General features: G+C 45.4%; 1 protein-coding gene and 1 non-coding gene across 15 annotated transcripts; both read right to left on the bottom strand.

Moving 5' to 3' along the window:
* Nucleotides 1–157,277: 157,277 nt before the first annotated feature.
* On the bottom strand, nucleotides 157,278–886,744 carry nlgn1 (neuroligin 1). Of its 14 annotated transcripts, XM_038815189.1 has the most exons (9): nucleotides 886,209–886,744; nucleotides 799,519–799,637; nucleotides 728,125–728,899; nucleotides 727,615–727,674; nucleotides 677,548–677,607; nucleotides 675,003–675,152; nucleotides 178,231–178,443; nucleotides 174,443–175,232; nucleotides 157,278–161,786 (listed from the first exon to the last, which is right to left on the bottom strand). In XM_038815189.1, exons 3-9 carry the CDS (start codon nucleotides 728,618–728,620, stop codon nucleotides 160,961–160,963), a joined length of 2,595 nt encoding a protein of 864 aa, XP_038671117.1. In that variant the 5' UTR covers nucleotides 728,621–728,899; nucleotides 799,519–799,637; nucleotides 886,209–886,744; the 3' UTR covers nucleotides 157,278–160,960. The 14 variants fall into 14 exon arrangements, with proteins under 14 accessions (XP_038671117.1, XP_038671116.1, XP_038671118.1 ...); XM_038815188.1 differs by lacking the exon at nucleotides 799,519–799,637; XM_038815190.1 differs by lacking the exons at nucleotides 799,519–799,637; nucleotides 886,209–886,744 and adding an exon at nucleotides 824,657–824,676.
* An 11,072-nt stretch (nucleotides 886,745–897,816) lies between these two features.
* On the bottom strand, nucleotides 897,817–897,898 carry trnal-aag. The gene has a single exon. It is a non-coding gene; the product is annotated as a tRNA-Leu (tRNA).
* Between the last annotated feature and the right edge of the window lie 32,170 nt (nucleotides 897,899–930,068).

Below are 930,068 nucleotides of genomic sequence, written 5' to 3'. Positions count from 1 at the left end.
CCCCGGAGACAGCGGCGACCGCCTGGGCCTGGCATACCGCCTCAAAATGCCCCTTTTTTTCCACAGCCCTTGCACGTTGTGGAGCGGGCCGTGCAGCGTTGCCGGGAGTGCTTGGCTTGCCCGCAAAAATAACATCGGGACTCCCAGGGGTTACCTGGCAGCGGCATGGCACACGCTTGTGGGGGGGGTTGGGGGATGCGTCGGAATCGGCTGCAGGTTGGGTCCACGGTGCCCATGGGGCTGCCAAGCGGTCGGGGACATACGCTTGGGCATTGCGGGAGGCTACGTCTAAGGAGCTTGCGAGGGCCCGTGCCTCCTTGAGACTTAGCGCCTCTTTTTCCAGCAGGCGCTGGTGGATCTGAGATGACAGCAATAGAGGATACCTGCAATGAAGGCATCCCGGATTAAAAGTTCTGTGCGGTCGTTGGCTGAAACTTGCGGACAGTCACAGTTCCTACCTAGTACCAGCAGTGCGCTGTAGAATTAATCTCGCAATTCCCCCGGAATTTGTCGTCTGGTAGCGAGAAGATGTCGGGTGTAAACCTGATTTACTGGGCGGATGTAGTGTCCTTTCAACAGGGTCATCGCGGCCTTGAAACCGTCCGCGTCTTCGATGAGCATGTAGATTTCTGGGCTCACCCTTGAGTGGAGAACTTACAGTTTCTGGTCCTCCATGGGTGTAGTTGTGGCCGTCCTGATGTATCCGTTGAAACGCAGCAGCCAGTGTTTAAAGATCGCCGCTGAGTTTGCCACGTGGGGAAGAAGTTGCAGACACTCCGGCTTGATGCGGAGCTCCATTCTTCAAATCTAGTTCAATAAATTGATGCACGATCAATAACTCTCGAAGCGAGATTGTAGGACAATTGAAGGCTTTATTGAACTAGATGTTTCCCCAGCAGCGCAGGTACAGAATGCAGCAGCTAGGGAAACACAGACTCGTATACTCCGCCTTACTGGGCGGAACCAGCAGGCAGGCTTCACCAATGATCTTACAGCATCAGGTACCTCCAACCGAGGTACCGTAATACCCCTAATACCGACGACCACACCGGCCTGCTCCCCTGTAGGCAAATTCGGATTCTCGCCGTAGTGTGGCGTGAAACCAATTATCATCACTAAAGCCCCATTTCCATACAATTAACAAGAGCCACCTGTCATCCAATGGCCTCCTGTCATTAACCGGCCTCCCAGCAAGTGCTCACAATGGCGCCAATCAGTAGTCCTTTTTAAAAATGTGAACCTGATGGAAGAGCTTCCATGGGGAGCCAAGGAGGGGAGTAGCCACCTTTGCTCACAGGCAAAGTATCCGGGGGTGCTGGTGGGGGTGGGCAACCCACCACAGGGATAAGCCGCCATTGAGGCACCGGGGGGGCAACTAGGGGGACAATCGCTCACGGCACCACGTGCCAACCCTTGGATCCCAACCCGTGGATCCCAACCCCATTCTGGGGGCAACCCCTGATCCTGCCCATTTGCCCCACCAATCAATCATAACCCCCATTGACTGCTGGGGCCTCTGGCTGCGCGGCTGGAAGTTATCGCACGTAGGGAATTAGCAATCGTGGTTAAGTGAGCACTTGACACAGACCAAGATGGTTCCGTGGGTAGGCGGGCCATGTAGTACGTGGAAGTCATTGCCTAGCATTCCAATCAAACCTTGATGCCTGGACACTGTGTGGGAGTCAACGCCACACATACAGCAGCCAACGTCCAAACATCCAGAGGATGGGACATGACCACAGCCAAAGGTTGGGTGGGTGCCACGGGGAGGAGGGTGGGTGCCACGGGGAGGAGGGTGGGTGCCACAGGGAGGAGGGTAGTGCCACGGGGAGGAGGGTGGGTGCCACGGGGAGGAGGGTGGGTGCCACGGGGAGGAGGATGGGTGCCACGGGGAGGAGGGGGGTTGCCATGGGGAGGGGGGTGGGTGCCATGGGGAGGAGGGTTGCCATGGGGAGGAGGGTTGCCATGGGGAGGGGGGTTGCCATGGGGAGGAGGGTTGCCATGGGGAGGAGGGTTGCCATGGGGAGGGGGGTGGGTGCCACGGGAGGAGGGTGGGTGCCACGGGGAGGGGGGTGGGTGCCACGGGGAGGAGGGTGGGTGCCACGGGGAGGAGGAGGGTTGCCACGGGGAGGAGGGGGGTTGCATTGAGTGAGAGGGAATAGGTCTGGTGGTCAGCTCGCATTGCGGAAGAAAGTGTCAGAGGCATCATAATGGTTGTGCAAAAAGTTGTTTAATGTGCTGTACATTACCCCATTTCCGAGAGTGCTTCCCACCAATCCCCCTGGCCCCACCCCCTCCCCACTTCCTACCTAACCCCTCCCCCCGCACCCCTGTTCCTTCAGTGATGCTCAACGTGCATGGCCCTCCTAGCTCTCCCACTATATCTTGATGTTTCTCTATGATGCACCTAGAATCTGAGGTGGAGGAAGCCTGCTGCTTACCTCGTCCCGTGGCCTTCTTTGCCCTTGGCGGGCATCCTCTGGGGGCTCTGGGGCCGGAGGCTTACTTGTCGACGGCACATGCACAGCCGTACTGCCCTATCCTGTCTGCTGACCCCGAGAGGCGGCCTCATCAGAGGGGTGGGACTCGGGAGTGCTGGTGGCCACCGTTGCAGCCCCCTCCAGGTCGCTGCCCATAGGGCCCTGGGGTTCACCTTGGGAAGGAGGGGCAGCTGGTTTGGGCCCCAGCTGCCCCTGCATCATCTGGCTCTGCCAGCCCTGGTAGTTCTCCATGGTCCGCAGTATCATGTCGACGCCTTCAATGATGCTCCTCAGTGACTGGTACACATCCCCCAGTGACCAGGCCATGCTCTGCCGTGCTTCAGCCATGCCCACCTTCGACTGGGACAAGCTCCGCAGTGCCTCGGCCATTCCCAGCTGAGAACGGCACATGTCCCGCAGAAGCCCATGCAGGTAGGCCTGGTACTGGGTGACAACCCCCAGTGAGACAGAAATACTGCTGAGACCCTCAGCCATGGCCGTCACCGACTGCGTGACGCCTTGGACACCTTCACTCATGGTGCAGTGTCTCTGAAGAGGCCAGTTTCTGGGGTGAAATTTGCAGGTGTTAGGTCTCAAGGTTTGCTGCTCAAAGTGGAACACTATCATTTGCTGTAGCTCCAATCTGTCTGCTGATAACAGTGGGGAGGATAGATGGAGAGCAAACAGGAGCCATTAAAATGGCAGGAGGGAGGTGATCGACGGCTTCACCCTCGATATCAGACCACCAATATCACTAATTGCAAACATACATGCCTTTTTAATGATGGGATTGTTTAATTAAACCCTTAATGTGATTATTTGATTATTCCCATATACTATGCATGATGTAACCTTAATCAATAATCCTGATTGGACATAGATAACTAGTAACAAATGATTGGTATGTGCCAATTTCTTGTATTTGAATCTTGAAGTCTATCTGTGCTATCATTAAATCTGGGCTTCTCTATTGTCCCACTTGGAATGCCAGAGGCCCTTGCTATATTTGGAATAAACTGGATCCATTACGCCACGAATCTTCGTCTGGTTTCTCATGAGTGGATGAGTGAATTACACTAAAGTCGAATAGCTGTACTTTTCTCCACAACAAATTCCACTTCCGCTTAAGTACATTCATGTCTAATTTTAACAATCTAAAGGGCCACTTGACCTCTTTGAAAGGGGCACCTGAAACTTACCAAAAGGGTTCCCTACCTCTCAAAATAACTCCTAAAATGTTAGATCTTTTGATCAAATGTCAAAAGCTCACAAGTCATGTTTGGGTTGTCCCACTGAGGAAAATTGCTTTTGCTGGAAGGCAGCTGCACTTTTACACATGCAGCTGACTCAGTGGCTATTGAAGTTAAAACTCAACACTATTCTTAGAATTCCCCCTATACCAAAAAAGGGTCGATATTCTAAATGGTGAACAGGGATTCTCACTCCCTGACTCCGATGCAGGCCTTGGTGGGTACTATTCAGGTCAAACTATATTTTCAAGTTATCCCCCGGTATAACCCATACCTTCACCGAAGAATTTTACCTACTTACCCCTTAGTAGCATCGATGTCCTGGGTCCTGCGTTGTTAAGTAAGTAAAGTAGGCTAATAACCACTGTTTCAGGTTAAAACTTTAAAGTTATTTTATTATTATTATTTTTTCTTTTAAAGCTGTAAACACTTTCTTAACAGAAAGGAAAAAAGATCTTGCTTCTGGATCCTTCCTGTTGGTTGAAGGGACCTTCAGGCCCACCTTGACAATGAATCTTCTTTAAAATCTGGTCTTCTTGAGATGTATTCGCTGGTGAACTTGGTTTCTGTGTCCTATCCTTCCCATGTACCGAGCTGGCTCTGCTGGCTGTCCCCTTTTTCGGGTTTATATTCTCTTTTGAAGAATTATTAAGTTTTAACGACTTTATTGTAAACGAGCTTGTTTCCTTTGATAGTAAAAAAGTATCTTTGATGTAAACATTTTAATACAACTAAACCTCTCAGATCTGATTTTAAAAATGCTTTTGTTTCAATAGGTGTTACTTTTATTTCTGTGATTTCGAATCGTTTAATTTTCCAATTGTCCCCAGCTCATAACTTTGCCTTTGATTTTGACTTTAAATTATGTTTCTTGTAGACAGGTTGTCTCCAATTTTCTTTTAATTGACTTGATGTTCGTAGAATTTTACACTTAGAATTGACACCAAATTCGACTGAGCATCAACCATCCTTTCCAGCTGTTTACTAAGAGAGTTTATTTTAATTAAGGTTTGAAACTTTGCTTTTAGCTGTATGCTAAAATTTAACTTGGTTATGACTTGAAAGACCTGCCTGTTTTAAACATTCGTCACTTAATTCAATTGAAATTCTCATCAATGCTTTTCCAGATGCTTCCTGAGATAGTTACTTTCAATGAAGGTGTGAGCCATTGTTTTAGCTAACCACAAGGATCCTATGTGTTTGCTAAGCCTGCTTGTGAGAAAAAATCTTCATTTTATAATCCTGCTCTTTGCAGCTGCTATTAACCTTTTGTGGGATCTTTCCCTGTATCCTCTCAGACCAGATATTGCCAGACTTCCATGTTTCAAATGACACATTTTTTTGTATTTTCAAGAACACTATGGATATGAAAACTACAACTTGCCCTGCTCCCTCCTGGTGAAATGATGGCTGCCAGGTTCAGAGGTGGGACACCTGGGAGCAAATCTCAGCTGCCATTTTGGCTAAGCCATGGAGCCCTTCCATCTCTTCAAATATTTGGGCCTCAATATCAAAGGGTTAGACAGCTTTCAAAGATTTCAAAGCTCAAGTTTCTGCCCCTGCTACACTATTTAAATAGTTCTTATTAAAATAGTACTATAGAATAGAACTATAGAATTCCTGCAGTGAAGGAGGCTTCACAGCTCCAGGGTCCCAGGTTCGATTCTGGCTTGGGTCACTGTCTGTGCGGAGTTTGCACATCCTCCCCGTGTGTGCGTGGGTTTCCTCCGGGTGCTCCGGTTTCCTCCCACAGTCCAAAGATGTGCAGGTTAGGTGGATTGGCCATGATAAATTGCCCTTAGTGTCCAAAATTGCCCTTCATGTTGGGTGGGGTTACTGGGTTATGGGGATAGGGTGGAGGTGTTGACCTTGGGTAGGGTACTCTTTCCAAGAGCTGGTGCAGACTCGATGGGCCGAATGGCCTCCTTCTGCACTGTAAATTCTATGATAAATCTGCATCAACCCTCTGAAAGAGCACCCTAACCGAGGCCCACTCCCTCGCTCTATCCCCATAACCCCACCTAACCTGTCCCTTTGGACACGAAGGGAGAAATTTAGCTTGGCCAATCCACCTAATCTGCACATCTTTGGTTTGTGGAAGGAAACGCTTGCAGACGCAGGGATAACATACAAACCCCACACAGACAGTCACCCAAAGCCAGAACTGAACCCAGGTGAGGCAACTGTTAACCACCGTGCCGCCCACAAATGATATCCTATGTGACTACTGCCGTAAAAGGGTATTTGACATAGCAAGGATTAATGTGGCACTGTGAAACAGTACCGCTGACCGTGTGATTTAAAAAGACACATGACCTGAAACGAGAGTCAGTTGTGGACTGGATAGAACCCTGTGTAGAAGTAAGCATGGAGTTTGCTCATAACTTGGGCTATATCCTGTATACATGTTATATATGCCAATAAACAGTTAACGTTCAATTATCTAAAACTCAGATTCTATTTATGAGACCTACTGAATATATAATACCCAACAACTGTGATAAATCTAAACTGTCCTACCTATAGCGCAGCATGGTGGCGCAGTGGTTAGCATGGCAGTTTCATGGCGTCAAGGTTCCCGGCTCTGAGTCATAGTCCGTGTGGAGTTTGCACATTCTCCCCGTGTTTGTGTGGGTTTTGCCTCCACAACCTAAAAGATGTGCAGACTAGGTGGATTGGCCACAGTAGATTGCCCCTTAATTGGAAAAAAAATGAATTGGATACTCTAAATTTAAAAAAAAATAAACTGTCCTCCCTCACTCTTCACAGCCTGTCTACAGCCGTTGACACTATTGATCACACCTTCCTCTCCACCATCATCCATCTGGGTGGGACTGTATTTGGCTCGTTCCATTCTTATATATCTAATTGTAAACAGAGAATCACTTATAATGGCTTTTATTTCTGTCTTTGCATATTCTCCCCAAAAGATCTATCCTTGGTGTTAGGAAAACAAAAGGTAGTTTTAAGATATTTATATTGGAAATAAGGTATTGTTTAAGTGAGTTTAATTCATAACCTATAGTTATATTCATGCTGGACAAAGGTGTTTCTATGTGATGGGAATTGGTTTAGATCCACTGTGTTCCTATTGTGCTTAGAGCGAGTTATGGCATGAAGAGTAAATAAGCCAGCAGGAGTATGTGAGTATTGCTTAATAATTGGAGGCTCTTTTAAGGTCAGAAGGCTTCTTGTTCTTAGTTTAGCTAAATTTGAAGGCTGTTGACGAAGGACATGAGGAAATGGACATCTCTAAACTGTGCCAGAAGAAAAACTGGACAGAGTGGGAGCTTAAAGAAGCAGGCTTCCAAACAAACCATTTACAATCTAGGAATACAGGGAATTGGGACAGAATGAATGTCTGAAGACAAATGAAGTTAAGAGAACAGAGACTAAGGTATTGTTCAGAAGAATTCAAGGAAGAGTAAACAGAGACTTCTGATTTAAAGAGACAATTGCAATATCCAAATTTACATTGGAAAGCAGACTTCTGAGGTAAATCAAAAAAATGATGCTATTTTAATAGAGTCTAATAATAATCACTTCGTGTCACAAGTAGACTTCAATGAAGTTACTGTGAAAAGCCCCTAGTCGCCACAATCTGCCATCAGTTCGGAGAGGCTGGGAACGGGAATTGAACCCGCACCGCTGTCATTGTTCTGCATTACAAGCCAGCTGCTTAGCCCACTGTGCTAAACCAGTCTAAGAACAAGAGTTAAAGCAATTATGAACAGGTTGTACAGCAGCCACGACAAATGAATCCTAAAGGGGCGGTGTAAAACCTGGCTTCTGAGTTCACTGTTAAAATCCAGCCCATGGTCTTTTGAGCGAAGGTTCCACCTGGGATATTCCCGTCTAATTATAACACTAATTGTGATTATAACACTTGGTCACCTTCTTTCTCATTCTGAAGAAGTCATATTCAACAAGTAGCCTTAACTCTGTTTCCTTTTCCACAGATGCTGCCAGGCCTACTAAGTATTTCTAGAACGTGGTGTTTTAAATTTGACGCTAAATACTGAAATAGGGGAATGCCACGGAGACATTTTAATAAAAGGATGAGAATTTTGAATTCAAGAAGTTACTTGACCAAGAGCCAATGTTGGACAGCAACCACATGGGTATGGAATTTGCTGCAAGTTTGTGATGACCTGAAGTTTATAAGGAGCATAAAATGTGGAAGACCAGACGGGAATATATTGGAAGAGTTGAATCTAGAGGTAAGCAAAGACATGGATGAGAGTTTCAGCAGCAGATGAGCTGAGATAATGGCAAATTTAATGATGTTATAGAGGTGGTGGTACATATACTAAGTTTGTTATGTTTTGGAACTGTCTGTTATATTAAATGTAAAGTGGAATAGTGAAAGCACATCATAAGGCCTGCTAAAATCCTTCTTGACAAGAAGCCTAGGTTGCCTGGTATCTATGCAAAAGTGAGTTCCAGACTGATATACTGGTCAGGCCACATTGACATTCAATTAGAGTGACATGTTCCACAATGGTGCATCAACAGCACGCACCTGGTGAACTGCATTCTGCTTGTCACTTCAAAGTTAGTTGTCTTCCTTGAATCATGCACTGCTTGTAGGAATCAGCGCCAGGCTTCACAGGCAGCACAACATCGCTTTCAAGTATTCGAGTCCTTCCATTTGGCTTCCCTTTGTTGCCATTTCTTATGTTTTTGTTATAACCTGGCTGATTACTACTGGCTGGGGACTAATGGCAATCCCACTGTCCTTAGCGAGTATGAACTTCCCCAGTGCATAAATAGAGCTGGCCAGTCTGGAACAAGCACTGAGCAGTGAGGGAGTACTGCTACTGTTGTATATATGTAATTGTAAATAAAGTTATTTCTTTTTGATTCTACAAACCCGTGCTGGATTCTTCGTGTCCCTCGCAAAAGTTTTATTTTATTATTTTTGGTTCATGGACTCATAATTAGAATGCGCCTTTAAGAATTGGAATTAAGTTGAGGCAGCCTGCTAGTCAGGACAGTGTGTTTCGGGATCTGTTGTCTGGAGAGGCAAAATCAGATCAACGGTGCTGAGAGAATCTTAAGAACCAGCTTTAGAGGAAGTTTTTTCAATTGGCTGGCTGGTAACCTGTGAGTTGGCCAGGGACAGTTTTCTTGTTGACAACAGTCAGTGATTGGGTCATGTGTGGTGCTTCTGAGAAAGCTGGTCAAAAGTGATTAGATGTTGAATGGAACAGGAGCTCTCTCCCTCTCTCTGCTTGAAGTGTATGCTGGTTTATTATTCTAAACCCAGTTGAGTGCTTGGCACATTTTTACCATACAGTTGAAATTATCTTGAATCTACAAAGAAGGTAAACAGCCTTGCCAGAGACGATCTTCTGAAGTCTAGAAGGAAGGAGTATCAAAATGAAAGCTTGAACTCCTGAACGACTTTAACTGGAAGTCATTTTCACTGTATGTGGTCTGTCTGTGTGTGTGTAAAATGGGAGAGTTGGAAAGGGAGGGGTGTATAGAAATGAGGGGGGGGGTGGTTGGAAATGGGGTATTAGGTAGTCAGTTACAATTTTGCCAGTTTAATTATATTACTTTTAAATAACAAAAGGTTGGAGTTATAGAGGTGGGACGGTCTGCCGAGCAAGTGCAATTGGTGAAGGTGAATATTTCACCACGGTTTTTATTTTTATTCCAGTGCCTGCCAATATTTCTACCAAAGCATTTTTTGTGGGGGTGAAAGGTTTGATCTTGTTGTTTATGTGGGTGGGTAAAGTGGTGGCGATTCGGAAAAGGGTCCTACAGAGGGACCGGCAGTCTGGGGGTTTGGAGCTGCCAAACCTGATATATTACTACTGGGCAGCGAATATGAAGAAGGTGTTGGGTGGGTGCAGGGATAAGGAGGCATTCTGGGTGAAGATGGAGGCGAGCTCGTGTAGGTGAACAGGGCTGCAGGTGTTAGCGATGGCTCCACTGCCGTTTTCACCAGGGAAGTTTTCAGCAAATCCGATGGTGGTGGCAACATTCAAAATATGGAGACAATTACGGCAGCATTTTAAGGCGAGGGGAAGATCAAAGATGACTCCAATTAGGAACAATCATATGTCTGAACCAGCTAGATTGGATGTCGAGTTTAGAGGTTGGGAGGAAAGAGGGTGGCAGTAATTGGTGTTTCTATCCTGGAGGGGCGGTTTGCAAGTCTGGAGGTATTAGTGGGAAAGTACAGGTGAGTACAGTCAGAGGGGTTCAGATACTTGCAAGTTCGGAATTTTGCTAGGAAGAGTTTTCTGACCTTCACGGTGTTGCCACCATTGTCATTGGTGGAGAGGGTACTGTCATTGGCGAGGGTGGAAGGGGTAAGTATTTCTGGAATTTATGCGACGCTTCTGGCGGAGAACACAGCAACGCTAGAGGGAATTAAGGCCAAGTGGAAGGAAGAACTAGGGAGGGAAGTGGAGGAGGGGCTATGGTAATTTTAAATCTCTGTGCCCAAACCTGGAATGTAAGTTAATGGTAGGCCTCTCAAAATGTTATTTTTGGTAGGACGTGAGAGGTCAATGATTAGAAATCAACATTTATCTTCCCACGGACTTAATACTTGATTGAATTTCATCTGCATACAGGAGGTGAGATATTACAGATTTTATTAGTCCAAGTTAGGTTCTATTGGAAACAGTTGAAACATCCAAAACTCATCTCACTTGCTGTGGTGAATGCATAACCTATAAATCCACACTGTATATTACTGTGTCCCTGTGGGCTCCATCTGTGAGCCGTTGTGCGGCTCTGCCCACAGGGGGAGATGAGGAGCATGTACAGGGCTCCGCCCTTGACTCTGCCCCCAGCAGGAAGTATAAAGTGCTGTGGTATTACGAGTCCACCCTCAGTTCAGTTTAGTCGCAGGCAGGCTCAGTTGTAAGCCGATTAAAGCCACAGTTTACTTCACTCGTGTCTTTGAATGAATTGATGGTCGCATCACTTGCACTCAATCACTTTGCAAGCAGACAGGATTTCTATTGCCATTCATCTGGACTGTTTACAAACTACCAAAGGTAAATGGAACAGTACCATAGTACAATAGACCTCGGAATAGTTCCAGAGATGTCGAGGAAAGGATTGCAAAGATGATTCTCGACAGGAGCGAGAGTAACAGGGTAGTTGTTATGGGGGACTTTAACTTTCCAAATATTGACTGGAAATACTATAGTTCGAGTACTATAGATGGGTCAGTTTTTGTACAGTGTATGCAGGAGGGTTTTCTGACACAGTATGTAGACAGGCTAACAAGGGGCGAGGCCATATTGGATTTGGTACTGGGTAATGAACCCGGCCATGTGTTAGATTTAGATGTAGGTGAGCACTTTGGTGATAGTGATCACAACTCGGTTATGTTTACTTTAGCAATGGGCAGGGATAGGTATATACCGCAAGGCAAGAATTATAGCTGGGGGAAAGGCAATTATGATGCTATTCGGCAAGATTTAGGATGTATAGGATGGGGAAGGAAACTGCAGGGGATGGGTACAATCAAAATGTGGAGCTTTTTCAAGGAACAGCTACTGCATGTCCTTGATAAGTATGTACCTGTCAGGCAGGGAGGAAGTTGTCGAGCAAGGGAACCGTGGTTTACTAAGGAAGTTGAAGCACTTGTCAAGAGGAAGAAGAAGGCTTATGTTAGGATGAGACATGAAGGCTCAGTTAGGGTACTTGAGAGTTACAAGTTAGCCAGGAAGGACCTAAAGGGAGAGTTAAGAAGAGCAAGGAGAGGACACGAAAAGTCATTGGCGGATAGGATCAAGGAAAACCCTAAGGCTTTCTATAGGTATATCAAGAACAAAAGAATGACTCGAGTAAGATTAGGGCCAATCAAGGATAGTAGTGGAAAGTTGTGTGTGGAATCAGAGGAGATAGGGGAAGCGTTAAATGGATATTTTTCGTCAGTGTTTACACTGGAGAAAGACAATGTTGTCGAGGAGAATACTCGGGTTCAGTCGACCAGGCTAGATGGAATTGTGGTTCAAAAGGAGGAGGTGTTAGCAATTTTGGAAAATGTCAAAATAGATAAGTCCCCTGGGCCAGATGGGATGTATCCTAGGATTCTCTGGGAAGCCAGGGAGGAGATTGCCGAGCCTTTGTCCTTGATCTTTATGTCATCTTTGTCGACAGGAATAGTGCCGGAAGACTGGAGGATAGCAAATGTTGTCCCCTTGTTCAACCGTCGTAATTATACACCTGTGAGCCTTACTTCGGTTGTGGGTAAAATGTTGGAAAAGGTTATAAGAGATAGGGTTTATAATCATCTTGAAAAGAACAAGTTGATTAGCGATAGTCAACACGGTTTTGTGAAGGGTAGGTCATGCATCACAAACCTTATTGAGTTTTTTGAGAAGGTGACCAAACAGGTGGATGAGGGTAAAGCGGTTGATGTGGTGTATATGGATTTCAGTAAGGCGTTTGATAAGGTTCCCCATGGTAGGCTATTGCAGAAAATAAGGAAGTATGGGATTGAAGGTGATTTAGCAGTTTGGATCAGTAATTGGCTAGCTGAAAGAAGACAGAGGGTGGTGGTTGATGGCAAATGTTCATCCTGGAGTTCAGTTACTAGTGGTGTACCGCAAGGATCTGTTTTGGGGCCACTGCTGTTTGTCATTTTTATAAATGACCTGGAAGAGGGTGTAGAAGGATGGGTTAGTAAATTTGCAGATTACACGAAGGTCGGTGGAGTTGTGGATAGTGCTGAAGGATGTTATAGGATACAGAGGGACATAGATAAGCTGCAGTGCTGGGCTGAGAGGTGGCAGATGGAGTTTAATGCAGAAAAGTGTGAGGTGGTTCACTTTGGAAGGAGTAACAGGAATGCAGAGTACTGGGCTAATGGCAAGATTCTTGGTAGTGTAGATGAACAGAGAGATCTCGGCATCCAGGTACATAAATCCCTGAAAGTTGCCACCCAGGTTAATAGGGCTGTTAAGAAGGCATATGGTGTGCTAGCCTTTATCAGCAGGGGGATTGAGTTTCGGAGCCACAAGGTCATGCTGCAGCTGTATATAACTCTGGTGCGGCCGCACCTGGAGTACTGCGTGCAGTTCTGGTCACCACATTATAGGAAGGATGTGGAAGCTTTGGAAAAGGTTCAGAGGAGATTTACTAGGATGTTGCCTGGCATGGAGGGAAGGTCTTACGAGGAAAGGCTCAGGGACTTGAAGTTGTTTTCGTTAGAGAGGAGAAGGCTGAGAGGTGACTTAATAGAGACATATAAGATAGTCAGAGGGTTAGATAGGGTGGACAGTGAGAGTCTTTTTCCTCGGATGGTGATGACCAACACGAGGGGACATAGCTTTAAATTGAGGGGTGGTAGATATAGGACAGATGTCAGAGGCAGTCTCTTTACTCAGAGAGTAATAGGGGTGTGGAACGCCCTGCCTGCAACAGTAGTAGACTCGCCAACTTTAAGGGCATTTAAGTGGTCACTGGATAGACATATGGATGAAAATGGAATAGTGTAGGTCAGATAGGCTTCAGATGGTTTCACAGGTCGGCGCAACATCGAGGGCCGAAGGGCCCGTACTGCGCTGTAATGTTCTATGTTCAATGTTCTAGTACGAGCCACACCCTATTTTAACAACTGATTATTTCCAATAGATTGTTGAAACATTTTAGAACGTTATCTAACTTTGGATTTTATGACCTTCCCGTTCCAGTTTCAGTCACAACTCCCCATTCAAGCCACACAAATGCCAGGCAATCACCGTCTCCAACAACTAATCATTTCCCTTTGACACTTAACAATCTGCCAGCATATCTGCCATGATACCATGTGTGCATAATGAATGAGTTGGGAAGTGGATTATATGGTGCAAAAAACACTATTGCGGCCAGCCAGTTTTTTGATTTGATTTGATTTATTATTGTCACATGTATTAGTATACAGTGAAAAGTATTGTTTCTTGCATGTTATACAGACAACGCATATCATACATAGGGAAGGACGGAGAGACTACAGAATGTAATGTTACAGTGATAACTAGGGTGTAGAGAAAAGATCAACTTAATACAAAGTAGTTCCATTCAAAAGTCTGATGGCAGCAGGGAAGAAGCTGTTCTTGAGTCGGTTGGTTCGTGTCCTCAAACTTTTGTCTCATTTTCCTGACGGAAGAAGGTGGAAGAGAGTATGACCAGGGTGCGTGGGGTCCTTAATTATGCTGGCTGCCTTTCCGAGGCAGCGGGAATGGATGGGAGGCTGGTTTGCGTGATGGACTGGGCTACATTCACAATCATTTGTAGTTTCCTACAATCTTGGGCAGAGCAGGAACCATACCAAGCTGTGATACAACCAGAAAGCATGCTTTCAATGGTGCATCTGTAAAAGTTGGTGAGAGTCGTAGCTGACATGTCAAATTTCCTTAGTCTTCTGAGAAAGTAGAGTCGTTGGTGGGCTTTCTTAACTATAGTGTCAGCATGGGGGGACCAAGACAGGCTGTTGGTAATCTGGACACCTAAAACCTTGAAGCTCTCGACCCTTTACACTTTGTTCCCATTGATGTAGGCAGGGGCATGTTCTCCTCTACGCTTCCTGAAGTCGATGACAATCTCCTTCGTTTTGTTGATATTTAGGGAGAGATTATTGTCATCGCAGCAGTTCACCAGATTCTCTATCTCATTTCTGTATTCTGTCTCATCATTGTTTGAAATCTGACCCACAACGGTGGTGTCATCAGCAAATTTGAAAATCAAATTGGAGAGGAATTTAGCCACACAGTCATAGGTGTATAAGGAGTATAGTAGGGGGCTGAGGACACAGCCTTGTGGGCACCGGTGTTGAGGATGATTGTGGAGGAGGTGTTGTTGCGTATCCTTACTGAATGTGGTCTGTGGGTTAGGAAGTTCAGGATCCAGCCGCAGAGGGAGGAGCCGAGGCACAGGCTCATAGGAATAATAGTGTTGAAGGCTGAGCTGTAGTCAATAAATAGGAGTCTGACATGGGTGTCGTTGTTATCTAGGTGTTCCAGTGTTGAGTGCAGGGCCATGGAGATGGCGTCTGCTGTGGACCTGTTGCAGTGGTAGACGAACTGTAGTGGATCAAGACAATTTGGGAGGCTGGAGTTGATTCCTGCCATGACTAACTTATCACGTGTCGCGTCTTTATGTCCGACGTCACTTCGTCCAACGACACTTCGTCCACGTCTTTTGGTCCAACGTCTTTTTGTCCAATTATCCAATTACAAATTAACTCCGTATAAAACCATTTAATTGATAAAATGCAAGTAGAATACAGCAAGTGAATTTAATTGCTAAAATGCAAGTAAAATGCAAGTTGAAAAATGTTAAACTGTTGACAAAAAACAATTACAGATTACACAGTTGTCACCATAGCAACTGTGATAGTTTATAGATGTACAGAGACTGTTCTTCTTGAAAATACATAATGGTTAACGTGTCTTCATTGAACGCCAGTTCTCAGAGGTTACAATATGCCACAGTAAGCTTCTGGGGTAAAGGCTACAGCAAAAGTGCAGGGATATTCCAGTCGGCTGCATATTGCATTGTCACATCATTTTCCATGAGACAAGTTGCTGATCTGAGCTATACTGCCAGGAGGAGGCACCAACAAGGTGTCACATCGGCACCCTACCTTCCCATAGAAATAGAGGAAGGAAAAAAATCATCAGGCACAGATCATATTGTGTCACTCTCAGAGTTACTGAGCACAGAGTAGCTTTCAGCAGGTCAGGGATTAGAAACGAAAATCCTTAACATGCCGCTGCGCTATCATAGACAGACCTTGGCTCAGAGAGGTGTACAGCACCAGTTTTTAAAATGGAATATGCATGATTGGGAAATGCCTCGTTTGTCGAGTGCAAATATAGGGGAAAACATGGAACGCAAAACCCCCTGACTTTCCACCTGCCGCATCTCCCTTTCTAATTCATTAGTTTTCAGGAGTTCAAAAAGTCAACAAGCAAGTTACAAAAAGTCAAGTTACAAAAAGTCTTTGACAAAAAAAATCATCCGACAAAAAAACGTAACAAGTCACAAAAAGTCTTTGACGAAAAAAATCATTGGACAAAAAGACGTCGGACCAAAAGACGTGCGGACAAAAAGACGTTGGACCAAAAGGCGTGGACGAAGTGTCGTTGGACGAAATGACGTCGGACGAAAAGACATAGCACCAACTTATCAAAGCACTTCATAATGATGGATGTCAGAGCCACTGAATGATAGTCATTAAGGGACGCTGCTTGGCTTTCCTTTGGTACGGGGATGATGGTCACCTTCTTGAAGCAGATAGGGACCTCAGATTGTTGTAAAGAGAGGTTGAAGATGTATACGGATATCCCCGCCAGCTGATTCGCGCACGACCTGAGTTGTTCTTGTCTGGTCCACACTTAGTGCAATGTGGGGAAAATCCCACCATTATCTTAAGTTTTTAAAAAATCCACTGTGCTTTAAACATATAAACACATGCTTAGGCTGTCAGTGAAAGTTAAACAAAAATCTTAGCTGGGGTGGTTTGATCAACAAGTTAGTTGGTGTATGTTGTCATGCAGTTCTGAAAGAGATTTTTATTGACATTTTTCCAAGGACTGTTATTATGGATGCTTGGCTGAATTTCAAAAGCTTTAATTTTTTTAAAATTTAGAATGCCCAATTTATTCTTTCCAATTAAGGGGCAATTTAGCGTGGCCAATCCACCTAGCCTGCACATCTTTGGGTTGTGGGGGCGAAACCCACGCAAACATGGGGAGAATGTGCAAACTCCACACAGACAGTGACCCAGGGCCGGGATCGAACCCGGGACCTCGGTGCCGTGAGGCAGCAGGGCTAACCCACCGCGCCACCGTGCTGCCCTCAAAAGCTTTAATGATCTCAGCAGATGGTTTTGAGGTCACAGTTTGATTAACGTCTGAAGAAGTTATTAAATGATTAGCTGTGTTTGATGTGAGATCAGGTTAGATGTTAATTTGATTTTGATATGATCATAAGGTCATACGAAATAGGAGTAGTTATAACAGATTAACCAACTGAGGATATTTAAAAGCTTTGAATGAATATCTTGTATAAACATTTTTCACTATCAACAGTATATGAATGTGAGATTTGTGTTAGATTGTTAGTCTTTTTAAACACTACATAGCTTCTAAGATCTGTCCATGGTGGATACATTATGAGTCGCCGAATATGTAGCATGGGAGTACTATGGGGCATGAAGGGAACATGAGTTGGGAGAAAGGCGACATGAGTGTATGTGGGTACAAGAGGGAGTGGTTGGAGGATGAGGGGATGTTAGGGATCATGGCTAGAGAGCAGAAGAGCATCTCAAGCTACTGACATAAAATCCAAGAGAACTAAAGTGGGCCTTCTAACCAGCAGTCACATACCCCATGGCTACCTAGGATCTGGTTTTGAGATCAATGGATGCAACTCAATCCTTCCTCACTGCAGTAAGAATAGGTCGAACATGGCCCTTTAAACTAACTGCCAAGACAGGAAATTTCCTGACTAGCTGCCCATCTTGGTCGCAAAATCTGACCCTCTCCAGGTCTCAGACAGGGGTGTTCGGAATGTCAGGTTTTATAAATAGTTTTATTTCAAGCTGTCTATTTAATTCCAAGATAGGTGAAAGTTGCTGGTCTGGAGGATAGCTAATCAGCATTTCTACCTGGACACAAGGCTCAGTTGATTTAAATTGCCATTGTGGTGGACTTTAGGATAGAAAAATTAATAAAATGCTATCCCTGAACCTTATAGATCAGTCTGCAATAATCTGAGAGAGAGAGAGAGGGGGGGGGGGGGGGGGGGGGGGGGGGGGTGGGGGGAGAGAAAGCTTGAGATGGCAGAGAAATAAATACTATTGTTCACAATGCAAAATGCAGGTGAAAGCTTGCGCTCAGATTGAAAAGACCAAAGTTCCTGAGGATTTTAAAAAGGCTGGAAGATGTGCCTAGCTGTGGCTCGAGGAAGAAATCCCAAGGTAACCTTCATGTAATAGTCAGTTTGGGGATTAGAGATGATTTGGCTGGAAAGGGGAAAAGCAAGTCATTGGAAGCTTTGGACTGGTTCCTGCAGAATGAAGTGTCCACTTTAGGGAGAGCGTAAAAGTACAATCATGGCATGGGATTTTCAGATGTTTTAAAAGTAAAATGGGGTATCTTTTCCGGACTTCACATGTAAGTCACCTACTAAATAAAGTAAAATATGCAAGTCACTGGAAATTCATAGATCTTTGTAAAAGTTAGCAGTCTCTGATGTGTTGGGTGCTCTGGATCCGTGGAACACAGACAGGCCACCAACACTTAAAATAGTTCAACACTATTTTATTAAACTATAAACTGTTGAACATACTCTTACTGTGGGTTAACACGATGTCAAATTAAACTAAAGACCTGTGCCTATCCTAACCAGTCTAATCACTCAGCACATGGTGAGGATCTGTGCTGTAAGCTGTAAGCTCTGCCCTTCTGGAAGGCTGCATCCTGAATGAGCGGGAAAACTGATGCCCTCTGTCTTTATAGTGAGTGTGCTCTAACTGGTCCTACTGTATGTCCATCAGTGTGTGTGTCTGCACTATGATATACTGGTGTATATTATGACATCCCCCTTTAAAAAAAAAAATGTATGTTTGTGGCAATAAATAATGTGTGGTGCTAATGTTCCTAACTACGTGTGGGGTGCGAAGACATATTTACAGGACTATGTAAATGGAAACTAAGCTATTTACAAGGGAAGGTGCCTGGTGCAGAGAAACAGTATGCAACAAGATGAACGAGAACAACATTATATACAAACCAGGAAAACGATCAAACAAAGCAACGAAACAATTCAGAGAGTCCATAAATTTGTAAAGTTCACAAGTTTAGTCTCTGAGGTGGGCGACAAATTCTGGTTGACCGCCTCAAGGGTGGGTCGACAGCCGCCAGTTCAGGAGCGGCCTGGACCGCATCACAGTCGGCAGGAGGCAGAGTGACAGGAAGCTCTGCATAGTTCGTGGCAGGGGAGTGAGGCAACACCGGAGGATTGCGTGGCGAGCGTGGAACGAGGCGAAGGGCGCGTTGATTGCGGCGCAGAATAGAGCCATCTGGTAGCCGAACCAGGATCGAGCGGGGGGCCACCTGCCTAAGGACAACAGCAGTTGCAGAGCAGCCACAATCCGGGAGATGGACGTGAACATTGTCATCTGGAGCGAGAGCGGGGAGATCAGCAGCATGGGAATGGGAGTCATGAGCCGCCTTGTGCTGAGCACGAGACAGCTGCATCCGGTGAAGAACCGGAACGTGGTCGAGATCTGGTACATGGATGAACGGCACCGTCGTCCTCAGGGTGCGATTCATGAGTGGTTGGGCTGGCGACAGGCCAGTGGACAGTGGGGCGGAGCAATAGGCCAGCAAGGCAAGGTGGAAATCAGACCCAGCATCGGCAGCCATGCATAGGAGCCTCTTGACGATGTGTACTCCCTTCTCCGCTTTGCCGTTGGATTGGGGGTACAGGGGAGTGGACGTCATATGGGCAAAATTGTACCGCCGGGCAAAGCTGGACCATTCCTGGCTGGTGAAGCAGGGGCTATTGTCTGACATCATCGTGAGCGGGATGCCGTGCCGAGCAAACGTTTCTTTGAATGCACGAATGACTGCAAACGAAGTGAGGTCATGCAACCATATCACCTCCGGATAATTTGAAAAATAGTCCACAATCAGGACATAGTCTCTACCCAGCGCGTGGAACAGGTCGATGCCCACCTTGGTCCAAAGTGACATGACCAACCCAGGGGCTGCAGTGTCTCTCGTGATTGGGCCGGCTGAAAGTGCTGACAGGTGGGGCAGTTGAGCACTGTGTTGGCGATGTCTTAATTAATGCCGGGCCAGTATACAGCCTCTTGGCCCCGTTGGCAACACTTCTCCACACCCAGGTGCCCTCGTGTAATTGTTCCAGGACAAGCTGGCGCATGCTATGCGGGATGACAATGCGGTCCACTTTCAGAAGAACTCCATCTACTACCACCAGATCGCCTCTGATGTTATAGAATTGAGGCCATTGGCCCTTGAGCCACCCGTCCGTCAGGTGGCGCATGACACGCTGTAGCAGGGGGCAGCCGCTGATTTGCGGCGAATTTGGACAAGGCGTTCATCTGAGGCAGGTAAATTGGAGGCCGCGAACGCCACCTAGGCGTCAACCTGGCAGACAAACCCCGCTGGGTCATATGGAGTGTTGACTGACCTGGAGAGAGCGTCTGCAACGATGAGTCCTTGCCTGGAGTGTACACCAGCTGGAAGTCGTATCGCCGGAGCTTGAGAAGAATGCGCTGAAGGCGAGGCGTCATGTCGTTCAAGTCCTTCTGTATTATATTGACCAGCGGGCGATGGTCGGTCTCGACGGTGAATTGAGTAAGCCCATAGACATAATCGTGAAATTTCACAACACTGGTCAGAAGGCTCAGGCATTCCTTTTCTATCTGCGCGTAGCGCTGCTCTGTGGGGGTCATTGCCCGCGACGCATACGCAACAGGGGCCCATGCCGAGGACTCATCACTTTGCAGGAGCACAGCTCCAATGCCGGATTGACTGGCATCTGTCGAAATTTTTGTCTCCTTTGCTGGATCAAAGAAAGCCAGGACCGGGGCTGTGGTTAGTTTAGCTTTGAGTTCCCTCCATTCACGCTCGTGGGCAGGGAGCCACTGGAAGTCTGTAGTCTTCCTGACCAGGTTCCTGAGAGCCGTGGTATGAGAGGCGAGGTTAGGGATGAACTTCCCTAAAAGATTTACCATCCCCAAAAACCAGAGGACCGCCTTCTTGTCTTCTGGCGTTCTCATAGCTGTGATGGCAGCTACCTTTTACGCATCCGGCTGCACACTGTGGTGGTATGAATAGGAGCACAGCCATTGGTGCAGAGCACTGGTTTCCCATTGGCTCTGGCTGGTCATGTGCCTCTCGTCTGATTGGCTGGGACCAATCATGTGACTGCTCACCAATTGGTCAAGAGGGAAGTAGACCCCGCCTCTGAGGCGGGGTATAAGTACCTAGAGTTCCCGGCGGTCAGCCTTTCACTGTAGTCGACCACCGGGCTAACAACTAGCTGATTAAAGCCTAAGTTTGGATCTTCATCGTGTCTCGCGTCCAATTGATAGTACATCAATTTAATCAGCTAGAATTTTGAAATGGAGCTACGCATCAAGCCTGATTGCCTCTGCATCAGCCCGCATGCTTCAAATGGGCCTGCAACCTTTAAACATTGGCTGCGTGTTAAAACAGCTACCTGACGACTGCGGCCAGCAAGCCCACCCAGGAGCAGAAACTCCACATCCTCCACTCGTGCGTGGGCATGGCGGTATACTCTTTTTTTAAAAAATAATTTTTATTGAAATTTTTCGATACAAACACTTACCCCTACTACATTTTAAATTATAACACAACAAATCCCCCCTGGAAAATCCTCCCCACGCCCTCCCCCGCGCGCACCCCCCCCCCCCCCCCCCCCCCGCGCTACCAGTCTAGCAACCAAACCGTTTTTCCCTTTCTGCCGATGGCCTCGGGCAGTCATTGCCCGCGACCCCCCGCTGACGTGCTCCCTACGTTGCTATCCCCCCCCCCCCCCTCCCTTCCCCCCTCCCCCCTTTCTCCCCGGGTTGCTGCTGTTTCGGCCTCCAGTTCCTATCTCTGATCCAGAAAGTCAAGGAAGGGCTGCCACCGCCGGAAGAACCCCTGTACCGACCCTCTCAGGGCGAATTTGATTCTTTCCAATTGGATGAAGCTTGCCATGTCGTTTAACCAGGTGTTAACACTTGGTGGCCTTGTGTCCCTCCACTGAATCAAGATCCTTCTCCGAGCTACCAAGGACGCAAAGGCCAATATTCCGGCCTCCCCTGCCTCCTGTACTCCTGGCTCCACCCCAACCCCAAAAATCGCTAGCCCCCACCCTGGTTTGACCCTGGTTCCCACCACTCTCGATACCGTCCCCGCCACCCCCTCCCAGAACTCTTCCAGTGCCGGGCACATCCAGAACATATGTACATGGTTCGCAGGGCTTCCCGAACACCTAACACACCTGTCCTCACCCCCGAAGAACCGACTCATCCTAGTCCCCGTCATATGGGCTCTGTGCAGCACCTTAAATTGGATGAGGCCCAACCTTGCGCACGACGACGACGAATTGACCCTCTCTAAGGCATCCGCCCATGTCCCATCTTCTATCTGCTCTCCCAGCTCCGCTTCCCACTTGTCTTTCAGCTCCTCTATCGATACCTCCTCCACCTCCTGCATTATTTTGTAGATGTCCGAGACCTTCCCTTCTCCGACCCAGACCCCTGACAGCACCCTATCACTCACCCCTCTATCGGGAAGCAAGGGAAATCCTTCCACCTGTCGTCTGGCAAATGCCTTCACCTGCAGGTATCTAAACGTGTTCCCCGGGGGGAGCTCAAATTTCTCCTCCAGCTCTCCCAGGCTCGCAAACCTCCCCTCTATGAACATGTCCCTCAGTTGCCTGATGCCCGCCCTGTGCCAACTCTGGAATCCCCCGCCAGTGTTCCCCGGGACAAATCTGTGGTTCCCTCTCAGTGGCGCCGCCATCAGACCCCCCACTTCCCCCCTGTGTCGCCTCCACTGCCCCCAGATTTTCAGGGTGGCCGCCACTACCGGACTCGTGGTATACCTTGTGGGGGGGAGCGGCCATGGTGCCGTTACTAGCGCCCCCAGGCTTGTATTGCCGCAGGACGCCCTCTCCATACGTTTCCAAGCTGCCCCCTCCCCCTCCATCACCCACTTGCGCACCATCGATGCGTTCGCCGCCCAGTAGTATCCGGAAAGATTGGGTAGCGCTAATCCTCCCCTGTCCCTACTCCGTTCCAAGAAAATCCTTCTCACTCTAGGGGTGCCATGTGCCCACACATAGCCCATAATGCTGCTAGTTACCTTCTTGAAGAAGGCCCTGGGGAGAAAGATGGGCAAGCACTGAAACAGAAACAAGAACCTCGGGAGGACCGTCATTTTGACTGACTGCACCCTCCCTGCTAGCGACAGCGGTACCATGTCCCACCTCTTGAACTCCTCCTCCATCTGCTCCACCAGCCTTGAAAAGTTCAGCTTGTGGAGGGTCCCCCAGTTCCTTGCCACCTGCACCCCCAAGTACCTGAAGCTCTTTACTGCTCTCTTAAAGGGGAGCCGCCCAATTCCCTCCCCCTGATCTCCCGGGTGTATCACAAAGACCTCACTTTTACCCACGTTTAATTTATATCCCGAAAAGTCCCCAAACTCCGCTAGTATTTCCATTACCTCCGGCATTCCCCCTTCCGGGTCCGCCACATATAACAACAAATCATCCGCATAGAGTGATACCCGATGTTCCTCCCCTCCCCTTGTCAGTCCTCTCCACCCCCCTGAACCCCTCAGTGCCATCGCCAACGGTTCGATCGCTAATGCAAATAGTAAGGGGGATAGGGGGCATCCCTGCCTGGTACCTCGATGGAGCCCAAAATACTCTGACCTCCTCCCGTTTGTAACCACACTCGCCATCGGGGCCGAATACAGCAGCTTCACCCACTTGATAAATCCCTCCCCAAACCCAAACCGTTCCAGCGTCTCCCACAGGTATTCCCACTCCACCCTATCGAATGCCTTCTCCGCATCCAGTGCTACCACTATCTCAGCCTCCCCCTCCACTGCTGGCATCATAATCACATTCAACAGTCTCCGGACATTTGTGTTAAGTTGTCGTCCCTTTACGAACCCCGTCTGGTCCTCATGGATTACCCCTGGTACACAATCCTCTATTCTGGTTGCCAGGACCTTTGCCAACAGTTTGGCATCTACATTCAAGAGGGAGATAGGCCTGTAGGACCCGCACTGTACCGGGTCTTTGTCCCGCTTCAGGATCAAGGAGATCAGGGCCTGTGACATTGTCGGGGGCAGAACCCCCCCCCCTCTCGCGCCTCATTGAAGGCTCGCACCAGCACTGGACCCACTAAGTCCACATACTTCTTATAAAATTCCACCGGGAACCCATCCGGCCCCGGCGCCTTCCCCGCCTGCATCTGGCCTATCCCTTTAACTAGCTCCTGCAGCTCTATCGGCGCCCCCAGCCCCTCCACCCGTTCCTCCTGGACCTTTGGGAACCTCAATCTATCGAGGAAGTTCTCCATTCCCCCCCTCCTCCTGGGCGGCTCAGACCGGTACAATTCCCTGTAGAAATCCCTGAAGACCCCGTTCACCTCTTGCCCCTTCTGCACTACGTTCCCTCCCTTCTCTCTCACTCCCCCAATCTCTCTGGCTGCATCTCGCTTGCGCAGCTGGTGTGCTAGCATCCTGCTCGCCTTTTCCCCGTACTCATAGACCGCGCCCTGTGCCCTTCTCCATTGCGTCTCCGCCTTCCTAGTGGTCAGTAGGTCAAACTGGGCCTGTAAACTGCGCCGCTCCCTCAACAGCCCCTCCTCTGGTGTCTCCGCATATCCCCTGTCCACTTCTATAAGTTCCCCCACCTCATGGCGGTATACTCAATGATTGAGGACGAAAACGAATATGACGCGGCCATGGATCTCCTGAGAGGACACTTTCTCCATCTGGTCAACGAAGTTTATGCATGGCATCTCCTGACTACTAGACAACAGTTCCCTGGTGAGTCCCTCGACGAGTTTTACCAGGCCCTCACGGCTCTGGGAAGAAATTGCGCCTGTCCCCAAGTTTCTGTGACAGAGCACATGGAACCTTTAATCAGAGAAGCTTACATTGCCGGCATGCAATCCTCCTCTATCTGCCAATGATTGCTGGAGAAGAACGCCCTCAGCCTAGCTGAGGCACGGACCCTCGCAACCTCCCTGGACGTCGTCGACCTGAACGCCCGCGCATACACACCCGGCCGCGTGGCAACCCCTTGGACTTCATGGCACGTGCCACCTCCGTCCTCCGCTGACCCCGACACCCCCCAGGCCTGCGATGCGGGACGCTCCGACAAGTTAACGGGGCCCCGCTGCTATTTTTGCGGCCTCTCCAAACACCCCCGCCCCCGCTGCCCGGCCCGCTCCGCTCTGTGTAAGAGCTGCGGGAAGAAGGGCCATTATCTTGTGGTCTGCCAGACCAAGTCGGTCGCTGCTGTTCCGCGCAGCGACCGCGGATCGTCTCCCAGGGCCCAGCGCCGTGCACCGACCTCTCCGGCCCGCCTCCCGGACCCCGCAACAGGCCCACGGTCCTCCCAACCCCCGCTCCCGGCTGCCCTGACTGGCCCGCAGACGCTGCTGACCTTGCCCCCAGCCACCACGAGGTTCCCACGGGTGCCGCCATCTTGGGCCCCGGACGTCACGTGTGGGTCCTGGGCGCCGCCATCTTGGGGCCCCAGCTCAACGTGCAGGTCCTGGGCGCCACCATCTTGGGGCCCCGACTCCACATGCGGGTCCTGGGCGCCGCCATCTTGTGCCAACATGGAAGGCCCTGCCAGCGATTACTCTGCCACCTAGGATGATCTGGAACTCTCGCCACGACTTGCTTCCATCACGCTCGACCAGTCGCGACCACGCACGCTCGCCAAGACAACGACAACGATCCAGCTCAACGGGCATGAGACGAAATGCCTACTGGACTTCGGGAGCACGGAAAGTTTCGTCCACCCCGACTCGGTAAGACGCTGCGCGCTCCCCATCCACCCAGTCAAACATAAGATCGAGTTAGCCTTGGGTTCGCACTCCGTCCAGATCACCGGATGCTGCATAACGGACCTTACGGTCCAGGGGAGGGTTTTTAAAACTACAAACTCCTCATTCTCCCCCGTCTATGCACTCTGGCCCTCTTGGGCCTGGATTTCCAGTGCTACCTGCAGATCTTGACCTTCCAATTTGGCGGCCCTATTCCCCCCCTTACTGTCTGCAGCCTCTCACCCCTCAAAGTGGACACCCCTTCCTTGTTTGCTAATCTCACCCCAGATTGTATACCTATCGCCACTAGGAGCAGATGATACAGTGCCCAGGACCGGACCGTCATCGGGTCCGAGGTCCAGAGGCTCATTAAGGAAGGAGTCATCAAGGCCAGCAACAGTCCCTGGCGAGCCCAAGTGCTGGAAGTTCGGACTGGGGAGAAAAACCGGATGGTCATTGATTACAGTCAGACCATCAATGGGTTTACGCAGCTGGACGCGTATCCTCTCCCGCGTATTTCCGACCTGGTTAACAGGATCACGAAATACAAAGTTTTTTTCCACGGTGGACCTTAAGTCTGCCTACCACCAGCTACCCATCCGCGCGAGTGACCGCAGGTACACCGCGTTTGAGGCAGATGGGCGCCTCTACCACTTCCTCAGAGTTCCATTCGGTGTCACAAATGTGGTCTCGGTCTTCCAACGGGAGATGGACTGAATGGTCGACAAGTACGGTTTACGGGCTACCTTCCCGTATCTCGATAACGTCACCATCTGCGGCCACGACCAGCGGGACCATGACATCAACCTTCAAAACTTCCTCCGAACCGCGAAACTCCTTAATTTACCTTACAATAAGGATAAGTGCGTGTTTAGCACTGACCGTCTAGCCATCCTTGGCTACGTAGTGCGTAACGGAGTGATAGGCCCCGATCCCGAACGCATGCGCCCCCTAATGGAATTCTCTCTCCCCAACACCCTCAAATCCCTCAAACGCTGCCTGGGCTTCTCCTCCTATTACGCCCAGTGGGTCCCCCAACTACGCCGACAAAGCCCGCCCCCTCATCCAGTCCACCTCCTTTCCCCTGTCGATGGAGGCCCGCCAGGCCTTTAGCCACATTAAAACGGATATCGCAACGGCCACGATGCATGCTATCGACGAGTCCCTCCCATTCCAGGTCGAGAGCGACGCGTCTGACGTAGCTCTGGTGGCCACCCTGAACCAAGCGGGCAGACCCGTGGCCTTCTTCTCCCGGACCCTCCACGCTTCCGAAATCCGCCACTCCTCGGTGGAAAAGGAGGCACAGGCCATAGTTGACGCTGTGCGATACTGGAGCCACTATCTGGCTGGCAGGAAGTTTACCCTCCTCACGGACCAACGGTTAGTAGCCTTCATGTTCGATACTGCACAGAGGGTCAAGATCAAGAACGACAAGATCTTGTGGTGGCGGATCGAGTTGTCCACGTACAACTACGATATCTTGTATCGTCCTGGGAAGCTCAACAAGCCTCCCAATGCCCTATCCCGCGGTACCTGCACCAGCGCGCAGATTGACCGCCTCCGCTCCCTCCACACGGACCTCTGCCATCCAGGGGTCACCCGTTTTTACCACTTTATCAAGACCCGCAACCTGCCCTACTCTGTTGAGGAAGTCAGGGCCGTCACCAGGGACTGCCACATCTGCGCAGAGTGCAAACCGCATTTCAACCACCCCGAGCAAGCGCATCTGATCAAGGCGTCCTGCCCCTTCGAACGTCTCAGTATAGACTTCAAGGGTCCCCTCCCCTCCAACAACCACAACATATATTTCTTGAGTGTTATTGACGAGTACTCCCGCTTCTCTTTCGCCATCCCCTGCCCCGACATAGAACATAGAACATAGAACAGTACAGCACAGAACAGGCCCTTCGGCCCTCAATGTTGTGCCGAGCCACGATCACCCTACTCAAACCCACGTATCCACCCTATGCCCATAACCCAACAACCCCCCCCCCTTAACCTTACTTTTATTAGGACATTTCGGGCAATTTAGCATGGCCAATCCACCTAACCCGCACATCTTTGGACTGTGGGAGGAAACCGGAGCACCCGGAGGAAACCCGCGCACACACGGGGAGGACGTGCAGACTCCACACAGACAGTGACCCAGCCGGGAATCGAACCTGGAACCCTGGAGCTGTGAAGCATTTATGCTAACCACCATGCTACCCTGCTGCCCAGAATGCTGCATGACCAGAACAACCGTCATAAAGGCCCTCCTGTCCATTTTCTCCCTGTTCGGTTACCTCGCGTACATCCACAACGACCGGGGGTCCTCCTTTATGAGTGACGAACTGCGTCAATTACTGCTCAGCAGGGGCATAGCCTCTAGCAGGATGACCAGTTATAACCCCGAGGGTAACAGTCAGGTCGAGCGGGAGAATGGCACCATCTGGAAGACCATCCTGCTGGCCCTACGGTCCAGAGATCTCCCTATCCCCCGTTGGCAAGAGGTCATCCCAACGCCCTCCATTCAATCCGGTCTCTCCTCTGTACCACCACTAATCAAACACCTCATGAACAGCTTCTTGTTTTCCCCAGGAAGTCGCCCTCAGGATCCCCTCTCCCGACCTGGCTGGCCACCCCTGGGCCCATCTTGCTCCGGAAGCATGTGCGGGTGCACAAGTCCGACCCATTGGTTGAGCGAGTCCAGTTACTCCACGTCAACCCGCAGTATGCGTACATGGAGTATCCCGACGGTCGGCAGGATACGGTCTCGTTTCAGGACCTGGCACCCGCTGGCGTGCGGCCTTCTCCCCCTACATCAACACCTCCCCCCCCCCAATCACGACTACCCCCTGCGCCCCCATGACCCAGCGCACAGACCCCCTCTTCCCCGATCACAGCGTCTCCACCACCTGCCCGGGGTACGGAGACACATCTACGACCGACGCTCCCGGAGGCAAGGACGTCCATCAGCCCGACGTCACCGGCTCCACTGCGACGGTCCTCCAGAACACCACAGGCACCCGACAGGCTGATCGTGTCCATCTGATGCAACCATGGGACTTTATTGGACTCGATTGTAATTTTTTTTGCTCCCAACTGTATTCGGTTTTGTTCAGTTTGCCACGAGCCAGTGGGCAGCCCCCATCTTTTTGATTGTCTCTACTCAGACCACCAGTCCTCGGCCCCCCACTCCTCTCTCTCTCTCTTCCCCTTACAACACCCCCCCCGCCTTCTTTCTCCACAAGGGGTGAATGTGGTGGTATGAATAGGAGCACTGCCATTGGTGCAGAGCACTGGTTTCCCATTGGCTCTGGCTGGTCATGTGCCTCTCTTCTGATTGGCTGGGACTTTTCATGCGACTGCTCACCAATTGGTCGAGAGGCAAGTAGACCCCACCTCCGAGGTGGGGTATAAGTACCCAGAGTTCCCGGCGGTCGGCCTTTCACTGTAGTCGACCACCGGGCTAACATCTAGCTGATTAAAGCCTAAGTTTGGACCTTCATTGTGTCTCGCGTCCAATTGATGGTACATCACACACCCAAGTAGGAGATGTGGTCCCCTAGGAACTTGATATCTGTCTGACCGAAAGAGCACTTGGCTCTGTTGAGGCGGAGGCCATGCTCATGTATGCGTCTAAAGACGCGCTGGAGGCGATTAACGTGCTCCTGCGGGGTAGTGGACCAGATGCTTATGTCATCGACATAGACACGAACACCTTCAATCCCTTCCACCATTTGTTCCATGATCCTATGAAACACTTCTGATGCAGAGATGATCCCAAATGGCATTCTATTGTAGCAATATCTTCCAAAGGGGGTATTGAACTTGCAGAGTTTCCTGTTAGATTCATCAAGCTAGATTTGCCAGAATCCTTTTGAGGCATCGAGTTTGGTAAAGAGCTTGGCGTGAGCCATTTCACATGTGAGCTCCTCGTGCTTGGGAATTGGATAGTGCTCCCTCATGATATTGTGATTGAGATCCTTGGGTATGATGCAAATTCTCAATTCGCCGGAAGGCTTTTTTTACACATACCATGGAACTGACCCAGTCGGTTGGTTCCGTGACCCTGGAAATCACTCCTTGGTCCTGGAGGTCTTGCAGCTGCTGCTTGAGGCGGTCCTTAAGGGGCGCTGGAACCCTGCGAGGTGCGTGCACCACAGGCGTGGCATTTGGCTTTAATAAAATCTTGTCGGTGTATGGGAGCGTGCTCATGCCCTCGAAGACATTGTGGTACTGGTTGATAATGGTGTCGAGTTGCGCCCTGAAGTAGGTGAGAAAGGCAGATGCGTCAGCAGGAGAAAGAGAGTGAACCCTCTGAACTAGGTTCAACAGCTTGCATGCCTGCACGCCAAGCAAGGAGGCTTTCAAGGAGCCTACGATTTAAAACGGCAAGATGGCTTTGCTTGACCGGTGTGTCACTTCAAGTTGGCATGAGCCGCTGGCAGCAATGACATTGCCATTGTAATCTAATAGTTGGCAGGCTGATGGCAGGATGGTTGGTTTGACACAAAGGCTTTGGAGGTCAGATGAGATTGGCAGCTGCACCGGTGTTCAGGGGGAATCGTATTTGGGACCGGTTGACTAAGTGTGGCACACCACTCATCATCCGGATCAATGCTGTGTATCGGCAGACGCTTGATTCTGTGCTTCGGGGACACCCTGTTTTTTGTTATGATGCCGAATTGAAAAGGCACCTTCGGGTCCTCGGTATCAAAATCAGGTGACAGGTCTGAATCAGGCTCGGTGACTGTGGGTTGAATGGCCCGGACATTCCTACGAGGCTGGCTGGAGCAACGAAAGCAGGCAGGTTGAGTTGATCTGCATAAGGCAGTATAGTGGCCAAGTTTGCCACATTGCAGGCATCGTTGGGATTTGGCAGGACACTGCCACTTTAAATGGGCGGAGCCAAGATTGCCGCACGCTGTTGTGTCAGTGCGTTCGTTGCGCCACCGCGCATGCGCGGTGTGATCATGCATGGTGCGCGCCTGCGCAGTACGTTCGTTGACGTCGCCGTCCCCTCATTCGGTGCGCCCAACGTGGGAGTCCACGAAAAGCACGCAAAATGCCTGCCCTCATCCAGGCTGAGGCCTTGGAGTTGTTTGATTGCTTGACCCGGTTCTGCCTCGTGGGAAGCTTGCCGTGCCGTTTCAGCCGCCTGGATGTGGGAATACCGACTAGTGGTTTGTTCATGGAGCACGCAGGTCTCGATGGCAATCGCTAAGGTGAGCTGCTTTACCTTGAGGAGCTGCTGGCGAAGGCGGTCCGACTGAACACCAAAAACGATCTGGTCGCGTATCATGGAGATGGATCTGTAATTACAGGACTGCGCAAGGATGTGGAGGTGGGTGAGAAAGGAATGGAAAGGTTCATCCTTACCCTGCAAACGCTGTTGGAAGACATAGCGCTCGAAACTTTCATTCACCTCGATGTCGCAGTGACTGTCAAACTTGAGGAGGACCGTCTTGAATTTAGATTTATCTTCACCATTGGCAAAGGTGAGAATTGAAGATGTGGATGGCATGATCCCCGGCTGTGGAGAGGAAGAGAGCGATCTTCCTGGCGTCTGAAGCAGCTTCCAGGTCTGTGGCTTCAAGGTAGAGCTGGAAGCGTTGTTTGAAGATTAGGGGCCTCACGGTAGCATGGTGGTTAGCTTCACAGCTCCAGGGTCCCAGGTTCAATTCCCGGCTGGGTCACTGTCTGTGTGGAGTCTGCACGTCCTTCCCGTGTGTGCGTGGGTTTCCTCCGGGTGCTCCGGTTTCCTCCCACAGTCCAAAGATGTGCGGGTTAGGTGGATTGGCCATGCTAAATTGCCCGTGGTGTAAGTTTAATGGGGGGATTGTTGGGTTACGGGTATACGGGTTACGTGGGTTTAAGTAGGGTGATCATTGCTCGGCACAAAATCGAGGGCCGAAGGGCCTGTTCTGTGCTGTACTGTTCTATGTTCTATGTTCTATCTTCCAGTTGGATCCTAGGTTGTCCATGTTGCAAGATGGCTGTATGCTGGTGGAAGGCAGATCACTTGCAGGTAGGTCTAAGAATTCTAACATCTCTCAACTACTGGTACCATGATGTGTTGGGTGCTCTGGATCCGTGGAACACATACAGGCCACCAACACTTAAAATAGTACAACACTATTTTATTAAACTATGAACTGTTGAACATATTCTTACTGTGGGTTAACACAATGTTAGATTAAACTAAAGACCTGTGCCTATCCTAACCAGTCTAATCACTCAGCACATGGTGAGGATCTCTGCTGTAAGCTCTGCCCTTCTGGAAGGCTGCATCCAGAATGAGCGGGAAAGCTGATGCTCTCTGTCTTTATGGTGAGTGTGCTCTAACTGGTGATTGGCTGTGGTGTTATGCATGTTGATTGATCCTACTGTATGTCCATCAGTGTGTGTGTCTGCACCATGATATACTGGTGTATATTATGACAGTCTCTACAAGGATAATAACAGTGGAAATCAGCCGGCAGGGACCTCATTTCAATATCAGGTGTGATACCAAGGTTATGAACAAACTGCCTGAATTTCAGACTGTTGCAGAGAGAGGGGTGGAGTTGGTAACTAGGGAACAATATTTTGGAGTGAAGGCCAAAAACAATCCAGTACTGGATGTCAGATAAGTAATCTGATCAGTTTGCAACAGTGGAGAAGTCAGGGGCAAATGTAATGAGGTAATGCTGGGTGTTATCAGTGTACATGTTAAAAGTAAGGCTGTGCCTTCCGTGTTAACAAAGGTCAGCATATCGTTAAGAAATAATAGGTGGGAAGGATAGATCTCTGGGGACAGTAAAGTTAATAGTGCAGAAGCAGGAGGAGAAGCCAAAACAAGTATTATTCTGGCCACAGTTAGATGAGAATGGAACCACTTTAAAGCAATGGTTCATTTCCTTTGGTAAACCACAGAATGAAACTAGCTGGCTACAGGCTGTAGCTTACTGAGTTAAGTGCACGTAACTAATATAATAATATAATCCCTGGTCACAAACATTCCATCGCAAAGAATGTATGGAAGCATTGGTTCTACAACACCCAAGTATTAATCGCAGATACAAATGTGAATCAAAGAATCATTATCAAGTGTTGTGCTCATTTGTTAATTTGTGCAAGGTGACTCAAGCGTACTAGTTGAGAAGCTTGTGAGAAACAAACAAACAGTTTTTAATATAATTGGCATTCTTTGTCATATGCATAAGATTTATTATTTTTTTTAATTTAGAGTATCCAATTCATTTTTTCCAATTAAGGGTCAATTCAGCATGGCCAATCCACATACCCTGCACATCTTTGGGTTGTGGGGGCAAAACCTACGCAAACACGGGGAGAATGTGCAAACTCCATACGGACAGTAACCCAGAGCCGGGATCGAACCTGGGACCTCGGTGCCGTGAGGCAACAATGTTAACCACTGCGCCACTATTTTTGACATCGAAATGGAAATACATCATGACAGTAATAACTTATAATCCATCGAGACAACAAAGATATAACAGTGATACAACACAATTTCCAGCATACTACCTAAATTAGCGTATCAGAAACCTTCTTTTGTTTCAACAGGAATCAACCAGAGACTTTCCACATATTCCTCCATTCATACCAATTTAGGCAAAATGCCTGGCTCCCCATCCAGTTAACAAAGCAGAAATGAATACCTAGGACTTTGAGAATTAAATATCTAAGGATGTTTTGAGATACATTTTCTGGCATGCTATCCTTGAGATTTCTGTTGTTTTTGTGACATCTTAAACATATCATTGCCATTCATCTTGCCACTGTGACGGGATCAACCTGAACCTTATTTCCAGGCACTTTCTTTTATCCCTGAAACTTGCCATTAATAAATAAATATATAAATCAATATTTCAATGATCCTTGATTTATTTAATATAGTTATCTCAATCATTTATCCTTCATGATTGAACTGTTAGAAATTAATTTGTTTAACCTTACTTCCAAAGTAACAAATTACTTTCCTCATAAATAATTTTAAATTGCTTGGCTTCATTGCATTATCAGAGATTCACTATGATTGTGTTCGCCTGACATTGTCTCATCCACTCCCATACTCACTTCATTTACTCATTTTAATGCCTCTCATTCACCCTCTCCTTAAATCAATTCACCATCTGTTCTCACAAAATTGCATTGCACACACCAACCCTTCTCAGTAATAACTTAGCCCTGAACAATCTAATTGTATGCTCTCTGCTCCCCTTTCTAACTTACTCTGCGCCCTAACTTAATTTTTTCAATCTCCAGTGCAACCAGTCAATACCGAACAATTAATCACGTTCACCTCAGGCACCAATTAAATAATTTAGTGAGGATAATAAATTAAGCTCTGCTCAAGTTTTGGTACAGCAAACTAAACTGAATGATAAATTAATCTCCCATCACATCCCAATTTTATAATTTAGTGCTGCTTAAGAAATAGATTTTCTGCGCAGTCTCATTGGTTCAAGTTGTTCCACTCCTACACTCAAACTTCCTTGTCCCATTAATCACTTTATCATGTTTGTTGATTTAGTCTCATTGCTTTCAACTTCTTTAATTACTTTGCTTCGAATGTCAAGTTTTAGCTGCTCTGCAATCTTGGTATCCCAAACCTTTTTACTGAATTGAACTCCTGTCTTCGAATATCCTTTCATTTACCATTCCACCCCTCCCAACACTACAAACCTCACTTTAAAATCTATTCTTATGATATTGTACAAAAATAACCCATTTCACGTAATAAGGTTATTACTTCCAAAGATTGTGTCTCAACATAAACAATATGGATTGCCCCCAATCCATTTAATATTTATGAAATTTCTCCGAGCCTTTATAGATCATTTGGATGAGCTGCAACACATTGTAGCCAATAATAGTCAATTCTGCATAGTTACTTTCCACAGTGATGGTTCCAGCATCTCAGCAGCAGATAAGCAAATGGAGCAGATTTTCCCCCTTTGTCCTTGGCATTAAATAACCATCTGAGCAGAAGGCTGAGAAGAAAACTAGATAGGAGAATCAGACAGCACACTTCAAACATTAAATTCTGTTCTGACTATACATTTATCCAATTAAGTGTGGCTGAGAACCAAATGGCAAAATAAGACAGCGTGGAGGCACAATAGAGAGTTTGTGTGCCAGTGACAGTAGCAATTAAAGGTCAGAAATGCTCTAAATGTTTGCTGAAGTGGACCTACCTACTGCTGAATACAATTGGTGAAAGTAGCATTACCCTGTTTGGAATTTGACACACTGTTATAACCCCATGGGGTCGACCCGATTAACCTCCCTGTGAGCCTCATGGAGTATGAGCTGGCAAGCTGAGGAGCGAAGGCCCGTCAGCAGGATTGTTAACTCCGGACATTAATAACCGGCCCAGGTAGGAGCCGAGCTGCAGAGTAGTCCCGGCTGGGATTGAGACTGTTACTCGTATATACTTTTGGCAACAAGCCATTCGTTTGGCTCTCCTTTCCGGACTCTAAATACACCTTCCTCAGCGGATGGCAGTGTACCATGTATGGCAGAAAGTGGGAAGCAGGTGGAATTTTGTGTGCTGTATATGTAAGACCTGAGAGCAGGTGAAGGTAGCGGCTGAATTTCCCATGCTCTATTTTGCCGGCAGCCCGGGGATTTACTGATGGCGTGGGGCTGCCCCACAATAGGAAGCCCCATTGACCAACCGGCGAAACGGAGACTCTGACGGCGTGCTGAACCAGAAATCTTTCAGGGTGGGACATAGAAATCCGGCCAGCATATTTTAATAGTCAGTCTGCTCAACAGAGAGCAGGCAGGTTTCTCCGACCCCCCCCCACCCCCCCCCCCCCCCACGGCCGGGTCGGTAAATCAGCGTGGGGGGGGGGGGGGGCGGCGGCGTGAATCCTGCCCCTGCCAGCTGCCGAATTCTCCGGCGCTGGGGATTTGGCGGGGGAGGGAATCGTGCCGTGCCGGTCAGCGGCTGCTGGAAGCGGCCCCCCTGGTGATTCTCTGGCCCGCGATGGGCCGAGTGGCCGCCCGTTTTCGGCCAGTCCCGCCGGCATATATTACACCAGGTACTTACCGGCAGGACCTGGCTGCAAGGGCGGCCTCCGGCGTCCCTGGGGAGGGGGGGGGGGGTATCTGGCCCCAGGAGGTGCCCCCACGGTGGCCTGGCCCATGATCGGGGCCCACCAATCCGCGGGCGGGCCTGTGCCGTGGGGGCACTCTATTCTTCCGCCTCGGCCGCTGTGGTCCTCCGCGATGGCCGACGCGGGGATGAACCCCCCTGCGCTGGTGCTCCCACGTATGCGGCAACTTGCGCCAGCCGGCGGAGGCCCTTCGGCGCTGGTTGGCATGACGCCAAGCCCCTTCTCCGCTGGCCGACGCGGCACAAACCACTCCGGCGCCGGTCTAGCCCCTGAAAGTGCGGAGGATTCCGCAACTTTGGGGCGGCCCGATGCCGGAGTGGTTCACGCCACTCCTCGGCACCGGGACCGCCCGCCCTGCCGGGTAGGGGAGAATCCCGCCCAGCATGTACGAAGTAGATAGCCAACAATTGCAAGCCACAAAATATTGCTCATCAATTTGTTCCATATTTTTGCTTGCACTCATAAGAAAAAGGAAAACTGAATCTGTCCAGCAAAATTGTGCTGGAGGCTTTAATGAGGGTGATGAATTAATGGCTGCATGCACTCGAGCACACATTTTGTATTAAGAAGATTTGCAATCCAGGACTAAATGAGCATGGGACCCACACTCCCAATTCTGTAATTCCCCTGTGGTGAGCTTTACTTTTAATGAACAGAAAATTGAGGTCAGCACATTCCCAATTTTTGTATGTTTTCCTGGTTTGAAAAGCTCTGCAGTGGGAAGGTGAACGGCACAAATTTAGCCCTAATTCATTCTGTAAGCTTTGTGCTTGTGTCCTCTGGATCTATAATTATGGGGGCTTGCAATGTAGGTGCAGTGATGTGGGGAGTTTTGAAAACCATGTAATACATGTGCATTCATTCCACAAGCTAACCATATGTTATTAAGCAAGTTCAGCTTATTAAAATTTTAGTGCAGAGCTCCTGCAAATATCAGGTGATACATCAACTGTGTAAAAGGGTCAAGGGCTGGGATATTCTGATTTCCACTTGCCTCTTTGTAACATTAACCACAAGGGATATTTGCTAAGGTCATCTGGGAGATTTTAATTTAAAATTTTCCCTCTGAAAAACCAGCCTGTTAAAAAAGACTCAAATAACCTATTTACACGAATAGCGTCTATTCCCGATATTTTTTAAACCATAGCCCTGGCATGTAAGTCGACTTTTCTGCAATGAAAGAAAGCACAAATCTCTGAGCCTATTCTGTTCGCCAAGAGACAGGGAAACTCTTTGGCTGCCCTCCTCTGGAATCTCTCCAGGCCCTCAACGCCCCATGATTGTGAGGGGACAAAACCAGACACAGTACCCAAAATGTATACAAATCAAAATCTTGCAAAATTTGTGGATTTAACTTGTACTCCCCCAGCAAACCATCATTACAACTGATTGGGTGGAATCTTACCTTATTGTTTTCCAAGTGCTCCGGTGAGAAAACTGGTGACAATCCTGCCGTCGGTGAGAAACATCACCAAATACTCAGCCTCTTTAACAATTCCCACGTGATTCACGCCATGCTTATGGCGGCTTGCCTCTGACCCGCTCACCCAGGAATATTTAATTTCTGTAAAACTTGGGGCACTCCTTTTAAACGTTGCCCCAGCACTTCCCTTCACTTGTCCCAAGTCCAGCCGAGGGATGGCTGCCAGGAAGACAGCACCAAGAGTTTTAAAGGGACCCCTTACCTAACTCCTGGATGGTGTGGAGCAGAGGTATGGCATCCTCTACCCCCGTTCCAACAGACACCCATCAAACAAGGTCAACATTCCCACCTGGGAGGCTGTGGCTACAATAGTCTGTGTCAGCTCACTGCATAAGAAAGAAGATGAATGACTTTCTCGCAACCAGGGTACATCTGCCTGCTGATGTATACCGCGGCACCCCTTCAAACACCCTTTACACTTCCTCGGTGATCTCTCATCCACCCATGCAAGGATTCCCATGGCACCCCCCCCCCCCCCCCATCCCCTCCTGCCCCATTCCCCATAACACTCCCAATAGATTATTTGCTCCTCACATTCCTGCTCCCACTCACGTCCCACGCACATCAGACTTCATCACTATCTGACCTGGCAGGACTCTGCCAACACTCTCCCATCTGTCTCATTGAAGGACGAACTCGAGCACAACCAATGTGAGCTGGGCACAGCCTGCTGGAGTCATGCCTGAGCTGAGATGCCTAACAGTCTTTGAGGAGAGAGACCTTGAGCTGACAGGCAAGGATCAGGGCCGCTCCTGTGCAGAGGTCGAAATGGGGGCAGAAGACAAACATGAGAACCGGCAAGATATGCAGCCACAGTACAAGCCTCCCATGAGTTAACTTTCCCTCATCATTTATCTCCTGCGATGCGCTAATGTCATCTCGCTTCCCTTGCAGGTCAATCAGTCAACAAGCCCGCATCATCCTCACGTCACCTGGACACCACAGACCTGAGCAGCTCTGAGGGAGAGATCTCGGAATTAAGCATCAAGGAGGTGTCATAGCCCTCACCCGCATCCTCCACCAACGCAGATACTCAATGTGCTGGGATTAACTAGTAGGCAGGCTTCTGGGTCACTGACAAGTACCACAGCCGGCAAAGGAAGGAATGTCTCAGAAAACTGACACTCGGAGGGATGCCAGAGCCAAGGACTCAACAGAGCACCTGGCCGATGATGTGCCCCTGTATCCGGCCATCCCAGAGCTGCTGGAAGTGCAAAGGAAGAATTGTGAGTATCAAGAAGGGCTGACAGAAGCCCTCTCGGACTGCAAGGTTGACTAAAGGAGTCCATCACCTTCTGTTCAAGGAAATGATGCTGTCACTCCTGCGGCATGAGGCCAAGTCTACGAAGGTGGCATCCACATAGGAGGTCTTGGTGCAGGACGTGCACTCCATAGTGGGAAGTCCACCTCATGGCTGAGGACATGAGTTCCATAGTGCAGGGCTTCAACTGTATGGTGCAGGCACGACTGTCAGCAATCAAACAAAGGGTAGAGGATCGCAAGAGTCAGACAAATAGGGCACAATCTACCCGGATGGGTACAAAGTCCCATAGCACATGCGATTAGCTAGAGGTCTCCCAATGCTTAGAGCGACAAGAAACATCGCACCCACTCAGGGCATCCCTGCATCCAATCCCCATCATGCACAAAATGCTAGCTTGCCATCCTGGCAGTGCCCATGTCAGCACTACCTGGGCAAGATGGCAGTGTCAAGCTGGCACCCAGGCTGGCAGTTGGAGGGTGCCAGGACTACAGTGCCAGGGTGCTAGGCTGGCACCAGTGTTGCCAGGGCACCACCCTTCCCAGAGGGCAAACACCTGGGGTCTCCAATCTTGCAGGAGATCCCCCACAAGTGCTGTTCTGTCCAGTTCCCGTTTGTGGAAACAAGCACTGAATGGCACTCACCTGAGGTCTCCACGCCGAGGGGGTTAGATCCCACTCCTTGGGTAGATCACGAGGATGCATATTAGAGTGAGACTAGCTGTTCAATGATTCTCTGTCAAGGGTGCAGGCCTTGATCTCCCTAGTTCCGAAAAAGGGCTAGGATCCCATGGAGTGTCTTACAGGCCTATTTCACTAGTGTATACTGATACTAAGGTGTTAGCCAAGGTTCTGGCGAAGTGTCTGGAGGGGTGCTTGCCAGAGGTGATCTTTACGGAACAAACAGGATTTGTCAAGGGCAAACAGTTGTCAACCAACATCAGGCGACTTTTAAATGTGGTCCTGTTGCCCCCTATGGGGTATGTGCCTGAGGTTATCATTCCCATGGATGCGGAGAAGGTTTTTGATCACATGGAGTGGAGGTACTTCTTCGAGCTCTTGGGACGTATTAGGTTTGGACCAACATTTATCTCCTGGGTGAGGCTGTTATATAGTGCCTCTGCGGCTAATGTCCAGACCAATGCAGTGAGCTCAGGCTATTGCCAGTTATTCTTTTAAAAAATAAATTTGGAGTCGCCAATTATTTTTCTTTTCCAATTAAGAGGCAATTTAACATGGCCAATCCACCTAACCAGCACATCTTTGGGTTGTGGGGGTGAATCCCACGCAGACATGGGGAGAATGTGCAAACTACACATGGACAGTGATCCAGGGCCGGGATTCGAACCCAGGGCCTCAGTGCCGCAATCCCAGTGCTAACCACTGAACCACATGCCGTCAGGGTATTTCCAGTTATGTAGGGGCATGATGCAGGGGTTCCCGCTGTCCCAGTGCTCCTTCTGCCCCTGCTTGAACTGTTTCTCTTGCCTCATTGCTGCTCCTCTCGTCTCTGCTTGTCCTGCCCCTCTTGCCCCTGTTTGAGTTGCTCTTCAGTCATACCCCTACTTTAGCCAGCCCCCTCCGGTCCACACCTCGCTCACCCTCGGGCCCCCCCAAGATGTCCGCCGCCATCCCTACTTAACAAACTGTGCCTCATCAACAGCACCCACATCAGCATCCCACCCACCCCCTCACCCCCCCCCCCCCACAACCAAACACATAGAGAACTCAACCACTCCTCCCCCACTCCCACCTCCAGTTAACCCCCCCACTTGACTCCCGTTAACTAACCAACCAGCTAGCATGGTAGCCCACAGTCGAGGCCTCTGCCTAACCCCCTTCCCCACAACCCTTCTCCCGCAACTCCCCAAACCAGTAAAACCCAAAAGGAAAACACACTCACCCACTCTGTACCCATTCTCATTGAATACAACAATGAGTATGGGTACAGTCATGTGAATCCACACACCCCACTCTAGCATCGCCAAAACTCAGTGTCCTCACACACCTCCCAGTCCATGGTCTCTCCTAAATTCACTCGCCTCCTCCAGCGTGTCAAATTAAAACTCTTGATTATGGTGTGTGACCCACAGACGAGCAGGATACAACACCCCAAACTTTACCCCTTCCTTGCAGAGGCCACCCTTGATCTGATTATAACCATCCCGCCACTTGGCCAACTCCGCATCCAGGTCCTGGTAGATCCTCAGTGCGTTTCCTTCCCAGATGCACTTTTTTGTTTGCTTCGTCCACTTCAATATCTTCTCGTTGTGAAGAAAACAATGTAGCCACTTTCAGCAGCTCCCCCACCTTTGGCCTCCTTCTCAGTGCCCTGTGTTGTCCATCCATCTCGGAGGGATGGTCCAAAACGTCCTCCCCCACCAACTTCTCCAACATACTCACTGCATACTTTGTGGCCTGCGTTCCCTCAACCCCTCCTGCAGACCCACAATCTGGAGATTCTGCCTCTTGGAATGGTTCTCAAGGTCCTCCACCTTCTCCTGCAACCTCTTATGGCTATCCGCCATGAGCACCGTCTCCGCCTCCAACAAGTCTAGCCGGTCCTCATGCTTCCCCCATAAGTTCCTCCACCTTCTGGAGTGCCAGACCCTGCATCTCCATCCTCTGCTCTGCTGCCTGAAGCAGAAGGTCTTCTGAGACCTCCTGCCTCTGCTGCAGGAAGTTTGCATTCAAAAAGTCCACGGCGGGGGGGGGGGGGGGGGGGGGGGGCTGGCTGGGGGGAATGCGCCAACACCCTCTGCCATCTATTCCTGTTACACGCCTTGAATAAACTTTTACTCAAGCTTTTGCCTCTTACTTGTTACATTCCTTGTCTGGTAAGCCATAAATAGGCCCCACGGGTGGAGTACTACAATTCCTCAGTGCTCATGCACTTCACTCCAGCAAACACCCCTAAATCGGGTGGGAAAGGACCAAAAAATTCCACCTTGAGTGGGACCTTCGAAATGTGCGATCATCACTCCATGGCTGCAAATGGAATCGCATTTTTTTGGTAGAGGCTTATTGGGGCTGACTGAGTATTTCAGAAGCCCTCGAGTGATCTTCGAAAAGGAAAGGCGGAAGAATGAACATTCCGTCCTTGGGAGGTTGAAGATAAAAGTTGCATTTACTGCATTAAATTGCAATGTAAATTGGATCAGACACAGGTCCCTGACCGTTCATGGAATCTCGCTTGGGCCCATCTGTTTCTCTCCAATGGTTTCATACTGACTACCCAATTTGAACAAGACAAGTTGAAAAATACCTTTTAAAATTTAATTGGAACTGTCTGTGGTCTATCAACCTTACTGGGGAATTGCAAAGCTGGATTATAATTAATTTTTATACTTTGGCATGCTAGGCGTATTGAAAAATAACTTAATTCATCCCTACATATACAGCCAATGAAAGCAAAAAGTTAATAAAATCTTGCATCTTACTTCCTACTCACAAGCTCTGTAGTGTTGAAGTTTTTTAATCACTGTACAGATTCAAGAGTGAAAACAGAAATGAGGAAATTGTACTGAATGTGAAAGAATTTGTTGAAAGATATTGCACACACTATTTAAGATTTGGCAATGGTATGTTTGTGAAACATATAGATTGGCCAAGCATCATTTAAAAGGAGTGATACACCATTATCTTCTTTGGAAAATGTCTGTCGCTGGGAACCCTGATATATCCATCAGAAAGTGACAAAATAATGCTGGCACTTTTACCAGCACAGATGGTCCTGCTCTTCAATCTCAGCTCCTTTGACAAGTTGAACATAATTTTCATCCATCCAACTCTAAATTGACAACTTATATGTACAGATTTTGATTCCAATTTAGACAGGAATCACACAGTAAAGCAAGGGTTCTGAACTAGGGGTCCCCAAGAAGATTCAAATTATGACCGATATGGCCAAAAGCAGTTTTTGCCCTTTTGTGCCTTCACAGGACATGGCAGTACCTATTCTCAATTCAGCACAGCTCCACTGTGCACATGTGGTATTGTGGGGTCACTGAAAAGTGGATGGCCATCGGAAGCTGTCACCAGAATGGTGTTTGAGAAAAAGCAAGTCATTAAAGGTTAATTGGTGGAGTCAAAGCCCACATCTAGGGGCAGCATGGAAGCACAGAGGGTAGCACAGTTACTCACAGCTCCAGGGCCCCACGTTTGATTCACGGCTTGGGTCACTGTCTGTGCGGAGTCTGCATATTCTCCCCGTGTCTGCGTGGGTTTCCCCCGGATGCTCCGGTTTCCTTCCATGTCCAAAGATGTGCAGATTTGCTGGATTGACCATGCTAAATTGCCCTTAGTGTCCAAAAAGGTTACTTTGGGTTACTGGGTTCTGGGCATAAGTTGAAAGTGTGGGCTTAAATAGGGTGCTCTTTCCAGGGGCCGGTGCAGACTCGATGGGCCAAATGGCCTCCTTCTGCACTGTAAATTCTATAATAAATTCTATGATCTAGGGACAGACAGAAATGGATACGCATAGCCTTAGCAATTCACCTTGGGAGCATAAGGCCTTAACGTCTCAGTCAGTCCCAGTGTCTCTCTTGAGAGGTGGGGGATAATATTGATAGCTACCAGGATGACTTACATCCCAACTCTCTCCCATATTGATTCATGGGGGGTGAGCAAGGTTGTAAAATATGCTCATCGCTAGTTGTTGCATGTTTAGTGCACACTGAAAGCGTAGAAATAACATGTTCTCAGGATAAATAAGCAAGAAAAATCACAAAGAACAGGAAAAATAAATGCAAATACACATAATAAATACCAAATATGGATTGATTTTCTTTTTTGATTTGACCATCAGCTACAAAACAAGAAAACCCACTTCCTTCATCAGGTGCAACCGTAGTGGCTGAAGAACATTGAGGAAGTGGACGTGTGAATAAATAAATAAGCTCGCCATTAACCCTGAAAACTTAAAAGACAACTACTTTAACATGGTTTATTTGTATTGAAAGTGGAGATATATATCAAGCATGGGGTATAATTTTTGTATGAGCACTGCCAGTGAATATTTGAAACACTCCAAAATGCAGAGAAATTTAGTCAACAAGCATGGAATCTGTAAGGACAATCAATTTTGTTTTTTCCAATTGTGTAAATAAGCTTTATACATTAAAATTTGCTGTGCCACAGGGGTCCTTTAACAGAGGAAGATGAACTGAGAAGCAAACATTTTGAACACCCTGCAATATAAAACTGATTGGGAGAATAGGAAATCTAATGGGCGAGCCATCACCGAAAGCTAGTCTGCTGCTCCTTAAATATGAAACACACTTCTCAAAAGCAGTCAGTGGGCAGAAGTTACTGAAGAAACCTTGGCAGTTTCTGCAGAGTAGGTGGAAGGAGGTGCTCATCCCATTGTTATGATCCCTGTAAATCTAATGGATGGCTGGAAGGATTACAGAACAAGATTTTGAGTTTTAAGACTTTCACTGCAATAAACAAACTAAAAACAACAGTGTCTAAACACTATTCAGTGGACAATTTATGCTCAAACTACAGACAAAACCCTGCATTTAACTTTTCAAATATCCCCAAAATCCCCTTCATGGTAATGCTTTACTCTGCCCTTTAAGTGGACACCTCATTGTCCAGGAAGCAGTCCAAAGCTATTCTTAATTTCTGAAGGCTGCTTCCTTTTTCGTCTTCCAGCAGGATCATTTCTAATCACTCACCTGATTTTCATTGTGAGGTTTACCCTGGAGATTCCTCTATCTAGTCAAAGCAAAAGCTAAGCATTTCTGGTAAGGCCAGCATTTGTTTTCCATCCTGAATCAACCTTGGACTTGCCAGGCCACTGCAAAGGACAGTTGAGAGTCAACCACGTTGAATTAGGCCTGGAGTCATATGTAGGCCAGACCAGGTAAGGATGACAGAATTCCTTCCCTAAAAGAACATTATGAACAGAATGGATGTTTATAGCAACCAATGATGGTTTTATGGTCATTATTACTAAGACAACCTTTATATTCCAGATTTAGTAATTGAATTCAAATTTCACCAGCTGTTATGTTGGGATTTGAACATGCCCCCAGAGAATTAGCCTTGGCTTGCTGAATTACTAGCCCAGTGACGTTACCACAATACCATCTTCCCAATCCTCACAATTAAATCCGCATGATTTGAATTTAAAGTTTTAGTTTAAATCGTCATACACTGGGGCGGAATTCTCCGACCCCCCGCAGAGTTGGGGAATCGCCCGGGGCAGGGGTAAATCCCGCCCCCGCCGTGGCCGGAATTCTCCGCCACCTGGGAATCGGCAGGAGCGGGATTCACGCCCCGTGGGTTGGCGGGCCCCCCGCGGCGATTCTCTGGCCCGCGATGGGCCAAAGTCCCGCCGCTGACAGGCCTCTCCCGCCAGCCGGAATTAGAGCACCTCTGGTGCCGGCAGAATTGGCGGCGCGAGCGGGCCCCTGGGGTCCTGGGGAGGGCACGGGCCGATCTGACCCCGGGGGGGTGCCCCCACGGTGGCCTGGTCCGCGATCAGGGCCCACCGATCGGCGGGCGGGCCAGTGCCGTGGGAGCACTCTTTTTCTTCCACTGCCACCACGGCCTCCACCATGGCGGAGGCGGAAGTGACCCCGCTACCGCGCATGTGCCGGTGGTGACGTCAGTAGCCGCTGATGCACTGGCGCATGCGCAGACCGGCGAAGACCTTTCAGCCAGCCCCGACAGCGGGCAGCGTAGCACCAAAGGCCGTTGGCGTCGGTTTTGGCGCCAGTCGGCGTTGCGGAAACAACTCCAGCGCAGACCTAGCCCCTAAAAGTGCGGAGAATTCCGCATCTTTGGGGAGGCCCGACGCCGGAGTGGTTGACGCCACTCTGCTACGCCGGGACCCCCCGCCTCGCCAGATTAGGGGAGAATCCCGGCCCAGATTTCTTAAATCCTAGTGTGAGCTCACATAGAAGTTCAGCATGGTAAACAATAGAGGCTGACTGCCTCTATCTCTCTGCTCACACTGTCTCCCAGATTCTTAAAGACTGACCAGTCTGTGAGGTTCAGGGTTATGCTAAGAAAATTATGTAAACAATACCACAATGGCTTGATGTGTACTTTTCCCTTTTCAAAGTCCACCTCCCTGGCAATGTGAACCGCATAGCATTGTGTCCAAATAGAAATGAGAATTAACTATCCTCTCATCACCCAATTCCTTCTGTTTTGCAATTAAATAGGCAGCTTAACATATATCCATCAGACTAAGGCCAGAATTTATGCTCCCAGGTTTGGAGTGCCAAATGAGGACAATTTCTGGCTCTGCAAATACAGACTGGGAAAAGTACCCCGAATGTTCAGATTGTCATTCGAGGAGCAGGGTGGAATGATAATTGGGACTGCCAGCCCAAGAAGGAATTCAACGGCAGTTGCAGGGGCTGCAGATGCGGAGGCGGGCTTGAAAACAGCTAAACATATGAACGAGAAGCATAAGTGGGCCATTCAGTCGCTCCAGCCAACTCCTCAATTCAATAACATCATGGCTGGTCTATTTGCGCACAGTTCCACATTCCCATCTACCCCCGATAACCGTTCATTCCCCTGCCCAGCAAGAATCTATCTACCTCTGCCTTAAAAATATTCAGTGATCCTGCTTTCACCGCAGGGTTCCAAAACCGCACAACCTTCTGAAAGAAAACTTTCTTGCTCATCACAGTCCTATGCAGGCAACCCTAATTTTAAAACAATGACCCCTTGTTCTGGACTCACCCACAAGAGGGGGCATCATATCTATGTCTACCTTGTCAATACCAATCAGAAGTGTTTATACTTCAATCAGGTCACCCCTCACTCTACTGGAAACAAGACCAGACTTTCCAACTCATTCTCATAAGACAAGCCACTCATTTCAGTCATCAGTCTAGTAAATCTCCTCTGAACAACCTCTAAGGTTCTCCATGTACCCAGTACTGTGAAAAGTGAAACAATAATCGGTCCCCAATCATCTATCCCTCAACCCCAGACATGTCCTATGCCCCACACCCACCCCATGTCAACTTGTGCCCCTCTACCCAATCCCCAAGGCCCCAATATAATCCATGCCAACCTATGTCCCTCTACCGACACTCTGGTGGCTTCTAAAACCCTCTATGACATGTTACATACCTCAACCCTCCTCCATAGCCCCCTCATGCCTCTCTGTCAGTATATGTCCCTCCACCCACACTGTATGGCTTCTCATACTTTCCATACCAATCTATGCTCCTCTACCCACCCTGCATGGCCCTTTATAGCCTCTTTGCCAACTTACTTTCAACTCATGCCAAGTCATGTCCCCTACCCACCACTCTTTGTCCTTATATATTCCATGCCAATTCACTAAGTATCTACCATGGTCAGACTTCAGGAACCATGCTGAGATTCTTTACATTTTAAAGTGCCCCTTCATGAATTGACTATTTCAAAAAATGCACGAATTGATTTTAAAAAACCTGTTCACTATATTTAATTTCCTTGATCCCTTATAAAAATAAGCATTTTTATTCAGAATACCAGTTAAAAGACTTGAGAAGAATGTGGAGCTGACAATAAAACTGTGAAATGACAGGCAGATAATGATAGGTTGTAAAATTAGTCATGCCTTTGGGCAGCGGCAGCCACGCTCGCAGGTTATGCTGGTGGTGGGGGAGAAGGCCAAAAGGGGTCGCCGGGGGGAGAGGAGAAAGGGGAAGTGTGGGAGGAAGAAGGGGAAAAGCGGGATGGGGGGGTTCTGCAAAGCGGCAGGGGTGAGAGATGACATGGTCAAGGGCGAAAAAAGGGGCCATCTGGGATGGGCTAGGTACAGAGTGGAATTAAAGGGGCAGGTGTTAAGTGAGGAAGATGACGGATGGTAGACGGGGTTGGAGGCGCAAGCCTCTGGTAAGGTTGATAACATGGAACATCTGGGACTGAATGGGTTAAAAGGTTGCGGGTGTTTGCACACCTCTGGAGCTTGAAAGCAGGCGTTGTCTACACCTCCATGTGAAGGACCAGGTTAGGTTAAGGAAGGGGTGGGTTGGGTAGGTTTTTCACTCGGGGTTTGATTTGAAATCGAGGTGTGTGGCGATTTTAATGAGCAACAAAATGGGATTCGTGAGTGCGAAGGAGGTGAGGGATCCAGGTGGGAGATATGTGATTGTGAGTGAGGTACTGGAAGGGGCACCGGTAGTGTTGGTAAATGTGTATGCCCCAAATTGGGATGATATGGGTTTTATGAGGGTGTTGCTGGCAGCAATCCCGGATTTGGCCATGTACCAGTTGATCATGGGGGGAGATTTTCAACTGTATCCTGGAGCTGAGGGTGGATAGATCGAGCCCCAGGCCGATGGGTAGGGTACGAGTGGCAAGGGAGCTGGGTGGGGTTTATGGAGAAGATGGGTATGGTGAATCCATGGCGCTTTCAGGAACCAGGGGGAAGGGAGTATTCCTTTTCACACGTCTACAAGGTGTATTCGAGGATTGATTATTTTGTAGTGAGTCGGGAGATTTTGGTTGGGGTGGAGGGGCAGAGTATGCAGAGATAGTTATCTCGGACCATGCACCCCACTGGTTAGATATTCAGTTCAGTATGGGACGAGAGCAGAGGCCGGGGTGGAGGTTTGACTCGGGGTTGTTGGCGGATGGAGGTTTTTGTGATAAGGTGCGGTTGGCGATTAGAGATTATGTGGAGTTCAATCAGAATGGGGAGGTGTCGGCGGGCATTGTTTTGGGAAGCACTGAAGGCAGTGGTCCGGGGAGAAATTATCTCATTTACGGTTTGTGTGAATAAGGAAAGGAGGGCAGAATATGACCGTCTAGTGATGGAGATAGTGGAGGTGGACAGGGAATATTTGAGGGTGCTCACCGTGGAGGGATTGGCGAGGAGGAAAATGTTGCTGGGGCAATTTGACAGGCTGACAACGGGGAGGGTGGTAGGGCAACTGCGTGGGGCAAGAGGGGTGCAATATGAGTATGGGGAGAAGACGAACGTCATGCTGATGCACCAGCTGCAGAGACAGGCTGCGTCCAGGGAAATATTGAAGATCCGGATTTGGGCTGGGGATGTGGTGTCAGAGCCAAGGAAGATAAATGAGGTATTTAGAGAGTATTACCAAGGACTTTATGAGGCAGACCCAGAAGGAGAAGAGGGAGACATGGGGTAGTTTCTGGACGAGCTGTAATTTCCCCAAGTGAAGGAAGCAAAGAGACAGGCATTGGAGGAGCCCCTGTGGCTGAGGGAGGTGCTGGATAGTATCAGGGGTATGAAGTCGGGGAAGGCCCCTGGGCCGGATGGGTACCCGGCAGAATTTTATAAGGAATTTGCGGCGGACCTGGCACCACATCTGTTGGGTGCGTTTGATGAAGCACTGGAGAAGGGGGAGTTGCCGGAGACGATGAAGCAGGCAGTAATCACACTAACCCCAAAGAAGGGAAGGATCCGGTGGAATGTGGGTCATATAGTCCCATATCGCTATTGAACACTGATGTGAAAGTATTGGCGAAGTTGTTGGCGGGGAGGATGGAGGACTGTGTTCCGGGGGTGGTTGCAGAAGATCAAATGCACACAGCTAGTCACAAATGCAATTTGCCAGAGCAAGCCACTTTATCCATTCCTTTATGCACAATTGATGGCAGCACAAAAAGGCAATGCAATTCTACAAATCTTCCCTGTGGCTCAAGAAGGTTTCATCCACTCCCTCTGCTTAATTCTAACATTAATATCAACAGGAATAGATGCAAATCCTTAATACACTTGCTTTGTGACCATCAACACCAAAATGTGCAAGTGAATGTTTGCTTCTCTGGCAGCACTACATATTCTTAATTTTATTTAATCCAGTATTTTACCAGTGAAAGGAAAGTGTTCTGCTGATTCCTGGGAGATCTTAGAGATCCTCGGTATTCCTGTCTAATAACACATGTGGTACCCTAAGATACTCGTTGAATGGTAGTGCAATGAGGTACATGTGCCCACCAGTTATAGAACATACCACTGACAAGCGTCAAATGCCTAGACCATGCAGATAGTCTCGCCATGGTCTCCAATTTACATTATAAAATAATTTATGTGGAGGAAGGTATTTAAAGAAAACTATTAGCCAGAGGCACAAAAGCGGCATGAAGATGCACAGTATCTGTTGCTGGCTATAAGACACAATCGTACTGCTCTCAAAGGAAGAGCTTCTCTTGACCTTCACATCAGGTTACAGAATTATCAGTTCTGTCTACAATTCCCTTCACACATGTTCAATCATCTAAAGGCCTTTCTTTGTGCACAAAAACACAACTCCCATTCAAATACCTGATTAAAATCACTTCCAATTCTTGTCAAGAGCCGGAGAGACACTGTGTTAAAAGGGGCGGAAGCATTCCAAAGATTGTAGGAGTTACAGTATTGCAGGTTTCAAAAGATACTGACCATGCAGATAAATCAATGGGAGCCAGTTTGGAGAAGGAGGTAACCCAGGGCTATTAACCCAGCTTCCTGGAGCTTATTGACAGTTTACCACATGGCAACAGTTGGCAGTGAGTGAGAGAGGGTTTGGGTCCAGGCCTCTCACTTCAATTTGTAAGCAGTGGGTAAGCCAGAAGTGACCTGCCGCAACCCACGAGGCAGGAACTTCACTGGGCAAGCTTTGGTATAAGTCATGTCAAACACACTCCTGGCGTGATGGACCTTGAAGAGGTTCAAGGGGATCAGCCTATTGCTCATGTGCCCCTCTAGCACTGCCAGGCTGCAGAGGGAGGGGGCAGGTTGCAGTGGGTAGTATTTGGGTGGACTTAGGCTGTGAGTACCCCCTGTCTGGATTGCCCTCCCAGCCCTGGGCTACCTGAAGATCACTCTGGGCATGGTGATCTCAGGCAGCCCTTTGTTCAAGATTGTAGTCTGACCTGTTTTAACCATGAAGTTACTCACTCTGAACTGCTCTGGCTGACAGCTGATGAGCAGAGCAGACAGTTCAGTGAAGAATCAAGCCAAGAACATTTCCCCTTACCTCACATCTGTTCGCTCAAATCTATGCTTTTGAACTGCTGTTTTTTGAAATGTCAGTCTTCCAAGAAAGCCCACAAAAGCTTGAAATCCCCTGAGATCCTTTGAAATGCGAAGCATTCATTCACTTTCACAGTGCAGTACCTTTAACTTGTCTTTGGCAGTTTGATGTTTAAACACACCTGCCAGGAGATTTGTTTATTTATCTTTCCCTTTGCACTTGAATGCATCTAAAGTACTGATGCACCATCAATGGACGTGAGACACGATGAAGGTCCAAACTCAGGCTTTAATCAGCTAGATGTTAGCCCGGTGGTCGACTACAGTGAAAGGCCGACCGCCGGGAACTCTGGGTACTTATACCCCGCCTCGGAAGCGGGGTCTACTTGCCTCTCGACAAATTGGTGAGTAGTCACATCACTAGTCCCAGCCAATCAGCCGAGATGCACATGACCAGCCAGAGCCAATGGGAAACCAGTGCTCTGCACCAATGGCAGTGCTCCTATTCATACCACCACAAGTACCCTCCATTGATCTTAACTGCAATGTTTATAAACATTTGTGTTATGATTGACAGCTGCTGCTCACTTCAAAGCTGCAAAGTCATTTCACTTCCCCTTTTCTACCCATAAAGAAGCACTTAGCAATGATTGCTTGATTCTTCACTGAACGGTCTGATCTGCTACTCAGCTATCAGGAGAGCAATTCAGAGTGAGTAGGCCACTTTAGAATTTAAACAGGTCAGACCAAGATGAAGATCTTTAACAGAGAACTGCCTGAAATCACCATGATGTGGAGATGCCGGTGTTTGACTGGGGTGAGCACAGTAAGACGTCTTACAACACCAGGTTAAAGTCTAACAGGTTTGTTTCAAACACTGGCTTTCGGAGCACTGCTCCGAAGGAAGCAGTGCTCTGAAAGCTAGTGTTTGAAACAAACCTGTTGGACTTTAACCTGGTGTTGTAAGACGTCTTACTGAAATCACCATGTCAAGAGTGACCTTCAGGTTTTCCAGGGATGGAAAGGACAGTCTCGACACGGGGCACCCATCCGGGGGGACAGTCTTGGGGTGAAACCCTTGCCACAACCCAAGCCCACCAACCCCCCACCCCAAGACCCTTGGGGAACCCTCCCTCTGCAGCGGTGGAGGGGCACATGTGCAATGAGCCTACTTGGCCCCACTCAGAGTCCGTCGCACCAGGCTAGGGAGTAACCGCCGGGTTGTAAGTGTCATGGTGCCAGAGGGCAGTACACCAGTGGCAATTCCAGGGGGTGGAAACTGAAGGGCGAGGGGGTGGACTGAAAGCAGGGCACTGAAAAGGGGGACTAAAGGGCAGGCCTGCAGGGGTCGATAGCTGAAGGTGGGGTGGCAGAAAGTGGGGCTGAGGGGGGCCTGAGGAAGTCAGGTGGGGGTGTTGGCTCACCTCATGCATGTGTGTTATCGGGATGAGCCATTGTTCCTGTGATGGAGGGAGGATGTCCCTCCTTGCTATTAGGTTGGGGGTGCTCCCCTTGTCAGTGATGGAGGTCTACATTTGCGTAGTGGTGGCGGTGGGGGGGGGGGGGGGGGCGGTTTGTCCATGGATGCAGGGATCGGGGCACCTGTCGAAAATGGCAGCCTGACCCCAGGGAAACCTTTGGGTTCAGCGCCATGCATATCTTTGCATAATCAAGCCATGGGTATCCTCGGCGACACTCCTAACACTAGTGGGACACCAATCCCCATTCTCCGCCAGCGGGATCACTTGGAATATGGAACAGAGAATTCTGGCCAACATACTTTAACACAACCACTCAGTATAGCATAAAAGACATGGATATATTTTAAAAGCTGCTGGATCAATTGTGAATGAGGTATATCAGTCAGAAAAGTAAGATATAACTTTATGGCCTGAAGGTTCTGCATTATCGAAGACAGCATATGACTGTGGGCTTACTTGTTTAAAACAATTCTCAGTAGAACGGGAGGAATCATAATTCATAGCAAAGGCAAGAATTAGTAGCTATTGTTAAACTTTTCAGAATTGGTTGCTGTCTATGAACAGAAATAATCTGGCAATAACATGATCATGATATATAAGAACATAAGAACATAAGAACTAGGAGCAGGAGTAGGCCATCTGGCCCCTCGAGCCTGCTCCGCCATTCAATTAGATTATGGCTGATCTTTTGTGGACTCAGCTCCACTTTCCGGCCCGAACACCATAACCCTTAATCCCTATATTCTTCAAAAAACTATCTATCTTTACCTTAAAAACATGTAATGAAGGAGCCTCAACTGCTTCACTGGGCAAGGAATTCCATAGATTCACAACCCTTTGGGTGAAGAAGTTCCTCCTAAACTCAGTCCTAAATCTACTTCCCCTTATTTTGAGGCTATGCCCCCTAGTTCTGCTGTCACCCGCCAGTGGAAACAACCTGCCCGCATCTATCCTATCTATTCCCTTCATAATTTTAAATGTTTCTATAAGATCCCCCCTCATCCTTCTAAATTCCAACGAGTACAGTCCCAGTCTACTCAACCTCTCCTCATAATCCAACCCCTTCAGCTCTAGGATTAACCTAGTGAATCTCCTCTGCACACCCTCCAGTGCCAGTACGTCCTTTCTCAAGTAAGGAGACCAAAACTGAACACAATACTCCAGGTGTGGCCGCACTAACACCTTATACAATTGCAACATAACCTCCCTAGTCTTAAACTCCATCCCTCTAGCAATGAAGGACAAAATTCCATTTGCCTTCTTAATCACCTGTTGCACTTGTAAACCAACCTTCTGTGACTCATGCACTAGCACACCCAAGTCTCTCTGAACAGCGGCATGCTTTAATATTTTATCGTTTAAATAATAATCCCGTTTGCTGTTATTCCTACCAAAATGGATAATCTCACATTTGTCAACATTGTATTCCATCTGCCAGACCCGAGCCCATTCACTTAACCTATCCAAATCCCTCTGCAGACTTCCAGTATCCTCTGCACTTTTCGCTTTACCACTCATCTTAGTGTCATCTGCAAACTTGGACACATTGCCCTTGGTCCCCAACTCCAAATCATCAATGTAAATTGTGAACAATTGTGGGCCCAACACGGATCCCTGAGGGACACCACTAGCTACTGATTGCCAACCAGAGAAACACCCATTTATCCCAACTCTTTGCTTTCTATTAATTACCCAATCCTCTATCCATGCTACTACTTTACCCTTAATGCCATGCATCTTTATCTTATGCAGCAACCTTTTGTGTGGCACCTTGTCAAAAGCTTTCTGGAAATCCAGATATACCACATCCATCGGCTCCCCGTTATCTACTGCACTGGTAATGTCCTCAAAAAATTGCACTAAATTAGTTAGGCATGATCTGCCTTTTACGAACCCATGCTGCGTCTGCCCAATGGGACAATTTCTATCCAGATGCCTCGCAATTTCTTCCTTGATGATAGATTCCAGCATCTTCCCTATTACCGAAGTTAAACTCACTGGCCTATAATTTCCTGCTTTCTGCCTACCTCCTTTTTTAAACAGTGGCGTCACGTTTGCTAATTTCCAATCCACCGGGACCACCCCAGAGTCTAGTGAATTTCGGTAAATTATCACTAGTGCATCTGCAATTTCCCTAGCCATCTCTTTTAGCACTCTGGGATGCATTCCATCAGGGCCAGGAGACTTGTCTACCTTTAGCCCCATTAGCTTGCCCATCACTCCCTCCTTAGTGATAACAATCCTCTCAAGATCCTCACCTGTCATAGCCTCATTTCTATCAGTCGCTGGCATGTTATTTGTGTCTTCCACTGTGAAGACCGACCCAAAAAACCTGTTCAGTTCCTCAGCCATTTCCTCATTTCCCATTATTAAAACTCCCTTCTCATCCTCTAAAGGACCAATATTTACCTTAGCCACTCTTTTTTGTCTTATATATTTGTAAAAACTTTTACTGTCTGTTTTTATATTCTGAGCAAGTTTACTCTCATACTCTATCTTACTCTTCTTTATAGCTTTTTTAGTAGCTTTCTGTTGCCCCCTAAAGATTTCCCAGTCCGCTAATCTCCCAGCAATCTTTGCCACTTTATATGCTTTTTCCTTCAATTTGATACTCTCCCTTATTTCCTTAGATATCCACGGTCGATTTTCCCTCTTTCTTCCGTCCTTCCTTTTTGTTGGTATAAACCTTTGCTGAGCACTGTGAAAAATCGCTTGGAAGGTTCTCCACTGTTCCTCAACTGTTCCACCATAAAGTCTTAGCTCCCAGTCTACCTTAGCTAGTTCTTCTCTCATCCCCTTGTAATCTCCTTTGTTTAAACACAAAACACTAGTATTTGATTTTACTTTCTCACTCTCCATCTGTATTTTAAATTCCACCATATTGTGATCGCTCCTTCCGAGAGGATCCCTAACTATGAGATCATGAATCAATCCTGTCTCATTACACAGGACAAGATCTAGGACCGCTTGTTCCCTCGTAGGTTCCATTACATACTGTTCTAGGAAACTATCGCGGATACATTCTATAAACTCCTCTTCACGATTGCCTTGACCGACCTGGTTAAACCAATCGACATGTAGATTAAAATCCCCCATGATAACTGCTGTACCATTTCTACATGCATCAGTTATTTCTTTGTTTATTGCCTGCCCCACCATCTCGTTACTATTTGGTGGCCGATAGACTACTGCGCTGTAATGTTCTATGTTCTATGTTCTATGTTCCTATCAGTGACTTTTTCGCCTTACTATTCCTGATTTCCACCCAAATGGATTCAACCTTATCCTCCATAGCACCGATGCCATCCCTTACTATTGCCCGGATGTCATCCTTAAATAACAGAGCAACACCACCTCCCTTACCATCCACTCTGTCCTTCCGAATTGTTTGATACCCTCGGATATTTAACTCCCAGTCGTGACCATCCTTTAACGATGTTTCAGTAATGGCCACTAAATCATAGTCATTTACGATGATTTGTGCCACCAACTCATTTACTTTATTCCGAATACTACGAGCATTCAGGTAAAGTACACTTATGTTGGTTTTTTTACCTCTGTTTTGAATCTTAACATCTCCAGTTTTATTCCTTTTGTTATTACTGGGCCTATTCACTGTGCTCCCCTCAGTCACTGTACCTTGTACTGTCGCCCTTATGGATTTCTGACTATGTCTTCTCTGCCTTGCACTTTTCCCCTTACTTCCTTTTGTTTCTGTCCCTGTTTTACTACCTTCCAACTTCCAGCATTGGTTCCCATCCCCCTGCCACATTAGTTTAAACCCTCCCCAACAGCTCTAGAAAACACCCCCCCTAGGACATCGGTTCCAGTCCTGCCCAAGTGCAGACCGTCCGGTTTGTACTGGTCCCACCTCCCCCAGAACCGGTCCCAATGCCCCAGGAATTTGAATCCCTCCCTCTTGCACCATCTCTCGAGCCACGCATTTATCCTATCTATCCTGACATTCCTACTCTGACTAGCTCGTGGCACTGGTAGCAATCCTGAGATTACTACCTTTGAGGTCCTACTTTTTAGTTTAACTCCTAACTCCCTGAATTCCGCTTGTAGGACCTCATCCCGTTTTTTACCTATATCGTTGGTGCCTATGTGAGCCACGACAGCTGGCTGTTCACCCTCCCCCCCCAGAATGTCCTGCAGCCGCTCCGAGACATCCTTGACCCTTGCACCAGAGAGGCAACATACCATCCTGGAGTCTCGATTGCGTCCACAGAACCGCCTGTCTATTCCCCTTACGATCGAGTCCCCTATCACTATAGCCCTGCCATTTTTCTTCCTGCCCTGCTGTGCAGCAGAGCCATCCACGGTGCCATGAACCTGGCTGCTGTTGCCTTCCCCTGGTGAGCCATCTTCCTCAACAGTATCCAAAGCGGTATATCTGTTTTGCAGGGAGATGACCGCAGGGGACACCTGCACTGCCTTCCTACTCTTGCTCTTTCTTTTGGTCACCCATTTTCTATCTCCCTCAGTAACCTTCACCTGCGGTGTGACCAACTCGCTAAACGTGCTATCCACGACCTCCTCAGCATCGCGGATGCTCCAAAGTGAGTCCATCCGCAGCTCCAGAGCCGTCAAGCGGTCTAACAAGAGCTGCAACTGAACACACGTTTTGCACGTGAAGGAGCCAGGGACAGTGGGCGTGTCCCTGAGCTCCCACATCGCACATGAGGAGCATGACACGGGTCTGGGATCTCCTGCCATGTCTTAAACCCTTGGTAAACTTAAACAACTACAATTTCAAAATAAAATAAATAAATTAGACAATGAAAAGAAAAAGAGAGACTACTTACCAGTCACTTACCAGGGTTAAAAAGCACCTCCTCACACTCTGCACCAAATTACCTCACTGCACCAAATTACCAAGTTTCAATCTCCCACTCTGTATGAGTCTCACTCCAGATGTGTCTCCTGGAAAAGTGCTCGCTTACTGTGTGCGCTCTCTGTCTGTCTTTTATACAGACCTCAGCTAACCGATGACTCAAAAAAAAACCTTAACTTCAAAGAGAATAATACAATGTGCCCCTAAACAGGCCTCAACAGGCCTCAGGTGATTGACAGATAACTGCCTCTCAGCAATTAGGGTGGGGGCAGCTTCAACCAATCAGACACTAAGCTCCACACTGCACTTTTAACTGAAAAACAGCAGAATTAGATTTTCCACTTACCTTTGCTGATTTACCTCACTGCACCAAATTACCAAGTTTCAATCACCCACTCTGTATGAGTCTCACTCCGGATGTGTCTCCTGGAAAAGTGCTCGCTTTTGTAAGCAGCATAATGATTACCTTTTCAATTCAACAAGTTCTAAGTTTAATTTTAAGTACTATGTATAGGTATCATTTATCATGCATACCCTGCTTCTACAAGTCACATCTGATTTATTCAGAAAGGAATCAAAACATGTTGAAAGACATTTCATTCTTAGTGCATCAGATATAAGTTCCCGAGGATGTAGGGGGAGGGGGGAGGATTCAGTAACGGTAATGCAGTTGACTGTTAGGCGGAGGTGGTTGGACTCTCTCTCTTGTTGAAGTTGGTTATTAAATGGCACTTGTGTGGCACAACTGTTCCTTGTCACTTACCAGCTAAGGAATTCATGATCAATATCTGAGCACTGTGGCTTCTTCAGTAATCATTTCAATTTCTGACCATATAATGACAGAAGGTAGTTGATGAAACAGCTGCAGATGGGTGAGCCTAATACACTGCCCTAATGAACTCCTACAGTGATGCCCTGGGGCTGGGTTGATTGATCTTTAATCACTATAAACATTTTTCTTTGTGCCAAGTATGGCTCCAACCAGCAGTTTTGCCCCTAATTATCATTGACTTCAATTTTGCTCGGGTACTTTGATGCCCCACTCAGTTAAATGTAACCTTAATTTACCTCCCCTCTGGATTTTAGCTCTTCCGTCAATGTTTGGCCCAAAGTGATAATAAGTTCTGGAGCCTAGTTTCCGGGCAGAGTCCAGCTGAGCATTAGTTTTTTTTAATAAATTTAGATTAGCCAATTATTTTTTCCAATTAAGGGGCAATTTAGCGTGGCCAATCCACCTACTCTGCACATTTTTGGGTTGTGGGGGCGAAACCCACGCAGATACGGGGAGAACATGCAAACTCCACACGGACAGTGACCCAGAGCCGGGATCGAACCTGGGACCTCAGCGCCGTGAGGCGGTTGTGCTAACCACTAGGCCACCGTGCTGCCCTGAGCTGAGCATTAGTGAGTAGTCCTGTTGATGACACCTTCCATCAATTTGCTGATGATTGATGGTAGACAGGATTTGCCCCATATTTTGTGGATAGGACATCCTAGGACAATGTTCCACATTGTTGCGTAGATGCCGGTGTTGTAGCTCCACTGGAATGGTTTGGCTAGAGGCATGACTATTTCTTCAGCACAAGTCTTCAATAATACACCGAGAATTTTGTCGGGGCTTTTGCTGTATCCAATGTAGTAACCTGTTTCTCGATATCATGTGAAGTGAATCAAAGTCCCAACTCACCTGTAAGGGAGCCCTCGATCTGCACTCCACCTCACACAAGCAGGACACCCCTGGGCCCAATCCCCGGCACAGGCACAGTGCCAGCCTGGCACCTTGGCACTGCCTATCTGGCAGTGCTCCTGCCGGTACTAACTGGGCAGTGCAAGGCAGTGTCAGGGTGGCAGTGCCAAGCCGCTCAGGTGGCACCTGCGGGCCTCCAATCCCTTGGGTCTCCCGCCCAAGTGCCATTCTGTCTGGTCCCCGGTTATGGGGGCCAGTACTAAATGGACTCACCTAAGGTCTCTAAGGTTAAGGGGTTAGATCCCAATGCCTCGGGTAGAACAGGCGAGTTGCATATTAGAGTGAGACGAGCCACTCACCCTAATATGCAGATTTGCCAAATAGCGATCCCGCCCACAATGGGCAGGATTCAGATTGTACGTCTCGCAAGATTCTGTTAGATCGCTTGAGGCGTGGTGAGCCGGGTCGATCCCGGAAGAGGCGTTTCCTGACATCTACCGGCCGCGTCATTCCCCCATTCCCCCAAACGGGGGCACGTCACGGCTGGTAGATCACACCCAAAGTAAAATAAAAAGGGGAAGTGATAGACAGCTGCTGAAAGGGGTTTTGATATGCAAATTAGCATAACAGTGAGAAAAGCAATGTGACTAAGGGAAAACATTGGGGTACAGAAGAGGTAACTTCAAAGTGGAGAGATAAAGAAATTGGCACTTGTATGCTAAAAAGCCAGGTCCATAAGTGGTGGTGGGAAGGCAAAGGGATAGAATGGGTTAGGATGGAGGAGGAATCTTGTAAGGGGTCTAGTTTGAGGGCTATGGTGACGACAGCATTGCCAATGGCTCCGAGTAGGTAGTCAGGGAGCCTGGTGGTGCAGTCCACAGTTGAGGAGGCATTTTAGGGTCTGCTTTATCCATACCTTTTATTATCTTGTACAACTCAATTAGATCTTCCCTCATTCTTCTAATCTCTAGAGAGTATAGGCCTCAACTGTTCAATATCTCCTCATATGACAAACCCTCATCTCTGGAATCAATCTAGTGAACCTCCTTCGAACTGCCTCCAGTGACTTTACATCTTTCCTCAAATAAGGGACCAAAACTGTGCACAATACTCCAGGTGCGGTCTTACCATGCCTTGTAGTGTTGCAACACTTCCTTGAGCTGTAAATGCTTACATCCATTCGCTTTCTTAATTATCTGCTGTACCTGCATGCTAGTCCTCTGTGACTCATGAATGAGGACTCCCAGATTCCTCTGCAACAGAGCACCCTGAAGTCTCTGCCCATTTAGATAATATTATTATTTAGATAATAACTATTTGCACTTCACAGTCTCCATTAGGACAACCAACACAGTCACTGCATGGGTCGCTTTTTTGCTCAATCTTACATGCCCCAACTGAATGGCTCTCCGCTCACTACCGGGAACTTCCAATTACCGTTTTCCCATGGGCCTTGTGGGCCCATTGGAAACACCCTTTCCACTTGAAGTCTGAAAGTTCCCCCTCTACAACCATCTGAGAAGGCGTTCTGCGCACCTTCACATGAGGCTGTGCTTCTGCCTGCCATGGCTCTGGGTCGGGTGGCATAGAACGATTTTCAGACCGCCTTTTTCTAGACAATCTCTGGAGGACTATTGCCAGGATCTTGGCCCCAGATATGGCAGCATCCTTCTGTGCTGATGCCTCAATGTCCATCTCTGAGCCAGAGTCGTCTTTGGCCTGATGGCCTGAATGCATGCCCTGGCTAAGGAGGGGTTTCTGGCTAGGTATAGGTATTGGTTTCCCTGGTCGGGCGCCCTTTTGAGTGGGATCTTGCTTCTTCAGGTGGTCCACGTATTTACATATAGAATTAAGATCCAAGAGAAGACCCTATGAGATGGGCCCTGTTTTCTCTGTTATGACTCTAGGGAGCCAGAGTGCACCATGTTCGAAATTGTGGGTAGAAGTCGTAGCTCCAGTTAGAAATTCCACCCTGGCATCCTGTGGTCATAAGACAGTCACCGCAAGTCCTGCTGCAGCTCTGCTTTCGTGCCCAGGTTTGGGAAGGTCACACTTCAATGCATTCTGAGACGGCCAATCAGTAGCTCCATTGGTGCCACCCCTGTTGTAACATTCGGCATAGTCCTGTAAGTAAAAAAGAATCTTGCCAGTCGCATGACCAAGGAGCCCGCAGTCTGCTCCCGCATGCCTCTCTTAAATGTCTGAAGTGCTTGTTCAGCCAGGCTGTTAGATGACGGGTGATACAAGGTGGTTTGGATGTGTCTGATTCCACTCATCCTTGCAAAAGTAGAAAACTCTTCACTTGTGAATGGTGTCCCATTTCGGTGACCGGGACTTCAGGGATCCTGTGAGTGCAGAATGGGCACCTCAATTTCTCGATGGTGGCCCTCTATGTGGTAGAGGACATCTTATATAAACGTCGAGTCTTTTGGAATGAGCATCCATATGGATAAGAAACACGGACCCCATAAAGGTCTGGCAAAGTCCACAGGTACTACACAGGAAGAGACATTTGCTGGTGTGAAGAGGAGGTTGTCATCCTCCCAACTACTCACCTATTATGATCTAATCTGGCTGCTTGATATCACTTGCGTTGTCTCCCCCTAAGGTATCGGGATGGTACTGTCCCATAAATGGGACAATGGCACAGAGCGCCCCATTGCAAATCATCCAGAACTCTGGCAGTTGCGGAGTGCCGTTATGCTCAGATAGAAAAGGAAGGCTTGGTGGTGCTGTTTGCTGTAAAAGAGTTTCATCAGTATGTTTACGGGCGACATGTCTTTATCATTACTGACCACAAGTCTCTGCTGGGCCTCTTTAAAGAGGAAAAGGGGAATCCCCCCACAGCAAATTCCCACCACCCTCTGATAAAGAGGTTATTTCTCACATCCCCTCTAAACCTCCTGCAACTTACCTTCAATCTATAGCCCTTTGTCATTGATCCCTCCACCAAGGGAAAAATGTTTCTTCTTGCTTACTTATACTTTGCTTGTACTTTTATACATCTTAATCATGTCCTCCCTCAGTCTCCTCTGTTCCAAGGAAAACAACAAGATGCTATTCAATCTCTCCTCATAACTAAAACTCTCCAGCCCAGGCCACATCCTGGTAAATCTCCTCTGCACCCTTTCCAGTGCTACCATATCCCTCAGCAACATTTTATACAATTCCACCATAACCTCCCTGCTCTTAAACTCTATGCCTTGGCTAATAAAAACAAGCATACCATATGCCTTCTCAACCACTGTATCCTGCTCTGCTACCTTAAGGGACCTGTGTACATGAACACAAGGTCCCTTTGATCCTCGGTGCTTCCCAGGGTCCTGCCATTTATCATGTATTCCCTTGCCTTGTTTATCCTTCCCAAGCGCATCACCTCACACTTATCCAGATTGAATTCCGTTTGCCACTGATCAGCCCATCTGACCAGCCTGCCTATATCCTCCTGTCATCAAAGGCTATCCTCCTCACTAATTACCACCCCACCAATTTTTGTATCATCCGTGAACTTACTGACCAACTCTTCTACATTCATATCTGAATCATTTATATAAACCACAACAGCAAGGGCCCCAACACTAATCCCTGTGGGACCCCAGTGGACGCAGACTTCCAGTCAGAAAAACGCTCCTCGAAGATCACCCTCTTGCTTTCTGCATTTGCCCACGTTCCTGGGATCCCATGGTCTGTTACCTCCCCTATCAGTTTTCCATGTGGGAAGTAATCAAAGGCCTTACTGCCGTCCAAGTAGACGAGGTGGCACGGTGGCACAGTGGTTAGCACTGCTGCCTCACGGCGCCGAGGACCCGGATTTGATCCTGGCATCAGGTCACCGTCTGTTTGGAGTTTGCACATTCTCCCCGTGCCTGCGTGATATCACCCCCACACTCATGTGCACGTTAGGTGGATTGGCTATGCTAAATTGCCCCCTAATTGGAAAAACAATTGGGCACTCTAAATTTATATTTTAAAAAAAGAAGTCCAAGTAGACGACCTCAAAAGTATGACCCTCATTTGCACACCTGGTCACCTCTTCGGAAAATTCAATCAAGTTGGTCAGATATGGCCTCCCGTTAACAAAACCACGCTGGCTGTTCTTGAATAATCCCTGCCTCTCCAAATGCACATAAATTCTGTCGCTCGGAATTGCTTCCAAAAGTTCCCCCACCACTTAGGTTAGACCGACCGGCCTGTAGTTTACTGGTTTATCCACATTGTGCTGTCTTCCTCGGGTGCGGTCATGTGCAAGGCCTCGGCTCGCGGTTACCTTATTACCTGCCCATGGTGGTATCCTCTCTGCTGATTCTGGTAGCTCTGATTATCACGTGTTCTACGCCCATATGCGTGGCAATGCTATTGGAATTTCCCCGTGTCCTCAGGGGTGGATTCCTGCTGGTCTGTGGTGGCTTATGAATATTAAGCCCGGTTGTGATTTTGTACCTTTGGTTGTTGCTTTGGAAGTGACCTGGCCTTTCGAGCACTGTCCTGGGATGTTGCAGAGGTCTGGTATGGAGGTCAGTTAACACTATGGACTACATAGACCACGGAATCTTGAAGTTCCCGGACTCCTTTCCTTGCGTTTTCGTGGGTTAGCGCTAACACAATGACCTGCTTTCCATCCAATGTGGACTCCACCAACAGCTTCCTTTGCATGGCCATGATGTTAATTCCACACACAAGCTTATACCTCAACATTTCAGGTGGTGATGGGCCAAACTCTGCCAGCCACCAGAGGATGGCCAAGAAATCAGTCACTGACTCTCCCAGAGTTTGCTCAGCCGTGTTGAACCAGTATCATAGCATAATTACTGATGTTTCACCCGCCAGCCAGTTTTGCATATAAGTCCTCTATGCCAGGCATAGGGTAACAGTCCAGTCAGGATGCCCCGTTCACTGTTAGTTTGTAGTCCTCCGAGAGCTGCCGGATAGGTAAGACAGATTATAATACTGAAGGTCGGGGCCCTGCAAGCAGTTAGGAGGATTACCTTTTGCTGGTCTTTTCCCAAAATGCCATTGGCCTGGAAAAACCTGACCTGAACTCGAACCTCATCTGCCCTGCATATTGAGCCCAATATTCCAGGCTGCGTCAAATTCTTCCAGGTTATCAAAAAGCAGCATTTTTGAAACCTAGGGAGGAATTCTCCGACCCCTTGCCAATCCCGCCCCTGCCGTGTCCCGAATTCTCTACCCCCCGAGATTCGGCGGGGGTGGGAATTGTGCCGCGCCGGTCGGCGGTCCCCCCGCGGCGATTCTCCGGCCCGCGATGGGCCGAAGTCCCACCGCATACAGGACTTTCCCGCCGACGTGGTTCAAACCAACTCTGGTGGGATTGGTGGTGCGGGCGGGTTTCGGGGTCCTGGGGAGGGGGCGCGGGGCAATCTGACCCCGGGGGGTGCCCCCACGGTGGCCTGGTCCGCGATTGGGGCCCACCGATCGGCGAGCGTGCCTGTGCCATGGGGGCACTCTTTTTCTTCTGCCCTGCCATGGCCTTCACCATGGCGGGGGCGGAAGAGATCCCCTCCCCTGCGCATGCGCCGGTATGACGTCAGCAGCCGCTGACGCACCAGAGTATGCGCGGACTTCCGCCGGCCGGAGAATTCCGCACCTTTGGGGAGACCCGACGCCGGAGTGGTACATGGCACTCTGTCCCACCGAGACCCCCCGCCTCACCGGGTAGGGGAGAATCCCGGCCAATGTTCCTCGTGCTGCTGCACAACAATCTTCCAGTGGCCGGAGTGTCCTGAAGTAGAGTTGGGATTTTCCATTTTCCCCGTCGCCAGTTTAATGACCAGGAAGTCAGCAGTAGGAATAACAAAGGATTTATTTAACTTGATATAAGGTTATGTTAATTGCCGTAATAATTCACAATTTTTAATTAATAATCTTCATTGTCACAAGTAGGCTTACATTAACATGGCAATGACGTTACTGTGAAAAGCCCCTAGTCACCACATTCCGGCACCTGTTTGTGTACACAGAGGGAGAATTCAGAATGTCCAATTCACCTAACAGCATGGGCGTGATTCTCCGCACCTTCACAGCCGACTTTTGCGACGGCCCGACACGGCCCAGTTCCCGACGTATTCACGCGCGATAATGGAGGCTGACGTGGAGACGCTGCTCAAATTAATCGAGCAGAGGAGGGGCATTATCTGCCCGCGTAGAGGGCATCACCACCCTGCCAGCGCGGTGCGCCAGGCCTGGCGTGAGGTGGCTGCTGCCGTCAGTGCTGTGGGGCAGACCCCTCGCTCTGCAGAGCAATGTCGGAAAAAGATGCACGACCTCACCAGGGCTGCCAGGGTAAGTGCCAAGAGGGTGCCCCCGGGTCACAACCATCCTTCCCCCCCTTGACTTAATCACCCACCTCCCCCCCGGCATGGGGGGTGGAGGGGGATTGTGGCAGAGTGAGTTGAAAATGAAAAAAATGAAAATCGCTTATTGTCACAAGTAGGCTTCAATGAAGTTACTGTGAAAAGCCCCTAGTCGCCACATTCCGCCGCCTGTCCGGGGAGGCTGGTACGGGAAGTTGAGGGTGGTTCACAAAGTAGTCACAGACCCAGCGCTCTGGCCCCCGTGGAGAGATGCAATGGTCTTATTACAACTTGACCCCAAACTGTGCCAGTATCTGAACGGACTGCTGATACCTGCCGTATTGTAATGATCTACTTGTGCCCTCTCCCCCAACAGGACAACACCCGTGAGCGGAACAAGACTGGAGGGGGTTCGCCCATCCTGCACCCCCTCACCACGTTTGAGCAGAGGGCATTGGACGTTGTTGGGGGACCTGCCACCCGGGAGATCGCACAATGCGAGGTTGGCGGAGCTCGAACAAGTGAGACAACCCTGCATGACAAACACCCCCCCTCCCCCATCCTCTGTCCCTTCACACACCCTGCCCACTGGAACACCTCCCCCATCCTCTGTCCCTTCACACACCCTGCCCACTGGAACACCTCCCCCATCCTCTGTCCCTTCACACACCCTGCCCACTGGAACACCTCCCCCATCCTCTGTCCCTTCACACACCCTGCCCACTGGAACACCTCCCCATCCTCTGTCCCTTCACACACCCTGCCCACTGGAACACCTCCCCCATCCTCTGTCCCTTCACACCCTGCCCACTGGGACCGTCTAGCGCCCGGCCGAGCGTCTCTAAATAACCCGTTTCATTCTCTTCCCTAGGACGTGATGTCGAACGACCAGGGCCGTCTGCCTCCAGGCGGACACAGGCATCTGCACCCACCTCACTCAGGGCCGCACGACAGAGGGTGCCCGATCAGCAGGGAGTCCCATCCTCCCCAACCGAATCTGTGGAGCAGGACGCCCAGAGGGCGGTGAGAGAGCAAGAGAGAGAAATGGCCTGCGAACACCCTGTGGCCTCTCAGGTGACATAGAGGAGGCGTCCACCCAAGACGACCTCGAGCTTGCGGCACAGCTATCTCCCGCACCATCCACCATCCCAGAGACACTCACCCCGGTTGGGCTATTTAGTGATGAGGCTCCTGGGTCACAGTCTGGGTCGCACATCACAGCTGAGCAGGTACAGCAGGTGGAGGTCGGAGCAGCCGAGGGCCCGGACTGGTGGAGGGCAGGCCAGGCCCAGCATCCAGCTGGCTCCCAGACGTTTTCCGAGTTCCTGGAGTTTCTCAACCCACCCGCACAGCCGATGCATCAAGAAACCCAGGGACACAATGACGGGATGAGGGCTGTCTTCCAGACTCTGCAGACGCTGTTAGAGGAGTCGAACCGCGTCCATGAGTAGGGAGTGGTGCCGCTCATGGCAGCAACCCAGGCCGACACCGCACGGGTGGCATCCGCGGTGGAGGCAATGGGTCAGGTTATGCAAGGCGTTGGGCTTAATGTGCACGTGCCATCCTCGGCCCTGGACAGGGTTGCCCTCTCACAGGCAGCAATGCGCCAGAGCCAACACGACATTGCCGGCGCGCTGCGGGCCTTGGCCGAGTCTCAGCAGGTCATGGCCCAGTCGCCATGGCGCAGTCACAGCAGTCGATGGCACAGTCCCAGCAGTCAGTCGCGGAGAGCATCAACCGCCTGACACATGTGCTGGATGGCGTCGTGCACTCACAGGTTGAGATCGCACAGTCCCTGGCGGGAATGTCTAACTCCCTGGACTCTGGTCTCTGCAAACCTTCGGATCCTGGTGGATACCGTTGCAGGCCTCCAGGACTGGCAGCGCCAGGTGTCGGTGGCGCGACGGGGCACCTCCCCGCTCGAACCTCTGTCCCAAAGTGAGGCCCGGGGACCACCGGGCTCCCCGAAGGAGGAGGAGGTTTCGGGGCCCGTCCCATTAACTCCATCACGGGACGTCCCGGAATTCTCGGCCTCCCCCCGTCCCATCCCTGGTGCATCGGGTGGGCAGCAGGCAGAGCAGGGTGGCACAACGTCACCTGAGACGCCCACAGAGCAGCCTGGCCCATCAAGGCCGGGTCGCCCCAGGAAACGCATAGCCAAGGAGAAACGAGTCGAGGGGGGCGATTCGCAGCAATCCTCCTCCACTCCTGCTGTATCATCTGGGGAATCACTTAGACGTAGTGGTAGGGCCCGTAAGGCAACAAAGAGAGACACTGAGTAAGTTGGCACGGGTGAAGGGCACCTGTAAATTATTGTTAACATTAAACGCACTGTTCCACCTTACTTGTAATACCGTGTGATTGTTCCACAGCCACAGGAATCGTGATGGTGACCGAGTGTCGCTGGGGTTGACGAGCGGTGAAACTTCGGTGCCGGGTGTGCAGTCCCTGCCCCTCCCACCACCCCCTCCCACAGCTAGCCCATGCGGGCACGTGATGGAGTGTCCGTGACGAATTTAGCGGCCACCAAGGTGGATGGTTCAGCTATTGCCATGTGTCAGACTCTCTCTAACGATTCTGAGCTCACAGCTCATCGCAGAGCGGGCTGTCATCATTCCACATGGCACTGATCACACCCGCTGACACAGCCATCAATGTTGTGCCATACCGTCTGGACCCAGTGATAAGGGTGATGTCTAAGTGGAGCAGTGTACACTGAGAGGGGGGGGTTGTGGTGGTGGCAGTTGTGTGTTGACCCTCTGCATGACTAGGGATGCAGGTTGTGGTTTGGTGTTCAGCGGGGACGTCGCATGCGACGCGTGAACCGTGCTGCCACCAAGGCGTCGCGTGCCCGCCGTCCTCGCCGGGTCCGTCGTGCCGCCTCCTGGACATCACCAGCACCTGGGTCGTGCCTGCGTGCTGCGCCAGCCACTCCGCCAGCCTCCTCCTCCTCCTCCTCCTCCCTCTCCTCCTCCTCCTCTGTGCTGGCACCACTGCCACTGGCTTCTCCCTCCACCTCCTGCAGCAGGTCATCTCCCCTCTGCATCGCGATGTTGTGCAGCGCACAGCAGACCACAACAATGCGAGCGACCCTGTCGGGCTGGTACTGCAGGGCCCCTCCGGAGCAGTCCAGGCACCTGAATCTCATCTTCAGGAGGCCAAGGCAGCGCTCCACCACACCCCTGGTTGCTGCATGGCCCTCGTTGTATCGTGTTTCCGCATTGGTCTGAGGCCTCCGTATAGGCGTCATCAGCCAAGACCTCAGCGGATAACCCCTGTCGCCTAGCAACCAGCCCCTCAGCCGGGGGGGGACGTCCTTCAAACATCGCAGGGATGTACGACTGCGTCAGTATGTAGGAGTCATACACACTCCCTGGGAACCTTGCACAGACGTTCATGAACGTCATGTGGGGGTCGCATACCACCTGAATATTCATGGAGTATGTCCCCCTCCTGTTTGTGAACACGTCCCTGTCCCCTGCAGGCGGGCGCATGGAGACATGAACACAATCGATTGCTCCCTGCACCATCGGTATCCCGGCCACTCTGGCAAATCCACGAGCTTGTGAGTCTTGAGTTGCTCGGTCCTCGGGAAAGGTGATTTAGCGGTCTGCGATGGCATAGAGGGCGTTGTTCACATCCCGGATGCACTTGTGGACCGATGACTGGGAGATCCCGGAGAGGACGCCGCTCGGAGACTGGAAGGAGCCGGTCGCATAGAAGTTAAGAGCGACCGTCATCTTGATGGCAACCGGGATCGCGTATCCTCCCCCCGTTCCACGTGGGGCGAGGTGCGCCACGAGGTGACAGATATGTATCACCGTCCGCCTACTCAGCCGGAGTCTCCTCCTGCAGGTGATGTCAGTCGTTGTTATGAAAGAGATCCGGACACGGTACACCCTCGGCCTTGGTCGTCGCCTCTGGTGCCGTGGCTGCACCCTCACTCTCTTCTCCTCCCCCTCCTCCTCCTCCTCCCCCCCCCCCCCCATGCTGCTCGACGACTGGCAACTCCTCGGCCCTTCCCTCTGCTGCAGCAGCTGGCCCTGAATCCACTGCGGGTTGTGGCTGTGGATGCTGCTGCATCGCCAAATGCAGTGCAGCGGCCCCAACCACTGCGCAGAACATAGCCGTTCTGTTCACAGACATTGTGCTAACCTACAGAAGGGTGGTGGGGGGCAGAGAAACGGGACATGTTAGACGGAGGTTAGTCGACACCTCGGCAGCCACCTGCCACGGGATACCTGTGTGTCCCGGTGGCCTAGTCGCGCTGCTGACACGCGGGCAGCCTAACCCCTGGTCACTTTCTGCATCCAATGATGGGCAGTTAACTACGTCCTCTTCACCGGTGCATCAGTGGCCTGTGGCCGTAAGCCACAGGGCAACCAGCGGCCGTGTCCTCGTGACCGGCACGCCATGGCATGGTGGCAGACATTTTGTAACCGGGGTTGGACGAGTCACTCGCTCACTCTCTCCCTACCCCCCCACTCCCACTCCCCCCTCTCCGTCTCCCCCAGTCCCCCCTCAGTCTCCCACACTCCCCCTCAGTCTCCCCCACTCCCCCCTCCGTCTCCCCCACTCCCCCCTCAGTCTCCCACACTCTCCCCTCAGTCTCCCCCACTCCCCCCTCCGTCTCCCCCACTCCCCCCTCAGTCTCCCCCACTCCCCCCTCCGTCTCCCGCACTCCCCCCTCAGTCTCCCCCACTCCCCCCTCAGTCTCCCCCACTCCCCCCTCAGTCTCCCCCACTCCCCCCTCAGTCTCCCCCACTCCCCCCTCAGTCTCCCACACCCCCCTCAGTCTCCCCCACTCCCCCCTCCGTCTCCCCCACTCCCCCCTCAGTCTCCCACACTCCCCTCAGTCTCCCACACTCCCCCTCAGTCTCCCCCACTCCCCCCTCCGTCTCCCCCACTCCCCCCCCTCAGTCTCCCCCACTCCCCCCTCAGTCTCCCCCACTCTCCCCCTCAGTCTCCCACACTCCCCCCTCAGTCTCCCCCACTCCCCCCTCAGTCTCCCACACTCCCCCCTCCGTCTCCCACACCCCCTCCATCTCCCCCACTGCCCCCCTCAGTCTCCCACACTCCCCCCTCCGTCTCTCCCATTCCCCCCCTCAGTCCCCCACACTCCCTCCTCAGTCTCTCCCACTCCCCCCCTCAGTCTCCCACACTCCCCCCCCTCAGTCTCCCACACTTCCCCCTCCGTCTCCCACACTCTCCCCCGCTCTGGACCCCCTCCCGTTCTCGGGGATGCCTTCTCTGTTGTGGCCAGACTCCAGCAATGCGCTGAGCGGTGCGCTGAGCGGTGCGCTCACCTACCCGAAGCTCTCGTCAGCCGGACGGATGGTTGACGAACTTGAAAAGCAGGTGTGTTGGCCGGCGTGAAAACATGGCGTGAGGACGTCGGGACTTCGGCCCATCCGGGCCGGAGAATAGCGGGGGGCCAATAAGTCGGGCTTCTGGTCGTGTCGGGGGGTCTTTCGAGGCCTTTGCCGGGAATGCCGACGTGTTGTTTGTGTGGGGTTCGGAGAATAGCGGGAGGGCGTCGGACCGGCGTCGCCGTGAAAATATGCGCGGCCCGCTATTCTCCAAACCGGCGTGAGTGCGGAGAATCGCGCCCCATGTCTTTTGGGACTTGGGGAAGCCAGTATTCCACGAGCCCTACAGGGTGATCAATTAAGGTTTTCCCATGAGCTTCGTGGGGGTTAGTACAGGGACACAATAGAGGCAGCTACCATGACAGCCACCCCATTGCAGAAAACAATCTCCCCTGAAAATAAATTATGGTTAAAAGAGGAGTCGGTTAAAATCAAAAACTCGAACTGGGTAGATTACAACTTCATTGGAACTGAAGATGGTTTTCCCAAACATGGACAAATAACATATGCATGCTAATTATCTGCTGGGCTTAGCTCATAGAGTTATATAATATTGAATGTTGTTGGTGAACAAAGGGTGTCCCCGAGTTCAGGGAATGTCGGCAGTGGGAACATGTAACACTGTGTGTGTCTAGCCTCTGTGTAGTTAAGTGCACTGTTGTAGTGCAATATAGCCCTTCTTGTTGTTTGTTTTTCTTTTAAGTTAATAAATATTCTTTATTCATTGATCACAAAGTAACTGGCATATGCCCCCCTAGTTGGCATATCTTTTGTCACAGTATACCAAATTGGTTACATACATCATTAAGAACCGGTGTTCCAAGTTACGCTTCTAGGTTTTGGGGTTCTCTCATGATTAACATCAGCGGACTTCTTAACACTATTAGAATGGGCAGATATGTGGCAGATGGAATTTAATGCAAGGAAATGTGAAGTGAAATGCTTTTCTAGGAAGAATGAAGACAGGCGATATAAGACACATGTGACAACTCTAAAGGTAACGCAATATGGAATGGCCCGACGTATACATGCACAAATTTTTGAAGATGACAGGGCAGGGTGAGAAAGCTGTTAATAAGGGATTTGGAAATAGCTGCATTCATCATAAAAGCAATGAAGTTATGGTGAACGTTAATAAAGAACTGTTTTACTCTCACTTGGAGCATTGTATCCAATTCTGGGCCCCAGACTTCAAAAAGGAAATGAAGGAATTGGAGAGGGTGCATAAAAGATTTACAAAAATATTTCTGGGTATGAAATACTTCAGTCATGAAGATTGGAGAAGATGGGAGTGCCCTTGTTGGCGAAAAGAAGGTTGAGTGGTGGTATTCAAAACAATGTCTGGCTGCAGACTGTGGGGCAGGTTTCCAAATTTGGCAAATATGTTCATGAGAAGGGCACTACAGGGTTTAGTGCCATAGTGGCCAACACAACTTCATTGCTGAGTACCTTTCACATTTTGGGAAATTTCAACATTTTACAATTCTCTTCTATGATTTTGCTGTGGAAATGAGCATGGCAGAACTTGTGTTAAAATGCTACTTGTATGATAGATGTTGTTTTCAAAGGGTCCATTTTGTAGAACAACCACTTGCAATCAGAATTTGCATTAAACATTCATCCAGATTGTCTGAGTTTCTAAAGCAAATCCTGGTCAAAACTTGCAAATTAGGGACTAGATATTATCCTTTTGAACTGATTTGACTGGGAGCTCCACTAGTCAACCTCTGCACAGGGAAAACTTTGGTTATCAAGTGCCAGCCCATATGGAGGGGGAACAATTGCAGCTCAGAATAATTATTTACAGTCAATTGGTACATTTGGCAGAAAAATGCAGAGCAAGGTCTAGTTCAGGCTACTATGAGAAGGGAACTGAGTAGGTTGAGGCAGAAAGTTTTGTTCTGATGCTTTGATAAAGCTGTCCTAAAGACAGCGTGAATTAGTTCTTAAAAGAGAACAATGTAGGATGATTTCTTACCAAAGTTGGAATTCAGCCATTAGTGTCACTCTTAAAGCCGGAATTTTCCATTGTAAGTATTCACTTGTTATCTGTAAAAAAGGTAGTTTGATCATTTGCATTTGACCTTGGCTCACTAAAATGCGATCAGTCTGCATTTCAGAAACTTGGGGGAAGCACCTGACAACATATGCAGATTGTTACAGAATCTTAATTGGAAAAAAATAATTGGGTACTCAAAATTTATTTTAAAAAAGTGAATGCATTTGTCGCTCCCGGCTAGCATGGGCATATAAATTGTGCAGTAACGGTTGTTAGCATCTCATTCTCGTGCCAGACTCGTTAGTCTCCAGCCATCCATCCAGTAGTGCCCCAGGAGCCACTTCAATAAAGTTCCCAACTGAGGTGAGTAGGTCTGGAGTGGTGGCGGGTTTAGGTGACAGCAGTGGCGAGAAGTCGGTGTCATTCTCGGACGTGTGATCCGGAGGGTTGAGGGGTTGCAGTAGGGGGGTATGGGACCTCAGATGGTTCCGCCCTGTTGCTCAGTGGTTCACAGAGTTGCGGCTGGGGTGGGAGACACCAGCTGGTCATGCCCCGTCGGAGTGACCCTGCAAGACAAAAGACAAGACGCATGGTTAGATCACGGGTAGGCATTGTGTGGGGGGAGAGGGGTGAATCATTTGCCATCGGGATGTTGCAACACATTGGGGGCTCATGCGGTCGTGCAATGTGGAGCTCAGCCTTGGCGACTGCCCACTCTCCTACTCCGCTGACGATGTTAAATGTCCTCTGCTCTGTGACGGAAAGGGGCCGCAGGTCCAGCGGACCCCCTCTGGCCTATTCCCACTCCCTGCAGTTAAGGGCTGCCTTCTCCTGCAGGGCCAGATAATGCACAGTGTGAGACACCCAGATACAGGCAATGCAGGGGATCCGCGGCAGCCATGGTGGGTAGTATGGGTGTTGGCATATGGTGCAGGGTGGGTGTGATGGGGCTGTTGGCAGATGGGGTGCTGTCACCCTCTAGGGAGGGGTGGGGGGGCTGAGCAGTGTAGGGCATGGTATGTGGGACAGGGGTATTGCCAGGGGCATGGAGCTGGTGCTCAGCATGCCTGGCCAGGGGGCTGCCCATCATGGGCCAGCACTGCCTGCCGGTCTGCTTGCTGGGGAGGCGTGTGGGGGTAGGGGAAACTGTGGTGTGTGGGACAGGGGTGGTGCCAAGTGCACGGTGGTGGTGGTGGCTCACCCTGGCCTCCCTGAGAAGGTCATGCAGTTTCTACTGGCACTGCTGCCCGGTTTTGGCAGTGGGGCCCACGGCACTCACGTCCTCTGCCACCTCCGCTCAGGCCTGGTTAACGTCAGCGGGTGGCAGCCTCCGTCCCACCCTGGGGAACACTGCGTCCTGCCTCTCCATCATGGCATCCAGTAATGTCTCCAGCTCTACATCTATGAATCTCTGGACCATTCTCTCGGGTGACATCTTCTTTGCTAGAATCAGAGTGTATGGGGAGTGGAGTGTTTAAATGCAGCCCCAGCTTGCCAGGCTCTCCAGTGCCAATCCTGACCACACCGAATCACATGCCGGCATCTGTTGGAATTGTACTAGTTCCACATGGCGCGGGTGCTGGCCCATTAACATGTCCTTAATTGCTCCGGCAGTCGCACCCCCATCACCATCGTAGGAGTCCCATGATTCAGTGCCAGTGTCAGCACTTAGTCTATCAAACAGAAGATCCAGTCCTAAATCTGTTCTGAGAAGAAACCAGTGACACCTGATCTTAGGGACTATCTCAGAAAAACTTGAAATTGTTAACAATCTGTTTTCTATTAGACCAGAAGCCAGGGGAGGCAGACCTGGCGAGGCAGTGGCAAAGTGATATTGTGACTGGACTAGTAATCCCAAAACCCAGGGTAATGCCCTGGGGACCTGGGTTCAAATCCCACTATGGCAGACGGTAAAAATCTGCCATAGATTTTTTCAATAAAAATCAATAATTAAAAGTGTGATGATGACCAATAACCATTGCCGCTTGTGATAAAGACCCATCTGGTTCAGTAATGTCCTTTCAGGAAGGAAATCTGCCATCCTGGTCTGGCCTACTTGTCACTCCAGAGCCACAGCAATGTTGTTAACCCATAAATGCCCTCTGAGCCACTCAGTTCAAGGGGCAATTAAGGATGGGCAATAAATGAGAGACGCCCATGTCCCATGAATGAATTTTTAAAAACACTAAGGCAGTAACCATTATTAGGCCTGGATGGGAATAACTCTCAGGTGACACGACTTGCAAAGTACTTACAAAACACTCCCTGTCACCCCACAAAAAATATTACAAGTCTGTGCCTAACGTTAGAGGCAGCCAACAACCATCTGGATGAAAAAACATGGGCAGCACTACTGCAATTTCTTGATATCCCCAATAGGCTTAAGAGCCCTTCTATCCTTCCAGAATGTTGATCTCTGAAAATTGCACCCTGCATTTAAGAGCTTGTTTGCTAAGGCTTGACTGGTGGCGGAGAACCATGTTAAGGGTGAGTGCAGTCTGTGTCAAGAATGGCTGATAAGCAATGTACCTTTAAGAAATATAGCAGCTCATATTACTGAAGTGATGTCAGAGGGTGGGGGGGAGCTGAGCTCACTTCTGCTTTTAGTTTCAGTTTGAGAGAGAGCATCTGAAAAGTGCCTGGCTGGTTTGCTGTGAGCTGTTTGAAAGGAGTAAGCCAGTTTTGAGAAAAACAGCTTGGCTTGGGTGTGTCTGTGTTTTGCAGTGAGCTGGATCTGCTGTGATCTCTGCCATGAAAGACTATCTCTGAATCATTTGGGCGATTTAAACTCATAATAGTAATGTCTTTAACCTGATATGTTTCTGTTGTTAAAGGTGAAGTCTTTTGGAGGTTTGAAGGAACATTTTGAGGGATTATTTAGTGTTGTATTATTTTCGGGGTTATCTTTGAAGTAAGGGGTGTTAAGTGATCAAATGTTTATTTAAAAGGTTAAGTTGAATTCATGGAATAAACATTGTTTTGTGTTTAAAAACCCACGTGTCCATAATTGTAATACCACACCTGGAGACCAGGCCGTGTGCTTCAAAAGCAACAGTCCATTAAAGGGAGAATTTGGTTTAACTCCATGATACATTTTGGGGTTCTGAAAATGCCTCTCCCATAACAGCTGGTATATAATTTACTGCCTAATTTACAGTAGATCACATTTTGTGGCCAGGAAGAAATGCTGAGGTTTGGAAGACACTTGCCTATTTTAGCTCCAAAAGATATTTAAACAAAAATCCAGTGATGAATTGGTTAGGATTGTGACCGCTTCCTTAGTGCAAGAATTCCTCCACCATGTAAAATGTGTGGGTGGACTGAATTGTAAAGAGAAGAGGTGAATATCATTTAAATTCTTATGTTGCTTATTGTATGACTTTATCTGCTATTTTCTCCTTGCAATTGTGCTGTTACTTATTGTGCTGACTTTGTTTTTGCATTTTATGCATTTATTTTCAACGTTTAGTTTATCTTTCTTGCTAATTTACTCTATGTTACCTGCAATTGAAGTCAATGAGTAGAATGTATTTTTACCAAAAAGTACGTGGCATATTTTGAAACATAAAATTAGATTTTAAAAAAAATACTGTATAAGTGCCTAAATCTAGTGCTGAAAGACCGCAACGAGAGTTGCCATGGAAACAGAATATTACCTGGTTTGGAGAGTACATTTTAAGCATTGGAGTAATGTGATGTCTTCTGAGGTCAAATAGAAGTTGTCCAATTTAGTGAGAAATGTCATAAAAAATCACGAAGAAAAAAGACAATCAGAAAAAGCAAGCATATGGCGGCATGGTGGCGCAGTGGTTAGCATTGCTGCTTCACGGCGCTGAGGACCCAGGTTCGATTCTGGCTCGAGGTCACTATCAGTATGGTGTTTACATATTCTCCCTGTGTCTGTGTGGATCTCACCCCCACAACCCAAAAAAGATGTGATGGGTAAATGGATTGACCACGCTAAATTGCCCCTTAATTGGAAAAAAAATGATTGGATACTCTAAATTCATTTTTTTTAAAGTCAACTAATGAATCACACCCAGTGAGGACGAGATCCAGATTGTGACGACTCTAGAGATTCCGTTGAATCTCGCAAGCCGTTTCGAGTGTTGCAAATCTCACGAGAGCCCGGCCTTGTCTCAACACCATATCGGGCAGAACAAGGCTGTTCAACTGTACCCCACATAAATACTGTTGGCGCGATTCTCCGAGCCCCGTGGCGGGCCGGAGAACCGCCGCATCCGCGCCACGATGCCACGACACCCCGACGCCGGCGCGCGATTCTCCGAGGTGCGGAGAATCACCGCCATTTGCGCCGGCGCTTTTGACGTGGCACCGGCCGCGGGACGCTGGAATCAGCGGGGCCGCCGATTCACCGGCCCGGATGGGGCGAGCGGCCGCGCGGATACGACAGAGTTCCGCCGGCACCGTACACCCCTGGTTGCCGCCGGCGGGAACTCTGCGCGAAGGGTCGAGAGGGCGGCCTGTGGGGCGGGGAAAAGCGCTCCTTCACCGGGGGGGGGGGCCTCTGCTGGGGGCTGGCCAGTGATCAGGGCCCACCGATCGGCGCGCTGGCCTCTCCACCCGGAGCCTACTTTGTTGCGCGGCCAGCCCCTGAACTCCGAAGTCATGTTGAGTTGGGGCCGGCACGCTGAAGAAGTCCCTCACGAATGCGCAGATTGGCGCGGCTGAACTGCGCATGCGCGGGTTGACGCGGCACCCATTTGGTGCCGGGAAGGGAGGCTGGAGCAGTGTGAACCACTCCAGCGCCATGTAATCGGTCGTCCCCATTCCCGTTTTGCGCCGTTGTGTAACGTGACGGCATTCCCGACGACGCGAACACTTCGTCTCCATTTTGGAGAATCGCCCCTATGGGTACCAAAGCAGGGCAGTGTCCAGAAATGTTTCAGAAAAAAATTTAGAGTACCTAATTCTTTTTTTCCCCAATTAAGGGGCAATTTAACCTGGCCAACCAACCCAGCCTGCACATCTTTGGGTTTTGGGGGTGAGACCCAAGCAAACACAGGGACAATGTGCCAACTCTTCATGGAGAGTGACCCAGAGCCAGGATCAAACCCAGGTCCTCAGCGTTATGAAGCTGTCCAGAAATTATATGGTGCGTTACTTACCTCCTGACTCCCTGAAGCCTGTCTACCATCTACAAGACACAAGTCGAGAATATGATGAAATACTCTCCACTTGCTGGGAAGAGTTTACCTCTAACAACACTCAAGAAATCTGATGCACTGCAGGACAAATCAGCCTGTCGGATCAGTACCCCATCCATTAACTTAAATATTCACTCCCTTCACCACTGGTGCAGGGAGGCAATAGCATCTACAGTATGCACTGTAGTAACTTGCCAAGACACTTTCAACTGGATCTTTTAAACCTGTGATCTCTACAAAAGGCAACAGATGCATGGGAACACCACCACCTGCAAGTTCCTCTCCTTGTTGTACACAGGGGCAGCAGGGTAGCATGGTGGTTAGCATAAATGCTTCACAGCTCCAGGGTCCCAGGTTCGATTCCCGGCTGGGTAACTGTCTGTGTGGAGTCTGCACGTCCTCCCCGTGTGTGCGTGGGTTTCCTCCGGGTGCTCCGGTTTCCTCCCACAGTCCAAAGATGTGCGGGTTAGGTGGATTGGCCATGCTAAATTGCCTGTAGTGTCCTAATAAAAAAGTAAGGTTAAGGGGGGGGGGGGGGTTGTTGGGCTACGGGTATAGGGTGGATACGTGGGTTTGAGTAGGGTGATCATGGCTCGGCACAACGTTGAGGGCCGAAGGGCCTGTTCTGTGCTGTACTGTTCTATGTTCTATGTTCTAATTCTGACATGGAACTATATCGCTCCTCTGCACTGGGTCAAAACCTTGAAATACCTCCTCGAACAACATCGTGGGTGTACCTACTTGACATGGACAACAGCAATTCAAAGAGCTGTCTCATCACCACATTCTCAAGGGGAATTAGGAAAAGGCAATAAATGCTGGGGAAATCTGGTGGGACTGGCTTGCGACCCTGCCTCTGAGCTGGTAGCTCTGAGCTCAAATCCCATCCAGGGTTTGATGGCAAAGGTGGCAAAAGGCTGGCTAGAAATTCTAGCTGTGGGAACAGGCATGAGGACATGTGTATGTGCTCTGTTTGCTTCATATGCCTGGAGGCAAGGACGAGATGATGGATGGATGGATGGAATAAATGCCAGCCTTACCGTTAATACACACAGCCCGAGAATGAATGAGGAAAAAAGCTATTGTACTTCTAGTTTTACAATGTATATGTTCTTAGTATAAGTCCCAACGCTTTCTCTACAGCCTTGCAAAATTGATCATAAAATGTCAGCATTTCACGTCCTACAACCGCAGGGTCCTCCCCTGCTATGCAGCCTTAAATAGATGACCTCTGATGGTACACATACGTCTGCATCATACTGCATTAATCCACATTGAAGGGCACCTGTTAGACCCAGGTGCCTTCCCCGAGTGGATCAGCCTGCAGTTTCTTTATTTTGTCTACCTCCTGCAAACATTTTTAGCATGGAATCCTGCAGGTAAGTGCATGATTGGGCACCGTACAGAGATGCTACCATCAAGAGCTACTGTCTGCTGAAGGAAATGTGACCCATTTTCAATTCAGCTTAAACTTTAACTAATATTGGCACAGCAAGCATCCTTTTAATGATTTTCTATGTGTCACATTAAAGAAGACTTGTTGTAAATCAAGACTTGCCATAATTACCAGACTATTATCATCCACCAACTTTGTGACCTCTTCAGAAGAATTGAATTTTTTGTGCACCCCCCCCCCCCCCCCCCCCCCCCCCCCACCACCACCACCGACAGCACATTTTGCAGTGTTTATCAACAGGGTTTCCCATTGCTCTCTGGGGAATTCACAGTGGGGGCCGCTGTTGGCAGGACAGGAAGATCCCACCATCAGGAACATCCAGAAAATCCCACCCTTTGTTTGTGAGACAGGACCTCCACTTCTAAAAATCATGTTGGGATCCCATAATAACCTTTCCAGGATGATTATAGTGAGCCTCTCTAATAAGTCCATTGTGAAGTTGACATCAAAATAACTGGCTGTTCTGACTTGCTTCCTTCCAGGGACAGAACTAAAAGGGGGAAAGTGTAAGGCAGAGAAGCCATAGTCAAAAATCAAAAAGGGCGACTGTACAAGGTACAGTGACTGAGGGGAGCTCAGTGAATAGGCCCAGTAATACTAAAAGGAATAAAACGGGAAGTAAAAACGTAAATGGTAAGTGATGTGCCAGGTTGTTACATGAAGATATGGGTTCAACGACAAGGGAAATTAGGAGAAACATTAAGAGGAAATATAACTTAGGCGAGGTTACTGATTGAGGTGTTAAGATTAAAAACAGAGGTATAAAAGCAAACATAAGTGTACATTACCTGAATGCTCGTAGTATTCGGAATAAGGAAAATGAATTGATAGCGCAAATCATCGTGAATTACTATGATTTAGTGGCCATTACTGAAACATGGTTAAAGGATGGTCACGACTGGGAGTTAAATATCTGAGGGTATCAAACTATTCGGAAGGACAGAGTGGATGGTAAGGGAGGTGGTGTAGCTCTGTTATTTAAGGATGACATCTGGGCAATAGTAAGGGATGACATCGGTGCTATGGAGGATAAGGTTGAATCCATTTGGATGGAAATCAGGAACAGAATGGCAAAAAAGTCACTGATAGGAGTAGTCTATAGGCCACCAAATAGTAACATTATGGTGGGGCAGGAAAGAAAAAAAAAAAAATAACTGATGCATGTAGAAATGGTACAGCAGTTATAATGGGGGATTGTAATCTACATGTCGATTGGTTTAACCGGTCGGGCAATGCAGCCTTGAGGAGGAGTTTATAGAATGTATCTGCGATAGTTTCCGAGAACAGTATGTAATGGAACCTATGAGGAAACAAGTGGTCCAAGACCTGGTCCTGTGTAATGAGACAGGATTGATGAATAATCTCATAGTTAGGGATCCTCTCTGAAGGAGCGATCACAATATGATGGAATTTAAAATACAGATGGAGGGTGAAAAGGTAAAATCAAACACTAGTATTTTGTGCTTAAATAAAGGAGATTATAATGGGATGAGAGAAGAGCTAGCTAAGGTAGACTGGGAGCAAAGACTTTATGGTGTAACAGTTGAGGAACAGTGGAGAACCTTCCAAGCAATATTTCACAGTGCTCAGCAAAGGTTTATCCCAACAAAATGGAAGGACGGTAGAAAGAGGGAAAATCGACCGTGGATATCTAAGGAAATGAGGGAGAGCATCAAATTGAAAGAAAAAGCATACAAAGTGGCAAAGATTAGTGGGAGACTAGAGGACTAGAAAATCTTTGGGGGGAAACAGAAAGCTACTAAAAAAGCTATAAAGAAAAGTAAAATAGATTATGAGAGTAAATTTGCTCAGAATATAAAAATAGATAGTCAAAGTTTCTACAAATATATAAAACAAAAAAGAGTGGCTTAGGTAAATATTGGCCCTTTAGAGGATGAGAAGGGAGATTTAATAATGGGAGATAAGGAAATGGCTGGGGAACTGAACATGGTTTTTGGGTCGGTCTTCACAGTGGAAGACACAAATAACATGCCAGTGACTGATAGAAATGAGTCTATGATAGGTGAGGACCTTGAGATAATTGTTAACACTAAGGAGGTAGTGATGGGCAAGCTAATGGGGCTAAAGGTAGACAAGTCTCCTGGCCCTGATGGAATGCATCCCAGAGTGCTAAAAGAGATGGTTCGGGAAATTGCAAATGCACTAGTGATAATTCACCAAAATTCACTAGACTCTGGGGTGGTCCTGGCGGATTGGAAATTGGCAAACGTGACACCACTGTTTAACAAAGGAGGTAGGCAGAAAGTGGGTAATTATAGGCCAGTGAGCTTAACTTCGGTAGTAGGAGAGATGCTAGAATCTATCATCAAGGAAGAAATAACGAGGCATCTGGATGGAAATTGTCCCAGTGGGCAGATGCAGCATGGGTTCATAAAGGGCAGGTCGTGCCTAACTAATTTAGTGGAATTTTTTGAGGACATTACCAGTACGGTAGATAATGGGGAGCCAATGGATGTGGTATATCTGGATTTCCAGAAAGCCTTTGACAAGGTGCCACACAAAAGGTTGCTGCATAAGATAAAGATGCATGGCATTAAGGGTAAAGTAGTAGCACGGACAGAGTATTAGTTAATTAATAGAAAGCAAAGAGTGGGGATTAATGGGTGTTTCTCTGCTGGGCAATCAGTAGCTAGTGGTGTCCCTCAGGGATCAGTGTTGGGCCCACAATTGTTCACAATTTACATAGATGATTTGGAGTTGGGGACCAAGGGCAATATGCCCAAGTTTGCAGATGACACTAAGATGAGTGGTAAAGCTAAAAGTGCAGAGGATACCGGAAGTCCGCAGAGGGATTTGGATCAGTTAAGTGAATGGGCTAGGGTCTGGCAGATGGAATACAATGTTGACAAATGTGAGGTTATCCATTTTGGTAGGAATAACAGCAAAAGGGATTATTATTGAAATGATAAAATATTAAAACATGCTGCTGTGCAGAGAGACCGGGTGTGCTAGTGCATGAGTCGCAAAAAGTTAGTTTACAGGTGATTAAGAAGGCAAATGGAATTTTGTCCTTCATTGCTAGAGGGATTAAGTTTAAGACTAGGGAGGCTATGCTGCAATTGTATAAGGTGTTAGTGAGGCCACACCTGGAGTATTGTGTTCAGTTTTGGTCTCCTTACCTGAGAAAGGACATACTGGCGCTGGAGGGTGTGCAGAGGAGATTCACTCGGTTAATCCCAGAGCTGAAGGGGTTGGATTACAAGGACAGGTTGAGTAGACTGGGACTGTACTCATTGGAATTTAGAAGGATGAGGGGGGATCTTAAAGAAACATATAAAATTATAAAGGGAATAGATAGGATAGATGCAGGCAGGTTGTTTCCACTGGCGGGTGAAAGCAGAACTAGGGGGCATAGCCTCAAAATAAGGGGAAGTAGATTTAGGACTGAGTTTATGGGGAACTTCTTCACCCAAAGGGTTGCGAATCTATGGAATTCCTTGCCCAGTGAAGCAGTTGAGGCTCCTTCATTAAATGTTTTTAAGATAGAGATAGATAGTTTTTTGAAGAATAACGGGATTAAGGGTTATGGTGTTCGGGCCGGAAAGTGAAGCTGAGTCCACAAAAGATCGGCCATGATCTCATTGAATGGCGGAGCAGACTCGAAGGGCCAAATGGCCTACTCCTGCTCCTAGTTCTTATGTTCTTATGTTCTTAAGTTCTTTATTAATTATTGTAATATGAAGTGTTTTTTGCCAAATATGTAAATATATCGTCTGCATCATCAATGATGTAAGGTCTCATGACAGCAGAGCATGGTGAGAGATAGTTTTTGTAGAAATGAATGAAAATGAAAATCGCTAATTGTCACAAGTAGGCTTCAATGAAGTTACTGTGAAAAGCCCCTAGTCGCCACATTCCGGCGCCTGTTCGGGGAGGCTGTTACGGGAATCGAACCGTGCTGCTTTCAAAGCCAGCGATTTAGCCCAGTGTGCTAAACAGCCCTGAGCTGTGTACTGAGTCTGTATTGTTCATACTTAGTACAATGTTCAATAAAAGGTACAATTTACAATAGCCTTGCCTCCTTATCTGTAAATACTGACGACGATCAACCCTTTTAAGACCCACAACACTGATAACAGAAATATAGGCACTACATGGGCTTCCCTGTAGTCTCTCAGAACAATCCTAGATCTCAATGCACTGCTAAATATGTGAGCTTTGCCTTGTGTAGCATAGAATCCATGTCCTCTAAGGTGATATGGCATCAGTGCCTGCAACTCAATCTCCTTTAAAAGTCCTAACTCTAGCCAGGATTGATTCTGCATCAAAATCAATGGGTTCAATTTTAGTACTAATTCAACCTATCATCTCCAACAACCCAACATCATCCTCAGTCATTAGAATAAATGCAAAGTAAAAATTCAGCACAGTAGCCAAGGTCAGGATGTTTTGGATGTCAGAGCTTCTGTTCCCGCCATCGGAGGAATCAGCGACATCTCCATCTATCCCAGTTACCCTGTCGCTATTTCACACTCCAATGAGCAATAATTGCCTGGAGGTTGGACTGTCACCCCGCAGTCAGATGGACATTCTGCCTCAGAGAGCTGCTGCTGGCCTGCCCTCGAGTTCCTGCAATGCCAGAAGCTGCAGTAGACAGCACTGGGACTACAAGCAATTCCCAGAGCATACATTCAGGGAGTTTAGGACCAAGTCAATTTTGGAGGTCTCGGGGCAGGAGGGGAGGTAGAATCTGGAGGTTGGAGAGAAGGGGGTAGCGGTGTTGGTGGAAGCCATTGGCGGAGGATGGGGAGGGGGTGGCGATGAAACATTGCAGGATCAGACGTTTGGGAATACCCAATGATAAAAAGCGGCTGATGATGGAGGCACGGCCCTTCCCACCCGAGGTCTGAACAGGGTACGTTATTGAGCTTCCCCCGGCTCCTGGTCTCATTCTGACAGATTGAAAAGTTAGGCTGAGCAGGAAATGGCCCTTAAGTGGACACTTATTGGCCACTTAATGGCCTTAATTGAGGTAAGGATGACCTTACCCATCAAAGAGGTCACTGTGGGCAGGAACGCAGTGGGAAGGCCAACCCAGAGATTTTACAGTCTCCCCTCCCATTTACAAACCCGTCAGCTGGGGAACATAAAATTCTGGCCCATATCTTGGAACCTACATAAATATGTTTTGAAGGATCATTCAAAAGCCTTCTGTGGTCCTTGATTACTCTGACTCCTAACACAACTAAAATAAAGATGTTTCTGTGACTCTCACCAACATTAACAGATGCACCATAGAAAGCATCCTATCTGGCTGCATCACAGCCTGGTATGGCAACTGCTCGACCCAAGATGACAAGAAACTCCAGAGAGTCGTAAACACAGCCCAGTCCATCACACGAACCTGCCTCCCATCCATTGACTCCATCTACACCTACTGCTGCCTGGGGAAAGCGGGCAGCATAATCAAAGACCCCTCCCACCCAGCTTACTCACTCTTCCAACCTCTTCCATCGGACAGGAGATACAAAAGTTTGAGAACACACACGAACAGACTCAAAAACAGCTTCTTCCCCGCTGTTACCGGATTCCTAAACAACCCTCTTGTGGACTGACCTCATTAATACTACACCCGTGTATGCTTCACCCAATGCCGGTGTTATGTGGTTACATTGTATACCTTGTGGTGTCCTATTATGTACTTTTTTTTATTTCCCTTTTCTTTTCATGTACTTAATGATCTGTTGAGCTGCTCGCAGAAAAATACTTTTCACTGTACCTCGGTACACGTGACAATAAACAAATCCAATCCAATGACTGCTGTACCTCGGCAAAATTATTTTCTATATTGCACTTTTGGCAACTATGAAAGAAGATTTTGAAGCCCTCAACTGACCCTCAACCCTATCCTGTATCTCTTCTGTGTAATTTACCATGTATCTAGTAACATACTTGTGGTTTAGTTTAATTTGTCTTTGTGCATACCCACTGATAATTTTTTTAATGCATCAAGTGAAAGATAGAATATGGCATTGTACTACCTATCCCAACCACCGTAAACGTGATTATGTTAGGAAGACACAATTCTGCAGGACAAGGAGCTTTGACATTGGAGCAGCAAAACGTCATTGCTTCAGTTGTGATAGATAACAACACTGCCAAGTGCTTTCAAACTAAACATGGTACAGGCCTTGACATAGCATTGAAATTGTTTGTATTAAAATCAATGACAGTAACCACGGATGAATTCCAAGGTTTTGGAACTCAGTAATACATATCAGTGTCTTTATCTGAATGCATTGATCAGTTACTGTTTTAATTCTGAGTATCCAATATTCTGGTGTAATATTACTTAGGTTTTATCTTAAAAGAAAAGTGCTTCAAAAATATATATTTTTTAAAAATAATTTTATTGAAAAATGTTGTATTTATATAACAACAACGGACCGCAATAAAATACCAACAATAACAATACTGATAACAGTCATAAACATTCGCCCATCCTCAATGAACAACAAAACATATTAACAACAGCTTAAATTAACACAATATTAAGTTAAATAACCATAGAAAAAAATAAAAATAAAATAGAAACAATAAAGAACACCCCCCCCCCCCTCCCCCGGGTTGCTGCTGCTATTGACCAAGATACCTATCTTTGAGCCAGAAAGTCCAGAAAAAGCTGCCACCATTTATAGAACCCTTGTACTGATCCTCTCAGGGCAAATTTGACCCTCTCCAATTTTATAAATCCCACCATGTCACTGATCCAGGTCTCCACACTTGGGGGCCTCGCATCTTTGCACTGCATCAAGATCCTCCGCCGGGCTACTAGGGACGCAAAGGCCAAAACACCGGCCTCTTTCGCCTCCTGCACTCCCAGCTCCGCCGCAACTCCAAAAATCGCGAGTAGTGCTTCAAAAATATATTTACCAGCTATGTCTGAATAAACATTTTTTTCCAATTCAGCTATATCCTTTGAAAATATCAATAACTGAAAATTATTATTGCATTAATTTTAAAACAGAATATTTCCAAACAGTCCTTCACCTCCATAAAGTCAACGTGATTTTGTTGAAATAAATCCTACAATTAAATATTTTTCTCCATGAACTATTTTTCTTTTAGCACATGGCTGATCTGAAATGCAATTATACATGGAATATGCAGCTCTTTTTGAGAACTTTTCTCAATCTCTACACTGTACAAAAATATTTTGAACTGAATCGTGAGACACATTTTTGCTGCAATTAAGTTTATTACGGACAGCAATTGTTAAAAGGCAAGAATCTTGCTCATTTTTGTTTCTTTAGAAGTTCATCCTATAAGGTATAATAAAATGCGAACTTAATGCTTAATGAACGTGCAGATAATGATCCTCACTCTCACCTTTGCAACTGTTAATCCAATCATTAGATATCTAAATGGCCCACTTGAAAGGTTTATGTGCAGAAAATTTGATAATGGGAGGAAACCGTGAAGTACCCATTGCACTGGTTTTTTTGTGTATCCTTTACGACCTTCATTAAAGTTTTAATGTCTCAAAAGGCAAGGTTTCAAATGGATATTTTTCCCTCAGAACCATTGAAGGGAGTTAGCAGCCACTCTTGCATAATCTGAGCATCTACAACTTGCTACGGTTCACTGCATGATCTTTGTGTTTTGTGAGTACAAATACTCTGCCTCATTCCATAGTTTCATTTCTGTGTTGCCTTACAGCTGAAAATGAATAGAAAATCACCTTTCGAATCTTTAAATGCTAAATTTCGGTAATAATTCATCGTCAAACTTGAGAGAAATAGTGTCCAGACTTTTTCTTCAGTATTTGGGGCAAAGAGGTTGGTCGCTGGGTAATCATTATCACAAATTCAGGACGAAGCTGCCCAGAATTTTCTGTTCATTAAAATGAATAGATGCAAAACAAACTGTGATGAACATTTCCATCAACTTATGGTTGAATTTAATCAAAAGACAAGTCCGAACATCAGGGTTGAATAGGGATCACGTGGTCACACATGCAGGTGGCAAAAAATCTTGAGGGGTTTTGTCATCAGCAGCCAATTAATGTCTGGCAGGCTGAAAACCAGCTCAGAATAGGTGGTGGGTGGGAGGAAACTCCAGCAGGTCAAAGGTGTTACATTACAATATTGTTATGTATATATTACTCTTTTTGCCGAGTTGTTGAAACATAGACATAGTCTTCCGGTGGTGATAAAATAATTTAATGTAAAATAATCTTGAGTTCTTTTTACTTAGTCCTAAACTAGTGGACAAACAAATAACTGTAGATTATACTATTAAATAATATAATGCTAAATTCTGACATCTATTAACTTCTTCTCTCTAGCTATTTCTCTTCTGTACTCTCTGCACTCCAGACACACTCTCTACTTGGAAAGAGCAGGAAAATCTTTTTATAGGTCCTGATAGTGTGACGATCTAGTTGCCTGATCTAGTGATCAGTTGCCTGCACTAGCTTAACATAGTCTGATCATGTATTACTACATACAGAGATCACTACAAACGGCAGATCCCACATTTAAAGGGCCGTCAATAAAAAAGGTAGTGGAAGGAGTGCTGAAACAAGGAAGGCTTTGGGTAGCACGGTAGCGTAGTGGTTAACACAGTTGCTTCACAGCTCCAGGGTCCCAGGTTCTATTCCTGGCTTGGGTCACTATCTGTGCGGAGTCTGCACGTTCTCCCCGTGTTTGCGTGGGTTTCCTCCCACAGTCCAAAGATGTGCAGGTTAGGTGGATTGGCTGAACTAAATTGCCCTTAGTGTCCAAAAAAGGTTAGATGGGGTTACAGGCATAGGGTGGAGGTGTGGGGATAGGGTGGAGGTATGGGCTGAGGTAGGGTGCTCTTTCCAAGGACCGGTGCAGACTTGAGAGGCCGAATGGCCTCCTCCTGCACTGTAAATTCTATGAAATCTGTGAAATAGCTGGAGTTAGAGGAAGAATTGCACCAAGATTTAGTGATGCCTTCCTGGAGATACTCCTCCAGGTGGTGAGGGAGCGGAAAAAGGTGCTCTGCTCAGTAGACAGGAGAAAGAAGCCGGAACGCTTATCAAGAAGGCATGGCTGATAGTGGCAGAGGAAGTTAGCAGCTGAGGGGTGGCCACATGACCATGGGTTTCAAATTCATCACAAATGTTTCAATGACCTGATATGGTCTGGCAAGGTGAGTGGCGTGCGTAAGAGCAAGCTCGCTTTGCTTCATGTCGCAAATAAACCCACGAGATGGGGAACATGTGACCAATCCTGGAATTAGGCATGACCATTGTGCAGCAACATAGAGTAGTCTCACACAGGAGGCCTATGGAATTTATTGTTGATTGCTGCATTAACAAGACTTGATGGCTGCTTGAACAATGCAACCCAGAAGTGAAATACTGGAAATGGAAGCTTGCACAGGCTAACAAATGCTGCTGGAATGCAAGAGACAAGTGACATTTGTCATTGCAAGAGAAGCTCATTCACAATGCCAGGGAGAGAGGCAAGAATTGGAAATTGTAAACTGTTCATAGCTGTGACCCTGACGAAGGAAGAGGCAAAGGAGATACATTAGTTTGCGGCAGAGCAGCTTGTCGCTGAGAATGAGGGGAATGTGGAGCCCATAGTCAGTGAGTAATTACATTGATGAAGGCATCAATCCTTCTCCCAAGTACTAAACTGTGCTGTCCCTGTGGGCTTTAATGAACGCAGGAAGCCACAGATCAAGGGCCTTTGATTGAAACCACAACATGCGAACATAACTTTTGTCTCTACCACAGGTTCAATAGTGGAAGAGGAACCATTAACAATTTTGGGACCAAAAGAGACCTCAAGAGGAGGAACCACCACCTGAGAAGGCAGCACCATATTTGTACACCCGCCACCAGTGCAAATACTTTAATGTACATGGGAAATACTGCATTATTAGACAGGGTGGCAGCAGCCGGTCAGCGCAGCACAGATTATATATTGTGAATAAGTGTGATACTATCCGATTTGGTAGAAAAAACAGAAAGACAGAGTATTTCTTAAAAAGTAAGAGGTTGGGAAGGTTAATGTGTCCTTGTTCATGCGTCACCAAAAGGTGGCATGCAGGTGCAGCAAGCCTCTTCTTGGGAAGTCCCTCAGGGTCTGTTATGCTTCTTGAAAGAATGCTCGAAGTCGTCTTTAGGTTAAGGATGATTTATTGTGTCCCACAATAAATTACAGATTACACTTGAGAAAAGGCTGCTCTTCAATGTTCTGCAACTAGGCCCCAAACAGACTAGCACCCTTCAGTTTCTTGCACCTCTTGCCACTCCAACCCCTCCGGTTTCAAGTGTCGGAGGCGGGCCTTCGGCGTTCCTTTTATGGGTGTCCCCGCGCTGCCCCCTGGTGACTCAGGCGAGGATCACCACATCCCCCTTCTTCACTTTTTTTTTTTTTTTTCGTAGTTGCAGAGCTGTAGTAAAACACAAAGGTAAAGAGTTAGGTTTATATATATATATACACAGAACAGGGCAGGGCGATGCATTTGTCAGTCCATGTTCACAGGTTCAGACGGTCAGGTGCACGTCTGATCCGTGTAGACCTCCTGAGTGGGCTTGGAGATCCAGGGTCGTTTGTGTCCGTGCGGACATCTGCTGCTGGGGTGTCAGGAAGATGTATGACCGTGTCCTGTGGATCCAGTGTGTCCTGCAGATCGAGTGTCGGAAGGACCCGTGGACGAGGTGTGACCTTCAGAAGGTCTCGCCGATTTCGTCGAACCATTGTTCCATCATCCGACTGCACGACGTAGGACCGTGGCGATGTTAGGCGGAGGACCACCGCCATTTTGGACCAACCCCCAGCTGGGTTTCGCAGCCTCACTGTGTCGCCGATGGCCAACGGTGGCAGTACCTTGGCCTGCTTGTCATAGTGCTGCTTTTGCGCTTGGCGCTGTTGACGCATTTGATCCAGGACAGGCGAGTGATCAGGATTGGTGAAGTGTAGCGCTGGTAAAGTTGTCCGCACATCCCTGTTGAAAAGCATCTGAGCTGGTGATAGTCCCGAGCTCAAAGGTGACGAACGGTACGATAGGAGGGCCAAGTGTACGTCAGATTTTGAGTCCGCAGCCTTGCTGATGAGTTGCTTGACTATGTGGACACCTTTCTCCACCCTGCCATTCGATTGCGGAAAGTGGGGACTCGACGTTATGTGCTGGAAATTGTAAATCTTGGCGAAGTCCGTCCACTCCCAGCTGGCAAAACAAGGACCATTGTCGGACATGACCGTCCGTGGGATGCCATGCCTGGAGAAAGTTTCTTTGCAGGCCTTGATGACGGCTGCTGCTGTGAGATCCGGGAGTTGCAGGACTTCCGGGAAGTTGGAGAAGTAGTCAATGATCAGGACATAGTTGCGGCCCATGGAGTGGAACAAATCAATGCCCACTTTGTCCCATGGTGACGTGGCCATCTCATGCTGCTGCAGTGGCTCCTTGCATTGTGCCGGTCGATGTCTTTGGCACGTGTCACAGGAGAGCACCATGTTGGTGATGTCCTCGTTAATCCCTGGCCAGTAAACAGATTGGCGCGCTCTCCTTTTGCATTTTTCGGCACCAAGGTGCCCTTCGTGAATCCTGTGGAGGATGTCCGCCCGGAGAGCCATTGGAATGACGATCCTGTCGTTCCGCAGTATAATGCCATCGACCACGGATAGTTCAGTCTTGACATTCTGGAACTGTGGGCACCGCCCCTTTGGCCAGCCATGCTGCAGGTTGTGTAGGACTTGAAGGAGGGTGGCGTCCTCCTGTGTCGCCTGACGAATTTGCTGCAGCTTCTCGTCCGTTGCCGGGAGCGTCTCCTTGCACCACTGTGCATGAGCTTCCACATCATTAATGGACGCCAGTGGCGGGTTGTCAGCGTCCATGGCTCGTGATAACGTGTCAGCTATCACAAGGTCCTTGCCAGGGGTGTAGACCAGCGTGAAGTCGTACCTGCGCAACTTCATCATCATGCGCTGTAGGCGCGGCGTCATATCATTGAGGTCCTTGTCAATGATATTGACCAGCGGCCTATGATCCGTTTCCACGATGAAAGTGGGGAGACCGTACACATAGTGGTGGAATTTGGTCACTCCTGTTATTAGCCCTAGGCACTCCTTTTCTATCTGTGCATACCTGCACTCTGTGGCGGTCATCGCCCGTGAAGCGTAAGCCACTGGAACCCAGTCCAACTGGTCATCCTGTTGCAGTAGCACAGCACCAATCCCATGTTGACTGGCGTCAGTGGAGATCTTGGTAGGTCTCACCGGGTCAAAAAATGCAAGCGTTGGAGCTACCATCAGCTGGTATCTTAGATCATCCCATTCAGCCTGGTGAGCCTGGGTCCAGGCAAACTCCGTGTCCTTCCTTGTCACGTTCCTCTACGCCTTTGTCCGTGCTGCCAGGTTGGGTATGAATTTACCAAGGAAGTTGACGAATCCCAGGAACCTTAGAACCGCTTTCTTGTCCTGTGGTCGCTGCATGCTCTGAATTGCAGCGATCTTCTCAGCGTCCGGCTTCACCCCGTGCTCTGAGATTGTGTCGCCCAGGAATGTCAGAGAGGACTGTGCGAAAGTGCACTTGGCCCGGTTGAGCTTGAGTCCAAAGTGGTGTATCCTCTGGAAGACTTGCTTCACCCTCGCAATATGGTCTTTCTCCGTCGCCGACCATATGATGATGTCATCCACATAGACACGTACGCCTTCGATGCCTTCTACCATCTGCTCCATGATTCTGTGGAATATTTCGGATGCAGATATAATGCCGAAGGGCATCCGATTATAGCAGTACCTTCCAAACGGCGTGTTGAAGGTGCATAGCTGGCGGCTGGACTCATCGAGCTGCATTTGCCAGAAACCCTGTGAGGCATCAAGCTTGGTGAAGATGCGAGCTTTTGCCATTTCGCTCGTGATTTCCTCGCGCTTGGGGATCGGGTAGTGTTCCCTGCGAATGTTCTTATTCAGGTCTTTGGGATCTAGACAGATCCGAAGTTCACCAGACGGCTTCTTGACGCACACCAGCGAGCTGACCCAGTCAGTCGGCTGTGTGACTCTTGAGATGACGCCTTGAGTCTGGAGACGCTGAAGTTCGGCTTTTAGCTTGTCCCGCAATGGAGCCGGGACCCTCCGTGGGGCATGAACAACCGGTATGGCTGTCTCTTTGAGCAAGATTCTGTACGTGTAGGGCAGTGTACCCATGCCCGAGAAAACGTCGGGGTAGTCGGTGAGTAGCAGCTGTATGTCCTCGTAAATGCGTGATGATGCAGCCGTGTGCATGAAAATCCGCTGAATGAGCTGCAAATCCTTGCAGGCTTGAGCGCCGAGCAGCGAGGACCTGTTGTCTTCCACAATCTCAAAGCGTAGGCCTGTTACGACAGTTTTGTTGGCAACTTGTAGGTGGCAGGATCCCTTGGAGATGATCGGGTTGCCGTTGTAGTCAGTGAGCTTGCATGCTGCAGGTAACACCTCGTGCGTCCCTGGGACCGATGCGAGATCTTTGCTCGTTAGCAAGTTTGCTGAGGCTCCCGTGTCCAGTTTGAACGTGATGGGGAAGTCCTGTACGTGCACCGTGGCAGTCCATTCACTTGCAGAGTTGATGGCATGCACGTGTCGAGGTTGTGTCGTCAGCTCCTGTGGTCCCGCTGTGGCATTAATAATGCCAATGCTGTACGTGTGCTCCCAGGAGTTGAATTCTTCATGGTCGGAAAAATTGTCGTCGGGAGCCTGAGTGTTCGTGACATCAACTGTGCGGACTTTCAGGTTGCCATGCCGTTGAGTGGACGAGTGAAATTTAGCTGTGGATTGACATTGGGAGGCGAAGTGATTCATTTTTGAACACTTTCTGCACCTTTTTCCTTGGGCAGGACATTGCCCTTTTAAGTGGGAGGAGCCGCAGTAATGACACGTCATGACGTCATGCGTATGCCGCGTTCGCGCATGCGCATTGCGGTTTTCAGACCAGGGCCGGTATTGTGCGTAGTGCGCATGCGCGGACCGATCACTTCCGGGTTCGCGTCTTTCAAGACGCTGCGCATGCGCAGACGGGCCAGAGAACGGAAGAGACGGCCTGGAAAACGGAAGAGACGAGCTGTGAGGGGAATTCACCATCTTTATATCGTCCTCGTGGTGGGTGTTTTGTAAGGAATGTTTTTCAAATAGCTCCTGTACCTGCTGCATTTTCTGCTCCTGTAACAAGCATTTTTCTATGGTAGTTTTTAGTGTTAAATCGTTTTGCAGTAATAGTGAGTCTCTTAGTTTTTTGTCAGCAAGACCATAGATTAGCTGATCTCTGATGAGTGAGTTTGTTAAATCACCAAAGTTGCAGCCTTGTGCCAGCAAGCGTAACTCTGTGACCAAGTGGGTGATAGTCTCCCCTTGTTTTTGGAGTCTGTGACGGAGGGTGAATCTTTCAATGATTTCATTGGATTGAGACTTATAGTGTTCATCCAATTTTGCCATTATCACTTGAAACTTAGTTTTGTCTTCAGTATCCGCATATGTGAAAGAGTTATATGTGTCTACCAGTTGCTGGCCACACGATGTGATTAAAAGTGCAATTTTCTTTCCATCGGTGGCTGTATGTAAGTCCTGAGCTAACAAGTACATTTCAAATTGTTGTTTGAACATTTTCCAATTATAATTTAAATTACCTGTAGCTCTCATTGGCGCTGGAAGTACCGTGTGTTCCATTGTTGCAGAAAGTCGTCTGAAGTTGAGAGGCTGCAAAGTCTGGTGGCCTGCCTGTTGCTGGTGCTTCTTCTTTGTCTGCTGTCTTTTCCTTTCTTTGTCTTGCTGGTAGCGCTGGTTCCCTCTGTTCAGAGAATCCACTCCTGTACCATGTTATGCTTCTTGAAAGAATGCTCGAAGTCGTCTTTAGGTTAAGGATGATTTATTGTGTCCCACAATAAATTACAGATTACACTTGAGAAAAGGCTGCTCTTCAATGTTCTGCAACTAGGCCCCAAACAGACTAGCACCCTTCAGTTTCTTGCACCTCTTGCCACTCCAACCCCTCCGGTTTCAAGTGTCGGAGGCGGGCCTTCGGCGTTCCTTTTATGGGTGTCCCCGCGCTGCCCCCTGGTGACTCAGGCGAGGATCACCACAGGGTCGAGGATGACTTGCTTCCACTCTCGGGAGGTGGGTTCTGCGGTGAATAGTCTAATCCTGGAGCCGCAGACTCTGCCACAGGTTTGGCAGGTGGTGTTTGATGAGGTGGCTGGATGGAGTGCTGTGGATTCTACACTCTCTTTCTGCAGTTTACATTTGGCCTCCGCGCTCCACCCTGTGACGCCTGAGGTGATTGGTGCCTTCGCAGATTCTTCTTCTCCAGTTTGTGCGTTCTAAGGCAAGCGATTCTCACATATCGCTGGAGCTATTGCATTTGTTTAGGGGGGCTTTCAGAGTGTCCTTGTAGCATTTCCTCAGCCCTCGCTTGCCATCGCGGAGCTCAAAGTAGAGCATTTGTTTTGGGAGTTTTGAGTCGAGTATGCAGACAATGTTGCTCGTCCATCGCAGCTGGTCGAGCGTGACCAGTACCTTGATACTGGGGATGTTGGCCTGACAGGGAACACTCACGTTGGTATACCTATCCTGCCAGTAGATTTGAAGGATTTTGCGGAGTCAGCATTGGTGATGTCTCTCCAGGAATTTGAGGTGCCTGCTGTACATTGTCCATGTTTCTGATGCATACAGAAGAGTGGGGACCATGGCTGCTCTGTCGCACATAACTGGGAAGGCAACTGGTATATTGGCCTTTATTGCAAGAGGATTTGAGTATAGGAGTAAAGATATCTTGCTGCAATTGTATAGAGCCTTCATGTGACTGCACCTGGAGTAAAGTATACACCTTTGGTCTCCTTATCAAGAGAAGTATATACTTGCAATAGAGGAAGTGCAATGTATGTTCACCAGATTAATTCCTGGGATGATGGGACCACTTTATGAGGAGAGATTGAGGAACCTGGGCCTATATTCTTTCGAATTTCGAGGACTCCAAGGTGATCTCATTGAAAGTTACAAATTCCAGCCCCACTTGACGCCGAGTCGCGATACAGCTGTAAATAGGGTTTATTTAAAATCGCTGAGGTCCTTGGTTGAGTCCAATAAACTAAAATCAGCAAGTTTGTAATTTTAAAGTACAGTAAGCTTTTATTACATACAGTTTTATCATTAAACAGACAGGAAATGTAACTCACTATCTACCACACGTTGCCCAAACCCATCTTTCTAATGTGCCCCACTCACTCTACACACGCACACGGACAAACAACACTGAGAAGAAAGGGTGGTGGAAAGGGGAATAAAATATTAATTAAAAATAAATAAGGATCTTGGATTCACTGGGATGACTTCCTAGTCAATGTCTTTCTGAGTTCAGGCTTTCGTTCTGAAATTCTTCCTTCAAAGCTTGAGATGGTTTTCTCTGGCAAGGTTGTCTACTTTCTCTGCAGACTCAGCATCATTTTAGGTTCACAGCAAAGGATGTGCCAGGCATTCACTGCTTTCAGAACAATAGAGACGTTCTTTCACTTCAGCAAGCAGGAAAGAGAGAGCACATTCCTTTCACTTCCAAGGTCTAAACGCATCTGCCAAGTCTCTCAGAAAGCATCACAAATGAACCAATCACTGCCCATTATCAGGCAGTACACTATCCCTGGCCAACCCATTGGTTGCCAGTTAACCAATCGAACCAACTCCCTCCAAAACTGGTTCCGAAGGTCCACCCAGTGACCGGGGGGTCTGGCTTATCCTTTCTGTAATGAACTCCAATTGGCTTTATTGGTTGGCCAATTGGAGTATGAGCTCCCTCAATGATAGCTCATTGAGGGGGCCCATATAATCACCTCTGTAGGCTTTGTGAGCCAGTCTTAAGTTGACTGGACTGCTAGCAGCACTGTTTGTAGCTGCTCCTGTAATATCGTTATTGTAAATAAATATTGGTGTGGTGACGGAACTCCTGCCTCCCGTGGATTACTACACTTGCCATAATACAAAACCTGTCCTGGAAAGCAGATTGTTTCACTTTGAGTCTTTTGCTTAAAGGCACTCCCCAATTATGGGTTCACAGATAAAAATAATAAAGGGCTGGATTCTCCGCTGCCCACCACTGGTAGTGGAATTCTGATGTGGTGGAGAATCCAGCATTGTCCAAACAACAACTGTTTCTGATGCTCCATCCCCGGCTGATGGCAGCATTGAGCTAGTGGGGCGAAGCAAGTAGGTCAAATTGACCTAGTTGTATCCTATTACAGGGGTGGCCACTGAATTCTCCAAACCTGCATGAATCTCCAGTCCTCTAGACCGGGATTCATGTGGGTGAGAATTGGCGCTGGCATTTCCCAGTGTCGCCCTGGTGCAATGGGCCTCACGGTGGACCAATGTCCATTGAAGCACCCCCCATGCACCCTCGCACAAAATGAATCCTGCCCAGCTGCACCAACCTCCTCCACCAGACAGACCCCACTAGAGACCACCATTACAGAGGCCCCCAGCAGAAACCTTACATAAGAGCGACTTCCACTAGAGACTCCCCATAAGAGAAACCCCACTATTACTGAGAGCCGCGTCTGGAAACACCTATTACAGATACCCCTGCCTGGAAGCTCCCCATTATAGAGACTCCTGCCTGGAAGATAGAGAGCAGTCCAGGGAAAGACATTTTTAAAAAATCACTGCTTTAAAACCTGTGCATCTGCAGGGTCAGGCAGAGAAAGCTGCATCTGTAAATTCCTAGAAAAGGAAAAATCACATCAGTTGGATTTAAACCCCTCAGTTCTTTGATCTACACTGTTTTCATTCACGTCAATGTGAAACTGATTTTACTAGGCTATGATTGACAGTTTGTATACACCCAGCTGACTGGGTCATTTAATCTAATTTCGCTTCAAGCTTGAGTGGATCTCAAGTACCCTGCTGTGACCTTAACCAAAATGTTTATAAACATCTAGCTATGATTGACAGTTCTTGGACCACACCAAAGGCAGTTAAGTGCTTTCTGCAGAGAAAAAGATGGTGAGAGCACTTAACTGACTTAACTCTATTATATGGGAGCCTCCAGGCAGGGGTCTCTGTAATGTGGGGTTTCCAGGCAGGGGTCTCTTTTGGGTGGGTGGGTGTCTGGTGGGAGTTCCTCTTATGGGGAGTCTCTGGTGGGAAGTCCCTCTCATGGGAGCTGTCTGTTGGGGTCTCTGTAATGGGGGGTCTCTGGTGGAGGATCATGGTCAGTCGCCCTCATACTGTGGGGTGGATGACCTGTGGTGTGGGGTGGAATTGCATAATGGGGGGGAGGGGGCTCCGTCCCTGGAACTCGCTATCAGGCTCAATATGTTGGCCCGATAGCCGGATTCATGACAGAATCTATGCATAAATTTGCATGGCAAGGGTTGGTGAGCCTCTGGATTCCCACTCCCAGTGCGAGCGCAAATGAGAGGTGATTTATTTCTGGCAGGAGAACATAGTTTCCCAAATGTAGAATTCCGACCAAAATAAAAGAAATGGGAACAAAGGATATGAAAAGGAAGGACTCTTACATCTTTTATGGCGTGACAGGGTAAATGCAAAAAGAATGTTTCCCCTGGCTGATGAACAGATGATCAAAGGATAAAGTCTCAGGTTGAGGACAGGTCCAACGGGGCTAAGCTTTATTCAGATCATGAGCCTCAGGAGTCCGCATCAAAGCAGAAGTTGTTGGTCTAGCTGTGAAATGTGTGGACAGATGTCAAAATTTCTAGAGTCTGTTCACCCGCAAACATTAGCAATGGAGGAGTCTGTCCATGCCATAAGTGGTGCCATGTCTCTGGCTTCTTCTATTGAAAGATTGATGATCCTCACAGAGAGTAACCTAAGACAAATCACCCAATGGGTGCAGGACATACCCACCGACTGTCACTTTATAGAGTTATCCACAAGCTGTGTTGAGTAGATAGACAAGGTAGTTATGACATGTCTGGACCCATTATCAGGTGTTCCATCTCTCCAGGCAAACAGGGAAGGAAATGTTGGCTGGAAAAGGTGAGGGGAATATTCCTAATGCTCTAGTGTCTCTTTTCAGGCTCTTCCTGTTCCTTCAAGAAACTGTTGCTCCTCTGGCTATTGCAGCCTTGCTCCCTGTGGCTGTCACTCCCACTCTTCCCCAGTGGAGAGGTCAAACTATGTGCTTTTGATAATTTCTGTCCTCAAAGTTGAAAGACTCTCAATGAACTAGCGCTGCCTACGTTAGATTAGGTGAACCTGGAAGAGCACCTTTCCATTCATATGGCCTCCTTTTGTGCAATCCCTCCAACTATTCACTCCCTTGTTTGAATGAATCTCAACCTGCAAGTCTGACAACACATTTGTTCTCAATGGTTATCATCGTCAGCCACCACTCACCCGCTGCTGAAATTTCACCTCCTTCTAGTAGACGAGCCACTGATGCTCTGTAGAACCTGTGCCTCCCAGAGAAAGTGTTCAATTTATATAGAATTTACAGTGCAGAAGGAGGCCATTCGGCCCATCGAGTCTGCATCAGCTCTTGGAAAGAGCACCCTACCCATGATCAACACCTCCACCCTATCCCCATAACCCAGTAACCCCACCCAACACTAAGGGCAATTTTGGACACTAAGGGCAAAATTTATCATGGCCAATCCACCTAACCTGCACATCTTTGGACTGTGGGAGGAAACCGGAGCACCCGGAGGAAACCCACGCACACACGGGGAGGATGTGCAGACTCCGCACAGACAGTGACCCAAGCCGGAATCGAACCTGGGACCCTGGAGCTGTGAAGCATTTGTGCTATCCACAATGCTACCGTGCTGCATTTACTTCAGAATTTACTTCAGAATTGCTGACAATTGATTGCTCAACAGCCTAAATTGCCTCCCTGCATTGTTGAGCACAATCCCGCATTGTGTATTGATCTCAGCTGATGTTACTACTGGATAAGTCAGATCCCAAGATGGAATTTGGCTCGATAGTTCCTATTTTATTTTTAATTTAGACAAGTATGGAACAGCATCACATGAGTCAGTTGTTTTCCTTTTAACAAATTAATAAAACATTCATCAAATTAAAAAAAACAACTATGTTACACGACTCCTTCACCCACAACTGTACCATTCCAGATAATACAAATTACAACACTTATGTTATACTTTAATGTTCTGTAAGAGTTCTTCCTATTTTTTTCCTTTGTTCCCCTTTCTTTTATTTTATTATTTTTGGTCTGAGTATCCATAATTGGGATGTGCCTTAAAGAAGAGGACTCAAGTTGGTGCAGCCTGCTAGTCAGGACAGTATGTTCCAGGGTTTGTATTTTGGACGGGGGAAAACAGACTTGTCAGTACCAAGGGAATCTTAAGAACCAGCTTTGAAGGAAGCCTGTTTGATTGGCTGGCAACCTGTGGGTTTGCCTGGGGCAGGGTTCAGCGTGATCACTGTCGGCGATTGGTTCCTGCATGATGCTTCTGGGAGAGCAGAGCAGAACTAATGAGACCTTGAAAGGAGAAGAACCAGTCTCTCTCCCTCTCTGTCTTGCTGCTGAAGTAAAGAACTGCTTTACTGTTCTGAAACCAGTGAGTGCCTTGCATGTCTTTACTATAAACTTGAAATGATCTTGAATCTACAGAGAAAGTAGACAGCCTTGCCAGAGAAAACCACCTCAAGCTTAGAAGGAAGAGGTAATGAAATGAAAGCTTGAACTCTAAAAATATATTAACGGGAAGCCATCCTAGTGTGTGAAAGATCCCTTATTCTTTCATTTTATCATTATTTTCTTCCTTCTCCACCACCCTTTCCCTCTCAGTTGTCTGTGTGTGTGTGTGTGTGTGTTGGTGTGTATATATAGAGTGGGGTGAATTGGAAAGAGGGGCCTTCATATGCTGGTGACTGCAGTAAGTTGGGTTCAGACGAGGCCCTCAGGTATTTTAAAATAACATCTTAATTTCACTTGTGTTGCGACTCCAGGTCAAGTGGGGCTAGAATTGTCTGCGCACCTCGCCCAGGGGGTTGTGACAGGTCACGGAAGTATACAGTCCAAGTACACCACTAGGCAAACTTTGGTTGAACACACCACATTCCAAGATCAAACGATAGATTCCACCCAAAGCAGAAGTTATGGACTTCTCAGCAACCCCTCCCAGATGCTCATTACACTATAAGCCAACCGGTCTCACAAAAACTCTGGGTGGGATTCTCCGTTGACTGACGCCAAAGTTGGGAAAGCCCACTGTGAACTTAGGACCTTGTGTTGTATAGGTGTCTCCCAGACCACACGCCTAGGTGCCTTCTGGCCCCAGCTGACCCATCAGCTCGATGGGCATACTCCAGCACAACCAGTGCCATCTTGTTGGCTAGGATGAATGTGTGTGGGGATTCTGATGTATCTGTGCGGCTGCAGCTTGTCAGCCTCCCGAGTGTCAATCATGGACCCGGCGAACCTACACTAATTTTCATTGGAATTGATTGTGTTCCACATGCGCCAATGCTAGCCCCTCCACAGTCACTGAATCGGTCCAGGTTTGGCACCAGTTTTGCTGTCAAGTAGTCCCTGAATCCTATCAACACTTAGTCTCAGGAACGGAGAATCCAGCCCTCTATATTTTTGTGAGGGTTTCCAATCTCCACTCCCAAAGAACTTGCCATGGAATTTTTTCCCAATCGATGGTTTCTCTTGGGTGTCTTCAACAAGGATCTAGGATTTCAATTTCTCCTTCCAATGTTCTCTTCTGCTGGATTGCCATGTGCATTCAAACTTCACCTTCCATGCACTCTCTGATATTCAGCCATGCCAAGTAGAATATCACTGCTCTAAAAGCCTGCAATAAGAAGTTGCTATCCTTTAGCTGTCTCCTCAGATCTGCAGGCTTTTCAGAAGTCCACTTTGAGCCAAGTATGTTCCGTGCAGTTCTGTCTCTTTAATTCAGAGTCTTTATTCTCTGTTCATTATATTAACTTTACTGAACAGGATTTGTTCCAGATGCTTGTCCTTATTCATTGACTTGACTGTCTTCTTGGGACTTTTTCCTTTCCCACACCTTGGTTTTGGGACTTTCCTCTTTGGTGTGGGATTTATTCACTGTCTCTTTCCCATGTCCAGCTTCTTCTGGCACTGTCTTCCAAATGGCATTCCCTTCTGGGTCACCTGACTATCTTTTCACACTGTTTCACTTTCTGGTCATGTCTCTTCTTTTGGGCAAGTGCAGAGCTACCTTCCAAACCTGAAGAATACAAAAAACAGCTGCTCGGGCAGAATGTTACACCCAATTTTGGCTGTGCGCCCAACCCAGAAGTGCGCAAAATTGTGCGAGAAGTCATCAGGCGCACATGTTGACATCATCGCACACATGCACGATATTTGGGAGCGAGTCAGATGTGAGCCTGTTGACAATTAATGAGACAATTTAAATGATTTAAACACCAATTAACCTGGATTTTATGTGTCCAGTATGATTTTTAGGTCAATGCACAAGCAACATGGGCAGGCGGCCAATCCGATTTTGCCAATTTGTTATCCATGGGTGGAATAACATGTGGCAGGGGCAAAGGCTGGCTCAGCTGCTGGGAATTATTGAGAATTTGGTACGGGCTTATACGAGAGTTTTAGAAACATTTTCACTGCTTTCTTTTGAGGTCGTTCACTTCTGGCCCCACCTGTTGTGCATGCATATCGCACTTAGAATTCTCGGCCACATACAAATACGGCTGTTTACCAGCCGAATATTGAAAAAATGCACCAACTGCGCATTTGTGATCATTCCCCAGCCAGCACTGGCAAAGAAACCCAAAGATCGTAAAAACAACAAACTGTGCATGTGCAGCCTTTTCAGGACCAGCGCAAGCTCAGACACCGCTGAGGCCCACTGGGAAGTGTACTTCCCACACTCAGAGGCTCGCTCTCTAACTCAAAAGGTAAGCTATCTCTTTCTCTTCTGGGTCCCATAACAGCCCTGACTGCGTGCACAAGTCCTGTGTGATGGCTGGGCACTTCTCAATTGTCGTAATCTCCTCAGATGCGAATGGTCACTGGCTAAGGGGGCAGAGGAGTTGCTGCCATGATCCAGATCCTGAGAGAAGCCCACCCAATGCGTGGAGCTGCATGTCATCCCCCAACATGACCTGCTCACCATTTATGGACAGGCAGAGTCTCATCCATCTCTCACATTGGCAGTGGCCTTCTCAACTACCAGTGTGTGCGTTCACAGGTCTGAATGCAATTCCAGAAAACGTTGATTGAGTACCTGGAGCTTCCCCTCCATGAGAATCAATACTCTCTCTTTGGAGGAGTTGTGCATTTTTGAGCTGGAGGTCAATGCAGTGTTCATACTCTGCATGGGCTCCTCCAATACAGAGAACATGGCACACAGATACTCAGAGATTTCTGCCATGCCTTACGTGCATCCACTGGACATCCCGCATGTGTCGCCTCATCAATGACTCCAGAGGCTCATCAGCTGCTTGGGGCTCAATCAATCTAGTCTCCAGCAATTCTCCAATTGTCATGGCCCTGGGATGCTGTGCCTCCAGCAGCAACTCAAGCGATTGTGACGTGCCTGCCCCAGTTGCTCTGCCACCTGTTTCAGAGTGCTCAATCCCACTAAAGATTCTGTAGTGTTTCAAGGTGGAGCGAGAGAGGATGTGACACAGGTGTACCTGGCTGGACAGCATCCTCCATTGTCAAGGAATCGTCTTTCAGTTCATTTTATGGTCCAGAGGATGTTCCATCTGAGGGAGGTAAAATGTATTTCAGCCTCCATTAGCATTTATGAATCAGTATACGTGCTGATATGTTAGCTTCTGAAATTGGAAATCTTGGTCAGCAATGACTTCTGAATGGATGAGCATCAGCAATTAGTGCAGTTCACATGTCAGTCTTCCAGCCGCTGCCCTCCATGCCTCAAGTCTCCCCTAATCTCTTCTGTGTCCTCTGGACTCTTATTCTCCTTTGAAACCCCTGCCTCTAACTGATCACGAGGTAGGCATGGTGGTTAGCACTGCTGCCTCACAGCGCATGGCACCTGTGTTCAATTCTGGCCTTGGATCACGGTCTGTGTGGAGTTTGTAACCCCATGTCTGCGTGGGTTTCCTCCGGGTGCTCAAGTTTCCTCAAACAGTCCAAACATGTGCAGGCCTTGTTGATTGGCCATGCTAAATTGCCCCTTAGTGTCCAGGGCCGTGCAGGTTAGGTTACGGGGTTATGGGGATGGGTGAGATGGATATGGGTAAAGTGCTCATTCGAAGGGTGGTACAGACTCGATGGTCAGAATTGCTTCCTTCTGCACTGTAGCAAATCTATTCTATGATTCAATTTATCTTGCTCCACGTTCACATGCCATCTCTGGAATCAGCTCCTCTGCTAGATTGGCACTGCTAGATTTGGGACTCCAGCACCAGTTCGTCATTATGATTCCACTTCTTCTGTGAGGACAACAGCTCTTTTATGAGGTTTTCCTCTCTCTGTATTTCTGAACATTCCATCTCAAAGCGCTGGTTTATGTGTCCAGCACATTGCAGGATTCCCCCTTCCATACGTGCCTACCATCCTGTCTACACACATGCAGTCCTTAACAGGCACAGGAAGATGTGCCGACTTGAGCTCAGGGCATCACATTCGAGAGCCCTACCAAGTGCACAATAATGATCTTTATTGTCACACGTAGGCTTACATTAGCACTGCAATGAAGTTACTGTGAAAAATCTCTGATCGCCACATTCCGGCGCCTGTTCGGGTACACAGAGGGAGAATTCAGAATGTCCAAATTACCTAACAGTACATCTTTGGGGACTTGTGGGAGGAAACCGGAGCACCCGGAGGAAACGCACTCAGACACAGGGAGAACGTGCAGACTTGCACAGACAGTGACCCAAACCGGGAACCGAACCTGGGACCCTGGCGCTGTGAAGCAACAGTACTAACCACTGTGTTACTAACCACTGTGCCACACACACAAACATTCAAGATTAGATGGGGTCTCAGTACTCATGCTTGTAGAGTGGGGAAGGTCATTGCCTCTCTTCCGACACTACATCCAGTTCCTTCACACTACCCCATGGCCGCTGACTAGAGATGGCACCTCCAACCGAGCCTTCCTTATTAGGCATGGAGGCCTCCTCTTACTGCCTTGTGACAGCACTATCACTCGTTGATCACTGACAGCCATCCAAAACACAGGGGCTGATTAGCTTCGGCCATTTCAATTTGGCATGGCCTCCAGCTCCTGATGTCATTGCTATCCCCGGGCACACTTTTCTTCTCATTTTCTGACCTCAGTTATCACTGCCTCTTTAAAGTTGCCAAAAGCTCTCTCCCACAGTTCCTCTGTGCAGCTGCTTTTAAACCTCCCGCCCACAGCTCCACACATTCAGGTGCCTGCCTTCTTCCTGGACACCTGGCCATACCTCTTGCAACATGGGTTCTGTGCTGGCTGGCTATAAATTTGCCAGCTGGCATGTAATTGCTCTCTGGTGGTGATTGTATACGGTAACGGGTTTTGATACCGCTTCCAGTCCAAGCGATCGCATTCACCTGACCAGCTGAAAATTCAGGCCCTAATTCCAAAGGGCACCTGATCACCCCCCAAAAGTTCCACAGAACCATGCCAAGAAGGTTACCTCTTCTCTCCAAAGGACTTCACAAAGTTTAGACCTGCTCCTTACAGGTCTAATCTTCTAACATCCCGTTTCCCACTCTTGACTAATGAAAAACAGACAGGGCTGGAGACAGCTGATGTTTTATGGGCAGCTGCCTCCTAATAATAATAATGATCTTTATTACTGTCACAAATAGGCTTACACTAACACTGCAATTAAGTTACTGTGAAAATCCCCTAGTTGCCACATTCCGGCGCCCGTTCGGGGATACTGTGGAAGAATTCAGAATGTTCAATTAACCTATCAGCGCATCTTTTGGGATTTGTGGGAGGAAACCGGAGCGCCCGGAAGAAACCCACACAGACACAGGGAGAACGTGCAGACCCATATAATCAGTGACCTAAGCCGGGAATCGAACCCAGGTCCCCGCTGCTCTGAAGCAACAGTGTTAACCACTGTGCTGCAGTGCCGCTTGAAAGGTCTATGTGTAAATCCCAACCTGTCTCAATTTCCACTCCTGAAAAATCAATAAATGTCATGTATGGGGCGAGACTTGTATTTTGCTTCTTCTGCCACTTTCACGCTGGAGAGGCTCTCCCAAGATTGCGAAAATTCAGGCCTGAATCACTACCATATAACAAAGGGATTAAATACTTAGTTTCTTCATAAAGGCAAGTGACAAAAAGTATAATCATTGCAACATTTTAATTGCTTTGGACTCACACTTGGTGAAGGAATTACAAAGTATTCCAAGCAAGACTATCTATGAATACATTGGAGCTATGCCCCAGTGCTTTTCCAATTGGGATCCATCATTCTTATTTTTCAGGTCAGTGGGAAGTTTGCATGCTTGCAGCTGAACCTTTTCAGAGGGGAGGTTACAAGGTTCCCATGTGAATTGTTAGATTAATTCAAAAGCCTCCCTACATTTTGGTTTGGAGCTTTCAAGGACAACACTTAATGAAACACAAGTTTCACCTAAAACCAGGCTTTATTTCAAAATTACATTCTATCGTAATAACATTCATATGGTAGAACAAGCAACACATTATTTACTATGCAGGAGATTATACAGGAATTATTTACCTCAATACAACAGACATACAATAAGGCAGTACAAGCAAAACATTCTTCATCTAATAAACTGTAGTCACAAACTGAATAGATTGATAGTTATCAAATCTCAGAGGCACTGGATGATCCTCTTCTGTAACTGTAGCTGACAGCATTATTGTCCCAGGGGCACACATTCAGCTAGTCTGCCAACTGTCCCTCTGTTTAAGGCCTGAAACTACAGCGTATATGACCTTCAGCACATTTGTCAGCCAAATCATTATAATCAGAAGAAAGGTAAGGATAAACAATCCTACATAGGTAAAAATTAATGAGCTGACATAAGCCTTCCATTTCATTAAAGAATTAAACATTCTCACCTATTTCCTTATCAGCTGGTACATTCTTTTCCCAGATGGTTGGCTTTGTAAATCTGTTTTGAAGCCGACAGTCTATATATAGTGCATCCTCCATTCTAGAAACAAATCTGGACTACAAAACGTCTGAGCTAACAAATAACTGAAAGTTTTTTCGGTCAATTAGACATGAAGAAAATGCTTATGCTGTGAAGGGAATGTCTGTTTATTTTTTTTATTTTTTTTATTTTTAAATAATTTTTATTGAGAAATTTTGATTTTATACAACAATAACGCACCTTAGTAAAATACCGAAAATAACAATAATATTAACAATCATATACATTCGCCCCATCCCCATGAACAACCCAGCATTTTAACAACAACGCAAATTAACACACTATAAAGTTACAGAATAAACACTACAATAAGTTACAGAATAAACACTACAATAGGAATGTCTGTTTATTATTATACCAACCCACATTATCACCAAATGAAGATTAAGATGTCACTTGACCCTTATGTACCTGTGAAACTCCTTTCACGTTGGGAAGATTGATAAATTGACAAGGAGACATGCATACTCAGAGTACAGAAATTCCCTAGATCTTTGTATATTTATTTTACATAGGTGATATTTTTGCAAAATATGGATACATCAGGAAAAAGCGAGTATACTACATGGATTATCAAGCAAAATACTCTTCTACTGAGGGGTCTAAAACATATTCAAAGAACATCTAAACTTTTATTGTTGTTTAAAGTAGCTATCAATCCACAGTTACTCAGTAGAGAATTCTAAATATAATGAAACATGTTAAATATGTTCGAAACATCTGTTATATAAGTATGCTGTGCCTTAAGCTCAGACACAGGGAAAGATGAAAATAAGAGTTAAAAAAATGTACTTTACCATGTTAATTTTCTAATTTTAGTTCATAGTAAGCTACAAAAAAATCTTATTTTCCTATATCTCAATTCACATCTACGAATCAGTAAAGATTATTACAGTACTACCCAGTGGCTTCACATTTTATAACCCCTCTTTAACTCCAATCAAGTAATGAGAAGACTCCTGCCCTTTGAATTGCGCAGCAGTAATGTTTGTGGATATTGGTCACAATGATTTTCCAATATTCATTCGGCAACAAATCTAATTTCTTCCTCTACGAATAGGCCACAGGGAAATCAAGTGCAATTGTGAAAATTAACCACCAGTCATCAGTGCGGGGAAAATGCCCTGTTTTTCAGATGGGGTTACAGAAACATTATTAGATCAAATGCAGCATAGTTAATTCTCCCAGGTGGTCTTCTAAGTGAGCCATAATGTTTGAGAGAAGGTAGGAGCACACTTCAATACAAACAGCAAAGTACACTGGACCTGGTTAGAGTGTTACAGGAAGTTTATGCCTTCATCAAATGTGCAAAGTGATCTCATTGTATTTTAATGGTCTCTATCACATTTGCTGCCATGAGTAGGCTCCTTTCATTCATACAGTCGCATAGCTCTTTGTTAATTTCTCATTTCATACCTGTCCATATTTTGCAGCAATTCCTCTTCTCACTCACCGTACCTTTCTTAACATCCTCACTTGCCACTCACCCTGTTAGTTCATTCTATGTACTGTACATGCATGATGCATGATCCTGTCATCACACTCCCTGTGGGAAGCATACTGATAGATGGATTTTCTTCCATGTCCTTTAGGCAAATCAATTAGGCAATCCCTCCTCTGGTTTTTACAATATCATGTGCTCATAACAAGTGGGAAAGAAGCTACAAGAGAAAAGAATCTTCCCAACCTCCATTCTCTTCCTGAATTTCCAACATATCAGACCCAGAGCAGAAAAACTGTTGAGCAAACATGGACTATGAAATTGGAGGCATCTTGTTAGTTCAGTTTTATTTCAAAATTGACCTGTTTTCCCCATCCTATTCATTCACTTATGGCAATAAAGCACAATTCCATGTCATTTATTTGTTATGATCACCACGGAGGCAAATAACGTTTGAAAAGAAATTCAATCTTTGAGTTAATAGTTGAAAGGATGACACACAAGACTTTATGTTTTAAAACTTTTACTGTAACAAACTGCTAAAAGCACCATTGACTAAGCACTCTATGTAGACAACTTTTACTTTAAATAAAAACTGAACATTCCTTTTTTTCTTTTCATACAATTCAAAACACAGTTAACAATGTCCTTCAAGTGTCTACCGTGCTAAATGGGATAGACTTAGAACAGATCTAGCAACTCAAGACTGGGCATCCACGAGACGCGACAGGTCATCAGCAGCAGCAGAATGTATTCAACCAGAATCTGAAACCTCATGGCCCGGCATATCCCCCACTCTACCATTACCACCAAGCCAGGAGATCAACCCTCTTTCAATGAAGAGTGCAGGAGAGCATGCCAGGAGCAACATCAGGCATACTGAAAAATTAGGTGTCAACCTGGTGAAGCTACAACACAGGACTACTTGTGTGCCAAACAGCATAAGCAGCAAGCAAGAGACAGAGCGCAGTGATTCCACAACAACCCCACCAGATCTAAGCTCTGCAGTCCTGCCACATCCAGCCGTGAATGGTGGTGGACAATTAAACAACTCACTGGAGGAGGAGGCTCCACACATATCTTCAATGTGGGCGAAGAACAGCACATATGCAAAAGATAAGGCTGAGGCATTCGCAACAATATTCAGCCAGAAGTGCCGAGTGGATGATCAATCTCAATCTCCTCCGGAGGTACCCAGGATCACAGATGCCAGTCTTCAGTCAAGACGATTCACTCTACGTGTTATGAAGACCTGGCTGAAGGCATTAGATACTGCAAAGGCTATGCATTCTGACAATATTCCAGCCATAAGACTTGTGTTCCAGAACTTGCCGCGCCCCTAGCCAAGCCGTTACAGTACAGCTATAACACTGGGATTTACCTGGCAATATGGAAAATTGCCCATTGACATTCTATGGCATTACCAACGCTGAATCCCCCATAATCAACATCCTGGCGATAACCATTAAGCAGAAACTGAACTGGACTAGCCACATTAATACTGTGGCGACCAGGGCAGGTCAGAGGCCAGGAGTCCAACGGCGCATAACTCACCTCATGACCCCCAAAGCCTATCCATCTACAAGGCACAAGTCAGGAGTGTAATGGAATACTCTCCACTTACCTGGATGAGTGCAGCTCTAACAACATTCTAGAAGCTTGACACCATCCAGGACAAAGCATTCAAGCTCTCCACCACCGACGAACAGTGGCAGCCTTGTGTACCATCTACAAGATGCATTACAGTAACTCACCAAGGTTCCTTCGACAACACCTTCCAAACCCATGACCGCAGCCATCTAGAAGGTCAAGAGCAACAGATACCTGGGAACCTCACCATCTGGAGGTTCACCTCCAAGTCATTCACCACCCTGACTTGGAAATATATTACCATTCATTCACTGTTGCTGGGGCAAAACGTTGGAACTTCCTCCCTAACAGCACAGTGGGTGTACCTACACCTCAATGACTGCAGTGGTTGAAGAAGGCAACTCGCCACCACCTTCTGAAGGGCAACTCGGAATGGCAATAAATGCAGGCCAACCAGCTTTGCCCATGTCCCGTAAATTAAATTTAAAATGTCGACATTCAATGCATCTGGAATCAGTCCAAGGTTATTTTTAGCTCTTGAGGGTTTACTTCTTTTCTTTTCCTTTCTCAGCCTGGTAACTTGTAATCTCAGAACTATCACAGTAATGTTTCTCCCTGGAGACTTCGCATCTAATGCAAGGTAGACAAATCTTCCAGCCTTGTTTTTGACTTCTCATGACCTCTGTCCTTCCAATCTGAGCATGGATTTTCACCCACGTTCCTGGCTCTAGCTACCTTCTTCCTCTCTCTCCTGGATCCTGGCAGACGGTATTTGTGAGACTTCAGGAATATTGTAGAAACATTTTCCATCTCAAAGTCCATCTGATCGCAATAAGGGTCTTGTATTCAGGTAGAAATTCTGACTCGCAAAGCTTGAGACCCCAACTCTCTTTTACCTTTTAAATGGACAGTTTAAAGCACAACTATTTACAACCCATCATTCTCCATACACCCCTGTGACTTTGGAGACTCTCAATCAATCCAGTCTTTAAGTGTAAACACCTTACATTTTTTTTCCCAGTGAAACAATTTGGACACCCTTTAATCTCTGACAATCGAATCTCAAAATTATAAGGCACTGTACCCCATAAAGTTATCAAATAGACGTCATTAGCATATTGTTCTTCTTAATTTTCCACAGGTATGTCAGGAATGCAGAGAAATCTTGTCGTTTGCAACATGCTGTATACCACAAACACTACAAAACAAAGACATAGATACAGACACCCTGGGAGAAGCCGATAGCAAATAGGAGGAAAGTATGTGGGATGCTACCCAAACCAGAAGTGAACAGGAAGAGGTTGCAGTACTCCATGAGCACCACAAACCATCTATTTGGTCTGGCATCAAGTTGGGAGGTTGGGAGGAATCCATAGAAGGATGGAGAGTAGATAAAAGTAGGTAAGTGCTTGGGTGCACATATGTAACTTGTAAAGTTTGAAACAGATATGATCAAATGTAAATAATATTCCTGCCTATGTGACCGGCACTGTATAAATTTCACCTGATTTCTTACTTGGGCAGAGGCAGCTCCGGAGATCCTTCTCTGAAGCTGTGTTCTCTCAACAGTCGTTTTGTCCTTGTGACTCCTCCTATTATTTTGTGGGAAAGATTAAAAACCACAACATGGACTAGTGTAAAAGATCTTTTCTGAGAACCCAAGATCATTGTAGTTATTGGAGAACTTGCATAGCACCTTTCATTGCATTATGGCTATTGTGGAGTCATTCACAATCTGCATGCTGTTGTGCTGATTGCGATTTACCGTATACCGGTGCAATTTTACCACTAAAGGAGCATCTGCACCAAAGTCTTTCCTTTCCTGATCCCATGTCCAGTCTTTCTAACCCTTATTGATTCTTCAGTCTTCTGGAATTTGGGTTTCATTGTTTTTCTTCTTTCGAGACAGATTCACTACAGATCTCCTAACATACAGATCAGTGCCACATTTAAATGGTTTCCAGTAGGATAGGTACAGATAAATCCTTGGATATTATGACTGTCATAAGGAATAATGAACACAAATGTTAACCTCAAAGTTTTAACTGTTTTAAAGTGATAATCTTCAGTTGATACAATTCTTGTTTTGTAGTACAACATATATCATATTGTATTTTTCAGGCAGACAAATATGATTAATAATTCACGTTACCAATGAAGGTTAATGAGGCACTAACAAATATATATATTTTTTAATATTTATGGTTGAAGAAAATGGCTTTCAGGTATCATATGTGAAATGTGCAAACCTTTCATTTTGTTTTCTATCCATTTTTTCAGTGTGAGTAATGTTTCCTAGCCGAGAGTACAGTGTTGGTTCATAAGCATCTTCAAATGCAGCTCTCAAGCTAATTATTATAAGAGTGCTCTGGGATGATTTTATACATCGATTTGTGAGAAATACAGGCACCAGTTGGAAGGGTACAGTGCAGAATCACTAGATATATAGAATTTGCAGTGCAGAAGGAGGCCATTCGGCCCATCAAGTCTGCACCGGCTCTTGGAAAGAGCACCCTACCCAAGCCCACACCTCCATCCTATCCCCATAACCGCAGAACCCAGTAACCCCACCCAACACGAAGGGCAATTTTGGACACGTAGGGCAATTTAGCATGGCCAATCCACCTAACCTGCACATCTTTGGACTGTTGGAGGAAACCGGAGCACCCGGAGGAAACCCACGCACACATGACGAGAACATGCAGACTCCTCACAGACAGTGACCCAAGCCGGGAATCGAACCTGGGACCCTGGAGCTGTGAAGCAATTATGCTAACCACTATGCTACCGTGCTGCCCAAACTAGAATTATGCCAGGGTTTAAAGAGTTAATTTATGGGAACAGATTGCATGACTTTATGTTGTGGTCGTTGAGTTCAGGAAGTTGAGGGTTGATCATAGAAGTGCATAAAATGATAAAGGAATTCAATAGGGTAAATGCAGAGGAACTATTCCCTCTGGTGGGGGAATTCAGGACAGGGGACATAATTTTTTTAAAAAGAGCTAGGCCATTAAAAAAATGGGCTGTGGTCTTTGCTGAATAGGCCAGTATTTATTACCTATTCCTAATTGCCCTTGAGAAGATGGTGGTTGTGCACTGCCTTCTTGAACGGCTGCAGTCCATGTGGTGTAGGTACACCCACTGTGCTGTTAGGGACCCAGCGACGGCGAAGGAACAACAATATATTTCCAAGTTGGGATGATGCGTGGCTTGGAGGGAAACCTCCAGCTGGTGGAGCTCCCATGTGTCTGCTGCCCTTGTCCTTCAGGAGAAAAATTGGAAGCACTTTTCACATGAAAGGTAGTGGGAAGCTACAACTTGCTCACCCATAAAGCTGTGGTTGCTGAGTTAATTCAAAAATTTAGGACAAAAAAATTATGTTTTTTATTGGTAAGGTCATCGAAGATTAGTGATTAAAATCCATTAAATGATAGAATCATAGAATTTACAGTGCAGAAGGAGGTCATTTGGCCCAACAGGTCTGCACCGGCCCTTGGAAAGAACACCCCACTTAAGCCTATGCCTCCACCCTGTACCATAACTCAGTAACCCCACCTAACCTTTTGGACATTAAGGGGCAATTTAGCATGACCACCCCACCTAACCTGCACATCTTTGGATTTTGGGAGGAAACCGGGGCACCCGGACGAAACCCACGCTGACACGTGGAGAAAGTACAAACTCCACACAGGCAGTCACCCGAGGCTGGAATAGAACTTGGGACCCTGGAGCTGTGAGGCAGCAGTGCTAACCACACTGCCGCCATGTTGCCTGTGTTACAGAACAGATCAGGCCAAAATTTATATTAGGAAAGCGGATGAGAAACCCCAACAATTTTTCAATTTGTAAACTGTGAGGAAATGACATTTCGCTCCAGGAATTCCACTGACAAGAAGCGATAGAATCCATAGAATTTCTGCAGTGAAGAAGGAGGCCATTCAGCCCATCAAGTCTGTACCAACCCTCTGAAAAACCATCATAACTAGCCTCCCTCCCCCATCCTAACCCCGTTACCCTACCTAAACTGCATATCTTTGCACAGGAAAGGGCAAGATGTCGACCACACATATTTGGACTGTGGGAGGAACCCAGAGCACCCCGAGGAAATCCACGCAGACACTGGATGGAAGTGCAAACTCCAGACAGTCAGTTACCCAAGGCCGGACTTGAACCCACGGCCCTGGTGCTGTGAGGTAGCAGTGCTAACCACTGTGCTGCCCATAATCTTTTATATTAAATCAAACATTATTGTTAATGCATGTGTAACTACATCTCAGAAAATAACTTTTCAATTAACAGTTAAACAAATCTTAAAGTAAAAAGAAACACTTTAGCTGCTAACTTATTCTCTCTATCTCCAGTTAATCAAAGCCCATTGCAGGTCAAAGGCTACTGGTAAATAAAGTTTGCAAACACAGGGATACTATGTAGGGATATTCTGTAGAGATTTCCTTTCAGTCAAGCAGAGAGAGAACTTTCAGGAACAGCCTGTAAATCCGTCTGTCTCGATCAGACTCCTGCTCACCCTGACAGCATTTAGAACTTCATAACTCTTAGCAGATTGTCAAACCTATAATAAACTGCAAACCTACAGACAGCCCTGGCTCTTCCCATTGATTACACCACTGTTATCCCACTCAGATCCCATGACATGCTTACCTAAGACTAAACACAATGAGCTGGATTCTCCGCCGGTGGGATACTCTGTTTCGCCGGCAGCCCGGGGGTTACCCGACGTTGTGGGGCTGCCCCACAATGGGTAACCCCATTGACCAACCGGCATAATGGAGCATCCCGCCAGCAGGGTGAAACAGAAATGTGGCGCGGCTGGGCAGAGAATCCAGCCCCATGTCTCAAATTTATTCTCCAGGGAATCTCCAGCAATCAGAATAAAATTTCATTAGGCTTCTCTTTGTAAACAAGTACATGGTTGAATTGAATAATTATCTCACTTTTACAACATCTTGATTGCACCTTTTGCAGACACACCATCTACCTGTAATTAAAGCAGGATTTTGTAAAAAAAAATTACTTCAACAGATATATATACCATCAGCGTCTGCTACAATGAACATGGAAATCACATGAGAAGATGTAAGGGTTACTGAGATGTGAAGTGCAAGAATTAAAAGGCTAAACAGAAACTTGGGAGTGAAAATGAAAACTGTGGCAAGAAAGAAACAACTTTGAAATATAAAATACATGCTTTTTGAAACAATGATTAAATATTAGCAACTTTTGAGAGATATTAATGACATTGTTAACTCAGAGCTGTAGTGGGCATCTTTTAAATCAAATATTTAATGATATAATTACTGAAAGTTTCTTGTACCGTGACCTTCCTGTGCCATTTACATGTGCTGTACATGACAAGATAATAACTGGAAATCAGTAATCTGTAGACTAAAATATTGGAGTCTGAAGTAACTACAAAAATTAACCACAAATATTGTAGGCATCAATTCCCCAAATAACAGTGTTTTCGAAAAAAGTATTAAATCCTCCAATCTCAAGCACCTGGCAGCACAAATTAAATTGGCTGAACATCTGGTTTCCATTTGGTTCATAAATGAAAATGAAATGTGCTTAATCATATGGTTAATGTAAAATAAAAGCAATAAGGAGGAGTTTTCATAGCATTGAATTTATGAAGAATACACCTTAAATGTTGATGAAACTTAAACAATGGGGATATGCAGTGGCTCGAGACAGATATGCTGGAGGCATCCAGTGTAAACCAAAGGGTCTGTAGAAGGCAAAAGGCAAGTATAATACAGGCATCGAGCAACAATATACTGGTGTTAACTTCCCAGCTCCGTGTTCACTGCCTGAGCCCTAGCTCCCCGGGCCCCGCACTGACGTACTATTGGCCAAGGTTCACGCATTTAGAACATAGAACATAGAACATAGAACAGTACAGCACAGAACAGGCCCTTCGGCCCTCAATGTTGCGCCGAGCCATGATCACCCTACTCAAACCCACGTATCCACCCTATACCCGTAACCCAACAACCCCCCCCTTAACCTTACTTTTATTAGGACACTACGGGCAATTTAGCATGGCCAATCCACCTAACCCGCACATCTTTGGACTGTGGGAGGAAACCGGAGCACCCGGAGGAAACCCACGCACACAGGGGGAGGACGTGCAGACTCCACACAGACAGTGACCCAGCCGGGAATCGAACCTGGGACCCTGGAGCTGTGAAGCATTTATGCTAACCACCATGCTACCCTGCTGCCAAATTCTGCGCGATTGGCCCCGGACCATTCACAATGTCCGCCGAACTGCCCCCTTAAAGGAGCCACGCTACCACATCCGTCCCCCCTTAGGTCCCTTACAACATAATCCATGTTAAAATTTGAAACATTCTATACGGCGTGAAAAATCTCAGGAGGGAGAGACAGTCGGTGCATCAAAAAGTCCATTGGTCCAGGGTCTTCCTAGTTAGACCAGATCTCCTCAACAATACTGCTGGCTGAGCAGTCTGGGAGGTAGTTGAATTGCCTTGAGCAGGCAAAATTTCAACAGGTGTTGTCCCCGCAGTAGGATCACTTGTTAATCATTGCCTAATGCTTAATGACTCATTTAAATATGTTGATCTGGATCACGTCCAGTGAGGGTGCAGCCCAGATCGCGACGTCTCGCAAGATTCAATGGTCTCATCTCAACACCAACTCAGGCACGACAAGGCCGATAAATCACACTTGTTTACTCCTGGGACACCAGTGGAGGTGATAAGCCCTTTGGAATTGGTTTATCCTCTGTCAAGATGCCCAAGAGTTGCTTGAGGTCAGTGATTATAACAAACCAGCATCCTTAGATGTATTGGTGAAATATTTTCACACCGTATGTTACTATGAGCCCCTCCTTTTCAATCTGAATATAATGTCACTCCACTCCCATGAATGTCCTCGAAGCAAAACCCTCCAAACCCTCCTCCTTCTTGTGGGCCAACACTGCTCCAATCCCGTAAGATGGCGCATCAAATGCGAGGATAAATCAGTTTTTCAGAGTCAAAATGGACTGAAAGGTTTGAGGACTGTACCAAATTGAAGGCTTTTTCCTGTGGCTCCCTCCACTGTCACCATTGGTCTTTCTTCAGGAGTTTATGCAGTGGAGCCAATATTGTGACCAGATTCGGAATTAATTGACCACAATAATTTATCATGCTGAGGAAAGGCTTTAGTTCGGTAACGTTCTTTAGAGCTGGAACATCATAAATGGCCTTAACCTCCTCCTCAACTGGCTCCGTCTACTCTGGAACCTAAATACATCACTTCTGCAGCCTGCGATGTACATTTTCCATGTTTAAGGTGGGCACCCACATATCAGAAGCATTATCAGGACCTGCTCCAGACTAGACATATGGGGGTAGATGTTCCGCTGCCCGTCACCAGAACCAGGGTTCCTGATCCATCAGAGAATCGAATTCTGGGCTCTGATCCCATTCCGATATTCCAGTCTCCCAATAGTGGCGGCAGCGATCTACATGCCCTGCAATGGTAGGAGGGCATTGATGGGAAGATGCAAATGCGTCATTAAACCCACAACAGAGACCCCCATTAGACCCCCAACAGAGTCTCCCCCCCTCCCCCCTTCCCCCCAGCCCCCCCCCCCCCCCCCCTCCCCACTCAGATCCCCAACAGAAGCCCTAGCCTGAAGAGAAGTGCAGGCAATGAGTTGAAAAATCACCACATTGTCACTGACCCTTTCCTAACATCTGGTGCCTCAGACAGAAGTGTTCAAAGCAGCAGATGTTAGAAGTGTCAGAGACTTCCTCAAAAACCCAGTTCACTTCAAAGGGCTTAAAACCCCTTGACAGTCCTTGAAATTCAGATCTCTCATTCAATTGCACACAGCAAATCCTGCATTAGGCAATGATTAACAGCTTTATTACTCCAGGGACAGCTGCTTGGTGGATTTTACATTGCATTTTTCCCTTCTCTTGTATGCATCCCATTAACCTGCTTTGATGTTAACCACAATGTTTCTAAACACTCTTGCTATGATTGACAGCACTGCACCACATCAACAGCAGCTAAGTGCTTCCTGCTGTGATAAACAGGAAGTCAAACACTTAGCTGCTTCTGGGGGTCTCATGGGAAGTCTGATGTTGGGGGTCTCTGTTGGGGTAACTGTTGAGGCCCTGATGGGTGCCTCTGATGAGGGGTCCAATGGGGAGACGATGAGCGGAGCATCGGGTTACCCTCATGCATGCATTTTGTGTGTGGGGGGGGGTGACCTGTTATTCCCATGGTGGTGGTGGTGGGGGGGGGGGGGGGGGGAGGAGGATGCACACTCAGGGGTAAATCTTCCGGTCCTACCCACCGGGGAATTGTCGCAGATGGGACAGAAAATTTGGCAGTCTATTTCAAGGTTCATTGACTTCGGGCAGGAATTTCCAGTCTCTGGGCTCGGGTGACTGGAAGATTCCACCGCCAGGAACAGCCATCAGCAGCCTAAAATTACGACTCTACCTCTTCGTGCCTTGCTGAAATTTTGACTTATGGGGACAATGCTGTGGAGTAACTTACAAACCATTTCCACCTTGCCATTAAAAGAGGTTATGCATCAATGTTCTAATCTGTGCTTTTACATTAGCCCCAATTCTTTTCATGTTATTTTTCCCCTGTGCTCATTCATAGAATTTATAGTTCAGAAGGAGGCCATTTGGCCCATCGAAAGCCCATACCTCCACCCTATCCTCACACCTCCACCTTATCCCCGTAACCCCACCTAGCCTTTTCTGGACACTAAGGACAATTTAGCACAGCCAATCAACCTCACCTGCACATCGTTGTACTGTGGGAGGAGACCGGAGCACCCGGACTAAACCCACACAAACATGGGCAGAACGTGCAGACTCCGCACAGACAGTGTCCCAAGCCGGGAATCGAACCTGGGACCCTGGAGCTGTGAAGCAACTGTGCTAATCACTATGGCTGCCAAATGCCTTCAATAATACTGAGAATATTTACCCTGATGTTGCCATTTATCTTTATGTGTCCAAATACCTCTCCCTAAATTGCAAGTTTTCAATTTTCCCACTGTATCTTCCAGCACAAGACCAAAGCTGAACATGGAGCTGTGAATAATTGTGTTAATGAATTAGTCATGGACAATTTAGTGTGTTATACACTGAGCTTGTGGGCAGTTTTTTTCTAGTCCATCGCCATTCTGGTTTGAATTTCACTCAGATAGGAAAACCCAAGCTAATGAAATGTTGGAAATACTATTAGCCAAATGCACAAGTTCACACTATTGGTGGCGACTGAATGATTCTGATGTCATTTGATGGGTTTTGCTTGGCTTACCTTCATAAAAAAGTAATCTCGCTTTGTCTCTTCCACTCTTTTACATGTCAACTTCTTTCATTCCTTCTCTAATCTTCCGGACAGCTGATGTTCAGCCTTTCATTATTACTGCTGATTGACAGCTTGCTACCAGCAGAAATGCAAGCCTGAATTAGAAATCAGAAGGGTGGAAGAGACAGCAGCCAGGATGGAGCTAGATCCAGTCAGGACATAAATCAGAGAGACGGAATGGAATTAAACCACTTGTAAAAAGGATGGGAGAATCAAGATAGGATGGGACACAGCTGAGAATGAGATCAAAGGACCAGAATATAGACAGACAGTCAGGGGAGAAATGAAAGAGAGAGAATTTTATGACACATCCAAGAGACCAATCAGAGAGCAAGGACAGACCAAGGTAGGAAATAAAATATTTATCAATTCCATATTTTATTTTTCTCTTTGAAAGATCTTCAATTGGCACTTTAAAATGCTATAAGTGACTGTGTACTACAATCCTATATTCTGTTCAAAACAGTGAGAATGCACGCATTTACAGAAATTTGGTAACATGTAAATATTCCAGTGTGAGAACAAATTAGGTGACGATAAGCATATGACACCAATGTATTTGTAATTCAGGCTGTAGCACTCAAATGTTTTCACAAGGCTTTTGTCTTTTCTCATTCAGATGCTTCCCTTTTTCTATACCGCACCTGAAATCTTGCTTTTGTTGTTTGCTGCGTTATACATTTTCTCCTCTCACTCCCAAACTTGAAATATGTGAAGATCAGCAAAATGAAGCAGACAACTGGCTGATCAGTAGTCCCAAGATTCAGGATCATTTGCATTCTGCTGTAAGTCCAAGGTTCACCTCTCGAGCAACCAGATTGCCCTGTGTGCTCTGTCCTTTCATCTTTTTACTTGACTTATGGTAATCATAACCAAGAAAAATTTCTAATTATAGGATTTCTTCAATGTTTCTGTGAATTCAGCTATAATGGTTGTGGTGTTCTCTGTTTGCTTTGTAAGGATGGTTTGGATGTGTAGTATTCAACAAAGAACATCAAGCTATGTTAATTAACAAAGCTGATGTATTAACACTACTTTAAACTGGATTCAAGCATATTCCGAAGTACAAAGGTTGATAAAATAAACTGTGCTATAACTATATGGGCAGCACGGTGACAAAGCGGTTAGCACGGTTGCTTCACAACTCCAGGGTCCCAGGTTCGATTCCCGGCTGGGACACTGTCTGTGCGGAGTCTGCATGTTCTCCCCATGTCTGTGTGGGTTTCCTCCGGGTATTCCGGTTTCGTCCCACAGTCCAAAGATTTGCGGGTTAGGTGGATTGGCCATGCTAAATTGCTCCTAGTGTCCAAAAAATATTAAGTAGGGGTTACTGGGTTACGGGGATAGGGTAGATATGTGGACTTCAGCAGGGTGCTCTTTGTAAGGACTGGTACAGACTTGATAGGCCGAATGGCCTCCTTCTGCACTGTAAATTCTATTATTCTATATCTACAGAATTCTCAAATACACAATTACTCTCACGCCTAAACACCTTCTCCCAGAATCAAGGGTTGTCACGTGATCTTACCTGACTGCTCTGAAGTACCATCTGGTTGTTAGATGTATTTACATGAAATTGTTAACCCTTCATCTCCCATACAATATCCATATTGTTACATCCCCCTTGCTTTGAAGATGTTTGGAGACTTGTACAAACATATATACATGGTCTATACATGGTTAAATGGTTACTGTCATTGTGCAGAAGTTAATAATATTTTACTTTTTTTACAGTTCACAAATTGACCCTGTCTGGTTTCTTTCCGATACGGGTGAGCCTTCTCAATCGTGGTTGCTCATCAGATGTCGTTGTCTGGTGTCACAATATCTCGCTGTTGTGGTGTAGCAGTTGGCTTGAGTAGCTCTGTGTCGAGCTCTATGCATGGAAATATAGGTTGAGCTGTCTTCACTTTGAGAAGCACTGTATGATTCCTTCGTAGGACTGAACCTTTGTCTGTCAGAACAACATATGAGTGTGGAGCTGCTTGGTGAATCGCATGTGCCATAAAAGACCAACCTCCAGTAGGAATCTGTACCTGCACTTTATCTCCTGCTTCTAGCGTTGCTGGATCTTGCGCTGTCCTATTGTAATAATGCTGCTGAGTTTGCTTATTTTGCTTAATTTTTGGCACAGAATCGTCATTATCAGGATCTGCTGTTGGTAAATATGGTAATGTAGTATGTAGCTGCGGATTCATCAGCAGTTGAGCTGGTGAAAATCCCATAGTTAATGGTGTAGCTCTGTAGCTGAGTAGAGCTAAGAATGGATCGCTTCTTGAATCCAACGCTTTCTTGAACAATTGCTTTGCTATGTGTACACCTTTTTCAGCTTTCCCATTAATTGTTGCTGAAAATCGTACCTTTGTGAGAATTCTGTCCAATCACAGCTGTCAAAACATGGACCGCTGTCTGTCATGACAGTAAATGGGATTCCATGTCTTGTCATGTATACCGAGGTACAGTGAAAAGTATTTTTCTGTGAGCAGCTCAACAGATCATTAAGTACATGAAAAGTAAATATAAGAAAATACATAATAGGACATTCTGGTTCTCCTGGCACAGGGAGCTCTGCTTTACCAGATTCGCAATGTCTGCATCAAGTCCTGGCCACCAGATGTAGCTCCTCATGATACCCCGGGGCATTCATCGTGTAATTGCGTCAGGATTGGGCTCCGACCTGGGCGGAGAACATCTGCTCTGGCTTCCCACAGGATGATGCCATTTTCTACACTCAGCTCTTCTTGCATAGTGAGGAAGGGCTTCATATCACCATAGGATGTCCTCAAATTCCGCCACTGAGGATCATATGGTGGAATTTTACAAGTGCGGGGTCCTTCTGGGTCCTCATTTGAATTGATTTCCCAGCTACTGGCAAGGTATCCAAGAGGTTAAAGGTCATGATGATTTCTTCCACTGCCGGCAGAGGGGGCCAAGCTTGTGGGCAGTGGGAAATGACTTGAGGCATCTGCATAGAAAATGTGTGTTCCTTGGCGCTACTCGAGAGAGTATTCATAGGCCTTTAACAATAACACCCAGCTTTAGATCCAAGCCGAGGTGATGAGGGCATTTACTTTATCCTCTGTGTAAAGGCCCAGCAGGGGATTAATATCTGTTACGATTGTGACAAATTGCCGTGGACATATGGGTGAAATTCCGTCACTCTAAAAAATAACAGCCCATCCTTCCTTTTTTGGGTCTATATGCTATAGGTCTCTCTGTTCCACCATCTCAGTGATAGGAAAGAACTGCCTCTACTCCATTTGGGGAAGCATCACATGTTAATACCAGTTCTCCCTTGGGGTCGTAATGAGCTAGGGTATTTGTTGATAGTAGCTGCTACTTCACCTTTGCGAAGGCTTCATCTTGTGGCGTCCGCCAGGACCACTTCTGATGTTTTTTTCACATATGTGCAGAGGTGACAATAAAGTGGGCAAGTTTAGCATACATTTTCCATACTAGTTTATGAGGGATCAGAAAAATTTTAATTCTGTCATATTTTGCAGGGTCAGTGCTTCTTTGATGGCCTATTCTATCATTTTGATCGGTACCCCATGCCATGCGTAGAAGTTCTATGTGCCAAACTGGCAGGGGTAAACTTTCACCAAACTAGATATGTGCCAAGCCTAGCTCCAGCTAGCATTAGATGGGTCATTCAGGAAGTACGTGACAATCAACACCCATATAAGGGTTTGTATGAATGTACACTCCTGCCCTTTGGAATCTCGTTGGCATGTGCCGTTTTTCAACATGTGATGGAGAACATTCTCCAAAGGCTACCTAAGGTAGCAGTATACTTAGACAACGTACTAATCACAGGAGCGATGGAAAAAGAGCAACTAAAGGAAGAGGATTTGAGATGATTTCCTGAAGCAGGTGTCCATCTCAAACGGGACAATTGGGTCCCGGGCAGGCAAAGTGGCCTACTTAGGGTACCAAGATGATAAAATGGCCCTGGTATCTCACCGGCCTAGGGGCAAGATGGTCAGTTCCCTGATGATGGAGACGGCAGCTCCCTAATCCACCTCCATTTCGAACGAATGGCAGTGGACCAAAAGTGTTATCTTTATCAGGGCCAACTTAGGGGTAATGATGCATTTTAGTTACATTGTTTCTTCCTCTATGGACTGAAAGACTTACAAGGCCCAAGCTAGAGATGGCTTTGACTTCCGGCCTGGGTGGCACATGTACACTGATTCTGGCAGTCTTGTCTGAATCGTGTCCTTTGGCCACTCTTATAGCAGCCGTGCGGCTGACACTTGTAGTCCTCCGGGGAGTCCTTCCTGGTGCTTCTAGGCTTATCCGGTCATCTTTTGAGATGCCAGAATTTCTGCCTGAATGTTGAGTTGCTGGTGGGTGAGGCAGGTGGGAGCCTTCACTGGGAATGCTGGTTTTTCTGTATAAGGGTTGTATCCCTCCCCATCTGCCTGAGAATACAACAGTCCATCATCCCTTGGAGTTCTTGGGACCCTTTATCAATATTCTTCAAGGATATTGCTAATTCCATAGCTTACTGAGTTCTAGGGTGGGTTCTGCCCTATGTTTTTTGGTATCGTGACATTATTGATCCCACACATTAGATGGTCGTTTCGCATCTTGGCCACTGTTTAAATTCATTTTCAGGATGTGGGCGTCGTTGCTTAGGTCAGCATCTATTGCCCAACCCTAATTGCTCGTCAGAACGTGGTGCTGAGTTGCCTTCTTGAACCACTGCAGTCCTTCAGATGTAGGTACACCCATTGTGCTGTTAGGGAGGGAGTTTCAGGATGTTGCTCCAGAGACACTATAAGACCATAAGACCATAAGACATAGGAGTGGAAGTAAGGCCATTCGGCCCATCGAGTCCACTCCACCATTCAATCATGGTTGATTTCAACTCCATTTACCCGCTCTCTCCCCATAGCCCTTAATTCCTCGAGAAATCAAGAATTTATCAATTTCTGTCTTAAAGACACTCAATGTCCCGGCCTCCACCGCCCTCTGTGGCAATGAATGCCACAGACCTACCACTCTCTGGCTGAAGAAATTTCTCCTCATCTCTGTTCTAAAGTGACTCCCTTTTATTCTAAGGCTGTGCCCCCGCGTCCTAGTCTCCCCTGCTAATGGAAACAACTTCCCTACGTCCATCCTATCCAAGCCATTCATTATCTTGTACGTTTCTATTAGATCTCCCCTCAACCTCCTAAACTCCAATGAATATAATCCCACGATCCTCAGACGTTCATCGTATGTTAGGCCTACCATTCCTGGGATCATCCGTGTGAATCTCCGCTGGACCCGCTCCAGTGCCAGTATGTCCTTCCTGAGGTATGGGGCCCAAAATTGCTCACAGTATTCTAAATGGGGCCTAACTAGTGCTTTATAAAGCCTCAGAAGTACATCCCTGCTTTTATATTCCAAGCCTCTTGAGATGAATGACAACATTACATTTGCTTTCTTAGTTACGGACTCAACCTGCAAGTTTACCTTTAGAGAATCCTGGACTAGGACTCCCAAGTCCCTTTGCACTTTAGCATTATGAATTTTGTCACCGTTTAGAAAATAGTCCATGCCTCTATTCTTTTTTCCAAAGTGCAAGACCTCGCACTTGCCCACGTTGAATTTCATCAGCCACTTCTTGGACCATTCTCCTAAACTGTCTAAATCTTTCTGCAGCGTCCCCACCTCCTCAATACTACCTGCCCCTCCACCTATCTTTGTATCATCGGCAAACTTGGCCAGAATGCCCCCAGTCCCGTCATCTAGATCGTTAATATATAAAGAGAACAGCTGTGGCCCCAACACTGAACCCTGCGGGACACCACTTGTCACCGGTTGCCATTCCGAAAAAGAACCTTTTATCCCAACTCTCTGCCTTCTGTCTGACAGCCAATCGTCAATCCATGTTAGTACCTTGCCTCGAATACCATGGGCCCTTATTTTACTCAGCAGTCTCCCGTGAGGCACCTTGTCAAAGGCCTTTTGGAAGTCAAGATAGATAACATCCATTGGCTCTCCTTGGTCTAACCTATTTGTTATCTCTTCAAAGAACTCTAACAGGTTTGTCAGGCACGACCTCCCCTTACTAAATCCATGTTTGACTTGTCCTAATCCGACCCTGCACTTCCAAGAATTTAGAAATCTCATCCTTAACGATGGATTCTAGAATTTTGCCAACAACCGAGGTTAGGCTAATTGGCCTATAATTTTCCATCTTTTTTCTTGTTCCCTTCTTGAACAGGGGGTTACAACAGCGATTTTCCAATCCTCTGGGACTTTCCCTGATTCCAGTGACTTTTGAAAGATCATAACTAACGCCTCCACTATTTCTTCAGCTATCTCCTTTAGAACTCTAGGATGTAGCCCATCTGAGCCCGGAGATTTATCAATTTTCAGACCTTTTAGTTTCTCTAGCACCTTCTCCTTTGTGATGGCAACCATATTCAACTCTGCCCCCTGACTTTCCTGAATTGTTGGGATATTACTCATGTCTTCTACTGTGAAGACTGACGCAAAGTACTTATTAAGTTCCTCAGCTATTTCTTTGTCTCCCATCACTAGATTACCAGCGTCATTTTGGAGTGGCCCAATGTCTACTTTTGCCTCCCGTTTGTTTTTAATGTATTTAAAGAAACTTTTACTATCATTCCTAATGTTACTGGCTAGCCTACCTTCATATTTGATCCTCTCCTTCCTTATTTGTCTCTTTGTTATCCTCTGTTTGTTTTTGTAGCCTTCCCAATCTTCTGACTTCCCACTACTCTTTGCCACATTATAGGCTCTCTCTTTTGCCTAGATGCATTCCCTGACTTCCTTTGTCAGCCATGGCTGCCTAATCCTCCCTCTGATAACCTTTCTTTTCTTTGGGATGAACCTTTGCACTGTGTCCTCAATTACTCCCAGAAACTCCTGCCATTGCTGTTCTAGCTTTTCAAGTCAGGGTAGTGAATGACTTGGCGGGGAACCTCCAGGCAGTGGGTTCCCAGGTATCTGATGCTCTTGTTCTTCTCGATGGTAATGGTCGTTTGTTTGGAAGGTGTTGTTTAAGGAACTTTGGTGAGTTGCTGTAGTGCACCTTGTAGATGGTACACACAGCTGCCACTCTTTGTGGTGGAGGGTTTGAATGTTTGTGGAAGAGGGGGGAAATCAAGCGGGCTACTTTGTCCTGGATGGTGTCAAACTTGAGCATTATTGGAGCTGCACTCAGCCAGGCAAGTGGAGAGTATTTCATTACACTCCTGACTTGTGCCTTGTAAATGGCGGACAGGCTTTTGGGCGTCAGCAGGTGAGTTACTTGCCAGAGGATTCTGAGTATTTGACCTGCCGTGGTAGCCACAGTATTTATATGGCTAGTCCATTTCAGTTTCTGATCAATGGTAACCTTGAGGATGTTGATTCTGGGGGATTCAGCGATGGTAATGCCATTGAATATCAAGGGCCGGTGGTTAGATTGTCTCTTGTAGGAGATGGCCATTGCCTGGCACTTGTGTGGTGTCTTTGTATCTTGCTACTTGTCAGCCCAAGCCTGGATACTGTCCAGGTCTTGCTGCATTTGAAGATGGACTCCTTCATTATCTGAGGAGATTCGAATGGTGTTGAACCTTGTGCAGTCATCAGCAAACATTCCCATTTCTGACCTTATGATGGAAAGGACGTTGTTGATGAAGCAGCTGAAGATGGTTGAGCCTGGGACACTACCCTGAGGAACTCCTGCAATGATGTCCTGGAGTTGAGATGATTGACCTCCAACCACCACAGCCATCTTCCTTTGTGCCAGGTATGACTCCAACCAGTGGAGAGTTTCCCCACTGATTCCCATTGACTCCAGTTTAGCAGGTTATTGCTGAGTAAGTGCCGCTTGATCGCACTGTTGATTACTTGTCATGTGAGAGTATCTTTAAGAAATGAGTGTTTATGAAATGTACCTTTAAGAAATGGATGTTTATCAGTGATGTCAGAGTGTGGGTGGAGCTGGGCTGTCTGTCAGCTTTTTACTTTCATTTTAGGCTGTTTGCTGCAAGATGTGTTTTAGTTTCATTTTCAGTGTTGGAGCTGAAGCCAGACAGCAGGTATACTGTTGATCTCTCTGCCATGAAAGTACTATCTCTTGATCATTTAGTGAATTCAGAATTATAAATGAAAGCTGTCCTTACAAAACTGCAGGTCTCCCCAGTGCGGAGCATGGTCCGATATGGCAATTACCGAGTATTCTGCCCTCACCATTCCAGCCAGCACGTCCCTACTCACATCAAAGTAGTCAATTCAGGAATACACCTTGTGGACATGGGAGTAGTACGAGAACTCCCTCGCCGTCGGCCGGCTAAATCTCCATGGATCTGCTCCCCCATTTGCTCCATGAACTCGGTTCCTTTGCCATCGCTCGCAACCTGCCTGTTCTTGAACATGACCGGTCCAGGCTCGGGTCCAAGACTGTATTAAAGTCCCCGCCCATGATCAGCTTCCACGAGTCTAAGTCGGGTATCTTCCCTCGCATCCTCCTAATAAAATCCACATCGCCCCAATTAGGGGCATACACACTGACCAGGACTACTCTCACCCCTTCGAGCTTACCCCTCACCATAACGAACCTGCCACCCCCATCCACGACTGTGCCCTCCGCCTCAAATTGTACCCTTTTATTAATCAGGATCGCAGCCGCATCAGTTTTTGGATAAGGAGTAGATCCTGAGGTGGGCCAGGCAGACAACGCAATATACTTGGGACAGCAGTGAACTTTGTGTGTACCAGGACTGGGTGCTGAGCTGGCCAGAAAGAGAGCGGGGTTCAATAAGGTGAAGGCTGCCCTCTTTAAGAAGGGGGTGAAGTTTGGAATGCTGTACCTGACTTGTCTCTGAGTGACTTCCAATGGCCAGGAACTTTATTTTGAGACGCCAGAGGAAGCGATGGAGTTTGTGGGAGACAATGAACTAGCAGGAGAATGAGATCATTGAACTTTGGAGAAGGTGTTCGTTTTTGTTCCGTCTGTTTTTATTTTCTCTGGGGGCCATTGTCCTGTGTTCTGTGGGGGTGGGTAGTTTCTCTTTTCTTTGTTTTTGGGTTCTGAATATTGGTGTTGTTGTTTGCATTTGGATAGTGTCTGAGCGGTGGCGGAGGGGAATCAGTGGGGGGTAGGATGCTAAATGCCATGGGTGGGTGCTGGCAGGCTAGCTGGGTGGGCTAGTTCATGGAAGTGCAGTGGGGGGTGAGCAGATGTTTAGAGTGGCGATGGGGGTTGGAATTTTGTGGGGGGGGGCTTTTGAAATGTAGTATGGGGAGGGTCGATGATGCTGGACATCCGAGGGTGGGCCTGAGCGGGTGTGGGATGAGAAGTGGAGGCTGGCCCAGGAGGGGATATATGGAGCTGAACGACACATAGGAGGTCTCAGCCACCACACTGTGGGAGGCATTGAAGGCAGTATTAAGGGGAGAGTTTATTTCGATGTGGGCACACAAGGATAAGATGGAGCGGGTGGAGATGGGCGGTTAGTGGAGAAGATCTTGCAGGTGGATAGGAGGTATTTGAAGGCCCCGGAGGAGGGGCTGTTGAGGGAATGACGGAAACTGCAGATGGAGTTTGAGTTATTATCTACGGGTAAGGTGGTAGGGCAGTTGAGGAGGGCGAAGGGGGCGGTCTATCGGTCTATGAATATGGGGAAGAGGTGAGTCGGAGTTTGGCACATCAACTGAGGAAGCAGGAGGCTGCTAGGGAGAATGGAAAAGTGAAGGATGGGGGGAACACGGTCTTGGTTCCAATGGGGTTGACTGAGGTGTTTGGGCCTTTTTATAGGAGGCTATATGAGTCAGGTGGAGGAATGAGGCGATTTTTGGAGGGGCTTGGGTCCCCATTGGGCTGGTGGAGGTGGTTAGGGTCTTGAGGCAATGCAGGTAGGGAAGGCCCGGGCCGGATCGGTTTCAAAAAGTTTTTGGAGTTCTGGACTCTGCTGGTTAGGATGTTTAATTAGATGGGGGAGCAGTCCCTGACATTATCACAAGCCTCAATCTCCTTAATTTTAAAGAGAGACTAGGATCCAGAACCGTGTGGCCCTACATGCCAATTTCATTGTTATATGTGGACACCAAGCTGCTCACCAGATTTTGGCCTCAAGGATCAAGAACCATGTGCCGGGGGTGATAGGGGAAGACCAGGCAGGGTTTGTTAATGGGAGACATCTGTTGGCGTCATTAGGAGGTTATTAAATGTCATAATGATGCCCCCGGAGGGACGGAGTGTGCAGGTGGTGGTCGCAATGAATGCGGAGAAGGCCTTTGTACGGGTGGAGTGAGATTATTTGTGGTAGGTGCTGGGGTGGTTTGGGTTCGGACAAGGGTTTGTTGACTGGGTCAGGTTGCTGTACCAGGCACCAGTAGTATGTGGACAAACCAGGTGAGTTCAGAATATTTCAGGCTGCATCAGGGAACGAGTCAGGGATGTCCAGTCTCCCCATTGCTCTCTGCCTTGGCTAAACAGCCGTTGGCAATGGCGTTGAGAGCATCAAGGGAATGACAGGGGATAGGACGGTGGGTGGATCACAGGATCTCGCTATATGCGGATGACTTGCTGCTATATATTTTGGACCCGTTGGAAGGTATTGGGGGAGATTATGAGAATTTTGGAGAAATTCAGCCAGTTCGGGGTATAAATTGAATATGGGGAAGAGTGAAACCAAAAGAGAAAATGCTGGGAAATATAGATTTACATAGAATTTACAGTGCAGAAGGAGGCCATTCAGCCCATCGAGTCTGCACCGGCTCCCGGAAAGAGCACCCTACCCAAGGTTAACACCTCCACCCTATCCACATAACCCAGCAACCCCATCCAACACTTAAGGCAATTTTGGACATTAAGGGGAATTTATCATGGCCAATCCACCTAACCCGCACATCTTTGGACTGTGGGAGGAAACCGGAGCACCCGGAGGAAACCCACGCACACACGGGGAGGATGTGCAGACTCTGCACAGACAGTGACTCAAGTCGGAATCGAACCTGGGACCCTGGAGCTGTGAAGCGATTGTGCTAACCACAATGCTACCGTGCTGCCCTTTTTTCTTGAATAATATATCCTAGATTGCAGACAATTTACATAGAATTTACAGTGCAGAAGGAGGCCATTCGGCCCATCGAGTCTGCACCGGCTCCCGGAAAGAGCACCCTACCCAAGGTTAACACCTCCACCCTATCCCCATAACCCAGCAACCCCATCCAACACTAAGGGCAATTTTGGACACTAAGGGGAATTCATCATGGCCAATCCACCTAACCCGCACATCTTTGGACTGTGGGAGGAAACCGGAGCACCCGGAGGAAACCCACGCACACACGGGGAGGATGTGCAGACTCCGCACAGACAGTGACCCAAGCCGGGAATCGAACCTGGGACCCTGGAGCTGTGAAGCGATTGTGCTAACCACAATGCTACCGTGCTGCCCCCACAATGCTACCGTGCTGCCTCAGCAGGTTGTCATAATATACATCCATGTATATGATGGAGTGCAGACAGGCAGTGATTGACACACAGGACGACCAGTGAGCACACAGAACACAGCAGCCAATCACCAGACAGGACACAACCACTATAAAGCCAGAGGACACCAGTTTTCTCGTTCTCTCGGCATCCAACCTCTGAGACAGTCAGAGCTCGTGAGCAGCAGCCAGTGCAAACACCATGTGGTAGTCAGTTAGTCTGGTCAGGCGAGACTCAGGTCCCCAGTCAAGTCAGCATAGTGTCAACCCACGGTTAAGCATGTAATATAGTTTGATGTCAAATAAAATTGTGTTGCATCTCATCAAGTGTTGGAAGCCTGTCTCTCTACACTGCATCACATGCAGTCCACATAGACCCAGCCTACCCAACACATCACAGGTCTGGCAGCATCTGTAGGGAGAGAAAAGAGCTAACATTTTGAGTTTGAATTGATTTGTGATTATATTTGTTGTGTGAAAATGTAAATGCCTCAAAATAATTTTTTTAAAAGGTCTGACGCAAGGGACAGAATCTTTTGTTTTCAGCAGAGTCTCGCATGCTGCCTGAAAAAGCGGCGATATATCCATGCTGTCCCGAAGGAGGAAGGCCGACCGTACTTTCGCCCATCAGACCTGAGAGGACATCCCCCCAACTGAAGAGCCCCATATATGACGTCCCGCCTGCCTAAAGCTGCGGCCTCTTGCAGTCAGCAGCACCACAGAGGATTCTACGGCTTCTACTGGAACAACACCTCCTGGAGTTCAAGGATTACAGAGTGACCCAGGTAAAAGGCTGTCTTGTGGTCAGTGTTTCGTGGGGTGGGTGTTGTGGGAGGGGGTGGCAGCATCATGGATGTCACAGCAAGGGCAGTGGCACGGCTGTCAGGGACCACACCCTCCCCTATGTCCAAGCCCTGAATCATAAATGTAGATTGAGGAACCCTGCTCTCAGGCCGTCATGCAGCCCATTCCATTCAACCAGCTGTGCAGGCCACATGTCAGCACCAGGCCCATCTGGAGCTGTGGAATTTGCAACGGAGACAGGAAGAGGCCCTTAAGATAACGGGGTGGAAGGGAAAAAGGCAGACCAAGGGCCTTCCCACCTAGAACTTAAAAATATGGAGGTGAGAAAATGTTGGGTATCAGTCCCGAGGCCAACCCACCTAATTTCCAGGTCCTTCCACCACCGACCTTGCCTCCTGTCAGGGTAGAAGATTCCACTCATAATGTGAGCAATCTGCAGCCTGCTTTCAGCAAGGGATATGTATCTCTGTCTGAAGTGTGGAGTTAGCAATCTTATTGCACAACTTGGCACCTACGCAAGTTGAAGCTCTGCAATAATAAAATGCATTTATGTAGCATTTTAAATGTTCACATAATTTAAAAAAAGAGGGAAAAGATGAGATTGAACAGGCCAGAGTAAAAATTGGAGAAACTAAAAGGTCAGGCAATAAGTACACAGACATTTTAAAATTCAGCAGGTGAAACAATGCTAGATATCCTGAAGAATTCCATTAAAAGAGTATACTCAAATATAATACAGTTTGATAAACTTGAATCACAAATGCAATCCGCTCCCTGGTGTGCTGAACCTAATATTGATGTGGTTGAGAAATCTAACTTGCAAAATTGTTTTTGGGGTAATTGGGGTAATTGTTCAGTGATGTGATTACTCTGTGCAGTCTGTAATTTTATTCGGCTTTTTCCACACAAGGTTAGCCAAAAATGATTTCTCTGAAAAATATAACATGGAAATATATCAGATAAAGTGAATAAAACTATACGTTTCACAAAAAATACAAATGCATTCATTTTGAATCCAAAGAACGACATTATTTCTTCCCTATTGGTCAATTTAATTGCCCCATTCAGATTATGCCTTTTTCTCAGAACTTACTCCTTGAGGTAACTTTCAGTTCCACTCGCAGAGGGGGAGGCTGGCAGGAAGTGAGAATGCAAGAGATTGAACAGCATGTTTGCCAGTGGTTTTTGAACCAGCATTTGCACGAGACCTCTGGGTTTCCAACTAATTAAAACGGCTGGGTGCAGCTGCATCAGCTTCTTTCAGCTCCACTGTTTAAAGGGACGCAGAGAGGACCAGAGTCGCAAAATTGTATGAACAGAGCCAACACCTGCAGAGGGGGAAGTGCAATATGGCAAAGCAGTACCATGCTTCTCTAATGCAACTCCACAGATAATATTGCTGGCTGTGAGGCTTGTAGAGAGATTCTATTTCCCATAGTCGGAATAAGAAAGCAGCCTCAAACAAGGTCAGCCGCCTGAAGAGTATGGTGCCTTGCAAGACGTTCAGTGACATGATCAATGCAGTAAAGGTGACAGGCATGGCACATTCAAGTATAGACCCTTTAACTCTGCCTTCCCCAGCCTTCTTCTGCACGTCACTCCTGAGGCCAACACAATTAGCACAATTTCCATTCTCTCGAGGCATGGCCTCACATTCCCATCTGACCATTGCAACGGAAAGGGTTTCCTTTACTCCACAACCGGCTGGAATTAGGTGTCACAGGTAACTGTGGGTGTCTCTCTCCTGCAGGTGTTGAAACCACAACCCAGAAGTGTCGCACTGGGACAGCTTCGCAAGAGAGAGGGAACAAGTCTCACTGTTTATACCTAACCGGTGGGATTGTCCTTATGCCACGCCAGTTACTGTGACTGCCACCTATGCCTGTGTGAGTCTCTCTCCTGGGATGGTGAAATGTTACGCGGAAGCGCCCCACTAGTGCAACTTCACAAGAGAGAGAGAGAAAGAGGGACCACTGTTTATTCCGAACCAGTAGCCTCTCTTGAGTGAGTGTGTTCAAAGTACTTGGATGCCTTTTGGGTACCGACTACGGAATTATATTCTGGCAATTATTGTGACTCAACCAGAGCAGACAGTGAAAGGAAGGTGAGACTACAACAATGGTAGATTTAAAATTAAATAATTTATTCAAGAGAATTAGGTCCACCAGAACTCAAACTATCACGCACAAACACCGGTTATAAAAATGCTATGTATAAAGCGAAAGACTAAACAGCATAACAAAAATTCTTACTTTTAGACAAATTTACTTTAACGTCGCAAACATAAACACAGATATATATCCACTCACTCACCCCAAATCTCAGCGGTAATTGGGTGTTTCTGTGGGCTGAGAGAGTATACTTACCGTCCCCAGGAAGAAAAGTCCAACTGATACAGATGTTTCTGGCTCTTCCTCAAAACTGGCTGGTCAGTGATCCTGGTGTTCCTTCGGTTTTCGTGGTCTGCTCCCAGCAAGTGAAGAGTGCGCCAAGCAGGACAGAGTTAAAACAGTCACTGAGTCCCTTATTTTTAAGGGCAAAAAGCTTGGATGGAGTGGACTGACCGCTCCCACAGGTAAGTTCCAGGACAAAAGCCTCTTGATTGCTGGCAGGATGGCAGAGATGTGATTAGTATCCCACCAAGCGTTCATAATGTCTCCGGAAGCTGCTGATCTCTTGCAAATGGTTGCTGGAGACAACAACTTTAATCATTTTCCCATTAAGGTATTGTGATTTTGTCTGGTCAGGGCAACAAATGATTTCAATAATCCCTCTTGGAGTGAGTTTGGGCCGTTTAATCTTTCCGCAAAATTTTCCTGTTGGTACTGTCATGACTCATGGCCTGGCTTGTTTTTGTATATTCTGTTGTCTGTCTGCTGATATGGTCTGTACAGCAGTTTGCCTTTTAAAATGGAATATGTCCTTTTCCAACTTTGTCCAGTTCATTTTTGTTCCGCTGATGAAGTTGCTGCCCCTGACACCAGGCAGCACTGAAATCGCCCTCACATTATGGCAATCTCACTGTGACCTTCCACACATGTTATCCATCCATCTTCTCAAAACATTCTACTTCATACACTTACAGGCCTTTTCTTTCTTGCAGGGAAACAGAACACAGGATATCTGGGAAAAGCAATGTACTGACGGTGGCTCTCTACCCTTTGTTACCATGACGACTGCAAAGGAGGAGGTACTGGAGATAAATGTGACGATTGCAGATGGAGAGATACTGGACTTCCAGTCACTTGGTGACAGAATTAATAATCATCTGCACAACGGTGTCATTAATCTCCATCAAGGACCATCAAGTGTCCCTCAGGGGTGATGCAGGAAGAGGACACAGACTTCTCAGAGAATGTCACTCATCCTGAGGAAATAGCATAATTTGACTCATATGACTGTGTCCTCCACCAGCTCAGATACACTGACCTCAGTGGACCTGCCAGATAGTTAGGTCACTCATTTGGTGAATCACACATCACAAATAAACGGGAGCAAGCAGTGGCGATTGCTATACATTGGAGAATTCCGTGCTGCCACCTATTCCATTGGCTGAGGCTGCCCTTGCACAGATTCAGAAAGGCAGCTTTTGGCAAGGCCTCTGGCCTCCCCAATCCAAAGCATATTAACTAGTAGCAGCTGAGTAGTGAGAACAAGGAATAATGTACAGCCTGCTGAAGTAATTTTAGTAACAACAGGGAGGATAAGTAGGAAAAGGAATATCAAGGACTTGTAGTTGAACAAAGGTATTTATTTCAGGTATTCAATATGGTGTTACATTTCACATTATTAATTCATATTTATACACCAGGAACTTCATTTCATTATTCCATTTCTCAACATTGTCCATTTTTGCCTACTGTCTGCCGAGTGGCCTCTGTCATTTAAAACCATTATTCCATTAAATTAGGACATTGTTGGCTAGGCCATCATTGATTGCCCATCCCTAATTGCCCTTGAGAAGGTGGTGGTGAGCTGCCTTCTTGAACTGCTGCCCCCACAGTGAACTGTACACCCACAGTACTGTTAGGAAGGAAGTTCCAGCATTTTGCCCCAGTGACAGAGAAGGAACGGGGATTTATTTCCAAGTGAGGATGGGGAGCGACTTGGAGGGGAAATTGCAGGTGGTGGTGTTCCCATGCATCTTCTGGCCCTGTTCTCCTAGGTGATAGGGGTTACAAGTTTGGGGGATGCTGTTGAAGGAGACTTTGTGAATTGCTGCAGTATATCATGTGGCTGGTTCACACTAGTGCCACAGGGATTGAATGTTGATGATGGTGGAGGCCGTGCTAATCAAGTGGCTGCATGGTGTTGAGCTTATTGAGCGTTTTTGGAGCTGAACTAATCCAGAAAAGTGGAGAGTATTCCATCACATTCCTGATTTGTGCCTTGGAGATTGTGGCCAGGCTTTGGGGGGAGTATGGTAGTCAATGAGGAGTCAGGAAAGGAGAGTCAAGGAGATTCAGGAAAAGTATATACAAGCAACAGTCCAAGTCTGAGCCAAACTATTCTGGCACTCCAGCCCTTACCAAGTCAGGGATCGTTGTTTTGGTGATGACAATTCGGAGGGGTACCGCTGGCAGCTTATTCTTGACAACGTTGATGTCGTAAACCTCAGATACCTGGGTCTCCATTTCAGGATCTGAGTCCATCATCTGTTGCAATTGGTGTCAGGGCCCCCAGGGGGTGACACCCCCAGGTCTCCATGTGCTGGGCTGACATGGCTGGAAGATCGTTCCTCTGGTGGGGTGTGTCCTAATGCTGGCTCCCTGCTCCTGAGATGATCAAGGTGCTTTCGCACTGTCCGTTTGCGAGCCTTTACTTGGTACGAGACTGGTGCGGTCTGTTGTAGGTCTGTTCCCTGGAATCCAACGGACTCTTTCCCGAAGTATTGGATGTGCACCGTGTCCCTCGGTCGGAAACTCCTGGTCAATGTCCGCCTACCACTACCTTGCCTCTGCAGATCCTGACTGCATTGCACTCTCCCGCCAATTTTGAGGAATGTGAGGCTGAGGCTGGTCCTGAGCCTTGGACCAATTAATAGTTCAGCTGGTGCATTGCCAGTTGTGGCATGTGGCATGGTCCAATAACTACATACAAATTGTGCTTATCTTATTTCCACGCATCCCGTGGCCTGTTTCTTCATCCCTCTCTTCAAAGTCTACTCCGCTTGCTCGGCCATTTTGTTCGAGGAAGGCTAGTATGGGCCCGTCCGAGCGTGCCTCACGCGTTTACCGTCATCAAGTGAACAAACATGGTGAACAGATACCATTGTCTGTAACTAGCACCTCCAGAATGCCGTGGTTGCTGAAGGAGAGTTGTAACCTCCCATGGAGACCGTCGACATGGAGGATGATATCCAAGAGGTGTCCAGCAGATAATAAGGAAAGTAGATGGAATTTATAGCTTAAGGAATATAGTATAAAGGTGAGGAAGTGTTGTTGCAACTGTACAAGGCATTGGTGAGATTGTACCTAGAGTATTGAGCACAGTTTGGTCCCTTATTTGAGGAAAGATGCAGTGGCATTGGAGGCAGTTCGGAGGAGGTTCACTAGACTTATTCCAGATGTGAGGAGTTTGTCCTGTATTTATAGACTTTACAGTGCAGAAGGAGGCCATTTGTCCCATTGAGTCTGCACCAGTGCTTGTAAAGAACACCCCACTTAAGCTCACCCAATCCCCGAAACCCAGTAACCCTACCTAACCTTCTTTTTGGAGTCTAAGGACAATTTACCATGGCCAATCCACCTAACCTGCACATCTTTGTACTGTGGGAGGAAACCGGAGCACCCAGAGGAAACCCACGCAGAGACGGGGAGAACGTGCAGACTCTGCACAGACAGTGAACCAAACCGGGAATCGAACCTGGGACCTTGGAGCAGTGAAGCAACTGTGCTAACCACTGTGTTGCCATGCTGCCCTATGAGGAGAGATTGAGCAGTGGAGGCCTATACTCTCTAGAGTTTAGAAGAATGAGGGGAGATCTAATTGAAGTATACAAGATGCTAAAAGGTATGGATAAAGTAGATGTGGAGTTGATTCTTCCTCTTGTGGGGCATTCTAAAACAAGAGATCATATTCTTAGAAGAGGTAGCATAAGACTATAAGACATCGGAACAGAATTAGGCCAATCGGCCCATCGAGTCTGCTCCGCCATTCAATCATGGCTGATATTTTCTCATTCCCATTCTCCTGCCTTCTTCCCATAACCCCTGATCCCCTTATTAATCAAGAACCTATATATCTCTGTCTTAAAGACACTCAGTGATTTGTCCTCCACATCCTTCTGCGGCAAAGAGTTGTACAGATTCTCCACCCTCTGGCTGAATAAATTTGTCCTCATCTCTGTTTTAGAGGATCGTCCCTTTAGTCTGAGATGGTGTCCTCTAGTTCTAGTTTCTCCAACAAATTGAAACATCTTCTCCACGTCAACTCTATCCAGGCCTCGCAGTATCTTGTAAGTTTCAATAAGATCCCCCCCTCATCCTTCTAAACTCCGAGTACAGACCCAGAAGCCTCAACCGTTCCTCATACGACAAATTCTTAATTCCAGGGATCATTCTTGTGAACCTCGTCCGGAGCCTTTCCAAGGCCAGCACATCCTTCCTTAGGTATGGGGTCCAAAACTGCTCACAATACTCCAAATGGTGTCTGACCAGAGCCTTATACAGCCTCAGAAGTACCTTCCTGGTCTTGTATTCTAGTCCTCGCGACATGAATGCTATCATTGCATTTGCCTTCTTAACTGCTGACTGAACTTGCACGTTAACCTTAAGAGAATCGTGAACAAGGACTCCCAAGTCTTTGTGCTTCTGATTTCCTAAGTGTTTCCCCATTTAGAAACTAGTCTATGCCTAAATTCCTCCTTCCAAAATGCATAACCTAACACTTTTCCACATTGTATTTCATTTGCCATTTCACCTTCACCTTAAGTTCCTTGATCAGGTCTGCCTCATCACACATCACCAAATCCAGAATTGCCTGTTCCCTCGTCGGCTCTGTCACACTTAGCAAATTTACAACAGATTTGAGAAAAAACTACTTCTCCCAAGGGGTTGTGAATCTGTGGAATTCGCTAAACGAGAGTGTGGTGGATGCAGGGACAGAAAGTAAATTTAAGGAGGAGTTGGACAGATTTTTAATTGGTAATGGATTGAAGGGTTATGGAGAATGGACAGGACTGTGGAGTTGAGGCCAGGATGGGATCAGCCATGATCACATTGAGGGTGTTAGGCTCGGGAGGCTAAATTGCCTACTCCTGCTACTCGGTCATCTGTTCTAGGGAGGAGATGCTCTGGCTGATTTTGCAATCCAGCATTTGGTCTGTAACATTATAGGTAGCAGATGAGGAACATACCAGCCATGATAGGATGGCAGAGCAGACTCGATGGGCCGAATGGCCTCATTCTGTTCCTGTATTTTATGAACTTATGAACTCTCAGTGCTTCTTCAGCAATACATGTAGTGATGCAAGGGTGGTCACCAGGTTAGGAATAAATTACCCATAGTAGTTTACAAGACCTAAGAATGACCACAACTCTGTCGGGTTTCAGGAATGGGGGCTTGTATTATTACTCACAACTTCATCCTTGGCACCCCCTGGAGTTCCTGGACTCCCTTCTCTGTGCTCTCCCATGAGAGGGAGATCTCAACGTGATGGTACTGCCATTGAATGTCAAGGGGCAATGATTGGATCCACTCTTGTTGGAGATGGCCATTGGCTGGCACTTGTGTGGCATGAATGTTACTGTCCACTTTCCAGCCGAAGTGTGAATATTGTTCAGGCCTTGATATTGATGGACATGGACTATATCTGTATCTGAGGAACCACGAATGATGTGAACATTGTGCAATCATCAGCAAACATCTCCATTTCTGGGGGTGGCAGTGGCACAGTGGTATTGCCGCTGGACGAGTAACCCAGAGACCTCAGGGCAAGATCTGGGGACCTGGGTTCAAATCCCACCTTGGCAGACAGTGACATTTGAATTCAATAAAAGTCAGGAATTAAAAGTCTAATGGTGACCATGAAACAATTGTCTTAAAAATATATGTGATTCACAAATGTCCTTTAGGGAAGGAAATCTGCCATCCTTACCTGATCTGGCTAACATGTGACTCCAGACCCACACCAATGTGGTTGACTCTCAAATGCCCTCTGAAATTGAGGGCAATTAGGGACAGACAATAATTGCTGGCCCAGTCAGCGACGCTCACGTCCCGTAATATTAATTCTTTTGAAAAAGTTATTACAGAGGGAAGTTACTGGATGCAGAAGTTGAAGATGGTTCAACCAAGGACACTACACTGAGGAGCTCATACTGTGATGTTACAGGACTGAGATTATTGTTCTCAAACAACTACAACCATCTTCCTTTGTGCAAGGTATGACTCCAACCAGCAGAGATTTTCTCCTGATTGACATTGACTCCAGTTTTTCAACTGATGCCACCTTTGGTCAAATGCTGCCTTGATATCAAGTGCAGTCACTCTCACCTCACCTCTGGAGTTCAACTCTTTTGTGCATGTTTGTACAAAGATTGTAATGAAGAGCCAAGTGACCCTGAATGACCAAAATCTGAGCATCAGTGAGCAGGTTATTGCTGAGTAAGACAATGCTTTCCTTTACTTTGCTGATGATCGAGAGTAAACTGATGGACTGCTAGTTGGCTGAATCAGATTTGTCCCAGGACATACCAAAGCAATTTTCCACATTGCTGGGTAGATGCCAGTGTTATAACCTGTATTGGAATAGCTTGGATTGGAGGGCAGCAGGTTCTGGAGCACAAGTCTTCAGTACACTTGCCAGAATATTATCGGGGCTCATTGCCTTTGCCGTATCTAGTGCCTTCAGCCATTTCTTGGTATCACGTGGAGTGAACAAATCGGCTGAAGACTGACATTTGTAATGCTGGGGACCTCAGGAAGAGGCTGAAATGAAACATCCACTCGGCATTTCTGGCTGAAGGTGGCTGTAAATACTTCAGCTTTGCCTTTTGCACTGATATACTGGACTCCCCATCATTGAGGATGGGGATATTTGTTGAGTCTCCTCCGCCTGTCGGTTGTTTAATTATCCACCACCATTCATGACTGGATGTGGCAGGACTGCAGAGCTAATGCCTAATCAGTTGGTTCTGGGATCATTGCATGCTATATATCAATGATGTTTGGAATGTAGATAATCAATCCTGTGCTGTAGTTTCACCAGGTTGATACGTCATTTTTAGGTTTGCCTGGTGCTGCTCCAGTAAGTGGATCCAAAGTGTTAAAATTGATCAATGGGTCTTGGTGAGAGGTTTGATTGTCAACTTTGGGAATATTTTCTGTTGGGGGCTGGGTGGGGTGGCTACACAGTCAGTTTAAAATTAGTGTGTAAGATGGTTACATTTCCTCAAGTGAAACATGCCTGAATCAATTTCTCCTAGCATCCCCAATAGTGGCTGCTGGTATCCTCACTGCATCAGCCCTTCCTCTCCCATCTTCCTTCTGTAGGTGTAGGGCACTTATGGCCTTCCTCCACCTGTCCTCGCTGTTGCACAATGTTGTGCAAGACCCACCAGACTACTATCATTCTGGAAACTGTGTTCAGTGCATAATGAAATGCTGGCCCCCAGATCTGCCTATGTACCTGAATTGCATCTTTAGAATCGTGACTACTTGCGCCCATGTTCGTTGCGAGAGCAAATGGCGATGCGAGTGTAAAATCCCGAGAGGGTCCGGAAACGAGATTTTCAACTGGAATTTTGCACACGTGTGGTGATTATTCGGTGATTCCTGATCATCTGCATATTGATGGAGTGTAATTTATTTACTAGGACATCAGTTTTCTTCAGTACCTGTCTCAGTAAGAGGCTTTATTTAACTGATCTGAAATGGCAGCTTACAGTGCTTGCCTCATGGCAGAGTCACATGACGAAGGCAAGCCAGATTGGACTAATACTGAGTCAGCCAACCCCAGGACCACCACATGTGAGGCACCTACCATGCCCAGCACACCACAGTGTGCATGATCATCATTGAGCAGGTGGTGTGGTATTATCATAAATGTAAGAACTGCAAGGGTTAATGAAATGTCTAGAATTGCCACTGGAGGGAGCTACAGCGACAAATATATAAAGCCTTGTGGTGGTGGTGCGGGGGGGGGGGGAGTGTGCAGGAGTTAGCTAGAAGTAAAGATAGTGTGAGTAAGAGCAGATCATAGTTTATAACAGTATAGATTAGTTGTAGATGAGTGTAGTTTATATGCTAATAATCAATAATAATAGCCACAAGTAAGCTTACATTAACCCTGCAATAAAGTTACTGAGAAAAGCCCGAGTCACCACTGGCGCCTGTTGGGGTACACAGGGTGAATTCAGAATGTCCAAATTACCTAACAGCACGTCTTTCAGGACTTCTGAGAGAAAACAGGAGCACCCAGAGGAAACCCATGCAGACACGGGGAGAATGTATAGACTCCGCACAGACAGTCACCCAAGCTGGGAATCGAACCTGGGACCCTGGAGCTGTGAAGCAACACTGCTATTCACTAAGATACAGTTCTGCCCTTGCGTATTTTTTATGTGAATCCAAATTAGTAGTGTTAATAAATTTATAGCTTTGTTCAATTGCAAGCTATTTTGTGGTCTTTGTGAACACTGCGTCAACCATCCTGAATTTAGCAACATAAAGAACACCACAGGTGATACTTGCCCCCGCCTGGATCATGACCAGAATGCGAGTACCATGCAGAGCCCTGAAGTAAGGCCCATAAAACCCCAGATCTGCCTTTAATCTTTCACCCGACAATGTGGTCCATAGCGCTCCAAAGCTGCCTTCAACCTCTCACCCGACCATTAGGCCTCGTCCCAGAGCTATGACTGACTGACATTTATCTCCCCTGCTGTAGTCATGAGTCTCTGTGTACTCTCTCCCTCTTGTGTGAACTATTCCCCCCTCCCCTCAGCCTAATGTCTGCATGCACCCCCCCCCCCCCCCTCCCACCACTGCTCTCCGGATCCAGCTTGCCAACTCCAAGGCATCCCTCTGCCTGTCATCTCACCCCTTCTTTTTCCTTCACCATGTTTCTGCCTAACGCCCATCCAAAGTCACCCCCAATATTGGTCTCTGCTGGCAGACTACAGCCCAGTCGGACCCTCACAGAACCCAGTGTGAATAGCCCAGTCTGAACCCCACAGCATCCAGTGTGAACAGCCCAGACTGAACCCCACAGCATCCAGTGCGAACAGCCCAGTCTGAGCCCCACAGCATCCAGTGTGAACAGCCCAGTCTGAGCCCTACAGCTTCCAGTGTGAACAGCCCAGTCTGAGCCCTACAGAATCCAGTATGGACAGCCCAGTCTGAGCCCTACAGCTTCCAGTGTGAACAGCCCAGTCTGAGCCCTACAGCATCCAGTGTGAACAGCCAGTCTGAGCCCCACAGCATCCAGTGTGAACAGCCCAGTCTGAGCCCTACAGCATCCAGTGGGAACAGCCAGGTCTGAGCCCCACAGCATCCAGTGTGAACAGCCCAGTCTGAGCCCCACAGCATCCAGTGTGAACAGCCCAGTCTGAGCCCAATAGCATCCAGTGCGAACAGCCCAGTCTGAACCACACAGCATCCAGTGTGAACAGCTCAGTCTGAGCTCCACAGCATCCAGTGTGAACAGCCCAGTCTGAGCCCTACAGCATCCAGTGTGAACAGCCCAGTCTGAGCCCCAGAGCATCCAGTGTGAACAGCCCAGTCTGAGCCCTACAGCATCCAGTGTGAACAGCCAGGTCTGAGCCCTACAACATCCAGTGTGAACAGCCCAGTCTGAGCCCTACAGCATCCAGTGTGAACAGCTCAGTCTGATCCCTGCAGCATCCAGTGTGAACAGCCCAGTCTGAGCCCCACAGCATCCAGTGTGAACAGCCCAGTCTGAACCCTACAGCATCCAGTGTGAACAGCCCAGTCTGAACCCCACAGCATCCAGTGTGAACAGCCCAGTCTGAGCCCCACAGCATCCAGTGTAAACAGCTCAGTCTGAACCCTACAGCATCCAGTGTGAACAGCTCAGTCTGAGCCCCACAGCATCCAGTGTAAACAGCCCAGTCTGAGTTCCACAGCATCCAGTGTGAACAGCCCAGTCTGAGCCCCACAGCATCCAGTGTGAACAGCCCAGTCTGAACCCTACAGCATCCAGTGTGAACAGCTCAGTCTGAGCCCCACAGCATCCAGTGTAAACAGCCCAGTCTGAGTTCCACAGCATCCAGTGTGAAAAGCCCAGTCTGAGCCCCACAGCATCCAGTGTGAACAGCCCAGTCTGAGCCCCACAGCATCCAGTGTGAACAGCCCAGTCTGAACCCTACAGTATCCAGTGTGAACAGCCCAGTCTGAACCCCACAGCATCCAGTGTAAACAGCTCAGTCTGAGCCCTACAGCATCCAGTGTGAACAGCCAGGTCTGAGCCCTACAGCATCCAGTGTGAACAGTTCAGTCTGAGCCCTACAGCATCCAGTGCGAACAGCTCAGTCTGAGCCCTACAGCATCCAGTGTGAACAGCCCAGTCTGAGCCCCACAGCATCCAGTGTGAACAGCTCAGTCTGAGCCCTACAGCATCCAGTGCGAACAGCTCAGTCTGAGCCCTACAGCATCCAGTGTGAACAGCCCAGTCTGAGCCCCACAGCATCCAGTGTGAACAGCTCAGTCTGAGCCCTACAGCATCCAGTGCGAACAGCTCAGTCTGAACCCCACAGCATCCAGTGTAAACAGCCCAGTCTGAGCCCGACAGCATCCAGTGTGAACAGCCCAGTCTGAGCCCCACAGCATCCAGTGTGAACAGCCCAGTCTGAGCCCCACAGCATCCAGTGTGAACAGCTCAGTCTGAGCCCTACAGCATCCAGTGTGAACAGCCCAGTCTGAGCCCCACAGCATCCAGTGTGAACAGCCCAGCCTGAGCCCTACAGCATCCAGTGCGAACAGTTCAGTCTGAGCCCTGCAGCATCCATTGTGAACAGCTCAGTCTGAGCCCCACCAACCTCATAGTTTTGGCAGCAGTGATGAGTCAGAATAGCAGTATTGTAGGTGAGCTTTCAATATTGTCAATAACTTGAAGTTATCAGTGAATTGAAAACAGATAGGCACACTTCACTGACATTTGATCGTTTATCAGACTGTCTAATTTCTGGTCAGTGAGATATGTGATTAGGAGGGAAAACATTATTCCCGGGAGATGCGTTTTTAAACAATGTTCATGATATCTTAATGCATTTAAATAGAGTTTATCAACATGGATTATTGGGAATGCTGACCCGCCATGAAAGTGCGGAGCAGAAAATTCCAAATTGATTTCCTGCCGGCAGAAATCAGACTTTTGGCCTCTGAATTTTCCACCATGGGTCGCCATATTCCCCACCATTGGTGGAACCAGAAAATTCCATCCCAAGCCTCTATGGAGACTTTTTGGCTAAAGAGGAATGAAGAGGATGGAAGATTTTGCACTAATTAGCTCCAAAAACACTCGAAAAACGATACCATCCAGGACAAAGTTGCCCGCTTGATTCGCACCCCATCCACCACCTTCAACATCAACTCCCTCCATCCCTGACGCACACTGACAGCATCAAAAGATGCATTGCAGGAACTCACCAAGGCTCCTTTGACAACACCTTACTAATCGACGATACCTAATATCTGGAAGGACAAGAGTAGCAAATGCATGAGAACGTCACCACCTGCAAGTTCCCCTCCTTGGGTCCTGACATGGTCCTGTCTTGGAAATATATCAGCGTTCCTACACAGTCGCTGGGTCAAAATCATGGAACTCCCTCCCTAACAGCACGCTAGATCGGGCTAATCCAGTGCGGTAATCTAAGAAATCAAAAAAATCATATCAGATATACCAAGGTAGGGAACCTTATGTTGACCTGTCATTGCTCAACTGTAAGCTACGTGACCTATGTCTTTCCTTACCCCTAACCTACCAGTTCTTTGAATGATTTCTACAGTCAAGCAACGGAGAATTCATTCCACATTCCTTGTGCTTTTCCCCACACTCTGAAATACTGCCGCACTTGACAACTATTTCTACCAACTGCAATAGCATGATTCATGTTCCTGTCACCTCAAATAATATGGACAGCAGGCTGATCAATGTCAAAGGATGAAAATTGTTTTGCCTATGGCAAAATTCCTTCTACTATTATTTCAAGTCAGGATCAGCTACAACAAGATGTAGAAAACTCACACTGGCGAATGCACACTGCGTCCGCTCATTCTTTTCAATGAGGTAAGCCAATTAATCCAGGGAATAGACAATATGGAGTAAATAGGAGATGGAGAACCATAGAATTGCTACAGTGCAAAAGGAGGGCATTGACCCATCTAGTCTGCACCGGCCCTCTGAGACATTACCCTACGTAGGCCCGCTCCCCTGCCCTAATCCCGTAAACCCACCTAACCTGCATACCTTTGGAAACTAAGGGGTAATTTTAGCTTGGCCAATCTACCTAACCTGCACATTTCTGGAGTGGGAGAAAACAGGAGCACCTAAAGGAAGCCCACACAGTCACAGGGGGGGGGGGGGGGGGGGGGAGTGCAAACTCCACACAGTCACCCAAGGCCAGAATTGAACCCGGGACCCTGGTGCTGTGAGGCAGCAGTGGGTTCCACTGTGTCGCTCCCAGAAACCCGAGGCCTGATTCAATGTGAGTATTTGTTCCCAACTTTTCTGCATTAGATGCTCTCCGCTCACTTCCTCACTTTGTGGAACCAGAACAAAAAGTGAAAGTGTTAGTTTGGCTTTACTGGCTGGTAGCCTCACCTTTTAAGTCTCAAAATTGAGGGTTCAAATTCCAGTCATAGATTATCATAGAATTTACAGTACAGGAGGAGGCCATTTGGCCCATTGAGTCTGCACCGGCTCTTGGAAAGAGCACCCTACCCAAGGTCAACACCTCCACCCTATCCCCATAACCCAGTAACCCCACCCAGCACGAAGGGCAATTTTGGTCACTAAGGGCAATTTATCATGGCCAAACCACCTAACCTGCATATCTTTGGACTGTGGGAGGAAACCGGAGTACCCGGAGATAACCCACGCACACAACAGGGTGGATGTGCAGACTCCGCACAGACAGTGACCCAAGCCGGAATCGAACCTGGGACCCTGGAGCTGTGAAGCAATTGCGCTATCCACAATGCTGCCGTGCTGTCCAGCACTTAATCACATAATCAAGACTGGCTTGAGTGCAGTACTGGTAGGGAGTGGTTTGTTGGAGGTACCAACATTTAAATAAGGTCATAAACCAAGACAGATGCCCATTTGTGTCGATGTAAAACATATCTACACATATCTTATCTCAAGGTAGCACTTCCTGCCAATCTGAGGACCAATTACCATTCAGTTAACGCTGTATAAATCATACAAAGATATAGCACTGAACAAAACCATTCAATCCATTCTGCCTGTGCCTGCTCTTTGATAGAGCAAACCAAATTGTACCAGTCTCCTGCTCTTTTTCCATCTTCCTAGTTCTCATCTTCTGTGATTGTACAAGACAATTTCAGGCCAAAACTGATCTTGTGGGTCTTTGATATTAGATGGGCATGAATACACCAGAGCTTACATTTGCTGCCATCATAGCAGATATGTCAGTCAAGGTTTCTCTTGAGAGATGTGGTATTCGGTGATACTATTGTTTCAACATCCTTTGTCTGTCAACCCGGGCCAAGGGGTTTCTCAACACTTATGCCAGCTTTTAGTTCCTTTGTGGCCTTCTGCTGCTTCCTCAGCCTGAGGCTGCAGGTAGCCAGGAGTTTGTTGCTGGACCCATCCATTTACCTGCAGCAGACCAGCATTCTCATCCACAACACTGGTCAACTTAACAACAATAGAGTCGGCAACATACACAGTATCCCAACAGTGCCTGTAGGCACAAAACCTGCAGCTGTGTGGCAAACATCAGTACCAATGTAAAATACCGCTGGAGTACATCTCGCAGTCTGAACCATCGTGGAACAGTCTTTCAAAATCAATGCTGCACTCACAAACCCAAATGACATTCCAAAGGGGTGGCAGCCAACTCCAGTACGGACTCCCCAGTAAATTATTCTGCCACAGTAAGTCGGCATCGCAAAAGGACCGCAAATGAAAATGGCAAAAACGTTGCACAGCCATTACCAGTGGTCGCCCCATGACGTTGTTTCCGATAGTGCCTAATACATCAGACCCAGGTTCTCTCCCAGCACACGTGCTCCATAAGCCGGCATCAATCCTTCGCCCGGCGCTTACCTGCTGTTTCAAAACAGGTTCTGAAAAAGGGTCTTGCAGCAACTAGAAGTCCGTACCGCAGTCCACATCCTTAAAACAAAATCCTTAAGCGGGGAAGTAGGCCGACCGCACCAATCCCATCCTCGTCGCCAATGAAGTAAAAGCAAAGGGGAGTCCAAAGAGTTCAAAGAAAGGCGTTCATTCAGAATTATTTACACAGGACCCAGCTACAGTCTTCAAGGTCCTCACTCCCTTCTGTCAGCTGCTACCTATTATACTAATGCTGATTAACACGTTGTCCAATTAGCACTGGGGAACAATAATACCCAGCTGGATAAGTCCCATGCAGATTATAATAGCCACATTGTGAGTATTAAGTAACTACTAAATTGAAAGAAGTACAAGTAAATCACAGCTTCACTTGGAGCCAGAATTGGAGACATCTTTGGAGATAGGAGGAGGAAAATGTACAGGCGTATCGTCTGCTGGGTTTGCATGCAAAGGTACCGCAAGAAGACAAATTGGTTGGGGGGGGGGGGTGATTGAAGAGTGGACCAAGATGCCCCAGAATGCTCTGTCCCTTCAGAATGCTCTGTCCCTTCAGAATGCTCTATCCCTTCAGAATGCTCTGTCCCTTCAGAATGCTGAGAGAGGAGAGAAGGGGAAGATGTGTTTGGTGGTGGGATCATGTTGGAGGTGGCAGAAATGGCAGAGTTTGATCTGTTGAAAGTGAAGGTGGGTGAGATTTAATATAGGTGCACATAACAACCTGTGAAACATAGTCCAGCAAACAGCAATGAAATAAATGACCAGATAAGTGAGGTGTATAATCAGAGCTGGAAGATTTTTCTATTCGTTCAAGGAATATGAGAAACACTGGCAAGGTCAGCATTTGTTGCTCATCCCTAATTGCCCTTGAGAAGGTAGTGGTGAGCTACCTTCTTGAGCTACTTACTGCAGGTCATACAGTGTAGGTACATCCACAGTGCTGTTAGGAAGGGACTTCAGGTGTTTTGACCCAAGACATTAGCCCAATCAACATCTGAACCCTTGCGTCCGATGCTGACCAGACAGAAAACTATCCACTTATCTGCATACATCTGTCCAAACATTTGATGGAAGATCTTGCAGAACTCCCTCAGTGCAAAAGTCCAGAGAGAGAGGGAGAGAGCAGTGAAGGGACTGTGCAGGGAAGTCATGCTTTATACGACACTCGCTGCTGTATTCCACTGTTTAACTGTCCCCAAACTTCTCAGTCTGTCAGTGAATGAGTGTGTTAGTGAATGAGTGTATTAGTGAATGAGTGTATTAGTGAATGAGTGAGTGCTTAGATATGAAAGTGAGTAGGTGGGGGAGATAGATGGGTAGGGTGACAACTAAATATGGTGGTAGGTGGGTAGAGTGGTAGCTGAGTTTGTGGGTAGGGAATTGTGATATAGGGCAGGGGGTTGTCAGGGGGTCAAGGGAGGAGTCGGAGAGAGGATCAGTGTGAGTGATTTGGGAGCCTGCTGTACAGTTGCCTATGAGTTTTACGAGGCAGCACGGTAGCACAGTGGTTATCACCGTTGCTTCACAGCTCCAGGGTCCCAGGTTCGATTCTTGACTTGGGTCACTGTCTGTGCGGAGTCTGCACTTTCTCCCCGTGTTTGCGTGGGTTTCCTCGGGGTGCTCCGGTTTCCTCCCACAGTCCAAAGAAATGCAGGTTACGTCGATTGGCTATGCTAAATTGCCCATAGTGTCCAAAGAAAACTTAGGTGGATAAGGTGGAGGTGTGGGCTTGGGCAGTATGCTCCTTCCAAGGACCGGTGCAGACTCGATGGGCCGAATGTTCTCCTTCTGCACTGTAAATTCTACGATTTATCTGTCTCATATGTAAATATTAGGGTAAGTAAGCAGGAAACATCTGAGATCTCCGACTCTAACCAGAATTGGAGACATCTTTGGAGGGTCCTGGAGAGCATGGGAATTGCCCTTGGATGTTCAACCTTCCTGGACATTCCCATTAAATAAATGCATTAGGACCTGAAGTTAAAACTCACCACTATTCTTAGAATTCCCCCTATACCAAAAAAAAGGTCGATATTCTAAATGGTGAACAGGGATTCTCACTCCCTGACTCCAATGCAGGCTTCTGTGGGTGCTATTCAGGTCAAACTATCTTTTCAAGTTATCCCCCGGTATAACCCATACCTTCACCGAAGAATTTTACCTACTTACCCCTTAATAGCATTGATGTCCTGGGTCCTGCGTTATTAAGGAAGTGAAGTAAGCTAATAACCACTTTTTCAGGTTAAGTTATTTTTATTATTATATTTCTTCTTTTAAAAGCTGCAAACACTTTCTTTACAGAAAGGAAAAAAGATCTTGCTTCTGGCTGCTGCTGGTTGGTTGTACAGACCTTCAGTCCCACCTTGACAATCGATCTTCTTAAAATCTAGTCTTCTTGAGTTGTATTCTCTGGTGAACTCGGTTGCTGTGTCCTGTCTTTCCCATGCAGCTGTGAGAGCTGGCTCTGGCTTTTGTTTAAATTCTAGTCTTCCTTAGATGTATAACTGTTTAAACTCGGCTGCTTGCCTTGTCTTTCCCATGACCGAGCCCTCTCTCTCTCTCGCTCTCTCTGAGTTCTCCTCCCCTTCTCTCCTGTTGCTGTTTTCCTTTGTCCTGTCCTCTGCTCCCTGGGTTTATATTCTCTTTCTGAGAGTTATTAACTTTTAACGACTTTATTGTAAATGGGCTTGTTTCACTTTGATAGTTTAAAAGTATCTTTGATGTAAACATCTTACTACAACTAATTATTCATTTTGGGCATATCGTCTCCTCTCAGATCTGATTAAAAAATGCTTTGGTTTCAATAGTTAACTTTTATTTCTGTGATTTCGAATCGTTTAATTTTCCAATTGTCCCCAGCTCATAACTTTGCCTTTGATTTTGACTTAAATGATGTTTCTCGTAGACAGGTCGTCTCCAATTTTCTTTTAATTGACTTGATGTTCGTAGAATTTTACACTTTAAAATTGACACCAAATTCGACTGAGCATCTTCCATCCTTTCCAGCTGTTTACTAAGAGAGTTTATTTCAATTAAGGTGTGAAACTTTGCTTTTAGCTGTATGCTAAAATTTAACTTGGTTATGACTTGAAAGACTTGCCTGTTTTAAACATTCGTCACTTAATGCAATTGAAACTCTCATCCATGCTTTTTCAGATGCTTCCTGAGATAGTTACATTCCATGAAGGTGTGAGCCATTGTTTTAGCTTACCACATGAAACCTGTGTGTTTGCTAAAACCTGCTTGTGAGCAAGAATCTGCATTTTTACAACCCTGCTCTTTGAAGCTGCTCTTAAACTTTTGTGGGATCTTTCCCTGTATCCTCTCAAACCAGATATTGCCAGACTTCCATGTTTCAAATGACACATTTTTCTGTATTTTCAAGAACAGACCTCTGCAGAATCCTGATGTGCATCTTGGTTATACGCCTAGACTCCAATGATCTAGATATTGGAAGATCGTGGTCAATGAAAAAACAGATACAGTTCCAAGTCAGAATGGTGTGTGGTCGGAGGGGAACTTACAGGTTGTAGTGTTCCCATCCATCTGCTACCCTTGTCCTTCTAGGTGGTACGGGTCATGGGTTTGGAAGATGCTGTGGAAAAAGCCTTGACAAGTTGCCATAGTGCATCTTGTAGATTGTAGAACCCACTACCCATGTCCTTGCTGACTTATGTTAGCTCAAGATCGCAACATCTTTGTGTTACATTTAAATCTCTCCATCTCTGTACAACACCTGGGGCGCTGGGCTTACTGCCTCTGTGCTCAGGAGAGGGTGGGGAAACTAGAGGGGGGTATTCACCCTTGGCTGGGGTGGTCTGCTATGGGGGGGGGGAAGGAGGTGCTCCACTGGGGGAGGGGAAGGAGGTGGTGTGCGGGGGGGGGGCTTTGCCATGCCAACCCCTGGATCGTGTGTACCCATTCTGGTCCCTACCCTTCTGCCCCAATGGCCACCCATAACCCACACTGCCCCTGGAAGTCTCTGGCCATGCGGCTGAAGACTATTGCCAATTGGGAATTGGCAATCATAGTTACGTGAGCACTTCACACATCCCAATGGAATTCCCGTGGATGGGCATGACATTTAGCATATGGAACTTATTGCCTAGCATCCCAATCAGTCAGTGGCGACTGGACACCGAGCATGAACACTGCGGGAGGCAACATCACAGACGGAGCAGCCAATATCCGAACACCCAGGGGATAAGACCCAGCCCTGGGGACATGTCCACGGCCCCTGGAGGATAGATGAGTGCAACGGAGAGGGGACCAGCTGCTGTTCAGGTAACGTTATGTGTGGGGAGAGGGGGACAGGGTGTTGGGTCCGGTGAGTGGGAGCCCCCACTCTGGCCAGGTATGCAAGGGAAGGGCGTACAGTTTGTGAGGGAGAGGGGAATAAAGGGGGGAATGGAGGCCCTGAGGTGGAAGATATCTGTTTGTCAGTCCAACACCGTCTCCCAGTTTCTTATTAATATTGAATGGTATGGACAATATTTTGGACCCCGCGGAACAGTGATGCTGCTGGCAGAGCGGGCGGCTAGGCGCCAGGTACTGTAGCAGCAGCAACAATGTCGACAGAAGCTCGAGGTGGCGGCCCATATGCAGGACATTGTCCTACACTCTGAGAATTTGGCCGCCGATCAGGCTAGGGTGAGACTCAAAGGGGGAGGCCCGCGACAGCCCAGGGTGTACAAGTGTTAATGGTTTTATGAGCAAATGACAGACAGCGCGTGTTGTAGGATACTCCACCTCAACAAGCAGAGGGTGCAGCACTTGTGCCATGTCCTCATAGACTTGTCACCATGTGGATGAGGACACTTGATCTCCGTGGCCGTTACGGTCACCGCAGCCCTGAACCTCTACGCCTCGGGATCATTCCAGGGCTTGAGAGGGGACCTGTGCAACTTCACTCAGGCTACAGTCCATGGGTGCATCCGAAAGGTCACGGATGCCCTGTTTGCCCAGGCAGAAAATTATATAAACTTTGACACAGACCAAGCCCAATATGTTGCCAGGCAGTAGGATTCTCTGCCATCGCCAGGATGCTCCAGATCGAGAGGCTGATGGACAGCACTTATGTCGCCTTGTGCTCATCGGCCATCTAGGATTGCCCTACGTAAACAGAAAGGGGTTCCACTCCCTGAATATCCAGCTCATGTGCGACCACCACCTCTGGATCATGCACGTATGTGAACGACTGCGACATCCTGGGGCAGTCAAACATCCTTGGCCTCTTCGAGGACTACCCCAGGCTGGCTGGCTGGCTCTTGGGGGATAAGGGATATCTGCTTAGGACGAGGCTAATGACGACCGTATGGAGGCTAGAGACCGATGCGGAGACCTGATAGTGAGTGGTGCATCAGACGGCTCAAATATGCAGTTCCGATCCCACAACCACTCCGGTGGTGCTCTGCACGGAGAATTGCCCACTTCGTGGTGGTCTGCTGTGTCATCCACAACCTGGCATAGCAGCGGGGTGACGTGCTGGAGGTCAAAGACGAGGAACATGTGGTCACCTCTGAGGATGATGAGGACGAGGAGGAGGAGCTGGACCAGTATGTGATGGAGGACGATCCCGGGGAGGAACTGGAAGACCAGCTGGAGGCTACCGGACAGGCAGTAGCGGTGAGGATCTGGCAAACCCGGAGGGATCGGGAGGTCCCCATACTCGCCTGATTCACTTACAACGTAGCCTGGTCTGCCAACGGTACCCTAACCCCCATTTCCCACACTCCCAGTGTCTGTGTTACATCACTGCAACTGTATCAGCACTGTCAGTGGGTCACTGTCAAGAGCAGGGTGTAGGGGGTGATGATAACCAGCTGAGAGCTGAGCGATGGTGCTTCTCAATCTCTGACCCCTGTCTGTCTGCTGAGTACTCGCTCACACCCATCACCTGCATGGGGTGTGCCGGGAGGGGCTGGGAGGAGGGGGCGGGAGGTTAGGCAGGACCCCCATGCCGGGGGCGATGGGGCAAGGGTTTGGAAGTCAACCCACATTGCGGAAAGATGTGACAGAAACGCCGTACTGGTTGTGGTGAAGGATTTTTAATTTATCCTACAAGTGTACACCACTGCCCCATTCTCCCAATGCCACTCCACTCTCCCCACCAACCCCCACTCCCTCACCCTCCATCCCCTCCTTCCCAAAGCACTATCTCCCCCTTACCCCCTACGTACACCTCTTGTCCTCCCCCAGTGGCCTCTCAGTGATCCTCAATGTGCTTGGCTTTCCTTGCTCTGCCGCTGCCTCTCAGTGGTCCCCCAGGATGCACATCTCCAGGTTCAGGCAGCCAGCTGCTTACCATGTCCCGTGCCCTTTGATGCCCCGGCAGGCTTCTTTTGTGGGCTCTGGGGGCCCGAGGGCCCTGGCGCACTTGGTGGCAAATGCAGAGCTGTCCGGGGTGCTCACTGCGTGACGCGGCATCATCAAAGGGGTGGATTGCGGGGTAGCTGGTGGCCACCATTGCCACTCCCTGGGATGGGTCCGGGTTGGGGCCTAGCGCCCCCTCCCCCCGGTCGATGTCCATAGAGCCCTGGGATTCACCTCATGACAGCAGGGCAGCTGCATTGAGCCCCAGCTGCCCCTGCGTCATCTGGGTCTCCCAGCCCTTGTGGCTCGCCAATGCCTGTACCATGTTGTCGACACCCTCGACAAAGCTCCTCAGTGAGTGACACGGTAGCACAGTGGTTAGCACTATTGTGTCACATATCCAGGGTCCAGGTTCGAATCCCAGCTTGGGTCACTGTTTGTGCGGAGTTTGCACGTTCTCACCGTGTCTGCGTGGGTTTCCTCCAGGTGCTCTGGTTTCCTCCCACAGTCCAAAGATGTGCAGATAAGGTAGATTGGCCATTCTAAATTTCCCTCAGTGTCCAAAAAGGTTGGGTGGGGTTGCTGAGTTATGGGGACGGGTTGGATGTGTGGGCTTGGGTACAGTGCTCTTTCCAAGGGCCGGTGCAGACTTGATGGGCCGAATGGCCTCCTTCAGTACTGTAAATTATATCTTTCTGCACTGTAAATTTCATTATTCTATGATTGGGACATGCTCTGCAATGTCTCAGCAACGCCCTCCTGTGACAGGGAAAAGCTCCGCAGTGCCTCAGCCATTCCCATCTGAGACTGGGACATGTCCCGCAGAACTTCAGGTCTGCCTGGTAGTGGGTCAGGACCCCTGCGAGTCGGCAGTATACCAAAGGTCTCAACCATGGCCGTAACCAACTATATTATGCTTTGGGCACCTCCACTCATGCTGCTGAACGTTGTGAACCAGGCTCCCCACTGCGGTTGGCAGCCTCATAGTGTTGGCCTCAATGCTACACATTGCCGGCGCCATCGCCTGCGCTTGTAGCCTCTGGGACTCCTCCAAACGGTTATGGACCTGCTGTAGTGTAAACCTATTCCAGAGGCTCAGCATTTGACTGGGACTCAGCTGGGTCCTTCAATCCAACAGACCTCCTACTGCTGTCTCGCCTGCGCGTTCCTACCTCCACCTGATGTACATCAGCAACTGTGAGGTGTTCACCAGAATATGCCCCAGAAGCCTGACCACTAACTTTGCCTACTGAGGTGCTCTACTGTGTTGGTGGAGGGTGAGAATAACAGCTGTGATACATGTACGGTGGCATCGTCCTCTCCTCCGAGGTGTTCTCCTGGGAAATTGGGCGGGGGGAGTTGGGTTAACAACCCCGGACGGACCTACACCATTGGCTGGAGGTCCTGCGGTACAATGGACATGTGGTCAGTGGGAGGGATGGGTCATTCAGTATGGCAATAACAACTCACGTGTGACAGTCCATCTGGGGGAGGCTTGGTCGATCCCCACCGCTGCAGTGCGGCTGACCTCTGCTTTCGTGACCACTCTGTCTTCGGCCATCCCCATGTCCTCCTGGGCCCGTTCCTCAAAGATGGTAAGGATTCTGATGTCCAGCACCCCGCCGGCAGTCTGGCCCTCTCCCAACGGTGTGGGACAACTTCTGCTGCTGAGACACAGAAGTCATCATTAGCCGCACGTGTGGTTCAGGGCGGGGAAGGTTCTGGGGGTGTGGTTGGGGAGGGTGCTTGAAGTGGGGGGGGAAAGAACATTTCGGAGAGGGGTTTGGGGAGGGACAGTGTGGGTGGCATGTGTGGGCCAGGGCACGGTACGGTGTTTGGCGGGGGTGGTGCCAGGTGCCGTTTCGTGGGGAAGTGGTCTGGTGCCAACTCACCCAGGCAACCCGATGTAGGTCAGTCTTTGGGCGCCAGTCCTCCAACTGACGTTTCCCAAGCTGACAGCCACTGACACTTCCTCCCAGTCAGCAATGGCTGCCCTGTAGCTTACCCTCCAGGATCCCCGGGGGAACAGGACATCCCTCCTGGCCTCGACCGCTTGTCGGAGCCTCCCCAGGTCTGCATCCCGAATTGTGGAGCAGGTCATCACAGCGCCATATAACAGACTTCCTACTGAATGGTGCTGAATGGGGTTGGTTGCGCAAGAGAAGTTTATATGCTGCTCCACCCTGTTAGTGGGAGGCTGTCAAGTGTGATCCCGGCGAATTGGCTGGTGAGCCTTCATTTGGGGTGTGAAGCCTGTGGGGCCTCTTTAAGTGGAACAATTAATGGTGTATTGCAGTGATTGTCTCGCTGGGCCGAGAGCGGGAAGCTTGAGGCTGTTTCTGCTCGCTATCCGTGCTTAGAAACATTTTGGAAGAATCAAACCCGCCATCTCTGTAATCTACTGCAATACTATTGGCCTTCCTCAGAATTTTCGATTCTTCTGACTAGCAGCTGTTTTCAACTACTCAGACTCCGTGATCTGGGATTCTATGCCTCAGCCACTCTGTTTTTCTACTTACCTCTCTTTCCTTTAGATCCATTTTAAATCCACTTCTGATTTTGGCCACCCCTCCTCATCTTTTCTTTGTTGTCTCAGAATCCATGTTTTCTTTACACGTCAGAAGCACCTTGGAATGTTTGTATATGTTAAACATTTCATGAATAAAGAATTATCGTTGCGTTGCATCAAGGGAATTCACCCCTACTGTAATGAGGAATTAAGACGGAATGTCCTTCCATCAGCACAAGTAAGCATCCTGTTTTAATAAGGTAACCAGAATGTAAAAGTTTGCCATGAAGGCTTATCGTTAACGGGTGTGATCTACTGGCCACGTTGTGCCTGAAATGCAGCGCAGCGCGGCTGGTAGATGCTGGGAGATTCCTCTTCCAGGATCGGCCCGACTCGCCACGCCTCGCGAGATCTAATGTGATCTTGTGAAACATCGCAATGTGAATCCCCCCATTGTGGGCAGGATGACATTTTTGCAAATCTGCATACTGGAGTGAGACAGTTAGATCTAACCCCCCCTCGCCTTGGAGATCTCAGGTGAGACAGGAGCACTGCCAGTGCCAAGGTGACACACTGTCATTTTTGCCACGCTGTGGATTGGGCCTGGGGGTGCTCTGTGCGGTGGGGCCTGGGGCCCACCTTATAGGCTGGTTGGGACTTTGGGGGTCGCATCGGGGGAGGGGGGTGGAGAGATCGGGATGCCGTTTTCGGAACTCCTCAGTGCAAAAAATGGGACGAAGTGTGGCCTCGTCGGGGCGTATTTTTTTTTTAAATTTAGAGTATCCATTCGTATTTTCCAATTAAGGGGCAATTTATCGAGGCCAATCCATCTACCCTGCACATCTTTGGGTTGTGGGGGCGAAATCCACGCAAACATGAGGAGAATGTGCAAACTCCACACGGACAGTGACCCAGAGCCGGGATCGAACCTGGGACCACGTCGCCGTGAGGCAGCAATGCTAACCACTGCGCCACCGTGCTGCCCTGGGGCGTATCGACCTGAATGGGCATTCAATAACATGCCGTTTCTCGGCACTGCAAGCAACAGGAAACACTCGGCTAAACGCGATCGCTACGAGACTCTGCTCCCATCCGGATAGATCGCACCCAATAACTAACAAGAATTCTTTATGGTCCGGAACTGGATCAAAGAGGGGAGCTTAAAATTATTATTTTTAGAAATTTTATTTGTACAATAATAAAACTATATACAGATATAAACACTGTAAACTGACAGTATAATACGGTACAGAGTTTTAAACTGCACTGATCATCAGGTTTGGCAGCATCAGCAAAGACATCAACATGTAGGACCACTGGCTACACAATAACTTTTTTTTGTAAAAACGTTTTAGATTTTAATGTGCTCTTAAAGAGTCATGTTGATTCTGGGATTGAGATTTTTTGCATTTCCTATCTGTTGTTTGGATCCAGTGTCACTAAAGATTCCAGATCAGAAATACAATGGGCCGAACTTCAATCAACTTCAACGTAAAGGAAAATCAGTCGAGGTTTAGAACGGATGACGAATCTGACAATTCTTATGCCCCCATCAAGGTTGAAAGTTAGATATTGAATAGAATTTCTGTTACATTGTTCCAAGGGTGCATTTTAACCCCACTCCGAAGAACGTTCCTGTGTGTGTTTTTTCCCATTTCTCCAACATCGATCCTCTATAGATTCTCTGAGTAATACTGGCAGTCAGTCCAAAGGTGAATGCCCAAAAGCAAATAAAGTTGAAACTGCCTAAACTAATTCCACATTTCATAGGTTTCATAGAATTTACAGTTAACATGTGGGAGAGAGAGAGAGAGAGAATTTCATCATGCCAGTTTGGGAAGAATTCAAATCCAGCTGTGATGTAGGTGAGCAGGGTTCACTGCCCACACTGTACAATTCCTGTAAAATAACAACTCTGAAGATAACAACCATCTGTTAAATCTTGGGCTGCTATAATGGAATACTGGTCAATCATTCAGACTAGGAGGTGTGTAGTTTCGATCCATGGTCTAAGCTGGGCTGGTAGTTGGAATGTTGCAAAATTAACTATGGTTCTTTTGCTGGATAGCTTTCCAGTGACTCCTGGAAAATGTGTGTGCGTATATGTGGGATTGACAACCTGGAGTAGACTCAATTGCAACGTATCCCAATGTTACACACCCGCTGAAACGTGCTGTGTCTGGTCCTACATATGAAAGGCTCCCACTTTGGCAAAATACCTAAAGGTTGTGAGAATCTGTTGAACAATACTTCAACATAAGTCACTATCCTTGTGAGAGGCAGAAAGAAGGTTGGACAAATATATTATGTTCCAGGTAGAACATTAAGACATTTTAATGTAAAAGCGTTCCTGGTAAAGATTTTAGCGTGGTAAAGCAGGGACTCCAGTCACAAAGTGGCAAGTGACGAATGAAGAATGAGGAACAACCTGGACAAGTTAAAAAATATGACCATATTTATTAATGATATTAAAAAAAAATCTTGAAAGTCATGGTTGTTTAAACACAGTTCATATAGTCACTTGAGGCTATCAAGCCTTTACAAATAAAATGAAATGATTCCCAAATGGCAGGTAAATGTTTAATAACTACAAATGACAAAATCATTGGATGTGTTATGCCAAATACGTAAAGGCTGCGCATTATACTGTGAACTCTGGCTGTGAAAAGATCCTGAACAAATGATTTTTGTGCACGTTAATAATCAAATATTTTTGGCAAGTGTTCCACAAGAAGAACCACTCAGTCAAATTATCTAATGCCACTTAATGGCAATATTCAAACACAACTTATCACTGAAAAATGAAAAAGCCAAATTGCCTCAAACAAACAGCACAGGAGAAACAATTTACAAGCGACAATAAAGTGTCAGGGTACTTTTAACGGTCTTATTATTTTAATTTTCCTAGTTGTGTCATAATATCTATGTGAAATACACACAACAAACCTCAGTACCGTCTTCTTACAACAATTAAAGCTGCAATATGCCATAGGTTCAGTCTGAATTTACGATAGCACATTGTAATTTAAACGCATAAAACATTTTCCAGATCAACATAAATGATGAAATCATAATATTGCTGGGAAAAGTTTCAAAAGGTGTCAGCATTCATTCAGACTAAACCTTCTTGCAAGAGCTTTTGTCATTGCATGATTTCATAAATAGCACGTTCAAACTGAAAGTAAAGGGGATTTCAGCTGGTGCTATACTGCATGCCCTCAACTATGAACATCTTTAAACGTTCTACATACATTTTACGGATAACATCACTGATGGCTGTCAGAGCAGAGGGCTCATCTTCTAATATTTACAAAATATTTAGTTTTTTCACACAGTTTGTTTCTTCTCAAGGTACCTCAGAGAAAGCCTTTTTTGAACAAAATATTTTTAAAATGTTATTTGCAATAGGGTAATTAGAGTTTCCATGATGCCAGCTCTCAAGTAGCTTTTGTATTCCAGCTTTTTGATGTGAAACACAATGAAAGTGTATGCTAAAAAATTACATCAGTTCCAAGGTAATCAATTTACAGAAGCACACTATATTTTGTTATTTATATATATTATATATATAATATATATATCAACTAAACAATACTACAGAGGACAGAAATTACTGCCTCCTAATTTTAAATAAATTTCAGATTACCAAAGCATGTTGTTAGCAAAAGGAAACTTCTGCAAAAAAATGTCCAAGGTCACCTTTTTTTTTGACAATGGATGATAACAATTAAACAATTGCTTTTCATATCACAACCTTTTATATGAGTTAATTAACTGTGTTAAGAACCAGAGAAACCATAAAACTCAAAAACTTTCTTTTAATTTTTAACATTGAATCTAATTAGCGAGTGTTATCCCTTCCCTTTACAAATTGTCTCACAAATTCCAAGGGTGTTTGGTAGAGTTTCTGCCAATTGCTTATTTTTTCAGACTAATCATGAAAAACTTTTGTCAGAAAAGCAATTCTAAATCAGTTTTGATTCTTACAGTTATGAGAAAATATTTTCAATGAAAATATGTATGCAGCACTAAATTATTTAATTTAATTGGTGTATCTGACATTTATATGATTCATGGTGAACCACATAGAGCCCATTACATTCTGATTGTAAGTGTGGAGCAGACGTTCAGAAGAAGTCCTTAAATGACTGAAAGACAAAGATGCTAGCAATTAATATTTGAAAAGGGGCAAAAGATAAATTTTGCTGAAACATGCTTTTAGTTAAACAAAAGATTTTTAAGGCATGCACAACAAATCAAACAAATGTTGTAAGCTATTCATACCACAAAAAATAAAAATAATTTGGCAAAAGTACTTCTGGCAACATTAACAAACTCTTAAAAAGTGGCAGTGGTGTTACATCCAATCAATGCTACATGGTAACATTATATTGAGCAAGTTGTAACCTTTCAATTCATATAAGTAATTGAAACACAAATGATTAACAATAATAATTTTCTGCCATTTTTCCATTATTGCCATTATTGCAATGTCAATATTGGTACAAGATGACTGACCTCCCCTTCATAGTTCTGAATTATCAGAAAGACAAATGTCCCTCTGACTGCATATGCAGCCTTATAAAATCCTATCAAATTGTCCATTAATAAAACTTATTCTGAATCAACCTTTATTGAAACTTCCATTTATATTGGCATAGGGTCTGGTTCTACATTAGCCTCTGCACAAACTTATAGGGCAAGCATATTCCCATCAACCACTTCAAGAATATCTATAGATAAATTACAGAAATTAAGACTTCCCTTACTGCATGGTCTGTTTGATAAATTGGCACCAAATAAAGCTAGAAAAGGAAGGGATTTGATGAAGAAAAATTACAACACTGAAAGTTCCCTTTTCTAGAATTTATGAACGCGAGTGTCCACTTCACAATTATTCTAGCACACATTTATACAAAACTACTTTCTTTGATCTTTTTCATTGAAACTACTAAGAACTTATTGTATTGGATTTGCAACAAACTCTTCCTCAGTTTGTGCCATTCGATGAAGGAAGTATTTTTTTAATAAGAATTTGAGTGGGTTTGCAAAGTATATTCTTATCACAGCTTATTGAGCAGCACAGTCGCCAAGCAGATAAATAATCATGCGTATCGTGCTAAAAATGTCCTGTTCCCATGTTTGCCAAAATTGTGTTATAGCACTTTGCAAAAAGCTGTTCATGGCAGTAACTGGTTTATTCTTCTGTCTTACTGATAGAGAGCAGTCATATCCTTGTGCATGAATACTCTACCCAGAACTTAATATCATGTACTTCATGTACATTTCATATGTAAATTTGTACAATGGCACTGTTCCAAAAATAAAATAAACAGAATTTGTGTCATCTTATGAATCTGCTCCTTGTGCATTTGTGTAGTCTTCAAAGTTTGTTTGTTAATCCTTCTTCATTTATGTCACACATGCCTAATGGTACAACATTGCTTTTGGCACCAAAGTAGAACATAGAGTTCCAAATCTTCAGAGAAAAATACTTTTCCGTTTCCAACAGAATTGTGAAAGATTGCCATCTATGGAATTTCTTTTTAAATTGATCTGATGGATCCAAACTTATATGTCTCTCAGGAATATTCCACCCACCAGTATTGGATATGCTTACCAACAGATTGATTTCTCTTGTTATTTAGTAATGGTCATGCACCATGAACACCAATTTAAATATGATCTTCACTAGCAATCTCACACCTCTTTGATTTCTTGTTTTCTTAAAATCTTTGCCTGGCTATACCCTGGTTGTTGAATGTGAATGAGGGTGAGGATGTGGAAGGGTGTTGTTTTGTCCTCCAGTAAATGTGTTGAATGTATGGAGAGGCTGCATTCCAGGTATGGTATTTGGAATCATTGTAATGGTGTTGGGGGTCATTAAAGGTATGTCATCTGGAGATCGCCTCATTGCTAACGTATAATCCGGAGGAGAGGCTGTCCGCAGAACAACCTCATGTGGATGGAAAGAATCACAATCATGATCAAGATCAGTGTGCTTCATCTGTAGGGACATAATCTCTTCTTCTTGTGCATGGGTCAGGTCATTGGCGGTATTGCGTTGAGGGCTGCATCTTCGATGCACATCATGCCTTCTCTTATCCTTCTTATAATACAATGCTGCAAAGGCAAGAATGTTCAAAAACAGTAAGGAGGCTCCAACAGCAATAGTAACACTTAGCTCTGTTGAGTAGTCTCTTTGATCAACCAAGAAAGGACCTGCTGAATGCTTCTGGTCATCCTGCTTGACAGTAGGAAAGACTGATGTCACAGGACGTTTGGTGGTAACAGACCACTTCTTTGATGGTCTATGCGTAATTTCAGAAGGGACCTTTGTTGTTGTAGAAGTATACTGAGAAATGTCATTCAGACTGTGTAAGTGAGGAACCAACTCCAACCATAAGTTGACTTTATTAGCTCTATAATGCTCTTTAACACGTGGTTTCAGTCCAATGTGAAGATAGAGCTGATCTTTCTGAGAATATCTTGACCAGGCAACCTCTTCGAAACGGTTCGGCTTGGTGTGGATAAATTTAGTATCCTGAGGAACAGGCTGATTTGGGTCACTGTGGGGGATAAATTTGGAATTTATGGATTATGAAGAAATCACACCATTAAAAAAAATTAATTATTATTTTCGCTCGGCATTCCATTGCATGTTTAATAACTAAACATTTCTGTATGGACTTGGCAATAAACGCTGCTTAGGTTTTAAAGCAATTATTCTTGTGCCATATATAGTAAAACTAAAATGAATTTTAATGTGCAATACAAACCCTCATTATCTTCAGGTGAATGACACAAATCTTGTCTTTTTTGGAAATTATGTGGCTTACTTTTATTCAATCCACATATGTGAACTTGGTTCAATACTTAAAAGTAGAATTCCACTTTTTATATGTCTTTAGAAGGGATCAGATTGCGGACAGTCTAAGATAGGGTTGGAGTTTGTGTATATAAACCTACAGAACATGGTAAATAATCTTGATTAGTGGCAGGTACAACTGGCCTCATGAGAATCCGATTTGGTGAAAAATAGAGGTCTGACTGTAATAGGGAAGGATTGAGAATTTTCCTTGCCACAAGGAATTCATGAAAAATACAGAAGGATTAAAAAGAAGGATGGGGGGGGGGGGGGGGGGGGGGGGGGCAGTGTCAGGTGTTGATCAAAGATAACATTATAGCACTGGAGAAGGATGATAAGGGGCCAAGGACAGATCTATTTGGTTGGAATTAAGAAACAATAGAGGAGATATGACACTATGGCTTAGATCGCACCTCCCCCACCACCACCACTATCCCATCACCTGTTTTCTGTCAGCCCAGGCGGCTTGCTATAGGCCAGCAGTTGGATCCTTTGGTCCTACTGGATTCAATGGCCACTTGCATTGCTTGTTGGCTGTACCGCCGGGGAATCTGCTATAGGGGACTGCCTTCGGCGGGACTGCAAGATTCCACGAGGGGAAGGGCCAGAACATTCCGCCCTGTGCATAGACATGCCTATGCATATTGTAGGCCACCAAATAATGAAAAGGAGGTAGAGGAGAAAATTTGCACACAACATATAAAAAGGTGCAAGAAATGCGGAGTAGTGATAATGGGAACTGCAATTATACTAATTAAGGGCAAAATTTTACATTCCCTTCAAGGCGGGTTCTGAGGCCGTGGGTAGCATAAATTGCATGGATGGGACTCCCCCAGGACCCCACCCCCATTGACCCAGAAATGCAGGCAGGGCCTTGGGCCCAAAACATGTCCTTCCAATTGTTAAGGCTCTTAAGTGTCATTTAAAGGCCTTTTCCCACACAGCCTCAATTTCTAGGCTGATGAGTGGTAAACAGAAATGAACTTTTCTCCATCTCAGGCAGGAAGGGGATGTGGTGCCTCAATCTGAAGGCCTCTTCAGACTTGGGGCCCTACTCCCCTCCGGGTCCTTGGAGCTTTGACGCTCCCCCCTCCCCCAGCCTACCCCGTGACACCAGGATGGCCTCCTTCCTGACCACCCAGGGCATACCCTACCCTCCTGCTCCCAAGACCCCTAAGACCTGCCTTTGAAAGGGTCCCGGACAGTTCCAGGCAGAACGCTACAGTACCTATTCTGGCCACTGAAGCGTTGTGCCTGGACAGGTTGGAGAATCTGTCGGCTAATCAAATTGGCAGACAGCTCTCACAGGCTGGACTTCCTCCCAAGGGCAGGCAGAAGTCCAGCCCACTGCAAAGCAATGCTCACGTGAGTGTCAAATGACAGTGGGCCTTCATGAGTTGGTTGCAGTGCATTACCCAATTTTTTTTTCAATTAAGGGGTAATTTAGCGTGGCCAATCCACCTACACTACACATCTTTGGTTGTGGAGGTGAGACCCACGCAGATATGGGGAGAATGTGTAAACTCCATACGGACAATGACCCAGGTCCTCGGCGCTGTGAGGCAGCAGTGCTAACCACTGCACCACCGTGCCACCCCAGGATAGAGAGAGTTCTAAACATTGGTTGCAATAGTAATAGTTCAAAGAGCAAAGAAGGGGAGGAATTCCTGCAATATGTGTTTCCAGCCCAATGAAGAGGAAGCAGTATTGGATGTTGTTCTGGGGAGCAAAGTTTTTCTGGAGAATGAAGTGAAGCATGTTACAGTGAGAGTATTTTGGGACTAATGATCAGAAAATCATTGGGTTTAGAATATTATGATAAAAGACCAGGCACAAACAAGCATAAAATGCATAGAGGACTAACTTTAATGTATTAAAAACAAGGATCCAGAGTAGGTGTGAATCAAAAATTGGTAGGCAAAACAATAATTGAACAAATGGGGGTGGGGGGGAGGCTTCAAAGAGCAGATGGTTTGGGTACAGATTACAGGGGAAAGGAAGGGTATCCACAGATAGAGCTCCCCAGATGACTAAAGTTTAAAATGAGACAGATAAAGGAGACTTATGAAATTACAAGGTTCAAGAGGGAACAAAACTGAATGTGGAAAATACAAAGATCTAGAAACAGGAATAGAAAGAGAATATAGAAACAAATATATGTCTTTTGTAATCAATAAATAGGAAATGAGTAGTCAAAGGAAGCTGATTAGGGACCAGAAATGAGATCATCCAGTGGAGTCAGTAAATGTGGCAGTAAGGGAAGAAGCAGTAATGATTGGGGCAGCAGGGTAGCATGGTGGTTAGCATAAATGCTTCACAGCTCCAGGGTCCCAGGTTCGATTCCTGGCTGGGTCACTGTCTGTGTGGAGTCTGCACGTCCTCCCCCTGTGTGCGTGGGTTTCCTCCAAAGATGTGCGGGTTAGGTGGATTGGCCATGCTAAATTGCCCGTAGTGTCCTAATAAAAGTAAGGTTAAGGGGGGGTTGTTGGGTTACGGGTATAGGGTGGATACGTGGGTTTGAGTAGGGTGATCATGGCTCGGCACAACATTGAGGGCCGAAGGGCCTGTTCTGTGCTGTACTGTTCTATGTTCTATGATATTTGACAAAATAAAAATACAGAATGCATTTAAAAAGGTTAAAACGTCCTCAAACTAAAAAGCCGCCTGGTCCTGATGTGATGCATCCTATGTGACTCAGGACAGGGGCAGCACGCTGGCACAATGGTAAACACTTGTGACTCAGAGCGCAAGGGACCTGGGTTCAATTCTGGCCTTGGACGACTGTCTGTGTGGAATTTGCACTTTCTCCCCATGTCTCTAAAGGTTTTCTTTCAGGTATTCCAGATGGTCCAAATATATGCAGGTTAGGTGGATTTTCGATGCTAAAAAATTGCCTCTTAGGAGGAGGCATTGTATTGTTAGATAAGGAGGAAGTTGCTGCGGTAAGGAGAGATTATATCTTGAAAGGGGCATCAAATGAAACTTTGTGGGTAGAGATCAGGAATAAAAAAAGGGCAGCTATGTTGCTAGGTATTTATTATAGACTCCCAGATAGTCAGCAGGAAATTGAGGAGCAAATATGTGCTCAATTCACGGAGAGGGGTAAAAATAATAAGAGGCTAATTATATTACGTGGTTTCAACTATCCAAAAATTAATTGCGATATCCAACATGGAAGCTTAGATTGAGTACAGTTCTTAAAATGTATACAGGAGAACCCTTTAGTTCAATATGTGGAGGAGCCAACAAGGGATGGTGCAGTGCTGGAACTAATTCTGGGGAATGAAGCTGGGCAGGTGGTTGATGTGTTGGTGGGGAGCATTTTAGTGATAGCGACCACAACATGGTGCAATTTAAATTTGTCACAAAGAAATAGACAAGTTGCAAAAAAAAAAAAAAAAAGTTTTGGATTAGGTGAGAGTAGATTTTAACAAAATAAAGTAGGATCTGACCAAGGTAGACTGAAAGAGTAACTTGTGGGGAAACCTACAGTGGTATGTGTTCAAAGATGACATGGGGAGGGTACAGGCCCAATATGTTCCCTCAAGGGTAATATGAAGGTGTAACAAATCCAGAGAACCATGGATGACCAGAGACATTTGAGATACAATGAGAAGGAAAAGAGAAGCGCTTAAGAACTATAAGGGGAGCAAGTCTGCAGAGGTAGTAGTGGAGTACAGAAAGTGCAGGATGGAATTTAAGAAGTCAATTAGGAGAGCAAAGAGGGAATAGGAAAAATTTCTGGCTGGAAAAAGTAGGAAAAATCCCAAGATATTCTATAAGTATATCAATGAGAAGAGGATAACCAGGGAAACGAGAGGGCCCATTAAGGAACAAAAGGGGAATTTGTGTGTGGAGCCAGAGAACAGTGCTAGGGTGTCGAACGAATATTTCACATCTATCTTCACCCAAGAGAACGAGGAGGTCGTTTTGAATCTCGGGGAAAGAGATGGTGAGATTCTTGAGCAAATTGTCATCGGAAGTGACAAGGTATTGGAGGTATTGGCGGGCTTAAAAATGGGCAAATCTCCAGGTCCGGATGAATTGTGTCCAGGCTGCTGTATGAGATGAGGGAGGAGATTGCCGAGGCTCTGACCCAAATTGTTAATTCCTCTCTGGCGAATGGGGAGTGCCAGAGGACTGGAGAATAGTTAATGTGGTCCCACTATTTAAGAAAGGTTGTAGAGACAAGCCAAGTATCTACAGACCAGTGAGTCTCACACATCAGTGGTTGGGGAACTACTGGAGAAGATTCTGAAGGAGAGAATCTATCTCCACTTGGAAAGGAAAAGTTTGATCAGAGATAGTCAGCATAGCTTTGTCAGAGGGATGTCATGCCTAAGTCATCTTTCATTCTCACTCCACAGTATAAATATTTCCCACTTTCTCTGTCTGTTAGCTTTGACAAAGAGTCATCGGACTCGAAACGTTAGCTCTTTTCTCTCCCTACAGATGCTGCCAGACTTGCTGAGATTTTCCAGCATTTTCCCTTTCGTTTCATGCCTAACATATTTGACTGAATTTTTTGAGCATGTAACCAAGTGTATAGATGAGGGTAGTATAGTTGATGTAGTTTACATAGATTTCAGCAAAGCCTTTGACAAGGTCCCACATGGGAGACTTATTAAGATGGCAAGTGCATGTGGGATACAGGGAGATTTGATAAGGTGGATTCATAATTGGCATCGCAGTCGAAGACAAAAGGGCGATGCTAGACAGCTGCCTTAGTATCTGGAAGCCAGTGACCAATGGCATACCAAAAGGATCTGTGCAGGGTCCCCTATTGTTTGTCATTTATATAAATTACATATATGACTGTGTGGTGGGTAGGATCAGTAAGTTTGCGGACGACACAAAGATAGGCTGAGTGATTAACAGTGAGGTTGAGTGCCCGGGGCTACAGGAAGATATAAACGGGAAGGTCAAATGGGTGGATAAGTGGTCGATGGAATTCAATCCTGAAAAGTGTGAGGTGATACACATTGGAAGGAGCAATTTAACAAGGAAGTATATTATGAAAGGTGTGCCATTGGGAAGCTCCAAAGAACAAAGATACCTTGGTGTGTTTGTCCATGAATCTCTAAAGGCAGAAGGGTAGGTTAATAGGATGATGAAAAAGACACGTGGGACACTCACTTTTATCAATCGGGGCATAGATTACAAAAGTAGAGAAGTCATGATGGAGCTGTACAGAACTTTGTGAGGCCACAGCTGGAGTACTGCGTGCAATTCTGGCTGCCACATTAGAGGAAGGATGAAATTGCACTGGAGTGGGTACAGAGGAGATTCACTCAACGTTGCCTAGGTGGAACATTTAAGCTATAAAGAGAGGATGGATAGACTTGGGTTGTTTCCTCTGGAGCAGAGAAGACTGAGGGGGTGACCTGATTGAAGTGTCCAAGATTATGAGGCGCATGAACAGGATGGATACATCGAACAGCTGTTCTCCTTATTTGAAGGGTCAATTGTGAGGGACAGAAGTTCAAAGTGAGGGATGGTAGGTTCAGGGGGGATTTGAGGAAAACCATTTTTCCACAGAGTGGTGGCAGTCTGGAATGCACGGCCTGAGAGGATCGGAGAGGCGGAATGCTTCATATCCTTTAAAAAGTACCTGATAGCGCACACATCACAAGGGGGAGGATGAGCTCACTTTTTGATGGGGTGGAGGATGTTTGTAAATGCTGTGGGGGGGGAGGGGGGAGTCAAACCACGTTCATTAGCGGAATTCTCCGACCCCCCACAGGGTCGGAGAATCGCCCGGGGCCGGCGTAAGTCCCGCACCCGCCATGGCCGGAATTCTCCACCACCCGGGAATCGGCGGGAGTGGGAATCACGCCCCGCCAATCGGCGTGCCTCCCGCGATGGGCCGGATCCCGCCGCTGTCAGGCCTCTCCCACTGATGTGGCTTAACCCAACTCTGCAGGCGGGATTGGCGGCACGAGCGGACCCCCAGGGAACTGGGGGGGGGGGCGCGGGGCAATCTGACCCCGGGGGGTGCCCCCGCGGTGGCCTGGCCCGCGATCGAGGCCCACTGATCGGTGGGCGGGCCAGTGCCGTGGGGGCACTCTTTCTTCCGCCGCCGCCACGGCCTCCACCATGGCGGAGGCGGAAGAGACCCCCTCCACCATGTATGCGCTGGTGGTGACGTCAGCAGCTGTTGACGCTCCGGTGTATGCGCGGACTCACGCCGACCGGTGAAGGCCTTTCGGCCAGCCCCGACGCCGATCGGCATAGCGCCAAAGGCTGTTGGCGCCAGTCGGCGGAGCGGGAGCCACTCCGGCATGGGCCTAGCCCCTAAAGGTGCGGAGAATTCCGCCCTTTAGGGAGGCCCGACGCCGGAGTGGTTGGCGCCACTCCTCTACGCCGGGACCCCCCGCCCCGCCGGGTAGGGGAGAATTTTGCCCCATATGTTTTGGTCCTGCCCAAAACTGGAGGGGTATTGGAGGGAGGTCTTTCGGGTAATCTCAAGGGTGGTGCATGTGAGACTCGAATCAGGTCCCATGAAACCATGTGTCAGTTCAGCCGGAGTTGGAAGCAGATGCGGAGGCAGATGTCTTAGCCTTCACCTTGCTGATTGCCCGAAAGCGGATTCTGTTGGGGTGGAGGCGGCTTCTCAGCCCTGTGCCTCGGCGTGGTGGGGGGGATCTGCTGGAGTTCCGAACACTCGAGAAAGTGAAGTTGAGGGGGAGGATGGACGTGTTCTCCAACTCATGGGCCTTGTTCATCATACGTTTTCATGAATTGGATGACATTGGATGACATGACAATTAGGAGGCGGCATTGGAACGTATAAATGAATAATGATTCTTATTCATTGGTGTCTTGTATTGAAAATGTTGGGAGCTGTTTGAGGGTGGGTGGGATGAAGGAATTGTGGGCTAGGGGATTGTCGTTGTATTTGTTGTTATTGTTAATTATTTGTTGTTAATGTTATGATGAAAATGTGAAAAAGGAGAATAAAAATATTTTTAAAAAGTAACTGGATGAGTACTTGGTACATTATAAGATTCAAGGCTATGGGCCAAGTGCTGGCAAGTGGGGTTATGTGGGCAGATCAGGGCCTTTTATGTGTCGGTGCAGACTCGATTGGCCGAAGGGCCTCTTCTGCACTGTAGCATTTTGTGTTTCTGTGATTGTGTCTCTGGCACAGGTCTCTGGCACAGTCTTGTCCCTGTTGCTCAGAAGTGAAGGGAGAAGAGGAACAGAGCAGTTGTCATTGGGGACTCCATAGTTAGAGGAACAGACAGGAGGTTCTGTGGGAACGAAAGAGACTCACGGTTGGTGTGTTGCCTCCCAGGTGCCAAGGTTCGTGATGTCTCTGATCGTGTTTTTGGGATCCTTAAGGGGGAGCAGCCTCAAGTCGTGGTCCACATAGGTACCAACGACATAGGTAGGAAGAGAGATGGGGATTTGAGACAGAAATTCAGGGAGCTAGGGTGGAAGCTGAGAGCTAGAACAAACAGAGTTGTTATCTCTGGGTTGTTACCCGTGCCACGTGCTAGCGAAGTGAGAAATAAGGAGAGAGAGGAGTTGAACATGTGGCTACAGGGATGGTGCAGGAGGGAGGGTTTTGGTTTCCTGGATAATTGGGGCTCATTCTGGGGTAGGTGGGACCTCTACAAACAGGATGGTCTTCACCTGAACCAGAGGGGTACCAATATCCTGGGGGGAAGATTTGCTAGTGCTCTTCGGGGGGGTTTAAACTAATTCAGCAGGGGGATGGGAACCTAAATTGTAGTCCCAGTGTACAGGATGTTGAGAGTAGTGAGGTCAGGGATAGGGTTAAAAGTTCGAAAGAGGGAACCGGCAAGCAAGACGCTGGTTTGAAGTGTGTCTACTTCAACGCCAGGAGCATCCGGAATAAGGTAGATGAGCTTGCAGCATGGGTTGGTACCTGGGATCTCGATGTTGTGGCGATTTCGGAGACATGGGTAGAGCAGGGACAGGAATGGCTGTTGCAGGTTCCAGGATTTAGATGTTTCTGTAAGAACAGAGAAGATGGTAAAAGAGGGGGGGGTGTAGCATTGTTAATCAAGGAAAGTATTATGGCGGCAGAAAGGACATTTGAGGACTCATCTACTGAGGTAGTATGGGCCGAGGTTAGGAACAGGAGAGGAGAGGTCACCCTGTTGGGAGTTGTCTATAGACCTCCGAATTGTTCCAGAGATGTAGAGGAAAGGATAGCAAAGATGATTCTCGACAGGAGCGAGAGTAACAGGGTAGTTGTTATGGGGGACTTTAACTTTCCAAATATTGACTGGAAATACAATAGTTCGAGTACTATAGATGGGTCAGTTTTTGTACAGTGTGTGCAGGAGGGTTTTCTGACACAGTATGTAGACAGGCCAACAAGGGGCGAGGCCACATTGGATTTGGTACTGGGTGATGAACCCGGCCAGGTGTTAGATTTAGATGTAGGTGAGCACTTTGGTGATAGTGATCACAACTCGGTTATGTTTACTTTAGCGATGGGCAGGGATAGATATATACCGCAAGGCAAGAATTGTAGCTGGGGGAAAGGCAATTATGATGATTCGGCAAGATTTAGGATGTATAGGATGGGGAAGGAAACTGCAGGGGATGGGTACAATCGAAATGTGGAGCTTTTTCAAGGAACAGCTACTGCATGTCCTTGATAAGTATGTACCTGTCAGGCAGGGAGGAAGTTGTCGAGCAAGGGAACCGTGGTTTACTAAGCAAGTTGAAGCACTTGTCAAGAGGAAGAAGAAGGCTTATGTTAGGATGAGACATGAAGGCTCAGTTAGGGTACTTGAGAGTTACAAGTTAACCAGGAAGGACCTAAAGGGAGAGTTAAGAAGAGCGAGGAGAGGACACGAAAAGTCATTGGCGGATAGGATCAAGGCAAACCCTAAGGCTTTCTATAGGTATATCAGGAACAAAAGAATGACTAGAGTAAGATTAGGGCCAATCAAGGATAGTAGTGGAAAGTTGTGTGTGGAATCAGAGGAGATAGGGGAAGCGTTAAATGGATATTTTTCGTCAGTGTTTACACTGGAGAAAGACAATGTTGTCGAGGAGAATACTCAGGTACAGTCGACCAGGCTAGATGGGGTTGAGGTTCACAAGGAGGAGGTGTTAGCAATTTTGGAAAGTGTAAAAATAGATAAGTCCCCTGGGCCAGATGGGATTTATCCTAGGATTCTCTGGGAAGCCAGGGAGGAGATTGCAGAGACTTTGTCCTTGATCTTTATGTCGTCTTTGTCGAAAGGAATAGTGCCGGAAGACTGGAGGATAGCAAATGTTGTCCCCTTGTTCAAGAAGGGGAGTAGAGACAACCCTCGTAATTATAGACCTGTGAGCCTTACTTCGGTTGTGGGTAAAATGTTGGAAAAGGTTATAAGAGATAGGGTTTATAATCATCTTGAAAAGAACAAGTTGATTAGCGATACTCGACACGGTTTTGTGAAGGGTAGGTCATGCCTCACAAACCTTATTGAGTTTTTTGAGAAGGTGACCAAACAGGTGGATGAGGGTAAAGCGGTTGATGTGGTGTATATGGATTTTAGTAAGGCGTTTGATAAGGTTCCCCATGGTAGGCTATTGCAGAAAATACACAAGTATGGGATTGAAAGTGATTTAGCGGTTTGGATCAGTAATTGGCTAGCTGAAAGAAGACAGAGGGTGGTGGTTGATGGCAAATGTTCATCCTGGAGTTCAGTTACTAGTGGTATACCGCAAGGATCTGTTTTAGGGCCACTGCTGTTTGTCATTTTTATAAATGACCTGGAAGAGGGTGTAGAAGGATGGGTTAGTAAATTTACAGATGACACGAAGGTCGGTGGAGTTGTGGATAGTGCTGAAGGATGTTATAGGATACAGAGGGACATAGATAAGCTGCAGTGCTGGGCTGAGAGGTGGCAGATGGAGTTTAATGCAGAAAAGTGTGAGGTGGTTCACTTTGGAAGGAGTAACAGGAATGCAGAGTACTGGGCTAATGGCAAGATTCTTGGTAGTGTAGATGAACAGAGAGATCTCGGCATCCAGGTACATAAATCCCTGAAAGTTGCCACCCAGGTAAATAGGGCTGTTAAGAAGGCACATGGTGTGCTAGCCTTTATCAGTAGGGGGATTGAGTTTCAGAGCCACGAGGTCATGCTGCAGCTGTACAAAACTCTGGTGCGGCCGCACCTGGAGTACTGCGTGCAGTTCTGGTCACCACATTATAGGAAGGATGTGGAAGCTTTGGAAAGGGTTCAGAGGAGATTTACTAGGATGTTGCCTGGTATGGAGGGAAGGTCTTACGAGGAAAGGCTCAGGGACTTGAGGTTGTTTTCATTAGAGAGGAGAAGGCTGAGAGGTGACTTAATAGAGCCATATAAGATAGTCAGAAGGTTAGATAGGGTGGACAGTGAGAGTCTTTTTCCTCGGATGGTGATGACCAACACGAGGGGACATAGCTTTAAATTGAGGGGTGGTAGATATAGGACAGATGTCAGAGGCAGTTTCTTTACTCAGAGAGTAGTAGGGGTGTGGAATGCCCTGCCTGCAACAGTAGTAGACTCGCCAAATTTAAGGGCATTTAAGTGGTCACTGGAAAGACATATGGATGAAAATGGAATAGTGTAGGTCAGATAGGCTTCAGATGGTTTCACGGGTCAGCGCAACATCGAGGGCCGAAGGGCCCGTACTGCGCTGTAATGTTCTATGTTCTATGTGCAGGCTAGGTGGGGTTCTGGCGATAGGGCTAGGGAGTAGGCCAGGGAGGGTGCACTCTCAGACGCTCGGTGCAGAACTCGATGGGCCAAACGGCCTCCTGATGCACTGTAAGGATTCTCTGATCAGCATGGAAATTGGTGCGGCTTTTCCAACAATCTTAGGTATGCTGTGATGCCAGAGGACTGGCAGCTCATGTGAGAGGGTTGCAAATGTTACATCCCGATTCAAAAACTGAAAATACGTATATCCTGCAATTGCAGGTCAAAGCCTAATGTGAGTGCTGGGGAACATTTTGAGACAATAAAATGTCATAAACAACAAGGTGGATACCTTCAGGTGGACATAGATAGTCTCATAAAGTAGGTAATGTGGCAGGTGAAATTTAATAAATAGAAATGTTAAGCCATACATTCCAGGAGGAAGGATGAATAGAAGCAATATGAACTAAATTATTGAATTTTAAAATGAATACATTAGGTCCTCGGCGTGTATGCACACAAATCTTTAAAAGTAGCATGACCATTAGTTAAAATTAATTAATTAATAGAGCTGTACAAAAGCTAGGAAATTAGAATAAACCTTCAGAAATCACTGGTTAGATTTTAACTCGAATACTGTGTTCAGTTTTGCTACCACATTTTAGGAAGGATATAAAGGCCTTGGAAAGACTGGTGGTGTTGGGACTATTCTGCTTGGGGCAGATATGGTAAAAGGAGATTTCATAAAAGTGTTCTAAAATCATGAATACTTTTGACAGAGTAAATACGTTTAAAAATATTTCCACTGGCAGAAGGATAAGTAACGAGAGGACACAGATTTAAGGTGATTGGCAAAAGATCCAGAGGGAACATGTGGAAACACTTTTTGTTTACACAGCAAATTGTTGTGATTTGGAATTCAATACCTGAAACCATGGTAGGAGCAGGTTCAATAATAACATCTGAAAGAAAATTAAATGTATACTTGACGGGGAAAAGTACAGGGCTATGAGGAAAGAGCAGAGGAGTCAGGCTATTTTGATAGTCCGATCAAAGAACTGGCTCAAGGACACTGGGCTAAATTGCCTCCTTCTGGATTGTATTTTTCTATGATTTAGAATAAATAATAATCACAAGAAATAATAAACTGGGTCTGATAAAAATTCCCCTTTCAACTTCGTTGTATTTTGATAGATTCACATAAAATATTTGCTTTAATTATTATTTAATTTAACTAATTAATGTTCTTCTTATGCTACAATCTGCCAAATACAATTTCAATTTGCTGTACATCTTGATCAAATCTAATAAAGTTATTGTTTATCATGTTATATTGCAAAATTCTTCTGGAATTGCTGAGAGTGTATTCAACATCTGTGATGGGAACTTCAATTTGCGAGAAAATAAGTTTTTTTTGAAATATTTATGTTCTTGCTTGAACTTACTATTAGCGGGTTATTTTAGTTAAGTAGATCATTTCAGCCGCAGCCAGCAAATGAGATCAGAAATATTTAGCTTAATCCAAATGAAATCAAACCATGACTGCATTGGTCTCCAGCTTTAAAAAAATGGCAATGAGGCAAGGGATTGCAAGCTGACAATAGACCAGATTAGGAATACTTCAAGTATAGTAGCAACATTTGTGAGTGAGCAATTTTGTTTGTAGACTTGAATTATCATTTCCGCCCCTACCTTTACTTACCCTGTTTTCGCAAAGTTAGTCCAGTACGTCATCACAACGGCGCTCAGCATGACATCATTTTTGGAGAAATTACATGGGAATAGTTCAGTAGCACCTATCATTGGGACCCCAAACACATAAGGGATTTCATCTCCATGAGAAGCATCAGCCCAAGCTGGCATCATGTCACTCTGGCAGTGATGATAAAAGGCATAGAAGAAAGTAGGCGAACCAAAGCCTGAGTGAAGGTCAGCTGTAGCTACTGCTGGCGCCACCCATTGATGGTCAGTAAACAAAGCCAACAACGTTTTCCTCCTTGTTTCTGGATTATGTCGATCTGCCCAATCTGTGTACATGAATTTGATGGTCTCCCTTAGGACATCCTTGCCTTCAGGATAACCGTATAGGTTATCCACAAAATTAGACACAGCAAAGTCGAAATCGCTGGCTGAAACTCCATCCTCATTGTCCACTATGCTTTCGACAAATTTATATCCCTCACCTTGATTCACTCCCAGCATGATGTCATAGTTAAGGAATTCACCCTGTTCCATGAGAATTTGAGGGTCATCAGGTATAACATCTCCATCAATGACTGGTCCAAAGGCAATATGGTATCTTGCAGGCTGTATGTCTTGTTCAACAAGTTCTTTGTACTGTTTAGTACGTAAGCATTCTATCAAGTCAATGGTATCTATCATGTTGCAGCCAACCTTAGTGGCCAACTGCCTTGCGAACTTTGCTGGCTGATAGCTGACTGCCCAGCTGGACAAAGCGGTGCCACTTTGTGCTATTGCTCTCTGAAAAAGTCCTGTGGACAGATATCATAAAGGGTACTAAGACAGTGATCAAAGCTTATATGTAATTGTTAGAAATTTATGAGAACTAGTGGTGGCACTTGGTCATCAAAGTGGTTCAAAATTAATGTTATGCATAAATAATTCTCAGTAAAACTCTTAAAAAGGGGTTCCGAACTCTTCAGCATCTAAATTAACTGGAAATAGTCCGAGAAAGTAGCTAAAACTTAGGCCCATCGAGAAAACTAACTTTCCTTTAGATTATCTATATATAGTTTGCAATTCCCTCCTCTTTATTTTTCGTCTACTTTTTGGATCATTTAATGCACTAATTTATATTTGATGAACTCTTATCAGCTCTGTAGCTGACATTAGAACTGGCAAATGTACCAACATTTCAATGGTAATGTTACACATACCTTGATTCAACACTATTCAAATATATACTCTAATTTAACGTACAAGAATCAAATTCAAAATCATTACGTATGATTTGTTCAACTTCTTGTTTCACCAGAAAATGCAGCTCCCATTTATAACTAGTAATTTATTTAAAGATATGTCAAATTTCTGTTATAACAGTTCTGATCAAGTGCCGGCACTAAAGACATTAACATGCCTTTTCTCTTTACAGGAGCTGATGTATTTTCAGCAATTTCAGTTTCTATTTTGGGTTTAGGTAGGATTCTAATGTATCAGTTTATTAAGAACTGATAAGGCCAATCACTTAATACTATAAATATCAAGTCCATAACCTAATGTATTGTGCAAATAGTTATGGGGATGTTCTGTTGGGGATCTAGTGTATGTAACTATGCTGTTTTGTTTGCTACAAATATTAGAAGTTATGAACAGTGATAAAATATTGAAAAGTGAAACAAACTCAATATATTTGGTCATTAAACAGCTCCAACAACTAATAAAGAACCCAGAGGGGAAAAAAAATTGGTAAATCATATGACTAACATTTAGGATAAATTTAGTATGAAATATAAAATATTTCATTATACTTTGGAGCAATCAATGGTAAAAAGAAATAATATTTCATTTTAGTCTGCAGTTGATTACAAATATATCTTAAAACTCAGGGCTGAGGCAAATCGTCTTAAAGTTGGTTTGTTGGTTTATATTCTATAAGAGAACATCTTCTCCCTTAAAGTTTACAGTTTGGTTAAAATAAGTCCCCATAGGATGACAACTGGATAAACCAATTCTACAGGAAAACCTAAACATCAACTCGATGGATTTCTATGAAACTCACTGAAATTCTATTTAAGACAAAACGTATTTCAAGTGTAAAAACATATTTGTGGATTGAGTTAAAATATGAGGAAAATCCCTCGTACTTTAAAGAATATTACATTTCTTTCCACAAAGATTACGTTAGAAAATACAGAAAACCAAGAGAATCATTTTGAGTCCTGTGAGCCACCACCAAGTTTAACCACAAGAGAACATTTCAGAATTTCTTGCATTTTTTATGCTTGACTTTCAACCACAAAATAATTTAATTACATTTGCTAGTTTGTTTGCAAAATATTTGAGTCAAGAGCAAATACAGGATATAAAAAAGTTTCATTTCAGAAAAATATTAAATACTAAACAGCGACCTAAACTTTAGGAAAAATAAATGACAGTAAGGCAACTTCAACTCTTTAAATCAAATTATTGCACCATATGAGAATGGTTCTATGCGCCAGCATGACAGATGATAATTGAAAGAAGATGAAGTATTCAAAACTTAATCTACACACATTGATCAGTATATCAATGAACACTCTTTGAAATGTTCCAAGTTGGAGTTCAATTCATTAATCAACTTCACATAAATCATCAACACTTTAAAAAGTGATCATGCCAAATCTGGTCATTTTTGCAACACTGTGCAGGCATAAAATATATTTAAGATCTTTGAAACAGACAGCAAAGATCCTGAGACAAAATAATCTATGTGCTTAATATTTCAATGTTTCCCTTCGGTATGATTAGTGAAATCCCATGTTATTTGTAAGCCTCGATATAACAGGCTTACATCTCTCTTCTTTTCAGAGAGTCCCTTCCATAAATAAGGAATTGGGAGGAAAATATCGATGCAATTTTGCCAGTCATTGGTGAAACACACAAATTTTCATTTGCAGTACTCTTTCAGGAGATGTTCTCCCGATTCAGTTAGTTTTATAAAAGAAAAAAATATATAAAGAAATCACACAAAAATGACAGTGGACAAACAGAACATAACTGATAGGCAGGCAATGGTCATGCAAAAGGGTGAATGATAATGGCTGGTGCAAGATGCAGAAAATAAATGTGATGGACTAATGGACGACAAAGTTTGCCTTCTACCTAAAATCTAATCTACTCTTCTAGTGATAGGTATGTGGGGTAAACAGATACTCACGCACATAAACATCTGCTTGTGACCTCGATGCTTTGACAATTTTGGATCATGCATGCAAAACATTCAAACGTTTTTCAGATGACAGCAAGCGGCTCATGCATTCTCAAACAAAAGATTTCTGAACCAGGCACAAATTTTTCTCCTTCATTTTATTTGAAATTCTACAAATCCAGTAACATCACTGGTGCCAGAATGAAAGTGCAGTGGCATGACAAAAGGACTTTAATATGTCTGCCCGTCATTAGTAAAATAATTTGGCAGCATATATTTCAAGAAGTGGCTTCATTTTGGCAGATAACCACTTTTGTAAGAAGGGGAAAGAACGAAAAGCATCAGCGACATTGATGTGCTGGCGTGCTGTTCAGAAGTCCACTAGAATTTGTGTTTTGCTGTTGTTTATAAAGATCAACAGGATAGAGAAAGTGTGTCACCAAAATGTGAGCATGCACATAAGAGTTGACTCAGTAAAAAAAGCATCTAGTACAGCCAAAGAGGTTGCTCTTTTCTGAGTTTCAGTCAACAATTATATAGAAATATATACATAGCATCACATGATACTAATGGCGGTGACATGCAGACACCAAAATTGTCAAAATTTTCAACCTGCTTAATACCTTTGGTTGAATTGCTCCAACGGTTACCTTCAGAATAATGGGATAAAGTCAACAGATTGACGCAAGAGGCACCGGCGCCTGATCCAAAAACAGTTATTCGTAATGGATCGCCACTGAAGAAAGCTATATTTTCACTAATCCAACGTAATGCTTGTATTTGATCAAGAAGCCCATAATTTCCTTTAGCAGCTTGGTCACCTGTGCTTAAAAATCCTGTGGCAATAAAAAAATAAGGAAAGAAATTTAGTCTAATTAAACATCAGATTAAAAGAAGTAAACATACTGAATATTTCTCAGCTATATTTTAACTATTTGTGTCATAACAGCTACATGATGAGACCTGTTTTCATGGTGTCGTGTGAAGTTTGGATTTTCAGTAAATCAGTAAATTACAACAATATTTCCAAATAAAGGGGAAGAAATATATTCATATGCCGATCCCGCTGATTCCCCAGAGACCAGACAGTGCCATGAATTGATACCTATGTGGCCCATGTGGCATTCCTCATTGTTATCACTGAAGAGCAGATCATGGCCCATAGCACTGCCTGCTCCAGATAATTGACATGAGTTCCACTACATGAACAAATTTCTCCCCCATAGCTTTCAACCTGAGCGACTTTAAAATGGTTCTAATTATTTGTTTTCATACCATAGATAATCTTTCTCATTGATGTGACAGACTTTACCCTCTGTTGGACTCCCATGAATCCCCAGGTTGCTCAGTTCATACCAGGATTATGGGCAAGGACCTACAGTGATGCTTATATTCATTTGATCTAATTGATCGTGTGGTACTTTTATTATCACTGCTTTTGCACCGAATTATCATTAGCTATATTTCCAATTCCATTATTTACCAGATTATAAAATGTGGGGCGTTTTCAGCAGAACAAAATCTGTAGCTTCAAGGCCGAGTGGAACATCCAGCCTACATTGGCGAATTGGCCAGCAGATCCTTCAGTTTCGGCAGCTCCAGGAGGTCGCCACTGGCAACAGTTGGGACAGTCGTTGAAGACAGCACCCCAAGGCCTTGTATTCCTGGAGCAGTTCGGGGTCTTGGATAGGGAGGGCTTGGGAAGTTTAGGAAGAAGGGCATTGTATGAGATGGCAGTGTTCTTCAAAGTGCAGGTCATGACCCACGGGTAGGTCATGGGCAGGTGTCAGAAGGGTCGTGGAGGCAGGGTCAAAATTGCTTCTCGTTGTGTCCATCGGCCGCTAATTTCCCAATGGCTGCAAGCATTCAAAAGCCTGCAGGGCAATTCCTGCCTAAAATGTCAGTTCAGTCCTCTCCTTAAACAACGGATTACAAGAAGGACATATTTGACAATTAAGCATCCTGGCTTATTTCACCAGATTCAGGTTTATCAATATTTCTCCTTTAATTATTTTAAATAATTAATAATCAGTGGATTGTATTGGTTTCAGGGACATAGGAGCTGATGGATGAACATTATAAGGAAGGTCACGGGTGAATGCAACTTGTGGGAAGTGATTGTGTGTGCACACTGTAGGTCAGAACAGAACTGCGCTTTATATCTCAAAATCCTCCCCTAATTTGTGCTCAGCATTTCTGCCTGGAAATGCAATAAAGCTGGGCACTGATGAATGAAGGGTGTTTAAGGTGGTACATAGTTAACCTACCAAATTGTTAAAGCGTGGGTGGCAACTTATCTATTGAAGGGAAGGATTGGTAAGATCATAAACATCGTAGCTAATCGGTTTATCAATTGACAAAGGGAGGGAGTCACCTACTCTCATTAAATGATCAAGGTGAAATTGCACATTGGCTTGGAGGTAAATTTATATGGCACTATCCGAAATTCAGTTCTAATTGCTGAATATAATTGAACATTGGGCATGTTTAGAAAGACCTGCAAATCAGATTCAGACTGTTTTGTGACTGTGCACATATTTGTTTTTCACCCTTCCACAGTGTTACGTTCTGGTGCTCGTCTGGACGGAACTGATGCACCAGAGAACGTTCGTGACTCGCTGAATGTTGATTGTTAAACAATAACGTGGGTCAGATAACAATTTGAAAACTACTAAAATCTACTAACTACTATATTACTATTAAAAATTATCTAAGAGCTACTACAAATGCGACTATCCACTACGGCGACTATCTCCAGACTGCCGAGGTAATAATGTCCCGTGGTTTATTGCCACCTGCTGGCTGGAGGCTGTATCTGTTAATATTTACATGACTGCTTATGCATATCATCACACACAGCATTGACCACAAAATCTGTCAGTCCCTTCTTTCCAATTTCATTAAATTCTTGCCCACTTGTGCTGATTTCACATGCCTGTGAACACGGATGTATTCGTTCAAACAACTCATCCAGTCAACATAGATCCCAGCAGTTTCCACACTTGGAATGTGGAAGACGCCATGTCCCTGACAAAGGGGAAACGGGATATCTGAAAAAGGAGACGCCTTTCACTTTCTCCCGCCCTGAATTTTAGCTTTGAGCTGCATTTCCGTGAGCATTAATTAAAATGACAAAATATTATCTCAGAATATGTGTTTCATAACACAAAAGTAGAACCCTATAAATACTCAGCCAGCTAGGCAGCATGTTCATTGGTAAAAGAGGAAATGGCTGTAAGTTTCAGGTTGATGCCCTTCCATCAAGGCCATCAGGATAGACTGGGTTAGCAAATGAGGCATGGGTCCCAAAGGTTGGCCAGCATGGGCCCCAAAGGCAGGCCAGTTGGCAAAAGTGGGTCCTGGGAAAACAAGTTTGAAAAACACTGGGAGAGGGGATGAGTTTAGGAACGGAGCAGGTAAGAAGGAAGGGATGTTTCAGTTTAAGGGAAGGCTGCTCTGCATTTAGCAAAAGGCAGCCCCTGAAGAATGATCTCCCCATTCCTACCTGTCATTTAAACATTTCAGTTTAAAAATAGGGTATCCTGCACCCGCCCTGCTATCCATACCATGGGGTTGAGCTTCCCCCACCGTGGGAAACACACACCTACTCCGGACATGTAAAATTTAACTCCATTGGAGAGATTTTGAGCCCTTTCTCTATCCATAAGCAACTTGGCGAAAGCTCAAAATCTGGAGAGAACCGAAAAAGGTGATACCCTCTGGCGTGATTGGTTTTCAGGTTGTTGAGGGGATCCCTCTGGGGGCACAGAGGTAATCATAGCCTCCCGGTGTGGGCGGGGGTGGGGGGGGTCGAGGAATACGCCCGGCCAATGTCCCGGCACTGCTCCCTGTCACAGGCAGCAGGACAGGTATTTCTCGGCACAATGGCAAAATCCGCTTGCAATGGGACTTTGTTACCATTAGTTGAATCAAACTCTATAATGCTTTTTGATCAATATCTTGAGATTGAACTTGGTCAACAACCATAGGGTGGAATGGGCTCATAGTATATCATCAGCCATCTTATACCGCACCAAAATGTCTTTTGCACAAGTTTTGATAGGTAGAGAAATTCAGGCATTGTGCAGAACACCAGCGCCGGACCTAGGGTTGCTGGCGCCCCGGGCAAGCTGAACTTCGGCGCCCTTGGGGGGGGGGGGGAGGGGGGGGGGGCGGGGGGGCGGGGCCCGGGGGGGGGCGGGGGGGCGGGGCCCGGGGGGGGCCGGGGGCGGGGGCGGGAAACCTCCTCCTGCCTGCTCCAACCCACATTGTTGAATTCTCCACAATGGAAGTGAATACAACACTCGGCACCAAGTTTACAGATTGGAGCCTCATATTCAACTGGGTCAGAAACCCGCAGCTTTTCAATGCTGAGCTGGTACAATTAACATTTAGTAATATTCCCGCCGAAATCCAGTCCTTTCCAGAGCCAGTCAGCCTGTCTGCTCCCACTTCAATCCCAGTTTCTGCTCCATCCCCACACACCTCCCCTCCCAGACGGTTGGTCAATTTCCTAACACCTTACTCCAGCTGAACGAGACAAACTCATGTGTTGGGCTTTGAGTTGTGAGGCGGGCTTTCTCCGCCCGGGTCCCTGTCTCACACACTCTTACCCCTGAATCTGTGAAAAGGAAACGAGCAGAAACTGAGAGAGCAGCCGGACATATCCCCAGTTGCAATGGGGCCCGGACATTCCTGTATTTTATTACAGAGTGAGGGAGATGCTGGGTACAGCGCATGTCAGTGAGAAACCGGCAACCTTCCATTTCATATCAATCATTTCTATCTGAAATCTGCTCCCAGCGCCGGCACAGGGGCGGGGCCGAGGGGGGGCGAGGAGGGGCGGGGGCGGGCGGGGGGACCCGAGGGGGGGCGGACCCGCGGGGGGGGGGGGGGGCGGGGGGGGGGACTCGAGGGGGGGCGGACCCGCGGGGGGGGGGGCCGAGGGGGGGGGGGAGGGGGGAGCGGACCGAGGGGGGGGAGCGGACCGAAGGGGCGGAGGCGGACCGCGGGGGAGGGCGGCCACCGCGCATGCGCTGGTTGGCACCGGCCCAACTGCGCATGCGCGGGACCCGAGTCTCTGGCGCCCCCTAGCACATGGCGCCCCGGGCGACTGCCCGAGTTGCCGGTGCCTTGAGCCGGCCCTGCAGAACACTCTTATCAATTAGTTACGTTACTCGTGTACGCATCTGAAGAACACCAGATTCGTCCCTTACAATCCTGGTGCTCCTCTGTTTATACAAAAAATCTGCTGGTTCTCTCAAAGAAGAGGTATCATGACTTCTTATTAAGAATGCATCATTGCAAGACCATATGGCTTTTAAACTCCAGTTGGGGCACATTTGGCAGGGCCTATCCCATCAGAGACATGACCCCACAGTTTTAGCTGAATTTTCACTCTCTGGGGTATTTGAATGAGGAAGTGGAAGTAGATATAATGGGCACAATTCTCTGGCCACGTTGCGCTTGAATGAGAACACAATGCGGCCAGAGAATCCCGGGAGAGGCCTCTTGCGGATTCACCCGAAGTCCTGTGAGGCGTCGGATTCGGAACTTCTAGAGAACTAGACTAGACTAGAACAGTACAGCACAGAACAGGCCCTTCGGCCCTCGATGTTGTGCCGAGCAATGATCACCCTACTCAAACCCACGTATCCACCCTATACCCGTAACCCAACAACCCCCCCTAACCTTACTTTTTAGGACACTACGGGCAATTTAGCATGGCCAATCCACCTAACCCGCACATCTTTGGACTGTGGGAGGAAACCGGAGCACCCGGAGGAAACCCACGCACACACGGGGAGGACATGCAGACTCCGCACAGACAGTGACCCAGCCGGGAATCGAACCTGGGACCCTGGAGCTGTGAAGCATTTATGCTAACCACCATGCTACCGTGCTGCCCTAAAGAACCTCGTGGAGTGGTGCAGCGACAACAATCTCTCCCTCAATGCCAGCAAAACTAAAGAGCTGGTCATTGACTTAAGGAAGCAAAGTACTGTACACACCCCTGTCAGCATCAACGGGGCCGAGGTGGAGATGGTTAGCAGTTTCAAATTCCTAGGGTACACATCTCCAAAAATCTGTCCTGGTCCACCCACGTCGATGCTACATCAAGAAAGCACAACAATGCCTATACCTCCTCAGGAAACTAAGGAAATTCGGCATGTCCACATTAACTCTTACCAACTTTTATAGATGCATCATAGAAAGCATCCTATCTGGCTGCATCACAGTCTGGTATGGCAACTGCTCGGCCGAGGACAGCAAGAAACTTAAGAGAGTCGTGAACACAGCCCAGTCCATCGCTCGAACCTGCCTCCCATCCATTGACTCCATCTACACCTCACGCTGCCTGGGGAAAGCGGGCAGCATAATCAAAGACCCCTCCCACCCGGCTTACTCACACTTCCAACTTCTTCCTTCGGCAGGAGATACAGAAGTCTGAGAACACACATGAACAGACTCAAAAACAGCTTCTTCCTCGCTGTTACCAGACTCCTAAACGACTCTCTTGTGGACTGACCTGATTAACAGTACACCCCTATATGCTTCATCCGATGCCATTGCTTATGTAGTTACATTGTGTACCTTGTGTTGCCCTATTATGCATTTTCTTTTATTCCCTTTTCTTCCCATAATGGTCTGTTGAGTTGCACGCAGAAAAGTACTTTTGTTCATTGTCACAGTACACGTGACAATAAACAAATCTAATCCACCCAAAAGGGGCGGGACCAAACCTACTGAAGACTTACTCACCTGGGACACACCAGCCTCCCCTGCGCCGATCAGTGCTGGTCCATGCAAATGTGGACGAGGAGGAATGGCATCTGGGGAATGGCACCCGGCCATTGGAGAGTCAGGTGGTCAGGGTCAGTGCAGGGTGGCCCCCTGGCTCTACCTCTAGATTGTGGGCACCTTGGCACTGCCCAGCTGACACCCGGGCACTGCCACTGGCACGGCCAAGGTGCCTTGGTGGCACTGTCAAGCTGGCTGGAGCAATGCCTGGGTGCCAGTGCAAAGGTGCCCAGGTGCCAGGGTGGCATTGCCAAGGTGCAGGGCCCAAGGGGTGCCATGCCCAAGAAAGACGGGTGGAGGGTAGTTTGAAGTGGGGGAGATGTGCAGGGCAGATAAAAAGGGGCCCTGGGAAGTTTGGGGGGTGACGGGCGGGGGGTCCTGGAAGGGGCCGAGGAGCCTAAAGAGGGAGGGCCCCCAGGGACCCCATAGGGTGGTGTCCTCACTTGGGAGGTGTGGGGTAGTGTCCATGTGTGTTTGTGTGTGGGGGGGGGGGGGGGGGGGGTGATGGGTAGGAGATGTGAGGGACCCACAAGCTGTCTTTTCAAAATGGCAGTCCAATTTCTGACTTCTGCTCCCAGCGCGAAAAACAATTTTAAGGTCACGATTTTCTGTAAAGTTTTCTCAGTATGGTAGCAAACGGAAATTGCTGTGAACTTTCTGGCCCTCGGCCCAGTGAGGATGACAACGCAATTCACCGGTAATTGGTCCACTGAATGAGGTGAGATCCCAATTTTACCTACAGGAGCAGGCCGGTTGCATTGCAAACTGTTTGGCGCCTGGCGCGGTTCTCGTTTTTGACCTCTCTGCTATTCACCGGCCTTGTTTCACTTGAGCGAGAGTGCCCTGTGAATCACACCCTAAGCGTGGCTAAACCGGTGAGAAACTCCCCGTGATCCACAAAAGTGCCTAAGTGTCATTGAATAGCGGTGGGGAAATCGCCGGCAGAGCTGGTGGGAAACTCCCTGAAAAATCTGCCACAAATGAACTTGGACATTTTTTAGGAGAATTGTGGCCATGGGCTGGATTCTCTGGTTTCATCTATAGCAGGACCCATTGCAAACAAGAAAGGAAAATTTAGCATTCCAGCCAAAACTCCACGCACTCTCAGCAGCACCAGAAGATTTTGGTCCATAGCTTCTTATCATAGAATTTACAGTGCAGAAGGAGGCCATTCGGCCCATCGAGTCTGCACCGGCTCTTGGAAAGAGCACCCTACCCAAGGTCAACACCTCCACCCTATCTTCATAACCCAGTAACCCCACCCAACACTAAGGGCAATTTTGGACACGATGGGCAATTTATCATGGCCAAACCACCTAACCTGCACATCTTTGGACTGTGGGAGGAAACAGGAGTACCCGGAGGTAACCCACGCACACATGGGGAGGATGTGCAGACTCCGCACAGACAGTGACCCAAGCCGGAATCGAACCTGGGACCCTAGAGCTGTGAAGCAATTGTGCTACCCACAATGCTACCGTGCTGCCAAAGTCGAGTGGAGAATGCCGGTGAAGTTGGAACAGAACTAAGGCTACTTGCAGTGGCAGGTCTTCGGGTGCAGCAGCAGAACAACAAAGGCAGCCACTAAGCTGGCTCAGGTTATGAAAGGTGCTATAGAAATGCATTTCTTTCTTTTTTCCAGTTGAAGAAAATACTTTTTCTGCTCAAGGTTTTTTCTCCTGGTGATAAGACCTTGTGTGTGGCCATGATCTAAGCCCACTTGAGCAGGTCCCATTCAGCCAAAGCTCTGAGGGTCTTTCCATTGACCACTTAAATGCTGGGCACTGCGGCCTAACAGATGCTTCCTGAGTCCAGTGCTCAAACTGGGAAAATAGTAGTTAATGCCATGGTTCTCTAATTTTTTTGTGTTTTATCATAATGGAAGTATGGGAGAATGCATTTTAGACACAGAGTGAGAATGATGTTGCTTCTGGTTCTGTACATCAGAAATATGGAATGGGGCTAGGAAGAATTTATAGTTTCCAATTTTTGTCAGTGATATTATTAGGAGAGGAAACTTCCCTCTATCCACAACAGATTGAAAATATGAATTTGATACAGCCAAAATATATTTTTGGCTCCGCATGCTGAATCCAGATGATTAAATCAAGTAAAAATATTTTAAAATGTCTTTAAAAAGTGTCATTTTTTCCTGGTCCTAATAAATCCAGTATAATGTAAAAACATACAGAGAATAGTAATATTAAGCACAAAATATTTAACTGCCAAAGGCAATATCCAGTACCAGCCTTCCCGAACAGGCGCCGGAATGGCGACTAGGGGCTTTTCACAGCAACTTCATTTGAAGCCTACTCGTGACAATAAGCGATTTTCATTTCATTTCATTTTTTCATTTTCAATATCTGTTTTCTAAGAATATACACATTATCGAAGAGCAATTTACCTACTACTGCTGAACGCAATCTTAAAAGAAAGAATCATTCTCCAAGGAGACTGATAATCCCTTAAAAATATAGGGTACAAACACCAAACTATTACCAGGAACAAAGTGGTTAAAAAATAGTGGGCTGGATTCTCAGTTTCAGCGGCTAAGTGCCGGCTCGAACGGAGAATACGCGGGGCATATCCGCGAAAATAATCGCCGCCAACCCCTCACCGATTCCGGTACTGGTGAGGGGCTAGCAGTGGTGCCGGGTGAAACTCACGGCTCCCACGCCGAAAACGGCCGGAGAATGGCCAGGTCCCTGACCGCGCATGCGCACAGCTGACGACCCGCAGCGGTCGTGCCGTACAATATAGCGCTAGCTGTGCGCGGACCCGACCTGCCATCCGTGACCCCACAGGCCAACCCCTGGCCACCCCCCCACCAGTCCCCCCAGCCCTCACGGAAACCCCCAGTCCAACAGCAGGGATCCTGGCTGAGTGTGGCGGTGCTGGACACAGTCGGTCTCCCGACCATGAGGACGTCCCACGCTGTCTGGATCACTGGCCCATTGGGGACGAAGCATCACGTGGCGCGCGACACGATGGCACCATTTCCAAGGGGCGGATGCATGGCTGACCGACGTCAAACCGGCGCCGGCCCCGCTTTGTGCTTTGGAGTCGATACTCCGCCCGATTACGATATCGGTGTAGGGCAACAGAGAATTCCGCCCAGTGTGTTTTTTTGGAATCAATATATTGTTCAAATCAATGATCAGCAATTGTGGTTTCCTGAATATATTGTGCAGAGAAATAATAATCACTTCAAAATTGAAGGAAAACTGACAATATTCCCTCTGCAAGGAGGCGAAACAATATGTTTTCCTAAATATTTGTATATATGCGATACATTTAAGTCAGTTCAAGGTGGCAAATTGAATGGCATTCCAAAAGTCAAGTATCTAAAATTAAAATCAATACAAACAGTAGTCCTGGGACCTTCTTGCAGAATTCATACCGTCAGAACTGTTGGCTATATTTGTGAAAAATAACTGAATATAATACATGTAATGGGAAGTGCCACATTGGGACTGAACTGAAATGGAATATATAAATCTATTTGATGTAATTCATACCACAAAATATCCAAAACCTCATTTAAGGCAGTTGCACCATAACATTTGTAACAGAATTAATTTCTCTTCTCATCTGCAGGTTATTCAATACATCATTCCTTCACCCAAGCTTGTGTTTGTGGCAAAAAAAAAGCAGTGATGGTACTTGAACACAACTTTAGTCAAAAGACCTGCAAGTACAATTTTGAAATGAATCACTTTAATGATTCTAGTGCATGTCACAGCCAGGAATAAAATTGGACCATTCTGAGAAATCTACATTTTATCTCAAACTGATCTCTGCATAAATGGCCTACAGGCATGGATTCCGATGGTGAGACAGATAGTACCACAGACCTAGAACAGTCAAGTTAGATACTCCTCATGATAGATGATAGCAATACATCTAAATCTTTAGATTTCTGCAAATGAATTTTGTGTCCATTCTCTTTTGTAATGGTCAGAGAATCAAAAGAAAAAATAATCTCTGAAAATGTCACTTCCTTGGTCCATATATATCATAACGAGAATTAACTTTATTTATTCTAAAGTATTTCCATCACTCAATATAAAAAAAACTTACTGTCAAAAATCTATTTGATTGAAACATTTTCATCACTTGCATTCGTCAATGTGCTGCCTGACAATTGATCCACCATTTTCCAATTATAAGTTATATTAATTTAATCTAAAATTAGTGTCTGTACTATGAACTTATGAAAAAGCTAAAAAGCAGTATAAATGGAATCAGACAGAATAGTTGAGAGTCAATGGGATGAATTTCTCCCATGGGTGTCAGGAACCCAACATCAGGGGATCATTTCTTGGTCTCGACCTTGCACATTTTGAACGTGTTCCCACCACGGCCTCATTTTTTGAGAGTCAGCCAATTATCAAGCTGCCTCTATGTTTGCCATCCAATTAGCGGAGGAGGGCAAGTTCTTGAGGCTGGAATGCAAGCCCTCATGCCTGCAACAACACAGGCCACTGTCAGATCAGTAAGGTTGCTGCTTATGGCCAGGCTGATGGAATGGCAGAGAGGCACTGCATTTGCTATTAACATCTGCGGAGTGGCTGGACAGTAACATGTAACTGGTCATCAGAGCCAGCTGTCGCCACTATTTAAGAGCTTAATGGCAAGTGTGTGATGTGAGCTGACAGCAACTCTGCCATTTACTGCTGATGAGCTCATTAGCAGCCTTAGGAGGTCTGAGGTTCCTACCTCCTGCTGGGAAGCAGGCACAGTGGTAAGGGGGACGGAGGAGGGGGTGAAGTGCACAAGGACATACGCTGCTCATGAAATCTATACTCTTGAAAAACATGGCTTAATTGCTCTTTTTAAATGTCTGAAGTGGCTACGTGCTGCTCCAATACAGGTAGTTACTACCACTCGAAGCCCGTCTCCAGGAAAAGTTCTTGGGAGGTGGGAAGATGTCATGGAGCCAACGCATCGCACTGCGCAACAAATTTCCCTCCTACCCCAGTCCCAAACCCATTTTCACAGGGCTGGGAAAATTCAATCAAATTAGTTAATCTAAACATTCATTTCAGGAATTTACCATCTGCCAGAAAATAAGGGCAGTAATTAAACGGATGGTCTGAAACATACCAATATCCTCTGTAAAACACTTTTTTGTAAGCTAAAAACATTTTAAAAATGTATTAGAAACCTATATAGACTGTAAACGCAAAATATCTTATTTCTGAAGAAAGTCAAGTACAATTATATATTCCTCAAATTAACTAACGATAGAAGTGTTCATCTACATTTTCTGTAATTCCATATTGGTGTAGTTCAATTAAGGAATAAATGGCCCGTGAAGTAATTTATATTCATAGATTAGGTGTCAACTGTGAAGAATTACTATTTAAATTATAATGGGCTTCTGGAGCAAAGGCTGATTCTTTAATGGTGGCCTTCTTTCCTTGCCTGATTTTCATGTATAACAAACACTGCTCAAGGATTTTAATCCAACTTGCTATGCTTTATACAGCAACAAATTGCATTTAATAGTGCCTTTAATGGAGCAAGGTGCACAGGTGCATAAGCGAGGGCAGCACGGTGGCGCAGTGGTTAGCACTGCTGTCTCACAGTGCTAAGGATCCGGGTTTGGTCCCGGATCCAGGTTACTGTCTGTGGTGTTTACATATTCAATGGGCAACATGGTAGCACAGTGGTTAACACTGTTACTTCACAGTACCAGGGTCCCAGGTTCGATTCCCGCTTGGGTCACTGTCTGTGCGGAGTCTGCACGTTCTTCCTGTGTCTGCGTGGGTTTCCTCCAGGCGCTCCGGTTTCCTCCCACAAGTTTGGAAAGATGTGTTGTTAGGTAATTTGGACATTCTGAATTCTCCTTCTGTGTACCCAAACAGGTGCCGGAGCGTGGCGACTAGGGGATTTTCTCAGTAACTTCTTTGCAGTGTTAATATAAGCCAACTTGTGACAAAAATAAAGATTTTTTTAAACAAAAACCAAAAAGCTCAGTTGATAGGTAGGTTTTAAGGAACATTTTAAAGGAGGAGAATGAAGTGGAGAGATTTAGGAAAGGAATTCAAGAGCTTGAGCCCAGGCATTGAAAATACAGCATCAAGGGTTGGGGAAAGGAAATGGGAACGCACAAGAGGCCGAAGGTTGGAGAAACACAGAACTGAATTTTGCCACTTAGCAGCAAATCTTGTTACTGGGGCCAAAAGCAGGAGATGACCCCACTTCGGCAGGCAGTGAATCTAGTGTGGCATATTACTGTCACAGCCAATTAAAAGGCTGCTGCCCCCAAGAGCTATTGGCTCATTCAGAGGGCCAGTAGATTAGCAGCATCACCAATGTCAGTAGTCAATGCTGAGATTGCAGCTTCACAGAGAGGGCATCACACAAGCCAGGCACACTCGAAGAGAGGCTAGTAAGGTTGGGGAAGCTAGGATCTGACAGTCAGGCCCTGGCGTTGCCGCACATGCAGCCATTGTCTCTGGGAGGGCCCTCCATGAAGCCATGGTATACTCATCAAAAAGGACGCCCCACTGAAATCCGTTGGGAAGCCATTTGCTTTCATTCAGCAGTCTCCCAATTCGGCAGTGAGCCCTCCTGACATGGACAAAATGCCCTTGGGGGCAGGAAGTCACCCTTCATTGGCAGAGCCATTATGTTTCCTGCCTGTGACAATTTGCCACGGCAGCAGGAAGAAATCTGGCACCGTTATCGTACAATTCACCTTGCCAATTTTGCCAGTTCTCCTGGTTCCCAGACCACCTTCAATGGAGTTTTTACAGGGTAGTAAAGCTAAACAAAGTTACAGAGATAAGGAGGTGAATGCAAAATGAGGTAATCCCCTCAGCTCTCTTAAATGACTTGTTTATAAAGAGTGAAACATTTTTGCAAATTGGGATAACGGTGGACTTTGGTCATAATTTTACAGATTCAATTATCAAATATTCCCTCAGCTGCAAACATACCATTGCTTTAATTGACAAAATTTTACTTTGGAACAAAGATAGTTGGCCACTTCATGTTAATTTATGTTCAGCTCTGATGTAATGAAGGATATTGATATTTCTATTGATTTTCAGCATTTGTAAAATGTACAGATTTTATTCTTCTACCAGAGTTTAAAATTAAGTGTTTCATTTTTGATTCTCTGTTGGACAATTGACAGGCGAGGGGCGGAAAAACTCCGGAAAAACTTCTAAGTGTGGCAGCGAAGGTGAATTGCTGCGAGCTTCCCGGTGCTCGGGCAAGCAAGGCAGGCAACGCAATTCAATGTTAATAAGTCAACTTAATGAGGCCTCAGGGGCTTCTCGCCACAAATGAAGGCTCGCCAGCTGATTCGCCAGGACCAACCTCGCCATCCCCCCACTAACATAATCGAGCAGCACTTGAGATGCACTTGCTTAGCCAACACCAACCAGCTCGCAATAATGGCGCCGAAGAGCCTGGCCCCAAGATTCGTAGATGCTGACCTGGGGAGGTTGGTAGACACCGTGGAGGCCAGGAGGGATGTCCTGTTCGCCTGAGTCAGCCACAAGGTAGCCAGTGCTGTCTGGGTTGATGTTATAACCTGCCTGCTTACCATTGACTGTGGACTAATGACAATCCCCCAATCCTGTGGGAGTATGAGCTTCCCCAATGAGGGGGGCAGAGAAATCATTAGCAGACTCCCTGCATAAATAGAGCTGGCCAGTTTGGAACCAGCAGAGAGAGACGGGAGTTTGCTGCAAGGGAAGTTGCTGCTGTTGTATATATATATATGTTATTGTAAATAAATGTTATTTCTTTGTATCCTGAAGACTCAGGCTGGATTCTTCGTGGCCCTCTTAAAAGTTGAGGTGGCATCAGCTCAGGGAGTGTGACCAGGACTACTGGCCTCCAGTGCAGAAGAAGGCCAATGACCTACACGGGCAGCACGTGTGAGTAGACACCAATGCCCTACCGCTCCCCCGCCCCCAAGGGAGCATCCACCCCCAATTCCCCATGCCATCCCAACCCTTCCTCCACCCCCTCCCCCTTCAATCCCCCCCCCCCCACCCCCCCACCACCACTGTGAACCATGTGCGTGGCTAACGATGCCCATCTGTGTCTCGTCAGGAAAAGCTCTCCCATAATCGTCGGGAGAGGGCCCAGACTTTTGGCGGGGTGCCAGACTTAAGAATCCTCACCTCCTTTGAGGAGTAGGCCCTGGAGATGACAGGGGTGGCCGAGGACAGATCGCAGAGATTGGCAAACGCCGCAGAGGTGAGGGACTACTGGGCTCCACACAGAGGACCTGTCAAACATGAGTTGTTATTGTGTTACAGACTGTCCATTCTCCCGCAGGTATTCCAGCCGACTGCGCTGGCCCACCCCGGGCAACACCATCGCCTGACTCCAAGGAGAACACCTTGGAGGAGAACTCCGAGGATGCAACTGTTATAGTCGCGGCACAGCTATTATTCCCAACCTCCACAGCGCAGATGCACACACCTCGGTAGGACATGTTAGTGGACAGGCTTCTCAGGCATAATCTGGGGATCACCAAACTACTGATGATGCACATCAGGTGGAGACAGGAACCCCCAGGCGAGACAGCAGTTGGAGGTCTGCTGGATCACAGGACACAGCTGGGTCTCAACCTGATGCTGAGCCTGTGACACAGAGGAATGTGGAGCTTATTGAGATGATAGGGAGCAGCCAGGACATTCAGAGAGAGATGTCAGTATCACTCCAGCAGATCCATAATGATTGGAGGAGTCCCAGAGGCTATGGGCACAGGAGATGGTGCTAGCAAAGCGTGGCATCAAGGCCAACACTGCTAGGGTCACAAACTCAGTGGAAAGCCTGGTGAACAACGTCAGCACCTTGATGAAGATGTACAAGGCGTCGCGTAGTTGATGATGGCCATGGCTGAGGGTCTCGGCAGAATATCCAACTCACTGGAGAATGTCGCCTAGGATGAGGCTGACCTTGATGAGGTTCCATGGGACATAATAATAATAATAATAATAATAATAATCGCTTATTGTCACAAGTAGGCTTCAGTGAAGTTACTGTGAAAAGCCCCGAGTCACCACATTCCGGCGCCTGATTGGAGAGGCCGGTACAGGAAATGAACCCGTGCTGCTGCCTTGTTCTGCATTACAAGCCAGCTGTTTAGCCCACTGTGCTAAACCAGCCCCTGTTCTCAGATGGGAATGGCTGAAGTGCTGCGGAGCTTGTTCCAGTCATTGATGGGCATTGCCGAGGCGCTGCCTGAGGAGCGTCGCTGAGGGCGTTGGCACAATGGTACAGACCATGAGGAACCATTAGGGCTGGCAGAGCCAGATGATGCAGGGACATTCGGGACTTGAACAAGCTGCCCCTTCATCCTAAGGTGAACCCCATGGCCCGAAACACCAACCGGGAGGAGGGGGTGCTGAGTGCCAACCCGGACCCATCCCATTGAATGGCGACGCTGGCCACCAACTCCCCCTAGTACCACCCCTCTGGCTGCGTATCAAAGTTAGCACATGGGACAGGGCGACACAGCTGTGCATGTGGCAAGTGAGTCGTGGCCCTCTGGCCTCAGAGCCTCCAGAGGATGCCTGCCAGGGGCATCAAAGGCCATGGGCTGAGGTAAGCAGCTGTCTGCCTACACCTCAGGTGTGCAACCTGGGGAAACACCTTGACATAGTGGTAGAGCAAGGAGGGCCAAGCATATTTAGATCACTGAGGAGGGGGTGAGTATGTAGGGGGTGGGAGGGGGGGTGGTGTTTGGAGAGGTGGTTGGTGGTGGCACCATTGGTAGTGGGGATTGTTAAACACCTTTTTGCACAACCATTATGATGCCTCTGTCACTTTGTTCCACAATGCGAACTGACCTCCGAACCATTTGCCCATCTCTCCCATCTCGGGGGTTGCGATGTCTCTGGGGGGAGACATCGCAACCTCCCCACCTCCCCGTGGCACTCACCCACCATCTGGCCCTGGACATGACCCTGGAGCTGTGTCCCATCCCCTGGGAGTTCGAATGTTGGCTGCTGGTGTGTGGTGTTGCCTCCCGCAGTGTATTGGCACAGGCTCCAGGCATCAAGGTGTGATTGGGATGCTAGGCAATGATTCCCACATGCTACATGGTCCACCCACCCACAGCGATTCATTTGGGATGTGTGAAGTGCTCACTTAACCATGATTGCCAATTCCCGATTAGCAATAGCCTTCGGCCGCAAGGCTAGAAGCCTCAGCAGTCGGTGGGGATTATGGGTGGTTGTTGGGGTAGACGGGAACGGACACGGGTGGCCCCTGGTACAAGTACACATGATCCAGGAATTGATATGGTGGTGCCGCGAGTGGTTGTCCGCAGATTGCCTCCCCCCCCCCAATGATCCCCCATCTTCCTATGACGGCCCACCCCAGCAGAGGGTCCCTCACCCCCCCACTGAGCACTAGGGTGAAAATCCCAGCCCCCCGGCTCTTTGCCTGTCAGCAAAGATGACTACTCACCACTGTGGTTCCCCACAGAAGCCTTTCTCCCAGGTTAACGTTTTTCAAAAGGAGTACTAATCGGCGCCAACGTGACCACTTGCTGGGGAGGCCAGTGGATGACAGAAGGCCGTTGGATATGGGGAGGCTTTTGTTAGTTCATGGAAATTGGGCTTAAGTTGTTATAATTGATTTCTCGCTTTTACACCTTTTGCCTCTTATCTTGAATCTATGTCTCCTGGTTCTAGAATTCTCCACCAAGAGAACTAGTTTCATCCTGTCCACTCTATCTCTTTCCCTCATAATTTTGTTCACCTCAATTAAGTCACCCCTCAGCCTTCTTTATTCCAATGAAAATAGCCCCAACCTATCTAATCTCTCCTCATAGCTACACTTTTTTGGCCTGGCAATATTCTTGTAAACCTCCTCTGCACTCTCTCCAGAGCAATTACTTCCTTCCTGTAATATTGTTCATTATTCTGCCATTTTTTCTGTCTCGACAATTATTGTGTTCCTTACAATTGTTCCCATCCTGTTTGCCTTTTGTTCCGAGACATCTTTGTTCTTAATCACTCCCGTCCTTTCCCCTGTCCCAGACCTTCAATGTAGTTCTTCCTCCTCCTCCCCCCCCCCCCATCTTTCAATGTCGTAAATGACCCATCATATTTCTATCTTCCTCCAGTTCTGATACAGTCGTATTCAACTCACGATGTTTCTCTTTCCACAGATAGTGCCGCCAGACCTTCCGGGTATTTCCAGCACCTTCTGTTTTTGTTTTAGTTTTCCCAGGTCTATAGAAGCGTGAGAAGTGATCCTAAAGTCACTGTTTTATTATTTTGTTCCTGTTCCACCAGAAGGAGCAGAAGTTGGAGCTGAACAAATTTCCCAAGGCCCCAACAGGTCTGTTTCATTGGGTTCTCTGATTGGCATTCACAGCTCACCAATTTTATGCAGAGAAGACCCAATGCCCAATCCCAGATCAAGCTTCAAGCATATCACCCATTTCATATCAGTTTCTGGCATTACACTAATTTCTCCCCAACAGTCTCGGTGCAAACAGCAACTCCTGGTCGTCAGCACAAATCGGAAAACAGCACCAAATTTCCATTCTCGTTGTTTGTCGCTGGGAACTTAGGATGCAATCAATAAGTATATGTTTCATCTTATATTAACACTGGTTTTATATAGTTCCCTATAAAAGTGATAAAAATAAGAAGTAACAGTATTTCACCAAATTTTGACTATTCTAAAAGCTGTGCATTTCAAGAAAGATGCTAGTGGATAGATCACTGTCTTTGGAGTTTTACAATTACACTGGCCAGAATAGACTCCATGGTGAAGAAAATTAGGATAATGGTTCTTATTGAAATGCCATTTGTTGCAAAAGTGTGGGGGATGAGCTACATTAAAGTTTATTTGCAAACAGATCTATTTTCATGCCATTAGTTTTAGAAGTGTCATTCTAATACAGCAGCACTGACACACTGCAGTGACAGATAGGCCCACATAGAATTGAGACACACTAAGCGACGCCTTTGAAATTAATTGGATCCCATTTCCATTCAAAATAAACTGCTGAATCCAAAGGTTCAAACTACCAGCATACATAAAATTAAACCTGAACAGTCTTGGTCACTGCTTTTCTCATATCAGAATGAATTTACTCTGCATTAATTCAAATGCTGTTGTCCAGTCCTTAGTGATATTTCACAACGACCAGTGAAGATGAAAACAAAATTGCGTGTATGAAAATCTAATCAAAGGGGTTAAACAGTAACAGCTTGAAAACTTGGAAACCTGAAATAAAAACACAAAATTCTCAAGACGTAAAGCCGATGTGTTAGTGCCTGAAAAGGAAAAGTTATGTTATTGTTAATCTTTCCAAAGAAAGTATAAATTCAAAACGTTGATTCATCCTTTCCCTTTTTAGAAACTGCGAATTTCCAGCATTGATCCAATTTAAAGACTACCTCATTGAAATGTGAAGATGTTTTTCTTTATTTGTGGAAAAGGAAAAAGGGTACTGTATTTTTGTAACATTGACTGTGGTGGTATGATTAGCATAGCTGCCTGCCATTGGTGCAGAACACCGGCTTACCATTGGCCCTGGTCGGTCATGTGCCTCTCGACCGGTTGGTTGAGACCAGTCATGTGACGGCTCCCCGATTGGTCGAGAGGCTGAGTTAACCCCGCCTCCAGGGCGGGGTATAAATACCCAGTACTCCCGGCGGTCGTCCTTCTACTGTAATCGACCGCAGGGCTTAACATCTAGTATATTAAAGCCATACTTTTGTTCAGCAACTCGTCTCGCGTTCAATTGATGGTACATCACTGACATCACTAATGTCCACTTAGGAATGAAATCTGCTGTTCTCACCTAGTCTGGTCTGCATGTGGCTCTGGACCCACAACAATGTAACTGATTCTTAACTACCCTCTGGAATGGCCCAGCAAAACACTCAGTTGTATCAAACGACTACTAAAAAGACATAAGGACAAGGCTGAATAATTTTGGTCCATTGATCAAGGCATTAGAACATAGAACATAGAACAGTACAGCACAGAACAGGCCCTTCGGCCCTCGATGTTGTGCCGCGCAATGATCACCCTGCTCAAACCCACGTATCCACCCTATACCCGTAACCCAACAACCCCCCCCCCCCTTAACCTTACTTTTTAGGACACTACGGGCAATTTAGCATGGCCAATCCACCTAACCTGCACATCTTTGGACTGTGGGAGGAAACCGGAGCACCCGGAGGAAACCCACGCACACACGGGGAGGACGTGCAGACTCCACACAGACAGTGACCCAGCCGGGAACTGAACCTGGGACCCTGGAGCTGTGAAGCATTTATGCTAACCACCATGCTACCGTGCTGCCATTGGATGTGACAAAGGCACAGCCAGAAAAAAGAGTCCTGCTTGATAGTGGGGTCTTTCTCAATGCTGCAGGGCAAAATGGGACTCTGTTTTTTGGGCGTTAAATTGCACCTGATATGTTACTTTCTACCCCATCATCTAAATAGTTTATAATTACAGTGAATAGTTGAGGCCCCAACACAGATCCTTGTGGAAAACCTCTGATCATACTAAAATACCTGTCCATTATACCTACTCTGTCTCCTGCCTCTCACACAATTTGCCCATTTTCTTCAATTCCACGAGCTTCGACTTTTCTTTTTAGAAAATATTTTATTAAAGCATTTATAATTCTAACAATTTTGAACGTCAGGTTTCAGCAAGAATAAGACAATATACCCCCCCTCCCCCTCCCCCCCCCCCTCCCCCCCCACCCCCGGCCCAGTAACAAACCCCAGCCAACATAGCTTATACAAACAAGACCTCCTTCCCTAGCTCCCTTTCCACTGGCTTTCCTGAACTAACTTGAACCCCCATGCACCCCTCCCCCCAACGCCGCTCTAGCAACACATTCCTAACCCGCGGGGTTTACCAAGCCAAACAAATCCCAAGATCACTGCATTTACTTTATTAAAGAACACCTTAAAGAACGTGAAGGACAAGTCTTGCCTCACAAATTTGATTGAATTCTTTGAGGAGATAACTAAGTGTGCAGATGAAGGTAGAGCAGTTGATGTCGTATACATGGATTTTAGTAAAGCATTTGATAAGGTTCCCCATGGTCAGCTTATGAAGAAAGTAAGGAGGTGTAGGATAGAGGGAAATTTGGCCAATTGGATAAGTAACTGGCTATCACATAAAAGACAGAGGGTGGTGGTGGATTGAAAATTGTCAGACTGGAGACCAGTTACCAGCGGTGTACCACAGGGATCAGTGCTGGGTCCTCTGCTATTTGTGATTTTTATCAATGACTTAGAGGAGGGGGCTGGAGGGTGGGTCAATAAATTTGCTGATTACACCAAGATTGATGGAGTAGTGGATGAGGTGGAGGGCAGTTGTAGACTGCAAAGAGACATTGATAGGATGCAGAGCTGGGCTGAGAAATAGCAGGTGGAGTTTAACCCTGATAAGTGTGAGGTGATTAATTTTGGTAGAAAAAATTTGAATGCGGATTACAGGGTCAACGGCAGGGTTCTGAGGAATGTAGAGGAACAGAGAGATCTTGGGGTTCATGTCCACAGATCCGTGAAGGTTGCCACTCAAGTGGATAGAGCTGTGAAAAAGGCCTATAGTGTGTTAGCGTTTATTAACAGGGGGCTTGAGTTTAAGAGCCGCGGGGGTTATGTTGCAACTGTACATGACCCTGGTGAGACCACATTTGGAGTATTGTGTGCAGTTCTGGTCACCTCACTATAGGAAGGATGTGGAAGCATTGGAAAGGGTGCAAAGGAGATTTACCAGGATGCTGCCTGGTTTGCAGAATAGGTCTTATGAGGAAAGGATGAGGGAGCTAGGGCTTTTCTCTTTGGAGCGGAGGAGGATGAGAGGCGACTTAATAGAGGATTATAACATGATGAGGGGGATAGATAGAGTGGACGATCAGAGACTATTTCCTCGGGTGGATGTAGCTGTTGCAAGAGGGCATAACTATCAGGTTCAGGGTGAGAGATATAGTCCAGGGTGGGAGATATAGGAGGGATGTCCTATGTAGGTTCTTTACTCAGAGAGTGGTTAGGGTGTGGAATGGACTGCCTGCTGTGACAGTGGTGTCGGACATTTTAGGAACTTTCAAGTGGTTATTGGATAGGCACATGGAGCACAGCAGAATGACAGGGAGTGGGATAGCTTGATCTTCGTTTAGGACAATGCTCGGCACAACATCCAGGGCCGAAGGGCCTGTTCTGTGCTGTACTGTTCTATGGCTATGGCTCTATGGCCTTGGGGATAAACGTTGGAAGGCTCTGAAAGACGAACAAAAGCCTCCCAAGACCGTAGTTTTCACTGTCTGTACACGTACTGCCAATGACACCGGGAGTGCATGCCATCTCCAAAAGCGGCCCCTCATCTGTTCTACCAGCCGATCCCAATTCAGCTTGTGCAGCTGCTCCCATTCCCGTACCACCTGGATACACAAATACCGAAAGGTCCCCTCTACCACCTTGAATGGTAATCTCCCAATCTCTCTTCCTGCCCCCTCGCCTGGGACGGCATTCTCCCCTACTCGGCGGGGCGGGGTGTCCCGGCGTAGGGGAGTGGCGCCAACCACTCCGGCGTCGGGCCTCCTCAAAGGTGCGGAATTCTCCGAACCTTTGGGGGCTAGGCCCACGCCGGAGCGGTTGGCACTACGTCGACTGACGCGAAAACCGGCACCAGCGGCCTTTCAGGCCTGGCGCCGGGGCTGGCTGAAAGGCCTTTGCCGGTTCGCGCATGCGCCGCTGACGTCACCACCGGCACATGCGCGCTGGGGGATTCTCTTCTTCCTCCGCCATGGCAGAGGCCGTGGCGGCGGCGGAAGAGAAAGAGTGCCCCCACGGCACTGGCCCGACCACCGATTGGTGGGCCCCGATCGCGGGCCTGACCTCCCGGGGTCTAATCGCCCAGCGCCCCCCCCAGGACCCCGGGGGCCCGCTCGCGCCACTGCTCCCGCCGCCACCAGAGGTGGTTCAAACCTCGGCGGCGGGAGAGGCCTCCCAGCGGCGGGACTTTGGCCCATCGCGGGCCGGAGAATCGCCGCAGGGGGCTCACTGCTCGACGTGGCGCGATTCCCGCCCCCGCCAATTCCCGGGTGGCGGAGAATTTCTGCCACGGCGGGGACGGGATTTTCGGCGGCCCCGGGCGATTCTCCGACCCTGCTGGGGGTCGGAGAATTTCGCCCCTGAATAGCAAAGACCTCACTCTTGCCCATATTCAATTTATACCCCGAAAACCACACAAATTCCTCTAGTATATGAGCTGCAATCTTAACTAACAGTCTTGTCTGAGGAGAAGTGCCTTTTGGAAGTGCATATAAAGAACATCGATAGACACTCCCATGTCCACTATCTTAGTGACTTCTTAGAAAATATAATCTGGTTCATCAGACCTAACCTACCTTTTACAAATCCATGCTGGCTCTCTCTGATGTGCTGAAAAATTTCAAGGTGCTCAGTAACCTATCATGTCTGTGTTGAGATAACCAGCATGAGAGAAATACTTACTTGACTTTGTCCTCACCAATCCACCTGTTACAGACGCATCTATTCGAGATAGTACTTAGTAAACTTAACCACTACACAATCCTTCTGAAGACAAGTGTCTTGTGTTAACACTGGGGACAATCTCTAATATGTTACGTGGCACTGTGCTAAATTGGATAAATCAGAAATGATATTGGAGCTCCAAACTGAGCATCCGTGAGATGCTGTGGGCAATTAGCAGCAGCAACATTTTATTTCTCTACAATCTGTAACCTCATGGCCAGGCAAATCCCTCATCCTACAATTGCTATCAAGCTAGGGAACCAACCCTTGATCAATGCTTGCTATGAACAGCTTCAGACATACTTAAAATTGTGCTACCATCTGGTGAAGCAACAACCATAGGACTACATACATATTAAACAGTGGGAGCAGAATGCTGTCGGCAAAGCTAAGCAAATCAACAGCCAATGGATTATATCAAAGTTTTGTAGTTCTGCCACATTCAGTCCTGAATGGTGAACAATTGAACAACTAACAGGAGGAGTTTCCATGAATAGACCGATCCTCAACAATTTTAGAGTATAGCATCAGTGCAGATAACAAGGTTGAGGTGTTTGCAAATATCTAGGTCTATCTATGTACGTCTCCTTCTGAGGCCCCAAACAAGTTACCTGTCTTCAGCCAGTTTGATTCACTCCACAGGATATCAAGGAACAGCTGAGTGCACTAGTTATAGCAGAGCTATGGCCTGTGACAACAATAATGCAGAAGGCTTATGCTCCAGAACTAGCCATGCCTTTAACCAAGCTGTTTCAGTATAGCGACTATAGTGGAAAATTGCCCACCTCTTCACAAAAAGCTGGAGAAATTCAGTCCAGCCGATTACTGACTGATCAGTTTCTTCTCAAACTTCAGCAATAACAGCTCACCAGTGCTTAGTTTAGTCTCTGCTCGGACCACTCAGCATCAGACCTCATTACAGATTTGGTCTAAACATGCACAAAGGAGCCAAATTCTGGAGGTGGGTAGGAGTGAATGGTGTCTAAGGCAGCATTTGTCCAAGGACGGAATCAAGGAGCTGTAATGAAATTGAGGAAAAGCTCTGGTTTGAGTCAAACAGAATACAAAAGAACATATGAACTAGAAGCAAGAGTAGGCCACTCGGCCCCAGGAGCTTGTTTCACCATTCAATAAGATCGCGACTGATCTTTAACCTCAGCTTCACATTCCTGTCAACCCCCAATAACCTTTCACCACTCGCTTATGAAGAATCTACTGACCTCTACCTGAAAGACATTCAAGGACTCTGCCCAACCACCTTTTGAGGAAGAGAATTCCAAAGTATCAAAACCCTCTGCGAGAAAATAAAAATCCTCATCTCTGTCCTAAATTCCAATATTCTCAATTCCAGAATATTGTTGCAGGAGTTCCTTTGGGCAATGCCCTTGGTTTAACAATTTTCAGCTGATTCATCAATGACCTCTATCATATGATCGGAAGTCGGTATTTTTACTAACTTTTTCAATTGTGACTGCTCAGAATCTGAAGCAGTCTATATGCAGTAAGATCCAGACAGCATTCAGGCTTAGGCTGACAAATGACAAGTAACATTTGTGCCACACCAAGTGCCAGGCAATGGCTGTTTCTAATAATACAGAATCTAACTATCTCCCTTGACCTCCAATATGATATGTTTGGTGAATCCTCACCATTAAGATCCTGGAGGTCACAATTGACAAGAAACGTAACTTGATTAGCTAAACAAATAAAGTATATATACATAAAAAACCTAAATATTATATTGTGATTACATTCACTCTGACTCCCCAAAGCCTGTCCACCAACTAGATGGCACAGATTACGAGTGTGATGGAATATACCCTACTTGTCTGGATAAGTGTGACACCATACAGAAGGAAAGCAGCGTTCTTGGCTGGCATCTGATCCAATACCTGAAACAATCATTCCCTCTACCACTGATGCACAGAGGCAGAATTGTGTTACCATCTGCGAAATTCACTGCCGCAACTCACCAAGACTCTTTTGACACCACCATCTGAACCCACGTCTTTTGTCACCTAGAAGGACTAGGGCAGCAGATGCATGGGGACACCACCACCTGCAAGTTACTCTCCAACTCACAAACCACCCTGGCTTGGAAATGATCTCTTTATCATTATTGGGTCAAAATCATGGAATTCCCTAACAGCACTATGGCTGTACCCACTGTAACCATTCATACCAGCAGCTCGCCAACATGTTATGTCAACCAATTAGGGATGCACAATAAATGGCAATGAATCCCATAAACGGGACAACAAAAAGCTGACTTATCTGCTTGTAATATTTATTGACAAGCAGGTCTATTTTATGGTTAACCAAATATATGGGGCTGGATTCTCCGTCGATGTGATCCTCCAATTCGCCGGCAGCGCACTCATGCTCGTGGATTTCCCGACGGCTTGGGGGTGCCCATAATGGAAAACCCCATTGGCTGACTGCCAGGATGAAGGATCTTGCTGCCGATGGGCATGCCGCACATGAAAACAGGTGCGGTGGGACAGAGAATCCCGTCCCTGGAATATCTCAAAGGGTGCCATTGATTAGTTTGCCCTAATCTTCAATTCCAAGAAATATCTGCCTGAGTCATGATCACGGTTCTTCAAACTTGAGGAGAAACAATAGCAATGGAGCATTAATCGGTATGATATTCTATGAAAACTGGAAAGAAGGTATGTTCTTATTTTTTCTGGTCGAAGTACAAATATTGCAGGTGTTTGGACTACATGTGCGTGTTTAAGCACTGGGAAGGTCAAGGCCATCATCTTGAGCTCATGACCCAAACTTTTGTTCTGACGAACAATTCAAGCTCCTCCCTGGCCACTGTTCCAGGCTGAACCAGGGTGCCTACATTTTAGTATTCCGTTTCACTTTGATCCAAGCTTTCTACCCCATGTCCTCTCAGACATGAAAGCAGAATGTTACTGCTTTACTTTTTAGCACCACAGAAGGGCCATTGTTGGGTTATGAACCTGAACACCCAATTGGTGGACCTTGTAATTGCTCACTATCAGAGCAACCAATTAAGAGTTTGCCTCTGGGTTCACTGACTAATTAGAGAGGGTGGGTGGGGCGATGTGGTCATTTTGTCAGAGGGACGTTTCTGTTGAAAGAAACCATTCATGTTTCAGAAAAACTCATCAGCTCTTGGATTTTTCAGGTTGCAGCACCCACAGAAATAGAGTGTAGCCTTGGGAAGGCTGACCAGGGAGCAGGAGTTGTAATGCAGCAAACTCCCAAGTACAACATCCTTGCTTTGACTTCAGTCATGAAGCCCGAAGAGGGTGGGATATTTTCAGGTTTTACGCTGACACAATTTTCTGTTCCACACCACAAACCCATCTCCGTTGACCTATGTAAACTCAACCCAACGACTGCCTACTTCTACTTATAGAGGTTTAGGACAGGGAAGGTCATTTGACCCATTATGTCTGTGCTAGCCCTGTATCTTCCTCTGTTTTATGTAATAATCTATTTTTCCCTGAACAGATGCAATTGGTTCTGCCTTAAGTACTACCTAAGACAAAATATTCTTTCTATAAAAAGAATTCTCCTATTATTAATTTTTTTTTAGTGCCTATTTTAGATTTAATGACCTCTTGTTATTGACCCATCAGCAGAGGAAATCATATTTCCCCACTGTTGAAATTTTCTATCATTTAAAAAAAAAATTCATTGAATCCTCAGTCCTCTCTTCTCCAGCAAAACAGACCCAGCGGAAGGGGAGGTGGGAAGGGCTAAGGGGGGGGGGGGGGGAAGAGTGAGGAGACAGGGAACAATAGAGGGGAACCAGAGAGGTCGGGGGGAGGCAGGGGAATGATAGCCGGAAGGAGGGCATGGGAAAAGATAACAAACTTGGTATCTACAGGAACAGAGAGCAAGAAAAATCCGGGTGAAAGACGGGACAAACGGCTGAAGTGGAGGTGAACGCGAGATGACAATGGCAGCGAAATCCGTCCGGGAGAAGCAAGCTGACAACACCAACACCAGATCCATTTGCGTATTGTCCTCTGTAATTGTTTATCCGGCACCCAAATGTATATGTACCTCCCCAGTTTCCCCCCCACCCCCCACAAACAGATGCCTACTTCTGTGTTAAAAATAATATTGCCAAATATACACAGTTGCTGCTGTTGAGCTAATGCATAATACTCTCCCAGTTTTTTTGGGGGGTTCGTTTGTGTGTGCTCTTCTATATATTATTCTGTGTACATGACAGTAAATATACTAGGTTCAAAAACCCAACAAAAACCATTTATAAAAAAAACAGACCCAGCATCTCAAACATCTCCTTGGAACAAAAGATGTTTCTTCTGAAGCATCATTGGATGCCTTTTCTTGCTATAAAGCACTTTCTCTAATGGGTAATCCAGAAGTGCACACAGCTCATTCTAACTGTGGACCCACCGACATTTTGCATAAATTATCATGACTTGTTTCTCTTCTATTCTAAACTCCAGTTTAGAAAATCCAAAATTCTATTGACTTTTCATTTGAGGCTGAATTTTATGGGGTCCCAACTCTCATGGCAAAAAAGCTGTTGGGAAGCCCAGACAGGGGAAGAATGGGTGCCCTATTGTCATTTTACTGTCAATCAGCCGTTAATAGGCTGGAGGTGGGACCTCTGTCCCTTGGGACAGAAAGTCCTATCTCAGAGAGCTGCTGGCCACTCAGATAACTTGCAGCTCTATGGTCCCAGTAGCGTCATGTGGGAGCAATGGCCATTGTTAGGACGACAGTTAGTCCCCAATGGAGATCAGTGCCGGAGCAGGACACCAAGCTATAAGTCAGACAGACAGCCTGTGAGAAGGAAGGATAGCTGGGTTTGAGAGACAATGGGTGAGTATAAAAGGGGGAGTCTGATCTTGGGGGAGGTGCCTCCCATTGGCATAGCGGACCTGTAAAAGGAAGTCGTCCCCCTTTGCTCGACACCAGCCCATGTAGCTAAAGCTACTGGACTTCCCATATGGTTATGCAAGGATATTAAAAGGTATAAAACCAAGGCAGGTAGATGGATACAAGGTACAAAATATTGAATGGCAGAACGGGCTCAAGGAGATGGCTTCTCATCTTCTGATATTCCTGTTAATGAAGAACGGTGAAAGAGCAGAGAGATTTAGAGTGGGCTTCCATCCTATGTGGGTAAAGTAGCATCAGGAGTGGGATGAGGCTCTTAAATAGCTCAAGGGTGGATGTGCTGCCCGCGCCTCCACCAACCCCGTTAAAATTTCATACAGGTTGGGGTCCAGTGAGTAGGCAGAGAGAAAGCCATGTGCTGCCGAAAATCAAACTTGCGAGTGGGGAAATGTAAAATCCACCTGTGGGTTTAGCTATTTTACCTGATATTGTCTAATTTTGCCCCTTCTTCAGCCTATGTTACGCTCCCTCCAAGGCCAAGATATAGGCAGGTGTGATACACATGACTAAACATCAGATTTAAGTAAGTTCCAAACAGAATTTGATATAACTGAAACAAAATGTCCACCCTTTTCTCCCTTGAGAGGAAGACAACATTTCATTAACGTTTTAAAATTCATTTTCATAACAATCCAGTAACTTTCAACGATTCGAGTACTTAGGCCTCTAAATCTCCTCACTCTTTCACCATTCCTCTTTCAAAAGAATGTCAGAACACGAATAGGACATTCATCCCCATGATCTTGTTTTGCTATTCAATTAGATATGTACCTTAACTCGATGTACCAGTCTTGGCTCCATTCTCTTCAGTATACTTGCAGGATAAAAAATTACCAATTTTGTTTTTGAAATTTGCAAACAGCCGAGAGGAAGATCGACCGGCAGCATTGCACCCGAAAAGCAGAACGGCACAGCCAGTAGATGCTAGGAGATCCCTCTTCCGGGATCTACCCAACTCGTTACGCCTCATGAGATCTAATGCGATCTCGCGAGACGTGGAAGGTGAATCCCGTCCATTGTGGGCGGGATCTCCATTTTCCAAATCTGCATATTAGAGTGCAGTGAGTCTCACTCTAAAATGCATTCTCGAGATCTAACCAAGGCATGGGATCTAACCCCTCGCCTTGGAGACCTCGGGCAAGCGCTGTTCAGTGCTGGTCTCCACAAACGGGAGCCAGACAGAATGGCACTTGTAGGGGTCTCCCAAAGAATTGAAGGCCCCCAGTTGCTTGGCCTTTTTTCATGCAACGGGGATTGGGTGTAGGGGTGTCCCGTGTGGGGGCGGGGAGGGGGGGGGGGGGGCGCGAGAACCCCCATATAGGTAAGTTGGGCTTTGGGGGATTCGAGGTTAGTGTCGGGGGGAATCAAGAGATTGTGACGCCATTTTTACAGGACTAATTGCGGCATCAGCGTGAATTCCCTGCTGAGGCTCCTGATCTACCTCAATGGCTGTTCGATAGCGTGGTGTTTCTCGGCGCTCCGAGCTCCGGAAAACACCTGGCTAATTGTGCACTATGGTGCTCTGTTCCCATTCGGGTGAATTGCTCCCCTAGTCGTAACAGCTTTTTGTGAGAGGGAGTTTCAGATTTCCAAGGCCTTTTGTGTGAATACATCACTCTTGAGTGCCTTGCTCTAATTCTTAGGTTACTCCCCCTTGTTCTGGACTGCCCTACCAGAGGAGACATTGGGCGTGAGCTAGGGGCCATTTCATAGAATTTGCAGTGCAGAAGGAAGCCATTCGGCCCATCAGGTTTGCACCGGCTCTTGGAAAGAGCACCCTATCCAAGCTCAACGCCTCCACCTTATCCCCATAACCCAGTAACCCCACCCAACACTAAGGGCAATTTTGGACACTAAGGGCAATTTATCATGGCCAATCCACCTAACCTGCACATCTTTGGACTGTGGGGGAAACCGGAACACCCGGAGGAAACCCACGCACACACGGGGAGGATGTGCAAACTCCACACTGACAGTGACCCAAGCTGGAATCGAACCTGGGACCCTGGAGCTGTGAAGCAATTGTGCTATCCACAAGGCTACCGTGCTGCCCATTTCACACCCCATGTGGCCGGTAGATCCCGGATGAAGCCTCCTGCGGGCTTCCCAACAGCCACGATGCATACAATGCGCTGGGATCAGGAACCCACCCACAATGGGCGTTAGTATGCCTAACCCGGTATCTACTGGCTTCTTGAGATCTACCGGCCTCCTTGGGAGACTTCAGCCCGGCAGCATTCAGTATTGGTCCAGATGGACGTGGACCAGTCAAACTGCACCCTGGGGGTCTCCCAGGTCATCAGAGGTTACTGGGTGACCAGGGATACTGTGGGTTGGCTCTTTGGCCCTTTCCTGGAAAGCGAGCACCCTGGCGCTGCCAGACTGGCACTTTGGTACTGCTATGCTGGCACTGCCAAGGTGCCCATGTGGCACTGCCAGATCTGTAGGAGCACTGCCAAAAGGGTGCCCAGGTGACACTGCCAAAGGTCAGGGCCTGAGGGGGTCCATGCCCATGAAAGGAGGGTAGAGGGAGCGTATGAAGGGTGGGGGTGTAGGGTAGGTATGAACGGGTCTTTGGGAGGCTGAGTGGGGATTCTGGAAGGAGGGGGCCTGTATGGGGTATTGGTGGCCTGAGGAGGGGACACTCCTCCAGGAACCCCATAGCAGGGTGTCCTCACTTGGGGGGATGTTGCGGGTGACATTGTCTATGGGTTGGGGACAAGCTCACCGAGATCGGGGCGCCCTATCAAGATGGCGGCCCAATCTCAGAGTTCAGCTCCCTAATAACAAAACATATTCTATGGGTGGGATTTATCAACCAACCCGCCGCCTGTTTTTTGGCGGGGATGTGGCCCTCCAGTGGTATTTACCAGTCCCGCTGTTGTCAACAGGATTTCCCGTTGACAGCACCCCTCGTCACTGGGAAACACATGCGTCGGCGTGAGACCAGAACATCCTGCCAGTGTGAACAGCTGGCAAATCCCGCCTGAAGTGTTGGCTAAACCGGTGAGAAACTCCCCAGTGACTAAGTTTCGTTAGATCGTGGTGTTAAACCTGATGGCAGATCTGGCAGGAAACTCCTAGCAAAACCCGCAAAACACTTTGAAACATTTCCGTTAAATTGCGTCCATTTTCTGTATCTCCCCTATCAAATCCTTTCATCGTATTTAACACCTCAATTGGAACCACTTAATCTTCTATATTCAAGGGAACAAAATCCTCATCTAACTTCATAATTCAACCCTTTTAACCCTGGTCCAGGCCTCTAAGGCCAAGATGTCCTTCCTGAGATGTGGTGCCCAGAACTGAACAAAATGCTTCAAATGGCATCAAAATGCTTCAAATGACATCAAAATGCTTCAAATGACAGAATGTTATACTTCAACCTTTTGTACTCCAGTAACTTGAGGTAATGGCCAGAATTCCATTACCTTTTAAATTAATTTTCACAGTGGTCAAGTGGCTTTTATTAATTTTTGAACTTTGGTACTTTCTGTACTTAATCACCTGTTCTTCACTATTACTAGCTTCTCACAATTTAGAAAATACTCATTTATTTTTCTTTGATGGATGTCATCATATTTCACCATAATGAACTCGATCTACCACACTTAACTCCCACTCATTTAATCTGTCAATAACCCTTTGTAACTTTCTGTTCTCATTGGCATACTTACTGAGCTCCCTCGCATCGTATCAACTGAACACAGGGATATATGGTTCTCTATTCTTTCATCCAAGTCATTTGTAAATATATTTGAAAGCTGAGGCCCCAGTACGTATCTCTGGGGACACCACTATTCAGCCCCCCTTATTTTTTTATGCTGCGTGGGGGGACAGGAAACTCCAGAATCATCAAACAAAATAAGATGTGCTTATTAGGTGAATTGGACATTCTGAATTCTCCCTCAGTGTATCCGAACAGACGCCGGAGTGTGGTGTCTGGGGAATTTTCACAGTAACTTCATTGCAGTATTAACATAAGCCTACTTGTAACAATAATAAAGATTATTAGTATTATTCTGCATCACTATCCATCCCACTGAGCTAAACCAGCCCCTATTTCAATCAAGTTGCCTTTTACTCTTCTAAACTAAACACTCTTTCTTTTCTTCTTATGGATACACAAACTCCAGCATTGAAGCAGGAACTTGCAATTGTCAAGCTCGCCACATACAAAATAGTTTCTATATTTACGTTATTCCAATAAAATTTCCACTTCTGCATTTCTGTTTTCATGTACCCAAGGACCTCTTCTTGGCCATCCACTACAATCTTTTGAGAAAGGGTGAGAACAGCTACAGAACTCTGAAGAAGAAGCACAAATACTTAATCTGACAACTGCAACCACCAGCTCCAATACCAGCACTGCACATTCCTGAGAGGGCAGCCTTGGGGAGGGGGGGTGGGGGGGGGGATCTGTGTGTGGTGTATCATTGGCACAAGTGGTTAGGGGGAATGGACAATTTGCATGTCAGCTCCCTGGAGGATGAGGTCACCGATGAATTCTGTGGCAAGCACCTGGATAGAAACTTTGATGGGCAGCAGGAGAATGCGATGAGTGTGCACGTTGATTTGACTGCTGCACCGGATGGCCTGCTGGACAATTTGTTTTCTCCATTGAGGAAAATTGAAGAGTCTGGCTCCAACATTGACACAGAGCTTCACAGAGTGCTTCACAGAGTTCAACTATTCCAGTATGAAAGTGGTGGGCAGCTCCGCGACAAGACTTGCAGACTGACTCATGGTGTAGCATCTGATGGCTGCTCTCTCAGCTTTCATTGCATCACAGACAGAAGCCATCCAACGCCTCTGTGCTCTGCTGTAATCTCAGAGAGACAACATGACATCCTTGCTTGCTGCCCTGCTGGTTCAGACTGCTGCCATTGTGACTGCGATTACCAATACTCAAAAAGGTATGAAATGAAAAAATGAAATGAAAATCGCTTATTGTCTCGAGTAGACTTCAATGAAGTTACTGTGAAAAGCCCCTAGTCGCCACATTCCGGCGCCTGTTCGGGGAGGCTGTTACGGGAATCGAACTGTGCTGCTGGCCTGCTTGGTCTGCTTTCAAAGCCAGCGATTTAGCCCAGTGCTAAACAGTGTATACAGACTCTTAAAACAGTTCAGCGTCTGCCCTCCAACAGATGACTAGGATTTCTGAGGCATTGCCCTGGGGAATGGTCATGACTTTGTCGAGAATAAACCGCTTATGTCTTAGGATGACAAGACTGTTGCTCCCAGCACTGCCATTCTGCAAGTTCTTTTTTGCTGTTGTGTCATGACCAGCCATCCCAGGCTGCTGCTGCTCATGCCAAGGTGCTACATTCTGAGATGGGGCCCTCGAACCCCAGAGCTGCTTGAGGTCAGCCTGTGAGGTCATCTGCCACCTCCCTCAGTGAAAATCAGCAGCCTTCCACCAGCCATGTTGCAGCCATTGGGTAGCATTGCATAAGAAGACAGAAACTGGCAAAGGCAATCAAAGGGCATATATTAAGGGAAGGCAGAAGGGTGAATACTTAGCTCTATAAGTACTATTGGATATGTTGTTGGATAACATTGATGTGGAATGGTGTTTGTGGCTTTTATTTCTGGATTCCCACCTCTACAACATCACTCAACTTCACCTCTGTCTCAGTTCATCTGCTGTGAAAACCTCAGTCATGCCTTTGTTACCTTGAGATTTGACTATTCCTGGCTCAACTGCCACATTCTACTCTCAATAAACTTGAGATTATGTAAAACTCTGCTGACGTTGCCTTAACTCTCACTAAGTCCCATTCATCTATTACCCTGTGCTTACTGACCTCCAGGAAGGGAAAAAAACAGTAAAAGCTGGGTAATAAGAATACTGGTCCAAACTGCTTTCCTTCCTATTGAGCTATAATGGCTCCCAGTCAAACAACATCTTGATGTTAAAATTCTCATCCTTGTTTGTAAATCCCTCAATAGCCTTGCCCCTTCCTACCTCTGTTATATATCCTGTAGATTCACAATCTTCCAAGATATTGGTGCTCCTCTAATTCAGGCCTCCAACGCACCCCTGATTTTAATTGCTCAACCGTTAGTGGCTGCATTTTCAGGTGTCTTGGCCCGAAGATCTGGAATACCCTTCTGACACCTCTCTACCTAACTTTACTCGTCTAAGATATTCCTTCAAATTTAACCAACCTTTTGCTTATCTGACCTCATATCTCCTTTTGTGTCTCAGTGTTATATTTGCTTTACAGTACCCCTGTGAAACACATTGGGGTGATTTATTATGTTAAAGGTGCAATATAAATATAACTTGTGTTTGACTTTGAGCAAGGAGTCCTCTGATAGTACATAGCAGATGCTGGCTCCAGAGGCACTACTGAGCTGAATTTTGGAGCGAATCTCAATTGCAGTGTTCCATGGCAAGTATTCATTCGCCAGGGTAACAGGTTACAACAGCTGAAACTTCATAACTCTTAGTTCCCTTTACATGATTCCTTTACATAATAAATCCCCGACCATATATTGAATGAGATAATAAAGTGTGCACCTAAGCATTTTTATGAACTTAACGTTTTTTCCAAGTATTGAAACAGTCATGAGGGTGTATAATCGTGAGGGCTAAGTCAATGACACTACTGACTGATCAGGGCAAGGTTTAACTATGGTAGGTTTATCAGATGGAGAAGGACTACTGATTGCATTTTAATCTCTTTCCTTCTCACCATGAAAAATGTTTAGCACAATAACGTTTCGAAACAGAGATACTTAATAAATGCCTATAATGCCAATCCGTCAAATAACCGTTTGTAATTTCAAATAGCAGGCATGAATGTAAAATGACAAACATTACAAGTTATTTTTCTTTCATTCAAGTATTGCTCCCCAATGCAAATCCACTTATGAAAAGTCTCTACATTAAATTTAAACCATTGACCCAATCTAAGCAAGCTTTAATAATAATTAATAAAATTCCAGAATATGATCAGGCTCAGTCTAGTCAATGAAGGCAAGGCTCCTGGGGAACGGTGAAGAGGGTAGACATTAATGACTGAAATATAAGCCTAACATCCTTACTCCAATTATTATTTTATATGGATGGATTTTGTCATGCAGAAATCCACAGTTAATTAGTAAGAAACAGTAGTCAGCATGATTTTTATGTTGAGGTTGCATGTAAACTAAGTAGATGTAGGTGGAATAAACTGCATATTTAGGACCATTAATTGGTGCAAGCTGCAGCTAATTTCGTTGCAAGCCTAAAATTAATCCAAAACAGTATTTGGCATATCGAATTCAATACAATTTTCATGATAAATAATCCAAAAGAACAACCAGTTGCATAAAACTGTCGTCAACTATAAATATATTCAACTATATTCAATTGATTTAAAACAAATCAAAAACAAGAGGAGTGATTTGAGCCCTCCCCATCAATATCCTGCTCCCTGCTTCCAGCACGACAATTTAACTTGTTTTACTGAGCGGGCTCTTAGAATACTTGTCAGAATCGGTTGCAGTTCTTCTATGTTTGTACACTGGGCCCCAGTGTCATTATTGGGGCCTGACTGTTCTCTGAAAAATTGGTCTGAACAGTGAAGCAGTTGTGTCTTTCCCACCAGCTTATTCTAGCAAGAAGGAGCCCAAAATGATCAGTCTTTTTCGTAGTATAAGTGCCTGGCACATATGGGGTTAATGTAGGATTGAGTACAGTGCCTCACACATAATGATGTAGGAAGGTACATGCCCCAAACACAGGGGTCAGTGTAGTGTTGAATAAAGATGGGTAAAAATCTAAGTAATGAGACAGCTCCTCAGCTGTACCATTTACAGTACATGAAATGAAAATGAAAATCACTTATTGTCACAAGTAGGCTTCAAATGAAGTTACTGTGAAAAGCCCCTAGTCGCCATGGAAAACAAAGAAAATACAAATTCTGACCTGAAAGAAGCTCCTAACAGAAGCTGAAGGCGCAGAGAAATGTGCCAGAAAATACTCCAGAGAAAAGGGCCTGGAAACTGAAAGCAGAGATTTTTACTGCCGCAGCAGACTCTATTGAATCTCCCTTCAAAGTTCAGCATCAGCGGCATGGGGCGCATCGTGGCACATTCATTAGCACTTGCTGTCTCGCAGCGCCAGAGATCTGGTTTGATTCCAACCTCAGGTGACTGTCTGTGTGGTGTTATGGACCAGGGTTTAGAAAACTCCAAAGTATATGCAGTTTACCCTGACCTACAACTTTTAATAGATTTTGGATGTGAGCAGCACAATGGCCTACTTTCCAGCTGTTATGCAGCAGAGATCTTAAGTATTTTTGAACAAAACAATGTTTATTCTATGAATTCAGTTACCATTTTATAAGCACAGTGAACATTTTATCAAATACCAACACAACTACCCCCACAGATACAGTACTCTATATGTAACCCTTAATAACTTTCCAAACAACATCCATTAGCCAAACCCCCTTCTTAACACTGTAGTAGGTATATATTCTTTACACAAGACAGTTATCATTTTTAAATTATCAAGTGATCTGGACACCTTTTAATATACAGAGAGAGACAAAATGAACGTTCCTTGTCCGAATTCAGCTTTCAACTGCCTAAAACGAAAATGAAACACAAAGACACAAAGAGCTTCCAGCTGAAAGCAAAAGTAAAAAAAGAGACACAACCCAGCTCCACCCACACAATGACATTTCTGTAGCAATTTGATAAACACCCATTTCTTAAAGGTATACTCCCATGACGGTGAAGTCTGCACATTCTTTCTGTGTCTGAGAGGGTTTCCTCCGGGTGCTCTTGTTTCCTCCCACAGACCAAAAGATGTGCAGATTCGGTGGATTGGCTGTGCTAAATTGTCCCTAGGTGGGGTTGCGGAGATTGGGCCTCAGTAGGGTGCTCTTTCAGAGGGTCGGGGCATACTCACTCGATGGACCGAATGGCCTCCCTCTGCACTGTAGGGATTCTATGGGCACGATCATCCGGTCACGCTGCGCTGGGTAAGCAGCCTGCTGTGGCACAGCGTGATCGATGAAAGCCAGGAGACTCTGCTCCCAGGATCTACCCAGCTCGCAACACCCATGAGATTCAGTGCAATTTTGCAAGAAGTTGCAATGGGAATTCTGATCACAGCGGGATCACCTTTTAGCAAATCTGCATATTAGAGCAAGGCAGTAAGCCTTACCTGAGGCATTGCAATTCAATCCCTTTGGCTCGGAGACCTTGGGCGAGCGCCCACAAACGGGGACCAGATGGAACGGCACTCATGGGAATCTCCAAGGTGATCAGAGGCATCCAGCTGCATGCCCTTTGGGAAGGGTGGTGCCCTGGCATTGCTGGTGCCACCTGAATATCCTGGCAGTACCAGTCTGGGTGCCAGATGGGCACTGCCAAGGTGCCTATGTAGCACTGCCAGCTAACAGGGACACTGCCAGGTACCTAGCTGGCATGTTTTTGCACATGCGTGATTGGTCCGGGGTTGCCCGGTGTGCGTATTGGAAGGGTGCGGGGGAGAGGGGGTCGCTGGGTGGGCTGAGGGGGCTGGGGCGGGGGGCGACTCTGCTTGGTTGGGTGACTTAATGTCATTCCCGTCCTTGGAGAAAATCAAATTCAACATCAGGGGATCAGTGGAAGGGTCTTACGTAAGGTGGCGACCATTTATTTTATTCTTTAGGGATTTAGTGACCGTCAGCTGCTGGAGAATTTTGTTTAGTTTAGTTTTGATATATAAGTTTTTTTATGTGTTTTTATATACTTTTGGATTTGCTTGTGCTTGTTTCCATTCTTAGATGGGTAAAGACCTAAGCAATGAGATACTTGGCTGTACCCTTTACCATATGTGTAAATTGTTTTACTTGTTAATAACCCTAATAAGGACTTACAGAAGACTCTGCAAACTTCTTTAAGAGACACCATTCTGTAAACAACACCCTTCCAGCAGTTTAAAATTATTTTTGCTATCCTTGTGCAGCAAATAAGTGCAGGATTGTTCCTCTGAGCACAACATCAAGTTTAGGCCTGCCTTGAATTTCCCCCTGCCACCTCTCTGATTGAAAACTGCCAAAAGATCTTCCTCCGATTTGAGTGCCAAAAACCATTTATTTCTATGGATGCTGGCACAGGGCTACTGTTTGCTGTCAGTGTTACACTCAACTGACTCATGTGGTAAGCATATAGTTGAGTCCCAGGAATTGTCTGGGTCCCCTGCTACCGAGATCAGGACAGATTGTCCTCAGCCAAAATTAAAATCGGGGTTTATAATTTCTGTCTTCTGAGGTACATTGGGTGGGATTCTCTCATCGCGGGGCAGAGTTACCACGTGTTTTATGACGGAGTGAACGGGCCGCTCCCAGGACTAATTCTGGCACCTATAGAGGGCCAGCTTAGCGCTGGAGCAGTTAGCGCTGGGATCCGCGCATGTGCAGTGGCGCCAGTGCTAACGTGTGCATGCGCAGTGGCTTTCATCAACGCGCCGGCCCCGACGCAACATGGGTACAGGGGCCGGCGCGTAGGAAATGAGTCGCCCAGCCACAGAGGCCGGCCCCGGCCCGAGAATCGGCGGGCCGGCCGCGTAGAGAGGCCCACTCTGTGGAGAATTGAGTGCCAGCGTTGGAGTGGCATGGCCCGGTCGCAGGGATTCTCCGACCCGGCCCAGGGCTGATGGATACCGCCCATTGTATCCATCTAGCAGTTTTATGCACAGCACACTTTAAAATTGCTAGAAACATTCACATCAACGGATTTACTAGAATACCGTCTAACAGTTACACTGACAAACATCTGACATCTGCATCTACTTTTCAATTCTTTACATGTGAAATTTGTCACAAATAGCAATAATGAGGCGTTATTACCATAATTTTCCTCTGGTTGATTTTTTGCAATTAAACATTTTTTAAAAAACGTGTCTGTGCTACTGCAATGCCGATTAAGTGATTGAACAAGCTTCCTCCTGGTTTAATTGGTTTTCCCTTAGCTCTGTTTGACCCAGAGGGATCCTTGACTGATAATTCTCCTTCCTTATACACATTCATTCCACATGGGTGACTCTATATAATGGAATTATCTGTTTAAAAAAAGGATTGTAATGCTTAACCATTGTAGTGCTCCAGGAGCAAGATTATACAACACCTTTGGGACCGGAGTAGCTTTTTAAACAAGTAATTAATACAGTAGAACTTATTTGTAAATACCGCCTCCAGCAATAGGAATTATACATTTCCTAAAGCAAGGATGGAAAGAAAACTTAATAGAAACAATTAGACATTTCAATATAATGCAAGCACTTTCTGGACCTTGGCTATCTCACCTAACACTCATCAGTTCTATTCCCAGTGCAGTGTCTTCCTTTCAGATTTTACATAATGCATGGTCTTTTGAAATTATCTTTTTCTCTAAATCTTGGTGCACCCAAGATGTAGTGTATATTCATTTTATGAATAAATGCCCACCCCTTAACTGGATGCAGAGGGGTAGAAATTCACTCAGATGGTGGCTCAAAATGGGCGACTTGCAGTGAAAAACACGGAATATCAGGTGCTGTGGATAACAGGTAGCTGATCTCAGGCTACCTTTTTTTTCAACATTTCCTGAGACCATTTTATACCTAAGAATCTCTCATACAAATAACCCTGTATTATTTTGTAGGATTTTAGAACCAATATTATTGCATTGAGCATAAATCCTGTAGAGTTTTTCCTGTCTGAGTGATGTGGATAGATAGGTCTAATTTCTCATTCTTCCTTAACTATATGCTGGTGTGATGCTATTCAAGTTAAATTGGTGACTGGAGGATATTTAATTCCCTTCTGCTCTTTTAGTTTAGCTTGGATTAAATGACTACAGTTAAATTGGGGGAGGTGATAGCATTGTGGTAATTAATAATTGAATCTGGAATTTTAAAAAAAGGTAGTCCTAGTAATGGTAACAATGAAGCCATTGTCGATTGTCATAAAAGCCCATTTGGTTCGCTATTGCACTTTAGGGAAGGAAATCTGCTGTCCTTACCTGGTCTGGCCCGACTCCAGACCTTCAGCCACATGATTGATTCTCAACTACCCTCTGAAATGGCCGAGCAAACCGCTCAGTTTTATCAAACCATTACAAAGTGAAAACGGAATGAAACCAGATAGACCACCCAGCATCAACATAAGCACAAGAAATGATAATGGCAGATACAGTCTTGTAAACCCTGCAAAGTCCTCCTTGCTGGCATCTGGAAGGTTATGGGAAAATTCTGTCACACAGACCAGTTAAGCAACAGCCTGACATAGTTATAGTCACGGAATTATACCTCACAGACAACATCCAAGACATCATCATCACCATCCCTGGGTATGTTCTGTCTCACCAGTCGCACAGATTCACCAGAGGTGGTGCCACAATGCTATACAGTCAGGGGGGAGTTGCCCTTGGAGTCCTCCACATTGACTTTGGACCCCATGAAGGCTCTTGGCATGAGGCAAGGAACTCTCATGCTGATTACCACCTATCAACACCGCCACCACCCCCTCCTCCCTCAACTGACGATTCAATAGTCCACCATGTTGACCACCACTTGAAAGGAGAACCTAGCAAGAGCATGGGTGGGGGACATCAATGTCCACCATCAAAAGTGGTTCAGTTACACCTCTGCTGATTGACCTGGCCGAGTCCCGGAGGACAGAGCTGCTAGACTGGGTCTGCAGCAGGTGATAAGGGAACCAACAAGTGGGAAAAATCTACTTGACCTCATCCTCACCAATCTACCTGTTACTGGTGCATTTGCCAATAATGGTATTAGTAGGAATGACCACTGCACAGTCCTTGAGGTCATGAAGTCCCACCCTCATATTGAAGATGTCTTCCATTGTTTTATGTGACACTATCACCATGCTAAACGGGATGGATTTCAAATAGATCTAGCAACTCAAGGTTAGTAATCCATGAGGTGCTGAAATTGTACTCAACCACGATCTGTAATGTAATGACCTGCATATGTCCCACTTTACCATTACCATCAAACCAGGGAATGAACACTCTTTAATGAAGAGTGCAAGGAGGCACGTCAAGTGCAGCATCGGGCATACTTAAAAATTAGGTGCCAACCTGGTGAAGTGCAACACAGGAATAATTACTTGTTGAAGAGCAGATGCAGTATGCGATAGACAGAATGAAGCAATCCCAAACCAAAGGACCAGTGCTGCCACAGCCAGTCTTGAATGGTTGTGGACAATTAAAAACTATATATGGTGGAAGAGGCTCCACAAATATCCCATGCACAATGATAGATGAGCCCAGCACAACAGTGCAAAAGGCAAGGCTGAAGCACTTGCAACCATTTACAATCAGAAGTGACAAATGGGCAACCCATCTCAGCCTCTTCGTATGGTCTCCAGCATCACAGATGCCACCCTTCAATCAACTCGATTCACTCCACTCGAGCAGGAAATGGCTGAAGGCACTGGATACTGCAAAGGCCATGGGCCCTGACAATGTTCCAGCAATAGTACTGAAGACATGTTCCAGAACTAGCCACACTCCTAGCCAAGCTGTTCCAGTACATATACAACACTGGCAGCCACCCAGCAACATGGAAAATTGCCCAGGTATGTCCTGCATACAAAATCCAACCCGGCCAATTACCACCCAATGAATCTACTCTCAATCATCAGGAAAGTGATGGAAGGGGTTGTCGACAGAGCTATCGAGTGACACTTGTTCAGCAATAGCCTGTTCACTGACGCTCAGGCCAGGATCATCAATTTCTGACCTCATTACAGCCTTGTTGCAAACATGGACAGTAACTGAACACAAGAGGTGAGGTGAGAATTACTACTCTTGACATCAAGGCAGTATATGACCAAATGTGGCAATAAAGAGTCTTCGCAAAATTGGAGTCAATGGGAATCAAGGTCAAAAGTCCCCATTGGTTGGAGTCATACCAAGCATAGAGGAAGATGGTTGTGATTGTTAGGTGTCAATTATCTCATTCACAGCACATTGCTGCAGGAGTTCCTCAAGGACATATCCTAGGTGCAACCATCTTCAGCTGCTTCATCAATGACCTTCCCTCCATCATAAAGTCAGAAGTGGGGATGTTTGCTGGTGACTGCGCAATGTTCAGCACTATTCATGACTCCTTAAATACTGAAGCAGTTCGTGCCCACATGATACCAAACTTGGATAGCAGGCTTGGGCTGACAAGTGGTAAGCAACATTTGCATCACATATGTGCCAGACAATGACCAACTTCAACAAGAGAGAATCTAGCCATCTCCGTTTGCCATTCAATTACATTACCATCACTGAATCCCCCACTATCATCATCCTGGGGGTAACCATTGACTGGAAACTGACTGGACAAGCCATATAAATACTTTGGCTGTAAGAGCAGGTCAGAAACTGGGAATTCCGCCTGAGTAATTCATCTCCTGGCTCCTCAGAGCCTGCCCATCACTTACAAGGCAATACTGAATGCCTGAATGACTGCAGTTCCAACAACACTTAAGAATCTCGACAGCATCCAAGACAAAGCAGCTCGTTTGATTAGCACCCAGCTACCACCTTAATCATGTGCTCCCTTCAACACCAATGCATGGTGGCAGCAGTGTGTACCATCTATAAGATGCATTGCAGCAACTCACCAAGACTCATTCAACAGCATTTTGCAAACCTGTAACCTCAACAAATTAGAAAGACAAGGGTAGTGAATGCATGGGAAAACTACTACCTTCAAATGTTTCTCCAATCCACTCACCATCCTCACTTGGAACTATATTTCCACTGTTGCTGGGTCAAAATCCTGGAACCCCCTCCCCAACAGCACAGTAGCTGTATCTATACCACATAGACTGCAGCTGTTCAATAAGGCCACTCATCACTAACTTCTCAAGGGCAATTAGGGATGGAAATTAGGCGTGGAAATAAATGCTGGCGTCGCCAGTAATGCCCACATCCACTGAAAGAATTGAAAAAATTTGTAACCACTGCAGTTAAGATAAATATCAGATCAGACTTTGAAACTTCTCAACTGTCATATATTTCATAAAATGTTAGGAGTGCCAGACTTCATTATCAGTTCAAAAATAAATCACAATTACTGAAAATCTCTTCAGGTCAATTTCAATCATTTCATATTTGGACCAAAGCAACGTTCATATGAATAAATATATTCCTCTTCTGTACTGGGTGGCCGGATAGCACAGTGGTTAGCACTGTTGCTTCATAGCGGCAGGAACCTGGATTCGATTCCCGACTTGGGTAACTGTGCAGAGTCTGCACATCCTTCCCGTATCTGCGGATATTCCTCCGGGTGCTCCGGTTTCCTCCCGCAAGTCCCAAAAGACGTGCTTGTTAGGTGAGTTGGACATTGTGAATTCTCCCTTTGTGTATCTTAATAGGCGGCGGAGTGTGGCGACTATGGGATTTTAACAGTAACTTCATTGCAGTGTTAATGTAAGCCTATTTGTGGCACTTATTATTATTCAAATTAATTTCTTGGATTCAAACTATTTGAAAAATATCATGCCAGGAATATAAAGAGAAAATGCTGGAAAATCTCAGCAGGTCTGGCAGCATCTGTGGGGAGAGAAAAGAGCCAACATTGCCAAAGCTTTGGCAAAGGGTCATCTGGACTCGAAACGTTAGCTCTTTTCTCTCCTTACAGATGCTGCCACCATGGTTGAGAATTCCCTGCCTTTTCTCTTTAGGTATCAGATTTCAGCATCCGCAGTAATGTGCTTTTACGCCAGGAATATATGTGGCCTATATTTCCCCAAACTAGAAATATATAAACTTTACCAAATAATGTTTGCACTTGTGCCAGCATTATTTCTGCTTTAGAATAAACAATCTTCTGAGGCAAACAATTAAAAATTGACAAAACTAATCCAGATGCATGAGCAAGCACCAAATTGAAGTGGATTTGGTCTGCATATCAATTTATTAATGGAAAATGCTGCAACAAAAGTCAAGGACAGTTTATGAGTTAAGATATGAATTGTTAACTTGTTTCATATTGCACTATAATCGCATATCAGAATTATATCACTGATATAATAATCAAGGTAACGCCAACAGATTTACAATATTTAGATACTTCATTGTGAATTGGCAGGTAAAAAATGGCAGAAATCCAACCTAATTCTTTGCAGAAGGAGGACAGAAATGTGCAAAAGCTGCATTTGACAGTAACTGATTAATGTTGCAGTTCCCATTTTGTGCTCATATGAATCTAAGCTGTTCAAAATCCTAGCCAGGTTCTATCATTGGCATCAATTTCCTTGCAGCATATTAGCAAAACTATGCTCCAGTCACAGGGGTGTGCCGATGAATTCAGATAAATAACCCCTGAAATACAACTTGATATTCACCGTTGCGAAGATAGCAAATCACAATCAAGATGTGCTATGTAAGGTCAACAGTAAACAAGTTAAGGCTCAGGCAAAGTCTTTCCTCTTGGACAAGATTATATCAATGGTACTCAAATGACTAGGGATTAAGGATTGCTCTACCGGTGGTTGAAACAACCATCAGTTTCCATTCCTGGTATCTTCAGACAAAAACATCCAAAGATTAATCGAATCTTAATCGTATTTAACGGCACTTAGTTCTGTAAATGAATCCACACGAGCTTCTTGATATTGTTGGTTTTCTCGCTGTCTGATTCGCCAGACTGGCGCCTCAGCATCTCTCCGCTAACAAGGGGGAGCTGCTTTCAAGCGCTCCCTCACCACTCACTCCCAGTCAATACACATGCATGGCAGTACGCAAATCCACTCCTTGCTTTGGGGATGCTGACCTGGCCAGGATTCTCAATGCTGTGAATGAGAAACGGGACATCCTGTTCCCCCGAGGGGGTTGGAGGACCAGCAGCAGGGTCAGCAATGCCACCTGGGAGACACTGTCAGCAACTGTCGCTTCGGGCAGTATGATCAGGGGGACGGCCGTCTAATATTGGAAGAAGACCAACAACCTCCACCAAGCTGCAAGGGTGAGTTACCACCTCTCCCCTGGCATAGATTCTCCCTGCCACCCCTCAAATTCTCCCCCCCCCCCCCCCCCCCCCCCCCCCCACTCCTGCACAAACCACTGGCTAACATCTCACACCCTCCCCACACTGATCGTCATGCTTGTTCCTCAGAATCCCCTGGCACCCACCAACACAATGCCTTTTATGTCCAGGTGTGGTGAACACATATGTTACCTGTTATAGACCCCCCTGACCCAACAAGCGGGTGGCTCACAATGCCCTCTCTTTGTCCCCGCTGGAGAAGATAGCACATTATAAGCAGGGAAGAGCCAAGACAGGAGACAGTGTACCAAAGATTCGAGTCCTCACCCCCTATGAACAACGGGCCCTGGAAATCATGAGGTTGTCCGAGGAGAGAGCAGTCACTGACAGCAAGGTTGGCCTGCGACACAGAGGTGAGGATCCGTTGCCCCTTCACCCAGATGACCTGTCTCAAGTGAGTTGCTCACATCAAACAAAACGATCCTTCCCTCTCACTGATCACATATCCATTGCCTCGCAGGATCTCCACCTGATGGGACAGGGCTAGCTACCCTTGCGACCCAGGAGAGCACCTTGGAGGTGATCTCCAAGGAAACCATCATTGAGGCATCACAGCTATCATCCCACCTTCCACCAGCGCAGAGACACATACCCCAGTGGGTGACATTAGTGGACAGGCATCTGGGGCACTATCTGGTTAATGCCACACAGTTGCTGACTCACATTAGTTGGAGGCAAGAACATCCAAGGGTGTCAGCAGCAAGAGGTCTGCTGGATCACAGGACTCAGCTGAGTCCCAGTCAGATGCCAACCCTCTGGACCAGGTTATCCCAGAACTGACGCAGGTGATCGGACACAGCCGTGACATTGAGGTGGGGATGTCAGTAACATTCCAGGGAATGTATAGCTGATTGGAATGGTCCCAAAGGCTACCGAAGCAGATGATGATGCAGACAATGCATGGCACTGAGGCCAATAATACAAGTTGGCGACTGCAATAGAAAGCCTGGAGCATGATGTCCATGTGTTGACTGGTGTCAAAGGCATAGCTCAGTCTATGACGACCATGGCTGAGAGCCTCGAGCCAGGTGACTCAGAGTCCTCTCGAGCTCACTCCAGCTGCCTCTCCATCCCATGGAGTCCCGCAGGGTCTAAGGGCACCATCAGGGAGGAGGAAGCACTGGAGGCCAGTCCAGGGCCTGCCAACCACAAGATAATGGCAGTTCACAATTCTTCCGAAGCCTCCCTCCTGACAGGGCAGCAGGCAGAACAGGATGCCACAGTGGCGCCTGTGGCACCGATAAATTGGCCAGAGCACTCCGATTCCAGGCCTTCCAGAGAACGTTCGCCAAGGGTGTCAAAGACCACAGAGTGTGGAAAGCAGCAAGCTGCCTTCACCTCTGGAGAGAGCCATTGGACACATCAAGACATAGCAGTAGACCACAAAAGATCAAGACGATTGAAGAGCACTGTGTGGGTACGGGGGGCGTCACTATCTGTAGCGGGGCGGAATGGAAATGTCAATAGTTCCATTACTAAAACATGTCACACCTGATACACCTGATGTGAAGCCTCTGCTATTTTAATCTTCACAGTGGGTCTGCCTGTACCCCTACCGCCTATTGCCCTCCATTCCCGTGCCCCCGGGCACAATGGTCCATGATCAAACACCCCCGATGCATACCCTGTTCCGGGGATGGGTGTGAATGTGCTGTCAGCAGAAACACAGGAGTCAGACTTGGTAAAAACTGAGGAGCACCAAAGTTAACCACACAGCGCGTGATCATCACTCTCCTGCTTTGGATATCGACCTGCAAACAGTGCCGACAAAGGCCCATCACCCTGGGGTGATGTTACACAGACTCTTGGAGGGTGGAATAAGTTGGTTGGTGCGTGTGTGTGTGTGTGTTTGGGGAGGGTAACGGTTGGAAATGGAGGAGGGGGTGAGGGAAATGCGGGGATTGAGGGAGGGGAAGGAGGGACATGGGGCGGAGGGAAGAAGGGAAATTAGGGGAAGAGGAATGAAGTAATTGTGGAGGTGGGACTGAGGGAATAGAGGTGAGGGTGGAAGTGGAGGGAGAGGGGACTGGGGGGAAGGAAGGAAGTGGGGGAAGGAGGGATTGTGCGGCATGGTGTGGAGTGAGATGACGGACAAAGTCTTGTCCTATGCGAATCTTGTGAGGATGAGGGCCTTCTTAATCCTCTGGATATGCCGGACCCTTGCTGGCGCTGTCTTCCATTCTCCGAGTCCTCCCTGGTCTAGTCCTCCATTCCCTCCTGGTCTGCCTCCTCCTTCTCCTCAGGCGAGGCCCCATGACCATACTCCTCCTCCTCCAACATGCCACTCGCTGCTGTGCCAGGCTGTGAAGGGCACAGCAGACCACCACAAAGTGGGAAACCCTCTGGGGGTGTTCAGCAGGGCACCACCGAGTGGTCCAGATATTGGAACCATTTTGAACAGTCTGATACACCACTCAATGACAGCACAGGTGGCAACTTGGGCCTCATTATATCAGGTCTCTGCCTCTGTCTTCGTCCTCCACAATGGCATCATCAGTCATCTCAGTAGGTACCCCTTGTCTCCCAAGTGCCAATCGGTCATCCTGGGTGGTGCTTGAAGGCACCGGGAATCTCCGAGTCTCCCAGGATGTAGCTGTCATGTATGTTCCCTGGGAAGCGGGCATACATCTGCATGATCGTTAGGCGGTGGTCGCACAAAATCTGAACATTCAGGAATGGAACTCCTTCCTGTTAATGAAGGGCACTCCCTGATGTCTGGATATGCACAAGGTAACATGCATGCCATCAGTTACCTGCTGGACATGGGGAATCCCAGCGATGACAGAAAATTCTGTCGCTCGGGCATCTTGGTGGGCGTGATCCAGGTCGAAGGTGATGTTACATAGAACAGTACAGCGCAGAACAGGCCCTTCGGCCCTTGATGTTGTGCCGAGCAATGATCACCCTACTCAAACCCACGTATCCACCCTATACCCGTAACCCAACAACCCCCCCATTAACCTTACTTTTTAGGACACTACGGGCAATTTAGCATGGCCAATCCACCTAACCCGCACATCTTTGGACTGTGGGAGGAAACTGGAGCACCCGGAGGAAACCCACGCACACACTGGGAGGACGTGCAGACTCCGCACAGACAGTGACCCAGCCGGGAATCGAACCTGGGACCCTGGAGCTGTGAAGCATTTATGCTAACCACCATGCTACCGTGCTGCCCATGTTGTTGGATGCCTGGGAACATAGGACATCCGTGACCTCACAGATGCTCTTGTAGACTGTAGCTTGTGAGATGCCACACAAGTTACTGCTTGAGCCCTGGAATGATCTGTTTGCATAAAAGATCAGTGCTTCAGTGACCTTCAAGGCCACCGGGAGTGGGTGTCCACCTCCTAAACGGGATGAAATGTCTGCGAGGATGTGGCACAGGTGCAGCAGTGTCTCTTTGTGAAGGCAGAGTCTCCTGTGGCACATGATGTCCATCATCTGATTAAAAGACAAATGACTTGTACAACTTGGGCCATTGCTGGCATCTCCCTCTGGGTTCATCTTGGGTTTGATGGGCGGCTGGATCTCCACGGTGTGCGGTGGCCTAGACTTGGGGTGTCACCTCCAGCCTGCGACGACACTGATGCGCTCTCTGGCGTCTGGCTGTCTGGGTTGTCATCAGTAACGTCAGGGCAGCATCTGTGGCATCGACAACAATAGCCATCTTGGTATCTGTAAGAATTGGAGGAGCGAGACCATCAATCCATTAGAAATCCATCCCAGGATCCTCCAATGCCCCAAGCCTTCTACACCCTTACGAGTCCCACTTTCTCTGAGTGCCATCCATTGAGCCAGTTGTGCTGGAAAACCTTGCTCTGCACACACACTCCTGGCCATATCACGATCCCCTAGAACCCAGACCTCTGCCGGGAGAATGAGGGTGACCGTGCTCACGCTGATCTACACACTTACCCTTTGGCCTTGAAAAGATCTCCAGTGTTGAAGCCCTGCTCTTTAGTGTTTGATTGTTGGCTGCTGCTTCTATAGTGCTGATGCTCCTAGAGTTGAGCCACAGTGTTCAGGCATCACAGTTAGATTGAAATGCAATGTACTAATCATCCTCTGAGACATATCACATGTACCCATGAGAAGCTATTTGAGAGTTGAGAATATTTTGTTTCATAGTAACGAGGATTTGAAAATCAACTACGTAACATTAAACATATCACACTAACCATTAAACAAGGAAAAGTCCATATTGGTATCAATACAAAACTATACCAGCTAATTTTCACAAACAAACACATGGGGCGGGATTCTCCGACCCCCCGCCAGGTTGGAGAATTGCCGTGGGGTGGTGTGAATCCCGCCCCCGCCGGCCACCGAATTCTCTGGCATTGGAGATGCGGTGAGGGCGTGAATCGCGCTGTGCCGGTTGGCGGGCGCTCTCAGCGACCCCCCCCCGGCGATTCTCCGACCCGCGATGGGCCGAAGTCCCGCTCGTAATATGCAGGTCCCGCCGGCGTAAATTAGATTAGGTCCCTTACCGGCGGGCCATGGCGGCGCGGGCGGGCTCCAGGGTCCTGGGGGACCTGCAGGGCGATCTGGCCCCGGGGAGTGCCCCCACGGTGGCCTGGCCCGCGAAGGGGGCCCACCGATCCGCAGGCGGGCCTGTGCCGTGGGGGCAATCTTTTCCTACGCGGTGGCCCTGTCAGCCACCACGATGGCCGACGCGTGGGTGAACCCCCCCCCTACACATGCACGGGGATGACGTCAGCAGTCGCTGACGCTCACCCGCATACGCGGACCCGGCCAGCGTGGCGCAAACCACTCCGGCGCTGGCCTAGCCCCTGAAGGTGCGGAGGATTCCGCACCTTTGGGGCGGCCCGACGCCGGAGTGGTTCACGCCACTCCGTGCCGCCAGGACGCCCCACCCCGCTGGGTAGAGGAGAATCCTGCCCACGGTATCACTCCTCGCAGGTTCCTCAACAGAAACGGAGGATAAACCTGAGAATGTGTTATCATGTTCCGACCTCATGCGTAGAAATGATCCGTCCATCAATGTGTTACTTGTTTCACATATCAGAGCAATTCTCCATCCAGGACCCGCAGCTGTGCAGGCCCTCACACACGGCCCAATAGTACCAGAACTAAATGCTGGCATGGAGATATTTCACTGCTGCTCAAGGTGCAGTTGAAAAACCTTGAATTCCAGTGTGTTTAACCCACGGTGACATTCCAGTTACATTCAGTGATAAGCACACCAGCAACAATTTGCGAAAACATTTCTTTAACGGCGTTAGCAGGTGGCCCATCTGAAACAGTGTCGCACATCAGGTCCCGTAGTGTCTTGTTTCAAACCAGATTGCCTTCTGGACTCATACGTCCCCTTAAGCTCGGTGTTCCAGGAGCCCAGATACCTTGGAAAAAATTGTCCTACTTTCCAGCAACAGAAAAAGAAAGAAACAGCAAAAGCAGCCTCTAGGCATCTGCAGCCACAAGCAGGAGCAAGCAGCAAACACAATCTACAGCTGTAAGTGCTCTCACAATTAACAAGGCTAACTTCTCATTTGCAATAGCATTCAGCTGTGTGCTCACAGTCAAAGGAAGTTAAAGAGAGCCTCAACATGGAAGCCAGAACAGGGCTCTGTCCTGGGAATGTTTGTTTGGGCAGATTGGCTGCAGCTGCCCCTGTTAAGGGTCTCTGAAATAATTAAAGATGGCCCAAAGCCTTTCAGCTGCAAAGCTCCTCAGCCCCTCTGGCCCAGGGGCGACCCTTCACCTAGAATGCTTCAGCACCCCCCCCCCCCCCCCCCCCCCCCCCCCAATCGACCAAACCCATATTTGGGCATGATCTGGAACATTGGGAACAGGCCGGTTATATTGCAAACTGATTCTCCCCTGGTGTGAATCTCAATTTTGGCCTTTCCAGCTATTTATCCAGTGCACCCAAATCCATGCTGGGCACAACATAGTGGTCAAATCATGCCACACATTTTTAAAAAATATATACTTTTATTAAAGTTTTGTCGTTTTATACCAAAAAATAGAAAAAGTACAAAATAGCCAAACAACAATAAATTAAAAGAAAAGACTGATCTAGTAAACCAAGCCCCTCATGTCCCCTTTTCTCCCTAACAGATTACAGTGACCAATTGCAACCCACATTTTTGCTAAAATGCACTAAATATACAGGACCTGTTTGTGTGTTTCAGCATGAATTGCTCAATTGCTCACGGCCATTTATTTTCCTGAATTGTAATCCTCACAATTAATTTCTGCAGTTGAAAGCAAACTGTTCCAGGACACAATAATGGGCGGAATTATCCATTTGAGAGACTATTGGTGCAATTCAACTAATTGGGAACAAAGTTTCATAGTGAGTACGTTCAGCCACATACTTCCCAGCACTCGCAACTGTATAGGGATCTCAGCAGGGAAAGCGCGGCCTCGGCCGCACATAATCCCGTTTTGCAAATTGAGGAGCTCCGCTTGCCGGAGCACCCCAGTGTAGCGAAAGGCCCCCAAAGCGACTCCCACCACCCCCAGCCCAAACGCACTATGGGAGTGTCCCCAGCACTCCCCCAACACCCATGCAGGGCACCCTGGCCTGATGTCGCGTGCACACTAAATATGCTAAATTGGGACTTTTGTAGTGCCCATGCCAGCTGTTAGTGCCACCTGGGCACCTTGGCAATGCCAGGCTGGTACCCAGGTGGCACAGCCAGAGTGCCTGGGCAACACCCTGCCTAATGGACATGCAACTCGGGGCCTCCGATCCCTTGGGAGACTCCCACGAGTGACGTTCCGTCTGCTCCCGTTTGTGGAGACCAGTACTAAACTGTGCTCACCCAAGGTCTCCAAGGCAAAGGAGATAAATCCCAAAGCCTCAATTACCTTGGGAATCTGCACATTTAAGTGAGACTAGCTGTCTCACTTTAATATGCAGATTTGCCAAAAAGGTATTCTGCCCATAATAGGCAGGATTTACATCGCAGCATCTCAAGAGATCTTGCTAGATTTTGCAGGGCATGGCGAGCTGTGTAGATGCCGGGAGTGAGGTTACCCGGCTTATTTGTGCCATGCTGTGCCAAAGCAAGCTGCTACGAGCGCTGTGGGCCTCACCAGGTGGGTACACAATGCCACAAAAAAGTTGAACAACCTCCTCAGGTAAACTGGGGTGAGTCACCACTTCTGTGCCCCTGGCGTCACTCCCAAGCCTCACTCCCCACATTTTCTTCCACCTCTCCCAGAGACCAATCAAAACCCATCTGCTGGTATCCCCCTTATATCCCACTCTGCATTAAACCCCAACATCTGTATTGTCCTCTTTGGCCAGGTGCCTTGTACAAACAGGTCATCAGTTACAGATCCGGCGTGTAACTCACGTCCAAACATTTCACAATGTCCATTACGTGTCCCCAGGGGAATATGGCCCATGACGGCGGGAGCATGAGAATACCAGAGGGGGATGGCCGGACATATGGATCCTGACCGCAGCCAAGCCGAGGGTGTTGGGAGTTAGCCGGGGAGGTGAGAGAGAGGGCTACCTCCCAGGCAGAGGTCGGCATGGGACAACAAAGTGAGTCCATAATGCATAGTGATGTCCCTACTCTCCCTCACACCACTCCTCCTGAGATCTCACCATGTGTCCTGTCCTTAGTCTTGCAAGATTACCTTCAGACGAGGCCGGCCTGCCTGGGGTACCCTGCCCCCAGCCATGTACCCAACATACCCTGGAGGACCAGAATGGGGACAACACTGACGTTTTGGTAGTACATTCACACCCTGGATCATTCCAGAGACTACCACCTCAGTGGGTCATATTAGTGCACTTTCTGGTGTGCGCGTCACACATGCTGCGGCACATGAGGTGGAGATAAAACTCACGAGAGTACAGGCAGTCAGAGGAATTAGCTGTAGTCCAGGCAGGTATTGCACTTCTAGAAAGATTAATCCCACCACTGGTGCAGAAGCAGACGCAGAGCGAGGGTCTACTGGAGGGGGTGTCAGCAACTTTCCAACGCCTGGTGTTGCAGGTATTCAACTGCCTTCAGGTGCAGGAGATCGGACCAGCAATGCATAGTACCAAGGCCAACTCTGAGAAATGGTGGAAGCATTGGGTGAGAGGGTCACAGCCACGGGTTAAGATGTGCAAGGCTTGTTGGCCGCTGGCTGAGGCTTGGATAGGGGAGCCCAGTCACAGGCAGCCATGCGGCCTGTCATGGGCCATATTCCCCTGTGGACACGTGTACCAGGTACCAGGTCCACACGGACATTGCTGCGGAGCTCCAGGGCTTGGCCCAGTCACAAACAGTCTTGGCTGAGGGCGTCAACAGCATTGGTCAGGTGGTGGCTGACCTGGGCCAGTCAGAGGGACATATCGCACTCACGGGGGAACATATTCCAGCCTGTGTGCTACATAATGGAGGACATCAAGACTCTGGTTGTCACAAACATAGAGCCTCCGGAACTCACTGCGGCATCACTTCCATCCCACGGAGTAGCCCGAGAGCCATTGAGCAACCTGAGGGAGGAGGAAATGGTGGGGTCTGTGCCGGTGCATCCCTTGGATGGGGAGGTGCTGGAACACTCCAGCGCTTCTGAATCCCCGCACCTGGCCCCAGTGCATCGGATAGGCAGCAAGCAGAACAGGGATGCACCTCGTCACGTAACACACCCGAATGTCGGCCGTGTCCATCCAGGTCCCGGCCCTCCAGAGGACAGCCACCAAAGGCACCTCAGGTCACAGGGCGAGAAACACAGCATGCCACCCCTCACACCTGATGTGCTGTCTGGGGAAACACTTAGAAGGAACTGTAGGCCAAGTAAGTTTAAGAAGTTATACACTAGTTAAGTTGACATGGATGCAGCACATCGGTTAGAGTTAGCGATCATGGCAGAATGATGTACACAGACACAATAAAACACATTTGCATTAAAATTTTGAGCCGCCTCAATCCTCTGTCCGAAGGATTTGAGGGTGTAGGGGGGATTGGTCATGTGGGTGTGGGGGAATGGCACAGTCCCCAGGATAATCTGACATCTGGGGTCACCCTCATGGAATGGGGCCAGGAGTATGAGGGCGGAAAGTAGGACAGCTTACCCAGTGAGTTACCTGTTATTGCTCACCATCCAGAACCACACCCCCACCCCACCAGAGGACATATGGGTCCATGAGATGGAATGGCCAGCAGACATGTAGGGATGCCCTGGATGGACATTGGAAAGTGATCCTGAAGGCAGAAGTTAGACTTTGACAAATGATAAGGAGCACCACAGCTAATCTCACAGCAAGTCGTCATCATCCTCCGTCTCGTGGACAAGACCTGCTGAGATTAGCAACCCAGGGCCCACACCCTGTTTCGGTACTGGTAGGACCCTCAGAGAGGGTGGTATAGCTGGGGTTGTGGGTTGGAGTGAAGGGAGGATGTGAGTGGCTATGGGGGAATCTGGAGGGGTGGGACAAGGTGACTGAGCTGCCAGTGGACAAGCCCCTAGTCGGCAAACCTGGAGGATGAGGTTGTTCCATGTACAGTGGCCCTGGCGGACACGTAGGCTGCCCCCTGTGCTTGCTCAGGTCCATGTCCTGGTCCTCCTGGCCATCATCCTCATCGGATGAGGCCTGCCATTCTTCTTCCTCTCCTTCCAACATGTCTCCCCACTGCTGCGCGATATTGCACAGGATGCGGCACAGTGGCACAGTGGTTAGCGCTGCTGCCTCACAGCGCCAGGAACCCAGGTTCAAACTGGCCTCGGGTGACTGTGAGAAGATTGCACTCTCTCCCTGCGTCTGCGTGGGTTTCCTCCAGGTGCTCTGGTTTCCTGCCACAGTCCAGCGATGTGCAGGTCAGGTGGAATGGCCACGTGAAGGCCCCCTTAGTGTCTAAAAAACATTAGGTGGGGTTACTGGGATAAGGTGGGGGTATGGGTCTCGGTAGGGTGCTCTTTTAGATGGTGGGCACAGACTTGATGGGCTGAATGGCCTCCTTATGCACTATGCACTAGGCCACCATGATGTGCGAGACCCTCCTGGGGCTATATTGGAGAGACAATGGCATCCTGGTGGGCTTGGTCCCGACTGAAGTCTATGTAGTCCGCTGCCTGGGCATATAGGGCATCCCTGATGGCATGGATGCAGTTCTGTGCCGATGCCTGAGATATCCCAGAGAAGTTGCTGCTCGGTGCCTAGAAAGACCAGAGGCAAAATAGTACAGGGCGACCGTCACTTTGATGGCCACCGGGAGCAGGTATCCTCCTCCATACCCCCATGGTTTCAGGTCTGCCATCAGCTGGCACAGGTGTTGTGCGGTCTCACTGCTTAGCCAAAGTCTTCGGTGACACACACAGTCCAGCAGGTTCTCGAAGGACAGGCACCTCCTTTGCACCTCCCCCTCAGTATGCTGGACAGCCGGCTCTCTAGCTTCACCGGTTGGCCCTGCTTTTGGGGCAGGCTCCTGTTGTGCAACGTCTTCCCAAGCAGAGCCAGTGCCTGCACCTTCTGTGCATCCGCAAAGACAGCTGCAGCTAAGTAGATAGCAAGCATTCTTTGCTGCACTCCGAAATTAATCCTCTGCAGGGGGTAAAAGAGAAGGAATAATAATAATAATAATAATAATCGCTTATTGTCACGAGTAGGCTTCAATGAAGTTACCGTGAAAAGCCCCTAGTCGCCACATTCCGGCATCTGTTTGGGAGGCCGGTATGGGAATTGAACCCGCGCTGCTGGCCTTGTTCTGCATTACAAGCCAGTTGTTTATCCCACTGTGCTATACCAATCCCTTGTTAGCAAGATGAGTATTCCCATGCCCAACCAGATCCAACAGGCTAAATGGCAAGCCTGAGTTGCACTTCAGTTCCACCCTCCACGTGCTCCCTTCCCAAACCCGCGCCTACACTTCAGCTGTCCCCCCCGATATGTTGCCTGCCACACTGCACCCCTGACCCCATCAGTGTGTGTCACCGGGGAGCCTCTATCATCACCCTCGACAGGGGTACTGATGGCTGCCGCAACCCATGTCAGTGATAGGCTCTGCAGCCCCTGACCTGTCTCCGTGGGGTCTACTGTGGGTGTTCTCATTGCGTGGGCCATGCGTTATCCGGCCAGCACTACGGCACCTGGTTGCGCAGTGGAGAGAGTCATGGTGTGCCACCAACCGCCTCTATACTTAGAGGATTGTGTGTAGGCAAGACTTACAGATGGGGTTGAGTGAGGGGGGTGGGCGTCTGCTGGGGACTTAGCTTAGTGTGATGTGGGTTTTGGTTGTGACACACGTGTTGTGACAACCTATCCAAGGACAGGATGGATGCCAGCAGGGTCGTAACGATGAGGCAGGGCTTGGAGACAGTGAGTGGCCCTGCGGAGTGGACTCACTGATAGTGTGACCGGTGAGGCCTCTGCCCTGAGATGGGCTGTGCACCATGGAGGCTGCCACAGGCCACTGTGCATGTATCCTTTGTTTGTGGTGAGCTCTGCTATTGCCCTGCTTCCCTGTAGTGGGGCTGCGCTTCTGATGTGTGCACTGAGGAGTGGCAGCACCTAGTGTACCACTGATTGAGCTTGGCTGCGTACATCCCATTGATGGGTCAGCTGGGTTCTGAGGGTTTCCAGAGGAGCTGCCTTGGCGGGCTCCCAAATGACCAGAGACTCTGTGAACATTTACAGGACAGTGAGCAGTCAGCAGAGTGAGAAGGCAGGAGCCTGTACTTTGTGCTGAATGGTTGATTTTAAAACAAATTCTGCAGCAATGGTGGTCAGTGCCCATCCACCCCGATCCCGAGGGGAACATCCCAAATCCACTGATACGTCAGCAAGTCACTCCCCGCTCTCCACCCAGCCCTGGCAGCCACGAACCAGCAAGCGTAATGGTTTTTAACAATTATAAGTACATTTCTTACCTTCTGTCCCCCTCAACATCCATGGTGCCCAGTCCCCGTTTGTTATACCTGTAGTATGCCGTGCCTGCATAACTTCCGCCTGAAAGGGGTGGAGCCTTGCGGAGGCATGGAGCATACTGGGTCACGCTGGTAATGATATGTTCATGCGTGCAAATTTTGCATGCTGCCTCTGGCCGTGTCGCCACTAACAGCGGGGCCCTGGAGCATGGCTTTTGGTTTGGCGCTGGGTGCAAACCTCGATTTACGTCGTGGCGATACTCCGCCCAATCGCGATTTGCATTTCTGGCATTGCGGGGTGGAGAATCCAGGCTAATATGTATTTTTTCATGGCATATATTAAAATGTCTCAGCTTTGGTATCTATTTACTGTATGATTATGTCATTCTTGTTTAACTCAACTTCCATTTCTCTGCAGCAAACATTGTTTAGTCCCAAAATACGCTGTTTTGGAATTCATATGGAACACTGATATCCTCTTCAGGGTAGAAATACAAAAGTAGTTGTGGACTGAATTACAACAATATAATTGGAAATACACATCTTAGACAGGATTCTCCATTCCTGAAACTAAGTATTGATGCCAACGCAGAATTTGTGGGACTTTCATGACAGAAAAACTGCCGCCACATCTGGACCGATTCTGCTACTATTAAGGGGCTAACACCTGTGCCTCGTGGAACACAATCGATGAGAAACAGTCCGGGATTCATCGGGTCCGTTATTAACACTGGGGAATCTGACAAGCTGCAGCCGGACATACATATTACATTCCCCTCACAGTCATCCAAGCAAACAAGATGGTACTAGTTGTGCTGGAGCGTACCCACATAGCTGATGGGTCGGTGGGGACAGAGGGCACCCAGGAGGATGCCTTGCCGGAACAACTATAAGACCTGTGGCACTAAGTTCAAAGTGGGTGTGCGCAGCTGCCTGGGTGTCTTGCTGGCTGCAGTAATGGTGTTCCGTGCCTGTCCACCCCGACTCCACAGCGCATCTCCTGGCCACACCCCACTACTTCCCCTGGACCTGGCAGAAGCCCCCAAGCCAGCGACACAAATGTCAGCACACTATTCTGATGTTGGACACTTTCCGTACCCCCTCTCTCTCGCTCCAGTTAGACGATTTAAATTTTTTTTTAGAGTACCCAATTATTTTTTTTTCCAATTACAGGGCAATTTAGCGTGGCCAATCTATCTACCCTGCACATCTTTGGGTTGTGGGGGTGAAACCCACGCAGACATACGGACAGTGACCCAGAGCCGGGATTCAAACCGGGTCCACAGCGCCGTAGGTGGCAGTGCTAATCACTGTGCCACATGCCGCCCTCCAGGGGAAAGGAGGCTAACAAGGTTGGTAGCAAGAGCAGGGTGTGTCTCTCAGGACATATTCCCACATGCCTTGATTGGGTACTGAATGCCTTTGAGCAAGGAATCCCCTGGGAGCTCAGATGTAAACCCACATGGGCATTAATTGATAACTCTTGGGCCATAACTGGTGGTGGAGTGGGAATGTTATCTGTGGACCTTTCTACTATGGACCTAATTTGGCAGGAGGCTGTAAGGTAGCGTGCCCCCACCCCTGCCAACCTCCCAGCTGATTAAATGGCTTCCATCCCCAAACTGTCCATGGGGGAGAACATAAATGCTCCCTATTGTTTCTAAAACATTTGGATATTATATGAAAAACTAAAACTACTTTGCTCAAACTGTATCTTTCCTGTAGATGTTAAAATACAGTGATCACCACAGATGGTCCAAGAATGAAACCCTGGAAATCATGTAACACTACTTCAGAAGCTCACTGACTTGGCATCTAAAAATCCAACACCAGCTAGACAGAAAATAAAAATTTGCACGCTTACTGAGAAACAGAAATTGCTGCCAAATAATTGTGAGGTAATGTTATTCACCATTATTTATGTGTAAATGGTACAGCAACTTCAGATGCGGGGTAGATGTGCAGTTAAACATGAATATCCAAAGGTTGCTCTCTGAGATGCATCATTCTGCCATTAGCTCGACAAAACAGCATCACACTGTAACCTCATCATTGGCATGTATTGAATATCAATGGAGGGGTTGCGCTATTTATAGTAGATGTGATATAAACCTATCAATGATATAAATCTATCACAGATGTTTAGGACTGGTAATCAATAGCTGAAGTACCCTTGTAACAATATGACAATTGGTACTTACTGCCAATTAACTCCTCTGGCACAGATTATTAACTCTTCCAAATATGGAGTCTTATTACTTCGAGGTTGGCCTTTTCCGGGGAGTTTTTTTTAATATATTAAATTGTAAATTAAAAGTGTTACATACTTTTTTAAATTTGTCTTTTAATCTTGTCTTTCTTTCCCTCTTAGTTCTCTTCCTGAATTTGAATTTGAGTTTCCCCCCCTTTAATTCAGCCACCATCTCAGTCCTACCAGTGTTTATTTCTCAATCCTTAAATCTTATTATTTAAGGTGATAGACAGCTGCTTGCTCTGTTCACCTCAGGTTCCAGGTGCCATTTCCCTTTCTGCTCTAATATTAACTCGAACTTTCAGTAAGGTAGGTGTGGGCAAACACCTTTTTGAGCTAAAATCTACAATGGTAAGCCTAACTAACTGCAGAGTGTGTTAGACACCCTGCTACAGCAGAATCAGATCCCTAATGTTTCTGCATTAATAAATTCTTATTCCATGTCTCAAAGTCAATTCCTTGAGTAAGTTGATTTTTGTTACATTGATAGTGCGGTTTTCAGTGTTGATACGTTATAAAGTAGCATTTCTGCTGCACAAATATGTTTACCCTCCATTGGCTTTATATGATAAGCATGGATATTATTTTAGTGAAATTACATGATTTAACAGTATTTCACATCATAATCATAATCCATGATCACCCTACTCAAACTCACGTATCCACCTTATACCCATAACCCAACAACCCCCCCCCTTAACCTTACTTTTTAGGACACTACGGGCAATTTAGCACGACCAATCCACCTAACCCGCACATCTTTGGACTGTGGGAGGAAACCGGAGCACCCGGAGGAAACCCACGCACACACGGGGAGGACGTGCAGACTCCGCACAGACAGTGACCCAGCCGGGAATCGAACCTGGGACCCTGGAGCTGTGAAGCATTTATGCTAACCACCATTCTACCGTGCTGCCCCAAAGGAGGAGATAGACAGATTTTTAATTGATAAAGGGTTGAAGGGTTATGGAGAATAGGCAGGACGGTGGAATTAAGGCCAGGATGACATCAGCCAATAGCAGAGCAGACTCAATGAGCCAAATGGCCTAATTCTCCTCCTATATTTTATGAACGTATGGAAAACAGACCAAGTGAACCATTACAAGCATGCTGAGCATGAAAATATTAAAAGACAGCTGCTATCATAACTTAACAGTATGCCTAATTTTAACACTCCTAAAAAATACCAGGTAAGACTTTTGCCTTTTGCCTGTTAAGGTTCCGCGTTCAGATCCAAGTTTCGATGGCACTTTAACCTGCCAAGTTCACAATGTAGATTTAAATAATCATCTGTCTGTCTCAGCTCATTGAAAGTGACAACGCTTCAAACCAGAGAAAACATCAGCATTGTAGTTACTTAGTCTTCTGTTTGATCATATCACCACAGGCTGTTGGAGCGCTGAACAGAACAATTAAAATGGAGTTGAATAAGTGAGTAGGGAGGACTAGATTTTATAAATTAGCATTCCCGGCACAGAATTTCACACGATGTGAATACATATTGGGTATTTGGGTGCTGAGGTCAGCATGTTCCTTATGATTTCCCATCCATTAATTTTAATTTTAGCAGATGGAAAATTGAGCAGGGCACACTGACCTCCATGTTCAAATCCCAATATTTACTGCTGTCACTCAAAACTGTGAACTCAGAGAGCAAATTCATAAAAACTAGCAGGAATTGAAGCAGCTGGGAATTAAAGAAGCTTTAGGGAGGAAAATATGAGAGACATCATAAATCTGGCTTGTAATCCACTGTCACATGTATAGAAATCTTTTTTCTGTCTATATTTCTGATATCACACAATTATTTCTGATCGGAAAGTGAGTAACAGTAGAGAAATGGCCAATATCCTTCCGTTGATTCATGTTTCCCAGAAATTAAACTGAAAGTCCTGAAAATCAATTGACTCCCATCTCTTTAGGGCTATTAAATATACCTTAGATTAGAGACTTAGATCAACATACAATAACATTTGCATTGTGGACCATTCAAACTGCAAAAGGTTTTGAAAGAATCAGATGGTTTTGAAAAAGAAACTGCACTAACCCTGAAATGAAAATAGGAACTTCTTCAAAGGCAGACAGCATATCAGGCGATGCAAAACAAAAACATTGTTTTGATGTTTTTTTGCATTATGATGTGTTGATTTTCTCTTGATGATCAATGCCTTAACACCAAACCCCTTGTATTGAACACTGACATGATAATATTTTTGGTGGATCAGAGAGGATTAATATCTGGTGCTTAAGTTCTGTAAGAGTTTATTTCATAATGGTTACTTATTTCATTTCCAGAATGCCTGCGACATAAGACTCTCTTTGCATGTCATTTATCATTGTCAATTTGTAAAAACTGAATAATAATGAAGTTATTAGGTAATAACACTGCAAAAAATACATTAAAAATTGAACACACTGCAATATGGTGATCAGCGAGTTCTGTCTCACATTCGATTCATTCCTCATTTGCAAAATCCCAGTGGCGCTTAACTCACCAGTTTGCAAATTGGTCTATCCCACAACCTAATAAATTAGGAAGGCTGTAATAGAACTACTGTTATATTAAGCATAAGAGAGCTGACCAAAATGACCCCAGAGAACATGCCTGCAATCTCCCGAGTTATGGCTTTCTTATTCCCTCATTTGTTACATTTTGGAAGATCAATTTTTTTTATTGTCACCTTTTTGTTCTGTACGAACATTCACTGCATTCTAATGAATTCTTCGTTTTGAGATGTTAGCTTTTACCAATATTTTGCCTTCGGGCTGTAGAAAACATTAGATACATGTGAAGTCAGAATTTGAAATTCAGGATCCACCAGGTATATCAACAGCATCAGACTGAATTCATGATCTATATCATATAAAACAGTTTTTTTCTTAAACGTTTGTTTCAAAATATCCATAAACTACATTAAGTGAAATTTGGATTTTATCAATGACTATAATAAGCCCAATTCAATATAAAATCCTTTTTAAAGTTAATTATAGTAATGAGGCTGTGATCTAATTGTATATTTTGCAGAAAAATGTCCTCACTGAACAAAGAAGTCTGAAAGACTCTGCCAACATATGAGATGGGGAAAGCGGAAAGTAGATTTTCCTAAATTACTGTGCTTTTGTAACACTAGAAAATCTTACCATGTTATAGCTAAGTCTCGATGATGAACAACATCGAGACATGGTAGTTGGCGTCGCCTTTGGCTGAAACATTTGATCCAGATTAAAGTGAAAGAATTGTTATTTTGTAAGAACTAGGAGCAGGAGTAGGCCATCTGCCCCTTCGAGCATGCTCTGCCATTCAATAAGATTATGGCTGATCATTTTGTGGACTCAGCTCCACTTTACGCCTGCTTACCATAACCCTTAATTCCTTTACTGTTCAAAAATCGATCTATCATTGCCTGAAAAACAGTCTGAACTGCTTCACTGGGCAGGGAATTCCACAGATTTACAAATCTTTGCGTGAAGAAGTTCCTCCTCAACTCAGTCCTAAATCTTCTCTCCCTTAGTTTGAGGCTATGCCCCCTAGTTCCACCAGTGGAAACAGCCTCCCTGCTTCTTTCTTATTTCGTCTCTTCATAATTTTACATGTTTCTATAAAATCCTCCCTCATTCGTCTAAATTCCAATGAATATAGTCCCAGTATACTCAGTCTCTCCTCAAAAGCAAATTCTCTCAACTTCGGAATCAACCTAGTGAGTCTCCTCTGCACCCCCTCCAGTGCGAGTACATCCTTTTCAAGTAAGATGACCAAACCTGTACACAGCACCCTATAAAGGAAGAGGTCAGGATTTTCTGTTCCCACCCCAAAATTCCCATTTGAAGCTGATGGACTGTTTGCTGGTTTGCCAAATTTCCTGTCGCAGCCGCAAATGTTCTCTGGGGTCGGGAAATCCTGGCCAGGACCTCTAGCCTCCCATTGATGTCAGAATGATGGATATGCTGATGAGAAATTGAATCTTGGTGCAGCCATTTTGTGGGCATGAAATGGTAAGTGATCATATATTCTAAATCAAATCCAGGTAGACATAGGGTGGGAGCACAGAAATGTTGCCCGGATGGAAAAAGAAGATTGTGCAGCCCAGTGAGGCAAAAAATTGTTAGAAGCCTAAGAATAGAAGCAGGTGCAGATGTAGACCATACTGCTCCTTGAGCCTGTACTGCCATTCAATATGATCCTGACTGATCTTTGGACTCAAAAGGATTCCTGGCTGCTCCAAATATCCCTTGATTCTCTATAAGACAAAAAATCTGTTCATGTCAGCCTTAAATACATTCAGTAAAGTGTTACAGTTTAATTCAGTAGGTTGGACAGCTATTTTGTGAGGCAGAGCAAGGCCAACAGAGAGAGCTTAATTCCCGAACCGGCTGAGAGTATTCATGAAGGCCAGCCTTCTCAACCTTGCCCTTGTCTGAGGTGTGGTGATCCTCAGGCTAAATCACCATCAGTCAGCTCTCCCCTTCAAAAGGGGAAAGCAAGTTATTGTTATTTGGGGCTATGGTGACTTTAATTCTTATTTAATTCTAGATTTGACTATTTTAATGCATTCCCAGATACGCCACACTCCAAAGTAACTGGCAGATGTAATTAAAGCAGATTCTAAACACCCACCCAGACTTTTGTTATATTGTGAGCAAACCAGTCTCCACATCTCACTTTAGCTGTCATTGTTCTTCTATTCTTGAGGTAACACATGTTTCAGCACTTTATAACAAGGCCAATCTGGAACTGTATGTTGACAAAGCTTTTCATCTTGCACTCATCAATGCAAGAATGCAAAATTTCAAGCAATCACAATTGATACCAGAGATGTGCTTATTGGTTGGCAAGCCAAATCTGATTGGCCGATGTGTTGTCACAGAGATAAAAACAGGCAACTATATGCTCCCCATGCTTCTGGGCAACTTAAAATAAAAGCTCAATACTTTAACATATTCCGTTTGTTTGCAGATAACAGGTTCCTACATATAAATACATGTCATACCAACAAGCATAAATTAGCTCCATTACAAGCATGACAGATTGTCTGAAATTGGTTGTTAGTGTAGCTATTATCACACTCAGAATTGGTCAGCAAGTGCTGCCCAATCGTAGAATCACATCTAACAGTAGATGTTTTATCTTGTGTTGGTCAATTATGCCTATTATAACCATCCAGAAGAACATGTTGTTTGATTCAATCAGCCAATTGTTGGGACGTACAGTCTCTATACCTGGCATCACACATGCAATGAAATTAATAAACAACTTTGCTCAATTGTGTGCTGGGCAGAAAATCTTTTTGGACTAACAGCAGTATCCAATTAATGGAAAATACCACTGTCCATTAGTCACTTTCTTTTAGATCCTCCATTTCATATCCAGTAATATTTTTCTGTCACATAACACGCCACTGCACTTCTTCCGACTATAGCCAGAGAAAATCTTTTGCTTAATTTCCACTCCCATACTTTCAACTTCTGCCACCATTGGCCCCAGATGCTTGCAATTACTCACTTTCTCAAAGTCTTCACTCAATCTTTACACCTTCACTCTGATCCTTTTCCCTAACCTCAAACTGACAGTCCATATATTAGGTCTTTGGTCCACTGATCTTCATATCCCTGTTATCCAGAGCCTTTCTCAGGACATGGACTGCATATTCACCTATGTAGGTTCATACTTCCGCTGGTATCTCATCTGGTCCTACTGCTTTGCTGTTTTATGTTCCTTTCAGTGCTGTTTTGATTTCTTTCAATTCATGTTAGTGGTCATTCCTTGATTTTTAGCTATCTCATCTGTCTTTGTTCTTGGGTTTTCTTCAATCATATAAAAGCCAGTTAAAGTATTGATTTCTCTCTTTGATTTCATCCTCTTTCACCCAGTTTACTCCACCTGTATCCTTGGTCGGACATACATATCCAACATCTTTTGTTAATCTATCACTAGCAGCTGCTATTCTGAAGATTTTTTTGAAGCCTATTTCGTAGCAAGACTTTCACCAATTTCTTCCATGGCCAGATATCTGGCTCTCACAATTACCTTAGTTGCATTCCTTTTGTACTATTGTTTTCTAGGCTGTGACTGTTCTTTGAACCCTGACTGTTTTCATTTCTCCAATATATTTTCTTCAAATGCACTTTCTGTGTTTTTATTCCATCACCAAGTTTCTTTTCAAGCCTTTCTCCTCCCTGATGATCTTTCACATACGTCTTGCTAGTTTTCCCCATCAATTCTGCCGACGGGCTCAACCAGTTTTCCACTGTGTCTGTCGTATCCTTTCTACTTCTCTTTTTAAAAATAAATTTAGAGTACCCAATTCATTTTTTCCAATTAAGGGGCAATTTAGCATGGCTAATCCACCTACCCTCCATAACTTTTGGGTTGTGGGGGAGAAACCCACGCAAACACGGGGAGAATGTACAAACTCTACACGGACAGTGACCCAGAACTGGGATTGAACCTGGGACCTCGACTCAGTGAGACAGCAGTGCTTACCACTGCCCCACCGTGCTGCCCTTTTACTACTTCTCTTAACTGTCTCTCCATCTGCTCTCTGAATTCCCTCTTCACTTGAAAATCTTTGAGCTTCCGACATCTGATGTTCTGTCCACCTCTTGTCTACTGTTGTTTTGTTTTCTTTGCAATTCTACCATCAACACTCTATTTTGAGGGGTTAGTGCCTTGCCTTGGAAGACTTTGCAGTTGTTTGCTTCCTTTGCATGTACTTTTCCAACCATGATATGCAGCAGATGTGTCTCTCTATCACTGCTGATCACACTTTGGAAAATCTGACCACAAGGCTGTGCTCCTGCTTCCGGCTTATAAGCCAAAACTGAAGCGGGAGAATCCGTCAAAGAAAGTTGTGCATTGTTGGTCTGAGGAATCAGATGATCTCCTGCGGGACTGCTTAGAGTCAGTGGACTGGTCAGTATTTAAAAACTCTGCGACCAGCCTGAATGAGAACGCCATGACAGTAACTGACTTCATTTGTAACTGTGTAGAAGACTGTGTGCCAAAGAAGCAAATCCGCATGTTTTCCAACCGGAAACCCTGGATGAACAGGGATATCCACTGCTTGCTGAAGTCTAGTTCAGAGGCATTCAAGTCAGGTGACCCTGACCTATACAAGAAAGCCAGATATGATCTAAGGAGATCCATCAAAGATGCCAAAAGACAGTACTGCACCAAGCTGGAGTCCCAGGCTAGCCAGAAGGACCCCTGCCGACAATGGCACGGTCTGCAAGACATAACGGGCTACAAGATGAAGGCATGTAAAATCGTCGGCACCAATGCACCCCTCCCTGATGAGCTCAACGCTCCACCCTGGAAGCCTCGGATGAAATTGGATCTGAGGTCACCATTGCAGACGTCAGAGCAGCCTTCACGAAGGTCAACCCTCGGAAAGCCACTGGCCCGGATGGGCACTCAGGTCTTGTGCGGATCAGCTGGTGGGGGTATTTGCACACATCTTCAACCTCTCTTTCCAACAATCTGAGGTCCCTATCTGCTTCAAGAAGTCGACCATCATCCCTGTACCAAGAAATGTCAAGCAGCGTGCCTTAATGACTATCGTCCAGTGGCTCTGGCATCCATCATCATGAAGTGCTTCGAAAGGTTAGTCATGGCACGAATCAACTCCAGCCTCCCGGATTGCCTTGATCCATTACATTTCGCCTACCGCTGCAACAGGTCCAGAGCCAGACACCATCTCCATGGCCCTGCACGCAACACTGGAATACGTAGATAACAAAGACACCCATGTCATAGTCCTATTTATCAACTACAGCTCAGCCTTCAACACCATTATTCCCACGAAACTCATCTCCAAACTCCGTGGTGTTGGCCTTGGCTCCTCCCTCTGCGACTGGATCCTGAACTTTCTAACCCACAGTCCACAATCAGTAAGGATAGGCAACAACACCTCCTCCACGATCATGCTCAACACCGGTGTCCCACAAGGCTCCTATATTCCTTGTACACCTATGACTGTGTGGCCAAATTCCCTCCAACTCGATTTTCAAATTTGCTGATGACACGACTGTACTGGGTCGGATTTCAAACAATGACGAGACAGAGTACAGGAATGAGATAGAGAATCTGGTGAACTGGTGCAACAACAATAATCTCTCCCTCAATGTCGACAAAATGAAGGAGATCATCATCGACTTCAGGAAGTGTAGTGGAGAACATGCCCTTGTCTATATCAATGGGAATGAAGTAGAAAGGGTCGAAAGCTTCAAGTTTTTAGGTGGCTACATCACCAACAGCCTGTCCTGGTCCCCCATGCTGACACTATAATTAAGAAAGCCCACGAACGACTCTACTTTCTCAGAAGACTAAGGAAATTTGGCATGTCACCTACGACTCTCACAAACTTCTATAGATGCACCATGAAAGCATTCTTTCTGGTTGTATCACAGCTTGTTATGGAGCCTGCTCTGCCCAAGACCGCAGGAAACTACAAAAGGTCGTGAATGTAGCCCAGTCCATCACGCAAATCAGCCTCCCATCCATTGACTCTGTCTACAATTCCCGCTGCCTCAGAAAGGGAGCCAGCATAATTAAGGACCCCACGCACCCCAGGCATACTCTCTTCCACCTTCTTCCGTCAGGAAAAAGATACCAAAGTTTGAGGTCACGTACCAACCGATTCAAGAACAGCTTCTTCGCTACAGACTTTTGAATGGACTACCTCGTATTAAGTTGATCTTTGCTCTACACCTTGCTATAACTGCAACATTATATTCTGTAGTCTCCCCTTCCTTCCATATGTACGGTATGCATTGTTTGTTCAGCATGCAGGAAACGATACTTTTCACTGTATACTAATACATGTGACAATAATAAATCAAATCAAATCAAATTAAAGATTCACAGAATACGACAATGCAGAAGAGGCCCTTTGGCCAATCGAGTCTGCATGGATGCATGAAAAGTCCTGACCTGCCACCACATCCCACTTGCCAGCACTTGGCCCATAGCCTTGAATGTTATAGCTTGCCAAGTACTCATCCAGGTACTTTTTATAATGTAGGTTTCAAGGTGGCTTCTGTGTTTTTGGTACCGGGTATTTATTATTACCATTTGGTACGATATGGCAACTCAAGGATTTTGACTCTTTCTTCATTTGCTTCTCCAAAACTGTGTCTGTCATGGTTACCCTTGTATCCTGCTCTTTCTCTCTCCACATGTCCATTTAGGTCACTTGCTTCAACTGATCTGTCACTGTTTGGTATTGTTTGAATTGTATTGTTCATTTGTTCCCAGGATTCTTCTTTCTCCTTTTGTCCACACTCACTCTGTGGTACGTAACAACTCACTATGTTCCACATTTCACTCTCAATTTCGAACTGATTCTGCCACTAATTCTGTCCAATGCCAGAATCTTCTCCTTCATTTCCACACTTAGTACTATTCCAACAGCATTTCCTCTTCCATTCTGTCCATGGTAGTAAAGCTTACATCCACTACCAATTTCCCTTGCCTTGCTGCCCTTCCATTTTGTTTCCTGGAGAGCTATGCGCCGGGATTCTCCAATCCAACTACTGACGCTGGCGCCACCACTCCGGCGTCAATGGTCCTCGATCATCAGGTATGCTCCCCTTCCGAGGGGGCTAGGTCGGCACTGAAGTGATCTCTACAGTTCCAGCCAGCGCGGCACAGCCGTCACGAGTTCACATATGAGCGCTCGGGCCGGTGTGATTCCGTGCATGCGCACCACGGCTGCCGTGATTCCCGTCTCCATGCCGGCCCCCGGGCAATATGGCGGAGCCCTAAAGGGGCCTGGTATGGAGAAACATAGGCCCCCACAGAACCAGTCCGCCCGCCGATCGGGAGGCCCCGATCGCGGGCCAGGACGGGTGCAGGTGCCCGCTGGGGTCCGATCTCCCCCGCCCCCTACCAGGACGGCCCCCGTACACAGAACGTCAGGTCATGTCGTGTGGGACCATACGTGACCCACGCCGGCGGGACTCGGCCGAACCCGGCGGCCACTCGGCCTGTCAGGGCCCGGAGAATCGCCGGGGGGTCCGCTTTCAACGGCCTCCGACTGGCACGGCGGTGATCCCGCGGGGAACCGGGAATCAGCGCCGGAGAATCAGCGAGCTGGCATTGGGGAGGCGGGACACGATTCTTGCGACCCCCGGAGATTCTTCAACCAGGTGCGAGGTTGGAGAATCCCGGCCATGATGTGTACTCCTTTTCTCACTATCAAATCAGTTACTTCACTGCTTCTGCCCGTCAGGTTACCAACATTTACTTGCTTTTTTGAGTCTGGTCATCTTTTCACATCTTCTTCGGACTTTCTTCTTTAGCCAAACTTGTTCCTTGGATGGTAATTCTTGCGTATTCTTCACATGGCTCAGGCCAGGATCCTGTGCTTTGCTTCCGGAGTACGTTCTGGTACGCATGCCATATCCAATTACATCAGCCATCATTTGGATTTCACAAGTGGCTTTTCAGGCAGATGCCTCTAACCCTCCCCATTTGTTTATTTTGTTCATCTGACCTAATATCTCCTTATGTGACTCGGTGCTCCGTTTTGGATTGTAATGCTTCTGTGAAGCATCTTGGGGTATTTTATTACATTAAAGACACTATATAAATTGTTGTAATTTTTAGCCACAGGAACCAGCAGAATCACAGCAGATGGATACTACACCAGATGACCAGGTGCCTGGACCAGTTGTTGAGATCTCTACAATATATGCCCTAAATAAAACCTCTGTTGTGCTCTGTGATATGGCCGTTGTAATGATTTACATAGAACATCTGGTTGTTTAACTAGAAAGATGTTTATTAACAAACATGTGGAAAGATAACTAACAGATTACTAAGGCTACTACATGAATTCTCCTGGAACTACTCTAATGTGACTATCCTCTCGTTTGTCTTACTACAAACTGGCGGGTATCTCAAGTCACGTGATGGATGTCTGACGCCACCAAGTGGTTGGAGGTTGCATTGCTAACTATACACAGAACTGTGCAGTGGCATATCACCACAACCTCCTGCATCATTATAGTGTGTTGTCTAACTTTGCCTTTCAGTCAGGGCTGTAATGCAGAAGTCTTAATTGGGCAGGGAATATTGGTATCTAATAGCAGAAAGGGAGCCATTTCAATATTTTACAACAAGAAATGTGAGGGATAAATGGTGACTCCGCAATCCTGTTCATTCGCCTGACCTCAAAACTTAGAAAGAGCTCTACAGTCTTTGTTATATCCTTCACTGCTCCATTGATTTTGCTTTAGGAAGCATTTAAGTTAATCTCTATATTAATGACATTGTGACAATGCAGACGCATATCCTGTTATTGAACTGCAGATCAAAGAACCAAAGTGATCAAAGTACAGGGCTTTTCTTCATGTTGGGCCCTTGAGTTGTTAGTGAACATTGATTTCTATGTGTGTGAGCTTGTGAAGGCCTGCTTGCAGACTGCTGCTTCAGGGGCAATCTGGGTCAGATGGCTTGCTAGCATCATAGAACATAGAACAGTACAGCACAGAACAGGCCCTTCGGCCCTCGATGTTGTGCCGAGCCATGATCACCCTACTCAAACCCACGTATCCACCCTATACCCGTAACCCAACAACCCCCCAACCTTACTTTTTAGGACACTACGGGCAATTTAGCATGGCCAATCCACCTAACCTGCACATCTTTGGACTGTGGGAGGAAACCTGAGCACCCGGAGGAAACCCACGCACACACGGGGAGGACGTGCAGACTCCGCACAGACAGTGACCCAGCCGGGAATCGAACCTGGGACCCTGGAGCTGTGAAGCATTTATGCTAACCACCATGCTACCGTGCTGCCCTAAACGTGGCTACTGGTTGAGAGGGTGTTAAGAAAGCATGAGCGGTCAATGCCTGTTGCTGCCAACACAAAATGGCCCTCATTTGCAGTTGGGGCTCATCATTTTTACTATTCTGAAAGAAAGCAAACTGCAGAAAACAAATGACACTTTGAAGTGCCTACCAATTCACTCCACAAATCAGCCCAAGACCAGTAACAGCCTTGCCAACATGGAGAAAAAGGAAAGATTTGAACTCAGTCTCTGCATAGGAGCCATGTGAGCTTCTACAAAACTAAGCTAAGAAGTCTAAGAATTGTGGCAGCAGTGATTCCTGTTGAGGTGACCAGAGTTGACAGCAAGGTGTTGGTGTCATGTGAGATGAAATTACAGATGCTATCAACCATAGTACTGAATTTGGCAGACCTTCCAAGACCTTATTTAACTGTTTGTGTGATCCAACCATCTTTCTTTTTATGCTTGAGCCATAATCCCTCACCTGTCCTCCTCAAGAGACCTGGAGAAAGACCTCACCCTATAGTGAGTGGTCTCCTTGACTGTCTCTGCCACCTGTACCTGCTGCTAATCTTTCATTGATTGTTTCAGCACTTTCAGATCATTCTGGCTCACTAACTATCCCACAAGGAGTGCCACTGGGCTAAGTCACTGGCTTTTAAAGCAGACCAAGCTGGCCAGCATCACGGTTCGATTCCCGTACCAGCCTCCCCGGACAGGCGCCGGAATGTGGCGACTAGGGGCTTTTCACAGTAACTTCATGGAAGCCTACTCGTGCCAATAAACGATTTTCATTTCATTTCATTGCCTTTGCTGTAGTGTCTAGGAGGGATGGACTGAGTGCAAAGCTTTTGCAGGAGGTTTGTCCTCTGAATGTTACTCAGAAGGACCCAGAACAGTTGGACACTTGCAGATGAGAGTCTTGAGAATAGAGCTTAAAGCTGTGAAATGTGCTGCATATTTACTGAGGTTGGGGAATAGTTAGAATTATTTGCAGATAACCTGTTAACATCTATTCTAGTGGCCTGGGCATCGTGACAATGGGGACTTATATACTGTCATTGAACTGCAGATCAAAGTACCAAAGTGATCAAATCTAGTGTCCAAATCTGCTTGGGTGAGTGTCATAATGTTGCCGACTCTTCACGGCGTTTTCTTCCATTCCTGCAGATTTTGCGTTGCCTTGTCTTGCAGAAAAGGTTAGTTAGTGAGTGACTGTTGAAAAGGTAAGTGGAGGTGTGCAAGTCTTGTTCATATTGTGCAAGTGTGAAGAGATGGAGAATATGAGGATGGAAATAAAGCAAGATTGATCAAGTGTGAAATTATGATTGCATGTTAAATTATGTGACAGAGTGGCGCAGTGGGTTAGCACTGCGGCCTCACGGCGCCGAGGTCCCAGGTTCGATCCCGGCTCTGGGTCACTGTCCGTGTGGAGTTTGCACATTCTCCCCCTGTCTGTGTGCGTTTCGCCCCCACAACCCAAAGATGTGCAGGGTAGGTGGATTGGCCACGTTAAATTGCCTCTTAATTGGAAAAAATGAATTGGGTACTCTAAATTTATTTTATTTTTTTTAAATTATGTGACAGAGAAATAAATAGTTGAAAGTGGTATGGGGTAGTGTATAAAGATGATTAAATTATGCTTTTGACAGAGGTGAAGAAATTAAAAGCTATACTTACACTCGGTGCTTGTGAATTTCTTTCTGAGTTAAACTCAAGTCTTGGGATCATGCAAGAATGACAATCTTACTGGCGTCATTATCCTCACTCTACTGTTACCTTCCATCTCAGGATTTGAATGCAAATTGTCTAGGGTAATCATGTGGGAGTGACAGCATCAGTCAGGTGGTGATCCACGGTCCCTACATTGTGCACTGGCTCTTTAAGCTATATCTATTCAGACCAATTTCATTGTGGCCTGATACATACATTTGTGGCTTCACTTTGCCCTCACCTCCTCCACTATAACTTCCACTGAGGCATCTGAAAAGTGTGGACAGTCCTTTGATTAATCAATCTTGCCAAAAATTCTTCTCGAGTTGTGCAGGCAAAAACGTAAGTGGGAGGTGTTGCCTCACTTTAAGAGGTATTTTAAGTAGGATACCCGCATGGATGGGCTACTTATTTTGTGACATGCTTGCAAGGGCATTCTGTCAACTCTATTAAAACAAAGGCAGGCCATTAAAATAGCAGGGACCTTATGCTAAAAATAAGAAGGGGTGGAGGGAAGGGGTGGGGAGGGCTTGCTACCTCCCTCCACCTCGCCTACATGCCTGATTTGTGGCCCAACGAATATGTGCAACTGAATGCTGTGAATTTGAATCCTGATGCAGCACGGTAGCACAAGTGGATAGCACTGTGGCTTCACAGCGCCAGGGTCCCAGGTTCGATTCCCCGCTGGGTCACTGTCTGTGCGGAATCTGCACGTTCTCCCTGTGGCTGCGTGGGTTTCCGCCGGGTGCTCCGCTTTCCTCCCACAGTCCAAAGACGTGCAGATTAGGTGGATTGGCCATGAAAAATTGTCCTTAGTGACCAAAAAGGTTAGGACGGGTTATTGGGTTATGGGGATAGGGTGGAAGTGAGAGCTTAAATGGGCCGGTACAAATTCGATGGACTGAATGGCCTCCTTTTGCACTGTATGTTCTAAGTTTAAGTCTAAGAGAACCAGGCTCTTTATACTTGTCACATACTTTCCATTCAATAAATTGGTGTAATTCACAATGGCTTACATGGTAAAATGCGGTAAGATTGGTAGGTGGTCCTTCGGCCGACTGGCAAGGAGTCAGCCACATACACATAGATAAACAAAAAAAAATGGGCTTGTGATTTTTCTCTTGGCACTGTTTGTGTGCATCAGTTTACTTACAGCCATCAAACGATTTAAAATTTAGCTTTGTGATTCCCAAGCACACTTACAATTTCTCAATATTTGTAAAATATAATCAATGCGAAGGAGAATGGAATGACAATCTTGCTCTCGTTCTACTGTTACCTGATATCTCAGTATGAGAATGTTTTGGGTAATCATATGGGAGTGACAGCATTAGTCAGGTGATGATCAATGATCCCTATATTATCAAACAATTTAACAACTAAAAATGTAATAATTTCTATGGCCTTCTGGTGAACTCGAACGTGACTGGGACATCTGCTTCCAATATATGTTTCCTTAACTTTTCCCAGTCAAGTTATTTTTAATGAGAGTTACTTGTAACTGGGCAGTGGTTGAAGAAATATCCAGTAATGTATATGGATTAAGAATCATCACCATTGTAAATATTAAATATTAAAGGTTAAATAAGTTATTTTAAAATAATGCTGCTCCTATGCAGTGGCTACGTAAAACCTTCCACAAGACGCTACTGCCACCTGTCCAAAAGGACATTTTGCAAATGATGAACTTGTATGAAATTCCTGCAGGTTACAGTTGAAACCACAGAAATAAATACAAAGCAGATACACAATGGGGATGACAGGAGTGGGAAACTATGGGCACGATTTAACTAAATGGGAACAAAGTCCCATAGCAAGATCGGTTAGCCGCGTGTTTCCCGGTGCTCGCAGCACTGAGAAACATTTTTTTTTTCCCCAATTAAGGGGCAATTTAGCGTGGCCAATTCACCTAACCTGCGCATCTTTGGGTTGTGGGGGCGAAACCCACGCAGACACAGGGAGAATGTACAAACTCCACATGGACAGTGACCCAGGGCCGGGATTCGAACCCGGGTCCTCAGCGCGAAACACAACATTATAAAATGTCATTGGGTTAGATAAGGGGCCACGGCGGGAAATGCACGGCTGAGACCGCACATAGCTCCATTTTCTGAATAGCTCTGCTTGCTGGAACTTCTTGATGTAGCGAAGGATTGAGACGTCATTTTTCAATCAGTGACAATGATCTTTGGTTTAAAATTATTTGACGAAAGATTACTTTGGATAATATTTTGACTCATATTTTTAAAATATGAATTTCTAACATGGTGCCCCACCTACTTCGAATACTTGTGGAAAGAATACCAATGGTTTCCCCAATAAGTTTATGTGCATCAATATAAATATTTTTTAAATGATGGTGCGTCCCTTTCTGAGCCCCCAATAGAAATTGTATTTTTCAATTCTTAGTCCCCGTGCACAGAATTCACCTAAAGATTACATATTGAAAGGGCAGCACGGTGGCACAATGGTTAGCATTGCTGCCTACGGCGCTGACCCGGGTTCGAATCCTGGCCCTGGGTCACTGTCTGTGTGGAGTTTGCACATTCTCCTCGTGTCTGCGTGGGTTTCGCCCCCACAACCCAAAGATGTGCAGGTTAGGTGGATTGGCCATGCTAAATTGCCCATGCTAAATTGCCCCTTAATTGGAAAAAATAATTGGGTACTCTAAATTTATAAAAAGAAAAAAAAATATTACATATCGAAAATGTTGAAGCTCCGTATACTAAGTTTAAATCAAATGATCAAGATATTAATTGCAACAACTGATACCTCTAATATGTGTTTTTGTGGACAAGACTCACAACTGTGATCATGAAGTTGAATACCTGCTGCAAAAATATGCTCACAACAGTTGAATTTCTGCATTCGGAGACACATCAGAAAATGTTGTCTTATATTTATTGAACCTTTTGATTAACTTTGGGAATTATTTGGCATCTTTCTGCATTTAAAAGAACCTTAACTGTCTCAATCTTTCATTTATTCCCCCGAAATGACATGCTGCGACATCAATAAGCATGAATTTAAGATACCAAGAAGAATGATTGTAGATGTTCGACCCATTGGTACTTGGCTTTGAGCAGCCTAACCAGCAGTCATAAAAGAACCACAAAGTATATTTTTCAAAAAAGATGTTGGTGGGTTATTGATTTTAATGCTCTTACTTGCCCCACAAAAATGAACCCTAACCTCAATATCCAACCCTGTCATTTCCCCACTAGAGTTCTCTCCCCCCCCCCCCCCCCCCCCCCCACCCCACACACACACACTCCGGGTACCGTGTGAAGCCACCAGATCTTCCGCCTCTGATCAACAAGCTGCTGTAGAAGCCCCAACAACTCACCATGGAATACTAATGAGGCATAGACATGAAAATGGGTCAGGCTAAAGGTTCATCTGCCTGCCTCTGGCCCAATGGATAAGCAACCACAGGGAATTCTACCACTGTGATTTAGTAACAAAACCATTAGCAATGATTTCATGTTAATATTTGTAACATTGAATCAAACTTTTGTACATGTCTGCTATCCTGTAACATGAACTCTTATAACATTATTAGCGTGAAGCAGTTTGATCAGAGGCATTTTCAGCCAAAGCGCTCCTTATGTCACATAATTAGGCAGTACTGTCACTGTCTAAAACAGACCTCCAGTGTGACAGTGACATCATTATCCAACCAGCATCCAAATGCTCAGGTCTGTATTTCCTATTCATTTCATTGAAATCTAAGATGGAGCAGTTTCGATTCATTTGTGATGTTGTTGCTCCACTGATTCTGTGGAGACTGCAGAGAGGAGGAACTAGTCCCTGAATGGAATGTTAAATCCATTTGCTTTTTCATGACAAGAACTAGTAAAGAGATTTTGTGAATTTCAAAATGCTATGGCTTTTCAACAATCCCAACACTTTAAAGACATAGGTGGAAGCTTTAGTCTGGCAGTTATCACCTGCTGCTGGCAAGGTAATTTGAAATCACAGGGTATGGTGATGCATTACCAAGAAGAGCTATAACACCATGTTGAATGATAGGGACTGCGCATGATTCTGCTATAGCTGCAGTGCTATCCGCAGTAATAGGAAAACAGCAATCAAAATGATCTATTGCTCCAAACCTTAAACAGATTTCTGTCTTAAATAAATCACTGAAGTTATTAAGTTAAGAACATTTTCTCGGCAAGAGTGCAAAAATTGATGCACCAGACTACAAATAGAAAAACCAGGAAAAATTAGATGGCAGTATAAAATGGAACTAGATTATTGCTGGAAATTAATTTGCAGTAGTTTCCTTTAGAATCTTTAATTGATCAGAACAATCTTTATGAGTGAATCCATTCATACTTTCCCAAGGTACTTTTAATACACGAGGAATCACAATTAACCATTACTATCTGTCAAATACGTTTTGACACAAACAATTGCTCAATGAGTAAGTATGTTTTCTAAAAACATAGGAACAAAAACAAATTTTTAACCCAATAAGCTTGTCTCTTTTCATAGAATAGCTACATCTGACTCCTTCACCATATCTTTCAATCTCTCCTCTACAGAAATGCATTGAATAGGTTTTTTAAAAATCAATACATACTGTGTCTTTAAATAGTCTTCCTTGCTAACTTATTTCAAAACTCTTTTACCCTTTGATAAAGCTAGACCTGACTTGACTTCTTCGTGCTAACTCTTAACTTGCATCTCAAGGTATTTGCGGTGAAATATGTATGCCCTTGGCCACAGTAACCAATTTATCTGGACTAAAATTGTCAATTCCCTTCAGTCTTTAAAATGTCAACGAGACCACCTCAAAGTATCTCTGCTTTTCCGAAGAGAAATGGTTCCAACTTTTTAACCTCCTCATAGCTTAAGTTCCATGCCCATTCAATTGACATAGCAAGTGCAGTGAGTAGAGCTGCAAGGATTACTAGGTATACTGTGTAAAAGATGAATTTATGAGACCACTTCTCTCGGACTAAAGTCATGGGATTGACTTTTAAATGGGTAAACTTTTTGAAGAATTCGCACGCATGCTGGACTTGGATCTAGAATAGGCCGTCACATTTAAATAAAGTAAAAATCAATAACACAAAATAATACATATTATTTCTCTATTCATTTTATAACATTACAAATTATGTGCATTTGATCCAACCCAATATAAATAATGTCACAACAAATTAGCTACAATATTTCACATTGAAATTCTTTATGTTCACTCTGATCACCATCTAAATCACATGGTGGTTTCACATCATCATATGGATCTCCCTCGCCTTCATCATCATCATTGGTAGTACCTGTAACTTCGGCATCACCATCTCACAAGCAAGCTTCTTCGGTACTGTTGCATGTATTTGAAATTCCACATATTACAAAAGATGTTTTGATAAAATGGGATCAAGTTTATTCCACTCATCTATGATGCATTGAAAAAATGTTCCGTGTGATGGTGCATGCATAGTCCACCCTTCGTGAATGCATCTTCACCTTCCAATTTTCAATTGTTCTACATCTTTCAGAAATTTAGGAAGTTTATTAAACACACATCCAAGGATTGGAAAATAGTTGTAGGATTGCCAGGAATAACTGCCTCGGTGGTATTGATTGATCTCACAGGCTACATCATCAACAAAGCTGGCGTTCAAACATGTCCCAAACAAGCAAACATTTTCTTTGCTGATCTCAACTTTCCACATTTCTTTGATCCATGCCTTGTAACCACCTTCATCCATCAGCATTTCTCATAAACATGGACAACAATAGCTTTCAAAGATTTCTCTTTGCAGAACATCAGGCTGTGTTCAGGAGAGCAGGCTTGAGTGTATGGCTCTCCCTGGGGACTGGCATGGAGCTGTGGGTCCACATTAGACTCCTGACCTCAGGGGGGGGGGGGGGGGGGGCAGGTGTTCTGTGGGCCATCTTGGTGGCTGCAGTGAATGTGTGCTGAGTGGGGTGCTAAAAAACAGATCCGGTTGCCAGGTTCTTTAGCGCCATCTCTGGTGACAGTGGTTAGAACACCCACTGGTCTTTGAATTGCTCTTAATTCATGCAGAATGCTGGCCTATTTGCATGTGCCGGTTCTCTTACTGAATAGTGCCCTCAAAGGGAACACAATTCAGTCCCAGTGTCAAGAGTCTCCCGCATGAAGAATCCAGGCCCATGCCTTTTCTTAAATTTTGTGCAACACCTGGGCACTGGCTTTACTCCAGATGAAGCCATGTGCTTGGCCTTCCTCTGCTGGAGTATTTATTCTTCAGCATCTTTCCTAGTTTATTGGATATATTTTCCCAGTGAGGGGAGAAGGTGACATATTGGTAATGCCACTTAGTGAATCATTCAAAGGCCTACGCTAATGCCCTGGGGACATAGGTTCAAACCCTACCATGGCAGCTATCAGAAGTAAAATTCAATTCCATGCCCCACCCTACCCCCGTAACCCCACCTAACCTTTGTCTCTATGGGGAAATTTAGCATGGCTAATCCACCTAACCTGCACATGTTTGGCCTGAAAAACTTGAAATTGAAATCTAGCCTCAGCAATGGCTCACTAATGTCCTAAAAGGAAATCTGTTGTCCTTACCTTGTATGGGATACATGTGACTCCAGACCCACAGCAATGTGGTTGACTCTTAAATGCTCACAAGGATAAATAGAGGTGGCTAACAAATTCTGGCCTTGTCAGCAATGCCTATATCCCATGAAAGAGGTTTTTAAAAAAATTCAGAAATATTAAACTCAATTGTTAACCTTCTCAGTGAATGCTACCACATGGTTGCACATAGGTTAGCACTGTTGCTTCACAGTGCCAGGAACCCGGGTTCAATTCCTGGCTTTGATCACTCTCTCTGTGAAGTCTGCAGGTTCTCCCCATGCCTGCATGGATTTCCTAATTGGACATTCTGAATTCTCCCTCAGTGTACACGAACAGGCGCCGGAGTATGGTGACTATGGAATTTTCACAGTAACTTCATTGCAGTGTTAATGCATGCCTACTTGTGACACTAATAAAGATTATTATAAATGTCATTTTAAAATGAGCTGCATACCATTAATCTTTCTCCAAGGTATCATGTTACACCATGTGATCTTGTCAATTAGTTGGGAGAGTGTGACTATAATTTGTGGAGGTTAATACGTCTTCTGGTCAGCATATATGCTGAGCGCATGGACGAAGCCCGTGAAGATTTGCATGACCCAACTCTTGTATGATTTTTCAGCCATCTCTTCCAATTCCATTTAAAGCATTGTAAGGTCAACACAGCTGTTCCTCTCACGGCGCTGAGGTCCCAGGTTCGATTCCGGCTCTGGGTCACACCGTGTGGAGTTTGCACATTCTCCCCATGGTTGCGTGGTTTTCGCCCCCACAACCCAAAAGATGTGCAGGTTAGGTGAATTGGCCACACTAAATTGCCCCTTAATTGGAAAAATGAATTGAGTACTCTAAATTTATAAAAAAACAGCACAGCTGCTCCTAAACTATTGGGTGCAAGAAGACGGTAGGTTGACATGAACCATTTTCAATGCAGAAGATGGTGTATTCAGGTATGTTTTTAACGGTCCAAGTCTTTCCGTGTGGGTGAGTTAATGATGGGTGAGTGAGTTAGAGAATGGGTGTGTGAGTGAACAGATAGGTGGATAGGCAAAGTGGGTGAGTGAGGTGCAAAGGTGGGTGAACTGGCCAGCTGAATGTGCAGGTAAGGTGGGGAGGTGGTGAAGTAGGTGAGGTGGGTGATTCAGCAGTCCAGTCAGGGGCTATTTGGGTGGTTCGGCAATTGTCAGTTGGTTGGGGAGATAGTCAGATGGTCGGAGGGGGGGGCAGTTGGGTCTGGTCAAAGAGATTTTCGGGTGGTCAGGAGGTGGTCGGGTCAGCAGAGGTACACAGGTGTTAATGGATATAATCCGTCAGGTTGGGGTCGGTAGTTCAGTCCAGTGTAAGAATGAAGGCAAGTCTTTTGTATCTGGCCAAAGTCTCCAAACCGAGCTCAGGGTTAGCGACTTTTGCGGAGAGCACTACAACTCACCCTATTGCAATTTTAAAATTCACAAGCATTTTTGTTAAATGTCTGTGTGCCAGGACCTCCATTGGGTTTTCACGCGCATTCCCCGACTTACCTGATCATCTCTGATGAACCAAAGATTTAAAGATAGCACCATTGTTTATAAGTTGTTTCCCGTACCAGCCTCCCCGGACAGGCGCCGGAATGTGGTGACTAGGGGCTTTTCACAGTAACTTCATTGAAGCCTACTCGTGACAATAAGCGATTTTCATTTCATTTTAATTTCAAGTGAATGCTGGAAATGGTGTTACTTCATGAAATCAGATTTGATCAGTTTCTAAGCGTATTTTCTTCATAAAGCAAATAGTGTTTTTTCAAGGGAATTATGTGCTTTGAGCATCAATCATTGTACACACTTAAAACTACTGTATCTAAATCATTTATTTTTCATACATACTAAAAACAGAAAATGCAAGAAATGCAGCATCTGAGAAAAGTTTTTTTTTCAGGTTGATGACCTTTCATCAAAACTAGAAAAATTTAGAAATATAATAAATTTTAGGCAAGTGAAAGGGAGAGGGGTCAGAGAAAAAATAAAAGTGAACGTGGTAGGGTGGAAGAGATAAAATTACAAAAGTGTTAGTGGTGCACACCTAAAGGGAGTGGTAATGGAACAAATAAAGAAACAAAATATGTGTCTCTCTTCTTCGTAGGCAGTGTTATGGTCAAGGGACAGCTGGTGTCATGGTTTCCCTTTTTTCCCCACTTCTTGACAAACCGCGTGATGTGCTTTAAACAAGTGTTTAGCAGTTTAACTGCAACTCTCAAGGGCAGAAACAAGATAGATTTGCTCTTACTTATTTTTTAAATGAGAAAGAATAAATGTTTATTTTCAACACCTGAAAATGTAACAGTACTGATTACTCATTCACAGATAATACACAAATCAGAATAGGTGATTGCTGTAGACGTAGCAAGCGCTAAGGCTTTTAGAAAATTAGGCTTGTGTTTCGAAATGGAAATGTTGCACGCCTAATGATTTCCTTTTGGTTCACTGAAGAAAATTGTTGTTGGAGGTTTCTGGCAATGAATTCACTGCTTACTCCTGACAACAGTATGTTTCTGGCTATGCTCCAGTTGAAGGTGTTGTCAAGCTCCTGTGGCAAAGACCTGGCTTGGTTCTGTAAATAGGCAGGTAAAATGATACCAAAGAGAAAATGCTGGAAAATATCAGTAGGTCTGGCTGAGGGAGTAAGAAGAGCCAATGTTTTGAGTCCAGATGACCCTTTGTCAAAGCTAAAGACAGAAGAGAAAGTGGGAAATATTTATACTGTGGAGTGAGAATGAAAGATGTGTCATAGCCACAGAAACACAGGGAAACTGGGTGCTAATAGCCAGAGAAACCAAGAGGAAAGAGTGCCAAAGGCAGTCCCCAGAGAGAACAAAAGGTGTGAAAGGCCAAACTGCAGAGAAACGAACATGAGAGGGTAAACTGTGACAGTTGTAGATGTGGGGGGAGGGGAGGGGGGATGCAATGGGGAGAAAGGGTAAGGAAAGGGGATAAGATATATAAATATCTAAATATATATAAAGAAAGACAAGAGAGAAAAAAATGGTAAAAGACATTTAAAATGAAATGGGATGAAAACAAATGGGTCGAGGTGGGGTAGAGCTAATCATCTGAAGTTGTTGAATTCGATGTCGGGACCGGAAGGCTGTAGCATGCCTAATCGGAAGATGAGATGTTCTTCTAGTTAGTGTTGAGCTTCATTGGAGCATTGCAGCAGGTGTTCATCGGAACATTGCAGCAGGTATTAAAATGGCAAGGAACGGGAAGGTCAGGGTCCTGAATGCGCATAGACCGAAAGTGCTCAGCAACACGATCACACAATCTGCGTTCCGTCTCTCCAATATAGTGGATACCATGTTGGGAGCAGTGAATGCAATAGACCAAATTGGAAGAGGTACAAGTGAAACGCCGATTAACCTGGAATGGGTGTTTTGTGCCTGGGATGTTAAGCATGGAAGAGGTAAAGGGGCAGGTGTTACATCTTCTGCGATTGCGTGGGAAGGTCCCATGGGTGATGGGAGAGATGTTGGGTGTGGTGGAGCAGTGGACTAGATTATCTCGGAGGGAAGATCTCTGCAGAATACTGATAGCCTCATTTCTCTGCGTGTTAGAGGATTCTAGGCAAGGTTCTCCCTTTGCTGGGTGAGATCTCTTCCCTCTGTGATCTCTTTTTGTCTCCCAGACTGACTGACTGACTCCTTCTGGCTGCTTTCAAGATGTGTGTCAATAAATGTTTCTTATCACAAGTTCATTTCAGTATCAGTGATCCTAATGTTCATTCAAATGATCCCTGATAACGTTAGCATTGACATAGGGGTTTGAATCTCGGCCATTTGCATCTTCTTCTGATAGATTGGTTTTTCTTCACACCCATTCTGTAGAATTTTATACTGCAGCCACTAAGTCTGTTTGGTTACCATCTTTCAGTTTCTCGAGACATTTAGATAAAGTAGATATTAATTCCTCAGGAGAAATCTGTTACATTTTCAATGAGTGCGATTTAATGTGCAAAAAAAGTCTCATTCTGTGCACGTATCACGGGGTGTTTTGCGTTGCTCACAGTGCCAAGAATGACTCTCATCGCACGGGACTCTGCCGATTTCTTTGGGCCTCGATCAGCTCAGCTCGCCAGTGCAGGAAGATGTGTAAATTGGGGCACCATTTGTAAACCCCCCCCCCCTCCACTCTCCTGCACCATGGCTTCCATGCCCACTCCCCAAACTTACCTCAGGCCGACCAACCAGGGGCCGCCAATGGCCTGCGAGACACCCCCCTAGGAGCTGATAAGCCTGGTCCATGTTTGTGTGGACCAGTGTTAAACGGCATCCTGGCAAGATACCGCAGGCGAGGTCGTTAGTTCCCAGCCCTTCGGAGAATCCAGCGTAGACATAGTAATATGAGTCTAATGGCTTACTTAAATATGTTAATCTGGATCTTGCCCAGTGAGGGCGAATTCTAGATCATGAGATCTCGTGAGGCATTCCAAGCATAGTAAATCCCATGAGAAGCCGCTCCCAAGATTTAACTGCCTCGTCGCATCACCGAGTCCAGCGCGATGATGCTATTAGATCATGCCCAATGACTTCTCAAAAGGATATCAAAAAGATTGTTTACATTCTAATGTCATGACCAGAGAAGCAGACTATTTTCAACCTTTGGCAGTCTCATGTATAGTTTGATGGGTTCAGAGATGGCTAATAGGTACAGCATATGATTTGCAGATTTTGCCACACATTGGGTACCTAGTGCTTGAAGGATTGAGCAAAAGAGGTGTTTCGAGCTTTGTGCACTTTCTCTGATGTCTGCACTTCACCTTGGCTCCTGAGAAATCTCAACGAATTCAATGCCTTCCTGAATTAACCATCTACATTTTGGTCGAGGGCTCCCATTAGTTGGTGGGGATCTTTGATCTCTTCAGAGATGATTTGAGGACATCCCAAAAACATTCCTGAAGTTCCCTTAGGGGTCTCCTGCCACAAGCAAGTTCTGGGTAGAAAGTTGCTTGTGCCAGGCATACATCAGTGACGTAAAGTGGCCATTGTCTTAGATGACCATAGGCTGCTTTCCCCTTTGAGCTCAGTGTTTTAACCTGAGGATCACCACATCTCAGGCGGGGGGGGGGGGGCAAGCTAAGAATAACCTTTATGAATAATCTATTCATGAGTGATTAATGCCACAATGCTGGATATGTTAGCTTGGAAGAAGGTGCTGCTGTTGGTTCACCTTTCTTGTCCCTGGATTTGCAGGATGTTGCGAAGATACTTCTACAGTGTTTTGAGATACCTACCGTAGGTTATCCAAATCTCTGATCCATATCGGAGTGTGAGGATCATTGTTGCCCGGCAAGCCTTAGTCTTAAGATCGAGCTTCTTTTCCTCAAATACACTATTCCTAAAATATGTGCCTGGAGGAGCTCTGAATAGCAGAAAGGTGGGCAAATGGCAGAAATGGTGCAGGTTTTCAGAGAGTTCTGCCTTTATTTTAGGTTCCCAGCATCTGCAATATTTTGTTTTTGTATTTCTCATACATTTCCAGAACAATTAAACACATAATTGTTCAAAAAGATAATTAAGTATAATTTGTAGGTTCCTCGGCAACAAACAATTTGCAATGTATTTTTAGAACATTGTGCAATTTCTTTCCTGGTTATCTACAACACTCACATTTTTCCCATGGGTATTGAACAGTTACCAAGGACACGATAATCCCATTTTGTGATGACATTCATATTTGAGAACGACAATGTGAGACCTCCCTTTCTCCTACACTGCAAATCTAACTGACACTCAAGAAAGTCCAAGCATGAACAGAATTTGAATTCATATTTCCTGGCCCATAGATGCCTCACAGTGTCTGGAACCCAGGTTCAATTCTGGTCTTGGGTGCCTGCCTGTACGGAGTTTGCATGTTCTCTCTATTTGCTCTGAGTGCTCTGGTTTCCTTGTACAATCCAAAGATTTGCAGTTATGTGGATTGGTCATGCTAAATTGCTCCTTAGTGTCCAAAGATGTGCCGGTTAACCGGGATTTGGGGGTAGGGCGGGGGAGTGGGCCCTGAGTGGGCTGCTCTTTCAGAGGGTCGGTGCAGTCTTGAAAGGTTGAATGGCCTTCTGCACTTCAGGGGTTCTATAGAGGCCAATAGTCCATAACAAACTGAAGCTATGCTCGCCTGCATGATTCATTAAACAATGTTCAACAATCTATTTATTTTATTAGGTCAAATATTAGATTTGTGAAATCAAAATGTTTGATTGTATTTAATACAGTTTTTGTGGCTAACTGAAGGAAAACAATATGGTTCAGTAAGTATATTCAATACAAATTACTATTTCCTGAATGAACATTATTTGAGAAAATGTTTTTTTAATTTCCCTTACCTGGAGGAAAAAATTCAAAATCCCCTCAGGCTATAATGGAATTAGAGGTTTGGAATAACACTTTTAGCATGGAAAACATCCCAGTGTGCTTCAGCCTTCAGGTGGTCACATCATTCCAATCATCTACCTCCCATTATAATTAATTGAGACTCTAGTATGTCTTTTTAAAATGTCAATCTTAGTGAAAGTGTCACGTGAGGGAATTAATATTCGGAAATTGGGTCCAAAAGTAAGACACCAATGCAAGCAAATTAGGCATTAAACAGACTGAGAGAAAACAAAGCCTACTAGCACAGAGTCAGATGGAGAGGCCCACACCTGACAAAGTTACATTGTCTCAGTCACACTTAAACTTTGTTACATTATCCCCATGAGTGGGAATACACAGGATTCCCCAGATCCATTGTTCTTCAAGACACTCCTGTCTCACCAGCTATTAGCCCATTACAAAGTCTTATGGCCTCTTTATCCGTGGCATCTTTATCCGTCAATGGGAGGTTAGTGCATATCAATAGCATGACTCTATTCTTTTGCATAAACGGAAGTGGGAAATCAAACAACCACGATAACACAGATGGATTCAAGCCTGGAAAACCCAGTACGGAACCTTCGTTTGAGAGCTCAGAGACTGAGAGGTAATAATTTTGTTTGAACAGGTACATGGGACAACACTCTCAAAATTGACTGAGAAGATCATCAAAGTTGCCACCGAGGCAGGCTTTGGAAAAAAGGTTCAGAATGAATGTCCCTACCAGTAAAAAAAATTGTTTCATAAATGTAATAATGCTTTTGCCTGCCTGTTAAAGTGGCATGAGAGCTGCATGTTCTGTTCCAGTGTTTTTAATAGGAACGTAGTGAAGTGTGCTCAGGTTAAGAAACTGTATATATTCTGTTATTGTTAGCGCTGAAGTTTAAAAGTTTAAATATTGTTTTTTTTTTAAATAAAGGTTCTTTATAAAATAACCAAGCCTTTTTCTTATATTATTGCTCCTGGAATGAATCGATCTTTCTGCACCATCTTAAAACTTGAAAAAGTTAAGGTCCTGGTCAAGTCTCTTCACCACTGTTGAGAACTGACCAAGCAGCCTTAACACCAGGGATGAGAAACATATGGGGCGGAATTCTCCGACCCCCCGCAGGGTCGGGGAATCGCCCGGGGCCGGCGTAAATCCCGCCCCCGCCGTGGCCGGAATTCTCCACCACCCGGGAATCGGCGGGAGCGGGAATCGCGCCCCGCCAATCGGCGTGCCCCCCGCGGCGATTCTCCGGCCCGCGATGGGCCGAAGTCCCGCCACTATTAGGGGCCTTTCCCGCCGACGTGGTTTAAACCAAATAGATGATTTAGAGTTGGGGACCAAGTGCAATGTGTCCAAGTTTGCAGACGACACTAAGATGAGTGGTAAAGCAAAAAGTGCAGAGGATATTGGAAGTCTGCAGAGGGAATTGGATAGGTTAAGTGAATGGGCTAGGGTCTGGCAGATGGAATACAATGTTGACAAATGTGAGGTTATCCATTTTGGTAGGAATAACAGCAAACAGGATTATTATTTAAATGATAAAATATTAAAACATGCTGCTGTGCAGAGAGACCTGGGTGTGCTCGTGCATGAGCCGCAAAAAGTTGGTTTACAGGTGCAACAGGTGACTAAGAAGGCAAATGGAATTTTGTCCTTCATTGCTAGAGGGATGGAGTTTAAGACAAGGGAGGTTATGCTACAATTGTATAAGGTGTTAGTGAGGCCACACCTGGAGTATTGTGTTCAGTTTTGGTTTCCTTCCTTGAGAAAGGATGTACTGGCACTGGAGGGTGTGCAGAGGAGATTCACTAGGTTAATCCCAGAGCTGAAGGTGTTGGATTACGAGAAGAGGTTGAGTAGACTGGGACTGTACTCGTTGGAATTTAGAAGGATGAGGGGGGGATCGTATAGAAACATATAAAATTATGAAGGGAATAGATAGGATAGATGCGGGCAGGTTGTTTCCACTGGCGGGTGGAAGCAGAACTAGGGGGCATAGCCTCAAAATAAGGGGAAGTAGATTTAGGACTGAGTTTAGGAGGAACTTCTTCACCCAAAAGGTTGTGAATCTATGGAATTCCCTGCCCAGTGAAGTAGTAGAGGCTCCATCATGAAATGTTTTTAAGATAAAGATAGATAGTTTTTTTGAAGAACAAAGGGATTACGGGTTATGGTGTTTGGGCCGGAAAGTGGAGCTGAGTCCACAAAAGATCAGCCATGATCGCATTGAATGGCGGAGCAGACTCGAGGTGCAAGATGACCTACTCCTGCTCCTAGTTCTTATGCTCTTATAAACATTTATTTTCATCTCATCTCTGGTTCTTTGGTCAAATCCTTTAATGAAGGCAAAGTTCTATGAATATTGGAAATCTGAACTAAAAAAGAAAATACTGGAAAAATTCAGCACATCTGGCAACATTTAGAACAAAGAACAATACAGCACAGTGTTATGGGTCAGGGTTTAGAGAATCCCAAAGTGTATCATGGAGTTCACCTGACCCACAACCTTTAATAGATTGTGATTGTGGTTATTGGAGCACACGGGCCTACTTTACAGGTGTGGTGCAAAAGTACTTTTAAATTAAAACAATGTTTATTTATGAAACCAGTTAACAATTTATAAGCCCACAGTAAACATCTTAGCAACTATCAACACTAATCATCCCCACAGATACAATATTCTATAAGTAACCCATAATCATTCCTTGCAACATCCATAAGATAAAATACCCCTTTTTAACACAGAGATCAGGTTTAAATTCTCTACTGAGAGCAGTTATCACATTGAAATCGCCCAAATGATCTGAAGACAGTCTTTAGATTGCAGAGAGATCCTTATACAGCTGCTTGCTTTTCCTGCAGCTAGCCAGCTCTCAAAGGAAAACTAAAAACCCGCAGACACACACAAGCTTTTGTTCACAGTGAAAGTGAAAGACAGCCAGCCCAGATCCACCCACTGACATCACTGCAGCTATTCAATGAATACCCATTCCTAAAGGTACATCCACTACAGCTATTTAATAAAACGCCCATTTCTTAAAGGTTCTCTCACATGACAACAGGAACAGGCCCTTTGGCCCTCCAGGCCTGCGCTGATCACATGTCCTATCTAGAACAACCGCCTGTACCCTTCTATATCCTTTTGTTCATGTGCTTGTTCTATAACTCTTCTGTTCATGCACCTATCCAGATAAGTCACAAATCCATCTGACTCAATCACCTCACTTGGTAGTGCATTTCAGGCCACCACCACCCTCTGTGTAAAAAACGTACCCCGCACATCTCCGCTGAACCTTTCCCCCCTCACTTTGACTTGTGCTTCCTTGTGATTGTTATTTCTCCCTGGAAAAAGCCTCCAACTGTTCATATAATAATTTTATAAACTTCTATCAGGTCGCTCCTCAGCCTCCATCTCTCTACGGGGAACAATCCCAGTTTATTCAATCTCTCATCATAGCTAATACCCTCCATATCAGGCAACATCCTGGTAAACATTTTCTGTACTCTCTTCAAAGCCACCACGTCCTCCTAGTAGTTCAGTGACCAGAATTGGACACAGTATTCCAAATGTGGCCTAACCAACGTTCTATATAACTGTAACATAATTTTCGCGCTTTTATACTCGATACCCCGTCCTATGAAGGTAAGCATGCCATATGCTTTCTGAACCACCATTTCCACCTGTGCTGCCACTTTTAAGGATCTGTGGACCTGCACTCCCAGATCTCTCTGTGTCTATGCTCCTGATGGTTCTGCCATTTACTTTACAGCTCCAACCTGAATTGGATGTACCAAAATGCATCACCTCGCTTTTGTTCCGGTTAAATTCCATCTGCCATTTCTCTGTCCAATTTTGCAGCCTTTCTATATCCTGTTGTATTCTCTGACAATCTTCATTACTATCCACAACTTCTGCAATCTTAGTGTCATCCGCAAACTTGCCAGACTCATTACGTTTTCTTCCAAGTCATTTATATATATTACAAAGAGCAGAGGTCCCAGTACTGATCCCTGCGGAACACCACTAGTTACAGACCTCCATTCGAAAAAACACTATTCCACTGCTCCCCTCTGTCTTCTATGGCCAAGCCAGTTCTGAATTAATCTGGTTAGTTCACCCCTGACCCCGTGTGATTTAATCTTTTGCACCAGCCTGCCATGAAGACCTTATCAAATGCTTTACTAAAGTCCATGTAGACAACATCCACAGCCCTTCCCTCATCAATCATTTTTGTCACCTCCTCAAAAAATGTAATTAAATTAGTGAGACATGACCTCCCTCGTACAAAACTATGCTGTCTGTTGCTAATAAGACCATTCACTTCCAAATATGCGTAGACCCTATCTCTGAGTATCTTTTCCAACAATTTCACTATCACTGACGTCAAGCTCACTGGCCTATAATTACCCAAATTGTCCTTGTAACCTTTCTTAAATAACGGTACAGTATTGACTATCCTGCAATTCTCTGGGATTTTACCAAGTGGTTGACCTCTGGGCAAGATGGCACCCTGGCACTGCTGATGCCCTGTGCACTTTGGCACTGCCAGCCTGCCACACTGGCACCATCACCTAGGTGCCAGCCTGGCATTGCCAAAGTGCCCAGGTTACATTGGTAAGAGCAATGCCAGAGCTCCAGGCTGGAGGTGCCAAGGTGATATTTTGCCCTCGCCGAGTTAAGGCCTGGGGTTTTCTGCACTGGTGAGGAGATGTATAGGGGGCTTACGGACCCCCCAACATGTATGTTGTGGCTTTGGGGGCCCAGAGTTCACTTTGGGGGATCGAGAGATCAGGGCAGCATTTTTAAACGGAGCGGAGCTCCACAGTTCAGGAAACGAAGGTAAGTGCAGACACAACGAGACCTTCCACCGAGGCCAGAAAAAATAACAGAGTCTCATTTGATAGCGTGGTCGTTCCCAGCACTTGACCCCCCCCCCCCCCCCCCCCCCCAGTAAACCAGCCCACAACATGACTCTGCTTTTCCACCCCGTTAAATTGCGGCCATTGTTCCACCCTTAATGACAGTGTACTATAAAATACTTGAATTGTTGTTACAGAGATTTAGGGAAAACAGTGATTTGAATACTGTATAATGATGACATAAGACCTCGTGATCACTATCAGAAGTATTGTAAAATTGTTTCCAGAATTATTCAGAGTTCTTTATTTAATGATTAACATCTAACCATTTTACTCAAATATAACCATTGTTCACAACACTCAGGTCCAAATCTCCAACTAAAGGTGACTAGAAACATCATGCGCCCCGGAATCAAAAAGGATTTAAGTGTCCACTCATCCATTTCCCTGCTTTTGAATAGAAGATATGGAAGCATACAATTGTAAACTAGGGAAGATACTTAACAACCATTTTAATAGTCCGCTCTCAGCTAATTGTAATTCATCACATCACCAACATTCCAAACAGTGTTCAGTGCACATAAAGGAGATGTATATCCTTTATGCTGTATTTTCATTCCCCAGGCGGAGGGAACTTTTTAAAAATGAATGAAATACAGGGTGTTGCGAGAAATCATTGCTTGCAACTCTTCATTTAGTGGTAAAGTCAATTGTTGCAATTCAGAATGAAAATTATTAATCCATTGCTTCGGCTCAATTGATTTTAAATGTTTTAAAGCAGCGAGGAGAAAAGAAAATCAGCCTTTGCCTCAAATGAGGACCACTTGAAAACTTCTAAAATCTGGGCCAATTGAAATTTAAACAGCTGAGACAGTCTTTTGAGACCAGCTGCCAAACGAATCTTAACACAGGAAGGCAAATAATTTCTATGCTTGCATATGCAAACTCCAGCTCCTAACTACCAAACACAAAATTAAGGGGCGGTTGAATTAGCCATAAAACTGCATTTGTTTCAAAAGAAAAACTGTTACAGAGGCTAATTTTCACATGTCTGCATTCAGGTACCATTTCTTTCTAAATAGTAATATTTCTATTTAGAAATATTTTCCCATCAACACCTTTCGAAAAATAGAATTGCATATCTAATTTTTTTTTTAAAGATTAACCATTTTAAGTAAAGTTTATATGTAATTGGTCATTGGTTGAAATTGTCTCAGGTCAGGCAAATATCCCGAACATCTAGACAATATTCCCTGAAGAAAAAAGTGGGCTTTTCGTTTGTTTATCCAATAGCGTGTCAGTATCATGTCACACAAAAATTAAAATATGATGCCAGTGTAAAGACAATGCCCTGACATTTTATTCATCCACATTTGTTCACTCTATTTTCTTCTTTGCAGACCTGCATTTCACAATATGCACTCCTCCAGCATGAAGGACAGGGTGCCATTGTTCAGCTTAATTCTTTCAGTGCTGGTTGACTGCTAGTTCTATAGGGCATTTTGTCAATTTAGAACAGTTTACATTGATGGAACGGAATTGAGTTGTTGCTTTCAGCTACAATATTTGTGACTTGTGGGTCAGACTATAATTTGAACGTTTTCACAAAAGTACATGGTGAAAGGATACTAGGATAAAATGCTTTTTAAAAAAATCTTTTGACAGATGAAAAAAACTAAAAACTGCCCACTGATAAGACATACAAATCTAACCTTTCATCTTTTAGCAGGGGCGGCAAGCCAGGGAGAAAAGAATAGCACTTTATTCTCAGCTGAAATGCTGTCTGGCCTTGTGGAGATTTGTTAAAGGGACACTGTGACTTTGCTGGAAAGTCATGTCAGATAATTACTCAGTTTAAAAATGCATTCAACCTATTGCAGTAACCACCATGTATGCTGTGATTCAATAGAACTGTTCATTTTAATTGTAATTATTCTATTAAAACTGGATAATGGGGAAAGCAGCTTGAAGTAATAATGTACATTATTATATTATTCTAATGTTGTTCGAGTGAACTGGTTAGTATGATAATAGGTTGATAATAGGGCAGCACCATGGTCCCAGGTTCGATTCCGGCTTGAGTCACTGTCTGTGCGGAGTCTGCACATCTTCCCCATGTGTGCGTGGGTTCCCTCCGGGTGCTCCGGTTTCCTCCCACACTCCAAAGATGTGCAGGTTAGGTGGATTGACCATGATAAATTGCCCTTCGTGTTCAAAATTGCCCTTAGTGTTGGGTGGGGTTACTGGGTTATGGGGATAGGGTGGAGGTGTTGACCTTGGGTAGGATGCTCTTTCCAAGAGCCGGTGCAGACTCGATGGGCCGAGTGGCCTCCTTCTGCACTGTAAATTCTATGATGATTTTACTGGGGGAAGGGAGCGTGGAGGGAGAAGACGGCTCAACCCTCTACCCAAAAGTAAGGTCAGCTGGAAGCCAACTCCTACCATGCCAGCCTACCCCGCAACCAAAACACACTGCAGACAAGCTAAATTAGTGGAGAGTGGAACTTCTGCCATTCACTGGAAAGGACGTCCCTCATGCTTTAGACATGTCCACTGGGATTTTGAGGTCAGGGAGTAGACCTGCTCTCCAATCAAGGATGGATGGAGGGCCAATGGAAGGTTCTACAGCACTCAGGCAATGCCATGTTTGCCTGGACATGATGTGGGAACTATTTAGTGAAAATAATTGCCCACAATTGGCTGACCGCCAGGAGGTGGTGAACAGATGGCCCCAACACACCCTCATGGAAAATGATACATAGCGTCGAGATCGTGGCAGGAACTGGCATGGAGGTTGATGTGCCTGCCTACTTCCAAACTGAATCCCACACAAATATAAAAATTCAGCCTTGCATGTGCAAATCCTTTTTAAAACATGCTCACTTTGGGGGATCACGTAATGTCAGTGTGGGAGCGGCTGGATTTTTAAAAGCTCCAGCTCTGTCCATCTTTCAATCTTTGTTTCTAACCTTGTGCACATCTCTTTTATGTCTTCTTTTTGGTTTGCATGGCATTTATTATATGCCAATATTTGTTGCTCACTGTTTCAACATTTTTAAGTGAAGGCAACATGATTTAATCCTCGTTAATTTGCTGGAGGAGGTAGGGTTGGGCCTGGCCCTTGGTGGCGCGAGCTGAGAGGTTTCCAGCCCTGACGATATGGTGCTAGTGACAGATGATGGCTGCTAGTGATGAAGGTGATCCGCCTGATAGTCTTGGCTACATAACGTCCAGGACATTAAAGCCCAATTTTAAGAGTTGCAAGGCGTCTTTATGGAGGTGGTGGCAGCGTTTGACAAGGTTCTTGCAGCACAGAGAGCTGTCTCTGGTGTAGACGCCCACCTCCGCATGGTTGATTTCCTGTTGCATGGCCTGCCGTGTATCATAAGGGTGTTGGGTGCGGACAAAGGGGAATTGATGAGGAGTCCGATTGTGCCTCGTATCTCTGGTGAGGTGGTGGAGAAGTTCCCAGCCGGTTTTGAGAACAGGCTGCCATGTATCGGAAATCCTTGATCTGGAGGTCGGGCAGTTCAAATTTGATGAAGCACATTTAATCTTGTCTCTGAGGTCTGGGGTCGGTTGGTCTTCCAACCTCTGGGTCTGAGTGGTCTTGTTCTTCTTGTTGGTCGAGAGGGGGTGTAAGTTTGCATGGATGGGACTCCATCCAAGATCACCCCCCATTACAACCTGGTCATAATTATAGACCAAGGTGAACAAGGTCTCACAAGGGAAGCTCTCCCTTGCCACAAATAAAGTACTACACAAAAGGCGACTTAATAACGTACATCCACGGTGTTTGGGGGTAGTATATTCACATAATGTAATTCCCGGCTGGGTCACTGTCTGTGCAGAGTCTGCACGTCCTCCCCGTGTGTGCGTGGGTTTCCTCCGGGTGCTCCGGTTTCCTCCCACAGTCCAAAGATGTGCGGGTTAGGTGGATTGGCCATGCTAAATTGCCCGTAGTGTCCTAAAAAAGTAATGTTAAGGGGGGGTTGTTGGGTTACGGGTATAGGGTGGATACGTGGGTTTGGGTAGGGTAATCATTGCTCGGCACAACATCGAGGGCCGAAGGGCCTGTTCTGTGCTGTACTGTTCTATGTTCTGTAACTGGTAGAAGACAGAGAGTTGGGATAAGAGGAACGTTTTCAAGCCGGCAATTTGTAACTAGTGGAGTGAGTGGTGGGGTCAGTGCTGGGGCCACAATGCAGATGACACAAAAATAGGTGGGAAGGTAAGTGGTGAGGATGACCAAAGAGCATACAGAGGGATATTGACAGGTTAAGTAAGTGGGCAAAACTTGGTAGATGGAATACAATACAGAAAAATGTGAATGTGAAATTATGCACTTTGGTAGGAAGAATAAAGAAGCTGAATATTATTTAAATGGAAACAGACTGCAGAAATCTGCAATACAAAGAGATTTGGGGGTCCACGTGCATAAATCATAAAAAGGTAGCATGCAAGTTCAGCAGGTAATTGGGAAGGCAAATGGAATGTTGGCCTTTGTTTCAAAGGGAATGGAGTACAAAAATAGGCAAGTCCTGCTAAAACTATACAGGATACTAGTTAGACCACACCTGGAATACTGTCAACAGTTTTGGTCTCCTTATCGAAAGAAAGATGGAAGCAACCCAGAGTAGATTCATTACGGTGATCCTGGGTATTGAGGGACATACTTGTGATGAGGTTGAATACATTGAGACTGTACTCATTGGAGTTTAGACAAATGGATGGTGACCTTATTGAAACATATAGGATTCTCAAGAGGCTTGACAAGGTAGATACTGAGAGTATGTTTCCTCTTGCAGGAGTGTCTCGGATCAGTGGGCATAATCTCAGAGTAAGGGGCCGCAAATTTAAGACCAAGATGTGGAGGAATTTTTTCTCTCAGAAGGTAGTGAACCTGTGGAATTCTTTACTGCAGAAACCCTCGAGGTTGGGCCGTTAAGTATGTTCAATTCTGAAAGAGACCCTACCAATTAGCTTTCTTCCAATTTCCGGCACTCAGATCCAGGCAGCTCCCTGCAATGCCTCTTCCGGCCACAGCCATGCTGTTCCTGGAATTACCTGAAAGCTGCCAGCCAATTAGGTTGGACTGAAGCTCTCGAATGTGGGACTTCCTCCTAGTGACAGGTGGAAGGCCCGCTTACTGACAATCAATGCTCGTTCGAGCCACCTCCATCTTGAAAATTGTGGTCCACGTTACATCTAGTGTACTCAGTCCCAAGCTACTGAAGAGAACGGATTGGAGGTTTTGAATTGTAACTTAAATTTCTATTTTTACTTACTAATCCCAACATGTAATGGCCAAAACAAATTGTCAACATGACTGAAATGGTAGACTCAAGACCCATACACAACTGGGTCTCGAGTCTTATCTAAATAATCTAGGCAAACTGCAGGTGCCTCTTTTTTCTCCTAGATCAGTGTTTTTCAAACGTTTTTTCCCTAAGACCCATTTTTATCACCCGCCCATCCTTCGGGACCCACACTGGTCGACCTTCACGATTTATTGCGGCCAACCTTCATGACCCACAAAAGCCGACCTTCGTGACCCAACATTTTACCTTGCCTTTAATGTGACAGGTGAGCCTGCTTGGTCCTCACAATCTCACTTGCTTTGTTTTTTAATGTTACATTTCTGATGATGATTTAAGATCTCACAGCATATATGTTGAAAAAAATAAAGTAGATTGTCCTCGAACTTGCCAAGCTCATTCTTCAAATTTCTTTGATGTCTTGCCAAGCTTATTTTTCAAATTTCTTTGAAGTTTTAAACTTTCATTTGCCAGTGCTTCCCTGTATATAACACACATGAGCTTTATATCCTCATTTGCAATGGCACAATTAATAACCCACACCTCAAGTAATCACCTTTATGCTGTTTTGTTTCTTTTTTCAGTTTCTTCTTCATGGGTTGTTCACCAGAGTCCCTGGAGTTCTCACCAACATTGTTAGCAACGGCAAAATGGAGGAATCACTTATGCCCAGAACACATTACATCAGTATACGGGACCGTGTTCCCGATCGCAGGAAGAAGTGCTTAATGACGCAACCAGCTTTTAAAAATACCGCCGCTTCAAGCAGGAAGACTTTGGCGATTAAAACAAAATCTGCTCCTGGGTCAGTATGCTGATGTCAGGAGGAGTTCTGCTCCGCTGGACTCCGGGCCTGCGCATTGCTGAAGGGACACACATGCGTGGAACAAGCCGGTATTCTGAAAGCCAGTGACGGCCAGCACTTTTAAAAGCCGGTTGCTCCATTGGGCACTTCTTCCTGCGATCGGGAACGCCGTGCTGATTGGCTTGCCACCCTCCCCCGACTCACCCATGGGTCGCAACCCTGGTTTTGAAAATCACTGCTCTAGATATAAAACATGTTTCAAAATGAATTAATTTAGGACTGACAGTCTGGCTGGCAAAGGCACTCCTGTTTCTTATGGTTTGTTATAAAAAACGTAAAAGTGTTTAAACTCACTTCTTTGGTGGCAGGCAATTTCGTGACTGCACCAAGATCAGATGAAGCAAAGTGAATCAGGCCCACTGGTTATTCTGCTTCTCAGGTCACCTATTTTCTGAGATGTCCTAAAACAAATGTTAGGCCACCCATACACATATGCAAAAGGCCTAACTGCTGCTTCATCCAACTGCCAGAGACGCCAAACAAATTGTTTGACCCAATTTTGGCTTAGACGTCTTTCAGGCATCCTTGGGAATCAGGATGTTGGACCACAAATTAGTGTTCTTACTTCTATTTTTTTTTCCTTTTTTTAATAAATTTAGAGTACCCAATTCATTTTTTCCAGTTAAGGGGCAATTTAGCAAGGCCAATCCACCTGCACATCTTTTGAGTTGTGGGGGCGAAACTCACGCAAACACGGGGAGAATGTGCAAACTCCACACGGGAGCGGACATGGGACCTCGGCGCCGTGAGGCAGCAGGACTAACCGACAAAGCCACCGTGTTGCCCGTGTTCTTGCTTCTAAAAATAAATCTAGATTTATATGTTTAATTGGTTTTGAAACACGTTGCCGGGATTTTTCAACCCCGAACATGGCGTATTTTCCCACGGTGGAGGTGGCTCGTTATTGCCCACCGGCAAGATCTTCCAGTCCCACCAAAGTCACTGTCCATTTGTGTTGCTCGTGGCCACGCTGCTAGGGAACTGATGCAGGAAGTGTGTCACCTTCGGCAAGACCAGGAGATCGAGAAAGGTTGGAAAATCCTGCTCGTTATCTTATTTTTGATAATTAATCTCATTTTTAAAATTCCTCCGAGGTTCACAGTTCTGTTATATGGCCTAAAATCAAATATTGAAATGTTTCTTTGCAAACATTTTTGCTCTTTTCAATATTTTCAAAGTAAAACATCATGCCAAGGGGAATGCAGTCAGTGCACTGCCTGATGTGTTACTGAGCTGTTCAGAGCTGAAAAGCTCTATGGGAGACAGCAGCTTTATGTTATTGGACCAGCAGCTCAGAGGCCTGGCCGCATGCTCTGAGGACATGAGTTGAAATCCCACTATGACAGCTGGAAGAACTTAAATTCAATTAATAAACCTGAAATAAAATGTGAGTCGCCATTACGAGAACGGACTGGATTATCGTAAAAGTAAATTACTGGGTAATAAGAAATTAAAAACAGAAAATGCGAGGTGACAGAATGGTTAGCACTGTTGCCTCACAGTTCGACCCAGATTCGATTCTGACCCCTGGGTGACTGTCTGTGTAGAGTCTGCACTTTCTCCCTGCATCTCTCCACAACATTCAAGGCTATGGGCCAAGTGCAGCAAGTGGGATTGGATGTGATGGTCGGTTTCATAAGTCAGTGCAGATTCAGTGGGCCGAAGGGCCTCTTCTGCACTGTAGTATTCTGTGACTGTCTGCGTGGGTTTCCTCCGAGTGCTCCGGTTTCCTCCCACAGTCCAACGATGTGCAGATTAGGTGAATTGGCCATGCTAATTTACCCCTTTGTGTACAAAAGATGTGCCGCTTAGATAAATTGGCCATGCTAAAAATTGCCCCTCAGTGTCCAAAGGTTAGGTGGGGTTACGGGAATGGGGCGGGGGTGTAGATCTGGGGAGAGTGATCCTTCAGAGGGTCAGTGCAAACTTGATGGGCTGAATAGCTTCTTGTGCACTGTAAGGCACCTATGAAATGCTCAGCAGGGTAGGCCGTGTCTGTCGATAGAAACAGTGGTGAATGTTTAGCTGTCTACCAGTGCATTTGAAGGCGGTGGGATTTGAAGATCCTGCTGCTGAGAATGGCTGTAAAATCCCCCTCATCAATTCACATATTGAAGAAAGATTAACAAGGATTTTGAGTGTAAACACAGAAGAAAGAAAACTATTCCCAGAAAATTTACACACTAAAGCAAATTATAACGACAGCAGGTGGCCAGCATTCAATGATTACCGTGGAGTGACTGTGGAACATCTAAAAATAAAAACACCTAAATGAAGGAAATTAGCTATGTTTAAACTGCAGTGTACCTTCCGAACATCACTTTGGAAGCATATTCACAGTGAGATACAACAAGCAGTGCAGAACTGTTTCTAGAGACTAAAAGGCACGAGAGGCATCTTGATGTTGACGGATTACATTGCACTTGAATTCATAAACCCACAGAGAAGTTAAAACTGAAGGAGAATCATTTATGCTCACTCAAATGATTTAATTTGAAAACCTAAAGGACTATTCACTTGAGCTTCTTACATCACCCACTCTTTTGCACCAAATTCCCAATTTCTCCACCTCAGAATAATGCAAGTTCATGGGAACAACGGAGGATGGTAAAAGAGGTGGGGGGGGGGGGGGGGGGGGGTTTGCATTATTAATTAGAGATAGTATAACAGCTGCAGAAAGGCAGTTCGAGGAGGATCTGCCTACTGAGGTAGTATGGGCTGGTCAGAAATAGAAAAGGAGCAGTCACCTTGTTGGGAGTTTTCTATAGGCCCCCCAGTAGCAGCAGAGGTGTGGAGGAACAGATTGGGAAATAGATTTTGGAAAGGGTGCAGAAGTCACAGGGTAGTAGTCATAGGTGACTTCAACTTCTCAAATATGGAGTGGAAACTCTTTAGATCAAATAGTTTGGATGGAGTGGTGTTTGTGCAGTGTGTCCAGCAAGCTTTTCTAACACAGTATGTAGATTGTCCGATGAGAGGGGAGGCCATATTGGATTTGGTACCTGGTAATCAACCAGGGCAAGTGATAGATTTGTTAGTGGGGGAGCATGTTGGAGATAGTGACCACAATTCTATGACTTTCACTTTCGTAATGGAGAGGGATAGGTACGTGCAACAGGGCAAGGTTTACAATTGGGGGAAGAGTAAATATGATGCTGTCAGACAAGAACTGAAGTGCATAAGTTGGGAACATAGGCTGTCAGGGAAGGACACAATTGAAATGTGGAACTTGCTCAAGGAACAGATACTACGTGTCCTTGATATGTATGCCCCTGTCAGGCAGGGAAGAGATGGTCAAGTGTGGGAACCATGGTTGACAAGAGAGGTTGAATGGCTTGTTCAGAGGAAGAAGGATACTTATGTAAGGCTTGTGGCAAACCACTGTTGCACCTATATTAGGTGATGTATGGTAGGACCTGTACTACAGGTACGTCAGTAGTCCCTGCCTGCTGGCTCCGCCCAGTAGGCAGAGTATAAATGTGTGTGTCCTCCATGCTGCAGCCATTGGTAAGGCCACATTTGGAGTACTGTGTGCAGTTCTGGTCACCTCATTTTAGGAAGGATGTGGAAGCTTCGGAAAAGGTGCAAAGGAGATTTACCAGGATGTTGCCTGATGATTTTCCCCGGGTGGAACAAGCCATTACAAAGGGACATAAATTTAAGGTGGATGGTGGAAGATATAGGAGGGATGTCAGAGGTAGGTTCTTTACCCAGAGAGTAGTGGGGGCATGGAATACGCTGCCTGTGGAAGTAGTTGAGTCGGAAACATTAGGGACCTTCAAGCGGCTATTGGATAGGTACATGGATTACGGTAGAATGGTGGAGTGTAGATTAATTTGTTCTTAATCTAGGACAAAAGTTCGGCACATCGTGGGCTGTATTTTTCTATGTTCTATGTTCTATGTTCCAGTTTTGAGGCTCTGGCGTCTAGATTTGTTGCCTTGTTGGGAGGCCAGTAAGGAATGGAGGGTTTGGATAGCCTACAAATTGAAAGGTAATTGTTTTTTAGGCTTTTGGTGGATATTTTATCTTTTTTTCCTGATAGCACATAGGCTTTGATTCGTCTTTCCACCAACTGTCATTAATTATGTGGGGCATGATTCTCCAGAAAAAATTTGAAGTGTGGTAGCAAACGCGAACTGCCATGGGCTTCCCAGCGTTCAGCACAGGGAGGCCGGCAACGCTATTCAACATAATTTGGTCCACTTAACGAGGCCCCATGGGCTTCTCACCTCAAATATAGGCTCGCCAGCTGATTCGCTGGGACTACGCTCGCCAGCCCCCTCTAACAAGGTCAAGTAGAATTTAAGCTGCACTTGCACAGTCAACCCCAGCCAGCTCGCAACAATGGCGCCAAGGAGACCGGCCCCAAGATTAGAGGATGCTTGACCGGGGGAGGCTCCTAGATGCAGTGGAGGCCAGGAGTGATGGCCTGTTCCCCCGAGGGTGAGCCATAGGGCAGTCAGTGCTGCCTGGAACGAGGTGGCGGCAGCTGTGAGCTCAGGGAGTGTAATCAGGAGGACTGGCCTCCAGTGCCAAAAAGAAAAGGTCAACAACCTACACCGCGAAGGACGAGTGAGTGGACACCAACGTCCAACCCTCAAGGGAGTTATCCACGTCAAACTCCCCATGTGACGCCCAATCCTCCCTCCACCCCAATCTCCCATCACTGTGAACCACGCATGTGGCTAACGATGCCCTCTCTTTGTCTCCTCAGGAAAAGCTCTCGCATAATCGTCGGGAGAGGACTCAGACTGGTGGAGAGGTGCTGGACTTAAGAATCCTCACCTCCTTTGAGGAGCTTGCCCAGGGGGTGACTGGGGTGGACGAGGACAGATCGGTCACCCACGTGGACGCCACGATGAACCATCAGGTTCCATCTGGGGGCCTGTCAAACGTGAGTTGTTATTGCCTTACTGACTGACCCATCCTTCCCGCTGACCACATGTCCAATCTCCTACAGGTCTTCCAGTGATTGCCATGCCTATCTCGGGCGGCACACTCTCCTATCTCACAGGAGACCACTTCGGAGGAGATATCTGAGGATACAACTGTTATAGTCACAGTACAGCTGTCATCCCCTCCCTCCACCATTGCAGATATGCACACCTCATGGGACATGCTAGTGGACAGGCTTCTTGGGCACAATCCGGTGAGCACCACACTGCTGCTGATATATATCAGATGGAGGCAGGAACCCCCAGGTGAGGCAGCAGTCGGAGGGCTGCTGGATACCAGGACTCAGCTAGGTCCCAGCTGAGACCTGAGCTTGTGGTACAAAGATGCTGAGCTTGTGGTACAAAGGTATTCGAAGCTGATGGAGGCGACAGGGAAAAGCCGGGACGTTCAGAGTGAGATGTCAGTGTCACTCCAGCAGACCCATAGCTGCTTGAAGGGGTCCGAGAGGCTACAGGTGTAGAAGGTGTTGCTAGCAATGCATGGCGCTGAGACCAACATTGCTAGGGTGGCGACCACAGTGGAAAGCCAGGTGCACAACATCAGCACCATGAGTCAAGGTGACCAAGGTGTTGCGTAGTCAGTGACGGCCATGGTTGAGGGTCTTGGCAGAATGTCCGACGCGCTGGGGGATATTATCCAGCACCAGGCTGACCTTGATGACATTCTGTGGGGCATGTCTACTCTCAGATGGTAATGGCTGAGGCGCTGCAGAGCGTGGCCCAATCACTGAGGAGCATTGTTGAGGGCGTTGACATGACGGTGCAGACCACGGGGGACCGACAGGGCTGGCAGCGCCAGATGATGCAGGGGCAGCCGGGGCTCGAACTAGTTGTCCCTCTGTGCCAAGGCGAATCCTAGGGCCCTATGAACACCGACTGGGAGGCTAGTTGGCAACTTGGACCGGTCCCATGCACAACCATTATGATGCCTCTGTCACTTTCTTCCACAATGCAGGTTGATATCCAATCCCTTGGCCCCTCTCTCCCGCTCCCTGTGGCACCTACCCACACTTCGGTTGTGGACATGTACCCGGAGCTGTGTCCCATTCCCTGGGTGTTCGGATAATGGCTGCTGACTATGTGATGTTGTCTCCCGCAGTTCAAGCACAGTATCCAGGTATCAAGTGATTGATATGGATTTGGGATGCTAGGCAATGACTCCCACATGCTACATGGCCTGCCTACCCACAGGAATCCACTTGGTATGTGTGAAGTGCTCCCTCAACCACAACTGCCAACTCCTTATAACCAATAGCCTTCAGCAGCACGGTCAGAGGCCTCAGCATTCGCCGAGGGTTATGGGTGGTTGTTGGGGCAGACAGGCAGGGTCAAGGGTTGTCCCCAGAATGGGTATACGATCTAGGGGTTGGCATGGTGGTACCATGAGCAGTTGCTCCCCCCCAGCGCTTCCCTCCCTCCTATGGCGGCCCACCCCTGCAGAGGGTTCCCCCACCCCCCACCCAAGATTCCCCCCCCCCCCACCCCCCACCGAGCAATGGGGTGGCAATCCCAGCACCGCCGGGCTCTTTGCCCATGACCAAAGATGGCTACTCACCTCCTCAGCTCCCCACAGAACCCCTTCCACCAGGTTCACGTTTTTGAGAAGGAGTACTAATCAGCGCCAGCGTGACCACTTGCTGGGGAGGCCTCTGAATGACAGGAGGCAGTTGAATATGGGGAGGCTCCCGTTAATTGTATGGAAATAGGGCTTAAGTGGTGATAGTTGGTTTCTCGCTATGCTATGGCAACAGGTTGGGTGCATCGCAAACTGCTTGGCACTTGGCGCTGAAGGCCACAGGACATTGTAAACAGCTGGCTGCCTCCACCTCAAGTGCATCCTGGGGAGACACCTAGATGAAGCGATAGTGCTAGACATGCCAAGCTTATAGAGGATCATTGAGGGGACCAGGGGAGGGGATTGTTTTTGACCCCCTCCCATTATTCATCGGCCTCGTTTCGCTTGAGCGAGAGTGTAACGAGGCCGGAGGATCGCGCCCGTGTTCTTTGCCTCTAGCTCCATTTACTTGTGTGTTTGACTTTGGGGATCTTCTTCAGTGGTATATTTGGAGGAAAAGACAAGGCCACAGCAGGTCAGGTTGCCTGTAAAATGTTCCTTGTCCACGAGACGGATCATAATAACTTGTTTTGGCAGACATTCAACTTATGGAGGTCCTTATTTTCTCCCAGCTGCTGACTACACTCAGAGATTTCAGTGAAAGGCCCCAAACTGCTCACCATATTCCAAATGGGGTCTGACCAGAGCCTTACACAGCCTCAACAGTACATCCCTTCTCTTGTACTCTCACCCTCTCGACATGAATGCTAACATTAAATTTGCCTTCTCAACTGCCAATTGATTCTGCATGTTAACCTTAATAGAAGCCTGAACTAAGACTCCTTTGTGCTTCAGATTCCTGAAACCCCTCCCAATTTAGAAAATAGTCTATGCCTCCATTCTTCCTACCAAAGTGCATAACCTCATAGTTTTCCACATTATATTCCATCTGCCACTTCTTTGCTCACTCTCCTAGCCTCTCCAAGTCCTTCTGCATTCTTCCTGCTTTCTCAATACTACCGATCCCTCTGCATATCCTTGTATCATCTGCAAACTTAGCAAAAATGCCCTCAGTTCCTTCATCCAGATCATTAATGTATATCATGAATTGCTGTGGTCCCAACACTGACCCCTACAGAAAGACACTAATCACCAGCTACCATCCTGTAAAAGAACCTTTTAACCCCCTCTCTGCCAGTCAGCCAATCCCCTATCCATGCCAGTACCTTGCTAATAATATCATGGGCTTTTATCTTATTTAGCAGCCTTCTGTATGGCACCTTGTCAAAATCCTTCTGGAAATCCAAACAGATCACATCCACTGGCTCTCCTTTGTCCTTGTTGACTCCACAAAGAATTCTAACAGATTTGTCAGGCATGACCTCCCCTTGTTGAAGTCATGCTGACTCAGCCCTATTTTACCATGTACTTCCGAGTACTACACAATCTCATCCTTAATAATGGACTCTAAAATCTTACCAACAACCAAAGTCAGCCTAAGCATAACTTCTATTTTTATTGTGGTCTTGCCTTGTACCCCATTCTTTCCCTTATCCCTTTTTTATCTTTTGAGCTTTGTAATGTTCTAGTCGGATGGCCTGATTTATATTACAATAATACTTGTAACTGAAACTATAAACCATTTATTAACATTAACTGTGGGTAAACTATATACAAAACAACAGATGAATAACAGTTAAGATTAAGCAAAAGCAACCTCTCTCCAGCTTCCTCCAGCCAGTCTGACGAGTCACCTGATACAAGTGAATGTTTACACTTATATACCAGTGAGACCCCAAGTGGTCAGTCAGTGAATTGCAACACAATCATGCTATCACCACAAGCGCAAAAATGGCTGGATGCAGTGAAAGCCATTTTTATACATTTTGTGTGTGTGTGTGCGTGTGTAAATTAAACCAATCCTCTGATCTTAATCTTATCTCAAGTTTGCTGTGGGATTATGAACAGGGGTTTGGAACACTCCAAACTGAAGGGTTGGGTAAAGTACTTACGAAAGGAAATTCAGGATTCAAAAATACCTTTATGTTTGTGGATGGGTAGCAAGAGGAGAAATTGGGGCTGTTTAAATTTATCCCCTCCTGTCTCGAATAGCATTCTATTTAAATAAGAACAACTTGTAAGATTGAGACTTTTGTCCTCATTTTCACCTCAAAATATTTTCATTGACTTTTTTTCCCAGTCTTTGTTCTCTTCAATTTGAAATAAACAAAGGTACGTTGTTACCTCACTCAAAACCTATTCACTTGCAAAGTTAACATCAGGCCCAAACGAGCGCCGTTCAATACTGGTCTTCACAAACGGGGGCAAGGTGGGGGTCTCCCAGGGGACTGGAGGGCCTCACGTGCATGCCCTCTGGGCAGGGGGATGCTCTGGCAGTGCTGGAGCCACCTGGGCACCCTGGCACTACCAGCCTGGTGCCCTGGCAGTAACGTCCTGTGTGCCAGCTTGACACTGCCAAGGTGTCCAGGTGGCATGGACACGTCCAGGGTGCCAGGCTTTTGGTGCCAAGCTAGCAGTTTTATCACGGTGGCAATCGGGTGGGGGGGGGGGGGGGGGGGGGGGTGCCCTGCGCAGGTGAGGGGTGTGAGGGGGAGGAACCCCACCAGTAAAAAGAGTGAAAGAGCGCGAGGAGAGTGGTGAGGACACAGTGAAAGAGTGCGAGGAGAGTGGCGGGGACACAGTGAAAGAGCGCGAGGAGAGTGGCGGGGACACAGTGAAAGAGCGCGAGGAGAGCGGCGGGGACACAGTGAAAGAGCGCGAGGAGAGCGGCGGGGACACAGTGAAAGAGCGGGAGGAGAGCGGCGGGGACACAGTGAAAGAGCGCGAGGAGAGCGGCGGGGACACAGTGAAAGAGCGCGAGGAGAGCGGCGGGGACACAGTGAAAGAGCGGGAGGAGAGCGGCGGGGACACAGTGAAAGAGCGCGAGGAGAGCGGCGGGGACCCAGTGAAAGAGCGCGAGGAGAGCGGCGGGGACCCAGTGAAAGAGCGCGAGGAGAGCAGCGGGGACACAGTGAAAGAGCGCGAGGAGAGCGGCGGGGACACAGTGAAAGAGCGCGAGGAGAGCGGCGGGGACACAGTGAAAGAGCGCGAGGAGAGCGGCGGGGACCCAGTGAAAGAGCGCGAGGAGAGCGGCGGGGACCCAGTGAAAGAGCGCGAGGAGAGCAGCGGGGACACAGTGAAAGAGCGCGAGGAGAGCAGCGGGGACACAGTGAAAAAGCGCGAGGAGAGCGGCGGGGACACAGTGAAAGAGCGCGAGGAGAGTGGCGGGGACATAGTGAAAGCGGGGAGAGCGGCGGGGACATAGTGAGAGCGGGGAGAGCGGCGTGTTTCAGCAGCAGGAGGAGAGGGAGTGCTGTCCAGGGGACTGCCGGGAAGGTGAGTGACTGATTGTTTAATTAAAAAACTTAATTCGTCTATAGGCGGAGCGCACGTGGGACTGCTGGGTAAGTGAGGTACATATTTGTGTGGTTGCTTTACCCGAAACATGACTTCGGTAGTGTCTCCCACCCATCCTCCTCCTCTAACCAAAAAAAAAATGTTCTGTCCGTCGGATTGCTAAACTAACAAATTTTTTGTTGTTGTTTTCTTTTCAGTAGCTGGGAAGTTAGTACAGTGGGAATGGAGGCTAGGGCAGTTGAGTGTTCATCCTGCAGAATGTGGGAGGTAAGGGTCACCTCGAGTGTCCCTGCTGGCTACATCTGCGGGAAGTGCACCCAACTCCAGCTCCTCGAGAACCGCGTTAGGGAACTAGAGCTGGAGATGGATGAACTTTGGATCATTCAGGAGGCGGAGGGGGTTATTGAGAGGAGTTATAGGGAGGTAGTCACACCTCAGGTAAAAGAGGAAGGTAGATGGGTTACCGTCAGGGGAACGAGAGGGAACCGGCTGGCAGTGCACGGATCCCCTGTGGTCGTTCCCCTCAATAACAAGTATACCGTTTTGGATACTGTTGGAGGGGGGGGACTTACCAGGGGTAAGCAATGGGGCACAGGTCTCTGGCACAGAGTCTGGATTAAGTCATATCTACCAAAGTTAATGTATTGCTCAATGGGGACTCCATAGTTAGAGGAACAGACAGGAGGTTCTGTGGGAACGAAAGAGACTCACGGCTGGTATGTTGCCTCCCAGGTGCCAGGGTCCGTGATGTCTCTGATCGTGTTTTTGGGATCCTTAAGGGGGAGGCGGAGCAGCCCCAAGTCGTGGTCCACATAGATACCAACGACATAGGTAGGAAGAGAGATGGGGATTTGAGACAGAAATTCAGGGAGCTAGGGTGGAATCTGAGAGCTAGAACAAACAGTTGTTATCTCTGGGTTGTTACCCGTGCCACGTGCTAGAGAAGTGAGAAATAAGGAGAGAGAGGAGTTGAACATGTGGCTACAGAGATGGTGCAGGAGGGAGGGTTTTGGTTTCCTGGATAATTGGGGCTCATTCTGGGGTAAGTGGGACCTCTACAAACAGGATGGTCTTCACCTAAACCAGAGGGGTACCAATATCCTGGGGGGGAGATTTGCTAGTGCTCTTCGGGGGGGTTTAAACTAATTCAGCAGGGGGATGGGAACCTAAATTGTAGTCCCAGTGTACAGGATGTTGAGAGTAGTGAGGTCAGGGATAGGGTTAAAAGTTCGAAAGAGGGCACCGGCAAGCAAGACGCTGGTTTGAAGTGTCTCTACTTCAACGCCAGGAGCATCCGGAATAAGGTGGGTGAGCTTGCAGCATGGGTTGGTACCTGGGATCTCGATGTTGTGGCGATCTCGGAGACATGGGTAGAGTAGGGACAGGAATGGTTTTTGCAGGTTCCAGGATTTAGATGTTTCTGTAAGAACAGAGAAGATGGTAAAAGAGGGGGGGGGGGGGGGTTGCATTTTTAATCAAGGAAAGTATTATGGCGGCAGAAAGGACGTTTGAGGACTCGTCTACTGAGGTAGTATGGGCTGAGGTTAGGAACAGGAGAGGAGGTCACCCTGTTGGGAGTTGTCTATAGACCTCCGAATAGTTCCAGAGATGTAGAGGAAAGGATAGCAAAGATGATTCTCGACAGGAGCGAGAGTAACAGGGTAGTTGTTATGGGGGACTTTAACTTTCCAAATATTGACTGGAAATACTATAGTTCGAGTACTATAGATGGTTCAGTTTTTGTGCAGTGTGTGCAGGAGGGTTTTCTGACACAGTATGTAGACAGGCCGACAAGGGGCGATGCCACATTGGATTTGGTATTGGGTAATGAACCCGGCCAGGTGTTAGATTTAGATGTAGGTGAGCACTTTGGTGACAGTGAACACAATTTGGTTATGTTTACTTTAGCAGGCAGCACGGTGGCGCAGTGGGTTAGCACTGCGGCCTCACGGCGCTGAGGTCCCAGGTTCGATCCCGGCTCTGGGTCACTTTCCGTGTGGAGTTTGCACATTCTCCCCGTGTTTGCGTGGGTTTCGCCCCCACAACCCAAAAATGTGCCAGCTAGGTGGATTGGCCACTCTAAATTGCCCCTTAATTGGAAAAATGATTGGGTACACTAAATTTTAAAAAAAAAAATGTTTACTTTAGCGATGGGCAGGGATAGGTATGTACCACAAGGCAAGAATTATAGCTGGGGGAAGGGCAATTACGATGCTATTCAGCAAGATTTAGGATGTATAGGATGGGGAAGGAAACTTCAGGGGATGGGTACAATCGAAATGTGGAGCTTATTCAAAAAACATCTACTGCGTGTCCTTGATAAGTATGTACCTGTCAGGCAGGGAGGAAGTGGTCGAGCTAGGGAACCGTGGTTTACTAAGGAAGTTGAAGCACTTGTCAAGAGGAAGAAGAAGGCTTATGTTAGGATGATACATGTAGGCTCAGTTAGGGCACTTGAGAGTTACAAGTTAGCCAGGAGGGACCTAAAGGGAGAGTTAAGAAGAGCGAGGAGAGGACACGAAAAGTCATTGGCGGATAGGATCAAGGAAAACCCGAAGGCTTTCTATAGGTATATCAGGAAGAAAAGAATGACTAGAGTAAGATTAGGGCCAATCAAGGATAGTAGTGGAACGTTGTATGTGGAATCAGAGGAGATAGGGGAAGCATTAAATGGATATTTTTCGTCAGTGTTTACACTGGAGAAAGACAATATTGTCGAGGAGAATACTCAGGTACAGTCGACCAGGCTAGATGGGATTGAGGTTCACAAGGAGGTGGTGTTAGCAATTTTGGAAAGTGTAAAAATAGATAAGTCCCCTGGGCCAGATGGGATTTATCCTAGGATTCTCTGGGAAGCCAGGGAGGAGATTGCAGAGCCTTTGTCCTTGATCTTCATGTCGTCTTTGTCGACAGGAATAGTGCCGGAAGACTGGAGGATAGCAAATGTTGTCCCCTTGTTCAAGAAGGGGAGTAGAGACAACCCTCGTAATTATAGACCTGTGAGCCTTACTTCGGTTGTGGGTAAAATGTTGGAAAAGGTTATAAGAGATAGGGTGTATAATCATCTTGAAAAGAACAAGTTGATTAGCAATAGTCAACACGGTTTTGTGAAGGGTAGGTCATGCCTCACAAACCTTATTGAGTTTTTTGAGAAGGTGACCAAACAGGTGGATGAGGGTAAAGCGGTTGATGTGGTGTATATGAATTTCAGTAAGGCATTTGATAAGGTTCCCCACGGCAGGCTATTGCAGAAAATAAGGAAGTATGGGATTGAAGGTGATTTAGCGGTTTGGATCAGTAATTGGTTAGCTGAAAGAAAACAGAGGGTGGTGGTTGATGGCAAATGTTCATCCTGGAGTTCAGTTACTAGTGGTGTACCGCAAGGATCTGTTTTGGGGCCACTGCTGTTTGTCATTTTTATAAATGACCTGGAAGAGGGTGTAGAAGGATGGGTTAGTAAATTTGCAGATGACACGAAGGTTGGTGGACTTGTGGATAGTGCTGAAGGATGTTATAGGTTAAAGAGGGACATAGATAAGCTGCAGAGCTGGGCTGAGAGGTGGCAGATGGAGTTTAATGCGGAAAAGTGTGAGGTGGTTCACTTTGGAAGGAGTAACAGGAATGCAGAGTACTGCGCTAATGGCAAGATTCTTAGTAGTGTAGATGAACAGAGGGATCTCGGCATCCAGGTACATAAATCCCTGAAAGTTGCCACCCAGGTTAATAGGGCTGTTAAGAAGGCATATGGTGTGCTAGCCTTTATCAGTAGGGGGATTGAGTTTCGGAGCCACGAGGTCATGCTGCAGCTGTACATAACTCTGGTGCGGCTGCTCCTGGAGTACTGCGTGCAGTTCTGGTCACCACATTATAGGAAGGATGTGGAAGCTTTGGAAAGGGTTCAGAGGAGATTTACTATAATGTTGCCTGGTACGGAGGGAAGGTCTTACGAGGAAAGGCTCAGGGACTTGAAGTTGTTTTCGTTAGAGAGAAGAAGGCTGAGAGGTGACTTAATAGAGACATATAAGATAGTCAGAGGGTTAGATAGGGTGGACAGTGAGAGTCTTTTTCCTCGGATGGTGATGACCAACACGAGGGGACATAGCTTTAAATTGAGGGGTGGTAGATATAGGACAGATGTCAGAGGCAGTTTCTTTACTCAGAGAGTAGTAGGGGTGTGGAACGCCCTGCCTGCAACAGTAGTAGACTCGTCAACTTTAAGGGCATTTAAGTGGTCACTGGATGAAAATGGAATAGTGTAGGTCAGATAGGTTTCAGATGGTTTCACAGGTCGGCGCAACATTGAGGGCCGAAGGGCCCGTACTGCGCTGTAATGTTCTATGTCAATGTCAGAATAACCTTATACTGTAATGAAACTTCTGACTTTGGTGTTGATTTAGATTGAAAGTGTGAAATGCATGGAAATGGGCATGCAACATTATCCTATATAACTGCAGTGACAAATCAAGGGCTTCAGTAAAATTCAAAATTAGGTCCTGACTACACTTATTTAAGCAAATTTAGTTGCCAAGAAACAAGGGGTCTGGAAGAAGACACAAAAAACATGTCACAGTCATCTGGAAATGCAATCTTAAATTAGAAGCAAATTTCACACTTATCATTTGATTTTCAAGTTTCCAGGTTTAATGCTTAGCTTTCAGTTCAGCCATTCTTTCACAAATCAAATGTTTGAAATGCAGTGGTGAGAGGTACATTTATGCAATAATTTCTCAATCACTATTATTTAAGACCATAAGACCATAAGACCATAAGACATAGGAGTGGAAGTAAGGCCATTCGGCCCATCGAGTCCACTCCGCCATTCAATCATGGCTGATGGGCATTTCAACTCCACCTCCCAGCATTCTCCCCATAGCCCTTAATTCCTCGCGACATCAAGAATTTATCTATCTCTGCCTTGAAGCCATTTAGCGTCCCGGCCTCCACTGCACTCTGCGGCAATGAATTCCACAGGCCCACCACTCTCTGGCTGAAGAAATGTCTCCGCATTTCTGTTTTGAATTTACCCCCTCTAATTCTAAGGCTGTGCCCACGGGTCCTCGACTCCTCGCCTAACGGAAACAGTTTCTTTGCGTCCATCCTTTCTAAGCCATGTATTATCTTGTAAGTTTCTATTAGATCTCCCCTTAACCTTCTGAACTCCAATGAATACAATCCCAGGAACGCCAGCCGTTCCTCATATGCTAGACCCGCCATTCCAGGGATCATCCGTGTGAATCTCCGCTGGACACGCTCCAGTGCCAGTATGTCCTTCCTGAGATGTGGGGCCCAAAACTGGACACAGTACTCCAAATGGGGCCTAACCAGAGCCTTATAAAGGCTCAGTAGCACATCGCTGCTTTTATATTCCAACCCTCTTGAGATAAATGACAACATAGCATTCGCTTTCTTAATCACGGATTCAACCTGCATGTTTACCTTTAGGGAATCCTCGACTAGCACTCCCAGATCCCTTTGTACTTTGGCATTATGAATTTTCTCACCGTTTAGAAAGTAGTCTATGCTTGGATTCTTTTTTCCAAAGTGCAAGACCTCACATTTTCTCACGTTGAAATGCATCAGCCATTTCCTGCACCACTCTCCCAAACTGTCTAGATCCTTCTGCAGCCTCCCCACTTCCTCAGCACTACCTGCCTGACCACCTAACTTCGTATCATCAGCAAACTTCGCTAGAATGCCCCCAGTCCCTTCATCCAGATCATTAATATATATGGTGAACAGCTGCGGCCCCAACACTGAACCCTGTGGGACACCGCTGGTCACCGGCTGCCATTCCGAAAAAGAACCTTTTATCCCAACTCTCTGCCTTCTGTCAGACAGCCAATCCTCAACCCATGCCAGTAGCTCACCTCGAACACCATGGGCCCTCACCTTACTCAGCAGCCTCCTGTATGGCACCTTATCAAAGGCCTTTTGGAAATCCAGATAGACCACATCCACTGGGTTTCCCTGGTCTAACCTACTTGTCACCTCCTCAAAGAATTCTAACAGGTTCGTCAGGCACGACCTCCCCTTACTAAATCCATGTTGACTTGTTCTAATCCGGCCCTGCTCTTCCAAGAAATTAGAAATCTCATCCTTAACGATCGATTCTAGAATTTTACCAACAACCGAGGTTAGGCTAATTGGCCTATAATTTTCCATCTTTTGTCTTGATCCTTTCTTGAACAAGGGGGTTACAACAGCGATCTTCCAATCGTCCGGGACTTTCCCTGACTCCAGTGATTTTTGAAAGATCTCAACCAACGCTTCCGCTATTTCTTCAGCCACCTCCCTCAGAACTCTAGGATGTAGCCCATCGGGGCCAGGAGATTTGTCAATTTTAAGACCTTTTAGCTTTTTTAGCACCATCTCTTTTGTAATGGCAACCATACTCAACTCAGCCCCCTGACCCTTTATAATTTTTGGGATATTACTAACGTCTTCCACTGTGAAGACAGACGCAAAGTACTTATTAAGTTCTCCAGCCATTTCCTCATCTCCCATCACTAGCCTTCCAGAATCAGTTTGAATTGGCCCAATGTCTACTTTGGCCTGACGTTTGTTTCTTATGTATTGAAAGAAACTTTTACTATCATTTCTTATATTACTGGCTAGCCTGCCTTCATATTTGATCCTCTCCTTCCTTATTTGTCTCTTTGTTAACCTCTGTTTGTTTTTGTAGCCTTCCCAATCTTCTGATTTCCCGGTGCTTTTGGCCACTTTATAGGATCTCTCTTTTTCTTTGATACATTTCCTTACCTCCTTTGTCAGCCATGGCTGTCTAATCCCTCCCTGGATAATCTTTCTTTTCTTGGGGATGAACCTCTGTACAGTGTCCTCAATTATGCATACAAACTCCTGCCATTTTTGCTCTACTGTCTTCCCTGCTAGGGTCTGCTTCCAGTTGATTTTCACCAGTTCCTCTCTCATGCCCTCGTAATTACCTTTATTTAACTGTAACACCATTACATCCGATTTTGCCTTCTCTCTTTCAAACTGCAGACTGAACTCAACCATATTATGATCGCTGCTTCCTAAGTGTTCCCTTACTTTAAGATCTTTAATAAAGTCTGGTTCATTACATAGCACTAGGTCCAGAATAGCCTGCTCCCTTGTGGGCTCCATGACAAGCTGTTCCAAAAAGCCATCTTGTAAGCATTCCATGAATTCCTTTTCTTTGGATCCACTGGCTACATTATTTACCCAATCCACCTGCATATTGAAGTCCCCCATGATCACTGTGACCTTGCCTTTCTGACATGCCTTTTCTATTTCCCGGTACATGTTGCGCCCCTGGTCCTGACCACTGTTAGGCGGTCTGTACATAACTCCCATTATGGTTTTTTTGCCTTTGTGGTTCCTCAATTCTACCCACACAGACTCCACATCATCCGACCCTATGTCGTTTAGTGCCATAGATTTAATTTTGTTCTTAACTAACAAGGCAACCCCACCCCCTCGGCCCACCTCCCTGTCTTTTCGATAGGTTGTATATCCTTGGATGTTTAACTGCCAGTCCTGAACCCCCTGCAGCCATGTCTCTGTGATGCCTACCACATCATAATCATTCACGATGATCTGTGCCATTAGTTCATCTACTTTGTTACAAATGCTACGAGCATTCAGGTAAAGTGCCTTAATGTTAACTTTCTTATCAGTACAGATATTGGAAGTCCTATTTTTGAGCAATACATTAACTTTGGTAGATATGACTTAATCCAGATTGAATGATGCTTTCAGCATAAAATACTTTTAATCAAAGTGAATTTTAAAAGTAAATCAGACTTTGATTAATTACAGGCATCTAAGTAATCAAGTACTTGTCCAATATTCTAAAAAGGAAAAATGTATTTCTATAGTATCTTACACAACCACCAGATGCTCCAAAGTCAATGAAGTGCTTTTGAACTATGGTCTATGTTGTAGTTTTACTTGGAGCTGGTGTTCTTGATCACCATCTTTGTCCCTTCCAACACGGCATGCTTGGCCAGTCCCCAGACAGCAGCAGGCGCACAGCAGTCTGGATCTCCCAGGAGCTGATGGTGTTGCACTTGTTGTAATGGGGCACACGGGAAGCCTCACCGCAATGTGCTTGAAAATGTCATTGACAAACAAGTTCACTGTGATGTTGACTGAGGGATAAATATTGGCCTGGACAATAGAGGTAATTTCCTGCTTGTAATAACTCACATGAGGCTTATGGGATTGGAGCAGTCTTCCTGTAAGTCTCTCTGCATAGGAGCTTCCCCGTTCAGGGGGCAGGGAGCCCAAGGATATTCATGATTGGATTCTATATAAAATTGGCAAAGTATAGATCTGAGATCTGATGTATATTGTAAATATAATAGCTTCGCCATAAACATAGTTTTCTTTCACCTACTCAATTCAAACTAGTCTGTGGCCAACTAAACTGCTCTTGTTCAAAATAGTACCTGGAATCTTCTACGCCCACCTGAGGAGTCAGGGCCTTGGATTAACGTCCCATCTGAAAGATGACACCTCTAAGAATGCAACACTCTCTCAGTACTGCACTGGAGTGTCCTCTGAGAGTGGAAGTGGGTCTTGAACCAAATTATACTTTAGGTAATGATAATTCAGGGAAATAACGTATGCTAAAACATTATTTCTTAACTGTTGTTTCCCAAATTGTGAAGCTATGTTCGGAAGCTATGCCCCATTATTTTTGAAAATATAGGTATAGGGCACGATCCAATGGAAAGGTTTCCAAGTGTCATTTGTGGTGGGTTTTGCTGAGAGTTTCACCCCGGTTCTATCGGCAAGTTCCCCATCACTATCTAACCACTTTTTTGAGCCGTCAGGGGTTTCTCACCGGTTTAGCCCACACTAAGAATTATTTTCATCACGGGAAGCTGAACTCACTGGCTAGACTGGCTCCTCAGAGATCGGCTACCGTTTGGAAAGGGTGCCCCGATCTCTAAGTGGGCTTTGGGTCCCCCACACCCACTATAGAGGGCCAATGTCAGACCTCACCATTACCCCACCCCCCCTCCCCAAGTGATGACACCCCCTCTGAGGGACCCTCCTTTCAGGCCTTTCCACATCCCCTTTCAGACACCCCCTTCCAGGACCCCCACTCTTCACCTTCCCAACTTCAAGGGCGCCTTCATACCTACCCTGCAGCCACGCCCCCTTCCTTCACAGCCTGCCTCCATCTTCCTTTCATGGGCATGGCCCCTCAGGCCCTGACCCTTGGCAGTGCCAAGCTGGCACCCTGGCAGTGCTGCTGCCAGTTTTACAGTGATACCTGGGCACTTTGGCAGTGCTTCGGGGGCCTTGGAGATTGGGACATCATTAAAAAATGGCGCCCTGATCTCTCACTACACTGAGGAATTCCAGCGAGTGGAGCTCCTCAGTTCACAAAATGGGGCTATGTACAGCCTCAGCTGCACGTTCCCCGTTGAGGCCCCTTATCAAACGCTATCTTTGTTTTATAGACTTGTGTTTCTTGGCGCTGCAAGCAACGGGATACATGCAGCTAAATGCACTTACTATGGGACTTTGTGCCCATTTAATTAAATCGCACCCCAGGTCTTACAAATTTGATTGAGTTTTTCAAGGAGGCGATTAGATGTGTAAATGAGGGTAGTACAGTTGATGTAGTTCACATGGACTTCAGTAAGGCTTTTTTGACAGGGTCTTGCATGGGCGAATGGTCAAGAGAGTAAAAGCCAATGAATTTGAGGGTAATATGGCAAATTGAATCAAAAATTGGCTTAGTGGCAGGAGGCAGAGGGTCATGGTCGAAGGTTGTTTTTGTGACTGAAAGCCTGTGTCCAGTAGTGTTCCGCAGGGATCAGTGTTGCGTCCCTTGCTGTTCGTATACACATTAATTATCTCAACATGAATATGGGAGGCATGATCAGTAAGTTTGCAGATAGCACAAAATTGGTGGTGTGGTAAATGGTGACGAGGAAAACCTTAGATTACAGGTTGACATAAACAAGCTGGTCAGATGGGCAGAACTGTGGCAAATGAAATTAAACCTTGAAAAGTATGATGTAATGCATTTTTGGAGGACTAACAAGGCAAGGGAAGGCCAAAGGGTCTCTTTCCGTGTTGTAAGAACTCTTGTGACTCTATGGTGCTGCCAGGAGAATGGGCATTCACTAAGAGGATGCTCTGGGCATGGTTGCACACCAATTAGTGGTAGCCTTATAGTTAGGCAAAATCTCCAGATTAATATTGGGGCTCGCAAAGTCATGTGCATCCAATTGACTGCATCAGTGGGAATCTGACCTTTCTGGCATATTTATGCACTCCTCCCAGTCAGTAAGAAAATGATGAAGTCCCTTCACCTTTTATACAATAACCCTGTCAAATACCAGATGCAGTAATCCACTGGCATATAGGTGAGTGTCCTCCCAAACTGTGAGGCTGCATGTCAGGTTGCAGGAGGTGGAAGAGTTCAATGACCATCGCTGTTGAAAAACAAGTGTAAGTAGGTGGTGTTCCCTAAAAACCCCTGGCAGTTATGGCCTTCCAATGTAAGCCCTCCTCCTCTTCTTCCCTTTGGAAGCTTTTTTGCCTCTCTGCTTCCTGTGTTCATTTCCAAATTAGGTTGCAGCCCAAGATGGACTACAAGTATAGCATAATTACTGAAGCAAGCTTCCTCCTGATGTGTCAACTAAGTCCTCTGAGCTCCTTCGGATCCAGCACAACTCACCTGTAAATCTAAAGAGTGTGCAAAATCCTTCACTCGCAAAAGTAAGTCAAAAGTACTTTACCTGGAAGATGGATGATTAGCTCCTTAAATGAAGCGAGTGCAGATCTGTAGAGCAGTTAATGTATGTTCAGCTTAGAATGATTGAGAGGGTATTAATAGAACTTGTGCAGCCCAAAAGGGCAAATCATGTGGCTAACCAGGTTGCTTTATGAAACAATCCGCCCATTCTGCAGGATTCCGGAGTATGCACAATATTAGAACTGGGCTGTCTTTTAATAGCAAGGAGAACAAAGGACAAGCACAAGTATAAATTGAACAATTTTTATTAAACACACAATTAACCCATAAACTAACCCAAAATATATAATACTGGAAACACCCAAGGTTCAGTTATACTACCGACAAAGATGGCAATTGAGACACCAGAGAACAAAGGAAGAAAGAAGCTGCCAGCGAGACCCACCAGGGGCTGGATTCTCCATTTATGCCTCGACCCACCAGTGGGATTGTCCGTTACGTCGGTCGGTCAATGTGGTTTCCCATTGTGGGGCAGCCCCACGCAGTCGGGAAACTCCCAGAGGCTGGCAAAACGGAGAATCCCGCCGGCGGAGAACCGAGATGTCTCAATTGCTTCTGCCTGGAGTCTTTGCTGCTGATGTGTCCAAGGTGTCTATCTTTATACTCCCTTCCTTCGTGCACTTTTTCCATTTCCTCTCACATTCTGCCAATGAGGCCTATGGAGCAGGTTTCAATACCCAATGTTCCAGTTGATGACAGTTTAACAGGACACCCAAGCCCACCCCAGGTGTCCGTTGCTATGGTGTAGTCTGCACAAAACCTGTTCCCATATAAGGTAACAGCAGAAACTCTGGGTGCCCGAGAGTCTGGCTTGATCTGGGCTAATAACAATAGAACAGTGCATATCAATAGGGTGCGGCGATCTCCTGATGAGTGGTTGACAGGTGTGTTCCAGACAAGTTTCTGGCAGTTGGTCTGTGGGTTGTGTATTTGACTTTAGTCAAGTCTGAATTCCCTACGGCCTGCCTGAAGTTTGACTGCAGTATGATTTAACGTGCCCAATTTCTTGTTTTAAAATATCCAATTTAATCGGGCTCCAAACTAGGCCCTGTCAGGTTACCACAATATTTGTACTTCAGATATTTATAAAGATAACTAAATAATTTCTGACTAAACTTCACCCCTTCCAGTTCACAGGTCAGAAAATAAAACTGAGTAAATAATATCAGTTAAGTCAATGCCATAGGTACCATACAAGAATCTAGCAGTATAGTCCCCTTAACAATTGGAAAGACTAAACCATTTGTGATTGCCAAAATTATGGAGAATTCAGAAAACCATCATGAATCCTGGATCTCTTGCTGTATTGTACAAGGATCCTGCGGGTCTATTATCCTTGTAATATTAAATCCTTCATTGTACCTGTTTTCGTCTTATGCATTCAGATGATGGATATTACGTTCTTCATACACAAGGATTGTGGAAACAATAACGTGGGTTATTTATTTGAAAATAAAACTGTATGGACATTATTCACTGGGAGGCTAGGACATCTAATCTCGACCCTGCTATTTGTCAACAAGTAGGAGGACTTCCAGTGGTTGCATAAGAACAAAGAAAGGTACAGCACAGGAACAGGTCCTTCAGCCCTCCAAGCCTACTCTGACCATGCTGCCCGTTTAAACTAAAATCTTCTACACTTCTGGGGTCCGTATCCCTCTATTCCCATCATATTCATGTATTTATGATTTATTATGTATTTATTGATGGCATGTAGGGGACGATCGCACATCCGGTAGCTCTCGCCAAGGTCCTTGTTTTTTGGTCTTTATTCCCATTCCCAGGGGAATTTTGGTGACAAACCTGATCCGCCTAATTGTATTTGCTGAAAGGATGCTGATATCCACGAGAAAGACTGTTGAAAAGAAGGGTATGAGTGGCAGCCACAGTGCAAAGCTGATCAGAAGTAAAGATAGCGGAGGTGACCTCAGTGGGTGTGGCAGCTCCTATCACAGTGGAAACGCTAACTGGGTAATGGCACCCGAATTCAAAAAACAATTTGGCAAACACTTTGAAAGGCAAGGAAGGGAGATGATGGAGACCCTCAAAACGTCTTTTGACGAGGCGCTCGACCCTATAAGAGAGAAGTTGGGAAGGACTGCGGGTATCTTCAAGTTCGCAACTTTGCGTAACAGATTTTCCCACATTCCCCATGGCGATGCCAATATCTCTAATGGGGAGGGTTGTTTCACTCGCAGGGTCAAAGGTAGGGAGCACTTATGATATTTATGGATGGATTTTGTCAGAAGATTTGTTGTCAGTGGAGGGGTTTTAGGCTAGGTGCAATGAGGAATTGGGGCCCATATTATATGATGAGATATGGAGTGAGGCCCTTTGCAGGGTGAACTCCACATCCTTGTGCACGAACCTTGGTTCATGGTAGTTTTTAGGGCACAGCTGATCAAGTCCAGAATAAGTGGTTTCTTTGCGGGGGTGGTAAACAGGTGCAATCCCTGTTCGAGAGATCTGGCTAACCACATGCACAGTTTCTGGTCTTGTCCCAAGCTTGTAGGTTTTTGGGTCTCCTTCTTTAGAACCATGTCGGTGATTCTGAAGATCGAGCTGGTGCCCAGTCTTTTCATGGCCACATTTTGGGTGTCAGACTCACTGCAGCTGCAGGCAGGCATGGGGGCTGTGTTCTGGCCTTCACCTTGCTGATTGCCAGGAGGCAAGTACTTCTGAGATGCAGGTCTCCATCTCCATCCAGGAACCAAGGTTCACGCACAAGGATGTGGAGTTCACCCTGCGAAGGGCCTCACTCCATATCTCGTCATCTAATGGGCCCCAGTTCCTCATTGCACCTAGTCTTGGTGTGGCTAGGCAACCTGATGGAATTCCTATATCTCGAGAAAGTCAAGTACACCGTGAGGGGAGCAGTCGATGGGTTTTACGAGAGATGGCAGCCTTTTATTGTTTATTTCAAGGAAATTATCACCTTTAGTTGTTAAGCGGGGAGGGGGAGAAAGGGTGGTTAGGTTTGGGAAGGGTTATTTTATGTGTTTGGTCTTTTATGTCTGTAACTGTATCTCTTTTTTGTTATTTTGTATTATATAAAGTGAAAAATGTGAATAAAAATATATTTTTAGATAACTGACAGCATTAAGATATGCGTCCTTAAAGGTGCATGCACATCATATCAAAACAGAAGGGTTTCATTAACTATGGTACCACTGGCATCCCCTCAGTTCTCTGCCTGAGCAGAGCAAGTATCTGAGATTGCCTGAGAACAATTAAATCCTGACTATTCCCCGGGTAGCATAAATTGACATGGAGAATGAGGTGGCTTACATTACTTACAATCTGCTGTCAGAGAATGAAATCCATTCCTAATGATCAAATTGATAGTACTTTCACATAGACTTCATTCCTAGATGGGGGATTTAGCTATTCTGAAATATTGATTGATGTTTCAGCCTAGCGGGTCCTTGGAGAAGATAAACTGAGGTGCTTGCCTGAATTGGATTTCTGTGGCCTGTCTAATCCACCAGTTGACTCCAGCTATGAAATCCAGTTTTACCTTGTTCTCAGATCTCTCAACCCCTCCAACCGAAGTACAGTGAAAAGTATTTTTCGGTGTACGTTCCTCGGCCGCAGAAAAATACTTTCACTGTACTTCGGTGCACGTGACAATAAATCAAATCAAATCAAATATTTCTAATTTGTTACATTGTTTGTCTGGCATCCAATACTGGGTGAAAATAAATTTCCGCCAATTAGTTGTAGTCTCCAGCCCCCATCGCAAACTCTGTACCCTAGCCATTTATTCCCTCTCTCTCCCTGACAACTGTTTGAACTGTTGAACCAAACTGTTGGCAACCTTAGTATTGTGTTTGGCCCCGAGATGAGCTCCCAAACAGATATCCACTTCACCACCATGATTGCCATTTCGAAAATGTTACCAGACTTCAAGCCTGCCTCAGTTCTTCTGCCACTGAAACTCTTCATTCATGGCTTTGTTAATTCTAGTCATCACTCTCTTGGCTGGCCTGCAATCGTCCACCCTCCTTAAACTTTGCTAAAAATACATTTTCATTGAAAGTTTTTCATTACAAACAAAATAATATAAAACAGTTAATTCAGCTTACAATGTTAAAAGAGCACATTAAACAATCGAGAACCCCAATTAACTTAACCCCCAACGTTAAATTAAACCCCTTAACAACAGACGGTCACTATCTCTTTGAAAAAGGAAATGAAAAGCTACCATCTTAGGTAGAACCCTAACGATGCACATGATGTTCTTCAAATATAATAACAACATAATGTTACTCAACCAAACTGAGGGACTGGGCAGAGCAAGCAATCTCCACCCAAGCAGAACTCATCTCTGGGCTATTAATGAGACAAAGTCGAGGATATCCACCTTCACCCCCACCTGCAGCAACGGCGAGTCTGACACCCAGAAAATGGTCACGAATGGACATGGCTCCAGATCGCATTCAATATCTCTGACATGCAGCTAAAGAAGGAGACCCAGAAGCTCAATAACTTGAGACAAGACCAGAACATATCAGTGTGGCTAGTCAGCCTCTGAGAACAATGGTCTCACCTGTCCTCCACCCCAGAGCAAAAAATGCTCATTCTCACCTTCGCACCACCTTGAATTGGATCAAACTAAACCGAGTGCAAAGGACATTGGTTGACCCTGCTAAGAGCTTCATTCCACACTTCTTCATAGAATAGGACCTAATTCACCCTCCCATTTCATCTTTACCTCATCCAACGGAGCCAACTCTGCTGATAAATACTCAAAATGCTCCCCCACCAGACCCGGCCGAAGACAAAATCTGCTTCAACAGAGAGGAGGGTGGTGCCAAGGGAAGAGAGAGACAAGCCTAATGTGAAAAATTGTGATTCTGAAAACATTTAAACAGATTGGAACCAGGGAGTTAAAGTTTTTCTGACAACTCTCCAAAGCTGGCAACCCCACCTTCCATGAACAAGTCCCCAAACCTCTTCAAACACTTCCCCTCCCATGACCTAAACCTGCTGATAAAAAGAGGTGATGACAGCAGATGGGGGCCAGCAAAGAATGGAGCGAAGTTTCAAATGCTCCTGAACTGCTTCCAGAGTCTCGGTGAACACCAATATCAGATTTGAGGCAAATCGTGCCAGGGAGAATGGTGACAATGCTGTTACTAATTCCACGAGGCTGGAACTCTTGCAAGAACTTGCCTCCATGTGCCTCCATACGGAGCCCGGGGCACTAAACCACCCCAGTACTTTCTTAATATTGTCTGCCCAACAATAAAATACTAAATTGGGTAAAGCTAAACCTCCTGACTGACTTTCTGGAGGTACGGCCGACGGATCCTTGGGGTCTTACCCACCCAAATGAAAGAGGACACTAATTTGTTCATTCTGACAAAGAAGGACTTGGGGAGACACGAACAAAGAAATAAAAATCTCAGGAACACTTTCATTTTAATAGTCTGAACTCTGCCCACAAAGGACAGGGGGAGGTTATCCTATCTCTGTAAGTCAGGTTTGACCTCATTGATCAGACTAGTATAATTTAACTTATGAAGCGAAGCCTAATCATGGGCCACCCAGCTACCCAGAAACGAAAGCTGTATCTGCAAGGCGAAAAGTTAGCATCCCCAGATGGGGTCCCCTCCCCGGGGAGTATTCACTCTTATCCAAATTAAACTTATATGTGGAAAAGGAGTCAAAAACTCCTGAGTAGCTTTTTATCTCATCCATAGGACCTGTAGGGTCCATAATATAAAGAAGATAATCTGCATACAAGGACACCCTATGCTCTGCCCCTCCCGATTTACCCCCTCCACTTACTGGAAGACCTCAATGCTATGGCAAGCAGTTCTATTGCTAAAGCAAATAGGAGCATAATCAATGGACATCCCAGCCTCGTGCCCCTATTCATCAGAAAGCAGTCAGAGTTCAAAACATTTGTGCGAACACTAGCATAGAGAGCCCTAAACAGTAATCTAATCAAGGTTATATACTTTTTCCAAATCCAAACCTTCCAAGAATCTCGAAGAGATATCCCCACAGCACCCTATCAAACTTCTTTTCCGCATCCAGGGAAACAGTTACCTTCAGTTCAGATACTGAAGAGGGGGAAGAGGACAACATTTAATAGCCGATGTAAATTGTCTGGCAATTGCCAACCCTTGGCGAAGCCTATCTGGTCTTCCGAGATCACCTCTGGGAGGTAGAACTCCAACCACAGTGCCAGAAATTTTGAGAGTAATTTATCGTCCGTGATACGACCCACAGTCTGTAAGGTCCTTGTCCTTCTTATGGAGCAGTGAAATGGAAGTCTGCGCAAGTGTAACAGGAAATGAACTCTGGTACAATGAGTCATTTAACATATCTAGAATTAAAGGGGTCAATTGTTCCACAAACTTCCTATAAAACTTAATAGGGAAGCCATCAGAGTCAGGAGCTTCACCCGTCGGCATCAACCGAAATACTTTTCCGAATTTTCTCTCGGCTCAACAGGGATTCCAGCTTTTCCTGCCTCTTCCTCTCCACCACCGGGATAGATAACCTATCCAAAAGAAACTTCATTGCCGAACACTCCAATAGAGATCCCGATAAAATGTTTCAAAAGCCGCATTGACCTTAAGCTGTGCGCAAACCTGACTGTCACGCCTCCCTTATCTGCACAATCTCCCGGGAAGCTGCCTGCCATCTCAGCTGATGAGCTGAAAGATGACTGGCTTTCTCCCCATGTTCATAAAATACACCCTTGAACGTCGCAGCTGGCCTTACCCATTGATAGTAATTCAAATTGTGTCTGCAGCTTTTTCACCTTCCATGAACTTGAGCCCATTCAAAGGTTTTTACCCAACTCACAACAAGTCCGGTTTACCCATCATTTCTGTGCTCCTCATCTATTCTGGTTTCAGGTGGGGAAACATCATCATTTTAAAATGTTCATCCTGGTTTCAAATCTGTCCATGGTTTTGCCCCACCCCATCGCTGTAATCTCCTTCAGCCTCACAAAACCTCTGCATTCTTCCAGTCCATGATGTCTTCAGATACCTATCCCTAAGCTCTGGAATTTGCTCCCTAAGCCTCTCTGTCTCTTTCCCTTTCTCTCTTCGTTTAAGGCTTTTGGTCATATGCTTTAATATTTCCCGTGCCAGGTTGGTGTCAAATTCTGTGGATAATGGTCCTGTGAAGTGCCTTGGGATGTGTTTAAGATGCTTTATATGCAAGTTGTTTTTGCTCTTAATGGTGACAGTGCTTTCTAGTGTTGGCAAGTAGTAAAACGCAAAGACGGCACGATGGCACAGTGGTTAGCACTGCTGCCTCACAGCACCAGGCACCCGGGTTTAATTCTAGCCTTGGGTGATGGTGTAGAGTTTGCACGTTTTCCCGGGTGCTCCAGTTTTCTCCCACAGTCCAAAGATATGCAGGTTAGGTTATTAGCCATGCTAAAATTGCCCCCGAGTGTCTATAAAAAAAGGTCAAGTGGAGTTACTGGGTTATGGGGATAGGGTAAGGGTTTGGGCTTAGGTAAGGTGCTATTTCAGAAGACTGGGCAGACTTGATAGGCCGAATGGCCTCCTTCTGCACTGTAGGGATTCTATGACTCTGCAAAATCTTAGGGATTACTAAAGCACACAGCTTTGCTTCGAGGCTCACAAGCAGAAAATTGTGGTAATTGTTTACTGGTAGCAGATCTTTGATGGAAGGTTTCTCGGCAGTTTTCCTTACCAGAATGCACCTCTGCCCTGCCCAAAAAGTAGACAATTTCAACAAGGAAGAGTCAGAACCTCACGTTGCCCGTATAGGTAAATTTCACAGATATTATTGAGGCACTCTACCAGCATGAAGACGCAATAGCCCCAATTGGTTTTAAATTGTTTTAAATTGCAGCCTGGTCTGCAGAGAGCAAGCTAATTGCACCAATCTCCTTAATTTATTGCATCCAATTTATACTAGCTGTCAAGTGGCTCCTAATATTATTGCATGTACAGATTGGTGGTAATAATTTGGCCACTGATCACATGTGAAGTCCTCCTCATGGCATCAGCAACAAGTGACAAAAAGATGGCCAACATATCCACATAATTATATGACGGAGCATGTTGATGTCATTACTTGCAGTGAACATACGATCATTGCAGTACTATGTTTACACAGCCAGTTAAACAAGGGGCAGACAGGCGAACTTACTAAGGCAGGATGCTGTAACTTAGACTAGTAGGTAGTCTTTGATGATGAGCCACTTGTACCTTACTTTCACAATAAGGGCTGAATGTTATCCCCCCCTGCCTCCAATTCCCTGGGCAGGATGGCAGAGGGGGAGGATGGGTGCAATGCCAAGGGTGCCATTTACTACAATTTTACCTGCATCAAGTTCTTCCAACTGTGCCATTAAATGGCCAATGTTTGCTCACTTAATTCACACGATAGGCAGAGGCCGGCACAACTGTGAAGCGCAGCAGCTTTCACTGCTTGGGTTGTGGCAGGCAGGAATGGAGGCAGGAATGGAAGTACCACTTTTATGGTCTTAATGGACGATGTAAATTGTCCGGCAATTGCCAACCCTTGGCGAAGCCTGTCTGGTCTTCCGAGATCACCTCGTCTTCCCAAGGTATTCCCCGACCCAGAGTTGCACCAACCAGGCCCCTCCCCCATAAGCTTCCACCCCAGCCCCACCCCATCTGCCAACCTTGCCTTAGCGATACAATAGCCTCCCACAACACCAACTCCCACCCCACCTGCCAGCCTTGCCTCAGCAATATCAGCCTTGCTTCAGTGATACCAACCTCCTCCAGCTCCAGCATTGATCACCATCAGGTCCTGGGCACCATGGTTCCAACTACCAGTGGTGCTCATGCGGCAAGGAAGCTCCCAGCCATTTGCTCACAGAAATGCATCTTCCTCTCCAAATGGGGACAGCTAAGGCCACTTAATGACCCTCCAACTGTTAAATAGCTATGCACATGCCAGCTGAGTGACAACAGGCTTGACCATGATATTTTGCCGGAGGAGCAGAGAACCCAGCTGTTATAACCTGCCTGCTTACCACTGGCTGGGGACTAATGGCAATCCTACAATCCTCAGGGAGCATGAGCTTCCCCAATGAGGGGGCAGAGAAATTATTAGCAGGTCCCTGCATAAATAAAGCCGGCCAATATGGAACCAGCTAGAGAGGAGTGAGCAGCAAAGGAGTTACTGCTGCTGTTGTGTGTACATATATATATATATATGTTATTATTATAAATACATTCTCTTTCTGTTCTACAAACTCGCGCTAGATTCTTTGTGGCCCTCACAAAACCAGCCTAAAGTAAAATCCTGGCCTAATGTTGCAGATGTTCCACCATTCTCATTTTGCCCCCAATATTGCACAGGTTCTCCTGTTTTTCATCCTTTGAATGTTCATCATATATTTTTTCACTTGAACAGCTAAAGGAAGCATTTTTCACCCTTTTAAATCTTCTATCTATGGAGTCTTCTTACAATTAAATTTCACAGAAAAATAATTTCATTCCTTTTGGCTAACAGAATATTTTGCACCTTGCTCAGCATGCCATTCTGTGGAGTGTGCTCCATTCAGTCTGGTATTGATCATTTTCAACACGGAAATAAGTGTTAATGAATTAACCGCCATAGAATGAATGGAGCGTTTGCCATCTTGTTAAATTATTCAAAGAAGTGAATGTTATTGAGCAACAGAATTAGATTCAATTAATGAATCTGCTGGGTCATTTGTACCAGTTTCTAAATAAGTTTTGCCAATAGCATTTCCCCCTCATTGCAACTCAGAGTACCCATTTGAGGCACTCGTTGCCACATCAACCAGCCTGTAAATACTCTTGATCTTTCCAACATTCTGGCTGAACAGTCAGAAGATCATTCTCCACAAGTTGTCCAGGCTACAAAAATGGAACAGAAGATTCTCCACACAAGTCCATTCAAGATTAAGCGTGGCATTGGGAGATCACAGCATATCAAAGGAATCTTGCTATATATATTTCTGACCAGAGATACCAACTTGCCAATAGCAAGCTTAGGTAATAGTTGCTGGTGTGAAAAAAGGACTATACTTCGAAAGAATTTCATTTGCTGTGAAACACATTGGGACACCCTCATGTTCTGAATGTGTAGAAATGCTAATTATTTTCTCATTGCATATGAGAGTCTCTTAACTATAATCGGTTTCCCAAATCTCCTGCAACTCCTCATTTGAAAATAGAATAGGAATCATGACAGGACAAAATCCCACGTTATTCAAGCTTGGGCTGATAAGTGGCAAGTAATATTTGCGCCACAGAAATGACAGGCAATGACCAGTTATAACAAGAGTGAATATCCCCATGACATTCAACAGCAGCACCATCACTGATAGCCATTGACATCCTTTGGGGTTACTATTGACTACAAACATAACTGGACCAGTGACCTAAATAATGTAGCTGCAAGAGCAGGCCAGATGCTGGGAGTCATGTGGCAATAATTTACTCCCTGAATCCCCAAAACCTGCACACCATGTACAAGAATGTCAGGAGTGTGGTAGAATATTCTCCACTTGCCTGTATGAGTGAAACTCCAACAAATCAAGGCATTCAACACCATCCAGGACAAAGTAGTCTGCTTCATCAGAACCTCAACCACCAGTTAAAGCATTCCCTGCATCATTGACGCATCGTGGCAGCAGCACCTTCAACATGGACTGCTGTAATTCAACAAGCTATCTTCAACTGCACCTTCCAAACCAACAACCTCTACCACCTGGAGGGATAAGGGCAGCTGACTTATGGTTTCCCTTCAAGCCATAAATCCTCTTGACTTGGCACTATATCACCATTATTCAGTGTCACTGGGTCAAGGCCGAATGGCTACCTTCTGCCTTGCAAATTCTATGATCCTATGATATCCTGGAACTGGCTTCCTAACAGCACTATAGGTATGCTTACACCAGATGGACTACAGCTCACCACAATCTTCTCAAGGGCAATTAGGGCCGAACAACAAATGCTGATCTTGCCAGAGATGTTCACATTCCATGAAATAATTATTTAAAAAACTACTTCCCATTTGATGGGTTTAGCAGAGACTTCATTTTGGCACCATCGCTTCATCTCCAAGTTTAACTTGCAGGTGACATATTTACAGGCCACTTCAGAGGTAGGAAATTGCAATATGACCTGTTCAATTAGACGGAAACAGTTTAATTAGTGTTCTCACAACAGCTATGTGTACTGTTATAATCCACATTGAAAAGAGTTTGCTTATTTTCATAATGGACAACTTATTATATTGCTCTGATCTAGATGTAATTTGTCATTGGAAACTTCACTCCCAATCATTATAGTAACACTGCCTTTGGCCTTTTAAAGTTAACAAAACAATAACTTTCAACTGGTGAAGAACTAGCTTTGTCATATATAAGTGATAAATAATTGATCTCATATACACATAACCAATAACTATCAAATAATTCAGCAATTATTGTGCAAATTTGGATTTCCTTCAACCAGATTTATCGTTAAGATGCCATGTGTATGGTAAAATTATATAATTTACTTTAAGAAATGCAGAGGATTTTGTCACCAACTTGAAGAGTTGTAACTAAGAGCTGCCATGTATTATTTACAGATTATAGAACATAACCCTCAAGAATATAGAATTCTCCAATTTTGAGACTAGGGCACACCACACACAGGACATGTATTTCACCCAACCGCTGCTCCAACCACTCTGATCACATATTTTTTCTTTTGTCCTCTTACAGGCTAAATTTGCACACAATAAGTACGAGTGAGCCCAGACCAGGGGAGGGACAGCAAAGATCATTGGCCTCACTGGGTTTGAGGCTATTGCAAAGTTTGCCAGTGAGGACCAGGATCGCTCCTGTGGCAACACAGAGCCAAGACTCTGCAGTAAACTAGTATGGATCTCAGCTCCATCACTTCACTTAATCCTGCAATTCAAAGTAAATGAAATGTACTCTGAATTAGCTTCAGCTTATCCACTGTCATAGAATCATACAATCCCTCAGTGCAGGAGGAGGCCCATTTGGCCCCTCAGGTCTGCACCGACCCTCGAAGAGCACTGTACCTCAGCCCAATCCCCCACCCTACAAATCCATAACCCCACCAAACCATTGAACCAGCATGGCCTATCCATCTAACCTGCACATCTTTGGACTGTGGGAGGAAACCGAAGCTCCCAGGGGAAACACACGCAGACACAGGGAGAATGTGCAAACTCCACATAGATGGTCACCTGAGGTTGGAATTGAACCTGGTCCGGGGTGCTGTGAGGCAGCAGTGCTAATCACTGTGGCAAAATGATGTTCATTTTGTCTTTTGCAGGAACCAGCAGACCGCAACCAGCAAACCAGCCCAGCAGCTCTCGGAGCCCCCGAAGCACATCTGAGATGGCTCGGCATGGAGATGGAGGGCAGAAACTGGTTTGCCCCAGCAAAGTGAGTGTGCAACACATCAGCAGCAGTGCAGCGCTCTCGCAGGTAGGCTTTGCATGTTGCACTCACCTCAAAGTCTCTGGTGAACTGATGGCCATTTTGTGCATGCTAACCGTGATCAATCAGGTTTGACACCAACATGATATCTCGCTGGCGTGGCACGAGATCCGAAGACCTGATGGGATTCTGGCAGCCAGCTGTTTTAATGAGCATTCATAAGATGCAAATGACATTTGTTCCATCTGCCAGTGTGACGAGCGACCCACCATTGGGAGAATAACAACATGATTTTCCGGCTTTTTGCCTCTCACCAGGGGCGGGATTCTCTCCTACCCGGCGGGGCGGGGGGTCCCGGCATAGCGGAGTGGCGCAAGCCACTCCGGCGTCGGGCCTCCCCAAAGGTGCGTAATTCTCCGCACCTTTGGGGGCTAGGCCTGCGCCGGAGCGGTTGGCACCACGCCGACTGGTGCCAAAACCGGCACCAACGGCCTTTGACGCCCGCCGCCCGGCGCCGGCCGAAAGGCCTTCGCCGGTTCGCGCATGCACCGGTGGTGATGTCAGCGGCAGCTGGCGCTGACGTCACCACCGGCGCATGCGCGCTGGGGGATTCTCTTCCGCCTCCGCCATGGCGGCGGAAGAGAAAGAGTGCCCCCACGGCACTGGCCTGCCTGCCGATCGGTGGTCCCCGATCGCGGGCCTGGCCACCGTGGGGGCACACCCCGTGGTCCGATCGCCCCCCCCCCCCCAGGACCCCGGGGGCCCGCTCGCGCTGCCGATCCCGACGCCACCAGAGGTGTTTCAAACCTCGGCGGCGGGAGAGACCCCCCAGCGGCGGGACTTCGGCCCATCGCGGGCCGGAGAATCGCCGCAGGGGGCTTGCCGCTCGACGTGGCGCGATTCCTGCCCCCGCCAATTCCCGGGTGGCGGAGAATTTCTGCCACGGCGGGGGCGGGATTTTCAGCAGCCCCGGGCGATTCTCCGACCGTGTGGGGTCGGAGAATTTCGCCCCAGATTCTTCACACCCACCTGCCACCAAGCCCGCCTCGAGTGGGTTGGGAAAATTTCACCCGTAGAGTAAAAACCAATGTAAATTTCTCTTTACTCTGAAGCACATTTGCTATATTACAATGACAGAGTGACATTACAAAACATCAAAGTTCTGACTGAACATTAAAAGATTGATACAATAAAACTGTCTCAAATTCAATTTCTTTCTCTTTTTAAATCAATAGTTTTGAGGTTATATACTATATATTTTCATATATCAGCATAACCTCAAAAAATCCACAAATGTTCAAACAGAAGTTATTCAGCAGCATCTCCAAAAGGTGAACTGATCTGATATGGACTATGGTAGAGCTTGTAATTTAGACTTTTTCCTAATATCCTTGCTTTCTGCAAAACTTAGTTTCCTTCTACAAACCTACCCTCACGAATTGCGAGCCGAAATCTACTTTCATACCCTTAAGCATTGTTTTTAAAAATATTTTTATTTCAGGCATTTTGCATATATACATAGAAATGTTAGAACAAAAACCAACAGATACAAAAACACGAGCCAACCGCTCCAACTGATGAAAGCCTGCAATTCACCCCGCCCCCTCACTTCCCCCCCCTATCTCTCCACCATCCCCGAAACAAAAAAACATGAAACCCCTTACCCCCACCCGCCCTACTGACCCCTTAATGCACTTTAAATGGCTTCCATCCCAGGGTGAACCACCCCAAAGCATTGTTAACATTTTATTTTAAAATGTGAATGGGAAGCATTTTCCTCCACATTTCTATCCAAAATCAGATAGGATGCTACTGGAATACAAGCAAAAATTGGGCAGTGAAGTCTACCTGTTCCACAACCCCTCCTCTCCTCCTTTCCTGAGCTTCATTCCCATCCCTCTGCCTCGACCGGAATGGGCAGAGGCCAATAATTCACCACCCACAATATGTGAATGCCAGCAGGAATGGGGCCCAATTTCCTGACTCATTTCTCTCTCACCTGCTCCTCTCATTTCTGCTCCTGTGGGAAAGAATACAAAAAGAATTCATGCTAAACAGTTATTAATCACGGTTTAATCTCAGCTGGAATATTGTGCCAAATTATAGGCACCATATTTTAGGAAGTTTGAAGCTTAGATGCAGAGAAGATGTACAAGAATGATACCAAGATTGAGCAAATTGAGTCACATGCAGATTATGAAAGCTGGGATTGTTCTGAGAGCAGAGGAAGTTGCAGGGAGATTCTATCTGAGTGTTTAATTTTATGATGTGTTTCAATGCAATAAATAAAGTGAAACAGTTTCCACTGACATGTGGCCCTGTAACCAGAGGACACAGATTTAAGATATTTGGCAAAAGAACCAGATGGGAGATGAGAATTAATTTAACACACTGAGTTATTATGATCTGGATTGCACTGTCTAAAGTGGTGGTGGAAGTAACAGACTAATTGTACAGGGCCTTTAAAACCATCAACATAGGTACAATGATCTTTCTAAATCATAAGGTTCAAGCATTTTCTAATTCTATGTAATCTCAGGATTGATTGTTTGTAGGGCAGCATGGTAGCCTAGTGGTTAGCACAACCGCCTCACGGCGCTGAGGTCCCAGGTTCGATCCTGGCTCTGGGTAACTGTCCGTGTGGAGTTTGCACATTCTCCCCGTGTCTGCGTGGGTTTTGCCCCCACAACCCAAAAATGTGCAGAGTAGGTGGATTGGCCATGCTAAATTGCCCCTTAATTGGAAAAAATAATTGGGTAATCTAAATTTTTTAAAAAAAGGATTGATTGTTTGATATTTATTGTCACATGTACCGAAGTACAGTGAAATGTATTTTTCTGCGGCCAAGGGAACGTACACAGTACGTACATAGTACACAAAAGAATTTGATTTGATTTGTCACATGTACCAAAGTACAGTGAAAAGTATTTTTATGCGGCCAAGGGAACGTACACAGTAGGTACACAGTACACAAAATAATTTGATTTGATTTGATTTACTGTCACATGTACTGAAGTACAATGAAATGTATTTTTCTGCAGCTAAGGGAACGTACACAGTACATACATAGTAGGAAAAAAAGAATAATCGACAGAGTACATTGACAAATGGTACATCAACAAATAATGGTTGGTTACAGTGCGGAACAAGAGCCAAAGCAATGCATGAGCAAGAGTAGCATAGGGCGTCGTGAATAGTGGATTGTGGTGGTAAAGCCCAAGTTTCGTACATTGACGTAATGTGTCTAGTTGAAATCTATTTCCTTCTATACACCCCTCTGAAACACTTTCTTTGCAGATGAGAGTCTATAAAAGCTGGAGGTCTCACCCATTTTGGGAACTTTCTGGCACAATAAAACCTCTCACTGCATGCTCGAGTGTTGTGGCAGAGATTCCAATGAAGTGTTACTTCATTCGGCTCTTTGGCATTGACAGACTCTACCTTGGTGGTCAAAAACGCACAAGTCCACAGTCAGAATAGCAAACAAAATCTCAACTCAGAAAAATGGGTTGGGCTCAGGACAAAGTCAGAGGGGTAGGCCAACTTGTCACCCTACCAGTATTCTACCCTGAAAGGAGAAAATCTCATCCAGAGGGACAGATTTTCACTACCAAGATGGATAGCTCATGTCAGGAAATTTTCCAATTCAGCAAACCTGCCTTGGTTTAGAGCCCCCCAGTCATACACAATCTTTGCTCCGGGGAGGGGGTGCAGGTTGGAGTCGGAGTAATCAATCCCACAAGGAATTTGTTCTGACAAGTGAATGGTTGATTTTGATTAATTGAAATCTTTAATTCGTTATAATGGGCAGGATTCTCTGGCCCCTCCCACTGGCAGGACCTTCCAGTCTCGCCGAAGTCAACAGAAGATTGAATGGCTCACCAAATCTGTTGTGGGGAAAATGTCCTTTTTTGTGATCTCTTTTGTCAATACCTTAATGTTTATTTGGACAGGATTAAGAGGTGTGAAGTGTTTCAAGCCTATGTTTTTAATCATTTAATGGTCTGTGTGATTAATATTTCTGTCAGATTGTACAAACAGCAGTTTAAAAAAAAAGAATAATTCTGAATGTGTGCTTTTCTTCCGCACTTGCCATTGTACATAACCAACTATCTATAAATAACATGGTACATATCGGGTGAACTGGCATGAGTTGCCACAGAGTTGACGTGGAGAGTATGAGGGGCCATGGAGGGTGGCTGGGACATAGGTAAGACCTTTTGAAATTACCTTTCCAAGGGCCCTAGACTGCTCTGGGAGTCCATGAGCCATGAGTCATGGAGAAGCTGGCCCGATTCAATGTATATTGCAGAGGATGAGGAGATGCCTAACCACACAATGGAGACAGCCAGGTTTGGAATGCATGGTGTGGGCTTTCTAACTGCACCATTAACCTGTGTTAATGAAAACTGTTAGCGCTAGCAATAGGTGCGGGAATCCCAAGTTGAGGTCCTGTCCATCACTTTAAAATGACATTGGAGTCTTCCCAACCCTGCCAAAACCCAGGGCATCCTGTTCAAATTTGATGTTTGTTATAATCTGCCTGCTTACCAGTGGCTGGGGACTAATGGCAATCCCATAATTCTTAGGGAGTATGAGCTTCCCCAATGAGGGGGGGGGGGGGCGAAGAAATCATTAGCAGCTTCCCTGCATAAATATAGCTGGCCAGTATGGAACCAGCTAGAGAGGCGTGAGCAGCAAGAGAGTTACTGCTGCTGTGTATATATATATATATATATATATATGTTATTGTAAATAAATGTTATTTCTTTCTATTCTACAACTCGTGCTGGATTCTTCATGGCCCTCACAAAACTGGCGATGAGGGTTAAAGTGGATAGCTGTCTGTGCTGCTGAAGCCACGTCCTTGGATTTTTGGTCAATACAGGTTGGAAGTTTTTTTTCTGTTACACCATGCCTCTGTAAGGACGTTTGGATGTCTTTGATGCTGCGCTGGAAAGTTGGAACCAGCATGCACAACGGATGCGTTACTATTTCCGGGCAAACAACATTACCAAAAATGAGCGGCAGGTGGTCATTTTGCTCACCGCCTGCGGCCCGCATACGTTTGGGGTGATTAGGAGCCTTACGTACCCAGCTGCGCCGGACACCAAGATGTTTGATGAACTTGTGACCTTAGTGGGGCAACATTTTAACCCAACCTCGTCTACGATAGTCCTCATTACCAGTTTAATACTGCTGAGAGGACCCCAGGAGAATCCCTTGCAGACTTTCTATCCAGGCCAAGCAGGATTACTGTGACTATGGTGAGACCTTGTCAGAAATGTTACGCGACCGTTTGGTTTTCCGTATTAACAATGCGGCCACCTAGAGAAAGCTGTTAGCTGAGCCAACATTGACTTTTCAACAGGCCATTCAGATAGTATTGTCCTGAGAGAGCGCAGAACGGGGAGTGCAGGAGCTACAGAGAATGGAGGTGCATGTCTTGGGGCTCAACCCCTTCTGTCCAAAAGCGTCTCCGCACCCCTGCGGTACCTTCGGCAGGACGGCATCCGGATCAACGCCGGTGCCACTGGACGTTGCTCCCCGAAGGGAGCTTTCTCCAGAACCAATGGATGAGGAGCCATGTCAGTGTCGGACTTGTGGATGCCGGCCCTGTCGTGGACGCCGGTCCTGGGGGCGCAGAGGCGCCGTCTTTCCAACAGAAACTGGGGCCAGCCCAGGGGCCGTACTTTCCATTTGGATGAACCTGCGGCGACTACTCCCGAGGACGTGGAGACGGAGGATGACTGCCTGCAGCTGCATTGTGTGGCAGCTCCCCGTGTGGCCCCCATTAAGGTGACAGTACAAGTCAATGGTCACCCGCTTGAGATGGCGTTGGACACTGGCGCAGCGGTCTCCGTGATCGCCCAGAGGACATTCGACCGCATTAAGCAGATTGTACAGACCCTTACATTAACCGACACACAGGCCAGGTTGGCCACCTACATGGGGGAACCATTGGACATTGCAGAAATTACAATGAACTCTGTTGTTTATGGACGCCAGGAGGGGCGTTTCCCACTTATCGTGGTGCGCGGCCACGGGCCCAGCCTGTTGGGTCGGGGCTGGTTGCACCATTTGCGGCAGCACATCCTCCAAACAGGTTCTGGAGGGTTGATGGAGGTACTAGGACAATACCCAGATGTATTCCAGCCCAGTTGGGGAAAATAAAAGGGGTCGTAGCCCATATCCAAGTTGAATCAGGAGCCATACTGCGCTATTTCTGGGCGTGCCCGGTGCCTTACCCCTTGCTCGAGAAGGTAGAGGGGGAGCTCACTCGTTTGGAGTCCTTGGGTATTATCAGGCCCGTCCATTTCGCTGACTGGGCTGCGCCAATTGTACCTGTAAGGAAGCCAGATGCCACAATTCGCTTGTGCAGCGACTATAAGCTTAGTGAATACGGTTTCCCGGCTCGACCGATATCGAATGCCTCGCATAGATCTCTACGCGAAGCTTGCAGGCGGATTCTGGTTCACAAAATTAGATATGAGTCACACCTATCTACAGTTGGAGCTGGACCCTGCCTCCCGACCATATGTAACTATTAATACACACAGGGGCCTGTATGAATATACACGGTTGCCCTTTGGGATATCCTCTGCCTGCACTATCTTTCAACGCATCATGGAGGGCATCTTGAGAGGTTTACCGCGTGTCACAGTCTACTTAGATGAAGTTTTGATTACAGGGACATCGGAGAAGGAACATTTGGAAAATTTGGAGGCTGTCCTCAGATGCTTTTCAGAGGCTGAAGTCCATTACGTCGTACAAAGTGCGTCTTTCAGCCAAAGGAAGTAGTCTACCTAGGTTATTAGGTGGACTGCGAAGGTTTGTACCCCGTTGCAGAGAAGGTGCGCGCAGTTCAACAGGCCCCCGCCCCGACTGACACTTTGCATCTTCATTCTTTTCTCGGGCTCGTAAATTATTAAGTTCCTCCCCAATCTGGCAACTACGCTGGCCCCGTTGCACCTTCTGCCAAAAAAGAATCACACCTGGGTTTGGGGTCAGCCGCAAGAAACCGCTTTCCGGCGGGTAAGACAACAATTGTCGTCATCTGGGTTACTAACTCACTATGATCCTGGAAAGCCTTTGCTCATCACGTGTGATGCATCCCCGTATGGTATTGGGGCCGTCCTGTCCCACAAGATGAAGAACGGGGCCGAGCGGGCGATAGCTTTCGCCTCCTGCACATTGACTGCAGCGGAAAAGAAGTACGCGCAGATCGAGAAGGAGGGCCTGGCGGTGATCTTTGCGGTGAAACGCTTCCACCAATATGTGTATGGCCGCCACTTCACTATTGTGACTGATTAGAAGCCTCTGCTGGGACTGTCTGAGAGGATAAGCCAATACCGCCCATTACTTCTGCACGGATCCAGCGCTGGGCTTTGTTGCTCGCTGCCTACGACTATTCTCTGGAGCATAAACCAGGGACCAAGATAGCGAATGCCGACGCACTAAGCCGATTGCCTTTGTCAACTGGCTCCATGTCGACCCCCACGACTGGTGAGGTGGTTGCAACCCTAAATTTTATGGACTCGCTGCCTGTTCCGGCTTCACAGATCCGTGAGTAGACCCAGACGGAGCCAGTCCTGTCAAACGTTCAGCACATAGTCCTGTATGGTGTGCAACATAGACAACTCCCAGGCGAGTTGCGGGCATTTTCATCCAAGCTGTCAGAATTTAGCGTGGAAGACGGTACCCTCTTGTGGGGGACCCATGTGGTCATCCCGGAAAAAGGACAGGACCTGATACTATAGGACTTGCACAATGGGCATCGGGGTGTGACCAAAATGAAAATGTTGGCCCGGAATTATGTCTGGTGGCCAGAGCCCGACACCGACATTGAGAAGGTGGCCCATTTGCCAGGAGCATCAGAAGCTTCCGTCGGCCACGCCCCTACATCAGTGGGAATGGCCAGTGGGGCCTTGGGTGCATTTGCATGCGGATTTCACCAGTCGTTTTCAAGGATCCATGTTCCTTCTATTAATCGATGCCCAGTCTGAATGGTTAGAGGTGGATAAGATGGTAGGCACAATGTCCTGCGCAACAATCGAGAAGATGCGTTTGTCTTTCAGCACGCATGGCCTCCCCGAGGTGCTGGTCACGGACAATGGCACTCCGTTCACAAGTGAGGAGTTTGCGAGGTTCATGAAGATGAACGGCATATGCCATATCCGCACTGCTGCAAAGCACCCGGCTTCCAATGGGTTGGTAGAGCGCACAGTGCAGACATTCAAATGGGGCCTAAAGAAGCAGTCTTCCGGGTCTATGGACACGAGACTGGCTCATTTTTTGTTTCATACAGGATCACTCCACATGCAGTGACTGGGGTATCTCGTGAAACTCCTAATGGGCTGGAGACCTCGCACCCGCCTTAGCGTGGTTTTCCCGGACATTGGCGCAAAATTACACCGCTCTCAAGAACGGCAGGTACATGGCCTTTCTCAGCATCGGCCTGGCGATTTTCACCCGGTGACCCAGTGTTTGTTAGAAATTTTGCTGGTGGTGCCCAGTGGGTCCCTGGCCTTATCTTTCGCCGAATGGGCCCTATCACTTACCAGGTGCAAGCCCAGGGTCATCTCCCGCACAAGCATGTAGACCACGTTCGGTCCAGAAGGCCATTTCTTCCAAAGATTCCCCGCCCCTGGAGCTCACTTCTACAGCCACAGAGACCAGACACAGTGGAGAGTATTCCTCACAATCTTCCTCTGATGCCACACTCAAAGCCTGCGCAGATCGTTGCAGAACCGCGTGGAGATAGGGCCGCAGAGATGACAGAGGCAATGACCCCGACTCCGAGATAGAGACACAGGATGCCTCAGAAGGGGCATCCTTGGGCCCACGAGCCGTGGATGTACAATCGTTACGCCGTTCATCACGGAAGCACCGTTCTCCGTCTCGTTACACACCACCCAATCCAACACCTCGTGCAAATGGTCCGGCCTGCGGCAAAATGGGTCCGATGCCCTCCTTTGGATTCCTTGGACTTGGGGGGGGGGGGGGGGGGGGGGGGGGGGGGGGGGGGGGGATGTTATAACCTGCCTGCTTACCACTGGCTGGGGACTAATGGCAATCCCACAATCCTTAGGGAGTATGAGCTTCCCCAATGAGGGGGGCGGAGAAATCATTAGCAGACCCCGTGCATAAATGTAGCTGGCTAGTATGGAACCAGCTAGAGAGGAGTGAGCAGCAAGGGAGTACTGCTGTTGTTGTGTATACATATTATATATATGTTATTGTAAATAAATGTTATTTCTTTCTATTCTACAACTCATGCTGGATTCTTCGTGGCCCTCACAAAAATGTTTAAAACACAACAGTTACCATGAAGGCAGGAATGTTCCCTTCCAGTCGGGGAACACTTCAGCAATCAAGGGCATTCAGCCTCTGATCTCCGGGTAAGCGTTCTCCAAGGCGGTCTTCAGGACACGCGACAACGCAGAATTGCCGAGCAAAAACCTATAGCTAAGTTCCGCACGCATGAGTGCGGCCTCAACCGGGATCTTGGATTCATGTCGCATTACATCCACCCCCCACCATCTGGCCTGGACTTGCAAAATCCTACCAAGTGTTCTGGCTTGAGACAATTCACACCTCTTTAACCTGTGATCACCCCCTATCTCTGGATCTGTAATGATTTGATTACCTGCAAATGCTCGCATTCCAAGCATTGTCCAGCATCTCTGACTTTGTCTATATAAATGTTTCTGGAACATACCTCTCCATTCACCTGAGGAAGGAGCCGTGCTCCGAAAGCTCGTGTTTGAAACAAACCTGTTGGACTTTAACCTGGTGTTGTAAGACTTCTTACTCTCCTTAACTATGTTCGCTTTTGGTCAAAATAAATGAAGTGTGTAAAAGTTTTGGTTTCAGAGTTTTTGTTTCATTTACCAGGAAAAACAAAGACCATTTCAATTCTCTGTCATGTTACTGCCATCTGCCATTTTCCACCAGAGGCTGGAAATATTTCAAATTAAATAGTATTCACTAACCTTTATAAATATTGATAAAAAATGGTCACATGGATTTATCTGAGAATTTTTAAAGCTGGCATTATTTTTAGTATTTTTTCAGTATTCACAAAGTGCTAAAATCTGAGATCTTTCATCTGTAGTGTTTATAGAGTGCATAGAAATACATTTACTGGTCTCCCTGATGGTTTAGTTGGTCAGAGATTGAATAGATGAATCACGCTGGGCAGGAATATCCATGGTTCAATGATTTAACTGATTTCAGTTAAGGCAATGACCTGAATATCTCTGGGCTGGAGAGCAGAAAATCAACCAGGATTGAAGTACATATACAGATGTTGAGTGAGAATAGGAATGGCCTTAGCCGTCATTTCCCCTATCGTCAAATAGTCTCAATGCAATGAAGTATTCCAAGAGAGTGGAACAGGGTGGGGTATGGACCTCTTTGTATTGGTTGGAGGTTGTTCCACCAATCCAGGTAGAACAGGTAGATGTTTTATTACTGGCTTTCTTACAAAGTGGTGATTGAAAGAACAAAATAAAAAATTTGGAAGGTGCTGAGAAAATAACAGATACAATTTCTAAAACTCATTTATGGGGTGTGGGTGTCATTGGCTGGGCCAGTATTTATTATCCCTCCCTAATTGTCCTTGAACTGACTGGCTTGCTGGGCCATTTCCGAGGGCTTTTAAGAGTCAACCACATGTGGATCTGGACTCACATGTAGGCCAAATCAGGTAAGGATGACAGATTTCCTGCCCCAAAGGTCATTAGTGACCTCGATGGGTTTTAACAACAATTAAAGATGGTCTCATGGTCATTATGAGACTTAATTCCAGATTTCTATTTAATTCAAATTCCACCAAATGTGTCGATTTGCATGCTGACAATTACATTGTTAAGCTAATTGCCTTATTAAAGATAGGTAATGGTTATTGGCTCAACATCCAAAAGAGTATAAATGGACACAGCTGGAACAGTTGCAGGGGGATTTTATTTGGAGATTATATCTTTGCTGAGTTGTATGCACAATAAACTTGCTGAAGGTAGAGGACAAGCTGTTGTATTATTTTGCCATAATATATTCACAGTTAGTATGAACAAATGACTTGGTGGATTCAAACTCAGGTCCCCAGAGCAATAACCTGGGTTACTAGTTCAATGACAATGCTACTATGTCACCACCTCTCCAAGGTATTTCCAGTGTGTGTGAGTTGGCAAGTGCTGATCAGGCATCCATAATGGCACAGGTATTTGCGAGCACAAATCAACTGAAGTATTTTGAATAGCTCCACCATGAATGGGTGGATTTTAATTCCTGTCAGGAAATGCCATAAATTGCAGACAGTAGTTTGATAAAGGCGTGTGGAGTCCTAAGAGAAACACACAGAAGGTGTTTATTCATTCTCACACCCCACAGCATAAATATTTCCCACTTTCTATGTCTTTTAGCTTTGACAAGGGTCATTTGGACTTGGAACGTTGGCTCTTTTGTCTCCCTACAGATGGTGCCAGACGTGCTGAGATTTTCCAGCATTTTCTCTTTGGTGTTTATTTATAATACGGACTATTTACAAAGGGGCCAATTGAACCTCACCGGGTCCTCTCACTCTGTCATCTGTTTCTATCTGACCGACATTTTATACAACATGGTATGAGCCCCATAGTTAGCGGGGGAGCTCATACTCCTCGACTCGCATGGGGAAAACAATCAACCCTACCCGGTATGTTCTGTGGAAGGTAAATACAGACCCCCCTCCCCATTCAAAGCCCAAAGACCCCCAGAGGGCATGATGAAGACAAGGAGCAGACGAAGAAGTTAAAAACACTGATGACCAGAAAGGAACAGAAGAAACCGGCGTAGCCCCGCCGGGTGGCGGATGCCGCAGTCGCTTTGGCTTTGGCACAATCACTGCCTGGCGGTGGGACCTGATCAGCCAGTGTATACCAAGCTGGAGAATGAAGCGTGGCTGGACCATCGGGGCGGAGAATCCTCTGAATTTGGCCGAACAACGACATCCGAATCAGAGACCCCAGATTTCTGTGTCTCCATATTAGAATCAGATGACAAGACATCAGGCATCTCGAGAGAAAAAAAACGACAGAGTGGGGTGCGATGGCTTTGGCACAAGAGCAACAAGCAAAACAGGCATGGTGTTCCATTAAGGAGCCTCCCGAGCAGCAGGCTGGATGGGGGTAGATGTTCCGAGGAGCCTCTTGAACAGCGGGTCACCGAGCATGGAGGTTATCTGGGTGACGCTTCATGAGCTCACCTCGAACACAGACCTGGTACTAAACGACCCCTGGAGGTCAGCGAGGAAATTCACCAAAGTCATGGGCATGGTAACCCCATATCAGGTGTGAAGCGTTGTAGAAGGCAACATCTAATTGGGCAATGCTCTTGTAAATCTTGTGTGTGGCACACATTTTCCCCATCAGGGGGCAACAAACCGAACCGTGCCCGAAGTCGGCGATCCACCAACGTTTCGGCCAGGGCTATCCCCATTACAAGCAAGAGGAGTAGTCCCATATGAGAATAGAAAGCATGCCAGCCTGGTATCCATCGAACCTGTGGTTTGTTTCTTCAGGTCCTGCTTCACCGTCTGTATGGCCTGTTCTGCCAATCCATTCGACACTGGGTGAGAAGGTGCAGTGTGAACATGGAGGAATGCCATTCATCTTTGTGAAGACAGCGAACCCCTCACTCAGAAACGAGACCCCATTGTCTGTAACGAGGAACTCTGGTAATCCGTGGACCGAAAAAGAGGTGTGCAACCATTCAAGGGTTGCAGGTGAGATGATGGACCTCCAGCCACTTTGCGTGTCCATCAACCAAGATGATAAACATGGTGTCTACAAACGGGTCTGTGGAATCCGTGTGAACACGAGCCCAAGGACGTCCTGGCAACTGCCGTGGGTGCAGAGGCGCCGCTTCCGGAGGCTTCTGATGGACTTGATAAACAGGGCAGCGTTACTAGCTCGGTGCTCGCAACGATGTCTGGCCACCAGACGAAACTCCTGACCAGCATTTTCATCTTGGAGACACCCAGATATGCAACATGAAGGTCTTTCAGAATTAACAGCTGGCCGTTCGCAGGGGTGACAACTCACATGCCCCACAGGATGATAGAATTATCGACGGTCAGATCCGATATTTTGGTAGAAAAAGCCTTTAATTCTACCAGACAAACCCAAATGTTGCACCTTAGCCAGCACAGAATCATACTGCGTCAACTCGCAGATGCAAACAGCTGTCACGAGCACAGTGTCCATGAAATTTAGGACCGCAACAATTTTATCGGCCGTGGGCGGATCCACCAAAATCACGGGCATCGGTAGAAGCCTCAACACATCCACATTTATTACCAACATGCCGGGGTGGTGTTCAAAAGAATACCGTCTGCAGCCAAAAGCAGAGCCCATCTCTGGATCCGGGATGATGTAATGGGCAGCACTGTCTTTTCATCACAAAACAGGCCAAGAAGTGGCTTATGATCAGAAATTATGAAAAATAGACGGCCGTAAATATACTGATGAAAATGTTTGTCTCTGAACATGACCGCCAGACCCTTTTTCTCCATGTTTGCATAGTTACGCTCCGTGTCTATCAACATTCTAGAGGCAAAAACAATCGGACAGTCGTGGTCATCACCCATGCAGTGGGAAAAGACAGCGCCGATGCTGTGCAGCGTTGCATCGCACTTGGAAGACAGGAGCGTAGCTATGGCAAAGTGAATCAGTAATCTGGAGTAAAACAATGTCCATTTCACCAACAGGAAAGCAGCCTTCGGTTCATCGGCCCAAATCCGAGGCCGGCATTTCCGGAGAAGCGTAGAGGGGCCAGGATTGTCACTAAATTCGGAATGAAACAGCCGTAATAATTGGTCAGGCCTAAGAAGGAGCAAGGCTCTGTAATGTCAGGTGGCGGAGGGGTCATCTTGATCACCTATACTTTGTCGGTGACTGGCTGCAGGCCATCTCGGTCAACCTACTAACCAAAATACACCACCTCTTTAGCATTGAAAATGCACTTCGCGCTCTGCGTATGGGGCCGCCATACTCTGAAAATCACTGCAGCACTGCCTCAAGGTTTTTCAGATGTTCAACCTCCATGGCCCCATGATCAACACACCATCGAGATAGATGGCAACATGCAAGGGACCTTATAATATCCCTTCCGTCGAAACACGGCGCATGCCAAAGAGACGCCGACCGGAAGCTGGGTGTACTCCGATAGGCCTTTATGGGTATTGATACTAATGTATTTTATCGAGCCTTGTGTAGCTTAAGCTGTGAGTAAGCATTGCTCATATCTAACTTGGTGAATGTAGAACCACATGGCATAGAGATCTTCAATTCGAAGCAGCGAGTATTGTTCCAAATATCAGGCCGTATTGACAGTTAGTTTGTAATCGCCACAAAGGCGGACAGTCCAATCTGGTTTCATCACCGGTACCAGCAGTGTCGCCCAGTCAGCACAGCGGTTAGCACTGCTGCCTCACAGTGCCAGGGACTCGGGTTAATTTCAGTCTTGGGTGACTGTCTGTGTGGAGTTTGCACTTTCTCCCCTTGTCTGCGTGGGTTTCCTCCGGGTGCTCCGATTTCTTCCCACAGTCCAAAGATGTGCAGGTTAGGTGGATAGGCCATGCTAAATTGCCCTGTTATAGGGTGGAGGTAGGGTGCTCTTTCAGTGGGTCGGTGCAGACTCGATGGGCTGAATGGCATCCTTTTGTACTGTCGGGATTCTATGATCTTCTAATTATACCGAGGCTCTCCAATTGCAGCAGTTTGACTTTGACCTTACCAACTATCGCATAAGGGCAGATTGAACATGAAAAAGACAAGAGGGGCCAGCAGATCCATTCGGATTTTTTTCATGGCCCCCTGAACCTTTCCAAGGCCAGGCCTGAAAACATTGGGGTATTTCCACAGCACCGCATATGAGCCACCCGTTCCACCTTGAGGATATGGTGCCAGTCGAGCTGCAAATACTGTAGCCAATGCCGACCTGGCAGGTTGGGGCCGTCCCCTTGCACCACAATGAGGGGAAGGCACAAGGACTGACACCTGTAGACCACCGGGGTGAGTGTGCAGCCCACAATAGCCAAACGTTCCCCGGTATACGTGGTGAGGCGGGCGGCCGAATCAGCCAATGACAATTAACTCACCCAGTGTTGGATTCAGTCGAACACAAGGTGCTGCACCACTGAGACGGCAGCACCTGTATCCAACTCCATTTGAATGAAGTGCCCATTGACCCACACAGGTTTGTGAACAAGGACCACTCGTGGCGCAGCCATACAGTTCAGTTACATTTCTGACTCCTCTCCAGCTTCTTCTGGGACATCCAAATTTAGAGCCCTAGCACGGGGCCGACCGCTACCTCATTCAGGACAGTCAGGGCGCTGTCCGTCACGCTGCTGGTGGCCTCGGTGACTCCATGTCCAAACTTCTCACAGGGGGTGGAGTCAGCACCTCCTGAATCCGGACAGGGTGTGCACGGCGGTCTAGGGCCTCGGGACCTCGGGCCTACTAGATCGCTCTCGTCGCTGAAAGGTGGAGAGGGGTGTGGCGTGGATAAGATTTACATCAATTCCCTGAAGTTTCTGCACGCCCCGAGCGGCACATGCCTGTGAAAGAGAAATCTGCAAAGTCTGCTGGAATATTGTACGTCAAGATTGCCAACACCTCAAACCAAGCAGTTACAAAGCATATCCACCAATACAGCTTCATACTCGCAATATTCGCTAATTTTTCGATAACAAGAAATATACTCGGCAACTGACTCCCCTTCCGACTTTTCTACCAGATTGCATCTGTACTGTTACACAATGATGGACAGTGTCGCGTTGAAATGATTCCCCACCAACACGATGAGCTGGTCAAATGCTACTGTATCCAGTGTCACCAGGAATGTGAGGCCCTTAAGTATGCCGAATGTGTGCGCGCTGCAGACTGTTAACAGGATCACAGTCTAGAGCTTATTTTGTTGACTCAGAAAATGTATTGCAGGCATTTCATATACTGATTCCAGAACTCAACTGTAGGGTCACAAGCATCCAATTGATCAAACAAAAGCATAGTGAAGTACTCAACACCATACCTTAGTCTCATGTGAAGCAAAGTCACAGAGAGATAGCATAGGGGGCAGATTGGCACGTCGACAGTTCCAGTTTATCCCTGTTGCCAGTTAATAAAAGGGGAGTCAGAAGAGTAACAAAAAGAAGATGTTTACTCATAATACGGTCTATTACAAAGGAGCTGTGTTGAACCTCACCGGGTCCTCTCTCTCTGTCAGTCGGTTCCTATCTGGCCGATCTTTTATACAACATGGTATCAGCCCCATAGTTAGCTGGGGACTCATACTCTCGAGCCACACGGGGAAAACAATTAACCCCGCCCCGTGTGTTCCATGCAGGTTATTACAAGTAGAATAAGCTGATTGAAGTCTTGAAGTAATCTTAGCCCACATCTACAGTCTAGCATTGCACCAAGGAAAATCTATCTCTGTTGAAGTCAGTACAAAAAATATTTCTGAGGTGCAATTGGTTTCAGAGAATTGTAAAATTAAATTGTATTAACTGTAATACTGCAGACCAAAAACTGCGGCATAACCAGAAAATTTGTCCTGAGCTTGGTGATGGCAAGTGGAAATGTGCTGTGAATCAGAACCTGAGAAGGGTGCCAACAGGGAATAACTAAGCCTCGAAGAAATTTGTTTCAACTGAGGAACTTCCCTCTGGGATTAACAATGTTTGCCTTCATAAAATTATGTTGACTGTTCTGTATAGTGGGAATTTAAAGAAACATTAGCACTTTCTTGAAAGAACTACTGGATCTTTTTTCTGTGCATCTTTAATATAGTACACTCTCTCTGAATAAAGCTGTTTGAACTTATGCTCTGGTATGAACCTTCATTTAATGATTAAGTTGTGATTAACTGCTGAAATAAAGGCAGGAATGTCCTGGATCTCACTTACGCAGAAATTATGTTGAAGTATACTCTGGTCCTCACATCAATCTTGCCATTGGAAACTAACACCCAAATTTGCTGAGAATTGCATTCGCAAACATTGGAATGTAAATCCTGGCATTAAACAATCCAAGTCAGGAGAAACAGGTGAGAATTAAATCCACAACATGGACCATATTCCTTCTTTAAATCCCTTTTTACCAGATTGATGTGAGGAACATTAAAGTTTGAAGCGATCAAAGCATCATTTATTCACATTAAGCACAGTATGTTTAAGGAAATCCGATTAAAAATAGGTTTCTTTTTTTAATGTCACAGCCTCATGGCATTAAAAATATTCAAAGATTTTGAAAATACGTGCCAGGTCTTTTTATGGGTATATATAAAAAAGTCACCATTGGAATGTTTGAACATGATTTAAAAATCAATCTCTCCCAGCATTCCTTTATTTTGGCAATATGTAAAGAAAATGTGAGAGAGGAAACTTAATCTTAACTCTGTACATAAACAAGTCTGGGGAATGGGATTAGAACACAAGAAATAACACAAGAGTAGAGCATGTGGCCCATCACGTCTGCTCCATCATTCAATACAGCCATAGTTGATCTTGGACTTCAACTCTATTTTCCCACCCACTCCCCCAATTCCTCGATTCCCTGGATGACCAAATATCTGACCACCCTAGCCTTAAATATATTCAACAACGGAGCACCCACAACCCTTCTGGGTAGAAAATTCCAAAGATTCATAACTCTTGAGTGGAGTAAATTCTCCTCATCTCTATCCTAAATGATCAGCCCCTGATCCTGAGACTGTCCCAAAGTTTTGGATTCCTCAACCAGCAGAAACAATCTTTTGGCATCTATCAAGCTCCTTCAGAATTTTCATATAATCATAGAATCCCAATAGTGCAGAAGGAGGCCATTTGGTCCATTGAGTCTATACCGACTCTGAAAGAGCACCCTACCTGGGCCCACTGCCCTACCCTATCCCAGTAGCCCCATAAACCCACCTAGCCTTTTGGATACTACAGGCAATTAGTATGACCAATCCACCTAACCTGCACATCTTTGGACAGTGAGAGGAAACCAGAGTAGACATGGGGAGAACATAAAAACTCAACACAGTCACCAAGGCTGAAATTGATCCCGGGTCCTTGATGCTGTGCTAACCACTGTGCCACCGCCAATGTTTCCAATGCCTCTCATTTGTCTATACTGCAGAAAATGTAGGCCCAATTTAGCCTAAGCACTTATTGTACTATGAACAAAGCTTATACCTCAGAGACAAAGGCTGAAAATATCATAAGCTACAGCCGTAGCTAAACATTCAAACTATGTATTGCATAAGCACAGGGCAAGGTTATATAATATAATAGAACCAGGTCCCCTTAAAACTCCGGCGCATTCTTGAGGGTCAGGCAGGCAGACGCAGGGCCTGGAGGCAGATGCTGCTCACTTCTGCTGCTGTCCAACATCAGAGAGGGTTGTCAGATTTAATCCAAGGCTGGGAACCAGGTTGTATTATTTGTAGGTAATTTAATAAAAAATGGAAGACCAAACCAGTGACTGTAATAAAGCTCACTATTAAAAAAAAACAGTTGTGCACAAATCACAAGCGTAGTTATTGTTGTTGTGCTAACAACTCTTTGTTGCAGTATTGTCCATTAAGAAATCCATTAATAATTGCTGAAAAGAATTTCTAAAAAAATCCCCAAATAGTTCATTTGGAACTCGCTGTACCTCAAGTTTTCGAACTAAAATGAAATGCCATAGTTATGCCGAAATTCAGGGTCAAAGATTCTACATTGAGTTAGTCACTGATACATAAATTACATACTGTGTTTGGAAAGTGTTTCTGGTATAAACTACAACTAAAGCACTTTAATGAGAGATTAAAAAGATTCTTTTGGTGAAATTATGCTTTTCAATGCTTGTGAATAGAATATTTCTATTTTTGAAATTAGCGTCATATCAAGTACATCAAATTAGCGGCAGCATGTGCCGGATGCTCTCTCTGTTCGGGCCCAACATTATGCCTTTACCCTTAACCTCAGTAAAGCTTCCCCTGTGCACTAGTTTAACATTTTACGTTAATCACACCAGCCATTCTACAGCATCTCTGAGTATGACTGCCAAGTTAATGCCAATTAGTACTAAATTATGGATAGTACTATGCTGCGAGCTCACATCTAATTGAACTGGTTTGACAATGCCTTTCTCTGAAGTACCATTGCGAACAGCAGAAAAATGTTCTTTCAACCAACAAGCATACAGTTGATTTGAACCTACATTTCAGAGGTGAAAGAATAGTATTTAAACCCATTAGACTAGATATATTTCCATAAGTACAGCTATCCACCAACTGTCATAGATATCAAATTCCAGCCTTAGATGAGCCTCAATTCCCTCCAGTCAAACACTGGGGAGACTGAAGCCATAATGTATGGCTCTGCTATAAACTCTGTACTCTCACCTTACCAATTTGATCCCTCTACTCAGCTATGGCCTCCAGTTGAACCAAGCTGCAACCTTGGTGTTGAATTCAGCTCGAAGTTGAGATTCAACCCATATCCTCTTCATCACAAAGTCCTTTCACCTTCACAATATCACCTACTTCTGCCTTATCTCTAGCCATCTGCTGCTGAAAATGTCCTCTCTGCTTTTCTCAGCTCCAAATACAACTATTTCAATGTTCTCTTGCTTGATCTCCCATCATCCATTAGGTTCAAACTTCAGCTCATCAAAAAGTGCTGACCACATTCTTTCCTGCACCACCAAAATTTAGTTGTGCTTTGACAGCTTTTAGTCCAAGGATAATATTTTACTCGCCAATCTTGTTTTTCTTTATAGTTTATTGAACATTCCTTATTCAACTTAGCTTTTTAGAGTCGAAAATTAACCACTGGCTGGAAAGGTTGGTTCTATGTCCCCTTGGGGATGGAACCACTAACCACATCCTCACTAATTTTGGAGGGGAAAGGAGTGGGGCTGGGCAGAGAGCTCCTAAACATGAAGTTGTTCAATTTTGATTCCAAAGTGATCAGGATGTTGCGATTAATTCAGCGTGCGTGTTTGCTCAGCAGTGGTACAGGAGCTCCAAACCTCCAACCTCAACATGAAGCTAACAAGCATACCATGTGCTAATTGGATGAAAATAGCACTAACTGGTGGAATTGGTTATGTCACTGATATCGTGACAGTGTCAATTTTCCTGCCCTTAGTCTATTATAGTTGCATCTGGATCACCACTATGTAATTTTTTTAAATTAGAAAGTCCAATTAATTTTTTCCAATTAAGAGGCAATTTAGCGTGGCCAATCCACCTGCCCTGCACATCTTTGGGTTGTGGGGGCAAAACCCATGCAAACTTGGGGAGAATGTGCAAACTCCCTATGTAAATGTTTTGACTGTGGGCGGAGGATTGGGGAAGAAAGTCAAGTTCACAGTTAATTTCTCTGCTGCATTTCTGTTAGCAGAGTGACCTGAGGATTTTTGGTGTAGATGTAACATATCTTTCTTTCAAATTTTTCTCAGAGCACAATAAACTGTGTTTTCCTTCAATTTCAGCACAAGATGGTTTTGTTTTCCTCTGACACAATCTTGTTTCATAAAGTTTCAATTCTTTGTATGTAGAGTTGTTCTTGCCCAGACCGGAATAATACATTTTAAGTCTAACACTAGAATCTCATCAGAAAACTAAAAAGGCAGCCAAATGATCAATCATTGTCAGCTGCAACATCTGATTTAGTAAGAAACTCTCCATAAATATGCTCGATTAAAATGTAAACAGCCAGCCAAAACCATTATGCATACTTTTTTTTGAAATGCAATTAGTACTGTCGAAACATTGCAGATCACATTCAGAAAAGTTGGTTTATTTTTTAACTTTGCTCATTTATGTAAATAAATCTTAGTTGTGTAGCTCCCTGATGCTTCTGTAAAAAATACATGCAAAAATAAAAGAAAAAAATAATAATTGTGTAGGGTGACAACAATACAGTTTCATTGTGTCTTTGGAATTCTTGCAGTGAATGATTTTTTTCAGAAAATAATGGGAACTGATTTCAAGTCTTACAGTGTTGGAATGCCAGATATTGTGCAATCCTATTATTGCATCTCTTTCTGTCTGCAACATTAGATACCCAGAAACTATTTCTTAAATTTAATTGGGAGGTACTTGCACTGTTGCCATGATGAAAGGAAGGCTCAGATTTTGTCAACAGTAAGCTGTTCCTGACATTGTGAGTGGAATCGTGTGCGCCATGCCCTCTTTTCCTTTTTCCCATGAAGTGCTGGTGGCATGCATACAAAACACATGTGATTCAGCAGTGGGTGAAGCTTTTCGTTGGTGAAATCCACAGTCAGCTGACTGTGAAGCAGATAGGGGTGGGCTACAACAGAACCTCCTGGTTTAACAAGGAGACTGTGCACCACAACCACAGTCTTCCTGACCAACTATATTGCTAGTAACATAATACTTCAGAGCACAAAGGTGGCATGGATGTTTATCAAAATTAAATTCCACTTGAAAAATTTCACATTAAATTGTGTATGCATCATTATTAGTTGTTGAGATTAGCTTAGTCAGAGAGCTAAGTGTTCAGGCATATGTCTCATAGTTGGCACACATTGATAGTCACAGGGAAGATGGGGACATTTCCTTTAGTGTGGAAGGAACAATATGTTTTTTGTTCACTTTGTTGAATTTTCATATTAGTGTCCAGTATTATGCTCCCAATCTCCGGAACATGGCTGAATTTACAGGCTCAGCCGGCCATCCCTTCTATGCAAATTACATTGTGCAAGATCATCCTCAGCGGGGTTACTCTCCGCCAGGTAGCCAACACCCCAAGGTGGATCTTTCACAATCTTAACACACCCCAAAGCATTTTCCAGCCAAATAAACTCTTTTGATGTGTAGTTACAGTTGTAGCGAACTCAGCAGTCAATTTACACATAGCAAGATCCAACAAATAACAATGAAATAATGACCAGATCATTTGTTTTGTGCGTTGCTTGAGGAATAAATGCGGGATAGGATGCCACAAGAATTCTGTTTGTTCTCCTTTGAATAATGCTGTGGAGTCTTCTGCATCTATCTCAGGGCAGGTGGGGGTCTCACAAAAAAAACCTTGCATTTTCGTAGAACCTCTAATGATGGTTCTCAGGACTGTAAGTGACCCCCATCCAACTCATAAACTCTATGTTGATTGGTAAAGAGTAAATGTTGTACAGTGGTAAGCAAAAGTGTCTAGAACTTGAAAGAAGAGGATATGCCAAGTCTGGAATGTGGTGAAACTGAGTTATTAACAGGGGAAGTAAACATCAAAATATTGTCATATTATCGTTGAATGTGTGCACCACATGGGTTCGTTGCTTGGGAGACCAAAATGTTGTTGAAAACGAATTAATGTTTGTTGGAAGAACAAGGAGATAGCAATGCCAGGTGGTCAAAACTTGATGAGGCTGCCGAGAATGATGAGACTGGTGAAAGATCAACCAGCTTTGACGAATGCCATGCATGCATGGTGTCTGTCAACAGACAACTGGCCAATCACTTGTGCCTTGAGGGGTTAGCATCAGCCTAGCTGGAGCCCATCAAGGAGGGACCATGCATATAAGAAACTGTGCTCCGGGGGTAATAGTTAGCTAGCTCAGGATGAAGTTATCTGATCAACTACTTGTAGACTGGAAGGAGAGAACTGATCATTCAACTCTTAGATAAATCCAAGCAGCCTTGTCCACATGGACATATGAACATAATCCTTATTGAATGCAAGATTTTGTAATGCCTGAACAAAAGTGCTGTGTGCAAACGATAATTTGGTAGTCTTGAGTGGTTGATACCTAGAGTAAACCTCCAAACCAGAAGTAGAGAGATATGTGACAGGAAATTACAAAGCACTTATATCAAGTGCTTTTGAAGTGCTGAATAATGAAGTATTTCTGAAGCATGGTCACTGTTCTAATGTAGGAAATGTGACAGACAATTTGCACACATGTTCCTCAAATAGCCATGTGATAATGACAAAATCATCTGCTTATCTGCGTTGGTGATGTTGATTTGAGAAATAAATATTCATAAGTCACTGGGGAGAAGTTCCCTGTTCTTCTTAAAAATTGTGTCCAATCTTTTATGTTCATTTGATAAAACAGACAAGCCTGTTTAATCTGAAAATGGTCCCTCAGACAGTGCACAGTGCAGCACTCCCTCAGTACTAAGTGTCAGATTTTTTTTCTGCTCAAGTCTCTGGATTGGATCTTGAACACATGGGGTGCTATTGTCCAAATTTGAGACTAAGTGCAGTGGAGGGTGGCTCCCCCCCCCCCCCCCCCCACCCCTCCCCTCCCCTCTGACCAAAATGGTGAAATCCCATGCCAGATTCTGCGCTTGGAAACTAAGTAATTATGCTCAGGGAAGTTCTCCTCCAACCCTTGTGACAGGCTGATTGCTGATTCATTCACCCACCCTCAGCTAACCGATTTGAAGGACCCGGCGCCATATTTAAATACCAGTCCAGCACACTCATATCACACTCTACAGTCTACCTGTCTTCACCAGACCTTTCAGGATGTCAGCAACTCAGAAGGAAAAGGCTAGTAGCCTCAGGAAGAATTCTGTTCCTTGATTCAACCACTCCCCCCCTCCCCCACTGAGTCCATGCCTCACTTGGACCTTTACCCACTGCATCTGGATTCTTCAGCTTGGACCTTTACCCACTGCATCTGGATTCTTCAGATAGTGCAGCTTCGCTTGCCTCGGCCTTCTCTCTGCCTTCCATTCATTTCCTTGCCCCTTGCCTGCCATTGTGAAACCTTGCCCTACCCCCAACCCTCCTTGCATATCCCTCCTACCACATTGCCACCATTGTCTTTGTTATGCCACCATTCCCGCATTTGCTGACAATGCAAAAATTGGTGTATGGCTGAGAGTGAGGAGGCAGGTTGGGGATTACTGAAAGATGTCAATGGACCGGACAAGTGGCAGAAAGTGCCAAATGGAATTCAGACCAGAGAAAGGTGAGATAATGAATTACGAAGGGTTAACAAGTTATGGGTACAGACAATCTCGGCAGGATACTGAGAAATGTGGAGGAACTGAAGGATCGTGGAGTGTATGTCCACAGATCCTTGAAGGCAGTAAGCCAAGTAGGTAAGGTTAAGAAGGTAAACAGGAAAGCCTCTTTTATTAGCCAAGACACAGTGTATAAGAACAGAGAGGTTATGTTAGAAGTATGGAAACTACTGATTAGGCTGCAGCTAGAGTATCGCCTGACGTTCTAGTCACTGTGTTACATGAAGGATGAACTCTCGCTAATGAGGAACTTTCATTGACGAGGGTAAAGAGGACATTTACAAGGATGCTGTCAGGAATAGAAAATATTGGTGATGAGAAAAGATTGAATTGGTTGGGGTATATTTCTTTGGAATAACGGGGCTGAGGGGATATTTTATTGGACCCGATTAAAGAGTCAATTGATCGGCTGGAGCACAGATTGGACGCCCAGGATTGGGTAATCCAAAAGGTTGAGAAAGCACTGGCTGAGCAGGAGGAGCATCAAATTGCAGTGGAGGTGGAGGTGGGGATGCTGCGGGACCAGCATAAAAGGCTTCTGGAGAAGGTGGAGGATCTAGAGAATAGGTCCCGCCGGCAGAACTCAGGAATTGTTGGGCTCCCGGAGGGGGCTGAGGGAGCTGATGCTGGGGCATACGTAGTGGGCATGTTCGAAAAGCTGCTGGGGGAGGGGGCATTCTCCCAACCCTTGGAGGTGGACAGGGCGTACAGAGCGCTTGCGAGGAAGCCGCAAGCGGGGGACCCTCCAAGGGCAATGGTGGTGAGATTCCACAGCTTCCTGGACAAGGAATGTATTCTTCAGGTGGGCCAAGCGAACACTGAGCTGTAAGTGGGACAACAGTATCCTGCGGGTGTACCAGGACCGGAGTGTGGAGGTGGCCAGGAAAAGGGCAGGCTTCAACCCAAGGTAAGTCAATCTTCTTCAAGAAACAGGTGAAGTTTGGACTGCTGTATTCGGCTCGTCTTTGGGTCACATATGAGGACCAGCATTATTTTTTTGAGTCGCCCGAAGATGCGCTGAACTTTGCGAAAATAAAGGACTGGTGGGGGGCTGAGAACTCTCGAAATTTGAAGCAACTTGTCGGCTTATATTGGGCCCTTTTCTTTTTTTAAATTTGTTTTTTCTCCTCTTATTTTTTCTCTTCTATTTTTGAGTTCTGTTTAAGAAGGGGGGTAAAAAACAGTTTTTTGTTTTCTCTTCGGTGGATGTTGGCAATGTCTTTTTCGTGGATGTGCACTTTTGTGGGGTGGAGACATGCTGGTTTAAGTTTCGGTGGGTGGTGTTTTTTTTTGCAGCTGGGTGATTGTGTGGGGATTGTTAGATGAGGGAATTTGTTTGTATGAGTGGGGGGGGGGAGTGGAGTGAGGGAACAATAGGTGGGAGACTTTTTGCCGCTGGGGGCCAGGGCCACCAAGCTAGCTGGATGAGCTCGCTCACGGAAGCGCAGTGGGGGGTGTGCATATATTTAGTTTACTGGATGGGTTAGGTTTTAGAGTAATGTTGCTGGGGGGGGGGGGGAGTGGTTCTGCTGATGAGGGAGGGACTTCGGTGGAGGAACAGTGAGGAGATCGGTGGCCGCTGGGCCGGAGGAGGCGCGGCACATGGGCTGGAGGCGGGCCCAAGAAAGGGGATGGCTGATCGGCAGGGGGGGGGGTGCTGATCAACTAGGCTGATCACCTGGAATGCTCGAGGGTTAAATGGGCCGGTAAAGAGGGCACATGTGTTCACGCACCTGAGGGGACTGAAGGCGGACGTGGTAATGCTGCAGGAGATGCACCTTAAGAGTAGTGGACCAGGTTATATTGAGGAAAGGCTGGGTCAGTCAGGTTTTCCACTCGGGGCTGGATACAAAGACTAGAGGGGTTGCAATCTTGATTAATAAGCGGGTGATATTTGAGGTGGGTAAAATAGTTTCGGATGTGAGGGGTCGATATATTATGGTGAGTGGTAAACTGGATGGGATGAAGGCAGTGCTGGTTAATGTATATGCGCCACAGTGGGATGACGTGGAATTTATAAAGAGGATGTTGGGGAAGATACCGGACCTGGACTTGCGCAAACTGATCATAGGAGGGACTTTAATCCAGTTATCGATCCCGGCCTGGATCGGTCATGCTCGATAACAGGCAGGGTGCCAGCAATGGCAAAGGAACTGGAAGGGTTCGTGGAGCAGATCGGGGGGGTGCGGTGGATCCATGGAGATTTAGGAAGCCGAGGGTGCAGGAGTTTTCCTTCTACTCCCACCTATATAAGGTATACTTTCGGATCGATTTCTTTCTTCTGGGTAGGGCCTTGCTGGCAGGGGTGGTGGACATGGGGTATTCGGGGATTACGATCTCGGATCATGCTCCACACTGGGTTGACCTCCTGGTTAGTACAGATAGCAATCAGCACCCGCAATGGAGGTTGGATGTAGGGCTATTGGCGGACAAAGCGGTGTGCGATAGGCTGAGGAAATGTTTACAAAATTACCTGCAAGTAAATGATACGGGGGAGGTCTCATCAGCGGTGGTCTGGGAAGCGCTGAAGGCAGTGGTGAGATGAGAGCTGATCTTGATCCGGGCTCACAGGGACAGGAAGGACAGGGCAGAGATGGACTGACTGGTAAAAGAGATTCTACAAGTCGACAGGAGGTACGTGGAGACTCCAGCGATAGGGCTTTTAAGGTAATGGGCAGAGGCTACAGACGGAGTTTGGTTTGTTAACCACAGGGAGGGCAGTGGAACAGCTCAGAAAGGCGAGGGGGGGCGATATACGAGCATGGTGAGAAGGCCAGCAGGATGCTTGCACAGCAGCTTAGAAAGAGGGAGGTAGCTAGAGAAATAGTGAAAGTTATCGACGGGGATGGGAACTTAGTTGGGGACTCAATATGGAGGAGTAAGGCGTTTCAGGATTTTTAAAGCAGGTTGTACAGGCGGGAACCCCCTGTGGGGCCGGAGAGGATGAGGCACTTCCTGGAGGGGCTGACTTGCCTGAAGGTGGACGGGGAGCTGGTGGAAGGGCTGGGGCCCCGATCAGGTTGGAAGAGGTAGTGGAGGGCTTGAAGGCCATGCAGTCAGGTAAGGCCCCGGGACCGGAGGGGTACCCAGCGGAGTTCTATAAAAAGTTCTCCTGGATATTGGGACCGGTGCTGATAAAGGTGTTTAACGAGGCAAGGGAAAGGGGGGTTCTGTCCCAGATGATGTAACAGGCCACGGTTTTGCTTATCCTAAAACGGGACAAGATCCCGGAGCTATGTGGGTCTTACAGGCCGATTTCCTTGTTGAACGAGATGCCAAACTGCTGGCCAAAGTTTTGTCCTCCAGGGTTGAGGATTGTGTACCGGACGTTATTGGGGAGGATCAGACAGGGTTTATTAAGGGCTGGCGGCCAATGTAAGAAGGCTGTTAAATGTGATCACGATGCCCCCGGAAAGTAGGGAGGTGGAGGTAGTGGTCGCGATGGATGCTGAAAAAGCTTTTGACCGGGTTGAGTGGGATTATTTATGGGAGGTTCTGGGGTGGTTCGGATTTGGCTTTATTGCCTGGGTCAGGTTGCTGTACCAGGCTCCTGTGGCGAGTGTACAGACGAACAGGACGACTTTGGACTATTTTAGACTGCACCGGGAGACGAGACAGTGTTGCCCCCTCTCCCCACTGCTGTTTGCACTGGCTATAGAGTCGCTGGCAATTGCTCTGAGGGCCTCAAGGGGCTGGAATGGGCTGGTCCGGGCTGGGAGTGGAGCACAGAGTCTCGATGTATGTTGACAACCTGCTTTTGTATGTTTCGGATCCAATTGAGGGGATGGAAGAAATTATGGGAATTTTAGGGGAATTCGGCCGGTTTTCGGGATATAAGCTTAATATGGGGAAGAGCGAGATGTTTGTGGTCCAGGCGAGGGGTCAGGAGAGGCGACTGGGGGATCTGCCATTTGGAGTGGTAGGGGACAGTTTCAGGTACCTAGGTATCCAAATGGCGCGGGATTGAGACTGGCTACATAAATTGAACTTGGCCCGGTTGGTGGATCAGATGAAAGATGGTTTCCGGAGATGGAATGCGCTCCCATTGTCTCTAGCGGGCAGAGTCCAAACGGTGAAAATGATGGTCCTCCTGAGATTCCAGTTTGTTTTAGAAGCCCTCACTGCATTTTAAAAATACCTAGATATGCATTTGAAGTGCTATTGCTTGCAAGGCTACAGACCAAGAGCTGAAGAATGGGATTAGACAGAATCGTTTTTTTTCTGCTGGTACAAATGCCGGAATGTTTCCATGCTTCACACCGAAAAGATCTTCTGATCTGACGTGAACGGAGATTTTTTATGGCTTGCCTGGCTGGCTGCAGGAGACTTGTGGCGGGGGAAGAGCTGGAAAATTCTGGCTAGGTGGTTGGAATGGTCTTTTTCTGTGCCATATATTTTCTATGTCCCAAAATAGTGTCCTGGAATATTGAGGGCCACAGAATACCGAGTGTGTAACAGAGTGTTAAGTTAATTATGAGTTTGTATTGTTCGGCATGTCACCGAGAAGCTACGTTAATTCCAAAGAGATGTTGGCTTAACCTTCACCTGCCACACTGCTACTCATCCACAAGGAGGATGCAAAATTATGGTTAATATGCTATGGTGAATGAATGAGGATTAGGTACTTTTTAATATAATTCCATAGGAAAATTATAGCACGTTCTGTCCCCTTGCAAGATGTCCTATTGATGCTTAGGGGCCAAGTTAAGGTCATGAGCACTGCAAAGGCAATTATAGACATTGGGTGTACAGCTGGCTACTGCATATATCAAAACAAAATAAACTTGTTCATTTACTTTCTGTAATTTAATGGCAAAACATCTGTTGATTTTTCTTTAAATTAGTACTGTACAGTATTTGTCAATTAAAACTCAGTAAACAAAGGATTAGTATTGAATGAATTAACACAAAGGCTAGTTTATATAGTGGTTAGGTACTGCCCAGTTTGAGGATTAAAATCTGGACAATTATAGATAGAAAAACGGAGTAATGACCTTGATTTTCTGATGTGTAAGATGCCCTGCTTGCTACCATGGCAAAGGTCCCTTCACACATGTAAAATGCATTTACTTTCCTGGTGATAGTGATCTTTTATCTCTGGAACTCGCCTGCCTTACAGGGCAAACTAATTTAAATAAATTCAATGCATTTTCAGCATCCAGCATTTGTGCTTTGTGGCCATTGCTGAGAAGTCAACTATCTGTAGCACAACCTGGCAGCCATTAAAAGCTCCTTGGAAAATTATCGATAAATGTACCATATTAGGAGAGATGAAGGGTGGGATTCTCCAGTCACCGACGCCGAAATCGCATTGGATTGGCCGCAGAATCTCTGTTTGCGACGAAATCGGAGGCAGCGCTGCTTTTGCAATGCTCCACGCCTTTCAAAACGGTGCACTCACAGAGTACACCGCACACCGCCGGGACGGCCTCAGGATGTTATTTGAGGCCCTCCCCCGATGCTCCGTCCCTGATGGACCAAGTTCCAGACAGCGTCGGACAATGTGTCTTATTTTTTTTTGGGAACCCGGCGTGGCAGCTGCCGACTGAGTCCAGCACCACCACAATCGGGTGGGAGCCGTTCCGCGGGCAGGGGGGGCTTTGGTGGGGCTAGGGACATTGGTGGGGGTGATCTTGGGATGCATTATGTGGCAGGCCAGGTCTGTGCGTGGCTGGCACCATGTGGTACGGCCCAGAGCCCGACCATCCAGGGGCCTCTGATCACCAACCCCCCCCCCCCCCCCCCCCCCCACCGCACAACGCTATCTAATGTGGCTTTGGTTAAATACGGGGCCTCAGCTGGGAACAAGCTGAGGCCGCATTTACACCCGTTTCCTGCACTGGCGGAGCCTCACTCCCTGATACTCCTCGGTGCAGGCACAGATTGGGACCCCATTTTTAAATTGTGTCCCAAAATACCAAGCCCCTGATGTGACCCCCGAAAGACCCCCAAACTCCAACTCATTATAAAGGGGTCCCGGAACCCTTCCACATGCGCACAGGGCATCCCTGGCCCAATTATCACCATGCAAAAAAAATGGCAGCTTGCCACCTTGGCATCGCCAGCCTGGAACCCTGACAGTATCCCTGTCAGCTGGCAGTGCCACCTGGGTACCTTGGCAGCGCCAGGCTGGCAGTGCCAAGGCGCCCAAGTGGCACCAGTGTCAGGGTACCACCCTGCCCAAAGAGCACGCACCAATCTCCTGGAAGGCCCCCACGAGTGGCGTACCATCTGGTCCCATTTGTGGAGATGAGTACTGAATGGCGTTTGCCCGAGGTCTCCAAGGCAAACAGGCTAGATCCTAACCTGTTGGTTACCTCAGGGAACTGCATATTAGAGTGAGTCTAACTGTCTCTAATATGCAGATTTGCCAAAAAGTGATCATGTCCACAATGGGCTGGCTTCACATCGTGATGCCAATGGCTAGCCGGGTGGATCCCAGGAGCGGAATCATTCAGCTATTACCAGCCATGTTATACCATGGCTCATTCTAGTTTATTCCTTACACTCCGTGCTTGTACATAGAACTCTTACTTGGGCTATACCCTATCCCGCAGCACTGATGCTTTATTCACTTGTTTATTATTTCTCACTTCTCGTTTCACCAGTATACTTCTTGTAGTTTTGGCATTACCTGCAGTTCCAAAAGTTGGGTTCCTAATTATTTCTTACTCTCTTCCCTGCTACATGATTTTACAACTGTTTTAACTTCCTCGGAGGCCTCCTCCTCCTCCCCTCCATTTACTAGTTTAAGGTCCTATTTGTTGCACTCCAGCCCCATGTTCCTAATCTTCGGTCACCTGCTGTGGCAGAGCCGAGGAGGGAGGAGGACATCCTCATCAGCCTGCTCCTGGACCTGGCCACTAACAGCCCCAGGTAGCAGATGGTCGAGGGGTCATCCAACCCAACTATCCCTCTACCCGGCTACAATCGCGGCGGGGTGACTTTGGAGAGGGAGCACGTGGTGTCCACCAGCTTCATCACCCCTGGCAATGACAGTTCAGTTTAATTAGTTAAGTTTCCTTTGATATCTTTATGTTACAGTGCCCCACCAGGGGCTCTCACCCCTCTCATGTTTGATTAATTAATTAATTATTGTTTCATTAAAAATAGCATAATGCGAGTCAAGTGGGTCACAGAGGTAGTAATTAGAAGCCAGAGATCTGTATGGCTGCATTTTGTGAATAAACCTACTATCAAGGAAAATAACTATCTCATTTTGTACTTCCCCATCTGCTTTGGACATGGTAGCAAAGGATGGCTGTTTGAAATTGAATATAGGAAACTAAGGCCAGACTTTCTGCTCTCATTCGAATCAGGGGGGATTGGCAACGAGTGGAAAATATCATAAGAAGGCCAAAGCCGAGTTTTACATCAACGTAAAAGTAGGAAGGGATTGTTCCCTCCTGCCACAGTGGAGGATGCATTTCCTGTCAGTCAGCATCATGAACCTCATTGTACAGTAATAAAGTAACATATCATTAGGAGGCACATATGCCTGAATCATACCCCATGTTACGGCAACGTGATGTCAAACTGGTGTGTAGCACAACTGATCCAAGAAGGCAGGCACTTGCAACGTTCGGGGGAGAGAGGAGGAGGGTAAAGAGAGGGTTGGATGAGGGTAATGCCAGGTGATGCCAGGGTAATGCTCGAGGTGCCAGCTGTATGCCAGAGTAGTACCTTGGTGAAGATTGTTTCTTGGTTTGCTTGCTGTGCGCTGGGGCAGCTTTTAAAAATGGTGCCCACATTATGGAATCACTGCATTGATGGTGAGTCAGAGGTCACTCACCAGCAATATAACATGTAACCCTTGCCTGCCTTCTTTTTCTTCAAAGTCCCGTACTGCATGTCAGAAAAAGCTACTACTGCCATTGGCAGCCTCAATGCCTATTTACCCGCCCAATATTGGCCTTTGCCGATATTGGAGAAAACCTAGCCCCCAAAGAGATTAGTGAAAGAGAAGTATTTTTGAAACCACCTAAAGAGGTGAGTGATGTAGAAGTGAAGCTGTGAAAATTAAATAAGTGTCTTTTGGATTAAGTCATGTGGCAAGGGTATGGTATTTCTCAGTTAGGTCTGTCTTGCTGGAAGTAGGTTATATTCAGCTGAAAGCAGACCCAGCAATGTCCTTCTGGCGTCACAAAGAGAAACTTGCAGGTATCTTCATGTTGAAAATTGAAGATTTTCTGCAGGAAGGTTCTGCAGAGTTTTGAGTATTTTTCTGTCGATAAAATAAAAGGGGCATTTAAGATTGAAAGTTATCCTTAGGGGATTTAAATATATAGGGTTAGACATGAATCGGGCTAGGTCAGGAGTAACCTTGAATCAACAATCATCTCGGAATACGATTAACACTTTCTACATAAATCAGGCTATGTCTTCACAGAAAGATGACCTTGCATCCAAGGAAGAAATTGACCAGTCAAATATTTTGATTGGATAATTAAACTGGTTGTGCACTCAGACAAGACCTGATGCCAATTATGATATAATGGAACTGGGTACTATGATGGAACACGCTACAATTGAGGAGGTTCTGAGGGCAAATAAAACATGTTAAAAATCACATTCGGAGAAATACAGACTCAAATTTGGTGACCCTAAAGGTAGGAAGTTAGTCCCTTTTAGTGCATTTCCATGCAATCCTCCAAATGGATATTTGTGTACAGCTGAATTTATCATATTCTTGGTCGGGGAAAATGGAAAATGTCCTCTGGCTTGGGAAGCCAATAAAATAAAAAGGGTGATTTTCAAACCCCCTCACTGCTGAAATATTGTTGGAAGGGAAAGATATAGGATAGTAATTATCAAACATTCTGAATTAAATCATATACAAGGGGCATTCGGAGAAAAGCTTACTCATAGATTGCATTGTGGATAACTGTTCCCTTTGACATCATGTTCTTTCAACAAAGAGTGTCACTGCAAAAATATTGAAAGTTGATCTTGGTTGTATAAAGGAACTGTTGCAAGAAGAGATTTTTGATAAATAAAATATGTCAAGTCATCAATTATCAGAGTTTTACAAAGAGAAATACGTGCTCCAAGAAATGATTGGATGTCCTAAGAAAGGGTCATCTTGAGTTCTGATGAATAATGGAAAGTCAATTTTTTTTCTTTGCTTTGTATGTTAGAAAGATTTTTAGTTTGTTGTTAGTATGTTGTTAAAGATACTAAGATATTGGGCATTTTTTGATCAGGGCTATGGGGCTAGTAGGAGGCAAAGGTCTGTAGGACTGGATCCTCTGATTAAACCTATTGTCAAGGAAAAGAACTGTGTTTTATTTTGTACTTCACATCCAGCTTGGTTCTATTTATGGGAAAAATATGGCAATGTGAAAACTCATAGTACCTTGTACAATACCACATTCCACATGTGCTGCTCATTCAAATGAAATATTCAGACAAGCTTAAGGCTCTTTCATACTCCAATAGTGCATATGTTCAAGCTACAACCTAAAGTGGAAAGCCTCACCATACCTCTTCCACAGGTTTCAGACATCAAACTACTGTCATAGAAACCTGACTCCCCGGTTTCATGTTGGCTTCTGGCTGCCACCATTGACCTCCTTTACTTTGGGAAATGCAGCACCACAGTGACTTTGGGCAGTTGTAGCAGTGAGATGGAAGTGCGTCATGTGCTGAACAAGCTAAAAGGCACCTGATTTGTGAGATCGCACTGTCAGCCAGTGAGTGACAAGCCACAAGTGTAACAGTTGAGCAAAGAGCTGCCCTCTTCTGCAGCAGTTTTCTGTAGATGTGACTTGTTATAGATGGCAAAGCTGTCCAACGAGCACCCTGTTGACCCACACAAATTTGAAACAGTTGCTGTCAGTCATTGCCAGGAAAATATATCAAGATCTCTGCGTATGTACTTGAGCCTACTATTCTCCAGCGCCCTTCTGTCATCTTGTACCTCAGTACTTGGGACACTTAAAAACAAATTTATCTTGAAACAAATTGCCAACCAAAAATTGTTCTAAAGTACAAAAAAATTAAGCTATAGGCAAAGGTTAACAGTCACTCAATGTGCGCTACAAATACTGAAATTAAAACTTAATTATTTGCTATTTTAAGAACTCCGATCCACAGAGTGCTTCCTTTGCTTTCATTTCAAACAAGCATGGCAGAAAATACAACAAACTCAGCACAACCACCATGTCAGGGAACTACATGTAACTTAAAATATTTCTGCACAATTCCTGAAGGCCTTAATGATGCTTGCTTGTGTGTAAGCCCTCAGCATAACAAGCACTATACTGCTCTGTGCTTGGATTGCAACAACAGTACTAAAGCATCGGAGAACCTTATTGGTTCCGTTGCGCCAAATAATAAGTTGATACCTGAAGTGTGCAGGATATTCTGAAAGAAATTGCCATAAAACAATCAAAAGAGCCAAGAACAAATTTAGAGTTCAAATTATGCTACAACATTGTAAGACCTTACAAATCCATCATGTTTACAATATGATCAATTTATACATAGATTATTTTCCAATGCAACACCACAATAAAATACCAGTTCGCTTGAAACTGTCCCTCAGGAAACTTGCACTATAATTGTACCATTGGTATGAAGAATTTTCATCTCAATGATCCAACTGGGATGGGAAACCATCACCAGGTTTTCACCCCGACTGTAATGTCCTGATAATTCCTGGGACTTTCTCAAGATATATTGCTGGGATATGTTGCAGCCACTAATCTAGCACTGCAATATCAATAAGATGTAAAGTTGGGTTCCTGGCATCCCAATTCAGGGTGCTCTTCCTACTTTCATTGAGTGTCCAGCAGTGGTGCCTGAAGGAAAAAATGAAGGAGACTACGTCCTCATTCCCCCCCCCCCCCCCCCAAACAAAAAAAATCAGCAGCAACCTGAAAGCCCTTGTAATGGCAGTTCACAGTGAAGCTTTCCAATGCTAGGCAAGGGAGAGCCTGGGAGTATGCAAGACCATGCAAAAGATCAAGGAGAGGAAAATTGTAAGTTCCCTGTTAAAACAAGTATCCAGCCACGAAGGAAAATTAGCCCGGCGTGAATGCACTCTCATTAATAAAATGGAAATAATAAAGAGCAAAAGTGGCTAGCCTCAGGACATAAGAGTTGAAAAAAACTGGTGAGGAGAATTTGAAATTCTTCATTCCCACTCAAACTTTCTGGTTGTTGTGAAATGTAATCAAAATGCAGCTTACTAGAATCATCATGTTCTTCCCCATCTTGTTTGTCTCTTTGCAATTAAAATGTAGCTCAATTAAATAATCTTGTAACTTCCCAAGATAATTATTTAATTGGAAGTTCCCACATACAATCATGCAGAAACCAGGCTTTGTAACAACCTCCCAGTCTAGATTTGCAGTAAGAGCAATTGTTCCTGCATCTCACTTTGAACAATAGATCTTTTACTCCTATTCAGCATTAAAACAACCAAGCCATTTCCTGAGTTTCCCAATCTGAATCTGATCCATGTAAAACATTGTCACAAACAAACCCTGACTATAGCGTTATCCAATGAAGGCAAATTTGAATATTATTAGTATGCTGTTCAAATTGCACTTTGTGCAAATCATCAGACAAGCAATATTCTTTACCCTTGGGAGCTATGTTTCAGAGTTTTTTCCATAGAAAACTATAGTTAGGTACTTTTAATTACTTTAAATCATTCATCCTGCCAAGACTACAATATATGTTTGGCATTACTTTCCTACAATGCCTTGAAGTATGATTTATCAATAATTCTTGAGTAGCATTGCTCGACTGGGCCTGAGGGTCATGAAACTTGTGATCATCCTGAGATTACAGCAACATGTTGAAAAATTCATTGACCTTCACACATGTATTTCAATCAACATGGTAAAAATAACATGAAGTGCTTCCAATAGCCTCCAGCTGATTAGCCAGACCTTCTGATATGAAATATGTCGAAAAATTGTTATGCTCAGTCACAATAGAAAAGCCATTCCTGAATCACATTATTTAATTCTGATATAAAACCCAGGTACCAATTATATGGAAACAATACATTTTTAAAATAAAGTGCAACATCTTAAAAATAAACAAAGTAGATGAGTTAGCATTGGAGAAAGACAGGTCAATAGTTTGGGGTGAAACTCTTGGGGGTAATTTTAACCCCCAAGAATGAATGGTTACATTTTTAAATTTCAAACCCAATCTCAACCCATCACTTTCTGTTTTAATAACGTTAGGCTATGAGTTATAGTGTCATAGATGTTTACAGTATGGAAACCGGCCCTTCGGCCCTCCAGGTCTGTACCGGTCATGAGACCAACCTTTGTCAAAACCCTCAGCACTTCCATGTGCCGTATCCCTCTATACCCATCCTATCCATGTGTTTGTCAAGGTGCCTTTTGAACACCATTAATGTATCGGCTTTCACAACCTCCCCTGGCAATGCTTTACAGGCACACCACCCTCTGTGTAAAAAACCTGCCTCGCACATCTAAACTTTACCCCATGGACCTTAAACCTATGCCGCTTGGTGACTGACCCCTCCACCCTGGGAAAGAGTGTCTGTCCATCAACTCTATCCATGCCCCTCATAATCTTGTAGACCCCTCAACCACCGTCTTTCTAATGAAAACAGTCCGAGTCTATTTAGCCTCTCCACATAGCTAACACCCTCCAGACCAGGCAACATCCTGGTAAACCTCCTCTGCACCCTCTCCAAAGCGTCCACATCCTTCTGGTAGTGTGGCGACCAGAATTGTGCACAAGTACGGCCTTACCAAGGTTCTATACAACTGTAGCATGACTTGCCAGTTTTTATGCTCAATGCCCCGTCCAATGAAGGCAAGTATTCCATATGCTTTCATGACTATCTTGTCCACTTATGTTGCCACCTTCAAAGATCTGCGGTCAAGCACGCCCAGATCTCTCTGACTTTCTATATTCCTAAGAGTTTTGCCATTTACGGGATATTTCCCCTCTATGTTAGACCTACCAAAATGCATCACCTCACATTTGTCCATATTAAATTCCATTTGCCATTTCTCTGCCCAAGTCTCCTCCCTATCTATGTCCTGCTGTATCTTCTGGCAATCCTCAACACTATCTGCCACTCCACCAACCTTGGCGTCATCCGTGAACTTACTAATCAGACTGGCTACATTTTCCTCCAAATCGTTTATGTCCACCACAAACAACAGAGGCCCAACCATAGATCTCTGTGGGACACCACTAGCCACAACCTTCCATTCAGAAAAACATCCTTCTACTGCTACCCTTTGCCTTCTGTGACCAAGCCAGTTCTGTACCCATCTTACCACCTCACCTCTGATCCCGTGTGACTTCATCTTGTGTACCAGTCTGTCATGAGGAATCTTGTCAAAGGCTTTACTGAAGTCTATGTAAATAATATTCACCACCCTCCCCTCATCAATCATCTTTGTCACCTCAAAAAATCAATCAAGTTAGTGAGGCACGACCTCCCCTTCACAAAATCATTCTGTCTATCGCTTATGAGTCCATTTGTTTCCAAATGGGTATAAATCCTGTCCCTGAGAATTCTCTCCAATAACTTACCTACTATCTCTATGTTGAGCCAGAGGAAATGGACGATGTACTAAATGAGTACTTTGCATTAGTGTTCACTAAAGAAAGCGACTTTGTGGAAGATAGTTCTTGGGTAGGGTGTGTGGGCAGTCTGGATCATGTTAACATCGAAAAGGAGGAGATATTGAGTCTTTTAAAAGATACTAAGGTAGATAGGTCTCCTGGGCTGGATGGGATTTACCCCAGAATACTAAGGGAAGCAAGGGGGGAAATTTCTGGGACCTTGACTGACATCTTTGTATCCTCGTTGGCAACAGGTGAGATCCCAGGGGACTGGAGAATAGCTAATGTGATACTGGTGTTTAAGAAAGGTAGCAGGGATAATCGGTGAGCCTCATGTCGGTAGTAGGTAAATTATTGGCGAGAATTCTCAGGGACAGACTATGAATAACTTAATAAGACCTACCAAAGAACAGCCAACACCCTACATCATGGTGGTAGCAAATGGGACAACTCAAAACCTTGCAGAGACTGCAGAAGAAAATTGAAAGGCTGGAAAACTGAAGGAAAAATCAAAGAAGCATTCTGACTTGACGTAAATCTCACGGTACAGAAAGAAATCACTAAATAAAAGTTCCAAAGAAAGGCATGGAAGCTGAAGGCAGAAATTAAATTCTCCACTTCAGCAGAAGATTCCCTTGAATCCCATGGAAGTCCTGTTTCAATATCCAGAGTGTGTAGTTAGCAGAGCTAGCAGGGGTGAGCTAGAAATTTAAAATTCCTAGAAAACAAAAATTCTTTAAAAAGGTTAAATACTGCAGTAGCCAGATATTGTCATTTAAATTGCAATCCGAAAACCCCAATTCTAATTCTGAACATACAGCAACTAAGCTCGCTCCGAAGAAAGAATGAAAAAAGTAGTTACAAAATTAACCGTGACTGAGTAGACAGCTTTAAAAACTTAACAAAGGCCAGGATTCAATGCTTCCAAGAACCACAAAGGTTATGCTGAAGCAGTCGACTTAAGCAGCCACTGCAAAAAAAGTTTAAACACTATGATCGCAAATGCCATTACCTTGGAAGTTCTGGGGGCAGCACGGTGGCACAGTGGTCAGCATTGCTGCCTCACAGTACCGAGGTCCCAGGTTCAATCCCGGCCCTGGGTCACTGTCCGTGTGGAGTTTGCACATTCTCCCCGTAGATTGGCCACGCTACATTGCCCCTTAATTGGAAAAAAGTGAATGGGGTACTTGAAATTTATATTAAAAAAAGTTGAAAGTTCGAGAAATCCCTTTGTGAATAAGCACACAGTGGTGCCATCTTAGATTTTTGAAACCTCTGAACCTGCAATTTAAATATTTTAGCCATGGATCAGAAATCTACTCTTCCAGATCAATGTGAACTTATCCAAAGCCTAAATCAATCACAAAATTGGGAACTCTGCAGGACAACATTCCTCAGATACATGTTTGCTTCAGGTCTAGATGAAAAGGGACAAGCTAAACAAGTTAGCTCACTACTTTATTTGGTGGGCCCGATAGCTGGCAATATATTTCAACAAGGAATCAACATATCTTCTGTGACATCTGATGAAGTTTTAAAATCATTTGATGCTTATTTTAACCTCTAAAGTAACAAAATCCTTGAAGGAGCTGAATTTAATGACTGTGTCCAGCAGCCAGGGGAACCTGTCGACTCCTATATCAATGAGCTATACAAAAGGGCTGAGGACTATAAGTATGGTGAATATATATCTGAGGTAATTAGCTATAGAATAGTTGTAGGAGTGGCAGGCAATCTCAGACATGCTTCAAGCAAGTAAGATCTAACCCTCGAGACAGTGATCCTGATTGGATTGGATTGGATTGGATTTGTTTATTGTCACGTATGCCGAGGTGCAGTGAAAAGTATTTTTCTGCAAGCAGCTCAACAGATCATTCAGTACATTGAAGAAAAGGGAATTAAACAAAATTCAAGAAAATACATGAGAATACATAATTGTCAGGCAATCTCAAATATGTTTTCAACACAGATGCATATTAAGGAGAGAAAGCAAATTGTGGTTAAAAAGTAAACCCCTCTATCCAGCAAGTGAAACATGACAGAAACAGGGATATTCCTTCCCAAGGGAAGAAAAACTTAACCGCCGAATAGAATGACTATGCCAGTGCTGTGGAGCAAAGCATCTTCAGAGGCAACTTCAGTTCAATGCTTTTAATGCAACTAAATGGAACATTTTAGCAAACTGAACAAAGCAAAAACATCCAAAGTCACAGAGGATCCCAAGAGGATTCACGAGGTATAGGCAGCACATCAAGAGAATACACAATCATGCTTCTTGGTGAAATCAAAGATCCTCAATTTTCATTCTGGAATGCAGACTTCTCAGTTGATGGCCATCTCAAAAACCTTAAATTGAACACTGGAGCTAGTGTTACAGTCCTATCAGACAAAGAATTGTTGTTGAGATACCTCGATCTACAAACACAGATACACCACTTTTTGAGCCGGGAAGAATCGGACTTCTGGTCATAGTCAAGATTCTAGATCCAGTAGGATATGGTGGGAAACAAATTGTCGAGCTGTTGTACATCATCGGTAACCAGTCTTCTTCTTTAGGTCATATAGACTCAAAACATTAACTCTGCTTCTCTCTCCATAGATGTTGCCAGACCTGCTGAATGTGTGCAGCATCTTCTGTTTTTATCACTGGTAAACATGTTGGCTGAAGATTTGGTGCAGTATAATGGCCTGGCACATAAATGGTTAACATGGAACTGAGTACAATACCAACCACAAAATGATGTAAACAAATACATGATTCACAGCTCGGGGTCAGTACCGAACGGCTCCTAACTTGGACCTTTATTGTACCTATGTATATAGTTTCTAGCCGTTAATACTTACTGTTGACTATAAATATCTTAGTAAGACCTAACAAACCAAACCCAACATATTACAACAGGCAGGGGACACGGAGGAGTTTTAAAAACTGTAGATACAAAGTTAGTTTTGATGAAGATACAGTCATCTCCCAGAGGCTCAACTGCAGTCATACAACCCCATGTGTATCAGGTTTTACTGATGAGGTGGTAGGGACAGAGATGTAGGGTGGGGGTTGCAGACAACAGGATCATTGTGATTACTTGAGTGAATATAGGGAGACATGCCCCTTTAAAATTAAATTCTAAAACCAGAAGGTTCTGGATCTTAAAGGTCGATCAATGTTGGACAATCAGTTGTCAGCAGTCAACAGTCTGTTGTCACCTTTCTCGGAGAATGAAATATGTCTCTCCCTTTGGAAGGGATCAACCGGCCAAGTCCCGCTGAAACCGGGACACAACACGACCAGTAGATCCCAGGAGAGGCCTCCCCAGGATTCCTGAGGAACCTATACAGTCTGAGGTTCATGGCTGTTAGGGCTCGTGAGACTCGTTATCGCACGGCTAAGTGAGTTTAAGAACTCACGTAGCACTATAGCGGCAGATCTAACGGCTACCAGGCACCTATTGGCCCAACTGAGAAGACCCCAACCAGGCGCTGTTTAGCACTGGTCCCAATATAGATACATAGATACAAGAACATACAGAGCAGTAGGACGCCATTCGGCCCATCGAGTCCACATCGACCCACTTCAGCCTTCACTTCTGCACTATCCCCATAACCTAATAACCCCTCCTAACCTTTTTTGGACACTAAGGGCAATTTAGCATGGTGAATCCACCTAACCTGCACATCCTTGGACTGTGGGAGGAAACCGGAGCACCCGGAGGAAACCCACGCAGACACAGGGAGAACGTGCAGACTCCGCACAGACAGTGACCCAGCAGGGAAGCGAACCTGGGACTTCTCTGGCACTGTGAAGCCACAGTGCTAGCCACATGCTGCCCACTAATGGGAACCAGGCAGAATGGTAATTGAGGGGGTCTCCCAGGCGATTGGAGGCCTCCGGTTGGTCAGCCTCCGGCAGGGTGGCACCCTGGCACTGCTGGTGCCACCGGACACTGGCACTGCAAACCTGGTACCCTGGTAGTGCCACTTGGGCTCACAGGAGGTGCCACCCAGGCACTGTCAGGGTGCCCAGGTGCCTCTGCCAGGCTGACAGGGGGCACTGCCAGGGTGACAGGCTTGCACTTTGTCCATGTGAGATCAGGCCCAGGGGTGCCCAGTCTGTGTGAGGTGGGCTGTGGCGGGCTCGATGACCCCGAGAGGTTGGGACACTTCTTTCATCCTGCATGGAGGAGCTCCGTTTGCCACAGCATCTCAGTGCAGGAAATGATGCCGAGTGTGGCCTCGGGTGTGGGGGGGGGGGGGGGGGGGGGGGGGGGGTTTATCTACTGGGACACTAAAAATAACAAAGTGTCGTTGGATAGTGGGGTCGTAATCCCGCCCAGAATGGATTCTATTTTTTTTAGATCATGCCATTTCTCTTTGTAGAAGTATCGTTCCTTCCATGAGTATACTTAGGTTCTCTTTTTTGTGTAAGAAGCAGAAATGTTCCTTTCCTAGTACAGTGTACTCAGACAAGGAGTAAAATGCTAAGGTACTTACTGAGGCCATCAGCCTATTGCAAAATAAATGGATATTTCTAACTCTGTAAAGGTTTAAGATTAACGTGTGAGTAAACGCATATATCACGTGTAAAGTATTTTAAGTCAAAACCAAGGATAAAAATGGAATGGATAGCCCCATTGCTGAACAGGGGCTTATACAGTTAACTACCCAGAAGCTACCACCCACACCAAAGAAAAGAAAGTAGCCTGACTCAACCATGCTGCTGAGGAAAATACTGTCAGTCACAGGCTGATTTGAGCGTGTAAGTTGGTTGTGTAATCGAGTTTTTCAAAGATATTTTCTGTAATAAAAATTCTCTTCTAATTTGACAAGTTGTCTCACCAATTTCTAACCTCATGCTCTGGTCACCGCTATGGGTATTGCTCAGTATCCACTTGCGCTGGTTTACAGTGAAACCCTGGATTTCTAAATATCATTAACTTCAAATCTCTCCATGGTTTCACCCCTCCTTTTCTAAGTCATCTCCTTTAGCTCCACATCGTCTGAGATACCTATGTTTATTTAATCCCGGCCCCTTGAACATTCTTGCTTTAATTGATCCATCATTAGTGGCCGTGCCTACAACTGGCTGGGCCTTCAGCTCTGCAATTCCCTCCCGATGCCTCTCTGCTTTTCGACCTTACTCTACAACACTCCTTAAAACATTATTTGGCAAGCATTTGGTCATCTGATCTAATACCTCCCTATGCAGCTCAGTATCCATGAAGCACCTTGGGATTATTATTTTGTTAAAAAGTACTTTACATAAATATAAGTTGTTATTGATTTTTGTTGTTATTGAACAACTCTATCCATTAATGATTTGTTGCTCAACTGCTAGGTATTCCTGCTTGCCTTTATGCATGACTATTGAACATTCAAGTGCCAAATACATAACATATAACTATTAAAAAATGCTTCGTGCATAACCTGTGGTCAGACTTCTTCCATGGTGATTTAGCAAGCAAGACTTAATTCACCTTAATTCACTCAATGATCAGCTTGAGGGTGGCCTAAATGAGGATTAGTAAATTAACCTATTTTGTCCTGAACTGTTCTATACGCAAGACATCATCCAACCTTCAGACCTATTTTGTGACTTAAAACCCCAGGCAATACGTTAGTAAGATTTTGGGAATTAAATTACACTTGTCTGGTTTCTCGGCTTATATTTGTCAGAATACCAAAATCCATTTCTTATACTAATCTACAATATACGCATCAAAACTATGCTGCATTTTTACTGCAGATTTTCAACATTCACAGAATGCCACAATATGGTTTTTAGTTGGAGTCAATGAATCCATTTGTTAACCAATAAATAAAAATCCGCAAATTATCAGCTATTGAATAGAGTTCAGACAGCTTTGATTAAAAACTGCCATGTTCATTCAATTTAATAGTTTTCAAATTCCAGTAAATTGCATCAAAATATGGTGGAAAAATTACAAGTCTACTGGCAGACATACACAGGTAAATTATACAGATTAGCAGGTGAATTTATGAATTTTAGCTCGTAGCAATAGGTCAATTTGATTTAGTCAATAATTCTCATCTCTAAATCATGGTACATGGTACATGGAACATACAGTGCAGAAGGAGGCCATTCGGCCCATCGAGTCTGCACCGACCCACTTAAGCCCTCACTTCCGCCCTATCCCCGTAACCCAATAACCCCATCTAAACTTTTTGGACACTAAAGGCAATTTAGCATAGCCAATGGGCTAAATATTCAAAGGAGCGGCAATCATTGTCAGATTATGATTCTGTTCTTATGTTATTTACACAAAGGTGGAGTTTCATATTTCTGGCCCAGACTTCCAAACTGGGCCTCTTCTGAAAAACAGAATGCACCTGTTCTCAGAGCCCTCCTTCTGAGTGCGGGATTGTCAGGGAAAGCCCACCATATTTTAGAAAGTCTTCAATCATGACCAAACTGAAAAGCTTTTGGCCATATAAATAGCTTTTCAGTGTGTTAGTGGGTGAGGTAAATGAATAATTGTGTATGGTGACTAGGTGGTTGGGATGCCATGGGGGTAAACTGATGGATGATAGGTGGGAGGGTGATAGGTAACAGGGTGGATATAGTAGTAAGGTGGTAGGTAACAGGGTGTATACAGTGATAATGTGGTAAGTAACAGGTGGATAAGTTTATAAGGGGGTAGAATGGCACGCAGTTGGGGTCGGGTCAAATAGGGCAGGAAACTCAGAGTGTTGGGAGAGTCGGAGGGTCGGTGAATGATTAGGCGGAGTCAGAAGGTTGGCAGGGTCAGAGATGTCAGGAAGTCGGAGGGTTCAGGGAAAATCGGAGCAGCGGAGCAGTCAGAGAGTCAGTGTTGGGGTCAGTGAGCTGGGGGGGGTTGGAGGGGGGAGTCGCTGGGGATGAAGGTGGTGAGAAGCAGGGTGGTGGGGGAGGAGGGTGGTAGGAGGTCAGTTGTACAGTTAACCAAGAAGTAGATGTGATTTTTCTCCGTGTAATATTTCCTGGGTAACTATACCTATGCTTGAGTCAGATCTGTCCAAAGCCCTCAGCTCTAACTCAGAGTTGGAAACCTGGAGGGATATAGGGAATTGGCCATTGGAAGTTGAAACTTCCCACGCAATTCTTGCAGTATCCTTGCATTAAGAGTTCTAGCAGGGCCCGTAGTGCATCCTCCATGACACATCCAGTCTCTAACCATTCGGAGACCAGAAGATCTAGGTCTACATTTTCAGTATAGTACAGAGGAATTGGAAGCCTTTGGATAAGACATTAGGTTGTCTTTTCTTGTGGTCCAGGTAGAAAGATCTCCCATCATTATTTGAAGATGGACAGGGAGAAGTTCAGTTCTCCACATCAAAAGTGTGATGATAAAAATGTAGGAACAAAAAGAGACCTTGGGCCAGAACCTCTGAGGAGAGACAATCACAACAGGATTACCACTCCACTCCTTTTTACTTACCTTTGTGTGGAACTGCACATTTCCTACTCGCAAAGAAATATGCAGTTTATTGGCTCCAGAGATTCTACTCTGCAAGGCAGCAAAAGCAATGAAGCTACTCCCCCATTTCATGCCATCAGTTGCCATAAGGTGGGCAGGTTTAAAAAGTTAGAAGAATTAAAAATATTTCTGACTCCTGGGTAACTATAGTGCTGACTATAGTGGGCAGGTTTAAAGATTCCAGTCACATTGAGAAGCCAAGGAGGTGGTACATGACTAAGGTAAGTGGTTAATATTACAAGATGGAGGGAGGGGGAGGGGGACGGTTAGGCAGGGCAGGGGTGGGATAGTTAAGAGTAGAGTATTCTCGATGGAGAAGTAGTCAGGGACGGGGAGTATTTTCAGGATAGTTAGTGATCGAGAGTATAGTCGGTGGTATGGGAGGGTGGTCGGAGCATGGGTTTGGTCTGTGGGTCGTCATGGGATTCAAAAGTCAGGAGAGCAGATGGAGAGTTGTTGGGGGGTGAGGTGTCATCAAGAAGTTGGGAGGGTGGTCGGGGCTTAGTCGAGGAGGTGGGAGGGATTTGGAGGAATAATTGGGAGTTCAGTAGGGGGGGGCAAATAGGAGGTGTAGTTAGAGGGGGTCAGCACTATAGTTACCCAGGAGTCAGAAATATTTTTAATTCTTCCAACTTTTTCTGGGTAATTATTCTGTTAAGAAAATCAGAATCATCCAAAGTGTCTGATTTCAATCAGGGTCTGGATGATTCCCAGTGCAGGGTAATTTGGAATGTCCCAGGCAATTCCCATGCATGGGGTATTCATTTTTTTATTGAATTTCTAGAAAGCCCTAATGATTGTATATGTTCCTCCCTAATGTGGCTACTCACCGGTTTTATGCGCTGACAGAATCTCTTCTGATAGACAGGACAGTTCTCAAAGAGCACTTAACTGCTCATCCACCAGAAATGAAATGAAAATTGCTTATTGTCACGAGTAGGCTTCAAATGAAATTACTGTGAAAAGCCCCTAGTCACCACATTCCGGCGCCTGTTCGGGGAGGCTGTTATGGGAATCGAACCGTGCTGCTGGCCTGCTTTCAAAGCCAGCGATTTATCCCTGTGCTAAACAGCCACTAGCGAGACATACATCTCCAAATCAGCCCAAGTTTGAAAACCTGGTCAGCAAGCCATCTCTTGAGGGCGGCATTGTGGCACAGTGGTTAGCACAGTTGCTGAGGACCTGGGTTTGATCCCGGCTCCGGGTCACTGTCTGTGTGGAGTTTGCACATTCTCCCAGTGTCTGCACGGGTCCCACCCCCACAACCCAAAGATATGCAGCGTAGGTGAATTGGCCATATCTTTTTATTAAAACAGTAAAAAATATATACAAGGCCAAACGGTACAAACACTAATTTTCTGTTGGAGAAACAGGGTACCTTCCCCTCAGTACCAATGTAGGGAGGGGGATGTGGATACTCTGATTATCAAAACAGTTCACAACACGTTTCTACAAAAAACAAATGGTACAAGCACTAAACTTTACGCTGGAGAGACCAGATACCCTCGCCTCTGTAATTGGGTACTCTTGAAAGAAAATGTTTTTGATTTTTTTAAAAAGAGAATAGAAAGCAAACCATCTATTGTGATGATTTTATTACAAATGTGAAATCTGTAAGATTGTTGTTTTGTGACTGTATTGTTAATTTTGGATAAAATGTAGGAATGAAGGTCATCATGTGGCAAGTTTTGATTGCAGCCTGACAACAAGCTTGGTGGCTTGGTTGTTAAAGGGGGCCCAGGTTGTTTTACTGGGAAGAAGCTGTAAGATATTCACATTTGTAAACAATGACCAAAGCAGCTGCGCTAATGGTAGATAGATTTTAGCCTCCCAAGGAGGTGTTAGGAATGTCAGGTTTTATACATACTTATACTTTAACCTGTCTATTTAATTCCAAACAGAATGGAGTTGGGGATCTGTAGGATGGCTAATTAGCATTTATACCTGGGCACAAGGAAAACTGCGTGTGATTCACATTGCTGTGGTGATGGGATTTGAGAGGGGAAGAGTCTATAGTGAGTCATTGTACTATCAGCTTAGACGTTTTGAAGAAATCCCTGAATCTCACTGAGAGATCAGTCTGCCAGCATCTGAGAGAGAGCAGAGATAGAAGTAGGAAGGCTCTATTGCTCACCATGCAGAATGTGAAGGGAGCTTATGCTCAGATTGAGAGGACCAAATTTGTGAGGGTTTAATACAAACTGGGGGGGGGGGGGGGGTCTACTTTGTTTTGGCTAGACAGAGGAATCTCAGGGTCACCGTCACAGTTTAAATTCGTTCAGAGATTAAAAGTTATCTGGCTAGAAAAGGAAAAAGGAATCAAGCCATCAGGGGCTGAAAATAGATTTGGACTGATTCCTGGAGAATTAAGTATCCTGTTAAGAACACGACTGATGGTAAATGCTAGGTTAATCCAAATCCCAGAACAGAAACATGAAACAACTGCCCTCAACTGCATTTTGCAATCTGATATAGTATGACAAAAGACTTGGGGCACAATTTAACAGAAATGAAACAGAGTCTAACGTCAAGCATATTTTGTGCCCGGCTGGAAGTACCATGGTTCCCGGATGGCATTTGGAGTGCCAGGGTACCACTCTGCCCCAGGGCCTACTACCCAGGGGCGTCTAATCGCCTGGGAGACTCCCACTTCCAAAGTGCCGGTATGCCTTGTCCATAGTAGTGGAAAACAGTGTTAATCGGCACCTGCTGGGGTCTCTGAGGCGAGGCCGTTAGGTCCGGGCGCTGGGTAGATCTGGCATAGACATTTTCAAGTGAGACTAACTGCTTGCTTGAATATACAAATCTTTGTCCTGACCTCAAAGGCATCTCGCAGGATTTACAGGCCTCGTCGCGTCCTGTGTCGGGCTCGGCAAGGCCGATAGATCACGTCCTTGAAGACCAGAGAAAGATGCCCCAGATGTTTTGAGATAATTTTAAATAAAATGTTTATTACACAATAAAATAAAAAACAAAGTCAACTAAAGTACATGTAATTATAACAACAGCTATACATAGTATGCAAACCACCCAGTTCTAAACACCATTATTTCACTAAATCCAGAGCTCTCTACAAACTATCACAACATCTTCTAGGTTTCAAAAACTATAAACAAAATCAAGTAACAGTTACCACACTGGGGTTTGGCGTTGCTCGTGATGCAGGATAAAACAACTGGTTATTCAAGGCAGGCTTTATTCACAAACACGATTTCCGAAAACAACTATTCCTGCTGTGTGCTGTGGCCTCAAAACAGCTACCCTTGGATAGGCTGAATTGCTTCTGATATACAATTTTTACCATTTGATCTTCCCTTATCTGAACTCACCTCTTCAGAAGTTAAACCTTCATTTTGTGTGTCTACTGTTTAGTATGTCAATGCAATGTTCATGCCTTGTCTCCTTTGAGCGTCTGACACCTTATTCAAATCCTCTTCCCCATTGTTACCAGCTTGCCTATAAAAACAACTATTTATAGTGTTACTAGGCTTATCTAGTTCCATTCCCCTAACCAAACCATCCCTATCTTTAAGGTTCTTCTCCTTTTAAAAGAATATAACCAGCAGAACACATTCCAATTTCTTGGATTTCTCTGATATTTTCATGGCATCACGATTTTTCCTGATAAACTACTTAAGGACAGAGTTATCATAACTGTGGAAGGGGATTTTCAGTTGTTTCAAAAGTTAAATGGGAAAAGCCTTTCTCTAGTCTAGAGTTTAAATTGCTGACAAAACAGTTTTTAAGAAATGTTGTTTTAAGTTTGTCTGTTACAGTAAAAGTTTTAAAACTTGAAATCTTGTCATGTGATCATTCCAGCCAGTTACTGGAAATTCAAAGACCATTCTAAAAATTGTTGGGCACTTCAGAGATCATAATAGTTGACAAATCCATCAGATCCCAACTTTCAAGGAAAGTTCCAGGCTTAGGTGGGATCCAATAAAACATTTACAAATCTGGGGAACCCCAGTTAACTAACAAACTCACACAATTATATCACAGAATGTAATAAGGGATTAATAAACCATTCCTCAGGAGTCCAAGGATGCCATGTTTATTCACTTGTGTCATGGAAAAGGACAAAACAATCTGTGAGACAACCACAGATGAATATTAGCTGGTAAGATGCCAGCAAAAGTCTTACTCAACAGACTAGTAAGCCACATCGCAGAACATTTAGTGCCAGGAAGTAAAATTGGGTTCAGAGAAGGCACTTGCAACAAAATGTTCACCGTTAGTACATACAATAGAAATGCTGTGAACAACAGACACATGTCCATTATGCCTGAATTGACCTGATAAAGGCCTTTGACATGATAAACAGTGGAAATCCAAGCTTGGATGTTCTGAATAGCTGTAAATCTGATACAGCAGTTTCATAATGGAGTCATGGTCAGAGTCGCTGACTGTGATGAATATATTAATGCCTTGGACATAATAAGTCGTGTGGTGCAGGGGTGTGACATGAACATGCTCTTCAGTATATTATTTGCTGCCATGCTTTTCTGGGGCAATTGATGGAAATTTTGATGAACATTGTTGTGAAAACTCGGAAGAATATGACATTTGATACATGAAAGTAACACTGAGAGTGCCTGAGGCTTTATGAATCAAAGGGAGAAGTCCCACAAGGGGTGAACAGCAGCAGCCTGTTTTGAAAACAGACAACTTCACAGACAGGGAAGAAAACAGATAGGAGCTTCATTATAATCTACAAATTAGAAAAGTCCTTTGATTGACTTAAACTCTTAAAAGTTATATGAAAGGAAACAGTATTTCACAAATCTTGAAGCAATGGATTTTATTGAACAATTAAGAAAGGCAGCCAGAATCTAAAGTGTAAAGATAAGGAACAACTGTCAAGTATGAAAAGTTGCTGATACCGGTAATAAAGTGAAACAACTGATTTACGAATTAAGAACATTAAAAGGTGACAAGGCCACACTCTAGCTTATATCATTTTGAAGTTAAAACCTTGTAGAAGATGAACAAGGCAGATAAAGTTAGAGTCAAAAGGGATAACCCTAACATGACATTAGCTTAACCCAAAAATGACCCGGGTCGAATCGGAGAAAACTCATTAAAAAAGACATAAATCCCCAAAAAATGCTAACTAAGACACAGACAAATTAATTACATGTCAAGCAAAGTGAGAAAGTTACAGTCAGGAATGGCGAGCTGGTGAGGAGGAAGCTGCACTGTCGCGATTAAAGTAGCTTCTAAATCGATAAAACCTAACTTTCAAACTGTCAACCAGGCAGTCAGAAGGGTGCCAGGTGCAGAGATTAAGGGACCCCAAATTGCTATAAAAACTGGGGGAGATGAGCAGAGAGCATTCATTTTTGAATCTTCCTCGGTGATGGGACAAGCAACATTGACAGACCGAGCAGCCCAGAGAAGCGAACAGAAGACCAAAAGTTAAAGAAAACTAATTGTCAAGAGAGACTTGAAAGTCTGCAACTGGTCCGAACAAGAAAAGATTTTTTTACCTTTCTGTAAAAGTAGTTGTTCTCTTGCAACTTGAAAATAAAGTTAAGTTCAAATTGATAACCTGAAAAAGTGGTTATTATTTTCTTTAAAAAGTTTACTTTACTTCACTTAGCAAGCTGGACCCGTGTGTAAGTTACTAAGTGGTAAGTAAATAAAATTCTTCTTCTGAGACTTTACTTATCTCAGAAGCACTATCTCCAGAAATGTCTACATTGACAATGAGTCGGAAAATAGAATTGCGAGAGCTAGTTTAGCATTTGCCTGCTTATGCAAGAGACTGTAGAAGAAATAAAGTATCAAACTAGCAAAGGTTGCTGAGTATTAAGCTGTGCTAATACCTACCATCCTCTGTGTCCGCAAGACATGGATTACCTGCACATGACACATTAAGCAGTTGGACATACCCTACAGGAGATGCATTTGGAACTCCATGGGTATCAAGTAGGAGGGAAAGTGCCCAATGCTAAGGTACTTTAAAGAGCAGAAATGTCTGGAATTGAAGAACTCATCATCAGAGCTCTGCTCAGATGGAGTGACTGTGCAATACTATGATTAATGTTAAAATCGCTAAGACAGTCATGTATTCACCACTTAAACTTGGACATCGAGAGGTAGGATGAGATTAAGGTTGAAGGACTCCTTGGCGACAAACCTCAGGAAATGTACCGGGTCAACCACAGAGAAAAATGCACAAGAAAGAACAAACTGGAAAGCAATCTGTGGTAGTGGCATTGCTTCCATTTAGTAGCAAAGAAGAGTCAGCTGAGGGAAAAGGCAAACTAGACAGATTAGACAGTTCCCCCCCAAATATTACAGACAATTCATCCTTGCCCACACTGCAGGTCTGCAATCAGTTTCCATTGCCACATTAGATCGCACAAATAACTCGATGCATGCAAGAAACAGCCAGCTTCATCAATTAAAGGCAATTGATGATGATGAGTTTTGTCTAATCTACTATGACCTAGCACATGTTTAATCAGGAACAATAGTAGATATTTTCGCTTTGTTTTAGGAAGCTGAAACAGATTAAATTGCAGGATGGTCTTGATTTTTTTTCCAGAGCTGATGGCAGGGTTACCTTTATCGAAGTAAGAATTGTATTAATTACTGTTTTGTTTTCATGTTATTCATTGATTTCAATCGACTCTGATCTGAGATCATTACCAATTCATGAGTTTTAATATTATGCATAATTAGATGAAAAGCGATATAAGGATGGCAACCTTTGCCAAATTTATTTCACCAATCTACAATACACTGCCCAGTTTCTCTTCATATTGTGAAAGTTTTGGGTTGAAGTTAGCAGGTTCTTAATTATTTGTATTGGGTCGGACCAGTTTCTTTTCATAGATTCAAAGTATAAAAAATTCCAGAAATGTATCTTGAATATTCCTTGTTGAGCATTTTGAGATGCATAAATTAGTGTAATGCTGGGTCTTACAATACATTGCTGAAGAGAGAGTTTGAAAGATTGAATAGGTGTGATTTGGAAAATTAATGTCAAGAATACAGGGAAAATGAAAATACAATATTAATGAGGTACAAAATAGACCTCAGGCTTCCATTACATTATTTGAATGAGCATCCACCATCTGCTTACACAGGCAGCTTACCTTGTTTGTATGGGCGAAATTTGAGCTGCTTGGCTTATCAGCACCCACCTCAAGGAAAATCAGGAAGCAATGGAGTTCTAACAGGTGTCTTGTGAGAGCACTTCTGCTTCTCCTGGCTCCACAAGAATTTTTTAAAACTTTATCTTTCAGATATCCCAAGGGTAGTAGGCTGGGTGCCTGCTGCACTCACCACAATCAAATTTTGTACAGGGCAGGCCGAAAACAACCATTAAGTCCCTCATTTATATGTAGCGTTTGAGTATCCTTTATCCAAAACCCTTAGGGCCAATTACGTTTCGGCATTCAGATGTTTTTGTTTTTTGGACGTGACATAGCTACTTAATATATGGTAGGCCTGGCCTACATACTTTACAATTGACTAAGAGCAGGCTAGCTATAATCTACAAACAATAAGTTGTTTACCAAGTCTCACACACCCTACTTATAATCCATTAATAATTACAACTGTAACATAGACCCTGTCTATCAGTTATGTCCGTTAGAACTCGGCCATCTCGGTCAGTAATGGTGCTACAGAGCGACCCTAGATAATGGACATTGATACACCACCCAGAGTACAGTCTGCACCCTTGCCGCTCCCAGTGCTTCCTCCAAGTGATGTTCAAACGGAAGAGTAGAGTTTCATCAGTGACCTGGATGGTGGTGGTGGTTGTGTGGTAATCAGCAGGAGGTTTTATTGCTTATATTTCACCTGATGGCATGGGACTTCTTGGGGCCCAGAATTGACTTGAAGACTCCCATGGCAACTCCCTCCCAACTGTATGTCACTGTGTCACCACCACTGCTGAGTATGTCAGTGGAACAGGACATATCCATGGATGGTGACGGTGGGGTCCAGGACATTGTCTATAAAGCCTGAATCCTTGAACATGACTACACCGGCCTGTTGTTTAACTGGGGTATGAGACAGCTCTTCCACCTTTGGCACAAGCTCCAGATGTTGGTAAGTAGGAATTTGCAGGGTCAACAGTACTGAGTTTGCCGTTGTTGACTCCTCTGTCTCGGTCAATGCCAGGGTCCATCTGGTTTCATTGTCCTTTTCAAAGTTTCTTAGCAATACAGCAACCCCAGGTCAGTTTTACCACAGAATGGAAAAATAGGCTTAAAATAATAGAACCATTAGAGGTGGCCACAAGGAGGATTAACTTCCTACAATAGAACTGGGAAAAAAAGATCTACTGGGAGAAACTAAAAAATATTGTTGTGCATTGATGATTTGCCATATCCTGCTGCACGGAGGTCAGGCCAGCAGTTTGGCTTTTGAACCTAGCTTCCATTTTTGAGATGCGCACATCGGTGGAGGTCAGGCCAGCAGTTCGGCTTTTGAACCTAGCTTCCATTTTTGGGATGCGTGCTTAGGCTAAAAATGTAGTCAATGCAAACATATATTCTGCAGTTATTTTCTGCTCGAAATTATTTACTGCCAAACATTACAGCCATTCAACTGGCCAAGGCGTTTGTGGTTTAATTGGCATACAGCTGATGAAGGGCATCAAATAATACATTGCATGTTATTACTCTGCAAATTGCTTTTGACCTGCACTACCAAAATAATTTGAGAAACAGCCATAAAGAATTCAAGTATCATATTCTTTTTCTTTTAGAGTTAAATAAAAGCTTTGTGCAAGTGTGCTAAAAGTTGTTAATTCAAGCATGAAAGAGTAGTTTTGTGGGTGGCATTAAGCAGGACAGAATACATTGTAACTGCCCAAAAATAGCTGGAAGTGCAAAAGAAAATAAAAGCTGTAACCACTGGCAAATCTGAGCTGGTTCTATAACATCTTATCATGAACATCACCAGAATAACACAACCCCAGGGTTGCACTTCAAAAGAAGAGCCATAATGGACTTGAAACACTATTGTTCAGGTTTCCGGTCCCGCGGCAGCAGACATCATCAGAGGCGGAGCTGAAAAATCCTGCTGTATCACTCTCTCCAGGTGCTGCCAGACCTGCTGAGTTTTTCTACCACTTTGTTTATATTGCACTTCTACTGAATTGGATACCATTGAATACCCACAGTTGAAACAAAAATAAAACATTGCAAAACAAGTGTTAGAACTCCTTCCCAATATCAATTGTCCATCATGAACACCCAAATGTGTTCTTGGAGACTAATAGGAGCAGGAGTTGGCCAAAATCCAAAAATTAACCACTCTCCCCCTCTTAAAGGGAAACTGGTTATTTTGAACCTATGATCCCGAGAGGGAACAACCTTTCAGCATCTACACGGTCAAGCCACCTCAGAATTTTAAGCAGTTTCAAGAAGTTAACCCCTAATTCTTCTGAACTCTGTTAAGTATAAACCCAACCTGTTCAATCTTTCCCCAGAAGACTATCCCCTTTCATCCCAAAAATCAATCTCAATAATCTTCTCTGAACTGCCTCCAATGCAAGTATATCTATAGATATTGCAAAGGGGATCAAAGGATATGCGGGTAGGGGGAAGCGGTATTCGACTATTGAGTTGGATGATCAGCCATGATCATAATGAATGGCGGAGCAGGCTCGAAGGGCTCCTATTTTCTCAGTTTCTTTATCCCTGCTTAAATGAGATCAAAGCTGTACACAGTATGCTAGGTGTGGTCCCACAAATGCTATGTACAGTCATAGCAAGACTTCCTTACTTATATATTCCATCCATCCCCATTGGAATAAAGCCAACACTCAATGTCCTTTAATCACTTGATGTACCCACGTGCTAACTTGTTATGATTCATGTACAAAGGCATCCAGATCCCTCTCTACCACAGCATTCTGCAATCTCTCTCCATTTAAATAATGTTCTGCTTTTCCATTCTTCCCACCAAAGTGGACAATCTCACATTTTTCCATAATATAATTCATCTGCCACAATTTTACCTACTCACTTAACCTAGTTGTATTCATTTGCAGACTCTTTTAAGTCTCCTCACAACTTGCTTTAATAACTATCTTTATATCGTCAGCAAATTTGCCTACAATAGTCAATCCCTTCAAACAAGTTATTGATATAGATTGTAAATATATGAAGCCCCAGCACTGATTCCTGTGGCACAACACTACAGTTTGCCAACCTAAAAAAGATCTACTTATCCTGACTCTGTTTCCTGTTAATAAGTCCTCTATCCATGTTAATATACTATCTCCAGCACAATGAGTTCTTATTTTGTGTAGTACCCTTTTAAGTGGCAACTTATTGAATGGCTTTTGCAAATCCAAATACATTATTCACCATTGGCTGACGCCAAAATTGCGAAGCGCGATTGGGCGCCATCACCTTGACAGTGGCATCAATGCGGTCCGGAACACAAGTAGAGTAAACACCACTTGCATGTCATGAGCGGGCCCAAACTGGTATTCTCGATTGCCTCCGATGGGCCAAGTTCCTGATGGCATGGTTCACTTGTGCTTTTAAAATCGTGAAATCGCCATCGTGGCTGCTGAGGGAGATAAAGGGAGGACGGAAAGTTTCACATCGCCATAGTTTACTGACAATTGTGCCACTGACCAGAGGGCTCCTGCCAGGGCCAGGAGGAGTAGCAAGGCGTGGCCAGGAGGTGGGCTGAGGGGTTGGGGTGGACACGCATGGAACACCATTGCGGCAGCCGGCAAGGTAGCCATGCAGCTGTGCATACCGCTAACAGCCCACTGTGAACGTAGGAGACTACTCCCTTAATAATGGATTCCAATATCCATCCAATGGCAGATGTTAGGCTAACTGGTCTCTGATTCCTTGCTTTTTATTTCCCTTTTTTCCTGAATAGAGAAGTTACATTTCATAGACTTCCCTACAGTGCTAAAGACAGCCATTCAACGCATTGCATCTGCACTGACCCTCTGAAAGAAAACCCAATCTAAGCCTACGCTACCACTCTATCCCAGTAACCCAGTAACCCCACCAAACATTTTGGATTCTAAGGGGCAATTCAGCATGGCCAATCCACCTAACCCACACATCTTTGGATTGTGGAAGGAAACCAGAGCACTCAAAAGAAACCCACGCAGGCACGGGGAGAACATGCAAACTCCACACAATCATCCAAGGTCAGAAATGAACCCAGGTTCCTGGTGCTGTGAGGCAGCAGTGCTAACCACTTTGCTGCCGTGCTACCCTCTTCATGATTTTCCTATAGACTGGAACCTATCCAAATAAAGGAAATTTTGGAAGATTGCTACCTATACATCCACTATCACTGCAACCATTTATTTTAAGGCCCGAGAATGCAAGCCATCAGATCTTGAAAGACTTGTCAGGCTTTCATCCCATTAGTTTTCCAAGTAGTTTTTTTCGAGTGATAGAGATTGTTTTAAGTTCTTTCTTCATTTTTGTCCCCGATTTTCTACTATTCTTCAGATTTTCTTTGAATCTTCTACTGTGGAGATAGATACAAAGTCCTTATTCAAAGTCTTTTACATTTCCTTGATTCCCATCATTAATTCCCAGTCTTATTCAAGAAGGGTCTAATGCTTATTTAACTATTTTCTGTTCTGATTTATAAACGTATAGGAGTCTTACTGTCTGTTTTTATATTGTTTGTTATTTTATTCTCATATTCCACTTTTCCCTCTTTATTTTCAGCCATACTTTGCTTGTTTCTAAAGTTTCCCCAATCGTCTGGACGACCACTAATCTTTGCAGAATTGTAGACCTTTTCTTTCTATTTTATGCCACCTTTACCTTCTTTAGTTAGCCATGGATGTGCATTCTTCTTCAATTATTTTTCTTTTTCAATGCAATATATCTTTGGTGAGAGTTATATAACAAATTCCTAAATATCTGCCATTGCTTATTTACCATCTTACTGTATAAGCTATTTTCCCAGCCAGTTGTCACCAATTACATCTTCATACCTTTGTAATTGCCTTTATTTAAGTTGAAGACTCTAGTTTCAGACCCAAGTTTCTCACATTCAAATTGAATATGAAAATCTATCATTTATCATCACTATTTTATAAAGGATCCTTTACTATGATATAATTAATTAATCTTGCTTATTACATATAGCCAGGTCTAAAATAACTTGTTCCCTGGTTGGTTCCAGAAAGTATTATTCAAAAACACTGTCCTGAATACACTATATGAATTTATGCTCAAGACCACCTTTGCCAATTTAATTGGTACAAGCTGAAATATTAAAATCACCCATGATTATTGTAGTTCCTTTCTGACAAGTCCTCATTATTTCTTGATGTCTACTTTGTACTACAATGTAGCTACTGTTCAGGGCCCTATAAACCACTTCTACTGGATGGAATATGGGGAGTCATCATAATGATTTTTCTAAGGAAAAATAATAGGGTTATTGTCTCTAATCAAGTACAGTACTTTTTTGTTGGCCCTTTCGCCACTGCAACATTAGGCTGCTGGTCCTTTGATGACCTGTCCCCTCTATTCTGGAGGCTCCTTCATAGCTGCCACCCACCTTTGAAAATTGTGCTCAGCAGTCAGCTCCCACATCTTGGCAGCTGAGCTGCTGATGGGTAATCAGTTGAGGACCAGGTTAAGCCTGATGTTCCCAAACTTAGCGGAGAGAGTGGCAACAAGCCAGAGGAACCAGAAGAGGAACATGATTAATTTAAAAGTGCAAGAGCATTTGAGATGGAGGGTCCAGCATTTGTGAAGAATTTCAGTAACAAACCAAATTGGGTTCCAGAAGTTGTTGTGGCCTGAACAGGGTTGGTGTCCTATGAGGTTAAAGTACAGGACAAGATTTTAAAGAAGCATATGGACCATTTGCATGGGCAAGAGCTATCCCAAGAGCCAGTGATATGACCTGATCCAATTGTGCTGGCAGGAAGCGTTGTGGGTTGCCCGAGGAATAAACTGTCAGATCAGCCGGTAACAGTCCAGTGTGTTATTCCCCAGAAAACAGTAGAAACAGAGGAAGGTGAAACATCAGGACAAGGAGCGAGTCCTTGTAAGATAAGGTCAACAGTATCTACCACAATAGAGGAACCTCAGTCACTTGAGCTATGCCACTCTATGGGAAAGAAGTCATCACTGGATTGATGGACTGGTGTAAAAATGGTCATTATCATTATTCTTTTGACAATTGTATAATTTAATTATTCCAATGTGTGAAAAGGGATTTAAAGGGGGAGGGATGTAGTAGCTAGCCCCTTTAAGGGATTTTGTCCGAGTGAGTCATGTGGATTGCTAGTCTAATCAGGGAGAGTTGGAAATTCACTGGGATGGGTCCCAGCAGTTGGGTCCTAGAGCTGAATATGTAAAGACCGTTTTAAGCACTCTGTAAATAGTTGTTTATAATTGTAACTGTTGGGTTTTATAAGTTAACTGGTGGAGCAAATTCTTGAAGTTTTTACAGTAGGGTAGGGAAGGGAACAGAGATTTCAATATTTCTCAACTGTCTGTAACTGTTGTAACCAGGATGAACAACAATTCCACATTTTCTGGGACTGTTTTATAATTTGGCCTTACGACTTCTATTCCAGGTCCGGTCTTCATAGGACCACTTTGTCCCAGTCTATGTTCAGAATCGTCTTGTTGATGTATTGGGTCAGGCAGGCGGCTGCATCAGAATCAAGGCAGGTTACTCACCTGTGAGCCCCACCTAATTCCCACATGGTTCACCAGCTCTCGCTGTACTCACCATTTTGCCAGGTTCCCCCCACCCCCGTGTTCTTACACTAGCACACTAGCTCTTCCCCTCTGCCCCTCACATCATTCTCATAGGTTAAGCAGTAATCGCTCCCATCATCATGGTTTACCAACATCCCCCAAGGCGAGGAGACCTTTACTTTTCTTGACCAGAGTTGGTCACTCTGGGTCTAACAGTCATTATGAAATGGACTGGTGGGAAGTATAGAACGAGAGAGAGGTTCAGTACAGATTAATTCAGATGGCCTTCAACAGCCATAATTTGCGATACATATTGCCCCCTCATCATTATTTGCGATCGTCCTGTCTTGAGTTGTTGCCATAGCTATTTGTTTTAAAACATTTGATTTCATAACTGGCTTAGTATTCAACCATTTAGAAATTCTTATCAGCATTTGTTGCAGTAATCCTGATGGAGCTTTTCATTTAAAACCAGTTCAGGATTTCTGCAGTAGACGCTAAAGGGATTTGGAATGGTTGAAACTAGCCACCAAAGAGGGAACGTTTGAATAGATTGATGTAATTTCTAAAGGCAAAGTAAAAATAAATCCCAACAGTGATCATATTGTGTTATCTTTTTTTCTTCCATGCCCAGCACTACATGAGGTAATGCATTTCATGCCCTGCTTGACCACCAGCTGTTCTGAGGATAAATGGTAGCCTCGTGGTAATGTCACTGGACTAATAATCCAGAGACCCAGGTTAATTTTCTGGGCACATGGGTCCAAATCCTCATCTTAATATTGGCGACCATGAAACATTCATTGATTTCACGAATGTTCTTTATGTGACTCCAGATCCACATCAATAGGCTTATCTGAAGTTGTGCAGTAAGCCAATCAGTTCCAGTGTAATTAGGGATGGGCAACCAATGCTGGCCTTGCCAGTAATGACCAAGTGCTATCAAAGAATACATTTTTAAAAATGACAGTCTATGTCTTTTTTGTACCAAATCCATTTTTTAAGTTGGCAGGTCACTGACTCACAAATCCCTGTCAGGTAAACCATTGCGATGTATTTGGGAATGGGTGGGAGTTGGAGAAGAGACGACAGGGAATGGTAGGCTTTTCACGCCCAACAGACATAGTTACTAAGAATATAAGAAACAGGAACAGAAGTCGACTATCCAGACCTTAAAATGTGCTCCGTCATTCGACAATATCATAGACGATCTTCTACCTTAACTTCACCTTCGGACCAACCCGATATCTCGATTCCCCAGGTATCCAAAAATCTATCAATTGCGATCTTGAATATATTCATCAAATTTGTATCCAGTGCTCTTGACAGTGGAGAATTCCAAAAACACACATCACTATGTGTGAAGAAATTCCTACTTATCTCAGGTTGACAAAGTGACTAAAAAGGCATATGTTTGTTTTTATAAACAGAAGTGTTAAGTACAAAAGCAAGGAAGTTATGATGAACCTTCATAAAACATTGCTTTAGCTTCAATTGGGGTATTGTGTCCAATTTGGGGCACAATACTTTAGAAAAGATGTGAAGGTTTTAGAGAGTATGTAGAAGAGATTTACAAGAATAGCTTCAAAGATAAGGGACGAAATTCTCTGACCCCCAGCAGGGTTGGAGAATCGCCTGGGGCCGCCGAAAATCCCACCCCCACCGTGGCAGAGATTCTCCGCCACCCGGGAATTGGCGGGGGCGGGAATCACGCCCCGCCGATCGGCGTGGCCCCTGCGGCGATTCTCCGGCCTGCAATGGGCTGAAGTCCCGCCGCTGGGTGGCCTCTCCCACCACCGAGGTTTGAACCACCTCTGGTGGCGGTGGGATCGGTGGTGCGACCGGGCCCCCGGGCTCCGGGGGGGGGGGGGGGGTGCGGGGCGATCGGACCCCGGCGGGTGCGCCCACGGTGGCCAGGCCCGCGATCGGGGCCCTCCGATCGACGGGCGGGCCAGTGTCTTGGGGGCACTCTTTCTCCTCCGCTGCCGCCACGGCCTCCGCCATGGCGGAAGCGGAAGAGAATCCCCAGCGCGCATGCGCCGGTGGTGATGTCAGCGGCAGCGAAGGCCTTTCGGCCAGCCCCGGCGCCAGGCGGCGGGCCCGAAAGGCCGCTGGTGCCGGTTTTGTCACCAATCAGCGTGATGCTAACCGCTCCGGAGCGGACCTAGCCCCCAAAGGTGCGGAGGATTCCGCACCTTTGGGGAGGCCTGACGACGGAGTGGTTGGCGCCACTCCCCTACGCCGGGACCCCCCGTCCCGCCGCGTAGGGGAGAATGCCGCCCAAGGAATTTCAGTTATGTGCATAGACTGGAGCAGAGAAAGTGCATTCTGCTTAGATAAGGATTGGTTGAGAGGAGATTTGATAGAGTTGTTCAAAGTCATGACGAGTCTAAATAGAGCAGTTGGAGAAAAGTCGTGCCCAATTGGTAGAACGTGTGGACTTCGATGTAATGCGAATGGCATCAACAGTAACATGAGGAAAAACCTGTGTACGCAGTGTGTGATTAAGGCTAGAATCTAATGGCTGTTCATGCCGGTGGGATCCTCTGGTCCTAAGACAGCACACCCCTGCCTCAAAATTCCCAGCGACGAGGGGTGCATTCAATGGGAAATCCTGTCGACAACAGTAGGACCAGAAGATTCCACTGACGCGTCTGAGAAATTAGAGGCGGGTTGCATAGAAAATCCCATCCTGAGTGTGTGGAGGGCACTGCCCGAGTGTGTGAAGGAGGCAGTTTCAATTGTGTCTTTCAAAAGGGAATTTGATATTCATGAAGGGAAAGGAATTGCAGGGCAATGGGGAAATAGCAGGGCTATTGGACTAGCTGAGTTGCGATTTCAGAGAGCTGGAATGGACACAAAGAGCCAAATGGTCCCGTGCTCTGCTGCCACCATTCCCTGGGTGCAATTTAAGCAAGCAATGGGGAGTCTTGCCTGTTGGCTGAAGAACTGGTGACAGCCTGTGGTGATCACAAGTTAACCAGATGCAACACAACTGAGCAACCACTAGAGGGAGCACGGGAGAGCCATATAAATAGATCAGGACAGGAAGTGAGGACACACTTCACTGAGGGCAGAACTTGGAGCAACACATATACACAAGACACACTTCACAGCAGGCGGGCTGGTAAGCAGGACACACACACAGGAAGCAAAGCTGGTAGTTAGCACTGGAAGGTCGTTCTAGGTCGAGCTCTGGAAACTGAACGAACTCACAATAAAGCATCTTCTCCACACTTGAGACTACGAGCTTTATTAAGACACGAGTAACAACACATGGTACCTAGGAGTGATTTCAGACGCTTATGACAGGACAACTCAGCTGCAGATACAGAAAACAAAAAAAATGGCATGGAAATCTCAACCAAGAATGGCATGGAAATCTCCTACTGGACATTCGACTTGGGAAGACATTGCTGATGAGAGGATGTGCCTTGGATACCCACTTCACCTGGACACGCCTGGAAAAGTAAGAAGTGTCTGGGAAAGGTTTAAACAAATGTTCGATTTCGCTATCATAGCATATGATGCAGCAGCCGCCTCAGACGAAATTAAAATAGCAATTCTCATCGAAGGAAATGAAGCTTGGAAAGTTTATAATGGATTTAAATACTCAAAAGGTGAAGACAGAAACAGCTTACAAACGGTACTAAACAAATTTGAAGAGTACTGTGAGAAATTTGAACAGCAAGGCATGCTCACAGTCCAACCTGCACAGAGACTGAGTGATGCAAAACTTAAAAAATCACGAAGAGAGCAAGAAATCGCGAATGGAAAGTACAGATCAAAAAGAAGAAATAAAAAGAATTTCTCACAAAGCCAAAACGCTGAAACCCTGTCCAAATCGGGAAGAGAAGATCACTTACGAATTTTGCAGTCCTGGTGGGACAGTAAAATCGCTGAAATCCGCGAAAAACGGCAAAAAATGGCGTCGGAGCACATTGTGCAGTCTCTGGTAAGCAAAGAACTACAAATCGCGTCTGCGCATGCGCCGGAACCGGAAGTCGCGCATGCGCAGTTTGAAAAAGATCGCAGCGCCGATCGTTATGCGCATGCGCAAGCCGCGCATGCGCAGTCAAAAAAAGTCGTCGTCGCGGATCGTCATGCGCATGCGCCGGAACCGGAAGTCGCGCATGCGCAGTTTGAAAAAGATCACAGCGCCGATCGGTATGCGCATGCGCAAGCCGCGCATGCGCAGTCAAAAAAAGTCGTCGTTGCGGATCGTCATGCGCATGCGCCGGAACTGGAAGTCGCGCATGCGCAGTTTGAAAAAGATCGCAGCGCCGATCGGTATGCGCATGCGCAAGCCGCGCATGCGCAGTCAAAAAAAGTCGTCGTCGCGGATCGTCATGCGCATGCGCAAGCCGCGCATGCGTAATGGGAACGAAACCGCACAGTGCAGGAGGAAAGCCGATTTGCGCATGCGCAAGTCATGCCAACGCGTGACGTCATGACGTCTGAGCATCCCGACCACGCCCACTTAAAAGGGAAATGCCCGAAAATTGAAAACAAGACACTTAAAGTGGTAAACACAAATTTTCTTGCCTCAGAACACAGAAAAACGCCTGAACTTACACCAACAGTTAAAAACAACTTGCACAACACCCTGAAAAAAGCAGTCTGCACCACCCAAAGTGAAGAGAACAAAAAGAATTCCGAAACAACAAAAGATGATTTGTTTTTCGAAGAATACTACTCAGACACAGCTGAGTCAGTCGGATATGCTTCTCACAGCATCAGCGACACGGTCGCAAAGTTCAACACGAATCAACTCGTGGTAGAAGAAGCCAACGAAGACGAAATGGCTATCAAAGAATACTACTTAGACATGGAGGAGTTATTTGGACATGCTGATCACAGCATCAGCGACACCGTTGCAAAGCTCAACACGACTCTACTCATGGTAGATGAATCCAACACCATGAGGCCATGGCAGCTCGTCGATACATTGGATGACAGCAATACCCAAGACGAAGACGACGCCACACAGAGAGCACAGGAAGACTCCACAGAGCGAGCGATGACAGGCTCCACAGTGCGAGTAATGAAAGACTCCAAAAGGGATGCAAGCAAACACTCCCTGGCGAACACCATGCATGAACAAGACCATGCAGGTAAACCCGCAGTATCTGAGCAACCGCAAGCAGACTATGACAGTCTACCAAGCTCACAGGAACAAGAAGAAGACAACGTACATCTAACCACTGACACCATGCATGCACAAGACCATGAAGGTCAACCCGCAGTATCTGAGCAACCACAAGCAGACTATGAAAGTCTGACAAGCTCACATGAACAAGAAGAAGACAATGCACCTCTACCCACTGCATGCGAAAACAGTAACAAGGTGATCGCACTCGACGTACAGGATCACAGCGAGACTGACAGTTCTCAGCTTGTCTGTACAGAAGCACAGAGTCGGGCCACCCAACAGTCCAGAGCGACGATGCCAAAAGAAAACATGCAGATTTTGACTCCAGAAGAGGAGCACCTGGAGTCCAGAGAGACCAAGCCAAAAGAAACCATGCAGATTCTGACTCCAGACGAGGAGCACCTGGAGTCCAGAGAGACCAAGCCAGAAGAAAACATGCAGATTTTGACTCCAGAAGAGGAGCACCTGGAGTCCAGAGACACCAAACAAAAAGAAACCATGCAGATTTTGACTCCAGAAGAGGAGCACCTGGAGTCCAGTGAGATAACATCAACAGAAATCATGAAGATATTGACTCCAGAAGAGGAGCGGCAAGAGTCCACAGACACCGCGTCAAATGTAATCGAGAAGACTTTGACTCCGGAAGAGGAGCACCAAGAAAGCAAAGATGCGGAATCCAATTCTCCACAACTGATTGATGTCACCTGCACCGATGCAACATCAGATCATTCGCACCACTCTCGAGACGAAATGCTCAATGACTCAAATTATCCACTCGGGACACTCATAGAGTATAAGAAAAAAAACAAAAGTCAAAAGAAACACAGCAAGAACAAAAACAACATGAAGCGCGACAAGACCAACAACAATAGCAAGAAGCACAGCAGAAACGAGAACGACAACAGCAAGAATAAAAGCAACATGAAGCGCGACAAGACAAACAACAAAGTCAGGCACAAAGATAGCGACAACGACAGAGACAGCAACAACAAGAATGGCAACAAACACAACAAAGTCTGGAACAACGACAGTGCCAACACCAAAGACGGAAACGACAAAAACAGCGACAAGTACGGCAACGAAAACAACAAAAACAAGAACGACAGAAACAACAGCAATGAAACAACGACTTGTACACAATGGCACTACTTGGCACATGACGGACAATGCCACAGCACACTGCAAAACGATGACAAGACTACAAACATGTCATGGGATGACAACGAATCGCACAAACTCACGTCTGCTCCAGAACGAGCAAGCACACCAGCATCCAAGGTGGATGAGACAATAAATCAACACCACAAGCACAGAAAAAAAGGCCATGCCAGTCAACATCAGTGAGGTGACCATGCAAACACCTCGGGATGATGCATTGGGTACTTAAAAGAACAAGGAACACCAACAACATTCACAGCGGACTTGCAATATCAATGTCACCACGTCATCAACAACAAAAAAAGAAAAAGAAAAAAAAGCTCTGAACAAATTCATCAAGTTTGGACTCATAAATGTTTTTATTAAGATTGGACATATAACTACATTGGCTTTGTGCAATATGCAATAGCACCATCACCTGTATAGATACGCATATCATAAGTAACTGTTTTCAATAATTTTTCTTTAATGATGTACAGCAAATATGTAAAGAGAAAAAGGGGGATGGGGTGATCGTAGATTGACTAGATACAGAACAACAGAGCAAACACCAGAGGGAGAGCTACAAATACACCGGGACAGGATGTACAATTTTCTTTAACGATGTACAGAAAATATGTTAAGAGAAAAAGGGGGATGTGGTGATCACAAGTTAACCAGATGCAACACAACTGAGCAACCACTAGAGGGAGCACGGGAGAGCCATATAAATAGATCAGGACAGGAAGTGAGGACACACTTCACTGAGGGCAGAACTTGGAGCAACACATATACACAAGACACACTTCACAGCAGGCGGGCTGGTAAGCAGGACACACACACAGGAAGCAAAGCTGGTAGTTAGCACTGGAAGGTCGTTCTAGGTCGAGCTCTGGAAACTGAACGAACTCACAATAAAGCATCTTCTCCACACTTGAGACTACGAGCTTTATTAAGACACGAGTAACAACACAAGCCCCATTGTGCTCTTTGAGAAAAGCCCACCATATTAAGTACTAATCAGGCACTTAAGTAACCAATGGTAGGCCTTCCCGGGATCAAGGCACCGTGAGCTGCCAGCTAATCAGGGGCAAGCAGCTCCTTATTGCAGACAGCTCTTCTAGGTGAGCAACGGTTGCTGCTGGTAGTGTAACCACAAGAGGTCTAGGATCCGTGAGGGACCCAGGCTAAAGATGAATGAGGGCAGGATGTGGGTCATGGGGAGGAGGGGTGTTGTGCTCGACAACAATGACCCAAAACCTAGGTTTTGTATTTGGAGGCGGCAATGGGCATTAAAGAGACTTTTACATTCTTCAGTAGTTCTAAAGTGCCAGCTTGGTAATCTGGTAGTACTAGTCTCTAGTCACAAAGTTGTGGATTTAAGCCACCACAAAATTTCACCAAATAATTTAGGCTGATATTTATATGCACAGTGCTGAAAGAGAGCTGCACTATCACAGCCAGGAAAGAAAACAAAAAGTTCTCCCTTGTTGTGCAGCTGAATATAAAAGTTTCCAGGATGCAATTTGAAAAGAGTTGGGGAATTTTCCTGGTGCTTGTTGAAATATATTAATTGCTTATTTATTTTGTTTCTTTGTTTAGGACCTTGCTGAGCATACATTGATTGTCATGTTTGCCAAAGTTATAACAGTACCTAAACCAGTGTTTCTCAAACCTTTTCACGCTATGACTCCATTTTAAAGCTTGAAAATTGCCATGAACCCAGAGTGGGTGTGGCATGACGGGGTGGGGTAGAGCTGCGACAGCAGGTAAGAATTGGTAATGGGGGGGGGGGGGAAAGAGTAAAGGGGAGGGGGGAAAGAGTGAAGGGGAGGGGGGAAAGAGTGAAGGGGAGGGGGGAAAGAGTGAAGGGGGAGAGTGGAGGGCGGAGAGTGGGGGAGAATAAAAGTGGGGAAAGAGTGATTTGAGAGAGATTTGCTGGAGCGAATTTTGAGAGTGAAGGAGGGAGTTGAGACTTAAGCATGTGAAGCGGGGAGAGATATGTGAGCACAAAAGGGGGGGGAGAAGACATTTGTGAGCGCGAAAGAGGGTGGTAAATGATTTGTTTGGCTGCAACGGATGAAACTTGAGAGAACAAAGTTGGGGGAGATTGTGAGAATGAGGTGAGGGGTGTCATATGCAAACATGCAGCTAATGAACACATAAAATAGGACACGACCAATGAGCAGTCAGGACACTCAGGGGTGGTCACTATAAAAGGGATGAGGCACTCACACCCCACCTCTTTCCACAGGCCAGGGTGTATCCTCAGCATCACACGTGGCTTAGAGCAAGTTAGACTCAGTTACTACATTTAAATTAGCAGAGAGTCGATCTCATTGAGAACTGTGCTAATAGTTCAATAAAACACATTGTACTCACTTCAAAGTCTGGAACATCTTTTACTCAAAACTGCATCAAGTGGCAGCTTGTGTTATTCTAAATTACATAACACAACAAGGGGGAGATTTTAGAGAGCAAAAGGGGGAGATTGTGAGAGTGAATTGGGAGAATAAAGGCTGAAAGGAGAGCAATGGGGAGAGATTTGAGTGTGGGGGAGAGTATGGCTGGGAAGTGTTTAAACTGCAGGGTTTTCTTTTGAAAACACCAACCTTTCCACTGGCTTTTTTGGAGCAAGAATTAGACCTGAAAGACAGGTGAGTGACGCCACATCCGATATTAAACAAACACAAGGATTTAAAGAGGCTTTGCAGTTGTTAGCATTCAGTCTGAACTCCATGCCAGCCATTGCTGCCTCAGAGTTCATGACCCCAAAATCTACATTTCATGCCCCACTGTGGGCCACAACCTACACTTTAGGATGCCCTCTCATATACTTCAAAAAGTATTAATTGTTGTAAAGTCCCTTAGGATATCCTGAAGGCATACAATGAGTTATACCAATGTAAGTTCTTCATTCTATTTGTAGAATAATTCTGTATTCACCAATTAAATATAGAATATCCTCAATGGGTTGCTGAATAAATGCTACCTCTCATCACACCTCTGTAATTGCCACCATTGCTAGCACCATAACAAAGCATTTTAGTTTCTATAGCGACCACCAATTAAAATGCCATATTTGAGAAATATATCTCTTTCAAGATTGCAATACCATTTCAATATCAAAACAGAACTTTAACCAGATTACACCTCTGTCCCAAGAATGCTTTAAATTAAGTAATATGGATCACTGACATTTATTTCTCAAATTTCAATGAAGGCATTCATCATTGGAAAATGCACAGCATCATTTTTACAGATGTACAAAAAACGTTATACACTTGAAAGCTGAAAAGGTGTTTTAGCCTGAGAGAGACATATTAGAGTGAGTAAATAACCATCTCACTGTCATTGTATATGTGAATTCTAACTTTTAGATGTAACAGTACTTTGTGTGGAGGTTTAGTAGAAGAGGCAATGCTTTAAACATTTATAAAAGCAGATAGTAATTATCATGTCAACAGCAATCAATGAAGTGAATTTCAAATCATACCATACAAAACAAAGGCACAAGTAAGTTAACAGATACCAGCTAGCTATTCAAATGCTTAACATACAACTCAATAAGACATCAGAAAGTAGAACATCAAATTTTGATTGAAGTTTCATTTTATTTCTCCTCATATTTATCTTTTACCATGTTTTAAATCAAGTAAGTAAGACTTCTTACTGTGCTCACCCCAGTCCAACACCGGCATCTCTACATCATGTTTTAAATGTTGCACTATTTTTCTATGAGCACAAGCAATCCCCACTGTTCATCCAAGTTGTCAACCTTCATTTATGAACTTTGGCAGACCATAATCAGCAAACAATTTCTGGTGGGGTTTCAGGGCCATTGGATTTCTGGTGGGGTTTCAGGCCATTGTCTTGTAAGATTTTGTTAATATTGGCAGTCCTCAACTTTAAATGCCTATTATGGCATTTGTAAATTGATACCCAGTTCCGACATTCTCACATTGGTTTTGATGCTACATCAGTGGTGACCTCCCAACTCCACATAATTTGCAACCTCACATGCACATCAATTGAGACCTCATGACACCACGTTAATGGTGTCCATATTGTACATATGCATTAATGTATCGTTGCTGTTCGGTGCACGTTTGCCATCAATAATTTGGGCTTTTGTTTTTCCAAACTCCTTCTTAAATATCTTGGCTCATAATAATGGCAGAAAAAAATTAATTGGAGAAAGATGTTTCTTCATCTCAGAAATGTAGAGCAATTACTATGGAAACACAAATGGAAATAATTAAGAGGTCTGAAAAAGGTACACTGAAATTAGTAGAACTTTGGATACCCCCCAAACAACTATCTAGGAGTATCCTGAAAAACAAGCTCAGAATTCAGGAACAAGTTAAAGGTTTGACTCCGGCACAACCAACTATAATAACTGAGCAGCATGCTGGACTTAATGCTCAGGTTCAGAATATGTTACCAGCTTGGCTGGAGGACCAAACTCAACGCTGCACTTTTGCAAGTTTAGGCAGAAGTCAGGAAAAGGCTTGGAGTCTTTACGATTTTCTAAAGAAGTAACAGGGAGCGAGCTCAAATGCTGAGCCATTTAATGCAAGTAGGGGGTGGTATATACGTTTTAATTTGTGTAACCACAAGGTCTCAGGTGAGGTTCCAGTGCTCATATGGAGGCAGTTCATGTGTTTCCTGAGACATTGGCGGAAATTATGGAAGAGGGTGTGCATTGTACTTGGTAAGATTTTAATGCTGACAAAACGGAGCTCTTTTGGGTAAAAATGCCATTGAGAAGCTACATTGCCAAAGAGGAGAAATCCATACCAGGTTACAAAGCTGCTCAAGATAGGCTCATTCTTCTACTCGGTACCAATGCCGTGAGTGGCTTTAAACTTAAATCGGTGATGAATGGAACTTCCAGTGACGGCCAGGGAGGAGGAGGTCGCACATTTGATAGCTCGGATTTTTGGTCCTTTTTGTCCCTTTTTTTTGTGGATTTTATGGGATAAATCGGTGAAGAGTGAGACAGTAAGGAGAAATCCCCCTCCGGTGTATGGAGAATTGGACCAGAAGTGGCCATGTGAGACGACAAAGTCCTATAAGGGAGACGCAAGTAGAGCTGGTAACACGGACAGCATGGCGGGGCAGCAGGGCCATGGGGAGACGACACAGTGGTCGATGGAGCAGCTGGTGAAGTTTTTCGAGGATTGCTTCGCCAAGCTGAAGAAGGACACGCTAGACCCGATTAAGGCCTCGATTGATCAAGTGGTTCAAATTCAAGAAACACATGGGAGAGCGATCCAGGAGGCGGAACAAAAGTTGTCTGAGCACGAGGAGTATATAACCATGCTGGAAAACAAGGTGGGGATGATGAACGACTGCCAGAAAAGAATGCAGGAGAAGCTGGAGAAACTGGAGAATAGGTACAGGAGGCACAATCTCACAATTGTCGGCCTCCCTGAAGGCAGTGAGGGATCGGATGCGAGTGCCTATGTGACGGACATGTTGGAGAGGTTGATGGGGGCTGAGGCGTTCCCTCGGCCCCTGGAAGTGGACAGAGCGAGGAAGCCCCAAGTGAACGAGCCGCCGAGGACCATGGTGGTACGTTTTCATTGTTTCATGGACAAGGAACACGTTTTGAGGTGGGCCAAGAAAGAACGGAGCAGCAAGTGGGAGAACTGAGTTGCGCATCTATCAGGACCTGGGAGCGAATTTGGCCAAGAGGCAAGCTGGGTTCAATCGGGCAAAAACGACCCTCTTTAAGAAGGGGGTGAAGTTCGGGATGCTGTACCCAGCCCGTCTGTGGGTCACACATGAGGAACGGGACTTCTACTTTGAAACGCCAGATGAAGTATGGACTTTTATTAAAGAAATGAAGCTGGAGGCGAATTGAAAGACACTTAAGCCTTGGAGAAGTAGTGTGGCTGCTATTTGTGGTGCTGGATTGTATAAATTTAAGTAGCTCTATGTGAAATAACAGGCTGTGTGGATGGTTAAAGGTTGCTTTGTCTTGCAGGGACCGTGTTAGGGGGGTCGGGCTTTGAATTTGGTTCTGATTTTTTGGGTGACTATTTTCCTAAAGTGAATGTTTCTTCACTGTTTTTTCTGATGTTTGTTTACTGGGGAATGTGATGCTTTTAAAATGTTTATTCATATGTGGGGGGGGGGGGGGGAGTAGAGAGGAGAAAACAATAGGGAGACAGACTGATTGGTTCCAGGGGCGGGGGCTACCGAGTCAACATGAGTCAGCTGACTCTTGGAAGTGCAGTGGGGGGTGAGTAGGTGTTAAGATGGAGCTTGACTTGGGAGATTGGGTTTATAGTGTTGTTGCTGGGGGAGGGGGGGTGGATCTGCTTTGCTGAAAAGAGGGGAACTGGTACAAGGGGACAAATGGGAGATTGGGAATGGCGGCAGCTCGAGTGGGGACTCGAGGAAGCAGAGGGCGCGAGCTCGAGGCTGGCCTTAAAAGAGTGATGGCTAGTCGGCAGGCGGGGAGTTGGAAGCCCCCCATCCAGGCTGATCACATGGAATGTGAGAGGACTGAATGGGCCGGTCAACAGAGCTCACGTTTTCGTGCATTTGAGGGAACTGAAGGCAGATGTGGCAATGCTACAAGAGACACACCTGAAGGTTACAGACCAGATGAGATTGAGGAAGGGGTGGGTTCGCCAAGTGTTCCACTCAGGACTGGACTAAAAATCCAGGGTGGGTAGCGATCTTGATCAGCAAACGAGTGGCATTCGAGGCAGGGAGAATTGTGTCAGACTAGGGGGGTAGGTACATAATGGTGAGTGGGAAGTTGTTGGACAACGTGGAATTTATGAGGCAGGTGTGAGGTAAGATCCCAGACTGAAAGTCACATAACCTGATCATGGGAGGGGACTTCAATACAGTCATTGATCCGGAAGTGGACCGGTCAAAATCCAGGACAGGGAAGAGGCCGGCTGCAGCAAAGGAATTGAAGGGTTTTATGGAACAGATGAGGGGGCAGTAGACCCATGTAGGTTTGCACGGCCGAGAAAGAAGGAGTTTTCCTTTTTTTCACATGTCCACAAGGTATACTCTTGCATTGACTTTTTTGTTCTGAGCAGGGAGTTAATAGCGAAGGTGGTGGATACGGAGCACTCAGCAATTGCAGTGTCAGACCATGCCGCGCATTGGGTGGATCTACGGGTTAGTGTGGAGATAGGGCAACGACCACTGTGGAGACTGGATGTGGGGCTGCTAGCGGATGAAGCAGTCTGTGGGCGGGTTAACAAGTCCATCCAGAACTACCTGGAAACAAATGATACGAGGGAGGTTTCTGCAGCGACGGTCTGGGAGGCTTTGAAGGCAGTGGTTGGAGGAGGGGAATTAATCTCGATACGGGCCCATAGAGAAAAGGTGGAATGAGCTGAGAGGGACAGATTAGTTGAGATATTCCAGGTGGACTCCGAAGCCCTGGGCGCAGGCCACCTGAGGGAGTGGTGGAGGTTACAGGTGGAGTTTGGGCTGTTGACCACAGGGATAGCAGTGGAACAGTTGAGGAAGGCAAGGTACGAGTTATGAGTACGAGGAAAAGGCAAGCAGAACGTTGGCGCATCAGCTCAGGAAAAGAGAGGCGGTCAGGGAGATAGGTAAAGTAGAGTAGAGACAGTAACACTGTCCTGGACCCAGCGGGGGTGAACAAGGTCTTTAAGGACTTTTATTGTAAATTATTTGAATCGGAGCCCCCGGCTGGGGTGGAGGGGATGAGGCAGTTTCTGGATCAGTTGAGGTTCCCGAGGGTGGAAGAGGACCTGGTAGAGGGGCTGGGAGCCCCAATTGAGATTGAGGAAATAATCAAGAGGCTGGAGGGCATGCAGGTGGGCATGGCCCCGGGCCTGACGGCTACCCAATGGAATTCTATAAGAGGATTTCAGAGATATTGAGCCCACTGCTGGTGAGGACATTTAACGAAGCAAGAGAGAAGGGAATCCTCCCCCCAATAATGTCGCAGGGCTCGATTTCACTGATTCTGAAACGGGAGAAGGATCCGGAGCAATGCGGGTCCTGCAGGCCGATTTCTCTACTGAATGTGGATGCCAAATTGCTGGCTAAAATACTGGCCACAGGGATAGAGGGCTGTGTCCCGGGGGTGATGAGGAAGAGCAGACGGGATTTGTTAAGGGAAGGCAACTCAAGGCCAATGTTTGATGGCTTCTAAATATTATGAGGCCCTCAGAAGGAGAGGAGATGGAGGTGGTGGTAGCGATGGATGCGGAGAAGGCTTTTGATCGGGTGGAGTGGAATTACCTGTGGGAGGCGCTGGGAAGGTTTGGGTTTGGTGAAGGTTTTATGGACTGGCTCTATCAGGCACCAGTAGCGAGTGTGCGTACGAACCGGCTGTGGTCGGGGTGTTTTAAACTACACCGAGGGACGAGGCAATGGTGCCCCCTCTCCCATTATTGTTTGCTCTGGCCATAGAGCCATTGGCCATGGTGTTTAGAGCTTCTAGGAACTGGAAAGGGCTGGTTCGGGGGGGGGGGGGGGATGGAGCATCAGGTCTTGCTCTACGCAGGTGACCTGCTCTTTTGGCAATTTGACAGTTTTTCGGGGTATAAATTGAACATGGGGAAAAGCAAGATGTTTGCAATCCGGATAAGAGGACAGGAGAAGAGACTGGGAGGGCTGCTGCTTAGAATAGTAGGGAAGAGTTCTCAATATCTGGGAATCCATGTGGCCCAGGAATGGGAGGCACTGCACAAGTTAAACCTATCCCGGTTGGTAGAACAAATGGAAGGGGGCTTTAAGAGATGGGAGATAGCTCCCACTATCACTTGGGGGGGGGACCCAGCAGACCCTGAAAATGACTGACCCCAGATTTCTATTTGTCTTTCAGTGCCTCCCCATCTTCATCCCCAAGGAGTTTTACAAGCGGGTGAATAAGATTATTTCGGGCTTTGTGTGGGCGAGTAAAACCCCGCGACTGAAGAAAGTGTTGCGGGAGCACAGTTGGGGGAGGGTGGGTTGGCGCTGCTGAACTTCTACAATTACTACTGGGTGGCTAATTTAGCAATGATTAGGAAGTGGGTAGCAGGGGGTGGGTCGGCGTGGGAGCGGATGGAGGCAGCATCATGTAAAGACACCAGTTTGGGAGCACTGGTAACGGCACCTCTGCCGTTCTCGCTGGCCCGATACTCCACAAGTCTGGTGGTAGTGGCGGCTCTGAGGATCTGGGGGCAATGGAGGAGAAATAAGAGAGTGGAGGGAGCATCGATTTGGACCCCGATTTATAATAACCACAGGTTTGTACCGGGTAGGCTAGGTGGCGGGTTCTGGAGTTGGCAGAGGGCAGGAATTAGAAGGATGGGGGATCTATTTATAGACGGGAGCTTTCCCAGCTTGAAAGCTTTGGAGGATAAATTTAAATTGCCAGCAGGGAATGGTTTTAGGTATTTGCAGGTGTGAGACTTCCTGAGAAAGCAGGTGTCAGCCTTTCTGCTGCTGCTGCCATGGGGGATACAGGATAGAATAGTTTCCAGTACCTGGGTGGGAGAGGGGAAGGTATCGGATATTTACCAGGAGCTTTCGGAGGCGGAGGAAACCCCGGTGGAGGAGCTTAAGGACAAGCAGGAGGACGAGCTAGGAGGAGAGATAGAGGCGGTTCTATGGGCAGATGCCCTAAGCAGGGTTAATACATCATCATCATGCGCCAGGCTTAGCCTGACACAATTTAAGGTAGTCCACCAGGCACACATGACAGCAAGAGGATGAGTAAGTTATTCGGGGTTGAGGATAGGTGTGCGAGGTGAGCGGGAAGCCCAGCAAATCATGTCCACATGTTTTGGGCATGCCCGAAGCTTGGTGGGTTTTGGCAGGATTTTGCTAAGGCAATGTCCACAGTACTAAAAACACGGCTGGTGTTTGGAGTGTCGGAAGATCCGGGAGTTCAGGGGGTGAAAGAGGCCGACGTCTTGGCCTTTGCCTCCCTGGTAGCCCGGAGAGGAATCTTGTTAATGTGGAGGGACTTGAAGCCCCCAAGTATAGAGACCTGGGTTAGTGACATGGCTGGGTTTCTCAGTCTCAAGAAAATAAAGTTCGCCTCAAGAGGGTCAATGTTAGGGTTCACCCGGAGGTGGCAGCCGTTCATCGACTTTTTCGACGAAAATTAAAATGTCAGCAGATGCAGATTCCAAGGAGGGCGGGGGTGGATTGTTGTTGTATGGTTGAGGTGTGTGAAGATTGAGCTGGGGGGGATGTTTATTTTACTATATTGATGTCATTGTTTATGTTACTGTTATAAAGACTTTCAAATACCTTAATAAAAATATTACAAAAAAAATCTGTGATGAATGCAAGAAAATGGTATATATATTATTTTATATGTATGTGGTCTAGTAATGTTTTTAAGAGCCATGGTTGGAGTGTGTATATATATCTGCTGCAGTAATTTTAAAAGGAAGCCGGACAATGTGCCTGCAAAAGGGTGCAATTAAGATGTTGTAAAAGTGAGATTGTTGTTATTTCAAACAGTGCTTATTTTACAAGGAGCGGTTAATGAGTTTGTGTTATGATTTTTGGGGAGTAGATAATTGGATACATTGTCTTTCAAGTAAGTAATTATGTCATGGGATTTGAGTGGGATAAAGATGATGTAGTAATGGGATGAGCCAGGTCTGTACTAGGTTTCTGGCAAGCAGTTGAGTTCATGCTGCTGAAGGCTGTGAGCTGAAGAACAGTTTCTACAGGTTGTTAGAGATTCAGCATTAATGTGACAGTATCACTTCCTATCTCCAAGCAATCTTTTAAAGGAATTCTTTTTCCAGAGTTTGGCAATTAATTGTGTGTTTAATCACTTTGTTTAAAAGTAGGTTTTGACCTATGATGGATTTTGCTTGATTGGAAATAAAGAAGGTAGCAGTTATGAGTTAAGTGTTCAATTTTAGTGTTCAGCATTGTTTAACTGGTAATTGTAAGCTATATTTCAGTGATGTTTAAGGTAGTTTAATACTGTGTTCATAATAAAGTTTGTTTGAACATATCATATCCCTGTTTTTGAGTGGAATCATTCCTGGTGCGAAGTATCCTTTCCTTACTGTTTTACAAATTAATAGCAAGTACTGTGGTTTATGCCCATTATCCTAGCAACTGCTGGGGTCTGGTCTGGGATCGTAGTATACTTTTGCTTCTGTATATCTCACTCGGCTAAATCGCTGGCTTTTAAAGCAGACCAAGCAGGCCAGCAGCACAGTTCTATTCCCATACCAGCCTCCCCGGACAGGCGCCGGAATGTGGCGACTAGGGGCTTTTCACAGTAACTTCGTTGAAGCCTACTCGTGACAATAAGCGATTTTCATTTCATTTCAAAATCCCAGGCCTTTCAAGGGACAGTCCAAGGCATTTTTCCCAGTAATAAGGAAATCCAATCGTGAGGTGTGGGTCACCTGTTTGAGGATTGATTTAACCACCATTTTGTGCCAAGTGTAAGGGATTATTGCAGCAGAAATAATCTTGCATTCATAGCATTGTTACTCCTCAACAGTGCTCCTGATCATCCAACCAACCTTGATCACATTCATCCTGACATCAAAATCGTCGTTCTGCTGCCCAACACCATCTCACTATTGCCAGCACGGTTCATTTGCGTCCTTTAAAGCCTCACTTTAGGCATGCATTTTCCCAAACCATCAGGACAGCTGAGAAAGAAGGTTGACCAACTCTCGAGGAATTCTGGAAAGGCTTCAACATTTACCATGCAGTTAAGAACAAAAGTAAGGTATGTAATGAAGTCACACAATCAAATTTACATGGTGTTTTGAGAAAATTGCGTCCTGTGCTTATGTGTGATTTCCGAGGCTTTGTTCTTTTTCTTTTTGTTCTTTTGCTTTATGGACACTGTTGGACAGGAATGTCGCCGAAATGGGAGAAGAACTCAACTTATAGACATTTCACCAGAGGATGTTGATGAAATGCTCGCATCACATATTGAAGAATTAACAAATAAGGATCATAGAGGAAGAAGATGAGCCATTGTTGAAGATATTATTCCTCGTAAAGTCTTAACAGCACAGATGTTGACTGAGGCATTTCAACATGTGGAAGCTGCCATGTCCCTGTTTGAAGAACATGACCCTAACATTGAACGCAGTGCATCAGTGAAAAGGGGGATATAAGACACGTATAGCTGCTAAGAAATTTACAAGGAAAAGAGAACATTTGTCCAAACTTCCTTGAACACTTTCTTTAAGAAAGCAGATAAGACTCCATAAAAATCTGAAGCCAAGAATCCCAAGACTTCAGCCAACAATTCTATAAAATCACCAACCAAAGTTCAGCCCCACCCATGAACCCAGGAATGAAGAAGACAGATTACGGAGGCATGCTGGTTACAGTGGTTAGCACTGGTGCCTCACAGCGCCAGGGACCTGGGTCCAATTCCAGCCTTGGGTGACTGTCTGTGTGGAGTTTGCACTTTCTCCTTGTGTCTGCGGGGGTTTCCTCTGGGTGCCTTGGTTTCCTCCCATAATCCAAAGATTTGCAGGTTAGGTGGATTGGCCATGCTAAATTAGCCTTTAGTTTCCAAAAAGCAAGGTGGGGCTTCTGGGTTCTGGGCTTATAATGGGCTCATGGACCTAGGTAGGATGCTCTTTCCGAGTGTCAGTGCAGACCTGATAGACTAAATGGCCTCCTTTTGCACTGTAGAGATTCTATGACATTTTATGACTGCTAGGTTTTAAAAACTTGTCTGTTTTTTTGATAGTTTTCAGGTAATGTACAGTGGACAGTACTGTACAGTGTTATATAGTAGATACTGCATTTATATGATTTTTCAATAAATGTGTTACTTTTGATATATTATTGTAGCACTCATCAGGGGTTCAAGATTAAACAGGCAACTGACAGTGATTGACAATCCCCATTATATCCCCACAATAAGCAAGGAACTTGTGAAAAGGTGTGCTAGCATCAACAATCACCAAAGCGACTTGACAGGGCAAGAGTTGTGTGCATTTAACACCACAGGTTGTCTCGTGAAGTGATTTCCAGGCTAATTTCCAACCCCCTAATTACAACACTTTCTGGGAGTTTCTAGCCAGTCCCGCTAGCAGGATCTTCCGTTCCCACTGATGGCGTTGGCACCCACCCCCCTGGGTTGCCAACAGGGGAGGGTGTGAAAAACAGGAAACCCTGGTGACGGCAGCAGGACCAGAAGATCCTGCCACCAGCCAATGGCTGGTTGGTTCCGCCGTTGTAGCACATGCTGTGGGTGGGAGGGGTTGCAGAAAATACCGCCCACTGTTCCAATGGGGAAATCAATGCTCACTTCTGACGTTTTGACTTGCAACACGGTTATCAGGAACCAATTGTGTCAGAAGTCCGAGGAATGCCTGAATGGCTAAATTTTATAGTTCTATGTTGATTTGAACTAATATTTCAGGATTTTGCCTTGTTCAGTTTCAATTCATGTCTGCTCAGTGAGACAATTAAACAGTTAAAAGAAGCTCGAGAATAGGAAACTATTGTGGCTGTGTGGAAACTACTCTTCTTGATAACCTAAAGACCTTAAAGATACCAAAATTTTGAGGAAACATAAAGCCTTAAAGTGACAAACATATTTTGAACTCAAGCATGGCTTCATTATTTTGAAATTTGTTAAACAAAACCCTGTCTTTCAAGTAGACTTAGGTTGCTAATGTCTTGATCCATTAATCATATCTACAGCATACAAAACCCTATATTTCATGAAAACATCTTGATAGGGATTACTCCTAATATTTGTTCTTAATTCCTTTGGTGTCTTTGAGAATAGGTCAGCATGTCTATGTAAATTGTCTACAACAGTTTGTATTGTTAATAACAGGATGTAGCATTGTTTGCACAACTGTATTTTGTATCTAAATTTATGTGCCATTTGTTGACAATGGAATGAATTAAGAGATAGATTTTTGTCTCTAGCTGCAATACTGTAGATACAGTGATGGTGTGACACTAGATGATCCTTATTTTTCCAATGGAAGGTTAATTTGGACTATTTCCTCATGAGGGATGGGGAACCTTTGGAATGAGTGATAAATTTGGAAACTCAGAGCCTTCCCTTGCAGAGTTCCACCATAGCCTCTGTGGTTTCATTTTTCTATGACACTGTTCAATATTACTTCTGAGACAGAAGAAGAAAGAAACACTCCCTGTGTTGTCGGCACTCAAGACAGCCTGGGTCTTGAGGGATAATAATCTGCAATGCTGTCTTCACAGTTTTTGTTATGTATATATGACATCTTAATAAATAAATTCTACTCGATTTATTATTACTGGTTATTCATACCTGGTTAGGTCAGGCACTACTGAGGCCATACTTTATAAATTAAGCATTCAGAATCTAGATATTTGAATTAAAAGGGTGTTTTTACATCAAAGTCCTTAAAACTTACAATCTGTAATACATTAAAGTGTTTGTATTTTCTTCTGAATATTTTATAACATTTTTACTCAACTTGGACGAGAGACAATAAAATATGCCAGAAAATGTGATTTTTCACATTGTGGCTTACCACAAGAAAGTAATCACAATTGGAGAAAGATTTACATATTTCAGTGCAGAGGCCAGCATTGATTCTTTCCTTTTATTTTTATTCTTACCTTTTTCAATTTGTTCTTTTGCTTTCATCAATTTTTCTTTCTTATTTCTCTGTCCCTTCCATTACCTTCTGACTGATACTTTTAGTTTTTCTTAATTTCTGTGCTATTTGTTTTCTTCAATTTGTTAATTAATAATCCTTTTCCTTCCTTCTGTCCGTCATTGTTTTTATATACACCATTTATTTCTCATCTGAAACCAGGTACTGGAGAATGAAAAGGGTTCGGGAGACATCATAATAAAAAGAAAAAGCAAGAAAGAATTGTAAAATGTATTGCTGAAAAAAAGACATGTTATCGAAGCTTGCATTGATCAGGAAAGAATCGCAAGGATACCAAATTTCAAAGAGAACAAAAAAATGAATACTGCATGAGAAAAGGGGGCAGGATTCTGTGATCCCGAGCCTCAGGATCAGCAATTTTGGCCCCGACAGGGGGCCAGCACAACACTGGAGCGGTTCATGCCACTCTAGCTGCTGATCCCGGTGTCAATTGGGCGCCGCGCAATCTGCGCATGCGCAGTGGCACTGGCGCCAATGCGCGCATGCGCAGTGGCAGAGGCGCCAACGCGCGCATGTGCAGTGGCTTCCTTCAACGCGCCACCCCGATGCAACAAGCGCAAGACTACAGGGGCCGGCGCAAAAGAAAGGAGGCTGCCAGCCAGAGAGGCCGGCCCGCCGATCGGTGAGCCCCGATCGCAGGCCAGGCCACATACCCCGCCCCTTCTGACTCACACAAAGCTGCCTGTCATTGGTTCTTAAGATTTGCTTTCTCAAGATCCCTGATCCTTGATCTGCTATTAACACATTCTGTTGTATTACCTTTATGCCACTATCAGTATCTTCTTTAGTCTTTAACATCTTTGTCAAATCTCTGCTGTACTCGCATCTATCCCCGACTTTCTATTTTGCTCCACCCCCTCTTAAAACAGCAATACATCCATCACGTTTTCCCTCTATTTAGCTCTGGAGAAATCTAATGGACTTAAAATGTTATCTCTGTTTCTCTCTCCATGGATGCTGCCAGTCATACTGAGTTTTTTCAGCCGTTTCAGTTTCTATTTCAGATTTCCAGCATCCACAATTGCTTTGATTGTCCATCTGGAAGTTCATGGTCACCATTAAAACATCTTAAATTAATGTCCAAGTATGAAGCCTGCAAGCATTTCACTTAGGTTATAAGTTAAGCAAACATTTTCTCTTGTTCAGAGTTGGTTTCTCATCTATACAGTGCATTGCAAGCCAGTGATAGCAGTGAGCCTTAATGGCATCCAGACAGGGAAACAGCATGGACTCTCAAAGAACAAGTTACAAAGGTAATGCAAGATATTTGTCTAACTTCCCACAGTACATTTGTAATTCTTGAAGAAGCAACAACAGGGAGTTGTTTTTTCCATCATGCAGAATTATGATGGTTGTTAGCAATTTCAAGTAATTTGAATCAAAACATTTTGAAAATAAATAATTTGAGATGTAGATACTGCTAGCTAGGCTAGCATTTGTATTGTACTTGAGAAAGTGGTGGTGATTCACAGCTGCAGTCCATGTGGTGCAGGTATACTCATAGTGCCATTAAGTCACAGCAGAAGACAAGTGATATACTTCCAAGTCAGGATGATGTGTGGTTTGAAGGGGAACTTGCAAGGAATGATGTTTCAATGCACCTGCTGCCCTTGTCCTTTGGGGTGGGAGATGCCACTGGTTTGGAAATGCTGTCAAAAGAGCCTTGGTGAGTTCCTGCAGTGCATCTTGTAGATGTGCATCTTGCTGCTACTGTGCGTCGGTGGTGAAGGGAGTGAATGAAAGTGGGCTGATTTGTGCTGGATGGTAACGAGCTTCTTGAGTGTTGTTGAAGTTGCAGTGTATTATAAGTGTATAACACCACACTCCAACGTTTGCCTGTAGATGATGGACTGGCTTTTGGGGGTGGGTGGGGGGGGCGTGGGGGGAGGTGTTGAGGTGTTGTTCAGGAACGAGTTACTTTAAGCAGAATTTCGAGCCTCTAACTTGCACTTGTTCAGTTTCTGGTAAACCCCCGAGATATTAATAGCAGAAATTCAGTGATATTGATGCCATTAAATGTCAAGGGCGGGGGGATCTTTGGATTGTCTCTTGTTGGAGATGGTCATTGCATAACATTTCTGGGGCGTGAATGTTACTTTCCACTTTTCAGCCCAGATCTGTAAGTTTCCCAGCTTTTGCTGCAAATGAACAGAGACTGCTTCAATATCTAAGTCGAGAATGGTGCTGAACCTTGGGCGATTATGAGCAAACAACCCCGCTTCTGACCATATGATGGAGGGAAGGTCATTGATGTAGCAGCTGAATATGGTTGGGCTGTGGACACTACCGTGAGGAACTGCTGCAGTGATGTCTTGGGAGTAAGTTGATTGACTTCCAGCAACCCGAATAATCTTCCTTTGTGCGTGTTATGTCTCCAACCAGTGGAGAGTTTTCCCACTGACTTCAATTTTGACAGGGCTCCGCGATGCCACGCTCCTCAAATACTGTCTTGATATCAAGTGCGACAACTCTTTCCTCTAGCAAGAATATAGCTCAGGATTAAGCATAATGAATCAAGGACTTGCTTTCGGACAGAGCACACATGACACAACATATTATATATATATATATATATTATATATATATATTTTGTATTTTAAATAATTGCACAGTCTGGTGTGCAAATTGAGATGTAATGTATGCCAAATTACTTCTTCTGTCGTAAATCTTTGGAAAACTTCATTGGAATAGTATAAGTATTTAGTCGTAAACTTGCTGCTGTATTTGATCCCAAGGCTGGTTTGCTACCACATAGACCATAAAAACCTAACTCACTGACTGTGTAACCGCCTTCAGCGCTGCAGTCCTCTGAGATAGCTGTGTTCTCCCAAATTTGACCTTTTGTGCATCCCTGATTGTAAATATTCCAACTAGCAAACCCAGTTTAAGAATAAGAAGTCGAAGACGGAAATTAAGAGAATATTTTTTCTCTCAAACGGTTATTAGCATGCAGAAATCTCTTCCCCAGAGAGCAGTGGAGATTAAGGCTGGGATTCTCCGGACCCCCCCCCCCCCCCCGGGCGGGTCGGGAGAATCCCCGGGGGGAGACGCGAATCCCGCCCGGCAACCCCGACGCTGGCTGTCCTATTCTTCAGCAACATTTTTTGGGCCGGATTCCCGCCACGCCGGTTGGGGGCCGTTGACAGCGCCCCCCCACCCCCGCGATTCTCCGGGCCCCGATGGCCAGTCCCGCAAGTGTGAATTACTCACCTCACGCACAGCGGGACACAGCAGGTGTCTGTCTGGGGGCGGTCCTCGGTTAGAGCGGCGCCAACCCCTCCGGCGTCCACCTAGCCCCCGAAAGTTCGGAGAATTCCTCACTTTTGGAGGCAGTTGACGCCGGAGCAGTTGGCGCCGGTTTTCCCTCTGCCGTGGGGACTTAGTCCCCAGAAAGGAGAATCCCGTCCTCGGTCTTTGAATTTATTCAAGGCTGAGCTAGACAGATTTTTGATAGACAAGGAAGTCAGGGGTTATAGGGTGCAAACAGCAATGTGGAGTTGAGGCCACAACCAGATCAGCTATGATCTTATTGATGGTGGAGCAGGTTAAAAGGGCCAAATGGCCTACTGTTATATTCCTAACATTGGTCAAGCCTTCAGCTGCTGAGGCCCTAAATGCTGTAACACCCTTCCTAGCCTTCTCTGCCTTTCTTCCTCTCTTACTACTTCAAGATGCTCCTTAAAATTGGCCTCTTTGACCAAGATTTTGGTCATCTGTGCTAATATCTCTTCACATGGCACAGCATCAAGTTTTGTTTGATAAAATTCCTTTTTGGAAAGAGAATATGAATGTCTTGATCACAGATGTATGGTGGCCCTGTGCAGAATTGTGGATCTGTAGGTGCACTCCTGCTCTTCATAAGTGCACAGGAGTGTCAAAAAAAAAAACCCTATCATACACCATCACTCAGGGGGTCAGATAGCTTTAAAGTACCTTTGGGATGCAGGGCACATCCTTCCTAAATTTGACATTTTTGCCCCAAATTTCTATCACTGCACCAATGTCTAAATGTCTAATTTCTAACCTCAGGTCCTTTAAGAGAGAAGTTATTACAACAGGGTTAATTTTCTTCAGTTTCTAGAAAATACATTGCACACATTCATAAAAGGATATGATAATTTCTGCTCCACAGGCACAGATTCCACAAACATGTGTAGTATAATACTATCTAGCTTTGAAGATTCAGTACAATTACAAAATTCTACTCCAAAAAAAATGAAAGGGAGATTGAGGTAATCACACAACCTGTAAAAACCAAGACGACAGCATGATATTATTTAATTTAGTGTCAGTGACAAAGCTTGATGAACCCCATAAGCTTCAACATATTTATCTATGAAAGGTCAGACCGAGTTTAGGAATAAATATGATCAGCCAGTTACTCTAACTGTATTGATACATTCATATAGCTAATTCAGCCAGCTAGCAAAAACAATGAAGCAATGTTTTTTTTTAAATTTAGAGTACCCAATTTATTGTTTCCAATTAAGGGGAAATTTAGCATGGCCAATCCACCTAGCCTGCACATTTTTGGATTGTGGGGGCGAAACCCACGCAAACATGGGGAGAATGTGCAAACCCCACACGGACAGTGACCCAGAGCTGGGATCGAACCTGGGACCTCGGCGCCGTGAGGCAGCAGGGCTAACCCACTGCACCACCGTGCTGCCCACAATGATGCAATGTTGAGGACAGGGACTAATTCAATAATTCAGGCACAGTGGTTAGCACAGTTGCTTCACAGCTCCAGGGTCCCAGTTTCGATTCCCGGCTTGGGTCACTGTCTGTGCGGAGTTTGCACGTTCCCACAGATGTGCAGGTTAGGTGGATTGACCCTGCTAAATTGCCCTGAGGTTAAATGGGATTACTGGTTTACGGGGATAGCTGGTGTGGGTTTAAGTGGAGCCGGTGCAGGCTCCATTGGCCAAATGGCCTCCTCCTGCACTGTATATTGTATGATTCTATGAATTAGCTGGTTCAAAAGCTTCAGGGACCAACAATCTGAAACAGAGTCTCCGTTCTTGACTCAGAGAGGAAATTGGAATGGTGAGGGGTGGTGTGGAAGGAAATCTCCATGATGCCACTCAGCTGAAAGTTTTAACCTCCAGTCCTTATTTTAATCTGATTGACAGGTTGTCAATCTTTTATTGGGAAGTAGATATCATACAATTTTCTGTTGGCCTTCTGAAGCTTAATTCATGAGGAAATGCACATTAACACTGAAATTCCTAATTCCAGATTACACTGTTACATTGCTGGAAGAGGGACCATTGGAATGAATCATAGGGCAAGCCCCAGGTTTTTAAACTTCCCTGGACAACTGCACGTGGATCAGATGAAGAAGATAGCACTGTTACACCACATCCGAATGAGCCATCCTTAGGGCCACCATCCATAGAGCCTGGATGGAATACTGCTGATAGTATTAATGCAAGCAGCAACACCTGCTGAACCTAGCTTTAGTGTAGGAAAAAAATAATTATCTCATTAGAGCAGCAAGGTTGGGTACAACTCTTCATCCCTCAATTTCTCTCAACAACATCCTCTCCCAACCACTGTCAACAATTCCCTATCCTTCATCACTGCCTTCAGCATTCAATCACGAGAGCACGCTGTAATACCTTTCTTTTTTTAAGTTTTGGCCACACTCATCCTTTGCTCTTTTCAAACTGCAGATTATCATCCTCTTCTCACATACTAGCAACTGCACAGTGACCAACTTCTCCTCGCATGTCTTCCTCACTTCACATTTCACCACACTTGACTTTCCCTCCATCACCCAACCTTTGTCCTACCTTGTTTCTTCTCTAGCTTTTATCACAAGCAGAATATGCACAAGACCTACATGTCTCCACTTACTTTTTTAAAACCACTTGCTAACTTTCCCTTCACTTTAGGTAACCTGACGACCTGGAAAGAAACCTTCTCTCAAGTAATTTACAACAGTAAATTCAAAATTTCAATTATGTAATCTTTAGCCTTCCATTTGCCCGATCTAACCAAATGGGAACAGAGTCACATAGTGAGGATGTTTAGCTGCGTGTTTCCAGGTGGTCGCAACACGAAGAAACACCTGTCTGTCTAATGCTCATCTGGTTAGATACAGGGCCTCAGCAGGGAACGTGCACCAAAGGCCGCACTCTGCCCATTTTCTGCAGTGAGGAGCTCTGCTCACCAGAACTCAGTGCAGCAAGAGATGACTTCCGACCTCCCAAGCTCTCAACATGACCGCCAAAACCCCCCAAGCCTCAACACTCTAAAGGGGGCACCCAGGCCCCCTCACACCTGCACATTGCACCCTTTCCAGGCCGATCACCGCCGCATGCAAAATGCCAGCTTGACACCAGTGTGCCAGAGTGGCAGTGCCCATGTTCCCAGGTGGCACCAGCAGTGCCAGGCTGGCACAGGCAGTGCCAGGGTGCCACCCTGGGGGCAAACACCTGGGGGCCTCCAATTCCTAGGCAGAGCCCTGCGTGTGCCATTCTGTCTGGTCCCCGTTTGTGGCGACCAGCTATTGTGGAGACTGAATAGCGCGTGCCAAAGGTCTCCATGGCGAATGGGGCTTGGATACCTCAGGGAACTGCATATTAAAGTGAGACTAGCTGACCCACTCTAATGTGCAGATTTACCAAAGTGATTCCACCCACAATGGGCGGGTTTCACATTGTGATGTCTCAAGAGATCGCGTTAGATCTCGCAAGGCTTAGCGAGCTGGATAGTTCCTCGGAGCAGGGTCTCCCGTTATCTACCAGACACATTGTGGTGTGGCAACGTTTTTGTTTGGGCATAGTGGAGTCGATAGATTGCATCCAATATTTCAATAGCTGTTGATTTGTTCAACAGTTCTGCACCTCTACCTTGAAAACCTTGTTCCAAACAATACCTTTATTCCTTACCATCCTGGTGATTCCCACTGTTTTGGCCCCCCATATTTGGTTCCTTAAGATCAAGGGGATACAGACGGCACAGCCCGGTAAAGACCAAGGGAATACAGACCAAAACATGTGTGCCATGAAACTGGTTTAGCCATCATCACACCTGACTGGACCATACCAAGCACTGTTGCACCTCAATGTTTCTGTCAAAACCACCCACTACATCGAAATATCCAGCTCTAGCTTGTGTTCCTCCACCCCCAATTATCTCCTTAAATCCCTCACATATGCTCTTATATCCTCTTTCATGAAGACATGGGGAATCCGCACCATGATGTAACAAATGAAACAAAGATTTATTTACGATGTTTAAGGTGTACTGCTCTCGGAAGTACCCAACTGATTCTGAGCAGGTCATTCCTGTACTTATAAAGATTTTTCACACAAGCATGCTTGATAATGGTGCAAAACATTCATGTGATTCAGGTCCATGGTGATAGGAATCAGTTAAATGCAGGAAGTGACTGATCCAACTATAGCTCACAAAACCTACAGAAATATAGGTCTGTGATGTCAGAACTCTGGCAATGTTATGAACATACGAATGATCACTAGGTCATTCGGCACCTCGATTCTGCTCCACCATTTGAGAAGATCATGGCTGATCGTATTATGACCTCAACTTTACTTCCTGTTTACCCCTATATCATTTAACTCTCTTGACAATCAAGAATTTATTCAGCTCAGTTTTGACACAATTCAAAGTCTCAGCATCCACTGCTCTTTGGGGGAGAGAATTCCCTCTGACAAAAAAATAAATCCTCATCTTAGTCTTAAACTAAGATGCAGCACAGGTGGATAACACTGTGGCTTCACAGCGCCAGGGTCAGGTTCGATTACCTGCTGGATCACTGTCTGTGCGGAGTCTGCACGTTCTCCCCGTGTCTGCGTGGGTTTCCTGTGGGTGCTCTGATTTTCTCCCACAGTCAAAGACGTGCAGGTTAGGTGGATTGGCCATGATAAATTGCTCTTGGTGACCAAAAAGGTTAGATGGTCTTATTGAGTTACAGGAATAGGGTGGAAGTGAGGGCTTAAGTGGTTCAGTGCTGACTCAATGGGCCAAATGGCCTCTTTCTGCACTGTATGTTCTATGTTCTAAATGGGAGAATCGATAGTAGCTGTGCTAGCCATGGGGGCATATCCCGTATTTCAATGAGAAATCACGCCATTCATGACTTGAGAAACAAGGACCATTGTCAGACATTACGATACTGGGAATACCATGTCTGGCAAATATCTCCTTGCATGCCTTTATGGCATTGTTGGATGTGATGTCGTTCAGTTTCACTAACTCAGGAAAATTTGAAAAATAGTCAATGACTACAAGATAGTCTTTTCCAAAAAAAGTGAAAAAGATCAGCACCAACCTTGATCCATGGTGATGTTACTAGATAATGTGGTTGCAGTGGTTCTTTGCATTGCTGATTTTGATGGGATTGAGATGCTGAACACGATATCATGCTCGCAATATCATTGTTGGTACCAGGCCAATAGATAGACTGTCTGGCACGCCTTCAACATTATTCAATGCCTAGACGACCTTCATGTAATCTCAACAGCATTTCAGAATGCATGTTTTGTAGAATTACAATGTGATCTTGTCTCAGCAGTAGACTACTTACAATAGTCAGTTCTGACTGACTGGATTGATATTGCGGACAATTACCTTTGGGTCATGCTTCTTGAAGATGTTTCATAACTTTCATCAACATGGTAACTTTCTGTGTTTCAATGCGAATTTGCTGAAATTTGACATCTGTTCCAGGTCATAATTTGAATAGTTGCAAATGTGAATCAACATCATTGATGGATTCTTCTTGGAGAATGACTGACGTAGATAAAGTATCAGCAATTACTAATTCTTTACCTGGTGTATACTTCAGTGTGAAATCGTATCTTGTCAATTTCATCATTAAACTTTGAAGTCTGGGAGTCATGCCATTTAAGTTTTGTTCTATGATGTGTACTAGTGGACGATGGCCAGTTTCTACTGTGAATTTGGGTGAACCATATACATAGTCGTGGAATTTGGAAAACCCCGTGACTAACCCCAGACACTCTTTTCGATTTGAGTGTACCTACACTCAGTGTCAGTCATTGATCTTGACACATAGGCAATAGGACCCAATTATCAAAATGGTCTTGTTGCAGTAAAACAGCACCTATGCCATTTTTACTTGCATCAGTTGAAATTTTGGTAGGTTTTGTAGGATCAAAAAATGATAAGCATGGAGCTGGTATCAATTGTTTCAAATCAGTCCATTCCGCAGTATGTTTGTCAGTCGAGATGAATTCTGTGTTCTTTCTTATCAATTGACGTAGAGCTGTTGTTCTCGCGGATAATTTGAAATGAACTTTCCTCGAAAGTTGACAAATCCGAGAAAGCGTAAGACAGCCTTCTTATCTTTAGGAATTTGCATTGCCTTGACAGCTTTCACTTTTATACCTACAGCAGTTGTGTTGTCACCTAGGAATCTTAAAGATGAGGCGGCAAACATGCACTTGGCCTCGGTTAACTTTAAACCATTGTTGTCAATTCTCTGGAAAACCTCCTGAAGACGCTTGATATGCTCTTAAGGCGTTGTTGACCAGACAATTATGTTGTCAACGGAAACCCAAACTCTTCTATGTTCTCAGTCATCTGTTCCATTGTTCTGTGAAAAAATTCAGAAGCAGATATGATACCAAAAGGCATCCTATTGAAACAGTACCTTCCAAAAAGGCGTATTAAAAGTACAAAGATGTTTACTGGAGTCTTCGAATTGCATCTGCCAAAATCCTTAAGACGCATCAAGCTTGGTAAATAGTTTAGCATTTGCTATCTCAGCAGTGATATCTTCTTTCTTTGGTTTTGGATAACGCTCTCTCTTGATACTTCCATTGAGATCTTTTGGGTCCATACAGATTCTTATTTCACCTGTAGGTTTTTTTTTACAGACTAGGGAGCTCACCCAGTCAGTAGGTTGAGTAACCTTAGAGATTATTCCTCGAGTTTGAAGTCTTGACAATTCAGCTTTCAGTCAATTCTTAAGGGGAGCAGGAGTACATCTAGGTGGATGGATCACCAATTTGGCATCCTTTTTCAGTTTGATTTTGTACTGAAAAGGTAATGTGCCCAGACCTTGAAAAACATTTAGGTATTGTTTTAAGAGTTGCTGAACATCAGCAGTGGTGCACTTGACTGACAGGTATTCATGAAGATTCTCTGTATGGGTTGGAAATCTTTGCATGCTTGTGCTCCAAGTAATGATGAACGTGTATCATTGACAATCTCAAACCTTACTTGTTGTTGAATGTCTCTGTGACAATTAGATAGCAGGATCCATGTGAAAAAATGGGGTTGCCATTGTAATCACGCAATGAGCATTCTGGAGAAATCATTTCGTAATGACTCTTGATCTTGCACAGGTCCTTGGAATTCAAAAGATTCGGCCCATCGAGTCTGCACCGACCCACTTAAGCCCTCACTTCCACCCGATCCCCGTAACCCAATAACCCCTCGTAACCTTTTTATGTCACTAAGGGCAATTTATCATGGCCAATCCTAACCTGCACGTCTTTGGACTTTGGGAGGAAATCGGAGCACCCGGAGGAAACCCATGTAAGCACGGGGAGAACGTGCAGACTCCGCACCGCACAGACAGTGACCCAGCAAGAAATTGAACCTGGGACCCTGGCACTGTAAAGCCACAGTGTTATCCACTTGTGCTACCGTGCTGCCCGTGAAATCTTCTGGAGTGTTGATTTCTTCTGCTTTTTTTTTAATAAACATTTTATTGAGGTATTTATGGTTTTATAACAACAACAGAAGAAACAATGTACATATAAATATAAACATAGTGCAAAAGCCGTCTTCCTCCCTCATGGGTCCCACCTTTTCTATCAACCTTCTCTAAGCTAAACTAAACCCCAACCCCCCTGTCCCCCGTTCCCTCCCTTCTGCTGACGGTTAATTTTCCCCAAAGAAATCGACAAACGGCTGCCACCTCCAGACAAACCCTAACATTAACCCTCTCAGGGTGAACTTGATTTCCTCCAGACATAGAAAGCTAGCCATGTCAGTTAGCCAGGTCTCCGACTTCGGGGGCTTTGAGTTCCTCCAAGCTAATAATATCCGTCTCCAGGCCACCAGGGAGGCAAAGGCCAGAACGTCTGCCTCTTTCTCCCGGATCTTCCAACACTCCGAAAATCCCCACCTCTGGATTCGGTGCCACCCTTGATTTTAACACCTTGGACATGACATCCACAAACCCCTGCCAGATCCCCTAAGCTTCGGGCGGCCCAGAACATATGGACATGGTTCGCTGGCCCTCCTGCACACCTTCTACCCCAAAGAACCTGCTCATCCAGGCCACTGTCATGTGGGCCCGGTGAATGACCTTAAACTGTATCAGGCTGAGCCTGGCACATGTTGTGGACGCGTTGACTCTACTCAATGCGTCCGCCCAGAGGCCGTCTTCTATCTCTTCTCCTAACTCCTCTTCCCATTTGTGTTTCAGCTCTTCAGTCTTCATTTCCTCTGACCCCATGAGTTCCTTGTAAATGTCCGAAATCCTCTCTTCTACCACCCACATTCTAGAAAGTACACTGTCCTGTTTCCCCCTTGGCGGTAGGAGTGGGAAGGTTGAGATAGGAAGTTCCGTGCCTGCAGGTACCTAAACTAATTCCTTCCTGTCAATTCAAATTTCTCCTCCAGCTCCCTCAGGCTGGGAAAACTCCCCTCTATAAACATATCTCCCATCCTTTCGATCTCCGCTCTCTGCCATTTCTGGACCCCTCCAGCTAGCCTCCCCGGGGCAAACAGGTGATTATTGCAGATTGGAGGCCAGACTGATGCTCCCTCTGCTCCCACGTCTCCCCCATTGCCCCAGACTCTCAGGGCCGCTACCACCACGGGGCTGATGGAGTACTGTGCTGGTGGGAAAGGCAGGGGCACCGTTACAAATGCCCCAAAACTAGCGCCCTTGCATGATGCCGCCTCTACTCGCTCCCATACCGACCCTCCCCCCACCACCCACTTCCTAATCATGGCTATATTCGCCGCTCAATAATAATTACTAAAGTTCGGCAGCGCCAGCCCGCCCTCCCCCCCGGCTGCGCTCCAGCATCTACTTCTTTACTCGCAGGGTCTTACCGCCCATACAAAGCTAGGGATCACCTTACTGACCCGTTTAAAAAAGGACCGTGGAATAAAGATGGAGAGACACTGAAACACAAACAGGAATCTTGGCATTTTCACTGTCTGTACACTCCCAGCCAGTGACAACGGGAGCACGTCCCATCTTCGGAAATCTTCCTTCATTTGGTCTACTAGTCGGGCCAGATTTAACTTGTGCAGCTGTTCCCATTCCCGCGCCACAAACAAACAAAGAACAAAGAAAGGTACAGCACAGGAACAGACCCTTCGGCCCTCCAAGCCCGTGCCGACCATGCTGCCCATCTAAACTAAACTCTTCTACACTTTCTGGGTCCATATCTCTCTATTCCCATCCTATTCATGTATTTGTCCAGATGCCCCTTAAATGTCACTATCGTCCCTGCTTCCACCACTTCCTTCGGCAGCGAGTTCCAGGCACCCACTCCCCTCTGTGTAAAAAACGTACCTCGTACATCTCCTCTAAACCTTGCCCCTCGTACCTTAATCCTAAGCCCCCTAGTTATTGACCCCTCTACCCTGGGGAAAAGCCTCTGAGTATCCATTCTGTCAATGCCCCTCATAATTTTGCAGACCTCTATCAGGTCGCCCCTCAACCTCCGTCGTTCCAGTGAGAACAAACCGAGTTTATTCAACCACTCCTCGTAGCTAATGCCCTCCATACCAGGCAGCATCCTGGTAAATCTCTTCTGCACCCTCTCTAAAGCCTCCACATCCTTCTGGTAGTGTGGCAACCAGAATTGAACACTGTACTCCAAGTGTGGCCTAACTAAGGTTTTATACAGCTGCAACATGACTTGCCAATTCTTATACTCAATGCCCCAGCCAATGAAGGCAAGCATGCCGTATGCCTTCTTGACTACCTTCTCCACCTGTGTTTCCCTTTTCAGTGACCTGTGGACGTGTGCACCCAGATCTCTCTGACTTTCAATACTCTTGTGGGTTCTACCATTCACTGTATATTCCCTACCTGTATTAGACCTTCCAAAATGCATTACCTCACATTTGTCCGGATTAAACTCCATCTGCCATCTCTCCGCCCAAGTCTCCAAATGATCTAAATCCTGCTGTATCCTCTGACAGTCCTCATCGCTATCTGCAATTCCACCAATCTTTGTGTCGTCTGCAAACTTACTAATCAGACCAGTTACATTTTCCTCCAAATCATTTATATATACCACGAACAGCAAAGGTCCCAGCACTGATCCCTGCGGAACACCACTAGTCACAGCCCTCCAATTACAAAAGCACCCTTCCATTGCTACTCTCTGCCTTCTATGACCTAGCCAGTTCTGTATCCACCTTGCCAGCTCACCCCTAATCCCGTGTGACTTCACCTTTTGTACCAGTCTACCATGAGGGACCTTGTCAAAGGCCTTACTGAAGTCCATATAGACAACATCACTGCCCTCCCTGCATCAATCATCTTCGTGACCTCTTCGAAAAACTCTATCAAGTTAGTGAGACACGACCTCCCCTTCACAAAACCATGCTGCCTCTCACTAATACGTCCATTTGCTTCCCTGGATTATCCTTGCTACCCTTCTTAAACAAAGGAACAACATTGGCTATTCTCCAGTCCTCCGGGACATCACTTGAAGACAGTGAGGATCCAAAGATTTCTGTCAAGGTATAAGCAATTTCCTCTTTAGCCTCCTTCAGTATTCTAGGGTAGATCCCATCAGGTCCTGGGGACTTATTTACCTTAATATTTTTCAAGACGCCCAACACTCGTCTTTTTGGATCCCAATGTGACCCAGGCTATCTAGACACCCTTCTCCAGATTCCGCATCCGCCAATTCCTTCTCTTTGGTGAATACTGTTGCAAAGTATTCATTTAGTACCTCGCCCATTTCCTCTGGCTCCACACATAGATTCCGTTGCCTATCCTTCAGTGGGCCAACCCTTTCCCTGGCTACCCTCTTGCTTTTTATGTATGTGTAAAAAGCCTTGGGATTTTCCTTAACCTGGATGCCTAGGTACCGAAAGCTGCCCCCTACCACTCTAAATGGCAGCTCCCCCAATCGCCTCTCCTGCCCTCTTGCCTGGATCACGAACATCTCACTTTTCCCCATGTTCAATTTATAACCCGAAAACCAGCCAAATTCTCCTAGAATCCTCATTATTTCTTCCATCCCTTCTAGTGGGTCTGAAACATTTAGGAGCAGGTCGTCTGCGTATAGCGAGACTCTGTGTTCCTCCCGCCCCCCCCCTCTCCCTGGACCAGCCCCTTGCGGCTCTCAACTCAATTGCCGGCGGCTCAATGGCCAGTGCAAACTGCAGTCGAGAGGGGGGGGCATCCCTGTCTCATCCCCTGGTGTAGTCTAAAATAGCCCGATGTTAACCTGTTCATCCGTGTACTTGCCATGGGAGCTTGATACAGCAGTCTGACCCAGTCAATGAAGCCCGTCCAAATCCAAACCGCCCCGGTACCTCCCACAGATGTTCCCATTCCACCCGATCAAATGCCTTCTCTGCATCCATTACGACCACAACCTCCACGTCCCTACCCTCTGGGGGCATCATGATCACATTCAGCAACCTTCTTACATTGGCTGCCAACTGCCTAGCCTTAACGGATCCCATCTGGTCCTCCCCAATCACGTCCAGATCGCAGTCTTCAATCCTAGAGGCTTCTGCATTTCGTAGGGAGATTAGTCTGTAGGACCCGCATAGCTCCGGGTCCTTATCCCGCTTCAGGTTCAATGAGATAGTGTCCTGTGAAATCATCGGGGGAAGCTCCCCTCTCTCCCTTGCCTCATTAAATGTCCTCATCAGCAGCGACCCCAGTATCCAGAGAACTTCACTGGGTACCCGTCCGGTCCCGGGGCTTTACCCCACTGCATGGGCTTCAGCCCATCTGCTATTTCTTATAACCCGATCGGGGCCCCCACCCTTCTACCAATCCTTCGTCCACCTTTGGGAACCTCAGCCCCCCTAAGAATTGCCTCACCCCCTCCGGCCCAGCTGGGGGTTCCGACTCATATAGCATGCTGTAAAACTCCTTGAACGCCTTATTAAGGCTGAATCTTGAACCAGGGTTCCCATCCCTGTCCTTTACTTTCCCAATCTCCCCGGCTGCCTCCCTCTTTCTGAGATACTGCGCAAGCATTCTGCTGGCCTTCTCTCCAGATTCATAAATCGCCCACCTCGCCTTCCTCAGCTGCCCCACCACCTTCCCTGTAGTTAACAAGCCAAACTCCGCCTGTGGCCTCCTTTGTTCCCTTAAAAGCCCTCCCTCTGGGGTCTCCGCATAACTTCTGTCGAACTGTAGTATTTCCCTTATCAGTCCATTTCTGTTCTGTCTACCTTCTCCCTGTGGGCCCATATCGAGATCAGCTTCCCTCTAACCACTGCATTCAGCGCCTCCCAGACCATTGCAGCCGAGACTTCCTCTGTGTCATTAACTTCCAGATAGTTCTGGATACATTTCCTCAGCCACCCACATACCTCCTCATCCGCTAAAAGTCCAACATTCAGTCTCCAGTGCAGGCTTTGGCCACCCTCCTTGCTCACCTGTCGGTCAACCCAGTGTGGGGCATGATACAAAATCGTGATCGCTGAATACTCAGTGTCCACTACCCCCGTCAGTAAAGCCCTGTTCAGGATAAAAAAGGCAATCCGGGAGTACACTTTATGAACATGTGAGTAGAAGGAGAACTCCTTCACTCTCGGCCGCCTAAATCTCCATGGGTCCTCCTTATGAACTCCACATCATCCTAATTTGGCCCGTACACATTCACGAGCACCACTGGCAGCCCTGCCAGTTTCCCACTAACCGTAATGTAACGGCTTCCCATATCCGTTCTTCCCACTCGAATGAAGCTCACTTGTTAATCAACATCGCGACCCCTCTAGTCTTAGAATCCAGCCCTGAGTGGAAAACCTGTCCGACCCATCCCTTCCTTGATCTAATCTGGTCAGTTACTCTAAGGTGCATCTCCTGTAACATTGCCACGTCCGTCTTCAGTCCCCTCAAATGCGCGAACACGCGTGACCTCTTGACCGGCCCTTTTATTCCTCTTACGTTCCATGTGATCAGCCTGGTCGGAGGGATTCTCGCCCCCCCCCTCCCACCACATGATCAGCCATCAACTTTCTTGCTCCAGTCTCCAGCCCGTGCCCCACGCATCCGCAAGCCCACCCCCAGGCAGCCTCCGCCCCCGACCTCCTTTTTGTCCCACAGCAAATGTCCCTCCCTGTCAGCAGAACATTTCCCCCCCCTCCCCGCCACCCAGTAACAGTACAATGCAAACCACCCCCTTCAACAAGCATTACATCTGCTCATCCCCCACTGCACTTCCATGAGCTGGCCCGCCCAGCTAGCTTTGTGGCTCCCGTCCATGGTACCAGACATTTTCCCACCAATTGTTCCCTCCCCCGCTCAGACACACATATGCAAAAGAAAAACAATCCCAACCCAATTGCCCGAAAGAAACACAAAGAAAATCAAAAAGAAGATCCAACATCTAACATTCACACCTCCATCCCCCATCAGTGCAAATGCAAACATTAACTCATACAGCTCTGCATCAGGCCCCAAATCAAAACAGAAGGCAATACAGATAACGTTCAAAAACAAAAAACTTTTTTAACATGAGTGCTGCAGCAAAGTTCAAAGACCTCAGTCCGCTACCAGCCCTTTCCTTCTTGCGAAGTCCATCGCTTCCTCAGGCGACTCAAAGTAAAAATGTTGCCCCTCATAAGTGACCCAAAGACCTTCCAGATACAGCAGTCCAACTTAACCTTCTTCTTGAAAAGGGTCGACTTTATCTGGTTGAACCCTGCTCTTCTCCTGGCCACATTTTCACTCAGATCCTGGTTATATACGCAGGATACTAGTCTCCCATTTACAGCTCCATGTCTGCCTGACCCACCGTAAAATACACTCCTTGTCCAGGTACCTGTGGAATCTCACCACCACTGCCCTCAGGGGGGGGGCCCGACACACGCTCTGTGAGCCCTGTCCACTCCAAGAGTTGGGAGAAAGTCACGTCCCCATTAGCTTCTCAAACATGCCCGCTATGTATGCCCCTGCGTCCACACATTCAGACCCCTCTGGGAGACCAACGATTCTCATGTTCTGCCGGAGGGACCTATTCTCTAGGACCTCCACCTCTCCTGGAGCCTTTTCTGTTGGTCTTTCAACATCCCCACCTCCAACTCCACAGCAGTTTGGTGTTCCTCCTGCTCAGTCAGTGCCTTCTCCACTTTCTGAATCGCCCTATCCTCAGCATCCAGTCTTAGTTCCAGCCGCGCAATCGATTCTTTAATCGGGTCTAAGCATTCCTGTTTCTGCTTGGTGAAGCCCTCCTGTATGAACTGCATCAGCTGCTCCGTTGTTTAAAATGTTTAAAATGTCAGAAACTCAGCCATTATGCTTCACAGTGTCAATCAACTGCTACATACATTCCTCGTACACACAAAAAATATGACAAAGTATGCTGTGGACAAAATAGAAGAAATCGGACTTCCAGTGGCAACTATGAAGGAGTCTCCCGCTCGAGTCTCCGTTGCTCCGTTGACCGCTGGGTTGTCGAGCCAGGACCCTGGTCGTCTGCCATGCTTTCTCCCGCTGCAACCTCAGCCCAAGCCTTCTCTGTTCACCTATTTCTTCCTTTGCGAGCACTCTGGTTCGCCTCTCCATGCACTGATGTAGGATTCCCTTTCACAATTGCATCCACCATCAATTTTCCGAATCAAATCCGACAAAGAAAATCGGGGAAAAGGTCCAAAGGTCCGACTCGAGCGGGAGCCAAACGTGTGCCACCTACTCCTTCATAGCTGCCACTGGAAGTCCGATTTCTTCTATTTTGTCCACAGCATACTTTGTGATATTTTTTGTGTGGAGGAGGAATGTATGTAGCAGTTGATTGACACTGTGAACCATAATGGCTGAGTTTTTGACATTTTAAACATAATTTGCCAAAAGCAGGACAAATCCCCTTTAAGCGGGCATTACCACATCTGTGGCATGTAATTATGTTATCGCCATGACATAATTATGATGTACACGCATGCGCAGACTTCTTCTTGAACATCTTGCATTTTGGTGAGTAGTGCACATGCGCAGAGCTCGAAAGTGCCTGCAGAGGATAGCTTCCGTTCCTTACAGATTTCTGCTTTGCTTGCGACACCATTTTAATTTTCTCTGCCTTGCGGTAGAGATTTGCGCTTTTTTCTTTAGGATAAAATGCTGGCTCCTGGTCTGTTCCGCTGAAATGCATTTGTCAATCGCAATTTGTAGAGTTAAATCATTTTGATGAATTAACGCTTCTCTGACATTATCAAGTATACCATCTCCTATTTGATCTCTGACAAGTGAATCATGCAGATTTTCATAGTTACATGTTTTAGCCAAGAGCTTGCGATCTGTGATGAAAATTATTCAGAGGTTCACCAGTTTTTGAATTCTCCGATTAAATTTCAGTTGTTCTAAAATCTCATTTGTCTGCAGTTTACAATATTCATCAAACTTCGCTATCACTTGATCAAATTTAGTTTTCTCTTCACCAGCACTAAAATTAAATGAGTTGAATATTTTGATTTCTTGCTGTCCTGCCAGGGACAGAAGTAATCCGATTCTTCTAGGTTCTGGTGCTGCACTTAAATCACTAGCTTCTAGGTAAAGTTGAAATTGTTGCTTGAACAACTTCCAATTTAAATTTAAATTACCAGTGGTCTTTAGATATCTTGGTGCTTGAATTTGGTCCATTGATAGGTTGTTTGCATCAAAGTTTTCAAAGTTGCGATGATTGCTATAGTCAAATCCGCCTAGTGCAGAAGGAGGCCATTCGGCCCATCGAGTTCTGCACTGGCTCTTGGAAAGTCTTTCTTAAAAGATTTAAAATTCGCCGGTACCATGTTACATTTTAAATAATGACTTATCTAAAACATATATATTACTCTTGAATCCACCAGGATGATAAAATGACCAATAATCTTCTTGTTGAAAGATTAATTATTTAATGAGTAATAAAATAATAAACTGTGAGTCATTGTACTCAATACTAAACTATAAAGAAATAAAGTACAATACAGATAACTATATAACTATACACTATTATAACAAACTAGTTCTAACTTCTCTCACTCTAGCTAGTCTATGTCTTGCTTGTTCACTGTTCTGGATCACATTCTCTAACTAACTAACTAAAAAGAGCGGGAATCCGGTTCTTATAGTATCTGACTTTGAGGCATCTAGTGTTGAAATAACTGTACTACATTTACATACATTGATCGTATAGAAATTTGAATATCACTACAGTCTCCATTTCTCAACTACAGCCAACCAGATTCAGAAGCAAGCTGGTTGTTGGATGGGTAGATCTGCGACACCAGGCAGCAGCAGGGGAGTGCAAAGTGGAGAGCGAGGGATTAGAAAGGCCCATTGCAGGGCAGAGAAGGAGGGTGATAGGTGTGAAGGGAGATCATTGGTTAGAGGGAATTGAGGTGGGAGATTTTAGGCCAGTGGGGAATGAAGAGAGATCAAAGACCGGGAGCGGGATCAGTGGGGAAGAGGTATTGGAGGTTTGTTTGGGGGGGGGGGGTGGAAATTAGAAGGAAACAGGGAAGAGATGATCAGATGAGTCAGGGATGGGGGGGACCGGATACTCTTGGTACTCCTCCTGGCTCACAAGCAGAAAGACAATTATCTATTGAATCTAGTACTCGTCCTTCTATACCAATCAGGTTTCCAGAGGCCTGGAAAACACAACTAGCCAGAGTAAAATGGAGGTTAAAATCTGAAACGTACTTCTCCTGAGCATATTGGATTGTTCTGAATGTCACGCTGTGTTAGTGGCAATAATCAGTTATAGAGTGAAATTGATAGATGCTTTGAGTAACATGACTTGCCATCTGCAAAATGTGTATAAATCTAGAAGAACTAAAATAAAATTTGAAACATATATTCTAATTGCAGTAAACAAGCAAGTCTGAGGTCAAGGTTAATTGTAATTAGTGAGAGAAGTCCAGGTACTTGTAAATATCTGTTCTCAATCTTTCGTCTTTCCTCATCAAGGGCAGCCAAACTTCCGTTGGCATCAGCGTGAAATTAGTGAGACTTTGATGCTTTGACTGAAGCTTTGAATGAAATTCCAGATTCTCCAAAAATTAAATGCCCATTTTCTAAGTATTTTCTGGCCAATGGAAGCAGTAAATGTGACAAAGTGATGATCCTCAGGCTCCAGTTAACACTTCTAATTTGCTACCAATGCTGAATATTCCAGCCCAGATTTGTATGAATGTATTCAAATAAATTGCTAATTTTTGAAATATAATATCTTTCCATCGTGAGCTTTTTAGCAACCCTGAATTTCAGGAAATCCATTGCAGCCCTGATGCCAGTGTTACTAACACAGAGGGCAATATAAAATTGAAAGCTTACTCTCCCTTGTGCAATAGATTGGGAGTGGTTGCAGACATAGTAAAGATATTGGTTATAATCTTCCCAAATTCCTTAGATTCTGGAAGGGTTCAGGAGATTCAAAAAAAGCAAATGCAACACCTTTATTCAAAAAAGGAGTGACAGAAAGCAGGAAACTATAGGTCTAACATCGGTCAAAAGGAAATTGCTAGCATTCATTATTAAGGTTGTAGCAGGATATTTAGAAAATCACAATGGGAACAGGCAGTGTCAACATGGTTTTGTGAAAGAGAAATTGTATTTTATGAATTTAATACAATATTCTTTGAGGAAGTAACAAGCAAAGTGGGTAAAGGGGAACCTTCGATGTGGTAGGATTTGGATTTGATGAAGTGCCACATCAAAGATTACTACACAAGAAAAAAGCACATGGAGTTGGGAGTAGCATAGTGATCATGATTCAGCGATTGCATTGTGCCCAACATGGATCCGGGCACACTGGGTGAATAGCAGGAGAGAGCAAATTTGAGATTTGCACCAGGTACGAACCATTTTGTGATTCACCTGACCTGCTCCCAATGGCGAGTTCTGGATCTCGCCCCAAAACAGCGAGAATATCATTAACACTAATTTGTATTCATTTCAATCTCATGAACGAGACTGAAGTTGAATGCAGCTGCAGCCTGGGAGTTACTTGACTCCCCAGCAGAAGTCAGGCAGGTGTAATTTAGTGCTCCTTTTCAAAAAGATAAAGTTGGCGCAATGGCTACCAAGGGGGTGAGTAGGTGAATAGCCCTTTCAATTTACCAGCATGCAGCTCAAGGGCATCCAGGGGGTGGGAGGGCCTCCAGGGGGGTTTGGGTTACTCATGGGGCTGGAAGGGTCCAGATTGGGGGTTACCGCTAGACTGGGGTGGTGAGGGGCTATGCTTCTGTGAGGCCTTTAAGCCATCTTTAAATATTGTGGAGGCTCATACAACGGGCAACCACAACTGCAGCCTGTCAGTCCTACCAAACTCTCCCAGAGCCCTGCTGAAACTTCTCTCATGAAAATCAATTTCTACCCCGTTGACCATGGGCAGCCTCTACCTTCACAGCTGAAGCCAATTTCAAATGAGGATTAGCCTGGTTAGCTGTGAGAGTACTCCATGCTCTCAGGTGCCTCATCAAAGGAACAGGTTCCATGTCTCAGGATGATTAGTGCACTGTATGTCCATCAACCTTTGATGTCTGAACAGTGTGCCTGTACTCCAGGAGCATCAGCACCATAGAGGCAGCTGCCAATAATCAAACACTAAAGAGCAGAGCTTCACCACAGAGGATCCTCTCGTGGCCAAAGGGTGTGTCTGGATGAGCGGAGGGCAACAGAGCACGGAATCTCTAATGTTCCTGGCAGAGGTCTGGGATCTCAAGGTTTGTGATGTGGCTGGGACAATGTGCAGAGCAAGGTTTGCCAGCACAACTGGCTCACTGGATAGCACTCTGAGAGAAGGCAGGACAGTCATGGTAGGGGTGGGAGAAGCTTGGGGAATTTCAGGGTCCCGGGATGGAAGCCCCAACTGATTGTCAGCCTCGCTCTTTCTCCAATTCCTTCCAGATAAAAAAGTGCTTGCTGATGTGGATCCTGCAGAGGACCCCTCGCTATGCTTGTGGTAGTCGAAGCGGACATAACCCGCAGAAAGCAACAACGTCAAAGCAGGGGCCACTGCACACTCTGAAGACCTGGTCACTAATCAGGCTGAGGGGGGGGGCCGGAAGGGGAAGCCAGCGACTGCCCGAGGTGTACAGGCGTCGTTAGTCCTTCATGAGCTGACGGACATCACATGATGCAAAGACTGAATCTCAAATGGGATAAGTGCACCACCTGTGCCACGTCCTCAGAGATATGGTACCCCATGGAGAAGGAGGACACCCACTGCTAGTGGCCGTGAATATTACTGCAGCCGTAAACCTCTATGCGACTGGGTTATTCTATGGCTCGAGCAAGGACCTGCGTGGCACCTCGCAGTCATCCACTCACAGGTTCATCCAGGAAATGACAGATGCTCTATATACCTGGGCATCAGACAATATCACTGCCTCAGAATCAAGCACTTGTGTGCCTGCTAGCCTGGGAGTATGCATTGCAGATACATCCTGGGGCACTCAGAGGTCCCTAGTGTCTTCGAGGACCACCCAGGATGACAGGCTGACAAGGAATACCCACTGAGGACATAGCAGATGACACCGGTGCAGAGGCCTGAGAATAAGGCAGAGGTACAATGCTGTCATTGAGTGAGTATTGGACTACTGAAAATGCGGTTCCAATGCCTGGACCATTTTGGTGGTGTCCTGCAGTACAACCCCCGCTTTGTGCTGGTTTGTTGTACACTCCATAATCTGGCACAGCAGCAGTGTAACATGCTGGAGGAAGAGGAGGCACGGAGGAATATGCAGCCTCGAGTGAGGAGGAGAAGGCAGACCAGGAGGGGTGGGGGATGACCCAAAGGCGGAGCCAGAGGATGGACGACAGGTTGCGGTGAGGGTCTGACATGCCAGGCAGACCTTGAGAGGTGCTCATACTCACCAGACTCTCCTTGGACGAGGCTGTGTCCGTCAGTACAACATCACCTCTCCTCCCTTCCTCCCCAACTGCAACCACCCATCATACCATCCCCTCTCCCACCACCTTGTTTCCCCTCCAAGAGTCTGTGTAACATCACTTCAGGGTGAAGGGTCTGTGTTGACAGTCAGTGGGGCACTATACAACGCAGGAGAGTGACGATTACTTGCTGTGAGGAATGCTCTGGTGCTCCTCAGGATATTACTCCTGTCTTTCTGCTCACAGGGGGTGAGGACTCAAATCTCTGGGACCCCCTCCCCTCCGTTTTCTTCCTTCCCCTGTTATTATGGGTTATCCTCTGCAGGGACATTGTGAGCTGCAGGCTCGATGGATGGGACGGTCTACAACAGGTGGCATATGTGGACACCTAGACATAAAGGGCTAGTGCTAGTGGGTGCCGGGGGGTTCTGAGGAACAAGCTTGAAGATTGGATGTTTGGAACGTGCGAGGTGTGAGGCAGTCGGTTGGAGCGGAGGGGAGGGGAGGAGCTTGGGTATTTGAAGGGCGGCAGGCAGTACTGATGCCAGGAGAGAGGTGCTAACGTACACTTGCATACATTTGCTGGAGGTCATGCATCTTTTGCAACTTCTCACGGCGGTCCTCTTGGCCATGCTTCCCACACTCACTGTAACTGCCATGCTTCCCAGGCAGAACTGCTGACCCTGCTGCTAGTTCTCTGACCCCCCTCAGGGGAACAGGTGGTATCGAGAAGCCTGGTCAGGACGGCATGCCCAAAGGGAGGATTAGGTGGGGTGCACTTTCCGAGGGTCGCTGCAGACTCCATGGGCTGAATGGCCTCCTTCTGCACTGGAGGGATTCAATGATTCCAGGGGACACGGGCTTGAGCATAAGAGCTCTCCCTTTTAAGATGAGGACAATTATTTTCTCTCAGAGGGTCATTGGACTGGAATTCCCTTCCTCAGAAAGCAGTGGAGGCTGGATCATTGAATTTATTCAAGGCTGAGTTCGATGGATATTTAATAGACAAAGGAGTCAAGGGTTATGGGAGACAAATAGAAAAGTGGAGTTGAGGTCTCAACCGTTCAACCATGATCTCATCAAATGGCAATGCAGACTTGATGGACCAAATGGCCTACTCCTGCATCTAAGTCCGATGCCGATATCAGAAATAAAGAATTTTGTCATCAGTTAAAATAATCAATTTCATCAAACTGATCAATTTCTTCAGATTTATCAATACTGAACAAAATTTGCAACAAAATGCAAATTTTTGTTCCATTCTATGAGCACTAATGTTTGAAAATATTTCCTGTTCAATTGCCCTGGATTTCACTTTATTTTACAGCGGTTAAAGAAAACTACGTTTCAGGAATGAACCTGCATCAAAAAAAGATTTACTTCTCTGACAGCATGCCTTATGTTGCAGGGACTTAATTTATCGGGGCCCAATTCTCATTATCATTTCAATTCTCTCGGCTCTCTTCCATCTCCGAGGTGGTTGGTTAATTAGCATGACCTGACCCAGGCACTGCAGCATTTTTCCTCTGATGAGTCTAATAAGCTATTGATTTTCTACCTTCAAAGAAATCAGGTTCATTTTTACCACTCAATCATGATATTAGCTGTCTATTATTTTGAACCTTCTGGACTGACAGAATTGTCAGCGCCTCTGCCTGCCTGGATGTGTCAGCAAAGCAACATTTGGGTACAAGTGCAATTATCAAGTTTTTGTTTCCTCGATACATTATAATTAATTTCTTGTTACTGTAACACCTGTAGTTCCAATAAATTATTTAACTCAACTGATGGCAAATTTCTATCGTCATTTAATTGTAAGCCGTAAAACTATAATAGTTTTTTTTTACGCGTTGTTTTTTATATTGGAGATAACTTAGGTTGAAAATAATTGTTGAAATAAACTTGTTTATTCCTCTGTTTTCAGAAAGCAGGACTCAAAGCTTCATCACTTTTCTGGAAGAGCCTTGGAAGAATTAAAAATAATATATATCGTCATTTTTCAACACAACTTAATTTCACAAGTACTGAAAACAGCATTAATAATTAAACATCAGCGGGCATCATGATGCTACTTCATCTGTAGCAGGTAAGATGTGGAAGCATGCAGACAGCATAAGTCGGAAACCAGGGGCGGAATTCTCCGACCCCCCGCAAGGTCGGGGAATCGCCCGGGGCCGGCGTAAATCCCGCCCCCACCATGGCCGGAATTCTCCGCCATCCGGGAACCGGCGGGAGCGGGAATCACGCCGCGCCGATCGGCGTGCCCCCCGCGGCGATTCTCCAGCCCGCGATGGGCCGAAGTCAGGCCGCTGACCTCTCCCGCTGGCGGAAATTGGAGCACCTCTGGTGCCGGAGGGATTGGCGGCGCGAGCGGACCCCCGGGGGCGGCGGGGGAGGGGGGGCCGCGGGGAGATCAGACCCCGGGGGGGTTCCCCACGGAGGCCTGGCCTGCGATCGGGGCCCACCGATCGGCGGGCAGGGCAGTACCGTGGGGGCACTCTTTTTCTTCCGCCGCCGCCACAGCCTCCACCATGGCGGAGGCGGAAGAGACCCCCCTACCGCGCATGCGCCGGTGGTGACGTCAGCGGCCGCTGATGCACCGTGCATGCGCAAACCGGCGAAAGCCTTTCGGCCAGCCCTGACGCCGGGTGGCGGGCGTCAAAGGCCGTTGGCACTGGTTTTGGCGCCAGTCGGTGTGGCGCCAACCATTCCGGCGTGGTCCGAGCCCCTAAAGGTGCAGAGAATTCCGCACCTTTGGGGAGGCCCGACGCCAGAGTGGTTGGCGCCACTCCGGTACGCCGGGATCCCCCGCCCCGCCGGGTAGGGGAGAATCCCGACCCAAATGTCTGAGAGAAAACTAAGAAATTTGCAGTTTGAACCGAATACATGATGCATGTCAGGTGAGTGCTTCAAACAAAAGCACTGGCCAAATACAATAGGTTGAGAGTTGGAATGAAGAGGAAAATGAGCCTGACAAAGAGGATATGAGAATTGAATGTTGGTTAGCATAAAATGGAACCCAGCATCCTTCTACCTGCATGTCAATAGTAGGTGGGGGCGGGATGGACAAAGAGGGTGATATGTTTAGAGGCGTAAAGCAAGTCTAGAATGCCTAATGAGTACTTTGTATCAATGTTAACAAGATACTGCTGGAAGTAGAGGTGGTAACGGTAATGGATGGGGGGAAAATTGATAGGCAAGGTACACGGGAAAACTGGCTATGCTTAAGAGTTGATAAATCATCTGGTCCAAATTTTTTTCTTTTATTCACTTACGAGATGTTGCCATTGCTGGTTAGGTTAGCATTTAGTGCACGTCCCTAGTTGCCCTTCAGAAGGTGGTGGTGAGTTGCCTTCTTGAACCGCTGCAGTCCTTCAGGTGTAGGTACGCCAATGTGCAATTAGAGAGGGAGTTCCATGATTTTGTCCCAGCAACAGTGAAGGAACGGTGATATATTTCCAAGTGAGGGACTTGGAGGGGAACCTCCACCAGTGGGGTTCCCAGGTATCTGCTGCTCTTGACCTTCTAGATGGTAGTGATTGTAGGTTTGGAAGGTGCTGTCGAAGGATACTTGGTGAGTAACTGCAGTGCATCTTGTAGATGGTACATGACGGGCACTGTTTAATGGAGGCAGAGGGTTTGAATGTTTATGGAAGGCAGAGTGGGCTGCGTTGTCCTCATTATTGTTGAGCTTCTTGAGTGTTGTTAAGAGTTTCACTCATCTAGGCAAGTGGAAAATATTCCATTACACTCCTGATTTGCGCCTTGTAGATAGCTGACAGGCTTTGCGGGGTCAGGAGGTGAGTTACTTGCTGTAGGATTCCTAGCCTTTGACCGGCCCTGGCAGCAACAGTATTAATATAAAATTTCAAAATTTGCCAATTGTACCAAACCCTGAGGAATGGCAAATAATGATGATGATGCCAATTAACTGCAATGGGACACAGATAACCTAGTGAATGGACAGACAAATCTGCACATCTTTGGACTGTGGGAGGAAACCAGGGGACCCAGAGGACTCCCACACAGACATTGGGGGAATGTGCAAACTTCACACAGTCAAGGTTCTATTCTAATCTCGGGTGACTTGTCTGTGTGGAGTTTGCACATTCTCGCCGTGTCTGCGTGTGTTTCCTCCGGGTACTCCAGTTTCCCCGCAAAGTCCAAGATGTGCAGGTTAGGTAAATTGGCCTGCTAAATTGCCCAAAAATTAAGTGGGATTACGGGACTAGGAGTGGTGGATTTTGCCTTGGTACAGTGCTCTATCAGAGCAAAGGCCGGTGCAGACTTGATGGGCCGAATGTCCTCCTTCTGTACTGCAGGGATTCTATTCTATGATTCTATGAAGACCAGAAATAAAGGTTAACTCAGATGCTAAAAAGAGTGAGGAAATTAAAGAAATTAATTTCAGTAGAGTGAAGGTTCTGGAGAAACTCAAAGGATCAGAGAGTCATAGAATTTTTACAGCCCATTTTTCTGACTCTTACAATTTCTAATCTCCCCCATGATTCTGCTTCCTGATCTTCTCTGATGTCCTTTTGTCATGTTTTACTATCAGGGCTACCTTTCTTCATTTGTCATTCTGCCTGTATTTTCAAAATATTGTGTACCCTGGAACATTTACTTCCCAACCTTGGTCACCGGGTAACAACGACTCTGTAATGATGATCAGATCTAAAATATTCATCTCAATCTATGCCACTCGTTCATCCATTTCTTCAAAATAATACGTCCCGTATAATTATTTATTTCCCAACTTTGATCACCATGTAACTGTGTCTCTGTAATGGCGATTGGATCTCAACCATTTACATCTATTTCTGCTACTAGTTCATTTATCTTAATGCGGATGCTTCATGCATTCAGACCAAGAGCCTTTAATTTTATTTTTAAATTACTATTTCCTGAATGGATCTTACACACAGCCACAATTACTATTAAATTCTCTGTCCCTTCCCATTCCACTCTGTTTGCCCTCACATGCATTGCTACACTGTTATATTGTCTAAAATGTTCTCTTTGGATTTCAAAAGTCCCCTTCACCTGAACCCTTCCTCCAGTCTCGGTCAGTTTAAAGCCCAATCCGTAGTTCTAGTTACACAAATCATCAGGTTTAACTGGATCCCATCTCAACATAACAGCTCTCTGTTTCCTGAGTACTGGTTTCAGTGCCCAATATATTGAAAGCACTTCTTCCCACACCACTCTTTGAACCATGTGCTTAATTTTCTAAACTGTGTGATTCTATTCTAATTGGTATGTGGCTCAGGTGGCAATCTAGCGATGATTACCTTTGATTTTCTACATTTTAATTTAGACTTTATCTCTTCAAATGCTCTCAGAAAAATATAATTCCTGGTGTTGTTGTTTCCGATGTGGACCAAGGCAATTTGATCCTCCCCTCCCACTCAAAGTTCATCTCCAGCTACGAGGAGATGTCTTTAACACTGGCACAGTGGAGCCAACAAAACCCTTGGAGCTCCCAACCATGTCTGTAAAGAGAAATGTCTATTCCCCTGACTGTTGTCCCCTATGACTACCATGTTCCCTTTCACCATCCTTCCCCACCACTTGAATGGCATCCTGTACCATAAACAGTTTGCTAATCCATCCTGCATTCCTCTCCTCTTCCACACAGGTTTCAAACATCTTGTACCTGTTTAAAGTCAAAGGTTGATGCTATGGGATTCCCATACCTGCCTGACTCACAGTCACACTCTCCTGACCATTGACCACCTCTAAAGTTCTACCGAGTCGAATGGTTGTGACCACCTTTCAAACAATGTTTAATCTCCTCGTCCCTGCTGCTCTCTAAAATCTGTAACTCGGACTGCAGTTTAGCAACTTTGAGTTGAATTTGCTCAAGCCACAAATATTTACTGCAGACACGGCATGACTCCCACATGCTGCAGTCACAGCACACCATCATACCTGCCAGCTATTAGAGGCTGAAAAGGGGCATAAAAAGAGCCACCTGTTTCTCCTTCTGCATTGAATTCCTAAATGTACCTAATTCACAACTTAGTACTAGCTCTTTGTCACATTCAGTCTTTCTCCCACACAGTCCGCCTTCCACTCCTTTATAATATACTCATTTATATTATTTATTTTGCACACTGAAATTCAGGTGTTTGCTTCCTAACTACATGACGCAAAGTACATTTCCATCAATCTGCCAGCTTCCTTTGCCCTTTTTATTGTGAAGAAACTCTAGCCTACATCTTTGAGGATTGTTTATCTTTTAATCATGTTTCTTACTTTGACATCAATAGTTGTTTTCAGTATTATTGAGGGGAACTCAAAAAGCTTCACAAAGGTTTCATGTAGCTTTTTGAGCTGCATCATCTACAATTATGTCAATGCAAAAGACATGACAAAAAATACCACATTTCTAAACATAAGATAAAATGGTGCAAATAATGTTGATTCATGTATATTGCAGCTATAAACAGAAGTACATATACTCAGCTTGAGGCCACTTATTCTTGCTATGAGGATGCGGAGTTCTGACTACATTGCCGTGTGTCTGGTTAACTCCTCATTTTCCATTTCCTGCGAGATGGGAAATAGTGTTACATGACTTCTCTACACAAAGAACCTCCCACAACTCTATAATTAACTGAGGCACAGAACTGTCCCTTCTATCTGTATACATTCACCCTCATGTTCAAAATTCTATCCATCTTTTACTCAGCCTCTTGTTTCACAGAATGGGAATGCAGGTAAATGTAAGATTGGAGTTGACTTAGCAGCCCATTTAGACTATTCTATGAACTGGACCCATTTATTTACCTTCCCAAAATGATCCCTCACAATAAAAGTACAGCCATTTTCAGCTGCCCATAAATTCAAGCAAGGCATTTCTCATGGGAACATGGAAACAGGCCTCAAGCTGCTCAATTAGATCATGGTAGAACTGTATCTCAACTCCAATTGTCACCTTTGTTACTTATATATCCTTTAAAATATTAATATTTAATCAAAAATATGTTCACCTCAGTTTTGAAAATTCAATTTTGAATCAGCATCTATGGCCCTTCGGAGAAACAAATCTGAAATTCTCATCACCTACATCTCTTAGTTTTAAGAAAATGTTTTGACTTGTTTTCACATTCAATTTCGATGACCAGACACATCGCTACCATGAACTCAAACCACCACAGTTTTTCACACTTACTTAAATCTGTCGACATCAATTTGTAACTTTCGGCTTCTAATCATGCAACATACTTCGCCTTTTAATAGTGTCATCCTCAAACGTAGTTATACAACTCTTGATTTCCTCATTCACATCATTAATGCCTATGGTGGTAAGCTAAGGCCCAAGTGCTGACCTCTGGTAAACTGTTGTAGGGGGTTGGTTATAGTTTGGTACGTCTGACAAAATCTTCATAGTAGGATTGCACTCAGTCCCACGTTAACCCAATATGTACCAGATCCGTATACTACAAGCACTACTTATCACAGAATGTAAAGTAAAGTTGGGAGCCGATTTAGCTCAGTTGGCTAGACATTTGGTTTTGTGATGCAGAACGAGGCCAGCAGTGTGGGTTCAATTCATCTACTGGCTGAGGTTATTCATGAAGGCCTGCCTTCTCAATCTTGCCCCTCACCTGAGGTGTGGTGATCCTCAGGTTAAATCACCACCAGTCAGCACTCCGCTGCAAAGATGAAAGCAACCTATGGGCCGTCTGGAACAATGACGACTTGACCTTACCTTTACTTATCACAGTCTGTCAACCAGAGAAATAATGCTTTATGCCTACTCTGTGCTCCCTATCTTACAATCACTTGTCAACCCATGTCACAAGGTTACTTCAATTTCTGTGCATTTTCGTGCTGATAATCTGTTCGTAGGAACAGAGTTAATTTTTCAGGTCTGTGATCTTTCATCAGCAGTGATGGAAGGTCACGGAGCTTTTTCTCTCTCCATAAATGTTGCCAGTTCTGAGTATCAAATAACATCAGTTTTTATTTTTTCAATACCATTTTCTCTTTTGACGTAGTTCGTCCTTGTTAGGTTCCATTGTATCATTTGTACTTTTCCCCTTTCATCTATTGTGTAAACAGATATGAAATAGATTACTCATTTAAAGTCTGCAATTTCCTTATTTTCCATTTTAGGCTCATCTGCATCCATTTTTAATGGGATCATATCCAACTTTACCAGTCTCTTTTTCTCAACACATATTTCATAAAAAGTGTTTGCTCACAGCTTTGATATTCATTTTTCTCCATATTTCCATTTTGCACTTCTCATCAACTTATTTGCAAACATTTGTTGCTTTTCTAAAAATAATTCAACTAGTCTGCTGAACTTTGTTTTCCTTGTATTTACATAAACCTTTCTTTTTTGCCTGATAATGTCTCAAATCTCATTTCTTGACTATTTAATTACACACCAGGAGAATTAATATGAATTTGCTCCAATTTTAACTTCAGGGCAACAGTAGACCCCTCTAAATATTCTTTGATATCAATCTCCTGCTTTGTGCACAAGAAATTTTGTTTGCATGTTTGTGTAACATTCACTGCAGGCCCTTGTGTTCTGTTTTATTGTGGATCCCTTCCACCTTAAAATATAAAGCACCAAAAATGGAAACCAATTCTTCTCTACAGTTATGTCTTTGATGTGGTGGGACAAGCACTGTCATAATCTATACTTTTTTTAGATTATTAAAAGCCTCACCATTTTCTTATTCCTGTGCTAAATCGTGGCTTTTAAAGCAGACCAAGGCAGGCCAGCAGCACGGTTCAATTCCCGTTCCAGCCTCCCCGAACAGGCGCCAGAACGTGGCGACTAGGGGCTTTTCACAGTAACTTCATTGAAGCCTACTTGTGACAATAAGTGATTTTCATTTCATTTAATAGGCCTTTAAGGGATAGCAGTATCATATCATCAGAAAGGGAATGTATCTTCTGTCTTAGTTTCACTTTTGCTTTGAGCAGAGCACTGCACACAGCTCTAATGTCTTCAAGCTTTATACCTATGTCAACCTGTTCTCCTGTGCCTTGGCATAATAAATAAACCCAGAATGTGTTTACCAAAACTCTTATGAGTGACTAGTGCCTCTTGTCTTATCCAGCAAAAAAGCTCAAGGACTTACATCATTATAAGAATGCGACATGGTGATTGGCAATCGTGAGACAGGTGGCAGCAAGGTTAAGTACGTACAACATGGTGAACAGCCTTGGATCATGCTACATGCCATGAGAAGACCCTCGACATTTTGAGTGGACCACAATGAGATTGTAGCATTAGAGAGTGTTGAAAAAAAACACCATGCTCATTATGAGAAATGCTTTGCAGTGCTCAATTAAGGAGCCAGTAAGCAGCTGGATTCTTCATGGTGAGATTGCAATGCATAATCTATCTGCTCCATGAATGGGATAGAACATCGAGAAGACTAGCACGGGGTTAGCTCGGTCAGGAAAGGCTGGTAACCAGGGTGTGAGCCAGATAAATAGTGAGAAAGAAATCAAACAAAAAATGAGTCATAAAAATTGGGCCAGACAAGGTTGTGATTATAATTATCACAAGCTGATGAATAATAAATTGAATAAAAAGCAAGGATGCGATTAATCTGTGGTGCATTCCTGCCACAACTTCTCTTCATTGTTGGCGATTCGGTAAAGTATGTGAGAGAGGCTACATTAACACTCATGTCAGGTACCATAGGAAGGAAGGTAAAAGTGATATTATCAGAATGTCCACAAAATTCCTCAGTCTGAATTGTGATGCAGCTGACCTACCATCTGAATTCAAATTGTTTAAACAGTCTGCAGAGCTCTGGGCGGGATTCTCCCAATAGCCCGACGACAGCGTAAAAAAATGGTGCAAACCACTCCGGCAGCGGGTCAACAGGAAGTTGCGGAATCCTTCGCACTTCCGGGGCCTAGGCCGGTGGCGTTGGTGCTGAAGGGCCAGCGTGAATTAGCACATGCGCAGACTGGCTGGCATATTCCTGCGCATACACAGAGTGTTGTCTTCTCCGCGAAGGCCATGGCGGAGCCCTACAGAGGCCGGCGCGGAAGAAGGGAGTGCCCTCAAGGCACAGGCCCGCCCGTAGATTGGTGGGCCAGGCCACCGGGCCGGGGGACAGGGACGGATCCACCCGCACCCCCCCCCCCCCCCCCCCCCCACAAGGACCGCAGTAGCCAGCCTACCAGCCAGGTGGCACCCTGTGGGACCATGTCCATTTCACGCAGGCAGGACTGGCAGGAAACCAACGGCCGCTCGGCCCAACGGGGCCCGGCGAATTGCTTGGGGGGGGGGGGCACTGCCAACGGCCCCCGACCGGAGTGGCGTGATCCGTGCCTCTGAAGAAAACCAGCGCCAGAGAATACGGCAGCCAGCATCGGAGCAGCGGGGTGGGATTTATGCTGCCCCCCCCGGGAATTCTCCAACCCGGCGGGGGTTCGGAAAATCCTGCTTCTGGTTTCTTGATTCTGGTGTGTATGAACCAGACAAGCAAACCATAAAGATTTGACTAGCAATTAGGAATGAATGTCTGCACAGACAGAATGTGACAAGATGAACAGAAAATGATCTAAAGGATCCCTAAAATATATAGGCTACATTGGAAGACGTCAGTTCAGAATCAGGTTAAAGTCCCATATTCATTAACTACAATTCATGTCATTTCCTCAATGGCCTCCAAACAGCAGCCAAAGACCAGTTTGCCAGCAGATGCAAAGAGAAGGGTACGTACTGTGATTTTTTTAAACGCAGAGCCAGCAGACAGAATTGTTGAGTTGGTGATCATACCCACTCCATGCAAGCAATCCAAAAAGTTTATTTGACAAATGCAAAATGTATACCAGCACAAAGTTCTCAAAGGTGGGCATAAAAATGAAGCAATCCTCAGAGGTCGACAGTTTATCTACATACATCAAGAAAATGCCCAGCTTTTTATCAAGTCTGCAAGGCATGTGACAGATAGAGCCATCGGCAGCAGCAGTGTACTAGAGTAAAGGTTGATGCAGCTGATAAAAAAGAGCCATGCATTGGTCAAAACAGATCATACACAACTGGTATCTTCAAGCAATAATAACATGGCCATTCATGATTGACAAACCAGAAAATGACGATGATAATGCACGACGAGATGAAGAGTGGTATACACATATTTCACACCATTAATCTCAAGGAAAATATCGATGCCATCAAACTGTTCAATGTCTTTGCCAAGGTTCAAATTATCTGTCCTCAGAAGGTTGATAATTATTCATTATTGGCCAAGGTTTCCGCAGGGGCAAGTGACAACATTTGACTGTGAATTCTGAAAGGCATGTATCCACAGAAGTGGAAGGCAATGATGAAGCCTACCACTGAGAACCTTTCAGCGTACAATGGCTCACTAATTCCAGTGCAGGAGTGATCATCCTTGAGTGCAAGTAAAATCAGTCCTCCTGGGTGTCACAGATGTTCTACATTGTGACAAATAAAGGCCCAGAGATTACAGGTCGACCAGCCTCTCACGAGTAACAATCCATGGAATCAGTCAAACATCACAAGGTGCATAAACCTCAGAACCTACTCCTTACCATATCAGTTCATCACCTCACACTAAAATATCCAGAAAGTTTCAACAAAATTGGCATTTTCAAGGAGACCTGCAACATTATACTTGCAAGAGAATGCAAATCTGTCAATTGATCCACCACATAAGTGCAGTGTCCAAGTATATGACAAATGGAAGGTCAAAATAAACAAAACGGAGAAAGATTGCATCATTAGAAGAGTAGAAGAATGCACATATTGGTACAGCTCAATTATATGTGTCATTTAAAAGGTTGGATCATTAAGAGTGTGCCTCGATACATGACGTTTAAAAATAGCTTTGAAACCTTGTCCTTTCAAAATACCCACATCAGAAGAGTTAAATCCAAGATTTGTTGGCACAAAATTCTTCTTGAAACTTGATGTTAAGGATGGTTAGTGGTCAGTATATCTCGCACAGATGTCCTCGGAGCTTATTACATATCAAACCCATTTGAATAACACTGTTTTCAACTACTTCCTTCCGGATTATCTGTTAGCCAGGATCTCTTTCAAGCTCACATGGACCATATTACATGCACTGTACCACAATGCATGTATCACAGAAGTCATAGTTGTTGTGGGAGAAACAAAGCAAGAACATGACTGTACAAGCGTCACATAATGAAGAATTGGTGTCCCAACAGTCTGAAATGCAACATCAATGTGCAAATCAATTTCTTTGGTTCTATTTATTATCGTGCTGGCATCTGTTCTAATCAAAGTACAATAGAGAATAATAAAGCCATGACAACTCCTGAAGCCAAGGACACTATTTATGTATGTCTAGGTCTCTATAATTGCTTGTCTCCATACATTCCCAGTTTCACTCAAAAATCTTTAGAATAGGTAATTGTACGCAACTCAGAAAAATGTTGTCCCTCACCATCTTGAATATGTGGATATTATAGCCTGCTTTTGTTTGATTTTCAAAATCCTTTCTCACTACCACGCTGTTCATGCAACAAGCATGTTCTCTGCCAAAAACTCCCAAGCTTCAATGGCTCCTGATTCACATGAAACACTTTTACTTTGAAACAGCGCCCCTTTGAAATGTGGTTCTCTCATGATATTACTCAGTAAGTTATAACTGCCCCCTGTTTTATTTCTATGGAAGAAAGCAACAAGCAAAAAAGATAGTGTGTAGAGAAGAGAGAAAGTGAGGACTCCATAAGGGACAACATCCGTCTAAGGATACCAGATGAAGCTAGTGAGGGGTTAGGTTAAGAACAACAATTCCTTCAGAACATATTAAAATAACACCCTTACAGAAAAGGTGTTACACAATCTTACCAGGAGGACCATAATCACATGAAATGCTATTATTACCACTGTTATGATCCCCATCAAGACCAATACTTCTAAAAAGATAAATTTGAACTTCCAGTTAAAGCAAAATGGCTAACATAACACAATTTCACCTTTTAAGATGTTTACTGCACTAAAAATGCGAAAAACATTAGTAACTAAACACGATTTTCATAAGCAACTTACACTTTAAAATACAGAACAGGAAAAAAAATTGTTAGAAGGGACATGCCACATTTTCCTTGAAGTAAACATCCAATTTTCCCAAAATTGTTTCAAAATGATACTTAACTTCTGAAAGCTTACTTCCAATCTTTTCCTGTTCCAGCCTGGGTACTTAACTCCAGAGGCTGTATTAAGAAATTATTGGGCAGCACGGTGGCGCAGTGGTTTAGCCGTGCTGCCTCACGGCGCCAAGGTCCCAGGTTCGATCCCGGCTCTGGGTCACTCTCCGTGTGGAGTTTGCACATTCTCACATTCTCCCCGTGTTTGCATGGGTTTCACCCCCACAACCCAAAAGATGTGCAAGGTAGGTGGATTGGCCAGGCTAATTGCCCCTTAATTGGAAAAAAAATGAATTGGGTACACTAAATTTATTTAAAAAAAATAAATTATTGGCACAGAAGGTCTAAAATGTTGAATCGATCTGGGTAGAAATAAAAAACAAGGGGAAAAAACTCCTTGGTCGGAACGATTTATGAGCCCCCAAGCAATACTTCCACAAAATGGGGTGGAGTATGAACCAAAAAATAATGAGGGCTTGCATGAAAGGCACAACGGTAATCGTTGGTGATTTTAACATGCATATTGACTGGATTAATCACATTGGCAAGGGTAGCCTTGAAGGAGATTTCATGGAGTGTATAAGGGACTGTTTCTTAGAGCAAAACATTTTGGAGCCAACCAGGGAGCAATCCATTTTAGATTTAGCATTGTGTATTGAAGAAGGGTTGATAAATAGTCTTGTCAGTAAGAATCCTCTTGGAAGGAATGATCACAGCAAGCTAGAATTTCAAATTCAGATTGAGCTAGAGAAGATAGACTGCCATACTTGAGGTTTAGCACTGGGCAGAGGTAATTATACAGGCCTGAGGAAAGAGTTGGCCCAAATAGACTAGGTACAAATCATTGAGGGTAGGGCAGTTGTGGAACAATGGCAGATGTTCAGAGGTGATATTAAATACCTTACAAGTAAAGTATATTCCTGAGAGGAAGAGCAATTGTAAAAGGGAGAAAAATGGCTAAAAAAGGAAGTCAAATGGGACATAAAAGCAAAAACTAGGGCATATCATACTGCAAAAGCTAGTGGTAAACTGGAGGATTAGGAAAACTTTAAGGTTCAGCAAAAGGCACCTAAAAATAAAATCAAAAGAACTAAGATGAACTGTCTCCTTTTGCGTCCAGGGAACTCTGGATTTGTTTGCCTTCCCTTTCCTTTTTGAGGAAACATACCAAAGCTATACCTGAATCATCTCTTCTTTTGTCATTGATCAGCTACCATTTTTCTTGCCAACATTTGACTCCAATTTATTCAGCCCAGATTTTTTGTTATTCCATTGAAGTTGGCTTTCTCCCAGTTAATTTTCCTAACTCTGGACTGTTCCTTCAATGATGACAAACCACTAAATAGTCTCATATTGACACTTGATCCACTTGGCTCATCTTGTTCTGATGAACTAGGTCCAGCAATGCATCCTTCCTCGGTGGAATGAAAACATATTGCTGAAGAACAATTCCCAGGAACATTTTTTCATCTCTCTGCCTTTTAAAATACTACTATATTTGGGAAATTAAAGCCCCCAATATAATTCTATAAAGTATAATAAATATAATCAATAAGAAAACTCCAATTTTTGTATGTCTATCATTTATTCACAAATTTGCTCCTCCACATCTGAGTTGATCACCTTTAGCCTACACTGAGCAATATAATTGCACCTGGTTTGTTCCAGAGCTCTAGCCAAATAGATTCAGTCCTTGATCTCTCTTGAAACATCCTCTTTCTCCAGCACTGCAATGCTCTCCTTTATTAATATGGCCATTCCTCACCCTTTTCTTCGTTTCTTATCTTTCCCAAACCTTGCATTCAGGGATATTTAACACCCAGTCCTGTCCTTCTTTGAGACAAGTCTCTATTATAGGCACATTATATTTCCACATGGCAATCTGTGCCTGTGACTCACCAATCTTACTGACAACATTCCGTGCATTCGCATACATACACAGTAACCCTGCTTTTAGACTCCAATACTTTCTCCTTTATCATGGCACCACCTATTAACTTACTATTCCCTACTCTCGAGCGATCTATCTCTCTCAGTATTCTGTGCACCTTGGTACTCCTCTCTGATATTATATCCGTCTTCCCATACCCCTGCCAAGTTTGTTTAAACCGTCTCCAACAGCACTAACAAAACATGCTGCAAAGGACTTCAGGGACCATGTAGACTGTGAAATGGAGTGTATCCAGGTAAAGATGGTGCTTGGTATCCTGGAGACCCCTCAAGTCATTTGTATTGGGGGAGTAAATGAATAATTCAAAACAGAACTGTTTAGAACCTGACATCCTCATCACCTTTCTGGGACTTTGGAGACCATATCCACTGTTAGCACACAGGATTCTGCCATTGTCCCGAAGTGTAAACACCTTGCACCTTCTTCACAGTAAAATAATCTTGGCCCACTTTACTCCCCAGCAATCAAACCACAAGAACTGGTCACATGACCCACTTTAATCCAAAATTTAAAGACACAGTTCCAAAATATAAGCTTAAAGACCTCATAATAGTAACGTCACTTTAAGTCCCTTTATATTTTCATTTATTTACATAATCTTCTTAGATTTTCAAAGTTTCCCCTTTCCAGGGATTTAGTGACAATAGCCAGAGGTGAACTGGAAATAGACAGAGTAACTCATTAACACACTTATCCTGCTTGAAGGACAGCAGAAGTCATGAGCTATAGAGCAGAAAGATATCAGACTCAGAGCAAGCAGATGAATAAAAGGGAACAGAAAGCCCAGTGCCTGAAATTGAGGTAGTCTTTCTTCACACTCATTGAGGTTAGGGAACCAGATCTCCGTAGATCAATCTTTAAGCACAGGATGTTTCCTGAGCACTAAATGACATGGGGGTCAATAATAGAACTGTCAGGATGTTTCCAACAACTGGTAATCTTATGATCCCAATTGATGTTATAACTGGATGGAAAGATTCCAGAATGGAACCCTGGCTCAAAAGACTGTGACTTTTATTTTTATATATAAAATGTGGAGAGTCACAGGACTGCTAATTAGTTTTAACAAGAAAAACAACATTTATTAAATATGAAAAGGTGGATTATAATACAACACTCCTTTACTTCCCTCTTAGCTTAACAAATACACAGATTTAAAGATCAGCATGGATTACAATGTATACTTTAAAGTACAATAGCCTCACTAACACAAGTCATTTTTAAGCACACAAGATAGTACATACTCCTCTCTAAACCCCAACTGAATGTCTGTGGATTTTCTCCTCAAAATCCTCCTGATGATTCTTCTGCCATGAGCCACCTCGTCTCACTAAACTCTGGCTTCCGCATGAGTGATTTCAAATTCTGCTTTCAAAAGTCACTTTCAAATCTCCTTTTAAATGATGCTTTCCCTCCACTGTTTCATTTTCAGGTTCCTTTTATCTAAAAGGTTTTTACACAAAAGCCGAGGTCCAGCCACTGATTTCCACAATTATTTCAGTTAATGTCTCCCAAACTGTCATAATTTCTGTCAAATCTTGGCAGGTATCTTTCTGGCCTCTCATCATCTAATGTATTTTCAACTCTTTGTCACTTTACTGAACAGTAATCTGTTCTGGTTCCCAGTTTCCTCTGTTCCATTAACACCAGACTTCTTGGAAACCTCTCCATTTCTCTAGGTTCCTAGCTTAAATTTTCTTATCCATTGCTCCGTAATATGACTTTTCTTCAAGTCTGAGAGAGATTTAGCCTCTTTAGCATTCTAAAACCAAATGCTTCTCACAGAGCTGTGAGATCTTCCTTCTCTCTCACTACCCATCATCAACTGCAATAAAATTAGCTACTTTAAAACTCAAAAGCTTCACTAACTTACAAGGACCCAGTTGCTAAGAAACCACTGCTGGTTTATTTACTCTTCATGGCGTAGCCCTCTATAACACAATAGAAACAGAGTTGGGGTTGAAACTAAACCACACACATTGATCAGGAAACCAAACCACACACACAAACACCTTTGCCCAGCATGAATCTAACTATAGATTTTGCCCTTCCAGGCATAGAAACATTACATTAAACACACTTAAAACAATGTATTTTTTCTCATGTTTACCAATACAAATATAAATCCTTTAAAACTACCTTTGCTCTCCTAACAGTAACTATTATAAAGAGGCACAACAGTTCCCAGAGTAGGTTGCTAAAGGTAAGTTTTCTGAAATTGTAAAAGTCTATGTAATTCCAGGGCCGCTTGTGGCAATACCCTGGCAAAGGAGGCAATGATCACGGCTCAAATTGCTGCCATCCCAAGTGTTGTTCCCAAGTGCTGCTGCAGCATTCGAGTATGTTGTAGTGAGAAGAGAAAATACATTTAACTGACATACTACAGTGTATTTAAAATATTCTCAGCGTTTGAATCCTGATCAATAAAACAGTGGGAATATTAATTTAAAAGGCAGTGAAGTAGAAAGGTCTGGGGAATATTACAAAATACATTACAAAATTCCCAAGCATAAATTGGGAGGCGGCTGGCCTACTGTTTAAACTAAAATAGTTTAAATTATTAAACAATCCACAGAATTATGGTTTGTTGATTTGGATGTGTCTGAACCAGAGAAGCAGGATGAAGATTTGTTCAGCCATTGGAAATAAAGGTTCACGTAAGTTCACCACATCCCAGCTCATGGAAGAACAACAAAAAGATTTGGATGACTTTGAAAACCAGTTCAGGGTAGAAATAATTTTCGTATTCATCAACTGTAAGTTATGCCACACTATCAACAGTCCAAGGAATCCATCAATCATTTTATCAATCAACGCAGAGAAAAACGTGCCTATTGTAATTCTGCAGGGGAAGATCAGCAGAAAGAATAACTACGTTTGTGATTATACCTACTCCAGTAGACACATTTCAAAAATGCCTGCTGGACAAACCCAAAGGTTACAACAGCAATGAGTTACTCAAAGAAAGATGAAAATATGTCGCAATTATTGCAGATTGACAAAGTTTACAGGTTTTATGTGTAACCCCAACCTTCAACATAGGGGATAGAACAGCCAAACATGGGAATATATATGGGAGATGCAGACTTCAACATGCACAAAGTATTTCCCAATATTTAACGATTTCTGCAAGGCATATGGCAAAAGGGATCACTGGCAACGGCAATACAAAAGGGCAAAGGTTGAAGGAGCTATGAAAAGTTGTGCAGAGTTCAAGCAGACCATAAAGAGACAATTCCTGTGAGTAGTAATGACAACCAGACAAGATCCCATTGAAAAAGCATGGGTTGATGGATAAAATGAACAAGACATTGAGGTGCGATGAGCACACATTTCACACCCTCTATGTCACAAAACACATTGATACAATTACACCGTATTTACACCGTTTGCTACAATTCAGATAATCATTCCTCAAAGTCAGTAAACACACATTATTGATGAAAGTAGACACAGCGGCATGAACCAGCAATCTACCTCTGAAAACCTTTCAAGCAATTTACCCACAGAAATGGAAAAATGTGGGAAAAACCACTGCCGTGAAACGTTCTGCATTTAATGACTCAGTAATTCTATGTGTAGGATCTATCATACTAGAGTGTAAATACAACCAGCCATCCATAGATAGCAGAAATCAAAGACCAGTAATTGCAGGTCTACCACCATGTCAAAACCTCACATTTTAACCATTTGCCATATACCGTAAGGCAGATCAACATCAGAAGATGCACCCATTAGTTCAGTTAGTCAGATCTGACATCACAATATACTGAGGGCGAGATTCTCCCAAAACGGGAGAAATCGTAACGCCAGCGCGCCCCTTCCCGACCGGGAACCGATTCTGGTCCCCGGTCGGGGCTAGCAGCCCGACGCCGTAGGCTCCGGCATGACGGGCTTAACGAAAAGCCCGCTTGCCGGAGTTAGCGCCGGCTGACGCGTCATATGACGTCAGCCGCGCATGCGCGGATTGGAAGACTCCAACCCGCGCATGCGCGGATGACGTCATCGCGTATTTGCGCGAAACCCGCGCATGCGCGGGCCGGGTTGCCCCTCAGCCGCCCCGCGAATGGATACTGCGGGGCGGCGGAAGGAGAAAGAGTGCGCGGGCATCGGGCCCGCTGCCCGCGATCGGTGCCCACCGATCGCGGGCCCATGGCACCCTTGGCACGGCCGTGGTACTGCCGTGCCAATCGGTGCCATGGTTATAAAAAGCGAGTTTGTGACGCCGTTTTTACGAACGGCCAGACCAGGTGTGTTTGCCGTTCGTGAAAACGGTGTAAAGGGCTGGGACTTCGGCCCATCGAACAGCTGTGAATCGCTGCCGGACATAAAAAAACGGCGGCAGCGATTCGGGTCGGGAGTTGGCCGGGCGGTGGGGGAGAATAGCGGGAGGGCGGGAAAAATGTCGGGAAGGCCCTCCCGCTGTTCTCCGACCCGTCGTGGGGGTCGGAGAATTTCGCCCTGAGTGTTTGAAAAGGATTGGCAGTTTTTTGGGAGATGCACCATTGCACCGGAGAGAGGATGTCTCTTGATTGATCCACCGTGCAAGTGCAGCATCCACATGTCGGTGAAGTTGAAGATTGAGTTGAGAAAATGGAAATGGATGGGATCATTTGAAAGAATATATGGATTGGTGCAACTCAATATCATGTGCCATCAAGAAGGAGAAGTCACTATGGCTCTGCCTCAATCAGAGATGTTTGAATAAAGCTGTAAAATGCAGGCTACAAAAAATCCCAATCTTTAAAGAGCTCAACACAAAGTTTGTAGGAGCAGAGCTCTTTTCAAAACACAGATATTGGTCAGTGCAACTGGCTGAGAAGTCCCAGGAGCTAACTATATTTTGTTCCCCTTTCAAATGTTAGAAAGGTGAATATCCATTTACCAAATTAGGCAGCAGAAGACATTCTGATGATTCACAACAGTTTTATTATGAGACCATGAGTTTCTGTATACACCACTTGAAGGGAAATGATGCAATATATCATGTCTGCCTCAGATTTGTTCCAAGGAAGGTACCAATACAGATCTGTACAAGATGACCAGCTGTGTAATACTGATACCAACTTCACAAGCCCTTAATAAATGAACTTACATTTTTTTTGGAATTAACCAATCCTTTATGTATGGTTGATGACTTGATGTTTATCTACTAGGTAAGCACAAGAGGAAGGAAAACATGACAGACCAAGTTGTCCCTGCACCTGTGGATAGTTTAGAGACATTAAGGTGGTCCGTGCCTCATTCCCAACATACCAGAGATAAAGTTTGACCCTATCTCCCAGTCTACTGCTAGCAGGAGTTCATGTAAAACACACTCAGAAGACTACCATGGAGAAAATGCAAAGAGAAAAGCACCTCACTGAAAAAGAGAAGCTATATGTTTATTAAAAACATCCCTGTTGCCATTCAATATTTTATTTCTCCATCTTTTCAACTGTAGATATATTAGACATGCCCTCTTCAGGTACACTCAGATGGAACTATCATAAAAGTTATACAGCAAATTTAGTGCTATTTAGTATGAGGAGAAAAAATAGGTACTTATTTATCTGCTGCTTCACGCTGCTTTTCAGCTTTGGGTGCTAAATGTGGGACAAAAGTCCATTATTCACGTACCACCATTTAAAACTTGTATGATCACACAATCAGTCATTCAATCATCCCTCATTCAACCGTAAACATAGAGCCAGGTGATCAACACAGTTCAATGAGGAGTGCAGGAGGGTATGACAGGAGCAGCATGATGCATACCTAAAAATAAGGTGCCAACCTGGTAAAGCTATACCACAGGGCTACATGCATGACAAAAAACAGAAGTCATATGCAATAGGCAGCACAAAGCGATCCCACAATCAATGGATCAGATCAAAGCTCTGCAATCCTGCTATCTCCAGTCATGAATGGTAGTGGGAAATTAAACATCTAGCTGGAGGAAGAGACTCAACAAACATTCCCATCCAATATGCCAGTGCAAACAAAGCACTCAAAACCACCTAGAGCCAAAATTGCAGAGTGGATTATCCTTTTCGGCCTCCTGAAGTGCCCTGCATCACAAATGTCAGAGTTCAGTCAATTTGATACATTCTAGAAGATATCAAGAAGCACCTGAAGCCACAGGGTGCAGAAAAAGCTTAGGGTCTGGCAACATAATATAAAACCTTTTTATTGTCACAAGTAGGCTTACATTAACACTGCAATAAAGTTACTGCGAAAAGCCCTGAGTCGTCAAATTCCGGCACATATTGGGGTACACTGAGGGAGAGAATTCAGAATTCTCTCAGCTGGTACGGGAATTGAACCCACGCTGCTGGCCTTGTTCTGCCTTACAAGCAATCTATCTAGCCGACTGAGCCACGCCTCTTGTCAAGTTATTTCAATACAGCTGTAATATCTTTGGAATCTACCTGACAATGGATGAAAATTGCCCAGCTGTGTTATATTCATAAAAAGGAAGAAAAGTCCAAACTGACCAATTGCAACCCATCAATCTATTCATAATCATTAGCCAAATGATGGAAGTTGTCATTCACAGTGTCATCAACTGGTACTTACTCAGCAGTAACTCACTCATTGATGCTTAGTTTGGGATCGTCCAGAGTCACACATTTCCAGGCCTCATTACAACCTTGGTCCAAACATGAACAAAATAACTGAATTCAAGAGGTAAGACGAGAATGACTGCCTTTGACATCAAGGCAGGATTTGAAGGTGGGACCTTAATAATAATGGAAGTCAATGAGAATCATGGCAAAAACCTTTGCTGGTTGGAGTCATACTTAGTACAAAGGTTGTTGGAAGCCAATAATTTAATACCAAGGGTATAGCTGCTGGAAAATATCTCAGGATAGTATCCTAGGTCCAACCATCTTCAGCAGCTGCATCAATAACCTTCTCTCCCTTTAGGAGGTCAGAGGTGAGGAAGTTCACTGATGATTGCACAGCTATAGCCCTGAGATGAGGGGAAATTGCAAGACTAAACGGTTGTGAATCTTTAGAAATTTCTACTCCTATTTTGTTAGCAGCAAGCAACAGGGTCTGGAGAATTTAAAATGGATAAATTTGTAATAAGGAAGAGAGGGACAAACAGGCCAGGATCTCACAAATAAATCTGCTGGAGAGAGCTGCTCAGGAGAATCCACAGCAGGACAAAGCAGCTCATTAAGAAGAAGCTGAAATCAGGAATAAAGCAGTATAAAGGTTTTTATAGGTATGGCTTTTTTAATTGCGTCAATGCACATCAGGATGTGAAGCCCATGTGTGTCATATGCAGGCAAATAAATGTTTAAATACCTCAATATTTTAAAGGGTCGGGAAAGTCAGCCAGCACAGGTCCCGAAGGATGGCTGGTTGGTAAAAAAAAGTCTGAAAACGCTGCTCTAAAGGATGTGCAGGAACAGAACGTCGTTAGTGGACATGTACATAAGTCATTGAAGATGGCAGGGCCTGTTGGCAGAGCAGTTAAAGCATATACTATCTGAGACTTTATTAATAGGGGCATTGAGATCAAGAGTAAGGGGGTTATGTTGAACTTATATAAGACACTACATCCAGTTCTGAGCACCATACTTGAGGAAGGATGTGAAGATATTGGAGGAAGATTCGCAAGAATGATTCCAAGGAAAAAGAACTGAAGCTATGAGGATAGATTGGAGAAGTTGGGATTGTTTTCTTTGAAGAAAAGACTGTACTCACCTATTTACTTAAAAGAACATGTAGAATAATATTGTATAACTTGTTCATCATCCTTAGCCAAAATTGAATCAATAATTTCTCGGCTCTGTTGTCTGAATAAACATTTCATTGAAGGATTAAAAAAAGGAATTTATCATCCTCAAAATGCAAACTATTTTTAGCAAGGATCTGGCAAACGAAAGCCCTGTAAAATGTCTTGACCTTTCAAGCACTGGAAGCCAACAGTCCAGATTCCAGCGGCTGGAAAGTCAGACTTTTATCTCCAGTTCAGGAGGGTTATGTTCTCCAAACCCTCAGCAGCCATGACACAGGTTTCACGATTTTTAAAAGCACAAGTAACCGCACAGTTAGGCATTCGGCCCATCAGAGGCGGAGAATCATGGAGGCCCCGGAGAATACAGAGTCGGGCCCCCTAATGATATGCAAACGGTGTTTACTGTATTTGCGTTCTGGAACTCATTGACACTGCTGTCAAGGTGGTAACCGTGCGATTTTGCCATCGGTAGGGATTCTCCATCCAATCACATTACTCGATTTCCATGTCAGCCAACGGAGAATCCCTCCCCATATCTTCAATGGCCTTCGATATACCAGGCCATCAGATGGTGTTGCGGGCTCATGCCCAGCATTTGTTAATGCCCCGGTGTCCCTGGCATAAACATTGGTGAATTCTCAGCCTGAGGAACCTATGAATAACAATGTGCTGTTATAGATTAACAGATCATTCATAAGGCTAAAATGTTCGAAGTATTGCTTTAAAATGCAATTAGTGGGAATGTGTGCAGGCCAGCCACTGACACAATACCCATAACTTTGCATGCATTCAGTGTTGGAACAAAATAAATTTGGTTGACAAAAAGGCGTAGAGCTTCACATCCGCAACAAAGGAGACATCATTCTAAGCAGGCTTTTCCACAGGGACGTGGGATAAAGCATGAGCTGTGGTCTGGAGTTTGCCCTGAATATATGCTGTGTATAAGCAATGTCAAAGCACATAAGGCAAAATGGGAAGGCATGGATTCAGAGTGGCATCTTTGCCAGCTCCTTGGTATTGAGAACGATTACTAACGATTTATAATCCCTCTGCATGAGCAGCTCTCGTCAACAGATGCCATGGGATGAATATTTATTTCTACCACCATATTCAATTATGTAAGGTCGACAACACTACCCAAAGAACTATTAGGTTAAGGTACGGGCACCATGCCAGAATACCAAGACATGGGCTGGGTGACAGGTGATCTTGCCCCCTGACGTATCATAACATTTATCTCCTCTCTAACCTTTTATAAGAGAGGCTGCGGAACCTTCTCTGGGGTAAGTAAGCACATCGGCTCAGGGTTTGGTTTCAAGGTGATGCAATATGCTATTTGTAGCTTCCTCAGTCCAGTGAACAATTCAGGGAATTCTCTCTTGAAAATGTCTGGTCTATCTTGATTGTACCAGCTCATCGATCAATAGATGGACTCCTAATTCTGGATTATGTAAAGGACATCAGTCATTTGTCTTCCTTTATAACAAAGACAGCTGGCAGTCATACGGCTTGTACATTCAGTGGAGTGTCCCTTGGGCCATGGAGTCAAGTGGTGGATGGCTAGATGAAACAAGGTTTCAGACAAGGCATGTTATCAAACAGAATGGACACTCCCCTCCTGTACCCAATTTAAAAGTCAACTTGTAGCCATTAACCACTATTTCAATGGTTAATTCCCTTTGAATTCTGTGACCTCAGCTAAAAAAAAGTGGGCGATATGCACATGGGTTTTCTGGTGCTTTAGAAGTTGTTGTCGGGAGCAATGTGCCTTTAAATTTTTAAACCTGGAGCGGAAAGCATCTTATCTCAGCAGACTGTTTGAGAATGCCTCCTCCTGTGGCAGGAATGGCACTTTATGTTAATGGTTGGACAGGCATGGTGATGTGTTCCTTTCCTGCCAAAACAGAAACATGTAACAATGGCCATGACCGTGCCATATGGCTTCCCACACTGTTTGTTGGCAGACATTCTGGGTGCCCTGTCATAACCTCTGTGAACTGACAGCCACAACCATTTTGAAAAGATTGAATACTTGCTGCAGAGTTTTGGGAGACTCTCTCAAACTTTTCCTGGTCTGTACTAGGATTGTATTTCAAATTAAGTTAGGAAGGCACTGAGGATTTCTGCACATCCATGGTTTCGTAGTTGACCTGTTGCCGTACTAAAATGACATTGGCTCTGCTGTCGAGTGCATATAGTAAAAACACTGACCTAATCCTTACCTGGTTTCTTTCAGTGTCTGGATGCAGAACAGTAGCAGAGATTGAAGCGGCGACTCCTACTTTAGTTTGAAACACAATCCTGGTACAGACCAGGACAAATTCGAGCAAGTCTCCTATAATTCTGCAGTAAGTATTGATTCCATTTAAAATGATTGTTATCGGCTGCCAGTTCGCAGAGGTTATGATACAGCACCCAGAGTATCTTTTGGCCCTCCCAGCCTGCTCCGCCAATCATCACGGACACGGAACAATAGCTCCACTTTTTTGCTGTCAAGTTTTTTTCTGCAAACCAAATTTCACGATCAGCATCTTCCAAGGATGCCCACACTAGAGCAGCCATTCGCTACACTTCACAGACCCTAAAGCATCAATGCATAGGAGTTAAAATAATCTCCTGGACTCTGCTCACCTGTTGATCAGTGGGATTCCTAAGTTATCATTCAATAGAAGATACTGTTAATACAGCATCTCTGCAGTTTTTAGGCCTTCTTAACCAATGCCTGCCCATTAGCAAAAAGCAACATCGCAGACTGCCCCAAAAGATGCCAATTGTTGCAGCCCACAGTTGGGTACAGTCAGAGCTGGTTAAAAAAAATGGCCTATCTGCACTAAATTCACATTGGCATACCTTGCTTAATGCCAGTAAAATCATATTTTCAGAGTTTTGGTGCAAGATGTTCTTCTACTCACATGTGACTTTGGAATATGTTGTCACCTTACAAACAGTTTTGATAACTGGGCAGATGTTATTGCTTGTCACATGGGAGGTCGCCAACAGATGTTTCAAATGACTATCAGAACATGGGAACATCTTTTATTCAATTAATATTCTCTGGAATAAACTCAATGAACACCTCTGGTGGCAGATGCATGCTGGATCCCATAGCTTTCCTGGCATCGCTTGGTTATCAGCATCCCATCTAGCAAAAGACTTAAGGCCTTGCTCCGGCAGTAATCCATATTCAATCCTTTTCCACGCAGCAGGTAAGGGACTCACCATAGTCCCAGATGACCGTAGGCTGCTTTCCCCTTTGAGCAGGAGAGCTGACTGGTGGTGGTTTAACCAGAGGATCACCACACCTCAGGTGAGGGGCAAGGTTGGGAATGTGGGACTTCATGAATAACCTCACAGCATAGCATTGTTGTGAAGCATGTAGGACATCACAATGAAAAGTGACAACCTCTGTGGGATGTAGTGGAGGAAGCTAACAGATCTGTCCAAGAATCAGAATTCTTGCTTCAGAATGCTAATGACCTGACTGTATCAGAGTGCTGAGCATGATTTTTTAAGAGGTTCCTTAAACCAAACATGCAGAAGTTAGCCCTCATTGTCTCAGACCAAATTTAAAATTTGTTGCTGAGGGGCAAATCATGGAGGGATGGATAGATAACTGATGTAATCTGTGAATTGTAGCATCTCCTAGGGAAATAGTCAGATACTTGCCTGCTATGCTCCTCTTCATTATGTGACAGCAATAGTACTGGAGACCTGTGCTGTTCTAGAATAACCACAACACAGATATCTATTTGGCAATGTGGAAAACTACCCAAGTACGTCCTGTACACAAAAAGCAGGAAATATCCAAAATGGCCAATTACTGAACCATCACTCTTCCCTCGATCATCAGTAAAGTGATGGAAGGGCAGCATCATCGAACGGCATTTGTTGAACAACAACCTACTTACTGATGCTCAGTTTTGGATCTGCTAGGCCCACTCAGATCCTGACCCCATTCCGCCCTTGGCTTGAACATGAACAACAGAGCTGAACTCCACATGTGAGGTGAGAATGACTATCACTGACATTAAGGCAGTATCTGACTGGGTACGGTATCAAGGAGTCCAAGGAAAACTGGAGGCAATGGGAATTGGGGGGGAAAACTCTCTGCTGGTTGGAGTCATACTTCACACACAGGAACTTGGTTGTGGTTGATGGATGTCAATTATTTCACTTCTAGGACAGTTCCTCAGGGCAGTTGCCTAGACCCAACCATCTGCTGCAGTTTCATCAACGACCTTCCCTCCATCATAAGGTCAGTAGTAGGGATGTTTGGGCAGCGTGGTGGTGCAGTGGTTAACATTGCTGCCTCACGGCGCTGAGGTCCCGGGTTCGATCCCGGCTCTGGGTCACTGTCCGTGCGGAGTTTGCACATTCTCCCCATGTTAGCGTGGATTTTGCCCACATAACCCAAAGATGTGCACGTTAGGTGGACTGGCGATGCTAAATTGCCCCTTAATTGGAATAACTGAATTGGGTACTCTACATTTAAAAAAAGAGGAGGAATGTTCACTGATGATTGCATAATGTTCAGCACATTTGCGACTCCTCATATACTGAGGCAATGCATGCCCAAATGCAACAAGACTTGGACAAAATCCAGGCTTTGGGCTGACAAGTATCAAGTAACATTTGCATCAGTCAAGTACCAGCCAATAGCCATCTCCAACAAAATAAAATCTAACTATTGCCCCTTGACATTCAATGGCATTACCAACGTTCAATCCCTCAACATCAACATTATGGTGGTTACCATTGGCCAAAAACTCAACTGGACTAATATAAAAACTTTCGCTACAAGAGCAGTTCGGAGGCTAGGAATCACGCAACGAGGAATGCATCTCCTGACTCCCCAAAGTCTGTCCACCATTTACAAGGCAAAAGTCAGAAGTGTGATGGAATATTCTCCACTTACTTTGCTGAGTGCAGTTCCAAAAAACACTCAAGAAGCTTGACACCATCAAGGACAAAGCAGTCCAATTGATTGGCACCTCATCCACAAACATTCATTTCCTGCACCACTGATGCAGAGTGGCAACAGTATGTACCATCTACAAGATGTACAGGATCTCATTAAGCCGCCCGAGGCAGCTTCCAATCCATAACCACTCCCATTTCAAAGACGAAGGCAGCAAATACATAGGAACACTACCACCTAGATGTTCCCCTCCAAGCCACTCACCATTCCAATTTGGAAATATTTAGGTGTTTCTTAAATTTGGCTGGGCCAAAATCCTGGAACTACCTTCCTAACAGTCCCGAGGGTATACCTACACCAAACAGACTGCAGTAGTTCAAGGAGGCAGCTCACATGGGCATTTAGGGATGGTCAATAAATGCTGGCCTAGCCAGCGATTCCTCATTCCAAAATTTAATAAAAATAAATTGAAAATTTATCGAATGAGAACACTTGAAATTTATGAAACTGGTGTGAAAGAACTTGCAAGGTGAGGCATAGTCAACATCAGTCAACAAACACTGAAGACTTACCCTGCTGCATCTCGATATCTGTGAGGAAAGTAATGAATAAATGGGATATAGCTGCTTAAATAAAATGGACCTCAGATTGACGGATGTTTCTAAATATCCCTGAGAATAGCCTGAAAGGAGCCGGAGGCAAAATAGTTCAGCGCTGAGTGACTTTGATTAAAGGAAGCAAGAGCTGTGCTAGCTTGGCAGGTGAATGTGATATAATACTGTCACATCCTCCCTCGAGAAAATAAAGCTCCCTAATGCGTAATTCATTAGAATGCTACATGTATGTTCTCCTCAGCCTATAAATTCAATTGGGAGAGCAAGGATTTCTCCAAACATATATCTTCTATTTACTCCCAAGCAGCAACTCAGTTTCCTCTTCTTTCTCCTGACCAAGAGGGATTCCAGGAAATACCCCCATGAAGATCATAACTTGGTGATGCAAATTTCTAACATTTAACAACTTGAATACCAAAAACCCTTTCATAGCCATTTCATCAGATAGTAATCTTGGATTAACTGTGAGAACGTTGTCCCTTAGCTGTATAGATAACTTCCAGCGATCAGTCCCGATTCCTTCAGATGCTATTTTAAACATCCACTTGTAATCTTCTGTCATTCGTGGTTGGTGGATGTGCCCAAATCCAGTACTAATGGCTAGGATCAAATTCTCTGGATTTCCCTCAGGGTATCTCCTAACTTTTTGGTACAAACCAAAAGTCAAAATTGATCCTCCTAAAATATAATTATGCAAAGTTGGAGATTTTCTGAAATTTCTAAATGTTTGAATTAATTACTGACCGTTTGGAATGACTCAGAAGGCAAGTACCACTGTGAAGAGTGTCATCTTACATTTCTTGCCTCAGATGACAATTATGCAGCTCTATGGTGGGGGGGCCTCAAAATGGCACCATTAAATCTGATATCATTAACAATATTTTAAATAAATGTATTTGTTCTTGTGTCATCATCAGTTTAATAAGTGTGGGCGTGAATATTTGTTTTCATCATCAGCATGGTAATCTGGCAGAGTGGATCACCCACCTATTTCTAGCCATGAAAATCAGGCAGTTTTTATAATGAGCAGGCATTTAGCTCTGTTAGAATATCTTCCAGGCGAAGGCAAAATCTTCTGAAGGCTTTTTAAGTGTTTAAAACTAGGAAACGTATAATGCACCTAATTCTCACACCAAGAATATCAGTATGTTTTATTGAATCATTCTTTGCAAAGTACTCGGCTTGAGAGAAAGGGGTTTCTTTGAGAATCTCATCAGCAATTGTCTTTGAAAAAAGGAGATTGTAACTTTTACTTATATTTCTCCTATTGCCCAGCTACAGAAATGTGTTCAACACTTTCACTTCAAGATCAAAATTTAATTTTTAAAATTTTCTTTACTTTTTTTTGTACAGTGGCTTTTTGGAAGGAGAGTTTGAGAAATCTCTGCTTTCCCCTCACATTTGTCTGCCCCATGCTTGATAAGAACAGCAACATCATCTCCACATTCAAAATCTATTAAAAGGCCCTGGCATATTGCTATAGGGGTGATTGAAATTGATATTGTTGTTTATCTTAGAACTGTCAATTTCTATAAACTATTTTCACCAAAGCTACTGAAAGAAGGATTTTCATAATTTTGTGTCCACTTAATCTGGAGTTTAAAAAATTGCAAATAGTAAAACAAAACAAAATGGGTCATGTCCAAAAACAAGTTAGATTTAAGTAGAAATATTTTTATAAGCTTAAGGAAAATAACTCACGAGAAGACAGATGAGAATCACCATAGCTGACAAATCCACCAGCATCTAAAAGGGCATTGGAGAAGGCGATAATAGTTAGATGAGGTAATAACAGTTTTAATAGAAAGGCCACGAAGGACCGTATTTGCCCATCGAAGATTTTTCATGGCAGATTTGGCTTGACCCCGAGGTAATAGCAAAGGTTTTAAACAGGACTTTGCATCAGTTGTGTCTTGGGAAGATGGTGCCGAGTTACTAATAATACATTTTGAATTTTGTGCTCAAATTGAAAGTGTCAAAGAAGATGAAGATATAGTTCTGGATCTATTGGCATTCATCCGAGGATCTTAAAGACACGGGAGCTGTGTTCTGAACCCTGATAGGTCTTTGCATGCATATTTAACAGTTTGTTGGATTCAAGATTGCTCGCAGACTGGAGTAGAGGCCAATGTAAAATTAATAATTGCAGAAGATAGTAGGCTGAATTTAACATTAAAAAATGGTCTGGTTTAAGTTGGATGATTGGGTGGGGGTGTGGTGGAGGTTAAAGCCTCAGGGATATGTCTCCTTACATAAACCTTAATTGAAGCAGTCCAGTTCTGGCTTTAACTGAGGCCGGAAGATTTGAGAGTGGCCAACCTGATCCAAGGAGGTGAACTGCACCTTAAATATGTTAATGAAGGGTGGCATGGTGGTGCAGTGGTTAGTACTGCTGCCTATGGCACTGAGGACCCGGGTTCGATCCCAGTCCCCGGCTCACTATCTGCGTGGAGTTTGCGCATTCTCCCTTTGCCTGCGTGGGTTTCAGCCCCACAACCCAAAGATGTGCAGGTTAGGTGGATTGGCCACACTAATTTGACCCTCAATTTGAAAATAAAATAATTGGATGCTCTAAATTTATTAAAAAGCATATAAATGATAATGAGGTCATGAATGTTCAGGTTTGAAACTTCAATTGCCATTGAACAAGTTTGCTGAAATTCAACAGAGGTTGGTGGATTCAGGAGTAAGATAAGGTAAAGTTGCCATAGTCCCAGATGACCATAGGCTACTTTACCCTTTGGGAGGGAGAGCTGGCTGGTGTTGGTTGAGTCTGAGGAACACCACCTTCGCGTGGAGCAAGTTTGAGAAGGCGGAAAGGTTGAGAAGGTGCAAACTGATAATCATCACAGATCAGTGCCCACACCGAGGCACCCTCCAGCCTCCACTGCCCCATACCTTCAAGGTTATGAAGGTATGCCTCTTGACCCATGGGGTCTTCCCTGCCCACACAAACCCCAAGATCAAGACGTTGACCTTTTTAAAGAATTACTTCGGGACAAAGATCGAGAGGTACTGAAATCTAAACAAAAACCTTGGTAGCACCCGTCCCGCCAAAGACATGTCCCACTTCTTAAAATCCCCCTTCATTTGCTTCACCAACCGAGTTAAATTTAACTTACGCAGCTGTGCCCAACCCCGTGTCACCTTAATGCCCAAGTACCTGAAATTCAACCCCACCACCTTAAACAGCAGCTTCCCCAACCACCTCTCCTGGCCTCTGGTCTCAATCAGGAACACCATGCTCTTTCCCATGTTCAGCTGGTACCCGGAGAACCGACCAAATTCATCCAAAATCCCCCCAATGGGTCCGAAATATATATCAACAGGTCGTCACATACAGCGAAACTCTGTGCTCGACCCCCCTGCCCCCCCCGCACAATCCCCTTCCAATCTCTTGATGCTCTAAGCGCCATATACAGCAACTGGACACCGTCCATAAATCCCTGCCCAAACCATAACATCTCCCAGATATACTCCCACTCCACCCGGTTGAAAGCCTTCTCCACGTCCATCGCCACTGCCTGTCCCTCCGGGGGCATCGTAGTCACGTTAAGCAACCTCCTCACGTTTGCCAACCACTGTCTCCCTTTCATAAACCCCTTTTGGTCCTCATCTATCACCCCCGGGACAGTCCTCAATTCGCAAAGCCAACACTTTCGTCAACAACGTAGCATCCACATTCAGCAATGATACGATCCACACTGCTCTGAATCCTTATCTTTTTTCAGTATCAGGGAGATGGATGCCTACAATAGTGTAGGGGGAGATCCCCCTCTACCTAGCCTCATTATATGCCCTCACCAGCAACGGCTCCAGGTTCCCGCCAAACGTTTTATAAAATTCCATCGGGAATCCATCCGGAACCGATCCCTTCCCTGCCTACATCACCCCAAGTTCTCCATCACCTCCCTCAACCCAATGGGTCCCCCAAATGTTGCACCAACTCCTCATCCACCTTGGAAACTCCAACTCATCCAGGACTACCGGCATCCCCTCCAGCTTACCATCACGAACCTCCCCCCCACCAAATCTGCCACAATGTTCCCAACCTCGAAGGCCACCCGCTTGTTCACCAACACCACTACCACCTTCGTTTTCATATCCAATCCTGAGTTGAACACCTGCCCGACCCGTCCATTCCTCAGCCTTGTCTGATCCTCCATTTTTAATGCAGCTCCTGTAGAAAAGCCAAGTCTGCCTTCAGCCTCCTCGGGTGCATAAACTCATGTGATCCCCTCACGTTCCACGTGACCAGCCTGGTTGGGGAACTCCCAGCCTCCTCCCCTAATCAAACATATCCCATTTTGGGCCAGCCCCCGTCATGCGACCTTCCCGGCACACCCTTGGATGTCCACCGTCATCACTCCCTTTCAAGCTGCGCCATACCAACTGCACCCTTGTCAGCATCCCCCACTACTCCCCCAACAAATCAAGATTAGGTGGAAGCCTTCCTCTTCGCCAGTTCTGTGCCCAGGTCTTGGTAAAGCCACAGCTCGTTCCCCTCCCATATGCACTTCCTCATCTGCATCGCCCACCAAAGAATCTATTTGTCCAAGAAGCGGTATAAACACTCCATCACCATCGCCCTCAGCAGCTTGCCCGCCTGTGGCCTCATCAATGCCCTATGCGCTCAGTCGACATCCAGAGGCCGATCAAAGGCCTCCTCCCCAGCAGCTTTTCCAACATCTTGGCCACATACGTGCTGGCGTCCACTGCATTTTGGGCGTCCCCACGATCCTGAAGTTTTGCCTTCTGGAACAGTTCTCCAGATCCGCCACCTTCTCCTTCAGCTTCTGTTTGGTCTTTTGCATCAACCCCACCTCGGCAACGAACGAGGCCAGCTGCTCCTCGTGCTCCCCCATCGCCTCCTCCACTTTCTGGATCGCCCAGCCCTGGGACTCCAGCCTCCGCTCCACTGTCAATCCCTGCTTTGAGTGGCTCTACCACCTTGGCTATGTCCTCCAGGGCTTTCCTTCTCTTCTGGATGCACTTCTCATTTAAGAAGTCCACCAGTTGCTCTGTTGACTGCTGTAGCACACAAAGATTCTCCTGCTCCACCAGTTCCCTTCTTCTCGACCCACTCCTAGTTCGTGGACCCATCCACCAGCCACACCAAAGGAGTTACACTTTCTCCTGGCACTCCTACATCTCTTTCCATCTAAATTCAGAATTCCATCCCTCAGACGGGGACAGGGAAAAAAATCTACTTTGAGCAGGAGCTACCAAATGTGCAACCGTTCATTCTATGGCTGCCACCGGAAGTTTCCATTCGGGTTTTGATGGTGTTGTGGGGGGGAGCGATTTTGGGGGGGCTGCCATTTTAATTAATAAATGACATCCTTTTTTGGCTACTAAGATCTTGGAGGACCCAAAAGGGAGACATGTGATTATCAGTAGGTCTTTGCCAGCACCTCACTAGTCCTAGTAAATGTGCATGCTCCAATTGGAATCATAGAATTTACAGTGCAGAAGGAGAACATTCGGCCCATCGGGTTTGCACCGGCTCTTGGAAAGAGCACCCTACTTAAGCCCACGCTTCCACCCTATCCCCGTAACCCAACCTAACCTTTTGGACACTAAGGGGCAATTTAGCATGGCCAATCCACCTGACGTGCACATCTTTGGCTATGGGAGGAAACCGGAGCACCAGGAGGAAGCCCACACAGATACGGGGAGAAAATGCAAACGCCACACAGGCAATCACCCAAGGCCAGAATTCAACCCGCTGGAGCTGTGAGGCAGCAGTGCTGACCACTGTGCCACCGTGAATGATATGGCTTTTATTAACAAGCTACTGACTTGGACTCACACCAACTAATTTGGGGGGTGAGAAACTTACATTGTGTTTTAGACCCTCAGTTGGACCGATCGAGACCAAGTTTCTAATTCCATCAGGGGTAGCAAAGACTTTTATGGAGTGGGTGGGGGTGCGATCAGTGGTGGCTTTTGCATCCCAGTGATAAGGACTTTTCGTTTTTTCCCCAATTTCCATGATGGTTATTTTCGGATTGTGGTGGGTGAAGAGGGTGTGGTGCTCAGCAATTGTTATCTCAGATCATGCCCCACATTTTGTGGATTTGGTGTTGGCAGATAAAGGATTTTGTGAGACATATCCTCTGCCATTGTGGAGTACATTACATTTAATAAGAGCGAGTCTATTGCACTTTCTACGTTGTGGCTGGCCTTTAAGGTGGTATTTAGGGTGAGATAATTTCCTACAAGTCACACAAGGAAAGGATTGGGAGGGTGAAACGGAAGAGGCAGCGGATTCCATCTTTGAGGTGGACTACCAGTATCACTTGTCCCTGCACTGGAGTTGCTGACGAGTAGGAAAAGGTTGCATACTTAATTCGAGTTATTCTCAATGGATAAGTCAGTGAATCAGTTACGATGCTCGAGGGAGACATTCTGACATGGGGAGAAAGTTCATGAGATTCTTGAGAGGTTTGGTTACGGGCAAAAGTTTATATCTTGGATTTGTCTTTTGTCCAGGGATCCCACCACAAGTGATCAGACAAACGTCTTGAGCTTGGGTTACTTTCAGTTAAATAGGGGTATGGGGCAGGGTTGTCCATTGTCTCCATTTCTGTGGGCTTTGGCATTCGAATCACTGGCCATAAAGTTAAGATCTTCCATTAAGTGGAGGTGGCTAAAGTGGAGGGAGCAAGTATAGAGTCTCCTTATTTGCAGATGATCTGTTTCTTTATATCACGGACCCAGTCTTCACCATGAATGAAAGTTAAGAGTTTTGGCTCCTTCTCGGGTATAAGTTGAATTTGGGTAAGAGCGAATACTTTCTGGTGAATCTCCCATGGATGGGAGACGATCTGTGAATGTTGTCTTTTCGTCTTGCCAGATCTAGCTTTCATTATCTGAGAATCAGGCTAGCCCACGAATGGCACTGTGGAGCAACAGTGATAATCACTGTGTTACCGTGATTCAGTTAAAGGTGGTGCACAGGGCTCATCTGACCTTGGCGAGGATGAGTGTTTTTTTCCCAGGGGTGGAAGGTAGGTGTGAATGTTGTTCTCAGGGACCAGCGAATCACATCTATATATTCTGGTCTTGTCTTAAACTTGTTAGCTTCTCGGTTTCCTTCTTTAACACCATGTCAGGGATTCTTGATATCGAGCTGAAGCCTTGTCTGCTGGTGCCTATTTTCACGGTTTTGGACTCGCTGGTGATGCAGTCAGGTGTGAAGGTGGATGTCCTTGCTTTTGTCTCATTGATAACTTGGAGGTGAATTCTGCTGGGGTGGGGATCTCCTACTTTGCCCAGTGCCTCAGACTGGTTGGGTGACCGAATGGATCATATCTAGAGAAGGTCAATTACACCATTAGAAGATCAGTAGAAGGGTTCTACTCAAGATGGCAGCCATTTCATTCCTTTTTCAGAGAGCTAGTCACTCACTGTCAGCTGCTGGGGAGGGGCGTTTAGATTTTAGTTATAAGTTGAAGGGTTGGATTTAGTGGGGTTGTTAATTATGGATTGTGCTATTCCTGTGTTGTATCTTTATGTATTTGTTGTTTATTGTGGCATTATTTTATTATAACGAAAATGTCTTCAATGACAATATACTTTTTTAAAGGTCACCAAGGTGTGTAATTTCTACACTGGTGGATCCTTTCAGGCTGCAACCACCATCATCACCAACATACTGCAGTCTTCCATCTATTGGTGCTGCAGGAAAGTCACCCAAGGTGTCTATGCCATGACAGGGATCATCATTGTCTTCTCTTTAAGCAGAGAGAGGCAAGAGGAGCAAGCATATTTTTAAAAATTCATTTTTATGGGATGTGGATTTCACTGGCTCGGCCAGCATTTGTTGCCCATCCCAAATTGCCCTCGAGAAGGTGGTGGTGAGCTGCCTTCTTAAACCGCTGAAGCCCCTGAGGTGCAGGTACATTTACTGTGCTATTAGGGAGGGAGTTCCAGAATTTTGACAGGCAAGGAACAGTGAAATATTTTCAAGTCAGGAAGGTGAGTGACTTGGAGAGGAACCTCCAGGTGATGATATTCCCAGGTATCTGCTGCTCTTGTCCTTCTAGATGGTAGTGATCATGGGTTTGGAAGGTGCTGCATAAGTATCTTTTGTGAGTTCCTGCAGTGCACCTTATAGATGGCACACACTGCTGCTACTGTGTGTCGGGTTGGAGGGAGTGAATGCTTGTGAAAGGGTGCCAATCAAGCAAACTACTTTGTCCTGGATGATATCGAGCTTCTTGAATGTTGTTTGAGCCGTATTTATCTAGGCATGAAGGAAGTGTTCCATCACATTCTTGACTTGTCCCTTGTAGGTCAGACTTTAGGGAGTCAGGAAGTGAGTTACTCGCCGCAGGATTCCCAGCCTCTGACCTGCTCTCGTAGCCACAGTAAGTATATGAGTAACCCACAGGATGTTGATAGTGCAGATCCAGTGATGGTAATGCCACTGAATGTCAAGGGGCGATCATTTGATTCTCTCTTATTGGAGATCATCATTGTTTGACACTTGGTTGGCATGAATGCTACTTGCCACCGTCTTTGCCAGGATAGTATGCTTCCTGAATTGCAGAGATCCATCAGCTGCACACATGTGGATTTGCAGGCGCTGCATTTCAATGGAGATGTTCTGCAGCAGCAAAGGATTTCACTCACTGAACATGCAGTTGGTGTGTGACCACCAGTCCATTATGCTTTCATCCTATGCAAGTCAGCTGTTCCAACCAGCTTCGAGCCACTATGTCAAACCTGAGGGTGACTGCTCGGAGGCACGGGCTGCACGATATATATATGGTCCCCTCTTCCATCCAACCACATGTAAATTGTTCCTAAATAAGAGTCAGATTCCAGTTGCCCCAAAACCAAGTATCCCTAGATCACCATTGCTCCACAGTCCCCCACCTTACCATCCTCTGATGTGGACCATCATAGTCCTCTTAGAATCATAGAATTTACAGTGCAGAAGGAGGCTATTCAGCCCATTAAGTCTGCACTGGACCTTGGAAAGAGCACCCTACTTAAGCCCACACCATCACCCTATCCCAGGAACTCCACAAAGCGTTTTTTTTTTTGAACACTAAGGCCAACTTAGCATGACCAATCTACCTAACCTGCACTTCTTTTGACTGTGGGTGGAAACCGGAGCAGCCAGAGGAAACCCACACAGACATGGGGGGAACGTACAGACTCCGCACTAACTGTGACCCAAGCCGGGAATTGAACCCAGGTCCCTGGCGCTGTGAAGCAACATTGCTAACCACTGTACTACCGTGCCGTCTCACAAGCGGGAAATAAAAGATACCACAAAAACAACCATTCTGAACCAACCCTACACAAACACTTACAATGAAATGAAAATCGCTTATCGTCACAAGTAGGCTTCAAATGAAGTTACTGTGAATAGCCCCTAGTTGGCACATTCCGGCGCCTGTTCGGGGAGGCTGGTACCGGAATTGAACCGTGCTGCTGGCCTGCCTTGGTCTGCTTTCAAAGCCAGTAATTTAACCCTGTGCTAAACCAGCCCCATATGTGCTGAACTAGCCCCATTACAATAATAAATACAATACTTTATCATTCACCCTTGTTTTTTCCTTTAGTGCATGGCTTGGGGGTGCCTTGCATGGCCTAGTTCTCTTATGTAGTGCTATCTCAGTCACTGCAGAATGGCTGGTGGGAGTTGTTACATTCATTGTGGGAGACTGCAGATGGTCTTGCAGTACACTGAGCAGCTCCTGGTGTAGTGGATCTGACTTTGGATGGTACCATTGGTTTTACAAAAGGGATATCCTGCTTCCCAAATTAAGAGATTTTTGAGGTTGTAGTCAGTAGGATAAATAAAGGGGACTCAGGAGATATAATAGACCGGTATTTCCAAAAGATATAAAATAAGGTGCCCCACAAAAGGTTAATCAGCAAACAAGTGCCCACGGAGTTGGAGGTAACACATCAGCATAGAGGATGGGTTAATGGATAGGAAACAGAGGGCTGAATTCACCCATTTTGAGACTCAGTGCTGTGGTGGGGGTGGAACCTTGGACTGTTTTCCCGCTGCAGTGACTGGCGGGAAAATCTTCGAGTCCAACCTTATTAATTATACACCCAGGTGTTTCATGCTGTATTCAGTGGCTGGGCAGACCTGGATAGTGCGTAGTCTGACTTTGTGTCTGGGTGCCATATTGAAAAGGTGCCCAATCACTGACTCACTATTGAGGAAAGCAGGTGAACTGCCTGAAAATGAAGATAGATCTCTCATTTCGGGAGAACTCGGAGACCAGAAGAAAAACCTTCTGAGAATGAAGACGCATCTCCAGAAATATTCTGAGGCTGGAAGAGAGACCCCCCTCCAGGACACCAAATCTGGAATGTTCACCTGCAGATGCTCCCCTGATCCACTGCTGTGATGTTCCAGGGTTCCGGGTTGCCAAGACCATCCTGAGCTCTGTTTTCCTTCTGGCATCGTGAAGAATCTTGTGTGGGGAGTCGGATCTTAATCTGTATTTCAGTAATGAGATACAAATAAGGTTCATGCCGGACTTTGGTCAGCTTTCCGACCTGCCATGGAACGCACCTGTAGAAGATCCCGCTGAAATCTCACGTTGGCCTTCCACCGTATTATCCTCATACTCACCACTGAACCCGCCAGCGGAGCGGGGGAGAATTCTGTCAAGAGAGTAGGCATAAATGGGGCTTTTCTGGTGTCTGGCAGTGTCTGGTGGAGTTCCACAAGAATCAGTTTTTACAATCTATGTTAATCACTTAGATGAAGAGACAGAGAGTAATGCATCTAATATGGGCTGCAAAAAGAATCAGTCAGTTTAGCTGAGTAAGCAAAGCATGAGGACAAGGGGAGGAGGGGAAGGACCATGCAGCTCCCCCCCACCCCCCTCCAACAATAAAAAGTAAAAGCCCCAGCAGAAAGAAGCGGAGCCCAAGGCAGACAGCAACACTTAGAGGGGAACTAAACTACCAATGAGGGAAGGGGAAGGGAGGGAGAGGGGAACCTCATGTAAAAACCGTTGTAAATAAGGCACAAACTTATTTGTAAATAGCAGATACACATGAGCTGCAAAACGTGAAAAGCACCAATAAAAATATTTTTTTTAAAAAGAGATGGATAATAATATAGGGAACGGTGAAGTGATTCACTTTGGTCGTAAGAATTAAAAAGCAGAATAGTTTTTAAAAAGTTAAGACACTTGTAAGTGCTGATGTTCAACGAGACTTGGGTGTGTTGGTACAAGGAACACTGAAAGTTAGTATGCAGGTGCAGCATGCAATGACAAATTGGCAGATGGCAGATTGTCTTTTATTGCAAAGTAAAGGAATAAAGAAGTCTTGCTGCAGCTGTACAAGGTTTTGGTGAGGCTGCATCTAGAGTACTGTGTGCAGTTTTGGTTTCCACATTCAAAAACTTGTACTGAAGGCAGAACAGCAAATGTTCAATAAATTGGTCGCTGTGATAAGAGGGCTGTCCTAGAATGAGAGAATGAGTAAATTGCACTTATATTCTCTGGGGTTACAAGAATGAGAAGCGGTCTCAGTAAATGCTGAAGGGACTTGAAAGGATGGATGTTGAGAGATTGTTTCCATTGGTCGTGGAATCTAAAACACAAGGGGTACAGTCTCACGATAAGGGGCCGATCTTTTAGCACAGAGATGGGGAGAGATTATTTCACTCAAAGAGTTGTGAATCTTTGGAATTCTCTGCCCTTGAGGGTTGTGGATGTTCCATTGTTGAATATATTTAAGATTGAGATAAGACAGATTTTATGTCTCTCTCTGAATCTAGGATTATGGGGAGCAGGCAGTAAAATTGAGTTGAAGCCCAAGATCAGCCATGATCATATTGAATGGGGGAGCAGGCTCAATGGGCCATACTCATGCTCCTATTTCTTATGTTATGTACCACATTGGCACTGGCAGCAGCTGTCTGGGCTGACTGGCTGGTAGGTAACACCAGGCACTGGAGGAGTGGCATTGGTGAAATGCTGTCATCCTGAGACTTGGCACTTTCTCAGAGTAGCGCCTCAGCAATCCAAGCAATCTGATGGAGCACAGATGGCTGGACTTCTGAGAGACCTTGCAAGCCCCTGTGAGCACAAATGGTGGCAATAAACAGAGAATTGATAATCTTAGTCTGAGCTTCCAGTGCAGCAATCTGACATTGCCTGACTTCAGCCTGTTGCGATACTGGCCAGCATAGGCTGCATTATAGCTAAGTCTGCAAGTGGCTTCATGAAGTTGCCCACCATTTGCACATTGGATGAGAAGGATCCAAGTTCTGCGAGAAGCCCTGTGCAATGCTAGTTCTGGACTCACAGTAATGGCAGGTTCTCTGGAAAGTCTGTCAAAAATGCAACATGCATTTCTGTTTGCATGCTGTAGGTGGCTTAGGGGTGGTTATAACTAGGTTTACTTCATTTTTAACCTGATACTAACAAATCAATGAAAGTCAATTAATTTTATATTATTGTCTTAAAAGAGATCGGTCATATAATTGGTTGATTGATTGAATCACGCATGTTTTGATTATGTAGCTTTAATTGTGGAATCTGGGATTCTCCGCCCTGCCGGACCAGCATCCCGCCTGCAGCGGGATTCTCCGTTCTGCCAGTCGACCAATTGGGTTTACCATTGTGGGCAGCTCCACGCCATCGTGAAATCCCAGGGCATGGCTGCGCTGCTGGCACAACGGAGAATCTCAACAAGAATCCAGCCCTTGTTTGTTTTAATTTGTTGTGATAGCTTCAGTTGCACGTTTCATACTGCATGTTTCAGAATAAATGAGCTGTGACCTCTGGTAATCTCACACAGCATAGAACCGAGAACTGGATGAAAATAACTCTAAACAATTTTCACCAGTTGAATGAATGGGAGTCCTTACAGTTCTCTACAGGTGTTTCATCAGCTGACCGTACAGTGGCTTAGGCAACAGCAGGCGAAAGTGGCTCTGAACATGAGGTGGTCCAACTGTAGGAAAGGGTTAAAAAGCCAGAGTTCACCACCCAACTGCGCAAAAACAAAGAAGAATTCCAGAGGTGGAAATTGCAGACTTAGTAAACAGAGAAGCTGCAGCACATGACATAGCAAGATCAGGAAGCCATTTGACCAGAACAATCCTGAGAGGAGTCAAGCATGTGAACTGCTCCCAGAACTCTTATGGAAAGTAAAAGCCAAGTGACTGATCAAGTTACTGCCTTGATTGTTACTCCTGGTGTTGACGTCGGTGTCTATCTGCTCAATTGCCTTTGAAGCGTGTATCTGAAGGGCATCTTGGCCCCCTGTGGTGGAGCACCTCTCTCTTCCTTTCAACTTCCTGGACTTAAACCTATAACACTCCACTGGAGAATATCCTCTTTCAGGCCTGCTCCGCCATTGTTTACATCTGTTCCTGTTCGAATCCCCAGCCAGTTTGATAAGCTCAAAACAAATTGCAACATACATGTTAACATTGTTCTCTGTCTGTTGGAGGACAGGGTGACTTCTAACAGGAAGGAGCAGCAATGAACCAGCAGGGGCAAGCATGGATTAATGACCTCGCCCCTTTTGAGGAAATGGTACTGGGCATTGTTGACACAGCCACCAGTGAGGCCATAAGTTGGATAAGCTGCTGCAGGCAGATGTGCCTTCTTCTTGAGAGGCACTGGCTGGCTTTATGTGCAGCCTAGCTTTAACTGATGCGAGTTTCTGTACAAATGTGCGCTCCCTGCCTAGCATGCAGCCACTTGGCAGTGCAGTGCATGTCACGATCATGAAAATGAGCAGACAGCATTAAATTCGTATGCTGCCTGCATTACTTGCAAGGGCGAAGGCTTCCTGATTCCTGCATCCAGTAATGGGCCTTACTGAATTTCAGCCCCATCACTTTTCAGACAGCAGGGGTGTAACAAAGGTCGTGTGAGAATTTTTACAATGATTTGTTAATTTTTTATTCCACTTTTTAGAGCCTCAGCAACTCTTGGATGTATTCACCATATAAACCAGCTTTTTTTTATTTGTTCATGGGATGTCGGCATTTATTTATTGGATATTCCCAATTACTCTTAATAAGGTGTGGTAGGCAGTCTTCTTGTACTGCCTCAGTCGACATAGTTACACCCACAGTACTATAAGGGAAGGAATTCCAGGATTTTGATGTGATGACAATGAAGGAATGGCAATATATTTCCAACTCAAGAAAGTGTTATTTGGAAAGAACTTGGAAACCTACAATATACCTGCATATCTATGCATTCAGCACATTTCAATCATGTATTGCAGTCTGAACATATATTCAGCGCATTCATGATCTCTTCTAAAACGATCCTAATATTACTGTAGCATTATAGTCAGGTGCCCTTGCATCTTGTTCTGGAGTATTCTGCTAAGTACATTAAGCAGACGAATGCCTGTGGAATTATTTCAGTGCTGATCCCATACTGCTGTACATGAGAATACTTTTTTACCACTTTCCATCCCTCAAATACATTTTACATAATTAAACTGCAAAAATAATATTAAACTCGTCATTTTACAGAACAGAACTAAAATAGCACATGTGCCCATTTTGGCACAAACTTACAACACAAATATCAACTGCACTTATAATGTAAACGCCTTTAAATCAACACATTACTATTGTTTTGTCATTAATATTCACTTAAGAGAAAAAGTGGCAGAGTCAATAGACTTAACAATAAATAGCAAAATGCCTAATGCTAACTAAATGAGAGAATACTTCTGTGAACAAAGCATTCCTTCCAAGAAATAAGAAGCTCAGTGTCAAACTTGGTCAAGTAACTCTACTGTGAAAAGAACTTTGGGATATTTCACTACATTGTGGATGATATGCAAATACAAGTTGACATTGTTGTTGTTAAAGAATCATGACCGTGATTCTCCTAATTCCCGGCTAAGTGTTGATGCCGGCGTAAACACCGGAGTGTTCCACGCCGGCGTCAATGGGCGTCTTGGCCCAGCGATTCAGTGGCCCACAGGGGACCAGCACGGCGCCGGCGCAAATCCATGAATGCACACGACGGCTGTTTCCGCACCAGCACAAGTGCGTGGCTGCCATTTCCGCGCTGGCGCATGGTGCCGTTTCCATGACGGCGGCGTGCAACATGGCGTAGCGATGCAGCAGCCCAGCGCGGAACAAAGTAGCTCCCCCCCCCCCCGATCGTGGACGCCTGCTGATCGGTAGCTGCCGATTGCGGGCCTGGCCATCGTGGATGCCACCCCCCGGAGTCTGATCCCTCCCCCCCCCACCAGGACGGCCAGCGCAGCCGCGGTCAGAGCTCCCGCCGGGTGGAACCAGGTTGGAACCACGCCGGTGGAACTTGGCCAGTCAAGCGCGGAGAATCGCCGTGGGGGCCGATTCTCTGGTCGCCAGAGTATCGCATCCCGGCGTCGGAGCGGCCTGCGGGAATTTCCGGCGTCACCGCAGATTCTCCGACCCGAGCGGGCTCGGAGGATCCCAGCCCCTATGATCAAGGCTGCAGGCCAAGAGATAACTTATTGGACTACAAATGTCAATTCTTATCTTTCTGTTGAAAGGAATATTGGCACGGCCATTTCATGTGACTGATACCAAAAATGAGTGAATTCTTGGGCGGCACGTGGCACAGTGGTTAGCATTGCTGCCTATGCTGCTGAGGACCAGGGTTCGAATCCCGGCCCTGGGTCGCTGCCCATGTGGAGTTTGCATAATGGGTTTCACCCCCACAACCAAAAATGCAAATTTAGGTGGACTGACCACACTAAAATTGTCCCTTAATTGGTAAAAAAAATAATTGGGTACTCTAAATTTTTTTTAAAAAGAGCGAATTCTGCTCAAATTGATTTGAGAGGTTCCTCTGAAAAAGAAATGTATACTGATTGGGTTTTCTAGTTCCTCTTAAGGTCTAATTCTCATCTGTGCTCATAGCCTAGTATGTGGAGAAAGGTGGTTCTTTAAAAAGCAGAAAGTGTTTCTCCAACAGAAGAGAAGAGAAGCATGTTAGATAAAGAATTTATTTGGAAGCTGCTGGGTTTGAGAACAAGGGATAGCACTTTGACCGACATTTCCAAAGGTTAAAAGCATCATCCAAGTGAAAGACAAGACAGCAGAGCATCTATGTCAGTTCATAAGGGCACGGTTATGGAATTTCTAGAAGTGTTGCTGATTATGGGCACACGACCCCTCATTTTACATGACATGCAAGTGTAGAGTTGGATGGTTTATTTCGAGCACCAGGTCATTTTAATTTCCAAGAGCACCAGACCTACCTCCTGCTCAAACCTGCCATCAAAAATGTCAGAATCGTGGCTGGGAGTTGGGCAAGCAAGGCCGTAGGCTGGAGACGAGGTAAAAATGGCTGGCTGTCAGAGTAACTACTGGTGTGTTAGGTAGACAATTACAGAGGGATAGGGCAGATTGAGACCCTAAATTTCCTAATGGGGTCTTAAAAAATCACCCCAGTCCCAAAGGAAACCATATAAAATTAAATAGAAAGAAAATAAATATTTGTAACAAGGAGCTGATCTGCTATCTGCTGAAATCACAAGGCCCATTCATAATTTCTGCTTCAATCACAAGCCTACATAGCTTCACAGTCCTCGCTGTGAAAAAGGTCTCCCTGCTCTCGGTCCTGAATCTGCACTGAATCCTATATCTATGCCCCATTCTTCTAAACCTCCAACTACTGGAAAAAGTCTGTTTCTATCCATTCATTCCGTCATAATTTTAAATAGTATTATCAAATCACAAAGAAAGGAAATATTCTATTTATATCGCACATTTCACAACTCCAGGATGCATCAAAGCACTTTACAGATAACAGGGCGCGATTCTCTAGAAAGATTTCTAAGTGTTGCCGCAAGCTTCCCGGCATTCGGCCCAGGGAGGCTGGCAACGCTATTTTACATTAATTGGTCCACTTAATGAGGCCCCAAGGGCTTCTCGCCGCAAATGAAAGCCCACCAGCTGATTCGCCGGCACCGTGCTGGCCAGCCCCCTGCTAACAAGGTCGAGCAGCACTTAAGCAGCACTTGCTCAGCCAACCCCAGCCAGCTCGCAACAATGGGGCCCAGGAGACCAACCCCAAGATTCAGGATGCAGATCTGGGGAGGCTGCTAGGTGCAGGGGAGGCTAGCAGGGATGTCCGGTTCCCCAGAGGGCGAGCCATAGGGCAGCCAGTGCTTGTTACCTGTGTGGTATGTAACTCGTGCTACTCAATCCTTGGTGAGGTCTTCTGAATCTTGATGAAGAAGACTCAAACTCATCCAATAACAACAAAGGTTTATTGAGTAACTATAACAACAAGTGCATGAGTTCTTTAACTTTGATACTTGTGATAAGGTTAACAAGATCTAACTACAATAACTAAAGATAACTCCACTGGCCATCTGAACTATTCTGATATTGTCCTGGTCGCACCCGAGAGAGAGAGACTGCCAAAAAACCAATGTGGCTGCTATTTATACCCCTTTTGGTCCGTCCCTCTAGTGATCATGTGGTGCTACTGATTACTCATTAACCCCTTGTGCACATGCACATCCAGAGATCACTACACCCCCCCTTTTTCTTGTGTTACATATTTTCTGTATGTTGTAAAGAAAATTGAACAAACATAATGGATGCAGTTTGCTTGAGACAGGTAGAAAAATAATGCTGTGTACAATTTGTGATTATATTGATGACTATACAAAGCCAATTAATATTTATGAGTCCAATCTTAATTAAAAAATTTGTGAGTCCAAACTTTATGAATTTGTTCGGTTGCGTTGCTTTCTTCTTCTGTTGTTGAAGTGGTGATGGTGATGTTGTTATTTCTTTGTGAATATCGTCAGTGTTCCTGTGTTTAAGTAACCAAGAAGTCATCAATGAGGTGTTTGAATGATCAAATCACTTTGTCGTCTGACCTGGACTTTTTTCTGTGCTTGTGGTATTGATTCTGTATGTCATCTTTCTTGAAAGCTGGTTCGCTTGTTTGTTGTGGAGCAAACGTGAACTTGAGATTTGTTGCCATGCCATGGCATGTTTGTACTCTTGACATAGTTTTTGGAGTGTAATCTTGCATTGTCCTTCATGTGCAGAGTTGTACCATGTTGTACAGGTCATTGTGTCATTGTCGTTTAGGTCTTTGCTATTTTTGTTGTCGTTGGTGCCGTTGTTTTTGTCATGCTTGTTGTTTTTGTTGTTTTCGTCGTTGTTCTTGTCATGCTTGTTGTTGTCTTTGTTATGCTTCTTGTTGTTATTGTTGTTGTGCTTGTAGTTTTTGTTGTTGCTGTGCTTTTTATTGCGCTCAATGAGTGTTCCGTGTGGATAATTTGAGTAATTGTCACAGTTATTGGTGTCAGTGAACTTTGTGGTTTCTGTTACATTGAGCGTTTCTTCTTGAGAATGATCTGTTGTTGTATTGATGTTGGTGACATCAGTAGTGGATTTGATTGCTCTTCTTTGCTTCCTTGGTGCTCCTCTGCTGGAGACATTTCCGGTACTTTTGAATAATCTGTGATCTCTTTATGCACCTCTTCAGAAGTTATTTCTGGTTCATTTGAATCACCTTTGGTTTCTTGGTACTCCTCTTCTGGAGTCAAAATCTTCAAGATTTCAATTGATGTGGTCTCACTGGACCCAGGAGTAGTCCTACTCTGTGCTTCTGTACAGACGAGCGGAGATCTGTCAGTCTCGCTGTTATCCTGCACACTCTGTATGTAGAGTGTAATCACTTTGTCACTGTTTTTACATACAGTGGGTAGACATTCAATGTCTTATTGTTGGTTACATGAGCTGGGTAGACTTTCATAGTCTTCTGTTGGTTGTTCATATAAGGCGGAGAGACCTTCATAGTCTTCCTCATGCATGGTTGTCACTCCGGAGTCTTTAATTGCATCCATTCTGGGGTCTGTCAATGAGCTCGCTGTGGAGGCTTATATTACTCCCTCTGTAGAGTCGATTTGTGCTCTCTGCGTGGTATCACCTTCTTCTTGGGTATTGCTGTCATCCAATGTATCGACCATCTGTGATGGCATCATGGTATTGGATTGATCTACCATGTGTAGAGTCGTGTTGAGCTTTTCAACCGTGTTGCTGATGCAATGATCATCAACTCCAAATAACTCATCCATGTATGAGCAGTAGTCTTCAATGAACAAATCATCTCTTTTTATTTCAGATTTGTCATTGTGCTCTCTATGTCCAATGAAGAACTCATCTTCTGAGTAGTAATCGTCAATAAACAAATATTTTGCTCTGGATTTGTCATTGTGCTCTCCTCTTTGGGTGTTGCAAACTGCTTGTTCCAGGGTGTTGTGCAGGTAATCTTTAATTGAGGGTGGAGGCTCGGGCTTCATTCTGTCATTCGAGGAAAAAAATTTGTGTTTTGTAGCTTTTAAAATTCTTATTTATAATTTTTGGGAATTTCCTTTTTAAGTGGGCATGGTCCGGGTCTTCATGACGCTCATGACGTAAAGCGTAGGAATCGAGTGCGCATGTGCAATCTGACTTTCCTTTACTGTGCGCTCTTTTTGCATATGCAGGCAAGTGTATTTTACCGTTTTTTTTCTTTTTGAGAAGTGCACATGTGCATACTGGCCGGAAAGCTCTCGCTCAAGATGGCTGCCAATCAAAAAGTGCTGTTGCATCGAGTGAGATTCTGCCTTCGCCTCGTGGAATGTTTTTGCGCCATTTTTACTGATTTTGCTTTCTAGATAATAATTCTGTCTTTGTAGACTCAAAGTATTGATTTTGTTTTAGTTCATAAGCAAGGCATGTTTGTATAGCGATTTGTCATGTTAAATATATTTTTTGGGAAAGTTCTTTCCTCACATTTTTATCAGATCTTCCAGAAATTAATTGATCCAGTATTTTAGTGTCTCTGAAATCAGCATAATCACAGCCTTGTGGTATTGACTTGAGATTTGTAACACAATCAGTGATGGCCCCTCCGTTTCTGTGGCATTTATGACAGGAGTTAAATTTTTTCAGCATCTCACCAGACTGACCGTTCCAGTGTTCATAAAATTTTTTGAGTATTGCTTCTAATTTGCTGTTGACTTCACCTTCTAAGTAATTAAAGCAATTACAGATTTTTCTGGCTTCATGCCCTCATGCTGTGAGTAGTAGTGCTATTTTCATTGCGTCAGAGACCGTGGTTAACTTATTAGCTGCGATACATATTTGGAACATCTGTTTAAACATTTTCCATTAAAACCTAAATTACCGGTTGTTTTCAGCTGCCATGGAACTCCAACAATTTCCATCAAATCAGGTAGTCGCCAAGGACTCATTTTGCTGCGAAGTCTTCCACAGTCGAATGCCCGGCCTGAATTTTCTTCTCTTGTTGTCTAACCTTATCTAACTAGTTCTTTCAAAGCCAAAATCCTGGTACCATGTCTTGTTACCTGTGTGGTAGCTAACACGTGATACTCAATCCTTGGTTGATGGTGAGGTCTTCTGAATCTTGATGAAGAAGACTCAAACTCATCCAGTAACAACAAAGGTTTATTGAGTAACTATAACAACAAGTGCATGAGTTCTTTAACTTTGATACTAGTGATAAGGTTAACAAGGTATAACTATACATAACTCCACTAGCCATCTGAACTATTCTAATATTGTCCTGGTCGCAGTGCACCTGAGAGAGAGAGAGAGAGAGAGAGAGAGAGAGACTGCCGAAAATCCAATGTGGTTGCTTTTTATACCCCCGTTGGGCCTGCCCTCTAGTGATCATGTGCATCTACTGATTACTCATTATTCCTTGGTGTAAATGCACATACAGAGATCACTACACCTGGGATGAGACTGCGGTTACTGTGAGCGCCGGGCATGTGACCAGGAGGTCTGGCCTCCAATCCCAGAAAAAGGTTAATGACCTACACCAGGCAGCATGAGTGAGTAGACACCAACGCCCACCCCCTTGCCTTTCTGCCTCCACGCGAGCATCCACCCTCAACACTCCATGCGATCCCAAACCTCCCACCATTCCTTCTCTCCCTTCAGATCCTCCAACCCTTCCTTCACGCCCCTCTCCCACCACTGTGGCCCATGCATGTGGCTAATGATGCCCTTTCTATGTCTTCTCAGGAAAACTCTCCCACAACCGTCAGAAGAGGGCCCAGACTGGCAATAGTGTGCCAGACATAAGGATACTCACCACCTTCGAGGAACGTGCCCTGGAGGTGACCGAGGACAGAACGGTCACCAACGTGGAGGTTGGCCAACATCACAGAGGTGAGGAACCACCGGGCCCCACCTGGAGGATCTGTCAAACGTTGAATTGGTATTGCTTTACTGACTGATCCAGCCCTCCAACTGACCACATGTCCACTCTCCCATAGGTCTTCCAGCCAGCGGCAGAGGCCCATCCCAGTGGTCCACTCTCCAGACTCCCAGAGAACACCTCGGAGGAGACCTCTGAGGAAGACATGATTGAGTTGTCACAGCTGTCATCCCCACCCTCCACCAGCGCAAAGATACACATCTCGGTGGGACATGTTGGTGGTCAGGCTTCTGGGGCACAATCTGGTGAGCACCACAGCTGCTGATGCATATAGGTGGAAACAGGAACCCCCGGGCGAGAGAGCAGTCGGAGGTCTGCTGGATCCCAGGACCAAGCTGGTCCCAGCCTGATGCTGAGCCTGTGGTACAGGCTATCCCGGAGGTGAAAGAGATGTTAGGGTCTGGCCAAGACATTCAGAGGGAAGTGACAGCGATACTCCAGCAGGTCCACAGCCACTTGGAGGAGTCCCAGAGGCTATGGGCGCAGGAGATGTTGTCGGCAATGCACGGCATCGAGGTCAACACTGCTCGGGTGGCGACCGCAGTGGAGAGGGCCTTCAGTTTAACATCTCATCCAAATGACAGCAACACCGACAGCGCAGAACACCCTATGCACTGCAAGGAAGTATCAGCATAGATTTTTGTGCTGAAGTCCTGAAATGGGATTTGAACCTGGAATCTTTTGATTCAGATTTGAGAGTTCTTGTTGTACCTCTCAATTCTCTTTCAACCATCAATGTTACATATTACCAGTTATAACCTGCTCAGATCCTATTGGCTGGGGACAATTGGCTACCCCATGGTTTATTTTAGGGTCCAACCTAAGAGAACATAATAAAGGATATTAACTCAGTGACAAAATAAAAGAGGCCGTTCCTGGTTGGGAGATGGAGACTGCCCAAAAATAACAAAGAAGAACGGAAACTTAAAAACATTAAATCATAATGTGAAAATAGGGGTTGATAATGCAATCCAACCCCTGCGGTGTCCACTGGGCACGGAAGGTCACCCCATCGTTCTTGGGAAATGTGAGCTCCCCCAATGAGGGAGGGGATGGGGCAATCACTTATAGTTGCAGCTGTATAAATAGAGCTGGCCAGTGTGGTACTGGCTAGAGAAGGAAGCAATAGTGAACTGCTGCTACTGTATACATATCATTGTAAATAAAGTTACTTTCTGTTTGACTCTATAAACACGTGCGGAATTCTTTGTGGCCCTCACAAAATTACCTGAATAGGTTTTGCACAATTTTTATCCATTATTTTGTGAGTTGCACTGTGACAAAAACAGTTTAAAATCTAGTGCCAGATGTGCCCAATTTTGACACCGTTAGTGTTACAAAATCATGCCAAATGGAGATTTAAATGAACAAATTTTCATCTTGACCATTCATCCTGCCAAACAAACTAAACTTCTGGCACTCTCATGCTATAATTATTTGCAGCTCATTATTTCTAAAAACGGGAATTAACATTATAAGATTTTTAAATATATGCAACTTTTTTTAAAATGTGGACCAAAGCAGGTAATGTTCATTTGTTAATTTTCACTTCATGTGCTAATAATACCACTTCTTTGATTTTTAATCACTTTGAAATACAATATACCTTTAAATCAAATGCTATACATGTAAGTGCTGAAGAGATTTATATTCTTCCATTAATCAGGTTATTATCTGCCAAATTCCCTACAGCACTCAGAATGAATCCTTCAATCTACAACACATTTTTTTTTTAAACCAAACCTCATTGGGTCACAACTTTCTATTTGACCTTTGAAGATCTGTGGGAGAACTTCATTGTACCTTTTTAATGATGCATGAATGGCACATGATATTAAGGTCACTTAATCCCCGAGTGAAACCTCTCAAAACAATGGCATCTATGGCCAGATGTGAAATTAAGATGGAGTAGGCAAAATTCTTCAGGTGTTCTGCTAGTTTCCCACCAAAGGTCTGATAGAAGACTGGCAGAATGAGTCAACAAACTGTTATGCAATTGTTTCCCTTACTGCCAAATGAGTATCTTGGAGAGCATTCAGAATTGGGGACTCTCTGGGAGCTCCTTTTTTTTTGGCTCAGTTGGTCTCCAATCATACTGATTGGAGTCCTAAATATCCAGTGGGTATTCTGGCAGATGTGGACCGCTGAAGAACCGGAGAGTTTGTTTATTAATTTACACTTTTTCAAGTTCAACTTGGTTGTTCAGGGGGCTGAAGAGAATTTGCCCATGCATGGTGCTTCTGTCATTATTTACAATGATATAAAGGCACTAATTACTCATAACACAACAGGAAAAATCAGTTCAGACTGGTTCACAGTTCTAACTGGAATAACTATCATGTACCTGGGGTCAACTTCAATCAACCAGAAATTTCCTCAGGCAACCAGTTTTGTCAGCTGATTTTAGACTCTGTCCAGTTGTGATTTACTAGCAATAGTTAAACTTGAACTGGGGACTAACTGAAGTCGAGCATTCCCCTTGCTCATGTTCATTCAACATGTTCACTCTGATTTGACCCCACCTCTGATTTTTTTTGGGCAGCAAACAATTACCAGCCTTACATTTAAAGGGAATAGGATTGGTGTTTAACCTGCAGTAGTGAAGAGGCTGAAAAAATGAGAATCCATTATATATGTGTTCATTGTTCCATCTTTGTTATGCTGTCTTATGTCCAGTACTGCAATTTTCTGTACGATTTAAAAAATTCATTTATGGGATGTGGGCATTGCTGGTTTGACCAGCATTTATTGCCCAGCCCTAATTGCACGTGAGAAGGTGATAGTAATAAGCTGCCTTTTTGAACTGCTATAGTACTTGTAGTGTATGTACATCCACAGTGCTGTTAGGGAAAGAGTTCCAGGATGTTGACCCAGCAGCAGTGAACAAACAGTCATATATTTCCTAGTCAGGATGGTAAATGACATGGCAGGGAAATTTCCAGGTGAGGTTCCCATGCGTTTATTGCCCTTGTCCTTTTATGATGTGGAAATGCCAGCTTTGGACTGGGGTGGCACAGTAAGAAGTCTTACAACACCAGGTTAAAGTCCAACAGTTTTGTTTTGAATCACAAGCTTTCGGAGTGCAGCCCTTCATCACGTGATGAAGGAGTTGCACTCAGATAGCTGGTGATTCGAAACAAACCTATTGGACTTTAACCATGTCCTTCTCAATGATAGTGGTCATGGACTTGGAAGGCATTGCTTAAAGAAATTGGTGGGTTCCTACCGTGCACCTTCCAGATGGCATGCACTGCTGCCACTGTTTGTCGGTGATGCTGGTAGTCAAATCCCAACTTGATGATTTGACATAAATTGGCTGCATTCAAGTTAAAATATTTTCTTTCAAATCAGACTCCAGTTTCTCCTGACAAACGTCACAAGAAAATTAAGTCATTAAATTCGGTTATGCAAGTCCATGTAAGATATGCAAGATATGGAACACAGTGTACACCTTTGCTTTACAATTGTCAAAACTATGGCTTTCTACTATCCTCAAAGTTTGATACTCCAGTCTTATTTTTATTTAGTGTCCTCCTTTTTCTTTATTAATCTTGTCAGCTCCACAATTAGTGGTGCATTAATAGGCTCTTTAAATTCCTATATTAAAATGCTGATTAGAATTTAAAAATTACTTAATTGGCTGCAAACTGCTCTGGGATATCCTGAAGTTGTGAAAGGCAATGGAGTAATATGTCTTTCATACATATAACTTTTTTCAACCTTTTTTTATTCATTTAAGGGATGTGGGCTTTGCTGGCTAAGCCAGCATTCATCCCCCATCCCTTGAGAAGATGATGTTGAGCTGCCTTCTTGAACCACTGCAGTCTATGTGGTATGTAGGTACACCCACAGTGCTGATAGGGAGGGAGTTCCAGGATTTTGACTCCGTGACAGTGAAGGAACGGCGATATAGTTACATGCCAGGATGGTACGTGGCTTGGAGGGGAACTTCCAAGTTGTGGTGTTCTCATGCCCGTAAACTTCTAGAAAGTAGTGGTTGTGATTTTGGAAGTTGCTGTCTCAGGAGCCTTGATGCTCTCTTGTTGGAGATGGTAATTGCCTGGCACTTGTGTTGCACGCAAATATTATTTGTCGCTTGTCAACTCAAGACTGGATATTTCCAGGTCTTGCTGCATTTGGGCATGGCCTACTTCAGTATTTGAAAAGTCATCTATGAAAAATTGCAATCAGCAGCACTTTTGACCTTAAGGTGGAAGAAAGGTCATTAATGAAGCAGCTGAAGATGGCTGAGCCAAGGTCACCACCCTGAGGAACTTATGTGGTGATGTCCTGGAGCTGAGATGACTGACCTTCAATAACCACAGTCATCTTCCTTTGTGAAGTACGACTCTGACCAGCGGAGGGTTTCCCTAGATTGACGCAAAACTACGCCAGTTTTGCTAGGGTTCCTTGGTTCCATGTTCTGTCAAGTGCAGCAGTCACTCTCACCTCACGGTTATAGACTTTGACCTTCTATATAATTATTATAATTCTTTTCTTTTTTAAAATGAAGCAGATGGAGAAGCAAAATAAATATGTCACGTGTATATTTTGCCGATAATAACATAATTTGTGGCGCAATACCATGAGAAATATGGCATTAATTATACTGGCAGATGTGAACACTGGCCAAAAATCTGAAAAATCAATATTATACTTAGAAATGTGTAATATATTCATTTAATTTTTGCTTTCTCACTAATGAAACAACTAACCTTATAATGGTCAATATTTACTTGAGCATCTTATTTTATGGTTTTGTCTCCTGATAAGACATCAAATGAAATGGTTTTGGCACTTCATTGATCAAATACGCACAAAGATAGAGATAACCTAATATCATACGTTACTGATTTGTATGAACAGCTAGTTGTCACAGGATAAGTACTTATTTTTACTTCCATTCCATGTCCTCTTTTTCCAGTAAGTGGACCTCATAGCATTATATTAGAGAGAGCAGATGTTCTTCCTAAAGCTGTGAAATTATGTCAGTACATTTCCTACACATGACTGCAACTGTGCTGTATTGCATACCTAAATGAGATAGAAACTGTCTAACCCTGGAAATGGCAGGAAAGGTAGCAAACTGGAACAGTGTGAATTTAAATAACTGGTTTCTGATCATTCTTATAATTCCTGCTTTCTTACTGATTGGTTAATGATTTTCAAAAGAATGGTTCAAACAGAGACATATAAGTGCTAAGTAAAAAAGAAAGAAGCAGAGTTAAAATAGCAGTGGTTAATGTACTGCTGAGTTCCCACTTCAATGTCTGTTACAAAGACCATGATTGCTCGGCGTTCCATGTACCTGCCTAAAACCAGCAACAGTCTTGGTACTGTGTACAAATCAGGGTCCCTAGGATCTGCATGCAGTTGTCCCAAGTGATAAAATGGGAAATGCTCCAAAAAGGGAAAGATATTCCTACAGAGCCAAGAACAATAGGATTGTTTTGGTCTTCACAAAAATAATGCAAGCCACTGTCACTCCACGTATCCCTCAATTCTCCAGAATCATATCTCACTTCCCCAAACCTAGGTGAGGTTAACCTCTGGGCTACCCAAAACTGCACTGGCCTGTAGTTAGCGAGTTGGAACCAAATAACTATGTTGGGCCATCAGTTCTCTTGTGGCACAGCAATAAGACCCAATCCTGAAAATAGACTGGACCTCCGCATCAGGTAGCAGAGCCATGCATTCTGCCAGCCAGTTGCCGGAGAGTTATTATCTACCCTGTTTCGCCCATATTTTAAGGTAGTAACAACAGAAAAACTGACAATGTTCATTGTCATTGCATCTTTGAAATTGACAGCAACTTCTCGTGCCTATACATGCAGTCTAACACGGATATGCAGAAATTGTTGTAATTGATGCTATGTTTCTCCACATGAAGCACTTTTGAAGTTTCCACAGAATGAAATCAATTAGAAATCAGTGAACTGATGAGAACTTTCGCTTTTTCATTCCATCGTCCTGTAAAAAAAAAACCCTTGAAAATGTTACAGCTTGTTGGATGAGGTGTAACTAGTCTTTTAACAGTTTATATATTAATTCCATAATTACTGCTGATAAACCTCGGTGACCTTAAAATTCAATCTTATATTTGTGGAATTTCTCCATTATGCTAAATAATACACATGGTGTTAAAATAATATTTTTTTTAAAAAAAATTGATTATAATTCAGTTTCTACCTTAATCCCATGTTTTGTCCAATTCATTTATTATCTTCTTTGTAAAATTAATTTAAAGCAAATATAATGCATTTTATTTTCTGGTTTGGCGTATGTGAGAATACGTCAATGCAATTGTCTACTTGATGACAACATTCTTTCTGCATGCCTGGAGAGCCTTCGTGACTAATAAGGGGATCGGGGTTATGGGGAGAAGGAAGGAGAATGGGGATGTAAAAATATCAGCTATGATTGAATGGCGGAGCAGACTCGATGAGCTGAGTGGCCTAATTCTCCTCCTATGTCTTATGTTCTTATGGATTCGGTGCCAGATTTAAATTAATGTTGGGAAAGGGAAAACCCACACCACAGAAATAGCTAGATCTTCATGAGCAGCCTTTTTCCAAGGTCAGGAGTGAGAAATTTGGGCTGTTCATTAATTCCAGTTGGAAGCTCCTTTTTATAAAATACCTCAAAATGACAAGGATCTCTACACATTTACCAATGAGAAAAGACAGGCATCAGGATCAACGGTTTCAAAAGCCTGGAAAAGGGAATAATGAAGTAATTGCACAAATATCGAATTGGATTTTCCAATTAGAAAGGTTTTTCAGTTGAAATTATGAACGTATTACATAAACTGTTAAAAACCTAGTTATACCTCATCCCGCAATATGTAACCTTTTAGTTTACTTCATTAAATTAGACTAAAATTTCTAAAGTATATCCAAATGCCAATAAATCCTTTGACACGTCAAAGTATTATATTCATTTCAATTTTGTTGAAAATACCAGTGTTGAAACACCATAGAAGGAGCCAAAATTCCAAGAGGCCAATTACCGTTGATCATCTAAACTGACCCAGCTATATGAGATGGCAACACTCTGATTCTGCTTGGTGGAGTAAAAGTAACAAAGGCAGATCGCCTCAGACATGTCACATAATTCTGGCGAGTAAAAACCCATCTACCTGGGTAAGAACAGGGTATCCCAAACTCTCCCTTATGCAGGCATTATCTGTGCATTCTGGCAGCCCCCTGCATGCCCTCCCTGGAGACAGAGAAATGGTATGACTCGGTAACTTCTAGAAAATTATAAAAGGGAAGAATGTTGAAAAAAATGCATAAAGTAATTACAAATGCAAAAAAATCAAACATGGCACTAAACAAAACGAAACAAGAGCAGGCTCGAGGGGCCATATGGTATACTCCTGTTCCTATTTCTCAAAAGCCAATTTGCACTGCACAACTGAATCTGTTACTTATGCAAGTCAAAGGCAGTAGGTGATCCCAACACAGAACACTGGGGGCACAGTACTTTTTTTTCACTGACATAATTCTTCTAATGAATATTCATTGTGCTTGCCTTTTGGAAGTTTAGTTACATCAAGTCTAGAGTCTTTGCACCGTCCACATGGTTCGTCACTTTCTCAATGTCAAGGAAATTAGTCAGACATAGTTTTTCCATTCTTGTTCCATGCTGACTGATATTTAATAGGTTATCTTATGCAGATAATCCTCAATTTTACTTGCAAGTGATTTGATTATTTTACATGGACTGAAAGTAAAAACTAATAGTTACATAGCTGTTTGTACTCAAGTGTTGCCCTGTTTGGAACATTGACAACATAGCAGTGTATTTCCTATCTGCAGTACCTCTTCAAAGTCCAAAGATATGCAGGTTAGGTAGATTGTCCCTTAGTGTCCAAAAAAGTTTAGTTGGGGTTACCAGATGGAGAGGGGTGTGGGCCTGGGTGGGGCGCTCTTTCAGAGGGTCCGTGCACACTAAATGGGCCGAATGGCCTCCAGCTGCACTGCAGGGATTTTATGAATGTCCAGGGATTCCTCCAACGATTATTGTACTTCCCAGTCTAGGGGGGGGGGGGGGGGGGGGGGGGGCTGGGTTACAGGCCTGCTGTGCCAGAAAAGGCGGGCAGCCATTGACTTCAACAGGACCTGAAAATCCCGACAGGGAGGGATCATAAAATTCCACCTGGCCGATCAGAACACCATGGGATAAATACCTGAAGATGTATCTATTTTCAGCCTATTTAGCTGTCTAGCACTTCGATCTTGTGTACATCAACGCTATTAGTTTTACTTGGGTTCACTCTTTTTGGGTGGGCATCCTGTCTGTGATCTGTTGTGAGTACTTAGACGATAGAAATATTCAGAATGCTTTTACCATCTTGCACTCATCCTCAGTCTGAAAACCATTTTCATCCTGCGGGACTTTCACTTTTTCTCATTATTAATGCAGTGAAAATGCAGTAAAATTATTTAATTCCAGTGTTCAGCCTCTCTTTGTGTGCTTAATAGCTTATTTTTGTCTGAATGATCTGGACTTGTTACTGTTAAATTGTTTCAATTTTTAAGGGAAAACCAATTAGGGATGATTTTAAAAATGAATTATCATGGTAACACCTTGTCAGCTGTGATTCAGTTGTAACACGCTCGCCTTAAGTCAGAAGGTTGGGGGTTCCAGTTCCACTCCAGGACTTAAGAACATCAAGACTGACACTCCAGTGCATTAATAAGGCATGTTGCACTTTTGGCAGCCATCTTTCAGATAAGACATTAAACAAAGGTCCTGTCTGCTCTCTCAGGTGGTACTAGTTTCAGAATGACCAGGACATTATTCCACGTGTCTAGGCCAATATTTCTCCCTCAAACAACGTCTGCAAAATGGGTTATCTGGCCATTATCACATTTTTAAAAATTTGTTCTTGGGATGTGGGCATCACTGGCTGAGCCAGTATTTGATGCCCATGCCTAATTGCCTTGGACCAAGTGGCTTGCATGGCCAGTTCAGTGGAGGGAGGGGGGAGAGTTAAGAGTCAACCATGTTGCCTTGTGGGTCTGAGTGACATGTAGGCCAGACCAGGTTACGATGGCAGACTTCCTACCCTGAAGGGCATCATCAGTTTTTAGGACAGTTGATGATGGTTTCATAGTCATCATTAGACTTTAAATTCCACTTATTTTGTTGAGTTTAAATTCCACCACGTGCCCTGGTGGGATTTGAACCCGGGTCCCTAGATCAGTTTCTTGGGTGTCTGGATTACTAGTAAAGCAACAATTCCACTATGCCACTGCCCTCTCCATAACTGCTTGTGGAAGTCTGCTGTGCATATGTTGGTTGCTCTGTTTCACTGGTAGTGAAGCCCTTTAGGAGGTCTTGTGGTTCTGTAAAACACTATATAAATGCAAGTGCTTTTTTCTTTGGAATACAGATCGCACTATATTTTCTTTCTTTTACTGTCTGTGAACTGAAACCATCACGTTCTGCGGTTTGAAATTGGGATCTGGATATCATTTTGATCTGTTCTCCACCCTGCATTGCAATGTGGTGTGAATGCATCATAACAGCTCTTTCTTGGACTTTAAGAAACTATAAAGATTGTATTCCCCACAGTCCAAAGTATTTGTGGCATTCACCATTCCATGGGGCTTTACACTGGGCTCTTTTGCCTATCCTGCTTATAACTTCAGAGAATCACCATAAAAATCATCGAAAGAATGATGGCCAAATACTCGAACTCCAATGGACATGCAACACCTCTTATTCACGAGCTTTTGTCACCCGACTGAAATAATTGGAAGGTAAAGGAAATGTAACCATGTTTAAGTGGGAAAAAGTCAGGTTTCTTCAAAAGCCAAAGGTTTTGCAAAAGACAATGGTGGTCTGGTTGCACTGTGAAAATCCAAATATCATCACCTTTTTCTTAATTTAATCAATTAATTGTGACATGTAAGAGTGCATAGTTCAAACAAATCAGAATGCAACACCTTGTTGCAAAAATTCAAAATTATTCTTTGGAACAGGCTAGTTCCCTTAAAATGCTTCAACAATTATACTTCCCCTTCAAACTTTTGCTTCTCTAATATAAACGAAGGGATGCTGTGTAAAACCAGCACTTAATTTACAATGCCTGTGTAACTATTTGTTTTTTTCTTTAGTGAGCTGCTCATAAAGTCTGTGAAGGGTATATTATCTACAGTTTACAATATTCAGAGTTTAAGGCACATCTTTTGCTCCCAACAGATTGGAGGGTCTGATTCTTTTTGCCATTTTGCACTGGAGAAAAGTAGCTGCCTTCGATATAAAGGAACAAAGTTGATGATTGGAATAATGCAAATGCCAATGTACTTTCAGAATGTCAGATTTATGCACAAATTCAACCCTTGTCTGGGCATTCTTTTTCATGAGTAAGTCCAGCTGTCCAAGTCATTTCTAATTTTGCATTTGAGTGACGGCTGATTTTTCGTTTATGTAAGGAAATTCACGGGTGGAGGAATAGGGGGGAAAGTGGTGTAAGAGAGGCTCAGAGTAAACCGGGGTATATCACTGATAGTGATTATGGAGATGTCATTGACACCATCTGCTGCATTAGATTCTGCATTAGCAAGAGGCTAGAAAAAGCAGAGTGGAAAACCTGTTGGAAAATAAAAACATGAATCACCAGTTTAGGGTGAAATAGATGTGGGTGGATTCTTCTTTGCCAAATGGAGAATAAATTGAATAACTGAATTGAAAAACGAGAGAACAGAACCAAAATTGATTGTGCCTGCATTTATACTTGTTGCTATTGATCTGAAACAGCTTTACGGTGAAGCTAATGTTGCACAAAAACTGGAATCTATCAATAATCCAGGCGACCTTAAATGTGTCTTGGTGATGCAGATTTAACCACTGCAATTCAGTTCAATCATAATGAGTTTGACATTCTCCTTTAAATAAGTGATTTATGCACAAGGGGTAATATCAGTGGGAATCCAGAGGGCCAGGTAATGCTCTGGGGATACGTGTTCAAATCTTACCATGACAGTTGTTGGAATTTTAATTCAATTCATTGCTGCAGAAAAACCTCTGGTTCACTAATATCCTTCAAAGAAGGAAATCTGCCATCGTTATCTGCTCTGGCCTACATGTGACTCCAGACCCAGAGCAATGTGTTTGACTCTTAAATCGCCTCTGAAATGCCCTCGCAAGCCACTCAGTTGCATCAAACTGCTCTAAAAAATGTAAAAAGAATAAAACTGAAGAACCAGTCAACACGGACAAAGGCATCAGTAATGAAAATGGCAAACCTAGCCCTGTCGATCCTGCAAAGTCTTCCTTAGTAACAGCTGGAGGCTTATGCCAAAGTCTGGAGGGCTGCCCCACAGACTAGTCAAGCAACAGCATGACATAATTGTACTCACAGAACCATAACTTAAAGGCAATGTCCCAGGAACCACAATCACCATCCGGGGGTATGTCCTGACCTACCAACAGAATGCATCCACCAAAAGTGATGGCAGAGTGATTATATAGTCAGGAGGAAGTTGCCCTGGAGTCCTCGCCATCAGCTCTGGAGCCCATGAAGTCTCATGGCACCATGGCAAACATTGGCAAGGAAACTTCCTGCTAGTTGCAATCTACCGTTCCCAATCAGCTGATCAAAAGTACGAGTCCACATTGAACACCACTAGGAAGAAGCTGAGGGTGACAAGGGTACAGAATGTACTTTAGGTGGGGGACTTCAATGTCCAGCACTAAGAGTGGCTCAGTTGTATCTCAACTGACCGAGCTGGCCAAGTCCTTGGTTTTCAGCAGGTGATGAGGCAACCAGTGAGAGGGAAAAGCTTACTTAGCACCAATCTATCTGTTGCAGATACATCTGTCCATCACACTGATATCACTGCAGTCTTTGTGGAGTCAATATCCCATCTTCACATTCACTCCCTCATGTTGTGTTGCACTGCATGTTAAATGGGATAAAATTTGAACTAATCAAGCCACCCAAACCTGGGTATCCATGAGGCCCTTTGGGCCTTCAACCACAGCAAAACAATATATATCCTGTCATGTGAGAGTACCTTTAAGAAATGTGTGGTTAAGAAATGTACCTTTAAGAAATGAAGCTGCTCATGTTACTGGAGTGATGTCACAGTGTGGGTGGAGCTGAGCTCTACTTCTGCTTTTTAGTTTCAGTTTGAGAAAAGCTTGGGTGTGTATGTGTTTTTCAGTGAGCTGCATCTGAAGTAGAGCTGTACTGTTGATCTCTGCCATGAATAACTATCTCTTAATCATTTGGTGAATTTAGAATTATAAATGTTTTCAGTATTGAATGTAAACCCTGATGTGCTTCTGTTTAGTGGTTTGTTAAGTATTTTGGGTGTAAAAGGACAGCATACAGGTTACTTAGTGTTGTATTCTTTGGGGGGGGGTGTATTTTATTTACTGGTTGCTAAGATATTCACTGTTTGTTTTAAAAAGGTTAACTTGAATTCATAGAATAAACATTGTTTTGTTTTTAAAAATACTTGTCCATTTTTTGCTGTACCACACCTGTAGAGTGGGCCGTGTGCTCCCCATACCACAATATATTAAATGTTGTGGGTCAGGTGAACTCCATGATACACTTTGTGGTTCTCTAAACCCTGACCCAAAACAATCCACAATGTGTAACCTCAAGTCCCAGTATATTCCACACTCTACCATTACCACCAAACCAGGGGATCTATTCTGGTTCAATGAATAATGTTGGATGGCATGTCAGCAGCAGCACCAGACATACCTAAAAATGAGGTGTCAACCTGGTGAAGTTACAATTCAGAACTATTTGCGTGTTAAACACCATAAGCAGCATGCAATAGAGAGAGCTAGGTGATCCCACCACCAACGGATCAGATCTAAATCTCTGCAGTCATGCCACACCCAGTCAGAATGGTGGTGGACAATTAACTAATTCATTGTAGGAGGAGGCTCCACAAGTATTCCCATCCTAAATGAGGAGGGAGCCCAGCACATCAGCAAACAAAATAAGGCTGAAGCATTTGCAACTATCTTCAGCCAGGCATGCCACCTGGATGATACATCTCGGCCACTTCCAGAATTCCCCAGTATCACAGATGCTAGTATTCAGCCAATTCGATTCACTCCACATGATATAAAGAAATAGCTAAAAGCATTGGATACTGCAAAATCTATGGGCCCTGAAAATATGCCAAATAAAGCTACTGAATACTTGTGCTCCAGAACTTGCCAAGCACCTAGCCAAGCTGTTCCAGTGCAGCTGCAACACTGGCATCTACGCATCAATGTGGAAAATTGCCCAGATGTCCTGTAGCCAAAAAGCAGGACAAACCCAATTAGCTCAATTCCCACCCTATCAGTTTATTTGCAATCATCAGTAAAGTGATGGAAAGTGCTATCGAGTGACACTTAGTCAACAATAACATGCTCACTGTCGCTCAGTTTGAGCTCTGCCAGGGCCACTCAGCTCCTGACCTCATTACAGCTTTGGTCCAAACATGGACAAAAGAATTTAACTCCAGAGGTGAGATGAGAGTGGCTGCCCTTGACATCATGGCAGCATTTGAAGAGTGTGACATCAAGGAGCCCGAAAAAACTGGAGTCAATGGGAACTAGGAGGGAAACTCTATACTGGTTGGAATCATGCCCTCACACAAAGGAAGATGTTTGCGTTTGTTGGAGGTCAATCCTCAGTTCCAGGACATCACAGCAGGTTTTCCTCAGGGTAATGGCCTAAGCTCAACAATCTCCAGATGCGCCATCAATGACCTTCCTTACATCGTAAGGTCAGAAGTGGGTTGTTCGCTGATTGCACAATGTTCAGCACCATTCATGAATCTGATGCTGAAGCAGTCCATGTTCAAATGCAGCAAGGTCTGGGCAATTTCCAGACTTGGGCTGACAAGTGGTTAGCAACATTTTCGCCACGCAAGAGAATTAAACCATCACTTATTGACATTCAAGCATTGCCTTTTGACATCCAATGGCATTACCATTGCTAAATCTATCACTATCAATATCCTGAAGGTTACCATTGACCAGAAACTGAACTGCAACAGCCATATTCATAAATATTTAGGCTACAAGAGCATGTCAGAGGCTAGAAAACCTGCGATGAGTGACTCACCACCATGTCCCAAAAGCCTGTCCACCATCTACAAGGCATACGTCAAAAGTATGATGAAATACTCTCCACTTGCCTGGATGAGTGGAGTTCCAACAACACTCAATAAGCTTGACACAAAACAGCCCGCTTGATTGGCACCCCATCTACCAGCTTAAACATTCACTCCCTCCACCACTAATGCAAAGTGGTAGCAGTGTGTATCGTCTATAAGATGTATTGCAGCACCTCACAAACCCATGATCCCTACCACCTTGAAAGTCAAGAGCAGCAGATGCGTGGGAACACATCAACCTGAAAATTCCTCTCAAGTCATAGAGCATCCTGGCTTGGGACTACATTATCATTCCTTCACGTTTAAAATCCTGGGACTCCCTAAAAACTGTATGGGTGTTCCTGCAGTACATGCACTGCAGTTGTTTAGAAGACAGCACGCCATCACCTTCTCAAATTCAATTAGGGGTGGGCAGTAAATGATGGCCCTGCCAACAATATGCACATCTCATTAATTATTTTTTTGAAATATTAATAGTCAACAACACATAAGCGCCTTTAGAAACTTTTAATATGACATTTCTAGACTCGTACCTCAGTCTGCTGTTTGAACTCCAGCCTACAAACATCAAAGCAGGATTCCAAGCTGATCAATGGCCTGTGTCAAGTCTAAGCCTCATTGAAGCCTGTTTTTCAAGAAGATTCTTGCCAGCACCTGCTGAGCAGACCAAGTCTCTGTATATCAACCTCATCTTGCTGCATTTTTGTCAACTTAAAAGAATTCTGCAAGTCCTGCTTCAACTAGCTGAACCTACCTGAACTATAGTTTTTCCATGAAGGAACACTCACTGGATTATGACTTTCTGAATTCTGGCTATGATGTGAACTGATATCCATTTCTATGGTGCTTGTATTTCTTTTAAGTTATTCATGGTTACGAAAATCCCTCTTTCCTATCTTATTATTGCATACTTGCATGTGTTATATGAAATTGCAACCATTTATCGGGTTTGAATATGTTAATAAACTGTACTTCTGATTTAACTCTAAAGACAATTTGATAGGAGACAGATTAAAAATTGACCTCACACAAATGAGGGTTTGGGGAAACACACACCGCCTATTTAAAAAATAAGAACTCCTCTGCTTGTGGTCAGGTGGCAAGGAAATAAAGGAGTTTAGTTTTGCCGCACTCCCCTATGCACAACAATGTACTTAGCTCTCTTTCACTAAGGCAAAAATACATATAACCTTCATCATAATGAGACTTATTGCACTCAGTGTCCACTTCACTGATCTTCTGAGCTCCCCACCTTTTTAAAATTCATTTTTTAAAAAAGCTTTTTCTAGTTTGTTTAAAGATACATCCAAAGTGTTGTTGGAAAGATAACTTGGCCTTACAAAGATGAAGGAACAACAATATATTTCCAACTCACAATGGTATTTAACTTGTAGAGGAACTTGCAGATGATGGTGCTTTCATGCACCTGCTGTTCTTTTACTCAGTAGAAGGTTTTGCCAAGTGCTGTCAAAGAATTATGTTGTTTGCAGACCGTTCTACTGCTGATGAATTGTGGCTATAATGCTGATTACCTATCAACTCAACCCCATCTTTTAACCATCTCATTAATTAACTTCAACATTTTGTGATTCAATTCTCTCCACTATCAGGCTTTTGTCTATTTTTTGCAACCTCTTCCATCCCATTGTTCCTGTCCACCCTTTCTGCTCTTTCAATGCTACTGTACAGAGTGTTCTCCACTTGCTCTACATTGGTTTCACAGTTGTCTCGGTGGACGTTTTCATTTTGTTACATTTCCCTACAGCTTTAAATTTCTCCTGACCAAAAATCCCAAGGGCCTGAGAGGATATAAAACTGATGCATCATCATCTAAAGCACCAGACATTGAGCTGGAACCTGCTTCTGTGATTCTTTCATCACATGTAATTTGCCCATTAAATTTCAGTTGGCAGGAGAGGCCATATCCAGGTTATTTCCATTCCTTAAAGATTGGAAAACAATTCCAAAATGCAGAAGAAGTCCATTTTACCAAGAAAGTCAATTTCATTGTACCACAAGGGTGCATGTCATCCATAAGTATTAGATAAAAGTGACAGTTAAAGCTTATCCACATGGAATCATCTATCATCATCAACGGTGATGGTACAAAACAAAATTTTGAAGTACTGTTCATTTAACCACAATATATATCTAAAGTGCTGTTACTAGGGCTTTTGAAAGTAGCAGCACCAATCACAAGCCCCACCAGTCAGCTGTAAATATTGGTTTTGGAGGGTTAAATATTAGAATCATACCGAGGATATTTAAATCAATAGCTGAACAGGAATGAAACTTTCATTTGTTTGTGTTTAATCATTTAGATTCTTCAGTTGACAGTTCCCCCGGTGTCTACTAATACATTTGATACATTGCTAAACTCTATAGGATCAAGTAGTTTAAATTTGTTTTGATATAAAAATACTAAAGACATGAAATGCACTATTTCCATCCTATAATTACAATTTGATTCCAATTTCAAGCCAATTAAGTTCAGAGTTTTTCTTCATTGCTGTTAATAGGATCCAAATTGCAAATGCCTGAGAATGTTTGGTGCATCAATGGATAGTCACAGTGCCTTCAAAACTGTTGTCATCAAATTATGGAAGGAATGGCTATAATTAAGAGAAAAATGGACTTGCCTTTTGATGTCAATCAGTAACAGTTTAATCTCAAGTGGATTAATGGATAAAAATCAGCCCGTTCTGAATTATGTTCCACAGGAATATCAACCACTAACAATAATTTTTATAAATGAATTTGATGAATTGAATTTTAACTTTACATAATAAAACTGTAATATTTATTTTGGATTGGTTTAGAAATTGGAACCATGTTATTCACTCTGTTGAACTGTTACAGTAATTGCATGAACCTCCTTTTTTATTGTCCCCAACTAACATCTAAACCCAATTGTTAATATTTTTTTCATTGTAATTGCTGATTGCTCATTAACACCAATCACTGCGAAGACAGTGTGACCTTGTCTGAAAACATTTGTGTAAATTTTTGGTACATAGAGAGTGAATTGTTCTCCTCTTGTTGCATTGCTTAATTAATAGTCATGAATAACATTGTCGATTCAACTGCGCTGTTCTGAGACATTGCAAAAACATTTCAGATTTTGGAGGTGACAACTTCTACAAGGCTCTTTCAGGATCTAAGCCCATGCTAATAGTACTAGTCTTCTTGTTAGTATCCACTGCATGTAATACTGTCACAAAAATTATAGCTGATGAATTGTGGCTATACATCACAATTAATTTTAGCAAGAGATAATCCTAATCATTTTAGCATCCATTCAAAACTGTCAGCTGCAGTTGATACAGCATCATTACAAAGCTGCTTCAGCTAATCTCTTTTCTTAGCAACAGTCAGGCTTGACCTTGGTGGTACACACTACAGCAGCAAACCAGTTTTGATACATTTCTTTCCTCAAAATTGGTTTCTAATACGATTAACTCATATAAAGGGCATGTTGTTGACCAAGGATATTATGTGAAAAAAATAATCCTCAAATGCTCAATAATTCTGTTTGTTTTCGAGTTGCTGAGTGCACAGCATCATGTTATACTGTCTGATCAAACGGTCTTTTGGTCACGGAAAGCAGAGTTCTCAGGATGTCCTCTTAAAGTAATGTGGAGAGTTTTACTCATTGGCCTCCAACATGGGTGGCATGGTAGCACAAGTGGATAGCACTGTGGCTTCACAGCACCAGGGTCCCAGGTTCAAAGACGTGCAGGTTAGGTGGATTGGCCATGATAAATTGCCCCTAGTGACCAAAAAGGTTAGGAGGGGTTATTGGGTCACGGGCATTTGTGTGGTTTTAGTCTAATAATAATAGTCTTTATTGTCACAAGTAGGCTTACATTAACACTGCAATGAAGTTACTGTGAAAAGCCCCTAGTCGCCACTTTCCGGCGCCTGTTCAAGTACATGGGAGGAGGATTCCGAATGTCGAAATGACCCAACAGCACGTCTTTTGGGCTTATGGGAGGAAACCGGAGCACCCGGAGGAAACTCACACAGACACTAGGAGAACGTTCAGACTCCACACAGATAGTGACTCAAGCCGGAAATCGAACCTGGGACCCTGGCACTGTGATGCAACAGTGCTATCCCTCTAAGTCGTAATGTTGTTCAGCGCGATTCAATACATTGATCATGTTTTAAATTAAATGCCTACTTGAAAAGCATTCTGAAATCAGAGAACCATGTGGAAAGGCGAATATTGTGAAGAAAATTTCAGGAAAAGGTGCAAGATGACTGAATTAGTGGCTATATTGGTTGGTGTGGAGGGAATAACCTGGTGTCAGAAGAGCACAGAATCATGGAATTACATTTGAATAGAGATCACTGGGATAAGGGTGGAACAAGGCCATAGAAAGTTCTGTAAACAATGAGGAAAATTTTGAAATCAACATGCCGTAATACACGACACTGCTAGAGCTTTAATAGCATGGGGGTAATATTGAACTTTGTATGGGCAAGGACATAAATCATGGTGTCTTAGCTGCACTGAAACTTGCACAGAGTTGATGCCAGAAGTTCAACTAAAAGAGCATCGTCAAAGTCAAATTTTGATGTGATGAAGCAGAAGAAATGAGATAAGAACAATATTGCAGAACTGGAACTATGAATTTGGTATTGGACTGCTATGGGGAGGAAGACGAGCTGGTAGTCAAACTGAATGCCAAGTTTACATACTCTCACTCAGCCTGCAATCACAGCCAGGAAAGCTGATATACTTTTAGAGGCCTGCAGCTCAAAGACGCTGAGGTTCGAGAATATGGACTCGGCTTTGGCAAAATTTAGTTGACTGCAGTAAGTGACTGAGAAACTGGTGCATTTTAAGAGATTATTGAGTTTGCATTGGGTAGAATCCAATTCTAAGCTGTGTTTTATAAATGCTGAGGGCGATTTCTTGTGCCCTGTATGAAGATATGCCTTAAGATTTTAAACAGGTTCTCACAAGAAACCAGGAATAACATTTAGAAGCTAAAATCTGCATTGTAACATAAACTGAAACATATTCTGCCCCATCTCACTAAAGCAATTATTTATCAGTACATTCCATACTGGAATTTATCATTTGTTTTGCAGAATATACAATGTGAAAGTCTTCTTATGTGAAACGAACTACATCAATTCAATGTGGATAAATTGGTCTTTTTAAAAGTTCTACCTGACGTGTTGGGCACGCTGGGTCTACGTTTGATGCAGTGTAGAGAGAGACAGGCTTCCAACACTTGATGAGATGCAACACGATTTTATTGAACAACTAACTATAATACATGCTTGACTGTGGGTTGACACTATGCTGATTTGACTGGAGACCTGAGGCTAACCTGACCAGACTAACTGACTACCACATGGTGTTTGTACTAGCTGCTGCTCACGAGCTCTGACTGTCTCAGAGGCTGGATCCCGAGAGAGCAGGAAAACTGGTGTCCTCTGGCTTTGTAGTGGTTGTGTCCTGTCTGGTGATTGGCTGCTATGTTCTGTGTGCTTACTGGTCATCCTGTGTGTCAATCACTGCCTGTCTGCACTCCATCATATACCAGGATGGATATTATGACATCTCCCCCCTTTGTTTTTAAAAAATGTGTTCAGGTCAGTAAATAATGAATATGTGTACAGGAACTTGAGTATATACAGAATATGCTAACTTATATACATGGGAAGGTGTCTAGTGCAGATAGAGGGCAGATAACACATGAGAAAAAAATGATATGTACAGATGTCAAAACAATGAGATAACAAGGTAATGCAACATTCAGTCTATAAATTCAGTCTCTGTTGCGGGCGACAAATTCTGGTTGACCTCCTCAAGGGTGGGTCAGGGGCCGCCTGCACCTGAATGGGCAGAACTGCCTCCAATGCGGTGGTCGTAGAGGCCGGTAGAATAACTGGCAGATCGGTGGCCTCGTGGAAGGGCACGTCCTGAGGAAGCAGTGTGCGAGTAGGGACATCACAGTTGGGTGGCGGGCGTGGAAGTCTGCGCAGTGCCCGCCTGTTGCGCCGGAGAAAGGAGCCATCAGGCATGCGAACCAGGAATGGTCACGGGGCCACTTGCTTGACCACCACAGCTGTGGCGGACCAGCCACCGTCAGGTAGCTGAACACGAACTCAGCAGGGACCAGCTCGGGGAGATCTGTGGCATGGGCGTCGTATGCCGACTTGCATTGAGCCCGAGACTGCTGCATCCTCTGTATGACCGGGAAGTTGTCAAGGTCCGGAATGTGGATAGCTGGCACCGTCGTTCGCATGAGGAGCTGCGCTGGGGACAGCCCAGGGGACAGAGGGGTCGCTCTATAAGCCAACAGCGCCAGGTTGAAATCAGAACCCGAGTCAGCAGCTTTGCACAATAGTCTTTTAACGATGTGGACCCCTTTTTTGGCCTTCCCATTCGACTGAGGGTAGTGGGGGGCTGGATGTGACGTGCCGAAAGTTGTACAGCCAGGCAAAATCTGACCACTCTTGGCTGAAAAAACAGGAGCCGTTGTCACTCATCACCTTGAGTGGGATCCCATGTCGGACAAAAGTTTCCTTGCATGCCTTGATTACCGCCGCCGACTTGAGGTCAGACAGTCTGACTACTTCGGGGTAGTTGGAAAAGTAGTCCACTAGGAGGACATAGTCACGTCCCTTGGCATGGAACAGGTCAATACCAACTTTGAACCATGGGGAGGTCACCATTCATGTTGCTGTAGTCTCTTTAGGCTGGGCCGGCTGGAATTTTTGACACGTCGGGCAATTGAGGACCGTGTTGGCGACAACGTGGCTGATGCCTGGCCAGTATACTGCCTCCCGGCGACATTTTTCGACCCCCAGGTGACCCTCGTGGATTTGGCTGAGAACCAAATCCCGCAGGCTCTGTGGGATCACAATTCTGTCAAGCTTCATAAGGATGCCATCTACCACCGTTAGATCGTCCTTGACATTATAAAACTGGGGACACTGCCTCTTTTGCCAACCATACGTGAGGTGGTGCATCACCCGCTGGAGCAGAGGATCCCTGGCCGTCTGCTCACGAATTTGCACGACCCTCTCATCAGAGGCCGGAAAGTTGGAGGCACAGAATTGCATCTGTGCGTCTATTTGACAGACAATGTCAGTCTGCTCACTCGGTGTGGTGATAGATCTGGAGAGTGCATCGGCAACAATGAGCTCTTTGCCCGAGGTGTACACCAGGTCGAAATCGTAGCGGCGTAGCTTGAGGAGGATGCGTTGTAACCGTGGCGTCATGTCATTGAGGTATTTTTGGATGATGTGAACCAATGGCCTGCGGTCCGTCTCGACCGTGAATTTGGGGAGGCCATACATATAATCATGGAACTGGTCGATCCCTGTAAGGAGGCCCAGGCATTCTTTCGCAATCTGAGCGTATCATTGCTCAGTGGGCGTCATGGCTCTAGAGGCATATGCAACTGGGGACCAGGAGGAGGAGTCATCCCGTTGGAAGAGCACTGCCCCAATGCCATCCTGGCTCGCATCGGTGGATATTTTTGTTTCCTTGGCGGGGTCGAAAAACGCCAGCACCGGGGCCTTGGTGAGTTTCGCCCTGAGCTCACGCCACTCTTGCTCATGAGCGGGTTGCCACTGGAAGTCCGTCATTTTTTTAACGAGATGGCGGAGGGCTGTGGTGTGTGATGCCATGTTGGTGATGAACTTCCCAAGGAAGTTGACCATCCCTAGAAAGCGGAGGAGCGCCTTCTTGTCCTGCGGGGTCTTCATGGCGTTGATCGCCGAAACCTTGTCCGCACGCCATGCTGCGAAATGTGGTCGGCAAGGAATTTGATTTCTGATTGACCGAACGAGCATTTGGCTCTGTTGAGTCAGAGGCCATGCTCGTGGATCCTGTGGAACACCCGCTTGAGGTGATCGATGTGTTCTTGAGCAGTTGTGGACCAGATTATGACATTGTCGACGTACACTCGCACCCCCTCGATGCCCTCCATTATTTGTTCCATTATGCGGTTGAACACCTCTGAGGCGGAGATGATGCCAAAGGGCATTTGGTTGTAACGGGGTATTGAATGTGCACAGCTTGCGACTGGACGCGTCCAGCTGTGTTTGCCAAAACCCCTTGGAGGCGTCCAGCTTCATGAAGAATTTGGCATGAGCCATCTCATCATATACCTGGATGTATATTATGACACTACCCTGGGGTGGAAGCATCATCAAGTCCAACATTTGTTACCCATCCCTTAAGAGCTGCCATCTTGAACACTGCAGGTGCACCCACAGTGCTGTCAGGAAGAGTAACAAAACAGCAGACACACGATTGTATTTCCACGAAAGCCATGACTATCAAAATAGCACAGTTTGCAACTTCTCCAAAACCAATTCTATCCCCAATGTCTCAGAATAACAGGGCTTATTAGCATTACATTTTAAAATACATAAAAGAATGTAACTTTGCCTGGAAAATGTATCAAAATATTCAAGAGAAATATATTTTACTTTCATACATTTTATTTGCATGTGAGCTGCTCCTCAAATCTCACTTGTACTACAAAAGGAAAATCAAAGCAAAATTACAGTGGAGAAAAATGTCAAGGTAATTGAATTCTCTGAATATGATTCTGATGGGATTGCTTTGAAGTCCTTTTAGTCAATAAGGTAATAGCAAGTATATTAAATTGTTGCTTAATGTGTGTGTGGAATGTAATATATATATAAACACACACATACAACAGTTATTAGCACTGTTGCTTCACAGCGCCAGGGTCCCAGGTTCGATTCCCAGCTTGGGACATTGTCTGTGCGGAGTCTGCACATTCTCCCCGTGTTTGCGTGGGTTTCCTCCAGGCACTCTTGTTTCCTCCCACAAATCCCGAAAGATGTGCTTGTTAGGTAAATTGGACATTCCAAATTCGCCCTCAGCATACCCGAACAGGCGCCTGAGTGTGGCGACTAGGGGACTTTCACAGTAACTTCATTGCAGTGTTAATGTAATCCTACTTGTGACAATAATAAAGATTTTAATTGCTGGAGTTTTGACTTCACTGAAACTTGGAATCACACCTGAATATGCATTATTCTCCATTTTAATTGACGTAGAATATCAAATTTGACCAATGGTGCAATTACTTCATCAATTACAATTCTAATTACTGGATAATAATCCCCAATAAAGCACATAAAAACAAACTCCAGTCATCTCAGATTACTACAAAACCCAGAACATATATCATATTGGTATAAAAGAAAATTGTATTTTCTACTTTTTAAAAAAAGAGATATTTTATTCCAAACATAAGCAATAACACCACATTCCAACAAAACAGAGTTAACAGTTTGTACATTTTTCCTGTTTTAATCCCTTCCCTCCCCATTCCCAACCCCACCCTGTGCAATGAACAGCTCCTGAAATATCTTCATGAGTGGCCACCACCGTACCTCAAAGTCCTCTTCTGACCCACTTAAGGCAAACTTAATCTTTTCCAACTGGAGAAACTCATACAGGTCTCCCAGCCAAGCCGCAACCCCTGGTGGGGTATCTGACCTCCAAATCGAAAGAATCTGTTGCCGGGCAATCAGAGAGGCGAAGGCCGCGATAGTGGCCCTTTCCCCTCCAGCAGCTCTGGCATCTCCGAAACCCCACAAATCACCACCTCGGCCCCCACTATCCTCAATAAGGTCCCAAACACCACCTTTCTGAAGCAGTCCAACTTCTCGCAATCCCAAAACATGTAAACATGATTCGCCGGCCCCCGCCCATACTTCTTACCAATTTTATCCCCAATATCTCAGAATAACATGGCTAATTAGCATTACATTCTAAAATACATTAAAAAATCTAACTTTGCCCCGGGAAGAACTCACTCATCCAAGCCCGAGTCATGTGTACCCTGTGCACCACTTTAAACTGAATCAAGTTCATTCCAGCACAGGGGGAAGTTAAGTTCACTCGCCGCATTGCCTGACACCAGAGACTCCATCCCATCTCCCTCCCTAACTTCCCCATCCACTTAAGCCTCTCCACCAGCGCCTTAGCTGTGCTCCCGCACCTCATCTGGGTGCTTCTCCAGCAGCGTGTACTCTGGTAGTTGGGGGAACATTGGGCGCTCCTTACATCAAAGTCCTGCACTTGTCAATACCTAAACTCACTCCCCTCCATAATCAAACCGCTCCTGCAGTTTATCCAACCTAGCGAATTTCCCCTCTGAGAACATATCCCTGAACCGCTTCAACTCCACCTCCTTCGACCATGTGTGCATTCCATCCATCTCCCCTGGCTTAAAACTGTGATTCCCATACAGTAGTGTCAGCACCGACATATGGCCCAATTTAAAGTGCCTCCTTAACTGATTCAAGATCTTAATAGTCGACTCCACCACCAAACTTTCCATAAACTTCCCCAGAGCCAGCGGCAACGGGACCATCACCAGAGTCCTTAAACTCGAGCCCCGACAGGACTCCACCTCCAACCTGATCCACTTCATCCCCCATCCCACTACCGCCTCACATTCTCCACATTCACTGCCCAATTATAGTACCCAATTGTAGTGCATCAGGTTCAGTAGCACCAACTTCCTTCCCTCCCTCTGTCTTTGTAAAAGATTCCCACGCTGGGAATTGAGCCTGGGACCCGCCGCTCTGATGCAACAGTGGTAACCACTGTGCTATTGTGCTGCCCATGCCACTCAAACAACAACAGGTTGTCCACATACAATGATACCAGTGCTCCCTACACCTCCTCACAATCACTCGTCACTCAGACAATGCCCAAACAGGCCTTATCAAAGGCTCAAACCCAGAGCAAACTCCCCCTATGCAACCCAAAATACCACAACCTCATCTCGTTCATTCGAACACTAGCCATGTGGGATGCATACATCAATCAAACCCACACCACAAATTTTTGACCAAACAGGTACCTCCACTCTACCTGGTTGAATGCCTTCTCCGCGGCTATGAACACAATCACTTCTGGTCCCGTCCGCTTAACAGAGTCATAAGTACGTTCAGAAACCTCTGATACTAGAGAGCTGCCTCCCCGTCACAAAATTGGTTTAGTCCTCAGAAACCACCTCCAGGATACACCCCTTTGCCAGGACTTTCATGTCCCTGTTCAGCAACAAAATGGGCTTGAAAATCTCTATTTTCATGGTCACCACTTTGTAACTGTGCAAAGTATGGCATGACATATATGCAAAGGTGTCAGGACATTTCTTTTGGTATGGCACTAAAGGGACAATTCTACATCCACAGAACAAGGTGGCTATGAAGAAGTGCCGTTGCATTGATGTCCTGATGTTAAAGATGGCACTTTTTTTTTCCAGACTTGTTGACACGAGGGATAAAAAGAAACATGTGTTCCTTAGTAAAGGAAATCGCTGCACGTTGACCAAATTCTACAGCAGCATTTGTTAAATGCATTAATGTTAGATGAGATACTACTGAGTTCAAAGATAATGCTCAGTAAATCTAAATGTTAAAATACATTAAACAAAAGTAATCAAATACGATAAATTGCACCTGCTGTTTACATTTGTTTGAAAAACCATAAATTGTAAACAACACATTTTCTTTGACGTCTATTCATTTTAATATCCTGCACAATTATTATAGTGGTAGATTCTGACCGTCATAAATTCTATGCACTTAACTATAATGCAACACTTTTGGGGGGATATTCCTCGCCAGCAGCAGGATCTTCTGTTTCTGCCGCTACCAATATGATTTTCCATTGAATCTGCCCAGGTGGGTTTTCTGTTGTCATGACCAGAACTTCCCGCTGGCGGGAACAGCTGGAAAGCAACCCCCCTCCCCTCCCGTTCACCACATGGCTTTAAAAGTTGGCACCTTAGTTTGATGCAACAAGTGCCATTTTGCCTCCAAAGTCATGTCCATGGTGTGCACACTTCTAGTGCTAGCTGCACCAGGTGCCATTTTGGTGAGGACATTAGATTTTATGCAGAAATATATAAAGCAGGCAGATAGTGGTGTCAATTGGCATATAATGCTGATTTGATGCCACACTGCTTTTGTATTCCAAAAGAGCTGTCCACATGTCATTTTCTCTTGCCAGAGAGCAAAGGTGAGTAAGCGTGCAGTTTTACTAGTATTGCAGGCTTCCCCATGGCACAGGGTGACATTGATTGCAGGTATATCACTGTGGGTGCTGTATGCCAGCTCTGATATGTACTGCAACCAAAAGGAATTACAATCTCAGCGTCCAGCAGGTATGCAGCTGTAATCTGTGTACCATAGAACATAGAACAGTACAGCACAGAACAGGCCCTTCGGCCCTCGATGTTGTGCCGAGCAATGATCACCCTACTTAAACCCACGTAACCCGTATACCCGTAACCCAACAATCCCCCCATTAACCTTACACTACGGGCAATTTTTTAGCATGGCCAATCCACCTAACCCGCACATCTTTGGACTGTGGGAGGAAACCGGAGCACCCGGAGGAAACCCACGCACACACGGGGAGGACGTGCAGACTCCACACAGACAGTGACCCAGCCGGAAATCGAACCTGGGACCCTGGAGCTGTGAAGCATTGATGCTAACCACCATGCTACCGTGAGGCACCATGAAGGTTCAATACTCAGTATCCTGGTAGCAGTTTTGCTGCCTTCATTTTGTGGCAGCCAACAGTGCTATCTGCATTTCAGCCACCATGAAAATCAAACGGTGGTGTTAGGAGGTAAGGGTCATCCTTTGATGACATGGCTCATGACTTGGTGAGCAACACACAAACATATAAGCAGCATGCTATTAGAAATGAGAAATCTGCTTTGAATAAACATATATTCAGCAGTCAACTGGAAATAGATAAAGAAACAGATTAGTCTTGTAAGTTTTGTCTTACTTAAAATTGCTTAATTTCTCTAAAAAACAAAACCAGTTTTATAATTATTTCTTTTTTTTTCTCTATTTGTTCTTGAGATGTGGGTGTCACAGGCAAGGCCAGCATTTGGTGCCCGTGCCTAATTGCCCCCACATTTTAAGAGTCAACCACATTGCTGTGGATCTGAAGTCACATGCAGACCAGACCAGGTATGGATGGCAGACTCCTTCCCTAAAGGACATTAGCGAACCAGATCAGTTTTTACGACAATTGGCAATAATTTTATGGTCATCATTAGACTTTTAATTCCAGATTTGTTATTGAATTCAAATTTCACCATCTGCCGTGGTGGGATTTGAACCTGGGTCTCTGGGGCATTACTCTGGGTCTCAAGATTACTAGTCCAGTGACAATACCATGATACCACCGCCTCCACAATTATTCTTAGGTGATGCTAGCTGTAGCTAGCCAGAAGAGGGCCATGGTTAGACCTCTGCAATAGTGAACGAGCAACTGGATAAATGTTTAGAATAAATAAAGATACTTTCCAGCCTTATTAGGATTTCATGTTAACTTTCCTTAATGATGATGCATGCCAAAATGTGAAAGTTAATTAGAGTGTGGAAGTAGAATAGAAGTTAACTCCATGGTTCAAAAGTCTGGTAAGGAATTAGAACAATTAGCTGGATGATAAGCTTGTAACAGTTTACTGGCAGGGATTATGAAAAGCTCCGGAAATAAATAACTGATCACAGGCAAATACGACCCTGAATGTTAGGCCAGGGGTGCAAACATAAGAATTAAGGGCAGGAGAAGACAACTTGACCCCTCCAGCCTGCTCCTTCATTCAAAAAGATCATGGCTGATCAAATTTTAACCTCAACTTCTCATTCCTGCTGGCCCCTGACAACCTTTCATCCCGTTCCTAATCAAGAATCTATCTACTACCTATGAACCGCCTTTTGACAGAGAATTCCAAAGTGTCTCAGTCCTCAGAGAAAGATTTTTCCCATCTCTGTCTTAAATGAGAGGCCTCTGATTTTGAATTGGATTGGATTTGTTTATTGTCATGTGTACCGAGGTACACTGAAAGTATTGTTCTGTATGCAGTTAAGACAGATAATTCCAAACATGAAAAGAAAATACACAGCCAAACATTAAATACACAATGTAAATACATAAACATCGGCACCAGGTGAAGCAAACAAGAGTGTAGTACCACTCAGTAGAGAAGATGTGTGAAGAGATCAGATCAGTCCATAAGGTCATTTAGGAGTTTGGTAACAGCGGGGAAGAAGTTGTTTTTGAATTTGTCAGTTCACGTTCTCAGACTTTTATATCTCCTGCCTGATGGGAGAAAGTGGAAGAGTTAATAAGCTGGGTGGGAGGAGTCTTTGATTATGCTGCCCCCTTTCCCAAGGCAGCAGGAGGTGTAGACAGAGTCAATGGATGGGAGGTGGGTTTGTGGGATATGGACTAGGCAGTGTTCACGATTCTGAAGTTTCTTACAGTTTTGGGCCAAGCAGTTGACATACCAGGCTGTGGTGCAGCCAGGTAGAATGCTTCCTATGGTGTATCTGTTAAAGTTGGTAAGAGTCAATGTTGACATGCCAAATTTCTATGGTTTCCTGAGAAAGTATAGGCGCCGTTGTGCTTTCTTGGTTGTAGCGTCAACGTGGTGGACCAGGACGGATTGTTGGTGATGTGTACACCTAGGAATTTGAAGCTGTCGACCATCTCCACCACGGCCCCATTGATGCTGACAGGGGTGTGTACAATACTTTGCTTCCTGGCATCAATGACCAGCTCTTTAGTTTTGCTGACAATGAGGGAGAGATTGTTGTCGTTACACCACTCCACTAGGTTCTTTATCCCCTTCCTGTATTCTGACTCATTGTTGTACGAGGTACGAAGCTGAAACACAAGTGGCCACCCAGGGTGCCAGGTTGGCAGTGCCAGAGTGCTCAGGTCAAGAGGCGTTGCGAGCTGGGTAGATCCAGTGAGTGGTGTTTCCCGGCTTCTAACGGCTACGTTGCGTTGCTGTGCGCTGCTTTTCAGGCACAACATGGCATTTCGATCACGCCCTTCATGTAGTGGATTCCGATGGGAACCGTGCCGGAACAGTTGGCATGATTTGCACCGGTTTTCCCCCAAAATGACCATTTTTTGGAAGGATTCCGCCCTTGGTGATATGGATTACCAATCAGGAACTCCTACTTTGTGCCCAAAAACACTTGTCCTGACTGAAAAATAAAGTGGCTTAATTGGTTACAAGGGAACCTTATAGTGACATATTTCAATACGTCTTAAAAATTTCCCAAGAAAAGCATGTTTATTTGGACCAAAAGCTTGGTATGATTACATTATTTTACAAGGAATATTGAATAGAGAGGTTCGCATTCCCATACTCAGCCTCTGACACATCAATATAAGAAATGACTCTAATATTTTTGGGGGCAAATGATTTGCACAATGCAAATCTGGGCCGAGATTCTCCCCTACCCGGCAGGGCGGGGGTCCCAGCGTGTCGGAGTGGCGTGAATTCTCCGCACCTTTAGGGGCCAAGCCCTCACATTGAGGGGCTAGGCCCGTGCCGTAGTGGTTTCCACTCCGCCAGCTGGCGTGAACGGCCTTTGGCGCCATGCCATCCGGGGCCGAAAGGACTTTGCCAGCCGGCGTAAGTCCTTGCATGCGCCGGAGCGTCAGCGGCTGCTGATGTCATACCGGCGTGTGTGCAGGGGAGGGGGTCTCTTCCGCCCCTGCCATGGTGAAGGCCATGGCGGGGGCGGAACAAAAAGAGTGCCCCCACGGCACAGACCCACCTGCCGATCGGTGGGCCCCGATCGCGGGCCAGGCCACCATGGGGGCACCCCCCGGGGTCAGATCGCCCCGCGCCCCCCCCTCCCCCAGGACCCCGGAGCCCGTCCGCGCCGCCAATCCAGCCGGTACCAGGGGTGGTTTAAACCACGCCGGCGGGAAAGGCCCGTCAGTGGCAGGACTTCGGGCCATCGCGGGCCGGAGAATCGCCGCGGGGGGCCTGCCGACCGGCGCGATTCCCGCCTCCGCCGAATCTTGGGGGGGGGGTGGAGAATTCGGGACACGGCGGGGGCGGGATTGACGCCGGCCCCGGGCGATTCTCCAACCCCCCGGGGGGTCGGAGAATTCTGCCCCAGATATCGAGTAGGTTTTGTTTTCAGCTGTATGATTGGACAGGCACAGCAGGAAAATTAGGTGAGCAAGTATTTGGCATGAATTCAGCCCAGTTGTAGCTATCCACAATTTGCTGATAAGTCTCATTTTGTGCATGAGAATGTTTATGCACCATATTGCGCAGAGCCCAGAATTTTGCAAAATATTGAAATGAATATTTTTCACAATTTTTGGTCTGTTTGAACTTGTCACAAAAAACATTTTGAAAGGATGCAAGGGAGACTCCATGTGCAACATCGCACTTAATGGTTTAAAAGGTATTGCATGCTTTTTCATTATCTTCTCAAAAATATGATTTTTAGAGCAGTGCTTATATTACAGAATTTTACAATTTTTTTTTAGAAGATGCAGTGCAGAAGGAGGCCATTCGGCCCATCGAGTCTGTACCGACCCACTTAAACCCTCACTTCCACCTTATCCCCATAATCCAATAACCCCCCCGATCACCAAGGGCAATTTATCAATCCACCTAACCTGCACCTCTTTGGACTGTGGGAGGAAACCCACAGACACGGGAGAGCGTGCAGACTCCGCACAGATAGTGACCCAGCAGAGAATCGAACCTGGGACCCTGGCGCTGAGAAGCCACAGTGCTAATCACTTGTGCTACCATGCTACCCAATGCTTATGATAGTATTAATAATATAATTAGTCATCTTCTGGGGGGGATAATTTTTATTCACTTATTGCACAAAACTTATTTTTAAACGTCCCCTATATTGTCTGCTATGTTACTGGATCATAGAAAGGGAAGCAACCGATGAAAAGAAAACATAGAAGAAAAATCATTCATCCAATATCAACCTCATGGAAGCTCGGGGATTTACAAGATATCAAGTTGCATGACGGGGCCCATTGCAGGTTGCATGGGTAGGTAAAATTAACAATGGTAGAAGCAAGGCAATGTAAAATGAAAAGGTATGCCAAGGAAATCAGCAGACATCAGGGGCAGGATTCTCCGCCGGCAGGATTCTCCGTTTTGTCAGCGACCGGGAGTTTCCCAACGGCCTGGGGCTGCCCCACAATGGGAAACCCCACTGACCGGCTGGCGTACCGGAAAATCCTGCCGGCGGAGGCAAAAATGTGGCGTGGCGTGGTGGAAATCCAGCCCCACAGGTGAATTGCCCAGGTCTTTCATATATGCCCTGGCATAAATCCTAGCCAAAAGGCTAGAACACTGTGTACCTGAGGTGGTCACAGAGGACCAGACGGGCTTCGTCAAAGGTAGACAGCTTACCTCGAACATCAGGCACCTGCTGAACGTGAAAATGACCCCCTCCGGGAAGAGAACACAAGAGGTGATCATCTCCCTGGACGCAGAAAAGACCTTCGACAGAGTCGAATGGAAGTACCTCATAGAGGTACTGGAGCAGATCGGGCTTGGAACAGGGTTCACCGCTTGGGTAAAGCTCCTATACAACGCTCCCATGGCGAGCATACGGACCAACAATACCAACTCCCAATACTTCCAGCTGCACAGGGGCAACAGACAAGGATGCCCACTGTCCCCGCTGCTGTTCGCACTAGCAATTGAACCGCTAGCAATCGCGCTCAGGGCAGCAAAAAATTGGAGGAGGATCCGAAGGGGAGGCAGAGAGCACAGAGTCTCACTCTATGCAGATGTTCTGCTCCTCTACACCTCGGACCCACAAAGCAGCATGGACGGAATCATCGCGCTCCTGAAAGAGTTTGGAGCCTTCTCGGGCTACAAACTCAACATGAGCAAAAGCGAGATTTTCCCAGTACACCCGCAGGGGGGGGGGGGGGGGGGGGGGGGGGGGGGGGAGCACTAAAGGGGCTGCCGTTCAAACAACCCCGACACAAATTCCGCTACCTGGGGATCCAAATAGCCCGTGACTGGAAAGTGATCCACAAATGGAACCTCACCAGCCTGACGGAAGAAGTAAAAAAGGACCTGCAAAGATGGAACACACTCCCACTCTCCCTCGCGGGGAGAGTCCAGACGATCAAAATGAACATACTGCCCAGGTTCCCCTTCCTGTTTAGATCCATTCCGATCTACATCCCCAAGGCCTTTTTCAAAGCGCTGAACAAACTTATCATGCCGTTCGTATGGGGGGGTAAAAATGTTAGGATCCCAAAGAAGGTCCTACAAAAAATAAAATCCGGGGGGGGGGGGGGGGGGGGGGGGGGCTAGCCCTCCCGAACCTACAATTCTACCACTGGGCGGCAACAGCCGAGCGAGTAAGGGGATGGATCCAGGAGCCAGAAGCCGAGTGGGTGCGTGTGGAGGAGGCCTCCTGCATGGGGACCTCCGTCCGGGCCCTCGCCACGGCAGCACTCCCATCCCCACCCAAAAAACACTCCAGCAGCCCAGTGGTGACAGCCACCCTCCAATCCTGGAACCAACTGCGGCAGCAACTTGGCTTGACCAAAATGTCGGACAAGGCTCCCATCTGCAACAGCCATAGGTTCACACCAGCACTGACTGACGCCACCTTCAAAAGGTGGAGGCAGGACGGGGGGGACACTGACAGTCAGGGACCTATACACGGACGACAGAATCGCAACACTGGACGAACTGACAGAAATTTCGACTAGCCGGGGGGAACGAGCTACGGTACCTGCAGCTCAAAAACTTCTTACGAAAGGAGACAAGGACGTACCCACAACCGCCACGACAGACACTACTGGAAGACCTACTGGACGCAAGTATCCTAGAGAAAGGTAACTGTAGCGACATGTATGACCGACTGGTAGAAAGGGACGACACTGTACTGGACGCAACAAGAATGAAATGGGAGGATGACCTGGGGATTGGGATAGGGTGGGGACTCTGGAACAAAGCACTGCATAGGGTCAACTCCACCTCCACGTGCGCAAGGCTCAGCCTGAAGCAACTAAAAGTGGTACATAGAGCCCACTTAACAAGAAACCGTATGAGTAGGTTCTTCCCGGAGGTGGAGGACAGATGTGAACGGTGCCAAAGAGGCCCGGCCAACCACGCCCACATGTTCTGGTCTTGCCCCAGACTTGTGGAGTACTGGACAGCCTTCTTCGAGGCTATGTCCAAAGTGGTGGGGGTGAGGGTGGAGCCATGCCCGATAGTGGCGGTCTTCGGGGTTTCAGACCAGCCAGATCTATTCCTGGGGAGGAGGGCGGACGCCCTTGCCTTTGCCTCCCTGATCGCCCGCCGTAGAATCCTGTTTGGCTGGCGGTCAGCAGCACCGCCCAGAGCTGCAGACTGGCTGTCCGACCTCTCGGAATCTCTCCAAATGGAGAAAATCAAATTCGCCATCCGAGGGTCAGACGACGGCTTCCACAGAACGTGGGAGCTATTCATGCAATTGTTCCGGGACCTGTTTGTGGCCAACGAGCAAGAGGAAGACTAGTCGGGTGGCCAAGAATCAGGGGAAAATGGACGGGAATCAGGGGAAGGTAGCCGGGGGGGGGGGGGGGGGGGGGGAGGGCTATGTGTTCGTTATGGGGGTTTGTTCTTATGGTTTTAGGCTTATTTCTTTTTCTTGTTAATTTATTGTTTTTGTATTGGAGGGGAGGGGTTACTGTTTTTCTCTGTTGTGATAAAAATTTGTTGTTGAAAACTTGAATAAAAATTATTCCAAAAATAAAATCTCAGTAGCAAACAGGGGGGTTTGGGGTCTGTAAAGGGGGTTTGTTTTTGCGACTGTTTGTTTGCTACTTTCTTCTTTTTTGTATTGTTATTTATTTATTGCTTTGTATTGGTGGTGGGGGGGGGGGGGGGGTCCTTCTTTCTGTTTATTTCTATACCTTGTTTATTTTATTGTTGGGAGAAAATTTGTTGTTGAAAAATTTGAATAAAAATTATTTTTAAAAAAAATATATGCCCTGGCATATCCACCTGGAGCATGTAAAATAGGTTCTGCAAGTCCCAGCGACAGCATGGATCCATTGCAGATCTGTTGCAAGGATACCACCAGAGGGAAGGCAGTGACAGAAATGTTTGCTTTCTCCATCAACTTTTTCTGCCCCACTTTCTAGTAAGTAACCGCTACCTGCTGACTTTGGGGAGGATCTCCAAAGTATCATGTCCACTTTGTGGAGCAATACCACTCTACCACCATTTTACCAGCCATTAAATGTGGCTTGGGTTTTAAATTCCTCCATCAGTTCGAGTTTCTTGTCCTCACATATAATTGGCAGCAACTGGGATTTTGGTTATACCTTTTGTGCTCTAAATTGCTAGAAAGTACAATAGAATCATTCATAATTTTGCAGTTAATTCTATACAATCCCACTTTCATAAACTTTGGACATTGATAAACTGATGCCATGTAAGAATACTCAAAGGCAGGTGGGGTTCAATATGCTGCCAGTGAAAAAAAAAATTGTGACAGCAATTTTAGATTTGTTTGCAACATATCAGTCGTTGTAAAAGCAGCAGCCTGGTATTTATTTATTTATTTATTTTTAAAATCGAATTTACAATGCAGGAGGCCATTTGTCCCATTGACTCTGCATTGGCTCTTCAAAAGAGCAGCCTACTTAAGCCCACACCTTTACCCTATTCCCTAACCCCACATAACCTTATTGGACATTCGGGGCAAATTTAGCGTTGTCAATCCACCTAACCTGCACAGCATTGTGGGAGGAAACCTGAGTACCCGGAGGAACTCCATGCAGACATGGGGAGAAAGTGCAAATTCCAAACAGACAGTCACTCCAGGCCGGAATTGAACCTGGGACCCTGGAGCTGTGGGGAAGCAGTGCTAACCACTGTGCCACTGTGTTGCCCTTTTGGAGAAGTCAACTTTGGTATTATACAAAACTGATACAGAACTCTATGATAGTTCCAAATCTTCCAGAAGTTTGGGCTGAAAAATTGGCAGCAGTGATATGTATATGCTTTACCATAGCATTACAGTGAAGCTGTAGGAATTTTGAATTCTAACAGAAACAAAGGGCAGGATTTATCGAGCAACCTGCCATATGTTTTGTGATAGCAGGAGGCAGCCCCACCATTGGCCAGCATTGGGACTTCTGGTCCTGCCATCATCAGTGGAGTTTCTATGGGATGCCCCTGTTCAGCAAGGGTGAGTCACTTGTGATCTTTCGTCCTTCGGGACATTCCAGTCTGACTAGCTATTAAGCCCATTACAGAGTCTGATGGCCTCTTTGTCCGTCAATGAGAGGGTAGGTGCATATCAATATTATGACTCTGTTCTTTTGTATAAACGGAAGTGGGAAATCAAACAGCCAAGATAATGCTGAAAGGTTCAAGCCTGGGTACCCCAGGAGAGAATTGTTATTTGAGGGGTTGGGCAGAGCTTAGAGAGAGGGAGAGAGAAAGAAAGAATCCTGTTTTGAGACAGTGGGGAGAAGGATTTTAAAAGCCATCAAGAGAGATAGTGAAAAGGACTGTCCCAGAGACAGGTTTTCAAAAAGGGTTTGAAAGGAACTTGCCTAATGAAACAAGAGCTGTGTGCTAATTTGAAGTGATGTTTAATGAGAACTCCAATGTTAAGGTTAAGAAACTGCCGCTATAATCTGTTATTGTTAGGGTTGAAGTTTAAATGTTGTTTTCCTTTTGTTTTAATAAAGCTTGTTTATAAAATAATCAAGCCATATTTCTTATAATTTCACTCCTTGAATTAATCAATCTTTCCGCACCACCTTAAAAACTTAAAACCATTATGGTTCTGTCCAGTCTCTTAGCCACTGTTGAGAGCTGACTAGGCGTCTATAACACTACTTAGTCCTAAATGGTCTACCCCGCATCCATCCAGGAAAAACATCCTCCCTGCATCTAATCTGTCCAGCCCTGTAGAATTTTATATGTTTCAATCAGATTTCTTCTCATTTTTATAAGCTTGAGTGAATATAGGCCCAGTCAAACCAATCTCTCCTCATAGAACAGTCCCGTCAACCCACCTGGTATCAGCTTAGTTAGCCCCTGCTGCAATCCTTCTATGGCATGTACATCTTTTTGTTGAATCCTTACAGTGCAAAAAGGGGCTACCCAGCCCATCAGATCTGCAACGTCCCTCTGAAAGAGCATCCTACCTCATGCCATCAACATATCTCTGTAACCCATTAACTCCCACCTATCCTTTTGGAAAGTAAGGGATAATTTAGCATTTAGTTCTACCAACTCACAGGACAATATGGGTAGCACGGTAGCAGAGTGGTTAACACTGTGGCTTCACAGCACCAGGGTCCCAGGTTCGATTCCCCACTGGCCACTGTCTGTGCGGAGTCTGCACGTTCTCCCCGTGTTTGCGTGGGTGTCCTCCGGGTGCTCCGGTTTCCTCCCATAGTTCTAAGACATGCAAGTCAGGTGGATTGGCCATGCTAAATTGCCCTTAATGTCCAAAAAGGTTAGATGGGGTTGTTGGGTTAGGGATAGGGTGAAGTGAGGGTTAAAGTGGGTTGGAGCAGACTCGATGGGCCGAATGGCCTCCTTCTGCACTGTATGTTCTATGTTCTAATAAACGATCATTCTGTGCCCGAGACTCGTCGGATTATGTTCTGGAAAAAAGAAAAACCACAACACGTCCTATCCCATATATATTAATTTTGCCTCCTAACATCTTATGAGGGACCTTTTCAAAAGTCTTCTGAAAGTCAAAATAAACCACACCCACTAGTTCTTCCCTTATCTATTCAACTAGTTACATTCTCAAAAAGCTTTCCCCAACACCATTTTCTTATTCATACTGATTTCCTTCAATTCCACCCTCTCACTAAACCTTTGGTTCCCTAACATTTCTGGGAGGTTATTTATGCCCTCTTTTGTGCAGACAGAACCAAAGTATGTGTTCAATTCTGCCATTTCCTTGTTCCCATTATAATTTCCCCGACTTCTGACTGGAATGGACATTGATGTTTGCTAATTATTTTCTCTTCACATATTGTAGATGTTTTTATGGTTAGATTCTATATTCCCTACAATTTTATTCTCATATTCTATTTTCCCCCTTTTGATCAGATTTTTGTCTTATTTCGCCAAATTCTGAAATGTTCCCAATCCTCAGGCTTGCTGCTTTTTCTGGCAATTTCATGTCTCCTCTTTGGATTTATATTCTCCTTAATTTATTTTGTAAGCCATGGTTGAATCAGTATTAATTTCACTATAACATTCTAGTTAATATCTCAACATAATCTTAATCAAAATCCAACATATTTGTTAGAAATCCATCAACAGATGGAAAATATTGTTAATACATAACAGAATGTAGTGTATGAAAATTAATCCTTAAAAGCACCAAGCCAAGCTTCTAATGTATGACCATGCAGATCAGGTGAGCTGTGAAAATAATCAAGATGCTAATAATCTTCAATAAACAATTTGGTGTCTTAACATTTTGTCTCACTTCTCAGAATTATGAATAATTCATTTATAATATCTCTGATATAATCACTGTAAATTTCTCACATTGCTTCTCATATGTATTCAGTGGATTTTAGGATTATTCTGAATACTGGTCTTTATCATGTGCCTAACAGAATCAATGTTATTGAATCAGAGTACTCAATGACAGCCCTTATTCAGTTGTTTTGCTGAATAAATATTGTTTTCAGGACATCATACTGCCTAGCCAATGACACTTGCATCGCAAAGACCAAAAACAAAAAGTGCCTTAAACTGAAGGTCATATGGTCATCCTTACCTGGCTCAGAAACATGGAAGTTCTGAGTTTCCTTTAACAATCTACTATGCTGATCCTGTGTGTAAGTTTATTTTACATTTATGAATTTTTGAGAAAAACACTGTACAGCATCAATTGCAGAAAAAAACATATCGTTTCTATCAATGAAAGCCTCCACACTGAACATCACAGTATTTTTCATGGCATTCCAAAAATAGAAAAGGCTCAAAACCTGCACTTTAATAAGAACATAAGACATAGAAGCAGGAGCGAGCCATTCATCCCCATGAGTCTGTGCCACCACACAAAAGGCTATGGCTGATCTGATTATGGCATTAGCTCCACTCTCCTGCCTGTTCAGCATAACCCTCATTCTCGTTTAAAACTTCAACTAAGCCTTGAATATATTTATTTGACCCAGTCTCCAATGCTTGCTGGGGTAAAGAATTCCAAAGCTCAACAACTCAGAAGATAAGAAATGGGATCCCCTCATTTTGAAACCATTCCCCCGAGCTCAAGATTTCCCTATAAATGGGAAAAATTCTCTCAGCATGATCAATGTCACCTCAGAATTTTATTTGTTTCAGAACAATCACCTGTCATTCTTTGAAACTCCAGTTAGTTCAGGCCCAACCTTCTCAATCTTTCCTCATCAGACAAGCCTTTGAACAAGGGAGATCCCCACTCCACGCCCAGGTGCCCTCCACTGGCTGAATACAAGGAAAGGCAGGATAAGACCCTTAAATGGGCACAACTCGTCACCAAGGGCTGGTTTAGCTCACTGGGCTAAATCATTGGCTTTTAAAGTAGACCAAGCAGGCCAGCAGCACAGTTCGATTCCCGTACCAGCCTCCCCGGACAGGCGTCAGAATGTGGCGACTAGGGGCTTTTCACAGTAACTTCATTGAAGCTTACTCGTGACAATAAGCGATTTTCATTTTTTTTCATTAAACTCACCCAATGTTATCAAGTGACCTCTTTCGCTGATGCAGCACTGCTTAAAGCTCAGACTGCAACTCATTAACTCTGAATCCAAGTCTTTAAGCTGCAACTTTTTAATGCAGATGTGGTTGATATGGATCACACTGCTGTCGATCAGCTCCCATATGCTGCAGCTGAAACATATTCCTTTCCCTGTCATCTGTATTGTATTTTGTCTAACTAGTTATGATTTCAATTGGTAAAAGAACACTGAACGGTTATTTGCAGGTCCATCATGTATTTTCACTTGTTAAGCTACAAATTTAACATAGTACTAATATCTCTCCAGGACTACTTTAAACTACCTTTTGTTAGTTCTCACCTGGTTGAGGAAAAAAAAGAAACTCTAAAAATCATGTATTATGTACCTGCTTATCTTAATGCTTCTGGACTTCAGCTCCAGTTCTCACTCACTCAGACCACTCTACTTGTCTGTAAAAGACCAGAATTGCACCTCTTCTCCCAATAAAATGATTTCCCTCTCTCAGAAAATTCCCAGAGTTGATTAAGTATTCAGTCCAGCAGTACTCCGCTGAGTTGGACTTCATGCTACTTACTAACAAAAGGTAGTCTATTAGCATAACTGTTACGAAATTACAGGCAACTTTGGCAATTTTGTTGGCTTAAAGGTGAATCATGCACGTCAAAAAGGCACTTTCAGTTAACTTTCAAATTTGTGGGTCCTCAAGATGAGAAAAATCCCAATTTCACATATTTTAGCTTCATCCACAACAATCAACAAAAACTATACACTTCCTTCAACAGTTTAAAATTGACTTGGGGCTTTTGGTCAGCAAAGAAGCAACAGTGTTCGCCATCGGCCACGAGTACAACAGATTTAGCAATGTCTGTCGCATGGATTTCCCTTTTATCAATATCAGTCTGAAACTTGAATTAAGATCAGGGGGATTACCAGGTGTCCAGCAACAGTGATGTCATGAAGCAGGGTAAGCAGTTGAAAAACGTGCCAGAGGCCAGCGTGAACCTAATTTGCAGGCCATTAATGGGATGCAGATGAAGGCATGTCCTCCCACAATAGGTTCTCCATGGTGCCGGTGTGAAAATCCTGTGTGAAATATGGTTGGAACAACCTGCCATGCAGATACCAAATTATTGAATTGGTTTCAGAGGAGTAACAATGGCAAACATTCACAGTTTTGTAGTAATTTTCACTGCAAAATTCAAGCCATTCTGAGCATGAGCTAAAAATGCATAGTATGCCCTCTCTATCCTTCATCACAACTGTTTCCTTCTTCAGAGAGAAAAAGGCAGCTTGAAATGTAGACTTATTCCAAATTATTATCACAGCTAATGTATTAGTGGTAAGGAGAATCTAAGATCGGAGTCTGTCGTAACACATCTTCTCAACCCACAAGGCACAGGGTCGAATTCTCCCAAGCCATTGATGGTGGGTTCATTGGCGGGTGTGTGGAGAGAGTATGGTGGGAGGTCTAGAAGTTAGTTTCATGCCGATGTTGATTTACAGTGGGTTCTTCCACTGTTGCCCTGCATGGTGAGTTGGAAAATCTGCCAGAGGCTGGTCTGAACCTCATTTAAATCCAGTTAATGGATGCAGATAAATGCCTGACCCTCTCCATGCCAGATTATTTGCAATGTCGGCATGACACACATTGGGGCAGGCAGGCACACCTGAACAATGCCTTTGGAATGAAGGCAGCCCACAACCATAGAACACCGCAGCAGTGGGTAAGGGGTGAATCTTCAAGGGACCTTCCAGATTAGCTGTCCTTGAGGAGGTTCATCTTCCAGCCTCTTTCTTTCTCAGAAAATCCATTTTCATGTTCAGGAGGTCCACTTTGCACTGATGTTTTCAAAATGGCACCTGTAGATGACGACAGACTCTACCTAATCCAGGACTGCCCCTGTAATTATGTAGCCTGTAAAACACCCAGGTGCATAATTAATGAGGCCTGGCCGGAGGGTTTGGTGTGTTTTCCTGCCAGCCGCGACAGCAGGAAACTCTCCACATTCCCACCCCCGCCACAGCACCTAGTCTCAAAATGGAAAATAATTCAATAGATCAGGAAAATTTGAATATTACTGGGATTTGTCTAAATTTTCTTGTCACGAGTACAATGTTGTGGCAATGCAACTGTTTACCCAACAGCATTTTAAAAACAAATTGTTAATGGGATGTGGGTGTCACCGGCAGGGCCTACCCATTCCTAATTTACCTTGAGAGCAGTTAACAATATTTCTATAGGTCCAGAGTCACTAGAATCTCATTTTAACCCTGTTCCTGGGCAGACCAGATAAGGACAGCAGATTTCCTTCCCTAAAGCACATAGATAGACAGGTTTTTATGATAACTAGTGATGGTTTCATGGTCAGCATTCAATTCCAGATATTATTTATTGAATTTAATTTCCACCAGCTGTTTTGGGATTTGAACCTGTGCCCCGAAGCACTAGCCTGAGCCTTTACTAGCCCAGTGATATTACCACTAGGTCACCATCTCCCCATAATTAAATAGAACACAAAGTAAAAAACCTGTACCTATGTTTTACTATAACATTTTCCCAAACCCATTCCTATTGTAACATGAATGCGCACAAAAATAATTACGCGTGATTATAACCCTGTTCCTCCTACCCCTACAATAAAAGTTAAAACAATGACTGTTTGGGCCTCTTTCAGCCCAGGATCCTCATGTAATTTTCAGTAGGCAGGAAAGCCACAAGAGCTTTTCATTTAGACTACCAGTTAGTTACAGGCAGCACCCAGTTACATCAACAAACCACAACGCCATATTTAAATAATAACCCTGACAGCCAGTTTCAAGCAGTGTCCTTACTCAGAAAAGCAAGTTAAAATTTAAGATAGCTGGATTGATAGAAGACAGTGTTAGGTTGCTAGCTAATTTTAACTGCCCACCAGGCCCATTGGTTTTAGCCTTAGGTTCTCTAAACACGCTTTGAAACCAATAATCTAAGGTTTGTGATACTTTCCCTCCTCCTGCCTCAGCATTCTTCTCTGGTGTAACAATAGCCAAGATCAGTGGCTATAATTATCTATTTATTTTATGAGCCCAAATTAGTTCTCTATTCTTCTGTGAACATACTGGTTTGAGCAAATTACTCTCAAATACATTAAATTATCGGTTCCAATGAATTTTGTCAGTTACTTTTTTAAATTCAGAAGCTGTTCTGCAGCTATGTGGCGAAGGTGTTACACTTTAATGTTCAATTAAATGCAATTATGGTGAGCATTCAAGTAAGAATGCACAATATATACAAATTGAAAGCCAAAGGGTATTTATTAAGTACCACAGGTAGGCAATCCAATCTGTAGTTCAAAATATTTTTTACACCAGCATGTAGTAAAATGCAATCCCTTGAATATGGCAAGGTCAATAAACCTATCCACACAATATTTAACATGTTGCTTGTGAAATACTCTTTAGTATTCAAATATTCTGTTTTTTGCAATAAAAGGTTAATGGATACAGTTGAACCACAGCTTTAGAAAAATAATTTTAGAGACTTAAATGTCATTAACAATGACAAACAGCATTCTACTTATGTAGCAGATTCTGTGCTTAAATGTTTATTGCAGACATGAACTAATTAAAAACTGTGGGCGCAATTTAACTAAATGGGAAAAAAGTCCCCCGGCGAGCCTGTTAAGCCGCATGTTTCCCGGTGCTCTCAGCTTCGGGAAACATAATGCGATCAAAGGTCATTCGGGTTTGATACGGGGCCTTGGCAGGGAAAGCACGGCTGAGGATGCACATAGGCCCATTTCTGCACTGAGGATCTCCGCTTGCCGGAACTCCTCAGTCCCCAACATGACCCCCCAATGCCCCCCAAGCCCAAACTCGATCTAAGGGGATCCCGGGCCCTGCCCCCCAACACCCAAACATGCCATCCAGTTGCCTGGTACCCTGGCAGTGCTCCTGCCAGCTGGCTAGGTGGAATTACCAGGGCGGCAGGCTGGCACTGCCAGGGTGTGCGAGTGACACCAGCAGTGCCAGGGTACTACCCTGCCTAAAGGACATGCACATGGCTGCCTCTAATCCCCTGGGAGTTCCCCACAAGTGCCGTTCGGTCTGGTTCCCATTTGTGGAGACCAGAACTGAACGGCGCTCATCCAAGGTCTCCGAGGCAAAGATGATAGACCCCAATGTCTTGGGAGCGCTGCTTTTCGGGTGTAACATGGCTATTCAATCATGCCTTGTGTTGCCCTTGTTTCATGTGTGAATATAGATCACAGTGGAGCTTTGTGTTACTACAGCTTCTAACAAAAATGTCATGTTACCTCACAATAAATTTTGTTTTCCATTGAGTCCATATATATCACAACCACTGTTAAACTAAAATGCCAGGCAAAAGACAGTCCTGTTTCAATTATGGTAGTCCCATTTAACCTTTTGAGTGCTATATTTGTTCACTGAAAACCTTTACCAAAAAGTAACTGTTTTCCTTTAATTTCCCTTAGCTTTTATTTCCTGTTTAAAGGAAAAAAATCCCTACCAAACTGATTTAAATTAAATAATGTTGAAATCCAACACAAGTTTCAAAATATCTAATGGCTTTATGATGAATACCTCCTGATCCTACTTATGGCAAATTAGTTGGTGATCCTGTGCTCGAACACAATTAAAATGTTCAGGATTGTTTCGTGCCTCAGTTCAAACCAGGAATTCATTCAAAATGTCAGGATCCATATCAGGAACCAAGAAGGACATTTTTCAGCATCCTCGCAACTGAAGATTGGTCAACTTCAGAAAACAATACTGCAGAAAGCAGGGGTTTCCAAACTCAGTGTCGCGACCCGGGGGTGGGTTGCTGACAAGTTTTGGGTCGCGATGTTCCCGATCATAGGAGGAACGCCCACCGGTCGCAACCGGCTTTTTAAAATGCTGGCTGTGATGCACTTTTGAGATTGCCGGCCATCCCGCGTAAGAGTGTTGAATCAAGCAGTGCACAGGCTCAGAGCCCAGCAGGGTGGACAGCCTCCTCCGCATGTCAGCACTCCGTCTAGGGCCAGTTTTTTTCAGCAAACAATGGAGTCCTCCCACCGGAAATGGTGGCATAGAACAGGTCATGCACCCTGTAGGCTGACATCAAGTGTTCTGGGCACAAGAGAGATTCCTGCATTTTGCAGCTGCCCGCAATGCTGGTGTGAACACCAGGGCCTGGTGAACAACCCATGAAGAAGCTGAAAACAGGAACAAAGCAGCATAAAGATGATTACCTGAGTTATGGGTTATTAATTGTGCCAATACAAATCAGGATTCAAAGTTCATGTGTATTACATGCAGGGAAGCACTTACAAATGAAAATTTAAAACCCCCAAAACTTCAAAAACATAGTTTGAGGACAAACCTGTTTATTTTTATCAACAGATGCAATGAGATCTTAAATCATCAGCTGAAGTCATTATCAGAAATGAATTTAATAACAACGCAAGTGAGATTGTGAGGACCAAGCAGGTTCACCTCTCACATTAAAGGTGAGTGAAAATGGTCACAAAGGTTTGCCTTCTGCCGGCGTTAGTCCTAAAGGATGGCCAGTTGGTAAAAATGGGTCCCGGGCAAAAAAGTTTGAAAAATACTGGCGTAAAGCATCATGACTATATGGGACTGGCCTGATGGATCATCTGGTCTTTTTCAGTCTGATCTTTCCACAATTTTCTATGCACAGCCACTGTGCTTGTCTACCCAAGCAATTAATTTGGCTGAATTGAAATAATAGGTCTTCAGCACATTGCTTTCTCATAGAGTAAATTGAGAATTTTTCTTTTTAAGTGTGGTGCTTAATTAGGTATTATTCTAAATTTAAAATCCTTCTCAGAGCAATCTTTTTCTTTAGGTCACAGAGAGTAATTGGAGAGTTTAGAAACGATTTAAAGCCTCAATAAAATGAAAAATCCAAATTGATTTTAAACAATTTAAAGAAAATTCTCGTTCAAGTACCAGTGAAGTCAGAATGCAAGTTAATTAGGGTAAACAATATAGGTTTGTGAAATGATTTCGTCTAATACCTAACATCTAAAAAAATTTATATGAAATTTATATTCATTGAACAACACATTGTGTAGTCCACATCCATAAATCTTTTCACAAATTAGAGATGTGCAAGAGTAAGCATCCCATTCTAAATGTATTTTTAAAAAGCGAACACACATTAACACTATAAATAAAGATGAATACTTCTCATTTTCAGAATGCTTTACATCAAACAAGCAAAAATTTGAACAAAATCAATATGGGCTGACATTTCTGTTTCCAAAGGTGTGGAACTTGTCACAATGACCGATGGAAAATTGGCCTCAAGCATCTTCCCATGCTTGCTAATGCCCAGAGCAACACTTCCTCATGACAACTATAAAAATCTTCCCATGTATTATCAACATGGCATCTTCTAAGCTCAGTGGTGCATTCAGTTAGAGTACCTCATACTGTTAATACCACTGTGCCAACAATCCTTATGCAAACAGTATCTTATTCTACTGCCAGAATACAAGGCCTTCTCGAACTCTTGAAGGGCCTTATTTAACATCTGCAACAAGTTACAAATTGAATTTGGAAAGGTGCAATGTTTTACATTTCATACAATATTTAATTAGGATCATGAAGTTTGCATTATTCAAATATATTGAGTAATAATTTACTCAAATTGCATACATCTGTTTGCACACCATCTGTAGCATCCTTGTTATTTACTAAGAAGAATGCTCTTGCTGAAGGAATGAAAACAGGACATCTTTCAACTCTTTCCATGGACAATTTAATATGATGCAAAAATACTCCATTGAAAGGGAATAAAAATATGAAGAACTGAAACAATGCGCGATAGCAATAAAGAGATAGCTTCAATCTATAAACTGAACTGGAACTTGTCAACATCTAATCTTATCTTTAGGATTCGCTTATACGCAAGCTTTTTTTATTGTTCTATTTGTGAAGGAGCACATAATAATTCACATTATATCCAAGATTGTGGTACCTCGTTGAATCTTGCGTGGAAAGGTTACTGCATCTTTTCGATGATAGTGGTAGGTGATGATTAAAAAGACTCTTACAAAATTCAATATAAAGAGGTCAGCTAGAAATTTGTAAAATCCTTCTCACATCACTTTGTGATAGGATCAAATGTGGGCTCACTGCCAAATTTCCTTTCTGCAAGTTTTTTTTCAAATAATAAACTCTGAAACCATCAAAGTTCTTTTTTATTATTTAATTTGCTTCTTCCAGCTTCAATATGCTAATACTTTAGCTTTGAAGTCATGCTCTTCCTTAACGACAAGTTCAATATTGACCTACTGGTATATGAAACAATATTTACCTGACTTGTGGTGTAAAGCATATGGAACCAAAGTAGATGAAACAGAATTGGGCCTGATTTCCCATTTTTACAACTCAAGCGGTAAATACTATTTTTACTTATTCTGTCTATTAAGTAGCAGCTGTAAATCATTATTAACGAGAAAAATCTATAATCACAGAATGTTGTTTTAATTATCAGAAGTGCAAAGATCAACATTGGAAAGCTGCATTGTTCCAGTATTGGGTTAGCATTGTTCTGATAGTGCAAGAGTGTCTCAGAATGGAGGGTTGTTTTCCCAAGCACCATTGCTAGCAACCTGGGATAATAGTATTTCCCTGCTAAAATTAAAAACAGCCTCATGTATTTGACTTTGCAGCTGGCCATCAAACAATACTATAGTTAAGCAAAGATCACCAGGTACAGATGAGCCAGTTTACCTTGGTTTGCTTGCCGCATCTGTAGAAATCTACATTTTATCCATCACAATCTCTGAACCTCCACTGAAGGACTCGGATTTTTCCACTTGTTACCGACAAAAAAAAACCATTCCACATATGGCAGGGATCTATATTTGAATCTGAGAGAATGGGAGTGAGGGAGCTTATTAAACTTTACATTGGTCTAAATTTAGCTTCTCTTCGGTGGTCTGCAGATCTGCCAAAACCAAATTCAACGTTGGATTCTTTGTCCAGTTTATTGAGGTTGTGATAGTATCCTCAAAGGCCTGTCGAAAAGACATTTCTCTGATAATACGATCTGCTGAGGCAGCAGCTAAACATTAGCACTGCAAAATATCATATTTACTCACCTGAGCACATTCAAATTTATCCTCCTTCTTTACAGCCAAGTGATCAAACCCCCAGGAAATTATCCAACAGAATTGGCAACCTTATTTCAATAACTGCTTGAAAATGAACATTAGATGGTACATCTTTTCAATTGGACAGTTGACCAATTCCTTTGCCATCCTGACACAGTCCCCCATCCTGACACAATCCCAATAGGCCATCATACAAGTTGTATGCTCTCTCTCCAGCAAGCGAATGACAGGACAAAAAGCCATCAGTGTACTACAATTGGTCCCGAAAGGGGCCTGCACAAGCATCTGTGAAGCTGTCAAGACAATACAGAATAAAAAGAGAAAGTACAAAGTAACAGTGTATAAAAGAGAAATTCTGGCCACAGAGACTTGAGCAACAGGAAAATAGATATTTTCAATGCTACAATCTGAATAGTTTTAGGTTTTTTTGAAGTGAAAGCAAAACCCAATTAAAGCAGTCCTTTCAATCGCATTTAACCTATCAGCTTCTGTCAGTGAGCAAACAAAAACACCATACTGATCATCTGACATTATGATCTATTCTTAATGAAATGTTTAACATGTTTAAAAGAGGAAATAAAAATCTAATAATAATTTTTAAAAACACAAATCTATATGGTTGTCGTTAAACACAATTGGTTGACTGTGGTCCTTTTGGTTTAAAAACCTGCAGCTCAATCCCATTCAATCTCTTCTTGAATATTTTCTTCGATTCTCCCATAATCTTCTCTAAACTGCTGATTTGCTCATTCCTGATTTGTCCTTTCTCAACACGCCACACATCCATTTCAGTATCCACATACGAATATACAAAATACGAAAACTAGTCCATTTGATCCCTCAAGCCTGCTCTGCCATTCAACAAGATCATGGCTGATGTTTGTGTTTCAAGTTTGACATTTCCATCACCCCCCCTCAGTGCTCAGCTATATTTTCCTTAATGATCAATTCTAATATTTTCTCATCAAGCTAACTGGCCTATAGTTTCCTATTTTCTGCCTCCCTCCATTCTTGAACAGAGATTATATTTTCTGCTTTCCAGTCTGACGGAACCTTTTCCAAAGTCTAGCAAATTTTGTGAAATTAACATCAAAGTACCTACTACCTCTTAGCCAACTCTTTTACGACCCAAGGACAAAATCCATTTGGATCTGGAGACTTGGCAGCCCACAGTTTCATTTGTTGCTGAGTACCACTTCCCTAGCAATTGTAATTTCACCAAGTTCGTCTCTCCCTTCCATCTCCTGATTTGCAGCTATTATGGGATTGCTTTAATAGCCTCTCTCGTGAAGACACAAGGAAACTATTTGTCCATTTTATCTGTCATTTCCTTATCATCTACTGTTAGCTGCCCATTGTCACTTTAAAGAGGACCAACATTCACTTTAATCACTCTTTTCATTTTTAAATGCCTGCTAAAAGAGCAATAACTCTTGCTATCTGTTTTTACACTTGTAGCTAGCTTCCTTTCATACTCTCATTTATTTATTTTGATTAACCTTTCATCATTCTCGGCCTTCTTTATATTGTGACAAATCATATGACCCACCACTCATTATGTTATGGTACTGGACCCTAATTTATATTAGAAAACCGAACAAAACCCCAACATTTTTTTCAACTGGCAAAACTGTGAGGAAAGGATACTGTACCAGGAGTGATTCCACTGACAATTAGGGATGTCTTATATTAAAGTAAACTTTATTACCTCAGGAGTAACCATATTAACATCACAGAAATTAGCTTTACAATTAAGTTAAACAATTCTTTAAATAAAAGGAAACATTTTCACTACTAACTTATACCTTCTCTATTTTCAATTAAGCAAGTGGGAAGCCACTGGTAAATAAAGTTAGCAAGCACAGGGATACTTGCTGCACTCTTGTGTAGAGATTTCTAGGAAAATCATGCTTGGAGCGAGAGAGCGCGAGAAAGAAAGAGAAATTGAAGAGAGAAAGAGCTATAGAGAGAGAGAGAGAGAGAGAGAGAGGTAGAGAGCGCGAGAGAATGGGAGGGAGAGCAAGAGCACGGGAGCGAGAGAGACAGACACTCAGTGGACCATGACCGGCTGACCAAAGTCTAAACACAACGTCTCAAATTATCTACTCTCCAGGGAATCGCCAGCTATCATAATAAAGTCTGCTTCTCTTTGTAAGCAAGTAAATAGTTAAAATTCATCACAACCTCACAACCTTTTGAAACCTCTTAACTGAAGCTTTAGCAGGCAGAGTCTGGATACTGTAACCTAGGATCTTTAATAATATTACTGCAATAGAGATATACATACATATATGTATGTATATATATATATAAATAAGACAATTGTTACAAAAATTTCCTCCTTCCAATTTGCTCCTTTCCCCAAGTTCTTTAGCTATCCATAGACAGTGGATTCTCCCTTTAGAATTTTTCTTTTTAGTAGCAATATACTTACTGAAACATTGCTCTAAGCAAGCATAAAAAAGGCTTCAAGAGGCATGCCTAAAAATGAGCTCTCAACCTGGTGAAGCTACAACACAGGATTACTATAGCAACAAGTAATAGACAGAGCTAAGTAACTCTACAAACAATGGATCAGATCTAAGCTCTGTAGTCCTGTCACATCCAGCAGCGAATGGTAGTGGACAATTAAACAACTCACTCGAGGAGGAGGCTCCACAAATATCCCCATTGTCAATGATTCAGGGGCCCAGCAAATCAGTGCAAAAGACAAGGTTGATGCATTCACAACAATCTTCAGGCAAAGTGCTGAGCGGGTGATCTCCAACATCACAGATGTTAGTCTTCATCCAATTTGATTCACTCCATGTGATATTAGGAAACAGCCGAAGGCACTGGATACTTCAACGTTTATGAGCACAGACAATATTCCGGAAATAGCACTGAAGATGTGTGCTCTTAAATGTGCCGTGTCCCGAGTCAAACTGTTCCAGTACAGCTACAACACTGGCATCTACCCAGCAATGTTGAAAATTGCCCAGGTATGCCCAATACATATGGAGCAGGACAAATCTAACTCATCAACATACCACCACATCAGTCTACTCTCGTCGTCAGTAAAGTGATAAAAAGGTTAATCCTGGACTCCTGCCCTCTTGGTCCTCTTACCTGCCTCACTCGCAGTTACAGTCTCTTCCTGTCCCTGACCACTGCCAAAATCAGAAGAGCCTACCCTAATTGGTGGGCAGTAACTAGGGGGTGCCACAGGGATCGGTGCTGGGGCCCCAGCTATTCACAATATATATTAATGATTTAGATGAGGAAACAATATGTAACATCTCAAAGTTTTGACGATGATACCAAGTTGGGTGGGAGAGAGAACTGTAACAAGAATGCAGAGATCCTACAGCATGATCTGGACAGGTTGGGCTAGTGGGCAAATCAATCGTAGAGCAGTATAATTTGAATAAGTTATTCATTTTGGAAGCAAAAACAGGAAAGCAGATTACTACCCGAATGGTTGTAAATTGGGAGAGGGGAGTGTGCAGCAGGACCTGGGTGTCCTTGTGCATGTTCTGCCCATGTCTGCGCGGGTTTCCTCTGGATGTTCTGGTTTCCTCCCAGTCCAAAGACGTGCAGGTTAGGCGGATTGGCCATGCTAAACTGCCTTAGTGTCCAAAAAGGTTAGGAGGGGTTATTGGGTTACGTGGATAGGGTGGAAGTGAGGGCTCAAGTGGGTCGGTGCAGATTCAATGGGCTGAATGGCCTCCTTCTGCACTGTATGTTCAATTTCCATGCAACGGCAGAGCAGGCTCGAAGGGCCAAAAGGCCGGTACTGTTCCTATCTTCAATGTATCTATGTAAGTGGTCTGAATTATTATCTGGTAAAAGGCATACAGCTACCCCCACTCCCCTCACCTACCTCACTGGTGTGTCACAGAGTTTGCAGCTTAGTGTACAGCTTAATAAACTGCAGACATGCTTGCCCTGGATCACAACGGTATCCAGGAGCATCCACATGCTGCACAGACTTGACACATCACCAGTCTGCCATCATTCATGTTTTAATTAATTACTTAATTATATTATTTGCTTATTTATGTTGATTTTTTAATATATTTTATTGACTTTACCACCAATTTGTATACAATTTAAACCTTAGGAATACAAATACCTGATCCACTTACCTGATGCTCACCAGTTTACTCTTTCCCTGTAGTAGAGCAAGAGGCTGTAGCATAATGGCATTGTCACTGGATTAGTAATCCGGAGACCCAGCGTAATGCTTTGGAGACCCAAGCTCAAATCACACCATGGCAGATAGTGAAATTTAAATTCCATTTTTAAAAACGTGGAATGAAAAGCCTGATGATGACCATGAAACCATGTTGCAAAAGCCCACCTGGTCCCTTTAGGGAAGGAAACGTGCTGCTACCTGGTCTGGCATACATGTGACTTCAGAGCCACAGCAATGTGGTTGACTCTGAAAAGGCCGAGCAAGCCACTTAGGGCCATTAGGGTTGGGCAATAAATTCTCCCATATGCAATGAATATTAAAACAAAATCCTACACAATGAGAAAGATAGAAAAACAAAAGGAACCGCACCACCTTCTCCCCACTCATTTAACTCTCAGGTTTGCATTCAGTTTCTTCAGCTGCATCTCATTTTCATCTAATCATTGTTTCTTTCTTCTGGACATTGTCCAAGCTTCTGCATTGTAGAACAGGGTTGATCTCACAACTCTCTTGTAGATTTCTCCTTTCAGTTCCACCTCTTCCAATTACAATGTGTGCCTTCTGTTCCATAAGGGCTGGTTTAGCACACTGGGCTAATTCGCTGGCTTTTAAAGCAGACCAAGGCAGGCCAGCAGCACGGTTCAATTCCCGTACCAGCCTCCCCGAACAGGCGCCGGAATGTGGCGACTAAGGGCTTTTCACAGTAACTTCATTGAAGCCTACTCGTGACAATAAGCAATTTTCATTTCATTTCATTTTTCATTTCAATGACTGCACCCAAAACATATGTGAATACACACACACACACCAAGAATACAGCTTTTATAATGAAGTGTCATCAATGAGGGAATAGGAAAGAGGAACCATTTCTTTGGGCCTATCACACAATAATATTTGGAAAAATGCAGTTTTCTCCCATTGAGGCCTTCAGTGTTTTCAATTTGTTATCCTTCAGAAAACACTGATAATTTTCCCAAAGTAGCGAGACGGATTCATCTAGGAGCCAGTACATTCCTCAGTATTCCTCTGAAAATTATAACCAACGGACAATATTTGTGAAAGTATGGTGATGATTTAATGTAGTTTCTTTTTAAATCAGAATTCGGTGGTTTGGCACTCATTGTGAGTTGCAGAACTATCATTAAAATCAGGCCTGCATGGGCAGCATGTGGAACAGTGGTTAGCATTGCTGCCTCACGTGCCAATGTCCCAGGTTCAATCCGGCTCTGGTCACTGTCCGTGTGGAGTTTGCACATTCTGCCCGTGTTTACGTTGGTTTTGCCCTCACAACCCAAAGATGTGCAGGGTAGCTGGATTTGCCACTCTAAATTGCCCCTTAATTGGAAAAAATGATTTGAGTACTCTAAATTTATTTTTTTAAAACAGGCCTGCAATTGTTTTGGAGTTCTGACAGCTGAATGAGAAGGTTGAAAGTTGTTTTGGATTGAATAAGAATGATTAGTTTCTCTGCTGATACAACTGAAGAGCATTTCGACCTTGGACAGAGCAGCTTGGTGGGGGCCTGGACGCAGTTTGTCTGCTCACCTTTTTTGGTTGGTGAATAATGCTTGGCTTGGGAGACACAGAAACATAGAAAATATGAACAGCAGTAAGAAAATAGGGAGTAGGCCATTCGGCCCCACGAGCCTGCTCTGCCATTCAATATGATCATGGCTGATTCTTTACTTCAGTGCCATCCTCCCGCTCTCTCCCCATACCAAAGACACATTTCGGGTCTAAATGTAAAGTCACCTAGTCCCAGATTTGTTTTTAATTTAGAGTACCCAATTCGTTTTTCCAATTAAGGGGCAATTTAGCGTGTCCAATCCACCTACCTTGCACATCTTTGTTGGGTTGTGGGGGGTGAGATCCACACAGACATGGGAAGAATGTGCAAACACACAGACAGTGACCCAGGGCCAGGATCGAAACCGGGTCCTTGGATTCAAGAAGCAGTAGTGCTAACCACTGTGATGTGCAGCCCACCATAATACCAGATTACCATAGGCTGCTTTCCCCTTTGAGGAGGAGAGCTGACTGGTGGTGATTTAACCTGTAGATCACCACACCTCAGGCGACGAGCAAGATTGAGATAATTGGATAATCTCAGCCGGTACGGGAATTGAACTTCATTCTGCATCACAAACCAGTTATCCAGCCAACTGAGCTAAAGAGGCCCCTAGGGTCTAGAAATCTATCAATTCCATTCTTTTTTTTTTAATAAACAATTTTATTGAGGTAGTTTTTGGCTTTATAAACAGTTACAGACATCATCAGAAAGGAAGCAAAAAAGGCAAAAATGTGCAAACATCCACGTACTTTCAATACTTCCATCGTACCGTATTGCACAAGCCCGCTCCCCTCCCACCCGTACTACCCGCCATATTTTCCCTCCTACTCTACTCTACCCCCCCCCCCCCACCCCCCTGCTGACGCTCACTCTCCCGCAAAGAAGTCAATAAATGGTTGCCACCTTCGGGTGAACCCCTGCACAGATCCCCTCAAGGCGAACTTAATTTTTTCCATCCCCAGGAAACTTGACATGTCCGCAAGCCACCACTCAGTCTTCGGGGGCTTTGAGTCCCTCCACGCCAATAATATTCGTCGCCAGGCTATCAGGGAAGCAAAGGCCAGCACATCGGCCGCTTTCTCCCCCTGGACGCCCGGGTCTTCCGAAACCCCAAAAATTGCCACCCCTGGACTCATCACCACCCTTGTTTTTAGCACCTGGGACATGACCCCCGCAAATCCCTCCCAGTACCCCCTCAGCTCAGGGCATGCCCAAACATGTGCACATGGTTCGCTGGTCCTCCCGCGCACCTAGCGCATTTGTCCTCTATCCCGAAAAATTTGCTCATCCGAGCCACCGTCATATGGGCCCGGTGAACGACCTTAAATTGGATCAGCCCGAGCCTAGCACATGTCGTGGTCGAGTTTACCCTACTCAGGGCCTCTGCCCACAGCCCATCCTCCATTTCCCCGCCTAGCTCCTCCTCCCATTTAAGTTTCAGTTCCTCTGTCTGAGACCCTTCCTCCCTCATGAGCACCTTATAAATACCCGAGACTCTACCCTCCCCTTCGTCCCTCCCAGAGACTATTCTGTCTAGGATCCCCATTGGCGGGAGGCGCGGGAAAGATGGGACCTGTCTACGAACAAAGTCCCGCAACTGTAGGTATCTAAAATCATTTCCCCTTACCAACCCAAATTTCTCCTCCAAGCTCCTCAAACTCGCGAAGCTCCCTTCCAGGAACATATCACCCACCCTTCCCGCCCCTGCTCGCCGCCATACTCGGAACCCCCCATCCATACTGCCGGGGGCAAACCGATGGTTGTCGCAGATTGGCGCCCAGACAGACGCCCCCATCTCCCCCACATGCCTCCTCCACTGGCCCCATATCCGCAGGGTCGCCACCACTACCGGGCTGGTGGTGTACTTGGCCGGCGGCAGCGGTAGAGGAGCCGTGACCAGGGCTTCCAAACTGGAGCCCCTGCACGAAGCCGCCTCCACCCGCTCCCAAATAGACCCCGTACCCACCATCCACTTCCTTATCATAGCGATGTTGGCCGCCCAGTAATAATTGACCAGACTCGGCAACGCCAGCCCCCCCTCGCTGCGGTTCCTCTCCAACATCGCCTTCTTCACCCGCGGAGACTTTCCCGCCCAGACAAAGCTCATGATCAGCCCGTTAACTCTTTTGAAGAAGGACTGTGGGATAAAGATCGGGAGGCACTGAAAAATAAACAAAAATCGAGGGAGGATTGTCATCTTTACAGTCTGCACCCTCCCTGCCAGCGACAGCGGGAGTGCATCCCATCTCCGAAACTCTCCCTTCATTTGCTCCACCACCCTGGCCAAATTTAACTTATGCAGCCTGCCCCAGTCTCGTGCCACCTGGATTCCCAAATACCGGAAATTTTCCTCAACTAACCTAAACGGTAGCCCTCTCAATCTGTTCTCCTGGCCCCTTGCCTGTACCACAAACATTTCACTCTTGACCGTATTTAATTTGTATCCTGAGAACTGGCCGAACTCCCTCAGCATTCCCAGTATAGTTCCCATCCCGGCCACTGGGTCCGACATGTACAGGAGCAGGTCGTCTGCATAAAGAGCAACCCTGTGTTCAACCCCGCCCCTCACCATCCCCTTCCAACCCTCTGCGGCTCTCAGCGCAATCGCCAGCGGCTCTATGGCCAGCGCAAACAGCAGCGGGGAGAGCGGGCAGCCCTGCCTGGTCCCTCGGTACAACCTAAAGTACTCCGACACTTCTCTGTTGGTTCTGACGCTGGCCCTCGGGGCCTGATATAATAATTTGATCCAATCCACCAATCCCTCCCCGAACCCAAACCGTCCGAGCACCTCCCATAGATATTCCCACTCCACCCGGTCAAAGGCCTTCTCGGCGTCCATAGCCACCACTACCTCCACCTCTCTACCCGCCGGGGGCATCATTATCACATTGAGCAATCTCCTCAGATTGGCCGCCAGCTGCCTATCTTTCACGAACCCCGTTTGATCCTCCCCAATCACCTCCGGTACACAGTCCTCCATTCTACCCGCCAGTACCTTTGCCAGGAGCTTGGCATCTACATTAATCAGGGAGATTGGCCTGTAGGACCCGCACACCTCCGGGTCTTTACCCCGCTTTAATATCAGAGATATGGTGGCTTGTGACATCGTCGGCGGCAGGGTCCCTCTGTCCCTTGCCTCATTGAAAACCCTCGCCAAGACCGGGCCCACCAGCTCCGAGAACTTCCTATAAAACTCTACTGGGTATCCATCCGGCCCCGGGGACTTCCCCGACTGCATGGCCTTTAGGCCCCCCAATACCTCCTCTACTCTAATCGGGGCCCCCAGCTCTTCCACTCGCCCCCCCCCCCCCAACTGTTGGGAATGTTAACCCATCCAGAAACCTTTTCATCCCCTCCGGTTCTTCTGGCGGCTCCGAAGTATACAGCTTACGATAGAAGTCCCGGAATACCCTATTCAATTCTGCCGGATCCTCCACTTTGTGCCCCCCCTCGTCCCTCACTCTACCTATTTCCCTGGCCGCCTCCCTCCTCCTAAGTTGCTGCGCTAACAGTCTGCTAGCCTTTTCCCCATACTCGTACACCACTCCCCTCGCCTTCCTAAGCTGTTCCACTGCCCTGCTCGTGGATAGTGCCCCCAGTTCCGCCTGTAGCCTCTGCCTCTCCCTGAGTAAAACCTCCCCCGGGGACTCCGCGTGCTCTTCATCTATCCGGCCCATTTCCCTGACCAATCTATCCATCTCTGCCCGGTCTGCCTTGGCTCTATGGGCCCCAATTGAAATCAGCTCCCCCCGCACTACTGCCTTTAGCGCCTCCCACACGGTCGCCGCTGAGACCTCCCCAGTGTCATTCACCTGCAGGTAATTTTTTATACATTTCCGAAGCCTCTCGCAGATCCCCTCCTCCGACAGCAGTCCCACATCTAGCCTCCATTGCGGGCGTTGATAACTCGCTCCCCCGAACTGCAGGTCCACCCAATGCGGGGCATGGTCTGAAATGGTAATTGCTGAGTATTCCGTGTTCTTTACCTCCCCCCTACAGTCCCTGCTTAGCACAAAGAAATCTATCCTGGAATATACTTTGTGGACGTGCGAGTAAAACGAGTAGCCCCTTCCTGTTGGCTGTCCCTCTCTCCAGGGGTCCACTGCCCCCATTTGCTCCATAAACCCTTTCAGCTCCCTTGCCATTGCTGAAAGTCTACCCGTTCTGGGACACGACCGATCCAAAGTCGGGTCAAGGACCATGTTAAAGTCCCCTCCCATTATTAGCCTGCGAGAATCCAAGTCCGGGATCTTCCCCAGCACTCTTTTAATGAAGTCCACGTCATCCCAGTTCGGGGCATATATATTCACCAGCACCACTCTTCTCCGCTCCAGCCTGCCCCGTACCATCAGGTATCTGCCCCCCCTATCTGCAGATATGCCCTCTGCCTCAAATTGCACGCGCTTGTTGATCATGATTGCCACCCCTCTGGACTTCGAGTCCAAGTCCGAGTGGAAGACCTGGCTAATCCAGCCCTTCCTTAGCCTGGTCTGGTCTGACACTTTCAGATGTGTCTCCTGCAACATAATTACGTCCGCCCTCAGGGCCCGCAAGTGCGCGAACACCCGCGCCCTCTTAACCGGCCCATTCAGTCCCTTGACGTTCCAGGTGATCAGCCTGGTCGGGGGGCACATCCCACCCCCCCCACCCCGCCGGTCAGCCATAGCCTTTCTCGGGCCGGCCCCTGACCCGTGCGTCGCGCCCTTCCTGGCCCGCCCTATAGCTGCCTCCACCCTCGACCTCCTTTCCAGTGCCTATTTCAAGTCCCTCTCCCGTCAGCAGAACAACCCCCCCCTCCCCTAACCCCATCCCCCGATACCCCCACCCCTGCCATCTACTGGCTGTAGCTTCCCCCCCCATCTGACTTCCTTGACTAGCCAATCTGCTAGCCCGGTGACTCAACACTCCGGCGCCTTCCTGTCCCATTCCCCTTGTTTCCCCGCCCTCCTCCCCACCCACTGGGGCAAGCCGGCTCCAGTGTCTTCCGCGAGCTGCACAAAAAGCCCAAACAGAAAAAAAAAGGGGAAAAAACATAGAAAAAAGAGAAAAAGCACATAAATGTCCATGAACAAAGGAAAGAGTCTCAAATGTTCCGCTTGGCCCCATTGGCCCAGCAAACCGTTGAGCAGCAGTCCAGGCACATTCGGCGTTCCTCCCCACAGAAATCCTCGGGCCCTAACTCGCGTCCTTGGGGCCTCCTTTCGGGACCAGCCCCAGGTCCCTCACAAAATCCATCGCTTCTTCGGGCTCGGAAAAGTAGTGGTGTTGACCCTGGTGCGTGACCCATAGCCGAGCTGGGAACAGCAGACCAAACTTCACGTGCTTCTTGAACAGCACCTCCTTGACATTCTTAAAGGCTGCTCGCCGCCGAGCCACCTCCTGGCTTAGGTCCTGATAGATGCGGAGAACACTGTTATTCCACGTGCTGCTCCTGGCGCTCTTTGCCCACTGCAGCACCCGCTCCTTGTCCACGAACCTGTGGAACCTAATCACCATCGGGCGGGGGGGTCCGCCCAGCCGCCCCTGCCTTGCCTGCACCCTGTGTGCCCCCTCCAGCTCCAGCGGCCGCGGAAAGGCTTCGGCCCCCATCAGCTGCTTCAGCAGGTCTGCTACAAACGCTGCAGCATCAGCTCCCTCCGCCCCCTCCGGGAGGCCGACCATCCTCAGATTGTTCCTGCGGACTCTATTCTCCAGCTCCTCCACTCTGTCCAGCAGTCTTCTCTGCCGCTCTTTCAGGCCGTCCACTTCTCGCGCTGCAACCATTTGCGCATCCGCCTGCTCCTCCACCGCCTCTCCCAGCTCCTTAACTTTAACATCCTGGGCGTCCAGCCTCTGGTTCAGCTGATCCACCGCTTTCTGGATTGGGTCCAAGCTGTCCCGCTTCAGCGCTTCAAAACTGGACTTCATTACCTGGAGCATGTTATCCAGCGCCAGCTGGATTGCTGAGTCCGGGGTCCGTGTGTCCGCCATCTTAGGTCCCAGGTAATTTTCTTCAGGTCCTTGTCTCTGTCCCTTTTTCTCCTTCTTCTTCTGCTTTCTGGAATCCCGCTGTTCCATGTGCCGCAGCCCGCTCCTCAGCGCCTCCGCTGCCGCTTTCCTTCGCCCAGCTCCTTCAATTTTACCTCCTGGGCATCTGAAGTGGGTCCAAGCTGTCCCTCCTCAGCAACTCCAAACTTTTTTTTCCCTTTGTCCTGGAGGAAGGAAGGTCCGTGGGTCCACCATCTTACCCTGCAGGTCAGCTTCCTCCTTCTCTCTCTCTCTCCTTCTTCCTCACCTGCTGGCCTCCCACACTTACATCATCTGCAGCCCGCTCTCCTCCTCTGTTCCAGGCAGCCTTTCTGCCGCCTCCGTAGTCCCGCTATCGCGGGGAAACAGCTGTTCCAGCCGGCCGGAGTGAGAGCCCACCGAATGTGCGGCTCACCCGGACATCGCCGCCACCGGAAGTCCTATCAATTCCATTCTTAAATAGATTCAGTGACTTGGGTCTCCACAGTCTTGTGCGGTGGAGAACGCCACAGGTTCACCACACTGAGTGAAGCCATTTCTCCTCATCTCGGTTCTAAATGGCCTATTCTGTATCCTGAGACTGTGACCCTTTGTTCTCAAAGTCCCAGCCACAGGAAACATCATCCCTTCATCCAGTCTGTCCAGCCCTGTTAGAATTGTATATGTTTCAATGAGATCCCCTCATTCTTTAAAACTCCAGTGAACGGAGGCTTAGTTGACTCAATCTTTCCTCATATGGCAATCCACCCATCCCAGGAATTAGTCTGATAAATCTTTGCTGCACTCCCTCTCTGGCAAATATATCCTTTCTTAGGTAAGGAGACCAAAATTGCGCACAATGCTTCAGGTGTGGTCTCAGCAAGGCTCTGCACATCTGAAGTCGGACACTTTTGCTCCTGCACCCAAATCCTCTTGCAATTAAGTCTAGCATGTGGTAACATGTGGTTACCAGTTCGAGCAGTGAGGTGGCTTCTTTGTGGAGACTGCAGATATCTGCTGCGATCTGATGTTACAATCTCAGTCTTTCAAAGAACTGCACTTCTGAGTGGTCAAGTAATCCGAGTCTCTGCACATTTTACTAAATGGCTTGTGCCTTCAGTTACACTTCTGCTGCTCCCTCTCTCTTGACCACCTTCAAGTGTCTCCACTAGAGGCTGTTGTACCTGTTCATGGCCATTTTGTTCCTCATACTGGAACCAAGCTAATGTCACCTTGGTATCTCCCATCCTGATATTGGGAGTGTCAATACCTCCAAAGTTAATTCGTCATTCAACAAAAACACTCTCAATAAACTCTTTCCCGATGGAGGCAAGAAAGCAATTGATAACACTCAGTATCTATCAATGTCTGTATCCACAATTCTTAATTTCCCCAGAAATTGCAGTATAATCTTTTGGCTTTTCTTTCAATGCTGAGTTTCAAGAAGTCCGAGAAACGCATGCACGAGATGTTAAAATTAAATGTTGATTAAAATATTTCTAGAGTGCTAATTTGGAACAAGTAGCTGACATTTCTGGCAATTTTAATAACTCTATTGAAAGCCAACTCATATGGTCTTTCGCATTAAAAAAAACCCTGTGGTAATCTTAGAGGACTCAGAGATCTTAATACTCAACAAAACTATTAAAATTAATTAGTAGTCTCATACCACTGGTTTTGATTTTTTTCCTGGCTAGTGGTCACCAGGGTAGTAAGAATGTCACTTTCTTTTTTCCTTAATATGGTTTTAATTGTTTGATGGCTGGTGCTGAACTTTGCACTCAACAATGCAAAAAAGGTGTGCTTTTTATAACAGATTCCAAAACAGTGCCAAAAAAGATTCTGGTGGAAATTTTAACTCTCCGTTGACAAGCGGAACACAGTTGGAGAGGGGGGGGGCACAGTAACATCACTTGACTACAGGGTTAAGATGCCTTACTTTTCTGTTTATGAAGCTTCTGGCTGACTTTGGTGGGTGCCTTGTAATTTATGCAAATTGGAGTCTGGTTACATTTGTGCTCAGCATAATCTCCATTTAAAATGTAGCACACAGCAACGGTCTTGGTTGCTGAAATCGCAGCAGCTGATCAAAGAGGCCCTTCTAGGTAAACGTTAAACTTTCTTCTGTGTGGCAAGGAGAAGAAGGAACATTCGATGGAATAAAAGATGGAATAGGCCGTTTGACCCATCAAGTTGCTCCATTTTTCAGTAAATTTATGGCTGATTTTCAATTTGGATTCAACATTCCTTCACAAATCGAATTCCTTTAATACTCAAACATTTATTGATCTCTGTTTTGCATATACACAATGACTAAGTATCCATGGCTCACTGGGATAGATAATCCCAAAGATTCAAACCCTTTGAATGAAGAGATTTCTCCTCATCTCAATCGGAAATGGCCAACCTCTTATTCCGACACTGTGACCCATGTTCTAAATTCCCTATCACAGGGGAAATACAAGTTTCTCAGCAACTCCCCTGTCAAGTACCCAAGGTTGTTTTGTGTTCTGATTAGATCACTGTTCATTCTTTTAAATCCCAGAGAATATAAAACTAATCCGCTTAATCATTCTTCATATGACAATCCTCTCTTTGCAATAATCAGTCTATTAATGTTCATTGTACTCTCTTGTTCTAATGTCTTCTCTCAAGTTATAAGGCCAAAACTACACACACAACTCCAAGAGTACTCTTTCAGGCCCAGTCATTTGTGAAGCACCCAGAACCTCCATTTCCCTATTTCTGTATTTATTTTGTGCGTCTCTGAGGACATCAAATATAGTATAAGATGTATCAAAAATAAATGAGACATATGGTTAGTTGGGCAAAAAGAAATTCAGTTGCTCTCTGCGTGTCTTTAAACAACTATAGCTCTGGTGCAGAGCAGTCTAGAATAATGAAATTCACTTTCAATTAAAACCACTTTACTGGCATGTAAATTTATTCTACCAAAGTTTGGTTTCATTTTGGATTACATCACAAGTAAACCACTTTCCTCCATTGGCTACTGCATTACCAGTATAGTATGATCAGGATAGTATGATTGAGACTTTTCAAACGTTGAAGCTGATTAAAAAAGCAATGATTAAATATGACTGAAAATATTGTTTAACCGTCATACTTCATAAACGCTCACATCTGAGTTTTGTTATATCAACACCATGGGCAAATGATTTCAGTCGTTCCAATCATACCATTTCAGATTAATTCATCAAAAGAAGCAGACATCATAAGTAACAAGTGATATATCAAATATCAATAGTGTATATTTGGATTGCTGGCAGACAAATTAAACGCTATCTCACCTGATTATTGGCTGCCATTTGGGATTTTTCAACAGTGATAATAAATAATACACAGAAGCCTCAACTTTTCTCACAATTTCTGTTTGTTCAGTTACTGGCCTAAAATATTTTTTCCTGGTAATTCACAATATGAATAAACCAAACCAAATTAAAATGCTAAAAGTACTCTTGCGTATGAGAATTGGAAAGTATCAACGAGGTTCCCTAATTGGCAAAAGAGGGTTGTTGTAAATTACCCATTAAAAAAAATCTGCTTCCTTCAGGATCTGTCATTATTCATGGCTGTTCTGCACCAAAGCAATAGTTGTCTAGAAACACAGAGAGCAACTGAAAATAAATTCAACTGGTATTGTGAGCATTGCTCATACAAATTCTCACAATAGGTGTCAGTGGAGGAGGATGTGTGAATTATACGAAAATAGTTAGAATGTCAAGGGAAAGAATCGCGCACACACATGCAATCAGTCCTACAGTGCAAATGGTCCAAATTTAAAACCGTGATACTATTTTGCAGTGCTAGGAACATTCCTGTTGGTTTTTAAAAATGCAAACTGTGCAAGCACAGTTTAAAAAAAGCAACATGGAAGAATGTAACTGTGAGCAGGAAAACTGAATAATTTAGTTTTTTATACAAATGTAAACTCATGAAAGTTCGAGATGGATTCTAATTTTTGTAAAGATTTCAAAGTGTTTGGGGAATCATCAAGATATGATACATTTTAAAATTGCTTTTTGATCATAGGAAAAACAACAGCTAGGAATTTGCAGTGGTAATAATGATAATACTGCAAGTGCTCATGATTATTATGTGTAAAACTGACTGGATCCAGCAGGAAAAGGCAGAAATCTAGAATTTGGGCAGCTGGACTTTCATGGTGGAGGTGAAAATTGGGAGACAGTACTAGTCCACCGTCACAATTGCAATTTTGTCTCGAGACTGCTGGGAGGTAGGACCTTCCCGGGCCCAGGCCATGAGTAGAGGAAATGGAGTTGGGTTAAGTCCAGAGCGAGCAGGTTAAAAGACTCACCTCTGTTCCCAAAAAACCTCAGCTCAGCACTCCTGATACAATCAATACCTCCTCTATATATGGTTGAACATTCTGATCACTTTTGATCCTCCTCATTCACCCTCACCCGAATCTATTATGTTATTTATTAACAGAACACATTATAACTGTTATAAACTGTTAAATAGCCCATAAAACTCCCTGAATAGATCTGTAAACAGAGGCAGGCACTTGTAAAATGATCAGGCTATTAGGTTTCAGCCACGAGCCCATACAATTCTCTGAGTAAATAAACAGACTTCAGAACTGCTAGTTCAACAGATGTCTAGAGAGAATACATAAGAGCTATACATTTACCAATTTTTAATCAGACTAAAACATATTTTTGGCATTCACACCAGCGAGATGTTCCAGTCGCACCAATGGTGCATCCCCGCTATGAATTTCCTGGCGGCAAAGGGTGCATTCAATGGGAAACTGCATTGACAATGGCGGGTTCAGAGGTCCAGCCGCTGGCCAATGGAGGGCTGCCATTGTGAGCTTTACGAGCAGTGGGAGAGTCTACATCCGGAGTGAGACACAGCCATACTGAATGCAGTTATCGGGAATTTGAAAAGGAATGGGAATTCAATGCAGAGTGGAAAGAGGTGCCATTTGCTTTTTCTCCTTGCTTGTTACTTTTTAAATCTTCAGTGAGTGATTTTGCCCTGCTACAGTAGTTGATGCTACAAGGGAAAAGGCTGATTGGTAAATAATAGGCAAGGTCAGTAAGTCTTTACTACTTTTGTCACTTACCACGTGGAAATATAAAAAGAACAGGAGTTGAGAACGACATCTCTGGGCAGCGGGCTGAATTTGAAAAACAATCCAGGAGAGACGTCATAGGAAAATGGAAAGTTCATCGGCTGGTAAGTAACTGCTAGTTTTCATTACCTATTCTAAATTGCTTAAGATTAAAGGTAAAAAGTGAAATATTTTACATATTAGAAAGTCTAAAAACCAGCTGTAAATTAAAAAAAAACTTAAAAATGAATTAAATAAAATAGAGATGCAAGGCCAGGCAATATGTTGTATTTGCATGATGTGGGAGCTGGTGGACTCCATTGTGGTTACTAGTGTTGGTTGCTTGAGGAACTTCAGCTCAGGGTTGGTGAGCTGGAGTCTGAGCTTCGGATGCTGCGACACACCAGGGAGGGGGAAAGTTACCTGGATGCTATGTTTCAAGATGCAGTCACACTCCTTAGATTAACTACCTTGAATTCGGCCAGTGGTCAGGGACAGGAGGGTGTGACTAAAAGTAAGGTAGATAGATGTATCCAAGAGGTAGGGTTGTAGGAGTCTCAGCCCTTGCAGTGAATTCTCCGTCTCCCCCGCCGTGTGTTCCTTGGCGGCCTGTCGTTACTGGCAGTGGGATTCCCCATTGCCTCTGTTGGCCAATGAGATTTCCCATTGTGACCACCCCACGCCGCCGGGCAACATGTGGGCGGAACGGAGAATACCGCCGGCAGAGAATTCACCTACCTGTCCTTGCCGAACAGGTTCAAGATTCTTGCTTCCTTTGTAGATGAGACTGTGGGAGGATGAGCAAACTGACCACCCACCGTGGTACAGGGAGTCATTCAAACAGGGGAGGCTGGGGGGGGGGGGGGGGTCATGGTCCACGTAGATACCAACGACATAAGTAGAACAGTTCTGCTGAAGTAATATGAGCAGCTAGGGGCTAAACGAAAAAACAAAACCAAAAAGATAATAATCCCTGGATTGTTACCTGAGCCATCAGCAAATTAGCACAGGGTTAGTGAGATTAAAGAGGTAAATGCGTGGCTCAAATATTGGTATGGGAGTAATGGGTTTGAATTCATGGGACATTGGCACCAGTACTGGGGAAAGAAGGAGCTGTTCTGATGGGGTGGTCTTCACCTGAATCATGCCCGGACCATAGACCTGGTGAATCGCACAACTGGGGCTGTAGATAGGGCTTGAAATTAAATAGAGGGAGGATTCAGGTGAATGGAAAATTAGAAAATCAAGTTAAAGGGGAAGGCAGGCTACTAATGAGGACTCTAAACCAGGCATTGTCAAACTCGGTAGCGGGACCCACACGTGGGTTGCGAGCGGGTGTCGGGAGGGTCGCGGAGACGACCGTTGCATTGCTCCTGATCACGCAAATCTGTGTGCAACAGCCGATGGTAATTAGGGCGGCTGCAAGCGGCCTTCAAAATGGCCACGAATGCAAAAAAAATGCGGCCGCACTGCGCATGCTCGGTCATCCATGCGCAGTGCGGCCATTTTTTTTTTTTTTTAAACGGTCCCAGATTTCTGTTTTCCAAGTTAGGGGGGTTTTATTCATTTATTTTATTTTTATTTTTTTCATTTATTTTATTCATTTTTATAAGTTCGGGGGGGTTTTCCTTGATAAAAATTTTACATGAAAAAACTGCAGAAGTTTGGACAGATGGAGACTCCATACTTTCTGACGCTGGAAGGCATCACCTTCATCCAACCGGTTCCATTGGAGGAGTGTGGACGAGGGCCAAAGGGATCCAAAATCATTTCCTCCATTTTTGTCAGCAACAAACCTATAAGAGTAACTGGTGGGTTGCCAGGTCAGCCGGCGTTGGACGCGAAGGTCGGCTGGCATGTGGGAAGGCTTCCCTGTGTAACACATGTAATAAATTTTAAAATGGGTTGAATACCCTCACTTTAGAGGCGAGATCTTCCTCAGGTGTTTCCTCAATCAATATAATTATTTTAATAATTTCATCCTGATGTGAATAATAATGTTGATGTGGAGATGCCGGCGTTGGACTGGGGTGAGCACAGTAAGAAGTCTTACAACACCAGGTTAAAGTCCAACAGGTTTGTTTCAAACACGAGCTTTCGGAGCGCAGCTCCTTCCTCAGGTGAATGGCGAGGAATTCCTCGCCATTCACCTGAGGAAGGAGCTGCGCTCCGAAAGCTCGTGTTTGAAACAATAATAATGTTAGAAGAGAATGATTGAAGAGAGGTGGAGTCAGTTCGGATTTTATTCGCTGAAGTTCAGAGGAATGAGGGTGGATCTCATCAAAACTTGTAAAATTCTAACAGGATTGGGCAGGATAGATGCAGGAAGGATATTCCCGATGGTGCAGGAAGGATATTCCCGATGGTCGAGTCCAGAATTCTGGGTCACAGTCTAATGGAAACTATTTAGGACTGAGGGGAGAAGAAACATCTTCACCCAGAATGTGCTGAGCCTATGGAATTCTCTGCCCCAAGAAGCAGTTGAAGCCAAACATTGCATGTTTTCAAGAAGGAGTTGGATATAGCTCTTGTGGCTAAAGGGATCAAAGGATATGGGGGTAAAGTGGAAACAGATTGGATGATCAGCCATGATCATAATGCATGGCGAAGCAGGCTCAAAGGGCCTGCTCCTATTTTCTATGCTTGTTACTGATGGTCATTGTGTGACACTTCTTTGGCACAAATTTCTCTTGCCACCTAACAGCCAAACCTTAATAGTTTTCAGGTCTTTCGGCACTTGGACACAGATTGCTTCAGTGGAGAGTTTTCTTGCTGATTCCCAATGACTACAGTTTTGCTGGGGCCCCTTGATGCCACATTCAGTAAAATGCTGCCTTGAAATCAAAGGCAGCCACTAGCATTTTCCCTATGACAGACATTAGGCTAACCAGCCTATAGTTTCCAGATTTCTGGCTCCCTCCTTTCCTGAATAAAGATGTTACATTTGCAATTTTCCAAGCTGTTGTGATCATTCCATAATCTCAGGAAGTTTGGAAAATCGCAACCGATGCATCTACTATGTCTGCAGCCATTTTTTTCAGACCATATGATACAAGCCATCAGGTCCAACGGACTCATCAGCCTTTAGTTGGAATATTTTTACCAGAATCTTTTCCTCAATTGTTATTTTCAGTTCCTCCCTCCCTTTTACCTCTTGATTTTCAACTTTTCTTGGGCTGTTCTTTGCGTCTTCTGCAGTGAAGATAGACAGAAAATACATGTTCAATGCTACTGCCATTTTCTCATTTCCCATTATTAATTCCCCAGTCTCACCTTCGAAGGGACCAAATCTCACCTTAGTTACTCTTTCCTTTTAAATACTTGTACATACTCTTGCTATGTGCTTTTACATTTGTACTTGCGTACTATGTACTTATGAGTTATTCTTTTCCGGTTTCTAAAACAATCCAAACTTCTGACCTCCCACTAACATTCATTCTTTTGTGTGTTTTTGCTTTCAATTTCATATCATTCTCAATATTTTCCGTCAGCCAGGTATGGTGCATCCTTCTCATAAGTCTTTATTTTTCAATGTTGCTTTGCACAGAGGATATTGGAATTTCAAGCAGGACATATTTAACAATATTTCCAAATATATTTTTCAACTAAACTGACCTCAAAACAACAGCAATGATACTTGATAAGTGACTGTTAACTTGTTGCTGTTGGAACAGTGCTTCTTTGCCTGTTCCCATTTTTTTCTTGGGAATAAAACTAAACTTATAAATAATTGAAGATGTATTTTTTGAATATAAAGCTGGATTATAAATTAGAAAAATGATTTAGAACATTACTATTGTCAAAAGAACAACTAGATTTAAATACAATGAACAACAACACAGCAATGAAGAGCAGCGTATTAAATGTGAATCACCTTGACTGTGGTAACTCTCAATTCAATATTAAATGCAAATCGCTGTTTAGTAGTATTTGAGTATTGCTGAAAAAGGAAGAGAAATGCTGTTGAAGCTTTTCACCTTGAACTCATCATGACATGACATCACAATAACCAAAAGTAAAGGAACAATTTATACTACAGGAGAAGAAAGTGCTGACTGGTTGACAAGTGGACTCTAGAGGCATTGCCATGGGGAATACATCAGGGATCAGTTAACTGTCAAAGCTTTTGTTTAAATTCAAACTAGGCAGGTCGGCTCTGATTGATTAATTCCCTAGAGCAATGCTTTGACCAATAAATGGCTGTCTCCAAGCTTTTGTTTAGTTGAAAAAGGTGCAGCGCATGGTGATACGCCTCCAGTCTGCAAAGAGCAGGGTCTTGCATGAGAATATATGTGGCTCCTTGCACTTGTAAGTGAGCCACGCTGCAAGCCCTTCTGATCACTGGCAGGGCCAGGGGTGCAGAGTCTGCAGTGCCAACCGGGTCCACCGTGTAGTCCGTTGGTTCTGGGGTACACACCATGCTAACATGTCGGCCTTTCACCCTGCTGCAGATAATAGATATTGGAATTCAACCAGCAATGGTGGCCTTCCTCCTAGTCGCCGCAGCCCTGGGGGCATGCACTAAGTTTGTACAAGCTGGAGCTGCTCAAGGAGGAAGAAGCTGCAATAGTGGAGATTGCCCCAAAGCATCAGGAGGCAGCCGCTGAGGATTGAGAGCCAGCTGCCCAACAGGCCAATAAGGAGGACGAGGACGTGCAAAGGAGGTGCCGCATGACGCTTCGCATATACCGGCAGCACCTGTTATTCGAGGACCTGCTGGACTGGACATGCCATCGAAGACTCCGGCTGAGCAAGGGGATATATCTGCCAGATCATGGTGCACCTGGCACTGCGGGAAAATGGAGGAGGACACCTGCACCCAGTGGCCGTCAAGGTGACAGTCACCCTGAACATTTAGACCACGGGATCCTTTCATGTGTCGAGTGGGGACCAGGCAGGGATCTCACAGAGCTCGGTGCCCAGATGCATCCACGCTGTCACGGAGGCCCTATAAGCCCAGTCGGCACAATATATCTATTTCAATGTGGACCGAGCCCACCAGGATTCCTGGGCAGCAGGATTTGCCGCCATTGGACCCTGGGTCCAGGGGGTGATTGGTGGAATGCATGGCGCCCTACGAGCATCTGCAGATAACGGGCTACAACGACGCCCACACATTAACCAAGATTGTGATTCAGCGGTGCTTCGGTCTCCTGAAGATGGGGTTCAGGTGCCTGAACCGCTCTGAAGGGCCCCTCCAGTATGGCGCTGGAGGATTGCCTGCATTGTGGTGGCCTGCTGTATCCGTCACAACATCGCACAGCAGCAGAACGACAAACAGGAGGAGGAGCATAAACCCCAGCCTAATCCGATGAGGAGGATGTGGGGCAGGGCGAGGACGGACAGGATATGGGGTCCAGGCAGGCACGGGAGGCAGCACAGCAATGGTGTGCGCAAGGGCCAACGCACATGGGACATTTTGATTCACTGACTGAGGAGGGGGATAGGGCTGGCCCGGGGCATGGACACCCCCCCCCCCCCCCGTACCCCTGCAATCCTGTGAGTGTGGCATGCCTCACGCACTATGGGGTGTGGGCCTTGGTTTAGCAGTAACAGCGGCAATCGTCCATGGGATGAAGGATGATGACAACCTGCTCTGCGATGAGCTCTGGTGCTCCGCATTGTTCGATAACATCTGACTCCTGCCTATGGTAGCACTATCCACCATCCACCTGGGTGGTCCCTGCATGCGAGCTGGCCGTTTCACCATCAAATCTCTAGGTTGGCAGAGGAGGGGACAGTTGTGGGGAATGGAGTGGGACACCGGAGTGAGCACAGACTGAACTGCGGTTCCTGAGCCACCTCCATTGTCTGTCCAATCCCCCCCCCCACCTGCGTCTCCTCTGCGGCCAGCCCAGGCCAGCGCACCTCTCACACCTTTCTGACAAAGCATCAAAGCAGCTTGTGACATTGTGCAAGGTGTTTCATGTGAAAATATACACAGATAAGTGGCCTAGCCCCAATCACTAAACTGTGCCCTGCACCCGAGCCAACTTAATGGTTTTCTGATCTTATGTCTAGGTGGATCCCCAGATGGTACATCAGGAATGGAGGTGGCCTGCTGTGATTCCCATCCTTGACCTGGGTCCCCTTGGGCGGGCACCTTGTGGGGTGAGCTAGCCTGGTTGGGCCTGGATGCTGCTCGGGAGTTCCAGGTGGTTTAGTGCTACCTACCCTGTTCTGCCCGTTGCCCACTAGATGCACCAGGGACAGAAGGGGCTGAGTCCAAGGTGCTGCGATGTTCTAGCACCTGCCCTGCAGGAGTCACCTGCATGGCCCCATCGCGTCCTGCTCCATCGGGGTGCCCAATGGCCTCCGGGCCACTCCATGAGATGGGGTTGCAAGCAGAGCTATCCCCAGAGGCTCCCCACCACCTGTCATTGCCAGTCCTCGAGACCCACTGACATTTTGGCCAGGGTCTGCTGCCCACGGCCATGGAGCACAGGGTGTGAACCACTTCAGTTTGGGACTGTGCCACATTACCCATTAACTCTGCCAACAACTTATGGGTCTGTATCAGCCAGTGACTGGCACCTCCCTCTGTGCTACATTGGCCAGAGCCTGGGCAATGCCCCCGACGTACTTAGCCATGGCTCGCTGTGACTGGGCCACGCTCAGGAGCGCCGCTGTACAGGTGGGTCTGGCATATGGCTGCCTGTGAGAGGGCAGCCCTATCCTGAGCCTCGGCCACTGTGTACACAGATTGCCACAGGCCTTGGGACATGCTGATCCATAACTGAAACCCTCACCTCCAAGGCATCCACCGCGGATGCCACATGTATGTTGTTGGCCTGAGTGGAAGCATGGGTGGCACCACTTGCTGCTCCTGCACGCAGTTGCACTCTTCCACCTTTGCCTGCAGGTGTTGAATGCTCGCCAACAATCCCACATGCTGTCCCTGGCTCTGTGACTGCATTGCCACGATCGATGGGACTGTCTGTTCCAGAAGCTCAAAGCCCGTCTGGATTGCAGCTATTCCCTGACTTTCCCACTCACCGACTGTCCGCCCCCTCGGGAATTCCTATCTCGACCTGCATGTGTATGGAGCATATATGTGGTGCGCACCAGACAATGACTCAGGAGCCTCTTCACTAAAGTGCCCAATCGACGTGGGTGTCTCTGGGATGGTGGAGGGTATTGGAGACATCTGTGACTAGAAATCCGTGCCATCTTAGGACTTGGCCTTCAGTGTCCTGGGTCTTGCGTCTATGGCTTGTGTCCATGTCAGTGCCCTTGACACTGGTCGAATGTTGAATGGCGGCAGATGTCAGCCTCCTTCCCGGGCTAGGGTACAGGGTCCCCCTCCTCTCCTCCATGGTGCCTAGCAGAGTGTCAAGCTCGGCATATGTAAAACAGGGTGCCACTCTCCTCGTTGCCATCTTGTTGGCTGGGATGGTATGTGTGAGGAGTGAAGTGTGCATAAGCGGCTGACGCTTGTAAGCCTCCTGAGTATCAATCAACCCGGCGAATCCCACACCTTTTCGTATTGGAATCTATTGTGTTCCACATGGTGCTGGTGCTAGCCCCTTAACGGTTATTTAATCGGTCCAGGTGCGGCACCTATTTTGCTATCGCATAAGTTCACGAATCCTGCCCTAGCGTCAACACTTCCAGGGTAATCCAAGATAGACTGGGCATTTTCCAGGACTGAAAGGGACAGCCTTCAGTCCATTCATGAGTTTGTGTAAAACACAAGGAACAATGAAAGCATACTTGCTGATGAAGCACATGCACATTATGGAATGTTGACTGATTTTCACATGCAACATTAATACCCGATAGCATTAAGAGGCCTCAAGGGTAACCCGGACATATGTATCTGTAAACCCACTAAAGAGACTGAAATGGTCACCCGTAACAATACTATATCAACAGAAAGCAACCATTCTTAAAGACAGGTCCAAATTCCTAACCATTGGACCTGCCACTAAACCTGGCTGGACAGCCCTGCTTGTTGGACTTGTATAAGAGTAACAAACTGCTGGGTGGTAAACATTATATGGATGCATGGCTCACTGCATCAATATATTTATGAGCTTCCCAAGGCACACAAAGGTCCGTTTATGCCTTATCTTACCTATGACTGGTTGTGCACAACATGAGTTGGCCAAATGGTTGGGCGAATTGTCACAATCAGTTTTGAGCAAGTTATTCACATACACTGTAAATCCTTCACATTTGTGAAGACCATACAGGAATTGCTACTTACAGCAATGCCGTGTCCATATGCTATTCAAAATTGCTAGCCTTTTCACCAATGTACTGCTCAACTAAGCCCTAAGCATTTACACAGAATCACTTTATCATGGCAATCTAGATGCTCCACGATTGTCTGAATCTGCATTTATTGAACTCAAACTCAGCAACCCATGTTGTTGAGTTCAGTTTTAAAGAGACCATCTATGGCCAAAAAGATAGTGTTGGCATGGAATCCAGTCTAGGCTCAGCTCTCGCAAGCACCTTTGTCGGTTTCCATAAGAAACACATCTTTGATGGAATGACTCCTGACCTCCTATACCTTTCATATTTCCGAAACGTAAATTATGCATTTGCTATATTTGAATCCACAGCTGCATGTAAGAATTTCCTCAAGCTGATTGGGCTCCATTCGGTGCTCAGATTCACCTTTGAAATGAATAGTCAAATTAACTCCCTTTCCTTGACATGCTAGTTGAGAAATCTACCAATGGGTTCCAATGGGTTCTAATGGTTTACTGACTACAGCAAACCACCAGTCAATATATGTATTGGGATTACTACAGTTCCATGTATCATAAGACTGGCTTTATCATCAACCTTGTAAATAGGGCTCATGCCATGCCACTGTGCAAACTTGATGCTGAAATAAGACGCATTAAAGTAATTGTGTGGGATAATGGCTACCCTGTTAAGATCATTGCTTGCTTTATATCGCACAAACTCATGGCCTAATCCCACCACCTTTGGCCAGAAAATTGCCCTGTCTACCTCAGATTACCCTGGAAGGGTAAGGTGTCTCAAAAATATGAGCAACAAGCTGCTACTATGCAGCAGCAACACAAGTGGTATTCAATACAAACAGGATGCTGCATCAAGCATTGGGCTGGATTCTCCATTTGGGAGACGAAGTGTTGACAACTGAAAAATCAGGGCGGAACCCTCACCGATTCCGATACTGGTGAGGGGCTAGCACCGAATGAAACTCCCGCGGATCGAAAATGGCTAGAAAGTGGCCGGGTCCCGGGCTGCGCATGCTCACGGCTGACGACCTGCACCACTCGTGCCGTAAAAGATGGCGCTGGCCATGCACCAACCCAACCCTCTAACCGCAACCCCACAGCCCACCCCCTGGCCACCCCCCCACCAGTTCCCCCAGTGCTAGCAGAAGCCTTCCTGGCCAGTGGCACGGATTCCGGCCAATGTGGCGGTGCTCAACACTGTACACAGCCAGCACGCCGGGTTTCTGCATGCTCGGGACCCACACGTGGCCCACACCTTCGGGAATTCTGCCCATCGGGGGCGGAGCATCACGGGTGGGCCGGTTGATGATGCGCCAACGGCGTTAAAACGGCTCACAGCACGATGACGCCAGTTTGGAGAGGGTGGAACATGGCAGACCCGTGTCAAACCGGCGTCGGCCCCGAATCTGGCATCAGAATCCATTCTCTGCCCGATTGCCGATCGGTATTTCAGCGTCGGGCTACCGAGAGGCCAGCCCAAATGAGTAATGAGGTATATAAATTTCAGTGCCAGTGTGATGCCAGGTATATGGGCCAAACATCCCAATCACTGGTATGTCATATCAAACAGCACATCCTTTTGGCTGTTCACAACAGACTCACTGTACCCGAGAAGCTTGTGGTTGCAAAACGCAAAAACATAATGTCCAATGATAGGTGTGATTTCACAGTTGGACAGCACTTGCAAAAATATCTTGATAGTGCTAAGAATTACGTTGACAACCAATTTAAGATTATCAGTCGGGCATGAAGTGTGGCTCACTCAGGTGTGCTAGGAGCTTCATAAATTCACACATGGCCCTGCTCTTTACAGACAGACCGAGCATGTTCATGCATTGTGCCCTTTTTGATTGAACAAAAGCTTGGGGCTCGCCCTTCCCTGGTCATCCCCAAGGGGAATGCCTTGGCCAGAGTTGACTGGCCCAGGTTTTAATTTAAACAAAAGCTCGGCAGTAAACTACCCCTGATGCATTCTCCATGGCAACGCCTCTCCATGGCAACACCTCCACCAGAGTCCACCTGCCAACCAGTCAGCACTCCCTTTTCATACAGTATAAAAATTGTTATTCCCTTTACAACTAATATTCTTCCTACTTTGTCTTGATGAATGCAAGACAAGAAGCTTCGACAGCATGTCTCTTTATCAGCAGTAAATGCAAAACCTCATATTTTGTCTATTCTCAGAATGATGGCAATAGAAGATTCTTTATTTTTTCTGACAATCAAATACCTTGGGTTAACTGAAACATAAAAATTGCTTTCTTTTATGCTTTGATCATGGTGATGCATATAGTCTTTTTTGCAGTCCTTCACGATGGTATGGTGCTGTTAAGAAGAATTCAGATTTTTGTAGTCCTTAAACAATGCTAATACCAAGTAAATTTAGTTGTATTGTGGGTTTTATGAAGATATTTTATAACAAACATTGTTTCACATTATTTGTCTTGATTTAATTCCAAAACAAATACAAGTCAACTAACAATGAGATAATGGTTTAACAGCGTTTCCAATGGCAACTAGATGCCCTTCAGTTCCCTCTGCCTTTGTGATTATACTGAAGCAGCTGTTGGCATTCACAAATTTCCTTTGTTTATCCTTAATCAAAGATTTATATTATTTCATATTAAAGATAAATTGGGAAGAAATTGAAAGCAAGGAGAAAACTTTGATGGAGCAGATGGGACAAGCCACAGTCTTGCTCCTGTGACTCAATATATAACCGTATGCCATTCGTTATATTCAGTACCCATTGTGTTCCATTATGTTTTTCCTGTTCACTCGTGGGGTGTTGGTGTTGTTGGGAAGGCCACCATTTATTGCCCTTGAGAAGGTAACAACGAAGGTACCCCTAGTGTAGTTAGGCTCTGAATTTCAGGATTTTGACACGACAACGATGAACAAACAGCAAAATATTTCTAAGTCAGGATGGTAGGTGAAACATAGAAAATAGGAGGAATAGGACATTCAGCCCTTCGTGCTTGTTCTACCATTCATTATGATCATGGCTGATCATCCAACTCCGTAATCTCCACAGCCCCAAGAGCAATATCTAATTCCTTCTTGAAAACATACGGTCTTTTGGCCTCATGTACTTCGTTTGGTAGAGAATTCCACAGGATCACCACTCTCTTGGAGAAGAAATTTCTTCTTAACTGTCCTAAATGGTTGAGCCAATATTCTTAGACTGCGACTCTTGGTTCTGGATTCACTCGCTATCAGGAATATCCTTCCTACACCCTGTCAAGTTAGAATTTTATAGGTTTCTATTAGATTTACCCTCATTCTTCCAAATTCCAGCGAATATTCTAGCCAACTCAACCTCTCCCATATCAGTCCCACCATTACAGGAATTATTCTGGTAAACCTTTGCTGCACACCATCCGTAGCAAGAACATCCTTCCTCAGATAAGGAGACTAAAACTGTACACAATCTTCCAAGTGTGCTCTCACAAAGGCCCTATAGAAATGTAGCAAAACATCCCAGCTCCTGTACTCGAACCCTCTCACTATGAAGGCCAACATACCAATTTGCCTTGCCGGCTGCACCTACATGCTTACTTTCAGCGACTGGTGTGCAAGAACATCTTTGTTGAACAATCCCCTCTCCCAATCTATAGCCATTCAGATAATAGTCTGCCTTCCTGTTTTGCTACCAAAATGGATAACCTCACATTAATCCACATTATACTGCATCTGCCATCCATTTGCCCACTCACTCAACTTGCCTAAATCACACTGAAGCATCTTTGCATCCTCTTCACAGCTACCCCTTACACCCAGCTTTGTGTCATCTGCAAATTTGGGGGTATTACATTACATGCTGACTCTGTCCGATCCTGCCACTGTTTTCCAAGTGTCTGCTATAAAATCTTTGATAATGGATTCAAGAATTTTCCCCACTACCGAGGTTCGGCTTACTGGTCTATAATTCACCATCTTCTCTTTACCTTCCTTTTTAAATAATGGAGTTACATTACCTACTCTCCAATCCATTGGAACTGTTTCAGAGTCTATAGAACCTTGGAAGATATGACCACCAAAGCAACCACTATTTCTTGAGCCACTTTCTTAAGTACTCTGGTATGTAGATTATCAGGCCCTGGGGATTTCACGGCCTTCAATCCCAACAATTTCCCCAAGATCATTTCCCTACTAATACTGATTTCCTTCAGTTCCTCCCTCTTACTAAATCTTGTGTTTCCCAATATGTCTGGTACACTTGGTGTCATCCTTTGTGAAGTCAGAACCAAATATGTATTTAGTTGGTCAGCCATTTCTTTCTACTTCATTATTAATTTCCCTGTTTCTAACTGAAAGGCCATGATGTGGAGTTGCCGGCGTTGGACTGGGGTAAGCACAGTAAAAAGTCTTACAACACCAGGTTAAAGTCCAACATGTTTGTTTCAAAAACTAGCTTCACTGCTCCTTCCTCAGGTGAATGAAGAGCGTGTCCATAGGGGATGGCTTCTTTAATGTTTTTAGGGTGGAAGCTGGCGAAGTGGAGCATCGTGAGGCTATCCGTGGGCTTTCGGTAAAGCCAACTGTCCTGGCTTAATTCACACCTCTTTAACCTGGGGTTACCCCTATCTCTAGATCTGTAAAGACTCAATTACCTGCAAATGCTCGCATTCTAAGCATTGTCTGGCATCTTTGAATTTGTCTATATATATGTTTCTGAAACATACCTCTTCATTCACCTGAGGAAGGAGCAGTGCTCCGAAAGCTAGTATTTGAAACAAACATGTTGGACTTTAACCTGGTGTTGTAAGACTTCTAACTGAAAGGGACATCTGTCTTCACCAATCGTTTTCTCTTTACATACCTACAGAAACTTTTACAGTCAGTTTTTATGTTTACCGCAAGCTTCCTCTCTCATACTCTATGTTCCCCATCTCAAACAATTTCTCTGTCCTCCTTCACTAAATTCGGAACTGCTCCCAATCCTCAGGGCTGCTGTTTATTTGAGCAACTTTGTATGCATCTTCCAAAGATCTAATACCAGCTCTAATTTCTCTTGTAAGCCATGGTTTGGCCACCTTTCCCTATTTACTTTGCGCCAGTCAGAGAATGAACAATTGTTGCAGTTCACTCTTGCATGTCTGCCCTTGCCCATCCACTGTCATTCCTTTAAGTAACTTTCCCCCACTAATAGCATCATAGTTTCCTTTATTCAGATTCAGGGCCCTAGTCTCAGAGTCTGCTGTGTCACTCTGCGTCTTGATGAAGAATTCTATGATATTATGGTCGCTCATCACCAAGGGGCCTTGCACAACTGGATTGCCAATTGTTACTTTCTCATTACACAATACCCAGTCGTGGATGGCCTAATATCCAGTTGGTTCCAGAAAACCATCCCATATACTCTCCAGAAATTCCTCCTCTATGATATTCTGATTAATTTAATTTGCCAATCTATATACAGATTAAGTCACCCATACCGAAACACAATTCTGGCAAATACATGGCTAATCTAAAGGCCAACAATTGTGTAGACAGGTTATGGTGTGTCAGTGGATTGTAAGTGATCTGGAACACAGCACCTGAAAGGGTAGCAAAAGCAAATTCAAAAGCAACATTCAAGAGGATTGGATAAACATTTCTCTTGTGAGCCATGGTTTGGCCACCTTTTGCGCCATTCAGAGAATGAACAATTGGGGTAATCAAATTACAGATATGTGGAAGGAACAGAGGAGTAGGCTTAATTGGTTAGCACTATTAAGAAAGTGGTACAGGCTCACTGGCCTCTTTATGAGCTGCATCGTTCTATAAAATCTTGTAAATGACCTGCATTCCAATAAAATTCCCTGCAGTATTTTACATCATGTCTCTCCAGAGTTTTTTGAAATGTGCCTAACTCCAAAATTACTTCTTAATGTTGTCTTTGCCTCTCAAAAATCTTATTAATGCAGTTCTGTTCAATTATATGTCCAAAAGTAGCAAATATGTTTTTCATAATTCTCATTTTTAATATATTGTATAACCCACCACATATCTCTTACGAAGGACCACATCCAAAACGTAAAAATGGTATTGCAATGATCTGCTTTTTCATTCAGAAGATAAAGAGATCTTTCAGTTGTGAGTTCACTTCAAAATTCATTGAGAAATGACTGATTAGTAAGAGAGTCAACAGCAACATTTTTCTTTTGGAGTCTGTTTACTTACACCTGAAACAAAAGCCTTCTCTCCCCCTTCCAATGTATATGCTTTTCGATACGGTACACCCGATTACATTCCACCTGGCCTCCAAGTATACACTGAGCTTCAACAAGACCAGGTACACTCGATGTAGGGAGTCCCCACCTTCAACACTGCCACCTCTGCATCAGTGGTCATACTTGGGATGTGCAGTCACTAGAAACCAGGTCGCTAGAAACTTTTATGTACAGTATACGTTAGTCTCAGGAGTTTCCAGGCAGTCCACCGGCCTCCTGCTGGAGTTCACAAGATTGACTAACATACATTTTTTAGCTTTGAACTGTTTCAGAGTTCTGAAATATGGCAACTGATGGTACAATCGAGAAGCAGACACATTGATTTCAACTCTGTGTCGCAAATGAATAGTTGATCAAATATTGCCAATTTCTCATTTTGGTGCGTTTCATCCTGTTTTCTATTTTTGACAGAAAGCAACTTCACTTCTCAAAAAAGATATTTGATGCCCGTGGTAACAGAGCATTTTAAAGCTATTGAGAAAGGTTCCCTGGTTTTTATATTTTCCATCATAAACAAAAAATAAAATCCTTTGGGAAACACATCAGAAAAGAATACTTGAAATGCTTTAATGAATTTTTCATGGAAAAAAAGCCCTTGAAGGCAAAGAATGAAAGCAGCTCATTATATTCTTGCACTCTTCTACAACACCACAACCCCAGATGAAATATATTTCAAATGAGATGATTGAACAATGTCAGGTTCTCTTTATTTCCAACCTAACGCAAATTTATAATCCAAAGTTTCATTTTCAAAAATGCATAGCTAAGTAGCAGAAGCATCACATCACATAATACATCGTAATTTTCCAGATAAAAAGGATAAGTGAACAGCCAATGTTCATCAACAACAGGAGCTGCAATTTATTGAAACTGCCCTTCAATGACGCAGTAATTGATGCAACAATCCAAGATATTACTAATGGTAATTGGTTAATTCGAGATTTATTAAGCAGTCAGAATGAGAAAAAAATGCCTTTTGTTTTAACTGTCAAATGCTATGGCACTGAATAGATTTTAGCACATGAATGGAATATTAATAAATTCTCACCCCTGGAGCAATTTACTGTCAGGTACTAGTCCTAATTTCCAGAGGATATTACAAATCAAAACGTCAATCATGAAGATATATTAGTATTAATGGCTCAAATCTGATCGTATAAGGTGTGATATCTTGTTTGCATGTGAATGATGGAAGTTAAAAAAAATTCCAAATATTTTAAAGGCACAATTTTAATAATAACTTCTAAATTTTTTTCTGAATTTGTTATTTACCATTCTGATAAAATGGCATTTATTATTTGATAGGCAACACCCCTGACTAAGAATCATAAGTTAATTTTAAAAAGACTCAGGTAATTATATAAAGAGGCCAGATAGATGCATGAATGTGAATGGAGTGCCAGGCAAGAAAGGAACGGCAGGCAAGTGCAACACAGATATTTTAACTCCCAGGCTTCATTCCCAAAGTATTGATCAGGCTCCAAGTGTACCCAGTGGATATCACAGCCTAACATGAAGACTGGAGTAGGAATTTGGATGGCAGAAGGTCATTGTTCCTCATGTCTCACGAGGAAACGTTTCAAAAGTTAAAAAATTAAATCTAGCTGGGTCTCTTCTGCCCACCCCCACTCCACCGAGTCAATTCCCAGCAGGTTTGGCATGGTGGACATTACATAACTGCTGTCCTGTTCAGGACTCAGATTTATATTGTAACCAAACCACAGTGGCATCATCAGAGCCCTATCTGCATATGTGTAGAAGAACATGCTGGCTTTGTTAATGCCTTTTGCTTCCTGCAAGTTAGCATTGCTATTTTGATTGGAAGTCTTCACTCCTTTTTAGCTGCACCCAAATACCCTTTTTCCCTGGTGGGGGCTGGGGAGGGGTGACAATTATACCAAATGTGTCCCAATAAGCCAGACAATGGAAATAGGTTTATAAAAGTGATAGCTCCATGATCAGTTCCCATTAAAGTTAATAATTGCATCCAACAGCAAAATATGTAATTAAGTAACTGATAGCATGGACAATTAGAAGATAGTATTCCATCTGTGAATTAAAATTAAAATATTTTCAAAATATTTAATCATTTTTAGAATTTAGAGATGAAATATAAATCTACTCATACATTGTTTAAATTTAATGTGGAAATTGTTTTGAAGTATCAGTCTGTTTTTGAGCTGTCAGCTGATGTGAAGTACTGACATCAGCAGTCAATATGCTACTCATGTCACTGAAGTGTGATGACATTACAGCGTTAATGATTCCCACATCAGTTATAAATATTTTAAAAGAAATATTCTACAGTTTATTACCAAGTTACTGTATGTTCAATATTTGTCCCGATTATTTATTATGTACTTCAAGGGTAGAGTAATTATTGCAAATCAAAATAAATGATAAAGATGTCAAGCATTGAAATTTATAAACCAGAATGTTTTTTTTTTAATGAATTTGTCAAAAACATTAGATGGTACAATGTTAATTCATAATAAAGCAGGCAATAAGGTATGAATAACCTATTGATGCTCTTTGATGAGATTGAACTTTTGTACTCCAGAGAAAATGAAGTGTATTTTATGAGTTATACTTCCCAGCGCAGGGCCCTGCCCAACTGAGAGGTAGATCTGATAACTGGGTGTAGAGGTCAGTGTAACCAATTCATGGCACTCCTATCATCTCATCAAGAGATCAGTGAATTAGGTGCACTTTTATCTACATCTGATCATCCTCTTGTTGAATGACATTTTGCACCAACTGAGAAAATAGATCTCACAATTCACTTTTCTGGATTGCAAAACAAATAGTGACAAAAAACATAAAATTTTCAATTTATCATCAAGAGTATAAGGTTAAGTATCTGTACAGTAAATATTTTGAATATTAATATTCGTAAATGTTAAAATCAGCATGATATGTAATTTTATGTGCTGGTGCAATACCTTTCAAGGTAGAATTTGTTTCCATATGTGAAAATAAAAAGATAGGTATGTCAGGAATCAAGTATTCTGATTCCTGTCAGAGCCACCAAAATAAGCATGTACATGTATCATTGACATACGGATGAAGTTTACGTAATTTGAATGTAGCCCAAGAAACCCTTGATTTCATCCTCTACCAGGGACAGATACAGAGGTGAGTGGGTGCAAATATTAGCAATTGTACTGGTTTACTGTTGCTGTTCTGACCCCTGATGACTTTGTTCAGGGTGAGCAGGAAGAAGGAGACCCTGCAACCCATCAGATTCAGATAATAGGCCAGTATTGTCAGCTCATTAAACACCAGTTTGGAAGTTTTCTGGGAATATGTGGTTACAATATAGATCGGCAGAGGAATGAGTGGCAAGAAGGTAGTGCAGGCCATCCTTTCAGCATCAAGTGTATTGCCGAAGAAGTTTCCTGGATTTAATAAAGAATCAGTGCCAGGAAGACTGTGCCTATCGAGGAAGCAGCACATTGAAATTTGTTCCCTTGCTATGCAAGACCTCAGACGTTACAGTACTGTTCACCATGCCCTGCAATAGTCATGAAAGTAACTGTGGCCTTGAAAGGAGCAGCAGCAGACCTTGATGACAACTCTCAAGTGGCAGCTCACCATTCCACGTTGCAAGTCATTGATGTCCTATTAGCAAGAGGTGAGCAGTACATACAATTTCAAACAGGTAGGGCCTCGTAGACACAAAAGGCAGTGCTGGGTTCTTGCAGATTCAGGGCACACCATTGATTATACCCTTATGGTCACAATGGCATCAAGTGAGAGGCCAGTGGGATTTATCAACAGGAAGGACTTCCACTCCCCCATCATTCAACAGGTACATAAACACAATAAGAGCTTCATGCGTGTTAAGCACTCACTCTCCTGGTAGTTGCCATGATGCTTCCATCCTTGCCAGTCCTGGGTGCTGCAGCACTTCTTACCAACACACAAAATCTGTGGATGGTATTTATGGACAAGGGATAATCATTGAAGATCCGTCAACCACATAATGTGGTCCCGAAGAAGCTCAGGGATGCTGAAAGCAAAGTCATCTACTCACAAGAACCGCCAGTGAGCAGGCCATTGATCTTCATAAGATTCAGTTCCATTACCTGGAGTGGTTGGTTGTTGGTCCTGCAGTGTACTCCTGCAAAGGTCTCGTGCAATATAGTGGTCTACTGCAATCTCCATAACATGGCCCTCCAGAGAATTGTGGACCTCAAAGAGGTTGAGGTGTTGGATCAACACAATTCATTAGAGAACAAGAGGAGATGGAAGAGGAGTAGGAGGAAGATTCAGTAAGAGAGATGCCCATGCTGAACAGGAAGGTGCCAGGCCATGCTCTTGGTCTTCTTCTTTTGTTTTGGAAGACACAACACATCTGGGATCATGCCTCAGCCTTTATCACTGTCCAACAGGTTTGAGATTCTTGCTCCCTGTGTGGACGGGAATGAAGACTGCAGGGAGATGAGCAAAGTGACCACAGCACCGTGGTATAGGGAGCCATTCAAGTATGGGGGATGGGGGGAGGGGGGGGGGGGGTTCAGTCATAATCATAGTGTAGTTAGGGACACTTTTCTTGGTGACCAGGATCGAGAATCACAAAGGCTATGTTGCTTACCTGGTGCTCGGGTTCAGGATATCTCATCTGGGCTGCAGAGGAACTTGGAGTGGGAGGGTAAAGATCCAGTTGGTGTGGTTCACATTGGCACCAACGACATAGGTAGAATAAGGACAGAGATTGTGCTACGCAGGTATGAACAGCTGGGAGATCAATTAAAAAGCAGAACCAAAAAGGTAATAATCTCTGAATTACTACCTGAGCCATGAGCTAATCGGCATAGGATCAATAAGATTAAGGAGGGAAATGAGTGGCTCAAAGATTAGAGTGGGAGAAATGGGTTTGAATTCGTGGAGCATTGGCACTGGTAATGGGGAAGAGGGAGCCTGTTCCAAAGGGACGGTCTTCATCTGAATCATGCTGGGACCAAAGTTCTAGTGAATCAAGTAACTAGGGCTGTAGATAGGGCTTTAAACTAAATAGTGGTGGAGGGGGATCAGTTGTAGGGGAAACTAGAAAACCCAATTTAAAAGAGGAAGAAAGAGTGCAGGTTAGCAATGTGGTGGATGGTTTTGAGAAAATAAAAGTGAGGCACAGAACAGGTGAATGTCTTTATGCACCAAGGAATTATAGAAGAGTAGGGAAATCTAACATATTGGAAAAACTTTGTATCTGAAAGCAAGAATCATTCGTAACAAACTTAATGAGCTAATAGAAACAAAAGGTTATGACTTGGTGGGGATTGTTGAATCATGGTTACAGGGAGACCAGGTCTGGCAATTGAAAATCCAAGGGTACGCAGTATTTCGGAAAGATAGGGTGAAAGGAAAAGTAGGTGAGGCAGCTCTGCGGGTCAGGAAAGGGATCAGTGCTGTAATGAGAAATTACATAAGCACTGGAGATCAAGATGATGAATCAGTCTGGGGAGAAAAAAGAAATAACAAAGGGAATAAGTCCTTGGTAGGAGTAATCTCTAGGTCCCCAAACAGTAGTTCCACAGTGGGGCACGGTATAAATCAGAAAATACTGAGGGCTTGCAAGAAAGGTACGGCAATAATATTGGGTGATTTTGATATGCACATAGACTGGAGGAATCAAATTGGCAAGGAGAGCCTGATGGCAGAACTCATTGAATGCATTAGAGATTGTTTCCTGGAACAGTATGTTGGGGAACCAACCAGGGAAGAGGCTACTCTGGGTTTGGTGTTCTGTAATAAGGAGGTATTAATTAATGACCTCATAGTTAAGGATCCACTAGGGAATAGTGACCATAGTATGGTAGGAATTCAAGATTCAGTTTTGGGGCAAGAAGGTGGAGTCCCACACTAGTATCCTGGAATTAAACAAAGGAAATTACATAAGCTTGAGGACAGATTTGGCCTGTGTAGACTGAGCAGGAAGGCTAAAAGGTAGGGCAGCTGATGAGCAGTGGCAGTTGTTTCAGGATATACTCAATTCCTCACAACTAAAATATATCCTAGTGAGGAAGAAAGATGGGAAGATAGGTAAAAAAACATCCATGGCGAAATAAGGAAGTCACAGACATTATAAAGAGAAAAAACTAAGTTATATCATATTGCAAAGACCAGTGGCAGGCTGGAAGATCGGGAAACTTTCAAACATAAAGCAAAGAGATGCTAAAAAAAGTACTAAAAAAAGTCAAGGTAAATTGCAAACAAAATCTAGCACAGAATATCAAAAAGGGCAGCAAAACCTTCAACAGGTACATAAAAGGGAAGAGAGTAGCTAAGGTGAATGTTGGCCCCTTGGAAGATGAAACTGGTAAGTTAATAGTGAGGAAGATGGTTCTTAAGGTACTGAAGGCACTGTTGCTAAGTTTGCAGATGATACAAAGATCTGTAGAGGGACAGGTAGTATTGAGGAAGCAAGGTGGCTGCAGAAGCACTTGGACAAGCTAGGAGAGTGGGCAATGAAGTAGCAAATGAAATACAATGTGGAAAAGTGTGAGGCTATGCACTTTGGAAGGAGGAATCTAGGCATAGACTATTTTCTGAATGGGGAAATGCTTCGGAAAGCAGAAGCACAAAGGGACTTGGGAGTCCTTGTTCACAATTCTCTTAAGGTTAATGTGCAGGTACAGTCGGCAGTAAGAAGGCAAATGCAATGTTCGCATTCATGTCAAGAGGGCTCGAATACAAGACCAGGGATGTACTTCTGAGGCTGTAGAAGGCTAAATCGGAGTAATTTATTAGCTTGGCTAGAAGACTGGCTGAGGGACAGAAGACAGAGTCGGAATAAATGTGTATTTTTCTGGATGGCAAGATGTAACTAGTAGGGTGCCACAGGGTTCAGTCCTTGGCCCCCAGCTATTTACAATCTATATTAACAATTTGGATACTGGGATAGAAGATTTTATAGCCAAATTCGCAGATGATACAAAAATAGGTGGGACAGTGAGTTGCAATGAGTCATAGAATCATAGAATTTACAGTGCAGGAGGCCATTCGACCCATCAAGTCTGCACCGGCCCTTGGAAAGAGAACTCTACTTAAGCCCACAACTCCACCTCATCCCTGTAACCCAGTAACCCCACCGAACCTTAAATTGTTAAGGAAATAAGAACCTTACAAACGGATAGAGATGGGTTAGAGGCCAAAATGTGGCAGATGAAGTTTAACGTGGATAAGTATGAGGTCATGCATTTTGATCGAAGATATGGGAAGGCAACTTATTATCTAAATGGGGAGAGACTTTGGGATGCTCCGATGCAGAGGTATCTGGATGTCCTTATGCATGAGTCATAGAAAACGTGCATGCAGGTGCAGCAGATAATAAAGAAAGCAAATGGAATGTTGGCATTTATAGCCAAAGGAATTGAGTATAAAGGTAAGGAAGTGTTGTTGCAACTACCCAAGGCATTGGTAAGACCGCACCTGGAATATTGTGCAGAGTTTTAGAAAATTCAAAACAGATTTGAAGAGAAACTACATCTCCCAGAGGGTTGTGAATCTGTGGAATTCGATACCCAGAGTGCTGTGGATGCAAGGACACCTTAAGAAGGAGTCAGACAGATTTTTAATTACTAATGGGTTGAAGGGTTATGGAGAACTGGCAGGACAGTGGAGTTGAGGCTAGGATGGGATCAACCCATGATCAAATTTGAAGGTGTTTGGGCTCACGAGGCTAAATTGCCTACACCTGCTCCTAGGTCATGTGTTCTAGGGAGGAGATGTTCTCGCTGATTTTGCAATCCAGCTCTTGGTCTGTCGCACTGTAGGTATCAGATGAGGAACATATCAGGCATGATAGAATGGCGGAGAAGACTTTATAGGCCAAATGGCCTAATTCTGCTTCTATATCTTATGAACTTATTTACGCTAAAGTGCATATTTATAAGTGAAATAGACCTCAGTGAATCACAGTGTTTTGACTGACATGGTAGCCTTTGCTCTCAGCCATTTCTAAGTGTGTGCCATTTCCATAGAATCCCCAGTGCACCAGGAGGCCATTTGGCCCAGCGAGTCTGCACCTACCCTCTGAAAGAGCACCCCAGCCAGGCCCACTCCCCCACGCCATCCCATCAACTCCACCCAACCATCACATCTTGGGAAACTGAGGGACAATTTTAGCATGGCCAACCCACCTAACCTGCACATCATTGGACTGTGGAAGGAAACTGGAGGACCCAGAGGAAACCCATGCAGACAGGGGGAGAATGTGCAAACTCTACACAGTCACCAAAGGCCAGAATTGAGCCTGGGTTCCTGGTGCTGTGAGGCAGCAATGCTAACTGTGCCACTGAGCCGCCCACTTCCAATGAGATTGATGCAGTCTGCTTACCATTGTCTGCTTGTCGCAGAGATGCCCACGGTAGTCGTTGTTGTCATAAGAGATTTTAGGGGACACATCCATAGACTGCTGCACAGGAGTCATTGCATCACTGGATTCCATCACAGGGTCCTGTGACATAAATGACCAGCCATGGGGACCAAGGAGGTGGTGAAAATAATGGTGCTCTACAAGAGATGGCACTCTTATCCGCACAGCGAATGGGCTGGTGCTCAGGATCATAATATTGAATGTCAAATTCTTTAACGTCTTCTTAAAAATGTAATAGCATCATCAATTTTAATTGTATCACCCTCAAAAATGAATAATACACAGACACAAGGGTTAAAAGGTTACAGTGCTTAGACACTAATAAAAAATTCAACACATTGATACCTGCCTTGATTCTGTGAAACACATCTCAGTCAGGAAGGTTGTATCCACTTCAGAGACTCGAGCACATAATCCAGGCTGACGCTCCAATGCAGTCAGCAGTGCACTGCACTGTTAAAGGTTGCTTTTCCCAAAACACTAAATTGCGACCCAACCTGAACTTTCTAGATTCCATGACATTTTTTGAAGCGCAGAGGAGTTCATCTGGTGTTCTCCTCAATACACACTGTTGAAACAAACCAATCATTTATCTCATTCCTATTTGTGTAACCATGCTGTGCACAAACTGACTTATTTCTATATTACAACCATAATTACAGTACAAAAGAGATCTATTCACTATTAAGCACTTCATCGTGTCCTGAGGTCATGACATCCACCATATAAATGAGACTTCTTTGTTTCCTCTTCCACATTGACAACTAATTTAGCTATGAAATTCACCTTTTTAAAATAATTTTATAGAACAGTTTATATCAAAAAATTACAAAACAAAACCAACCTGTCAAAAAATTACAACCGACAACAGTAACAGTAACACTAGTAACAGAAATGCAACCCAAACACTACCCCCCACTAACAGCTAACAGTGAACAATTCCTTAAAGTACAGTATGAAAATCCACCATCTACGGTAGAAACTGACCTTCTTGTGGTACAAAAACTCCATCAAGTCACCTCGCCACACTGAGGCACTAGGTGGTGTTGTCCGTCTTCAGCTCGGCAGAATTCACCTCCAAGCAATCAATGAGGCGAATGCCAGGGCATCCGTTCCCACACCCTTCCTCAACTCTGGCTGGTCCGACACTCCAAATATAGCTGCTAACAACGATCGCCAATGCAAATAGAAGAGGAGACATAGGACACCCTTGCCTCGTCGCACCGTGCAGCCGAAACGACCCCGAACCTGTGGTGTTAGTGTGCACACTAGCAGATGAAGCTTCGTACAACCGCCACACCCAGCCCAAACTTCTCTAGAACCGCAAAAAGATGGCTCCATTCAACCCTATCAAATGCTTCTTTTGTATCCAGAGAAACAATTATCTCCTGCTCCGGCCCTATCACCGATGTAAGAATTACGTTGAGTAGTCGCCTCATGTGGTAAACCACTGTTACACCTGTATTAGGTGATGCAAGGTGGGACCTGAACTACAGGTTCACCAGTAGCCCCTGCCTGCTGGCTCCAGGAGTATAAATATGCGCGTCCTCTATTCAGCAGCCATTTGCCAGCTGCTGTGGGAGGCCACACATCTTACTGCGATAAAGCCACAGTTGTATCCAACCTTAGTCACAATTGATCGTGCCTCAATTTATTGCAGCAAGATTTTAAAAAAGATGGACCTCGGAATCAAACCACATCGCCTGCAGCTGGATCCGCAATCAAGCAACGCCAAAAAGGACTTTAATCACTGGCTAGCTTGCTTCGAGGCCTATATCAACTTAGCGACCATCCCTCCGACGGAGGCTCAGAAGATACAGATTCTGTACTCAAGGTTGAGCTCCAACGTGTTTCCGCTGATCGAGGACGCCCCGAACTACGCAGATGCCATGGCGCTCCTCAAAGAAAATTACACACAGGAAACTGACACACTCTTCGCCAGGCACATACTCGCCACTTGCTCTCAACTCCCTGGTGAGTCCAGAGAAGACTTCTGGCAGGCCCTAATCCCATTCGTCCAGGACTGTGACTGTCAAGCTGTTACGGCCAACTAACATTCCAACCTTCTTATGCGCGATGAGTTTGTAACGGGGATTGGGTCGGACCTCATACGCCAAAGACTGCCAGAAGGGGCCACGCTCGACCTAGCTGCGACTAAAAAGCTAGCACTCTCCATGACGGGCGCCTCACGTAATGCTCAGGCCTACCCCTCCGGCCGCGTGGCCCATCCCTCCTAACCGTCGTGGAACCCACAGACGGCCGCCCCAGCCGAGGCTTTACCCAGTCAGTCTGCCTGCGCCACCACCAACCCGCGCACCCCGGGGGTCCCCGATGTTACTTCTGTGGCCAGCAGAAGCACCCCTGCCAACGCTGCCCGGCCCGCACTGCCATTTGCAAGGCTCGTGGCAAAAAGGGGCACTTCGCCGCGGTGTGCCATGCCTGTGCAGTCGCTGCTATCGCCCCCTCCCCACTGACCTACACACAATGGGCGCCCCCTCCCCCCTAACCTAAACACAATGGGCGCCGCCATCTTCACCTCCCCGGACCACGCGCAGCCAGTGGGCGCCGCCATCTTACCCCCCTCAGTCCACATGCGGACCATGGGTGCCGTCATCTTGTCCAGCCCCCGCAACGTGCCGCCCATGGGCGCCGCCATTTTGTACCCCGCAGGATCTTCAGGCGCCGCATTCTTATCTTCCCCATGGGGCATGGACGCCGATATCATTCCACAACCTCGGCCCACCATGCTCTCCATCTTCTGACGCCAGCGACGACCGACCGCAGCTCACCTCAACGACGATCGACCAGTCTCGTCCGCACAACCTGGTCACCGCTTCGACCCGTGTGAGAATCAACGGTCAGGTGACCTCTTACCTGCTGGACTCCGGGAGCACCGAAAGCTTCATCGACCCAGATGCGGTAAGGCGCTACTCACCAATCAAAGAATCTCCCTGGCCTCCGGATCCCATTCCGTCGCGATCCGGGGGTTCTGCAACATCACTCTCACGATCCAGGGCGTAGAATTCTGTGGCTTACGCCTCTACGTCCTTCCTAATCTCTGCGCTGCATTACTACTAGGCGTAGACTTCCAGTGCAATCTCCAGAGCCTTACCCTCAAATTCGGCGGGCCCCTACCACCCCTCACTGTGTGCGGCCTCGCGACCCTAAAGGTCGACCCACCCTCCCTCTTTAGCAATCTAACCCGTTACTTTAGCAATTGCAAACCTGTTGCCACCAGGAGCAGACGGTACAGCATCCAGGACAAGACCTTCATCAGGTCCGAGGTCCAGCGGTTGCTTCGGGAAGGCATCATTGAGGCCAGCAACAGCCTCTGGAGAGCCCGAGTGGTAATTGTTAAAATGGGGAGAAACACAAAATGGTCGTGGACTACAGCCAGATCATCAATCGGAACACACAGCTCGATGCGTACACCCTCCCACACATATCTGATATGGTCAATCCGATTGCGCAGTACCGGGTCTTCTCAATGGTAGACCTCAAATTCGCCTACCACAAGCTCCCCATTCGTAAATCGGACCGTCCATACACTGCTTTCGAGGGGGACTTACTCAGGGTTCTTACTCAGGGTTACTCAGGACTTACTCACTTACTCAGGGTTCCCTTCGGCGTCACTAACGGGGGTCTTGGTCTTCCAAAGTGAGATGGACCGAATGGTAGACCGGTACGGTTTGCGGGCCACCTTCCCGTACCTAGACAACGTCACCTGCGGCCACGATCAGCAGGACCACAACGCCAACCTTGTCAAATTCCTCCACACCGCCACTCTCCTGAACCTCACCTACAACAAGGAGAAGTGCGTGTTCAGCACAACCCGCTTAGCCATCCTCGGCTATGTGGTCCAGAATGGAGTTCTGGGGCCCGATCCCGACCGCATGGAGCTTCCCCTTCCACATTGCCCCAAGGCCCTCAAACGTTGCCTGGGGTTCTTCTCCTACTACGCCCAGTGAGTTCCAAACTATGCAGACAAGGCCCGCCCACTCATTCAGTCCATCCACTTTCCCCTAACGGCTGAGGCACAACAGGCCTTCGCCCATATCAGAGCTGATATAGCCACGGCCGGGTGGGATGCACGCAGTAGACGAGACACTGCCCTTCCAAGTAGAAAGTGCCAGTGCACAAGTAGACCGGGCCCTGCACGACAGCCTTTGTCACCCGGGGGGGGGGGGGGTCACACGATTGTACCATCTTGTCAAGGCTCGCAATCTGCCCTACTCCATCGAGGAAGTACGGACAGTCACCAGGGACTGCCAGGTCTGTGCGGAGTGCAAGCCACGTTTCTACCGGCCGGACCGTGCTCGCCTGGTGAAGGCCTCCCGCCCCTTTGAACGCCTCAGCGTGGATTTCAAAGGGCCCCTCCCCTCCATTGACCGAAACACGTATATTCTCAAAGTGGGCGATGAGTACTCCAGATTCCCCTTCGCCATCCCATGCCCAGATATGACGTCTGCCACCGTCATCAAAGCCCAAAACACAATCTTCGCTCTATTTGGTTTCCCCGCATACATCCACAGTGACAGGGAATCCTCATTCATGAGTGATGAGCTGCGTCAGTTCCTGCTCAGCAGGGGTATTGCCTCCAGCAAGACGACCAGCTATAATCCCCAGGGAAACGGGCAGGTAAAGAGGGAGAACGAGACAGTATGGAGGGCCATCCAACTGGCCCTATGGTCCAGGAACCTCCCAGCCTCTCGCTGGCAGGAGGTCCTCCCTGATGCACTACATTCCATCAGGTCACGGCTGTGCACCGCTACGAATAACACACCCATGAACGTCTTTTTGCCTTCCCCAGGAAGTCCACATCCGGGGTGTCGCTCCCGACTTGGCTCGCAACTCCTGGACCGGTCCTGCTTTGTAGGCACGTCCGACTCCACAAGGCGGACCCGTTGGTGGATAGGGTGCACTTGCTCCATGCCAACCCCCAATATGCCTATGTGGCCTACCCCGACAGCCGCCAAGATACTGTCTCCCTCAGGGATCTGACACCAGCAGGTTCCACCCATACACACTTCTCCGGCCCGGCGCCACCCTCTGCTCCCCCGGCGCTCCCAACATTAACCCCACCAGGACCATCCCTCCTTCCCCTGCCCATGCCAGAGGATGAAGAGGATTTCGGCACACTCCCGGAGTCATCCAACATCAGGCCAGCATCGACATCGCAAGCATCGACATTGCCGCCACCGCTACATCGCTCCCAGTGGAACGTCAAGGCACCAGACCGGTTGAATCTCTAACTGGAACCGGACATGCGAAGGACATTTTTTTTTCTCCCTGATAAAACACGGTACATAAATTCACTACTGTATATAGATCTCCACCACCCCCGCCGGACTCATTTTTAACAGGGGGTGAATGTGGTAAACCACTGTTACACCTGTATTAGGTGATGTAAGGTAGGACCTTTACTACAGGTTCGCCGGTTGCCCCTGCCTGCTGGCTCCAGGAGTATAAATATGCGTGTCCTCTATTCAGCAGCCATTTCGCCAGCTGCTGTGGGAGGCCACTCATCTTACTGCAATAAAGCCTCAGTTGTATCCAACCTTAGTCTTTGTACAATTGATCGTGCATCACCTCACATGGGACGACAGTTTTCTGCCCTTCACAAAGCCTGCCTGATCCTCCCCCATTACCTCCGTGAGACAGGGCTCCAACCTCAATGCTTTAGTCAAAAGCTTTGCATACACGCTGAACAGGGTGAAGAGGGTAAAAGTCTGTCCAGACTGTATGATTGAGTGTTGGGAAGTATGTTTTCCAGGATGTTTATTTGCTGTCACCTGTTTTGATACATGTTTGTAATAAAATACATTTTTAAAAAAATACTGCTGAAACAGTCTTATCAATCTGAAAGTGTTGTAGGAAATCTTTGTCTCTCCCAAAAATATGCTGAGTTCACCTAAAAAGGTGAACATGTGAATAGCTGATTGGAGAAGCCATCGCAGCTGCTAAGCAGAACCTTAAGTTTGAACCCCTCAACTTTGGAATGAAGGAATTCAAGCAATGGGCTCACAATGATGTCTCAGAGACTGATTTGAAATCTCATCCTTCAGTATTTTTATCTGCACTTTAATCTTTGCAAATGTATTTTAGTTAACAACATTACTTTTCTCAAAAAAACTTCCAGCAATAGTTTTGTAATAAATTCATCTTTATCCTGTTTTAAGATGAAAGCTTGTCTACTGTAAATTGTATCCCTCAAATTACAAAGGAGATGTGGATTGCATATACACACAAATTATGTGCTCATGGGCCATTTTATTGAAACACCTTTTTTGTGATTGTAACACAGTTCATCTGGTCATCATCACAGTTTTGTTTGTGGGTGATTGCCAGATTTCCTGCAGTGCAACAGTCACTACACTTCTCAGAATACTTCATTGGCGGTAAAGCACTGTGGGATGAATAAAGTGGTAATCTGGACCAGAATATTCAGGAATATACTAATAATCATTTTAATTGACTCGTGTTAAGGATTGAGGAAAATTAAGATTTAAAACAAAATTGTGATGAAATAAAAAGGGAAATTGATAAAGGTAGCCACACCCAGCTGTAGAAAACTGTCCTGTCCGTAAACAACTTGTTGCTAAAAGGGCATGTGGTTTAAATTAAAAACTCGAACCAAGGATTGTCCCTTTGCTGAAACTGAAGATGTTTTATCCCAAAAGTGGACAAAAAAAAGTCTGCGTGTCGTAATTATCTGCTGGATATATATTGGACATTGTTTCGGAATAAGGTATGTTTTAGGGTTCATAAAACGTAGGTAATTAGGGACAAAGGGGTAATTTAATGTAATACTGTGTGTGTATAGCCATTGGTGCAGATAGGTATACTGTTGTAGTGTATTAGAATCCTTCTTGTCGTGGGCTTTTCTTTTAAATTAATTAATATTCTTTGTTGGACTTCCGATGGTGGCATGTAGAGAGCAATCACACATGAGGATGCTCCCGCCAATGGCGCAGTGATACAGGATGTGGAGGAGGTCCTCGCAAGGCAGGGTGATCAAATTGTCACCCTGGGTGAAGATGGCAAGGGTGTCCGAGATAATAAGCCTGAGGTCCAAGGTGGATGATCTGGAGTCGTTTCAGAAGAGGAACATGAGAATCGTGGGGCTGCCAGAGGGTCTGGAATGCCTGAATCCAATGGACTACAGGTCACAGATGTTTGGCAGATGGTGGGGGAAGGTGGAATGACAGGTCGCTCAGGCAAAAGCCCTTGATGAAATACCACAAGCGATCATCATGCGGTTCCTAGTTACCAGGAGAAGGAGCGAGTCCTGCGGTGGAGTGAAGAACCATCAGTCCAATAAATGAAAGGGCCATGCCATTCAGCTCCAGCAGGATGTGGAGCTAAGAGGTGTTCAGCATTCAGCAAGGCTGCGTTGTACAGGAGTAATGTTCGATTTGGTATAGTATACCCCGCACTCATCCAAATGACTTACGACTCGAAGGACTGCTACTCTGATGCGCCGGAGGAGGCAGATGTGTTTCTGAAGAAGCATGGTATGGGGTTGGGTTAACTGTAGATTGCATTTATTGTGACATCTCTGTTGGGGAGAGGCCTATGATTTGGAGGATTTTTTGGGGTATTTGCTGGGCATTTCATAGTTTGGCTTTGTATTTTTTTGTATAGTTCATGGTATGGATATTGTTCTTTTATCTTTGGCTATTAAAGGTGGACATGTATGGCGGGCTGGGTGGTGGTGTAGATATCTGTTCAGTTTTTCCTCTGAGCTCTGACATCCTGCTAGCTGAAGAGGAGCAGAAGGGTAACTGCAGCTCACTACATTAGGGGAGTTCTAATGATGAATTTAGGATATTTGTTTATGTTCTGTTGGAGGTTCGAGGTAGGGGGACTGGGGGTGCCTTTGTTTGCCTTGTTGCTGTTTACTGATTTATTTGGGTGGTGAGAGGTGATGGAGTGGAGGAAAGAGGGAGGGGAAGAGTTAGTTCTCGGACGGTGACTACAGCTTTTTCTTTGTTCTGTTCAGATGGGGGATTTGGTGGCCATCTTGGGCGGGCCCAGTGTCGGCTCTCCCTGGGTAGCTGCTGGGTTACTCCACATGGTGGGAATGGCTGACTCTAGATTAGGGGGGGGGGGGCGGGCAAATGGCCCCTATCCGACGGGTCACTTGGAATGTAAAGGAGGTTGAACAGCCTAGTAAAAAGATCCAGGGTGTTTGCGCACCTTAAGATTTTTAATGCTGGTGTGGCGTTTTTGTATGAGACCCATTTGCAGGCTTCAATTCCAAAACTGGACTTGTACCAGTTAATTCTGGTGAGACTATCTTGCCTTCCATTTTGTGGGAAGCTCTGAAGGTTGTTATTAGGACGGGGGGAATAATCTCCTACAATGCACATAAGGAGAAGAGTGAAATGTTGGAGAGGCAGCCGTTGGTGGACTCCGTCCTTGAAGTGAACTGCCAGAACTCCCTTTCCCTGAAGCTGGAGTTGTTGGCGAGTAGGAAGAAGTTACAGATGGAATCTGAGCTGCTGTCAACTGGCGAGGCGGTGCAATAGCCAAGATGCTGGAGGGGGACTTTTTATGAATATGGAGAGAAGGTCAGTCGCCTGATAACCAAATAGCTGAGGCGGCGGGTGAAGAACCTGTGTGGCAGGTGGGTCTTCACCCCAAAGGTCAATGGTGCTTATGAGGCCCTTACCAAAGCCTCTATAAATTGGAGCTCCCAGAGGAGAGGTTGCCCAAGATAAAATTTTTGAAGGTTGTGCCTCACTACCTTGATTGAGTTTTTCAAGGAAGTGACGAAGATGATTGGTGAAGGACTTCAGTAAAGGCTTTGACAAGGTCCCCATGACAGACTAGCACAGAAAGTGAAGTCACATGCGATCTTGAGCTGGCAAGGTTGAGACAGAAGTGACTCAGTCACAGAAGACAGAGGGTACCAGTGGAAGGGTGTTTTTCTGAATGGAGGGCAGTGATGATCCACAAAGATCAGTGCTGGGGCTTTTGCTGTTTGTAGTATATACAAATGATTTGGATGAAAACGCAACTGGTCTGATTAGTTTGCGGATGCCACAAAAGTAGGTGAAATTGCAGATAGCAATGTCAGAGGATACAGCGGGATATAGATCGGTTAGAGACTTGGGCATAGAGATGGCAGGTGGATTTTAATCCGGACAAATACAAGGTACTGTATTTTGGAAGGGATAATACAAGTGGGAAATATACAGTAAATGTAGAAACCTTGAGTATTAATATTGACAGGCAGAGGGTGTCCAGTCCACAGGTCACTGAAAGTGTCAACGCAGGTGGAGAAGGTAGTCAAGAACGCATATGACATGCTTGCCTTCGTCGGCCGGGCACTGAGTATAAAAACTGGCAAGTCATGCTGCAGCTGTATAGAACCCGAGTTAGGCCACACTTGAAATATGGTATTCAATTCTAGTCGCCAGACTACCAGAAGGATGTGGAGGTTTTCTGGAGGGTACAGAAGAGGTTTACCAGGATATTGTCTGGCATAAAGGACGTTAGCTAAGAGGAGAGGTAGGATAAACTTGGTTTGTTCTCACTGGAACAACAAAGTTGAGGCGCGATCTGATAGAAGTCTACAAAATTATGAGGGCCATGAACAGATTGGATAGTCAGAAGCTTTTTCCCAGGGTGGAAGAATCAATTACTAGGGGTCATAGGTTTAAGGTGTGAGGGGCAAAGTTTAGAGGGCAGTGGATGCCTGGAACCTGCTGCCAGAGGAGGTGGTGGATGCAGGTACGATAGTGACATTTAAGGGACACCTTGACAAATACATGAATAGCATGTATGGGAATATACGGGCCCCAGAGTAGTAAAAGGTTTAGGTTAGACAGGCAACATGGTCAGTGCAGGCTTGGAAGGCTGAAGGGCCTGTTCCTGTGCTCTACTTTTTTTTGTTCTTTGAAGCTTTGTGTTATGGCTGTTTCAATGTGATTTCCCAATATAGTGAATCCAGAAGGGAGGAAATGCTGTATATTGGAGGTAAAGGTGTTCATAGCTCCAATTCAAACATTCATGAGAAATATTCAGCTTAAAACTTAAACCAAGATGGTTCATTGCAGAGGATCATGGAATAGCTGAATTCCCATTATGCTTTGTAGCTTGGTCAATTCATTATGCAGTATTGCATAGATGAAGGTGCCTACTTCTCGGTGGATGCTTTCCAGACAGTGTAACATAATTTCAATAACTCCTTGAAATATTATTATTGAGATAGACAAACGTGTTTGTGGCTGAGCTCATGAGTTTCAAGTACACCTTCAGTTGGTTAACTAATAGCTCCCCTTAAAGGTGCACCTTTTTTATGATGTTGGCACAGGGCACACTATAACGTCCCATAACGTGTTGCATGTTGTGGCTGCTGAGAAAGTAAATTCATGAGCCCATCTTGCACTAATCAGGCGAGGTAAGTCTCTGAGCATGAACAGTCCCGCCGGCATGAATTACTCACCTCACACACGGCGGGACTGGCAGGTGAGTATGCAGGGGGTGGTCCTCGGAGGGACGGGGGCGCAGGGACGGTAGCCTGGCCCGTGTTTGGGGCCCACCGATCTGCGGGCTGGCTTGTTCCGTGGGGGGGGGAAAACTTCATTCCTCCGCGCCGGGCCCCTGTAGGGATCCGCCATATTGCCCGGGGCCAGCACGTAGAAGAGAGCCCTCGCGCATGTGTGGAAATATGGTGGCCGGTCCGCGCATGCTCGAGATCACGCCGGCCGTTCCGTGCATGCGCGAACCTGCGCTGTCACTTCGGTGCCGGCTGGAGCCCCGCCAACCCCTCCTCCGGCGTTAACCTAGCCCCCGAAAGTTCAGAGAATTCCTTACTTTTGTGGGCTGTTGGCGCCAGAGTGGTTGGCGCCAGTTTTCACGCCGGCGTTGGTACTTAATCCCCAGAAGGGAGAATCCCGGCCCTGGACTCTATCATCAACCCCATCATACAAATTTCCAAAATTATGTTTAGATGGTACTAAATGCATTTGGATGATCCAAGAATTATGTCTCTGCAGTGCCGGTGCAATATACGTTGTGCACAACAGTAGGACTAATTATTGCTATATGAGTTTTGAAAAAAATATATATATTTTAGCTTTCTCCTGCCACATCTTGACTGCAGCCTAGCTACTGACCGTGATGCAAATCATGTGATGAAGTGGCAATAAAATGGAAATAAGACGAATGGTCCCTTGTTTGCTGCAAATGTCTTAATCTTAATATTTCAATACTAATGCTGGGATCAATTTTAACTCCGAGTTTATTTCTGGCCGGGAACCAATTAGACAGACAAGGAGGAGGCTACAACTATTTTAACCAGCATGATTAAAATATCATCAATTCAGTTCCCACCCAGAGCAAGTATGAAAGTGGCACAATATTGATGTAGGCAGCTGAAAACCAAATGGACCGTAGGCACCCTTTCCAGCGCAGGGTGTTTTTGAAGAGCCTGGCAGGAGAGAAAGGTACACAACTTTTGTTGAAGCACGCAGAGAAGCAGTTCTACTTTTCCTTCTCACACAAAGGAAAGATTAGCTTTGGTCTTCAGATCAGCTTTGGACCTGATTCTGCCCAATAGGAAATCTCCGCTCAGGTCCCATTTAAATGTTGCATCAGGTTCCATTGATGAATTAGTGCCCATATTTCCATAAAATTAAGAGTGTTCCATCTGCTTTAAGCAAACTTCTTCACCATCCTGCAAGTTAAAATCATGAGCTGTCAGAAATAGTCAGGATCAGAGCAGCTAAGTAATCTGCTTATTTTTAAACTGTCCACCTATCCACTTTCTGCCAGGTATTTTGGGTTATAACTAACCCAACTGAAAATTCAGTGCACATTCATGAGAGGAATTGATTCAAAAGGCCAATTGTAAATATTTTAATATTTCTCAATGGTCAAGTTAGATTTTCTGGTAGAGACGGAGCACAGATTTAATCCCCAAAAAGGTGCTTTTGCTCGTTGAGAAAGAAATAATTAAAGCTTGAAATATTTTGAAGCACTTCAACAACACAATACTGAGACCAGTGCACTTGCAGAAATGTGGTCTGCAAAACACAGCAATTTAGACAAATGGAAGTCATATTGCTTGGCCTTTTGTAGCTTGGTTACTATGGTAACCAGATCACTATAATAATCACAAAATAGTTACAAGAATTATGGATGGTGTAATAAATTCGAAAGGCTAAGGATATTAATGCATTGTCAAGATCATTTCTTAATTTTGAGAGAAACATTGGCACCAGCTATAGAAAACTCCATCAAAGCAAAAACCATTGACCCTGATCTTCCGGCCTCCAGTTGGTCAAACCTGAGAAGTTGCATTGAGGGAACCTTTAGGAGTCCCAATGCATGGACTCCGTGGGAATAGCCTGGGAAGTTTCAATTTCCAATATGTAATTACACTGCATCCGGAACCCTCCGAAGCTCTGATTTCAAGGCAGAGACTTTGGATGGCTGTGACTGATTTAGCAGAATAGTTGCCCAGGAAACATTAGGCGGGTTAAAACCTGTTCTAACTCCTTGGCCACCCCGCACCCTGATTGCACCAACCTGCCTGACAAACCCCCTGACAAACCCCCCCCCATCCCAACTCCCAACACCCCCGACCATCTGACTATCCCCTCAACCATCCGACTAACCTTCCAACAGTCCACATCCCATGGTAGCCGTCTAACCACCCACCTGCTGTATCTACTCATTCACTTACCTTAAACATTTAACCTTCTCTCCATTGTGTGGTTTTGGGGCATTTAAACTTAACAGAATATGGCAGCAAGTGCCATATAAAAGGAGGTATGGCTTGATTTCCCCCAATGTCCCTGCACTATGAGGAAAGGACTCCAGGAGCAGGTATGCTCCACATTTCTCAAAAACCTGCTTCAGTCCAGGTGAGAAATGTGGTGCTCCGGCGCAAAGAAAGTAGTGGAAATCCAATAGCGATTGCCTCTCCTCAGAGGATTTAGCCCATTGTATCGGAACTTCTGGATTTTACATTAGATCTCTTGATTTGGTATTATCAGTCACTCCTGTAAGATTGCATGTGTTCTTTGAAATCCAGAATATACCTTATACAGCCCAATATCGTGATAGATAATAACATGATCATGAGACAATAACATAGAACCTTTGTTGCATATGCAGGCTCACCTGTACCACTGGTATATTATGTCTTTACGAAGGGGACGTGAAAAATAATCTACCGAGAGAAGGGAAAATTGCAAACCAACAAATATATTACAAAAAATATATGTTCTTGAGCTCCTCTTTTCATGAAGCAATAACAACTTTACTGATATCCTTAGGCATAAAACGGACTATGATACATCGCAATGTTACAACACACTGGGCAAATGTGCGGTCAATTCCAGCCACACACACCCCAGAGTCATAACAGAAGTGAATTAAACTGTAATTCTTATTAAACTTCCTAGGTTTTTGGCCCCTAGCTGCCCAATAATTACAGACAGTGGGTTTATAAGTTGGAACACAATTGCTGTTTATTTATAACAAGGATACTGATGAAATGTGTAGTAAATACAGCTGGATAACAAGCTATCCTATGACCTCCTTTAACGGTCTCACCATCTTCTCACACACACAAGACAGACAAACACAGACGGGGAAGGGGTCAAAATAATGAGGGTTAAGGTCAAAATATAAGAGTTTTTGCTTCCAATTGTGGTTCCCTCGCATGCTTTCCTCATAGCACACTATTTAATCAAAGTCCTTGGTTTGCAGCCTGTAATGATCTTCTCTCTAGTTTAGAAATGTATTACTCACAGCTTTTCCTGGAGGGGGCCCCTTTGCTTCACATCCAACTCTGCTTTCAGTTCATAGTTTACTTCCAGGCCTCTGCCTTTTCAGGAGAGAGAGTTGGTTGGTTTACATCAGCCTTTTCTGCAGAGAGAATTGGCCGGTTCTCACCCGCTTGTACAACCTGTAATAGTTTTCCTGTATATAGATTCATCCAGGCTCACTGCCAGTTCAGAAACACAGCCTTTCTGGAGAGGATTACCTAGATATTTTTGAAGAGAGATAGCAACAGCTTTCTGGAGAGGTTTTAGCTGGTACTCACCCCCATGCTGCCATTATGGAATGGAAAGCTCCTTAGGTCTCTGAACAATTTCAGTGGGAAAAGATCCAATCGCCACCCATTACCAGGCAGAGCACAGCCTTTTGGGTCAATTCATTGGCCACCAGCCAAATCAATCAAATGGAGGCAGCACTGATGTCAGCCAGTCTACAACAGCACAGCCTTCTGGATTCTTCAGTTTGAATTAAGGCACAGGTTGCCTTAAAGACACATGTCCACAAATCATCCATGGATTAAAATGTAATGGCAAAAATAAAAGGCAAAATAAGGGAATAGGAACAAACAGGAAGGACCATTACAACAATGTCAATGGAAAGGAAAATCCAGAATGTATAAAATATGACGGATTTTCCACAACACATGCATTCAAGACAGGAGGCCCTGCAAGGTCATGCTAACAGCATGACTGTTTCCCATTGGTTTTTTGACAGAAGCATCTTGATTTTATTCAAATTTGGAAACTAATGCAGCAGGGGGACCCTTTTGATTTTGGAAACAAAATTGGAAGTAGAACAAACTGATCATGGAAATGTGTTAATCGTCAATTCATGAGGGACAGTTTGCGATTATTGACAGGAGACATGGGACCATGAAGAGTTTCAATCATGTCCATGTGGGTCAGGCAGCAATGTTGTGGGACCAGTTGTGGGTGTGGGAGATAATCATAATGTAGCAAAAATGCGGATAGACCGTCATGCCTTGGTACACGGTTGAACAAAGCTCTCTGAACACTGGAGAAATTAGGGGGGGGGGGGGGGGGTGTCATGCTCCTTCAAGAATCACAGGGGCATAAATGTGGAGGTGGTGTGGGTCCAGGCTGCCTTGCCAGTCGAGATGGGAATAAGTTACTCCGAAATATGATGAGGAGCAGCACCTACAGTAGCAAATACATCCCCTGGGCATGAGGAGTGCAGAGGTAAGGAATGAGGGGCAGGAAGGCAATGAAAGTGATACCTTCAGCATTGTCTGCATAGCCAAAGGAGAAGATACCTCAGTTGCTTTGAACTTCCTCGGATCATTGCAATGATTGGCAGTGGTCCTTAGCGATATTTCTCAAGTGGCAACACATCACTTCATTGGGAAGATCACAGAAGCCCTGTTCAAAATGGCAGGCGAGTAGATAGAGTTCCAAATAGATGGGGCAATGCAGGCACAGAAGGCAGTGCGAGCTGTCTCCATTACTGGATTTCCTCAGCTGCAGTGTGCTCATTGATTGAACCCATGTGGCCATCAAGGCACTGAGTGTGCAGTCAGTTAAATTTACCAATAAGGCTTCTACTCCCTGAAACATTCAACAACAACGTGCTTTATTCAGGCATATGCATGCTACCCTGGAGGCTGCCATGACACCTTCATGCTCTTACAATCACAGGTGCCACAGCTCATCATGGCACCAATGGGAATCCCTCTGCTCGGGGATATGGGGTACCCATGGATAAGATGGCTTCTAACAACATTGTGTGGCTCTGCAATGGAGGCAAAGAGATGCTACAATTGATGTCACCTGCCCACAAGGATCACAATAAAGCAATGCATTACACTTTTGAAGATGCCCTAACTGGTCTAATAGCACTATAAAGTAAATCCCCTCAAGGGTGTTACATAATGTGGTGATCTGCTGAGTCTTTATAACATGCCTATCCAGAATGATGTGGACCTCGAAGAGAAGCACTGCAACAGGTCCAGGGAGAAAGAGGACAAAAAGGAAAATACTGTATAGGATGGAAGCATGCTTTGCAGGGAGTTCACTCACAATACTTCAGGAATTCATCAGAATGGCAGGGTCATGAGGGCCACTCTATTTAGACACATTTCACCAGTGCTCAATTCATTCTTTAAGACAGCTGGCTTGGTGAGGCAAAAGGAATCATGGTGCAAAATACAAATGGAGTGGCAATCGGTGAAGAAACAAAAGATATGGTCAGGTGAGGCATATCAACCTTTCTTATTCAACCTCTTCTGCCTTCACCCTTCCACAAACGGCTCTTTTTGTTCTTTGTGGCTGCTGCCATTCACTTGTTCAAAACCTATTACATTTTAATTTTTCCTCAGTTCTGCACTAACTTGCAGCTCGCGGAAGAAATCTACAGTGCTCCTCATGAAAATTTTGTGACAGAATGTAATCACCAGAGTTAACTTGGAAAGCTGTGGAATGGCAGTGAGATATCTGCTGGCAACCTGAACAAGGAACTGAGACGTCCACAGTGGTGAGGCCAGCAAAACAAGGGGTGGAGGGCTGCCTTGCCAAAAGTTACTGGAAATATCCCCATAAAACCTTGCTTCACAGGAACTGCTGGAATACTAAGGAGAAAAAATAAATTCTGAGGGGCCCAAGAATAACCAGGATAAGTGAAGGAACTTTTAAGACCTCATAGAAACTCTTGTGGGTGGGAGTAAAAACTGAGTTTATCACATAAATTTTTATAATCTAGAATCCTAGAAATGATAGAATCATAGAAAAGTTACAGCAAAGGAAGCCGCTCAGCCCATTTTGTTCATCCAAGCCCGAAGACACCCCAAAACCCTTTCTAATCCCACCTTTCTGCACCCGTTCCATAGCCCTGTAGCTCAGAGCATGCAAGGTGCATGTCCAAGTACTTAGTTTAGAGTCTCTACCTCCACCACCATCGCGGGCAGCAAATTCCAGACATCCACTACCCTCTATTCTTCCTCATGTCCCCTCTATACCTTTGCCTCTTCTTGTGAATCTATGTCCCCTGGTTCTAGAATTCTCCACCAAGTGAAACAATTTTATCCTGTCCACTCTATCTCTTCCCCTCATATATCTATGGTGTTTAGTTTGTGGTGCATGCTTATTTTGTTCCATTTATATATCTATTCTTTAATTTAAAAATGTGAAATCTTTTACCATAGTTCTATCAGTTAATTACTGATGTCTATATTTTGTCTTTATCTGTTAACAGTCTCTACAGCTGTTAACAACTGTGACTGGCTGAAATTATTTTTACTTCATGCTGACCAGCTATGATAAAGAGATGTTAAATCTACTGATATGCATTGCATTTAACTCTTCGTTGAACATTAATACCCGGCATCAACCTGGACACCAGAGACAACAATGGCAAACAGACGACAGCCCTGTTGACCCTGCATAGTTTATTTTACCTGTTCTCAATTCCTTCCACTAATGGAATCAGTTTTTCCCCATCTACTCTGTCCAGACTCATCATTTGTATACCGCTATCAAACCTGCTCTTAATCAAATCTTCTTCAAGGAAAACAGTCTCAACTTCTCCAATCTATCTGAAATGAAGCTCTTCGTCAACTGGACCATTCTCATGAATCTTTTCTGCACATCTTTCCTCAAGTATGGCATTCAGAATGTGAAGCAATGTTCCAGTTGAGGCTGAACCAATGTACTTTAAAAGTTTCCTTTCTGTATGCTTTATTGACTGTTCTCTCCACCTGTCCTGCCAACTTTGATGCACATATCCCTCTGCTCAGGCACTTCCTTCAGAATTGTTCCCTTTAGTTTATATTGCTTCTCCCCATTCCTCCCTCCAAACTTAATGATTCATTCCACAATTCTCTGCATTACATTTTATCTGCCACTTGTCTGCCCATTCCACCAACCTATGTCTTTCGACACTATCCTCTTCACAATGCTTCCAAGTTTCATATCAACTGCAAACTTTGAAATTGTGCCGTGTACAGCAAAATGTGGTCATTAATATGTATGTACATTTGGGCCTGCAAATGCCATCACAACTAAGTTGGGATCAGGCTTATTTTGACAATGCCTTCTTTCATCAAATGTTTCCAAAACTATTCAGATTCACACATAAATAGTAGTCATTTGTGTGGCACTCCAACATCATGTGGCTGTTATGCCTGAATAAATACTAACATTTCTGTGATGATAACTTGCTGGTTTTATTTCCAGACCATTTGGAATATTATATTAAAAGAATAATGAAGTAATATAAGACGGGCATAACCAATACAAAGTTTTGGTATTGGTACTGGTACTGAAATGACAGTGTTGCAAATATACAACCCAGTTCCTACAATATTGACATTTTGAAGTCAATCCTGATTTAGAAGAGGTTTGTATTTTTTTTTGTAGACCATCAATGGAAGTTGCAGAACAAGGGGGAGGCATTACATTGAAGGGAAAAGGAAAAAAAAATAAAAATGAGGGGAAATTATTTCATGTGACTTGACAATGGTACTTGATTCAGTAGGATGTAAAAGTGAAAAGTGAAGGGAGGGCAAATATATTTTAAGAAATAAAAATACTTTCTAATTTTCTTTGCCAATCTGCTTTCTTTTTCTGCATTCATCATCACCTAAAGTCTCTGGTCACAAGTAGTCCATCAATATCTGACCTTAAAAAATCTTTATTTTCTCCACAGCCTTGAGAGTGAAAGGTAGATATACCTCATGGAAAAGCTATCTCCTGGAAATAGTCTTTGGGCATTTGAGAGGAACTTTGGGCATGGGAGAGGAACTTGACAGAATTATAGTTCCTGTGTATTGTTCCAAGATTTCTTTATTCATCTGCTTTTCCTCAGAAATTACTGCTGGAAGGCGCTGAGCATTGAAGGTTGTGTCAATATTTGTGGCATGACTGAATGGTTCAGTCATCAGTTATGAAGGCAAATGCAATGTTAGCATTCATGTCAAGAGGGCTAGAAAACAAGAGCAGGGATGTACTTCTGAGGCTGTGTAAAGCTCTAGTCAGACCTCATTTGGAGTATTCGGAGCAGTTTTGAGCCCCAAATCTAAGGAAGGATGTGCTGACCTTGGAAAAGGTCCAAAGATGGTTCACAAGAATGATCCCTGGAATGAAGAACTTGTCATATGAGGAGCGGTTGAGGGCTCTGGTCAGTACGTGGGAATTTAGAAGAAGAATGAGAGGGGATCTTGTTGAAACTTACATGATACTGAGAAGTCCAGAGAGAGTGAACATGGAGAAGATGTTTGCACTATTAGGAAAAACTAAAAACCAGGCACAGCCTCAGACTGAAGCGACGATTCTTTAAAACAGAGATGAGGAGGAATTTCATCAGCCAGTGGGTGGTGAATCTGTGGAACCCCTTGCCGCAGAAGACTGTGAAGGCCAAATCATTGAGTGGCTTTAAGACAGATAGATAGGTTCTTGCTTAATAAGGGAATCAGGGGTTATGGGGAGAAGGCAGACGTATGGGGATGAGAAACCTATCAGCCATGATTGAATGGTGGAGCAGAATGGAAGAATGGATGGGCTGAATGGCCTAATTCTGCTCCTATAAAGAACACAGAACACTACAACCCTCCAAGCCTGATCTGAGTATGTGCCAACCACCTGTATCCACCTGTACCCCATCTGTTCATGTGCCTATCCAGATAATTCTTAAAGGTCGCTAATGTATCTGTCTCAATCTCCTCAATTGGCAGTGCATTCCATCACCACCCTCTGTGTAAAAACACTTCCCTCGCACATCTCCATTGAACTTGTGCCTCCTTATAATTATCATTTCCACCTTGGGAAAAAGCCTCCAACTGTTCACCATATCTATATCCCTAATAATTTTATAAATTTCTTCCAGGTCGCCCCGCAGCCTCCGTCTCCCCAGGGAGAACAATCCCAGTTTCTTCAATCTCTCCTCATAGCTAATACCCTCCATAACCAGGCAATATGAACATAAGTACATATGTCTTATGTTCTTATGGACTGACTTATTGGACCAGCTGATCTTATTCTTGTCCACCTTTGTGTTGATATGTTTAGATGTTTAGATCAACACTTAGCTGCAGAAGCCCTGACTACTCAGCCCAATTCCTACCTGCATCAAATGTCCATACGCCTGCATACTCCAATGAGAGCCATAGCAAAGTTTTCACAAACTGGAGCCCTGGCCTCATATGACTAAGGTCAACAGTAATGCACCTATGAACCAGCTGGGTTCAATGATCTCAGTATAGATCAGAAATCTGAAACTAATCAGTTCTGAATTATTTAGTAATTCAGGCTTTATCTCCCCAACCTTTAGAACAGGCACAAGTGACTGAATACAACTCCGGTCAAAAGGTTTAGTCATTTTAGCTCGAGCCCAGGTTGCATTCCATCAAGGCAGCTCCAGATTTTATTCTTTAGAAACAATAAAGCATAGTTCTTTCCTGTTTCTGTGAAAAAAAACTGTATAATTACAAAAAGGAAAATACTTACATTACTACTAATCTAATGCAGCTCTATTAAAAATTGTCAGTGTAACACTGACTTATTCATTAATACCTTTTTCCCAGTAAACATATGAACCTAGAGCTAATAAATGGGCAAATTACAGGAATACATTATGTTGAAAATTAGGGGTTTCCGATTGCTGAATAGAAACAAATGTCATTCAATGAGCGGTGCTTTCATAACTGCGGAGGCACTCTATTGTGCCTTTCAACAGTCACCAACACATACTCCTTCAGTAGCAAAACACTAGGCCTTTGCTGAGGAGAAATCAGTCAGAACCAGTCAACAGAAACATCCTCAGGTCACATGATCTCCAAGAACTCATGTTGCCTTGGCAACCGGACTATGATGAATTACCCAGTTTCTGCTAAATATTCTGTTCACGTAGATGGCCTGCAAGGTGCTTGCTTTAAGCGCTTTCATTTGTAGCCAATTCCTAATGGAACTTATTTGTTTGCTGCTATGACACTTAAGTCTTGCCATGATACTAGGAGCGTTTTATTTTCCCATGTGGAAATGTTTGAATACTTTAGGCAAATTAATTAAGAAACATTTATGTGTCTCAAAACCTTGCATTTGCTTTTCAGCAGCTATCATACATCGTAATAAGGCACAACCACCACATGTGTGCTAACAGCCCAGAAAAAAAAAGAATCGCATTTGTTTGACAGGCTACTGGCCTTTCTTTGACAGGCGACTGCTTCCTGCAGTTAATGATCAGACCAAGACCAATGTTGGCATTGCTGAGAGCGAGAGAGAGAGAGAGAGAGAGAGAGAAAGAGAAAGAGAGACTGAGACATTCTAACAGTAATATTTGTTAAATGCACTGGTCCTAAAACAGGAAAATTGAGGGTCAGCATTGTGATGCTTCAGGATCTATAAAGATTTGGAGTGATCTGGTGACAAGAAATAACACAGGATTCTTTTGCAAACAACAAGAATAGCATTCTCATAAACTTTAAAACTATACCACATGATTAACTCATATTTAGAAAACCATTGAGAATAAAAATATGATTTTACAATTCAAATGTAATCATAATAGTTCTCTGGAAAGGCTGCATTTTGATGCCATTGTCGTCTAACTGCAACTGATTTCGAGAAAATAAGGCTACTGGGTTGGCTTGAGCATACCATGATGCTCACAGCAAGGTCAGATGAAGAAATTGACAGGAAGGGTAGGTGATGCACCTGACAGCAGTACACAATCTATTTCCACAACAGTCCCTTGTCATTCTGTCAGTGGGCAGAATTCCCTTACCAATTGTGTACAATAAAAATTAATGCTAATGTCAAAACAGTTTCATATCATTCTTAAATTTCTTAAAAATAATTTGAAAATATAACTTTTAAATAAGATATTTTGATGCCTGTGTATGCAAACATAAATTTTTAAGAACTTTATTAAAATCTACTTGATTGCTCAGTCAATAAAAGAGAGATAACTTTAATCCAATTTGACCCATGTTTTTCAGTCTGAATGGGGCTATAACAAGATGAAAATCATAGAATCATAGAATAGATACAGAAAAGGAGATCATTTGGCCCAATGTATCTCTGTTGGTTCTCTGTAAAAATAGATCAGGTAGTCTCGCCTCTCCACCTTCTCCCTGCATCTTCTTTTCTCTTCAGATACCACTGATAAGCTTTGAAAGCCGAAATTTAACCTTCCTCCATCGCATTCTCAGGCAGTGCCTTCCAGATCCTCAACACTTGGGAGTGTAAAATAAGTTGTCCCTCATGTCATCTTTGGTCCTTTTGCCATTCGCCTTTAATTGATAACCTCTGGTTCTCATCCCTTTCTACTTTGTCCAGTCCCCTAATAATTTTGTCCGCTTCTATCAAATTTCCTCTCAATCTTCTCTACCCTATGGTGAAGAGCCCACCTTCTCTACTCAATCTTCGTAAGTAAAGACCTTAATTCCTGGAATTATTCTTGTAAATCTTTTCTGTCCACTCTCAAATGCTTTCCATCCTAAATTGTGGTGCCCAGAATTATGCACACAATAGGAGGCTGAAATACTGCTTTTTAAGGGCTCACCACAACCTCCTCGCTTATGTAATCTATGCCTCTATTCACAAGAACACAAAAAAAGTAGCAACAGTAGACAATTTGGGCTGTCGCACCTGCACCACCATTCAATATGATCATGACATATCTTGAGCTTCAGCCCCATTTTCCTGCCCGCTTCTCGTATTTTTTAATTCCCCGAGACCTTTCACAGTCTTAAATATATTCATCAACGGAGCATTCACATCTATGATCGAGAATCCCAAAGATTCAGAATCCTTTGAGTTGAGGAATTTCTCCTCATCTCGGTCCTAAATGATCAGCCACTTATCTCTAGACTGTGCGCCGTGTTTAAGATTCTCTGACCAGCAGGAAAAAAAATTTCAATGTCTACCCGATCAAAATGTTGTAGGTACTAATGAGATTGTCTCTCATTCTTCTAAACACAATGAATAAAAGCCCAGTTACTTATCCTATCATAGGACAACCCCTTCATTCCAGGAATCAATTTAGTGAACTTTCTTCGCTGTGCTACCTCCAAATGTGAATATCCCTTTCTTAAATCTGGGAGCAAATTTACACAAGAGTATTACATATGAAAATACAAATTAGTAGCAGGAGCAGGCTACTTGGCCCTTTTAGCATGTTCTGCCATTTAATAGGGGCTGGTTTAGCACAGTGGGCTAAAAAGATGGCTTGTAATGCAGAACAATGCCAGCAGCACGTGTTCAATTCCCATACCGGCCTTCCCGAACAGGCGCCAGAATGTGGCGACTAAGGCCTTTAAAATAGGCTCTATTTCCACCACCTTTTGAGGAAGAGAATTCCAATGGCTCACAACGCTCAGAGAAAATATTTATCCTATCCAGATTACCTTTCATCCCCTTGTTAACTCAAGAATCTAAGCAGCTTGTCCTTAAAAATAGGCTCTTATTTCCACTACCTTTTGAGGAAGAGAATTCCAATGGCTCACAACGCTCAGAGAAAATATTTCTCCTCATCGCTGTCTTAAATAAGTGACCCGTTATTTTTAAACAGTGGCTGCTAATTCTAGTTTCTCCCACAAGAAGGTACATCTTTCAGGTGGATCTTCCAGCTTCAGCATCATTGAAGAGGTCCATCTTCAAGCCTCAAGAGCTTTTCTGAAGATTCATCTTTTTCAGGAAGTGCATTTTCTTTCTTCAATAGTGGGTCAGTGATATTCGGTGTCTTTTAAATATGGCACCCTGATATGATGGTGGGATGCATGCCATTATGCCCATTCAGCCATGAAATACAGTGCTAAAACCCGGGATGCATAATTAATGAGGTCAAGGCTGCAAGATATGGCAAGGCTTTCCACTAGCCTCCACAATGGGAAACACTTCCCGTCTCTGCCTCTTTCTTGGTGATTGTAATTTTTGAGTTCCTTCCTCCCTTCTATTTTGATTTACAGCTATTTCTGGGATGTTACTTGTACCCTCTATTGAGAAGACATTCCAGATATTGTCTCACCAAATTTGTGTTCAATTGTAGCAAGACTTCATTTTTAGACTCCAAACCTGTTGCAATAAAAAGCCAACATGTCATTTGCCTTCCTAATTGGTTTCTGCACTGCACAAGCATGCCCAAGTCTCTTACTGGTTTTACACGGTTTCAAAAATATTCTGTTTTTATATTCGTACGGCCAAAGTGACTAACCTCACACATCCCTAAATTGCAATCCATCTGTGAACTTGTTGCCCAGTCACAACCTGCCTACATCTCTTTGCAGCCTCGCTGTGTTCTTGTCACAGCTTACCTTCCCACCTAGTTTGATATCATTTGCAAACTTTGATTACTGTTTCTTCATCCAAGTCATTAATATGTATTGTGAATAACTACAGCCCCAGTATTGATCCTGGTGCACTTCATTATTCACTGCCTGCCGACTGAAAAAAATTGCTCATATCCACTTTCTATTCGTAACCAATGCACTATCCATGCTAAAATATTACCCCAATCTCCAGGAGATACTATCTTGCCTGTTAACCTTTTGCGTGGCACCTTATTAAATACCTTTTAGAAATCCAGGTATGCATTATCTCCTGGTTCCCTTTATCTATCCTATTAGTTATAGCCTCAAAAAACTCAAATATATTTGTTAAGCAGGATGGTACATATTCCCAATCCATAAAAAATCTAGAGGAAAATGGACCGGAGTTGAGAATACAAGGAAACATCAGATTTCCTCAAATTAAAAATCTAACGCTGTTCACTTACCCTAGCACACCTCCAAACCCAAACTAGAATCCAGGTCATCATTATCCCATTTGGCTATCTGCGTCTGTCTCAGAATCATAGAATTTACAGTACAGTAGGAGCCATTTGGCCCATCGAGTCTACACCGGCCCTTGGAAAGAGCACCCTACCCAAGCCCATGCCTCCACCCTATTCCCTAACCCAGTAACCCCACCCAACCTTTTTGGACACTAAAGGCAATTTAGCATGGCCAATCAACTTCACCCACACATCTTTGGACTGTGGGAGGAAACCAGAGCACCTTGAGGAAACCCACGCACATAAGGAGAGAATGTGCAGACTCCACACAGACAGTGACCCAAGCCAGGAATTAAACCTGGGACCTTGGAGCTGTGAAGCAACTATGTTAAACACTGTGCTACTGTGCCACCCATGAAATTGGCCAAATGGGCAGATGGATGATCTAATAATACTCTAATAATACTCTAGTATGCATCCTAGCCAAAGGCATATTGGCATGAATTTAGGAGTGGTTGAGAACCTCATCAGCTGGGGAAATACACCTGTTGCAATGGAAGTAGACTAAGTGAAAAATAAAATAATATGTAAATACAGAAAAAAATCCATTACTTTTGAAATTACACTAAAACAATTTTTAAGTTCATGAACGACCCTTGCAAGCCCATCCACTTTTTGCATAATAAACTCTCCCAATCTTCTGACTACTGGTAAAATTTACCTGTCATGCATTCAAGGATATTGTCAATCAGAACATCATCAGAGACAACACATACCATTTGTCTACAAAAAGAAATGATATAAAAATTAATAGTTCAAATTACGTGGTCAGATTGAAGAAAGGTGATGCCTGTGATATGGTGTTATGTCTGTGAATAGTATTGGACACAGTTAACAATGCGACCTCCAATCAGTTGGTGGCATCAGACCTTGGTCACAAAATGTGGGAGACTCATCAAGTTGGTAGTAAGGCGTACAATAGGACAGTCGCACATGGGGTAGTTCCAAAGTAACCTAGTTGCTATATTATTCTGTATGCTACCCTTCCACATGTTCATCAGCAAACATCATTCTAGTCACCAGCAGTTCTGTGAGCATCATTGCAACGGCAAGACACCGGACACAACATGGTACCAGGAGTGGTGAACATTTAACGGTAACAGCAGAAAAGACAAGGTTTAACCAGCCGAAGAACAGAAAAATGGAAGATTCTTCAACTATGCTGGTAAACTGCGGCTTGTGGTGACTCAAGTATTGGGTAACGTTGACGAAAACTGGCAGGTTTTCAAATTGTAGTTTAAGCTCTATGTTTCAGCCCTTGACCTGCAGGCACAGCCTGGCGAGAGGCACATTGCGTTGTTGCTCACAATGGCAGTTACATAAGCAATCAAAATCTACAACACTTTCCCTTTTGATAGTGAAGAGGAAAGCAAGAAATATGATCAAGTGATAAAAGTACTTTGATTGGCATTGCTCTCCAAAAAAAAACATTACATTTTTCATACGCGTACCCAGAAACCAAGCAAACCTTTTACAGTTGTGTCACTGAATAGAAGCTGAAGGCGCAGTCCTGCAATTTCAGTAATCTAATATTTTCGATGATCCATGACCAAATAGTATTTGGCATACCAAATGACAAAGTATCATGAGAGATTGCTGCGGGAAGAAGATTTGATATTCAAAAATGCATTTAAGATTTGCCATGCGAGTGAGTTGGCGGCACAGCAAATCAGTACATTCAGCTCAAAACATTTTGGTGCTAACATGGAAGAAGGCGGCACGCCATCAGCACCGTGTCACAGTTCAGTAAGAAACGTGGTCTCAGTGTGGGCAGCAATTTTCTGCGGCCGACCGGGCCCGCCATCTTATGCCAGAAATGTTGCGACCGACATGGCCCATGGCAATGTCCAGCATATAGAAAAGTATGTTCCAGGCGTGGCCGTATGATTCACTTTGTGAAACAATGTTTTTCGTGTCCTACAATGGACTAAACAAGATCCATCAATGCAATTGATGAGATGCCCCTTGAAAAATTAAGTTTCACTGATTTCATTTCAAAAGGACATGATGAGTCAGAATATGAAAGAGGAAGTAAATTTTAATGACCGGGTGCAACAACAGTGATGGTCCATCATAAACAGGTGGACAATTCCAGTGCTGCAGAAGGATACACTGGTAAAATGCAAGCTTGATACGGGGGCAAAGGCAAATCTCCTTAGTCTGTGCAATTTGCATGGGATGGGAGTTCCACCCAAAGTTGTAAATCAACCAAAACGGCTGGTAGATTACAGTGGGAATGAGATTGAAACGCTGAGGGAATGTGAACTCAAAGCATGGTTACACAATAAAAGGCATAACGTACCATTTTCTATTGTGGACAAGAAACGTGAGTCCGTCCAAGGGGCGGATGCGTGTGAGGCCCTGGACCTAGTTGAGATGTTGTACATCCCAGTCAGCAAGGCGGCAGAAGATTACGGCGACTCGCAACTCGATTGGCAAAATTATCCAATGAAATGCAAGCCACAGTGAAAGTCAATGAAGACCAACCAGAGACAGAGATGGAGGAGCCAAAGGACACTTCACAGTTCTGGTTAGGGGTCTTTGAAAATGAGGATATGCTCAGTGACATGATGAGCCCATCCTGCAGCATCTGCAAGGTGTCGCCATAAAGTTCTCAGATTCGGGACAGCCAATGAGATTTACTCTGGATTTCAAGTTTGAATTGAATGCACAAATGAGGTGCTCGCAAAATTATACCAGATGGAATTGCAGCCTGATGGGTCAGGTTTCTTCATGTTTGTAATCAGGGGATGCACAGGTTGCCACATAAACTGGAAGAAAGGAAAACATGTCAAAATGAAAACCATTAAAATGAAGCATTTGCACAAGGGTCAGCCCACTCATAAACAGTTACAAAAACTGTTTCAAATGACTTTTCTACAACTTCTCCACTCCCCCTGAGGTTCCAAACATGGAGTGTCAGATGAAAGACTCACTGCTGATTTGAAACTATGTAAATTCCTGCATGAACATACAATTCCACAAGCAGTGTTATACTTCACGGAAGACAATGATGACGAGAATGAGTATGTCAACTCCGATGATGAGGACAATGTCGAGTATGTGGTCATTGACTCCATTGAGGAGGTCTAGGATGTCATTTACGAAGACCATTAATGCGATAAAGAAAGTGAAGTCTTGAAGGGTGAGCCAGATGAAGATGACCATGAAATGACTGTACGGTGGTTTGGCGGGAATGACGAGGTGATCACAATGGACGCTCAACCTGTGCTGGTATCCGAGATGTGCGAACGCTCTGAGATGGCGCACATAGAGATGGACAAGAAGATTGCAGTCACAGATACCTCCGAGGAGAATGATGGAACTCCGAACAAACTAAAAACAGAAGACATAATATCCATTCTGGAGAAACTAGGTCCAGAAAAATACAGGGAATTATCGCAGCCCAATGAAAAAGTTCCACTAATGGACTCCCCGATACTTGAGGCCACTCCATCGAAGGATGCGTTAGAGGAGCAAATGACAGCATCCATATGATGATACGTACATACTATCACAAGATCAGGATGAGTCACTAACTGGTCTCTCTGGAAAAGATAATTTGTGCATATTAATTTTGAGTGGCGAGGAGCCATCACTTGGGGCTCAAGCACAAGATGCAGGACAGCCCCAATGCTGGGGATGCTAATTCAACTCAGACACCAATCCAACATAGATACCAGAGTGTGAGTTAACTCAGATACTAGAGTGCAATTCAACCCAAATGCCAGAGTGTGAGGCTTTGCAGCTGTCCGTTGAATGTGTGACTTAGCCAGAACTGCACAATCCCTCTGAAGCACGCCAACACGAGACTTCTCTGCAGACGATCCACAAACTACTGCTTCCATGGCGCAGGCCATTGACAATATGGGTGCTACCAGGGCCAAACGAAAAAACAGAAGTGGTTGCAAAATCGTTCTCAAGAAAGACAAGAGGAGCGGTCATAGCATCAGTCACAAAATCGCACTCAAACGAAAAGGAGGAAGAAAAGGAGAGTGGGGGATACCGCGAGTCCCGCCGGGAACACCAAGCAAAAAGATATTGGCAATGTGGCTGACAGGCCGGACACCACACAACGCAGCAGCAAACATCGCGACATCACACAACAATGCAGCAACATAAAGTATCGCGTAAAGAAACAGAAGAAACTGAAGATGCAAGGATGGCCAACAAGAATACCAGGTTTAAAGGCACTGATGGATCCATCAATTCACGAGACACGTGCTTTAAGATATGAACAGTGGTTTTAATCTACTTACTACAGAGCCAGCCTGTTACCGTTGAACACTCGATGAACTGCAGGCTGACTCTGGACACGGTTATTTATACAGCAGTCAAGGGGGCGGTGTCGTGGGCGGAGCCAAGGGTGGAGCCCTGTACAAACTCCTGAGCACTCCCAGAGCTACTCCCCCTAGTGGTCGGATAACGCTACTGCGCTTACAATAGTATTGGTAAATACAGTGTGAATTACTACGTTACATTCACCACATTCACCCCCTGCAAAAATCAAGTCCGGCGGGAGTGGTGGTCTACAAAGTAAGTCTGTCCAGTTGTCGAACTGTCAGCTGTGATCTGCGGAGCACCGGGGTTGCAGCCTCTTGCGGTGGCTGGATGGGTGTTGTGTGCTGGGGTACAATGGCGGACTCCAGGGAGGGTTGTGTCCGAGCTTCATACTCTTCTGGTTCGACCGGGGACCTGGGGTGCTGGGGGCTGGTCGGCGCGGGTGCACGGAACTGGTGGAGCAAGCTTGTGGGCTCGGGAGCGCGAGGGGGCGGCAGCATGGGGTGTAGGGTGAAGGGTCCTTCTGTGGGGGTAGAGGGGGCGCTAGGTCTGGCGGGTGCCAGATCCCGGAGGGATACTGTGTCCTGGCGGCCGTCAGGGAACTCGACAAAGGCGTACTGGGGGTTGGAGTGGAGCAGGCGCACATTCTCAACAAGGGGGGCAGTTTTGTGTGCCCTGACGTGTTTCCTCAGGCATGCCAGAAGTGAGACCCCCGTGGTAGTGCCCCTGGAAAAAATGAAGAGCCTCTCGTGAGGGGTCTGATTGGTCGCTGTGCATAAGAGGGACCTAATAGCGTGGAGCGCTTCTGGGAGGACTTCCTGCCACTGGGAGACTTGGAGCTTTTTAGACCGGAGGGTCAGTAGGACGGTCTTCCAGACCGTCACGTTCTCCCTCTCCACCTGCCCGTTCCCCCTGGGGTTGTAGCTGGTAGTCCTGCTCGAGGCAATGCCCTTGTCGAGCAGGTACTGACGCAGCTCGTCGCTCATGAAGGACGAACCACGGTCGCTGTGCACGTAGCTGGGGAAACCAAACAGGGTGAAGATGCTATACAGGGCCCTAATGACTGTGTGGGAGGTCATGCCGGGGCACGGGATAGCAAATGGGAAATGGGAGAACTCATCTACGACATTTAGAAAGTAAACGTTCTTGTTAGTTGAGGGGATTGGCCCTTTGAAATCAATCGCGAGGCGTTCAAAGGGCCTAGAAGCCTTGACCAGGTGGGCCCTGTCTGGTCTATAGAAGTGTGGTTTGCACTCCAAATAGATCGGGCAGTCCCTGGTGACCGCTTTTACCTCCTCGTTGGAGAAAGGCAGGTTTCGGGCTCTGATGTGGTGGGCGAGTCGGGTGACCCCCCGGGTCGCAGAGGCCGGGTGACCCCCGGGTCGCAGTCTGTCAATCTGCGTGCTGGCGCATGTCCCGCGGGATAGGGCATCCGGAGGCTCGTTGAGCTTCCCGGGTCGATACTTAATATCATAGCTGTAGGTGGAGAGTTCGATCCTCCACTGAAGAATTTTATCATTTTTTATTTTGCCCCTTTGCGAGTTATCAAACATAAAGGCGACCGAACTTTGGTCGGTGATGAGGGTGAACCTCCTACCTGCGAGATAGTGCCTCCAGTAACGAATAGCCTCCACAATGGCTTGTGCTTCTTTCTCGACTGAGGAGTGTCGGAGTTCTGAAGCGGAGAGGTTACGGGAGAAAAATGCGACTGGTCTCCCTGCCTGATTTAGTGTGGCTGCTAGAGCTATTTCTGAGGCGTCGCTCTCAACCTGGAATGGAGTGGATTCATCCACCGCCCGCATGGCCGCTTTGGTAATGTCCTCCTTGATGCAGTTGAAGGCCTGGCGTGCCTCAGCTGACAGGGTAAATCGTGTGGCCTTAAAGAGTGGGCGGGCTTTGTCCGCATATTGAGGGACCCACTGGGCGTAGTAGGAGACGAAGCCCAAGCACCTTTTGAGGGCCTTGGGGCAATGGGGGAGGGGGAGTTCTAAAAGGGGGCGCATACGGTCCGGGTCTGGGCCCAGGACTCCGTTTTCCACAACGTAGCCGAGGATGGCCAGTCTGTTTGTGCGGAAAACGCATTTCTCTTTGTTGTAGGTGATGTTTAATTTCTGTGCCGTCTGGAAAAAATGGTGGAGGTTGGCGTCGTGGTCCTGCTGGTCATAGCCACAGATGGTAACGTTATCCAAGTACGGGAACGTGGCCCGCAGCCCGTACTGGTCCACCATTCGGTCCATTGCTCGTTGGAACACCGAGACCTCATTAGTGACGCCGAAGGGGACCCGGAGGAAATGGAAGAGGCGGCCATCGGCCTCGAATGCAGTGTAGTGGCTGTCCTCCGGGCGGATTGAGAGCTGGTGGTATGCAGACTTCAGATCCACCATGGAAAAGAGCCGATACTGGGCGATCTGATTTACCATGTCTGCAATCCTGGGGAGGGGATACGCGTTGAGGAGCGTAAATCTATTTATGGTCTGACTATAGTCGACAACCATACGGAATTTTTCCCAGGTCTTAACGACCACCACCTGAGCTCTCCAGGGACTATTGCTGGCCTCTATAATCACCTCACTGAGAAGCCTTCAGACCTCTGATCTGCCTATCCTGCAGTCTGTATCGCCTGCTACGAGTGGCTACGGGTTTACAGTCCTTTGTGAGATTGGCGAAGAGGAGGGGGGGGGAGATTCGCAGTGTAGCGAGGCTGCAGATAGTGAGTGGGGGCAGGGGCCCGCCGAAGCGGAGGGTGAGGCTCTTAAGGTTACACTGAAAATCCAGGCCTAATAAGAGTGGCGCGCAGAGGTCGGGCAAAACGTAGAGTTGAAATTTTGAGTAGCTAGCACCTCGGATTGTGAGTGTCGCGGCGGTGTGCCCTGGATCTGTACAGAATGGGAGCCTGAAGCCGCATGGGGAAAATGGGAAGCAAACAGCGTCTTACCAGGTCTGGGTGTATGAAGCTCTCAGTGCTCCCGGAGTCAAAAAGGCATGGCGTGTTGTACCCGTTGATTTGGACCTCTGCCATCGAATTTCGCAGATGTTTCGGGCATGATTGATCCAGGGTGACTGTGCAGAGTTGCGGGCCGTATGATGAGCGCCCGGGGAGGTCATACTCTTCCGATCAGTTGTCCGAGCGTGGAGATGCAGGTCGGGCCCGTGGATCGCACGTGGCGGGCGGCGAGGAAGATGGCGTCCAAGATTGCGGCCCCCATGAGTCGCACGTGGCCGGCCGCGTGGTGGAGGTTTGCCAAGATGGCGGCCCCCATGGATCGCACGTGGCGGGAGGGGACGGGGTCAGGGTATAGGACGCAGCGTTTCAGGCTCCGCCGTCCTGCGGGTGTGGGGAGCGATTACTTTGTGCCACTGGGGAGTTGGAAGCTGGGGCCCCTTTTGCGAGACACACTCTCGCGTAGTGGCCTTTCCGCCCGCAGCTGCTGCAGGTCGGGCAGTGCTGCCGCGGGTGCTGATTCTGACCGCAGAAATGGCAGGCTGGAGCAGCCTGGTTGTTGGGCGACCGCGTGGCACAGGCCTGGGGGAGTCGCTGGTTGGGGGCCCATGATTGGGTCGCGGGGTCCGCGGGGAACGAGGTGAGGCTGCGGAAGGAGACATCCATCGTGGTAGCAATTTCCACAGTTGTTTCTAAGTCTTGGCCCATATCTCTCCTCAACGTGGATGCTAAGGTGCTGGCAAAAATCCTGGCCACCAGGATAGAGGACTGTGTGCCAGGGGTTGTGCATGAGGACCAGACAGGTTTTGTGAAGGGAAGGCAGCTGAACACGAATTTGCGGAGATTGCTGAATGTCATTATGATGCCGGCGATTGAGGGGGAGGCAGAGATAGTGGTGGCGCTGGATGCGGAGAAGGCCTTCGATAGAGTGGAGTGGGGGTACCTAAGGGAGGTGTTGGGGAGGTTTGGATTTGGTGAAGGGTTCATTAGATGGGTAAGGCTGCTATATGAGGCCCCGATGGCGTGCGTGGCCACGAATAGGAGGAGGTCGGAGTACTTCCGGCTTTACCGAGGGACCAGGCAAGGTTGCCCCTTGTCCCCCTTGTTGTTTGCACTGGCAATCGAGCCGCTGGCGATGGCATTGAGAGATTCAGAGAGGTGGAGAGGCTTGGTGCGAGGTGGAGAGGAACATAGGGTGTCGTTGTATGCCGACGACCTGTTACTGTATGTGGCGGACCCGGTGCGAGGGATGCCGGGAGTGATGGAGTTACTAGCCGAGTTTGGGACCTTCTCAGGTTATAAATTAAACTTAGGCAAGAGCGAGGTGTTTGTGGTGCACCCTGGAGACCAGGAGGAAGGAATTGGTAGGCTCCCGCTTAGGAGGGCAGGGGAGAGCTTTAGGTACCTGGGGGTGCAAGTGGCCAGGGACTGGGGGACTCTCCACAAGCATAACTTTACCAGACTTGTAGATCAGATGGAGGAGGAGTTCAGGAGGTGGGACATGCTGCCATTGGCGTTGGCGGGGAGGGTGCAGTCCGTCAAAATGACAGTGCTGCCGAGGTTCTTGTTCCTTTTTCAGTGCCTGCCCATATTTATCCCCAGGGCCTTCTTTAGGAGAGTGACCGGCAGTATTCTGAGCTTTGTGTGGGCACATGGGACTCTGAGAGTGAGGAGGGTGTTCCTGGAGCGAGGAAGGGATAGAGGCGGGCTGGCGCTGCCCAACCTTCTGGGGTACTATTGAGCAGCCAATGTGTCAATGGTGCGTAAATGGGTGATGGAGGGGGGAGGGGCGGCGTGGAAAAGAATGGAGATGGCGTCATGTAGAGGTACGAGCCTGGGTGCCATGGTAACGGCACCGTTGCCGCTCTCCCCCAAGAGGTATACCACGAGCCCGGTGGTGGCGGCGACCCTAAGAATCTGGGGACAGTGGAGACGGCATCGGGGGGAAACAGGGGGCTCGATGGAGGCTCCACTGGGTGGCAACCATCGGTTCATCCCGGGGAACACGGATGGGGGATTCAGGGGATGGCAAAGGGCGGGCATCAGCAAATTGAGGGACCTGTTTATTGGCGGGAGGTTTGCGGGCCTGGGGGAACTGGAAGATAAATTTGGCCTTCCCCAGGGGAACATGTTCAGATACCTGCAGGTAAAGGCGTTTGCTAGGCGACAGGTAGAGGGATTCCCTTTGCTGCCCTCGCAGGGGACGATGGACAGAGTGCTTTCGGGGGTGTGGGTAGGAGAGGGGAAGGTGTCTGACATCTATAAGGTAATGCAGGAGGTGGAGGAGTCGTCAGTGGAGGAGCTGAAGGCTAAATGGGAGGAGGAGCTCGGGGAGCAGATAGAGGACGGGACCTGGGCGGAGGCCTTGGAGAGAGTCAACTCTTCCTCCTCATGTGCGAGGCTTAGTCTCATCCAATTTAAGGTGCTGCACCGGGCCCACATGCCCGGGACTAGGATGAGTAGGTTCTTTGGGGGTGAGGACAGGTGCACCAGATGTTCGGGGAGTCCTGCGAACCACGCCCATATGTTCTGGGCATGCCCAGCACTGGAAGAATTCTGGAAGGGGGTGGCGGGAACGGTGTCGAGGGTGGTTGGATCCAGGGTCAAGCCAGGGTGGGGACTCGCGATTTTTGGGGTTGGGGTGGAGCCGGGAGTGCAGGAGGCGAAAGAGGCCGGGGTCCTGGCCTTTGCGTCCCTAGTAGCCCGTCGAAGGATTCTGCTACAGTGGAAGGATGCGAGGCCCCCAAGCGTGGAGACCTGGATCAGTGACATGGCGGGATTAAAAAAATTGGAAAAGGTCAAATTTGCCCTGAGAGGATCAACACAAGGGTTCTATAAACGGTGGCAGCCTTTTCTGGACTTCCTGGCTCAGAGATAGGTAACTGGGTCAATAGCAGCAGCAACCCGGGGGGGGGGTGCATTATTGTAGTGTTTATTCTGTAACTTTGTAGTGTGTTAATTTGCGTTGTTGTTAAAATGCTGGGTTGTTCATGGGGATGGGGTGAATGTATATGATTGTTAATATTATTGTTATTTTCGGTATTTTACTAAGGTGCGTTATTGTTGTATAAAATCAAAATTTCTCAATAAAAATTATTTAAAAAAAAAAAGTCTTGGGCCCCTTTTCCAGCAGTCGTTGGCGCACATAATTAGACCCGAGGCCCGCTACAAAAACATCGCTTACAGCAAGTTCTCTATGTTCAGCCGCGGTAACCGCTTGATAGTTACAGTCATTAGATAGATTATTGAGCTCTCTTAAAAATTCGGCGAGTGATTCTGTAGGCCGCTGGCGGCGAGTCGTGAACACATGGCGTACGTAAACTTCATTAATGGGCCTTACATACATCTTATCGAGTATCGCTAGCGCTGCAGTATATGAACCGGCCAAGTTTAGTTGCATAGAGATTCTGTGGCTCACCCTCGCGTGCAGTAGACTTAACTTCTGTTCCTCTGTTGTTTCGGCTGTGCTCGCTTCTGCCAGGTAGGCCTTAAAGCACCGCAGCCAGTGGGAGAAGCTTTCTTTTGCCTCTGCCTGTGGGTCGAGTTCCAGGCGTCCAGGCTTGTGGGCTGATTCCATGGTCGATCCTGACTGTTCTTAAGTAGATTAAATTGATGGAACCATCAATTCACGAGATATGTGCTTTAAGATATGAACAGTGGTTTTAATCTACTTACTACAGAGCCAGCCTGTTACCCGTTGAACTCTCGATGAACTGCAGGCTGGCTCTGGACATGGTTATTTATACAGCAGTCAAGGGGGAGGAGTAGTGGGCGGAGCCAAGGGTGGAGCCCTGTACAAACTCCTGAGCATGCCCAGAGCTACTCCCCCTAGTGGTCGGATAATGCTACTGTGCTTACAATGGTATTGGTAAATACAGTGTGAATTACTACGTTACAGTCACCACAGGCACATCGTCTCAAAAGGCTAAAGCTCAAAAGACCGGCACGGGAATCAGTTTTCCAGAAAGCTGATAATACCCCAGATGATATCTCGTCGGAGATGCTGTGCGCAAAGGACACATTTAGCAGGAAAATGTAAATTAAAGCTCAGTTAAATCTGTACATACACATGTCATATGTGTTAAAAGATAATACAAAATAATGATTCTGTATATGACAAAGAATGTTTCTGTATATAAAAGTTAACATCTCTAAAGGAAGGGAGATGTGGTGATATGTCTGTGAATAGTATTCTATGCAATTAAGAAATGCAACCTCCGACCAGCGGTGGAGTCAGACCTTGGTCATGTGACGTGGGAGAATGATCAGTTGGTAGTAAGGTGTACAATAGGACAGTCGCACATCGGGTAGTTCCGAGTAATCTAGCCTGTATAGTATTCAGTATGTTCCCCTTCCACATGTTCATCAATAAATTAATATTTTAGTTAACTCACCAGCAGTTTTGTGAGCATCGTTGCAATGGCAAGATAATGGTACACCATGTGATACTCACACAAGTAAAATGCCCACAAAAAGGAATGAATTACTCATTCCAAATACATTTTATTGTAGAGAATAAGAGACATTTTTGGTGCCATGTGATCAGCAACACAGTTGAGTTGAAACAATATTGAGAGACCACAAAGTTTTATGCTCAAGGTTTCATATTTACATTGACCGCACTCAGTTCTATCTCACCACAATCTATCTTGATCCCTCCACGGTCTGATTTGTCACATTTCTTGTCCAACACTCAGGGTCAGGGCAAAAATTATATAACCTGGTTCTTCTCTATTTTAAAAATGCCATAAAATCCTCCCCACCCATTTGAACCCTCCCCCTTAATTATAGATTATATTTTTCCCCTTTTAAGATTCCCCATATAATTCACCAATCACAGAAATCCTACGAAAATGATTCTGCTCATTGTTGCCAACCGGTTACAGATATTGTCCAATATATATGCAGCATGCCCCAGAAGTGATCCCACCATGCAATTCAACAAAGCAGAGAGTATAAATTTTACTTTATTAGCATTGTACAATATTGTTCATTTGACAGGAAAATATCTAATTTGAAATACTGTGCAGACAATAGTACTGAACTTGGTGATTGCCTCAACCCTCACTGACATGTTTTGTGCATTGCACCATGTGGACATAGTGACACTAAATTCATATTTGGGAAAAAGATCCAACACGCAACACAAATAACTGCACAAATCTTTTTCCATTCTGTGCAATAAGGAAATGCCTTTCTCCTGCCTGTGCATGCAATATCATGCAATATAATTATTCCATACAAGGGGTGCAGTGGATTCCTTTTATCAGTAATCTCACAGGGTAGAAAGATCAACTGACACCTGAGCAACAAAGTGGAATAACTGAACCATCGGTGAGAAGCATTGGAGCCCCTCAGGTGTCTATGTAGCACAACATTTAAGAGGCCAGAGTTTAAAGATGGAATAGTTTGAAATTGGATCTGTGTTTCTTTGACCATCAAAGACTGCTGATTGTTGTTTCTCAGTGCAGTATATTTTCAGTATCTATTTCTCATAACATTTCATCACCTAAAAAATCTGATAAAACCGTGAAAATAGAATGCGGTAATAGGCAAGAAGATAAAAGCACAAGATTGAAATCAATAGATTAGATCTTGAGAATCATGTACATGTAATATGTAAAACAGGATATTTATTCACCAGAATCATAGGAGTTTACAGCCTGAAAACAGGACCTTCGACCCAACTTGTCTTTGACACCACTTTTTCAGCTACCCACAGTACAGTCGAGGTGACCGAGTTGACTTCTCACAGTATCCTCATCGGCCACCTCTACTGGACGATGATCTTCCTCCTGTTCGTCACTTGAGGGGTTCTTCAGCTACCCACAATGAAGTTGAGGGGACTGAGTTGACTTCTCCCAGAATCCCCTTTGGCCGCCTCTCCTGGACGATTATGAGCCCATTACCCATTTCTATCTGAGCAATCTCACCCTACAAATCCCAATCACAGTAAATTTAACCAGCAACAAAATAGTACTACCCTCTACTTGCAAGATAATTATGAGTGACAAAGACCAGCGAACCCAATTCTTTCCATCCATCTCAGAATGGCATAGGAACATATATATTATGGGCAGCAATGAGGCATTTTGCCCCTTGAGTCTGCTCCATTATTTGATAAGATTATCAACATTATACCAGTGACTACAACTTAAAAATATTTAATTGGCTTTAAAGCAATTTGGGACATGGCGAAAGTTGCTGTATTAATGTAGGTTTTGCCTCTCTCTTAATGGGTCTGCATGCAGTACGCTGAGTGACTGAAACAATGGTGAAATTGCATGTCAAATATGAATTCTTGAAGGTTAATTACATAGATTACATAGAATTTACAGTGCAGAAGGAGGCCATTCGGCCCATCGAGTCTGCACCGGCTCCTGGAAAGAGCACCCTACCCAAGGTTAACACCTCCACCCTTTCCCCATAACCCAGTAACCCCACCCAACACTAAGGGCAATTTTGGACACTAAGGGCAATTTAGCATGGCCAATCCACCTAACCTGCACATCTTTGGACTGTGGGAGGAAACCGGAGCACCCGGAGGAAACCCACGCACACATGGGGAGGATGTGCAGACTCCGCACAGACAGTGACCCAAGCTGGAATCGAACCTGGGACCCTGGAGCTGTGAAGAACAATGAACTGATGTTAGGAAAGTGATGACAAGAAATTTACAACATTCAACTCTGTAGCTAATACAACCTCACTTCTCTGGTGCCAACTCACAATATACTATAAATAGCACATGTCCCTTTTACATAAATGACACCATCCAAAGGATTTGTCAATCAGACATCTACCAACATCTCAAGAAAAATGTAGATTTAATCACTGATCTGAATTTTTCTGAAAAGTATAAAAATTCTGTCAAGACTTAACTTGAGGGCTAGATTGCTTCTCTCCTTCCATCAAAAACGGTCAAACAACTTTGATAGGTGTAACAAAAAATTTTGGTTGTAACAGTATTTAATTTTGTGGTACTCAGCCTAACAGCTAAAACGTGAACCCCCCCCCCCCCCCCCCCCTCACCCCTACAGAATCCAATTGGCTCAAAAATGATTCCAGCAATTTCACTTACCATTTATCAAACAGGTTTTCAACCAAAACGATTCATGTGGCAGTTACTGAGAATGGGAACCATTGCTACTCACATTCGGGAACCCTGTGGTGGGCTTTTCAAATAAAAAGCAGAACTACAAAGCAGCCCAAAGGTCGGAAGCAGTAGTGCAGCAACTATCAGTGAAACAGACCTGAAAGACCAGCTTAAACATTTCAGAAGACCTGGCTGCTCAGTCTGGACACCAAGCCTGGTCTGCCCTAGCACCTGGGCCCCAGAGTTTTACACCATGTTCATCTCCTTCTCCTTGAACTTGTCAACATCAACTAAATATCGAGAAGATCAAAATCATTGGCGGGAATCACCCATTCGGCGGTAGAGCGTCCACGCCGTCAGAAACGCCATCGCGTTTCGCGACAGCGTGAACAGGTGGCTGGGAGTACCGATTCTGGCCCCTACAGGGGGCCAGTATGGTGCTGGAGTGTGCCATCCCAGCGCGAACTGTGCGCTGCGCCAACCTGCGCATGCGCGGTGGTCTCCCTCAACATGGCGGCCCCGCGGAGAATCGCTTGTCGGCATCGGGGCGGCGTGGCTGCGGGGATTCTCCGGCCCGGTGGGGGGGCTGGGAGAATCCTGCCCACTATCTTTGGTCGACCACAAATTCCTCTCCTTGACCATCATTTCCATCCCTGGTAACTGACCGAAAGTGAACTTGGCGCCCTTTTTAATTCTTATATAAATCTTGTACTCATCCAGAACTGTGTTGCCCATATCTTAACTTCCACAAAAAGGCTGATTCATCATTCATCTTTTGTTTGCTGCCCGAGTTTTACTGGCTCCTGTTCTGACAATGCCTCAATTTAAAAGGTCTCATCCTTGGTTTTAAATCCTCCCATTTGCTTACCCACCACTACTTTTATAACCGACTCCAGTTCTGCAAGTTTGAGATCTTTGTGTTCCTCCAATTCTGGCCTTTCATCCATCCTGGATTTTAAATTGATCCACCATTGGTGGCCGTGCTTGCAACTCCTTGGACCTAAGCTACAGAATTCCCTCCCTAAATCTCTCTACCTCTTCATCTCGCCTAATTTAAGATGTTCCTTAAAACGTACATCTTTGGCCGAATGTTTGGTCTTCTATCGTGATATCGTCTTGGTGATTTTGTTTGTCACAAATTCTTTTTTATTTACAAAACATTTTTTTGTTAAATCCTTAACATCATAAAATCATACTCTTCAATATGTCTTGTAAACTGCAACAATTTGTGTACTGTCCTATGCTTAAGTAGCTACATCCTGGGTTATATTTATTTTTGTGATTGACACTGTTACATGCAACTGAAAGCAGAAGTCATTCTATGAATGTTTGAGAGCACCAGTTTGAAGAGCGCTCACGCAACATCAAGGGAACTTCAGTCAACCATGTGTATTTCAAAAGTTGAAGCTAGAAGGCAAATGCTGACACATTGTAATAAGGACATTTTGACAAACCTTTTAGAGGCCTATTTTTACACTGTTGAACAACAATGCATGTCGATTAGGTGAAAGAGAACAGAAAGCATATGGGTGAATAGTTTTTGTGCCTCAGATTGAATAAGAAATATATCACATGTGCACCAAAATTTTGATTTACTTCAAATCTTTTCTTACCCACAGGGGAAGCCTACTGACAAGGTTTATAGGACAAAAAGGGAAGCTTCCGCCCATCAAGTCTACGCCAGCCATGAAGCACCTATCTATTCTAAACCCATTTTCCAGCACTTGAAACAACATAGAATACAAGACTATGGGCCAAGTGCTCATCAAAATACTACTTCAATGTTGTGAGGGTTCCCGTTTCTGCCACCCTTTCAGATCATGAGTTCCAGGTTCCCACAATCCTCTGGATGAAAAACCAAATCCCCTTAATCTCTTGCTCCTTACCTTAAATCTTTGCCGCCCGACTACTGACCCCTCTACTAAGAGAAAAAGGTTCTTCCTATCAACCCTATCTAGATCCCTCATATTTTTGTCCACCTCAATGAGGTCCTCTCTCAGTCTTCTTTTTTCTAAGGAAAACAATCCCAGCCAATCCAGCCTCTCTTCATGTCTGAAACTCTTCGGCCCAGGCAACATCTTGGTTATTCTCCTCTTTACCCTTTCCAGTGCAATCACATCCTTCTTATAGTGTGACAAACAGAACTTCACACAGTACTCTAGCTGCTGCCTAACAAACATTTTATACAACTCCATCATAACCTCCTTGCTCTTATACTCTAAACCTTGGTGAGTAAGGGCAAGTATCCCATATGCCTTCTTATAGAACATAGTTACAGCACAGAACAGGCCCTTCGGCCCTCGATGTTGTGCCGAGCAATGATCACCCTACTTAAACCCATATACCCGTAACCCAACAATCCCCCCATTAACCTTACACTATGGGCAATTTAGCATGGCCAATCCACCTAACCCGCACATCTTTGGACTGTGGGAGGAAACCGGAGCACCCGGAGGAAACCCACGCACACACGGGGAGGACGTGCAGACTCCACACAGACGGTGACCCAGCCGGGAATCGAACCTGGGACCCTGGAGCTGTGAAGCATTGGTGCTAACCACCATGCTACCGTGAGGCCCCAAATTATCTACCTGTCCTGCAACGTTCAGGGATCTGGTCACTTGATGTTCCTGCTGATAGGGGGCATCTTAATAAGGATCCACAGAGAACAATGGGGTTGTGACTTTTGACTCATCCAAGAGCTATTACAGAGCTTTTGCACTCCAATTTTGTGTTTAGAAACATAGGGCACAATCTTCCGGCCACGTTACGCTCTCACTCAAGCAAAACGAGACCGGTGAATAGCGGGAGGGGACAAAAATGAGAAGTGTTAGGCGCCAAACAGTTTGCGATGCAACCGGCCGACTCTCAAAGGCAAAATCGGGATCACGCCATAGTGAGGCGAGAAACCAATTATCACCACTTAAGCCCAATTTCCACAAAATTAATGGGAGCCACCCCATATCCAATGGCCTCCTGTTATTCAGTGGCCTCCCCAACAAATGCTCACGCTGGTGCCGATTAGCACCCCTTTTGCTAAACATGAACAGGCAGAAGGGCTTCTGTGGGGAGCCGAGCAGTTGAGTAGCCATATTTGCTCACAGGCAAAGAGCCCAGGGGCATTTTAGGGATGGGGGGGTCTCTTGGCTGAGGGTGGCAGACCCTCCGCAGGTGTGGGTGCCAAGGGATTGGGGGGGGGGGGGGGAGCGCACTGGGGCGGGGCAACTGTGGAGCAACCTCTGGATCGTTTACACGTTCCAGGATCAATCCTTGTCCCTGTTCGTCTGCCCCACCGATCACCCATAACCTCCACCAACTGCCGAGGCTTCTGGCCGTGCAGCTGAAGGCTATTGCAAATAGGAAATTGGAATTCGTGGTTAAGTGAGCACTTCACACAACACAAGTGGATTCTTGTGAGTAGGTGGGCCTGGACACCGTGCTTGAATACTGCAGGAGGCAACAGCATACACGCAGCAGCCAACATCCGAATACCCAAAGGATAGGTCACAGCTCCGCGGACATATCCACGGTCGGAGGGTGGCTGAGAGATGTCTGGAGAGAGGTCTGGAGAGATGGGCCAAGGGTACGGAGGTCAGCCCGCATTATGGAAAAAAGTGACAGAAGCATCATAATGGTTCTGCACAAAGGTGTTTAATGGTGTTTTCAATCCATCACGCAACCCCTTTGACTTTGAGATGCAGCTTCATCGGAGAGGTGGAACTTGGGGGAGCTGGTGGCCACCATTGTCACTCCATGGGACCCCAGCGCCCCCTCCTCCCGGTCGGTGCCCATCAGGCCCTGGGATTCACGCTGGGATGGAGGGGCAGCTGGTTCGAGCCCCACTGCCCCTGCATCATCTGGCTCTGCCAGCCCTGTCTGCTAACAAGGTCGAGCAGCATTTCGTGTCGATGCCCTCGACAATGCTCCTCAGTGACTAGGACATGCTCTGCAGTTCCTTGGCAGTGCCCATCTGCAACTGGAACAAGCTCTGCAGCGCCTTGGCCATGCCCATCTGAGAGCGTGACATGTCGTACAGAACCTCATCAAGGTCAGCCTCGTACTGGGTCACATACCGAGACCCTCAGCCATGGCCATCACTGACTGCAGAACGCCTTGGGCACCTTCACACATGATGCCGATGTTGTGCACCAGGCTCTCCACTGTGGTCGCCACCCTAGCAGTGTTGACCTCGGTGCCATGCATTGCCGCCACCATCTCCTGTGCCCGTGTCCTCTGGGACTCCTCCAAGCGGCTATGCTTGGAGTGATGCTGACATTTCCATCTGAATGTCCCGGCTGTACCTTATCACCTCAATCAGCTCCGGGTATCTCTGTACCATCAGGCTGGGACCCAGCTGGGTCCTGGGATCCAGCAGACCTCGCCTGGGGGGTTCCTGCCTCCACTGGATGTCCACCTGACTGGTGTTCGCCAGATTGTACCCCAGAAGCCTGTCCAATAACATGTCCCAAGAAGGTATATGTATCCGCACTCATGTCCCACCGAAGTATATGTATCTGCACTGGTGGAGTGTGGGGCTGACAGCTGTGCCATGACTATAACGTGCATCCTCAGAGCTCTCCTCCAAGGTGTTCTCCTGGGAGTCAGGAGAGGGTACCGCCGGGATGGTCCGGCGTCATCAGCTGGAGGACTTGCGGGAGAACGGACATGATGACAGTGAAAGGGATGGGTCAGTCAGTAAAGCAATAAAAATTCACATTTGACAGGTCCTCCGGATGGAGCCCAATGGTTCTTCACCTCTGCAGCGTCCGTCAAACTCTGTGTGGGTGACTACCCTGTCTTCAGCCACCCCAGTCACCTCCAGGGCACGCCCGTCAAAGGAGGTGAGGATTATTAAGTCTGGCACCCCTTCACCAGTCTCGGATCTCTCCCGATGATTATGGGAGAGCTATTCCTGGGGTCACACAGGGGTATTGAAAGGCACACGCATGCTTCACAATGGTGAGAGCGGGGGTATGAAAGGAGGGTTGGGGCTCATATGGGGAATTGGAGGGCAGATGCTTCCTTGGGGTGGGGGTGAGTGGGGCATTGGTGTCTCCTCACTCGTGCTGCCCGGTGCAGGCGGTTGACCTTCTTAATGGCACTGGAGGCCAGTCTTGGCCACACTCCCCAAGCTCACAACTGTAACCACCTCATCCCAGGCTTCTACGGCATCTCACAGCCTCCCTTGATCTGCGTCCCCAAATCTTGGGGCTGGTCTCCTCAGCGCCATTATTGCGAGCTGGCTGTGGTTGGCTGAGCAAGTGCAGCTCGATCTTGTTAGCAGGGGGCTGGCGAGCATGGTCCAGGCGAATCAGCCGGCAAGCCTTCATTTGCAGCAAGGAGCCCGTAAGGCCATGTTAAGTGGACCAATTAACGTTGAATTGCATTGCTGGCTGAGCACCGGGAATCTCGCGGCAATTCCCACTTGCTCCCACACTTTGGAAATTTTCCAGAGAATCTCGCCCGTAGAAAGCTGGAGCAGGAGGAGACTATTCAAGCCTGCTCCACCATTCATTAACATTGCTGATCATCCAACTCAATGGTCTACTCCCCCATATCCTATAGAAATATAGAAATTTCCATCCTATTTCTCAAGTTCCTACATCTCTGGGGGTGTCTACATGGATAAACAGCAATCAAAATTCCAAAGTGTACTTTATAAAGTAAAGAGCAAATCCACAGTGTAAAATATTTTTGTTTAGATGGGCAGAATAGTCGGTGCAGGCTTGGAGAACCAAAGGGCCTGTTCCTGTGCTGTACTTTTCTTTGTTCTTTGTTAAAACCAATGTTGAGGTACCTTGTTGCGTACCAACACATAATTTGGATTTCTGGTGTACTATCTGTAATTTTTTCAAAATACACAGTGATGGTTTGCAAGGTAAGTTAAACTGCTTAACCTGTCAAACCAGCAAATGGTTGACTTCATAAGATTTAAATGTCCATAAGTTGTGTCTGAAATTGCAACTTTAACTGAAGATATTAAATAAATCTTTTTCCCAATTGAAGCATAGATCCACAAATGAATCATGGGTAGCATCCCCTAGTGTTCCAGAGTTCAGTTTATTTGCATTTCGACTGGACGAATTTTAGCACAGGCCGTGTACATCAGGAATAAAGTGTTGGTTGGGGAGAAGGGGCTTGGACATGAGAGTGCAGCTTTAAAAAACTATGTCTGGCTGAAGATCGCTGCAACAGATTAGGGAAGTAGCAGGAGAGTTGGAAAATGTTTGGTTTATAGTCAGATAGTTGCACTAGATAGCTAATGTGTCCTTTTGGCCAACTATTCAACAATGCCTCCTGCTGGAGGATATGGTATAGATGGCCATGAAAAGAACAAAGGGATTGCAAGGAGAGAGAAAACAAACAGCATACAATTTTAATGAGAACAACTTTCAAACCTTCCTCATGGACAGTGTGCATGGGAAAGAGAGGCTGCTGAGTTTCCATGGGAAGAAAAGTGTATCTTGACTTTATGGGGGGTGGGGGGGGGGGGGGGGGGGGAGGAGGCACTGCTACTCAGTACCAACTCTTAGAATTACAGACCAGTGCTGGAACAGATCAAACACTCTCGTTCTATCTTGTGTATCCTGATGTACATTCTAAAAATAAATGCTACACAGCTAACCCTTCACGATACACTTCAGGTCAAGAGAATCCTAATTTGGGATCCCCTCTATTGTCATAACTTTGTTTCCATTTATTTCAAAGCCTTAAAATCCTTTCCTTTGATTTTAAAAATGCTGAATAACACTCTGTCATACAAGATTTCTTTAGCAAATCAATTATTAAACTTCAAAAATATATATTTTTTTAATTATTGAATTTTTAAAAGAAAACCAAAATGAATTGACTCTTAAGCAGGTTATGTAATTTGGCAGATAAATATATAAGACCATTATCTTTCGATTTCAGTAACATTTGCAATATTCTATGTGATAAATTGCTGCTAGTAATTCACTGCATTATACGGATAGATGAACCACTTTTAGCAATTCGTCTGTCGTGGTTTGTTCAAAACAGAAAACTGCACTACAAATCCTGAATACCTGTGAGCAACGGTAAGGAGAATCAATGAATATTAACTGAAGTTTGCAGTGAAGCTATTATTAAAGAAGCTACAGCAGGACAGTTGGATAAGCTAAAGGTAATCCGGCAGAGTCAACATGATTTTATGAAAGGAAAATCATGCTCAACCAATGTATTGGATTTCCTTGAATTAACATGTGCTGTGGATAAAGGGGAATCAGTGGATGTACTGTACTTAGATTTTCTGAAAGTTTGATAAAGTGGCACATCAAAGGTTATTGCAGAAAATAAAAATTCATGGTGTAGATGTAACATATTGGCATGGACAGAAGATTGGCTAGCTAATAATATAATAATCTTCATTACCACAAGTAGACTTACATTAACACTGCAATGAAGTTACTGTGAAAATACATTCTTGTGCCTATTCGGGTACACAGTGGGAGAATTCAGAAGGTGCAATTCACATAACCCACGGGGAGAACAAGACAGTGACCCAAGCCGGGAATCAAACCTGGGACCCTGGAGTTGTGACGCAACAGTGTTAACCACTGTGCTACTGTGGTGCACATGAAACAGAAATTAATAGGCATGGGCCACAGTGGTTAGCACTGCTGCCTCACAGCGTGAGGGACCTGCGTTCAATTCTGATCTTGCGTGACTGTTTGTGTCTTCTCCCAGTGCCGGTGTGGGTTTCCTTTGGGGACTCCGGTTTCCTGCACAGTCCAAACTGTACAGGTTAGGTGGGGTTACAGGAATGGGGAAGAGTGGTGAGCCTAGGAAGGGTGTTCTTTTGGAGGATTGATGTAGACTTGATGGGCCAAATGGCCTCCTTCTGTAATGTAGGGATTCTGTCTCTGTTCTATGTCTAAATGGGTATTTTTCTGGTTAGCAAGATGTAACAAGGTGTGCCACAGGGTCAGTTCTGGGACCACAATATTTTACAAATATATATATAAATGTCTTGGATGATTGGATTGAAGGAGTGGTTGTCAAATTTGCTGATGACAAAGATAGTTTGGAAGTTGTGAAGAGGACCTAACGAGACTATAGAATAGAAATGGATAGGTTGAATGAGTGGGAAAAGATCTGGCAAATGGAGTACAATGTAAGAAAATTTGAAATCATCCAATTGGCAACAAAACCTTTTTGTCTAAATGGTGAATTGCAGAGATCTGAGGTGCAGAGGGATCGGTGTGTCCTAGTGCATGAATGACAAAAGACAAGTATAGCAAATAATTAAGGAACTGAAAGGTAATAGAATGTTATCCTATATTTTGAGGGGAATTGAATACGTAAGTAGGGAGGTAATGCTTCAGCTGTACAGGCCACTCATGAGACCGTATTTGTTTTTCTATGTACAATATTGGTCACCTTATTTAAGGAAGGATGAAAATGCATTTGAAGACGTTCAGAGAAAGTTCTTGTATCCTTGTGGTGATATAACCACTGTAGTGATGTGTACTTGCAGTAGGGGGATGTATGCCTGTACCTGTAATACAGGTTCCTCCGGTAAGCCCCTGCCGGCTAGCTCCGCCCACAGGGAGCTTGTGTATAAATATGCGTGTGAGTCACTCAGACCCTAGTCTACAGTTGCAGATGGAGGAATAGCATCGCACAGCAATAAAGCCTCTATTGTACTTGTCTCTCATCTTAAGAGTATCATTGTTAGCGCCACAATCCTTAATGCCTGGAATGGGCTGTGTCTTCTCAGGGGTGGACAGGAAAGGTTTATATCAGTTGGAATTTAGAAGAGTAAGAGGCATATAAAATCCGAAGGGATCTTGGCAGGAAGGATGTAGAGAGGATGTTTCCTCTTGTTGGAGAGTCTAGAACTAGGGATCACTGTTCAAAAGTAAGGGGTTGTTCATTTAAGACAGGATTAAGACTGCAGGTCGAGTGCCTTTAGAACTCACTTCTTCAAAAAGGTGATGGAAGCAGTCTTTGAATATTTTTAAAGGCAAAGTTAGATAGATTCTTGACTAACAAGGGGTGAAAGGTTATCGGGGAAAGAGAGGACTGTGGGGTTGAGGTTACAAACAAATCAGCCATGATCTTATTGGATGGCAGAACAGGTGTAGCAGCTTTGAATATTCGCTACCTACAAAGACAGATAGGGATGCAAGAATTACTGACAGTGTTAAAGTAGCACATTAATTCAATCACATCCTTTCTTTACATCTCAATCAAGCAAATGAATAGATCATTGCACTGAAAGGATTATTGGTGGGATTATTTAACTCAGCAGAAAGATTTACAATAAGTAATTGATGCCTCCATGGGATAAATTTACTTATTTAAAAGATCCCTTTGGGTACAATATATATGTATAAGTAAGCTAATCGAAAGCAATTCAGAATATGCTTTAAAGTGGATGTTTAAGGGCATAATTTTTGAAAACATGTGAGAGGGTTAACAGTTAATAGCAATGGGGCATCTGTATCACAAGACTGAAGAGCTTTGTTTGAAAAGCACCACCATTGCTTCCCAACCTGAAAATTATTCAACAGAACAAATATTTTTGTTGATCATAAAGGAAAAGAGCATATTTACTATTTTTTAGATCAGCTCATGAATGAAAAGCTCAGATATAAATGCTTTAAGTAAAAGCAACTGATACTGAAATACAACTTAAAGGCCTTTACAAAAGTTTTGTTTTAAGAGCATATTTTAGGTTATAATAAAAGACTGAAGCAATACAAGAAATCTATGAAATATTTTTCTTTGGACATCAACAAAAAGTGCAACGAAAATGGTTAGGCTAAACCAAGATCACACTCATCAATTCCCTCTCGTATGCCTCACCCACCCCCCACACAACCCAGAGTTTGTGTAGTCAATGGGAGGATATCTAAAGTGCATGGGGACTGTTGGGGTACCTCAGCTCCAGCACACAATGTCCGATGCAGCTAGAAAACTTTCTGCCTGAAATAGCGGGGGGTTTACGGGATGGGGAGGAGGTTGCCCAAGACTTTCAGCACCCCTGACCCTGAATTTCAGCCACATCCTTTTCAGCTATCTTCGCAAGAAGGGGTAGTCTAAAATTAAAACTTTCTCTGAGATTGCAAACTTCTTAAGCTCGAGAAGGTCAAATTCGCCCTGAGAGGGTCGGTACAGGGTTCTTTAGGCAGTGGCAACCTTTTCTCGACTTTCTGGCTCAACGATAGGGTACGGGGACAGTAGCAGCAGCAACCCGGGAGGGGGGGGGGGGGGGGGGGAAAAGGGGGGGGACGGGGACAATGACTATGTTTGTTTATTTAATTTTAATTTATTTTTAAGTTCTTTTGTTGTTCATTGGGGTTGGGATACATATGGTCTGGGGGTGTTACAGTTATTATGGGTTATTTTGTTGCATTTCATTGTTTGTCGTTATGTTTTATATTTTCTGTAAAAAATTCCAATAAAAATTATATTTAAAAAAAAGAGATTGCAAACTTCTCCCTCGACTAGATCTCAACCAAAGAAGTGACAGATGGAATGCAATGTGGAAAAGTGTGACGTTATGCACTTTTGGCAGGAAGAATGAAGACATAGACTGTTTTCAACATGGGAAAAGGCTTAGGAAATCTGAAGCACAAAGTGACTGAGCAGTCTGAGTTCAAGATTCTCTTAAGGTTAACATGTGGGTTCAGTTGACAGTTCGGAAGGCAAGTGCAACGTTAACATTCTTGTCGAGAGGGCTAGAATGCAAGAGCAGGGATATACTTCTCAGACTGTACAAGGCTCTGATCAGGCCCCATTTGGAGTATTCTGAGCAGTTTTGCGCCCTGTATCTGAGGAAGGATATGCTGGCCTTGGAAAGAATCCAGCGGATGTTGACAGAATGATCCCTGGAATGAAGAGCGTGTCATATGAGGAGCAGTTGAGGACTCTCGGTCTGCACTTGTTGGAGTTTAGAAGGATGAGGGGTGAACTTATTGAAGCTTACAGCATGCTGAGAGTTGAATGAAAATGAAATGAAAATCACTTATTGTCACGAGTAGGCATCAATGAAGTTACTGTGAAAAACCCCTAGTCACCATATTCCAGCGCCTGTTCGGGGAGGCTGGTACGGGAATTGAACCGTGCTGCTGGCCTGCCTTGGTCTGCTTTAAAAGCCATCGATTTAGCCCAGTGTGCTAAACCAGCCCCTAATTCTAGATGGAGTGGACATGGAGAAGATATTTCCACCAGGAGCAAAAACTAGAACCCGAGGGCACAATCTCAGACTAAAGGGTGATCTTTTAAAACGGAGATGAGGAGGAATTTCTTCAGCCAGTAAGTGATGAATCTTTGGAACACTTTGTCACAGAAGGCTGAGATGGGGCCAAGTCAGTAGTATCTTTCAGATAGAAAATGAAATTAAATGAAAATTGCTTATTGTCATGAGTAGGCTTCAAATGAAGTTACTGTGAAAAGCCCCGAGTCGCCACATTCCGGCGCCTGTTCGGGGAAGCTGGTACAGGAGATAGGTTCTTGATTAATAAGGGGATTTGGGGGAGAAGGCAGAATAATGGGGATGGTCCGAATGTGTCCCCATCCCTGACTATGTTCCACGATCACCTCCTTGGTATAATTTGTAATTTAAAGGATAGACAGAGCTACAGCGAGTTTGGTATAGGAATTTTATTGTTTCCACTATCCCAGATGCTTTGCAATTTTACCATGCTAAATCGGAGCATGCTTCTTTACTTCACAGCAAAATAAATTAAAATCTTTCCCACATTGAAATTAAGTTATCAAACAAAATGATTGTAACTATCATGAAGTAACTGTTTGCACATTGTTTGAAATGTTATCATGCCAAGTTGAACCCTTTTAGAAGGTTACGTTAAAAAAAAATGAAACAAGAGCAATTGACAAGGGTGAGTGACTGGAGTGATAAAATAGTGATGGAAAAGTCATTGAATCTTAACACCGTTAGAATATTCATGAGTTTATATCATCTAAGTTTGGCAGACACTATTTAAAAAAGACTTTGATGCAGATTCTAATTATGTATAGAATACACAACAGAGAGTGATCCAGCCACCAACTCTAATTAGTGAAATTGTTATACAGAATAGACACAGTTGGGACAAGGAGAGATGGTCCCATAAGTGATGTTCTAAACCTAATCATCGGTATTTAATTTTTTGGAAAATAATTCATTATTTAATCTAAAAAACTTCACATTAGAGAAAATGGACTCCACTTTAAACCTCAGAATACAAGCCCCGAAACATACCCCAAAACTCATTCCAGTATGTGTGTAATACGAGCATTTACTCTAAATGACAATGAGCAGTTTGGATGGAGTACTTGCATTTTCCAATGTTGTCCATTTGAAAGCAACAGTTGTAAACAGCTCCTCAAGAAGTACATACTTGCAGTATTTATCAGGCCATTTCTTCTCAGTAGCCTACGCATCTATGTACTTTCACTTCACTTGTCACGTTAAAATCCCTGGGCTGGATTCTCTGCACCCTCGCGCCAAAATCGCGGCCGGAGAATCCTAGATCCCACAAGAAATCGGGATTGGCGCCAGTTCCCTGATTCTGCGGGCCCTGAAAAGTGGCATACTCCCACCGCCTGGGACCTACCTGAGGCCATTGACAGAGGCCCGTTCAGCCATTCTCCATGTCCCTTTGATGCCAGTTTTTCTGGAGTAAAACTCTACCATTTTGACGCCGGCGTGGGGACATAATCCCAATAATGGAGAATCCAGCCCCTGTGTCTCCATAGGATCCATGCAGTGCAGAAACAGGACACACGGTCTGCACCAACCCTCCAAAAGAGCACCCTTCCGAGGCCCACTTCCCCATCCTATTTCCATAATCCCACCTAATCTACACATTTTTGGACACAAAGGGAAAATTTAACATGACCAATCCCCCTAGCCTGCACATCTTTGGACTGTGGGAGGAAACAGGAGCACCCAGAGTAAACCCAGGCAGACACGGGAAGAGCATGCAAACTCCACATAGTCAGCCAAGACCCGAGTCGAACCAGGGTTTGACATGGGTCAAGCACTCGTGTAATTAATTTGGAAATGAGAACATAATTTAAGGAGAAAGACTGTAAAATCTGGTTAAAGCCCTCAAGAAATAGGTGCACTCGATACAAAAACAAATAATTAATTCCTGATGATTCATTTAAATTGATTTTCTTATGGCAGTAAACTAGTAGGCAGCAAAATAAAATTGTCTGTCATAGCAATTGTTACCATTTAAGAATTTACTGCACAATTCACATTCCAAAGTATACCAGCAGAAAACAAGCACAACATAACAAAATATTACAAATATAAAGCTACAAATATAATAGACAGTACATCAGTAGATCTTCCGGTCTCCAAATCGTCGGTGCCAGTCATACAACCCCAAGTGCGCTTCAGGACCCTGTGGAAGTCCCAATGTGATTCAGCTTCCACTGGGCAATTCCCCTGCTCCCTGGGACCCTCTGAAAATGATGCCACCTCTAGCTTAGAGTCAGAAACGTCAGACAGTTCTACAGCACTTCCTGAATAGTTTTTCAGGAAATGTTAGAAGATTAAAACTTAGTCTAAACTCCTAGGTAACAACAGAACAGTCTATCCATAGACTCACACAGACACCACCCCCCGAACTCCCTGCTCGAACTGGCCTGAACTGACCCCAAACCCAATCCAATAACCCCCATGGGCCCCAACTACCCCTGATCTGACATGACTACCCCTAATGACCTGACTACCCCCTGATCTGACCCGAATAGCCACTGATAAACTACCTTCATAACCTAACACAAACCACCCCCCCCGACTTGACTACCCACCACCTCCCAACTTAACTACAGCCCTGCCCCGCTCACCATCTGCTGCCCTACCCACTAGCTACCTCAACCATCTACTCATGTATCCAATTACCAGCTCACCCAATTACGCATCCTACCCATTCATCTTCTCACCCATTCACTAACATTCACACCAGACATTTAAACCTTTGGCAATTAGTGCTGTAAAAAAAAAAGGGGTTCTGTTGTCTTCCCACAGCACTTCAGCACTCCCAAGGAGTTTTCCAAGGGGCCCGGTGTTCCGCATTTCTATTGAATCCAGGTTTAGAAGTCCCTGGCAAGAAATGCGGAGCAGTGATGCATGGAAAACGTTGAGTGGAGGGATATTTCAATGATGATATCAGCTTTGCAGAGGATCCAGACCAATATCTTGGGAGCTTTTCCCATAACCTTTGTAATCTCATTAGTGTAATTTACCTGATAGCATGTTTTTATATGACATCTATAAACTATGGTGATGTTGCAAGAGGCTGAGGATTATGATAGACAGGGCAGAGTTCACTCCGTTCAATAGCTTACTCTGTTCAAATGCATTAAAAAAAGGAATGTTTACTTCAAGGTCTTCAGGTAGTCAGCTGAACTGAAAAGAAAGGAAACAAACAACTATCTCTTCTTTGAGCATAGCTTTACACACTATATATTCCAATCTAAATGACTAAACTGTTCCCAGGAAAAACTCAACACAGTACATAACAGCAACAGTCCCTCAGGAAGGCAAGGCCAAAACATGGATGAAGAGGGTCAGATTACCAGAACGGCTTCCCATACAAGACCAAATTCAATCCAAATCATGATGTTCATCGAGCCCGAGGTCAGCCACAAACGCACAGTATGCATTCAGCAATTTCTTCAACTTCCTCGCCAAGTTGGCTTTGGTGCCTAACAGAAGTCAATGCTCTGCTTATATAGTCGGATAATGCTCCACAGCTGTTCCTCTTTTCCCCTTAGTCTACCATGTGACTTCCAGGTTGACTACTGTGGCCCTCTTGGTAGGGAGAAATACTATCAAGAAACTGTAGAGTATTACGAGAGATGTTCTGCCCTTCCAGCACACAGCCCTTGATGATACCAAAGCCACCCAATTTCATTTTCCTTTTAAAGCTGTAAACGCTACAGGTATGCCCATTTTTCTGCCACCCAATTACCTTAGTACCCAAAAGCAAGTTTCACTTGAACCGGCACCAAACATGTAATATGTACAGGCAGCGCAGTGGTTAGGACTGTTGCTTCACAGCGTCTGGGTCCCAGGTTCAATTCCCAGCTTGGGTCACTGTCTGTGCGGAGTCTGCACGTTCTCCCCATGTCTCTGTGGGTTTCCTCCAGGTGCTCCAGTTTGCTCCGACAAGTCACAAAAGGCATGCTTATCAGGTGAATTGGACAATCTGAATTCTCCCTTAGTGTACCCGAGCAGGGGTCGGAATGTGGCGACTAGGGGGTTTTCACAGTAACTTCATTCCAGCGTCAATGTAAGCCTACTTGTGACACTAATAAAGATTATTATTATACGGTCTGCCCAAAACTGTATGTGTACTTCACCTTCTCCTTTCATTTAATTTTCAGATTTTGCATTGTGCCATTTTGAATCTGCTAAATCCCGATTATTTTGAATTGATAAAAGGAAGATCCCAGTTACATTTCTTTGGGACCATTCATGTCCTTAGGATGTCTCAAAAACTTCACAGCTAATCAGGTACATCTGATGTGTATAGTTACTGTTATAATTCAGGAAAAAGCAGTAGCTAATTTATGCAGAGTAAAGTCAAATAGCCACATGACAACCACATAATCTGTTTCAGTGACATGGCTCAGGGAGAAAAGGTAGCCAGGATAGGAGGCAAAATCTCCTGACCTTCAAAGAGAGTCATGATTTATAAAAAGGATGGTTTTCAAAATTGTTCATCATCTTATTCAAATAATAGCACCTTTGACAGCACTCCTTCAGTATTTCTCTGGAGCAAACACTGAGCTGGAGCTTTCTGGTTCAAGTGAGGCTACAGCCTTTGGGCCAAGGTTGACAATCATTGACCCCCAAATTTTTCTGAGCTTAAGTTCAATAAGTTAGTACAGAACTTTTCATGGCTACCAGGAATTGGCATAAACATGGCTGAGCAAACATTACTTATATTCCTTGAACAAATAAGAAAAGTGCAATATCAGATTGGTAATCATAGGACAGGAATTGTGTAGCACAGAAAATAGCGCCTATAATACAGACTAAAATGTTGTCAAATAAGTTTCATGTTTAAATAATATTAATTAATTTAATAATTAATGAAAGAACATTGGATTGCCATTCTTCTTCAGGCACAATTATGATCGGGAGGGAAATGGAAGAAGGCACAAGCATGATGGTGATCAGGCAATTTCAACAGGAGGGGATAGAACAGGCAAAAATGGAAGCGAAACACAATTAGGATCAGGGGGCAGTTCCGAACATGGTTATTATCAGGTGTAAAAAGGGTCTGGGCATGATATGTAGTCTGAAGCAATAGGGCGAAGAAAAGCTTGGGAAAGAGGCCGACTGAAGGCTCCAAGCACAATTATGGTCACAAGGATTTGGGGGAAGCGTCTGGGCATAATTGAGACAATGGAAATCAGGGTATAGTTGGCTAATAGCTGGGGCTAGGAAAGTTGTAAGCTTCTTTGTGAGGCCTTAGCGAATAGAGTTGCCAACCCTTTTGGAATGGCCCGGAATCCGAAGGAATTGAAGATTAATCTCCAGAACACTGCTGTGTGCAATCCTGGAGAAAAATCATCAGGATATTTAAAAAGATAGTACTTTTGCCATTTTCGTTAACCATTTCAATTTAACAAACATAAAAATATTGACAATAGCGGGGGGGAAAGTGTGTTTGGTTGACAATCAAGCATCACCGAATAGGGTAATGTGTACTTTTACTTTCCAATTGGCATAGAAAGGCAGTGTGTCATAATTTATTTAATCACATTTGGCAACCCTATTTGGGGAATGTCTGCTCCTGTTGGGTGCACGTAACTTAAAACAATCAAATACGTCAAACGTACCTAGGCATCTAGCATCCAGTTAGCTCCTCACACCACGTTTCTGCTACTCTGAAGCAGACTTGTATTGTTAGATTGTATTGTGCAAGTGCACAATAAAGTCCAGCCCCACCTGCCTTGGAGTCATACTACAAGTGAATTAACCAATAATTCTTATAAAAATTCCTGAAATCTTTTGCCCTTGGCTGCCCAATAATTACGGTAACAAGTTTGAAATGTAATTACTGTTTATTCATAACAAGGATAATGCTTAAATATGCAGTAAATGCAACTGAATAACAACAAGCTAACCTACTACCCCTTCAACTGTCCAACCTTCTATCCTGTGCTCAGACATCATCAGCCCATAATTTCTAGGTCAGCACATCAGGACAAGCAGAAGAATGCCAAATTTAAAACAATTTATACTACAGGAGAGCACGTGGTGGATCTTTAGCATGAGCTTTTGGTCAAAGAGAGTCCCAGTCTAATTCAGGTGGGAATGTGAATCCACCTTCACCCCCATTTTGAGGCACATATCAGAGAAATATTCCATGGCAATAGTGGTGATATGGTTCTCAATCCCCTCCGGCAACCCTCCTGGGCCTGTTTCCAGGTCATTCAGCTTGGCTCTTTAGTGACTTTTTGGTTTCATCCACTGAAGTCAGACCAGACTCCAGCACGGCAATCCGACCACTGTGGTCTGATAAAGCCACCTCCATACTCTTGATCATGACTCCATGGACTTCGACGGTCTCGCTATGTTTTTCCCCAGAACCACTCGAATGGGGGCCAAAGCTTCTTCAATTGATTTTTTAAGCTCCTCCGACATGATTTCTGGTGCTCCTGGAAAACACTTCTGCAAAGATACTAGTGAGAACCTCGGCTGTTAGTGAAGTGGATGGAGAGAAAGAAACTGATTCCGCCACCTTACTCCCTATTGAGCCCCAAGAGGCTTCAGACTCCATCAACAACAACTATCATAGGTTTTCAAGAAATAAACCACCCGGGGCGCCAAAAAAAGGACAAAAAGATCGGTTTTCCAGCGGGAGCCACCTCCTGTGTGACTAACATTAAGCCACCAGAAGTCCTCTCAATTTAAGATAACGATCAAGCTTGTAAAGTGGTTCATTTACACTTAATATAAGCAACATACCTTCATACACAAGGGCTTGTCCTCTGCAAACAAAGGAATATGTTCATGCCTCGTGTCTTTTTTGAATTACCCAGGAGATTGGGGAACTTATAGTTCCTTGTTGTTTTCTCCATGGCAACACCTTAGCCAGACTCGATTTGCCAACAAATCAGCACCCTTTTCTCTTGTCGTATGTAGGCAGTCCTCAGACTTTCAACAAACTTGGTTCCTGAAATCCACATTGTAAGTCAAAACGTTCTAAGTGGGAACCAGTTTTCCCTTAGCAACAATGTTATAAATGGGGGATTGGGTCCTGAACCAGGGCACGATACCCTATTTTCACTAAATACTGAAAATTTTGTAAAATCTTGCTTCAGTCTAATTGCCTTAGAGTAGTGTATTTTCCTTGACATAATGGTACCTATACATTCAAAGATACTTATACTATATCTGAGAAGCAATTTGCTGTTCCTGAGGTTGTGAAAGGTGGAACATAAAGGAATGTAACAGTTAGTAAAGGCCAATGCTGCGCTGGTGTCAATTTATAAACATCATAAATGACATTCGCCATACAACGAATGTTGTGGAGAGCTGCCTGCAAATGTAAATTGTAAATTGTAACTCCAGTCCAGTGCAAAGCCAATCTAAAAAATCTTCTGACCTCTCAGATCCTTTAGAAATTTACTATGAAGTTCTGTTAATGTTTTGAAAGTGGAAAGTGCCCATCATATTCTCCTGATATTCGAAAATTGTCACTGTGGTATCTGGTCATTTTATGCCCAGAGCTCTTTCCTGCAGGGGTGCCATTAATACCATGTAATTGCATTGGGTGGAACCCATTGTGGGGCCTTGAGCATATCTAGTGATAAGTTTAACGATTGAGGCAAATTAAACTCAACTTTGTCAGTTCTCAAGTCACTTCTAAAGCCCAAAGCTGTTATTTGGCTGTGACAACTGTAACGATGAAAAAGAATAAATGTTTATTCAATCAGCTTCCTCAAATGAACAAGGGTTTGTCTTCTGCACACTGACATTATCAGATACTCTTCAAACTCAAGTAATGGTGATAATAAGTCTATATTCCACTCATTTTCTTCTGGTGAAGGATTAAGCATAAACTGCATACTAAATTAATCATAGGCACACAAGAAAAATATGTTTAAAAGTTAAACCAGGCTCATACCATTTGTTGCACCAGTCTGGTAGTAATGAAGACTCCTCCAAGTCTGCAGATGTGGAAAATGTACCCAAAGCAAACAAAATATTAAACTGCAATCTGACACCATCTATAAAATGTGGGCAGCATGATGGCACAGTGGTTAGCACTGCTTCTTCACAGTGCCAGGGACTCGGGTTTAATTCCACCCTTGGCTGACTGTGTGGAGTTTGCATGTTCTCTCAGTGTCTGCGTGGATTTACTCCGAGTGCTCCAATTTCCTCCCACATCCAAAGACGTGCAGTTTAGGTGGATTGGCCATTATAAAATTACCTCTTGGTGTTCAGGGATGTACAGCTTAGGTGAGATTACAGGACTCAAACGGATGGGTGGGCCTGGGTTGGGTGCTCTTTCAGAGGGTCAATGCAAACTTGATGGCCTGAATGGCCTCCTTCTGTACTGCAGGAATACTATGAAACTCACGATGCTGTTACATCTTCAGCAGTAACTTCATACGTTGTTATACAATTTGATGGTCTAGCGTTATATGCAGAAAATATATTGCAAGATTGTAACAAGAGAGGTCTGAAACAGAGTACAGATGGAGTCTTTGCACAAAATAATTGAAAAACCACTGTGTCACTTTACAAAGGAAAATTATATCCATATGAAGAATGGCAAAATGATCCTTTGCATGGTTTGTTAAGACTATTTCCTCAGGCTTTTGCTTTTGTTGCACTCTGCAGAACATGTTAGTGTAATCTTAAAACCATGGTTTCAATATTGAGTACCAAATTTTGCAAACAGTACAAGACATGAACATTCAGTACGATACATGTGAGATATGGAACAATAGCGGAACTTGAAGTTGGCAATAAGCAGCTAAACTATTATGGATCTGGCTGGTATGGAGCTGATTTTATGAGAACAATAGCATTAGTCTATTTTGATAACATTTGATACTTTTTTTGTCACATTGCTGATGAAAGTTAGCTTTCCATGGGGAAACAGCTTGATCCTCATAACAGAAATGTATTGGCCTCATTGAATTGCCAGCAGGATTTCATCAAATAATGGCACAAAAAGGATGGAGATTTCTGGCCATTATTTGAGCAAGGATATCAAAACAAATTGAATGAGCTGATTTGATTATAGCCTGAAGGGTGGATTTCCAAACAAGTTCATACTACAGGATATTTTGCTGTAATCACGGACTGCATCCAGATGTTACTCACACTGAACAGCTGCTTTGGACTTTGTAAACAGTTAAGTCCGAGATATCCGTTAGCACTTTCTCACTGTTCATGGACATGTTTGGGTCCACTACGTCAGCACAACAAGCTGAACACTAATATCAAAGATACGGATATCAGACTACAGAGGATCATCAAACGATCAACAGGAATAATATAAAAGGAAACTAGTGATCTCTGTATGTGCATGTACATAAGGGGTTAATGTGTAATCAGTAGCACCACTAGATCACTAGAGGGCTGGACCAACAGGGATATAAAAAGCAACCACATCTCTCCCTCTCTCTTGGGTGCACTATGACCAGGGCAGTATCAGATTAGTTCAGATGGCTACTGGAGTTACGTATAGTTACTGTAGTTAGATGTTGTTAACTTTATCACTAGTATCAAAGTTAAAGTAAAGAACTCATGCAATTATTGTAATAGTTACTCAATAAACCTTTTGTTACTACTGGACTAATTCAAGTCTTCTTCATCGAGATTCAGAAGACCACATCATTAACCAAGGATTGAGTAGCACATGTTACCTACCACACAGGTAACAAAACAGAAACCAGCAAGAGACACACAATAAAAGTTCTGGCTAACAACTGTCAGGAAGCAGAGATAGTTTAAAGTGATCTATAATTATATTGTTACACATTCAAAATAAAGCATAGATTTCAGTGAGTTCAATTTAATGTTTTTATGCAGGAAAGGGGTTTTTATGCAGGAAACTCAAATTAGACTCATTTTAAACAAAGGTGTTTGTATATATGGGGTTTTTGGTTTCAGTTCAAACTGTGATTGTATTGTGCTGAGAGAGTTTACAATGGGAAAAGTAAACATGATCTTGGGGAAAGAATAAAATGTTGCTTAGCAACCTTGGGTCACTTTAGGAGAGACAGATCTTGTGATTGTAGTTTAACTGAATTCATAGCAAATGCAACTCAGAAGCTAGAGAAAGAACAGCTTTCTCAGTTCTGCTAGAAGAGGGAAAGGCATACAATGGAGTAATGGGCACTAAGATTAGTTCCAGAGGAACTACAGGACAGTTAGTTAAGGAAAATAAATAATGAAAAGAGATGTTCCAAGGAGTTTGAAGTGAAAGAAGCAAACAGAAACTGGAACTGGAACAGTGTACTGTTCACTGAAGTCACAGTCAGAGCTGAGAAGAAGTTGACTAGTGAGAAGCCAGATCCTAACATTTGTGAACAGGTTCAATAGTTGAAGAAATTGTGAAGCAATTGGTGGCTGGATCTCAGTTTGTGCGAGACCTGAAAGCATTCAAGACAAAGGAAAACTGAAAGGAGAGTTGAAACCTGGAATGTGATTCCTTGTTGGGAAAAGCTGAAGGAAAGCATTGCTTGAAAGAAGGGTCTGAAGAAAGTCTTCTTGAGAGTGGAGTTTGGACTCATTTCATGTAGAAGCCAGGGTCCAGCGAGAAAAGGTTGACTTTTGGGTAAGAAACATTTGGGTGGTTTTGAGGAGAAATCCACAGAAGTTCACTTGGTTTTAGAGTGGAGCGTGCCTGACCACAGTCAGGCATGGGTTTAGAGGGACTGTGTATCTACCGAGAACATTATAACATAAAATATTTCTTGGAACCAGTGTTAACCTTAAAATCTGCCGACATTTGCGAAGTGGGAATGAAGGAGCATTGTATTATAGTGAAGCTTTTCTTGTTTATTAAATGTTTTCTTTTGTTGTTCAAACTAAATTGGTAGCCCTGTGACGTTGTTCATTTATATTTTCAAAAAATAAATAACGGTTATGGCCTTTCGAGCCATGGTTCCATTCTGGGATCTTCCCGTCCAGTAGTAACATCAATTGGGATCAAAACATAAGGTATTATTCATGCCTTAGGGGCAGCCAAAATCTAAAGCTGGTTCTTCTGGCTAGTGAAAAATACGCTACCTTTTTCAGTGATAATTTCTAACATCCTACAGCACAGCAAGGCACCGTTACCATCTCGTTTTGTTGCTCACCTATGTTAATGAGGCAAGTAAAATAATTTCTCCTGAAAGATACTCAGTGGGAAAGCTGTAGTGAGTGCAGAGGTCCTTTGTTGTCAGGTAAATCAAGTGGTGAATGCCCTACATACCCTTGCCATTTATTCAGTCAAGAAGATAGACAGTATGACTGCATCAGCAAGAGGGAGCATGCAAAAGAAATTGGTTTGTACCACTTATGTCACAAGGCATATATTTTTATATTTGAAAATATGATTTTTCAACTTTCAACTGACTGGAAATTTTGCAATTTGAACTCATACAGAGCAAAATGTGGAATATTGTTTGGCCACATTCCAAGGGGAAGGTGAGAAACAAACAAATCACCCTCAGGGGAGTGTGAAGAGAGAGTCACTTCCTATAATGCAGACACTGATCAAAATGCGTTCAAAGGAAGAGACATTAAAAATACAAAGTACTGGATATTGAAACGATGACTACCACACCCAGAATATATTGGATACACACAATGGGTGAAACACTTCAAGGAAAAACTGTTCCACCTGTAGAGAGAAATTGCAAATGGCACAGATGGTGTCAAGAAAGTCCTCAGCAGAAGAAACCAGCTGCTGGTCACCCTCACTCTTTTGAAATAAGCGATTTGAGAAGTTAACTTGACCAGTAATCTACCAGCAAACTGAGATCTCGTAATAGTAGCAACATCTTCTTCATCTAATTGCATCCGAGAAACCAGCTAACTTAAATCAGCCACAGGGATAATCAAAGGACAATTAATCTTTTTTAAAACCTTTTTTGTCAGACCCCAAGTCTCCTTATTTCTAATACCTGTGTGTAGGTGCATGTGTGGGCCCAAATGACTGCACAAGGGACAGATGCTTGGCAATGTCTTATTATTTTTCTTGGGTTTAGTGGTTAATAAATTTACTTTTTCTTTGACTCCCAAAACCTTGTTTGATTGGCTCCGTATTGTCCACAACTTAAATCGTTTGATATATTTTGATTTGGAAAAAGCGTATCATTGTGATAAATAAACTTAAAACACCAGCATGACCAGCCAAGGTAAGTTAAATGGAGGGGAGCCATTTCACCCTCCCACCTGGTAAGAAGAATGATGTGGTATGACATTTTTTAATCATGCATATTAATCGTGCAAGTGAGGTCTTTCAAAGCATTACCAATATTATCAGGAATGAGGCAGAAGTAGTATGAAATTAAATGCTAGCACTTAAAGAAAATAAAAATTCACATCCATAGAGGTCGATGTGCAAGAAATAATAGAATGGATAAGAGCAGTAATATAAGTCCCACAAAAGGGATAAAAAAATTACGGGTGCAGTTTCAACTACAAAGCACAAGACTCCACAAAGACAACCAAAATGTTTTGAAAATACTTCTTTCTTGTATTCGACATAGCGTTAACTTATCTCATTGAATGGTTCAAGTCCAATTAGACATTTTAATGCTCTATTTGATATTATATATTTTACAGAAAATACATACGTACCCTAGAAGAGTGACACAATAATATGGTGCTCGAAGTAAATGATACTTATCTATTAGGCACTTAAATTCGCCCAGCCATCGATATTTTTCTAATGCCACTTGAGATGCTTCATCATGCTTAAAACAAAAGACTCCGAGGCTATCCTGAACTGCATTGTGTTTGGACAAAACAGACTGGATTTTAAGAGCAAGCCGGGATGGGAAAGGAGACAGTGGATCTGTAAAATGGGGTACTGTTGCATCAGTAGCATGTCTGGCGGCAGATTGGCCACTCCCATCCTGCCATGATTTTATGAGTGATGGACTCCACACCCATGGGCCAACTGAAGCTCTTAAGTGGGCAACTAATGCCCAATTCACGGCCTTATCGCATCACCACTCAGGAGTAATGGCATAAAGCTGGGCAGGTTTAACACTCGAGACTGGGGTTGACTCAAGGGGGGGGGGGGGGGGGGGGATGACGAACAAAGGATGTCTCTTTTTCAATCACTGTCACCAACAGACGACAACCCCTCCCGCCCCCCACACAATTTTGGATTCCCACATCCACTCTCCTCCGCATCTCTGTCTAATAGGCCTCAGCACCCTCCTTGGTAGGGCTGCTAGCCTGGTCCAGTAATATCCTAGGCTTATCTAGAGGTCTAAGTCCATGAAGCAAGGTCTTTTCCTTAGCTTCGTTGCAGTATCAACAGTGGACACCAAGTCTTGAGGCATTGTTGATATTGCAGAGCTGCCAGCCTCCGATTAGCTGACAGCTCTATGAGTCAAGACTTGAGAACCTATCCTCAGCATATAATCCAGCTCTACTTGTGGCTGTTGCATCAGGTGAAAGAGCCTGAAATTGATAATGTACTACAAGAGCATTTAAATGGCTAGACAGAGAGTTCAGTTGAACTTGAGATCTGTTAGAAGCTCAAGTATTTAAGATATACAAGATGTTTTGCAGTTAAAATGCAAAATGTGGTAGATTCAGAGTTGTTCTGCGATGAGATATTTGGCTGGATTCTCCAGTCCCCAGCCTAATGTTTCTTGGTAGAGGGATTCACTAATCGAACTGCTTGTCGATGGGATATCCCATTCAAGCCACCCCAAGCTGCCGGGAAACCTGCGGGCGGCAATGCATTGCTAGCGGGAACAGTGAATTGCAACAGCCGGAGAATTTCGGCCATTGGGTTTCAAGATCTTTATGATTAATGCAATTCACTTGTGTCATTTTGTCAAGTATTTGTATATTCTTCTTGAAAACATGCTCGTTCACAATTATGTGTGTACAAATTGGACATCAAATTGGTGAAAACCTGCCTAATAAAATGCAGGGACCCCAAACTGACGTTCTGCATGCGTCCTTAATTAAAGAGATTATTTAAAATATTGGGGAATGAATCACCATGGGATTGTCACTCCGCTTTTACATAGTTACCTCAGACCAGAGCTCCTCATTTCTCTACATTTCTTGTCCAGACTTCGAACCAGGCCTCCTGGAAAATTTTCCTGTAGTACAGGAGTGCCAGGGACAACCGGGCCACGCACGGTTTTTACGGAACAAGCTGCCATACACCAATACCTTTAAATGTCCCAAAGCCACTTTAACAAACTATAGGGAGAAGGTCGTCTGTAAGTGGGTGAGGGGATAGGGTGTCAGGTGATAGGTGAGGCTGGCAGGTAGGTAGATGAGAGGATAGGGTGAGGTCAGTGGTTGAGGGGGCAGGGTGGCAGGTGGGTGAGTGAGAAAGTACCGTGGCAGATGGGTGATGAGATTAAATTTAGATTTGTCACGTATACCAAGGTACAGTGAAAAGTATTATTCTGCATACAGTCCAGTCAGATCGTACCATACATGAAAAACATAGGACATATGCCAGATACACAATGTAAATACATAGACAATGACATCAGGTGAAGCATATGCATAGTGCTACTCAGAGAAGATGCGTGGAGAGGTCAGTTCAGTTCATAAGAGTGCCATTCGGGAGTCTGGAAGCAGCGGGGAAGAAGCTGTTTTAGAATCTGTTAGTGCGTGTTCTCAGACTTTTGCATCTTCTGCCTGATGGAAGAGGTTGGAAGAGAGAATACCCCAGGTAGGAGAGGCCTTTGATTATGTTGCCTGCTTTCCCAAGGTAGCAGGAGATATAGACAGAGTCAATGGATGAGAAGCAGGTTGCATGATGGACTGGGCTGTGTTCACGACTCTCTGTAGTTCCTTATGGCCTTGGGCCAAGTAGTTGCCAGACCAAGCGGTCATGCAGCTAGATAGGATGCTTTTCAGTGGGTCAGGGATCAGAAGAGGGGTTGAGAGGTTAGTTGATAATCAGTGGGAGGGGGAAGTTATCAGGGTCCAGTAGGAAGTCAGGGATTCAATATTATAGTTACCCAGAGGTAAGAACTGGTTTTAATTCTTCTAACTATCTCTGGGTAACTGTTCAGATAAGCAAGTTGGAACCATCCAAAGTCTCTGACTTATCTCAGAGTTTTGGAAGGTTCCTGACACAGGGTAATTGCCCAACAGCAGTCCAAACCTTTGGAGTAATTCCCACAGAATTCTTGCATTGGGACTTCAGAGGGGTCCCCAAACACATGTTCTGGGGTATGGCCATCTAGAGACCAGACGATCTGGGCCAATGTGTCATGAAGCTCCAGGATCTAGATTTTAAAGATGGGCATTAATAGCTATATAAAGAATGATATTCAGTGATTATTAATTTAATTCTCAATACTGAATTGTGTTGTCAATATTGGTAAATACAAATTGTATTCTGGTCTAAAGCTAGAATTTGGGGCATTCTTTAAATTGCTATCAAATCTAGATATTGCAGCACAGCAAACTATGCAAATAGAGTCAATTTGATAAATCACTACATTTGATGTCTGAGGTCATCATTCTAAAACAACATTACATTTTTCTCAAGCCTGACCTTGAATACTGTGTTCAGTGCTAGTCACAAAGGTATAAGAGAAATATCCCAAGCCTTGGAAATGGTGAAGAGAAGGGGGCTACTCTCTGGTGTTGGAGAACTGAGTATAGAGGACTGAATGAGAGCGTTTTTGGCCTCTTTGTCACTGACAGGAAACATTACAGATTTTTAAAAAAAATTATTTTCCACAGGATATGGGTGCCATGGCTATGATCCTTAATTGCCCTTGGGAAGGTGGTGATGAGCATTAAATGTCAAATAGAAAAGATCAGTCCGAAGTATTGTTTTAAGTTATGCCACAGCTATAGACAAGTAGATAGAGATAAAGGCAATTTCAGAACTGATGCTAGAAAGTACGTCTTCGTGACAGTCGGATACTGGGGGAGTTACAGTTTTCCATTGAAGGATGTGTTAAATAGGCTAAATTGCCTTTCATCTGCAGTCCAATTAAACCTTATTCTTTTGACACATTGAAATGTGAAATCTAAAAGATGTTGGACTCAACATTTCAATTTTCTAGATATTAGAAGTCTCAAATCATTATCTTTCTGGTTTAATGGGACCTCAGTTATCTGCTTTAATGGTTGACTTGCAATTGGAGAAAAATAGAAATGGTGAGAAATATCAAAGCTCTGCTAGAATGGGAGGGCATTAATCAGCTTCTATACAAATACATTTTTTTTTGTTTTCATTGGGGTGAGCGTTAGAGTTACCAACTAAAATTAAACATGTTCCTGGAGGTTGCATCACACGCCTCACACACTCCAGCTATTTGTTGGCCAACACACCTGTCCTTGTGATCCACTGTCTTCCAATGCCAATTGGAAGGCAGAAAGATTCATTACCCAATTAGATGATGCCCAATTGTCAGCCAAGAAGCCCTTTTTCTCATTACCAATATTTTTTATCCTGTAAAGAGAAATGACCATTTAAAATGAAAACATTTTTAAAAAAAAATTTAGAGTACCCAATTATATTTTCCAATTAAGGGGCAATTTAGCGTGGCCAATCCACCTACCCTGCACATCTTTGGGTTGTGGGGGTGAAACCCACGCAGACACGGGGAGAATGTGCAAACTCTTCACAGACAGTGACCCAGAGCCGGGATTCGAACCCGGGTCCTCAGCGCCGTAGGCAGCAACGCCACCGTGCTGCCCTAAAATGAAAACATTTGAAAAGAAATGTTCCGATGCTATTTCTCAAGGGTTACACACAGCGGTATCCTGGAAACTGAACTTCAATTCCTGGAGACCCCAGGCTTATCCTGGAGGATTACCATCGCTTGAGCGATCTTACTACTAGCAATTTTTCCTGACGTGGGAACGAGAACAGGCAAATAGTTTTATGCCACTCCCAAACCATGTTCCTGGAGTCAGATCAGAGACCCAAGGATGGATAGCTTTTTTAGGATCACTAAGAGGCCAACTGAGGCAACAGATCAGGGCCTACCCCTCTGCCTTAATGGGAGGATGGCATAAAGACATTAGTGACAAACGTTCTTGACTCTGAAGATCAGGATGCAGAATCAACAAGGGTAGAGACTAGGAAAAACAAGAGTCAGAAAACAATGGTGGGAGCAGTAAATATTTGAGAGTTGTTTATAGCCCCCCCCCCCCCCCCCCCATAGTAGATATACCATTGGGAAGATGATTAAACAAGAAACTATTGGAGCTTCTAACAAAGGCAATGTAATAAATATGGGTGACATCAATTTTCATATTGACTGAACCAATCAAATTGGAAAGATAAGTTTGGCAAGATAACTTTGTAGAATGCTTTTGTGACAATTTCATGGAGTAATGACCCAACGAGAGATAAACCTATTTTAGATCCACTACTGAGGACAGTTAAATAATTGTAATGTCATGTGGAAGATCCACTGGGATATTGTGCTCATAATACAATGGAATTCCACAATAAGTTTGAAAATGACATACACCAATCACAATTCTCAAAATTAAACAAAGCTAATTATGTCAGTATAATAAGTGGGGAGTACTAGCTATGATTAATTGGGTAAATAGACTAAAGGGATAGCAGGAAATAAACAGTGGGGAAACATTTGAAAAAACAATACAAAATGTTTGACAAAAATGAGTTCCATTAAAGATAAAAACACGTCAAAATAATGTCCATCCATGGCTTAATAAGGAAATTAAGGAAAGCTTTAAATTAAAATAACAGAGCTTATAAGGATGCAAAGAATAGTTTCAAACCTGAGAATTGAGTGTTTTAAGACCAGCAAAGGACCATCAAGTTTATAAAAAGAGAATAGTTTTAGCATTTTGGAAGTTAACAAATGTAACACCAAAGGTTGTCTTATCACATAGCTTCAGTGATGTCATGCATGTGGGTGGAGCTGAGCTGTGAGTTTTTTGGTTTTGCCTACAAAGGTTTAGAAATTTAAGGAAATAACCTGGTCAAACATACATGGAATTTGAAAGATGAAACAGAGTAATTTTGATAGGTGGATAAGGGCTTTGAAAATAGACCAAATGTATCAAGTTCTTAGAGAAATTATAATTTTGGAGGAGTTTAAAAATTCAATTCCTGATGTAGTGAGCACTCATGTGAAAGAGCAGAGGGTTAAAATTGTGAGATTAGCAGCAGAACTGGCAGATGATTATGAATTAGTTCAAACATCAAAGTTTGGTTTCTGACAGTTTCAGCGTGTGAGGGATAGAAACTGGGAAAAGGAGAAATACTCAGGTGGTGAAGGCAAAGGAGATCTGATGGGAGATAATAAGGAGAGTGTACCTCAGATTAAAAAGAAATCCAGGAGAGTGGAAGAAAAATGAAAAGTTGCAGATGTTTTTACTGTAATAAACGAGGCCATGTGAAGTCACAGTGTTGGGGTTGAAGAAAAGCACAGGAAAGGCTGATGTGGTAAAACAGGAAAAGCCAATGGGGTTTGTTAAAGTGGTAAAGGAAAGCCCAATTGAAGTGAAGGAGTGCAAATGAATATACAACTTGATCAAGGGGAGATTGATAAGGTGTCAGATTTCTTTAAAGAATTAACTTGGGTGGGCAAAGTTTACTCATGTGCACCAGGAGGAGCAGGTAAAGAAGTCAGAATTTGAAGAGATACGGGAGATAGTCAATCTTTGATGGGAAGAGATGAGGAGTTATGTAGTTTGCGAGGAATATTGCCAGAAAAGGTGATAATACGTGGAATTCAGGGTGAGAAGAGTAATGTTCCATTGTATAACGTGAGATCGGAGCGTCCAGTAAAGAGTGGTGAAGTGGTAGTAGGAGTATTAGAGAAACTATCTTGTCCAGAACACAATTTATTTTGGGTAATGCTATAGCTGGATCACAGGTGGGAGTAATGCCTACTTCGGTTGATAAGCCAGTGGAAAATCAAACAATTGAATTGTTGAAGGATGAATATCCTGGGATTTTTCCTGATTGTGTAGTCACAAGGTCGCAAAGTCACAAGTTAAGACAAGAGGAGAAATCAAAGAGTGAAGATAAAGTTGAAGTTCAAATATTAGAAACGATTTTTGATCAGGTGGTTGGAAAAGAGCAGGTGGAGGAAGAGGCGGATATTTTTTGTTCAGGAAACTTGGCAGAGTTCCAACAGAAATATAAAGAAATTAAATGGATGCATCTGAAAGCATACAGGAATATGAGTGTATACCAGAATGTTATTACCTTAAAAATTATGTCTTAATGAGAAAATGGAGACCTTTACTTATGCAGGCGGAAGAAAAAAGGCAGAAGTTCATCAAGTGGTGTTGCCGGTAGGGCATAGAAAGGAGGTGTTGCAAGTAGCACATGAAGTACCATTAGGTCATTTAAGAAAAACTGAAGCTCAATTATAAAAACATTTTTATTGGCCTGGACTACATAAAGATGTGGTTAAATTTTGTCAACTGAAGGGAAACCTCAAGCGGTGATACCAGCGCCCTTAATACCCATTACAGTATTTGAGGAACCTTTTACAAGGGTCTTAATTGATTGCATAGGACCACTTCCTAAAATGAATATCAATAGCCGGGATTCTCAGAGTGTCCGCACCGCAATCGCGTTCGGCGTGGGTGGTGGAGAATGGCGTCAGACCGGAGGATCACCGCCAATCACGCACGTGCGGTCAATGCGGTGCTGGTCGGGGGCCTTTGAAAGAGGCCCCCGTGGCAATTCTCTGCCGACAACTGGCTGAGTTCTCACCAGCGTGGTTCACACATGGTTCCACCCGGCGGGAGCTCGGAGTGGCGGCTGTGGACTCAGTCCGCGTCTGCCCTGGTGTGGGGGGCAGGGGAATCCGTCAGGATGGCCAGGCTCACATTCGAGGTCCACCGATGAGCAGATGCCTTCGAGGATGGGGTGGCTATATTATCGGGGCCGACCTATGTTGTGGATCCGCCATGTTGCGCGGGGCCGCCTCCGCAGGTGTCCGCCATGGGCATTCGCAGGCCTGCGGCCAGAAGTGCAGGGCCCCGTATCAGTAGCCGGAGCTGCAAGGAGCACTCCGTGGCCCTGCTAGCCCCCTGCAAAACGGAGAATCATGCTGGACTTTCTCCAACAAAGTCCAGAATGATTCGCGTCTGTTTTCTTGCAGGCATGGGGACATTGCCCATTATCAGAGAATTCTGCCCAATAGCTTTTGACTACAATGGATGTGTCTACTAAGTTTCCAGAGGACATTCCAGTATGCACTATTATGGCTAAAACGATCGTGGAGAAGTCATTTTTTACTGGATATGGACTACCCACAGAAATATAATCGGATCAAGGATAAATTTTACCTCAAGGTTACTCAAGATTATGGATAGCTTAGGAGTAAAACAATTTAAACAACTGCGTACCATCCAGAATCGCAGGGAGCGTTAGAAAGGTGGCACTGAACGTTAAAGACAATGTTGAGGGCTTATTGTCAAGATTATCCAGAGGATTGGGATGAAGGAATTCCATTCATACTGTTTGCAATTAGGGATGCACCTAATGAGTCAACCAAATTCAGTCCTTTTGAAGTAATTTTTGGCCATGAGGTCAGAGGACCACTTAAACTGATTGTACCAGTCGCAGGTGGACATTGCTGAGGCCCTGCAGAGCATGTCCCAATCATGGAGGAGCATCGCTGAGGGAGTTGACGCGATGGTATGTCAATTCCCTATTAGCGAAAGCCTTCAGCTGCATAGTTATTGCGGCAGCCGGATATAGACAAGGGTTGCCCTCGGAAAGGGTAAACAGGATCCAGGGGTGTGCATAGTAGTGCCACAGGCCGTTTCCCCCCCAGTTGTCGCTCCCAGCGCCTTCCCCCCCCCCACCGACGGGGGCTCACCCATGAGGCGGGTCCCCCATTCCCATCCGCGGAACTGGGGCACCAATCCCAGTGTCCCTGGACTCTTAGCCTGTGAGCAAAGATAGCTACTCACCTCCTTGACTCCCCACAGAAGCCCTTCCTCCAGGTTCACGTTTTTCAAAAGGAGTACTAATCGGCGCCAGGGTGACCACTTGCTGGGGAGGCCGATGAATGACCAGAGACCGTTGGATATGGGGTAGTTCTCATTAATTGTATGGAAATAGGGCTTAAGTGGCGAAAATTGGTTTCTCGACATGCTACGGTGAGATCCCGATTTCGCCCATGGGAGTGGGCCAGTTGCATCGCAAATTGTTTGCCGTCTGGTGCAGTTCTCACTTTTGGCCAGTCCCGCTATTCACCGGCCTCATTTCACTTGAGCGAGAGTGCAACAAGGCTGGAGAATCGTGCCCCAAATGTCATTGGATAGAAGTGGGGAACTCTCCTGCAGAGCCAGCGGGAAACCCCTTGAAAAACTCGCCACAAATGAACTTAGGAATTTTTCCATTGAATCGCGCCCAAAGTTTTTTAAACTCCGTCTCCCCCAAGAAGAATTTCAGTTCCTCACCTTCTGGGAGCTCATCTAATCCCCAGCCAACAGCAGCTTTACTCCATCCAAGTACAATCCTAACCATTCCAGACCTCTCAGTTCTGCTACCAGATCGAGCCTTCAAGTCTTCTTTTCTAGCAGTGCCGATCTTTTTCTAAGACTGTGGCAGTATTTTCCAGACAACCCACCACGAGTGGAGACAACTCGCCATTGGCCCGCAGTAGGATATTCTGGTCCCACCATTGTCAACAGGGTTTCCCATTGAATGCATCCTCACCACCGGGAAACCCACGGCAGGGGTGCGCTGTCGGTTGGATTGAAGGTCCTGCATTTCCAGTGAATGACTGGAAATTTCCGACCCATATCCCAATGTGTTGGGCCAGGCTGCACTCCAGCCTCTATTCACAGATACAGTCCCAGCTCTCCACCTGAGCTGCTGCGAATGACTGCTGCTTTCACTGCCCCATGTCCTGTTGTATCTTTTAAAAGTGTTCAGCTTTTGCCTTGAGGCAAGGTCTGATGTATCAAAACTCAATACGTTCAGCCACAATTTCCAGTCAACCGATCATCACTCCCACAGGTGCTAAATTACAATGGCTGAATATCCTGTGGTACAGTCGGCAACAAGGTGGCAGGTGGGTGACAGGGAAGATTGAGGTTATTCGCTTCGATCACAAGAATAGAAAAGCCAAACATTTTTTTTAAAGGCATGAAACTTGAGGGACTTGGGTGTACTTATACAAGGAACACAAATTTAGCACGGAGGTACAGAAATGTATTATGAAGATGAATAGCACATTGGCCTTCATTGCAGTGGCTACTGGAGTACACGAATAAGGAAGTCTTGCTATAATTGTACAGGGCTTTGGTCACATTTAAATACTCTTGTGCAGTTCTTGTTTCCATATTTAAAGAATATATTTAAAATGGAGGAAGTACAACGAAGATCCACTAGATTCATCCCAAGGATGAATGAATTATCCTATGATGAGCGACCGAGTAAATTGGGTCTATATTCTTCTTGGTATGGCTCCCATTCACCCATCTCCTTTGCCCTTTTGTTACCTGGAATTTTGCTTTTCCTGCAGTGATATTGTTTCCCATCAAAATCTGAGAATCCAACTCTCATTATCAGCTGCCTTCCTCGTTCAATAATGACTTAAGCCCTTACCCTCTCCTTTTATGTCCCTATGCCAGCAGGATGACAACCTTCTGCTCTGCTCGAGTATGATTTGACTGCTCTGCCCTCAACCCTTGCACAACCAATGGCACCTGTGTGCCAATGGCTGAGTGCCCTTTCAGCTCAGCTTACATTTATGAGCCCAACTAATTTCATGGGGCAGTTATAACTAGCTCCTTGTTGAGAGGCCATTTCCATGCACCTGGTCTGCACATGGCCGACTGCGCACCACCACCAAATCCTAAACAGGTCCTCTGCAAGCTTGTAATGAACTCCTTCAGTGTAATTTTATGGTCCCTCCCGCAGGGATTTTACAGACTCACTGGAATCGATGCACTCTTGACTGGATCACCGCAGCTTCCAGCCCAGCCCCTGCTACAATGGGGCTGTAAAATTCCACCCCTTAACTTGCTTAAATTAGCTTTATTGAGAATCCAACAGGTTTCCAGAGGTGACCTTCTATTAACCTGAAAAAAACTTAACAGCGATAGAATGGCAGTGAGAAACCAGCAAGCCAGTTCTGCTATTTTCAGCAATTGCCCGCTTCTGTTCCCAACATCTGCGAGACCTACAATCCTTGTAGCTTCACAGCGCTAGGGTCTCCGGTTCAATTCCAGGGTTGGGTGACTGTCTGTGTGGAACCTGCACGTTCTCCACGTGTCTACGTGGGTTTCCTCTGGGTGCTCAAAGACGTGCTGTTAGGTCATTTGGACATTCTGAATTCTCCCTCTGTGCACCCGAACAGGCGCCGGAATGTGGCGACTAGGGGTTTCTCACAGTAACTTCATTGCAATGTTAATGTAAGCCGATTTATGGCAATAAAGATTATTTTTATTCTTTTATTTTATTTCAGATTTACATCAACAGATTTTTGCTTTCGTCTCAGTTTATCATCTCACCTGAAGTCATTTCTAACAACGTAGCACTCACTCAGTATTGCACTGGGCATTAGTCCAAGTGATGTGCTCAATTCCTTGAGGCAAGGCTGCTGTTGAATGCACATTCATTTGACTTGAGGTAAAAATGAAACGCTGATACTAAATAGTTTTAATTAGAAAGCTGCTGATGATCTGTGCTGTAAAGGAGATGAATGATCAACGGTTTTAGTTAAAGAACTATTGAAAGATCTGTACTATATGACCTGCAAGATTAAAAGGTCAAATCAATAGATTTTTTCATTAACCAGACCTTGAACAGAAAACCATTGCTTATTCGCAGCCCTTTAGCCATTGATGATCCTGTAAATACAAGCAGCACCATGCTCGTACGTTGTTAAGATGGCTGAAGGATACATTCTTCAACAAAATCGTCGAGCACTCAAAAGATTAGGCTACACAATTAATTTTTTCCGAACTTACAACTAAATGAAACAATATTTCAAGATACTTTAACCAACAAAGTTGTGATGACATGCAAAGAACTGTAAAAGCATCACCGTCACCTCCTCGTCAATTAAGATCAACGAGAAGAAGAAAACCTAATAGGCTGAATTTGTAAATATTAGAGTAAATCGTGTGATCGTTACTCTTTTGTCTTGTCTTGAGATACATATCAAGTTTAGTTACATTATTATTGTACATTTTTACTTTTGTTACACACAAGAAAGAAATGTTAAAAAAGGGGGGTGTAGTGATATGTATATATAGAGACATGTAAAGGGTTAATAATTACATCTTAGCGTAACACAACCACTAGATGTCAACACTAGATCCACTATAAATAAGAGAACTCAAAGGATCTTGGGGCTCTTCCAACCAGGAGTGACTAGACAGCAGAGTGTTAAAGAGATAGATCACAGCATAGTATAATTTAAATTAGTTAATACTTTAATATAGATGACTTGATTACTAGCTTTAGTTCTATAGAGTGTGCAAACTCAATATTAATCAATTAGTTATTCATTAAATCTGTTTTGTTTTAAGTTGAAGATTGGTGGTTTCTTCAGAATCACACCGTCAGACCATTCTGGATATATGAAGCAAAGAGTAACGATATATTACCAAAAAGGAATATAACAGTTATTTCTCCACGGATGTTGCCTGACCCGCTGAGTATTCCCAGCAACATCTCTTTTTACCTCAGATTTCCAGCATCAACAGAATTTTACTTTGCTTTAATTAAAATCATTGTTACACCTGTACGACAATTTAATCTGTGCATGCAAATAAGCAATGCCTTGGATTAAACTATTTTCTCTGAATTGCAGAATTATCAAATCTAACTCACTAATGGTTTAAATCACTTAACAGTGACTACTGACTACTGAAGATTTTCACTGATTTGAGGGAACAGATGATCGCGGTTCTACTTCACTATCATTTGTTATTGTTTAAATCAATTGGCTACATTATGTCAGTATTAAAGAAATCCTCCCACCGAGACCAAATGTAGGAGCTGACCCTGTACCAGCAGGCCTTGTGGTGTCATTTTGTCAACAGCATTCAATCAACAGGTTACCATGGGCCACAGCTCAGTTAAGAATGATGCCCCACCTCCTACTGCTGGTCCAAGCAGAGGGCTGGCAGCCAAGGCATGCTTACAGACAAGGTAAATTCCGTTGAGGAGGCCAAAATTTGTCATGGGAGGGATCATATCACAGAGTAGGTCTTTAGTCATGGGGGCAGCAATTGTCCCTGGAGCCATTGTCTGTGGGCGATGGAAAAGCCATAAAGGAGGGCCTCTCAAACCTGCAACCCACTAAGAGAACACACAGGTTTACCAGACTGTCTCTTCACATGGTGGTGGACTCTCTTGGTGCAGGAAAAGTGCCAGCAGAGGTGGGAACTAACCTTTATTTGGGTACTTAGATGATTCAATTGGCCACGTAAATCATGCCGCTGAGCTGACTGCTGCTCGTAAAACGCCATGGCAGTGGGAAAATGTTGGGTTCCTCCTGCCATATTACAGCCCTCTGCCTCCCAGACCATCACCAGAGGGCTAGCAAAATTCCTAAATAGTTCTGTTCTCTCCTGCAATCTTTTTTCCTGTTCAAAAAACAATAACTTGTATTTATATTGCTCCTGTAACTTGATAATATGGCCCATGGAAATTCAGAGGACATTATTAAAAACAAAATATGACCCTGAGCTGCGAGAGATATTAGGGACAACATTCCAGGTTTCCTGGCATCATCTTCATTCGTGTGCTGGTGCTGGATCCCAGTATCCTTATTAGAAATAAAAAACATGGAAATGTTTTTTGTATAAAGCAGGTTCATGAGCATCTGCAAAGAGAGTCATATTGATATTTTAGTGAGAGATTTTAATTTTGGGTACTTGCTTTCATCAATTTGAATGAAAGGCATCTTTTCTTTTTATAAATGCTCATGCACAGATTACTCATTTCCAGTGCTTACAAATATATCTTTTGGTCTCTGCTGCCAAGTACTATTAGGGACAATAGTATAGTGGTAATGTCACTGCACCAGGCCTGGAGTAATATTCTGGACATCCTAACATGGCAGCAAATTTAAATTCAACAAATTGATAAATCTGAAATAAAATGCTAGTCTCATCAATAATGATAATGACACAACTGGATCATCATACAAAGCCGTCTGGTTTACTCATATGCTTCAGGGAAGGAAACAGCCAGTTTGGCCTACATGTGGCTTCAGACACACAACAATGTGGCTGATTCTTAGGAAGGCATTCAGTTATTTCACCAGACTGAAGGAAAAAAGTAGTGTAGGTCTACCTATTGCTGGTTATGATCCCAGCTGATGTTATAACTGGACTGGAAAATCCCAAAATGGAACCCTGGCTCAAAAAACATAACTTTTACTTTTTTTTTTAAATACAATGTGGAGGAACATTATTGCTTTCATGCCTTTCCGTGGGTGTGAGATTAGAGAAGCAGGTCATCCGCATAGAGTGACACTGGAAGTATTCAGAGCTGGTGGTGTTGGTCCGAATGCTCACTTTTAGGAGTTTTACCACAAGGCGAATCCTGTACCCACCCCAAACCACTCTAGTATCTCGATGAGGACATCCATTCGACTCTGTCAAAGGCCTTTTCTGCATCCAAGGAGATGATCATTTTTGCATTTAGCAGTCATCTTATATTCGCAGTTAGCTGCTACCCTTGGCAAAGCCCATCTGGTCCTCTGCGACCAGCTGTGGTATGCAATTCTCCAGTCTCTTGGCCAAGACCGCAAGTATCTTTGCATTTACATTAAAGCAGCGAAATGGGTCTATTATGATCCACATCCCGTCATATCCTTGTCTTTTTTGGGTATAAGTGATATCATGGCCTGTGTTAGTGTAGGAGGCAGGATGCCCCTCACCAGCCAATCTGCGAACATGTCCCATAGGTGTAGGGCCAGTGCTGGCGCAAATTTCTCTTACAAGTCCACCAGAAACCCATCAGGTCCTGACGCCTTCCCTATCTGCATGGAGCTAATAGTCTCCATGATCTCGCCCAGTCCAATTGGTGCTTCCAGCTCCCCTGGCCCATTGTCCCTCATGACTGGCATGTCCAGTCCATCGAGGAACCAATTCTCCTCCACATCCCCGTTGGGGGGTTTGGAGGTGTCCTGGCCTGGTAGAAGGCCTCCAAAGCTTGATTGACCTCTTTTTGCTCGATTATCAGTCTGCCTCTGATATCCTTCACCTGCACTATCTCCCTCATGGCTGCCTGCTTTCTCAACTGGTGAGCCGGAAGGCGGCCAGCCTTTTACCCATGTTTGTAGAAGGTCCCCGTGTCTGGCAGAGTTAATGCACTGCTTTCTTGGTGGATAGCAAGCTAAAGACCATTTGCAGCTTTTTCCTCCGCCAGAAGCTCTACGGTCAGGGTCTCGGAGTATTTTCTGTCAACCTCCAAAATAGAATTGATCAGTTGTTGTCTGGCCACCCTCTCTTCCCCAACTCTACATTGGAGGCTATAATCTCCCCCGTAGTCACCACCTTCAGTGCCTTCCAGTGGAAGGTGAGACTTCCCCGTTCCGGTTATTATGTAACATACTTGCCTATGACTTGTAATATTCTTTGGCAGAAGACCTCGTCAGCCAGCAAGTCCGTGTCCAACTGCCATGTGGGGTGCTGGGCACTGCCTGTCTCAAACCTTCAACGTAAAGTGGAGTGTGGTCGGAGATGACTGTCGCGGAATATTCCGCTCTTACTATTCCGGGAAGCATCGCTTTTCCCATTGCAAAGAAGTCTATCCGTGAGTATGCCTTGGTCTATAAGGTATGATTCTGTGAGAATGACTATGTTAGGCTGTTGCTCAACTAGTCTGTGAGATAGCTCTCCCAACTTTGACACAACCCCGCAGATGAGACAGTGTGGGCGATCAGCAGAATTGTATTCAACCACAGATGGCAAACTCATGGCCTGGCCATTGTGCACCGACCCCACTCTACCATTAGCACCAAACCAGAGGATCAACCATGATTTCATGAAGAGGGCTAATATGCAAGCAAATTTTGTTTCTAACATGGATCAGCAGCTAAGTCAAGGCTGCCATGAACGTGTTGAGGAGAAAATTCTGACCCGGTTTCAGAAATTGGACTTTTGGCTTCACTCCGGATTTTCGCCCAACACGACTCCCACCACTGACAGGACTAGAATATTTCCCACATTGCAACTGTAATGTTATGATGAAAAGTCTGAAATATTGGGTGGAATTTAAAATAATGTAAATAGCATGTAAAACTACTATGGGTACTCAATATTCAATGGCACTAAGCAGTCGATTTCAAATGTATCAGAAAAAAAATAAGTATTGCAGCTAATTGCTTTAGTGGCTAAAAATAAACTCTCTTACTCAGAGTATTGTAGAATTAATCTAAAAGCTCTGTACAGTAATAGAAGAACCTGGAGATAAATCTGAAGCAGTGGACTGGAAGACATTGGCCTTGCGGTTCAAAACTGAACTGGTTTGATAGGTCATTGCAAAACCTTAACAAGGTGTTAAAGCTTCTATATATATACTCAACTTTGCACTGTGTGCACAGACCACTATAAGATTTAATGTAATCTTACCAAGGAAAATGGCATTTAAAATCTGCCAACAGTGTACTAAAACAATGCAAGCAGCCATAATATTTATAATTAGAATACTGTTCAGGGGGTTCAACTAATAGCTGAGCTGAGCTTTGGTGTAAGGCGCTTAAAAGTACAGCTTTAGAATTAATGCTAATTCTTTTTTTCTTTATTTTTTAAGTGCCCTAAAAGGGCAATCATTTAAAATTATTTCTATTTAGTAGATCTAACAATGCATTATGAAATGACAACACACTGAAGGGATTATGATAATTAGAAATTTGAGCTGCTTTCCTTTGATGTTTGCCCAAACATCACAGCATGTTATACTCCACTATTTTAAACTGCAAAATATGTTAGATATTCATCATTTGAGATCTTGTTACCCGACTGACCATTTTACCTTTCTTCTAACATCATCATTACCAGGTTCTATAGTATTTTATGCCCTCTCCATTGAAGCAAGGAGTTTCCTCAGGAGTTCTACCAATCAGCCACCACAACTTCAGTGGATAGGATGGAGCTTCTAACCACAATATCCATGCCAACGCGAAGAACATTGCCCAGGCCGACCCGATCATGTCCTCATCTTTGTTACCTCTAAACTTGGTTATTTCTTTTTTTTTTTTTAAATAATTTTTATTGAATTTTTCAAAATACAAACATTTTAACCCCCCCTACATTCACATTTGAATTATAACAAAACAAAGTCAAACCCCCCTACTTAACAAGAAAAAGAAAAAAAAAAGTCCCCCCCCCCCCCCTACCCGCACGTCCCCCCCCCCCCCCCACCCCCCCCGCCGGCGAACCGACAGTCAGACCACCTCATCATTTCTAGCAGCGTCCTCGGGCAGGCCTTGCCCGTGCCACCACCGCTACCGTACTTCCTTCGTCTTTGTCCCCCCTCCCCCCCCCCCCCCCTCCCGGGTTGCTGCTGTCACGGCCTCAGTCTCTATCTCTGATCCAAGAGGTCTAGGAAGGGTTGCCATCGCCTGGAAAACCCCTGCACCGACCCTCTCAGGGCGAATTTGATCCTTTCCAATTGGATGAAGTTTGCCATGTCGTTTAACCAGGTGTTAACACTCGGAGGCCTTTCGTCCCTCCACTGAATCAGGATCCTCCTCCGAGCCACCAAGGACGCAAAGGCTAATATTCCAGCCTCCCTCGCCTCCTGTACCCCCGGTTCCACCCCAACCCCGAAGATCGCAAGTCCCCATCCTGGCTTGACCCTGGACCCCACCACTCTCGACACCGTCCCTGCCACCCCCTTCCAGAACTCCTCCAGTGCCGGACATGCCCAAAACATATGTGCATGATTCGCAGGGCTTCCCGAACATCTAATACACCTGTCTTCACCCCCGAAAAACCGACTCATCCTTGTCCCCGTCATGTGGGCTCTATGCAGTACCTTAAATTGAATGAGACTTAGTCTCGCACATGACGACGACGAGTTGACCCTCTCCAGGGCGTCTGCCCATGTCCCGTCCTCTATCTGTTCCCCAGCTCTAACTCCCACTTATCTTTCAGCTCCTCTACTGGTACCTCCTCCACCTCCTGCATAATCCTATAGATGTCCGAGATCTTCCCCTCCCCGACCCAGACCCCTGATAGCACCCTATCACTCACCCCCCTGTCGGGGAGCGCGGGGAACCCCGCTACCTGTCGTCTGGCAAATGCCTTCACTTGGAGGTACCTGAACGTGTTCCCCGGGGGGAGCCCAAATTTCTCCTCCAGCTCTCCCAGGCTCGCAAACCTCCCCTCTATAAACAAGTCCCTCAGTTGTCTAATACCCGCCCTCTGCCAGCTCTGGAATCCCCCTCCTATGTTTCCCGGCGCAAATCTGTGGTTCCCTCTTAGTGGTGCCCCTATCAGACCTCCCACTTCCCCCCTGTGTCGCCTCCACTGCCCCCAGATCTTGAGGGTGGCCGCCACCACCGGGCTCGTGGTATACCTCGTGGGAGGGAGCGGCCATGGTGCCGTTACCAGTGCCCCTAAGCTTATGTTGCCGCAGGACGCCCTCTCCATGCGCTTCCAGGCTGCCCCCTCCCCTTCCATCATCCACTTTCGTACCATCGATGTATTTGCCGCCCAGTAATATCCTGAAAGGTTGGGTAACGCCAGCCCTCCACTATCCCTACTCCGCTCCAAAAAGACCCTTCTAACTCTCGGGGTGCCATGTGCCCACACATACCCCATGATACTACTCGTTACCTTCTTGAAAAAGGCCCTGGGGAGGAAGATGGGCAGACACTGGAACAAAAACAAGAACCTCGGGAGGACCGTCATTTTAACTGACTGCACCCTCCCTGCCAGCGACAGCGGCACCATGTCCCACCTCTTAAACTCCTCCTCCATCTGTTCCACCAGTCTGGAAAAGTTCAACTTGTGGAGGGTCCCCCAGTTCTTTGCCACCTGCACCCCCAAATACCTAAAACTTTTAACTGCTCTTTTGAAGGGGAGCCTCCCAATTCCCTCCCCTTGGTCTCCCGGGTGTATTACAAAGACCTCACTTTTCCCCAGATTTAATTTATATCCCGAAAAGTCCCCGAACTCCGCTAGTATCCCCATTACCTCCGGCATTCCCCCCTCCGGGTCTGCCACATACAACAACAAATCATCCGCGTAGAGCGAGACCCGATGTTCTTCCCCTCCCCTTGTCAGTCCTCTCCACCCCCCTGAACCCCTCAGTGCCATCGCCAACGGCTCAATCGCTAATGCAAAGAGTAAGGGAGATAGGGGACATCCCTGCCTAGTACCTCGATGGAGCCCAAAATATTCTGACCTCCTCCCGTTTGTTACCACACTTGCCATCGGAGCTGAATAGAGCAGTTTTACCCACTTGATAAATCCCTCCCCAAACCCAAACCTTTCCAACGTCTCCCACAAGTATTCCCACTCCACCCTGTCAAATGCCTTCTCCGCGTCCAGCGCTACCACTATCTCCGCCTCCCCTTCCACTGCTGGCATCATAATCACATTTAACAATCTCCGGACATTTGTGTTAAGTTGGCGTCCCTTCACGAACCCCGTCTGGTCTTCATGGACTACCCCTGGCACACAGTCCTCTATCCTGGTTGCCAGGACCTTTGCTAACAGCTTGGCGTCAACATTCAGGAGGGAGATGGGCCTGTAGGACCCGCACTGGACCGGGTCCTTGTCCCGCTTCAAAATCAAGGAGATTAGGGCCTGCGACATTATTGGGGGCAGAACCCCCCCCTCGCGCGCCTCATTGAAGGCTCGCACCAGCACTGGACCCACCAAGTCCACAAATTTCCTGTAAAACTCCACCGGGAACCCATCCGGCCCCGGCGCCTTCCCCGCCTGCATCTGGCCTATCCCTTTAATTAGCTCCTGCAGCTCTATCGGTGCCCCCAACCCTTCCACCCGCTCCTCCTGTACCTTTGGGAACCCCAATTTGTCGAGAAAGTTCTTCATTCCCCCTCTCCTCTTCGGCGGTTCAGACCTATACAATTCCCTATAGAAGTCCCTAAAGACCCTATTCACCTCCTGCCCCTTCTGCACTACGTCCCCACCCCTCTCTCTCACTCCCCCAATCTCTCTGGCTGCATCTCGCTTACGAAGCTGGTGTGCCAGCATCCTGCTCGCCTTTTCCCCGTACTCATACGCCGCACCCTGCGCCCTTCTCCACGGCATTTCCGCCTTCCTAGTGGTCAGTAGGTCGAACCTGGCCTGCAAGCTACGCCGCTCCCTTAATAGCCCCTCCTCTGGCGCCGCCGCATATTTCCTATCTACTTCTAGGAGCTCCCCCACCAGCCTCTCCCTTTCCTGCCTCTCCTTCCTCTCTCTGTGTGCCCTTATGGAGATCAGCTCTCCTCTAATCACTGCTTTCAAGGCCTCCCAGACCGTCCCCACCTGCACCTCACCTGTGTCATTCGTACCCAGATAGTTCTCAATGCCCGTTCTCACCCTTCTGCACACCTCTTCGTCCGCCAACAGCCCTACATCCAGGCGCCACAACGGGCGTTGGTCCCGCGCCTCCCCCATGTCCACGTCCACCCAATGTGGTGCATGGTCCGATATCGCAATGGCCGAGTACTCCGTGTCCTGCACTCTCGGTATCAGCCCCCTGTTCAATACGAAAAAATCGATCCTAGAGTACACTCTGTGGACGTGGGAGAAAAAAGAATACTCCCTCGCCCTAGGCCTACCAAATCTCCATGGGTCTACCCCTCCCATCTGCTCCATGAACCCCCTTAACACCTCTGCCGCTGCCTGCCTCCTATTCGTCCTGGAACTCGATCTATCCAGCCCAGGGTCTAACACCGTATTAAAGTCCCCTCCCATGATCAGGCCCCCTGCCTCCAGTCCCGGGATGAGGCCCAGCAGGCGCCTCATAAAACCCGCGTCGTCCCAGTTCGGGGCATACACATTTACCAGTACCACATTCTCTCCCTGCAGCCTACCCCTCACCATCACGTACCTGCCCTCCTTGTCTGCCACCACCTCTGCCGCCACAAACGACACCCTCTTTCCCACCAAAATCGCCACCCCCCGGTTCTTGATATCCAAGCCTGAGTGGAACACCTGTCCCACCCACCCCCTTCTCAGGCGGACCTGATCTGCTACCCTCAAATGAGTCTCCTGCAGCATTGCTACATCAGCCTTCAGTCCCTTCAGGTGTGAGAAGACCCTTGATCTTTTGACCGGCCCATTCAGCCCCCTTACGTTCCACGTGATCAATCGGGTCGCAGAGCGACCCGTCCCTACTCCCTGTCGATTAGCCATGTCTTGTCCCTTGCTCGCCCCGGGTCATCCCTTCTTTTCTGACCCGCTTCCCATAGCGATGCCCCCCCCCCTTCTCGTCCCTGGTCTTTCCAGCAGCAACCCGGTGTCCCCCCCCAGCCCCCCCCCCCTTTCCCCCCCCCCCCCCGGCTAGGACCCCTCCTAGCCGCGATGTACCCCACATCGTACTCCCGAGAGTCAGCTGGTCTCCGCTGACCCGGCTGCTCCTGCCACATTCCGACTCCTCCCGGTTCACCCCATCTGCGCCCGTGAAAGATCCCCTTAAAACCCCCCGAGAAAGACCCGCATAATCAACCCGCTCCCCCCCGTCCCGTCTCCCCAACTTAACGATATAAATACAAATACCCAATGGCAACTAAATACATAAATACTTAACTACATACTTAAATAACAAAATAATTAACTAACTATCAACTAACAGTGTGCCCAACCATCACCCTCCATCAAACAGTATAAATAACCGCAGATAACCATAACCCGAAACGAAAAAAAAAAGAACAAAAAACCCCCCCAAGCACCCAAAGAAAAAGGGTAAGAGGGGTAAATAACTAAGGGAAATTGGAAACGGGAAAAAACACCCCATAAGAAGCCAACGACCCACAATAGAGATTTCAACAGTATAAATATACAGAAACACCCAACAACTCGAAACCTTCAAAATATTCAGAAGAGTCAACCGTTCGAGAAAAAACACCCCAAACAATCCACGAAACTGTTACCCAGTTCCGACCTGGCCTGAAAAAGAAAAGGGCCACTTGCTCAATCAAGAGTCCCCCGGCGGCTACGACCGCCGGTGCTCCCAGGTTTTAGTTCGTGTCCAACTTTTCCTCTTGTACAAAGGTCCAGGCCTCCTCTGGGGACTCGAAATAATGGTGTTGGTCCTTGTAGGTGACCCACAAGCGCGCCGGTTGCAGCATTCCAAATTTGATCTTTTTCGCGTGTAGCACCGCCTTTGTCCGGTTGTACCGGGCCCGCCGCTTTGCCACCTCCGCACTCCAGTCCTGGTACACCCTTACCGTCGAGTTCTGCCACTTGCTGCTTTTCTCCCTTTTAGCCCACCTCAGGACTTTCTCTCGATCACTTAGCCGCTGGAACCGCACCAGCACCGCCCTCGGGGGCTCGTTTGCCCTAGGCCTCCTGGCCATGACCCGGTATGCCTCTTCCAATTCCAGGGGCGCCGGACCGGCCCCTTCCCCCATCAGGGAGCTCAACATCTCCGCCACATATCCCGGGAGATCCGACCCCTCCAGGCCTTCTTCCAGGCCCAGGATCCTCAAATTTTTCCTCCTCATCCGAGTGTCCAGCTCCTCGAAGCGGCTCTGCCACTTCATGTGGAGTGCCTCGTGCACCTCCACCTTTGCCCCGATGACTGTGGCCTCCTCCTCCCTCGCGGTCATCTCCTGCTGCAGATCTTTAATCGACGCCTCTTGGATCGCCTGGGCTCCCACCAACCTGGTGGCCGTCGCGTTCATGGACTCTAAGAGTTCCACTTTCATCTCCGTGAAAAAACGGAGGAGAGCGGCCTGCTGCTCCTCCGCCCATTTCTTCCACTCCTCCGATGCACCGCCGGCCGCCATTTTGATTTTCTTCCCCCGCTTTTTTTGGGGAGCTGCTGCCGTTTTTCTTGCCGCTCCACTCCGGGTACCGACCATAAAATCGGTCTAGTTCTCCTCAGGGGACCTTCCCCCACCGGGATTCGTTTTTTCAGCGCCGTTGGGGCCCTCCAATTGGCCCAAAAACACCTTTGTTGCAGGAGCTTCCAAATGTGCGGCTTAGCTAGTCATAGCCGCAACCGGAAGCCAACTTGGTTATTTCAATGCACTGCTGGCTGGCCTCCCACCTTCTACCCACTGTAAACTTGGGTCATCCAAAACACTGCTTCCCATGCCCTAACTCGCACAAAAGGTCCCTTCACCAATCATCAATGTGTTTGATGATTCACAGAGGCTTCAAGTTAAACAATGCTTTCATTTTAAAGTTCTCATCCTGGTTGTTAATTACTTCAATGATGATGCTCCTCCTGATCGCTGTAATCTTCTCCAGCCCCACAACCCTTTTGAGTTATCGGCGCTTCCCAAGAATCCTTGACTTTAATTGCTTTACCAATGTTAACTGCATCTTCAGCAACCTTCAGGTCCTAAGCTCTCAAACTGCACCACAAAAATGTCTCTGCCTCCTTTTCCTCCTTTGAAGCACTCTTTAAAACTATCTTTTCACATGTCCTAATATCTCCTTGGGTGGCTTGATGTCAAATTGTGCTTTATAAATGCTCATGTGAAGCAATTTGGGACATTTTATTGCATGAAAAGTGCTGTTCAAATATAAATTTTTGTTGTTTGATGATCAGCAGAATCCCTTTTTACACAATTTACTCAGGTTTCCGACCAAGGTATTTGTAGGCATTTAAGACTAAGGTTCCCCCATATCAAATGTCTTTACTGAAAGACAGCTTGCCAATGCAGCCAGAATGGTGCACCTGACTGAAAATTAACCATATTTTTGGGCGTCCTAGAATTGCATTCACATTGTGAAAAAGTCCAGTGTTAGGACGGACAGACCTTTTTCACATAATCCCAAAGTTGCATGTACCAAAATCCTCCCCTCGCAGCACTCAATACTTCACCCCAACCCCTTCAGACTCGCAAACTGCTTCGAGGAACAGATCCTTTATTTTTACCACCTCTTGCTCCTCCCTTCCCTGAAACCTCGTATTCATCCTCCCAGGCTGAAACCTATGGTTCCCAGTGATGACCGCCTCCAACCAAGTGTTGCCGAAACTGCCTCCATATTTTCAGTGTGGCCACTACCACTGGATCCTCGAATACCTCCCTGGGGCAAACGGAACTGGCGCTGTTGCCAACACCTGCAACCCCGACCTCTTACAAAACCTGCCTCTATCTACACCCACAAAGTCTCTGTCTCTATACTTCAACCCTGTACCTTCTCAGCATTTGCAGCCCAGTAATAGCATAAGTTCGGACGGGCCAAACCCCCTAACTGTCGCCGTCTCTGGAGTACCGTCCTCCTAATCCTTGCTACCTTACCTGCCCCGCAAACAACAAAGTCAGCCTCTCCACTCCCATAAAAAACATTTTTGACAAAAAGACCGACAGGCACTGGAAGAAGAATAAAAACCGCAACAAAATGCTCATAACTGCCTGCACCGGGCCTGCCCGCCAATTTGATCCTGGCCCTGGGTCACTGTCCGTGTGTAGTTTGCAGACACACACACACACTCCTTGCCTGCGTGGGTGTCACCCCCACAACCCAAAGATGTATGTGGATTGGCCACAGTAAATTTCCCCTGAATTGAAAAAAAAAAAGAATTGGCCACTTTAAATTTATCCCCCAAAGATGTGACCGGTCCAGAATGAAGGCATCATAGCATGAAAAGCTTTTGTGGGTCATCTTTCAGCTTGAGGTTGATGTTGGAGTGAAATCCCTCGCAATTAACAACGGCTGCTGGTTGAATGTATGGGGATGTTGATTGCCACAAATGTATAATCTATGACTTCCTCTACCTGTGGGAATTCAGCCACTGCGACAAATGTGAGGACTGAATGGGTCTGATTGGCTTCATTAGTATTAAATTGGGCTTAAAGTGATGACCTTAGCATCAGTCGCCTAGGAGATGCATTGTGGGTAGCCAATTGTAAAATCCAGCAGATGTCTGAAACCCTGAGAAATTGGTGGGATTGTCTTCCGAGCAGCACATTTAGCAAGTCCACCTTTTCCAAAACCAGTTTCCTGAATTATGGTTCATTAAAGAATTAAAGAACTACCAAGAAGGGGCTCATCACTACGCAGCCACATAATTCTAATTTCACAGCACTGGAGGAAGCATCTTGAACATTAAATTTTTGTCCACTCCTGTGTGGAGCATGCCATGGAATTACTGGGGAATCACTTTGATTCTAGCTGTGGGAATTGCAAAGATTAATGCCAGTGCCAAGCTAGAGAAGGCAACACATGTACACAATCTTTTTTTTTTAAACTAATTTTAGAGTACCCACTTCATTTTTACCAATTAAGGGGCAATTTAGCGTGGCCAATCCACCTAGCCTGCACATCTTTGGGTTGTGGGGGCGAAACCCACACAAACACAGGGAGAATGTGCAAACTCCACACGGACAGTGACCCAGTGGATGGCATGGTTGCACAGTGGTTAGTACTGTTGCTTCACAGTGCCAGAGTCCCAGGTTCAATTCCTGCTTGGGTCACCGTCTGTGCGGAGTCTGCATGTTCCCCCTGTGTCTGTGTGGGCTTCCTCCAGGTGCTCCAGGTTCCTGCTGAAAGAAGTGCTTATTAGGTGAATTGGACATTCTGAATTCTCCCTTTGTGTTCCCGAACAGGCCAGAGTGTGGCGGCTGTCGTGTTAAGCACAGTAAGACAACATGGGCTGCAACTGGAAGCAGATTTATCTGAGATATCACCAAAGTTGCAGGACAGCAGATGGAGATTAGTTAGGATAGTAGACAGAGATTAGTTAGGAAGGAGTTGAAAGATTCATCTTTTCCTTGGAGGCGTTGTTTGAACATATAGCGCTCGAAGATTTCATTGGTGTCCACTTTACAATGACTATCAAACTTGTCCAGGACGGTCTGAAACTTTTGTCTTGTCCTGGCCTTCGGTGAAGTTCAGTAAGTTGAAGAATTGGATGGCTTGATCCCCCGCAGTTGAGTGGAGAAGCGCGATCTTCCTTGTATCAGGCGCACCCTCGAGGTCTGAGGCTTCGATGTACAGCAGAAACCTTTGCTTGAAAGTCTGCCAGTTGGCACTGAGATTGTTGAGGAGCCTGGATCGTCTCCATGGTGCCGGGATACATTTGCTGGTCATCACGGAACCGATTGAGGTAAATCACCTAGGGATTGCAGTCTCCTGGTATCATGTCACGTTAAGCACAGTAAGATAACACTGGCTGCAACTGGATGCAGATACTCCAGAGATACTCCACACCTTGAAGTTAGGTCAATATGATTTATTGAATCCGTCACACAGTTAGCTCAATCCTCGGTGAGTTCGACTCTCTGCTAACCTAGTGTGATTAATCTGTCTGACTGAACCAGACTAGCTCTTAGCCACATGCTGTAGGAGTTATATGATATGTACACCCTGACTCACACTGTAGATGTCACCAGTGGAAAGAGGCGGAGTGTGAGTGCCTTGTGCCTTTTATAGTGGGAAACTACCCCCAAGTGTTCTGCCTGCTGATTGATTATGTCCTGTTCTCTGTGTTCACTAGCTGCCTGTTTGTATCTCATTATGTGCATGTCTGCATATCATGACAGCGACTAGGGTCTTTTCACAATACCTTTATTGCAGTGTTAATGTAAGCCTACATGTGACTATAAAGATTATTCAATTTACGTTGGAATCTTCCAGGAAACTCAGTGGCAGCCATTGCAAACTTGTGGCAGCCATTGCAAGTCGGTGTCTTTGATTGTCCTTTTTAAAAATGTCCTAAATAGTTCAAAAGATGGATGATCAGCTAATTAAATTAGATTACTACCACTCATACACAAGTCACAGTATCCCGACAACTATAATGATGGCAATGCCAAGGAGGAAGAGGTGAATGTTGAGAAGACACAAAGCAGCCCACCCTTGAACCCAGATTGTGTTCTATGTTCTACTGTCATAAACTGCTACATCCACACATCATCCTGAATTGGAATTTTATTGCCATTCCTTCACGGTCACTGGGTCAAAATCCTGGAACCCCCTCCCTCACAGCACCGTTGATCTACCTACACCACATGGACTGCAGTGGTTCAAAAAGGCAGCTCACCACCACCTTCCCAAGAGCAATTAGGAATGATAACAAAATTTCTGGCCTAGCCAGCAACTCGTGCCCCACAAGAGATTTTTGAAAAGCTCCTACATGACTTCATTTTTACTTTCCTGCACCATTTCTGATATTTTACGCACTGCCCCCAATCTCCCCAACCCCTCCGCCCCAGAGGAAATCAGATAGTGATGTGAGGATGAGGCAATGGGTGATTTTCAGAGCAGAAGGGATTCAGAGGAATGGGTGAACATGTGCCGTTTTTTGGCATATGCTGAGAAGGCTACCTGTGGCTTTGAATTTGAGCAACCCATAGGTGCATATCTGAAAATAAGGATATTCAGGGTCTATAAAGCGGAATTTCAATTTGTGAGATAAGTCACTGGGAATGTATGACAACTAACAATTATGACTTTGGAATTTATAAATCTCATCTGTGGCAACTTCAGGGAGGATGTTTATTCTAGGCATCATTGCAGCTGACAGCAACTTTGCAGAAATCTGCAGCAGCATTACATTTCCTCCAGTCCTTTCCTCCACAGAAGATTGTGGCTGTGATAAGAGTAGGGGAGAGATTATAGAGTAACCTGCACAGCACCTTTTAGACCCTGGGACTGGAATTTACGGTGCTATTTGATAGACCCAAGGTCCAGTGAATTGGTTACAGCTGGGATAAATATGTCCTAGGCAGGAGAGCAGCACATACTTCTCAGTTCTGATTTTCCTCCATCTGGAGGAAATCCACGCAGACACGGGGGGGGGGGGGGGGGGCACGTGCAGACTCCACACAAGCAGTGATCCAAGCAGGAATTGAACCTAGGACTCTGGCGCTGTGAAGCAACAGTACTAACCACTGTGCAACCATGCCATCCTGCAGACGACAATTAAGACATGCCAAAGTGCCCTCACAGAAGTTCACACCAGCAGATGTCTAGAACTACTGAAAAAGATTTTCTAAAACTGCTTCCCTCTGAATTGTGTGCCCATACGAGGCGAGACGTAGCTGCCAAAAAGTAAACGCCAGAGATTCAGTGGTTCCCTCCCAGCAAACTCAGACTGCATCTCAAAATACTAGGACAGAAGGCATTTCCAGAAAACTACAGAAAAACTACAGAAAAACACTAACAAGAATGTGTATTTCTGTCCATGTTGACAAAACAAACTTGTATCTCCAGAGCATCGTTCATAATCCCAGTTTATCTCAAAATGCTTGACAGCCAATGTACTGAATAGTCCAAGAAAAACATACATTAGTTTGTTATTCATGGCGCTTGTTATGCAAAAATGGGTACTTATTCAAGTCTTATTGCAAAACACTTCTGAATGAGGCAAAGCATATGACCCGTCTGAATTCATCCATTTTGAAGAATCTCATATCTACTCTGTTGCTGCATTTGTTTCTTAAATTATACTAAAATTAACTGAAATTAAATTAAAATTTTCTGAATTAATTTCACATCTTTCTTTTACTGAATCTTGATATGGACGTGTACTCATAGCATGGTCTGATCTAAACACTATACAATTGGATTACAACTTACCCTGACTTGTGTTGTATTGCTTTAAATATCTAACTCAACATTCTATTCATTTTGTTGACTGCTGCTCTGTAGTGGCAAGGTAGATTGAGCACAGAGTTTATCAAGAACTTTGCAGCTTCATCCTTGGCTATTTCAATTTCAGCTGTCTCACCTTGTTTTCTTTCCTATATGCAGTATTTTATATGTTTAGTCTGGCATTTTGGCCTACTCATATTTTCTTTAGTTAATCCTACAATTTTTGGGGCACCTCCTTTGATTCAACAACACCTCCTACTTTGATATAACCTATAAATACATTTTGAAGTGCACAATGTTGTAAGGGCGCAGTCGGGGTCAGTTGTCACTTAAAGAAATCAAGGACATAATTAGATAGATCTCTACTGTCTAAAGTCACCTAAATTACTATACAGAATTATATCCAAAATATAGAACATAGACATAGAACATAGAACATAGAACATAGAACAGTACAGCACAGAACAGGCCCTTCGGCCCTCAATGTTGTGCCGAGCCATGATCACCCTACTCAAACTCACGTATCCACCCTATACCCGTAACCCAACAACCCCCCCCCTTAACCTAACTTTTATTAGGACACTACGGGCAATTTAGCATGGCCAATCCACCTAACCCGCACATCTTTGGACTGTGGGAGGAAACCGGAGCACCCGGAGGAAACCCACGCACACAGGGGGAGGACGTGCAGACTCCACACAGACAGTGACCCAGCCGGGAATCGAACCTGGGACCCTGAAGCTGTGAAGCATTTATGCTAACCACCATGCTACCCTGCTGCCCCTCTATGCCACAGTTCAAGGCTATTCAGCCCAATCAGCTTTTATGGTCCACTCAAGCCTCCTACTTTTATCCCCATTTAGACTTATTAGCATAACCCTCTATTCCCTTAGTTTTTCTTTGTATGCTTGTCTAGCTTCACTTAAATGTATCCATACTATTTTCTCCAGCCACTCCGTTTTTTATTCTCCTTGTCAAAGTGAACAAGTTCATATTTCTTCACACTATATTTCATCTGTCAAATTTTTGTCCACTCACTTAACCTCTCTATATCCCTTTATGCAAACTCCTCATGTCCTTTTCACAATTTACTTATCTACATATCTTATCTTTGTGCAATCAGAAAATTTAGCAACCATGTATTAAATCCCATCATCCCAGTCATTAATATAGATTGTAAATAGTGGATGCCCTGGCACAGATCCCTATGGCACTCCACATGTTATATTTTACCAACTCGAAAATGTTGCATTCATGCCTACGCTCTGCTTCCGGTTATTAAACCAATCTTCTATCCATTCTCTCTTCGTTTGCATCATTACCTTTGCTGTGGCACCTTGTGCTGTACTTAGATTTCTGAATATCCAAGTACAGCACATCCACAGGTTCCCTATTATCCCTGTTGCTTGTTGCTTCCTGAAAGAACTCCAATAAATTAGCCAAACATCATTTCCCTTTCTCAAAACCATGTTGACTTTGCATGATTGCATTTAGATTTTCTAGAGCCCTGCTATAACGTTCTTAATAATAGATCCCTGCATTTTCCTGATAATAGATGTTAAGCTAACTGGCCTTTAGGTTTCCTGCCTTTTGTCTCCCTTGTATCTGGAGTAGAGGAATTACATTCGATATTTTCCAATCTGATGCGAATTTTGGAAAATTCAAACCAATGCATCTACTGTCTCAGCAACTATATCTTTTAAGAATCAAGGATGAGGTCCATCAGAATCTGCATTAGGGCAGATTTTAGTTTTAATAATTTTTGCAGTACTCTTCCCCTGATGATTGTAATTGTTTTTAAGTTCTTTTTAAAAAATATAAATTTAGAGTACCCAATTTCTTTCAATTAAGAGGCAACTTAGCGTGGCCAATCCACCCACCCTGCACATCTTTGGGTTGTGGGGGCGAAACCCGCGCAGACACAGGGAGAATGAGCAAACTCCACACGAACAGTGACCCGGGGCCAGGATTGAACTCGGATTCTCAGCGCTGTAGGCGCTAACCACTGTGCCACCAATTGTTTTTAAGTTCTAACATTGATGCACAGGATCCTTAATGTTGTAATTCCCAATCTGGACTTCAAGTGGGTGGCAGTCCTTTCTGTTGAGGAGGTTCAAGAGGTCAATGATGGGAAGTTGCAAAGCAATGTGGTAGCTGTGTTTTTCATCTCATACATTAGGGAAGCAAACAACTCGTGTACAACTGACTGCCCATATTTCAAAGCTGCCATGCTCTGATACCAAACAGAAAAGCTTCCCAGCTTTATCAATGATAAATGCATACCTAGTGGCACGCTGGCTGATATTACTCAAATCTGCTATGCCCACAAATATTGAGCATGATTGCAACCTTCACACAGAGAGAGTGTAGGGGAAACAGATGATCACTGCTGCAAATACAGTAACTAGAATAATTCCCTTGAAGCCTCTCTCACTTCTCATGTACATTTGCACCCATGTGTTCACAGGACTATTAATTGCACGGGTGTATTCTTCTGATAGGTAATATCTTGTGCTGTAAATCCTGTTCACTCTCCTTTTCTCTGTTCCTTCCTACCCATCATCAATGTCATACAATGGTGTGCCATAGAGAATGCAACTACTGCTCAAGAGAATCTCTCACTGAGGGAGATGCGTCAAAATATTCCAATGATCCCACATTCACACAGCAGCACATCCAAGGCTATAAAACAAAAAGAATCCCAAAGTCATTTCCAGTTGTAGTAAGTGCCACTCAAACATCGGCAATGCTCAGGTTAAAAAACCCTTCCTCCCAGTATTCGCAATGGATTCCAACAGATTGCCTTGTATTTCTAAACCTCATTCACATAATTCACTGTGGAATAAATACAACACATTTTCAAATGCACTGACCCTCATATTAATATATTGAAATCAGTTGCACGAGGATTCAGTGGATATATCACGGGAAGCAGGGAATTTGTTTCAAAATCTGGGGACCTTATTTTAGGGCGAAATACACGTGCAAAATGCTTTCGCTCCAACTTTCTGACCAACAAAATACCTAATTTCTAGACGTTAGAGACACTGAAAATGGAGTGTGTGGATAAATTGTGAGAGATTCGACAATCAATTCTGAAACACGCGTTGTCAGTGTGCATAATTTACAGTACTCCTGTTGTTCCAATGATTCATTTCAATCAACCAATAATTGGAAGTACCATGAATTGGTAGGTCACGTTCCATGCCTTATTCTCCAATTCACACTCCAACAGAGTGAAGCTCAACACTTTACCCTCTAAAGATCCACTGTCCATAGTGGGATATTTGATGCTGTGGATGGGAGAAGCATTTAACATGACAATGCAATAATTGTATCATTGCCAGTGAGATGGCACGCTTTGGAAAAGTACTTATATTGGAAATAAACTTTTGTGGTTAGTTTATTAGATCTGTAATATAATTACAGGAATTACAGGGGAGACACGGTAGAACAGTGGTTGCTTCGCAGCTCTCGGGTCCCAGGTTCGATTCCCGGCTTGGGTCACTGTCTGTGCGGAGTTTGTACTTTCTCCCTGTGTCTGCGTGGGTTTTCTCCGGGTGCTCCGGTTTCCTCCTACAGTCCAAAGATGTGCACGTTAGGTGGATTGGTCATGCTAAATTGTCCTCAGTTCCCAAAAAAGGTTAGGTGGGGTTACTAGGTTACGGGGATAGGGTGGAGGTGTGAACCTATGGATGGGGCTCTTTCCAAGGCCAGTGCAGACTCGATGGGCCGAATGGCTTTCTCCTACACTGTAAATTCTGTGAAATTCTATGAATTTAAAATGGTTCATTGCATTTGAATAGGACACTCGACTGTGAGATGCAATCTTTGTGATGCTAACACTGGAGCGCCCCATGTAACAGCAACGTTTGGATTTCTGCATTTAATTGCACATCTTCCCACACCTGAAACAAAAACAGAAAATACTGGACAATCTCAGCAGTTCTGACAGCATCTGTGGAGAGAAAAGGGAACTAACAAGCTGCTTTGTCAAAGTTGCTTTGATACATGATCAAAAAATACGAGGAGTGATTCTAGCACTTTCATTATTTTGACCAGCAATCTTGGACCATTATTTGTTGATCTCCAAATTAGCTTTTGGTATATTTTGGTGCATTACAATCTACTCCCCCCCCCCCCCCCACCCCCACCCCACACCTGTTGCTCGTTATGCTTTCCTTAATTTGCTCTGTTTTAATCACCTTTGCTCAAGAGTCGCCGGGTATCTTTCTGATACCACTACAAGGTTCAATACTGGTCAATGACCCGATACACCAGTTAGTAAGTTTGAAATCAATGCACATTTATTTACACACAGAGTCAATTATTACTCATGCACAAACTCTACTCACTAAACTACAACTAGTACTAAAAGCCTATACTTAGCTTCGGGCGCCCACTCAGTCAGCCGAACAAAGGCCATTGTCCAGTTCTGATACTACTGGCTTCGAACTGGTATAGAATAGTAGCTAGGAATGCCTAATTAGTAGCGTGCGTTGACCTTAGACTTACTTGATTGGTGCTTGGCGGGCCTCTCGTCACTGAGAGCCAAAGACCAAGGTGAAGATGAAGAGTTCAAGAGTTCTAAGAGAGCGCTCTGACCTTGGGGACTCTGTTTTATACCCCGAAGGGTTTTGCGCCCTTCTGGGTGGATCTTGGACTTGGTCCCAATTAATTGGACCATGTCCCAATCATTTGTATCGATTCTCTCCAATAAAGGAGTCGTTCCTAGCTCGCTGGGCGGGCCCTAGATAACCTTTGGCCCGCCTTTGTTTTAGTCTCCACTGGCGCCGGGGAGTTTGCCCTGGTACCGATTGTTTAAATGTTTCTCTTTTGTCCCCGGAGATAGCTCATTAATATGCTAATGGCTTGTGGTGTCAGTTCTGTCTGGGATCTGCAAGTTCCAATCCACAGGCAAACCTTGCACCTGCTTGTTTTCCTAGTACTGTCCAATTTTCCCTGTACTCTTTGCGAATGTCCATTTTGGAATCGGGACGTGGCCACCCCAGGTGGCTACACACCCAAGGAGAGTATGTTTTCTTTCTCCTTTCCCTTTGGATTTCTCCTTTACCTGACCTCTTGGGCTGCCTCACCCTTTCCAGAATTTTCATTCACTTCATTTTGTTTAACTTGAGAACAAGCTCGACTTTGTTGTAGCTGCAAGGCATAGATTTTGTACCAGACGTGTCTTGCTGTGAGCTCATAAATCTCTCTTCGAATGTTTATTTCAGAATCATTATTATCTCATTTCATGTCCCTTTCCGACAGAAAAACATATACAGGATAGCAGTAGTATAACATGGATATCTTGGTTTCTCTCAAACATATAATCACTGAGTAGCTACAGGGTTTACAACATTGTTTTGCTTGTTTATTTCAATTTTTACCAGGACATATTTATGCTTTGTAACATAAAATGTTTTTGGTGCAGCGGGCAGTTGCTGCTATTGCCTTTGTGTTGCTGTAGGCTGATAAATGAGCTGCCTTCTATAATATTTTTGCGAATGTGCCAAATTACATTTTAGATTCTTGTGACTGTATTTCTGGATGTACCATAACTGGATTTTGTTGTCGAAGGGCTGATGTTTTACCTTCCCACATGTAGAAGCCAGCTATTTTCTATCGGTAAAAGATAGCTATTTAGCATTAAGTCCTAGTCTACTAAATGCCATTTTAAAACACACTCCTAACCTCGGGTTATTTCAAAACACACATTCAGCATTTCAGAACAAAGCTGCAAACAGAACAGCAGAATTTCTATGCAGCTAACAAATACAATTTCAAGATAAACTAACCCAACAAGCAAGTTTATGTCCTAACAAGCAAGTTTATGTGATAAGGAAGCCGAATCACATTCCATAGCTCATACAAGAATACATTTTAGGTTAATATTGCCTATTAATGACAGACGGCGGAGAGTTGAATCAAACTTATTTGATTCTAACGCAAACCAATTAGGATTACATTGGGGTATAGCTAGATAGGGCTAAAGTCTGATATGATTTAGTATAACCATGATAGATCGTACGGCCATTTCCTACTTCATGAATCATCTGTAATTTGATTTAACTTGCTCGCTGTCTTTCTGTCTTTCATATTTCATTTTCTAACTTTGACTTTTTTGAAGTTATTGCAAGCTGTTTGCCATAAACAAGAAAATAATTTCTGTATTACTTGAAAGTTGAATTGTCTACAAGGTTGCTTCTATTGAGTCCTTTTCTAGCTGGACTTATTAGAGAATATGACTTTAAATGATTCTCAATTGTAATCAATAGAGACAAATAAAACAGATTCTTATTTGCACCCGAGTTTAACTCAAATTTCTACTGTGTTTTAGTGATCGCAGAGTGTCGCTAAATTGACATGGTAGATCTCCACAACTGGCGTAGTTCGGCAAAAAGGGGAGGAGCCAGCCAGGAAGAAATCAGAAGACCAAAGAAAAACCAGAAGGAAGGAAGACCCAAAGAAAAATGGCTAGACTGGGGTAAGAAGTATCCTTTTCACCCATTACAAGTCTTAAAGCCACATCAAGCAGTGCTTCGACCCCTTAGAAAGGACCTTTTTATAGACTGTGTTAATTCAATCGGGTGCCGGTCGTTGAAGCTAAAATAAAACAGGACTGAAAAAATAGTCACTGTAGTGTACATAGATTACACACAGTTGATGACCAAAATAGTGGGTGTAAGGCTGAGTTTATGGCGGACGTAGATTCAGGAATAGATTCAGGACCTTCAAATGGTAGATAACTACTTCCCACAATGTCCAAGGAAGGTCGCGCTGTACCGGATGTCTCTATTGACGATATATTGGATGATCTTAGATCTTTGATTTGTAGACAATTTGGACTGTCTGAAGTTGCCACAAAAATTGAATCAAAATATGATATCCCCAAAGGACAGTGATAATATCAAGAAGGCATGGGGAAAAACCACATGCTTAAACGGTGGAAAACGTATGAAATTGTCTTTTGCAGTAATGGCACAGCTCCAAAAACATCAAGAGACAATTGGAAAAACTAAATTCGATCATGACCTTAAGTCCACTAAAGACCAACTAGCAGCAGTTGTTGAAGAATTACGAGATGCAAAATCTAAACTTGAACAATGTGATCAGATTAAAACTTTCTTGGAAAACAAAACCTTTAAAATTCAGCAACAATGTTTTCAAATTGGAGAATTGCAACGTAAAATTGTTGAATCTATTACAGAATACGACTTTAAATCATTCTCAATTGTAATCAATAGAGACAAATAAAACAGATTCTTATTTGCACCTGAGAAGTTTTAACTCAAATTTCTACTGAGTTTTACTGATCGCAAAGTGTCGCTAAATCCGCATAGTAGACCTCCACACCACCCAGCTGAGGATGATGGACAACAGTTACAATTAATGTGCTTCCTTCCCGCAGGTTGCACTTTTAATCAGCTGTTCTGAGTAGGGAAGAGACACATAGGCTGATTAGCAGCAAGGTCGTTCTTGAAATGTGCAGATTGGCTCAAATGAAATGTCAAAATCAATTCAATAATTATTCTTAGTTAAAACCACGTGGAACATTTTTAGGCTGCTCAACAGATAAAAACGGGCTAGTCATGACTAAAATTATGAGGAAAGCTTAATTAGTACATTCCCAATGACAGACACAATCTTCCCAACAACCTTTCTTGCTGGAGCATCTGCACAAGTGAGGTGGTAGGCGTTTATGCATAAATCAGATTCTTAGGTCCACAGGAGTTATAGAACTCAAATGGTGCAATGAATCAGTTGGAGGAACCCAGAAGTTTAATTTATTGATGAGGAAACAAGAGAATTGGGAGTGTTTCTCTGAGCTGCATAAATATAATTTAGGCTACTGCCATAGCAGTCCTCACCCCGAGAAACCCCCTACCTATTTATTTCTGGACGCAGAGGTCAGCCAAGCAACCTGTAATTGCAGCAGTCGAGAGTTGGAGGACAGTTTTGGGTTTTCATTCTCAAATGATCTCCTCTTAATAAAATCTAATTCTCAAAACAGACATGCTCTCCTGTTTTTCCCACTTTAAGTGAAATTAAAATGATCAAGTGAAAATGCTGTTGCAAGTAGTGGTGGCTGGAGGATTGCCATGTTTGACATTTCAGGGCTCTCTTCCCTAGCAGCAGTGTCAGTTAGGAGGTGGCATCAAAAATATTTAAGGATGAACATGATTGTCATGAACACAAGTTGGCCACAGCTAAAGAAGATTGCAAATATGTTCAACTGCCAACAAAGATGGGTTTGGGCATTCTAACTCTGGTGTTTCCTGATGTCCATTATTTTCTTTTTAATTGTCTTTTCACATTCACTCTTGTTTCAGTTGTTGTTATGTTAAGCTTTGTAATTTATTTCATTGCAATCTTCTTTCTATGAATTGTCAGACAATATTGAGATTCCCATGCCAACAGTGTTTCAGGAAAAAAGTGACAAATCCCCAAAACAGAACTTTACAAAAATGACAGTTTGTTAGTGACAATGCCACACAAAACAACTGAAGGTTGTATTCAAAATGTACGTAAAACAAAATGTTAAAAAGTATCAGATCCTTTTATGGACTTCATCATTCACAAAGCCTCCCTTAGGCCCACTCCTATTACATAACACTAGCTCCATTGGGGTCCAACAATGGGAAAATTGTACTCAGCTCCAGTGTATCATAATATTTAAATAAAACAATGGCTATTTTTCAGGGAAATCTAATATGCTTGACATAAAATTGTATAAATTGCATTTGGCATATTAGTACAGTTTCAGCTATAGTTGACACAGCCAGACTTTTCTGTCCTCAAGCATCCATTCGGTCTACATGTCACTTGACTCTGTGACCAGAAATTGCAAACAATAATGACCTAATAAGTCACAAATATTCAATACACATTAACATCTTGTGTACATCAGAATGAGACAACTATTAATATTTACGTACAAATGACTTAACAGATCCTACTGAGCTCTTAAATGATTCAACAGCAAGACAAAATTGCTATTAAAATATTTCAATGCTAAAAATAATAAATATCATGTGGCTTCATTTTTACTTCATTTGTATTTTATTTTCTCTAAGAAAGTAGATTACTTAGTAGTAAATCTGACACCCCCAGAGAAAGCATTCATTACCTCTTAACCGATTCTCTGTGAAAAGTCTTAATTATCTCTACATCTAAGACATCGTTACCTAAAAACCTCAGTAGTCCAGACATATTTGACACAGAAATGGACCATTCATCCCATCCAGTCTATGTCAATGTTTATGCTCCATTCCAGCATCCTCCCATTTTCCTCATCCAAATCTACCATCATATCCTCTCTTCCTTTCTCCCCAAATGCTTATCTAGTTTTCTTAAATGCATCGAGAGAATTCATTTCAACCATTCATTGTATTAGCAAGTTCCACATTTTCACCACTCTTTGGGTAAAGTGGTTTCTTCTGAATTTTCTGTTGACTGTTTGGTGGCTATCTTATATTGATGGTCCCTAGTTATGTTCTTCTCCAAGGAGGAAACATTCTCTCTACATCCATTCCATCAAAATTCTTTCATAATTTTAAAAATCTCTAATAGATCAACCGTATCAGTCTTTTCAAAAGAAAGAGACCCATCCATTAGTGATATGTATACCCATGCATTTCTGGTATCATTCTTGCAAATTCTCTTTGAAGCCTCTGCATCCTTTCTATAATATGGCAACTCCATTAATTACTTAAGTATGGTTTAACTAAAACTTGGTACAGGCTTCCCTCCTTTTCAATTCTATCGCTCTAGAAATAAAGTGCATGAAGAAGCAGTTCACCACGACTCATTGTGGCGGATAAAACCTGAACATCCCACTCTCAGGTTGAACCCGGCTCGCAAATCCTCGTGAGATCTAACACGATCTCACGAGACATTGCAATGTGAATCCCGCCCATTGTGAGCTTTTTGACAAATATGCATATTAGAGCGAGACAGCTAGTCTCACTCTATCGATTGATTGATTTCTTGTCGCATGTACAACGAAAAGTATTTTTCTGCGGCCAAGGAAACATAATCAGTATGCACATAGTAGATAAAAGAATAATCAACAGAGTACATTGACAAATAGTGATTGGTTACAATGCAGAACAAGGGCCAAACAAAGCAAATGCATGAATGAGCAAGAGCAGCATAGGGAATCACAAATAGTGTTCTTACAGGGAACAGATCAGTCCGAGGGAGAGTCGTTGAGGAGTCCAGTAGCTGTCTGGAAGAAGCTGTTCCTATGTCTGGGTGTGCGGGTCTTCAGATTTCTGTATCTTCTGCCTGATGGAAGGGTCTGGAAGAGGGCAAAGCCTGGGTGTGAGGGGTCTCTGACAATGCTGTCTGTCTTCTTGAGGCAGCAGAAGGTGCAGACAGAATCAATGTGAGGGTGGCAAGCTTATGCGAATTGTAGGACTGAGTTCACTATACTCTGCAGTTTCTTGCGATCTTGGGCCAAGCAGTTGCCATACCAAGCTGTGATGCAGCTGGGTATGATGCTCTCTATAGCACATCTGTCGAGGTTTGAGAGAGTCGAGGCAGACATGCCGAATTTCTTTAGCTTCCAGAGGAAGTAGAGATGTTGTTGGGCTTTCTTGACTGTTGCATCAAAGTGAGTGGACCAGGGCAGACTGTTGGTGATGGTGACCCACAGGAACGTAAAACTATTGACCATCTTCACTTCAGAGCCATTGATGTGTTGTGCTGCGCTTCCTGAAGTCGATGATCAGCTCCTTGGTCTTGCCGACATTGAGAGAGAGATTGTTTTCGGTACATCATGCAACCAAGTGATTTATCCCCCTCCTGTAGTCTCATTCGTTGTTATTTAAGATATGTCCCACCACAGTCGTATGCAGTTTCCCCGAGGTACCCAAGACGTTAGACTCTGTCCCCTTCGCCTCAGAGACCTCTGGCGAGCTTCGTTCAACAATGGTCCCCACAAACAATTCACGCAACGCCCCTCCAATGCCAGTCCACCGGCGCCATTCACATGTGGTCCTATCAAGCGGGACCTCGGCATTCATCCTGCGGGGCCGGCCTGGTTTTGGGTGGGGGTGGGGGGTTCCGACCCTGAGTGGAGCCTTCACTGTGGCCTGGCCCGCGATCGGGGTCTACCGATTGGTGGGCTGGCCTCTCCTGGCGGGGGCCGATGTTCCTCCGTGCCTGGCCCCTGTAGCTCTCCGCCATGAACACGCATGCGCGAGTTCGCGCCGGGCGAAATGTGCATGTGCAGATCCACGGCACCTGTTTGACGCCGGTATCGGCAGCTGGAGCTGTGCAAGTCGCTCCAGTGCTGTGCTGGTCCCCTGTAGGGCGCAAGATCGCTTATCCTGGGGGCCTGTTGACGCCGTCGTAAAACGCGACGGTGTTTACGACGGCGTCAACACTTAGCCTCAGGATCAGAGAATCCTGCCCCATGTGTTTCTCGCCACTGAGAGTGCCGGGAAACACACGGCTAAACGTGTTCGCTCTGGAACTTTGGTCCCATTTAGTTGAATCGCATCCAAATTCTAATATTGGGTTAACTTTTTTTTAGTAGTTGAAGATGTGCTTTTTTTTAAACATCTAAGACAATAGAATTGTGATTGAATCCCTCTGTTTAAAAAAAATGAGTAAGCGCTGGAAATATTCAGCAAATCGGGAAGCAACTGTGGAGACAGAAAGAGAGTTAACATTTCAGGCCTGTGCCTTTCGTGAAATAATCTCTCACATACCTTCAGACTATTTTTTTAAACCATCTTTAAATTACTGAACAGTAATTGAAGTACAATTTATTTTTTTGCTGTTAAAGTAATTCATGTTTTGCAACCCAAATATGATCCAAATTTCAATCTCAAGACCTACAGTCTGAAAGAAAAAAATATGTTCCAATCTTCAGCTGCTCATGAGCAACCTAAATGACTGTTTCAGTTTTTAAAAAATGTCCCTAATTTTCTCTCTTAGGATATCTTAAAAAAAGGAGTTGAAGACAAATTGGGCAGCCAGTTAAACACGGCACGCAAGAAAATCAGTCATTCAAAATCTGTCTCTTTCTCTAGAATTGCCTGCTGTGGAAAGGGAAAGAATAACAGCAAAATGATTCATACATTCAACTTATGGCAAGAGTCAAAGTGTTTGCCTGAACAGAAAGCTTACATTCCATCTTGCGGTCTGTGTACTTTCAGTCCACTTCTTTTTCCCGTTACTGAATTTTGCTATCCCCAACTAATATAAAAATATTCGACTTTTTCAATTTTATACAAGCAGTAAAACAACAACAAAAGCCTCCCTAAACCCTCCCCCTCCTGTGCAAAAAAATACACCCACCAACTATGCCCTCCCTACCTAACAACTAACTGTGACCAGCTCTTTAAAAGTGCAGAATAAACGGCTGCCATCTCTGGTAGAACCCCTCAATTGTTCCCCCTCAGAGTGTACTTAACTTTCTCGAGCCATAAAAGCTCCATAAGATCCCTCAGCCATACTGAGGCACTGGGTGGAGAAGCTGACCTCCAGCCCAGCAGCATCCGCCTTCAAGCAATCAGCGAGGAGGCAAAGACCAAAAGGTCTACCCCGCCCCTGCCTGCAGCTCCAAAACTCCACATCCTGAGGGACAGGGCTTCAGTTCAATTTGTAGAATCGCCGACATGGTGTGAAAGGAGACCCAGAACCCCAAGAGAACCCCAAGAGGACACGACCAGAACCCTCCCACAATGCTCACACGTATCCTTCATTCCTGTAAACAACCTGCTCATCCTAGATTTGATGAAATGGGCCCTATGCGCTACCTTCAATTGTATCAACACTAACGTTACACAGTAATGTTGCATTCACCCTATGCACACCCCATCTTCCAGCACCAACGCCTCCTACACTTAGCCTTAACCCCCTCCACAGACACTACATTTTCCACCGTAATCCTACCATAGATCCACGACGTACTCCCCTCCTCCATCCCTGCCAGCAACAAAATCCTCACCAACAACCAGGACAGCGGCACCACCAGGAATGTGGGAAAGACATTTTTCACAGAAGTGTGAACCTGTAGGTACCCAAAAATATCCACCTGTGAAAGCCAAAATTTATCCGACAACTCCTCCAAGCTCAAAAATTGCCCCTCCAAAAACAAGTCCTTCATCCCTTCCACCCCCTAAACCTAGCATCCAACCCTGTTGGCTTAAACTCTACCCAGCCCTTAACCCTAGCATCCAACCCTGCCGGCTCGAACAGGTGGTTCAGACAGATCGGCGCCTGCTTCAATATCACCAGCTATTTTAAAGTGCTGCTAAAACTGTCTCCATACCTTCAGTGTAGTGACCACACCGGATTCACTGAATACTTTCCCGTAGAAAATGGCTGGTGGCCGTCACTAATGGCCTTCACCCCGACCTTCTACACAGTCCCCTCTCCATCCGCACCCATACAGCCTCCGGATCCCCACCCCACCCCACACCTGTTTACCATTCACCACTGAGTAACAATATATCAAGCTCAGTAACGCCAAGCCCCCAGACGACCAGTCCCTCCGAATCCTGGCCACTAACCCACCCGAATAAAGGACAAAATCAATTTCTCCGCTCACCCAAAAAAGGCAAACACTTGGACAGAAAGTGAAACCGTGGTAAAACATTCACCTTTACCGACTGAATTCAGTCTGCCAAGACAAGAGGGAGACGATGCCAGCCCTGCAAGTCAGAGGAAAAGGAGAATTCCCTGCCCCGAGGATGCAAAAACTGTCACGGATCTGCTCTACCCATCTCCTACATGAACGCCATCAGTATCTTCACTAACCCTGAAGGGCTAAGACCGGTTCAACCTAAGGTTCAGAACGCAATTCAAATCTCCAAAATCAAGTGGTGCATATCCATGTCTGGTAAGGCAGTCAGCATCCTTTTCCTGAAAGCTGCATCTGCCCAATTTGGAGTGTACACACTCATTAGAACCACCGATTTACCTTCCAACATCCTCGTAACTATGACATGCCTACTGCTCTGGTCCACTACCACCTTCCCTAATCTGAAACCAAACCCTTTTATTAATTAGTATTGCCACCCCATGGGCCCTGCTATCAAAGCCGGAGTGTAACACCTGGTTCACCCAACACTTAAGAGACTATTCTGGTCCCTAACCTGCAGATGGGACTACTGCAAAAGCACCACACGACCCTCAACTCTAAAATGAGAGAAAACTAATTTGCCAACCAAGCCCCGCATATTCCACATAACAATCAAATCACGTTTCTCTCTCCCCCGTCTCTGTCAAGTCAGCCACTTCCACCATGAGGAATTATCCCCAATATCCCTCATATTTTTGAAACCGGAGTCCACCCAAGATGGCAGTCAAGCCTTTCCCACCAAATAAAACAACCCCAAGTGACCGTCAGAAATCTACCCCCCTCCCCGCCTCGTCTCCTATCCCAGAAATCCCCCAGCCACTTCCTCTCGAATGAACACCTCTCTTTAATCCCCTACCCCAACTATTCACACCTTCGAGGCTCATAGAAACCTGTCTCGCTCTTGTGCGCTAGCCGACCTTGGCCTGCTAGTGCCCCCCCACACCAGAGCCCACAACACCCAAACAACCAACCACAGAAAGAAACCTAAACCACCACACCCAAGAGCTAAAACTCCCCCACACCCTCCTTTGACTTTGAACCTGCTCACCACTCCTCCCCTTCCCCCAGCCAAATACTCCCTCCAAACCACAAGCACCCACCAAAAAAAGGAAACACAATAAAAAGAAAAAGCCCCCAACAAAATGCACCAATTTCAATTAACAGCAACTTTGTACAAAAAAAAGGAGAACAAGGGAGAAATTTTAAAAAGCACACATCTTTACAACAACATCCTCATGCAAACCCATCCAACCAACAGCAAAAGTTTCTTCCTCTTTCCCAATGCTTCAAGCTTCACATCCATAATTCATTACTGATTAGATATAACAATTTAGTACATGTTTCAAGTTAATATGTTTCTTAAAATGCTGCTTCCCAATCCCTTTTCAGTTTCAGTACTGCTTTTGACATCAGGTGCTACCATGGGTGAAATTCAACTTTGGCAGGGTGAATAAAAGGGTTGTTCGATTTATTTCTGACACTTCAGGGGTGAAATTGTTTACTGAAAGGTAGAAAGGTTGGAAGGCCTGTCCCCGGACACTGCAATGAAATGACTTTCATGCTTTCACACTTGCATCCCTTTTCAATAATTTCTAAATTATCATGGTTGTTAACTTTTACGAACTTAACAATTTTGCCAGGCATTAAACCTAGTAGAACCTGTAGCTTCACTTATAATAAGCCCATCTCCAGATTAATGTTCTGTGAAACATCTTGCCTTCCCTTACTATTAGATTGATATTTGGTGTATTTTTCAGCTTCTTATTCGAATTGTGCCAATGATTTTGAAAGTTGTTGGTTTGCTGCTAGTTCCTAGGTTGGCATGTTTGTGCATTTTGCAGTTTGTAGAATAGATTTTTGCTCAGATTGAGGAGAGCACTACCACTCTGCTACATGGACTCCACAGTTCTTAAGTATCAGTGTTTACCCAGGATGACACAATATCAATAGTAGAAACTGATCTGTATGCTGGATACCTCATGTGCTACAACCTGTTTCTCCTCTCTTCAAAACTGAATTGTATATCTTATCTTACTAGACAGATGTGCAGGATTTTACATGATTTTATTTATATTTCGTAAATGATAACTATTAAATATAGGCTTTTCTCCCTTTTCAGTACAAAAAAATTAAAACACATTGTTAAACGATGTTATAAATTTTTGTGTTGTTTGCTGCTGTGAACAAGACAAACTAAAATTGCACAGCTAATTCGATCTTCCAGAATGCACACAATAAGGTTTCACATTAGAGATTGTTGGCTCAAATTGAAGCTCAAAAAATTGAGGACAAGTTATTGCTTGTAGTGGTGGAGAGCAGGAAATAATGGGTATGTTCTCAAATTGGAAGGAAGTAACTAGTGCTATCCTACAAGGATACAGTTCACTCTATTTAGTAACAACTTAAAGATCACTTGAAGAAGCTTAAAGAAAGCTAGTTTGTCAATGACACAAAGATTGGTGGCACTGTAAGTGGTGTAGATGGATGCATAAAATTATAGGACCAGAAAATTACAGACGCATTGACAGATTAAATGAGTAATCAAAATTGTGGAAGAGAGATTTTTATTTAAATAAATGTGAACTAAAATCATTTTGGATGAAAAAGGGATATATCTGTTTTAGATGATGGAAAGCTAGAAAAAGAGATGATCCAGAGATTCCAGATTCGAAGATCACTGATCGGTAATATGGTGGTCAAGTACAGAAAAATTATAAAAGGTTAACGGAATGTTAGCCTTTTTTCCTTGAGGGATAGAATACAGAGGGAAGTAAATTTTGCTATAGCTATAGAAATCCCTGGTAAGATAAATCTGGAATACTGTGTTCGGAGTATCACTTGGGAGGATATATTGGCCTTGGAAAGAGCAGAGCACAGATTTACTAGAATGTTACTAAGGCTCCAAGGGCCAGATAATGAAGAGAGATTGCATAAACCAGGCTTGTATTCCTGTAATATAGAAGGCATAGGGATGACTTGATTCAGGTTTTAGGATTTCAAAGGAATTACTAGCATAGGTAGAGAGAAACTTTCTTCCACTGCTGGGATAAGCACAAGCTTAAAAATCAGAGCTGGTCTTCTTCAGGACACACTTCTTTACACAAAGGGATAAAGAACACTTGTCCTACAGAGAGCAGTATATCCTACTTCAATTAATAATTTTAAATTCAAGACCAATAGATTCTTGCTAACTAAGTATAATCTATGTCCTTAACTAATCAAAATGGCAATTTAAGAATGAATTCCCACCCATTCCAATTTCCAGCATAACTTAATCCTGATGCATGATGCTCCCACCTGAAACGAGTCAGAGGTTCATACATATATGCTGATTAAAGTCAAGTTAGGAATTCAGATGGCCATGGTGTCTCTGGCCATCAGAATATGAGTTTGTGCACCCACCGACCATCCCTTGGCACTGCATATCGAGACTGCCATTTCCAGCAAATATTAAAAGAATCCTCAGCTGCAGTTGTGGGTACAGAGTTTTATGGCAAACCATCTGGGTATTGAGCTTTAATAGCTTCTGAATAGAATAGATTTTCTGCTGTAAGTCCCCAACACAAGATTCCTTCTGCTCTACAGTGCTACTTGTTTTCATTCTTGATGTTCACTGATTAGATTTTCTTGATGCTGTATAACCATCTGAAATTGTGTTTAATTTTTTAAACATTCAATCTGCAGTTTTAGTATAACCACCACCTTTTTTCTAGCTAGTATAAAAAGTGTAAGCTACAGGGTGATAATGTTGCAGCAATAATTAGTAACCACTTGTTCCCTATACGATTCTTTTATGCACTGAGTTAAATAATAATTTGTGCCTGAGGTTATTCATTTAATTAATGGTTTTTGGCCTTGCCGTAATTGCTAATACTATGATGTATTTGAGCAGAAACAATTTTGATTATTGGGGTGTGCCAGCACAGAATGCACACCAGCAATTAAACTGTTGGTAAATGAAAAGAAGTGGCACACAGTGTTAATCTGTGTATTCAAAAAAAATAATCATTTAATCTCAGTATATACAAGATAATGTTATAATTTTCTTTGGAACTACAATTAAAGGGCTACTACATTCAAAAGGAGAACACTGCAACAATGATTTTCTCAAACTTTATTTCATAATCATTTTTCAAAATGAACAAATTGGGTTGGTAGGAAGCCCTCTATTTAGCAACACACTGCAAAATTCCATAAAAGACGTGGAGCAGCATGAGCTGCTGCATCACACAATTTGCAAGTGACTTTATGCACAATTGAGGAAATGACCTTTAAAGCAGGAGCATGTGCTCTCTATGTGGGATGAGGTCATAACAGCGCAACAACAGAAAAGAGAGGCCTTCAGTTTTGTATGCATCAGTAACCTCTGGAAGTAAAAGAATAAACTCAAAGTCTCATTTATCTGAACATTCACAATGTAAGAAATAGATTTTGTACAGATAAATGGGGCTAAGAAGTTATGTTCATAAGAGTTAAAATGAATGGAATGGAATTGACAAGCAAATAACAAAGTTCGGCCAGAGCATGGCAAAATCAATTGGCCAGTTGCAATAAAAGTCGTCACTCCAGATTTTAATTTCACTGAAACTATTAAACTTTACCCCAATAAGATCAAACAATTCAAGAAATCACCCATTCCCTCTCTGCTTGCAAACTCCTTGATTGCAGGCTGACCACATCTACCTGCTAGCATCAAAGCTTTCGACCTTGCAGATGCACCACAGTGGCATCAGGTGCTGCCGAGGCTCTGAAATCCAGTGCCAGTAGGCTCTCATCCAAGACCACAGTCAGAATGAGGCTCAAACCATTATCCGATCCAGACCTTATTTAGATTTTACCAGCAAGCTGCAAAGGATCCCCATTTAGCGCAGCAGAATATCTCTTGATTTCAGCATGACATTGATATAAGTGGAGGCGATCTTTTGTGAGTGGCAGGAAAGAGGGAGCAGGGAGTGAAAGGGAGGAAATGGCCGCAGATGCAGGTGGTGGCGGAAATGAACTGGCCAGATGAAGGATGTTATATTGTTATGGGGTCAGGCGGAGCCACAAAAAAATTATTTGTAAAAGTAAACAAAAAAAGCTTTTTCTGCAGAGCTTCTATTGGTCCCTTTCAAGGACAACTGGTAAGATCATAAGAAATAGGAACAGGAGTAGGCTATTCGGCCTCTCAAGCCTGCTCCACCATTCAATAGGATCATCGCTGACCAGACATGCCTCACATCCAGTTTCATGCCCTTTCTCAGTAACCCTTGATTCTCGTACTGATCAAGAATCTATCTATCTCGGCCTTAAATATACACAAAGACTCCGTCCCCCACAGCTTTCTGTGGCAAGGAATTTCAAAGACTCATGACCCTCAGAGAAGAAATTCCTCCTTATCTCAAATGGGCAGCCCTTTATTCTGAGACTTTGCCCTCTGGTCCTGAATTCTCCCATGAGGGGAAACATCCACTCAGACTATAACCTGTCAAGCACTTTAAAAATCCTACATGTTTCAATGAGATAACATCTCATTCTTCTAAATTCAAATGAGTAGGGTCCCCAACTTGTTTAACCTTTGCTCATAAGTCCTAATGGACATTCTCTGAACCGCCTCCAGTGAAATAATATCTTTCCTTAAATAAGGGGAACAAAGCTGTGCACCGTAGTCCAGATGTGGTCTCACCAGTACCTTGCATAGTTGCAGCAAGATTTCTCTAATCTTATACTCCAACCCTCTTGAATTGGGTCAACATTCTATTTACATTTCTGATTACCTGCTGCACCTCTGCACTAGCTTTGTGTTCCGTGCACAAGTACTCCCAAGTCCCTTTGTGTTGCAGCATTCTGCAGTTTTTCTCAATTCAAATCATAGAATCTTAGAATTTAGTGCAGAAGGAGGCAATTTGGCCCATTGAGTCTGCACTGGACCCTAGAAAGAACACCCTACCTAAGCCCATACCTCCACCCTAAGCCCATACCTCCACCCTATCCCCACACCTCCACCCTATCCCCTCTTGCAACTTGCATTTCCACCTATTTTCATGTCATCTTCAAATTTGGCTAAAGTGCATTCCCTTCTTTCCTCCAAGTCATTAATATATATTGTAAGCCACTCAATGTCTGGAAAAAACTGGAACAAGTTATTCACTTTGCCTATTTTGCCCATTTCATTAAAATTGTAACTGGGATCCCACAATCGGCTTCGGATCTCAATGAAGCAGGTGTTTTGGAATGCCTATTTAAAGGCCTGCATAATAATTGTAACAGGCGGGCAAATTCCTCAGCTGATTTCCCTCTCGGAGAAACCTGGTTTTCCGTGTGAAAAATGGCATGATAGTTGAAAATGACACCCAATATCTCAAAGAGGAATCAAATGTAGTCCCTTATCATGCACTGGGCAGCACGGTAGCATTGTGGATAGCACGATCGGTTCACAGCTCCAGGGTCCCAGGTTCGATTCCGGCTTGGGTCACTGTCTGTGCGGAGTCTGCACATCCTCCCAGTGTGTGCATGGGTTTCCTCCGGGTGCTCCGGTTTCCTCCGGGTGCTCCAGTTTCCTCCCACAGTCCAAAAGATGTGCAGGTTAGGTGGATTGGACATGATAAATTGCCCTTAGTGTCCAAAATTGCCCTTAGTGTTGGGTGGGGTTAATGGGTTGTGGGGATAGGGTGGAGGTGTTAACCTTGGGTAGGGTGCTCTTTCCAAGAGCTGGTGCAGACTCGATGGGCCGAATGGCCTCCTTCTGCACTGTAAATTCTATGAAATATCCATGAAAACTTAATGCATTCTTCCTGATTAGCTTAAGCTTTCAACACTTCAAGTAAAATAGTGATTGAAAACCCTTAACCATTTGAATCATTTCCATTGCAAATCATGGAGGATAAGCCATAGTCTTAATTGAAAGAGGTTAAGTCATCAGCATCAATTAAGCCATAGGCTGTGGCACAGTGCCGGAATACTCAAAACCTCTGTAATTAAAGGCATATGCTCAGGCAAGATATTTGAATTTAGAGTCATTATCATTGTGTGAACAAAGTAATTTTTATCCTGCTCCTTATTCTATTATTAATTTTAAAACCCTGGTGTTCTACTTCGTATGTGGGTACTCTGCTGCTGATAATTGCTGGCACAATTAAAACAATGAATGTTGACCAAGCTGGATAACAGGTAGTATCATTGACTTGTATACAGCTGGAAAGAGCTAAAAAAAAATTGTACTTCTCGCAAATCTTTTATGCCGAAAACAAACCACAATGAGTTATTACATAGAACGGACCATTTATAAAGTGCAACAGAGCAATTGGATGGTACAGATTGTTTTCTTTTCATTCAATCTTTAGTCTATTTCCAAAACGTCATGGGGTAACAGTATATATTTGGATTCATAATGCCAATTTCAGACTAATTCTTTTTGCACACATGAACATTTTTAATCAAATATTTAAAAATTGTACTTTTAAAACTCATGGCAGTGGCCGTATCGATACCTGCCATTTAGATTCTCAAACTAAGCACAGGGCAACTTCACGAACATCAGCTACAAATCTAGTGAAATGAACCACAAGATCTAATAGTGATCAATGTGATCTTCAGTGTTGTTGATTTTGACCCATCCAAAACAGCAACGTTTTTAGGATTCTTTGGTAGAAACTATATCATGCTAGATAACTACAAAACAAAGTTGGAGTTTGGAAAAAAAATCTAAAAAGTTATAAAACTGAAAAGAAAAACACCTGTAATTATTCAGGATTTCACGGCTATGGCAGAAATGGAAAACATGATGAAGCTGGACAGACCAGTTCAATCAGGTTGACATAATCTTGAAGTGTCCTTCATTACCAGAAAATATTTCAGTTCTAATTTTAGAAAGCTGTCGTAGTCCAACTGTGTTCAGTAATTAAAAGTTTTCTACAAGATCTGCTCCTGAAATACACACATTTTCTTTGCAGGCACATGCTTGGCATTGAAAGATAACACTTCTGTGATCACTGATGGACAGGAGGGCAAAAACTTGATCTTTTAAAGCCAAGTTTTGCCATTTGCCAACTTCTCAAACCTCCTATACCCCTTTTAATAGCAATATTGTTGAAATATTTTACTGCAGCTCCTTCACCTAACAGGTGCTGCTGAAAGTTGAAGTTCATGCCCGGAAATACTAAGCAATGTATTTCTATATATTTTTCTGTTAACTTCAGACAAAAGGAGCGCTGTATTTCAAATCAAATATAGACAACAAAATATTATTGCAAATAACTGATGCCACTTCAGGCAGATAAATAATAAATAATTCAGGCTTAAGCAAATAATACATTGCTGCACACATCCAGTCAGCACAGCGTGTATTGGCAATCTAAAAAATTGCCTTCTTGGCAAATGGCATCATTTCTCAAATCTACAAAATCATGAAACAAAAGAACCAAATTTCACTCATAGTTGTGTCCATCTTTTGATGATGTCATTGCTGCTGTGAACCCAACATCTGCAAAACAGCCTGGCCCCAAAATTCCTGGTGTGGAGGAGTTTGGAAAGCCCACTTTCCACTTGGGAATGCCAAATACCTTCTGCCATATCCAATTATACTGGGGCTCTGACGTATTTACTATGGACCTTTAAATCCCAATGAGAGGGGGTCTAGGGCAGCACAGTAGTACAGTGGGTAGCACTGTTGCTTCACAGCTCCAGAGTCCCTGGTTCGATTTCGGCTTGGGTCACTGTCTGTGTAGACTCTGCACGTTCCCCTCGTCTGCGTGGGTTTCCTCTGGGTGCTCCGGTTTCCTCCCACAAGTCCCAAAAGATGTGCTGTGCGGTAATTTGGACATTCTGAATTCTCCCTCTGGGTACCTGAACAGGCGCCGGAATGTGGCAACTAGAGGCTTTTCACAGTAACTTCATTGCAGTGTTAATGTAAAGCCTACTTGTGACAATAAAGATTATTATTACTGTGATGGGAGTTTTCTACCTGCACTCAGCAACCCTCTTCACATCAAGCAATTTATGTCTGTTGAGAAATATTGGAGCAAGAGTAGGCCATTCAGCTACTCAAACCTGCTCTCTGTGACAGTGATGTGTTGAGCAGACGCACATCAGGTGATTCTCCTCCAGAACATAGCCAAATAGGCTCCTTTAAATCAAAATTATACTGAAAATCTGGTAGCATCCCATCCTCAATTAAGAAAGGGAAAGAACATACCAGCAAACGGGAGTTCAAGAGGTCGCAGATATGGCAGGGGCGGAGGAAAAGGGCCCGAACAGTGGGTGGACCCCCCCCCCCGCCACCCCCAACCCACCGTCCCCGCCCCCCGCCCCCCCGCACCGCCCCCCCCCCCTGCCCCCGGCCCCCGCCGCCCCCGCACCCCCCCCCACCCCGCCCCCCCTGCCCCCGCCGCCACACACCCCCCCCCCCCCCCCCCCCCCCCGGCCACCGCCCCCCCCCGGCCCCCGCCCCCCCGAAGATGTCGACGGACCAGAGCAAGAGGATTGTCACTCTGCAGGCTGAGATCAAAAGGTTGGTAGCAGCCTACGGGAGATTGAAGGGAAAGGAAAAGTCAAGGACCAGGAGATCAGGTCCCGACGCCAGTATATCCGGATCGTCAAAGGGGATCGAGGGCAGAGACCCGATGGGCTATGTGGCTCAAATGCTGGGCAACCTAGTTAGGAGGGACAGCTTTCCCAACCCGCCAGATATGACAGAGTGCACAGAGGGAGGGGGAGTGTAGGGGGGGGGGGGGGGGGGGGAACACGAGATGAACATGGGAAGAAGAAAGGGATGGTTCTCAGATTAGTTTCAACAGGTAAGGTGCAGGTTGAGGGTACAAGATGGCAAATGGAAGCTCTGGAGCACAGGGGCTCACCCACATGGTGTACACAGTTGGCAGCCATGTTGAGTGCCCCCTGGGCAAAGGGAAACCCTGGAGAGCAGGGGACTGGGCTCATGGTGAGAACGGGAACCGTGGCCATTTTCAATGGTCCCCTAACAAAGAGAAAGCTCGAAGTTCAGGGGCGTGCCCACCAGTTAAGTATGGTTGATCCTGCAGGAACGGGGGACAAAATCCCCCATCAGGATTGTCACCTGGAATGTTAGGGGACTCAACGACCCAGTGAAAAGATTCAGAGTCTTCACCCCTTTGAGAAATTTGAAAGCCAACAGTCTTCCTTCAAGAGACGCACCTGAGGGAGAAGGACTGACTGCGGGTAAGGAAGGGCTGGGTGGGACAGACGTACCATTCATGTTCCGGGACAAGGGCTGGGGGGGGATAGCAATACTGATTAGTAAGAGGATGGTGTTTATGGCGACAAGGACGGTCAAGGACCCTGGGGGGGGTCGGTACGTCATGCTCAGCGGTGCCCTAGACGGAGCATCAATAGTCTTGGCAAACGTTTACGCGCTCAACTGGGACTTCACGGATTTCATAAAAAAGACCATAGCGGAAATCACCGACATCGACACACACCGACTGATCATGGGAGGCGACTTTGTATTGTGTACAGAACCCACTAACGGACCGATCAAACCCCAAAACAGGGAAAAAGACAGGCATGGCCAGGGAACTGGGAGCATTCATGGAGCAGATGGGGGCAATGGACCCATGGCCAGTTCCTACACCCTGGTGAGAAGGAATTCTCGCTCTTCTCACCGATGCATAAGGTATATACCAGTATCGACTTATTTGCAGTGGGGAAATCGGTGCTTCCAGAAATAGTAAGAGTGGAATCCTCTGCGATAGTCATCTCCGACCATGCTCCACATTGCATGGATGTGATGTTGAAGGCGGGCCGTGCCCGACACCCCGCTTGGAGGTTGTCACGTACCTCTTGGCCGACAAGGCCTTCTGCTAGAAAATATCACAGGCTCTTGATGAGTGCATCACTAACAACTAGAATCCGGAAGTCTCACCTCCCACTTTCTGGAAGGCACAGAAGTCAGTGATTCGCGGAGAGATTATAACCTACATGGTTCTTAGAGATAGGGAAGAGATGGCGGCTAGGCAACAACTGATCAACTCAATTCTGGAGGTTGACAGAAAATACCCTGAGGCTCCGAACGTAGAGCTTCTGGCGGAGAGGAAAAAGCGTCAAATGGACTTTAACCTGCTATCCACCAAAAAAGCAGTGCGCCAACTCCGTCTCTAAGCCCCTCAATAGGGACTCCGGGATGAAACAGTTCCTCGATGGACTGGAATTTGCCAGTCATGCGGGACGATAGGCGGAGGGAACTGGTAGCAATAATAGGACTGGGAGAGATCATTGTGAGCATCGACTCCAACCAATGGGTCCCCGGCGGTTTTCTATAAAAAAATTTCACCAGCTCTGGCCCCACACCTATGGGAGATGTTCGCAGGTTTGCTAGCGAGGGGCTCCTTGTCTCCTACGCCAACGCGGCCACCATATCGCTGATATCCAAAAAAGAGAAAGACCCGACGGAGTGCAAATCATACAGACCCATTTCGCTGCTAACGTAGATGCAAAAGTATTTGCATGAGTCCTGGCCAAGAGATCGGAGTACTGTGTACCAGAAGTGGTCGCAGAGGACTAGACAGATTTTGTCAAGAGTAGACAGCTAACTGCGAACATCAGACGGCTGTTGAATGTGTACTAACCCCATTCAGGGAGAGAACACCAGAGGTGATCGTCTGCATGCAGGAAAAGCTATCGACAGAGTTGAATGGAAGTACCTTATTGAGGTACTGGAGCAGTTTGGGTGAGGGACGGTGTTCAACTCATGGGTGAAACCCCTGTATAACGCTCCCAAGGCGAGTGTTCAGACCAACACCTCTGAATACCTCCAGTTGCACACTGTCCCTGATCCTGTTTGCTCTGGCAATTGAACCCGTGGCAATCATGCTGTGCGACACGAAAGGCTGGAAGGGTATCCGATGAGGAGTCAGTGAACAGAGTCTTACGCTATAGGGATGATCTGCTCCTCTACATCTCAGACCCACGGAACGGCTTGAAGAAGATCATGAAGCTCCTGGAAGAATTCGGGGCCTTCTCGGGCGACAAACTCAACCGGGGCAAGAGCAAGATATTCCTGATGAACCCGAACTGGGGAGGGATGGAGCTGGAAGGTCTACCATTCAAACTAGCCCAAAACAAATTCTGCTACCCGAGGATCCAGATAAATGGAATCTGGCCAGTCTGGTGGAATTACTGACCAGTCACCAAAGAAAAGGAATATGTGGAAAATGATTCTTGGATAGGGTGTGTGGATAGTCTGGGTCATGTTGACATCCAAAAGGAGGAGGTATTGGGTGTTTTAAAAGACAGTAAGATAGATAAGTCTCCTCAAAAACCTTGATAAAGTTAGTGAGGCACGACCTCCACTTCACAAAATCATGTTGTCTATCGGTAATTAATCCATTTGTTTCCAAATGGGTACAAATCCTGACCCTGAGAATTCTCTACAATAATTTACCTACTACCGATGTGAGGCCTATAGTTTCCTGGATTATCCCTACTACCGTTCTTAAACAGCGGTACCACATTAACTATTCTGCAGTCCTCTGGGATCTCACCTGCAGCTCATGAGGATACAAAGATGTCAGTCAAGGCCCCAGCAATGTCCTCCCGTGTTTCCCTCAGTATTTTGGGGTAACTCCCATCTGACCCAGGAGACTTATATATCTTAATGTCTTTTAAAACACCCAATACCTCCTCCTTTTGGATGTCAATATGACGCAGACTTGTAACACACCCAACCCAGGAATCATCTTACATAAAGTCCTTTTCTATGGTGAACACTGATACAAAGTATTCATTTAGTACCTCACACATTTCCTCTGGCTCAACACATAGATTTCCCCCCCTCCCCAGTGTCTTTAAGTTGTTCAATCATTTCCCTGGCCACCCTCTTGCTTTTTACATATTAATAAAAAGCTTTGGGATTCACCTTAATTCTATCAGCCAACGACTTTTCATGACCCATCCTAATTTCGCACTCAAGTACCTAACTACTTTCTTTATACGCCTCAAGGGTTTTGGCTGTACCCACCCTTTTAGACCATACAAAAGCCTCCTTTTTCTTTTTGACGAGGTTCACAATATCCCTCATTATCCAAGGCTCCCTAAACTTCCCACATTTATCCTTCATTCTCTCAGGCACGTGACTTTCCTGAATCCTAATCAACTGTCGCTTGAAAGACTCCCACATGTCTGATGTTGATTTACCCTCCAACAGACGCACCCAATCCAAATTCTGCAATTCCTGGATAATATTACTGCAATTTGCCTTTCCCCAGTTTAGCACCTTAACCAAAGGGTCATCCTCATCCTTATCCAAAAGTACCCTAAAACGCAAGTGGTCACTACTCCAAAACGTTCCCCTCCTGAAACCTCAACCACCTGTCTAGGTTAATTCCCCAATACCAGATCCAGTACTGCCCTTCCCTAGTTGGATTATCTGCATAAGAACCATCACATTCTGTAAATTCTGTGTTTTAGGTCTAACGATTAAATTTTTAAAACTGGAAAATTCTAAGAAAAATATTTATTAAAAAAAAGCGACAATTGCCACTTTGCCGCGCTACCCCCATACCCCTTGATGCAGTTAGTACTCAAGAGATTTATCGACGTCAGTCTTGAACATGCTCAATGACTGAGCTTCCACAGTCCTCTGGGCTAGAGAATTCCATGGATTCATTTGCCTCTTTAGTGCCGGAATTCCTCTTCAATTAGTCCTAAATGGCTTGCCCCTTATTCGGAGACTGTGTCCACTTACTGTAGAACCCCGCACAGGGAAAACAACCTTTCTGCATCTACCTTGTCCTGCCCTTTTAAGAATTGATTAAGTTCAATTAGATCACCTCTCATTCTTCAAAACTCTAGAGAATACAGGCCCTGTCTCCTTGGTGTCTCATAGGACAGTCCCAAAATCCCAGGAATTAGTCTGCTGAACTTCTGCTGCACTCCATCTTACGGCAAGTATATACATCTTAGTGAAGGACAAAAACTACACAATACTCCTGGTGCAGTCTAACCAAGGTGCTGTATGATTGAAGCAAGATATTTTTACTCCTGTACCTTCTTGCGATAAAGGGCAACATGCTATTTGCCTTGTTAATTACGTGCTGCACCTGCTTGTTTGCTATGAGTGACTCATGAACAAGAACACCCAGGTTCTTTTGCTCATCACCACTTCTCAATTTCTCACCATTTAAGTACTTTACACCTCCTTTCCGCCTACAAAAGCAAAAAGCCTCACACTTTTCCACATTGTATTCCATCTGCCGACTCACTAAGCCTGTCCAAATCCTCTTGAAGCCTCTGCATTCACTTCACAATCTATATTCCCACCCTAGTTTTGTCAGAAACTTGAAAATGTTACATTCAGTCTCCACAGTTAAAGTATTGATATTGGGCGAAATTCTCCGACCCCACGCAGGGTCGGAGAATCGGCCGGCAGCGGCGTTAATCCCGCTCCCGCAGGGTTTTTAATTCTCTGACCGGCCAAAAACCGGCGCTGTGCAAATCCCGCCGGCAGCCTCTGAAAACAGCTGGCGCCGGCGGGATTTCATTATATTTTTGTTTCCACAAATCTCCGGCCCGGATGGGCCGAAGTCCCGCCGACGTGGCCACGGGTCACGTCGGCGAAAATCACAGTTGCTTTAAAACGGCGTCAACCATTGATGATGGTTGACGCCGTTCAGTGTCGGGGGTTTGGGGGCAGCGGCGTGCAGAGAGGGGGGGGCGACGGATGCCCGGGGCCAACACACCGTCGCCCCCCCCTCTGTACGCCGCTGCCCCCTACCCCAACTACCCCCCCCTCACCACCCCTACCTCCCTCCAACGCCCCTACCCCCCCCCCCACCACCCCTACCCCCCTCCCCACCACCCCTATCCCCCTCCCCACCACCCCTACCCCCCTCCAACACCGCCCCCCATCTCTCGCAACGCCGCAACCCCCCACCCTCAACGCCGCAACCCCCCCTCATCGCCGCAACCCACCCCCCTCAACGGCGGGTCCCACCCCTCTCAACGCCGGGTCCCACCCCTCTCAACGCCGGGTCCCCCCCCTCTCACCGCCGGGTCCCCCCCCTCTCAACGCCGGGTCCCCCCCCTCTCAACGCCGGGTCCCCCCCCCTCTCAACGCCGGGTCCCCCCCTCCCTCAACGCCGGTACCCACACCCCGTCCCCCTCCCTCTGAAGGCCGGTACCCACACACCCCCCCCCCCTCTCCTCCTCCCCCCCCTTCCTTCCTCCTCCCCCCCTTCCTTCCTCCTTCCCCTTCCTTCCTTCCTTCCTCCCCCCCTTCCTTCCTTCCTCCCCCCCTTCCTTCCTTCCCCCCCTCCTTCCTCCTCCCCCCCTCCCTCCTCCTCCCCCCTCCCTCCTCCCCCCTATCCTTCCTCCCCCCCCATCCTTCCTCCTCCCCCCTTCCTTCCTCCTCCCCCCCCTCCTTCCTCCGTTAGTGGGGGGGGGTGCGGCGTTAGTGGGGGGGGGTGCGGCGTTGGAGTGGGGTAGGGGTGGTGAAGGGGGTAGGGGTGGTGAGGGGAAGGGGTTGGGGTAGGGGCAGCGGCGTGCAGAGGGGGGGGGCGACGGTGCGTTGGCCCCGGGCATCCGTCGCCCCCCTCCTCTGCACGCCGCTGCCCCTACCCCAGCCCCCCCTCACCACCCCTACCCCCTTCACCCCCCCTACCCCCCTCCAACACCGCCCCCCCTCCAACGCCGCCCCCCTCTCTCAACTCAACACCGCAACCCCCCCCCCAACTCAACGCCGCAACCCCCCCCCCCCTCCTCTCAACTCAACGCCGCAAACCCCCCAACGCCGGGTCTGTCTCTCTCCTCCTCCCCCCCCCCCCAAATGCCGGTCTGTCTCTCTCCTCCTCCCCCCCCCCCCCCCCCAATGCCGGGTCTGTCTCCCTCCTCCCCCCCCCCCCCCAAATGCCGGGTCTGTCTCTCTCCTCCTCCCCCCCCCCCCAAAATGCTGGTATGTCTCTCTCCTCCCCCCCCCCCCCAAAATGCCGGTCTGTCTCGCTCCTCCTCCTCCCCCCCCCCAAATGCCGGTCTGTCTCTCTCCTCCTCCTCCCCCCCCCCAATGCCTGGTCTGTCTCTCTCCTCCCCCCCCCCCCCCCAAATGCCGGGTCTGTCTCTCTCCTCCCTCCCCCCCCCCCCCAAAATGCCGGTCTGTCTCTCTCCTCCCCCCCCCCCCCCAAATGCCGGTCTGTCTCTCTCCTCCTCCTCCCCCCCCCCAATGCCTGGTCTGTCTCTCTCCTCCCCCCCCCCCCCCCCCCCCCCAAATGCCGGGTCTGTCTCTCTCCTCCCCCCCCCCCCCCAAAATGCCGGTCTGTCTCTCTCCTCCTCCCCCCCCCCCCCAAATGCCGGGCTGTCTCTCTCCTCCTCCTCCCCCCCCCAAATGCCGGTCTGTCTCTCTCCTCCTCCTCCCCCCCCCAATGCCTGGTCTGTCTCTCTCCTCCCCCCCCCCCCCCCAAATCCCGGGTCTGTCTCTCTCCTCCCCCCCCCCCCAAAATGCCGGTCTGTCTCTCTCCTCCTCCCCCCCCCCACAAATGCCGGGCTGTCTCTCTCCTCCTCCTCCCCCCCCCAAAAAATGCCGGTCTGTCTCTCTCCTCCTCCTCCTCCCCCCCCCAAACGCCGGGCTGTCTCTCTCCTCCTCCTCCTCTCCTCCCCCCCCCCCCCCAAACGCCGGGGTCTCACCACTTCCGCAGCTGGTGAAACTGACGCGTATCGCGTCAGTCCGCTGCTGGCCCCTCCGGGAACGGAGAAAAGCTGCCTAAAAGAAGGCCCCCACGCCGGAGTCATCTACACCAATTTTGCTCGCCGGAAATCGGCGTTACGACGGTCTGCAGAGAATTTTGCCCATTGATTGTAAACTGCTGGGGCCCCAAGTACTGATTCTTGCAATAACCCACTAGTCACAGCCTGCTGGCCTCCCCGAACAGGCGCCAGAATGTGGCGACTAAAGGCTTTTCACAGTAACTTCATTGAAGCCTACTCATGACAATAATCGATTATTATTGTTATTTTTATTATTATTAGCCAATCCTCAATGCATGCCAAAATATGAAAAAAGGGATGGGACTTGCTTCCGGTGATGAGGACGTGCTGAGCAGGCGCACAGAATGTGGCTCTTCAAGAACCCGAAATTAGGCTCTATTACCCACAATAGCCTGCTAGAACATGGATAAAAAACCCTATTCAACAGCATCACAAGATACGATACCCAACAACAGTAGCTCCAGAGACTGCAAAGAGACAAAACGTGGCAGAAGCTAAAAGAGGGGAGTGATCAAGATGATGGACAAAGCGAAGGAACGCCGGCCACACCAGAGCGAGGGGGACCAACAAGCCGCACGGTGCTCTCCTTCACTGGAGGGTGGATGGAGGAAGTTCCTCACAGGAGGGCTGAAGGAGCTCAAGGAAAGAGATTAAGACAGATATTAAAGTGGTCAGGTTGGCGGTCACGGAGGCCCTGGCCACCATGCAGGTGAGCATGGACAAGGCAGAGAAACAACTGGAGGCTTAGGGAACACTATCAAGGAATTTGAAAGAGCCTCAATGGATCATAGCAACCGGATTGTCACCCTAGACACAAGCAAGTCTAAAGGGGAAAATAGAGGACCGGCAGAACAGGTCATGGCGCAAAATCTAAGAATAGTGGGCCTGGCGGAGGGAACCAAAGGCAAGGATTCCACGGACTACGTGGCATAGATGCTGGGAAACCTGTTGGGAGGGGGCAGCTTTTCCAACCCGCCAGAGATAGACAGAACCATCAGGTCAATACGGCCAAAACCCAAGGCCACGGTGCAGCCGAGGGCGATAATTCCAAAAAAGCACGGGTACCAGGACCTGGAAAGAATCCTGTGCTGGGCCAGACAAACAAAGCCCTGCAATTGGGAAGGGCACCAGATCTGGATTTACCAGGACATTGGGGAAGACCTGGCCAAACGCTGAGCGGAGTAGAGCAGAGCTAAGGCGGCTCTGTACAAAAGCAAGATGAAGTTTGGGATGCTGTACCCGGCCAAACTATGGGTTTGGGCAGGAAGCATTATTTCACGACCTCTGTGGATGCAGACAAATTTGTCCAGGAGAACAGGCTGGGAAGACAGCAAGCAAGGCAGCGGTGAAAAGATCACCCAAAAGCGCTGAAATTATCTGAGACACTTTGCGCAAGACCGTACTGCCTCGCTCTGAATCTGGGAGCCAAACAGAGGAAAGAAGGAGAGAGAGCAGTGGAGCGCAGGAGAGGGTGAGGAAGATAAAAAGAGTAGCAGGTGAAGGATAGGTTTAAAACCGAACCCAGGAGGGGCTGGTTTAGCACAGTGGGCTAAATAGCTGGCTTGTAATGTAGAACAAGGCAGCAGCATGGTTCAATTCCCCTACCGGCCTCCCCGAACAGACACCGGAATGTGGTGACTCTGGGCTTTTCACAGTAACTTCATTGAAGCTTACTTGTGACAATAAGCGATTATTATAGAACATAGAACATAGAACAGTACAGCACAGAACAGGCCCTTCGGCCCTCAATGTTGTGCCGAGCAATGATCACCCCACTTAAACCCACGTAACCCATATCCCAACAATCCCCCCCATTAACCTTACACTACGGGCAATTTAGCATGGCCAATCCACCTAACCCGCACATCTTTGGACTGTGGGAGGAAACCGGAGCACCCGGAGGAAACCCACGCACACACGGGGAGGACGTGCAGACTCCACACAGACAGTGACCCAGCCGGGAATCGAACCTGGGACCCTGGAGCTGTGAAGCATTGATGCTAACCACCATGCTACCGTGAGGCCCTTTATAATTATAATTATAATAATTATAATTATTATTAGGAGGGGGGGGCCACCTCACTAGTGGGAAAGCTAGCACAAGGAGGCCCAAGTGAGGTGGGGGGGCGCGCCGCAGCACATCTCCCATAGGGGGCCCGGGAGGCGAGGGGGATACATACCACCAGCGAGGGGTTAACTCGGGAGGTAAACGGTGTGGGGGTAGGGCTCTAGGCTGGCTACAATAGGCTATATCTGGTGACAGGAAACAAAATGGCACCACAGATAATCACTATGGGGGGTCCCCAAACAAAGGGAAACCCCCGAGTGCAGAGGTGCATCCTCAAGTCAAGTATAGTTGATTCCGTAGGAGAGCGAGGTCAAAACCACCCCCCCTCCCCCCATCAGAATATTCACCTGGAACGTCAGGGGACTTAACAGCTGAGTGAAAAGATCCAGCATCTTCCTCCCAGAGACGCATCTGAGAGAGAAAGGCTCACTGTGGGTAAGAAAGTGCTGGGTTGGATGGACGTACCATTCATGCTACGGGACAAGAGTTAGGGGGTAGCCATAGTACTAAATAAGAGGACCATGTTCACAGCGACAAGGACAGATATGGGCCCTGGGGAATGGTACACCGTGGTCAACGGTGTCCTGGATGGGGCACCAGTGGTCCTGATCAACGTGTATGCTCCCAACTGGGCTGACTTGTAGTTTATAAAGAAGATCATGGTGGAAATCCCCGACATAGATACCACTGACTAATCTTGGGAGGGGCGGGTTCTCCTTCTTCTCCCAGATACACTCGCTCATTGACTTCTTTGTAGTCGGGAAATGGTGCTTTCAGGGATAGTCGGAGTGAAATACTTAGCAATTTTGATCATGCTCCACACATTGATGCAAGGTTGGGGATGGGCCATTCTCAATGCCACCCCCCCCCCCCCCCCCCCCCCCCCCCCCCGACCATAGAGCTTCTGGCGGAGAAGAAAAAGCTACAAATGGACTTTGACTTGCTCTCCACTAGGAAGCCAATGCACCAGCTCCACCAAATACTGGGGAACTTCTTGCAACACGGGGACAAAGCCAGCCGCCTGCTGGATCACCAGCTGAAAAAGCAGGCAGCCACAAGGGAAATAGTTCAGATTAGGGGCAACAATGGCAGACTGGTAACCGAGCCGGAAAAGGTCAATGAAGCATTCAAGACCTTCCACCAGGATTGTTCACTTCCGAACATCTCAAAAGGGACTCAATGATGAAGCAGTTCTTCAATGGACTGAACATGCCAATCATGGAGGAAGCACAATCAGAACTGGAAGAAATAATGGAGAGCATTAACTCCCTTCAGTCAGGGAAGGTCCCAGGACCAGATGGATTACTGGTGGATGTCAATAAAAAATTCATGCGAGCACTGGTCCCAAACCTGCGGGACACGTTCACAGACTCCCTAGCCGGGGCATGCTGGTCACCAACATTCGCACAAGCCTCAATCTTGCTGATTCCTAAGAAAGACATTTCGCTGCTGCAATGTAGACGTGAAAATGATGGGCAAAATCCTGGCCAAGCGACTGGAAAATTGAGTACCAGAGGTGGTTGCAGAGGATTAGATGGGTTGTAAAGGGTAGACAGCTGACATTGAACATCAGGCACATGCTGAATGTGATAATGACCTCCCACCCCCCGCCCTGGAGAGAAAACACCAGAGGTGATCATCTCCTAGGACGCAGAAAAGGAAGTACTTATAGAGGTACTGGAATGCTTTGGACTCAGAGCAAGGTTCGCCGCCTGGGTGAAACCTCTATATACCGCTGCCACAGCAAGCAGGCGGACCAACACCACCAGCTCTAAATACATCCAGTTGCACCGGAGCACAAGGTAGGGATGCCTACTGTCCCCGCTTCTATTCGCCCTGGCAATCAAACCACTGGCGGTTGCCCTCAGAACGGCGCATAAGTTGGAAGGGGATCCAGAGAGTGGATACAGAGCACAGAGTCTCACTCTATAGGGTTGACCTGCTCTTCTGCATCTCGGATCCCCAAAGCAGCATGGAGGAGGTCATGAAGATCCCCAAAGAATTTGGAACCTTCTTGGGCTACAAACTGAAGATGATCAAAAGTGAAATCTTTCCAGTGAACATGCAGGGAAGAGGGGTTAACCTGGAGGGACTGACATTTGAACAAGCCTAAAATACGTCCACCACCTGGGGATCGAAAGTGCCCATGATGGGACATGGATCCACAAATGGAACCCGACAAGTCTGGTGTAGGAGGTACAGAAGGATCTGCAGAGGCGAGACACATGCGCACTGCCCGCTGGCAAGGAGAGCGGCTACGATCAAAATGAACGTACTGCCCAGGTTCCACGTGTGTGTGTGCCGCGTGTGTGTAAATATATATATGTGTATATATATATATATATACATATATGTATATATGTGTGTGTGTGTGTGGCAGGGGGGGGGATAGAATCCAAGTACCCCAAAAACGTCCTGCAGATGAAGAGAAGCATATGAGGTCTGGCCCTCCCCACACCAACCTGCAATATTACCACTAGGCGGCCACAGCAGAATGAGTGAGGGGATGGGTAAGGGACCTGAAAACAGAGTGATTGAGGATAGAGGAGTTTCTGCATAGGGATGTCCCTCCGGACCCTTGCCAGCACGGTAGCATAGTGGTTAGCGCAACTGCTTCACAGCTCCAGGGTCCCAGGTTCGATTCCCGACTTGGGTCACGGTCTGTGCAGAGTTTGCACGTTCTCCCAGTGTGTGCGTGGGTTTCCTCCGGGTGCTCCGGTTTTCTCCCACAGTCCAAAGATGTGCAGGTTAGGTGGATTGCCTATGCTAAATTGCCCTTAGTGTCCAAAATTGCCCTTAGGTGTTGGGTGGGGTTACTGGGTTATGGGGATAGGGTGTAGGCTTGGGTAGGGTGCTCTTTCCAAGAGCCAGTGTGGACTCGATGGGCCGAATGGCCTCCTTCTGCACTGTAAATTCTATGAAACTCTATAACAGCGAAAATGGATAGGTAAATTGAGAATCCTATTAACTACAGTGAATGGTTATGTCCTTGTGAGGGAAGCTGAAGTGTTAAGCCAAGAAAATAGTGCTTTATTGAACAAAACACAGTGTCATAAGAGCCTGCATGGCTCCTAATCAACAATAACTAAGGGCTGCATTTTCGCTACTTGAAGCGGGTAGCTCAAGACAGGAAATTTCTTGACTCAGCAGACCTGCCTCAAAAGGTGCATGTTACACCCAATTTTTGCTCTGGGGAGGCCAAATTGAGTCTTATGCGCCGACCCCAGAAGCAGATCATCAGTAGTCATGGGGGAGAGCGAGTCACAAGGAGGGCTGGTTGGAAGGCCTGCCTTGAATTTCTGGGATTTTGTCCAGTTGTTTTAGAAACTTTAAAACCCTGTAGTCCTCACCCCCTCACAAAACTATCCACTCCCCAAGCTCCCTTTATGCCAACTCACATCCTGTTTTCCCACTGTCCTCTGAAATCCCATATGTCCTCATACCCCCATAGAACCTCCACAATCACTTGCCTAGTATCCATCATGGGAGGACATCAGCAACTATGTGCAAAATAACAAAAGATAAACTTCTAACAATCTAGTAAGACTCTCACTCATAAACACATGATCCTGAAAAAAACTCCCATTCATGAAACATATTTAAAGATTTCAAATCCCCTTAAGTGTTCAATCTGCTATAATAGCAAACTTTTTTCAGTAACCATATCAAAGACATATAATCTCTTAATAGCCTCCTTAAACAATCAATCAAAATGTGACCCCTACCCCAGCTGATAAAAATGCTTTTATAGCTATGGCAATTGATGCTTTGATCTGCAGTAATAGTCATTTGTAGATGTCAACAAAGAACTCTATTGAAACTACAAAAGTAGATTATAATTTTTCCCAAGCTGCACCATATGGCATGGCAACCAAAGCAGCCCCGAATAGTTTTGTTGAACAGCTTCAGTCTGCTTTTTGTCATGTCTAAAGTCTTAGATATTTAAAACATTTCAGATCATGGACACTTAACCAGGCCATTTCTGTCCTTATATATATATATATATATATATATATATATATATATACATACAGTGTCTATATATAGTAGATATAGTGTCTATATCTACTCCATAAATTTATGACTCACAGTGGCGCAGGCCCTTGCAAAAACGAAAATGGAGTCAGTTTGAAGTTGGCACCAATTTCAAATGGCCCTGCTGAGTTTGGTTTTCCAATCGGTGAGATTCACAGCATGCTTCTTCCATCCCAAAGGCAAAAATGGGAAGTACTGGAAATGAAGGTGGCACTCCCATTCGGGTTCTGCCCATAATGTTTTTCAGTGGTCTCCGTAGACAGCCTTATTCTGCAAAACTCAACATTTCTGGTTCTATACAAATTAAGCCTATATACACACTTACATATATTTTATACATTTACATACTGTTATATATTTACATATATATGTACTACTTCCTTCACATAATATATGACTGATGGAAGTACCTATCTGATTCCATAAAATGTCTGATTATTTTACATTTACACTGCTACAAGAGATATTACACTGCTGCTGGAGATATTACAGTTTAAAGCAAAGGGTGTGAAACTGTTTCTTTGTCATAAGGAGACAGCAAAGTTAAAGACTTGAGAATATTCATTTTGCTGTTAATATCAATCAAAGAAATCATCTCTATGTTCATCCTTTACCTGCTGTTTTAACGTCATTTTTTAACACCAGTTTTGTTCTGACTGGTACAAAGATGTTAGAATTGCTCGATGACAAATCCAGGCATTCAATTGTACACCACATACCGCTGCATATTATACAACTAAGAAACGGTTTGCAATCTGTGACAAAGGTTTGTTCTCAAGTCAGAGCAATCAAATTTCTATTCACACAAATTACTTGTTCAAATTATGATCAGATCTGTACAACCAAATTTGTTGCAGTTCCAGTACAAATACAAATTACGGCTACTGTTATTATAAACCACACGTCCATTGCTTAATTGCTGACCTTTGTAGACTAGAAATATCAAGAGTACAGATATTGCAAGTTTCACATATATAACATGTTCAAATCCCAAGCTCAGAACAGCAGTCCCTTTGTGCTACTGAGTTGCCTATTTATTACTACTCAGAGTTTGATAGGTGAGGCAGTGACAACTATGGCAATTTTAAATCTTAAACGTTCAGTCATCTTGCCTCCAATAGGAACCAACAACTTTACTTTGGAGGACTGTTACAACTTTCAGAAAAAACCTCAACCCAGCTAACTGGTGTGGATTGAAACCGAGATTTTTAGAGAAAAGAGTAAGGTGTTCGAGTGCATTACACTGCTCAGTAACTACGGCTGTCACTTTATCGATGTGAATTATTAACTTTACTGTGGTGACATCAAAGTTGATCCGAGTGAAAATCCAGGCATTATGACCACAAGTCTCACATTTCATCATGTTGATAATATATTTTAGATATAGTTTAAATACAGAAATCATATGCTTAACAGAGAATAGAAATGCCATTTACCAAAGAATTTGAACAAATTATGGACCTGAATTACACAAGAAGCATGGTCTTACCTAAAACACCAAGCCGGTAGTTGACAGTGATGACTATAACATTGCCGTAACTTGCCAGCACACTTCCATCAAGTATATTTCCTGTGCCTTCCATGTATGATCCACCATGGATGAAGACCATAACAGGTTTGGGTCCACTATCACGAATATCTGAAAAATAACATGCAGTTGAAAAGGTCTGGAACCAGCAATGATGGCAATGCTCAGTTTGTTAACAATAAATTTGAGTTAGAGGATTTTTAAAAACGATGCATTAAGTTTCTCAAGCAAACGTTTATAGTTAATTGCCTCATTGCAATAATCTGTTCAATTTTTTTTGAGCAGTGGAATACAGTGGATTTTAGGCGCTGGCGAAATGATTCAATATGCCGCTAATGAGCAGACAGTCCAATCAGGTTGTACTCTTCACTAAAAAAATTCTTATTAAAAAATATTTCTTATTTGTTTATTTTATTTTCAGCAATAATGCTCCAAACCAAATTAGATAACAATCTACTAAAATAATGCTTACAATTAAGGTAAGGTAAAGTTGCCATAGTCCCAGATGGCCATATGCTGCTTTCCCCTTTGAGGGGGAGTAGACTGGTGGTGATTTAATCAGAGAATCACCACACCTCAGGCGAGGGGAAAGGATGAGAAGGCAGGGCCTTCATGAATAACCTCAACCAGTACAGGAATTGAACCCGCGCTGCTGGCCTTAGAACATACAGTACAGAAGGCCATTCAACACATCATGAACCAGCTGTCTAGCTAAGTGAGCTAGGCCAGCCTCCACTATTGGTGTAAACCAGTCGGATGGTTCCCAATGCAGGGAAATTGCCCAAAGTTAAGTTTGCATGTCTGGGAAATTGCCATGTAAACCTACATGGCAACTTCCAACAGGTATGCCCCAGCACATCTTTGTGGTGTGTCCCCTCCCAATACAACACTGGGAAACTTATTGCCTATTCATTTTGTACATTTTTGTGGTCTGATTTATTCTGGATTATGGAAAGCTAATTGGTGTTGTGTGTGAAAGGGTTTGATTTCTCTGTAAATGCAACCATTTCTCTACCTAGATTGCAGAGCTTTTGCCATCAGCATCAGGAACAGTTGCACTTGCAACCACAGTGTGGGTCAAGTGCACACGCGCCACTGTTTATAACTCACTTCCAGCTGGTGAAAGAAGTTAAAGTGCTGGAGAAAAGGGAAAATCAAGAACAGACGAGGTACGACAGGGGTGATTATTCAGATAAGAAATAAACCATTATATTGTCCACATTGCAACAGTTACGAAGGAATCAGGAAAGAGTGGTGTCTTCAAGCTGGATGGCAAAGGAGTGTTTATAATCCTACATGGTATCTCCCTTGAATGGCCATTCACGTACGAGTCCTGATAGTTGAAAATTTTTTTAACCACATGGACCATTACAACTGAAATCTATTATAGTAAATCCTAGTGTGATATATATAGTGTTCCTGATCTTCATGTATATGTGTCTTATAAGGGCACAATGCTAGAAGCCAGAACTACAATTACATTGGAATTTACATATCTGAAAGTTATTGCAAAGACAGACTGCAACATTTATTATGTTAACATCATGGTACAAAATCTAAACTTCTTAGTGCATGTAGTACATGTAACGTTCCAAATACACATTCCAATCTTTCCAGCAAATGGACAACATGGCAGCACAGTGGTTAGCACAGTTACTTCACAGCTCCAGGGTCCCAGGTTCGATTCCCGGCTTGGGTCACTATCTGTGCGGAGTCTGCACGTTCTCCCAGTGTCTGTGTGGTTTTCCTCCGGGTGCTCCCGTTTCCTCCCACAGTCCAAAGATGTGCAGGTTAGGTGGATTGGCCATGCTAAATTGCCCTTAGTGTCCAAAAAGGTTAGGTGGGGTTACTGGGTTACAGGGATAGGTTGAAAGTGTAGGCTTAAATGGAATGCTCTTTCCGAGGGCCGGTGCAGAGATGATGGGCCGAATGGCCTCCTTCTGCACTGTAAATTCTCTGATTCTATGATATGCAAAAACATTTGCTTGAGAAGCATTTAAATTTGAATTTATCAGGCCTTTGTGAAGACTAATGTGGCACAGATATGTTAATTAATATGTGGCTGTGACATAACTTAAGGAATGACCAAATGCACCTGGTTTGCTATGTGGTATCTGCAAAATGCAAATAAATTATTTGAAGGCATGCATTGACATTAATAGAAAGATAATTTCTCTTCAATATATTAGGTCATATTATTTCTGAACTGATACCATGTTTAAAGTACCTACAATTATGTCAACATAAACAAGAGCTTAAAAAAGACTTTTGAAAATGCTTTGTAGAGGCATTATTTTTCTAACTTGCTGCAGTCACGTACTGAGGAATAATTTTAAAGCATTCAAGTAAAAAATGATAAAATGTCATTAATAAACAATAAGACAAAAAGGCTGAAAACTAAGTGCTAAAAATATGCACTTCAAAAATGCACTAAAAATGTACTTCAGGAGGGACGAAAAATTTAGACAGTCATTGTCATGCATATTGGTTTGGCGGCAAAAAATACCTTCATCTTCTGCGCCATCATTATCACCTAAATCATCAGCCTGTTTCTTTGCAAGGGGACCTAGGATTAAAAATGAAGAAAATAGAGGAAAAAAGAGAATTCAAGAACATACATGACTTCAGAAAATCTAGAAAATATTGTTTCAAAACATTTCTTGAAAAATTGAAATGTAAAATGCGTTTTAAAAAATGGCAACAGCACAAAGTATCTTAAAATGCATAAAAAGATAAAAATCGTAAAACACATTTTATATTTAAGAACAACGTAAGCTTTTCAATCATGTTGTATCGGAAGAATTATGCACCAATTACAAAAAGTAACACCGTCAGTATACCCACCATTTCAAGAGAAGAGAAAAAAAAACTTAAAAACACTTTTGTTAATAATTCGACTGATCAACCCATTACACAGGTTGCAATATTCAAAAGTGTCAAATCTCTTTTACACTGGAAAACATTTCCAGAGATCTCATTCCGAAATAATGGATTTTGCTCTTGAATAACTTTTGAATGCCGATCAGAGTACAAAAAAATGCAAAAATTGCTGTTCCAGAGATTTAAAAAAATGTGGGACACAATGCAAAGAAGGGTTTTTTAAGTCATTAACTTGAATTAATTCTGCTTTTGGTTGGCAATTATCAGAAATAAACTTGGGCAGGAGTTTTTTCCAAAGTCATTATCCCCATTTGATATGTCCTAACACCATAAACTTACACTGCAACAATTCTGATTTAACTAGGAGTGAAATGATTGAAAAGTTTTATCTACAGTAAAGTACAAGGAGGCAATATATTAGTATAGACCTGGCATTAATAAAATGTTAACCAAAATTCTCAAAACAAAATAATTTATATATCTTCGAGAGGTATACAAGTACCAGCATTTTAAAAGAGATAATAATATATATAATACCTATTTATAGAATGTATGTGTTGAAGCTGTTCTTCTGAATTTTAAATCATGATGGCTCAAACCAAAGTATTATTAATTTCATCCCTTTACATCAAATGTATTTTTAGATTATGCTGAGTGGAAAGCTAAAACTGATAATGGAAAATAATTTATTACTGTAGAAATGCACACATGTTGTGCTATTTAGAGATACAAGAAAAACATTTGTAAACTTTTAGCAGCCAGAACAGGATACAGTACTAGACATCGCTAACAAGCATTTCAGTGTCATGCAAACTCTAATAGGAACAATCACAATGTTCCCAGAATTATAGTACAGTAGTACCAATCATACACAAATCCTTCTAATAACAAAGAACTTTACTGCTCATGCTGGGGAAGTGTCAATGGTTTCTGCATGCATTGAAAAGTAGCACAATTAGGGGTAATGAACATGGATGATAAGATCATTCATATCTTAAAGACTCGGGCTGTGAATTTTGTATTTTCTTCTTGGCAAAGCCTTTCACAGATATTTAATTTTTTTGCAATTCTAGAATCTGAACTTTGACCCTTGCATGGTACCCATAAGAAAAGTGCCTCCTTTTTTGTCAAAACATCAAGTTCAAGATCCTGAACAAAGATTGTCACTTTTTGAAGTGCCATGTGCAGTGGCTCAATTGTTTGTTTTACCTAATAACAAGATTTTCTGCCAAAAGATAATGTGGATACTTTTCACAATACAAAGTTAAAGCAATCAATATTCTTCATTCAACAAATCAAAAGAACATTTCTTGCTGCTAATGTCAATGAGATCAATGATGAAAAATGCCAAAAGCTATGGAGGTGGGGGAGGGGAGAGAAAGAGTCACATTGTCGTCAGAAAATGTTTTAAACATTATAACACAAGTATGCAATGCAAGTGACTAGCCCATCATTTTTCCCCAAAGACCTTCGAGGAGCATCATCTTCAAACCATTAGGGTTTTCCTTGCACTGTCTTGAATTTAAAATCACAGTTGACTTGCTGAAGGAATACATGTACAATTGAAAGCTCAATTTATTGATCATGCAAAATGCTTTCTTTTTTGTAAAGGCTTTTAAGATATCAAAATTTTGAGTACTGTGCATAGAACAATTTCAGCTCAACTTACTCTGCAGTCATAATTAAGATGTGTTTATGATGGGCGCACAATGCTGCCAGTCTACATCAGGTCAGGTGTCACATTTATTACCCTAGGTGTTATGTAACTACAAATAATTATCAACAACTCAACAACATACCTGGCATGCAATGGCTCAGGTCTTCCAGTCAGATAGGAAGCACTCAACACTGACTGTGAATTATCTGCCCAATTACCGTTACACACTGGAGCTTTTGCCAGCTCCTTTCTATTCATGATGAAAGGAACACCTTAATGTCTGTCTTTTGATCATTTGACTTGCATTGTTTCAAATGGAGATGTCAATGCTAACATTGCACAATCTCCCCTCACTGTCCCCCCCGACAATGATCAAACCCCACCACAATGCTAAAATCCCTCCCTCACTCCCGACTGTGTTCATCCAACTTCCTGACGATATTCACGCCCTCCCTCAACTCCAACAATGTTGACCCCCACCTCTTGTCAATGTTCCTTCCTCACCCCCTCCTCCCCCGTCTAACATGGGGCAGTCAGGAACCAGTGATTCCAGAAGGAGGGCGGAAGGGGAAGGACACAGTCTGAGGAACTGGAGGGTGGTGAACATTGTTACACCGGCGACGAAATGCTCCAATTAAATTCTTGTAAAAACCACTGTGCCACCCCAGCAATGTATTTCTAAGTGGAAGTGATATGTGAATTATAGAATTCCTATAGAGCAGAAGGAGGTAATTCGGCCCATCAAGCCTGCGCCAATCCTTTGAAAGAGCACCATACCTAGGCCCACTCCCCCACCCTGTGCCCATAACCCCACCTAATGTACACATCCTTGGACAAATTAAGGGCCAAATAGCATGGCCAATCCACCTATCCTGCACATCTTTGGACTGTGGGAAGAGACACCCGGAGGAAACACATGGAGACACAATGAGAATTGCAAACTCCACACAGTCACCCAATGCCGGAATTGAACCCAGATGTCTGCCGCTGAGGCAGCAATGCTAACCACTGTGCCATCGTGCTGCCCAAGTGGCTTTGTAAGTGGTGGTGTTCCCATATGCATTCTGCCATTGTTCTTTTCGGTGTTAAGAGGTTGAGAGTGCAGCTTGGTGAGTTACTGCAGTATGTATCACGTAGATTGCACTCACTACTGCTACTGTGTGCCTCAGGTGAAGAGTTTGATTTAATCTGACTCCTCTACACTCTCAGGCAATGAATTCCACATCCTAGCAACTCGCTGCAGAAAACATTTTTCGTGTTGCTTCTTTTACTAATCATATTAAATTAACATCCTCTGGAGCTCTACCCTTCCACTAACAGGAACAGTGTCTCCCTATCAATTCAGTTGAGGCCTTGAAGACGTTGAATACCTCTATCAAATCTCCTCTTAATCTTCTCTTCTCTAAGGTGAGCAGCACCAGTTTTTTCCAAACTATCCACAGGGCTGAAATTGTTCATCATTAGAATTTTCTTTGTAAATCTTTTCTGCCTCTCTCCAATGCTTTCACATCCTTCCTAATAAGTGCCCAGAATGAACACAATATGTCAGTTGAGGCCAAATTAGTATGCAGGGTCATCATAACCTCCTTGGGCAGCACAGCAGCACAATGGATAGCACAGAGTCCCAGGTTCACTTCCCAGCTTGGGTCACTGTCTGTGTGGAGTCTGCACGTTCTTCCCCCTTTCTGCATGGTTTTCCTCCGGGTGCTCCGGCTTCCTCCCACAAGTCTTGAAAAATGTGCTGTTAGGTGAATTGGATATTCTGAATTCTCCCTGGGGTACCCGAACAAGCGCCGGAATGAGGCAACTCGGGGCTTTTCACAGTAACTTCACTGTAGTGTTAATGTATGCCTACTTGTGACAATAAAGGTTATTAAATTATTACTGTTATACTGTATGCACCAATTTTAAAGCCCAAGATTCCATATGCTTTAATTGTTTTTTCAACCCACCCGGTCACCTTAAATTATTTGTGCACAAGATCTCTCTCTTTCCCTTTTCAAATTGTACCTTTATTGTACATTGCTTCTTCTTGTTCTTTCTATCAAAATAATCTCTTCTCCCAAAACTAATCTCTCTGCCATGTGTCCAACCATTCCACCAGCCCATCTATGTCCTTCTTAAGTCTAACATTATCCTCCTCACAGTTCACAATAATTCCAGATTTCTTGAGTCATATAGGTCTACAGCACAGAGTAGGCCTTTCGCTCCAACGTGTCTGTGTCCATCAAAATCAACCACCTAACTATTCTAATCCCATTTTCTAGCACTTAGCCCATAAGTGCACAGCTAAATATTTCTTAAATGTTATGAAGGTCTCTACTTCTACGACCATCTCAGGAAGTGAGTTCCTGACTCCATCACCCTCTGGGTGAAAACGATTTTCCTCACCACCCCTATCGATGTCCCCTGGTCATTAATTCATCCGCCAAGGGAACAAGTTTCTTCCTGTTTACTCTATCTATGCCCCTCATAATTTTATACATCTGAATCACATGACACCTTTGTCTCCTCGGCTCCAAGGAAAACAATACTAGCTGACCTAATCTCTCTCAAACTCTCCAGCCCAAGCAATATCCTGGTAAATCTCCTCTGCACCCTTCCAGCATCATCGTATCCCTCCTATAATATGGATTCCAGAACTACACACAATAATCTAGCTGTGGCCTCAACAATGTTTCATACAGTTCTAACATAACCTCCCTGCTCTTAAGCTTTATGCCTTGGCTAATAAAGGCAAGTATACTATGTGTCTTTTTAACCACTGCATCCACCTGTCCTGCTACTTAAGGGACCAGTGTACATGCACTTAAAAGGACCCACTGATCCTTGGTGCTTCCCAGAGAACTGCCGTTTGTCACGTATTCCCTTGCCTTGTTTGTGCACCTAAATGCATCACCTCATACTTATCCAGATTGAATTCCATTGCCCACTGATCAGCCTGCCTATATCCTCCTGTAATCTAAGGCTGTAATCTAGTCTAAGACTATTTGCCACTTTACCAATTTTCGTATCATCCGCGAGCCTACTAATCAACCTGCCTATAGTCAAATCTAAATCATTCATAGAAACCACAAACAGCAAGGGCCCAATACTGATGCCTGCAGGACCCCACTGGACACAGGTTCCCAGTTAGATAAACACCCCTCAACCATCACCCTCTGCTTCTTGCCACTCAGCCAATTTTGGGTCCAAATTTCCTTGGATCCGTTGGGCTCTTACCTTCGCTATCAGTGTCCCCTGTGGGCCCTTATCAAAAGCCTTTTTGAAGTCCCAAGTTGACTATGTCAAATGCATTGCCCTCATGTACACACCTGATCACCTGTTGAAAAATTAAATCCAGGTGATCAGACATGACCTCCCCTTAACAAAACCATGCAGCCTGTTCTTAATTAATCCTTGCCTCTCCAAATGCAAATTAATTCTGCCTCACAGAATTACTTCCAATAGTTTAGGTCAGACCAACTGGCCTGGGCTTCCCTGCTTGAATAACTATATCACATTGGCTATGCAAAAGCCAACCGGCACCTCTCCTGTGGTCAGAGAGGAATGGAAAATTATTGCCAGCACACCTGCTATTTTCTTTCTTGCCTCACTCAACAGCCTGGGTATATATGTCATCTGGCCCAGGAGATTTAGCTGCTTTTATTCGTGCGAAACTATACAGAAAGTCTTCTCTGTCTATGTCAATTTCTTTAATTTTATCACAGTCCTTCTCCCTGATTGCTTAACCCACATCGCTGCTCTCACTAGTGAACACTGACACAAAGTATTAATTTTAGAACCCTACCTACAGCATCTGTTTCTACACACAAATTATTACGGTGGTCCTTAATGGGTGCTACTCTTCCTCTAGTTATCTTTTTAACATTAAAGCATGGGTAAAACTTAGGATTTTCCTTTATATTACCTGTTAGCATTCTTTCATGTCCCCATTTGGCTCTCCTAATTTCCTTTTAAAGTTTCTTCTTGCACATTGTATATTCGTCTAACACTCCTGCTGTTTTAAGCCAACGATATCTGCCATAAGCATCCCTTTTTCTCTTTATCCAATGTTACACATCCATCAATATTCAGGGTTCAATGGATTTGTTGGTCACATTCTTTTTCTTTATAGGAACATGTTGGCCCTGTATTCTCCCCATTTCCTTCTTGAATGCGTCCCACTGCTCTGTCACAGATTTACCTTAAAGTGTCTGCTCTCAGTCCACTCTGGCCAAATTATATGATTAAAGAATTTTTACAGTGCAGAAGGAGGCCAGTCGGCCCATCAAATCTGCACTGACCCTCTGTAAGAGCACCGTACCCAAAATTAAAGCCAGGACGGCCCCCACTCTTCTACGTACTGGCTTGAAAAGTTCTCCTGGACGCATTTTAAGAACTCAATTCCTTCTTAATCTTTTACACTATGACTACCCGTTACCTGGCATTGTCATCTGCAAATTTTGAAATTGTGCCCTGTACCACAGTCTCGATATTAGCATACATCAAGAAAAGCTAAGATCCCAGCACCAATTCCTGGAGGACCAGAAACATTCTACCAATTAGAAACCAGGTTAAAGTCCAACAGGTTTGTTTCAAATCACTAGCTTTCGGAGCACAGCTCCTTCCTCATTTACCAGAAAGCTAGCGATTCAAAACAAACCTGTTGGATTTTAACCTGCCGTTGTAAGACTTCTTATTGTGCCCACCCCAGTCCAACGCCGGCATCTCCACATCATCCAATTAGAAAACAGGCATTCACCACCTTCCTATTACTCTCTTGTTTTCTGTCACACAACCAATTTTATAACCATAATGTTACAGTCCTGTTTTTTCCATGGACTCTAACTTTGTTGAAAACCCGTTATATGTGGCATTTATCAAATGCTTTTGGACCTCCATGTACACCTCATTACACCAACCCTCTGTTGTTTCATTAAAACGTCAAGCAAATTAAACACAATTTTCCCTTAAATCCATAATGCTTTTTCTGAATTAATCTATATTTGTCGAAGTGACTTTAATTTTGTCCTGAATTATTATTTCTATTATCTTTTGAAGATGATCGAGAGCAGACTGATGGAATCGTAATTGACTGGATTGGATTTGTTCTGCTTTTTGTAAACTGAACATGCCTTGGTGATATTTCACTTTATTCATCACTAATTCCCCACAAGAAAATAGTCATGTGCCACCTTAAGCCACAGCATGTCATGTGGGGGATGTATGAATGCAGCATTCTTAGGTTGTCAGATCCAGGATTTTGAGTTGGTGAAAGTGAAGGAACAAAGAAGCTAAAGGGTGAAGATTGCTAGACAAGCAGCAATAATGGCTGACAGTTATGAGTTGACCCATGAACTTAAATCTTTGTTCCATTAGCCTCATAATTTTGAAAAGGATAGGAAGTGGGAGTGCGAGAGGAAGGCATGTAGCCAAGGTAAGGAATTGATAACTGGAAATGCTCAGAGATCCTCTCCTCTGACCAGGAAGGAAGGTACTGAAGGTGAAGGTGAGATTCGAAGGCCTCTGGGATCTTTGGAACGATATACAATGATGTCTGGGTTACAGTAAGTATAGTAGGGTACAGTATAGTATCGTATAGTATAGAATAAGTATAGTAGAGATGGTGTCACCATTGCAATAAAGTGGGACATGTTCGTTCAGCATGTTGGTAGTAGAGAGGAAAGCCCATGGGATTTGTTGGAACTCATAAGGAGGATTCTGAAAAGGGAATAAAAGTGCAGAAAAGTACACGCAGAATGTGGTTTTAACTGGACTTAGGAGACCTCAGGTAAACACTGCTTTGGGAGCAGGTTGATGAAGGAGGTAGATGAGAGATATGCAGGGTTTTTGTCTAAAGGGAAGAGCATCTCATTTTTATCAACTGCTATCGGCAAACTCATAGCTATTTTAAGGCATACAGGTGCTTTGTCAACTCTCTTGCTAAAGAGGGAATAGGTTTTCCCTCCAATGAAAGCTAAGGTATTCGTGAATTGGATAAATGGAGATTATATCCTGGTTCCAATGCATAAAGGACAATTGGAGTGTGATTTTGTCAGGTCCAATATTTGCTGGAGTGGTTAAGAAATTGCAAGAGTATGGGGAATGATTTGGCAGGAGTTGTAACTTCACCCATGATTACAGACTGAGGAAAGATAAGGAAACAGAATAGTTACACAAATAAATTTCCAGATATTTTTCCTTGTGTCTAGTGAGCAGGGCAATGACGAAACAAAGTTCACCATCAGAGATTAAATTCACACAGTACCCAATGGTAGAGTACCCGAAACTATCCTTCAGAATAAGGATAATTCCAATGGAATGTTTGGTAGGACTTCATTATTAGATGCCCAGGAAGCAGATCCAAAGATACACAGATTAGCACAGTCAGTTCTCACAGAAGTTGAGGCTGAGGGAGTTCCAGAGTACTATTACATGAAAAATGCAGTTCTGATGAGGAAGTGGAGACAACCTGCGGATGAGGAATGGATGGTTGTTCAGCAGACAGTGGTACCACTCAAATATTCTAGGGAAGTACTGCAGATAGCACATGAGATACCAATGGCAGGACATGTGGGAATTCGGGCATCAGTCAACAGGGGAGGCAGTGTCGCGTGGTATTGCCAATGGACAATAAACCCAGGGTAATGCCCTGGGGACCTGTGTTCGAATCCTGCTAGGGCAGATGTTGGAATCTGAATTCGATTTTTAAAAATCTGGAATTAAAAGTCTAATATGACCATGAAACCATTGTCGATTGTTGTAAAAAACCCATCATATGGTTCACTCATGTCCTTTAGAGAAGGAAATCTATCATTCTTACCTGGTCTGGCCTACATGTGACTCCCGACAGCACCGTTCGACCCTTAAATACCCTTTGGCTGGGCCAGCATTTACTGGCCACCCCTGCGACACCTACATCCCATAAACAAAAGAAAAATACATTTTTCCTGGCCAGTACTGCACAAGGATGCTGTGCAATTCTGTAGAACCTGTCACAGCTATCACGTGATAGGTTAACCACATCATGTGATTAAACAGAGACATTTAATACCCATACCAGTGTTTGAAGAATTATTTAGTCGGGTGTCAGTCGATTGTGTCGGACCGTTGCCCAAAACGAAGACAGTGCATCAGTACCTCCTCACGGTCATGGATATGACTGCTCAATTTCAGAAGCCAAATCTTTGAGAATAATTACAACTACGGTAGTAGAAAAATTAACTCAGTTTTTCCACACATTATGGCACTGTACATTTTCACTTCTAACCTCATGCCTAAAATTTTAGAGGACCTAATTTGTGGGTTAGGTATCAAACAGTTAAAATCAACTGCTTATTATCCACAAACTCAGGGAGCTTTGGAGAGATATCACCAGACTCTCAAAACCACGATTAGGGCCAATTGCCATGAATATCCAAGAGATTGGGACAAAGGATCAGATTTTTTATCATTTGCCACCAGCGATTCTTCAAACAAATCTACTGGGTTTAGCCGATTTGAATAAGTAGATGGTCATGAGATACAGGGTCTATTAAAATTGATTTCAAAAAGAATCCTATTGCTGACGGGGTCTGGGGTTGGGGAGCGTTTCAAATGATTTTGGGCAGATTATGTCAATGGACGCAGTCTCATTGGTTCAGGTGAGGGAGAAGTGGGAGGAGGAGCTGGGACCTTTTTTAACATTAACATCAAACAGCCCAGAAAACAATTATCAAATAATACAATATCGTATAAAACTAATCAAAAAAGAAAAAAGCACCCAACCGAGGTTGGGTGAGGTTGTGTGATGAGGGTCTTCGAAGGATGAACTCCACTTCCCCCTTTGCACGCTCAACCTGATTGAGTTTACGGTGGTACATAGGGCTCACCTAACTAAAGCTAGGATAAGCGGGTTCTTCACAGGAGTGGAGGACAAGTGTGAGCGGTACTTCCATGGGCCTGCTAACCACACCCACATGTTCTGGCTGTGTCCAACAATGGTAAGATTTTGGGTCTCACTCTTTAGTCCATCAGCAATTCTTAACACTGATCTGGAGCATCGTCTGTTGGTCATTTCCGGGTGCCGTCTCACCAGGGCTGCAGATCGGGGTGAAGATGAACATTCCTGCCTTTGCCCCGTTGATAGCCTGAAGGCAAGTTCTGCTGGGATGGAGATTTTCTGCTCCACCCAGTGCCTCAACTTGGTATGGTGACCTATATATCTGGAAAAGTCAAGTGGACGGGTTCTACCGGAGGTGGTAGCCATTTAGTTCCTATTATAATAAGGTTAATTACCATCAGGTGTTAAGGAGGGCAGGAAGAGGATAGTTATTATTGTCGGAGGTGGGTTATTTTGGTCTTTCTTTGGATGAAATGTATATGTTTGGTTGGGTGCTTTTTTCTTTTTTGATTAGTTTTATACGATATTGTATTATTTGATAATTGTTTTCTGGGCTGTTTGATGTTAATGTCACGTTTGTTATGAATTAAACAATTTTCAAAAAAAGTATATATATTTTTTTAATTGCTGAAAGAGAAGTTTCTAAAACCAAAGGACAAATCCTCAATGTTGGATTACGTCATGTTTCTGGAAAGACTCACAGGAACTTGTCAGGTAGCCCGGGAGCATTTAAAGGTTTCTGGAGCAAAACTGAGGTCACTATTGACCAGTACGGTAAGCCCTCACTTCCACCCATTCCCCGTAACTCAATAACCCCTTCTAACCTTTTTTGGTCACTACGGGCAATTTATCACAGCCAATCCACCTAATCTGCATGTCTTTGGGCTGTGGGAGGAAACCAGAGCACCCGGAGGAAACCACGCAGACACAGGGAGAATGTGCAGACTCCACACAGACAGTGACCCAAGCCGGGAATCGAACCTGGGACACTGGCGTTGTTAAGCCACAGTGCTAATCGCTTGTGCTACCGTACTGGTCAATAGTGACCTCAGGATATTGATAATGGATGATTCTACAATGGTAATGCACTTGAATGTTACAAATCATAATTGCCTGCCACTTGTGGTGGATGATGTTATTTGCCACTTACTAGCCCAAGCCTGAAAATTGTGCTCATCTTGCAACATGTAGGTTCAGACTGCTTAATTATCTGATGAGCAGTGAATAGAACCGAAGTGTGCAGTTATTAGTCAGTGTCCCCGTTTCTGACCTTCTGATGGAGGGAAGGTGACTGATGACACAGTTCATATGATTGGGGAACGGTCACAACCCCAAGAAATTCCTGCAGTGATGACCTGGGGCTAAAATTGTTGGTCTCCAATAAGAAGTATTAAAGACCAGATAAGAGTAGAAATTCTTCAGCACCATTGCACCTGCACATGTGGCAGGGCAGAATCCTGATTTGTCAGTAGTACCTGCCACTAATCCTTCCCCAATTCCAACACATTAGGTTATTTAAGCAAGTAAATTCCCATACATGAAATTGTGCAAGAGGTTCATTCAACTCAATTTGCCCAGGAAGACTTGGGATAGTACTCTACTCTGGAATCATAATTTGACAGGTATCCTTAATCCTCAAATTCTTAACAGTACAAATAATAATTTAGCTCACCATGTCAATGCTAATTCTTTACTAAAAACACCATGATTAATCATATAGCCTTGAATCTTCCTGTTTCAAATATTTTTCATTTTTTCCCTTTAAAATGTTATTTTTCTCTCTCTAAACTGTCCCCTGTACATTGTGTAATTAAAAAAATTAATTCAAGGGATGTGGGCACCATTAATTGTCCTCGGGAAGGAGGTGGTGAGCTGCTTTCTTGACTCTCTGCAGTCCATATGGTGTAGATACATCCACAATGCAGTTAGGGAGGGAGTTCCAGGATTTTGACCCAGCGACAGTGAAGGAACGGCAATGTATTTTCAAAGGTGTGAGGCTTGGAGGAGAACTTCTATGTGGTAGTGGTCCCATGAATCTGCAATCCTTTTTCTTCCAGATGGTAACATTTGTGGGTTTGGAAGGTGCTGTCTAAGGAGCCTTGGTGAGTTATTGCAATGCATCTTGTAAATGATACACACTGCTGCCACTGTGCATTGGTAGTGGAGGGAGTGAATGTTTATGGATTGGTTTGCCAATTAAGGAGGCTTCTTTGTGCTGGATGTTGTTGAGCTTCTGGAGTGTTTTTGCATTTGCACTCATCCAGGTAAGTGGAGAGTATTCAATCATGTTCCTGACTTATGCCTTATAGATGGTGGACAGGTTTTGAAGAGTCAGGAAGCGAGTTATTTGCCACAGCCGCTCACCTGCTCTTGTAAGCACAGCACTCATACGGCACATCCAGTTCAGTGTCTATCCAATTGTAATCCCCCAGGTGTTGAGTGGGACACCCAGCAATGGGAATGTCATTGAATCTCAAAGGATAATAGCTAGATTCTCTCTTGTTGGAGATGGTCATAGGCAGACACTTGTATGGTGCAAATGCTACTTTCCACTTGTCAGCCCAAGTTTCAACATTGTCCACATCTGGTTACATTTGGACAGCTTCGTTAGGAGTCAACAGGAATGGTGCTGAACATCACAATCATCAGCAAAGATGCCCACATCTCACCTTATAATGGAAGGATAATGAAGATGCAAAGTCTGCTTGACTGGAAAAAACAAATTTCATCAAGATAAGTTCAGCAAGTCCAAAGATGTGCAGGTTGGGTGGATTGCCCATGCTAAATTGCCCCTTAGTGTCCAAAACGTTAGGTAGGGTTATTGGGGTAGGGTGGAGGTATCGGCTGAGGTGGGGTGCTCTTTTGGAGGGTCGGCGCAGACTCAATGGGTCAAATGGCCTCTTTCTGAACTGTTGTGATTCTATGATTCTAAAAGGGGTGCTGCCTAAATTAGCAAATTCTGAACAAATTAAACTTCTCCATCACCTTATTCCCCCCCCCCCCCCTCCCCAAATCACCACCATGTTCTTTAAGAGTTACAGTAACTTGAAATATTAAGAATAGGGGCTGGGATTGAGATTGTTGTAGTTATCCAAATGAATTCTTAACAAATAAGGTTAGGAATAAATTCTGGGTTATGACAGGTTTAAGTTCAAATATCTCTTGGTAAAATGCAACATATGTTGAGGTCAGTTAGACACCTACTATAATACACTTCGACATATTAAATCTCTACCATACAAAATTGGAACCTCGAGGCATTCCTGGGATGAAAACAGGAAACACCATGCCAGCACACTAAGGATGTGGCGGGTGGGGGTATTGTCGCCAAACTCAGACATACTAATATAAATTCAAAAGGCTGACTGTCACTGTTTCACACTGATGTTTTGCATCTGTGCATAACTGAAAGGAGGGTATTCTTCAGGAAGCTATTAAATTTGTTGATAAGGTACTATCTGAATAATGCAAACGAACTGACAACATGCAGATATGCTTGCATGAATTAAATGGATGATCTCAAGAAACTGCAAATTGATTTTACGGTGGATAAATGTGGAGTAGTCCATACTGCACTATGAAATATGAAACATATGAATCGACATGAACAAAATTGAAAAAGATAGCTGAATCAATTGTGATAATTCACTATTCATGAAAACAGCCACGTACATCAACTAAAAATTTACATCATTTCACCTGTCAGTCTTCTTTAGTCTAATGAAAACAAGTTGAGTTCACTTCAGTTTTCGTAATTTCACATTATAATTCCCTGAAGTTCTGAACTATCAAAATCCTTTGAAAGGTGGAACACCCAAAACTGTTCACAATTGTTCAATTTACACTCTTCATTGATTTAAGGTTCAAAAAACTTAGTTTACATATGGCCATGATTAACAAGTTCAGTCATTATATGGTTTTCTCTCATTCTGTACTTTCAAGCATTAAGATGTTAATGTTAATGCAGAGAGACTAAACCAGTTTTACAACACACCATGTGATTATGCTTTATATCTATCTCATCATGTTTTGGTTTTATTATTACTGCAGATATTTGAAAAGTTGGTAAAGAACATAAATGGACCATTATGAATGCAATAAATTCAAGTAACTGGGGCGACTTAAAACAAAACAAACCCATATTTTGTGAACTAAAGCTATTCTTTTCCAGAGTGCTGAGTTCTTTGATGTATTTCTACTCATAATGAGAACATTTCCCTTTCCCATCCAAAGTAGTTTTGTGAGATTAACATAATATGAACAAAAAATGCTGGAAATACTCAACCGGTCTGTCAGCATCTGTTGAGGGAACACCAGAGTTAATGTTTCAGTATTGTGACCTTTTATCAAAACCTGAAATGTTAATTCCATTTCTCTCGACCAAGATCTTGCTTGGCCTACTGAGTAGTTCCAGAAGTTTCAGTTTTTATTTCAGATTTCTAGCATCTGAAATATTTTGCTTTGCACCTGTGACCGCAATATTTTGAACAAAACAATTGAATTAATTCGCAGAATAAAGTACTATCATAAAGTTATTATTCACAGACAGGTGCTGATACAGACATTTTTATAAAACTAAAGTTAGAATTATGTATTAATTATATATTCAAATGACTAGAGTGACCATTTTTTCCCCACTGCAATGACAAGTTTACTGATGAAAATATCAACTTTCTTAGACCAAGAATTTCAACTTTGGAACATTTAACTTGCCATCAGGAAATTGGAATTTTTATCCAAATTTCAATTAAATTCATATCTAGAGGGTTGGAAGAACAGGTACAAAGTATTGCTAGAAGCTTGAGATAAAGGAAGAGGAGAGAAAATTTTGGCAAGGATAGGATCTTCTCCTCTACCATCTTTGCTAAGTAGGCCTCCCAGTAGGGTGATCAATCATTGTCAGTGTCTTCAGAGATATCCGTGGGCTAGACTGTTTAATTGTCCCACTGAAAATGGATAGGATTTTTTAATTTTTCAGAGGAATGAAAGATGGAAGAAATGTTTCCAAATAACATTTTGTTGTGTTTACTTTTTGTAAAAGTCATCGGTAAAACAATTCTATTTGTGATTGGATTAAATACATAGCAGCAATTAATGCGTTAACAGTAAAAACTATATTAACATTGTAAGATGACATCAATTTTAAATATGTGGCACAAAACAGAAGGAAAATATTTCTCTTTGATTACCAAGTCAACCTTTAAAGACCTAATTTAGTCACAACTGCTTTGCCAATCATTCTTTTTTTTGTAAAATATTTTAATTCTCAATTTTCACATTTTCTCCAGAATTTACACCCCACCCACAAACAGTAAATGGTAACAAATACAAAAGTCAATTTCCTTATCAACAACAACCCCATCCCCCACCACCCCAAGCAACGACCCACCTGATAATATAAGCATCAAATAGAACAAACCCTCCCACGGTGGGACAAACAAAGGAGAAATAAAAGAGAAAGGAATTAGGAATTGCCTATGGTCACCATTAACCTATAGAGTCCCTCCCACCCCCCTCCCCTAACATTCAATACCATCCAATCCCTGAAAGAGTACCGCAGACGAAACCAATGCATTGCAAGCCCTCCCCCCTCCCAGACTCCTCCCCTCCACTTTCTCTTACAAAAATCCTCTCCTCAACCTCTGTTCCTTCCCCACATCTTTCCTCCCCGGCTAGACTCATCGGGACCTATTCTGCCAGACTCCGAGGGCCGCAACCGCTCCCCCCCCCACCTCACTCCCATTCACTGACCGGCTTAAACCGGCCAGCGTGGAGCCCCCCGCCCGGGTCTCTTTCTCCTTGCCCGGCCCCAGGAAAACCAAGAAATCCTCTTTAGCACACAAACCCCACATACACACACAAGCTCCAAAGAACCATCATTGCAAGTGAAAGTCCCCTCTCTTCCATGTATATACAACGTTGACTCATTTAGCACATACACCCGCCACAGTACAGCTACATAATGCTACATCGGTACATGACCACTTCTCAATTCAGCCACAGTCCTTCTGCCTTCGCAAACTCCTCCGCTGCTTCCGCCGTCCCGAAATAAAAGTCAGGTCACCCTCAACTTAGCTGGGTATACTATGCCGCACCACACCTTACTGATGTACAACGCCTTCTTCACCCAGTTGAAGGCAGCCCGCCTCCTCGCCAGCTCCACCATAAAGTCCTGATATATGCGTATACCAGCTCCAGCCCACTGCACCACCCGCTTCTGCTTTTCCCAGCACAGGACCTTCTCCTTCACACTGTCCCTATGACAACACAGAGTCACTACTCCTGGCGGCCCTCTCGCCTTTGGTACAGGCCTCCACGACCGATGAGCCTGATCCAGTTCATATCGGGAGGGATCATCACTCTCCCCAATAGCTTCGCCAACATCATGGCAAAATACTCAGTCGGCCTCGGGCCTTCCCCTCCTTCGGGAAGACCCACAATCCTCAGATTCTGTCGCCTGGATTTGTTTTCCAAGTCATCCATTTTGGCTCGCAGACCCTCATTGATCTCCATCACCTTTTGCATCTCCTTCCCCATCGAGGTAATTTGATCACTGTGCTGCAACAATGTCTCTTCCACTTCCTTCCTTCCATTTCCTTCACCTTGCTCCTACGCCACTACGCTCAATACCACCGCCCTCACCAAGGCAATCGCCTCCTCCACCAGCACTTTCAATACCACCCCCATCTCCTTCCTCATCGCCTCCATGTGTTTTATGAACTGCCTTTCGAGTTCTGCAGCCATCACCTTAGACATTTCTTCAGCCGTAGGCAATGCGGCCTCCCTTGGTGCCCCAGCCTCCATTTTTCTTGCTGACCCCGGGGTGACCTTTCCACTCCCCAAAAGGACTTTCAGCTTCTTTTTTCACGGCCGTTTCTTTACTTGTTCTCGACATCTTCCTTCACTGTACCTTCTCCCTGCTTTTGCTACCTCTGTTACCCGTGACCAGCCGTTAGACCCTGAAAATGCTGTTCCCGAGCGGGAGCCCTCCAATGTGCGGCTGCCTCCCGCCCGCAGTCACCAGAAGTCGACAATCATTCTTCTTTTGAAGGATTTTTAGATAACTTGACATTTGTGTTCATTGTCTTTTTCATGAAATATGAAAGTCATTAAATTTAAGATACCATAGTCATTTTAACTGGTAGTTTACTGTGAACAATTAACAACGTTCCGTTTAATCAAATAATCAAAAGCTGAATAAAAGGAACAAACAGCAGAGTAGGCAATTCAGCCCCTCGAGCCTGCTCTGCCATTCAATACAATCATGGCTGAACTCCTCGTGCCCTCATCTCCACAACCTTTCAAACCATTATTCATTCAAAATCCATCTCCTTCTTAAATTTATTCAATGTCCAGCATCCACTGCACTTTGGGGCAGCGAAGTCCACAGATTCACGACTCTTTGACAGAAGTAATTTCTCCTCATCTATTTTAAATCTGCTACCCCTTATCTTAAAACTATGATCTCTCATTCCAGACTGCCCCACAAGAAGAAGCATCCGCTCTCCATCAACTTTGTCAATACCCTATCATCTTGTACATCTCAATTAGATCTCCTCATATTCTTCTAAATGCAAGAGTATCGGCCTTCCCTGCCCAATGTCTCTTCAGAAGGCAAATCCCTCATCCCTGGAATCAATCCAGTTTCACTTGTAAAGTCATCCGGACCAGGGACTTTGCCAGATTGCATCAACCCAACACATTTTAAACTTTGGTTAGGGCCTAATGGTGATTCCAACTCACTACTACAATCCACCTCCTACCCATGGAATGGTTGGACCGTCCAGAAAGTCGTCATGACCGACCCATCTGCAGGAGGCTCCAATCTATAAAGAGCATAGAACATAGAACATATGCCAAAAAGCATAGAACATAGAACAGTACAGCACAGAACAGGCCCTTCGGCCCTCAATGTTGTGCCGAGCCATGATCACCCCACTCAAACCCACGTATCCACCCTATACCCGTAACCCAACAACCCCCCCCTTAATCTTACTTTTATTCGGACACTACGGGCAATTTAGCATGGCCAATCCACCTAACCCGCACATCTTTGGACTGTGGGAGGAAACCGGAGCACCCGGAGGAAACCCACGCACACAGGGGGAGGACGTGCAGACTCCACACAGACAGTGACCCAGCCGGGAATCGAACCTGGGACCCTGGAGCTGTGAAGCATTTATGCTAACCACCATGCTACCCTGCTGCCCCTGGAAGCAACTGGACTTCTCTCCATGTTCATAAGAAGTGTCCTTGAAGCATTGTAACTGACTTATCATCCTGGTCATTGACAATAGCTCGAACTGGGTCTGTAGTTTTTTTTCTACTTGCTGGTAACTCCAGAAGAGGATCAAGCAATCACTGGTGATCCACTTCCAAAATGGAATCCACCAGTCTCTGCTGCTACTGACTCGGATTGGTTAGATTTTATCTAGTCCTCTATGGGCTGGTTTAGCTCACTGGGCAAAATCGCTGGCTTTTAAAGCAGACCAAGCAGGCCAGCAGCACGGTTCGGTTCCCGTACCAGCCTCCCCGGACGGGTGCCGGAATATGGCGATTAGGGGCTTTTCACAGTAACTTCATTGAAGCCTACACGTGACAATAAAGCGATTTTCATTTTCGTGGCAGTGGGCACCTGCTCACAAAATATCTTAGCCGCTAACAATGTTATATCTAATCTCCAGGGTGGATATTGGGTGGGGCCAGACTTTAGCAACAAATCAATGCTGAGCATGATCCAAAATAATAATTGTGGAGTACTCAGCCAAAAAAAATCAATACGTGACTATGCTTGGTGGACATGTGAAAAACAAATCTTTATCATTTGGGTGCAAAATGAACCAAGGATCGACCCTCTCCTCATCTGTGTCATGAAAGACTACAAAGCCCTGGCCATCCCAATGAAGCTCGAGATTTGGGCTTGGAATGATCTAAACTAGGGTCCAAGATTCAATTCGGGACACGACCTAAAATAAGCTGATATGAATCTAGGTTAGGGAGGGAGACAGCAGGGAGTTAATAAAATTTGTATCATCCCAGTTGGGGGTGTAAATGTTAACCATGACAACCGGGGTGCTCACCAAGGAGCCACAGACAATGACATATCAACCGTTGGGGTCGGTTATAATCTGAGAGGTGGAAAACTGAACCCTTTTGCTATTTAGAATAGCTATACGTCTGGCCCTGCTGTTAAAACTAGAATGAAAAACCTGTCCAACCAACCCTTGAGCAGTCTAGTCTGATCTCGAACCCGAAAGCGGGTCTCTTGCAAAAACACTATATTGGAGTTTAAGCTTGAGATGAGCAAATGCCTTTTCACTGGGCCATTCAAACCCCTGATGTTCCAGGTAACCAAACAAATGGGAGTGTGTTCTCTCTCTCTCCTCTTTCTCCCCCCCCCCCCCCCCCCCCAATCCGGAGTCAGCCATTCCCATCCGAGAATGGGGGGGATACTGAAAAGGTAAAGCAAAAACATCCACCCAAGATTACTAACAAACCAAGTCTGTAGAATGGGCAAAGGGAAAACAATAGACGCCGTCAGCAAACCTCCCCATCCATCTCTAAAAAAAGTCATCGTCATGGAATGTGACTGCACCCAAATACAAATAGCAACAAATTTTTACCCTAATGCTAAAACCTATGTTTACCAAAAGCTAGTTAATTATCTCAAAACCACTGTAATGAACTGCAGCAAAACCACTCATGTTACCTAGCTCCCTCATTAGCAGGGAACATCCAAACTGGACAAACAGATATAGTAACAAAATACCAAAATCCCATTTAACCTGCGCACCAAAAGGAAATGGTACAGTAATACAAAGAACAGAACCCCACATAGTGGGAGGCAGTGGCATAGTGCATTGTCACTGGACTAGTAATCCAGAGACCCATGGGTCCTCGGTTCGAATCCCACCATGGCAGATGGTGAAAAATTTAAATTCAATAAAAATCTGGGATTAAAAGTATAATAATGACCATGAAACCATTGCCAATTGTAGGGAATAAAACCCATCTGTGGTTCTATACTTGTTCTTTCGGGAAGGAAATCTACCATCCTTACCTGGTCTGGCCTACATGTGACTCCATATCAACAAATGCGGTTGACTTTTAACAGCCCAGTCTGAAATGGCTTCGCAAGCCACTCAGTTCAAAGTGAACAAATGCTGACCCAGCCAGCAACACCCACAATGCAAGACTGAATATGAAAAAAAAAGTATAAACCCCCAATTCTAATCAAGTCTAACAACAACAAGAAAATACATGAAACACCAACAATACAATATGCCCCTCCAAAAGAGCCAAAAACCAAATTACAAAGCACCCAATTTGTGCTTTTTAACAGAGTCCGCATCATGCGGCATATCAAAGAAATAGTTCTTTCCCTCAAAAGTTACTCTGAAACGAGCTGTTGACTCAACCCAAACCCGACTCTACCCTTTATAGGGCAGCCTTGACGCCATTAAAACCGTCTTTTCTTTGCTACTCCGCACCTATTTCCTGATAAAACATGACGGCGTGGCCCTCCCACTTTAAATTGCTGCATTCCCTTTTGCCCATCGTAAAACCTTATTTTCTTTAAAGCTGCAGAATCTCATTCACCACATACAGTGGGTATTCAGGATGAGGTATCATTTGAAATGTGCGATGGACTCGGTCCAATTTAAGTGGGGATGTGAATCCACCCTCACCCACCATTTTACAGGACCTGTGAGAGAAATATTCTATGGTGGGCGAGAAGTATTCTATGGGGGGTGGGGGGTAAGGCCCTCAATCCCTTTTGACAACCCCACAATGTGGATATTTTGCCTCCTGGATCTGTTTTCTAGGTCATTCGTCTTGGCTGTCAGCGATTTATTTGTTTCAGCCACCGATCAGTTCGGATTCCAGCACAGCGATCAGATTGCTGTGGTCAGATAAAGCCACCTCCATACTCTGGATTGTAGCTCCCTGGACCTCAACAGTCTCATTTGATTTTCCCCACTCGAATGGGGACCAAGACCTCTTTAATTGATCTTTTGAGATCCTCCAACATAATTAACAATAATAATATTCTTTAAATTTGATAATTTGTCAGTGCTTATCAATTCTTTCGCCAAGGTTTTAGAGAGAACCTCGGCCGTTAGTGAAGTGGATGGAGAAACAGAAACCGACTCAGTCATCTTACTTGCCCTTGAGCTCCAAGAGACTTCAGGCTCTGTCGATGAGCTCCTGCTCCAAGATTTCCTTTCCCTGCTTTTATTGGGCATTTCAGTAACAAAAGACCTCGATTCCAATAACTATCCTGAGTTTCCGAGGAATAAACAATCCATGGCACCAAGGGGCGGTTGTAAATACCTATGTCCATGTTGATAATGTGTACCGACTGTGCAACCTGGTCATGTTATTATAGAACCATAAAATGATTACAACACAGGAAGTAATTTGGCTCGCCATGTCTGTGCATGGCCTTCGAAGAAGCACTTAATCTAATGCCATTCTCCTGCCTCGTCTCAATAGCCATGCACAATTTTCCTTTTCAGATTAGGAGCTCAATTTACCTCCTCTCTACCAGATTCTCAGGCAGCGCATTCCAGATCCTAACCATTCTCTACATTAGCATTGATTTGCTCATATCATCATTGCTTCTTTTGCCAATTGCTTTCAATCCATGCAAAGGGTGTGCAGGAGTACAGGGTCCTGGGGTGCATATGTGCATGAACCATTGAAGGTGACAGATCATGTTGAGGGAGTGGTTAATAAAGCACATTTCTCCCTATCTACTTTGTCCAGATCCTTCAAGGTTTCGAATACAGCTGTAAAATCCTCACTCACCTTTCTCTTCTCCAAGGAAAGCAATCTCAACTTCTCCAATCTATATCTGTAACTGAAATTCCTCACCACTGAAGCCATTATGATGAATCATTTCTGCATTATGCCTTTACATCCTTCCTATGTGGTACTCTAGTTGAAGCTGAACAATTGTTTTCGACAGGTTTCACATAGCTTCCTTGCTTTTTCAGTCTATGCTCCTGTTGATAGTCTAGAAACTCATATTCCTTATTAACCGCTTGTCTAACCTGACCTGTCACCTTTAATGATTAATACACATATCCATCCAGGACCCTCTGCTTCCGCACCCTCCTTAAGAATTGTATTATTAATTTATATTGCCTCTCTGCATTCATCCTACCAAAATGAATCATTTCACACTTCTCTGCGTTTAATTTAATCTGCCACTTGTCCGCCCATTCCACCAACCTTTCCATGTCCTTCTAAAGTTCTACACTATACTCCTCATGGATCACAATACTGCCAAGTGTCTTATAATCTGCAAATTGTGAAATTGTGTCCTGTACACCAAGGTCATTATTACAAATCAAGAAGAGGGGAGGTCCTAACACCGAGCCCTGGGGAATTTCATTATAAACTTTTCTGCAGTCAGAAAATATATTTATTCACCACAATTTGATCTCCTGCCATTCAGCCAATTTCACATCAATGTTGCCACTGTTCCTTTCATCCCATGAACTCCATGCTTCAAGTCTATTGTGCAACACCTTATCAAATAACTTTTAGAAGTCCATTACACCATATCCAGAACACTATCCTCATCAGCTGTCTTGGTTACCTCAAACTCAAGAAAGTTAGTTAAAACATGAAGAAAAACAAAAATACTAACATGCTGGATGTCTGAAATAAAACAAATGCTGGAAAAATGCAACAGGTATGCAGCATCTATGGATAGGGAAATATCGACAAATTTTCAAATCCAATATGAATCTTCTTCCAAGTCATATCAGACTTAAACTGTTCATACGGTTTCTCTTCAAAAATGCAATCAGACCTGTTGAGGTTTTCCAGTACTTTGTTTTTAGTTAAACATAAATTTGCCCTCAATGCATAATTAACACATTACAAAATGTTTCTGGATTCTCACGTCTGATGAAATGTCACAACTGAAATGCTTGACTGAATCATCAATGAGGTGTTCTGATGTTTTGGCACTCACAGGGGCACAATAATCAGGAACTAGAAGTTCACAAGTCACCCCCCCCCCCCCTCACCCAATCAGTGCTTGCTAAAAACTCTTCCCCTTGGCATATTTTTGCAATGAGCCTTCGTCTATCTTTATTTCAGGTAGTGCATATTTGCAGCTTTTAGCAATTTGGGAGGGAATTTACAGAGTTCTAAGGCTACCAACACTCATGGTTAGTAAAGTGCAAATTGGACAGCAACTTCAAGCAACTACACATGGGCAATTAAACACGGAAATCAGGAAGAAGTCACCCTGGTTCCCATTGCACCAGAACCTGTGCCATAATATTATTTAACTGAGAGACTTTGCATTGGAACACATGGAATGCCACAATGTTGCTATAGTTCCTATATACATAAGTAGCAAGTAAATGTTTAGCGCCATGCTAAGGCTTAATTATTGCCAAACAACCCCTCTGGCACTGAAAATCTACTTTCAAAAAATTGGAGGTTAGCTCCTTCACCTTTTAATTATTATTGGATAGATAAGCAATCTCTTACCTCTCTCCTCATCCCATTTTTCTACTTCATTTTCTGTACATGATTTGGCATCAAATTAAATATTCTTGGACTAATAGGCAGTCATACTTTTAAACAATTAAATAAAATCACATTGACTTATTGGTAATTCAATTATAGTTTGTTGCTTCCACCCATTCATTGGACCGTATTGTATTCTTGGGGTGTTTATCATTAGTGAAAATGATCAGGCTATTTCTCAGTTAAATATGTTCACCTAGAGTTGGGCGAATTCAAAACAGCATATAAAAGCTATAATTCTGGTTCTTTGTCAGAATAATTTTTCAGTGTTGCCTAACAGCTTTGATGGGTGAGGGTATTAATTACAGCCGACTGCACTCTGTTATTGTTTGTTTTGTCATGCATGAACACTGTTTGGCAAATGTCAACAGATGTGTTTTTAAAGCACAGAGGTCAACAGTGGCCCATTTTATTATAATGGATAAAAGCCAACAGTATTGTCATTGACCATCTGACACATAATTTACACAACAGATGTAATTTTCAGAACCATCGATGGCCTTCAATATAGTTATAGTTGGACATATATAATGCGTACTTGCTTGTGGTAGAAAGACACAGGTTTACCAACCAACAGTGCATTTAAACACTTAAAAGCTTGCCAGGTAGGCTGCAGCCATTGTCAGAGGAACATCTGACCTTGGTAATGAGCATGTAGTACTGATCTGGCCATTTGGTCTGGGAAGAAGCTGGTGGGTTTTTTTCTTAAACACTCTGCCCACGAGGTTGATGAAAACAGAGAAAATCAATGACTTTGAAAGGAAATTGGATGGGCGCTTGGGAAAAAAAAGTGAGCTTGCAGGGTTTGGGGGACAGAATGGGGGAAATAGGGCTAGCTGGACTGCCAGCTTAAACTCGAGGGGCCTTCTTCTGTGCTGTAAATTGCTCTGTGGCTGAGGTTTATAGAAAAAGCTGCACAACATAATTTTTAAATCTAAACATAGGAGTCCACATTATGAGCAGCAAATACAGTATACTAAATTGTTAGTATCAGTAAACCATTGCTTCTCCTGGAAGGAGTCTTTGGGTACATGAACAGTGAGGAGAAAGGATGTGGTAATTGATACGGTCTCCTCTGCATTCGCTTTGCTGAACACATGGTGAGGGTGGATGTAATGAGGGGCAAGCATCCAGTGGAGATCAAATGGGTGGAACAAAAAGGGATCTAAAACTGTAATGGGTATATCGATCCCCTGGCAGCAGTTCTGGGGTGCTAGGTTGTATAAAGGCAGAAATTAGGCAAGTGTGCAGCAAAGGCAGAGTAGTATTAACTTAGGATCAATATTAGATTTAGTTATGAATAATGTGCGTAATTCAATTAGTAGCCTAACTGTATGTGAACATTTATCACATAGTGATCACAACTTGATTGAATTCAGTGTAGCATTTAAAAGTGAAAAGCACGTTTCAGATATTAGAATTTTAGACCTGGGTGTGGCAGACTTTAATGGGATGAAGCGGAGACTGTCCATGGTAAACTGGGGAAATCTGTTAATGGGTCAAATTACCGAAGATCAGTGGGGAATATTTAAAGGAACATTTGACAAGATACAGAGCAAGTACATGCCCCCGAGAGGAAAAGGTTCCGCTTCACAAAAAAAACAGCCATGGACAACAAAAGAGGTTCGGGATAGCATTAAAACTAAAAAAAAGGGCTTACAAAAATGCAAAGCACAGCACAAATCTGAACGAATGGAATATGTACAAAGACCAGCGTAGGGTCACAAAGCAGCTTACAAGAGTTACTAAAAGATATTATGAAAGGCAACTCAAAAGGGACATCAAAAGCAATAGAACAAATTTAATAAAGAAAAAGCGGGTGAAGAGCAATGTAGACTCACTTAAAACTGAAAATGGAGATATTGTCAATGTTAATGTGGTAATGGCAGACTGTTGAACACAAACTCCGCCTCAGTATTTACAGTAGAAAAGGAGGATAACTTGCCAGAAGTTGCAAAAAAAAAATCAATAGAGGATAACAACTCAATACAATTAATGTAATTACAGCATCACTAACTAGGAAATTAATGGAACTAAAGAATGACAAATCCCCAGGACCCAACGGTTTTCACCCAAGGGTGTTAAAGGAGGTAGGGGAGCATACTGTAGATGTCCGAATGTTCCAGAGTTCCCTAGATTCAGGAGTAGTCCCTCTGGATTGGAAAATTGCATATGTCACTCCTTTGAAGAAGGGTGAAAGGGGGGGGAACCAGGGAATTATAGACCAGTTAACCTATCCACAACCAGGGGGTTTACCATTGACCAGTAACTGAACTGGACCATAAAAATACTGCTACAACAGCAGGTCTGAAACTGGGGATTCTGAGTTGAGTAATTCACTTCCTGACTCTCCAAAGTCTCTCTGGCCACAAGTCAAGGAAAAATAATAGAATATTCTCCACTTGCTTGGATGAGACCAGCTCCAACAATACTCAAGAAACTGAAAACCATTCAGGAAAAAGCAGTCTGCTTGATTGAGATCCCATCCCCAACTCCGTTAATGTTCACTCCCTCCACCAATGATGCACAATGCAACAATGTTTACCATTTACAGGATTCATTGCAGCAACTCAACAAGCCTCCTTCAACAGCGCCTTTCAAACCCACAACCTCTACCATGTGGAAGGACAAGGGCAGCAGATGTATGGGGATACTGCCATTTGCACGATGCCCCCCACCAAGCAACACATCATCTTTACTTGGAACTATATTGCTATTCCTTCATGGTTTCGAAATCCTGGAACTCCCTTTCTAACAGCATTGTGGGTGTACCTACATCACATGAACTTTAGCAATCCATGGCAGTGGCTTACCATACATCACTCTCAGTATGGTGAATACAGTATGGGATAGAAATAGGACCTTGTTGAACCCATTTTCGAGCAGAAAATATCGGTTAAAAAGGACCAATTACAAGGCACAAATATCCCCGATTTGCATCTGCACTAGAGTTCTACCATATTGACAAAGGTGGTATTACTGAGCTACTTGAAAATGTCAAGAAAGGCCTATGCTTGTCCAAGGATTCTTCCAGAAAATGGGTCAACACTGAGCAGAACAAAATTTCTCAATATCTGTATTCAAGAAAGCTCTTTGGTAATTTATTATAAATCTAATTTTTAAATTCAAAGATCAGACACTATAACATTACAAAGCAAATATCTGAACGGAGCAAGGATATTATATTTGATTGGATTGAATGGAAACAAATCCATCCATTCAATTATAATGCTATTGACTTGCTCAATATTTCTATGATGGAAAGTCTACGATCAGAAAATGGTGAAAAAAAAGAGGCGGGGGAAAGAGGGACATGCCTGGGTGCTGCCCCTGGACCCACCCCATTTTTCTGAAATGCATCAAACAATGCAATGAGGAAAGCCACCTTTGGTACTGACTGCTTCCTCGCCACCCTTCCCGCCATTGCGCCACTCTGCCTATTTTTGAGAAAATTCTGCCCCTTAGCAAAGATCCGGAATAAGTAAAGCAGAAATGTACAAACATTTGCAAAAAAAAGTTCCTTGTAGCCGAACAGTCGATAGAAGTGTAATCCTTGGGTAATTATAAAGGTCAAAACGCATTTGTGACTTTAAACAAAAACATGCTAAGCAGAAATGCATCAAAACCCATTACTGAGACTGTATGAAAACATCTTGGCAGTCTCTGGATAGATAAAAAGCAACAGAGTTGTTAATGCTATGGCTTTTTTGCAATGTTATCTGCAGTCTTTGGACAACCTGGAATGACTTGCAACAAAATCACATCATTGCAATAAATTCAAAGCATCTTCCTATAGCAATTTTGCTGAAGATTACAAGGATGGTAGTTATTAAGAATGTCTATTATAAGAACATGAAATACGCAAATGCCAAGTAAGGAAAGAAAGACATTAAAATACCAACCTGGAATGGAATTTATTTGTTCAGAATTCAAGCATAAAATAACCTACTCAACTAAACAAGGGACTCATTTGGCAATATATCCACTAGGGACTCATGTTACAATAGGAGTCCTGAAGCTGCTTGCATACAAGTTCAAATCTTATTTAGTAATGTAAATGAGAAGACAGACAAATAGGACATGATCTGCCTGATAGGCACAGCATCCCCTAGCGCGCGATTAGATGGCTGTTTCCTGGCGCTCAACACAGCGTGCAATCTAATGCCCATCTGGGTACATTGGGGGCCACAGCAGGAAACTACCCAACGAGTCCACACTTGAGCCCATTTTCTGCACGGAGGAGATTCGCTCGCCGGAACTCAGAGCAGCGCGAGAACGGGACGCCCTTTTTAAATGACATCCTGATCTCTCGAGCCACCAAAGTGACCACCCAACCCACTTAAAGGGGGTCCCTGGGCCCCCCCCCCCCCATAGACCTCCCACACCTGTGCAGGGCACACTCTGGCCCAATCAGTACCACCCAAATGCCAGCTTATCACATTGGCAGTGCAAGCCTGGCACCCTGGCAGTGCCAGGCTGGTATCCAGATGGTGCTAAGGTGCTAGGCTAGTACTGCCAGGGTGCCCATGCAGCACCAGCGGTGTCAGGGTATCATCCTGCCCAGAGGGCATGCACCTGTGTGTCTCCAATCCCCTTGAAGATACCCACAAGTGCCATTCCGTCTGGTCCCTGCTTGTGGAGACCCACACTTAATGGTACTCGTCTGAGGTCCCCAAGACGAGGGAGGTAGATCCCAGGCAAGCTCTTTCCATTATTATAAATTTCAATAGATTTAAAAGGAGAATTTAACTTAGCTTAGGTTGTTTCAGCTTCTATAATGTGTGTCCCATTTTTTTTTACCTTGCTATTGTGACGATTGGAAGATTTTTTTAAAATTGGACTATCAAAGTATTGAGAAATTTACAGGTTAAAAGCCTGAGGTTATAATTCATTTTATGGTAATGCCCATGTTTTGTTTTAAGGAGAGTTCTATTCTGCACAGTTCTATTCTGCAGGGATTGGGTAGTTTTAGCAGGCAGCATGTGAAATTGACCAAGGAGTATGTTTTTCAGTCAGGGCTAATGCCCAATGGTTTGCCTGGGGAGTTAAATTGACCGTAAAGTGCCGCCCATACTATCTTCCACGTGAGTTCACTTCAGCCGTTATCACAGCGGTCTACATCCCACCCCAGGCAGAAGTGAGGAAGGCGCTGGATGAACTGTACACAGTCATAAACAACCATGAAACAGAACACCCGCAGGCCCTGTTCATTGTGGCCGGAGACTTCAACAAAGCCAACCTCAAGAGTGTACTGCCAGAATTCCACCAGCACATCTCCTGTACCACCCGGGGCGACAACACTCTTGACCACTGCTACTCAAAAATCAAGGGCGCCTACCGTTCCATCCCCCGACCGCACTTTGGGAAATCAGACCATAAGACTGTGCTCCTTCTCCCGGCTTACAAGCAGAAACTCAAGCGGGAGAATCCAGCTAAGAAGGTTGTGCAGTGCTGGTCTGAGGAGACAGAAGAGCTCTTACGTGACTGCTTGGAGACAGTGGACTGGTCCATATTTAAGAACTCAGCGACTAACTTAAATGAGTATGTCACCACCGTCACAGACTTCATCAGCAAATGTGTGGACGACTGCGTGCCAAAGAAAGCAGTACGTACGTTCCCCAACCGGAAACCATGGCTCAACCGCGAGATTGACTCCCTACTGAAGGACAGAGCTGAAGCGTTCAAGGCAGATGACCCTGTCCTATACAAGAAATCCAGGTACGACCTCCGCAAAGCCATCCGAAATGCCAAGAGAGAATATCAAACTAAGCTAGAGTCACAGACAGACTCTCGGCGGTTGTGGCAAGGACTAAGCAACATAACGGGCTACAAAGCGAAGCCGAGCAGTATCTCTGGCAGCAGTGCACCCCTCCCCGATGAACTTAACGCATTCTATGCTCGGTTTGAGCAGGTAACCAACAACCCGCTATCGAGTGCCCCAGCAACCCATAATTCACCCATACCCACCATCACAGTTTCCGAAGTCAGATCGGCCTTCCTGAAAGTGAACCCACGGAAGGCGATGGGCCCGGACGGGATCCCTGGTCGTGCACTCAGAACCTGCGCGGACCAGCTGGCAGAGGTTTTCACAGACATCTTTAACCTATCCCTACTCCACTCCGAGGTCCCCACCTGCTTCAAGAAGACCACCATCATACCGGTACCAAAGAAGAACCAGGCAACGTGCCTCAATGACTACCGCCCGGTGGCCCTGACGTCAGTTGTAATGAAGTGCTTTGAGAGGCTGATCATGAAGCGCATCACCTCCATACTCCCGGAATGCCTTGACCCACTTCAATTCGCATACCGTCGCAACCGGTCCACATCAGATGCCATTTCCCTGGCCTTACACTCATCCCTAGAGCATCTCGAAAACAAGGAGTCCTACATCAGACTGCTATTTATTGACTACAGCTCCGCCTTCAACACCATAATCCCAGCCAAGCTCATATCAAAGCTCCAAAACTTAGGACTTGGCTCTCCACTCTGCAACTGGATCCTTGACTTTCTGACCAACAGACCACAGTCAGTAAGAATGAACACCAACACCTCCTCCACAATAGTCCTCAACACCGGTGCCCCGCAAGGCTGCGTACTTAGCCCCCTACTCTACTCCCTGTACACACACGACTGCATGGCAAAACTTGGTTCCAACTCCATCTACAAGTTTGCTGACGATACGACCATAGTGGGCCGGATCTCGAACAACGACGAGTCTGAATACAGGAGGGAGATAGAGAACCTAGTGGAGTGGTGCAATGACAACAATCTCTCCCTTAATGCCAGCAAAACTAAAGAGCTGGTCATCGACTTCAGGAAGCATAGTACTGTACACACCCCTGTCAGCATCAACGGAGCTGAGGTAGAGATGGTGAGCAGCTTCAAATTCCTAGGGGTGCACATCACCAAAAATCTATCCTGGTCCACTCATGTCGACGCTATCACCAAGAAAGCACAACAGCGCCTTTACTTCCTCAGGAAACTAAGGAAATTTGGCATGTCCACATTAACCCTTACCAACTTTTACAGATGCACTATAGAGAGCATCCTCTCGGGCTGCATCACAGCCTGGTATGGCAACTGCTCGGCCCAGGACCGCAAGGAACTTCAGAGAGTCGTGAATACCGCCCAGTCCATCACACGAACCTGCCTCCCATCCATCGATTCCATCTACACCTCCCGCTGCCGAGGGAAAGCAGGCAGCATAATCAAGGATCCCTCCCACCCGGCTTACTCACTTTTCCAACTTCTTCCATCGGGCAGGAGATTCAGAAGTCTGAGAACACGGACGAACAGACTCAAAAACAGCTTCTTCCCCACTGTCACCAGACTCCTAAACGACCCTTTTATGGACTGTCCTCATTAATACTACACCCTGTCTGCTTCATCCGATGCCAATGCTTATGTAGTTACATTGTATATATTGTGTAGCCCTATTATGTATTCTCATGTACTTTCTTGAATTCTGTTCAATTCCCTTTCTTCCAATGTACTGAATGATCTGCTTGCAGAAAAATACTTTTCACTGTACCTCGGTACACGTGACAATAAACAAATCCAATCCAATCCAATCCAATCCAAATTGCTTTGCAGCCTGCAGAGATAATTATTATTTTTTAAGTTTGGGGAGATCCAACACCTACTCCCCCCTCCCAGTCGCCTCTGTTTGAAGGGCAGCAACCCTAGCCTATCCAATCTTTCCTCAGAGCAGCAATTTTCCAGTCCTTGAAGCATCCTCCTCAAACTTCTATGTACCCTCCAGTGCAATTACATCCTTTCTGTAATGACATGACCAGAACTGCACACAGTACTCAGGTTGTGGCCACGCTTGTTTTATGTAGTTCCAGCATAACCTTCCTATTCCTATAATGTATGCCTCAGCTAATAAAAGGAAAGGATTCCATATGCCCTCTTAATCACCTTATCGATCTGTCCTGCTACCTTCAGGGACCTGTGGACATTCACTCCAAGGTTCCTCACTTCCTCTGCACCTCAGTATCTTCCCATTTATTGTGTATTCCTTTGCCTTGTTTGATCTCCCCAAATGCAATACTTCACACTTCTCTGGATCAAACTCCATTTGGCACTTCTCTGCCTGCACGAGTCCACTGTGATACATTCCTGCAATCTACAGCTATCCTCCACACTCAACCAATGGTATCTAAAAACTTCTGTATTAGTTCCCCTACGTTTATTCATTAATGTATACCACAGAAAGCAGAGGACCCATTACCGAGCCCCATGGAATTCCACGGGAAACAAGCTTCCTATTGTAAAAACACCTGTCAACCATTGCTACTCAGCCAATTTTGTATCCTGCTTGTTGTATTCCCCTGGATCTCACGGGCTTTTAGTTTTTTAACCTATCTTCCATGGGGGACAGTGCCAAAATCCACATTGACCACATCAATTACAATACCCTCATCAATCCTCCTGGTTACTTCCTTAAAACATCCCCCCCCCCCCCCCCCCCCACAAACAAACAGGTGCCTACTTATTTGTTGAACATAATATTGCTAACTGTACAGAGTTGCTGTTTTTGAGCTCGTGCACAATATTCTACCAGGTTTTTTTTCTCTTCTGTATATATATTTTAATCTGTACATAGCTGTAAATATACTATGTTCAAAAATCCAATAAAAAACATTTATAAAAAAAATTCCAGCTAAGTTAGAAAGACACAACCTTCCCTTAACGTATCCATGCTTCATTATCCATGCTTCATCCATGCTTTAGTAATCTGCACCTAAGTGACAGTTCATCCTGTTTCTCTGAATTGATTCCAATAATTTTCCCATCAATGAGATCAGACTGACTGGCCTATAATTATTCGGTTTATCCCTCACCCGCTTTTTAAACAAAAGGTGCAACATTAACAGTCTTACGATCCTCCTGCAGCACACCTGTATCTCGTAACGATTAGGAAATGATGGTCAGACTTTGCGCTATTTCCCCCTTTCCTTCTTTTATGGAATATTGGGCACATTTCATCTGGCACTGTTTGCATGCCCTCTCCTTTCACCAACCCTACTGCGCTCACTGCAGTTAGACAGAGGACATTGCGCTACCCATTTCTGTGTCAGCCAGTACGAGAAGATCCCTGAAGAACTTGATAGTGGCATCAGGCCAGGAAATCTTCATGGCTGACTAAACGATTTAGGCTGAAAAATAGTTTCTCTCCACAGATGCTGCCTGATCTGCTCAGATTCCCAGCATTTTCTATTTTTAACAGTTCCTTTCTCACTCAGATTCCAGACACTCATAGTTGCCCATCCTGAATCCCTCTTCTTTCTTCTCCATCTGCAAACCGACGCAGTATATGTAGAAGACCTGAACACATCGATTTTCCTCTTCAAAATCCACTCACTCACTCTCGTTCTGGTTCTGAAGGACAAGATAGCACACAATGCAGAACATCAAAATTAAGGGAAGTACACCTGACATCTCAAGGCAGAAAGCCCCAGAAATTAGTGCCTCAGCAAAAGCTGCAAGCATCCTGGAAGATGAGGCTGGTGGTTTGTCGGACCAGGATGTCTGCATATTATTGCAACCTGTCATTCACCGTAGCCAATTACACAGCCAGGTAGAACACTTCGAGCGGGATTCTCCAATAATGGGGCTATGTCCTCATGCCGGCATGAAAAGCAGTGCCAACCACTCCAGCGTCAATTGTCCCCAACAGTGCGGAATGCTCCCTTTCCTAGGGGGCTAGGACGGTGCCAGAGTGGTCCCCGCAGCTCCAGCTGGTGCAGGTTTGCGCATGCACGCTACGGCCAGTGTATTTCCGCGCCTGGGTGAGAGTTCCCTAGTCCGCGCCGGCCCCCTGGAAATATGGCGGAGCCCTACAGGGGCCCGGCGTGGAGGAAAACAGGCCCCCATGGAACCAGCCCACCCGCCAATCGGTTGGCCCCGATTGCGGGCCAGGCCATCGTGAGGAGCCCCCCAGCAGTCGGATCCGTCCACCCCCCCCCCCCCCCCCGACTGGGATGGACTCGCAGATACACCTTCCAGGTCCCGCCGTGTGGGACCCGAGTAACCCACGCCAGCAGGGCTCGGCCGAACTCTGAGGCCACTCAGCCCGTCGGAGCCCGGAGAATCGCCGGGCGGGGAGGGGGGGGGGAAATCGGCGCCGTGGGAATTCCGTGGACGCCTGAGAAACGGCGGGGGAGAATCGGGAGCCTCGGGCTGCGATTCTCACATCCACCCCCCATCTCCCCCCCCCTCCCAAGGGATTCTCTGACCCGCCGCAGGGTCGGAGAATCCCAGCCTTCAAGTTCCACTCTCAGTTGCTGATGTCAGTCTGTGAGTGCAGTGACCAGTCTTGCTCATTTCTCTTGTGTAAGCTCTCAGCTGCAAGAGCTTCCTGCAGAACATGCCTCAGAGGAGATACGCCAAACACTGCCAGCAGATATTGGCACATGCATGAGAAATAATGAGACAGAGGTCAATAATCTGGGTCATAGATTTAGTGTAATTACAGAAGGATTAGAGGGAAGTTGAACACTTTTTTTTCACCCAAAAAGTTGGTGTAGGAGGTGGGGGCTATTGGAACTCACTGATTCAAAGGTAGTAGAGGTGGAAAACCTCAACTCTTTCAAAAGGTACTTTAATATATGCTTCAAATGCCATATCCTATGAGGCTTCAGACCAAGAGCTAGAGTAGTGGGATTAGGCTGGCTTGCTCTGTTCAGCGACACAGGCACAATGGGCCAAATTGTCTCTGCCTGAGCAGTAAATTTTCATTAATGAGCAAACAGGTCTGCCTTGAAGAGAATGGTGGCATTTCTTTTGGATGGTAATAGGTACTGGTATCATCTCACTGTCTCTTTTGGTGCCACAGCAGCACAATACAAAATATTTGTTCATCAGCTGCAATATGGTGTCCAATTCTGGGATATGGGAATGATGTGGAGACTTTGGAGGAGGTCGAGATCTCCGGTTCCAAAGATGAGGGAATAGTCAAGTAGGATAGATTAGATAAACTGAGGCTGTTCTCCTCAGAGAGAAGGGAAGGCGAGAATGTTTGATGGAAACATTTAAAATCATATAGGGGCTATACAAGAGTGAGGTGGAAACATTGATGAGTAGCCTTTGAATAATGAAGTAGATTAATTTTTTTTTTGAGATATATTTTTTAAATTTAGTGAACCTAATTCATTTTTTCCCCAATTAAGGTGCAATTTAGCATAGCCTAACCAGCGCATCTTTGGATTGTGGGGGTGAAACCCAAGTAAACATGGTGAGAATGTGCAAACTCCAAATGGACAGTGACCAGAGTCGGGATCGAACCTGCGACCTCGGCGCCGTGAGGCAACGGGGCTAACTCACTGTGCCATGAATTAGATTAATAAAAGGGAAACCGTGGCAGAGATATAGGAAAAAGAGCCAGAAAGTGGGACTAATAATTGTTGTTCAAAAGAGCCAGTGCAAACCCGATCGGTTGAATGGTTTGCTTCAGTGCTCTCCTATTCAATGATTCTATGACATTATGTAGGTCTCTGCCAGCTTCATGTTGCAACCAGCACACCTTCATATGGCAACAATCCACCACCCTGCCCTCCATTCTTTGCTACTGCACAGCAAGAGAAACATTGATTTTTTTTAAAAAATGCATTCATGGGATGTGGGCATCTCTGACTAGGCCAGCATTTCTTGTCTATGCCTAATTACGCCCAAGTACTCTAGTAGATAGAGTACGGACGCAGTGTTCTGAATGAAAAAAAAAGCTGCAGTGAGATCTCATCTATTCGTGGGATAATGCTGGCTGGGTGGGCCAGCATCGCCCATCCCGAATTGCACTCGAGAAGGTGGTCGTGAGCTGCCTTCTTGAATCACTGCAATCCATATGGTGTAGATACAACCATAATGGTGGATTGCTTGGACACTAGGGCTACGTCATGTAAATGTGGCTCATGACTCCTTTCAGATCTCATTGTAGTGACCAAATACAGATTTCTATGTTTCAACAAGAACCCTCATCAAGCAGACAAGACTTCAGGAAACAATCTCACTCCTTAAACAATTCTTGTGGGTTTCTGCAAAATATCTCACCAAGTGAGTCTCGTATGGTTATGGATAACAGTATGCGTTGTAATGGGACAATAGATGAAGGCACTATTGGATGAGGCTTTCAGCATTACAAGGGAGATATGATTGATGGCACAGAAGAGGGGGAGGAAGCGGGAGAGCCCCAACAGTTTCTTGCAGCCAAAGCACTTTAACAACAGCTCAATGGATAGTACTGTCGTGGAATAATGTCTGCTTCCCTGCAAATTACAGGATCAAAAAACTCCTTCCACTCGATAAATTTGGTTATTTATGCTAACTAAAATTACAGGATCAACTACTTCTGCACAAAGATTTCAAACAATTCCTAACACTAATTATCACTTGATGTGAACCTCTAAATGCTGCTCTCTTGATCAGTTGGCATTTCCATGAGGAACTCCACAGTGACAGCAGCATATGAGGTAGAAGACTACTGTAGCTCATTCAAAGGCTCCAGAGGTGCTCACAGTCAGAAAAAAGCAAGCCAAAGATGATGCAGTGAATCATAGAATGGTTACAGCACAACAGGCTGCCACTTGTTCAGCAATGAAAGGGCAAATGAAAACAAACTGCTACTCCCCGCTAATAGACACCAGATCCCGAGGTAAATCTACTTTGCAAGAGCAATTTAACTAGCGTTACTTCCCTGCCTTTTTCCCATAGTTCTCCAAATATTTTCTCTTCTGATCCATGCTCTTCTGAAAACCATGACTGAATCTGCCTCCGAAAGCCATGATTCGAGTACAGCAGAGGCAAATTTAAAGGTAATGCATTCCATTTTGCTGCATAAAGGTTTTTCTCATGTCACCATTGTTCATGTTACCATGGCTTCTTTTGTTAGTCACCTGAAATCAGTGTTCTCTGGTTCCCAGGTCTTCCATGAATGGGAACTGTTTCTTTATCTCTTCTACCCATGTTGATTAGAGTAATCAGAGTGGGCTGAGAAAAGCCAATGTTGAGTGCGCGATGGGTAGAGAGAGAGTGAGAGATGGAGAAGATGGAGGGAGCAAGGGGGAGAGATAGAGGGAGTGAGGGAGAGGATTGGTGGGAGTGAGGGACAGGGATGGAGGGAACGAGGGAGACACCCAAAATTTAAGAAATATCACATTCACATTTGTTTTTTTTGTGGGAGGATGAAAATAAGTTGCATCATGCATTAATTTCACTTTATAGTCTCATTAAATAGGTAAAGGAAGAACTTTCAAAACTCAACTATTTCCAAAGCTAGTGGTTTTTAATTAAATGTTTTTTTTTAAATTAATTATGTAAAATTAAGAACTAAAAAAGATGGCTAACTGGTCGCGCATTTGATCAAGTGTTACCACAGGAAGTGATTTATATTTAGCCAACATTACTCTAAATAATTGGAATCTAAATTCAATATATTAAAATTAGAAAGGCCAGATTTACTCTAAAGTACTAGTGATCCTATTAAAATATAAATCTAATTAAGCTTCAGATACCAACAGAATTACAATACCATATAAAATACAGGAGCTTCCGGTGGTATTATCATAAATGCAAGAACTGCAAGGGTTAATGAAATGTCCAGAACAGCCACTAGAGAGAGCTAGAGTTACAAGTATATAAGACATTGATCCTAAGCCTGGTGGGGAAGAGGAGTGAAGGAGTTAGCTAGAGACAGACTGAGGTAGAGAGTGTGAGTAAGAGCAGATCATAGTTTATAATAGTACAGAGATTAGTTGCAGATGAGTGTAGTGTTTATGTTAATAATCAACTGTGTCTTATTTAGGAGTACGTGTCAACCCCAAATTAGTGTTAATTAGCTTTGTTCAAGTTCAAGCTATTTTGTGGTCTTTGTGAATACTGCACCAACCATCCTGAATTTAGCAACACAGAACACCACACTTCCTGCAGCAAAGATTTCACACTAGGATTTAGTCCACTGTCCATAAACATATGCAAGAAGTCTTACAACACCAGGCTAAAGTCCAACAGGTTTGTTTCAAAGCACTAGCTTTCGGAGCACAGCTCCTTCCTCAGATAAGTGAAGAGGTGGGTTCCAGAAACAGACAAAAATTCAAAGATGCAAGACGATACTAATGCGACTCCCCAAAGCATATCAAACGGCACAAGTCAAGAATGTGATGAAATACTCGCCACTTAGCAGGATGAATGCGGCTCCAACACAAGAAACTTGACAACATCCAGAACAAAGCAGCCTGCTGAATTCACTCACCCCACCACTGCCGCAGTGGCAGTAGTGTGTACCATCTACAAGATGCACTGCAGGAACTCACCAAGGCTCCTTAGATAGCACCTTCCAAACTCACAACTGCTACCATCTACAAGGACAAGGGCAACAGACACATGCAAGTCACTTGCCATCCTGACTTGGAAATATATTGCTGTTCCTTCACTATCGTTAGGTCAACATTCTATAACTCACTCACTAATAATGCCACATAGATAGTAGTGGTTCAAGAAAGCAGCTCACAACTACTACTTTCTCAAGAGCAATTAGGGATGGGTGATAAATTTGGCCTCACCAGCGATGTCCACATCCCATAAATGAATTTTAGAAATACCAGTCTTACTTTTTAGTCAACCAGTTGGCCTCATTGGAGGATTGCATCTAACAGCTGGATAGCAGCTGGGTACCACACAACGTTCTATGAGAATAGATACTTCAAAAAAAAAAGTGTATGCAGGGGTCGACTGATGACAAAGGCAATGTATTAGCAGTGATCCAATCAGCAGAGGGCTTTATCAAGTCTCAAGATCAATTCCCACAGCTAAATTCTACCTCTAGCCGATATGCACAGTGTTCTGTAACAATCACACTTCAAAGTAGATCAAATACAACATGTTGAGGAATCGTGAAGGTCATCTGCTTGGACAACAGAATTCCTTACTTAATGATGGTTCAGTCAATGCTGCTTTACTATAACGTCACTGATCCAATAAGGAACACATATTTTTTTTACATCAAGACATTCACGATTACATCATTAACTTTTCATTTGCACGGATATTCCAACTTTCTCGATTATATTACAGTACTTAGTGAAAATAAACAGATCTCCTTTCTGGTTGGAAAAAAATAATGGACACAGTTCCCTTCACAAAAGGTTCAGTTATAAATATTACCCAACGAGTCCATTAAAATGTTATCACATCGGAAATTGGAGCACAGCACATGTAACACAGCTCTATCACTCACTCAAACCTGTGGTTACCCAGGGCATCTCCACAACAATTGTGGAGAGAATCCCCAACTCTACCACACCAGTGTCCAGAGAACATGGAGGGTTTTTGGGAGACGGATTTTAATAAGCACTACAGTGGACTCAGGTCCTGTGTGTGCACAACTCTCAAACTCTCATCGATTCTGTCCTCCAGGAACAGAATTGCCTGAGAATGCCCATTTCGTCAGTGGCAGGAGCGGTGCACAGATCTCCCATGGAGAAAATGTAAACCATTTATTATCAATTTAGTTCATCAACTCCAAAGCTCTTCAATCCTGCCTCTGTCCGTGGGGAGTTTGCACATTCCCCCCCTGTTTGGGTGGGTTTCAGCCCACAACCCAAAGATGTGCAGGGTAGGTGGACTGGCCAGACTAAATTGCCCCTTAATTGGAAAAAATGAATTGGGCACTCAATTTGTTTTTCTTAATAATCGGAAAGAAGTCTACTGTTAAATAACTTAATTTCAAACTCCTTCAACATTACCCAGCTCTTTCACAAATCATTTGTATGGTCTAAAAAGAACCAAACGTAAGTTTATGCATTTATTCTGATAAAATGTGACTTGCTTCTTGTTGTTTTGCTTAAACACGTAATTTTCAAACACATAACTACAATGTTAAGTGAGGAATTGCTTACTAAAGCTTGATATAGATTACATTTGGGAGTAATTTCTCTGGGGTGACTTTAGACCATTAGATGTAGGAGCAGTATTAGGCCATTCGACCCATCGACTTCCATCGCCATTCGTTCATGGCTGATATGTTCCTCATCCCCATTCTTCTGCCTTCTACTCATAACCTCTGATCCCCTTATTAATCAAGAACACTTTTAATGCCATCCCAAATTTACATGTGCTTTTTGAGCCATTCATACAACCAATTTATATATCCATAACTGTCCATAAACTGTGATGTTAAATAACATGACATAAAATAAGCTAACTTTATTAAATAAATTACTTACACGCTTTCTTAAACGCTATACAAAAATGACTCAAAACATTTGGTGATAATATTTCTAGAAACCTTGCCAACTTCAGTAAAATACTAGATTTGGATCACAAACTCCATTTTCTACTAAGTTGCCCAAAATTCCACTGTTTGTATTCTACTGCTTCTACGGAGCCTTGTTCACATTTTATGCTCTTACATTTACAACTACCAATGCTCATTCTCCATTGCATTGCTATCAAAAACAAGTTTATAAATGCCCCACTGCCCCACACCTCTGCAATATTTTGCATCTATGTACCATAGCTTGCACACTCTGCTCTTCCAATTCCACAGTCAGAAGTCTTACAACACCAGGTTAAAGTCCAACAGGTTTGTTTCAAACACTAGCTTTCGGAGCACTGCTCCTTCCTCAGGTGAACGAAGAGGTATGTTCCAGAAACATATGTAGAGGCAAATCCAAAGATGCAAGACAATGCTTAGAATACGAGCATTTGCAGGTAATTAAGTCTTTACAGATCCAGAGATAGGGGTAACCCCAGGTTAAAGAGGTGTGAATTGTCTCAAGCCAGGACAGTTGGTAGGATTTCGCAAGCTCAGGCCAGATAGTGGGGGATGAATGTAATGCGACATGAATCCCAGGTCCCGGTTGAGGCCGCACTCATGTGTGGGGAACTTGGCTATAAGTTTCTGCTCGGCGATTCTGTGTTGTTGTGCGTCCTGAAGGCCGCCTTGGAGAACGCTTACACGGAGATCAGAGGCTGAATCCCCTTGACTGCTGAAGTGTTCCCCGAATGGAAGGGAACATTCCTGCCTGGTGATTGTCGCAGCATCTGCATGGTTGCGCAAATGTACCACGCTTCGGGACATCCTTTCCTGCAGCATATGAGGTAGACAACGTTGGTCAAGTCGAACGCGTATGTACCGCGTACCTGGTGGGTGGTGTTCTCACGTGTAATGGTGGTATCCATGTCAATGATCTGGCACGTCTTGCAGAGACATTCCCCTGTCCACTACCTTGGTCGCCTCATCAAAAAATTCAATGAGGTTTGCCAAACATGATCTACCTGCCATGAACCATACTGGCTCTCCCTCATTAACTGAAAATTTGAGGTGTCGAGTTACCCCGTCCTTGAATATAGGCGGAAACAATTTCCCCACCACAGATATTAGGCTAACCTGGCCTGGAATTCCTGGGTTTTCCTATTTTGTTCATCTTAAAAGCAGAGTGACATGAGCAATTTTCTAATCTAGTGGGACAACTCCTGAATCTAGGGACCTTTTAATTAGGGCATCGACAAATGTGCTCCCCTAGCTCGCTTAACACCCTTGGGTGGAAACCATCAGGTCCTGGGGTTTGTCACTTCAGTTCCATTAATTTCCTCATTATCTATGTTTTACTTATGATCATTTTCTTTATTCTGTCCCAGGTATCTACTCTTAAATGTCCTTGGGACTTCCGACGAGCTCTCCTCCTTTTCTCCAGCAAATACTGTGACCAAGTAATTATTCAGTATCTCTGCCATTTCCTCATAGACATTAACAATAACCCCACTTTCAGTCTTTAGTGTGCCAATATTGCTCCTGACCACTTGTTTTACCTCTATGCAAAACTTCTTTTTGATGTTGATGTCCCTTGCAAGTTTCCTATCATTATCTCAACAGGCCTGGCAGCATCTGTAGGGAGAGAAAAGAGCTAACGTTTTGAGTCCAGGTGACCCTTTGTCCAAAGCTTTGACAAAGGGTCATCTGTTCTCGAAATGTTAGCTTTTTTCTCTCACAGATGCTGCCAGACCTGCTGAGATTTTCCAGCATTTTCTCTTTTGGTTTCAGATTCTAGAGCGATGACACCAACAGAATGTCGATATGCTGAAATTGAGAATGTCTGGGACTATTAACAGGCATATTGACTATGTCTATGGACTCCTCACTTTCACTGTTGAGGTGGCTCACACACCGTTGGTGTATATAATTGACAAGGATCTCAATGACATGACTCCATAACTCCAAAGAATCATGATGAAGCTACGAAGGTATGACTTTGACCTCATCTACATGCCAGGCAAACATTTAATCATAGCGGATACGCTATCACACTCCATAAAGTCTGCAAGTGAACCGTTCAAGTTCATACATGACATTGAAGCTCAGCCACAGCTCTCTGCAGAGAACTGACCTGTCTCAGATCAGAAATTAAATTTAAATCAGAATAGAAACTAAAAAGGATGCTATGCTGCAACGTGTCATTCACCATCTCGAGAATGGGTGGCTGAAATGGCAGTTTAGAAACGTTCAAACAGATCTGACGAAAGTGGATGGATTCCTTCTACGACTCGACCGGACAGCCATACCACTGCGTCTCCGACCGATGGTACTTGATCAGTTTCATGAGGACCACCTCAGGATTGAGAAGTGCAATCGATGGGCAAGACAAGTAATCTGTTGGCCAGGAATAAATCGAGACATAACTGACATGGTTCTAACCAGTGAGACTTGTCAGAAACATCAACCTGTGCAATGCAAAGAGACTCTGAAACAACATGAGTTAGTCTCCTCTCCTTGGGCCAAAGTAGGCATTGACCTATTTCACCAAATTATAGTGACTATGTTTTAATTGTTGATTAGCAGTCCAACTATCCAGAGGTCATGAGGCTACCGGATCTGACATCCAAATCAGTCATAAAAGCCAGCAAAGAAACTTTTGCAAGACATGGGATACCCACCACTATCATGACAGACAATGGACCATTTTTTGACAGCAACAAATGGGCCGAGTTCTCAAGGCGATACAATTTCACACATGCGACATCAGGTCCTCACTACCCACAGTCCAACGGTAAGGTAGAGAAGGATGTACACATCATAAAGCATCTAATTAGTAAAGCTGTGGATTCTGCTTCAGACATTATAACCTGCGTGGTTATCCTACAGAGCTACTCCACTAGCAACTGGACTTTCAGCGGCACAAATGGTGATGAATCGGGATATCAGAACGACACTGCCATCCATGCAACTCCAGCATCCTGATCACTTCCAATGTTACGAAAATGGAACAGCAACGTACTCGTCAACAGACATATTATGACAGGCATGTAACTCAACTGGAAACTTTAACTCCAGAAGACCTCGTTAGAATTAAAATACTGAATGGAGGTTGGTCTGCTCCTGCCAAAATCATGAGACAAGCAGCACTACACTCATACATTGTAAAAACATCTGACGGTACAATTCTACGAAGAAATCGACGTGCACTACAAAAGATTATCTATCTATCAAATAAGGTTTGCAATATCTATCTCCAATAGGTGAGAATCTAACCATCGCCTCTTGACATTCAATGGAATTACCATCCCTGAACCTCCCACTATCAACATCCTTGGGGTTACCTATGACCAGGAACTGAACTGGATAAATAGCATGGCTACAAGAGCAGGTCAGAAGCAGTGAAGTAGAGCATCTCACCCGACTCCGCAAAGCCAGTCTACCATCTACAAGGCACAAGTCACAAGTGTTACAGAATACACTACTTGCTTGGATGAATGCAGCTCAAACAAAATCAAGCAGCATTATCTAGGACAAATCAACCCATTTGACTGACATCCCATGTACCACTTTAAACATTCATTCCCTCCACCACGGATTCAGTGTTGCCAGCAGTGTGTACTATTTACAAGACGCAATACAGCAACTAATCAAGGGTATTTTGAGAGCACATCGCAAACTCACCACCACTACTATCAAGTACTGCTACCAAGAAGGACAGGACAGCAGATGCATGGAAACACTGCCAACTGCAAGTTCCCGTCCAAGCCACACACCAGTCCTACGTGGAATTATATCACCATTTCTTCACTATTGGGTCAAAAATCTTCATCGCTAACAGCACTGTGGGTGTATCTAGGCCACATGGCCTGCAGACGTTCAAGACAACAGGGTTAGGCAATAAATGCTGGCCTAGCCAGAGACACCCACATTCTGTGAAAGAACATATTAAAAATCATTGATGAGGCTTCAGGCATCAGGGCCCTGCATTCTGAAATCTCATTGTGAATCCCCCTCACTTGTCTCATCTCTCTCCACCCTCAAACATCATTCATTTATTTAGTAATCTTCAACTCCTGCTCAATGACTGCCTCCCTTGCTTTGTGGTATACTTTGCTGTTAGCACTGCTGCCTCACAGCGCCGAGGTCCCAGGTTCGACCCCGGCCCAGGGTCACTGTCCGTGTGGAGTTTGCACATTCTCCCCGTGTTTCCGTGGGTTTTGCCCCCACAGCCCAAAGATGTGCAGGGTAGGGGGATTGGCCAGGCTAAATTGCCCCTTAATTGGAAAAATGAATTGGGTACTCTAAATTTTAAAAACAAATATGCACATTATTATAATTATCTCCAACATGGCATTCTTATTCCTGAATGTTCAGCCACAGATATCTGTTCTATTATCTTTACATACAACTCACTGGCAAAGAATTTTCATTGAAATACTTTTCACTGGAAGGGAAACTCCACTTCCAGAAACATTGTGGCAGTGGAGTAGATGAAACATCCAAGGAAATTATTTGCCGATGTGTTTGAGTTGCAGGTTTCTAATTTGTTGATAACAAACTGATCATTTGCACAGCATCTTTTGAGTTTTGTCTGTATGTTTGTTTGCTTTTTGATAACCTCAGAGCTCAATAAGGCAAGGTATGTTAGCACCAGGAATTGAAACATTGGGAAACAAAACATTCTTAGTGTGACATCTTCACCTTGTCCCCATTTCCCAATTTCAGAATTAGTGACACATGCATTCCAAGAATGAAAGAAAAACGCTGAGGTTAGCTTGGATGCCAAACCAAAATCTAGTCTAATCAAAGCACATTTGCTCTTTATTCATATGCTACAGATAGTTGTAAGAGGCATGTTTTAATTAGAATCGACTTATTGAAACAATTTCACTGTGACTGATGTCAGATAGTTTAATTGAAGAATGATACTCGTCATACATGCTCAAATAATTAAAAGCATTCTCCATAAATGCGGAGAAATAAACTTACATTGTGACGATATTTGACCCAGGTGCAGTAAAGAAAAATGATAATTTATTTAGAATATCTAGGGAACTTGTAATTAAGAATGTTTTAAAAGACGTTTTAAGCATTTGCTTCAATTGTAAAGAAATCAACCTTAATTTTCTTCTAAAAAGAAATACGTGATCTAGTAACCCTTGGCCTGGAAGCAGCGTCAACAAAAAGGAAGTTAAATTCTGATGCTGTGTGGTCGGAGTCATTGAAGCTGCAATGGGGGAGAAAATGGAAGGCACATTTATAAGGAATTTCCGTGTAATATCATTAAAAGTGAATGCATGCGGATGACAGCATTAGAGCAGAGATTGTGAATTGAGCGCACTACTACGTTTCAGTTTTGCTAGAGCCGACCAGACTGTTTAACTACGTCCGCTGAAGAAGTCTCTGGGGAATCTGTACTATCAAGACTGTCACAATCCAAGCTCAGTGTGTCGTTTGAGTAACAACTGCTTCTGGGGCACAGGAGTGAAGCTACTGTTGCTCATGATTTGAGCACCAAATCCATTGAGAGACCGACATACTGAGTCCAGGTTGCAATGACGAGAAGATTACAGTGTACCACATTTGTACAGGATTCGATCTGAATGTGTGTAATCTCGCGAGATAGCCTTTACTGTATCAGCTAATGACTATTAATAGTTCATAATTTGCCTGTCTATTCATGTTTTCGTGATTCTGATTAATGTTACGAAAGTGGAATCTTGTTGGGGGGGCATTTGGTAATCTGGTTATTTTGTTTTATGGTCTCCTCCAGAGAATAAAAAAATTTTGAGAGTGCAAGTCCAGGAAATAAGCCCAGGGACTGAAATGGGTCCACATAAACTTTCCAGCATCTAAACAAACAAAATGTCATGTTTGAGTTTGCTATATTTTCTTGGCAACAAGGGTATATTGGATGCTTGGGGCTTTGTTTAGAGACTATCTGACTCTCAAGAGACTTGAAACAGTTGCTAAAAGACAATTTGCAAGCTGTTGCAATGAACATGGTGATTTACACAAAATCGGGTTAGAAAAAGTTTAATCTTGTTGTTAATTACTTTATTTGGGGGGCAGCACAGTGGCGCAGTGATTAGCACTGCTGCCTCACGTTCGATCCCGACTCTGGGTCACTGACCGTGTGGAGTTTGCGCAATCTCCCTGTGTCTGTATGGGTTTCCCTCCCACAACCCAAAGATGTGCAGGGTAGGTGGATTGGCCACGTTAAATTGCCCCTCAATTGGAAAAAATGAACTGGGTACTCTAAATTTAAAAAAAAAGAAAAGATCTCTTTATTTGGGGGTCATTTGTTAAATTTGATCATTCTGGTATAAGATTTCCCCATGGGGTTCATAATAGTATACATGACATATACATTATAGGTATATATTTCACTTAAGTATGCATGATACTTTGAAAATTTGCATTTCATGTTTGTCAACTTCAATATAATCTGAGCTAGTTGATGAAGATGCTGACTTAATTGTCTATTTTGGTTTAGAAGTTAAAAATTATTACAGTACCAGCATTTCACACTGCTGTTCACGCCCCTATTGAAAAAAACACACTGTTTCTCCCTTCCTTAAATGGTCATAATTAATTCTCAACTGGATTTCACTGCCATCAAATTAAATTCGTGGAGCTCCTTTGACTAAAAACATGCAAACATAGAAGCGTGTACTTTAAATGTAGTTCATTCTGACAAAAATAGAATTGATCTTTGAGCCAAGCACCCATAGAAGCCAATAGCTGATGTATTTTTGACATGGTGGTAGCAATTTGAGACTGCAAAAGAGATGGTGCAGACAAAGGTTCGTAACTTTAATTGTCATTCGAGAACATTGTTTGTTTGTAAATTTTTTAAATCAAGTTTAGAGTAGAATGAGATGATATATTGGATTAAGATAATTTGCAACTTTTTCTTCAAAACTAAGACACATGGCTTCTCATTTAAATAGTGGAATTTTTGTTTTAGGGAGAGCCACAGTAATTTTACTGTGAAAAATCTCTTCCACTGAATATATTTGAGATTGATCTGCAAGAACCCAAAACGAAAAAAGTCCTGCTCCTTACTTAATATTGCCAATATTCAAGCTTCCATGCTGTACAATCTTCTCATCTATCATTTGGTTTCAACATTGTATTCAAATCTTCCTCCCAGGTCTCTTTCACTTTTCTGTGCTACTTTCAATATCAGTCATAGCTATGTGGAGCAACATTTGGGGATGTTTTTCAGCATTTCACTAACTGCCCCAGGTAGATATAACGGATAGGATCTCCAGACTGTAAATTCTTTTTTTTCTGGTTCTCTTTGTTAATACTTTAATACTACTATGACCAGTGCTTATCTGAATTTTCATTTCGTGCCCCTTTGGAGCTTCATAGAACATAGAACATAGAACAGTACAGCACAGAACAGGCCCTTCGGCCCTCGATGTTGTGCCGAGCAATGATCACCCTAATTAAACCCACGTAACCCATATACCCGTAACCCAACAATCCCCCCATTAACCTTACACTACGGGCAATTTATCATGGCCAATCCACCTAACCCGCACATCTTTGGACTGTGGGAGGAAACCGGAGCACCCGGGGGAAACCCACGCACACACGGGGAGGACGTGCAAACTCCACACAGACAGTGACCCAGCCGGGAATCGAACCTGGGACCCTGGAGCTGTGAAGCATTGATGCTAACGTGAGGCCCCTTCATCTTGAAATGCATTATGTCCTAGGCCTTGGTTCATGAGGTAGAAAAGTGGCAAGTGACCATATTTTTTCAGGGAGCCAGGAAGTCTTCCAGGCATACACTATGAAAAGAATGAGAGCATGTAGCCACAGGGGTCACTTGAGTTGGCCCTCAGAACTTGGCTGAAGTGTTACAAAAAATTCACAGGAGGATGCATCGTCAAATATCATCGTCCTTCCATCATACCTCACCCTATTATTATTGGTGCAAGTCCCTCACCCACATCTCAGATTCTATATACTTGCATCTACTCAAACCCATCCTATTATCCAGCATAAAGTGCAAGCTGTAGGTGGAGAGATCATGTACCATCTTCCATCCACCAAACCCTTCCTCCGTCACCTTCTGCATTTATGCTTTCAATATCCAATGACTGCAACCTGGCCATTGCAGTCTCTCAATGCAGGGAACAACCAGGACCTCACACCACACAGGAGCAGCGACACATAATCTGAAACTGCCAGCCACCAGCTCAAATACTGGCACTGCGTTCACTTTGGACATTAAAGGCAGGATTTACTCATGGTGAGTCACTGGGCATGAATTGGCTATAGACAGCTGGAAGAAAGGATAGCTCCCAGGAGGACAATGAAAGTTCTGCTGCAGAGGAAACAAATGAAGACGTTCATGGGCTACCATGGACTTTCAAGGGATAGTGTAAAGGAGAAAGCGGATGGGCATGCACAACTGGGATACCTCGCATATTGGCAGATCTGCCAGACAGGAACATGAAGGAGTCAGAGCTGGAGGCTCCACTTGCACCCTTTTAGGAGGCAGCTCATTTCACTAGGAATGTCAGCCTGTAACCACATGTTATATCCCAATGAGGTTGAGAAAGCAGAATGACCAGGCATAGAATATTCTCACACGAGTCCTGCACTTTACATACAAAAAAGACAGCTATTTGGCTCCTCGAGCCTGCTGCAGAATTCAATATGATCATGGCTGATAGTCTATCTCAACACCATACACCCCCGCTCTCTCCCCATATCTTGACATCTTTAGTATCTAGAATTCTATTTCCTTCTTAAAAGTATTCAGTGACTTTACCTCCACAGCCTTTCACTCCCCTCACCTCAGTCTTAAATGGCCTACCCCATAACCTGAAACGATGACACCTTGCTTTAGGCACCCCACTCTCCAAACCAGGAGGAACATAAACCTTGCAGCCAGTCTGTCAAAATGTTACACGTTTCGTCATTCTTCTAAACTCCAGCCAATACAGGCATGGTCGACCCAATCTCTCCACATACATCAATCTTCCTATCCCAGGAATCAGTCTGGTAACCCTTTGCTACACTTCTATGGCAAGTGCATCCTTTCTCAGGTAAGGAGACCAAAACTACTTACAATACTCCGTGTGGTCTCACCAAGCCCCTGTACAGCTGTAATGAGGCATCCTTGCTCCTATACTCATGTCCTCTTACAATGAAGGTCAGCATAGCATTTGCCTTCCGAAATGCCTTCTATTCTTGCTTTCAGTTACTGGTGTATAAAATTAAAATGAAGTTTCAATGAGTCCAACTTGACATGAAAGTTTAACTGTAAGCTTCCAGACAGGCTACTGCGAATGAAAGCTGCAGCTCCACGGGTAAAAATGTGTTACTTTACTAGTCATTTGCACGACTCTTACTTTAACAACTACTCAGACTCCTGTTAATTCAAAGTCTCAGTTTAACTTGAATTTCACATTTTATTCCAACAGCTCAATCCAAATTAATGGATTTTTAAAAAAAATGATAGGAGTAGACAATGCTAGATTTCTACCTGTTTTGCTGAGAATAACAGCATGAGCAACTATGGACATGAACCTCATTTTCTATCAAAGAATAAAAGTTGAGTGTTTCTTTGCATCTACATTAAAATCCTTTGCTGCATTGTATCCAACTACACTTTGTATGAGGCTAACCGTCAAATATTTCAGAGCAAATTGTCATATTTTACTAATAAGTGAACACAATCCACACTTGGCGGGAGTGCTCAAACTGCAATTTTGCCACTTTGCTGCCATAACCTCATTAGAAGTGTGACAGAAACTCTTTATACATGGAAACAGGGTTAGAAACTATGATACCGTTGTGCAGAAAAATCTAATATTGCCCTTCATCACCAGTCTTCTTGACCAAGTCACTGCCAATAATCACTGAAACAGTACAACTTACACAACTCAAATCCTAAGAAATCAGACAAAATTGGAGATGTTTAAAGGTAACACAAACTACTATTGATGAAAGATTTCATCACCATGGAATTTGCTTTAGTAACATGGAGATATTTTTTGCCTTTTTTAGCTCATTTAACCATTTAAAAATTAAACATAACCATTTGAAATCTTCAAGTCTCTAAATAATAACATAAATACACAGCAGATGAAATACATGAAAGGTCTAGTGTAAATATAACTTTTCTTATTGTCCAGGTAGCAAAATGAAAGGCAAGATAGATAAAAGTTCGGTTCTGCTTTATTTGTGCTGTCCTTTAAGCAAGTTTCAAATCCATGCTTTTTTGATGTGTGGACTAATGTCATAAATTACATGACATTTGCTGACCTTTGCCTCAAAGTATCAGTGATGGTCTCTGGGTGAGAAGTACAACCTCTTCTGCTCCAAGCTTTATACATACCTCCTTTTCTACATATTTTCTTGCCGGGTTTTCTGGCACATTCCTTCGATATTCTTTTTACTGCAAAATGAATAAAAGACTAAAAAATAACATGAGCTCCGTCACAAACAGTAGGAGCATGCAACACCACCAACTGACTTAAAATTGTCCTTTCTACAAAGACAGGTTTCCAACTCATTGTGTCTGCACACACAATGGACAAATTATGCACCTTTTCTTAAGTCAGTGAGAGGGGGATCGAAAACCAATATCCACCTCGATGGTCGTGCCATGGGGGATGGGGGGGGGGCAGTGGGAGAAGATGAATGGGGACAGAATACATATCTGATGCATCGGGAAAGCTTCATGCATATGCAAGCATAGATACGCACACGCGCACACACATATACACACACACACACACACACACACCACAGCATGCAAACATTATGTCATGCTTCCTAAACAAAGTAAGATACATGTAGTAAAGATTAAAATTTGATTTCCCTGTTCCTTATGGCTTACACTCACCATCTTCAGTAGGCACGTATATGTTTAGAAAGAGGCAATCTTCATTCTGTTCTTGGACATAAGAGGCAATTACTTCCAAGTTGGCAGTAAACCACACTGGAAGCATAACATCTGGCAACATACCATGTATATTCTGGGGACAAACTGGTGCAAAATGGGTGGCATTTCGTATTTCTGACCAAGAAGAAGGGGGTTCAGGGGGTTGAAAGCGGCGATCTCCCGTTGGTGAAGCAGCATATGGTACACCAAGATACTGGATCACCGGACCCAAGATTTCATTACTCAATTCTTTTTTAACCCCCCTCAGTCTGCCATAATTGGTGTTCACAACCGGGTAGGTGTCGTCTAGTTTCTGGCAGAGCACCAGGTTGCCCTTTAATGTAAATCCAAGAATCCAAAGGAGGAAAGTTATATCAAATCCCATTCGTACCGGATGCACCGTCACCATCCTTAATATGCAGCTAAGCCATTGCGGCCTTTCCTGGTGAAGTGCCATGTTCTACAATGCTTCCCCACAAATATAGAAACAAAACTCCTGCTTGGTATCCAGATGAAATCTCAGCAAGCTACAAGTAGTTGTTTACACAGAGTCCTAAGGCAAATCTCAAACTTTTGTTGTCAGCAATATTTCCCTTATGGATTTCATAATTGACGATAGATGCTATTTTTCAGTCAACATCATAAAAATCTCTTTTTTGCACCAACAAGAAGATATTGATTGACTTCGGAGGATTTTCTTTGATAAATCAACTACAGGTACCAGGATATTTGTGACCTGTAAAATAGAAACAATAGAGTAAATATCAAAATAAATTCAAAGCTATTAAACATTTTATATCTTATGAAGTTTTATACATTCCTTTATATGCAAAAGATCATAATTTTAAATAACTCTTCCTTTTGACTTTATATTTTTAGTCAAATTATTGTTAGTGATATCAGCAGAAATGTGAAGTGTGTGTCCACTATTTTGAAAGAGATATCATGCATTACAAAGCACCTGTATTACAATAGCAGCAAAATTAATGTAATTTTTCAAATATTCACCCATTAATATTAACCAGAATTATTGTCTGCTTTTGCTTCTTTAACAAGCAACCTTGTTTGACTGGACTGGTAGGATTAGGGAGATTTGCCATATTCAATTATTCCACAGTATACATGACCTATGCATGCGGTCGAACACAACAACAAACATACCATTAATTCTTCTCAACCACAAAAAAACCAGAATCAATCTGCTCGTGTAAATGTCCATCTATTTACATGGCTGAAAGTTGCCAAAGCTTTTGCCCAGCTGCATCAAGGGCATTGATCACTCAATACCGGATTATTTGGATGCTAAGGTAGAAATAATGGTTTGCTTTGCACGGCGTGGACGTTTAAATGAAATACAAATATCTTATCTAGAAATACCACAAAAGCATTTTTTCACTGGAAAAATATCCACACAATTTATTTTCTAGATCATTAAAATTTTAATCTATGAACTATATTAATATATATTTCACTAGAACACTTAACTAGCTTCAATGCAATAATTTACATAGAATTATTTCAAAACAATACTTTCCCCAAATACAATAAGCAAAGAATTACAGAAAGTGAGACTGCACCAAAAAGTGACTTATTTTATTACACTTCTTCTCGCCATTTAAAACAGAGGTTTTTAGCCATTTTGTAAATCTCTGGCAATAGAGAAAATTGAGCAACATAGTTAATCCACTGCACATAGCTGCTGAACCTCTGCAATCAATTCTAAAAGAAAAATGGTCTACTAATAGTAATGGTCAGTTGAATTTTTGAGGAAGAGCAAGGCTCTTTTTGTTGGTGGCTTCCCTTTCAGGACTTTGGTTATATAGCAGATTGATTGAAAGGTAGGGGAATCTGTGGAGAATTCATGATGTTGAGATTTCACCTTAGGTTCTGGAACAAAGAATTCCAATGCCTCTGCCCCTGCCCTTCCTCCTTCTCTCTGTAAACCTCGTTCCCCTCTGCTGTCTATGATCCCAACTATAGCTCCCACTTGTACAATAAACTTTCTCCTGGCAGTACACCAGACTCCTCCAACCTCCTCGTCATGATCTGGCATCACTCCCTTGAAAATACAAAAAAATTTCCAACAACAATCAGCACAGTATTTCTACTAATTCAGCACCAGAATAAGTCAAAAGCATCTCACCTGGATGTTGGATGGGTGACCCTATGCATAATGTTAAGAGTGTGGGTCCCTCATGCAGCTGAACACACATTCAGCTCGGAGTGCTCACAAGATCTACTTGGCAGATCATGCATCAAATAAGTGTTTGATGTTATTTGCATCATGATATATCTACTCTACTTGCTTCCAGTGCACACATGACATACCTGCACTGGCACCCTGTCAGGTCATGTCATATCTTCATCATCCCAATGTGGGGCCCTGCAACTCATTTGGCCAAAGATACTCTTTTGGAAACAGTATTTCAGGAGTAGTGATATTATATTTGTAAGCTTTACCTATTATCCAGCCTTTATAACTTTATAGAATTTACAGTGCAGAAGGAGGCCATTCTGCCCATCGAGGCAACATCAGCCCTTGGAAAGAGCACCCTACCCAAGCCCACACTTCCACCCTATCCCCGTAACCCAACCCAACCTTTTTTTTGGACACGAAGGGCAATTTATCATGGCCAATCCACCTAACCTGCACATCTTTGGACTGTGGGAGGAAACCGGAGCACCTGAAGGAAACCCACGCTGGCACAGGGAGAACATGCAGACCTCGCACAGACGGTGTCGCAAGCCAGGAATTGAACCTGGCACGCTGGAGCGGTGAAGCAACTGTACTAACAACTATGCTACCTTGCACTACATGTGGGGGAAAATAATACATTTACTTTTATTGTTTACTTCCCCATGATGCCCAGAGTGCTTTAGGACCAATTAATGTATTTTAAAGGGTGGCAAATTTCTGTACTTCAAAGTTCCAAAAACACCAATGAGATAAATGACACAAACTATCATTAAGGACAGAGTCTATCCTTCTGCACTGTAGGGATTCTATGATTCTCTTTAAAATGGTGAAAACAGAGGAATGAAGGAGTTCACAAAGGGGATTGAGGATTGGCTGACTGACAGAATGCAGAGTCAGATAAATGGGTCCTTCTCTGTCTGGCAAACTAACTAGTAGGGTGCTGCAGTGATCTGTCCTTGGACCTCAACTGTTCGCAATCTATATAAATGATCTGCAAGCAGGGACAGAGTGTAACAGAGGAGATGGATATAGATAGGTGAGAAGATTGGGCCAAAATTTGGCAGATGGCGTTTAATGTGGATAAGTGAGGGGTTATCCATTTTGGCCAAAAAAATCAGAGGCAAATTATTGGAAATGGAAAGCTGGTTCAAAATGCATCTGGGTGGCCTTGTTCATGAATCACATAAAATTGGTATGCAGGTACAGCATGTAATTAAAAAGGCAAATAGAATGTTAGCGTTTATTGCAAAAGGACTGGAGTACAAAAGTAGAAAAAAGTGTTGTTGCAATTGTATAGGGTGTTGCTGAGAACACATCTATAGTATTGTGTCTAGTTTTGGTTTCCTTATTTGAGGAAGGATGTGGTGGCATTGGAGGCAGTTCACCAGATTGATTCCAGGGATAAAAGGGTTGATGTAGGAGGAGAGAATAATGGATTAAAGGGATATGGGGAAAAGGTGGGGAGGTGGATTTAAGACCAGGAAGAGATCAGCTATGATCTGATTGAATGGCGGAGCAGGCTCGAAGGGCTGAATTGACTACTTCTGCTCCTAATTCCTATGTTCCTATGTGACCTGTTCAGAATTCTACCCAAGATGGGCCAGTGTGATTTGGTTATTAAAGGCTAAAGGAAAAAAGGGAGGTGGGGTTACAGTTTGACTTACTGGGAAGATGTTCATACCCATAGACCATGGCAAGAGCACCTGATGCTAATTGAGATTTGGAGACCAGCTGTCAACCCACAAAGAGAGGCTTTATGAATATACACAGTTATACATTTGGCTGTTTGTGTAATCTCAAGAAATTAAGGGTCTAGAAGATAAATATTAGTCATTTCCATCTGGATACAAGGTCCATATGATTCATGTTGTCATAGACTTTGGCCGTTTGCCAAAGTCCGTAGAAAGTCATTGCAGTGTCAGGTTACAGGGTTTGAAGATATCACTGGACCTCACTGGCAAGCAAATTCAGTCTGAAGCTATCTGAGAAAGTGCAGGACAAAGAGAGCAGGAGACAGAGCCAGCCAGTCATTCACCTGGTGCAAAACAAATTCTGACTATTGGTCATCATACAGAATGTGGGTTGAAGTTCATGCTCAGTTAATGAGGATTTAAAAGGAGGCTAGAAGATTTGCCAAGCTTGAAAGAGAGAAGATATCTCCGGTGTAACCCTCAGAAAGACAGGTCTGAGTTTGCGGTCACCTGGTTGGGAAACGTAAATGAAAGCAGGGCACTGTAGTGGAGAATAGATTTGGACTGGTTCTGAGAAAAAAAAGGAAGAGCATAAAGTATAACTATGGCGGACTTCAGGTGGTGACCATGGAATGAGTGTTTGCACAGTTGGTAGCTCCCACTCAAGGTTGAATTGTTCAGTCCTTTCCTGTCTGATGGGTGAAATGTTTGGATGGAAAGAGGTAGGAGTGCCAGGAAAAGGTGCAACTCCTCTGCTGTGACTAGTTGATGGATCCACGAACTAAGAGTAGGTTGAGAAGAAGGGAGCTGTTGAGCTGCAGAGTCTTCTAGATCCACCATAGGTTAAGATGGGGGAGGACAAAGGGCCTGTTCTGCCCACCCAGTGGTCAACGTAGCAGCTGGTGGATTTTTTAAATGATAAGTTCAGTCAGCAGAGGAGGGAGGCCCTAGACAAGGTGGTGGAGTCAGTCAAAGCGGGTATTGAGAAAGTGGAGTAGAGGCTGGAGTACCAGGGCCAGGTGATCCGGAAAGTGGCGGAGGTGGTGGGGAAGCACGAGGAGCAGCTGGCCTCGTTGGTGGCCAGATGGGGGTGCTACGGAAGATCCTCATGAGGCTGAAGGGGAATGTTCCAAAAGGCAAAATTTGTGGATCGTGGGGATGCCCAAAGGTATCAAAGGAGCAGGGGCCAGCACGTATGTGGCCAAAATGTTAGAGAAGCAGATGGGGGAGGGGGCCTTCAACCAGCCTCTGGAGGTCAACCAAGCATACAGGGCACTGATGAGGAGGCCGCAGGCAGATGTGCCGCCAAGGGCGATGGTGGTGCAGTTGCACTGCTTCTTGGACAATGGTTCTTCAGTGGGCAAGGCAGACGAGGAGGTGCATCTGGGAAGGGAACAATCTGCGGGTGTATCAACACCTGGGCACAGATCTGGCGGAGAGGAGATCCACGTTTAACCGGGTCAAGGTTGTCGTCTTCAGGAAGGGGGTGAAGTTTGCAGTGTTGTACCCGGCCTGCCTCTGGATGACTTTCTAGAATCAAGAATATTATTTTGGTACCCCACAGGAGGCGATGGAGTTTCTAAGGGACAATGGACCGGCAGAAGGAGGACATTGAACTTTTAAGAAGTTGGGAGGAGGTTTCTTTTGTTGTATTTGAAAAACTTTGTCCATTTTGAAATGTTTGTTGCGTTTGGTGGTGGGGTGTTAGGGGAGCAGCAAGGGCGAGTACACCTTTTTCTGTTTCTTTGCTTTTTGGGGGAGTGTTGATGGTGGGGTGGGGGGGGGGGAAAGGAGGTTTGGAGGTCATGCTAGCTGGGCAGACCAGTTAACGGGAGCACAGTGGGGGGGGGGATGGTCAGGAGATAGGCGCAGGGGAGGGGGTTGGGGCTATTGAGGAGCAGTTGGAAAATGAGTGATAGTGGTGGACATCCAAAGGTGGGCGAGAGGGTCTTGTGGTACAGGGCGGACCCAAAAAGGGGTATGGTTGATTGGCAGGGGAGGGGGGAGGGGCTGGTCACGTGGACGTGAGGGGGCTGAATGGGCCAGTCAAAGGGTCATGTATGTTCGCACACCTGAGGAATCTGAAGGCGGCCGTGGTGTTTTTTTTTTACAAGCGACGCATTTAAAGGTTGTGGACAAGATAAGGAAAAGATGGAAAGGGCAGGTGATCCCACTGGACATTAAAATTAGGGGGGGGTGGTGGTGCAGGTGAATAAGCGGGTAGCGTTCGAGGTGGGGAATATTGTGGCAGATTCGAGGTGGGGGAGGTTTGTGATGGTTGGTGGGAAGCTGGAGGGGATGCTGGCGGTCCTGGTAAATGTTTATACCCTTGATTGGGATGATGAGGATTTTATGAGGCGGGTGCCGAGTGCGAAAGAATGTTCGTATTTCTCCCATGTGCACAGGGTGTACTCCTGGATTGACTTTTTTGTGATGGACAAGGTGTTGCTGGAGGGGGTGAAGGATGGAACGCGAAGGATAATGCTGGACCCCCGTGAGGGTGAATGTGATGTTTGAGGAATTTTATACAAGGTTATACGAGTCGGAGCCCCCGGCCGTGTGTGTGTGTGTTTGCGCTTGCGTGTGTGTGTGGTGGGGGGGTGGGGATGCGAAGGTTTCTTGTGCAAGTTGGAGGTGGACAAGAAACTGGTGCAGGGATTGGCGGCCCCTATTGGGTTGAGGGAGATGATGGAGAGTATGGGGCGATGCAGGCAGGGAAGACCCTGGGTGTGGATGGGTTGCTGGTGGAGTTTAATAAAAGGTTTTGGGGGGGGGGGGGGGCATGGAGCCATTGCTGGTGAGGGCATACAGTGAGGCAATGGAGAGGGGGGAACTCCCCTCTACATTATCGCAGGCATCCATCTCCCTGATGCTGAAAAAAGCTAAAGATACGGAGCAGTGTGGACCCTACCAATATCGTTGTTGAACGTGGACGCATTGGAGTATCGAGGGGTTAGGAAGAGATTGTGCGGGGGGGGGGGAAATCGGGGGAATCGAGCACAGGGTTTCGCTGTATGTGGACGACCTGTTGTTATATATATCAGACCCACTGGGTGGCATTGGGAGCTTACTGGGGAGTTTGGAGGACTTTGGCCGGTTCTCCGAAACAAGTTGAACATGGGAAAGAGCTAGGTGTTCCCGATTGAGGCCAGAGGGCAGGAGAGGGGCGCTGCCACTCAAGGTGATGGGGACAAGCTTTAGATACTTGGGCATTCAGGTGACACTGGGTTGGGTGCAGTTAATGGAGCAGACAAAGGGGGATTTTAAGAGGTGGGATGTGCTGCTACTGTTGTTGGCGGGATGGTTGCAGTCAGTGAACATGACAGTGCTGCCAAGGTTCCTATTCATATTTCAGGACCGCCTGATCTTTGTCCCGAAGTCATTCATTAAGGAGATTAATGCGCTGATCTCAGGGTTTGTATGGGGGGGGGGGGGGTGGAGAAAGTGAGAGAGAAAGAGAGAGAGAAAGAGAGAAAGAGAGAAAGAGAGAAAGAGAAAGAGAGAAAGAGAGAGAGAAAGAGAGAAAGAGAGAAAGAGAGAAAGAGAGAGAGAAAGAGAGAAAGAGAGAGAGAAAGAGAGAGAGAAAGAGAGAGAGAGAGAGAGAAGAGTATGGCTGCCCAGGAGGGAACTACTACAGTTCCTTGCAGGTCCAGGATTTTGTCAAGAGAGAGGTGCAGTCCTTTCCTGGATTGCCGCCCTCGAGTCAGCAAGATAATGTGTTGTCGAGGGAGGGGGTAGGGGAGGGGAAGGTGCACAAGGTCTCCAGCGAGCTGATGGATTAGGGGGAGCGGGGGGAGGCCCCGGTGGGGGACATTAAGCGGAAGTGGGAGGAGAAGTTTGGGCGGGGGCCATTACATGGGAGGAGGTTCTCCTAAGGGTTGATGCACCATCGATTGCACGTGAGGCGAGTGATTTACCGAAGTCAGGCTTAATTAACTAGAACACAGCCTGGCGATCGTCTACAGTGGAAAGGGACGATCGTCAGGCTTCTGAGCATTTATACCTCGTTGATAGAGGCGTGGTTAACTCAGCCTCTCGGCCAATCGGTCGAGAGGCACATGACCGACCAGGGCCAATGGTAAGCCGACGTTCTGGCCCAATGGCAGACGAGTATGCAAATCATATCATCACAAGGGTGAATGTGTCCTCGTCATGTGCGAGGCTCAATCTTATTCAGTTTAAAGTAGTCCACAGGGAGCATATGACAGTGACGAGGATGAGTAGGTTCTTTGGGAGAGTAGAGGACAGGTATGGGCGGTGCACAGAGAGCCCCGCGAATAATGTTCACGTGTTTTGGGCATGTCCAAAGCTAAAGGGGTTCAGGCAGGGGTTTGCGGAGGTACTTCCTGAGGTGTTGGGGATAAAGGTGGCCCCGAATCCAACGGTAGCGATATTTGGGGTGTCAAAAGAACCGGGAGCCCAGGAGGTGAGAGAGGCCGATGTTTTGGCCTTTGCCTCCCTGATAGCCCAGTGACAGATTTTGCTTGGTTGGAGGAACTCGGAGCCGTCAAAAGTGGGGGCAATGGGTGAGTGGCTCGGTGCAATTTCTGAGGCTGGAGGAGGTCAAATTTGTCCTGAATGGCGGGGGGCGGGGGGAGAGGGGTCGGTTATGGGTTCACTTGGAGGTGGAAGCCATTAATGGACTTCTTTAAGTGTCAGCAGAGGGAGGGGAAATGATGGAGAGGGTGGGTGTTGGTTATTTATTATGCTGTATAATTTTACTTCTGCTTTCATTTGTTGTTTGTTTATGCAAATACAAGAATAAAATATTTTTTAAAGTATAACTCTGGCGTGGGATTGTCAGTTGTGTCAAAAGTGGGGAATGTATTTTCATTAGTTTAAGTTGCCTACTAAATAGACTTTAGTCAATGTTGCTTTCAGCTCTAAAGAGCCAAACGGACTCCAAAATATCAACTGTTTTCACTCCCTACAGATGCTGCCAGACCTGCTAATTTTTTCCAGCAAACTCGATTCTTGCTTTTAGTTTCTTACAGTAATCAGTCAGTCATTAGAAATTCAAGAGTATTTTTAAAAATGTAAAAATGATTGATCTTGAAGGGTATCTTAACACTATTTCTGGATTGAGGGATAACTAGGTCAAAACAGTCCTTTGGCATTGTTTTAAAAAATGAACAGGTTGATGGTGCCTCAGTCCAAAAGATGACAACTGGAATAATGTTGCCCTTCCTCAGGGCTGCACTAGATACAAAGTTGAAGTCTTGGACTGCCTTTTCACTCAATAGTGAATAACACAACAGAGCCAGGTGTAGCCAAGGAGCTCATCCCACACCTTAACAAAAATATCAAAGTTATATATGCCACAAACAAACATGATGTGACTGGTTCATCTCATCCAATGGCCATGGTCTCAGACAACTGGGGCCCAGTAAACATTGGGAACTCTTGGGATTCCAGCATGCAAAAGCACCAGATATTACGCCCAGTTTTAAAGTCACGAGGTACATACTAATAAGGTCATCAGTTACATACTAGCTACTGTCAGAGCATTTGATTTCCTTCAATCTGTACAGAACTACACAAAATAAAAAAGATTTGTATTTATATAGCACCTTTCAGTACATCAGAATGTCACAAAATGCTCAATGACTTTTTTTTTTAAAAAGTGTAACAATTTTTGAAACGTGGAATGGCAGCCAATTTGTGCATAGCAAGCTTCCACAACAGAAATGTACTGATGACCAGATGACCATTTTTTAAATGAAATATTCTGATTGAAAATGTTTAATTTATAACAAGCACATCATTATCAAACAGCCAGAATACTAATATCAATAGTACAATATCATTTAAATGGAAACAAGAAAAAATGCACCCAACCAAACTTATAAATCCCACCCAAAGGACCAAATAACCCACCTCCAATAATAATAACTAGCCCCCCCCCCCCCCCCCCCCCCCCACCCCCCCCCCCCTTCACAGCTGATGGTGATTAACTCTTTAAAGTAGGAAATGAATAGCTGCCATCTCAGGTAGAACCCCTTCACTGACCCCCTAACGGTGTACTTTACCTTCTCCAGGTATAACAATTCCATGAGGCCACACAATCAGGCCGAGGCACTGGGGGAATATATCCATCTCAGCAAAACCTATTTCTGGGCTATCAACGAGGCAAAGACAAGAGCACCTGTCTTCACCCAGTTTGCAGCCCTGGTGAGTCCAACACCATGAAAACGGTCACCAATCAATAAGCCTCCAGATCAATGTTAAGAATTACTGACATGATGTGAAACGAGAGTCAAAAGCTTATTAACATTGGGTGTGGTTAGCAACCACCCGCCTCCCACTCCCTCCAAGATCCTGCCAGCAATAGGATTCTCCCCAGCAGGGAGGGTTGCAGTGTGAAGGGAAATGTAGGACAGACCTTCCGAACAAAATCAGATAATCACTTCTACGGATGTTGATTCAGGAATAAAAACTGGCCACGAGTCTTAGCCTTCTTGGGTATTAGCAATACTGGGAATACTTGGGGACTTTCTGAAGTAATAGAATGTTCAGCGGATTTTAATGTAAGACACTATACTAAGATTTTCAACGGCCTTGTAGCATAATGTAGGCTCCTGTCTAATGTCAAAGCATATTGATTCAGAGGGGACGAGAGCACAATGGATAGCAAGGTGGCTAGGAAACAGAAAGCAGAGGTATTTATTCAGATTGGCAGAAGGTGGGCTGTGGTACAAGTTTCATGCTGTCACCATTATCCACCATTTAAATTAACAATCTAAACTCAGGCGTCAGAAATACAATTTCAAGATTTACTGAGGATGCAAAATTGGGGGAAAAGGGGAAAGTTTATGTGGTGGAAGGCTGCAACAAAATCAGATGTTTATTAATTTGCAGAATAGGAAAGCATATGGAAAATGATTTTCAATATAGGTTAGTGTGAGGTGGTGTATTTCCATCGGAAGAATAAGGAGGTCACATATCCCTTGGAAATAAGGTGGCCTCCTGGTAAAGGAACAAATGGATCGAAGAGTGCAGATTCACAAATAATCAAAAGTACCAATGCAGATTTTCAAGGTCATAAATGAAAACAGAGCACTGCTCATTTTTATAATAGAAATGAACAGCAGATATGTTTGGTAAACGCATATCGAACTTTGGTTGAACAACACTTGAAAAAACGTGCACAGTTCTGGATTCCATATTACATTGGAGGAAGTCCAAAAGTGATTAACAAGGATGCGATCAGAAAACCAGGCTGGGCACTTTTGTTGAGAAAAGATAAAACTAAGCTGTGATGCAATTAAGGTATTTTACACATTGAAGGGGTTCCAGAGGGTAGATGTAGAAAAAAGGTTTAGGGGAGACAAAACTAGGCATCAAAATGCAATCTTAAATTTTCACTTTGCTCCCACTGACCATTCTGAAGCACTGCACAGAACTGAAAACAATTAAGCCCAATGTATGCTCAAGAAACAGCAACTCATCTTTTGATTAGACACTTTATAGCCTTCTGAACTCAGCACTGAGCTGAATAATTCCGGACCACAATCTTGGTCTGCATTTTGTCTGATTTTCCTTGGTGGGCATCAGCTGATCATAGAATAATAGAGTGGTTAAAACACATTTGGCCATTTCTGTTCATGCGTGCTCCCTGAAAGAGTAACTTAGCTAGTCCCACCTCCATGCCCATTCCCTATAGCCCTGCAAATTTCTTTCACTTCAAGTGCTCAACCAAATCCCTTTTATTTATTTTGCCAGCCACATGAAGGTGGCACCCTTTGGTTCTGGACCCTTCAACCATGGAACAATTTCTTCTATCTACTCTGCCTCTCATGATTTTGAGCACCGTTATCATGTCTCCTCTCAACAGTCTCTTCTTTGAACAACTGTATCTTCTCCAGTCTATTCAAGTAACTTAAGTCCCTCATTTCTAAAATCAGTCTCCTAAAATCTTTTCTGCATCCTCTCTAAGGCTTCCTACATGCTTCCTAAACAGTGCCCAGAAATGGACACAGTACACCAGTCGAGGACAAACCAGTGTTTTGTACAGGTTCATTATAACTTGCTTGCTTTTGTCCACTATGTCTCTTTTGATGAAGCTCAGGATCCTGTACACGTTATGAAACCACTTTTTCCAATCTGCCCTGCCTACTCTAATAATTTGTGCAGATATACCCCTAGGCCTTTAGGTTCTCACATTCCCATTAGAATTATATCCTTTATTTTCAATTGGGCAGCAGGTTGCAGAATGATTAGCACTGTTGCTTCACAGAACCAGGGACCCAGGTTCAATTAATAAACTGGATAAAAGCAAATTACTGCGGACGCTGGAATCTGAAACAAAAGAGAAAATGCTGGAAAATTGCAGCAGGTCTGGCAGCATCTGTAGGGAGAAAAAGAGCTAACGTTTCGAGTCCAATGACTTTGACAAAGAGTCATAGGATTCCATAAGACAGTAAGACATAGGAGCAGAATTAGGCTACTCGGCCCATTGAGTCTGCTCCGCCATTCAATCATAGCTGATATTGTCTCATCCCCATTCTCCTGCCTTCTCTCCAGTAGACGTGATTTATTTAGATCTCCAGAAGGCCTTTGACAAGGAGACTGTTAAATAAGTCAATAGTCCATGGTGTTAAGGGTAAGATCCTGGCCTGGATAGAGGATTGGCTGACTGGCAGAATCCCTAATCCCCTTATTAATCAAGAACATATCTAACTCTGTCTTAAAGGCACACAAGTGATTTGGCCTCCACAGCCTTGTGGTTCCACAGATTCACCACCCTCTGGCTGAAGAAATTCCTCCTCATCTCAGTTGTAAAGGATCGTCCCTTTAGTCTGAGATGGTGTCCTCTGGTTCTAGTTTTTCCTACAAGTGGAAACATACTCTCCACTTCCACTCTATCCAGGCCACACAGAATCCTGTCAGTTTCAATAAGATCCCCCCTCATCCTTCTAAACTCCAACGAGTACAGACCCAGAGTCCTCAACCGTTCCTCATACGACTAGTTCTTCATTCCAAAGATCATTCTTGTGAACCTCCTCTGGACCCTTTCCAAGGCCAGCACATCCTTCCTTAGATACGGGGCCCAAAACTGCTCCAAATAGGGTCTGACCAGAGCCTTATACAGCCTCAGAAGTACATGCCTGGTCTTGTATTCTAGCCCTCTTGACATGAATGCTAACATTGCATCTGCCTTCTTAACTGCCAACTGAACCTGCACGTTAACCTTAAGAGAATCATGAACACGTCCCTTTTTGCTTCTGATTTCAGCATTTCCCCATTTAAAAAATAGTTTATGCCTAACTTCCTCCTTCCAAAGTGCATAACCTCACACTTTTCCACATTGTATTTCATTTGCCACTTCATTGCCCACTCTCCTATATTGTCCAAATCCTTCTGCAGCCCCCTTGCTTTTTCAATACTACCTGTCCCTCTGATCTTTGGATCATCTGCAAACTTAGCAACAGTGCCTTCAGTTCCTTCTTCCAGATCATTAATTTATATTGTGAAAAGTTGTGGTCCCAGCACAGACCCCTGAGGCACACAACGAGTCACCTGCTGACATCCTGAAAAAGACCCCTTAATCCCCACTCTCTGCCTTCTGCCAGTCAGCCAATCCTCTATCCATTAAGGATCTTACTCTTAACACCATGGGCTATTGACTTATTTAACAGTCTCCTATACAGCACCTTGTCAAAAGCCTTCTGGAAATCTAAATACATCACGTCCACTGGTTCTCCTTTGTCTAACTTTCTTGTTACTTCCTCAAAGAACTCTAAAACAGATTTGTCAGACATGACCTCCCTTTGACAAAGCCGTGCTGACTCAGTCCTATTTTACAATGCACATCCAAGTATTTCGCAATCTCATCTTTAATAAGACTCTAAACTCTTGCCAATTCTTCAGCTTCCAACTAATCCTCGCCACATTGTATGTTATTTTCTTTAGCTTATGTGCTGTCCATGACATCTCTCATCAGGCATGGATGCCTTGTCCTCCCCTTAGCATGTCTCCTCTTCCTTGGGATGAATTTCTGTTGTGCCTCCCTAATAACCCACAAAAGCTCCTGCCATTGCTGTTCCACTGTCTTCCCTGCTCGGCTCCTTTTCTAATCAACTCTGGCCAGCTCCTCCCTCATGTCTCTCTAGTTACCCTTATTTAATTGTAATACCGTTACATCTGATTGCAGCTTCTCCCTCTGAAACTGCAGGGTAAATTCTATCACATTGTGGTCACTGCTCCCTAAGGGTTCCTTCACCTTAAGTTCCCTAATCAAGTCTGCCTCATTACACATCACCAAATCCAGAATTGCCTGTTCCCTAGTCGGCTCTGTCACAAGCTTCTCGAAAAAAAACATCTCTTAGACATTCCACTAATTCCTTTTCTTGGGATCCACTACCAACCTGATTTTCCCAGTCCATCTGCATATTGAAGTCCCCCATGATTTTCCCAGTCCATCTGCATATTGAAGTCCCCCATGATTATTGTAATGTTGCCTTTTTTACATGCCTTTTCTATCGCCTGATTTATTTTCAGCCCGACATCCTGAATACTGGTGCAGGGGGCCGTACATAATTCCCATCAGGATCTTTTTACCTTTGTGATTCCTCAATTCTACCCACAGAGATTCTATGCCTTCTGATCCTATAATCGCTCCTTGCTAGTGATTTAACTTCATTCCTTACTAACAATGCAACCCAGCCCCTTTGCCCATCTGCCTGTCCTTTCGATAGGACATATATCCTTGGATATTTAGATCCCAGTGTCATGAGAGTACCTTTAAGAAATGGATGTTTAAGCAATGTACCTTTAAGAAAATAGTGATGCCAGAGAGTGGGTGGAGCTGAGCTCAGTTCGGCCATTTTGAGGTTAGTTCTGAGTTTTAGTTTCAATTTGAAGAAAGCTTGGGTGTGGCTGTGAGCTGCATTGCTGGTGATCTCTGCCATGAAGGGCTATCTCTTAATCCTTTGGTGAAATCGGAATTGTAAAAAAGGTCTCAGTATTGAATATAAATCTAATGTGCTTCTGTTTGAAGGATTTGTTAAATCTTTTGAATGTGTAAAGGAACAGTTTGCAGGATTGAGTAGTGTTGTATTATTTTCAGGGTTGTCTTTGAAGTAAGGGTTGTTAAGAGATCCAATGTTTATTTAAAAGGTTAATTTGAGTTCATGGAATAAACATTGTTTTGTTTTAAAAACCACGTGTCCATAATTGTAATACTACACTTGGGGAACAAGCCGTGTGCTTCAAAAGCAACAATCCATTAAAGGTGGGGGGTTGGTTGAACTCCATGATACATTTTGGGGTTCTGAAAACACCTCTCCCATAACACCAGCCCTGATCCCCTTGCAGCCACGTCTCTGTGATGTCCACAACGTCGTACCAGCCAATTTCAATGTGCGCAACAAGCTCATTTACCTCGTTCCATATACTGCGTGCATTTAGGTACAACACCTTCAATCCTGCATTCGCCACCTACCTTTTCACACTCTCCTCAGTCACTATACCCTGTACTGTGGCCCTTTTTGATTTTTGACTATGGCTTCTCTGCCTTACACTTTCCCCCCTACTGCTTTTTGTTTCAGGCCCCATTTTACTTCCCTCCGACTTCCTGCATCGGATCCAATCCCCCTGCCACATTAGTTTAAACCCTTCCCAACAGCACTGGCAAACAGACTCGAAACATTAGCTCTTTTCTCTCCCTACAGATGCTGCGAGACCTGCTGAGGTTTTCCAGCATTTTCTCTTCCGTCCCAGGTTCAATTCCCAACTTGAGTCACTGCCTGTGCAGAGTCTGCATGTTTTCCCCGGGTGTTCTGGTTTTCTCCGGGTTTTCTGGTTTCCTCCCACAAGTCCCAAAAGACGAGCTCGTTAGGCGAATTGGACATTCAAAATTCTCCCTCAGTGTACCCGAACGGGCGCCATAGTGTGGTGACTAGGGGGATTTTATAGTAACTTCATTGCAGTGTAAGCCTACTTGTAAACTGATAAAGATTATTATTAAATTGCCTCTTCTTGCCCTTCCTATCAAAATATACCACTGCACACTTATATGCAGTAAATTATCTTCTGCATGTTTCATTTTCCTAGTAGGGGATCAGGGGTTATGGGTAGAAGGCAGGAGAATGGGGATGAGAAAATATCAGGCATGATTGAATGGCGGAGCAGACTCAATGGGCCGAGTGGCCTAATTCTGGTCCTATGTCTTATGGTCACCCATTCCACAAGCCTGGGTGTGTTTCTCTATATTCCCTCACAGTTTGAAACTGTGCCTTGCACACCCAAGGCTAAGTAATTAATATTGCCATGATCTTGGTTGAGAACAGCAAATTTGGAAAAAATCCCAATAATGAAGCCCTAAAATTCAAGTTTAAACACTAACAGTGGAATTCTCAGTTGGTGGGATCCTCCATTCCACCGGCCATGCACCCACCCATCCCGATAGGATGGGGTGGCAGGATGGGGTGGCTACAATGGGAAATCCCACTGACCGACTGCCAGAATGGAGGATCACAGCCAGTGAGGGCGTGCCATGCAGGAGAACTCGACTGGCAGACTGGAGAATCCAGCCCAATATCTTTACTTTATTAAAAAAAAAAAAAAAATATTTAAACTTTAAACCTAACACAAACAACATACATGTATTTTTTACCCTAATACAGGATTTCCCATTAAACAGCACATTATACAACATACAGCTCCATGCTCTACTTAGATGGGCAGGTAAACTTGATACTTTCATTCACAGAACATATTCCTTCTGTTGGTGAAGCTCTTTCAGACCCCTTTCCAAAATCCTCTCTTGGTAGCAACTTTTCATGAACTCTCTTGGTCGCCTTCTAAAGCCTTCTCTCCCCACCTGTTCAAACAGGATTCTTTTTTCTGAGCTCCACCCAGCCTCAAACAAAGATTCTGCCCTGGGGTGTCCAGACTTGCATTCGTCCTTGCTATCTGGACTTTTGATTGCCCATCCCCGTTTACACAAAAGAACAGGGCGATGCAAGAATATGCAATTAACCTCCAATTTACAGACAAAAGAGGCCAACAGCTTCTGTAGTGGGCTAATGGTTGGCAGGTCACCGTGTCCTGGAGAACAATGCATCTTGAATTAATCACCCTGGCTGAACGGGGGTATCCTGTTTATTCCCATTAACAAGTTTTGTATCCCTCTGACTCAGTGCTCGCAGTTTCACCCTCAATCTGCTAACTCTAAATTGCCCACTACATCTTCTGTCCCATTTTCAGTTCCAATTTCCTGACATATCCCTATTGTAAGACTGCCAGTAACACACTCCATTTACCCAGGCTGGTGACTGGCACTGATACATACAGGCTGGCTTGCACTAGTGGCTGGGTACTTTCAAAGGCAACAAGTCTTGGATCAAGAGTTGAACCTGGAGTCTTCTGGCTCCAAGGTTGGAAAACTATCCACTCAGCCACACCAGCGTGCTTATAATTTATATAATGTTGTGATCCCAGCTGATGCTAATACTGGTCAAGTGAGATCCCAGAGTGAAACTTGGCTTCATCGATCCTGCCTTATATTTTCAGGAAACTGTGGAGCTACATTACTGATCAAATTCACAGGAACCTGATGAACTTTTAACGCAGAAATAAAAAATTTATTAACCAAGAAAAATGGACTCTTATTACAGCAGACAAAAAAGATGGGAAAGATCGCCATACACAAAAAATGATTCAGATATTCACTATTCCTTTACCCCAGCTATATATTTACAAACCCATACAAATTCAGAAAGATTAAACAATTTACCTTACCTAATTAAATTATCTTATATTCACGGTAAGCATTCAGCACATGTGAACCAACTGACGAGCTGTGGTCAGTCACATCACGCTCCAAACATAAACAACAGATGCTACCAATGCAGATTCTCTAGATTTCTCAATAATCCAACCGACGCACACCTTGAACCAAATGAAACTCTCTCTGGAGTCTCTGAATTACTAGTCCAGTAACACCACTGCACCATTGTATTCGCTCAAGTCCATTTTGCTTCAGGTCTGCACCCTGCTTATACATCATCTATTTCAGTCACAAGGTCCTTCAAACTCTGGCTTCCTCATAAGGAATTGCAGCTCATCTTCTGATTTAGCCTGATCTCCAGCCAAAAGCAGCGTACAACCAAAGTTTTCAATATTCTTTAAATGTCGCTCCCACTCAGGATGGCTTCTCCTTCTGAGATTCCTTTCCTTTAGAAGTGTACACTCAAGCACATTTTAGATTGGAACACTCCAAAAATCTCTTGATAAATTTTAAATAACTCCAATACCTTCCATTCTAATGGAAACAGTGCCTGTTTTTCTAAACTATTATTTATATTTGCATTTTGCAGGCATCAAACTAGTGAATCTGAGCTGTACCCTCAATTGCATCAACACCCTTCATATATTGTGGATGCCAAAACTGCACACCTTACTATGATGTTACATAGATTCACCACATCATCTCAACTCATATTCTACATCTTGCCACAGAGTCCACTATTCCACTCACTATTTTTAAATTACTTTCGCAAATGCTGTTTTAAATTTGTGGACACCCCATAAATCTACTCTTCCACATCACCCAAACTTCTTCCATTAAAATTATTACTTTCACAATTTTGCAAAAATTTCGCATTTCACATTTACAGACATTACATTCTTGTAATACTCTTCACCTTTAAACATGGCATCATTTTACCATATTTTGATTATTTTATGACCTTGTGCTTTCCGTACTATTTTAGGTCTGTTTTATTATTTTTAGAATCTGTCCATCTTTAAGCACCTTATCCCAAAAATGTTGCCTTTATGTCCTGTGATTAAGAAGTCTTTCTGTATTGTGCTCGAGAACTATCCAATATTACCCATTTTCAGAAATCTGCTTATTGCATATAACACAACAATGTATTTATCTTTGAACCATTAGTTATTAAAAAGAGATTTGCAAACTAAAATCACTCAAATTTATAAACAATATGAAGCATGAAAAAGTAAAATGGCATTGTCGTGATATAAATAAGCACAGTGGTAATACCCTCAATAGGTTACAAAAATGGCAGGTAACATCTGCAGAAGGAAACAGTGTTAGCATTTCAGGTCAGTGATGACACTTTATCAGAATAGTTCTGGTTAGTTCTGCCTGATCTGCTGAATACTTTCAGCATTTTTATTTTTATTCTGATATTAAATATCCTTAGTAGGCAAGCTTTATTTTTAAACAGGCTATACTACAAATTTTCTTCCAGCACAAATTTTTTGTAAAATTCATGATCTCTCAACTCAACAGCTTTTAAAAGGAAAGAATTTAATTTTTAATCACACCTTTCATGGTATCAGATGTCATAAGTGTTTTACAGACAATTAAGTTTTGGTTACAGCTTGGTTGTTCTGAAGTAGTTTGCATAATCATTGGTGAGTTGACCAAGTCTTTATAGAGTAAAAGGTGATGTGTTATCTGTGTTGGTCTAACATAGACTGCAACTGGATGCAGTAAAACGCGAAACAGGCGTGGTGGTGTCCTGTCTGGGGATTGATTGTTCTGTGTCGTGTGTATTCATTGGTTATCCTGTGTGTCAATCACTGCCTGTCTGCATCTCATGATATACATGAGTGGATATTATGACAAAAGGTACGAGCTAGGAGTGGTCTCTAGGTTTGCTGGTACGCACTGCATTGTGCAACACCATAATGACCCCGGGTGCAGATCATGTGCTCTTACATCAGCATGGGCGGTACTGTACCCGTCACACATTAACCCTATAGTCACACCGACACCTCCCAAAGTCTTTATCTAATGTATTTTTAAATGATTATAGTTTACCTAGTATTTCACTTTGTCATTACCATATTATCACTACCCCAGCACCCCCTTCAAGCCCTAGACTTCAAAACGTTGAGCTGTTGAGCTAAGAGTTCATTTGGTATCTCATTGATGAGATCTTGAGATTTATGCTGAAACATGAACATGTATTGGTGGTCTTTAACCATGTAGAGATCCTAGATACTGCCATGCATGGTGTTGCTGTAATGCAGATTGGTTTCGTCTAGTTTGTTCACTATTACCATGTGAATGGATACATCATACCATGTTTAGGGGAGAAATACTGACAGCTGTAAGCTACAAACTGAGAAAAACAAGAGCAACAATGGGCAAAGAGGAACTTTGATAGACTAGGGAGGTCACAAATCATTGCTCAAGGCAACGGTCAAGGACAACAAATGCATGGTTCACTAATGATTGGATAGTATAAATACGCGTGCTTTGTTAGTGATTAGATATTATAATTAGGCAAGCATATAGATGCTGTAATTGGTCAAATATAATCAGGTTGTGAGGGCCCTTCCTGGTGATTCCCTTTTTTATTTACTTTGTCACTATCATCTCGATCCGTGCACCTTTAAGGGAAACGTATCTTAAGTTGAGCAAGGGAAGTTGCAAGGTAGTACACCCTGCAAAGATTATTTAGATTTTGAACTGAAGAACTGAACTCACAGATTCACTCGTACACTCGTGGGCACACTCGCGGTACGCACACATTTCGGGTATTTTTAAAATGAAGAGTTAATTTCAATAGACACTGGGTCAACTGGGGCTTGCAATTGCCCACACACTAGCCCAGGGTGTTGCAACAATGTATATCGAATGTCGTAATTAAGACCATAAGATATAGGAGCAGAATTAGGCAACTTGGCCCATTGGGTCTGCTTCGTCATTCAATCATGCTGATATTTTTCTCATCCCCATTCTCCTGCCTTCTATAAGAATTGGAATAGATTAATGATGATAGTACATTGAATGTTCATCTTTGATTGGTAAATATAAATTACTTAGAAGATAACCTCGGAAGTATAGGAAAAAGGCATAACATCTGACACAATGTATTGTTCGGCGTGCTTATACGCCATTTTGTGGATACTGCACCCCTGCAGCCTGAATAAACCAGTGCAAAGAATACTCAGTGTGTCATTTGGTCAGTCACGAGAATAGAGTTAGATAACAGTAGATTCTCACAACACCGTGGGTAATGCAATTCTCCAGTCCCATGTTAACGCTTGTTCTGCAGTGTACCGTTGCATTACAATGGCATGCAGGCACACAGAACATCCCCCTTCTTAAACCATTTTCCTCTCCTCTCTTCTAAGAGTGTAATTTATTTCTAATATAATCTTTACTTGCTATTCCTTCTCTCCCACCTCAAGGCTCTGACTTATGTCAGATGATCTTGAGGCTCGACAGTTCTTCCACATCTCGCTCTACCACATTTGGAGGAACAGGAATAGTATTCTATCCCCATTTGATTCACTTTTTGCACTCCTTTGAGTTATGTTTCTTTTTATTGTTTCGGACACAGTGTACCAAAAGGAACGAGCTGTCCACTCATTCCTAAAATGGACTTCAATTTTCTTTTTCTGTGCTGTCTGCCATATTCTTGCTCAATGTTGATATTCCACAAATGACATCTTCAGCAAAATATTTGTTCGCGGTTTTAGCTTCAATCCTTTTGCAAGCTTATGAATCCATTCATTCGGAGCAGCACCAAGTTCAGTTGATCTGCGAGATCCTTCTACACACTTAATTCCAGTTCCTTTTGGAGTCTTTCTTCCATAGTCTCTGACTGCTCCTTAGATTATTCCAATTCACTAGCAAGATTGATTGGTTTATTAGGATTTTCTTTTCTGCTTGTCTAGATTTTCTCTTACGATCTTATTTTGGTCTTTTCTTTTTCTGCTGCAGTCAGAGCTTTGTTCGTGTTTGGTTTGACTATGGGCCAGGTCTGACTCCGGTGAAGTCCCAACTTGTTTCAGTTCTGTAATTGTGCTACTCCTGGCTTCATTATCCACTTGCAGCTCGGAAAGTTCTATGGCTTGCCCTTTCAATGCCTCTTCATTTTCATTCAGCTGGTTCTTCAGCTTTTCTGCCTTTTTCTTGTTGCTTTCAGCTTCCTCCTGGAATATGGAACATTGCCGAGTCAGTTTTGGCTTTGCCAACTTGTTCTTGTTCTGTGTGACGGTAAATTCAATTTGCTTCTCTTTGTAACTTTCCAGTGGAAAAAACTCTGTCTTAGGAAATCCTTGTAAAATGTGAAGATTCTCAACAGGTATTCATTTTATTTGTGAAACTCGCTTCCTTCATCTCAAATTTAGCAGAGTCTCCTCAAGTTCCTTTTGCTGTTTAAGACAATCTTCATTTCTTCAGGCTGCTGAATGGTTATGCATTTCTTTTTGTATTTGATCCTGAAGGAGAATCATCTGTACTTTCAACTGTTTTATTTTCTTGCTGACCTCTTGTCAATTCATTGTGCCCTTCAGCACATCGTTTCGTTGGTATCAATGGTTCCAACGCAGATTTTTCTGAAGTACTATTCAACATACTTTTTAGCTGTCCACAACTAGATGTCGATTCTTCATCGAGTCTTTCAGGTTTGCAACTTCATCGAGTGCCTTTTCTGGATGCAATTTTGGCTGGTTGTACATCTGGCCGAGTTTTCACAACTCCCATGTTGATTTTCCAACTGTGAAATTGAGGATTATTTCCTGCTGGTACCTTTGTGACATCTCAGATTTGACTTTTCTGGTCTCGAACAGCTTTGTTCATTGAAATGAAATGAAATGAAATGAAAATGAAAATGAAAGACTTCAGTTTACTGCATTTTCAAAAGGTATATACTCATCCTGAACCTTGCACTTCAGATCTTTAAGCTCAGCTAATACAAAACATTTTCCTGTACGCCAGCTTAATTTACTTTTTGCAACTTTTGCTTCTTTCGAGTTACCTCAAATAGCCTTCCTTCATTTACAGCCATCTGATCACTCCACACTGCCATCTGCTGTTGCAGTGTGGGTGGGGTTAGCATTTTCAGAAAGCTCTATTTGTAAGCCTTTCAGGTGCTCCTCTTTCTTCTGCATCAAACTCTTCATGCTTTCCATTGCACTGACATGGTCCGCAACCATCTTGTGATTTACTTGAATATTAGCTCCTTTCCTCTGGGATCTTTTGATACCCATTGCACGTTATTGGGCTTGTCCTTGACCTTATTCTAGGGTCTGTGCTCTTCACAATTTGGAGTTTGAAATATATTTAAAAGCCTTTAATATCTCACAAAATATTGCTGAGTATTGATCAATACCATGGTTGTGGAGTACTTCACCCATAAATGAATCAAACACAAATAAAAATGGGTCAATTGTACTTCTTCCGGTTCCTTATTTAATCCTTAAACTAAAATTTTGCTTCTCCAAAACTGCGACACTTGGGTCTGGTTTAGCTATTTCCTCATCCAAAATGGATCTGGCTCATCTAATTTCCTGTCCATGGCTATGATTTTTTTTTGAAGTGGTTGCAGCAATTGGTAGTAACCATTTTCTCCCCACTAAGGTTGTCTGCAGCCCATTAATTCTCTGATTTCAACATGCTTTTACAATTTTGCCAGGCTCCCCAGCAATTGTGGCTTTACAGCAGCAATTGGTTCCTCTTCAAAAACTGCAGGAACTTCTCTCCACTCTGCCAATTTTCTTTAAAAAAACATTTGAAAATTCATGCAATCTGCTGAGCCCCTGGGATTTCGATCTAGTTTACATTGCAAGTGCAGCTGTTCTGTAATTTTGCGCACCTATCCTGTGATCTGACCAGGTTCTTTCACTCTGCATCACATAAGGTTTTGCAGTGGACCTTCACTCGTCCTCATGGATTCCTCAACTTCCAAGTCGGTAGTAAAGCTGGTGGATTCCGCAACTTCCGCATCGGTGGTAAAGCTTCTTCAAATATTTCTTTAATGTTTCTTCTTAGAAGCATGTTTCTCTGGTGATTCTTCAGTTACTTTTAGTTTTTCGCACCTTGGTATTCTGCTCTGGGTTAATCAATTAAATGTCACCTTTCATGCCACTGCTGATCACCATGCTGTGTTACAGGTTTATTTGGTGTCTCATGATTTATTTAAACATAAATACTTTATTAGTAGTTTTTAACTATGTACAACCCCCAGTTACTACTCCTTCCCTGCAACTTGGTTTCTTCCAGATGGTTGCCAGAGTCTATTACCATGTGGCTCTATACATCATACCATAGACAGTGTTACTCGCCAGTCCCACATTAACCTTTGCTCAGTCAAACACCTTTCCATTACAATGGCATGCAAGCACACACACAACAGATTCAGATGGTCTGGAGGCCTTATAGCCCTTTCATATCTTGTTCCTATTACTGTGAGAGAAGTGGTGGGCTCTGTCACTGTTGATTTTTTTCCTGTAGATTTGGAGGCTATCCTGCCACGTGCTGTATTTTCATCCCTTTCTTCCATTCACACCCCAAGGAAACCCATGCAAACATGGGAAGAAAGTACAAACTCCACACATCACCCAGGGCCGGAATTGGAGTTGTGAGGCAGTAGTGCGAACCACTGTGCCACCGTGCAACTCTCTATCTCTGGAATCAATCAAAGAACTACCTCTAATGCAATTACATCCCTCCTCAACCAAGGGGACCAAAACTGTGCACAGTACTCCAGGTACAGTCTCACTAATGCCTTGTACAGTTGCAGTAAACTTCCCTACTTTTATACTCTATTCCTTTAGCTATAAAAGACCAAAAATTCCACTTGCCGTCCTTATTACCTGCAATATCTGCATGCTAGGTTTATGTGATTCATGCACAAGGTTACCCAAATCCCTCTGCACTGAAGCAGTTTGAAGTTTCTCTCTATTTTAGGTAAGTTGCCTTTTTATTTTTTGCCCAAAATGGATAATCTCACACTTATCCATGTTAAACTCCAGCTGCCAAATTTTGTTCCATTCACCTAACCTATCTATAATCCAACTGTAAATTTCTTACTTTTTCATTGCAACTTACTATCCCACCTATGATAGTGTCATCTGCAAATTTGTCTATAGTACCTTTTATTTCGACATCAAAGTCATTAATATATATTGTAAATAGCAGAGACCCAAGAAACTGAACACTGTGCCACCCCACTAGTTCTGTCTTGCCATCCAAAAGAAGATCCATTTATACCAACTCTCTGCTGTCATCTTCGATCCAAAGCTAATAAATTTCCCCTAATCCCATGTGATCTTACCTTGTCTATTAATCTGGTGTGGCACCTTATCAAATGCCTTCTGGAAGTCCAGATATACTACATCTACAGATCCCCATTATCCACTTGTCTTGTTACATCTTGTAAGAACACTACCTAATTTGCCAAACACGATTTAGCCTTTATAAAACCATGGCGACTCTTTATAGATTGCATTTAAACTGTCCAAACATCCTGTTATTACTTCCTTAATAATGGATTCTAATAATTTCCCAACAGATGTTAAATTAACTGGTCTATAGTTTCCTATTTTCTGCCTCCCTCCATTTCTGAATGAGGACATTGAGCATTTTTCCAATCCACTGGAACCTTTCCCACATCAGGGAATTTTGGAATATTATAACCAATGATCCACTCCACTGCCACGTCTTTTGAGACCTAGGATGTAGGCCATCAGGCCTTGGAGTTGCCTGCCTTCAATTCCAATAGTTTGTTTCGTACTGTTTCCAGATTGATTATTGTGCCAATTTTCACCCTTTCTATTACTTCTGCAAAACTGTTACTAATTGGATGGAACTAGTGTCCTCCACTATGAAAACTGAGACAAAGGGTGTGATTTTCCCACCCCGTCAAGCACCATTTTACCATTCACCTGGCCCAGTCCTGATGGTGAGATCTGGATCTCGCCCCAAAAGGTGTGAAGCTCATTAAGTCTGATTTGCATTACTTTCAATCTCATTCGCAAGATTGGTCAAATGCAGCAGACGAGTCACCCAACCCTCCAGGCGAGAAGTCGCGTGGGCATTGTTTAGTTCTCTCTTCAAAAACTGAAACAAAATATAATTTCAAGGGGTGATGATTCAACCCAGACCCTGTGGCGCAACCAGTCGTGGAAGGTCTGGAGTGGTGAGGGGCAGACAGTCAGTTCAAGTTGTAGTGATCCTCACTTGAGCGTGTACAGAAGGGGCTGATGGGAAATGGAAATACCACCAGGGGGCAGCACGGGGATGTATAAGAGTGACGCCAAAGGCCCTCCCCCTCACTTTGGCTGAAGAGACGGTGAGGAGAACAGGGACAGAAGTGAGCTCAGGGCTGCTAGTGTGGTCAGGCCTAGTTGCAGAGCATAGAGAAGTGTAACCTTTACAAGTGCAGTTCTGTAAGTATGAGCTCACGCAATCATTTAAGTTGTGTAGCACAATAAACCTTCCTTCAACTACTGGACAACTTCTAGCATTCTTTCCAGTAACATATCACAAGTGACTCTCGCGGCCTCGTCCTGTAGATAGCCACCTTGGCCAGACCCAGATGCTGTCAGAGAGGACTGTCCTCCGATCAGACCATGCCACCCCATGGGACTTAGTGCAACCAAAATTTAAGCAGCAGGTCTCTCTTTTACTATTTTTGATTTAAATGAATAAATAAGCAAAATAAACAAATTAAATAACCCATGGTGGTGCACCGTAACCAAAATATCAAAGGAAACTTAAAACCAAAATGTCATTCCCGGGAGTGATGATGCACCCCAGCCACCATGGGGCCCACCAGTCTCAGGCAGCTTGAAGCATACTGGTGCAAACCAATAGCTACCTCACCAAGCCACCTGGCTGCGAATGTAGCCATAGTAGAGGGGCAGACAGTGGGGTCAGACTTCCCCCTCGACTGCAAGCTGCCCAGACCTGTTGATGGCCACCTTAACCAGGCGCAGGAACAAATCCAGATGAGGCCCTCCAATTTGATCTTCCCTCATTAGGTGGCCAAAGATCAGGTGGGTGAGGGCTGAAGTGCAACCAAATCTTGAACAGCAAACTCTTTTAATCACAAACAATAAATACTAAATTTAAAGAAATGACAAGGGTGGCTACCCTTGGTGGGGCATCGTAACTAAAATAAAACATCAATTAACTAATTAACTTAAAATGTCATTCTAGATGGTGAAGATATACCCCAGCCCTCACGGTGCCCACTGGTTACGGAAGGCCTGAAGCATGACTTTGGTACCCACGTGCTCCGTCTCCACGGCCACCTGGCTGCAAATGCAGCCACGGTAAAAGGGGCAGACAGTCGGGTCGGTCAACTACCTGTTACCTGTTAACGGCCACCTGGTCAAGCTCAGGAGCAGGCTTACTAGGAGGTCCTCTGATCTGCCCACCCCATATTGGGTGGCAAAAGATCAGGAGATGGGGCTGAAGTGCAAGCAAAATCTGCGCAGGAAGTCTTTCTTTCTGTGCTCAATCAATGTCCTCAATCTGTATACCCTTGACCTTAATAATACAATTAACTATGCCATGAACAGATCACCCTTTTTTCTTTAAATCAAAAAAAACATATCATAAGAACATAAGAACTAGGAGCAGGAGTAGGCCATCTGGCCCCTCGAGCCTGCTCCGCCATTCAATTAGATCACGGCTGATCTTTTGTGGACTCAGCTCCACTTTCCGGCCCGAACACCATAACCCTTAATCCCTTTATTCTTCAAAAAACTATCTATCTTTACCTTAAAAACATGTAATGAAGGAGCCTCAACTGCTTCACTGGGCAAGGAATTCCATAGATTCACAACCCTTTGGGTGAAGAAGTTCCTCCTAAACTCAGTCCTCATACAAACAAACAAGATTTTCCATCTCTGTGCATCACAGCATAATAGAACACATCCCTCTTCTGGAGTCTCCAATAGTCTTTGTGCAAGCATTCCTTTTTGAAAAGCAATCTGACAATTGATAACGTACATCGACCTACTTTATCTTGGTAGATTTATTTATTTATTTTCTTCCTCTATATTAGCAAGGTCAATGCAAACCTTTTCACTCACACTATGTCCAATGTACATTATCCCACAGGAAACAGTTACGCATATAGCATTCAATGGGCAAATTATTTTCAGAACTCCTTCCTTATTAAACATTTCAAGGGAAATCCTATACAAGTAAAACCAAAATCTATTGCTTTGATGAAAGTGCATGTTTCCACAGCTAAAGTGCTTTTAATTACCTTTTTTATTTTCTTAACTTCACAGACCACAGGACAACATCATCCATTTTCATCCATTAAGAATTTTCTAAAGCTAGCTGTACTCTGATACAAATCCTAGATTGTCAGAGGGAGGACAAATTTCATGTTGTTTGGGTCACTCAAGGCTGGAATCTAGAGTATAGATTTATCCATATTAATTATGTATTTGCCCTGAAAATATCCTCGGTTGTAATGGGCTTCATTCATCATAGTACTTGGTTCCAATATATCAAAACTATCATCTAGTCTTGTCCAAAAACAAAGCCATTTTAACGGTCTAATTAAGTTTCTCAACTGCTCTGTAGCTTCTTTAAATGCAAGAACATTTTTTGTAACAAATGAGCACACTTTTCACTTAAGATTGTTGATTCAAGGTTACTTACTCCCAACCTATTCTACTTAATACCTAAACCTTTATATTTCAAGTGACCCAAAGGCTGGAGTTGAATCTTAAAATTCCCTTTTAATCTTATAAAAAGTTGATCATATTCCACAGAACCACCCCACAGAAAATCATCGATATGCATTGTAAAGATGCCTGAGTATTTCTCTTTGTGGTACCAGTAGGCTGCTTTGGGGGTCGGTTTAGCCAGAGCAAAGCCAAGCGTGCGGGTTCAATTTCCCTATCGGCTGACATTATTCATGAAGGCCCACTTTCTCAACCTTGCCCCTCGCCTGAGGTGTGGTGATCCTCAGGTTAAATCACCACCAGTCAGCTCTCCCCTCAAAAGGCGAAGCAACCAATGGTCCTCTGGGACTACGGCAACTTACTTACCATTGGGGCATTGCTGGATCTGCTGTCAATTGAGTACAGCTTATATTCAGCAATACAGACTTGACCAAGAAATACCATACCCAAGATGTATTATCAAATTCTATTTTACACAGTCTCCTTGCTACATCACTTGCCTCTTTGGTTTAAGCAGTTTCAAAAACCATTCTCAAAAATATTTTACCAGGAGCAGCAAGGTGGCACAGTGGTTAGCACTGCTGCCTCACGGTGCCGAGGTCCCAGGTTTGATCCCGGCTCTGTGTCACTGACCGTATGGAGTATGCACATTCTCCCCATGTTTGCGTGGGTTTCGCCCCCATAACCAAAAGATGTGCAGGTTCAGTGGATTGGCCACATTAAATTGCCCCTTAATTGGAAAAAATGAATTGGGCACTCTAAATTTATTTATTTTATAAATTTAAAAATATTTTACCCAGCAAAAATGCATCTTTTATATCAATGAACCTACATTCCCACAAATCTATGTGGTCAACAGAGCGAGAGAAATTTCAGGATCAAGTTTCCCATCATATTACGTGGTGATCTCCAACTCCCTCTTTGAAACCCCAAACTACTAGTTTTGTTCATCTTGTATGTCCCATCAGAAAGTTCTTTACTAGTATCACAAGTCGGCTTACATTAACGCTGCAATGAAGTTACTGTGAAAAGCCAGAGTTTCCAAATTCTGGCACCTGTTCAGGAACACTGATGGAGAATTCAGAATGTCCAACTCACCTAACAAGCACGTCTTTCGGGACTTGTGAGAGGAAACCAGAGCATCCGGAGGAAACCCACACAGACACAGGGAGAATCTGCAGACTCCACACAGTGGCCCAAGTGGGAATCAAACCTGTGTCCCTGGTATGTCCACTTGTGTGATAAGGCTGAATGTCCCCTATTTCGCATTTTTCAGTGTAGACACCAAATTCCTTCCAACTATCCAATTCTTTGTTTTGCCTCATTAATTTATTTTCCAATTTGTTGGTAATCAAAACTTCCCAGTCATGAGGCTTTCTACCTCTCTAGTAGCGTTTCTAGATGGTTCTGTAATCCTTGTTCTATTGCTTGACTCAGTCAAGATACAGCTTCTACTTGCCCACTATCCCTTTCAAGATGACTTGTTACAGGATCTCGCCCTCCCACATTAGGGGTTTTGTCACAAGTACATGATTATTTGCTAGTGTAAGAGTCACTCCCTGGTCCATCAGGAGAACGTGCCCTGCATTTTCTTGCTTTCCATTGTTTCACCCCATTTTGCCAGTCCATAGGTCTTGCCTATGGTCCATCATCTTGGACATTTGGTAGGGCAGCATGGTGGCGCAGTGGTTAGCACTGCTGCCTCACGGCGCCGAGGTCCCAGGTGCGATCCCAGCTCTGGGCCACTGTCCGTGTGGAGTTTGCACATTCTCCCTGTGCTTGCGTGGGTTTCGCCTCCACAACCCAAAGATGTGCAGGGTAGGTGGATTGGCCACACTAAATTGCCCCTTAATTCGAAAAAATTAATCGGGCACTCTAATTTTTAAAATCTTGAACATTTAGTCGATGTTTCAGCTTGTTGGTAGCTTTCCCTGCTCTCCCAACAATAATTGCATCCCTCCCTTTACTGCACCCTTCCGGTATGCACATCACCCGAGTGCTTAGTCCAGGGCAGTTGCCCTTGGATTTGACCCATCATCCCCCTGGAAGAACTTTCAAACTCCTTGACCTTACTTCAATCCTTACTAGATTTAGATTTTAACCAATCTGTTCCACATGCTGCTGAGGTGCAACCACCAACATGGAACAATTAAATTAATCCACAACTAGTACACAATATTGGACTTTAGCTTCTTGTGACCAGTACAATTCTTTCCGACTGATCAATATCATCAACTTCCAAATTTTGTATTGTGTGTCGCTTCAAAAACCTTGCTGTTCCACTTGGGCTGTTCATCATAATAATATTTTAAGTCACATTTGAACACTTCTGGAGTTCATTCATCTATTATTGCTACTCCAATCCTGTCATCTGCCAGATCTGCTAAAAATCATCCTTCATCCTCATTGCAACTCAGTAATGCCCAAATTCTGTATTTGAAAGATTGTGAAAGGCCACGATCATAGAATCCTCCATCCTGACACTGTAGAATGTCCTGCTTGTACCAAAGCTACTGAAAATGATTGCTTCTGAAAAGGTTTTTCCCCCAAATGCAGTAGACGGTGCATTTTTCGGAGAACCTAACACCAGTTGAGACGAAGAGTCTATCCATGTGACATATCAGCACAATCTAGCAATTTAAATGCAAGCACTGAATAAGGAATCTATAAGATGTTTTACACAATCTGTTAAAATCCATTATGTATTCCTCTGTAGAATGACCGTTAGTCTTTCAAATCCATCAACGTTTGACGATGACGCCTATACATCAAATTTCATCCACAAATGTTAATAGAAGAGACAAACCATCATCGGTATCCAACTGACTGGCATTCAGCTCACAAATACGTTGTTTCTGATTTTAATTATTGTTAGGAAGCGAAAATGCCAAGGCCATATCTTGTTTTTCTTTGGTAAGGACATAACCTGTGTCCACAGAGGGCTTGGATTCACAGAACATCAGTGGGTAATTATGCTCAATTACAATATGCTGTCTGAAAAAAAATCTTTCCCTTTGTAAACCATTCTCTGCTGCAATTTTTTTTAATACATATTTTTATTCTCCTTTTTCACATTTTCATCCAAATTTACACCCACCCCCAATAAACAATAAACGGTAACAAATACAATGTCAATCCACTGGCCAACAATTCATCCCTCTCACCAACCCCCAAACAATCCTCAACATTTTAAATACAAATATCAAAGAAATGGATTCAGGAATCCACCATCCACCCATACGTAGTCACCACCAACATACACAGTCCAACACTCCTCCCCCACCCCCTAATGTTCAATGGCATCCAATTCTTGAAAGTGCATAATAAACAAAGCCCATGAATTGTAGAATCCTTCCATCCTTCCCCTCAACTCAAACTTCACCTTCGAGTGTTAAAAAACTCCAACAGATCCCCCCGCCACGCCAGGGCACATGGTGGAGAAACTGACCTCCACCCCAACAGGATTCTGCTGCAACGTTAACTCAAACTCCACAGCCAGTTGAATTTGAAAACTGGATACCAATCTTTTATTTAATACTAGATTTATTTACAGAATGCACCATGATAAATAAATGCTTGCCTCTTCCTTAACCAATGCTGATATGGGCTTTATACTCTTTGAGTACCAATACTCTGAATACCAATAAAATTAAACCAATGGCCAAATTAATTAATGCATTGTCAGCCTCTTGAAAGGGGCACTACAACTGAAAGACAAAACTTTAAAAGAAAACTTAGCAAATCAAATAAAAATGTTGTCTTGTGGGCTGAGGATGCACTGCAGCCTCCGTGGTCACGGAAAGCCTCGACATACCAGAGGACACCACAAACGTAGCTGCAGAAGAGGGGCAGACAGTTGGGTCAGACAGCCCCCTTAATTGCTTGGACTGATTAATGACCACTTCAGCCAAGCCCAGTGTAGTGATATCATGGTTGTGTTGTAATTTACTGACTGACACTCGGAGTCTCACTAATATACAAGCGAATGTTGAAGTCAGCTGACCCCTCAGACTGGCTGGAGGAAGTCAAAGGGAGAGGCTGCTTGTGCATGATTTTACTGTTTTTTTCATCTGTTCTCTTTTATATAGTTTACCCATACTTAATGTTAATAAATTGATTATAGATTTAACTACAAACGTTCTTGTAATAAATCAGGTCATCCGACAAGAACATTACATCCAGGAACAAGCTAACAAGGAACTCCTCTGCTCTGTCCATTTCCCCTCTGCACTGGGAAGCCAAGAGCATGTGGCTGAAGTGCAGACTTGATTACCCGAATGGCCTCATTCCGCACTGTAGAGATTCTATGGCATCATGTAGCCATCCAGTGTAATCTCACTTTCAAACTCTTGATCCGCCTCACCAGTCACAGCACTTCGTTTGTGTCTCAAATGTTTTTTAAATAGATAATTTATGCCTCTTGTCAGCCTTTCAGGAAATTAGTTCCAGATACCCATCCTCTCTGGGTGAAAGATTTACCACATCCACTTCTTACCCTAAATCTATGCTCCTTGATTTATGGACCCTTCAACAAATAGACATGGGGTCTTCTTAGCCATACCCCTCCTCATAATTTCACACACCACTCTCTCCTGTTCTAAAGGAAACAGCTCTAACCCATTCAATCTCTTAACTATATTTTCCAGTCCAGGTAACATCCTTGCAATTCTCTTCCGTACCTATTACTGCTCTATCTTACATGTGGTCCAACAAGTAAGCATTTCCAGTATAACCTTCCCAGCTCTTATATCCCAGCTCTTATATGTTAAAAAACTCCAACAGATCCCCCCCGCCACGCCAGGGCACATGGTGGAGAAACTGACCTCCACCCCAACAGGATTCTGCTGCAACGTTAATTCAAACTCCACAGCCAGTTGAATTTGAAAACTGGATACCAATCTTTTATTTAATACTAGATTTATTTATCAGGGGGCAGCAGGGTAGCATGGTGGTTAGCATAAATGCTTCACAGCTCCAGGGTCCCAGGTTCGATTCCCGGCTGGGTCACTGTCTGTGTGGAGTCTGCACGTCCTCCCCCTGTGTGCGTGGGTTTCCTCCGGGTGCTCCGGTTTCCTCCCACAGTCTAAAGATGTGCGGGTTAGGTGGATTGGCCATGCTAAATTGCCCGTAGTGTCCTAGAAAAGGTAAGGTTAAGGGGGGGTTGTTGGGTTACGGGTATAGGGTGGATACGTGGGTTTGAGTAGGGTGATCATGGCTCGGCACAACATTGAGGGCCGAAGGGCCTGTTCTGTGCTGTACTGTTCTATGTTCTATCCCATGCCTTAGCAAATAATGGCAAGAATTCAGTGTACCTCCTAGACCAGCCTGTTCCAACCATCAGAGATCTTGCACTCTTATATCCCTAAACACTACCTAGCACCTTTATTGTGTATTCCCTGGCTTCGCTAGCCTACGTCAAATAGATTACCTCATGCTTCTCTGGAGTGATCTCCATTTGTTACTGTCCCGCTCATTTCCAGCTTCCTTCTTAATCGTCAACCACACATCCAATTCCCGGAACAGCCTCCCCGAACAGGCGCCGGAATGTGGCGACTAGGGGCTTTTCACAGTAACTTCATTTGAAGCCTACTCATGACAATAAGCGATTTTCATTTTTTTTCATTTCAATTTTTGTATCACATGGAAACTTCTTAATCATACCCCCTACACTGAAATGCAAATTATTGATATGTACAATAAAAAGAGACCACATGCCGAGCCTCATGGAACCCAACTGAAAATAATTGGTGCTGTTTTGTGATTGGAAGGCTATTACCCTTTCCTACCTGCCTTTGAACCAATGTTGAACCAAACTAGTCACTTTGGAGGAAATGTGCAGGGTTTCAGAATGGGACAGGATGTGCGCTGGAGACATTATCCAAGTTGGATGCAAGAATCAAAATCGAAAATGGAGAGTTTTGAAATAATCAATTATGGAATTGAGAAGGGAATGTATAAACGTTTAGCAGTGAAAAGACAGTTGGAAACCAACAATGTCATGGGCAAGTAAGCAGTCTTTGTATTGAAGAGGATATTGGTTTGAATGTGAACTCAAGGTTGCAGTCTGTCTTACCCTGCAATATTGGTTGGGGGGGGGGGGGGGGGGGGGGGGATGGGTGGTGGCATTTGGATGAGACACAAGATGGTGGATATTTCTATGATCAGATATTTCTGTAATCAGAAACAATTTTGTCTCATGCTTGCATTTATATTAATGTGCCGCCAAATGGATTCCACCTATAACTTTTTCAAAACCTCCCAACTAGAGAAGGTTCCAAGCTTTCAAGTCCTCCACAGGAAAGTGACAAAAAGTGTTGCCCTTGCTTCATTTAAATGCAACTGCAAACTGGTAAATCTGGCAAGTTCTTTTACATGGAGGCACAGAAAGTTCACAAATGCAGACGCTTAATACCATTGTGAGTTTTACATAAATCAAACAGCTATCCTGGTCAAGTCAAAACCAGCTGCTGGCATAGCTACCCCTGTATGGTCTGTAAATGTGGATCATTGAATATTGATGGGAGAAACAAGAACATCCAAGTGCCATTGAAAGTGGATTTTGTCCCTTCACATACTGATCCTGCTCATCTAATTATTTCAACACCCTTATGGGATTTCTATCCTCCCAAAATATGTTAAGTTGCATTTTGCTATTATACTGCAGTAAATGTCCAGTCTTCAAAAAGGCAGAGCAAGGAAATAATACTACAGAGATGACCAATGCAGATGATAAAATGTTTCCAACTTAAAGTTGCTGCAAACCGTATAACACAAAACTGGCTTTAAAACATTCTCAAAAATCCGAGTAGTGCAGTGGGTTATGTACTGACCCTTGATTTCAGGAACATACACTGAAAACTATTTCAGACTGATCAAATGATTAACTCTTCTCATGCATTGCTTGTTTGGCCCTGGTTCTGCACTGTAACCAATCACTATTTGTTGATGTACCATTTGTAAATGTACTCTGTCGATTATTCTTTTCTCTACTATGTACATACTGTGTACGTTCCCTTGGGCACAGAAAAATACTTTTCACTCTACTTCGGTACATGCGACAATAAATATCAATCAATTAATCTTGCTGGCTAGAAGGATTTATTTTGAAATGTGTATTTGCAGTTTCAATTTAGCATCTAGTGCACAAAATTGTCGTTAATTTAGCAAATATCTTATTCAGAGACATCACTTTGGATGGGAAATGGAAATAAATGTCAGAAGTTGGATGGGAAATGGAAATAAATGTCAGAAGTAATCTAAGCTTTGGGTTGGGACATAATTGAGGGAGCTTTATGCTGCATCTAAGAATGCATTATCTGACCTCAAGTATGACTACAAGGAACAGGTCATTTAGCATATATCGATGCCACTGTTATGCTTTACAGAAATCTCACAGTCCTGAAAATCTAACCCCATCAACATATCCCTCCTTTTCTTTTCCCCTCGTGTACTTATCTGGCTTCTCCATTCTGTGATGAATGCAGGATTTTAGAATTATTGGATGATAAGTATTTGGTGAAGTAAGGGTTAAAGCCTTGGTTAGATTGTGTTTGACTGCTGCAGTTATGTTTTTAAAAAGAAACTTGGTTTGAGAGACAACAAAACTTTTCAGAGCCTGAGATACAATTAACCATCATAAAAGCTTGGGCTAATGCAATTTTGATTTAATTAAGGGGATTCCCTGGGGAGCTAATTAGTTTTCAGTTTGGTGAGATGATGTCATTGCTGGGTGGAGCTGAGGCATCAGGTTTTTTTGAGAAAGGATTTTTCAGTTTCAGTTCTGATTCTGGTTGAAGCTGATACCAAGTAAGCAGGCTTTGCTTTCACTACAAGTTAGTTAAAAGATAAACTACTTAAAGCTGTGCAGACTTGTCAGAGGACAAGTGGGAGCTGAAACAAGCCAGTTGAAAACAGCTTTTGAAGACATCCAGCCAGAGTTTGGACTGGAGTCAGATCTGTTCTGTCAAGAGATCTATTTCTCAAAGAACAACTCTGTAGAGCAAGTATTCTTCTTTGCCATAGGTACCTAGGGTGGCTGGAAAATCAAGATAGTATATTTTCTTGTTGTTAATTGGGAATAAAGATAGCAAGTAAGGGTATTGTATTCACTTTGTTAAAAAGTTTTGTTTAAAGGGATAATTGTATTCTATTTCTGGGTGTGGTGTTAAAGGTTTAATACTGCCTTAGTAATAAAATTTTGTTTTAAAGAACAAAGAAAAGTACAGCACAGGAACAGGCATGAGTCACAGAAGGTTGGTTTACAAGTGCAACAGGTGATTAAGAAGGCAAATGGAATTTTGTCCTTCATTGCTAGAGGGATGGAGTTTAAGACTAGGGAGGTTATGTTGCAATTGTATAAGGTGTTAGTGCGGCCACACCTGGAGTATTGTGTTCAGTTTTGGTCTCCTTACTTGAGAAAGGACGTACTGGCGCTGGAGGGTGTGCAGAGGAGATTCACTAGGTTAATCCCAGAGCTGAAGGGGTTGGATTATGAGGAGAGGTTGAGTAGATTTGGTTTGTACTCATTGGAATTTAAAAGGATGAGGGGGGATCTTATAGAAACATTTAAAATTATGAAGGGAATAGATAGGATAGATGCGGGCAGGTTGTTTCCACTGGCGGGTGAAAGCAGAACTAGGAGACATAGCCTCAAAATAAGGGGAAGTGGATTTAGGACTGAGTTTAGGAGGAACATCTTCACCCAAAGGGTTGTGAATCTATGGAATTCCTTGCCCAGTGAAGCAGTTGAGGCTCCTTCATTAAATGTTTTTAAGGTAAAGATAGATAGTTTTTTGAAGAATAAAGGGATTAAGAGTTATGGTGTTCGGGCCGGAAAGTGGAGCTGAGTCCACAAAAGATCAGCCATGATCTCATTGAATGGCGGAGCAGGCACGAGGGGCCAGATGGCCTACTCTTGCTCCTAGTTCTTATGTTCTTATGTTCGGCCCTCCAAGCCTGCGCCGACCATGCTGCCCGTCGAAACTAAAATCTTCTACATTTCCGGGGCCCATATCCTCTATTCCCACCCTATTCATGTATTTGCCAAGGTGCCCCTTAAACATCACTATCGGCCCTGCTTCCACCACCTCCTCCGGCAGCGAGTTCCAGGCACCCACTACCCTCTGTGTAAAATAACTTGCCTCATACATCTCCTTTAAACCTTGCCCCTCGCACCTTAAGCCTATGCCCCCGAGTAATTGACCCCTCTACCCTGGGAAAAAGCCTCTGACTATGCACTCTGTCTATGCCCCTCATAATTTTGTAGACCTCTATCAGGTCGCCCTCAACCTCTGTCGTTCCAGTGAAAACAAACAGAGTTTATTCAACCGCTCCTCATAGCTAATGCCCTCCATACCAGGCAACAGCCTGGTAAATCTCTTCTGCACTTTCTCTAAAGCCTCCACATCCTTCTGGTAGTGTGGTGACCAGAATTGAACACTATACTTCAAGTGTGGCCTAGCTAAGGTTCTGTACAGCTGCAACATGACTTGCCAATTCTTATACTCAATGCCCCAGCCAATGAAGGCAAGCATGCCGTATGCCTTCTTGACTACCTTCTCCACCTGTGTTGCCCCTTTCAGTGACCTGTGGACCTGTACACCTAGATCTCTCTGACTGTCAATACTCGAGGGTTCTACCATTCACTGTATATTCCCTACCTGCATTAGACCTTCCAAAATGCATTACCTCACATTTGTCCGGACTAAACTCCATCTGCCATCTCTCCGCCCAAGTCTCCAAACGATCTAAATCCTGCTGTATCCTCTGACAGTCCTCATCTCTATCCGCAATTCCACCAACCTTTGGGTTGTCTGCAAACTTACTAATCAGACCAGTTACATTTTCCTACAAATCATTTATATATACTACAAACAGCAAAGGTCCCAGCACTGATCCCTGCGGAACACCACTAGTCACAGCCCTCCAATCAGAAAAGCACCCTTCCATTGCTACTCTCTGCCTTCTATGACCTAGCCAGTTCTGTATCCATCTTGCCAGCTCACCCCTGATCCCATGTGACTTCACCTTTTGTACCAGTCTGCCATGAGGGACCTTGTCAAAGGCCTTACTGAAGTCCATATAGACAACATCCACTGCCCTACCTGCATCAAACTTCGTGCTGCCTATCGCTAATACATCCATTTGCTTCCACATGGGAGTAGATCCTGTCTCAAATAATTCTCTCCAGTAATTTCCCTACCACTGACGCAAGGCTCACCGATTTGTAGTTCCCTGGATTATCCTTGCTACCTTTCTTAAACAAAGGAACAACATTGGCTATTCTGCAGTCCTCCGGGACATCACCTGAATACAGTGAGGATTCAAAGATTTCCCGCAAGGCCTCAGCAATTTCCTCTCTAGTCTCCTTCAGTATTCTGTGGTAGATCCCATCAGGCCCTGGGGCTTATCCACCTTAATATTTTTCAAGACGCCCAACACCTCAATATTTTTGGATCTCAATGTGACCCAGGCTATCTACACACTCTTCTCCAGACTCAACATTCACCAATTCCTTCTCTTTGGTGAATACTGATGCAAAGTATGCAGAGATATTACATAGAACAGTACAGCACAGAACAGGCCCTTCGGCCCTCAATGTTGTGCCGAGCCATGATCACCCTACTCAAACCCACGTATCCACCCTATACCCGTAACCCAACAACCCCCCCTTAACCTTACTTTTTCTAGGACACTACGGGCAATTTAGCATGGCCAATCTACCTAACCCGCACATCTTTGGACTGTGGGAGGAAACCGGAGCACCCGGAGGAAACCCATGCACACAGGGGGAGGACGTGCAGACTCCACACAGACAGAATCAAACCTGGGACCCTGGAGCTGTGAAGCATTTATGCTAACCACCATGCTACCCTGCTGTCCCAAAACAGTAGCGCAACTCCGCCACCCCTTTTACATCCCCCTCTATCCCACCTGAAACATCTAAATCCTGGAACGTTTAGCTGCCAATCCTATCCTTCCCTCAACCAGGTCTCTGTAAAGGCAACAACATCATAGTTCCAAGTACTAATCCAAGCTCTAAGTTTATCTGCCTTACCGTTATACTTCTTGCATTAAAACATATGCACTTCAGGCCACCAGACCCACTGTTTTCAGCAACATCTCCCTGTCTGCTCTTCCTCAGAGCCATACTGGCCCTATTCCCTAGTTCTCTCTCAATGTTTAAATACCATATCCCTATTTATTCGTGCAATCAATCCTGTAGTGAAGTATCCTTTCCATACAGTCCTACAAAATTAAAATAAAATATTGGAGTTTTGGCCAGAACCCAGCTGCTGTTGGGGTCTGGTCTGGGATTGTAATAATTCTACCTGTGATATTCTACCATTTCTCTTCAGTCCCTATTGGACTTTTAGCAACTACATTATATTTATGGCTATAAGTTCTGGTCTCACTCCTAAGAAACATGTCTTTATGTTGACCCAAGCAAACCCTTTCATAAGTTTGAAGGTCAACCCCTCAGTCATTTTTGGAGAAAAAGCCTGAGTATATTCAATATTTCCTAGTTCTTTGTCTATTTAAATAATCTTCTTAACCATTACTTTTAATGATTTGTATATTTATACCCAGTTCTTTTGCTCCTTCTACAATATTTTAGGAAAATTTTGCAAACAAGCGTAACCTCTTTCTTTTCCTACCAAAACGTATTACTGCGCATCACACTATACTGCGCATCACACTATATTGGAGTTAATTTTTCAGTTACACAGCCATTATAAAAGTTTGTTCATGCCTTCCTGAATTTTGTCACAGTCCTCCATGGCATAATTTGCACAGTTTTAAACCAGACTTCCGAATTCTGAATCTAAATATTTATGTTATTGATAAACCACAGCAGTTCCAGTTTGGATCCTTGTGGACTTGATTCTATATAAAAGAGTACCTCTGATACTTCTTCCCTAACTTATTTTAACATGCATAGGTACAATCCACCTGGACCAGAGATGTTCTCTTCTCTAAGCTATACGAACAGCAAATAAGCCTTTCAGTCCCTTGAATCTGTTCCACTTTGAGATCATAGCCAAGTGCCAGCTATGGTTCAGTGATAGCAGTCTTGCCTCTCACACAGTAGGTTGCAAGTTTAAGTTGCAAACTTGAGCACAAATATTAAGGCTGACACTCCAATGCAGTACAGTCAAAAGGGTACAGTCATTTGGATGAGATGTCAAACAGAAGCCCCATCTTCCCTCATCGGTGAACATTCTCAATCTCATCATATTGAAGTTAACCTGGGGTGGCACGATGGCACAGTGGCTAGCCCTGCTGCCTCATGGCACCAAGGACCTGGGTTCGATCTGGGCCCCGGGTCATGTCTGTGTGGAGTTTGCACATTCTCTTTGTGTCTGCGTGGGTCTCACCCCCACAATCCAAAGATGGGCATGGTAGGTGGATTGGCCATGTTAAGTTGCCCCTTAATTGGAAAAAAAAAGAATTGGACACTTTAAAGTTAAAAAAATATTGAAGTTAACCTGACCGAAATTTGGACTCTTCAATTTTTCACTTTCAAACATAATTTTAAACTCGATCAATGTTCACCCACCATTAGGATGTTAATTACCCAACACTAATCACGACGCTTTATGCTGCTCTTGCTCATGTATTTGCTTTGTTTGGCCCCTTGTTTCGCACTGTAACCAATCACTTTGTCGATGTACCATTTGGCAATGTTCTCTGTTGATTATTCTTTTGTCTACTATGTACGTGCTGTGTATGTTCCTTCGGCTGCAGAAAAATACTTTTCACTGTACTTCGGTACGTGACAATAAATCAAATCAAAATCAAATCTAATATTGCCTAACCCCATGTTGCTACTTCGACACAATAACACAATTTCAAATATGAGTTTGTCTGCTTATCCCAATTTTAATGGAACTTTAAACCTTTCATTAAAATCACTGCCTTTGCTACATTCTTGTCTAATTTCTACATTTGAGCACTTCATATCTGCTACCTGAGGACCTCTACACAATGGTTACCACAACTGTAAATTCTTTGATATTTCTTAATTCTACCCATCCGAATTTGTTTTAGTTTTTTCTCCCTTTATATCTTAAATGTCTTTACATTATTTTTACTTCTTCCCAAGTCCATCATATTTGTTTCTCTGGTACATACTGGGGAAAGTAATAACTTGTATTTAACCATCATTACCTGAGAGTTTATTTGCATCCCTATTCATGTGTCTTTTGTTAATCTGTTTAGAATATTTAGTTTTTAAAACTTTAATTTCATATGTCTCTTTGTATCTTCTTAAAATATTTATTCACAGTTTGTATTCCCTTTTCGCAGTCCTCCTTTTCTTTGTTACCTATTTCTGTGCATGCCTTTCAGTTTCAATTTCCCCTTTATTTATTCATCAATTGCATTATTACTGGCTAGTTTGTTGTTGGCCGTTTCTCTCCTGCATTCGATGATCGCCATTTTAAATGTTTCCCAGTGCCATTTTATTTCTTGATACCAATTTATTTCTTGATGGGTTCTATTCCTCAGCTCTGCCGTCATTCATGCTACATAAGCACAAAAATGCCACCCAAGCAAGACAAGCTCGTTTATCCGTCATGCACCCAGTTTAAAAGGGGTGATATGGTCAACTTGCATGGATGAAGTGCATGGGGCAGGATTTTTCAGAAATGTGTTTTTTCATTGTTAATGAGATGTAGCTATGCCTTTAGTGTGGCCTAATTTTCTCCCTCCAAATTGCACATCACAAAATGCACTACAAATTCATCAAGTTTGTGCACTTGATTGCACAACCACAAAGACAACTCTAGAAAATAAACACTGCACACACTGCCATTATTCCACAATTTATAAGTGTACAGGGAATATTCCTCCACTTCCATCTCCCTCCCTCCCCAACCAAATAGTCAACCTGAAATAGGAATTTCCTAATTGACTCAATTCTATGCTTTCCAGTGTTCAACCCAAAGTGAAACTGGCAATCTCCCCAAATCAGAAGCTACTGCTTTAAAACAGGAACAGACATTGCAAAAAATTTCATTTTCAACCTTTACAACTAAAAACGAGAGAAACATTTACCACAATTCTGATGTGAAACTAGTTTCAAAGCCCATTGTGCAATCCACACCTCCATTTAGTCTTACCTGTCTTCAGGCACACCTTCTTGCAGTCACATTAGAAAAAAAGCAAAATTACTTCTAAGCTCATAATTAGAAGGCACTCAATTTCTTTGGTAATTAATGATCTTTAGTGTACAATACTTTGCTCTTGCAGATAAGGAACTACAGTATTCCAATAACTGTACATCACAAAAGTATCTTATTCCATCAGTAATTGACCGTTTTTGTTAAATTTTCTCCTCTCTTGCACATCAAGGAATCCGAGCTGCCAAACAGTTCCACATGCACCTGGCATCTTCCAGAAGCTCATCCAAGAGTTGTTCTTTTGCATTAGTCTAATGAATGCTGACATGGGACTTGTCACGCCAAGCCCAATCTAAATCTCCATCTTCAAACACACCATCTACTTTCCAACAGCTTCTTCAAAAACAGCTTAACAGACTCCTAAACGACCCTCTTATGGACTGACCTGATTAACACTACATCCCTGTATGCTCCACCCGATGCCGGTGTTATCTAGTTACATTGTGTACCTTGTGTTGCCCGATTATGTATTTTCTTTTATTTCCTTTTCTTTTCATGTACTTAATGGTCTGTTGAGCTGCTCGCAGAAAAATACTTTTCACTGTACCTTGGTACATGTGCCAATAAACAAATCCAATCCAACAGGGGCAAGAGTTACAGTAAGGTCACCATTAACAGCCAAGAGCAGCATTTTACCATGACCCAGCTAATAATCAACTAATTCTGCACAGACAAAGAATTTAAGATAGGAAGTTATACTTTATACTTAACTATCCCTTGTCCAAACTAATGGAGCCAGAGGAATACCAATAATTTTTACATTTCCCATTCACTTTCTAGGCCTTTCCAACTAGTTTACAGACTCCGACTCATTTAAAAAAAAAATAATGCTACTGTTATAAACTGTCTGAATACTGTTGGCTGGGGACTATTAGGTATCCCATTATGTTGTATTTTAGGGATAAGTAAAGTTATTTTCTTTAACTCTACAAACTCATGCTGGATTGTTCGTGGTCCTCACAAAAGCTACACTTTGAAGTCAATCTGGGTAGAATTTAATTATATGCATAACAATCTAGCAATTATAAAGGTCACTTGAGTTTTATCTCCCAATAATAATGCAGCATGGATCACAGACTCACCGCATACTTTGAAAGATATCAGCTACCTTTTTCCCCCCATAATGAACATCAATAATAATAATAATCTTTATTATTGTCAAAAGGAGGCTTACATTAACACTGCAATGAAGTTACTGTGAAAACCCTCTAGCCGCCACACTACGGGGCCTGTTCGGGTACCTTTTATAGGCACTAAGGCCAGTGTCTAATTCACAATGTCCAATTCACCTAACAAGCATGTCTTTCAGGACTTGTGGGAAGAAACCGGAGTACACAGAGGAAATCCATGCAGACACGGGAAGAACATGCAGACTCCACACAGACAGTGACCCAAGCTGGAAATCGAACCTGGGTCCCTGGCACTGTGAAGCAACTGTGCTAACCACTGTGCTATATGCCACCCAAGTTAGTACAGTCATGTACAGAGTACTGCTAGTACTCCAGAACTTAGTTATAGAATTTAGGGGTCAAAGGGATAATGCTCACCTTCTGCTCACAAGAGTAACATTTTTCTGTTTAGTCAGTTCTTTGCACATCATTGAAATCAAAGAAGAAAATATGAAGTATATTAGTAGTTAGTTTACCTTCATTTATTCATGTCCATGAGATCACTTTCTGACTCTTTATTCTTTGTAGCTAAAGGTTGCAAGGTCAACATCTGAATTCATGCCAAAAACCTTCTGCCACCCAACAACATAGCTTTCAAAAGCCAAGCGCGCCTCAGATTTCAATATAATTTCTGCGTTTAAATCATAACCATTCCAAACTTTTTTCCTGCACTCCTGAACAAAAGGAAAAATCTTACAAGTGAACTCTATCTCATGGCTAGCTTTCAACTCCCTTTCAAAGGATCAAGGCATTATAAAGATTCAAAGATCAAAAGTTTCAACAACCCGTGGATAACAACCTTCCAGATTCTTTGTACTCTTCACTTTTTCATGACTCCTGTCCACCTTTCTAATCTTTGCCGTGTTTTAACTCATCCTGAAAAATCAATCTAAAGTAAGCCCTTCAAGTTTAAGAACATAATAAATAGGAGAAGGTCATTTCATCTTTTCAGCTTGCACCATCATTCAATATGATCATGGTTGATCTTGAGCTTAAATTCCACCTTCCCACACTATCCCCATATCCCTCAACTTCTTTAACATCGTGAAAGTTATGGATTGCTGTCTGGAATATACCCAAAAAGTGAGCATCCAGTGTCTTCTGGCTTGGAGACGTTTACAGATCCATACCTTTTTAAAGTATTTCCCAGACATTTTGCAATGGGAAAGGCACTGATGCCTGGGGTGGAGCAGGCAGAGTATTCGGTGATTGTTATCTCGGACCATGCTCCGCATTGAGTGAATGTGGTCCTGGAGAAGGGGCCTGCACAGAAACAGCTATATATGAGGTTGTTGGCAGACCCAAACTTTTTGCACCAAAATAGGCAGGGTTATTAAGGATTATCTTGGGTTTAACAGGGCTCGGGAGGTGTTGCCATTGGTGGTGTGGGAAGCGTTGCAAGCGGTAGTGAGGGGGAGGTTACCTCGTTCATGGCACAGATGGATAGGGAGGTGAGGCAGGCAGAGTATTTGGCGATTGTTATCTCGGACCATGTTCTGCATTGGGTGGATGTGGTCCTGGAGAAGGGGCTCGTGTAGCGGGCAAGTTCCATCGGCAAGCGGCCATGAGAGCTTGTTCAGGTTAGGACTGGTTGCACCGGAGCAGGTGAATAAGGTTTTTGAGACATCTTGCAGGAAGTTGTACAAGTCAGAGCCGCTGGAGGATAAACTAGCCTCGAGAAAGTTTCTGGGACAGTTGGAGTGTCCCATAGTAGGCGGAGGAGAGAGCAGGGCTGGAGGAGACAATGGGGGTGGAGGAAGTGTGATTGACAATCGGAAATGCACTGGGGCCGGATGGTTTCCAGCTGGATTTTTATAAGGAGTTCTTGGATAAGTTGGCGCCGCTGTTGGTTGAGATATTTGGGGACGCAGTGGCGAAGGGGGTACTGGCGGTGATGGGACAGACATCCATCTCTTCGCTGCAAAAAAACGGACAAGGATCCAGTAGAATGTGGTTTGTATAGGTCGATTTCGTTATTAAAGATGAATGCCAAGATTTTAGCAAAGGTGTTAGCAGTTAGGTTGGAGGGGTGCCTCCCGAAGGCGTTTGGCGAGGAGCAGATGTGGTTTGTGAAGAGAAGACATTTGTCATCTAATGTGCGGCATCTATTGAATGTGGCGCTCTCTCCAGTAGAAGGGTAGGAGGAGGAAGTGGCATCAGATGCAGAGAAGGTGTTCAGACTGCGTGGAGTGGAGCTATTTCTTTGCGGTATTGGAGAGGTATGTGATTGGGCCTGAGTTTGTGGCTTGGGTGAAGTTGGTGTACAAGGACGGAGAGTGAGTGTGTGTATAACGAGATGAACTAAGGTTACTTTCTTTTTCATAGTGGAATGAGGAAGGGGTGCCTTATGTCCCCCCTTCTGTTTGTGCTGGCAATAGAGCTCTTGGCCAAAGCACTGAGGCGCTCATAAAAATGGAAATTGATTGGGTTGCCATTTCGGTAGCGCCAACTCACTTTATGTATTTGAGAGGTGGCACAGGACTGGGCTTGGCTCCACAAACTGAACTTTAGGTTTAGTGAGCAGGGTTAAGGAGGATTTACGGGGATGGTCTACCCCTTTGTTGGCTGACAAGATTCAGGCGGTCAAGATGAACATTTTGCCACAGTTCTAATTCTTGTTCCAGTGCCTGCTGATCTTTTGACCAAAATAATTTTTTATGGGGGTGGAGGGGTTGATTTTATCATTTATATGGGCGGGTAAAGTGGCAATGATTAGGAGGACAGTGCTCCAGAGAGGTTTGGCCCTTCCGAATTTGCTATATTATTATTGGTCGATGAATGCCAAGAAGGTGCGGGGTTACAGTAGGCAGTCGGAGATGTCATGGGTGAAGTTGGAAGCTGATTTTTTTTAAGGGGTGGGGTTTGTGGGCACTGGCAATGGCACAGCTCCAGTTTACCCCAGGGAGGTATACATGCAGCCCGGTGGTGGTAGCCACGTTGAAAATTTGGAGGCAGTTTCAGCAGCAATTGGGTGTGGGGTCAAAGATGATGCCAATCAGAGGGAACCATGGGTTCGAACCTGGGAGGATGGATGCAAGGTTCAGGGTTTGGAGGAACGAGGGCTAGAAGAAGTAAAGAATTTGTTTTTAAGAAGGTAGATTTGAGAATTTGGAGGAGTTGGAGACGAAGTATGGGGTCCCCTGCTATATGCAGATGCAGGGTTTTGTAAAAAAGGCCTTCCCGGTGGCACTGTGTGTCATGATATGCAAACATGCAACCCATGAGCAGTCAGGACACTCAGGAGGTGGCATCACCACAAGGGGCCATGACATAAACACTATAAAAGGGATGAGGCACTCACACTCTGTCTTTCCACAGACATACATCTAGAGAGTTAGACAGGGTTGATCAGCAGCATCACAACCCAGCACGTGGCTTCAAGCAAGCTGGTACAGTTAGACTGAGTTACTACAGTTAGATTAGCAGAGAGTCGAACTCATTTGAGAACTGTGTTAATAGTTCAATAAACACGTTGAACTAATTTCAGAGTCTGGAGCATCCTTTAGTGAAGACTGCATCAAGTAGCAGCCTGTGTTATCCACAGCAGCAGAACACCTGATACCAGGAGTGACTATTCAATCTATTTAGTTCAATTCAGCAAGATCTGTGACAACCAGCTACTGCATACAGGCAAAACGGACAAGATTCAGGCTCATCAGCTCAGGACCACTGGCAATCTTTGTGCCAACTGGCGATCATTCAAGCAGAAATTTCAACTAAACGTGGAAGCATCCGACCTCAATGGCGCGACCGATGCACGGAAGATAGCTCTTCTACTCACCAACGCGGGTGACCATGCGATAGAGATCTTCAACTCCTTGCACTTTTCCGAAGGGCAGGACAAAACAAAGTGCCAAACCATCCTGGACAAATTCGATAGCCACCGTGAGGTGGACACCGACAAAATCTTCGAGCGCTACATCTTCAAGCAGAGGATGCTTGACGAATCCTTCACGTCCTATCTAACTAACCTTAGACTGCTAGCACAATCCTGCAACTTCAGTTATATCACTGACTCCATGATCAGAGACCAAATTGTTTTAGGAGTACACTCTGATCCCCTGCGAGACCAATTGTTGAAAACCAAGTACATGACCCTGCCAGTTCCGATGTACTGTCCATGAGCACTCTAAAAATCGCTGTTCGTAGTACAAAACAGCAGAAAGTGAAAAACAAGCGTCCCACAAGGTGGAGTGTGTTCAGGCCATCTCCCAGATGCAGCGCCTCCACATTGACGAAAGCAGCCATTTTGTGTGCTCTTCCCATGGCCCGCCGCATGCGCAATGTGATCGGGAACACGAAACGGCCGAAAACCGCACTGCGTAGTTTCAAACGTCAAAGAACCACACCGCGCATGTGCATCGACGCACTGAGTATCATGACGCCGACGTCATGATGTGTGCGAACTGCGGCACCGCCCATTATTTACAAAACTGCCCTGCAAGAGGCAAACGCTGGTTAAACTGTGGGAAACCAAACCACTATGCAGCCCTGTGCAGATCTGCACCACCAGTCAGGAGATAGCGCTCTCAATTCCGACAGTGGCGTATCAGAAGCGTGCAACACCAAATGCATGACTCGGATCCAGGCAGTGTGACGGATCCAGATGATGAATACCTGGACAACACTTACCGGATGGGCATTATTCCGAAGTGCAAATACACCACACCGGACACATCGCAAGTTCAATCAATCCTGCCCGTGGATTCCGAGGACGAATGGCATGCAGTGATGAAGGTCAACCATTGCCCCATCCAGTTCAAACTGGACACAGGTGCCTCTGCCAACCTGCTTTTGTAGGTGGACTCCCCAAGAGAATCAAGAAGCCCCCCACAATCCTTCCAGCTGCCTGCAAACTTCTGGGCTACAATGGAAACGCAATCAAGGCACTGGGGTCCTGCCATCTGCAGGTGTTCAGCCGACACACACAAGCAAGCTTACGCTTCGAGATTGTAAAACCAGATAAGGCGTCCCTGCTAGGTGCACATGCCTGCAAGAAACTGGACCTCATTCAAAGGATCTACACCACGACGCCATCCCATTCGGAAATTCAGGCCAGCAACATCCTAACCCAGTACCCAGATGTATTTAGCGGGATGGGCAAGCTGCATTACAAGTACAAGATTCTACTGCGGCCTGATGCCAAGCCAGTGGTCCACGCACCATGACATGTCCCTGCTCCACTGAGAGAGCGCCTGAAGGCAGAGCTCATGAGTCTCCAACAAAAAGGCATCATCTCCAAGGTCACTGAACCAACTGAGTCAGCTCGATGGTGTGCGTAAAGAAGTCTTCGGGGGACCTACGCATCTGCATTGACCCCAAGGATCTAAACAAACACATTATGCGGGAACATTATCCCATCCCGAAGAGGGAGGAAATTACGAGTGAGATGGCACATGCGGGCTTCTTCACAAAATTGGACGCATCCCAAGGATTTTGGCAAAGCCAACTTGAAGAATCCAGCAGAAGGCTGTGCACCTTCAACACACCTTTTGGCAGGTTCTGCTACAACCAAATGCCATTTGGCATCATCTCGGCATCAGAGATTTTCCATCGTATCATGGAACACATGATGGAGTGAATAGAAGAGGTTCGTGTCTATGTTGACGATATCATAATCGGGTCCACAATGCCAGAGGAACATGTGTCGTGACTCAAGAAAGTATTCCGACACATGTGAACATGGCTTCAAGCTAAACAGGTCCAAGTGCTGTTTTGGGTCATCCACGCTGCAGTTCCTGGGCGATCAGATCTCACGACAGGTGTTCGCCCGGACACAGACAAAATGAAAGCCATCGAGGCAATGAAAGTCCCCGAGGACAATAAAGAAGTACTGCGCTTCCTGGGAATGGTCAATTTCCTTGGCAAGTTCATCCCGAATTTTGCCACACACAACACGGCCCTATTCAAACTGGTGAAAAAAAATCAACCGCCTTTGAGTGGAAGGCGGAGCACCGAACAGAGTGGCTGGAGCTGAAAGCCAAGCTCACCACTGCACCCGTCCTTGCATTCTTTGGCCTAGACCGAGACACCAAGATATCCACAGATGCGAGTCAGGATGGCATTAGGGGGATGTTGCTTCAAAGAGACGACACGTCATCCTGGGTACCAGTAACATACGCGACATGGGCAATGACACCCACCGAGAAGGAGTGTTTAGGTCTTCTCACCGGCATCCTCAAATTTCATGATTATGTCTACGGCCTGCCGACATTCACTGTCGAGACGGATCATAGGTCTCTGGTCCACATCATCCAAAAGGACCTGAACGACACAACGCCTCGTTTGCAGAGAATTCTGCTCAAACTCCGGAAGTGTGATTTCAATTTGGTGTACACACCTGGCAAGGAGCTCATCATTGCCGATGCATTGTCCCGCTCCGTCAACTCACCCAGTGAACCACTGGAGATCATTCAGCACATTGAATTGCAGGTACAACTGTGTGCAAGCATTCGCCCGGCAACAGATAAGAAGATTGTTCTCATCCGAGAAGAGACGGCCAAAGACCCCCCTGCTGCAGCGAGTCATCCACAACCTCAGCAATGGCTGGCAGAAAGGGCAATGCCCTCAATTCTACAACGTCATGGATGACCTGATGCTGATCAACGGCATCCTGCTCACAATGGACAGGATAGTCAGCCCGCTACGTCTCCAGAGCATGGTGCTGCGGCAGATTCACGAGGGTCACCTGGGCGTAGAAAAGTGCAGACACAGGACCCGGCAGGCTGTCTACTGGCCCAGCATCAACCAGGACATCACGGACATGGTCCTGAACTGCGAAACCTGTCAGAGGTTCCAGCCAGCACAAAGCAAGGAGATGCTCCAACCACATGACCTAGAGACCTCTCCGTGGTCCAAGGTTGGCATTGACCTATTCCATGTGAATGGTCGCGACTATATCTTAATCATCGATTACTTTCCGAACTATCCTGAGGTGCTGAAGCTGCCAGACCTCACCTCATGGACCGTCATGTGTAAAGAGAAATTCTCACGGCATGGCATCCCGAACAAAGTCATGAGCGACAATGGCCCGTGCTTCCATAGTCGAGAATGGTCCACGTTTGCCAAGCTACAATTTCAGGCATGTCACCTCCAGTCCGCACTATCCGCAATCCAATGGCAAAGTCGAAAAAGGGGTGCATATCGTTAAGCAGCTCATCCGCAAGGCCTCGGACTCAGATTCCGACATACACCTTGCACTACTTGCATACCGGGCGACTCCCTTGTCCACTGGCATGTCGCCCGCTCAACTCCTGATGAATAGGGACCTGCGGACATCGCTTCCAGCCATACATCTGCCCAATCCTGATCACCTCTCGGTGCTGCAGAAGATGTAGCAGTTTCACGACAGCCAGAAGCAGGGCTATGACGCACATGCCACCGATCTGGACGTGCTATCCCGGCAGATACGGTCAGGATCAAGATACCGGATGGTGGGTGGTCTGCTCCGGCTGTCATTGTTCGACAGGCTGAGCCCAGATCCTATGTCACATGTATATACATCCACAAAAGGGGGAGATGTCATGATATGTAAACATGCAACCAATGAACACTCAGAATAGGACACAACCAATGGGCAGTCAGGACACTCAAGAGGTGGCATCACCACAAGGGGGCATGACATAAACACTATAAAAAAGGGATCAGGCATTCACACCCTGCCTCTTTCCAGACAGACATCTAGAGAGTTAGACAGGGTTGATCAGCAGCATCAACCCCAGCACATGGCTTAGGAGCAAGCTGGTACAGTTAGACTCAGTTACTACAGTTAGATTAGCAGAGAGTCGAACTCATTTGAGAACTGTGTTAATAGTTCAATAAATACGTTGTACTCATTTCAGAGTATGGAGCATCCTTCAGCTAAGACTGCATCAAGTAGCAGCCTGTTATCCGAAGCAGCATAACACAATACTGTTCCCCTCATTTTGGAGGGGAGTTGTCATGGAATGGGGGTGTTGTCTTAGCAATCTATAGGATACTGGAAGAGGACAGGGCATCTCTGGGACGGGTCAAAGCCAAGTGGGAGGAGGAATTGAAGGAGGGCTTGTGGCATGAGGTGCTGTGGAGGGCAAATGCCTCAACCCTGTGCATCAGGCTCAGGCTGGTTATGTTCAAAATGGCACATAGAACGCACCTGATGATATCATGGATGAGTCAGTTCTTTGAATGGGTGGAGGATTGCGTGACCAGTATGGGAGGGATCCAGCCAATCATGTGAATATGTTCTGGTCCTGCCCGAAATTGGAGAGGTTTTGGGGGTCGTTCTTTAGCACCATGTCAGCGATCCTACATGTGGACTTGGAGCCCAATCCCCTGGGGGCTATATTCAGGCTGTCGGACTTGCGACGGGTGTCAGGGCAGTAGTGTTAGCCTTCGCCTCGCTGACCAGTCACAGATGGGCCTTATTGGGGTGGAGTTCAGCTTTCCACCCTCTGCCTTGGTGTGACTGGGGATTTAATGGAGTTCCTGTGATTGGAAAAGGTGAAATTCGCTTTGAAGGGGACCACAAGAGATGGGGGTCTGTTTATATTATATTTTGGAGAGTTAGTTGTCATGAACGGTTAGGGGCGGGTGTTTTTTTTTAAATTTAGAGTACCCAATTCATTTTTTCCAATTAAGGAGCAATTTAGCATGGCTGAATTACCTATCCTGCACATCTTTGGGTTGCGGGGGCGGAACCCACGCAAACACGGGGAGAATGTGCAAACTGCACCCGGACAGTTACCCAGAGCCGGGATCAAACCTGGGACCTCAGCGCCGTGGGGCAGCAATGCTAACCAGTATGCCACCATGCTGCCCGAGGGGAGAGTGGTTTTGTGAGGTTGCTTCGAGGTTATTTCAGTTGTCAATGCTGTGTTGTGTGATTGTTAAAGTGTTAAAATTAAAGTAAAAATATTTTTAAAAATAAAGCATTCCCCCAATCTCAAACCTAAAATGGCCAATTCTTTATTGAGACTGTGACCCTACTTCTAGAACCCTCAACACTGCCTCCCTGCCCCCCACTGCCCAACCACCTGTCCAGGCGAAACATTTCCTAGCATCCACCCTATCAAGCCCCTGAAGAAACTTCTCTTATGCCATCGCTAATTCTTCAATTCCAGGAAATACAAGCAGAGTTTACTCAAGCTCCCCCAAAAGAATCCCAGGAAATCATCCAAGATATATTCTTCCTTCGGTAAAGAAATCAAAATCAGTACATGGTAGAACATTTGGTCTCTCAAGACCCTATTTAATTGTAGAAAGATGTCTCCACTCTCGTTGTACTCCAATTTTTTTTTTTAAAGTATTTTTATTAAAATTTTTAACATTTCCCAATACAAATAAACCAACCTGTCCATCCCCTTAAAAAAAAAACGACTCCAGTAAAAAGACGGGCAGGCACTGAAATAAGAATAAAAACCGTAGCAAAGTGTTGATCTTAACTGCCTGCACCCAACCTGCCAGTGACAGGGGAAGACTGTCCTACCTCAACAAATCCACTTTCACCCTCCCAACCAGACTCGTAAAGTTCAGCTTACGAAGCCATGCTCAAACCCGGCCACCTGCGCTCCCAAATACCTGGAATGGGTTTTTGCCACCAGAAACAGCAACCCCCTCTTTGACCTCCACACCTGGAGAAGACATCACAAAATATTTTTTTTTCCCCCAAATTCAACTTGTATCCCAAAAACGCCCCAAATCTGTTACGCAGACCCATAATGTCCCTCACCAAGAGCTTGGATCCAAAATATATAACAGATCATCCACGTACAGAGACACCCTGTGCCAATCCCTTCTTAATAAAGGCTGCATGCCATTTTTCCACCGACAAGGTAAAGAAAAATATCATCTCCAGCAGATTGACTCTGCGAGAAGTCAACTCAGTGACCTTGACTGTACTGTGGGTAATCGAAGAACCTCTCCACTGACCAACGGGAGGAAAATCATCGTCCAGCAGAAGTACCAGAAGAGGATTCTGGGAGAAGTCAACTCAGTCACCTCGAACAGCAGGTAAATGATTGACTGGTGACTGGTAAGAAGTTTTTTCTTTTTTTCTCTTGGCATTGTAGTTGTTGTTATAATTTAACTTAAGGATGAAGGCATGGCAGGAGATCCCAGACCGTGTTATGTTCCCATTGTCCGATGTGGGAATTTAGGGACCCTTCCGGTGTCCCTGGCTCCTTCATGTGCAAGAAGTGTGTCCAACTACAGCTCCTGTTAGACCACTTGATGGCTATGGAGCTGCAGATGGATTCACTAGAGCATCCATAATGCTGAGGAAGTCGTGGATAGCACGTTCAGTGAGTTGTGAAAGGCATGAAAGTTAGGGAAATAAATAGTGATGGTATAAATAGTACACTCTTGAGGAGTGTACATATTACAGAGAAAGAGGTGTTGGAAGTCTTAAAGCGCATCAAGGTAGATAACATCCCGTACCTGATTAAATGTATCTCTGGATTTTTTGGGAGTCTAGGGAGTAAATTGCAGAGACATTTGACTCGTCAACAGCCACAGGTGAGGTGCCCGAAGATTAGAGGATAGCAAATGTGCCTTCGTTCAAGAAGAGCCGCAGGGAAAAGCCTGGGAACTACAGACCGGTGAGCCAAATATCTGTGGTGGGTAAGTTGTTCGAAGGTATTCCGGGAAACAGGATCTACAGGCAATTAGAGAGGCAAGGACTGATTGGGGACAGTCGGCATGTCTTTGTCAGTGGAAAATCAAGTCTCACAAATTCGATTGAGATTTTTGAAGGGGTAACCAAGAAGGTAGATGAGGGCAGTGCGTTTGACATCGTCTACATAGACTTTAGCAAAGCCTTTGACAAGTTGCCACATGGTAGGTTGTTGCAGATTAAATCTCATGGGATCCAGGGTGAGGTAGCCAATTGAATACAAAATTGGCTTGACGACAGATGGCAAAGGGTGGTTGGAGAGGGTTGTTTTCCAAACTGGAGGCCTGTGACCAGCGGTGTGCCTCAGGGATCAGTGCTGGGTCCACTGTGGTTTGTTATTTATATTAATGATTTGGATGAGAATTTCGGAGGCACGGTTCGTAAGTTTGCAGATAAACCAAGATTGGTGGTATTGTGGATAGTGAAGAAGTTTATCTAGGATTGCAACGGGATCTTGATCAATTAGACCAGTGGACTGATGAATGACAGATGGAGTTTAATTTAGATAAATGTGAGGTGATGCATTTTGGTAGATCAAATCGGGGCAGGACCTACTCAGTTAATGGTAGGGTGTTGGGGAGGGTTATGGAACTGTTATGGGCCAGGGTTTAGAGAACCCCAAAGTGTATCATGGAGTTCACCTGACCCACAAATTTTACTAGATTGTGGTATGGGGAGCACACGGCTTACTCTACAGGTGTGGTACAGCAGAAATGGAAAAGTATTTTTTAAAGCAAAACAATGTTTATTCTATGAACTCAAGTGAACCTTTTTAAAACATAGAGAACATCTAAGCAACCATTAATTCAAATACAACCCCCAAAGACTACAACACTAAGTAAACATTTTAAGCTTTCCTTTTTAACATCCATACGACTGAAAAAACAAAACCTTTATCAGAAGCACATCAGGTTAAAGTCACTACTGGAAACATTTATAATTCTGAATTCACCAAATGATCAAGAGATGGTCTTTTGATGGCAGAGAGAACAGCAGTACGCCTGCTTGGTCTGGTTTCAGCTCCAACACTGAAAACAAAACTAAAACACACCCTGCAGCCTGCTCAAAAACGAATGTAAAAAGCTGACAGACAGCCCAGCTCCACCCACTCTCTGATGTTACTGCAGTAATGAACACCCATTTCTTAAAGGTACTCTCACTGCAGATATTTATATACACACCCATTCATAAACATCCATTTCTTAAAGGTACTCTCACATAACACCTCCGCCCAAGAAAAAAAAATAAACCATCAACTTCAAGATGATTTCATTTTTCACCTTTTAAGAAATGCACACAGTAAATATACTTTATCATTTCAAAAAAAAACACACGCAAACTGGTACAATAATAAGTCAAATTTTTTTCGTTGTTCTTCCTCCAACTGAAATCCTTCTTGATTGACAGTCTCTTTGAACAAGGTCTCTGTACGATAGGTCCATTTCTCTGCACCTCGGCATTTCTCTTTAAAGTCAGATACTTTAGTTGAATCTGATCAGAATCCCTTGCAATTCTCCAACACATGAGCATTGGTTATCACAGCTTTCAGGCAGTCAAATGCCTGTTGAAAGTCTGCTGTCCATTGAAATTTTCAATGTTTCTTCAGCAAGTCCATCAGTGGAGCAATCACGCAACAAAACTTTTGTACAAATGTTTGATCAAATCCACTCATGCCAAGAAATTGCATTATTTCCCTTTTGTCTCGAGTATATTGAAAACTCCTCAATAACTGTTGGTTTCACATCCCGTGTGACCATTCGACCCTGTCCAATTGTATGGCCAAGGAAAGTGACTTGGGCTTTCCCAAATTCACATTTGGCTAGGTTTACCACTGAACCCGCCTCCTGAAGTCGATCGAATAACTCCCATCAAATGTTTTGAATGTTCTTTCCATATCTGGCTGAAAATTACCAGATTGTCGATGTATACCGCACAATTGGGTAATCCTGAAGCGACATTGTTAGTTAACTGTTGAAATGTGGCTGACGTGTTTTTCATGCCAAATGGCATAACTTTGAATTGGTATATACCATCTGGAGTCAGCTGAAATCTCCTTCGCCCTTTCGGATAAAGGTACCTGCCAGTAACCTTTTAATTAAATCCAATTTGGAAATAAAAATTGATTGTTGCACTCTCTCAGGGCGCCTCTTCAGGGAATACTTTCTGATACATCTGTTTTATTTCTGTATCTTTTTGTTGTAACTCCGCCTATTTTCCTGAACTAAAAATATCCGCCTCATCTCATTTGGGCAGCACGGTAGCATGGTGGTTAGCATAAATGCTTCACAGCTCCAGGGTCCCAGGTTCGATTCCCGGCTGGGTCACTGTCTGTGCAGAGTCTGCACATCCTCCCAGTGTGTGCGTGGGTTTCCTCCGGGTGCTCCGGTTTCCTCCCACAGTCCAAAGATGTGCGGGTTAGGTGGATTGGCCAGGCTAAATTGCCCTTAGTGTCCTAAAAAAATAAGGTTAATGGGGGTTGTTGGGTTACTGGTATAGGTATATGTCGGCTTGAGTAGGGTGATCATTGCTCGGCACAACATCGAGGGCCGAAGGGCCTGTTCTGTGCTGTACTATTCTAATTCTAATCCTCCACCTGTTCTTGGTCTTTTCCAACCATCTGATCAAAAATCATTTCTGATAATTGCACTTCACCGTCACTCTTTGATTTCTCCTCGTCTTAACCCGTGACTTTTCAACCTTGTTACTACACAATCCGGTAAAATCCCAGGATATTCGTCCTTCAACACTCAAGTTGTCTGATTTTCCACTGGCTTATCAACCAAGTAGGCATCACTTCCACCTGCGGTCCAGCTATATCATTACCCAAGATAAACTGTATTCCGGACAAGATAGTTTCTCTATTATTCCTACTACTACTTCACCGCTCTTCACTGGACTTTCCAACCTTACCTTATATAATGGAACGCTACTCCTCTCACCCTGAATTCCACATATTACCACCTTTTCTGGCAACATTCTTCCCAAACTACATAACTCCTCATCTCTTACCATTAAAGATTGACTGGCTCCCGTATCTCTTAAAATTGTGACTTCTTTATCTGCTCCTCCTGATAACACGAGTAAACTTTTCCCACATAAGTAAATTCTTTAAAGAGACCTGGCACCTTCTTATCAATCACCTCTTGATCAGGCTGTATAATCTGTTGCACCTCCTTCGCTTCCCTTGGCCGTTCCTTTACCACTCTAACAAACCCTACTGTCTTATCCTGTTTTACCACATCAGCCTTCCCAGTGCTTTTCTTCAACCACCAACACTGACTTTACATGGCCTAGTTTATCACAGTGAAAACATTTGAAACTTTTCATGTCTCTTCCACCTTCCCGGATTTCTTTTTTAATCTGAGGTACACTCTCCATATTATCTACCACCAGATCACCATTACCACTTGAGTATACACATGTCCCCAGTTTCTATCCCTCACAAGCTGAAACTGATGTTGGAAACCAAGCTTTGATTTATGAACTAATTCATAATAATCTGCCATTTCTGCTGCTAATCTCGCAGTTTTAACTCTCTGCTCTTCCACGAGTTCGCACTACATCATGAATTGAATTTTTAAACTCCGCCAAAAGTATAATTTCTCTGAGAGCTTCATACGTTTGGTCAATTTTCAAAGCCCTTATCCACCTATCAAACTTACTCTGTTTGATCCTTTCAAACTCCATGTATGTTTGACCAAATTCTTTCCTTAAGTTTCTAAACCTTTGTCTGTAAGCTTCAGACACTAGCTCATATGCACTTAAAGATAGATTTCTTCACCTCCTCATACGTTCCAGATACCTCCTCCGGTAGTGATGCAAACACTTCACAAGCTCTACCTACCAGCTTTGTTTGAATTAGTAATACCCACATGCCTTGTGGCCATTTCACTTGTTTGGCTACCTTCTCAAATGAATTAAAAAGGCTTCCACCTCCTTCTCATCAAACCTTGGCAATGCTTGGACATATTTAAATAGATTCCCACCAAGCCTTTGACTATGATGCTCTTTCTCACTATCCTCATCACTATCCAGCAACTGTACGTTTCCCTTTACGCCTGCCAATTTTAACTATCATGTTTCATGGCCATTTTCTGAAGTTCAAACTCTCTCTCTTTATCTTTTTCCCTGATCTGTATCTCCCTTTCTCTTTCTTTTTGTTCTGCTCGGGCTATTCTTTCTGTTTTCCTTTCTTCTCTCTCTCTCTTTCATATTCAAGCTGCTTTAATTCTTGCTCATGTTCCATTTGTTTAATTTGAAACTGAAGTTTTGCTATTTCCAATGAGTCAAACTGTATCTCAGGCAACTTTAAATGCTTAGCCACCGCCATAATGACCTCACCTTTTCGCATTTTGTCAGGTAATGTTAACTGCAATGATTTTGCCAAATCTAACAGTCTGCTTTTAGTCTCTGTCCTGAAGGTACTGTGCGTGACCGTCTCCACCCCCAAAAACGTCTGAGCCTCTGAAAGAGCCATTGTCCACAAACACACTCCCTACTTAAACTAAAATACCACACCGGTAAAGCAGCCACAATATGCTCACCCCTCACTGTCTTTAAGTTCACTAAGCCAATCCAAGATAGACTTTTATCCCGGACGAGCCCCCAATTTGTTATGGGCCAGTGTTTAGAGAACCCCAAAGTGTATCATGGAGTTCACCTGACCCACAACTTTTACTAGATTGTGGTATGGGGAGCACACGGCCCACTCTACAGGTGTGGTATAGCAGAAATGGAAAAGTATTTTTTAAAGCAGAACAATGTTTATTCTATGAACTCAAGTTAACCTTTTTAAAACATACTGAAAATCTTAGCAACCATTAATTCAAATACAACCCTCAAAGGCCTCTCGTCTGGCACCTTACTGAATGATTTTTTAAAAACCATTAGTAACCTACGTTAACTTGCTTTCTCTTAGCTACCCTGATAGTTGAATCTTCAAAAATGTGTCAAACACAACATGTTCTGGTAGCGACTTCTTTAAAAACTTTAGGATGTATGCGATCAAGTTCAGGGAGGATTATCAACATCAAGTTCTATTAATTTCTCCAGTACCGTTTCGGAGAGAGAATATCCCCAAAATCCTCATTTTCATTCATGGGTTCATCACTATTTCTGAATGTATCTTTCAGACACATGAACAAAGTCAACAGATACAAATAAGGAAATTGCAGAGAATGGCAGACATTAAACGGATCTGACCCTGCCAGTTCTCTATTTCTTCTGATTATAATTTCTACAGTCTCTGATTCCTGAATACAATGGGCAAAATTCTCCCATTAGGAGGCTAAGTGCTGACGCCGGAGTGAAAACCGGAGTGTTTCACTCCAGCGTCGGAGGCCGCTCCTTGCCCCCTATTCTCCCACCCCCAGGGGGATAGGAGCGGCGCTGCGTCAATTATGCGTGCCGGGCCTTGGCACCACGTGAAAGCGGCACTTCGTAAATTACGCAGCCGGCGTCGCGTAAATGACATCACCCGCGCATGCGCAGGGTGGCTGCCCCAACCCATGCATGCGCGGTTGCCATCCTCCCCGTAAGACATGGAGGATTGATCTTGCGAGGCGGCAGAGGAAAAGAGTGCGTCCTTTAGAGACGCCGGCCCGCCAATTGATGGGCACCGATCGCGGGCCAGACTCCTACTGGTGCTCGATCCTCCCTCCCTCCCCCCCCACCCCCCCCCCCACAGGTCGCACATGCAGCGTTCGCGTGTTGTTCACACCGGCAGCGACCAGGTGTGGTTGGTGCCGGCGTGAACCCGTTGGATTGGGCAGGCCGCTCGGCCCATCCGGGCCAGAGAATCGCCGCTCGCCTACTACAAAGGCGAGCGGCGATTCTCAGAGCGGTCTGTCATGAAACGCGGCACACCGTTTTGGGGGGGTGGGACAATCGTGTGCGGGTGACAGGGCGGCGTGCCGGGAATCGCCCGGCACTCTCACGATTCTCCCACCCGGCATGGGGGTCGGAGAATTGCGCCCCATTGTGTCTGGGAATATTACGCACCCATTTCTCACCTTGTACCAGCATCGTTTACTTTTATCGCATGTGGCTACTTGGTGTCACAACTTAGTTGTGCTTTTCAGTGCTTGGGGTGCCAGGTTTGCCAGAGAGCAACTAAACAAACACAGAATATCAAATGCAAATTATGTCCATTATAAAAGTCTGAGGGATTGTGCCATCCCCAAATGAATTAATCACCACTAACTATCCACTAATTCGGCCATTTGATATTTCTTCCAGGTGCAAGTGCTCTCATGTTGCACATTAAAAAGTTTAATTGAAAGTCTTTCCTAAATTTAATACGGAATTCGCTGGCTGTTGTGATTCTCTTTTCCCGCAGGCAGTGCACCACCACGCAGGTTACCGGGCGTCATGGGGTGGCTTCAAATGGGAAATCCCATTGACAAGCGGCTGGGAGATAGAATCCCACCGCCAGCGAATGGCTCGCTGCTGAGAAACATGCGGCTGGGGAACCAGAGAATCCAGCTTTAATAAAAATCTGACTGCTCCAATTTAGATAGCCAGCCAACAGTAGTAAGTTATTTTCCAATTTTTTTTTTAAAAATGGGTTACTCAACAGGTGGTGGACTAGTCACTGTTAAAAAATTGTGACAAGTCTTTTTGTCTGTATTAATCATACCACACTTAAATATAGCTAACATTTAAAATCATAAAACCTTCCAAAAAGCTGACCAATTGTGCTTGGTTGCAATGATATGCAAATAAGCGAGTCGAAACGTTGGGAAGAAATATTTCTCAAAATGAGAATGATTTTCGCTGCAATTTGCAATTGATTGAGTCATAATTAAAAACCCGACCCAGAAGTTCTGGAGAGTTGAAACGAGACAATTTATTTGGTTTGAATTGAAGGAACAATAAAGGAGCTATTATTCTGTTAGTTTAACAAATAACCATAGAATTTCTACAGTGCAGGAGGGGGCCATATGGCTCATTTAATCTGCACCATCTCTCTGAAAGAGCACCACATCCCACCCCCACCCTAACCCCTGTAACCCCACCCAGTTTGCACAATTTTGGACTATGGGAGGAAACCAGATGAACCCAGAGGAATTTCACACAGCCACGGGGAGAAAGTGCAAACTCCACACAGTCACAGAAGGCCGGAATTGAACCCGGGTCCTTGGGGCTGTGAGGCAATGCTAACCACTGTGCCACCATGCTGCCATAAGCCACAGAATGGTGAAAAGGAAATAGAGGAGAAATGTTTGAAATAAATTACAGAAAGCTGCAGGAGCTTTGCGAGTCACGATCATGGGGGATGACAATTATTTGAATGGAGTCTGGGAAAATAAAGTGAAAAAAGGGGGAGGAATTCTTGAAATCTGCACAGGACAACTTTATGATCAGCTTGTTTCCAGCCCAAATGAGGAAGGGAGCCACACTGGATTAGTTCTGGAGAACAGTGATGCAAGAGGAGCATGTTTCAGTGGCATAGCATTTGGGAAACAGCAATCACAATATTATGTTTAGAGCAAAGTACACCCAATTTCTTTTGGAATAGCCAGGCAATTTCTTTTTTAAGTGTGCAATTGCTTCGATTTGTGTGTGCAGTAACATGCATGGCAACTTAAAATGTTTAATTTCTATGCACATCATGTAGGACCTTCTGGGTTGCTAAACGGCTGTACAGTTTAGAAGGAACATATAGAAAAAGGCAAGGGGGAAAACTAATCAAATGTGAAAAATATTCACTTGGAATAGGACTAAATTTCAGGGAATTGAATAAGAGAGCTGGCCAGATGGTTTGAAATCAAAGACTGGCAATAAAAGGGAATGTGCAATGGTGGTCTTCAATCAATTTCTTTCTAGAATAGATATATTCCCACAAGTGTGTGTGTGTGTGGAGGGGGGAGGGGGGGAAAGAGAGAAAAAGAAGAAGAGGACACGCAAAGTCAGTTTCTTGGATGACCAAAGTCAGAAAAGATTAAAATGAAGCTTACTTTAAATATAATCTGGGGTTGGGGGGGAGATTCACATCTATGTTCACTGAAGAGAGTGCTGCTAATGTCAATGTAAAGGAGCTAGTAAATAAATTAAATTAGATGAAAATTTATTAAATGAATGCATTTAAAAGGTTGGCAGTGCTCAAAGTAGAAAATGTATCTTGTTCAATTAGGAGGTTGACAACAAGCAAGAGTGAAAATTGCAGAGGCCTTAGCCAAAATGTTCGAAGGTGTATGATTCTGTGACTATGACGATGCCCCAGACATTACGATTACCGGCTGTGTCCTGTCCCACTAATAGGACTGACCCACCAGAAATGGCAGGTGGTATGTGGTATACAGTCAGGAGGGAGCTGCCCTGGGAGTCTTCAATATTAACTCTGGACACCTTAAGTTTCATAGTGTCAGGTCGAACATGGAAAAAGGAAACTTCCTGCAGATAACCACCTACCATCCCTCAGCTGATGAATGAGTAGTCTATGCTGACAACAACTGGAGGAAGTAAGGGAACAGAATATACTATGCATGGGGACAAAGAGTGATTTGGTTGTACCCTTACTGACTGAACCTTTAAAGGATGACTCGGCCTTTGACAGGTGGAAACCAAGAGCTAACAACCTACTTAACCTTGTCCTCACCAATCTGCTGCAGGTGCATCCATGACGGTATTGGTAGGAGTCATCACTGCGCAGTGCTTGTGGAGACAAAGTCCCATCTTCATGCTGAGAACACCCTCCAATATATTGCATGGCACTTCCACCATGCTGAATCAGATTAATTCCAAACATCACTAGCTTTCGGAGTCTATGTATACATATGTTTGTGGAACCCACCTCTTCATTCACCCGAGGAAGGAGCAGTGCTCCGAAATGTAGTGATTCAAAACAAACCTGTTCGACTTTAACCTGGTGTTGTAAGACTTCTTACTGTGCTCACCCCAGTCCAACGCCGGCATCTCCACATCATGGCTATAAAAGCTAGTCAGAGACTGGGAATTCTAGTGGAAAGTAACTCACTTCCTGACTCCCCAAAGTCTATCCACTATTAATGAGGCTCAAGTCAGAAGTGTGATGAAACACTCTCCGTTCGCTTGATGAGTGCAACTCCAACAACACAAGAAGCTCAATACCTTCCAGGACAAAGCAGCCTACTTGATTGACACCCCATCCAAAAATATTCAATGCCTTCACCACCAATGCACAGAGGCAATGGTGTGTACCATCTACAGGACTTCCGGTGGTGGCCACGGTGCGAGTGGTCGCACACAAGGCGGCTCCTGCTTGAAGGTATTGAAAAATGCTCTTTTTTTCCCCAATTTGGTGTAACTTCAACGGAAAAAATTTAACTGTAGGTCGAAGGAGAATTTCTCCCAGGAGTGGCATGTCTGCTGGTTACAAACATGGCAGAAGAAGATGAAAGATCTGGCTAAAGAGTTGGAAGAGAAATGCGACGCAGCAGCCAGTGGAAAGATGGTGGTGGGAGAAGGGTCAGTGCAAGTTGGAAAGCCCCAGATGGAACAGTTGATGGCCTTCAACAGATGCCAGCAGAGGAATGATCGAAGGGGCTGTGGCACCCCTGAAGAGCTTAATGGATAGGGTGGAAAAATGTCTGGAGGCTCAGGGGTCACAAATTCGAGAGATCGAGAGGGTAATCTCTGAACACAGCAATAAAATGGTGGCACTTGTGGCAGAGGTGGGGCTCATAAGAGACCTTTGCAAGGCGTTGAGAGCAAAGGTGGAGGAGCAGGAAAACAGGTCGAGAAGGCAGAATCTGCGAATAGTTGGTCTGCCTGAAGAAGTGGAAGGTGCGGCTGCTACGATGTGTGTTTCAAGGATCCTGGCGGGGCTGGTGGCAGAGGGGGTGCTGGACAAGGCCCCTGAGGTGGGCTGAGCACACAGGTCCCTGAGGCAGAAGTCAAGGGCGGGTGTGCCGCCGTGCGCAGTGATGGTGAGATTACATAGGTTTGTAGTGAAAGAGATGTTGCAGACAGCCAGGGAGAAGCGGAACTGTGAATGGGATGAGAACAACATCCGAATATACCAGGACATTGGAGTGAACTGGCAAGACGGCCTGCGGGGTTCAACAGGGCCAAGGCGGTGTTATATCGATGGCAGATCAGGTTTGTGCAGTACCCGGTGAAACTATGGGTGACTTATGAAGGCAGGGAATATTATTTTGAGACCCCAGAAGAGACCTTGACTTTATCAAGGAGCATAAACTGGGGGAGAACTGAAGAGATTTGGGAGACAAAGGTGCTGGCATTCTGGAATAATGGAGAACACGGGTAGAGCAGGGGTTGGAGAGAACTTTATTGTGGAAGGGTTTTTGTCTTTGTTCTATTGGGTTGCCAAAGGGTAGCAGGATGAAAAGTTTGTAAGGGATACCCATTTCCTCTTTCTCTTCCCTCCCTCCCACTACCACCACCCTCCTGCTGCCTGTGGCTGTGTTTTTTCTTTGTTTGATTTTGGGGAAGGTGACCTGTGGTTCGAGTTGAGTCTTCGTTTGGGTGAGGGAGGGAGAGGCCAGCAGGGAGCCGCCTTCACAGAACAAAGAGGCGGGGGGGGGCGAACAGAGGTCAGGAGAAGGAGCCTTTGGGCAGGAGTTGCCACGCTGGCTGGTAATGCTGGTGAACAGAAGTGAGGTGGGGAGAAGGCAGTTGGGAGGTGTGACACGGCGAGGTTGGAGAAGGAACAGGGTCAGGGGCCATCATCTTGGATGGGCCAGGTACAGGGTGAAGTTAACAGGTGTTGAGCCAAAAGGGGAGTGATGGTAGAGGGGAATTGAGACACAAGTCCCCAGTACTGATGACAACATGGAACGTGCGAGGACTCAATGGACCAGTAAAAAGATCTCCGGTCTTAAAAGCGGAGGTGGTCTTTCTGCAGGAGACGCACCGCAGCATGGAGACCCAGGTTACGCCAAGAAAGGGATGGGTGGGACAGGTTTTCCACTTGCGGTGGCCATTTTAATGAGCGGTGGTGGACATTTTAATGAGCAAAAAAAGGGGTTTGTGAGCACAAAGGAAATTTGGGACCCAGGTGGGAGATATGTGATGGTGAGTGGGGTATTAGAGGGGACGCCAGTGGTACTGGTGAATGTATGTGCACAAAATTGGTAGATTTTATGAGGGGGTGGCTATCAGTGATCCCGGACTTGGCCACACACCAGTTGATTTTGGGAGGAGATTTTAATTGTGTCATAGAGCCGAGGGTAGATACATCGAACCCTGGGTCAATGGGTAGAATACGAACGGGAAAGGAGCTGGACGGGTTTATGGAAAAGATGGGTATGGTGGACCCGTGGCGCTTCAAAAACCCAGGGGGAAGGGAGTATTCCTTTCTCTTACATGTTTATGGGGTGTATTCAAGAATCAACTTTTTTGTGGCAAGCCAGGAGGTTTTGGTTGGGGTGGAGGGGAAAAGTGTACGCAGGCATAGTAATCTTGGACCATGTGCCCCACTCACTGGAGATTCGGCTAAGATCAGGAAGGGAGCAGAGGCCGGGGTGGAGGCTCAATTTGGGGTTATTGGCAGATAGAGGCTTTTGCGATAAAGTTGGCTGTGATTAAAGATTATGTGGATTTGAACCAAATTGGGGAGGTGTCGACGGCCACATTTTGGAAAGCGCTAAAAGCGGTGGTCCGGGGCGAGATTTTATTGTTCAAGGCACATGTGGATTGGGAAAGGTGGGAGGAATATGAACGGTTAATAAACTAGATAGTTGAGGCAGATAGGGAGTACTCAATGGCGCTCACCACAGAAGGATTGGTGAGAAGGAAAGAAATTGCTGGGGCAATTCAATAGGTTGACGATGGGTAGGGTGGTAGGACAACCGGGGGGGGGGGGGGGGGGGGGGGTTGTATGTTTTGGACCCATTGGAGGGCATAGAGAGGATCATGGGCCTGTTGGAGAAGTGTTCCCGGTGAACGAGTAAGGTCGGCGGGCCAACCTGGGGGGGGGGGGGGGGGTTTGCCATTCAAGGTGGTCAGAGACAAGCTTAGATACCTGGGAATTCAGGTGGCGAGGGAATGGGCGGTGCTACATAAATGGGATCTAACAAATTAGTGGAGGAGATTAGGGAGGATCTGAAGAGGTGGGACATTTTGCACCCACCTCTGGCAGGGGAAGGGGGGGGGGGTGGTCCCAAGTGGTGAAGATGAACATTCTGCCAAGATCCTGTTCATATTCCAAACACTTCTGATCTTTGTACCAAAGGTCTTCTTTTAAAAACTGTATATGATCTCATATTTTGTATGGGCAGGGAAGGTGCCAAGGTCTAAGGGGGTCCTGTTACAGAGACAGAGGCAGAAGGGAGGGTTGGCGTTGCTGAACCTGCTGCACTATTACTGGGCAACAAATGTGGAGAGGGCGGGGTGGTCGTGGGAATGGGTTAGGATGGAGGAAGAATTCTGTCAGGGGTCCAGCTCGAGAGCTATGGTGACGGCGGTATTGTCAATGGTGCCAAGGAAATACGCGGAGAGCCCTGTGGTGCAGTCCACAGGGTCTGGAACCAGCTGAGGTGGCATTTCAGGATAAAAGGGATGTCAGTGCTGGTGCCGCTGTGCGAAAACCGGGGGATGGGGAGAATAAATCATATGTATATGAAGTAGAGAGAGGTGGGCTGGTTAAGGTGAGGATCTGTACCTGGAAGAGGGGTTTGCCAATGCAGAAGGAGAGGAGAGGGTAGAGATCCCGAAAGGAAGGGAGTTTAGGTACCTGCAAGTAAGGGACTTTGTGCGGAAGGTTTGGAAAAAGAGTTCCCCAGGTACACCCTGTGATGTTCTCTGTTGTGTCGATCAGGATGTAGTGTTAAACAAAGTACAGAACATCAAGCTAAGTTACTGAACAAAGCTAATTTATTTACACTACTTAAATAAGATTCGAACAAGTCCTAAGGTATAAGTTATTAAATTAAACTATACGATATCTTTAACTACAGAATTTACACTATGCAACTAATCTCACGCCCGAACACCTTCTCCTATAATCCCAGGAGTCACGTGATATTTATATGACTGCTCCTTATCTCCATCTGGTGGTGAGAAGTAATAACATCAAATTCTTAACCCTTTGTATTCCTTACATTATACATATTGTTACACACCCTGTTGGAGTGACTGCTGCTTCTGGATGTGGAAGGCGAGACACATATGGTGGCTGGGAGAGCAGGGAGGTGAGCAGATGGTGAAAATTAAGAAGAAGTGGGAAGGGAGATAAACTGGGGATTATGGAATGAGACGCTAAAAAGGGTAAATGCGACCTCCTCGTGTGCAAGGATGATACAGTTCAAGGCTGTATACAGGGCACATACCACTTAGGCAAGAATGAGTGGGTTCTTCCAGGGAGCGGACTTGACTGTTTCCAGACTAAGAAAGTCATACAAGACCCCCAGCCAGGCCACCAACCTGTCAGCATTGCCGACTGCCATTCCAACAGAATTCTTCGCCGGGCAATCAGAGAGTGTGAGAAGTGTGGGCGGGGATCTGCGAATCACGCGCATATGTTCCGAGGCTGTGAAAAGTTGGAGAGATTCTGGGTGGGAGTGTCCATGGCACGTACAAGGATAGTGGGGGAGAAGGTTGAGCCGAACCCTTTGTTGGCAATATTTCGGGATATCAGAGAAGCCAGAGTTTATGGATGGGAGGAAGGCCGAGGTTGTGACCTTCGCCTCTCTGATTGCCCGGCGAAGAATTCTGTTGGAATGGCAGTCGGCAATGTTCAAGGCTTTTTATGAGAAGTTATATCCGTCAGAACCTCCTAAAGATGGACGTGGGATGGCAGAGTTTCTGGGGAGTCTGGAGTTTCCAGAGTGGCTGACAGGCTGTGGGAGGAGCCATTTTGTTCAGAGGAGATCCAGGGTGTGTTGAAGGAGATGCAATCAGAGAAGGCATCAAGGGTGGATGTGTTCCCGGTGGAGCTCTATTAAAAAACATGGATAAGTTGAGTCCATTGTTGCTGGCCCTCTTCATCACACAGGACCTTCAACCGACGCTATACACCATATAAATCAAATGACATGTATTTCCTTTGGACCCACGGCGAAGAATTACTGAAACGTTTACACAATATCAATAAGTTCTTTCCCACCATCAGATTCACCACGGACTACTCTCTTGCATTCTTGGGCACACTCATCTCCATAAAGGACGATCACCTCAGCACTTTGCTATACTGCAAGCCCAGGGATGACCTCACGATGCTCCACTTCTCCAACTTCCACCCTAAAAACGTTAAAGAAGCCATCCCCTAAAGAAGCAGGATAAGCCTGCCATATACACAGAATCTGCTCAGACAAGGAGGAACGTAACAAAAGACGCCCTCGTAAGAATGGGATATGGTGCTTGACTCATCGATCGACAGTTCCAACGCGCCACAGCAAAAAACCGCACCGACCTCCAAAGACAAACACGGGTCACAACCGACAGTACCCTTTGTCGTCCAGTACTTTCCCAGATCGGAGAAACTACGACATCTTCTTCAGAGCCTTCAACAAGTCATTGATAAAGATGAGCATCTTGCGAAGGCCATCCCCCACTACTTGCCTTCAAAACAATCGCGCAACCTTAAACAGACCATTGTTTGCAACAAACTATGAATAGGATATCAGGGGACATCAGGGGAACAACGACCACAACACCACACAATCCTGCCACGGCAGCCTCTGCAAGACGTGCCACATCATTGACATGGATACCACCATTGGATGGCACCTTTTAGATAGCACACGGTAGCATTGTGGATAGCACAATCGCTTCACAGCTCCAGGGTCACAGGTTCGATTCCGGTTTGGGTCACTGTCTGTGCGGAGTCTGCACATCCTCCCCGTGTGTGCGTGGGTTTCCTCCGGGTGCTCCGGTTTCCTCCCACAGTCCAAAGATGTGCAGGTTAGGTGGATTGGCCATGATAAATTGCCCTTAAGAATCCAAAATTGCCCTTAGTGTTGGGTGGGGTTACGGGGATAGGGTGGAGTTGTTGACCTTGGGTAGGGTGCTCTTTCCAAGAGCCGGTGCAGACTCGATGGGCTGAATGGCCTCCTTCTGCACTGTAAATTCTATGATTCTATGATTCATTACACATGAGAACACCATCACCACGGTACATACTCATCTAACTCAGCCAACATTGTCTACCTCAAACGCTCTAGGAAACCTCATATGCTGCAGGAAAGGATGTCCCGAGGCGTGGTTCATTGGCGAGACCATGTGGACGCTGCGACAACAGATGATAGGACATTGCGTGACAATCGCCAGGCAGGAATGTTCCCTTCCAGTAGGGGAACACTTCAGCAGTCAAGGGCATTCAGCCTCTGATCTTTAGGTAAGCGCTCTCCAAGGCAGCCTTCAGGATGCATGACAACACAGAATTGCCGAGCAGAAGCTGATAGCCAAGTTCCACACGCATGAGTATGGCCTCAATTGGGACCTTGGATTCATGTTGCATTACATTCATCCCCCACCATCTTGCCTGGGCTTGCAAAGTCCTACCAACTGTCCTGGCTTGAGACAATTCACACCTCTTTAACCTATGATTGTCCATCTCTCCAGTTGCACCATCTGGACCTGTAGACTTAATTACCTGCAAAGACTCGCATTCAAATTCTCATCTTCCATAATTGGCTTTGTCTCCATGTGTCTGTGTAACCTACCTCTTCACTCACTAGTGACTGAGGTAGCAGAGTCCTGAATTATATATCTGCCAGACTGGCACTGTGACAGGCAATGAGAGAACTAAACAGGTGGGAAAATCCTATTCATTTTGTGATCACCAATCTACTTCTCATAGAAGCATCTAACCATGACAGCATTGATTACTGCATAATCCTTGTGGGGATTAAGTTCCATTTTGACACAGAGGACACTCATCATCATGCTTTGTTGGATCACCACTGTGCTAAATCGAGTAGATTCAAAACATACCTATAGAGATTGTGATAATGGTTACCCATTACACCAAGGGTGGGCAAACTACGGCCCGCATGCGGCCCGACAAAGGTTTTTATGCGGCCCGCCAATGAGGTGCCCGGAATCATAACCGGCATTTACTTCAGCGGCTTTTCCCCGGCGGCTTTTTAAAAATGCCGGTTATGATTCCGGGCACCTCATTGGCGGGCCGCATAAAAACGCGCGTAGTGGGGTGGATAGGTGGGGCTGTCTCATTGGTCGGTTTAGTTGGGTGAGCGACCAATAGGAGTCCAGATTACAAACAATAAGCCTTATTAATAAGCCTTATTATTGTTTGTAACCTGGACTCCTATTGGTCGCACACCCAACTAAACCGACCAATAAGGCAGCCCCACTCATCCACCCCACTACGCGCGTTTTTATCGTTGACTCGGCTAGGCTGTGCTTCTGTCAGTGTTAAGGATCAGCACAAGCAATTTGACACCTGATTTCAACAAACTGGTAAATGACTGCAGTCAGATGCATCATTCTCATTGACATTGTTCTGTTACTTACTGAGTTACTTTGTTTTTCAAATAAATGTGCTTTTTTTTCTTTAAAGACCTTTTATTTTGGCTATTTAAAATATTAATTATTTTACTTAATATACTCTGCGGCCCTTTAAAATTGTGAATTTCTGAATGTGGCCCTTGCACGGAAAAGTTTGCCCACCCCTGCATTACACCATATGGGCCATTGGTAAAATATTCCATCAAAATCTGCAACCTCATGGAGCCGCATACTCCTCATTCTTCCATTACACCACAGGATCAATACGGAGTGCATGTAGGCATTTCAAAAATGAGCTAAATGCAGGACTGTGGTCATGCTAAATAGTAGAAACAGCATGTTATGGAATTAACCAAGTGATCCCACAACCAGCAAATCAGAAAACATCCTGCTACATTCAGTTGGAAATGGTGGCACACAATTAAACAAGGAGGTGGATCCACAAAAGCCTATCCTCAACAATGGCAGAGGCACACCAAGTGTGAAAAGAAAGGTGAAGCATTTGTAGTGACCTTCAGCTTTAAATGCCAAGTACCAACCCATCCATCTTGACCTTTTCTGACGTCATGAACATCAGTTGTCAACCAATTTAATTTTCTGCATATATCAAATAATAGAGGAGTACTCTACTCACATCAAAAGCCATGATGGAACCTGACAACAACCTGGCTCTGCTGCTGAAGGATTATGATCCAGGATGAGTCACATTTTTAAGCCAAGCTGTTCCAGTGCAGCTACAACACGAGCAATTACCTGACAATGTAAAAAAATTGCTCAAATAAACACTGCCCCAAAAAGTAGGACAAATCTAATATGGACACATCAAACTACTATGAATGATCAGCTAAATGATAGATGTCAACAACAGTGCTATTAATTGGCACTCACTCACAAATAACCTACTCTCTGAAGCTTAGTTTAGGATTTTCTATGGCCATTTGGTTTCAAGCCTTGGTCCAAGCAAGGACAAAAGAGCAGATAAGGGTTGAAAGCGACCGCCCCCACCCACCCCGACTGGTGTAGCATTAAGGAGTAAATGAGAGTCAGTGTCAAAAGGTCCCCACTGGCTAGAGTTATACCTAACACAAAGAAAAAGGTTGTGGTGGTTGATGGTCAAGCACCTTAGCCCGAGACATTGCTGCTGAGCCAAGTCTGGGGCTCAACCATCTTCAGCTCCTTCATCAATCACCTTCCTTCCATCAGGTCAGAAATGGGGTTGTTCAGAGACTGCGGGCCCCAATTGGGCTGAGGGAGGTGATTGATAGTATGGGAATGATGCAGGCAGGGAAGGCCCCGGGGCCGGACGGGTTCCCAGTGGTGTTTTATAAAACGATTGGGGCAGATCCGGGCCACTGCTGGTGAGGGTGTATAATGAAGCAAGAGAGGGGGTAGGGGAACTTCCCGCTAAATGTAGCAGTCTTCCATCTTCCTGATATTAAATAAAGGATAAGGATCCTGAGAGTGTGAGTCATACAGCCCGATATCATTACTGAATTTAGATGCCAAGCTGATGCTAAAGGTGTTAGCCTCGGGAATAGAGGACTACTTCCCGGGGCTGATAGGTGAAGATTGAATCGGTTTTGTGAAGGGGAGGCAGTTGATGGCTGCTTAATGTAATCATGACGCACAGAGGGGCAGGAGCTTGGAGGGGCAGGAGGTGGAAACAATGGACACAGAGAAGCCGTTCAATCAGGTGGAGTGGGAGTACCTACTGGAAGCGTTGGGGCTGTTCGGGCAAGGGTTTGTGGATTGGCTCCGGTTGCCTTATAATGTACTGGTCGCGAGCATGCAGACGAACCAAGTGAGTTTGGGCACTTTGGGCTGCATTGTGGGATGAGGCAGATGAGCCTGCTCTCCCCATTGCTCTTCGCCTGGGCGCTAGAGCCACTGGCAATGGTAGGGCATCGAGGTATTGGAGAAGAATTGAGCAGGGGTGGGGGGAGACAAGCATGGGGTCTCATTGCATGCGGACGACCTGTTGCTGTATATTTCTGACTCGGGCAGTATGAGGCATCATGGGGATTTTAGTGGAATTTGGCCGGTTCTCAGGGTACAAGTTGAATCTGGGGAAGAGCAAGCTGTTCCCAATTGAGTCTAGAAGACAGGAAAGGGGACTATTGGGGAGTTGCCTTTAGGGTGGTGGGGCTGAGTTTTCGAGACTTCAGTATCCAGGTAACGCTGGGCTGGGCGCTAAAGCACCATCTATCAAAGTCAGTATAGGTTTAAGAAGGGCAAATAATGTTTGACTAATTTTCTAGAATTCTTCAAAGATGTAATAAGCAGTGGATAATGGAGATCCTGTAGATGTAGTATATTGGACTTCCAGAAGGCGTTTAATAAGGTGTCGTGCAGAAGGTTAATTCACAAGATGGGATCACATGGGATATGGGGTAACCTATTAGCTTGGATAGAAGACCCGTTAACGGACAGGAGAGGAGTGTGTGAGAGAGAGAGAGAGAGAAAAGTGTGAGAGAGAGAGAGAGAGAAAAGTGTGTGAGAGAGAAAAGTGTGTGAGAGAGAGAGAGAGAAAAGTGTGTGAGAGAGAGAGAGAGAAAAGTGTGTGAGAGAGAAAAGTGTGTGAGAGAGAGAGAAAAGTATGTGAGAGAGAGAGAAAAGTGTGTGAGAGAGAGAGAAGGTCAATGGGTTGATATCAGGATTTGTGTGGGCAAGGAAGACCATGCGATTAGGAGGAATTTCTTGGGAGGGGGAGATGTGGCGGGGGGGGCCTGGCGCTGCCAAATATTATGAATTATTACTGGGTGGCAAATATCGCTATGGTTAGGAAATGGGTCATGAGGGAGCAGTTGAATGGAATCGGCCTCATGTACGACAACATGCTTAAGGGTTTTGTTGTCAGCACCTCTACTACTTGTGCCAGCAGCTACTCCGCGAGCCCAGTGGAGTCAGTTTAAAGTGATACATAGGGTGCATATAGGCAGTATTTGGGGCTGGAGGGTGCCTCAATGTGGGGACCGATCTGCGACAACCAACAGTTTCCGCTAGGGGATTGGACACAAGGTTTCAGGGGTGGCGGTAGGGATAGAGCAATTCAGCAATCTGTGTATAGGGGCAAATTTGCGAAGCTGGAGGAAGTGTACAGGCTGTCCAGGGGGGAATGGCTTTAGGTACCTGCAGGTCCAAGACTTTGTAAGGAAAGGTGCTGTCCTTTCCTGGGCTGATGCCCCTAGGGTTGCAAGTCATGGTGCTGTCAAGGGATGAGATACGAGAGGTGAGATACCCTCAATCACGACACAGGAGAGAAGATAGATGAATCAAAGGCTTTAATCATCTGAGAACTGTACAGCAGCCGAGAAGTGTGCTCATCACATGTTGCCTGAGTGAGCCTTATCTTGTATACCGTTTCCTGGGGGCGGAGCCAGAGGCGGAGTCCCCCAGGGTTACAAGCCCGGTCTTAAAGGGCCAATGCATTAAAGGTAAGGTACTATTATATCAGTTACTGATAACATTAATCACAGGAGGGGAACGTGTATGATGATGGAGTGCGAGGGAGACCTGGTGGGGTACATAAGCATAAATGGGAGGAGAAACTCAGAGGGAAGATGGGTGACGATACGTGGGAAGAGGCCTTGGGGTGGCTGAATGCGTCCTCGCCGTATGAGGCTAAGCCTCATCCAGTTTAAAGTGATACAAAGGGCATATATGATGATGGCAAGGATGAGTAGATCTTTTGTGGGGGGGGGGGGGGTGGAAAGAGGATAGGTGTAGGTGGTGTGCAGGTGCTGCAAATCACGTCCACATGCTTTGGGCATGTCCAAGATTGAGGGGGTTCTTGGATGTAATGTCTGGAGGTGCTGGATGTGGAGGCAGTCAATTCCAGACGCAATATTTGGGGTTTTGGAAGATCCAGGGGGTGAGAGATGGCTGATGTTTTGGCCTTTTTGTCTCCCTGATAGGCTGAAGATGAAGTCTGCTTGGGTAACGGGACTCTGAGCGGGGGTGCAGGCGAGTGACCTGGCAGGATTCCAGAGGCTGGAGAAGGTGGTTAAGTTCGTCTTGAGAGGATCGGTGGATGTGTTTACCCAGAGGGGGAAGTCGTTTATTGATTTCTTTCAGGAGGTTTGAGGGGGTCAGCTGCTGGGGAGGGGGGTGTTTATAAAGTTGTTTAGTTGGTCTGCTTTTGTTTTTTTTAATGAAAATGCCTTGAATAAAATATTTTTAAAAAAAAAAGAAATGGAGATGTTTGAATGGTTACAATGCTCGGTTTCATTCGGCAATCATAATAATAATAAATCTTTATTGTCACAAGTCGGCTTACATTAACACTGCAATGAAGTTACTGTGAAAAGCCCCTAATCGCCACATTTCGGCACCTCTTCCGAGTACACAGAGGGAGAATTCAGAATGTGCAAATTACCCAATGATGAGCATGCGCAAAAGGAGTATGCCGGCCTGCGTCAGCCTTGGTCCTGGCCACGGTGGACCTTGCCACCCATGTCTGGGATAACTGAACAACCAGATGCAGAGGCAGTGACCAGTGAGCAATTCAGCCGGAGTCCTCCCTGTTGTTGCATGCGGCGACATTAGTAGCAAACTAAGAAACGTGCCAATCGAGTCATCCATGGTCTGGCTGTCTATTTCTTCATGCCAAGCTTAAAAGGTCTGGACTGCCCACTCCACTTATCCATTTGGGGCCGTGTAGCAAGGAGCGGTACGCACATGGTCTTGTGGACAACTATCCACTTCAAGTGGGCGTTCACATTGAAGAACATCACATCCTGAATTGGCTCCACAACATCTATGTGGAAGCGGGAGGAAAGATGGCCCGACCATTCCCTTGAGTGGGCCAGTGTGGACGGCGGCAGCTTCTGGTGCACAGTGTGCAAGGCTGGGCCAACTTCTCTATGTGTCGATCACTGGCCACCAACTGTAGCTACGGGCCAGCATCTTCATTTTGGATACCCTGGGTATTCGTGGTGGAGGTCTTGCAAGTGATAAACTCGGAAACCACCATGCGCGTTCCCCGCAAGATGAAACAGTCCTCAATGCTCAACTCCAGTACCTTGATGGTTTAGGCCTTCAAGTCACCCAACCAGACACACTGCTGGACCCCATACAGGATCTACACACACACCCCTCATTCAGGGAAAGCCCCGCTCCCAGATACAGGGAACTTTATATTCCATGGGGGTCACAGGGAAATCGGATTGCCTTTTACTGTGACCTTCATAGGGGTTATAACAACACTACCACTGACCATAAACTTAACTGAACCTTCTAAATAAATACTATGGCTACTACAGAAGGTCACGGGTTGGGGATTCTATAGCAAGTAACTTATTCCCTGACTCTTCAAAGCCCATCATTCATCTACAAGATACAATTTAGGAGTGTAATGAAACACTTCCCACTAGTCGAATCAGTGCAGCTCCAACAACATTCAAGTTTCATAACCATCCAAGACAATGCAGCCTGCTCAATCCATGCCCCAACCATCACACTAAACTAAACACTCACTCAACCACTGGCACACCATGACTGAACTATGTACTATAAGGTGTACTACAAGAACACCCATCTTCCTTTGTCAGCACCTTCCTAACGAAGAACGTCCACCATCCAGAAGTGGGCAGCAGCCACACAGGAAGACCACCTGTGCTACGCATTATCCAGACTTGGAATCATTGTTCTTTCATTGTCACTCGGACTGCAGTAGTTCGTGAAAGTGGCTCACTGCAGCATTGGTCAAGTTTATGTTTTTCTCATTTTTTAATTGGTTATTTTCTACTGGTTATTTGCCACTTATATACTTCCCCAAAATCTGTCCTACACTATAATCTTGTAGGAGTATTTTTTCTGCAATGCTACCACCATGAAAATTTTCCTAAAATGTAAAAATTGTAAGAAATAGATTTGTGTAGTTACTGGAAAAGGACATCCGAAATAAAAATACAAAAAGTTGAAAACACTCACCAAATCACAGAACAAGATAGATAGCATTAAATTTTCAACTCAATGACCTTTGGGCAGAATCAGTATCGACCTGAAATATTAACCTACATTTGTCTCTTTACAGCTATCCCTAGCTGTTGTGCGTTCCGCGCAATCCCCAAGCTGTTTCACGCATTACCTTGTATTCTCAAAATAATTGATGACATAAACACTATTTAAAAATCAAATCACAAATTTGCATTAAATTTCCCAACCCAATTTCTCGATTCCCACAATTACATGAAAACAGAACAGGTTCAATCCCAGGTGCAATTCTCTCTGCCAGTTTATATACCCACATGCCTTTGTACTCAACAGTCCAACGTAAAAGAACATTCATAAATGCAATCACATACAGGGGCTGGTTTAGCTCACTGGGCTAAAATTGCTGGCTTTTAAAGCAGACCAAGCAGGCCAGCAGCACGGTTCAATTCCTGTACCAGGCCTCCCCGGACAGGCGCCGGAATGTGGCGACTAGGGGCTTTTCATAGTAACTTCATTGAAGCCTACTCGTGACAATAAGCGATTTTCATTTTCATTTCACATACCCCCTTACTTTCACCTGGTGCCTGACCTTCCTCTCATGGATGAATTGAAAGCAATGAGTGAAATCTAATTGGTTGAGATTACTGCTTCTGTTATACCAACAATTAAATAAAAAAAAGAGGGATGGTTGGAGACAAAATGGGATAAGTGACAGAAAACAGGAGAGTAATTAGCACAAGACTGCCAGTACAGGCAAACAGATCCATGAACAAATACAAGGCTAAAGTAAGTGAGACACAGTCTTCAACCCAGTTCTTCCAAGAAATCCCAAATCTCTAGATCCACAGAAGTTGTCACATTTCAGCCTCAGAGGCCAAAAGGCTATGCCGTGACTTTTCGTGCCTGCTTCAACCAATTTAAGCTCTTGAACAACCAGAACAGCTCAATGAGAAATCGATCGACCACATCAGTTCACTCTAAGCAACTATACAGAACACAGCGCCCATGCACCAACTAGCCAGGAGTAACACTGGAGATCTACTAAAATATGTTTTGTGATTACTGAACCTATTTCCATATATTGAGTTGTAGTGGGTTCAGTACAAGAATTTAAAATATTTTAAGATTGCTACAAGAAGCAGAACAGCATTTTTTTTAAATCCCAAGAATGAAAACGGTAAATGAGAAAAAATATTTTACAAGTTCTATTCATTACAACTGCAAAAAGCAGTGCTGAAATCTCATTTTTGTTGCCTTCAATTAAGCAGCATTGCTCAGTAGGTAGCAATCGTTGAACTATCCTGAGCCTGAACGCATATGCACTGGAATAAATACATGCACAGATTCGTGATACAATAAAGCTTTTAAGGACGAGCAACGCTTTTGTCCAACTAAAAGGCTGCCTCTGATTATCAAATCGCGCAATGCAAGCGTTTCTAACACGTAAAGGCATCGGTGACCAATTCCACCTGAAGAATATTTTACACTTTACTTTTTAAAGAAAGAACTATCAGGTGCTCCAATTAATTAATTAACGTTGGGTTATCGGCTGAAACGCTTGCAATGTAATGTATTTTGTGGCAGCACAGATTGATATTACCCTAGAATTTTATAGCAATATATGTGACACATTCAAATTCCATATTTGTTTCAACAACTGAAAACATATTTAAAGCGACTTTCGATTGCATTTTAAAAACAAGATGCACGTTCAGCTGTATAGCCAGTGCCCTCAGATGTCTCTTGCTTGCAAAAGGCAATGCTGCACATCAATCACAACATCAGGTGCGTTTGATTTGCTGGCATGTTTCTGTAGCTTGCCAAAAATCTTTTGCAAGCTATATAAACTTTTGTTATTAGCAACCCCGAGATGCGGAATAGAATAGGAATTAATATCGCATAATACATGCAAATCTAAAATTAGGCAGAAATAAAACAACAATTTTGTATGATTATTCTGGAGACCATATGCATTTGTGACATCATGCCCTCCTAGGATGTGTGATGAAAGCTCAACTCCTCTTAATTATAAGTCAATTAATATAAGTAATTTGTACGGTTCATTTTAATTAAAGCGGTTGGAAATTGATTTCGTTCTGCCAATGAGACTCAGGTTTTCTGCAATTTATACTTAAATAAAATAAAATAATTTGGTAAAACAATTGCAACAGCGACAACACCACGTTATGTAGACAGTAAACGCACAAAAAAATTGTACTTCCACATTTTTGATTTGAAAATGCGTTTTTGGCAGCAATCGTTTTGGAAAATTGGACTGTTTCCGATATCCCCCAAATCAACGACTGACATACATACTAACGTGTTTTACCCACTGGACATTATACGTATATGTCACGTATACTTAAAATAATAAACCAAAATTCTTTACCAGTACCAGAGCTCCTAGCTACAATCTGTGGGCTTGCCAAACGGTTGGTATTTATTAGCTATTCACGTACATCATGTGAAAAAACATGCGACTTGAAGAATCTTCCTTGTTTTTCCCCTTCTCACTCTAATCGACGGCACGATGCACTCGACACTTCTACAGCTGCGAAAGGATTCGAGCTCGCTGCTATTCAGAGACTACATACCAACATTTGTCGAATTTGCAATAGTTTCCCCATTCACCACCATTAAAACCCAGCAATCGTACAACTCTATCTCGTCGGGGTAATCCTAGTCAGTGCGTTTTTCATTTCAATTCCTGTAAACCTAATTTTTGGCGACTTCCTTTGAGGTTTGCATGAGAGATCCGAAGGAATTTAAGGTCTTTGCGCTATAAACCGTTCGCAGACCGGATGCATTTCGCGAAGAGCCTCGAGATGTGTTTTCGGTGATGAGCTTTTTCACACAGGTTTTACCATTCAGCTGTACTTCAAAACGGCGCACAGATACACCTAGCGGCGACTGGATGACTGACACCTCCCGGCTCTGCCATTTTCTGGAATTACCTTCACTTGCTTGCAGCACAGTGCTGGAATCCTGGCATTTGCTTTGAATCGTTGAATCTAACAGATTTTTAAAATGTCGTTCATGGTATTTTTTTTTAAAAAGCCTTCTAGATACAATATGCTCTGAAAACTGCAAAACTTTATTTCAAGAAACAATTAATTTGTGACATAGTTTATATAGTGTAGGAGTTATGGGGAAATGGGTAGTCAAGTATTCTCGGTGACATGTAGGACGAAGCAGTTTAGGCAAAACTGCCTGATATAGCGAGTGGAATGAATTTGGGGACAAGCTTTGTCGATGCGATACTTATAGAGCTGCATTTAAATGGAGGATTACGGGGATAATTTTCACATAATTGTGTAAATTAGGTTAATATCAGCAACATTGGGCGGTATTTGAGACCATTGGCTAATCTAATCCGGTGAATTTCCTGTCGGGTGGATTACTTCACAAATCTTCGAGAGGGGGAAGAGTTAAGACGAGGCAATGCAGTGTAAAATAATAAACTTGAGAGATATGGAAAGACATATTCGTGTTAATGAAAGAGTTTGTGGACTAAGAAAATGGTGGGGAAAAAGAAGGAAAGAGAAGATGGCAAAATTGCAGTGTTTATATCAAATGTGCAAAGTATGGAAATGTGGTCAGGAAAGTAGAAGCGTTGTGACATTTCAAAATTTTTGACCTTTTTCATTGAAAGATGACATTTACCCATTGATTGTTTTACAAAATGTATATTCACACAGTTTTTCAAAAATCGCTGCGATTAAATATTGTTAAAATAGCGGCGAGCTAATCAGTGAAATTGTTTCACCATTCATAAATATAATGTTTGCATACCTAGTGGGTAGGAAATCCTTGGTGCTATGCACGCAACAGAGGTTATAAACCCTCTCATCTGCGAATAGGGTACATCAAAAAGTAGGCAAGAGATGGAAACAGGGTAAACGCATTCCAAATAGAGTGAAGGGGTTACATCAAAGGTAGAGGTTCCATGAATAAGAAAACAAAAACTTTAAAAAGCCATGCTATAAATATGGATGAGATAGGACAGACCACTACTTTATGTAGAAAGGTTACAGAAAGTGCTGAAGAGCGAAAATTAAATACTGACAGCCCAGATGGGAAACTTTTTTATAAGTCCATAAAATTTTAAAAGGAGGGCAGCACAGTGGCCTAGTGGTTAGCACAACCGCCTCACGGCGCTGAGGTCCCAGGTTCAATCCTGGCTCTGGGTCACTGTCCGTGTGGAGTTTGCACATTCTCCCCGTGTCTGCGTGGGTTTCGCCCCCACAACCCAAAAATGTGCAGGGTAGGTGGATTGGACACGCTAAATTGCCCCTTAATTGGAAAAAATAATTGGGTAATCTAAATTTAAAAAAAAAATTTTAAAAGGAAAGTCAAAGAAAATATGAAACCATTTGGAGACAAAGAGGAGCATTATGTACTTGACAATGAGGAAATGGTAGTGATTCTTAAGTTTTTCATGTTAATCTTTAACCAACTGCTTTGGGAGTAACTGAGAAGAATGTAAAAGAGTCATCACTGGAGATAAGTATTCAAATAGGAATTGCATTTTTTTTAAAACAAGAAATTATAGACCAATTAGTCTTACTTCTGTTATGGTAAATGTCAAAGGGCTACTTTCCAAAACCCAAAGAAGGGCATGAATATGAGAAATGTAGACATATGTTGTCCATAACTTTGTGACCAGGAGGTGCCCAATTGGTAATCTGGATCTTGTACAATTATTCCTATTACAGTCCATAATACGAGTTTAAATTACTGTACGATTGGAAATCCATGAGCTATTCAGAGACAATAATCTTTAATTTTAAAAAATGTGGTAGATGTTATAGAGGTAGATTTTCAGAAGACATTTCATAAGATTCCACATAAGAAATTTGTTATGAAAATGTAGCTACATAGTGTTTGAGATTACATTTGATTTTAATTTAGATAAATATGAAAGGAATTATTTTGTGTTGTCTATGCTTCAAATTAATAGTATGGCAAACTAAGGTAAAAAGGAGATTGCAGGAAGATAGAGAAAGGTTAATAAAATGGGCAGCTGTAGGGCAAATAGGGATCTATGTAGAAAATTACAAAATAGTAGGTTTGTGGAACAGTGAAAAAAATCAAAATATAAATATTGTAAAATAAAATGAGAGAGTGAGGGAGATATAGTAATGCAAATAAATAAATATTTGAAGATAGGAAAATGCCCAAAAAACCTTATTTATATATTAATGTTCCTTTGTATAAAACCCAAAAGATGATGTCAAATTTGTACAAGACGTTGATTTGTTAGGCCACAGTTTGAATATTGAATGCAGTTTTGGACATCTTATTAAATGAAAGGTATCAAAGTTTTAAAAAAGTGCAACAGTCATTCACAAAAATGACACCAAGACCAATGAGTAACAGCTTAAAATGTTCAGAAAATAAAAGCAGAAAATCAATAAATGCTTGAAATCAAATGAAACTAGAAAATAATTGGTACATGCCTAAAAAAACAGAATCTGTCTTTTTAATTCATTTTTACGGGATGTGAGCTTCGTTGGCAAGTCCAATATTTGTTGCCCATCCCTATTTGCCCTTGAAAAGGTGGTGGTCAGCTGACTGCTTGAACCGCTGCAGTTTATATGGTGCCGAAGCATCCACTGTGCTGTTCAGGAGAGAGTTCCAGGGTTTTGACCCAGTGACATTGGAGGAACGGCGATATATCTACAAGTCAAGATGGTGAGTGACTTCGGAGGGGAGGGGGGGGGGGGGGGCTTTCAGGTCATGATGTTCCCATGTAATTGCCCTTGTCCTTCTAGATGGTAGTGGTTGGGGTTTTGGAAGGTGCTGCTGAAGGAGTTTTGCCCTTTACAGATGCTAACTGAACATTTGTATGTTTTCCAGCATTTTCTTCTTTAATTTTTGAAAGAAAATTGGACCTTAATCATATGTTGCTATTAAGACATAGACTAAAACATTATTAAAAAGCAAATTGACAAAGTGTTAGGAAAGTAAAAGTTTGGGGAAAACAAAGGAAAAACAAGGCAAATTGGATTCATGTAAATAGAGCCAGCTAAATGAGTTAGCACTGGCACAGATACGATGGGATGAATTGTCTCCATTTTTTATATTCTATGACCTATTTATTCTTTCAGTCCTCATATCATTGCACATACCTTTATTCATTTTGTCTTGAAATACAATTTGATATCACATCAGCATATAGTCATGAAAACAAGTCTGTTTAGCTGTGAAGGTTTGCAGTTATGATCGATAGCTTTCAATGAGAACCAATAGATGAGTACATTAATTAAATGATGAAATGCATGAACACTGCCCAGAAGTAGGGTGACAAACCTAACCAGGTGAATAAGGAAGTTTAGCTTGTTGATAAAGTGGAGATGATGAACTTCAGAATAGTTTAGATGAAGCATGTTATATGGTATGAAAGCTTCCTAATATGATTAAATTCCACCAATCCAGTTTTAACACTTAGATCCATATGTATAAAAATATGCAGTGACAATCAAGCTTGTAATTGTGACAGTTGTCCTCTGTAGTACATTGCAGTATATGCCCATGGGCAATTATGATCCTTATGTATTGCTGTATATAAACTCTGAAGCAACATAATTTACAACATAAACTCTGAAGCAACATAAAAGTAATACTTTTTGGGAAAGTTTTATTCCAATCCCGTTGGAAATATGATCTATGAATGCAAATGCAAAAAGAAGAGAGGATATAATATTTGATTGATATTCTGTGGGCTTTGTTTAATTACTTCTGGGAGCATAGAAATCTTTTTGTAAAATTTGAAGATGCATCTGTGGTTATTCATCTCCCTCTAGAGGTTAAACAAAGTTGGAGGGAGTCTTTTAACAATACAGCTTGTATGATCTGTTGGAAGAGTAAACTCAGGTGGCTAGTGGTATGTATCAGGGAATACACCCTGCTGGTAAAGAGTCATATGATCTGAAGTGTGGCATGTGATCTGCAGTGCTATCAGCAGTGTTTTATGCAGACTTCCAGTTCTTCATCTTAAATTTGTATAAGCAACACCTCTTAATAAAACCTCTCATCATGTTTGAAGGAATCTAGAGTGTGGGCACCTCCATACCTTTTCTCTTTGTGGCTAACTAAGATATAATAAAAGAGAAAACTGGCGATGAGGATTGAGGCAAGAAAATAAATTCCTGAAAGAAGATAATCGTTGCAGAAAACAGTGGAGACAGTATTGAGATCAGAGGAAGATTCTCAGGCGTGAACTCACATACACACGTTGAGCGAAGTATGCCATTAATGCTGAAGGTTTTTTTTAAAAATATTGATTACACCAATGAGTAAAGAAGAGTTTGAAAATGTGCTTGTTGTGAAGTGGATAGAGTCTGGGTACAGGAACTGTGCACAGAACCTAAACAGGCTCCGGGGAATGGAAATTCAGAAGCCTTCCCAATCTGTACAGGACCTACACAGGAAAAAGTCAAATCACAATCGGGCATAAAGAAAAACATTTCTAATTTGCATTGTGAATAATGGGATAGTTTGTGCTATACATTTAAAAGAATTGGAAGGGAGGAAGTTGGTTGAAGTATGGACCCTAGGAACCGGTATCTGGAATGGCATGAAACATGTGCATTACGGATGCATTTGATCGATTTCCAGTGGCAGCATGTAGGTGGAAGTCGCACGTTGGGTAGCTCTTGCTCAAGGCTCTAGTTTTTGGATTTTAATGCCCTTTTCCGGGGGAAAGTTTTGAACAAGCTGGTGCAGGAAGGCAAAAGGAGGGTTGGGAATGTCTCAGACCCAGAAAAAAGCCACTGGGCAGAAGGGGGTGAGTGAAGGTTCGGCATCGAATGAACGGGTCAACCCGGCAGCAGAAAAGCTGGCGGAGGCTGGGTCATTGGGTGGGGCCAGTTCTTCACAGTGGAGACTTTGAGTGAGTGATGGCGGAGAATTTGAGAGGCAGTTTGCCAAGCACATGCAGGTGATACAAAAGGAGATGATGGCTGTGATGAACGAATGGGTGGAGGAGGCGATGGCACCGGTGAAGGCAGAGGTGCTGGAGACATCAACCGAGGTACAGGAGCAAGCAGAGAAGTTGAGGGGGATGGAGGAAGCTCTTTTGCACCATTGCAACCAGTTCACTTCAATGTGTGAGGAGCTGCAGAGGGTGATGGAAGCCAACAAAGAGAGAGTCAAGGTGGAGGACCTGGAGAATAGGTCGAGGTGGCAGAGTTTATGAATTGTGGGCTTGCCTGAGGGAGTAGGGAGCCCGAGGCCGACTGAGTACTTCACAAAGATGTTGGCCGAGTTGTTGGGGGAGGGTGAAGAACCCTTTTGGTAGGAGCTGGATAGGGCTCTGGCCCAAGCAAACGAGTCGCCAAGGACGGTCAGAATTTGCTTTCACAAGTTTCATGTTAAAGCGAACGTCCTGAGTTGGGCATAAGGTGAAGTGGGAAGGAGTTGGTATTTGAATATCCCAGGACCTAACTGTGAAGCCAGCAAGAAGGCGGGCAGCCTTCGGTCGGGTGAAGGCTTACTCTACGATAATGGTGCGAGATCCGGCGAAGCTGAGGGTGACCTACAACTTGAGAGACCTCTACTTTGAGACGATGGAGGCAGCGGAGGTGTTTGTGAAGGCCGAAGGACTGGGGTTGAAATGAGAGATGGGACTGAGGTTTGGCTTTGGACTGAGGGGTTAAATGTTGTGTACAGCCTTTATTTCTCATTTCAGGTTGTTTATTGTTTTGTATTTGGGGGGGAAACAGTTGAGTTGATGGGAAAGGGTAGTTTACCTTCGTTATGGGCTATAGTTGGGTGTGAATATATTGAGATTTGGGGTTATGGCGGTTTTCTGGGGAGCGGTATTTTTGCACGAGTTATGTTTGTATGTCTTTGGTTATGGGGAGGTGACTGGAGGCAGGGGGCCTGGCAGGGGCCTCCACACAAGTAAGTAAAGGTTGGCAAGTGAACGGGAGCGTGGTGGGGTGGGGGGGAGGGGACAGTGGTCATTGGAACCCGGTCAAACAGGTTTCGATGGGCCTGGGAAGTGTGAAAGGTGGGGGGGGGGGGGATATGATCGATACTGGGACAGGTGTTTTCAAGAGGAAGTGAATGGGGGGATTCTGGGAGGGGAGAGGGGTTCGACGGCAACAAAGGGACTGGGTGTGTCAGGCCAAAGGGCAGGGCCTGGGGTTATGTTGATGGTGGATAGGAAGGGCGGGGGGAGGGGGGGGGGTGGCGTTGAGAGCCCCCCCCCCACCCCGGTCAGAATAGTAACGTGGAACGTGGGGTGGTTAGGGGTCCGGTGAAAAGGCTGAAGGTTTTTACACGTTTAAAGAGCATAAAGGCCGACATGGTGATGCTGCAGGAGACCCCCTAGGGGTGAAAGATCAGGTGAGGTTTCAGAAGGGTTGGGTGAGTTATTGAGATATTGGTGGGCAAGAGGGTGAGGTTTCAGATGGAGAAGGTGGTGGCAGACCATGGAGCAGGTACGAGATAGTGACGGAGGTGTTAGAGGGGAGGTTTGTGGTGCCAGCAAGGGTATATTGCCCGAACTGGGATGAAGTGCGGTTTGTAAAGAGATGCTGGGTGTCATTTTGGATGTGGATACCCATGGGTTAATGGTGGGGGGGGGGGGGGGGGTAATTGGAATATGGTGCAGGAGCCGAAGGTAGTGTAGCCACCTGGGGTGACCACGTCCCGATTACAAAATGGACACTTGCAGAGAAAGAAGGGAAAATTGGACAATGCTAAGAAACCAAGCAGGTGCAAGGTTTGTCTGTGGATTGGAGTTTGCAGCTCCCAGACAAGACCGATACTACCAGCCATGAGCATACTAATGAGCTATCTCCAGGGACAAAAGAGAAACATTTAAGCAAACTATACCAGAGCAGACATCCCGGCGCCAATGGAGACTAAAACAAAGGCAGGCCAATGGTCACCTAGGGCCCAACCAGCGATCAGGCAGCCACCCCTTTACTGGAGAAAATCAATAGATGATTAGGATATGGTCCAATTAATTGGGGCCAAGTTCAAGGACCGCCCAAAAGAGCACAAAGCCCCTTTGGGGTATAAAAAGGAGCCCCCAAGACAGATCGCCCTCTTCTTCATCTTCATCATCTTGGCCTTGGTTCTCAGTGACGAGAGACCCGCCAAGCACCAGACAAGTAAGTCTAAAGTCAACGCACGCCACGAGATAGGTGCTCCTAGCTACTATTCTATACAAGTTCGATGCCAGCAGCCTCAGAACCGGACAACGGCCATTGTTCCTCTGACTGAGTGGGCACCCGAAGCTAAGTATAGGCTCTTAGTAGTAGTGATAGTTTACATAGAACAGTACAGCACAGAACAGGCCCTTTGGCCCTTGATGTTGTGCCGAGCAATGATCACCCTACTCAAACCCACGTATCCACCCTATACCCGTAACCCAACAACCCCCCCTTAACCCTACTTTTTAGGACACTACGGGCAATTTAGCATGGCCAATCCACCTAACCCGCACATCTTTGGACTGTGGGAGGAAACCGGAGCACCCGGAGGAAACCCACGCACACACGGGGAGGTCGTGCAGACTCCGCACAGACAGTGACCTAGCCGGGAACTGAACCTGGGACCCTGGAGCTGTGAAGCATTTATGCTAACCACCATGCTACCGTGCTGCCCCGAATTTAGTGAGTAGAGTTTGTGCATTAGTATAATTGACTGTGTGTGTAAATAAATGTGCATTGATTTCAAACTTACTAACTGGTGTATTGAGTCTTTGATCAGTATTCGGTTTTGAACCTTGTGGAGGTATCGAAAGGATACCTGGCGACTCTTGAGCTAACATAATTAAAACAGAGCAATTAAGGAGAGAGCATAACGAGCAACAGTGGATAGGTCTCAGCTGCACTCGCTGGCCCACTTAGCAGAGTAAGAAGTCTTACAACACCAGGTTAAAGTCCAGCAGGTTTGTTTCAAACACTAGCTTTCGGAGCACTGCTCCGGGAGAAGGACTCCCGCAGACCACTTTATCCGCGAACAATCCCAGATCCAATCTCCATAACGGACGTTGCACTCGCTTCTCACCAACCCGCAAATCCACCCAATGTGCGGGATGATCCGACACTACAATTGCCGAGTATTCCGTCCCGACCACCCTCGGTATTAGCGCTCTGCTCAGAACAAAAATGTCAATACGAGAGTAAACCTGATGAACATGAGGAAAAAAAAGAAAACTCCTTCGCCCTCAACCGTATAAACCTCCATGGGTCTATACCCCCTATTTGTGCCATAAAGCCCTTCAATTCCTTTGCCACAGCCGGCCTCCTCCCTGACTTTGATAATTCCGGATCAATGACCGTGTTAAAGTCACCACCCATGATCAAGTTATGCGACTCTAAGTCCGGGATCTTACCTAACAACTGCCTCATAAACTCCACGTCGTCCCAATTCAGAGCATATATGTTCACGAGCACCACTCGTACACCCTCTAGCCTTCCACTCACCATTATGTACCTACCCCCTATCTGACATGATTCTCCCCGCCTCGAATGCCACTCACAATTGCTACCCCCCTAGTCTTTGAGTCCAGTCCTGAGTGGAACACCTGGCTAACCAACCCTTCCTCAATCTCGTCTGATCTATGACCTTAAGATGTGTCTCCTGTAACATAGCCACGTCTGCCTTCAGTTCCCTCAGATGCGCAAACACGCAAGCCCTTTTGACTGACCCATTCAGTCCTCTCACATTCCACGTAATCAGCCTGGACGGGGGGCTTCCACCCCCTCCTTCCTGCCGACTAGCCATCACCCTTTTTAGGCCATCCCGGGCCTGCGCCCCCCGCTCCCCGAGCACCCCCATGAGCAGCAGCTGTTCCCGATCTCCTATTTATTCCCCGACAATAATTCCTCCCCTGTCAGGAAAGCAGTCTCCCCCCCAACTTTCCGCCCACCCCACAGCACCAGAAACCTCATCCCCCAGGCCAGGCACCAGTTTAGCACTTGCTCACCCCACACTACGCTTCCGAGAGTCAGCTGAACCATGCTGACCCCAATAACCCCTGCCCCTGGCGCCAGTCTGTCTTCCTATTGTTCGAACCTCTCCCCCCACATGAATAAACCTGATAACAGCATCACATTCCCCAGTGAGTAAACAACAGCGACAACAAACAAACAAAAAGATGCAATTAGCAGAAACCAGTGAAGAAAGTCCCTTAGGCAAGATCCAGTCTCCCAAAGAAAAGCTCTAATTTAAAGACCCCCCTCTCCCCTCACATCAAGTCTCTGCAAGGCAAAGCACCCTACAACCATCACCGCATCCGCCTTTAGTTTCACGCAGACCGACATGAAATATCTTCTTTTAAATAAACCAATACAGTGTTGCGAGCCATCGCTACAAAACATATCCACAACTTACGTGTCCTCTAAAATCATCTTGAGCTTCTTTTCTTTAATGAATGCCTATACATTGTCCAGCATCTCAAAATAAAAGTCTCGTTCCTCGTGCGTAACCCACAGCCTCGCTGGGTATGCCATCCCGAACTTCACCTCCTTCTTAAAGAGGTTCGCCTTTGCCCAATTGAACCCAACCCGTCTCTTGGCCAGCTCTGCTCCCAGGTCCTGATAAATACGCAATTCACAATTCTCCCATTTGCTGCTCCATTCTTTCTTGGCCCACCACAGGACAAGTTCCTTGCCTGTAAACCGGTGAAAACGTACCACCATGGCCCTCGGCAGGTCGTTCGCCCTGCACTTCCTCGCGAGGGCTCTATGCGCTCTATCCACCTCCAGGGGCCGAGGGAACACCCCAGTCCCCATCAACTTCTCCAGCATGTCCGTCACATATGCCCTCGCATCCGAACATTCATAGCCTTCAGGGAGGCCAACGATTCTAAGGTTCTGCCTCCTGGACCTATTCTCCAGGTCCTTCAGCTTCTCCTGCATCCTCTTTCGGCGGTCGTCCAGCACCTCAACCGTGTTCTCCAGCACGGTTATATAGTCAACCTGGTTGGATAGCTTTTGTTCGATCTCCCATATCGCTTTCTCCTGGATCTCCTGATTCAAAACTACTTGAGCGATCGAAGTCTTGATTGGGTCCAGTGTATCCTTTTTCAGCTTGGCGAGGCAATCCTCAAAAAACTTCACCACCTGCTTCATCGACTACTGAGCTGCCTCTACTCGGCCCTTTCCCTCCGCCATGCTGTCCCACAATACCACCTCCGCTTGCTTCTCGCTACCAGGACTGAGTCTTTTCACACTTCTGGTCCAATTCTCCATACACCAGAGAGGGAATCCTCCTTACTGTAACACAGTTCACCGATTTATGCCAAAAATCCAAGAAAAACAGGGGCAAAAGGTCCAAAAGTCTATTACAAGCAGAAGCTATTGAATGTGCTACCTACTCCTCCATGGCCGCCACCAGAAGTAGAGATGCAGCTGTATTGTTAATACCTCAGACAATTTATCATCAAAAGCTTGAACATCTTCCTTTGAAACCATCAAATGTAATCCTGAGGACACATGCAGAAGAGGCTGTGCCATTAAAAAGGTGCATTATGGCGAGAGTTGAAGAAAATGGACAGACAGTGGAGATGCTCACATTGTCGGTGGAAATCTTCCTGCATGGTAGGCAAGGATTAAACCCAACTGGGGAGCAGTAACTTGCAACAACTTCTGATGAAGTATGAGAAAGTGTTTGAAGATTGACTAGGTTTAATGACGAGGTGAAGTGCAGCTAAAAATCAAGCCAAACAATACACCAAAATATCTTAAAGCTAGAACCGTACCATATGCTATTAGGTCAAAAGTTGAAGAACAGCTGAATAAGCTATTCCAAACAGGAGTCCTTGAACCAGTTGCTGCAAGTGATTGGGCAAAATCATTTGTTCCTGTATTGAAATGTGATGGCTCAAGTGAGAATCCAAATGAGATCACTATCTACTAGCGCAGATTGAAGACTTGTTCCTGGGCTTTCTGGAGGGCAGAAATTTGGTAAAATTTATCTTTCACAGGTAGATTTACAAATGAATGTGGCTGCAAAATCATAGCTGCTATTCACCATTGTGATGCACAAGGGTCTGTTTCATTACAGAAGACTTGCTTTTGGAATAACATCTGGTCCTGCTCTTTTTCAGAGGTCCATGGATCAAATTCCACATTAGGATAAATGGAGTGTAATGTTATTTAGATGGCATCTTCATCACTGTTTGAGGTTAGCAGGAAAACTTCAAGAACTTGGAAGCTAATCTGAAGCATCTACAGTGCCACAATCTTCCAATTAAGAAGGAAAAGTCATATCATTGATAAAGATGGCTTACATAAGGAGCCGAAGAAGATGGCAGTAATCTGAGAAGCACATGTCCTCAAAATGTAACACAATTAAAAGTTGATTTTGGATTGATCATTTATTATGGTCATTTATTGCCGAACTTAGCCACACGATTGAAGCATGTATGCACCTTGTTATACACCAAACAGGTATGGCAGAAGAATAGAAAAGTATATACAATGAGATAAAAGATGTCTTACAGAAGCCAGCTGCTGGTTCACGACAATCCCAAACTGAAGTTACAACTTGTGGGGTTGGAGCAGTTGTCTCAGACTGAATGCCTTCAGGAGAGGAGCGACTGTTTCACACATTCTTACTGGCGCAGAACCTAATTACGCTCAGCTAGAAAAGAAGCTCTGAGCATAATGTTTTGGGGTGGGAAGAAGGTTCCTTTTACACCCTTTTACTCTTTTAATGGATTATCCCCGCTATTCATTGGCTCTGCCAGTTTTCTGGGCCTCGGGGAGTTTCTCCCCCCTGAGGCAATCATCCAGCACTGGCATGCTGATGTCAGCAGCAGAATCGACTCCTCTCAAATCGGGTGCCATTTTGGAAGCTGCCCTGATCTCTCAACCTTCTCTTCAACCCACCAATCTTTTCTGGGGCCCTCAAAACACCCCCCCCCCCCCCTTACCCCTGCTCTTATGGACAAAGCCTCCAGAGCCCGACCCCTGGCACTGCCAATGTGGCACCTGGGTACCTTGGCACTGCCGGTCTAGCACCCTGACAGTGCTGGGCTGGCAGTGCCAAGTTTCCCAGGTGCCAGCAGGAATGCCAGGGTACCATACTTCCCTGTTCCCAACCATCCTGGGTCTCTAATGGCCCGTTACACCTGGTACATTGTTGTGAAAACCAATGCTAAACAGCACCCTGGTGTGGTCTAACAGCACGGCTGTTGACGCCCGGGTGCCTGTGCATATGGCGCCTGGGAATTTAAATGCACCTAATGGATCATTTAAATATTCAGATCTAGATCTCGCCCTCACATGTCGCGTCAGGTGGAGTGAGTTGGGTGACTCGCGATCGGCCTGGTGTGGAGACCGATTTGGGGTTCTCATACGTTTCACCCAGATCTGCGCTGGGCGCCACAAGGTCACAGAATCGCTCCCCATATTATTTCATTTAAAAATAAAAAAGATGGATATTTTCAATGTTGTCCAACAGATTGACAGAGTCTTCAACCAGAATCCAGCAGGTGTGGATTAAATTGCCACTGATGTCATCCATCGTCATTGCTCTATTTAGTATTTTGGTGCAAAAATATAATGCTCAATTTAGTTGGCATGTCCTATCTTTGATGAATTTCTGTCCTACCCTGTTCCTTAAAGTTTTCACGCAATTACCGAAGCAAAAATATATCTTGTTTAACATCTGAAATAGCATTTCCATTTCCTGGGGGCTATATCAAGACTAACAGTGCATGTACATACACTCTTCTATAACTATAACAGAGAATTAAGTAAATAAGAAGAAATAGAAATAATGTTTAACTGCATGTGCCAACTAAGCTATATCTGTAATATTGTGATCACTGGTCACTCCTGATACGAAGAGGCAGGAATCTCCTCTGAGTGCAGTTTATATACATGGATCTGGTGCTGCCACTAAGTGGTTGTCTAGGACTATAATACAGATGTTAACCCTTTACATACCAGCAGATATACAGATCACTACAGGCCCTACCAGCCCATTGGTCGATGGAGCAGCTGGTGGACGTTTTGAATGAAAAGTTCAGCCAACAGAGAAGGGAAGCTCTGGAGGACCTGGCATAGACAGTAGACCCGCTGAAAGCGGGGATTGACCGGGTAGAGCTGAAAGTCGGGTGATACAGAAGGTGGAGTAGGCAGTGTGGAAGCATGAGAAGCAGCTTATTTTGTTGGCCCCTGAAATCAGGATGTTGAGAGATACCCAGAAGCGGCTCCAGGAAAAGGGGTGGATCGGGAGAACTGCTCCCGGAGACAGAATTTGAGGATTGTGGGGTTGCCAGAGGGAATCAAGGGAGTGGATGCTGGCTCTTATGTAGCCAAAATGCTGGAGAAGCTGTTGGGGGAGGGGGCCTTCGACTGGCCCCTGGAGGTGGATGGGGCGCACAGGGGGCTGGCTGATGAGGAAACCGCAGGGGAACGAGTCGCCGACGGCGATGGTGGTGAGGTTACACCGATTCCTTCATAAGGAAAAGATCTTGAGGTGGGCCAGACAGACGAGGAGATGTACCGAGGAGGGTAATGAGCTCCAGGCATATCAGGACCTGGGTGCGAAACTGGCCAAGAGGAGAACGGGTTTCAACCGAGTTAAGTCTGCTCTCTTTAAGAAGGGGGTGAAGTTCAGAATGTAGTACCTGGCCCGCCTCTAGGTGACTCACAATAGTCACAAGTATTACTTTGCAACACCGGAGGAGGCGATGGAGTTTGCTACAGACAATGGACTGGCAGGAGAAGGAGGACATTGAACTTTGGGGAGTTTTTTTCTATTATTATTGTTGTTATTTTTTGGTTTCCCTGGGTGGGGGCGGGGGAGCGATCGGAGGAGAACCATTTTTCACTTGGGGGTCGTTTTGTTTTCCACAGAGTTCTCTGGTGAGATGCTGGAGACCATGGTGGGTGAGTGCACCCCTTTTTTATGTCTGTTATTCTCCATTTTGTCTTTATTTCTTATTGTGATTGCGGTTGGCACCATGGGAGAGTGTGAGCAGGGGGGGAATCAGCAAGGGGTCGGATGTTCGGCGCCATGTGCGGGGGCTGTCAGGAGAGCTGGGCGGGCTAGTTCACAGGAGCACAATAGGGGGTGAGCAGGTGATTAGTCTGTTAAGGGGGGTTGGGATTGTTGTATTTTTGGGGGAGGGGGGTCTACATACGGGTGGGACTGTTGAAGTACAATAGGAGGGGGCCAATGACGGCCAACCAAGGGTGGGCATGGAGATTTGAGTGACATGGGCTGGTTGATTGGTGATGGGGGGGGGGATGGTGGGGGGAGGGGGGGGGGGGGGATGGTGGGGGGAGGGGGGGGAGTGTTGTTGTCCCCTGACCAAGCTGGTCACATGGAATGTGAGAGGATTGAATTGGCCGGTCAAGAGATCCCGCGAGTTTGCACATTTGAAGAGCTTAAAGGCAGTTGTGGCATTCTTGCAGGAGACACACCTGAAGATAGGGGGTCAGACCAGGCTAAAAAAAGGGTGGGTAGGTCAGGTCTTCCAATCAAGATTAGATACGAAGATGCATGGGGTGACGGTCCAAATAAATAAGCAGGTAGCGTTTGAGGTGAGCAATATAGTAGCAGGGGAAGGTTCATGATGGTGAGTGCGAAATTGGAGAGAATGCTGGTGGTCCGAGTGAACGTTTATGGCCCAAATTGGGACAATGTTGAATTCATGAAGCGGGTGCTGGAGAAGATCCCGGATCTGAATGCACTACAGACTAATAATGGGGGGGGGGGATTTTAATACGGTTATTGAGCCGAAATTGGATCGGTCGAGTCCATGGTTAGGGAGGGTATCAGCGGTGGTGATGGAATTGAAAGGGTTTATGAAGCACATTGGAGAAGTGGATCCATGGATGCTTGGAAGGCCGAGGATGAAGGAATTTTTGTTCTCCCATGCACATAGGGTGGACTCCCAGATTGACTACTTCATGATGGAGTGGACTTTGTTGGTGGGTGGTTGGTTCGGAGTACTCGGCGATAGTGGTCTCGGACCACGCGCCGCCTTGAGTGGACCTGGCATAGACAGTAGACCCGCTGAAAGCAGGGATTGACTGCTCTCAGTGGAGGTTAGATGTGGGATTATTAGCAGATGAGGAGGTTTGTGGGGCTACTATTTGGGGGGTATGTGGAGCTGAATGATATGGGTGAGGTCTTGACCGCAATGCTATGGGAGGTGCTGAAGGCAGTGGTCAGGGGGATATTGATATCAATAAGGGATCATAAGGACAAGACGGAATGGGCTGAGATGTCGAGGTTGTTGCACAAGATCCTGCAGGTTGACAGGACGTATTCGGAGGCCCCGGAGGCTGAGCTGCTGAAAGAGTGGCAGAAACCTCAGATGGAGTTTCGACTAGTGTCTACAGGTAAGGCAGTAGGGCAGCAGGCCAGGGGGGGCAGTCTATGAATATGAGTAAGGGACTGGTTTAGCACAATGGGCTAAACAGCTGGCTGGTAATGCAGAACAAGACCAACAGCGCGGGTTGAATTCCCGTACCGGCCTCCACGAAAAGGCACCGGAATGTGGTGACTAGGGGCTTTTCACAGTAACTTCATTGAAACCTACTTGTGACAATAATTGATTATTATTATTATTAAAAGGCGAGTGGAGGATAGGAGGGGAAATATTGTCTTAGACTCGGTGGGGGTGAATGGGGTATTTGAGGACTTTTACAAGAGGCTATATGATTCGGACTCCTCCGCCTCCGGCTGTGGTGGAGGCAATGAGGCGTTTTTTTAGATGGATTGGAGTTCCCCAAGGTGGAGGAGCACCTGGCAGAGGGCTAGAAGTGCCCATTGGATTGGTGGAGGTGATGGAGGGTATGGGGGTGATGCAGCTGGGGAAGGCCCTGAACCCTGATAGCTTCCGGGTAAAATTTTACAAAACGTTTTCGGGGACCTGGGCCCCCTGCTGGTAAGGACATTAAACCTCGTGTCCTTACAAGAGGCTGCCTCCATCTGCTCCCATACCGGCCCCTCCATCGCTACCCACTTCCTTAACATGGCTATATTTGCTGTCTGGTAATAGTTAATCAAATTTGGCAGGGCAAGCCCCTCCCCCCATGTCCTCGCTCTAGCAACACCTTCTTCACCTGGAGTTTGTGACTTTCACTGTGCTGACTGATCTGGGGTTGAGCTAAGAGCAATAGTTCTGAGCAAAGTGAATTTTTTCCTTTGCATCTGGAACAAAACTTGCCAAATGCTGGGCACTACCTTAATATGTGCCTTTGACCACATCTTACAGAGATATGCTTTTTACTGATCTTTAACCTGCTTGTTGGTGTGTGAGGTATTGTAGGAACTTTCCTGCCTTTTTCGGAAGTTTCCCACCTTTTTGGAAAAGAGCAGCAACTGGAGTGCTTTCCTCCAAAAAGACGCCACCATTACTGAGAAACATTTTAGGATGCTGTGCTGCTAGCTCATGAGCCTGACAAATCTTAACTGTTTGTTTCAAAGACAGCTCCGATTCCCTCGGCAACCGCCTCCTCAATTTATTTTCATTTACACCAAACACAATTTAGTCACGAATCATGGAAGATTCCACCACAGAAAAATTACAGGTTTTAGCTTTTAACTTTAAATCAGTGATGAAATGATCTGTGGCCTCTTCTATAAACTTGATCTCAACACATAGCGTTCATAAATGTCATTCTTTCTGGGCTTGCAATGTGCACCAAATCTTTGAATTATTGCGTTAAAGGTTACTATCTTCATCACTTGCAAATTGTAACGTATTAAATGCAGCAATTGCTTCGGGCTCTGCCGCTGTTAGGTGCATCGCTACCTTATGTGAATCTGATTGATCTCCTAAATTTACTGAAGTAAGAAACAGATTAAATTGTTGTTTAAACACATGCAGTTGCTGTCCACATTACCATGAAATCTGAAACTCATTGGTGGCTTCAACGACTCCATGTAGTTCATTCTTGCAGTCTGAAAAATCTTCAAATCTCTGTGGATGATGTAATAGTTTTTTCTTAGTTTTTAATATCATCCCGTCCTTGTATCATGTAATGTTCTTGTCGGATGGCCTGATTTATATTACAAGAACACTTGTAGCCAAAGCTATAAACGATTTATTAACATTAACTGTAGGTCAAATATATACAAACAATGCAGCACGGTGGCGCAGTGGTTTAGCCCTGCTGCCTCACGGCGCCGAGGTCCCAGGTTCAATCCCGGCTCTGGGTCATTGGCCGTGTGAAGTTTGCACATTCTCCCCGTGTTTGCTTGGGTTTCGCCCCCACAACCCAAAGATATGCAAGATAGGTGGGTTGGCAAAGCTAAATTGCCCCTTAATTAGAAAAAATGAATTGGGCACTCTAAAAAAAATTTTTAAATGTATACAAACAGCAGATGAATAATAGTATGATCATGCACAAGCAACCTCTCTCCCAACTCCCGAGTCAGTCTGAGGTCACCTGAGTCGAACATTCACTTATATTCTAATGAGACTCCTAGTGGTCAGTCGGTGAATTACAACACAACCATGATATCACTGCAAACAGAATTAAATTGTAATTGTTGCCACATTCTTTAGAATCTCACCTGAAAACTAGCTTTGAAACGGATTATCAAGTTTTCAGCGAAGCTATGTGCTCACGGTCATGATTGCAACAAACAACCTTTTTAGACTTTTGATTCCATGACACTTAAAGCCACATACCCAAGTACCAGTGAAATAATGGATTTTGTAATTCGCAAAAAAATTTAAACATAAAAATCAGATACAAAGTTTTGGTAATATTATGACACAGCATGCTAGTTGGAGTGATACTGATTGCTGCTCAAGAATGTCATGTATAATCTTGTCATACAAAACCTCCCAAGCAAATTATCACAAAGATTAGAAATGCCTCCTTCAAATTCAGAGCTGTCACCTCGAAAGAGCTCCCTTCTTCCTCACTCAATATCAGCCTTTTGAACACAACAACCACCAAATAAATCATCTTCAATTTACATCACAAAAAAAGTGAAAGGTCTTTGTTAGACTCACTCACATAGCTAGCTGTTCTGCAGACATGCAAAAGATTCTAAGTGATCCATTTTTTCCTCGGCCATTCCCAACCAAAATGCCATCACTGGGACGAGCAAAAAAATCAGCTAATGTTAGTATGAATGCTGAATGAAATTTCAAGGTTTCCTTTCAACCAACCACTAGGAATTATTCAAAATGTAATTGTTGTGGGATGTTGGATACCGTTCAGTCGGTCTTAATGAAACCTCCGTAGGTTAACTGTAAGTAATTATTAACTACAATAACTATGTACATTTATGCATTAAAAGGTTCAAGCTGGGAGCTGTCTCGATCCTTATGCACACAGCTCCAACATTAGACATAACTTTGGTACTGTACTCAGTCCATCATGAACCCGATATGTGCCAGACCCTTACACTACAACTCCCCCAAGAGCTTTATCCAATGTATTTCAACTTATTCTAGTTTCCCCCATACATTTACATTATAGTTACTACCCCATTACCCACTTTCAAGTTTCATAGGTTTCGGTAGATTGGAGGCCTTATAACCCTACCATATCTTGTTCGCACTGCTATTGAAGGAGTGATAGACTCTGCCATTGCAAGTAAACTCTGTTGATTTGAATGTTGTTCTGGAAATTGGGTATTTTCCTCGATGCCTTTCCACTGTACGTGGGAACAGGCATTCAGAGGATGAGGAGGAGACTCCTCTTTCTCCTGACTACACCCTTGGGGTTGCCAGTCATGTAGGATTGAGGTTGGTCATTGTCCTTCCTGATGATAGTACCCTCTCTCTCTCTTTGTCTTCAATCCAGTACTTTTATCCTTTCACAGTCATGGCAGGTGTTTGGTACGATACCTTCTGTAGTAGGAGGAGGCCTGCTTATGTCTTTAGGACTGCTCCCTTGCTTGCGTGTCCTGATAATCCTTAGTTACAAACCCTGATATAAAATATTTCAGCAGGATTGGAAGTTGTTTCCTGCCCATCAGGAGTTCAGATGGTCCCGGTGGCACATGTCGGTTAGTAGTGATATGAGTAAATCGTCATTCTTTTAGGAGGGCTTTTACAGTATGTACCCCTTTTTTGAAATCCCCATTTGACTGTGGTTTCTCAGGGAGCTGGCACAGTGGTGGAAGCAAGATGTAGTGGCAAAGTGCATTAAGTACTCATTTGAAAATTTTGTGCCATTATCGAACACAATCTTGTCTGTGATCACATGGTTTCTTTACATTTCTTTCAGTGTCTTAATTACTGCATCTGTGAGAATCATACACAATTGCTTCACCTCAACCCATCTGGAAAAGTAGTCTGTTACTATAAGGAATGATGTTGAAAACAAATATGCCAATGCCAAGCCTCTTCCATGGCCAGTATGGAGCTGTGTGGGATGATGGGCATGTGGGATGACTCTTTGGTCCTGCCTGTGCAGCACACACATCTGTCAGTTTGCTATGGATTCCTCAATTGTCCTGAAAATGCCTGTTCAGTAGACAGCAGACAGGCCCCACCCCCTGTACTTGGTAATGCTTAAGTGGCGCTGGTGAATCTTTTGAAGGATCTCCAGCAAAGGGAAATTGAGAAGAGGAGCCAGTCAGTGTAGACCAAAAGATTATCTATAAACACAAAGTGCGTTTGTGGCTTGAAGCAAGTTTTCATAGTGCCACCTCTTGGTCTCTATTGTGATAACCCTTGTTGGCAGTAACAGTGAATGCAGACATACTCCTCATTCCGCACTTCTTCCTGGCAAATCTGCTGGAGTTTACTTATGGTCAATTGTGAGTATACTTCCAGCTCTTCGAGGAGATTTACATTCTGTTTTGTTGCAATGCCTATTCTGGCCCTGCAAAGTGTACCTGCTGCTGTTTGATTTTTGTTTTGGACATACATAGTCTTACAGGCTAACCGTATGAGGTGCAGGCAGAACCTCTGGATTCTGGGAGGCATTTTGCTCGCTCCATCTCATTCAGTAATGAGACTAGTGGCTTATGGTCTGGTTTGGTTGCGACATTAGAGTCATAGAATTCCTACAGTGCAAAAGGAGGCCATTCGGCCCATCGAGATTGCACTCGCCTTTGGAAAGAGCAGCCTATATAAGCCCACACCTCCACCCTATCCCCATAACCTAGAAACCCTACCTAACCTTCTTGGACATGAAGGGGCAATTTACAATGGCCAATCCACCTTACGTGCACACCTTTGGACTGTGGGAGAAAACAGGAACAGCCGGAGGAAACCCACGCAGACATGGGGAGAAAGTGCAAACTCCACACAGTCACCCAAGGATGGAATTGAACCTGGGTCCCTGGCAATGCTAACCACTGTGCCACCATGTCGCCCCCAGAGTTGGACTCTGGTCCTCCAGGCAATCAGAGCACGGGCTTTGTGTGAATGAAGATTTAGCTTCACACAGACTCAAACTCCAGTCTCTCTCTCTCTCTCTCTCGCTCTTAAAGACTAATCCACCTACCCTGCATATCTTTGGGTTGTGGGATTAAGACCCAGGCAGACATGGGGATAATGTGCAAACTCATCATGAACAGTGACCCGGGGCTGGGGTCGAACCCATGTCCTCAGCGCCATGAGGCAGCAGTGCTAACCACTGCACCACTCCCGCCCACCTTGAGGCCAATGAAAGCTTTTCCCTTGCCCACGTGACTTTGAGGGCATCATTTTCTAATACAGTGCATCCCATCTCATTGTCTGACAGTTCTCTGGAAGCATCGACACTGATTGGTCACTTCCATCCAGTTGATTCTGGAATGGGACTGCTTCAAGGTATGCGAATGAAATATCTACACTTACGGTGGTGGGCCGAGATGAGTCGTCGTGCACCAAAATGCTACTGTGGAGCAGGATGCGGGTGAATGCTTGCTCTTAATGCGAGTATCAGCACCATGTCTGGCTTTTCCCAAGTAGACACTGTGATGACCCTCTTGGAGGCAATGGACTGTGCACCATCTTTTGCCGTGACTACCACTGAGTATGAGTTCCGCTGGTAAAATGGAGCGGCTGGTAAAACAGGGCGGGAATTCCCCTTAACAAGTGTAACACTGTATAAAAACCTCGATTTGGGTGCAGGTCGGGGAGAGTGACCCTTTGGGGCGAGAAGTTGTTAGTTGCATTAGCTTTGTTTACCTAAGTAAACCTGAGTTCATTTTATCCTATCTTGCGTTCCTGTGCCTCTTTGTTGGATTCTACAGATACCTCAAAGGATCTGTGACTTGTCCCAAATTCGGTAAAGAATTTTCTAACTGGTTCACCACCCCCAAGAATTGCTGGAGATCTGGAATCGAGAATGGGAATAGGATCTTGCTAATACCTTTAGATTTCTGTGGGTCTGCCACAATGCACATTGCCTTTATTGTTGATGCTGTAGCCTAGGAACCGAATTGATGTTTTGGAGAACTCAATTCTGATTCCACGTCAACCCTGTGTTCTATAGGCACTTTAAGACTGCTGCGAGTCTCTTGTCATGTTCCTTCACCATTGTATTCTGGACCAATACACTGATCATGTGGCAAATGACCCTCTGTAAGCCTTGCAAATAACTAACATCATAGAGTCAAATATGTCTGCACCAAAATGATTCCAAATGGCCGGCAGTTAAAGCAGAATCTGCGAAAAGGGGTAATGAACGTGGTCACAGCCTTCGTCAAGGGGAAGTTGTCAAAAGCCGCTGCTGGTGTCCAGGTTTGAAAATTTCATGCTCTTTCAGAGTTTAGTCAGGCTTTTTTCCACTGAGGACATGGGATGCACTTTTCTGGTTACAATTTTATTGAGCTGTGCCAGGTTGATGCAAATATGGATGGATCTGTTCGGTTTTGGGACTAGAGCCATGCCGGAATACCACACAGTTGGTTGTGTGATTGGTGAGATGACTCCCATGTTTGTCATTTTGACCAGCTGCTGCTGAACTTGTTTCATGAGTGGGTGAGGAATTGTTTGTGGTGTGAATAGTCACAAAGGATTCGCATCCTCTCTCAATGTTATTGTGTATGTATTTTTCAGTTGCCCCAGTCCTGTAAAGAGCTTCTGGAACTCACTTTTATACTTGGGACCAGGCCCTTTTTCATTAACCTCATAAATATTTTGTAAAGGGTTAAGTTAGACACAGGCTTTGCAACTTAGTAGTTGTGGACCAAGAACAGGGTTTCTTAAATTTCTTTCATCTTGTACTTCAGTGTCACCTGCAGGGTGCCTTTCACTACCAGTTTTATGCTTCCTGCTCTATATAGGTGTATTGTGGTTGGCATCAACCACTGGATCACCAGCCATGGTTCTCTGTCCGACAGGACCATAACACTGGATCCTGTGCCCTATTTCTGAAATGGCTGTTAACCAAACTATCATTACTCCAAGAGGAAAATCCAAGATCTTTGAACTCAGCCAAGCAACATGGCCATGTGCTCTCTTATTGTCCAGTATCAACCTCATGAATCATCTTTGGAGGGCAGCACGGTGGCGCAGTGGTTAGCAATGCTGCCTTAGGGCGCCCAAGTCCCAGGTTCGATCCCGGCTCTGGGTCACTGTCCATTTGCACATTCTCCCCGTGTTTGCGTGGGTTTCGCCTCCACAACCCAAAGATGTGCAGACTAGGTGGATTGGCCACGCTAAATTGGCCCTTAATTGGAAAAAATGAATTAGTACTCAACATTTTTTTAAAAATGAATAATCTTTGGGTCTTCCACACATTTAGATGTATTGACCTTGTACAGTTAGCCAAAGTGTCGAATTCTGTTTCCTTGAAAGCATTGAGCTGAAATTGCAGGATATGGATCTTGCCTGTGGCGGGTGCTTTGTTCAGCAGCACTGGTATGGTTGTTTTACTGGCCAGTTAGGTATTGTATCCCTTTGTCTGGAGTGTCCCTGTTCTGTGCTGTTTAACTAGACTGCGGAGTTTCCTTAATACCACGGTTTACTTTCTCTTCATAAAATGGATCTGTGTTTCACATAGAGTTCAGGCTGTCTAGCAATCTGCAGTTTTCTTGAGAGTTAAATCATCCTTTGCTTGCAGCCGATCTGAGAATGCGCCACCATCTGCTGCTTCGACAACTATTCTATCCCGTGTAAATTTAGATTTTAGGATTCCATATTCGCAGCTTTCAGTCATCTTGTACAGACCCTTAATGAATAAGTTGTCAGGTTCTCCTGGCTGCTTATTAAAGTTAGCCCATTTGAAGATTTTGTTGCTTTTTAAATTAAAAAATAAACACTGAATGATTTTAGTACTTCTCCAAATTTAGCAGATGATTCATTGATTCCTTATCTACCAATAATATTGTCCACTATCAGGTCAACCGAGTAAAGCAATATGTTAACTTGTTCAGCTTCTGTCTTTTTATCCTGACCCGAAGCAATCATGTATCTAAGGAATCTTTTTCTCCAAGTCTCCAATTATGTGATTGATCTGGGCCTTGGATAAGTCCAAAGAGTGCCCCAGGCCTTGGACACCCTGATCCATGGCCGATACCTTACCTTCCTCCTGTTGGCCTGGGTGGCATGCATGGTCAGTACCGCCTCCTGCCCCTGCAGGTCATCGGATTCCTCCAACTACACCTGCAGGAGCTGGATGGTTGCTGACAACCCGATAAGCAGTCCCTGGCTCTGTGACTGCATCTCCACTATCGCTGAGACCACCTTTTCCAAAAGGTCGAAACCCATCCGGTCCCTGGGATGGTGCTGCCCTCAGATCGTCCACCACCTCGGGGGTTCTCCCTCCACCTGATGTACCGCAGCATGTGTGTGGTACACACCAGATAGTGTCTCAAGAGCCTCTTCACTCAAGTGCCCAACCGAGGCGAGTGTCTCTGAATTGGTTGAGGGTGTTGGAGACAGGTGTGACGGGAGGTCAGTGTCATCCCTAGACTGGTGCTCTGGGATATTTCAGGCTGTAGTTCGAAGACTCTCATCACTGTCTGTTGCCTCTTCTTGCTGCTGTCCGCTTGGAGTTGGGGTCGGGGGACACGAGACGTGCCCGCCTCATCGCCAGGTGATCCTGCAAGGTTCACACATGACTCATGATTGGGTCACGGGTAAGAGTGTTGGTGGGAGGTTATGGGGCTTTTGGGTGGTATGAGGGTGGTGGGGTCGTGCCACATGTGCCATCGGGAACTGCAACTCAGTGAGGCTCACTTTCTTGCCCGATGCCGACCTCCGACAGGGTGACTGTCCTCTCTGTGTTCACCAACCAGGTCTAGTGCCTGGTGGTCCGCTGCGGTGAGGGACTGCAGATCCGGTGGTCCCCCTCCAGTCTTTTCTCCCAGCGGTTGTGCGCCAACTTCTCCTGGGGCGGGGGAGACAGAAATTGCACAGTGTTAGACAGTCGGAAACATGCAGCAAGAGGGTGGGTAGCTGGTGGCTTCGTGACAGGGGCGCCTGACCATGGTGGCCGGTATGGGTGCTGGTATGTGGTACAGGGTGGGGTCTGCACACACTGTTAGCAGGTTGGGTTCAGTCCTGGGGTAGGAAGAAGTGTTTGAGAGTTGCCACTCAGCCTCTGCGAGGTAGAGGTCAATATACCAGTCAACAACAGCCCCACTCTTGTCAGCAGGTTAATGACAATGTCCGGGTTTGACCTGAGACAGGGCCGGCCCAAGGTACCGGCAACTCGGGCAGTCGCCTGGGGCGCCATGTGTTAGGGGGCGCCAGAGACTCGGGTCCCGCGCATGCGCAGTTGGGCCGGTGCCAACCACCGCATGCGCGGTGGCCACCCTCCCCAAGGCGGCCCCCTCCGCCCCCCCCCCTCCGTCCGCCCCTCCGTCCGCCCCCCCTCCGGCTCCGCCCCCCCCCTCCGGCCGCCCCTCCGTCCGCCCCCCCTGCCCCCACCCCACCCCCCCCCGCCTTGGCCCCGCCCTGGCCCCCCCCCGCCTCGGCCCCGCCCCCGCCCGCCTCGCCCCAACCATTAAGATGGTTGATGTCTTGCCTAATGTGTTGGGTATGCTGGGTCAGTGAGGACTGCGTTTACCAGAGCAATAAGATAGACAGGCTACCAACACTTGTAGAAGTACAACTCTATTTTATTTAACTATGAGCTGTTAAACATACCTGCACTGTGGGTTTATACTATGTTAGGTTGACTGAAGACCTATGGCTAACCTGACCAGACTATACTGCTAGCGTATGGTAGATGTTCATGCTACTGACTGCGGGCTCGGTCTGTCTCAGAGGCTGCATCCCGAATGAGTGGGAAAACTAGTACCCTCTGGCTTTATAGTGACCGTGCCCTATCTGGTGATTGGCTGCTGTGTTGTGTGTGTTGATTGGTCTATCAGTGTGTCAGTCAGTGTGTGTCTATGCACCATCATATACTTGTGTGTATATTATGACAATGCCAACAATCCTCAATGAAAAGAGCAAAAGCAGGTAAGCGACCAGAGGGAGAGGTCCAGGTGGAGGGAGAAAACCGGACGCAGGTGAAAAGATCTGTAACACGGAGGGACGGGAAAGTGAGCCCAGAGACAAAGGCAGAAAAAGAGTTCAATATGTGTCGAGTCAGAAATTCATTGAGGTGGGGGGCGTAAGGGTATAAAGCTGAGTGCCTTACTGAGTACAGCATATTCAGCATCAGAGAGGGTTTGGTGAATACATCGCAAGAGCTGGGGTTAGCTGGGGTGACTTAGGGTCCAAGGGACAGGAAGAGGGCAGGGTCCTGGATGGGTGTTAGTATCAATGAGTTGTTGGAGCTTGCGGTCCTTAACATCTGAAAAGGAACAGAAGAATTTTCTTGTTAAAGTGTTGGATGAGACAAAGAGTGAAATTAAACTTGAGGCAAGGACAGCTTTGAGATGGGGTCAGTCGGTGCTGCTGGACAGAGATATTGAGTGTGTGCATATGAAAGTGCTTGACACTGCATGTGGATCTCAGGATGCCGCGAGAACAGCAGTCCGAGGAACGTTGTATGTCTTGAAGATACCTGTAATTATGGGTGAATTCAAAACATGAGGAGTGGAACTTGAATTGGAATCCACATGGGGTAAGTTGGAGATGGAGACAGTTGCAGAGGAAGGAAATATGGCTGAAAAAGCAAGAGGATAAAGGAGTTGTGTCCCTCTCTCCTGTCCATAATATATATACAGTAAAGGGATTCAAGCTAGGAGTTTTCTCCATGCTTGCTTGTCCAACATGGCTCTGTCTAACACTAGATTCATCCCTAGGTGTGGGTCATGCAATCTCACATCAGTATGTGGGCAGTACTGTACTCAGTCCCACGTTAACTCTATACGTGCCAGACCCTTCTATTACAGTAATTTCATCACCTTAAAAGTTACGTGTTGATCTTAAAATGCACTTAATTGTACGGATCCTGCTAATAGCTCCATTAACTGTACACCAAACAAGTTACTTACCTGCTCCTCTACTCATGCTGATCATAGTGGGTCAGGTTCCAAGCATTTTGGAACCACCTATCAAAGGTTATCTTCCAGACAAAATACAGCTTTTAATAAGGTCTCCTCCTGCTTGGTGTCCATTTTCTTCTCCCCTCCATAAAACTCGCATACATCTTTAAACTATGAGGAGAATTACATAAATGGAACTTCTTGTTAGCAAACAACGAGCCCTTGCATTGAATCATACTTGGTTCTAGAAACACTCTCTTGTCATTTATTCTATTGTTGTTTTGGAATCTTCAGTGATAAAAACAGATCATATCAGTTATCCCAAGCAAAAATAACTCAAGAGAATTTTTCTTTAAAATAATTTAGAGTGCCTCGTTAATTTTTTTCCAATTAAGGGGCAATTTAGCGTGGCCAATCCACCTACCCTGCACATCTTTTGGGTTGTGGGGGCTAAACCCATGCAAACACGGGGAGAATGTGCAAACTCCACACGGACAGTGACCCAGAGCCAGGATCAAACCTGGGACCTCAGCGCCCTGAGCCAGCAATGCTAACCACTGTGCCACCATGCTGCCCAACTCAGAGAATTTATGACCATCCAGACTACAGATTAACTCTACAATAGAAATATGAAGGAAGAACATTAAGAACATGGAGTATGATAGAATTCATGGTCTCAAAATATTCAAGTGTTTCACTGTCAGTGAAATACTTATGAAATGTAGCCATTATGGTAAGGTGGAGAAACACTGTAGCCAATTTACACAAAGCAAGCACCCGAAAATAACAATAGAATAAATGACCAGAGTGTTTTGGATTAAGCTATAAATTTTGGCAGGACACCAAATTAACTCAAATGGGATTTACTGTCAACTAACGAAGCAGTTTAGGCCTCAGCTTTAATATCTCATCCAAAAGATCACATATTCAACAATGCAACACTCCCAGTGTATTACACTGAAGATCAGCCAAGATTACATCCTCACATTTCTAGAGTATGACTTGAAACCATGACTTTCTGGCTCAGGCAAGAGTACCACCACTGAGCTGAAGCAGATACACTCTCTGGATACAAGAGTTGGAGATCTTCATTCCCATAGTTTATGAAAATTATGTGTTCCCTGGAGAAGGACTGCAAAATTATAGCAAAATTATTTTTCTTATTCCGGGTGATCCTGAGAGCCCTTCTAAAAGTGAGCAGGAGGACATACCAGCCCATAAGAACTTGCTGCATGCTGATTGCCACATGTTACATGATGGTCTTTGCTGCACAAGTCCCTAACTTCCAGGCGAAACAGCTACGAATGTCCAATGGACATAATTAGTCGGGGTCTCTTGAAGATTATTGATCTACTTTCAACTCATAACACAAAGCAATACTGGTAGGTTATCAGGCAATTTACTATCATAAATATCACAACTCACATAATGAGAATGGCAGAAAACACCACACAGGTAATCGTGTCCAGGGCTGGGGGAGACATAACCTGTGTTAACCTGCCCTGAATTCTTTTAGAAACTTAAGTTTCATCAAATGTGGTTGCAGGTAATCTAGTTTACTTGGATTTTTAAAAGGTGCTTGGTAATGTTCATCATGTGAGACTATGAAGAATGATTAAGGCTCATAGAGAATTGTCGAACAAGAGATTACAGTGTGTAATGAATGGAAAATGTTTTGCCTAGCAAAAATATATATTTTTGGTGAATTTAATGTTAAAATACACAAACAATTAGCATGTATACTATGAAAGGATTTTATCTTGAGACAAAAGAAGTAATTTTGGTTAGAAAAGCATGTCTGGCATCCACTAGAGGTTGTATGATGCTCTGCTAGGTGTGATGAATGTACAAATTGTTATATATATTTCATATGAAATGAAAATCACTTATTGTCACGAGTAGGCTTCAATGAAGTTACTGTGAAAAGCCCCTTATTTGTGGCAGTAGTGTTATTAAGTACCCTGGTTTATAATACATACAGGCAGCGTGTGTACCAATGCTGTAATTAAGGAGCCGTAAAAGGCGAGGTAATGATTGATTTTAACCATTTACTTGTTTACAGAGAGATGGCTAATGAAATGAAAATCGCTTATTGTCACGAGTAGGCTTCAATGAAGTTACTGTGAAAAGCCCCTAGTCGCCACATTCCGGCGCCTGTCCGGGGAGACTGGTACGGGAATCGAACCGTGCTGCTGGCCTGCCTGGGTCTGCTTTAAAAGCCAGCGATTTAGCTGAGTGAGCTAAACCAGCCCCTTTCAAATGAAGTTACTGTGAAAAGCCCCTAGTCGCCACATTCCGGCGCCTGTCAGGGGAGGCTGTTCCGGGAATCGAACCGTGCTGCTGGCCTGCTTGGTCTGCTTTCAAAGCCAGAGATTTAGCCCTGAGCTAAACAGCCCCTGTTTTTAGCCCTGAGCTAAACAGCCCCAATAATGGGATATTGTTTTGATTGCTAGAGATTACCTGAAGAGAAGATCATTTATGAGGGATTGTATTAAGTCCTAGTTGAGCAGGTAATGTGTAATGTGACATCTTGGTGGGATACAGGTAATGTAATGAATGGGAGGAGCCAGGTCTGTCTTAGTTTGTAGTTTTGCCAAATGCTGTTAGGTTGAGCAGAAGGGTCTGGCTGAGTTAGAAGAGTACTGGATCTGCTCTTCAAAAGAGTTCCTCTCTCCAAAGGTCTGCATAAATAAGCAAATAACCTGTTTTGTTAACTTTATTCATGTGACATTTCAACTGTTTTGCGTTGCTTAATTGGAATTACAAGGTGTAGGTGGTAAGTCCAAAAATGTTCCTTTTATTTAAGAACTGTTTAACTATTGTAAAGCTATTTTTTGATGTTAATGTGGTTAATTCTGTGTTTAAATTAAAGTTTCCTTTTACATAAAAGATACCTAATTGGTCAGTGTCATCACTCTTGGGGTGAAGTATCCTTTCCTCACAAATTACAAATTGACAAATTGTTTGGGGTTCTCATCTAGTATCCTAACATAGGCAAAATTATCCACTGATAACTTGAAACACACCTGCAAGGCACTATTTGTAAATCACTTTGTCCAGAAGATTCTAATTGGAGAACTGGTTCTTATCTTTTATTTTGATACCTATTTTCCCCAGAGCAATTTCAAAGTGTATTGCTGAGGGCCTCCAGCAGCGGCAGAAAAGAAAGAGTAATAACCAATCCGAAAAGCAGTGTGAGGCAGTTAGTTACTGTATTGCATTTAGCTTACGATTCAAAATTAGTAAACTGTCATGGTACAGACCAATAATGAGGCCAATTTTAAATTATGGCGTAGTTTTAGACACCTCACTGCCAAAATAAAGACTGAAACATAAAAAAGGATTCTGAGACAATCATAATTATTCGGGGTCTTAAAGGTGGTATAATGGTAAGGTATAAAGGAATGTAACACAATTTCCAGCAGCTAAATTTATTTTTATTGGAGAAAACAAATGTTACAGGCTTTTACATTAATGAGGCATTTAGAAGTAAAAAGTCATTTCTTTGAGCACAAGAAGAAAGGAGGTCAGCACTTATACACTACTTCATCACAGCTTCAGTCCATCTGAAAGTGTTTCATATGAAGGGTGGTCACTATTGTTACATACACAAATGCAACAGACAATTCACGAAGAGCAAGGTTTTGCAGAAAAAAATAAATTGGACATTATGAATGAATAACCAGTTAACTTTTTTGATGATATTGACTGAGGGAAGAATGAAGATGAGGGTACTAAAACATTCATCACATTTATTTTAGTAATGCTACGAGATATTTTGCATTCACCCAAATCACGATAACAAGCTTTAATGTATTGCATCATCCAAAGAATGATAAAATGGACATGGGTTCAAACAACATTAGGAAATCTGCTCACTCTGCATATTTGCATGCTGACATGTCAGACGTGGCCAGAAGTGTTGTGGCTGCCATTATTTCACTTTGGGGCTTCCATAGCACCGGCACCAGCAGCACTATGGAACCCATTTTTAGATCCATAATCTTAAGCTTTCTATCATTATTCGTGCTGGGCTATACGATGTAGCTACTAATGCTACACTAAAATTTGAAGGACTCTAAACTGGGCATATCTAAGAAATTTCTTACAAGCTTAAAAGACTACAAGACACTCAACTTGGCATACATTTGTTCTGTTTCTGTCAATAATCAAGAGCAAAACTACTAGCAAAAGCTTTTCTCCATTTTGAGGCAGTTCTCCACTTCTCAAATTGTAACTGCTTGCACTAGCACACCAGCACCACTACCACCAGAAAACATTAGCACTTATGCTGCTGGTATCATTTCTAAAGGTTCTGAAATGCACTTTCGGAGTTGTTTCCAAATCTAGTGCCGCCAGTAAGCCAGTCGTTGTGAATACAATGCTAAGGCAGAAATCTGCTGATCGTCTCTGAAATTTGGCATAATGCAGCAATGTACTTTTTCACGGAAAACCATTTCCTAACAGTCTTAATTCGACCTGGATGTAGTTTAACACTGATGAAGTTCTTACATAATTGTTCTTTCTCTGTTCAATCTGTCTCAATTCCAGAACAGTGTCCATTACGGTTTTCAGATTCGCATTATGGATTACAGTGGGTTATGACACCCCCTCCCCAGAATCATACCCCGACTTGACCAAACTACCTTCGACCCAACAACTCCATGGATCCGTCCCAACTAACACCTATCCAACTTGACTACCTCCGAAATGCCCCCCAACCTGACCACCACACCCTACCTGACTACTCCCTGACACAACCCAAGCCAAGTTATCTATACTCCACCTGACCAGCCTCCCAAACCAACTACTTCCCGAGCCTGACGACACTCCCCATCTGACTAAACCCCTCCACCCAATCCCCTGACCCAACCGGACTAAACTCCACACAACCAGACAATCCTCCCACCCAACTACCCACTTGGGTCAACTACCATCCGCTACCCAATTACCCCTCAACTACCTCCCCCATCCACAACCTCCCCCATCAACAACCCCTATCCAGACTTGACTAGCCCCCGTAGCAAACTACCCCCCCACCTGACTACCCCTGTAATCTGACCCGACTTCCCCTCCACCCGCTTACCCGATGACCTGACCAATCCCACCTGACTAGACTAGCCACCATCCATACCAATCCATCAACCCTTTCCAAATGCTTACCAGCCCCATCCAACTACCCACTCACTCACCCACTAACTAACCTACCAAAAGATTTGGGACCTTTAAAAACTTACTTGAATATGACAACAAATGTCATGAAAAGCGGGCATATCCTCTCTTTATCTGAATTTTCTTGTGCTCGACAGTCTTTCCCTTGAAAGGCTGTTCTGACCCATCGATGCTTCTACCGGCATCAGAAATCCCAGATGGAAAATCGTAAAAAGGTTATGTTGCAGCAATCTTCATAGGCAGCATCAACGTACACAGCATCAATGCTAACCAGAAGATCTGGGTCAGTCTGTTCCATCCCCAATGTTCCCTATAAGCCACACAATCGTGCAGCAATCCAGATTCCTGTACAAGAGGTGCACAAATTGGTCTACTGTGCGCATGGCTGTGGAAAAATTTTAAAGTGGCCACATACTTAAAACAAATCAACCACCCGTCTTTCGTCTTTATTCGCGTTCCCTGCTCCAGGAGATGCCATGTTCGTTATTATATCCCATGCCTTCCTTCCGGCTCTCATTTCCCTGCCTCCCCCCCACCTCCCTGGTTCTCCTCTCTTGTTCCCTGTCTATTCCCTCTCCCCTCCCCCCCCCCCCCTCGCCCCCCCATCCACCCCTCCTGTGATTTGTCTTTCTTTCCTCTTAGGTTTAGCTGTCGTCGTCCCCCGCTCCCGGTCTATCTCTCCCTCTCATGCTTTGGCGACTATCCCCTGATTCTTGGCTACCTGGCTATTCTTCCGCTTGTTTGTTGGCCACAAACAGGTCCCGGAAAAATTGCGTTCTGTGGAAGCCGTCGTCTGACCCTCGGATGGCGAATTTGATTTTCTCCATTTGGAGAGATTCGGAGAGGTCGGACAACAGCCAGTCTGTATTTACCTCCCCAGTCTCCACGCCCCCACCCCCCTCTCCCCCACCAACAGTCGCCCACATATGTGTTGTAAATAATTTTGCCAGGTGTACAGAGTTGCTGCTGCTGAGCTGGTGCACAATACCCTACCAGTTATTCTATTTTATTTTTATTGTATTTTTTTTATTATTTACTATTTTCTTTCCTTTGGTATGTTTGGGTGTGCCCTTCTCGTCTATATATGTGTGTGTATATATATATATATATCTCTTATCCTGTGTACATAACCGTAAATATACTTTGTTCAAAAAACCCAATAAAAAACATTTCTTAAAAAAAAATCACCCACATTTCAAACAAAGGTGCGCTGCCCATTCCTCCATAGGTTTAAACATTTCTGTCAAATTACCCCTTGAGATGATACCAGCTCGTTTAATTATTTTCCACTTTTGAGTGCAATTATTATTTTCCACAGTGAGTTCTTCCTTGGCTGAATGAGAGTGCTTCTTGGAGTTGGGTGGAAACTGGAAGTTAGGTGGAATTGGGAGAAGGAGAAACTGGCAGTTGAGACTGCAAGGGAGAGTAGTGACTGGTAAGTTTTCAGGAGCAGAGTCGGAGAGAGGAGTTCCAGGAATTGTCAGAGGGCGGTGCCCAGCAACCAGCTCGCCCGAGTAGATTCTGAGCTGCATTATGTAAGGAGCGGAGTGGAAACCAGCGATTGGACTGACGGCATCTTGGGAAGGTAAGCGGGTAAACGGTGAATCTGAGGTTTAGACTCTGGGGAAACTGAAGATGAGATCACAGGAGGGCTGTGATTTGATTGGCCAAGAGGGGGCCTGCTAAATTTGAATCTATCTGGTAACTAGTTTCTCTTTTCTTTTCATTTAGCTATTTTCTTTTGAGCATTGTCATTGTATAAGTTAATCAAAGGGTTAAGACATGGCAGGAGATCCCAGACTGTGTCATTCTCCTCTTGTGCGATGTGGGAGTTCAGGGACACGTCCACTGTCCCTGGCTCCTTCACGTGCAAGAGTATGTCCAGCTGCAGCTCCTGTAGACCACTTGATGGAGCTGGAGTTCTGGATGGACTCATTTTGGAGCATCCATGATGCTGAGGAAGTCGTGGATAGCATATTTAGTGAATTGGTCACACCGCAGATAAAGAGTACTGAGCGAGATAGGGAATGTGTGGCCAACAGACAGAGGAAGAGTAGGAAAGCAGTGCAGGAATCCCCTGCGGTCATCTCCCTCCAAAATAGGTATACCGTTTTTGATACTGTTGAGGGAGATGGATCACCAGGGAAAGGCAGCAATAGACAGGTTCATGGCATCATGGCTGGTTCTGCTACGCAGGAGGACAGGAAAAAGAGTGGTAGAGCTATAGTGATAGGGAATTCAATTGTAAGGGAGTAGACAGACGTTTCTCCAGACGCAAACAAGACTCCAGGAAGGTACGTTGCCTCTCGGGTGCAAGGGTTCTGGATGTCTCAGAGCAGCTGCAGGACATTCTAAATGGGGAGGGTGAACAGCTGGCTGTCGTGGTGCATATAGGCACTGATGATATAGGTAAAAAATGGGATGAGGCCCTACATGCTGAATTTAAGGAGTTAGCAGCTGAACTAAAAAGTAGGACCTCAAAGGTAGTAATCTCGGGATTGCTACCACTGCCACATGCTATCAGAGTAGGAATGACAGGGTAGATAGGATGAATGCGTGGTTTCAGAGATGGTGCACGAGGGAGGGATTCAGATTTTTGGGACATTGGAGCCAGTTCTGGGAGAGGTGGGACCATTACAAAGTGGACAGTCACACCTGTGCAGGACTGGAATCAATGTCCTAGGGGAGTTGTTTGCCAGCGCTGTTGAGGAGGGTTTGAACTAATGTAACAGGGGGATGGGAACCAAATGCAGGAAGTCAGAGGGTGGTAAAGAGGGGATAGAAACAAAAGCCAGTAAGGAGAAAAGTGGAAGGCAGAGAAACAGATTGAACTGCATTTATTTCAATGCAAGAGGCCTAACAGGCAAGGCAAATGAACTCAGGACATGGATAGGTAATTGGGACTGAGATACTATAGCTAATACGGAAACATGGCTAAACGAGGGGTACGACTGGCAGCTCAATGTTCTGGGGTACAGATGCTATAGGAAAGATAGACCTGGAGATAGGAGAGGAGGGGCAGTTGCGTTTTTGATTGAGGACAACATCACAGCAGTAAAGAGAGAGAATACATAGGGTTCGCCCACTGAGTCTATATGGGTAGAACTGAAAAATAAGAAGGGTGAGATCACTTTGATAGGATCGTACTCTCGGCCCTGAAATAGTCAGCAGGAGATTGAGGAGCAAATATGTCAGGAGATTACAGATAGCTGCCAGAAATATAGGGGGGTAATAGTTGTGGACTTTAACTTTCACAACATTAACTGGGACAGCCATTGCACTAGGGGTTTGGATGGAGAGAAATTTGTCGAGTGTATTCAAGAAGAATTCCTCATTCAATATGTGAATAGCCTGACTAAAGAGGGGGCAAATCTTGACCTCCTCTTGGGGGAATAAGGGAGGGCAGGTGATGAAAGTGTTCGTGAAGGATCACTTTGGGACCAGTGAGCACCATTCCATTAGTTTTAAGATAGTTACGGAGAATGATAATTCTGGCCCAAAAGTTAAAATTCTAAATTGGGGCAAGACTAATTTCGATGGTATTAGGCAGGAACTTTCAAAAGTTGTTTGGGGGAGCCTGTTTACAGGCAAGGGGACAGCTAGTAAGTTGGAGTCTTTCAAAAGGTGTTAGCTGTCATAATACCCACTCATGTATGTCATGAGATGCAGACAGGCAGTGATTGTAACCAACGAACACACACAACACAGAACAACCAATCACCAGACAGGACACCACCACTATAAAACCCACAGGGCATTAAGGCTCTCCCTCTCTCACAGGACACGGCGAGGGAGATAGTCACAGTGCACAGGCCAATGAACATCATCACCATGTGGTAGAGAGCTAGTCTGGTCAAGCCAGTAAGAGGTTATCAGTTAGGTTAGAGTGTCAACCCACAGCAGATTACGTACAGCAATCAACAGGTTTAATAAAACAGTGTTGGACCACCTTGTGTCGGAAGCCTGTTTCTCGTTTTACTGCATCCAGTTACAGTCGATGTTAGACGAACACAGATAACACATCATTAGCTAGGTTTCAGGGTGAGCACATTCCTCTTAGAGTCAAAGGTAAGGCTGGTAGTAGTAGGGAACGTTGGATGACTCGGGATAGAGTTCATGGTCAAAAGGAAGGAGGCAGCATATGACATGCATAAGCAGCTGAGATCAAGTGGATCCCTTGAAGAGTATAGAGGTTGGCAGAGTAGGGGTGAGAGAGAAGTCAGGAGGGAAAAAAAGGGGACATGAGTTTGTCTTGGCAGGTAAGGCAAAGGAAAATCCAAAGAGCTTTTGCAGATACACAAATAGAAAAAAAGTGACTAGGGAGAGGGTTGGGCCTCTTAATTATAAACAAGGTCATCTATGTGCGGATCGTCAAGGATTGGGAGAGGTTCTGAATGAATATTTCTTGTCAGTATTTATGTTAGGAAAGACACAAAAGTTAGGGAAATTGGGGAAATTAAAAGTGATGTCTTGAGGAGTGTACATATTACAGAGAAGGAGGTGCTGGTGGTATTAAAGCGCATCAAGATAGATAAATCCCCGGGACCTGATGAAATGTATCCCAGGACATTGTAGTAGGCTAGGACGGAAATTGCCGGGCCAGCTAGCTGAAACATTTGAATCATCGACAGCCTCAGGAGAGGTGCCTAAAGATTGGAGGGTAGTAAATATTGTGCCCTTGTTTAAGAAGGGCTGTAGGGAAAAGCCAGGGAACTACAGACCAGTGAGCCTTACTTCGGTAGTGGGTAAGTTGTTAGAAGGCTTTCTTAGGGACAGGATCTACAGGCTGTGGTGAACGTATAAGCACTAGTAATTTACCAGTATACTGTGTTGCATTATGCCATGCCATTAACCCTGTGGGCTCCATCTATGGGCTACTGTGTGGCTTCACCCACAGGGGGAGATGTGGAGCATGTACGGGCTCCGCCCATGGCTCCACCCCTTATAGGAAGTATAAGAGCAGCTGACCTGCAGGACCGCCTTCAGTAATGTATCAGTCGCAGGCAGGCAAAGTTGTAAGCTGGTTAAAACCACTGTTTACTTCGACTCGAGTCTCCGAGTGAATTGATGGTCGCATCACAGGCATTTGTACAGGTAAGGGCTAATTAGGGAAAATCAGCATGGCTTTGTCAGGAGAAAATCATGTCTCACAAATTTGATTGAGTTTTTTGAAGGGGTAACCAAGAAGGTAGATGTGTGCAGTGCGGTCAACGTTGTCCACATGGACTTTAGCAAGGCTTTTGACAAGATACCACATGGTAGCTTGTTGCAAAAGATTAAATCTCATGGAAACCAGTGTGAGGTAGCCAATTGGATACAAAATTAGCTTGGCAACCAAAACCAAAGGGTGGTTTTGTAGGGTTGTTTTTCAAACTGGAGGCCTGTGACCTGCGGTGTGCCTCAGGGATCGGTACTGGGTCCACTGTTATTTGTTTTATATATATATATACATATTAATGATTTGGATGAGAATGTAGGAGGCATGGTTAGTAAGTTTGCAGATGACACCAAGATTGGTGGCATAGTGGATAATGCAGAAAGTCATATAAGATTGCACAGGATCTTGACTAATTGGGCCAATAGGCCGATGATTAGCAGATGGACTTTGATAAATGTGAGGTGATGCATTTTGGTAGATCAAATCAGGGCAGGACCTACTCAGTTAATGGTCGGGAGTTGGGAAGAGTTACAGAACGAAGAGATCTAGGATTAGAAGGATCATAGCTCCTTGAAGGTGGAGTTTCAGGTGGACAGGGTGGTGAAGAAGGCATTCAGCATGCTCGGTTTTTTTGGTCAGAATATTGAATACAGTAGCTGGGACACCTTGTTGAAATTTTACAAGACATTGGTACGGTCACACATAGAATATTGTGTTTAGTTCTGGTCACCCTATTATTGGAAGGACATTGTTAAACTAGAAAGAGTGCAGAAGAGATTTACGAGGATGTTACCAGGACTTGATGGTCTGAGTTATAACGAGAGGCTGGGACTTTTTTCCCTGGAGCGTTGGAGGCTTAGGGGTGAAGTTAAAGGTCTATAAAATAATGAGGAGCATAGAAAAGGTACATAGTCAACATCTTTTCCCAAAGGTAGAGGAGTCTATAACTAGAGGGCATAGGTTTAAGGCGAGAGAGGACAGATACAGTAGCGACCAGAGGGGAAACTTATTCGCACAGAGGGTGGTGAGCATCTGAACAAGCTGCCAGAGGCAGTGGTAGAGGCTTGTACGATATTGTCTTTCAAAAATAAGTTATACAACTGCATGGGCAGGGTGGGTATAGAGGGATATGGGTCAAATACGTGCAAGTGGGACGAGCCTAGTGATGGAAACTGGGTGGCATGGACAAGCTGGGCCGAAAGGCCTGCTGTTTCCATGCTGTTAATATCTGAAGTATTGTGAATGGGATGTTTTCAGGTTGTGGGATTTGGCATCATTCTTAAACACAATCTGAAACGTTTTTCCTTCCACAGGCCAATATCAACAGTCACCCGGATTCAAATTTTCCATTCCCCTATCTCAGACCTCATTTGAATGTTGGTCCTTAGTGTTATAGATCATTAACGTGTAACCTGCAAACCATAAAAATATTAAATTTGCATTCCCCCAAAGATGGTGGTTGGAATTCTCCGTCAGCCGATGCCGAAATTGGGAAAGGCGATTGGGCGGAGAATTGATTTTGACTCCAAAATTGTGGCAGATTCCGGGTTTACCCCAAATCGCTATTCTCCGGTGCCTCAACAGCAGCATCTATGCATTCTACGCCACCGTTTGCATATCATTAGTGGGCCTCCATGATTCTCCCCCTCCACTGGGGGGATTGTAGCCACCCAGGATGGCCACCTCCAGAATACAAAATGGATAATCGCAATGACTGTAGGGAAATATGGACAATGTTAGGAAAGCAAGCAGGCACAGAGCCTGTATGCGTATTGAGAAGGCAACTCCTAGACGAGACTGAAACTGTAGGTCAATTAACATATTGATGGCCCATCTCCGGGAACAAAGGAAAGACACTCAAGCAACCGATCTAGCTCCAGACACCCCGGCGGCAGTTCCCCAAACCGAAACGGCAACCTAGGACACGCCCAGCCATCAGGGCACCCACCCCTTTATTGGTCAAGATGACCAGTGATCAAGATGCGGCCCAATTAAGCGGGGCCAAGTTCCTTCAGGTATAAGAAGAAGGCCCGAGAGAGAATTGCTCTCTTGGACTCGGCTCTCGAAGCGGAGAGACCCATCGACCAGCTGCACCAGAAACAAGTAAGTCCAAGGTCAACGCTCGCTATCAGACGGACGACCTTAGCTGTTGTCCTGTTACCTCTTCAAACCCAACAGCCTCAAATCCGAACAACGGCAATTGTTCCTCTGATTGAGTGAGCATCCGAAGTTAAGTATAGGCGTTAGCATTAGAGATAGTTTAGTTTATGGTATTTTGTGCATGAGTAGATATTACTGTGTGTGTAAATAATTAGTACTGACTTTGAACTAACTAACTGGTGCATTGGTTCTTTGATCAGTATTCGGGTTTGAACCTTGTGGCAGTATCGAAAGATAACTGGCGACTCTAGAGCAAACATAATTAGGATTAAGGAAGGCGACCATATTGACCGCTGTATTTATAACCAGATAAATATAGCAACAGGATTTCCTGGCAGCAAGGTTCACTTGTGCTTTTAAAAATCGAGAAACAGGCCAAGGCTGATGAGGGGGAGAGGAAGTAGGACATTGAGAGGCTCGACCATGGGCTGCTGGTCCTGACACTGACCAGGCTGGTCAGGTGGAGTGGTGGAAGGGGGTCAGGGGTGAACGGGCTACGGGGTCAGGGTGACCACCTCTTCCCACCCCCGGGACTGGGGTGTCCAGGCACGGAACGCCATTGCCAATGTCTGCAAGGTTACCATACGCTGCGCACGCCACTGACCACCCACCTTAGCCCCTGGTCCCGCAGAGTGCCACCGGCTATATGGGTGCTTCCAGCCACCAGCCCCGCACCCCACCCTCCACCATACTGGATCACCACTCCCAAACCGGCCACCACCTGGCAACAAGGCATCACACGGCTTGCCCCAGGACAACGTCTCTATCAGCCCCCGAATGGAGGCGCCCGGCGGGTGCTGCAGGGCATACCACTGGCAAGGGCAGCACCAGAAAATGGTACCCTTGGCAGTGTCCCAGTAAAGTGTTGGATGGGTCATCCACATTGTGGTGGTCTGCTGCATCCTCCACAACAGAATGCAGCAGAGGGGCAATGTGCTGGGAGAGGAGGAATATCAGTCCTCGTCCAACAAGGAAGATGCGGGAGTGGGCGAGGATGGGAAGGACTTGGGGACCCAGGCAAGCACAGGAGTCCGCACAACTTGCGCGCCAGGGTCAATGCGCACTGTACGTTCCGCTCGCCTCCAGGTTCACCGACTAAGGGGGAGGGGGACTGGCCAGGGGCACGGACACTGCATCCCACCCACACTTCCCTCTAACTCACCCCCACTCACCCACCCACACTCCTGCCTGCAACCCCCTTTGTGGGGTGCGGGATCTATGTTGGCCGTTACAGAGGGCATGATCCGTGGGATGGAGGATGGTGACACCCACTCTGGGATGAGCTCTGGTGCTCTGCATCATGTGCCTGGCAATGCTGCCGATGCTCTCAGCCATGACCCGCTGTTACTGGGCCACGCTCAGGAGTGCCGTTGCAATGTTCAGATGGCCCTGGGACATGGCTGCCTCTGAGAGCACCATCTCCTGCCCCTGCACGCGATTGGACTCCTCCAACTGCAGGCGCTGACAACTCATCATATAGTGCCTGGCTCTGCGAGTGCATCTGCACAATTGATTGTGTTCCACATGGAATCAGTGTTAGCCCCTCAATGGTCGCAAATTGGTCCTGGTGCGGCGCTAGTTTTGCTGTCATAGAAGTCTACGAATCCTGCCCCGGCGTGAAGAATTAGTCTCAGGAACAGAGAACCAGCCACCTGTGCGCCCAATGAAGCAAAGTGATGCAGTGTGAGAATTATGACCATAAATATCCAAGGAGATTGACCCCAACAGAAATCCTGTAATAAACCACTTCCCTTCTGTTCCTTGCGAAGTTTCTGTCCTTCTTGAGCTTGCCTTAAGACACCTGTGTGACAGGTATACTGCCCCAGTCAAACTCCCACCTGCCATTTGCCCTGGAGCCTATTTTGTCGGCAGAAAGGTGAATGTTTTGGGTGGGGTGGTGAAATAGTGGTGAAAGATTCATTAAGAGGCTCAATCACTTGAGAAATGTAATCAATTAAATGCACTGTGAAAGTTAAGAGGCTGAACAGGCGCTCACTTTTAAAAGAGGATGAAATTACTTTGAAAAGAAAAAGAGAGTATGTAATTTTTCAGAGTGCAATATGAAAGTACCACTATTTCAGATCCATGTCTGCTGGCATGTTTGTGGGGAGGACCGAGAAACCATTATACGTGGCATGATAAGCTACTTGGAAGGAAGTGGCTGTGTATGGGAAGATGTTTATTAATTCCACAAGGTAACCATTGCCAGATGAATAACAGAGCAGCTTAGGTGAGTCACAGAGAAGCAAAGGAATATTTCTTACAGCACCTTGTACAATAATCAAGCAATGCCCTTTGGACCGTACATGCCATCATGTTCCAAGTCCCTGTCTTTGTCACCTGCAGCACTAATGTCAACCATCTTACATCCTGCAAAGCATGTTAACATATTATAATAGGTCCTTTATCCCACCAATTAGTACCATCCATTCCATGAATCCTAACAGACTATGATTGCAGGATTTGAATTCTGCAGCGGGTAAATAACATGTTTTCCTCTTGTTGGAGATCGTGACAGACAATGTGAGAGAATGTCATGTCATGAGAAGTACATAAGCACATTGTTTAATGCAACATGAAGAGGAAACAATGTCACTCATTGGTTTAAATTGTGACCTTGCAGTTGGGGGTGAAGATGTGTCAGACATTGTGCCTTCACTGAAAGAAATGTATACCTTCCCTTGCTTAATGTTTATAAGTATTCTTCAATATTTCTACCAGCAACCAAATTTTGCATAAGGAGAGCCACAAAGATACCAATTAAGATAGACATCGGGAGGTTTAGTGTGGTATTGACCACTGCTGAAAATGGGAATCGTCTTGACCACTCAGTTTATCGCTGAAGGAGGAAGAGCAACTACAGGGGATCGGAGTAGGAGGATGGGAGAGGCATGGTGGCGGACCTCTTGGAATTGTAAGATCACAGAGGAGGTGGGTAGCCAACAAACTTTGCCCATAAGTGCTTTTAGCCCTGAGTCACCTACCTTCTGTCTTCTGAGGTAAAGTGTGCATTTCTGCAGGAAGGTTTCCACAGATCAGTGAAACCTCTTCCGGGTAAGATCTCCAAGGTTCATAGCTGCATATATAAAATTAAGTTAAAGCCTGGCATTTCTTGTAGTGTCACATATTTGTAGGGATATTTTAAAAATCACGATTGACTCAAGTAACCATTTGCTGTTAGCCATGCGAATAGATCCAAATATCCAGCTGACTAAATTCAAATCAATTCTAAAAGCAGTTCCATCTATCAACAAGGTACCCTCCAGGAATTCACCAAGACTCAGTAAGCAGCATTTTCCTAACCCACGACCGTGACCGTCTAGAAGGACAAGGGAAGCAGATACCTGGGAGTACCACCAGCTGGAGATTACCCACCAAGTCACACATCATTCTGACTTATAAATATGTTGCTGTTCCTTCATTGTCGCTGGGTCAGAATCCTGGAACTCCCTCCCTATTAGCACTGTGGATGTACCTTCACCTCAGCAACTTTAACGTTCAATAAGGCAGTTCACCACACCTTCTCAAGGACACGTAGAGATGGGCAATAAATTCTTGCCTAGCCAGCGATTCCCAAATCGCACAAGTCAATTTTTTTTAAATAACACTGTTTTTTTCTCCCAAAGTCCATCATTAACAAGCCAGAAAGTACCAATAAAGCAAACAAGTAAGCCACAGTTTTGCACCATTTTCTTTAAGTAGTCATGATGCACTTCAGTATACAAAAAATTCTCAAAGAAAGCACTAAAATGGGACACAATAAAGCGATTAAAAATCTTGCTACCAGAATACCACACTTATAAAGTATCAAATGTCTGTAAGGCAAATAAATCTTTTTTTTAACAAACAACTTTTAATGAGGTATTTTTGGCATAACAAACAACCAGAGTACAAAAAGCAATAGAGTACAAAGAACAGTAATCAAAAAACAGCCGCCGACATCCGTCCCTCCGAGGCCCGCCTATTTAACCCCCTACTTTATACTACCCTAGCACCCCCCCCCCCTTCCCCCACCACCCCCCTGATGAATAATTCCCCGCGAAGAAGTCAATGAATGACTGCCACCTCCGGGCGAACCCTACCACCGACCCTCTCAAGGTGAACTTGATCGTTTCCTTGCCGAGAAAGCTCGGCATTTCGGTTAACCAGGCCTCTGACTTTGGAGGCCTAGACTCCCTCCAAGCCATCCATCACCGGGCTACCAAGGAGGAAAAGGCCAGAACATCTGCCTCTCCTGCCTCCTGAACCCCCAGGTCCTCCAACACACCAAAGATCGCTACTCCTGGACTCATTTCCACCCGTGTCTTCAATGCCCTGGACATGACATCCGCGAACCCCTGCTAATATCCCCTAAGTTTTGGGTATGCCCAGAACATATGGACATGGTTCGCGGGTCCACCCGCACATCTGACACACTTGTCTTCCACCCCAAAAAATCTACACATCCGGATCGCTGTCATGCCCGGTGCACTCTTCCGGTTGCGGCGATGCAGTGCTAAGCCACACGTTCGGTGGCTCCTGCTATTTTTGGACTTTCGGGCTCTTTTAAGGGCCCGCAACGGCGCTGTTTTGACTTTTCCCCGGGTGGGAATGCAACCTCTGTGCTTGGCGGCCGGTGGATGGGCTGGACTAGAAGTGGAGCGAACAGAAAATCAACTTTGCAGCAGAAGAAGGTGCGAGGCAGAAAGGACAAGATGGCAGTGGGCGGGGAACCGGCAGCGTGGCAGCAGTGGGCGAGGGAGCAGCAGGAGCTGCTGCTGCGCTCCTTCCAGGAACTAAAGGCTGAGATCCTGGAGCCATTGAGGGCATCGCTGGACAGGCTCGGGGCGACTCAGACGGCTCAGACTGCAGAGATTCTGGATGTGCAGCAGAAGGCTTCGGAGAATGAGGACGAACTCCTGGGCCTGGCGGTGAAGGTGTAGTCGCTCGAGGCACTTCACAAGAAATGGTTGGCAAGGATGGAGGAGATGGAGAATCGCTCCCGCCGGAAGAATCTGCGGATTTTGGGCCTCCCGGAGAGGCTGGAAGGTTCGGATTTGGGGGCCTACGTGGTCCTGATGCTGAACTCGCTGATGGGCGCGGGGTCGTTCCGGGGACCCCTGGAGCTGGAGGGTGCCCATCGGGTGCTGCTGCGGACCAGGGCGGTGCTGGTCCGCTTTCAACACTTGGTCGACCGTGAGTATGTGCTTCGTTGGGCGAAGAGGGAGAGGAGTAGCAAGTGAGAGAATACGGAGATCAGGATCTACCAAGACTGGAGTGCGGAGGTGGCGAAGAGAAGGGCTGGGTTTAACCGGGCGAAGGTAGTGCTCCACAAGAAGAGGGTCAAGTTTGGCCTGTTGCAGCCGGCACGCCTGTGGGTCACTTAGAAAGACCGCCAACTTTATTTTGACTCCCCGGAGGAGGCCTGGACTTTTGTCCAGGCAGAGAAGCTGGACTTGAACTGAAGACTGGAGGCTAGGGAACGTTGTACACAGCCCGGAGGCTTTGCCCTCCTTGATATCCTTTCGCTTTTTTTGGTTCTATTGGATGATGTTTTTTTGCTGTTCTGTTTTTTCTTTTCTGCTTTTCGGGACTGTTATCTGTTTACTTGGGTGTTTTATCATATCAGGTTGGGATTTTTATTATTTCACTGGTTGCGGGTTTGGGTGGGGTTCGCGGCCCTGTTGGGTCATGTGCCTGTCTTCCCGCGTTTTGGGTCGGGGGGGGGCTTGGAATAGGGGCGCGGGCTTTTCTCCCGCACTGGAGAAGCAGGGGGCAGGGTCGGCATTGGGGGAATGGGTGTGTGACACTGGGGAGGGTAATTGGGGTGGCGGGAGCAGCCGGGGTCAGCAGAAGTCAGCTGACTTACGGAAGTACAATGACTGGAGTTACGCAGCTGGGGGGGGGGGGGCGGCCTAGCTTGGGGAGGGGGGGAGGGTGAGGAGGTTTGGAGGGGGGGAATACCAGGTTGCTGCTGGAATGGCCAAGAAGGAGCTGGAGCGTGCAGAGGGGTTCGGGATGGGGGGTCTGTCGCTGTGGGGAACAGGCTGAGCAGGGGGCGCGGGCACGGGGCGGATTACGGAAGGATGATGGCCAGTCGACGGGGGAGGAGGGCAGGTGGCCCTCCGATCCGGCTGATCACCTGGAATGTGAGGGGACTGAATGGGCCGGTCAAACAGTCCCGCGTGTTCGCGCACCTGAGGGTGGTGAAGGCGGACGTGGCTATGCTTCAGGAGACGCACCTGAAGGTGGCGGATCAGGTTTGATTGAGGAAGGGGTGGGTGGGCCAAGTGTTTCATTCGGGCTGGATGCAAAAAAACCGGGGGGTGGCGATGCTGGTGGGGAAGAGGGTGCCATTTGAGGTGTTGAGTGTGGTAGCAGACAGCGGCGGGGGGTACGTGATGGTGAGCGGCATCCTACAAGGGGCGCGGGTGGTGCTGGTCAATGTATATGCCCCGAATTGGGATGATGCGGGTTTCATGCGGCGCATGTTGGGCCGGATTCCAGATTTGGAGGCGGGGGGCCTGATAATGGGGGAGGATTTCAACACGGTGCTGGTTCCGCCACTGGATCGATCCAGTTCTAGGACGGATAGGAGGCCTGCGGCGGCTAAGGTGTTGAGGGTGTTTATGGACCAGATGGGAGGGATGGATCCATGGAGGTTCGCAAGGCCGAGAGCCAGGGAATTTTCATACTTCTCCCATGTGCATAAGGCCTACTCCCGGATCGATTTTTTCGTTTTGAGTAGGGCGCTGATTGCGAGGGTAGTAGACGTTGAGTACTCAGCGATAGCCATTTCGGACCATGCCCCGCATTGGGTGACCTCGAGCTGTGGGAGGAGAGGGACCAGTTGTGGCGCTTGGAGGTGGGGCTGCTGGCGGACGAGGTGGTGAGGGGGCGGGTTCGAGGATGTATTGCGAGGTATCTAGAGGCCAATGATAATGGGGAGGTCCGAGTGGGGACGGTTTGGGAGGCGCTGAAGGTGGTGGTTCGGGGGGAGTTGATCTCCATTCGGGCCCACAGGGAGAGAGGGGAGCAGAGAGAAAGGGAGAGATTGGTGGGGGAGATGGTGAGGGTGGACAGGAGGTACGCGGAGGCCCCGGAGGAGGGATTGCTGAGGGAGCGGCGCAGCCTTCGGGCTGAGTTCGACTTGTTGACCACCAGAAAGGAGGAGGCTCAATGGAGAAAGGCTCAGGGTGCGGTGTATGAATATGGGGAGCAGGCGAGCAGGATGGTGGCACACCAGCTCCGTAAGTGGTATGCGGCCAGGGAGATTGGTGGTGTTAAGGATCGGGGAGGAAATGTGGTGCGGAGGGGGGTAGACATTAATGGGGTCTTCAGGGACTTTTATGAGAGACTATATCGGTCCGAACCTCCGGCGGAGGAGGGGGGGATGGGGCGCTTTTTGGACCGGCTGAGATTTCCGAGGGTGGAGGAGGGACGGGTGGAGTGTCTGGGGGCGCCAGTTGAGCTTGACGAGCTGGTCAAAGAGATAGGGAACATGCAGTCGGGGAAGGCGCCGGGGCCGGATGGGTTCCTGGTTGAATTTTACAAGACGTGGGCAGACCTGCTGGGCCCCCTGTTGGTTTGGACCTTCAACGAGGCAAGGGCTTTGCCTCAGGCGCTGATCTCCTTGATTCTTAAGCCAGACAAGGATCCCCTGCAGTGTGTGTCATACAGGCCGATCTCACTCTTGAATATGGACGCCAAGTTGTTGGCAAAGATCTTAGCCACGAGGATAGAGAACTGTGTGCTGCAGGTTATCCATGAGGATCAAACGGGGTTTGTGAAGGGGAGGCAGCTGAACACATATACGGAGGCTCTTGAACGTTATAATAATGCCGGCGGTAGAAGGGGAGGCGGAGATATTGGCGGCGTTAGATGCGGAGAAGGCCTTTGATAGGGTCGAGTGGGGGTACTTGTGGGAGGTGCTGGAAAGGTTTGGGTTTGGGGAGGGGTTTGTCAGCTGGGCAAGGCTGTTGTATGAGGCCCCGATGGCGAGTGTGGCCACGAATAAGAGGCGGTCGGAGTATTTTCGATTATATCGAGGGACGAGGCAGGGGTGTCCCCTGTCCCCCCCTACTTTTTGCGTTGGCAATTGAACCCCTGGCTATGGAGCTGAGGGAGTCGGGGGATTGGAGGGGGCCGGTCCGGGGTGGTGAGGAGGACCGAGTGTCGCTCTACGCGGATAACCTTTTGTTGTATGTGGCGGACCCGGTGGAGGGAATGCTGGTGGTGATGGGGATTCTCCGAGAATTTGGGGATTTCTCAGGGTATAAGCTTAACTTTGGGAAAAGCGAGCTGTTTGTGGTACACCCGGGGGACCAGGAGGGGGGGATTGGGAGGCTCCCGCTGAAAAGGGCGGAGAGGAGCTTCAGGTACTTGGGGGTTCAGGTGGCCAAGAGCTGGGGGGCCTTGCATAAGCTTAACCTCACAAGGCTGGTGGAGCAAATGGAGGAGGAGTTTAAGAGGTGGGACATGCTGCCGTTGTCTCTGGCGGGTAGGGTGCAGTCAGTCAAGACGGTGCTCCCGAGGTTTCTGTTCCTGTTCCAGTGCCTCCACATCCTTATCCCGAAGGCCTTTTTTAGGCGGGTTAACCGGAGCATTACAGGGTTTGTGTGGGCACACAGGACTGAAAGGGTGAGACGGGTGTTCTTGGAGTGGGGCAGGGATGGGGGGGACCTGGCGTTGCCCAACCTCTATGGGTATTATTGGGCTGCCAATGGTGCGTAAGTGGGTAATGGACGGGGAGGGGGCAGCATGGAAGAGGATGGAGATGGCATCCTGTGTGGGCACGAGCCTGGAAGCGCTGGTAATGGCACCGCTGCCGCTCCCTCCAACGAGGTATACCACGAGCCCGGTGGTGGCATCTACCCTCAAGATTTGGGGGCAACGGAGGCGACACAGGGGGAGATGGGGGCCTCGATGGGGTCCCCGATACGGGGGAACCACAGGTTTGTTACGGGGAGAATTGATGGCGGGTTCCTGAGTTGGCACAGGGCAGGTGTCAGGAGGCTGGGGGACCTGTTCATAAGCGGAAAGTTCGCGAGCCTGGGTGAGCTGGAAGGGAAGTTTGGGCTCCCCCTGGAGAACAACTTTAGGTATATGCAAGTAAGGGCGTTTGTCAGGCGGCAGATGGCGGGGTTCCCTCTGCTGCCGCCGCGTGGGTTCAGGACAGGGTGCTCTCGGGGATGTGGGTTGGAGAGGGGAGGATCTCGGAAGCTTACCAGGTGATGCAGGTGGTAGACGAGGCCTCGGTGGAGGAGCTGAAAGGTAAATGGGAGGAGGAGCTGGGTGAGGAGATGGAGGAGGGGACGTGGGCGGATGCCCTGGAAAGGGTGAACTCCTCCTCTTCTTGTGCGAGGCTTAGCCTCATACAGTTTAAGGTGCTGCATATGGCTCATATGACCGGGACAAGGATGAGCCGGTTTTTTGGGAGTGAAGACAGGTGTGTTAGGTGCTCTGGGGGCCCAGCAAACCATGTCCACATGTTCTGGGCATGCCCAGCGCTGGGGGAATTTTGGAAGGGTGTAGCAAGGATGGTATCGAGGGTGGTAGGATCCAGGGTCAATCCAGGCTGGGGACTCGCATTATTTGGGGTTGCAGTGGAGCCGGGAGTGCAGGAGGCGAAAGCGGCCGGTGTTCTGGGCTTTGCGTCCCTAGTAGCCCGGCGGAGGATTCTTCTTCAGTGGAAGGATGCGAGGCCCCCAAGCGTGGAAGCCTGGGTCAACGATATGGCGGGGTTTATTAAATTGGAGAGGGTGAAATTTGCCCTAAGGGGGTCAGTGCAGGGGATTTTCAGGAGATGGCAACCATTCCTAGATCTCCTGCCAGTACGGTAAAATCAAAAGGTCAGCAGCAGCAGCAGCAACCCGGGGGGGGGGGGGGGGGGGGGGGGGGGGTTGTCTATTTGTTTTTGTTTTGGGTTGAATCTTTGCCAACGACGGCCGTTTATTTATTTTTTCTCTTTTGTATACGGGGGGGGGGGGGGGGGGGGGGGGGGGGGGGAATGTTCTTTTTGTTCTTAGAATTTTCTGTTACTGTTTTCTTTTTTGTGAAAATGTGAAAATTTGAATAAAAAATTTTTTTTTTTAAATGTGTGCCCGGTGCACCACCTTAAACTGGATCAAGCTGAGCCTTGCGCATGTAACGGTCGCATTGACCCTGCTCAGTACCTCCACCCATAGGCCGTCCTCCATCTCATCCCCCAGTTCCTCCTCCTACTTATGCTTCAGCTCCTCTGTATGCGTCTCCTCCGCCCCCATTAATTCTTTGTAGTTGTCCGAGATGCTCCCCTCCCCCAGCCATCCCCTAGACACTACCCTATCTTGAATCCCTCTTCGTGGCAGGAGTGGGAAAGATAGTACCTGCATGTACAGAAAGTCCCGCACCTGTAGATATCTGTAATCATTCCCTGCTGTCAGCCCGAACTTCTCCTCCAGTGGCCTTAAGCTAGGAATGCTCCCTTCCAGAAACAGGTCCCGCATCTTCTCAATCCCCGCCCTTTGCCATACCCGAAATCCCCCATCTAGGCTCACCAGAGTGAACCGATGATTGTTACATATTGGGGCCCAAACCGACGCCCTCACTGCACCAATAGATCTCCTCCATTGACCCCAGATCCTTCGGGCCGCCACCACCACGGGGCTGGTGGAATATCTCGCCCACCGAAGCAACAACGGTGCCATTTTCAGTACCCCTAAACTGGTGTCCCTGCATAAGGCCACATTCATCCGCTCCCAAGCCAATCCCGTCCCCACCACCCACTTCCTTATCATCGCAATATTGGCCACCCAGTAATAATTACTAAAATTTGGCAGGGCAAGTACCCCCTTGCTCCGATTCCTCTCGAGCATCACCTTTTTCACCCGTGGGGACTTACCCGCTCAAACAAAGCCCAAAATGATTTTGTTGATCCTCTTTTAAAAAAAAGACCACGGTATGAAAATCGGGAGGCATTGGAACACAAATAAAAATCTCTGCAATATTGTCATTTTAATCGTCTGCACCCTCCCCGCCGGTGATAGGATAGCGGGAGTGCATCCCATCTCCGGAACTCGCCCCTCATCTGCTCGCCCCTCATCTGCTCAACCAGCCGGGACAAGTTCAACTTGTGTAACCGGCCCCAGTCGCGCGCCACTTATATCCCCAGATACCTAAAGTTGTCCCTCACTAACCTAAATGGTAGCTCCTCCAGCCAACCCTCCTGGCCTCTTGCCTGGACTACATACATCTCACTCTTCGTCATATTCAGTTTGTATCCCGAAAAACGGCCAAATTCGCCCAGAATCGTCATAATCTCCCTCATCCCTGCCCCTGTATCCGCCACATATAGGAGTAAATCATCCGCATACAGCGATACCCTATGCTCCACACACACAAACGCACACGCATACACACACCCCGAACCAGCCCTTTCCAGCCCCTAGAAGCTCTCAGAGCAATTGCCAGCGGTTCTCCGGCTAGCGCAAACAGCAGCGGGGAGAGGGGACATCCCTGTCTTGTCCCCGGTACAGCCTAAAATAGTCCGAGGTCGTCTTGGTTGTCCTTACACTAGCTTCCGGGGCCTGGTACAGCAGCCTGACCCAGTCGATAAAGCCCCTACCAAACCCAAAGCGTCCCAACACCTCCCATAAATAGTCCAACGCTACCCGGTCAAACGCCTTCTCTGCATCCATGGCCACAACTACCTCTACATCCCTATCCTCCGGGGGTATCACAATCACGTTCAGCAACCTTGTAATATTGGCCACCAACTGCGTGCACTTGACAAATCCGGTTTGGTCGTCCATAATCACCTCCAGCACACAATCTTCAATCCTGGAGGCCAACTCTTCGGCCAGCAGCTTAGTGTCCACATTGAGCAACGAGATCGGCCTGTAGGACCCACACAGCTCTGGGTTTCTGTCCCACTTCAATATTAACGAGATGGTGGCCTGTGACATCGTCGGGGCAGCACATCTCTATCCCTAGCCTCATTAAAAACCTTAACCAGCAACGGCCCTAATATCCCCGAAAATGTCTTGTAAAATTTTAACGGGAACCCATCCGGCCCCGGAGCTTTGCCCGGCTGCATTGCCTTCAAGCCCTCAGAAATTTCTTCAGCTCTAATCGGAGCCCCCAACTCACCCACCAGCTCCCTGACCACCCTTGGGAAAGTCAGCCCGTTCAAAAAGCGTTTCATCCCCTTGGGCCCCGAGTGGGGCTCCAAGCGGTAAAGTCCGCTATAAAAATCTCTGAACGCTCTATTTAGCCCATCCGAATCCCCGACCAGGTTCCCCTCCCCGTCGACCACCTTATTGATTCCCCTGGCCGCCTCCCTCTTCCTCAACTGCTGAGCCAGCATTCTGCTGGCCTTCTCCCCATATTCAAAAAGCGTCCCCCTCGCCTTTCTAAGCTGCTCCACTGCCTTGCCCGTGGACTGTCCCCCAAAATCCACCCAACTTGATCTGCCACTTTCGGGTGCGTGTCTTGCAGCATCACCACGTCCGCCTTCAGAGCCCTCAGGTGCGCGAACACATGGGCCCTCTTGACAGGCCCATTCAGCACTCTAACATTTCAGGTGATCAGACTGGCACCCCCCCCCCCCCCCCCCGCCGATCAGCCATCCCCCTTTCTGGGCATGCTCCCCCCCCCCCCCCATCCGTCGCGCCGCCAACTGCCCGCCTCCAGGCAGCCCCCACCCTGGACCTTCTCTCCATTCCCAGACCCAAGTCCCTCCCTCATCAGCGGAATAGCTCCCCCTACCCCCCACAACATCACTCTATAGCCCCACCCCTGCCCTGTATTGAACCAGTATACCCCCCCCCCCCCCCACACCGTGCTTTCATGAATTAGCCCACTTTGCTAGCCTGGTGGCCCTCGCCTCCGGCGCCACAAAGTCTCTCACCTAATTTCCCCACTCCCCTCCCCCCCGCCCATCGAAACACATTTCCTCATCAAACCAAGACTGAATAATCTCCTAATTACCATTAGGTAGCTTGCAACACTTAAGGTGCAGATCCAGGTACCTTTCAAAGAGTTTAGAGTCTCCTTTTGCACTGTAGCGGTTCTGTGGTTATATGAGAACAAAATTCTAAATGTGTTTCACAGTTTAAAATGTATCAATTAGTTGTAGCTACTTGTAACAAATTAGTTTGACTAATCATTGGAAGCATGCAAAATTAGAAAGTGAAATTGAAAGAGAGAGTATGAGGAGAGAAGGGCAAGTGACATACCTAAAGGAGAAACCAAAAATTTTCTGTGGCATGTAAATAGTAAAAAAAACAGGTGGAGAGGTGTAGCTGATTATGGAACAAATAGGGCACGATTCCCCCCAAAAATGTCATTTTGGGCAGGTTTAGTGGGATGATTCTGCAATGATTTAGACCAGGCCTTTGAGATTGGCCAATTAGAATATGAGTTCCCTGATTAATGGCCCAATCAGGGAATACCTTTCTCCGTATATAACAGGGAGTATCAGATCCTCTGCACTCCCAGTTTAGACAGCAAGCCGAATGCACATGGTTGGTCTGCTGTTGGTTTACGGCACTTCAAGATGACACCATAAACACCCAGCATCAAATGGGTTGGCGGAGAGAGCTAACCAGACCCTAAAGGCTGGGTTGAAAAAACAGTCAGCAGCACCAATAGGCTGGCTATTCGACTATAGGACAACCCCACTGCCATAATGGGAATACCTGTAGCACCATTGGAGCTACTCATGGGCAGACGACTCCAAACCAGGCTGAGCCTAATATTCCCAAATTTAATCGGAGGAGTAAAAAGACACCAAGAGGCCCAATGCAGGGACCACGACAACACTCGCCGAGAAAGGCAGTTTAACGTGGGTGAAAAGGTATGGGTCAGAAATTATGCGAATGGACCCAGGTAGCAGAAACGGTCAAGGCCAGGACAGGACCTGTGTCGTATGAGATACGTGTGGGAAAATACATAGTAAAAAAGCACCTGGGTCAGGTGCGGGCCTCAGATTTGTTTCCTCACCCGGAGCTGACTCAAACCGGCATACCAAGGACCGTGGAGAGTCCTCCCCAACAGACTATTCACACCCATCCGGCACAACTGGTGAAGACATCGGACTCTGACATGGACACCCATGGATGACCCCGCGGCTGTCCCCCTGACGCCGGAGGAAGGGGTTGAACCGCCCCTTGGGCACTCATCGGAAAAGACGGGTCTCTAGCCGTTATACCCCCCCCCCCCCCCCCCCCCCCATCCCATGTCGGAGGCCGAAGTGGAGGATCCGGACCTGCCGCAGAAACGAGGAAGGAGATCCATGAGTCATGAGGACCACGGGGGTTCCTCCGACTTTGTGGGGGGGGGGGAAAGAGGTGTAATGACTTAAACCAGGCCTTTGAGATTGAGATTGGTCAATTAGAATACGAGTTCCCTGATTAGTGGCCCAATCAGGGAACCCCTTTACCTGTATATAACACGGAGTGTCAGATCCTCTACACTTCCAGTGTGGACAGCAAGCTGAATGCACATGGTTGTTCTGCTGTTGGTTTTGTAAATAAAAGGAATTCTGGTGAATGGACTTCTGCCTCCGTGGACTTTTACAGATTCCCGCCGGTGTTTGAGTGTGTTCCAGACCAGTATTCACCCACACTTAGTCATTTTTTGGAGCTTGGGGAGTTTGTCACTGGAAAATCCCACACTACCGAGTTTCTTTCTTCAGTGAGAAACTAAAGACGCTGACAAGACCAGCTTCTCAGCAATTGGGGTGCCATTTTTAAAAGATGCCCAGACATTAAAGTTAGGTTGAGGGACCCCACACCCTCCACCCATGCACATCATGACCCCTGCAGACATGGAAAGAACCCTACCCTCTATCCCAGATGGGCAATTTCCCTCCGTCACTAAAGGTCGGCGTGGCTGCCCACCCACACCCCCCACCTCCAATCCCACAGCACCCAAAAGGATGACCCGACCTGACACCCATCTATCCTTTTTTTTATAAATTTAGAGTATCCTATTCATTTTTCCAATTATGGGGCAATTTAGTGTGGCCAATCCATCTACCCTGCACACTTTTGGGTTGTGGGGGCAAAACCCACACAAACACGGGGTGAATGTGCAAACTCCACACGGACAGTGACCCAGAGCCAGGATCGAACCTGGGACCTTGGGACCGTGAGACTGCAGGGCTAACCCACTGCGTCACCGTGCTGCCCCCCGACACCCATCCATCCTGGTAAGCATCGGGGGATCGCACCCCCTTACCCCGCAAGTAAGGATATCCCACTTTGGGATTGCTGTTGGCCCCCCACTTTTAAGGCCCCACCTTTTTGGGCCCACATCCCCACTTCACCTCCCCACTCTTCATATCTACTTCACCAGCCCCCCCCCCCCCCCCCCCCCCTCCCCTTTCATGGGCATGGCCCCCCCCCTCAGGCCCTACTCTTTCTCAGTGGAAACTTTGCACCCGGGAACTGCCTTATCATCTCCTGTTGTGTTAGGTTTGTACTGCCAAAATGCCAGGAGCACTGCCAGTGCACTTCCCTGCCCTCGATCATCTGGGGGCTCCAATGACCTCTGAGTCACCTGACGTGGCCATCATATCTGGTTTCCATTTTTGCAGTGACTACCGGGAGCATGTGGCCTCAAATGGGCGAGCGTATTTAAATGAGCCTAAGGGCCCCATGGATCATGCAGGACAAAACCCATTTTTGGCCTCTCCTGCTATGCACCCATTGTAACAGGATCGATGCTGGGCACAACGCGATGGGAAAAACGTACCCAGTATTTTACATCTGTCTTTACGATGGAAGAATAAGATGTCAAAGTAGTAATGAAGAGACAGGTGGTGGAATGATATGATGGGCCAAGAATGAAATAAAAGAAGGGATTAGAAAGGTTGGCTCAATTTTAGATTGATAATTCACAGGGCATAGAACATAGAACAGTACAGCACAGAACAGAACAGGCCCTTTATGTTGTGCCGAGCAATGATCACCCTACTCAAATCCACGTATCCACCCTATACCCGTAACCCAACAACTCCCCCCTTAACCTTACTATTAGGACACTACGGGAAATTTAGCATGGCCAATCCACCTAACCTGCACATCTTTGGACTGTGGGAGGAAACCGGAACACCTGGAGGAAACCCACGCACACACGGGGAGGACATGCAGACTCCGCACAGACAGTGACCCAGCCGGGAATCGAACCTGGGACCCTGGAGCTGTGAAGCATTTATGCTAACCACCATGCTACCATGCTGCCCATGGTGAGAGGCATCTAAGAAACTAGATTAGGAAGGGTGGAAATTATGGTGGTGCTGGCCATTATCATCCAATTCTCCATGGCTATGTCGGGGGAGAGTGCCAGAGGACTAGAGAATTGTAAATGTTACACCATTTTTCAAATAAATGGTGTAAGAATAAGCCTGGCCAGTTTAACCTCAGTGGTGGGAAAGCTTTTAGAAACAATAATGCAGGACAAAATTTACTGTCATTTGAACAGGTGTGGATTAAATAAGGAAAACCCAGCATAGAGGCAACTGAGATGATGGATAAGGGTAATGGGGTTGGTGCATGTGTCTGAACTTCCAAAAGAATGAGATGGCAGACTAGTCATAATGTCACTGGCCTAGTAATCCATGGGTCCAAGCTAAATCTCTTGGGGACAATGGGAGTTTATAGAACTTGGAATATAAAGCTAGTTGCAGTAAAGGTGACCAGAATAACAGTCATCAATTATTGTAAAAACACCACTGGTTCAATAATGCCCTTTGGGGAAGACAATTTGCTGTTCTTACCCAATCTGGTCTACAGGTGATCTAGGCCATGGCACACCTTTATACCATGAAGAATTTTGAAGCACACCTATTTTCTCCATTTGAACTGACTACCTTTTAGCCATAGAATCCCTACACTGCTTTGAGTCTGCACCGACCCTCTGAAAGAGTGCTCTATCAAGGCCCACTCTCCCAACCTATCCCTATACATTGATCATGGCCAATTCACCTAAACTGCACATCTTTAGGCACTAAGGGTAAATTTACCAATTCACCTAATGTGCTCATCTTTGGACTGTGGGAGGAAACCGGAGCACCCAGTGGAAACCCACGCAGACAGGGGAGAAAGTGCAAACTCTACACTGTAAATGTTACACGGTCAGAATCGAACCCAGGACCCTGGAGCTGTGAGGAAGCGATGCTAACTATTGTGCTGCTCCTGGCTAAAGCCTTTTATCTCAAAAACCTCCTGAAAACATATTGAGCCATCATCAAGTACAATTTTCACTAATTTAAGAAGTTTACAATGAAAGACTTAGCGCCAATTGTATGTCATATACAATACATTTTACTGAAAATATATACTATTTAAAACTGTTCCCCGTTAAAGATTTCAATTGCTGTCAGTTTTTTTAAAGTCACGTTTCATAAATGAAGGAAATACTGAGCAGTATCTTACCAACAATGTCAACATGGCACTTGGGCCTGCCTCTGTGAGCAGAGTAGTTTGATCCGGGGAGAATTGATGACAGGGCAACTTATAGGTCTTGCTCCACTGACAGGCAAATCTTCCTTTTGGTTTATATGTCAGCCAAGGTTGAGAACGCCACCTCACACAGGTAAGTTGTGGTCACCGGTAAGAGTACTGCTATAGTGCGATCTGAAATAGACAGATATTCTTGTCCCGCAAGCAATCAAAACATGTCCAAATCTCTGCAAACTTCAGTTCCATCCTGTGTTCTGAGAATTACTCTTGTTCTTTTAGTGACAATGCCTTTGATAATTCAAAAGAAAGTGAACGAAATGGATGATATAACCAGTCAAAGTCTTCCATACTACTGGAGGGGAGATAGCATTCCAACTTCTCTTGTGGTGTTTTAAGATGTGTGGATGAGGTTGAGTATCGTTTTCCCAGCAGGATTTGCTGATGTCAGCTTGAACTCTCAATTGATCCGTTTGCCACTTTTGCCTGCTCAGGGGCCACAGCTTTGATCTGAGGCTTGACGTTTATCTGTGGCAGTCAGAATGTTCTTGTTTTTTCCCTGAATTTCAACATTCAGCTCATTCAGATGGCTGAAAATATGTGAAAGATACGCAAGCTCAGCACACCAAGAATGATATTACATCTTTGTGTGGTGATTCATACAGAGCCAAAAACTCTTTCAGTGCATTATGGATCTCTCAAACATAAGAGAGGACCTTTCCCCGAGACAGCTATCACACTTCTTCTATGTGCTACTTGGTAAACGCTGGTACTCCCATCTCTTCACACAGAATAGTAACTAAGCATGATTTTAAAGGACATGACTTTACATATTTCATGATTTTCACTGTTTGGTCTGATGTTGCAGTTAACTCAGGTGGCACTGTTTTGGCAACAAGGACTTCAAGGTGCTCTGTCAGTGCAGATGCTATTGCACTTGGTCCAGTTAAGATTGTTTTCCTCCAAATAAGAAGTTGTGACATGAAAGATTTCTCCTCCGGTCACATGACCGGGCAATTATTATCAAAAGAAGAAATTCAAATATACCTATCATTGGCTAGAGCTGGCAGGGTCCCTTAATATCTTTGGATATCAATCAGCAGGGCACATTTTTCACTCATTTTTAATTTCTCCTGAAGCACCTGTTCAATATTAACTAACATTTCATTAATACGTCATTCAATTGTATTATCACAAATAGGAACTTTGTCGATATCTTTGGCAGCAAGAGCTCCCAACATTACCCTCATAATACATTTGCTTAGCAGCAGAATTAGGTTTTTGCAGTGATGTGCAGATTCTTCGATTTCGCTATGAGCTCTGCCACCAGGTTACTCACCCCCTGCTTGAAACCCATACACACCAGCATGTGTTGATTTTGCTTTATATTTTGTTCTTCTCAGGCGCTTGAAGTACTCTGTACCTTGCTGGATAGAGAATGGTGTTTTCTATTGAAATGGCACTTCAACTTACTTGGTACCATTGCAGCATTTGAGATCTTCTTCCTGCAGAATAGGCACTCTGGGGTAGGGCAACAGCCATTACAAGTCCATGAAAATCCAAAGGCCAGGTGCGGCACGGTGATGCAGTGGATACTATCCTGGCACTGGGTTGCCGTCCGTGTGAAGTTTGCACATTCTTCTGCTGTCTGCGTGGGTCTCGCCCTCATAACCCAAGATGTGCCAGGTAGGTGGATTGGCCACACTAAATTGCCCTTTAATTGGAAAAATTGGGTACTCTAAGTTTAAAAAAAGGAAAAAAATCCAAAGGCCAAGTAGCTGTCATTGTGTTGTCTGTGAACAAACATGGCTTTTATCTCCTAAGATTCTGTTCTTTCGGCCACACCATTTAGCTCAAAGAACCTATCCATGGAAAACTGATCAAACACACCACACTATACAATAAATGCCCTCAAGCATCAACTTACAAGCACAATTTCAGTTCTTCAGCTGTGCCAAGCAGAACAATGTTGCTCCAAAGGTGTGCCCTTGTCCCAATGCCCTGCAGAATTGAGTTACCAACCTTCAGTTGCCTTCTAGGATCTTTGGAGCTTCTTTTGGAGACTCTCCAACTACTAGGGCTACTCCCAAGGCCACTCCACTTAAAGTTTGCTCCTCGCAGCCCTTTCGTTAATTGGAGGCTGTTTTTATTTTCTGAGCTTTATTGGTTCCTGTTTCATACCTCTGTCTTCTTCCCTTACTGGAAACATGTTTTTTTTTTTTACTTTCTCCTGTTCTCACTCCCAACTTTTTGACCTTGCCTCGCTCGGGGTTTTGGACCCTTTTTTGTGTGTTCGCTTATCGGTAAGGTGCACAGGGCTTTTGTCTTCAGCTTGGTGGTTGACATCTCCAAGTACTGAGGAACCCTGGGCCTCCTGCGCATGCGCCAGCCAGGAACAGACCACACATGTGTGGCTTGGATTTTTAACATTGATCAGGCTCGGCCAGCACAAGAGAGGCCCGAGGTTCATTGGGACTTGGAGATGCCAACCTCGGAGCGGAAGATGAATGTTAGTTTTAGTTTATTTGCATGAATTTTAAATCTTATTTTGTGGCTCAGTTGGTAGCATACACAAATCTAGACCCGCATTGTAACCTGTAATGTGGTTGACTCTTAACTGTCCACTGAAATGACCTGGCAAACAATTCAGTTCAAGGGCAATTAGGGATGGGCAACGAATGCTGGCCTTGCCAGCAACACCCACATTACATGAAAAAATAAAGTGTCACATAATAGAGTTGTCAGCAAAGTTGGAGCCCATGGGTGAGTGGCAGCATGGATATATATGAGTGACAGGAAACAAAGCACAATGAATCATAGAATCATAGAATTTACAGTGCAGAAGGAGGCCATTCGGCACAAGCCCTTGGAAAAGCACCCTACAGTCATGATATGCAGACACACACATAATGATATACAGACAAGCAGCTAATGGACACTAGAGAACAGGACATGACCAATAAGTAGGCAGGACACTCAGGTGGGATCTGACTATAAAAGACACGAGGCACTCATACACCGTCTCTTTCCACTGATGAACATCTAGAGAGTCAGTCAAGGTTTTTGTTACAATCTCACACCTCCACCACGTGGCTAAGAGCTAGTCTGGTTCAGTCAGACAGAGTAACCACACTAAAGTTAGCAGAGAGTCGAACTCACAGAGAACTGTGCTAACTGTGCTATTAGTTCAATAAACCTGATTGAACTAACTTCAAGGTCTGGAGTATCTTTCTGATCTAAACTGCATCCAGTTGCAGCCAGTGTTGGACCAGTGTACCTAACATGACATGATACCAGGAGACTACTAATTTAAGGTGGCTTACCTCAGTCCGTTCCGCGAAGACCAGCAAATGTATCCCGGCACCATGAAGAAGATTCAAGCTCCTTACCAGCTCAGGACCTCCGGCAATCTCAGTGCCAACTGGCGGATATTCAAGCAAAAGTTTCTGCTCAGACCTCGAGGGTGTGTCTGATGCAAGAAAGATTGCGCTTCTCCTCTCAACAGTGGGTGATTAAGCCATTGAACTCTTCAACTCGTTTAACTTCACTGAAGGCCAGGACAGGACAAAGTTTCAGACCATCCTGGACAAGTTCGATAGTCACTGTGAAGTGGACACCAATGAAATCTTTGAGCGCTACATATTCAAACAATGTCTTCAAGGTAAAGATGAACTTTTCAATGCCTTCTTAACCAGCCTCCGCCTGCTAGCGCTGTCCTGCAACTTTGGTGATATTGCTGACTCCATGATCAGAGACCAAATCGTGTTTGGAGTTCACTCTGATCCTCTGAGAGAGCAGCTTTTCAAAATCAAGCATATAACCCTGCCAGTCGCGATTGAAACATGTACAGTGCATGAGCGCGCAAAAAAAATATCGGTATTCCCAATACAAATCGGCTGAAAATGAGAAACTTACGAGGCAGTGAGTGTGCAGGCCATCTCCCAGATGCAGCGCCTCAGCATTGAAGACAGCGGCCATCTCGCGTGCCTTTCCCGGAGCCCCACGCATGCGCGATGTGATCGGGACAACGAAGCAGCCAACACCCACACTGCGCAGGTGCAGGGTCTGCCGACCGCACTGCGCATGTGCGACGACGTACACCGCGTCACGAAGCCGCCGTCATGTCATGCCCGAACTGTGGCAACGCCCACTTAAAGGGACACTGCCCTGCAAGAGGCAGGCGATGTTTAAACTGCGCGAAGCCTGGACACTATGCAGCCTTGTACAGGTCTGCACCAGCAGTCAGAGGCCAGCGCTCCCAATTCCGACGACAACGTGTCCAGAATGTGCAACGTGATTACAGGATTCTGATCCTGGCAGTACAACGGATCCAGAGGACGAGTGCCTGGAGTCCGCCTACTGAGTGGACATCATTACCACACGTGAAATGCCACACCTAACTCATCTCGCATTCAGTCCATCCTCGCTGTGGTTTCGGTTCGGAGGACAAATGGCATGCAGTGATGCAGGTCAACCGCTGCTCCATCCAGTTCAAGCTGGACACAGGTGCTTCTGCCAACCTCCTCTCACAGGCAGACTTCAAACGCATCAAACCCCCCCCCCCCCCCCCCCCCCCCAAGGTCCTTCCAACAGCCTGCCAGCTCCTGGACTATAATGGTAATGCCATCACGGCACTGGGGTCTTGCCATCTACTTATCTCCAACCAGAGTACCCATGCACGGCTAAGGTTTGAAATTGTCAAGCCGGACATGGCGCGCATGCCTACAAAAAGCTAAACCTGGTGTAGCGGGTTTATTCAATGACATCCTCCAACGTGGTTCTTCAAGCTGGCATTGACGACATCCTCACTCAGTATCCAAATGTGTTTGACGGGATGGGCACTTTGCCATATCCGTACAAGATCCTACTGCAACCTGATGCCAAGCCAGTGGTCCATGCACCATGCCAGGTCCCGGCTCCGCTGAAGGAGCGCCTGAAAGAACAGCTCAAGGAGCTGCAGCAGCAGGGGATCATTCCCAGGGTAACCGAACCGACTGACTGGGTCAGCTCGATGGTGGTGGTTAAAAAACCCTCTGGAGACCTGCGCATCTGCATTGATCCCAAGGATCTCAACCAGAATATAATGCATGAACACTACCCCATCCCGAAGCCGGAGGAACACACCAGTGAGATGGCACAAGCACGGTTTTTCACGAAGTTAGATGCGTCACATAGATTCTGGCAAATCCAGCTGAATGAGTCGAGCAGAAGGCTCTGCACCTTCAACACACCGTTTGGCAGGTACTGCTATAATCGTATGACGTTTGGCATCATCTCGGCATTGGAGATATTTCATCGTATCATGGAGCATATGATGGAGGGCATCGAAGGGGTTCGTGTGTACGTGGATGACATCATTATATGGTCCACTACCCCTGAGAAGCACGTTTTCCTACTCCAGCAAGTGTTCCGCCGTGTCCACGCCAATGGCCTGAAGCTGAACAGGGACAAATGTTGCTTTGGCATGTCGACACTCAAGTTCCTAGGAGACCAGAATATCTCAGCAGGGCGTGTGCCCTGACACAGACAAGGTCAAGGCCATCGCAGCCACGAAAGTCCCGGAAGACAAGAAGGCGGTATTGCGCTTCCCTGGACATGGCCATGAATTTGCTGGGCAAGTTCATCCCAAACATGGCCTCACACACCACGGCCCTACGAAACCTAGTGAAGAAGTTCACTGCCTTCGAGTGGAAGGCGGCCCATTAGGTAGAGTGGTTGGAGCTGAAAGGCAAGCTCACCACTGCACCCGTATTGGCATTTTTCAACCCAGGCAGGGAACGAAAATCTCAACAGATGTGAGCCAGGATGGCATCGGTGCGGTCCTGCTGCAACACAATGACACTTCATCCTGGGCACCGGATGCCTTCGCATTAAGGGCAATGACGCCCACCGAACAAAAGTATGCATAAATCGAGAAGGAATGCCTTGGCCTTCTCACTGACATTCTCAAGTTTCACAATTATGTCTACGGCCTGCTGACATTCACAGTCGAGACGGATCACAAGCCCCTCGTCCACATTATCCACAAGCACCTTAATGACATGATGACTTGGCTGCAGCGCATCCTCCTCAAACTCAGAAAGTATGACTTTGACCTAGTCTACATGCCTGACAAGGAGCTCATGATTGCCGATACACTGTCCCACTCCATCACCATTCCTAGTGAACCACTGAACGTCATCCGGCAAACTGAGTCACAGGTTGAGTCACAGGTGCAGCTGTGTGTTAGCACCCTCCCAGCATCTAATGAGAAGGTGATTTGTATCCGTGAGGAGACAGCCAAAGACCTCCTCTTGCAGCGTGTTATGCAACACCTAGCCAATGGCTGGCAAAAAGGGCAGTGCCCTCAATTTTTCAATGCAAAGGACGACCTGACGGTGGTTCATAGAATCCTCCTCAAACTGGACCAGATTGTAATTCCGGTGCTCCATAAAATCCATGAGGGCCACCTGGGTGTGGAAAAGTGCAGAGGCAGAGCCAGGCAGGCTGTCTACTGGCCCGGGATCAGCCAGGACATCGCAAACATGGTCCTTAACTGTGCGACCTGTCAACGCTTCCAGCCAGCATAGAATAAGGAGACACTTCAGCAGCATGAAATCGAAACCTCTCCGTGGTCCAAAGTTGGCATCAACCTCTTTGATGCAAATGGTCATGATTACGTGTTAATCACTGATTACTTTTCCAATTACCCTGAAGTCGTGAAGCTCTCAGACCTCACATCTTGGACCGTCATCAAGCCCTGTATGGGGACGTTCTCCAGGCATGGTATCCCACTCACTGTCATGAGTGACAATGGCCCGTGCTTCAGCAGCCGTGAATGGTCTCTCTTTGCCCAGTCGTATCAGTTCAAACACATCACTTCCAACCCACACTATCCGCAGTCAAATGGAAAAGTTGAGAAAGGGGTGCACACAGTGAAGCAGCTCATCTGCAAGTCCGCGGATTCTGCGTCTGACATTCACCTTGCGCTGCTTGCGTACAGGGTGACCCCACTGTCCACTGGCATGTCGCCAGCTCAACTCCTGATGAATAGGGTCCTGCGAACGACACTTCCAGCCATACATGTGCCCGACCTGGATCACCACCCCGGTGCTGCAGAAGGTGCAGAAACTCTGAGACCGGCAAAAACAGGGCTATGATGCTCATGACACCGATTTGCCAGTGTTATCCCCGTCAGACACTGTTCGGGTCAAGATCCCTGATGGAGGCTGGTCAGCTCCAGCTGTTGTTGTTCGACAGGTTGCCCCCGACACGTATGTTGTGCATCTGGTTGATGGTTCTGTTATGCGACGAAACAGACGGGCACTGCGCAAAGTTGCCTGCTCACAACCACATTCTTCCCTGTTTCCTTCTGTTGTTTTGCCACCTCCTGATACCTCGACTCACGAGGCCACCAGTCAGGCTTCAATCTGCCCGTCAAGGCGCTGTCATCCCCACCACCACCTCTCCAGCGGTCGCTCAGGCAAGCCACAGAGACTGGACTTATGAACATTTGTTCTGTTTGCTATGTTCTGTGTTCTCGCATGAGACAGCTGTTTTCACATGTACATATGTTCACATCCACTGCATGTATATATGTTAATATTGACCTATTCTTATAAATACGTTCACATATGTCATCCAAACATTAAAAAAAGGGGAGATGTCAAGATATGCAGACAGACATATGATATACAGACAAGCAGCTAATAGACACAGAACAGGACATGACCAATAAGCAGACATGACACTCAGGGGTGGTCTCTGACTATAAAAGACACAAGGCACTCACTCCACCTCTTTCCACTGGTGAACACCTAGAGAGTCAGTCAAGGGTGTTGTTACAATCTCACACCTCCACCACGATGCTAAAAGCTAGTCTGGTTCAGTCAGACAGAGTAACCACACTTAAGTTAGCAGAGAGTCGAACTCACAGAGAACTGTGCTAACTGTGCTATTAGTTCAATAAACCTGATTGAACTAACTTCAAGGTCTGGAATATCTTTCTGATCTAAGCTGCATCCAGTTGCAGCCATTGTTAGACCAGTGCACCTAACACGACACCTACATAAGCCCATGCCTCCATCCTATCCCCGTAACCCAATAACCCCACCTAACCTTTTTGGACATTCAGGGCAATTTATCATGGCCAATCTACCTAACCTGCACAGTCTTCTGTTACTATTTGTCCTAGCTATAGAACCACTAGCTGTGGCGCTGAGAGCCTTGAGGAACTGGCGGGGAGGAACATCGGGTCTCGCTATACGCGGATGATTTGCTTCTGTACATTTCGGACCCTGTAGAGGGGATGGGGGAGGTTCTGCGGATCCTGAGGGATTTTGGTAGTTTTTCAGGGTACAAACTGAACATGGGAAAGAGTGAGTTGTTTGTGATCTAGGCCAAGGGGCAGGAGGAGAGACTGAAAGAGCTGTGCTCAGGATGGTGGAGAAAAGATTTTGTTACCTGGGTATACAGGTCGCCAGGAAATGGGATGCCCTGCACAGGCTCAACCTGACCCGGTTGGTGGAACAAATGGAAGGGGACTTTAAAAGGTGGGAAATGCTTCCGCTGTCACTTGCAGGGAGGGTGCAGACCGTGAAAATGACTGTCCACCCCAGATTTTTGTTTGTCTTTCAGTGCCTCCCCACCTTCATCCCTAAGGCCTTTTTTAAGCGGGTAGGATCATTACGGGCTTTGTGTGGACGAGTAAGGAGATCGCTGTTGGAGCGCAGTCAGGGAGGGGGAGGGGGCGGTTGGCGCTGCCAAACTTTTGCAACTACTACTGGGCAGTCAATATAGTTATGATTAGGAAGTGGGCGATGTGGGGCAGGGGGGCAACGTGGGAGCAGCTGGAGGCGGCATCATGTAAAGGTACTAGTCTGGGAGCTTTGATAACGGCTCCGGTGGAGGAGCTCAAGGGCAAGTGGGAGGAGGAGCTAGGTGAGGAGTTGGAAGCGGGTCTCTGGGCAGAGGTCCTGGGCAGAGTTAATTCCTCCTCATCATGTGCCAGGCTCAGTCTAATTCAATTTAAGGTGGTCCACCGGGCACACATGATGGCAGCGAGAATGAGCATGTCTTTTGGGGTAGAAGACTATTGTATGAGGTGCAAGGGCAGCCCTGCAAACCATGTCCACATGTGTTGGGCATGCCTGGAGCTTAGAGTGTTCTGGCAAGGGTTTGCGAGGGCAATGTCCAAGGTGCTTAACACATGGGTGCTACCGAGTTCAGAGATAGCAATCTTTGGAGTGTCAGAAGACCCGGGAGTTCAGGGGGAGAAAGAAGCCGACATCTTGGCCTTTGCCTCCCTAGTGGCCCGGATACGGATTTTATTAATGTGGAGGGAATCGAAGTCCCCGAGTGTAGAGACTTGGGTTACCGACATGGGTGGGTTTCTCAGCCTCGAGAAAATAAAGTTTGCCTTAAGAGGGTCTACGCTGGGCTTCCGGTGGCGGCGATGCCTGAGTGAGCCGCACATTCGGTGGGCTCTCACTCCGGCGGGGCTTAGCAGCTGATTCCCCGCGATAGCGGGACCACGGGGGCGGCAAAAAGGCTGCCGTGAAAGAAGAGGAGAGCGGGCTGTAGCGGATGGAATCGTGGGAGGCCAGCAGGTAGAGGAAGAAAGAGAGAGAGAGAGTCGGAGGCAAGGAGGAAACTGACCTGAAGGGTAAGATGGCGGACCCACGGACCTTCCTTCCTCCAGGACAAGGAAAAAAAGTTTGGAGTTGCTGAAGAGGGACAGCTTGGACCCACTTCAGATGCCCAGAAGGTAAAATTTAAGGAGCTGGGTGAAGGAAGGCGGCAGCGAAGGTGCTGAGGAGCGGGCTGCGGCACATGGAACAGCGGGAGTCCAGAAGGCAGAAGAAGAAGGAGAAAAAGGGACAGAGACAAGGACCTGAAGAAAATTACCTGGGACCTAAGATGGCGGACACACGGACCCCGGACTCAGCAATCCAGCAGGCGCTGGGTAACATGCTCCAGGTAATGAAGTCCAGTTTTGAAGCGCTGAAGCGGGACAGCTTGGACCCAATCCAGAAAGCGGTGGATCAGCTGAACCAGAGACTGGACGCGCAGGATGTTAAAGTTAAGGTGCTGGGAGAGGCGGTGGAGGAGCAGGCGGATGCGCAGACGGTTGCAGCGCTAGAAGTTGACAGCCTGAAAGAGCGGCAGAGAAGACTGCTGGACAGAGTGGAGGAGCTGGAGAATAGAGTCCGCAGGAACAATCTGAGGATGGTCGGCCTCCCGGAGGGGGCTGAGGGAGCTGATGCTGCAGCGTTTGTAGCAGACCTGCTGAAGCAGCTGATGGGGGCCGAAGCCTTTCCGCGACCGCCGGAGCTGGAGGGGGTACACAGAGTGCAGGCAAGGCAGGGGCGGCAGGGGCGGCCGGGCGGACCCCCCCCCCCCCCCCCCCCCCGATGGTGATTAGGTTCCACAGGTTCGTGGACAAGGAGCGGGTGCTGCAGTGGGCAAAGAGCGCCAGGAGCAGCACGTGGAACAACAGTGTTCTCCGCATTTATCAGGACCTAAGCCAGGAGGTGGCTCGGCGGCGAGCAGCCTTTAAGAATGTCAAGGAGGTGCTGGGAGGTGCTGTTCAAGAAGCACGTGAAGTTTGGTCTGCTGTTCCCAGCTCGGCTATGGGTCACGCACCAGGGTCAACACCACTACTTCTCCGAGCCCGAAGAAGCGATGGATTTTGTGAGGGACCTGGGGCTGGTCCCGAAAGGAGGCCCCAAGGATGCGAATTAGGGCACGAGGATTTCTGTGGGAAGGAACGCCGAATGTACCTGGACTGCTGCTCAACGGTTTGCTGGGCCAAAGGGGCCAAGCGGAACATTTGAGACTCTTTCCTTTGTTCATGGACATTGGTTTGGGGGGTTAGCCCCCCCCCCCCCCCCCCCCCACTTTTTCCCCCCCATTTCTTTTGTTTTTGTTTTTTTGTGGTCTCTCTTGTTTCTTATGGGGGGGGGGGGGGGGGTTGGGTATATATTTATGTGCTTTTTCTCTTTTTTCTGTGTTTTTTTTTCCTGTTTGGGCTGGTTTGTCCTTTTTGTGCAGCTCGCGGAAGACACTGGAGCCGGCTTGCCCCAGTGGGTGGAGAGGAGGACGGGGAAACATTGGGAATGGGACAGGAAGGCACCGGAGTGTTGAGTCACCGGGCTAGCAGATTGGCTAGTCAAGGGAGACAGATGGGGGGGGAAGTTACAGCCAGTAGATGGCAGGGGTGGGGGTATCGGGGGATGGGGTTAGGGTAGGGGGGGTGTTCTGCTGACGGGAGAGGGACTTGAAATAGGCACTGGAAAGGAGGTCGAGGGTGGAGGCAGCCAAAGGGCGGGCCAGGAATGGCGCGACGCACGGGCCAGGGGCCGGCCCGAGAAAGGCTATGGCTGACCGGCGGGGTGGGGGGGGTGGGATGTGCCCCCCGACCAGGCTGATCACCTGGAACGTCAAGGGACTGAATGGGCCGGTTAAGAGGGCGCGGGTCTTCGCGCACTTGTGGGCCCTGAGGGCGGACGTAATTATGTTGCAGGAGACACATCTGAAAGTGTCGGACCAGACCAGGCTAAGGAAGGGCTGGATTAGCCAGGTCTTCCACTCGGACTTGGACTCGAAGTCCAGAGGGGTGGCAATCATGATCAACAAGCGCGTGCAATTTGAGGCAGAGGGCATATCCGCAGACAGGGGGAGCAGATACCTGATGGTACGGGGCAGACTGGAGGGGAGAAGAGTGGTGCTGGTGAATATATATGCCCCGAACTGGGATGACGTGGACTTCATTAAAAGAGTGCTGGGGAAGATCCCGGACCTGGATTCTCGCAGGCTAATAATGGGAGGGGACTTTAACATGGTCCTTGACCCGACTTTGGATCGGTCGTGTCCCAGAACGGGTAGACTCTCAGCAATGGCAAGGGAGCTGAAAGGGTTTATGGAGCAAATGGGGGCAGTGGACCCCTGGAGAGATAGACAGCCAACAGGAAGGGGCTACTCGTTTTACTCGCACGTCCATAAAGTATATTCCAGGATAGATTTCTTTGTACTAAGCAGGGACTGTATGGGGGAGGTAAAGAACACGGAATACTCAGCAATTACCATTTCAGACCATGCCCCGCATTGGGTCGACCTGCAGTTCGGGGGAGCGAGCTATCAACGCCCGCAATGGAGGCTAGATGTGGGACTGCTGTCGGAGGAGGGGATCTGCGAGAGGCTTCGGAAATGTATAAAAAATTACCTGCAGGTGAATGACACTGGGGAGGTCTCAGCAGCAACCCTGTGGGAGGCGCTAAAGGCAGTAGTGCGGGGGGAGCTGATTTCAATTGGGGCCCACAGAGCCAAGGCAGACCGGGCAAAGATGGATAGATTGGTCAGGGAAATGGGTCGGATAGACGAAGAGCACGCGGAGTCCCCGGGGGAGGTTTTACTCAGGGAGAGGCAGAGACTACAGGCGGAACTGGGGGCATTATCCACGAGCAGGGCCGTGGAACAGCTTAGGAAGGCGAGGGGAGTGGTGTACGAGCATGGGGAAAAGGCTAGCAGACTGTTAGCGCAGCAACTCAGGAGGAGGGGGGCGGCCAGGGAAATAGGTAGAGTGAGGGACGATGGGGGGGCGCAAAGTGGAGGACCCGGCAGAATTGAATAGGGTATTCCGGGACGTCTATCGTAAGCTGTATACTTCGGAGCCGCCGGAAGAACCGGATGGGATGAAAAGGTTTCTGGACGGGTTAACATTCCCAACCGTTGGTGGGGGGCGAGTGGAAGAGCTGGGGGCCCCGATTAGAGTAGAGGAGGTAGTGGGGGGCCTTAAGGCTATGCAGTCGGGGAAGTCCCCGGGGCCGGATGGATACCCAGTAGAGTTTTATAGGAAGTTCTCTGAGCTGGTGGGCCCGGTCTTGGCGAGGGTTTTCAATGAGGCAAGGGACAGAGGGACCCTGCCGCCGACAATGTCACAAGCCACCATATCTCTGATATTGAAGCGGGGTAAAGACCCGGAGGCATGCGGGTCCTACAGGCCAATCTCCCTGATTAATGTAGACGCCAAGCTCCTGGCAAAGGTACTGGCGGGTAGAATGGAGGACTGTGTTCCGGAGGTGATTGGGGAGGATCAAACGGGGTTCGTGAAAGGTAGGCAGCTGGCGGCCAATCTGAGGAAATTAAAACGTCAGCAGCAGCAGCAAGCTGTGGGGGGTGGGGGTGTGAGTGCTTCATTGGGATGGTGTGGGAAGACTGGGTCGCGTGGGGTAATGTCTATTTAATTGTTATTGTATATTTTCTTTTTGCACTATGTTAATGTTCACTCTAGTTTGTTATTATAGTTACTACTGTTTTATTATGAAAGATTCTGCAAAACCTTAATAAACATACTTTTTTAAAAACTTGCACAGTCTTTGGACTGTAGGTGGAAACCGGAGCACCTAGAACCTACGAAGACACGGGGAGAATGTGCAGACTCCCCCCAGTGACCAAAGCTGGGAATAGAATCTGGGATCCTGGAGTTGTGAAGCAACTGTGCTAACCATTGTGCTGCCGCATTGCACAGGTTTGTTTCTCAGACTGGAGGAAAGTATGCAGTGGAGATCCCCAGCAATCAGTACTAGGAGCACCGCTTTTCTTGATTATTTATTAATGACTTTGACTTGGATATGCAGGACACAATTTCAAAATTTGCAGATGACAAACTTGGATGGGGATAGTGATAAACTTCAAGAGGATATGGTGAAATGGCGGGACATGTGGCAGATGAAATTGAATGCAATCTGATGTGAAGTGATGTGGGAAGTCGTGGAGAGGCAATATAAACTGAAGGAGACTCATTGTGGCTTCAGAGCAGGCAGATGCACAGTACTGACCTTCTCCCTATTTCAGCTTCAAGAGAAATGCAGGGAGCAGCAACACCATTCTACTTTGCTTATGTGGATCTCACACAAGCATTTCACACCATAAGCAGGACAGGTCTCCACTCGATACTATAGAAAATTGGTTGTCCTCCCAAGATTCACAGTCTCATATAGTCCTTCCATGATAGCATGCATTGCACCATTCAGTTTGATCGCTCAATCCCTGACAGTTTTAAGATCAAGAGTGGGGTGAAACAGTGCTGTGCCTTAATTCCTCATAAGAAGTCTTACCAGGTTAAAGTCCAACAGGTTTGTTTCAAATCACTAGCTTTCGGAGCACTGCTCCTTCCTCAGGTGAATAAAAATGTAGGTTCCAGAAACATATATATAGACAAAGTCAAAGATGCAATACGATACTCTGAATGTGAGCATTTGCAGGTGGGGTTCTCACGTGTAATGGTGATACCCATGTCGATGATCTGGCATGTCTTGCAGAGATTTCCATGGCAGGGTTGTGTGGTGTTGTGTCGCTGTTCTGAAGGCTGGGTAGTTTGCTGCAAACAATAGTTTGTTTGAGGTTGCGCGGTTATTTGAAGGCAAGTAGTGGGAGTGCGGGGATGACCTTGGCAAGATGTTCGTCTGTTTGTTGTACTCTGTCGGTTGTGTCCCTTGTTTGTCTTCTGAGAAGGTTGGTGCGTTTTTTTGCTGTGGCGCGTTGGAACTGTCGATCGATGAGTTGAGCGCCATATCCCGTTCGTATGAGGGCATCTTTCAGCGTCTGTAGATGTCTGTTACGCTCCTCCTCATCTGAGCAGATCCTGTGTATACGGAGGGCTTGTCCATTGGGGATGGCTTCTTTAATGTGTTTAGGGTGGAAGCTGGAGAAGTGGAGCATCGTGAGGTTATCCATGGGCTTGCGGTAAAGCGAAGTGCTGAGGTGACAGCACGGTAGCATGGTGGTTAGCATAAATGCTTCACAGCTCCAGGGTCCCAGGTTCGATTCCCGGCTGGGTCACTGTCTGTGCGGAGTCTGCACGTCCTCCCCGTGTGTGCGTGGGTTTCCTCCGGGTGCTCCGGTTTCCTCCCACAGTCCAAAGATGTGCAGATTAGGTGGATTGGCCATGCTAAATTGCCCGTAGTGTCCTAAAAAGTAAGGTGGGGGTTTGTTGGGTTACGGCTATAGGGTGGATACGTGGGTTTGAGTAGAGTGATCATGGCACGGCACAACATCGAGGGCCGAAGGGGGGTTTGTTGGGTTACGGGTATAGGGTGGATACGTGGGTTTGAGTAGAGTGATCATGGCTCGGCACAACATCGAGGGCTGAAGGGCCTGTTCTGTGCTGTACTGTTCTATGTTCTATGTGACCGTCATTGATCGAGATGAGTGTGTCCAAGAATGCAACCGATTTTGGAGAGTAGTCCATGGTGAGCCTGATGGTGGGATGGAACTTATTGATGCCATTGTGTAGTTGTTTCAGTGATTCTTTGCTGTGGGTCCAAATGAAAAAAATGTCATCGATGTATCTGGTGTGTAACGTCGGTTGAAGGCCCTGTGCGGTGAGGAGGTCTTGGTCGTTTTAGTGATTCTTCGCCTTGGGTCCAAGGGAAAACATTTTTTTTCGGGTCACAACCTGACAAGAGTACCCTTCGTTGTCCAGTACTTCCCCGGAGCAGAGAAACTACGACATCTTCTTTGCAGCCTTCATCACGTCATCGATGAAGACGAACATCTTGCCAAGGTCTTCCCCACACCCCCACTACCCACTTCAAACAAATACGCAACATCAAACAAACCATTGTTTGCAGCAAACTAGCCAGCCTTCAGAACAACGACACAATACCACACAACCTTGCCATGGCAATCTTTGCAAGACGTGCCAGACCATCGACATGTGTACCACCATCACACGTGAGAACACCACCCACCAGGTTCACGGTACATTCTTGTGTGACTCGGGCAAAGTTGTCTACCTCATACACTGCAGGAAAGGATATCTCGAAGCATGGTATATTGGCAAGGCCAAGCAGACGCTGCGATAATGGATGAACGGACATTGTGTGACATTCGCCAGGCAGGAATGTTCCCTTCCAATCGGGGAAGACTTCAGCAGTCAAGGGCATTCAGCCTCTGATCTCCGTGTAAGAGTTCTCCAGGACGCGCGACAACGCAGAATCGCCGAGCAGAAACTTATAGCCAAGTTCCGCAAACATGAGTACGGCCTCAACTAGGACCTTGGATTCATGTCACATTACAGTCACCCCGCATCATCTGGCCTGGGCATGCAAAATCCTACCAACTGGCCTGGTTTGAGACAATTCACACCTCTTTAACCTGGGATTACCCCTCTCTCTGGATGTATAAAGACTTAATTACTTGCAAATGCTCGCATTCAGAGTATCGTCTTGCATCTTTGACTTTGTCCATATATATGTTTCTGGAACCTACCTCTTCATTCACTTGAGGAAGGAGCTGTGCTCCGAAAGCTAGCGATTTGAAACGAACCTGTTGGACTTTAATGTGGTGTTGTAAGACTTCTTATTGCGTTCACCCCAGTCCAACGCCGGCATCTCCACATCATTGCCTTAATTCCTACTTTGTCCTCTTGACCTATACTCTTCCTGCTGATATGGAAGGAGTGCACCTCCACACATGATCAGACGGGAAATATCTCAACCTATCAAGACTGGAAACCAAGACTGAAATGTGGCATGTCCTGATCAGAGAATTTCTGTCTGCTGATGATAGTTACCCAGACAGAAAACCAGCTCCAAACACTCAAGAATTAGCTGTCCCATACACATGTCATATTTCCCCTCACCATCGAACTATAGTTATGGGAAAGCATGCTGTCATCAGGCTCAACAACACAATCAGCAAATTCCTCCGATCTAATTTGAGAAGCAACCTGCCTTTTTATGAAGCGCTCAACAGATGAATTGGAAAGGCAGCCACCATCTTTGTCCAACCAACAAAATGGGCAAGGAAAACAATGAACTGACCACAAGACCAAGATGCTTATCTACAAGGCCTGCATCCTCAGCACATTACTGTATGCAAAGCCTGGACAACTTAGACCTACCAAGGAAAAAGGCTCACTAACTTCCATCTGCAGTGCCTACACTGCATTTTCACCATCACATGGAAAGACAAAGTCACCAATGACATTGTCATATCAACGGAAAATATGCTGAACATGCGGGCACAAATCAAGCAAAGATGGCTTAGCTAGCTTGGACGTGCACTCAGGATGGAAGATAGCCACATCACGAGAATATGTTATACAAGGAATAGCCTATGCCAAGAGACCAGCAGGATAGCCAAAACGCGGTTCAAGGATGCTGTCAAAGGAGACATGAAAGTCCTCAATCTCAATTACAATAAGTGGGAAACTAGGTGACAATCGATACAAACGGTAATACCAACTGTGGCAGGAATTCATCATCCTGACGACATATGGTTTTTGGGACCTCTAAAGCACACACCACCCTGTAAACAAGACATCCAGCAGATATCATCCTGCACCACTGGCAAGGGGCAACTTGTATGTTGTTCTTATGACAGACTTTGCTTTTCCAGAATTGGCTTCTTCAGCCAACGAAAGAAGTTCAGCATATTATCTCCCCTGACCTCACTAAAGGCTGAACTTCCATCATCTAGTTGCATTTAAGTCATTATCTCACCAAGAAAACAACATGGATGAAATCTAGTCCTTAATTAAACATATTTCAATGAGTTTGACCTTAATGTCAATGAAATAAAATCCTTAGCACCCACCATAACGTTACTGTGACAAAATTGCTTATAGGGCCCCTCATATTTTAAATATTTGAACCATGAGGGTTCATTTTCCATTCACACTAACCAAGAAAATGCCTGTGTTTGTCTGTGATCAGAAGTCCACGAACAAAATTTCCTGATGTAAAATAGCATGATTCCACTATTTTTGTCACAGGTGATTAACTAAGGAGAAAAACAAGCATACTCACACAAGAGGTATTTCTAGGACCACTGTCTTTGTTCCTTTATTAAATGCAGTAGGTTGCAAATAAACATAACTGCATATCATAGTATCCCTACAGTGCAGAAGGAAGCCATTTGGCCCATCGATTCTGCACCGACCCTCTGAAAGCACACCCTACCTAGGCCCATGCACCCATCCCATCCCCATAACCCAGTAACCCCACCTAGCCTTTGGACACTAAGGGGCAATTTAGCATGGCCAATCCACCTAACCTGCATATATTTGGACCGTGGGGAGAAAACAGAGCATCTGGAGGAAACCCATGCACAAAAGGGAGAATCTGCAAACTCCACAACGACAGACACCGAAGGCCGGAACTGAATTCGAGTCCCTGGTGCTGTGAGGCAGCAGTGCTAACTACTGTGCCACCATGCCACCCTTATACAGCCAGTGACTATGTGTATTGGCTATACTGGTGCCATTTATCAACTCATTAATCAGATAAAAATGTGGCAATAATTGTAACAAAAGACCAATGTAGAATTTATTTTAAAGTCATGGATTTACAAATCATTGGTACAATAACTATTACGTCCAAATTAAGAAGCAATTCCATATAATTTTGCCATGGTTATTTTAGGTTGGAGGATGTGTTCAAAACTGAGTGCAGTATTTTGATGTGAAATTTTGAGAAGGTTGCACTTACATTTTCAAATTATGGCATTAACATATTTAGTAATGTCTTATGTAATAAAATATAAAGTGTTGAATACACTTGGCAATATTCTTTGTTGTGGTCTGTCGTATGATTTGTGGCATTTTAAACTTCTACTTTTTAAAAATTCTGTCAAAAACATATTCTTGTATCAGCACTGCCACCTATAGATCATTTGAAATGGTTTGCAAGATTTTGGTTTTCCCTATTTTGCTGACACCTTCCTTTGTGAATTGATGGGGTTAAATCAGAATAAATTTACGCCATTAAACAGCAAAATTGTCAGTGATTCTTCTATTTTCTAGCATGAATCTATCATAATGCCTTTTAATGATGGTATGGATTTTGGTAGCAGATGTTGAAGGTAATGTATGATTCTACAATATTATATTTGAGAACAAGAAAATATTTCAAGATCACAATTTTTACTTTGTTATAACTGACCTATCAAGAGTGCAAATTGTTTAACTGGAAATTTACAATGCACATTCCTCTGACCATGAAAGCAAAATGACTGGTGGTTGGTTGCTATTCGGGTAGCATGGTATCACAGTTGCTTCACAGCTCCAGGGTCCCAGGTTCGATTCCCAGCTTGGTTCACTGTCTGTGCAGAGTCTGCAAGTTCTCCCGTGCGTGCCTGGGTTTCCTCCAGGTGCTCCGGTTTCCTCTCACAGTCCAAAGATGTGCAGTTAGGTGGATTGGCCATTCTAAATTACCCTTAGTATCCAAAAAAAAGGTTAGGTGGGGTTACTGGGTTAAGGGAATAGGGTGGAGGGTGCTCTTTCCAAGGGCCGGTGCAGGCTCAATAGGACGAATGGCCTCCTTCTGCACTGTAAATTCTATGATTCGTTTCTCTGTGGTCAACTCACTAAGAAGCTCCTTAAATGCACACCTTTATCCTTGGCCATTGTCTATCATTCTTTGTCATTTGCACTCAGTCCATTGTCATTTTATTCCTTGCCCACTACCAGAAATACCTCATCATTGTTCTATAACAAAGCCCATTTCACTTGAATTCTCTGTGTCCATTAGCTTGTACATTTTGGCGGCTATTCCAGATAGGAGCATGTCATTTCTATTTCCAGTTTTGTTCTTTTTAAATTAAAAAAATTGTTTTTCGTCATCCATTCTAGACCCCTCACTCCTGACTATCATCTTTCCTCCTTACATTTCCCCTATTGGTGATTCTGCCCTCCTAGATCTCTACCCGGAACCCTTCACACTCCTTGATCTTCCTACACTCTTGCCACTCACTCACCAGGCTCAACTCTCTCTGAAATAAGTCTGAAAATTGCCTCCAATCTTGGCATCCTCCAAGTGCCCATCACGACACTTCCTGATGCTTTCTTACGACCAGTACCTAAAGCCCATCCTATTCTCCACAATAACTTTGCCATCTAGTCTGTCCAGGAGGGTCTAACCTTGCCAATCTCATTCAAAACTCCAACTGTCTAGCCTATCATGCCCTCTCCGTATTCATCTTGCCCATGAGACTCACTTGTTGCTCCCTGGTCCCTAATTCCTACTTAACTCATGATCACGCAACTTCCCTCCCTGACACCCACCTTAACTGATATTGTTTGTGGTCTCTCTCCTTAGGTACCATCTCCTGCAAGTCTGTCATTGATACTCCTCACACCTTTTTCCAGCTGCATAACATCACCTGTCTGCAATCCAGTTTTAGTTCATCACCTCATTATGAGAGGTATGGACAGGGTGGATAGCAACAAGCTTTTTCCAAGATTGGGGGTGTCAATTACAAGGGGTCACGATTTCAACGTGAGGGGGGAAAGTTTAAGGGAGATGTACGTGGAAAGTTTTTTACGCAGAGGGTGGTGGATGCCTGGAAAGCTTTGCCAGAGGAGGTGGTAAAGGCGGGCATGATAGCATCATTTAAGATGCATTGAGACAGATATATGAACGGGCAGGGAACAGAGGAAAGTAGACCTTGGAAAATAGGAGACAGGTTTAGATAAAGGATCTGGATCGGCGCAGGCTGGGAGGACCAAGGGCCTGTTCCTGTGCTGTAATTTTCTTTGTTCTTTGTTCATCCTTGCTATTATTTGACTATTCCAAAACACTCTTCATCAGCCTTATTTTCTTTTATATACTTCAGGTCATGCAAATTCTGCTGCTCCTCCAACTCACACCAAGTCCCATTCAAACATCACCCCTGTGTTCCATCGTCCTTTTCAAATCCCTTCAGGGTTTCCCCCTCCCCATTCCTCCGAATTTAGCGTCTGGGCATCCCCGATTTGAATATCTGCACCATTGGAAGCTGTACCTTTAGCTGCCAAGGCCTCAAACTCAAGAATTCCCTAAAATTCTATCCTCTCTATTCCTCCGCTGAGGTCCATAGCATCCCGACAGTGCAGAAGGAGGTAATTCGGCTAATCGGGTCTGCACCAACCCTCCGAAAGAGAACTCTTCCTCGGCCCACTCCTCCACCCTATCACCGTAACCCTGCTGCTCCGTTATAAAACGGTCTCTTTTTCAATGCTTTCGATCATCAGCCCCAATATCCATGATGTTTGATAAGGATCACGTGAAGTGCCTTCGAGCTTTTTCGAACCTTAAAAAGGTGCCGAATAAATCACGTTGTGGCAGTTTTTGAAGATTACGCAAGGGCCAACTCGAAAGTAGTTTAATTGCGGTAGTTTGAAAATCTCCCGTTGAACAATTGTTTTTTAAAAGCTGAATTAGTTGTACACATCCTCGCCGATATGCAATTATTCGAAAAATCTACAGGCGAACTTCAGGGAGTGACCGCTAATCTACGCGCGAAAACTTAATCTTAAAGCAACCGTCTGTCTACATGCTCCGAATTTACTCATAAAAATATGGTCAGTTAATTAGGGTCTCGTGCTTTGCGAAAGCAATTAGCCGCATGATTACAAAGTTCATCCTCACATAACTACCAGGACCAGCAATTAACTCATTGATATCTGCATCTCAAGGAAGAATTACTCCAGTAAAATAATTAGGCATTTTGTGAAAGGCATTTTCGTACGATAAACGTCCCCACATTTTTGCATGCGTTATTGCAACGTCCGCTGATATTTCCGTAGTGGCACAATACCAGTAGTATGTCTGGCAGCGCCAGCGTTAAACCACGATCAGCGAGGAAGTGAAGTGAAAAGAAATGCAAAAGGTGAGAAAAACAAAAAAAAAAGCGAAACACTTGAATACAGAAGCGACATAGTACGAAGACACATACACGATGTACATACAGGCACATACCAGACCGAAGTTGCAATCGTGCACCTGACTGATCCATTCTGACCTTACTATTAAAAATCAATTTCGATTCTCAAGTCTCAATAGTGGCTTTGAACACAGTTTCTGATAAATATTCCCAAACTATATTGGCATCCTCCCTTACAACATCAGGGAATTTTCCAGGAGAAAGTTCCCGACGGAATATGTATTTATATTGTGCATCAATCGACGGTAATTAGCTATTTGGAAACAGTGGCTGCTTTTTCACGTCTTTTTTTAAAATGAAAATTGCACCATTTTCATCAGACGCCTTATAGTGTTCCATCCAAGGATCAATGAACTGTTGGGGCTAATTGAAATGGGCAAGTGAAAACCTGTAATCCGTGACACTGGAGATTTTCGGTCAACGGTGCTTACCATAAACAAAGTTTTCTATTTTCCTCGAGCACTGAAACAATTTGATATGTTTTTTAAATTAACTAACCAAGACACTCACCTTTCAATTCTTTCTCCTGGCCCTTAGCGCTCCTCTGCCCATGCGTTAATTAGTTCCTCTCTCAAAATATTGACGCGTATTCCAATAAAATCCACAGAAATCCAGAAACAATATCCTATTGTTGAAACAAAGGTTTTGGATGTTGCTTCTTCCGTTCCCAGTTTACGTGCATCCCACATCAATCGACATCGGAAAGCCTTAAGAAATCCAATGGCGGACTAGAGCTATTCGATTCTGCTTTTTCAATCTGGCCCGTAAATTCATTCCTTCCTCGGTATTGCTTCCATTTTCAGATATATTTATTGTAGATCCTAAGTCGTTTGCAAATGCAGACAAGGAAATTGTAATATCCTCGCGTACGTATATTCAAAAATACCCCCGAAAGTAAAGGATGCCTTCATCAAAAAATGTACAGTTATGTTACTGTAGCTGCACCATTTTCTCAACTGAATATTGTATACCCCAACCAAGCGCTGCAAATTATGCACCTAGCTGAGTTGAATACATCTCAGATCCGATTTGAGTGGATGCACGAACATTGGGAACACATCAAGGTACTCCGCCAACGTCAGAGCAGACGTCAGCGTCAGATACGTCGCTAAAAAATCTTTTTATAGATAATTCCAGCATGATTCAGGTTATAACTAAATACCTTTCTTAGTAACTTTTATTTATTCGACAATTCAGCTTATCTAATGGCACATTACCATTGAACTTGACTTCTCTTAAAAAGTTAATTTCAAGTCAACGGAATGGCAAACCAACTAATGTAACAGAAATGCCGTTTTCTGAGACTTCTCCAGGACAAACTGGTGTGGGTTGGAAAAGACAGCTTCACTCTTAAGAGCCTGGCACTCATTAACATAGAGGCAACGCTGAAAATAAATGGGGAGATGGTGTGGCGGGAGTATGAACACAATTTATGGAACATTACTAAATCCAGCTTCCAGTAAGACAGTCATCAGTGACATAAGGAGGTACTATCTTTATGCATGAATATAAGAAACATTTATAATACAATGCCTGATCTCCGGCCACGTTTAGAATTGAATCAAAAAGGAGTAAGGTGGCTGACTCTATCGAGTAAACAGAACAATAGCATAAGAGTATATCATAGAAGGATATTGAAATTGGGGTTCTGCTGCATACATTAGAGGCACACACAACACCACAGAAATACATTCCGTAGAATGTTAAAATAAGTACCCAATAGGTACTTACGAATATTCTTTAATGGTATCCGAAACACAAGAACTCCATTCTACAGTGTTCCAGACTGCCACGGCAAATTAAGGAAATTTACAAACATGTGAACATTTAGCATACTGATAATACATTTGAAATGGCCATGTGGTTTCGTGCCTGACCAGCAGACATAATGGATGTTTGCTTCAAGACCCGATGCATCCGGAAAGCTACATAAAGCAGCAAGCTCTTCCTTCGAATTTTCAATGGTTAATGATCCTGACAACACAAAATGCTAGTGTCACAGCTTCCATGACAAACACTACAGTGTGATCAAGTTCAACGTAATATGTGATTTAACACCACTAATTCCCAGGTATATAATTCCAAAAAAAAGCATTGAGTATAAAAATTGACAAGTCATGTTGCAGCTGTATAGAATCTTAGTTAGGCCACATTTGGAGTATAGTGTTCAATTCTGGTCGCCACACCACCAGAAGGATGTGGAGGCTTTAGAGAGGGTGCAGAAGAGATTCATCAGGATGCTGCCTGGTATGGAAGGCATTAGCTATGAGGAGAGGTTGAATAAACGTGCTTTTGTTCTCACTGGAATGAAGAAGGTTGAGGGGCGGCCTGATAGAGGTCTACAAAACTATGTAGACAGAGTGGATACTCAGAGGCTTTTTCACAGGGTAGAGGGGTCAATTACTAGGGGGCATACGTTTAAGGTGTGAGGGGCAAGGTTTAGAGGAGATGTGCGAGGCAAGTTTTTTTACACAGAGGGTAGTGGGTGCCTGGAACTCGCTGCCGGAGGAGGTGGTGGAAGCAGGGACGATGGTGACATTTAAGGGGCATCTTGACAAATACATGAATAGGATGGGAATAGAGGGATACGGACCCGGAAGTATTGAAGATTTTAGTTTAGACGGGCAGCATGGTCGGCGCAGGCTTGGAGGGCCGAAGGGTCTGTTTTTGTGCTGTACTTTTCTTTGTTCTTTCTTCTTCTTTGTTCTTTGTTTTAGTATATAAGGGAAAAACAGAATGTCGTGGATAGACAGAAACCTCAATTAAGGACAAATGGAAATGCATACTCGGAGCCAGCAAGATAAATACAATCACAGACTTAATAAACATGATTCTACATGGATTGACAAGGCAATCTGCAATGAAATAAACAATTCCAAATTTCTGGGGAGAAACGTCCACTTAGATTGTTGAAGGAAATATGATGAGTAACAAAAATGTAAAAAAGAACCTGGAATTAAGCATCACTGCAGATCACTTATGCAATATCTAGAACGATTTTCTAGTATTATAATGAATCTGTATCAGAAGGGGGAGGAACCTTAAAAGGATGCTAATGCATAACAGTATCCGATATATACTAAATTATATTCTTTATTCATTATAACATGCCATCTCAATAGGGATACTTCAGAGTTACAGATACAAACAACATCGATTATAAGAAGGCTCTAAACTGATTTAAACATCTGAAAACAAGCTTGTACCTACCTCAGGGCAAGCAGGTGAGCGAACATGGTTTGAAATGCTGAATACACTGAATTAGAAACAAAGTTGTCAGATACACAATGACATAACAATAAAGACCCATTAATGTATATTGATAGCTTGAAAATAACTGAATACATCGATGAAATTTGGTAATTAGTTGCGTAATAATTTTAAAAACAGCCAACGTCGTTTTAGAAGAGAAGGTCCTGAGTGACTGGCTTTTTTTGAGAAAGTAACATCTGAAGTGAACTATCACAAAATCACAACATTTTCAAGAAACTTTTGAAAACTTCCTCATGAAAAGTAGTTGCAGAAATTAAAAGTTTTGGGAATTCTCAAACCAAAATGTGTTAATGGGCATGGAACTAGTTGAAAGAAGGAAAAAAATAGTTGTCTGGTATGGCGTCAATGTCGGGGGAACAGGGTAATGGAGTATCCCAAAAATTGGCCTGGAACCTCGACTGGATGGATTAAGCTAGTGAATCAGGGAAGGTAACCAGAAGCATGCAAAAATAGTTAGATGAAACCCGTGAATAGATGCAGCAGATTAAATTTATTACATACACGTATGGGGTACTGCGTACAGGTTGAAAGGATGGGCAGAATGTATATATTATATCTGTTATAATAGTGAAATTCAAAGACATTTGGGGTGACATATCTGAAACAATACATAAAAATAACGACAGATTTGCATTTATATAGCCAGCCTGTAGTGACATCAAGACTTTTCAAAGTTATTTACAATCAATAAAAAATGTAGTCAAATGAAATTTAGGTACCAAGACTTGGCAATATTGTGAGTTCATCCACTATACAAGGTTAACTGTCTACGGGCTCTTAGGTGGAATCAGTATTAGTCTGGTCGAGGGATCACAAGGCACGCCATGCATTCTGCGACAATTGCTTCACAAAATACATTCGGGTCTCATTTGTCGCTTCTCAAATAAGAACGATCATGATCTCCTGTTTGCTAACATCAATTCAATTTACTAATTCCATTTTATCTCACAATCCTTAATCTACCACAACAGTGAGTATACTTCAAAAAGGTATCTTACTGGCAGTAGAGCACTTTGGAATTGCGAAAGTTAATAAATAAATACAAGCATTATACCCCAAGTTGTCAGAACTGATTTGATCATTAATAATGTTTGGGACAAGGGTTTCTGTAATTATTTGCTGAGAATATGTATTCTTCGGAGCGTTAACACTAGAGTTAAGTTGTCAGGATAACAGAGGTAATTTTAGATATTTGTATTGTTAAATATTAGAAATAAGGCATAATTTTAAGTGGGTTTAATTTATTGTAAGGAGTTAGATCAATGCTAGACAAAGGCATTTGTGGGAGGTTGGTCAGCCCAAACTGTGCTTCTATTGTGCTTCGAGAGGGTAAGGGCGTGAAAAGTGAACAAGCTGAGAGAAATAAAATTTGCTTGTCAACAAGGAGCACCTTTAGTGTTGGAAGGGTTTTTTTGATAAATTCATAGCAATTGGCTTTAGGAGGTCAGAGATGGAACATCTCTCTCAGTTACACTAGAAGAAAGGCCATACAATGGAGTAATGGTTAAGAAAACAAGTGAAGGAAACTTAAGGAACAGCTAGTTAAGGAAATTAGAGAAATAAAGAGAAGTTTTCAATAAGTCTGAAGTTAAAGGTACAAAGTTGAAATGGAACAGTATGTTGGGGAATCAACCAGGGAGGGGGCTACTCTCGGTTTGGTGAGTAGTGACCATAGTATGGTAGAATTCAAGATTAAGTTTGGGGACGAGAAAGTAGAGTCCCATACCAGTGTTCTGGAACTAAACAAAGGAAATTACATAGGTTTGAGGACAGATTTGGCCCGTATAAACTGGGCAGGAAGGCTCAAAAGTTAGGACAGCTGACGAGCAGTGGCAGTTGTTTAAGGAGATACTCAATTCCTCACAACTAAAATATATTCCAGTGAGGAAGAAAGATGGGAAGGGGGTAAAAAACATCCATGGCTAAACAAGGAGTTGAAGGACATTATAAAGACAAAATCTAAGTTATATCATATTGCAAAGGCCGGTGGCAGGCTGGAAGATTGGGAAACATTCAAACCGAAACAAAGGGATGCTATAAAAAGAGCTAAGGTAAATTACAAAAACAAACTAGCACAGAATGTAAAAAAGGATAGAAAAGCTGCTCCAGGTACATAAAAGGGAAGAGAGGAGCTAAGGTGAATGTTTGCCCCTTGGAAGATGAAACTGGTGAGTTAATAGTGGGGAACACATAAATGGCAGAGATGCTAAATCAATACTTTGCCTCAGTTTTCACAGTGGAGGTCAGTAGTACCATTCCTATAGGAATGGGCAATTCAAAGGTAATAGAAAGGATGGAACTTGGAACAATCAGCATCAATAGGGAAAGGGTACTCAACAAACTCTTGGGATTGGGGCAGATAAATCCCCAGGGTCTGATGGCCTACATCTTAGGGTGTTGAAGGAAGTGGCAACGAAGACAGTGCATCAATTGGTTATAATCCCAAATTCCCTGGACATGGGAAAGGTTCCAGTGGATTGGAAACATGGTAACATAACACCCTTATTCAAAAAGGGAGGGAGGGCAAATATGGTAAATTGCAGACAAGTTAGCTTAACATCAGTTAGTTGTTGGAAAATTATTAGAATCATTTATCAAGGACATAATATCAGGACATTTGGAAAGCCAAAGCACTATCCATCAGAGTCAGCATGGTTTTATGAAGGGCAAATCATGTTTGACTAATTTTGATTTCTTTGAAGATGTAACAAGCAAAATGGATAATGGGGATTGTCATAATATCCAATCATGTATATAATGAGATGCAGACAGGCAGTGATTGACACATAGGATGACCAGTAAGTATACAACACAGTACAGCCAATCACCAGACAGAACACTACCACTATAAAGCCAGAGGGCACTAGGTTTCCCGTTCTCTCGGGACCCAGCTATTGAGACAGTCAGAGTCCACGAGCTAGCAAGTGCAAACACCATGCGGTATGTATGTATGTATAGTGTGTATGGTCAGGCTACTACAAGGTCACCAGTCAGATCAGTATAGTGTCGACCCACAGCTGAATATGTATGGCAGTTCTATAGTTGAATAAAACAGTGTTGGATCTTCTCCAGTGTTAGACGTCTGTTTCTAACTTCCCTGCATCGAGTGCAGTCCACATCGAACCAACCTGCCTAACACATCACAGTACCAGAATTATAATGATATTGACGGATCTGCCTCGAGTGAATCAGCATTGACCAGCAAGCAGCCATCCAGCGAAATGGAAAACATCCAGCCTCCTCCGCAACTCCGCATCTCCGGAAACCTCGGCGCCAATGGAAAATCTTCAAGCAAAAGTTCCTCTTGTACATTGAGGCCTCTGACCTCGAAGCAGCATCAGATGCTAGGAAGATCGTGCTATTTCTCTCCACTGCGGGGGATCACGCCGTCCATATCTACAACTCCCTTACATTCACCGACGGCGAAGACAAAACGAAATTCAAAACAGTCCTGCTGAAGTTCAACAGTCACTGCGACATTGAGGTGAATGAGAGCTTTGAACGGTACATCTTCCAGCAGAGGCTTCAGGGTAAGGATTAACCTTTTCACTCCTTCTTGACCCATCTCCGCATCCTAGCGCAGTCATGTAACTATGACTCAACGGCTGATTCCATGATCCGGGATCAGATCGTTTTCGGGGTCCACTCCGACTCCCTGCAGCAGCAGCTCCTTAAAATCAAACAGTTGACCCTCTCTGTCGCTATTGAGACGAGTGTTGTCCATGAGCATGCGAAGAATCGTTACTCCCACATCAGGGTGGCAGGAACTGCAAAGCTGGCCTCCCACGAGGCGGAAAGGGTGCAGGCCATCGCACAGATGCAGGGCCTGAGCATCGACGAGAGTTGCCATTTTGCGTGCTTTTCCTGGATCCCTGCGCATGCGCGCCATGACCGAGTGGACGACGTGACCGACAACCCAACTGCACAGGTGCATACGTCGACCGACCGCACTGCGCATGCGCGATGGCGCACGGAACACGCTGACGTCAGCGTCATGACATGTCCGAATTGTGGCTCCGCCCACTTAAAGCGGCAATGTCCGGCAAAAGGACGCCGATGTCTCCAGTGTGGCAAGCGTGGCCACCACGCAGCCCTTTGCAGATCTGCTCCACCGCGCAGCAGCCAGCGATCCTAGCTGCGGCGCAGAAGTGTCCGCTCAGTACAGCAAGGCATGCCAGATTCCGATCCCGAAAGCCCAACGGACCCTGATGCTGACTGCCTCAAGTCTCCATATTGCATGCGCATCATAACCACACATGAGCTGGCCTCAACCATACCTGCGCAACGCCTCGCGATCCTCAGTGCGGATCCAGATGACGAGTGGTGTGCTGTCCTCAGAGTTAACAAGGCTCGCATCCGATTTAAACTGGACACTGGCGCATCTTCGAACCTCATCTCACAATCCGACCTTGACACATCTAGGCCCGACCAAGCATTCTTCCACCGGCTTGCCAGCTCCTTGACTACAATGGCAATGCCATAGCTGCCAGTGGCTCGTGTCAACTAGGGGTATCCAACAAGGCGATCAAGGCAACATTACGGTTTGAAATCATCAGGCCTGACAGGGCGTCCCTGCTCGGTGCTCACGCCTGCAATCTCCTGAACCTGGTTCAGCGAGTCCACACCATGTCATTGTCACCGACGACGGCCTCGCCCGATGGAAATTTGCAAACTGACATAGACGACATTATCACGCAGTACCACAGCGTATTCGATGGAATGGGCACGCTCCCGTACCGATATAAAATCCTGCTCAAGACGAACGCCACCCCTGTAATTCATGCACCACGCCGGGTGCCGGCACCCCTCAAGGATCGTCTGAAAAAACAACTACAGGACCTCCAAGACCAGGACATCTCTCGAAGGTTACAGAGCCAACAGACTGGGTCAGCTCCATGGTCTGCGTAAAGAAGCCATCAGGGGAGCTCTGCATTTGCATTGATCCTAAGGATCTAAACCGCAACATCATGCGGGAGCATTACCCAATCCTGAAATGTGAAGAGTTGACCAGTGAGATGGCTCATGCCAAATTCTTCACTAAGCTGGACGCCGCCCAGGGCTTTTGGCAAATACAGCTGGACGTGTCCATTCGCAAGCTGTGCACGTTCAACACCCCATTCGGTCGCTACTGCTACAACCGCATGCCTTTCGGCATCATATCTGCCTCCGAAGTGTTTCACCGCATCACGGAGCAGATAATGGAGGGCATCGAGGGGGTGCGAGTATACGTGGACGACGTGATTATCTGGTCCACAACGCCCCAGGAACACATCGCTTGCCTCAAGCAGGTCTTCCAGCAAATTCATGAACATGGTCTCCAGCTCAACAGGGCCAAGTGCTCCTTTGGTCAATCGGATATTAAGTTTCTAGGTGACCACATCTCGCAGCAGGGTGTGCGCCAAGACGCTGACAAGGTCTTGGCGATCAACACCATGAAGACACCGGAGGACAAGAAGGCGGTCCTCCGCTTCCTCAGGATGGTCAACTTTCTCGGGAAATTCATTCCCAATATGGCATCCCACACCACGGCCCTCCGCTATCTCGTCAAGAAGTCAACGGAATTCCAGTGGCTGCCCACACATGAAGCGGAATGGCGTGAGCTGAAGGCAAAGCTCACCACAGCCCCAGTTCTAGCGTTCTTCGACCCAACCAAGGAAATCAAGATATCAACTGATGCAAGCCAGGACGGCATTGGGGCGGTGCTCCTCCAGCGAGATGTCTCCTCATCCTGGGCTCCAGTGGCATATGCCTCCAGGGCCATGACACCCACTGAGCAACGGTATGCCCAGATCGAAAAGGAGTGTCTGGGTCTCCTGACAGGAATAGTCAAGTTTCATGACTACGTTTACGGCCTGCTGAAATTCACGGTGGAAACGGACCACAGGCCTCTAGTCCACATAATCCAGAAGGATTTAAATGACATGACACCTCGGTTACAGCAAATTCTTCTTCGACTCCACCGCTATGACTTCAAACTTGTCTACACGCCAGGCAAAGAGCTGATCATTGCAGATGCCCTATCCCGGTCCATCACCACACCGTGTGAACAAGGTGACTTCATCTGCCACATAGAGGCGCAAGTCCAGTTGTGTGCCACCAACCTCCCAGCCTCTGACGAACAGGTGGTCCAAATGTGTGAGGAAACGGCCAAGGATCCTCTACTGCAGCATGTGATGCAGCACCTTACCCATGGCTGGCAGAAGGGACAATGTCCCCAATTCTTTAATGTGAAAGACGAGCTGGCGGTTGTGGAGGGAATCCTTCTGAAACTCGACAGGATCGTTATTCCTCAGAGCATGCAAGCTATGGTGCTGGGTCAACTCCATGAGGGTCAACTTGGAGTCGCGAAATGCCGACGCAGAGCTCGGGAGGCGGTTTATTAGCCGGGCATTAACCAAGACATTGCCAACACGGTCCTCAACTGCCCCACCTGTCAGAAGTTTCAACCGGCTCAACCCAAGGAAACCTGCAACAGCACGAGATCGTGACCTCCCGTGGTCCAAAGTAGGTGTAGACCTTTTCCACACCAAGGGGCGTGACTACGTACTCCTGGTCGACTACTTCTCCAGTTACCCAGAAGTGGTGAAACTGTCCAACCTCACGTCGAAGGCAGTCATCAAAGCCTGCAAAGAAACGTTCGCCAGGCATGGGATACCGCTCACGGTAATGAGCGACAACGGTCCATGCTTTTACAGCCAGGAATGGTCTGATTTTGCACAGTCCTCCAACTTCCGTCACATTACCTCCAGTCCCCACTACCCGCAATCAAATGGGAAGGCCGAGAAAGGGGTCCATATTGTCAAGCGGTTGCTGTGGAAAGCTGCATACAGGGCAACACCATTGTCCACTGGGTTGTCTCCAGCGCAGATGCTCATGAATCGCACTCTGAGGACCACAGTTCCAGCCATCCATGTTCCAGACCTTGACCACCTCACGGTTTTACAAAAAATGCAGCAGTCCCGAGCCCAATAGAAGGCCACATATGATGCTCATGCCACAGATCTACCCGAGCTGGCACCAGATGATCATGTTTGCGTCCAGTTCCTGAGGGCGGGTGGTCAGCCACATCTGTTGTCAAACATGTTGCCCCAAGGTCTTTCCTTGTCCGCATGGCTGATGGCTCCCTGCTACGGCGCAACAGACGAGTATTGCGAAGAGTTCCACGCCCACCACCTGACTGCAGTGCTCTGCGGGCCATCATACTTTCTCCGGACGTACCCTGCCACAAGGCCACCGATCTGCCAGTGATCCTGCCAGCCCACGTGACCACCGCAATGGCAGAGATCCCACCTATCTACGTGCAGGCGGCTCCTGATCCACCTCTGCGGCAATCGACAAGAATTCATCGCCCACCACAAAGACTGAATCTGTAGACTGAACGTTTGTAAATTTTGTGACTGAATTCATCGATTTAACCTTTGTAAATATTGCTTTGTTTGCCATGTATCTGCACTATCGACACCTTCCCATGTATATACGTTTGTTCAAGCACCGTTTGTATATAGTCAGACACACATATATATATATATATATATATACGTATACATAACTCAGTATTTATTTAACTAAAAAAAAGGGAGATGTCATAATATCCACTCATGTATATAATGAGATGCAGACAGGCAGTGATTGACACATAGGATGACCAGTAAGCATACAACACAGTACAGCCAATCACCAGACAGGACACTACCACTATAAAGCCAGAGGGCACTAGGTTTCCCACTCTCTCGGGACCCAGCTACTGAGACAGTCAGAGTCCACGAGCTAGCAAGTGTAAACACCATGCGGTAGCTGGTAAGTCTGGTCAGGCTACTACAAGGTCACCAGTCAGATCAGTATAGTGTTGACCCACAGCTGATTATGTATAGCAGTTCTGTAGTTGAATAAAACAGTGTTGGATCTTCTCCAGTGTTAGATGCCTGTTTCTAACTTCCCTGCATCGAGTGCAGTCCACATCGAACCAACCTGCCTAACACATCAGGGATCCTGCAGATGTAGTATATCTGGACTTCCGGAAGGCATTTGATAAGATGCCACACAGAAGGTTAATTCACAAGGTGAAATCACATGGGATTCGGGGTCTTATTTGCTTGAATAGAAGACTGGCTGATGGGCAGGAGATAGAGTCGGGATAAATGGGTCTTTTATTGGATGGCATGATGTTACTAGTGGGGTGCCACAGGGTTCAATCCTTGGGCCCCAGCTATTTACAATCCATATTAATGGCTTGGATACAGGGGTAGAAGGTTCTGCAGCCAAATTCACAGGTGACACAAAAATAGGTAGGACAGTAAGTTGCAATGAGGAAATAAGAACCTTACAAATAGATACAGATAGGTTAGGAGAATGGGCCAAAACGTGGCAGATGGAGTTTAACATGAATAAGTGTGAGATCATGCATTTGGTCAAAAACATGGAAAGGCAAATTATTTAATTGGAGACTTTGGGGTACTTCAATGCAGAGGGATCTGGGTGTCCTCCTGCATGAGTCACAGGTGCAGCAGAAAATAAGGGAAGCAAATGGAATGTTGCCATTTATAGCAAAAGGAATTGAGTATAAAGGTAAGGAAGTGTTGTTGCAACTATACAAGGCATTGGTAAGACCACATCTGGAGTATTGTGTCCAGTTTTGAAAATGAAAATGAAAAATGAAAATCGCTTTATTGTCACGAGTAGGCTTCAATGAAGTTACTGTGAAAAGCCCCTAGTCGCCACGTTCCGGCACCTGTCCAGGGAGGCTGGTACGGGAATCGAACCGTGCTGCTGGCCTGCTTGGTCTGCTTTAAAAGCCAGTGATTTAGCCCAGTGAGCTAAACCAGCCCCTGAAAATTGAAATCTCATCTGGCAGCGGTGGGATTCGAATCCACGCCTCCGAAGAGACTGGAGCCTTAATCCAGCGCCTTAGACCGCTCGGCCACGCTACCACATTTTGGTCCCCTTATTTGAGGAAAGATGTAGTGGCATTGGAGGCAGTTCAGAGGAGGTTCCCTAGATTGATTCCAGAGATGAGGGTTTGTCGAATGAGGAGAGATTGATCAGTTTAGGCCTATACACTCTGGAGTTTAGAAGAATGAGGGGAGATCAAATCGAGGTGTACAAGATGCTAAAAGGAATGGATAACGTAGATGTGGAGGAACTGCTTCCCCTTGTGGGGCATTCTAAAATGAAAGGTCATAATCTTAGAATAAGAGGTAGAAAATTTAAAACAGATTTGAGGAGAAACTACTTCTCCCAAAGGGTTGTGAATCTGTGGAATTCGCAACCCCAGAGTGCGGTGGATGCAGGATAGTGAGTAGATTTAAGGGGTGTTAGACTGATTTTTAATTGGTAATGGGTTGAAGGGTTATGGAGAAGGGCAGGACAGAGGAGTTGAGTCCAGGATGGGATCAGCCATGATCACATTGAAGGTGTTTAGGCTCGGGAGGCTAAATTGCCTACTCCTGCTCCTAGGTCATCTGTTCCAGGGAGGGGATGCTCTGGCTGATTTTGCAATCCAGCTCTTGGTTTGTAGCATTGAAGGTAACAGATCAGGAACATATCAGCCATGATAGAATGACCTAATTCTGCTCCCATATCTTATGAACTGGAACAAGAACAGAGTACTGTTCAGCGAACGCAGAGAACTGAGAAGAAGTTGGCTGGCGAGAAGCCCGAAGATACCTACAATGATTCTAAGGTTTGTGAGATTTTACTACAGGCTGTGGAACATGAGTTGAAATAATTGTGGGAATCGGTGGCTCGATCTTGGAGTTTGTATGAAAGCATTTAAGACAAAGCACGGACAGCACTGTAGCATAGTGGTTAGTACTGCGGCTTCACAGTGGCAGGGTCCCAGATTCGATTCCCTGCTGGGTCACTCTCTGTGCGGAGTCTGCACGTTCTCCCCGTATCTGTGTGGGTTTCCTCGAGTATGCTCCACCATTCTATCAGGGCTGATATGCCTGGTTTACTCCCACAGTCCAAAGACATGCAGGCATCCACGCTAAATTACCCTTAGTGTCCAAAAAGGTTAGGAGGGGTTATTGGGTTAGGGGGACAGGGTGGAAGCGAGGGCTCAAGTGGGTCAGTGCAGACTCGATAGGCCGAATGGCCATCTTCTGCACTGTATGTTCGATGTTAAAGGAAGCCAAAAAGGAGGGGTAGAAAACCTGCAACTGGATTGCTTATCAGAAAAGTGGAGCGGAAGCTTTGTTTGAAAGAATAATTGGAAAACCTGGAGTGTATTCTTAATGCAAACAGCTAATGGAAAGCATAGTTTGAAAGACGATTACAAAGTGTGTCTTTTAGGAGTGGAGTTTGGAACCCTCATGTGACAATCATCTGGGGCGGGGTGCGGATTGTGAGAAAAATCCATGGAAGATCAGTTTTGTGGCTGTGGTAGTATGACTAGGGTTATTACGGTACCTTGGAAGTGAGCTGCTATTGGTGCAGAGGATTCGCTGCCCATTGGCCCGGGTAAGTCATGTGTCTCTCAGCCGATTTGCTGAGAGGTAGTGTTCTGGAAAATACAGAATGTGTCATTTGAAACATAGAGGTCTGCCAACATCTGATCGGGGAGAGTGCAGGGAAAGATCCCACAAGAGGTTGGTGGCAGCTGAAGGGCACAGAAACTGTGGGCAGCAATTTCAGTCTATCAGAATGGTTATTACAACCTGCAGCAGGAAAAAGGCAAAAGAAAAAAGTTTTAAAAAATCTCTTTGTGTTGTTGGAAAATTGTGATGGACTGCCCCTTTAAGACCCGAAGTCCGATCCTTATCAGAGGTCCCGATCAGAACAGCTGAAACAGAGAAACCAGCGTGGACTTCAGACTCCTCCCCTTTTTCTCCCCACGAGGCAAGAAGCAAGAACAAAGACACCAGCAGCAGAACACCAGCGGCACCCGAAGAAGGAAGAAGGACAGCAAGAGCAGAGGCCCAGGAGAGGGAAGGCCCAGGAGAGAAGCGGCCCAAAAAGACCAGACCAGACCAGAAGGAAGACGGAGCAGCAGCAGGAGAGAAGCAGCCACAGAAGACAGAAGAGGAGGAAAAGAGAAAACTGCACCAGGAGAGATGACCAGGAGGCTTGAAAGTGAAAGAGAGAGAGAGAGAGTCTGAAGGCCTCACCAACCAACCAGACAACATCAAAAAGTAAATAATGTTTTTAATTTAATGAGATAAAAAAGAGTATGTTAATAATAAAATAATTTAACCTGAAAAAGTGGTTATTAGCTTACTTCACTTCCTTAAGAACGCAGGACCCTGGACATCAATGCCATTAAGGGGTAAGTAAGTAAAATTCTTCAGTGAAGGTAGGAGTTATACCGGGGGATAACTTGAAAGGAGAGTTTGACCCGATTAGCACTCTCAGAGGCCTGTACTGGAGTCAGGGAGGTAGTTCCCTGTTCGCGGTTTTTAGAATATTGGCCCGTAAGGTTCTTTGGTATAAAGGGAATTCTAAAACATATAGGTGAATTTAAAAAACATGGCGCCCAGCGTGGAGGCCTAGAATATTAGAAGTTTCTAGGTAAAGCGAGGCTAGAATATTAGAAGTTTCTAGTTAAGCGGAGTAGGGGCTAGAATATTAGAAGTTTCTAGTTCCCAAGAAAAGCCTAGAATATTAGAAGTTTCTAGGTAAAGCGAGGCTAGAATATTAGAAGTTTCTAGGTAAAGCGAGGCTAGAATATTAGAAGTTTCTAGGTAAAGCGAGGCTAGAATATTAGAAGTTTCTAGTTAAGCAGAGTAGGGGCTAAAGAATAAATCATCCTCAGAGTAAGGCGGATTGTGCGGACATTTTCTGGAAAATAGGGACGCTTATATTCAGAAACCAATAATCAATCGACCCTTAACTAGAGCAGGAAGATAGTGCCTTGGTCAGCCTTGGATAGGGCCCAGAAAGGGTACTTATCCTTAATTTCAGAGTGCACCTGAAAGGGACAACCAGGAACAGAACTAAAAATCCGAAAATGGCAATTAGGGTAATTCTCATGCCCTGGGATACGGTCAAGAGAAATGTAGAAATGAAAAGGGAATGGAAGAAATTAAAAGAGCAAAAGAAATCCTGGACAGGAGATATGTATCCAGACGGAGATATCTCCCTCTTTGTTAGAGTGCCAAAAGCCCTGCAATATACAGATTCAGTCAGGGTCCTTAAAGCACTTTGTCAGTTTGCATTTGAAAAGCGAGCTGAATCACTAATCGTATTTGGACACAGACAGAAGCATGCAGCTGCTCAAGTGGGCAAAGTGTGTTCCAAACTGATTAAAATCATTGACGGAGTAAACAGGACAGAAATAATACAGATCCATAGTAAACACAAAATTAACTCTGAAGTGGTAGGCAAATATATAAAACAACTGCAGAAAAATGAACCATTAGAAATGGAAAGTGACGAGGAATCAGGCCTAGAATCAGATAGCCGAGAGAATTCGGACTCCTGTGAAAATTTCCCAACGGGATACAATTTTCCATACCCAGATCCAAGTCTGTTTCAGGAAGAAAATTGGCCTCAGCAATCTGCCACACATAAGAAAGAAGCGTTTATCGATCATTTCGTTGAACCACAAGAAAGTGAAGAGGAACAAGGCATAGTTGGGATTATGGCGCCTCCTGTGATGGGACAGGAAGAATTATCATCCTCATCCGAGAATGAGGAAATAGTCAAACCAAAGAGAGGAATAGGGAATAGAAAAAATTCTAAACCATTAGAAATAGGGGATTATAGCGATCACTGGAAACACCAACAACCTTCCACTTATCAACCAGTAAATAAGGATGTACCGTATTATATGTATAATCCAGAAGCAGAAATGGTACACCATAGAGATCAGGAAGGATGGGAAAGAGAGGTTACAGCTAGGGGACTTAAAATAGGAGAAATATTAGGCGGAAGTCAACAAATTGATTCTTCGAAATTACTAGAATTACCAAACGTTACCCCCAAAGCTAAAATTTGGCAAATGAGCAAAGGGTATGACAGTTTCGGAAGAGCCATGAGTAGGGTAAGGAACAGCACAGAAACACAAGGCCAGATAATAGCAGCACTAAGACCACAGGAAAGGATACAGAATCGTCCAAGACCCCAAAAAACTGCTCCTACTCCAATGGATAGGGCAAGTTATGCTCCACGAGATAGCCAGGTACCAAGTGCAAGGTTTGAAGAATATATAGAATCGGTGGAAGAGTTTGCACAACATGGTACCCCCTATTTTGAGGAAGAACCGGTACGACGACGGATACATTTCTCCGAATATAGGGACCCAGATAGAGGTGCCCCTTTGAGAACACCATGCCCCAGAAGTGAGAAAATAGTTCAGTCATTTACACCAGGTCCAGAGGAAGGACAGGGAGGCATGGTACCGTATAAAATAGTAGCAGCCGTAATGAAGACAGCAGGCCCAAAGAAACATGGGGAGAGTAGAATTGAGTATTCACAGAGGTTAAAACAGTTAGCGAAGAAAATGGGGGCATCAGGAGAATCCACCAAATTGATTGATTTACATACAGTGGGAGAAATAGTTACAGGCGAAGTCGCAGATTTAATAAATGAGTTAGATTTGGGAAATGAGAGAGCTAATTTAATGAAAGAGATGACAGAGGCAGCATATGCAGGGGAACACCTCACACCATATATCGACCGAATATATGAGGTTAATAAGGAAGAGGGGGTCGATGTAGTCAGATTCCTGAGGGAATTAGGACCCAAGATTCCAGGAGGAAAAAGCCTCTCAATAATACTGTTAACGACCTCTAGAAGAGAAATAGGAAGAGAACTGGTTAAATTTGATTTGGCAGGCAAAGCATTTAAGGATAAACACACAAAAGGGGAACAAAAAAGAGCAGCTGCCCAAAATAATGTTTCAATACAAAATGCTCAGATTAGACCACCAAACCGACAGATACCTGACAAATCGGAACAAAATCCAGCACAACCAGCAATGCCACAACATGGGTATAATTTGCGGTCACAAGGGCCACCTCCACCACAAAATCTAGATTATTTACCAAGGGGACAATTCCTAGCCCTCAGTCGGGAGGAAAGAGACAGATTCATTGAGGATAGGAGAAGAAGAGCAGCTGGTCAGGGGAGGATTGAGCAAGGTAGATATCAACCACCAGAAGGGTATCCGGGACGCTCGCGAGGGGGATTCCGAGGAGGAGGCAGAGGAGGCCCCGGTATATATGGACAGGATTCGGCTTCTCCCCTTAAACAGGCTATACAAAATCTAACAACAGAAACAGACAAAGGAGAATTAGTAGTAGTATACAAGGGGGAAAGATGTATAGTGGACACAGGGGCTGAGATATCAATGATAAGGGAAGAAGCTGGAAATCCGACAGGAAAGAAATACATAGTAGAAGGAGCATTAGGGAATAAGGATATTAGACCAGAAGTTAGATTGGGAGAATTACTGGCAATATCAGGAACTGATAATCTGATGGCAGGGAAAGATTTAATAAAAATAGATACTGGAAAAATAAGGATATTAAAACCAATTGATAACATGGAGGAAATAAGGAAACAGAAAGAGAAAAGTATTTTAAATGACGAAGCTTGGAAGAAGATGGAAGAAGTACTGATGGGAGCAAACCTAGCGATAGGTAAGAATGACACAGGTTTGCTTAGCCAGCAATTTCAACACACAATTCACGGGGGACAACACAGACCTCAAAAACAGTATCCTTTGCCTAGAGGAGCTAAGAGCGAGCTGGAGATAATAATCAAGGAATTGGAGCAGCAGGGGATTATTCAAGGGGTCACATATGCCTCAACAAATAGTCCACTTCAGGTAGTAAGAAAACCAGATGGTACATTTAGAATGGTAACAAATTACAAAGCTTTAAATAAAGTCACAAAGAAGGACAAGAGATATTTAATAAATCCACAAGCTACCTTAGAGCAAGTCGCGGGAAAAACTTACTTAACTAGTATAGATTTGGCGAATGGATTCTGGAGTGTTCCATTAGACCCAGACAGCAGGGAGAAAACAGCATTCACCTTTGGAACTAAGCATTATGTATATTGTAGACTTCCACAGGGATATGTTAATTCTCCAAATCACTTTCAGGCAATAATCAGGGAGCTGATTCAAGATGATTTGGCCTTAGTATATATCGATGATATATTAATTGGAGATGACGATCAGGACATACATGTGGAAAGAGTGGCCAGGATCATTAAGACACTTGGTGAAGCAGGCTTTAAAATAGGGCTAAAGAAATGTCAAATTGGGAGAAGCGAAGTCAACTATTTGGGTTATTCAGTATCGAAGGAAGGTAGAGAGGCCAGTATTGAAATGAGGAAGAAGATAGCTGAAATTACTGCGCCGGTTTCGAAAAAAGGGGTTCAAAAAATAATGGGAATGTTGGGATATCTAAGGCCAGTAGTGAAGGACTTCAGTCTCTATGCTAAAGCCATTTATCAAACCTTGAAAGGGGATTTTATTTGGACCATCGAGGCCCAGAGAGGGTTAGATCAGTTAAAGGCAGCAATTGCGATATCGGGGTCATTAGTTGGGAGACAAGAAGAGGATGATTTAAGCATTAAATTAGACATATATAAAAATGGATATGGTATGGTACTTGCCAATATTAGCAATCAGACACCTATCAAACATCTGACAGGAAACTGGTCGAGAGCTGAACAAAAGTTTTCAAACATCGAGAAATGTCTAGCAGCTATAACAAAGAGAATAGCAGAGATAGAAAACTTGTTGGGTGGTAAGAAAATTTATGTCACAACTGAGTTTTTGGAGTTAAAGGAGCTAACCAAGAGACAGATTTGCCAGCAAGGCGCGAATACAGCTCGATGGGAAAGATGGGAAACCATTCTTCTAAACCCTGACTTAATGTTTGTTCATAATATTCAAAAGGGACAGAAACTTGATGAGCCAGTTAGTAAAACGGAGTTGGTGAATGCTTGGGTATTATATACTGATGGTAGTAAAGTCAAGAAGGACGAAGAACAAGCCAGATGGGCATTCATTTTAAAAAATTCAGGAAACATAGTAGTGGAGGAACAGGGAGTAATCATTGGATCAGCTCAGACAGCTGAGGTAGAGGGAGTATTGCAAGGATTAAAGGAGTGTCACCAGCGAAAGCTGCAGGAAGTTACCATTGTAACCGATAGCTTTTTCGTGCAGCAAGGATTGGAGAAAGATTTGGAGTTTTGGAAACTAAACGGTTGGACGAACGGTAGAAATAAACTACTGGAACAGAAAGAACAGTGGGAAGAGATAGATAAAATTTTAGCCGATATGGAGATCCAGACAATTCATCAAAAAGCACACACAAAAGGAATTGGGGAACTGTGTAAGGGGAATCAGGAAGTGGATGAATTAGCCAGACTTAGGACAATAATCTTGGGGACTCTTGGGAACTCAGCAGCCGACCATCAAATGATAATTAAGCAAGTACATGAAGCCACAGGACATGGGGGTCATGTTGTAGTCTCAAGGGAGTTGAAGAAGTTGGGACTTAAAATAGCCTATTGGAGACAACATTTAACTGCAGTAAGGAGAAAATGTGAGAGATGTATGGCCTGTGGAGGACAGAGAGGAAATAAAACATATGGGAGCATAAAAACTGAGAAACCAATGCAGGAATGGTCATTAGATTATGCAGGACCACTTTTTCCCAGAAGCAGCAAAGGTAATTTGTATTTTTTAGTCAAAGCTGATAGCTGCACGGGAGAAATTGACCTTAGAGCAACCAGCAAAGCAAATGGAGCCACAACCAAAAGGGTATTGGCAGAAATGATGACCTCCAGAGGTAGACCAGAATCGATCCGAATGGACAACGCGCCACACTTTAGAAACAATACTGTTATTAACTTTTGTGCTGACAGAGGAATAACAATCAATTGGGCCGTGAAATATGCACCTGAGAGTAATGGAATGGCTGAGAGGTCTGTAAGAAAAGTAAAGGATTGGATCATAAAGAATCAGAATAATAAAGGCTGGGATAAAGACATTGAAAGAATAGTATTTGATCTTAATAGCAACCTTGGAACCTCTGTCCCCCAGGGACAAGGAGACCCAAGTGAATCTGGGAATTATCAAGTAGGAGACGAAGTTTGGGTGAAGTTACCAACTAAGACTGCGGGGAAAATCATTCGCGAGACTGTAAAATGTAAAGACAAGATTGTTCAGATTCTGGGTACACATACAATTGAATTAGAGAAGCATGGTGTCTGGAGCAAAAGAAATTGTGTCACGCTTGAAACACACGACCCAGTGAGCATCAGAGGAGTTTGAGATTCTTCGAATCTCACTCAGGGGTGCAATGACAGAAGGAGGCTTGACTACATCAAGGATATGGAATATAAACCAGTTCAAAAAGAAATGATGGCAAAAGGAATCCGGAAGTCCTGGAGAGGGCACTTCTGGGATAATCCGAATTAAAGAATAGGGCCCTCTCCACCCTTGATCTGTTCATTTGCTTTTTCAGGTGGAAAAAATTAATAACAAACCAGGTCGCAAGAAGGAAGAGAACTACACTCCAATAACAAACCAGTTCGCGAGAAGGAAGAGAACTACACTCCAGAGAAGAATCTGTTCGACAGGATTGGGGGGAAACTAATGATATAATTGGCTACAAATTTGAGGGAATTAAATGCAAATTAGAATATCAAATTATAACTGGACAGTGAAACCCCCGGTCAGACATCTCTAACTGGACATTAGTTGATGGATGATCTGTGGTCTCCATGGGGTATGTACTACGCAGTGGAATCATTAAGGTCTCGGCAGCAGATAGCAGCGACTGACGAGGAACCCCAATATGATCAATGATAATAGGTTAAGAATTTCAGTAGCTTGATACTACGGCGGGAAAATTGTTACCAATGCAACAAAACAATATTGCATTGAAGAGCTATAATCGTTGATAAGAAATTTTTTTTATTTTCATGTAAATTGATAGGGACTGTTGTATATATATGAGAAGGGGTGTATGTGTGTCGTTAAATAACTTGATCCGCATTTCTAAACTGTGAATGTTTTAATAGAGGGTTAGTTAGTATGTAATAATGATTGTTCCAAAAGCCAAGAAGCGATGTTTCGATATTGATATTAAATTGTTAACAGTTGAAAATATGTAAAGTGTAACACACAGTCTATTGGTTAGGTAATGTATAAGGTGTTAAGATAAGATAAAAATTTTACTATGTATAGAACAATAAGGAGAATTTGTTTGGGAAGAAAAAAAAGAGACGGTTCAATGCGGTTTTGTAAATGCTGAAATGAAAAATATACACGTTGTCAGAAAGATGTTCTCTCATGTAAACCAGGGGTTGGCAGACTTACATGATTCACGACAATGTTAGACATTAATGGGGAAGTTAGGAATACAAGCAGGATCAATTGAACATTTTAAATTAATAAGACTAGGGGATCAGTGGGGGGTAAAAGATATCACAATTACCACATTCCAATCAGAAATGGAAAACAAGACTCGTATTGACACTGGTCTATGATATGCATACAAATGACAATGATCAGGGATGTAGGTTAGTACAATTGGATGGGGGGACAATAAACCAAATTATAGTAATGTTTCAAATGTCAAGACGGGGTGTTCTGGAAAATACAGAATGTGTCATTTGAAACATAGAGGTCTGCCAACATCTGATCGGGGAGAGTGCAGGGAAAGATCCCACAAGAGGTTGGTGGCAGCTGAAGGGCACAGAAACTGTGGGCAGCAATTTCAGTCTATCAGAATGGTTATTACAACCTGCAGCAGGAAAAAGGCAAAAGAAAAAAGTTTTAAAAAATCTCTTTGTGTTGTTGGAAAATTGTGATGGACTGCCCCTTTAAGAACCGAAGTCCGATCCTTATCAGAGGTCCCGATCAGAACAGCTGAAACAGAGAAACCAGCGTGGACTTCAGACTCCTCCCCTTTTTCTCCCCACGAGGCAAGAAGCAAGAACAAAGACACCAGCAGCAGAACACCAGCGGCACCCGAAGAAGGAAGAAGGACAGCAAGAGCAGAGGCCCAGGAGAGGGAAGGCCCAGGAGAGAAGCGGCCCAAAAAGACCAGACCAGACCAGAAGGAAGACGGAGCAGCAGCAGGAGAGAAGCAGCCACAGAAGACAGAAGAGGAGGAAAAGAGAAAACTGCACCAGGAGAGATGACCAGGAGGCTTGAAAGTGAAAGAGAGAGAGAGAGAGTCTGAAGGCCTCACCAACCAACCAGACAACATCAAAAAGTAAATAATGTTTTTAATTTAATGAGATAAAAAAGAGTATGTTAATAATAAAATAATTTAACCTGAAAAAGTGGTTATTAGCTTACTTCACTTCCTTAAGAACGCAGGACCCTGGACATCAATGCCATTAAGGGGTAAGTAAGTAAAATTCTTCAGTGAAGGTAGGAGTTATACCGGGGGATAACTTGAAAGGAGAGTTTGACCCGATTAGCACTCTCAGAGGCCTGTACTGGAGTCAGGGAGGTAGTTCCCTGTTCGCGGTTTTTAGAATATTGGCCCGTAAGGTTCTTTGGTATAAAGGGAATTCTAAAACATATAGGTGAATTTAAAAAACAGTAGGTAGCTCCGCCTACAAGGCGGGATATAAGAACCCGTGCTTCCCGGCAGTCGGCCTTTCTTCTGTACGTCTGCTGCCTGGCACACATCTTGTGCATTAAAGCATATCATTTGGATCTCATCTTTGTCTCATGTCCATTGATGGTGCATCAATTTAATGCACAAGTTTTTAAAGGATGGAGCTTCGTATCAAGTCGCAGTGCCTTCGACTGAGCCCGCACGCAGCAAATGCAACAATAGCATTTAAACACTGGCTGGCGTGTTTCAATAGTTACTTGAGCACAGCCGAAAACTGCCCGACGAGGGAACAAAAACTGCACAGCCTCCACTCGTGCGTTGGCACCGCTGTGTATACGCTCATAGAGGACACAACAGACTATGACGCAGCCATGGACTTGCTTAAGGGACATTTCATCCGGCCGGTGAACCAGGTATACGCACGGCACTTACTGGCCATTAGACAGCAATTCCCTGGTGAGTATTTAGACGAATTCTACTGGGCCCTCCTTGTTCTGGGGAGAAACTGCGCCTGCCCACAAGTTTCTGCGGCCGAGCACACCGAACTTTTAATCAGAGACGCTTTCATTGCGGGTATGCAATCTCCCCATATCCGCCAGAGACTCTTAAAGAAAGAAACTTTAAGCCTCGCCAAAGCATGGGCCCTCGCCTCCTCTCTAGATGTCGCTAATCGCAACGCCCGCGCGTACGCTCCCGACCGCGCGACGGCTCCCTGGGCAGCATGGAACGTGACCCCCCTCACCTCCGCAGACTCAGACCCCCCTCAGGCCTGCGCCGCAGGGCGCCCCAATAAACCCACGGGGCCCCGCTGCTACTTTTGCAGCCAGGCCAAGCACCCCTGCCAGCGCTGCCCGGCCCGCGCCGCAACCTGTAAAGGCTGTGGCAAGAAGGGCCATTTTGAGGCCGTTTGCCAGTCCAAGGTAGTCGCTGCAGTCCCGAGCAGCGACCGCGGGTCCCACCCCCGCACTCCTCAGGGGCCTCGCGCGGCCCACGGACCTCGCTGCCCCCACCCCCCACCGCCACGAGTGATCCCCGACTCCACGTGTGACCCCCGGGCGCCGCCATTGTGTTCACCCCCCACCACGTGCGTCCGACGGGCGCCGCCATCTTGGATCAGCACCGAGGACCCCGCAAGTGACCACTTGCTGCCGGATGACGACTCGGAGTTCCTGCCACGACTCGCCTCAGTAACATTGGATCAGTCACAGCCCCGCACGCTGTCCATGGCGACCATGAAGATCCTTCTCAATGGCCATGAGACGAGCTGCCTGCTAGACTCAGGGAGCACGGAAAGTTTTGTCCACCCCACCACGGTAAGACGCTGCGCACTTCCTGGTGAAACAAAGAACTGCTCTGGCCTCCGGTTCGCACTCGGTCCAGATCACAGGGTGCTGCATAGCGGACCTCACGGTCCAGGGGAGGGAGCTTAAAAACTATAAGCTCTTTGTCCTTCCACACCTCTGTGCGGCAGCACTCCTAGGGTTAGATTTCCAGTGCAACCTCCAGAGTTTAACGTTCAAATTCGGCGGCCCTATGCCCCCCTTTACTGTCTGCAGCCTCGCGTCCCTCAAGGTGATCCCCATCCTTGTTTGCAAACCTCACCCCGGATTGTAAACCCGTCGCCACCAGGAGCAGACGGTACAGTGCCCAGGACCGTACCTTCATCAGGTCCGAAGTCCAAAGGCAACTGAAGGAAGGGGTTGAGGCTAGCAACAGCCCCTGGCGAGCACAAGTGCTGGTGGTTAAAACCAGGGAGAAGAATCGGATGATCATAGACTACAGTCAGACCATCAACAGATTTAAGCAGCTGGAGGCGTATCCTCTCCCATGTATCTCCGACCTGGTCAACAGGATCACACGGTGGACCTTAAGTCCGTCTACCACCAGCTCCCCATCCGCGTGAGTGACCGAAAGTACACTGCGTTCGAAGCGGATGGTCGACTCTACCACTTTTTAAGGGTTCCTTTCGGTGTCACAAATGGGGTCTCGGTCTTCCAAAGCGAGATGGACCGAATGGTCGACCAACACGGTTTACGGGCAACCTTCCCGTATCTCGATAATGTCACCATCTGTGGCCACGACCAGCAGGACTACGACACCAACCTCCGCAAATTCCTCTGTACCGCAAAACTCCTTAACCTGACCTGCAATAAGGATAAGTGCGTGTTTAGCACCGACCGTCTAGCCATCCTCAGCTACGTAGTGCGTAACGGAGTGATAGGCCCCAACCCCGAACGCATGCGCCCCCTGATGGAGCTCCCCCTCCCCCACTCCCTCAAAGCCCTCAAGCGCTGTTTGGGCTTCTTTTCATATTACGCCTAGTGGGTCCCCAATTACGCCGACAAAGCCCGCCCACTCATCCAGTCCACCACGTTTGCCCTGTTGATGGAGGCCCGCCAGGCCTTTAGCATCATCAAAGCAGACATTGCAAAGGGCACGATGCGCGCTATCGATGAGTCCCTCCTCTTTCAAGTCGAGAGCGACGCGTCGGATGTTGCTCTGGCGGCCACCCTCAACCAAGCAGGCAGACCCATGGCCTTCTTCTCCCGTACGCTCCACGCTTCCGAAATCCGCCATTCCTCGGTCGAAAAGGAAGCACAGGCCATAGTCGAAGCTGTGCGACATTGGAGGCACTATCTGGCCAGCAGGAGGTTTACCCTCCTCACAGACCAACGGTCAGTGGCTTTCATGTTTGATAATGCACAGAGGGGCAAGATAAAGAACGATAAGATCTTGTGGTGGAGGAGCGAGTTGTCCACGTACAACTACGACATCTTGTATCGTCCTGGGAAGCTAAACGAGCCTCCCGATGCACTGTCCCGCGGCACCTGTGCCAACGCACAAGTGGACCGCCTCCGAACCCTCCACGCGGACCTCTGCCACCCGGGGGTCACCCGCTTTTTCCATTTCATAAAGACCCGCAACCTGCCCTACTCCATCGAGGAGGTCAGGACAGTGACCAGGGAATGCCACATCTGCGCGGAATGCAAGCCGCACTTCTACCGCCCTGAACGAGCGCATCTGATAAAGGCTTCCCGCCCCTTTGAAAGCCTCAGCATGGACTTCAAATGTCCCCTCCCCTTCAACAACCGCAACACGTACTTCCTCAACGTCATTGACGAGTACTCCCATTTCCCTTTCGCCATCCCCTGCCCCGACATGACCACGACCACCATTATCAAAGCCCTGCACACCATCTTCTTCCTGTTCAGTTACCCCGTATACATTCATAGCGATCGGGGGTCCTCATTTATGAGTGACGAGCTGCGTCAATTCCTGCTCAGCAGGGGCATCGTCTCCAGCAGGACGTCCAGTGCACACGTCGGACCCGTTGGTCGAAAGAGTCCAGCTACTCCACGCAAATCCGCAATACGCGTATGTGGAGTATCCCGATGGCCGACAGGACACGGTTTCCCTTCGGGACCTGGCACCCGCCGGATCTCGGCCACACCCCCCCAACACCAGCACCCCCCCCCCCCCCCCCCGACCCCAACTGCCCCCAGCACCGGCGCCCCCACGGCCCAGCGGACAGGAACCCCCTATCCCGGCCTGACCCCCGCGAGCTCCGACCAGGGGTACGGACACAGGAACAGGATCGTTGCTCCCGGAGTCACGGACGACCACCGCTCCGCCATCGCCGGCACCGCTGCACAGGTCAAGCAGGACATTGAAGGCGCCCGTTCGACTGATTGAATCGATGTGAGCTACTGGTGGAATTCTGCCTGCAGATGGACACTTGTGTTTTTTTTCTTTTGTTCCTTACCGGTTCCCCATCCCCCCCCCCCCCCCCCCCCCTAATTTTATACACTGTACATGGTTGCTGGTTTTTTTTTCCTTTTGCACATAAGTTGCAGGTCAGTGGGCAGCCATCGATGCAACGGTACGACCTAAACATCTCTAGTCATACTACCAGTCTCACGTACTTACGGGACATGCCCCCCCCCCTCACGTTTCGCGTTCCCCCACCCCACTTCTTTTTCAACAAGGGGTGAATGTGGTAGTATGACTAGGGGTATTACGGTACCTTGGAAGTGAGCTGCTATTGGTGCAGGGTCTCGCTGCCCATTGGCCCGGGTAAGTCATGTGCCTCTCAGCCGATTGACTGAGAGGTAGGTACCTCCTCCTACAAAGCGGGATATAAGAACCCGTGATTCTCGGCAGTCGGCCTTTCTTCTGTACGTCTGCTGCCTGGCACACATCTTGTGCAATGGGCAGCAGGGTAGCATGGTGGTTAGCATAAATGCTTCACAGCTCCAGGGTCCCAGGTTCGATTCCCGGCTGGGTCACTGTCTGTGTGGAGTCTGCACGTCCTCCCCCTGTGTGCGTGGGTTTCCTCCGGGGGCTCCGGTTTCCTCCCACAGTCCAAAGATGTGCGGGTTAGGTGGATTGGCCATGCTAAATTGCCCCTAGTGTCCTAATAAAAGTAAGGTTAAGGGGGGGTTGTTGGGTTACGGGTATAGGGTGGATACGTGGGTTTGAGTAGGGTGATCATGGCTCGGCACAACATTGAGGGCCGAAGGGCCTGTTCTGTGCTGTACTGTTCTATGTTCTATGTTTGGATCTCATCTTCGTCTCGTGTCCATTGATGGTGCATCAGTGGCATTGGCCATTCGGTTCACAGTGATGTGGTATTTTTGAAAACTGTATAAATTTTTGAATCTAAGGGGGTTAAAGGAGTATTGTATTATAATCCAACTTTTTGTTTTTAAAGTGTTTTTTTCTTTTTAAACTAATTAGAGATCATGTGACGCTGTTCCTCCTCATTCTCTAAAAAAAAGTAAAGTTACAATCTTTTGAGCCAGGGTTCCATTCAGTCGTAACACCAACTGGGATCGTAACAAAGTGCATTGAATAGATTAGCAGGGTCATTTGACAGAAAATACTATCACAATCAGTGCTCAAACAGCCACCTGCATGGAGATCTTGTGGCACAGTGGGAGCCAGAAGCTCTGGGCTGAGTCTCACCCCAGAGCTTGATGACCAAGGAAGGTGCGATAATAATGCAGCCAACGGGTTGAGTATCAACCTCCAAAATTCTTCTAACGCCCCAATGCCAGACAGCAAAGGCAAGAGAGACTCCTGATCAGCTATGCCTGGTGTGCTGTGGCGCCCCATAAGCTATAATTCTCTGACGACAGGCTAGCAACCTATTCCAGGTAAAACTCATTGTGGGATTAGATGAAAGACTGTCTTGTGCACTTCTGCAGGAAGACAAACAACAACAGCTATCCAAATATTTCCAGGATATTCATCTTGAAAAAAATCAGTACTTACAGGGTTTTCCTACGGAACATCAGGGGCGGGATTCTCTCATCCCGTGGCAGAGTGTCTATGCGTCGTAAATGCCATCGCGGCGAGAAGCGCAGGGCTTGCGCTATACCAGCGTCATTCACGCGACGCCCCGATGATGCAGCACCGCATCGCATAAAATATGCACGATCGTCGCAGACCCGAAATTGGCGAGATGGACACCCCCCGCCATGCCGCCCTGAGGATCAAGGACCATGACCTTGAAACGCTACTGGATGTGGTAGAGAAGAGGAGGGTGATCCTGTGCACTAGACGTGGCCACCAGCACAGTCCGGAGGAATTAGCGTGAGATGGGCAATACCGTAAGCGCGGTGGGGCACACCCCACGGACGGGCGAGCAGTGACGCAGGATGATGCACGACCTGACGAGGGCAGCCACGGTAAGTACACTGAGACGTGCCCCTCACACCACCGAACCCTCTATTACCCACATATGTGACAGTAACCCTCCCCCTGGAAGGGTGGCAAACCGCCCACTTGAACCACATGGGCTGCACACACCCCTGAGAGCCGCCATGGCTGGTTGCCCAGTGCTCCCATGCCATCATTGAGGCAACATCTGCGCGGGATGCTGTGCACTGCTTAACTCTGATGCTTTGCTGCTGCCCCCCCCCCCCCCCCCAAGAGAAGATCGCCCACAACCACGGGGCGCGTGCGAGAACTGGAAGGGGTTCACCTGTACTGCACCCCCTCACAGTACACGAGTAGAGGGCACTGGACCTCGTTGCCGGAGCCAGGTGGGAGGTTGCCCCTTGCCAGATCGGAAGCGCACCAGCAAGTGAGACACCCCTGCCTGGCTACGCCCCCTTCCCCCCCTCCATTCCCCCACCCAATACACCCCCTCACCCCATTCCACCCCCCCGCCCCCCCGCAGTACACCCCGTCACCCCATTCCCCTGCCTGGCGACACCCCCTCACCCCAGTCAGTGTGTGTAACGATACATGCTGTATTGTGTGTTCCAGGACCTCCCACCGATCGCCCCAGACCGTCTGGCGCTGCTCGCCCCCAACAAGTGCCAGGTCCAGAAAGAACACCGACCCTGGGCTCGACACAGGAGCCCCCAGACTTTAGGTCTGATGACGATCTAAACTTGGTGCCACTGCACTCATCCACACACCCCACCATCGCAGAGACTCGCACCTCAGTTGGGCATTTTAGTGATGAGGCTTCTGGGACACAGACTGGTGTGCACCACACAGCCATACCGGTGCAGCAGGTGGAGGTAGGAGCAGCCGAGGGGCCAGATGGTCTGAGGGCAGCCCAGTCCCAGCAAACAGCTGCCGCCCAGGCGGTTCCCGGGTCCCTGGACCTTCCAATCCCCCCCATATACCCGATGTAGTTAGAATCCAGGGACTAGACGACGGGTTGATGGCCAGCCTCCAGCAACTGCAGACGCAGGTAGAGGAATCCATCCGTGTCCAGGAGCAGGGAGTGGTGCCGGTCATGACTGCCACCCAGGGCCACATCGCACAGGTGGCATCCGCAGTGGAGGCAATGGGTGCAACGGTTTCGGCCATGGGTCAGTTTATCCAAGGCGTGGGGCTTCATGTGCATGCCTCATCCATGGCCCAGGATAGGACTGCCCTCTCACAGGCAGCCATGTGCCAGAGCCAGCTGGACATCTCAGCCACCCTACAGAGTCTGGCTCTGCAGGGTGCAGGCCATCGCTGAGAGCATCAGCGGCATTGCCCAGGCGATGGCTCAGTCTCAGCAGGCCTTCGCTGAGAGCATCAGTGGCATTGCCCAGGTGATGGCTCAGTCTCAGCAGGCCGTCGCTGAGAGCATCGGCGACATTGCCCAGGCGATGGCTCTGTCTCAGTAGGCCATCGCTGAGAGCATCGGAAGCCTCGCCCAGATGCTGGATGGCGTCGCACAAGCACAGAGGGAGGTGGCGCAATCCCAGACAGGGATGGCCCACTCACTGAGCTCCATCACTGCTAACATTCAGACCCAGGTTGATACCGCAGCGGGCCTCCAGGACTGGCAGCGCCAAGTGTCACGGGTGCCTCAGGGCTTGTCTCCCCTCGCACCTCCATCCCATAGAGAGACCTGGGGGCCACCGGGCACCCCGAGGGAGGAGGAGGTTCTTAGGCCCATCCTGGTGACTCCTGAAAAGGAGGTCCCGGAACCAGGGCCGGCTCAAGGCACCGGCAACTCGGGCAGTCGCCCGGGGCGCCATGTGCTAGGGGGCGCCAGAGACTCAGGTCCCGCACATGCGCAGTTGGGCCGGTGCCAACCAGCGCATGCGCGGTGGCCGCCCTCCCCCAGGGCGCCCCCCCCCCCCAGTCCGCCCCCCCCGCTCGCTCCGCCCCCCCCCGCCTCGGTCCGCCCCCCCCCCCGCTCGGTCCACCCCCCCCCCCGCTTGGTCCGCTCCCCCCGCTCGGTCTGCTCCCCCCCCCAGGCCCCGCCCCCCGGTCCCCCCCCCACCCCCCCAGGCCCCCCCCAGACCCAACCCCCCCAGTCCCCCCCCCAGGCCCCCCTCCCAGGCTCCCCCCCAAGGCCCTGCCCCCGCCCCCCCCAGGCCCCGCCCTGCCCCCCCCCCCCCCCAAGGGCGCCGAAGTTCAGCTTGCCCGGGGCGCCAGCAACCCTAGGGCCGGCGCTGCCCGGAACACAGCGGATCCTCGGATTCCCCCCGTTCTGTCCCTGGTGCATCTGGTGGGCAGTGGGCAGAACAGTGTGACACCAAGCCATCCAGCACGCCCGAGGAGCAACCTGGCCCATCCAAGCTGGGGCGCCAATGGGGAGCCAAGTCGCAGGGCAGGAGTCTCAGCATCCACTCTTGCTGTACCGTCTGGTGAAACACCGAGACGTAGTGGTAGGGCCCGTAAGGCCAAGAGGTTTGACACCTAGTAAGTTGGCACGGGTGCAGGGCACAGTATAGTTATAGGGGCAAAAGCACTTTTATGTTACCGTGACAATTAAACTCACTGTTTCACCAATGCAAGATGCTTCTGTTCTATGTCCAGTGGCCGCAGGGTCGTGAATGGTACTGATCAGCACTATGTTCGAAAGTCAGTGGAACAGTGAGCCCAGGTGAGTGTAAATATCCCCCCACTTTGGCACCCCACCACCAGCCACCCAACATGTCCATGTGATGGAGTGTTCATAACGTGTACAGGGACCACCCAGGTGGAAGGTGTAGCTGTGGCCATGAGTCAGACATTGGCTAACGATTTGGAGCTCACGGCTCATTGCAGAGCGGGTTTTCATCATTCACCATGGCATTGAACGCACCTGTTTCCACAGGCAATTGTGTGAGACCAGCCCGTTACATAGACATAGAACAGTAGAGCACAGAACAGGCCCTTCGGCCCTCGATGTTGTGCCGAGCGATGATCACCCTACTCAAACCCACGTATCCACCCTATACCCGTAATCCAACAACCCCCCCCAACCTTACTTTTTAGGACACTACGGGCAATTTAGCATGGCCAATCCACCTAACCCGCACATCTCTGGTTTGTGGGAGGAAACCGGAGAACCCGGAGGAAACCCACGCACACACGGAGAGGACGTGCAGACTCCACACAGACAGCGACCCAGCCGGGAATCGAACCTGGGACCCTGGAGCTTTTATGCTAACCACCATGCTACCGTGCTGCCCCGTTGTGCCGCAGTTGGAGGTTGCTGTGCATGTGGTGGTGTGGGAGGTAAGGTAGTCCGGGTGGTGTGGGAGGTGGGGGTGCTGGGTGGTGAGGTGGGGTGGAACAGTGTTGCCGATGCCCCTGCTCAGAGAGCCCCTATCCCTCTAGTTGGTGAAACGTGCGGCGATTAATGCCTCGCGTGCTCGCTGGCCAAGCCGGTGGCGTCGTGCAGCCTCCCGTCCATATCCAGCTCCCATGTCGCGTCTGTTTCCACCCTCGTTCCCATCCTCCTCATCTGGGGAGGCGTTCCCCCCCCTCGTGGGCTCCCCCTCTGCCCCTCCTCCTCCTCCTCCTCCAGTACATCGCCCCTCTGCTGGGCAATATTATGGAGGACGCAGCAGACAACAATGATGCAGCCGACCCTCTCCGAATGGTACTGAAGTGGCCTCCGTATATGCGTCATCAGCCATGACCCCAACGGGTAACCCTTGTCACCCAGCAACCAGCCCCGCAGCCAGGGGTGGGAGGGGGGAGGGGGGCGTTCCGTGAACATGGCAGGGTGAATAATTGTGCCAGGATAAACGCAACATCATGTACACTGCCCGGGTACTGTGCGCAGACATGCATGATCTTCATGCAGTGGTCACAGACCGCCTGAATGTTCATGGAGTAGGACCCCGTCCTGTTCATGACCAGATCCCTGTTCTCCGCTGGTGGCCGCATGGCGTCCTGCACCCCATCGATCGGCCCCTGTACCATGGGTATCCTAGCCATGGCAGCGAATCCCGCTGTCTGGGCATTCTGGTGGGCCCAGTCCACTGGGAACTGTATGTACCGGTCCACGATGTCATACAGGGCGTCAGTCACTGCACAGATGCACCTGTGCACCGAAGGCTGGGAGATGCCGGACAGGTCCCCACTCGGCGACTGGAATGACCCCGTCTCCTAGAAGTTCAGGGCCTCCGTAACCTTGACAGCCACCGGGAGAGCATGTCCTCCCCCAGTGCCATGGTGCCAGGTGTGCCATCAGGTGGCAGTTATGTGCGACCATATCCCGACTCATCCTGAGTCTCCTCCTGCATGCCATGTCCGGCAGGTCCTTGAAGGACATGCGACGCCGGTAGACATGTGGCCTCATCGGTCACCTCCGGCACCTTGGCACCACCACCACCTGCTCCTCCTCCTGCTCCTCATCCACATCGGTATCGTTATCCTGTGCACCCCCTTGTTGTTCTGGTCATCGTCCGCCTTTCCCTCCTCCTGCGCTTGTCGGGCAGGTGGCCCTGCAGCCTGAGCAGGTGCCACCTGGCAAACTGCAGCCTGTCCCTCTGTTGCAGCCCATCCCTCTGCTGCAGCCATCGCTGCTGCAGCCGCTCTGAGCCGCATGCACTGACGCTGCCACAGGGCCACATGCAAGGCAGCGGCTCCCGCCACGGTGGCCAACATCACTGGGGGGGGGGAAGCATACAACATGTTTAGGGATGGCCCACGGCCCCCTCTACAGCCATGTGCCATGGGCTACATGTCTGCCCTGGTTTGCTGATTGCACCACAGCCACGCATGCACCCAGACCCCTGTCCACACCCTCCGTGCTCCGCCCAGTCCTCCCCGTCCCTCCTGATAGCGCCACCGTTGGATGGTTATGCCCTCACTGGGGGGGTGCCATGGGTGCGGACCTGCCCCTTCCCACCGATGGTTGCCAGCTGCTGGGATGTCTGCCCCTGGGGTGTCCCGCACCCATGGGCAAGGCCTGGGACTGTGCCGGCAGACAGCTCCCTGGGCCAGTGCCCACAGGCCTGGCCGCCGTACTGACGGCAGTGGATCTGGAAATGCCGGACGACATGTCGTCCCCACAATCTCCCCCCAAACATGGAGGACCCCTACCCAACCCCCCTCCTCCCCACCCCACTCCCAAACAGTGAGGCCCCGCCTCCCGAACATAGAGGCCCTCTATCCAACACTCCCTCCCTCCGAACATGGAGGCCCCCTACACAACCCCCCCTGAATGTGGAGGCCGCAACCCCTGAACATAGAGGCCCCCTACCCAACACCCCCTCCGAACATGGAGGGCCCCTACCCAACCCCCCCCCATACATGGAGGCCCCGTTCCCCCCCAACATAGAGGCCTGGCGCCCCCCTCCCAAACATGGAGGCCCTGCCCACCGAACATAGAGGCCCCCTACCCAACCCCCTTCCCCCCCCGAACTTGAAGGGCCCCTACCCAACCCCTCCTGAACATGGAGGCTCCTCGCCCTCTCGCCCGCAGCCCCGTCTGTGCCCGTCCCGAGAGTTTCAGAAGCGCAATACGCCAGCCGCTCACCTCCCCTCCTGCATCATCAGCCAGATTTTTATTTGCAGGTGTGAACGGCGCTGGCGTGACCCTAGGTCAGGCCGTCGGGACTTCAGCCCATCCGGGCCGCAGAATCCCCAGGGCCCCAGAGAATCGTGGGACTTGCCCCCTCGGTCGATGCTCCGGGCGGCGCGGCACCGTTCACGATGACGCCATTCACGCCGGTTGGAAGAATGGCGGAACGGCGTCGGACCGCCGTTGCATACAAAATCGGCGCAATCTGAGGGAATTCCGCCCCAGATCTTCGACATAATCACCGCTTTCCTGAGCTGAATAATGCAAGCAAAAGTCATTCGTCTTATGGTCAAGACACAAAATACTGGACTTCCGGTGGCTGCAATGTCGTAGGAAGCCACACATTTGGGAGCTCCCATTTTAAACTGACTTTTCCGCTCTTTTTAGAGCCCAAAACGGAAATTTTTCGACGTCTCCCGGTGGGGGAAGGTGTGCTGAACGACTTTCCCCGCAGTCCATGACTCGAACTCGGAGTGGAAAGTGGGAAAAAACGGCAGCAGCTCCCCAGAAAAAATGGGGGAAGGAATCCAAGATGGCAGCCGGAGGAGCTCCAGAGGAGTGGAGGCTGTGGGCCCAGGAGCAACAAGCTGCTCTCCTGCGCTGCTTCACAGACTTCAAGGCTGAGGTACTGAGCTCACTGCAGGAAACAAACAGAAGGCTGTCGGAGATTCAGACCACTCAGGGTGCTGCCATCAAGGAGTTGCAGACGCAGGCCACTGAATGAGAGGAGGAGGCCGTGGTCCTCGTGAGTAAGGTGGAGGGGCACGAGACACTCCACAAGAAGTGGCAGGAACGCTTCGAGGAGCTTGATCACCGCATGAGGCGGAAAAACCTGCGGATCTTGGGCCTTGCGGAGGGGCTGGAGGGGTCGGACCTGACAACCTACGTGGCTATAATGCTGAACTCGCTAGTGGGGGCCGGGTCTTTCCATCTGCCCTTGGAGCTGGAGGGAGCGCACAGGGTGCTGGCCAGGAGGCTTAAGGAAAATGAACCCCCGCGTGCAGTGCTGGTGAGGTTCCACCGGTTCAGTGATCGGGAGTGTGTGCTGCGCTGGGCCAAGAAGGTGAAGAGCAGCAAGTGGGAGAATGGGGTAGTACGGATCTACCAGGATTGGAGTGCGGAGGTGGCTAAGCGGTGGTCCGGATTTAATCGGACGAAAGAGGTGCTTTACAGGCAGAAGATAAAGTTCGGAATGTTACAGCCCGCTATAAGTCATGGGTAACTTATTCGGACCGGCATTATTATTTCGATTCCCCGGAGGAGGCGTGGGCCTTTGCGCGGACGGAGAAACTGGACTTGAACTAGGGGTTGGGGGTTGCGGGGTCGGTTGTAATATTTTAGTGCTGGATTCTGCTGTTGCTGTGTTCTCTTTTTTTTTTGTACCTTTGCAATTTTGATATGGTTATTTACGGGGTGTTGTTCTGCTATTTTTTTTTGCTGTGGGGCATTGTTTGAGTTGTGTATCTTGCGGGGAGGGTCGGGGGGGTTTGTTGTATTCTATGTCGGGTTGGGGGTATGGAGTGGGGCTGGTATTTGGGAGCTTCGTCAGAAGGGTGTGGTGGGGCAGTGCGAAAGCGCGGGCTTTCCTCTGGTTTCCCGCGCTGCGGGGCTGGGGGGGGGCGGAGACGGTGACGGGGGAGGTGGGGCCTTAACTGGTTCTTCCCCGTGCTGGAGCGGTGCCTGGAGGAGGGATAGATTGGGGGATGATCCCACTTTGGGAGGGGGCGGGTTATTGGCGGGAGTTTCCAGGGTCAGCAGAAGTTAGCTGACCCACAGAAGTACAATGGAGGACGGTTCGCAGCTGGGAGGGTTCCTAGCCTGGGGGGAAAGGGAGGGGGGGAAAGGGGAATACCGGGTTACTGCTGGTAGGGTCAAGAAGGAGCTGGTGGGGGCTGGGGGGACAGAGGTGAGGTGTTGTCGCTGTGGGGACTGGGTCGGGCAGGGGGTGCTGGCCTGGGGCGGGCAGTCGATGGACTATGGCTAGTCGATGGGGGAGGGGGGGAGGGGGCGGGACGCCCTCTGATCCGGTTGGTCACCTGGAATGCGAGAGGGTTGAATGGGCCGGTGAAGCGGTCGAGGGTACTGGCTCATCTGAAGGGGCTAAAGGCAGATGTGGCAATGCTTCAGGAGACCCACCTAAAGGTGGCGGACCAGGTCCGCCTGAGGAAGGGATGGGTGGGGCAGGTTTTCCACTCTGGGTTGGATGTGAAGAACCGGTGAGTGGCGATTCTGGTGGGGAAAAATGTGTTGTTTGAGGCATCGGAGGTGGTGGCGGATAAGGGGGGTAGGTATGTTATGGTTAGGGGCAGGCTACAAGGAGAGAAGGTGGTACTGGCTAGTGTGTATGCCCCAAATTGGGACGATGCGGGCTTTATGAGGCGTATGTTGGGACGGGTCCCGGATCTGGAGGCGGGAGGTCTGATCATGGGGGGGGGGGGGACTTTAATACGGTGTTGGATCCTTCACTGGATCGGTCCAGCTCTAGGACGGGTAGGAGGCCGGCGGCGGCCAAGGTACTGAGAGGGTTTATGGACCAGATGGGTGGGGTGGATCCATGGAGGTTTGTGAGGCCGAGGGCACGCGAGTACTCTTTCTTCTCCCACGTACATAGGGTCTACTCTCGGATAGATTTCTTCGTGGTGAGTAGGGAACTGATTCCGAGAGTGGAGGAGGCCAAGTATTCAGCCATTGCAATCTCCGACCACGCTCCGCATTGGATAGAGTTGGAGATGGGGGAGGTGCGGGACCAGCGCCCATTCTGGCGGTTGGATGTGGGGTTGTTGGCGGAGGAGGAGGTGTGTAGGCGGGTCCGGGCAAGTATTGAGGGGTACCTCGAGGTGAATGATACGGGGGAGGTTCAGGTGGGGATGGTCTGGGAAGCCCTGAAGGCAGTGATTCGTGGGGAGCTGATATTCATCCGGGCACACAGGGAGAGGAGCGAGAGGAGTGAGAGGAATAGACTGGTGGGAAAGATGCTGGAGGTGGACAGGAGGTATGCAGAGGCACCAGAGGAGAGACTGTTGGGGGCGAGGCGCAGCCTGCAGGCTAAATTTGATTTGCTGACCACTAGAAAGGCGGAAGGCACAAGGGGCAGTGTACGAACATGGTGAAAAGGCGAGTAGGATGCTGGCTCATCAGCTCCGCAAGCGGGATGCGGCTAAGGAAATTGCTGGAGTGAGAGATAAGAGTGGGAATGTGGTGCGGAAGGGGGTAGAGGTGAATGAGGTCTTCAAGGACTTTTACGGGGAACTGTACCGGTCGGAGCCAACGGGGGAGAGGAGGGGAATGGAGAGGTTCCTTGACGGGCTTTCTTTCCCGAAGGTGCAGGAGGAGAAGGTGGAGGGGTTGGGTGCGCCGATTAAGCTGGAGGAGCTAGTTAAGGGGATCGGGCAGATGCAGTCAGGGAAAGCACCGGGGCCGGATGGGTTCCCGGTGGAATTTTATAAAAGGTTTGTGGACCTAGTGGGCCCCTTGCTGGTGCGGACACTCAACGAAGCGTGGGAAGGGGGGACTTTGCCCCCGACGATGTCGCGGGTGCTGATCTCGTTAATTTTAAAGAGAGACAAGAACCCCCAGCAGTGTGGTTCATACAGGCCCATATCTCTGCTCAACGTGGATGCTAAGGTGCTGGCAAAAATCCTGGCCATCAGGATAGAGGACTGTGTGCCAGGGGTTGTGCATGAGGACCAGACAGGTTTTGTGAAGGGAAGGCAGCTGAACACGAATGCGCGGAGATTGTTGAATGTCATCATGATGCCGGCGATTGAGGGGAGGCAGAGATAGTGGTGGCGCTGGATGCGGAGAAGGCCTTCGATAGAGTGGAGTGGGGGTACCTATGGGAGGTGTTGGGGAGGTTTGGATTTGGTGAAGGGTTCATTAGATGGGAAGGCTGCTATATGAGGCCCCGATGGCGTGCGTGGCCACGAATAGGAGGAGGTCGGAGTACTTCCGGCTGTACTGAGGGACCAGGCAGGATTGCCCCCTGTCCCCCTTGTTGTTTGCACTGCCAATCAAGCCGCTGGCGACGGCGTTGAGGGATTCAGAGAGGTGGAGAGGCTTGGTGCGAGGTGGAGAGGAACATAGGGTGTCGTTGTATGCCGATGACCTGTTACTGTATGTGGCGGACCCGGTGGGAGGGATGCCGGGGGTGATGGAGTTGTTAGCTGAGTTCGGGACCTTTTCAGTTTATAAATTACATTTAGGCAAGAGTGAGGTGTTTGTGGTGCACCCTGGAGACCAGGAGGAAGGAATTGGTAGGCTCCCGCTTAGGCGGGCAGGGGAGAGTTTTAGGTACCTGGGGGTGCAGGTGGCCAGGGACTGGGGGACTCTTCACAAGCATAATTTCACCAGACTTGTAGATCAGATGGAGGAGGAGTTCAAGAGGTGGGACATGCTGCCATTATCGTTGGCGGGGAGGGTACAGTCCGTCAAAATCACGGTGCTTCCGAGGTTCTTGTTCCTCTTTCAGTGCCTGCCCATCTTTATCCCCAGGGCCTTCTTTAGAAGAGTGACTAGCAGTATTTTGAGCTTTGTGTGGGCGCATGGGACTCCGAGAGTGAAGAGGGTGTTCCTGGAGCGAGGGAGGGATAGAGGCGGGCTGGCGCTGCCCAACCTTCTGGGGTACTATTGGGCGGCCAATATGTCAATGGTGAATAAATGGGTGATGGAGGGGGGAGGGGCGGCGTGGAAAAGAATAGAGATGGCGTCATGTAGAGGTACGAGCCTAGGTGCCATGGTAACGGCGCCGTTGCCGCTCTCCCCTAAGAGGTTTACCACGAGCCCGGTGGTGGCGGCGACCCTAAGAATCTGGGAACAGTGGAGGCGGCATAGGGGGGGAAACAGGGGGCTCGATGGAGGCTCCACTGGGTGGCAACCATCGGTTCATCCCGGGGAAAGGATGGGGGATTTAGGGGGTGGCAAAGGGCGAGCATCAGCAAATTGAGGGACCTGTTTATTGGCGGGAGGTTTGCGGGCCTGGGGGAACTGGAAGATAAATTTGGCCTTCCCCAAGGGAACATGTTCAGATACTTGCAGGTAAAGGCGTTTTATAGGCGACAGGTAGAGGGATTACCTTTGCTGCCCTCGCAGGGGACGATGGAGAGTGCTTTCGGGGATGTGGGTCGGAGAGGGGAAGGTGTCTGACATCTATAAGGTAATGCAGGAGGTGGAGGAGTCGTCAGTGGAGGAGCTGAAGGCTAAATGGGAGGAGGAACTCGGGGAGCAGATAGAGGACGGGACTTGGGCGGATGCCTTGGAGAGAGCCAACTCTTCTTCCTCATGTGCGAGGCATAGTCTCATCCAATTTAAGGTGCTGCACCGGGCCCTATGTCCGGGACTAGGATGAGTAGGTTCTTTGGGGGTGAGGATAGGTGCACCAGATGTTCTGGGAGTCCAGCGAACCACGCCCATATGTTCTGGGCATGCCCAGCACTGGAGGAATTCTGGAAGGGGGTGGCGGGGACGGTGTCGAGGGTGGTTGGATCCAGGGTCAAACCAGGGTGGGGACTCGCGATTTTTGGAGTTGCGGTAGAGCCGGGAGTGCAGGAGGCGAAAGAGGCCGGTGTCCTGGCCTTTGCGTCCCTAGTAGCCCGTCGAAAGATTCTGCTACAGTGGAAGGATGCAAGGCCCCCAAGTGTGGAGACCTGGATCAGTGACATATCGGGATTTATAAAACTGGAAAGGGTCAAATTTGCCCTGAGGGGTCAATACAAGGGTTCTATAAATGATGGCAGCCTTTTCTGGACTTCCTGGCTCAAAGATAGGTATCTTGGTCAATAGCAGCAGCAACCGGGGGCTGTGGGGGGGGGGGGGGGGGGGGGGGGGGGGGGGGGGGGGGGGGGCGGGGGTGTTCCTTATTGTAGTGTCTATTCTGTAACTTTATATTGTGTTAATTTGCGTTGTTGTTAAAATGCTGTGTTGTTCATGGAGGTGGGGCGAATGTTTATGATTGTTAATATTATTGTTATTTTTGGTATTTTACTAAGGTGCGTTATTGTTGTATAAATTAAAAAATTTTCAATAAAAATTATTTTTTAAAAAAAAGACACAAAATACTAGCTGCTTTGTTAAATGTCACCACAGTGCCAGAGGACCAAACGCTGCTCTCCCCATTTAAGAGGGGAGGTTGATTAGCTCAGTTGGCTTCACAGTTGGTCTGTAATGCAGAGCAACGTCAACAGCATGGGTTCAATTCCTGTACCGGCTGAGGTTACCATGGAGGCCCGCCTTCTCAATCTTGTCCCTCGCCTAAGGTGTGGTGACCCACCACCAGTCAGTTCTCTCTCTCAAAGACAAGAGCAACTTTCATTTCACTTTACTGGTCTCACAGAACCAGTTACATATAGTTTCCCACCCATTTTAGCTGATTAGCTAATTATACCGATGACGTTTTTTGGTAACTGAATGTATTATCTTAGCTTCCAGTTACAACAAATTAATGCATTAAGCAGTATGGGACATCACACCTTAACTGCATGAAGTATCCTGGCTGTCAATATTCTCAATAATAACCTATGTTTGGAAAAATAGGGACCAAGCACAAACCATTCCTATCACATCCATTTTTTTTATTTTTAAGAAAACAAGTGATTTTAAGGCAGCAGTTATGCACTTGGGAGGCTTGGGTAAGTGACATGAACACACTCACCGATATACTGAACTGAAAAAAAAACAATTTATGTGACAACTTTCCTTATTTTCTCCACACACAAGATTGTCACAGATTTATAGTTGTTGCACAGTTTTCTTCCTTCTTCTCCTGGAAACACCAACTCATGCTATGGCCCAGTTCCACTTGAATCAACAACCTTCTGGTACTTCATCCAATGGTCATTCTTGATGTATGAATTGGATGGAAAATGCTAATAAATCATTTGATCACAGTGACTCTTAATGTAGAGCCTATCTGCCCTATTTTTAATTTCCATTCATGGAAACCTTTCAGCAGAGGTGGTTGGATAGCTAGCACCAGCTGGAACTCTGACTGATGTTTTCTTCCTTATTCCAAGTGTACAAAGGCCAAGCACAGCACTTGCATGGTTGTCCAGTTGAGAAGAACGTAAAGGTGACACCAGTCATAATTCGTACTGGAACATACAAACTCTCATGGATGACAGCTGACAGACTTGAGAGAAGGGCTCTTTTTGGAGAGAGCTGGCGAGGTACTTCGTCAAAACTGGCATCTTCAGCAAGACACGCCCAACTGAGCAATTGTAGCTAAAGGAAATCAAAGCAGTTTACATATTCTTTTAATAATAATAATCTTTATTGATGTGACCAGCATGCTTACATTAGCACTGCAATGGCGTTACTGTGAAAATCCCCAAGTCATCACACTACAATGCCTTTTCGAGGGAACTGAGGGAGAACTGAGAATGTCCAAATCACCTAACAGCATGTCTTTTGGGACTTGTGGGAGAAAACTGGAGCACCCAGAGGAACCCACGCAGACATGGGGAGAAGGTGCAGACTCCATGCAGACAGTGACCCAAGCCGAGAATCAAACCCAGGTCCCTGGTGCTGTGAAGCAACTGTGCTAACCACTGTGCTGCCATGCCATCCGGTAGTTTGTAGTAGCTGTGCAAAAGAAGGATGGAACAAAGCTAACATTGGCTTTGCTGCATTGACCAGTCTCATTAGTAATTTGACTTGCCTTCAAACACAAAGGTGTTAATGGTCATCTAAGGATGCTTAAACTTCATCCTGCATTGCAACAGGCATGCAAATATTGTCAGTGAATATGTTTCTACCGTATGAGGGCGGCATGGTGGCACAATGGTTAGCACTGTTGCCTCCTGACGCCAAGGACCTGTGTTCAATCCGGCCCCGGGTCACTGTCCGTGTGGAGCAAGCACATTCTCCCCATGTCTCACCCCCACAACCCGAAGATGTGCAGGCTAGGTGCTATGGTCATGCTAAATTGCTCCTTAATTGAAAAAAAAGAATTGGGCATTTTAAAGAATGTTTCTACCATGTGCTGGGCATGAGCTCTTAATCACCAAGACCATTTTCCATCTCCCAAATTACAAGAAATGTTGGAAGCATCTCCTTTCCATGCATTGGCATTCAATCAACGATGTGGCATCCAGAGAAACAGGCACAATGTGTGTGTAGCTAAAGCAATTTATGGCATTGACCATTATCTAACCTTTCAAACCTGAACCTCACGATCCATTAACTTAGATGTCTCCAGAGCATGAAGGCCCAAAGAGGTCTCAATGTCTTAAGGCTCAAATAGGCTTTATGAAAGAATTTTTCTGAGATAAACATGAGAGTTGCCTGTGTACAGTGCAAATGGACACACTGCATTACGGATGACTGGATGACCTTCAGGGATATAGTGTATTCCTTGGCTCTTGATGCCTTTGGCATTACCTCTCATAAGCACTGATGGTTCACCGAAAATAATGTGATCCAGAAAATACTGGAGAAGAAACATCACCTCTTCGGGGCTTACTTCAATGGCAAAGTCATCATTAACCAAGCACAGTGTCTGTCAAAACATCCACAGGGCTATCCAATCCAGGTCAGAGAGATGCATAACACTTAGCTGAATCAGAAAGCAGAAACACTTCAGTTATCTGCTGACTGCAAAGACTGGAAAAGATTCTACATTGTTCTGAAATCTGTCTATCAGTCCAATCTACTGGTTCATCAGAAATCCTTGGTGTCAATGGATGAATACTGCTCACAGAAACAGCCCAAATTTTAGAAACATGGGCAGAGTGCTATAATCACAACCTCAATCTGCCTTCATCCATCAATGAAGAACCAACCAATATGCTACCATTGTTTGTCATGCCCTAAATCTCTGGTTCGCTCTGGGATGGTGATGGTGCTTCAAACTTTCATGGAGCAGATGGGGGAATTGCAATCGTGGCGAATCCTGCATTCACATGATCGGGAAGTCTCGTTTCTCTCATATGTACACAAAATAGTCTTCTTGAGTAGACCTTTTGTTTGATAAGTCTTTGCTCCTGGGAGTCATAAAAGCAGAATATTCGAGGATAGTGATCTCTGATCATGCCCCACATTTGGTAGACATTGAGCCCATACAGCAGGCTCCATGGAGATTAGATCCAGCACTACTGGCTGAGAAGGGGGTTCTACGATTGCGTAGCCACAGCAATTGGGGAGTACATCAGGTTTAATAGCAATGGATCAGTTTCTTCCTCTACACTATGGAGGCACTTTGCTGTGTTGTTTAGTTTGTATTTGTTAAATATGAAACCTTCAATAAAATAGTATTTTTTAAAAAAAATTATTACCTAGATGACCCTTCCATGCTGTTATAAATGACAAAAGCTATTAAATTCCTGTCTAATAGCAAATTTCCAGAAGCTAATGTTATCCTAGCTAAGGTCTACACGGTTCGATGTCACTGTTTGGTCAAGAAACTCACTGAACTCTTTCAGTTATGTTGGAGCAAGGAACCAAGGAATCAAGACATAATACTCCAGGTGTGGCTTCACCAATGCCGTATACAATTGTAGTAAAACATCCCTATTCCTACACGAAAGCCAACATACCATTTTGCCTTCTTTACTACCTGCTGTACCTGCGTGCTTGCTTTCAGCGACTCGTGCACAAGAACATCAAGGTCTTGCTGAGTATCCACCTCTCTCAATTTACACCCATTCTAATAATCTGCTTTCCTATTTTTGCTACCAAAGTGGATAGCTCACATTTATTCACATTATACTGTATCTGCCATGCATGTGCTCACTCACTCAGCCTGTCCAAATCCCGCTGAAGAATCTCTGCATCCTCCTCACGGTTCACTCTCCCACCCAACTTTGTATCATCTGCAAATTTGGAAATACTACATTTAGTTCCCTCATCAAAATCATTAATATATAATGTGAACATATGGGGTCCTAGCAAAGATCACTGCGGTACCTCACTAGTCACTGCCTGCCAATCAGAAAAAGACACATTTATTCCAACGTTTTGTTCCCTGTCTGCTAACCAGCTTTCTATTGATCTCAAGACATTACCCCTAATTCCATGCACTTTAACTTTACATAGTAATCTGTTATGTGAGACCTTGTCAAAAGCCTTTTGAAAGTCTAAATAAACCACATCCACCGGGTCTCCCTGCATGATGGGAAGCAGTCTGCTAATGACTATATACTAGCTGCTGGATTGTGACTGGACATGTAATGTAGCATGGACTTATTCTCCAAAGCGTGTTACAACTTTGACCTTACAATAAATAATAAGAAAACTGATATAATGTCCTAGCCTGCTCCAGGAAGGTTCTATTTGAGCCCAAGGTTTCAGTCTATGACGAAAACCTGA

The sequence above is a fragment of the Scyliorhinus canicula genome, chromosome 13, assembly GCF_902713615.1.
Source record: "Scyliorhinus canicula chromosome 13, sScyCan1.1, whole genome shotgun sequence".
Lineage (NCBI taxonomy): Eukaryota > Metazoa > Chordata > Chondrichthyes > Carcharhiniformes > Scyliorhinidae > Scyliorhinus > Scyliorhinus canicula.
Note: the sequence above shows the minus strand (reverse complement) of the source record. Positions and strands in the feature narration are given on the sequence as shown.

Excerpts from the sequence above, each read along its gene's own strand:
- nlgn1 (XM_038815189.1), bottom strand. The coding sequence starts at position 728,620 with ATGGCACTTCACCAGGAAAGGCCGCAATGGCTTAGCTGCATATTAAGG. Across the intron at positions 677,608-727,614 it reads GAAAATATGTAGAAAAGGAG|GTCCCCTTGCAAAGAAACAG; the intron begins GTATGTATAAAG and ends TTTTAATCCTAG. Across the intron at positions 175,233-178,230 it reads TTGGAGCAATTCAACCAAAG|GACTTTTTCAGAGAGCAATA; the intron begins GTATTAAGCAGG and ends ATCTGTCCACAG.